A 1153433-nucleotide genomic window follows, 5' to 3' on the forward strand; every position below is an offset into this window, starting at 1 on the left:
TGTGTGAGCACTGTACTGCTTAAGCCGAAAAACATGAATTTTACTGATTTGAGCGAAAGTCAAATTATATTGTTATTGCAGAATTGACATATTCATATAACCGAAAAAATTGCACTTTCTTAGTTTTAGACTTAAAGTAGATTTTCTTGTAAATTGTATTTCAGTTGCGTGAGCACTGTACCGCTTAAGCCGAAAAACATGAATCTTACTGATTTGAGCGAAAGACAAATTATATTGTTATTGCAGGATTAACAAATTAAAATTACCGAAAAAGTTGCACTTTCTTAGGTTTAGACTCATAGTCGATTTTCTTGTAAATTGTATGTCAATTGCGGCAGCACTGTACTGCTTAAGCCGAAAAACATTAATATTACTGATTTGCGCGAAAGTAAAATTATAATGTTATTGTAGAATTTACATATTCATATAACCCAAAAAATTGTACTTTCTTAGTTTTAGACTTAAAGTCGATTTTCTTCTAAATTGTATGTCAATTGCGTGAGCACTGTACCGCTTAAGCCGAAAAACATGAATTTTACTGATTTGAGCGAAAGTCAAATTATATTGTTATTGCAGAATTGACATATTCATATAACCGAAAAAATTGCACTTTCTTAGTTTTAGACTTAAAGTCGATTTTCTTGTAAATTGTATTTCAGTTGCGTGAGCACTGTACCGCTTAAGCCGAAAAACATGAATTTTACTGATTTGAGCGAAAGTCAAATTATATTGCTTTTGCAGGATTAACAAATAAATATTACCGAAAAAGTTGCACTTTCTTAGGTTTAGACTCAAAGACGACTTTCTTGAAAATTGTATGTCAATTGCGGCAGCACTGTACTGCTTAAGCCGAAAAACATTAATATTACTGATTTGCGCGAAAGTCAAATTATAATGTTATTGCAGAATTTACATATTCATATAACCGAAAAAATTGTACTTTCTTAGTTTTAGACTTAAAGTCGATCTTCTTCTAAATTGTATGTCAATTGCGTGAGCACTGTACCGCTTAAACCGAAAAACATGAATTTTACTGATTTGAGCGAAAGTCAAATTATATTGTTATTGCAGAATTGACATATTCATATAACCGAAAAAATTGCACTTTCTTAGTTTTAGACTTAAAGTCGATTTTCTTGTAAATTTTATTTCAGTTGCGTGAGCACTGTACCGCTTAAGCCGAAAAACATGAATTTTACTGATTTGAGCGAAAGTCAAATTATATTGCTTTTGCAGAATTAACAAATTAATATTACCGAAAAAGTTGCACTTTCTTAGGTTTAGACTCAAAGTCGACTTTATTGTAAATTGTATGTCAATTGCGGCAGCACTGTACTGCTTAAGCCGAAAAACATCAATATTACTGATTTGAGCGAAAGTCAAATTATATTGTTATTGCAGAACTGACATATTCATATAACCGAAAAAATTGCACTTTCTTAGTTTTAGACTTAAAGTCGATTTTCTTGTAAATTGTATTTCAGTTGCGTGAGCACTGTACCGCGTAAGCCGAAAAACATGAATTTTACTGATTTGAGCGAAAGTCAAAGTATATTGCTTTAGCAGGATTAACAAATTAATATTACCGAAAATGTTGCACTTTCTTAGGTTTAGACTCAAAGTCGATTTTCTTGTAAATTGTATGTCAATTGCGGCAGCACTGTACTGCTTAAGCCGAAAAACATCAATATTACTGATTTGAGTGAAAGTCAAATTATATTGTTATTGCAGAACTGACATATTCATATAACCGAAAAAATTGCACTTTCTTAGTTTTAGACTTAAAGTCGATTTTCTTGTAAATTGTATTTCAGTTGCGTGAGCACTGTAACGCGTAAGCCGAAAAACATGAATTTTACTGATTTGAGCGAAAGTCAAAGTATATTGCTTTTGCAGGATTAACAAATTAATATTACCGAAAAAGTTGCACTTTCTTAGGTTTAGACTCAAAGTCGATTTTCTTGTAAATTGTATGTCAATTGCGGCAGCACTGTACTGCTTAAGCCGAAAAACATTAATATTACAAATTTGCGCGAAAGTCAAATTATAATGTTATTGCAGAATTTACATATTCATATAACCGAAAAAATTGTACTTTCTTAGTTTTAAACTTAAAGTCGATTTTCTTCTAAATTGTATGTCAATTGCGTGAGCACTGTACCGCTTAAACCGAAAAACATCAATATTACTGATTTGAGCCAAAGTCAAATTATATTGTTATTGCAGAATTGACATATTCATATAACCGAAAAAATTGCACTTTCTTAGTTTTAGACTTAAAGTCGATCTTCTTCTAAATTGTATGTCAATTGCGTGAGCACTGTACCGCTTAAACCGAAAAACATGAATTTTACTGATTTGAGCGAAAGTCAAATTATATTGTTATTGCAGAATTGACATATTCATATAACCGAAAAAATTGCACTTTCTTAGTTTTAGACTTAAAGTCGATTTTCTTGTAAATTTTATTTCAGTTGCGTGAGCACTGTACCGCTTAAGCCGAAAAACATGAATTTTACTGATTTGAGCGAAAGTCAAATTATATTGCTTTTGCAGAATTAACAAATTAATATTACCGAAAATGTTGCACTTTCTTAGGTTTAGACTCAAAGTCGATTTTCTTGTAAATTGTATGTCAATTGCGGCAGCACTGTACTGCTTAAGCCGAAAAACATTAATATTACAAATTTGCGCGAAAGTCAAATTATAATGTTATTGCAGAATTTACATATTCATATAACCGAAAAAATTGTACTTTCTTAGTTTTAAACTTAAAGTCGATTTTCTTCTAAATTGTATGTCAATTGCGTGAGCACTGTACCGCTTAAACCGAAAAACATCAATATTACTGATTTGAGCCAAAGTCAAATTATATTGTTATTGCAGAATTGACATATTCATATAACCGAAAAAATTGCACTTTCTTAGTTTTAGACTTAAAGTCGATTTTCTTGTAAATTGTATTTCAGTTGCGTGAGCACTGTACCGCTTAAGCCGAAAAACATGAATTTTACTGATTTGAGCGAAAGTCAAATTATATTGCTTTTGCAGGATTAACAAATTAATATTACCGAAAAAGTTGCACTTTCTTAGGTTTAGACTCAAAGACGACTTTCTTGTAAATTGTATGTCAATTGCGGCAGCACTGTACTGCTTAAGCCGAAAAACATCAATATTACTGATTTGAGTGAAAGTCAAATTATATTGTTATTGCAGAACTGACATATTCATATAACCGAAAAAATTGCACTTTCTTAGTTTTAGACTTAAAGTCGATTTTCTTGTAAATTGTATTTCAGTTGCGTGAGCACTGTAACGCGTAAGCCGAAAAACATGAATTTTACTGATTTGAGCGAAAGTCAAAGTATATTGCTTTTGCAGGATTAACAAATTAATATTACCGAAAAAGTTGCACTTTCTTAGGCTTAGACTCAAAGTCGATTTTCTTGTAAATTGTATGTCAGTTGCGTGACCACTGTACTGCTTAAGCCGAAAAACATGAATTTTACTGATTTGAGCGAAAGTCAAATTATATTTTTATTGCAGGATTAACAAATTAATATTACCGAAAAAATTGCACTTTCTTAGGTTTAGACTCAAAGTCGATTTTCTTGTAAATTGTATTTCAGTTGCGTGAGCACTGTCCCGCTTAAGCCGAAAAACATGAATTTTACTGATTTGAGCGAAAGTCAAATTATATTGCCTTTGCAGGATTAACAAATTAATATTACCGAAAAAGTTGCACTTTCTTAGGTTTAGACTCAAAGTCGACTTTCTTGTAAATTGTATGTCAGTTGCGTGACCACTGTACGGCTTAGGCCGAAAAACATGAATTTTACTAATTTGAGCGAAAGTCAAATTATATTGTTATTGCAGGATTAACAAATTAATATTAGCGAAAAAGTTGCACTTTCTTAGGTTTAGACTCAAAGTCGATTTTCCTGTAAATTGTATGTCAGTTGTGTGAGCACTGTACTGCTTAGGCCGAAAAACCTGAATTTTACTGATTTGAGCGAAAGTCAAATTATATTGCTTTTGCAGAATTTACATATTCATATAACCGAAAAAATTGTACTTTATTAGTTTTAGACTTAAAGTCGATTTTCTTCTAAATTGTATGTCTATTGCGGCAGCACTGTACTGCTTAAGCCGAAAAACGTTAATATTACTGATTTGAGCGAAAGTCAAATTATATTGCTTTTGCAGGATTAACAAATTAATATTACCGCAAAAGTTGCACTTTCTTAGGTTTAGACTCATAATCGATTTTCTTGTAAATTGTATGTCAGTTGCGTGAGCACTGTACTGCTTAAGGCGAAAAACCTGAATTTTACTGATTTGAGCGAAAGTCAAATTATAATGTTATTGCAGAATTTACATATTCATATAACCGAAAAAATTGTACTTTATTAGTTTTAGACTTAAAGTCGATTTTCTTCTAAATTGTATGTCTATTGCGTGAGCACTGTACCGTTTAAACCGAAAAACATGAATTTTACTGATTTGAGCGAAAGTCAAATTATATTGCTTTTGCAGGATTAACAAATTAATATTACCGAAAAAGTTGCACTTTCTTAGGTTTAGACTCAAAGTCGACTTTCTTGTAAATTGTATGTCAATTGCGGCAGCACTGTACTGCTTAAGCCGAAAAACATTAATATTACAAATTTGCGCGAAAGTAAAATTATAATGTTATTGCAGAATTTACATATTCATATAACCGAAAAAATTGTACTTTCTTAGGTTTAGACTCAAAGTCGATTTTCTTGTAAATTGTATGTCAGTTGTGTGAGCACTGTACTGCTTAAGCCGAAAAACATGAATTTTACTGATTTGAGCGAAAGTCAAATTATATTGTTATTGCAGAATTGACATATTCATATAACCGAAAAAATTGCACTTTCTTAGTTTTAGACTTAAAGTAGATTTTCTTGTAAATTGTATTTCAGTTGCGTGAGCACTGTACCGCTTAAGCCGAAAAACATGAATCTTACTGATTTGAGCGAAAGTCAAATTATATTGTTATTGCAGGATTAACAAATTAAAATTACCGAAAAAGTTGCACTTTCTTAGGTTTAGACTCATAGTCGATTTTCTTGTAAATTGTATGTCAATTGCGGCAGCACTGTACTGCTTAAGCCGAAAAACATTAATATTACTGATTTGCGCGAAAGTAAAATTATAATGTTATTGTAGAATTTACATATTCATATAACCCAAAAAATTGTACTTTCTTAGTTTTAGACTTAAAGTCGATTTTCTTCTAAATTGTATGTCAATTGCGTGAGCACTGTACCGCTTAAGCCGAAAAACATGAATTTTACTGATTTGAGCGAAAGTCAAATTATATTGTTATTGCAGAATTGACATATTCATATAACCGAAAAAATTGCACTTTCTTAGTTTTAGACTTAAAGTCGATTTTCTTGTAAATTGTATTTCAGTTGCGTGAGCACTGTACCGCTTAAGCCGAAAAACATGAATTTTACTGATTTGAGCGAAAGTCAAATTATATTGCTTTTGCAGGATTAACAAATAAATATTACCGAAAAAGTTGCACTTTCTTAGGTTTAGACTCAAAGACGACTTTCTTGAAAATTGTATGTCCATTGCGGCAGCACTGTACTGCTTAAGCCGAAAAACATTAATATTACTGATTTGCGCGAAAGTCAAATTATAATGTTATTGCAGAATTTACATATTCATATAACCGAAAAAATTGTACTTTCTTAGTTTTAGACTTAAAGTCGATCTTCTTCTAAATTGTATGTCAATTGCGTGAGCACTGTACCGCTTAAACCGAAAAACATGAATTTTACTGATTTGAGCGAAAGTCAAATTATATTGTTATTGCAGAATTGACATATTCATATAACCGAAAAAATTGCACTTTCTTAGTTTTAGACTTAAAGTCGATTTTCTTGTAAATTTTATTTCAGTTGCGTGAGCACTGTACCGCTTAAGCCGAAAAACATGAATTTTACTGATTTGAGCGAAAGTCAAATTATATTGCTTTTGCAGAATTAACAAATTAATATTACCGAAAAAGTTGCACTTTCTTAGGTTTAGACTCAAAGTCGACTTTATTGTAAATTGTATGTCAATTGCGGCAGCACTGTACTGCTTAAGCCGAAAAACATCAATATTACTGATTTGAGCGAAAGTCAAATTATATTGTTATTGCAGAACTGACATATTCATATAACCGAAAAAATTGCACTTTCTTAGTTTTAGACTTAAAGTCGATTTTCTTGTAAATTGTATTTCAGTTGCGTGAGCACTGTACCGCGTAAGCCGAAAAACATGAATTTTACTGATTTGAGCGAAAGTCAAAGTATATTGCTTTAGCAGGATTAACAAATTAATATTACCGAAAATGTTGCACTTTCTTAGGTTTAGACTCAAAGTCGATTTTCTTGTAAATTGTATGTCAATTGCGGCAGCACTGTACTGCTTAAGCCGAAAAACATTAATATTACTGATTTGCGCGAAAGTCAAATTATAATGTTATTGCAGAATTTACATATTCATATAACCGAAAAAATTGTACTTTCTTAGTTTTAAACTTAAAGTCGATTTTCTTCTAAATTGTATGTCAATTGCGTGAGCACTGTACCGCTTAAACCGAAAAACATCAATATTACTGATTTGAGCCAAAGTCAAATTATATTGTTATTGCAGAATTGACATATTCATATAACCGAAAAAATTGCACTTTCTTAGTTTTAGACTTAAAGTCGATTTTCTTGTAAATTGTATTTCAGTTGCGTGAGCACTGTACCGCTTAAGCCGAAAAACATGAATTTTACTGATTTGAGCGAAAGTCAAATTATATTGCTTTTGCAGGATTAACAAATTAATATTACCGAAAAAGTTGCACTTTCTTAGGTTTAGACTCAAAGACGACTTTCTTGTAAATTGTATGTCAATTGCGGCAGCACTGTACTGCTTAAGCCGAAAAACATCAATATTACTGATTTGAGTGAAAGTCAAATTATATTGTTATTGCAGAACTGACATATTCATATAACCGAAAAAATTGCACTTTCTTAGTTTTAGACTTAAAGTCGATTTTCTTGTAAATTGTATTTCAGTTGCGTGAGCACTGTAACGCGTAAGCCGAAAAACATGAATTTTACTGATTTGAGCGAAAGTCAAAGTATATTGCTTTTGCAGGATTAACAAATTAATATTACCGAAAAAGTTGCACTTTCTTAGGCTTAGACTCAAAGTCGATTTTCTTGTAAATTGTATGTCAGTTGCGTGACCACTGTACTGCTTAAGCCGAAAAACATGAATTTTACTGATTTGAGCGAAAGTCAAATTATATTTTTATTGCAGGATTAACAAATTAATATTACCGAAAAAATTGCACTTTCTTAGGTTTAGACTCAAAGTCGATTTTCTTGTAAATTGTATTTCAGTTGCGTGAGCACTGTCCCGCTTAAGCCGAAAAACATGAATTTTACTGATTTGAGCGAAAGTCAAATTATATTGCCTTTGCAGGATTAACAAATTAATATTACCGAAAAAGTTGCACTTTCTTAGGTTTAGACTCAAAGTCGACTTTCTTGTAAATTGTATGTCAGTTGCGTGACCACTGTACGGCTTAGGCCGAAAAACATGAATTTTACTAATTTGAGCGAAAGTCAAATTATATTGTTATTGCAGGATTAACAAATTAATATTACCGAAAAAGTTGCACTTTCTTAGGTTTAGACTCAAAGTCGATTTTCCTGTAAATTGTATGTCAGTTGTGTGAGCACTGTACTGCTTAGGCCGAAAAACATGAATTTTACTGATTTGAGCGAAAGTCATATTATATTGTTATTGCAGAATTGACATATTCATATAACCGAAAAAATTGCACTTTCTTAGTTTTAGACTTAAAGTTGATTTTCTTGTAAATTGTATTTCAGTTGCGTGAGCACTGTACCGCTTAAGCAGAAAAACATGAATTTTACTGATTTGAGCGAAAGTCAAATTATATTGTTATTGCAGGATTAACAAATTAATATTACCGAAAAAGTTGCACTTTCTTAGGTTTAGACTCAAAGTCGGTTTTCTTGTAAATTGAATGTCAGTTGTGTGAGCACTGTACTGCTTAGGCCGAAAAACATGAATTTTACTAATTTGAGCGAAAGTCAAATTATATTGTTATTGCAGGATTAACAAATTAATATTACCGAAAAAAATGCACTTTCTTAGGTTTAGACTCAAAGTCGATTTTCTTGTAAATTGAATGTCAGTTGTGTGAGCACTGTACTGCTTAGGCCGAAAAACATGAATTTTATTAATTTGAGCGAAAGTCAAATTATATTGTTATTGCAGGATTAACAAATTAATATTACCGAAAAAGTTGCACTTTCTTAGGTTTAGACTCAAAGTCGATTTTCTTGTAAATTGAATGTCAGTTGTGTGAGCACTGTACTGCTTAGGCCGAAAAACATGAATTTTACTAATTTGAGCGAAAGTCAAATTATATTGGTATTGCAGGATTAACAAATTAATATTACCGAAAAAGTTGCACTTTCTTAGGTTTAGACTCAAAGTCGATTTTCTTGTAAATTGAATGTCAGTTGTGTGAGCACTGTACTGCTTAGGCCGAAAAACATGAATTTTATTAATTTGAGCGAAAGTCAAATTATATTGTTATTGCAGGATTAACAAATTAATATTACCGAAAAAGTTGCACTTTCTTGGGTTTAGATTCAAAGTCGACTTTCTTGTAAATTGTATGTCAATTGCGGCAGCACTGTACTGCTTAAGCCGAAAAACATTAATATTACTGATTTGCGCGAAAGTCAAATTATAATGTTATTGCAGAATTTACATATTCATATAACCGAAAAAATTGTACCTTCTTAGTTTTAGATTTAAGTCGATTTTCTTCTAAATTGTATGTCAATTGCGTGAGCACTGTACCGCTTAAACCGAAAAACATGAACTTTACTGATTTGAGCGAAAGTCAAATTATATTGTTATTGCAGGATTAACAAATTAATATTACCGAAAAAGTTGCACTTTCTTAGGTTTAGACTCAAAGTCGGTTTTCTTGTAAATTGAATGTCAGTTGTGTGAGCACTGTACTGCTTAGGCCGAAAAACATGAATTTTACTAATTTGAGCGAAAGTCAAATTATATTGTTATTGCAGGATTAACAAATTAATATTACCGAAAAAGTTGCACTTTCTTAGGTTTAGACTCAAAGTCGATTTTCTTGTAAATTGAATGTCAGTTGTGTGAGCACTGTACTGCTTAGGCCGAAAAACATGAATTTTATTAATTTGAGCGAAAGTCAAATTATATTGTTATTGCAGGATTAACAAATTAATATTACCGAAAAAGTTGCACTTTCTTAGGTTTAGACTCAAAGTTGATTTTCTTGTAAATTGTATTTCAGTTGCGTGAGCACTGTACCGCTTAAGCAGAAAAACATGAATTTTACTGATTTGAGCGAAAGTCAAATTATATTGTTATTGCAGGATTAACAAATTAATATTACCGAAAAAGTTGCACTTTCTTAGGTTTAGACTCAAAGTCGGTTTTCTTGTAAATTGAATGTCAGTTGTGTGAGCACTGTACTGCTTAGGCCGAAAAACATGAATTTTACTAATTTGAGCGAAAGTCAAATTATATTGTTATTGCAGGATTAACAAATTAATATTACCGAAAAAGTTGCACTTTCTTAGGTTTAGACTCAAAGTCGATTTTCTTGTAAATTGAATGTCAGTTGTGTGAGCACTGTACTGCTTAGGCCGAAAAACATGAATTTTATTAATTTGAGCGAAAGTCAAATTATATTGTTATTGCAGGATTAACAAATTAATATTACCGAAAAAGTTGCACTTTCTTAGGTTTAGACTCAAAGTCGATTTTCTTGTAAATTGAATGTCAGTTGTGTGAGCACTGTACTGCTTAGGCCGAAAAACATGAATTTTACTAATTTGAGCGAAAGTCAAATTATATTGTTATTGCAGGATTAACAAATTAATATTACCGAAAAAGTTGCACTTTCTTAGTTTTAGACTTAAAGTCGATTTTCTCCTAATTGTATGTCAATTGCGTGAGCACTGTACCGCTTAAACCGGAAAACATGAATTTTACTGATTTGAGCAAAAGTCAAATTATATTGTTATTGCAGGATTAACAAATTAATATTACCGAAAAAGTTGCACTTTCTTAGGTTTAGACTCAAAGTCGGTTTTCTTGTAAATTGAATGTCAGTTGTGTGAGCACTGTACTGCTTAGGCCGAAAAACATGAATTTTACTAATTTGAGCGAAAGTCAAATTATATTGTTATTGCAGGATTAACAAATTAATATTACCGAAAAAGTTGCACTTTCTTAGGTTTAGACTCAAAGTCGATTTTCCTGTAAATTGTATGTCAGTTGTGTGAGCACTGTACTGCTTAGGCCGAAAAACATGAATTTTACTGATTTGAGCGAAAGTCAAATTATATTGTTATTGCAGAATTGACATATTCATATAACCGAAAAAATTGCACTTTCTTAGTTTTAGACTTAAAGTCGATTTTCTTGTAAATTGTATTTCAGTTGCGTGAGCACTGTACTGCTTAAGCCGAAAAACATCAATATTACTGATTTGCGCGAAAGTAAAATTATAATGTTATTGCAGAATTTACATATTCATATAACCAAAAAAAATTGTACTTTCTTAGTTTTAGACTTAAAGTCGATTTTCTTCTAAATTGTATGTCAATTGCGTGAGCACTGTACTGCTTAGGCCGAAAAACATGAATTTTACTAATTTGAGCGAAAGTCAAATTATATTGTTATTGCAGGATTAACAAATTAATATTACCGAAAAAGTTGCACTTTCTTAGGTTTAGACTCAAAGTCGATTTTCTTGTAAATTGAATGTCAGTTGTGTGAGCACTGTACTGCTTAGGCCGAAAAACATGAATTTTACTAATTTGAGCGAAAGTCAAATTATATTGGTATTGCAGGATTAACAAATTAATATTACCGAAAAAGTTGCACTTTCTTAGGTTTAGACTCAAAGTCGATTTTCTTGTAAATTGAATGTCAGTTGTGTGAGCACTGTACTGCTTAGGCCGAAAAACATGAATTTTACTAATTTGAGCGAAAGTCAAATTATATTGTTATTGCAGGATTAACAAATTAATATTACCGAAAAAGTTGCACTTTCTTAGTTTTAGACTTAAAGTCGATTTTCTCCTAATTGTATGTCAATTGCGTGAGCACTGTACCGCTTAAACCGGAAAACATGAATTTTACTGATTTGAGCAAAAGTCAAATTATATTGTTATTGCAGGATTAACAAATTAATATTACCGAAAAAGTTGCACTTTCTTAGGTTTAGACTCAAAGTCGATTTTCTTGTAAATTGAATGTCAGTTGTGTGAGCACTGTACTGCTTAGGCCGAAAAACATGAATTTTACTAATTTGAGCGAAAGTCAAATTATATTGGTATTGCAGGATTAACAAATTAATATTACCGAAAAAGTTGCACTTTCTTAGGTTTAGACTCAAAGTCGATTTTCTTGTAAATTGAATGTCAGTTGTGTGAGCACTGTACTGCTTAGGCCGAAAAACATGAATTTTATTAATTTGAGCGAAAGTCAAATTATATTGTTATTGCAGGATTAACAAATTAATATTACCGAAAAAGTTGCACTTTCTTGGGTTTAGATTCAAAGTCGACTTTCTTGTAAATTGTATGTCAATTGCGGCAGCACTGTACTGCTTAAGCCGAAAAACATTAATATTACTGATTTGCGCGAAAGTCAAATTATAATGTTATTGCAGAATTTACATATTCATATAACCGAAAAAATTGTACCTTCTTAGTTTTAGATTTAAGTCGATTTTCTTCTAAATTGTATGTCAATTGCGTGAGCACTGTACCGCTTAAACCGAAAAACATGAACTTTACTGATTTGAGCGAAAATCAAATTATATTGTTATTGCAGAATTGACATATTCATATAACCGACAAAATTGCACTTTCTTAGTTTTAGACTTAAAGTCGATTTTCTTGTAAATTGTATTTCAGTTGCGTGAGCACTGTAACGCGTAAGCCGAAAAACATGAATTTTACTGATTTGAGCGAAAGTCAAAGTATATTGCTTTTGCAGGATTAACAAATTAATATTACCGAAAATGTTGCACTTTCTTAGGTTTAGACTCAAAGTCGACTTTCTTGTAAATTGTATGTCAGTTGCAGCAGCACTGTACTGCTTAAGCCGAAAAACATCAATATTACTGATTTGAGCGAAAGTCAAATTATATTGTTATTGCAGAACTGACATATTCATATAACCGAAAAAGTTGCACTTTCTTAGGTTTAGACTCAAAGTCGACTTTCTTGTAAATTGTATGTCAATTGCGGCAGCACTGTACTGCTTAAGCCGAAAAACATTAATATTACTGATTTGCGCGAAAGTCAAATTATAATGTTATTGCAGAATTTACATATTCATATAACCGAAAAAATTGTACTTTCTTAGTTTTAGACTTAAAGTCGATTTTCTCCTAATTGTATGTCAATTGCGTGAGCACTGTACCGCTTAAACCGGAAAACATGAATTTTACTGATTTGAGCGAAAGTCAAATTATATTGTTATTGCATAATTTACATATTCATATAACCGAAAAAATTGTACTTTCTTAGTTTTAAACTTAAAGTCGATTTTCTTCTAAATGGTATGTCAATTGCGTGAGCACTGTACCGCTTAAGCCGAAAAACATGAATTTTACTGATTTGAGCGAAAGTCAAATTATATTGCTTTTGCAGGATTAACAAATTAATATTACCGAAAAAGTTGCACTTTCTTAGGTTTAGACTCAAAGTCGACTTTCTTGTAAATTGTATGTCAGTTGCAGCAGCACTGTACTGCTTAAGCCGAAAAACATCAATATTACTGATTTGAGTGAAAGTCAAATTATATTGTTATTGCAGAACTGACATATTCATATAACCGAAAAAATTGCACTTTCTTAGTTTTAGACTTAAAGTCGATTTTCTTGTAAATTGTATTTCAGTTGCGTGAGCACTGTAACGCGTAAGCCGAAAAACATGAATTTTACTGATTTGAGCGAAAGTCAAAGTATATTGCTTTTGCAGGATTAACAAATTAATATTACCGAAAATGTTGCACTTTCTTAGGTTTAGACTCAAAGTCGACTTTCTTGTAAATTGTATGTCAGTTGCAGCAGCACTGTACTGCTTAAGCCGAAAAACATCAATATTACTGATTTGAGCGAAAGTCAAATTATATTGTTATTGCAGAACTGACATATTCATATAACCGAAAAAATTGCACTTTCTTAGGTTTAGACTCAAAGTCGACTTTCTTGTAAATTGTATGTCAGTTGCAGCAGCACTGTACTGCTTAAGCCGAAAAACATGAATTTTACTGATTTGAGCGAAAGTCAAAGTATATTGCTTTTGCAGGATTAACAAATTAATATTACCGAAAATGTTGCTCTTTCTTAGGTTTAGACTCAAAGTCGATTTTCTTGTAAATTGTATGTCAATTGCGGCAGCACTGTACTGCTTAAGCCGAAAAACATTAATATTACTGATTTGCGCGAAAGTAAAATTATAATGTTATTGCAGAATTTACATATTCATATAACCGAAAAAATTGTACTTTCTTAGTTTTAAACTTAAAGTCGATTTTCTTCTAAATGGTATGTCAATTGCGTGAGCACTGTACCGCTTAAACCGAAAAACATGAATTTTACTGATTTGACCGAAAGTCAAATTATATTGTTATTGCAGAATTGACATATTCATATAACCGAAAAAAAAGCACTTCTTAGTTTTAGACTTAAAGTCGATTTTCTTGTAAATTGTATTTCAATTGCGTGAGCACTGTACCGCTTAAGCCGAAAAACATGAATTTTACTGATTTGAGCGAAAGTCAAATTATATTGCTTTTGCAGGATTAACAAATTAATATTACCGAAAAAGTTGCACTTTCCTAGGTTTAGACTCAAAGTCGACTTTCTTGTAAATTGTATGTCAATTGCGGCAGCACTGTACTGCTTAAGCCGAAAAACATCAATATTACTGATTTGAGCGAAAGTCAAATTATAATGTTATTGCAGAATTTACATATTCATATAACCGAAAAAATTGTACCTTCTTAGTTTTAGATTTAAGTCGATTTTCTTCTAAATTGTATGTCAATTACGTGAGCACTGTACCGCTTAAACCGAAAAACATGAACTTTACTGATTTGAGCGAAAGTCAAATTATATTGTTATTGCAGAATTGACATATTCATGTAACCGAAAAAAAAGCACTTCTTAGTTTTAGACTTAAAGTCGATTTTCTTGTAAATTGTATTTCAATTGCGTGAGCACTGTACCGCTTAAGCCGAAAAACATGAATTTTACTGATTTGAGCGAAAGTCAAATTATATTGCTTTTGCAGGATTAACAAATTAATATTACCGAAAAAGTTGCACTTTCCTAGGTTTAGACTCAAAGTCGACTTTCTTGTAAATTGTATGTCAATTGCGGCAGCACTGTACTGCTTAAGCCGAAAAACATTAATATTACTGATTTGCGCGAAAGTAAAATTATAATGTTATTGCAGAATTTACATATTCATATAACCGAAAAAATTGTACTTTCTTAGTTTTAAACTTAAAGTCGATTTTCTTCTAAATGGTATGTCAATTGCGTGAGCACTGTACCGCTTAAACCGAAAAACATGAGTTTTACTGATTTGAGCGAAAGTCAAATTATATTGTTATTGCAGAATTGACATATTCATATAACCGAAAAAAAAGCACTTCTTAGTTTTAGACTTAAAGTCGATTTTCTTGTAAATTGTATTTCAATTGCGTGAGCACTGTACCGCTTAAGCCGAAAAACATGAATTTTACTGATTTGAGCGAAAGTCAAATTATATTGCTTTTGCAGGATTAACAAATTAATATTACCGAAAAAGTTGCACTTTCCTAGGTTTAGACTCAAAGTCGACTTTCTTGTAAATTGTATGTCAATTGCGGCAGCACTGTACTGCTTAAGCCGAAAAACATCAATATTACTGATTTGAGCGAAAGTCAAATAATAATGTTATTGCAGAATTTACATATTCATATAACCGAAAAAATTGTACCTTCTTAGTTTTAGATTTAAGTCGATTTTCTTCTAAATTGTATGTCAATTGCGTGAGCACTGTACCGCTTAAACCGAAAAACATGAACTTTACTGATTTGAGCGAAAGTCAAATTATATTGTTATTGCAGAATTGACATATTCATATAACCGACAAAATTGCACTTTCTTAGTTTTAGACTTAAAGTCGATTTTCTTGTAAATTGTATTTCAGTTGCGTGAGCACTGTACCGCTTAAGCCGAAAAACCTGAATTTTACTGATTTGAGCGAAAGTCAAATTATATTGCTTTTGCAGGATTAACAAATTAATATTACCGAAAAAGTTGCACTTTCTTAGGTTTAGACTCAAAGTCGACTTTCTTGTAAATTGTATGTCAATTGCGGCAGCACTGTACTGCTTAAGCGGAAAAACATTAATATTACAGATTTGCGCGAAAGTAAAATTATAATGTTATTGCAGAATTAACATATTCATATAACCGAAAAAATTGTACTTTCTTAGGTTTAGAATCAAAGTCGATTTTCTTGTAAATTGTATGTCAGTTGTGTGAGCACTGTACTGCTTAAGCCGAAAAACATGAATTTTACTGATTTGAGCGAAAGTCAAATTATATTGCTTTTGCAGGATTAACAAATTAATATTACCGAAAAAGTTGCACTTTCTTAGGTTTAGACTCATAGTCGATTTTCTTGTAAATTGTATGTCAATTGCGGCAGCACTGTACTGCTTAAGCCGAAAAACATTAATATTACTGATTTGCGCGAAAGTAAAATTATAATGTTATTGTAGAATTTACATATTCATATAACCCAAAAAATTGTACTTTCTTAGTTTTAGACTTAAAGTCGATTTTCTTCTAAATTGTATGTCAATTGCGTGAGCACTGTACCGCTTAAGCCGAAAAACATGAATTTTACTGATTTGAGCGAAAGTCAAATTATATTGTTATTGCAGAATTGACATATTCATATAACCGAAAAAATTGGACTTTCTTAGTTTTAGACTTAAAGTCGATTTTCTTGTAAATTGTATTTCAGTTGCGTGAGCACTGTACCGCTTAAGCCGAAAAACATGAATTTTACTGATTTGAGCGAAAGTCAAATTATATTGTTATTGCAGGATTAACAAATTAATATTACCGAAAAAGTTGCACTTTCTTAGGTTTAGACTCAAAGTCGACTTTCTTGTAAATTGAATGTCAGTTGTGTGAGCACTGTACGGCTTAGGCCGAAAAACATGAATTTTACTAATTTGAGCGAAAGTCAAATTATATTGTTATTGCAGGATTAACAAATTAATATTACCGAAAAAGTTGCACTTTCTTAGGTTTAGACTCAAAGTCGATTTTCCTGTAAATTGTATGTCAGTTGTGTGAGCACTGTACTGCTTAGGCCGAAAAACATGAATTTTACTGATTTGAGCGAAAGTCATATTATATTGTTATTGCAGAATTGACATATTCATATAACCGAAAAAATTGCACTTTCTTAGTTTTAGACTTAAAGTTGATTTTCTTGTAAATTGTATTTCAGTTGCGTGAGCACTGTACCGCTTAAGCAGAAAAACATGAATTTTACTGATTTGAGCGAAAGTCAAATTATATTGTTATTGCAGGATTAACAAATTAATATTACCGAAAAAGTTGCACTTTCTTAGGTTTAGACCCAAAGTCGGTTTTCTTGTAAATTGAATGTCAGTTGTGTGAGCACTGTACTGCTTAGGCCGAAAAACATGAATTTTACTAATTTGAGCGAAAGTCAAATTATATTGTTATTGCAGGATTAACAAATTAATATTACCGAAAAAGTTGCACTTTCTTAGGTTTAGACTCAAAGTCGATTTTCCTGTAAATTGTATGTCAGTTGTGTGAGCACTGTACTGCTTAGGCCGAAAAACATGAATTTTACTGATTTGAGCGAAAGTCAAATTATATTGTTATTGCAGAATTGACATATTCATATAACCGAAAAAATTGCACTTTCTTAGTTTTAGACTTAAAGTCGATTTTCTTGTAAATTGTATTTCAGTTGCGTGAGCACTGTACTGCTTAAGCCGAAAAACATCAATATTACTGATTTGCGCGAAAGTAAAATTATAATGTTATTGCAGAATTTACATATTCATATAACCAAAAAAAATTGTACTTTCTTAGTTTTAGACTTAAAGTCGATTTTCTTCTAAATTGTATGTCAATTGCGTGAGCACTGTACCGCTTAAACCGAAAAACATGAATTTTACTGATTTGAGCGAAAGTCAAATTATATTGTTATTGCAGGATTAACAAATTAATATTACCGAAAAAGTTGCACTTTCTTAGGTTTAGACTCAAAGTCGATTTTCTTGTAAATTGAATGTCAGTTGTGTGAGCACTGTACTGCTTAGGCCGAAAAACATGAATTTTACTAATTTGAGCGAAAGTCAAATTATATTGGTATTGCAGGATTAACAAATTAATATTACCGAAAAAGTTGCACTTTCTTAGGTTTAGACTCAAAGTCGATTTTCTTGTAAATTGAATGTCAGTTGTGTGAGCACTGTACTGCTTAGGCCGAAAAACATGAATTTTATTAATTTGAGCGAAAGTCAAATTATATTGTTATTGCAGGATTAACAAATTAATATTACCGAAAAAGTTGCACTTTCTTGGGTTTAGATTCAAAGTCGACTTTCTTGTAAATTGTATGTCAATTGCGGCAGCACTGTACTGCTTAAGCCGAAAAACATTAATATTACTGATTTGCGCGAAAGTCAAATTATAATGTTATTGCAGAATTTACATATTCATATAACCGAAAAAATTGTACCTTCTTAGTTTTAGATTTAAGTCGATTTTCTTCTAAATTGTATGTCAATTGCGTGAGCACTGTACCGCTTAAACCGAAAAACATGAACTTTACTGATTTGAGCGAAAATCAAATTATATTGTTATTGCAGAATTGACATATTCATATAACCGACAAAATTGCACTTTCTTAGTTTTAGACTTAAAGTCGATTTTCTTGTAAATTGTATTTCAGTTGCGTGAGCACTGTACCGCTTAAGCCGAAAAACCTGAATTTTACTGATTTGAGCGAAAGTCAAATTATATTGCTTTTGCAGGATTAACAAATTAATATTACTGAAAAAGTTGCACTTTCTTAGGTTTAGACTCATAGTCGATTTTCTTGTAAATTGTATGTCAATTGCGGCAGCACTGTATTGCTTAAGCCGAAAAACATTAATATTACTGATTTGCGCGAAAGTAAAATTATAATGTTATTGTAGAATTTACATATTCATATAACCCAAAAAAATGTACTTTCTTAGTTTTAGACTTAAAGTCGATTTTCTTCTAAATTGTATGTCAGTTGTGTGAGCACTGTACCGCTTAAGCCGAAAAACATGAATTTTACTGATTTGAGCGAAAGTAAAATTATAATGTTATTGCAGAATTAACATATTCATATAACCTAAAAAATTGTCCTTTCTTAGGTTTAGAATCAAAGTCGATTTTCTTGTAAATTGTATGTAAGTTGTGTGAGCACTGTACTGCTTAAGCCGAAAAACATGAATTTTACTGATTTGAGCGAAAGTCAAATTATATTGCTTTTGCAGGATTAACAAATTAATATTACCGAAAAAGTTGCACTTTACTAGGTTTAGACTCATAGTCGATTTTCTTGTAAATTGTATGTCAATTGCGGCAGCACTGTACTGCTTAAGCCGAAAAACATTAATATTACTGATTTGCGCGAAAGTAAAATTATAATGTTATTGTAGAATTTACATATTCATATAACCGAAAAAATTGTACTTTCTTAGTTTTAGACTTAAAGTCGATTTTCTCCTAATTGTATGTCAATTGCGTGAGCACTGTACCGCTTAAACCGGAAAACATGAATTTTACTGATTTGAGCGAAAGTCAAATTATATTGTTATTGCAGAATTGACATATTCATATAACCGAAAAAATTGCACTTTCTTAGTTTTAGACTTAAAGTCGATTTTCTTGTAAATTGTATTTCAGTTGCGTGAGCACTGTACCGCTTAAGCCGAAAAACATGAATTTTACTGATTTGAGCGAAAGTCAAATTATATTGCTTTTGCAGGATTAACAAATTAATATTACCGAAAAAGTTGCACTTTCTTAGGTTTAGACTCAAAGTCGACTTTCTTGTAAATTGTATGTCAGTTGCAGCAGCACTGTACTGCTTAAGCCGAAAAACATCAATATTACTGATTTGAGCGAAAGTCAAATTGTATTGTTATTGCAGAACTGACATATTCATATAACCGAAAAAATTGCACTTTCTTAGTTTTAGACTTAAAGTCGATTTTCTTGTAAATTGTATTTCAGTTGCGTGAGCACTGTAACGCGTAAGCCGAAAAACATGAATTTTACTGATTTGAGCGAAAGTCAAAGTATATTGCTTTTGCAGGATTAACAAATTAATATTACCGAAAATGTTGCACTTTCTTAGGTTTAGACTCAAAGTCGATTTTCTTGTAAATTGTATGTCAATTGCGGCAGCACTGTACTGCTTAAGCCGAAAAACATTAATATTACTGATTTGCGCGAAAGTAAAATTATAATGTTATTGCATAATTTACATATTCATATAACCGAAAAAATTGTACTTTCTTAGTTTTAAACTTAAAGTCGATTTTCTTCTAAATGGTATGTCAATTGCGTGAGCACTGTACCGCTTAAACCGAAAAACATGAATTTTACTGATTTGAGCGAAAGTCAAATTATATTGTTATTGCAGAATTGACATATTCATATAACCGAAAAAAAAGCACTTCTTAGTTTTAGACTTAAAGTCGATTTTCTTGTAAATTGTATTTCAATTGCGTGAGCACTGTACCGCTTAAGCCGAAAAACATGAATTTTACTGATTTGAGCGAAAGTCAAATTATATTGCTTTTGCAGGATTAACAAATTAATATTACCGAAAAAGTTGCACTTTCCTAGGTTTAGACTCAAAGTCGACTTTCTTGTAAATTGTATGTCAATTGCGGCAGCACTGTACTGCTTAAGCCGAAAAACATCAATATTACTGATTTGAGCGAAAGTCAAATTATATTGTTATTGCAGAATTGACATATTCATATAACCGAAAAAATTGTACTTTCTTAGTTTTAGACTTATAGTCGATTTTCTTCTAAATTGTATGTCAATTGCGTGAGCACTGTACCGCTTAAACCGAAAAACATGAATTTTACTGATTTGAGCGAAAGTCAAATTATATTGTTATTGCAGAATTGACATATTCATAGAACCGAAAAAATTGCACTTTCTTAGTTTTAGACTTAAAGTCGATTTTCTTGTAAATTGTATTTCAGTTGCGTGAGCACTGTACCGCTTAAGCTGAAAAACATGAATTTTACTGATTTGAGCGAAAGTCAAATTATATTGCTTTTGCAGGATTAACAAATTAATATTACCGAAAAAGTTGCCCTTTCTTAGGTTTAGACTCAAAGTCGACTTTCTTGTAAATTGTATGTCAATTGCGGCAGCACTGTACTGCTTAAGCCGAAAAACATTAATATTACTGATTTGCGCGAAAGTAAAATTATAATGTTAGTGCAGAATTTACATATTCATATAACCAAAAAAAATTGTACTTTCTTAGTTTTAGACTTAAAGTCGATTTTCTTCTAAATTGTATGTCAATTGCGTGAGCACTGTACCGCTTAATCCGAAAAACATGAATTTTACTGATTTGAGCGAAAGTCAAATTATATTGTTATTGCAGGATTAACAAATTAATATTACCGAAAAAGTTGCACTTTCTTAGGTTTAGACTCAAAGTCGATTTTCTTGTAAATTGAATGTCAGTTGTGTGAGCACTGTACTGCTTAGGCCGAAAAACATGAATTTTACTAATTTGAGCGAAAGTCAAATTATATTGTTATTGCAGGATTAACAAATTAATATTACCGAAAAAGTTGCACTTTCTTAGGTTTAGACTCAAAGTCGATTTTCTTGTAAATTGTATGTCAATTGCGGCAGCACTGTACTGCTTAAGCCGAAAAACATCAATATTACTGATTTGCGCGAAAGTAAAATTATAATGTTATTGCAGAATTTACATATTTATATAACCGAAAAAATTGTACCTTCTTAGTTTTAGACTTAAAGTCGATTTTCTTCTAAATTGTATGTCAATTGCGTGAGCACTGTACCGCTTAAACCGAAAAACATGAACTTTACTGATTTGAGCGAAAGTCAAATTATATTGTTATTGCAGAATTGACATATTCATATAACCGAAAAAATTGCACTTTCTTAGTTTTAGACTTAAAGTCGATTTTCTTGTAAATTGTATTTCAGTTGCGTGAGCACTGTACCGCTTAAGCCGAAAAACATGAATTTTACTGATTTGAGCGAAAGTCAAATTATATTGCTTTTGCAGGATTAACAAATTAATATTACCGAAAAAGTTGCACTTTCTTAGGTTTAGACTCAAAGTCGACTTTCTTGTAAATTGTATGTCAATTGCGGCAGCACTGTACTGCTTAAGCCGAAAAACATTAATATTACAAATTTGAGCGAAAGTAAAATTATAATGTTATTGCAGAATTTACATATTCATATAACCGAAAAAATTGTACTTTCTTAGGTTTAGACTCAAAGTCGATTTTCTTGTAAATTGTATGTCAGTTGTGTGAGCACTGTACTGCTTAAGCCGAAAAACATGAATTTTACTGATTTGAGCGAAAGTCAAATTATATTGTTATTGCAGAATTGACATATTCATATAACCGAAAAAATTGCACTTTCTTAGTTTTAGACTTAAAGTAGATTTTCTTGTAAATTGTATTTCAGTTGCGTGAGCACTGTACCGCTTAAGCCGAAAAACATGAATCTTACTGATTTGAGCGAAAGTCAAATTATATTGTTATTGCAGGATTAACAAATTAAAATTACCGAAAAAGTTGCACTTTCTTAGGTTTAGACTCATAGTCGATTTTCTTGTAAATTGTATGTCAATTGCGGCAGCACTGTACTGCTTAAGCCGAAAAACATTAATATTACTGATTTGCGCGAAAGTAAAATTATAATGTTATTGTAGAATTTACATATTCATATAACCCAAAAAATTGTACTTTCTTAGTTTTAGACTTAAAGTCGATTTTCTTCTAAATTGTATGTCAATTGCGTGAGCACTGTACCGCTTAAGCCGAAAAACATGAATTTTACTGATTTGAGCGAAAGTCAAATTATATTGTTATTGCAGAATTGACATATTCATATAACCGAAAAAATTGCACTTTCTTAGTTTTAGACTTAAAGTCGATTTTCTTGTAAATTGTATTTCAGTTGCGTGAGCACTGTACCGCTTAAGCCGAAAAACATGAATTTTACTGATTTGAGCGAAAGTCAAATTATATTGCTTTTGCAGGATTAACAAATAAATATTACCGAAAAAGTTGCACTTTCCTAGGTTTAGACTCAAAGTCGACTTTCTTGTAAATTGTATGTCAATTGCGGCAGCACTGTACTGCTTAAGCCGAAAAACATCAATATTACTGATTTGAGCGAAAGTCAAATTATATTGTTATTGCAGAATTGACATATTCATATAACCGAAAAAATTGTACTTTCTTAGTTTTAGACTTATAGTCGATTTTCTTCTAAATTGTATGTCAATTGCGTGAGCACTGTACCGCTTAAACCGAAAAACATGAATTTTACTGATTTGAGCGAAAGTCAAATTATATTGTTATTGCAGAATTGACATATTCATAGAACCGAAAAAATTGCACTTTCTTAGTTTTAGACTTAAAGTCGATTTTCTTGTAAATTGTATTTCAGTTGCGTGAGCACTGTACCGCTTAAGCTGAAAAACATGAATTTTACTGATTTGAGCGAAAGTCAAATTATATTGCTTTTGCAGGATTAACAAATTAATATTACCGAAAAAGTTGCCCTTTCTTAGGTTTAGACTCAAAGTCGACTTTCTTGTAAATTGTATGTCAATTGCGGCAGCACTGTACTGCTTAAGCCGAAAAACATTAATATTACTGATTTGCGCGAAAGTAAAATTATAATGTTAGTGCAGAATTTACATATTCATATAACCAAAAAAAATTGTACTTTCTTAGTTTTAGACTTAAAGTCGATTTTCTTCTAAATTGTATGTCAATTGCGTGAGCACTGTACCGCTTAATCCGAAAAACATGAATTTTACTGATTTGAGCGAAAGTCAAATTATATTGTTATTGCAGGATTAACAAATTAATATTACCGAAAAAGTTGCACTTTCTTAGGTTTAGACTCAAAGTCGATTTTCTTGTAAATTGAATGTCAGTTGTGTGAGCACTGTACTGCTTAGGCCGAAAAACATGAATTTTACTAATTTGAGCGAAAGTCAAATTATATTGTTATTGCAGGATTAACAAATTAATATTACCGAAAAAGTTGCACTTTCTTAGGTTTAGACTCAAAGTCGATTTTCTTGTAAATTGTATGTCAATTGCGGCAGCACTGTACTGCTTAAGCCGAAAAACATCAATATTACTGATTTGCGCGAAAGTAAAATTATAATGTTATTGCAGAATTTACATATTTATATAACCGAAAAAATTGTACCTTCTTAGTTTTAGACTTAAAGTCGATTTTCTTCTAAATTGTATGTCAATTGCGTGAGCACTGTACCGCTTAAACCGAAAAACATGAACTTTACTGATTTGAGCGAAAGTCAAATTATATTGTTATTGCAGAATTGACATATTCATATAACCGAAAAAATTGCACTTTCTTAGTTTTAGACTTAAAGTCGATTTTCTTGTAAATTGTATTTCAGTTGCGTGAGCACTGTACCGCTTAAGCCGAAAAACATGAATTTTACTGATTTGAGCGAAAGTCAAATTATATTGCTTTTGCAGGATTAACAAATTAATATTACCGAAAAAGTTGCACTTTCTTAGGTTTAGACTCAAAGTCGACTTTCTTGTAAATTGTATGTCAATTGCGGCAGCACTGTACTGCTTAAGCCGAAAAACATTAATATTACAAATTTGAGCGAAAGTAAAATTATAATGTTATTGCAGAATTTACATATTCATATAACCGAAAAAATTGTACTTTCTTAGGTTTAGACTCAAAGTCGATTTTCTTGTAAATTGTATGTCAGTTGTGTGAGCACTGTACTGCTTAAGCCGAAAAACATGAATTTTACTGATTTGAGCGAAAGTCAAATTATATTGTTATTGCAGAATTGACATATTCATATAACCGAAAAAATTGCACTTTCTTAGTTTTAGACTTAAAGTAGATTTTCTTGTAAATTGTATTTCAGTTGCGTGAGCACTGTACCGCTTAAGCCGAAAAACATGAATCTTACTGATTTGAGCGAAAGTCAAATTATATTGTTATTGCAGGATTAACAAATTAAAATTACCGAAAAAGTTGCACTTTCTTAGGTTTAGACTCATAGTCGATTTTCTTGTAAATTGTATGTCAATTGCGGCAGCACTGTACTGCTTAAGCCGAAAAACATTAATATTACTGATTTGCGCGAAAGTAAAATTATAATGTTATTGTAGAATTTACATATTCATATAACCCAAAAAATTGTACTTTCTTAGTTTTAGACTTAAAGTCGATTTTCTTCTAAATTGTATGTCAATTGCGTGAGCACTGTACCGCTTAAGCCGAAAAACATGAATTTTACTGATTTGAGCGAAAGTCAAATTATATTGTTATTGCAGAATTGACATATTCATATAACCGAAAAAATTGCACTTTCTTAGTTTTAGACTTAAAGTCGATTTTCTTGTAAATTGTATTTCAGTTGCGTGAGCACTGTACCGCTTAAGCCGAAAAACATGAATTTTACTGATTTGAGCGAAAGTCAAATTATATTGCTTTTGCAGGATTAACAAATAAATATTACCGAAAAAGTTGCACTTTCTTAGGTTTAGACTCAAAGACGACTTTCTTGAAAATTGTATGTCCATTGCGGCAGCACTGTACTGCTTAAGCCGAAAAACATTAATATTACTGATTTGCGCGAAAGTCAAATTATAATGTTATTGCAGAATTTACATATTCATATAACCGAAAAAATTGTACTTTCTTAGTTTTAGACTTAAAGTCGATCTTCTTCTAAATTGTATGTCAATTGCGTGAGCACTGTACCGCTTAAACCGAAAAACATGAATTTTACTGATTTGAGCGAAAGTCAAATTATATTGTTATTGCAGAATTGACATATTCATATAACCGAAAAAATTGCACTTTCTTAGTTTTAGACTTAAAGTCGATTTTCTTGTAAATTTTATTTCAGTTGCGTGAGCACTGTACCGCTTAAGCCGAAAAACATTAATTTTACTGATTTGAGCGAAAGTCAAATTATATTGCTTTTGCAGAATTAACAAATTAATATTACCGAAAAAGTTGCACTTTCTTAGGTTTGGACTCAAAGTCGACTTTATTGTAAATTGTATGTCAATTGCGGCAGCACTGTACTGCTTAAGCCGAAAAACATCAATATTACTGATTTGAGCGAAAGTCAAATTATATTGTTATTGCAGAACTGACATATTCATATAACCGAAAAAATTGCACTTTCTTAGTTTTAGACTTAAAGTCGATTTTCTTGTAAATTGTATTTCAGTTGCGTGAGCACTGTACCGCGTAAGCCGAAAAACATGAATTTTACTGATTTGAGCGAAAGTCAAAGTATATTGCTTTTGCAGGATTAACAAATTAATATTACCGAAAATGTTGCACTTTCTTAGGTTTAGACTCAAAGTCGATTTTCTTGTAAATTGTATGTCAATTGCGGCAGCACTGTACTGCTTAAGCCGAAAAACATTAATATTACTGATTTGCGCGAAAGTCAAATTATAATGTTATTGCAGAATTTACATATTCATATAACCGAAAAAATTGTACTTTCTTAGTTTTAAACTTAAAGTCGATTTTCTTCTAAATTGTATGTCAATTGCGTGAGCACTGTACCGCTTAAACCGAAAAACATCAATATTACTGATTTGAGCCAAAGTCAAATTATATTGTTATTGCAGAATTGACATATTCATATAACCGAAAAAATTGCACTTTCTTAGTTTTAGACTTAAAGTCGATTTTCTTGTAAATTGTATTTCAGTTGCGTGAGCACTGTACCGCGTAAGCCGAAAAACATGAATTTTACTGATTTGAGCGAAAGTCAAAGTATATTGCTTTTGCAGGATTAACAAATTAATATTACCGAAAATGTTGCACTTTCTTAGGTTTAGACTCAAAGTCGATTTTCTTGTAAATTGTATGTCAATTGCGGCAGCACTGTACTGCTTAAGCCGAAAAACATTAATATTACTGATTTGCGCGAAAGTCAAATTATAATGTTATTGCAGAATTTACATATTCATATAACCGAAAAAATTGCACTTTCTTAGTTTTAGACTTAAAGTCGATTTTCTTGTAAATTGTATTTCAATTGCGTGAGCACTGTACCGCTTAAGCCGAAAAACATCAATATTACTGATTTGAGCGAAAGTCAAATTATATTGTTATTGCAGAACTGACATATTCATATAACCGAAAAAATTGCACTTTCTTAGTTTTAGACTTAAAGTCGATTTTCTTGTAAATTGTATTTCAGTTGCGTGAGCACTGTACCGCGTAAGCCGAAAAACATGAATTTTACTGATTTGAGCGAAAGTCAAATTATATTGCTTTTGCAGGATTAACAAATTAATATTACCGAAAAAGTTGCACTTTCTTAGGTTTAGACTCAAAGTCGACTTTATTGTAAATTGTATGTCAATTGCGGCAGCACTGTACTGCTTAAGCCGAAAAACATCAATATTACTGATTTGAGCGAAAGTCAAATTATATTGTTATTGCAGAACTGACATATTCATATAACCGAAAAAATTGCACTTTCTTAGTTTTAGACTTAAAGTCGATTTTCTTGTAAATTGTATTTCAGTTGCGTGAGCACTGTACCGCGTAAGCCGAAAAACATGAATTTTACTGATTTGAGCGAAAGTCAAAGTATATTGCTTTTGCAGGATTAACAAATTAATATTACCGAAAATGTTGCACTTTCTTAGGTTTAGACTCAAAGTCGATTTTCTTGTAAATTGTATGTCAATTGCGGCAGCACTGTACTGCTTAAGCCGAAAAACATTAATATTACTGATTTGCGCGAAAGTCAAATTATAATGTTATTGCAGAATTTACATATTCATATAACCGAAAAAATTGCACTTTCTTAGTTTTAGACTTAAAGTCGATTTTCTTGTAAATTGTATTTCAATTGCGTGAGCACTGTACCGCTTAAGCCGAAAAACATGAATTTTACTGATTTGAGCGAAAGTCAAATTATATTGCTTTTGCAGGATTAACAAATTAATATTACCGAAAAAGTTGCACTTTCTTAGGTTTAGACTCAAAGACGACTTTCTTGTAAATTGTATGTCAATTGCGTGAGCACTGTACCGCTTAAACCGAAAAACATGAATTTTACTGATTTGAGCGAAAGTAAAATTATATAGCTATTGCAGAATTGACATATTCATATAACCGAAAAAATTGCACTTTCTTAGCTTAAGACTTAAAGTCGGTTTTCTTGTAAATTGTATTTCAGTTGCGTGAGCACTGTAAACTATAATGTTATGACAGGATTAACAAATTAGTATCAAAAAAAGAAAAGAAAAAATTGAACTTTCTTAGATTTTTATTTAAAGCCGATTTTCTTGTAAATTGTATGCTAATTACTTGAGCGCTGTACCGCTTAGGCCGAAAAACATGAATTTTACTGATTTGAGCGAAAGTCAAATTATATTGTTATTGCAGAATTGACATATTCATATAACCGAAAAAATTGCACTTTCTTAGTTTTAGACTTAAAGTCGATTTTCTTGTAAATTGTATTTCAGTTGCGTGAGCACTGTACCGCTTAAGCCGAAAAACATGAATTTTACTGATTTGAGCGAAAGTCAAATTATATTGCTTTTGCAGGATTAACAAATTAATATTACCGAAAAAGTTGCACTTTCTTAGGTTTAGACTCAAAGACGACTTTCTTGTAAATTGTATGTCAATTGCGGCAGCACTGTACTGCTTAAGCCGAAAAACATCAATATTACTGATTTGAGCGAAAGTCAAATTATATTGTTATTGCAGAACTGACATATTCATATAACCGAAAAAATTGCACTTTCTTAGTTTTAGACTTAAAGTCGATTTTCTTCTAAATTGTATGTCAATTGCGTGAGCACTGTACCGCTTAAACCGAAAAACATGAATTTTACTGATTTGAGCGAAAGTCAAATTATATTGTTATTGCAGAATTGACATATTCATATAACCGAAAAAATTGCACTTTCTTAGTTTTAGACTTAAAGTCGATTTTCTTGTAAATTGTATTTCAGTTGCGTGAGCACTGTACCGCTTAAGCCGAAAAACATGAATTTTACTGATTTGAGCGAAAGTCAAATTATATTGCTTTTGCAGGATTAACAAATTAATATTACCGAAAAAATTGCACTTTCTTAGTTTTAGACTTAAAGTCGATTTTCTTGTAAATTGTATTTCAGTTGCGTGAGCACTGTACCGCTTAAGCCGAAAAACATGAATTTTACTGATTTGAGCGAAAGTCAAATTATATAGCTATTGCAGAATTGACATATTCATATTACCGAAAAAATTGCACTTTCTTAGCTTAAGACTTAAAGTCGGTTTTCTTGTAAATTGTATTTCAGTTGCGTGAGCACTGTAAACTATAATGTTATGACAGGATTAACAAATTAGTATCAAAAAAAGAAAAGAAAAAATTGAACTTTCTTAGATTTTTATTTAAAGCCGATTTTCTTGTAAATTGTATGTTAATTACTTGAGCGCTGTACCGTTTAGGCCGAAAAGCATCAATTTTACTGATTTGCGCGAAAGTAAAATTATAATGTTATTGCAGAATTTACATATACATATAACCGAAAAAATTGTACTTTCTTAGTTTTAGACTTAAAGTCGATTTTCTTCTAAATTGTATGTCAATTGCGGCAGCACTGTACTGCTTAAGCCGAAAAACATCAATATTACTGATTTGAGCGAAAGTCAAATTATATTGTTATTGCAGAACTGACATATTCATATAACCGAAAAAATTGCACTTTCTTAGTTTTAGACTTAAAGTCGATTTTCTTGTAAATTGTATTTCAGTTGCGTGAGCACTGTACCGCGTAAGCCGAAAAACATGAATTTTACTGATTTGAGCGAAAGTCAAAGTATATTGCTTTTGCAGGATTAACAAATTAATATTACCGAAAATGTTGCACTTTCTTAGGTTTAGACTCAAAGTCGATTTTCTTGTAAATTGTATGTCAATTGCGGCAGCACTGTACTGCTTAAGCCGAAAAACATTAATATTACTGATTTGCGCGAAAGTCAAATTATAATGTTATTGCAGAATTTACATATTCATATAACCGAAAAAATTGTACTTTCTTAGTTTTAAACTTAAAGTCGACTTTCTTGAAAATTGTATGTCCATTGCGGCAGCACTGTACTGCTTAAGCCGAAAAACATCAATATTACTGATTTGAGCGAAAGTCAAATTATATTGTTATTGCAGAACTGACATATTCATATAACCGAAAAAATTGCACTTTCTTAGTTTTAGACTTAAAGTCGATTTTCTTGTAAATTGTATTTCAGTTGCGTGAGCACTGTACCGCGTAAGCCGAAAAACATGAATTTTACTGATTTGAGCGAAAGTCAAAGTATATTGCTTTTGCAGGATTAACAAATTAATATTACCGAAAATGTTGCACTTTCTTAGGTTTAGACTCAAAGTCGATTTTCTTGTAAATTGTATGTCAATTGCGGCAGCACTGTACTGCTTAAGCCGAAAAACATTAATATTACTGATTTGCGCGAAAGTCAAATTATAATGTTATTGCAGAATTTACATATTCATATAACCGAAAAAATTGCACTTTCTTAGTTTTAGACTTAAAGTCGATTTTCTTGTAAATTGTATTACAATTGCGTGAGCACTGTACCGCTTAAGCCGAAAAACATGAATTTTACTGATTTGAGCGAAAGTCAAATTATATTGCTTTTGCAGGATTAACAAATTAATATTACCGAAAAAGTTGCACTTTCTTAGGTTTAAACTCAAAGACGACTTTCTTGAAAATTGTATGTCCATTGCGGCAGCACTGTACTGCTTAAGCCGAAAAACATTAATATTACTGATTTGCGCGAAAGTAAAATTATATAGCTATTGCAGAATTGACATATTCATATAACCGAAAAAATTGCACTTTCTTAGCTTAAGACTTAAAGTCGGTTTTCTTGTAAATTGTATTTCAGTTGCGTGAGCACTGTAAACTATAATGTTATGACAGGATTAACAAATTAGTATCAAAAAAAGAAAAGAAAAAATTGAACTTTCTTAGATTTTTATTTAAAGCCGATTTTCTTGTAAATTGTATGTTAATTACTTGAGCGCTGTACCGCTTAGGCCGAAAAACATGAATTTTACTGATTTGAGCGAAAGTCAAATTATATTGTTATTGCAGAATTGACATATTCATATAACCGAAAAAATTGCACTTTCTTAGTTTTAGACTTAAAGTCGATTTTCTTGTAAATTGTATTTCAGTTGCGTGAGCACTGTACCGCTTAAGCCGAAAAACATGAATTTTACTGATTTGAGCGAAAGTCAAATTATATTGCTTTTGCAGGATTAACAAATTAATATTACCGAAAAAGTTGCACTTTCTTAGGTTTAGACTCAAAGACGACTTTCTTGTAAATTGTATGTCAATTGCGGCAGCACTGTACTGCTTAAGCCGAAAAACATTAATATTACTGATTTGCGCGAAAGTCAAATTATAATGTTATTGCAGAATTTACATATTCATATAACCGAAAAAATTGTACTTTCTTAGTTTTAGACTTAAAGTCGATTTTCTTCTAAATTGTATGTCAATTGCGTGAGCACTATACCGCTTAAACCGAAAAACATGAATTTTACTGATTTGAGCGAAAGTCAAATTATATTGTTATTGCAGAATTGACATATTCATATAACCGAAAAAAAAGCACTTCTTAGTTTTAGACTTAAAGTCGATTTTCTTGTAAATTGTATTTCAATTGCGTGAGCACTGTACCGCTTAAGCCGAAAAACATGAATTTTACTGATTTGTGCGAAAGTCAAATTATATTGCTTTTGCAGGATTAACAAATTAATATTACCGAAAAAGTTGCACTTTCCTAGGTTTAGACTCAAAGTCGACTTTCTTGTAAATTGTATGTCAATTGCGGCAGCACTGTACTGCTTAAGCCGAAAAACATCAATATTACTGATTTGAGCGAAAGTCAAATTATATTGTTATTGCAGAATTGACATATTCATATAACCGAAAAAATTGTACTTTCTTAGTTTTAGACTTATAGTCGATTTTCTTCTAAATTGTATGTCAATTGCGTGAGCACTGTACCGCTTAAACCGAAAAACATGAATTTTACTGATTTGAGCGAAAGTCAAATTATATTGTTATTTCAGAATTGACATATTCATAGAACCGAAAAAATTGCACTTTCTTAGTTTTAGACTTAAAGTCGATTTTCTTGTAAATTGTATTTCAGTTGCGTGAGCACTGTACCGCTTAAGCTGAAAAACATGAATTTTACTGATTTGAGCGAAAGTCAAATTATATTGCTTTTGCAGGATTAACAAATTAATATTACCGAAAAAGTTGCCCTTTCTTAGGTTTAGACTCAAAGTCGACTTTCTTGTAAATTGTATGTCAATTGCGGCAGCACTGTACTGCTTAAGCCGAAAAACATTAATATTACTGATTTGCGCGAAAGTAAAATTATAATGTTATTGCAGAATTTACATATTCATATAACCAAAAAAAATTGTACTTTCTTAGTTTTAGACTTAAAGTCGATTTTCTTCTAAATTGTATGTCAATTGCGTGAGCACTGTACCGCTTAAACCGAAAAACATGAATTTTACTGATTTGAGCGAAAGTCAAATTATATTGTTATTGCAGGATTAACAAATTAATATTACCGAAAAAGTTGCACTTTCTTAGGTTTAGACTCAAAGTCGATTTTCTTGTAAATTGAATGTCAGTTGTGTGAGCACTGTACTGCTTAGGCCGAAAAACATGAATTTTACTAATTTGAGCGAAAGTCAAATTATATTGTTATTGCAGGATTAACAAATTAATATTACCGAAAAAGTTGCACTTTCTTAGGTTTAGACTCAAAGTCGATTTTCTTGTAAATTGTATGTCAATTGCGGCAGCACTGTACTGCTTAAGCCGAAAAACATCAATATTACTGATTAGCGCGAAAGTAAAATTATAATGTTATTGCAGAATTTACATATTTATATAACCGAAAAAATTGTACCTTCTTAGTTTTAGACTTAAAGTCGATTTTCTTCTAAATTGTATGTCAATTGCGTGAGCACTGTACCGCTTAAACCGAAAAACATGAACTTTACTGATTTGAGCGAAAGTCAAATTATATTGTTATTGCAGAATTGACATATTCATATAACCGAAAAAATTGCACTTTCTTAGTTTTAGACTTAAAGTCGATTTTCTTGTAAATTGTATTTCAGTTGCGTGAGCACTGTACCGCTTAAGCCGAAAAACATGAATTTTACTGATTTGAGCGAAAGTCAAATTATATTGCTTTTGCAGGATTAACAAATTAATATTACCGAAAAAGTTGCACTTTCTTAGGTTTAGACTCAAAGTCGACTTTCTTGTAAATTGTATGTCAATTGCGGCAGCACTGTACTGCTTAAGCCGAAAAACATTAATATTACAAATTTGCGCGAAAGTAAAATTATAATGTTATTGCAGAATTTACATATTCATATAACCGAAAAAATTGTACTTTCTTAGGTTTAGACTCAAAGTCGATTTTCTTGTAAATTGTATGTCAGTTGTGTGAGCACTGTACTGCTTAAGCCGAAAAACATGAATTTTACTGATTTGAGCGAAAGTCAAATTATATTGTTATTGCAGAATTGACATATTCATATAACCGAAAAAATTGCACTTTCTTAGTTTTAGACTTAAAGTCGATTTTCTTGTAAATTGTATTTCAGTTGCGTGAGCACTGTACCGCTTAAGCCGAAAAACATGAATTTTACTGATTTGAGCGAAAGTCAAATTATATTGCTTTTGCAGGATTAACAAATTAATATTACCGAAAAAGTTGCACTTTCTTAGGTTTAGACTCAAAGTCGACTTTCTTGTAAATTGTATGTCAATTGCGGCAGCACTGTACTGCTTAAGCCGAAAAACATTAATATTACAAATTTGCGCGAAAGTAAAATTATATTGTTATTGCAGAATTGACATATTCATATAACCGAAAAAATTGCACTTTCTTAGTTTTAGACTTAAAGTAGATTTTCTTGTAAATTGTATTTCAGTTGCGTGAGCACTGTACCGCTTAAGCCGAAAAACATGAATCTTACTGATTTGAGCGAAAGTCAAATTATATTGTTATTGCAGGATTAACAAATTAAAATTACCGAAAAAGTTGCACTTTCTTAGGTTTAGACTCATAGTCGATTTTCTTGTAAATTGTATGTCAATTGCGGCAGCACTGTACTGCTTAAGCCGAAAAACATTAATATTACTGATTTGCGCGAAAGTAAAATTATAATGTTATTGTAGAATTTACATATTCATATAACCCAAAAAATTGTACTTTCTTAGTTTTAGACTTAAAGTCGATTTTCTTCTAAATTGTATGTCAATTGCGTGAGCACTGTACCGCTTAAGCCGAAAAACATGAATTTTACTGATTTGAGCGAAAGTCAAATTATATTGCTTTTGCAGGATTAACAAATTAATATTACCGAAAAAGTTGCACTTTCTTAGGTTTAGACTTAAAGTCGATTTTCTTGTAAATTGTATTTCAGTTGCGTGAGCACTGTACCGCTTAAGCCGAAAAACATGAATTTTACTGATTTGAGCGAAAGTCAAATTATATTGCTTTTGCAGGATTAACAAATAAATATTACCGAAAAAGTTGCACTTTCTTAGGTTTAGACTCAAAGACGACTTTCTTGAAAATTGTATGTCCATTGCGGCAGCACTGTACTGCTTAAGCCGAAAAACATCAATATTACTGATTTGAGCGAAAGTCAAATAATAATGTTATTGCAGAATTTACATATTCATATAACCGAAAAAATTGTACCTTCTTAGTTTTAGATTTAAGTCGATTTTCTTCTAAATTGTATGTCAATTGCGTGAGCACTGTACCGCTTAAACCGAAAAACATGAATTTTACTGATTTGAGCGAAAGTCAAATTATATTGTTATTGCAGAATTGACATATTCATATAACCGAAAAAATTGCACTTTCTTAGTTTTAGACTTAAAGTCGATTTTCTTGTAAATTGTATTTCAGTTGCGTGAGCACTGTACCGCTTAAGCCGAAAAACATGAATTTTACTGATTTGAGCGAAAGTCAAATTATATTGCTTTTGCAGGATTAACAAATTAATATTACCGAAAAAGTTGCACTTTCTTAGGTTTAGACTCAAAGTCGACTTTCTTGTAAATTGTATGTCAATTGCGGCAGCACTGTACTGCTTAAGCCGAAAAACATTAATATTACAAATTTGCGCGAAAGTAAAATTATATTGTTATTGCAGAATTGACATATTCATATAACCGAAAAAATTGCACTTTCTTAGTTTTAGACTTAAAGTAGATTTTCTTGTAAATTGTATTTCAGTTGCGTGAGCACTGTACCGCTTAAGCCGAAAAACATGAATCTTACTGATTTGAGCGAAAGTCAAATTATATTGTTATTGCAGGATTAACAAATTAAAATTACCGAAAAAGTTGCACTTTCTTAGGTTTAGACTCATAGTCGATTTTCTTGTAAATTGTATGTCAATTGCGGCAGCACTGTACTGCTTAAGCCGAAAAACATTAATATTACTGATTTGCGCGAAAGTAAAATTATAATGTTATTGTAGAATTTACATATTCATATAACCCAAAAAATTGTACTTTCTTAGTTTTAGACTTAAAGTCGATTTTCTTCTAAATTGTATGTCAATTGCGTGAGCACTGTACCGCTTAAGCCGAAAAACATGAATTTTACTGATTTGAGCGAAAGTCAAATTATATTGTTATTGCAGAATTGACATATTCATATAACCGAAAAAATTGCACTTTCTTAGTTTTAGACTTAAAGTCGATTTTCTTGTAAATTGTATTTCAGTTGCGTGAGCACTGTACCGCTTAAGCCGAAAAACATGAATTTTACTGATTTGAGCGAAAGTCAAATTATATTGCTTTTGCAGGATTAACAAATAAATATTACCGAAAAAGTTGCACTTTCTTAGGTTTAGACTCAAAGACGACTTTCTTGAAAATTGTATGTCCATTGCGGCAGCACTGTACTGCTTAAGCCGAAAAACATTAATATTACTGATTTGCGCGAAAGTCAAATTATAATGTTATTGCAGAATTTACATATTCATATAACCGAAAAAATTGTACTTTCTTAGTTTTAGACTTAAAGTCGATCTTCTTCTAAATTGTATGTCAATTGCGTGAGCACTGTACCGCTTAAACCGAAAAACATGAATTTTACTGATTTGAGCGAAAGTCAAATTATATTGTTATTGCAGAATTGACATATTCATATAACCGAAAAAATTGCACTTTCTTAGTTTTAGACTTAAAGTCGATTTTCTTGTAAATTTTATTTCAGTTGCGTGAGCACTGTACCGCTTAAGCCGAAAAACATGAATTTTACTGATTTGAGCGAAAGTCAAATTATATTGCTTTTGCAGAATTAACAAATTAATATTACCGAAAAAGTTGCACTTTCTTAGGTTTAGACTCAAAGTCGACTTTATTGTAAATTGTATGTCAATTGCGGCAGCACTGTACTGCTTAAGCCGAAAAACATCAATATTACTGATTTGAGCGAAAGTCAAATTATATTGTTATTGCAGAACTGACATATTCATATAACCGAAAAAATTGCACTTTCTTAGTTTTAGACTTAAAGTCGATTTTCTTGTAAATTGTATTTCAGTTGCGTGAGCACTGTACCGCGTAAGCCGAAAAACATGAATTTTACTGATTTGAGCGAAAGTCAAAGTATATTGCTTTTGCAGGATTAACAAATTAATATTACCGAAAATGTTGCACTTTCTTAGGTTTAGACTCAAAGTCGATTTTCTTGTAAATTGTATGTCAATTGCGGCAGCACTGTACTGCTTAAGCCGAAAAACATTAATATTACTGATTTGCGCGAAAGTCAAATTATAATGTTATTGCAGAATTTACATATTCATATAACCGAAAAAATTGTACTTTCTTAGTTTTAAACTTAAAGTCGATTTTCTTCTAAATTGTATGTCAATTGCGTGAGCACTGTACCGCTTAAACCGAAAAACATCAATATTACTGATTTGAGCCAAAGTCAAATTATATTGTTATTGCAGAATTGACATATTCATATAACCGAAAAAATTTCACTTTCTTAGTTTTAGACTTAAAGTCGATTTTCTTGTAAATTGTATTTCAGTTGCGTGAGCACTGTACCGCGTAAGCCGAAAAACATGAATTTTACTGATTTGAGCGAAAGTCAAAGTATATTGCTTTTGCAGGATTAACAAATTAATATTACCGAAAATGTTGCACTTTCTTAGGTTTAGACTCAAAGTCGATTTTCTTGTAAATTGTATGTCAATTGCGGCAGCACTGTACTGCTTAAGCCGAAAAACATTAATATTACTGATTTGCGCGAAAGTCAAATTATAATGTTATTGCAGAATTTACATATTCATATAACCGAAAAAATTGCACTTTCTTAGTTTTAGACTTAAAGTCGATTTTCTTGTAAATTGTATTTCAATTGCGTGAGCACTGTACCGCTTAAGCCGAAAAACATCAATATTACTGATTTGAGCGAAAGTCAAATTATATTGTTATTGCAGAACTGACATATTCATATAACCGAAAAAATTGCACTTTCTTAGTTTTAGACTTAAAGTCGATTTTCTTGTAAATTGTATTTCAGTTGCGTGAGCACTAAACCGCGTAAGCCGAAAAACATGAATTTTACTGATTTGAGCGAAAGTCAAATTATATTGCTTTTGCAGGATTAACAAATTAATATTACCGAAAAAGTTGCACTTTCTTAGGTTTAGACTCAAAGTCGACTTTATTGTAAATTGTATGTCAATTGCGGCAGCACTGTACTGCTTAAGCCGAAAAACATCAATATTACTGATTTGAGCGAAAGTCAAATTATATTGTTATTGCAGAACTGACATATTCATATAACCGAAAAAATTGCACTTTCTTAGTTTTAGACTTAAAGTCGATTTTCTTGTAAATTGTATTTCAGTTGCGTGAGCACTGTACCGCGTAAGCCGAAAAACATGAATTTTACTGATTTGAGCGAAAGTCAAAGTATATTGCTTTTGCAGGATTAACAAATTAATATTACCGAAAAAGTTGCACTTTCTTAGGTTTAGACTCAAAGTCGATTTTCTTGTAAATTGTATGTCAATTGCGGCAGCACTGTACTGCTTAAGCCGAAAAACATTAATATTACTGATTTGCGCGAAAGTCAAATTATAATGTTATTGCAGAATTTACATATTCATATAACCGAAAAAATTGCACTTTCTTAGTTTTAGACTTAAAGTCGATTTTCTTGTAAATTGTATTTCAATTGCGTGAGCACTGTACCGCTTAAACCGAAAAACATGAATTTTACTGATTTGAGCGAAAGTCAAATTATATTGTTATTGCAGAATTGACATATTCATATAACCGAAAAAATTGCACTTTCTTAGTTTTAGACTTAAAGTCGATTTTCTTGTAAATTTTATTTCAGTTGCGTGAGCACTGTACCGCGTAAGCCGAAAAACATGAATTTTACTGATTTGAGCGAAAGTCAAATTATATTGCTTTTCATATAACCGAAAAAATTGCACTTTCTTAGTTTTAGACTTAAAGTCGATTTTCTTGTAAATTGTATTTCAGTTGCGTGAGCACTGTACCGCTTAAGCCGAAAAACATGAATTTTACTGATTTGAGCGAAAGTCAAATTATATTGCTTTTGCAGGATTAACAAATTAATATTACCGAAAAAGTTGCACTTTCTTAGGTTTAGACTCAAAGACGACTTTCTTGTAAATTGTATGTCAATTGCGGCAGCACTGTACTGCTTAAGCCGAAAAACATTAATATTACTGATTTGCGCGAAAGTCAAATTATAATGTTATTGCAGAATTTACATATTCATATAACCGAAAAAATTGTACTTTCTTAGTTTTAGACTTAAAGTCGATTTTCTTCTAAATTGTATGTCAATTGCGTGAGCACTGTACCGCTTAAACCGAAAAACATGAATTTTACTGATTTGAGCGAAAGTAAAATTATATAGCAATTGCAGAATTGACATATTCATATAACCGAAAAAATTGCACTTTCTTAGCTTAAGACTTAAAGTCGGTTTTCTTGTAAATTGTATTTCAGTTGCGTGAGCACTGTAAACTATAATGTTATGACAGGATTAACAAATTAGTATCAAAAAAAGAAAAGAAAAAATTGAACTTTCTTAGATTTTTATTTAAAGCCGATTTTCTTGTAAATTGTATGCTAATTACTTGAGCGCTGTACCGCTTAGGCCGAAAAACATGAATTTTACTGATTTGAGCGAAAGTCAAATTATATTGTTATTGCATAATTGACATATTCATATAACCGAAAAAATTGCACTTTCTTAGTCTTAGACTTAAAGTCGATTTTCTTGTAAATTGTATTTCAGTTGCGTGAGCACTGTACCGCTTAAGCCGAAAAACATGAATTTTACTGATTTGAGCGAAAGTCAAATTATATTGCTTTTGCAGGATTAACAAATTAATATTACCGAAAAAGTTGCACTTTCTTAGGTTTAGACTCAAAGACGACTTTCTTGTAAATTGTATGTCAATTGCGGCAGCACTGTACTGCTTAAGCCGAAAAACATCAATATTACTGATTTGAGCGAAAGTCAAATTATATTGTTATTGCAGAACTGACATATTCATATAACCGAAAAAATTGCACTTTCTTAGTTTTAGACTTAAAGTCGATTTTCTTGTAAATTGTATTTCAGTTGCGTGAGCACTGTACCGCTTAAGCCGAAAAACATGAATTTTACTGATTTGAGCGAAAGTCAAATTATATTGCTTTTGCAGGATTAACAAATTAATATTACCGAAAAAATTGCACTTTCTTAGTTTTAGACTTAAAGTCGATTTTCTTGTAAATTGTATTTCAGTTGCGTGAGCACTGTACCGCTTAAGCCGAAAAACATGAATTTTACTGATTTGAGCGAAAGTCAAATTATATAGCTATTGCAGAATTGACATATTCATATAACCGAAAAAATTGCACTTGCTTAGCTTAAGACTTAAAGTCGGTTTTCTTGTAAATTGTATTTCAGTTGCGTGAGCACTGTAAACTATAATGTTATGACAGGATTAACAAATTAGTATCAAAAAAAGAAAAGAAAAAATTGAACTTTCTTAGATTTTTATTTAAAGCCGATTTTCTTGTAAATTGTATGTTAATTACTTGAGCGCTGTACCGTTTAGGCCGAAAAGCATCAATTTTACTGATTTGCGCGAAAGTAAAATTATAATGTTATTGCAGAATTTACATATACATATAACCGAAAAAATTGTACTTTCTTAGTTTTAGACTTAAAGTCGATTTTCTTCTAAATTGTATGTCAATTGCGGCAGCACTGTACTGCTTAAGCCGAAAAACATCAATATTACTGATTTGAGCGAAAGTCAAATTATATTGTTATTGCAGAACTGACATATTCATATAACCGAAAAAATTGCACTTTCTTAGTTTTAGACTTAAAGTCGATTTTCTTGTAAATTGTATTTCAGTTGCATGAGCACTGTACCGCGTAAGCCGAAAAACATGAATTTTACTGATTTGAGCGAAAGTCAAAGTATATTGCTTTTGCAGGATTAACAAATTAATATTACCGAAAATGTTGCACTTTCTTAGGTTTAGACTCAAAGTCGATTTTCTTGTAAATTGTATGTCAATTGCGGCAGCACTGTACTGCTTAAGCCGAAAAACATTAATATTACTGATTTGCGCGAAAGTCAAATTATAATGTTATTGCAGAATTTACATATTCATATAACCGAAAAAATTGTACTTTCTTAGTTTTAAACTTAAAGTCGACTTTCTTGAAAATTGTATGTCCATTGCGGCAGCACTGTACTGCTTAAGCCGAAAAACATCAATATTACTGATTTGAGCGAAAGTCAAATTATATTGTTATTGCAGAACTGACATATTCATATAACCGAAAAAATTGCACTTTCTTAGTTTTAGACTTAAAGTCGATTTTCTTGTAAATTGTATTTCAGTTGCGTGAGCACTGTACCGCGTAAGCCGAAAAACATGAATTTTACTGATTTGAGCGAAAGTCAAAGTATATTGCTTTTGCAGGATTAACAAATTAATATTACCGAAAATGTTGCACTTTCTTAGGTTTAGACTCAAAGTCGATTTTCTTGTAAATTGTATGTCAATTGCGGCAGCACTGTACTGCTTAAGCCGAAAAACATTAATATTACTGATTTGCGCGAAAGTCAAATTATAATGTTATTGCAGAATTTACATATTCATATAACCGAAAAAATTGCACTTTCTTAGTTTTAGACTTAAAGTCGATTTTCTTGTAAATTGTATTTCAATTGCGTGAGCACTGTACCGCTTAAGCCGAAAAACATGAATTTTACTGATTTGAGCGAAAGTCAAATTATATTGCTTTTGCAGGATTAACAAATTAATATTACCGAAAAAGTTGCACTTTCTTAGGTTTAAACTCAAAGACGACTTTCTTGAAAATTGTATGTCCATTGCGGCAGCACTGTACTGCTTAAGCCGAAAAACATTAATATTACTGATTTGCGCGAAAGTAAAATTATATAGCTATTGCAGAATTGACATATTCATATAACCGAAAAAATTGCACTTTCTTAGCTTAAGACTTAAAGTCGGTTTTCTTGTAAATTGTATTTCAGTTGCGTGAGCACTGTAAACTATAATGTTATGACAGGATTAACAAATTAGTATCAAAAAAAGAAAAGAAAAATTGAACTTTCTTAGATTTTTATTTAAAGCCGATTTTCTTGTAAATTGTATGTTAATTACTTGAGCGCTGTACCGCTTAGGCCGAAAAACATGAATTTTACTGATTTGAGCGAAAGTCAAATTATATTGTTATTGCAGAATTGACATATTCATATAACCGAAAAAATTGCACTTTCTTAGTTTTAGACTTAAAGTCGATTTTCTTGTAAATTGTATTTCAGTTGCGTGAGCACTGTACCGCTTAAGCCGAAAAACATGAATTTTACTGATTTGAGCGAAAGTCAAATTATATTGCTTTTGCAGGATTAACAAATTAATATTACCGAAAAAGTTGCACTTTCTTAGGTTTAGACTCAAAGACGACTTTCTTGTAAATTGTATGTCAATTGCGGCAGCACTGTACTGCTTAAGCCGAAAAACATTAATATTACTGATTTGCGCGAAAGTCAAATTATAATGTTATTGCAGAATTTACATATTCATATAACCGAAAAAATTGTACTTTCTTAGTTTTAGACTTAAAGTCGATTTTCTTCTAAATTGTATGTCAATTACGTGAGCACTATACCGCTTAAACCGAAAAACATGAATTTTACTGATTTGAGCGAAAGTCAAATTATATTGTTATTGCAGAATTGACATATTCATATAACCGAAAAAATTGCACTTTCTTAGTTTTAGACTTAAAGTCGATTTTCTTGTAAATTGTATTTCAGTTGCGTGAGCACTGTATCGCTTAAGCCGAAAAACATGAATTTTACTGATTTGAGCGAAAGTCAAATTATATTGCTTTTGCAGGATTAACAAATTAATATTACCGAAAAAGTTGCACTTTCTTAGGTTTAGACTCAAAGACGACTTTCTTGTAAATTGTATGTCAATTGCGGCAGCACTGTACTGCTTAAGCCGAAAAACATCAATATTACTGATTTGAGCGAAAGTCAAATTATATTGTTATTGCAGAACTGACATATTCATATAACCGAAAAAATTGCACTTTCTTAGTTTTAGACTTAAAGTCGATTTTCTTGTAAATTGTATTTCAGTTGCGTGAGCACTGTACCGCTTAAGCCGAAAAACATGAATTTTACTGATTTGAGCGAAAGTCAAATTATATTGCTTTTGCAGGATTAACAAATTAATATTACCGAAAAAATTGCACTTTCTTAGTTTTAGACTTAAAGTCGATTTTCTTGTAAATTGTATTTCAGTTGCGTGAGCACTGTACCGCTTAAGCCGAAAAACATGAATTTTACTGATTTGAGCGAAAGTCAAATTATATAGCTATTGCAGAATTGACATATTCATATAACCGAAAAAATTGCACTTTCTTAGCTTAAGACTTAAAGTCAGTTTTCTTGTAAATTGTATTTCAGTTGCGTGAGCACTGTAAACTATAATGTTATGACAGGATTAACAAATTAGTATCAAAAAAAGAAAAGAAAAAATTGAACTTTCTTAGATTTTTATTTAAAGCCGATTTTCTTGTAAATTGTATGTTAATTACTTGAGCGCTGTACCGTTTAGGCCGAAAAGCATCAATTTTACTGATTTGCGCGAAAGTAAAATTATAATGTTATTGCAGAATTTACATATACATATAACCGAAATAATTGTACTTTCTTAGTTTTAGACTTAAAGTCGATTTTCTTCTAAATTGTATGTCAATTGCGTGAGCACTGTACCGCTTAAACCGAAAAACATGAATTTTACTGATTTGAGCGAAAGTCAAATTATATTGTTATTGCAGAATTGACATATTCATATAACCGAAAAAATTGCACTTTCTTAGTTTTAGACTTAAAGTCGATTTTCTTGTAAATTGTATTTCAGTTGCGTGAGCACTGTACCGCTTAAGCCGAAAAACATGAATTTTACTGATTTGAGCGAAAGTCAAATTATATTGCTTTTGCAGGATTAACAAATTAATATTACCGAAAAAGTTGCACTTTCTTAGGTTTAGACTCAAAGACGACTTTCTTGTAAATTGTATGTCAATTGCGGCAGCACTGTACTGCTTAAGCCGAAAAACATTAATATTACTGATTTATGCAAAAGTAAAATTATAATGTTATTGCAGAATTTACATAGTCATATAACCGAAAAAATTGTACTTTCTTAGTTTTAGACTTAAAGTCGATTTGCTTCTAAATTGTATGTTAATTGCGTGAGCACTGTACCGCTTAAGCCGAAAAACATGAATTTTACTGATTTGAGCGAAAGTCCAATTATATTGCCTTTGCAGGATTAACAAATTAATATTACCGAAAAAGTTGCACTTTCTTAGGTTTAGACTCAAAGTCGACTTTCTTGTAAATTGTATGTCAATTGCGGCAGCACTGTACTGCTTAAGCCGAAAAACATCAATATTACTGATTTGAGCGAAAGTCAAATTATATTGTTATTGCAGAACTGACATATTCATATAACCGAAAAAATTGCAGTTACTTAGTTTTAGACTTAAAGTCGATTTTCTTGTAAATTGTATTTCAGTTGCGTGAGCACTGTACCGCGTAAGCCGAAAAACATGAATTTTACTGATTTGAGCGAAAGTCAAAGTATATTGCTTTCGCAGGATTAACAAATTAATATTACCGAAAATGTTGCACTTTCTTAGGTTTAAACTCAAAGTCGATTTTCTTGTAAATTGTATGTCAATTGCGGCAGCACTGTACTGCTTAAGCCGAAAAACATTAATATTACTGATTTGCGCGAAAGTAAAATTATAATGTTATTGCAGAATTTACATATTCATATAACCGAAAAAATTTTACTTTCTTAGTTTTAAACTTAAAGTCGATTTTCTTCTAAATTGTATGTCAATTGCGTGAGCACTGTACCGCTTAAACCGAAAAACATGAATTTTACTGATTTGAGCGAAAGTCAAATTATATTGTTATTGCAGAATTGACATATTCATATAACCGAAAAAATTGCACTTTCTTAGTTTTAGACTTAAAGTCGATTTTCTTGTAAATTGTATTTCAGTTGCGTGAGCACTGTACCGCGTAAGCCGAAAAACATGAATTTTACTGATTTGAGCGAAAGTCAAATTATATTGCTTTTGCAGGATTAACAAATTAATATTACCGAAAAAGTTGCACTCTCTTAGGTTTAGACTCAAAGTCGACTTTCTTGTAAATTGTATGTCAATTGCGGCAGCACTGTACTGCTTAAGCCGAAAAACATCAATATTACTGATTTGCGCGAAAGTAAAATTATAATGTTATTGCAGAATTTACATATTCATATAACCGAAAAAATTGTACCTTCTTAGTTTTAGACTTAAAGTCGATTTTCTTCTAAATTGTATGTCAATTGCGTGAGCACTGTACCGCTTAAACCGAAAAACATGAATTTTACTGATTTGAGCGAAAGTCAAATTATATTGCTTTTGCAGGATTAACAAATTAATATTACCGAAAAAGTTGCACTTTCTTAGGTTTAGACTCAAAGTCGATTTTCTTGTAAATTGTATGTCAATTGCGGCAGCACTGTACTGCTTAAGCCGAAAAACATTAATATTACTGATTTGCGCGAAAGTAAAATTATAATGTTATTGCAGAATTTACATAGTCATTAAACCGAAAAAATTGCACTTTCTTAGTTTAAGACTTAAAGTCGATTTTCTTGTAAATTGTATTTCAGTTGCGTGAGCACTGTACCGCTTAAGCCGAAAAACATGAATTTTACTGATTTGAGCGAAAGTCAAATTATATTGCTTTTGCAGGATTAACAAATTAATATTACCGAAAATGTTGCACTTTCTTAGGTTTAAACTCAAAGTCGATTTTCTTGTAAATTGTATGTCAATTGCGGCAGCACTGTACCGCATAAGCCGAAGATCATCAATTTTACTGATTTGCGCGAAAGTAAAATTATAATGTTATTGCAGAATTTACATATTCATATAACCGAAAAAATTTTACTTTCTTAGTTTTAAACTTAAAGTCGATTTTCTTGTAAATTGTATGTCAATTGCGGCAGCACTGTACTGCTTAAGCCGAAAAACATAAATATTACTGATTTGAGCGAAAGTCAAATTATATTGTTATTGCAGAATTGACATATTCATTAAACCGAAAAAATTGCACTTTCTTAGTTTAAGACTTAAAGTCGATTTTCTTGTAAATTGTATTTCAGTTGCGTGAGCACTGTACCGCTTAAGCCGAAAAACATGAATTTTACTGATTTGAGCGAAAGTCAAATTATATTGCTTTTGCAGGATTAACAAATTAATATTACCGAAAAAGTTGCACTTTCTTAGGTTTAGACTCAAAGTCGATTTTCTTGTAAATTGTATGTCAATTGCGGCAGCACTGTACTGCTTAAGCCGAAAAACATCAATATTACTGATTTGCGCGAAAGTAAAATTATAATGTTATTGCAGAATTTACATATTCATATAACCGAAAAAATTGTACCTTCTTAGTTTTAGACTTAAAGTCGATTTTCTTCTAAATTGTATGTCAATTGCGTGAGCACTGTACCGCTTAAACCGAAAAACATGAATTTTACTGATTTGAGCGAAAGTCAAATTATATTGCTTTTGCAGGATTAACAAATTAATATTACCGAAAAAGTTGCACTTTCTTAGGTTTAGACTCAAAGTCGATTTTCTTGTAAATTGTATGTCAATTGCGGCAGCACTGTACTGCTTAAGCCGAAAAACATTAATATTACTGATTTGCGCGAAAGTAAAATTATAATGTTATTGCAGAATTTACATAGTCATATAACCGAAAAAATTGTACTTTCTTAGTTTTAGACCTAAAGTCGATTTGCTTCTAAATTGTATGTTAATTGCGTGAGCACTGTACCGCTTAAACCGAAAAACATGAATTTTACTGATTTGAGCGAAAGTCAAATTATATTGCTTTTGCAGGATTAACAAATTAATATTACCGAAAAAGTTGCACTTTCTTAGGCTTAGACTCAAAGTCGATTTTCTTGTAAATTGTATGTCAGTTGCGTGACCACTGTACTGCTTAAGCCGAAAAACATGAATTTTACTGATTTGAGCGAAAGTAAAATTATATTTTTATTGCAGGATTAACAAATTAATATTACCGAAAAAATTGCACTTTCTTAGGTTTAGACTCAAAGTCGATTTTCTTGTAAATTGTATTTCAGTTGCGTGAGCACTGTACTGCTTAAGCCGAAAAACATGAATTTTACTGATTTGAGCGAAAGTCAAATTATATTGCTTTTGCAGGATTAACAAATTAATATTACCGAAAAAATTGCACTTTCTTAGGTTTAGACTCAAAGTCGATTTTCTTGTAAATTGTATTTCAGTTGCGTGAGCACTGTACTGCTTAAGCCGAAAAACATGAATTTTACTGATTTGAGCGAAAGTCAAATTATATTGCTTTTGCAGGATTAACAAATTAATATTACCGAAAAAATTGCACTTTCTTAGGTTTAGACTCAAAGTCGATTTTCTTGTAAATTGTATTTCAGTTGCGTGAGCACTGTACTGCTTAAGCCGAAAAACATGAATTTTACTGATTTGAGCGAAAGTCAAATTATATTGCTTTTGCAGGATTAACAAATTAATATTACCGAAAAAGTTGCACTTTCTTAGGTTTAGACTCAAAGTCGACTTTCTTGTAAATTGTATGTCAATTGCGGCAGCACTGTACTGCTTAAGCCGAAAAACATGAATTTTACTGATTTGAGCGAAAGTCAAATTATATTGCTTTTGCAGGATTAACAAATTAATATTACCGAAAAAATTGCACTTTCTTAGGTTTAGACTCAAAGTCGATTTTCTTGTAAATTGTATTTCAGTTGCGTGAGCACTGTACTGCTTAAGCCGAAAAACATGAATTTTACTGATTTGAGCGAAAGTCAAATTATATTGCTTTTGCAGGATTAACAAATTAATATTACCGAAAAAGTTGCACTTTCTTAGGTTTAGACTCAAAGTCGATTTTCTTGTAAATTGTATTTCAGTTGCGTGAGCACTGTACTGCTTAAGCCGAAAAACATGAATTTTACTGATTTGAGCGAAAGTCAAATTATATTGCTTTTGCAGGATTAACAAATTAATATTACCGAAAAAATTGCACTTTCTTAGGTTTAGACTCAAAGTCGATTTTCTTGTAAATTGTATTTCAGTTGCGTGAGCACTGTACTGCTTAAGCCGAAAAACATGAATTTTACTGATTTGAGCGAAAGTCAAATTATATTGCTTTTGCAGGATTAACAAATTAATATTACCGAAAAAGTTGCACTTTCTTAGGTTTAGACTCAAAGTCGATTTTCTTGTAAATTGTATTTCAGTTGCGTGAGCACTGTACTGCTTAAGCCGAAAAACATGAATTTTACTGATTTGAGCGAAAGTCAAATTATATTGCTTTTGCAGGATTAACAAATTAATATTACCGAAAAAGTTGCACTTTCTTAGGCTTAGACTCAAAGTCGATTTTCTTGTAAATTGTATGTCAGTTGCGTGACCACTGTACTGCTTAAGCCGAAAAACATGAATTTTACTGATTTGAGCGAAAGTAAAATTATATTTTTATTGCAGGATTAACAAATTAATATTACCGAAAAAATTGCACTTTCTTAGGTTTAGACTCAAAGTCGATTTTCTTGTAAATTGTATTTCAGTTGCGTGACCACTGTACTGCTTAAACCGAAAAACATGAATTTTACTGATTTGAGCGAAAGTCAAATTATATTGCTTTTGCAGGATTAACAAATTAATATTACCGAAAAAGTTGCACTTTCTTAGGCTTAGACTCAAAGTCGATTTTCTTGTAAATTGTATGTCAGTTGCGTGACCACTGTACTGCTTAAGCCGAAAAACATGAATTTTACTGATTTGAGCGAAAGTCAAATTATATTGCCTTTGCAGGATTAACAAATTAATATTACCGAAAAAGTTGCACTTTCTTAGGTTTAGACTCAAAGTCGACTTTCTTGTAAATTGTATGTCAATTGCGGCAGCACTGTACTGCTTAAGCCGAAAAACATTAATATTACTGATTTGCGCGAAAGTAAAATTATAATGTTATTGCAGAATTTACATAGTCATATAACCGAAAAAATTGTACTTTCTTAGTTTTAGACTTAAAGTCGATTTGCTTCTAAATTGTATGTTAATTGCGTGAGCACTGTACCGCTTAAACCGAAAAACATGAATTTTACTGATTTGAGCGAAAGTCAAATTATATTGCTTTTGCAGGATTAACAAATTAATATTACCGAAAAAGTTGCACTTTCTTAGGCTTAGACTCAAAGTCGATTTTCTTGTAAATTGTATGTCAGTTGCGTGACCACTGTACTGCTTAAGCCGAAAAACATGAATTTTACTGATTTGAGCGAAAGTCAAATTATATTTTTATTGCAGGATTAACAAATTAATATTACCGAAAAAATTGCACTTTCTTAGGTTTAGACTCAAAGTCGATTTTCTTGTAAATTGTATTTCAGTTGCGTGAGCACTGTCCCGCTTAAGCCGAAAAACATGAATTTTACTGATTTGAGCGAAAGTCAAATTATATTGCTTTTGCAGGATTAACAAATTAATATTACCGAAAAAGTTGCACTTTCTTAGGTTTAGACTCAAAGTCGATTTTCTTGTAAATTGTATGTCAATTGCGGCAGCACTGTACTGCTTAAGCCGAAAAACATTAATATTACTGATTTGCGCGAAAGTAAAATTATAATGTTATTGCAGAATTTACATAGTCATATAACCGAAAAAATTGTACTTTCTTAGTTTTAGACCTAAAGTCGATTTGCTTCTAAATTGTATGTTAATTGCGTGAGCACTGTACCGCTTAAACCGAAAAACATGAATTTTACTGATTTGAGCGAAAGTCAAATTATATTGCTTTTGCAGGATTAACAAATTAATATTACCGAAAAAGTTGCACTTTCTTAGGCTTAGACTCAAAGTCGATTTTCTTGTAAATTGTATGTCAGTTGCGTGACCACTGTACTGCTTAAGCCGAAAAACATGAATTTTACTGATTTGAGCGAAAGTAAAATTATATTTTTATTGCAGGATTAACAAATTAATATTACCGAAAAAATTGCACTTTCTTAGGTTTAGACTCAAAGTCGATTTTCTTGTAAATTGTATTTCAGTTGCGTGAGCACTGTCCCGCTTAAGCCGAAAAACATGAATTTTACTGATTTGAGCGAAAGTCAAATTATATTGCCTTTGCAGGATTAACAAATTAATATTACCGAAAAAGTTGCACTTTCTTAGGTTTAGACTCAAAGTCGACTTTCTTGTAAATTGTATGTCAATTGCGGCAGCACTGTACTGCTTAAGCCGAAAAACATTAATATTACTGATTTGCGCGAAAGTAAAATTATAATGTTATTGCAGAATTTACATAGTCATATAACCGAAAAAATTGTACTTTCTTAGTTTTAGACTTAAAGTCGATTTGCTTCTAAATTGTATGTTAATTGCGTGAGCACTGTACCGCTTAAACCGAAAAACATGAATTTTACTGATTTGAGCGAAAGTCAAATTATATTGCTTTTGCAGGATTAACAAATTAATATTACCGAAAAAGTTGCACTTTCTTAGGCTTAGACTCAAAGTCGATTTTCTTGTAAATTGTATGTCAGTTGCGTGACCACTGTACTGCTTAAGCCGAAAAACATGAATTTTACTGATTTGAGCGAAAGTCAAATTATATTTTTATTGCAGGATTAACAAATTAATATTACCGAAAAAATTGCACTTTCTTAGGTTTAGACTCAAAGTCGATTTTCTTGTAAATTGTATTTCAGTTGCGTGAGCACTGTCCCGCTTAAGCCGAAAAACATGAATTTTACTGATTTGAGCGAAAGTCAAATTATATTGCCTTTGCAGGATTAACAAATTAATATTACCGAAAAAGTTGCACTTTCTTAGGTTTAGACTCAAAGTCGACTTTCTTGTAAATTGTATGTCAATTGCGGCAGCACTGTACTGCTTAAGCCGAAAAACATTAATATTACTGATTTGCGCGAAAGTAAAATTATAATGTTATTGCAGAATTTACATAGTCATATAACCGAAAAAATTGTACTTTCTTAGTTTTAGACTTAAAGTCGATTTGCTTCTAAATTGTATGTTAATTGCGTGAGCACTGTACCGCTTAAACCGAAAAACATGAATTTTACTGATTTGAGCGAAAGTCAAATTATATTGTTCTTGCAGGATTAACAAATTAATATTACCGAAAAAGTTGCACTTTCTTAAGTTTAGACTCAAAGTCGATTTTCCTGTAAATTGTATGTTAATGACTTGAGCACTGTACCGCATAAGCCGAAGATCATCAATTTTACTGATTTGCGCGAAAGTAAAATTATATAGCTATTGCAGAATTGACATATTCATATAACCGAAAAAACTGCACTTTCTTAGCTTAAGACTTAAAGTCGATTTTCTTGTAAATTGTATTTCAGTTGCGTGAGCACTGTAAACTATAATGTTATGACAGGATTAACAAATTAGTATCAAAAAAAGAAAAGAAAAAATTGAACTTTCTTAGATTTTTATTTAAAGCCGATTTTCTTGTAAATTGTATGTTAATTACTTGAGCGCTGTACCGTTTAGGCCGAAAAGCATCAATTTTACTGATTTGCGCGAAAGTAAAATTATAATGTTATTGCAGAATTTACATATACATATAACCGAAAAAATTGCACTTTCTTAGTTTTAGACTTAAAGTCGATTTTCTTCTAAATTGTATGTCAATTGCGTGAGCACTGTACCGCTTAAACCGAAAAACATGAATTTTACTGATTTGAGCGAAAGTCAAATTATATTGTTATTGCAGAATTGACATATTCATATAACCGAAAAAATTGCACTTTCTTAGTTTTAGACTTAAAGTCGATTTTCTTGTAAATTGTATTTCAGTTGCGTGAGCACTGTACCGCTTAAGCCGAAAAACATTTATTTTACTGATTTGAGCAAAGGTCAAATTATATTGCTTTTGCAGGATTAACAAATTAATGTTACCGAAAAAGTTGCACTTTCTTAGGCTTAGACTCAAAGTCGATTTTCTTGTAAATTGTATGTCAGTTGCGTGACCACTGTACTGCTTAAGCCGAAAAACATGAATTTTACTGATTTGAGCGAAAGTCAAATTATATTTTTATTGCAGGATTAACAAATTAATATTACCGAAAAAATTGCACTTTCTTAGGTTTAGACTCAAAGTCGATTTTCTTGTAAATTGTATGTCAATTGCGGCAGCACTGTACCGCTTAAGCCGAAAAACATGAATTTTACTGATTTGAGCGAAAGTCAAATTATATTGCTTTTGCAGGATTAACAAATTAATATTACCGAAAAAGTTGCACTTTCTTAGGTTTAGACTCAAAGTCGATTTTCTTGTAAATTGTATGTCAATTGCGGCAGCACTGTACCGCTTAAACCGAAAAACATGAATTTTACTGATTTGAGCGAAAGTAAAATTATATAGCTATTGCAGAATTGACATATTCATATAACCGAAAAAATTGCACTTTCTTAGCTTAAGACTTAAAGTCGGTTTTCTTGTAAATTGTATTTCAGTTGCGTGAGCACTGTACCGCTTAAGCCGAAAAACATGAATTTTACTAATTTTAGCGAAAGTCAAATTATATTGCTTTTGCAGGATTAACAAATTAATATTACCGAAAAAGTTGCACTTTCTTAGGTTTAGACTCAAAGACGACTTTCTTGTAAATTGTATGTCAATTGCGGCAGCACTGTACTGCTTAAGCCGAAAAACATCAATATTACTGATTTGAGCGAAAGTCAAATTATATTGTTATTGCAGAACTGACATATTCATATAACCGAAAAAATTGCACTTTCTTAGTTTTAGACTCAAAGTCGATTTTCTTGTAAATTGTATGTCAATTGCGGCAGCACTGTACCGCTTAAACCGAAAAACATGAATTTTACTGATTTGAGCGAAAGTAAAATTATATAGCTATTGCAGAATTGACATATTCATATAACCGAAAAAATTGCACTTTCTTAGTTTTAGACTTAAAGTCGATTTTCTTGTAAATTGTATTTCAGTTGCGTGAGCACTGTACCGCTTAAGCCGAAAAACATTTATTTTACTGATTTGAGCAAAGGTCAAATTATATTGCTTTTGCAGGATTAACAAATTAATGTTACCGAAAAAGTTGCACTTTCTTAGTTTTAGACTTAAAGTCGATTTTCTTGTAAATTGTATTTCAGTTGCGTGAGCACTGTAAACTATAATGTTATGACAGGATTAACAAATTAGTATCAAAAAAAGAAAAGAAAAAATTGAACTTTCTTAGATTTTTATTTAAAGCCGATTTTCTTGTAAATTGTATGTTAATTACTTGAGCGCTGTACCGCTTAGGCCGAAAAACATGAATTTTACTGATTTGAGCGAAAGTCAAATTATATTGTTATTGCAGAATTGACATATTCATATAACCGAAAAAATTGCACTTTCTTAGTTTTAGACTTAAAGTCGATTTTCTTGTAAATTGTATTTCAGTTGCGTGAGCACTGTACCGCTTAAGCCGAAAAACTTGAATTTTACTAATTTTAGCGAAAGTCAAATTATATTGCTTTTGCAGGATTAACAAATTAATATTACCGAAAAAGTTGCACTTTCTTAGGTTTAGACTCAAAGACGACTTTCTTGTAAATTGTATGTCAATTGCGGCAGCACTGTACTGCTTAAGCCGAAAAACATCAATATTACTGATTTGAGCGAAAGTCAAATTATATTGTTATTGCAGAACTGACATATTCATATAACCGAAAAAATTGCACTTACTTAGTTTTAGACTTAAAGTCGATTTTCTTGTAAATTGTATTTCAGTTGCGTGAGCACTGTACCGCGTAAGCCGAAAAACATGAATTTTACTGATTTGAGCGAAAGTCAAAGTATATTGCTTTCGCAGGATTAACAAATTAATATTACCGAAAATGTTGCACTTTCTTAGGTTTAGACTCAAAGTCGATTTTCTTGTAAATTGTATGTCAATTGCGGCAGCACTGTACTGCTTAAGCCGAAAAACATTAATATTACTGATTTGCGCGAAAGTAAAATTGTAATGTTATTGCAGAATTTACATATTCATATAACCGAAAAAATTTTACTTTCTTAGTTTTAAACTTAAAGTCGATTTTCTTCTAAATTGTATGTCAATTGCGTGAGCACTGTACCGCTTAAACCGAAAAACATGAATTTTGCTGATTTGAGCGAAAGTCAAATTATATTGTTATTGCAGAATTGACATATTCATATAACCGAAAAAATTGCACTTTCTTAGTTTTAGACTTAAAGTCGATTTTCTTGTAAATTGTATTTCAGTTGCGTGAGCACTGTAGCGCGTAAGCCGAAAAACATGAATTTTACTGATTTGAGCGAAAGTCAAATTATATTGCTTTTGCAGGATTAACAAATTAATATTACCGAAAAAGTTGCACTTTCTTAGGTTTAGACTCAAAGTCGATTTTCTTGTAAATTGTATGTCAATTGCGGCAGCACTGTACTGCTTAAGCCGAAAAACATAAATATTACTGATTTGCGCGAAAGTAAAATTATAATGTTATTGCAGAATTTACATATTCATTAAACCGAAAAAATTGCACTTTCTTAGTTTAAGACTTAAAGTCGATTTTCTTGTAAATTGTATTTCAGTTGCGTGAGCACTGTACCGCTTAAGCCGAAAAACATGAATTTTACTGATTTGAGCGAAAGTCAAATTATATTGCTTTTGCAGGATTAACAAATTAATATTACCGAAAAAGTTGCACTTTCTTAGGTTTAGACTCAAAGTCGATTTTCTTGTAAATTGTATGTCAATTGCGGCAGCACTGTACTGCTTAAGCCGAAAAACATCAATATTACTGATTTGCGCGAAAGTAAAATTATAATGTTATTGCAGAATTTACATATTCATATAACCGAAAAAATTGTACCTTCTTAGTTTTAGACTTAAAGTCGATTTTCTTCTAAATTGTATGTCAATTGCGTGAGCACTGTACCGCTTAAACCGAAAAACATGAATTTTACTGATTTGAGCGAAAGTCAAATTATATTGCTTTTGCAGGATTAACAAATTAATATTACCGAAAAAGTTGCACTTTCTTAGGTTTAGACTCAAAGTCGATTTTCTTGTAAATTGTATGTCAATTGCGGCAGCACTGTACTGCTTAAGCCGAAAAACATTAATATTACTGATTTGCGCGAAAGTAAAATTATAATGTTATTGCAGAATTTACATAGTCATATAACCGAAAAAATTGTACTTTCTTAGTTTTAGACCTAAAGTCGATTTGCTTCTAAATTGTATGTTAATTGCGTGAGCACTGTACCGCTTAAACCGAAAAACATGAATTTTACTGATTTGAGCGAAAGTCAAATTATATTGCTTTTGCAGGATTAACAAATTAATATTACCGAAAAAGTTGCACTTTCTTAGGCTTAGACTCAAAGTCGACTTTCTTGTAAATTGTATGTCAATTGCGGCAGCACTGTACTGCTTAAGCCGAAAAACATTAATATTACTGATTTGCGCGAAAGTAAAATTATAATGTTATTGCAGAATTTACATAGTCATATAACCGAAAAAATTGCACTTTCTTAGGCTTAGACTCAAAGTCGATTTGCTTCTAAATTGTATGTTAATTGCGTGAGCACTGTACCGCTTAAACCGAAAAACATGAATTTTACTGATTTGAGCGAAAGTCAAATTATATTGCCTTTGCAGGATTAACAAATTAATATTACCGAAAAAGTTGCACTTTCTTAGGTTTAGACTCAAAGTCGACTTTCTTGTAAATTGTATGTCAATTGCGGCAGCACTGTACTGCTTAAGCCGAAAAACATTAATATTACTGATTTGCGCGAAAGTAAAATTATAATGTTATTGCAGAATTTACATAGTCATATAACCGAAAAAATTGTACTTTCTTAGTTTTAGACTTAAAGTCGATTTGCTTCTAAATTGTATGTTAATTGCGTGAGCACTGTACCGCTTAAACCGAAAAACATGAATTTTACTGATTTGAGCGAAAGTCAAATTATATTGTTCTTGCAGGATTAACAAATTAATATTACCGAAAAAGTTGCACTTTCTTAAGTTTAGACTCAAAGTCGATTTTCCTGTAAATTGTATGTTAATGACTTGAGCACTGTACCGCATAAGCCGAAGATCATCAATTTTACTGATTTGCGCGAAAGTAAAATTATATAGCTATTGCAGAATTGACATATTCATATAACCGAAAAAATTGCACTTTCTTAGCTTAAGACTTAAAGTCGATTTTCTTGTAAATTGTATTTCAGTTGCGTGAGCACTGTAAACTATAATGTTATGACAGGATTAACAAATTAGTATCAAAAAAAGAAAAGAAAAAATTGAACTTTCTTAGATTTTTATTTAAAGCCGATTTTCTTGTAAATTGTATGTTAATTACTTGAGCGCTGTACCGTTTAGGCCGAAAAGCATCAATTTTACTGATTTGCGCGAAAGTAAAATTATAATGTTATTGCAGAATTTACATATACATATAACCGAAAAAATTGCACTTTCTTAGTTTTAGACTTAAAGTCGATTTTCTTCTAAATTGTATGTCAATTGCGTGAGCACTGTACCGCTTAAACCGAAAAACATGAATTTTACTGATTTGAGCGAAAGTCAAATTATATTGTTATTGCAGAATTGACATATTCATATAACCGAAAAAATTGCACTTTCTTAGTTTTAGACTTAAAGTCGATTTTCTTGTAAATTGTATTTCAGTTGCGTGAGCACTGTACCGCTTAAGCCGAAAAACATTTATTTTACTGATTTGAGCAAAGGTCAAATTATATTGCTTTTGCAGGATTAACAAATTAATGTTACCGAAAAAGTTGCACTTTCTTAGGCTTAGACTCAAAGTCGATTTTCTTGTAAATTGTATGTCAGTTGCGTGACCACTGTACTGCTTAAGCCGAAAAACATGAATTTTACTGATTTGAGCGAAAGTCAAATTATATTTTTATTGCAGGATTAACAAATTAATATTACCGAAAAAATTGCACTTTCTTAGGTTTAGACTCAAAGTCGATTTTCTTGTAAATTGTATGTCAATTGCGGCAGCACTGTACCGCTTAAGCCGAAAAACATGAATTTTACTGATTTGAGCGAAAGTCAAATTATATTGCTTTTGCAGGATTAACAAATTAATATTACCGAAAAAGTTGCACTTTCTTAGGTTTAGACTCAAAGTCGATTTTCTTGTAAATTGTATGTCAATTGCGGCAGCACTGTACCGCTTAAACCGAAAAACATGAATTTTACTGATTTGAGCGAAAGTAAAATTATATAGCTATTGCAGAATTGACATATTCATATAACCGAAAAAATTGCACTTTCTTAGCTTAAGACTTAAAGTCGGTTTTCTTGTAAATTGTATTTCAGTTGCGTGAGCACTGTAAACTATAATGTTATGACAGGATTAACAAATTAGTATCAAAAAAAGAAAAGAAAAAATTGAACTTTCTTAGATTTTTATTTAAAGCCGATTTTCTTGTAAATTGTATGTTAATTACTTGAGCGCTGTACCGCTTAGGCCGAAAAACATGAATTTTACTGATTTGAGCGAAAGTCAAATTATATTGTTATTGCAGAATTGACATATTCATATAACCGAAAAAATTGCACTTTCTTAGTTTTAGACTTAAAGTCGATTTTCTTGTAAATTGTATTTCAGTTGCGTGAGCACTGTACTGCTTAAGCCGAAAAACATTAATATTACTGATTTGAGCGAAAGTCAAAGTATATTGCTTTCGCAGGATTAACAAATTAATATTACCGAAAATGTTGCACTTTCTTAGGTTTAGACTCAAAGTCGATTTTCTTGTAAATTGTATGTCAATTGCGGCAGCACTGTACTGCTTAAGCCGAAAAACATTAATATTACTGATTTGCGCGAAAGTAAAATTATAATGTTATTGCAGAATTTACATATTCATATAACCGAAAAAATTTTACTTTCTTAGTTTTAAACTTAAAGTCGATTTTCTTCTAAATTGTATGTCAATTGCGTGAGCACTGTACCGCTTAGGCCGAAAAACATGAATTTTACTGATTTGAGCGAAAGTCAAATTATATTGTTATTGCAGAATTGACATATTCATATAACCGAAAAAATTGCACTTTTTTAGTTTTAGACTTAAAGTCGATTTTCTTGTAAATTGTATTTCAGTTGCGTGAGCACTGTACCGCGTAAGCCGAAAAACATGAATTTTACTGATTTGAGCGAAAGTCAAAGTATATTGCTTTCGCAGGATTAACAAATTAATATTACCGAAAATGTTGCACTTTCTTAGGTTTAGACTCAAAGTCGATTTTCTTGTAAATTGTATGTCAATTGCGGCAGCACTGTACTGCTTAAGCCGAAAAACATTAATATTACTGATTTGCGCGAAAGTAAAATTATAATGTTATTGCAGAATTTACATATTCATATAACCGAAAAAATTTTACTTTCTTAGTTTTAAACTTAAAGTCGATTTTCTTCTAAATTGTATGTCAATTGCGTGAGCACTGTACCGCTTAGGCCGAAAAACATGAATTTTACTGATTTGAGCGAAAGTCAAATTATATTGTTATTGCAGAATTGACATATTCATATAACCGAAAAAATTGCACTTTTTTAGTTTTAAACTTAAAGTCGATTTTCTTCTAAATTGTATGTCAATTGCGTGAGCACTGTACCGCTTAGGCCGAAAAACATTAATATTACTGATTTGAGCGAAAGTCAAAGTATATTGCTTTCGCAGGATTAACAAATTAATATTACCGAAAATGTTGCACTTTCTTAGGTTTAGACTCAAAGTCGATTTTCTTGTAAATTGTATGTCAATTGCGGCAGCACTGTACCGCTTAGGCCGAAAAACATGAATTTTACTGATTTGAGCGAAAGTCAAATTATATTGTTATTGCAGAATTGACATATTCATATAACCGAAAAAATTGCACTTACTTAGTTTTAGACTTAAAGTCGATTTTCTTGTAAATTGTATTTCAGTTGCGTGAGCACTGTACCGCGTAAGCCGAAAAACATGAATTTTACTGATTTGAGCGAAAGTCAAAGTATATTGCTTTCGCAGGATTAACAAATTAATATTACCGAAAATGTTGCACTTTCTTAGGTTTAGACTCAAAGTCGATTTTCTTGTAAATTGTATGTCAATTGCGGCAGCACTGTACTGCTTAAGCCGAAAAACATTAATATTACTGATTTGCGCGAAAGTAAAATTATAATGTTATTGCAGAATTTACATATTCATATAACCGAAAAAATTTTACTTTCTTAGTTTTAAACTTAAAGTCGATTTTCTTCTAAATTGTATGTCAATTGCGTGAGCACTGTACCGCTTAAACCGAAAAACATGAATTTTACTGATTTGAGCGAAAGTCAAATTATATTGTTATTGCAGAATTGACATATTCATATAACCGAAAAAATTGCACTTTTTTAGTTTTAGACTTAAAGTCGATTTTCTTGTAAATTGTATTTCAGTTGCGTGAGCACTGTACCGCGTAAGCCGAAAAACATGAATTTTACTGATTTGAGCGAAAGTCAAATTATATTGCTTTTGCAGGATTAACAAATTAATATTACCGAAAAAGTTGCACTTTCTTAGGTTTAGACTCAAAGTCGATTTTCTTGTAAATTGTATGTCAATTGCGGCAGCACTGTACTGCTTAAGCCGAAAAACATCAATATTACTGATTTGCGCGAAAGTAAAATTATAATGTTATTGCAGAATTTACATATTCATATAACCGAAAAAATTGTACCTTCTTAGTTTTAGACTTAAAGTCGATTTTCTTCTAAATTGTATGTCAATTGCGTGAGCACTGTACCGCTTAAACCGAAAAACATGAATTTTACTGATTTGAGCGAAAGTCAAATTATATTGTTATTGAAGAATTGACATATTCATATAACCGAAAAAATTGCACTTTCTTAGTTTTAGACTTAAAGTCGATTTTCTTGTAAATTGTATTTCAGTTGCGTGAGCACTGTCCCGCTTAAGCCGAAAAACATGAATTTTACTGATTTGAGCGAAAGTCAAATTATATTGCCTTTGCAGGATTAACAAATTAATATTACCGAAAAAGTTGCACTTTCTTAGGTTTAGACTCAAAGTCGACTTTCTTGTAAATTGTATGTCAATTGCGGCAGCACTGTACTGCTTAAGCCGAAAAACATTTATATTACTGATTTGCGCGAAAGTAAAATTATAATGTTATTGCAGAATTTACATAGTCATATAACCGAAAAAATTGTACTTTCTTAGTTTTAGACTTAAAGTCGATTTGCTTCTAAATTGTATGTTAATTGCGTGAGCACTGTACCGCTTAAACCGAAAAACATGAATTTTACTGATTTGAGCGAAAGTCAAATTATATTGTTCTTGCAGGATTAACAAATTAATATTACCGAAAAAGTTGCACTTTCTTAAGTTTAGACTCAAAGTCGATTTTCCTGTAAATTGTATGTTAATGACTTGAGCACTGTACCGCATAAGCCGAAGATCATCAATTTTACTGATTTGCGCGAAAGTAAAATTATATAGCTATTGCAGAATTGACATATTCATATAACCGAAAAAATTGCACTTTCTTAGCTTAAGACTTAAAGTCGATTTTCTTGTAAATTGTATTTCAGTTGCGTGAGCTATATAATATATATATAATATATACTATAATGTTATGACAGGATTAACAAATTAGTATCAAAAAAAGAAAAGAAAAAATTGAACTTTCTTAGATTTTTATTTAAAGCCGATTTTCTTGTAAATTGTATGTTAATTACTTGAGCGCTGTACCGTTTAGGCCGAAAAGCATCAATTTTACTGATTTGCGCGAAAGTAAAATTATAATGTTATTGCAGAGTTTACATATACATATAACCGAAAAATTTTACTTTCTTAGTTTTAGACTTAAAGTCGATTTGCTGCTAAATTGTATGTTAATTGCGTGAGCACTGTACCGCTTAAACCGAAAAACATGAATTTTACTGATTTGAGCGAAAGTCAAATTATATTGTTATTGCAGAATTGACATATTCATATAACCGAAAAAATTGCACTTTCTTAGTTTTAGACTTAAAGTCGATTTTCTTCTAAATTGTATGTCAATTGCGTGAGCACTGTACCGCTTAAACCGAAAAACATGAATTTTACTGATTTGAGCGAAAGTCAAATTATATTGTTATTGCAGAATTGACATATTCATATAACCGAAAAAATTGCACTTTCTTAGTTTTAGACTTAAAGTCGATTTTCTTGTAAATTGTATTTCAGTTGCGTGAGCACTGTACCGCTTAAGCCGAAAAACATTTGTTTTACTGATTTGAGCAAAGGTCAAATTATATTGCTTTTGCAGGATTAACAAATTAATATTACCGAAAAAGTTGCACTTTCTTAGGCTTAGACTCAAAGTCGATTTTCTTGTAAATTGTATGTCAGTTGCGTGACCACTGTACTGCTTAAGCCGAAAAACATGAATTTTACTGATTTGAGCGAAAGTCAAATTATATTTTTATTGCAGGATTAACAAATTAATATTACCGAAAAAATTGCACTTTCTTAGGTTTAGACTCAAAGTCGATTTTCTTGTAAATTGTATGTCGATTGCGGCAGCACTGTACTGCTTCAGCCGAACAACATCAATATTACTGATTTGCGCGAAAGTAAAATTATAATGTTATTGCAGAATTTACATATTCATATAACCGAAAAAATTGTACTTTATTAGTTTTAGACTTAGAGTCGATTTTCTTCTAAATTGTATGTCAATTGCGTGAGCACTGTACCGCTTAAACCGAAAAACATGAATTTTACTGATTTGAGCGAAAGTCAAATTATATTGTTATTGCAGAATTGACATATTCATATAACCGAAAAAATTGCACTTTCTTAGTTTTAGACTTAAAGTCGATTTTCTTGTAAATTGTATTTCAGTTGCGTGAGCACTGTACCGCTTAAGCCGAAAAACATTAATATTACTGATTTGCGCGAAAGTAAAATTATAATGTTATTGCAGAATTTACATATTCATATAACCGAAAAAATTGTACTTTCTTAGTTTTAGACTTAAACTCGATTTGCTTCTAAATTGTATGTTAATTGCGTGAGCACTGTACCGCTTAAGCCGAAAAACATCAATATTACTGATTTGCGCGAAAGTCAAATTATATTGTTATTGCAGAACTGACATATTCATATAACCGAAAAAATTGCACTTTCTTAGTTTTAGACTTAAAGTCGATTTTCTTGTAAATTGTATTTCAGTTGCGTGAGCACTGTACCGCTTAAACCGAAAAACATGAATTTTACTGATTTGAGCAAAGGTCAAATTATATTGCTTTTGCAGGATTAACAAATTAATATTACCGAAAAAGTTGCACTTTCTTAGGTTTAGACTTAAAGTCGATTTTCTTGTAAATTGTATGTCAATTGCGGCAGCACTGTACTGCTTAAGCCGAAAAACATTAATATTACTGATTTGCGCGAAAGTAAAATTATAATGTTATTGCAGAATTTACATATTCATATAACCGAAAAAATTGTACTTTCTTAGTTTTAGACTTAAACTCGATTTGCTTCTAAATTGTATGTTAATTGCGTGAGCACTGTACCGCTTAAACCGAAAAACATGAATTTTACTGATATGAGCAAAAGTCAAATTATATTGTTATTGCAGGATTAACAAATTAATATTACCGCAAAAGTTGCACTTTCTTAGGTTAAGACTCAAAGTCGATTTTCTTGTAAATTGTATGTCAGTTGCGTGAGCACTGTACTGCTTAAGCCGAAAAACATGAATTTTACTGATTTGAGCGAAAGTCAAATTATATTTTTATTGCAGGATTAACAAATTAATATTACCGAAAAAGTTGCACTTTCTTAGGTTTAGACTCAAAGTCGACTTTCTTGTAAATTGTATGTCAATTGCGGCAGCACTGTACTGCTTAAGCCGAAAAACATCAATATTACTGATTTGAGCGAAAGTCAAATTATATTGTTATTGCAGAACTGACATATTCATATAACCGAAAAAATTGCACTTTCTTAGTTTTAGACATAAAGTCGATTTTCTTGTAAATTGTATTTCAGTTGCGTGAGCACTGTACCGCGTAAGCCGAAAAACATGAATTTTACTGATTTGAGCGAAAGTCAAAGTATATTGCTTTTGCAGGATTAACAAATTAATATTACCGAAAATGTTGCACTTTCTTAGGTTTAGACTCAAAGTCGATTTTCTTGTAAATTGTATGTCAATTGCGGCAGCACTGTACTGCTTAAGCCGAAAAACATTAATATTACTGATTTGCGCGAAGGGTAAAATTATAATGTTATTGCAGAATTTACATATTCATATAACCGAAAAAATTGTACTTTCTTAGTTTTAAACTTAAAGTCGATTTTCTTCTAAATTGTATGTCAATTGCGTGAGCACTGTACCGCTTGAACCGAAAAACATGAATTTTACTGATTTGAGCGAAAGTCAAATTATATTGTTATTGCAGAATTGACATATTCACATAACCGAAAAAATTGCACTTCTTAGTTTTAGACTTAAAGTCGATTTTCTTGTAAATTGTATTTCAATTGCGTGAGCACTGTACCGCTTAAGCCGAAAAACATGAATTTTACTGATTTTAGCGAAAGTCAAATTATATTGCTTTTGCAGGATTAACAAATTAATATTACCGAAAAAGTTGCACTTTCTTAGGTTTAGACTCAAAGTCGACTTTCTTGTAAATTGTATGTCAATTGCGGCAGCACTGTACTGCTTAAGCCGAAAAACATTAATATTACTGATTTGCGCGAAAGTAAAATTATAATGTTATTGCAGAATTTACATATTCATATAACCGAAAAAATTGTACTTTCTTAGTTTTAGACTTAAACTCGATTTGCTTCTAAATTGTATGTTAATTGCGTGAGCACTGTACCGCTTAAACCGAAAAACATGAATTTTACTGATATGAGCAAAAGTCAAATTATATTGTTATTGCAGGATTAACAAATTAATATTACCGCAAAAGTTGCACTTTCTTAGGTTAAGACTCAAAGTCGATTTTCTTGTAAATTGTATGTCAGTTGCGTGAGCACTGTACTGCTTAAGCCGAAAAACATGAATTTTACTGATTTGAGCGAAAGTCAAATTATATTTTTATTGCAGGATTAACAAATTAATATTACCGAAAAAGTTGCACTTTCTTAGGTTTAGACTCAAAGTCGACTTTCTTGTAAATTGTATGTCAATTGCGGCAGCACTGTACTGCTTAAGCCGAAAAACATCAATATTACTGATTTGAGCGAAAGTCAAATTATATTGTTATTGCAGAACTGACATATTCATATAACCGAAAAAATTGCACTTTCTTAGTTTTAGACATAAAGTCGATTTTCTTGTAAATTGTATTTCAGTTGCGTGAGCACTGTACCGCGTAAGCCGAAAAACATGAATTTTACTGATTTGAGCGAAAGTCAAAGTATATTGCTTTTGCAGGATTAACAAATTAATATTACCGAAAATGTTGCACTTTCTTAGGCTTAGACTCAAAGTCGATTTTCTTGTAAATTGTATGTCAATTGCGGCAGCACTGTACTGCTTAAGCCGAAAAACATTAATATTACTGATTTGCGCGAAAGTAAAATTATAATGTTATTGCAGAATTTACATATTCATATAACCGAAAAAATTGTACTTTCTTAGTTTTAAACTTAAAGTCGATTTTCTTCTAAATTGTAAGTCAATTGCGTGAGCACTGTACCGCTTGAACCGAAAAACATGAATTTTACTGATTTGAGCGAAAGTCAAATTATATTGTTATTGCAGAATTGACATATTCACATAACCGAAAAAATTGCACTTCTTAGTTTTAGACTTAAAGTCGATTTTCTTGTAAATTGTATTTCAATTGCGTGAGCACTGTACCGCTTAAGCCGAAAAACATGAATTTTACTGATTTGAGCGAAAGTCAAATTATATTGCTTTTGCAGGATTAACAAATTAATATTACCGAAAAAGTTGCACTTTCTTAGGTTTAGACTCAAAGTCGACTTTCTTGTAAATTGTATGTCAATTGCGGCAGCACTGTACTGCTTAAGCCGAAAAACATTAATATTACTGATTTGCGCGAAAGTAAAATTATAATGTTATTGCAGAATTTACATAGTCATATAACCGAAAAAATTGTACTTTCTTAGTTTTAGACTTAAAGTCGATTTGCTTCTAAATTGTATGTTAATTGCGTGAGCACTGTACCGCTTAAACCGAAAAACATGAATTTTACTGATTTGAGCGAAAGTCAAATTATATTGTTCTTGCAGGATTAACAAATTAATATTACCGAAAAAGTTGCACTTTCTTAGGTTTAGACTCAAAGTCGATTTTCTTGTAAATTGAATGTCAGTTGTGTGAGCACTGTACTGCTTAGGCCGAAAAACATGAATTTTACTAATTTGAGCGAAAGTCAAATTATATTGTTATTGCAGAATTGACAAATTAATATTACCGAAAAAATTGCACTTTCGTAGGTTTAGACTTAAAGTCGAGTTTCTTGTAAATTGTATTTCAGTTGCGTGAGCACTGTACCGCTTAAGCCGAAAAACATTTATTTTACTGATTTGAGCAAAGGTCAAATTATATTGCTTTTGCAGGATTAACAAATTAATATTTCCGAAAAAGTTGCACTTTCTTAGGTTTAGACTTAAAGTCGATTTTCTTGTAAATTGTATGTCAATTGCGGCAGCACTGTACTGCTTAAGCCGAAAAACATTAATATTACTGATTTGCGCGAAAGTAAAATTATAATGTTATTGCAGAATTTACATATTCATATAACCGAAAAAATTGTACTTTATTAGTTTTAGACTCAAAGTCGATTTTCCTGTAAATTGTATGTTAATCACTTGAGCACTGTACCGCATAAGCCGAAGATCATCAATTTTACTGATTTGCGCGAAAGTAAAATTATATAGCTATTGCAGAATTGACATATTCATATAACCGAAAAAATTGCACTTTCTTAGCTTAAGACTTAAAGTCGATTTTCTTGTAAATTGTATTTCAGTTGCGTGAGCACTGTAAACTATAATGTTATGACAGGAATAACAAATTAGTATCAAAAAAAGAAAAGAAAAAATTGAACTTTCTTAGATTTTTATTTAAAGCCGATTTTCTTGTAAATTGTATGTTAATTACATGAGCGCTGTACCGCTTAGGCCGAAAAACATCAATTTTACTGATTTGCGCGAAAGTAAAATTTTAATGTTATTGCAGAATTTACATATACATATAACCGAAAAAATTGCACTTCTTAGTTTTAGACTTAAAGTCGATTTTCTTGTAAATTGTATTTCAATTGCGTGAGCACTGTACCGCTTAAGCCGAAAAACATGAATTTTACTGATTTTAGCGAAAGTCAAATTATATTGCTTTTGCAGGATTAACAAATTAATATTACCGAAAAAGTTGCACTTTCTTAGGTTTAGACTCAAAGTCGACTTTCTTGTAAATTGTATGTCAATTGCGGCAGCACTGTACTGCTTAAGCCGAAAAACATTAATATTACTGATTTGCGCGAAAGTAAAATTATAATGTTATTGCAGAATTTACATATTCATATAACCGAAAAAATTGTACTTTCTTAGTTTTAGACTTAAACTCGATTTGCTTCTAAATTGTATGTTAATTGCGTGAGCACTGTACCGCTTAAACCGAAAAACATGAATTTTACTGATATGAGCAAAAGTCAAATTATATTGTTATTGCAGGATTAACAAATTAATATTACCGCAAAAGTTGCACTTTCTTAGGTTAAGACTCAAAGTCGATTTTCTTGTAAATTGTATGTCAGTTGCGTGAGCACTGTACTGCTTAAGCCGAAAAACATGAATTTTACTGATTTGAGCGAAAGTCAAATTATATTTTTATTGCAGGATTAACAAATTAATATTACCGAAAAAGTTGCACTTTCTTAGGTTTAGACTCAAAGTCGACTTTCTTGTAAATTGTATGTCAATTGCGGCAGCACTGTACTGCTTAAGCCGAAAAACATCAATATTACTGATTTGAGCGAAAGTCAAATTATATTGTTATTGCAGAACTGACATATTCATATAACCGAAAAAATTGCACTTTCTTAGTTTTAGACATAAAGTCGATTTTCTTGTAAATTGTATTTCAGTTGCGTGAGCACTGTACCGCGTAAGCCGAAAAACATGAATTTTACTGATTTGAGCGAAAGTCAAAGTATATTGCTTTTGCAGGATTAACAAATTAATATTACCGAAAATGTTGCACTTTCTTAGGCTTAGACTCAAAGTCGATTTTCTTGTAAATTGTATGTCAATTGCGGCAGCACTGTACTGCTTAAGCCGAAAAACATTAATATTACTGATTTGCGCGAAAGTAAAATTATAATGTTATTGCAGAATTTACATATTCATATAACCGAAAAAATTGTACTTTCTTAGTTTTAAACTTAAAGTCGATTTTCTTCTAAATTGTAAGTCAATTGCGTGAGCACTGTACCGCTTGAACCGAAAAACATGAATTTTACTGATTTGAGCGAAAGTCAAATTATATTGTTATTGCAGAATTGACATATTCACATAACCGAAAAAATTGCACTTCTTAGTTTTAGACTTAAAGTCGATTTTCTTGTAAATTGTATTTCAATTGCGTGAGCACTGTACCGCTTAAGCCGAAAAACATGAATTTTACTGATTTGAGCGAAAGTCAAATTATATTGCTTTTGCAGGATTAACAAATTAATATTACCGAAAAAGTTGCACTTTCTTAGGTTTAGACTCAAAGTCGACTTTCTTGTAAATTGTATGTCAATTGCGGCAGCACTGTACTGCTTAAGCCGAAAAACATTAATATTACTGATTTGCGCGAAAGTAAAATTATAATGTTATTGCAGAATTTACATAGTCATATAACCGAAAAAATTGTACTTTCTTAGTTTTAGACTTAAAGTCGATTTGCTTCTAAATTGTATGTTAATTGCGTGAGCACTGTACCGCTTAAACCGAAAAACATGAATTTTACTGATTTGAGCGAAAGTCAAATTATATTGTTCTTGCAGGATTAACAAATTAATATTACCGAAAAAGTTGCACTTTCTTAGGTTTAGACTCAAAGTCGATTTTCTTGTAAATTGAATGTCAGTTGTGTGAGCACTGTACTGCTTAGGCCGAAAAACATGAATTTTACTAATTTGAGCGAAAGTCAAATTATATTGTTATTGCAGAATTGACAAATTAATATTACCGAAAAAATTGCACTTTCGTAGGTTTAGACTTAAAGTCGAGTTTCTTGTAAATTGTATTTCAGTTGCGTGAGCACTGTACCGCTTAAGCCGAAAAACATTTATTTTACTGATTTGAGCAAAGGTCAAATTATATTGCTTTTGCAGGATTAACAAATTAATATTTCCGAAAAAGTTGCACTTTCTTAGGTTTAGACTTAAAGTCGATTTTCTTGTAAATTGTATGTCAATTGCGGCAGCACTGTACTGCTTAAGCCGAAAAACATTAATATTACTGATTTGCGCGAAAGTAAAATTATAATGTTATTGCAGAATTTACATATTCATATAACCGAAAAAATTGTACTTTATTAGTTTTAGACTCAAAGTCGATTTTCCTGTAAATTGTATGTTAATCACTTGAGCACTGTACCGCATAAGCCGAAGATCATCAATTTTACTGATTTGCGCGAAAGTAAAATTATATAGCTATTGCAGAATTGACATATTCATATAACCGAAAAAATTGCACTTTCTTAGCTTAAGACTTAAAGTCGATTTTCTTGTAAATTGTATTTCAGTTGCGTGAGCACTGTAAACTATAATGTTATGACAGGAATAACAAATTAGTATCAAAAAAAGAAAAGAAAAAATTGAACTTTCTTAGATTTTTATTTAAAGCCGATTTTCTTGTAAATTGTATGTTAATTACATGAGCGCTGTACCGCTTAGGCCGAAAAACATCAATTTTACTGATTTGCGCGAAAGTAAAATTTTAATGTTATTGCAGAATTTACATATACATATAACCGAAAAAATTTACTTTCTTAGTTTTAGACTTAAAGTCGATTTGCTGCTAAATTGTATGTTAATTGCGTGAGCACTGTACCGCTTAAGCCGAAAAACATGAATTTTACTGATTTGAGCGAAAGTCAAATTATATTGCTTTTGCTGGATTAACAAATTAATATTACCGAAAAAGTTGCACTTTCTTAGGTTTAGACTCAAAGTCGACTTTCTTGTAAATTGTATGTCAATTGCGGCAGCACTGTACTGCTTAAGCCGAAAAACATGAATTTTACTGATTTGAGCGAAAGTCAAATTATATTGCTTTTGCAGGATTAACAAATTAATATTACCGAAAAAGTTGCACTTTCTTAGGTTTAGACTCAAAGTCGACTTTCTTGTAAATTGTATGTCAATTGCGGCAGCACTGTACTGCTTCAGCCGAAAAACATCAATATTACTGATTTGCGCGAAAGTAAAATTATAATGTTATTGCAGAATTTACATATTCATATAACCGAAAAAATTGTACTTTATTAGTTTTAGACTTAGAGTCGATTTTCTTCTAAATTGTATGTCAATTGCGTGAGCACTGTACCGCTTAAACCGAAAAACATGAATTTTACTGATTTGAGCGAAAGTCAAATTATATTGTTATTGCAGAATTGACATATTCATATAACCGAAAAAATTGCACTTTCTTAGTTTTAGACTCAAAGTCGATTTTCCTGTAAATTGTATGTTAATCACTTGAGCACTGTACCGCATAAGCCGAAGATCATCAATTTTACTGATTTGCGCGAAAGTAAAATTATATAGCTATTGCAGAATTGACATATTCATATAACCGAAAAAATTGCACTTTCTTAGCTTAAGACTTAAAGTCGATTTTCTTGTAAATTGTATTTCAGTTGCGTGAGCACTGTAAACTATAATGTTATGACAGGATTAACAAATTAGTATCAAAAAAAGAAAAGAAAAAATTGAACTTTCTTAGATTTTTATTTAAAGCCGATTTTCTTGTAAATTGTATGTTAATTACTTGAGCGCTGTACTGCTTAAACCGAAAAACATGAATTTTACTGATTTGCGCGAAAGTAAAATTATAATGTTATTGCAGAATTTACATATTCATATAACCGAAAATTTTGTACTTTCTTAGTTTTTGACTTAAAGTCGATTTTCTTCTAAATTGTATGTCAATTGCGGCAGCACTGCACTGCTTAAGCCGAAAAACATGAATTTTACTGATTTGAGCGAAAGTAAAATTATAATGTTATTGCAGAATTTACATATTCATATAACCGAAAATTTGCACTTTCTTAGTTTAAGACTTAAAGTCGATTTTCTTGTAAATTGTATTTCAGTTGCGTGAGCACTGTACCGCTTAAGCCGAAAAACATGAATTTTACTGATTTGAGCGAAAGTCAAATTATATTGTTATTGCAGAATTGACATATTCATATAACCGAAAAAATTGCACTTTCTTAGTTTTAGACTTAAAGTCGATTTTCTTGTAAATTGTATTTCAATTGCGTGAGCACTGTACTGCTTAAACCGAAAAACATGAATTTTACTGATTTGCGCGAAAGTAAAATTATAATGTTATTGCAGAATTTACATATACATATAACCGAAAAATTTTACTTTCTTAGTTTTAGACTTAAAGTCGATTTGCTGCTAAATTGTATGTTAATTGCGTGAGCACTGTACCGCTTAAACCGAAAAACATGAATTTTACTGATTTGAGCGAAAGTCAAATTATATTGTTATTGCAGGATTAACAAATTAATATTACCGAAAAAGTTGCACTTTCTTAGGCTTAGACTCCAAGTCGATTTTCTTGTAAATTGTATGTCAGTTGCGTGACCACTGTACTGCTTAAGCCGAAAAACATGAATTTGACTGATTTGAGCGAAAGTCAAATTATATTGTTATTGCAGAATTGACATATTCATATAACCGAAAAAATTGCACTTTCTTAGTTTTAGACTTAAAGTCGATTTTCTTGTAAATTGTATTTCAGTTGCGTGAGCACTGTACCGCTTAAGCCGAAAAACATTTATTTGACTGATTTGAGCGAAGGTCAAATTATATTGCTTTTGCAGGATTAACAAATTAATATTACCGAAAAAGTTGCACTTTCTTAGGTTTAGACTTAAAGTCGATTTTCTTAAAAATTGTATGTCAATTGCGGCAGCACTGTACTGCTTAAGCCGAAAAACATTAATATTACTGATTTGCGCGAAAGTAAAATTATAATGTTATTGCAGAATTTACATATTCATATAACCAAAAAAAATTGTACTTTCTTAGTTTTAGACTTAAACTCGATTTGCTTCTAAATTGTATGTTAATTGCGTGAGCACTGTACCGCTTAAACCGAAAAACATGTATTTTACTGTCATGAGCAAAAGTCAAATTATATTGTTATTGCAGGATTAACAAATTAATATTACCGCAAAAGTTGCACTTTCTTAGGTTTAGACTCAAAGTCGATTTTCATGTAAATTGTATGTCAGTTGAGTGAGCACTGTACTGCTTAAGCCGAAAAACATGAATTTTACTGATTTGAGCGAAAGTCAAATTATATTTTTATTGCAGGATTAACAAATTAATATTACCGAAAAAATTGCACTTTCTTAGGTTTAGACTTAAAGTCGATTTTCTTGAAAATTGTATGTCAATTGCGGCAGCACTGTACTGCTTAAGCCGAAAAACATTAATATTACTGATTTGCGCGAAAGTAAAATTATAATGTTATTGCAGAATTTACATATTCATATAACCGAAAAAATTGTACTTTATTAGTTTTAGACTTAGAGTCGATTTTCTTCTAAATTGTATGTCAGTTGCGTGACCACTGTACTGCTTAAGCCGAAAAACATGAATTTTACTGATTTGAGCGAAAGTCAAATTATATTTTTATTGCAGGATTAACAAATTAATATTACCGAAAAAATTGCACTTTCTTAGGTTTAGACTCAAAGTAGATTTTCTTGTAAATTGTATGTCAATTGCGGCAGCACTGTACTGCTTCAGCCGAAAACCATCAATATTACTGATTTGCCCGAAAGTAAAACTATAATGTTATTGCAGAATTTACATATTCATATAACCGAAAAAATTGTACTTTATTAGTTTTAGACTTAAAATCGATTTTCTTCTAAATTGTATGTCAATTGCGTGAGCACTGTACCGCTTAAACCGAAAAACATGAATTTTACTGATTTGAGCGAAAGTCAAATTATATTGTTATTGCAGAATTGACATATTCATATAACCGAAAAAATTGCACTTTCTTAGTTTTAGACTTAAAGTCGATTTTCTTGTAAATTGTATTTCAGTTGCGTGAGCACTGTACCTCTTAAGCCGAAAAACATTCATATAAATTGTACTTTCTTAGTTTTAGACCTAAAGTCGATTTGCTTCTAAATTGTATGTTAATTGCGTGAGCACTGTACCGCTTAAACCGAAAAACATGAATTTTACTGATTTGAGCGAAAGTCAAATTATATTGTTATTGCAGGATTAACAAATTAATATTACCGAAAAAGTTGCACTTTCTTAGGTTTAGACTCAAAGTCGATTTTCTTGTAAATTGTATGTCAGTTGCGTGAGCACTGTACTGCTTAAGCCGAAAAACATGAATTTTACTGATTTGAACGAAAGGCAAATTATATTGTTATTGCAGAATTTACATATTCATATAACCGAAAAAATTGTACCTTCTTAGTTTTAGACTTAAAGTCGATTTTCTTCTAAATTGTATGCCAATTGCGTGAGCACTGTACCGCTTAAACTGAAAAACATGAACTTTACTGATTTGAGCGAAAGTCAAATTATATTGTTATTGCAGAATTGACATATTCATATAACCGAAAAAATTGCACTTACTTAGTTTTAGACTTAAAGTCGATTTTCTTGTAAATTGTATTTAAGTTGCGTGAGCACTGTTCCGCTTAAGCCGAAAAACGTGAATTTTACTGATTTGAGCGAAAGTCAAATTATATTGCTTTTGCAGGATTAACAAATTATTATTACCGAAAAAGTTGCACTTTCTTAGGTTAAGACTCAAAGTCGGCTTTAAAATTGTATGCCAATTGCGTGAGCACTGTACCGCTTAAACTGAAAAACATGAACTTTACTGATTTGAGCGAAAGTCAAATTATATTGTTATTGCAGAATTGACATATTCATATAACCGAAAAAATTGCACTTTCTTAGTTTTAGACTTAAAGTCGATTTTCTTGTAAATTGTATTTCAATTGCGGCAGCACTATACTGCTTAAGCCGAAAAACATTAATATTACTGATTTGCGCGAAAGTAAAATTATAATGTTATTGCAGAATTTACATATTCATATAACCGAAAAAATTGTACTTTCTTAGTTTTAGACTTAAAGTAGATTTGCTTCTAAATTGTATGTTAATTGCGTGAGCACTGTACTGCTTAAGCCGAAAAACATGAATTTTACTGATTTGAGCGAAATTCAAATTATATTTTTATTGCAGGATTAACAAATTAATATTACCGAAAAAGTTGCCCTTTCTTAGGTTTAGACTCAAAGTCGATTTTCTTGTAATAAGTATGTCAGTTGCGTGAGCACTGTACTGCTTAAGCCGAAAAACATGAATTTTACTGATTTGCGCGAAAGTAAAATTATATAGCTATTGCAGAATTGACATATTCATATAACCAAAAAAATTTCAGTTTCTTAGCTTTAGACTTAAAGTCGATTTTCTCGTAAATTGTATTTCAGTTGCGTGAGCACTGTAAACTATAATGTTATGGCAGGATTAACAAATTAATATCAAAAAAAGAAAAGAAAAAATTGAACTTTCTTAGATTTTTATTTAAAGCCGATTTTCTTGTAAATTGTATGTTAATTACTTGAGCGCTGTACCGCTTAGGCCGAAAAACATCAATTTTACTGATTTGCGCGAAAGTAAAATTATAATGTTATTGCAGAATTTACATATACATATAACCGAAAAATTGTACTTTCTTAGTTTTAGACTTAAAGTCGATTTGCTGCTAAATTGTATGTTAATTGCGTGAGCACTGTACCGCTTAAACCGAAAAACATGAATTTTACTGATTTGAGCGAAAGTCAAATTATATTGTTATTGCAAGATTAACAAATTAATATTACCGAAAAAGTTGCACTTTCTTAGGTTTAGACTCAAAGTCGATTTTCTTGTAAATTGTATGTCAGTTGTGTGACCACTGTACTGCTTAAGCCGAAAAACATGAATTTTACTGATTTGAGCGAAAGTCAAATTATATTTTTATTGCAGGATTAACATATTAATATTACCGAAAAAATTGCACTTTCTTAGGTTTAGACTCAAAGTCGATTTTCTTGTAAATTGTATGTCAATTGCGGCAGCACTGTACTGCTTCAGCCGAAAACCATCAATATTATTGATTTGCGCGAAAGTAAAATTATAATGTTATTGCAGAATTTACATATTCATATAACCGAAAAAATTGTACTTTCTTAGTTTTAGACTTAAAGTCGATTTGCTGCTAAATTGTATGTTAATTGCGTGAGCACTGTACCGCTTAAACCGAAAAACATGAATTTTACTGATTTGAGCGAAAGTCAAATTATATTGTTATTGCAAGATTAACAAATTAATATTACCGAAAAAGTTGCACTTTCTTAGGTTTAGACTCAAAGTCGATTTTCTTGTAAATTGTATGTCAGTTGTGTGACCACTGTACCGCTTAAACCGAAAAACATGAATTTTACTGATTTGAGCGAAAGTCAAATTATATTGTTATTGCAAGATTAACAAATTAATATTACCGAAAAAGTTGCACTTTCTTAGGTTTAGACTCAAAGTCGATTTTCTTGTAAATTGTATGTCAGTTGTGTGACCACTGTACTGCTTAAGCCGAAAAACATGAATTTGACTGATTTGAGCGAAAGTCAAATTATATTGTTATTGCAGAATTGACATATTCATATAACCGAAAAAATTGCACTTTCTTAGTTTTAGACTTAAAGTCGATTTTCTTGTAAATTGTATTTCAGTTGCGTGAGCACTGTACCGCTTAAGCCGAAAAACATTTATTTGACTGATTTGAGCGAAGGTCAAATTATATTGCTTTTGCAGGATTAACAAATTAATATTACCGAAAAAGTTGCACTTTCTTAGGTTTAGACTTAAAGTCGATTTTCTTAAAAATTGTATGTCAATTGCGGCAGCACTGTACTGCTTAAGCCGAAAAACATTAATATTACTGATTTGCGCGAAAGTAAAATTATAATGTTATTGCAGAATTTACATATTCATATAACCAAAAAAAATTGTACTTTCTTAGTTTTAGACTTAAACTCGATTTGCTTCTAAATTGTATGTTAATTGCGTGAGCACTGTACCGCTTAAACCGAAAAACATGTATTTTACTGTCATGAGCAAAAGTCAAATTATATTGTTATTGCAGGATTAACAAATTAATATTACCGCAAAAGTTGCACTTTCTTAGGTTTAGACTCAAAGTCGATTTTCATGTAAATTGTATGTCAGTTGAGTGAGCACTGTACTGCTTAAGCCGAAAAACATGAATTTTACTGATTTGAGCGAAAGTCAAATTATATTGTTATTGCAGAATTGACATATTCATATAACCGAAAAAATTGCACTTTCTTAGTTTTAGACTTAAAGTCGATTTTCTTGTAAATTGTATTTCAATTGCGTGAGCACTGTACTGCTTAAACCGAAAAACATGAATTTTACTGATTTGCGCGAAAGTAAAATTATAATGTTATTGCAGAATTTACATATACATATAACCGAAAAATTTTACTTTCTTAGTTTTAGACTTAAAGTCGATTTGCTGCTAAATTGTATGTTAATTGCGTGAGCACTGTACCGCTTAAACCGAAAAACATGAATTTTACTGATTTGAGCGAAAGTCAAATTATATTGTTATTGCAGGATTAACAAATTAATATTACCGAAAAAGTTGCACTTTCTTAGGTTAAGACTCAAAGTCGGCTTTAAAATTGTATGCCAATTGCGTGAGCACTGTACCGCTTAAACTGAAAAACATGAACTTTACTGATTTGAGCGAAAGTCAAATTATATTTTTATTGCAGGATTAACAAATTAATATTACCGAAAAAATTGCACTTTCTTAGTTTTAGACTTAAAGTCGATTTTCTTGTAAATTGTATTTCAATTGCGTGAGCACTGTACTGCTTAAACCGAAAAACATTAATATTACTGATTTGCGCGAAAGTAAAATTATAATGTTATTGCAGAATTTACATATTCATATAACCGAAAAAATTGTACTTTATTAGTTTTAGACTTAGAGTCGATTTTCTTCTAAATTGTATGTCAGTTGCGTGACCACTGTACTGCTTAAGCCGAAAAACATGAATTTTACTGATTTGAGCGAAAGTCAAATTATATTTTTATTGCAGGATTAACAAATTAATATTACCGAAAAAATTGCACTTTCTTAGGTTTAGACTCAAAGTAGATTTTCTTGTAAATTGTATGTCAATTGCGGCAGCACTGTACTGCTTCAGCCGAAAACCATCAATATTACTGATTTGCCCGAAAGTAAAACTATAATGTTATTGCAGAATTTACATATTCATATAACCGAAAAAATTGTACTTTATTAGTTTTAGACTTAAAATCGATTTTCTTCTAAATTGTATGTCAATTGCGTGAGCACTGTACCGCTTAAACCGAAAAACATGAATTTTACTGATTTGAGCGAAAGTCAAATTATATTGTTATTGCAGAATTGACATATTCATATAACCGAAAAAATTGCACTTTCTTAGTTTTAGACTTAAAGTCGATTTTCTTGTAAATTGTATTTCAGTTGCGTGAGCACTGTACCTCTTAAGCCGAAAAACATTCATATAAATTGTACTTTCTTAGTTTTAGACCTAAAGTCGATTTGCTTCTAAATTGTATGTTAATTGCGTGAGCACTGTACCGCTTAAACCGAAAAACATGAATTTTACTGATTTGAGCGAAAGTCAAATTATATTGTTATTGCAGGATTAACAAATTAATATTACCGAAAAAGTTGCACTTTCTTAGGTTTAGACTCAAAGTCGATTTTCTTGTAAATTGTATGTCAGTTGCGTGAGCACTGTACTGCTTAAGCCGAAAAACATGAATTTTACTGATTTGAACGAAAGGCAAATTATATTGTTATTGCAGAATTTACATATTCATATAACCGAAAAAATTGTACCTTCTTAGTTTTAGACTTAAAGTCGATTTTCTTCTAAATTGTATGCCAATTGCGTGAGCACTGTACCGCTTAAACTGAAAAACATGAACTTTACTGATTTGAGCGAAAGTCAAATTATATTGTTATTGCAGAATTGACATATTCATATAACCGAAAAAATTGCACTTACTTAGTTTTAGACTTAAAGTCGATTTTCTTGTAAATTGTATTTAAGTTGCGTGAGCACTGTTCCGCTTAAGCCGAAAAACGTGAATTTTACTGATTTGAGCGAAAGTCAAATTATATTGCTTTTGCAGGATTAACAAATTATTATTACCGAAAAAGTTGCACTTTCTTAGGTTAAGACTCAAAGTCGGCTTTAAAATTGTATGCCAATTGCGTGAGCACTGTACCGCTTAAACTGAAAAACATGAACTTTACTGATTTGAGCGAAAGTCAAATTATATTGTTATTGCAGAATTGACATATTCATATAACCGAAAAAATTGCACTTTCTTAGTTTTAGACTTAAAGTCGATTTTCTTGTAAATTGTATTTCAATTGCGGCAGCACTATACTGCTTAAGCCGAAAAACATTAATATTACTGATTTGCGCGAAAGTAAAATTATAATGTTATTGCAGAATTTACATATTCATATAACCGAAAAAATTGTACTTTCTTAGTTTTAGACTTAAAGTAGATTTGCTTCTAAATTGTATGTTAATTGCGTGAGCACTGTACTGCTTAAGCCGAAAAACATGAATTTTACTGATTTGAGCGAAATTCAAATTATATTTTTATTGCAGGATTAACAAATTAATATTACCGAAAAAGTTGCCCTTTCTTAGGTTTAGACTCAAAGTCGATTTTCTTGTAATAAGTATGTCAGTTGCGTGAGCACTGTACTGCTTAAGCCGAAAAACATGAATTTTACTGATTTGCGCGAAAGTAAAATTATATAGCTATTGCAGAATTGACATATTCATATAACCAAAAAAATTTCAGTTTCTTAGCTTTAGACTTAAAGTCGATTTTCTCGTAAATTGTATTTCAGTTGCGTGAGCACTGTAAACTATAATGTTATGGCAGGATTAACAAATTAATATCAAAAAAAGAAAAGAAAAAATTGAACTTTCTTAGATTTTTATTTAAAGCCGATTTTCTTGTAAATTGTATGTTAATTACTTGAGCGCTGTACCGCTTAGGCCGAAAAACATCAATTTTACTGATTTGCGCGAAAGTAAAATTATAATGTTATTGCAGAATTTACATATACATATAACCGAAAAATTGTACTTTCTTAGTTTTAGACTTAAAGTCGATTTGCTGCTAAATTGTATGTTAATTGCGTGAGCACTGTACCGCTTAAACCGAAAAACATGAATTTTACTGATTTGAGCGAAAGTCAAATTATATTGTTATTGCAAGATTAACAAATTAATATTACCGAAAAAGTTGCACTTTCTTAGGTTTAGACTCAAAGTCGATTTTCTTGTAAATTGTATGTCAGTTGTGTGACCACTGTACTGCTTAAGCCGAAAAACATGAATTTTACTGATTTGAGCGAAAGTCAAATTATATTTTTATTGCAGGATTAACATATTAATATTACCGAAAAAATTGCACTTTCTTAGGTTTAGACTCAAAGTCGATTTTCTTGTAAATTGTATGTCAATTGCGGCAGCACTGTACTGCTTCAGCCGAAAACCATCAATATTATTGATTTGCGCGAAAGTAAAATTATAATGTTATTGCAGAATTTACATATTCATATAACCGAAAAAATTGTACTTTCTTAGTTTTAGACTTAAAGTCGATTTGCTGCTAAATTGTATGTTAATTGCGTGAGCACTGTACCGCTTAAACCGAAAAACATGAATTTTACTGATTTGAGCGAAAGTCAAATTATATTGTTATTGCAAGATTAACAAATTAATATTACCGAAAAAGTTGCACTTTCTTAGGTTTAGACTCAAAGTCGATTTTCTTGTAAATTGTATGTCAGTTGTGTGACCACTGTACCGCTTAAACCGAAAAACATGAATTTTACTGATTTGAGCGAAAGTCAAATTATATTGTTATTGCAAGATTAACAAATTAATATTACCGAAAAAGTTGCACTTTCTTAGGTTTAGACTCAAAGTCGATTTTCTTGTAAATTGTATGTCAGTTGTGTGACCACTGTACTGCTTAAGCCGAAAAACATGAATTTGACTGATTTGAGCGAAAGTCAAATTATATTGTTATTGCAGAATTGACATATTCATATAACCGAAAAAATTGCACTTTCTTAGTTTTAGACTTAAAGTCGATTTTCTTGTAAATTGTATTTCAGTTGCGTGAGCACTGTACCGCTTAAGCCGAAAAACATTTATTTGACTGATTTGAGCGAAGGTCAAATTATATTGCTTTTGCAGGATTAACAAATTAATATTACCGAAAAAGTTGCACTTTCTTAGGTTTAGACTTAAAGTCGATTTTCTTAAAAATTGTATGTCAATTGCGGCAGCACTGTACTGCTTAAGCCGAAAAACATTAATATTACTGATTTGCGCGAAAGTAAAATTATAATGTTATTGCAGAATTTACATATTCATATAACCAAAAAAAATTGTACTTTCTTAGTTTTAGACTTAAACTCGATTTGCTTCTAAATTGTATGTTAATTGCGTGAGCACTGTACCGCTTAAACCGAAAAACATGTATTTTACTGTCATGAGCAAAAGTCAAATTATATTGTTATTGCAGGATTAACAAATTAATATTACCGCAAAAGTTGCACTTTCTTAGGTTTAGACTCAAAGTCGATTTTCATGTAAATTGTATGTCAGTTGAGTGAGCACTGTACTGCTTAAGCCGAAAAACATGAATTTTACTGATTTGAGCGAAAGTCAAATTATATTTTTATTGCAGGATTAACAAATTAATATTACCGAAAAAATTGCACTTTCTTAGGTTTAGACTTAAAGTCGATTTTCTTGAAAATTGTATGTCAATTGCGGCAGCACTGTACTGCTTAAGCCGAAAAACATTAATATTACTGATTTGCGCGAAAGTAAAATTATAATGTTATTGCAGAATTTACATATTCATATAACCGAAAAAATTGTACTTTATTAGTTTTAGACTTAGAGTCGATTTTCTTCTAAATTGTATGTCAGTTGCGTGACCACTGTACTGCTTAAGCCGAAAAACATGAATTTTACTGATTTGAGCGAAAGTCAAATTATATTTTTATTGCAGGATTAACAAATTAATATTACCGAAAAAATTGCACTTTCTTAGGTTTAGACTCAAAGTAGATTTTCTTGTAAATTGTATGTCAATTGCGGCAGCACTGTACTGCTTCAGCCGAAAACCATCAATATTACTGATTTGCCCGAAAGTAAAACTATAATGTTATTGCAGAATTTACATATTCATATAACCGAAAAAATTGTACTTTATTAGTTTTAGACTTAAAATCGATTTTCTTCTAAATTGTATGTCAATTGCGTGAGCACTGTACCGCTTAAACCGAAAAACATGAATTTTACTGATTTGAGCGAAAGTCAAATTATATTGTTATTGCAGAATTGACATATTCATATAACCGAAAAAATTGCACTTTCTTAGTTTTAGACTTAAAGTCGATTTTCTTGTAAATTGTATTTCAGTTGCGTGAGCACTGTACCTCTTAAGCCGAAAAACATTCATATAAATTGTACTTTCTTAGTTTTAGACCTAAAGTCGATTTGCTTCTAAATTGTATGTTAATTGCGTGAGCACTGTACCGCTTAAACCGAAAAACATGAATTTTACTGATTTGAGCGAAAGTCAAATTATATTGTTATTGCAGGATTAACAAATTAATATTACCGAAAAAGTTGCACTTTCTTAGGTTTAGACTCAAAGTCGATTTTCTTGTAAATTGTATGTCAGTTGCGTGAGCACTGTACTGCTTAAGCCGAAAAACATGAATTTTACTGATTTGAACGAAAGGCAAATTATATTGTTATTGCAGAATTTACATATTCATATAACCGAAAAAATTGTACCTTCTTAGTTTTAGACTTAAAGTCGATTTTCTTCTAAATTGTATGCCAATTGCGTGAGCACTGTACCGCTTAAACTGAAAAACATGAACTTTACTGATTTGAGCGAAAGTCAAATTATATTGTTATTGCAGAATTGACATATTCATATAACCGAAAAAATTGCACTTACTTAGTTTTAGACTTAAAGTCGATTTTCTTGTAAATTGTATTTAAGTTGCGTGAGCACTGTTCCGCTTAAGCCGAAAAACGTGAATTTTACTGATTTGAGCGAAAGTCAAATTATATTGCTTTTGCAGGATTAACAAATTATTATTACCGAAAAAGTTGCACTTTCTTAGGTTAAGACTCAAAGTCGGCTTTAAAATTGTATGCCAATTGCGTGAGCACTGTACCGCTTAAACTGAAAAACATGAACTTTACTGATTTGAGCGAAAGTCAAATTATATTGTTATTGCAGAATTGACATATTCATATAACCGAAAAAATTGCACTTTCTTAGTTTTAGACTTAAAGTCGATTTTCTTGTAAATTGTATTTCAATTGCGGCAGCACTATACTGCTTAAGCCGAAAAACATTAATATTACTGATTTGCGCGAAAGTAAAATTATAATGTTATTGCAGAATTTACATATTCATATAACCGAAAAAATTGTACTTTCTTAGTTTTAGACTTAAAGTAGATTTGCTTCTAAATTGTATGTTAATTGCGTGAGCACTGTACTGCTTAAGCCGAAAAACATGAATTTTACTGATTTGAGCGAAATTCAAATTATATTTTTATTGCAGGATTAACAAATTAATATTACCGAAAAAGTTGCCCTTTCTTAGGTTTAGACTCAAAGTCGATTTTCTTGTAATAAGTATGTCAGTTGCGTGAGCACTGTACTGCTTAAGCCGAAAAACATGAATTTTACTGATTTGCGCGAAAGTAAAATTATATAGCTATTGCAGAATTGACATATTCATATAACCAAAAAAATTTCAGTTTCTTAGCTTTAGACTTAAAGTCGATTTTCTCGTAAATTGTATTTCAGTTGCGTGAGCACTGTAAACTATAATGTTATGGCAGGATTAACAAATTAATATCAAAAAAAGAAAAGAAAAAATTGAACTTTCTTAGATTTTTATTTAAAGCCGATTTTCTTGTAAATTGTATGTTAATTACTTGAGCGCTGTACCGCTTAGGCCGAAAAACATCAATTTTACTGATTTGCGCGAAAGTAAAATTATAATGTTATTGCAGAATTTACATATACATATAACCGAAAAATTGTACTTTCTTAGTTTTAGACTTAAAGTCGATTTGCTGCTAAATTGTATGTTAATTGCGTGAGCACTGTACCGCTTAAACCGAAAAACATGAATTTTACTGATTTGAGCGAAAGTCAAATTATATTGTTATTGCAAGATTAACAAATTAATATTACCGAAAAAGTTGCACTTTCTTAGGTTTAGACTCAAAGTCGATTTTCTTGTAAATTGTATGTCAGTTGTGTGACCACTGTACTGCTTAAGCCGAAAAACATGAATTTTACTGATTTGAGCGAAAGTCAAATTATATTTTTATTGCAGGATTAACATATTAATATTACCGAAAAAATTGCACTTTCTTAGGTTTAGACTCAAAGTCGATTTTCTTGTAAATTGTATGTCAATTGCGGCAGCACTGTACTGCTTCAGCCGAAAACCATCAATATTATTGATTTGCGCGAAAGTAAAATTATAATGTTATTGCAGAATTTACATATTCATATAACCGAAAAAATTGTACTTTATTAGTTTTAGACTTAAAATCGATTTTCTTCTAAATTGTATGTCAATTGCGTGAGCACTGTACCGCTTAAACCGAAAAACATGAATTTTACTGATTTGAGCGAAAGTCAAATTATATTGTTATTGCAGAATTGACATATACATATAACCGAAAAAATTGCACTTTCTTAGTTTTAGACTTAAAGTCGATTTTCTTGTAAATTGTATTTCAGTTGCGTGAGCACTGTACCGCTTAAGCCGAAAAACATTTATTTGACTGATTTGAGCGAAGGTCAAATTATATTGCTTTTGCAGGATTAACAAATTAATATTACCGAAAAAGTTGCACTTTCTTAGGTTTAGACTTAAAGTCGATTTTCTTGTAAATTGTATGTCAATTGCGGCAGCACTGTACTGCTTAAGCCGAAAAACGTTAATATTACTGATTTGAGCGAAAGTCAAATTATATTGCTTTTGCAGGATTAACAAATTAATATTACCGCAAAAGTTGCACTTTCTTAGGTTTAGACTCAAAGTCGACTTTCTTGTAAATTGTATGTCAATTGCGGCAGCACTGTACTGCTTAAGCCGAAAAACATTAATATTACAAATTTGCGCGAAAGTAAAATTATAATGTTATTGCAGAATTTACATATTCATATAACCGAAAAAATTGTACTTTCTTAGGTTTAGACTCAAAGTCGATTTTCTTGTAAATTGTATGTCAGTTGTGTGAGCACTGTACTGCTTAAGCCGAAAAACATGAATTTTACTGATTTGAGCGAAAGTCAAATTATATTGTTATTGCAGAATTGACATATTCATATAACCGAAAAAATTGCACTTTCTTAGTTTTAGACTTAAAGTAGATTTTCTTGTAAATTGTATTTCAGTTGCGTGAGCACTGTACCGCTTAAGCCGAAAAACATGAATCTTACTGATTTGAGCGAAAGTCAAATTATATTGTTATTGCAGGATTAACAAATTAAAATTACCGAAAAAGTTGCACTTTCTTAGGTTTAGACTCATAGTCGATTTTCTTGTAAATTGTATGTCAATTGCGGCAGCACTGTACTGCTTAAGCCGAAAAACATTAATATTACTGATTTGCGCGAAAGTAAAATTATAATGTTATTGTAGAATTTACATATTCATATAACCCAAAAAATTGTACTTTCTTAGTTTTAGACTTAAAGTCGATTTTCTTCTAAATTGTATGTCAATTGCGTGAGCACTGTACCGCTTAAGCCGAAAAACATGAATTTTACTGATTTGAGCGAAAGTCAAATTATATTGTTATTGCAGAATTGACATATTCATATAACCGAAAAAATTGCACTTTCTTAGTTTTAGACTTAAAGTCGATTTTCTTGTAAATTGTATTTCAGTTGCGTGAGCACTGTACCGCTTAAGCCGAAAAACATGAATTTTACTGATTTGAGCGAAAGTCAAATTATATTGCTTTTGCAGGATTAACAAATAAATATTACCGAAAAAGTTGCACTTTCTTAGGTTTAGACTCAAAGACGACTTTCTTGAAAATTGTATGTCCATTGCGGCAGCACTGTACTGCTTAAGCCGAAAAACATTAATATTACTGATTTGCGCGAAAGTCAAATTATAATGTTATTGCAGAATTTACATATTCATATAACCGAAAAAATTGTACTTTCTTAGTTTTAGACTTAAAGTCGATCTTCTTCTAAATTGTATGTCAATTGCGTGAGCACTGTACCGCTTAAACCGAAAAACATGAATTTTACTGATTTGAGCGAAAGTCAAATTATATTGTTATTGCAGAATTGACATATTCATATAACCGAAAAAATTGCACTTTCTTAGTTTTAGACTTAAAGTCGATTTTCTTGTAAATTTTATTTCAGTTGCGTGAGCACTGTACCGCTTAAGCCGAAAAACATGAATTTTACTGATTTGAGCGAAAGTCAAATTATATTGCTTTTGCAGAATTAACAAATTAATATTACCGAAAAAGTTGCACTTTCTTAGGTTTAGACTCAAAGTCGACTTTATTGTAAATTGTATGTCAATTGCGGCAGCACTGTACTGCTTAAGCCGAAAAACATCAATATTACTGATTTGAGCGAAAGTCAAATTATATTGTTATTGCAGAACTGACATATTCATATAACCGAAAAAATTGCACTTTCTTAGTTTTAGACTTAAAGTCGATTTTCTTGTAAATTGTATTTCAGTTGCGTGAGCACTGTACCGCGTAAGCCGAAAAACATGAATTTTACTGATTTGAGCGAAAGTCAAAGTATATTGCTTTTGCAGGATTAACAAATTAATATTACCGAAAATGTTGCACTTTCTTAGGTTTAGACTCAAAGTCGATTTTCTTGTAAATTGTATGTCAATTGCGGCAGCACTGTACTGCTTAAGCCGAAAAACATTAATATTACTGATTTGCGCGAAAGTCAAATTATAATGTTATTGCAGAATTTACATATTCATATAACCGAAAAAATTGTACTTTCTTAGTTTTAAACTTAAAGTCGATTTTCTTCTAAATTGTATGTCAATTGCGTGAGCACTGTACCGCTTAAACCGAAAAACATCAATATTACTGATTTGAGCCAAAGTCAAATTATATTGTTATTGCAGAATTGACATATTCATATAACCGAAAAAATTGCACTTTCTTAGTTTTAGACTTAAAGTCGATTTTCTTGTAAATTGTATTTCAGTTGCGTGAGCACTGTACCGCGTAAGCCGAAAAACATGAATTTTACTGATTTGAGCGAAAGTCAAAGTATATTGCTTTTGCAGGATTAACAAATTAATATTACCGAAAATGTTGCACTTTCTTAGGTTTAGACTCAAAGTCGATTTTCTTGTAAATTGTATGTCAATTGCGGCAGCACTGTACTGCTTAAGCCGAAAAACATTAATATTACTGATTTGCGCGAAAGTCAAATTATAATGTTATTGCAGAATTTACATATTCATATAACCGAAAAAATTGCACTTTCTTAGTTTTAGACTTAAAGTCGATTTTCTTGTAAATTGTATGTCAATTGCGGCAGCACTGTACTGCTTAAGCCGAAAAACATCAATATTACTGATTTGAGCGAAAGTCAAATTATATTGTTATTGCAGAACTGACATATTCATATAACCGAAAAAATTGCACTTTCTTAGTTTTAGACTTAAAGTCGATTTTCTTGTAAATTGTATTTCAGTTGCGTGAGCACTGTACCGCGTAAGCCGAAAAACATGAATTTTACTGATTTGAGCGAAAGTCAAATTATATTGCTTTTGCAGGATTAACAAATTAATATTACCGAAAAAGTTGCCTTTCTTAGGTTTAGACTCAAAGTCGACTTTATTGTAAATTGTATGTCAATTGCGGCAGCACTGTACTGCTTAAGCCGAAAAACATCAATATTACTGATTTGAGCGAAAGTCAAATTATATTGTTATTGCAGAACTGACATATTCATATAACCGAAAAAATTGCACTTTCTTAGTTTTAGACTTAAAGTCGATTTTCTTGTAAATTGTATTTCAGTTGCGTGAGCACTGTACCGCGTAAGCCGAAAAACATGAATTTTACTGATTTGAGCGAAAGTCAAAGTATATTGCTTTTGCAGGATTAACAAATTAATATTACCGAAAATGTTGCACTTTCTTAGGTTTAGACTCAAAGTCGATTTTCTTGTAAATTGTATGTCAATTGCGGCAGCACTGTACTGCTTAAGCCGAAAAACATTAATATTACTGATTTGCGCGAAAGTCAAATTATAATGTTATTGCAGAATTTACATATTCATATAACCGAAAAAATTGCACTTTCTTAGTTTTAGACTTAAAGTTGATTTTCTTGTAAATTGTATTTCAATTGCGTGAGCACTGTACCGCTTAAACCGAAAAACATGAATTTTACTGATTTGAGCGAAAGTCAAATTATATCGTTATTGCAGAATTGACATATTCATATAACCGAAAAAATTGCACTTTCTTAGTTCTAGACTTAAAGTCGATTTTCTTGTAAATTTTATTTCAGTTGCGTGAGCACTGTACCGCTTGAGCCGAAAAACATGAATTTTACTGATTTGAGCGAAAGTCAAATTATATTGCTTTTCATATAACCGAAAAAATTGCACTTTCTTAGTTTTAGACTTAAAGTCGATTTTCTTGTAAATTGTATTTCAGTTGCGTGAGCACTGTACCGCTTAAGCCGAAAAACATGAATTTTACTGATTTGAGCGAAAGTCAAATTATATTGCTTTTGCAGGATTAACAAATTAATATTACCGAAAAAGTTGCACTTTCTTAGGTTTAGACTCAAAGACGACTTTCTTGTAAATTGTATGTCAATTGCGGCAGCACTGTACTGCTTAAGCCGAAAAACATTAATATTACTGATTTGCGCGAAAGTCAAATTATAATGTTATTGCAGAATTTACATATTCATATAACCGAAAAAATTGTACTTTCTTAGTTTTGGACTTAAAGTCGATTTTCTTCTAAATTGTATGTCAATTGCGTGAGCACTGTACCGCTTAAACCGAAAAACATGAATTTTACTGTTTTGAGCGAAAGTAAAATTATATAGCTATTGCAGAATTGACATATTCATATAACCGAAAAAATTGCACTTTCTTAGCTTAAGACTTAAAGTCGGTTTTCTTGTAAATTGTATTTCAGTTGCGTGAGCACTGTAAACTATAATGTTATGACAGGATTAACAAATTAGTATCAAAAAAAGAAAAGAAAAAATTGAACTTTCTTAGATTTTTATTTAAAGCCGATTTTCTTGTAAATTGTATGCTAATTACTTGAGCGCTGTACCGCTTAGGCCGAAAAACATGAATTTTACTGATTTGAGCGAAAGTCAAATTATATTGTTATTGCAGAATTGACATATTCATATAACCGAAAAAATTGCACTTTCTTAGTTTTAGACTTAAAGTCGATTTTCTTGTAAATTGTATTTCAGTTGCGTGAGCACTGTACCGCTTAAGCCGAAAAACATGAATTTTACTGATTTGAGCGAAAGTCAAATTATATTGCTTTTGCAGGATTAACAAATTAATATTACCGAAAAAGTTGCACTTTCTTAGGTTTAGACTCAAAGACGACTTTCTTGTAAATTGTATGTCAATTGCGGCAGCACTGTACTGCTTAAGCCGAAAAACATCAATATTACTGATTTGAGCGAAAGTCAAATTATATTGTTATTGCAGAACTGACATATTCATATAACCGAAAAAATTGCACTTTCTTAGTTTTAGACTTAAAGTCGATTTTCTTGTAAATTGTATTTCAGTTGCGTGAGCACTGTACCGCTTAAGCCGAAAAACATGAATTTTACTGATTTGAGCGAAAGTCAAATTATATTGCTTTTGCAGGATTAACAAATTAATATTACCGAAAAAATTGCACTTTCTTAGTTTTAGACTTAAAGTCGATTTTCTTGTAAATTGTATTTCAGTTGCGTGAGCACTGTACCGCTTAAGCCGAAAAACATGAATTTTACTGATTTGAGCGAAAGTCAAATTATATAGCTATTGCAGAATTGACATATTCATATAACCGAAAAAATTGCACTTTCTTAGCTTAAGACTTAAAGTCGGTTTTCTTGTAAATTGTATTTCAGTTGCGTGAGCACTGTAAACTATAATGTTATGACAGGATTAACAAATTAGTATCAAAAAAAGAAAAGAAAAAATTGAACTTTCTTAGATTTTTATTTAAAGCCGATTTTCTTGTAAATTGTATGTTAATTACTTGAGCGCTGTACCGTTTAGGCCGAAAAGCATCAATTTTACTGATTTGCGCGAAAGTAAAATTATAATGTTATTGCAGAATTTACATATACATATAACCGAAAAAATTGTACTTTCTTAGTTTTAGACTTAAAGTCGATTTTCTTCTAAATTGTATGTCAATTGCGGCAGCACTGTACTGCTTAAGCCGAAAAACATCAATATTACTGATTTGAGCGAAAGTCAAATTATATTGTTATTGCAGAACTGACATATTCATATAACCGAAAAAATTGCACTTTCTTAGTTTTAGACTTAAAGTCGATTTTCTTGTAAATTGTATTTCAGTTGCGTGAGCACTGTACCGCGTAAGCCGAAAAACATGAATTTTACTGATTTGAGCGAAAGTCAAAGTATATTGCTTTTGCAGGATTAACAAATTAATATTACCGAAAATGTTGCACTTTCTTAGGTTTAGACTCAAAGTCGATTTTCTTGTAAATTGTATGTCAATTGCGGCAGCACTGTACTGCTTAAGCCGAAAAACATTAATATTACTGATTTGCGCGAAAGTCAAATTATAATGTTATTGCAGAATTTACATATTCATATAACCGAAAAAATTGTACTTTCTTAGTTTTAAACTTAAAGTCGACTTTCTTGAAAATTGTATGTCCATTGCGGCAGCACTGTACTGCTTAAGCCGAAAAACATCAATATTACTGATTTGAGCGAAAGTCAAATTATATTGTTATTGCAGAACTGACATATTCATATAACCGAAAAAATTGCACTTTCTTAGTTTTAGACTTAAAGTCGATTTTCTTGTAAATTGTATTTCAGTTGCGTGAGCACTGTACCGCGTAAGCCGAAAAACATGAATTTTACTGATTTGAGCGAAAGTCAAAGTATATTGCTTTTGCAGGATTAACAAATTAATATTACCGAAAATGTTGCACTTTCTTAGGTTTAGACTCAAAGTCGATTTTCTTGTAAATTGTATGTCAATTGCGGCAGCACTGTACTGCTTAAGCCGAAAAACATTAATATTACTGATTTGCGCGAAAGTCAAATTATAATGTTATTGCAGAATTTACATATTCATATAACCGAAAAAATTGTACTTTCTTAGTTTTAAACTTAAAGTCGACTTTCTTGAAAATTGTATGTCCATTGCGGCAGCACTGTACTGCTTAAGCCGAAAAACATCAATATTACTGATTTGAGCGAAAGTCAAATTATATTGTTATTGCAGAACTGACATATTCATATAACCGAAAAAATTGCACTTTCTTAGTTTTAGACTTAAAGTCGATTTTCTTGTAAATTGTATGTCAATTGCGGCAGCACTGTACTGCTTAAGCCGAAAAACATTAATATTACTGATTTGCGCGAAAGTCAAATTATAATGTTATTGCAGAATTTACATATTCATATAACCGAAAAAATTGTACTTTCTTAGTTTTAAACTTAAAGTCGACTTTCTTGAAAATTGTATGTCCATTGCGGCAGCACTGTACTGCTTAAGCCGAAAAACATTAATATTACTGATTTGCGCGAAAGTCAAATTATAATGTTATTGCAGAATTTACATATTCATATAACCGAAAAAATTGCACTTTCTTAGTTTTAGACTTAAAGTCGATTTTCTTGTAAATTGTATTTCAATTGCGTGAGCACTGTACCGCTTAAGCCGAAAAACATGAATTTTACTGATTTGAGCGAAAGTCAAATTATATTGCTTTTGCAGGATTAACAAATTAATATTACCGAAAAAGTTGCACTTTCTTAGGTTTAGACTCAAAGACGACTTTCTTGAAAATTGTATGTCCATTGCGGCAGCACTGTACTGCTTAAGCCGAAAAACATTAATATTACTGATTTGCGCGAAAGTAAAATTATATAGCTATTGCAGAATTGACATATTCATATAACCGAAAAAATTGCACTTTCTTAGCTTAAGACTTAAAGTCGGTTTTCTTGTAAATTGTATTTCAGTTGCGTGAGCACTGTAAACTATAATTTTATGACAGGATTAACAAATTAGTATCAAAAAGAAAAGAAAAAATTGAACTTTCTTAGATTTTTATTTAAAGCCGATTTTCTTGTAAATTGTATGTTAATTACTTGAGCGCTGTACCGCTTAGGCCGAAAAACATGAATTTTACTGATTTGAGCGAAAGTCAAATTATATTGTTATTGCAGAATTGACATATTCATATAACCGAAAAAATTGCACTTTCTTAGTTTTAGACTTAAAGTCGATTTTCTTGTAAATTGTATTTCAGTTGCGTGAGCACTGTACCGCTTAAGCCGAAAAACATGAATTTTACTGATTTGAGCGAAAGTCAAATTATATTGCTTTTGCAGGATTAACAAATTAATATTACCGAAAAAGTTGCACTTTCTTAGGTTTAGACTCAAAGACGACTTTCTTGTAAATTGTATGTCAATTGCGGCAGCACTGTACTGCTTAAGCCGAAAAACATTAATATTACTGATTTGCGCGAAAGTCAAATTATAATGTTATTGCAGAATTTACATATTCATATAACCGAAAAAATTGTACTTTCTTAGTTTTAGACTTAAAGTCGATTTTCTTCTAAATTGTATGTCAATTGCGTGAGCACTATACCGCTTAAACCGAAAAACATGAATTTTACTGATTTGAGCGAAAGTCAAATTATATTGTTATTGCAGAATTGACATATTCATATAACCGAAAAAATTGCACTTTCTTAGTTTTAGACTTAAAGTCGATTTTCTTGTAAATTGTATTTCAGTTGCGTGAGCACTGTACCGCTTAAGCCGAAAAACATGAATTTTACTGATTTGAGCGAAAGTCAAATTATATTGCTTTTGCAGGATTAACAAATTAATATTACCGAAAAAGTTGCACTTTCTTAGGTTTAGACTCAAAGACGACTTTCTTGTAAATTGTATGTCAATTGCGGCAGCACTGTACTGCTTAAGCCGAAAAACATCAATATTACTGATTTGAGCGAAAGTCAAATTATATTGTTATTGCAGAACTGACATATTCATATAACCGAAAAAATTGCACTTTCTTAGTTTTAGACTTAAAGTCGATTTTCTTGTAAATTGTATTTCAGTTGCGTGAGCACTGTACCGCTTAAGCCGAAAAACATGAATTTTACTGATTTGAGCGAAAGTCAAATTATATTGCTTTTGCAGGATTAACAAATTAATATTACCGAAAAAATTGCACTTTCTTAGTTTTAGACTTAAAGTCGATTTTCTTGTAAATTGTATTTCAGTTGCGTGAGCACTGTACCGCTTAAGCCGAAAAACATGAATTTTACTGATTTGAGCGAAAGTCAAATTATATAGCTATTGCAGAATTGACATATTCATATAACCGAAAAAATTGCACTTTCTTAGCTTAAGACTTAAAGTCAGTTTTCTTGTAAATTGTATTTCAGTTGCGTGAGCACTGTAAACTATAATGTTATGACAGGATTAACAAATTAGTATCAAAAAAAGAAAAGAAAAAATTGAACTTTCTTAGATTTTTATTTAAAGCCGATTTTCTTGTAAATTGTATGTTAATTACTTGAGCGCTGTACCGTTTAGGCCGAAAAGCATCAATTTTACTGATTTGCGCGAAAGTAAAATTATAATGTTATTGCAGAATTTACATATACATATAACCGAAAAAATTGTACTTTCTTAGTTTTAGACTTAAAGTCGATTTTCTTCTAAATTGTATGTCAATTGCGTGAGCACTGTACCGCTTAAACCGAAAAACATGAATTTTACTGATTTGAGCGAAAGTCAAATTATATTGTTATTGCAGAATTGACATATTCATATAACCGAAAAAATTGCACTTTCTTAGTTTTAGACTTAAAGTCGATTTTCTTGTAAATTGTATTTCAGTTGCGTGAGCACTGTACCGCTTAAGCCGAAAAACATGAATTTTACTGATTTGAGCGAAAGTCAAATTATATTGCTTTTGCAGGATTAACAAATTAATATTACCGAAAAAGTTGCACTTTCTTAGGTTTAGACTCAAAGACGACTTTCTTGTAAATTGTATGTTAATTGCGGCAGCACTGTACTGCTTAAGCCGAAAAACATTAATATTACTGATTTGCGCGAAAGTAAAATTATAATGTTATTGCAGAATTTACATAGTCATATAACCGAAAAAATTGTACTTTCTTAGTTTTAGACTTAAAGTCGATTTGCTTCTAAATTGTATGTTAATTGCGTGAGCACTGTACCGCTTAAGCCGAAAAACATGAATTTTACTGATTTGAGCGAAAGTCCAATTATATTGCCTTTGCAGGATTAACAAATTAATATTACCGAAAAAGTTGCACTTTCTTAGGTTTAGACTCAAAGTCGACTTTCTTGTAAATTGTATGTCAATTGCGGCAGCACTGTACTGCTTAAGCCGAAAAACATCAATATTACTGATTTGAGCGAAAGTCAAATTATATTGTTATTGCAGAACTGACATATTCATATAACCGAAAAAATTGCACTTACTTAGTTTTAGACTTAAAGTCGATTTTCTTGTAAATTGTATTTCAGTTGCGTGAGCACTGTACCGCGTAAGCCGAAAAACATGAATTTTACTGATTTGAGCGAAAGTCAAAGTATATTGCTTTCGCAGGATTAACAAATTAATATTACCGAAAATGTTGCACTTTCTTAGGTTTAAACTCAAAGTCGATTTTCTTGTAAATTGTATGTCAATTGCGGCAGCACTGTACTGCTTAAGCCGAAAAACATTAATATTACTGATTTGCGCGAAAGTAAAATTATAATGTTATTGCAGAATTTACATATTCATATAACCGAAAAAATTTTACTTTCTTAGTTTTAAACTTAAAGTCGATTTTCTTCTAAATTGTATGTCAATTGCGTGAGCACTGTACCGCTTAAACCGAAAAACATGAATTTTACTGATTTGAGCGAAAGTCAAATTATATTGTTATTGCAGAATTGACATATTCATATAACCGAAAAAATTGCACTTTCTTAGTTTTAGACTAAAAGTCGATTTTCTTGTAAATTGTATTTCAGTTGCGTGAGCACTGTACCGCGTAAGCCGAAAAACATGAATTTTACTGATTTGAGCGAAAGTCAAATTATATTGCTTTTGCAGGATTAACAAATTAATATTACCGAAAAAGTTGCACTCTCTTAGGTTTAGACTCAAAGTCGACTTTCTTGTAAATTGTATGTCAATTGCGGCAGCACTGTACTGCTTAAGCCGAAAAACATAAATATTACTGATTTGAGCGAAAGTCAAATTATATTGTTATTGCAGAATTGACATATTCATATAACCGAAAAAATTGCACTTTCTTAGTTTTAAACTTAAAGTCGATTTTCTTCTAAATTGTATGTCAATTGCGTGAGCACTGTACCGCTTAAACCGAAAAACATGAATTTTACTGATTTGAGCGAAAGTCAAATTATATTGTTATTGCAGAATTGACATATTCATATAACCGAAAAAATTGCACTTTCTTAGTTTTAGACTAAAAGTCGATTTTCTTGTAAATTGTATTTCAGTTGCGTGAGCACTGTACCGCGTAAGCCGAAAAACATGAATTTTACTGATTTGAGCGAAAGTCAAATTATATTGCTTTTGCAGGATTAACAAATTAATATTACCGAAAAAGTTGCACTCTCTTAGGTTTAGACTCAAAGTCGACTTTCTTGTAAATTGTATGTCAATTGCGGCAGCACTGTACTGCTTAAGCCGAAAAACATAAATATTACTGATTTGAGCGAAAGTCAAATTATATTGTTATTGCAGAATTGACATATTCATATAACCGAAAAAATTGCACTTTCATAGTTTAAGACTTAAAGTCGATTTTCTTGTAAATTGTATTTCAGTTGCGTGAGCACTGTACCGCTTAAGCCGAAAAACATGAATTTTACTGATTTGAGCGAAAGTCAAATTATATTGCTTTTGCAGGATTAACAAATTAATATTACCGAAAAAGTTGCACTTTCTTAGGTTTAGACTCAAAGTCGATTTTCTTGTAAATTGTATGTCAATTGCGGCAGCACTGTACTGCTTAAGCCGAAAAACATCAATATTACTGATTTGCGCGAAAGTAAAATTATAATGTTATTGCAGAATTTACATATTCATATAACCGAAAAAATTGTACCTTCTTAGTTTTAGACTTAAAGTCGATTTTCTTCTAAATTGTATGTCAATTGCGTGAGCACTGTACCGCTTAAACCGAAAAACATGAATTTTACTGATTTGAGCGAAAGTCAAATTATATTGTTATTGCAGAATTGACATATTCATATAACCGAAAAAATTGCACTTTCTTAGTTTTAGACTTAAAGTCGATTTTCTTGTAAATTGTATTTCAGTTGCGTGAGCACTGTCCCGCTTAAGCCGAAAAACATGAATTTTACTGATTTGAGCGAAAGTCAAATTATATTGCCTTTGCAGGATTAACAAATTAATATTACCGAAAAAGTTGCACTTTCTTAGGTTTAGACTCAAAGTCGACTTTCTTGTAAATTGTATGTCAATTGCGGCAGCACTGTACTGCTTAAGCCGAAAAACATTAATATTACTGATTTGCGCGAAAGTAAATTTATAATGTTATTGCAGAATTTACGAAGTCATATAACCGAAAAAATTGTACTTTCTTAGTTTTAGACCTAAAGTCGATTTGCTTCTAAATTGTATGTTAATTGCGTGAGCACTGTACCGCTTAAACCGAAAAACATGAATTTTACTGATTTGAGCGAAAGTCAAATTATATTGCTTTTGCAGGATTAACAAATTAATATTACCGAAAAAGTTGCACTTTCTTAGGCTTAGACTCAAAGTCGATTTTCTTGTAAATTGTATGTCAGTTGCGTGACCACTGTACTGCTTAAGCCGAAAAACATGAATTTTACTGATTTGAGCGAAAGTCAAATTATATTTTTATTGCAGGATTAACAAATTAATATTACCGAAAAAATTGCACTTTCTTAGGTTTAGACTCAAAGTCGATTTTCTTGTAAATTGTATTTCAGTTGCGTGAGCACTGTCCCGCTTAAGCCGAAAAACATGAATTTTACTGATTTGAGCGAAAGTCAAATTATATTGCCTTTGCAGGATTAACAAATTAATATTACCGAAAAAGTTGCACTTTCTTAGGTTTAGACTCAAAGTCGACTTTCTTGTAAATTGTATGTCAATTGCGGCAGCACTGTACTGCTTAAGCCGAAAAACATTAATATTACTGATTTGCGCGAAAGTAAAATTATAATGTTATTGCAGAATTTACATAGTCATATAACCGAAAAAATTGTACTTTCTTAGTTTTAGACTTAAAGTCGATTTGCTTCTAAATTGTATGTTAATTGCGTGAGCACTGTACCGCTTAAACCGAAAAACATGAATTTTACTGATTTGAGCGAAAGTCAAATTATATTGTTCTTGCAGGATTAACAAATTAATATTACCGAAAAAGTTGCACTTTCTTAAGTTTAGACTCAAAGTCGATTTTCCTGTAAATTGTATGTTAATGACTTGAGCACTGTACCGCATAAGCCGAAGATCATCAATTTTACTGATTTGCGCGAAAGTAAAATTATATAGCTATTGCAGAATTGACATATTCATATAACCGAAAAAATTGCACTTTCTTAGCTTAAGACTTAAAGTCGATTTTCTTGTAAATTGTATTTCAGTTGCATGAGCACTGTAAACTATAATGTTATGACAGGATTAACAAATTAGTATCAAAAAAAGAAAAGAAAAAATTGAACTTTCTTAGATTTTTATTTAAAGCCGATTTTCTTGTAAATTGTATGTTAATTACTTGAGCGCTGTACCGTATAGGCCGAAAAGCATCAATTTTACTGATTTGCGCGAAAGTAAAATTATAATGTTATTGCAGAATTTACATATACATATAACCGAAAAAATTGCACTTTCTTAGTTTTAGACTTAAAGTCGATTTTCTTCTAAATTGTATGTCAATTGCGTGAGCACTGTACCGCTTAAACCGAAAAACATGAATTTTACTGATTTGAGCGAAAGTCAAATTATATTGTTATTGCAGAGTTGACATATTCATATAACCGAAAAAATTGCACTTTCTTAGTTTTAGACTTAAAGTCGATTTTCTTGTAAATTGTATTTCAGTTGCGTGAGCACTGTACCGCTTAAGCCGAAAAACATTTATTTTACTGATTTGAGCAAAGGTCAAATTATATTGCTTTTGCAGGATTAACAAATTAATATTACCGAAAAAGTTGCACTTTCTTAGGCTTAGACTCAAAGTCGATTTTCTTGTAAATTGTATGTCAGTTGCGTGACCACTGTACTGCTTAAGCCGAAAAACATGAATTTTACTGATTTGAGCGAAAGTCAAATTATATTTTTATTGCAGGATTAACAAATTAATATTACCGAAAAAATTGCACTTTCTTAGGTTTAGACTCAAAGTCGATTTTCTTGTAAATTGTATGTCAATTGCGGCAGCACTGTACCGCTTAAGCCGAAAAACATGAATTTTACTGATTTGAGCGAAAGTCAAATTATATTGCTTTTGCAGGATTAACAAATTAATATTACCGAAAAAGTTGCACTTTCTTAGGTTTAGACTCAAAGTCGATTTTCTTGTAAATTGTATGTCAATTGCGGCAGCACTGTACCGCTTAAACCGAAAAACATGAATTTTACTGATTTGAGCGAAAGTAAAATTATATAGCTATTGCAGAATTGACATATTCATATAACCGAAAAAATTGCACTTTCTTAGGTTTAGACTCAAAGTCGATTTTCTTGTAAATTGTATTTCAGTTGCGTGAGCACTGTCCCGCTTAAGCCGAAAAACATGAATTTTACTGATTTGAGCGAAAGTCAAATTATATTGCCTTTGCAGGATTAACAAATTAATATTACCGAAAAAGTTGCACTTTCTTAGTTTTAGACTTAAAGTCGATTTTCTTCTAAATTGTATGTCAATTGCGGCAGCACTGTACTGCTTAAGCCGAAAAACATCAATATTACTGATTTGAGCGAAAGTCAAATTATATTGTTATTGCAGAACTGACATATTCATATAACCGAAAAAATTGCACTTTCTTAGTTTTAGACTTAAAGTCGATTTTCTTGTAAATTGTATTTCAGTTGCGTGAGCACTGTACCGCGTAAGCCGAAAAACATGAATTTTACTGATTTGAGCGAAAGTCAAAGTATATTGCTTTTGCAGGATTAACAAATTAATATTACCGAAAATGTTGCACTTTCTTAGGTTTAGACTCAAAGTCGATTTTCTTGTAAATTGTATGTCAATTGCGGCAGCACTGTACTGCTTAAGCCGAAAAACATTAATATTACTGATTTGCGCGAAAGTCAAATTATAATGTTATTGCAGAATTTACATATTCATATAACCGAAAAAATTGTACTTTCTTAGTTTTAAACTTAAAGTCGACTTTCTTGAAAATTGTATGTCCATTGCGGCAGCACTGTACTGCTTAAGCCGAAAAACATCAATATTACTGATTTGAGCGAAAGTCAAATTATATTGTTATTGCAGAACTGACATATTCATATAACCGAAAAAATTGCACTTTCTTAGTTTTAGACTTAAAGTCGATTTTCTTGTAAATTGTATTTCAGTTGCGTGAGCACTGTACCGCGTAAGCCGAAAAACATGAATTTTACTGATTTGAGCGAAAGTCAAAGTATATTGCTTTTGCAGGATTAACAAATTAATATTACCGAAAATGTTGCACTTTCTTAGGTTTAGACTCAAAGTCGATTTTCTTGTAAATTGTATGTCAATTGCGGCAGCACTGTACTGCTTAAGCCGAAAAACATTAATATTACTGATTTGCGCGAAAGTCAAATTATAATGTTATTGCAGAATTTACATATTCATATAACCGAAAAAATTGTACTTTCTTAGTTTTAAACTTAAAGTCGACTTTCTTGAAAATTGTATGTCCATTGCGGCAGCACTGTACTGCTTAAGCCGAAAAACATCAATATTACTGATTTGAGCGAAAGTCAAATTATATTGTTATTGCAGAACTGACATATTCATATAACCGAAAAAATTGCACTTTCTTAGTTTTAGACTTAAAGTCGATTTTCTTGTAAATTGTATGTCAATTGCGGCAGCACTGTACTGCTTAAGCCGAAAAACATTAATATTACTGATTTGCGCGAAAGTCAAATTATAATGTTATTGCAGAATTTACATATTCATATAACCGAAAAAATTGTACTTTCTTAGTTTTAAACTTAAAGTCGACTTTCTTGAAAATTGTATGTCCATTGCGGCAGCACTGTACTGCTTAAGCCGAAAAACATTAATATTACTGATTTGCGCGAAAGTCAAATTATAATGTTATTGCAGAATTTACATATTCATATAACCGAAAAAATTGCACTTTCTTAGTTTTAGACTTAAAGTCGATTTTCTTGTAAATTGTATTTCAATTGCGTGAGCACTGTACCGCTTAAGCCGAAAAACATGAATTTTACTGATTTGAGCGAAAGTCAAATTATATTGCTTTTGCAGGATTAACAAATTAATATTACCGAAAAAGTTGCACTTTCTTAGGTTTAGACTCAAAGACGACTTTCTTGAAAATTGTATGTCCATTGCGGCAGCACTGTACTGCTTAAGCCGAAAAACATTAATATTACTGATTTGCGCGAAAGTAAAATTATATAGCTATTGCAGAATTGACATATTCATATAACCGAAAAAATTGCACTTTCTTAGCTTAAGACTTAAAGTCGGTTTTCTTGTAAATTGTATTTCAGTTGCGTGAGCACTGTAAACTATAATTTTATGACAGGATTAACAAATTAGTATCAAAAAAGAAAAGAAAAAATTGAACTTTCTTAGATTTTTATTTAAAGCCGATTTTCTTGTAAATGTTAATTACTTGAGCGCTGTACCGCTTAGGCCGAAAAACATGAATTTTACTGATTTGAGCGAAAGTCAAATTATATTGTTATTGCAGAATTGACATATTCATATAACCGAAAAAATTGCACTTTCTTAGTTTTAGACTTAAAGTCGATTTTCTTGTAAATTGTATTTCAGTTGCGTGAGCACTGTACCGCTTAAGCCGAAAAACATGAATTTTACTGATTTGAGCGAAAGTCAAATTATATTGCTTTTGCAGGATTAACAAATTAATATTACCGAAAAAGTTGCACTTTCTTAGGTTTAGACTCAAAGACGACTTTCTTGTAAATTGTATGTCAATTGCGGCAGCACTGTACTGCTTAAGCCGAAAAACATTAATATTACTGATTTGCGCGAAAGTCAAATTATAATGTTATTGCAGAATTTACATATTCATATAACCGAAAAAATTGTACTTTCTTAGTTTTAGACTTAAAGTCGATTTTCTTCTAAATTGTATGTCAATTGCGTGAGCACTATACCGCTTAAACCGAAAAACATGAATTTTACTGATTTGAGCGAAAGTCAAATTATATTGTTATTGCAGAATTGACATATTCATATAACCGAAAAAATTGCACTTTCTTAGTTTTAGACTTAAAGTCGATTTTCTTGTAAATTGTATTTCAGTTGCGTGAGCACTGTACCGCTTAAGCCGAAAAACATGAATTTTACTGATTTGAGCGAAAGTCAAATTATATTGCTTTTGCAGGATTAACAAATTAATATTACCGAAAAAGTTGCACTTTCTTAGGTTTAGACTCAAAGACGACTTTCTTGTAAATTGTATGTCAATTGCGGCAGCACTGTACTGCTTAAGCCGAAAAACATCAATATTACTGATTTGAGCGAAAGTCAAATTATATTGTTATTGCAGAACTGACATATTCATATAACCGAAAAAATTGCACTTTCTTAGTTTTAGACTTAAAGTCGATTTTCTTGTAAATTGTATTTCAGTTGCGTGAGCACTGTACCGCTTAAGCCGAAAAACATGAATTTTACTGATTTGAGCGAAAGTCAAATTATATTGCTTTTGCAGGATTAACAAATTAATATTACCGAAAAAATTGCACTTTCTTAGGTTTAGACTCAAAGACGACTTTCTTGTAAATTGTATGTTAATTGCGGCAGCACTGTACTGCTTAAGCCGAAAAACATTAATATTACTGATTTGCGCGAAAGTAAAATTATAATGTTATTGCAGAATTTACATAGTCATATAACCGAAAAAATTGTACTTTCTTAGTTTTAGACTTAAAGTCGATTTGCTTCTAAATTGTATGTTAATTGCGTGAGCACTGTACCGCTTAAGCCGAAAAACATGAATTTTACTGATTTGAGCGAAAGTCCAATTATATTGCCTTTGCAGGATTAACAAATTAATATTACCGAAAAAGTTGCACTTTCTTAGGTTTAGACTCAAAGTCGACTTTCTTGTAAATTGTATGTCAATTGCGGCAGCACTGTACTGCTTAAGCCGAAAAACATCAATATTACTGATTTGAGCGAAAGTCAAATTATATTGTTATTGCAGAACTGACATATTCATATAACCGAAAAAATTGCACTTACTTAGTTTTAGACTTAAAGTCGATTTTCTTGTAAATTGTATTTCAGTTGCGTGAGCACTGTACCGCGTAAGCCGAAAAACATGAATTTTACTGATTTGAGCGAAAGTCAAAGTATATTGCTTTCGCAGGATTAACAAATTAATATTACCGAAAATGTTGCACTTTCTTAGGTTTAAACTCAAAGTCGATTTTCTTGTAAATTGTATGTCAATTGCGGCAGCACTGTACTGCTTAAGCCGAAAAACATTAATATTACTGATTTGCGCGAAAGTAAAATTATAATGTTATTGCAGAATTTACATATTCATATAACCGAAAAAATTTTACTTTCTTAGTTTTAAACTTAAAGTCGATTTTCTTCTAAATTGTATGTCAATTGCGTGAGCACTGTACCGCTTAAACCGAAAAACATGAATTTTACTGATTTGAGCGAAAGTCAAATTATATTGTTATTGCAGAATTGACATATTCATATAACCGAAAAAATTGCACTTTCTTAGTTTTAGACTTAAAGTCGATTTTCTTGTAAATTGTATTTCAGTTGCGTGAGCACTGTACCGCGTAAGCCGAAAAACATGAATTTTACTGATTTGAGCGAAAGTCAAATTATATTGCTTTTGCAGGATTAACAAATTAATATTACCGAAAAAGTTGCACTCTCTTAGGTTTAGACTCAAAGTCGACTTTCTTGTAAATTGTATGTCAATTGCGGCAGCACTGTACTGCTTAAGCCGAAAAACATAAATATTACTGATTTGAGCGAAAGTCAAATTATATTGTTATTGCAGAATTGACATATTCATATAACCGAAAAAATTGCACTTTCTTAGTTTAAGACTTAAAGTCGATTTTCTTGTAAATTGTATTTCAGTTGCGTGAGCACTGTACCGCTTAAGCCGAAAAACATGAATTTTACTGATTTGAGCGAAAGTCAAATTATATTGCTTTTGCAGGATTAACAAATTAATATTACCGAAAAAGTTGCACTTTCTTAGGTTTAGACTCAAAGTCGATTTTCTTGTAAATTGTATGTCAATTGCGGCAGCACTGTACTGCTTAAGCCGAAAAACATCAATATTACTGATTTGCGCGAAAGTAAAATTATAATGTTATTGCAGAATTTACATATTCATATAACCGAAAAAATTGTACCTTCTTAGTTTTAGACTTAAAGTCGATTTTCTTCTAAATTGTATGTCAATTGCGTGAGCACTGTACCGCTTAAACCGAAAAACATGAATTTTACTGATTTGAGCGAAAGTCAAATTATATTGTTATTGCAGAATTGACATATTCATATAACCGAAAAAATTGCACTTTCTTAGTTTTAGACTTAAAGTCGATTTTCTTGTAAATTGTATTTCAGTTGCGTGAGCACTGTCCCGCTTAAGCCGAAAAACATGAATTTTACTGATTTGAGCGAAAGTCAAATTATATTGCCTTTGCAGGATTAACAAATTAATATTACCGAAAAAGTTGCACTTTCTTAGGTTTAGACTCAAAGTCGACTTTCTTGTAAATTGTATGTCAATTGCGGCAGCACTGTACTGCTTAAGCCGAAAAACATTAATATTACTGATTTGCGCGAAAGTAAAATTATAATGTTATTGCAGAATTTACGAAGTCATATAACCGAAAAAATTGTACTTTCTTAGTTTTAGACCTAAAGTCGATTTGCTTCTAAATTGTATGTTAATTGCGTGAGCACTGTACCGCTTAAACCGAAAAACATGAATTTTACTGATTTGAGCGAAAGTCAAATTATATTGCTTTTGCAGGATTAACAAATTAATATTACCGAAAAAGTTGCACTTTCTTAGGCTTAGACTCAAAGTCGATTTTCTTGTAAATTGTATGTCAGTTGCGTGACCACTGTACTGCTTAAGCCGAAAAACATGAATTTTACTGATTTGAGCGAAAGTCAAATTATATTTTTATTGCAGGATTAACAAATTAATATTACCGAAAAAATTGCACTTTCTTAGGTTTAGACTCAAAGTCGATTTTCTTGTAAATTGTATTTCAGTTGCGTGAGCACTGTCCCGCTTAAGCCGAAAAACATGAATTTTACTGATTTGAGCGAAAGTCAAATTATATTGCCTTTGCAGGATTAACAAATTAATATTACCGAAAAAGTTGCACTTTCTTAGGTTTAGACTCAAAGTCGACTTTCTTGTAAATTGTATGTCAATTGCGGCAGCACTGTACTGCTTAAGCCGAAAAACATTAATATTACTGATTTGCGCGAAAGTAAAATTATAATGTTATTGCAGAATTTACATAGTCATATAACCGAAAAAATTGTACTTTCTTAGTTTTAGACTTAAAGTCGATTTGCTTCTAAATTGTATGTTAATTGCGTGAGCACTGTACCGCTTAAACCGAAAAACATGAATTTTACTGATTTGAGCGAAAGTCAAATTATATTGTTCTTGCAGGATTAACAAATTAATATTACCGAAAAAGTTGCACTTTCTTAAGTTTAGACTCAAAGTCGATTTTCCTGTAAATTGTATGTTAATGACTTGAGCACTGTACCGCATAAGCCGAAGATCATCAATTTTACTGATTTGCGCGAAAGTAAAATTATATAGCTATTGCAGAATTGACATATTCATATAACCGAAAAAATTGCACTTTCTTAGCTTAAGACTTAAAGTCGATTTTCTTGTAAATTGTATTTCAGTTGCATGAGCACTGTAAACTATAATGTTATGACAGGATTAACAAATTAGTATCAAAAAAAGAAAAGAAAAAATTGAACTTTCTTAGATTTTTATTTAAAGCCGATTTTCTTGTAAATTGTATGTTAATTACTTGAGCGCTGTACCGTTTAGGCCGAAAAGCATCAATTTTACTGATTTGCGCGAAAGTAAAATTATAATGTTATTGCAGAATTTACATATACATATAACCGAAAAAATTGCACTTTCTTAGTTTTAGACTTAAAGTCGATTTTCTTCTAAATTGTATGTCAATTGCGTGAGCACTGTACCGCTTAAACCGAAAAACATGAATTTTACTGATTTGAGCGAAAGTCAAATTATATTGTTATTGCAGAGTTGACATATTCATATAACCGAAAAAATTGCACTTTCTTAGTTTTAGACTTAAAGTCGATTTTCTTGTAAATTGTATTTCAGTTGCGTGAGCACTGTACCGCTTAAGCCGAAAAACATTTATTTTACTGATTTGAGCAAAGGTCAAATTATATTGCTTTTGCAGGATTAACAAATTAATATTACCGAAAAAGTTGCACTTTCTTAGGCTTAGACTCAAAGTCGATTTTCTTGTAAATTGTATGTCAGTTGCGTGACCACTGTACTGCTTAAGCCGAAAAACATGAATTTTACTGATTTGAGCGAAAGTCAAATTATATTTTTATTGCAGGATTAACAAATTAATATTACCGAAAAAATTGCACTTTCTTAGGTTTAGACTCAAAGTCGATTTTCTTGTAAATTGTATGTCAATTGCGGCAGCACTGTACCGCTTAAGCCGAAAAACATGAATTTTACTGATTTGAGCGAAAGTCAAATTATATTGCTTTTGCAGGATTAACAAATTAATATTACCGAAAAAGTTGCACTTTCTTAGGTTTAGACTCAAAGTCGATTTTCTTGTAAATTGTATGTCAATTGCGGCAGCACTGTACCGCTTAAACCGAAAAACATGAATTTTACTGATTTGAGCGAAAGTAAAATTATATAGCTATTGCAGAATTGACATATTCATATAACCGAAAAAATTGCACTTTCTTAGCTTAAGACTTAAAGTCGGTTTTCTTGTAAATTGTATTTCAGTTGCGTGAGCACTGTAAACTATAATGTTATGACAGGATTAACAAATTAGTATCAAAAAAAGGAAAGAAAAAATTGAACTTTCTTAGATTTTTATTTAAAGCCGATTTTCTTGTAAATTGTATGTTAATTACTTGAGCGCTGTACCGCTTAGGCCGAAAAACATGAATTTTACTGATTTGAGCGAAAGTCAAATTATATTGTTATTGCAGAATTGACATATTCATATAACCGAAAAAATTGCACTTTCTTAGTTTTAGACTTAAAGTCGATTTTCTTGTAAATTGTATTTCAGTTGCGTGAGCACTGTACCGCTTAAGCCGAAAAACATGAATTTTACTAATTTTAGCGAAAGTCAAATTATATTGCTTTTGCAGGATTAACAAATTAATATTACCGAAAAAGTTGCACTTTCTTAGGTTTAGACTCAAAGACGACTTTCTTGTAAATTGTATGTCAATTGCGGCAGCACTGTACTGCTTAAGCCGAAAAACATCAATATTACTGATTTGAGCGAAAGTCAAATTATATTGTTATTGCAGAACTGACATATTCATATAACCGAAAAAATTGCACTTACTTAGTTTTAGACTTAAAGTCGATTTTCTTGTAAATTGTATTTCAGTTGCGTGAGCACTGTACCGCGTAAGCCGAAAAACATGAATTTTACTGATTTGAGCGAAAGTCAAAGTATATTGCTTTCGCAGGATTAACAAATTAATATTACCGAAAATGTTGCACTTTCTTAGGTTTAGACTCAAAGTCGATTTTCTTGTAAATTGTATGTCAATTGCGGCAGCACTGTACTGCTTAAGCCGAAAAACATTAATATTACTGATTTGCGCGAAAGTAAAATTATAATGTTATTGCAGAATTTACATATTCATATAACCGAAAAAATTTTACTTTCTTAGTTTTAAACTTAAAGTCGATTTTCTTCTAAATTGTATGTCAATTGCGTGAGCACTGTACCGCTTAAACCGAAAAACATGAATTTTACTGATTTGAGCGAAAGTCAAATTATATTGTTATTGCAGAATTGACATATTCATATAACCGAAAAAATTGCACTTTCTTAGTTTTAGACTTAAAGTCGATTTTCTTGTAAATTGTATTTCAGTTGCGTGAGCACTGTACCGCGTAAGCCGAAAAACATGAATTTTACTGATTTGAGCGAAAGTCAAATTATATTGCTTTTGCAGGATTAACAAATTAATATTACCGAAAAAGTTGCACTTTCTTAGGTTTAGACTCAAAGTCGATTTTCTTGTAAATTGTATGTCAATTGCGGCAGCACTGTACTGCTTAAGCCGAAAAACATCAATATTACTGATTTGCGCGAAAGTAAAATTATAATGTTATTGCAGAATTTACATATTCATATAACCGAAAAAATTGTACCTTCTTAGTTTTAGACTTAAAGTCGATTTTCTTCTAAATTGTATGTCAATTGCGTGAGCACTGTACCGCTTAAACCGAAAAACATGAATTTTACTGATTTGAGCGAAAGTCAAATTATATTGTTATTGAAGAATTGACATATTCATATAACCGAAAAAATTGCACTTTCTTAGTTTTAGACTTAAAGTCGATTTTCTTGTAAATTGTATTTCAGTTGCGTGAGCACTGTCCCGCTTAAGCCGAAAAACATGAATTTTACTGATTTGAGCGAAAGTCAAATTATATTGCCTTTGCATGATTAACAAATTAATATTACCGAAAAAGTTGCACTTTCTTAGGTTTAGACTCAAAGTCGACTTTCTTGTAAATTGTATGTCAATTGCGGCAGCACTGTACTGCTTAAGCCGAAAAACATTAATATTACTGATTTGCGCGAAAGTAAAATTATAATGTTATTGCAGAATTTACATAGTCATATAACCGAAAAAATTGTACTTTCTTAGTTTTAGACTTAAAGTCGATTTGCTTCTAAATTGTATGTTAATTGCGTGAGCACTGTACCGCTTAAACCGAAAAACATGAATTTTACTGATTTGAGCGAAAGTCAAATTATATTGTTCTTGCAGGATTAACAAATTAATATTACCGAAAAAGTTGCACTTTCTTAAGTTTAGACTCAAAGTCGATTTTCCTGTAAATTGTATGTTAATGACTTGAGCACTGTACCGCATAAGCCGAAGATCATCAATTTTACTGATTTGCGCGAAAGTAAAATTATATAGCTATTGCAGAATTGACATATTCATATAACCGAAAAAATTGCACTTTCTTAGCTTAAGACTTAAAGTCGATTTTCTTGTAAATTGTATTTCAGTTGCGTGAGCACTGTACCGCTTAAGCCGAAAAACATATAATTTACTGATTTGAGCAAAGGTCAAATTATATTGCTTTTGCAGGATTAACAAATTAATATTACCGAAAAAGTTGCACTTTCTTAGGCTTAGACTCAAAGTCGATTTTCTTGTAAATTGTATGTCAGTTGCGTGACCACTGTACTGCTTAAGCCGAAAAACATGAATTTTACTGATTTGAGCGAAAGTCAAATTATATTTTTATTGCAGGATTAACAAATTAATATTACCGAAAAAATTGCACTTTCTTAGGTTTAGACTCAAAGTCGATTTTCTTGTAAATTGTATGTCGATTGCGGCAGCACTGTACTGCTTCAGCCGAAAAACATCAATATTACTGATTTGCGCGAAAGTCAAATTATATTGTTATTGCAGAACTGACATATTCATATAACCGAAAAAATTGCACTTTCTTAGTTTTAGACTTAAAGTCGATTTTCTTCTAAATTGTATGTCAATTGCGTGAGCACTGTACCGCTTAAACCGAAAAACATGAATTTTACTGATTTGAGCGAAAGTCAAATTATATTGTTATTGCAGAATTGACATATTCATATAACCGAAAAAATTGCACTTTCTTAGTTTTAGACTTAAAGTCGATTTTCTTCTAAATTGTATGTCAATTGCGTGAGCACTGTACCGCTTAAACCGAAAAACATGAATTTTACTGATTTGAGCGAAAGTCAAATTATATTGTTATTGCAGAATTGACATATTCATATAACCGAAAAAATTGCACTTTCTTAGTTTTAGACATAAAGTCGATTTTCTTGTAAATTGTATTTCAGTTGCGTGAGCACTGTACCGCGTAAGCCGAAAAACATGAATTTTACTGATTTGAGCGAAAGTCAAAGTATATTGCTTTTGCAGGATTAACAAATTAATATTACCGAAAAAGTTGCACTTTCTTAGGCTTAGACTCAAAGTCGATTTTCTTGTAAATTGTATGTCAGTTGCGTGACCACTGTACTGCTTAAGCCGAAAAACATGAATTTTACTGATTTGAGCGAAAGTCAAATTATATTTTTATTGCAGGATTAACAAATTAATATTACCGAAAAAATTGCACTTTCTTAGGTTTAGACTCAAAGTCGATTTTCTTGTAAATTGTATGTCGATTGCGGCAGCACTGTACTGCTTCAGCCGAAAAACATCAATATTACTGATTTGCGCGAAAGTAAAATTATAATGTTATTGCAGAATTTACATATTCATATAACCGAAAAAATTGTACTTTATTAGTTTTAGACTTAGAGTCGATTTTCTTCTAAATTGTATGTCAATTGCGTGAGCACTGTACCGCTTAAAATGAAAAACATGAATTTTACTGATTTGAGCGAAAGTCAAATTATATTGTTATTGCAGAATTGACATATTCATATAACCGAAAAAATTGCACTTTCTTAGTTTTAGACTTAAAGTCGATTTTCTTGTAAATTGTATTTCAGTTGCGTGAGCACTGTACCGCTTAAGCCGAAAAACATTTATTTTACTGATTTGAGCAAAGGCCAATTATATTGCTTTTGCAGGATTAACAAATTAATATTACCGAAAAAGTTGCACTTTCTTAGGTTTAGACTTAAAGTCGATTTTCTTGTAAATTGTATGTCAATTGCGGCAGCACTGTACTGCTTAAGCCGAAAAACATTAATATTACTGATTTGCGCGAAAGTAAAATTATAATGTTATTGCAGAATTTACATATTCATATAACCGAAAAAATTGTACTTTCTTAGTTTTAGACTTAAACTCGATTTGCTTCTAAATTGTATGTTAATTGCGTGAGCACTGTACCGCTTAAACCGAAAAACATGAATTTTACTGATATGAGCAAAAGTCAAATTATATTGTTATTGCAGGATTAACAAATTAATATTACCGCAAAAGTTGCACTTTCTTAGGTTAAGACTCAAAGTCGATTTTCTTGTAAATTGTATGTCAGTTGCGTGAGCACTGTACTGCTTAAGCCGAAAAACATGAATTTTACTGATTTAAGCGAAAGTCAAATTATATTTTTATTGCAGGATTAACAAATTAATATTACCGAAAAAGTTGCACTTTCTTAGGTTTAGACTCAAAGTCGACTTTCTTGTAAATTGTATGTCAATTGCGGCAGCACTGTACTGCTTAAGCCGAAAAACATCAATATTACTGATTTGAGCGAAAGTCAAATTATATTGTTATTGCAGAACTGACATATTCATATAACCGAAAAAATTGCACTTTCTTAGTTTTAGACATAAAGTCGATTTTCTTGTAAATTGTATTTCAGTTGCGTGAGCACTGTACCGCGTAAGCCGAAAAACATGAATTTTACTGATTTGAGCGAAAGTCAAAGTATATTGCTTTTGCAGGATTAACAAATTAATATTACCGAAAATGTTGCACTTTCTTAGGTTTAGACTCAAAGTCGATTTTCTTGTAAATTGTATGTCAATTGCGGCAGCACTGTACTGCTTAAGCCGAAAAACATTAATATTACTGATTTGCGCGAAAGTAAAATTATAATGTTATTGCAGAATTTACATATTCATATAACCGAAAAAATTGTACTTTCTTAGTTTTAAACTTAAAGTCGATTTTCTTCTAAATTGTATGTCAATTGCGTGAGCACTGTACCGCTTGAACCGAAAAACATGAATTTTACTGATTTGAGCGAAAGTCAAATAATATTGTTATTGCAGAATTGACATATTCACATAACCGAAAAAATTGCACTTCTTAGTTTTAGACTTAAAGTCGATTTTCTTGTAAATTGTATTTCAATTGCGTGAGCACTGTACCGCTTAAGCCGAAAAACATGAATTTTACTGATTTGAGCGAAAGTCAAATTATATTGCTTTTGCAGGATTAACAAATTAATATTACCGAAAAAGTTGCACTTTCTTAGGTTTAGACTCAAAGTCGACTTTCTTGTAAATTGTATGTCAATTGCGGCAGCACTGTACTGCTTAAGCCGAAAAACATTAATATTACTGATTTGCGCGAAAGTAAAATTATAATGTTATTGCAGAATTTACATAGTCATATAACCGAAAAAATTGTACTTTCTTAGTTTTAGACTTAAAGTCGATTTGCTTCTAAATTGTATGTTAATTGCGTGAGCACTGTACCGCTTAAACCGAAAAACATGAATTTTACTGATTTGAGCGAAAGTCAAATTATATTGTTCTTGCAGGATTAACAAATTAATATTACCGAAAAAGTTGCACTTTCTTAGGTTTAGACTCAAAGTCGATTTTCTTGTAAATTGAATGTCAGTTGTGTGAGCACTGTACTGCTTAGGCCGAAAAACATGAATTTTACTAATTTGAGCGAAAGTCAAATTATATTGTTATTGCAGAATTGACAAATTAATATTACCGAAAAAATTGCACTTTCTTAGGTTTAGACTTAAAGTCGATTTTCTTGTAAATTGTATTTCAGTTGCGTGAGCACTGTACCGCTTAAGCCGAAAAACATTTATTTTACTGATTTGAGCAAAGGTCAAATTATATTGCTTTTGCAGGATTAACAAATTAATATTACCGAAAAAGTTGCACTTTCTTAGGTTTAGACTTAAAGTCGATTTTCTTGTAAATTGTATGTCAATTGCGGCAGCACTGTACTGCTTAAGCCGAAAAACATTAATATTACTGATTTGCGCGAAAGTAAAATTATAATGTTATTGCAGAATTTACATATTCATATAACCGAAAAAATTGTACTTTATTAGTTTTAGACTTAGAGTCGATTTTCTTCTAAATTGTATGTCAATTGCGTGAGCACTGTACCGCTTAAACCGAAAAACATGAATTTTACTGATTTGAGCGAAAGTCAAATTATATTGCTTTTGCAGGATTAACAAATTAATATTACCGAAAAAGTTGCACTTTCTTAGGCTTAGACTCAAAGTCGATTTTCTTGTAAATTGTATGTCAGTTGCGTGACCACTGTACTGCTTAAGCCGAAAAACATGAATTTTACTGATTTGAGCGAAAGTCAAATTATATTTTTATTGCAGGATTAACAAATTAATATTACCGAAAAAATTGCACTTTCTTAGGTTTAGACTCAAAGTCGATTTTCTTGTAAATTGTATTTCAGTTGCGTGAGCACTGTCCCGCTTAAGCCGAAAAACATGAATTTTACTGATTTGAGCGAAAGTCAAATTATATTGCCTTTGCAGGATTAACAAATTAATATTACCGAAAAAGTTGCACTTTCTTAGGTTTAGACTCAAAGTCGACTTTCTTGTAAATTGTATGTCAATTGCGGCAGCACTGTACTGCTTAAGCCGAAAAACATTAATATTACTGATTTGCGCGAAAGTAAAATTATAATGTTATTGCAGAATTTACATAGTCATATAACCGAAAAAATTGTACTTTCTTAGTTTTAGACTTAAAGTCGATTTGCTTCTAAATTGTATGTTAATTGCGTGAGCACTGTACCGCTTAAACCGAAAAACATGAATTTTACTGATTTGAGCGAAAGTCTAATTATATTGTTCTTGCAGGATTAACAAATTAATATTACCGAAAAAGTTGCACTTTCTTAAGTTTAGACTCAAAGTCGATTTTCCTGTAAATTGTATGTTAATGACTTGAGCACTGTACCGCATAAGCCGAAGATCATCAATTTTACTGATTTGCGCGAAAGTAAAATTATATAGCTATTGCAGAATTGACATATTCATATAACCGAAAAAATTGCACTTTCTTAGCTTAAGACTTAAAGTCGATTTTCTTGTAAATTGTATTTCAGTTGCATGAGCACTGTAAACTATAATGTTATGACAGGATTAACAAATTAGTATCAAAAAAAGAAAAGAAAAAATTGAACTTTCTTAGATTTTTATTTAAAGCCGATTTTCTTGTAAATTGTATGTTAATTACTTGAGCGCTGTACCGTTTAGGCCGAAAAGCATCAATTTTACTGATTTGCGCGAAAGTAAAATTATAATGTTATTGCAGAATTTACATATACATATAACCAAAAAAATTGCACTTTCTTAGTTTTAGACTTAAAGTCGATTTTCTTCTAAATTGTATGTCAATTGCGTGAGCACTGTACCGCTTAAACCGAAAAACATGAATTTTACTGATTTGAGCGAAAGTCAAATTATATTGTTATTGCAGAATTGACATATTCATATAACCGAAAAAATTGCACTTTCTTAGTTTTAGACTTAAAGTCGATTTTCTTGTAAATTGTATTTCAGTTGCGTGAGCACTGTACCGCTTAAGCCGAAAAACATTTATTTTACTGATTTGAGCAAAGGTCAAATTATATTGCTTTTGCAGGATTAACAAATTAATATTACCGAAAAAGTTGCACTTTCTTAGGCTTAGACTCAAAGTCGATTTTCTTGTAAATTGTATGTCAGTTGCGTGACCACTGTACTGCTTAAGCCGAAAAACATGAATTTTACTGATTTGAGCGAAAGTCAAATTATATTTTTATTGCAGGATTAACAAATTAATATTACCGAAAAAATTGCACTTTCTTAGGTTTAGACTCAAAGTCGATTTTCTTGTAAATTGTATGTCAATTGCGGCAGCACTGTACCGCTTAAGCCGAAAAACATGAATTTTACTGATTTGAGCGAAAGTCAAATTATATTGCTTTTGCAGGATTAACAAATTAATATTACCGAAAAAGTTGCACTTTCTTAGGTTTAGACTCAAAGTCGATTTTCTTGTAAATTGTATGTCAATTGCGGCAGCACTGTACCGCTTAAACCGAAAAACATGAATTTTACTGATTTGAGCGAAAGTAAAATTATATAGCTATTGCAGAATTGACATATCCATATAACCGAAAAAATTGCACTTTCTTAGCTTAAGACTTAAAGTCGGTTTTCTTGTAAATTGTATTTCAGTTGCGTGAGCACTGTAAACTATAATGTTATGACAGGATTAACAAATTAGTATCAAAAAAAGGAAAGAAAAAATTGAACTTTCTTAGATTTTTATTTAAAGCCGATTTTCTTGTAAATTGTATGTTAATTACTTGAGCGCTGTACCGCTTAGGCCGAAAAACATGAATTTTACTGATTTGAGCGAAAGTCAAATTATATTGTTATTGCAGAATTGACATATTCATATAACCGAAAAAATTGCACTTTCTTAGTTTTAGACTTAAAGTCGATTTTCTTGTAAATTGTATTTCAGTTGCGTGAGCACTGTACCGCTTAAGCCGAAAAACATGAATTTTACTAATTTTAGCCAAAGTCAAATTATATTGCTTTTGCAGGATTAACAAATTAATATTACCGAAAAAGTTGCACTTTCTTAGGTTTAGACTCAAAGACGACTTTCTTGTAAATTGTATGTCAATTGCGGCAGCACTGTACTGCTTAAGCCGAAAAACATCAATATTACTGATTTGAGCGAAAGTCAAATTATATTGTTATTGCAGAACTGACATATTCATATAACCGAAAAAATTGCACTTACTTAGTTTTAGACTTAAAGTCGATTTTCTTGTAAATTGTATTTCAGTTGCGTGAACACTGTACCGCGTAAGCCGAAAAACATGAATTTTACTGATTTGAGCGAAAGTCAAAGTATATTGCTTTCGCAGGATTAACAAATTAATATTACCGAAAATGTTGCACTTTCTTAGGTTTAGACTCAAAGTCGATTTTCTTGTAAATTGTATGTCAATTGCGGCAGCACTGTACTGCTTAAGCCGAAAAACAAGAATTTTACTGATTTGAGCGAAAGTCAAATTATATTGTTATTGCAGAATTGACATATTCATATAACCGAAAAAATTGCACTTTCTTAGTTTTAGACTTAAAGTCGATTTTCTTGTAAATTGTATTTCAGTTGCGTGAGCACTGTACCGCTTAAGCCGAAAAACATTTATTTTACTGATTTGAGCAAAGGTCAAATTATATTGCTTTTGCAGGATTAACAAATTAATATTACCGAAAAAGTTGCACTTTCTTAGGCTTAGACTCAAAGTCGATTTTCTTGTAAATTGTATGTCAGTTGCGTGACCACTGTACTGCTTAAGCCGAAAAACATGAATTTTACTGATTTGAGCGAAAGTCAAATTATATTTTTATTGCAGGATTAACAAATTAATATTACCGAAAAAATTGCACTTTCTTAGGTTTAGACTCAAAGTCGATTTTCTTGTAAATTGTATGTCGATTGCGGCAGCACTGTACTGCTTCAGCCGAAAAACATCAATATTACTGATTTGCGCGAAAGTAAAATTATAATGTTATTGCAGAATTTACATATTCATATAACCGAAAAAATTGTACTTTATTAGTTTTAGACTTAGAGTCGATTTTCTTCTAAATTGTATGTCAATTGCGTGAGCACTGTACCGCTTAAACCGAAAAACATGAATTTTACTGATTTGAGCGAAAGTCAAATTATATTGTTATTGCAGAATTGACATATTCATATAACCGAAAAAATTGCACTTTCTTAGTTTTAGACTTAAAGTCGATTTTCTTGTAAATTGTATTTCAGTTGCGTGAGCACTGTACCGCTTAAGCCGAAAAACATTAATATTACTGATTTGCGCGAAAGTAAAATTATAATGTTATTGCAGAATTTACATATTCATATAACCGAAAAAATTGTACTTTCTTAGTTTTAGACTTAAACTCGATTTGCTTCTAAATTGTATGTTAATTGCGTGAGCACTGTACCGCTTAAGCCGAAAAACATCAATATTACTGATTTGCGCGAAAGTCAAATTATATTGTTATTGCAGAATTGACATATTCATATAACCGAAAAAATTGCACTTTCTTAGTTTTAGACTTAAAGTCGATTTTCTTGTAAATTGTATTTCAGTTGCGTGAGCACTGTACCGCTTAAACCGAAAAACATGAATTTTACTGATTTGAGCAAAGGTCAAATTATATTGCTTTTGCAGGATTAACAAATTAATATTACCGAAAAAGTTGCACTTTCTTAGGTTTAGACTTAAAGTCGATTTTCTTGTAAATTGTATGTCAATTGCGGCAGCACTGTACTGCTTAAGCCGAAAAACATTAATATTACTGATTTGCGCGAAAGTAAAATTATAATGTTATTGCAGAATTTACATATTCATATAACCGAAAAAATTGTACTTTCTTAGTTTTAGACTTAAACTCGATTTGCTTCTAAATTGTATGTTAATTGCGTGAGCACTGTACCGCTTAAACCGAAAAACATGAATTTTACTGATATGAGCAAAAGTCAAATTATATTGTTATTGCAGGATTAACAAATTAATATTACCGCAAAAGTTGCACTTTCTTAGGTTAAGACTCAAAGTCGATTTTCTTGTAAATTGTATGTCAGTTGCGTGAGCACTGTACTGCTTAAGCCGAAAAACATGAATTTTACTGATTTGAGCGAAAGTCAAATTATATTTTTATTGCAGGATTAACAAATTAATATTACCGAAAAAGTTGCACTTTCTTAGGTTTAGACTCAAAGTCGACTTTCTTGTAAATTGTATGTCAATTGCGGCAGCACTGTACTGCTTAAGCCGAAAAACATCAATATTACTGATTTGAGCGAAAGTCAAATTTTATTGTTATTGCAGAACTGACATATTCATATAACCGAAAAAATTGCACTTTCTTAGTTTTAGACATAAAGTCGATTTTCTTGTAAATTGTATTTCAGTTGCGTGAGCACTGTACCGCGTAAGCCGAGAAACATGAATTTTACTGATTTGAGCGAAAGTCAAAGTATATTGCTTTTGCAGGATTAACAAATTAATATTACCGAAAATGTTGCACTTGCTTAGGTTTAGACTCAAAGTCGATTTTCTTGTAAATTGTATGTCAATTGCGGCAGCACTGTACTGCTTAAGCCGAAAAACATTAATATTACTGATTTGCGCGAAAGTAAAATTATAATGTTATTGCAGAATTTACATATTCATATAACCGAAAAAATTGTACTTTCTTAGTTTTAAACTTAAAGTCGATTTTCTTCTAAATTGTATGTCAATTGCGTGAGCACTGTACCGCTTGAACCGAAAAACATGAATTTTACTGATTTGAGCGAAAGTCAAATTATATTGTTATTGCAGAATTGACATATTCACATAACCGAAAAAATTGCACTTCTTAGTTTTAGACTTAAAGTCGATTTTCTTGTAAATTGTATTTCAATTGCGTGAGCACTGTACCGATTAAGCCGAAAAACATGAATTTTACTGATTTTAGCGAAAGTCAAATTATATTGCTTTTGCAGGATTAACAAATTAATATTACCGAAAAAGTTGCACTTTCTTAGGTTTAGACTCAAAGTCGACTTTCTTGTAAATTGTATGTCAATTGCGGCAGCACTGTACTGCTTAAGCCGAAAAACATTAATATTACTGATTTGCGCGAAAGTAAAATTATAATGTTATTGCAGAATTTACATATTCATATAACCGAAAAAATTGTACTTTCTTAGTTTTAGACTTAAACTCGATTTGCTTCTAAATTGTATGTTAATTGCGTGAGCACTGTACCGCTTAAACCGAAAAACATGAATTTTACTGATATGAGCAAAAGTCAAATTATATTGTTATTGCAGGATTAACAAATTAATATTACCGCAAAAGTTGCACTTTCTTAGGTTAAGACTCAAAGTCGATTTTCTTGTAAATTGTATGTCAGTTGCGTGAGCACTGTACTGCTTAAGCCGAAAAACATGAATTTTACTGATTTGAGCGAAAGTCAAATTATATTTTTATTGCAGGATTAACAAATTAATATTACCGAAAAAGTTGCACTTTCTTAGGTTTAGACTCAAAGTCGACTTTCTTGTAAATTGTATGTCAATTGCGGCAGCACTGTACTGCTTAAGCCGAAAAACATCAATATTACTGATTTGAGCGAAAGTCAAATTATATTGTTATTGCAGAACTGACATATTCATATAACCGAAAAAATTGCACTTTCTTAGTTTTAGACATAAAGTCGATTTTCTTGTAAATTGTATTTCAGTTGCGTGAGCACTGTACCGCGTAAGCCGAAAAACATGAATTTTACTGATTTGAGCGAAAGTCAAAGTATATTGCTTTTGCAGGATTAACAAATTAATATTACCGAAAATGTTGCACTTTCTTAGGTTTAGACTCAAAGTCGATTTTCTTGTAAATTGTATGTCAATTGCGGCAGCACTGTACTGCTTAAGCCGAAAAACATTAATATTACTGATTTGCGCGAAAGTAAAATTATAATGTTATTGCAGAATTTACATATTCATATAACCGAAAAAATTGTACTTTCTTAGTTTTAAACTTAAAGTCGATTTTCTTCTAAATTGTATGTCAATTGCGTGAGCACTGTACCGCTTGAACCGAAAAACATGAATTTTACTGATTTGAGCGAAAGTCAAATTATATTGTTATTGCAGAATTGACATATTCACATAACCGAAAAAATTGCACTTCTTAGTTTTAGACTTAAAGTCGATTTTCTTGTAAATTGTATTTCAATTGCGTGAGCACTGTACCGCTTAAGCCGAAAAACATGAATTTTACTGATTTGAGCGAAAGTCAAATTATATTGCTTTTGCAGGATTAACAAATTAATATTACCGAAAAAGTTGCACTTTCTTAGGTTTAGACTCAAAGTCGACTTTCTTGTAAATTGTATGTCAATTGCGGCAGCACTGTACTGCTTAAGCCGAAAAACATTAATATTACTGATTTGCGCGAAAGTAAAATTATAATGTTATTGCAGAATTTACATAGTCATATAACCGAAAAAATTGTACTTTCTTAGTTTTAGACTTAAAGTCGATTTGCTTCTAAATTGTATGTTAATTGCGTGAGCACTGTACCGCTTAAACCGAAAAACATGAATTTTACTGATTTGAGCGAAAGTCAAATTATATTGTTCTTGCAGGATTAACAAATTAATATTACCGAAAAAGTTGCACTTTCTTAGGTTTAGACTCAAAGTCGATTTTCTTGTAAATTGAATGTCAGTTGTGTGAGCACTGTACTGCTTAGGCCGAAAAACATGAATTTTACTAATTTGAGCGAAAGTCAAATTATATTGTTATTGCAGAATTGACAAATTAATATTACCGAAAAAATTGCACTTTCTTAGGTTTAGGCTTAAAGTCGATTTTCTTGTAAATTGTATTTCAGTTGCGTGAGCACTGTACCGCTTAAGCCGAAAAACATTTATTTTACTGATTTGAGCAAAGGTCAAATTATATTGCTTTTGCAGGATTAACAAATTAATATTTCCGAAAAAGTTGCACTTTCTTAGGTTTAGACTTAAAGTCGATTTTCTTGTAAATTGTATGTCAATTGCGGCAGCACTGTACTGCTTAAGCCGAAAAACATTAATATTACTGATTTGCGCGAAAGTAAAATTATAATGTTATTGCAGAATTTACATATTCATATAACCGAAAAAATTGTACTTTATTAGTTTTAGACTTAGAGTCGATTTTCTTCTAAATTGTATGTCAATTGCGTGAGCACTGTACCGCTTAAACCGAAAAACATGAATTTTACTGATTTGAGCGAAAGTCAAATTATATTGTTATTGCAGAATTGACATATTCATATAACCGAAAAAATTGCACTTTCTTAGTTTTAGACTTAAAGTCGATTTTCTTGTAAATTGTATTTCAGTTGCGTGAGCACTGTACCGCTTAAACCGAAAAACATGAATTTTACTGATTTGAGCGAAAGTCAAATTATATTGTTATTGCAGAATTGACATATTCATATAACCGAAAAAATTGCACTTTCTTAGTTTTAGACTCAAAGTCGATTTTCCTGTAAATTGTATGTTAATCACTTGAGCACTGTACCGCATAAGCCGAAGATCATCAATTTTACTGATTTGCGCGAAAGTAAAATTATATAGCTATTGCAGAATTGACATATTCATATAACCGAAAAAATTGCACTTTCTTAGCTTAAGACTTAAAGTCGATTTTCTTGTAAATTGTATTTCAGTTGCGTGAGCACTGTAAACTATAATGTTATGACAGGATTAACAAATTAGTATCAAAAAAAGAAAAGAAAAAATTGAACTTTCTTAGATTTTTATTTAAAGCCGATTTTCTTGTAAATTGTATGTTAATTACTTGAGCGCTGTACCGCTTAGGCCGAAAAACATCAATTTTACTGATTTGCGCGAAAGTAAAATTTTAATGTTATTGCAGAATTTACATATACATATAACCGAAAAAATTTACTTTCTTAGTTTTAGACTTAAAGTCGATTTGCTGCTAAATTGTATGTTAATTGCGTGAGCACTGTACCGCTTAAGCCGAAAAACATGAATTTTACTGATTTGAGCGAAAGTCAAATTATATTGCTTTTGCTGGATTAACAAATTAATATTACCGAAAAAGTTGCACTTTCTTAGGTTTAGACTCAAAGTCGACTTTCTTGTAAATTGTATGTCAATTGCGGCAGCACTGTACTGCTTAAGCCGAAAAACATGAATTTTACTGATTTGAGCGAAAGTCAAATTATATTGCTTTTGCAGGATTAACAAATTAATATTACCGAAAAAGTTGCACTTTCTTAGGTTTAGACTCAAAGTCGACTTTCTTGTAAATTGTATGTCAATTGCGGCAGCACTGTACTGCTTCAGCCGAAAAACATCAATATTACTGATTTGCGCGAAAGTAAAATTATAATGTTATTGCAGAATTTACATATTCATATAACCGAAAAAATTGTACTTTATTAGTTTTAGACTTAGAGTCGATTTTCTTCTAAATTGTATGTCAATTGCGTGAGCACTGTACCGCTTCAGCCGAAAAACATCAATATTACTGATTTGAGCGAAAGTCAAATTATATTGTTATTGCAGAATTGACATATTCATATAACCGAAAAAATTGCACTTTCTTAGTTTTAGACTCAAAGTCGATTTTCCTGTAAATTGTATGTTAATCACTTGAGCACTGTACCGCATAAGCCGAAGATCATCAATTTTACTGATTTGCGCGAAAGTAAAATTATATAGCTATTGCAGAATTGACATATTCATATAACCGAAAAAATTGCACTTTCTTAGCTTAAGACTTAAAGTCGATTTTCTTGTAAATTGTATTTCAGTTGCGTGAGCACTGTAAACTATAATGTTATGACAGGATTAACAAATTAGTATCAAAAAAAGAAAAGAAAAAATTGAACTTTCTTAGATTTTTATTTAAAGCCGATTTTCTTGTAAATTGTATGTTAATTACTTGAGCGCTGTACTGCTTAAACCGAAAAACATGAATTTTACTGATTTGCGCGAAAGTAAAATTATAATGTTATTGCAGAATTTACATATTCATATAACCGAAAATTTTGTACTTTCTTAGTTTTTGACTTAAAGTCGATTTTCTTGTAAATTGTATTTCAGTTGCGTGAGCACTGTACCGCTTAAGCCGAAAAACATGAATTTTACTGATTTGAGCGAAAGTCAAATTATATTGCTTTTGCAGGATTAACAAATTAATATTACCGAAAAAGTTGCACTTTCTTAGGTTTAGACTCAAAGACGACTTTCTTGTAAATTGTATGTCAATTGCGGCAGCACTGTACTGCTTAAGCCGAAAAACATCAATATTACTGATTTGAGCGAAAGTCAAATTATATTGTTATTGCAGAACTGACATATTCATATAACCGAAAAAATTGCACTTTCTTAGTTTTAGACTTAAAGTCGATTTTCTTGTAAATTTTATTTCAGTTGCGTGAGCACTGTACCGCTTAAGCCGAAAAACATGAATTTTACTGATTTGAGCGAAAGTCAAATTATATTGCTTTTGCAGAATTAACAAATTAATATTACCGAAAAAGTTGCACTTTCTTAGGTTTAGACTCAAAGTCGACTTTATTGTAAATTGTATGTCAATTGCGGCAGCACTGTACTGCTTAAGCCGAAAAACATCAATATTACTGATTTGAGCGAAAGTCAAATTATATTGTTATTGCAGAACTGACATATTCATATAACCGAAAAAATTGCACTTTCTTAGTTTTAGACTTAAAGTCGATTTTCTTGTAAATTGTATTTCAGTTGCGTGAGCACTGTACCGCGTAAGCCGAAAAACATGAATTTTACTGATTTGAGCGAAAGTCAAAGTATATTGCTTTTGCAGGATTAACAAATTAATATTACCGAAAATGTTGCACTTTCTTAGGTTTAGACTCAAAGTCGATTTTCTTGTAAATTGTATGTCAATTGCGGCAGCACTGTACTGCTTAAGCCGAAAAACATTAATATTACTGATTTGCGCGAAAGTCAAATTATAATGTTATTGCAGAATTTACATATTCATATAACCGAAAAAATTGCACTTTCTTAGTTTTAGACTTAAAGTCGATTTTCTTGTAAATTGTATTTCAGTTGCGTGAGCACTGTACCGCGTAAGCCGAAAAACATGAATTTTACTGATTTGAGCGAAAGTCAAAGTATATTGCTTTTGCAGGATTAACAAATTAATATTACCGAAAATGTTGCACTTTCTTAGGTTTAGACTCAAAGTCGATTTTCTTGTAAATTGTATGTCAATTGCGGCAGCACTGTACTGCTTAAGCCGAAAAACATTAATATTACTGATTTGCGCGAAAGTCAAATTATAATGTTATTGCAGAATTTACATATTCATATAACCGAAAAAATTGTACTTTCTTAGTTTTAAACTTAAAGTCGACTTTCTTGAAAATTGTATGTCCATTGCGGCAGCACTGTACTGCTTAAGCCGAAAAACATCAATATTACTGATTTGAGCGAAAGTCAAATTATATTGTTATTGCAGAACTGACATATTCATATAACCGAAAAAATTGCACTTTCTTAGTTTTAGACTTAAAGTCGATTTTCTTGTAAATTGTATTTCAGTTGCGTGAGCACTGTACCGCGTAAGCCGAAAAACATGAATTTTACTGATTTGAGCGAAAGTCAAAGTATATTGCTTTTGCAGGATTAACAAATTAATATTACCGAAAATGTTGCACTTTCTTAGGTTTAGACTCAAAGTCGATTTTCTTGTAAATTGTATGTCAATTGCGGCAGCACTGTACTGCTTAAGCCGAAAAACATTAATATTACTGATTTGCGCGAAAGTCAAATTATAATGTTATTGCAGAATTTACATATTCATATAACCGAAAAAATTGCACTTTCTTAGTTTTAGACTTAAAGTCGATTTTCTTGTAAATTGTATTTCAATTGCGTGAGCACTGTACCGCTTAAGCCGAAAAACATGAATTTTACTGATTTGAGCGAAAGTCAAATTATATTGCTTTTGCAGGATTAACAAATTAATATTACCGAAAAAGTTGCACTTTCTTAGGTTTAAACTCAAAGACGACTTTCTTGAAAATTGTATGTCCATTGCGGCAGCACTGTACTGCTTAAGCCGAAAAACATTAATATTACTGATTTGCGCGAAAGTAAAATTATATAGCTATTGCAGAATTGACATATTCATATAACCGAAAAAATTGCACTTTCTTAGCTTAAGACTTAAAGTCGGTTTTCTTGTAAATTGTATTTCAGTTGCGTGACCACTGTACTGCTTAAGCCGAAAAACATGAATTTTACTGATTTGAGCGAAAGTCAAATTATATTTTTATTGCAGGATTAACAAATTAATATTACCGAAAAAATTGCACTTTCTTAGGTTTAGACTCAAAGTCGATTTTCTTGTAAATTGTATGTCAATTGCGGCAGCACTGTACCGCTTAAGCCGAAAAACATGAATTTTACTGATTTGAGCGAAAGTCAAATTATATTGCTTTTGCAGGATTAACAAATTAATATTACCGAAAAAGTTGCACTTTCTTAGGTTTAGACTCAAAGTCGATTTTCTTGTAAATTGTATGTCAATTGCGGCAGCACTGTACCGCTTAAACCGAAAAACATGAATTTTACTGATTTGAGCGAAAGTCAAATTATATTGTTATTGCAGAATTGACATATTCATATAACCGAAAAAATTGCACTTTCTTAGTTTTAGACTTAAAGTCGATTTTCTTGTAAATTGTATTTCAGTTGCGTGAGCACTGTACCGCTTAAGCCGAAAAACATTTATTTTACTGATTTGAGCAAAGGTCAAATTATATTGCTTTTGCAGGATTAACAAATTAATATTACCGAAAAAGTTGCACTTTCTTAGGCTTAGACTCAAAGTCGATTTTCTTGTAAATTGTATGTCAGTTGCGTGACCACTGTACTGCTTAAGCCGAAAAACATTTATTTTACTGATTTGAGCAAAGGTCAAATTATATTGCTTTTGCAGGATTAACAAATTAATATTACCGAAAAAGTTGCACTTTCTTAGGCTTAGACTCAAAGTCGATTTTCTTGTAAATTGTATGTCAGTTGCGTGACCACTGTACCGCTTAAGCCGAAAAACATTTATTTTACTGATTTGAGCAAAGGTCAAATTATATTGCTTTTGCAGGATTAACAAATTAATATTACCGAAAAAATTGCACTTTCTTAGTTTTAGACTTAAAGTCGATTTTCTTGTAAATTGTATTTCAGTTGCGTGAGCACTGTACCGCTTAAGCCGAAAAACATTTATTTTACTGATTTGAGCAAAGGTCAAATTATATTGCTTTTGCAGGATTAACAAATTAATATTACCGAAAAAGTTGCACTTTCTTAGGTTTAAACTCAAAGACGACTTTCTTGAAAATTGTATGTCCATTGCGGCAGCACTGTACTGCTTAAGCCGAAAAACATTAATATTACTGATTTGCGCGAAAGTAAAATTATATAGCTATTGCAGAATTGACATATTCATATAACCGAAAAAATTGCACTTTCTTAGCTTAAGACTTAAAGTCGGTTTTCTTGTAAATTGTATTTCAGTTGCGTGACCACTGTACTGCTTAAGCCGAAAAACATGAATTTTACTGATTTGAGCGAAAGTCAAATTATATTTTTATTGCAGGATTAACAAATTAATATTACCGAAAAAATTGCACTTTCTTAGGTTTAGACTCAAAGTCGATTTTCTTGTAAATTGTATGTCAATTGCGGCAGCACTGTACCGCTTAAGCCGAAAAACATGAATTTTACTGATTTGAGCGAAAGTCAAATTATATTGCTTTTGCAGGATTAACAAATTAATATTACCGAAAAAGTTGCACTTTCTTAGGTTTAGACTCAAAGTCGATTTTCTTGTAAATTGTATGTCAATTGCGGCAGCACTGTACCGCTTAAACCGAAAAACATGAATTTTACTGATTTGAGCGAAAGTCAAATTATATTGTTATTGCAGAATTGACATATTCATATAACCGAAAAAATTGCACTTTCTTAGTTTTAGACTTAAAGTCGATTTTCTTGTAAATTGTATTTCAGTTGCGTGAGCACTGTACCGCTTAAGCCGAAAAACATTTATTTTACTGATTTGAGCAAAGGTCAAATTATATTGCTTTTGCAGGATTAACAAATTAATATTACCGAAAAAGTTGCACTTTCTTAGGCTTAGACTCAAAGTCGATTTTCTTGTAAATTGTATGTCAGTTGCGTGACCACTGTACTGCTTAAGCCGAAAAACATGAATTTTACTGATTTGAGCGAAAGTCAAATTATATTTTTATTGCAGGATTAACAAATTAATATTACCGAAAAAATTGCACTTTCTTAGGTTTAGACTCAAAGACGACTTTCTTGTAAATTGTATGTCAATTGCGGCAGCACTGTACTGCTTAAGCCGAAAAACATGAATTTTACTGATTTGAGCGAAAGTCAAATTATATTGCTTTTGCAGGATTAACAAATTAATATTACCGAAAAAGTTGCACTTTCTTAGGTTTAGACTCAAAGACGACTTTCTTGTAAATTGTATGTCAATTGCGGCAGCACTGTACTGCTTAAGCCGAAAAACATCAATATTACTGATTTGAGCGAAAGTCAAATTATATTTTTATTGCAGGATTAACAAATTAATATTACCGAAAAAATTGCACTTTCTTAGGTTTAGACTCAAAGACGACTTTCTTGTAAATTGTATGTCAGTTGCGTGACCACTGTACTGCTTAAGCCGAAAAACATGAATTTTACTGATTTGAGCGAAAGTCAAATTATATTGCTTTCGCAGGATTAACAAATTAATATTACCGAAAAAGTTGCACTTTCTTAGGTTTAGACTCAAAGACGACTTTCTTGTAAATTGTATGTCAATTGCGGCAGCACTGTACTGCTTAAGCCGAAAAACATCAATATTACTGATTTGAGCGAAAGTCAAATTATATTGTTATTGCAGAACTGACATATTCATATAACCGAAAAAATTGCACTTACTTAGTTTTAGACTTAAAGTCGATTTTCTTGTAAATTGTATTTCAGTTGCGTGAGCACTGTACCGCGTAAGCCGAAAAACATGAATTTTACTGATTTGAGCGAAAGTCAAAGTATATTGCTTTCGCAGGATTAACAAATTAATATTACCGAAAATGTTGCACTTTCTTAGGTTTAGACTCAAAGTCGATTTTCTTGTAAATTGTATGTCAATTGCGGCAGCACTGTACTGCTTAAGCCGAAAAACATTAATATTACTGATTTGCGCGAAAGTAAAATTATAATGTTATTGCAGAATTTACATATTCATATAACCGAAAAAATTTTACTTTCTTAGTTTTAAACTTAAAGTCGATTTTCTTCTAAATTGTATGTCAATTGCGTGAGCACTGTACCGCTTAAACCGAAAAACATGAATTTTACTGATTTGAGCGAAAGTCAAATTATATTGTTATTGCAGAATTGACATATTCATATAACCGAAAAAATTGCACTTTCTTAGTTTTAGACTTAAAGTCGATTTTCTTGTAAATTGTATTTCAGTTGCGTGAGCACTGTACCGCGTAAGCCGAAAAACATGAATTTTACTGATTTGAGCGAAAGTCAAATTATATTGCTTTTGCAGGATTAACAAATTAATATTACCGAAAAAGTTGCACTTTCTTAGGTTTAGACTCAAAGTCGATTTTCTTGTAAATTGTATGTCAATTGCGGCAGCACTGTACTGCTTAAGCCGAAAAACATCAATATTACTGATTTGCGCGAAAGTAAAATTATAATGTTATTGCAGAATTTACATATTCATATAACCGAAAAAATTGTACCTTCTTAGTTTTAGACTTAAAGTCGATTTTCTTCTAAATTGTATGTCAATTGCGTGAGCACTGTACCGCGTAAGCCGAAAAACATGAATTTTACTGATTTGAGCGAAAGTCAAAGTATATTGCTTTCGCAGGATTAACAAATTAATATTACCGAAAATGTTGCACTTTCTTAGTTTTAGACTTAAAGTCGATTTTCTTCTAAATTGTATGTCAATTGCGTGAGCACTGTACCGCTTAAACCGAAAAACATGAATTTTACTGATTTGAGCGAAAGTCAAATTATATTGTTATTGCAGAATTGACATATTCATATAACCGAAAAAATTGCACTTTCTTAGTTTTAGACTTAAAGTCGATTTTCTTGTAAATTGTATTTCAGTTGCGTGAGCACTGTACCGCTTAAGCCGAAAAACATTTATTTTACTGATTTGAGCAAAGGTCAAATTATATTGCTTTTGCAGGATTAACAAATTAATATTACCGAAAAAGTTGCACTTTCTTAGGCTTAGACTCAAAGTCGATTTTCTTGTAAATTGTATGTCAGTTGCGTGACCACTGTACTGCTTAAGCCGAAAAACATGAATTTTACTGATTTGAGCGAAAGTCAAATTATATTTTTATTGCAGGATTAACAAATTAATATTACCGAAAAAATTGCACTTTCTTAGGTTTAGACTCAAAGTCGATTTTCTTGTAAATTGTATGTCAATTGCGGCAGCACTGTACCGCTTAAGCCGAAAAACATGAATTTTACTGATTTGAGCGAAAGTCAAATTATATTGCTTTTGCAGGATTAACAAATTAATATTACCGAAAAAGTTGCACTTTCTTAGGTTTAGACTCAAAGTCGATTTTCTTGTAAATTGTATGTCAATTGCGGCAGCACTGTACCGCTTAAACCGAAAAACATGAATTTTACTGATTTGAGCGAAAGTAAAATTATATAGCTATTGCAGAATTGACATATCCATATAACCGAAAAAATTGCACTTTCTTAGCTTAAGACTTAAAGTCGGTTTTCTTGTAAATTGTATTTCAGTTGCGTGAGCACTGTAAACTATAATGTTATGACAGGATTAACAAATTAGTATCAAAAAAAGGAAAGAAAAAATTGAACTTTCTTAGATTTTTATTTAAAGCCGATTTTCTTGTAAATTGTATGTTAATTACTTGAGCGCTGTACCGCTTAGGCCGAAAAACATGAATTTTACTGATTTGAGCGAAAGTCAAATTATATTGTTATTGCAGAATTGACATATTCATATAACCGAAAAAATTGCACTTTCTTAGTTTTAGACTTAAAGTCGATTTTCTTGTAAATTGTATTTCAGTTGCGTGAGCACTGTACCGCTTAAGCCGAAAAACATGAATTTTACTAATTTTAGCGAAAGTCAAATTATATTGCTTTTGCAGGATTAACAAATTAATATTACCGAAAAAGTTGCACTTTCTTAGGTTTAGACTCAAAGACGACTTTCTTGTAAATTGTATGTCAATTGCGGCAGCACTGTACTGCTTAAGCCGAAAAACATCAATATTACTGATTTGAGCGAAAGTCAAATTATATTGTTATTGCAGAACTGACATATTCATATAACCGAAAAAATTGCACTTACTTAGTTTTAGACTTAAAGTCGATTTTCTTGTAAATTGTATTTCAGTTGCGTGAGCACTGTACCGCTTAAGCCGAAAAACATGAATTTTACTGATTTGAGCGAAAGTCAAAGTATATTGCTTTCGCAGGATTAACAAATTAATATTACCGAAAATGTTGCACTTTCTTAGGTTTAGACTCAAAGTCGATTTTCTTGTAAATTGTATGTCAATTGCGGCAGCACTGTACTGCTTAAGCCGAAAAACATTAATATTACTGATTTGCGCGAAAGTAAAATTATAATGTTATTGCAGAATTTACATATTCATATAACCGAAAAAATTTTACTTTCTTAGTTTTAAACTTAAAGTCGATTTTCTTCTAAATTGTATGTCAATTGCGTGAGCACTGTACCGCTTAAACCGAAAAACATGAATTTTACTGATTTGAGCGAAAGTCAAATTATATTGTTATTGCAGAATTGACATATTCATATAACCGAAAAAATTGCACTTTCTTAGTTTTAGACTTAAAGTCGATTTTCTTGTAAATTGTATTTCAGTTGCGTGAGCACTGTACCGCGTAAGCCGAAAAACATGAATTTTACTGATTTGAGCGAAAGTCAAATTATATTGCTTTTGCAGGATTAACAAATTAATATTACCGAAAAAGTTGCACTTTCTTAGGTTTAGACTCAAAGTCGATTTTCTTGTAAATTGTATGTCAATTGCGGCAGCACTGTACTGCTTAAGCCGAAAAACATCAATATTACTGATTTGCGCGAAAGTAAAATTATAATGTTATTGCAGAATTTACATATTCATATAACCGAAAAAATTGTACCTTCTTAGTTTTAGACTTAAAGTCGATTTTCTTCTAAATTGTATGTCAATTGCGTGAGCACTGTACCGCGTAAGCCGAAAAACATGAATTTTACTGATTTGAGCGAAAGTCAAAGTATATTGCTTTCGCAGGATTAACAAATTAATATTACCGAAAATGTTGCACTTTCTTAGTTTTAGACTTAAAGTCGATTTTCTTCTAAATTGTATGTCAATTGCGTGAGCACTGTACCGCTTAAACCGAAAAACATGAATTTTACTGATTTGAGCGAAAGTCAAATTATATTGTTATTGCAGAATTGACATATTCATATAACCGAAAAAATTGCACTTTCTTAGTTTTAGACTTAAAGTCGATTTTCTTGTAAATTGTATTTCAGTTGCGTGAGCACTGTACCGCTTAAGCCGAAAAACATTTATTTTACTGATTTGAGCAAAGGTCAAATTATATTGCTTTTGCAGGATTAACAAATTAATATTACCGAAAAAGTTGCACTTTCTTAGGCTTAGACTCAAAGTCGATTTTCTTGTAAATTGTATGTCAGTTGCGTGACCACTGTACTGCTTAAGCCGAAAAACATGAATTTTACTGATTTGAGCGAAAGTCAAATTATATTTTTATTGCAGGATTAACAAATTAATATTACCGAAAAAATTGCACTTTCTTAGGTTTAGACTCAAAGTCGATTTTCTTGTAAATTGTATGTCAATTGCGGCAGCACTGTACCGCTTAAGCCGAAAAACATGAATTTTACTGATTTGAGCGAAAGTCAAATTATATTGCTTTTGCAGGATTAACAAATTAATATTACCGAAAAAGTTGCACTTTCTTAGGTTTAGACTTAAAGTCGATTTTCTTGTAAATTGTATGTCAATTGCGGCAGCACTGTACCGCTTAAACCGAAAAACATGAATTTTACTGATTTGAGCGAAAGTAAAATTATATAGCTATTGCAGAATTGACATATCCATATAACCGAAAAAATTGCACTTTCTTAGCTTAAGACTTAAAGTCGGTTTTCTTGTAAATTGTATTTCAGTTGCGTGAGCACTGTAAACTATAATGTTATGACAGGATTAACAAATTAGTATCAAAAAAAGGAAAGAAAAAATTGAACTTTCTTAGATTTTTATTTAAAGCCGATTTTCTTGTAAATTGTATGTTAATTACTTGAGCGCTGTACCGCTTAGGCCGAAAAACATGAATTTTACTGATTTGAGCGAAAGTCAAATTATATTGTTATTGCAGAATTGACATATTCATATAACCGAAAAAATTGCACTTTCTTAGTTTTAGACTTAAAGTCGATTTTCTTGTAAATTGTATTTCAGTTGCGTGAGCACTGTACCGCTTAAGCCGAAAAACATGAATTTTACTAATTTTAGCGAAAGTCAAATTATATTGCTTTTGCAGGATTAACAAATTAATATTACCGAAAAAGTTGCACTTTCTTAGGTTTAGACTCAAAGACGACTTTCTTGTAAATTGTATGTCAATTGCGGCAGCACTGTACTGCTTAAGCCGAAAAACATCAATATTACTGATTTGAGCGAAAGTCAAATTATATTGTTATTGCAGTACTGACATATTCATATAACCGAAAAAATTGCACTTACTTAGTTTTAGACTTAAAGTCGATTTTCTTGTAAATTGTATTTCAGTTGCGTGAGCACTGTACCGCGTAAGCCGAAAAACATGAATTTTACTGATTTGAGCGAAAGTCAAAGTATATTGCTTTCGCAGGATTAACAAATTAATATTACCGAAAATGTTGCACTTTCTTAGGTTTAGACTCAAAGTCGATTTTCTTGTAAATTGTATGTCAATTGCGGCAGCACTGTACTGCTTAAGCCGAAAAACATTAATATTACTGATTTGCGCGAAAGTAAAATTATAATGTTATTGCAGAATTTACATATTCATATAACCGAAAAAATTTTACTTTCTTAGTTTTAAACTTAAAGTCGATTTTCTTCTAAATTGTATGTCAATTGCGTGAGCACTGTACCGCTTAAACCGAAAAACATGAATTTTACTGATTTGAGCGAAAGTCAAATTATATTGTTATTGCAGAATTGACATATTCATATAACCGAAAAAATTGCACTTTCTTAGTTTTAGACTTAAAGTCGATTTTCTTGTAAATTGTATTTCAGTTGCGTGAGCACTGTACCGCGTAAGCCGAAAAACATGAATTTTACTGATTTGAGCGAAAGTCAAATTATATTGCTTTTGCAGGATTAACAAATTAATATTACCGAAAAAGTTGCACTTTCTTAGGTTTAGACTCAAAGTCGATTTTCTTGTAAATTGTATGTCAATTGCGGCAGCACTGTACTGCTTAAGCCGAAAAACATCAATATTACTGATTTGCGCGAAAGTAAAATTATAATGTTATTGCAGAATTTACATATTCATATAACCGAAAAAATTGTACCTTCTTAGTTTTAGACTTAAAGTCGATTTTCTTCTAAATTGTATGTCAATTGCGTGAGCACTGTACCGCTTAAACCGAAAAACATGAATTTTACTGATTTGAGCGAAAGTCAAATTATATTGTTATTGAAGAATTGACATATTCATATAACCGAAAAAATTGCACTTTCTTAGTTTTAGACTTAAAGTCGATTTTCTTGTAAATTGTATTTCAGTTGCGTGAGCACTGTCCCGCTTAAGCCGAAAAACATGAATTTTACTGATTTGAGCGAAAGTCAAATTATATTGCCTTTGCATGATTAACAAATTAATATTACCGAAAAAGTTGCACTTTCTTAGGTTTAGACTCAAAGTCGACTTTCTTGTAAATTGTATGTCAATTGCGGCAGCACTGTACTGCTTAAGCCGAAAAACATTAATATTACTGATTTGCGCGAAAGTAAAATTATAATGTTATTGCAGAATTTACATAGTCATATAACCGAAAAAATTGTACTTTCTTAGTTTTAGACTTAAAGTCGATTTGCTTCTAAATTGTATGTTAATTGCGTGAGCACTGTACCGCTTAAACCGAAAAACATGAATTTTACTGATTTGAGCGAAAGTCAAATTATATTGTTCTTGCAGGATTAACAAATTAATATTACCGAAAAAGTTGCACTTTCTTAAGTTTAGACTCAAAGTCGATTTTCCTGTAAATTGTATGTTAATGACTTGAGCACTGTACCGCATAAGCCGAAGATCATCAATTTTACTGATTTGCGCGAAAGTAAAATTATATAGCTATTGCAGAATTGACATATTCATATAACCGAAAAAATTGCACTTTCTTAGCTTAAGACTTAAAGTCGATTTTCTTGTAAATTGTATTTCAGTTGCGTGAGCACTGTACCGCTTAAGCCGAAAAACATTTAATTTACTGATTTGAGCAAAGGTCAAATTATATTGCTTTTGCAGGATTAACAAATTAATATTACCGAAAAAGTTGCACTTTCTTAGGCTTAGACTCAAAGTCGATTTTCTTGTAAATTGTATGTCAGTTGCGTGACCACTGTACTGCTTAAGCCGAAAAACATGAATTTTACTGATTTGAGCGAAAGTCAAATTATATTTTTATTGCAGGATTAACAAATTAATATTACCGAAAAAATTGCACTTTCTTAGGTTTAGACTCAAAGTCGATTTTCTTGTAAATTGTATGTCGATTGCGGCAGCACTGTACTGCTTCAGCCGAAAAACATCAATATTACTGATTTGCGCGAAAGTCAAATTATATTGTTATTGCAGAACTGACATATTCATATAACCGAAAAAATTGCACTTTCTTAGTTTTAGACTTAAAGTCGATTTTCTTCTAAATTGTATGTCAATTGCGTGAGCACTGTACCGCTTAAACCGAAAAACATGAATTTTACTGATTTGAGCGAAAGTCAAATTATATTGTTATTGCAGAATTGACATATTCATATAACCGAAAAAATTGCACTTTCTTAGTTTTAGACTTAAAGTCGATTTTCTTCTAAATTGTATGTCAATTGCGTGAGCACTGTACCGCTTAAACCGAAAAACATGAATTTTACTGATTTGAGCGAAAGTCAAATTATATTGTTATTGCAGAATTGACATATTCATATAACCGAAAAAATTGCACTTTCTTAGTTTTAGACATAAAGTCGATTTTCTTGTAAATTGTATTTCAGTTGCGTGAGCACTGTACCGCGTAAGCCGAAAAACATGAATTTTACTGATTTGAGCGAAAGTCAAAGTATATTGCTTTTGCAGGATTAACAAATTAATATTACCGAAAAAGTTGCACTTTCTTAGGCTTAGACTCAAAGTCGATTTTCTTGTAAATTGTATGTCAGTTGCGTGACCACTGTACTGCTTAAGCCGAAAAACATGAATTTTACTGATTTGAGCGAAAGTCAAATTATATTTTTATTGCAGGATTAACAAATTAATATTACCGAAAAAATTGCACTTTCTTAGGTTTAGACTCAAAGTCGATTTTCTTGTAAATTGTATGTCGATTGCGGCAGCACTGTACTGCTTCAGCCGAAAAACATCAATATTACTGATTTGCGCGAAAGTAAAATTATAATGTTATTGCAGAATTTACATATTCATATAACCGAAAAAATTGTACTTTATTAGTTTTAGACTTAGAGTCGATTTTCTTCTAAATTGTATGTCAATTGCGTGAGCACTGTACCGCTTAAAATGAAAAACATGAATTTTACTGATTTGAGCGAAAGTCAAATTATATTGTTATTGCAGAATTGACATATTCATATAACCGAAAAAATTGCACTTTCTTAGTTTTAGACTTAAAGTCGATTTTCTTGTAAATTGTATTTCAGTTGCGTGAGCACTGTACCGCTTAAGCCGAAAAACATTTATTTTACTGATTTGAGCAAAGGCCAATTATATTGCTTTTGCAGGATTAACAAATTAATATTACCGAAAAAGTTGCACTTTCTTAGGTTTAGACTTAAAGTCGATTTTCTTGTAAATTGTATGTCAATTGCGGCAGCACTGTACTGCTTAAGCCGAAAAACATTAATATTACTGATTTGCGCGAAAGTAAAATTATAATGTTATTGCAGAATTTACATATTCATATAACCGAAAAAATTGTACTTTCTTAGTTTTAGACTTAAACTCGATTTGCTTCTAAATTGTATGTTAATTGCGTGAGCACTGTACCGCTTAAACCGAAAAACATGAATTTTACTGATATGAGCAAAAGTCAAATTATATTGTTATTGCAGGATTAACAAATTAATATTACCGCAAAAGTTGCACTTTCTTAGGTTAAGACTCAAAGTCGATTTTCTTGTAAATTGTATGTCAGTTGCGTGAGCACTGTACTGCTTAAGCCGAAAAACATGAATTTTACTGATTTAAGCGAAAGTCAAATTATATTTTTATTGCAGGATTAACAAATTAATATTACCGAAAAAGTTGCACTTTCTTAGGTTTAGACTCAAAGTCGACTTTCTTGTAAATTGTATGTCAATTGCGGCAGCACTGTACTGCTTAAGCCGAAAAACATCAATATTACTGATTTGAGCGAAAGTCAAATTATATTGTTATTGCAGAACTGACATATTAATATAACCGAAAAAATTGCACTTTCTTAGTTTTAGACATAAAGTCGATTTTCTTGTAAATTGTATTTCAGTTGCGTGAGCACTGTACCGCGTAAGCCGAAAAACATGAATTTTACTGATTTGAGCGAAAGTCAAAGTATATTGCTTTTGCAGGATTAACAAATTAATATTACCGAAAATGTTGCACTTTCTTAGGTTTAGACTCAAAGTCGATTTTCTTGTAAATTGTATGTCAATTGCGGCAGCACTGTACTGCTTAAGCCGAAAAACATTAATATTACTGATTTGCGCGAAAGTAAAATTATAATGTTATTGCAGAATTTACATATTCATATAACCGAAAAAATTGTACTTTCTTAGTTTTAAACTTAAAGTCGATTTTCTTCTAAATTGTATGTCAATTGCGTGAGCACTGTACCGCTTGAACCGAAAAACATGAATTTTACTGATTTGAGCGAAAGTCAAATTATATTGTTATTGCAGAATTGACATATTCACATAACCGAAAAAATTGCACTTCTTAGTTTTAGACTTAAAGTCGATTTTCTTGTAAATTGTATTTCAATTGCGTGAGCACTGTACCGCTTAAGCCGAAAAACATGAATTTTACTGATTTGAGCGAAAGTCAAATTATATTGCTTTTGCAGGATTAACAAATTAATATTACCGAAAAAGTTGCACTTTCTTAGGTTTAGACTCAAAGTCGACTTTCTTGTAAATTGTATGTCAATTGCGGCAGCACTGTACTGCTTAAGCCGAAAAACATTAATATTACTGATTTGCGCGAAAGTAAAATTATAATGTTATTGCAGAATTTACATAGTCATATAACCGAAAAAATTGTACTTTCTTAGTTTTAGACTTAAAGTCGATTTGCTTCTAAATTGTATGTTAATTGCGTGAGCACTGTACCGCTTAAACCGAAAAACATGAATTTTACTGATTTGAGCGAAAGTCAAATTATATTGTTCTTGCAGGATTAACAAATTAATATTACCGAAAAAGTTGCACTTTCTTAGGTTTAGACTCAAAGTCGATTTTCTTGTAAATTGAATGTCAGTTGTGTGAGCACTGTACTGCTTAGGCCGAAAAACATGAATTTTACTAATTTGAGCGAAAGTCAAATTATATTGTTATTGCAGAATTGACAAATTAATATTACCGAAAAAATTGCACTTTCTTAGGTTTAGACTTAAAGTCGATTTTCTTGTAAATTGTATTTCAGTTGCGTGAGCACTGTACCGCTTAAGCCGAAAAACATTTATTTTACTGATTTGAGCAAAGGTCAAATTATATTGCTTTTGCAGGATTAACAAATTAATATTACCGAAAAAGTTGCACTTTCTTAGGTTTAGACTTAAAGTCGATTTTCTTGTAAATTGTATGTCAATTGCGGCAGCACTGTACTGCTTAAGCCGAAAAACATTAATATTACTGATTTGCGCGAAAGTAAAATTATAATGTTATTGCAGAATTTACATATTCATATAACCGAAAAAATTGTACTTTATTAGTTTTAGACTTAGAGTCGATTTTCTTCTAAATTGTATGTCAATTGCGTGAGCACTGTACCGCTTAAACCGAAAAACATGAATTTTACTGATTTGAGCGAAAGTCAAATTATATTGTTATTGCAGAATTGACATATTCATATAACCGAAAAAATTGCACTTTCTTAGTTTTAGACTTAAAGTCGATTTTCTTGTAAATTGTATTTCAGTTGCGTGAGCACTGTACCGCTTAAACCGAAAAACATGAATTTTACTGATTTGAGCGAAAGTCAAATTATATTGTTATTGCAGAATTGACATATTCATATAACCGAAAAAATTGCACTTTCTTAGTTTTAGACTCAAAGTCGATTTTCCTGTAAATTGTATGTTAATCACTTGAGCACTGTACCGCATAAGCCGAAGATCATCAATTTTACTGATTTGCGCGAAAGTAAAATTATATAGCTATTGCAGAATTGACATATTCATATAACCGAAAAAATTGCACTTTCTTAGCTTAAGACTTAAAGTCGATTTTCTTGTAAATTGTATTTCAGTTGCGTGAGCACTGTACCGCGTAAGCCGAAAAACATGAATTTTACTGATTTGAGCGAAAGTCAAAGTATATTGCTTTCGCAGGATTAACAAATTAATATTACCGAAAATGTTGCACTTTCTTAGGTTTAGACTCAAAGTCGATTTTCTTGTAAATTGTATGTCAATTGCGGCAGCACTGTACTGCTTAAGCCGAAAAACATTAATATTACTGATTTGCGCGAAAGTAAAATTATAATGTTATTGCAGAATTTACATATTCATATAACCGAAAAAATTGTACTTTCTTAGTTTTAAACTTAAAGTCGATTTTCTTCTAAATTGTATGTCAATTGCGTGAGCACTGTACCGCTTGAACCGAAAAACATGAATTTTACTGATTTGAGCGAAAGTCAAATTATATTGTTATTGCAGAATTGACATATTCACATAACCGAAAAAATTGCACTTCTTAGTTTTAGACTTAAAGTCGATTTTCTTGTAAATTGTATTTCAATTGCGTGAGCACTGTACCGCTTAAGCCGAAAAACATGAATTTTACTGATTTGAGCGAAAGTCAAATTATATTGCTTTTGCAGGATTAACAAATTAATATTACCGAAAAAGTTGCACTTTCTTAGGCTTAGACTCAAAGTCGATTTTCTTGTAAATTGTATGTCAGTTGCGTGACCACTGTACTGCTTAAGCCGAAAAACATGAATTTTACTGATTTGAGCGAAAGTCAAATTATATTTTTATTGCAGGATTAACAAATTAATATTACCGAAAAAATTGCACTTTCTTAGGTTTAGACTCAAAGTCGATTTTCTTGTAAATTGTATTTCAGTTGCGTGAGCACTGTCCCGCTTAAGCCGAAAAACATGAATTTTACTGATTCGAGCGAAAGTCAAATTATATTGCCTTTGCAGGATTAACAAATTAATATTACCGAAAAAGTTGCACTTTCTTAGGTTTAGACTCAAAGTCGACTTTCTTGTAAATTGTATGTCAATTGCGGCAGCACTGTACTGCTTAAGCCGAAAAACATTAATATTACTGATTTGCGCGAAAGTAAAATTATAATGTTATTGCAGAATTTACATAGTCATATAACCGAAAAAATTGTACTTTCTTAGTTTTAGACTTAAAGTCGATTTGCTTCTAAATTGTATGTTAATTGCGTGAGCACTGTACCGCTTAAACCGAAAAACATGAATTTTACTGATTTGAGCGAAAGTCAAATTATATTGTTCTTGCAGGATTAACAAATTAATATTACCGAAAAAGTTGCACTTTCTTAAGTTTAGACTCAAAGTCGATTTTCCTGTAAATTGTATGTTAATGACTTGAGCACTGTACCGCATAAGCCGAAGATCATCAATTTTACTGATTTGCGCGAAATTAAAATTATATAGCTATTGCAGAATTGACATATTCATATAACCGAAAAAATTGCACTTTCTTAGCTTAAGACTTAAAGTCGATTTTCTTGTAAATTGTATTTCAGTTGCATGAGCACTGTAAACTATAATGTTATGACAGGATTAACAAATTAGTATCAAAAAAAGAAAAGAAAAAATTGAACTTTCTTAGATTTTTATTTAAAGCCGATTTTCTTGTAAATTGTATGTTAATTACTTGAGCGCTGTACCGTTTAGGCCGAAAAGCATCAATTTTACTGATTTGCGCGAAAGTAAAATTATAATGTTATTGCAGAATTTACATATACATATAACCGAAAAAATTGCACTTTCTTAGTTTTAGACTTAAAGTCGATTTTCTTCTAAATTGTATGTCAATTGCGTGAGCACTGTACCGCTTAAACCGAAAAACATGAATTTTACTGATTTGAGCGAAAGTCAAATTATATTGTTATTGCAGAATTGACATATTCATATAACCGAAAAAATTGCACTTTCTTAGTTTTAGACTTAAAGTCGATTTTCTTGTAAATTGTATTTCAGTTGCGTGAGCACTGTACCGCTTAAGCCGAAAAACATTTATTTTACTGATTTGAGCAAAGGTCAAATTATATTGCTTTTGCAGGATTAACAAATTAATATTACCGAAAAAGTTGCACTTTCTTAGGCTTAGACTCAAAGTCGATTTTCTTGTAAATTGTATGTCAGTTGCGTGACCACTGTACTGCTTAAGCCGAAAAACATGAATTTTACTGATTTGAGCGAAAGTCAAATTATATTTTTATTGCAGGATTAACAAATTAATATTACCGAAAAAATTGCACTTTCTTAGGTTTAGACTCAAAGTCGATTTTCTTGTAAATTGTATGTCAATTGCGGCAGCACTGTACCGCTTAAGCCGAAAAACATGAATTTTACTGATTTGAGCGAAAGTCAAATTATATTGCTTTTGCAGGATTAACAAATTAATATTACCGAAAAAGTTGCACTTTCTTAGGTTTAGACTCAAAGTCGATTTTCTTGTAAATTGTATGTCAATTGCGGCAGCACTGTACCGCTTAAACCGAAAAACATGAATTTTACTGATTTGAGCGAAAGTAAAATTATATAGCTATTGCAGAATTGACATATTCATATAACCGAAAAAATTGCACTTTCTTAGCTTAAGACTTAAAGTCGGTTTTCTTGTAAATTGTATTTCAGTTGCGTGAGCACTGTAAACTATAATGTTATGACAGGATTAACAAATTAGTATCAAAAAAAGGAAAGAAAAAATTGAACTTTCTTAGATTTTTATTTAAAGCCGATTTTCTTGTAAATTGTATGTTAATTACTTGAGCGCTGTACCGCTTAGGCCGAAAAACATGAATTTTACTGATTTGAGCGAAAGTCAAATTATATTGTTATTGCAGAATTGACATATTCATATAACCGAAAAAATTGCACTTTCTTAGTTTTAGACTTAAAGTCGATTTTCTTGTAAATTGTATTTCAGTTGCGTGAGCACTGTACCGCTTAAGCCGAAAAACATGAATTTTACTAATTTTTGCGAAAGTCAAATTATATTGCTTTTGCAGGATTAACAAATTAATATTACCGAAAAAGTTGCACTTTCTTAGGTTTAGACTCAAAGACGACTTTCTTGTAAATTGTATGTCAATTGCGGCAGCACTGTACTGCTTAAGCCGAAAAACATCAATATTACTGATTTGAGCGAAAGTCAAATTATATTGTTATTGCAGAACTGACATATTCATATAACCGAAAAAATTGCACTTACTTAGTTTTAGACTTAAAGTCGATTTTCTTGTAAATTGTATTTCAGTTGCGTGAGCACTGTACCGCGTAAGCCGAAAAACATGAATTTTACTGATTTGAGCGAAAGTCAAAGTATATTGCTTTCGCAGGATTAACAAATTAATATTACCGAAAATGTTGCACTTTCTTAGGTTTAGACTCAAAGTCGATTTTCTTGTAAATTGTATGTCAATTGCGGCAGCACTGTACTGCTTGAGCCGAAAAACATTAATATTACTGATTTGCGCGAAAGTAAAATTATAATGTTATTGCAGAATTTACATATTCATATAACCGAAAAAATTTTACTTTCTTAGTTTTAAACTTAAAGTCGATTTTCTTCTAAATTGTATGTCAATTGCGTGAGCACTGTACCGCTTAAACCGAAAAACATGAATTTTACTGATTTGAGCGAAAGTCAAATTATATTGTTATTGCAGAATTGACATATTCATATAACCGAAAAAATTGCACTTTCTTAGTTTTAGACTTAAAGTCGATTTTCTTGTAAATTGTATTTCAGTTGCGTGAGCACTGTACCGCGTAAGCCGAAAAACATGAATTTTACTGATTTGAGCGAAAGTCAAATTATATTGCTTTTGCAGGATTAACAAATTAATATTACCGAAAAAGTTGCACTTTCTTAGGTTTAGACTCAAAGTCGATTTTCTTGTAAATTGTATGTCAATTGCGGCAGCACTGTACTGCTTAAGCCGAAAAACATCAATATTACTGATTTGCGCGAAAGTAAAATTATAATGTTATTGCAGAATTTACATATTCATATAACCGAAAAAATTGTACCTTCTTAGTTTTAGACTTAAAGTCGATTTTCTTCTAAATTGTATGTCAATTGCGTGAGCACTGTACCGCTTAAACCGAAAAACATGAATTTTACTGATTTGAGCGAAAGTCAAATTATATTGTTATTGAAGAATTGACATATTCATATAACCGAAAAAATTGCACTTTCTTAGTTTTAGACTTAAAGTCGATTTTCTTGTAAATTGTATTTCAGTTGCGTGAGCACTGTCCCGCTTAAGCCGAAAAACATGAATTTTACTGATTTGAGCGAAAGTCAAATTATATTGCCTTTGCAGGATTAACAAATTAATATTACCGAAAAAGTTGCACTTTCTTAGGTTTAGACTCAAAGTCGACTTTCTTGTAAATTGTATGTCAATTGCGGCAGCACTGTACTGCTTAAGCCGAAAAACATTAATATTACTGATTTGCGCGAAAGTAAAATTATAATGTTATTGCAGAATTTACATAGTCATATAACCGAAAAAATTGTACTTTCTTAGTTTTAGACTTAAAGTCGATTTTCTTCTAAATTGTATGTTAATTGCGTGAGCACTGTACCGCTTAAACCGAAAAACATGAATTTTACTGATTTGAGCGAAAGTCAAATTATATTGTTCTTGCAGGATTAACAAATTAATATTACCGAAAAAGTTGCACTTTCTTAAGTTTAGACTCAAAGTCGATTTTCCTGTAAATTGTATGTTAATGACTTGAGCACTGTACCGCATAAGCCGAAGATCATCAATTTTACTGATTTGCGCGAAAGTAAAATTATATAGCTATTGCAGAATTGACATATTCATATAACCGAAAAAATTGCACTTTCTTAGCTTAAGACTTAAAGTCGATTTTCTTGTAAATTGTATTTCAGTTGCGTGAGCACTGTACCGCTTAAGCCGAAAAACATTTAATTTACTGATTTGAGCAAAGGTCAAATTATATTGCTTTTGCAGGATTAACAAATTAATATTACCGAAAAAGTTGCACTTTCTTAGGCTTAGACTCAAAGTCGATTTTCTTGTAAATTGTATGTCAGTTGCGTGACCACTGTACTGCTTAAGCCGAAAAACATGAATTTTACTGATTTGAGCGAAAGTCAAATTATATTTTTATTGCAGGATTAACAAATTAATATTACCGAAAAAATTGCACTTTCTTAGGTTTAGACTCAAAGTCGATTTTCTTGTAAATTGTATGTCGATTGCGGCAGCACTGTACTGCTTCAGCCGAAAAACATCAATATTACTGATTTGCGCGAAAGTCAAATTATATTGTTATTGCAGAACTGACATATTCATATAACCGAAAAAATTGCACTTTCTTAGTTTTAGACTTAAAGTCGATTTTCTTCTAAATTGTATGTCAATTGCGTGAGCACTGTACCGCTTAAACCGAAAAACATGAATTTTACTGATTTGAGCGAAAGTCAAATTATATTGTTATTGCAGAATTGACATATTCATATAACCGAAAAAATTGCACTTTCTTAGTTTTAGACTTAAAGTCGATTTTCTTCTAAATTGTATGTCAATTGCGTGAGCACTGTACCGCTTAAACCGAAAAACATGAATTTTACTGATTTGAGCGAAAGTCAAATTATATTGTTATTGCAGAATTGACATATTCATATAACCGAAAAAATTGCACTTTCTTAGTTTTAGACATAAAGTCGATTTTCTTGTAAATTGTATTTCAGTTGCGTGAGCACTGTACCGCGTAAGCCGAAAAACATGAATTTTACTGATTTGAGCGAAAGTCAAAGTATATTGCTTTTGCAGGATTAACAAATTAATATTACCGAAAAAGTTGCACTTTCTTAGGCTTAGACTCAAAGTCGATTTTCTTGTAAATTGTATGTCAGTTGCGTGACCACTGTACTGCTTAAGCCGAAAAACATGAATTTTACTGATTTGAGCGAAAGTCAAATTATATTTTTATTGCAGGATTAACAAATTAATATTACCGAAAAAATTGCACTTTCTTAGGTTTAGACTCAAAGTCGATTTTCTTGTAAATTGTATGTCGATTGCGGCAGCACTGTACTGCTTCAGCCGAAAAACATCAATATTACTGATTTGCGCGAAAGTAAAATTATAATGTTATTGCAGAATTTACATATTCATATAACCGAAAAAATTGTACTTTATTAGTTTTAGACTTAGAGTCGATTTTCTTCTAAATTGTATGTCAATTGCGTGAGCACTGTACCGCTTAAACCGAAAAACATGAATTTTACTGATTTGAGCGAAAGTCAAATTATATTGTTATTGCAGAATTGACATATTCATATAACCGAGAAAATTGTACTTTCTTAGTTTTAGACTTAAAGTCGATTTTCTTGTAAATTGTATTTCAGTTGCGTGAGCACTGTACCGCTTAAGCCGAAAAACATTTATTTTACTGATTTGAGCAAAGGCCAATTATATTGCTTTTGCAGGATTAACAAATTAATATTACCGAAAAAGTTGCACTTTCTTAGGTTTAGACTTAAAGTCGATTTTCTTGTAAATTGTATGTCAATTGCGGCAGCACTGTACTGCTTAAGCCGAAAAACATTAATATTACTGATTTGCGCGAAAGTAAAATTATAATGTTATTGCAGAATTTACATATTCATATAACCGAAAAAATTGTACTTTCTTAGTTTTAGACTTAAACTCGATTTGCTTCTAAATTGTATGTTAATTGCGTGAGCACTGTACCGCTTAAACCGAAAAACATGAATTTTACTGATATGAGCAAAAGTCAAATTATATTGTTATTGCAGGATTAACAAATTAATATTACCGCAAAAGTTGCACTTTCTTAGGTTAAGACTCAAAGTCGATTTTCTTGTAAATTGTATGTCAGTTGCGTGAGCACTGTACTGCTTAAGCCGAAAAACATGAATTTTACTGATTTAAGCGAAAGTCAAATTATATTTTTATTGCAGGATTAACAAATTAATATTACCGAAAAAGTTGCACTTTCTTAGGTTTAGACTCAAAGTCGACTTTCTTGTAAATTGTATGTCAATTGCGGCAGCACTGTACTGCTTAAGCCGAAAAACATCAATATTACTGATTTGAGCGAAAGTCAAATTATATTGTTATTGCAGAACTGACATATTCATATAACCGAAAAAATTGCACTTTCTTAGTTTTAGACATAAAGTCGATTTTCTTGTAAATTGTATTTCAGTTGCGTGAGCACTGTACCGCGTAAGCCGAAAAACATGAATTTTACTGATTTCAGCGAAAGTCAAAGTATATTGCTTTTGCAGGATTAACAAATTAATATTACCGAAAATGTTGCACTTTCTTAGGTTTAGACTCAAAGTCGATTTTCTTGTAAATTGTATGTCAATTGCGGCAGCACTGTACTGCTTAAGCCGAAAAACATTAATATTACTGATTTGCGCGAAAGTAAAATTATAATGTTATTGCAGAATTTACATATTCATATAACCGAAAAAATTGTACTTTCTTAGTTTTAAACTTAAAGTCGATTTTCTTCTAAATTGTATGTCAATGGCGTGAGCACTGTACCGCTTGAACCGAAAAACATGAATTTTACTGATTTGAGCGAAAGTCAAATTATATTGTTATTGCAGAATTGACATATTCACATAACCGAAAAAATTGCACTTCTTAGTTTTAGACTTAAAGTCGATTTTCTTGTAAATTGTATTTCAATTGCGTGAGCACTGTACCGCTTAAGCCGAAAAACATGAATTTTACTGATTTGAGCGAAAGTCAAATTATATTGCTTTTGCAGGATTAACAAATTAATATTACCGAAAAAGTTGCACTTTCTTAGGTTTCGACTCAAAGTCGACTTTCTTGTAAATTGTATGTCAATTGCGTGAGCACTGTACCGCTTAAGCCGAAAAACATTTATTTTACTGATTTGAGCAAAGGTCAAATTATATTGCTTTTGCAGGATTAACAAATTAATATTACCGAAAAAGTTGCACTTTCTTAGGTTTAGACTTAAAGTCGATTTTCTTGTAAATTGTATGTCAATTGCGGCAGCACTGTACTGCTTAAGCCGAAAAACATTAATATTACTGATTTGCGCGAAAGTAAAATTATAATGTTATTGCAGAATTTACATAGTCATATAACCGAAAAAATTGTACTTTCTTAGTTTTAGACTTAAAGTCGATTTGCTTCTAAATTGTATGTTAATTGCGTGAGCACTGTACCGCTTAAACCGAAAAACATGAATTTTACTGATTTGAGCGAAAGTCAAATTATATTGTTCTTGCAGGATTAACAAATTAATATTACCGAAAAAGTTGCACTTTCTTAGGTTTAGACTCAAAGTCGATTTTCTTGTAAATTGAATGTCAGTTGTGTGAGCACTGTACTGCTTAGGCCGAAAAACATGAATTTTACTAATTTGAGCGAAAGTCAAATTATATTGTTATTGCAGAATTGACAAATTAATATTACCGAAAAAATTGCACTTTCTTAGGTTTAGACTTAAAGTCGATTTTCTTGTAAATTGTATTTCAGTTGCGTGAGCACTGTACCGCTTAAGCCGAAAAACATTTATTTTACTGATTTGAGCAAAGGTCAAATTATATTGCTTTTGCAGGATTAACAAATTAATATTACCGAAAAAGTTGCACTTTCTTAGGTTTAGACTTAAAGTCGATTTTCTTGTAAATTGTATGTCAATTGCGGCAGCACTGTACTGCTTAAGCCGAAAAACATTAATATTACTGATTTGCGCGAAAGTAAAATTATAATGTTATTGCAGAATTTACATATTCATATAACCGAAAAAATTGTACTTTATTAGTTTTAGACTTAGAGTCGATTTTCTTCTAAATTGTATGTCAATTGCGTGAGCACTGTACCGCTTAAACCGAAAAACATGAATTTTACTGATTTGAGCGAAAGTCAAATTATATTGTTATTGCAGAATTGACATATTCATATAACCGAAAAAATTGCACTTTCTTAGTTTTAGACTTAAAGTCGATTTTCTTGTAAATTGTATTTCAGTTGCGTGAGCACTGTACCGCTTAAACCGAAAAACATGAATTTTACTGATTTGAGCGAAAGTCAAATTATATTGTTATTGCAGAATTGACATATTCATATAACCGAAAAAATTGCACTTTCTTAGTTTTAGACTCAAAGTCGATTTTCCTGTAAATTGTATGTTAATCACTTGAGCACTGTACCGCATAAGCCGAAGATCATCAATTTTACTGATTTGCGCGAAAGTAAAATTATATAGCTATTGCAGAATTGACATATTCATATAACCGAAAAAATTGCACTTTCTTAGCTTAAGACTTAAAGTCGATTTTCTTGTAAATTGTATTTCAGTTGCGTGAGCACTGTAAACTATAATGTTATGACAGGATTAACAAATTAGTATCAAAAAAAGAAAAGAAAAAATTGAACTTTCTTAGATTTTTATTTAAAGCCGATTTTCTTGTAAATTGTATGTTAATTACTTGAGCGCTGTACCGCTTAGGCCGAAAAACATCAATTTTACTGATTTGCGCGAAAGTAAAATTTTAATGTTATTGCAGAATTTACATATACATATAACCGAAAAAATTTACTTTCTTAGTTTTAGACTTAAAGTCGATTTGCTGCTAAATTGTATGTTAATTGCGTGAGCACTGTACCGCTTAAGCCGAAAAACATGAATTTTACTGATTTGAGCGAAAGTCAAATTATATTGCTTTTGCTGGATTAACAAATTAATATTACCGAAAAAGTTGCACTTTCTTAGGTTTAGACTCAAAGTCGACTTTCTTGTAAATTGTATGTCAATTGCGGCAGCACTGTACTGCTTAAGCCGAAAAACATGAATTTTACTGATTTGAGCGAAAGTCAAATTATATTGCTTTTGCAGGATTTACAAATTAATATTACCGAAAAAGTTGCACTTTCTTAGGTTTAGACTCAAAGTCGACTTTCTTGTAAATTGTATGTCAATTGCGGCAGCACTGTACTGCTTCAGCCGAAAAACATCAATATTACTGATTTGCGCGAAAGTAAAATTATAATGTTATTGCAGAATTTACATATTCATATAACCGAAAAAATTGTACTTTATTAGTTTTAGACTTAGAGTCGATTTTCTTCTAAATTGTATGTCAATTGCGTGAGCACTGTACCGCTTAAACCGAAAAACATGAATTTTACTGATTTGAGCGAAAGTCAAATTATATTGTTATTGCAGAATTGACATATTCATATAACCGAAAAAATTGCACTTTCTTAGTTTTAGACTCAAAGTCGATTTTCCTGTAAATTGTATGTTAATCACTTGAGCACTGTACCGCATAAGCCGAAGATCATCAATTTTACTGATTTGCGCGAAAGTAAAATTATATAGCTATTGCAGAATTGACATATTCATATAACCGAAAAAATTGCACTTTCTTAGCTTAAGACTTAAAGTCGATTTTCTTGTAAATTGTATTTCAGTTGCGTGAGCACTGTAAACTATAATGTTATGACAGGATTAACAAATTAGTATCAAAAAAAGAAAAGAAAAAATTGAACTTTCTTAGATTTTTATTTAAAGCCGATTTTCTTGTAAATTGTATGTTAATTACTTGAGCGCTGTACTGCTTAAACCGAAAAACATGAATTTTACTGATTTGCGCGAAAGTAAAATTATAATGTTATTGCAGAATTTACATATTCATATAACCGAAAATTTTGTACTTTCTTAGTTTTTGACTTAAAGTCGATTTTCTTGTAAATTGTATGTCAATTGCGGCAGCACTGCACTGCTTAAGCCGAAAAACATGAATTTTACTGATTTGAGCGAAAGTAAAATTATAATGTTATTGCAGAATTTACATATTCATATAACCGAAAATTTGCACTTTCTTAGTTTTAGACTTAAAGTCGATTTTCTTGTAAATTGTATTTCAGTTGCGTGAGCACTGTACCGCTTAAGCCGAAAAACATGAATTTTACTGATTTGAGCGAAAGTCAAATTATATTGTTATTGCAGAATTGACATATTCATATAACCGAAAAAATTGCACTTTCTTAGTTTTAGACTTAAAGTCGATTTTCTTGTAAATTGTATTTCAATTGCGTGAGCACTGTACTGCTTAAACCGAAAAACATGAATTTTACTGATTTGCGCGAATGTAAAATTATAATGTTATTGCAGAATTTACATATACATATAACCGAAAAATTTTACTTTCTTAGTTTTAGACTTAAAGTCGATTTGCTGCTAAATTGTATGTTAATTGCGTGAGCACTGTACCGCTTAAACCGAAAAACATGAATTTTACTGATTTGAGCGAAAGTCAAATTATATTGTTATTGCAGAATTGACATATTCATATAACCGAAAAAATTGCACTTTCTTAGTTTTAGACTTAAAGTCGATTTTCTTGTAAATTCTATTTCAGTTGCGTGAGCACTGTACCGCTTAAGCCGAAAAACATTTATTTGACTGATTTGAGCGAAGGTCAAATTATATTGCTTTTGCAGGATTAACAAATTAATATTACCGAAAAAGTTGCACTTTCTTAGGTTTAGACTTAAAGTCGATTTTCTTAAAAATTGTATGTCAATTGCGGCAGCACTGTACTGCTTAAGCCGAAAAACATTAATATTACTGATTTGCGCGAAAGTAAAATTATAATGTTATTGCAGAATTTACATATTCATATAACCGAAAAAATTGTACTTTCTTAGTTTTAGACTTAAACTCGATTTGCTTCTAAATTGTATGTTAATTGCGTGAGCACTGTACCGCTTAAACCGAAAAACATGTATTTTACTGATATGAGCAAAAGTCAAATTATATTGTTATTGCAGGATTAACAAATTAATATTACCGCAAAAGTTGCACTTTCTTAGGTTTAGACTCAAAGTCGATTTTCATGTAAATTGTATGTCAGTTGAGTGAGCACTGTACTGCTTTAGCCGAAAAACATGAATTTTACTGATTTGAGCGAAAGTCAAATTATATTTTTATTGCAGGATTAACAAATTAATATTACCGAAAAAATTGCACTTTCTTAGGTTTAGACTTAAAGTCGATTTTCTTGAAAATTGTATGTCAATTGCGGCAGCACTGTACTGCTTAAGCCGAAAAACATTAATATTACTGATTTGCGCGAAAGTAAAATTATAATGTTATTGCAGAATTTACATATTCATATAACCGAAAAAATTGTACTTTATTAGTTTTAGACTTAGAGTCGATTTTCTTCTAAATTGTATGTCAATTGCGTGAGCACTGTACCGCTTAAACCGAAAAACATGAATTTTACTGATTTGAGCGAAAGTCAAATTATATTGTTATTGCAGAATTGACATATTCATATAACCGAAAAAATTGCACTTTCTTAGTTTTAGACTTAAAGTCGATTTTCTTGTAAATTGTATTTCAGTTGCGTGAGCACTGTACCGCTTAAACCGAAAAACATGAATTTTACTGATTTGAGCGAAAGTCAAATTATATTGTTATTGCAGGATTAACAAATTAATATTACCGAAAAAGTTGCACTTTCTTAGGTTTAGACTCAAAGTCGATTTTCTTGTTAATTGTATGTCAGTTGCGTGACCACTGTACTGCTTAAGCCGAAAAACATGAATTTTACTGATTTGAGCGAAAGTCAAATTATATTTTTATTGCAGGATTAACAAATTAATATTACCGAAAAAATTGCACTTTCTTAGGTTTAGACTCAAAGTAGATTTTCTTGTAAATTGTATGTCAATTGCGGCAGCACTGTACTGCTTCAGCCGAAAACCATCAATATTACTGATTTGCCCGAAAGTAAAATTATAATGTTATTGCAGAATTTACATATTCATATAACCGAAAAAATTGTACTTTATTAGTTTTAGACTTAAAATCGATTTTCTTCTAAATTGTATGTCAATTGCGTGAGCACTGTACCGCTTAAACCGAAAAACATGAATTTTACTGATTTGAGCGAAAGTCAAATTATATTGTTATTGCAGAATTGACATATTCATATAACCGAAAAAATTGCACTTTCTTAGTTTTAGACTTAAAGTCGATTTTCTTGTAAATTGTATTTCAGTTGCGTGAGCACTGTACCTCTTAAGCCGAAAAACATTCATATAAATTGTACTTTCTTAGTTTTAGACTTAAAGTCGATTTGCTTCTAAATTGTATGTTAATTGCGTGAGCACTGTACCGCTTAAACCGAAAAACATGAATTTTACTGATTTGAGCGAAAGTCAAATTATATTGTTATTGCAGAATTGACATATTCATATAACCGAAAAAGTTGCACTTTCTTAGGTTTAGACTCAAAGTCGATTTTCTTGTAAATTGTATGTCAGTTGCGTGAGCACTGTACTGCTTAAGCCGAAAAACATGAATTTTACTGATTTGAACGAAAGGCAAATTATATTGTTATTGCAGAATTTACATATTCATATAACCGAAAAAATTGTACCTTCTTAGTTTTAGACTTAAAGTCGATTTTCTTCTAAATTGTATGCCAATTGCGTGAGCACTGTACCGCTTAAACTGAAAAACATGAACTTTACTGATTTGAGCGAAAGTCAAATTATATTGTTATTGCAGAATTGACATATTCATATAACCGAAAAAATTGCACTTTCTTAGTTTTAGACTTAAAGTCGATTTTCTTGTAAATTGTATTTCAGTTGCGTGAGCACTGTTCCGCTTAAGCCGAAAAACGTGAATTTTACTGATTTGAGCGAAAGTCAAATTATATTGCTTTTGCAGGATTAACAAATTATTATTACCGAAAAAGTTGCACTTTCTTAGGTTAAGACTCAAAGTCGGCTTTAAAATTGTATGCCAATTGCGTGAGCACTGTACCGCTTAAACTGAAAAACATGAACTTTACTGATTTGAGCGAAAGTCAAATTATATTGTTATTGCAGAATTGACATATTCATATAACCGAAAAAATTGCACTTTCTTAGTTTTAGACTTAAAGTCGATTTTCTTGTAAATTGTATTTCAATTGCGGCAGCACTATACTGCTTAAGCCGAAAAACATTAATATTACTGATTTGCGCAAAAGTAAAATTATAATGTTATTGCAGAATTTACATATTCATATAACCGAAAAAATTGTACTTTCTTAGTTTTAGACTTAAAGTAGATTTGCTTCTAAATTGTATGTTAATTGCGTGAGCACTGTACTTCTTAAGCCGAAAAACATGAATTTGACTGATTTGAGCGAAAGTCAAATTATATTGTTATTGCAGAATTGACATATTCATATAACCGAAAAAATTGCACTTTCTTAGTTTTAGACTTAAAGTCGATTTTCTTGTAAATTGTATTTCAGTTGCGTGAGCACTGTACCGCGTAAGCCGAAAAACATGAATTTTACTGATTTGAGCGAAAGTCAAATTATATTGCTTTTGCAGGATTAACAAATTAATATTACCGAAAAAGCTGCACTTTCTTAGGTTTAGACTCAAAGTCGATTTTCTTGTAAATTGTATGTCAATTGCGGCAGCACTGTACTGCTTAAGCCGAAAAACATCAATATTACTGATTTGCGCGAAAGTAAAATTATAATGTTATTGCAGAATTTACATATTCATATAACCGAAAAAATTGTACCTTCTTAGTTTTAGACTTAAAGTCGATTTTCTTCTAAATTGTATGTCAATTGCGTGAGCACTGTACCGCTTAAACCGAAAAACATGAATTTTACTGATTTGAGCGAAAGTCAAATTATATTGTTATTGAAGAATTGACATATTCATATAACCGAAAAAATTGCACTTTCTTAGTTTTAGACTTAAAGTCGATTTTCTTGTAAATTGTATTTCAGTTGCGTGAGCACTGTCCCGCTTAAGCCGAAAAACATGAATTTTACTGATTTGAGCGAAAGTCAAATTATATTGCCTTTGCAGGATTAACAAATTAATATTACCGAAAAAGTTGCACTTTCTTAGGTTTAGACTCAAAGTCGACTTTCTTGTAAATTGTATGTCAATTGCGGCAGCACTGTACTGCTTAAGCCGAAAAACATTAATATTACTGATTTGCGCGAAAGTAAAATTATAATGTTATTGCAGAATTTACATAGTCATATAACCGAAAAAATTGTACTTTCTTAGTTTTAGACTTAAAGTCGATTTGCTTCTAAATTGTATGTTAATTGCGTGAGCACTGTACCGCTTAAACCGAAAAACATGAATTTTACTGATTTGAGCGAAAGTCAAATTATATTGTTCTTGCAGGATTAACAAATTAATATTACCGAAAAAGTTGCACTTTCTTAAGTTTAGACTCAAAGTCGATTTTCCTGTAAATTGTATGTTAATGACTTGAGCACTGTACCGCATAAGCCGAAGATCATCAATTTTACTGATTTGCGCGAAAGTAAAATTATATAGCTATTGCAGAATTGACATATTCATATAACCGAAAAAATTGCACTTTCTTAGCTTAAGACTTAAAGTCGATTTTCTTGTAAATTGTATTTCAGTTGCGTGAGCACTGTACCGCTAAAGCCGAAAAACATTTAATTTACTGATTTGAGCAAAGGTCAAATTATATTGCTTTTGCAGGATTAACAAATTAATATTACCGAAAAAGTTGCACTTTCTTAGGCTTAGACTCAAAGTCGATTTTCTTGTAAATTGTATGTCAGTTGCGTGACCACTGTACTGCTTAAGCCGAAAAACATGAATTTTACTGATTTGAGCGAAAGTCAAATTATATTTTTATTGCAGGATTAACAAATTAATATTACCGAAAAAATTGCACTTTCTTAGGTTTAGACTCAAAGTCGATTTTCTTGTAAATTGTATGTCGATTGCGGCAGCACTGTACTGCTTCAGCCGAAAAACATCAATATTACTGATTTGCGCGAAAGTCAAATTATATTGTTATTGCAGAACTGACATATTCATATAACCGAAAAAATTGCACTTTCTTAGTTTTAGACTTAAAGTTGATTTTCTTCTAAATTGTATGTCAATTGCGTGAGCACTGTACCGCTTAAACCGAAAAACATGAATTTTACTGATTTGAGCGAAAGTCAAATTATATTGTTATTGCAGAATTGACATATTCATATAACCGAAAAAATTGCACTTTCTTAGTTTTAGACTTAAAGTCGATTTTCTTCTAAATTGTATGTCAATTGCGTGAGCACTGTACCGCTTAAACCGAAAAACATGAATTTTACTGATTTGAGCGAAAGTCAAATTATATTGTTATTGCAGAATTGACATATTCATATAACCGAAAAAATTGCACTTTCTTAGTTTTAGACATAAAGTCGATTTTCTTGTAAATTGTATTTCAGTTGCGTGAGCACTGTACCGCGTAAGCCGAAAAACATGAATTTTACTGATTTGAGCGAAAGTCAAAGTATATTGCTTTTTCAGGATTAACAAATTAATATTACCGAAAAAGTTGCACTTTCTTAGGCTTAGACTCAAAGTCGATTTTCTTGTAAATTGTATGTCAGTTGCGTGACCACTGTACTGCTTAAGCCGAAAAACATGAATTTTACTGATTTGAGCGAAAGTCAAATTATATTTTTATTGCAGGATTAACAAATTAATATTACCGAAAAAATTGCACTTTCTTAGGTTTAGACTCAAAGTCGATTTTCTTGTAAATTGTATGTCGATTGCGGCAGCACTGTACTGCTTCAGCCGAAAAACATCAATATTACTGATTTGCGCGAAAGTAAAATTATAATGTTATTGCAGAATTTACATATTCATATAACCGAAAAAATTGTACTTTATTAGTTTTAGACTTAGAGTCGATTTTCTTCTAAATTGTATGTCAATTGCGTGAGCACTGTACCGCTTAAACCGAAAAACATGAATTTTACTGATTTGAGCGAAAGTCAAATTATATTGTTATTGCAGAATTGACATATTCATATAACCGAAAAAATTGCACTTTCTTAGTTTTAGACTTAAAGTCGATTTTCTTGTAAATTGTATTTCAGTTGCGTGAGCACTGTACCGCTTAAGCCGAAAAACATTTATTTTACTGATTTGAGCAAAGGCCAATTATATTGCTTTTGCAGGATTAACAAATTAATATTACCGAAAAAGTTGCACTTTCTTAGGTTTAGACTTAAAGTCGATTTTCTTGTAAATTGTATGTCAATTGCGGCAGCACTGTACTGCTTAAGCCGAAAAACATTAATATTACTGATTTGCGCGAAAGTAAAATTATAATGTTATTGCAGAATTTACATATTCATATAACCGAAAAAATTGTACTTTCTTAGTTTTAGACTTAGAGTCGATTTTCTTCTAAATTGTATGTCAATTGCGTGAGCACTGTACCGCTTAAACCGAAAAACATGAATTTTACTGATTTGAGCGAAAGTCAAATTATATTGTTATTGCAGAATTGACATATTCATATAACCGAAAAAATTGCACTTTCTTAGTTTTAGACTCAAAGTCGATTTTCCTGTAAATTGTATGTTAATCACTTGAGCACTGTACCGCATAAGCCGAAGATCATCAATTTTACTGATTTGCGCGAAAGTAAAATTATATAGCTATTGCAGAATTGACATATTCATATAACCGAAAAAATTGCACTTTCTTAGCTTAAGACTTAAAGTCGATTTTCTTGTAAATTGTATTTCAGTTGCGTGAGCACTGTAAACTATAATGTTATGACAGGATTAACAAATTAGTATCAAAAAAAGAAAAGAAAAAATTGAACTTTCTTAGATTTTTATTTAAAGCCGATTTTCTTGTAAATTGTATGTTAATTACTTGAGCGCTGTACTGCTTAAACCGAAAAACATGAATTTTACTGATTTGCGCGAAAGTAAAATTATAATGTTATTGCAGAATTTACATATTCATATAACCGAAAATTGTGTACTTTCTTAGTTTTTGACTTAAAGTCGATTTTCTTGTAAATTGTATGTCAATTGCGGCAGCACTGTACTGCTTCAGCCGAAAAACATGAATTTTACTGATTTGAGCGAAAGTCAAATTATATTGTTATTGAAGAATTGACATATTCATATAACCGAAAAAATTGCACTTTCTTAGTTTTAGACTTAAAGTCGATTTTCTTGTAAATTGTATGTCAATTGCGGCAGCACTGTACTGCTTCAGCCGAAAAACATCAATATTACTGATTTGCGCGAAAGTAAAATTATAATGTTATTGCAGAATTTACATATTCATATAACCGAAAAAATTGTACTTTATTAGTTTTAGACTTAGAGTCGATTTTCTTCTAAATTGTATGTCAATTGCGTGAGCACTGTACCGCTTAAACCGAAAAACATGAATTTTACTGATTTGAGCGAAAGTCAAATTATATTGTTATTGCAGAATTGACATATTCATATAACCGAAAAAATTGCACTTTCTTAGTTTTAGACTCAAAGTCGATTTTCCTGTAAATTGTATGTTAATCACTTGAGCACTGTACCGCATAAGCCGAAGATCATCAATTTTACTGATTTGCGCGAAAGTAAAATTATATAGCTATTGCAGAATTGACATATTCATATAACCGAAAAAATTGCACTTTCTTAGCTTAAGACTTAAAGTCGATTTTCTTGTAAATTGTATTTCAGTTGCGTGAGCACTGTAAACTATAATGTTATGACAGGATTAACAAATTAGTATCAAAAAAAGAAAAGAAAAAATTGAACTTTCTTAGATTTTTATTTAAAGCCGATTTTCTTGTAAATTGTATGTTAATTGCGTGAGCACTGTACCGCTTAAACCGAAAAACATGAATTTTACTGATTTGAGCGAAAGTCAAATTATATTGTTATTGCAGAATTGACATATTCATATAACCGAAAAAGTTGCACTTTCTTAGGTTTAGACTCAAAGTCGATTTTCTTGTAAATTGTATGTCAGTTGCGTGAGCACTGTACTGCTTAAGCCGAAAAACATGAATTTTACTGATTTGAACGAAAGGCAAATTATATTGTTATTGCAGAATTTACATATTCATATAACCGAAAAAATTGTACCTTCTTAGTTTTAGACTTAAAGTCGATTTTCTTCTAAATTGTATGCCAATTGCGTGAACACTGTACCGCTTAAACTGAAAAACATGAACTTTACTGATTTGAGCGAAAGTCAAATTATATTGTTATTGCAGAATTGACATATTCATATAACCGAAAAAATTGCACTTTCTTAGTTTTAGACTTAAAGTCGATTTTCTTGTAAATTGTATTTCAGTTGCGTGAGCACTGTTCCGCTTAAGCCGAAAAACGTGAATTTTACTGATTTGAGCGAAAGTCAAATTATATTGCTTTTGCAGGATTAACAAATTATTATTACCGAAAAAGTTGCACTTTCTTAGGTTAAGACTCAAAGTCGGCTTTAAAATTGTATGCCAATTGCGTGAGCACTGTACCGCTTAAACTGAAAAACATGAACTTTACTGATTTGAGCGAAAGTCAAATTATATTGTTATTGCAGAATTGACATATTCATATAACCGAAAAAATTGCACTTTCTTAGTTTTAGACTTAAAGTCGATTTTCTTGTAAATTGTATTTCAATTGCGGCAGCACTATACTGCTTAAGCCGAAAAACATTAATATTACTGATTTGCGCAAAAGTAAAATTATAATGTTATTGCAGAATTTACATATTCATATAACCGAAAAAATTGTACTTTCTTAGTTTTAGACTTAAAGTAGATTTGCTTCTAAATTGTATGTTAATTGCGTGAGCACTGTACTGCTTAAGCCGAAAAACATGAATTTGACTGATTTGAGCGAAAGTCAAATTATATTGTTATTGCAGAATTGACATATTCATATAACCGAAAAAATTGCACTTTCTTAGTTTTAGACTTAAAGTCGATTTTCTTGTAAATTGTATTTCAGTTGCGTGAGCACTGTACCGCGTAAGCCGAAAAACATGAATTTTACTGATTTGAGCGAAAGTCAAATTATATTGCTTTTGCAGGATTAACAAATTAATATTACCGAAAAAGCTGCACTTTCTTAGGTTTAGACTCAAAGTCGATTTTCTTGTAAATTGTATGTCAATTGCGGCAGCACTGTACTGCTTAAGCCGAAAAACATCAATATTACTGATTTGCGCGAAAGTAAAATTATAATGTTATTGCAGAATTTACATATTCATATAACCGAAAAAATTGTACCTTCTTAGTTTTAGACTTAAAGTCGATTTTCTTCTAAATTGTATGTCAATTGCGTGAGCACTGTACCGCTTAAACCGAAAAACATGAATTTTACTGATTTGAGCGAAAGTCAAATTATATTGTTATTGAAGAATTGACATATTCATATAACCGAAAAAATTGCACTTTCTTAGTTTTAGACTTAAAGTCGATTTTCTTGTAAATTGTATGTCAGTTGCGTGAGCACTGTACTGCTTAAACCGAAAAACATGAATTTTACTGATTTGAGCGAAAGTCAAATTATATTGTTATTGCAGAATTTACATATTCATATAACCGAAAATTTTGTACTTTCTTAGGTTTAGACTCAAAGTCGATTTTCTTGTAAATTGTATGTCAGTTGCGTGAGCACTGTACTGCTTAAACCGAAAAACATGAATTTTACTGATTTGAGCGAAAGTCAAATTATATTGTTATTGCAGAATTTACATATTCATATAACCGAAAAAGTTGCACTTTCTTAGGTTTAGACTCAAAGTCGATTTTCTTGTAAATTGTATGTCAGTTGCGTGAGCACTGTACTGCTTAAACCGAAAAACATGAATTTTACTGATTTGAGCGAAAGTCAAATTATATTGTTATTGCAGAATTGACATATTCATATAACCGAAAAAGTTGCACTTTCTTAGGTTTAGACTCAAAGTCGATTTTCTTGTAAATTGTATGTCAGTTGCGTGAGCACTGTACTGCTTAAACCGAAAAACATGAATTTTACTGATTTGAGCGAAAGTCAAATTATATAGCTATTGCAGAATTGACATATTCATATAACCGAAAAAATTGCACTTTCTTAGCTTAAGACTTAAAGTCGATTTTCTTGTAAATTGTATTTCAGTTGCGTGAGCACTGTAAACTATAATGTTATGACAGGATTAACAAATTAGTATCAAAAAAAGAAAAGAAAAAATTGAACTTTCTTAGATTTTTATTTAAAGCCGATTTTCTTGTAAATTGTATGTTAATTGCGTGAGCACTGTACCGCTTAAACCGAAAAACATGAATTTTACTGATTTGAGCGAAAGTCAAATTATATTGTTATTGCAGAATTGACATATTCATATAACCGAAAAAGTTGCACTTTCTTAGGTTTAGACTCAAAGTCGATTTTCTTGTAAATTGTATGTCAGTTGCGTGAGCACTGTACTGCTTAAACCGAAAAACATGAATTTTACTGATTTGAGCGAAAGTCAAATTATATTGTTATTGAAGAATTGACATATTCATATAACCGAAAAAATTGCACTTTCTTAGGTTTAGACTTAAAGTCGATTTTCTTGAAAATTGTATGTCAATTGCGGCAGCACTGTACTGCTTAAGCCGAAAAACATTAATATTACTGATTTGCGCGAAAGTAAAATTATAATGTTATTGCAGAATTTACATATTCATATAACCGAAAAAATTGTACTTTATTAGTTTTAGACTTAGAGTCGATTTGCTGCTAAATTGTATGTTAATTGCGTGAGCACTGTACCGCTTAAACCGAAGATCATCAATTTTACTGATTTGCGCGAAAGTAAAATTATATAGCTATTGCAGAATTGACATATTCATATAACCGAAAAAATTGCACTTTCTTAGCTTAAGACTTAAAGTCGATTTTCTTGTAAATTGTATGTCAATTGCGGCAGCACTGTACCGCTTAAACTGAAAAACATGAATTTTACTGATTTGAGCGAAAGTCAAATTATATTGTTATTGCAGAATTGACATATTCATATAACCGAAAAAGTTGCACTTTCTTAGGTTTAGACTCAAAGTCGATTTTCTTGTAAATTGTATGTCAGTTGCGTGAGCACTGTACTGCTTAAACCGAAAAACATGAATTTTACTGATTTGAGCGAAAGTCAAATTATATTGTTATTGCAGAATTTACATATTCATATAACCGAAAATTTTGTACTTTCTTAGTTTTTGACTTAAAGTCGATTTTCTTCTAAATTGTATGTCAATTGCGTGAGCACTGTACCGCATAAGCCGAAGATCATCAATTTTACTGATTTGCGCGAAAGTAAAATTATATAGCTATTGCAGAATTGACATATTCATATAACCGAAAAAATTGCACTTTCTTAGCTTAAGACTTAAAGTCGATTTTCTTGTAAATTGTATTTCAGTTGCGTGAGCACTGTAAACTATAATGTTATGACAGGATTAACAAATTAGTATCAAAAAAAGAAAAGAAAAAATTGAACTTTCTTAGATTTTTATTTAAAGCCGATTTTCTTGTAAATTGTATGTTAATTACTTGAGCGCTGTACTGCTTAAACCGAAAAACATGAATTTTACTGATTTGCGCGAAAGTAAAATTATAATGTTATTGCAGAATTTACATATTCATATAACCGAAAATTTTGTACTTTCTTAGTTTTTGACTTAAAGTCGATTTTCTTGTAAATTGTATGTCAATTGCGGCAGCACTGTACTGCTTCAGCCGAAAAACATCAATATTACTGATTTGCGCGAAAGTAAAATTATAATGTTATTGCAGAATTTACATATTCATATAACCGAAAATTTTGTACTTTCTTAGTTTTTGACTTAAAGTCGATTTTCTTGTAAATTGTATGTCAATTGCGGCAGCACTGTACCGCTTAAACTGAAAAACATGAATTTTACTGATTTGAGCGAAAGTCAAATTATATTGTTATTGAAGAATTGACATATTCATATAACCGAAAAAATTGCACTTTCTTAGTTTTAGACTTAAAGTCGATTTTCTTGTAAATTGTATGTCAATTGCGGCAGCACTGTACTGCTTCAGCCGAAAAACATCAATATTACTGATTTGCGCGAAAGTAAAATTATAATGTTATTGCAGAATTTACATATTCATATAACCGAAAAAATTGTACTTTATTAGTTTTAGACTTAGAGTCGATTTTCTTCTAAATTGTATGTCAATTGCGTGAGCACTGTACCGCTTAAACCGAAAAACATGAATTTTACTGATTTGAGCGAAAGTCAAATTATATTGTTATTGCAGAATTGACATATTCATATAATCGAAAAAATTGCACTTTCTTAGTTTTAGACTCAAAGTCGATTTTCCTGTAAATTGTATGTTAATCACTTGAGCACTGTACCGCATAAGCCGAAGATCATCAATTTTACTGATTTGCGCGAAAGTAAAATTATATAGCTATTGCAGAATTGACATATTCATATAACCGAAAAAATTGCACTTTCTTAGCTTAAGACTTAAAGTCGATTTTCTTGTAAATTGTATTTCAGTTGCGTGAGCACTGTAAACTATAATGTTATGACAGGATTAACAAATTAGTATCAAAAAAAGAAAAGAAAAAATTGAACTTTCTTAGATTTTTATTTAAAGCCGATTTTCTTGTAAATTGTATGTTAATTACTTGAGCGCTGTACTGCTTAAACCGAAAAACATGAATTTTACTGATTTGCGCGAAAGTAAAATTATAATGTTATTGCAGAATTTACATATTCATATAACCGAAAATTTTGTACTTTCTTAGTTTTTGACTTAAAGTCGATTTTCTTGTAAATTGTATGTCAATTGCGGCAGCACTGCACTGCTTAAGCCGAAAAACATGAATTTTACTGATTTGAGCGAAAGTAAAATTATAATGTTATTGCAGAATTTACATATTCATATAACCGAAAATTTGCACTTTCTTAGTTTTAGACTTAAAGTCGATTTTCTTGTAAATTGTATTTCAGTTGCGTGAGCACTGTACCGCTTAAGCCGAAAAACATGAATTTTACTGATTTGAGCGAAAGTCAAATTATATTGTTATTGCAGAATTGACATATTCATATAACCGAAAAAATTGCACTTTCTTAGTTTTAGACTTAAAGTCGATTTTCTTGTAAATTGTATTTCAATTGCGTGAGCACTGTACTGCTTAAACCGAAAAACATGAATTTTACTGATTTGCGCGAAAGTAAAATTATAATGTTATTGCAGAATTTACATATACATATAACCGAAAAATTTTACTTTCTTAGTTTTAGACTTAAAGTCGATTTGCTGCTAAATTGTATGTTAATTGCGTGAGCACTGTACCGCTTAAACCGAAAAACATGAATTTTACTGATTTGAGCGAAAGTCAAATTATATTGTTATTGCAGAATTGACATATTCATATAACCGAAAAAATTGCACTTTCTTAGTTTTAGACTTAAAGTCGATTTTCTTGTAAATTGTATTTCAGTTGCGTGAGCACTGTACCGCTTAAGCCGAAAAACATTTATTTGACTGATTTGAGCGAAGGTCAAATTATATTGCTTTTGCAGGATTAACAAATTAATATTACCGAAAAAGTTGCACTTTCTTAGGTTTAGACTTAAAGTCGATTTTCTTAAAAATTGTATGTCAATTGCGGCAGCACTGTACTGCTTAAGCCGAAAAACATTAATATTACTGATTTGCGCGAAAGTAAAATTATAATGTTATTGCAGAATTTACATATTCATATAACCGAAAAAATTGTACTTTCTTAGTTTTAGACTTAAACTCGATTTGCTTCTAAATTGTATGTTAATTGCGTGAGCACTGTACCGCTTAAACCGAAAAACATGTATTTTACTGATATGAGCAAAAGTCAAATTATATTGTTATTGCAGGATTAACAAATTAATATTACCGCAAAAGTTGCACTTTCTTAGGTTTAGACTCAAAGTCGATTTTCATGTAAATTGTATGTCAGTTGAGTGAGCACTGTACTGCTTAAGCCGAAAAACATGAATTTTACTGATTTGAGCGAAAGTCAAATTATATTTTTATTGCAGGATTAACAAATTAATATTACCGAAAAAATTGCACTTTCTTAGGTTTAGACTTAAAGTCGATTTTCTTGAAAATTGTATGTCAATTGCGGCAGCACTGTACTGCTTAAGCCGAAAAACATTAATATTACTGATTTGCGCGAAAGTAAAATTATAATGTTATTGCAGAATTTACATATTCATATAACCGAAAAAATTGTACTTTATTAGTTTTAGACTTAGAGTCGATTTTCTTCTAAATTGTATGTCAATTGCGTGAGCACTGTACCGCTTAAACCGAAAAACATGAATTTTACTGATTTGAGCGAAAGTCAAATTATATTGTTATTGCAGAATTGACATATTCATATAACCGAAAAAATTGCTCTTTCTTAGTTTTAGACTTAAAGTCGATTTTCTTGTAAATTGTATTTCAGTTGCGTGAGCACTGTACCGCTTAAACCGAAAAACATGAATTTTACTGATTTGAGCGAAAGTCAAATTATATTGTTATTGCAGGATTAACAAATTAATATTACCGAAAAAGTTGCACTTTCTTAGGTTTAGACTCAAAGTCGATTTTCTTGTTAATTGTATGTCAGTTGCGTGACCACTGTACTGCTTAAGCCGAAAAACATGAATTTTACTGATTTGAGCGAAAGTCAAATTATATTTTTATTGCAGGATTAACAAATTAATATTACCGAAAAAATTGCACTTTCTTAGGTTTAGACTCAAAGTAGATTTTCTTGTAAATTGTATGTCAATTGCGGCAGCACTGTACTGCTTCAGCCGAAAACCATCAATATTACTGATTTGCCCGAAAGTAAAATTATAATGTTATTGCAGAATTTACATATTCATATAACCGAAAAAATTGCACTTTATTAGTTTTAGACTTAAAATCGATTTTCTTCTAAATTGTATGTCAATTGCGTGAGCACTGTACCGCTTAAACCGAAAAACATGAATTTTACTGATTTGAGCGAAAGTCAAATTATATTGTTATTGCAGAATTGACATATTCATATAACCGAAAAAATTGCACTTTCTTAGTTTTAGACTTAAAGTCGATTTTCTTGTAAATTGTATTTCAGTTGCGTGAGCACTGTACCTCTTAAGCCGAAAAACATTCATATAAATTGTACTTTCTTAGTTTTAGACTTAAAGTCGATTTGCTTCTAAATTGTATGTTAATTGCGTGAGCACTGTACCGCTTAAACCGAAAAACATGAATTTTACTGATTTGAGCGAAAGTCAAATTATATTGTTATTGCAGAATTGACATATTCATATAACCGAAAAAGTTGCACTTTCTTAGGTTTAGACTCAAAGTCGATTTTCTTGTAAATTGTATGTCAGTTGCGTGAGCACTGTACTGCTTAAGCCGAAAAACATGAATTTTACTGATTTGAACGAAAGGCAAATTATATTGTTATTGCAGAATTTACATATTCATATAACCGAAAAAATTGTACCTTCTTAGTTTTAGACTTAAAGTCGATTTTCTTCTAAATTGTATGCCAATTGCGTGAGCACTGTACCGCTTAAACTGAAAAACATGAACTTTACTGATTTGAGCGAAAGTCAAATTATATTGTTATTGCAGAATTGACATATTCATATAACCGAAAAAATTGCACTTTCTTAGTTTTAGACTTAAAGTCGATTTTCTTGTAAATTGTATTTCAGTTGCGTGAGCACTGTTCCGCTTAAGCCGAAAAACGTGAATTTTACTGATTTGAGCGAAAGTCAAATTATATTGCTTTTGCAGGATTAACAAATTATTATTACCGAAAAAGTTGCACTTTCTTAGGTTAAGACTCAAAGTCGGCTTTAAAATTGTATGCCAATTGCGTGAGCACTGTACCGCTTAAACTGAAAAACATGAACTTTACTGATTTGAGCGAAAGTCAAATTATATTGTTATTGCAGAATTGACATATTCATATAACCGAAAAAATTGCACTTTCTTAGTTTTAGACTTAAAGTCGATTTTCTTGTAAATTGTATTTCAATTGCGGCAGCACTATACTGCTTAAGCCGAAAAACATTAATATTATTGATTTGCGCAAAAGTAAAATTATAATGTTATTGCAGAATTTACATATTCATATAACCGAAAAAATTGTACTTTCTTAGTTTTAGACTTAAAGTAGATTTGCTTCTAAATTGTATGTTAATTGCGTGAGCACTGTACTGCTTAAGCCGAAAAACATGAATTTGACTGATTTGAGCGAAAGTCAAATTATATTGTTATTGCAGAATTGACATATTCATATAACCGAAAAAATTGCACTTTCTTAGTTTTAGACTTAAAGTCGATTTTCTTGTAAATTGTATTTCAGTTGCGTGAGCACTGTACCGCGTAAGCCGAAAAACATGAATTTTACTGATTTGAGCGAAAGTCAAATTATATTGCTTTTGCAGGATTAACAAATTAATATTACCGAAAAAGCTGCACTTTCTTAGGTTTAGACTCAAAGTCGATTTTCTTGTAAATTGTATGTCAATTGCGGCAGCACTGTACTGCTTAAGCCGAAAAACATCAATATTACTGATTTGCGCGAAAGTAAAATTATAATGTTATTGCAGAATTTACATATTCATATAACCGAAAAAATTGTACCTTCTTAGTTTTAGACTTAAAGTCGATTTTCTTCTAAATTGTATGTCAATTGCGTGAGCACTGTACCGCTTAAACCGAAAAACATGAATTTTACTGATTTGAGCGAAAGTCAAATTATATTGTTATTGAAGAATTGACATATTCATATAACCGAAAAAATTGCACTTTCTTAGTTTTAGACTTAAAGTCGATTTTCTTGTAAATTGTATTTCAGTTGCGTGAGCACTGTCCCGCTTAAGCCGAAAAACATGAATTTTACTGATTTGAGCGAAAGTCAAATTATATTGCCTTTGCAGGATTAACAAATTAATATTACCGAAAAAGTTGCACTTTCTTAGGTTTAGACTCAAAGTCGACTTTCTTGTAAATTGTATGTCAATTGCGGCAGCACTGTACTGCTTAAGCCGAAAAACATTAATATTACTGATTTGCGCGAAAGTAAAATTATAATGTTATTGCAGAATTTACATAGTCATATAACCGAAAAAATTGTACTTTCTTAGTTTTAGACTTAAAGTCGATTTGCTTCTAAATTGTATGTTAATTGCGTGAGCACTGTACCGCTTAAACCGAAAAACATGAATTTTACTGATTTGAGCGAAAGTCAAATTATATTGTTCTTGCAGGATTAACAAATTAATATTACCGAAAAAGTTGCACTTTCTTAAGTTTAGACTCAAAGTCGATTTTCCTGTAAATTGTATGTTAATGACTTGAGCACTGTACCGCATAAGCCGAAGATCATCAATTTTACTGATTTGCGCGAAAGTAAAATTATATAGCTATTGCAGAATTGACATATTCATATAACCGAAAAAATTGCACTTTCTTAGCTTAAGACTTAAAGTCGATTTTCTTGTAAATTGTATTTCAGTTGCGTGAGCACTGTACCGCTTAAGCCGAAAAACATTTAATTTACTGATTTGAGCAAAGGTCAAATTATATTGCTTTTGCAGGATTAACAAATTAATATTACCGAAAAAGTTGCACTTTCTTAGGCTTAGACTCAAAGTCGATTTTCTTGTAAATTGTATGTCAGTTGCGTGACCACTGTACTGCTTAAGCCGAAAAACATGAATTTTACTGATTTGAGCGAAAGTCAAATTATATTTTTATTGCAGGATTAACAAATTAATATTACCGAAAAAATTGCACTTTCTTAGGTTTAGACTCAAAGTCGATTTTCTTGTAAATTGTATGTCGATTGCGGCAGCACTGTACTGCTTCAGCCGAAAAACATCAATATTACTGATTTGCGCGAAAGTCAAATTATATTGTTATTGCAGAACTGACATATTCATATAACCGAAAAAATTGCACTTTCTTAGTTTTAGACTTAAAGTCGATTTTCTTCTAAATTGTATGTCAATTGCGTGAGCACTGTACCGCTTAAACCGAAAAACATGAATTTTACTGATTTGAGCGAAAGTCAAATTATATTGTTATTGCAGAATTGACATATTCATATAACCGAAAAAATTGCACTTTCTTAGTTTTAGACTTAAAGTCGATTTTCTTCTAAATTGTATGTCAATTGCGTGAGCACTGTACCGCTTAAACCGAAAAACATGAATTTTACTGATTTGAGCGAAAGTCAAATTATATTGTTATTGCAGAATTGACATATTCATATAACCGAAAAAATTGCACTTTCTTAGTTTTAGACATAAAGTCGATTTTCTTGTAAATTGTATTTCAGTTGCGTGAGCACTGTACCGCGTAAGCCGAAAAACATGAATTTTACTGATTTGAGCGAAAGTCAAAGTATATTGCTTTTGCAGGATTAACAAATTAATATTACCGAAAAAGTTGCACTTTCTTAGGCTTAGACTCAAAGTCGATTTTCTTGTAAATTGTATGTCAGTTGCGTGACCACTGTACTGCTTAAGCCGAAAAACATGAATTTTACTGATTTGAGCGAAAGTCAAATTATATTTTTATTGCAGGATTAACAAATTAATATTACCGAAAAAATTGCACTTTCTTAGGTTTAGACTCAAAGTCGATTTTCTTGTAAATTGTATGTCGATTGCGGCAGCACTGTACTGCTTCAGCCGAAAAACATCAATATTACTGATTTGCGCGAAAGTAAAATTATAATGTTATTGCAGAATTTACATATTCATATAACCGAAAAAATTGTACTTTATTAGTTTTAGACTTAGAGTCGATTTTCTTCTAAATTGTATGTCAATTGCGTGAGCACTGTACCGCTTAAACCGAAAAACATGAATTTTACTGATTTGAGCGAAAGTCAAATTATATTGTTATTGCAGAATTGACATATTCATATAACCGAAAAAATTGCACTTTCTTAGTTTTAGACTTAAAGTCGATTTTCTTGTAAATTGTATTTCAGTTGCGTGAGCACTGTACCGCTTAAGCCGAAAAACATTTATTTTACTGATTTGAGCAAAGGCCAATTATATTGCTTTTGCAGGATTAACAAATTAATATTACCGAAAAAGTTGCACTTTCTTAGGTTTAGACTTAAAGTCGATTTTCTTGTAAATTGTATGTCAATTGCGGCAGCACTGTACTGCTTAAGCCGAAAAACATTAATATTACTGATTTGCGCGAAAGTAAAATTATAATGTTATTGCAGAATTTACATATTCATATAACCGAAAAAATTGTACTTTCTTAGTTTTAGACTTAAACTCGATTTGCTTCTAAATTGTATGTTAATTGCGTGAGCACTGTACCGCTTAAACCGAAAAACATGAATTTTACTGATATGAGCAAAAGTCAAATTATATTTTTATTGCAGGATTAACAAATTAATATTACCGAAAAAGTTGCACTTTCTTAGGTTTAGACTCAAAGTCGACTTTCTTGTAAATTGTATGTCAATTGCGGCAGCACTGTACTGCTTAAGCCGAAAAACATCAATATTACTGATTTGAGCGAAAGTCAAATTATATTGTTATTGCAGAACTGACATATTCATATAACCGAAAAAATTGCACTTTCTTAGTTTTAGACATAAAGTCGATTTTCTTGTAAATTGTATTTCAGTTGCGTGAGCACTGTACGGCGTAAGCCGAAAAACATGAATTTTACTGATTTGAGCGAAAGTCAAAGTATATTGCTTTTGCAGGATTAACAAATTAATATTACCGAAAATGTTGCACTTTCTTAGGTTTAGACTCAAAGTCGATTTTCTTGTAAATTGTATGTCAATTGCTTCAGCACTGTACTGCTTAAGCCGAAAAACATTAATATTACTGATTTGCGCGAAAGTAAAATTATAATGTTATTGCAGAATTTACATAGTCATATAACCGAAAAAATTGTACTTTCTTAGTTTTAGACTTAAAGTCGATTTGCTTCTAAATTGTATGTTAATTGCGTGAGCACTGTACCGCTTAAACCGAAAAACATGAATTTTACTGATTTGAGCGAAAGTCAAATTATATTGCTTTTGCAGGATTAACAAATTAATATTACCGAAAAAGTTGCACTTTCTTAGGTTTAGACTCAAAGTCGACTTTCTTGTAAATTGTATGTCAATTGCGGCAGCACTGTACTGCTTAAGCCGAAAAACATTAATATTACTGATTTGCGCGAAAGTAAAATTATAATGTTATTGCAGAATTTACATAGTCATATAACCGAAAAAATTGTACTTTCTTAGTTTTAGACTTAAAGTCGATTTGCTTCTAAATTGTATGTTAATTGCGTGAGCACTGTACCGCTTAAACCGAAAAACATGAATTTTACTGATTTGAGCGAAAGTCAAATTATATTGTTCTTGCAGGATTAACAAATTAATATTACCGAAAAAGTTGCACTTTCTTAGGTTTAGACTCAAAGTCGATTTTCTTGTAAATTGAATGTCAGTTGTGTGAGCACTGTACTGCTTAGGCCGAAAAACATGAATTTTACTAATTTGAGCGAAAGTCAAATTATATTGTTATTGCAGAATTGACAAATTAATATTACCGAAAAAATTGCACTTTCTTAGGTTTAGACTTAAAGTCGATTTACTTGTAAATTGTATTTCAGTTGCGTGAGCACTGTACCGCTTAAGCCGAAAAACATTTATTTTACTGATTTGAGCAAAGGTCAAATTATATTGCTTTTGCAGGATTAACAAATTAATATTACCGAAAAAGTTGCACTTTCTTAGGTTTAGACTTAAAGTCGATTTTCTTGTAAATTGTATGTCAATTGCGGCAGCACTGTACTGCTTAAGCCGAAAAACATTAATATTACTGATTTGCGCGAAAGTAAAATTATAATGTTATTGCAGAATTTACATATTCATATAACCGAAAAAATTGTACTTTATTAGTTTTAGACTTAGAGTCGATTTTCTTCTAAATTGTATGTCAATTGCGTGAGCACTGTACCGCGTAAGCCGAAAAACATGAATTTTACTGATTTGAGCGAAAGTCAAAGTATATTGCTTTTGCAGGATTAACAAATTAATATTACCGAAAAAGTTGCACTTTCTTAGGCTTAGACTCAAAGTCGATTTTCTTGTAAATTGTATGTCAGTTGCGTGACCACTGTACTGCTTAAGCCGAAAAACATGAATTTTACTGATTTGAGCGAAAGTCAAATTATATTTTTATTGCAGGATTAACAAATTAATATTACCGAAAAAATTGCACTTTCTTAGGTTTAGACTCAAAGTCGATTTTCTTGTAAATTGTATGTCGATTGCGGCAGCACTGTACTGCTTCAGCCGAAAAACATCAATATTACTGATTTGCGCGAAAGTAAAATTATAATGTTATTGCAGAATTTACATATTCATATAACCGAAAAAATTGTACTTTATTAGTTTTAGACTTAGAGTCGATTTTCTTCTAAATTGTATGTCAATTGCGTGAGCACTGTACCGCTTAAACCGAAAAACATGAATTTTACTGATTTGAGCGAAAGTCAAATTATATTGTTATTGCAGAATTGACATATTCATATAACCGAAAAAATTGCACTTTCTTAGTTTTAGACTTAAAGTCGATTTTCTTGTAAATTGTATTTCAGTTGCGTGAGCACTGTACCGCTTAAGCCGAAAAACATTTATTTTACTGATTTGAGCAAAGGCCAATTATATTGCTTTTGCAGGATTAACAAATTAATATTACCGAAAAAGTTGCACTTTCTTAGGTTTAGACTTAAAGTCGATTTTCTTGTAAATTGTATGTCAATTGCGGCAGCACTGTACTGCTTAAGCCGAAAAACATTAATATTACTGATTTGCGCGAAAGTAAAATTATGATGTTATTGCAGAATTTACATATTCATATAACCGAAAAAATTGTACTTTCTTAGTTTTAGACTTAAACTCGATTTGCTTCTAAATTGTATGTTAATTGCGTGAGCACTGTACCGCTTAAACCGAAAAACATGAATTTTACTGATATGAGCAAAAGTCAAATTATATTGTTATTGCAGGATTAACAAATTAATATTACCGCAAAAGTTGCACTTTCTTAGGTTAAGACTCAAAGTCGATTTTCTTGTAAATTGTATGTCAGTTGCGTGAGCACTGTACTGCTTAAGCCGAAAAACATGAATTTTACTGATTTAAGCGAAAGTCAAATTATATTTTTATTGCAGGATTAACAAATTAATATTACCGAAAAAGTTGCACTTTCTTAGGTTTAGACTCAAAGTCGACTTTCTTGTAAATTGTATGTTAATCACTTGAGCACTGTACCGCATAAGCCGAAAAACATCAATATTACTGATTTGAGCGAAAGTCAAATTATATTGTTATTGCAGAACTGACATATTCATATAACCGAAAAAATTGCACTTTCTTAGTTTTAGACATAAAGTCGATTTTCTTGTAAATTGTATTTCAGTTGCGTGAGCACTGTACGGCGTAAGCCGAAAAACATGAATTTTACTGATTTGAGCGAAAGTCAAAGTATATTGCTTTTGCAGGATTAACAAATTAATATTACCGAAAATGTTGCACTTTCTTAGGTTTAGACTCAAAGTCGATTTTCTTGTAAATTGTATGTCAATTGCTTCAGCACTGTACTGCTTAAGCCGAAAAACATTAATATTACTGATTTGCGCGAAAGTAAAATTATAATGTTATTGCAGAATTTACATAGTCATATAACCGAAAAAATTGTACTTTCTTAGTTTTAGACTTAAAGTCGATTTGCTTCTAAATTGTATGTTAATTGCGTGAGCACTGTACCGCTTAAACCGAAAAACATGAATTTTACTGATTTGAGCGAAAGTCAAATTATATTGCTTTTGCAGGATTAACAAATTAATATTACCGAAAAAGTTGCACTTTCTTAGGTTTAGACTCAAAGTCGACTTTCTTGTAAATTGTATGTCAATTGCGGCAGCACTGTACTGCTTAAGCCGAAAAACATTAATATTACTGATTTGCGCGAAAGTAAAATTATAATGTTATTGCAGAATTTACATAGTCATATAACCGAAAAAATTGTACTTTCTTAGTTTTAGACTTAAAGTCGATTTTCTTGTAAATTGAATGTCAGTTGTGTGAGCACTGTACTGCTTAGGCCGAAAAACATGAATTTTACTAATTTGAGCGAAAGTCAAATTATATTGTTATTGCAGAATTGACAAATTAATATTACCGAAAAAATTGCACTTTCTTAGGTTTAGACTTAAAGTCGATTTTCTTGTAAATTGTATTTCAGTTGCGTGAGCACTGTACCGCTTAAGCCGAAAAACATTTATTTTACTGATTTGAGCAAAGGTCAAATTATATTGCTTTTGCAGGATTAACAAATTAATATTACCGAAAAAGTTGCACTTTCTTAGGTTTAGACTTAAAGTCGATTTTCTTGTAAATTGTATGTCAATTGCGGCAGCACTGTACTGCTTAAGCCGAAAAACATTAATATTACTGATTTGCGCGAAAGTAAAATTATAATGTTATTGCAGAATTTACATATTCATATAACCGAAAAAATTGTACTTTATTAGTTTTAGACTTAGAGTCGATTTTCTTCTAAATTGTATGTCAATTGCGTGAGCACTGTACCGCTTAAACCGAAAAACATGAATTTTACTGATTTGAGCGAAAGTCAAATTATATTGTTATTGCAGAATTGACATATTCATATAACCGAAAAAATTGCACTTTCTTAGTTTTAGACTTAAAGTCGATTTTCTTGTAAATTGTATTTCAGTTGCGTGAGCACTGTACCGCTTAAACCGAAAAACATGAATTTTACTGATTTGAGCGAAAGTCAAATTATATTGTTATTGCAGAATTGACATATTCATATAACCGAAAAAATTGCACTTTCTTAGTTTTAGACTCAAAGTCGATTTTCCTGTAAATTGTATGTTAATCACTTGAGCACTGTACCGCATAAGCCGAAGATCATCAATTTTACTGATTTGCGCGAAAGTAAAATTATATAGCTATTGCAGAATTGACATATTCATATAACCGAAAAAATTGCACTTTCTTAGCTTAAGACTTAAAGTCGATTTTCTTGTAAATTGTATTTCAGTTGCGTGAGCACTGTAAACTATAATGTTATGACAGGATTAACAAATTAGTATCAAAAAAAGAAAAGAAAAAATTGAACTTTCTTAGATTTTTATTTAAAGCCGATTTTCTTGTAAATTGTATGTTAATTACTTGAGCGCTGTACCGCTTAGGCCGAAAAACATCAATTTTACTGATTTGCGCGAAAGTAAAATTTTAATGTTATTGCAGAATTTACATATACATATAACCGAAAAAATTTACTTTCTTAGTTTTAGACTTAAAGTCGATTTGCTGCTAAATTGTATGTTAATTGCGTGAGCACTGTACCGCTTAAGCCGAAAAACATGAATTTTACTGATTTGAGCGAAAGTCAAATTATATTGCTTTTGCTGGATTAACAAATTAATATTACCGAAAAAGTTGCACTTTCTTAGGTTTAGACTCAAAGTCGACTTTCTTGTAAATTGTATGTCAATTGCGGCAGCACTGTACTGCTTAAGCCGAAAAACATGAATTTTACTGATTTGAGCGAAAGTCAAATTATATTGCTTTTGCAGGATTAACAAATTAATATTACCGAAAAAGTTGCACTTTCTTAGGTTTAGACTCAAAGTCGACTTTCTTGTAAATTGTATGTCAATTGCGGCAGCACTGTACTGCTTCAGCCGAAAAACATCAATATTACTGATTTGCGCGAAAGTAAAATTATAATGTTATTGCAGAATTTACATATTCATATAACCGAAAAAATTGTACTTTATTAGTTTTAGACTTAGAGTCGATTTTCTTCTAAATTGTATGTCAATTGCGTGAGCACTGTACCGCTTAAACCGAAAAACATGAATTTTACTGATTTGAGCGAAAGTCAAATTATATTGTTATTGCAGAATTGACATATTCATATAACCGAAAAAATTGCACTTTCTTAGTTTTAGACTCAAAGTCGATTTTCCTGTAAATTGTATGTTAATCACTTGAGCACTGTACCGCATAAGCCGAAGATCATCAATTTTACTGATTTGCGCGAAAGTAAAATTATATAGCTATTGCAGAATTGACATATTCATATAACCGAAAAAATTGCACTTTCTTAGCTTAAGACTTAAAGTCGATTTTCTTGTAAATTGTATTTCAGTTGCGTGAGCACTGTAAACTATAATGTTATGACAGGATTAACAAATTAGTATCAAAAAAAGAAAAGAAAAAATTGAACTTTCTTAGATTTTTATTTAAAGCCGATTTTCTTGTAAATTGTATGTTAATTACTTGAGCGCTGTACTGCTTAAACCGAAAAACATGAATTTTACTGATTTGCGCGAAAGTAAAATTATAATGTTATTGCAGAATTTACATATTCATATAACCGAAAATTTTGTACTTTCTTAGTTTTTGACTTAAAGTCGATTTTCTTGTAAATTGTATGTCAATTGCGGCAGCACTGCACTGCTTAAGCCGAAAAACATGAATTTTACTGATTTGAGCGAAAGTAAAATTATAATGTTATTGCAGAATTTACATATTCATATAACCGAAAATTTGCACTTTCTTAGTTTTAGACTTAAAGTCGATTTTCTTGTAAATTGTATTTCAGTTGCGTGAGCACTGTACCGCTTAAGCCGAAAAACATGAATTTTACTGATTTGAGCGAAAGTCAAATTATATTGTTATTGCAGAATTGACATATTCATATAACCGAAAAAATTGCACTTTCTTAGTTTTAGACTTAAAGTCGATTTTCTTGTAAATTGTATTTCAATTGCGTGAGCACTGTACTGCTTAAACCGAAAAACATGAATTTTACTGATTTGCGCGAAAGTAAAATTATAATGTTATTGCAGAATTTACATATACATATAACCGAAAAATTTTACTTTCTTAGTTTTAGACTTAAAGTCAATTTGCTGCTAAATTGTATGTTAATTGCGTGAGCACTGTACCGCTTAAACCGAAAAACATGAATTTTACTGATTTGAGCGAAAGTCAAATTATATTGTTATTGCAGGATTAACAAATTAATATTACCGAAAAAGTTGCACTTTCTTAGGCTTAGACTCAAAGTCGATTTTCTTGTAAATTGTATGTCAGTTGCGTGACCACTGTACTGCTTAAGCCGAAAAACATGAATTTGACTGATTTGAGCGAAAGTCAAATTATATTGTTATTGCAGAATTGACATATTCATATAACCGAAAAAATTGCACTTTCTTAGTTTTAGACTTAAAGTCGATTTTCTTGTAAATTGTATTTCAGTTGCGTGAGCACTTTACCGCTTAAGCCGAAAAACATTTATTTGACTGATTTGAGCGAAGGTCAAATTATATTGCTTTTGCAGGATTAACAAATTAATATTACCGAAAAAGTTGCACTTTCTTAGGTTTAGACTTAAAGTCGATTTTCTTAAAAATTGTATGTCAATTGCGGCAGCACTGTACTGCTTAAGCCGAAAAACATTAATATTACTGATTTGCGCGAAAGTAAAATTATAATGTTATTGCAGAATTTACATATTCATATAACCGAAAAAATTGTACTTTCTTAGTTTTAGACTTAAACTCGATTTGCTTCTAAATTGTATGTTAATTGCGTGAGCACTGTACCGCTTAAACCGAAAAACATGTATTTTACTGATATGAGCAAAAGTCAAATTATATTGTTATTGCAGGATTAACAAATTAATATTACCGCAAAAGTTGCACTTTCTTAGGTTTAGACTCAAAGTCGATTTTCATGTAAATTGTATGTCAGTTGAGTGAGCACTGTACTGCTTAAGCCGAAAAACATGAATTTTACTGATTTGAGCGAAAGTCAAATTATATTTTTATTGCAGGATTAACAAATTAATATTACCGAAAAAATTGCACTTTCTTAGGTTTAGACTTAAAGTCGATTTTCTTGAAAATTGTATGTCAATTGCGGCAGCACTGTACTGCTTAAGCCGAAAAACATTAATATTACTGATTTGCGCGAAAGTAAAATTATAATGTTATTGCAGAATTTACATATTCATATAACCGAAAAAATTGTACTTTATTAGTTTTAGACTTAGAGTCGATTTTCTTCTAAATTGTATGTCAATTGCGTGAGCACTGTACCGCTTAAACCGAAAAACATGAATTTTACTGATTTGAGCGAAAGTCAAATTATATTGTTATTGCAGAATTGACATATTCATATAACCGAAAAAATTGCACTTTCTTAGTTTTAGACTTAAAGTCGATTTTCTTGTAAATTGTATTTCAGTTGCGTGAGCACTGTACCGCTTAAACCGAAAAACATGAATTTTACTGATTTGAGCGAAAGTCAAATTATATTGTTATTGCAGGATTAACAAATTAATATTACCGAAAAAGTTGCACTTTCTTAGGTTTAGACTCAAAGTCGATTTTCTTGTTAATTGTATGTCAGTTGCGTGACCACTGTACTGCTTAAGCCGAAAAACATGAATTTTACTGATTTGAGCGAAAGTCAAATTATATTTTTATTGCAGGATTAACAAATTAATATTACCGAAAAAATTGCACTTTCTTAGGTTTAGACTCAAAGTAGATTTTCTTGTAAATTGTATGTCAATTGCGGCAGCACTGTACTGCTTCAGCCGAAAACCATCAATATTACTGATTTGCCCGAAAGTAAAATTATAATGTTATTGCAGAATTTACATATTCATATAACCGAAAAAATTGTACTTTATTAGTTTTAGACTTAAAATCGATTTTCTTCTAAATTGTATGTCAATTGCGTGAGCACTGTACCGCTTAAACCGAAAAACATGAATTTTACTGATTTGAGCGAAAGTCAAATTATATTGTTATTGCAGAATTGACATATTCATATAACCGAAAAAATTGCACTTTCTTAGTTTTAGACTTAAAGTCGATTTTCTTGTAAATTGTATTTCAGTTGCGTGAGCACTGTACCTCTTAAGCCGAAAAACATTCATATAAATTGTACTTTCTTAGTTTTAGACTTAAAGTCGATTTGCTTCTAAATTGTATGTTAATTGCGTGAGCACTGTACCGCTTAAACCGAAAAACATGAATTTTACTGATTTGAGCGAAAGTCAAATTATATTGTTATTGCAGGATTAACAAATTAATATTACCGAAAAAGTTGCACTTTCTTAGGTTTAGACTCAAAGTCGATTTTCTTGTAAATTGTATGTCAGTTGCGTGAGCACTGTACTGCTTAAGCCGAAAAACATGAATTTTACTGATTTGAACGAAAGGCAAATTATATTGTTATTGCAGAATTTACATATTCATATAACCGAAAAAATTGTACCTTCTTAGTTTTAGACTTAAAGTCGATTTTCTTCTAAATTGTATGCCAATTGCGTGAGCACTGTACCGCTTAAACTGAAAAACATGAACTTTACTGATTTGAGCGAAAGTCAAATTATATTGTTATTGCAGAATTGACATATTCATATAACCGAAAAAATTGCACTTTCTTAGTTTTAGACTTAAAGTCGATTTTCTTGTAAATTGTATTTCAGTTGCGTGAGCACTGTTCCGCTTAAGCCGAAAAACGTGAATTTTACTGATTTGAGCGAAAGTCAAATTATATTGCTTTTGCAGGATTAACAAATTATTATTACCGAAAAAGTTGCACTTTCTTAGGTTAAGACTCAAAGTCGGCTTTAAAATTGTATGCCAACTGCGTGAGCACTGTACCGCTTAAACTGAAAAACATGAACTTTACTGATTTGAGCGAAAGTCAAATTATATTGTTATTGCAGAATTGACATATTCATATAACCGAAAAAATTGCACTTTCTTAGTTTTAGACTTAAAGTCGATTTTCTTGTAAATTGTATTTCAATTGCGGCAGCACTATACTGCTTAAGCCGAAAAACATTAATATTACTGATTTGCGCAAAAGTAAAATTATAATGTTATTGCAGAATTTACATATTCATATAACCGAAAAAATTGTACTTTCTTAGTTTTAGACTTAAAGTAGATTTGCTTCTAAATTGTATGTTAATTGCGTGAGCACTGTACTGCTTAAGCCGAAAAACATGAATTTTACTGATTTGAGCGAAATTCAAATTATATTTTTATTGCAGGATTAACAAATTAATATTACCGAAAAAGTTGCACTTTCTTAGGTTTAGACTCAAAGTCGATTTTCTTGTAATAAGTATGTCAGTTGCGTGAGCACTGTACTGCTTAAGCCGAAAAACATGAATTTTACTGATTTGCGCGAAAGTAAAATTATATAGCTATTGCAGAATTGACATATTCATATAACCAAAAAAATTGCAGTTTCTTAGCTTTAGACTTAAAGTCGATTTTCTCGTAAATTGTATTTCAGTTGCGTGAGCACTGTAAACTATAATGTTATGGCAGGATTAACAAATTAATATCAAAAAAAGAAAAGAAAAAATTGAACTTTCTTAGATTTTTATTTAAAGCCGATTTTCTTGTAAATTGTATGTTAATTACTTGAGCGCTGTACCGCTTAGGCCGAAAAACATCAATTTTACTGATTTGCGCGAAAGTAAAATTATAATGTTATTGCAGAATTTACATATACATATAACCGAAAAATTGTACTTTCTTAGTTTTAGACTTAAAGTCGATTTGCTGCTAAATTGTATGTTAATTGCGTGAGCACTGTACCGCTTAAACCGAAAAACATGAATTTTACTGATTTGAGCGAAAGTCAAATTATATTGTTATTGCAGGATTAACAAATTAATATTACCGAAAAAGTTGCACTTTCTTAGGTTTAGACTCAAAGTCGATTTTCTTGTAAATTGTATGTCAGTTGTGTGACCACTGTACTGCTTAAGCCGAAAAACATGAATTTTACTGATTTGAGCGAAAGTCAAATTATATTTTTATTGCAGGATTAACAAATTAATATTACCGAAAAAATTGCACTTTCTTAGGTTTAGACTCAAAGTCGATTTTCTTGTAAATTGTATGTCAATTGCGGCAGCACTGTACTGCTTCAGCCGAAAACCATCAATATTACTGATTTGCGCGAAAGTAAAATTATAATGTTATTGCAGAATTTACATATTCATATAACCGAAAAAATTGTACTTTATTAGTTTTAGACTTAAAATCGATTTTCTTCTAAATTGTATGTCAATTGCGTGAGCACTGTACCGCTTAAACCGAAAAACATGAATTTTACTGATTTGAGCGAAAGTCAAATTATATTGTTATTGCAGAATTGACATATTCATATAACCGAAAAAATTGCACTTTCTTAGTTTTAGACTTAAAGTCGATTTTCTTGTAAATTGTATTTCAGTTGCGTGAGCACTGTACCGCTTAAGCCGAAAAACATTTATTTGACTGATTTGAGCGAAGGTCAAATTATATTGCTTTTGCAGGATTAACAAATTAATATTACCGAAAAAGTTGCACTTTCTTAGGTTTAGACTTAAAGTCGATTTTCTTGTAAATTGTATGTCAATTGCGGCAGCACTGTACTGCTTAAGCCGAAAAACGTTAATATTACTGATTTGAGCGAAAGTCAAATTATATTGCTTTTGCAGGATTAACAAATTAATATTACCGCAAAAGTTGCACTTTCTTAGGTTTAGACTCAAAATCGATTTTCTTGTAAATTGTATGTCAATTGCGGCAGCACTGTACTGCTTCAGCCGAAAACCATCAATATTACTGATTTGCGCGAAAGTAAAATTATAATGTTATTGCAGAATTTACATATTCATATAACCGAAAAAATTGTACTTTATTAGTTTTAGACTTAAAATCGATTTTCTTCTAAATTGTATGTCAATTGCGTGAGCACTGTACCGCTTAAACCGAAAAACATGAATTTTACTGATTTGAGCGAAAGTCAAATTATATTGTTATTGCAGAATTGACATATTCATATAACCGAAAAAATTGCACTTTCTTAGTTTTAGACTTAAAGTCGATTTTCTTGTAAATTGTATTTCAGTTGCGTGAGCACTGTACCGCTTAAGCCGAAAAACATTTATTTGACTGATTTGAGCGAAGGTCAAATTATATTGCTTTTGCAGGATTAACAAATTAATATTACCGAAAAAGTTGCACTTTCTTAGGTTTAGACTTAAAGTCGATTTTCTTGTAAATTGTATGTCAATTGCGGCAGCACTGTACTGCTTAAGCCGAAAAACGTTAATTTTACTGATTTGAGCGAAAGTCAAATTATATTGCTTTTGCAGGATTAACAAATTAATATTACCGCAAAAGTTGCACTTTCTTAGGTTTAGACTTAAAGTCGATTTTCTTGTGAATTGTTAATATTTCAGTTGCATGAGCACTGTACCGCTTAAGCCGAAAAACATTAATTTTACTAATTTGAGCGAAAGTCAAATTATATTGCTTTTGCAGGATTAACAAATTAATATTACCGCAAAAGTTGCACTTTCTTAGGTTTAGACTCATAATCGATTTTCTTGTAAATTGTATGTCAGTTGCGTGAGCACTGTACTGCTTAAGGCGAAAAACCTGAATTTTACTGATTTGAGCGAAAGTCAAATTATAATGTTATTGCAGAATTTACATATTCATATAACCGAAAAAATTGTACTTTATTAGTTTTAGACTTAAAGTCGATTTTCTTCTAAATTGTATGTCTATTGCGTGAGCACTGTACCGTTTAAACCGAAAAACATGAATTTTACTGATATGATCGAAATTCAAATTATATTGCTTTTGCAGGATTAACAAATTAATATTACCGAAAAAGTTGAACTTTCTTAGGTTTAGACTTAAAGTCGATTTTCTTGTAAATTGTATGTCAATTGCGGCAGCACTGTACTGCTTAAGCTGAAAAACATTAATATTACTGATTTGCGCGAAAGTAAAATTATAATGTTATTGCAGAATTTACATATTCATATAACCGAAAAAATTGTACTTTCTTAGTTTTAGACTTAAAGTCGATTTGCTTCTAAATTGTATGTTAATTGCGTAAGCACTGTACCGCTTAAACCGAAAAACATGAATTTTACTGATTTGAGCGAAAGTCAAATTATATTGTTATTGCAGGATTAACAAATTAATATTACCGAAAAAGTTGCACTTTCTTAGGTTTAGACTCAAAGTCGATTTTCTTGTAAATTGTATGTCAGTTGCGTGAGCACTGTACTGCTTAAGCCGAAAAACATGAATTTTACTGATTTGAACGAAAGGCAAATTATATTGTTATTGCAGAATTTACATATTCATATAACCGAAAAAATTGTACCTTCTTAGTTTTAGACTTAAAGTCGATTTTATTCTAAATTGTATGTCAATTGCGTGAGCACTGTACCGCTTAAACTGAAAAACATGAACTTTACTGATTTGAGCGAAAGTCAAATTATATTGTTATTGCAGAATTGACATATTCATATAACCGAAAAAATTGCACTTTCTTAGTTTTAGACTTAAAGTCGATTTTCTTGTAAATTGTATTTCAGTTGCGTGAGCACTGTTCCGCTTAAGCCGAAAAACATGAATTTTACTAATTTGAGCGAAAGTCAAATTATATTGCTTTTGCAGGATTAACAAATTATTATTACCGAAAAAGTTGCACTTTCTTAGGTTAAGATTCAAAGTCGGCTTTAAAATTGTATGTCAATTGCGGCAGCACTGTACTGCTTAAGCCGAAAAACATTATGATTACTGATTTGCGCGAAAGTAAAATTATAATGTTATTGCAGAATTTACATATTCATATAACCGAAAAAATTGTACTTTCTTAGTTTTAGACTTAAAGTAGATTTGCTTCTAAATTGTATGTTAATTGCGTGAGCACTGTACTGCTTAAGCCGAAAAACATGAATTTTACTGATTTGAGCGAAAGTCAAATTATATTTTTATTGCAGGATTAACAAATTAATATTACCGAAAAAGTTGCACTTTCTTAGATTTAGACTCAAAGTCGATTTTCTTGTAAATAGTATGTCAGTTGCGTGAGCACTGTACTGCTTAAGCCGAAAAACATGAATTTTACTGATTTGCGCGAAAGTAAAATTATATAGCTATTGCAGAATTGACATATTCATATAACCAAAAAAATTGCACTTTCTTAGCTTTAGACTTAAAGTCGAATTTCTTGTAAATTGTATTTCAGTTGCGTGAGCACTGTAAACTATAATGTTATGGCAGGATCAACAAATTAATATCAAAAAAAGAAAAGAAAAAATTGAACTTTCTTAGATTTTTATTTAAAGCCGATTTTCTTGTAAATTGTATGTTAATTACTTGAGCGCTGTACCGCTTAGGCCGAAAAACATCAATTTTACTGATTTGCGCGAAAGTAAAATTATAATGTTATTGCAGAATTTACATATACATATAACCGAAAAAATTGTACTTTCTTAGTTTTAGACTTAAAGTCGATTTGCTGCTAAATTGTATGTTAATTGCGTGAGCACTGTACCGCTTAAACCGAAAAACATGAATTTTACTGATTTGAGCGAAAGTCAAATTATATTGTTATTGCAGGATTAACAAATTAATATTACCGAAAAAGTTGCACTTTCTTAGGTTTAGACTCAAAGTCGATTTTCTTGTAAATTGTATGTCAGTTGCGTGACCACTGTACTGCTTAAGCCGAAAAACATGAATTTTACTGATTTGAGCGAAAGTCAAATTATATTTTTATTGCAGGATTAACAAATTAATATTACCGAAAAAATTGCACTTTCTTAGGTTTAGACTCAAAGTCGATTTTCTTGTAAATTGTATGTCAATTGCGGCAGCACTGTACTGCTTCAGCCGAAAACCATCAATATTACTGATTTGCGCGAAAGTAAAATTATAATGTTATTGCAGAATTTACATATTCATATAACCGAAAAAATTGTACTTTATTAGCTTTAGACTTAAAATCGATTTTCTTCTAAATTGTATGTCAATTGCGTGAGCACTGTACCGCTTAAACCGAAAAACATGAATTTTACTGATTTGAGCGAAAGTCAAATTATATTGCTATTGCAGAATTGACATTTTCATATAACCGAAAAAATTGCACTTTCTTAGTGTTAGACTTAAAGTCGATTTTCTTGTAAATTGTATTTCAGTTGCGTGAGCACTGTACCGCTTAAGCCGAAAAACATTTATTTGACTGATTTGAGCGAAGGTCAAATTATATTGCTTTTGCAAGATTAACAAATTAATATTACCGAAAAAGTTGCACTTTCTTAGGTTTAGACTTAAAGTCGATTTTCTTGTAAATTGTATGTCAATTGCGGCAGCACTGTACTGCTTAAGCCGAAAAACGTTAATATTACTGATTTGAGCGAAAGTCAAATTATATTGCTTTTGCAGGATTAACAAATTAATATTACCGCAAAAGTTGCACTTTCTTAGGTTTAGACTCAAAATCGATTTTCTTGTAAATTGTATGTCAGTTGCGTGAGCACTGTACTGCTTAAGGCGAAAAACCTGAATTTTACTGATTTGAGCGAAAGTCAAATTATATTGCTTTTGCAGGATTAACAAATTAATATTACCGCAAAAGTTGCACTTTCTTAGGTTTAGACTTAAAGTCGATTTTCTTGTAAATTGTTAATATTTCAGTTGCATGAGCACTGTACCGCTTAAGCCGAAAAACATTAATTTTACTGATTTGAGCGAAAGTCAAATTATATTGCTTTTTCAGGATTAACAAATTAATATTACCGCAAAAGTTGCACTTTCTTAGGTTTAGACTCAAAGTCGATTTTCTTGTAAATTGTATGTCAGTTGCGTGACCACTGTACTGCTTAAGCCGAAAAACATGAATTTTACTGATTTGAGCGAAAGTCAAATTATATTTTTATTGCAGGATTAACAAATTAATATTACCGAAAAAATTGCACTTTCTTAGGTTTAGACTCAAAGTCGATTTTCTTGTAAATTGTATGTCAATTGCGGCAGCACTGTACTGCTTCAGCCGAAAACCATCAATATTACTGATTTGCGCGAAAGTAAAATTATAATGTTATTGCAGAATTTACATATTCATATAACCGAAAAAATTGTACTTTATTAGCTTTAGACTTAAAATCGATTTTCTTCTAAATTGTATGTCAATTGCGTGAGCACTGTACCGCTTAAACCGAAAAACATGAATTTTACTGATTTGAGCGAAAGTCAAATTATATTGCTATTGCAGAATTGACATTTTCATATAACCGAAAAAATTGCACTTTCTTAGTTTTAGACTTAAAGTCGATTTTCTTGTAAATTGTATTTCAGTTGCGTGAGCACTGTACCGCTTAAGCCGAAAAACATTTATTTGACTGATTTGAGCGAAGGTCAAATTATATTGCTTTTGCAAGATTAACAAATTAATATTACCGAAAAAGTTGCACTTTCTTAGGTTTAGACTTAAAGTCGATTTTCTTGTAAATTGTATGTCAATTGCGGCAGCACTGTACTGCTTAAGCCGAAAAACGTTAATATTACTGATTTGAGCGAAAGTCAAATTATATTGCTTTTGCAGGATTAACAAATTAATATTACCGCAAAAGTTGCACTTTCTTAGGTTTAGACTCAAAATCGATTTTCTTGTAAATTGTATGTCAGTTGCGTGAGCACTGTACTGCTTAAGGCGAAAAACCTGAATTTTACTGATTTGAGCGAAAGTCAAATTATATTTTTATTGCAGGATTAACAAATTAATATTACCGAAAAAATTGCACTTTCTTAGGTTTAGACTCAAAGTCGATTTTCTTGTAAATTGTATGTCAGTTGCGTGACCACTGTACCGCGTAAGCCGAAAAACATGAATTTTACTGATTTGAGCGAAAGTCAAAGTATATTGCTTTCGCAGGATTAACAAATTAATATTACCGAAAATGTTGCACTTTCTTAGGTTTAAACTCAAAGTCGATTTTCTTGTAAATTGTATGTCAATTGCGGCAGCACTGTACTGCTTAAGCCGAAAAACATTAATATTACTGATTTGCGCGAAAGTAAAATTATAATGTTATTGCAGAATTTACATATTCATATAACCGAAAAAATTTTACTTTCTTAGTTTTAAACTTAAAGTCGATTTTCTTCTAAATTGTATGTCAATTGCGTGAGCACTGTACCGCTTAAACCGAAAAACATGAATTTTACTGATTTGAGCGAAAGTCAAATTATATTGTTATTGCAGAATTGACATATTCATATAACCGAAAAAATTGCACTTTCTTAGTTTTAGACTTAAAGTCGATTTTCTTGTAAATTGTATTTCAGTTGCGTGAGCACTGTACCGCGTAAGCCGAAAAACATGAATTTTACTGATTTGAGCGAAAGTCAAATTATATTGCTTTTGCAGGATTAACAAATTAATATTACCGAAAAAGTTGCACTCTCTTAGGTTTAGACTCAAAGTCGACTTTCTTGTAAATTGTATGTCAATTGCGGCAGCACTGTACTGCTTAAGCCGAAAAACATAAATATTACTGATTTGAGCGAAAGTCAAATTATATTGTTATTGCAGAATTGACATATTCATTAAACCGAAAAAATTGCACTTTCTTAGTTTAAGACTTAAAGTCGATTTTCTTGTAAATTGTATTTCAGTTGCGTGAGCACTGTAAACTATAATGTTATGACAGGATTAACAAATTAGTATCAAAAAAAGAAAAGAAAAAATTGAACTTTCTTAGATTTTTATTTAAAGCCGATTTTCTTGTAAATTGTATGTTAATTACTTGAGCGCTGTACCGTTTAGGCCGAAAAGCATCAATTTTACTGATTTGCGCGAAAGTAAAATTATAATGTTATTGCAGAATTTACATATACATATAACCGAAAAAATAGTACTTTCTTAGTTTTAGACTTAAAGTCGATTTTCTTCTAAATTGTATGTCAATTGCGGCAGCACTGTACTGCTTAAGCCGAAAAACATCAATATTACTGATTTGAGCGAAAGTCAAATTATATTGTTATTGCAGAACTGACATATTCATATAACCGAAAAAATTGCACTTTCTTAGTTTTAGACTTAAAGTCGATTTTCTTGTAAATTGTATTTCAGTTGCGTGAGCACTGTACCGCGTAAGCCGAAAAACATGAATTTTACTGATTTGAGCGAAAGTCAAAGTATATTGCTTTTGCAGGATTAACAAATTAATATTACCGAAAATGTTGCACTTTCTTAGGTTTAGACTCAAAGTCGATTTTCTTGTAAATTGTATGTCAATTGCGGCAGCACTGTACTGCTTAAGCCGAAAAACATTAATATTACTGATTTGCGCGAAAGTCAAATTATAATGTTATTGCAGAATTTACATATTCATATAACCGAAAAAATTGTACTTTCTTAGTTTTAAACTTAAAGTCGACTTTCTTGAAAATTGTATGTCCATTGCGGCAGCACTGTACTGCTTAAGCCGAAAAACATCAATATTACTGATTTGAGCGAAAGTCAAATTATATTGTTATTGCAGAACTGACATATTCATATAACCGAAAAAATTGCACTTTCTTAGTTTTAGACTTAAAGTCGATTTTCTTGTAAATTGTATTTCAGTTGCGTGAGCACTGTTCCGCTTAAGCCGAAAAACATGAATTTTACTAATTTGAGCGAAAGTCAAATTATATTGCTTTTGCAGGATTAACAAATTATTATTACCGAAAAAGTTGCACTTTCTTAGGTTAAGATTCAAAGTCGGCTTTAAAATTGTATGTCAATTGCGGAAGCACTGTACTGCTTAAGCCGAAAAACATTATGATTACTGATTTGCGCGAAAGTAAAATTATAATGTTATTGCAGAATTTACATATTCATATAACCGAAAAAATTGTACTTTCTTAGTTTTAGACTTAAAGTAGATTTGCTTCTAAATTGTATGTTAATTGCGTGAGCACTGTACTGCTTAAGCCGAAAAACATGAATTTTACTGATTTGAGCGAAAGTCAAATTATATTTTTATTGCAGGATTAACAAATTAATATTACCGAAAAAGTTGCACTTTCTTAGATTTAGACTCAAAGTCGATTTTCTTGTAAATAGTATGTCAGTTGCGTGAGCACTGTACTGCTTAAGCCGAAAAACATGAATTTTACTGATTTGCGCGAAAGTAAAATTATATAGCTATTGCAGAATTGACATATTCATATAACCAAAAAAATTGCACTTTCTTAGCTTTAGACTTAAAGTCGAATTTCTTGTAAATTGTATTTCAGTTGCGTGAGCACTGTAAACTATAATGTTATGGCAGGATCAACAAATTAATATCAAAAAAAGAAAAGAAAAAATTGAACTTTCTTAGATTTTTATTTAAAGCCGATTTTCTTGTAAATTGTATGTTAATTACTTGAGCGCTGTACCGCTTAGGCCGAAAAACATCAATTTTACTGATTTGCGCGAAAGTAAAATTATAATGTTATTGCAGAATTTACATATACATATAACCGAAAAAATTGTACTTTCTTAGTTTTAGACTTAAAGTCGATTTGCTGCTAAATTGTATGTTAATTGCGTGAGCACTGTACCGCTTAAACCGAAAAACATGAATTTTACTGATTTGAGCGAAAGTCAAATTATATTGTTATTGCAGGATTAACAAATTAATATTACCGAAAAAGTTGCACTTTCTTAGGTTTAGACTCAAAGTCGATTTTCTTGTAAATTGTATGTCAGTTGCGTGACCACTGTACTGCTTAAGCCGAAAAACATGAATTTTACTGATTTGAGCGAAAGTCAAATTATATTTTTATTGCAGGATTAACAAATTAATATTACCGAAAAAATTGCACTTTCTTAGGTTTAGACTCAAAGTCGATTTTCTTGTAAATTGTATGTCAATTGCGGCAGCACTGTACTGCTTCAGCCGAAAACCATCAATATTACTGATTTGCGCGAAAGTAAAATTATAATGTTATTGCAGAATTTACATATTCATATAACCGAAAAAATTGTACTTTATTAGCTTTAGACTTAAAATCGATTTTCTTCTAAATTGTTAGTCAATTGCGTGAGCACTGTACCGCTTAAACCGAAAAACATGAATTTTACTGATTTGAGCGAAAGTCAAATTATATTGCTATTGCAGAATTGACATTTTCATATAACCGAAAAAATTGCACTTTCTTAGTTTTAGACTTAAAGTCGATTTTCTTGTAAATTGTATTTCAGTTGCGTGAGCACTGTACCGCTTAAGCCGAAAAACATTTATTTGACTGATTTGAGCGAAGGTCAAATTATATTGCTTTTGCAAGATTAACAAATTAATATTACCGAAAAAGTTGCACTTTCTTAGGTTTAGACTTAAAGTCGATTTTCTTGTAAATTGTATGTCAATTGCGGCAGCACTGTACTGCTTAAGCCGAAAAACATGAATATTACTGATTTGAGCGAAAGTCAAATTATATTGCTTTTGCAGGATTAACAAATTAATATTACCGCAAAAGTTGCACTTTCTTAGGTTTAGACTTAAAGTCGATTTTCTTGTAAATTGTTAATATTTCAGTTGCATGAGCACTGTACCGCTTAAGCCGAAAAACATTAATTTTACTGATTTGAGCGAAAGTCAAATTATATTGCTTTTGCAGGATTAACAAATTAATATTACCGAAAAAGTTGCACTTTCTTAGGTTTAGACTTAAAGTCGATTTTCTTGTAAATTGTATGTCAATTGCGGCAGCACTGTACTGCTTAAGCCGAAAAACGTTAATATTACTGATTTGAGCGAAAGTCAAATTATATTGCTTTTGCAGGATTAACAAATTAATATTACCGAAAAAGTTGCACTTTCTTAGGTTTAGACTTAAAGTCGATTTTCTTGTAAATTGTATGTCAATTGCGGCAGCACTGTACTGCTTAAGCCGAAAAACGTTAATATTACTGATTTGAGCGAAAGTCAAATTATATTGCTTTTGCAGGATTAACAAATTAATATTACCGCAAAAGTTGCACTTTCTTAGGTTTAGACTTAAAGTCGATTTTCTTGTAAATTGTTAATATTTCAGTTGCATGAGCACTGTACCGCTTAAGCCGAAAAACATTAATTTTACTGATTTGAGCGAAAGTCAAATTATATTGCTTTTTCAGGATTAACAAATTAATATTACCGCAAAAGTTGCACTTTCTTAGGTTTAGACTCATAATCGATTTTCTTGTAAATTGTATGTCAGTTGCGTGAGCACTGTACTGCTTAAGGCGAAAAACCTGAATTTTACTGATTTGAGCGAAAGTCAAATTATATTTTTATTGCAGGATTAACAAATTAATATTACCGAAAAAATTGCACTTTTTTAGGTTCAGACTCAAAGTCGATTTTCTTGTAAATTGTATATCAATTGCGGCAGCACTGTACTGCTTCAGCCGAAAAACATCAATATTACTGATTTGCGCGAAAGTAAAATTATAATGTTATTGCAGAATTTACATATTCATATAACCGAAAAAATTGTACTTTCTTAGTTTTAGACTTAAAGTCGATTTTCTTGTAAATTGTATTTCAGTTGCGTGAGCACTGTACCGCTTAAGCCGAAAAACATTTATTTGACTGATTTGAGCGAAGGTCAAATTATATTGCTTTTGCAGGATTAACAAATTAATATTACCGAAAAAGTTGCACTTTCTTAGGTTTAGACTTAAAGTCGATTTTCTTGCAAATTGTATGTCAATTGCGGCAGCACTGTACTGCTTAAGCTGAAAAACATTAATATTACTGATTTGCGCGAAAGTAAATTTATAATGTTATTGCAGAATTTACATATTCATATAACCGAAAAAATTGTACTTTCTTAGTTTTAGACTTAAAGTCGATTTGCTTCTAAATTGTATGTTAATTGCGTGAGCACTGTACCGCCTAAACCGAAAAACATGAATTTTACTGATTTGAGCGAAAGTCAAATTATATTGTTATTGCAGGATTAACAAATTAATATTACCGAAAAAGTTGCACTTTCTTAGGTTTAGACTCAAAGTCGATTTTCTTGTAAATTGTATGTCAGTTGCGTGACCACTGTACTGCTTAAGCCGAAAAACATGAATTTTACTGATTTGAGCGAATGTCAAATTATATTTTTATTGCAGGATTAACAAATTAATATTACCGAAAAAATTGCACTTTCTTAGGTTTAGACTCAAAGTCGATTTTCTTGTAAATTGTATGTCAATTGCGGCAGCACTGTACTGCTTCAGCCGAAAACCATCAATATTACTGATTTGCGCGAAAGTAAAATTATAATGTTATTGCAGAATTTAGATATTCATATAACCGAAAAAATTGTACTTTATTAGTTTTAGACTTAAAATCGATTTTCTTCTAAATTGTATGTCAATTGCGTGAGCACTGTACCGCTTAAACCGAAAAACATGAATTTTACTGATTTGAGCGAAAGTCAAATTATATTTTTATTGCAGAATTGACATATTCATATAACCGAAAAAATTGCACTTTCTTAGTTTTAGACTTAAAGTCGATTTTCTTGTAAATTGTATTTCAGTTGCGTGAGCACTGTACCGCTTAAGCCGAAAAACATTTATTTGACTGATTTGAGCGAAGGTCAAATTATATTGCTTTTGCAGGATTAACAAATTAATATTACCGAAAAAGTTGCACTTTCTTAGGTTTAGACTTAAAGTCGATTTTCTTGTAAATAGTATGTCAATTGCGGCAGCACTGTACTGCTTAAGCCGAAAAACGTTAATATTACTATTATATTGCTTTTGCAGGATTAACAAATTAATATTACCGCAAAAGTTGCACTTTCTTAGGTTTAGACTCAAAATCGATTTTCTTGTAAATTGTATGTCAGTTGCGTGAGCACTGTACTGCTTAAGGCGAAAAACCTGAATTTTACTGATTTGAGCGAAAGTCAAATTATATTGCTTTTGCAGGATTAACAAATTAATATTACCGCAAAAGTTGCACTTTCTTAGGTTTAGACTTAAAGTCGATTTTCTTGTAAATTGTTAATATTTCAGTTGCATGAGCACTGTACCGCTTAAGCCGAAAAACATTAATTTTACTGATTTGAGCGAAAGTCAAATTATATTGCTTTTGCAGGATTAACAAATTAATATTACCGCAAAAGTTGCACTTTCTTAGGTTTAGACTCATAATCGATTTTCATGTAAATTGTATGTCAGTTGCGTGAGCACTGTACTGCTTAAGGCGAAAAACCTGAATTTTACTGATTTGAGGGAAAGTCAAACTATATTTTTATTGCAGGATTAACAAATTAATATTACCGAAAAAATTGCACTTTTTTAGGTTCAGACTCAAAGTCGATTTTCTTGTAAATTGTATATCAATTGCGGCAGCACTGTACTGCTTCAGCCGAAAAACATCAATATTACTGATTTGCGCGAAAGTAAAATTATAATGTTATTGCAGAATTTACATATTCATATAACCGAAAAAATTGTACTTTATTAGTTTCAGACTTAAAGTCGATTTTCTTCAAAATTGTATGTCTATTGCGTGAGCACTGTACCGTTTAAACCGAAAAACATGAATTTTACTGATATGATCGAAAGTCAAATTATATTGCTTTTGCAGGATTAACAAATTAATATTACCGAAAAAGTTGCACTTTCTTAGGTTTAGACTTAAAGTCGATTTTCTTGCAAATTGTATGTCAATTGCGGCAGCACTGTACTGCTTAAGCTGAAAAACATTAATATTACTGATTTGCGCGAAAGTAAAATTATAATGTTATTGCAGAATTTACATATTCATATAACCGAAAAAATTGTACTTTCTTAGTTTTAGACTTAAAGTCGATTTGCTTCTAAATTGTATGTTAATTGCGTGAGCACTGTACCGCTTAAACCGAAAAACATGAATTTTACTGATTTGAGCGAAAGTCAAATTATATTGTTATTGCAGGATTAACAAATTAATATTACCGAAAAAGTTGCACTTTCTTAGGTTTAGACTCAAAGTCGATTTTCTTGTAAATTGTATGTCAGTTGCGTGAGCACTGTACTGCGTAAGCCGAAAAACATGAATTTTACTGATTTTAACGAAAGGCAAATTATATTGTTATTGCAGGATTAACAAATTAATATTACCGCAAAAGTTGCACTTTCTTAGGTTTAGACTCAAAGTCAATTTGCTTCTAAATTGTATGTTAATTGCGTGAGCACTGTACCGCTTAAACCGAAAAACATGAATTTTACTGATTTGAGCGAAAGTCAAATTATATTGTTATTGCAGGATTAACAAATTAATATTACCGAAAAAGTTGCACTTTCTTAGGTTTAGACTTAAAGTCGATTTTCTTGTAAATTGTATTTCAGTTGCGTGAGCACTGTACCGCTTAAGCCGATAAACATTTATTTTACTGATTTGAGCGAAGGTCAAATTATATTGCTTTTGCAGGATTAACAAATTGATATTACCGAAAAAATTGCACTTTTTTAGGTTTAGACTCAAAGTCGATTTTCTTGTAAATTGTATGTCAATTGCGGCAGCACTGTACTGCTTCAGCCGAAAAACATCAATATTACTGATTTGCGCGAAAGTAAAATTATAATGTTATTGCAGGATTAACAAATTAATATTACCGAAAAAGTTGCACTTTCTTAGGGGTAGACTCAAAGTCGAGATTCTTGTAAATTGTATGTCATTTGCGGCAGCACTGTACTGCTTAAGCCGAAAAACATCAATATTACTGATTTGCGCGAAAGTAAAATTATAATGTTAATGCAGGATTAACACATTAATATAACCGAGAAAATTGTACTTTCTTAGTTTTAGACTTAAAGTCGATTTTCTTGTAAATTGTATTTCAGTTGCGTGAGCACTGTACCGCTTAAGCCGAAAAACATTTATTTGACTGATTTGAGCGAAGGTCAAATTATATTGCTTTTGCAGGATTAACAAATTAATATTACCGAAAAAGTTGCACTTTCTTAGGTTTAGACTCAAAGTCGATTTTCTTGTAAATTGTATGTCAGTTGCGTGACCACTGTACTGCTTAAGCCGAAAAACATGAATTTTACTGATTTGAGCGAAAGTCAAATTATATTTTTATTGCAGGATTAACAAATTAATATTACCGAAAAAATTGCACTTTCTTAGGTTTAGACTCAAAGTCGATTTTCTTGTAAATTGTATGTCAATTGCGGCAGCACTGTACTGCTTCAGCCGAAAACCATCAATATTACTGATTTGCGCGAAAGTAAAATTATAATGTTATTGCAGAATTTAGATATTCATATAACCGAAAAAATTGTACTTTATTAGTTTTAGACTTAAAATCGATTTTCTTCTAAATTGTATGTCAATTGCGTGAGCACTGTTCCGCATAAGCCGAAAAGCATCAATTTTACTGATTTGCGCGTAAGTAAAATTATATTGCTATTGCAGAATTGACAACTTGATAAACATCAATTTTGCTGATTTGCGCGAAAGTAAAACTATAATGTTAATGCAGGATTAACAAATTAATATAACCGAAAAAATTACACTTTCTTAGGTTTAGACTCAAAGTCGATTTTCTTGTAAATTGTATGTTAATCACTTGAGCACTGTACCGCATAAGCCTAAAAACATCAATTTTACTGATTTGCGCGAAAGTAAAACTATAATGTTATTGCAGGATTATCAACTTAATATTACCGAAAAAGTTGCACTTTCTTAGGTTTAGACTCAAAGTCGATTTTCTTGTAAATTGTATGTTAATCACTTGAGCACTGTACCGCATAAGCCGAAAAACATCAATTTTACTGATTTGAACGTAAGTAAAATTATATTGCTATTGCAGAATTGACAAATTAATATAACCGAAAAAATTGCACTTTCTTAGGTTTAGACTCAAAGTCGATTTTCTTCTAAATTGTATGTTAATTGTGTGAGCACTGTACCGCATAAGCCGAAAAACATCAATTTTACTGATTTGCGCGAAAGTAAAATTATAATGTTAATGCAGGATTAACAAATTAATACAACCGAAAAAAGTACACTTTCTTAGGTTTAGACTCAAAGTCGATTTTCTTGTAAATTGTATGTTAATCACTTGAGCACTGTACCGCATAAGCCGAAAAGCATCAATTTTACTGATTTGCGCGTAAGTAAAATTATATTGCTATTGCAGAATTGACAACTTGATAAACATCAATTTTGCTGATTTGCGCGAAAGTAAAACTATAATGTTATTGCAGAATTGACAAATTAATATAACCGAAAAAATTGCACTTTCTTAGGTTTAGAATCAAAGTCGATTTTCTTGTAAATTGTAAGTTAATCACTTGAGCACTGTACCGCATAAGCCGAAAAGCATCAATTTTACTGATTTGCGCGTAAGTAAAATTATATTGCTATTGCAGAATTGACAACTTGATATTACCGAAAAAGTTGCACTTTCTTAGGTTTAGACTCAAAGTCGATTTGCTTGTAAATTGTATGTTAATCACTTGAGCACTGTACCGCATAAGCCGAAAAACATCAACTTTACTGATTTGCGCGAAAGTAAAACTATAATGTTATTGCAGGATTAACAACTTAATATTACCGAAAAAGTTGCACTTTCTTAGGTTTAGACTCAAAGTCGATTTTCTTTTAAATTGTATGTTAATCACTTGAGAACTGTACCGCATAAGCCGAAAAGCATCAATTTTACTGATTTGCGCGTAAGTAAAATTATATTGCTATTGCAGAATTGACAAATTAATATAACCGAAAAAATTGCACTTTCTTAGGTTTAGACTCAAAGTCGATTTTCTTGCAAATTGTATGTTAATCACTTGAGCACTGTACCGCATAAGCCGAAAAGCATCAATTTTACTGATTTGCGCGAAAGTAAAACTATAATGTTATTGCAAGATTAACAACTTTATATTACCGAAAAAGTTGCACTTTCTTAGGTTTAGACTTAAAGTCGATTTGCTTCTAAATTGTATGTTAAATGCGTGAGCACTGTACCGCTTAAACCGAAAAACATGAATTTTACTGATTTGAGCGAAAGTCAAATTATATTGTTATTGCAGGATTAACAAATTAATATTACCGAAAAAGTTGCACTTTCTAAGGTTTAGACTAAAAGTCGATTTTCTTGTAAATTGTATGTCAGTTGCGTGAGCACTGTACTGCTTAAGCCGAAAAACATGAATTTTACTGATTTGAGCGAAAGTCAAATTATATTGTTATTGCAGGATTATCAAATTAATATTACCGAAAAAGTTGCACTTTCTTAGGTTTAGACTCAAAGTCGATTTTCTTGTAAATTGTATGTCAATTGCGGAGGCACTGTACTGCTTAAGCCGAAAAACATCAATATTACTGATTTCCGCGAAAGTAAAATTATAATGTTATTGCAGAATTTACATATTCATATAACCGAAAAAACTGTACTTTCTTAGTTTTAGACTCAAAGTCGATTTTCTTGTAAATTGTATGTTAATCACTTGAGCACTGTACCGCATAAGCCGAAAAACATCAATTTTACTGATTTGAACGTAAGTAAAATTATATTGCTATTGCAGAATTGACAAATTAATATAACCGAAAAAATTGCACTTTCTTAGGTTTAGACTCAAAGTCGATTTTCTTCTAAATTGTATGTTAATTGAGTGAGCACTGTACCGCATAAGCCGAAAAACATCAATTTTACTGATTTGCGCGAAAGTAAAATTATAATGTTAATGCAGGATTAACAAATTAATACAACCGAAAAAATTACACTTTCTTAGGTTTAGACTCAAAGTCGATTTTCTTGTAAATTGTATGTTAATCACTTGAGCACTGTACCGCATAAGCCGAAAAGCATCAATTTTACTGATTTGCGCGTAAGTAAAATTATATTGCTATTGCAGAATTGACAACTTGATAAACATCAATTTTGCTGATTTGCGCGAAAGTAAAACTATAATGTTATTGCAGAATTGAAAAATTAATATAACCGAAAAAATTGCACTTTCTTAGGTTTAGAATCAAAGTCGATTTTCTTGTAAATTGTAAGTTAATCACTTGAGCACTGTACCGCATAAGCCGAAAAGCATCAATTTTACTGATTTGCGCGTAAGTAAAATTATATTGCTATTGCAGAATCGACAACTTGATATTACCGAAAAAGTTGCACTTTCTTAGGTTTAGACTCAAAGTCGATTTGCTTGTAAATTGTATGTTAATCACTTGAGCACTGTACCGCATAAGCCGAAAAACATCAACTTTACTGATTTGCGCGAAAGTAAAACTATAATGTTATTGCAGGATTAACAACTTAATATTACCGAAAAAGATGCACTTTCTTAGGTTTAGACTCAAAGTCGATTTTCTTTTAAATTGTATGTTAATCACTTGAGAACTGTACCGCATAAGCCGAAAAGCATCAATTTTACTGATTTGCGCGTAAGTAAAATTATATTGCTATTGCAGAATTGACAAATTAATATAACCGAAAAAATTGCACTTTCTTAGGTTTAGACTCAAAGTCGATTTTCTTGCAAATTGTATGTTAATCACTTGAGCACTGTACCGCATAAGCCGAAAAGCATCAATTTTACTGATTTGCGCGAAAGTAAAACTATAATGTTATTGCAAGATTAACAACTTTATATTACCGAAAAAGTTGCACTTTCTTAGGTTTAGACTCAAAGTCGATTTTCTTTTAAATTGTATGTTAATCACTAGAGAACTGTACCGCATAAGCCGAAAAGCATCAATTTTACTGATTTGCGCGTAAGTAAAATTATATTGCTATTGCAGAATTGACAAATTAATATAACCGAAAAAATTGCACTTTCTTAGGTTTAGACTCAAAGTCGATTTGCTTGTAAATTGTATGTTAATCACTTGAGCACTGTACCGCATAAGCCGAAAAACATCAACTTTACTGATTTGCGCGAAAGTAAAACTATAATGTTATTGCAGGATTAACAACTTAATATTACCGAAAAAGATGCACTTTCTTAGGTTTAGACTCAAAGTAGATTTTCTTGTAAATTGTATGTTAATCACTTGAGCACTGTACCGCATAAGCCGAAAAACATCAATTTTACTGATTTGCGCGTAAGTAAAATTATATTGCTATCGCAGAATTGACAAATTAATATAACCGAAAAAATTGCACTTTCTTAGGTTTAGACTTAAAGTCGATTTTCTTCTAAATTGTATGTTAATTGCGTGAGCACTGTACCGCATATGCCGAAAAACATCAATTTTACTGATTTGCGCGAAAGTAAAATTATATAGCTACTGCAGAATTGACATATTCATATAACCGAAAAAATTGCACTTTCTTACAATAGCTTTAGACTTAAAGTCGATTTTCCTGTAAATTGTATGTTAATCACTTGAGCACTGTACAGCATAAGCCGAAAAACATCAATTTTACTGATTTGCGCGAAAGTAAAATTATATAGCTACCGCAGAATTGACATATTCATATAACCGAAAAAATTGCACTTTCTTACAATAGCTTTAGACTTAAAGTCGATTTTCTTGTAAATTGTATGTTAATCACTTGAGCACTGTACAGCATAAGCCGAAAAACATCAATTTTACTGATTTGCGCGAAAGGAAAACTATAATGTTATTGCAGGATTAACAACTTAATATTACCGAAAAAGTTGCACTTTCTTAGGTTTAGACTCAAAGTCGATTTTCTTGTAAATTCTATGGTTATCACTTGAGCACTGTACCGCATAAGCCGAAAAACAACAATTTTACTAAGCTGCGCGAAAGTAAAATTATATAGCTATTGCAGAATTGACATATTCATATAACCGAAAAAATTGCACTTTCTTAGCTTTAGACTTAAAGTCGATATTCTTGTAAATTGTATTTCAGTTGCGTGAGCACTGTAAACTATAATGTTATGGCAGGATTAACCAAATAATATAAAAAAAAGAAAAGAAAAAATTGAACTTTCTTAGATTTTTACTTAAAGCCGATTTTCTTGTAAATTGTATATTAATTATTTGAGCACTGTACCGCATAAGCCGAAAAACATCAATTTTACTGATTTGCGCGAAAGTAAAATTATATAGCTACTGCAGAATTGACATATTCATATAACCGAAAAAATTGCACTTTCTTACAATAGCTTTAGACTTAAAGCCGATTTTCTTGTAAATTGTATTTCAGTTGCGTGAGCACTGTACCGCTTAAGCCGAAAAACATAAATTTTACTGATTTGAGCGAAAGTCAAATGATATTGTTATTGCAGAATTAACAACTTAATATTACCGAAAAAGTTGCACTTTCTTAGGTTTAGACTCAAAGTCGATTTTCTTGTAAATTGTATGTTAATCACTTGAGCACTGTACCGCATAAGCCGAAAAACATCAATTTTACTGATTTGCGCGTAAGTAAAATTATATTGCTATTGCAGAAAAGACAAATTAATATAACCGAAAAAATTGCACTTTCTTAGGTTTAGACTCAAAGTCGATTTTCTTGTAAATTGTATGTTAATCACTTGAGCACTGTACCGCATAAGCCGAAAAACATCAATTTTACTGATTTGCTCGAAAGTAAAATTATATTGCTATTGCAGAATTTACATATTCATATAACTGAAAAAATTTTACTTTCTTAGTTTTAGACTTAAACTCGATTTTCTTCTAAATTGTATGTCAATTGCGTGAGCACTGTACTGCTAAAACCGAAAAACATGAATTTTGCTGTTTTGAGTGAAAGTCAAATTATATTGTTATTGCAGAATTGACATATTCATATAACCGAAAAAATTGCACTTTCTTAGTTTTAGACTTAAAGTCGATTTTCTTGTAAATTGTATATCAGTTGCGTGAGCACTGTACTGCGTAAGCCGAAAAACATGAATTTTACTGATTTGCGCGAAAGTAAAATTAAATTGCTATTGCAGAATTGACAAATTAATATAACCGAAAAAATTGCACTTTCTTAGGTTTAGACTTAAAGTCGATTTTCTTGTAAATTGTATGTTAATCACTTGAGCACTGTACCGCATAAGCCGAAAAACATCAATTTTACTGATTTGCTCGAAAGTAAAATTATATTGCTATTGCAGAATTGACAAATTAATATAACCGAAAAAATTGCACTTTCTTTGGTTTAGACTTAAAGTCGATTTTCTTCTAAATTGTATGTTAATTGCGTAAGCACTGTACCGCATAAGCCGAAAAACATCAATTTTACTGATTTGCGCAAAAGAAAAATTATAATGTTATTGCAGGATTAACAAATTAATATAACCGAAAAAATTGCACTTTCTTAGGTTTAGACTCAAAGTCGATTTTCTTGTAAATTGTATGCTTATCACTTGAGCACTGTACCGCATAAGCCGAAAAACATGAATTTTACTGATATGAGCGAAAGTCAAATTATATTGTTATTGCAGGATTAACAAATTAATATTACCGGAAAAGTTGCACTTTCTTAGGTTTAGACTCAAAGTCGATTTTCTTGTAAATTGTATGTTAATCACTTGAGCACTGTACCGCATAAGCCGAAAAACATCAATTTTACTGATTTGCGCGAAAGTAAAACTATAATGTTATTGCAGGATTATCAACTTAATATTACCGAAAAAGTTGCACTTTCTTAGGTTTAGACTCAAAGTCGATTTTCTTGTAAATTGTATGTTAATCACTTGAGCACTGTACCGCATAAGCCGAAAAACATCAATTTTACTGATTTGCGCGAAAGTAAAACTATAATGTTATTGCAGGATTATCAACTTAATATTACCGAAAATGTTGCACTTTCTTAGGTTTAGACTCAAAGTCGATTTTCTTGTAAATTGTATGTTAATCACTTGAGCACTGTACCGCATAAGCCGAAAAACAACAATTTTACTGATTTGCGCGAAAGTAAAATTATATAGCTACTGCAGAATTGACATATTCATATAACCGAAAAAATTGCACTTTCTTACAATAGCTTTAGACTTAAAGTCGATTTTCTTGTAAATTGTATTTCAGTTGCGTGAGCACTGTACCGCTTAAGCCGAAAAACATGAATTTTACTGATTTGAGCGAAAGTCAAATTATATTGTTATTGCAGAATTAACAACTTAATATTACCGAAAAAGTTGCACTTTCTTAAGTTTAGACTCAAAGTCGATTTTCTTGTAAATTGTATGTTAATCACTTGAGCACTGTACCGCATAAGCCGAAAAACATCAGTTTTTGCTGATTTGCGCGAAAGTAAAATTATAATGTTAATGCAGGATTAACAAATTAAAATAACCGAAAAAATTGCACTTTCTTAGGTTTAGACTCAAAGTCGATTTTCTTGTAAATTGTATGTCAATTGCGGAAGCACTGTACTGCTTGAGCCGAAAAACATCAATATTACTGATTTCCGCGAAAGTAAAATTATAATGTTATTGCAGAATTTACATATTCATATAACTGAAAAAATTGTACTTTCTTAGTCTTAGACTTAAACTCGATTTTCTTCTAAATTGTATGTCAATTGCGTGAGCACTGTACTGCTAAAACCGAAAAACATGAATTTTGCGCGAAAGTAAAACTATAGTGTTATTGCAGGATTATCAACTTAAAATTACCGAAAAAGTTGCACTTTCTTAGGCTTAGACTCAAAGAAAATTTTCTTGTAAATTGTATGTTAATCACTTGAGCACTGTACCGCATAAGCCGAAAAACATCAATTTTACTGATTTGCGCGTAAGTAAAATTATATTGCTATTGCAGAAAAGACAAATTAATATAACCGAAAAAATTGCACTTTCTTAGGTTTAGACTCAAAGTCGATTTTCTTGTAAATTGTATGTTAATCACTTGAGCACTGTACCGCATAAGCCGAAAAACATCAATTTTACTGATTTGCGTGTAAGTAAAATTATATTGCTATTGCAGAATTGACAAATTAATATAACCGAAAAAATTGCACTTTCTTAGGTTTAGACTTAAAGTCGATTTTCTTGTAAATTGTATGTTAATCACTTGAGCACTGTACCGCATAAGCCGAAAAACATCAATTTTACTGATTTGCGCGTAAGTAAAATTATATTGCTATTGCAGAATTGACAAATTAATATAACCGAAAAAATTGCACTTTCTTAGGTTTAGACTTAAACTCGATTTTCTTCTAAATTGTATGTCAATTGCGTGAGCACTGTACTGCTAAAACCGAAAAACATGAATTTTGCGCGAAAGTAAAACTATAGTGTTATTGCAGGATTATCAACTTAAAATTACCGAAAAAGTTGCACTTTCTTAGGCTTAGACTCAAAGAAAATTTTCTTGTAAATTGTATGTTAATCACTTGAGCACTGTACCGCATAAGCCGAAAAACATCAATTTTACTGATTTGCTCGAAAGTAAAATTATATTGCTATTGCAGAATTTACATATTCATATAACTGAAAAAATTTTACTTTCTTAGTTTTAGACTTAAACTCGATTTTCTTCTAAATTGTATGTCAATTGCGTGAGCACTGTACTGCTAAAACCGAAAAACATGAATTTTGCTGTTTTGAGTGAAAGTCAAATTATATTGTTATTGCAGAATTGACATATTCATATAACCGAAAAAATTGCACTTTCTTAGTTTTAGACTTAAAGTCGATTTTCTTGTAAATTGTATATCAGTTGCGTGAGCACTGTACTGCGTAAGCCGAAAAACATGAATTTTACTGATTTGCGCGAAAGTAAAATTAAATTGCTATTGCAGAATTGACAAATTAATATAACCGAAAAAATTGCACTTTCTTAGGTTTAGACTTAAAGTCGATTTTCTTGTAAATTGTATGTTAATCACTTGAGCACTGTACCGCATAAGCCGAAAAACATCAATTTTACTGATTTGCTCGAAAGTAAAATTATATTGCTATTGCAGAATTGACAAATTAATATAACCGAAAAAATTGCACTTTCTTAGGTTTAGACTTAAAGTCGATTTTCTTCTAAATTGTATGTTAATTGCGTAAGCACTGTACCGCATAAGCCGAAAAACATCAATTTTACTGATTTGCGCAAAAGAAAAATTATAATGTTATTGCAGGATTAACAAATTAATATAACCGAAAAAATTGCACTTTCTTAGGTTTAGACTCAAAGTCGATTTTCTTGTAAATTGTATGCTTATCACTTGAGCACTGTACCGCATAAGCCGAAAAACATGAATTTTACTGATATGAGCGAAAGTCAAATTATATTGTTATTGCAGGATTAACAAATTAATATTACCGAAAAAGTTGCACTTTCTTAGGTTTAGACTCAAAGTCGATTTTCTTGTAAATTGTATGTTAATCACTTGAGCACTGTACCGCATAAGCCGAAAAACATCAATTTTACTGATTTGCGCGAAAGTAAAACTATAATGTTATTGCAGGATTATCAACTTAATATTACCGAAAAAGTTGCACTTTCTTAGGTTTAGACTCAAAGTCGATTTTCTTGTAAATTGTATGTTAATCACTTGAGCACTGTACAGCATAAGCCGAAAAACATTAATTTTACTGATTTGCGCGAAAGTAAAACTATAATGTTATTGCAGGATTATCAACTTAATATTACCGAAAAAGTTGCACTTTCTTAGGTTTAGACTCAAAGTCGATTTTCTTGTAAATTGTATGTTAATCACTTGAGCACTGTACCGCATAAGCCGAAAAACAACAATTTTACTGATTTGCGCGAAAGTAAAATTATATAGCTACTGCAGAATTGACATATTCATATAACCGAAAAAATTGCACTTTCTTACAATAGCTTTAGACTTAAAGTCGATTTTCTTGTAAATTGTATTTCAGTTGCGTGAGCACTGTACCGCTTAAGCCGAAAAACATGAATTTTACTGATTTGAGCGAAAGTCAAATTATATTGTTATTGCAGAATTAACAACTTAATATTACCGAAAAAGTTGCACTTTCTTAAGTTTAGACTCAAAGTCGATTTTCTTGTAAATTGTATGTTAATCACTTGAGCACTGTACCGCATAAGCCGAAAAACATCAGTTTTTGCTGATTTGCGCGAAAGTAAAATTATAATGTTAATGCAGGATTAACAAATTAATATAACCGAAAAAATTGCACTTTCTTAGGTTTAGACTCAAAGTCGATTTTCTTGTAAATTGTATGTCAACTGCGGAAGCACTGTACTGCTTGAGCCGAAAAACATCAATATTACTGATTTCCGCGAAAGTAAAATTATAATGTTATTGCAGAATTTACATATTCATATAACTGAAAAAATTGTACTTTCTTAGTCTTAGACTTAAACTCGATTTTCTTCTAAATTGTATGTCAATTGCGTGAGCACTGTACTGCTAAAACCGAAAAACATGAATTTTGCGCGAAAGTAAAACTATAGTGTTATTGCAGGATTATCAACTTAATATTACCGAAAAAGTTGCACTTTCTTAGGTTTAGACTCAGAGTCGATTTTCTTGTAAATTGCATGTTAATCACTTGAGCACTGTACCGCATAAGCCAAAAAACATCAATTTTACTGATTTGCGCGTAAGTAAAATTATATTGCTATTGCAGAATTGACAAATTAATATAACCGAAAAAATTGCACGTTCTTAGGTTTAGATTAAGAGTCGATTTTCTTGTAAATTGTATGTTAATTGCGTGAGCACTGTACTGCTAAAACCGAAAAACATGAATTTTGCGCGAAAGTAAAACTATAGTGTTATTGCAGGATTATCAACTTAAAATTACCGAAAAAGTTGCACTTTCTTAGGCTTAGACTCAAAGAAAATTTTCTTGTAAATTGTATGTTAATCACTTGAGCACTGTACCGCATAAGCCGAAAAACATCAATTTTACTGATTTGCGCGTAAGTAAAATTATATTGCTATCGCAGAATTGACAAATTAATATAACCGAAAAAATTGCACTTTCTTAGGTTTAGACTTAAAGTCGATTTTCTTCTAAATTGTATGTTAATTGCGTGAGCACTGTACCGCATATGCCGAAAAACATCAATTTTACTGATTTGCGCTAAAGTAAAATTATATAGCTACTGCAGAATTGACATATTCATATAACCGAAAAAATTGCACTTTCTTACAATAGCTTTAGACTTAAAGTCGATTTTCCTGTAAATTGTATGTTAATCACTTGAGCACTGTACAGCATAGCAATATAATACAGCCGAAAAACATCAATTTTACTGATTTGCGCGAAAGTAAAATTATATAGCTACCGCAGAATTGACATATTCATATAACCGAAAAAATTGCACTTTCTTACAATAGCTTTAGACTTAAAGTCGATTTTCTTGTAAATTGTATGTTAATCACTTGAGCACTGTACAGCATAAGCCGAAAAACATCAATTTTACTGATTTGCGCGAAAGTAAAACTATAATGTTATTGCAGGATTAACAACTTAATATTACCGAAAAAATTGCACTTTCTTAGGTTTAGACTCAAAGAAAATTTTCTTGTAAATTGTATGTTAATCACTTGAGCACTGTACCGCATAAGCCGAAAAACATCAATTTTACTGATTTGCGCGTAAGTAAAATTATATTGCTATTGCAGAATTGACAAATTAATATAACCGAAAAAATTGCACTTTCTTAGGTTTAGACTTAAACTCGATTTTCTTCTAAATTGTATGTCAATTGCGTGAGCACTGTACTGCTAAAACCGAAAAACATGAATTTTGCGCGAAAGTAAAACTATAGTGTTATTGCAGGATTATCAACTTAAAATTACCGAAAAAGTTGCACTTTCTTAGGCTTAGACTCAAAGAAAATTTTCTTGTAAATTGTATGTTAATCACTTGAGCACTGTACCGCATAAGCCGAAAAACATCAATTTTACTGATTTGCGCGTAAGTAAAATTATATTGCTATTGCAGAAAAGACAAATTAATATAACCGAAAAAATTGCACTTTCTTAGGTTTAGACTCAAAGTCGATTTTCTTGTAAATTGTATGTTAATCACTTGAGCACTGTACCGCATAAGCCGAAAAACATCAATTTTACTGATTTGCGCGTAAGTAAAATTATATTGCTATTGCAGAATTGACAAATTAATATAACCGAAAAAATTGCACTTTCTTAGGTTTAGACTTAAAGTCGATTTTCTTGTAAATTGCATGTTAATCACTTGAGCACTGTACCGCATAAGCCAAAAAACATCAATTTTACTGATTTGCGCGTAAGTAAAATTATATTGCTATTGCAGAATTGACAAATTAATATAACCGAAAAAATTGCACGTTCTTAGGTTTAGATTAAGAGTCGATTTTCTTCTAAATTGTATGTCAATTGCGTGAGCACTGTACTGCTAAAACCGAAAAACATGAATTTTGCGCGAAAGTAAAACTATAGTGTTATTGCAGGATTATCAACTTAAAATTACCGAAAAAGTTGCACTTTCTTAGGCTTAGACTCAAAGAAAATTTTCTTGTAAATTGTATGTTAATCACTTGAGCACTGTACCGCATAAGCCGAAAAACATCAATTTTACTGATTTGCGCGTAAGTAAAATTATATTGCTATCGCAGAATTGACAAATTAATATAACCGAAAAAATTGCACTTTCTTAGGTTTAGACTTAAAGTCGATTTTCTTCTAAATTGTATGTTAATTGCGTGAGCACTGTACCGCATATGCCGAAAAACATCAATTTTACTGATTTGCGCGAAAGTAAAATTATATAGCTACTGCAGAATTGACATATTCATATAACCGAAAAAATTGCACTTTCTTACAATAGCTTTAGACTTAAAGTCGATTTTCCTGTAAATTGTATGTTAATCACTTGAGCACTGTACAGCATAGCAATATAATACAGCCGAAAAACATCAATTTTACTGATTTGCGCGAAAGTAAAATTATATAGCTACCGCAGAATTGACATATTCATATAACCGAAAAAATTGCACTTTCTTACAATAGCTTTAGACTTAAAGTCGATTTTCTTGTAAATTGTATGTTAATCACTTGAGCACTGTACAGCATAAGCCGAAAAACATCAATTTTACTGATTTGCGCGAAAGTAAAACTATAATGTTATTGCAGGATTAACAACTTAATATTACCGAAAAAATTGCACTTTCTTAGGTTTAGACTCAAAGTCGATTTTCTTGTAAATTGTATGTTAATCACTTGAGCACTGTACCGCATAAGCCGAAAAACATCAATTTTACTGATTTGCGCGTAAGTAAAATTATATTGCTATTGCAGAATTGACAAATTAATATAACCGAAAAAATTGCACTTTCTTAGGTTTAGACTCAAAGTCGATTTTCTTGTAAATTGTATGTTAATCACTTGAGCACTGTACCGCATAAGCCGAAAAACAACAATTTTACTGATTTGCGCGAAAGTAAAATTATATAGCTACTGCAGAATTGACATATTCATATAACCGAAAAAATTGCACTTTCTTACAATAGCTTTAGACTTAAAGTCGATTTTCTTGTAAATTGTGTTTCAGTTGCGTGAGCACTGTACCGCTTAAGCCGAAAAACATGAATTTTACTGATTTGAGCGAAAGTCAAATTATATTGTTTTTGCAGAATTAACAACTTATTATTACCGAAAAAGTTGCACTTTCTTAGGTTTAGACTCAGAGTCGATTTTCTTGTAAATTGTATGTTAATCACTTGAGCACTGTACCGCATAAGCCAAAAAACATCAATTTTACTGATTTGCGCGTAAGTAAAATTATATTGCTATTGCAGAATTGACAAATTAATATAACCGAAAAAATTGCACGTTCTTAGGTTTAGATTAAGAGTCGATTTTCTTGTAAATTGTATGTTAATCACTTGAGCACTGTACCGCATAAGCCGAAAACCATCAATTTTACTGATTTGCGCGAAAGTAAAACTATAATGTTATTGCAGGATTATCAACTTAATATTACCGAAAAAGTTGCACTTTCTTAGGTTTAGACTCAAAGTAGATTTTCTTGTAAATTGTATGTTAATCACTTGAGCACTGTACCGCATAAGCAGAAAAACATCAATTTTACTGATTTGCGCGTAAGTAAAATTATATTGCTATTGCAGAATTGACAAATTAATATAACCGAAAAAATTGCACGTTCTTAGGTTTAGATTAAGAGTCGATTTTCTTGTAAATTGTATGTTAATCACTTGAGCACTGTACCGCATAAGCCGAAAACCATCAATTTTACTGATTTGCGCGAAAGTAAAACTATAATGTTATTGCAGGATTATCAACTTAATATTACCGAAAAAGTTGCACTTTCTTAGGTTAAGACTCAAAGTAGATTTTCTTGTAAATTGTATGTTAATCACTTGAGCACTGTACCGCATAAGCAGAAAAACATCAATTTTACTGATTTGCGCGTAAGTAAAATTATATAGCTACTGCAGAATTGACAAATTAATATAACCGAAAAAATTGCACTTTCTTAGGTTTAGACTTAAAGTCGATTTTCTTCTAAATTGTATGTTAATTGCGTGAGCACTGTACCGCATATGCCGAAAAACATCAATTTTACTGATTTGCGCGAAAGTAAAATTATAATGTTAATGCAGGATTAACAAATTAATATAACCGAAAAAATTGCACTTTCTTAGGTTTAGACTCAAAGTCGATTTTCTTGTAAATTGTATTTCAGTTGCGTGAGCACTGTAAACTATAATGTTATGGCAGGATTAACAAAATAGAATAAAAAAAAGAAAAGAAAAAATTGAACTTTCTTAGATTTTTACTTAAAGCCGATTTTCTTGTAAATTGTATATTAATTACTTGAGCACTGTACCGCATAAGCCGAAAAACATCAATTTTACTGATTTGCGCGTAAGTAAAATTATATTGCTATTGCAGAATAGACAAATTAATATAACCGAAAAAATTGCACTTTCTTAGGTTTAGACTCAAAGTCGATTTTCTTGTAAATTGTATGTTAATCACTTGAGCACTGTACCGCATAAGCAGAAAAACATCAATTTTACTGATTTGCGCGTAAGTAAAATTATATTGCTATTGCAGAATTGACAAATTAATATAACCGAAAAAATTGCACTTTCTTAGGTTTAGACTCAAAGTCGATTTTCTTGTAAATTGTATGTCAGTTGCGTGAGCACTGTACTGCTTAAGCCGAAAAACATGAATTTTACTGATTTGCGCGAAAGTAAAATTATATAACTATTGCAGAATTGACAAATTAGTATAACCGAAAAAATTGCACTTTCTTAGGTTTAGACTCAAAGTCGATTTTCTTGTAAATTGTATGTTAATCACTTGAGCACTGTACCGCATAGGCCAAAAAACATCAATTTTACTGATTTGCGCGTAAGTAAAATTATATTGCTATTGCAGAATTGACAAATTAATATAACCGAAAAAATTGCACTTTCTTAGGTTTAGATTAAAGGTCGATTTTCTTGTAAATTGTATGTTAATCACTTGAGCACTGTACCGCATAAGCCGAAAACCATCAATTTTACTGATTTGCGCGTAAGTAAAATTATATTGCTATTGCAGAATTGACAAATTAATATAACCGAAAAAATTGCACTTTCTTAGGTTTAGACTCAAAGTCGATTTTCTTGTAAATTGTATGTTAATCACTTGAGCACTGTACCGCATAAGCCGAAAAACATCAATTTTACTGATTTGCGCGTAAGTTAAATTATATTGCTATTGCAGAATTGACAAATTAATATAACCGAAAAAATTGCACTTTCTTAGGTTTAGACTCAAAGTCGATTTTCTTGTAAATTGTATGTTAATCACTTGAGCACTGTACCGCATAAGCCGAAAAACAACAATTTTACTGATTTGCGCGAAAGAAAAATTATATAGCTACTGCAGAATTGACATATTCATATAACCGAAAAAATTGCACTTTCTTACAATAGCTTTAGACTTAAAGTCGATTTTCTTGTAAATTGTGTTTCAGTTGCGTGAGCACTGTACCGCTTAAGCCGAAAAACATGAATTTTACTGATTTGAGCGAAAGTCAAATTATATTGTTTTTGCAGAATTAACAACTTATTATTACCGAAAAAGTTGCACTTTCTTAGGTTTAGACTCAGAGTCGATTTTCTTGTAAATTGTATGTTAATCACTTGAGCACAGTACCGCATAAGCCAAAAAACATCAATTTTACTGATTTGCGCGTAAGTAAAATTATATTGCTATTGCAGAATTGACAAATTAATATAACCGAAAAAATTGCACTTTCTTAGGTTTAGATTAAAGGTCGATTTTCTTGTAAATTGTATGTTAATCACTTGAGCACTGTACCGCATAAGCCGAAAACCATCAATTTTACTGATTTGCGCGTAAGTAAAATTATATTGCTATTGCAGAATTGACAAATTAATATAACCGAAAAAATTGCACTTTCTTAGGTTTAGACTCAAAGTCGATTTTCTTGTAAATTGTATGTTAATCACTTGAGCACTGTACCGCATAAGCCGAAAAACATCAATTTTACTGATTTGCGCGTAAGTAAAATTATATTGCTATTGCAGAATTGACAAATTAATATAACCGAAAAAATTGCACGTTCTTAGGTTTAGATTAAGAGTCGATTTTCTTGTAAATTGTATGTTAATCACTTGAGCACTGTACCGCATAAGCCGAAAACCATCAATTTTACTGATTTGCGCGAAAGTAAAACTATAATGTTATTGCAGGATTATCAACTTAATATTACCGAAAAAGTTGCACTTTCTTAGGTTTAGACTCAAAGTAGATTTTCTTGTAAATTGTATGTTAATCACTTGAGCACTGTACCGCATAAGCAGAAAAACATCAATTTTACTGATTTGCGCGTAAGTAAAATTATATTGCTATTGCAGAATTGACAAATTAATATAACCGAAAAAATTGCACGTTCTTAGGTTTAGATTAAGAGTCGATTTTCTTGTAAATTGTATGTTAATCACTTGAGCACTGTACCGCATAAGCCGAAAACCATCAATTTTACTGATTTGCGCGAAAGTAAAACTATAATGTTATTGCAGGATTATCAACTTAATATTACCGAAAAAGTTGCACTTTCTTAGGTTAAGACTCAAAGTAGATTTTCTTGTAAATTGTATGTTAATCACTTGAGCACTGTACCGCATAAGCAGAAAAACATCAATTTTACTGATTTGCGCGTAAGTAAAATTATATAGCTACTGCAGAATTGACAAATTAATATAACCGAAAAAATTGCACTTTCTTAGGTTTAGACTTAAAGTCGATTTTCTTCTAAATTGTATGTTAATTGCGTGAGCACTGTACCGCATATGCCGAAAAACATCAATTTTACTGATTTGCGCGAAAGTAAAATTATAATGTTAATGCAGGATTAACAAATTAATATAACCGAAAAAATTGCACTTTCTTAGGTTTAGACTCAAAGTCGATTTTCTTGTAAATTGTATTTCAGTTGCGTGAGCACTGTAAACTATAATGTTATGGCAGGATTAACAAAATAGAATAAAAAAAAGAAAAGAAAAAATTGAACTTTCTTAGATTTTTACTTAAAGCCGATTTTCTTGTAAATTGTATATTAATTACTTGAGCACTGTACCGCATAAGCAGAAAAACATCAATTTTACTGATTTGCGCGTAAGTAAAATTATATTGCTATTGCAGAATAGACAAATTAATATAACCGAAAAAATTGCACTTTCTTAGGTTTAGACTCAAAGTCGATTTTCTTGTAAATTGTATGTTAATCACTTGAGCACTGTACCGCATAAGCAGAAAAACATCAATTTTACTGATTTGCGCGTAAGTAAAATTATATTGCTATTGCAGAATTGACAAATTAATATAACCGAAAAAATTGCACTTTCTTAGGTTTAGACTCAAAGTCGATTTTCTTGTAAATTGTATGTCAGTTGCGTGAGCACTGTACTGCTTAAGCCGAAAAACATGAATTTTACTGATTTGCGCGAAAGTAAAATTATATAACTATTGCAGAATTGACAAATTAGTATAACCGAAAAAATTGCACTTTCTTAGGTTTAGACTCAAAGTCGATTTTCTTGTAAATTGTATGTTAATCACTTGAGCACTGTACCGCATAGGCCAAAAAACATCAATTTTACTGATTTGCGCGTAAGTAAAATTATATTGCTATTGCAGAATTGACAAATTAATATAACCGAAAAAATTGCACTTTCTTAGGTTTAGATTAAAGGTCGATTTTCTTGTAAATTGTATGTTAATCACTTGAGCACTGTACCGCATAAGCCGAAAACCATCAATTTTACTGATTTGCGCGTAAGTAAAATTATATTGCTATTGCAGAATTGACAAATTAATATAACCGAAAAAATTGCACTTTCTTAGGTTTAGACTCAAAGTCGATTTTCTTGTAAATTGTATGTTAATCACTTGAGCACTGTACCGCATAAGCCGAAAAACATCAATTTTACTGATTTGCGCGTAAGTTAAATTATATTGCTATTGCAGAATTGACAAATTAATATAACCAAAAAAATTGCACTTTCTTAGGTTTAGACTCAAAGTCGATTTTCTTGTAAATTGTATGTTAATCACTTGAGCACTGTACCGCATAAGCCGAAAAACAACAATTTTACTGATTTGCGCGAAAGAAAAATTATATAGCTACTGCAGAATTGACATATTCATATAACCGAAAAAATTGCACTTTCTTACAATAGCTTTAGACTTAAAGTCGATTTTCTTGTAAATTGTGTTTCAGTTGCGTGAGCACTGTACCGCTTAAGCCGAAAAACATGAATTTTACTGATTTGAGCGAAAGTCAAATTATATTGTTTTTGCAGAATTAACAACTTATTATTACCGAAAAAGTTGCACTTTCTTAGGTTTAGACTCAGAGTCGATTTTCTTGTAAATTGTATGTTAATCACTTGAGCACAGTACCGCATAAGCCAAAAAACATCAATTTTACTGATTTGCGCGTAAGTAAAATTATATTGCTATTGCAGAATTGACAAATTAATATAACCGAAAAAATTGCACTTTCTTAGGTTTAGATTAAAGGTCGATTTTCTTGTAAATTGTATGTTAATCACTTGAGCACTGTACCGCATAAGCCGAAAACCATCAATTTTACTGATTTGCGCGTAAGTAAAATTATATTGCTATTGCAGAATTGACAAATTAATATAACCGAAAAAATTGCACTTTCTTAGGTTTAGACTCAAAGTCGATTTTCTTGTAAATTGTATGTTAATCACTTGAGCACTGTACCGCATAAGCCGAAAAACATCAATTTTACTGATTTGCGCGTAAGTAAAATTATATTGCTATTGCAGAATTGACAAATTAATATAACCGAAAAAATTGCACTTTCTTAGGTTTAGACTTCAAGTCGATTTTCTTGTAAATTGTATGTTAATCACTTGAGCACTGTACCGCATAAGCCGAAAAACATCAATTTTACTGATTTGCGCGTAAGTAAAATTATATTGCTATTGCAGAATTGACAAATTAATATAACCGAAAAAATTGCACTTTCTTAGGTTTAGACTCAAAGTCGATTTTCTTGTAAATTGTATGTCAGTTGCGTGAGCACTGTACTGCTTAAGCCGAAAAACATCAATTTTACTGATTTGCGCGAAAGAAAAATTATATAGCTACTGCAGAATTGACATATTCATATAACCGAAAAAATTGCACTTTCTTACAATAGCTTTAGACTTAAAGTCGATTTTCTTGTAAATTGTGTTTCAGTTGCGTGAGCACTGTACCGCTTAAGCCGAAAAACATGAATTTTACTGATTTGAGCGAAAGTCAAATTATATTGTTTTTGCAGAATTAACAACTTATTATTACCGAAAAAGTTGCACTTTCTTAGGTTTAGACTCAGAGTCGATTTTCTTGTAAATTGTATGTTAATCACTTGAGCACAGTACCGCATAAGCCAAAAAACATCAATTTTACTGATTTGCGCGTAAGTAAAATTATATTGCTATTGCAGAATTGACAAATTAATATAACCGAAAAAATTGCACTTTCTTAGGTTTAGATTAAAGGTCGATTTTCTTGTAAATTGTATGTTAATCACTTGAGCACTGTACCGCATAAGCCGAAAACCATCAATTTTACTGATTTGCGCGAAAGTAAAACTATAATGTTATTGCAGGATTATCAACTTAATATTACCTAAAAAGTTGCACTTTCTTAGGTTTAGACTCAAAGTAGATTTTCTTGTAAATTGTATGTTAATCACTTGAGCACTGTACCGCATAAGCCAAAAAACATCAATTTTACTGATTTGCGCGTAAGTAAAATTATATTGCTATTGCAGAATTGACAAATTAATATAACCGAAAAAATTGCACTTTCTTAGGTTTAGACTCAAAGTCGATTTTCTTGTAAATTGTATGTCAGTTGCGTGAGCACTGTACTGCTTAAGCCGAAAAACATCAATTTTACTGATTTGCGCGAAAGTAAAACTATAATGTTATTGCAGGATTATCAACTTAATATTACCGAAAAAGTTGCACTTTCTTAGGTTTAGACTCAGAGTCGATTTTCTTGTAAATTGCATGTTAATCACTTGAGCACTGTACCGCATAAGCCAAAAAACATCAATTTTACTGATTTGCGCGTAAGTAAAATTATATTGCTATTGCAGAATTGACAAATTAATATAACCGAAAAAATTGCACGTTCTTAGGTTTAGATTAAGAGTCGATTTTCTTGTAAATTGTATGTTAATCACTTGAGCACTGTACCGCATAAGCCGAAAACCATCAATTTTACTGATTTGCGCGAAAGTAAAACTATAATGTTATTGCAGGATTATCAACTTAATATTACCGAAAAAGTTGCACTTTCTTAGGTTTAGACTCAAAGTAGATTTTCTTGTAAATTGTATGTTAATCACTTGAGCACTGTACCGCATAAGCCGAAAAACATCAATTTTACTGATTTGCGCGTAAGTAAAATTATATTGCTATCGCAGAATTGACAAATTAATATAACCGAAAAAATTGCACTTTCTTAGGTTTAGATTAAGGGTCGATTTTCTTGTAAATTGTATGTTAATCACTTGAGCACTGTACCGCATAAGCCGAAAACCATCAATTTTACTGATTTGCGCGAAAGTAAAACTATAATGTTATTGCAGGATTATCAACTTAATATTACCGAAAAAGTTGCACTTTCTTAGGTTTAGACTCAAAGTAGATTTTCTTGTAAATTGTATGTTAATCACTTGAGCATTGTACCGCATAAGCCGAAAAACATCAATTTTACTGATTTGCGCGTAAGTAAAATTATATTGCTATCGCAGAATTGACAAATTAATATAACCGAAAAAATTGAACTTTCTTAGGTTTAGACTTAAAGTCGATTTTCTTCTAAATTGTATGTTAATTGCGTGAGCACTGTACCGCATATGCCGAAAAACATCAATTTTACTGATTTGCGCGAAAGTAAAATTATAATGTTAATGCAGGATTAACAAATTAATATAACCGAAAAAATTGCACTTTCTTAGGTTTAGACTCAAAGTCGATTTTCTTGTAAATTGTATTTCAGTTGCGTGAGCACTGTAAACTATAATGTTATGGCAGGATTAACAAAATAGAATAAAAAAAAGAAAAGAAAAAATTGAACTTTCTTAGATTTTTACTTAAAGCCGATTTTCTTGTAAATTGTATATTAATTACTTGAGCACTGTACCGCATAAGCCGAAAAACATCAATTTTACTGATTTGCGCGTAAGTAAAATTATATTGCTATTGCAGAATAGACAATTTAATATAACCGAAAAAATTGCACTTTCTTAGGTTTAGACTCAAAGTCGATTTTCTTGTAAATTGTATGTTAATCACTTGAGCACTGTACCGCATAAGCAAAAAAACATCAATTTTACTGATTTGCGCGTAAGTAAAATTATATTGCTATTGCAGAATTGACAAATTAATATAACCGAAAAAATTGCACTTTCTTAGGTTTAGACTCAAAGTCGATTTTCTTGTAAATTGTATGTCAGTTGCGTGAGCACTGTACTGCTTAAGCCGAAAAACATGAATTTTACTGATTTGCGCGAAAGTAAAATTATATAACTATTGCAGAATTGACAAATTAATATAACCGAAAAAATTGCACTTTCTTAGGTTTAGACTCAAAGTCGATTTTCTTGTAAATTGTATGTTAATCACTTGAGCACTGTACCGCATAAGCCAAAAAACATCAATTTTACTGATTTGCGCGTAAGTAAAATTATATTGCTATTGCAGAATTGACAAATTAATATAACCGAAAAAATTGCACTTTCTTAGGTTTAGATTAAAGGTCGATTTTCTTGTAAATTGTATGTTAATCACTTGAGCACTGTACCGCATAAGCCGAAAACCATCAATTTTACTGATTTGCGCGTAAGTAAAATTATATTGCTATTGCAGAATTGACAAATTAATATAACCGAAAAAATTGCACTTTCTTAGGTTTAGACTCAAAGTCGATTTACTTGTAAATTGTATGTTAATCACTTGAGCACTGTACCGCATAAGCCGAAAAACATCAATTTTACTGATTTGCGCGTAAGTAAAATTATATTGCTATTGCAGAATTGACAAATTAATATAACCGAAAAAATTGCACTTTCTTAGGTTTAGACTCAAAGTCGATTTTCTTGTAAATTGTATGTTAATCACTTGAGCACTGTACCGCATAAGCCGAAAAACATCAATTTTACTGATTTGCGCGAAAGTAAAATTATAATGTTAATGCAGGATTAACAAATTAATATAACCGAAAAAATTGCACTTTCTTAGGTTTAGACTCAAAGTCGATTTTCTTGTAAATTGTATTTCAGTTGCGTGAGCACTGTAAACTATAATGTTATGGCAGGATTAACAAAATAGAATAAAAAAAAGAAAAGAAAAAATTGAACTTTCTTAGATTTTTACTTAAAGCCGATTTTCTTGTAAATTGTATTTTAATTACTTGAGCACTGTAGCGCATAAGCCGAAAAACATCAATTTTACTGATTTGCGCGAAAGTAAAATTATATAGCTACTGCAGAATTGACATATTCATATAACCGAAAAAATTGCACTTTCTTACAATAGCTTTAGACTTAAAGTCGATTTTCTTGTAAATTGTATGTTAATCACTTGAGCACTGTACCGCATAAGCCGAAAAACATCAATTTTACTGATTTGCGCGAAAGTAAAACTATAATGTTATTGCAGGATTAACAACTTAATATTACCGAAAAAGTTGCACTTTCTTAGGTTTAGACTCAAAGTCGATTTTCTTGTAAATTCTATGGTTATCACTTGAGCACTGTACCGCATAAGCCGAAAAACAACAATTTTACTAAGCTGCGCGAAAGTAAAATTATATAGCTATTGCAGAATTGACATATTCATATAACCGAAAAAATTGCACTTTCTTAGCTTTAGACTTAAAGTCGATATTCTTGTAAATTGTATTTCAGTTGCGTGAGCACTGTAAACTATAATGTTATGGCAGGATTAACAAAATAATATAAAAAAAAAGAAAAGAAAAAATTGAACTTTCTTAGATTTTTACTTAAAGCCGATTTTCTTGTAAATTGTATATTAATTACTTGAGCACTGTACCGCTTAAGCCGAAAAACATAAATTTTACTGATTTGAGCGAAAGTAAAACTATAATGTTATTGCAGGATTATCAACTTTATATTACCGAAAAAGTTGCACTTTCTTAGGTTCAGACTCAAAGTCGATTTTCTTGTAAATTGTATGTTAATTACTTGAGCACTGTACCGCATAAGCCGAAAACCATCAATTTTACTGATTTGCGCGTAAGTAAAATTATATTGCTATTGCAGAATTGACAAATTAATATAACCGAAAAAATTGCACTTTCTTAGGTTTAGACTCAAAGTCGATTTTCTTGTAAATTGTATGTTAATCACTTGAGCACTGTACCGCATTAGCCGAAAAACATCAATTTTACTGATTTGCGCGAAAGTAAAACTATAATGTTATTGAAGGATTATCAACTTTATATTACCGCAAAAGTTGCACTTTCTTAGGTTCAGACTCAAAGTCGATTTTCTTGTAAATTGTATGTTAATCACTTGAGCACTGTACCGCATAAGCCGAAAAACATCAATTTTACTGATTTGCGCGTAAGTAAAATTATATTGCTATTGCAGAATTGACAAATTAATATAACCGAAAAAATTGCACTTTCTTAGGTTTAGACTTAAAGTCGATTTTCTTCTAAATTGAATGTTAATTGCGTGAGCACTGTACCGCATAAGCCGAAAAACATCAATTTTACTGATTTGCGCGAAAGTAAAATTATAATGTTAATGCAGGATTAACAAATTAATATAACCGAAAAAATTGCACTTTCTTAGGTTTAGACTCAAAGTCGATTTTCTTGTAAATTGTATGTTAATCAGTTGAGCACTGTACCGCATAAGCCGAAAAACATCAATTTTACTGATTTGCGCGAAATTAAAACTATAATGTTATTGCAGGATTAACAACTTAATATTACCGAAAAATTGCACTTTCTTAGGTTTAGACTCAAAGTCGATTTTCTTGCAAATTGTATGTTAATCACTTGAGCACTGTACCGCATAAGCCGAAAATCATCAATTTTACTGATTTGAGCGAAAGTAAAACTATAATGTTATTGCAGGATTATCAACTTTATATTACCGAAAAAGTTGCACTTTCTTAGGTTCAGACTCAAAGTCGATTTTCTTGTAAATTGTATGTTAATTACTTGAGCACTGTACCGCATAAGCCGAAAACCATCAATTTTACTGATTTGCGCGTAAGTAAAATTATATTGCTATTGCAGAATTGACAAATTAATATAACCGAAAAAATTGCACTTTCTTAGGTTTAGACTCAAAGTCGATTTTCTTGTAAATTGTATGTTAATCACTTGAGCACTGTACCGCATTAGCCGAAAAACATCAATTTTACTGATTTGCGCGAAAGTAAAACTATAATGTTATTGCAGGATTATCAACTTTATATTACCGCAAAAGTTGCACTTTCTTAGGTTCAGACTCAAAGTCGATTTTCTTGTAAATTGTATGTTAATCACTTGAGCACTGTACCGCATAAGCCGAAAAACATCAATTTTACTGATTTGCGCGTAAGTAAAATTATATTGCTATTGCAGAATTGACAAATTAATATAACCGAAAAAATTGCACTTTCTTAGGTTTAGACTTAAAGTCGATTTTCTTCTAAATTGTATGTTAATTGCGTGAGCACTGTACCGCATAAGCCGAAAAACATCAATTTTACTGATTTGCGCGAAAGTAAAATTATAATGTTAATGCAGGATTAACAAATTAATATAACCGAAAAAATTGCACTTTCTTAGGTTTAGACTCAAAGTCGATTTTCTTGTAAATTGTATGTTAATCAGTTGAGCACTGTACTGCATAAGCCGAAAAACATCAATTTTACTGATTTGCGCGAAATTAAAACTATAATGTTATTGCAGGATTAACAACTTAATATTACCGAAAAAGTTGCACTTTCTTAGGTTTAGACTCAAAGTCGATTTTCTTGTAAATTGTATGTTAATCACTTGAGCACTGTACCGCATAAGCCGAAAAACAACAATTTTACTAAGTTGCGCGAAAGTAAAATTATATAGCTATTGCAGAATTGACATATATATATAACCGAAAAAGTTGCACTTTCTTAGCTTTAGACTTAAAGTCGATTATCTTGTAAATTGTATTTCAGTCGCGTGAGCACTGTAAACTATAATGTTATGGCAGGATTAACAAATTAATATAAAAAAAAAGAAAAGAAAAAATTGAACTTTTTTAGATTTTTACTTAAAGCCGATTTTCTTGTAAATTATATGTTAATTACTTGAGCATCGTACCGCATAAGCCGAAAAACATCAATTTTACTGATTTGCGCGAAAGTAAAACTATAATGTTATTGCAGGATTAACAACTTTATATTACCGAAAAAGTTGCACTTTCTTAGGTTTAGACTTAAAGTCGATTTGCTTCTAAATTGTATGTTAATTGCGTGAGCACGGTACCGCTTAAACCGAAAAACATGAATTTTACTGATTTGACCGAAAGTCAAATTATATTGTTATTGCAGGATTAACAAATTAATATTACCGAAAAAGTTGCACTTTCTTAGGTTTAGACTGAAAGTCGATTTTCTTGTAAATTGTATTTCAGTTGCGTGAGCACTGTACTGCGTAAGCCGAAAAACATGAATTTTACTGATTTGAGCGAAAGTCAAATTATATTGTTATTGCAGGATTAACAAATTAATATTAGCGAAAAAGTTGCACTTTCTTAGGTTTAGACTCAAAGTCGATTTTCTTGTAAATTGTATGTCAATTGCGGAAGCACTGTACTGCTTAAGCCGAAAAACATCAATATTACTGATTTCCGCGAAAGTAAAATTATAATGTTATTGCAGAATTTACATATTCATATAACCGAAAAAACTGTACTTTCTTAGTTTTAGACTTAAACTCGATTTTCTTCTAAATTGTATGTCAATTGCGTGAGCACTGTACCGCATAAGCCGAAAAACATCAATTTTACTGATTTGCTCGAAAGTAAAATTATATTGCTATTGCAGAATTGACAAATTAATATAACCGAAAAAATTGCACTTTCTTAGGTTTAGACTCAAAGTCGATTTTCTTGTAAATTGTATGTTAATCACTTGAGCACTGTACCGCATAAGCCGAAAAACATCAATTTTACTGATTTGCGCGAAAGTAAAATTATAATGTTAATGCAGGATTAACAAATTATTATAACCGAAAAAATTGCACTTTCTTAGATTAAGACTCAAAGTCGATTTTCTTGTAAATTGTATGTTAACCATTTGAGCACTGTACCGCATAAGCCGAAAAACATCAATTTTACTGATTTGCGCGTAAGTAAAATTATATTGCTATTGCAGAATTGACAAATTAATATAACCGAAAAAATTGCACTTTCTTAGGTTTAGACTCAAAGTCGATTTGCTTCTAAATTGTATGTTAATTGCGTGAGCACGGTACCGCTTAAACCGAAAAACATGAATTTTACTGATTTGAGCGAAAGTCAAATTATATTGTTATTGCAGGATTAACAAATTAATATTACCGAAAAAGTTGCACTTTCTTAGGTTTAGACTCAAAGTCGATTTTCTTGTAAATTGTATGTCAGTTGCGTGAGCACTGTACTGCGTAAGCCGAAAAACATGAATTTTACTGATTTGCTCGAAAGTAAAATTATATTGCTATTGCAGAATTGACAAATTAATATAACCGAAAAAATTGCACTTTCTTAGGTTTAGACTCAAAGTCGATTTTCTTGTAAATTGTATGTTAATCACTTGAGCCCTGTACCGCATAAGCCGAAAAACATCAATTTTACTGATTTGCGCGAAAGTAAAATTATAATGTTAATGCAGGATTGACAAATTAATATAACCGAAAAAATTGCACTTTCTTAGGTTTAGACTCAAAGTCGATTTTCTTGTAAATTGTATGTTAATCACTTGAGCACTGTACCGCAAAGCCGAAAAACAACAATTTTACTGATTTGCGCGAAAGTAAAATTATATAGCTACTGCAGAATTGACATATTCATATAACCGAAAAAATTGCACTTTCTTACAATAGCTTTAGACTTAAAGTCGATTTTCTTTTAAATTGTATTTCAGTTGCGTGAGCACTGTACCGCTTAAGCCGAAAAACATGAATTTTACTGATTTGAGCGAAAGTAAAACTATAATGTTATTGCAGGATTAACAACTTAATATTACCGAAAAAGTTGCACTTTCTTAGGTTTAGACTCAAAGTCGATTTTCTTGTAAATTGTATGTTAATCACTTGAGAACTGTACCGCATAAGCCGAAAAGCATCAATTTTACTGATTTGCGCGTAAGTAAAATTATATTGCTATTGCAGAATTGACAACTTAATATTACCGAAAAAGTTGCACTTCCTTAGGTTTAGACTCAAAGTCGATTTTCTTGTAAATTGTATGTTAATCACTTGAGCACTGTACCGCATAAGCCGAAAAACATCAATTTTACTGATTTGCGCGTAAGTAAAATTATATTGCTATAGCAGAATTGACAAATTAATATAACCGAAAAAATTGCACTTTCTTAGGTTTAGACTCAAAGTCGATTTTCTTGTAAATTGTATGTTAACCATTTGAGCACTGTACCGCATAAGCCGAAAAACATCAATTTTACTGATTTGCGCGTAAGTAAAATTATATTGCTATTGCAGAATTGACAAATTAATATAACCGAAAAAATTGCACTTTCTTAGGTTTAGACTCAAAGTCGATTTTCTTGTAAATTGTACGTTAATCACTTGAGCACTGTACCGCAAAGCCGAAAAACAACAATTTTACTGATTTGCGCGAAAGTAAAATTATATAGCTACTGCAGAATTGACATATTCATATAACCGAAAAAATTGCACTTTCTTACAATAGCTTTAGACTTAAAGTCGATTTTCTTTTAAATTGTATTTCAGTTGCGTGAGCACTGTACCGCTTAAGCCGAAAAACATGAATTTTACTGATTTAAGCGAAAGTAAAACTAGAATGTTATTGCAGGATTAACAACTTAATATTACCGAAAAAGTTGCACTTTCTTAGGTTTAGACTCAAAGTCGATTTTCTTGTAAATTGTATGTTAATCACTTGAGAACTGTACCGCATAAGCCGAAAAGCATCAATTTTACTGATTTGCGCGTAAGTAAAATTATATTGCTATTGCAGAATTGACAACTTAATATTACCGAAAAAGTTGCACTTTCTTAGGTTTAGACTCAAAGTCGATTTTCTTGTAAATTGTATGTTAATCACTTGAGCACTGTACCGCATAAGCCGAAAAACATCAATTTTACTGATTTGCGCGTAAGTAAAATTATATTGCTATTGCAGAATTGACAAATTATTATAACCGAAAAAATTGCACTTTCTTAGGTTTAGACTCAAAGTCGATTTTCTTGTAAATTGTACGTTAATCACTTGAGCACTGTACCGCATAAGCCGAAAAACATCAATTTTACTGATTTGCGCGAAAGTAAAACTATAATGTTATTGCAGGATTAACAACTTAATATTACCGAAAAAGTTGCACTTTCTAAGGTTTAGACTCAAAGTCGATTTTCTTGTAAATTGTATGTAAATCACTTGAGCACTGTACCGCATAAACCGAAAAACAACAATTTTACTGATTTGCGCGAAAGTAAAATTATATAGCTATTGCAGAATTGACATATTCATATAACCGAAAAAATTGCACTTTCTTAGCTTTAGACTTTAAGTCGATTATCTTGTAAATTGTATTTCAGTCGCGTGAGCACTGTAAACTATAATGTTATGGCAGGATTAACAAATTTATATAAAAAAAAGAAAAGAAAAAATTGAACTTTCTTAGATTTTTACTTAATGCCGATTTTCTTGTAAATTGTATGTTAATTACTTGAGCACTGTACCGCATAAGCCGAAAAACATCAATTTTACTGATTTGCGCGAAAGTAAAACTATAATTTTATTGCAGGATTGACAACTTTATATTACCGAAAAAGTTGCACTTTCTTAGGTTTAGACTTAAAGTCGATTTTCTTGTAAATTGTATGTTAATCACTTGAGCACTGTACCGCATAAGCCGAAAAACATGAATTTTACTGATTTGCGCGAAAGTAAAATTATATTGCTATTGCAGAATTGACAAATTAATATAACCGAAAAAATTGCACTTTCTTAGGTTTAGACTTAAAGTCGATTTTCTTGTAAATTGTATGTTAATCACTTGAGCACTGTACTGCTTAAGCCGAAAAACATCAATATTACTGATTTCCGCGAAAGTAAAATTATAATGTTATTGCAGAATTTACATATTCATATAACCGAAAAAACTGTACTTTCTTAGTTTTAGACTTAAACTCGATTTTCTTCTAAATTGTATGTCAATTGCATGAGCACTGTACTGCTAAAACCGAAAAACATGAATTTTACTGATTTGCGCGAAAGTAAAATTATATTGCTATTGCAGAATTGACAAATTAATATAACCGAAAAAATTGCACTTTCTTAGGTTTAGACTTAAAGTCGATTTTCTTGTAAATTGTATGTTAATCACTTGAGCACTGTACCGCATAAGCCGAAAAACATCAATTTTACTGATTTGCGCGAAAGTAAAATTATAATGTTAATGCAGGATTAACAAATTATTATAACCGAAAAAATTGCACTTTCTTAGATTAAGACTCAAAGTCGATTTTCTTGTAAATTGTATGTTAATCACTTGAGCACTGTACCGCATAAGCCGAAAAACATCAATTTTACTGATTTGCGCGTAAGTAAAATTATATTGCTATTGCAGAATTGACAAATTAATATAACCGAAAAAATTGCACTTTCTAAGGTTTAGACTCAAAGTCGATTTTCTTGTAAATTGTATGTTAATCACTTGAGCACTGTACCGCATAAGCCGAAAAACAACAATTTTACTGATTTGCGCGAAAGTGAAATTATATAGCTACTGCAGAATTGACATATTCATATAACCGAAAAATAGCACTTTCTTACAATAGTTTTAGACTTAAAGTCGATTTTCTTTTAAATTGTTCAGTTGCGTGAGCACTGTACCGCTTAAGCCGAAAAACATGAATTTTACTGATTTGAGCGAAAGTCAAATTTTAATGTTAATGCAGGATTAACAAATTAATATAACCGAAAAAATTACACTTTCTTAGGTTTAGACTCAAAGTCGATTTTCTTGTAAATTGTATGTTAATCACTTGAGCGCTGTACCGCATAAGCCGAAAAACATCAATTTTACTGATTTGCGCGAAAGTAAAACTATAATGTTATTGCAGGATTATCAACTTAATATTACCGAAAAAGTTGCACTTTCTTAGGTTTAGACTCAAAGTCGATTTTCTTGTAAATTGTATGTTAATCACTTGAGCACTGTACCGCATAAGCCGAAAAACATCAATTTTACTGATTTGCGCGAAAGTAAAACTATAATGTTATTGCAGGATTAACAACTTAATATTACCGAAAAAGTTGCACTTTCTTAGGTTTAGACTCAAAGTCGATTTTCTTGTAAATTGTATGTTAATCACTTGAGCACTGTACCGCATAAGCCGAAAAACATCAATTTTACTGATTTGCGCGAAAGTAAAATTATAATGTTAATGCAGGATTAACAAATTAATATAACCGAAAAAATTACACTTTCTTAGGTTTAGACTCAAAGTCGATTTTCTTGTAAATTGTATGTTAATCACTTGAGCACTGTACCGCATAAGCCGAAAAACATCAATTTTACTGATTTGCGCGAAAGTAAAACTATAATGTTATTGCAGGATTAACAACTTAATATTACCGAAAAAGTTGCACTTTCTTAGGTTTAGACTCAAAGTCGATTTTCTTGTAAATTGTATGTTAATCACTTGAGCACTGTACCGCATAAGCCGAAAAACATCAATTTTACTGATTTGCGCGTAAGTAAAATTATATTGCTATTGCAGAATTGACAAATTAATATAACCGAAAAAATTGCACTTTCTTAGGTTTAGACTCAAAGTCGATTTTCTTGTAAATTGTATGTTAATCACTTGAGCACTGTACCGCATAAGCCGAAAAACATCAATTTTACTGATTTGCGCGTAAGTAAAATTATATTGCTATTGCAGAATTGACAAATTAATATAACCGAAAAAATTGCACTTTCTTAGGTTTAGACTCAAAGTCGATTTTCTTGTAAATTGTATGTTAATCACTTGAGCACTGTACCGCATAAGCCGAAAAACAACAATTTTACCGATTTGCGCGAAAGTGAAATTATATAGCTACTGCAGAATTGACATATTCATATAACCGAAAAATAGCACTTTCTTACAATAGCTTTAGACTTAAAGTCGATTTTCTTTTAAATTGTTCAGTTGCGTGAGCACTGTACCGCTTAAGCCGAAAAACATGAATTTTACTGATTTGAGCGAAAGTCAAATTTTAATGTTAATGCAGGATTAACAAATTAATATAACCGAAAAAATTACACTTTCTTAGGTTTAGACTCAAAGTCGATTTTCTTGTAAATTGTATGTTAATCACTTGAGCACTGTACCGCATAAGCCGAAAAACATCAATTTTACTGATTTGCGCGAAAGTAAAATTATAATGTTAATGCAGGATTAACAAATTAATATAACCGAAAAAGTTGCACTTTCTTAGGTTTAGACTCAAAGTCGATTTTCTTGTAAATTGTATGTTAATCACTTGAGCACTGTACCGCATAAGCCGAAAAACATCAATTTTACTGATTTGCGCGAAAGTAAAATTATAATGTTAATGCAGGATTAACAAATTAATATAACCGAAAAAGTTGCACTTTCTTAGGTTTAGACTCAAAGTCGATTTTCTTGTAAATTGTATGTTAATCACTTGAGCACTGTACCGCTTAAGCCGAAAAACATGAATTTTACTGATTTGAGCGAAAGTCAAATTTTAATGTTAATGCAGGATTAACAAATTAATATAACCGAAAAAATTACACTTTCTTAGGTTTAGACTCAAAGTCGATTTTCTTGTAAATTGTATGTTAATCACTTGAGCGCTGTACCGCATAAGCCGAAAAACATCAATTTTACTGATTTGCGCGAAAGTAAAACTATAATGTTATTGCAGGATTATCAACTTAATATTACCGAAAAAGTTGCACTTTCTTAGGTTTAGACTCAAAGTCGATTTTCTTGTAAATTGTATGTTAATCACTTGAGCACTGTACCGCATAAGCCGAAAAACATCAATTTTACTGATTTGCGCGTAAGTAAAATTATATTGCTATTGCAGAATTGACAAATTAATATAACCGAAAAAATTGCACTTTCTTAGGTTTAGACTCAAAGTCGATTTTCTTGTAAATTGTATGTTAATCACTTGAGCACTGTACCGCATAAGCCGAAAAACATCAATTTTACTGATTTGCGCGAAAGTAAAATTATAATGTTAATGCAGGATTAACAAATTAATATAACCGAAAAAATTACACTTTCTTAGGTTTAGACTCAAAGTCGATTTTCTTGTAAATTGTATGTTAATCACTTGAGCACTGTACCGCATAAGCCGAAAAACATCAATTTTACTGATTTGCGCGAAAGTAAAACTATAATGTTATTGCAGGATTAACAACTTAATATTACCGAAAAAGTTGCACTTTCTTAGGTTTAGACTCAAAGTCGATTTTCTTGTAAATTGTATGTTAATCACTTGAGAACTGTACCGCATAAGCCGAAAAGCATCAATTTTACTGATTTCCGCGTAAGTAAAACTATATTGCTATTGCAGAATTGACAAATTAATATAACCGAAAAAATTGCACTTTCTTAGGTTTAGACTCAAAGTCGATTTTCTTGTAAATTGTATGTTAATCACTTGAGCACTGTACCGCATAAGCCGAAAAACAACAATTTTACCGATTTGCGCGAAAGTGAAATTATATAGCTACTGCAGAATTGACATATTCATATAACCGAAAAATAGCACTTTCTTACAATAGCTTTAGACTTAAAGTCGATTTTCTTTTAAATTGTTCAGTTGCGTGAGCACTGTACCGCTTAAGCCGAAAAACATGAATTTTACTGATTTGAGCGAAAGTCAAATTTTAATGTTAATGCAGGATTAACAAATTAATATAACCGAAAAAATTACACTTTCTTAGGTTTAGACTCAAAGTCGATTTTCTTGTAAATTGTATGTTAATCACTTGAGCACTGTACCGCATAAGCCGAAAAACATCAATTTTACTGATTTGCGCGAAAGTAAAATTATAATGTTAATGCAGGATTAACAAATTAATATAACCGAAAAAGTTGCACTTTCTTAGGTTTAGACTCAAAGTCGATTTTCTTGTAAATTGTATGTTAATCACTTGAGCACTGTACCGCATAAGCCGAAAAACATCAATTTTACTGATTTGCGCGAAAGTAAAATTATAATGTTAATGCAGGATTAACAAATTAATATAACCGAAAAAGTTGCACTTTCTTAGGTTTAGACTCAAAGTCGATTTTCTTGTAAATTGTATGTTAATCACTTGAGCACTGTACCGCTTAAGCCGAAAAACATGAATTTTACTGATTTGAGCGAAAGTCAAATTTTAATGTTAATGCAGGATTAACAAATTAATATAACCGAAAAAATTACACTTTCTTAGGTTTAGACTCAAAGTCGATTTTCTTGTAAATTGTATGTTAATCACTTGAGCACTGTACCGCATAAGCCGAAAAACATCAATTTTACTGATTTGCGCGAAAGTAAGATTATAATGTTAATGCAGGATTAACAAATTAATATAACCGAAAAAGTTGCACTTTCTTAGGTTTAGACTCAAAGTCGATTTTCTTGTAAATTGTATGTTAATCACTTGAGCACTGTACCGCATAAGCCGAAAAGCATCAATTTTACTGATTTGCGCGTAAGTAAAACTATATTGCTATTGCAGAATTGACAAATTAATATAACCGAAAAAATTGCACTTTCTTAGGTTTAGACTCAAAGTCGATTTTCTTGTAAATTGTATGTTAATCACTTGAGCACTGTACCGCATAAGCCGAAAAACAACAATTTTACCGATTTGCGCGAAAGTGAAATTATATAGCTACTGCAGAATTGACATATTCATATAACCGAAAAATAGCACTTTCTTACAATAGCTTTAGACTTAAAGTCGATTTTCTTTTAAATTGTTCAGTTGCGTGAGCACTGTACCGCTTAAGCCGAAAAACATGAATTTTACTGATTTGAGCGAAAGTCAAATTTTAATGTTAATGCAGGATTAACAAATTAATATAACCGAAAAAATTACACTTTCTTAGGTTTAGACTCAAAGTCGATTTTCTTGTAAATTGTATGTTAATCACTTGAGCACTGTACCGCATAAGCCGAAAAACATCAATTTTACTGATTTGCGCGAAAGTAAAACTATAATGTTATTGCAGGATTATCAACTTAATATTACCGAAAAAGTTGCACTTTCTTAGGTTTAGACTCAAAGTCGATTTTCTTGTAAATTGTATGTTAATCACTTGAGCACTGTACCGCATAAGCCGAAAAACATCAATTTTACTGATTTGCGCGTAAGTAAAATTATATTGCTATTGCAGAATTGACAAATTAATATAACCGAAAAAATTGCACTTTCTTAGGTTTAGACTCAAAGTCGATTTTCTTGTAAATTGTATGTTAATCACTTGAGCACTGTACCGCATAAGCCGAAAAACATCAATTTTACTGATTTGCGCGAAAGTAAAACTATAATGTTATTGCAGGATTAACAACTTAATATTACCGAAAAAGTTGCACTTTCTTAGGTTTAGACTCAAAGTCGATTTTCTTGTAAATTGTATGTTAATCACTTGAGCACTGTACCGCATAAGCCGAAAAACATCAATTTTACTGATTTGCGCGTAAGTAAAATTATATTGCTATTGCAGAATTGACAAATTAATATAACCGAAAAAATTGCACTTTCTTAGGTTTAGACTCAAAGTCGATTTTCTTGTAAATTGTATGTTAATCACTTGAGCACTGTACCGCATAAGCCGAAAAACATCAATTTTACTGATTTGCGCGAAAGTAAAATTATAATGTTAATGCAGGATTAACAAATTAATATAACCGAAAAAATTACACTTTCTTAGGTTTAGACTCAAAGTCGATTTTCTTGTAAATTGTATGTTAATCACTTGAGCACTGTACCGCATAAGCCGAAAAACATCAATTTTACTGATTTGCGCGAAAGTAAAACTATAATGTTATTGCAGGATTAACAACTTAATATTACCGAAAAAGTTGCACTTTCTTAGGTTTAGACTCAAAGTCGATTTTCTTGTAAATTGTATGTTAATCACTTGAGAACTGTACCGCATAAGCCGAAAAGCATCAATTTTACTGATTTGCGCGTAAGTAAAACTATATTGCTATTGCAGAATTGACAAATTAATATAACCGAAAAAATTGCACTTTCTTAGGTTTAGACTCAAAGTCGATTTTCTTGTAAATTGTATGTTAATCACTTGAGCACTGTACCGCATAAGCCGAAAAACAACAATTTTACCGATTTGCGCGAAAGTGAAATTATATAGCTACTGCAGAATTGACATATTCATATAACCGAAAAATAGCACTTTCTTACAATAGCTTTAGACTTAAAGTCGATTTTCTTTTAAATTGTTCAGTTGCGTGAGCACTGTACCGCTTAAGCCGAAAAACATGAATTTTACTGATTTGAGCGAAAGTCAAATTTTAATGTTAATGCAGGATTAACAAATTAATATAACCGAAAAAATTACACTTTCTTAGGTTTAGACTCAAAGTCGATTTTCTTGTAAATTGTATGTTAATCACTTGAGCACTGTACCGCATAAGCCGAAAAACATCAATTTTACTGATTTGCGCGAAAGTAAAATTATAATGTTAATGCAGGATTAACAAATTAATATAACCGAAAAAGTTGCACTTTCTTAGGTTTAGACTCAAAGTCGATTTTCTTGTAAATTGTATGTTAATCACTTGAGCACTGTACCGCATAAGCCGAGAAACATCAATTTTACTAATTTGCGCGTAAGTAAAATTATATTGCTATTGCAGAATTGACAAATTAATATAACCGAAAAAATTGCACTTTCTTAGGTTTAGACTCAAAGTCGATTTTCTTGTAAATTGTATGTTAATCACTTGAGCACTGTACCGCATAAGCCGAAAAACATCAATTTTACTGATTTGCGCGAAAGTAAAATTATAATGTTAATGCAGGATTAACAAATTAATATAACCGAAAAAGTTGCACTTCTTAGGTTTAGACTCAAAGTCGATTTTCTTGTAAATTGTATGTTAATCACTTGAGCACTGTACCGCATAAGCCGAGAAACATCAATTTTACTGATTTGCGCGTAAGTAAAATTATATTGCTATTGCAGAATTGACAAATTAATATAACCGAAAAAATTGCACTTTCTTAGGTTTAGACTCAAAGTCGATTTTCTTGTAAATTGTATGTTAATCACTTGAGCACTGTACCGCATAAGCCGAAAAACATCAATTTTACTGATTTGCGCGAAAGTAAAATTATAATGTTAATGCAGGATTAACAAATTAATATAACCGAAAAAATTACTCTTTCTTAGGTTTAGACTCAAAGTCGATTTTCTTGTAAATTGTATGTTAATCACTTGAGCACTGTACCGCATAAGCCTAAAAACATCAATTTTACTGATTTGCGCGAAAGTAAAACTATAATGTTATTGCAGGATTATCAACTTAATATTACCGAAAAAGTTGCACTTTCTTAGGTTTAGACTCAAAGTCGATTTTCTTGTAAATTGTATGTTAATCACTTGAGCACTGTACCGCATAAGCCGAAAAGCATCAATTTTACTGATTTGCGCGTAAGTAAAATTATATTGCTATTGCAGAATTGACAACTTGATATTACCGAAAAAGTTGCACTTTCTTAGGTTTAGACACAAAGTCGATTTTCTTCTAAATTGTATGTTAATTGCGTGAGCACTGTATCGCATAAGCCGAAAAACATCAATTTTACTGATTTCCGCGAAAGTAAAATTATAATGTTAATGCAGGATTAACAAATTAATACAACCGAAAAAATTACACTTTCTTAGGTTTAGACTCAAAGTCGATTTTCTTGTAAATTGTATGTTAATCACTTGAGCACTGTACCGCATAAGCCGAAAAGCATCAATTTTACTGATTTGCGCGAAAGTAAAACTATAATGTTATTGCAGGATTAACAACTTAATATTACCGAAAAAGTTGCACTTTCTTAGGTTTAGACTCAAAGTCGATTTTCTTGTAAATTGTATGTTAATCACTTGAGAACTGTACCGCATAAGCCGAAAAGCATCAATTTTACTGATTTGCGCGTAAGTAAAATTATATTGCTATTGCAGAATTGACAAATTAATATAACCGAAAAAATTGCACTTTCTTAGGTTTAGACTCAAAGTCGATTTTCTTGTAAATTGTATGTTAATCACTTGAGCACTGTACCGCATAAGCCGAAAAACAACAATTTTACTGATTTGCGCGAAAGTGAAATTATATAGCTACTGCAGAATTGACATATTCATATAACCGAAAAATAGCACTTTCTTACAATAGCTTTAGACTTAAAGTCGATTTTCTTTTAAATTGTTCAGTTGCGTGAGCACTGTACCGCTTAAGCCGAAAAACATGAATTTTACTGATTTGAGCGAAAGTCAAATTTTAATGTTAATGCAGGATTAACAAATTAATATAACCGAAAAAATTACACTTTCTTAGGTTTAGACTCAAAGTCGATTTTCTTGTAAATTGTATGTTAATCACTTGAGCACTGTACCGCATAAGCCGAAAAACATCAATTTTACTGATTTGCGCGAAAGTAAAACTATAATGTTATTGCAGGATTATCAACTTAATATTACCGAAAAAGTTGCACTTTCTTAGGTTTAGACTCAAAGTCGATTTTCTTGTAAATTGTATGTTAATCACTTGAGCACTGTACCGCATAAGCCGAAAAACATCAATTTTACTGATTTGCGCGTAAGTAAAATTATATTGCTATTGCAGAATTGACAAATTAATATAACCGAAAAAATTGCACTTTCTTAGGTTTAGACTCAAAGTCGATTTTCTTGTAAATTGTATGTTAATCACTTGAGCACTGTACCGCATAAGCCGAAAAACATCAATTTTACTGATTTGCGCGAAAGTAAAACTATAATGTTATTGCAGGATTAACAACTTAATATTACCGAAAAAGTTGCACTTTCTTAGGTTTAGACTCAAAGTCGATTTTCTTGTAAATTGTATGTTAATCACTTGAGCACTGTACCGCATAAGCCGAAAAACATCAATTTTACTGATTTGCGCGTAAGTAAAATTATATTGCTATTGCAGAATTGACAAATTAATATAACCGAAAAAATTGCACTTTCTTAGGTTTAGACTCAAAGTCGATTTTCTTGTAAATTGTATGTTAATCACTTGAGCACTGTACCGCATAAGCCGAAAAACATCAATTTTACTGATTTGCGCGAAAGTAAAATTATAATGTTAATGCAGGATTAACAAATTAATATAACCGAAAAAATTACTCTTTCTTAGGTTTAGACTCAAAGTCGATTTTCTTGTAAATTGTATGTTAATCACTTGAGCACTGTACCGCATAAGCCTAAAAACATCAATTTTACTGATTTGCGCGAAAGTAAAACTATAATGTTATTGCAGGATTATCAACTTAATATTACCGAAAAAGTTGCACTTTCTTAGGTTTAGACTCAAAGTCGATTTTCTTGTAAATTGTATGTTAATCACTTGAGCACTGTACCGCATAAGCCGAAAAGCATCAATTTTACTGATTTGCGCGTAAGTAAAATTATATTGCTATTGCAGAATTGACAACTTGATATTACCGAAAAAGTTGCACTTTCTTAGGTTTAGACTCAAAGTCGATTTTCTTCTAAATTGTATGTTAATTGCGTGAGCACTGTACCGCATAAGCCGAAAAACATCAATTTTACTGATTTCCGCGAAAGTAAAATTATAATGTTAATGCAGGATTAACAAATTAATACAACCGAAAAAATTACACTTTCTTAGGTTTAGACTCAAAGTCGATTTTCTTGTAAATTGTATGTTAATCACTTGAGCACTGTACCGCATAAGCCGAAAAGCATCAATTTTACTGATTTGCGCGTAAGTAAAATTATATTGCTATTGCAGAATTGACAACTTGATAAACATCAATTTTGCTGATTTGCGCGAAAGTAAAACTATAATGTTATTGCAGAATTGACAAATTAATATAACCGAAAAAATTGCACTTTCTTAGGTTTAGGCTCAAAGTCGATTTTCTTGTAAATTGTAAGTTAATCACTTGAGCACTGTACCGCATAAGCCGAAAAACATCAATTTTACTGATTTGAACGTAAGTAAAATTATATTGCTATTGCAGAATTGACAAATTAATATAACCGAAAAAATTGCACTTTCTTAGGTTTAGACTCAAAGTCGATTTTCTTCTAAATTGTATGTTAATTGCGTGAGCACTGTACCGCATAATCCGAAAAACATCAATTTTACTGATTTGCGCGAAAGTAAAATTATAATGTTAATGCAGGATTAACAAATTAATACAACCGAAAAAATTACACTTTCTTAGGTTTAGACTCAAAGTCGATTTTCTTGTAAATTGTATGTTAATCACTTGAGCACTGTTCCGCATAAGCCGAAAAGCATCAATTTTACTGATTTGCGCGTAAGTAAAATTATATTGCTATTGCAGAATTGACAACTTGATAAACATCAATTTTGCTGATTTGCGCGAAAGTAAAACTATAATGTTAATGCAGGATTAACAAATTAATATAACCGAAAAAATTACACTTTCTTAGGTTTAGACTCAAAGTCGATTTTCTTGTAAATTGTATGTTAATCACTTGAGCACTGTACCGCATAAGCCTAAAAACATCAATTTTACTGATTTGCGCGAAAGTAAAACTATAATGTTATTGCAGGATTATCAACTTAATATTACCGAAAAAGTTGCACTTTCTTAGGTTTAGACTCAAAGTCGATTTTCTTGTAAATTGTATGTTAATCACTTGAGCACTGTACCGCATAAGCCGAAAAACATCAATTTTACTGATTTGAACGTAAGTAAAATTATATTGCTATTGCAGAATTGACAAATTAATATAACCGAAAAAATTGCACTTTCTTAGGTTTAGACTCAAAGTCGATTTTCTTCTAAATTGTATGTTAATTGCGTGAGCACTGTACCGCATAAGCCGAAAAACATCAATTTTACTGATTTGCGCGAAAGTAAAATTATAATGTTAATGCAGGATTAACAAATTAATACAACCGAAAAAATTACACTTTCTTAGGTTTAGACTCAAAGTCGATTTTCTTGTAAATTGTATGTTAATCACTTGAGCACTGTACCGCATAAGCCGAAAAGCATCAATTTTACTGATTTGCGCGTAAGTAAAATTATATTGCTATTGCAGAATTGACAACTTGATAAACATCAATTTTGCTGATTTGCGCGAAAGTAAAACTATAATGTTATTGCAGAATTGACAAATTAATATAACCGAAAAAATTGCACTTTCTTAGGTTTAGAATCAAAGTCGATTTTCTTGTAAATTGTAAGTTAATCACTTGAGCACTGTACCGCATAAGCCGAAAAGCATCAATTTTACTGATTTGCGCGTAAGTAAAATTATATTGCTATTGCAGAATTGACAACTTGATATTACCGAAAAAGTTGCACTTTCTTAGGTTTAGACTCAAAGTCGATTTGCTTGTAAATTGTATGTTAATCACTTGAGCACTGTACCGCATAAGCCGAAAAACATCAACTTTACTGATTTGCGCGAAAGTAAAACTATAATGTTATTGCAGGATTAACAACTTAATATTACCGAAAAAGTTGCACTTTCTTAGGTTTAGACTCAAAGTCGATTTTCTTTTAAATTGTATGTTAATCACTTGAGAACTGTACCGCATAAGCCGAAAAGCATCAATTTTACTGATTTGCGCGTAAGTAAAATTATATTGCTATTGCAGAATTGACAAATTAATATAACCGAAAAAATTGCACTTTCTTAGGTTTAGACTCAAAGTCGATTTTCTTGCAAATTGTATGTTAATCACTTGAGCACTGTACCGCATAAGCCGAAAAGCATCAATTTTACTGATTTGCGCGAAAGTAAAACTATAATGTTATTGCAAGATTAACAACTTTATATTACCGAAAAAGTTGCACTTTCTTAGGTTTAGACTTAAAGTCGATTTGCTTCTAAATTGTATGTTAAATGCGTGAGCACTGTACCGCTTAAACCGAAAAACATGAATTTTACTGATTTGAGCGAAAGTCAAATTATATTGTTATTGCAGGATTAACAAATTAATATTACCGAAAAAGTTGCACTTTCTAAGGTTTAGACTAAAAGTCGATTTTCTTGTAAATTGTATGTCAGTTGCGTGAGCACTGTACTGCTTAAGCCGAAAAACATGAATTTTACTGATTTGAGCGAAAGTCAAATTATATTGTTATTGCAGGATTATCAAATTAATATTACCGAAAAAGTTGCACTTTCTTAGGTTTAGACTCAAAGTCGATTTTCTTGTAAATTGTATGTCAATTGCGGAGGCACTGTACTGCTTAAGCCGAAAAACATCAATATTACTGATTTCCGCGAAAGTAAAATTATAATGTTATTGCAGAATTTACATATTCATATAACCGAAAAAACTGTACTTTCTTAGTTTTAGACTCAAAGTCGATTTTCTTGTAAATTGTATGTTAATCACTTGAGCACTGTACCGCATAAGCCGAAAAACATCAATTTTACTGATTTGAACGTAAGTAAAATTATATTGCTATTGCAGAATTGACAAATTAATATAACCGAAAAAATTGCACTTTCTTAGGTTTAGACTCAAAGTCGATTTTCTTCTAAATTGTATGTTAATTGAGTGAGCACTGTACCGCATAAGCCGAAAAACATCAATTTTACTGATTTGCGCGAAAGTAAAATTATAATGTTAATGCAGGATTAACAAATTAATACAACCGAAAAAATTACACTTTCTTAGGTTTAGACTCAAAGTCGATTTTCTTGTAAATTGTATGTTAATCACTTGAGCACTGTACCGCATAAGCCGAAAAGCATCAATTTTACTGATTTGCGCGTAAGTAAAATTATATTGCTATTGCAGAATTGACAACTTGATAAACATCAATTTTGCTGATTTGCGCGAAAGTAAAACTATAATGTTATTGCAGAATTGAAAAATTAATATAACCGAAAAAATTGCACTTTCTTAGGTTTAGAATCAAAGTCGATTTTCTTGTAAATTGTAAGTTAATCACTTGAGCACTGTACCGCATAAGCCGAAAAGCATCAATTTTACTGATTTGCGCGTAAGTAAAATTATATTGCTATTGCAGAATTGACAACTTGATATTACCGAAAAAGTTGCACTTTCTTAGGTTTAGACTCAAAGTCGATTTGCTTGTAAATTGTATGTTAATCACTTGAGCACTGTACCGCATAAGCCGAAAAACATCAACTTTACTGATTTGCGCGAAAGTAAAACTATAATGTTATTGCAGGATTAACAACTTAATATTACCGAAAAAGATGCACTTTCTTAGGTTTAGACTCAAAGTCGATTTTCTTTTAAATTGTATGTTAGTCACTTGAGAACTGTACCGCATAAGCCGAAAAGCATCAATTTTACTGATTTGCGCGTAAGTAAAATTATATTGCTATTGCAGAATTGACAAATTAATATAACCGAAAAAATTGCACTTTCTTAGGTTTAGACTCAAAGTCGATTTTCTTGCAAATTGTATGTTAATCACTTGAGCACTGTACCGCATAAGCCGAAAAGCATCAATTTTACTGATTTGCGCGAAAGTAAAACTATAATGTTATTGCAAGATTAACAACTTTATATTACCGAAAAAGTTGCACTTTCTTAGGTTTAGACTTAAAGTCGATTTGCTTCTAAATTGTATGTTAATTGCGTGAGCACTGTACCGCTTAAACCGAAAAACATGAATTTTACTGATTTGAGCGAAAGTCAAATTATATTGTTATTGCAGGATTAACAAATTAATATTACCGAAAAAGTTGCACTTTCTAAGGTTTAGACTAAAAGTCGATTTTCTTGTAAATTGTATGTCAGTTGCGTGAGCACTGTACTGCTTAAGCCGAAAAACATGAATTTTACTGATTTGAGCGAAAGTCAAATTATATTGTTATTGCAGGATTATCAAATTAATATTACCGAAAAAGTTGCACTTTCTTAGGTTTAGACTCAAAGTCGATTTTCTTGTAAATTGTATGTCAATTGCGGAGGCACTGTACTGCTTAAGCCGAAAAACATCAATATTACTGATTTCCGCGAAAGTAAAATTATAATGTTATTGCAGAATTTACATATTCATATAACCGAAAAAACTGTACTTTCTTAGTTTTAGACTTAAACTCGATTTTCTTCTAAATTGTATGTCAATTGCGTGAGCACTGTACTGCTAAAACCGAAAAACATGAATTTTACTGATTTGCGCGAAAGTAAAATTATATTGCTATTGCAGAATTGACAAATTAATATAACCGAAAAAATTGCACTTTCTTAGGTTTAGACTTAAAGTCGATTTTCTTGTAAATTGTATGTTAATCACTTGAGCACTGTACCGCATAAGCCGAAAAACATCAATTTTACTGATTTGCGCGAAAGTAAAATTATAATGTTAATGCAGGATTAACAAATTATTATAACCGAAAAAATTGCACTTTCTTAGATTAAGACTCAAAGTCGATTTTCTTGTAAATTGTATGTTAATCATTTGAGCACTGTACCGCATAAGCCGAAAAACATCAATTTTACTGATTTGCGCGTAAGTAAAATTATATTGCTATTGGAGAATTGACAAATTAATATAACCGAAAAAATTGCACTTTCTTAGGTTTAGACTCAAAGTCGATTTTCTTGTAAATTGTACGTTAATCACTTGAGCACTCTACCGCATAAGCCGAAAAACATCAATTTTACTGATTTGCGCGAAAGTAAAACTATAATGTTATTGCAGGATTAACAACTTAATATTACCGAAAAAGTTGCACTTTCTTCGGTTTAGACTCAAAGTCGATTTTCTTGTAAATTGTATGTTAATCACTTGAGAACTGTACCGCATAAGCCGAAAAGCATCAATTTTACTGAGTTGCGCGTAAGTAAAATTATATTGCTATTGCAGAATTGACAATTTGATATTACCGAAAAAGTTGCACTTTCTTAGGTTTAGACTCAAAGTCGATTTTCTTGTAAATTGTATGTTAATCACTTGAGCACTGTACCGCATAAGCCGAAAAACATCAATTTTACTGATTTGCGCGAAAGTAAAACTATAATGTTATTGCAAGATTAACAACTTAATATTACCGAAAAAGTTGCACTTTCTTAGGTTTAGACTCAAAGTCGATTTTCTTGTAAATTGTATGTTAATCACATGAGAACTGTACCGCATAAGCCGAAAAGCATCAATTTTACTGATTTGCGCGTAAGTAAAATTATATTGCTATTGCAGGATTATCAACTTGATATTACCGAAAAAGTTCCACTTTCTTAGGTTTAGACTCAAAGTCGATTTTCTTTTAAATTGTATTTCAGTTGCGTGAGCACTCTACCGCTTAAGCCGAAAAACAACAATTTTACTGATTTGCGCGAAAGTAAAATTATATAGCTACTGCAGAATTGACATATTCATATAACCGAAAAAATTGCACTTTCTTACAATAGATTTAGACTTAAAGTCGATTTTCTTTAAAATTGTATTTTAGTTGCGTGAGCACTGTACCGCTTAAGCCGAAAAACATGAATTTTACTGATTTGAGCGAAAGTCAAATTATATTGTTATTGCAGAATTAACAACTTAATATTACCGAAAAAGTTGCACTTTCTTAGGTTTAGACTCAAAGTCGATTTTCTTGTAAATTGTATGTTAATCACTTGAGCACTGTACCGCATAAGCCGAAAAACATGAATTTTACTGATTTGCGCGAAAGTAAAATTATATTGCTATTGCAGAATTGACAAATTAATATAACCGAAAAAATTGCACTTTCTTAGGTTTAGACTCAAAGTCGATTTTCTTGTAAATTGTATGTTATTTGCGTGCGCACTGTACCGCATAAGCCGAAAAACATGAATTTTACTGATTTGAGCGAAAGTCAAATTATATTGTTATTGCAGGATTAACAAATTAATATTACCGAAAAAGTTGCACTTTATTAGGTTTAGACTCAAAGTCGATTTTCTTGTAAATTGTATGTCAGTTGCGTGAGCACGGTACTGCTTAAGCCGAAAAACATGAATTTTACTGATTTGAGCGAAAGTCAAATTATATTGTTATTGCAGGATTAACAACTTAATATTACCGAAAAAGTTGCACTTTCTTAGGTTTAGACTCAAAGTCGATTTTCTTGAAAATTGTATGTTAATCACTTGAGCACTGTACCGCATAAGCCGAAAAACATGAATTTTACTGATTTGAGCGAAAGTCAAATTATATTGTTATTGCAGAATTAGCAACTTAATATTACCGAAAAAGTTGCACTTTCTTAGGTTTAGACTCAAAGTCGATTTTCTTGTAAATTGTATGTTAATCACTTGCACTGTACCGCATAAGCCGAAAAACATGAATTTTACTGATTTGAGCGAAAGTCAAATTATATTGTTATTGCAGAATTAACAACTTAATATTACCGAAAAAATTGCACTTTCTTAGGTTTAGACTCAAAGTCGATTTTCTTGTAAATTGTATGTTAATCACTTGAGCACTGTACCGCATAAGCCGAAAAACATCAATTTTACTGATTTGCGCGAAAGTAAAACTATAATGTTATTGCAGGATTATCAACTTAATATTACCGAAAAAGTTGCACTTTCTTAGGTTTAGACGCAAAGTCGATTTTCTTGTAAATTGTATATTAATCACTTGAGCACTGTACCGCATAAGCCGAAAAACATCAATTTTACTGATTTGCGCGTAAGTAAAATTATATTGCTATTGCAGGATTAACAAATTAATATTACCGAAAAAGTTGCACTTTCTTAGCTTTAGACTCAAAGTCGATTTTCTTGTAAAATGTATGTCAATTGCGTGAGCACGGTACTGCTTAAGCCGAAAAACATGAATTTTACTGATTTGAGCGAAAGTCAAATTATATTGTTATTGCAGAATTAACAACTTAATATTACCGAAAAAGTTGAACTTTCTTAGGTTTAGACTCAAAGTCGATTTTCTTGTAAATTGTATGTTAATCACTTGAGCACTGTACCGCATAAGCCGAAAAACATCAATTTTACTGATTTGCGCGTAAGTAAAATTATATTGCTATTGCAGAATTGACAAATTAATATAACCGAAAAAATTGCACTTTCTTAGGTTTAGACTTAAAGTCGATTTGCTTCTAAATTGTATGTTAATTGCGTGAGCACTGTACCGCTTAAACCGAAAAACATAAATTTTACTGATTTGAGCGAAAGTCAAATTATATTGTTATTGCAGGATTAACAAATTAATATTACCGAAAAAGTTGCACTTTCTTAGGTTTAGACTCAAAGTCGATTTTCTTCTAAATTGTATGTTAATCACTTGAGCACTGTACCGCATAAGCCGAAAAACATCAATTTTACTGATTTGCGCGAAAGTAAAATTATAATGTTAATGCAGGATTAACAAATTAATATAACCGAAAAAATTGCACTTTCTTAGGTTTAGACTCAAAGTCGATTTTCTTGTAAATTGTACGTTAATCACTTGAGCACTGTACCGCATAAGCCGAAAAACATCAATTTTACTGATTTGCGCGTAAGTAAAATTATATTGCTATTGCAGAATTGACAAATTAATATAACCGAAAAAATTGCACTTTCTTAGGTTTAGACTCAAAGTCGATTTTCTTGTAAATTGTACGTTAATCACTTGAGCACTGTACCGCATAAGCCGAAAAACATCAATTTTACTGATTTGCGCGTAAGTAAAATTATATTGCTATTGCAGGATTAACAACTTAATATTACCGAAAAAGTTGCACTTTCTTAGGTTTAGACTCAAAGTCGATTTTCTTGTAAATTGTATGTTAATCACTTGAGAACTGTACCGCATAAGCCGAAAAGCATCAATTTTACTGATTTGCGCGAAAGTAAAATTATAATGTTAATGCAGGATTAACAAATTAATATAACCGAAAAAATTGCACTTTCTTAGGTTTAGACTCAAAGTCGATTTTCTTGTAAATTGTATGTTAATCACTTGAGCACTGTACCGCATAAGCCGAAAAACATCAATTTTACTGATTTGCGCGAAAGTAAAACTATAATGTTATTGCAAGATTAACAACTTAATATTACCGAAAAAGTTGCACTTTCTTAGGTTTAGACTCAAAGTCGATTTTCTTGTAAATTGTATGTTAATCACTTGAGAACTGTACCGCATAAGCCGAAAAACATCAATTTTACTGATTTGCGCGAAAGTAAAACTATAATGTTATTGCAAGATTAACAACTTAATATTACCGAAAAAATTGCACTTTCTTAGGTTTAGACTCAAAGTCGATTTTCTTGTAAATTGTATGTTAATCACTTGAGCACTGTACCGCATAAGCCGAAAAGCATCAATTTTACTGATTTGCGCGAAAGTAAAATTATAATGTTAATGCAGGATTAACAAATTAATATAACCGAAAAAATTGCACTTTCTTAGGTTTAGACTCAAAGTCGATTTTCTTGTAAATTGTATGTTAATCACTTGAGCACTGTACCGCATAAGCCGAAAAACATCAATTTTACTGATTTGCGCGAAAGTAAAACTATAATGTTATTGCAAGATTAACAACTTAATATTACCGAAAAAGTTGCACTTTCTTAGGTTTAGACTCAAAGTCGATTTTCTTGTAAATTGTATGTTAATCACTTGAGAACTGTACCGCATAAGCCGAAAAGCATCAATTTTACTGATTTGCGCGAAAGTAATATTATAATGTTAATGCAGGATTAACAAATTAATATAACCGAAAAAATTGCACTTTCTTAGGTTTAGACTCAAAGTCGATTTTCTTCTAAATTGTATGTTAATCACTTGAGCACTGTACCGCATAAGCCGAAAAACATCAATTTTACTGATTTGCGCGAAAGTAAAATTATAATGTTAATGCAGGATTAACAAATTAATATAACCGAAAAAATTGCACTTTCTTAGGTTTAGACTCAAAGTCGATTTTCTTGTAAATTGTACGTTAATCACTTGAGCACTGTACCGCATAAGCCGAAAAACATCAATTTTACTGATTTGCGCGAAAGTAAAATTATAATGTTAATGCAGGATTAACAAATTAATATAACCGAAAAAATTGCACTTTCTTAGGTTTAGACTCAAAGTCGATTTTCTTGTAAATTGTACGTTAATCACTTGAGCACTGTACCGCATAAGCTGAAAAACATCAATTTTACTGATTTGCGCGTAAGTAAAATTATATTGCTATTGCAGGATTAACAACTTAATATTACCGAAAAAGTTGCACTTTCTTAGGTTTAGACTCAAAGTCGATTTTCTTGTAAATTGTATGTTAATCACTTGAGAACTGTACCGCATAAGCCGAAAAGCATCAATTTTACTGAGTTGCGCGTAAGTAAAATTATATTGCTATTGCAGAATTGACAACTTGATATTACCGAAAAAGTTGCACTTTCTTAGGTTTAGACTCAAAGTCGATTTTCTTGTAAATTGTATGTTAATCACTTGAGCACTGTACCGCATAAGCCGAAAAACATCAATTTTACTGATTTGCGCGAAAGTAAAACTATAATGTTATTGCAAGATTAACAACTTAATATTACCGAAAAAGTTGCACTTTCTTAGGTTTAGACTCAAAGTCGATTTTCTTGTAAATTGTATGTTAATCACATGAGAACTGTACCGCATAAGCCGAAAAGCATCAATTTTACTGATTTGCGCGTAAGTAAAATTATATTGCTATTGCAGGATTATCAACTTGATATTACCGAAAAAGTTCCACTTTCTTAGGTTTAGACTCAAAGTCGATTTTCTTTTAAATTGTATTTCAGTTGCGTGAGCACTCTACCGCTTAAGCCGAAAAACAACAATTTTACTGATTTGCGCGAAAGTAAAATTATATAGCTACTGCAGAATTGACATATTCATATAACCGAAAAAATTGCACTTTCTTACAATAGCTTTAGACTTAAAGTCGATTTTCTTTAAAATTGTATTTCAGTTGCGTGAGCACTGTACCGCTTAAGCCGAAAAACATGAATTTTACTGATTTGAGCGAAAGTCAAATTATATTGTTATTGCAGAATTAACAACTTAATATTACCGAAAAAGTTGCACTTTCTTAGGTTTAGACTCAAAGTCGATTTTCTTGTAAATTGTATGTTAATCACTTGAGCACTGTACCGCATAAGCCGAAAAACATCAATTTTACTGATTTGCGCGAAAGTAAAATTATATTGCTATTGCAGAATTGACAAATTAATATAACCGAAAAAATTGCACTTTCTTAGGTTTAGACTTAAAGTCGATTTGCTTCTAAATTGTATGTTAATTGCGTGAGCACTGTACCGCTTAAACCGAAAAACATAAATTTTACTGATTTGAGCGAAAGTCAAATTATATTGTTATTGCAGGATTAACAAATTAATATTACCGAAAAAGTTGCACTTTCTTAGGTTTAGACTCAAAGTCGATTTTCTTCTAAATTGTATGTTAATCACTTGAGCACTGTACCGCATAAGCCGAAAAACATCAATTTTACTGATTTGCGCGAAAGTAAAATTATAATGTTAATGCAGGATTAACAAATTAATATAACCGAAAAAATTGCACTTTCTTAGGTTTAGACTCAAAGTCGATTTTCTTGTAAATTGTACGTTAATCACTTGAGCACTGTACCGCATAAGCCGAAAAACATCAATTTTACTGATTTGCGCGTAAGTAAAATTATATTGCTATTGCAGAATTGACAAATTAATATAACCGAAAAAATTGCACTTTCTTAGGTTTAGACTCAAAGTCGATTTTCTTGTAAATTGTACGTTAATCACTTGAGCACTGTACCGCATAAGCCGAAAAACATCAATTTTACTGATTTGCGCGAAAGTAAAACTATAATGTTATTGCAGGATTAACAACTTAATATTACCGAAAAAGTTGCACTTTCTTAGGTTTAGACTCAAAGTCGATTTTCTTGTAAATTGTATGTTAATCACTTGAGAACTGTACCGCATAAGCCGAAAAGCATCAATTTTACTGAGTTGCGCGTAAGTAAAATTATATTGCTATTGCAGAATTGACAACTTGATATTACCGAAAAAGTTGCACTTTCTTAGGTTTAGACTCAAAGTCGATTTTCTTGTAAATTGTATGTTAATCACTTGAGCACTGTACCGCATAAGCCGAAAAACATCAGTTTTACTGATTTGCGCGAAAGTAAAATTATAATGTTAATGCAGGATTGACAAATTAATATAACCGAAAAAATTGCACTTTCTTAGGTTTAGACTCAAAGTCGATTTTCTTGTAAATTGTACGTTAATCACTTGAGCACTGTACCGCATAAGCCGAAAAACATCAATTTTACTGATTTGCGCGTAAGTAAAATTCTATTGCTATTGCAGAATTGACAAATTAATATAACCGAAAAAATTGCACTTTCTTAGGTTTAGACTCAAAGTCGATTTTCTTGTAAATTGTATGTTAATTGCGTGAGCACTGTACCGCTTAAACCGAAAAACATAAATTTTACTGATTTGAGCGAAAGTCAAATTATATTGTTATTGCAGGATTAACAAATTAATATTACCGAAAAAGTTGCACTTTCTTAGGTTTAGACTCAAAGTCGATTTTCTTCTAAATTGTATGTTAATCACTTGAGCACTGTACCGCATAAGCCGAAAAACATCAATTTTACTGATTTGCGCGAAAGTAAAATTATAATGTTAATGCAGGATTAACAAATTAATATAACCGAAAAAATTGCACTTTTTTAGGTTTAGACAAAGTCGATTTTCTTGTAAATTGTATGTTAATCACTTGAGCACTGTACAGCATAAGCCGAAAAACATCAATTTTACTGATTTGCGCGAAAGGAAAACTATAATGTTATTGCAGGATTAACAACTTAATATTACCGAAAAAGTTGCACTTTCTTAGGTTTAGACTCAAAGTCGATTTTCTTGTAAATTCTATGTTAATCACTTGAGAACTGTACCGCATAAGCCGAAAAGCATCAATTTTACTGAGTTGCGCGTAAGTAAAATTATATTGCTATTGCAGAAATGACAACTTGATATTACCGAAAAAGTTGCACTTTCTTAGGTTTAGACTCAAAGTCGATTTTCTTGTAAATTGTATGTTAATCACTTGAGCACTGTACCGCATAAGCCGAAAAACATGAATTTTACTGATTTGAGCGAAAGTCAAATTATATTGTTATTGAAGGATTAACAAATTAATATTACCGAAAAAGTTGCACTTTATTAGGTTTAGACTCAAATTATCATCAATTTTACTGATTTGCGCGAAAGTAAAATTATAATGTTATTGCAGAATTTACGAATTCATATAACCGAGAAAATTGTACTTTCTTAGTTTTAGACTTAAAGCCGATTTTCTTGTAAATTTTATGTCAGTTGCGTGAGCACTGTACCGCATAAGCCGAAAAACATGAATTTTACTGATTTGCGCGAAAGTAAAACTATAATGTTATTGCAGAATTTACATATTCATATAACCGAGAAAATTGTACCTTCTTAGTTTTAGACTTAAAGTCGATTTGCTTGTAAATTGTATTTCAGTTGCGTGAACACTGTACCGCTTAAACCGAAAAACATGAATTTTACTGATTTGAGCGAAAGGCAAATTATATTGTTATTGCAGGATTAACAAATTAATATTACCGAAAAAGTTGCACTTTCTTAGGTTTACACGCAAAGTCGATTTTCTTTTAAATTGTATGTCAATTGCGGCACCACTGTACTGCTTAAGCCGAAAAACATCAATATTACTGATTTGCGCGAAAGTAAAATTATAATGTTATTGCAGAATTTACATATTCATATAACCAAGAAAATTGTACTTTCTTAGTTTTAGACTTAAAGTCGATTTGCTTGTAAATTGTATTTCAATTGCGTGAGCACTGTACTGCTTACACCGAAAAACATGAATTTTACTGATTTGAGCGAAAGTCAAATTATATTGTTATTGCAGAATTGACAAATTAATAAAACCGAAAAAATTGCATTTACTTAGGTTTAGACTTAAAGCCGATTTTCTTGTAAATTGTATGTCAGTTGCGTGAGCACTGTACCGCATAAGCCGAAAAAAATCAATTTTACTGATTTGCGCGAAAGTAAAATTATATTGCTATTGCAGAATTGACAAATAATATAACCGAAAAAATTGCACTTACTTAGGTTTAGACTTAAAGTCGATTTTCTTGTAAATTGTACGTTAATCACTTGAGCACTGTACCGCATAAGCCGAAAAACATGAATTTTACTGATTTGCGCGAAAGTAAAATTATATTGTTATTGCATAACCGAGAAAATTGTACTTTCTTAGTTTTAGACTTAAAGTCGATTTGCTTGTAAATTGTATTTCAATTGCGTGAGCACTGTACTGCTTACACCGAAAAACATGAATTTTACTGATTTGATCGAAAGTCAAATTATATTGTTATTGCAGAATTGACAAATTAATAAAACCGAAAAAATTGCATTTACTTAGGTTTAGACTTAAAGCCGATTTTCTTGTAAATTGTATGTCAGTTGCGTGAGCACTGTACCGCATAAGCCGAAAAAAATCAATTTTACTGATTTGCGCGAAAGTAAAATTATATTGCTATTGCAGAATTGACAAATAATATAACCGAAAAAATTGCATTTACTTAGGTTTAGACTTAAAGCCGATTTTCTTGTAAATTTTATGTCAGTTGCGTGAGCACTGTACCGCATAAGCCGAAAAACATGAATTTTACTGATTTGCGCGAAAGTAAAATTATATTGCTATTGCAGAATTGACAAATAATATTACCGAAAAAGTTGCACTTTCTTAGATTTAGACTTAAAGTCGATTTGCTTGTAAATTGTATTTCAATTGCGTGAGCACTGTACTGCTTAAACCGAAAAACATGAATTTTACTGATTTGAGCGAAAGTCAAATGATATTGTTATTGCAGAATTGACATATTCATATAACCGAGAAAATTGTACTTTCTTAGTTTTAGACTTAAAGTCGATTTTCTTGTAAATTGTATGTCAGTTGCATGAGCACTGTACCGCTTAAGCAGAAAAACATGAATTTTACTGATTTGAGCGAAAGTCAAATTATATTGTTATTGCAGAATTGACATATTCATATAACCGAGAAAATTGTACTTTCTTAGTTTTAGACTTAAAGTCGATTTTCTTGTAAATTGTATGTCAGTTGCGTGAGCACTGTACCGCTTAAGCAGAAAAACATGAATTTTACTGATTTGAGCGAAAGTCAAATTATATTGTTATTGCAGAATTGACATATTCATATAACCGAAAAAATTGCACTTTCTTAGTTTTAGACTTAAAGTCGATTTTCTTGTAAATTGTATTTCAGTTGCGTGAGCACTGTACCGCTTAAGCCGAAAAACATGAATTTTACTGATTTGAGCGAAAGTCAAATTATATTGTTATTGCATAACCGAGAAAATTGTACTTTCTTAGTTTTAGACTTAAAGTCGATTTGCTTGTAAATTGTATTTCAATTGCGTGAGCACTGTACTGCTTACACCGAAAAACATGAATTTTACTGATTTGAGCGAAAGTCAAATTATATTGTTATTGCAGAATTGACAAATTAATAAAACCGAAAAAATTGCATTTACTTAGGTTTAGACTTAAAGCCGATTTTCTTGTAAATTGTATGTCAGTTGCGTGAGCACTGTACCGCATAAGCCGAAAAAAATCAATTTTACTGATTTGCGCGAAAGTAAAATTATATTGCTATTGCAGAATTGACAAATAATATAACCGAAAAAATTGCACTTACTTAGGTTTAGACTTAAAGTCGATTTTCTTGTAAATTGTATGTTAATCACTTGAGCACTGTACCGCACTGTACCGCATAAGCCGAAAAACATAATTTGACTGATTTGCGCGAAAGTAAATTTATATTGCTATTGCAGGATTGACAAATTAATATAACCGAAAAAATTGCACTTTCTTAGGTTTAGACTTAAAGCCGATTTTCTTGTAAATTGTATGTCAGTTGCGTGAGCACTGTACCGCATAAGCCGAAAAACATCAAGTTTACTGATTTGCGCGAAAGTAAAATTATATTGCTATTGCAGAATTGACAAATTAATATAACCGAAAAAATTGCACTTTATTAGCTTTACACTTAAAGTCGATTTTCTTGTAAATTGTATTTCAGTTGCGCGAGCACTGTACCGCTTAAGCCGAAAAACATGAATTTTACTGATTTGAGCGAAAGTCAAATTATATTGTTATTGCATGATTAACAAATTAATATTACCGAAAAAGTTGCATTTTCTTAGGTTTAAACTCAAAGTCGATTTTCTTGTAAATTGTATGTTAATCACTTGAGCACTGTACCGCATAAGCCGAAAAACATCAATTTTACTGATTTGCGCGAAAATCAAATTATATTGTTATTGCAGAATTTACATATTCATATAACCGAGAAAATTGCACTTTCTTAGATTTAGACTTAAAGCCGATTTTCTTGTAAATTGTATGTCAGTTGCGTGAGCACTGTACTGCTTAAACCGAAAAACATGAATTTTACTGATATGAGCGAAAGTCAAATTATATTGTTATTGCAGGATTAACAAATTAATATTACCGAAAAAGTTGCACTTTCTTAGATTTAGACTTAAAGTCGATTTGCTTGTAAATTGTATTTCAATTGCGTGAGCACTGTACTGCTTAAACCGAAAAACATGAATTTTACTGATTTGAGCGAAAGTCAAATTATATTGTTATTGCAGAATTGACATATTCATATAACCGAAAAAATTGCACTTTCTTAGTTTTAGACTTAAAGTCGATTTTCTTGTAAATTGTATTTCAGTTGCGTGAGCACTGTACCGCTTAAGCCGAAAAACATGAATTTTACTGATTTGAGCGAAAGTCAAATTATATTGTTATTGCAGAATTGACATATTCATATAACCGAGAAAATTGTACTTTCTTAGTTTTAGACTTAAAGTCGATTTTCTTGTACATTGTATTTCAGTTGCGCGAGCACTGTACCGCTTAAGCCGAAAAACATGAATTTTACTGATTTGAGCGAAAGTCAAATTATATTGTTATTGCATGATTAACAAATTAATATTACCGAAAAAGTTGCATTTTCTTAGGTTTAAACTCAAAGTCGATTTTCTTGTAAATTGTATGTTAATCACTTGAGCACTGTACCGCATAAGCCGAAAAACATCAATTTTACTGATTTGCGCGAAAGTCAAATTATATTGTTATTGCAGAATTTACATATTCACATAACCGAGAAAATTGCACTTTCTTAGATTTAGACTTTAAGCCGATTTTCTTGTAAATTGTATGTCAGTTGCGTGAGCACTGTACTGCTTAAACCGAAAAACATGAATTTTAGTGATTTGAGCGAAAGTCAAATTATATTGTTATTGCAGGATTAACAAATTAATATTACCGAAAAAGTTGCACTTTCTTAGATTTAGACTTAAAGTCGATTTGCTTGTAAATTGTATTTCAATTGCGTGAGCACTGTACTGCTTAAACCGAAAAACATGAATTTTACTGATTTGAGCGAAAGTCAAATTATATTGTTATTGCAGAATTGACATATTCATATAACCGAAAAAATTGCACTTTCTTAGTTTTAGACTTAAAGTCGATTTTCTTGTAAATTGTATTTCAGTTGCGTGAGCACTGTACCGCTTAAGCCGAAAAACATGAATTTTACTGATTTGAGCGAAAGTCAAATTATATTGTTATTGCAGAATTGACATATTCATATAACCGAGAAAATTGTACTTTCTTAGTTTTAGACTTAAAGTCGATTTTCTTGTAAATTGTATGTCAGTTGCGTGAGCCCTGTACCGCTTAAGCAGAAAAACATGAATTTTACTGATTTGAGCGAAAGTCAAATTATATTGTTATTGCAGAATTGACATATTCATATAACCGAGAAAATTGTACTTTCTTAGTTTTAGACTTAAAGTCGATTTTCTTGTAAATTGTATGTCAGTTGCGTGAGCACTGTACCGCTTAAGCAGAAAAACATGAATTTTACTGATTTGAGCGAAAGTCAAATTATATTGTTATTGCAGAATTGACATATTCATATAACCGAAAAAATTGCACTTTCTTAGTTTTAGACTTAAAGTCGATTTTCTTGTAAATTGTATTTCAGTTGCGTGAGCACTGTACCGCTTAAGCCGAAAAACATGAGTTTTACTGATTTGAGCGAAAGTCAAATTATATTGTTATTGCATAACCGAGAAAATTGTACTTTCTTAGTTTTAGACTTAAAGTCGATTTGCTTGTAAATTGTATTTCAATTGCGTGAGCACTGTACTGCTTAAACCGAAAAACATGAATTTTACTGATTTGAGCGAAAGTCAAATTATATTGTTATTGCAGAATTGACAAATTAATAAAACCGAAAAAATTGCATTTACTTAGGTTTAGACTTAAAGCCGATTTTCTTGTAAATTGTATGTCAGTTGCGTGAGCACTGTACCGCATAAGCCGAAAAAAATCAATTTTACTGATTTGCGCGAAAGTAAAATTATATTGCTATTGCAGAATTGACAAATTAATATAACCGAAAAAATTGCACTTACTTAGGTTTAGACTTAAAGTCGATTTTCTTGTAAATTGTATGTTAATCACTTGAGCACTGTACCGCACTGTACCGCATAAGCCGAAAAACATAATTTGACTGATTTGCGCGAAAGTAAAATTATATTGCTATTGCAGGATTGACAAATTAATATAACCGAAAAAATTGCACTTTCTTAGGTTTAGACTTAAAGCCGATTTTCTTGTAAATTGTATGTCAGTTGCGTGAGCACTGTACCGCATAAGCCGAAAAACATCAAGTTTACTGATTTGCGCGAAAGTAAAATTATATTGCTATTGCAGAATTGACAAATTAATATAACCGAAAAAATTGCACTTTCTTAGCTTTACACTTAAAGTCGATTTTCTTGTAAATTGTATTTCAGTTGCGCGAGCACTGTACCGCTTAAGCCGAAAAACATGAATTTTACTGATTTGAGCGAAAGTCAAATTATATTGTTATTGCATGATTAACAAATTAATATTACCGAAAAAGTTGCATTTTCTTAGGTTTAAACTCAAAGTCGATTTTCTTGTAAATTGTATGTTAATCACTTGAGCACTGTACCGCATAAGCCGAAAAACATCAATTTTACTGATTTGCGCGAAAGTAAAATTATATTGCTATTGCAGAATTGACAAATTAATATAACCGAAAAAATTGCACTTTCTTAGCTTTACACTTAAAGTCGATTTTCTTGTAAATTGTATTTCAGTTGCGCGAGCACTGTACCGCTTAAGCCGAAAAACATGAATTTTACTGATTTGAGCGAAAGTCAAATTATATTCTTATTGCATGATTAACAAATTAATATCACCGAAAAAGTTGCATTTTATTAGGCTTAGACTCAAAGTCGATTTTCTTGTAAATTGTATTTTAATCACTTGAGCACTGTACCGCATAAGCCGAAAAACATAATTTTACTGATTTGCGCGAAAGTAAAATTATATTGCTATTGCAGAATTGACAAACTAATATAACCGAAATAATTGCACTTTCTTAGTTTTAGACTTAAAGTCGATTTTCTTGTAAATTGTATTTCAGTTGCGTGAGCACTGTACCGCATAAGCCGAAAAACATCAATTTTACTGATTTGCGCGAAAGTAAAATTATATTGCTATTGCAGAATTGACATATTCATATAACCGAGAAAATTGTACTTTCTTAGTTTTAGACTTAAAGTCGATTTTCTTGTAAATTGTATTGCAGTTGCGTGAGCACTGTACTGCTTAAGCAGAAAAACATGAATTTTACTGATTTGAGCGAAAGTCAAATTATATTGTTATTGCAGAATTGACATATTCATATAACCGAAAAAATTGCACTTTCTTAGTTTTAGACTTAAAGTCGATTTTCTTGTAAATTGTATTTCAGTTGCGTGAGCACTGTACCGCTTAAGCAGAAAAACATGAATTTTACTGATTTGAGCGAAAGTCAAATTATATTGTTATTGCAGAATTGACATATTCATATAACCGAAAAAATTGCACTTTCTTAGTTTTAGACTTAAAGTCGATTTTCTTGTAAATTGTATTGCAGTTGCGTGAGCACTGTACCGCTTAAGCCGAAAAACATGAATTTTACTGATTTGAGCGAAAGTCAAATTATATTGTTATTGCATAACCGAGAAAATTGTACTTTCTTAGTTTTAGACTTAAAGTCGATTTGCTTGTAAATTGTATTTCAATTGCGTGAGCACTGTACTGCTTAAACCGAAAAACATGAATTTTACTGATTTGAGCGAAAGTCAAATTATATTGTTATTGCAGAATTGATAAATTAATAAAACCGAAAAAATTGCACTTACTTAGGTTTAGACTTAAAGCCAATTTTCTTGTAAATTGTATGTCAGTTGCGTGAGCACTGTACCGCATAAGCCGAAAAAAATCAATTTTACTGATTTGCGCGAAAGTAAAATTTTATTGCTATTGCAGAATTGACATATTCATATAACCGAGAAAATTGTACTTTCTTAGTTTTAGACTTAAAGTCGATTTTCTTGTAAATTGTATTGCAGTTGCGTGAGCACTGTACCGCATAAGCCGAAAAACATCAATTTTACTGATTTGCGCGAAAGTAAAATTATATTGCTATTGCAGAATTGACATATTCATATAACCGAGAAAATTGTACTTTCTTAGTTTTAGACTTAAAGTCGATTTTCTTGTAAATTGTATTGCAGTTGCGTGAGCACTGTACTGCTTAAGCAGAAAAACATGAATTTTACTGATTTGAGCGAAAGTCAAATTATATTGTTATTGCAGAATTGACATATTCATATAACCGAAAAAATTGCACTTTCTTAGTTTTAGACTTAAAGTCGATTTTCTTGTAAATTGTATTTCAGTTGCGTGAGCACTGTACCGCTTAAGCAGAAAAACATGAATTTTACTGATTTGAGCGAAAGTCAAATTATATTGTTATTGCAGAATTGACATATTCATATAACCGAAAAAATTGCACTTTCTTAGTTTTAGACTTAAAGTCGATTTTCTTGTAAATTGTATTTCAGTTGCGTGAGCACTGTACCGCTTAAGCAGAAAAACATGAATTTTACTGATTTGAGCGAAAGTCAAATTATATTGTTATTGCAGAATTGACATATTCATATAACCGAAAAAATTGCACTTTCTTAGTTTTAGACTTAAAGTCGATTTTCTTGTAAATTGTATTGCAGTTGCGTGAGCACTGTACCGCTTAAGCCGAAAAACATGAATTTTACTGATTTGAGCGAAAGTCAAATTATATTGTTATTGCATAACCGAGAAAATTGTACTTTCTTAGTTTTAGACTTAAAGTCGATTTGCTTGTAAATTGTATTTCAATTGCGTGAGCACTGTACTGCTTAAACCGAAAAACATGAATTTTACTGATTTGAGCGAAAGTCAAATTATATTGTTATTGCAGAATTGACAAATTAATAAAACTGAAAAAATTGCATTTACTTAGGTTTAGACTTAAAGCCGATTTTCTTGTAAATTGTATGTCAGTTGCGTGAGCACTGTACCGCATAAGCCGAAAAAGATCAATTTTACTGATTTGCGCGAAAGTAAAATTATGTTGCTATTGCAGAATTGACAAATTAATATAACCGAAAAAATTGCACTTTCTTAGCTTTACACTTAAAGTCGATTTTCTTGTAAATTGTATTTCAGTTGCGCGAGCACTGTACCGCTTAAGCCGAAAAACATGAATTTTACTGATTTGAGCGAAAGTCAAATTATATTGTTATTGCATGATTAACAAATTAATATTACCGAAAAAGTTGCATTTTCTTAGGTTTAAACTCAAAGTCGATTTTCTTGTAAATTGTATGTTAATCACTTGAGCACTGTACCGCATAAGCCGAAAAACATCAATTTTACTGATTTGCGCGAAAATCAAATTATATTGTTATTGCAGAATTTACATATTCATATAACCGAGAAAATTGCACTTTCTTAGATTTAGACTTAAAGCCGATTTTCTTGTAAATTGTATGTCAGTTGCGTGAGCACTGTACTGCTTAAACCGAAAAACATGAATTTTACTGATTTGAGCGAAAGTCAAATTATATTGTTATTGCAGGATTAACAAATTAATATTACCGAAAAAGTTGCACTTTCTTAGATTTAGACTTAAAGTCGATTTGCTTGTAAATTGTATTTCAATTGCGTGAGCACTGTACTGCTTAAACCGAAAAACATGAATTTTACTGATTTGAGCGAAAGTCAAATTATATTGTTATTGCAGAATTGACATATTCATATAACCGAAAAAATTGCACTTTCTTAGTTTTAGACTTAAAGTCGATTTTCTTGTAAATTGTATTTCAGTTGCGTGAGCACTGTACCGCTTAAGCCGAAAAACATGAATTTTACTGATTTGAGCGAAAGTCAAATTATATTGTTATTGCAGAATTGACATATTCATATAACCGAGAAAATTGTACTTTCTTAGTTTTAGACTTAAAGTCGATTTTCTTGTACATTGTATTTCAGTTGCGCGAGCACTGTACCGCTTAAGCCGAAAAACATGAATTTTACTGATTTGAGCGAAAGTCAAATTATATTGTTATTGCATGATTAACAAATTAATATTACCGAAAAAGTTGCATTTTCTTAGGTTTAAACTCAAAGTCGATTTTCTTGTAAATTGTATGTTAATCACTTGAGCACTGTACCGCATAAGCCGAAAAACATCAATTTTACTGATTTGCGCGAAAGTCAAATTATATTGTTATTGCAGAATTTACATATTCACATAACCGAGAAAATTGCACTTTCTTAGATTTAGACTTTAAGCCGATTTTCTTGTAAATTGTATGTCAGTTGCGTGAGCACTGTACTGCTTAAACCGAAAAACATGAATTTTAGTGATTTGAGCGAAAGTCAAATTATATTGTTATTGCAGGATTAACAAATTAATATTACCGAAAAAGTTGCACTTTCTTAGATTTAGACTTAAAGTCGATTTGCTTGTAAATTGTATTTCAATTGCGTGAGCACTGTACTGCTTAAACCGAAAAACATGAATTTTACTGATTTGAGCGAAAGTCAAATTATATTGTTATTGCAGAATTGACATATTCATATAACCGAAAAAATTGCACTTTCTTAGTTTTAGACTTAAAGTCGATTTTCTTGTAAATTGTATTTCAGTTGCGTGAGCACTGTACCGCTTAAGCCGAAAAACATGAATTTTACTGATTTGAGCGAAAGTCAAATTATATTGTTATTGCAGAATTGACATATTCATATAACCGAGAAAATTGTACTTTCTTAGTTTTAGACTTAAAGTCGATTTTCTTGTAAATTGTATGTCAGTTGCGTGAGCCCTGTACCGCTTAAGCAGAAAAACATGAATTTTACTGATTTGAGCGAAAGTCAAATTATATTGTTATTGCATAACCGAGAAAATTGTACTTTCTTAGTTTTAGACTTAAAGTCGATTTGCTTGTAAATTGTATTTCAATTGCGTGAGCACTGTACTGCTTAAACCGAAAAACATGAATTTTACTGATTTGAGCGAAAGTCAAATTATATTGTTATTGCAGAATTGACAAATTAATAAAACCGAAAAAATTGCACTTACTTAGGTTTAGACTTAAAGCCGATTTTCTTGTAAATTGTATGTCAGTTGCGTGAGCACTGTACCGCATAAGCCGAAAAAAATCAATTTTACTGATTTGCGCGAAAGTAAAATTTTATTGCTATTGCAGAATTGACATATTCATATAACCGAGAAAATTGTACTTTCTTAGTTTTAGACTTAAAGTCGATTTTCTTGTAAATTGTATTGCAGTTGCGTGAGCACTGTACCGCATAAGCCGAAAAACATCAATTTTACTGATTTGCGCGAAAGTAAAATTATATTGCTATTGCAGAATTGACATATTCATATAACCGAGAAAATTGTACTTTCTTAGTTTTAGACTTAAAGTCGATTTTCTTGTAAATTGTATTGCAGTTGCGTGAGCACTGTACTGCTTAAGCAGAAAAACATGAATTTTACTGATTTGAGCGAAAGTCAAATTATATTGTTATTGCAGAATTGACATATTCATATAACCGAAAAAATTGCACTTTCTTAGTTTTAGACTTAAAGTCGATTTTCTTGTAAATTGTATTTCAGTTGCGTGAGCACTGTACCGCTTAAGCAGAAAAACATGAATTTTACTGATTTGAGCGAAAGTCAAATTATATTGTTATTGCAGAATTGACATATTCATATAACCGAAAAAATTGCACTTTCTTAGTTTTAGACTTAAAGTCGATTTTCTTGTAAATTGTATTTCAGTTGCGTGAGCACTGTACCGCTTAAGCAGAAAAACATGAATTTTACTGATTTGAGCGAAAGTCAAATTATATTGTTATTGCAGAATTGACATATTCATATAACCGAAAAAATTGCACTTTCTTAGTTTTAGACTTAAAGTCGATTTTCGTGTAAATTGTATTGCAGTTGCGTGAGCACTGTACCGCTTAAGCCGAAAAACATGAATTTTACTGATTTGAGCGAAAGTCAAATTATATTGTTATTGCATAACCGAGAAAATTGTACTTTCTTAGTTTTAGACTTAAAGTCGATTTGCTTGTAAATTGTATTTCAATTGCGTGAGCACTGTACTGCTTAAACCGAAAAACATGAATTTTACTGATTTGAGCGAAAGTCAAATTATATTGTTATTGCAGAATTGACAAATTAATAAAACTGAAAAAATTGCATTTACTTAGGTTTAGACTTAAAGCCGATTTTCTTGTAAATTGTATGTCAGTTGCGTGAGCACTGTACCGCATAAGCCGAAAAACATCAAGTTTACTGATTTGCGCGAAAGTAAAATTATATTGCTATTGCAGAATTGACAAATTAATATAACCGAAAAAATTGCACTTTCTTAGCTTTACACTTAAAGTCGATTTTCTTGTAAATTGTATTTCAGTTGCGCGAGCACTGTACCGCTTAAGCCGAAAAACATGAATTTTACTGATTTGAGCGAAAGTCAAATTATGTTGTTATTGCATGATTAACAAATTAATATTACCGAAAAAGTTGCATTTTCTTAGGTTTAAACTCAAAGTCGATTTTCTTGTAAATTGTATGTTAATCACTTGAGCACTGTACCGCATAAGCCGAAAAACATCAATTTTACTGATTTGCGCGAAAATCAAATTATATTGTTATTGCAGAATTTACATATTCATATAACCGAGAAAATTGCACTTTCTTAGATTTAGACTTAAAGCCGATTTTCTTGTAAATTGTATGTCAGTTGCGTGAGCACTGTACTGCTTAAACCGAAAAACATGAATTTTACTGATTTGAGCGAAAGTCAAATTATATTGTTATTGCAGGATTAACAAATTAATATTACCGAAAAAGTTGCACTTTCTTAGATTTAGACTTAAAGTCGATTTGCTTGTAAATTGTATTTCAATTGCGTGAGCACTGTACTGCTTAAACCGAAAAACATGAATTTTACTGATTTGAGCGAAAGTCAAATTATATTGTTATTGCAGAATTGACATATTCATATAACCGAAAAAATTGCACTTTCTTAGTTTTAGACTTAAAGTCGATTTTCTTGTAAATTGTATTTCAGTTGCGTGAGCACTGTACCGCTTAAGCCGAAAAACATGAATTTTACTGATTTGAGCGAAAGTCAAATTATATTGTTATTGCAGAATTGACATATTCATATAACCGAGAAAATTGTACTTTCTTAGTTTTAGACTTAAAGTCGATTTTCTTGTACATTGTATTTCAGTTGCGCGAGCACTGTACCGCTTAAGCCGAAAAACATGAATTTTACTGATTTGAGCGAAAGTCAAATTATATTGTTATTGCATGATTAACAAATTAATATTACCGAAAAAGTTGCATTTTCTTAGGTTTAAACTCAAAGTCGATTTTCTTGTAAATTGTATGTTAATCACTTGAGCACTGTACCGCATAAGCCGAAAAACATCAATTTTACTGATTTGCGCGAAAGTCAAATTATATTGTTATTGCAGAATTTACATATTCACATAACCGAGAAAATTGCACTTTCTTAGATTTAGACTTTAAGCCGATTTTCTTGTAAATTGTATGTCAGTTGCGTGAGCACTGTACTGCTTAAACCGAAAAACATGAATTTTAGTGATTTGAGCGAAAGTCAAATTATATTGTTATTGCAGGATTAACAAATTAATATTACCGAAAAAGTTGCACTTTCTTAGATTTAGACTTAAAGTCGATTTGCTTGTAAATTGTATTTCAATTGCGTGAGCACTGTACTGCTTAAACCGAAAAACATGAATTTTACTGATTTGAGCGAAAGTCAAATTATATTGTTATTGCAGAATTGACATATTCATATAACCGAAAAAATTGCACTTTCTTAGTTTTAGACTTAAAGTCGATTTTCTTGTAAATTGTATTTCAGTTGCGTGAGCACTGTACCGCTTAAGCCGAAAAACATGAATTTTACTGATTTGAGCGAAAGTCAAATTATATTGTTATTGCAGAATTGACATATTCATATAACCGAGAAAATTGTACTTTCTTAGTTTTAGACTTAAAGTCGATTTTCTTGTAAATTGTATGTCAGTTGCGTGAGCCCTGTACCGCTTAAGCAGAAAAACATGAATTTTACTGATTTGAGCGAAAGTCAAATTATATTGTTATTGCAGAATTGACATATTCATATAACCGAGAAAATTGTACTTTCTTAGTTTTAGACTTAAAGTCGATTTTCTTGTAAATTGTATGTCAGTTGCGTGAGCACTGTACCGCTTAAGCAGAAAAACATGAATTTTACTGATTTGAGCGAAAGTCAAATTATATTGTTATTGCAGAATTGACATATTCATATAACCGAAAAAATTGCACTTTCTTAGTTTTAGACTTAAAGTCGATTTTCTTGTAAATTGTATTTCAGTTGCGTGAGCACTGTACCGCTTAAGCCGAAAAACATGAGTTTTACTGATTTGAGCGAAAGTCAAATTATATTGTTATTGCATAACCGAGAAAATTGTACTTTCTTAGTTTTAGACTTAAAGTCGATTTGCTTGTAAATTGTATTTCAATTGCGTGAGCACTGTACTGCTTAAACCGAAAAACATGAATTTTACTGATTTGAGCGAAAGTCAAATTATATTGTTATTGCAGAATTGACAAATTAATAAAACCGAAAAAATTGCATTTACTTAGGTTTAGACTTAAAGCCGATTTTCTTGTAAATTGTATGTCAGTTGCGTGAGCACTGTACCGCATAAGCCGAAAAAAATCAATTTTACTGATTTGCGCGAAAGTAAAATTATATTGCTATTGCAGAATTGACAAATTAATATAACCGAAAAAATTGCACTTACTTAGGTTTAGACTTAAAGTCGATTTTCTTGTAAATTGTATGTTAATCACTTGAGCACTGTACCGCACTGTACCGCATAAGCCGAAAAACATAATTTGACTGATTTGCGCGAAAGTAAAATTATATTGCTATTGCAGGATTGACAAATTAATATAACCGAAAAAATTGCACTTTCTTAGGTTTAGACTTAAAGCCGATTTTCTTGTAAATTGTATGTCAGTTGCGTGAGCACTGTACCGCATAAGCCGAAAAACATCAAGTTTACTGATTTGCGCGAAAGTAAAATTATATTGCTATTGCAGAATTGACAAATTAATATAACCGAAAAAATTGCACTTTCTTAGCTTTACACTTAAAGTCGATTTTCTTGTAAATTGTATTTCAGTTGCGCGAGCACTGTACCGCTTAAGCCGAAAAACATGAATTTTACTGATTTGAGCGAAAGTCAAATTATATTGTTATTGCATGATTAACAAATTAATATTACCGAAAAAGTTGCATTTTCTTAGGTTTAAACTCAAAGTCGATTTTCTTGTAAATTGTATGTTAATCACTTGAGCACTGTACCGCATAAGCCGAAAAACATCAATTTTACTGATTTGCGCGAAAGTAAAATTATATTGCTATTGCAGAATTGACAAATTAATATAACCGAAAAAATTGCACTTTCTTAGCTTTACACTTAAAGTCGATTTTCTTGTAAATTGTATTTCAGTTGCGCGAGCACTGTACCGCTTAAGCCGAAAAACATGAATTTTACTGATTTGAGCGAAAGTCAAATTATATTCTTATTGCATGATTAACAAATTAATATCACCGAAAAAGTTGCATTTTATTAGGCTTAGACTCAAAGTCGATTTTCTTGTAAATTGTATTTTAATCACTTGAGCACTGTACCGCATAAGCCGAAAAACATAATTTTACTGATTTGCGCGAAAGTAAAATTATATTGCTATTGCAGAATTGACAAACTAATATAACCGAAATAATTGCACTTTCTTAGTTTTAGACTTAAAGTCGATTTTCTTGTAAATTGTATTTCAGTTGCGTGAGCACTGTACCGCATAAGCCGAAAAACATCAATTTTACTGATTTGCGCGAAAGTAAAATTATATTGCTATTGCAGAATTGACATATTCATATAACCGAGAAAATTGTACTTTCTTAGTTTTAGACTTAAAGTCGATTTTCTTGTAAATTGTATTGCAGTTGCGTGAGCACTGTACTGCTTAAGCAGAAAAACATGAATTTTACTGATTTGAGCGAAAGTCAAATTATATTGTTATTGCAGAATTGACATATTCATATAACCGAAAAAATTGCACTTTCTTAGTTTTAGACTTAAAGTCGATTTTCTTGTAAATTGTATTTCAGTTGCGTGAGCACTGTACCGCTTAAGCAGAAAAACATGAATTTTACTGATTTGAGCGAAAGTCAAATTATATTGTTATTGCAGAATTGACATATTCATATAACCGAAAAAATTGCACTTTCTTAGTTTTAGACTTAAAGTCGATTTTCTTGTAAATTGTATTGCAGTTGCGTGAGCACTGTACCGCTTAAGCCGAAAAACATGAATTTTACTGATTTGAGCGAAAGTCAAATTATATTGTTATTGCATAACCGAGAAAATTGTACTTTCTTAGTTTTAGACTTAAAGTCGATTTGCTTGTAAATTGTATTTCAATTGCGTGAGCACTGTACTGCTTAAACCGAAAAACATGAATTTTACTGATTTGAGCGAAAGTCAAATTATATTGTTATTGCAGAATTGACAAATTAATAAAACCGAAAAAATTGCACTTACTTAGGTTTAGACTTAAAGCCGATTTTCTTGTAAATTGTATGTCAGTTGCGTGAGCACTGTACCGCATAAGCCGAAAAAAATCAATTTTACTGATTTGCGCGAAAGTAAAATTTTATTGCTATTGCAGAATTGACATATTCATATAACCGAGAAAATTGTACTTTCTTAGTTTTAGACTTAAAGTCGATTTTCTTGTAAATTGTATTGCAGTTGCGTGAGCACTGTACCGCATAAGCCGAAAAACATCAATTTTACTGATTTGCGCGAAAGTAAAATTATATTGCTATTGCAGAATTGACATATTCATATAACCGAGAAAATTGTACTTTCTTAGTTTTAGACTTAAAGTCGATTTTCTTGTAAATTGTATTGCAGTTGCGTGAGCACTGTACTGCTTAAGCAGAAAAACATGAATTTTACTGATTTGAGCGAAAGTCAAATTATATTGTTATTGCAGAATTGACATATTCATATAACCGAAAAAATTGCACTTTCTTAGTTTTAGACTTAAAGTCGATTTTCTTGTAAATTGTATTTCAGTTGCGTGAGCACTGTACCGCTTAAGCAGAAAAACATGAATTTTACTGATTTGAGCGAAAGTCAAATTATATTGTTATTGCAGAATTGACATATTCATATAACCGAAAAAATTGCACTTTCTTAGTTTTAGACTTAAAGTCGATTTTCTTGTAAATTGTATTTCAGTTGCGTGAGCACTGTACCGCTTAAGCAGAAAAACATGAATTTTACTGATTTGAGCGAAAGTCAAATTATATTGTTATTGCAGAATTGACATATTCATATAACCGAAAAAATTGCACTTTCTTAGTTTTAGACTTAAAGTCGATTTTCTTGTAAATTGTATTGCAGTTGCGTGAGCACTGTACCGCTTAAGCCGAAAAACATGAATTTTACTGATTTGAGCGAAAGTCAAATTATATTGTTATTGCATAACCGAGAAAATTGTACTTTCTTAGTTTTAGACTTAAAGTCGATTTGCTTGTAAATTGTATTTCAATTGCGTGAGCACTGTACTGCTTAAACCGAAAAACATGAATTTTACTGATTTGAGCGAAAGTCAAATTATATTGTTATTGCAGAATTGACAAATTAATAAAACTGAAAAAATTGCATTTACTTAGGTTTAGACTTAAAGCCGATTTTCTTGTAAATTGTATGTCAGTTGCGTGAGCACTGTACCGCATAAGCCGAAAAAGATCAATTTTACTGATTTGCGCGAAAGTAAAATTATGTTGCTATTGCAGAATTGACAAATTAATATAACCGAAAAAATTGCACTTACTTAGGTTTAGACTTAAAGTCGATTTTCTTGTAAATTGTATGTTAATCACTTGAGCACTGTACCGCATAAGCCGAAAAACATAATTTGACTGATTTACGCGAAAGTAAAATTATATTGCTATTGCAGGATTGACAAATTAATATAACCGAAAAAATTGCACTTTCTTAGGTTTAGACTTAAAGCCGATTTTCTTGTAAATTGTATGTCAGTTGCGTGAGCACTGTACCGCATAAGCCGAAAAACATCAAGTTTACTGATTTGCGCGAAAGTAAAATTATATTGCTATTGCAGAATTGACAAATTAATATAACCGAAAAAATTGCACTTTCTTAGCTTTACACTTAAAGTCGATTTTCTTGTAAATTGTATTTCAGTTGCGCGAGCACTGTACCGCTTAAGCCGAAAAACATGAATTTTACTGATTTGAGCGAAAGTCAAATTATATTGTTATTGCATGATTAACAAATTAATATTACCGAAAAAGTTGCATTTTCTTAGGTTTAAACTCAAAGTCGATTTTCTTGTAAATTGTATGTTAATCACTTGAGCACTGTACCACATAAGCCGAAAAACATCAATTTTACTGATTTGCGCGAAAGTAAAATTATATTGCTATTGCAGAATTGACAAATTAATATAACCGAAAAAATTGCACTTTCTTAGCTTTACACTTAAAGTCGATTTTCTTGTAAATTGTATTTCAGTTGCGCGAGCACTGTACCGCTTAAGCCGAAAAACATGAATTTTACTGATTTGAGCGAAAGTCAAATTATATTGTTATTGCATGATTAACAAATTAATATCACCGAAAAAGTTGCATTTTATTAGGCTTAGACTCAAAGTCGATTTTCTTGTAAATTGTATTTTAATCACTTGAGCACTGTACCGCATAAGCCGAAAAACATAATTTTACTGATTTGCGCGAAAGTAAAATTATATTGCTATTGCAGAATTGACAAACTAATATAACCGAAATAATTGCACTTTCTTAGGTTTAGACTAAAATTCGATTTTCTTGTAAATTGTATTTCAATTGCGTGAGCACTGTACTGCTTAAGCAGAAAAACATGAATTTTACTGATTTGAGCGAAAGTCAAATTATATTGTTATTGCAGAATTGACATATTCATATAACCGAAAAAATTGCACTTTCTTAGTTTTAGACTTAAAGTCGATTTTCTTGTAAACTGTATTTCAGTTGCGTGAGCACTGTAAATTATATTGTTATTGCATAACCGAGAAAATTGTACTTTCTTAGTTTTAGACTTAAAGTCGATTTGCTTGTAAATTGTATTTCAATTGCGTGAGCACTGTACTGCTTAAACCGAAAAACATGAATTTTACTGATTTGAGCGAAAGTCAAATTATATTGTTATTGCAGAATTGACAAATTAATAAAACCGAAAAAATTGCACTTACTTAGGTTTAGACTTAAAGCCGATTTTCTTGTAAATTGTATGTCAGTTGCGTGAGCACTGTACCGCATAAGCCGAAAAAAATCAATTTTACTGATTTACGCGAAAGTAAAATTTTATTGCTATTGCAGAATTGACAAATTAATATAACCGAAAAAATTGCACTTACTTAGGTTTAGACTTAAAGTCGATTTTCTTGTAAATTGTATGTTAATCACTTGAGCACTGTATCGCATAAGCCGAAAAACATAATTTTACTGATTTGCGCGAAAGTAAAATTATATTGCTATTGCAGAATTGACAAATTAATATAACCGAAAAAATTGCACTTTCTTAGCTTTACACTTAAAGTCGATTTTCTTGTAAATTGTATTTCAGTTGCGCGAGCACTGTAAATTATATTGTTATTGCATAACCGAGAAAATTGTACTTTCTTAGTTTTAGACTTAAAGTCGATTTGCTTGTAAATTGTATTTCAATTGCGTGAGCACTGTACTGCTTAAACCGAAAAACATGAATTTTACTGATTTGAGCGAAAGTCAAATTATATTGTTATTGCAGAATTGACAAATTAATAAAACCGAGAAAATTGTACTTTCTTAGTTTTAGACTTAAAGTCGATTTGCTTGTAAATTGTATTTCAATTGCGTGAGCACTGTACTGCTTAAACCGAAAAACATGAATTTTACTGATTTGAGCGAAAGTCAAATTATATTGTTATTGCAGAATTGACAAATTAATAAAACCGAAAAAATTGCACTTACTTAGGTTTAGACTTAAAGCCGATTTTCTTGTAAATTGTATGTCAGTTGCGTGAGCACTGTACCGCTTAAGCCGAAAAACATCAATTTTACTGATTTGCGCGAAAGTCAAATTATATTGTTATTGCATGATAAACAAATTAATATTACCGAAAAAATTGCATTTTCTTAGGTTTAGACTCAAAGTCGATTTTCTTGTAAATTGTATGTTAATCACTTGAGCACTGTACCGCATAAGCCGAAAAACAGAAATTTTACTGATTTGAGCGAAAGTCAAATTATATTGTTATTGCATGATTAACAAATTAATATTACCGAAAAAGTTGCATTTGCTTAGGCTTAGACTCAAAGTCGATTTTCTTGTAAATTGTATGTCAATTGCGGCAGCACTGTGCTGCTTAAGTCGAAAAACATCAATTTTACTGATTTGCGCGAAAGTAAAACTATATTGCTATTGCAGAATTGACAAATTAATATAACCGAAAAAATTGCACTTTCTTAGCTTTAGACTTAAAGCCGATTTTCTTGTAAATTGTATGTCAGTTGCGTGAGCACTGTACCGCATAAGCCGAAAAACATCAATTTTACTGATTTGCGCGAAAGTAAAATTATATTGCTATTGCAGAATTGACCAATTAATATAACCGAAAAAATTGCACTTTCTTAGATTTAGACTTAAAGCCGATTTTCTTGTAAATTGTATTTCAGTTGCGCGAGCACTGTACCGCTTAAGCCGAAAAACATGAATTTTACTGATTTGAGCGAAAGTCAAATTATATTGTTATTGCATGATTAACAAATTAATATTACCGAAAAAGTTGCATTTTCTTAGGCTTAGACTCAAAGTCGATTTTCTTGTAAATTGTATGTTAATCACTTGAGCACTGTACCGCATAAGCCGAAAAACATCAATTTTACTGATTTGCGCGAAAGTAAAATTATATTGCTATTGCAGAATTGACAAATTAATATAACCGAAATAATTGCACTTTCTTAGGTTTAGACTCAAATTCGATTTTCTTGTAAATTGTATATTAATCACTTGAGCACTGTACCGCATAAGCCGAAAAACATCAATTTTACTGATTTGCGCGAAAGTAAAATTATAATGTTATTGCAGAATTGACAAATTAATATAACCGAAAAAATTGCACTTTCTTAGTTTTAGACTTAAAGCCGATTTTCTTGTAAATTGTATGTCAATTGCGTGAGCACTGTACCGCATAAGCCGGAAAACATCAATTTTACTGATTTGAGCGAAAGTCAAATTATATTGTTATTGCAGGATTAACAAATTAAAATTACCGAAAAAGTTGCACTTTATTAGGTTTAGACTCAAATTATCATCAATTTTACTGATTTGCGCGAAAGTAAAATTATAATGTTATTGCAGAATTTACATATTCATATAACCGAGAAAATTGTACTTTCTTAGTTTTAGACTTAAAGCCGATTTTCTTGTAAATTTTATGTCAGTTGCGTGAGCACTGTACTGCATAAGCCGAAAAACATGAATTTTACTGATTTGCGCGAAAGTAAAATTATAATGTTATTGCAGAATTTACATATTCATATAACCGAGAAAATTGTACCTTCTTAGTTTTAGACTTAAAGCCGATCTTCTTGTAAATTGTATGTCAGTTGCGTGAGCACTGTGCCGCATAAGCCGAAAAACATGAATTTTACTGATTTGAGCGAAAGTCAAATTATATTGTTATTGCAGGATTAACAAATTAATATTACCGAAAAAGTTGCACTTTATTAGGTTTAGACTCAAATTATCATCAATTTTACTGATTTGCGCGAAAGTAAAATTATAATGTTATTGCAGAATTTACATATTCATATAACCGAGAAAATTGCACTTTCTTAGTTTTAGACTTAAAGCCGATTTGCTTGTAAATTGTATTTCAGTTGCGCGAGCACTGTACCGCTTAAGCCGAAAAACATGAATTTTACTGATTTGCGCGAAAGTAAAATCATAATGTTATTGCAGAATTTACATATTCATATAACCGAGAAAATTGTACCTTCTTAGTTTTAGACTTAAAGTCGATTTGCTTGTAAATTGTATGTCAGTTGCGTGAGCACTGTACCGCATAAGCCGAAAAACATGAATTTTACTAATTTGCGCGAAAGTAAAATTATAATGTTATTGCAGAATTTACATATTCATATAACCGAGAAAATTGTACCTTCTTAGTTTTAGACTTAAAGTCGATTTGCTTGTAAATTGTATTTCAGTTGCGCGAGCACTGTACCGCTTAAGCCGAAAAACAGAAATTTTACTGATTTGAGCGAAAGTCAAATTATATTGTTATTGCATGATTAATAAATTAATATTACCGAAAAAGTTGCATTTTCTTAGGCTTAGACTCAAAGTCGATTTTCTTGTAAATTGTATGTCAATTGCGTGAGCACTGTACTGCTTAAACCAAAAAACATGAATTTTACTGGTTTGAGCGAAAGTCAAATTATATTGTTATTGCAGAATTGACATATTCATATAACCGAAAAAATTGCACTTTCTTAGTTTTAGACTTAAAGTCGATTTTCTTGTAAATTGTATTTCAGTTGCGAGAGCACTGTACCGCTTAAGCCGAAAAACGTGAATTTTACTGATTTGAGCGAAAGTCAAATTATATTGTTATTGCAGGATTAACAAATTAATATTACCGAAAAAGTTGCACTTTCTTAGGTTTAGACTCAAAGTCGATTTTCTTGTAAATTGTATGTTAATTACTTCAGCACTGTACCGCATAAGCCGAAAAACATCAATTTTACTGATTTGCGCGAATGTAAAATTATATTGCTATTGCAGAATTGACAAATTAATATAACCGAAAAAATTGCACTTTCTTAGCTTTAGACTTAAAGCCGATTTTCTTGTAAATTGTATGTCAGTTGCGTGAGCACTGTACCGCATAAGCCGAAAAACATCAATTTTACTGATTTGCGCGAAAGTAAAATTATATTGCTATTGCAGAATTGACCAATTAATATAACCGAAAAAATTGCACTTTCTTAGTTTTAGACTTAAAGTCGATTTGCTTGTAAATTGTATTTCAGTTGCGCGAGCACTGTACCGCTTAAGCCGAAAAACAGAAATTTTACTGATTTGAGCGAAAGTCAAATTATATTGTTATTGCATGATTAATAAATTAATATTACCGAAAAAGTTGCATTTTCTTAGGCTTAGACTCAAAGTCGATTTTCTTGTAAATTGTATGTTAACCACTTGAGCACTGTACCGCATAAGCCGAAAAACATCAATTGTACTGATTTGCGCGAATGTAAAATTATATTGCTATTGCAGAATTGACAAATTAATATAACCGAAAAAATTGCACTTTCTTAGCTTTAGACTTAAAGCCGATTTTCTTGTAAATTGTATGTCAGTTGCGTGAGCACTGTACCGCATAAGCCGAAAAACATCAATTTTACTGATTTGCGCGAAAGTAAAATTATATTGCTATTGCAGAATTGACCAATTAATATAACCGAAAAAATTGCACTTTCTTAGATTTAGACTTAAAGCCGATTTTCTTGTAAATTGTATTTCAGTTGCGCGAGCACTGTACCGCTTAAGCCGAAAAACATGAATTTTACTGATTTGAGCGAAAGTCAAATTATATTGTTATTGCATGATTAACAAATTAATATTACCGAAAAAGTTGCATTTTCTTAGGCTTAGACTCAAAGTCGATTTTCTTGTAAATTGTATGTTAATCACTTGAGCACTGTACCGCATAAGCCGAAAAACATAATTTTACTGATTTGCGCGAAAGTAAAATTATATTGCTATTGCAGAATTGACAAATTAATATAACCGAAATAATTGCACTTTCTTAGGTTTAGACTCAAATTCGATTTTCTTGTAAATTGTATATTAATCACTTGAGCACTGTACCGCATAAGCCGAAAAACATCAATTTTACTGATTTGCGCGAAAGTAAAATTATAATGTTATTGCAGGATTAACAAATTAATATAACCGAAAAAATTGCACCTTCTTAGTTTTAGACTTAAAGCCGATTTTCTTGTAAATTGTATGTCAGTTGCATGAGCACTGTACCGCATAAGCCGAAAAACATCAATTTTACGGATTTGCGCGAAAGTTAAATTATATTGTTATTGCAGAATTGACAAATTAATATAACCGAAAAAATTGCACTTTCTTAGTTTTAGACTTAAAGCCGATTTTCTTGTAAATTGTAAAATTATATTGCTATTGCAGAATTGACAAATTAATATAACCGAAAAAATTGCACTTTCTTAGATTTAGACTTAAAGCCGATTTTCTTGTAAAATTGTATTTCAGTTGCGTGAGCACTGTACTGCTTGAGCCGAAAAACATGAATTTTACTGATTTGCGCGAAAGTAAAATTATAATGTTATTGCAGAATTTACATATTCATATATCCGAGAAAATTGTACTTTCTTAGTTTTAGACTTAAAGCCGATTTTCTTGTAAATTGTATGTCAGCTGCGTGAGCACTGTACCGCATAAGCCGAAAAACATGAATTTTACTGATTTGCGCGAAAGTAAAATTATAATGTTATTGAAGGATTAACAAATTAATATTACCGAAAAAGTTGCACTTTATTAGGTTTAGACTCAAATTATCATCAATTTTACTGATTTGCGCGAAAGTAAAATTATAATGTTATTGCAGAATATACATATTCATATAACCGAGAAAATTGTACTTTCTTAGTTTTAGACTTAAAGCCGATTTTCTTGTAAATTTTATGTCAGTTGCGTGAGCACTGTACCGCATAAGCCGAAAAACATGAATTTTACTGATTTGCGCGAAAGTAAAATTATAATGTTATTGCAGAATTTACATATTCATATAACCGAGAAAATTGTACTTTCTTAGTTTTAGACTTAAAGCCGATTTTCTTGTAAATTGTATGTCAGTTGCGTGAGCACTGTACTGCTTAAACCGAAAAACATGAATTTTACTGATTTGAGCGAAAGTCAAATTATATTGTTATTGCAGGATTAACAAATTAATATTACCGAAAAAGTTGCACTTTCTTAGATTTAGACTTAAAGTCGATTTGCTTGTAAATTGTATTTCAATTGCGTGAGCACTGTACTGCTTAAACCGAAAAACATGAATTTTACTGATTTGAGCGAAAGTCAAATTATATTGTTATTGCAGAATTGACATATTCATATAACCGAGAAAATTGCACTTTCTTAGATTTAGACTTAAAGCCAATTTTCTTGTAAATTGTATGTCAGTTGCGTGAGCACTGTACTGCTTAAACCAAAAAACATGAATTTTACTGATTTGAGCGGAAGTCAAATTATATTGTTATTGCAGGATTAACAAATTAATATTACCGAAAAAGTTGCACTTTCTTAGATTTAGACTTAAAGTCGATTTGCTTGTAAATTGTATTTCAATTGCGTGAGCACTGTACTGCTTAAACCGAAAAACATGAATTTTACTGATTTGAGCGAAAGTCAAATTATATTGTTATTGCAGAATTGACATATTCATATAACCGAAAAAATTGCACTTTCTTAGTTTTAGACTTAAAGTCGATTTTCTTGTAAATTGTATTTCAGTTGCGTGAGCACTGTACCGCTTAAGCCGAAAAACATGAATTTTACTGATTTGAGCGAAAGTCAAATTATATTGTTATTGCAGAATTGACATATTCATATAACCGAAAAAATTGCACTTTCTTAGTTTTAGACTTAAAGTCGATTTTCTTGTAAATTGTATGTCAGTTGCGTGAGCCCTGGACCGCTTAAGCAGAAAAACATGAATTTTACTGATTTGAGCGAAAGTCAAATTATATGGTTATTGCATGATTAACAAATTAATATTACCGAAAAAGTTGCATTTTCTTAGGCTTAGACTCAAAGTCGATTTTCTTGTAAATTGTATGTTAATCACTTGAGCACTGTACCGCATAAGCCGAAAAACATAATTTTACTGATTTGCGCGAAAGTAAAATTATATTGCTATTGCAGAATTGACAAATTAATATAACCGAAATAATTGCACTTTCTTAGGTTTAGACTCAAATTCGATTTTCTTGTAAATTGTATATTAATCACTTGAGCACTGTACCGCATAAGCCGAAAAACATCAATTTTACTGATTTGCGCGAAAGTAAAATTATAATGTTATTGCAGGATTAACAAATTAATATAACCGAAAAAATTGCACCTTCTTAGTTTTAGACTTAAAGCCGATTTTCTTGTAAATTGTATGTCAGTTGCATGAGCACTGTACCGCATAAGCCGAAAAACATCAATTTTACGGATTTGCGCGAAAGTTAAATTATATTGTTATTGCAGAATTGACAAATTAATATAACCGAAAAAATTGCACTTTCTTAGTTTTAGACTTAAAGCCGATTTTCTTGTAAATTGTAAAATTATATTGCTATTGCAGAATTGACAAATTAATATAACCGAAAAAATTGCACTTTCTTAGATTTAGACTTAAAGCCGATTTTCTTGTAAAATTGTATTTCAGTTGCGTGAGCACTGTACTGCTTGAGCCGAAAAACATGAATTTTACTGATTTGCGCGAAAGTAAAATTATAATGTTATTGCAGAATTTACATATTCATATATCCGAGAAAATTGTACTTTCTTAGTTTTAGACTTAAAGCCGATTTTCTTGTAAATTGTATGTCAGCTGCGTGAGCACTGTACCGCATAAGCCGAAAAACATGAATTTTACTGATTTGCGCGAAAGTAAAATTATAATGTTATTGAAGGATTAACAAATTAATATTACCGAAAAAGTTGCACTTTATTAGGTTTAGACTCAAATTATCATCAATTTTACTGATTTGCGCGAAAGTAAAATTATAATGTTATTGCAGAATATACATATTCATATAACCGAGAAAATTGTACTTTCTTAGTTTTAGACTTAAAGCCGATTTTCTTGTAAATTTTATGTCAGTTGCGTGAGCACTGTACCGCATAAGCCGAAAAACATGAATTTTACTGATTTGCGCGAAAGTAAAATTATAATGTTATTGCAGAATTTACATATTCATATAACCGAGAAAATTGTACTTTCTTAGTTTTAGACTTAAAGCCGATTTTCTTGTAAATTGTATGTCAGTTGCGTGAGCACTGTACTGCTTAAACCGAAAAACATGAATTTTACTGATTTGAGCGAAAGTCAAATTATATTGTTATTGCAGGATTAACAAATTAATATTACCGAAAAAGTTGCACTTTCTTAGATTTAGACTTAAAGTCGATTTGCTTGTAAATTGTATTTCAATTGCGTGAGCACTGTACTGCTTAAACCGAAAAACATGAATTTTACTGATTTGAGCGAAAGTCAAATTATATTGTTATTGCAGAATTGACATATTCATATAACCGAGAAAATTGCACTTTCTTAGATTTAGACTTAAAGCCAATTTTCTTGTAAATTGTATGTCAGTTGCGTGAGCACTGTACTGCTTAAACCAAAAAACATGAATTTTACTGATTTGAGCGGAAGTCAAATTATATTGTTATTGCAGGATTAACAAATTAATATTACCGAAAAAGTTGCACTTTCTTAGATTTAGACTTAAAGTCGATTTGCTTGTAAATTGTATTTCAATTGCGTGAGCACTGTACTGCTTAAACCGAAAAACATGAATTTTACTGATTTGAGCGAAAGTCAAATTATATTGTTATTGCAGAATTGACATATTCATATAACCGAAAAAATTGCACTTTCTTAGTTTTAGACTTAAAGTCGATTTTCTTGTAAATTGTATTTCAGTTGCGTGAGCACTGTACCGCTTAAGCCGAAAAACATGAATTTTACTGATTTGAGCGAAAGTCAAATTATATTGTTATTGCAGAATTGACATATTCATATAACCGAAAAAATTGCACTTTCTTAGTTTTAGACTTAAAGTCGATTTTCTTGTAAATTGTATGTCAGTTGCGTGAGCCCTGGACCGCTTAAGCAGAAAAACATGAATTTTACTGATTTGAGCGAAAGTCAAATTATATGGTTATTGCATGATTAACAAATTAATATTACCGAAAAAGTTGCATTTTCTTAGGCTTAGACTCAAATTATCATCAATTTTACTGATTTGCGCGAAAGTAAAATTATAATGTTATTGCAGAATTTACATATTCATATAACCGAGAAAATTGCACTTTCTTAGTTTTAGACTTAAAGCCGATTTGCTTGTAAATTGTATTTCAGTTGCGCGAGCACTGTACCGCTTAAGCCGAAAAACATGAATTTTACTGATTTGAGCGAAAGTCAAATTATATTGTTATTGCATGATTAACAAATTAATATTACCGCAAAAGTTGCATTTTCTTAGGCTTAGACTCAAATTATCATCAATTTTACTGATTTGCGCGAAAGTAAAATTATATTGCTATTGCAGAATTGACAAATTAATATAACCGAAATAATTGCACTTTCTTAGGTTTGAACTCAAATTCGATTTTCTTGTAAATTGTATATTAATCACTTGAGCACTGTACCGCATAAGCCGAAAAACATCAATTTTACTGATTTGCGCGAAAGTAAAATTATATTGCTATTGCAGAATTGACAAATTAATATAACCGAAAAAATTGCACTTACTTAGGTTTAGACTTAAAGTCGATTTTCTTGTAAATTGTATATTAATCACTTGAGCACTGTACCGCATAAGCCGAAAAACATCAATTTTACTGATTTGCGCGAAAGTAAAATTATATTGCTATTGCAGAATTGACAAATTAATATAACCGAAAAAATTGCACTTACTTGGGTTTAGACTTAAAGTTGATTTTCTTGTAAATTGTATATTAATCACTTGAGCACTGTACCGCATAAGCCGAAAAACATCAATTTTACTGATTTGCGCGAAAGTAAAATTATATTGCTATTGCAGAATTGACAAATTAATATAACCGAAAAAATTGCACTTTCTTAGATTTAGACTTAAAGCCGATTTTCTTGTAAATTGTATTTCAGTTGCGCGAGCACTGTACCGCTTAAGCCGAAAAACATGAATTTTACTGATTTGAGCGAAAGTCAAATTATATTGTTATTGCATGATTAACAAATTAATATTACCGAAAAAGTTGCATTTTCTTAGGCTTAGACTCAAAGTCGATTTTCTTGTAAATTGTATGTTAATCACTTGAGCACTGTACCGCATAAGCCGAAAAACATAATTTTACTGATTTGCGCGAAAGTAAAATTATATTGCTATTGCAGAATTGACAAATTAATATAACCGAAATAATTGCACTTTCTTAGGTTTAGACTCAAATTCGATTTTCTTGTGAATTGTATATTAATCACTTGAGCACTGTACCGCATAAGCCGAAAAACATCAATTTTACTGATTTGCGCGAAAGTAAAATTATAATGTTATTGCAGAATTGACAAATTAATATAACCGAAAAAATTGCACTTTCTTAGTTTTAGACTTAAAGCCGATTTTCTTGTAAATTGTATGTCAATTGCGTGAGCACTGTACCGCATAAGCCGAAAGACATCAATTTTACTGATTTGAGCGAAAGTCAAATTATATTGTTATTGCAGGATTAACAAATTAATATTACCGAAAAAGTTGCACTTTATTAGGTTTAGACTCAAATTATCATCAATTTTACTGATTTGCGCGAAAGTAAAATTATAATGTTATTTATTCATATAACCGAGAAAATTGTACTTTCTTAGTTTTAGACTTAAAGCCGATTTTCTTGTAAATTTTATGTCAGTTGCGTGAGCACTGTACCGCATAAGCCGAAAAACATGAATTTTACTGATTTGCGCGAAAGTAAAATTATAATGTTATTGCAGAATTTACATATTCATATAACCGAGAAAATTGTACCTTCTTAGTTTTAGACTTAAAGCCGATCTTCTTGTAAATTGTATGTCAGTTGCGTGAGCACTGTGCCGCATAAGCCGAAAAACATGAATTTTACTGATTTGAGCGAAAGTCAAATTATATTGTTATTGCAGGATTAATAAATTAATATTACCGAAAAAGTTGCATTTTCTTAGGTTTAGACTCAAATTATCATCAATTTTACTGATTTGCGCGAAAGTAAAATTATAATGTTATTGCAGAATTTACATATTCATATAACCGAGAAAATTGCACTTTCTTAGTTTTAGACTTAAAGCCGATTTGCTTGTAAATTGTATTTCAGTTGCGCGAGCACTGTACCGCTTAAGCCGAAAAACATGAATTTTACTGATTTGCGCGAAAGTAAAATTATAATGTTATTGCAGAATTTACATATTCATATAACCGAGAAAATTGTACCTTCTTAGTTTTAGACTTAAAGTCGATTTGCTTGTAAATTGTATGTCAGTTGCGTGAGCACTGTACCGCATAAGCCGAAAAACATGAATTTTACTAATTTGCGCGAAAGTAAAATTATAATGTTATTGCAGAATTTACATATTCATATAACCGAGAAAATTGTACCTTCTTAGTTTTAGACTTAAAGTCGATTTGCTTGTAAATTGTATTTCAGTTGCGCGAGCACTGTACCGCTTAAGCCGAAAAACAGAAATTTTACTGATTTGAGCGAAAGTCAAATTATATTGTTATTGCATGATTAATAAATTAATATTACCGAAAAAGTTGCATTTTCTTAGGCTTAGACTCAAAGTCGATTTTCTTGTAAATTGTATGTTAATCACTTGAGCACTGTCCCGCATAAGCCGAAAAACATAATTTTACTGATTTGCGCGAAAGTAAAATTATATTGCTATTGCAGAATTGACAAATTAATATAACCGAAATAATTGCACTTTCTTAGGTTTAGACTCAAATTCGATTTTCTTGTAAATTGTATGTTAACCACTTGAGCACTGTACCGCATAAGCCGAAAAACATCAATTTTACTGATTTGCGCGAATGTAAAATTATATTGCTATTGCAGAATTGACAAATTAATATAACCGAAAAAATTTCACTTTCTTAGCTTTAGACTTAAAGCCGATTTTCTTGTAAATTGTATGTCAGTTGCGTGAGCACTGTACCGCATAAGCCGAAAAACATCAATTTTACTGATTTGCGCGAAAGTAAAATTATATTGCTATTGCAGAATTGACAAATTAATATAACCGAAAAAATTGCACTTTCTTAGATTTAGACTTAAAGCCGATTTTCTTGTAATATGTATTTCAGTTGCGCGAGCACTGTACCGCTTAAGCCGAAAAACATGAATTTTACTGATTTGAGCGAAAGTCAAATTATATTGTTATTGCATGATTAACAAATTAATATTACCGAAAAAGTTGCATTTTCTTAGGCTTAGACTCAAAGTCGATTTTCTTGTAAATTGTATGTTAATCACTTGAGCACTGTACCGCATAAGCCAAAAAACATAATTTTACTGATTTGCGCGAAAGTAAAATTATATTGCTATTGCAGAATTGACAAATTAATATAACCGAAATAATTGCACTTTCTTAGGTTTAGACTCAAATTCGATTTTCTTGTAAATTGTATATTAATCACTTGAGCACTGTACCGCATAAGCCGAAAAACATCAATTTTACTGATTTGCGCGAAAGTAAAATTATATTGCTATTGCAGAATTGACAAATTAATATAACCGAAAAAATTGCACTTTCTTAGATTTAGACTTAAAGCCGATTTTCTTGTAAAATTGTATTTCAGTTGCGTGAGCACTGTACTGCTTGAGCCGAAAAACATGAATTTTACTGATTTGCGCGAAAGTAAAATTATAATGTTATTGCAGAATTTACATATTCATATATCCGAGAAAATTGTACTTTCTTAGTTTTAGACTTAAAGCCGATTTTCTTGTAAATTGTATGTCAGTTGCGTGAGCACTGTACCGCATAAGCCGAAAAACATGAATTTTACTGATTTGCGCGAAAGTAAAAATATAATGTTATTGCAGAATTTACATATTCATATAACCGAAAAAATTGCACTTTCTTAGAGTTAGACTTAAAGCCGATTTTCTTGTAAATTTTATGTCAGTTGCGTGAGCACTGTACCGCATAAGCCGAAAAACATGAATTTTACTGATTTGCGCGAAAGTAAAATTATAATGTTATTGCAGAATTTACATATTATAAAGCCGATTTTCTTGTAAATTGTATGTCAGTTGCGTGAGCACTGTACTGCTTAAACCGAAAAACATGAATTTTACTGATTTGAGCGAAAGTCAAATTATATTGTTATTGCAGGATTAACAAATTAATATTACCGAAAAAGTTGCACTTTCTTAGATTTAGACTTAAAGTCGATTTGCTTGTAAATTGTATTTCAATTGCGTGAGCACTGTACTGCTTAAACCGAAAAACATGAATTTTACTGATTTGAGCGAAAGTCAAATTATATTGTTATTGAAGGATTAACAAATTAATATTACCGAAAAAGTTGCACTTTATTAGGTTTAGACTCAAATTATCATCAATTTTACTGATTTGCGCGAAAGTAAAATTATAATGTTATTGCAGATTATACATATTCATATAACCGAAAAAATTGCACTTTCTTAGAGTTAGACTTAAAGCCGATTTTCTTGTAAATTTTATGTCAGTTGCGTGAGCACTGTACCGCATAAGCCGAAAAACATGAATTTTACTGATTTGCGCGAAAGTAAAATTATAATGTTATTGCAGAATTTACATATTATAAAGCCGATTTTCTTGTAAATTGTATGTCAGTTGCGTGAGCACTGTACTGCTTAAACCGAAAAACATGAATTTTACTGATTTGAGCGAAAGTCAAATTATATTGTTATTGCAGGATTAACAAATTAATATTACCGAAAAAGTTGCACTTTCTTAGATTTAGACTTAAAGTCGATTTGCTTGTAAATTGTATTTCAATTGCGTGAGCACTGTACTGCTTAAACCGAAAAACATGAATTTTACTGATTTGAGCGAAAGTCAAATTATATTGTTATTGAAGGATTAACAAATTAATATTACCGAAAAAGTTGCACTTTATTAGGTTTAGACTCAAATTATCATCAATTTTACTGATTTGCGCGAAAGTAAAATTATAATGTTATTGCAGATTATACATATTCATATAACCGAGAAAATTGTACTTTCTTAGTTTTAGACTTAAAGCCGATTTTCTTGTAAATTTTATGTCAGTTGCGTGAGCACTGTACCGCATAAGCCGAAAAACATGAATTTTACTGATTTGCGCGAAAGTAAAATTATAATGTTATTGCAGAATTTACATATTATAAAGCCGATTTTCTTGTAAATTGTATGTCAGTTGCGTGAGCACTGTACTGCTTAAACCGAAAAACATGAATTTTACTGATTTGAGCGAAAGTCAAATTATATTGTTATTGCAGGATTAACAAATTAATATTACCGAAAAAGTTGCACTTTCTTAGATTTAGACTTAAAGTCGATTTGCTTGTAAATTTTATTTCAATTGCGTGAGCACTGTACTGCTTAAACCGAAAAACATGAATTTTACTGATTTGAGCGAAAGTCAAATTATATTGTTATTGCAGAATTTACATATTCATATAACCGAGAAAATTGCACTTTCTTAGATTTAGACTTAAAGCCAATTTTCTTGTAAATTGTATGTCAGTTGCGTGAGCACTGTACTGCTTAAACCGAAAAACATGAATTTTACTGATTTGAGCGAAAGTCAAATTATATTGTTATTGCAGGATTAACAAATTAATATTACCGAAAAAGTTGCACTTTCTTAGATTTAGACTTAAAGTCGATTTTCTTGTAAATTGTATGTTAATCACTTGAGCACTGTACCGCATAAGCCGAAAAACATCAATTTTACTGATTTGCGCGAAAGTAAAACTATAATGTTATTGCAGGATTATCAACTTAATATTACCGAAAAAGTTGCACTTTCTTAGGTTTAGACTCAAAGTCGATTTTCTTGTAAATTGTATGTTAATCACTTGAGCACTGTACCGCATAAGCCGAAAAACATCAATTTTACTGATTTGAGCGAAAGTCAAATTATATTGTTATTGCAGAATTTACATATTCATATAACCGAGAAAATTGCACTTTCTTAGATTTAGACTTAAAGCCAATTTTCTTGTAAATTGTATGTCAGTTGCGTGAGCACTGTACTGCTTAAACCGAAAAACATGAATTTTACTGATTTGAGCGAAAGTCAAATTATATTGTTATTGCAGGATTAACAAATTAATATTACCGAAAAAGTTGCACTTTCTTAGGTTTAGACTCAAATTCGATTTTCTTGTAAATTGTATATTAATCACTTGAGCACTGTACCGCATAAGCCGAAAAACCTCAATTTTACTGATTTGCGCGAAAGTAAAATTATAATGTTATTGCAGGATTAACAAATTAATATAACCGAAAAAATTGCAACTTCTTAGTTTTAGACTTAAAGCCGATTTTCTTGTAAATTGTATGTCAGTTGCATGAGCACTGTACCGCATAAGCCGAAAAACATCAATTTTACGGATTTGCGCGAAAGTTAAATTATATTGTTATTGCAGAATTGACAAATTAATATAACCGAAAAAAGTGCACTTTCTTAGTTTTAGACTTAAAGCCGATTTTCTTGTAAATTGTATGTCAGTTGCTTGAGCACTGTACCGCATAAGCCGAAAAACATCAATTTTACTGATTTGCGCGAAAGTAAAATTATATTGCTATTGCAGAATTGACAAATTAATATAACCGAAAAAATTGCACTTTCTTAGATTTAGACTTAAAGCCGATTTTCTTGTAAAATTGTATTTCAGTTGCGTGAGCACTGTACTGCTTGAGCCGAAAAACATGAATTTTACTGATTTGCGCGAAAGTAAAATTATAATGTTATTGCAGAATTTACATATTCATATATCCGAGAAAATTGTACTTTCTTAGTTTTAGACTTAAAGCCGATTTTCTTGTAAATTGTATGTCAGTTGCGTGAGCACTGTACCGCATAAGCCGAAAAACATGAATTTTACTGATTTGCGCGAAAGTAAAAATATAATGTTATTGCAGAATTTACATATTCATATAACCGAAAAAATTGCACTTTCTTAGAGTTAGACTTAAAGCCGATTTTCTTCTAAATTGTATGTCAGTTGCGTGAGCACTGTACTGCTTAAGCCGAAAAATATGAATTTTTCTGACTTGAGCGAAAGTCAAATTATATTGTTATTGCAGGATTAACAAATTAATATTACCGAAAAAATTGCACTTTCTTAGTTTTAGACTTAAAGCCGATCTTCTTGTGAATTGTATGTCAGTTGCGTGAGCACTGTGCCGCATAAGCCGAAAAACATGAATTTTACTGATTTGAGCGAAAGTCAAATTATATTGTTATTGAAGGATTAACAAATTAATATTACCGAAAAAGTTGCACTTTATTAGGTTTAGACTCAAATTATCATCAATTTTACTGATTTGCGCGAAAGTAAAATTATAATGTTATTGCAGAATATACATATTCATATAACCGAGAAAATTGTACTTTCTTAGTTTTAGACTTAAAGCCGATTTTCTTGTAAATTTTATGTCAGTTGCGTGAGCACTGTACCGCATAAGCCGAAAAACATGAATTTTACTGATTTGCGCGAAAGTAAAATTATAATGTTATTGCAGAATTTACATATTATAAAGCCGATTTTCTTGTAAATTGTATGTCAGTTGCGTGAGCACTGTACTGCTTAAACCGAAAAACATGAATTTTACTGATTTGAGCGAAAGTCAAATTATATTGTTATTGCAGGATTAACAAATTAATATTACCGAAAAAGTTGCACTTTCTTAGATTTAGACTTAAAGTCGATTTGCTTTTAAATTGTATTTCAATTGCGTGAGCACTGTACTGCTTAAACCGAAAAACATGAATTTTACTGATTTGAGCGAAAGTCAAATTATATTGTTATTGCAGAATTTACATATTCATATAACCGAGAAAATTGCACTTTCTTAGATTTAGACTTAAAGCCAATTTTCTTGTAAATTGTATGTCAGTTGCGTGAGCACTGTACTGCTTAAACCGAAAAACATGAATTTTACTGATTTGAGCGAAAGTCAAATTATATTGTTATTGCAGGATTAACAAATTAATATTACCGAATAAGTTGCACTTTCTTAGATTTAGACTTAAAGTCGATTTGCTTGTAAATTGTATTTCAATTGCGTGAGCACTGTACTGCTTAAACCGAAAAACATGAATTTTACTGATTTGAGCGAAAGTCAAATTATATTGTTATTGCAGAATTGACATATTCATATAACCGAAAAAATTGCACTTTCTTAGTTTTAGACTTAAAGTCTATTTTCTTGTAAATTGTATTTCAGTTGCGTGAGCACTGTACCGCTTAAGCCGAAAAACATCAATTTTACTGATTTGAGCGAAAGTCAAATTATATTGTTATTGCAGGATTAACAAATTAATATTACCGAAAAAGTTGCACTTTATTAGGTTTAGACTCAAATTATCATCAATTTTACTGATTTGCGCGAAAGTAAAATTATAATGTTATTTATTCATATAACCGAGAAAATTGTACTTTCTTAGTTTTAGACTTAAAGCCGATTTTCTTGTAAATTTTATGTCAGTTGCGTGAGCACTGTACCGCATAAGCCGAAAAACATGAATTTTACTGATTTGCGCGAAAGTAAAATTATAATGTTATTGCAGAATTTACATATTCATATAACCGAGAAAATTGTACCTTCTTAGTTTTAGACTTAAAGCCGATCTTCTTGTAAATTGTATGTCAGTTGCGTGAGCACTGTGCCGCATAAGCCGAAAAACATGAATTTTACTGATTTGAGCGAAAGTCAAATTATATTGTTATTGCAGGATTAATAAATTAATATTACCGAAAAAGTTGCATTTTCTTAGGTTTAGACTCAAATTATCATCAATTTTACTGATTTGCGCGAAAGTAAAATTATAATGTTATTGCAGAATTTACATATTCATATAACCGAGAAAATTGCACTTTCTTAGTTTTAGACTTAAAACCGATTTGCTTGTAAATTGTATTTCAGTTGCGCGAGCACTGTACCGCTTAAGCCGAAAAACATGAATTTTACTGATTTGCGCGAAAGTAAAATTATAATGTTATTGCAGAATTTACATATTCATATAACCGAGAAAATTGCACTTTCTTAGGTTTAGACTCAAAGTCGATTTTCTTGTAAATTGTATGTCAACTGCGGAAGCACTGTACTGCTTGAGCCGAAAAACATCAATATTACTGATTTCCGCGAAAGTAAAATTATAATGTTATTGCAGAATTTACATATTCATATAACCGAGAAAATTGTACCTTCTTAGTTTTAGACTTAAAGTCGATTTGCTTGTAAATTGTATTTCAGTTGCGCGAGCACTGTACCGCTTAAGCCGAAAAACAGAAATTTTACTGATTTGAGCGAAAGTCAAATTATATTGTTATTGCATGATTAATAAATTAATATTACCGAAAAAGTTGCATTTTCTTAGGCTTAGACTCAAAGTCGATTTTCTTGTAAATTGTATGTTAATCACTTGAGCACTGTCCCGCATAAGCCGAAAAACATAATTTTACTGATTTGCGCGAAAGTAAAATTATATTGCTATTGCAGAATTGACAAATTAATATAACCGAAATAATTGCACTTTCTTAGGTTTAGACTCAAATTCGATTTTCTTGTAAATTGTATGTTAACCACTTGAGCACTGTACCGCATAAGCCGAAAAACATCAATTTTACTGATTTGCGCGAATGTAAAATTATATTGCTATTGCAGAATTGACAAATTAATATAACCGAAAAAATTTCACTTTCTTAGCTTTAGACTTAAAGCCGATTTTCTTGTAAATTGTATGTCAGTTGCGTGAGCACTGTACCGCATAAGCCGAAAAACATCAATTTTACTGATTTGCGCGAAAGTAAAATTATATTGCTATTGCAGAATTGACAAATTAATATAACCGAAAAAATTGCACTTTCTTAGATTTAGACTTAAAGCCGATTTTCTTGTAATATGTATTTCAGTTGCGCGAGCACTGTACCGCTTAAGCCGAAAAACATGAATTTTACTGATTTGAGCGAAAGTCAAATTATATTGTTATTGCATGATTAACAAATTAATATTACCGAAAAAGTTGCATTTTCTTAGGCTTAGACTCAAAGTCGATTTTCTTGTAAATTGTATGTTAATCACTTGAGCACTGTACCGCATAAGCCGAAAAACATAATTTTACTGATTTGCGCGAAAGTAAAATTATATTGCTATTGCAGAATTGACAAATTAATATAACCGAAATAATTGCACTTTCTTAGGTTTAGACTCAAATTCGATTTTCTTGTAAATTGTATATTAATCACTTGAGCACTGTACCGCATAAGCCGAAAAACATCAATTTTACTGATTTGCGCGAAAGTAAAATTATATTGCTATTGCAGAATTGACAAATTAATATAACCGAAAAAATTGCACTTTCTTAGATTTAGACTTAAAGCCGATTTTCTTGTAAAATTGTATTTCAGTTGCGTGAGCACTGTACTGCTTGAGCCGAAAAACATGAATTTTACTGATTTGCGCGAAAGTAAAATTATAATGTTATTGCAGAATTTACATATTCATATATCCGAGAAAATTGTACTTTCTTAGTTTTAGACTTAAAGCCGATTTTCTTGTAAATTGTATGTCAGTTGCGTGAGCACTGTACCGCATAAGCCGAAAAACATGAATTTTACTGATTTGCGCGAAAGTAAAAATATAATGTTATTGCAGAATTTACATATTCATATAACCGAAAAAATTGCACTTTCTTAGAGTTAGACTTAAAGCCGATTTTCTTGTAAATTTTATGTCAGTTGCGTGAGCACTGTACCGCATAAGCCGAAAAACATGAATTTTACTGATTTGCGCGAAAGTAAAATTATAATGTTATTGCAGAATTTACATATTATAAAGCCGATTTTCTTGTAAATTGTATGTCAGTTGCGTGAGCACTGTACTGCTTAAACCGAAAAACATGAATTTTACTGATTTGAGCGAAAGTCAAATTATATTGTTATTGCAGGATTAACAAATTAATATTACCGAAAAAGTTGCACTTTCTTAGATTTAGACTTAAAGTCGATTTGCTTGTAAATTGTATTTCAATTGCGTGAGCACTGTACTGCTTAAACCGAAAAACATGAATTTTACTGATTTGAGCGAAAGTCAAATTATATTGTTATTGAAGGATTAACAAATTAATATTACCGAAAAAGTTGCACTTTATTAGGTTTAGACTCAAATTATCATCAATTTTACTGATTTGCGCGAAAGTAAAATTATAATGTTATTGCAGAATATACATATTCATATAACCGAGAAAATTGTACTTTCTTAGTTTTAGACTTAAAGCCGATTTTCTTGTAAATTTTATGTCAGTTGCGTGAGCACTGTACCGTATAAGCCGAAAAACATGAATTTTACTGATTTGCGCGAAAGTAAAATTATAATGTTATTGCAGAATTTACATATTATAAAGCCGATTTTCTTGTAAATTGTATGTCAGTTGCGTGAGCACTGTACTGCTTAAACCGAAAAACATGAATTTTACTGATTTGAGCGAAAGTCAAATTATATTGTTATTGCAGGATTAACAAATTAATATTACCGAAAAAGTTGCACTTTCTTAGATTTAGACTTAAAGTCGATTTGCTTGTAAATTGTATTTCAACTGCGTGAGCACTGTACTGCTTAAACCGAAAAACATGAATTTTACTGATTTGAGCGAAAGTCAAATTATATTGTTATTGCAGAATTTACATATTCATATAACCGAGAAAATTGCACTTTCTTAGATTTAGACTTAAAGCCAATTTTCTTGTAAATTGTATGTCAGTTGCGTGAGCACTGTACTGCTTAAACCGAAAAACATGAATTTTACTGATTTGAGCGAAAGTCAAATTATATTGTTATTGCAGGATTAACAAATTAATATTACCGAAAAAGTTGCACTTTCTTAGATTTAGACTTAAAGTCGATTTTCTTGTAAATTGTATGTTAATCACTTGAGCACTGTACCGCATAAGCCGAAAAACATCAATTTTACTGATTTGCGCGAAAGTAAAACTATAATGTTATTGCAGGATTATCAACTTAATATTACCGAAAAAGTTGCACTTTCTTAGGTTTAGACTCAAAGTCGATTTTCTTGTAAATTGTATGTTAATCACTTGAGCACTGTACCGCATAAGCCGAAAAACATCAATTTTACTGATTTGAGCGAAAGTCAAATTATATTGTTATTGCAGAATTTACATATTCATATAACCGAGAAAATTGCACTTTCTTAGATTTAGACTTAAAGCCATTTTTCTTGTAAATTGTATGTCAGTTGCGTGAGCACTGTACTGCTTAAACCGAAAAACATGAATTTTACTGATTTGAGCGAAAGTCAAATTATATTGTTATTGCAGGATTAACAAATTAATATTACCGAAAAAGTTGCACTTTCTTAGGTTTAGACTCAAATTCGATTTTCTTGTAAATTGTATATTAATAACTTGAGCACTGTACCGCATAAGCCGAAAAACATCAATTTTACTGATTTGCGCGAAAGTAAAATTATAATGTTATTGCAGGATTAACAAATTAATATAACCGAAAAAATTGCAACTTCTTAGTTTTAGACTTAAAGCCGATTTTCTTGTAAATTGTATGTCAGTTGCATGAGCACTGTACCGCATAAGCCGAAAAACATCAATTTTACGGATTTGCGCGAAAGTTAAATTATATTGTTATTGCAGAATTGACAAATTAATATAACCGAAAAAAGTGCACTTTCTTAGTTTTAGACTTAAAGCCGATTTTCTTGTAAATTGTATGTCAGTTGCTTGAGCACTGTACCGCATAAGCCGAAAAACATCAATTTTACTGATTTGCGCGAAAGTAAAATTATATTGCTATTGCAGAATTGACAAATTAATATAACCGAAAAAATTGCACTTTCTTAGATTTAGACTTAAAGCCGATTTTCTTGTAAAATTGTATTTCAGTTGCGTGAGCACTGTACTGCTTGAGCCGAAAAACATGAATTTTACTGATTTGCGCGAAAGTAAAATTATAATGTTATTGCAGAATTTACATATTCATATATCCGAGAAAATTGTACTTTCTTAGTTTTAGACTTAAAGCCGATTTTCTTGTAAATTGTATGTCAGTTGCGTGAGCACTGTACCGCATAAGCCGAAAAACATGAATTTTACTGATTTGCGCGAAAGTAAAAATATAATGTTATTAAAGAATTTACATATTCATATAACCGAAAAAATTGCACTTTCTTAGAGTTAGACTTAAAGCCGATTTTCTTCTAAATTGTATGTCAGTTGCGTGAGCACTGTACTGCTTAAGCCGAAAAATATGAATTTTTCTGACTTGAGCGAAAGTCAAATTATATTGTTATTGCAGGATTAACAAATTAATATTACCGAAAAAATTGCACTTTCTTAGTTTTAGACTTAAAGCCGATCTTCTTGTGAATTGTATGTCAGTTGCGTGAGCACTGTGCCGCATAAGCCGAAAAACATGAATTTTGCTGAATTGAGCGAAAGTCAAATTATATTGTTATTGAAGGATTAACAAATTAATATTACCGAAAAAGTTGCACTTTATTAGGTTTAGACTCAAATTATCATCAATTTTACTGACTTGCGCGAAAGTAAAATTATAATGTTATTGCAGAATATACATATTCATATAACCGAGAAAATTGTACTTTCTTAGTTTTAGACTTAAAGCCGATTTTCTTGTAAATTTTATGTCAGTTGCGTGAGCACTGTACCGCATAAGCCGAAAAACATGAATTTTACTGATTTGCGCGAAAGTAAAATTATAATGTTATTGCAGAATTTACATATTATAAAGCCGATTTTCTTGTAAATTGTATGTCAGTTGCGTGAGCACTGTACTGCTTAAACCGAAAAACATGAATTTTACTGATTTGAGCGAAAGTCAAATTATATTGTTATTGCAGGATTAACAAATTAATATTACCGAAAAAGTTGCACTTTCTTAGATTTAGACTTAAAGTCGATTTGCTTGTAAATTGTATTTCAATTGCGTGAGCACTGTACTGCTTAAACCGAAAAACATGAATTTTACTGATTTGAGCGAAAGTCAAATTATATTGTTATTGCAGAATTTACATATTCATATAACCGAGAAAATTGCACTTTCTTAGATTTAGACTTAAAGCTAATTTTCTTGTAAATTGTATGTCAGTTGCGTGAGCACTGTACTGCTTAAACCGAAAAACATGAATTTTACTGATTTGAGCGAAAGTCAAATTATATTGTTATTGCAGGATTAACAAATTAATATTACCGAAAAAGTTGCACTTTCTTAGATTTAGACTTAAAGTCGATTTGCTTGTAAATTGTATTTCAATTGCGTGAGCACTGTACTGCTTAAACCGAAAAACATGAATTTTATTGATTTGAGCGAAAGTCAAATTATATTGTTATTGCAGAATTGACATATTCATATAACCGAAAAAATTGCACTTTCTTAGTTTTAGACTTAAAGTCTATTTTCTTGTAAATTGTATTTCAGTTGCGTGAGCACTGTACCGCTTAAGCCGAAAAACATGAATTTTACTGATTTGAGCGAAAGTCAAATTATATTGTTATTGCAGAATTGACATATTCATATAACCGAGAAAATTGTACTTCCTTAGTTTTAGACTCAAAGTCGATTTTCTGGTAAATTGTATGTCAGTTGCGTGAGCCCTGTACCGCTTAAGCAGAAAAACATGAATTTTACTGATTTGAGCGAAAGTCAAATTATATTGTTATTGCAGAATTGACATATTCATATAACCGAGAAAATTGTACTTTCTTAGTTTTAGACTTAAAGTCGATTTTCTTGTAAATTGTATGTCAGTTGCGTGAGCACTGTACCGCTTAAGCAGAAAAACATGAATTTTACTGATTTGAGCGAAAGTCAAATTATATTGTTATTGCAGAATTGACATATTCATATAACCGAAAAAATTGCACTTTCTTAGTTTTAGACTTAAAGTCAATTTTCTTGTAAATTGTATTTCAGTTGCGTGAGCACTGTACCGCTTAAGCCGAAAAACATGAATTTTACTGATTTGAGCGAAAGTCAAATTATATTGATATTGCATAACCGAGAAAATTGTACTTTCTTAGTTTTAGACTTAAAGTCGATTTGCTTGTAAATTGTATGTCAGTTGCATGAGCACTGTACTGCTTAAACCGAAAAACATGAATTTTACTGATTTGAGCGAAAGTCAAATTATATTGTTATTGCAGAATTGACAAATTAATAAAACCGAAAAAATTGCATTTACTTAGGTTTAGACTTAAAGCCGATTTTCTTGTAAATTGTATGTCAGTTGCGTGAGAACTGTACCGCATAAGCCGAAAAAAATCAATTTTACTGATTTGCGCGAAAGTAAAATTATATTGCTATTGCAGAATTGACAAATTAATATAACCGAAAAAATTGCACTTACTTAGGTTTAGACTTAAAGTCGATTTTCTTTTAAATTGTATGTTAATCACTTGAGCACTCTACTGCATAAGCCGAAAAACATCAATTTTACTGATTTGCGCGAAAGTAAAATTATATTGCTATTGCAGAATTGACAAATTAATATAACCGAAAAAATTGCATTTACTTAGGTTTAGACTTAAAGCCGATTTTCTTGTAAATTGTATGTCAGTTGCGTGAGCACTGTACCGCATAAGCCGAAAAAAATCAATTTTACTGATTTGCGCGAAAGTAAAATTATATTGCTATTGCAGAATTGACAAATTAATATAACCGAAAAAATTGCACTTACTTGGGTTTAGACTTAAAGTTGATTTTCTTGTAAATTGTATATTAATCACTTGAGCACTGTACCGCATAAGCCGAAAAACATCAATTTTACTGATTTGCGCGAAAGTAAAATTATATTGCTATTGCAGAATTGACAAATTAATATAACCGAAAAAATTGCACTTTCTTAGATTTAGACTTAAAGCCGATTTTCTTGTAAATTGTATTTCAGTTGCGCGAGCACTGTACCGCTTAAGCCGAAAAACATGAATTTTACTGATTTGAGCGAAAGTCAAATTATATTGTTATTGCATGATTAACAAATTAATATTACCGAAAAAGTTGCATTTTCTTAGGCTTAGACTCAAAGTCGATTTTCTTGTAAATTGTATGTTAATCACTTGAGCACTGTACCGCATAAGCCGAAAAACATAATTTTACTGATTTGCGCGAAAGTAAAATTATATTGCTATTGCAGAATTGACAAATTAATATAACCGAAATAATTGCACTTTCTTAGGTTTAGACTCAAATTCGATTTTCTTGTAAATTGTATATTAATCACTTGAGCACTGTACCGCATAAGCCGAAAAACATCAATTTTACTGATTTGCGCGAAAGTAAAATTATAATGTTATTGCAGAATTGACAAATTAATATAACCGAAAAAATTGCACTTTCTTAGTTTTAGACTTAAAGCCGATTTTCTTGTAAATTGTATGTCAATTGCGTGAGCACTGTACCGCATAAGCCGAAAGACATCAATTTTACTGATTTGAGCGAAAGTCAAATTATATTGTTATTGCAGGATTAACAAATTAATATTACCGAAAAAGTTGCACTTTATTAGGTTTAGACTCAAATTATCATCAATTTTACTGATTTGCGCGAAAGTAAAATTATAATGTTATTGCAGAATTTACATATTCATATAACCGAGAAAATTGTACTTTCTTAGTTTTAGACTTAAAGCCGATTTTCTTGTAAATTTTATGTCAGTTGCGTGAGCACTGTACCGCATAAGCCGAAAAACATGAATTTTACTGATTTGCGCGAAAGTAAAATTATAATGTTATTGAAGAATTTACATATTCATATAACCGAGAAAATTGTACCTTCTTAGTTTTAGACTTAAAGCCGATCTTCTTGTAAATTGTATGTCAGTTGCGTGAGCACTGTGCCGCATAAGCCGAAAAACATGAATTTTACTGATTTGAGCGAAAGTCAAATTATATTGTTATTGCAGGATTAACAAATTAATATTACCGAAAAAGTTGCACTTTATTAGGTTTAGACTCAAATTATCATCAATTTTACTGATTTGCGCGAAAGTAAAATTATAATGTTATTGCAGAATTTACATATTCATATAACCGAGAAAATTGCACTTTCTTAGTTTTAGACTTAAAGCCGATTTGCTTGTAAATTGTATTTCAGTTGCGCGAGCACTGTACCGCTTAAGCCGAAAAACATGAATTTTACTGATTTGCGCGAAAGTAAAATTATAATGTTATTGCAGAATTTACATATTCATATAACCGAGAAAATTGTACCTTCTTAGTTTTAGACTTAAAGTCGATTTGCTTGTAAATTGTATGTCAGTTGCGTGAGCACTGTACCGCATAAGCCGAAAAACATCAATTTTACTGATTTGCGCGAAAGTAAAATTATAATGTTATTGCAGGATTAACAAATTAATATAACCGAAAAAATTGCAACTTCTTAGTTTTAGACTTAAAGCCGATTTTCTTGTAAATTGTATGTCAGTTGCATGAGCACTGTACCGCATAAGCCGAAAAACATCAATTTTACGGATTTGCGCGAAAGTTAAATTATATTGTTATTGCAGAATTAACAAATTAATATAACCGAAAAAAGTGCACTTTCTTAGTTTTAGACTTAAAGCCGATTTTCTTGTAAATTGTATGTCAGTTGCGTGAGCACTGTACCGCATAAGCCGAAAAACATCAATTTTACTGATTTGCGCGAAAGTAAAATTATATTGCTATTGCAGAATTGACAAATTAATATAACCGAAAAAATTGCACTTTCTTAGTTTTAGACTTAAAGCCGATCTTCTTGTGAATTGTATGTCAGTTGCGTGAGCACTGTGCCGCATAAGCCGAAAAACATGAATTTTACTGATTTGAGCGAAAGTCAAATTATATTGTTATTGAAGGATTAACAAATTAATATAACCGAAAAAATTGCAACTTCTTAGTTTTAGACTTAAAGCCGATTTTCTTGTAAATTGTATGTCAGTTGCATGAGCACTGTACCGCATAAGCCGAAAAACATCAATTTTACGGATTTGCGCGAAAGTTAAATTATATTGTTATTGCAGAATTAACAAATTAATATAACCGAAAAAAGTGCACTTTCTTAGTTTTAGACTTAAAGCCGATTTTCTTGTAAATTGTATGTCAGTTGCGTGAGCACTGTACCGCATAAGCCGAAAAACATCAATTTTACTGATTTGCGCGAAAGTAAAATTATAATGTTATTGCAGAATTGACAAATTAATATAACCGAAAAAATTGCACTTTCTTAGATTTAGACTTAAAGCCGATTTTCTTGTAAAATTGTATTTCAGTTGCGTGAGCACTGTACTGCTTGAGCCGAAAAACATGAATTTTACTGATTTGCGCGAAAGTAAAATTATAATGTTATTGCAGAATTTACATATTCATATATCCGAGAAAATTGTACTTTCTTAGTTTTAGACTTAAAGCCGATTTTCTTGTAAATTGTATGTCAGTTGCGTGAGCACTGTACCGCATAAGCCGAAAAACATGAATTTTACTGATTTGCGCGAAAGTAAAAATATAATGTTATTGCAGAATTTACATATTCATATAACCGAAAAAATTGCACTTTCTTAGAGTTAGACTTAAAGCCGATTTTCTTCTAAATTGTATGTCAGTTGCGTGAGCACTGTACTGCTTAAGCCGAAAAATATGAATTTTTCTGATTTGAGCGAAAGTCAAATTATATTGTTATTGAAGGATTAACAAATTAATATTACCGAAAAAGTTGCACTTTATTAGGTTTAGACTCAAATTATCATCAATTTTACTGATTTGCGCGAAAGTAAAATTATAATGTTATTGCAGAATATACATATTCATATAACCGAGAAAATTGTACTTTCTTAGTTTTAGACTTAAAGCCGATTTTCTTGTAAATTTTATGTCAGTTGCGTGAGCACTGTACCGCATAAGCCGAAAAACATGAATTTTACTGATTTGCGCGAAAGTAAAAATATAATGTTATTGCAGAATTGACAAATTAATATAACCGAAAAAATTGCACTTTCTTAGTTTTAGACTTAAAGCCGATCTTCTTGTGAATTGTATGTCAGTTGCGTGAGCACTGTGCCGCATAAGCCGAAAAACATGAATTTTACTGATTTGAGCGAAAGTCAAATTATATTGTTATTGAAGGATTAACAAATTAATATTACCGAAAAAGTTGCACTTTATTAGGTTTAGACTCAAATTATCATCAATTTTACTGATTTGCGCGAAAGTAAAATTATAATGTTATTGCAGAATATACATATTCATATAACCGAGAAAATTGTACTTTCTTAGTTTTAGACTTAAAGCCGATTTTCTTGTAAATTTTATGTCAGTTGCGTGAGCACTGTACCGCATAAGCCGAAAACCATGAATTTTACTGATTTGCGCGAAAGTAAAATTATAATGTTATTGCAGAATTTACATATTATAAAGCCGATTTTCTTGTAAATTGTATGTCAGTTGCGTGAGCACTGTACTGCTTAAACCGAAAAACATGAATTTTACTGATTTGAGCGATAGTCAAATTATATTGTTATTGCAGGATTAACAAATTAATATTACCGAAAAAGTTGCACTTTCTTAGATTTAGACTTAAAGTCGATTTGCTTGTAAATTGTATTTCAATTGCGTGAGCACTGTACTGCTTAAACCGAAAAACATGAATTTTACTGATTTGAGCGGAAGTCAAATTATATTGTTATTGCAGAATTTACATATTCATATAACCGAGAAAATTGAACTTTCTTAGATTTAGACTTAAAGCCAATTTTCTTGTAAATTGTATGTCAGTTGCGTGAGCACTGTACTGCTTAAACCGAAAAACATGAATTTTACTGATTTGAGCGAAAGTCAAATTATATTGTTATTGCAGGATTAACAAATTAATATTACCGAAAAAGTTGCACTTTCTTAGATTTAGACTTAAAGTCGATTTGCTTGTAAATTGTATTTCAATTGCGTGAGCACTGTACTGCTTTAACCGAAAAACATGAATTTTACTGATTTGAGCGAAAGTCAAATTATATTGTTATTGCAGAATTGACATATTCATATAACCGAAAAAATTGCACTTTCTTAGTTTTAGACTTAAAGTCTATTTTCTTGTAAATTGTATTTCAGTTGCGTGAGCACTGTACCGCTTAAGCCGAAAAACATGAATTTTACTGATTTGAGCGAAAGTCAAATTATATTGTTATTGCAGAATTGACATATTCATATAACCGAGAAAATTGTACTTCCTTAGTTTTAGACTCAAAGTCGATTTTCTTGTAAATTGTATGTCAGTTGCGTGAGCCCTGTACCGCTTAAGCAGAAAAACATGAATTTTACTGATTTGAGCGAAAGTCAAATTATATTGTTATTGCAGAATTGACATATTCATATAACCGAGAAAATTGTACTTTCTTAGTTTTAGACTTAAAGTCGATTTTCTTGTAAATTGTATGTCAGTTGCGTGAGCACTGTACCGCTTAAGCAGAAAAACATGAATTTTACTGATTTGAGCGAAAGTCAAATTATATTGTTATTGCAGAATTGACATATTCATATAACCGAAAAAATTGCACTTTCTTAGTTTTAGACTTAAAGTCAATTTTCTTGTAAATTGTATTTCAGTTGCGTGAGCACTGTACCGCTTAAGCCGAAAAACATGAATTTTACTGATTTGAGCGAAAGTCAAATTATATTGATATTGCATAACCGAGAAAATTGTACTTTCTTAGTTTTAGACTTAAAGTCGATTTGCTTGTAAATTGTATGTCAGTTGCATGAGCACTGTACTGCTTAAACCGAAAAACATGAATTTTACTGATTTGAGCGAAAGTCAAATTATATTGTTATTGCAGAATTGACAAATTAATAAAACCGAAAAAATTGCATTTACTTAGGTTTAGACTTAAAGCCGATTTTCTTGTAAATTGTATGTCAGTTGCGTGAGCACTGTACCGCATAAGCCGAAAAAAATCAATTTTACTGATTTGCGCGAAAGTAAAATTATATTGCTATTGCCGAATTGACAAATTAATATAACCGAAAAAATTGCACTTACTTAGGTTTAGACTTAAAGTCGATTTTCTTGTAAATTGTATGTTAATCACTTGAGCACTCTACTGCATAAGCCGAAAAACATAATTTTACTGATTTGCGCGAAAGTAAAATTATATTGCTATTGCAGGATTGACAAATTAATATAACCGAAAAAATTGCACTTTCTTAGGTTTAGACTTAAAGCCGATTTTCTTGTAAATTGTATGTCAGTTGCGTGAGCACTGTACCGCATAAGCCGAAAAACATCAAGTTTACTGATTTGAGCGAAAGTAAAATTATATTGCTATTGCAGAATTGACAAATTAATATAACCGAGAAAATTGTACTTTCTTAGTTTTAGACTTAAAATCGATTTGCTTGTAAATTGTATTTCAATTGCGTGAGCACTGTACTGCTTAAACCGAAAAACATGAATTTTACTGATTTGAGCGAAAGTCAAATTATATTGTTATTGCAGAATTGACAAATTAATAAAACCGAAAAAATTGCATTTACTTAGGTTTAGACTTAAAGCCGATTTTCTTGTAAATTGTATGTCAGTTGCGTGAGCACTGTACCGCATAAGCCGAAAAAAATCAATTTTACTGATTTGCGCGAAAGTAAAATTATATTGCTATTGCAGAATTGATAAATTAATATAACCGAAAAAATTGCACTTACTTAGGTTTAGACTTAAAGTCGATTTTCTTGTAAATTGTATGTTACTCACTTGAGCACTCTACTGCATAAGCCGAAAAACATAATTTTACTGATTTGCGCGAAAGTAAAATTATATTGCTATTGCAGGATTGACAAATTAATATAACCGAAAAAATTGCACTTTCTTAGGTTTAGACTTAAAGCCGATTTTCTTGTAAATTGTATGTCAGTTGCGTGAGCACTGTACCGCATTAGCCGAAAAACATCAAGTTTACTGATTTGCGCGAAAGTAAAATTATATTGCTATTGCAGAATTGACAAATTAATATAACCGAAAAAATTGCACTTTCTTAGCTTTACACTTAAAGTCGATTTTCTTGTAAATTGTATTTCAGTTGCGCGAGCACTGTACCGCTTAATCCGAAAAACATGAATTTTACTGATTTGAGCGAAAGTCAAATTATATTGTTATTGCATGATTAACAAATTAATATTACCGAAAAAGTTGCATTTTCTTAGGTTTAGACTCAAAGTCGATTTTCTTGTAAATTGTATGTTAATCACTTGAGCACTGTACCGCATAAGCCGAAAAACATCAATTTTACTGATTTGCGTGAAAGTAAAATTATATTGCTATTGCAGAATTGACAAATTAATATAACCGAAAAAATTGCACTTTCTTAGCTTTACACTTAAAGTCGATTTTCTTGTAAATTGTATTTCAGTTGCGCGAGCACTGTACCGCTTAAGCCGAAAAACATGAATTTTACTGATTTGAGCGAAAGTCAAATTATATTGTTATTGCATGATTAACAAATTAATATCACCGAAAAAGTTGCATTTTATTAGGCTTAGACTCAAAGTCGATTTTCTTGTAAATTGTATTTTAATCACTTGAGCACTGTACCGCATAAGCCGAAAAACATCAAGTTTACTGATTTGCGCGAAAGTAAAATTATATTGTTATTGCAGAATTGACATATTCATATAACCGAAAAAATTGCACTTTCTTAGTTTTAGACTTAAAGTAGATTTTCTTGTAAATTGTATTTCAGTTGCGCGAGCACTGTACCGCTTAAGCCGAAAAACATGAATTTTACTGATTTGAGCGAAAGTCAAATTATATTGTTATTGCATGATTAACAAATTAATATTACCGAAAAAGTTGCATTTTCTTAGGTTTAGACTCAAAGTCGATTTTCTTGTAAATTGTATGTTAATCACTTGAGCACTGTACCGCATAAGCCGAAAAACATCAATTTTACTGATTTGCGTGAAAGTAAAATTATATTGCTATTGCAGAATTGACAAATTAATATAACCGAAAAAATTGCACTTTCTTAGCTTTACACTTAAAGTCGATTTTCTTGTAAATTGTATTTCAGTTGCGCGAGCACTGTACCGCTTAAGCCGAAAAACATGAATTTTACTGATTTGAGCGAAAGTCAAATTATATTGTTATTGCATGATTAACAAATTAATATCACCGAAAAAGTTGCATTTTATTAGGCTTAGACTCAAAGTCGATTTTCTTGTAAATTGTATTTTAATCACTTGAGCACTGTACCGCATAAGCCGAAAAACATAATTTTACCGATTTGCGCGAAAGTAAAATTATATTGCTATTGCAGAATTGACAAACTAATATAACCGAAATAATTGCACTTTCTTAGGTTTAGACTCAAATTCGATTTTGTTGTAAATTGTATTTCAATTGCGTGAGCACTGTACTGCTTAAGCAGAAAAACATGAATTTTACTGATTTGAGCGAAAGTCAAAATATATTGTTAATGCAGAATTGACATATTCATATAACCGAAAAAATTGCACTTTCTTAGTTTTAGACTTAAAGTCGATTTTCTTGTAAATTGTATTTCAGTTGCGTGAGCACTGTACCGCATAAGCCGAAAAACATCAATTTTACTGATTTGCGCGAAAGTAAAATTATATTGCTATTGCAGAATTGACATATTCATATAACCGAGAAAATTGTACTTTCTTAGTTTTAGACTTAAAGTCGATTTTCTTGTAAATTGTATGTCAGTTGCGTGAGCACTGTACCGCTTAAGCAGAAAAACATGAATTTTACTGATTTGAGCGAAAGTCAAATTATATTGTTATTGCAGAATTGACATATTCATATAACCGAAAAAATTGCACTTTCTTAGTTTTAGACTTAAAGTCGATTTTCTTGTAAATTGTATTGCAGTTGCGTGAGCACTGTACCGCTTAAGCGGAAAAACATGAATTTTACTGATTTGAGCGAAAGTCAAATTATATTGTTATTGCATAACGGAGAAAATTGTACTTTCTTAGTTTTAGACTTAAAGTCGATTTGCTTGTAAATTGTATTTCAATTGCGTGAGCACTGTACTGGTTAAACCGAAAAACATGAATTTTACTGATTTGAGCGAAAGTCAAATTATATTGTTATTGCAGAATTGACAAATTAATAAAACCGAAAAAATTGCACTTACTTAGGTTTAGACTTAAAGCCGATTTTCTTGTAAATTGTATGTCAGTTGCGTGAGCACTGTACCGCATAAGCCGAAAAAAATCAATTTTACTGATTTGCGCGAAAGTAAAATTATATTGCTATTGCAGAATTGACAAATTAATATAACCGAAAAAATTGCACTTACTTAGGTTTAGACTTAAAGTCGATTTTCTTGTAAATTGTATGTTAATCACTTGAGCACTGTATCGCATAAGCCGAAAAACATAATTTTACTGATTTGCGCGAAAGTAAAATTATATTGCTATTGCAGAATTGACAAATTAATATAACCGAAAAAATTGCACTTTCTTAGGTTTAGACTTAAAGCCGATTTTCTTGTAAATTGTATGTCAGTTGCGTGAGCACTGTACCGCTTAAGCCGAAAAACATGAATTTTACTGATTTGCGCGAAAGAAAAATTATATTGCTATTGCAGAATTGACAAATTAATATAACCGAAAAAATTGCACTTTCTTAGGTTTAGACTCAAAGTCGATTTTCTTGTAAATTGTATGCTAATCACTTGAGCACTGTACCGCATAAGCCGAAAAACATGAATTTTACTGATATGAGCGAAAGTCAAATTATATTATTATTGCAGGATTAACAACTTAATATTACCGAAAAAGTTGCACTTTCTTAGGTTTAGACTTAAAGTCGATTTACTTGTAAATTGTATGTTAATCACTTGAGCACTGTACCGCATAAGCCGAAAAACATCAATTTTACTGATTTGCGCGTAAGTAAAATTATATTGCTATTGCTGAATTGACAAATTAATATAACCGAAAAAATTGCACTTTCTTAGGTTTAGACTTAAAGTCGATTTTCTTCTAAATTGTATGTTATTTGCGTGAGCACTGTACCGCATAAGCCGAAAAACTTCAATTTTACTGATTTGCGCGAAAGAAAAATTATATTGCTATTGCAGAATTGACAAATTAATATAACCGAAAAAATTGCACTTTCTTAGGTTTAGACTCAAAGTCGATTTTCTTGTAAATTGTATGCTAATCACTTGAGCACTGTACCGCATAAGCCGAAAAACATGAATTTTACTGATATGAGCGAAAGTCAAATTATATTATTATTGCAGGATTAACAACTTAATATTACCGAAAAAGTTGCACTTTCTTAGGTTTAGACTTAAAGTCGATTTACTTGTAAATTGTATGTTAATCACTTGAGCACTGTACCGCATAAGCCGAAAAACATCAATTTTACAGATTTGCGCGTAAGTAAAATTATATTGCTATTGCTGAATTGACAAATTAATATAACCGAAAAAATTGCACTTTCTTAGGTTTAGACTTAAAGTCGATTTTCTTCTAAATTGTATGTTATTTGCGTGAGCACTGTACCGCATAAGCCGAAAAACTTCAATTTTACTGATTTGCGCGAAAGTCAAATTATATTGTTATTGCATAACGGAGAAAATTGTACTTTCTTAGTTTTAGACTTAAAGTCGATTTGCTTGTAAATTGTATTTCAATTGCGTGAGCACTGTACTGCTTAAACCGAAAAACATGAATTTTACTGATTTGAGCGAAAGTCAAATTATATTGTTATTGCAGAATTGACATATTCATATAACCGAAAAAATTGCACTTTCTTAGTTTTAGACTTAAAGTCGATTTTCTTGTAAATTGTATTTCAGTTGCGTGAGCACTGTACCGCTTAAGCCGAAAAACATGAATTTTACTGATTTGAGCGAAAGTCAAATTATATTGTTATTGCAGAATTGACATATTCATATAACCGAAAAAATTGCACTTTCTTAGTTTTAGACTTAAAGTCGATTTTCTTGTAAATTGTATGTCAGTTGCGTGAGCCCTGTACCGCTTAAGCAGAAAAACATGAATTTTACTGATTTGAGCGAAAGTCAAATTATATTGTTATTGCAGAATTGACATATTCATATAACCGAGAAAATTGTACTTTCTTAGTTTTAGACTTAAAGTCGATTTTCTTGTAAATTGTATGTCAGTTGCGTGAGCACTGTACCGCTTAAGCAGAAAAACATGAATTTTACTGATTTGAGCGAAAGTCAAATTATATTGTTATTGCAGAATTGACATATTCATATAACCGAAAAAATTGCACTTTCTTAGTTTTAGACTTAAAGTCGATTTTCTTGTAAATTGTATTTCAGTTGCGTGAGCACTGTACCGCTTAAGCCGAAAAACATGAATTTTACTGATTTGAGCGAAAGTCAAATTATATTGTTATTGCAGAATTGACATATTCATATAACCGAGAAAATTGTACTTTCTTAGTTTTAGACTTAAAGTCGATTTTCTTGTAAATTGTATGTCAGTTGCGTGAGCCCTGTACCGCTTAAGCAGAAAAACATGAATTTTACTGATTTGAGCGAAAGTCAAATTATATTGTTATTGCAGAATTGACATATTCATATAACCGAGAAAATTGTACTTTCTTAGTTTTAGACTTAAAGTCGATTTTCTTGTAAATTGTATTTCAATTGCGTGAGCACTGTACTGCTTAAACCGAAAAACATGAATTTTACTGATTTGAGCGAAAGTCAAATTATATTGTTATTGCAGAATTGACATATTCATATAACCGAAAAAATTGCACTTTCTTAGTTTTAGACTTAAAGTCGATTTTCTTGTAAATTGTATTTCAGTTGCGTGAGCACTGTACCGCTTAAGCCGAAAAACATGAATTTTACTGATTTGAGCGAAAGTCAAATTATATTGTTATTGCAGAATTGACATATTCATATAACCGAGAAAATTGTACTTTCTTAGTTTTAGACTTAAAGTCGATTTTCTTGTAAATTGTATGTCAGTTGCGTGAGCCCTGTACCGCTTAAGCAGAAAAACATGAATTTTACTGATTTGAGCGAAAGTCAAATTATATTGTTATTGCAGAATTGACATATTCATATAACCGAGAAAATTGTACTTTCTTAGTTTTAGACTTAAAGTCGATTTTCTTGTAAATTGTATGTCAGTTGCGTGAGCACTGTACCGCTTAAGCAGAAAAACATGAATTTTACTGATTTGAGCGAAAGTCAAATTATATTGTTATTGCAGAATTGACATATTCATATAACCGAAAAAATTGCACTTTCTTAGTTTTAGACTTAAAGTCGATTTTCTTGTAAATTGTATTTCAGTTGCGTGAGCACTGTACCGCTTAAGCCGAAAAACATGAGTTTTACTGATTTGAGCGAAAGTCAAATTATATTGTTATTGCATAACCGAGAAAATTGTACTTTCTTAGTTTTAGACTTAAAGTCGATTTGCTTGTAAATTGTATTTCAATTGCGTGAGCACTGTACTGCTTAAACCGAAAAACATGAATTTTACTGATTTGAGCGAAAGTCAAATTATATTGTTATTGCAGAATTGACAAATTAATAAAACCGAAAAAATTGCATTTACTTAGGTTTAGACTTAAAGCCGATTTTCTTGTAAATTGTATGTCAGTTGCGTGAGCACTGTACCGCATAAGCCGAAAAAAATCAATTTTACTGATTTGCGCGAAAGTAAAATTATATTGCTATTGCAGAATTGACAAATTAATATAACCGAAAAAATTGCACTTACTTAGGTTTAGACTTAAAGTCGATTTTCTTGTAAATTGTATGTTAATCACTTGAGCACTGTACCGCACTGTACCGCATAAGCCGAAAAACATAATTTGACTGATTTGCGCGAAAGTAAAATTATATTGCTATTGCAGGATTGACAAATTAATATAACCGAAAAAATTGCACTTTCTTAGGTTTAGACTTAAAGCCGATTTTCTTGTAAATTGTATGTCAGTTGCGTGAGCACTGTACCGCATAAGCCGAAAAACATCAAGTTTACTGATTTGCGCGAAAGTAAAATTATATTGCTATTGCAGAATTGACAAATTAATATAACCGAAAAAATTGCACTTTCTTAGCTTTACACTTAAAGTCGATTTTCTTGTAAATTGTATTTCAGTTGCGCGAGCACTGTACCGCTTAAGCCGAAAAACATGAATTTTACTGATTTGAGCGAAAGTCAAATTATATTGTTATTGCATGATTAACAAATTAATATTACCGAAAAAGTTGCATTTTCTTAGGTTTAAACTCAAAGTCGATTTTCTTGTAAATTGTATGTTAATCACTTGAGCACTGTACCGCATAAGCCGAAAAACATCAATTTTACTGATTTGCGCGAAAGTAAAATTATATTGCTATTGCAGAATTGACAAATTAATATAACCGAAAAAATTGCACTTTCTTAGCTTTACACTTAAAGTCGATTTTCTTGTAAATTGTATTTCAGTTGCGCGAGCACTGTACCGCTTAAGCCGAAAAACATGAATTTTACTGATTTGAGCGAAAGTCAAATTATATTCTTATTGCATGATTAACAAATTAATATCACCGAAAAAGTTGCATTTTATTAGGCTTAGACTCAAAGTCGATTTTCTTGTAAATTGTATTTTAATCACTTGAGCACTGTACCGCATAAGCCGAAAAACATAATTTTACTGATTTGCGCGAAAGTAAAATTATATTGCTATTGCAGAATTGACAAACTAATATAACCGAAATAATTGCACTTTCTTAGTTTTAGACTTAAAGTCGATTTTCTTGTAAATTGTATTTCAGTTGCGTGAGCACTGTACCGCATAAGCCGAAAAACATCAATTTTACTGATTTGCGCGAAAGTAAAATTATATTGCTATTGCAGAATTGACATATTCATATAACCGAGAAAATTGTACTTTCTTAGTTTTAGACTTAAAGTCGATTTTCTTGTAAATTGTATTGCAGTTGCGTGAGCACTGTACTGCTTAAGCAGAAAAACATGAATTTTACTGATTTGAGCGAAAGTCAAATTATATTGTTATTGCAGAATTGACATATTCATATAACCGAAAAAATTGCACTTTCTTAGTTTTAGACTTAAAGTCGATTTTCTTGTAAATTGTATTTCAGTTGCGTGAGCACTGTACCGCTTAAGCAGAAAAACATGAATTTTACTGATTTGAGCGAAAGTCAAATTATATTGTTATTGCAGAATTGACATATTCATATAACCGAAAAAATTGCACTTTCTTAGTTTTAGACTTAAAGTCGATTTTCTTGTAAATTGTATTGCAGTTGCGTGAGCACTGTACCGCTTAAGCCGAAAAACATGAATTTTACTGATTTGAGCGAAAGTCAAATTATATTGTTATTGCATAACCGAGAAAATTGTACTTTCTTAGTTTTAGACTTAAAGTCGATTTGCTTGTAAATTGTATTTCAATTGCGTGAGCACTGTACTGCTTAAACCGAAAAACATGAATTTTACTGATTTGAGCGAAAGTCAAATTATATTGTTATTGCAGAATTGACAAATTAATAAAACCGAAAAAATTGCACTTACTTAGGTTTAGACTTAAAGCCGATTTTCTTGTAAATTGTATGTCAGTTGCGTGAGCACTGTACCGCATAAGCCGAAAAAAATCAATTTTACTGATTTGCGCGAAAGTAAAATTTTATTGCTATTGCAGAATTGACATATTCATATAACCGAGAAAATTGTACTTTCTTAGTTTTAGACTTAAAGTCGATTTTCTTGTAAATTGTATTGCAGTTGCGTGAGCACTGTACCGCATAAGCCGAAAAACATCAATTTTACTGATTTGCGCGAAAGTAAAATTATATTGCTATTGCAGAATTGACATATTCATATAACCGAGAAAATTGTACTTTCTTAGTTTTAGACTTAAAGTCGATTTTCTTGTAAATTGTATTGCAGTTGCGTGAGCACTGTACTGCTTAAGCAGAAAAACATGAATTTTACTGATTTGAGCGAAAGTCAAATTATATTGTTATTGCAGAATTGACATATTCATATAACCGAAAAAATTGCACTTTCTTAGTTTTAGACTTAAAGTCGATTTTCTTGTAAATTGTATTTCAGTTGCGTGAGCACTGTACCGCTTAAGCAGAAAAACATGAATTTTACTGATTTGAGCGAAAGTCAAATTATATTGTTATTGCAGAATTGACATATTCATATAACCGAAAAAATTGCACTTTCTTAGTTTTAGACTTAAAGTCGATTTTCTTGTAAATTGTATTTCAGTTGCGTGAGCACTGTACCGCTTAAGCAGAAAAACATGAATTTTACTGATTTGAGCGAAAGTCAAATTATATTGTTATTGCAGAATTGACATATTCATATAACCGAAAAAATTGCACTTTCTTAGTTTTAGACTTAAAGTCGATTTTCTTGTAAATTGTATTGCAGTTGCGTGAGCACTGTACCGCTTAAGCCGAAAAACATGAATTTTACTGATTTGAGCGAAAGTCAAATTATATTGTTATTGCATAACCGAGAAAATTGTACTTTCTTAGTTTTAGACTTAAAGTCGATTTGCTTGTAAATTGTATTTCAATTGCGTGAGCACTGTACTGCTTAAACCGAAAAACATGAATTTTACTGATTTGAGCGAAAGTCAAATTATATTGTTATTGCAGAATTGACAAATTAATAAAACTGAAAAAATTGCATTTACTTAGGTTTAGACTTAAAGCCGATTTTCTTGTAAATTGTATGTCAGTTGCGTGAGCACTGTACCGCATAAGCCGAAAAAGATCAATTTTACTGATTTGCGCGAAAGTAAAATTATGTTGCTATTGCAGAATTGACAAATTAATATAACCGAAAAAATTGCACTTACTTAGGTTTAGACTTAAAGTCGATTTTCTTGTAAATTGTATGTTAATCACTTGAGCACTGTACCGCATAAGCCGAAAAACATAATTTGACTGATTTACGCGAAAGTAAAATTATATTGCTATTGCAGGATTGACAAATTAATATAACCGAAAAAATTGCACTTTCTTAGGTTTAGACTTAAAGCCGATTTTCTTGTAAATTGTATGTCAGTTGCGTGAGCACTGTACCGCATAAGCCGAAAAACATCAAGTTTACTGATTTGCGCGAAAGTAAAATTATATTGCTATTGCAGAATTGACAAATTAATATAACCGAAAAAATTGCACTTTCTTAGCTTTACACTTAAAGTCGATTTTCTTGTAAATTGTATTTCAGTTGCGCGAGCACTGTACCGCTTAAGCCGAAAAACATGAATTTTACTGATTTGAGCGAAAGTCAAATTATATTGTTATTGCATGATTAACAAATTAATATTACCGAAAAAGTTGCATTTTCTTAGGTTTAAACTCAAAGTCGATTTTCTTGTAAATTGTATGTTAATCACTTTAGCACTGTACCACATAAGCCGAAAAACATCAATTTTACTGATTTGCGCGAAAGTAAAATTATATTGCTATTGCAGAATTGACAAATTAATATAACCGAAAAAATTGCACTTTCTTAGCTTTACACTTAAAGTCGATTTTCTTGTAAATTGTATTTCAGTTGCGCGAGCACTGTACCGCTTAAGCCGAAAAACATGAATTTTACTGATTTGAGCGAAAGTCAAATTATATTGTTATTGCATGATTAACAAATTAATATCACCGAAAAAGTTGCATTTTATTAGGCTTAGACTCAAAGTCGATTTTCTTGTAAATTGTATTTTAATCACTTGAGCACTGTACCGCATAAGCCGAAAAACATAATTTTACTGATTTGCGCGAAAGTAAAATTATATTGCTATTGCAGAATTGACAAACTAATATAACCGAAATAATTGCACTTTCTTAGGTTTAGACTCAAATTCGATTTTCTTGTAAATTGTATTTCAATTGCGTGAGCACTGTACTGCTTAAGCAGAAAAACATGAATTTTACTGATTTGCGCGAAAGTCAAATTATATTGTTATTGCATGATAAACAAATTAATATTACCGAAAAAATTGCATTTTCTTAGGTTTAGACTCAAAGTCGATTTTCTTGTAAATTGTATTTTAATCACTTGAGCACTGTACCGCATAAGCCGAAAAACATAATTTTACTGATTTGCGCGAAAGTAAAATTATATTGCTATTGCAGAATTGACAAACTAATATAACCGAAATAATTGCACTTTCTTAGTTTTAGACTTAAAGTCGATTTTCTTGTAAACTGTATTTCAGTTGCGTGAGCACTGTAAATTATATTGTTATTGCATAACCGAGAAAATTGTACTTTCTTAGTTTTAGACTTAAAGTCGATTTGCTTGTAAATTGTATTTCAATTGCGTGAGCACTGTACTGCTTAAACCGAAAAACATGAATTTTACTGATTTGAGCGAAAGTCAAATTATATTGTTATTGCAGAATTGACAAATTAATAAAACCGAAAAAATTGCACTTACTTAGGTTTAGACTTAAAGCCGATTTTCTTGTAAATTGTATGTCAGTTGCGTGAGCACTGTACCGCATAAGCCGAAAAAAATCAATTTTACTGATTTACGCGAAAGTAAAATTTTATTGCTATTGCAGAATTGACAAATTAATATAACCGAAAAAATTGCACTTACTTAGGTTTAGACTTAAAGTCGATTTTCTTGTAAATTGTATGTTAATCACTTGAGCACTGTATCGCATAAGCCGAAAAACATAATTTTACTGATTTGCGCGAAAGTAAAATTATATTGCTATTGCAGAATTGACAAATTAATATAACCGAAAAAATTGCACTTTCTTAGCTTTACACTTAAAGTCGATTTTCTTGTAAATTGTATTTCAGTTGCGCGAGCACTGTACCGCTTAAGCCGAAAAACATCAATTTTACTGATTTGCGCGAAAGTCAAATTATATTGTTATTGCATGATAAACAAATTAATATTACCGAAAAAATTGCATTTTCTTAGGTTTAGACTCAAAGTCGATTTTCTTGTAAATTGTATGTTAATCACTTGAGCACTGTACCGCATAAGCCGAAAAACAGAAATTTTACTGATTTGAGCGAAAGTCAAATTATATTGTTATTGCATGATTAACAAATTAATATTACCGAAAAAGTTGCATTTGCTTAGGCTTAGACTCAAAGTCGATTTTCTTGTAAATTGTATGTCAATTGCGGCAGCACTGTGCTGCTTAAGTCGAAAAACATCAATTTTACTGATTTGCGCGAAAGTAAAACTATATTGCTATTGCAGAATTGACAAATTAATATAACCGAAAAAATTGCACTTTCTTAGCTTTAGACTTAAAGCCGATTTTCTTGTAAATTGTATGTCAGTTGCGTGAGCACTGTACCGCATAAGCCGAAAAACATCAATTTTACTGATTTGCGCGAAAGTAAAATTATATTGCTATTGCAGAATTGACCAATTAATATAACCGAAAAAATTGCACTTTCTTAGATTTAGACTTAAAGCCGATTTTCTTGTAAATTGTATTTCAGTTGCGCGAGCACTGTACCGCTTAAGCCGAAAAACATGAATTTTACTGATTTGAGCGAAAGTCAAATTATATTGTTATTGCATGATTAACAAATTAATATTACCGAAAAAGTTGCATTTTCTTAGGCTTAGACTCAAAGTCGATTTTCTTGTAAATTGTATGTTAATCACTTGAGCACTGTACCGCATAAGCCGAAAAACATCAATTTTACTGATTTGCGCGAAAGTAAAATTATATTGCTATTGCAGAATTGACAAATTAATATAACCGAAATAATTGCACTTTCTTAGGTTTAGACTCAAATTCGATTTTCTTGTAAATTGTATATTAATCACTTGAGCACTGTACCGCATAAGCCGAAAAACATCAATTTTACTGATTTGCGCGAAAGTAAAATTATAATGTTATTGCAGAATTGACAAATTAATATAACCGAAAAAATTGCACTTTCTTAGTTTTAGACTTAAAGCCGATTTTCTTGTAAATTGTATGTCAATTGCGTGAGCACTGTACCGCATAAGCCGGAAAACATCAATTTTACTGATTTGAGCGAAAGTCAAATTATATTGTTATTGCAGGATTAACAAATTAAAATTACCGAAAAAGTTGCACTTTATTAGGTTTAGACTCAAATTATCATCAATTTTACTGATTTGCGCGAAAGTAAAATTATAATGTTATTGCAGAATTTACATATTCATATAACCGAGAAAATTGTACTTTCTTAGTTTTAGACTTAAAGCCGATTTTCTTGTAAATTTTATGTCAGTTGCGTGAGCACTGTACCGCATAAGCCGAAAAACATGAATTTTACTGATTTGCGCGAAAGTAAAATTATAATGTTATTGCAGAATTTACATATTCATATAACCGAGAAAATTGTACCTTCTTAGTTTTAGACTTAAAGCCGATCTTCTTGTAAATTGTATGTCAGTTGCGTGAGCACTGTGCCGCATAAGCCGAAAAACATGAATTTTACTGATTTGAGCGAAAGTCAAATTATATTGTTATTGCAGGATTAACAAATTAATATTACCGAAAAAGTTGCACTTTATTAGGTTTAGACTCAAATTATCATCAATTTTACTGATTTGCGCGAAAGTAAAATTATAATGTTATTGCAGAATTTACATATTCATATAACCGAGAAAATTGCACTTTCTTAGTTTTAGACTTAAAGCCGATTTGCTTGTAAATTGTATTTCAGTTGCGCGAGCACTGTACCGCTTAAGCCGAAAAACATGAATTTTACTGATTTGCGCGAAAGTAAAATCATAATGTTATTGCAGAATTTACATATTCATATAACCGAGAAAATTGTACCTTCTTAGTTTTAGACTTAAAGTCGATTTGCTTGTAAATTGTATGTCAGTTGCGTGAGCACTGTACCGCATAAGCCGAAAAACATGAATTTTACTAATTTGCGCGAAAGTAAAATTATAATGTTATTGCAGAATTTACATATTCATATAACCGAGAAAATTGTACCTTCTTAGTTTTAGACTTAAAGTCGATTTGCTTGTAAATTGTATTTCAGTTGCGCGAGCACTGTACCGCTTAAGCCGAAAAACAGAAATTTTACTGATTTGAGCGAAAGTCAAATTATATTGTTATTGCATGATTAATAAATTAATATTACCGAAAAAGTTGCATTTTCTTAGGCTTAGACTCAAAGTCGATTTTCTTGTAAATTGTATGTTAATCACTTGAGCACTGTACCGCATAAGCCGAAAAACATAATTTTACTGATTTGCGCGAAAGTAAAATTATATTGCTATTGCAGAATTGACAAATTAATATAACCGAAATAATTGCACTTTCTTAGGTTTAGACTCAAATTCGATTTTCTTGTAAATTGTATGTTAACCACTTGAGCACTGTACCGCATAAGCCGAAAAACATCAATTGTACTGATTTGCGCGAATGTAAAATTATATTGCTATTGCAGAATTGACAAATTAATATAACCGAAAAAATTGCACTTTCTTAGCTTTAGACTTAAAGCCGATTTTCTTGTAAATTGTATGTCAGTTGCGTGAGCACTGTACCGCATAAGCCGAAAAACATCAATTTTACTGATTTGCGCGAAAGTAAAATTATATTGCTATTGCAGAATTGACCAATTAATATAACCGAAAAAATTGCACTTTCTTAGATTTAGACTTAAAGCCGATTTTCTTGTAAATTGTATTTCAGTTGCGCGAGCACTGTACCGCTTAAGCCGAAAAACATGAATTTTACTGATTTGAGCGAAAGTCAAATTATATTGTTATTGCATGATTAACAAATTAATATTACCGAAAAAGTTGCATTTTCTTAGGCTTAGACTCAAAGTCGATTTTCTTGTAAATTGTATGTTAATCACTTGAGCACTGTACCGCATAAGCCGAAAAACATAATTTTACTGATTTGCGCGAAAGTAAAATTATATTGCTATTGCAGAATTGACAAATTAATATAACCGAAATAATTGCACTTTCTTAGGTTTAGACTCAAATTCGATTTTCTTGTAAATTGTATATTAATCACTTGAGCACTGTACCGCATAAGCCGAAAAACATCAATTTTACTGATTTGCGCGAAAGTAAAATTATAATGTTATTGCAGGATTAACAAATTAATATAACCGAAAAAATTGCACCTTCTTAGTTTTAGACTTAAAGCCGATTTTCTTGTAAATTGTATGTCAGTTGCATGAGCACTGTACCGCATAAGCCGAAAAACATCAATTTTACGGATTTGCGCGAAAGTTAAATTATATTGTTATTGCAGAATTGACAAATTAATATAACCGAAAAAATTGCACTTTCTTAGTTTTAGACTTAAAGCCGATTTTCTTGTAAATTGTAAAATTATATTGCTATTGCAGAATTGACAAATTAATATAACCGAAAAAATTGCACTTTCTTAGATTTAGACTTAAAGCCGATTTTCTTGTAAAATTGTATTTCAGTTGCGTGAGCACTGTACTGCTTGAGCCGAAAAACATGAATTTTACTGATTTGCGCGAAAGTAAAATTATAATGTTATTGCAGAATTTACATATTCATATATCCGAGAAAATTGTACTTTCTTAGTTTTAGACTTAAAGCCGATTTTCTTGTAAATTGTATGTCAGCTGCGTGAGCACTGTACCGCATAAGCCGAAAAACATGAATTTTACTGATTTGCGCGAAAGTAAAATTATAATGTTATTGAAGGATTAACAAATTAATATTACCGAAAAAGTTGCACTTTATTAGGTTTAGACTCAAATTATCATCAATTTTACTGATTTGCGCGAAAGTAAAATTATAATGTTATTGCAGAATATACATATTCATATAACCGAGAAAATTGTACTTTCTTAGTTTTAGACTTAAAGCCGATTTTCTTGTAAATTTTATGTCAGTTGCGTGAGCACTGTACTGCTTAAACCGAAAAACATGAATTTTACTGATTTGAGCGAAAGTCAAATTATATTGTTATTGCAGAATTGACATATTCATATAACCGAGAAAATTGCACTTTCTTAGATTTAGACTTAAAGCCAATTTTCTTGTAAATTGTATGTCAGTTGCGTGAGCACTGTACTGCTTAAACCAAAAAACATGAATTTTACTGATTTGAGCGGAAGTCAAATTATATTGTTATTGCAGGATTAACAAATTAATATTACCGAAAAAGTTGCACTTTCTTAGATTTAGACTTAAAGTCGATTTGCTTGTAAATTGTATTTCAATTGCGTGAGCACTGTACTGCTTAAACCGAAAAACATGAATTTTACTGATTTGAGCGAAAGTCAAATTATATTGTTATTGCAGAATTGACATATTCATATAACCGAAAAAATTGCACTTTCTTAGTTTTAGACTTAAAGTCGATTTTCTTGTAAATTGTATTTCAGTTGCGTGAGCACTGTACCGCTTAAGCCGAAAAACATGAATTTTACTGATTTGAGCGAAAGTCAAATTATATTGTTATTGCAGAATTGACATATTCATATAACCGAAAAAATTGCACTTTCTTAGTTTTAGACTTAAAGTCGATTTTCTTGTAAATTGTATGTCAGTTGCGTGAGCCCTGGACCGCTTAAGCAGAAAAACATGAATTTTACTGATTTGAGCGAAAGTCAAATTATATGGTTATTGCATGATTAACAAATTAATATTACCGAAAAAGTTGCATTTTCTTAGGCTTAGACTCAAAGTCGATTTTCTTGTAAATTGTATGTTAATCACTTGAGCACTGTACCGCATAAGCCGAAAAACATAATTTTACTGATTTGCGCGAAAGTAAAATTATATTGCTATTGCAGAATTGACAAATTAATATAACCGAAATAATTGCACTTTCTTAGGTTTAGACTCAAATTCGATTTTCTTGTAAATTGTATATTAATCACTTGAGCACTGTACCGCATAAGCCGAAAAACATCAATTTTACTGATTTGCGCGAAAGTAAAATTATAATGTTATTGCAGGATTAACAAATTAATATAACCGAAAAAATTGCACCTTCTTAGTTTTAGACTTAAAGCCGATTTTCTTGTAAATTGTATGTCAGTTGCATGAGCACTGTACCGCATAAGCCGAAAAACATCAATTTTACGGATTTGCGCGAAAGTTAAATTATATTGTTATTGCAGAATTGACAAATTAATATAACCGAAAAAATTGCACTTTCTTAGTTTTAGACTTAAAGCCGATTTTCTTGTAAATTGTAAAATTATATTGCTATTGCAGAATTGACAAATTAATATAACCGAAAAAATTGCACTTTCTTAGATTTAGACTTAAAGCCGATTTTCTTGTAAAATTGTATTTCAGTTGCGTGAGCACTGTACTGCTTGAGCCGAAAAACATGAATTTTACTGATTTGCGCGAAAGTAAAATTATAATGTTATTGCAGAATTTACATATTCATATATCCGAGAAAATTGTACTTTCTTAGTTTTAGACTTAAAGCCGATTTTCTTGTAAATTGTATGTCAGCTGCGTGAGCACTGTACCGCATAAGCCGAAAAACATGAATTTTACTGATTTGCGCGAAAGTAAAATTATAATGTTATTGAAGGATTAACAAATTAATATTACCGAAAAAGTTGCACTTTATTAGGTTTAGACTCAAATTATCATCAATTTTACTGATTTGCGCGAAAGTAAAATTATAATGTTATTGCAGAATATACATATTCATATAACCGAGAAAATTGTACTTTCTTAGTTTTAGACTTAAAGCCGATTTTCTTGTAAATTTTATGTCAGTTGCGTGAGCACTGTACCGCATAAGCCGAAAAACATGAATTTTACTGATTTGCGCGAAAGTAAAATTATAATGTTATTGCAGAATTTACATATTCATATAACCGAGAAAATTGTACTTTCTTAGTTTTAGACTTAAAGCCGATTTTCTTGTAAATTGTATGTCAGTTGCGTGAGCACTGTACTGCTTAAACCGAAAAACATGAATTTTACTGATTTGAGCGAAAGTCAAATTATATTGTTATTGCAGGATTAACAAATTAATATTACCGAAAAAGTTGCACTTTCTTAGATTTAGACTTAAAGTCGATTTGCTTGTAAATTGTATTTCAATTGCGTGAGCACTGTACTGCTTAAACCGAAAAACATGAATTTTACTGATTTGAGCGAAAGTCAAATTATATTGTTATTGCAGAATTGACATATTCATATAACCGAGAAAATTGCACTTTCTTAGATTTAGACTTAAAGCCAATTTTCTTGTAAATTGTATGTCAGTTGCGTGAGCACTGTACTGCTTAAACCAAAAAACATGAATTTTACTGATTTGAGCGGAAGTCAAATTATATTGTTATTGCAGGATTAACAAATTAATATAACCGAAAAAGTTGCACTTTCTTAGATTTAGACTTAAAGTCGATTTGCTTGTAAATTGTATTTCAATTGCGTGAGCACTGTACTGCTTAAACCGAAAAACATGAATTTTACTGATTTGAGCGAAAGTCAAATTATATTGTTATTGCAGAATTGACATATTCATATAACCGAAAAAATTGCACTTTCTTAGTTTTAGACTTAAAGTCGATTTTCTTGTAAATTGTATTTCAGTTGCGTGAGCACTGTACCGCTTAAGCCGAAAAACATGAATTTTACTGATTTGAGCGAAAGTCAAATTATATTGTTATTGCAGAATTGACATATTCATATAACCGAAAAAATTGCACTTTCTTAGTTTTAGACTTAAAGTCGATTTTCTTGTAAATTGTATGTCAGTTGCGTGAGCCCTGGACCGCTTAAGCAGAAAAACATGAATTTTACTGATTTGAGCGAAAGTCAAATTATATGGTTATTGCATGATTAACAAATTAATATTACCGAAAAAGTTGCATTTTCTTAGGCTTAGACTCAAATTATCATCAATTTTACTGATTTGCGCGAAAGTAAAATTATAATGTTATTGCAGAATTTACATATTCATATAACCGAGAAAATTGCACTTTCTTAGTTTTAGACTTAAAGCCGATTTGCTTGTAAATTGTATTTCAGTTGCGCGAGCACTGTACCGCTTAAGCCGAAAAACATGAATTTTACTGATTTGAGCGAAAGTCAAATTATATTGTTATTGCATGATTAACAAATTAATATTACCGCAAAAGTTGCATTTTCTTAGGCTTAGACTCAAATTATCATCAATTTTACTGATTTGCGCGAAAGTAAAATTATATTGCTATTGCAGAATTGACAAATTAATATAACCGAAATAATTGCACTTTCTTAGGTTTAGACTCAAATTCGATTTTCTTGTAAATTGTATATTAATCACTTGAGCACTGTACCGCATAAGCCGAAAAACATCAATTTTACTGATTTGCGCGAAAGTAAAATTATATTGCTATTGCAGAATTGACAAATTAATATAACCGAAAAAATTGCACTTACTTAGGTTTAGACTTAAAGTCGATTTTCTTGTAAATTGTATATTAATCACTTGAGCACTGTACCGCATAAGCCGAAAAACATCAATTTTACTGATTTGCGCGAAAGTAAAATTATATTGCTATTGCAGAATTGACAAATTAATATAACCGAAAAAATTGCACTTACTTGGGTTTAGACTTAAAGTTGATTTTCTTGTAAATTGTATATTAATCACTTGAGCACTGTACCGCATAAGCCGAAAAACATCAATTTTACTGATTTGCGCGAAAGTAAAATTATATTGCTATTGCAGAATTGACAAATTAATATAACCGAAAAAATTGCACTTTCTTAGATTTAGACTTAAAGCCGATTTTCTTGTAAATTGTATTTCAGTTGCGCGAGCACTGTACCGCTTAAGCCGAAAAACATGAATTTTACTGATTTGAGCGAAAGTCAAATTATATTGTTATTGCATGATTAACAAATTAATATTACCGAAAAAGTTGCATTTTCTTAGGCTTAGACTCAAAGTCGATTTTCTTGTAAATTGTATGTTAATCACTTGAGCACTGTACCGCATAAGCCGAAAAACATAATTTTACTGATTTGCGCGAAAGTAAAATTATATTGCTATTGCAGAATTGACAAATTAATATAACCGAAATAATTGCACTTTCTTAGGTTTAGACTCAAATTCGATTTTCTTGTGAATTGTATATTAATCACTTGAGCACTGTACCGCATAAGCCGAAAAACATCAATTTTACTGATTTGCGCGAAAGTAAAATTATAATGTTATTGCAGAATTGACAAATTAATATAACCGAAAAAATTGCACTTTCTTAGTTTTAGACTTAAAGCCGATTTTCTTGTAAATTGTATGTCAATTGCGTGAGCACTGTACCGCATAAGCCGAAAGACATCAATTTTACTGATTTGAGCGAAAGTCAAATTATATTGTTATTGCAGGATTAACAAATTAATATTACCGAAAAAGTTGCACTTTATTAGGTTTAGACTCAAATTATCATCAATTTTACTGATTTGCGCGAAAGTAAAATTATAATGTTATTTATTCATATAACCGAGAAAATTGTACTTTCTTAGTTTTAGACTTAAAGCCGATTTTCTTGTAAATTTTATGTCAGTTGCGTGAGCACTGTACCGCATAAGCCGAAAAACATGAATTTTACTGATTTGCGCGAAAGTAAAATTATAATGTTATTGCAGAATTTACATATTCATATAACCGAGAAAATTGTACCTTCTTAGTTTTAGACTTAAAGCCGATCTTCTTGTAAATTGTATGTCAGTTGCGTGAGCACTGTGCCGCATAAGCCGAAAAACATGAATTTTACTGATTTGAGCGAAAGTCAAATTATATTGTTATTGCAGGATTAATAAATTAATATTACCGAAAAAGTTGCATTTTCTTAGGTTTAGACTCAAATTATCATCAATTTTACTGATTTGCGCGAAAGTAAAATTATAATGTTATTGCAGAATTTACATATTCATATAACCGAGAAAATTGCACTTTCTTAGTTTTAGACTTAAAGCCGATTTGCTTGTAAATTGTATTTCAGTTGCGCGAGCACTGTACCGCTTAAGCCGAAAAACATGAATTTTACTGATTTGCGCGAAAGTAAAATTATAATGTTATTGCAGAATTTACATATTCATATAACCGAGAAAATTGTACCTTCTTAGTTTTAGACTTAAAGTCGATTTGCTTGTAAATTGTATGTCAGTTGCGTGAGCACTGTACCGCATAAGCCGAAAAACATGAATTTTACTAATTTGCGCGAAAGTAAAATTATAATGTTATTGCAGAATTTACATATTCATATAACCGAGAAAATTGTACCTTCTTAGTTTTAGACTTAAAGTCGATTTGCTTGTAAATTGTATTTCAGTTGCGCGAGCACTGTACCGCTTAAGCCGAAAAACAGAAATTTTACTGATTTGAGCGAAAGTCAAATTATATTGTTATTGCATGATTAATAAATTAATATTACCGAAAAAGTTGCATTTTCTTAGGCTTAGACTCAAAGTCGATTTTCTTGTAAATTGTATGTTAATCACTTGAGCACTGTCCCGCATAAGCCGAAAAACATAATTTTACTGATTTGCGCGAAAGTAAAATTATATTGCTATTGCAGAATTGACAAATTAATATAACCGAAATAATTGCACTTTCTTAGGTTTAGACTCAAATTCGATTTTCTTGTAAATTGTATGTTAACCACTTGAGCACTGTACCGCATAAGCCGAAAAACATCAATTTTACTGATTTGCGCGAATGTAAAATTATATTGCTATTGCAGAATTGACAAATTAATATAACCGAAAAAATTTCACTTTCTTAGCTTTAGACTTAAAGCCGATTTTCTTGTAAATTGTATGTCAGTTGCGTGAGCACTGTACCGCATAAGCCGAAAAACATCAATTTTACTGATTTGCGCGAAAGTAAAATTATATTGCTATTGCAGAATTGACAAATTAATATAACCGAAAAAATTGCACTTTCTTAGATTTAGACTTAAAGCCGATTTTCTTGTAATATGTATTTCAGTTGCGCGAGCACTGTACCGCTTAAGCCGAAAAACATGAATTTTACTGATTTGAGCGAAAGTCAAATTATATTGTTATTGCATGATTAACAAATTAATATTACCGAAAAAGTTGCATTTTCTTAGGCTTAGACTCAAAGTCGATTTTCTTGTAAATTGTATGTTAATCACTTGAGCACTGTACCGCATAAGCCAAAAAACATAATTTTACTGATTTGCGCGAAAGTAAAATTATATTGCTATTGCAGAATTGACAAATTAATATAACCGAAATAATTGCACTTTCTTAGGTTTAGACTCAAATTCGATTTTCTTGTAAATTGTATATTAATCACTTGAGCACTGTACCGCATAAGCCGAAAAACATCAATTTTACTGATTTGCGCGAAAGTAAAATTATATTGCTATTGCAGAATTGACAAATTAATATAACCGAAAAAATTGCACTTTCTTAGATTTAGACTTAAAGCCGATTTTCTTGTAAAATTGTATTTCAGTTGCGTGAGCACTGTACTGCTTGAGCCGAAAAACATGAATTTTACTGATTTGCGCGAAAGTAAAATTATAATGTTATTGCAGAATTTACATATTCATATATCCGAGAAAATTGTACTTTCTTAGTTTTAGACTTAAAGCCGATTTTCTTGTAAATTGTATGTCAGTTGCGTGAGCACTGTACCGCATAAGCCGAAAAACATGAATTTTACTGATTTGCGCGAAAGTAAAAATATAATGTTATTGCAGAATTTACATATTCATATAACCGAAAAAATTGCACTTTCTTAGAGTTAGACTTAAAGCCGATTTTCTTGTAAATTTTATGTCAGTTGCGTGAGCACTGTACCGCATAAGCCGAAAAACATGAATTTTACTGATTTGCGCGAAAGTAAAATTATAATGTTATTGCAGAATTTACATATTATAAAGCCGATTTTCTTGTAAATTGTATGTCAGTTGCGTGAGCACTGTACTGCTTAAACCGAAAAACATGAATTTTACTGATTTGAGCGAAAGTCAAATTATATTGTTATTGCAGGATTAACAAATTAATATTACCGAAAAAGTTGCACTTTCTTAGATTTAGACTTAAAGTCGATTTGCTTGTAAATTGTATTTCAATTGCGTGAGCACTGTACTGCTTAAACCGAAAAACATGAATTTTACTGATTTGAGCGAAAGTCAAATTATATTGTTATTGAAGGATTAACAAATTAATATTACCGAAAAAGTTGCACTTTATTAGGTTTAGACTCAAATTATCATCAATTTTACTGATTTGCGCGAAAGTAAAATTATAATGTTATTGCAGATTATACATATTCATATAACCGAGAAAATTGTACTTTCTTAGTTTTAGACTTAAAGCCGATTTTCTTGTAAATTTTATGTCAGTTGCGTGAGCACTGTACCGCATAAGCCGAAAAACATGAATTTTACTGATTTGCGCGAAAGTAAAATTATAATGTTATTGCAGAATTTACATATTATAAAGCCGATTTTCTTGTAAATTGTATGTCAGTTGCGTGAGCACTGTACTGCTTAAACCGAAAAACATGAATTTTACTGATTTGAGCGAAAGTCAAATTATATTGTTATTGCAGGATTAACAAATTAATATTACCGAAAAAGTTGCACTTTCTTAGATTTAGACTTAAAGTCGATTTGCTTGTAAATTGTATTTCAATTGCGTGAGCACTGTACTGCTTAAACCGAAAAACATGAATTTTACTGATTTGAGCGAAAGTCAAATTATATTGTTATTGCAGAATTTACATATTCATATAACCGAGAAAATTGCACTTTCTTAGATTTAGACTTAAAGCCAATTTTCTTGTAAATTGTATGTCAGTTGCGTGAGCACTGTACTGCTTAAACCGAAAAACATGAATTTTACTGATTTGAGCGAAAGTCAAATTATATTGTTATTGCAGGATTAACAAATTAATATTACCGAAAAAGTTGCACTTTCTTAGATTTAGACTTAAAGTCGATTTTCTTGTAAATTGTATGTTAATCACTTGAGCACTGTACCGCATAAGCCGAAAAACATCAATTTTACTGATTTGCGCGAAAGTAAAACTATAATGTTATTGCAGGATTATCAACTTAATATTACCGAAAAAGTTGCACTTTCTTAGGTTTAGACTCAAAGTCGATTTTCTTGTAAATTGTATGTTAATCACTTGAGCACTGTACCGCATAAGCCGAAAAACATCAATTTTACTGATTTGAGCGAAAGTCAAATTATATTGTTATTGCAGAATTTACATATTCATATAACCGAGAAAATTGCACTTTCTTAGATTTAGACTTAAAGCCAATTTTCTTGTAAATTGTATGTCAGTTGCGTGAGCACTGTACTGCTTAAACCGAAAAACATGAATTTTACTGATTTGAGCGAAAGTCAAATTATATTGTTATTGCAGGATTAACAAATTAATATTACCGAAAAAGTTGCACTTTCTTAGGTTTAGACTCAAATTCGATTTTCTTGTAAATTGTATATTAATCACTTGAGCACTGTACCGCATAAGCCGAAAAACCTCAATTTTACTGATTTGCGCGAAAGTAAAATTATAATGTTATTGCAGGATTATCAAATTAATATAACCGAAAAAATTGCAACTTCTTAGTTTTAGACTTAAAGCCGATTTTCTTGTAAATTGTATGTCAGTTGCATGAGCACTGTACCGCATAAGCCGAAAAACATCAATTTTACGGATTTGCGCGAAAGTTAAATTATATTGTTATTGCAGAATTGACAAATTAATATAACCGAAAAAAGTGCACTTTCTTAGTTTTAGACTTAAAGCCGATTTTCTTGTAAATTGTATGTCAGTTGCTTGAGCACTGTACCGCATAAGCCGAAAAACATCAATTTTACTGATTTGCGCGAAAGTAAAATTATATTGCTATTGCAGAATTGACAAATTAATATAACCGAAAAAATTGCACTTTCTTAGATTTAGACTTAAAGCCGATTTTCTTGTAAAATTGTATTTCAGTTGCGTGAGCACTGTACTGCTTGAGCCGAAAAACATGAATTTTACTGATTTGCGCGAAAGTAAAATTATAATGTTATTGCAGAATTTACATATTCATATATCCGAGAAAATTGTACTTTCTTAGTTTTAGACTTAAAGCCGATTTTCTTGTAAATTGTATGTCAGTTGCGTGAGCACTGTACCGCATAAGCCGAAAAACATGAATTTTACTGATTTGCGCGAAAGTAAAAATATAATGTTATTGCAGAATTTACATATTCATATAACCGAAAAAATTGCACTTTCTTAGAGTTAGACTTAAAGCCGATTTTCTTCTAAATTGTATGTCAGTTGCGTGAGCACTGTACTGCTTAAGCCGAAAAATATGAATTTTTCTGACTTGAGCGAAAGTCAAATTATATTGTTATTGCAGGATTAACAAATTAATATTACCGAAAAAATTGCACTTTCTTAGTTTTAGACTTAAAGCCGATCTTCTTGTGAATTGTATGTCAGTTGCGTGAGCACTGTGCCGCATAAGCCGAAAAACATGAATTTTACTGATTTGAGCGAAAGTCAAATTATATTGTTATTGAAGGATTAACAAATTAATATTACCGAAAAAGTTGCACTTTATTAGGTTTAGACTCAAATTATCATCAATTTTACTGATTTGCGCGAAAGTAAAATTATAATGTTATTGCAGAATATACATATTCATATAACCGAGAAAATTGTACTTTCTTAGTTTTAGACTTAAAGCCGATTTTCTTGTAAATTTTATGTCAGTTGCGTGAGCACTGTACCGCATAAGCCGAAAAACATGAATTTTACTGATTTGCGCGAAAGTAAAATTATAATGTTATTGCAGAATTTACATATTATAAAGCCGATTTTCTTGTAAATTGTATGTCAGTTGCGTGAGCACTGTACTGCTTAAACCGAAAAACATGAATTTTACTGATTTGAGCGAAAGTCAAATTATATTGTTATTGCAGGATTAACAAATTAATATTACCGAAAAAGTTGCACTTTCTTAGATTTAGACTTAAAGTCGATTTGCTTGTAAATTGTATTTCAATTGCGTGAGCACTGTACTGCTTAAACCGAAAAACATGAATTTTACTGATTTGAGCGAAAGTCAAATTATATTGTTATTGCAGAATTTACATATTCATATAACCGAGAAAATTGCACTTTCTTAGATTTAGACTCAAAGCCAATTTTCTTGTAAATTGTATGTCAGTTGCGTGAGCACTGTACTGCTTAAACCGAAAAACATGAATTTTACTGATTTGAGCGAAAGTCAAATTATATTGTTATTGCAGGATTAACAAATTAATATTACCGAATAAGTTGCACTTTCTTAGATTTAGACTTAAAGTCGATTTGCTTGTAAATTGTATTTCAATTGCGTGAGCACTGTACTGCTTAAACCGAAAAACATGAATTTTACTGATTTGAGCGAAAGTCAAATTATATTGTTATTGCAGAATTGACATATTCATATAACCGAAAAAATTGCACTTTCTTAGTTTTAGACTTAAAGTCTATTTTCTTGTAAATTGTATTTCAGTTGCGTGAGCACTGTACCGCTTAAGCCGAAAAACATCAATTTTACTGATTTGAGCGAAAGTCAAATTATATTGTTATTGCAGGATTAACAAATTAATATTACCGAAAAAGTTGCACTTTATTAGGTTTAGACTCAAATTATCATCAATTTTACTGATTTGCGCGAAAGTAAAATTATAATGTTATTTATTCATATAACCGAGAAAATTGTACTTTCTTAGTTTTAGACTTAAAGCCGATTTTCTTGTAAATTTTATGTCAGTTGCGTGAGCACTGTACCGCATAAGCCGAAAAACATGAATTTTACTGATTTGCGCGAAAGTAAAATTATAATGTTATTGCAGAATTTACATATTCATATAACCGAGAAAATTGTACCTTCTTAGTTTTAGACTTAAAGCCGATCTTCTTGTAAATTGTATGTCAGTTGCGTGAGCACTGTGCCGCATAAGCCGAAAAACATGAATTTTACTGATTTGAGCGAAAGTCAAATTATATTGTTATTGCAGGATTAATAAATTAATATTACCGAAAAAGTTGCATTTTCTTAGGTTTAGACTCAAATTATCATCAATTTTACTGATTTGCGCGAAAGTAAAATTATAATGTTATTGCAGAATTTACATATTCATATAACCGAGAAAATTGCACTTTCTTAGTTTTAGACTTAAAGCCGATTTGCTTGTAAATTGTATTTCAGTTGCGCGAGCACTGTACCGCTTAAGCCGAAAAACATGAATTTTACTGATTTGCGCGAAAGTAAAATTATAATGTTATTGCAGAATTTACATATTCATATAACCGAGAAAATTGCACTTTCTTAGGTTTAGACTCAAAGTCGATTTTCTTGTAAATTGTATGTCAACTGCGGAAGCACTGTACTGCTTGAGCCGAAAAACATCAATATTACTGATTTCCGCGAAAGTAAAATTCTAATGTTATTGCAGAATTTACATATTCATATAACCGAGAAAATTGTACCTTCTTAGTTTTAGACTTAAAGTCGATTTGCTTGTAAATTGTATTTCAGTTGCGCGAGCACTGTACCGCTTAAGCCGAAAAACAGAAATTTTACTGATTTGAGCGAAAGTCAAATTATATTGTTATTGCATGATTAATAAATTAATATTACCGAAAAAGTTGCATTTTCTTAGGCTTAGACTCAAAGTCGATTTTCTTGTAAATTGTATGTTAATCACTTGAGCACTGTCCCGCATAAGCCGAAAAACATAATTTTACTGATTTGCGCGAAAGTAAAATTATATTGCTATTGCAGAATTGACAAATTAATATAACCGAAATAATTGCACTTTCTTAGGTTTAGACTCAAATTCGATTTTCTTGTAAATTGTATGTTAACCACTTGAGCACTGTACCGCATAAGCCGAAAAACATCAATTTTACTGATTTGCGCGAATGTAAAATTATATTGCTATTGCAGAATTGACAAATTAATATAACCGAAAAAATTTCACTTTCTTAGCTTTAGACTTAAAGCCGATTTTCTTGTAAATTGTATGTCAGTTGCGTGAGCACTGTACCGCATAAGCCGAAAAACATCAATTTTACTGATTTGCGCGAAAGTAAAATTATATTGCTATTGCAGAATTGACAAATTAATATAACCGAAAAAATTGCACTTTCTTAGATTTAGACTTAAAGCCGATTTTCTTGTAATATGTATTTCAGTTGCGCGAGCACTGTACCGCTTAAGCCGAAAAACATGAATTTTACTGATTTGAGCGAAAGTCAAATTATATTGTTATTGCATGATTAACAAATTAATATTACCGAAAAAGTTGCATTTTCTTAGGCTTAGACTCAAAGTCGATTTTCTTGTAAATTGTATGTTAATCACTTGAGCACTGTACCGCATAAGCCGAAAAACATAATTTTACTGATTTGCGCGAAAGTAAAATTATATTGCTATTGCAGAATTGACAAATTAATATAACCGAAATAATTGCACTTTCTTAGGTTTAGACTCAAATTCGATTTTCTTGTAAATTGTATATTAATCACTTGAGCACTGTACCGCATAAGCCGAAAAACATCAATTTTACTGATTTGCGCGAAAGTAAAATTATATTGCTATTGCAGAATTGACAAATTAATATAACCGAAAAAATTGCACTTTCTTAGATTTAGACTTAAAGCCGATTTTCTTGTAAAATTGTATTTCAGTTGCGTGAGCACTGTACTGCTTGAGCCGAAAAACATGAATTTTACTGATTTGCGCGAAAGTAAAATTATAATGTTATTGCAGAATTTACATATTCATATATCCGAGAAAATTGTACTTTCTTAGTTTTAGACTTAAAGCCGATTTTCTTGTAAATTGTATGTCAGTTGCGTGAGCACTGTACCGCATAAGCCGAAAAACATGAATTTTACTGATTTGCGCGAAAGTAAAAATATAATGTTATTGCAGAATTTACATATTCATATAACCGAAAAAATTGCACTTTCTTAGAGTTAGACTTAAAGCCGATTTTCTTGTAAATTTTATGTCAGTTGCGTGAGCACTGTACCGCATAAGCCGAAAAACATGAATTTTACTGATTTGCGCGAAAGTAAAATTATAATGTTATTGCAGAATTTACATATTATAAAGCCGATTTTCTTGTAAATTGTATGTCAGTTGCGTGAGCACTGTACTGCTTAAACCGAAAAACATGAATTTTACTGATTTGAGCGAAAGTCAAATTATATTGTTATTGCAGGATTAACAAATTAATATTACCGAAAAAGTTGCACTTTCTTAGATTTAGACTTAAAGTCGATTTGCTTGTAAATTGTATTTCAATTGCGTGAGCACTGTACTGCTTAAACCGAAAAACATGAATTTTACTGATTTGAGCGAAAGTCAAATTATATTGTTATTGAAGGATTAACAAATTAATATTACCGAAAAAGTTGCACTTTATTAGGTTTAGACTCAAATTATCATCAATTTTACTGATTTGCGCGAAAGTAAAATTATAATGTTATTGCAGAATATACATATTCATATAACCGAGAAAATTGTACTTTCTTAGTTTTAGACTTAAAGCCGATTTTCTTGTAAATTTTATGTCAGTTGCGTGAGCACTGTACCGCATAAGCCGAAAAACATGAATTTTACTGATTTGCGCGAAAGTAAAATTATAATGTTATTGCAGAATTTACATATTATAAAGCCGATTTTCTTGTAAATTGTATGTCAGTTGCGTGAGCACTGTACTGCTTAAACCGAAAAACATGAATTTTACTGATTTGAGCGAAAGTCAAATTATATTGTTATTGCAGGATTAACAAATTAATATTACCGAAAAAGTTGCACTTTCTTAGATTTAGACTTAAAGTCGATTTGCTTGTAAATTGTATTTCAATTGCGTGAGCACTGTACTGCTTAAACCGAAAAACATGAATTTTACTGATTTGAGCGAAAGTCAAATTATATTGTTATTGCAGAATTTACATATTCATATAACCGAGAAAATTGCACTTTCTTAGATTTAGACTTAAAGCCAATTTTCTTGTAAATTGTATGTCAGTTGCGTGAGCACTGTACTGCTTACACCGAAAAACATGAATTTTACTGATTTGAGCGAAAGTCAAATTATATTGTTATTGCAGGATTAACAAATTAATATTACCGAAAAAGTTGCACTTTCTTAGATTTAGACTTAAAGTCGATTTTCTTATAAATTGTATGTTAATCACTTGAGCACTGTACCGCATAAGCCGAAAAACATCAATTTTACTGATTTGCGCGAAAGTAAAACTATAATGTTATTGCAGGATTATCAACTTAATATTACCGAAAAAGTTGCACTTTCTTAGGTTTAGACTCAAAGTCGATTTTCTTGTAAATTGTATGTTAATCACTTGAGCACTGTACCGCATAAGCCGAAAAACATCAATTTTACTGATTTGAGCGAAAGTCAAATTATATTGTTATTGCAGAATTTACATATTCATATAACCGAGAAAATTGCACTTTCTTAGATTTAGACTTAAAGCCATTTTTCTTGTAAATTGTATGTCAGTTGCGTGAGCACTGTACTGCTTAAACCGAAAAACATGAATTTTACTGATTTGAGCGAAAGTCAAATTATATTGTTATTGCAGGATTAACAAATTAATATTACCGAAAAAGTTGCACTTTCTTAGGTTTAGACTCAAATTCGATTTTCTTGTAAATTGTATATTAATAACTTGAGCACTGTACCGCATAAGCCGAAAAACATCAATTTTACTGATTTGCGCGAAAGTAAAATTATAATGTTATTGCAGGATTAACAAATTAATATAACCGAAAAAATTGCAACTTCTTAGTTTTAGACTTAAAGCCGATTTTCTTGTAAATTGTATGTCAGTTGCATGAGCACTGTACCGCATAAGCCGAAAAACATCAATTTTACGGATTTGCGCGAAAGTTAAATTATATTGTTATTGCAGAATTGACAAATTAATATAACCGAAAAAAGTGCACTTTCTTAGTTTTAGACTTAAAGCCGATTTTCTTGTAAATTGTATGTCAGTTGCTTGAGCACTGTACCGCATAAGCCGAAAAACATCAATTTTACTGATTTGCGCGAAAGTAAAATTATATTGCTATTGCAGAATTGACAAATTAATATAACCGAAAAAATTGCACTTTCTTAGATTTAGACTTAAAGCCGATTTTCTTGTAAAATTGTATTTCAGTTGCGTGAGCACTGTACTGCTTGAGCCGAAAAACATGAATTTTACTGATTTGCGCGAAAGTAAAATTATAATGTTATTGCAGAATTTACATATTCATATATCCGAGAAAATTGTACTTTCTTAGTTTTAGACTTAAAGCCGATTTTCTTGTAAATTGTATGTCAGTTGCGTGAGCACTGTACCGCATAAGCCGAAAAACATGAATTTTACTGATTTGCGCGAAAGTAAAAATATAATGTTATTAAAGAATTTACATATTCATATAACCGAAAAAATTGCACTTTCTTAGAGTTAGACTTAAAGCCGATTTTCTTCTAAATTGTATGTCAGTTGCGTGAGCACTGTACTGCTTAAGCCGAAAAATATGAATTTTTCTGACTTGAGCGAAAGTCAAATTATATTGTTATTGCAGGATTAACAAATTAATATTACCGAAAAAATTGCACTTTCTTAGTTTTAGACTTAAAGCCGATCTTCTTGTGAATTGTATGTCAGTTGCGTGAGCACTGTGCCGCATAAGCCGAAAAACATGAATTTTACTGATTTGAGCGAAAGTCAAATTATATTGTTATTGAAGGATTAACAAATTAATATTACCGAAAAAGTTGCACTTTATTAGGTTTAGACTCAAATTATCATCAATTTTACTGACTTGCGCGAAAGTAAAATTATAATGTTATTGCAGAATATACATATTCATATAACCGAGAAAATTGTACTTTCTTAGTTTTAGACTTAAAGCCGATTTTCTTGTAAATTTTATGTCAGTTGCGTGAGCACTGTACCGCATAAGCCGAAAAACATGAATTTTACTGATTTGCGCGAAAGTAAAATTATAATGTTATTGCAGAATTTACATATTATAAAGCCGATTTTCTTGTAAATTGTATGTCAGTTGCGTGAGCACTGTACTGCTTAAACCGAAAAACATGAATTTTACTGATTTGAGCGAAAGTCAAATTATATTGTTATTGCAGGATTAACAAATTAATATTACCGAAAAAGTTGCACTTTCTTAGATTTAGACTTAAAGTCGATTTGCTTGTAAATTGTATTTCAATTGCGTGAGCACTGTACTGCTTAAACCGAAAAACATGAATTTTACTGATTTGAGCGAAAGTCAAATTATATTGTTATTGCAGAATTTACATATTCATATAACCGAGAAAATTGCACTTTCTTAGATTTAGACTTAAAGCTAATTTTCTTGTAAATTGTATGTCAGTTGCGTGAGCACTGTACTGCTTAAACCGAAAAACATGAATTTTACTGATTTGAGCGAAAGTCAAATTATATTGTTATTGCAGGATTAACAAATTAATATTACCGAAAAAGTTGCACTTTCTTAGATTTAGACTTAAAGTCGATTTGCTTGTAAATTGTATTTCAATTGCGTGAGCACTGTACTGCTTAAACCGAAAAACATGAATTTTATTGATTTGAGCGAAAGTCAAATTATATTGTTATTGCAGAATTGACATATTCATATAACCGAAAAAATTGCACTTTCTTAGTTTTAGACTTAAAGTCTATTTTCTTGTAAATTGTATTTCAGTTGCGTGAGCACTGTACCGCTTAAGCCGAAAAACATGAATTTTACTGATTTGAGCGAAAGTCAAATTATATTGTTATTGCAGAATTGACATATTCATATAACCGAGAAAATTGTACTTCCTTAGTTTTAGACTCAAAGTCGATTTTCTGGTAAATTGTATGTCAGTTGCGTGAGCCCTGTACCGCTTAAGCAGAAAAACATGAATTTTACTGATTTGAGCGAAAGTCAAATTATATTGTTATTGCAGAATTGACATATTCATATAACCGAGAAAATTGTACTTTCCTAGTTTTAGACTTAAAGTCGATTTTCTTGTAAATTGTATGTCAGTTGCGTGAGCACTGTACCGCTTAAGCAGAAAAACATGAATTTTACTGATTTGAGCGAAAGTCAAATTATATTGTTATTGCAGAATTGACATATTCATATAACCGAAAAAATTGCACTTTCTTAGTTTTAGACTTAAAGTCAATTTTCTTGTAAATTGTATTTCAGTTGCGTGAGCACTGTACCGCTTAAGCCGAAAAACATGAATTTTACTGATTTGAGCGAAAGTCAAATTATATTGATATTGCATAACCGAGAAAATTGTACTTTCTTAGTTTTAGACTTAAAGTCGATTTGCTTGTAAATTGTATGTCAGTTGCATGAGCACTGTACTGCTTAAACCGAAAAACATGAATTTTACTGATTTGAGCGAAAGTCAAATTATATTGTTATTGCAGAATTGACAAATTAATAAAACCGAAAAAATTGCATTTACTTAGGTTTAGACTTAAAGCCGATTTTCTTGTAAATTGTATGTCAGTTTCGTGAGCACTGTACCGCATAAGCCGAAAAAAATCAATTTTACTGATTTGCGCGAAAGTAAAATTATATTGCTATTGCAGAATTGACAAATTAATATAACCGAAAAAATTGCACTTACTTAGGTTTAGACTTAAAGTCGATTTTCTTTTAAATTGTATGTTAATCACTTGAGCACTCTACTGCATAAGCCGAAAAACATCAATTTTACTGATTTGCGCGAAAGTAAAATTATATTGCTATTGCAGAATTGACAAATTAATATAACCGAAAAAATTGCATTTACTTAGGTTTAGACTTAAAGCCGATTTTCTTGTAAATTGTATGTCAGTTGCGTGAGCACTGTACCGCATAAGCCGAAAAAAATCAATTTTACTGATTTGCGCGAAAGTAAAATTATATTGCTATTGCAGAATTGACAAATTAATATAACCGAAAAAATTGCACTTACTTGGGTTTAGACTTAAAGTTGATTTTCTTGTAAATTGTATATTAATCACTTGAGCACTCTACTGCATAAGCCGAAAAACATCAATTTTACTGATTTGCGCGAAAGTAAAATTATATTGCTATTGCAGAATTGACAAATTAATATAACCGAAAAAATTGCATTTACTTAGGTTTAGACTTAAAGCCGATTTTCTTGTAAATTGTATGTCAGTTGCGTGAGCACTGTACCGCATAAGCCGAAAAAAATCAATTTTACTGATTTGCGCGAAAGTAAAATTATATTGCTATTGCAGAATTGACAAATTAATATAACCGAAAAAATTGCACTTTCTTAGTTTTAGACTTAAAGTCAATTTTCTTGTAAATTGTATTTCAGTTGCGTGAGCACTGTACCGCTTAAGCCGAAAAACATGAATTTTACTGATTTGAGCGAAAGTCAAATTATATTGATATTGCATAACCGAGAAAATTGTACTTTCTTAGTTTTAGACTTAAAGTCGATTTGCTTGTAAATTGTATGTCAGTTGCATGAGCACTGTACTGCTTAAACCGAAAAACATGAATTTTACTGATTTGAGCGAAAGTCAAATTATATTGTTATTGCAGAATTGACAAATTAATAAAACCGAAAAAATTGCATTTACTTAGGTTTAGACTTAAAGTCGATTTTCTTCTAAATTGTATGTCAATTGCGTGAACACTGTACCGCTTAAACCGAAAAACATGAATTTTATTGATTTGAGCGAAAGTCAAATTATATTGTTATTGCAGAATTGACATATTCATATAACCGAAAAAATTGCACTTTCTTAGTTTTAGACTTAAAGTCGATTTTCTTGTAAATTGTATGTCAGTTGCGTGAGCACTGTACCGCTTAAGCAGAAAAACATGAATTTTACTGATTTGAGCGAAAGTCAAATTATATTGTTATTGCAGAATTGACATATTCATATAACCGAAAAAATTGCACTTTCTTAGTTTTAGACTTAAAGTCAATTTTCTTGTAAATTGTATTTCAGTTGCGTGAGCACTGTACCGCTTAAGCCGAAAAACATGAATTTTACTGATTTGAGCGAAAGTCAAATTATATTGATATTGCATAACCGAGAAAATTGTACTTTCTTAGTTTTAGACTTAAAGTTGATTTTCTTGTAAATTGTATGTTAATCACTTGAGCACTGTACCGCATAAGCCGAAAAACATAATTTTACTGATTTGAGCGAAAGTCAAATTATATTGTTATTGCATGATTAACAAATTAATATTACCGAAAAAGTTGCATTTTCTTAGGCTTAGACTCAAAGTCGATTTTCTTGTAAATTGTATGTTAATCACTTGAGCACTGTACCGCATAAGCCGAAAAACATAATTTTACTGATTTGCGCGAAAGTAAAATTATATTGCTATTGCAGAATTGACAAATTAATATAACCGAAATAATTGCACTTTCTTAGGTTTAGACTCAAATTCGATTTTCTTGTAAATTGTATATTAATCACTTGAGCACTGTACCGCATAAGCCGAAAAACATCAATTTTACTGATTTGCGCGAAAGTAAAATTATAATGTTATTGCAGAATTGACAAATTAATATAACCGAAAAAATTGCACTTTCTTAGTTTTAGACTTAAAGCCGATTTTCTTGTAAATTGTATGTCAATTGCGTGAGCACTGTACCGCATAAGCCGAAAGACATCAATTTTACTGATTTGAGCGAAAGTCAAATTATATTGTTATTGCAGGATTAACAAATTAATATTACCGAAAAAGTTGCACTTTATTAGGTTTAGACTCAAATTATCATCAATTTTACTGATTTGCGCGAAAGTAAAATTATAATGTTATTGCAGAATTTACATATTCATATAACCGAGAAAATTGTACTTTCTTAGTTTTAGACTTAAAGCCGATTTTCTTGTAAATTTTATGTCAGTTGCGTGAGCACTGTACCGCATAAGCCGAAAAACATGAATTTTACTGATTTGCGCGAAAGTAAAATTATAATGTTATTGCAGAATTTACATATTCATATAACCGAGAAAATTGTACCTTCTTAGTTTTAGACTTAAAGCCGATCTTCTTGTAAATTGTATGTCAGTTGCGTGAGCACTGTGCCGCATAAGCCGAAAAACATGAATTTTACTGATTTGAGCGAAAGTCAAATTATATTGTTATTGCAGGATTAACAAATTAATATTACCGAAAAAGTTGCACTTTATTAGGTTTAGACTCAAATTATCATCAATTTTACTGATTTGCGCGAAAGTAAAATTATAATGTTATTGCAGAATTTACATATTCATATAACCGAGAAAATTGCACTTTCTTAGTTTTAGACTTAAAGCCGATTTGCTTGTAAATTGTATTTCAGTTGCGCGAGCACTGTACCGCTTAAGCCGAAAAACATGAATTTTACTGATTTGCGCGAAAGTAAAATTATAATGTTATTGCAGAATTTACATATTCATATAACCGAGAAAATTGTACCTTCTTAGTTTTAGACTTAAAGTCGATTTGCTTGTAAATTGTATGTCAGTTGCGTGAGCACTGTACCGCATAAGCCGAAAAACATCAATTTTACTGATTTGCGCGAAAGTAAAATTATAATGTTATTGCAGGATTAACAAATTAATATAACCGAAAAAATTGCAACTTCTTAGTTTTAGACTTAAAGCCGATTTTCTTGTAAATTGTATGTCAGTTGCATGAGCACTGTACCGCATAAGCCGAAAAACATCAATTTTACGGATTTGCGCGAAAGTTAAATTATATTGTTATTGCAGAATTAACAAATTAATATAACCGAAAAAAGTGCACTTTCTTAGTTTTAGACTTAAAGCCGATTTTCTTGTAAATTGTATGTCAGTTGCGTGAGCACTGTACCGCATAAGCCGAAAAACATCAATTTTACTGATTTGCGCGAAAGTAAAATTATATTGCTATTGCAGAATTGACAAATTAATATAACCGAAAAAATTGCACTTTCTTAGTTTTAGACTTAAAGCCGATCTTCTTGTGAATTGTATGTCAGTTGCGTGAGCACTGTGCCGCATAAGCCGAAAAACATGAATTTTACTGATTTGAGCGAAAGTCAAATTATATTGTTATTGAAGGATTAACAAATTAATATAACCGAAAAAATTGCAACTTCTTAGTTTTAGACTTAAAGCCGATTTTCTTGTAAATTGTATGTCAGTTGCATGAGCACTGTACCGCATAAGCCGAAAAACATCAATTTTACGGATTTGCGCGAAAGTTAAATTATATTGTTATTGCAGAATTAACAAATTAATATAACCGAAAAAAGTGCACTTTCTTAGTTTTAGACTTAAAGCCGATTTTCTTGTAAATTGTATGTCAGTTGCGTGAGCACTGTGCCGCATAAGCCGAAAAACATGAATTTTACTGATTTGAGCGAAAGTCAAATTATATTGTTATTGAAGGATTAACAAATTAATATAACCGAAAAAATTGCAACTTCTTAGTTTTAGACTTAAAGCCGATTTGCTTGTAAATTGTATGTCAGTTGCGTGAGCACTGTACCGCATAAGCCGAAAAACATCAATTTTACTGATTTGCGCGAAAGTAAAATTATAATGTTATTGCAGGATTAACAAATTAATATAACCGAAAAAATTGCAACTTCTTAGTTTTAGACTTAAAGCCGATTTTCTTGTAAATTGTATGTCAGTTGCATGAGCACTGTACCGCATAAGCCGAAAAACATCAATTTTACGGATTTGCGCGAAAGTTAAATTATATTGTTATTGCAGAATTAACAAATTAATATAACCGAAAAAAGTGCACTTTCTTAGTTTTAGACTTAAAGCCGATTTTCTTGTAAATTGTATGTCAGTTGCGTGAGCACTGTACCGCATAAGCCGAAAAACATCAATTTTACTGATTTGCGCGAAAGTAAAATTATATTGCTATTGCAGAATTGACAAATTAATATAACCGAAAAAATTGCACTTTCTTAGTTTTAGACTTAAAGCCGATCTTCTTGTGAATTGTATGTCAGTTGCGTGAGCACTGTGCCGCATAAGCCGAAAAACATGAATTTTACTGATTTGAGCGAAAGTCAAATTATATTGTTATTGAAGGATTAACAAATTAATATAACCGAAAAAATTGCAACTTCTTAGTTTTAGACTTAAAGCCGATTTTCTTGTAAATTGTATGTCAGTTGCGTGAGCACTGTACCGCATAAGCCGAAAAACATCAATTTTACTGATTTGCGCGAAAGTAAAATTATAATGTTATTGCAGAATTGACAAATTAATATAACCGAAAAAATTGCACTTTCTTAGATTTAGACTTAAAGCCGATTTTCTTGTAAAATTGTATTTCAGTTGCGTGAGCACTGTACTGCTTGAGCCGAAAAACATGAATTTTACTGATTTGCGCGAAAGTAAAATTATAATGTTATTGCAGAATTTACATATTCATATATCCGAGAAAATTGTACTTTCTTAGTTTTAGACTTAAAGCCGATTTTCTTGTAAATTGTATGTCAGTTGCGTGAGCACTGTACCGCATAAGCCGAAAAACATGAATTTTACTGATTTGCGCGAAAGTAAAAATATAATGTTATTGCAGAATTTACATATTCATATAACCGAAAAAATTGCACTTTCTTAGAGTTAGACTTAAAGCCGATTTTCTTCTAAATTGTATGTCAGTTGCGTGAGCACTGTACTACTTAAGCCGAAAAATATGAATTTTTCTGATTTGAGCGAAAGTCAAATTATATTGTTATTGAAGGATTAACAAATTAATATTACCGAAAAAGTTGCACTTTATTAGGTTTAGACTCAAATTATCACCAATTTTACTGATTTGCGCGAAAGTAAAATTATAATGTTATTGCAGAATATACATATTCATATAACCGAGAAAATTGTACTTTCTTAGTTTTAGACTTAAAGCCGATTTTCTTGTAAATTTTATGTCAGTTGCGTGAGCACTGTACCGCATAAGCCGAAAAACATGAATTTTACTGATTTGCGCGAAAGTAAAAATATAATGTTATTGCAGAATTGACAAATTAATATAACCGAAAAAATTGCACTTTCTTAGTTTTAGACTTAAAGCCGATCTTCTTGTGAATTGTATGTCAGTTGCGTGAGCACTGTGCCGCATAAGCCGAAAAACATGAATTTTACTGATTTGAGCGAAAGTCAAATTATATTGTTATTGAAGGATTAACAAATTAATATTACCGAAAAAGTTGCACTTTATTAGGTTTAGACTCAAATTATCATCAATTTTACTGATTTGCGCGAAAGTAAAATTATAATGTTATTGCAGAATATACATATTCATATAACCGAGAAAATTGTACTTTCTTAGTTTTAGACTTAAAGCCGATTTTCTTGTAAATTTTATGTCAGTTGCGTGAGCACTGTACCGCATAAGCCGAAAACCATGAATTTTACTGATTTGCGCGAAAGTAAAATTATAATGTTATTGCAGAATTTACATATTATAAAGCCGATTTTCTTGTAAATTGTATGTCAGTTGCGTGAGCACTGTACTGCTTAAACCGAAAAACATGAATTTTACTGATTTGAGCGATAGTCAAATTATATTGTTATTGCAGGATTAACAAATTAATATTACCGAAAAAGTTGCACTTTCTTAGATTTAGACTTAAAGTCGATTTGCTTGTAAATTGTATTTCAATTGCGTGAGCACTGTACTGCTTAAACCGAAAAACATGAATTTTACTGATTTGAGCGGAAGTCAAATTATATTGTTGTTGCAGAATTTACATATTCATATAACCGAGAAAATTGAACTTTCTTAGATTTAGACTTAAAGCCAATTTTCTTGTAAATTGTATGTCAGTTGCGTGAGCACTGTACTGCTTAAACCGAAAAACATGAATTTTACTGATTTGAGCGAAAGTCAAATTATATTGTTATTGCAGGATTAACAAATTAATATTACCGAAAAAGTTGCACTTTCTTAGATTTAGACTTAAAGTCGATTTGCTTGTAAATTGTATTTCAATTGCGTGAGCACTGTACTGCTTAAACCGAAAAACATGAATTTTACTGATTTGAGCGAAAGTCAAATTATATTGTTATTGCAGAATTGACATATTCATATAACCGAAAAAATTGCACTTTCTTAGTTTTAGACTTAAAGTCTATTTTCTTGTAAATTGTATTTCAGTTGCGTGAGCACTGTACCGCTTAAGCCGAAAAACATGAATTTTACTGATTTGAGCGAAAGTCAAATTATATTGTTATTGCAGAATTGACATATTCATATAACCGAGAAAATTGTACTTCCTTAGTTTTAGACTCAAAGTCGATTTTCTTGTAAATTGTATGTCAGTTGCGTGAGCCCTGTACCGCTTAAGCAGAAAAACATGAATTTTACTGATTTGAGCGAAAGTCAAATTATATTGTTATTGCAGAATTGACATATTCATATAACCGAGAAAATTGTACTTTCTTAGTTTTAGACTTAAAGTCGATTTTCTTGTAAATTGTATGTCAGTTGCGTGAGCACTGTACCGCTTAAGCAGAAAAACATGAATTTTACTGATTTGAGCGAAAGTCAAATTATATTGTTATTGCAGAATTGACATATTCATATAACCGAAAAAATTGCACTTTCTTAGTTTTAGACTTAAAGTCAATTTTCTTGTAAATTGTATTTCAGTTGCGTGAGCACTGTACCGCTTAAGCCGAAAAACATGAATTTTACTGATTTGAGCGAAAGTCAAATTATATTGATATTGCATAACCGAGAAAATTGTACTTTCTTAGTTTTAGACTTAAAGTCGATTTGCTTGTAAATTGTATGTCAGTTGCATGAGCACTGTACTGCTTAAACCGAAAAACATGAATTTTACTGATTTGAGCGAAAGTCAAATTATATTGTTATTGCAGAATTGACAAATTAATAAAACCGAAAAAATTGCATTTACTTAGGTTTAGACTTAAAGCCGATTTTCTTGTAAATTGTATGTCAGTTGCGTGAGCACTGTACCGCATAAGCCGAAAAAAATCAATTTTACTGATTTGCGCGAAAGTAAAATTATATTGCTATTGCCGAATTGACAAATTAATATAACCGAAAAAATTGCACTTACTTAGGTTTAGACTTAAAGTCGATTTTCTTGTAAATTGTATGTTAATCACTTGAGCACTCTACTGCATAAGCCGAAAAACATAATTTTACTGATTTGCGCGAAAGTAAAATTATATTGCTATTGCAGGATTGACAAATTAATATAACCGAAAAAATTGCACTTTCTTAGGTTTAGACTTAAAGCCGATTTTCTTGTAAATTGTATGTCAGTTGCGTGAGCACTGTACCGCATAAGCCGAAAAACATCAAGTTTACTGATTTGAGCGAAAGTAAAATTATATTGCTATTGCAGAATTGACAAATTAATATAACCGAGAAAATTGTACTTTCTTAGTTTTAGACTTAAAATCGATTTGCTTGTAAATTGTATTTCAATTGCGTGAGCACTGTACTGCTTAAACCGAAAAACATGAATTTTACTGATTTGAGCGAAAGTCAAATTATATTGTTATTGCAGAATTGACAAATTAATAAAACCGAAAAAATTGCATTTACTTAGGTTTAGACTTAAAGCCGATTTTCTTGTAAATTGTATGTCAGTTGCGTGAGCACTGTACCGCATAAGCCGAAAAAAATCAATTTTACTGATTTGCGCGAAAGTAAAATTATATTGCTATTGCAGAATTGATAAATTAATATAACCGAAAAAATTGCACTTACTTAGGTTTAGACTTAAAGTCGATTTTCTTGTAAATTGTATGTTACTCACTTGAGCACTCTACTGCATAAGCCGAAAAACATAATTTTACTGATTTGCGCGAAAGTAAAATTATATTGCTATTGCAGGATTGACAAATTAATATAACCGAAAAAATTGCACTTTCTTAGGTTTAGACTTAAAGCCGATTTTCTTGTAAATTGTATGTCAGTTGCGTGAGCACTGTACCGCATTAGCCGAAAAACATCAAGTTTACTGATTTGCGCGAAAGTAAAATTATATTGCTATTGCAGAATTGACAAATTAATATAACCGAAAAAATTGCACTTTCTTAGCTTTACACTTAAAGTCGATTTTCTTGTAAATTGTATTTCAGTTGCGCGAGCACTGTACCGCTTAATCCGAAAAACATGAATTTTACTGATTTGAGCGAAAGTCAAATTATATTGTTATTGCATGATTAACAAATTAATATTACCGAAAAAGTTGCATTTTCTTAGGTTTAGACTCAAAGTCGATTTTCTTGTAAATTGTATGTTAATCACTTGAGCACTGTACCGCATAAGCCGAAAAACATCAATTTTACTGATTTGCGTGAAAGTAAAATTATATTGCTATTGCAGAATTGACAAATTAATATAACCGAAAAAATTGCACTTTCTTAGCTTTACACTTAAAGTCGATTTTCTTGTAAATTGTATTTCAGTTGCGCGAGCACTGTACCGCTTAAGCCGAAAAACATGAATTTTACTGATTTGAGCGAAAGTCAAATTATATTGTTATTGCATGATTAACAAATTAATATCACCGAAAAAGTTGCATTTTATTAGGCTTAGACTCAAAGTCGATTTTCTTGTAAATTGTATTTTAATCACTTGAGCACTGTACCGCATAAGCCGAAAAACATCAAGTTTACTGATTTGCGCGAAAGTAAAATTATATTGTTATTGCAGAATTGACATATTCATATAACCGAAAAAATTGCACTTTCTTAGTTTTAGACTTAAAGTAGATTTTCTTGTAAATTGTATTTCAGTTGCGCGAGCACTGTACCGCTTAAGCCGAAAAACATGAATTTTACTGATTTGAGCGAAAGTCAAATTATATTGTTATTGCATGATTAACAAATTAATATTACCGAAAAAGTTGCATTTTCTTAGGTTTAGACTCAAAGTCGATTTTCTTGTAAATTGTATGTTAATCACTTGAGCACTGTACCGCATAAGCCGAAAAACATCAATTTTACTGATTTGCGTGAAAGTAAAATTATATTGCTATTGCAGAATTGACAAATTAATATAACCGAAAAAATTGCACTTTCTTAGCTTTACACTTAAAGTCGATTTTCTTGTAAATTGTATTTCAGTTGCGCGAGCACTGTACCGCTTAAGCCGAAAAACATGAATTTTACTGATTTGAGCGAAAGTCAAATTATATTGTTATTGCATGATTAACAAATTAATATCACCGAAAAAGTTGCATTTTATTAGGCTTAGACTCAAAGTCGATTTTCTTGTAAATTGTATTTTAATCACTTGAGCACTGTACCGCATAAGCCGAAAAACATAATTTTACCGATTTGCGCGAAAGTAAAATTATATTGCTATTGCAGAATTGACAAACTAATATAACCGAAATAATTGCACTTTCTTAGGTTTAGACTCAAATTCGATTTTGTTGTAAATTGTATTTCAATTGCGTGAGCACTGTACTGCTTAAGCAGAAAAACATGAATTTTACTGATTTGAGCGAAAGTCAAAATATATTGTTAATGCAGAATTGACATATTCATATAACCGAAAAAATTGCACTTTCTTAGTTTTAGACTTAAAGTCGATTTTCTTGTAAATTGTATTTCAGTTGCGTGAGCACTGTACCGCATAAGCCGAAAAACATCAATTTTACTGATTTGCGCGAAAGTAAAATTATATTGCTATTGCAGAATTGACATATTCATATAACCGAGAAAATTGTACTTTCTTAGTTTTAGACTTAAAGTCGATTTTCTTGTAAATTGTATGTCAGTTGCGTGAGCACTGTACCGCTTAAGCAGAAAAACATGAATTTTACTGATTTGAGCGAAAGTCAAATTATATTGTTATTGCAGAATTGACATATTCATATAACCGAAAAAATTGCACTTTCTTAGTTTTAGACTTAAAGTCGATTTTCTTGTAAATTGTATTGCAGTTGCGTGAGCACTGTACCGCTTAAGCGGAAAAACATGAATTTTACTGATTTGAGCGAAAGTCAAATTATATTGTTATTGCATAACGGAGAAAATTGTACTTTCTTAGTTTTAGACTTAAAGTCGATTTGCTTGTAAATTGTATTTCAATTGCGTGAGCACTGTACTGGTTAAACCGAAAAACATGAATTTTACTGATTTGAGCGAAAGTCAAATTATATTGTTATTGCAGAATTGACAAATTAATAAAACCGAAAAAATTGCACTTACTTAGGTTTAGACTTAAAGCCGATTTTCTTGTAAATTGTATGTCAGTTGCGTGAGCACTGTACCGCATAAGCCGAAAAAAATCAATTTTACTGATTTGCGCGAAAGTAAAATTATATTGCTATTGCAGAATTGACAAATTAATATAACCGAAAAAATTGCACTTACTTAGGTTTAGACTTAAAGTCGATTTTCTTGTAAATTGTATGTTAATCACTTGAGCACTGTATCGCATAAGCCGAAAAACATAATTTTACTGATTTGCGCGAAAGTAAAATTATATTGCTATTGCAGAATTGACAAATTAATATAACCGAAAAAATTGCACTTTCTTAGGTTTAGACTTAAAGCCGATTTTCTTGTAAATTGTATGTCAGTTGCGTGAGCACTGTACCGCTTAAGCCGAAAAACATGAATTTTACTGATTTGCGCGAAAGAAAAATTATATTGCTATTGCAGAATTGACAAATTAATATAACCGAAAAAATTGCACTTTCTTAGGTTTAGACTCAAAGTCGATTTTCTTGTAAATTGTATGCTAATCACTTGAGCACTGTACCGCATAAGCCGAAAAACATGAATTTTACTGATATGAGCGAAAGTCAAATTATATTATTATTGCAGGATTAACAACTTAATATTACCGAAAAAGTTGCACTTTCTTAGGTTTAGACTTAAAGTCGATTTACTTGTAAATTGTATGTTAATCACTTGAGCACTGTACCGCATAAGCCGAAAAACATCAATTTTACTGATTTGCGCGTAAGTAAAATTATATTGCTATTGCTGAATTGACAAATTAATATAACCGAAAAAATTGCACTTTCTTAGGTTTAGACTTAAAGTCGATTTTCTTCTAAATTGTATGTTATTTGCGTGAGCACTGTACCGCATAAGCCGAAAAACTTCAATTTTACTGATTTGCGCGAAAGAAAAATTATATTGCTATTGCAGAATTGACAAATTAATATAACCGAAAAAATTGCACTTTCTTAGGTTTAGACTCAAAGTCGATTTTCTTGTAAATTGTATGCTAATCACTTGAGCACTGTACCGCATAAGCCGAAAAACATGAATTTTACTGATATGAGCGAAAGTCAAATTATATTATTATTGCAGGATTAACAACTTAATATTACCGAAAAAGTTGCACTTTCTTAGGTTTAGACTTAAAGTCGATTTACTTGTAAATTGTATGTTAATCACTTGAGCACTGTACCGCATAAGCCGAAAAACATCAATTTTACTGATTTGCGCGTAAGTAAAATTATATTGCTATTGCTGAATTGACAAATTAATATAACCGAAAAAATTGCACTTTCTTAGGTTTAGACTTAAAGTCGATTTTCTTCTAAATTGTATGTTATTTGCGTGAGCACTGTACCGCATAAGCCGAAAAACTTCAATTTTACTGATTTGCGCGAAAGAAAAATTATATTGCTATTGCAGGATTAACAAATTAATATTACCGAAAAAGTTGCACTTTCTTAGGTTTAGACTCAAAGTCGATTTTCTTGTAAATTGTATGTCAATTGCGGAAGCACTGTACTGCTTAAACCGAAAAACATCAATATTACTGATTTCCGCGAAAGTAAAATTATAATGTTATTGCAGAATTTACATATTCATATAACTGAAAAAATTGTACTTTCTTAGTTTTAGACTTAAACTCGATTTTCTTCTAAATTGTATGTCAATTGCGTGAGCACTGTACTGCTAAAACCGAAAAACATGAATTTTGCTGATTTGAGTGAAAGTAAAATTATAATGTTATTGCAGAATTTACATATTCATATAACTGAAAAAATTGTACTTTCTTAGTTTTAGACGTAAAGTCGATTTTCTTGTAAATTGTATATCAGTTGCGTGAGCACTGTACTGCTTAAGCCGAAAAATATGAATTTTACTGATTTGCGCGAAAGTAAAATTATATTGCTATTGCAGAATTGACAAATTAATATAACCGAAAAAATTGCATTTTCTTAGGTTTAGACTTAAAGTCGATTTTCTTGTAAATTGTATATCAGTTGCGTGAGCACTGTACTGCTTAAGCCGAAAAACATGAATTTTACTTATTTGCGCGAAAGTAAAATTATATTGCTATTGCAGAATTGACAAATTAATATAACCGAAAAAATTGCACTTTCTTAGGTTTAGACTTAAAGTCGATTTTCTTGTAAATTGTATGTTAATCACTTGAACACTGTACCGCATAAGCCGAAAAACATCAATTTTACTGATTTGCGCGAAAGTAAAATTATAATGTTAATGCAGGATTAACAAATTAATATAACCGAAAAAATTGCACTTTCTTAGGTTTAGACTCAAAGTCGATTTACTTGTAAATTGTATGTTAATCACTTGAGCACTGTACCGCATAAGCCGAAAAACATCAATTTTACTGATTTGCGCGTAAGTAAAATTATATTGCTATTGCAGAATTGACAAATTAATATAACCGAAAAAATTGCACTTTCTTAGGTTTAGACTTAAAGTCGATTTTCTTGTAAATTGTATATCAGTTGCGTGAGCACTGTACTGCTTAAGCCGAAAAACATGAATTTTACTGATTTGCGCGAAAGTAAAATTATATTGCTATTGCAGAATTGACAAATTAATATAACCGAAAAAATTGCACTTTCTTAGGTTTAGACTTAAAGTCGATTTTCTTGTAAATTGTATGTTAATCACGTGAACACTGTACCGCATAAGCCGAAAAACATCAATTTTACTGATTTGCGCGAAAGTAAAATTATAATGTTAATGCAGGATTAACAAATTAATATAACCGAATAAATTGCACTTTCTTAGGTTTAGACTCAAAGTCGATTTACTTGTAAATTGTATGTTAATCACTTGAACACTGTACCGCATAAGCCGAAAAGCATCAATTTTACTGATTTGCGCGAAAGTAAAATTATAATGTTAATGCAGGATTAACAAACTAATATAACCGAAAAAATTGCACTTTCTTAGGTTTAGACTCAAAGTCGATTTACTTGTAAATTGTATGTTAATCACTTGATCACTGTACCGCATAAGCCGAAAAACATCAATTTTACTGATTTGCGCGTAAGTAAAATTATATTGCTATTGCAGAATTGACAAATTAATATAACCGAAAAAATTGCACTTTCTTAGGTTTAGACTTAAAGTCGATTTTCTTCTAAATTGTATGTCAGTTGCGTGAGCACTGTACCGCATAAGCCGAAAAAAATCAATTTTACTGATTTGCGCGAAAGTAAAATTATATTGCTATTGCCGAATTGACAAATTAATATAACCGAAAAAATTGCACTTACTTAGGTTTAGACTTAAAGTCGATTTTCTTGTAAATTGTATGTTAATCACTTGAGCACTCTACTGCATAAGCCGAAAAACATAATTTTACTGATTTGCGCGAAAGTAAAATTATATTGCTATTGCAGGATTGACAAATTAATATAACCGAAAAAATTGCACTTTCTTAGGTTTAGACTCAAAGTCGATTTTCTTGTAAATTGTATGCTAATCACTTGAGCACTGTACCGCATAAGCCGAAAAACATGAATTTTACTGATATGAGCGAAAGTCAAATTATATTATTATTGCAGGATTAACAACTTAATATTACCGAAAAAGTTGCACTTTCTTAGGTTTAGACTTAAAGTCGATTTACTTGTAAATTGTATGTTAATCACTTGAGCACTGTACCGCATAAGCCGAAAAACATCAATTTTACTGATTTGCGCGTAAGTAAAATTATATTGCTATTGCTGAATTGACAAATTAATATAACCGAAAAAATTGCACTTTCTTAGGTTTAGACTTAAAGTCGATTTTCTTCTAAATTGTATGTTATTTGCGTGAGCACTGTACCGCATAAGCCGAAAAACTTCAATTTTACTGATTTGCGCGAAAGAAAAATTATATTGCTATTGCAGGATTAACAAATTAATATTACCGAAAAAGTTGCACTTTCTTAGGTTTAGACTCAAAGTCGATTTTCTTGTAAATTGTATGTCAATTGCGGAAGCACTGTACTGCTTAAACCGAAAAACATCAATATTACTGATTTCCGCGAAAGTAAAATTATAATGTTATTGCAGAATTTACATATTCATATAACTGAAAAAATTGTACTTTCTTAGTTTTAGACTTAAACTCGATTTTCTTCTAAATTGTATGTCAATTGCGTGAGCACTGTACTGCTAAAACCGAAAAACATGAATTTTGCTGATTTGAGTGAAAGTAAAATTATAATGTTATTGCAGAATTTACATATTCATATAACTGAAAAAATTGTACTTTCTTAGTTTTAGACGTAAAGTCGATTTTCTTGTAAATTGTATATCAGTTGCGTGAGCACTGTACTGCTTAAGCCGAAAAATATGAATTTTACTGATTTGCGCGAAAGTAAAATTATATTGCTATTGCAGAATTGACAAATTAATATAACCGAAAAAATTGCATTTTCTTAGGTTTAGACTTAAAGTCGATTTTCTTGTAAATTGTATATCAGTTGCGTGAGCACTGTACTGCTTAAGCCGAAAAACATGAATTTTACTTATTTGCGCGAAAGTAAAATTATATTGCTATTGCAGAATTGACAAATTAATATAACCGAAAAAATTGCACTTTCTTAGGTTTAGACTTAAAGTCGATTTTCTTGTAAATTGTATGTTAATCACTTGAACACTGTACCGCATAAGCCGAAAAACATCAATTTTACTGATTTGCGCGAAAGTAAAATTATAATGTTAATGCAGGATTAACAAATTAATATAACCGAAAAAATTGCACTTTCTTAGGTTTAGACTCAAAGTCGATTTACTTGTAAATTGTATGTTAATCACTTGAGCACTGTACCGCATAAGCCGAAAAACATCAATTTTACTGATTTGCGCGTAAGTAAAATTATATTGCTATTGCAGAATTGACAAATTAATATAACCGAAAAAATTGCACTTTCTTAGGTTTAGACTTAAAGTCGATTTTCTTGTAAATTGTATATCAGTTGCGTGAGCACTGTACTGCTTAAGCCGAAAAACATGAATTTTACTGATTTGCGCGAAAGTAAAATTATATTGCTATTGCAGAATTGACAAATTAATATAACCGAAAAAATTGCACTTTCTTAGGTTTAGACTTAAAGTCGATTTTCTTGTAAATTGTATGTTAATCACGTGAACACTGTACCGCATAAGCCGAAAAACATCAATTTTACTGATTTGCGCGAAAGTAAAATTATAATGTTAATGCAGGATTAACAAATTAATATAACCGAATAAATTGCACTTTCTTAGGTTTAGACTCAAAGTCGATTTACTTGTAAATTGTATGTTAATCACTTGAACACTGTACCGCATAAGCCGAAAAGCATCAATTTTACTGATTTGCGCGAAAGTAAAATTATAATGTTAATGCAGGATTAACAAACTAATATAACCGAAAAAATTGCACTTTCTTAGGTTTAGACTCAAAGTCGATTTACTTGTAAATTGTATGTTAATCACTTGATCACTGTACCGCATAAGCCGAAAAACATCAATTTTACTGATTTGCGCGTAAGTAAAATTATATTGCTATTGCAGAATTGACAAATTAATATAACCGAAAAAATTGCACTTTCTTAGGTTTAGACTTAAAGTCGATTTTCTTCTAAATTGTATGTCAGTTGCGTGAGCACTGTACCGCATAAGCCGAAAAAAATCAATTTTACTGATTTGCGCGAAAGTAAAATTATATTGCTATTGCCGAATTGACAAATTAATATAACCGAAAAAATTGCACTTACTTAGGTTTAGACTTAAAGTCGATTTTCTTGTAAATTGTATGTTAATCACTTGAGCACTCTACTGCATAAGCCGAAAAACATAATTTTACTGATTTGCGCGAAAGTAAAATTATATTGCTATTGCAGGATTGACAAATTAATATAACCGAAAAAATTGCACTTTCTTAGGTTTAGACTTAAAGCCGATTTTCTTGTAAATTGTATGTCAGTTGCGTGAGCACTGTACCGCATAAGCCGAAAAACATCAAGTTTACTGATTTGAGCGAAAGTAAAATTATATTGCTATTGCAGAATTGACAAATTAATATAACCGAGAAAATTGTACTTTCTTAGTTTTAGACTTAAAATCGATTTGCTTGTAAATTGTATTTCAATTGCGTGAGCACTGTACTGCTTAAACCGAAAAACATGAATTTTACTGATTTGAGCGAAAGTCAAATTATATTGTTATTGCAGAATTGACAAATTAATAAAACCGAAAAAATTTCATTTACTTAGGTTTAGACTTAAAGCCGATTTTCTTGTAAATTGTATGTCAGTTGCGTGAGCACTGTACCGCATAAGCCGAAAAAAATCAATTTTACTGATTTGCGCGAAAGTAAAATTATATTGCTATTGCAGAATTGATAAATTAATATAACCGAAAAAATTGCACTTACTTAGGTTTAGACTTAAAGTCGATTTTCTTGTAAATTGTATGTTACTCACTTGAGCACTCTACTGCATAAGCCGAAAAACATAATTTTACTGATTTGCGCGAAAGTAAAATTATATTGCTATTGCAGGATTGACAAATTAATATAACCGAAAAAATTGCACTTTCTTAGGTTTAGACTTAAAGCCGATTTTCTTGTAAATTGTATGTCAGTTGCGTGAGCACTGTACCGCATTAGCCGAAAAACATCAAGTTTACTGATTTGCGCGAAAGTAAAATTATATTGCTATTGCAGAATTGACAAATTAATATAACCGAAAAAATTGCACTTTCTTAGCTTTACACTTAAAGTCGATCTTCTTGTAAATTGTATTTCAGTTGCGCGAGCACTGTACCGCTTAATCCGAAAAACATGAATTTTACTGATTTGAGCGAAAGTCAAATTATATTGTTATTGCATGATTAACAAATTAATATTACCGAAAAAGTTGCATTTTCTTAGGTTTAGACTCAAAGTCGATTTTCTTGTAAATTGTATGTTAATCACTTGAGCACTGTACCGCATAAGCCGAAAAACATCAATTTTACTGATTTGCGTGAAAGTAAAATTATATTGCTATTGCAGAATTGACAAATTAATATAACCGAAAAAATTGCACTTTCTTAGCTTTACACTTAAAGCCGATTTTCTTGTAAATTGTATGTCAGTTGCGTGAGCACTGTACCGCATTAGCCGAAAAACATCAAGTTTACTGATTTGCGCGAAAGTAAAATTATAATGTTAATGCAGGATTAACAAACTAATATAACCGAAAAAATTGCACTTTCTTAGGTTTAGACTCAAAGTCGATTTACTTGTAAATTGTATGTTAATCACTTGATCACTGTACCGCATAAGCCGAAAAACATCAATTTTACTGATTTGCGCGTAAGTAAAATTATATTGCTATTGCAGAATTGACAAATTAATATAACCGAAAAAATTGCACTTTCTTAGGTTTAGACTTAAAGTCGATTTTCTTCTAAATTGTATGTCAGTTGCGTGAGCACTGTACCGCATAAGCCGAAAAAAATCAATTTTACTGATTTGCGCGAAAGTAAAATTATATTGCTATTGCCGAATTGACAAATTAATATAACCGAAAAAATTGCACTTACTTAGGTTTAGACTTAAAGTCGATTTTCTTGTAAATTGTATGTTAATCACTTGAGCACTCTACTGCATAAGCCGAAAAACATAATTTTACTGATTTGCGCGAAAGTAAAATTATATTGCTATTGCAGGATTGACAAATTAATATAACCGAAAAAATTGCACTTTCTTAGGTTTAGACTTAAAGCCGATTTTCTTGTAAATTGTATGTCAGTTGCGTGAGCACTGTACCGCATAAGCCGAAAAACATCAAGTTTACTGATTTGAGCGAAAGTAAAATTATATTGCTATTGCAGAATTGACAAATTAATATAACCGAGAAAATTGTACTTTCTTAGTTTTAGACTTAAAATCGATTTGCTTGTAAATTGTATTTCAATTGCGTGAGCACTGTACTGCTTAAACCGAAAAACATGAATTTTACTGATTTGAGCGAAAGTCAAATTATATTGTTATTGCAGAATTGACAAATTAATAAAACCGAAAAAATTTCATTTACTTAGGTTTAGACTTAAAGCCGATTTTCTTGTAAATTGTATGTCAGTTGCGTGAGCACTGTACCGCATAAGCCGAAAAAAATCAATTTTACTGATTTGCGCGAAAGTAAAATTATATTGCTATTGCAGAATTGATAAATTAATATAACCGAAAAAATTGCACTTACTTAGGTTTAGACTTAAAGTCGATTTTCTTGTAAATTGTATGTTACTCACTTGAGCACTCTACTGCATAAGCCGAAAAACATAATTTTACTGATTTGCGCGAAAGTAAAATTATATTGCTATTGCAGGATTGACAAATTAATATAACCGAAAAAATTGCACTTTCTTAGGTTTAGACTTAAAGCCGATTTTCTTGTAAATTGTATGTCAGTTGCGTGAGCACTGTACCGCATAAGCCGAAAAACATCAAGTTTACTGATTTGAGCGAAAGTAAAATTATATTGCTATTGCAGAATTGACAAATTAATATAACCGAGAAAATTGTACTTTCTTAGTTTTAGACTTAAAATCGATTTGCTTGTAAATTGTATTTCAATTGCGTGAGCACTGTACTGCTAAAACCGAAAAACATGAATTTTGCTGATTTGAGTGAAAGTAAAATTATAATGTTATTGCAGAATTTACATATTCATATAACTGAAAAAATTGTACTTTCTTAGTTTTAGACGTAAAGTCGATTTTCTTGTAAATTGTATATCAGTTGCGTGAGCACTGTACTGCTTAAGCCGAAAAATATGAATTTTACTGATTTGCGCGAAAGTAAAATTATATTGCTATTGCAGAATTGACAAATTAATATAACCGAAAAAATTGCATTTTCTTAGGTTTAGACTTAAAGTCGATTTTCTTGTAAATTGTATATCAGTTGCGTGAGCACTGTACTGCTTAAGCCGAAAAACATGAATTTTACTTATTTGCGCGAAAGTAAAATTATATTGCTATTGCAGAATTGACAAATTAATATAACCGAAAAAATTGCACTTTCTTAGGTTTAGACTTAAAGTCGATTTTCTTGTAAATTGTATGTTAATCACTTGAACACTGTACCGCATAAGCCGAAAAACATCAATTTTACTGATTTGCGCGAAAGTAAAATTATAATGTTAATGCAGGATTAACAAATTAATATAACCGAAAAAATTGCACTTTCTTAGGTTTAGACTCAAAGTCGATTTACTTGTAAATTGTATGTTAATCACTTGAGCACTGTACCGCATAAGCCGAAAAACATCAATTTTACTGATTTGCGCGTAAGTAAAATTATATTGCTATTGCAGAATTGACAAATTAATATAACCGAAAAAATTGCACTTTCTTAGGTTTAGACTTAAAGTCGATTTTCTTGTAAATTGTATATCAGTTGCGTGAGCACTGTACTGCTTAAGCCGAAAAACATGAATTTTACTGATTTGCGCGAAAGTAAAATTATATTGCTATTGCAGAATTGACAAATTAATATAACCGAAAAAATTGCACTTTCTTAGGTTTAGACTTAAAGTCGATTTTCTTGTAAATTGTATGTTAATCACGTGAACACTGTACCGCATAAGCCGAAAAACATCAATTTTACTGATTTGCGCGAAAGTAAAATTATAATGTTAATGCAGGATTAACAAATTAATATAACCGAATAAATTGCACTTTCTTAGGTTTAGACTCAAAGTCGATTTACTTGTAAATTGTATGTTAATCACTTGAACACTGTACCGCATAAGCCGAAAAGCATCAATTTTACTGATTTGCGCGAAAGTAAAATTATAATGTTAATGCAGGATTAACAAACTAATATAACCGAAAAAATTGCACTTTCTTAGGTTTAGACTCAAAGTCGATTTACTTGTAAATTGTATGTTAATCACTTGATCACTGTACCGCATAAGCCGAAAAACATCAATTTTACTGATTTGCGCGTAAGTAAAATTATATTGCTATTGCAGAATTGACAAATTAATATAACCGAAAAAATTGCACTTTCTTAGGTTTAGACTTAAAGTCGATTTTCTTCTAAATTGTATGTCAGTTGCGTGAGCACTGTACCGCATAAGCCGAAAAAAATCAATTTTACTGATTTGCGCGAAAGTAAAATTATATTGCTATTGCCGAATTGACAAATTAATATAACCGAAAAAATTGCACTTACTTAGGTTTAGACTTAAAGTCGATTTTCTTGTAAATTGTATGTTAATCACTTGAGCACTCTACTGCATAAGCCGAAAAACATAATTTTACTGATTTGCGCGAAAGTAAAATTATATTGCTATTGCAGGATTGACAAATTAATATAACCGAAAAAATTGCACTTTCTTAGGTTTAGACTTAAAGCCGATTTTCTTGTAAATTGTATGTCAGTTGCGTGAGCACTGTACCGCATAAGCCGAAAAACATCAAGTTTACTGATTTGAGCGAAAGTAAAATTATATTGCTATTGCAGAATTGACAAATTAATATAACCGAGAAAATTGTACTTTCTTAGTTTTAGACTTAAAATCGATTTGCTTGTAAATTGTATGTTACTCACTTGAGCACTCTACTGCATAAGCCGAAAAACATAATTTTACTGATTTGCGCGAAAGTAAAATTATATTGCTATTGCAGGATTGACAAATTAATATAACCGAAAAAATTGCACTTTCTTAGGTTTAGACTTAAAGCCGATTTTCTTGTAAATTGTATGTCAGTTGCGTGAGCACTGTACCGCATAAGCCGAAAAAAATCAATTTTACTGATTTGCGCGAAAGTAAAATTATATTGCTATTGCAGAATTGATAAATTAATATAACCGAAAAAATTGCACTTACTTAGGTTTAGACTTAAAGTCGATTTTCTTGTAAATTGTATGTTACTCACTTGAGCACTCTACTGCATAAGCCGAAAAACATAATTTTACTGATTTGCGCGAAAGTAAAATTATATTGCTATTGCAGGATTGACAAATTAATATAACCGAAAAAATTGCACTTTCTTAGGTTTAGACTTAAAGCCGATTTTCTTGTAAATTGTATGTCAGTTGCGTGAGCACTGTACCGCATTAGCCGAAAAACATCAAGTTTACTGATTTGCGCGAAAGTAAAATTATATTGCTATTGCAGAATTGACAAATTAATATAACCGAAAAAATTGCACTTTCTTAGCTTTACACTTAAAGTCGATCTTCTTGTAAATTGTATTTCAGTTGCGCGAGCACTGTACCGCTTAATCCGAAAAACATGAATTTTACTGATTTGAGCGAAAGTCAAATTATATTGTTATTGCATGATTAACAAATTAATATTACCGAAAAAGTTGCATTTTCTTAGGTTTAGACTCAAAGTCGATTTTCTTGTAAATTGTATGTTAATCACTTGAGCACTGTACCGCATAAGCCGAAAAACATCAATTTTACTGATTTGCGTGAAAGTAAAATTATATTGCTATTGCAGAATTGACAAATTAATATAACCGAAAAAATTGCACTTTCTTAGCTTTACACTTAAAGCCGATTTTCTTGTAAATTGTATGTCAGTTGCGTGAGCACTGTACCGCATTAGCCGAAAAACATCAAGTTTACTGATTTGCGCGAAAGTAAAATTATAATGTTAATGCAGGATTAACAAACTAATATAACCGAAAAAATTGCACTTTCTTAGGTTTAGACTCAAAGTCGATTTACTTGTAAATTGTATGTTAATCACTTGATCACTGTACCGCATAAGCCGAAAAACATCAATTTTACTGATTTGCGCGTAAGTAAAATTATATTGCTATTGCAGAATTGACAAATTAATATAACCGAAAAAATTGCACTTTCTTAGGTTTAGACTTAAAGTCGATTTTCTTCTAAATTGTATGTCAGTTGCGTGAGCACTGTACCGCATAAGCCGAAAAAAATCAATTTTACTGATTTGCGCGAAAGTAAAATTATATTGCTATTGCCGAATTGACAAATTAATATAACCGAAAAAATTGCACTTACTTAGGTTTAGACTTAAAGTCGATTTTCTTGTAAATTGTATGTTAATCACTTGAGCACTCTACTGCATAAGCCGAAAAACATAATTTTACTGATTTGCGCGAAAGTAAAATTATATTGCTATTGCAGGATTGACAAATTAATATAACCGAAAAAATTGCACTTTCTTAGGTTTAGACTTAAAGCCGATTTTCTTGTAAATTGTATGTCAGTTGCGTGAGCACTGTACCGCATAAGCCGAAAAACATCAAGTTTACTGATTTGAGCGAAAGTAAAATTATATTGCTATTGCAGAATTGACAAATTAATATAACCGAGAAAATTGTACTTTCTTAGTTTTAGACTTAAAATCGATTTGCTTGTAAATTGTATTTCAATTGCGTGAGCACTGTACTGCTTAAACCGAAAAACATGAATTTTACTGATTTGAGCGAAAGTCAAATTATATTGTTATTGCAGAATTGACAAATTAATAAAACCGAAAAAATTTCATTTACTTAGGTTTAGACTTAAAGCCGATTGCAGTTGCGTGAGCACTGTACCGCTTAAGCGGAAAAACATGAATTTTACTGATTTGAGCGAAAGTCAAATTATATTGTTATTGCATAACGGAGAAAATTGTACTTTCTTAGTTTTAGACTTAAAGTCGATTTGCTTGTAAATTGTATTTCAATTGCGTGAGCACTGTACTGGTTAAACCGAAAAACATGAATTTTACTGATTTGAGCGAAAGTCAAATTATATTGTTATTGCAGAATTGACAAATTAATAAAACCGAAAAAATTGCACTTACTTAGGTTTAGACTTAAAGCCGATTTTCTTGTAAATTGTATGTCAGTTGCGTGAGCACTGTACCGCATAAGCCGAAAAAAATCAATTTTACTGATTTGCGCGAAAGTAAAATTATATTGCTATTGCAGAATTGACAAATTAATATAACCGAAAAAATTGCACTTACTTAGGTTTAGACTTAAAGTCGATTTTCTTGTAAATTGTATGTTAATCACTTGAGCACTGTATCGCATAAGCCGAAAAACATAATTTTACTGATTTGCGCGAAAGTAAAATTATATTGCTATTGCAGAATTGACAAATTAATATAACCGAAAAAATTGCACTTTCTTAGGTTTAGACTTAAAGCCGATTTTCTTGTAAATTGTATGTCAGTTGCGTGAGCACTGTACCGCTTAAGCCGAAAAACATGAATTTTACTGATTTGAGCGAAAGTCAAATTATATTGTTATTGCATGATTAACAAATTAATATTACCGAAAAAGTTGCATTTTCTTAGGTTTAGACTCAAAGTCGATTTTCTTGTAAATTGTATGTTAATCACTTGAGCACTGTACCGCATAAGCCGAAAAACATCAATTTTACTGATTTGCGCGAAAGTAAAATTATATTGCTATTGCAGAATTGACAAATTAATATAACCGAAAAAATTGCACTTTCTTAGGTTTAGACTTAAAGTCGATTTTCTTGTAAATTGTATTTCAGTTGCGCGAGCACTGTACCGCTTAAGCCGAAAAACATGAATTTTACTGATTTGAGCGAAAGTCAAATTATATTGTTATTGCATGATTAACAAATTAATATCACCGAAAAAGTTGCATTTTCTTAGGCTTAGACTCAAAGTCGATTTTCTTGTAAATTGTATTTTAATCACTTGAGCACTGTACCGCATAAGCCGAAAATCATAATTTTACTGATTTGCGCGAAAGTAAAATTATATTGCTATTGCAGAATTGACAAATTAATATAACCGAAATAATTGCACTTTCTTAGGTTTAGACTCAAATTCGATTTTTTTGTAAATTGTATATTAATCACTTGAGCACTGTACCGCATAAGCCGAAAAACATCAATTTTACTGATTTGCGCGAAAGTAAAATTATATTGCTATTGCAGAATTGACAAATTAATATAACCGAAAAAATTGCACTTTCTTAGTTTTAGACTTAAAGCCGATTTTCTTGTAAATTGTATGTCAGTTGCGTGAGCACTGTATCGCCTAAGCCGAAAAACATCAATTTTACTGATTTACGCGAAAGTAAAATTATATTGCTATTGCAGAATTGACAAATTAATATAACCGAAAAAATTGCACTTTCTTAGATTTAGACTTAAAGCCGATTTTCTTGTAAATTGTATTTCAGTTGCATGAGCACTGTACCGCTTGAGCCGAAAAACATGAACTTTACTGATTTGCGCGAAAGTAAAATTATATTGCTTTTGCAGAATTGACAAATTAATATAACCGAAATAATTGCACTTTCTTAGGTTTAGACTCAAATTCGATTTTCTTGTAAATTGTATATTAATCACTTGAGCACTGTACCGCATAAGCCGAAAAACATCAATTTTACTGATTTGCGCGAAAGTAAAATTATATTGCTATTGCAGAATTGACAAATTAATATAACCGAAAAAATTGCACTTTCTTAGTTTTAGACTTAAAGCCGATTTTCTTGTAAATTGTATTTCATTTGCGTGAGCACTGTACCGCTTGAGCCGAAAAACATGAATTTTACTGATTTGCGCGAAAGTAAAATTATATTGTTATCGCAGGATTAACAAATTAATATAACCGAAATAATTGCACTTTCTTAGGTTTAGACTCAAATTCGATTTTCTTGTAAATTGTATATTAATCACTTGAGCACTGTACCGCATAAGCCGAAAAACATCAATTTTACTGATTTGCGCGAAAGTAAAATTATATTGCTATTGCAGAATTGACAAATTAATATAACCGAAAAAATTGCACTTTCTTAGTTTTAGACTTAAAGCCGATTTTCTTGTAAATTGTATTTCATTTGCGTGAGCACTGTACCGCTTGAGCCGAAAAACATGAATTTTACTGATTTGCGCGAAAGTAAAATTATATTGTTATCGCAGGATTAACAAATTAATATAACCGAAATAATTGCACTTTCTTAGGTTTAGACTCAAATTCGATTTTCTTGTAAATTGTATATTAATCACTTGAGCACTGTATCGCATAAGCCGAAAAACATCAATTTTACTGATTTGCGCGAAAGTAAAATTATATTGCTATTGCAGAATTGACAAATTAATATAACCGAAAAAATTGCACTTTCTTAGTTTTAGACTTAAAGCCGATTTTCTTGTAAATTGTATGTCAGTTGCGTGAGCACTGTACCGCATAAGCCGAAAAACATCAATTTTACTGATTTGCGCGAAAGTAAAATTATATTGCTATTGCAGAATTGACAAATTAATATAACCGAAAAAATTGCACTTTCTTAGATTTAGACTTAAAGCCGATTTTCTTCTAAATTGTATGTCAGTTGCGTGAGCACTGTACTGCTTAAGCCGAAAAATATGAATTTTTCTGATTTGATCGAAAGTCAAATTATATTGTTATTGCAGGATTAACAAATTAATATTACCGAAAAAGTTGCACTTTATTAGGTTTAGACTCAAATTATCATCAATTTTACTGATTTGCGCGAAAGTAAAATTATAATGTTATTGCAGAATTTACATATTCATATAACCGAGAAAATTGTACCTTCTTAGTTTTAGACTTAAAGCCGATTTTCTTGTAAATTGTATGTCAGTTGCGTGAGCACTGTACCGCATAAGCCGAAAAACATGAATTTTACTGATTTGCGCGAAAGTAAAATTATAATGTTATTGCAGAATTTACATATTCATATAACCGAGAAAATTGTACTTTCTTAGTTTTAGACTTAAAGTCGATTTTCTTGTAAATTGAATGTTAATTACTTGAGCGCTGTAAAGCTTAGGCCGAAAAACATCAATTTTACTGATTTGCGCGAAAGTAAAATTATAATGTTATTGCAGAATTTACATATTCATATAACCGAGAAAATTGTACTTTCTTAGTTTTAGACTTAAAGTCGATTTTCTTGTAAATTGAATGTTAATTACTTGAGCGCTGTAAAGCTTAGGCTGAAAAACATCAATTTTACTGATTTGCGCGAAAGTAAAATTATAATGTTATTGCAGAATTTACATATTCATATAACCGAGAAAATTGTTATTTCTTAGTTTTAGACTTAAAGCCGATTTTCTTGTAAATTGTATGTCAGTTGCGTGAGCACTGTGCCGCATAAGCCGAAAAACATGAATTTTACTGATTTGAGCGAAAGTCAAATTATATTGTTATTGCAGGATTAACAAATTAATATTACCGAAAAAGTTGCACTTTATTAGGTTTAGACTCAAATTATCATCAATTTTACTGATTTGCGCGAAAGTAAAATTATAATGTTATTGCAGAATTTACATATTCACATAACCGAAAAAACTGCACTTTCTTAGATTTAGACTTAAAACCGATTTTCTTCTAAATTGTATGTCAGTTGCGTGAGCACTGTACTGCTTAAGCCGAAAAATATGAATTTTTCTGATTTGATCGAAAGTCAAATTATATTGTTATTGCAGGATTAACAAATTAATATTACCGAAAAAGTTGCACTTTATTAGGTTTAGACTCAAATTATCATCAATTTTACTGATTTGCGCGAAAATAAAATTATAATGTTATTGCAGAATTTACATATTCATATAACCGAGAAAATTGTACTTTCTTAGTTTTAGACTTAAAGCCGATTTTCTTGTAAATTGTATGTCAGTTGCGTGAGCACTGTACCGCATAAGCCGAAAAACGTGAATTTTACTGATTTGAGCGAAAGTAAAATTATAATGTTATTGCAGAATTTACATATTCATATAACCGAAAAAATTGCACTTTCTTAGATTTAGACTTAAAGCCGATTTTCTTCTAAATTGTATGTCAGTTGCGTGAGCACTGTACTGCTTAAGCCGAAAAATATGAATTTTTCTGATTTGAGCGAAAGTCAAATTATATTGTTATTGCAGGATTAACAAATTAATATTACCGAAAAAATTGCACTTTCTTAGTTTTAGACTTAAAGCCGATTTTCTTGTAAATTGTATGTCAGTTGCGTGAGCACTGTGCCGCATAAGCCGAAAAACATGAATTTTACTGATTTGAGCGAAAGTCAAATTATATTGTTATTGCAGGATTAACAAATTAATATTACCGAAAAAGTTGCACTTTATTAGGTTTAGACTCAAATTGTCTTGTAAACTGTATGTCAATTGCGGCAGCACTGTACTGCTTAAGCCGAAAAACATCAATATTACTGATTTGCGCGAAAGTAAAATTATAATGTTATTGCAGAATTAACATATTCATATAACCGAGAAAATTGTACTTTCTTAGTTTTAGACTTAAAGCCGATTTTCTTGTAAATTATATGTCAGTTGCGTGAGCACTGTACCGCATAAGCCAAAAAACATGAATTTTACTGATTTGCGCGAAAGTAAAATTATAATGTTATTGCAGAATGTACATATTCATATAACCGAGAAAATTGTACCTTCTTAGTTTTAGACTTAAAGCCGATTTTCTTGTAAATTGTATGTCAGTTGCGTGAGCACTGTACCGCATAAGCCGAAAAACATGAATTTTACTGATTTGCGCGAAAGTAAAATTATTATGTTATTGCAGAATTTACATATTCATATAACCGAGAAAATTGTACTTTCTTAGTTTTAGACTTAAAGTCGATTTTCTTGTAAATTGAATGTTAATTACTTGAGCGCTGTAAAGCTTAGGCCGAAAAACATCAATTTTACTGATTTGCGCGAAAGTAAAATTATAATGTTATTGCAGAATTTACATATTCATATAACCGAGAAAATTGTACTTTCTTAGTTTTAGACTTAAAGTCGATTTTCTTGTAAATTGAATGTTAATTACTTGAGCGCTGTAAAGCTTAGGCTGAAAAACATCAATTTTACTGATTTGCGCGAAAGTAAAATTATAATGTTATTGCAGAATTTACATATTCATATAACCGAGAAAATTGTACTTTCTTAGTTTTAGACTTAAAGCCGATTTTCTTGTAAATTGTATGTCAGTTGCGTGAGCACTGTGCCGCATAAGCCGAAAAACATGAATTTTACTGATTTGAGCGAAAGTCAAATTATATTGTTATTGCAGGATTAACAAATTAATATTACCGAAAAAGTTGCACTTTATTAGGTTTAGACTCAAATTATCATCAATTTTACTGATTTGCGCGAAAGTAAAATTATAATGTTATTGCAGAATTTACATATTCATATAACCGAGAAAATTGTACTTTCTTAGTTTTAGACTTAAAGTCGATTTTCTTGTAAATTGTATGTCAATTGCCGCACCACTGTACTGCTTAAGCCGAAAAACATCAATATTACTGATTTGAGCGAAAGTAAAATTATAATGTTATTGCAGAATTTACATATTCATATAACCGAGAAAATTGTACTTTCTTAGTTTTAGACTTAAAGTCGATTTGCTTGTAAATTGTATTTCAATTGCGTGAGCACTGTACCGCATAAGCCGAAAAACATGAATTTTACTGATTTGCGCGAAAGTAAAATTATAATGTTATTGCAGAATTTACATATTCATATAACCGAGAAAATTGTACTTTCTTAGTTTTAGACTTAAAGTCGATTTTCTTGTAAATTTAATGTTAATTACTTGAGCGCTGTAAAGCTTAGGCTGAAAAACATCAATTTTACTGATTTGCGCGAAAGTAAAATTATAATGTTATTGCAGAATTTACATATTCATATAACCGAGAAATATGTACTTTCTTAGTTTTAGACTTAAAGCCGATTTTCTTGTAAATTGAATGTTAATTACTTGAGCGCTGTAAAGCTTAGGCTGAAAAACATCAATTTTACTGATTTGCGCGAAAGTAAAATTATAATGTTATTGCAGAATTTACATATTCATATAACCGAGAAAATTGTACTTTCTTAGTTTTAGACTTAAAGTCGATTTTCTTGTAAATTGAATGTTAATTACTTGAGCGCTGTAAAGCTTAGGCTGAAAAACATCAATTTTACTGATTTGCGCGAAAGTAAAATTATAATGTTATTGCAGAATTTACATATTCATATAACCGAGAAAATTGTACTTTCTTAGTTTTAGACTTAAAGCCGATTTTCTTGTAAATTGTATGTCAGTTGCGTGAGCACTGTGCCGCATAAGCCGAAAAACATGAATTTTACTGATTTGAGCGAAAGTCAAATTATATTGTTATTGCAGGATTAACAAATTAATATTACCGAAAAAATTGCACTTTCTTAGTTTTAGACTTAAAGCCGATTTTCTTGTAAATTGTATGTCAGTTGCGTGAGCACTGTGCCGCATAAGCCGAAAAACATGAATTTTACTGATTTGAGCGAAAGTCAAATTATATTGTTATTGCAGGATTAACAAATTAATATTACCGAAAAAGTTGCACTTTATTAGGTTTAGACTCAAATTGTCTTGTAAACTGTATGTCAATTGCGGCAGCACTGTACTGCTTAAGCCGAAAAACATCAATATTACTGATTTGCGCGAAAGTAAAATTATAATGTTATTGCAGAATTAACATATTCATATAACCGAGAAAATTGTACTTTCTTAGTTTTAGACTTAAAGCCGATTTTCTTGTAAATTATATGTCAGTTGCGTGAGCACTGTACCGCATAAGCCAAAAAACATGAATTTTACTGATTTGCGCGAAAGTAAAATTATAATGTTATTGCAGAATGTACATATTCATATAACCGAGAAAATTGTACCTTCTTAGTTTTAGACTTAAAGCCGATTTTCTTGTAAATTGTATGTCAGTTGCGTGAGCACTGTACCGCATAAGCCGAAAAACATGAATTTTACTGATTTGCGCGAAAGTAAAATTATTATGTTATTGCAGAATTTACATATTCATATAACCGAGAAAATTGTACTTTCTTAGTTTTAGACTTAAAGTCGATTTTCTTGTAAATTGAATGTTAATTACTTGAGCGCTGTAAAGCTTAGGCCGAAAAACATCAATTTTACTGATTTGCGCGAAAGTAAAATTATAATGTTATTGCAGAATTTACATATTCATATAACCGAGAAAATTGTACTTTCTTAGTTTTAGACTTAAAGTCGATTTTCTTGTAAATTGAATGTTAATTACTTGAGCGCTGTAAAGCTTAGGCTGAAAAACATCAATTTTACTGATTTGCGCGAAAGTAAAATTATAATGTTATTGCAGAATTTACATATTCATATAACCGAGAAAATTGTACTTTCTTAGTTTTAGACTTAAAGCCGATTTTCTTGTAAATTGTATGTCAGTTGCGTGAGCACTGTGCCGCATAAGCCGAAAAACATGAATTTTACTGATTTGAGCGAAAGTCAAATTATATTGTTATTGCAGGATTAACAAATTAATATTACCGAAAAAGTTGCACTTTATTAGGTTTAGACTCAAATTATCATCAATTTTACTGATTTGCGCGAAAGTAAAATTATAATGTTATTGCAGAATTTACATATTCATATAACCGAGAAAATTGTACTTTCTTAGTTTTAGACTTAAAGTCGATTTTCTTGTAAATTGTATGTCAATTGCCGCACCACTGTACTGCTTAAGCCGAAAAACATCAATATTACTGATTTGAGCGAAAGTAAAATTATAATGTTATTGCAGAATTTACATATTCATATAACCGAGAAAATTGTACTTTCTTAGTTTTAGACTTAAAGTCGATTTGCTTGTAAATTGTATTTCAATTGCGTGAGCACTGTACCGCATAAGCCGAAAAACATGAATTTTACTGATTTGCGCGAAAGTAAAATTATAATGTTATTGCAGAATTTACATATTCATATAACCGAGAAAATTGTACTTTCTTAGTTTTAGACTTAAAGTCGATTTTCTTGTAAATTTAATGTTAATTACTTGAGCGCTGTAAAGCTTAGGCTGAAAAACATCAATTTTACTGATTTGCGCGAAAGTAAAATTATAATGTTATTGCAGAATTTACATATTCATATAACCGAGAAAATTGTACTTTCTTAGTTTTAGACTTAAAGTCGATTTTCTTGTAAATTGTATGTCAATTGCCGCACCACTGTACTGCTTAAGCCGAAAAACATCAATATTACTGATTTGCGCGAAAGTAAAATTATAATGTTATTGCAGAGTTTACATATTCATATTACCGAGAAAATTGTACTTTCTTAGTTTTAGACTTAAAGTCGATTTGCTTGTAAATTGTATTTCAATTGCGTGAGCACTGTACCGCATAAGCCGAAAAACATGAATTTTACTGGTTTGCGCGAAAGTAAAATTATAATGTTATTGCAGAATTTACATATTCATATAACCGAGAAAATTGTACTTTCTTAGTTTTAGACTTAAAGTCGATTTTCTTGTAAATTGAATGTTAATTACTTGAGCGCTGTAAAGCTTAGGCTGAAAAACATCAATTTTACTGATTTGCGCGAAAGTAAAATTATAATGTTATTGCAGAATTTACATATTCATATAACCGAGAAAATTGTACTTTCTTAGTTTTAGACTTAAAGCCGATTTTCTTGTAAATTGTATGTCAATTGCGTGAGCACTGTACCGCATAAGCCGAAAAACATGAATTTTACTGATTTGAGGGAAAGTCAAATTATATTGTTATTGCAGGATTAACAAATTAATATTACCGAAAAAGTTGCACTTTCTTAGGTTTACACGCAAAGTCGATTTTCTTGTAAATTGTATGTCAATTGCCGCACCACTGTACTGCTTAAGCCGAAAAACATCAATATTACTGATTTTCGCGAAAGTAAAATTATAATGTTATTGCAGAATTTACATATTCATCTAACCGAGAAAATTGCACTTTCTTAGTTTTAGACTTAAAGCCGATTTTCTTGTAAATTGTATGTCAGTTGCGTGAGCACTGTACTGCTTAAGCCGAAAAACATCAATATTACTGATTTGCGCGAAAGTAAAATTATAATGTTATTGTAGAATTTACATATTCATATAACCGAGAAAATTGTACTTTCTTAGTTTTAGACTTAAAGTCGATTTTCTTGTAAATTGTATTTCAATTGCGTGAGCACTGTACTGCTTAAACCGAAAAACATGAATTTTACTGATTTGAGCGAAAGCCAATTTATTTTGTTATTGCAGAATTGACATATTCATATAACCGAAAAAACTGCACTTTCTTAGATTTAGACTTAAAGCCGATTTTCTTGTAAATTGTATGTCATTTGCGTGAGCACTGTACTGCTTAAGCCGTAAAACATCAATATTACTGATTTGAGCGAAAGTAAAATTATAATGTTATTGCAGGATTAACAAATTAATATTACCGAAAAAGTTGCACTTTATTAGGTTTAGACTCAAATTATCATCAATTTTACTGATTTGCGCGAAAGTAAAATTATAATGTTATTGCAGAATTTACATATTCATATAACCGAGAAAATTGTACTTTCTTAGTTTTAGACTTAAAATCGATTTTCTTGTAAATTGTATGTCAATTGCCGCACCACTGTACTGCTTAAGCCGAAAAACATCAATATTACTGATTTGCGCGAAAGTAAAATTATAATGTTATTGCAGAATTTACATATTCATATTACCGAGGAAATTGTACTTTCTTAGTTTTAGACTTAAAGTCGATTTGCTTGTAAATTGTATTTCAATTGCGTGAGCACTGTACCGCATAAGCCGAAAAACATGAATTTTACTGATTTGCGCGAAAGTAAAATTATAATGTTATTGCAGAATTTACATATTCATATAACCGAGAAAATTGTACTTTCTTAGTTTTAGACTTAAAGTCGATTTTCTTGTAAATTGAATGTTAATTACTTGAGCGCTGTAAAGCTTAGGCTGAAAAACATCAATTTTACTGATTTGCGCGAAAGTAAAATTATAATGTTATTGCAGAATTTACATATTCATATAACCGAGAAAATTGTACTTTCTTAGTTTTAGACTTAAAGCCGATTTTCTTGTAAATTGTATGTCAATTGCGTGAGCACTGTACCGCATAAGCCGAAAAACATGAATTTTACTGATTTGAGCGAAAGTCAAATTATATTGTTATTGCAGGATTAACAAATTAATATTACCGAAAAAGTTGCACTTTCTTAGGTTTACACGCAAAGTCGATTTTCTTGTAAATTGTATGTCAATTGCCGCACCACTGTACTGCTTAAGCCGAAAAACATCAATATTACTGATTTGCGCGAAAGTAAAATTATAATGTTATTGCAGAATTTACATATTCATATAACCGCGAAAATTGCACTTTCTTAGATTTAGACTTAAAGCCGATTTTCTTGTAAATTGTATGTCAGTTGCGTGAGCACTGTACTGCTTAAGCCGAAAAACATCAATATTACTGATTTGAGCGAAAGTAAAATTATAATGTTATTGCAGAATTTACATATTCATATAACCGAGAAAATTGTACTTTCTTAGTTTTAGACTTAAAGTCGATTTTCTTGTAAATTGTATTTCAATTGCGTGAGCACTGTACTGCTTAAACCGAAAAACATGAATTTTACTGATTTGAGCGAAAGTCAAATTATATTGTTATTGCAGAATTGACATATTCATATAACCGAAAAAACTGCATTTTCTTAGATTTAGACTTAAAGCCGATTTTCTTCTAAATTGTATGTCAGTTGCGTGAGCACTGTACTGCTTAAGCCGAAAAACATGAATTTTTCTGATTTGATCGAAAGTCAAATTATATTGTTATTGCAGGATTAACAAATTAATATTACCGAAAAAGTTGCACTTTATTAGGTTTAGACTCAAATTATCATCAATTTTACTGATTTGCGCGAAAGTAAAATTATAATGTTATTGCAGAATTTACATATTCATATAACCGAGAAAATTGTACTTTCTTAGTTTTAGACTTAAAGCCGATTTTCTTGTAAACTGTATGTCAGTTGCGTGAGCACTGTACCGCATAAGCCGAAAAACGTGAATTTTACTGATTTGCGCGAAAGTAAAATTATAATGTTATTGCACAATTTACATATTCATATAACCGAAAAAATTGCACTTTCTTAGATTTAGACTTAAAGCCGATTTTCTTCTAAGTTGTATGTCAGTTGCGTGAGCACTGTACTGCTTAAGCCGAAAAACATGAATTTTACTGATTTGAGCGAAAGTCAAATTATATTGTTATTGCAGGATTAACAAATTAATATTACCGAAAAAGTTGCACTTTATTAGGTTTAGACTCAAATTATCATCAATTTTACTGATTTGCGCGAAAGTAAAATTATAATGTTATTGCAGAATTTACATATTCATATAACCGAGAAAATTGTACTTTCTTAGTTTTAGACTTAAAATCGATTTTCTTGTAAATTGTATGTCAATTGCCGCACCACTGTACTGCTTAAGCCGAAAAACATCAATATTACTGATTTGCGCGAAAGTAAAATTATAATGTTATTGCAGAATTTACATATTCATATTACCGAGGAAATTGTACTTTCTTAGTTTTAGACTTAAAGTCGATTTGCTTGTAAATTGTATTTCAATTGCGTGAGCACTGTACCGCATAAGCCGAAAAACATGAATTTTACTGATTTGCGCGAAAGTAAAATTATAATGTTATTGCAGAATTTACATATTCATATAACCGAGAAAATTGTACTTTCTTAGTTTTAGACTTAAAGTCGATTTTCTTGTAAATTGAATGTTAATTACTTGAGCGCTGTAAAGCTTAGGCTGAAAAACATCAATTTTACTGATTTGCGCGAAAGTATAATTATAATGTTATTGCAGAATTTACATATTCATATAACCGAGAAAATTGTACTTTCTTAGTTTTAGACTTAAAGCCGATTTTCTTGTAAATTGTATGTCAATTGCGTGAGCACTGTACCGCATAAGCCGAAAAACATGAATTTTACTGATTTGAGCGAAAGTCAAATTATATTGTTATTGCAGGATTAACAAATTAATATTACCGAAAAAGTTGCACTTTCTTAGGTTTACACGCAAAGTCGATTTTCTTGTAAATTGTATGTCAATTGCCGCACCACTGTACTGCTTAAGCCGAAAAACATCAATATTACTGATTTGCGCGAAAGTAAAATTATAATGTTATTGCAGAATTTACATATTCATATAACCGCGAAAATTGCACTTTCTTAGATTTAGACTTAAAGCCGATTTTCTTGTAAATTGTATGTCAGTTGCGTGAGCACTGTACTGCTTAAGCCGAAAAACATCAATATTACTGATTTGAGCGAAAGTAAAATTATAATGTTATTGCAGAATTTACATATTCATATAACCGAGAAAATTGTACTTTCTTAGTTTTAGACTTAAAGTCGATTTTCTTGTAAATTGTATTTCAATTGCGTGAGCACTGTACTGCTTAAACCGAAAAACATGAATTTTACTGATTTGAGCGAAAGTCAAATTATATTGTTATTGCAGAATTGACATATTCATATAACCGAAAAAACTGCATTTTCTTAGATTTAGACTTAAAGCCGATTTTCTTCTAAATTGTATGTCAGTTGCGTGAGCACTGTACTGCTTAAGCCGAAAAACATGAATTTTTCTGATTTGATCGAAAGTCAAATTATATTGTTATTGCAGGATTAACAAATTAATATTACCGAAAAAGTTGCACTTTATTAGGTTTAGACTCAAATTATCATCAATTTTACTGATTTGCGCGAAAGTAAAATTATAATGTTATTGCAGAATTTACATATTCATATAACCGAGAAAATTGTACTTTCTTAGTTTTAGACTTAAAGCCGATTTTCTTGTAAACTGTATGTCAGTTGCGTGAGCACTGTACCGCATAAGCCGAAAAACGTGAATTTTACTGATTTGCGCGAAAGTAAAATTATAATGTTATTGCACAATTTACATATTCATATAACCGAAAAAATTGCACTTTCTTAGATTTAGACTTAAAGCCGATTTTCTTCTAAGTTGTATGTCAGTTGCGTGAGCACTGTACTGCTTAAGCCGAAAAACATGAATTTTACTGATTTGAGCGAAAGTCAAATTATATTGTTATTGCAGGATTAACAAATTAATATTACCGAAAAAGTTGCACTTTATTAGGTTTAGACTCAAATTATCATCAATTTTACTGATTTGCGCGAAAGTAAAATTATAATGTTATTGCAGAATTTACATATTCATATAACCGAGAAAATTGTACTTTCTTAGTTTTAGACTTAAAGTCGATTTTCTTGTAAATTGTATGTCAATTGCCGCACCACTGTACTGCTTAAGCCGAAAAACATCAATATTACTGATTTGCGCGAAAGTAAAATTATAATGTTATTGCAGAATTTACATATTCATATAAACGAAAAAACTGCACTTTCTTATATTTAGACTTAAAGCCGATTTTCTTGTAAATTGTATGTCATTTGCGTGAGCACTGTACTGCTTAAGCCGAAAAACATCAATATTACTGATTTGAGCGAAAGTAAAATTATAATGTTATTGCAGAATTTACATATTCATATAACCGAGAAAATTGTACTTTCTTAGTTTTAGACTTAAAGTCGATTTGCTTGTAAATTGTATTTCAATTGCGTGAGCACTGTACTGCTTAAACCGAAAAACATGAATTTTACTGATTTGAGCGAAAGTCAAATTATATTGTTATTGCAGAATTGACATATTCATATAACCGAAAAAACTGCACTTTCTTAGATTTAGACTTAAAGCCGATTTTCTTCTAAATTGTATGTCAGTTGCGTGAGCACTGTACTGCTTAAGCCGAAAAATATGAATTTTTCTGATTTGATCGAAAGTCAAATTATATTGTTATTGCAGGATTAACAAATTAATATTACCGAAAAAGTTGCACTTTATTAGGTTTAGACTCAAATTATCATCAATTTTACTGATTTGCGCGAAAGTAAAATTATAATGTTATTGCAGAATTTACATATTCATATAACCGAGAAAATTGTACTTTCTTAGTTTTAGACTTAAAGCCGATTTTCTTGTAAATTGTATGTCAGTTGCGTGAGCACTGTACCGCATAAGCCGAAAAACGTGAATTTTACTGATTTGCGCGAAAGTAAAATTATAATGTTATTGCAGAATTTACATATTCATATAACCGAAAAAATTGCACTTTCTTAGATTTAGACTTAAAGCCGATTTTCTTCTAAGTTGTATGTCAGTTGCGTGAGCACTGTACTGCTTAAGCCGAAAAATATGAATTTTTCTGATTTGAGCGAAAGTCAAATTATATTGTTATTGCAGGATTAACAAATTAATATTACCGAAAAAATTGCACTTTCTTAGTTTTAGACTTAAAGCCGATTTTCTTGTGAATTGAATATCAGTTGCGTGAGCACTGTGCCGCATAAACCGAAAAACATGAATTTTACTGATTTGAGCGAAAGTCAAATTATATTGTTATTGCAGGATTAACAAATTAATATTACCGAAAAAGTTGCACTTTATTAGGTTTAGACTCAAATTATCATCAATTTTACTGATTTGCGCGAAAGTAAAATTATAATGTTATTGCAGAATTTACATATTCATATAACCGAGAAAATTGTACTTTCTTAGTTTTAGACTTAAAGTCGATTTTCTTGTAAATTGTATGTCAATTGCCGCACCACTGTACTGCTTAAGCCGAAAAACATCAATATTACTGATTTGCGCGAAAGTAAAATTATAATGTTATTGCAGAATTTACATATTCATATTACCGAGAAAATTGTACTTTCTTAGTTTTAGATTTAAAGTCGATTTGCTTGTAAATTGTATTTCAATTGCGTGAGCACTGTACCGCATAAGCCGAAAAACATGAATTTTACTGATTTGCGCGAAAGTAAAATTATAATGTTATTGCAGAATTTACATATTCATATAACCGAGAAAATTGTACTTTCTTAGTTTTAGATTTAAAGTCGATTTTCTTGTAAATTGAATGTTAATTACTTGAGCGCTGTAAAGCTTTGGCTGAAAAACATCAATTTTACTGATTTGCGCGAAAGTAAAATTATAATGTTATTGCAGAATTTACATATTCATATAACCGAGAAAATTGTACTTTCTTAGTTTTAGACTTAAAGCCGATTTTCTTGTAAATTGTATGTCAATTGCGTGAGCACTGTACCGCATAAGCCGAAAAACATGAATTTTACTGATTTGAGCGAAAGTCAAATTATATTGTTATTGCAGGATTAACAAATTAATATTACCGAAAAAGTTGCACTTTCTTAGGTTTACACGCAAAGTCGATTTTCTTGTAAATTGTATGTCAATTGCCGCACCACTGTACTGCTTAAGCCGAAAACCATCAATATTACTGATTTGCGCGAAAGTAAAATTATAATGTTATTGCAGAATTTACATATTCATATAACCGAGAAAATTGCACTTTCTTAGATTTAGACTTAAAGTCGATTTTCTTGTAAATTGTATTTCAATTGCGTGAGCACTGTACTGCTTAAACCGAAAAACATGAATTTTACTGATTTGAGCGAAAGTCAAATTATATTGTTATTGCAGAATTGACATATTCATATAACCGAAAAAACTGCACTTTCTTAGATTTAGACTTAAAGCCGATTTTCTTGTAAATTGTATGTCAGTTGCGTGAGCACTGTACTGCTTAAGCCGAAAAACATCAATATTACTGATTTGCGCGAAAGTCAAATTATATTGTTATTGCAGAATTGACATATTCATATAACCGAAAAAACTGCACTTTCTTAGATTTAGACTTAAAGCCGATTTTCTTCTAAATTGTATGTCAGTTGCGTGAGCACTGTACTGCTTAAGCCGAAAAATATGAATTTTTCTGATTTGATCGAAAGTCAAATTATATTGTTATTGCAGGATTAACAAATTAATGTTATCGAAAAAGTTGCACTTTATTAGGTTTAGACTCAAATTATCATCAATTTTACTGATTTGCGCGAAAGTAAAATTATAATGTTATTGCAGAATTTACATATTCATATAACCGAGAAAATTGTACTTTCTTAGTTTTAAATTAAAGCCGATTTTCTTGTAAATTGTATGTCAGTTGCGTGAGCACTGTACCGCATAAGCCGAAAAACGTGAATTTTACTGATTTGCGCGAAAGTAAAATTATAATGTTATTGCAGAATTTACATATTCATATAACCGAAAAAATTGCACTTTCTTAGATTTAGACTTAAAGCCGATTTTCTTCTAAGTTGTATGTCAGTTGCGTGAGCACTGTACTGCTTAAGCCGAAAAATATGAATTTTTCTGATTTGAGCGAAAGTCAAATTATATTGTTATTGCAGGATTAACAAATTAATATTACCGAAAAAGTTGCACTTTATTAGGTTTAGACTCAAATTATCATCAATTTTACTGATTTGCGCGAAAGTAAAATTATAATGTTATTGCAGAATTTACATATTCATATAACCGAGAAAATTGTACTTTCTTAGTTTTAGACTTAAAGTCGATTTTCTTGTAAATTGTATGTCAATTGCCGCACCACTGTACTGCTTAAGCCGAAAAACATCAATATTACTGATTTGCGCGAAAGTAAAATTATAATGTTATTGCAGAGTTTACATATTCATATTACCGAGAAAATTGTACTTTCTTAGTTTTAGACTTAAAGTCGATTTGCTTGTAAATTGTATTTCAATTGCGTGAGCACTGTACCGCATAAGCCGAAAAACATGAATTTTACTGGTTTGCGCGAAAGTAAAATTATAATGTTATTGCAGAATTTACATATTCATATAACCGAGAAAATTGTACTTTCTTAGTTTTAGACTTAAAGTCGATTTTCTTGTAAATTGAATGTTAATTACTTGAGCGCTGTAAAGCTTAGGCTGAAAAACATCAATTTTACTGATTTGCGCGAAAGTAAAATTATAATGTTATTGCAGAATTTACAAATTCATATAACCGAGAAAATTGTACTTTCTTAGTTTTAGACTTAAAGCCGATTTTCTTGTAAATTGTATGTCAATTGCGTGAGCACTGTACCGCATAAGCCGAAAAACATGAATTTTACTGATTTGAGGGAAAGTCAAATTATATTGTTATTGCAGGATTAACAAATTAATATTACCGAAAAAGTTGCACTTTCTTAGGTTTACACGCAAAGTCGATTTTCTTGTAAATTGTATGTCAATTGCCGCACCACTGTACTGCTTAAGCCGAAAAACATCAATATTACTGATTTTCGCGAAAGTAAAATTATAATGTTATTGCAGAATTTACATATTCATCTAACCGAGAAAATTGCACTTTCTTAGTTTTAGACTTAAAGCCGATTTTCTTGTAAATTGTATGTCAGTTGCGTGAGCACTGTACTGCTTAAGCCGAAAAACATCAATATTACTGATTTGCGCGAAAGTAAAATTATAATGTTATTGTAGAATTTACATATTCATATAACCGAGAAAATTGTACTTTCTTAGTTTTAGACTTAAAGTCGATTTTCTTGTAAATTGTATTTCAATTGCGTGAGCACTGTACTGCTTAAACCGAAAAACATGAATTTTACTGATTTGAGCGAAAGCCAATTTATTTTGTTATTGCAGAATTGACATATTCATATAACCGAAAAAACTGCACTTTCTTAGATTTAGACTTAAAGCCGATTTTCTTGTAAATTGTATGTCATTTGCGTGAGCACTGTACTGCTTAAGCCGAAAAACATCAATATTACTGATTTGAGCGAAAGTAAAATTATAATGTTATTGCAGGATTAACAAATTAATATTACCGAAAAAGTTGCACTTTATTAGGTTTAGACTCAAATTATCATCAATTTTACTGATTTGCGCGAAAGTAAAATTATAATGTTATTGCAGAATTTACATATTCATATAACCGAGAAAATTGTACTTTCTTAGTTTTAGACTTAAAATCGATTTTCTTGTAAATTGTATGTCAATTGCCGCACCACTGTACTGCTTAAGCCGAAAAACATCAATATTACTGATTTGCGCGAAAGTAAAATTATAATGTTATTGCAGAATTTACATATTCATATTACCGAGGAAATTGTACTTTCTTAGTTTTAGACTTAAAGTCGATTTGCTTGTAAATTGTATTTCAATTGCGTGAGCACTGTACCGCATAAGCCGAAAAACATGAATTTTACTGATTTGCGCGAAAGTAAAATTATAATGTTATTGCAGAATTTACATATTCATATAACCGAGAAAATTGTACTTTCTTAGTTTTAGACTTAAAGTCGATTTTCTTGTAAATTGAATGTTAATTACTTGAGCGCTGTAAAGCTTAGGCTGAAAAACATCAATTTTACTGATTTGCGCGAAAGTAAAATTATAATGTTATTGCAGAATTTACATATTCATATAACCGAGAAAATTGTACTTTCTTAGTTTTAGACTTAAAGCCGATTTTCTTGTAAATTGTATGTCAATTGCGTGAGCACTGTACCGCATAAGCCGAAAAACATGAATTTTACTGATTTGAGCGAAAGTCAAATTATATTGTTATTGCAGGATTAACAAATTAATATTACCGAAAAAGTTGCACTTTCTTAGGTTTACACGCAAAGTCGATTTTCTTGTAAATTGTATGTCAATTGCCGCACCACTGTACTGCTTAAGCCGAAAAACATCAATATTACTGATTTGCGCGAAAGTAAAATTATAATGTTATTGCAGAATTTACATATTCATATAACCGAGAAAATTGCACTTTCTTAGATTTAGACTTAAAGCCGATTTTCTTGTAAATTGTATGTCAGTTGCGTGAGCACTGTACTGCTTAAGCCGAAAAACATCAATATTACTGATTTGAGCGAAAGTAAAATTATAATGTTATTGCAGAATTTACATATTCATATAACCGAGAAAATTGTACTTTCTTAGTTTTAGACTTAAAGTCGATTTTCTTGTAAATTGTATTTCAATTGCGTGAGCACTGTACTGCTTAAACCGAAAAACATGAATTTTACTGATTTGAGCGAAAGTCAAATTATATTGTTATTGCAGAATTGACATATTCATATAACCGAAAAAACTGCATTTTCTTAGATTTAGACTTAAAGCCGATTTTCTTCTAAATTGTATGTCAGTTGCGTGAGCACTGTACTGCTTAAGCCGAAAAACATGAATTTTTCTGATTTGATCGAAAGTCAAATTATATTGTTATTGCAGGATTAACAAATTAATATTACCGAAAAAGTTGCACTTTATTAGGTTTAGACTCAAATTATCATCAATTTTACTGATTTGCGCGAAAGTAAAATTATAATGTTATTGCAGAATTTACATATTCATATAACCGAGAAAATTGTACTTTCTTAGTTTTAGACTTAAAGCCGATTTTCTTGTAAACTGTATGTCAGTTGCGTGAGCACTGTACCGCATAAGCCGAAAAACGTGAATTTTACTGATTTGCGCGAAAGTAAAATTATGATGTTATTGCACAATTTACATATTCATATAACCGAAAAAATTGCACTTTCTTAGATTTAGACTTAAAGCCGATTTTCTTCTAAGTTGTATGTCAGTTGCGTGAGCACTGTACTGCTTAAGCCGAAAAACATGAATTTTACTGATTTGAGCGAAAGTCAAATTATATTGTTATTGCAGGATTAACAAATTAATATTACCGAAAAAGTTGCACTTTATTAGGTTTAGACTCAAATTATCATCAATTTTACTGATTTGCGCGAAAGTAAAATTATAATGTTATTGCAGAATTTACATATTCATATAACCGAGAAAATTGTACTTTCTTAGTTTTAGACTTAAAGTCGATTTTCTTGTAAATTGTATGTCAATTGCCGCACCACTGTACTGCTTAAGCCGAAAAACATCAATATTACTGATTTGCGCGAAAGTAAAATTATAATGTTATTGCAGAATTTACATATTCACATTACCGAGAAAATTGTACTTTCTTAGTTTTAGACTTAAAGTCGATTTGCTTGTAAATTGTATTTCAATTGCGTGAGCACTGTACCGCATAAGCCGAAAAACATGAATTTTACTGGTTTGCGCGAAAGTAAAATTATAATGTTATTGCAGAATTTACATATTCATATAACCGAGAAAATTGTACTTTCTTAGTTTTAGACTCAAAGTCGATTTTCTTGTAAATTGAATGTTAATTACTTGAGCGCTGTAAAGCTTAGGCTGAAAAACATCAATTTTACTGATTTGCGCGAAAGTAAAATTATAATGTTATTGCAGAATTTACATATTCATATAACCGAGAAAATTGTACTTTCTTAGTTTTAGTATTAAAGCCGATTTTCTTGTAAATTGTATGTCAATTGCGGGAGCACTGTACCGCATAAGCCGAAAAACATGAATTTTACTGATTTGAGCGAAAGTCAAATTATATTGTTATTGCAGGATTAACAAATTAATATTACCGAAAAAGTTGCACTTTCTTAGGTTTACACGCAAAGTCGATTTTCTTGTAAATTGTATGTCAATTGCCGCACCACTGTACTGCTTAAGCCGAAAAACATCAATATTACTGATTTGCGCGAAAGTAAAATTATAATGTTATTGCAGAATTTACATATTCATATAACCGAGAAAATTGCACTTTCTTAGATTTAGACTTAAAGCCGATTTTCTTGTAAATTGTATGTCAGTTGCGTGAGCACTGTACTGCTTAAGCCGAAAAACATCAATATTACTGATTTGCGCGAAAGTAAAATTATAATGTTATTGCAGAATTTACATATTCATATAACCGAGAAAATTGTACTTTCTTAGTTTTAGACTTAAAGTCGATTTTCTTGTAAATTGTATTTCAATTGCGTGAGCACTGTACTGCTTAAACCGAAAAACATGAATTTTACTGATTTGAGCGAAAGTCAAATTATATTGTTATTGCAGAATTGACATATTCATATAACCGAAAAAACTGCACTTTCTTAGATTTAGACTTAAAGCCGATTTTCTTGTAAATTGTATGTCATTTGCGTGAGCACTGTACTGCTTAAGCCGAAAAACATCAATATTACTGATTTGAGCGAAAGTAAAATTATAATGTTATTGCAGAATTTACATATTCATATAACCGAGAAAATTGTACTTTCTTAGATTTAGACTTAAAGTCGATTTTCTTGTAAATTGAATGTTAATTACTTGAGCGCTGTAAAGCTTAGGCTGAAAAACATCAATTTTACTGATTTGCGCGAAAGTAAAATTATAATGTTATTGCAGAATTTACATATTCATATAACCGAGAAAATTGTACTTTCTTAGTTTTAGACTTAAAGCCGATTTTCTTGTAAATTGTATGTCAATTGCGTGAGCACTGTACCGCATAAGCCGAAAAACATGAATTTTACTGATTTGAGCGAAAGTCAAATTATATTGTTATTGCAGGATTAACAAATTAATATTACCGAAAAAGTTGCTCTTTTTAGGTTTACGCGCAAAGTCGATTTTCTTGTAAATTGTATGTCAATTGCCGCACCACTGTACTGCTTAAGCCGAAAAACATCAATATTACTGATTTGCGCGAAAGTAAAATTATAATGTTATTGCAGAATTTACATATTCATATAACCGAGAAAATTGTACTTTCTTAGTTTTAGACTTAAAGTCGATTTTCTTGTAAATTGTATTTCAATTGCGTGAGCACTGTACTGCTTAAACCGAAAAACATGAATTTTACTGATTTGAGCGAAAGTCAAATTATATTGTTATTGCAGAATTGACATATTCATATAACCGAAAAAACTGCACTTTCTTAGATTTAGACTGAAAGCCGATTTTCTTCTAAATTGTATGTCAGTTGCGTGAGCACTGTACTGCTTAAGCCGAAAAATATGAATTTTTCTGATTTGATCGAAAGTCAAATTATATTGTTATTGCAGGATTAACAAATTAATATGACCGAAAAAGTTGCACTTTATTAGGTTTAGACTCAAATTATCATCAATTTTACTGATTTGCGCGAAAGTAAAATTATAATGTTATTGCAGAATTTACATATTCATATAACCGAGAAAATTGTACTTTCTTAGTTTTAGACTTAAAGCCGATTTTCTTGTAAATTGTATGTCAATTGCGTGAGCACTGTACCGCATAAGCCGAAAAACATGAATTTTACTGATTTGAGCGAAAGTCAAATTATATTGTTATAGCATTATTAACAAATTAATATTACCGAAAAAGTTGCTCTTTTTAGGTTTACGCGCAAAGTCGATTTTCTTGTAAATTGTATGTCAATTGCCGCACCACTGTACTGCTTAAGCCGAAAAACATCAATATTACTGATTTGCGCGAAAGTAAAATTATAATGTTATTGCAGAATTTACATATTCATATAACCGAGAAAATTGCACTTTCTTAGATTTAGACTTAAAGCCGATTTTCTTGTAAATTGTATGTCAGTTGCGTGAGCACTGTACTGCTTAAGCCGAAAAACATCAATATTACTGATTTGCGCGAAAGTAAAATTATAATGTTATTGCAGAATTTACATATTCATATAACCGAGAAAATTGTACTTTCTTAGTTTTAGACTTAAAGTCGATTTTCTTGTAAATTGTATTTCAATTGCGTGAGCACTGTACTGCTTAAACCGAAAAACATGAATTTTACTGATTTGAGCGAAAGTCAAATTATATTGTTATTGCAGAATTGACATATTCATATAACCGAAAAAACTGCACTTTCTTAGATTTAGACTTAAAGCCGATTTTCTTCTAAATTGTATGTCAGTTGCGTGAGCACTGTACTGCTTAAGCCGAAAAATATGAATTTTTCTGATTTGATCGAAAGTCAAATTATATTGTTATTGCAGAATTGACATATTCATATAACCGAAAAAACTGCACTTTCTTAGATTTAGACTGAAAGCCGATTTTCTTCTAAATTGTATGTCAGTTGCGTGAGCACTGTACTGCTTAAGCCGAAAAATATGAATTTTTCTGATTTGATCGAAAGTCAAATTATATTGTTATTGCAGGATTAACAAATTAATATGACCGAAAAAGTTGCACTTTATTAGGTTTAGACTCAAATTATCATCAATTTTACTGATTTGCGCGAAAGTAAAATTATAATGTTATTGCAGAATTTACATATTCATATAACCGAGAAAATTGTACTTTCTTAGTTTTAGACTTAAAGTCGATTTTCTTGTAAATTGTATGTCAATTGCGTGAGCACTGTACCGCATAAGCCGAAAAACATGAATTTTACTGATTTGAGCGAAAGTCAAATTATATTGTTATTGCAGGATTAACAAATTAATATTACCGAAAAAGTTGCTCTTTTTAGGTTTACGCGCAAAGTCGATTTTCTTGTAAATTGTATGTCAATTGCCGCACCACTGTACTGCTTAAGCCGAAAAACATCAATATTACTGATTTGCGCGAAAGTAAAATTATAATGTTATTGCAGAATTTACATATTCATATAACCGAGAAAATTGTACTTTCTTAGTTTTAGACTTAAAGCCGATTTTCTTGTAAATTGTATGTCAATTGCGTGAGCACTGTACCGCATAAGCCGAAAAACATGAATTTTACTGATTTGAGCGAAAGTCAAATTATATTGTTATTGCAGGATTAACAAATTAATATTACCGAAAAAGTTGCTCTTTTTAGGTTTACGCGCAAAGTCGATTTTCTTGTAAATTGTATGTCAATTGCCGCACCACTGTACTGCTTAAGCCGAAAAACATCAATATTACTGATTTGCGCGAAAGTAAAATTATAATGTTATTGCAGAATTTACATATTCATATAACCGAGAAAATTGTACTTTCTTAGTTTTAGACTTAAAGTCGATTTTCTTGTAAATTGTATTTCAATTGCGTGAGCACTGTACTGCTTAAACCGAAAAACATGAATTTTACTGATTTGAGCGAAAGTCAAATTATATTGTTATTGCAGAATTGACATATTCATATAACCGAAAAAACTGCACTTTCTTAGATTTAGACTGAAAGCCGATTTTCTTCTAAATTGTATGTCAGTTGCGTGAGCACTGTACTGCTTAAGCCGAAAAATATGAATTTTTCTGATTTGATCGAAAGTCAAATTATATTGTTATTGCAGGATTAACAAATTAATATGACCGAAAAAGTTGCACTTTATTAGGTTTAGACTCAAATTATCATCAATTTTACTGATTTGCGCGAAAGTAAAATTATAATGTTATTGCAGAATTTACATATTCATATAACCGAGAAAATTGTACTTTCTTAGTTTTAGACTTAAAGCCGATTTTCTTGTAAATTGTATGTCAATTGCGTGAGCACTGTACCGCATAAGCCGAAAAACATGAATTTTACTGATTTGAGCGAAAGTCAAATTATATTGTTATAGCATTATTAACAAATTAATATTACCGAAAAAGTTGCTCTTTTTAGGTTTACGCGCAAAGTCGATTTTCTTGTAAATTGTATGTCAATTGCCGCACCACTGTACTGCTTAAGCCGAAAAACATCAATATTACTGATTTGCGCGAAAGTAAAATTATAATGTTATTGCAGAATTTACATATTCATATAACCGAGAAAATTGCACTTTCTTAGATTTAGACTTAAAGCCGATTTTCTTGTAAATTGTATGTCAGTTGCGTGAGCACTGTACTGCTTAAGCCGAAAAACATCAATATTACTGATTTGCGCGAAAGTAAAATTATAATGTTATTGCAGAATTTACATATTCATATAACCGAGAAAATTGTACTTTCTTAGTTTTAGACTTAAAGTCGATTTTCTTGTAAATTGTATTTCAATTGCGTGAGCACTGTACTGCTTAAACCGAAAAACATGAATTTTACTGATTTGAGCGAAAGTCAAATTATATTGTTATTGCAGAATTGACATATTCATATAACCGAAAAAACTGCACTTTCTTAGATTTAGACTTAAAGCCGATTTTCTTCTAAATTGTATGTCAGTTGCGTGAGCACTGTACTGCTTAAGCCGAAAAATATGAATTTTTCTGATTTGATCGAAAGTCAAATTATATTGTTATTGCAGGATTAACAAATTAATATGACCGAAAAAGTTGCACTTTATTAGGTTTAGACTCAAATTATCATCAATTTTACTGATTTGCGCGAAAGTAAAATTATAATGTTATTGCAGAATTTACATATTCATATAACCGAGAAAATTGTACTTTCTTAGTTTTAGACTTAAAGCCGATTTTCTTGTAAATTGTATGTCAGTTGCGTGAGCACTGTACCGCATAAGCCGAAAAACGTGAATTTTACTGATTTGCGCGAAAGTAAAATTATAATGTTATTGCAGAATTTACATATTCATATAACCGAAAAAATTGCACTTTCTTAGATTTAGACTTAAAGCCGATTTTCTTCTAAGTTGTATGTCAGTTGCGTGAGCACTGTACTGCTTAAGCCGAAAAACATGAATTTTACTGATTTGAGCGAAAGTCAAATTATATTGTTATTGCAGGATTAACAAATTAATATTACCGAAAAAGTTGCACTTTATTAGGTTTAGACTCAAATTATCATCAATTTTACTGATTTGCGCGAAAGTAAAATTATAATGTTATTGCAGAATTTACATATTCATATAACCGAGAAAATTGTACTTTCTTAGTTTTAGACTTAAAGTCGATTTTCTTGTAAATTATATGTCAATTGCCGCACCACTGTACTGCTTAAGCCGAAAAACATCAATATTACTGATTTGCGCGAAAGTAAAATTATAATGTTATTGCAGAATTTACATATTCATATTACCGAGAAAATTGTACTTTCTTAGTTTTAGACTTAAAGTCGATTTGCTTGTAAATTGTATTTCAATTGCGTGAGCACTGTACCGCATAAGCCGAAAAACATGAATTTTACTGGTTTGCGCGAAAGTAAAATTATAATGTTATTGCAGAATTGACATATTCATATAACCGAGAAAATTGTACTTTCTTAGTTTTAGACTTAAAGTCGATTTTCTTGTAAATTGAATGTTAATTACTTGAGCGCTGTAAAGCTTAGGCTGAAAAACATCAATTTTACTGATTTGCGCGAAAGTAAAATTATAATGTTATTGCAGAATTTACATATTCATATAACCGAAAAAATTGCACTTTCTTAGATTTAGACTTAAAGCCGATTTTCTTCTAAGTTGTATGTCAGTTGCGTGAGCACTGTACTGCTTAAGCCGAAAAACATGAATTTTACTGATTTGAGCGAAAGTCAAATTATATTGTTATTGCAGGATTAACAAATTAATATTACCGAAAAAGTTGCACTTTATTAGGTTTAGACTCAAATTATCATCAATTTTACTGATTTGCGCGAAAGTAAAATTATAATGTTATTGCAGAATTTACATATTCATATAACCGAGAAAATTGTACTTTCTTAGTTTTAGACTTAAAGTCGATTTTCTTGTAAATTGTATGTCAATTGCCGCACCACTGTACTGCTTAAGCCGAAAAACATCAATATTACTGATTTGCGCGAAAGTAAAATTATAATGTTATTGCAGAATTTACATATTCATATTACCGAGAAAATTGTACTTTCTTAGTTTTAGACTTAAAGCCGATTTTCTTGTAAATTGTATGTCAATTGCGTGAGCACTGTACCGCATAAGCCGAAAAACATGAATTTTACTGATTTGAGGGAAAGTCAAATTATATTGTTATTGCAGGATTAACAAATTAATATTACCGAAAAAGTTGCACTTTCTTAGGCTTACACGCAAAGTCGATTTTCTTGTAAATTGTATGTCAATTGCCGCACCACTGTACTGCTTAAGCCGAAAAACATCAATATTACTGATTTGCGCGAAAGTAAAATTATAATGTTATTGCAGAATTTACATATTCATATAACCGAGAAAATTGCACTTTCTTAGATTTAGACTTAAAGCCGATTTTCTTGTAAATTGTATGTCAGTTGCGTGAGCACTGTACTGCTTAAGCCGAAAAACATCAATATTACTGATGTGCGCGAAAGTAAAATTATAATGTTATTGCAGAATTTACATATTCATATAACCGAGAAAATTGTACTTTCTTAGTTTTAGACTTAAAGTCGATTTTCTTGTAAATTGTATTTCAATTGCGTGAGCACTGTACTGCTTAAACCGAAAAACATGAATTTTACTGATTTGAGCGAAAGTCAAATTATATTGTTATTGCAGAATTGACATATTCATATAACCGAAAAAACTGCACTTTCTTAGATTTAGACTTAAAGCCGATTTTCTTGTAAATTGTATGTCATTTGCGTGAGCACTGTACTGCTTAAGCCGAAAAACATCAATATTACTGATTTGAGCGAAAGTAAAATTATAATGTTATTGCAGAATTTACATATTCATATAACCGAGAAAATTGTACTTTCTTAGTTTTAGACTTAAAGTCGATTTGCTTGTAAATTGTATTTCAATTGCGTGAGCACTGTACTGCTTAAACCGAAAAACATGAATTTTACTGATTTGAGCGAAAGTCAAATTATATTGTTATTGCAGAATTGACATATTCATATAACCGAAAAAACTGCACTTTCTTAGATTTAGACTTAAAGCCGATTTTCTTCTAAATTGTATGTCAGTTGCGTGAGCACTGTACTGCTTAAGCCGAAAAATATGAATTTTTCTGATTTGATTGAAAGTCAAATTATATTGTTATTGCAGGATTAACAAATTAATATTACCGAAAAAGTTGCACTTTATTAGGTTTAGACTCAAATTATCATAAATTTTACTGATTTGCGCGAAAGTAAAATTATAATGTTATTGCAGAATTTAAATATTCATATAACCGAGAAAATTGTACTTTCTTAGTTTTAGACTTAAAGCCGATTTTCTTGTAAATTGTATGTCAGTTGCGTGAGCACTGTACCGCATAAGCCGAAAAACGTGAATTTTACTGATTTGAGGGAAAGTCAAATTATATTGTTATTGCAGGATTAACAAATTAATATTACCGAAAAAGTTGCACTTTCTTAGGCTTACACGCAAAGTCGATTTTCTTGTAAATTGTATGTCAATTGCCGCACCACTGTACTGCTTAAGCCGAAAAACATCAATATTACTGATTTGCGCGAAAGTAAAATTATAATGTTATTGCAGAATTTACATATTCATATAACCGAGAAAATTGCACTTTCTTAGATTTAGACTTAAAGCCGATTTTCTTGTAAATTGTATGTCAGTTGCGTGAGCACTGTACTGCTTAAGCCGAAAAACATCAATATTACTGATGTGCGCGAAAGTAAAATTATAATGTTATTGCAGAATTTACATATTCATATAACCGAGAAAATTGTACTTTCTTAGTTTTAGACTTAAAGTCGATTTTCTTGTAAATTGTATTTCAATTGCGTGAGCACTGTACTGCTTAAACCGAAAAACATGAATTTTACTGATTTGAGCGAAAGTCAAATTATATTGTTATTGCAGAATTGACATATTCATATAACCGAAAAAACTGCACTTTCTTAGATTTAGACTTAAAGCCGATTTTCTTGTAAATTGTATGTCATTTGCGTGAGCACTGTACTGCTTAAGCCGAAAAACATCAATATTACTGATTTGCGCGAAAGTAAAATTATAATGTTATTGCAGAATTTACATATTCATATAACCGAGAAAATTGCACTTTCTTAGATTTAGACTTAAAGCCGATTTTCTTGTAAATTGTATGTCAGTTGCGTGAGCACTGTACTGCTTAAGCCGAAAAACATCAATATTACTGATTTGCGCGAAAGTAAAATTATAATGTTATTGCAGAATTTACATATTCATATAACCGAGAAAATTGTACTTTCTTAGTTTTAGACTTAAAGTCGATTTTCTTGTAAATTGTATTTCAATTGCGTGAGCACTGTACTGCTTAAACCGAAAAACATGAATTTTACTGATTTGAGCGAAAGTCAAATTATATTGTTATTGCAGAATTGACATATTCATATAACCGAAAAAACTGCACTTTCTTAGATTTAGACTTAAAGCCGATTTTCTTGTAAATTGTATGTCATTTGCGTGAGCACTGTACTGCTTAAGCCGAAAAACATCAATATTACTGATTTGAGCGAAAGTAAAATTATAATGTTATTGCAGAATTTACATATTCATATAACCGAGAAAATTGTACTTTCTTAGTTTTAGACTTAAAGTCGATTTGCTTGTAAATTGTATTTCAATTGCGTGAGCACTGTACTGCTTAAACCGAAAAACATGAATTTTACTGATTTGAGCGAAAGTCAAATTATATTGTTATTGCAGAATTGACATATTCATATAACCGAAAAAACTGCACTTTCTTAGATTTAGACTTAAAGCCGATTTTCTTCTAAATTGTATGTCAGTTGCGTGAGCACTGTACTGCTTAAGCCGAAAAATATGAATTTTTCTGATTTGATCGAAAGTCAAATTATATTGTTATTGCAGGATTAACAAATTAATATTACCGAAAAAGTTGCACTTTATTAGGTTTAGACTCAAATTATCATAAATTTTACTGATTTGCGCGAAAGTAAAATTATAATGTTATTGCAGAATTTAAATATTCATATAACCGAGAAAATTGTACTTTCTTAGTTTTAGACTTAAAGCCGATTTTCTTGTAAATTGTATGTCAGTTGCGTGAGCACTGTACCGCATAAGCCGAAAAACGTGAATTTTACTGATTTGCGCGAAAGTAAAATTATAATGTTATTGCAGAATTTACATATTTATATAACCGAAAAAATTGCACTTTCTTAGATTTAGACTTAAAGCCGATTTTCTTCTAAGTTGTATGTCAGTTGCGTGAGCACTGTACTGCTTAAGCCGAAAAACATCAATATTACTGATTTGCACGAAAGTAAAATTATAATGTTATTGCAGAATTTACATATTCATATAACCGAGAAAATTGCACTTTCTTAGATTTAGACTTAAAGCCGATTTTCTTGTAAATTGTATGTCAATTGCGTGAGCACTGTACCGCATAAGCCGAAAAACATGAATTTTACTGATTTGAGCGAAAGTCAAATTATATTGTTATTGCAGGATTAACAAATTAATATTACCGAAAAAATTGCACTTTCTTAGTTTTAGACTTAAAGCCGATTTTCTTGTAAATTGTATGTCAGTTGCGTGAGCACTGTGCCGCATAAGCCGAAAAACATGAATTTTACTGATTTGAGCGAAAGTCAAATTATATTGTTATTGCAGGATTAACAAATTAATATTACCGAAAAAGTTGTACTTTATTAGGTTTAGACTCAAATTATCATCAATTTTACTGATTTGCGCGAAAGTAAAATTATAATGTTATTGCAGAATTTACATATTCATATAACCGAGAAAATTGTGATTTCATAGTTTTAGACTTAAAGCCGATTTTCTTGTAAATTGTATGTCAATTGCGTTAGAACTGTACCGCATAAGCCAAAAAACATGAATTTTACTGATTTGAGCGAAAGTCAAATTATATTGTTATTGCAGGATTAACAAATTAATATTACCGAGAAAATTGCACTTTCTTAGGTTTACACGCAAAGTCGATTTTCTTGTAAATTGTATGTCAATTGCCGCACCACTGTACTGCTTAAGCCGAAAAACATCAATATTACTGATTTGCGCGAAAGTAAAATTATAATGTTATTGCAGAATTTACATATTCATATAACCGAGAAAATTGCACTTTCTTAGATTTAGACTTAAAGCCGATTTTCTTGTAAATTGTATGTCAGTTGCGTGAGCACTGTACTGCTTAAGCCGAAAAACATCAATATTACTGATTTGCGCGAAAGTAAAATTATAATGTTATTGCAGAATTTACATATTCATATAACCGAGAAAATTGTACTTTCTTAGTTTTAGACTTAAAGTCGATTTTCTTGTAAATTGTATTTCAATTGCGTGAGCACTGTACTGCTTAAACCGAAAAACATGAATTTTACTGATTTGAGCGAAAGTCAAATTATATTGTTATTGCAGAATTGACATATTCATATAACCGAAAAAACTGCACTTTCTTAGATTTAGACTTAAAGCCGATTTTCTTGTAAATTGTATGTCATTTGCGTGAGCACTGTACTGCTTAAGCCGAAAAGCATCAATATTACTGATTTGAGCGAAAGTAAAATTATAATGTTATTGCAGAATTTACATATTCATATAACCGAGAAAATTGCACTTTCTTAGATTGAGACTTAAAGCCGATTTTCTTGTAAATTGTATGTCATTTGCGTGAGCACTGTACTGCTTAAGCCGAAAAACATCAATATTACTGATTTGAGCGAAAATAAAATTATAATGTTATTGCAGAATTTACATATTCATATAACCGAGAAAATTGTACTTTCTTAGTTTTAGACTTAAAGTCGATTTTCTTGTAAATTGTATTTCAATTGCGTGAGCACTGTACTGCTTAAACCGAAAAACATGAATTTTACTGATTTGAGCGAAAGTCAAATTATATTGTTATTGCAGAATTGACATATTCATATAACCGAAAAAACTGCACTTTCTTAGATTTAGACTTAAAGCCGATTTTCTTGTAAATTGTATGTCATTTGCGTGAGCACTGTACTGCTTAAGCCGAAAAACATCAATATTACTGATTTGAGCGAAAGCAAAATTATAATGTTATTGCAGAATTTACATATTCATATAACCGAGAAAATTGCACTTTCTTAGATTGAGACTTAAAGCCGATTTTCTTGTAAATTGTATGTCATTTGCGTGAGCACTGTACTGCTTAAGCCGAAAAACATCAATATTACTGATTTGAGCGAAAGTAAAATTATATTGTTATTGCAGAATTGACATATTCATATAACCGAAAAAACTGCACTTTCTTAGATTTAGACTTAAAGCCGATTTTCTTCTAAATTGTATGTCAGTTGCGTGAGCACTGTACTGCTTAAGCCGAAAAATATGAATTTTTCTGATTTGATCGAAAGTCAAATTATATTGTTATTGCAGGATTAACAAATTAATATTACCGAAAAAGTTGCACTTTATTAGGTTTAGACTCAAATTATCATCAATTTTACTGATTTGCGCGAAAGTAAAATTATAATGTTATTGCAGAATTTACATATTCATATAACCGAAAAAATTGCACTTTCTTAGATTTAGACTTAAAGCCGATTTTCTTCTAAGTTGTATGTCAGTTGCGTGAGCACTGTACTGCTTAAGCCGAAAAATATGAATTTTTCTGATTTGAGCGAAAGTCAAATTATATTGTTATTGCAGGATTAACAAATTAATATTACCGAAAAAATTGCACTTTCTTAGTTTTAGACTTAAAGCCGATTTTCTTGTAAATTGTATGTCAGTTGCGTGAGCACTGTGCCGCATAAGCCGAAAAACATGAATTTTACTGATTTGAGCGAAAGTCAAATTATATTGTTATTGCAGGATTAACAAATTAATATTACCGAAAAAGTTGCACTTTATTAGGTGAAGACTCAAATTATCATCAATTTTACTGATTTGCGCGAAAGTAAAATTATAATGTTATTGCAGAATTTACATATTCATATAACCGAGAAAATTGTACTTTCTTAGTTTTAGACTTAAAGCCGATTTTCTTGTAAATTGTATGTCAGTTGCGTGAGCACTGTACCGCATAAGCCGAAAAACATGAATTTTACTGATTTGCGCGAAAGTAAAATTATAATGTTATTGCAGAATTTACATATTCATATAACCGAGAAAATTTTAACTTCTTAGTTTTAGACTTAAAGTCGATTTGCTTGTAAATTGTATTTCAGTTGCGTGAGCACTGTACCGCTTAAGCCGAAAAACATGAATTTTACTGATTTGAGCGAAAGTCAAATTATATTGTTATTGCAGGATTAACAAATTAATATTACCGAAAAAGTTGCACTTTCTTAAGTTTACACGCAAAGTCGATTTTCTTGTAAATTGTATGTCAATTGCGGCACCACTGTACTGCTTAAGCCGAAAAACATCAATATTACTGATTTGCGCGAAAGTAAAATTATAATGTTATTGCAGAATTGACATATTCATATAACCGAAAAAACTGCACTTTCTTAGTTTTAGACTTAAAGTCGATTTGCTTGTAAATTGTATTTCAGTTGCGTGAGCACTGTACCGCATAAGCCGAAAAACATGAATTTTACTGATTTGAGCGAAAGTCAAATTATATTGTTATTGCAGGATTAACAAATTAATATTACCGAAAAAGTTGCACTTTATTAGGTGAAGACTCAAATTATCATCAATTTTACTGATTTGCGCGAAAGTAAAATTATAATGTTATTGCAGAATTTACATATTCATATAACCGAGAAAATTGTACTTTCTTAGTTTTAGACTGAACGTCGATTTTCTTGTAAATTGAATGTTAATTACTTGAGCGCTGTAAAGCTTAGGCCGAAAAACATCAATTTTACTGATTTGCGCGAAAGTAAAATTATAATGTTATTGCAGAATTTACATATTCATATAACCGAGAAAATTGCACTTTCTTAGATTTAGACTTAAAGCCGATTTTCTTGTAAATTGTATGTCAGTTGCGTGAGCACTGTACTGCTTAAGCCGAAAAACATCAATATTACTGATTTGAGCGAAAGCAAAAATTATAATGTTATTGCAGAATTTACATATTCATATAACCGAGAAAATTGTACTTTCTTAGTTTTAGACTTAAAGTCGATTTGCTTGTAAATTGTATTTCAATTGCGTGAGCACTGTACTGCTTAAACCGAAAAACATGAATTTTACTGATTTGAGCGAAAGTCAAATTATATTGTTATTGCAGAATTGACATATTCATATAACCGAAAAAACTGCACTTTCTTAGATTAAGACTTAAAGCCGATTTTCTTCTAAATTGTATGTCAGTTGCGTGAGCACTGTACTGCTTAAGCCGAAAAATATGAATTTTTCTGATTTGATCGAAAGTCAAATTATATTGTTATTGCAGGATTAACAAATTAATATTACCGAAAAAGTTGCACTTTATTAGGTTTAGACTCAAATTATCATCAATTTTACTGATTTGCGCGAAAGTAAAATTATAATGTTATTGCAGAATTTACATATTCATATAACCGAGAAAATTGTACTTTCTTAGTTTTAGACTTAAAGCCGATTTTCTTGTAAATTGTATGTCAGTTGCGTGAGCACTGTACCGCATAAGCCGAAAAACGTGAATTTTACTGATTTGCGCGAAAGTAAAATTATAATGTTATTGCAGAATTTACATATTCATATAACCGAAAAAATTGCACTTTCTTAGATTTAGACTTAAAGCCGATTTTCTTCTAAGTTGTATGTCAGTTGCGTGAGCACTGTACTGCTTAAGCCGAAAAACATCAATATTACTGATTTGCACGAAAGTAAAATTATAATGTTATTGCAGAATTTACATATTCATATAACCGAGAAAATTGCACTTTCTTAGATTTAGACTTAAAGCCGATTTTCTTGTAAATTGTATGTCAATTGCGTGAGCACTGTACCGCATAAGCCGAAAAACATGAATTTTACTGAGTTGAGCGAAAGTCAAATTATATTGTTATTGCAGGATTAACAAATTAATATTACCGAAAAAGTTGTACTTTATTAGGTTTAGACTCAAATTATCATCAATTTTACTGATTTGCGCGAAAGTAAAATTATAATGTTATTGCAGAATTTACATATTCATATAACCGAGAAAATTGTGCTTTCTTAGTTTTAGACTTAAAGCCGATTTTCTTGTAAATTGTATGTCAATTGCGTGAGCACTGTACCGCATAAGCCGAAAAACATGAATTTTACTGATTTGAGCGAAAGTCAAATTATATTGTTATTGCAGGATTAACAAATTAATATTACCGAGAAAATTGCACTTTCTTAGGTTTACACGCAAAGTCGATTTTCTTGTAAATTGTATGTCAATTGCCGCACCACTGTACTGCTTAAGCCGAAAAACATCAATATTACTGATTTGCGCGAAAGTAAAATTATAATGTTATTGCAGAATTTACATATTCGTATAACCGAGAAAATTGCACTTTCTTAGATTTAGACTTAAAGCCGATTTTCTTGTAAATTGTATGTCAGTTGCGTGAGCACTGTACTGCTTAAGCCGAAAAACATCAATATTACTGATTTGCGCGAAAGTAAAATTATAATGTAAATTGCAGAATTTACATATTCATATAACCGAGAAAATTGTACTTTCTTAGTTTTAGACTTAAAGTCGATTTTCTTGTAAATTGTATTTCAATGGCGTGAGCACTGTACTGCTTAAACCGGAAAACATGAATTTTACTGATTTGAGCGAAAGTCAAATTATATTGTTATTGCAGAATTGACATATTCATATAACCGAAAAAACTGCACTTTCTTAGATTTAGACTTAAAGCCGATTTTCTTGTAAATTGTATGTCATTTGCGTGAGCACTGTACTGCTTAAGCCGAAAAACATCAATATTACTGATTTGAGCGAAAGTAAAATTATAATGTTATTGCAGAATTTACATATTCATATAACCGAGAAAATTGCACTTTCTTAGATTGAGACTTAAAGCCGATTTTCTCGTAAATTGTATGTCATTTGCGTGCGCACTGTACTGCTTAAGCCGAAAAACATCAATATTACTGATTTGAGCGAAAGTAAAATTATAATGTTATTGCAGAATTTACATATTCATATAACCGAGAAAATTGTACTTTCTTAGTTTTAGACTTAAAGTCGATTTGCTTGTAAATTGTATTTCAATTGCGTGAGCACTGTACTGCTTAAACCGAAAAACATGAATTTTACTGATTTGAGCGAAAGTCAAATTATATTGTTATTGCAGAATTGACATATTCATATAACCGAAAAAACTGCACTTTCTTAGATTTAGACTTAAAGCCGATTTTCTTCTAAATTGTATGTCAGTTGCGTGAGCACTGTACTGCTTAAGCCGAAAAATATGAATTTTTCTGATTTGATCGAAAGTCAAATTATATTGTTATTGCAGGATTAACAAATTAATATTACCGAAAAAGTTGCACTTTATTAGGTTTAGACTCAAATTATCATCAATTTTCCTGATTTGCGCGAAAGTAAAATTATAATGTTATTGCAGAATTTACATATTCATATAACCGAAAAAATTGCACTTTCTTAGATTTAGACTTAAAGCCGATTTTCTTCTAAGTTGTATGTCAGTTGCGTGAGCACTGTACTGCTTAAGCCGAAAAATATGAATTTTTCTGATTTGAGCGAAAGTCAAATTATATTGTTATTGCAGGATTAACAAATTAATATTACCGAAAAAATTGCACTTTCTTAGTTTTAGACTTAAAGCCGATTTTCTTGTAAATTGTATGTCAGTTGCGTGAGCACTGTGCCGCATAAGCCGAAAAACATGAATTTTACTGATTTGAGCGAAAGTCAAATTATATTGTTATTGCAGGATTAACAAATTAATATTACCGAAAAAGTTGCACTTTATTAGGTTTAGACTCAAATTATCATCAATTTTACTGATTTGCGCGAAAGTTAAATTATAATGTTATTGCAGAATTTACATATTCATATAACCGAGAAAATTGTACTTTCTTAGTTTTAGACTTAAAGCCGATTTTCTTGTAAATTGTATGTCAGTTGCGTGAGCACTGTACCGCATAAGCCGAAAAACATGAATTTTACTGATTTGCGCGAAAGTAAAATTATAATGTTATTGCAGAATTTACATATTCATATAACCGAGAAAATTTTAACTTCTTAGTTTTAGACTTAAAGTCGATTTGCTTGTAAATTGTATTTCAGTTGCGTGAGCACTGTACCGCTTAAGCCGAAAAACATGAATTTTACTGATTTGAGCGAAAGTCAAATTATATTGTTATTGCAGGATTAACAAATTAATATTACCGAAAAAGTTGCACTTTCTTAAGTTTACACGCAAAGTCGATTTTCTTGTAAATTGTATGTCAATTGCGGCACCACTGTACTGCTTAAGCCGAAAAACATCAATATTACTGATTTGCGCGAAAGTAAAATTATAATGTTATTGCAGAATTTACATATTCATATTACCGAGAAAATTGTACTTTCTTAGTTTTAGACTTAAAGTCGATTTGCTTCTAAATTGTATGTCAATTGCGTGAACACTGTACCGCTTAAACCGAAAAACATGAATTTTACTGATTTGCGCGAAAGTAAAATTATAATGTTATTGCAGAATTTACATATTCATATAACCGAGAAAATTGTACTTTCTTAGTTTTAGACTTAACGTCGATTTTCTTGTAAATTGAATGTTAATTACTTGAGCGCTGTAAAGCTTAGGCCGAAAAACATCAATTTTACTGATTTGCGCGAAAGTAAAATTATAATGTTATTGCAGAATTTACATATTCATATAACCGAGAAAATTGTACTTTCTTAGTTTTAGACTTAACGTCGATTTTCTTGTAAATTGAATGTTAATTACTTGAGCGCTGTAAAGCTTAGGCCGAAAAACATCAATTTTACTGATTTGCGCGAAAGTAAAATTATAATGTTATTGCAGAATTTACATATTCATATAACCGAGAAAATTGCACTTTCTTAGATTTAGACTTAAAGCCGATTTTCTTGTAAAATGTATGTCAGTTGCGTGAGCACTGTACTGCTTGAGCCGAAAAACATCAATATTACTGATTTGAGCGAAAGTAAAATTATAATGTTATTGCAGAATTTACATATTCATATAACCGAGAAAATTGTACTTTCTTAGTTTTAGACTTAAAGTCGATTTGCTTGTAAATTGTATTTCAATTGCGTGAGCACTGTACTGCTTAAACCGAAAAACATGAATTTTACTGATTTGAGCGAAAGTCAAATTATATTGTTATTGCAGAATTGACATATTCATATAACCGTACCATAAATTGCACTTTCTTAGTTTTAGACTTAAAGCCGATTTTCTTGTTAATTGTATGTCAGTTGCGTGAGCACTGTACCGCTTAAGCAGAAAAACGTGAATTTTACTGATTTGAGCGAAAGTCAAATTATATTGTTATTGCAGAATTGACATATTCATATAACCGAGAAAATTGTACTTTCTTAGTTTTAGACTTAAAGTCGATTTTCTTGTAAATTGTATTTCAATTGCGTGAGAACTGTACTGCTTAAACCGAAAAACATGAATTTTACTGATTTGAGCGAAAGTCAAATTATATTGTTATTGCAGAATTGACATATTCATATAGCCTTGAGCGCTGTACCGCTAAGGCCGAAAAACATCAATTTTACTGATTTGCGCTAAAAGCAAACTTTCATTTTATTTCAGGATTAACAATTGTATGTTAATTACTTGATCGCTGTACCGCTTAAGCCGAAATGTTATTTTAGGATTAACAAATTAATATAACGGAAAAAATTGCATTTTCTTAGGTTTAGACTCAAAGTCGATTTTCTTGTAAATTGTATGTCAATTGCGGCAGCACTGTACTGGTTAAGCCGCAAAACATCGATTTTACTGATTTGATCTAAAGTCAAACTTTCATATAATTTCAGGATTAACAAATTAATATAACCGAAATAATTGCACTTTCTTAGATTTAGACTTAAAGCCGATTTTCTTGTAAATTGTATGTCAGTTGCGGGAGCACTGTACTGCTTAAGCCGAAAAACATCAATATTACTGATTTGCGCGAAAGTAAAATTATAATGTAATTGCAGAATTTACATATTCATATAACCGAACAAATTGTACTTTCTTAGTTTTAGACTTAAAGTCGATTTTCTTCTAAATTGTATGTCAATTGCGTGAACACTGTACCGCTTAAACCGAAAAACATGAATTTTACTGATTTGAGCGAAAGTCAAATTATATTGTTATTGCAGATTTAACATATTCATATAACCGAAAAATTGCACTTTCTTAGTCTTAGACTTAAAGTCGATTTTCTTGTAAATTGTATTTCAGTTGCAAGAGCACTGTACTGCTTAAGCCGAAAAACATCAATATTACTGATTTGAGCGAAAGTAAAATTATAATGTTATTGCAGAATTTACATATTCATATAACCGAGAAAATTGTACTTTCTTAGTTTTAGACTTAAAGTCGATTTTCTTGTAAATTGTATGTCAGTTGCGTGAGCACTGTACCGCTTAAGCAGAAAAACATGAATTTTACTGATTTGAGCGAAAGTCAAATTATATTGTTATTGCAGAATTGACATATTTATATAACCGAGAAAATTGTACTTTCTTAGTTTTATACTTAAAGTCGATTTTCTTGTAAATTGTATTTCAATTGCGTGAGCACTGTACTGCTTAAACCGAAAAACATGAATTTTACTGATTTGAGCGAAAGTCAAATTATATTGTTATTGCAGAATTGACATATTCATATAACTGAAAAAATTGCACTTTCTTAGTTTTAGACTTAAAGTCGATTTTCTTGTAAATTGTATTTCAGTTGCGTGAGCACTGTACCGCTTAAGCCGAAAAACATGAATTTTACTGATTTGAGCAAAAGTCAAATTATATTCTTATTGCAGGATTAACAAATTAATATTACCGAAAAAGTTGCACTTTCTTAGGTTTAGACTCAAAGTCGATTTTCTTGTAAATTGTATGTTAATCACTTGAGCACTGTACCGCTTAAGCAGAAAAACATGAATTTTACTGATTTGAGCGAAAGTCAAATTATATTGTTATTGCAGAATTGACATATTTATATAACCGAGAAAATTGTACTTTCTTAGTTTTAGACTTAAAGCCGATTTTCTTGTAAATTGTATGTCAGTTGCGTGAGCACTGTACCGCATAAGCCGAAAAACGTGAATTTTACTGATTTGCGCGAAAGTAAAATTATAATGTTATTGCAGAATTTACATATTCATATAACCGAGAAAATTTTAACTTCTTAGTTTTAGACTTAAAGTCGATTTGCTTGTTAATTGTATTTCAGTTGCGTGAGCACTGTACCGCTTAAGCCGAAAAACATGAATTTTACTGATTTGAGCGAAAGTCAAATTATATTGTTATTGCAGGATTAACAAATTAATATTACCGAAAAAGTTGCACTTTCTTAAGTTTACACGCAAAGTCGATTTTCTTGTAAATTGTATGTCAATTGCGGCACCACTGTACTGCTTAAGCCGAAAAACATCAATATTACTGATTTGCGCGAAAGTAAAATTATAATGTTATTGCAGAATTTACATATTCATATTACCGAGAAAATTGTACTTTCTTAGTTTTAGACTTAAAGTCGATTTGCTTGTAAATTGTATTTCAATTGCGTGAGCACTGTACTGCATAAGCCGAAAAACATGAATTTTACTGATTTGCGCGAAAGTAAAATTATAATGTTATTGCAGAATTTACATATTCATATAACCGAGAAAATTGTACTTTCTTAGTTTTAGACTTAACGTCGATTTTCTTGTAAATTGAATGTTAATTACTTGAGCGCTGTACTGCATAAGCCGAAAAACATGAATTTTACTGATTTGCGCGAAAGTAAAATTATAATGTTATTGCAGAATTTACATATTCATATTACCGAGAAAATTGTACTTTCTTAGTTTTAGACTTAAAGTCGATTTGCTTGTAAATTGTATTTCAATTGCGTGAGCACTGTACTGCATAAGCCGAAAAACATGAATTTTACTGATTTGCGCGAAAGTAAAATTATAATGTTATTGCAGAATTTACATATTCATATTACCGAGAAAATTGTACTTTCTTAGTTTTAGACTTAAAGTCGATTTGCTTGTAAATTGTATTTCAATTGCGTGAGCACTGTACTGCATAAGCCGAAAAACATGAATTTTACTGATTTGCGCGAAAGTAAAATTATAATGTTATTGCAGAATTTACATATTCATATAACCGAGAAAATTGCACTTTCTTAGATTTAGACTTAAAGCCGATTTTCTTGTAAATTGTATGTCAGTTGCGTGAGCACTGTACTGCTTAAGCCGAAAAACATCAATATTACTGATTTGAGCGAAAGTAAAATTATAATGTTATTGCAGAATTTACATATTCATATAACCGAGAAAATTGTACTTTCTTAGTTTTAGACTTAAAGTCGATTTGCTTGTAAATTGTATTTCAATTGCGTGAGCACTGTACTGCTTAAACCGAAAAACATGAATTTTACTGATTTGAGCGAAAGTCAAATTATATTGTTATTGCAGAATTGACATATTCATATAACCGAAAAATTGCACTTTCTTAGTCTTAGACTTAAAGTCGATTTTCTTGGAAATTGTATTTCAGTTGCGAGAGCACTGTACCGCTTAAGCCGAAAAACATGAATTTAACTGATTTGAGCGAAAGTCAAATTATATTGTTATTGCAGGATTAACAAATTAATATTACCGAAAAAGTTGCACTTTCATAGGTTTAGACTCAAAGTCGATTTTCTTGTAAATTGTATGTCAATTGCGGCAGCACTGTACTGGTTAAGCCGCAAAACATCGATTTTACTGATTTGATCTAAAGTCAAACTTTCATATAATTTCAGGATTAACAAATTAATATAACCGAAATAATTGCACTTTCTTAGTCTTAGACTTAAAGTCGATTTTCTTGTCAATTGTATTTCAGTTGCGAGAGCACTGTACTGCTTAAGCCGAAAAACATCAATATTACTGATTTGCGCGAAAGTAAAATTATAATGTAATTGCAGAATTTACATATTCATATAACCGAACAAATTGTACTTTCTTAGTTTTAGACTTAAAGTCGATTTTCTTCTAAATTGTATGTCAATTGCGTGAACACTGTACCGCTTAAACCGAAAAACATGAATTTTACTGATTTGAGCGAAAGTCAAATTATATTGTTATTGCAGAATTTACATATTCATATAACCGAGAAAATTGTACTTTCTTAGTTTTAGACTTAAAGTCGATTTTCTTGTAAATTGTATGTCAGTTGCGTGAGCACTGTACCGCTTAAGCAGAAAAACATGAATTTTACTGATTTGAGCGAAAGTCAAATTATATTGTTATTGCAGAATTGACATATTTATATAACCGAGAAAATTGTACTTTCTTAGTTTTAGACTTAAAGTCGATTTTCTTGTAAATTGTAGTTCAATTGCGTGAGCACTGTACTGCTTAAACCGAAAAACATGAATTTTACTGATTTGAGCGAAAGTCAAATTATATTGTTATTGCAGAATTGACATATTCATATAACTGAAAAAATTGCACTTTCTTAGTTTTAGACTTAAAGTCGATTTTCTTGTAAATTGTATTTCAGTTGCGTGAGCACTGTACCGCTTAAGCCGAAAAACATGAATTTTACTGATTTGAGCAAAAGTCAAATTATATTGTTATTGCAGAATTGACATATTTATATAACCGAGAAAATTGTACTTTCTTAGTTTTAGACTTAAAGTCGATTTTCTTGTAAATTGTATTTCAATTGCGTGAGCACTGTACTGCTTAAACCGAAAAACATGAATTTTACTGATTTAAGCGAAAGTCAAATTATATTGTTATTGCAGAATTTACATATTCATATAACCGAGAAAATTGTACTTTCTTAGTTTTAGACTTAAAGTCGATTTTCTTGTAAATTGTATGTCAGTTGCGTGAGCAGTGTACCGCTTAAGCAGAAAAACATGAATTTTACTGATTTGAGCGAAAGTCAAATTATATTGTTATTGCAGAATTGACATATTTATATAACCGAGAAAATTGTACTTTCTTAGTTTTAGACTTAAAGTCGATTTTCTTGTAAATTGTATTTCAATTGCGTGAGCACTGTACTGCTTAAACCGAAAAACATGAATTTTACTGATTTGAGCGAAAGTCAAATTATATTGTTATTGCAGAATTGACATATTCATATAACTGAAAAAATTGCACTTTCTTAGTTTTAGACTTAAAGTCGATTTTCTTGTAAATTGTATTTCAGTTGCGTGAGCACTGTACCGCTTAAGCCGAAAAACATGAATTTTACTGATTTGAGCAAAAGTCGAATTATATTCTTATTGCAGGATTAACAAATTAATATTACCGAAAAAGTTGCACTTTCTTAGGTTTAGACTCAAAGTCGATTTTCTTGTAAATTGTATGTTAATCACTTGAGCACTGTACCGCTTAAGCAGAAAAACATGAATTTTACTGATTTGAGCGAAAGTCAAATTATATTGTTATTGCAGAATTGACATATTTATATAACCGAGAAAATTGTACTTTCTTAGTTTTAGACTTAAAGCCGATTTTCTTGTAAATTGTATGTCAGTTGCGTGAGCACTGTACCGCATAAGCCGAAAAACGTGAATTTTACTGATTTGCGCGAAAGTAAAATTATAATGTTATTGCAGAATTTACATATTCATATAACCGAGAAAATTTTAACTTCTTAGTTTTAGACTTAAAGTCGATTTGCTTGTAAATTGTATTTCAGTTGCGTGAGCACTGTACCGCTTAAGCCGAAAAACATGAATTTTACTGATTTGAGCGAAAGTCAAATTATATTGTTATTGCAGGATTAACAAATTAATATTACCGAAAAAGTTGCACTTTCTTAAGTTTACACGCAAAGTCGATTTTCTTGTAAATTGTATGTCAATTGCGGCACCACTGTACTGCTTAAGCCGAAAAACATCAATATTACTGATTTGCGCGAAAGTAAAATTATAATGTTATTGCAGAATTTACATATTCATATTACCGAGAAAATTGTACTTTCCTAGTTTTAGACTTAAAGTCGATTTGCTTGTAAATTGTATTTCAATTGCGTGAGCACTGTACTGCATAAGCCGAAAAACATGAATTTTACTGATTTGCGCGAAAGTAAAATTATAATGTTATTGCAGAATTTACATATTCATATAACCGAGAAAATTGTACTTTCTTAGTTTTAGACTTAACGTCGATTTTCTTGTAAATTGAATGTTAATTACTTGAGCGCTGTAAAGCTTAGGCCGAAAATTATCAATTTTACTGATTTGCGCGAAAGTAAAATTATAATGTTATTGCAGAATTTACATATTCATATAACCGAGAAAATTGCACTTTCTTAGATTTAGACTTAAAGCCGATTTTCTTGTAAATTGTATGTCAGTTGCGTGAGCACTGTACTGCTTAAGCCGAAAAACATCAATATTACTTATTTGAGCGAAAGTAAAATTATAATGTTATTGCAGAATTTACATATTCATATAACCGAGAAAATTGTACTTTCTTAGTTTTAGACTTAAAGTCGATTTGCTTGTAAATTGTATTTCAATTGCGTGAGCACTGTACTGCTTAAACCGAAAAACATGAATTTTACTGATTTGAGCGAAAGTCAAATTATATTGTTATTGCAGAATTGACATATTCATATAACCGTACCATAAATTGCACTTTCTGAGTTTTAGACTTAAAGCCGATTTTCTTGTAAATTGTATGTCAGTTGCGTGAGCACTGTACAGCTTAAGCAGAAAAACATGAATTTTACTGATTTGAGCGAAAGTCAAATTATATTGTTATTGCAGAATTGACATCTTCATATAACCGAGAAAATTGTACTTTCTTAGTTTTAGACTTAAAGACGATTTTCTTGTAAATTGTATTTCAATTGCGTGAGAACTGTACTGCTTAAACCGAAAAACATGAATTTTACTGATTTGAGCGAAAGTCAAATTATATTGTTATTGCAGAATTGACATATTCATATAACCTTGAGCGCTGTACCGCTTAGGCCGAAAAACATCAATTTTACTAATTTGCGCTAAAAGCAAACTTTCATTTTATTTCAGGATTAACAATTGTATGTTAATTACTTGATCGCTGTACCGCTTAAGCCGAAATGTTATTTCAGGATTAACAAATTAATATAACGGAAAAAATTGCATTTTCTTAGGTTAAAAATTAAAGTCCATTTTCTTGTAAATTGTATGTCAACTGCGGTAGCACTGTACTGGTTAAGCCGCAAAACATCGATTTTACTGATTTGATCTAAAGTCAAACTTTCATATAATTTCACGATTAACAAATTAATATAACCGAAAAATTGCACTTTCTTAGATTTAGACTTAAAGCCGATTTTCTTGTAAATTGTATGTCAGTTGCGGGAGCACTGTACTGCTTAAGTCGAAAAGCATCAATATTACTGATTTGCGCGAAAGTAAAATTATAATGTAATTGCAGAATTTACATATTCATATAACCGAACAAATTGTACTTTCTTAGTTTTAGACTTAAAGTCGATTTTCTTCTAAATTGTATGTCAATTGCGTGAACACTGTACCGCTTAAACCGAAAAACATGAATTTTACTGATTTGAGCGAAAGTCAAATTATATTGTTATTGCAGATTTGACATATTCATATAACCGAAAAATTGCACTTTCTTAGTCTTAGACTTAAAGTCGATTTTCTTGGAAATTGTATTTCAGTTGCGAGAGCACTGTACCGCTTAAGCCGAAAAACATGAATTTAACTGATTTGAGCGAAAGTCAAATTATATTGTTATTGCAGGATTAACAAATTAATATTACCGAAAAAGTTGCACTTTCATAGGTTTAGACTCAAAGTCGATTTTCTTGTAAATTGTATGTCAATTGCGGCAGCACTGTACTGGTTAAGCCGCAAAACATCGATTTTACTGATTTGATCTAAAGTCAAACTTTCATATAATTTCAGGATTAACAAATTAATATAACCGAAATAATTGCACTTTCTTAGATTTAGACTTAAAGCCGATTTTCTTGTAAATTGTATGTCAGTTGCGGGAGCACTGTACTGCTTAAGCCGAAAAACATCAATATTACTGATTTGCGCGAAAGTAAAATTATAATGTAATTGCAGAATTTACATATTCATATAACCGAACAAATTGTACTTTCTTAGTTTTAGACTTAAAGTCGATTTTCTTCTAAATTGTATGTCAATTGCGTGAACACTGTACCGCTTAAACCGAAAAACATGAATTTTACTGATTTGAGCGAAAGTCAAATTATATTGTTATTGCAGATTTAACATATTCATATAACCGAAAAATTGCACTTTCTTAGTCTTAGACTTAAAGTCGATTTTCTTGTAAATTGTATTTCAGTTGCGAGAGCACTGTACTGCTTAAGCCGAAAAGCATCAATATTACTGATTTGAGCGAAAGTAAAATTATAATGTTATTGCAGAATTTACATATTCATATAACCGAGAAAATTTTACTTTCTTAGTTTTAGACTTAAAGTCGATTTTCTTGTAAATTGTATGTCAGTTGCGTGAGCACTGTACCGCTTAAGCAGAAAAACATGAATTTTACTGATTTGAGCGAAAGTCAAATTATATTGTTATTGCAGAACTGACATATTTATATAACCGAGAAAATTGTACTTTCTTAGTTTTAGACTTAAAGTCGATTTTCTTGTAAATTGTATTTCAATTGCGTGAGCACTGTACTGCTTAAACCGAAAAACATGAATTTTACTGATTTCAGCGAAAGTCAAATTATATTGTTATTGCAGATTTAACATATTCATATAACCGAAAAATTGCACTTTCTAAGTCTTAGACTTAAAGTCGATTTTCTTGTAAATTGTATTTCAGTTGCGTGAACACTGTACCGCTTAAACCGAAAAACATGAATTTTACTGATTTGAGCGAAAGTCAAATTATATTGTTATTGCAGATTTAACATATTCATATAACCGAAAAATTGCACTTTCTTAGTTTTAGACTTAAAGTCGATTTTCTTCTAAATTATATGTCAATTGCGTGAACACTGTACCGCTTAAACCGAAAAACATGAATTTTACTGATTTGAGCGAAAGTCAAATTATATTGTTATTGCAGATTTAACATATTCATATAACCGAAAAATTGCACTTTCTAAGTCTTAGACTTAAAGTCGATTTTCTTGTAAATTGTATTTCAGTTGCGAGAGCACTGTACCGCTTAAGCCGAAAAACATGAATTTAACTGATTTGAGCGAAAGTCAAATTATATTGTTATTGCAGGATTAACAAATTAATATTACCCAAAAAGTTGCACTTTCATAGGTTTAGACTCAAAGTCGATTTTCTTGTAAATTGTATGTCAATTGCGGCAGCACTGTACTGCTTAAGCCGAAAAACATCAATATTACTGATTTGAGCGAAAGCCAAAATATATTGTTATTGCAGGATTAACAAATTAATATTACCCAAAAAGTTGCACTTTCATAGGTTTAGACTCAAAGTCGATTTTCTTGTAAATTGTATGTCAATTGCGGCAGCACTGTACTGGTTAAGCCGCAAAACATCGATTTTACTGATTTGATCTAAAGTCAAACTTTCATATAATTTCAGGATTAACAAATTAATATAACCGAAATAATTGCACTTTCTTAGATTTAGACTTAAAGCCGATTTTCTTGTAAATTGTATGTCAGTTGCGGGAGCACTGTACTGCTTAAGCCGAAAAACATCAATATTACTGATTTGCGCGAAAGTAAAATTATAATGTAATTGCAGAATTTACATATTCATATAACCGAACAAATTGTACTTTCTTAGTTTTAGACTTAAAGTCGATTTTCTTCTAAATTGTATGTCAATTGCGTGAACACTGTACCGCTTAAACCGAAAAACATGAATTTTACTGGTTTGAGCGAAAGTCAAATTATATTGTTATTGCAGATTTAACATATTCATATAACCGAAAAATTGCACTTTCTTAGTCTTAGACTTAAAGTCGATTTTCTTGTAAATTGTATTTCAGTTGCGAGAGCACTGTACTGCTTAAGCCGAAAAGCATCAATATTACTGATTTGAGCGAAAGTAAAATTATAATGTTATTGCAGAATTTACATATTCATATAACCGAGAAAATTTTACTTTCTTAGTTTTAGACTTAAAGTCGATTTTCTTGTAAATTGTATGTCAGTTGCGTGAGCACTGTACCGCTTAAGCAGAAAAACATGAATTTTACTGATTTGAGCGAAAGTCAAATTATATTGTTATTGCAGAACTGACATATTTATATAACCGAGAAAATTGTACTTTCTTAGTTTTAGACTTAAAGTCGATTTTCTTGTAAATTGTATTTCAATTGCGTGAGCACTGTACTGCTTAAACCGAAAAACATGAATTTTACTGATTTCAGCGAAAGTCAAATTATATTGTTATTGCAGATTTAACATATTCATATAACCGAAAAATTGCACTTTCTAAGTCTTAGACTTAAAGTCGATTTTCTTGTAAATTGTATTTCAGTTGCGTGAACACTGTACCGCTTAAACCGAAAAACATGAATTTTACTGATTTGAGCGAAAGTCAAATTATATTGTTATTGCAGATTTAACATATTCATATAACCGAAAAATTGCACTTTCTTAGTTTTAGACTTAAAGTCGATTTTCTTCTAAATTATATGTCAATTGCGTGAACACTGTACCGCTTAAACCGAAAAACATGAATTTTACTGATTTGAGCGAAAGTCAAATTATATTGTTATTGCAGATTTAACATATTCATATAACCGAAAAATTGCACTTTCTAAGTCTTAGACTTAAAGTCGATTTTCTTGTAAATTGTATTTCAGTTGCGAGAGCACTGTACCGCTTAAGCCGAAAAACATGAATTTAACTGATTTGAGCGAAAGTCAAATTATATTGTTATTGCAGGATTAACAAATTAATATTACCCAAAAAGTTGCACTTTCATAGGTTTAGACTCAAAGTCGATTTTCTTGTAAATTGTATGTCAATTGCGGCAGCACTGTACTGCTTAAGCCGAAAAATATCAATATTACTGATTTGAGCGAAAGCCAAAATATATTGTTATTGCAGAATTTACATATTCATATAACCGAAAAAGTTGCACTTTCATAGGTTTAGACTCAAAGCCGATTTTCTTGTAAAGTGTATGTCAATTGCGGTAGCACTGTACTGCTTAAGCCGAAAAACATCAATATTACTGATTTGAGCGAAAGTCAAATTATATTGTTATTGCAGAATTGACATATTCATATAACCGAAAAATTGCACTTTCTTAGTCTTAGACTTAAAGTCGATTTTCTTGTAAATTGTATTTCAGTTGCGTGAGCACTGTACCGCTTAAGCCGAAAAACATGAATTTTACTGATTTGAGCGAAAGTCAAATTATATTGTTATTGCAGGATTAACAAATTAATATTACCGAAAAAGTTGCACTTTCTTAAGTTTAGACTCAAAGTCGATTTTCTTGTAAATTGTATGTCAATTGCGTGAGCACTGTACTGCTTAAGCCGAAAAATATCAATATTACTAATTTGAGCGAAAGTCAAATTATATTGTTATTGCAGAATTGATATATTCATATAAACGAAAAAATTGTACTTTCTTAGTTTTAGACTTAAAGTCGATTTTCTTGTAAATTGTATGTCAATTGCGTGAGCACTGCACCGCTTAAACCGAAAAACATGAATTTTACTGATTTGAGCGAAAGTCAAATTATATTGTTATTGCAGATTTAACATATTCATATAACCGAAAAATTGCACTTTCTTAGTCTTAGACTTTAAGTCGATTTTCTTGTAAATTGTATTTCAGTTGCGAGAGCATTGTACCGCTTAAGCCGAAAAACATGAATTTAACTGATTTGAGCAAAAGTCAAATTATATTCTTATTGCAGGATTAACAAATTAATATTACCGAAAAAGTTGCACTTTCTTAGGTTTAGACTCAAAGTCGATTTTCTTGTAAATTGTATGTCAATTGCGTGAGCACTGTACTGCTTAAACCGAAAAACATGAATTTTACTGATTTGCGCGAAAGTAAAATTATTATGTTATTGCAGAATTTACATATTCATATAATATAACCGAGAAAATTGTACTTTCTTAGTTTTAGACTTAAAGTCGATTTTCTTGTAAATTTTATGTCAATTGCGTGAGCACTGTACTGCTTAAACCGAAAAACATGAATTTTACTGATTTGAGCGAAAGTCAAATTATATTCTTATTGCAGGATTAACAAATTAATATTACCGAAAAAGTTGCACTTTCTTAGGTTTAGACTTAAAGTCGATTTTCTTCTAAATTATATGTCAATTGCGTGAACACTGTACCGCTTAAACCGAAAAACATGAATTTTACTGATTTGAGCGAAAGTCAAATTATATTGTTATTGCAGATTTAACATATTCATATAACCGAAAAATTGCACTTTCTTAGTCTTAGACTTAAAGTCGATTTTCTTGTAAATTGTATTTCAGTTGCGAGAGCACTGTACTGCTTAAGCCGAAAAGCATCAATATTACTGATTTGAGCGAAAGTAAAATTATAATGTTATTGCAGAATTTACATATTCATATAACCGAGAAAATTTTACTTTCTTAGTTTTAGACTTAAAGTCGATTTTCTTGTAAATTGTATGTCAGTTGCGTGAGCACTGTACCGCTTAAGCAGAAAAACATGAATTTTACTGATTTGAGCGAAAGTCAAATTATATTGTTATTGCAGAACTGACATATTTATATAACCGAGAAAATTGTACTTTCTTAGTTTTAGACTTAAAGTCGATTTTCTTGTAAATTGTATTTCAGTTGCGTGAGCACTGTACCGCTTAAGCCGAAAAACATGAATTTTACTGATTTGAGCAAAAGTCAAATTATATTCTTATTGCAGGATTAACAAATTAATATTACCGAAAAAGTTGCACTTTCTTAGGTTTAGACTTAAAGTCGATTTTCTTCTAAATTATATGTCAATTGCGTGAACACTGTACCGCTTAAACCGAAAAACATGAATTTTACTGATTTCAGCGAAAGTCAAATTATATTGTTATTGCAGATTTAACATATTCATATAACCGAAAAATTGCACTTTCTAAGTCTTAGACTTAAAGTCGATTTTCTTGTAAATTGTATTTCAGTTGCGTGAACACTGTACCGCTTAAACCGAAAAACATGAATTTTACTGATTTGAGCGAAAGTCAAATTATATTGTTATTGCAGATTTAACATATTCATATAACCGAAAAATTGCACTTTCTAAGTCTTAGACTTAAAGTCGATTTTCTTGTAAATTGTATTTCAGTTGCGTGAACACTGTACCGCTTAAACCGGAAAACATGAATTTTACTGATTTGAGCGAAAGTCAAATTATATTGTTATTGCAGATTTAACATATTCATATAACCGAAAAATTGCACTTTCTTAGTCTTAGACTTAAAGTCGATTTTCTTGTAAATTGTATTTCAGTTGCGAGAGCACTGTACTGCTTAAGCCGAAAAGCATCAATATTACTGATTTGAGCGAAAGTAAAATTATAATGTTATTGCAGAATTTACATATTCATATAACCGAGAAAATTTTACTTTCTTAGTTTTAGACTTAAAGTCGATTTTCTTGTAAATTGTATTTCAGTTGCGTGAGCACTGTACCGCTTAAGCCGAAAAACATGAATTTAACTGATTTGAGCAAAAGTCAAATTATATTCTTATTGCAGGATTAACAAATTAATATTACCGAAAAAGTTGCACTTTCTTAGGTTTAGACTCAAAGTCGATTTTCTTGTAAATTGTATGTCAATTGCGTGAGCACTGTACTGCTTAAACCGAAAAACATGAATTTTACTGATTTGCGCGAAAGTAAAATTATTATGTTATTGCAGAATTTACATATTCATATAATATAACCGAGAAAATTGTACTTTCTTAGTTTTAGACTTAAAGTCGATTTTCTTCTAAATTGTATTTCAGTTGCGTGAGCACTGTACCGCTTAAGCCGAAAAACATGAATTTTACTGATTTGAGCAAAAGTCAAATTATATTCTTATTGCAGGATTAACAAATTAATATTACCGAAAAAGTTGCACTTTCTTAGGTTTAGACTTAAAGTCGATTTTCTTCTAAATTATATGTCAATTGCGTGAACACTGTACCGCTTAAACCGAAAAACATGAATTTTACTGATTTGAGCGAAAGTCAAATTATATTGTTATTGCAGATTTAACATATTCATATAACCGAAAAATTGCACTTTCTTAGTCTTAGACTTAAAGTCGATTTTCTTGTAAATTGTATTTCAGTTGCGAGAGCACTGTACTGCTTAAGCCGAAAAGCATCAATATTACTGATTTGAGCGAAAGTAAAATTATAATGTTATTGCAGAATTTACATATTCATATAACCGAGAAAATTTTACTTTCTTAGTTTTAGACTTAAAGTCGATTTTCTTGTAAATCGTATGTCAGTTGCGTGAGCACTGTACCGCTTAAGCAGAAAAACATGAATTTTACTGATTTGAGCGAAAGTCAAATTATATTGTTATTGCAGAACTGACATATTTATATAACCGAGAAAATTGTACTTTCTTAGTTTTAGACTTAAAGTCGATTTTCTTGTAAATTGTATTTCAATTGCGTGAGCACTGTACTGCTTAAACCTAAAAACATGAATTTTACTGATTTGAGCGAAAGTCAAATTATATTGTTATTGCAGAATTGACATATTCATATAACTGAAAAAATTGCACTTTCTTAGTTTTAGACTTAAAGTCGATTTTCTTGTAAATTGTATTTCAGTTGCGTGAGCACTGTACCGCTTAAGCCGAAAAACATGAATTTTACTGATTTGAGCAAAAGTCAAATTATATTCTTATTGCAGGATTAACAAATTAATATTACCGAAAAAGTTGCACTTTCTTAGGTTTAGACTTAAAGTCGATTTTCTTCTAAATTATATGTCAATTGCGTGAACACTGTACCGCTTAAACCGAAAAACATGAATTTTACTGATTTCAGCGAAAGTCAAATTATATTGTTATTGCAGATTTAACATATTCATATAACCGAAAAATTGCACTTTCTAAGTCTTAGACTTAAAGTCGATTTTCTTGTAAATTGTATTTCAGTTGCGTGAACACTGTACCGCTTAAACCGAAAAACATGAATTTTACTGATTTGAGCGAAAGTCAAATTATATTGTTATTGCAGATTTAACATATTCATATAACCGAAAAATTGCACTTTCTTAGTTTTAGACTTAAAGTCGATTTTCTTCTAAATTATATGTCAATTGCGTGAACACTGTACCGCTTAAACCGAAAAACATGAATTTTACTGATTTGAGCGAAAGTCAAATTATATTGTTATTGCAGATTTAACATATTCATATAACCGAAAAATTGCACTTTCTAAGTCTTAAACTTAAAGTCGATTTTCTTGTAAATTGTATTTCAGTTGCGAGAGCACTGTACCGCTTAAGCCGAAAAACATGAATTTAACTGATTTGAGCGAAAGTCAAATTATATTGTTATTGCAGGATTAACAAATTAATATTACCGAAAAAGTTGCACTTTCATAGGTTTAGACTCAAAGTCGATTTTCTTGTAAATTGTATGTCAATTGCGGCAGCACGGTACTGCTTAAGCCGAAAAACATCAATATTACTGATTTGAGCGAAAGCCAAAATATATTGTTATTGCAGAATTTACATATTCATATAACCGAAAAAGTTGCACTTTCATAGGTTTAGACTCAAAGCCGATTTTCTTGTAAAGTGTATGTCAATTGCGGCAGCACTGTACTGCTTAAGCCGAAAAACATCAATACTACTGATTTGAGCGAAAGTCAAATTATATTGTTATTGCAGAATTGACATATTCATATAACCGAAAAATTGTACTTTCTTAGTCTTAGACTTAAAGTCGATTTTCTTGTAAATTGTATTTCAGTTGCGTGAGCACTGTACCGCTTAAGCCGAAAAACATGAATTTTACTGATTTGCGCGAAAGTAAAATTATTATGTTATTGCAGAATTTACATATTCATATAATATAACCGAGAAAATTGTACTTTCTTAGGTTTAGACTTAAAGTCGATTTGCTTCTAAATTGTATGTTAATTGCGTGAGCACTGTACCGCATAAGCCGAAAAACATTAATTTTACTGATTTGCGCGAAAGTAAAACTATAATGTTATTGCAGGATTAACAAATTAATATAACCGAAAAAATTGCACTTTCTTAGGTTTAGACTTAAAGTCGATTTTCTTCTAAATTGTATGTTAATTGCGTGAGCACTGTACCGCATAAGCCGAAAAACATCAATTTTACTGATTTGCGCGAAAGTCAAATTATATTGTTTTTGCAGAATTGATATATTCATATAAACGAAAAAATTGTACTTTCTTAGTTTTAGACTTAAAGTCGATTTTCTTGTAAATTGTATGTCAATTGCGTGAGCACTGCACCGCTTAAACCGAAAAACATGAATTTTACTGATTTGAGCGAAAGTCAAATTATATTGTTATTGCAGATTTAACATATTCATATAACCGAAAAATTGCACTTTCTTAGTCTTAGACTTAAAGTCGATTTTCTTGTAAATTGTATTTCAGTTGCGAGAGCATTGTACCGCTTAAGCCGAAAAACATGAATTTAACTGATTTGAGCAAAAGTCAAATTATATTGTTATTGCAGGATTAACAAATTAATATTACCGAAAAAGTTGCACTTTCTTAAGTTTAGACTCAAAGTCGATTTTCTTGTAAATTGTATGTCAATTGCGTGAGCACTGTACTGCTTAAGCCGAAAAATATCAATATTACTAATTTGAGCGAAAGTCAAATTATATTGTTATTGCAGAATTGATATATTCATATAAACGAAAAAATTGTGTTTTCTTAGTTTTAGACTTAAAGTCGATTTTCTTGTAAATTGTATGTCAATTGCGTGAGCACTGCACCGCTTAAACCGAAAAACATGAATTTTACTGATTTGAGCGAAAGTCAAATTATATTGTTATTGCAGATTTAACATATTCATATAACCGAAAAATTGCACTTTCTTAGTCTTAGACTTAAAGTCGATTTTCTTGTAAATTGTATTTCAGTTGCGAGAGCATTGTACCGCTTAAGCCGAAAAACATGAATTTAACTGATTTGAGCAAAAGTCAAATTATATTCTTATTGCAGGATTAACAAATTAATATTACCGAAAAAGTTGCACTTTCTTAGGTTTAGACTCAAAGTCGATTTTCTTGTAAATTGTATGTCAATTGCGTGAGCACTGTACTGCTTAAACCGAAAAACATGAATTTTACTGATTTGCGCGAAAGTAAAATTATTATGTTATTGCAGAATTTACATATTCATATAACATAACCGAGAAAATTGTACTTTCTTAGTTTTAGACTTAAAGTCGATTTTCTTGTAAATTTTATGTCAATTGCGTGAGCACTGTACTGCTTAAACCGAAAAACATGAATTTTACTGATTTGAGCGAAACTCAAATTATATTGTTATTGCAGGATTAACAAATTAATATTACCGAAAAAATTACACTTTCTTAGGTTTAGACTTAAAGTCGATTTTCTTGTAAATTGAATGTTAATTCCTTGAGCGCTGTACCGCTTAGGCCGAAAAACATCAATTTTACTGATTTGCGCTAAAAGCAAACTTTCATTTTATTTCAGGATTAAAAATTGTATGTTAATTACTTGATCGCTGTACCGCTTAAGCCGAAATGTTATTTCAGGATTAACAAATTAATATAACGGAAAAAATTGCATTTTCTTAGGTTTAAAATTAAAGTCCATTTTCTTGTAAATTGTATGTCAACTGCGGTAGAACTGTACTGGTTAAGCCGCAAAACATCGATTTTACTGATTTGATCTAAAGTCAAACTTTCATATAGTTTCAGGATTAACAAATTAATATAACCGAAAAAATTGCACTTTCTTAGATTTAGACTTAAAGCCGATTTTCTTGTAAATTGTATGTCAGTTGCGGGAGCACTGTACTGCTTAAGCCGAAAAACATCAATATTACTGATTTGCGCGAAAGTAAAATTATATTGTTATTGCAGATTTAACATATTCATATAACCGAACAAATTGTACTTTCTTAGTTTTAGACTTAAAGTCGATTTTCTTCTAAATTATATGTCAATTGCGTGAACACTGTACCGCTTAAACCGAAAAACATGAATTTTACTGATTTGAGCGAAAGTCAAATTATATTGTTATTGCAGATTTAACATATTCGTATAACCGAACAAATTGTACTTTCTTAGGTTTAGACTTAAAGTCGATTTTCTTGTAAATTGTATTTCAGTTGCGAGAGCACTGTACCGCTTAAGCCGAAAAACATGAATTTAACTGATTTGAGCGAAAGTCAAATTATATTGTTATTGCAGGATTAACAAATTAATATTACCGAAAAAGTTGCACTTTCATAGGTTTAGACTCAAAGTCGATTTTCTTGTAAATTGTATTTCAATTGCGTGAGCACTGTACTGCTTAAACCGAAAAACATGAATTTTACTGATTTGCGCGAAAGTAAAATTATAATGTTATTGCAGAATTTACATATTCATATAACCGAGAAAATTGTACTTTCTTAGTTTCAGACTTAAAGTCGATTTGCTTGTAAATTGTATGTCAATTGCGTGAGCACTGTACTGCTTAAGCCGAAAAATATCAATATTACTAATTTGAGCGAAAGTCAAATTATATTGTTATTGCAGAATTGATATATTCATATAAACGAAAAAATTGTGTTTTCTTAGTTTTAGACTTAAAGTCGATTTTCTTGTAAATTGTATGTCAATTGCGTGAGCACTGCACCGCTTAAACCGAAAAACATGAATTTTACTGATTTGAGCGAAAGTCAAATTATATTGTTATTGCAGATTTAACATATTCATATAACCGAAAAATTGCACTTTCTTAGTCTTAGACTTAAAGTCGATTTTCTTGTAAATTGTATTTCAGTTGCGAGAGCATTGTACCGCTTAAGCCGAAAAACATGAATTTAACTGATTTGAGCAAAAGTCAAATTATATTCTTATTGCAGGATTAACAAATTAATATTACCGAAAAAGTTGCACTTTCTTAGGTTTAGACTCAAAGTCGATTTTCTTGTAAATTGTATGTCAATTGCGTGAGCACTGTACTGCTTAAACCGAAAAACATGAATTTTACTGATTTGCGCGAAAGTAAAATTATTATGTTATTGCAGAATTTACATATTCATATAACATAACCGAGAAAATTGTACTTTCTTAGTTTTAGACTTAAAGTCGATTTTCTTGTAAATTTTATGTCAATTGCGTGAGCACTGTACTGCTTAAACCGAAAAACATGAATTTTACTGATTTGAGCGAAACTCAAATTATATTGTTATTGCAGGATTAACAAATTAATATTACCGAAAAAATTACACTTTCTTAGGTTTAGACTTAAAGTCGATTTTCTTGTAAATTGAATGTTAATTCCTTGAGCGCTGTACCGCTTAGGCCGAAAAACATCAATTTTACTGATTTGCGCTAAAAGCAAACTTTCATTTTATTTCAGGATTAAAAATTGTATGTTAATTACTTGATCGCTGTACCGCTTAAGCCGAAATGTTATTTCAGGATTAACAAATTAATATAACGGAAAAAATTGCATTTTCTTAGGTTTAAAATTAAAGTCCATTTTCTTGTAAATTGTATGTCAACTGCGGTAGAACTGTACTGGTTAAGCCGCAAAACATCGATTTTACTGATTTGATCTAAAGTCAAACTTTCATATAGTTTCAGGATTAACAAATTAATATAACCGAAAAAATTGCACTTTCTTAGATTTAGACTTAAAGCCGATTTTCTTGTAAATTGTATGTCAGTTGCGGGAGCACTGTACTGCTTAAGCCGAAAAACATCAATATTACTGATTTGCGCGAAAGTAAAATTATATTGTTATTGCAGATTTAACATATTCATATAACCGAACAAATTGTACTTTCTTAGTTTTAGACTTAAAGTCGATTTTCTTCTAAATTATATGTCAATTGCGTGAACACTGTACCGCTTAAACCGAAAAACATGAATTTTACTGATTTGAGCGAAAGTCAAATTATATTGTTATTGCAGATTTAACATATTCGTATAACCGAACAAATTGTACTTTCTTAGGTTTAGACTTAAAGTCGATTTTCTTGTAAATTGTATTTCAGTTGCGAGAGCACTGTACCGCTTAAGCCGAAAAACATGAATTTAACTGATTTGAGCGAAAGTCAAATTATATTGTTATTGCAGGATTAACAAATTAATATTACCGAAAAAGTTGCACTTTCATAGGTTTAGACTCAAAGTCGATTTTCTTGTAAATTGTATTTCAATTGCGTGAGCACTGTACTGCTTAAACCGAAAAACATGAATTTTACTGATTTGCGCGAAAGTAAAATTATAATGTTATTGCAGAATTTACATATTCATATAACCGAGAAAATTGTACTTTCTTAGTTTCAGACTTAAAGTCGATTTGCTTGTAAATTGTATTTCAATTGCGTGAGCACTGTACTGCTTAAACCGAAAAACGTGAATTTTACTGATTTGCGCGAAAGTAAAATTATAATGTTATTGCAGAATTTACATATTCATATAACCGAAAAAATTGCACTTTCTTAGATTTAGACTTAAAGCCGATTTTCTTGTAAATTGTATGTCAGTTGCGTGAGCACTGTACCGCATAAGCCGAAAAACGTGAATTTTACTGATTTGCGCGAAAGTAAAATTATAATGTTATTGCAGAATTTACATATTCATATAACCGAGAAAATTGTACTTTCTTAGTTTTAGACTTAAAGCCGATTTTCTTGTAAATTGTATGTCAGTTGCGTGAGCACTGTACCGCATAAGCCGAAAAACGTGAATTTTACTGATTTGCGCGAAAGTAAAATTATAATGTTATTGCAGAATTTACATATTCATATAACCGAAAAAATTGCACTTTCTTAGATTAAGACTTAAAGCCGATTTTCTTCGAAGTTGTATGTCAGTTGCGTGAGCACTGTACTGCTTAAGCCGAAAAATATGAATTTTTCTGATTTGAGCGAAAGTCAAATTATATTGTTATTGCAGGATTAACAAATTAATATTACCGAAAAAATTGCACTTTCTTAGTTTTAGACTTAAAGCCGATTTTCTTGTAAATTGTATGTCAGTTGCGTGAGCACTGTGCCGCATAAGCCGAAAAACATGAATTTTACTGATTTGAGCGAAAGTCAAATTATATTGTTATTGCAGGATTAACAAATTAATATTACCGACAAAGTTGCACTTTATTAGGTTTAGACTCAAAGTCGATTTTCTTGTAAATTGTATGTCAATTGCGTGAGCACTGTACTGCTTAAACCGAAAAACATGAATTTAACTGATTTGAGCAAAAGTCAAATTATATTGTTATTGCAGGATTAACAAATTAATATTACCGAAAAAGTTGCACTTTCTTAAGTTTAGACTCAAAGTCGATTTTCTTGTAAATTGTATGTCAATTGCGTGAGCACTGTACTGCTTAAGCCGAAAAATATCAATATTACTAATTTGAGCGAAAGTCAAATTATATTGTTATTGCAGAATTGATATATTCATATAAACGAAAAAATTGTACTTTCTTAGTTTTAGACTTAAAGTCGATTTTCTTGTAAATTGTATGTCAATTGCGTGAGCACTGCACCGCTTAAACCGAAAAACATGAATTTTACTGATTTGAGCGAAAGTCAAATTATATTGTTATTGCAGATTTAACATATTCATATAACCGAAAAATTGCACTTTCTTAGTCTTAGACTTAAAGTCGATTTTCTTGTAAATTGTATTTCAGTTGCGAGAGCATTGTACCGCTTAAGCCGAAAAACATGAATTTAACTGATTTGAGCAAAAGTCAAATTATATTCTTATTGCAGGATTAACAAATTAATATTACCGAAAAAGTTGCACTTTCTTAGGTTTAGACTCAAAGTCGATTTTCTTGTAAATTGTATGCCAATTGCGTGAGCACTGTACTGCTTAAACCGAAAAACATGAATTTTACTGATTTGCGCGAAAGTAAAATTATTATGTTATTGCAGAATTTACATATTCATATAATATAACCGAGAAAATTGTACTTTCTTAGTTTTAGACTTAAAGTCGATTTTCTTGTAAATTTTATGTCAATTGCGTGAGCACTGTACTGCTTAAACCGAAAAACATGAATTTTACTGATTTGAGCGAAACTCAAATTATATTGTTATTGCAGGATTAACAAATTAATATTACCGAAAAAATTACACTTTCTTAGGTTTAGACTTAAAGTCGATTTTCATGTAAATTGAATGTTAATTCCTTGAGCGCTGTACCGCTTAGGCCGAAAAACATCAATTTTACTGATTTGCGCTAAAAGCAAACTTTCATTTTATTTCAGGATTAAAAATTGTATGTTAATTACTTGATCGCTGTACCGCTTAAGCCGAAATGTTATTTCAGGATTAACAAATTAATATAACGGAAAAAATTGCATTTTCTTAGGTTTAAAATTAAAGTCCATTTTCTTGTAAATTGTATGTCAACTGCGGTAGAACTGTACTGGTTAAGCCGCAAAACATCGATTTTACTGATTTGATCTAAAGTCAAACTTTCATATAGTTTCAGGATTAACAAATTAATATAACCGAAAAAATTGCACTTTCTTAGATTTAGACTTAAAGCCGATTTTCTTGTAAATTGTATGTCAGTTGCGGGAGCACTGTACTGCTTAAGCCGAAAAACATCAATATTACTGATTTGCGCGAAAGTAAAATTATATTGTTATTGCAGATTTAACATATTCATATAACCGAACAAATTGTACTTTCTTAGTTTTAGACTTAAAGTCGATTTTCTTCTAAATTATATGTCAATTGCGTGAACACTGTACCGCTTAAACCGAAAAACATGAATTTTACTGATTTGAGCGAAAGTCAAATTATATTGTTATTGCAGATTTAACATATTCGTATAACCGAACAAATTGTACTTTCTTAGGTTTAGACTTAAAGTCGATTTTCTTGTAAATTGTATTTCAGTTGCGAGAGCACTGTACCGCTTAAGCCGAAAAACATGAATTTAACTGATTTGAGCGAAAGTCAAATTATATTGTTATTGCAGGATTAACAAATTAATATTACCGAAAAAGTTGCACTTTCATAGGTTTAGACTCAAAGTCGATTTTCTTGTAAATTGTATTTCAATTGCGTGAGCACTGTACTGCTTAAACCGAAAAACATGAATTTTACTGATTTGCGCGAAAGTAAAATTATAATGTTATTGCAGAATTTACATATTCATATAACCGAGAAAATTGTACTTTCTTAGTTTTAGACTTAAAGTCGATTTGCTTGTAAATTGTATTTCAATTGCGTGAGCACTGTACTGCTTAAACCGAAAAACGTGAATTTTACTGATTTGCGCGAAGGTAAAATTATAATGTTATTGCAGAATTTACATATTCATATAACCGAAAAAATTGCACTTTCTTAGATTTAGACTTAAAGCCGATTTTCTTGTAAATTGTATGTCAGTTGCGTGAGCACTGTACCGCATAAGCCGAAAAACGTGAATTTTACTGATTTGCGCGAAAGTAAAATTATAATGTTATTGCAGAATTTACATATTCATATAACCGAGAAAATTGTACTTTCTTAGTTTTAGACTTAAAGCCGATTTTCTTGTAAATTGTATGTCAGTTGCGTGAGCACTGTACCGCATAAGCCGAAAAACGTGAATTTTACTGATTTGCGCGAAAGTAAAATTATAGTGTTATTGCAGAATTTACATATTCATATAACCGAAAAAATTGCACTTTCTTAGATTAAGACTTAAAGCCGATTTTCTTCGAAGTTGTATGTCAGTTGCGTGAGCACTGTACTGCTTAAGCCGAAAAATATGAATTTTTCTGATTTGAGCGAAAGTCAAATTATATTGTTATTGCAGGATTAACAAATTAATATTACCGAAAAAATTGCACTTTCTTAGTTTTAGACTTAAATCCGATTTTCATGTAAATTGTATGTCAGTTGCGTGAGCACTGTGCCGCATAAGCCGAAAAACATGAATTTTACTGATTTGAGCGAAAGTCAAATTATATTGTTATTGCAGGATTAACAAATTAATATTACCGACAAAGTTGCACTTTATTAGGTTTAGACTCAAATTATCATCAATTTTACTGATTTGCGCGATAGTAAAATTATAATGTTATTGCAGAATTTACATATTCATATAACCGAGAAAATTGTACTTTCTTAGTTTTAGACTTAAAGCCGATTTTCTTGTAAATTGTATGTCAGTTGCGTGAGCACTGTACCGCATAAGCCGAAAAACATGAATTTTACTGATTTGCGCGAAAGTAAAATTATAATGTTATTGCAGAATTTACATATTCATATTACCGAGAAAATTGTACTTTCTTAGTTTTAGACTTAAAGTCGATTTGCTTGTAAATTGTATTTCAATTGCGTGAGCACTGTACTGCATAAGCCGAAAAACATGAATTTTACTGATTTGCGCGAAAGAAAAATTATAATGTTATTGCAGAATTTACATATTCATATAACCGAGAAAATTGTACTTTCTTAGTTTTAGACTTAACGTCGATTTTCTTGTAAATTGAATGTTAATTACTTGAGCGCTGTAAAGCTTAGGCCGAAAAACATCAATTTTACTGATTTGCGCGAAAGTAAAATTATAATGTTATTGCAGAATTTACATATTCATATAACCGAGAAAATTGCACTTTCTTAGATTTAGACTTAAAGCCGATTTTCTTGTAAATTGTATGTCAGTTGCGTGAGCACTGTACCGCTTAAGCAGAAAAACATGAATTTTACTGATTTGAGCGAAAGTCAAATTATATTGTTATTGCAGAATTGACATATTCATATAACCGAGAAAATTGTACTTTCTTAGTTTTAGACTTAAAGTCGATTTGCTTGTAAATTGTATTTCAATTGCGTGAGCACTGTACTGCTTAAACCGAAAAACATGAATTTTACTGATTTGAGCGAAAGTCAAATTATATTGTTATTGCAGGATTAACAAATTAATATTACCGAAAAAGTTGCACTTTATTAGGTTTAGACTCAAATTATCATCAATTTTCCTGATTTGCGCGAAAGTAAAATTATAATGTTATTGCAGAATTTACATATTCATATAACCGAGAAAATTGTACTTTCTTAGTTTTAGACTTAAAGTCGATTTGCTTGTAAATTGTATTTCAATTGCGTGAGCACTGTACTGCTTAAACCGAAAAACATGAATTTTACTGATTTGAGCGAAAGTCAAATTATATTGTTATTGCAGAATTGACATATTCATATAACCGTACCATAAATTGCACTTTCTTAGTTTTAGACTTAAAGCCGATTTTCTTGTAAATTGTATGTCAGTTGCGTGAGCACTGTACCGCTTAAGCAGAAAAACATGAATTTTACTGATTTGAGCGAAAGTCAAATTATATTGTTATTGCAGAATTGACATATTCATATAACCGAGAAAATTGTACTTTCTTAGTTTTAGACTTAAAGTCGATTTTCTTGTAAATTGTATTTCAATTGCGTGAGAACTGTACTGCTTAAACCGAAAAACATGAATTTTACTGATTTGAGCGAAAGTCAAATTATATTGTTATTGCAGAATTGACATATTCATATAACCTTGAGCGCTGTACCGCTAAGGCCGAAAAACATCAATTTTACTGATTTGCGCTAAAAGCAAACTTTCATTTTATTTCAGGATTAACAATTGTATGTTACTTACTTGATCGCTGTACCGCTTAAGCCGAAATGTTATTTTAGGATTAACAAATTAATATAACGGAAAAAATTGCATTTTCTTAGGTTTAAAATTAAAGTCCATTTTCTTGTAAATTGTATGTCAACTGCGGTAGCACTGTACTGGTTAAGCCGCAAAACATCAATTTTACTGATTTGATCTAAAGTCAAACTTTCATATAATTTCACGATTAACAAATTAATATAACCGAAAAAATTGCACTTTCTTAGATTTAGACTTAAAGCCGATTTTCTTGTAAATTGTATGTCAGTTGCGGGAGCACTGTACTGCTTAAGTCGAAAAGCATCAATATTACTGATTTGCGCGAAAGTAAAATTATAATGTAATTGCAGAATTTACATATTCATATAACCGAACAAATTGTACTTTCTTAGTTTTAGACTTAAAGTCGATTTTCTTCTAAATTGTATGTCAATTGCGTGAACACTGTACCGCTTAAACCGAAAAACATGAATTTTACTGATTTGAGCGAAAGTCAAATTTTATTGTTATTGCAGATTTGACATATTCATATAACCGAAAAATTGCACTTTCTTAGTCTTAGACTTAAAGTCGATTTTCTTGGAAATTGTATTTCAGTTGCGAGAGCACTGTACCGCTTAAGCCGAAAAACATGAATTTAACTGATTTGAGCGAAAGTCAAATTATATTGTTATTGCAGGATTAACAAATTAATATTACCGAAAAAGTTGCACTTTCATAGGTTTAGACTCAAAGTCGATTTTCTTGTAAATTGTATGTCAATTGCGGCAGCACTGTACTGGTTAAGCCGCAAAACATCGATTTTACTGATTTGATATAAAGTCAAACTTTCATATAATTTCAGGATTAACAAATTAATATAACCGAAATAATTGCACTTTCTTAGATTTAGGCTTAAAGCCGATTTTCTTGTAAATTGTATGTCAGTTGCGGGAGCACTGTACTGCTTAAGCCGAAAAACATCAATATTACTGATTTGCGCGAAAGTAAAATTATAATGTAATTGCAGAATTTACATATTCATATAACCGAACAAATTGTACTTTCTTAGTTTTAGACTTAAAGTCGATTTTCTTCTAAATTGTATGTCAATTGCGTGAACACTGTACCGCTTAAACCGAAAAACATAAATTTTACTGATTTGAGCGAAAGTCAAATTATATTGTTATTGCAGATTTAACATATTCATATAACCGAAAAATTGCACTTTCTTAGTCTTAGACTTAAAGTCGATTTTCTTGTAAATTGTATTTCAGTTGCAAGAGCACTGTACTGCTTAAGCCGAAAAACATCAATATTACTGATTTGAGCGAAAGTAAAATTATAATGTTATTGCAGAATTTACATATTCATATAACCGAGAAAATTGTACTTTCTTAGTTTTAGACTTAAAGTCGATTTTCTTGTAAATTGTATGTCAGTTGCGTGAGCACTGTACCGCTTAAGCAGAAAAACATGAATTTTACTGATTTGAGCGAAAGTCAAATTATATTGTTATTGCAGAATTGACATATTTATATAACCGAGAAAATTGTACTTTCTTAGTTTTAGACTTAAAGTCGATTTTCTTGTAAATTGTATTTCAATTGCGTGAGCACTGTACTGCTTAAACCGAAAAACATGAATTTTACTGATTTGAGCGAAAGTCAAATTATATTGTTATTGCAGAATTGACATATTCATATAACTGAAAAAATTGCACTTTCTTAGTTTTAGACTTAAAGTCGATTTTCTTGTAAATTGTATTTCAGTTGCGTGAGCACTGTACCGCTTAAGCCGAAAAACATGAATTTTACTGATTTGAGCAAAAGTCAAATTATATTCTTATTGCAGGATTAACAAATTAATATTACCGAAAAAGTTGCACTTTCTTAGGTTTAGACTCAAAGTCGATTTTCTTGTAAATTGTATGTTAATCACTTGAGCACTGTACCGCTTAAGCAGAAAAACATGAATTTTACTGATTTGAGCGAAAGTCAAATTATATTGTTATTGCAGAATTGACATATTTATATAACCGAGAAAATTGTACTTTCTTAGTTTTAGACTTAAAGCCGATTTTCTTGTAAATTGTATGTCAGTTGCGTGAGCACTGTACCGCATAAGCCGAAAAACGTGAATTTTACTGATTTGCGCGAAAGTAAAATTATAATGTTATTGCAGAATTTACATATTCATATAACCGAGAAAATTTTAACTTCTTAGTTTTAGACTTAAAGTCGATTTGCTTGTAAATTGTATTTCAGTTGCGTGAGCACTGTACCGCTTAAGCCGAAAAACATGAATTTTACTGATTTGAGCGAAAGTCAAATTATATTGTTATTGCAGGATTAACAAATTAATATTACCGAAAAAGTTGCACTTTCTTAAGTTTACACGCAAAGTCGATTTTCTTGTAAATTGTATGTCAATTGCGGCACCACTGTAGTGCTTAAGCCGAAAAACATCAATATTACTGATTTGCGCGAAAGTAAAATTATAATGTTATTGCAGAATTTACATATTCATATTACCGAGAAAATTGTACTTTCTTAGTTTTAGACTTAAAGTCGATTTGCTTGTAAATTGTATTTCAATTGCGTGAGCACTGTACTGCATAAGCCGAAAAACATGAATTTTACTGATTTGCGCGAAAGTAAAATTATAATGTTATTGCAGAATTTACATATTCATATAACCGAGAAAATTGTACTTTCTTAGTTTTAGACTTAACGTCGATTTTCTTGTAAATTGAATGTTAATTACTTGAGCGCTGTAAAGCTTAGGCCGAAAAACATCAATTTTACTGATTTGCGCGAAAGTAAAATTATAATGTTATTGCAGAATTTACATATTCATATAACCGAGAAAATTGCACTTTCTTAGATTTAGTCTTAAAGCCGATTTTCTTGTAAATTGTATGTCAGTTGCGTGAGCACTGTACTGCTTAAGCCGAAAAACATCAATATTACTGATTTGAGCGAAAGTAAAATTATAATGTAATTGCAGAATTTACATATTCATATAACCGAACAAATTGTACTTTCTTAGTTTTAGACTTAAAGTCGATTTTCTTCTAAATTGTATGTCAATTGCGTGAACACTGTACCGCTTAAACCGAAAAACATGAATTTTACTGATTTGAGCGAAAGTCAAATTATATTGTTATTGCAGATTTAACATATTCATATAACCGAAAAATTGCACTTTCTTAGTCTTAGACTTAAAGTCGATTTTCTTGTCAATTGTATTTCAGTTGCGAGAGCACTGTACTGCTTAAGCCGAAAAACATCAATATTACTGATTTGAGCGAAAGTAAAATTATAATGTTATTGCAGAATTTACATATTCATATAACCGAGAAAATTGTACTTTCTTAGTTTTAGACTTAAAGTCGATTTTCTTGTAAATTGTATGTCAGTTGCGTGAGCACTGTACCGCTTAAACCGAAAAACATGAATTTTACTGATTTGAGCGAAAGTCAAATTATATTGTTATTGCAGATTTGACATATTCATATAACCGAAAAATTGCACTTTCTTAGTCTTAGACTTAAAGTCGATTTTCTTGGAAATTGTATTTCAGTTGCGAGAGCACTGTACCGCTTAAGCCGAAAAACATGAATTTAACTGATTTGAGCGAAAGTCAAATTATATTGTTATTGCAGGATTAACAAATTAATATTACCGAAAAAGTTGCACTTTCATAGGTTTAGACTCAAAGTCGATTTTCTTGTAAATTGTATGTCAATTGCGGCAGCACTGTACTGGTTAAGCCGCAAAACATCGATTTTACTGATTTGATCTAAAGTCAAACTTTCATATAATTTCAGGATTAACAAATTAATATAACCGAAATAATTGCACTTTCTTAGATTTAGACTTAAAGCCGATTTTCTTGTAAATTGTATGTCAGTTGCGGGAGCACTGTACTGCTTAAGCCGAAAAACATCAATATTACTGATTTGCGCGAAAGTAAAATTATAATGTAATTGCAGAATTTACATATTCATATAACCGAACAAATTGTACTTTCTTAGTTTTAGACTTAAAGTCGATTTTCTTCTAAATTGTATGTCAATTGCGTGAACACTGTACCGCTTAAACCGAAAAACATGAATTTTACTGATTTGAGCGAAAGTCAAATTATATTGTTATTGCAGATTTAACATATTCATATAACCGAAAAATTGCACTTTCTTAGTCTTAGACTTAAAGTCGATTTTCTTGTCAATTGTATTTCAGTTGCGAGAGCACTGTACTGCTTAAGCCGAAAAACATCAATATTACTGATTTGAGCGAAAGTAAAATTATAATGTTATTGCAGAATTTACATATTCATATAACCGAGAAAATTGTACTTTCTTAGTTTTAGACTTAAAGTCGATTTTCTTGTAAATTGTATGTCAGTTGCGTGAGCACTGTACCGCTTAAGCAGAAAAACATGAATTTTACTGATTTGAGCGAAAGTCAAATTATATTGTTATTGCAGAATTGACATATTTATATAACCGAGAAAATTGTGCTTTCTTAGTTTTAGACTTAAAGTCGATTTTCTTGTAAATTGTATTTCAATTGCGTGAGCACTGTACTGCTTAAACCGAAAAACATGAATTTTACTGATTTGAGCGAAAGTCAAATTATATTGTTATTGCAGAATTGACATATTCATATAACTGAAAAAATTGCACTTTCTTAGTTTTAGACTTAAAGTCGATTTTCTTGTAAATTGTATTTCAGTTGCGTGAGCACTGTACCGCTTAAGCCGAAAAACATGAATTTTACTGATTTGAGCAAAAGTCAAATTATATTCTTATTGCAGGATTAACAAATTAATATTACCGAAAAAGTTGCACTTTCTTAGGTTTAGACTCAAAGTCGATTTTCTTGTAAATTGTATGTCAATTGCGTGAGCACTGTACTGCTTAAACCGAAAAACATCAATATTACTGATTTGAGCGAAAGTAAAATTATAATGTTATTGCAGAATTTACATATTCATATAACCGAGAAAATTGTACTTTCTTAGTTTTAGACTTAAAGTCGATTTTCTTGTAAATTGTATGTCAGTTGCGTGAGCACTGTACCGCTTAAGCAGAAAAACATGAATTTTACTGATTTCAGCGAAAGTCAAATTATATTGTTATTGCAGAATTGACATATTTATATAACCGAGAAAATTGTACTTTCTTAGTTTTAGACTTAAAGTCGATTTTCTTGTAAATTGTATTTCAATTGCGTGAGCACTGTAATGCTTAAACCGAAAAACATGAATTTTACTGATTTGAGCGAAAGTCAAATTATATTGTTATTGCAGAATTGACATATTCATATAACTGAAAAAATTGCACTTTCTTAGTTTTAGACTTAAAGTCGATTTTCTTGTAAATTGTATTTCAGTTGCGTGAGCACTGTACCGCTTAAGCCGAAAAACATGAATTTTACTGATTTGAGCAAAAGTCAAATTATATTCTTATTGCAGGATTAACAAATTAATATTACCGAAAAAGTTGCACTTTCTTAGGTTTAGACTCAAAGTCGATTTTCTTGTAAATTGTATGTTAATCACTTGAGCACTGTACCGCTTAAGCAGAAAAACATGAATTTTACTGATTTGAGCGAAAGTCAAATTATATTGTTATTGCAGAATTGACATATTTATATAACCGAGAAAATTGTACTTTCTTAGTTTTAGACTTAAAGCCGATTTTCTTGTAAATTGTATGTCAGTTGCGTGAGCACTGTACCGCATAAGCCGAAAAACGTGAATTTTACTGATTTGCGCGAAAGTAAAATTATAATGTTATTGCAGAATTTACATATTCATATAACCGAGAAAATTTTAACTTCTTAGTTTTAGACTTAAAGTCGATTTGCTTGTAAATTGTATTTCAGTTGCGTGAGCACTGTACCGCTTAAGCCGAAAAACATGAATTTTACTGATTTGAGCGAAAGTCAAATTATATTGTTATTGCAGGATTAACAAATTAATATTACCGAAAAAGTTGCACTTTCTTAAGTTTACACGCAAAGTCGATTTTCTTGTAAATTGTATGTCAATTGCGGCACCACTGTACTGCTTAAGCCGAAAAACATCAATATTACTGATTTGCGCGGAAGTAAAATTATAATGTTATTGCAGAATTTACATATTTATATTACCGAGAAAATTGTACTTTCTTAGTTTTAGACTTAAAGTCGACTTGCTTGTAAATTGTATTTCAATTGCGTGAGCACTGTACTGCATAAGCCGAAAAACATGAATTTTACTGATTTGCGCGAAAGTAAAATTATAATGTTATTGCAGAATTTACATATTCATATAACCGAGAAAATTTTACTTTCTTAGTTTTAGACTTAACGTCGATTTTCTTGTAAATTGAATGTTAATTACTTGAGCGCTGTAAAGCTTAGGCCGAAAAACATCAATTTTACTGATTTGCGCGAAAGTAAAATTATAATATTATTGCAGAATTTACATATTCATATAACCGAGAAATTGCACTTTCTTAGATTTAGACTTAAAGCCGATTTTCTTGTAAATTGTATGTCAGTTGCGTGAGCACTGTACTGCTTAAGCCGAAAAACATCAATATTACTTATTTGAGCGAAAGTAAAATTATAATGTTATTGCAGAATTTACATATTCATATAACCGAGAAAATTGTACTTTCTTAGTTTTAGACTTAAAGTCGATTTGCTTGTAAATTGTATTTCAATTGCGTGAGCACTGTACTGCTTAAACCGAAAAACATGAATTTTACTGATTTGAGCGAAAGTCAAATTATATTGTTATTGCAGAATTGACATATTCATATAACCGAGAAAATTGTACTTTCTTAGTTTTAGACTTAAAGACGATTTTCTTGTAAATTGTATTTCAATTGCGTGAGAACTGTACTGCTTAAACCGAAAAACATGAATTTTACTGATTTGAGCGAAAGTCAAATTATATTGTTATTGCAGAATTGACGTGTTCATATAACCTTGAGCGCTGTACCGCTTAGGCCGAAAAACATCAATTTTACTGATTTGCGCTAAAAGCAAACTTTCATTTTATTTCAGGATTAACAATTGTATGTTAATTACTTGATCGCTGTACCGCTTAAGCCGAAATGTTATTTCAGGATTAACAAATTAATATAACGGAAAAAATTGCATTTTCTTAGGTTTAAAATTAAAGTCCATTTTCTTGTAAATTGTATGTCAACTGCGGTAGCACTGTACTGGTTAAGCCGCAAAACATCGATTTTACTGATTTGATCTAAAGTCAAACTTTCATATAATTTCACGATTAACAAATTAATATAACCGAAAAAATTGCACTTTCTTAGATTTAGACTTAAAGCCGATTTTCTTGTAAATTGTATGTCAGTTGCGGGAGCACTGTACTGCTTAAGTCGAAAAGCATCAATATTACTGATTTGCGCGAAAGTAAAATTATAATGTAATTGCAGAATTTACATATTCATATAACCGAACAAATTGTACTTTCTTAGTTTTAGACTTAAAGTCGATTTTCTTCTAAATTGTATGTCAATTGCGTGAACACTGTACCGCTTAAACCGAAAAACATGAATTTTACTGATTTGAGCGAAAGTCAAATTATATTGTTATTGCAGATTTGACATATTCATATAACCGAAAAATTGCACTTTCTTAGTCTTAGACTTAAAGTCGATTTTCTTGGAAATTGTATTTCAGTTGCGAGAGCACTGTACCGCTTAAGCCGAAAAACATGAATTTAACTGATTTGAGCGAAAGTCAAATTATATTGTTATTGCAGGATTAACAAATTAATATTACCGAAAAAGTTGCACTTTCATAGGTTTAGACTCAAAGTCGATTTTCTTGTAAATTGTATGTCAATTGCGGCAGCACTGTACTGGTTAAGCCGCAAAACATCGATTTTACTGATTTGATCTAAAGTCAAACTTTCATATAATTTCAGGATTAACAAATTAATATAACCGAAATAATTGCACTTTCTTAGATTTAGACTTAAAGCCGATTTTCTTGTAAATTGTATGTCAGTTGCGGGAGCACTGTACTGCTTAAGCCGAAAAACATCAATATTACTGATTTGCGCGAAAGTAAAATTATAATGTAATTGCAGAATTTACATATTCATATAACCGAACAAATTGTACTTTCTTAGTTTTAGACTTAAAGTCGATTTTCTTCTAAATTGTATGTCAATTGCGTGAACACTGTACCGCTTAAACCGAAAAACATGAATTTTACTGATTTGAGCGAAAGTCAAATTATATTGTTATTGCAGATTTAACATATTCATATAACCGAAAAATTGCACTTTCTTAGTCTTAGACTTAAAGTCGATTTTCTTGTAAATTGTATTTCAGTTGCGAGAGCACTGTACTGCTTAAGCCGAAAAGCATCAATATTACTGATTTGAGCGAAAGTAAAATTATAATGTTATTGCAGAATTTACATATTCATATAACCGAGAAAATTGTACTTTCTTAGTTTCAGACTTAAAGTCGATTTTCTTGTAAATTGTATGTCAGTTGCGTGAGCACTGTACCGCTTAAGCAGAAAAACATGAATTTTACTGATTTGAGCGAAAGTCAAATTATATTGTTATTGCAGAACTGACATATTTATATAACCGAGAAAATTGTACTTTCTTAGTTTTAGACTTAAAGTCGATTTTCTTGTAAATTGTATTTCAATTGCGTGAGCACTGTACTGCTTAAACCGAAAAACATGAATTTTACTGATTTGAGCGAAAGTCAAATTATATTGTTATTGCAGAATTGACATATTCATATAACTGAAAAAATTGCACTTTCTTAGTTTTAGACTTAAAGTCGATTTTCTTGTAAATTGTATTTCAGTTGCGTGAGCACTGTACCGCTTAAGCCGAAAAACATGAATTTTACTGATTTGAGCAAAAGTCAAATTATATTCTTATTGCAGGATTAACAAATTAATATTACCGAAAAAGTTGCACTTTCTTAGGTTTAGACTTAAAGTCGATTTTCTTCTAAATTATATGTCAGTTGCGTGAACACTGTACCGCTTAAACCGAAAAACATGAATTTTACTGATTTCAGCGAAAGTCAAATTATATTGTTATTGCAGATTTAACATATTCATATAACCGAAAAATTGCACTTTCTAAGTCTTAGACTTAAAGTCGATTTTCTTGTAAATTGTATTTCAGTTGCGTGAACACTGTACCGCTTAAACCGAAAAACATGAATTTTACTGATTTGAGCGAAAGTCAAATTATATTGTTATTGCAGATTTAACATATTCATATAACCGAAAAATTGCACTTTCTTAGTGTTAGACTTAAAGTCGATTTTCTTCTAAATTATATGTCAATTGCGTGAACACTGTACCGCTTAAACCGAAAAACATGAATTTTACTGATTTGAGCGAAAGTCAAATTATATTGTTATTGCAGATTTAACATATTCATATAACCGAAAAATTGCACTTTCTAAGTCTTAGACTTAAAGTCGATTTTCTTATAAATTGTATTTCAGTTGCGAGAGCACTGTACCGCTTAAGCCGAAAAACATGAATTTAACTGATTTGAGCGAAAGTCAAATTATATTGTTATTGCAGGATTAACAAATTAATATTACCGAAAAAGTTGCACTTTCATAGGTTTAGACTCAAAGTCGATTTTCTTGTAAATTGTATGTCAATTGCGGCAGCACTGTACTGCTTAAGCCGAAAAACATCAATATTACTGATTTGAGCGAAAGCCAAAATATATTGTTATTGCAGAATTTACATATTCATATAACCGAAAAAGTTGCACTTTCACAGGTTTAGACTCAAAGCCGATTTTCTTGTAAAGTGTATGTCAATTGCGGCAGCACTGTACTGCTTAAGCCGAAAAACATCAATATTACTGATTTGAGCGAAAGTCAAATTATATTGTTATTGCAGGATTAACAAATTAATATTACCGAAAAAGTTGCACTTTCATAGGTTTAGACTTAAAGTCGATTTTCTTGTAAATTGTATTTCAGTTGCGTGAGCACTGTACCGCTTAAGCCGAAAAACATGAATTTTACTGATTTGAGCGAAAGTCAAATTATATTGTTATTGCAGGATTAACAAATTAATATTACCGAAAAAGTTGCACTTTCTTAAGTTTAGACTCAAAGTCGATTTTCTTGTAAATTGTATGTCAATTGCGTGAGCACTGTACTGCTTAAGCCGAAAAATATCAATATTACTAATTTGAGCGAAAGTCAAATTATATTGTTATTGCAGAATTGATATATTCATATAAACGAAAAAATTGTACTTTCTTAGTTTTAGACTTAAAGTCTATTTTCTTGTAAATTGTATGTCAATTGCGTGAGCACTGCACCGCTTAAACCGAAAAACATGAATTTTACTGATTTGAGCGAAAGTCAAATTATATTGTTATTGCAGATTTAACATATTCATATAACCGAAAAATTGCACTTTCTTAGTCTTAGACTTAAAGTCGATTTTCTTGTAAATTGTATTTCAGTTGCGAGAGCATTGTACCGCTTAAGCCGAAAAACATGAATTTAACTGATTTGAGCAAAAGTCAAATTATATTCTTATTGCAGGATTAACAAATTAATATTACCGAAAAAGTTGCACTTTCTTAGGTTTAGACTCAAAGTCGATTTTCTTGTAAATTGTATGTCAATTGCGTGAGCACTGTACTGCTTAAACCGAAAAACATGAATTTTACTGATTTGCGCGAAAGTAAAATTATTATGTTATTGCAGAATTTACATATTCATATAATATAACCGAGAAAATTGTACTTTCTTAGTTTTAGACTTAAAGTCGATTTTCTTGTAAATTTTATGTCAATTGCGTGAGCACTGTACTGCTTAAACCGAAAAACATGAATTTTACTGATTTGAGCGAAACTCAAATTATATTGTTATTGCAGGATTAACAAATTAATATTACCGAAAAAATTACACTTTCTTAGGTTTAGACTTAAAGTCGATTTGCTTGTAAATTGAATGTTAATTCCTTGAGCGCTGTACCGCTTAGGCCGAAAAACATCAATTTTACTGATTTGCGCTAAAAGCAAACTTTCATTTTATTTCAGGATTAAAAATTGTATGTTAATTACTTGATCGCTGTACCGCTTAAGCCGAAATATTATTTCAGGATTAACAAATTAATATAACGGAAAAAATTGCATTTTCTTAGGTTTAAAATTAAAGTCCATTTTCTTGTAAATTGTATGTCAACTGCGGTAGAACTGTACTGGTTAAGCCGCAAAACATCGATTTTACTGATTTGATCTAAAGTCAAACTTTCATATAGTTTCAGGATTAACAAATTAATATAACCGAAAAAATTGCACTTTCTTAGATTTAGACTTAAAGCCGATTTTCTTGTAAATTGTATGTCAGTTGCGGGAGCACTGTACTGCTTAAGCCGAAAAACATCAATATTACTGATTTGCGCGAAAGTAAAATTATATTGTTATTGCAGATTTAACATATTCATATAACCGAACAAATTGTACTTTCTTAGTTTTAGACTTAAAGTCGATTTTCTTCTAAATTATATGTCAATTGCGTGAACACTGTACCGCTTAAACCGAAAAACATGAATTTTACTGATTTGAGCGAAAGTCAAATTATATTGTTATTGCAGATTTAACATATTCGTATAACCGAACAAATTGTACTTTCTTAGGTTTAGACTTAAAGTCGATTTTCTTGTAAATTGTATTTCAGTTGCGAGAGCACTGTACCGCTTAAGCCGAAAAACATGAATTTAACTGATTTGAGCGAAAGTCAAATTATATTGTTATTGCAGGATTAACAAATTAATATTACCGAAAAAGTTGCACTTTCATAGGTTTAGACTCAAAGTCGATTTTCTTGTAAAGTGTATGTCAATTGCGGCAGCACTGTACTGCTTAAGCCGAAAAACATCAATATTACTGATTTGAGCGAAAGTCAAATTATATTGTTATTGCAGAATTGACATATTCATATAACCGAAAAATTGCACATTCTTAGTCTTAGACTTAAAGTCGATTTTCTTGTAAATTGTATTTCAGTTGCGTGAGCACTGTACCGCTTAAGCCGAAAAACATGAATTTTACTGATTTGAGCGAAAGTCAAATTATATTGTTATTGCAGGATTAACAAATTAATATTACCGAAAAAGTTGCACTTTCTTAGGCTTAGACTCAAAGTCGATTTTCTTGTAAATTGTATGTCAATTGCGTGAGCACTGTACTGCTTAAACCGAAAAACATGAATTTTACTGATTTGCGGGAAAGTAAAATTATAATGTTATTGCAGAATTTACATATTCATATAATATAACCGAGAAAATTGTACTTTCTTAGTTTTAGACTTAAAGTCGATTTTCTTGTAAATTGTATGTCAATTGCGTGAGCACTGTACTGCTTAAACCGAAAAACATGAATTTTACTGATTTGAGCGAAAGTCAAATAATATTGTTATTGCAGGATTATCAAATTTATATTACCGAAAAAATTACACTTTCTTAGGTTTAGACTTAAAGTCGATTTTCTTGTAAATTGAATGTTAATTACTTGAGCGCTGTACCGCTTAGGCCGAAAAACATCAATTTTACTGATTTGCGCTAAAAGCAAACTTTCATTTTATTTCAGGATTAACAATTGTATGTTAATTACTTGATCGCTGTACCTCTTAAGCCGAAATGTTATTTCAGGATTAACAAATTAATATAACGGAAAAAATAGCATTTTTTTAGGTTTAAAATTAAAGTCCATTTTCTTGTAAATTGTATGTCAACTGCGGTAGCACTGTACTGGTTGAGCCGCAAAACATCGATTTTACTGATTTGATCTAAAGTCAAACTTTCATATAATTTCAGGATTAACAAATTAATATAACCGAAAAAATTGCACTTTCTTAGATTTAGACTTAAAGCCGATTTTCTTGTAAATTATATGTCAGTTGCGTGAGCACTAAACTGCTTAAGCCGAAAAACATCAATATTACTGATTTGCGCGAAAGTAAAATTATAATGTAATTGCAGAATTTACATATTCATATAACCGAACAAATTGTACTTTCTTAGTTTTAGACTTAAAGTCGATTTTCTTGTAAATTGTATGTCAATTGCATGAGCACTGCACCGCTTAAACCGAAAAACATGAATTTTACTGATTTGAGCGAAAGTCAAATTATATTGTTATTGCAGATTTAACATATTCATATAACCGAAAAATTGCACTTTCTTAGTCTTAGACTTAAAGTCGATTTTCTTGTAAATTGTATTTCAGTTACGAGAGCATTGTACCGCTTAAGCCGAAAAACATGAATTTAACTGATTTGAGCGAAAGTCAAATTATATTGTTATTGCAGGATTAACAAATTAATATTACCGAAAAATTTGCACTTTCATAGGTTTAGACTCAAAGTCGATTTTCTTGTAAATTGTATGTAAATTGCGGCAGCACTGTACTGCTTAAGCCGAAAAATATCAATATTACTAATTTGAGCGAAAGTCAAATTATATTGTTATTGCAGAATTGATATATTCATATAAACGAAAAAATTGTACTTTCTTAGTTTTAGACTTAAAGTCGATTTTCTTGTAAATTGTATGTCAATTGCGTGAGCACTGTACTGCTTAAGCCGAAAAACATGAATTTTACTGATTTGAGCGAAAGTCAAATTATAATGTTATTGCAGGATTAACAAATTAATATAACCGAAAAAATTGCACTTTCTTAGTTTTAGACTTGAGGGCGACTTTCTTGTAAATTGTATGTCAGTTGCGTGAGCACTGTACCGCTTAAGCCGAAAAACATGAATTTTACTGATTTGAGCGAAAGTCAAATTATATTGTTATTGCAGAATTGACATATTCATATAACCGAAAAAATTGTACTTTCTTAGTTTTAGACTTAAAGTAGATTTTCTTGTAAATTGTATGTCAGTTAAGTGAGCACTGTACCGCTTAAGCCGAAAAACATGAATTTTACTGATTTGCGCGAAAGTAAAATTATAATGTTATTGCAAGATTAACAAATTAATATAACCGAAAAAATTGCACTTTCTTAGTTTTAGACTTGAAGGCGATTTTCTTGTAAATTGTATGTCAGTTACGTGAGCACTGTACCGCTTAAGCCGAAAAACATGAATTTTACTGATTTGGGCGAAAGTAAAATTATAATGTTATTGCAGAATTTACATATTCATATAACCGAACAAATTGTACTTTCTTAGTCTTAGACTTAAAGTCGATTTTCTTCTAAATTGTATGTCAATTCCGTGAGCACTGTACCGCTTAAACCGAAAAACATGAATTTTACTGATTTGAGCGAAAGTCAAATTATATTGTTATTGCAGAATTAACATATTCATATAACCGAAAAAATTGCACTTTCTTAGTTTTATACTTGAAGGCGATTTTCTTGTAAATTGTATGTCAGTTACGTGAGCACTGTACCGCTTAAGCCGAAAAACATGAATTTTACTGATTTGAGCGAAAGTCAAATTATATTGTTATTGCAGGATTAACAAATTAATATTACCGAAAAAGTTGCACTTTCATAGGTTTAGACTCAAAGTCGATTTTCTTGTAAATTGTTTGTCAATTGCGGCAGCACTGTAGTGCTTAAGCCGAAAAACATCAATATTACTGATTTGAGCGAAAGTCAAATTATATTGTTATTGCAGGATTAACAAATTAATATTACCGAAAAAGTTGCACTTTCTTAGGTTTAGACTCAAAGTCGATTTTCTTGTAAATTGTATGTCAATTGCGTGAGCACTGTACTGCTTAAACCGAAAAACATGAATTTTACTGATTTGAGCGAAAGTCAAATTATATTGTTATTGCAGGATTAACAAATTAATATTACCGAAAAAGTTGCACTTTCTTAGGTTTAGACTCAAAGTCGATTTTCTTGTAAATTGTATATCAATTGCGTGAGCACTGTACTGCTTAAACCAAAAAACATCAATATTACTGATTTGAGCGAAAGTCAAATTATATTGTTATTGCAGGATTAACAAATTAATATTACCGAAAAAGTTGCACTTTCTTAGGTTTAGACTCAAAGTCGATTTTCTTGTAAATTGTATGTCAATTGCGTGAGCACTGTACTGCTTAAACCGAAAAACATGACTTTTACTGATTTGAGCGAAAGTCAAATTATAATGTTATTGCAAGATTAACAAATTAATATAACCGAAAAAATTGCACTTTCTTAGTTTTAGACTTGAAGACGATTTTCTTGTAAATTGTATTTCAGTTGCGTGAGCACTGTACTGCTTAAGCCGAAAAACATCAATATTACTGATTTGCGCGAAAGTAAAATTATAATGTTATTGCAGAATTTACATATTCATATAACCGAAAAAATTGTACTTTCTTAGTTTTAGACTTAAAGTCGATTTTCTTGTAAATTGTATGTCAATTGCGTGAGCACTGTACTGCTTAAACCGAAAAACATCAGTATTACTGATTTGGGCGAAAGTAAAATTATAATGTTATTGCAGAATTTACATATTCATATAACCGAACAAATTGTACTTTCTTAGTTTTAGACTCAAAGTCGATTTTCTTGTAAATTGTATGTCAATTGCGTGAGCACTGTACTGCTTAAACCGAAAAACATGAATTTTACTGATTTGAGCGAAAGTCAAATTATATTGTTATTGCAGAATTAACATATTCATATAACCGAAAAATTGCACTTTCTTAGATTTAGACTTAAAGCTGATTTTCTTGTAAATTGTATTTCAGTTGCGTGAGCACTGTACTGCTTAAGCCGAAAAACATCAATATTACTGATTTGCGCGAAAGTAAAATTATAATGTTATTGCAGAATTGACATATTCATATAACCGAAAAAATTGCACTTTCTTAGTTTTAGACTTAAAGTCGATTTTCTTGTAAATTGTATGTCAATTGCGTGAGCACTGTACTGCTTAAACCGAAAAACATCAGTATTACTGATTTGGGCGAAAGTAAAATTATAATGTTATTGCAGAATTTACATATTCATATAACCGAAAAAATTGTACTTTCTTAGTTTTAGACTCAAAGTCGATTTTCTTGTAAATTGTATGTCAATTGCGTGAGCACTGTACTGCTTAAACCGAAAAACATGAATTTTACTGATTTGAGCGAAAGTCAAATTATATTGTTATTGCAGAATTAACATATTCATATAACCGAAAAATTGCACTTTCTTAGATTTAGACTTAAAGCTGATTTTCTTGTAAATTGTATGTCAACTGCGTGAGCACTGTACTGCTTAAGCCGAAAAACATCAATATTACTGATTTGCGCGAAAGTAAAATTATAATGTTATTGCAGAATTTACATATTCATATAACCGAAAAAATTGTACTTTCTAGTTTTAGACTTAAAGTCGATTTTCTTGTAAATTGTATTTCAGTTGCGTGAGCACTGTACTGCTTAAGCCGAAAAACATCAATATTACTGATTTGCGCGAAAGTAAAATTATAATGTTATTGCAGAATTTACATATTCATATAACCGAAAAAATTGTACTTTCTTAGTTTTAGGCTTAAAGTCGATTTTCTTGTAAATTGTATTTCAGTTGCGTGAGCACTGTACTGCTTAAGCCGAAAAACATCAATATTACTGATTTGCGCGAAAGTAAAATTATAATGTTATTGCAGAATTTACATATTCATATAACCGAAAAAATTGTACTTTCTTAGTTTTAGACTCAAAGTCGATTTTCTTGTAAATTGTATGTCAATTGAGTGAGCACTGTACTGCTTAAACCGAAAAACATGAATTTTACTGATTTGAGCGAAAGTCAAATTATATTGTTATTGCAGAATTAACATATTCATATAACCGAAAAATTGCACTTTCTTAGATTTAGACTTAAAGCTGATTTTCTTGTAAATTGTATTTCAGTTGCGTGAGCACTGTACTGCTTAAGCCGAAAAACATCAATATTACTGATTTGCGCGAAAGTAAAATTATAATGTTATTGCAGAATTGACATATTCATATAACCGAAAAAATTGCACTTTCTTAGTTTTAGACTCAAAGTCGATTTTCTTGTAAATTGTATGTCAATTGCGTGAGCACTGTACTGCTTAAACCGAAAAACATGAATTTTACTGATTTGAGCGAAAGTCAAATTATATTGTTATTGCAGAATTAACATATTCATATAACCGAACAAATTGTACTTTCTTAGTTTTAGACTCAAAGTCGATTTTCTTGTAAATTGTATGTCAATTGCGTGAGCACTGTACTGCTTAAACCGAAAAACATGAATTTTACTGATTTGAGCGAAAGTCAAATTATATTGTTATTGCAGAATTAACATATTCATATAACCGAAAAATTGCACTTTCTTAGATTTAGACTTAAAGTCGATTTTCTTGTAAATTGTATGTCAATTGCGTGAGCACTGTACTGCTTAAGCCGAAAAACATCAATATTACTGATTTGCGCGAAAGTAAAATTATAATGTTATTGCAGAATTTACATATTCATATAACCGAAAAAATTGTACTTTCTTAGTTTTGGACTTAAAGTCGATTTTCTTGTAAATTGTATTTCAGTTGCGTGAGCACTGTACTGCTTAAGCCGAAAAACATCAATATTACTGATTTGCGCGAAAGTAAAATTATAATGTTATTGCAGAATTTACATATTCATATAACCGAAAAAATTGTACTTTCTTAGTTTTAGACTCAAAGTCGATTTTCTTGTAAATTGTATGTCAATTGCGTGAGCACTGTACTGCTTAAACCGAAAAACATGAATTTTACTGATTTGAGCGAAAGTCAAATTATATTGTTATTGCAGAATTAACATATTCATATAACCGAAAAATTGCACTTTCTTAGATTTAGACTTAAAGCTGATTTTCTTGTAAATTGTATTTCAGTTGCGTGAGCACTGTACTGCTTAAGCCGAAAAACATCAATATTACTGATTTGCGCGAAAGTAAAATTATAATGTTATTGCAGAATTGACATATTCATATAACCGAAAAAATTGCACTTTCTTAGTTTTAGACTTAAAGTCGATTTTCTTGTAAATTGTATGTCAATTGCGTGAGCACTGTACTGCTTAAACCGAAAAACATCAGTATTACTGATTTGGGCGAAAGTAAAATTATAATGTTATTGCAGAATTTACATATTCATATAACCGAACAAATTGTACTTTCTTAGGTTTAGACTCAAAGTCGATTTTCTTGTAAATTGTATGTCAATTGCGTGAGCACTGTACTGCTTAAACCGAAAAACATGAATTTTACTGATTTGAGCGAAAGTCAAATTATATTGTTATTGCAGAATTAACATATTCATATAACCGAAAAATTGCACTTTCTTAGATTTAGACTTAAAGCTGATTTTCTTGTAAATTGTATGCCAGTTGCGTGAGCACTGTACTGCTTCAGCCGAAAAACATCAGTATTACTGATTTGGGCGAAAGTAAAATTATAATGTTATTGCAGAATTTACATATTCATATAACCGAACAAATTGTACTTTCTTAGGTTTAGACTCAAAGTCGATTTTCTTGTAAATTGTATGTCAATTGCGTGAGCACTGTACTGCTTAAACCGAAAAACATGAATTTTACTGATTTGAGCGAAAGTCAAATTATATTGTTATTGCAGAATTAACATATTCATATAACCGAAAAATTGCACTTTCTTAGTCTTAGACTTAAAGTCGATTTTCTTGTAAATTGTATTTCAGTTGCGAGAGCACTGTACCGCTTAAGCCGAAAAACATGAGTTTAACTGATTTGAGCGAAAGTCAAATTATATTGTTATTGCAGGATTAACAAATTAATATTACCGAAAAAATTACACTTTCTTAGGTTTAGACTTAAAGTCGATTTTCTTGTAAATTGAATGTTAATTACTTGAGCGCTGTACCGCTTAGGCCGAAAAACATCAATTTTACTGATTTGCGCTAAAAGCAAACTTTCATTTTATTTCAGGATTAACAATTGTATGTTAATTACTTGAGCGCTGTAAAGCTTAGGCCGAAAAACATCAATTTTACTGATTTGCGCGAAAGTAAAATTATAATGTTATTGCAGAATTTACATATTCATATAACCGAGAAAATTGCACTTTCTTAGATTTAGATTTAAAGCCGATTTTCTTGTAAATTGTATGTCAGTTGCGTGAGCACTGTACTGATTAAGCCGAAAAACATCAATATTACTGATTTGCGCGAAAGTAAAATTATAATGTTATTGCAGAATTGACAAATTAATATAACCGAAAAAATTGCACTTTCTTAGATTGAGACTTAAAGCCGATTTTCTTGTAAATTGTATGTCATTTGCGTGAGCACTGTACTGCTTAACCCGAAAAACATCAATATTACTGATTTGAGCGAAAGTAAAATTATAATGTTATTGCAGAATTTACATATTCAAATTATATTGTTGTCAGTTGCGTGAGCACTGTACCGCTTAAGCAGAAAAACATGAATTTTACTGATTTGAGCGAAAGTCAAATTATATTGTTATTGCAGAATTGACATACTCATATAACCGAGAAAATTGTACTTTCTTAGTTTTAGACTTAAAGTCGATTTTCTTGTAAATTGTATGTCAGTTACGTGAGCACTGTACCGCTTAAGCCGAAAAACATGAATTTTACTGATTTGAGCGAAAGTCAAATTATATTGTTATTGCAGAATTGACATATTCATATAACCGAGAAAATTGTACTTTCTTAGTTTTAGACTTAAAGTCGATTTGCTTGTAAATTGTATTTCAACTGCGTGAGCACTGTACTGCTTAAACCGAAAAACATGAATTTTACTGATTTGAGCGAAAGTCAAATTATATTGTTATTGCAGAATTGACATATTCATATAACCGAAAAAATTGCACTTTCTTAGTTTTAGACTTAAAGTCGATTTGCTTGTAAATTGTATTTCAATTGCGTGAGCACTGTACTGCTTAAACCGAAAAACATGAATTTTGCTGATTTGAGCGAAAGTCAAATTATATTGTTATTGCAGAATTGACATATTCATATAACCGAAAAAATTGCACTTTCTTAGTTTTAGACTTAAAGTCGATTTTCTTGTAAATTGTATGTCAGTTGCGTGAGCACTGTACCGCTTAAGCAGAAAAACATGAATTTTACTGATTTGAGCGAAAGTCAAATTATATTGTTATTGCAGAATTGACATATTCATATAACCGAAAAAATTGCACTTTCTTAGTTTTAGACCTAAAGTCGATTTTCTTGTAAAGTGTATTTCAGTTGCGTGAGCACTGTACCGCTTAAGCCCAAAAACATGAATTTTACTGATTTGAGCGAAAGTAAATTATATTGTTATTGTAGGATTAACAAATTAATATTACCGAAAAAATTGCACTTTCTTAGGTTTAGACTTAAAGTCGATTTTCTTGTAAATTGAATGTTAATTACTTGAGCGCTGTACCGCTTGGGCCGAAAAACATCAATTTTACTGATTTGCGCTAAAAGCAAACTTTCATTTAATTTCAGCATTAACAATTGTATGTTAATTACGTGACCGGTGTACCGCTTAAGCCGAAATGTTATTTCAGGATTAACAAATTAATATAACGGGAAAAATTGCATTTTCTTAGGTTTAAAATTAAAGTCCATTTTCTTGTAAATTGTATGTCAACTGCGGTAGCACTGTACTGGTTAAGCCGCAAAACATCGATTTTACTGATTTGATCTATAGTCAAACTTTCATATAATTTCAGGATTAACAAATTAATATAACCGAAAAAATTGCACTTTCTTAGTTTTAGACTTAAAGTCGATTTTCTTGTAAATTGTATTTCAGTTGCGTGAGCACTGTACCGCTTAAGCCGAAAAACATGAATTTTACTGATTTGAGCCAAAGTCAAATTATAATGTTAATGCAGGATTAACAAATTAATATTACCCAAAAAATTGCACTTTCTGAGGTTTGGACTTAAGGTCGATTTTCTTGTAAATTGAATGTTAATTACATGAGCGCTGTACCGCTTAGGCCGAAAAACATCAATTTTACTGATTTGCGCTAAAAGCAAACTTTCATTTAATTTCAGGATTTACAATTGTATGTTAATTACTTGATCGCTGTAGCGCTTAAGCCGAAATGTTATTTCAGGATTAACAAATTAATATAACGAAAAAAATTGCATTTTCTTAGGTTTAAAATTAAAGTCCATTTTCTTGTAAATTGTATGTCAACTGCGGTAGCACTGTACTGGTTAAGCCGCAAAACATCGATTTTACTGATTTGATCTAAAGTTAAACTTTCATATAATTTCAGGATTAACAAATTAATATAACCGAAAAAATTGCACTTTCTTATTTTTAGACTTAAATTCGATTTTCTTGTAAATTGTATTTCAGTTGCGTGAGCACTGTACTGCTTAAGCCGAAAAACATCAATATTACTGATTTGCGCGAAAGTAAAATTATAATGTTATTGCAGAATTTACATATTCATATAACCGAAAAAATTGTACTTTCTTATATTTAGACTTAAATTCGATTTTCTTGTAAATTATATTTCAATTGCGTGACCACTGTACTGCTTAAACCGAAAAACATGAATTTTACTGATTTGAGCGAAAGTCAAATTATATTGTTATTGCAGAATTGACATATATTAATATAACCGAAAAAATTGCGCTTTCTTAGTTTTAGACTTAAAGTCGATTTTCTTGTAAATTGTATGTCAATTGCGGCAGCACTGCACTGCTTAAGCCGAAAAACATGAATTTTACTGATTTGAGCGAAAGTAAAATTATAATGTTATTGCAGAATTTACATATCCATATAACCGAAAAAATTGTACTTTCTTAGTTTTAGACTTAAAGTCGATTTTCTTGTAAATTGTATGTCAATTGCGTGAGCACTGTACTGCTTAAACCGAAAAACATGAATTTTACTGATTTGAGCGAAAGTCAAATTATAATGTTATTGCAGAATTGACATATTCATATAACCGAAAAAATTGTACTTTCTTAGTTTTAGACTTAAAGTCAATTTTCTTGTAAATTGTATGTCAATTGCGTGAGCACTGTACTGCTTAAACCGAAAAACATGAATTTTACTGATTTGAGCGAAAGTCAAATTATATTGTTATTGCAGAATTGACATATTCATATAACCGAAAAAATTGCACTTTCTTAGTTTTAGACTTAAAGTCGATTTGCTTGTAAATTGTATTTCAATTGCGTGAGCACTGTACTGCTTAAACCGAAAAACATGAATTTTACTGATTTGAGCGAAAGTCAAATTATATTGTTATTGCAGAATTGACATATTCATATAACCGAAAAAATTGCACTTTCTTAGTTTTAGACTTAAAGTCGATTTTCTTGTAAATTGTATGTCAGTTGCGTGAGCACTGTACCGCTTAAGCAGAAAAACATGAATTTTACTGATTTGAGCGAAAGTCAAATTATATTGTTATTGCAGAATTGACATATTCATATAACCGAAAAAATTGCACTTTCTTAGTTTTAGACCTAAAGTCGATTTTCTTGTAAAGTGTATTTCAGTTGCGTGAGCACTGTACCGCTTAAGCCCAAAAACATGAATTTTACTGATTTGAGCGAAAGTAAATTATATTGTTATTGTAGGATTAACAAATTAATATTACCGAAAAAATTGCACTTTCTTAGGTTTAGACTTAAAGTCGATTTTCTTGTAAGTTGAATGTTAATTACTTGAGCGCTGTACCGCTTGGGCCGAAAAACATCAATTTTACTGATTTGCGCTAAAGGCAAACTTTCATTTAATTTCAGCATTAACAATTGTATGTTAATTACGTGATCGGTGTACCGCTAAAGCCGAAATGTTATTTCAGGATTAACAAATTAATATAACGGAAAAAATTGCATTTTCTTAGGTTTAAAATTAAAGTCCATTTTCTTGTAAATTGTATGTCAACTGCGGTAGCACTGTACTGGTTAAGCCGCAAAACATCGATTTTACTGATTTGATCTATAGTCAAACTTTCATATAATTTCAGGATTAACAAATTAATATAACCGAAAAAATTGCACTTTCTTAGTTTTAGACTTAAAGTCGATTTTCTTGTAAATTGTATTTCAGTTGCGTGAGCACTGTACCGCTTAAGCCGAAAAACATGAATTTTACTGATTTGAGCGAAAGTCAAATTATATTGTTATTGCAGAATTGACATATTCATATAACCGAAAATTTGCACTTTCTTAGTTTTAGACTTAAAGTCGATTTTCTTGTAAATTGTGTGTCAATTGCGGCAGCACTGCACTGCTTAAGCCCAAAAACATGAATTTTACTGATTTGAGCGAAAGTCAAATTATATTGTTATTGCAGAATTGACATATTCATTTAACCGAAAATTTGCACTTTCTTAGTTTTAGACTTAAAGTCGATTTTCTTGTAAATTGTATGTCAATTGCGGCAGCACTGCACTGCTTAAGCCCAAAAACATGAATTTTACTGATTTGAGCGAAAGTCAAATTATATTGTTATTGCAGAATTGACATATTCATATAACCGAAAAAATTGTACTTTCTTAGTTTTAGACTTAAAGTCGATTTTCTTGTAAATTGTATGTCAATTGCGGCAGCACTGTACTGCTTAAGCCGAAAAACATGAATTTTACCGATTTGAGCGAAAGTCAAATTATAATGTTATTGCAGGATTAAAAATTAATATAACCGAAAAAATTGCACTTTCTTAGTTTTAGACTTGAAGGCGATTTTCTTGTAAATTGTATGTCAGTTGCGTGAGCACTGTACCGCTTAAGCCGAAAAACATGAATTTTACTGATTTGAGCGAAAGTCAAATTATATTGTTATTGCAGGATTAACAAATTAATATTACCGAAAAAGTTGCACTTTCTTAGGTTTAGACTCAAAGTCGATTTTCTTGAAAATTGTATGTCAATTGCGTGAGCACTGTACTGCTTAAACCAAAAAACATGAATTTTACTGATTTGCGCGAAAGTCAAATTATATTGTTATTGCAGAATTGACATATTCATATAACCGAAAATTTGCACTTTCTTAGTTTTAGACTTAAAGTCGATTTTCTTGTAATTTGTATGTCAATTGCGGCAGCACTGCACTGCTTAAGCCCAAAAACATGAATTTTACTGATTTGAGCGAAAGTCAAATTATATTGTTATTGCAGAATTGACATATTCATATAACCGAAAAAATTGTACTTTCTTAGTTTTAGACTTAAAGTCGATTTTCTTGTAAATTGTATGTCAATTGCGGCAGCACTGTACTGCTTAAGCCGAAAAACATCAATATTACTGATTTGAGCGAAAGTCAAATTATATTGTTATTGCAGAATTGACATATTCATATAACCGAAAAATTGCACTTTCTTAGTTTTAGACTTAAAGTCGATTTTCTTGTAAATTGTATGTCAGTTGCGTGAGCACTGTACCGCTTAAGCAGAAAAACATGAATTTTACTGATTTGAGCGAAAGTCAAATTATATTGTTATTGCAGAATTGACATATTCATATAACCGAAAAAATTGCACTTTCTTAGTTTTAGACTTAAAGTCGATTTTCTTGTAAATTGTATTTCAGTTGCGTGAGCACTGTACCGCTTAAGCCGAAAAACATGAATTTTACTGATTTGAGCGATAGTCAAATTATATTGTTATTGCATAACCGAGAAAATTGTACTTTCTTAGTTTTAGACTTAAAGTCGATTTGCTTGTAAATTGTATTTCAATTGCGTGAGCACTGTACTGCTTAAACCGAAAAACATGAATTTTACTGATTTGAGCGAAAGTCAAATTATATTGTTATTGCAGAATTGACAAATTAATAAAACCGAAAAAATTGCATTTACTTAGGTTTAGACTTAAAGCCGATTTTCTTGTAAATTGTATGTCAGTTGCGTGAGCACTGTACCGCATAAGCCGAAAAAAATCAATTTTACTGATTTGAGCGAAAGTCAAATTATATTGTTATTGCAGATTTGACATATTCAGATAACCGAAAAAATTGCACTTTCTTAGTTTTAGACTTAAAGTAGATTTTCTTGTAAATTGTATTTCAGTTGCGTGAGCACTGTACCGCTTAAGCCGAAAAACATGAATTTTACTGATTTGAGCGAAAGTCAAATTATATTGTTATTGCAGAATTGACATATTCATATAACCGAAAAATTGCACTTTCTTAGTTTTAGACTTAAAGTCGATTTTCTTGTAAATTGTATGTCAATTGCGGCAGCACTGCACTGCTTAAGCCCAAAAACATGAATTTTACTGATTTGAGCGAAAGTCAAATTATATTGTTATTGCAGAATTGACATATTCATATAACCGAGAAAATTGTACTTTCTTAGTTTTAGACTTAAAGTCGATTTGCTTGTAAATTGTATTTCAATTGCGGCAGCACTGCACTGCTTAAGCCGAAAAACATGAATTTTACTGATTTGAGCGAAAGTAAAATTATAATGTTATTGCAGAATTTACATATCCATATAACCGAAAAAATTGTACTTTCTTAGTTTTAGACTTAAAGTCGATTTTCTTGTAAATTGTATGTCAATTGCGTGAGCACTGTACTGCTTAAACCGAAAAACATGAATTTTACTGATTTGAGCGAAAGTCAAATTATAATGTTATTGCAGGATTAAAAATTAATATAACCGAAAAAATTGCACTTTCTTTGTTTTAGACTTGAAGGCGATTTTCTTGTAAATTGTATGTCAGTTGCGTGAGCACTGTACCGCTTAAGCCGAAAAACATGAATTTTACTGATTTGAGCGAAAGTCAAATTATATTGTTATTGCAGGATTAACAAATTAATATTACCGAAAAAGTTGCACTTTCTTAGGTTTAGACTCAAAGCCGATTTTCTTGTAAATTGTATGTCAATTTCGTGAGCACTGTACTGCTTAAACCAAAAAACATGAATTTTACTGATTTGCGCGAAAGTAAAATTATAATGTTATTGCAGAATTTACATATTCATATAACCGAGAAAATTGTACTTTCTTAGTTTTTGACTTAAAGTCGATTTTCTTGTAAATTGTATGTCAATTGCGGCAGCACTGCACTGCTTAAGCCGAAAAACATGAATTTTACTGATTTGAGCGAAAGTAAAATTATAATGTTATTGCAGAATTTACATATTCATATAACCGAAAAAATTGCACTTTCTTAGTTTTAGAATTAAAGTCGATTTTTTTGTAAATTGTATTTCAGTTGCGTGAGCACTGTACCGCTTAAGCCGAAAAACATGAATTTTACTGATTTGAGCGAAAGTCAAATTATATTGTTATTGCAGGATTAACAAATTAATATTACCGAAAAAGTTGCACTTTCTTAGGTTTAGACTCAAAGTCGATTTTCTTGTAAATTGTATGTCAATTGCGTGAGCACTGTACTGCTTAAACCAAAAAACATGAATTTTACTGATTTGCGCGAAAGTAAAATTATAATGTTATTGCAGAATTTACATATTCATATAACCCAAAAAAATTGCACTTTCTTAGTTTTAGACTTAAAGTCGATTTTCTTGTAAATTGTATTTCAGTTGCGTGAGCACTGTACCGCTTAAGCCGAAAAACATGAACTTTACTGATTTGAGCGAAAGTCAAATTATATTGTTATTGCAGAATTGACATATTCATATAACCTAAAAAATTGCACTTTCTTAGTTTTAGACTTAAAGTCGGTTTTCTTGTAAATTGTATTTCAATTGCGTGAGCACTGTACCGCTTAAGCCGAAAAACATGAATTTTACTGATTTGAACGAAAGTCAAATTATATTGTTATTGCAGGATTAACAAATTAATATTACCGAAAAAGTTGCACTTTCTTAGGTTTAGACTTAAAGTCGATTTTCTTGTAAATTGTAAGTCAATTGCGTGAGCACCGGACTGCTTAAACCAAAAAACATGAATTTTACTGATTTGCGCGAAAGTCAAATTATATTTTTATTGCAAAATTGACATATTCATATAACCGAAAATTTGCACTTTCTTAGTTTTAGACTTAAAGTCGATTTTCTTGTAAATTGTATGTCAATTGCGTGAGCACTGTACTGCTTAAACCGAAAAACATGAATTTTACCGATTTGAGCGAAAGTCAAATTATAATGTTATTGCAGGATTAAAAATTAATATAACCGAAAAAATTGCACTTTCTTAGTTTTAGACTTGAAGGCGATTTTCTTGTAAATTGTATGTCAGTTGCGTGAGCACTGTACCGCTTAAGCCGAAAAACATGAATTTTACTGATTTGAGCGAAAGTCAAATTATATTGTTATTGCAGGATTAACAAATTAATATTACCGAAAAAGTTGCACTTTCTTAGGTTTAGACTCAAAGTCGATTTTCTTGAAAATTGTATGTCAATTGCGTGAGCACTGTACTGCTTAAACCAAAAAACATGAATTTTACTGATTTGCGCGAAAGTCAAATTATATTGTTATTGCAGAATTGACATATTCATATAACCGAAAATTTGCACTTTCTTAGTTTTAGATTTAAAGTCGATTTTCTTGTAAATTGTATGTCAATTGCGGCAGCACTGTACTGCTTAAGCCGAAAAACATGAATTTTACTGATTTGAGCGAAAGTCAAATTATATTGTTATTGCAGGATTAAAAATTAATATAACCGAAAAAATTGCACTTTCTTAGTTTTAGACTTGAAGGCGATTTTCTTGTAAATTGTATGTCAGTTGCGTGAGCACTGTACCGCTTAAGCCGAAAAACATGAATTTTACTGATTTGAGCGAAAGTCAAATTATATTGTTATTGCAGGATTAACAAATTAATATTACCGAAAAAGTTGCACTTTCTTAGTTTTAGACTTAAAGTCGATTTTCTTGTAAATTGTATGTCAATTGCGGCAGCACTGCACTGCTTAAGCCCAAAAACATGAATTTTACTGATTTGAGCGAAAGTCAAATTATATTGTTATTGCAGAATTGACATATTCATATAACCGAAAATTTGCACTTTCTTAGTTTTAGATTTAAAGTCGATTTTCTTGTAAATTGTATGTCAATTGCGGCAGCACTGCACTGCTTAAGCCGAAAAACATGAATTTTACTGATTTGAGCGAAAGTCAAATTATATTGTTATTGCAGGATTAAAAATTAATATAACCGAAAAAATTGCACTTTCTTAGTTTTAGACTTGAAGGCGATTTTCTTGTAAATTGTATGTCAGTTGCGTGAGCACTGTACCGCTTAAGCCGAAAAACATGAATTTTACTGATTTGAGCGAAAGTCAAATTATATTGTTATTGCAGGATTAACAAATTAATATTACCGAAAAGTTGCACTTTCTTAGGTTTAGACTCAAAGTCGATTTTCTTGAAAATTGTATGTCAATTGCGTGAGAACTGTACTGCTTAAACCAAAAAACATGAATTTTACTGATTTGCGCGAAAGTCAAATTATATTGTTATTGCAGAATTGACATATTCATATAACCGAAAATTTGCACTTTCTTAGTTTTAGACTTAAAGTCGATTTTCTTGTAAATTGTATGTCAATTGCGGCAGCACTGCACTGCTTAAGCCCAAAAACATGAATTTTACTGATTTGAGCGAAAGTCAAATTATATTGTTATTGCAGAATTGACATATTCATATAACCGAAAAAATTGTACTTTCTTAGTTTTAGACTTAAAGTCGATTTTCTTGTAAATTGTATGTCAATTGCGGCAGCACTGTACTGCTTAAGCCGAAAAACATCAATATTACTGATTTGAGCGAAAGTCAAATTATATTGTTATTGCAGAATTGACATATTCATATAACCGAAAAATTGCACTTTCTTAGTTTTAGACTTAAAGTCGATTTTCTTGTAAATTGTATGTCAGTTGCGTGAGCACTGTACCGCTTAAGCAGAAAAACATGAATTTTACTGATTTGAGCGAAAGTCAAATTATATTGTTATTGCATAACCGAGAAAATTGTACTTTCTTAGTTTTAGACTTAAAGTCGATTTGCTTGTAAATTGTATTTCAATTGCGTGAGCACTGTACTGCTTAAACCGAAAAACATGAATTTTACTGATTTGAGCGAAAGTCAAATTATATTGTTATTGCAGAATTGACAAATTAATAAAACCGAAAAAATTGCATCTACTTAGGTTTAGACTTAAAGCCGATTTTCTTGTAAATTGTATGTCAGTTGCGTGAGCACTGTACCGCATAAGCCGAAAAAAATCAATTTTACTGATTTGAGCGAAAGTCAAATTATATTGTTATTGCAGATTTGACATATTCAGATAACCGAAAAAATTGCACTTTCTTAGTTTTAGACTTAAAGTAGATTTTCTTGTAAATTGTGTTTCAGTTGCGTGAGCACTGTACCGCTTAAGCCGAAAAACATGAATTTTACTGATTTGAGCGAAAGTCAAATTATATTGTTATTGCAGAATTGACATATTCATATAACCGAAAAAATTGCACTTTCTTAGTTTTAGACTTAAAGTCGATTTTCTTGTAAATTGTATTTCAGTTGCGTGAGCACTGTACCGCTTAAGCCGAAAAACATGAATTTTACTGATTTGAGCGAAAGTCAAATTATATTGTTATTGCAGGATTAACAAATTAATATTACCGAAAAAATTGCACTTTCTTAGTTTTAGACTTAAAGTCGATTTTCTTGTAAATTGTATGTCAATTGCGGCAGCACTGCACTGCTTAAGCCCAAAAACATGAATTTTACTGATTTGAGCGAAAGTCAAATTATATTGTTATTGCAGAATTGACATATTCATATAACCGAGAAAATTGTACTTTCTTAGTTTTAGACTTAAAGTCGATTTGCTTGTAAATTGTATTTCAATTGCGGCAGCACTGCACTGCTTAAGCCGAAAAACATGAATTTTACTGATTTGAGCGAAAGTAAAATTATAATGTTATTGCAGAATTTACATATCCATATAACCGAAAAAATTGTACTTTCTTAGTTTTAGACTTAAAGTCGATTTTCTTGTAAATTGTATGTCAATTGCGTGAGCACTGTACTGCTTAAACCGAAAAACATGAATTTTACTGATTTGAGCGAAAGTCAAATTATAATGTTATTGCAGGATTAAAAATTAATATAACCGAAAAAATTGCACTTTCTTTGTTTTAGACTTGAAGGCGATTTTCTTGTAAATTGTATGTCAGTTGCGTGAGCACTGTACCGCTTAAGCCGAAAAACATGAATTTTACTGATTTGAGCGAAAGTCAAATTATATTGTTATTGCAGGATTAACAAATTAATATTACCGAAAAAGTTGCACTTTCTTAGGTTTAGACTCAAAGCCGATTTTCTTGTAAATTGTATGTCAATTTCGTGAGCACTGAACTGCTTAAACCAAAAAACATGAATTTTACTGATTTGCGCGAAAGTAAAATTATAATGTTATTGCAGAATTTACATATTCATATAACCGAGAAAATTGTACTTTCTTAGTTTTTGACTTAAAGTCGATTTTCTTGTAAATTGTATGTCAATTGCGGCAGCACTGCACTGCTTAAGCCGAAAAACATGAATTTTACTGATTTGAGCGAAAGTAAAATTATAATGTTATTGCAGAATTTACATATTCATATAACCGAAAAAATTGCACTTTCTTAGTTTTAGACTTAAAGTCGATTTTTTTGTAAATTGTATTTCAGTTGCGTGAGCACTGTACCGCTTAAGCCGAAAAACATGAATTTTACTGATTTGAGCGAAAGTCAAATTATATTGTTATTGCAGGATTAACAAATTAATATTACCGAAAAAATTGCACTTTCTTAGTTTTAGACTTAAAGTCGATTTTCTTGTAAATTGTATGTCAATTGCGGCAGCACTGCACTGCTTAAGCCCAAAAACATGAATTTTACTGATTTGAGCGAAAGTCAAATTATATTGTTATTGCAGAATTGACATATTCATATAACCGAGAAAATTGTACTTTCTTAGTTTTAGACTTAAAGTCGATTTGCTTGTAAATTGTATTTCAATTGCGGCAGCACTGCACTGCTTAAGCCGAAAAACATGAATTTTACTGATTTGAGCGAAAGTAAAATTATAATGTTATTGCAGAATTTACATATCCATATAACCGAAAAAATTGTACTTTCTTAGTTTTAGACTTAAAGTCGATTTTCTTGTAAATTGTATGTCAATTGCGTGAGCACTGTACTGCTTAAACCGAAAAACATGAATTTTACTGATTTGAGCGAAAGTCAAATTATATTGTTATTGCAGGATTAACAAATTAATATTACCGAAAAAGTTGCACTTTCTTAGGTTTAGACTCAAAGCCGATTTTCTTGTAAATTGTATGTCAATTTCGTGAGCACTGAACTGCTTAAACCAAAAAACATGAATTTTACTGATTTGCGCGAAAGTAAAATTATAATGTTATTGCAGAATTTACATATTCATATAACCGAGAAAATTGTACTTTCTTAGTTTTTGACTTAAAGTCGATTTTCTTGTAAATTGTATGTCAATTGCGGCAGCACTGCACTGCTTAAGCCGAAAAACATGAATTTTACTGATTTGAGCGAAAGTAAAATTATAATGTTATTGCAGAATTTACATATTCATATAACCGAAAAAATTGCACTTTCTTAGTTTTAGACTTGAAGGCGATTTTCTTGTAAATTGTATGTCAGTTGCGTGAGCACTGTACCGCTTAAGCCGAAAAACATGAATTTTACTGATTTGAGCGAAAGTCAAATTATATTGTTATTGCAGGATTAACAAATTAATATTACCGAAAAAGTTGCACTTTCTTAGTTTTAGACTTAAAGTCGATTTTCTTGTAAATTGTATGTCAATTGCGGCAGCACTGCACTGCTTAAGCCCAAAAACATGAATTTTACTGATTTGAGCGAAAGTCAAATTATATTGTTATTGCAGAATTGACATATTCATATAACCGAAAATTTGCACTTTCTTAGTTTTAGATTTAAAGTCGATTTTCTTGTAAATTGTATGTCAATTGCGGCAGCACTGCACTGCTTAAGCCGAAAAACATGAATTTTACTGATTTGAGCGAAAGTCAAATTATATTGTTATTGCAGGATTAAAAATTAATATAACCGAAAAAATTGCACTTTCTTAGTTTTAGACTTGAAGGCGATTTTCTTGTAAATTGTATGTCAGTTGCGTGAGCACTGTACCGCTTAAGCCGAAAAACATGAATTTTACTGATTTGAGCGAAAGTCAAATTATATTGTTATTGCAGGATTAACAAATTAATATTACCGAAAAAGTTGCACTTTCTTAGGTTTAGACTCAAAGTCGATTTTCTTGAAAATTGTATGTCAATTGCGTGAGCACTGTACTGCTTAAACCAAAAAACATGAATTTTACTGATTTGCGCGAAAGTCAAATTATATTGTTATTGCAGAATTGAGATATTCATATAACCGAAAATTTGCACTTTCTTAGTTTTAGATTTAAAGTCGATTTTCTTGTAAATTGTATGTCAATTGCGGCAGCACTGCACTGCTTAAGCCGAAAAACATGAATTTTACTGATTTGAGCGAAAGTCAAATTATATTGTTATTGCAGGATTAAAAATTAATATAACCGAAAAAATTGCACTTTCTTAGTTTTAGACTTGAAGGCGATTTTCTTGTAAATTGTATGTCAGTTGCGTGAGCACTGTACCGCTTAAGCCGAAAAACATGAATTTTACTGATTTGAGCGAAAGTCAAATTATATTGTTATTGCAGGATTAACAAATTAATATTACCGAAAAGTTGCACTTTCTTAGGTTTAGACTCAAAGTCGATTTTCTTGAAAATTGTATGTCAATTGCGTGAGCACTGTACTGCTTAAACCAAAAAACATGAATTTTACTGATTTGCGCCAAAGTCAAATTATATTGTTATTGCAGAATTGACATATTCATATAACCGAAAATTTGCACTTTCTTAGTTTTAGACTTAAAGTCGATTTTCTTGTAAATTGTATGTCAATTGCGGCAGCACTGCACTGCTTAAGCCCAAAAACATGAATTTTACTGATTTGAGCGAAAGTCAAATTATATTGTTATTGCAGAATTGACATATTCATATAACCGAAAAAATTGTACTTTCTTAGTTTTAGACTTAAAGTCGATTTTCTTGTAAATTGTATGTCAATTGCGGCAGCACTGTACTGCTTAAGCCGAAAAACATCAATATTACTGATTTGAGCGAAAGTCAAATTATATTGTTATTGCAGAATTGACATATTCATATAACCGAAAAATTGCACTTTCTTAGTTTTAGACTTAAAGTCGATTTTCTTGTAAATTGTATGTCAGTTGCGTGAGCACTGTACCGCTTAAGCAGAAAAACATGAATTTTACTGATTTGAGCGAAAGTCAAATTATATTGTTATTGCATAACCGAGAAAATTGTACTTTCTTAGTTTTAGACTTAAAGTCGATTTGCTTGTAAATTGTATTTCAATTGCGTGAGCACTGTACTGCTTAAACCGAAAAACATGAATTTTACTGATTTGAGCGAAAGTCAAATTATATTGTTATTGCAGAATTGACAAATTAATAAAACCGAAAAAATTGCATCTACTTAGGTTTAGACTTAAAGCCGATTTTCTTGTAAATTGTATGTCAGTTGCGTGAGCACTGTACCGCATAAGCCGAAAAAAATCAATTTTACTGATTTGAGCGAAAGTCAAATTATATTGTTATTGCAGATTTGACATATTCAGATAACCGAAAAAATTGCACTTTCTTAGTTTTAGACTTAAAGTAGATTTTCTTGTAAATTGTGTTTCAGTTGCGTGAGCACTGTACCGCTTAAGCCGAAAAACATGAATTTTACTGATTTGAGCGAAAGTCAAATTATATTGTTATTGCAGAATTGACATATTCATATAACCGAAAAAATTGCACTTTCTTAGTTTTAGACTTAAAGTCGATTTTCTTGTAAATTGTATTTCAGTTGCGTGAGCACTGTACCGCTTAAGCCGAAAAACATGAATTTTACTGATTTGAGCGAAAGTCAAATTATATTGTTATTGCAGGATTAACAAATTAATATTACCGAAAAAATTGCACTTTCTTAGTTTTAGACTTAAAGTCGATTTTCTTGTAAATTGTATGTCAATTGCGGCAGCACTGCACTGCTTAAGCCCAAAAACATGAATTTTACTGATTTGAGCGAAAGTCAAATTATATTGTTATTGCAGAATTGACATATTCATATAACCGAGAAAATTGTACTTTCTTAGTTTTAGACTTAAAGTCGATTTGCTTGTAAATTGTATTTCAATTGCGGCAGCACTGCACTGCTTAAGCCGAAAAACATGAATTTTACTGATTTGAGCGAAAGTAAAATTATAATGTTATTGCAGAATTTACATATCCATATAACCGAAAAAATTGTACTTTCTTAGTTTTAGACTTAAAGTCGATTTTCTTGTAAATTGTATGTCAATTGCGTGAGCACTGTACTGCTTAAACCGAAAAACATGAATTTTACTGATTTGAGCGAAAGTCAAATTATAATGTTATTGCAGGATTAAAAATTAATATAACCGAAAAAATTGCACTTTCTTTGTTTTAGACTTGAAGGCGATTTTCTTGTAAATTGTATGTCAGTTGCGTGAGCACTGTACCGCTTAAGCCGAAAAACATGAATTTTACTGATTTGAGCGAAAGTCAAATTATATTGTTATTGCAGGATTAACAAATTAATATTACCGAAAAAGTTGCACTTTCTTAGGTTTAGACTCAAAGCCGATTTTCTTGTAAATTGTATGTCAATTTCGTGAGCACTGAACTGCTTAAACCAAAAAACATGAATTTTACTGATTTGCGCGAAAGTAAAATTATAATGTTATTGCAGAATTTACATATTCATATAACCGAGAAAATTGTACTTTCTTAGTTTTTGACTTAAAGTCGATTTTCTTGTAAATTGTATGTCAATTGCGGCAGCACTGCACTGCTTAAGCCGAAAAACATGAATTTTACTGATTTGAGCGAAAGTAAAATTATAATGTTATTGCAGAATTTACATATTCATATAACCGAAAAAATTGCACTTTCTTAGTTTTAGACTTAAAGTCGATTTTTTTGTAAATTGTATTTCAGTTGCGTGAGCACTGTACCGCTTAAGCCGAAAAACATGAATTTTACTGATTTGAGCGAAAGTCAAATTATATTGTTATTGCAGGATTAACAAATTAATATTACCGAAAAAATTGCACTTTCTTAGTTTTAGACTTAAAGTCGATTTTCTTGTAAATTGTATGTCAATTGCGGCAGCACTGCACTGCTTAAGCCCAAAAACATGAATTTTACTGATTTGAGCGAAAGTCAAATTATATTGTTATTGCAGAATTGACATATTCATATAACCGAGAAAATTGTACTTTCTTAGTTTTAGACTTAAAGTCGATTTGCTTGTAAATTGTATTTCAATTGCGGCAGCACTGCACTGCTTAAGCCGAAAAACATGAATTTTACTGATTTGAGCGAAAGTAAAATTATAATGTTATTGCAGAATTTACATATCCATATAACCGAAAAAATTGTACTTTCTTAGTTTTAGACTTAAAGTCGATTTTCTTGTAAATTGTATGTCAATTGCGTGAGCACTGTACTGCTTAAACCGAAAAACATGAATTTTACTGATTTGAGCGAAAGTCAAATTATATTGTTATTGCAGGATTAACAAATTAATATTACCGAAAAAGTTGCACTTTCTTAGGTTTAGACTCAAAGCCGATTTTCTTGTAAATTGTATGTCAATTTCGTGAGCACTGAACTGCTTAAACCAAAAAACATGAATTTTACTGATTTGCGCGAAAGTAAAATTATAATGTTATTGCAGAATTTACATATTCATATAACCGAGAAAATTGTACTTTCTTAGTTTTTGACTTAAAGTCGATTTTCTTGTAAATTGTATGTCAATTGCGGCAGCACTGCACTGCTTAAGCCGAAAAACATGAATTTTACTGATTTGAGCGAAAGTAAAATTATAATGTTATTGCAGAATTTACATATTCATATAACCGAAAAAATTGCACTTTCTTAGTTTTAGACTTAAAGTCGATTTTTTTGTAAATTGTATTTCAGTTGCGTGAACACTGTACCGCTTAAGCCGAAAAACATGAATTTTACTGATTTGAGCGAAAGTCAAATTATATTGTTATTGCAGGATTAACAAATTAATATTACCGAAAAAGTTGCACTTTCTTAGGTTTAGACTCAAAGTCGATTTTCTTGTAAATTGTATGTCAATTGCGTGAGCACTGTACTGCTTAAACCAAAAAACATGAATTTTACTGATTTGCGCGAAAGTAAAATTATAATGTTATTGCAGAGTTTACATATTCATATAACCCAAAAAAATTGCACTTTCTTAGTTTTAGACTTAAAGTCGATTTTCTTGTAAATTGTATTTCAGTTGCGTGAGCACTGTACCGCTTAAGCCGAAAAACATGAATTTTACTGATTTGAGCGAAAGTCAAATTATATTGTTATTGCAGAATTGACATATTCATATAACCTAAAAAATTGCACTTTCTTAGTTTTAGACTTAAAGTCGGTTTTCTTGTAAATTGTATTTCAATTGCGTGAGCACTGTACCGCTTAAGCCGAAAAACATGAATTTTACTGATTTGAGCGAAAGTCAAATTATATTGTTATTGCAGGATTAACAAATTAATATTACCGAAAAAGTTGCACTTTCTTAGGTTTAGACTTAAAGTCGATTTTCTTGTAAATTGTAAGTCAATTGCGTGAGCACCGTACTGCTTAAACCAAAAAACATGAATTTTACTGATTTGCGCGAAAGTCAAATTATATTGTTATTGCAGAATTGACATATTCATATAACCGAAAATTTGCACTTTCTTAGTTTTAGACTTAAAGTCGATTTTCTTGTAAATTGTATGTCAATTGCGTGAGCACTGTACTGCTTAAACCGAAAAACATGAATTTTACCGATTTGAGCGAAAGTCAAATTATAATGTTATTGCAGGATTAAAAATTAATATAACCGAAAAAATTGCACTTTCTTAGTTTTAGACTTGAAGGCGATTTTCTTGTAAATTGTATGTCAGTTGCGTGAGCACTGTACCGCTTAAGCCGAAAAACATGAATTTTACTGATTTGAGCGAAAGTCAAATTATATTGTTATTGCAGGATTAACAAATTAATATTACCGAAAAAGTTGCACTTTCTTAGGTTTAGACTCAAAGTCGATTTTCTTGAAAATTGTATGTCAATTGCGTGAGCACTGTACTGCTTAAACCAAAAAACATGAATTTTACTGATTTGCGCGAAAGTCAAATTATATTGTTATTGCAGAATTGACATATTCATATAACCGAAAATTTGCACTTTCTTAGTTTTAGATTTAAAGTCGATTTTCTTGTAAATTGTATGTCAATTGCGGCAGCACTGCACTGCTTAAGCCGAAAAACATGAATTTTACTGATTTGAGCGAAAGTCAAATTATATTGTTATTGCAGAATTGACATATTCATATAACCGAAAATTTGCACTTTCTTAGTTTTAGACTTAAAGTCGATTTTCTTGTAATTTGTATGTCAATTGCGGCAGCACTGCACTGCTTAAGCCCAAAAACATGAATTTTACTGATTTGAGCGAAAGTCAAATTATATTGTTATTGCAGAATTGACATATTCATATAACCGAAAAAATTGTACTTTCTTAGTTTTAGACTTAAAGTCGATTTTCTTGTAAATTGTATGTCAGTTGCACTTTCTTAGGTTTAGACTCAAAGTCGATTTTCTTGAAAATTGTATGTCAATTGCGTGAGCACTGTACTGCTTAAACCAAAAAACATGAATTTTACTGATTTGCGCGAAAGTCAAATTATATTGTTATTGCAGAATTGACATATTCATATAACCGAAAATTTGCACTTTCTTAGTTTTAGACTTAAAGTCGATTTTCTTGTAATTTGTATGTCAATTGCGGCAGCACTGCACTGCTTAAGCCCAAAAACATGAATTTTACTGATTTGAGCGAAAGTCAAATTATATTGTTATTGCAGAATTGACATATTCATATAACCGAAAAAATTGTACTTTCTTAGTTTTAGACTTAAAGTCGATTTTCTTGTAAATTGTATGTCAATTGCGGCAGCACTGTACTGCTTAAGCCGAAAAACATCAATATTACTGATTTGAGCGAAAGTCAAATTATATTGTTATTGCAGAATTGACATATTCATATAACCGAAAAATTGCACTTTCTTAGTTTTAGACTTAAAGTCGATTTTCTTGTAAATTGTATGTCAGTTGCGTGAGCACTGTACCGCTTAAGCAGAAAAACATGAATTTTACTGATTTGAGCGAAAGTCAAATTATATTGTTATTGCAGAATTGACATATTCATATAACCGAAAAAATTGCACTTTCTTAGTTTTAGACTTAAAGTCGATTTTCTTGTAAATTGTATTTCAGTTGCGTGAGCACTGTACCGCTTAAGCCGAAAAACATGAATTTTACTGATTTGAGCGATAGTCAAATTATATTGTTATTGCATAACCGAGAAAATTGTACTTTCTTAGTTTTAGACTTAAAGTCGATTTGCTTGTAAATTGTATTTCAATTGCGTGAGCACTGTACTGCTTAAACCGAAAAACATGAATTTTACTGATTTGAGCGAAAGTCAAATTATATTGTTATTGCAGAATTGACAAATTAATAAAACCGAAAAAATTGCATTTACTTAGGTTTAGACTTAAAGCCGATTTTCTTGTAAATTGTATGTCAGTTGCGTGAGCACTGTACCGCATAAGCCGAAAAAAATCAATTTTACTGATTTGAGCGAAAGTCAAATTATATTGTTATTGCAGATTTGACATATTCAGATAACCGAAAAAATTGCACTTTCTTAGTTTTAGACTTAAAGTAGATTTTCTTGTAAATTGTATTTCAGTTGCGTGAGCACTGTACCGCTTAAGCCGAAAAACATGAATTTTACTGATTTGAGCGAAAGTCAAATTATATTGTTATTGCAGAATTGACATATTCATATAACCGAAAAATTGCACTTTCTTAGTTTTAGACTTAAAGTCGATTTTCTTGTAAATTGTATGTCAATTGCGGCAGCACTGCACTGCTTAAGCCCAAAAACATGAATTTTACTGATTTGAGCGAAAGTAAAATTATATTGTTATTGCAGAATTGACATATTCATATAACCGAGAAAATTGTACTTTCTTAGTTTTAGACTTAAAGTCGATTTTCTTGTAAATTGTATGTCAATTGCGGCAGCACTGCACTGCTTAAGCCGAAAAACATGAATTTTACTGATTTGAGCGAAAGTAAAATTATATTGTTATTGCAGAATTGACATATTCATATAACCGAGAAAATTGTACTTTCTTAGTTTTAGACTTAAAGTCGATTTTCTTGTAAATTGTATGTCAATTGCGTGAGCACTGTACTGCTTAAACCGAAAAACATGAATTTTACTGATTTGAGCGAAAGTCAAATTATAATGTTATTGCAGGATTAAAAATTAATATAACCGAAAAAATTGCACTTTCTTTGTTTTAGACTTGAAGGCGATTTTCTTGTAAATTGTATGTCAGTTGCGTGAGCACTGTACCGCTTAAGCCGAAAAACATGAATTTTACTGATTTGAGCGAAAGTCAAATTATATTGTTATTGCAGGATTAACAAATTAATATTACCGAAAAAGTTGCACTTTCTTAGGTTTAGACTCAAAGCCGATTTTCTTGTAAATTGTATGTCAATTTCGTGAGCACTGTACTGCTTAAACCAAAAAACATGAATTTTACTGATTTGCGCGAAAGTAAAATTATAATGTTATTGCGGAATTTACATATTCATATAACCGAGAAAATTGTACTTTCTTAGTTTTTGACTTAAAGTCGATTTTCTTGTAAATTGTATGTCAATTGCGGCAGCACTGCACTGCTTAAGCCGAAAAACATGAATTTTACTGATTTGAGCGAAAGTAAAATTATAATGTTATTGCAGAATTTACATATTCATATAACCGAAAAAATTGCACTTTCTTAGTTTTAGACTTAAAGTCGATTTTTTTGTAAATTGTATTTCAGTTGCGTGAGCACTGTACCGCTTAAGCCGAAAAACATGAATTTTACTGATTTGAGCGAAAGTCAAATTATATTGTTATTGCAGGATTAACAAATTAATATTACCGAAAAAGTTGCACTTTCTTAGGTTTAGACTCAAAGTCGATTTTCTTGTAAATTGTATGTCAATTGCGTGAGCACTGTACTGCTTAAACCAAAAAACATGAATTTTACTGATTTGCGCGAAAGTAAAATTATAATGTTATTGCAGAATTTACATATTCATATAACCCAAAAAAATTGCACTTTCTTAGTTTTAGACTTAAAGTCGATTTTCTTGTAAATTGTATTTCAGTTGCGTGAGCACTGTACCGCTTAAGCCGAAAAACATGATCTTTACTGATTTGAGCGAAAGTCAAATGATATTGTTATTGCAGAATTGACATATTCATATAACCTAAAAAATTGCACTTTCTTAGTTTTAGACTTAAAGTCGGTTTTCTTGTAAATTGTATTTCAATTGCGTGAGCACTGTACCGCTTAAGCCGAAAAACATGAATTTTACTGATTTGAACGAAAGTCAAATTATATTGTTATTGCAGGATTAACAAATTAATATTACCGAAAAAGTTGCACTTTCTTAGGTTTAGACTTAAAGTCGATTTTCTTGTAAATTGTAAGTCAATTGCGTGAGCACCGGACTGCTTAAACCAAAAAACATGAATTTTACTGATTTGCGCGAAAGTCAAATTATATTTTTATTGCAAAATTGACATATTCATATAACCGAAAATTTGCACTTTCTTAGTTTTAGACTTAAAGTCGATTTTCTTGTAAATTGTATGTCAATTGCGTGAGCACTGTACTGCTTAAACCGAAAAACATGAATTTTACCGATTTGAGCGAAAGTCAAATTATAATGTTATTGCAGGATTAAAAATTAATATAACCGAAAAAATTGCACTTTCTTAGTTTTAGACTTGAAGGCGATTTTCTTGTAAATTGTATGTCAGTTGCGTGAGCACTGTACCGCTTAAGCCGAAAAACATGAATTTTACTGATTTGAGCGAAAGTCAAATTATATTGTTATTGCAGGATTAACAAATTAATATTACCGAAAAAGTTGCACTTTCTTAGGTTTAGACTCAAAGTCGATTTTCTTGAAAATTGTATGTCAATTGCGTGAGCACTGTACTGCTTAAACCAAAAAACATGAATTTTACTGATTTGCGCGAAAGTCAAATTATATTGTTATTGCAGAATTGACATATTCATATAACCGAAAATTTGCACTTTCTTAGTTTTAGATTTAAAGTCGATTTTCTTGTAAATTGTATGTCAATTGCGGCAGCACTGTACTGCTTAAGCCGAAAAACATGAATTTTACTGATTTGAGCGAAAGTCAAATTATATTGTTATTGCAGGATTAAAAATTAATATAACCGAAAAAATTGCACTTTCTTAGTTTTAGACTTGAAGGCGATTTTCTTGTAAATTGTATGTCAGTTGCGTGAGCACTGTACCGCTTAAGCCGAAAAACATGAATTTTACTGATTTGAGCGAAAGTCAAATTATATTGTTATTGCAGGATTAACAAATTAATATTACCGAAAAAGTTGCACTTTCTTAGTTTTAGACTTAAAGTCGATTTTCTTGTAAATTGTATGTCAATTGCGGCAGCACTGCACTGCTTAAGCCCAAAAACATGAATTTTACTGATTTGAGCGAAAGTCAAATTATATTGTTATTGCAGAATTGACATATTCATATAACCGAAAATTTGCACTTTCTTAGTTTTAGATTTAAAGTCGATTTTCTTGTAAATTGTATGTCAATTGCGGCAGCACTGCACTGCTTAAGCCGAAAAACATGAATTTTACTGATTTGAGCGAAAGTCAAATTATATTGTTATTGCAGGATTAAAAATTAATATAACCGAAAAAATTGCACTTTCTTAGTTTTAGACTTGAAGGCGATTTTCTTGTAAATTGTATGTCAGTTGCGTGAGCACTGTACCGCTTAAGCCGAAAAACATGAATTTTACTGATTTGAGCGAAAGTCAAATTATATTGTTATTGCAGGATTAACAAATTAATATTACCGAAAAAGTTGCACTTTCTTAGGTTTAGACTCAAAGTCGATTTTCTTGAAAATTGTATGTCAATTGCGTGAGCACTGTACTGCTTAAACCAAAAAACATGAATTTTACTGATTTGCGCGAAAGTCAAATTATATTGTTATTGCAGAATTGAGATATTCATATAACCGAAAATTTGCACTTTCTTAGTTTTAGATTTAAAGTCGATTTTCTTGTAAATTGTATGTCAATTGCGGCAGCACTGCACTGCTTAAGCCGAAAAACATGAATTTTACTGATTTGAGCGAAAGTCAAATTATATTGTTATTGCAGGATTAAAAATTAATATAACCGAAAAAATTGCACTTTCTTAGTTTTAGACTTGAAGGCGATTTTCTTGTAAATTGTATGTCAGTTGCGTGAGCACTGTACCGCTTAAGCCGAAAAACATGAATTTTACTGATTTGAGCGAAAGTCAAATTATATTGTTATTGCAGGATTAACAAATTAATATTACCGAAAAGTTGCACTTTCTTAGGTTTAGACTCAAAGTCGATTTTCTTGAAAATTGTATGTCAATTGCGTGAGCACTGTACTGCTTAAACCAAAAAACATGAATTTTACTGATTTGCGCGAAAGTCAAATTATATTGTTATTGCAGAATTGACATATTCATATAACCGAAAATTTGCACTTTCTTAGTTTTAGACTTAAAGTCGATTTTCTTGTAAATTGTATGTCAATTGCGGCAGCACTGCACTGCTTAAGCCCAAAAACATGAATTTTACTGATTTGAGCGAAAGTCAAATTATATTGTTATTGCAGAATTGACATATTCATATAACCGAAAAAATTGTACTTTCTTAGTTTTAGACTTAAAGTCGATTTTCTTGTAAATTGTATGTCAATTGCGGCAGCACTGTACTGCTTAAGCCGAAAAACATCAATATTACTGATTTGAGCGAAAGTCAAATTATATTGTTATTGCAGAATTGACATATTCATATAACCGAAAAATTGCACTTTCTTAGTTTTAGACTTAAAGTCGATTTTCTTGTAAATTGTATGTCAGTTGCGTGAGCACTGTACCGCTTAAGCAGAAAAACATGAATTTTACTGATTTGAGCGAAAGTCAAATTATATTGTTATTGCATAACCGAGAAAATTGTACTTTCTTAGTTTTAGACTTAAAGTCGATTTGCTTGTAAATTGTATTTCAATTGCGTGAGCACTGTACTGCTTAAACCGAAAAACATGAATTTTACTGATTTGAGCGAAAGTCAAATTATATTGTTATTGCAGAATTGACAAATTAATAAAACCGAAAAAATTGCATCTACTTAGGTTTAGACTTAAAGCCGATTTTCTTGTAAATTGTATGTCAGTTGCGTGAGCACTGTACCGCATAAGCCGAAAAAAATCAATTTTACTGATTTGAGCGAAAGTCAAATTATATTGTTATTGCAGATTTGACATATTCAGATAACCGAAAAAATTGCACTTTCTTAGTTTTAGACTTAAAGTAGATTTTCTTGTAAATTGTATTTCAGTTGCGTGAGCACTGTACCGCTTAAGCCGAAAAACATGAATTTTACTGATTTGAGCGAAAGTCAAATTATATTGTTATTGCAGAATTGACATATTCATATAACCGAAAAAATTGCACTTTCTTAGTTTTAGACTTAAAGTCGATTTTCTTGTAAATTGTATTTCAGTTGCGTGAGCACTGTACCGCTTAAGCCGAAAAACATGAATTTTACTGATTTGAGCGAAAGTCAAATTATATTGTTATTGCAGGATTAACAAATTAATATTACCGAAAAAATTGCACTTTCTTAGTTTTAGACTTAAAGTCGATTTTCTTGTAAATTGTATGTCAATTGCGGCAGCACTGCACTGCTTAAGCCCAAAAACATGAATTTTACTGATTTGAGCGAAAGTCAAATTATATTGTTATTGCAGAATTGACATATTCATATAACCGAGAAAATTGTACTTTCTTAGTTTTAGACTTAAAGTCGATTTGCTTGTAAATTGTATTTCAATTGCGGCAGCACTGCACTGCTTAAGCCGAAAAACATGAATTTTACTGATTTGAGCGAAAGTAAAATTATAATGTTATTGCAGAATTTACATATCCATATAACCGAAAAAATTGTACTTTCTTAGTTTTAGACTTAAAGTCGATTTTCTTGTAAATTGTATGTCAATTGCGTGAGCACTGTACTGCTTAAACCGAAAAACATGAATTTTACTGATTTGAGCGAAAGTCAAATTATAATGTTATTGCAGGATTAAAAATTAATATAACCGAAAAAATTGCACTTTCTTTGTTTTAGACTTGAAGGCGATTTTCTTGTAAATTGTATGTCAGTTGCGTGAGCACTGTACCGCTTAAGCCGAAAAACATGAATTTTACTGATTTGAGCGAAAGTCAAATTATATTGTTATTGCAGGATTAACAAATTAATATTACCGAAAAAGTTGCACTTTCTTAGGTTTAGACTCAAAGCCGATTTTCTTGTAAATTGTATGTCAATTTCGTGAGCACTGAACTGCTTAAACCAAAAAACATGAATTTTACTGATTTGCGCGAAAGTAAAATTATAATGTTATTGCAGAATTTACATATTCATATAACCGAGAAAATTGTACTTTCTTAGTTTTTGACTTAAAGTCGATTTTCTTGTAAATTGTATGTCAATTGCGGCAGCACTGCACTGCTTAAGCCGAAAAACATGAATTTTACTGATTTGAGCGAAAGTAAAATTATAATGTTATTGCAGAATTTACATATTCATATAACCGAAAAAATTGCACTTTCTTAGTTTTGGACTTAAAGTCGATTTTTTTGTAAATTGTATTTCAGTTGCGTGAGCACTGTACCGCTTAAGCCGAAAAACATGAATTTTACTGATTTGAGCGAAAGTCAAATTATATTGTTATTGCAGGATTAACAAATTAATATTACCGAAAAAATTGCACTTTCTTAGTTTTAGACTTAAAGTCGATTTTCTTGTAAATTGTATGTCAATTGCGGCAGCACTGCACTGCTTAAGCCCAAAAACATGAATTTTACTGATTTGAGCGAAAGTCAAATTATATTGTTATTGCAGAATTGACATATTCATATAACCGAGAAAATTGTACTTTCTTAGTTTTAGACTTAAAGTCGATTTGCTTGTAAATTGTATTTCAATTGCGGCAGCACTGCACTGCTTAAGCCGAAAAACATGAATTTTACTGATTTGAGCGAAAGTAAAATTATAATGTTATTGCAGAATTTACATATCCATATAACCGAAAAAATTGTACTTTCTTAGTTTTAGACTTAAAGTCGATTTTCTTGTAAATTGTATGTCAATTGCGTGAGCACTGTACTGCTTAAACCGAAAAACATGAATTTTACTGATTTGAGCGAAAGTCAAATTATAATGTTATTGCAGGATTAAAAATTAATATAACCGAAAAAATTGCACTTTCTTTGTTTTAGACTTGAAGGCGATTTTCTTGTAAATTGTATGTCAGTTGCGTGAGCACTGTACCGCTTAAGCCGAAAAACATGAATTTTACTGATTTGAGCGAAAGTCAAATTATATTGTTATTGCAGGATTAACAAATTAATATTACCGAAAAAGTTGCACTTTCTTAGGTTTAGACTCAAAGCCGATTTTCTTGTAAATTGTATGTCAATTTCGTGAGCACTGAACTGCTTAAACCAAAAAACATGAATTTTACTGATTTGCGCGAAAGTAAAATTATAATGTTATTGCAGAATTTACATATTCATATAACCGAGAAAATTGTACTTTCTTAGTTTTTGACTTAAAGTCGATTTTCTTGTAAATTGTATGTCAATTGCGGCAGCACTGCACTGCTTAAGCCGAAAAACATGAATTTTACTGATTTGAGCGAAAGTAAAATTATAATGTTATTGCAGAATTTACATATTCATATAACCGAAAAAATTGCACTTTCTTAGTTTTAGACTTAAAGTCGATTTTTTTGTAAATTGTATTTCAGTTGCGTGAACACTGTACCGCTTAAGCCGAAAAACATGAATTTTACTGATTTGAGCGAAAGTCAAATTATATTGTTATTGCAGGATTAACAAATTAATATTACCGAAAAAGTTGCACTTTCTTAGGTTTAGACTCAAAGTCGATTTTCTTGTAAATTGTATGTCAATTGCGTGAGCACTGTACTGCTTAAACCAAAAAACATGAATTTTACTGATTTGCGCGAAAGTAAAATTATAATGTTATTGCAGAGTTTACATATTCATATAACCCAAAAAAATTGCACTTTCTTAGTTTTAGACTTAAAGTCGATTTTCTTGTAAATTGTATTTCAGTTGCGTGAGCACTGTACCGCTTAAGCCGAAAAACATGAATTTTACTGATTTGAGCGAAAGTCAAATTATATTGTTATTGCAGGATTAACAAATTAATATTACCGAAAAAGTTGCACTTTCTTAGGTTTAGACTTAAAGTCGATTTTCTTGTAAATTGTAAGTCAATTGCGTGAGCACCGTACTGCTTAAACCAAAAAACATGAATTTTACTGATTTGCGCGAAAGTCAAATTATATTGTTATTGCAGAATTGACATATTCATATAACCGAAAATTTGCACTTTCTTAGTTTTAGACTTAAAGTCGATTTTCTTGTAAATTGTATGTCAATTGCGTGAGCACTGTACTGCTTAAACCGAAAAACATGAATTTTACCGATTTGAGCGAAAGTCAAATTATAATGTTATTGCAGGATTAAAAATTAATATAACCGAAAAAATTGCACTTTCTTAGTTTTAGACTTGAAGGCGATTTTCTTGTAAATTGTATGTCAGTTGCGTGAGCACTGTACCGCTTAAGCCGAAAAACATGAATTTTACTGATTTGAGCGAAAGTCAAATTATATTGTTATTGCAGGATTAACAAATTAATATTACCGAAAAAGTTGCACTTTCTTAGGTTTAGACTCAAAGTCGATTTTCTTGAAAATTATATGTCAATTGCGTGAGCACTGTACTGCTTAAACCAAAAAACATGAATTTTACTGATTTGCGCGAAAGTCAAATTATATTGTTATTGCAGAATTGACATATTCATATAACCGAAAATTTGCACTTTCTTAGTTTTAGATTTAAAGTCGATTTTCTTGTAAATTGTATGTCAATTGCGGCAGCACTGCACTGCTTAAGCCGAAAAACATGAATTTTACTGATTTGAGCGAAAGTCAAATTATATTGTTATTGCAGAATTGACATATTCATATAACCGAAAAAATTGTACTTTCTTAGTTTTAGACTTAAAGTCGATTTTCTTGTAAATTGTATGTCAATTGCGTGAGCACTGTACTGCTTAAACCGAAAAACATGAATTTTACTGATTTGAGCGAAAGTCAAATTATAATGTTTATGCAGGATTAAAAATTAATATAACCGAAATAATTGCACTTTCTTAGTTTTAGACTTGAAGGCGATTTTCTTGTAAATTGTATGTCAGTTGCGTGAGCACTGTACCGCTTAAGCCGAAAAACATGAATTTTACTGATTTGAGCGAAAGTCAAATTATATTGTTATTGCAGGATTAACAAATTAATATTACCGAAAAAGTTGCACTTTCTTAGGTTTAGACTCAAAGTCGATTTTCTTGTAAATTGTATGTCAATTGTGTGAGCACTGTACTGCTTAAACCAAAAAACATGAATTTTACTGATTTGCGCGAAAGTAAAATTATAATGTTATTGCAGAATTTACATATTCATATAACCGAGAAAATTGTACTTTCTTAGTTTTTGACTTAAAGTCGATTTTCGTGTAAATTGTATGTCAATTGCGGCAGCACTGCACTGCTTAAGCCGAAAAACATGAATTTTACTGATTTGAGCGAAAGTAAAATTATAATGTTATTGCAGAATTTACATATTCATATAACCGAAAATTTGCACTTTCTTAGTTTTAGACTTAAAGTCGATTTTCTTGTTAATTGTATTTCAGTTGCGTGAGCACTGTACCGCTTAAGCCGAAAAACATGAATTTTACTGATTTGAGCGAAAGTCAAATTATATTGTTATTGCAGAATTGACATATTCATATAACCGAAAAAATTGCACTTTCTTAGTTTTAGACTTAAAGTCGATTTTCTTGTAAATTGTATTTCAATTGCGTGAGCACTGTACTGCTTAAACCGAAAAACATGAATTTTACTGATTTGAGCGAAATTCAAATTATATTGTTATTGCAGAATTGACATATTCATATAACCGAAAAAATTGCACTTTCTTAGTTTTAGACTTAAAGTCGATTTTCTTGTAAATTGTATGTCAATTGCGTGAGCACTGTACTGCTTAAACCGAAAAACATGAATTTTACTGGTTTGAGCGAAAGTCAAATTATATTGTTATTGCAGAATTGACATATTCATATAACCGAAAATTTGCATTTTCTTAGTTTTAGACTTAAAGTCGATTTTCTTGTAAATTGTATGTCAATTGCGTGAGCACTGTACTGCTTAAACCGAAAAACATGAATTTTACTGATTTGAGCGAAAGTCAAATTATAATGTTATTGCAGGATTAAAAATTAATATAACCGAAAAAATTGCACTTTCTTAGTTTTAGACTTGAAGGCGATTTTCTTGTAAATTGTATGTCAGTTGCGTGAGCACTGTACCGCTTAAGCCGAAAAACATGAATTTTACTGATTTGAGCGAAAGTCAAATTATATTGTTATTGCAGGATTAACAAATTAATATTACCGAAAAAGTTGCACTTTCTTAGGTTTAGACTCAAAGTCGATTTTCTTGTAAATTGTATGTCAATTGCGTGAGCACTGTACTGCTTAAACCAAAAAACATGAATTTTACTGATTTGCGCAAAAGTAAAATTATAATGTTATTGCAGAATTTACATATTCATATAACCGAGAAAATTGTACTTTCTTAGTTTTAGACTTAAAGTCGATTTTCTTGTTAATTGTATTTTAGTTGCATGAGCACTGTTCCGCTTAAGCGGAAAAACATGAATTTTACTGATTTGAGCGAAAGTCAAATTATATTGTTATTGCAGAATTAACATATTCATATAACCGAAAAAATTGCACTTTCTTAGTTTTAGACTTAAAGTCGATTTTCTTGTAAATTGTATGTCAATTGCGGCAGCACTGCAATGCTTAATCCGAAAAACATGAATTTTACTGATTTGAGCGAAAGTAAAATTATAATGTTATTGCAGAATTGACATATCCATATAACCGAGAAAATTGTACTTTCTTAGTTTTAGACTTAAAGTCAATTTTCTTGTAAATTGTATGTCAATTGCGTGAGCACTGTACTGCTTAAACCGAAAAACATGAATTTTACTGGTTTGAGCGAAAGTCAAATTATATTGTTATTGCAGAATTGACATATTCATATAACCGAAAATTTGCACTTTCTTAGTTTTAGACTTAAAGTCGATTTTCATGTAAATTGTATTTCGGTTGCGTGAGCACTGTACCGCTTAAGCCGAAAAATATGAATTTTACTGATTTGAGCGAAAGTCAAATTATATTGTTATTGCAGGATTAAAAAATTAATATTACCGAAAAAGTTGCACTTTAGTTAAGACTCAAAGTCGATTTTCTTGTAAATTGTATGTCAATTGCGGCAGCACTGTACTGCTTAAGCCGAAAAGCGTCAATATTACAAATTTGCGCGAAAGTAAAATTATAATGTTATTGCAGTATTTACATATTCATATAACCGAAAAAATTGTACTTTTTTAGTTTTAGACTTAAAGTCGATTTTCTTCTAAATTGTATGTCAATTGCGTGAGCACTGTACCGCTTAAACCGAAAAACATGAATTTTACTGATTTGAGCGAAAGTCAAATTATATTGTTATTGCAGAATTAACATATTCATATAACCGAGAAAATTGTACTTTCTTAGGTTTAGACTTAAAGTCGATTTTCTTCTAAATTGTATGTCAATTGCGTGAGCACTGTACCGCTTAAACCGAAAAACATGAATTTTACTGGTTTGAGCGAAAGTCAAATTATATTGTTATTGCAGAATTGACATATTCATATAACCGAAAATTTGCATTTTCTTAGTTTTAGACTTAAAGTCGATTTTCTTGTAAATTGTATGTCAATTGCGGCAGCACTGCACTGCTTAAGCCGAAAAACATGAATTTTACTGATTTGAGCGAAAGTAAAATTATAATGTTATTGCAGAATTTACATATCCATATAACCGAAAAAATTGTACTTCCTTAGTTTTAGACTTAAAGTCGATTTTCTTGTAAATTGTATGTCAATTGCGTGAGCACTGTACTGCTTAAACCGAAAAACATGAATTTTACTGATTTGAGCGAAAGTCAAATTATAATGTTATTGCAGGATTAAAAATTAATATAACCGAAAAAATTGCACTTTCTTAGTTTTAGACTTGAAGGCGATTTTCTTGTAAATTGTATTTCAGTTGCGTGAGCACTGTACCGCTTAAGCCGAAAAACATGAATTTTACTGATTTGAGCGAAAGTAAAATTATAATGTTATTGCAGAATTTACATATTCATATAACCGAAAAAATTGCACTTTCTTAGTTTTAGACTTAAAGTCGATTTTTTTGTAAATTGTATTTCAGTTGCGTGAGCACTGTACCGCTTAAGCCGAAAAACATGAATTTTACTGATTTGAGCGAAAGTCAAATTATATTGTTATTGCAGGATTAACAAATTAATATTACCGAAAAAATTGCACTTTCTTAGTTTTAGACTTAAAGTCGATTTTCTTGTAAATTGTATGTCAATTGCGGCAGCACTGCACTGCTTAAGCCCAAAAACATGAATTTTACTGATTTGAGCGAAAGTCAAATTATATTGTTATTGCAGAATTGACATATTCATATAACCGAGAAAATTGTACTTTCTTAGTTTTAGACTTAAAGTCGATTTGCTTGTAAATTGTATTTCAATTGCGGCAGCACTGCACTGCTTAAGCCGAAAAACATGAATTTTACTGATTTGAGCGAAAGTAAAATTATAATGTTATTGCAGAATTTACATATCCATATAACCGAAAAAATTGTACTTTCTTAGTTTTAGACTTAAAGTCGATTTTCTTGTAAATTGTATGTCAATTGCGTGAGCACTGTACTGCTTAAACCGAAAAACATGAATTTTACTGATTTGAGCGAAAGTCAAATTATAATGTTATTGCAGGATTAAAAATTAATATAACCGAAAAAATTGCACTTTCTTTGTTTTAGACTTGAAGGCGATTTTCTTGTAAATTGTATGTCAGTTGCGTGAGCACTGTACCGCTTAAGCCGAAAAACATGAATTTTACTGATTTGAGCGAAAGTCAAATTATATTGTTATTGCAGGATTAACAAATTAATATTACCGAAAAAGTTGCACTTTCTTAGGTTTAGACTCAAAGCCGATTTTCTTGTAAATTGTATGTCAATTTCGTGAGCACTGAACTGCTTAAACCAAAAAACATGAATTTTACTGATTTGCGCGAAAGTAAAATTATAATGTTATTGCAGAATTTACATATTCATATAACCGAGAAAATTGTACTTTCTTAGTTTTTGACTTAAAGTCCATTTTCTTGTAAATTGTATGTCAATTGCGGCAGCACTGCACTGCTTAAGCCGAAAAACATGAATTTTACTGATTTGAGCGAAAGTAAAATTATAATGTTATTGCAGAATTTACATATTCATATAACCGAAAAAATTGCACTTTCTTAGTTTTAGACTTAAAGTCGATTTTTTTGTAAATTGTATTTCAGTTGCGTGAACACTGTACCGCTTAAGCCGAAAAACATGAATTTTACTGATTTGAGCGAAAGTCAAATTATATTGTTATTGCAGGATTAACAAATTAATATTACCGAAAAAGTTGCACTTTCTTAGGTTTAGACTCAAAGTCGATTTTCTTGTAAATTGTATGTCAATTGCGTGAGCACTGTACTGCTTAAACCAAAAAACATGAATTTTACTGATTTGCGCGAAAGTAAAATTATAATGTTATTGCAGAGTTTACATATTCATATAACCCAAAAAAATTGCACTTTCTTAGTTTTAGACTTAAAGTCGATTTTCTTGTAAATTGTATTTCAGTTGCGTGAGCACTGTACCGCTTAAGCCGAAAAACATGAATTTTACTGATTTGAGCGAAAGTCAAATTATATTGTTATTGCAGAATTGACATATTCATATAACCTAAAAAATTGCACTTTCTTAGTTTTAGACTTAAAGTCGGTTTTCTTGTAAATTGTATTTCAATTGCGTGAGCACTGTACCGCTTAAGCCGAAAAACATGAATTTTACTGATTTGAGCGAAAGTCAAATTATATTGTTATTGCAGGATTAACAAATTAATATTACCGAAAAAGTTGCACTTTCTTAGGTTTAGACTTAAAGTCGATTTTCTTGTAAATTGTAAGTCAATTGCGTGAGCACCGTACTGCTTAAACCAAAAAACATGAATTTTACTGATTTGCGCGAAAGTCAAATTATATTGTTATTGCAGAATTGACATATTCATATAACCGAAAATTTGCACTTTCTTAGTTTTAGACTTAAAGTCGATTTTCTTGTAAATTGTATGTCAATTGCGTGAGCACTGTACTGCTTAAACCGAAAAACATGAATTTTACCGATTTGAGCGAAAGTCAAATTATAATGTTATTGCAGGATTAAAAATTAATATAACCGAAAAAATTGCACTTTCTTAGTTTTAGACTTGAAGGCGATTTTCTTGTAAATTGTATGTCAGTTGCGTGAGCACTGTACCGCTTAAGCCGAAAAACATGAATTTTACTGATTTGAGCGAAAGTCAAATTATATTGTTATTGCAGGATTAACAAATTAATATTACCGAAAAAGTTGCACTTTCTTAGGTTTAGACTCAAAGTCGATTTTCTTGAAAATTGTATGTCAATTGCGTGAGCACTGTACTGCTTAAACCAAAAAACATGAATTTTAGAGATTTGCGCGAAAGTCAAATTATATTGTTATTGCAGAATTTACATATTCATATAACCGAAAATTTGCACTTTCTTAGTTTTAGATTTAAAGTCGATTTTCTTGTAAATTGTATGTCAATTGCGGCAGCACTGCACTGCTTAAGCCGAAAAACATGAATTTTACTGATTTGAGCGAAAGTCAAATTATATTGTTATTGCAGAATTGACATATTCATATAACCGAAAAAATTGTACTTTCTTAGTTTTAGACTTAAAGTCGATTTTCTTGTAAATTGTATGTCAATTGCGTGAGCACTGTACTGCTTAAACCGAAAAACATGAATTTTACTGATTTGAGCGAAAGTCAAATTATAATGTTTATGCAGGATTAAAAATTAATATAACCGAAATAATTGCACTTTCTTAGTTTTAGACTTGAAGGCGATTTTCTTGTAAATTGTATGTCAGTTGCGTGAGCACTGTACCGCTTAAGCCGAAAAACATGAATTTTACTGATTTGAGCGAAAGTCAAATTATATTGTTATTGCAGGATTAACAAATTAATATTACCGAAAAAGTTGCACTTTCTTAGGTTTAGACTCAAAGTCGATTTTCTTGTAAATTGTATGTCAATTGTGTGAGCACTGTACTGCTTAAACCAAAAAACATGAATTTTACTGATTTGCGCGAAAGTAAAATTATAATGTTATTGCAGAATTTACATATTCATATAACCGAGAAAATTGTACTTTCTTAGTTTTTGACTTAAAGTCGATTTTCGTGTAAATTGTATGTCAATTGCGGCAGCACTGCACTGCTTAAGCCGAAAAACATGAATTTTACTGATTTGAGCGAAAGTAAAATTATAATGTTATTGCAGAATTTACATATTCATATAACCGAAAATTTGCACTTTCTTAGTTTTAGACTTAAAGTCGATTTTCTTGTTAATTGTATTTCAGTTGCGTGAGCACTGTACCGCTTAAGCCGAAAAACATGAATTTTACTGATTTGAGCGAAAGTCAAATTATATTGTTATTGCAGAATTGACATATTCATATAACCGAAAAAATTGCACTTTCTTAGTTTTAGACTTAAAGTCGATTTTCTTGTAAATTGTATTTCAATTGCGTGAGCACTGTACTGCTTAAACCGAAAAACATGAATTTTACTGATTTGAGCGAAATTCAAATTATAATGTTATTGCAGAATTTACATATCCATATAACCGAAAAAATTGTACTTCCTTAGTTTTAGACTTAAAGTCGATTTTCTTGTAAATTGTATGTCAATTGCGTGAGCACTGTACTGCTTAAACCGAAAAACATGAATTTTACTGATTTGAGCGAAAGTCAAATTATAATGTTTATGCAGGATTAAAAATTAATATAACCGAAAAAATTGCACTTTCTTAGTTTTAGACTTGAAGGCGATTTTCTTGTAAATTGTATGTCAGTTGCGTGAGCACTGTACCGCTTAAGCCGAAAAACATGAATTTTACTGATTTGAGCGAAAGTCAAATTATATTGTTATTGCAGGATTAACAAATTAATATTACCGAAAAAGTTGCACTTTCTTAGGTTTAGACTCAAAGTCGATTTTCTTGTAAATTGTATGTCAATTGTGTGAGCACTGTACTGCTTAAACCAAAAAACATGAATTTTACTGATTTGCGCGAAAGTAAAATTATAATGTTATTGCAGAATTTACATATTCATATAACCGAGAAAATTGTACTTTCTTAGTTTTTGACTTAAAGTCGATTTTCGTGTAAATTGTATGTCAATTGCGGCAGCACTGCACTGCTTAAGCCGAAAAACATGAATTTTACTGATTTGAGCGAAAGTAAAATTATAATGTTATTGCAGAATTTACATATTCATATAACCGAAAATTTGCACTTTCTTAGTTTTAGACTTAAAGTCGATTTTCTTGTTAATTGTATTTCAGTTGCGTGAGCACTGTACCGCTTAAGCCGAAAAACATGAATTTTACTGATTTGAGCGAAAGTCAAATTATATTGTTATTGCAGAATTGACATATTCATATAACCGAAAAAATTGCACTTTCTTAGTTTTAGACTTAAAGTCGATTTTCTTGTAAATTGTATTTCAATTGCGTGAGCACTGTACTGCTTAAACCGAAAAACATGAATTTTACTGATTTGAGCGAAATTCAAATTATAATGTTATTGCAGAATTTACATATCCATATAACCGAAAAAATTGTACTTCCTTAGTTTTAGACTTAAAGTCGATTTTCTTGTAAATTGTATGTCAATTGCGTGAGCACTGTACTGCTTAAACCGAAAAACATGAATTTTACTGATTTGAGCGAAAGTCAAATTATAATGTTATTGCAGGATTAAAAATTAATATAACCGAAAAAATTGCACTTTCTTAGTTTTAGACTTGAAGGCGATTTTCTTGTAAATTGTATGTCAGTTGCGTGAGCACTGTACCGCTTAAGCCGAAAAACATGAATTTTACTGATTTGAGCGAAAGTCAAATTATATTGTTATTGCAGGATTAACAAATTAATATTACCGAAAAAGTTGCACTTTCTTAGGTTTAGACTCAAAGTCGATTTTCTTGTAAATTGTATGTCAATTGCGTGAGCACTGTACTGCTTAAACCAAAAAACATGAATTTTACTGATTTGCGCAAAAGTAAAATTATAATGTTATTGCAGTATTTACATATTCATATAACCGAAAAAATTGTACTTTTTTAGTTTTAGACTTAAAGTCGATTTTCTTCTAAATTGTATGTCAATTGCGTGAGCACTGTACCGCTTAAACCGAAAAACATGAATTTTACTGATTTGAGCGAAAGTCAAATTATATTGTTATTGCAGAATTAACATATTCATATAACCGAGAAAATTGTACTTTCTTAGGTTTATACTCAAAGTCGATTTTCTTGTAAATTGAACAATGAATTTTACTGATTTGAGCGAAAGTCAAATTATATTGTTATTGCAGGATTAACAAATTAATATTACCGAAAAAGTTGCACTTTCTTAGGTTTAGACTCAAAGTCGATTTTCTTGAAAATTGTATGTCAATTGCGTGAGCACTGTACTGCTTAAACCAAAAAACATGAATTTTACTGATTTGCGCGAAAGTCAAATTATATTGTTATTGCAGAATTGACATATTCATATAACCGAAAATTTGCACTTTCTTAGTTTTAGACTTAAAGTCGATTTTCTTGTAAATTGTATGTCAATTGCGGCAGCACTGCACTGCTTAAGCCGAAAAACATGAATTTTACTGATTTGAGCGAAAGTCAAATTATATTGTTATTGCAGAATTGACATATTCATATAACCGAAAAAATTGTACTTTCTTAGTTGTAGACTTAAAGTCGATTTTCTTGTAAATTGTATGTCAATTGCGTGACCACTGTACTGCTTAAACCGAAAAACATGAATTTTACTGATTTGAGCGAAAGTCAAATTATATTGTTATTGCAGAATTAACATATTCATATAACCGAAAATACTGCACTTTCTTAGTTTTAGACTTAAAGTCGATTTTCTTGTAAATTGTATGTCAATTGCGGCAGCACTGCACTGCTTAAGCCGAAAAACATGAATTTTACTGATTTGAGCGAAAGTCAAATTATATTGTTATTGCAGGATTAACAAATTAATATTACCGAAAAAGTTGCACTTTCTTAGGTTTAGACTCAAAGTCGATTTTCTTGTAAATTGTATGTCAATTGTGTGAGCACTGTACTGCTTAAACCAAAAAACATGAATTTTACTGATTTGCGCGAAAGTAAAATTATAATGTTATTGCAGAATTTACATATTCATATAACCGAGAAAATTGTACTTTCTTAGTTTTTGACTTAAAGTCGATTTTCTTGTAAATTGTATGTCAATTGCGGCAGCACTGCACTGCTTAAGCCGAAAAACATGAATTTTACTGATTTGAGCGAAAGTAAAATTATAATGTTATTGCAGAATTTACATATTCATATAACCGATAATTTGCACTTTCTTAGTTTTAGACTTAAAGTCGATTTTCTTGTAAATTGTATTTCAGTTGCGTGAGCACTGTACCGCTTAAGCCGAAAAACATTAATTTTACTGATTTGAGCGAAAGTGAAATTATATTGTTATTGCAGAATTGACATATTCATATAACCGAAAAAATTGCACTTTCTTAGTTTTAGACTTAAAGTCGATTTTCTTGTAAATTGTATTTCAATTGCGTGAGCACTGTACTGCTTAAACCGAAAAACATGAATTTTACTGATTTGAGCGAAATTCAAATTATATTGTTATTGCAGAATTGACATATTCATATAACCGAAAAAATTGCACTTTCTTAGTTTTAGACTTAAAGTCGATTTTCTTGTAAATTGTATGTCAATTGCGTGAGCACTGTACTGCTTAAACCGAAAAACATGAATTTTACTGGTTTGAGCGAAAGTCAAATTATATTGTTATTGCAGAATTGACATATTCATATAACCGAAAATTTGCATTTTCTTAGTTTTAGACTTAAAGTCGATTTTCTTGTAAATTGTATGTCAATTGCGGCAGCACTGCACTGCTTAAGCCGAAAAACATGAATTTTACTGATTTGAGCGAAAGTAAAATTATAATGTTATTGCAGAATTTACATATCCATATAACCGAAAAAATTGTACTTCCTTAGTTTTAGACTTAAAGTCGATTTTCTTGTAAATTGTATGTCAATTGCGTGAGCACTGTACTGCTTAAACCGAAAAACATGAATTTTACTGATTTGAGCGAAAGTCAAATTATAATGTTATTGCAGGATTAAAAATTAATATAACCGAAAAAATTGCACTTTCTTAGTTTTAGACTTGAAGGCGATTTTCTTGTAAATTGTATGTCAGTTGCGTGAGCACTGTACCGCTTAAGCCGAAAAACATGAATTTTACTGATTTGAGCGAAAGTCAAATTATATTGTTATTGCAGGATTAACAAATTAATATTACCGAAAAAGTTGCACTTTCTTAGGTTTAGACTCAAAGTCGATTTTCTTGTAAATTGTATGTCAATTGCGTGAGCACTGTACTGCTTAAACCAAGAAACATGAATTTTACTGATTTGCGCAAAAGTAAAATTATAATGTTATTGCAGAATTTACATATTCATATAACCGAGAAAATTGTACTTTCTTAGTTTTAGACTTAAAGTCGATTTTCTTGTTAATTGTATTTTAGTTGCATGAGCACTGTTCCGCTTAAGCGGAAAAACATGAATTTTACTGATTTGAGCGAAAGTCAAATTATATTGTTATTGCAGAATTAACATATTCATATAACCGAAAAAATTGCACTTTCTTAGTTTTAGACTTAAAGTCGATTTTCTTGTAAATTGTATGTCAATTGCGGCAGCACTGCAATGCTTAAGCCGAAAAACATGAATTTTACTGATTTGAGCGAAAGTAAAATTGTAATGTTATTGCAGAATTGACATATCCATATAACCGAGAAAATTGTACTTTCTTAGTTTTAGACTTAAAGTCAATTTTCTTGTAAATTGTATGTCAATTGCGTGAGCACTGTACTGCTTAAACCGAAAAACATGAATTTTACTGGTTTGAGCGAAAGTCAAATTATATTGTTATTGCAGAATTGACATATTCATATAACCGAAAAAATTGTACTTCCTTAGTTTTAGACTTAAAGTCGATTTTCTTGTAAATTGTATTTCGGTTGCGTGAGCACTGTACCGCTTAAGCCGAAAAACATGAATTTTACTGATTTGAGCGAAAGTCAAATTATATTGTTATTGCAGGATTAAAAATTAATATAACCGAAAAAATTGCACTTTCTTAGTTTTAGACTTAAAGTCGCTTTTCTTGTTAATTGTATTTCGGTTGCGTGAGCACTGTACCGCTTAAGCCGAAAAATATGAATTTTACTGATTTGAGCGAAAGTCAAATTATATTGTTATTGCAGGATTAAAAAATTAATATTACCGAAAAAGTTGCACTTTAGTTAAGACTCAAAGTCGATTTTCTTGTAAATTGTATGTCAATTGCGGCAGCACTGTACTGCTTAAGCCGAAAAGCGTCAATATTACAAATTTGCGCGAAAGTAAAATTATAATGTTATTGCAGTATTTACATATTCATATAACCGAAAAAATTGTACTTTCTTAGTTTTAGACTTAAAGTCGATTTTCTTCTAAATTGTATGTCAATTGCGTGAGCACTGTACCGCTTAAACCGAAAAACATGAATTTTACTGATTTGAGCGAAAGTCAAATTATATTGTTATTGCAGAATTAACATATTCATATAACCGAGAAAATTGTACTTTCTTAGGTTTATACTCAAAGTCGATTTTCTTGTAAATTGTATGTTAATGACTTGAGCACTGTACCGCATAAGCCGAAAAATATCAATTTTACTGATTTGCGCGAAAGCAAAATTAAATTGTTATTGCAGGATTAACAAATTAATATTACCGAAAAAGTTGCACTTTCTTAGGTTTAGACTCAAAGTCGATTTTCTTGTAAATTGTATGTCAATTGCGGCAGCACTGTACTGCTTAAGCCGAAAAACATCAATATTACTGATTTGCGCGAAAGTAAAATTATAATGTTATTGCAGAATTAACATATTCATATAACCGAAAAATTGCACTTTCTTAGGTTTAAAATATAAGTCCATTTTCTTGTAAATTGTATGTCAACTGCGGTAGCACTGTACTGGTTAAGAATAAACCGAAAAAATTGCACTTTCTTAGATTTAGACTTGAAGGCAATTTTCTCGTAAATTGTATGTCAGTTGGGTGAGCACTGTACCGCTTAAGCGGAAAAACATGAATTTTACTGATTTGAGCGAAAGTCAAATTATATTGTTATTGCAGAATTAACATATTCATATAACCGAAAAAATTGCACTTTCTTAGATTTAGACTCAAAGTCGATTTTCTTGTAAATTGTATGTCAATTGCGTGAGCACTGTACTGCTTAAACCAAAAAACATGAATTTTACTGATTTGCGCGAAAGTAAAATTATAATGTTATTGCAGAATTTACATATTCATATAACCGAGAAAATTGTACTTTCTCAGTTTTAGACTTAAAGTCGATTTTCTTGTTAATTGTATTTTAGTTGCATGAGCACTGTTCCGCTTAAGCGGAAAAACATGAATTTTACTGATTTGAGCGAAAGTCAAATTATATTGTTATTGCAGAATTGACATATTCATATAACCGAAAAAATTGCACTTTCTTAGTTTTAGACTTAAAGTCGATTTTCTTGTAAATTGTATTTTAATTGCGTGAGCACTGTACTGCTTAAACCGAAAAACATGAATTTTACTGATTTGAGCGAAATTCAAATTATATTGTTATTGCAGAATTGACATATTCATATAACCGAAAAAATTGCACTTTCTTAGTTTTAGACTTAAAGTCGATTTTCTTGTAAATTGTATGTCAATTGCGTGAGCACTGTACTGCTTAAACCGAAAAACATGAATTTTACTGGTTTGAGCGAAAGTCAAATTATATTGTTATTGCAGAATTGACATATTCATATAACCGAAAATTTGCATTTTCTTAGTTTTAGACTTAAAGTCGATTTTCTTGTAAATTGTATGTCAATTGCGGCAGCACTGCACTGCTTAAGCCGAAAAACATGAATTTTACTGATTTGAGCGAAAGTAAAATTATTATGTTATTGCAGAATTTACATATCCATATAACCGAAAAAATTGTACTTCCTTAGTTTTAGACTTAAAGTCGATTTTCTTGTAAATTGTATGTCAATTGCGTGAGCACTGTACTGCTTAAACCGAAAAACATGAATTTTACTGATTTGAGCGAAAGTCAAATTATAATGTTATTGCAGGATTAAAAATTAATATAACCGAAAAAATTGCACTTTCTTAGTTTTAGACTTGAAGGCGATTTTCTTGTAAATTGTATGTCAGTTGCGTGAGCACTGTACCGCTTAAGCCGAAAAACATGAATTTTACTGATTTGAGCGAAAGTCAAATTATATTGTTATTGCAGGATTAACAAATTAATATTACCGAAAAAGTTGCACTTTCTTAGGTTTAGACTCAAAGTCGATTTTCTTGTAAATTGTATGTCAATTGCGTGAGCACTGTACTGCTTAAACCAAAAAACGTGAATTTTACTGATTTGCGCGAATGTAAAATTATAATGTTATTGCAGAATTTACATATTCATATAACCGAGAAAATTGTACTTTCTTAGTTTTAGACTTAAAGTCGATTTTCTTGTTAATTGTATTTTAGTTGCATGAGCACTGTTCCGCTTAAGCGGAAAAACATGAATTTTACTGATTTGAGCGAAAGTCAAATTATATTGTTATTGCAGAATTAACATATTCATATAACCGAAAATACTGCACTTTCTTAGTTTTAGACTTAAAGTCGATTTTCTTGTAAATTGTATGTCAATTGCGGCAGCACTGCACTGCTTAAGCCGAAAAACATGAATTTTACTGATTTGAGCGAAAGTAAAATTATAATGTTATTGCAGAATTGACATATCCATATAACCGAGAAAATTGTACTTTCTTAGTTTTAGACTTAAATTCAATTTTCTTGTAAATTGTATGTCAATTGCGTGAGCACTGTACTGCTTAAACCGAAAAACATGAATTTTACTGGTTTGAGCGAAAGTCAAATTATATTGTTATTGCAGAATTGACATATTCATATAACCGAAAATTTGCACTTTCTTAGTTTTAGACTAAAAGTCGATTTTCTTGTAAATTGTATTTCGGTTGCGTGAGCACTGTACCGCTTAAGCCGAAAAACATGCATTTTACTGATTTGAGCGAAAGTCAAATTATATTGTTATTGCAGAATTGACATATTCATATAACCGAAAAAATTGCACTTTCTTAGTTTTAGACTTAAAGTCGATTTTCTTGTAAATTGTATTTTAATTGCGTGAGCACTGTACTGCTTAAACCGAAAAACATGAATTTTACTGATTTGAGCGAAATTCAAATTATATTGTTATTGCAGAATTGACATATTCATATAACCGAAAAAATTGCACTTTCTTAGGTTTAGACTCAAAGTCGATTTTCTTGTAAATTGTATGTCAATTGCGTGAGCACTGTACTGCTTAAACCAAAAAACGTGAATTTTACTGATTTGCGCGAATGTAAAATTATAATGTTATTGCAGAATTTACATATTCATATAACCGAGAAAATTGTACTTTCTTAGTTTTAGACTTAAAGTCGATTTTCTTGTTAATTGTATTTTAGTTGCATGAGCACTGTTCCGCTTAAGCGGAAAAACATGAATTTTACTGATTTGAGCGAAAGTCAAATTATATTGTTATTGCAGAATTAACATATTCATATAACCGAAAATACTGCACTTTCTTAGTTTTAGACTTAAAGTCGATTTTCTTGTAAATTGTATGTCAATTGCGGCAGCACTGCACTGCTTAAGCCGAAAAACATGAATTTTACTGATTTGAGCGAAAGTAAAATTATAATGTTATTGCAGAATTGACATATCCATATAACCGAGAAAATTGTACTTTCTTAGTTTTAGACTTAAATTCAATTTTCTTGTAAATTGTATGTCAATTGCGTGAGCACTGTACTGCTTAAACCGAAAAACATGAATTTTACTGATTTGAGCGAAAGTAAAATTATATTGTTATTGCAGAATTGACATATTCATATAACCGAAAATTTGCACTTTCTTAGTTTTAGACTAAAAGTCGATTTTCTTGTAAATTGTATTTCGGTTGCGTGAGCACTGTACCGCTTAAGCCGAAAAATATGAATTTTACTGATTTGAGCGAAAGTCAAATTATATTGTTATTGCAGGATTAAAAAATTAATATTACCGAAAAAGTTGCACTTTAGTTAAGACTCAAAGTCGATTTTCTTGTAAATTGTATGTCAATTGCGGCAGCACTGTACTGCTTAAGCCGAAAAGCGTCAATATTACAAATTTGCGCGAAAGTAAAATTATAATGTTATTGCAGTATTTACATATTCATATAACCGAAAAAATTGTACTTTCTTAGTTTTAGACTTAAAGTCGATTTTCTTCTAAATTGTATGTCAATTGCGTGAGCACTGTACCGCTTAAACCGAAAAACATGAATTTTACTGATTTGAGCGAAAGTCAAATTATATTGTTATTGCAGAATTAACATATTCATATAACCGAGAAAATTGTACTTTCTTAGGTTTATACTCAAAGTCGATTTTCTTGTAAATTGTATGTTAATGACTTGAGCACTGTACCGCATAAGCCGAAAAATATCAATTTTACTGATTTGCGCGAAAGCAAAATTAAATTGTTATTGCAGGATTAACAAATTAATATTACCGAAAAAGTTGCACTTTCTTAGGTTTAGACTCAAAGTCGATTTTCTTGTAAATTGTATGTCAATTGCGGCAGCACTGTACTGCTTAAGCCGAAAAACATCAATATTACTGATTTGCGCGAAAGTAAAATTATAATGTTATTGCAGAATTAACATATTCATATAACCGAAAAATTGCACTTTCTTAGGTTTAAAATATAAGTCCATTTTCTTGTAAATTGTATGTCAACTGCGGTAGCACTGTACTGGTTAAGAATAAACCGAAAAAATTGCACTTTCTTAGATTTAGACTTGAAGGCAATTTTCTCGTAAATTGTATGTCAGTTGGGTGAGCACTGTACCGCTTAAGCGGAAAAACATGAATTTTACTGATTTGAGCGAAAGTCAAATTATATTGTTATTGCAGAATTAACATATTCATATAACCGAAAAAATTGCACTTTCTTAGATTTAGACTCAAAGTCGATTTTCTTGTAAATTGTATGTCAATTGCGTGAGCACTGTACTGCTTAAACCAAAAAACATGAATTTTACTGATTTGCGCGAAAGTAAAATTATAATGTTATTGCAGAATTTACATATTCATATAACCGAGAAAATTGTACTTTCTCAGTTTTAGACTTAAAGTCGATTTTCTTGTTAATTGTATTTTAGTTGCATGAGCACTGTTCCGCTTAAGCGGAAAAACATGAATTTTACTGATTTGAGCGAAAGTCAAATTATATTGTTATTGCAGAATTGACATATTCATATAACCGAAAAAATTGCACTTTCTTAGTTTTAGACTTAAAGTCGATTTTCTTGTAAATTGTATTTTAATTGCGTGAGCACTGTACTGCTTAAACCGAAAAACATGAATTTTACTGATTTGAGCGAAATTCAAATTATATTGTTATTGCAGAATTGACATATTCATATAACCGAAAAAATTGCACTTTCTTAGTTTTAGACTTAAAGTCGATTTTCTTGTAAATTGTATGTCAATTGCGTGAGCACTGTACTGCTTAAACCGAAAAACATGAATTTTACTGGTTTGAGCGAAAGTCAAATTATATTGTTATTGCAGAATTGACATATTCATATAACCGAAAATTTGCATTTTCTTAGTTTTAGACTTAAAGTCGATTTTCTTGTAAATTGTATGTCAATTGCGGCAGCACTGCACTGCTTAAGCCGAAAAACATGAATTTTACTGATTTGAGCGAAAGTAAAATTATTATGTTATTGCAGAATTTACATATCCATATAACCGAAAAAATTGTACTTCCTTAGTTTTAGACTTAAAGTCGATTTTCTTGTAAATTGTATGTCAATTGCGTGAGCACTGTACTGCTTAAACCGAAAAACATGAATTTTACTGATTTGAGGTAAAGTCAAATTATAATGTTATTGCAGGATTAAAAATTAATATAACCGAAAAAATTGCACTTTCTTAGTTTTAGACTTGAAGGCGATTTTCTTGTAAATTGTATGTCAGTTGCGTGAGCACTGTACCGCTTAAGCCGAAAAACATGAATTTTACTGATTTGAGCGAAAGTCAAATTATATTGTTATTGCAGGATTAACAAATTAATATTACCGAAAAAGTTGCACTTTCTTAGGTTTAGACTCAAAGTCGATTTTCTTGTAAATTGTATGTCAATTGCGTGAGCACTGTACTGCTTAAACCAAAAAACGTGAATTTTACTGATTTGCGCGAATGTAAAATTATAATGTTATTGCAGAATTTACATATTCATATAACCGAGAAAATTGTACTTTCTTAGTTTTAGACTTAAAGTCGATTTTCTTGTTAATTGTATTTTAGTTGCATGAGCACTGTTCCGCTTAAGCGGAAAAACATGAATTTTACTGATTTGAGCGAAAGTCAAATTATATTGTTATTGCAGAATTAACATATTCATATAACCGAAAATACTGCACTTTCTTAGTTTTAGACTTAAAGTCGATTTTCTTGTAAATTGTATGTCAATTGCGGCAGCACTGCACTGCTTAAGCCGAAAAACATGAATTTTACTGATTTGAGCGAAAGTAAAATTATAATGTTATTGCAGAATTGACATATCCATATAACCGAGAAAATTGTACTTTCTTAGTTTTAGACTTAAATTCAATTTTCTTGTAAATTGTATGTCAATTGCGTGAGCACTGTACTGCTTAAACCGAAAAACATGAATTTTACTGGTTTGAGCGAAAGTCAAATTATATTGTTATTGCAGAATTGACATATTCATATAACCGAAAATTTGCACTTTCTTAGTTTTAGACTAAAAGTCGATTTTCTTGTAAATTGTATTTCGGTTGCGTGAGCACTGTACCGCTTAAGCCGAAAAACATGCATTTTACTGATTTGAGCGAAAGTCAAATTATATTGTTATTGCAGGATTAAAAAATTAATATTACCGAAAAAGTTGCACTTTAGTTAAGACTCAAAGTCGATTTTCTTGTAAATCGTATGTCAATTGCGGCAGCACTGTACTGCTTAAGCCGAAAAGCGTCAATATTACAAATTTGCGCGAAAGTAAAATTATAATGTTATTGCAGTATTTACATATTCATATAACCGAAAAAATTGTACTTTCTTAGTTTTAGACTTAAAGTCGATTTTCTTGTAAATTGTATGTCAATTGCGGCAGCACTGCACTGCTTAAGCCGAAAAACATGAATTTTACTGATTTGAGCGAAAGTAAAATTATAATGTTATTGCAGAATTTACATATTCATATAACCGAGAAAATTGTACTTTCTTAGTTTTAGACTTATAGTCGATTTTCTTGTTAATTGTATTTTAGTTGCATGAGCACTGTTCCGCTTAAGCGGAAAAACATGAATTTTACTGATTTGAGCGAAAGTCAAATTATATTGTTATTGCAGAATTAACATATTCATATAACCGAAAAAATTGCACTTTCTTAGTTTTAGACTTAAAGTCGATTTTCTTGTTAATTGTATTTTAGTTGCATGAGCACTGTTCCGCTTAAGCGGAAAAACATGAATTTTACTGATTTGAGCGAAAGTCAAATTATATTGTTATTGCAGAATTAACATATTCATATAACCGAAAAAATTGCACTTTCTTAGTTTTAGACTTAAAGTCGATTTTCTTGTAAATTGTATGTCAATTGCGGCAGCACTGCACTGCTTAAGCCGAAAAACATGAATTTTACTGATTTGAGCGAAAGTAAAATTATAATGTTATTGCAGAATTGACATATCCATATAACCGAGAAAATTGTACTTTCTTAGTTTTAGACTTAAAGTCAATTTTCTTGTAAATTGTATGTCAATTGCGTGAGCACTGTACTGCTTAAACCGAAAAACATGAATTTTACTGGTTTGAGCGAAAGTCAAATTATATTGTTATTGCAGAATTGACATATTCATATAACCGAAAATTTGCACTTTCTTAGTTTTAGACTTATAGTCGATTTTCTTGTTAATTTTATTTTAGTTGCATGAGCACTGTACCGCTTAAGCCGAAAAACATGCATTTTACTGATTTGAGCGAAAGTCAAATTATATTGTTATTGCAGGATTAAAAAATTAATATTACCGAAAAAGTTGCACTTTAGTTAAGACTCAAAGTCGATTTTCTTGTAAATCGTATGTCAATTGCGGCAGCACTGCACTGCTTAAGCCGAAAAGCGTCAATATTACAAATTTGCGCGAAAGTAAAATTATAATGTTATTGCAGTATTTACATATTCATATAACCGAAAATTTGCACTTTCTTAGTTTTAGACTTAAAGTCGATTTTCTTGTAAATTGTATTTCGGTTGCGTGAGCACTGTACCGCTTAAGCCGAAAAACATGAATTTTACTGATTTGAGCGAAAGTCAAATTATATTGTTATTGCAGAATTAACATATTCATATAACCGAAAAAATTGCACTTTCTTAGTTTTAGACTTAAAGTCGATTTTCTTGTAAATTGTATGTCAATTGCGGCAGCACTGCACTGCTTAAGCCGAAAAACATGAATTTTACTGATTTGAGCGAAAGTAAAATTATAATGTTATTGCAGAATTTACATATTCATATAACCGAGAAAATTGTACTTTCTTAGTTTTAGACTTATAGTCGATTTTCTTGTTAATTGTATTTTAGTTGCATGAGCACTGTTCCGCTTAAGCGGAAAAACATGAATTTTACTGATTTGAGCGAAAGTCAAATTATATTGTTATTGCAGAATTAACATATTCATATAACCGAAAAAATTGCACTTTCTTAGTTTTAGACTTAAAGTCGATTTTCTTGTAAATTGTATGTCAATTGCGGCAGCACTGCACCGCTTAAGCCGAAAAACATGAATTTTACTGATTTGAGCGAAAGTCAAATTATATTGTTATTGCAGGATTAAAAAATTAATATTACCGAAAAAGTTGCACTTTAGTTTAGACTCAAAGTCGATTTTCTTGTAAATTGTATGTCAATTGCGGCAGCACTGTACTGCTTAAGCCGAAAAGCGTCAATATTACAAATTTGCGCGAAAGTAAAATTATAATGTTATTGCAGTATTTACATATTCATATAACCGAAAAAATTGTACTTTCTTAGTTTTAGACTTAAAGTCGATTTTCTTCTAAATTGTATGTCAATTGCGTGAGCACTGTACCGCTTAAACCGAAAAAGATGAATTTTACTGATTTGAGCGAAAATTATATTGTTATTGCAGAATTGACATATTCATATAACCGAGAAAATTGTACTTTCTTAGGTTTAGACTCAAAGTCGATTTTCTTGTAAATTGTATGTTAATGACTTGAGCACTGTACCGCATAAGCCGAAAAACATCAATTTTACTGATTTGCGCGAAAGCAAAATTAAATTGTTATTGCAGGATTAACAAATTAATAATACCGAAAAAGTTGCACTTTCTTAGGTTTAAAATATAAGTCCATTTTCTTGTAAATTGTATGTCAACTGCGGTAGCACTGTACTGGTTAAGAATAAACCGAAAAAATTGCACTTTCTTAGATTTAGACTTGAAGGCGATTTTCTTGTAAATTGTATGTCAGTTGCGTGAGCACTGTACCGCTTAAGCGGAAAAACATGAATTTTACTGATTTGAGCGAAAGTCAAATTATATTGTTATTGCAGAATTAACATATTCATATAACCGAAAAAATTGCACTTTCTTAGATTTAGACTCAAAGTCGATTTTCTTGTAAATTGTATGTCAATTGCGTGAGCACTGTACTGCTTAAACCAAAAAACATGAATTTTACTGATTTGCGCGAAAGTAAAATTATAATGTTATTGCAGAATTTACATATTCATATAACCGAAAAAATTGTACTTTCTTATTTTTAGACTTAAATTCGATTTTCTTGTAAATTGTATTTCAATTGCGTGAGCACTGTACTGCTTAAACCGAAAAACATGAATTTTACTGATTTGAGCGAAAGTAAAATTATAATGTTATTGCAGAATTTACATATTCATATAACCGAAAAAATTGTACTTTCTTATTTTTAGACTTAAATTCGATTTTCTTGTAAATTGTATTTCAATTGCGTGAGCACTGTACTGCTTAAACCAAAAAACATGAATTTTACTGATTTGCGCGAAAGTAAAATTATATTGTTATTGCAGAATTGACATATTCATATAACCGAAAAAATTGCACTTTCTTAGTTTTAGACTTAAAGTCGATTTTCTTGTAAATTGTATGTCAATTGCGTGAGCACTGTACTACTTAAACCGAAAAACATGAATTTTACTGGTTTGAGCGAAAGTCAAATTATATTGTTATTGCAGAATTGACATATTCTTATAACCGAAAAAATTGCACTTTCTTAGTTTTAGACTTAAAGTCGATTTTCTTGTAAATTGTATTTCAGTTGCGTGAGCACTGTACCGCTTAAGCCCAAAAATATGAATTTTACTGATTTGAGCGAAAGTCAAATTATATTGTTATTGCAGAATTGACATATTCATATAACCGAAAAAATTGCACTTTCTTAGTTTTAGACTTAAAGTCGATTTTCTTGTAAAGTGTATTTCAGTTGCGTGAGCACTGTACCGCTTAAGCCCAAAAACATGAATTTTACTGATTTGAGCGAAAGTAAATTATATTGTTATTGTAGGATTAACAAATTAATATTACCGAAAAAATTGCACTTTCTTAGGTTTAGACTTAAAGTCGATTTTCTTGTAAATTGAATGTTAATTACATGAGCGCTGTACCGCTTAGGCCGAAAAACATCAATTTTACTGATTTGCGCTAAACGCAAACTTTCATTTAATTTCAGGATTTACAATTGTATGTTAATTACTTGATCGCTGTTGCGCTTAAGCCGAAATGTTATTTCAGGATTAACAAATTAATATAACGAAAAAAATTGCATTTTCTTAGGTTTAAAATTAAAGTCCATTTTCTTGTAAATTGTATGTCAACTGCTGTAGCACTGTACTGGTTAAGAATAAACCGAAAAAATTGCACTTTCTTAGATTTAGACTTGAAGGCGATTTTCTTGTAAATTGTATGTCAGTTGCGTGAGCACTGTACCGCTTAAGCGGAAAAACATGAATTTTACTGATTTGAGCGAAAGTCAAATTATATTGTTATTGCAGAATTAACATATTCATATAACCGAAAAAATTGCACTTTCTTAGATTTAGACTCAAAGTCGATTTTCTTGTAAATTGTATGTCAATTGCGTGAGCACTGTACTGCTTAAACCAAAAAACATGAATTTTACTGATTTGCGCGAAAGTAAAATTATAATGTTATTGCAGAATTTACATATTCATATAACCGAAAAAATTGTACTTTCTTATTTTTAGACTTAAATTCGATTTTCTTGTAAATTGTATTTCAATTGCGTGAGCACTGTACTGCTTAAACCGAAAAACATGAATTTTACTGATTTGAGCGAAAGTAAAATTATAATGTTATTGCAGAATTTACATATTCATATAACCGAAAAAATTGTACTTTCTTATTTTTAGACTTAAATTCGATTTTCTTGTAAATTTTATTTCAATTGCGTGAGCACTGTACTGCTTAAACCAAAAAACATGAATTTTACTGATTTGCGCGAAAGTAAAATTATATTGTTATTGCAGAATTGACATATTCATATAACCGAAAAAATTGCACTTTCTTAGTTTTAGACTTAAAGTCGATTTTCTTGTAAATTGTATGTCAATTGCGTGAGCACTGTACTACTTAAACCGAAAAACATGAATTTTACTGGTTTGAGCGAAAGTCAAATTATATTGTTATTGCAGAATTGACATATTCTTATAACCGAAAAAATTGCACTTTCTTAGTTTTAGACTTAAAGTCGATTTTCTTGTAAATTGTATTTCAGTTGCGTGAGCACTGTACCGCTTAAGCCCAAAAATATGAATTTTACTGATTTGAGCGGAAGTCAAATTATATTGTTATTGCAGAATTGACATATTCATATAACCGAAAAAATTGCACTTTCTTAGTTTTAGACTTAAAGTCGATTTTCTTGTAAAGTGTATTTCAGTTGCGTGAGCACTGTACCGCTTAAGCCCAAAAACATGAATTTTACTGATTTGAGCGAAAGTAAATTATATTGTTATTGTAGGATTAACAAATTAATATTACCGAAAAAATTGCACTTTCTTAGGTTTAGACTTAAAGTCGATTTTCTTGTAAATTGAATGTTAATTACATGAGCGCTGTACCGCTTAGGCCGAAAAACATCAATTTTACTGATTTGCGCTAAACGCAAACTTTCATTTAATTTCAGGATTTACAATTGTATGTTAATTACTTGATCGCTGTTGCGCTTAAGCCGAAATGTTATTTCAGGATTAACAAATTAATATAACGAAAAAAATTGCATTTTCTTAGGTTTAAAATTAAAGTCCATTTTCTTGTAAATTGTATGTCAACTGCGGTAGCACTGTACTGGTTAAGCCGCAAAACATCGATTTTACTGATTTGATCTATAGTCAAACTTTCATATAATTTCAGGATTGACAAATTAATATAACCGAAAAAATTGCACTTTCTTAGTTTTAGACTTAAAGTCGATTTTCTTGTAAATTGTATTTCAGTTGCGTGAGCACTGTACCGCTTAAGCACAAAAACATGAATTTTACTGATTTGAGCGAAAGTAAATTATATTGTTATTGTAGGATTAACAAATTAATATTACCGAAAAAATTGCACTTTCTTAGGTTTAGACTTAAAGTCGATTTTCTTGTAAATTGAATGTTAATTACTTGAGCGCTGTACCGCTTGGGCCGAAAAACATCAATTTTACTGATTTGCGCTAAAAGCAAACTTTCATTTAATTTCAGCATTAACAATTGTATGTTAATTACGTGATCGCTGTACCGCTTAAGCCGAAATGTTATTTCAGGATTAACAAATTAATATAACGAAAAAAATTGCATTTTCTTAGGTTTAAAATTAAAGTCCATTTTCTTGTAAATTGTATGTCAACTGCGGTAGCACTGTACTGGTTAAGCCGCAAAACATCGATTTTACTGATTTGATCTATAGTCAAACTTTCATATAATTTCAGGATTAACAAATTAATATAACCGAAAAAATTGTACTTTCTTAGTTTTAGACTTAAAGTCGATTTTCTCTAAATTGTATGTCAATTGCGTGAGCACTGTACCGCTTAAACCGAAAAACATGAATTTTACTGATTTGAGCGAAAGTCAAATTATATTGTTATTGCAGAATTAACATATTCATATAACCGAGAAAATTGTACTTTCTTAGGTTTAGACTCAAAGTCGATTTTCTTGTAAATTGTATGTTAATGACTTGAGCACTGTACCGCATAAGCCGAAAAACATCAATTTTACTGATTTGCGCGAAAGCAAAATTAAATTGTTATTGCAGGATTAACAAATTAATATTACCGAAAAAGTTGCACTTTCTTAGGTTTAAAATATAAGTCCATTTTCTTGTAAATTGTATGTCAACTGCGGTAGCACTGTACTGGTTAAGAATAAACCGAAAAAATTGCACTTTCTTAGATTTAGACTTGAAGGCGATTTTCTTGTAAATTGTATGTCAGTTGCGTGAGCACTGTACCGCTTAAGCGGAAAAACATGAATTTTACTGATTTGAGCGAAAGTCAAATTATATTGTTATTGCAGAATTAACATATTCATATAACCGAAAAAATTGCACTTTCTTAGATTTAGACTCAAAGTCGATTTTCTTGTAAATTGTATGTCAATTGCGTGAGCACTGTACTACTTAAACCGAAAAACATGAATTTTACTGATTTGAGCGGAAGTCAAATTATATTGTTATTGCAGAATTGACATATTCATATAACCGAAAAAATTGCACTTTCTTAGTTTTAGACTTAAAGTCGATTTTCTTGTAAAGTGTATTTCAGTTGCGTGAGCACTGTACCGCTTAAGCCCAAAAACATGAATTTTACTGATTTGAGCGAAAGTAAATTATATTGTTATTGTAGGATTAACAAATTAATATTACCGAAAAAATTGCACTTTCTTAGGTTTAGACTTAAAGTCGATTTTCTTGTAAATTGAATGTTAATTACATGAGCGCTGTACCGCTTAGGCCGAAAAACATCAATTTTACTGATTTGCGCTAAAAGCAAACTTTCATTTAATTTCAGCATTAACAATTGTATGTTAATTACGTGATCGCTGTACCGCTTAAGCCGAAATGTTATTTCAGGATTAACAAATTAATATAACGAAAAAAATTGCATTTTCTTAGGTTTAAAATTAAAGTCCATTTTCTTGTAAATTGTATGTCAACTGCGGTAGCACTGTACTGGTTAAGCCGCAAAACATCGATTTTACTGATTTGATCTATAGTCAAACTTTCATATAATTTCAGGATTGACAAATTAATATAACCGAAAAAATTGCACTTTCTTAGTTTTAGACTTAAAGTCGATTTTCTTGTAAATTGTATTTCAGTTGCGTGAGCACTGTACCGCTTAAGCACAAAAACATGAATTTTACTGATTTGAGCGAAAGTCAAATTATATTGTTATTGCAGAATTAACATATTCATATAACCGAAAAAATTGCACTTTCTTAGATTTAGACTCAAAGTCGATTTTCTTGTAAATTTTATTTCAATTGCGTGAGCACTGTACTGCTTAAACCAAAAAACATGAATTTTACTGATTTGCGCGAAAGTAAAATTATATTGTTATTGCAGAATTGACATATTCATATAACCGAAAAAATTGCACTTTCTTAGTTTTAGACTTAAAGTCGATTTTCTTGTAAATTGTATGTCAATTGCGTGAGCACTGTACTACTTAAACCGAAAAACATGAATTTTACTGGTTTGAGCGAAAGTCAAATTATATTGTTATTGCAGAATTGACATATTCTTATAACCGAAAAAATTGCACTTTCTTAGTTTTAGACTTAAAGTCGATTTTCTTGTAAATTGTATTTCAGTTGCGTGAGCACTGTACCGCTTAAGCCCAAAAATATGAATTTTACTGATTTGAGCGGAAGTCAAATTATATTGTTATTGCAGAATTGACATATTCATATAACCGAAAAAATTGCACTTTCTTAGTTTTAGACTTAAAGTCGATTTTCTTGTAAAGTGTATTTCAGTTGCGTGAGCACTGTACCGCTTAAGCCCAAAAACATGAATTTTACTGATTTGAGCGAAAGTAAATTATATTGTTATTGTAGGATTAACAAATTAATATTACCGAAAAAATTGCACTTTCTTAGGTTTAGACTTAAAGTCGATTTTCTTGTAAATTGAATGTTAATTACATGAGCGCTGTACCGCTTAGGCCGAAAAACATCAATTTTACTGATTTGCGCTAAACGCAAACTTTCATTTAATTTCAGGATTTACAATTGTATGTTAATTACTTGATCGCTGTTGCGCTTAAGCCGAAATGTTATTTCAGGATTAACAAATTAATATAACGAAAAAAATTGCATTTTCTTAGGTTTAAAATTAAAGTCCATTTTCTTGTAAATTGTATGTCAACTGCGGTAGCACTGTACTGGTTAAGCCGCAAAACATCGATTTTACTGATTTGATCTATAGTCAAACTTTCATATAATTTCAGGATTGACAAATTAATATAACCGAAAAAATTGCACTTTCTTAGTTTTAGACTTAAATTCGATTTTCTTGTAAATTGTATTTCAGTTGCGTGAGCACTGTACCGCTTAAGCACAAAAACATGAATTTTACTGATTTGAGCGAAAGTAAATTATATTGTTATTGTAGGATTAACAAATTAATATTACCGAAAAAATTGCACTTTCTTAGGTTTAGACTTAAAGTCGATTTTCTTGTAAATTGAATGTTAATTACTTGAGCGCTGTACCGCTTGGGCCGAAAAACATCAATTTTACTGATTTGCGCTAAAAGCAAACTTTCATTTAATTTCAGCATTAACAATTGTATGTTAATTACGTGATCGCTGTACCGCTTAAGCCGAAATGTTATTTCAGGATTAACAAATTAATATAACGAAAAAAATTGCATTTTCTTAGGTTTAAAATTAAAGTCCATTTTCTTGTAAATTGTATGTCAACTGCGGTAGCACTGTACTGGTTAAGCCGCAAAACATCGATTTTACTGATTTGATCTATAGTCAAACTTTCATATAATTTCAGGATTAACAAATTAATATAACCGAAAAAATTGTACTTTCTTAGTTTTAGACTTAAAGTCGATTTTCTCTAAATTGTATGTCAATTGCGTGAGCACTGTACCGCTTAAACCGAAAAACATGAATTTTACTGATTTGAGCGAAAGTCAAATTATATTGTTATTGCAGAATTAACATATTCATATAACCGAGAAAATTGTACTTTCTTAGGTTTAGACTCAAAGTCGATTTTCTTGTAAATTGTATGTTAATGACTTGAGCACTGTACCGCATAAGCCGAAAAACATCAATTTTACTGATTTGCGCGAAAGCAAAATTAAATTGTTATTGCAGGATTAACAAATTAATATTACCGAAAAAGTTGCACTTTCTTAGGTTTAAAATATAAGTCCATTTTCTTGTAAATTGTATGTCAACTGCGGTAGCACTGTACTGGTTAAGAATAAACCGAAAAAATTGCACTTTCTTAGATTTAGACTTGAAGGCGATTTTCTTGTAAATTGTATGTCAGTTGCGTGAGCACTGTACCGCTTAAGCGGAAAAACATGAATTTTACTGATTTGAGCGAAAGTCAAATTATATTGTTATTGCAGAATTAACATATTCATATAACCGAAAAAATTGCACTTTCTTAGATTTAGACTCAAAGTCGATTTTCTTGTAAATTGTATGTCAATTGCGTGAGCACTGTACTGCTTAAACCAAAAAACATGAATTTTACTGATTTGCGCGAAAGTAAAATTATAATGTTATTGCAGAATTTACATATTCATATAACCGAAAAAATTGTACTTTCTTATTTTTAGACTTAAATTCGATTTTCTTGTAAATTGTATTTCAATTGCGTGAGCACTGTACTGCTTAAACCGAAAAACATGAATTTTACTGATTTGAGCGAAAGTAAAATTATAATGTTATTGCAGAATTTACATATTCATATAACCGAAAAAATTGTACTTTCTTATTTTTAGACTTAAATTCGATTTTCTTGTAAATTGTATTTCAATTGCGTGAGCACTGTACTGCTTAAACCAAAAAACATGAATTTTACTGATTTGCGCGAAAGTAAAATTATATTGTTATTGCAGAATTGACATATTCATATAACCGAAAAAATTGCACTTTCTTAGTTTTAGACTTAAAGTCGATTTTCTTGTAAATTGTATGTCAATTGCGTGAGCACTGTACTACTTAAACCGAAAAACATGAATTTTACTGGTTTGAGCGAAAGTCAAATTATATTGTTATTGCAGAATTGACATATTCTTATAACCGAAAAAATTGCACTTTCTTAGTTTTAGACTTAAAGTCGATTTTCTTGTAAATTGTATTTCAGTTGCGTGAGCACTGTACCGCTTAAGCCCAAAAATATGAATTTTACTGATTTGAGCGAAAGTCAAATTATATTGTTATTGCAGAATTGACATATTCATATAACCGAAAAAATTGCACTTTCTTAGTTTTAGACTTAAAGTCGATTTTCTTGTAAAGTGTATTTCAGTTGCGTGAGCACTGTACCGCTTAAGCCCAAAAACATGAATTTTTCTGATTTGAGCGAAAGTAAATTATATTGTTATTGTAGGATTAACAAATTAATATTACCGAAAAAATTGCACTTTCTTAGGTTTAGACTTAAAGTCGATTTTCTTGTAAATTGAATGTTAATTACATGAGCGCTGTACCGCTTAGGCCGAAAAACATCAATTTTACTGATTTGCGCTAAAAGCAAACTTTCATTTAATTTCAGGATTTACAATTGTATGTTAATTACTTGATCGCTGTTGCGCTTAAGCCGAAATGTTATTTCAGGATTAACAAATTAATATAACGAAAAAAATTGCATTTTCTTAGGTTTAAAATTAAAGTCCATTTTCTTGTAAATTGTATGTCAACTGCGGTAGCACTGTACTGGTTAAGCCGCAAAACATCGATTTTACTGATTTGATCTATAGTCAAACTTTCATATAATTTCAGGATTAACAAATTAATATAACCGAAAAAATTGCACTTTCTTAGTTTTAGACTTAAAGTCGATTTTCTTGTAAATTGTATTTCAGTTGCGTGAGCACTGTACCGCTTAAGCACAAAAACATGAATTTTACTGATTTGAGCGAAAGTAAATTATATTGTTATTGTAGGATTAACAAATTAATATTACCGAAAAAATTGCACTTTCTTAGGTTTAGACTTAAAGTCGATTTTCTTGTAAATTGAATGTTAATTACTTGAGCGCTGTACCGCTTGGGCCGAAAAACATCAATTTTACTGATTTGCGCTAAAAGCAAACTTTCATTTAATTTCAGCATTAACAATTGTATGTTAATTACGTGATCGCTGTACCGCTTAAGCCGAAATGTTATTTCAGGATTAACAAATTAATATAACGGAAAAAATTGCATTTTCTTAGGTTTAAAATTAAAGTCCATTTTCTTGTAAATTGTATGTCAACTGCGGTAGCACTGTACTGGTTAAGCCGCAAAACATCGATTTTACTGATTTGATCTATAGTCAAACTTTCATATAATTTCAGGATTAACAAATTAATATAGCCGAAAAAATTGCACTTTCTTAGTTTTAGACTTAAAGTCGATTTTCTTGTAAATTGTATTTCAGTTGCGTGAGCACTGTACCGCTTAAGCCGAAAAACATGAATTTTACTGATTTGAGCCAAAGTCAAATTATAATGTTAATGCAGGATTAACAAATTAATATTACCGAAAAAATTGCACTTTCTGAGGTTTGGACTTAAGGTCGATTTTCTTGTAAATTGTATGTCAATTGCGTGAGCACTGTACTACTTAAACCGAAAAACATGAATTTTACTGGTTTGAGCGAAAGTCAAATTATATTGTTATTGCAGAATTGACATATTCATATAACCGAAAATTTGCACTTTCTTAGTTTTAGACTTAAAGTCGATTTTCTTGTAAATTGTATGTCAATTGCGGCAGCACTGCACTGCTTAAGCCGAAAAACATGAATTTTACTGATTTGAGCGAAAGTAAAATTATAATGTTATTGCAAAATTTATTGCATTTCATATAACCGAAAAAATTGCACTTTCTTAGTTTTAGACTTAAAGTCGATTTTCTTGTAAATTGTATTTCAGTTGCGTGAGCACTGTACCGCTTAAGCCGAAAAACATGAATCTTACTGATTTGAGCGAAAGTCAAATTATATTGTTATTGCAGAATTAACATATTCATATAACCGAAAAAATTGCACTTTCTTAGTTTTAGACTTAAAGTCGATTTTCTTGTAAATTGTATGTCAATTGCGGCAGCACTGCACTGCTTAAGCCGAAAAACATGAATTTTACTGATTTGAGCGAAAGTAAAATTATAATGTTATTGCAGAATTGACATATCCATATAACCGAGAAAATTGTACTTTCTTAGTTTTAGACTTAAAGACAATTTTCTTGTAAATTGTATTTCAGTTGCGTGTGCACTGTACTACTTAAACCGAAAAACATGAATTTTACTGATTTGAGCGAAAGTCAAATTATATTGTTATTGCAGAATTGACATATTCATATAACCAAAAAAATTGCACTTTCTTAGTTTTAGACTTAAAGTCGATTTTCTTGTAAATTGTATGTCAATTGCGTGAGCACTGTACTACTTAAACCGAAAAACATGAATTTTACTGGTTTGAGCGAAAGTCAAATTATATTGTTATTGCAGAATTGACATATTCATATAACCGAAAATTTGCACTTTCTTAGTTTTAGACTTAAAGTCGATTTTCTTGTAAATTGTATGTCAATTGCGGCAGCACTGCACTGCTTAAGCCGAAAAACATGAATTTTACTGATTTGAGCGAAAGTAAAATTATAATGTTATTGCAAAATTTATTGCATTTCATATAACCGAAAAAATTGCACTTTCTTAGTTTTAGACTTAAAGTCGATTTTCTTGTAAATTGTATTTCAGTTGCGTGAGCACTGTACCGCTTAAGCCGAAAAACATGAATTTTACTGATTTGAGCGAAAGTCAAATTATATTGTTATTGCAGAATTAACATATTCATATAACCGAAAAAATTGCACTTTCTTAGTTTTAGACTTAAAGTCGATTTTCTTGTAAATTGTATGTCAATTGCGGCAGCACTGCACTGCTTAAGCCGAAAAACATGAATTTTACTGATTTGAGCGAAAGTAAAATTATAATGTTATTGCAGGATTGACATATCCATATAACCGAGAAAATTGTACTTTCTTAGTTTTAGACTTAAAGTCAATTTTCTTGTAAATTGTATGTCAATTGCGTGAGCACTGTACTGCTTAAACCGAAAAACATGAATTTTACTGGTTTGAGCGAAAGTCAAATTATATTGTTATTGCAGAATTGACATATTCATATAACCGAAAATTTGCACTTTCTTAGTTTTAGACTTAAAGTCGATTTTCTTGTAAATTGTATTTCGGTTGCGTGAGCACTGTACCGCTTAAGCCGAAAAACATGAATTTTACTGATTTGAGCGAAAGTCAAATTATATTGTTATTGCAGGATTAAAAAATTAATATTACCGAAAAAGTTGCACTTTAGTTTAGACTCAAAGTCGATTTTCTTGTAAATTGTATGTCAATTGCGGCAGCACTGTACTGCTTAAGCCGAAAAGCGTCAATATTACAAATTTGCGCGAAAGTAAAATTATAATGTTATTGCAGTATTTACATATTCATATAACCGAAAAAATTGTACTTTCTTAGTTTTACACTTAAAGTCGATTTTCTTCTAAATTGTATGTCAATTGCGTGAGCACTGTACCGCTTAAACCGAAAAACATGAATTTTACTGATTTGAGCGAAAGTCAAATTATATTGTTATTGCAGAATTAACATATTCATATAACCGAGAAAATTGTACTTTCTTAGGTTTAGACTCAAAGTCGATTTTCTTGTAAATTGTATGTTAATGACTTGAGCACTGTACCGCATAAGCCGAAAAACATCAATTTTACTGATTTGAGCGAAAGTAAAATTATAATGTTATTGCAGAATTTACATATTCATATAACCGAAAAAATTGCACTTTCTTAGATTTAGACTCAAAGTCGATTTTCTTGTAAATTGTATGTCAATTGCGTGAGCACTGTACTGCTTAAACCAAAAAACATGAATTTTACTGATTTGCGCGAAAGTAAAATTATAATGTTATTGCAGAATTTACATATTCATATAACCGAAAAAATTGTACTTTCTTATTTTTAGACTTAAATTCGATTTTCTTGTAAATTGTATTTCAATTGCGTGAGCACTGTACTGCTTAAGCCGAAAAACATCAATATTACTGATTTGCGCGAAAGTAAAATTATAATGTTATTGCAGAATTAACATATTCATATAACCGAAAAATTGCACTTTCTTAGGTTTAAAATATAAATCCATTTTCTTGTAAATTGTATGTCAACTGCGGTAGCACTGTACTGGTTAAGAATAAACCGAAAAAATTGCACTTTCTTAGATTTAGACTTGAAGGCGATTTTCTTGTAAATTGTATGACAGTTGCGTGAGCACTGTACCGCTTAAGCGGAAAAACATGAATTTTACTGATTTGAGCGAAAGTCAAATTATTTTGTTATTGCAGAATTAACATATTCATATAACCGAAAAAATTGCACTTTCTTAGATTTAGACTCAAAGTCGATTTTCTTGTAAATTGTATGTTAATCACTTGAGCACTGTACCGCATAAGCCGAAAAACATCAATTTTACTGATTTGAGCGAAAGTAAAATTATAATGTTATTGCAGAATTTACATATTCATATAACCGAAAAAATTGCACTTTCTTAGATTTAGACTCAAAGTCGATTTTCTTGTAAATTGTATGTCAATTGCGGCAGCACTGCACTGCTTAAGCCGAAAAACATGAATTTTACTGATTTGAGCGAAAGTAAAATTATAATGTTATTGCAAAATTTATTGCATTTCATATAACCGAAAAAATTGCACTTTCTTAGTTTTAGACTTAAAGTCGATTTTCTTGTAAATTGTATTTCAGTTGCGTGAGCACTGTACCGCTTAAGCCGAAAAACATGAATCTTACTGATTTGAGCGAAAGTCAAATTATATTGTTATTGCAGAATTAACATATTCATATAACCGAAAAAATTGCACTTTCTTAGTTTTAGACTTAAAGTCGATTTTCTTGTAAATTGTATGTCAATTGCGGCAGCGCTGCACTGCTTAAGCCGAAAAACATGAATTTTACTGATTTGAGCGAAAGTAAAATTATAATGTTATTGCAGAATTGACATATCCATATAACCGAGAAAATTGTACTTTCTTAGTTTTAGACTTAAAGACAATTTTCTTGTAAATTGTATTTCAGTTGCGTGAGCACTGTACTACTTAAACCGAAAAACATGAATTTTACTGATTTGAGCGAAAGTCAAATTATATTGTTATTGCAGAATTGACATATTCATATAACCAAAAAAATTGCACTTTCTTAGTTTTAGACTTAAAGTCGATTTTCTTGTAAATTGTATGTCAATTGCGTGAGCACTGTACTACTTAAACCGAAAAACATGAATTTTACTGGTTTGAGCGAAAGTCAAATTATATTGTTATTGCAGAATTGACATATTCATATAACCGAAAATTTGCACTTTCTTAGTTTTAGACTTAAAGTCGATTTTCTTGTAAATTGTATGTCAATTGCGGCAGCACTGCACTGCTTAAGCCGAAAAACATGAATTTTACTGATTTGAGCGAAAGTAAAATTATAATGTTATTGCAAAATTTATTGCATTTCATATAACCGAAAAAATTGCACATTCTTAGTTTTAGACTTAAAGTCGATTTTCTTGTAAATTGTATTTCAGTTGCGTGAGCACTGTACCGCTTAAGCCGAAAAACATGAATCTTACTGATTTGAGCGAAAGTCAAATTATATTGTTATTGCAGAATTAACATATTCATATAACCGAAAAAATTGCACTTTCTTAGTTTTAGACTTAAAGTCGATTTTCTTGTAAATTGTATGTCAATTGCGGCAGCACTGCACTGCTTAAGCCGAAAAACATGAATTTTACTGATTTGAGCGAAAGTAAAATTATAATGTTATTGCAGAATTGACATATCCATATAACCGAGAAAATTGTACTTTCTTAGTTTTAGACTTAAAGACAATTTTCTTGTAAATTGTATTTCAGTTGCGTGAGCACTGTACTACTTAAACCGAAAAACATGAATTTTACTGATTTGAGCGAAAGTCAAATTATATTGTTATTGCAGAATTGACATATTCATATAACCAAAAAAATTGCACTTTCTTAGTTTTAGACTTAAAGTCGATTTTCTTGTAAATTGTATGTCAATTGCGTGAGCACTGTACTACTTAAACCGAAAAACATGAATTTTACTGGTTTGAGCGAAAGTCAAATTATATTGTTATTGCAGAATTGACATATTCATATAACCGAAAATTTGCACTTTCTTAGTTTTAGACTTAAAGTCGATTTTCTTGTAAATTGTATGTCAATTGCGGCAGCACTGCACTGCTTAAGCCGAAAAACATGAATTTTACTGATTTGAGCGAAAGTAACATTATAATGTTATTGCAAAATTTATTGCATTTCATATAACCGAAAAAATTGCACTTTCTTAGTTTTAGACTTAAAGTCGATTTTCTTGTAAATTGTATTTCAGTTGCGTGAGCACTGTACCGCTTAAGCCGAAAAACATGAATTTTACTGATTTGAGCGAAAGTCAAATTATATTGTTATTGCAGAATTAACATATTCATATAACCGAAAAAATTGCACTTTCTTAGTTTTAGACTTAAAGTCGATTTTCTTGTAAATTGTATGTCAATTGCGGCAGCACTGCACTGCTTAAGCCGAAAAACATGAATTTTACTGATTTGAGCGAAAGTAAAATTATAATGTTATTGCAGGATTGACATATCCATATAACCGAGAAAATTGTACTTTCTTAGTTTTAGACTTAAAGTCAATTTTCTTGTAAATTGTATGTCAATTGCGTGAGCACTGTACTGCTTAAACCGAAAAACATGAATTTTACTGGTTTGAGCGAAAGTCAAATTATATTGTTATTGCAGAATTGACATATTCATATAACCGAAAATTTGCACTTTCTTAGTTTTAGACTTAAAGTCGATTTTCTTGTAAATTGTATTTCGGTTGCGTGAGCACTGTACCGCTTAAGCCGAAAAACATGAATTTTACTGATTTGAGCGAAAGTCAAATTATATTGTTATTGCAGGATTAAAAAATTAATATTACCGAAAAAGTTGCACTTTAGTTTAGACTCAAAGTCGATTTTCTTGTAAATTGTATGTCAATTGCGGCAGCACTGTACTGCTTAAGCCGAAAAGCGTCAATATTACAAATTTGCGCGAAAGTAAAATTATAATGTTATTGCAGTATTTACATATTCATATAACCGAAAAAATTGTACTTTCTTAGTTTTAGACTTAAAGTCGATTTTCTTCTAAATTGTATGTCAATTGCGTGAGCACTGTACCGCTTAAACCGAAAAACATGAATTTTACTGATTTGAGCGAAAGTCAAATTATATTGTTATTGCAGAATTAACATATTCATATAACCGAGAAAATTGTACTTTCTTAGGTTTAGACTCAAAGTCGATTTTCTTGTAAATTGTATGTTAATGACTTGAGCACTGTACCGCATAAGCCGAAAAACATCAATTTTACTGATTTGAGCGAAAGTAAAATTATAATGTTATTGCAGAATTTACATATTCATATAACCGAAAAAATTGCACTTTCTTAGATTTAGACTCAAAGTCGATTTTCTTGTAAATTGTATGTCAATTGCGTGAGCACTGTACTGCTTAAACCAAAAAACATGAATTTTACTGATTTGCGCGAAAGTAAAATTATAATGTTATTGCAGAATTTACATATTCATATAACCGAAAAAATTGTACTTTCTTATTTTTAGACTTAAATTCGATTTTCTTGTAAATTGTATTTCAATTGCGTGAGCACTGTACTGCTTAAACCGAAAAACATGAATTTTACTGCATTGAGCGAAAGTAAAATTATAATGTTATTGCAGAATTTACATATTCATATAACCGAAAAAATTGTACTTTCTTATTTTTAGACTTAAATTCGATTTTCTTGTAAATTGTATTTCAATTGCGTGAGCACTGTACTGCTTAAGCCGAAAAACATCAATATTACTGATTTGCGCGAAAGTAAAATTATAATGTTATTGCAGAATTAACATATTCATATAACCGAAAAATTGCACTTTCTTAGGTTTAAAATATAAATCCATTTTCTTGTAAATTGTATGTCAACTGCGGTAGCACTGTACTGGTTAAGAATAAACCGAAAAAATTGCACTTTCTTAGATTTAGACTTGAAGGCGATTTTCTTGTAAATTGTATGACAGTTGCGTGAGCACTGTACCGCTTAAGCGGAAAAACATGAATTTTACTGATTTGAGCGAAAGTCAAATTATTTTGTTATTGCAGAATTAACATATTCATATAACCGAAAAAATTGCACTTTCTTAGATTTAGACTCAAAGTCGATTTTCTTGTAAATTGTATGTTAATCACTTGAGCACTGTACCGCATAAGCCGAAAAACATCAATTTTACTGATTTGAGCGAAAGTAAAATTATAATGTTATTGCAGAATTTACATATTCATATAACCGAAAAAATTGCACTTTCTTAGATTTAGACTCAAAGTCGATTTTCTTGTAAATTGTATGTCAATTGCGTGAGCACTGTACTGCTTAAACCAAAAAACATGAATTTTACTGATTTGCGCGAAAGTAAAATTATAATGTTATTGCAGAATTTACATATTCATATAACCGAAAAAATTGTACTTTCTTATTTTTAGACTTAAATTCGATTTTCTTGTAAATTGTATTTCAATTGCGTGAGCACTGTACTGCTTAAGCCGAAAAACATCAATATTACTGATTTGCGCGAAAGTAAAATTATAACGTTATTGCAGAATTTACATATTCATATAACCGAAAAAATTTTACTTTCTTATTTTTAGACTTAAATTCGATTTTCTTGTAAATTGTATTTCAATTGCGTGAGCACTGTACTGCTTAAACCAAAAAACATGAATTTTACTGATTTGCGCGAAAGTAAAATTATAATGTTATTGCAGAATTTACATATTCATATAACCGAAAAAATTGTACTTTCTTATTTTTAGACTTAAATTCGATTTTCTTGTAAATTGTATGTCAATTGCGGCAGCACTGTACTGCTTAAACCGAAAAACATGAATTTTACTGATTTGAGCGAAAGTCAAATTATTTTGTTATTGCAGAATTAACATATTCATATAACCGAAAAAATTGCACTTTCTTAGATTTAGACTTAAAGCCGATTTTCTTGTAAATTGTATGTCAGTTGCGTGAGCACTGTACCGCTTAAGCCGAAAAACATGAATTTTACTGATTTGAGCGAAAGTCAAATTATAATGTTATTGCAGGATTAAAAATTAATATAACCGAAAAAATTGCACTTTCTTAGTTTTAGACTTGAAGGCGATTTTCTTATAAATTGTATGTCAGTTGCGTGAGCACTGTACCGCTTAAGCCGAAAAACATGAATTTTACTGATTTGAGCGAAAGTTAAATTATATTGTTATTGCAGAATTGACATATTCATATAACCGAAAATTTGCACTTTCTTAGTTTTAGACTTAAAGTCGATTTTCTTGTAAATTGTATGTCAATTGCGGCAGCACTGCACTGCTTAAGCCGAAAAACATGAATTTTACTGATTTGAGCGAAAGTAAAATTATAATGTTATTGCAAAATTTACATATCCATATAACCGAAAAAATTGTACTTTCTTAGTTTTAGACTTAAAGTCGACTTTCTTGTAAATTGTATGTCAATTGCGTGAGCACTGTACTGCTTAAACCGAAAAACATGAATTTTACTGATTTGAGCGAAAGTCAAATTATAATGTTATTGCAGGATTAAAAATTAATATAACCGAAAAAATTGCACTTTCTTAGTTTTAGACTTAAAGTCGATTTTCTTGTAAATTGTATTTCAGTTGCGTGAGCACTATACCGCTTAAGCCGAAAAACATGAATTTTACTGATTTGAGCCAAAGTCAAATTATAATGTTAATGCAGGATTAACAAATTAATATTACCGAAAAAATTGCACTTTCTGAGGTTTGGACTTAAGGTCGATTTTCTTGTAAATTGTATGTCAACTGCGGTAGCACTGTACTGGTTAAGCCGCAAAACATCGATTTTACTAATTTGATCTATAGTCAAACTTTCATATAATTTCAGGATTAACAAATTAGTATAACCGAAAAAATTGCACTTTCTTAGTTTTAGACTTAAAGTCGATTTTCTTGTAAATTGTATTTCAGTTGCGTGAGCACTATACCGCTTAAGCCGAAAAACATGAATTTTACTGATTTGAGCCAAAGTCAAATTATAATGTTAATGCAGGATTAACAAATTAATATTACCGAAAAAATTGCACTTTCTGAGGTTTGGACTTAAGGTCGATTTTCTTGTAAATTGTATGTCAACTGCGGTAGCACTGTACTGGTTAAGAATAAACCGAAAAAATTGCACTTTCTTAGATTTAGACTTGAAGGCGATTTTCTTGTAAATTGTATGACAGTTGCGTGAGCACTGTACCGCTTAAGCGGAAAAACATGAATTTTACTGATTTGAGCGAAAGTCAAATTATTTTGTTATTGCAGAATTAACATATTCATATAACCGAAAAAATTGCACTTTCTTAGATTTAGACTCAAAGTCGATTTTCTTGTAAATTGTATGTTAATCACTTGAGCACTGTACCGCATAAGCCGAAAAACATCAATTTTACTGATTTGAGCGAAAGTAAAATTATAATGTTATTGCAGAATTTACATATTCATATAACCGAAAAAATTGCACTTTCTTAGACTTAGACTCAAAGTCGATTTTCTTGTAAATTGTATGTCAATTGCGTGAGCACTGTACTGCTTAAACCAAAAAACATGAATTTTACTGATTTGCGCGAAAGTAAAATTATAATGTTATTGCAGAATTTACATATTCATATAACCGAAAAAATTGTACTTTCTTATTTTTAGACTTAAATTCGATTTTCTTGTAAATTGTATTTCAATTGCGTGAGCACTGTACTGCTTAAGCCGAAAAACATCAATATTACTGATTTGCGCGAAAGTAAAATTATAACGTTATTGCAGAATTTACATATTCATATAACCGAAAAAATTGTACTTTCTTATTTTTAGACTTAAATTCGATTTTCTTGTAAATTGTATTTCAATTGCGTGAGCACTGTACTGCTTAAACCAAAAAACATGAATTTTACTGATTTGCGCGAAAGTAAAATTATAATGTTATTGCAGAATTTACATATTCATATAACCGAAAAAATTGTACTTTCTTATTTTTAGACTTAAATTCGATTTTCTTGTAAATTGTATGTCAATTGCGGCAGCACTGTACTGCTTAAACCGAAAAACATGAATTTTACTGATTTGAGCGAAAGTCAAATTATTTTGTTATTGCAGAATTAACATATTCATATAACCGAAAAAATTGCACTTTCTTAGATTTAGACTTAAAGCCGATTTTCTTGTAAATTGTATGTCAGTTGCGTGAGCACTGTACCGCTTAAGCCGAAAAACATGAATTTTGCTGATTTGAGCGAAAGTCAAATTATAATGTTATTGCAGGATTAAAAATTAATATAACCGAAAAAATTGCACTTTCTTAGTTTTAGACTTGAAGGCGATTTTCTTATAAATTGTATGTCAATTGCGTGAGCACTGTACTGCTTAAACCAAAAAACATGAATTTTACTGATTTGCGCGAAAGTAAAATTATAATGTTATTGCAGAATTTACATATTCATATAACCGAAAAAATTGTACTTTCTTATTTTTAGACTTAAATTCGATTTTCTTGTAAATTGTATTTCAATTGCGTGAGCACTGTACTGCTTAAGCCGAAAAACATCAATATTACTGATTTGCGCGAAAGTAAAATTATAACGTTATTGCAGAATTTACATATTCATATAACCGAAAAAATTGTACTTTCTTATTTTTAGACTTAAATTCGATTTTCTTGTAAATTGTATTTCAATTGCGTGAGCACTGTACTGCTTAAACCAAAAAACATGAATTTTACTGATTTGCGCGAAAGTAAAATTATAATTTTATTGCAGAATTTACATATTCATATAACCGAAAAAATTGTACTTTCTTATTTTTAGACTTAAATTCGATTTTCTTGTAAATTGTATGTCAATTGCGGCAGCACTGTACTGCTTAAGCCGAAAAACATCAATATTACTGATTTGCGCGAAAGTAAAATTATAATGTTATTGCAGAATTAACATATTCATATAACCGAAAAATTGCACTTTCTTAGGTTTAAAATATAAGTCCATTTTCTTGTAAATTGTATGTCAACTGCGGTAGCACTGTACTGGTTAAGAATAAACCGAAAAAATTGCACTTTCTTAGATTTAGACTTGAAGGCGATTTTCTTGTAAATTGTATGTCAGTTGCGTGAGCACTGTACCGCTTAAGCGGAAAAACATGAATTTTACTGATTTGAGCGAAAGTCAAATTATTTTGTTATTGCAGAATTAACATATTCATATAACCGAAAAAATTGCACTTTCTTAGATTTAGACCTAAAGCCGATTTTCTTGTAAATTGTATGTTAGTTGCGTGAGCACTGTACCGCTTAAGCCGAAAAACATGAATTTTACTGATTTGAGCGAAAGTCAAATTATATTGTTATTGCAGGATTAACAAATTAATATTACCGAAAAAGTTGCACTTTCTTAGGTTTAGACTCAAAGTCGATTTTCTTGTAAATTGTATGTCAATTGCGTGAGCACTGTACTGCTTAAACCAAAAAACATGAATTTTACTGATTTGCGCGAAAGTAAAATTATAATGTTATTGCAGAATTTACATATTCATATAACCGAAAAAATTGTACTTTCTTATTTTTAGACTTAAATTCGATTTTCTTGTAAATTGTATTTCAATTGCGTGAGCACTGTACTGCTTAAACCGAAAAACATGAATTTTACTGATTTGAGCGAAAGTAAATTATATTGTTATTGTAGGATTAACAAATTAATATTACCGAAAAAATTGCACTTTCTTAGGTTTAGACTTAAAGTCGATTTTCTTGTAAATTGAATGTTAATTACTTGAGCGCTGTACCGCTTGGGCCGAAAAACATCAATTTTACTGATTTGCGCTAAAAGCAAACTTTCATTTAATTTCAGCATTAACAATTGTATGTTAATTACGTTATCGGTGTACCGCTTAAGCCGAAATGTTATTTCAGGATTAACAAATTAATATAACGGAAAAAATTGCATTTTCTTAGGTTTAAAATTAAAGTCCATTTTCTTGTAAATTGTATGTCAACTGCGGTAGCACTGTACTGGTTAAGCCGCAAAACATCGATTTTACTGATTTGATCTATAGTCAAACTTTCATATAATTTCAGGATTAACAAATTAATATAACCGAAAAAATTGCACTTTCTTAGTTTTAGACTTAAAGTCGATTTTCTTGTAAATTGTATTTCAGTTGCGTGAGCACTATACCGCTTAAGCCGAAAAACATGAATTTTACTGATTTGAGCCAAAGTCAAATTATAATGTTAATGCAGGATTAACAAATTAATATTACCGAAAAAATTGCACTTTCTGAGGTTTGGACTTAAGGTCGATTTTCTTGTAAATTGAATGTTAATTACATGAGCGCTGTACCGCTTAGGCCAAAAAACATCAATTTTACTGATTTGCGCTAAAAGCAAACTTTCATTTAATTTCAGGATTTACAATTGTATGTTAATTACTTGATCGCTGTAGCGCTTAAGCCGAAATGTTATTTCAGGATTAACAAATTAATATAACGAAAAAAATTGCATTTTCTTAGGTTTAAAATTAAAATCCATTTTCTTGTAAATTGTATGTCAACTGCGGTAGCACTGTACTGGTTGAGCCGCAAAACATCGATTTTACTGATTTGATCTAAAGTTAAACTTTCATATAATTTCAGGATTAACAAATTAATATAACCGAAAAAATTGCACTTTCTTATTTTTAGACTTAAATTCGATTTTCTTGTAAATTGTATTTCAGTTGCGTGAGCACTGTACCGCTTAAGCCGAAAAACATCAATATTACTGATTTGCGCGAAAGTAAAATTATAATGTTAATGCAGGATTAACAAATTAATATAACCGAAAAAATTGCACTTTCTTAGGTTTAGACTCAAAGTCGATTTTCTTGTAAATTGTATGTCAATTGCGTGAGCACTGTACAGCTTAAACCAAAAAACATGAATTTTACTGATTTGCGCGAAAGTAAAATTATAATGTTATTGCAGAATTTACATATTCATATAACCGAAAAAATTGCACTTTCTTATTTTTAGACTTAAATTTGATTTTCTTGTAAATTGTATTTCAATTGCGTGAGCACTGTACTGCTTAAACCGAAAAACATGAATTTTACTGATTTGAGCGAAAGTCAAATTATATTGTTATTGCAGAATTGACATATTCATATAACCGAAAAAATTGCACTTTCTTAGTTTTAGACCTAAAGTCGATTTTCTTGTAAAGTGTATTTCAGTTGCGTGAGCACTGTACCGCTTAAGCCCAAAAACATGAATTTTACTGATTTGAGCGAAAGTAAATTATATTGTTATTGTAGGATTAACAAATTAATATTACCGAAAAAATTGCACTTTCTTAGGTTTAGACTTAAAGTCGATTTTCTTGTAAATTGAATGTTAATTACTTGAGCGCTGTACCGCTTGGGCCGAAAAACATCAATTTTACTGATTTGAGCCAAAGTCAAATTATAATGTTAATGCAGGATTAAAAATTAATATAACCGAAAAAATTGCACTTTCTTAGTTTTAGACTTAAAGTCGATTTTCTTGTAAATTGTATGTCAATTGCGTGAGCACTGTACTGCTTAAACCGAAAAACATGAATTTTACTGGTTTGAGCAAAAGTCAAATTATATTGTTATTGCAGAATTGACATATTCATATAACCGAAAATTTGCACTTTCTTAGTTTTAGACTTAAAGTCGATTTTCTTGTAAATTGTATGTCAATTGCGGCAGCACTGCACTGCTTAAGCCGAAAAACATGAATTTTACTGATTTGAGCGAAAGTAAAATTATAATGTTATTGCAAAATTTACATATCCATATAACCGAAAAAATTGTACTTTCTTAGTTTTAGACTTAAAGTCGACTTTCTTGTAAATTGTATGTCAATTGCGTGAGCACTGTACTGCTTAAACCGAAAAACATGAATTTTACTGATTTGAGCGAAAGTCAAATTATAATGTTATTGCAGGATTAAAAATTAATATAACCGAAAAAATTGCACTTTCTTAGTTTTAGACTTGAAGGCGATTTTCTTATAAATTGTATGTCAGTTGCGTGAGCACTGTACCGCTTAAGCCGAAAAACATGAATTTTACTGATTTGAGCGAAAGTCAAATTATATTGTTATTGCAGGATTAACAAATTAATATTACCGAAAAAGTTGCACTTTCATAGGTTTAGACTCAAAGTCGATTTTCTTGTAAATTGTATGTCAATTGCGTGAGCACTGTACTGCTTAAACCAAAAAACATGAATTTTTTCTGATTTGCGCGAAAGTAAAATTATAATGTTATTGCAGAATTTACATATTCATATAACCGAGAAAATTGTACTTTCTTAGTTTTAGACTTAAAGTCGCTTTTCTTGTTAATTGTATTTTAGTTGCATGAGCACTGTTCCGCTTAAGCGGAAAAACATGAATTTTACTGATTTGAGCGAAAGTCAAATTATATTGTTATTGCAGAATTAACATATTCATATAACCGAAAAAGTTGCACTTTAGTTTAGACTCAAAGTCGATTTTCTTGTAAATTGTATGTCAATTGCGGCAGCACTGTACTGCTTAAGCCGAAAAGCGTCAATATTACAAATTTGCGCGAAAGTAAAATTATAATGTTATTGCAGTATTTACATATTCATATAACCGAAAAAATTGTACTTTCTTAGTTTTAGACTTAAAGTCGATTTTCTTCTAAATTGTATGTCAATTGCGTGAGCACTGTACCGCTCAAACCGAAAAACATGAATTTTACTGATTTGAGCGAAAGTCAAATTATATTGTTATTGCAGAATTAACATATTCATATAACCGAGAAAATTGTACTTTCTTAGGTTTAGACTCAAAGTCGATTTTCTTGTAAATTGTATGTTAATGACTTGAGCACTGTACCGCATAAGCCGAAAAACATCAATTTTACTGATTTGCGCGAAAGCAAAATTAAATTGTTATTGCAGGATTAACAAATTAATATTACCGAAAAAGTTGCACTTTCTTAGGTTTAAAATATAAGTCCATTTTCTTGTAAATTGTATGTCAACTGCGGTAGCACTGTACTGGTTAAGAATAAACCGAAAAAATTGCACTTTCTTAGATTTAGACTTGAAGGCGATTTTCTTGTAAATTGTATGTCAGTTGCGTGAGCACTGTACCGCTTAAGCGGAAAAACATGAATTTTACTGATTTGAGCGAAAGTCAAATTATATTGTTATTGCAGAATTAACATATTCATATAACCGAAAAAATTGCACTTTCTTAGATTTAGACTCAAAGTCGATTTTCTTGTAAATTGTATGTCAATTGCGTGAGCACTGTACTGCTTAAACCAAAAAACATGAATTTTACTGATTTGCGCGAAAGTAAAATTATAATGTTATTGCAGAATTTACATATTCATATAACCGAAAAAATTGTACTTTCTTATTTTTAGACTTAAATTCGATTTTCTTGTAAATTGTATTTCAATTGCGTGAGCACTGTACTGCTTAAACCAAAAAAACATGAATTTTACTGATTTGCGCGAAAGTAAAATTATAATGTTATTGCAGAATTTACATATTCATATAACCGAAAAAATTGTACTTTCTTATTTTTAGACTTAAATTCGATTTTCTTGTAAATTGTATTTCAATTGCGTGAGCACTGTACTGCTTAAACCAAAAAACATGAATTTTACTGATTTGCGCGAAAGTAAAATTATAATGTTATTGCAGAATTTACATATTCATATAACCGAAAAAATTGTACTTTCTTATTTTTAGACTTAAATTCGATTTTCTTGTAAATTGTATGTCAATTGCGGCAGCACTGTACTGCTTAAGCCGAAAAACATCAATATTACTGATTTGCGCGAAAGTAAAATTATAATGTTATTGCAGAATTAACATATTCATATAACCGAAAAATTGCACTTTCTTAGGTTTAAAATATAAGTCCATTTTCTTGTAAATTGTATGTCAATTGCGTGAGCACTGTACTGCTTAAACCAAAAAACATGAATTTTACTGATTTGCGCGAAAGTAAAATTATAATGTTATTGCAGAATTTACATATTCATATAACCGAAAAAATTGCACTTTCTTATTTTTAGACTTAAATTTGATTTTCTTGTAAATTGTATTTCAATTGCGTGAGCACTGTACTGCTTAAACCGAAAAACATGAATTTTACTGATTTGAGCGAAAGTCAAATTATATTGTTATTGCAGAATTGACATATTCATATAACCGAAAAAATTGCACTTTCTTAGTTTTAGACTTAAAGTCGATTTTCTTGTAAAGTGTATTTCAGTTGCGTGAGCACTGTACCGCTTAAGCCCAAAAACATGAATTTTACTGATTTGAGCGAAAGTAAATTATATTGTTATTGTAGGATTAACAAATTAATATTACCGAAAAAATTGCACTTTCTTAGGTTTAGACTTAAAGTCGATTTTCTTGTAAATTGAATGTTAATTACTTGAGCGCTGTACCGCTTGGGCCGAAAAACATCAATTTTACTGATTTGCGCTAAAAGCAAACTTTCATTTAATTTCAGCATTAACAATTGTATGTTAATTACGTGATCGGTGTACCGCTTAAGCCGAAATGTTATTTCAGGATTAACAAATTAATATAACGGAAAAAATTGCATTTTCTTAAGTTAAAATTAAAGTCCATTTTCTTGTAAATTGTATGTCAACTGCGGTAGCACTGTACTGGTTAAGCCGCAAAACATCGATTTTACTGATTTGATCTAAAGTTAAACTTTCATATAATTTCAGGATTAACAAATTAATATAACCGAAAAAATTGCACTTTCTTATTTTTAGACTTAAAGTCGATTTTCTTGTAAATTGTATTTCAGTTGCGTGAGCACTGTACCGCTTAAGCCGAAAAACATGAATTTTACTGATTTGAGCCAAAGTCAAATTATAATGTTAATGCAGGATTAACAAATTAATATTACCGAAAAAATTGCACTTTCTGAGGTTTGGACTTAAGGTCGATTTTCTTGTAAATTGAATGTTAATTACATGAGCGCTGTACCGCTTAGGCCGAAAAACATCAATTTTACTGATTTGCGCTAAAAGCAAACTTTCATTTAATTTCAGGATTTACAATTGTATGTTAATTACGTGATCGGTGTACCGCTTAAGCCGAAATGTTATTTCAGGATTAACAAATTAATATAACGAAAAAAATTGCATTTTCTTAGGTTTAAAATTAAAGTCCATTTTCTTGTAAATTGTATGTCAACTGCGGTAGCACTGTACTGGTTAAGCCGCAAAACATCGATTTTACTGATTTGATCTAAAGTTAAACTTTCATATAATTTCAGGATTAACAAATTAATATAACCGAAAAAATTGCACTTTCTTAGTTTTAGACTTAAAGTCGATTTTCTTGTAAATTGTATGTCAATTGCGTGAGCACTGTACTGCTTAAACCGAAAAACATGAATTTTACTGGTTTGAGCGAAAGTCAAATTATATTGTTATTGCAGGATTAACAAATTAATATTACCGAAAAAGTTGCACTTTCATAGGTTTAGACTCAAAGTCGATTTTCTTGTAAATTGTATGTCAATTGCGTGAGCACTGTACTGCTTAAACCAAAAAACATGAATTTTACTGATTTGCGCGAAAGTAAAATTATAATATTATTGCAGAATTTACATATTCATATAACCGAGAAAATTGTACTTTCTTAGTTTTAGACTTAAAGTCGCTTTTCTTGTTAATTGTATTTTAGTTGCATGAGCACTGTTCCGCTTAAGCGGAAAAACATGAATTTTACTGATTTGAGCGAAAGTCAAATTATATTGTTATTGCAGAATTAACATATTCATATAACCGAAAAAATTGCACTTTCTTAGTTTTAGACTTAAAGTCGATTTTCTTGTAAATTGTATGTCAATTGCGTGAGCACTGTACTGCTTAAACCGAAAAACATGAATTTTACTGGTTTGAGCGAAAGTCAAATTATATTGTTATTGCAGAATTGACATATTCATATAACCGAAAATTTGCACTTTCTTAGTTTTAGACTTAAAGTCGATTTTCTTGTAAATTGTATGTCAATTGCGGCAGCACTGCACTGCTTAAGCCGAAAAACATGAATTTTACTGATTTGAGCGAAAGTAAAATTATAATGTTATTGCAGAATTTACATATTCATATAACCGAAAAAATTGTACTTTCTTATTTTTAGACTTAAATTCGATTTTCTTGTAAATTGTATTTCAATTGCGTGAGCACTGTACTGCTTAAACCAAAAAAACATGAATTTTACTGATTTGCGCGAAAGTAAAATTATAATGTTATTGCAGAATTTACATATTCATATAACCGAAAAAATTGTACTTTCTTATTTTTAGACTTAAATTCGATTTTCTTGTAAATTGTATTTCAATTGCGTGAGCACTGTACTGCTTAAACCAAAAAACATGAATTTTACTGATTTGCGCGAAAGTAAAATTATAATATTATTGCAGAATTTACATATTCATATAACCAAAAAAATTGTACTTTCTTATTTTTAGACTTAAATTCGATTTTCTTGTAAATTGTATGTCAATTGCGGCAGCACTGTACTGCTTAAGCCGAAAAACATCAATATTACTGATTTGCGCGAAAGTAAAATTATAATGTTATTGCAGAATTAACATATTCATATAACCGAAAAATTGCACTTTCTTAGGTTTAAAATATAAGTCCATTTTCTTGTAAATTGTATGTCAACTGCGGTAGCACTGTACTGGTTAAGAATAAACCGAAAAAATTGCACTTTCTTAGATTTAGACTTGAAGGCGATTTTCTTGTAAATTGTATGTCAGTTGCGTGAGCACTGTACCGCTTAATCGGAAAAACATGAATTTTACTGATTTGAGCGAAAGTCAAATTATATTGTTATTGCAGAATTAACATATTCATATAACCGAAAAAATTGCACTTCCTTAGATTTAGACTTAAAGCCGATTTTCTTGTAAATTGTATGTCAGTTGCGTGAGCACTGTACCGCTTAAGCCGAAAAACATGAATTTTACTGATTTGAGCGAAAGTCAAATTATATTGTTATTGCAGGATTAACAAATCAATATTACCGAAAAAGTTGCACTTTCTTAGGTTTAGACTCAAAGTCGATTTTCTTGTAAATTGTATGTCAATTGCGTGAGCACTGTACTGCTTAAACCAAAAAACATGAATTTTACTGATTTGCGCGAAAGTAAAATTATAATGTTATTGCAGAATTTACATATTCATATAACCGAAAAAATTGCACTTTCTTATTTTTAGACTTAAATTTGATTTTCTTGTAAATTGTATTTCAATTGCGTGAGCACTGTACTGCTTAAACCGAAAAACATGAATTTTACTGATTTTAGCGAAAGTAAATTATATTGTTATTGTAGGATTAACAAATTAATATTACCGAAAAAATTGCACTTTCTTAGGTTTAGACTTAAAGTCGATTTTCTTGTAAATTGAATGTTAATTACTTGAGCGCTGTACCGCTTGGGCCGAAAAACATCAATTTTACTGATTTGCGCTAAAAGCAAACTTTCATTTAATTTCAGCATTAACAATTGTATGTTAATTACGTGATCGGTGTACCGCTTAAGCCGAAATGTTATTTCAGGATTAACAAATTAATATAACGGAAAAAATTGCATTTTCTTAAGTTTAAAATTAAAGTCCATTTTCTTGTAAATTGTATGTCAACTGCGGTAGCACTGTACTGGTTAAGCCGCAAAACATCGATTTTACTGATTTGATCTAAAGTTAAACTTTCATATAATTTCAGGATTAACAAATTAATATAACCGAAAAAATTGCACTTTCTTATTTTTAGACTTAAATTCGATTTTCTTGTAAATTGTATTTCAGTTGCGTGAGCACTGTACCGCTTAAGCCGAAAAACATGAATTTTACTGATTTGAGCCAAAGTCAAATTATAATGTTAATGCAGGATTAACAAATTAATATTACCGAAAAAATTGCACTTTCTGAGGTTTGGACTTAAGGTCGATTTTCTTGTAAATTGAATGTTAATTACATGAGCGCTGTACCGCTTAGGCCGAAAAACATCAATTTTACTGATTTGCGCTAAAAGCAAACTTTCATTTAATTTCAGGATTTACAATTGAATGTTAATTACATGAGCACTGTACCGCTTAAGCCGAAAAACATGAATTTTACTGATTTGAGCCAAAGTCAAATTATAATGTTAATGCAGGATTAACAAATTAATATTACCGAAAAAATTGCACTTTCATAGGTTTAGACTCAAAGTCGATTTTCTTGTAAATTGTATGTCAATTGCGTGAGCACTGTACTGCTTAAACCAAAAAACATGAATTTTACTGATTTGCGCGAAAGTAAAATTATATTGTTATTGCAGAATTGACATATTCATATAACCGAAAAAATTGCACTTTCTTAGTTTTAGACTTAAAGTCGATTTTCTTGTAAAGTGTATTTCAGTTGCGTGAGCACTGTACCGCTTAAGCCCAAAAACATGAATTTTACTGATTTGAGCGAAAGTAAATTATATTGTTATTGTAGGATTAACAAATTAATATTACCGAAAAAATTGCACTTTCTTAGGTTTAGACTTAAAGTCGATTTTCTTGTAAATTGAATGTTAATTACTTGAGCGCTGTACCGCTTGGGCCGAAAAACATCAATTTTACTGATTTGCGCTAAAAGCAAACTTTCATTTAATTTCAGCATTAACAATTGTATGTTAATTACGTGATCGGTGTACCGCTTAAGCCGAAATGTTATTTCAGGATTAACAAATTAATATAACGGAAAAAATTGCATTTTCTTAAGTTTAAAATTAAAGTCCATTTTCTTGTAAATTGTATGTCAACTGCGGTAGCACTGTACTGGTTAAGCCGCAAAACATCGATTTTACTGATTTGATCTAAAGTTAAACTTTCATATAATTTCAGGATTAACAAATTAATATAACCGAAAAAATTGCACTTTCTTATTTTTAGACTTAAAGTCGATTTTCTTGTAAATTGTATTTCAGTTGCGTGAGCACTGTACCGCTTAAGCCGAAAAACATGAATTTTACTGATTTGAGCCAAAGTCAAATTATAATGTTAATGCAGGATTAACAAATTAATATTACCGAAAAAATTGCACTTTCTGAGGTTTGGACTTAAGGTCGATTTTCTTGTAAATTGAATGTTAATTACATGAGCGCTGTACCGCTTAGGCCGAAAAACATCAATTTTACTGATTTGCGCTAAAAGCAAACTTTCATTTAATTTCAGGATTTACAATTGAATGTTAATTACATGAGCACTGTACCGCTTAAGCCGAAAAACATGAATTTTACTGATTTGAGCCAAAGTCAAATTATAATGTTAATGCAGGATTAACAAATTAATATTACCGAAAAAATTGCACTTTCATAGGTTTAGACTCAAAGTCGATTTTCTTGTAAATTGTATGTCAATTGCGTGAGCACTGTACTGCTTAAACCAAAAAACATGAATTTTACTGATTTGCGCGAAAGTAAAATTATAATATTATTGCAGAATTTACATATTCATATAACCGAGAAAATTGTACTTTCTTAGTTTTAGACTTAAAGTCGCTTTTCTTGTTAATTGTATTTTAGTTGCATGAGCACTGTTCCGCTTAAGCGGAAAAACATGAATTTTACTGATTTGAGCGAAAGTCAAATTATATTGTTATTGCAGAATTAACATATTCATATAACCGAAAAAATTGCACTTTCTTAGTTTTAGACTTAAAGTCGATTTTCTTGTAAATTGTAGTCAATTGCGTGAGCACTGTACTGCTTAAACCGAAAAACATGAATTTTACTGGTTTGAGCGAAAGTCAAATTATATTGTTATTGCAGAATTGACATATTCATATAACCGAAAATTTGCACTTTCTTAGTTTTAGACTTAAAGTCGATTTTCTTGTAAATTGTATGTCAATTGCGGCAGCACTGCACTGCTTAAGCCGAAAAACATGAATTTTACTGATATTTGCGTGAGCACTGTACTGCTTAAACCGAAAAACATGAATTTTACTGGTTTGAGCGAAAGTCAAATTATATTGTTATTGCAGGATTAAAAATTAATATAACCGAAAAAATTGCACTTTCTTAGTTTTAGACTTAAAGTCGATTTTCTTGTAAATTGTATGTCAATTGCGTGAGCACTGTACTGCTTAAACCGAAAAACATGAATTTTACTGATTTGAGCGAAAGTCAAATTATATTGTTATTGCAGGATTAAAAATTAATATAACCGAAAAAATTGCACTTTCTTAGTTTTAGACTTAAAGTCGATTTTCTTGTAAATTGTATGTCAATTGCGTGAGCACTGTACTGCTTAAACCGAAAAACATGAATTTTACTGATTTGAGCGAAAGTCAAATTATATTGTTATTGCAGATTTGACATATTCTTATAACCGAAAAAATTGCACTTTCTTAGTTTTAGACTTAAAGTCGATTTTCTTGTAAATTGTATTTCAGTTGCGTGAGCACTGTACCGCTTAAGCCGAAAAACATGAATTTTACTGATATTTGCGTGAGCACTGTACTGCTTAAACCGAAAAACATGAATTTTACTGATTTGAGCGAAAGTAAAATTATAATGTTATTGCAAAATTTACATATCCATATAACCGAAAAAATTGTACTTTCTTAGTTTTAGACTTAAAGTCGACTTTCTTGTAAATTGTATGTCAATTGCGTGAGCACTGTACTGCTTAAACCAAAAAACATGAATTTTACTGATTTGAGCGAAAGTAAAATTATAATGTTATTGCAGAATTTACATATCCATATAACCGAGAAAATTGTACTTTCTTAGTTTTAGACTTAAAGTCGATTTTCTTGTAAATTGTATGTCAATTGCGTGAGCACTGTACCGCTTAAACCGAAAAACATGAATTTTACTGATTTGAGCGAAAGTCAAATTATATTATTATTGCAGAATTAACATATTCATTAAACCGAAAAATTGCACTTTCTTAGTTTTAGACTTAAAGTCGATTTTCTTGTAAATTGTATTTCAGTTGCGAGTGCACTGTACCGCTTAAGCCGAAAAACATGAATTTTACTGAATTGAGCGAAAGTAAAATTATATTGTTATTGCAGGATTAACAAATTAATATTACCGAAAAAGTTGCACTTTCTTAGGTGTAGACTCAAAGTCGATTTTCTTGTAAATTGTATGTCAATTGCGGCAGCACTGTACTGCTAAAGCCGAAAAACATCAATATTACTGATTTGCGCGAAAGTAAAACTATAATGTTATTGCAGAATTTACATATTCATATAACCGGGAAAATTGTACTTTCTTAGTTTTAGACTTAAAGTCGATTTTCTTGTAAATTGTATGTCAATTGCGTGAGCACTGTACTGCTTAAACCAAAAAACTTGAATTTTACTGGTTTGAGCGAAAGTCAAATTATATTGTTATTGCAGATTTGACATATTCATATAACCGAAAAAACTGCACTTTCTTAGTTTTAGACTTAAAGTCGATTTTCTTGTAAATTGTATTTCAGTTGCGTGAGCACTGTACCGCTTAAGCCGAAAAGCATGAATTTTACTGATCTGAGCGAAAGTCAAATTATATTGTTATTGCAGAATTGACATATTCATATAACCGAAAAAATTGCACTTTCTTAGTTTCAGACTTAAAGTCGATTTTCTTGTAAATTGTATTTCAATTGCGTGAGCACTGTACTGCTTAAACCGAAAAACATGAATTTTACTGATTTGAGCGAAATTCAAATTATATTGTTATTGCAGAATTGATATATTCATATAACCGAAAAAATTGCACTTTCTTAGTTTTAGACTTAAAGTCGATTTTCTTGTAAATTGTATGTCAATTGCGTGAGCACTGTACTGCTTAAACCGAAAAACATGAATTTTACTGGTTTGAGCGAAAGTCAAATTATATTGTTATTGCAGAATTGACATATTCATATAACCGAAAATTTGCACTTTCTTAGTTTTAGACTTAAAGTCGATTTTCTTGTAAATTGTATGTCAATTGCGGCAGCACTGCACTGCTTAAGCCGAAAAACATGAATTTTACTGATTTGAGCGAAAGTAAAATTATAATGTTATTGCAGAATTTACATATCCATATAACCGAAAAAATTGTACTTTCTTAGTTTTAGACTTAAAGTCGATTTTCTTGTAAATTGTATGTCAATTGCGTGAGCACTGTACTGCTTAAACCGAAAAACATGAATTTTACTGATTTGAGCGAAAGTCAAATTATAATGTTATTGCAGGATTAAAAATTAATATAACCGAAAAAATTGCACTTTCTTAGTTTTAGACTTGAAGGCGATTTTCTTGTAAATTGTATGTCAGTTGCGTGAGCACTGTACCGCTTAAGCCGAAAAACATGAATTTTACTGATTTGAGCGAAAGTCAAATTATATTGTTATTGCAGGATTAACAAATTAATATTACCGAAAAAGTCGCACTTTCTTAGGTTTAGACTCAAAGTCGATTTTCTTGTAAATTGTATGTCAATTGCGTGAGCACTGTACTGCTTAAACCAAAAAACATGAATTTTACTGATTTGCGCGAAAGTAAAATTAAAATGTTATTGCAGAATTTACATATCCATATAACCGAAAAAATTGTACTTTCTTAGGTTTAGACTCAAAGTCGATTTTCTTGTAAATTGTATGTCAATTGCATGAGCACTGTACTGCTTAAACCAAAAAACATGAATTTTACTGATTTGCGCGAAAGTAAAATTATAATGTTATTGCAGAATTTACATATTCATATAACCGAGAAAATTGTACTTTCTTAGTTTTTGACTTAAAGTCGATTTTCTTGTAAATTGTATGTCAATTGCGTGAGCACTGTACTGCTTAAACCGAAAAACATGAATTTTACTGGTTTGAGCGAAAGTCAAATTATATTGTTATTGCAGAATTGACATATTCATATAACCGAAAATTTGCACTTTCTTAGTTTTAGACTTAAAGCCGATTTTCTTGTAAATTGTATGTCAATTGCGTGAGCACTGTACTGCTTAAACCAAAAAACATGAATTTTACTGATTTGCGCGAAAGTAAAATTATAATGTTATTGCAGAATTTACATATTCATATAACCGAGAAAATTGCACTTTCTTAGTTTTAGACTTAAAGTCGATTTTCTTGTAAATTGTATGTCAATTGCGTGAGCACTGTACTGCTTAAACCGAAAAACATGAATTTTACTGGTTTGAGCGAAATTCAAATTATATTGTTATTGCAGAATTGACATATTCATGTAACCGAAAAAATTGCACTTTCTTAGTTTTAGACTTAAAGTCGATTTTCTTGTAAATTGTATGTCAATTGCGTGAGCACTGTACTGCTTAAACCGAAAAACATGAATTTTACTGGTTTGAGCGAAATTCAAATTATATTGTTATTGCAGAATTGACATATTCATATAACCGAAAAAATTGCACTTTCTTAGTTTTAGACTTAAAGTCGATTTTCTTGTAAATTGTATTTCAATTGCGTGAGCACTGTACTGCTTAAACCGAAAAACATGAATTTTACTGATTTGAGCGAAATTCAAATTATATTGTTATTGCAGAATTTACATATCCACATAACCGAAAAAATTGTACTTTCTTAGTTTTAGACTTAAAATCGATTTTCTTGTAAATTGTATGTCAATTGCGTGAGCACTGTACTGCTTAAACCGAAAAACATGAATTTTACTGATTTGAGCGAAAGTCAAATTATAATGTTATTGCAGGATTAAAAATTAATATAACCGAAAAAATTGCACTTTCTTAGCTTTAGACTTGAAGGCGATTTTCTTGTAAATTGTATGTCAGTTGCGTGAGCACTGTACCGCTTAAGCCGAATAACATGAATTTTACTGATTTGAGCGAAAGTCAAATTATATTGTTATTGCAGGATTAACAAATTAATATTACCGAAAAAGTTGCACTTTCTTAGGTTTAGACTCAAAGTCGATTTTCTTGTAAATTGTATGTCAATTGCGTGAGCACTGTACTGCTTAAACCAAAAAACATGAATTTTACTGATTTGCGCGAAAGTAAAATTATAATGTTATTGCAGAATTTACATATTCATATAACCGAGAAAATTGTACTTTCTTAGTTTTAGACTTAAAGTCGATTTTCTTGTTAATTGTATTTTAGTTGCATGAGCACTGTTCCGCTTAAGCGGAAAAACATGAATTTTACTGATTTGAGCGAAAGTCAAATTATATTGTTATTGCAGAATTAACATATTCATATAACCGAAAAAATTGCACTTTCTAAGTTTTAGACTTAAAGTCGATTTTCTTGTAAATTGTATGTCAATTGCGGCAGCACTGCACTGCTTAAGCCGAAAAACATGAATTTTACTGATTTGAGCGAAAGTAAAATTATAATGTTATTGCAGAATTTACATATCCATATATCCGAGAAAATTGTACTTTCTTAGTTTTAGACTTAAAGTCGATTTTCTTGTAAATTGTATGTCAATTGCGTGAGCACTGTACCGCTTAAACCGAAAAACATGAATTTTACTGATTTGAGCGAAAGTCAAATTATATTATTATTGCAGAATTAACATATTCATTAAACCGAAAAATTGCACTTTCTTAGTTTTAGACTTAAAGTCGATTTTCTTGTAAATTGTATTTCAGTTGCGAGAGAACTGTACCGCTTAAGCCGAAAAACATGAATTTTACTGAATTGAGCGAAAGTAAAATTATATTGTTATTGCAGGATTAACAAATTAATATTACCGAAAAATTTGCACTTTCTTAGGTTTAGACTCAAAGTCGATTTTCTTGTAAATTGTATGTCAATTGCGGCAGCACTGTACTGCTAAAGCCGAAAAACATCAATATTACTGATTTGCGCGAAAGTAAAATTATAATGTTATTGCAGAATTTACATATTCATATAACCGGGAAAATTGTACTTTCTTAGTTTTAGACTTAAAGTCGATTTTCTTGTAAATTGTATGTCAATTGCGTGAGCACTGTACTGCTTAAACCGAAAAACATGAATTTTACTGATTTGAGCGAAAGTCAAATTATAATGTTATTGCAGAATTAACATATTCATATAACCGAAAAAATTGCACTTTCTTAGTTTTAGACTTAAAGTCGATTTTCTTGTAAATTGTATGTCAATTGCGGCAGCACTGCACTGCTTAAGCCGAAAAACATGAATTTTACTGATTTGAGCGAAAGTAAAATTATAATGTTATTGCAGAATTTACATATTCATATAACCGAGAAAATTGTACTTTCTTAGTTTTAGACTTAAAGTCGATTTTCTTGTTAATTGTATTTTAGTTGCATGAGCACTGTTCCGCTTAAGCGGAAAAACATGAATTTTACTGATTTGAGCGAAAGTCAAATTATATTGTTATTGCAGAATTAACATATTCATATAACCGAAAATTTGCACTTTCTTAGTTTTAGACTTAAAGTCGATTTTCTTGTAAATTGTATGTCAATTGCGGCAGCACTGCACTGCTTAAGCCGAAAAACATGAATTTTACTGATTTGAGCGAAAGTAAAATTATAATGTTATTGCAGAATTTACATATTCATATAACCGAGAAAATTGTACTTTCTTAGTTTTAGACTTAAAGTCGATTTTCTTGTTAATTGTATTTTAGTTGCATGAGCACTGTTCCGCTTAAGCGGAAAAACATGAATTTTACTGATTTGAGCGAAAGTCAAATTATATTGTTATTGCAGAATTAACATATTCATATAACCGAAAAAATTGCACTTTCTTAGTTTTAGACTTAAAGTCGATTTTCTTGTAAATTGTATGTCAATTGCGGCAGCACTGCACTGCTTAAGCCGAAAAACATGAATTTTACTGATTTGAGCGAAAGTAAAATTATAATGTTATTGCAGAATTTACATATTCATATAACCGAGAAAATTGTACTTTCTTAGTTTTAGACTTAAAGTCGATTTTCTTGTTAATTGTATTTTAGTTGCATGAGCACTGTTCCGCTTAAGCGGAAAAACATGAATTTTACTGATTTGAGCGAAAGTCAAATTATATTGTTATTGCAGGATTAAAAATTAATATAACCGAAAAAATTGCACTTTCTTAGTTTTAGACTTAAAGTCGATTTTCTTGTAAATTGTATGTCAATTGCGTGAGCACTGTACTGCTTAAACCGAAAAACATGAATTTTACTGATTTGAGCGAAAGTCAAATTATATTGTTATTGCAGGATTAAAAATTAATATAACCGAAAAAATTGCACTTTCTTAGTTTTAGACTTAAAGTCGATTTTCTTGTAAATTGTATGTCAATTGCGTGAGCACTGTACTGCTTAAACCGAAAAACATGAATTTTACTGATTTGAGCGAAAGTCAAATTATATTGTTATTGCAGATTTGACATATTCTTATAACCGAAAAAATTGCACTTTCTTAGTTTTAGACTTAAAGTCGATTTTCTTGTAAATTGTATTTCAGTTGCGTGAGCACTGTACCGCTTAAGCCGAAAAACATGAATTTTACTGATATTTGCGTGAGCACTGTACTGCTTAAACCGAAAAACATGAATTTTACTGATTTGAGCGAAAGTAAAATTATAATGTTATTGCAAAATTTACATATCCATATAACCGAAAAAATTGTACTTTCTTAGTTTTAGACTTAGAGTCGACTTTCTTGTAAATTGTATGTCAATTGCGTGAGCACTGTACTGCTTAAACCGAAAAACATGAATTTTACTGATATTTGCGTGAGCACTGTACTGCTTAAACCGAAAAACATGAATTTTACTGATTTGAGCGAAAGTCAAATTATATTGTTATTGCAGGATTAACAAATTAATATTACCGAAAAAGTTGCACTTTCATAGGTTTAGACTCAAAGTCGATTTTCTTGTAAATTGTATGTCAATTGCGTGAGCACTGTACTGCTTAAACCAAAAAACATGAATTTTACTGATTTGCGCGAAAGTAAAATTATAATGTTATTGCAGAATTTACATATTCATATAACCGAGAAAATTGTACTTTCTTAGTTTTAGACTTAAAGTCGCTTTTCTTGTTAATTGTATTTTAGTTGCATGAGCACTGTTCCGCTTAAGCGGAAAAACATGAATTTTACTGATTTGAGCGAAAGTCAAATTATATTGTTATTGCAGAATTAACATATTCATATAACCGAAAAAATTGCACTTTCTTAGTTTTAGACTTAAAGTCGATTTTCTTGTAAATTGTATGTCAATTGCGTGAGCACTGTACTGCTTAAACCGAAAAACATGAATTTTACTGATTTGAGCGAAAGTCAAATTATAATGTTATTGCAGGATTAAAAATTAATATAACCGAAAAAATTGCACTTTCTTAGTTTTAGACTTGAAGGCGATTTTCTTGTAAATTGTATGTCAGTTGCGTGAGCACTGTACCGCTTAAGCCGAAAAACATGAATTTTACTGATTTGAGCGAAAGTAAAATTATAATGTTATTGCAGAATTTACATATCCATATAACCGAAAAAATTGTACTTTCTTAGTTTTAGACTTAAAGTCGATTTTCTTGTAAATTGTATGTCAATTGCGTGAGCACTGTACTGCTTAAACCGAAAAACATGAATTTTACTGATTTGAGCGAAAGTCAAATTATAATGTTATTGCAGGATTAAAAATTAATATAACCGAAAAAATTGCACTTTCTTAGTTTTAGACTTGAAGGCGATTTTCTTGTAAATTGTATGTCAGTTGCGTGAGCACTGTACCGCTTAAGCCGAAAAACATGAATTTTACTGATTTGAGCGAAAGTCAAATTATATTGTTATTGCAGGATTAACAAATTAATATTACCGAAAAAGTTGCACTTTCTTAGGTTTAGACTCAAAGTCGATTTTCTTGTAAATTGTATGTCAATTGCATGAGCACTGTACTGCTTAAACCAAAAAACATGAATTTTACTGATTTGCGCGAAAGTAAAATTATAATGTTATTGCAGAATTTACATATTCATATAACCGAGAAAATTGTACTTTCTTAGTTTTTGACTTAAAGTCGATTTTCTTGTAAATTGTATGTCAATTGCGTGAGCGCTGTACCGCTTAGGCCGAAAAACATCAATTTTACTGATTTGCGCTAAAAGCAAACTTTCATTTAATTTCAGGATTTACAATTGTATGTTAATTACTTGATCGCTGTAGCGCTTAAGCCGAAATGTTATTTCAGGATTAACAAATTAATATAACGAAAAAAATTGCATTTTCTTAGGTTTAAAATTAAAGTCCATTTTCTTGTAAATTGTATGTCAACTGCGGTAGCACTGTACTGGTTAAGCCGCAAAACATCGATTTTACTGATTTGATCTAAAGTTAAACTTTCATATAATTTCAGGATTAACAAATTAATATAACCGAAAAAATTGCACTTTCTTATTTTTAGACTTAAATTCGATTTTCTTGTAAATTGTATTTCAGTTGCGTGAGCACTGTACCGCTTAAGCCGAAAAACATCAATATTACTGATTTGCGCGAAAGTAAAATTATAATGTTATTGCAGAATTTACATATTCATATAACCGAAAAAATTGTACTTTCTTATTTTTAGACTTAAATTCGATTTTCTTGTAAATTGTATTTCAATTGCGTGAGCACTGTACTGCTTAAACCGAAAAACATGAATTTTACTGATTTGAGCGAAAGTCAAATTATATTGTTATTGCAGATTTGACATATTCTTATAACCGAAAAAATTGCACTTTCTTAGTTTTAGACTTAAAGTCGATTTTCTTGTAAATTGTATTTCAGTGAGCACTGTACCGCTTAAGCCGAAAAATATGAATTTTACTGATATTTGCGTGAGCACTGTACTGCTTAAACCGAAAAACATGAATTTTACTGATTTGAGCGAAAGTCAAATTATATTGTTATTGCAGGATTAAAAATTAATATAACCGAAAAAATTGCACTTTCTTAGTTTTAGACTTAAAGTCGATTTTCTTGTAAATTGTATGTCAATTGCGTGAGCACTGTACTGCTTAAACCGAAAAACATGAATTTTACTGGTTTGAGCGAAAGTCAAATTATATTGTTATTGCAGAATTGACATATTCATATAACCGAAAATTTGCACTTTCTTAGTTTTAGACTTAAAGTCGATTTTCTTGTAAATTGTATGTCAATTGCGGCAGCACTGCACTGCTTAAGCCGAAAAACATGAATTTTACTGATTTGAGCGAAAGCAAAATTATAATGTTATTGCAAAATTTACATATCCATATAACCGAAAAAATTGTACTTTCTTAGTTTTAGACTTAAAGTCGACTTTCTTGTAAATTGTATGTCAATTGCGTGAGCACTGTACTGCTTAAACCGAAAAACATGAATTTTACTGATTTGAGCGAAAGTCAAATTATAATGTTATTGCAGGATTAAAAATTAATATAACCGAAAAAATTGCACTTTCTTAGTTTTAGACTTGAAGGCGATTTTCTTATAAATTGTATGTCAGTTGCGTGAGCACTGCACCGCTTAAGCCGAAAAACATGAATTTTACTGATTTGAGCGAAAGTCAAATTATATTGTTATTGCAGGATTAACAAATTAATATTACCGAAAAAGTTGCACTTTCATAGGTTTAGACTCAAAGTCGATTTTCTTGTAAATTGTATGTCAATTGCGTGAGCACTGTACTGCTTAAACCAAAAAACATGAATTTTACTGGTTTGAGCGAAAGTCAAATTATATTGTTATTGCAGAATTTACATATTCATATAACCGAGAAAATTGTACTTTCTTAGTTTTAGATTTAAAGTCGCTTTTCTTGTTAATTGTATTTTAGTTGCATGAGCACTGTTCCGCTTAAGCGGAAAAACATGAATTTTACTGATTTGAGCGAAAGTCAAATTATATTGTTATTGCAGAATTAACATATTCATATAACCGAAAAAATTGCACTTTCTTAGTTTTAGACTTAAAGTCGATTTTCTTGTAAATTGTATGTCAATTGCGTGAGCACTGTACTGCTTAAACCGAAAAACATGAATTTTACTGGTTTGAGCGAAAGTCAAATTATATTGTTATTGCAGAATTGACATATTCATATAACCGAAAATTTGCACTTTCTTAGTTTTAGACTGAAAGTCGATTTTCTTGTAAATTGTATGTCAATTGCGGCAGCACTGCACTGCTTAAGCCGAAAAACTTGAATTTTACTGATTTGAGCGAAAGTAAAATTATAATGTTATTGCAGAATTTACATATCCATATAACCGAAAAAATTGTACTTTCTTAGTTTTAGACTTAAAGTCGATTTTCTTGTAAATTGTATGTCAATTGCGTGAGCACTGTACTGCTTAAACCGAAAAACATGAATTTTACTGATTTGAGCGAAAGTCAAATTATAATGTTATTGCAGGATTAAAAATTAATATAACCGAAAAAATTGCACTTTCTTAGTTTTAGACTTGAAGGCGATTTTCTTGTAAATTGTATGTCAGTTGCGTGAGCACTGTACCGCTTAAGCCGAAAAACATGAATTTTACTGATTTGAGCGAAAGTCAAATTATATTGTTATTGCAGGATTAACAAATTAATATTACCGAAAAAGTTGCACTTTCTTAGGTTTAGACTCAAAGTCGATTTTCTTGTAAATTGTATGTCAATTGCATGAGCACTGTACTGCTTAAACCAAAAAACATGAATTTTACTGATTTGCGCGAAAGTAAAATTATAATGTTATTGCAGAATTTACATATTCATATAACCGAGAAAATTGTACTTTCTTAGCTTTTGACTTAAAGTCGATTTTCTTGTAAATTGTATGTCAATTGCGTGAGCGCTGTACCGCTTAGGCCGAAAAACATCAATTTTACTGATTTGCGCTAAAAGCAAACTTTCATTTAATTTCAGGATTTACAATTGTATGTTAATTACTTGATCGCTGTAGCGCTTAAGCCGAAATGTTATTTCAGGATTAACAAATTAATATAACGAAAAAAATTGCATTTTCTTAGGTTTAAAATTAAAGTCCATTTTCTTGTAAATTGTATGTCAACTGCGGTAGCACTGTACTGGTTAAGCCGCAAAACATCGATTTTACTGATTTGATCTAAAGTTAAACTTTCATATAATTTCAGGATTAACAAATTAATATAACCGAAAAAATTGCACTTTCTTATTTTTAGACTTAAATTCGATTTTCTTGTAAATTGTATTTCAGTTGCGTGAGCACTGTACCGCTTAAGCCGAAAAACATCAATATTACTGATTTGCGCGAAAGTAAAATTATAATGTTATTGCAGAATTTACATATTCATATAACCGAAAAAATTGTACTTTCTTATTTTTAGACTTAAATTCGATTTTCTTGTAAATTGTATTTCAGTTGCGTGAGCACTGTACCGCTTAAGCCGAAAAACATGAATTTTACTGATTTGAGCGAAAGTCAAATTATATTGTTATTGCAGATTTGACATATTCTTATAACCGAAAAAATTGCACTTTCTTAGTTTTAGACTTAAAGTCGATTTTCTTGTAAATTGTAATTCAGTGAGCACTGTACCGCTTAAGCCGAAAAATATGAATTTTACTGATATTTGCGTGAGCACTGTACTGCTTAAACCGAAAAACATGAATTTTACTGATTTGAGCGAAAGTCAAATTATATTGTTATTGCAGGATTAAAAATTAATATAACCGAAAAAATTGCACTTTCTTAGTTTTAGACTTAAAGTCGATTTTCTTGTAAATTGTATGTCAATTGCGTGAGCACTGTACTGCTTAAACCGAAAAACATGAATTTTACTGGTTTGAGCAAAAGTCAAATTATATTGTTATTGCAGAATTGACATATTCATATAACCGAAAATTTGCACTTTCTTAGTTTTAGACTTAAAGTCGATTTTCTTGTAAATTGTATGTCAATTGCGGCAGCACTGCACTGCTTAAGCCGAAAAACATGAATTTTACTGATTTGAGCGAAAGTAAAATTATAATGTTATTGCAAAATTTACATATCCATATAACCGAAAAAATTGTACTTTCTTAGTTTTAGACTTAAAGTCGACTTTCTTGTAAATTGTATGTCAATTGCGTGAGCACTGTACTGCTTAAACCGAAAAACATGAATTTTACTGATTTGAGCGAAAGTCAAATTATAATGTTATTGCAGGATTAAAAATTAATATAACCGAAAAAATTGCACTTTCTTAGTTTTAGACTTGAAGGCGATTTTCTTATAAATTGTATGTCAGTTGCGTGAGCACTGTACCGCTTAAGCCGAAAAACATGAATTTTACTGATTTGAGCGAAAGTCAAATTATATTGTTATTGCAGGATTAACAAATTAATATTACCGAAAAAGTTGCACTTTCATAGGTTTAGACTCAAAGTCGATTTTCTTGTAAATTGTATGTCAATTGCGTGAGCACTGTACTGCTTAAACCAAAAAACATGAATTTTACTGATTTGCGCGAAAGTAAAATTATAATGTTATTGCAGAATTTACATATTCATATAACCGAGAAAATTGTACTTTCTTAGTTTTAGACTTAAAGTCGCTTGTCTTGTTAATTGTATTTTAGTTGCATGAGCACTGTTCCGCTTAAGCGGAAAAACATGAATTTTACTGATTTGAGCGAAAGTCAAATTATATTGTTATTGCAGAATTAACATATTCATATAACCGAAAAAATTGCACTTTCTTAGTTTTAGACTTAAAGTCGATTTTCTTGTAAATTGTATGTCAATTGCGTGAGCACTGTACTGCTTAAACCGAAAAACATGAATTTTACTGGTTTGAGCGAAAGTCAAATTATATTGTTATTGCAGAATTGACATATTCATATAACCGAAAATTTGCACTTTCTTAGTTTTAGACTTAAAGTCGATTTTCTTGTAAATTGTATGTCAATTGCGGCAGCACTGCACTGCTTAAGCCGAAAAACATGAATTTTACTGATTTGAGCGAAAGTAAAATTATAATGTTATTGCAGAATTTACATATCCATATAACCGAAAAAATTGTACTTTCTTAGTTTTAGACTTAAAGTCGATTTTCTTGTAAATTGTATGTCAATTGCGTGAGCACTGTACTGCTTAAACCGAAAAACATGAATTTTACTGATTTGAGCGAAAGTCAAATTATAATGTTATTGCAGGATTAAAAATTAATATAACCGAAAAAATTGCACTTTCTTAGTTTTAGACTTGAAGGCGATTTTCTTGTAAATTGTATGTCAGTTGCGAGAGCACTGTACCGCTTAAGCCGAAAAACATGAATTTTACTGATTTGAGCGAAAGTCAAATTATATTGTTATTGCAGGATTAACAAATTAATATTACCGAAAAAGTTGCACTTTCTTAGGTTTAGACTCAAAGTCGATTTTCTTGTAAATTGTATGTCAATTGCATGAGCACTGTACTGCTTAAACCAAAAAACATGAATTTTACTGATTTGCGCGAAAGTAAAATTATAATGTTATTGCAGAATTGACATATTCATATAACCGAGAAAATTGTACTTTCTTAGTTTTTGACTTAAAGTCGATTTTCTTGTAAATTGTATGTCAATTGCGTGAGCACTGTACTGCTTAAACCGAAAAACATGAATTTTACTGATTTGAGCGAAATTCAAATTATATTGTTATTGCAGAATTGACATATTCATATAACCGAAAAAATTGCACTTTCTTAGTTTTAGACTTAAAGTCGATTTTCTTGTAAATTGTATGTCAATTGCGTGAGCACTGTACTGCTTAAACCGAAAAACATGAATTTTACTGGTTTGAGCGAAAGTCAAATAATATTGTTATTGCAGAATTGACATATTCATATAACCGAAAATTTGCACTTTCTTAGTTTTAGACTTAAAGTCGATTTTCTTGTAAATTGTATGTCAATTGCGGCAGCACTGCACTGCTTAAGCCGAAAAACATGAATTTTACTGATTTGAGCGAAAGTAAAATTATAATGTTATTGCAGAATTTACATATCCATATAACCGAAAAAATTGTACTTTCTTAGTTTTAGACTTAAAGTCGATTTTCTTGTAAATTGTATGTCAATTGCGTGAGCACTGTACTGCTTAAACCGAAAAACATGAATTTTACTGATTTGAGCGAAAGTCAAATTATAATGTTATTGCAGGATTAAAAATTAATATAACCGAAAAAATTGCACTTTCTTAGTTTTAGACTTGAAGGCGATTTTCTTGTAAATTGTATGTCAGTTGCGTGAGCACTGTACCGCTTAAGCCGAAAAACATGAATTTTACTGATTTGAGCGAAAGTCAAATTATATTGTTATTGCAGGATTAACAAATTAATATTACCGAAAAAGTTGCACTTTCTTAGGTTTAGACTCAAAGTCGATTTTCTTGTAAATTGTATGTCAATTGCATGAGCACTGTACTGCTTAAACCAAAAAACATGAATTTTACTGATTTGCGCGAAAGTAAAATTATAATGTTATTGCAGAATTTGCATATTCATATAACCGAGAAAATTGTACTTTCTTAGTTTTTGACTTAAAGTCGATTTTCTTGTAAATTGTATGTCAATTGCGTGAGCACTGTACTGCTTCAACCGAAAAACATGAATTTTACTGGTTTGAGCGAAAGTCAAATTATATTGTTATTGCAGAATTAAAAATTAATATAACCGAAAAAATTGCACTTTCTTAGTTTTAGACTTGAAGGCGATTTTCTTGTAAATTGTATGTCAGTTGCGTGAGCACTGTACCGCTTAAGCCGAAAAACATGAATTTTACTGATTTGAGCGAAAGTCAAATTATATTGTTATTGCAGGATTAACAAATTAATATTACCGAAAAAGTTGCACTTTCTTAGGTTTAGACTCAAAGTCGATTTTCTTGTAAATTGTAATTCAGTGAGCACTGTACCGCTTAAGCCGAAAAATATGAATTTTACTGATATTTGCGTGAGCACTGTACTGCTTAAACCGAAAAACATGAATTTTACTGATTTGAGCGAAAGTCAAATTATATTGTTATTGCAGGATTAAAAATTAATATAACCGAAAAAATTGCACTTTCTTAGTTTTAGACTTAAAGTCGATTTTCTTGTAAATTGTATGTCAATTGCGTGAGCACTGTACTGCTTAAACCGAAAAACATGAATTTTACTGATTTGAGCGAAAGTCAAATTATATTGTTATTGCAGGATTAAAAATTAATATAACCGAAAAAATTGCACTTTCTTAGTTTTAGACTTAAAGTCGATTTTCTTGTAAATTGTATGTCAATTGCGTGAGCACTGTACTGCTTAAACCGAAAAACATGAATTTTACTGGTTTGAGCGAAAGTCAAATTATATTGTTATTGCAGGATTAAAAATTAATATAACCGAAAAAATTGCACTTTCTTAGTTTTAGACTTGAAGGCGATTTTCTTGTAAATTGTATGTCAGTTGCGTGAGCACTGTACCGCTTAAGCCGAAAAACATGAATTTTACTGATTTGAGCGAAAGTCAAATTATATTGTTATTGCAGGATTAACAAATTAATATTACCGAAAAAGTTGCACTTTCTTAGGTTTAGACTCAAAGTCGATTTTCTTGTAAATTGTATGTCAATTGCATGAGCACTGTACTGCTTAAACCAAAAAACATGAATTTTACTGATTTGCGCGAAAGTAAAATTATAATGTTATTGCAGAATTTACATATTCATATAACCGAGAAAATTGTACTTTCTTAGCTTTTGACTTAAAGTCGATTTTCTTGTAAATTGTATGTCAATTGCGTGAGCGCTGTACCGCTTAGGCCGAAAAACATCAATTTTACTGATTTGCGCTAAAAGCAAACTTTCATTTAATTTCAGGATTTACAATTGTATGTTAATTACTTGATCGCTGTAGCGCTTAAGCCGAAATGTTATTTCAGGATTAACAAATTAATATAACGAAAAAAATTGCATTTTCTTAGGTTTAAAATTAAAGTCCATTTTCTTGTAAATTGTATGTCAACTGCGGTAGCACTGTACTGGTTAAGCCGCAAAACATCGATTTTACTGATTTGATCTAAAGTTAAACTTTCATATAATTTCAGGATTAACAAATTAATATAACCGAAAAAATTGCACTTTCTTATTTTTAGACTTAAATTCGATTTTCTTGTAAATTGTATTTCAGTTGCGTGAGCACTGTACCGCTTAAGCCGAAAAACATCAATATTACTGATTTGCGCGAAAGTAAAATTATAATGTTATTGCAGAATTTACATATTCATATAACCGAAAAAATTGTACTTTCTTATTTTTAGACTTAAATTCGATTTTCTTGTAAATTGTATTTCAGTTGCGTGAGCACTGTACCGCTTAAGCCGAAAAACATGAATTTTACTGATTTGAGCGAAAGTCAAATTATATTGTTATTGCAGATTTGACATATTCTTATAACCGAAAAAATTGCACTTTCTTAGTTTTAGACTTAAAGTCGATTTTCTTGTAAATTGTAATTCAGTGAGCACTGTACCGCTTAAGCCGAAAAATATGAATTTTACTGATATTTGCGTGAGCACTGTACTGCTTAAACCGAAAAACATGAATTTTACTGATTTGAGCGAAAGTCAAATTATATTGTTATTGCAGGATTAAAAATTAATATAACCGAAAAAATTGCACTTTCTTAGTTTTAGACTTAAAGTCGATTTTCTTGTAAATTGTATGTCAATTGCGTGAGCACTGTACTGCTTAAACCGAAAAACATGAATTTTACTGGTTTGAGCGAAAGTCAAATTATATTGTTATTGCAGAATTGACATATTCATATAACCGAAAATTTGCACTTTCTTAGTTTTAGACTTAAAGTCGATTTTCTTGTAAATTGTATGTCAATTGCGGCAGCACTGCACTGCTTAAGCCGAAAAACATGAATTTTACTGATTTGAGCGAAAGTAAAATTATAATGTTATTGCAAAATTTACATATCCATATAACCGAAAAAATTGTACTTTCTTAGTTTTAGACTTAAAGTCGACTTTCTTGTAAATTGTATGTCAATTGCGTGAGCACTGTACTGCTTAAACCGAAAAACATGAATTTTACTGATTTGAGCGAAAGTCAAATTATAATGTTATTGCAGGATTAAAAATTAATATAACCGAAAAAATTGCACTTTCTTAGTTTTAGACTTGAAGGCGATTTTCTTGTAAATTGTATGTCAGTTGCGAGAGCACTGTACCGCTTAAGCCGAAAAACATGAATTTTACTGATTTGAGCGAAAGTCAAATTATATTGTTATTGCAGGATTAACAAATTAATATTACCGAAAAAGTTGCACTTTCTTAGGTTTAGACTCAAAGTCGATTTTCTTGTAAATTGTATGTCAATTGCATGAGCACTGTACTGCTTAAACCAAAAAACATGAATTTTACTGATTTGCGCGAAAGTAAAATTATAATGTTATTGCAGAATTGACATATTCATATAACCGAGAAAATTGTACTTTCTTAGTTTTTGACTTAAAGTCGATTTTCTTGTAAATTGTATGTCAATTGCGTGAGCACTGTACTGCTTAAACCGAAAAACATGAATTTTACTGATTTGAGCGAAATTCAAATTATATTGTTATTGCAGAATTGACATATTCATATAACCGAAAAAATTGCACTTTCTTAGTTTTAGACTTAAAGTCGATTTTCTTGTAAATTGTATGTCAATTGCGTGAGCACTGTACTGCTTAAACCGAAAAACATGAATTTTACTGGTTTGAGCGAAAGTCAAATAATATTGTTATTGCAGAATTGACATATTCATATAACCGAAAATTTGCACTTTCTTAGTTTTAGACTTAAAGTCGATTTTCTTGTAAATTGTATGTCAATTGCGGCAGCACTGCACTGCTTAAGCCGAAAAACATGAATTTTACTGATTTGAGCGAAAGTAAAATTATAATGTTATTGCAGAATTTACATATCCATATAACCGAAAAAATTGTACTTTCTTAGTTTTAGACTTAAAGTCGATTTTCTTGTAAATTGTATGTCAATTGCGTGAGCACTGTACTGCTTAAACCGAAAAACATGAATTTTACTGATTTGAGCGAAAGTCAAATTATAATGTTATTGCAGGATTAAAAATTAATATAACCGAAAAAATTGCACTTTCTTAGTTTTAGACTTGAAGGCGATTTTCTTGTAAATTGTATGTCAGTTGCGTGAGCACTGTACCGCTTAAGCCGAAAAACATGAATTTTACTGATTTGAGCGAAAGTCAAATTATATTGTTATTGCAGGATTAACAAATTAATATTACCGAAAAAGTTGCACTTTCTTAGGTTTAGACTCAAAGTCGATTTTCTTGTAAATTGTATGTCAATTGCATGAGCACTGTACTGCTTAAACCAAAAAACATGAATTTTACTGATTTGCGCGAAAGTAAAATTATAATGTTATTGCAGAATTTGCATATTCATATAACCGAGAAAATTGTACTTTCTTAGTTTTTGACTTAAAGTCGATTTTCTTGTAAATTGTATGTCAATTGCGTGAGCACTGTACTGCTTCAACCGAAAAACATGAATTTTACTGGTTTGAGCGAAAGTCAAATTATATTGTTATTGCAGAATTAAAAATTAATATAACCGAAAAAATTGCACTTTCTTAGTTTTAGACTTGAAGGCGATTTTCTTGTAAATTGTATGTCAGTTGCGTGAGCACTGTACCGCTTAAGCCGAAAAACATGAATTTTACTGATTTGAGCGAAAGTCAAATTATATTGTTATTGCAGGATTAACAAATTAATATTACCGAAAAAGTTGCACTTTCTTAGGTTTAGACTCAAAGTCGATTTTCTTGTAAATTGTAATTCAGTGAGCACTGTACCGCTTAAGCCGAAAAATATGAATTTTACTGATATTTGCGTGAGCACTGTACTGCTTAAACCGAAAAACATGAATTTTACTGATTTGAGCGAAAGTCAAATTATATTGTTATTGCAGGATTAAAAATTAATATAACCGAAAAAATTGCACTTTCTTAGTTTTAGACTTAAAGTCGATTTTCTTGTAAATTGTATGTCAATTGCGTGAGCACTGTACTGCTTAAACCGAAAAACATGAATTTTACTGATTTGAGCGAAAGTCAAATTATATTGTTATTGCAGGATTAAAAATTAATATAACCGAAAAAATTGCACTTTCTTAGTTTTAGACTTAAAGTCGATTTTCTTGTAAATTGTATGTCAATTGCGTGAGCACTGTACTGCTTAAACCGAAAAACATGAATTTTACTGGTTTGAGCGAAAGTCAAATTATATTGTTATTGCAGGATTAAAAATTAATATAACCGAAAAAATTGCACTTTCTTAGTTTTAGACTTGAAGGCGATTTTCTTGTAAATTGTATGTCAGTTGCGTGAGCACTGTACCGCTTAAGCCGAAAAACATGAATTTTACTGATTTGAGCGAAAGTCAAATTATATTGTTATTGCAGGATTAACAAATTAATATTACCGAAAAAGTTGCACTTTCTTAGGTTTAGACTCAAAGTCGATTTTCTTGTAAATTGTATGTCAATTGCATGAGCACTGTACTGCTTAAACCAAAAAACATGAATTTTACTGATTTGCGCGAAAGTAAAATTATAATGTTATTGCAGAATTTACATATTCATATAACCGAGAAAATTGTACTTTCTTAGCTTTTGACTTAAAGTCGATTTTCTTGTAAATTGTATGTCAATTGCGTGAGCGCTGTACCGCTTAGGCCGAAAAACATCAATTTTACTGATTTGCGCTAAAAGCAAACTTTCATTTAATTTCAGGATTTACAATTGTATGTTAATTACTTGATCGCTGTAGCGCTTAAGCCGAAATGTTATTTCAGGATTAACAAATTAATATAACGAAAAAAATTGCATTTTCTTAGGTTTAAAATTAAAGTCCATTTTCTTGTAAATTGTATGTCAACTGCGGTAGCACTGTACTGGTTAAGCCGCAAAACATCGATTTTACTGATTTGATCTAAAGTTAAACTTTCATATAATTTCAGGATTAACAAATTAATATAACCGAAAAAATTGCACTTTCTTATTTTTAGACTTAAATTCGATTTTCTTGTAAATTGTATTTCAGTTGCGTGAGCACTGTACCGCTTAAGCCGAAAAACATCAATATTACTGATTTGCGCGAAAGTAAAATTATAATGTTATTGCAGAATTTACATATTCATATAACCGAAAAAATTGTACTTTCTTATTTTTAGACTTAAATTCGATTTTCTTGTAAATTGTATTTCAGTTGCGTGAGCACTGTACCGCTTAAGCCGAAAAACATGAATTTTACTGATTTGAGCGAAAGTCAAATTATATTGTTATTGCAGATTTGACATATTCTTATAACCGAAAAAATTGCACTTTCTTAGTTTTAGACTTAAAGTCGATTTTCTTGTAAATTGTAATTCAGTGAGCACTGTACCGCTTAAGCCGAAAAATATGAATTTTACTGATATTTGCGTGAGCACTGTACTGCTTAAACCGAAAAACATGAATTTTACTGATTTGAGCGAAAGTCAAATTATATTGTTATTGCAGGATTAAAAATTAATATAACCGAAAAAATTGCACTTTCTTAGTTTTAGACTTAAAGTCGATTTTCTTGTAAATTGTATGTCAATTGCGTGAGCACTGTACTGCTTAAACCGAAAAACATGAATTTTACTGGTTTGAGCGAAAGTCAAATTATATTGTTATTGCAGAATTGACATATTCATATAACCGAAAATTTGCACTTTCTTAGTTTTAGACTTAAAGTCGATTTTCTTGTAAATTGTATGTCAATTGCGGCAGCACTGCACTGCTTAAGCCGAAAAACATGAATTTTACTGATTTGAGCGAAAGTAAAATTATAATGTTATTGCAAAATTTACATATCCATATAACCGAAAAAATTGTACTTTCTTAGTTTTAGACTTAAAGTCGACTTTCTTGTAAATTGTATGTCAATTGCGTGAGCACTGTACTGCTTAAACCGAAAAACATGAATTTTACTGATTTGAGCGAAAGTCAAATTATAATGTTATTGCAGGATTAAAAATTAATATAACCGAAAAAATTGCACTTTCTTAGTTTTAGACTTGAAGGCGATTTTCTTATAAATTGTATGTCAGTTGCGTGAGCACTGTACCGCTTAAGCCGAAAAACATGAATTTTACTGATTTGAGCGAAAGTCAAATTATATTGTTATTGCAGGATTAACAAATTAATATTACCGAAAAAGTTGCACTTTCATAGGTTTAGACTCAAAGTCGATTTTCTTGTAAATTGTATGTCAATTGCGTGAGCACTGTACTGCTTAAACCAAAAAACATGAATTTTACTGATTTGCGCGAAAGTAAAATTATAATGTTATTGCAGAATTTACATATTCATATAACCGAGAAAATTGTACTTTCTTAGTTTTAGACTTAAAGTCGCTTGTCTTGTTAATTGTATTTTAGTTGCATGAGCACTGTTCCGCTTAAGCGGAAAAACATGAATTTTACTGATTTGAGCGAAAGTCAAATTATATTGTTATTGCAGAATTAACATATTCATATAACCGAAAAAATTGCACTTTCTTAGTTTTAGACTTAAAGTCGATTTTCTTGTAAATTGTATGTCAATTGCGTGAGCACTGTACTGCTTAAACCGAAAAACATGAATTTTACTGGTTTGAGCGAAAGTCAAATTATATTGTTATTGCAGAATTGACATATTCATATAACCGAAAATTTGCACTTTCTTAGTTTTAGACTTAAAGTCGATTTTCTTGTAAATTGTATGTCAATTGCGGCAGCACTGCACTGCTTAAGCCGAAAAACATGAATTTTACTGATTTGAGCGAAAGTAAAATTATAATGTTATTGCAGAATTTACATATCCATATAACCGAAAAAATTGTACTTTCTTAGTTTTAGACTTAAAGTCGATTTTCTTGTAAATTGTATGTCAATTGCGTGAGCACTGTACTGCTTAAACCGAAAAACATGAATTTTACTGATTTGAGCGAAAGTCAAATTATAATGTTATTGCAGGATTAAAAATTAATATAACCGAAAAAATTGCACTTTCTTAGTTTTAGACTTGAAGGCGATTTTCTTGTAAATTGTATGTCAGTTGCGAGAGCACTGTACCGCTTAAGCCGAAAAACATGAATTTTACTGATTTGAGCGAAAGTCAAATTATATTGTTATTGCAGGATTAACAAATTAATATTACCGAAAAAGTTGCACTTTCTTAGGTTTAGACTCAAAGTCGATTTTCTTGTAAATTGTATGTCAATTGCATGAGCACTGTACTGCTTAAACCAAAAAACATGAATTTTACTGATTTGCGCGAAAGTAAAATTATAATGTTATTGCAGAATTGACATATTCATATAACCGAGAAAATTGTACTTTCTTAGTTTTTGACTTAAAGTCGATTTTCTTGTAAATTGTATGTCAATTGCGTGAGCACTGTACTGCTTAAACCGAAAAACATGAATTTTACTGATTTGAGCGAAATTCAAATTATATTGTTATTGCAGAATTGACATATTCATATAACCGAAAAAATTGCACTTTCTTAGTTTTAGACTTAAAGTCGATTTTCTTGTAAATTGTATGTCAATTGCGTGAGCACTGTACTGCTTAAACCGAAAAACATGAATTTTACTGGTTTGAGCGAAAGTCAAATAATATTGTTATTGCAGAATTGACATATTCATATAACCGAAAATTTGCACTTTCTTAGTTTTAGACTTAAAGTCGATTTTCTTGTAAATTGTATGTCAATTGCGGCAGCACTGCACTGCTTAAGCCGAAAAACATGAATTTTACTGATTTGAGCGAAAGTAAAATTATAATGTTATTGCAGAATTTACATATCCATATAACCGAAAAAATTGTACTTTCTTAGTTTTAGACTTAAAGTCGATTTTCTTGTAAATTGTATGTCAATTGCGTGAGCACTGTACTGCTTAAACCGAAAAACATGAATTTTACTGATTTGAGCGAAAGTCAAATTATAATGTTATTGCAGGATTAAAAATTAATATAACCGAAAAAATTGCACTTTCTTAGTTTTAGACTTGAAGGCGATTTTCTTGTAAATTGTATGTCAGTTGCGTGAGCACTGTACCGCTTAAGCCGAAAAACATGAATTTTACTGATTTGAGCGAAAGTCAAATTATATTGTTTTGCAGGATTAACAAATTAATATTACCGAAAAAGTTGCACTTTCTTAGGTTTAGACTCAAAGTCGATTTTCTTGTAAATTGTATGTCAATTGCATGAGCACTGTACTGCTTAAACCAAAAAACATGAATTTTACTGATTTGCGCGAAAGTAAAATTATAATGTTATTGCAGAATTTGCATATTCATATAACCGAGAAAATTGTACTTTCTTAGTTTTTGACTTAAAGTCGATTTTCTTGTAAATTGTATGTCAATTGCGTGAGCACTGTACTGCTTCAACCGAAAAACATGAATTTTACTGGTTTGAGCGAAAGTCAAATTATATTGTTATTGCAGAATTGACATATTCATATAACCGAAAATTTGCACTTTCTTAGTTTTAGACTTAAAGTCGATTTTCTTGTAAATTGTATGTCAATTGCGGCAGCACTGCACTGCTTAAGCCGAAAAACATGAATTTTACTGATTTGAGCGAAAGTAAAATTATAATGTTATTGCAGAATTTACATATTCATATAATCGAAAAAATTGCACTTTCTTAGTTTTAGACTTAAAGTCGATTTTCTTGTAAATTGTATTTCAGTTGCGTGAGCACTGTACCGCTTAAGCCGAAAAACATGAATTTTACTGATTTGAGCGAAAGTCAAATTATATTGTTATTGCAGAATTGACATATTCATATAACCGAAAAAATTGCACTTTCTTAGTTTTAGACTTAAAGTCGATTTTCTTGTAAATTGTATTTCAATTGCGTGAGCACTGTACTGCTTAAACCGAAAAACATGAATTTTACTGATTTGCGCGAAAGTAAAATTATAATGTTATTGCAGAATTTACATATTCATATAACCGAAAAAATTGTACTTTCTTATTTTTAGACTTAAATTCGATTTTCTTGTAAATTGTATTTCAGTTGCGTGAGCACTGTACCGCTTAAGCCGAAAAACATGAATTTTACTGATTTGAGCGAAAGTCAAATTATATTGTTATTGCAGATTTGACATATTCTTATAACCGAAAAAATTGCACTTTCTTAGTTTTAGACTTAAAGTCGATTTTCTTGTAAATTGTATGTCAATTGCGTGAGCACTGTACTGCTTAAACCGAAAAACATGAATTTTACTGATTTGAGCGAAAGTCAAATTATAATGGTATTGCAGGATTAAAAATTAATATAACCGAAAAAATTGCACTTTCTTAGTTTTAGACTTGAAGGCGATTTTCTTGTAAATTGTATGTCAGTTGCGTGAGCACTGTACCGCTTAAGCCGAAAAACATGAATTTTACTGATTTGAGCGAAAGTCAAATTATATTGTTATTGCAAAATTTACATATCCATATAACCGAAAAAATTGTACTTTCTTAGTTTTAGACTTAAAGTCGACTTTCTTGTAAATTGTATGTCAATTGCGTGAGCACTGTACTGCTTAAACCGAAAAACATGAATTTTACTGATTTGAGCGAAAGTCAAATTATATTGTTATTGCAGGATTAACAAATTAATATTACCGAAAAAGTTGCACTTTCTTAGGTTTAGACTCAAAGTCGTTTTTCTTGTAAATTGTATGTCAATTGCATGAGCACTGTACTGCTTAAACCAAAAAACATGAATTTTACTGATTTGCGCGAAAGTAAAATTATAATGTTATTGCAGAATTTACATATTCATATAACCGAGAAAATTGTACTTTCTTAGTTTTTGACTTAAAGTCGATTTTCTTGTAAATTGTATGTCAATTGCGTGAGCGCTGTACCGCTTAGGCCGAAAAACATCAATTTTACTGATTTGCGCTAAAAGCAAACTTTCATTTAATTTCAGGATTTACAATTGTATGTTAATTACTTGATCGTTGTAGCGCTTAAGCCGAAATGTTATTTCAGGATTAACAAATTAATATAACGAAAAAAATTGCATTTTCTTAGGTTTAAAATTAAAGTCCATTTTCTTGTAAATTGTATGTCAACTGCGGTAGCACTGTACTGGTTAAGCCGCAAAACATCGATTTTACTGATTTGATCTAAAGTTAAACTTTCATATAATTTCAGGATTAACAAATTAATATAACCGAAAAAATTGCACTTTCTTATTTTTAGACTTAAATTCGATTTTCTTGTAAATTGTATTTCAGTTGCGTGAGCACTGTACCGCTTAAGCCGAAAAACATCAATATTACTGATTTGCGCGAAAGTAAAATTATAATGTTATTGCAGAATTTACATATTCATATAACCGAAAAAATTGTACTTTCTTATTTTTAGACTTAAATTCGATTTTCTTGTAAATTGTATTTCAATTGCGTGAGCACTGTACTGCTTAAACCGAAAAACATGAATTTTACTGATTTGAGCGAAAGTCAAATTATATTGTTATTGCAGATTTGACATATTCTTATAACCGAAAAAATTGCACTTTCTTAGTTTTAGACTTAAAGTCGATTTTCTTGTAAATTGTATTTCAGTGAGCACTGTACCGCTTAAGCCGAAAAATATGAATTTTACTGATATTTGCGTGAGCACTGTACTGCTTAAACCGAAAAACATGAATTTTACTGATTTGAGCGAAAGTCAAATTATATTGTTATTGCAGGATTAAAAATTAATATAACCGAAAAAATTGCACTTTCTTAGTTTTAGACTTAAAGTCGATTTTCTTGTAAATTGTATGTCAATTGCGTGAGCACTGTACTGCTTAAACCGAAAAACATGAATTTTACTGGTTTGAGCGAAAGTCAAATTATATTGTTATTGCAGAATTGACATATTCATATAACCGAAAATTTGCACTTTCTTAGTTTTAGACTTAAAGTCGATTTTCTTGTAAATTGTATGTCAATTGCGGCAGCACTGCACTGCTTAAACCGAAAAACATGAATTTTACTGATTTGAGCGAAAGTCAAATTATAATGTTATTGCAGGATTAAAAATTAATATAACCGAAAAAATTGCACTTTCTTAGTTTTAGACTTGAAGGCGATTTTCTTATAAATTGTATGTCAGTTGCGTGAGCACTGCACCGCTTAAGCCGAAAAACATGAATTTTACTGATTTGAGCGAAAGTCAAATTATATTGTTATTGCAGGATTAACAAATTAATATTACCGAAAAAGTTGCACTTTCATAGGTTTAGACTCAAAGTCGATTTTCTTGTAAATTGTATGTCAATTGCGTGAGCACTGTACTGCTTAAACCAAAAAACATGAATTTTACTGGTTTGAGCGAAAGTCAAATTATATTGTTATTGCAGAATTTACATATTCATATAACCGAGAAAATTGTACTTTCTTAGTTTTAGATTTAAAGTCGCTTTTCTTGTTAATTGTATTTTAGTTGCATGAGCACTGTTCCGCTTAAGCGGAAAAACATGAATTTTACTGATTTGAGCGAAAGTCAAATTATATTGTTATTGCAGAATTAACATATTCATATAACCGAAAAAATTGCACTTTCTTAGTTTTAGACTTAAAGTCGATTTTCTTGTAAATTGTATGTCAATTGCGTGAGCACTGTACTGCTTAAACCGAAAAACATGAATTTTACTGGTTTGAGCGAAAGTCAAATTATATTGTTATTGCAGAATTGACATATTCATATAACCGAAAATTTGCACTTTCTTAGTTTTAGACTGAAAGTCGATTTTCTTGTAAATTGTATGTCAATTGCGGCAGCACTGCACTGCTTAAGCCGAAAAACATGAATTTTACTGATTTGAGCGAAAGTAAAATTATAATGTTATTGCAGAATTTACATATCCATATAACCGAAAAAATTGTACTTTCTTAGTTTTAGACTTAAAAACGATTTTCTTGTAAATTGTATGTCAATTGCGTGAGCACTGTACTGCTTAAACCGAAAAACATGAATTTTACTGATTTGAGCCAAAGTCAAATTATAATGTTATTGCAGGATTAAAAATTAATATAACCGAAAAAATTGCACTTTCTTAGTTTTAGACTTGAAGGCGATTTTCTTGTAAATTGTATGTCAGTTGCGTGAGCACTGCACCGCTTAAGCCGAAAAACATGAATTTTACTGATTTGAGCGAAAGTCAAATTATATTGTTATTGCAGGATTAACAAATTAATATTACCGAAAAAGTTGCACTTTCATAGGTTTAGACTCAAAGTCGATTTTCTTGTAAATTGTATGTCAATTGCGTGAGCACTGTACTGCTTAAACCAAAAAACATGAATTTTACTGGTTTGAGCGAAAGTCAAATTATATTGTTATTGCAGAATTTACATATTCATATAACCGAGAAAATTGTACTTTCTTAGTTTTAGATTTAAAGTCGCTTTTCTTGTTAATTGTATTTTAGTTGCATGAGCACTGTTCCGCTTAAGCGGAAAAACATGAATTTTACTGATTTGAGCGAAAGTCAAATTATATTGTTATTGCAGAATTAACATATTCATATAACCGAAAAAATTGCACTTTCTTAGTTTTAGACTTAAAGTCGATTTTCTTGTAAATTGTATGTCAATTGCGTGAGCACTGTACTGCTTAAACCGAAAAACATGAATTTTACTGGTTTGAGCGAAAGTCAAATTATATTGTTATTGCAGAATTGACATATTCATATAACCGAAAATTTGCACTTTCTTAGTTTTAGACTGAAAGTCGATTTTCTTGTAAATTGTATGTCAATTGCGGCAGCACTGCACTGCTTAAGCCGAAAAACATGAATTTTACTGATTTGAGCGAAAGTAAAATTATAATGTTATTGCAGAATTTACATATCCATATAACCGAAAAAATTGTACTTTCTTAGTTTTAGACTTAAAGTCGATTTTCTTGTAAATTGTATGTCAATTGCGTGAGCACTGTACTGCTTAAACCGAAAAACATGAATTTTACTGATTTGAGCGAAAGTCAAATTATAATGTTATTGCAGGATTAAAAATTAATATAACCGAAAAAATTGCACTTTCTTAGTTTTAGACTTGAAGGCGATTTTCTTGTAAATTGTATGTCAGTTGCGTGAGCACTGTACCGCTTAAGCCGAAAAACATGAATTTTACTGATTTGAGCGAAAGTCAAATTATATTGTTATTGCAGGATTAACAAATTAATATTACCGAAAAAGTTGCACTTTCTTAGGTTTAGACTCAAAGTCGATTTTCTTGTAAATTGTATGTCAATTGCATGAGCACTGTACTGCTTAAACCAAAAAACATGAATTTTACTGATTTGCGCGAAAGTAAAATTATAATGTTATTGCAGAATTTACATATTCATATAACCGAGAAAATTGTACTTTCTTAGCTTTTGACTTAAAGTCGATTTTCTTGTAAATTGTATGTCAATTGCGTGAGCGCTGTACCGCTTAGGCCGAAAAACATCAATTTTACTGATTTGCGCTAAAAGCAAACTTTCATTTAATTTCAGGATTTACAATTGTATGTTAATTACTTGATCGCTGTAGCGCTTAAGCCGAAATGTTATTTCAGGATTAACAAATTAATATAACGAAAAAAATTGCATTTTCTTAGGTTTAAAATTAAAGTCCATTTTCTTGTAAATTGTATGTCAACTGCGGTAGCACTGTACTGGTTAAGCCGCAAAACATCGATTTTACTGATTTGATCTAAAGTTAAACTTTCATATAATTTCAGGATTAACAAATTAATATAACCGAAAAAATTGCACTTTCTTATTTTTAGACTTAAATTCGATTTTCTTGTAAATTGTATTTCAGTTGCGTGAGCACTGTACCGCTTAAGCCGAAAAACATCAATATTACTGATTTGCGCGAAAGTAAAATTATAATGTTATTGCAGAATTTACATATTCATATAACCGAAAAAATTGTACTTTCTTATTTTTAGACTTAAATTCGATTTTCTTGTAAATTGTATTTCAGTTGCGTGAGCACTGTACCGCTTAAGCCGAAAAACATGAATTTTACTGATTTGAGCGAAAGTCAAATTATATTGTTATTGCAGATTTGACATATTCTTATAACCGAAAAAATTGCACTTTCTTAGTTTTAGACTTAAAGTCGATTTTCTTGTAAATTGTAATTCAGTGAGCACTGTACCGCTTAAGCCGAAAAATATGAATTTTACTGATATTTGCGTGAGCACTGTACTGCTTAAACCGAAAAACATGAATTTTACTGATTTGAGCGAAAGTCAAATTATATTGTTATTGCAGGATTAAAAATTAATATAACCGAAAAAATTGCACTTTCTTAGTTTTAGACTTAAAGTCGATTTTCTTGTAAATTGTATGTCAATTGCGTGAGCACTGTACTGCTTAAACCGAAAAACATGAATTTTACTGGTTTGAGCGAAAGTCAAATTATATTGTTATTGCAGAATTGACATATTCATATAACCGAAAATTTGCACTTTCTTAGTTTTAGACTTAAAGTCGATTTTCTTGTAAATTGTATGTCAATTGCGGCAGCACTGCACTGCTTAAGCCGAAAAACATGAATTTTACTGATTTGAGCGAAAGTAAAATTATAATGTTATTGCAAAATTTACATATCCATATAACCGAAAAAATTGTACTTTCTTAGTTTTAGACTTAAAGTCGACTTTCTTGTAAATTGTATGTCAATTGCGTGAGCACTGTACTGCTTAAACCGAAAAACATGAATTTTACTGATTTGAGCGAAAGTCAAATTATAATGTTATTGCAGGATTAAAAATTAATATAACCGAAAAAATTGCACTTTCTTAGTTTTAGACTTGAAGGCGATTTTCTTATAAATTGTATGTCAGTTGCGTGAGCACTGTACCGCTTAAGCCGAAAAACATGAATTTTACTGATTTGAGCGAAAGTCAAATTATATTGTTATTGCAGGATTAACAAATTAATATTACCGAAAAAGTTGCACTTTCATAGGTTTAGACTCAAAGTCGATTTTCATGTAAATTGTATGTCAATTGCGTGAGCACTGTACTGCTTAAACCAAAAAACATGAATTTTACTGATTTGCGCGAAAGTAAAATTATAATGTTATTGCAGAATTTACATATTCATATAACCGAGAAAATTGTACTTTCTTAGTTTTAGACTTAAAGTCGCTTGTCTTGTTAATTGTATTTTAGTTGCATGAGCACTGTTCCGCTTAAGCGGAAAAACATGAATTTTACTGATTTGAGCGAAAGTCAAATTATATTGTTATTGCAGAATTAACATATTCATATAACCGAAAAAATTGCACTTTCTTAGTTTTAGACTTAAAGTCGATTTTCTTGTAAATTGTATGTCAATTGCGTGAGCACTGTACTGCTTAAACCGAAAAACATGAATTTTACTGGTTTGAGCGAAAGTCAAATTATATTGTTATTGCAGAATTGACATATTCATATAACCGAAAATTTGCACTTTCTTAGTTTTAGACTGAAAGTCGATTTTCTTGTAAATTGTATGTCAATTGCGGCAGCACTGCACTGCTTAAGCCGAAAAACATGAATTTTACTGATTTGAGCGAAAGTAAAATTATAATGTTATTGCAGAATTTACATATCCATATAACCGAAAAAATTGTACTTTCTTAGTTTTAGACTTAAAGTCGATTTTCTTGTAAATTGTATGTCAATTGCGTGAGCACTGTACTGCTTAAACCGAAAAACATGAATTTTACTGATTTGAGCGAAAGTCAAATTATAATGTTATTGCAGGATTAAAAATTAATATAACCGAAAAAATTGCACTTTCTTAGTTTTAGACTTGAAGGCGATTTTCTTGTAAATTGTATGTCAGTTGCGTGAGCACTGCACCGCTTAAGCCGAAAAACATGAATTTTACTGATTTGAGCGAAAGTCAAATTATATTGTTATTGCAGGATTAACAAATTAATATTACCGAAAAAGTTGCACTTTCATAGGTTTAGACTCAAAGTCGATTTTCTTGTAAATTGTATGTCAATTGCGTGAGCACTGTACTGCTTAAACCAAAAAACATGAATTTTACTGGTTTGAGCGAAAGTCAAATTATATTGTTATTGCAGAATTTACATATTCATATAACCGAGAAAATTGTACTTTCTTAGTTTTAGATTTAAAGTCGCTTTTCTTGTTAATTGTATTTTAGTTGCATGAGCACTGTTCCGCTTAAGCGGAAAAACATGAATTTTACTGATTTGAGCGAAAGTCAAATTATATTGTTATTGCAGAATTAACATATTCATATAACCGAAAAAATTGCACTTTCTTAGTTTTAGACTTAAAGTCGATTTTCTTGTAAATTGTATGTCAATTGCGTGAGCACTGTACTGCTTAAACCGAAAAACATGAATTTTACTGGTTTGAGCGAAAGTCAAATTATATTGTTATTGCAGAATTGACATATTCATATAACCGAAAATTTGCACTTTCTTAGTTTTAGACTGAAAGTCGATTTTCTTGTAAATTGTATGTCAATTGCGGCAGCACTGCACTGCTTAAGCCGAAAAACATGAATTTTACTGATTTGAGCGAAAGTAAAATTATAATGTTATTGCAGAATTTACATATCCATATAACCGAAAAAATTGTACTTTCTTAGTTTTAGACTTAAAGTCGATTTTCTTGTAAATTGTATGTCAATTGCGTGAGCACTGTACTGCTTAAACCGAAAAACATGAATTTTACTGATTTGAGCGAAAGTCAAATTATAATGTTATTGCAGGATTAAAAATTAATATAACCGAAAAAATTGCACTTTCTTAGTTTTAGACTTGAAGGCGATTTTCTTGTAAATTGTATGTCAGTTGCGTGAGCACTGTACCGCTTAAGCCGAAAAACATGAATTTTACTGATTTGAGCGAAAGTCAAATTATATTGTTATTGCAGGATTAACAAATTAATATTACCGAAAAAGTTGCACTTTCTTAGGTTTAGACTCAAAGTCGATTTTCTTGTAAATTGTATGTCAATTGCATGAGCACTGTACTGCTTAAACCAAAAAACATGAATTTTACTGATTTGCGCGAAAGTAAAATTATAATGTTATTGCAGAATTTACATATTCATATAACCGAGAAAATTGTACTTTCTTAGCTTTTGACTTAAAGTCGATTTTCTTGTAAATTGTATGTCAATTGCGTGAGCGCTGTACCGCTTAGGCCGAAAAACATCAATTTTACTGATTTGCGCTAAAAGCAAACTTTCATTTAATTTCAGGATTTACAATTGTATGTTAATTACTTGATCGCTGTAGCGCTTAAGCCGAAATGTTATTTCAGGATTAACAAATTAATATAACGAAAAAAATTGCATTTTCTTAGGTTTAAAATTAAAGTCCATTTTCTTGTAAATTGTATGTCAACTGCGGTAGCACTGTACTGGTTAAGCCGCAAAACATCGATTTTACTGATTTGATCTAAAGTTAAACTTTCATATAATTTCAGGATTAACAAATTAATATAACCGAAAAAATTGCACTTTCTTATTTTTAGACTTAAATTCGATTTTCTTGTAAATTGTATTTCAGTTGCGTGAGCACTGTACCGCTTAAGCCGAAAAACATCAATATTACTGATTTGCGCGAAAGTAAAATTATAATGTTATTGCAGAATTTACATATTCATATAACCGAAAAAATTGTACTTTCTTATTTTTAGACTTAAATTCGATTTTCTTGTAAATTGTATTTCAGTTGCGTGAGCACTGTACCGCTTAAGCCGAAAAACATGAATTTTACTGATTTGAGCGAAAGTCAAATTATATTGTTATTGCAGATTTGACATATTCTTATAACCGAAAAAATTGCACTTTCTTAGTTTTAGACTTAAAGTCGATTTTCTTGTAAATTGTAATTCAGTGAGCACTGTACCGCTTAAGCCGAAAAATATGAATTTTACTGATATTTGCGTGAGCACTGTACTGCTTAAACCGAAAAACATGAATTTTACTGATTTGAGCGAAAGTCAAATTATATTGTTATTGCAGGATTAAAAATTAATATAACCGAAAAAATTGCACTTTCTTAGTTTTAGACTTAAAGTCGATTTTCTTGTAAATTGTATGTCAATTGCGTGAGCACTGTACTGCTTAAACCGAAAAACGTGAATTTTACTGGTTTGAGCGAAAGTCAAATTATATTGTTATTGCAGAATTGACATATTCATATAACCGAAAATTTGCACTTTCTTAGTTTTAGACTTAAAGTCGATTTTCTTGTAAATTGTATGTCAATTGCGGCAGCACTGCACTGCTTAAGCCGAAAAACATGAATTTTACTGATTTGAGCGAAAGTAAAATTATAATGTTATTGCAAAATTTACATATCCATATAACCGAAAAAATTGTACTTTCTTAGTTTTAGACTTAAAGTCGACTTTCTTGTAAATTGTATGTCAATTGCGTGAGCACTGTACTGCTTAAACCGAAAAACATGAATTTTACTGATTTGAGCGAAAGTCAAATTATAATGTTATTGCAGGATTAAAAATTAATATAACCGAAAAAATTGCACTTTCTTAGTTTTAGACTTGAAGGCGATTTTCTTATAAATTGTATGTCAGTTGCGTGAGCACTGTACCGCTTAAGCCGAAAAACATGAATTTTACTGATTTGAGCGAAAGTCAAATTATATTGTTATTGCAGGATTAACAAATTAATATTACCGAAAAAGTTGCACTTTCATAGGTTTAGACTCAAAGTCGATTTTCATGTAAATTGTATGTCAATTGCGTGAGCACTGTACTGCTTAAACCAAAAAACATGAATTTTACTGATTTGCGCGAAAGTAAAATTATAATGTTATTGCAGAATTTACATATTCATATAACCGAGAAAATTGTACTTTCTTAGTTTTAGACTTAAAGTCGCTTGTCTTGTTAATTGTATTTTAGTTGCATGAGCACTGTTCCGCTTAAGCGGAAAAACATGAATTTTACTGATTTGAGCGAAAGTCAAATTATATTGTTATTGCAGAATTAACATATTCATATAACCGAAAAAATTGCACTTTCTTAGTTTTAGACTTAAAGTCGATTTTCTTGTAAATTGTATGTCAATTGCGTGAGCACTGTACTGCTTAAACCGAAAAACATGAATTTTACTGGTTTGAGCGAAAGTCAAATTATATTGTTATTGCAGAATTGACATATTCATATAACCGAAAATTTGCACTTTCTTAGTTTTAGACTTAAAGTCGATTTTCTTGTAAATTGTATGTCAATTGCGGCAGCACTGCACTGCTTAAGCCGAAAAACATGAATTTTACTGATTTGAGCGAAAGTAAAATTATAATGTTATTGCAGAATTTACATATCCATATAACCGAAAAAATTGTACTTTCTTAGTTTTAGACTTAAAGTCGATTTTCTTGTAAATTGTATGTCAATTGCGTGAGCACTGTACTGCTTAAACCGAAAAACATGAATTTTACTGATTTGAGCGAAAGTCAAATTATAATGTTATTGCAGGATTAAAAATTAATATAACCGAAAAAATTGCACTTTCTTAGTTTTAGACTTGAAGGCGATTTTCTTGTAAATTGTATGTCAGTTGCGAGAGCACTGTACCGCTTAAGCCGAAAAACATGAATTTTACTGATTTGAGCGAAAGTCAAATTATATTGTTATTGCAGGATTAACAAATTAATATTACCGAAAAAGTTGCACTTTCTTAGGTTTAGACTCAAAGTCGATTTTCTTGTAAATTGTATGTCAATTGCATGAGCACTGTACTGCTTAAACCAAAAAACATGAATTTTACTGATTTGCGCGAAAGTAAAATTATAATGTTATTGCAGAATTGACATATTCATATAACCGAGAAAATTGTACTTTCTTAGTTTTTGACTTAAAGTCGATTTTCTTGTAAATTGTATGTCAATTGCGTGAGCACTGTACTGCTTAAACCGAAAAACATGAATTTTACTGATTTGAGCGAAATTCAAATTATATTGTTATTGCAGAATTGACATATTCATATAACCGAAAAAATTGCACTTTCTTAGTTTTAGACTTAAAGTCGATTTTCTTGTAAATTGTATGTCAATTGCGTGAGCACTGTACTGCTTAAACCGAAAAACATGAATTTTACTGGTTTGAGCGAAAGTCAAATAATATTGTTATTGCAGAATTGACATATTCATATAACCGAAAATTTGCACTTTCTTAGTTTTAGACTTAAAGTCGATTTTCTTGTAAATTGTATGTCAATTGCGGCAGCACTGCACTGCTTAAGCCGAAAAACATGAATTTTACTGATTTGAGCGAAAGTAAAATTATAATGTTATTGCAGAATTTACATATCCATATAACCGAAAAAATTGTACTTTCTTAGTTTTAGACTTAAAGTCGATTTTCTTGTAAATTGTATGTCAATTGCGTGAGCACTGTACTGCTTAAACCTAAAAACATGAATTTTACTGATTTGAGCGAAAGTCAAATTATAATGTTATTGCAGGATTAAAAATTAATATAACCGAAAAAATTGCACTTTCTTAGTTTTAGACTTGAAGGCGATTTTCTTGTAAATTGTATGTCAGTTGCGTGAGCACTGTACCGCTTAAGCCGAAAAACATGAATTTTACTGATTTGAGCGAAAGTCAAATTATATTGTTATTGCAGGATTAACAAATTAATATTACCGAAAAAGTTGCACTTTCTTAGGTTTAGACTCAAAGTCGATTTTCTTGTAAATTGTATGTCAATTGCATGAGCACTGTACTGCTTAAACCAAAAAACATGAATTTTACTGATTTGCGCGAAAGTAAAATTATAATGTTATTGCAGAATTTGCATATTCATATAACCGAGAAAATTGTACTTTCTTAGTTTTTGACTTAAAGTCGATTTTCTTGTAAATTGTATGTCAATTGCGTGAGCACTGTACTGCTTAAACCGAAAAACATGAATTTTACTGGTTTGAGCGAAAGTCAAATTATATTGTTATTGCAGAATTGACATATTCATATAACCGAAAATTTGCACTTTCTTAGTTTTAGACTTAAAGTCGATTTTCTTGTAAATTGTATGTCAATTGCGGCAGCACTGCACTGCTTAAGCCGAAAAACATGAATTTTACTGATTTGAGCGAAAGTAAAATTATAATGTTATTGCAGAATTTACATATTCATATAATCGAAAAAATTGCACTTTCTTAGTTTTAGACTTAAAGTCGATTTTCTTGTAAATTGTATTTCAGTTGCGTGAGCACTGTACCGCTTAAGCCGAAAAACATGAATTTTACTGATTTGAGCGAAAGTCAAATTATATTGTTATTGCAGAATTGACATATTCATATAACCGAAAAAATTGCACTTTCTTAGTTTTAGACTTAAAGTCGATTTTCTTGTAAATTGTATTTCAATTGCGTGAGCACTGTACTGCTTAAACCGAAAAACATGAATTTTACTGATTTGAGCGGAATTCAAATTATATTGTTATTGCAGAATTGACATATTCATGTAACCGAAAAAATTGCACTTTCTTAGTTTTAGACTTAAAGTCGATTTTCTTGTAAATTGTATGTCAATTGCGTGAGCACTGTACTGCTTAAACCGAAAAACATGAATTTTACTGGTTTGAGCGAAAGTCAAATTATATTGTTATTGCAGAATTGACATATTCATATAACCGAAAATTTGCACTTTCTTAGTTTTAGACTTAAAGTCGATTTTCTTGTAAATTGTATATCAATTGCGGCAGCACTGCACTGCTTAAGCCGAAAAACATGAATTTTACTGATTTGAGCGAAAGTAAAATTATAATGTTATTGCAGAATTTACATATCCATATAACCGAAAAAATTGTACTTTCTTAGTTTTAGACTTAAAGTCGATTTTCTTGTAAATTGTATGTCAATTGCATGAGCACTGTACTGCTTAAACCGAAAAACATGAATTTTACTGATTTGAGCGAAAGTCAAATTATAATGTTATTGCAGGATTAAAAATTAATATAACCGAAAAAATTGCACTTTCTTAGTTTTAGACTTGAAGGCGATTTTCTTGTAAATTGTATGTCAGTTGCGTGAGCACTGTACCGCTTAAGCCGAAAAACATGAATTTTACTGATTTGAGCGAAAGTCAAATTATATTGTTATTGCAGGATTAACAAATTAATATTACCGAAAAAGTTGCACTTTCTTAGGTTTAGACTCAAAGTCGATTTTCTTGTAAATTGTATGTCAATTGCGTGAGCACTGTACTGCTTAAACCAAAAAACATGAATTTTACTGATTTGCGCGAAAGTAAAATTATAATGTTATTGCAGAATTTACATATCCATATAACCGAGAAAATTGTACTTTCTTAGTTTTAGACTTAAAGTCGATTTTCTTGTTAATTGTATTTTAGTTGCATGAGCACTGTTCCGCTTAAGCGGAAAAACATGAATTTTACTGATTTGAGCGAAAGTCAAATTATATTGTTATTGCAGAATTAACATATTCATATAACCGAAAAAATTTGCACTTTCTTAGTTTTAGACTTAAAGTCGATTTTCTTGTAAATTGTATGTCAATTGCGGCAGCACTGCACTGCTTAAGCCGAAAAACATGAATTTTACTGATTTGAGCGAAAGTAAAATTATAATGTTATTGCAGAATTTACATATCCATATAACCGAGAAAATTGTACTTTCTTAGTTTTAGACTTAAAGTCGATTTTCTTGTTAATTGTATTTTAGTTGCATGAGCACTGTTCCGCTTAAGCGGAAAAACATGAATTTTACTGATTTGAGCGAAAGTCAAATTATATTGTTATTGCAGAATTAACATATTCATATAACCGAAAAAATTTGCACTTTCTTAGTTTTAGACTTAAAGTCGATTTTCTTGTAAATTGTATTTCAATTTCGTGAGCACTGTACTGCTTAAGCCGAAAAACATGAATTTTACTGATTTGAGCGAAAGTCAAATTATATTGTTATTGCAGATTTGACATATTCATATAACCGAAAAAATTGCACTTTCTTAGTTTTAGACTTAAAGTCGATTTTCTTGTAAATTGTATTTCGGTTGCGTGAGCACTATACCGCTTAAGCCGAAAAACATGAATTTTACTGATTTGAGCGAAAGTCAAATTATATTGTTATTGCAGAGTTGACATATTCATATAACCAAAAAAATTGCACTTTCTTAGTTTTAGACTTAATGTCGATTTTCTTGTAAATTGTATTTCAATTGCGTGAGCACTGTACTGCTTAAACCGAAAAACATGAATTTTACTGATTTGAGCGAAATTCAAATTATATTGTTATTGCAGAATTGCCATATTCATATAACCGAAAAAATTGCACTTTCTTAGTTTTAGACTTAAAGTCGATTTTCTTGTAAATTGTATGTCAATTGCGTGAGCACTGTACTGCTTAAACCGAAAAACATGAATTTTACTGGTTTGAGCGAAAGTCAAATAATATTGTTATTGCAGAATTGACATATTCATATAACCGAAAATTTGCACTTTCTTAGTTTTAGACTTAAAGTCGATTTTCTTGTAAATTGTATGTCAATTGCGGCAGCACTGCACTGCTTAAGCCGAAAAACATGAATTTTACTGATTTGAGCGAAAGTAAAATTATAATGTTATTGCAGAATTTACATATCCATATAACCGAAAAAATTGTACTTTCTTAGTTTTAGACTTAAAGTCGATTTTCTTGTAAATTGTATGTCAATTGCGTGAGCACTGTACTGCTTAAACCGAAAAACATGAATTTTACTGATTTGAGCGAAAGTCAAATTATAATGTTATTGCAGGATTAAAAATTATTATAACCGAAAAAATTGCACTTTCTTAGTTTTAGACTTGAAGGCGATTTTCTTGTAAATTGTATGTCAGTTGCGTGAGCACTGTACCGCTTAAGCCGAAAAACATGAATTTTACTGATTTGAGCGAAAGTCAAATTATATTGTTATTGCAGGATTAACAAATTAATATTACCGAAAAAGTTGCACTTTCTTAGGTTTAGACTCAAAGTCGATTTTCTTGTAAATTGTATGTCAATTGCATGAGCACTGTACTGCTTAAACCAAAAAACATGAATTTTACTGATTTGCGCGAAAGTAAAATTATAATGTTATTGCAGAATTTGCATATTCATATAACCGAGAAAATTGTACTTTCTTAGTTTTTGACTTAAAGTCGATTTTCTTGTAAATTGTATGTCAATTGCGTGAGCACTGTACTGCTTAAACCGAAAAACATGAATTTTACTGGTTTGAGCGAAAGTCAAATTATATTGTTATTGCAGAATTGACATATTCATATAACCGAAAATTTGCACTTTCTTAGTTTTAGACTTAAAGTCGATTTTCTTGTAAATTGTATGTCAATTGAGGCAGCACTGCACTGCTTAAGCCGAAAAACATGAATTTTACTGATTTGAGCGAAAGTAAAATTATAATGTTATTGCAGAATTTACATATTCATATAATCGAAAAAATTGCACTTTCTTAGTTTTAGACTTAAAGTCGATTTTCTTGTAAATTGTATTTCAGTTGCGTGAGCACTGTACCGCTTAAGCCGAAAAACATGAATTTTACTGATTTGAGCGAAAGTCAAATTATATTGTTATTGCAGAATTGACATATTCATATAACCGAAAAAATTGCACTTTCTTAGTTTTAGACTTAAAGTCGATTTTCTTGTAAATTGTATTTCAATTGCGTGAGCACTGTACTGCTTAAACCGAAAAACATGAATTTTACTGGTTTGAGCGAAAGTCAAATTATATTGTTATTGCAGAATTGACATATTCATATAACCGAAAATTTGCACTTTCTTAGTTTTAGACTTAAAGTCGATTTTCTTGTAAATTGTATATCAATTGCGGCAGCACTGCACTGCTTAAGCCGAAAAACATGAATTTTACTGATTTGAGCGAAAGTAAAATTATAATGTTATTGCAGAATTTACATATCCATATAACCGAAAAAATTGTACTTTCTTAGTTTTAGACTTAAAGTCGATTTTCTTGTAAATTGTATGTCAATTGCATGAGCACTGTACTGCTTAAACCGAAAAACATGAATTTTACTGATTTGAGCGAAAGTCAAATTATAATGTTATTGCAGGATTAAAAATTAATATAACCGAAAAAATTGCACTTTCTTAGTTTTAGACTTGAAGGCGATTTTCTTGTAAATTGTATGTCAGTTGCGTGAGCACTGTACCGCTTAAGCCAAAAAACATGAATTTTACTGATTTGAGCGAAAGTCAAATTATATTGTTATTGCAGGATTAACAAATTAATATTACCGAAAAAGTTGCACTTTCTTAGGTTTAGACTCAAAGTCGATTTTCTTGTAAATTGTATGTCAATTGCGTGAGCACTGTACTGCTTAAACCAAAAAACATGAATTTTACTGATTTGCGCGAAAGTAAAATTATAATGTTATTGCAGAATTTACATATCCATATAACCGAGAAAATTGTACTTTCTTAGTTTTAGACTTAAAGTCGATTTTCTTGTTAATTGTATTTTAGTTGCATGAGCACTGTTCCGCTTAAGCGGAAAAACATGAATTTTACTGATTTGAGCGAAAGTCAAATTATATTGTTATTGCAGAATTAACATATTCATATAACCGAAAAAATTTGCACTTTCTTAGTTTTAGACTTAAAGTCGATTTTCTTGTAAATTGTATGTCAATTGCGGCAGCACTGCACTGCTTAAGCCGAAAAACATGAATTTTACTGATTTGAGCGAAAGTAAAATTATAATGTTATTGCAGAATTTACATATCCATATAACCGAGAAAATTGTACTTTCTTAGTTTTAGACTTAAAGTCGATTTTCTTGTAAATTGTATGTCAATTGCGTGAGCACTGTACCGCTTAAACCGAAAAACATGAATTTTACTGATTTGAGCGAAAGTCAAATTATATTATTATTGCAGAATTAACATATTCATTAAACCGAAAAATTGCACTTTCTTAGTTTTAGACTTAAAGTCGATTTTCTTGTAAATTGTATTTCAGTTGCGAGTGCACTGTACCGCTTAAGCCGAAAAACATGAATTTTACTGAATTGAGCGAAAGTAAAATTATATTGTTATTGCAGGATTAACAAATTAATATTACCGAAAAAGTTGCACTTTCTTAGGTTTAGACTCAAAGTCGATTTTCTTGTAAATTGTATGTCAATTGCGGCAGCACTGTACTGCTAAAGCCGAAAAACATCAATATTACTGATTTGCGCGAAAGTAAAACTATAATGTTATTGCAGAATTTACATATTCATATAACCGGGAAAATTGTACTTTCTTAGTTTTAGACTTAAAGTCGATTTTCTTGTAAATTGTATGTCAATTGCGTGAGCACTGTACTGCTTAAACCAAAAAACTTGAATTTTACTGGTTTGAGCGAAAGTCAAATTATATTGTTATTGCAGATTTGACATATTCATATAACCGAAAAAACTGCACTTTCTTAGTTTTAGACTTAAAGTCGATTTTCTTGTAAATTGTATTTCAGTTGCGTGAGCACTGTACCGCTTAAGCCGAAAAACATGAATTTTACTGATCTGAGCGAAAGTCAAATTATATTGTTATTGCAGAATTGACATATTCATATAACCGAAAAAATTGCACTTTCTTAGTTTCAGACTTAAAGTCGATTTTCTTGTAAATTGTATTTCAATTGCGTGAGCACTGTACTGCTTAAACCGAAAAACATGAATTTTACTGATTTGAGCGAAATTCAAATTATATTGTTATTGCAGAATTGATATATTCATATAACCGAAAAAACTGCACTTTCTTAGTTTTAGACTTAAAGTCGATTTTCTTGTAAATTGTATGTCAATTGCGTGAGCACTGTACTGCTTAAACCGAAAAACATGAATTTTACTGGTTTGAGCGAAAGTCAAATTATATTGTTATTGCAGAATTGACATATTCATATAACCGAAAATTTGCACTTTCTTAGTTTTAGACTTAAAGTCGATTTTTTTGTAAATTGTATGTCAATTGCGGCAGCACTGCACTGCTTAAGCCGAAAAACATGAATTTTACTGATTTGAGCGAAAGTAAAATTATAATGTTATTGCAGAATTTACATATCCATATAACCGAAAAAATTGTACTTTCTTAGTTTTAGACTTAAAGTCGATTTTCTTGTAAATTGTATGTCAATTGCGTGAGCACTGTACCGCTTAAACCGAAAAACATGAATTTTACTGATTTGAGCGAAAGTCAAATTATATTATTATTGCAGAATTAACATATTCATTAAACCGAAAAATTGCACTTTCTTAGTTTTAGACTTAAAGTCGATTTTCTTGTAAATTGTATTTCAGTTGCGAGTGCACTGTACCGCTTAAGCCGAAAAACATGAATTTTACTGAATTAAGCGAAAGTAAAATTATATTGTTATTGCAGGATTAACAAATTAATATTACCGAAAAAGTTGCACTTTCTTAGGTTTAGACTCAAAGTCGATTTTCTTGTAAATTGTATGTCAATTGCGGCAGCACTGTACTGCTAAAGCCGAAAAACATCAATATTACTGATTTGCGCGAAAGTAAAACTATAATGTTATTGCAGAATTTACATATTCATATAACCGGGAAAATTGTACTTTCTTAGTTTTAGACTTAAAGTCGATTTTCTTGTAAATTGTATGTCAATTGCGTGAGCACTGTACTGCTTAAACCAAAAAACTTGAATTTTACTGGTTTGAGCGAAAGTCAAATTATATTGTTATTGCAGATTTGACATATTCATATAACCGAAAAAACTGCACTTTCTTAGTTTTAGACTTAAAGTCGATTTTCTTGTAAATTGTATTTCAGTTGCGTGAGCACTGTACCGCTTAAGCCGAAAAACATGAATTTTACTGATCTGAGCGAAAGTCAAATTATATTGTTATTGCAGAATTGACATATTCATATAACCGAAAAAATTGCACTTTCTTAGTTTCAGACTTAAAGTCGATTTTCTTGTAAATTGTATTTCAATTGCGTGAGCACTGTACTGCTTAAACCGAAAAACATGAATTTTACTGATTTGAGCGAAATTCAAATTATATTGTTATTGCAGAATTGATATATTCATATAACCGAAAAAATTGCACTTTCTTAGTTTTAGACTTAAAGTCGATTTTCTTGTAAATTGTATGTCAATTGCGTGAGCACTGTACTGCTTAAACCGAAAAACATGAATTTTACTGGTTTGAGCGAAAGTCAAATTATATTGTTATTGCAGAATTGACATATTCATATAACCGAAAATTTGCACTTTCTTAGTTTTAGACTTAAAGTCGATTTTCTTGTAAATTGTATGTCAATTGCGGCAGCACTGCACTGCTTAAGCCGAAAAACATGAATTTTACTGATTTGAGCGAAAGTAAAATTATAATGTTATTACAGAATTTACATATCCATATAACCGAAAAAATTGTACTTTCTTAGTTTTAGACTTAAAGTCGATTTTCTTGTAAATTGTATGTCAATTGCGTGAGCACTGTACTGCTTAAACCGAAAAACATGAATTTTACTGATTTGAGCGAAAGTCAAATTATAATGTTATTGCAGGATTAAAAATTAATATAACCGAAAAAATTGCACTTTCTTAGTTTTAGACTTGAAGGCGATTTTCTTGTAAATTGTATGTCAGTTGCGTGAGCACTGTACCGCTTAAGCCGAAAAACATGAATTTTACTGATTTGAGCGAAAGTCAAATTATATTGTTATTGCAGGATTAACAAATTAATATTACCGAAAAAGTTGCACTTTCTTAGGTTTAGACTCAAAGTCGATTTTCTTGTAAATTGTATGTCAATTGCGTGAGCACTGTACTGCTTAAACCAAAAAACATGAATTTTACTGATTTGCGCGAAAGTAAAATTATAATGTTATTGCAGAATTTACATATCCATATAACCGAAAAAATTGTACTTTCTTAGGTTTAGACTCAAAGTCGATTTTCTTGTAAATTGTATGTCAATTGCATGAGCACTGTACTGCTTAAACCAAAAAACATGAATTTTACTGATTTGCGCGAAAGTAAAATTATAATGTTATTGCAGAATTTACATATTCATATAACCGAGAAAATTGTACTTTCTTAGTTTTTGACTTAAAGTCGATTTTCTTGTAAATTGTATGTCAATTGCGTGAGCACTGTACTGCTTAAACCGAAAAACATGAATTTTACTGGTTTGAGCGAAAGTCAAATTATATTGTTATTGCAGAATTGACATATTCATATAACCGAAAATTTGCACTTTCTTAGTTTTAGACTTAAAGTCGATTTTCTTGTAAATTGTATGTCAATTGCGGCAGCACTGCACTGCTTAAGCCGAAAAACATGAATTTTACTGATTTGAGCGAAAGTAAAATTATAATGTTATTGCAGAATTTACATATTCATATAACCGAAAAAATTGCACTTTCTTAGTTTTAGACTTAAAGTCGATTTTCTTGTAAATTGTATTTCAGTTGCGTGAGCACTGTACCGCTTAAGCCGAAAAACATGAATTTTACTGATTTGAGCGAAAGTCAAATTATATTGTTATTGCAGAATTGACATATTCATATAACCGAAAAAATTGCACTTTCTTAGTTTTAGACTTAAAGTCGATTTTCTTGTAAATTGTATTTCAATTGCGTGAGCACTGTACTGCTTAAACCGAAAAACATGAATTTTACTGATTTGAGCGAAATTCAAATTATATTGTTATTGCAGAATTGACATATTCATGTAACCGAAAAAATTGCACTTTCTTAGTTTTAGACTTAAAGTCGATTTTCTTGTAAATTGTATGTCAATTGCGTGAGCACTGTACTGCTTAAACCGAAAAACATGAATTTTACTGGTTTGAGCGAAAGTCAAATTATATTGTTATTGCAGAATTGACATATTCATATAACCGAAAATTTGCACTTTCTTAGTTTTAGACTTAAAGTCGATTTTCTTGTAAATTGTATGTCAATTGCGGCAGCACTGCACTGCTTAAGCCGAAAAACATGAATTTTACTGATTTGAGCGAAAGTAAAATTATAATGTTATTGCAGAATTTACATATCCACATAACCGAAAAAATTGTACTTTCTTAGTTTTAGACTTAAAATCGATTTTCTTGTAAATTGTATGTCAATTGCGTGAGCACTGTACTGCTTAAACCGAAAAACATGAATTTTACTGATTTGAGCGAAAGTCAAATTATAATGTTATTGCAGGATTAAAAATTAATATAACCGAAAAAATTGCACTTTCTTAGCTTTAGACTTGAAGGCGATTTTCTTGTAAATTGTATGTCAGTTGCGTGAGCACTGTACCGCTTAAGCCGAATAACATGAATTTTACTGATTTGAGCGAAAGTCAAATTATATTGTTATTGCAGGATTAACAAATTAATATTACCGAAAAAGTTGCACTTTCTTAGGTTTAGACTCAAAGTCGATTTTCTTGTAAATTGTATGTCAATTGCGTGAGCACTGTACTGCTTAAACCAAAAAACATGAATTTTACTGATTTGCGCGAAAGTAAAATTATAATGTTATTGCAGAATTTACATATTCATATAACCGAGATAATTGTAATTTCTTAGTTTTAGACTTAAAGTCGATTTTCTTGTTAATTGTATTTTAGTTGCATGAGCACTGTTCCGCTTAAGCGGAAAAACATGAATTTTACTGATTTGAGCGAAAGTCAAATTATATTGTTATTGCAGAATTAACATATTCATATAACCGAAAAAATTGCACTTTCTTAGTTTTAGACTTAAAGTCGATTTTCTTGTAAATTGTATGTCAATTGCGGCAGCACTGCACTGCTTAAGCCGAAAAACATGAATTTTACTGATTTGAGCGAAAGTAAAATTATAATGTTATTGCAGAATTTACATATCCATATATCCGAGAAAATTGTACTTTCTTAGTTTTAGACTTAAAGTCGATTTTCTTGTAAATTGTATGTCAATTGCGTGAGCACTGTACCGCTTAAACCGAAAAACATGAATTTTACTGATTTGAGCGAAAGTCAAATTATATTATTATTGCAGAATTAACATATTCATTAAACCGAAAAATTGCACTTTCTTAGTTTTAGACTTAAAGTCGATTTTCTTGTAAATTGTATTTCAGTTGCGAGAGCACTGTACCGCTTAAGCCGAAAAACATGAATTTTACTAAATTGAGCGAAAGTAAAATTATATTGTTATTGCAGGATTAACAAATTAATATTACCGAAAAATTTGCACTTTCTTAGGTTTAGACTCAAATTCGATTTTCTTGTAAATTGTATGTCAATTGCGTGAGCACTGTACCGCTTAAACCGAAAAACATGAATTTTACTGATTTGAGCGAAAGTCAAATTATATTATTATTGCAGAATTAACATATTCATTAAACCGAAAAATTGCACTTTCTTAGTTTTAGACTTAAAGTCGATTTTCTTGTAAATTGTATTTCAGTTGCGAGAGCACTGTACCGCTTAAGCCGAAAAACATGAATTTTACTAAATTGAGCGAAAGTAAAATTATATTGTTATTGCAGGATTAACAAATTAATATTACCGAAAAATTTGCACTTTCTTAGGTTTAGACTCAAATTCGATTTTCTTGTAAATTGTATGTCAATTGCGGCAGCACTGTACTGCTAAAGCCGAAAAACATCAATATTACTGATTTGCGCGAAAGTAAAATTATAATGTTATTGCAGAATTTACATATTCATATAACCGGGAAAATTGTACTTTCTTAGTTTTAGACTTAAAGTCGATTTTCTTGTAAAATGTATGTCAATTGCGTGAGCACTGTACTGCTTAAACCGAAAAACATGAATTTTACTGATTTGAGCGAAAGTCAAATTATAATGTTATTGCAGAATTAACATATTCATATAACCGAAAAAATTGCACTTTCTTAGTTTTAGACTTAAAGTCGATTTTCTTGTAAATTGTATGTCAATTGCGGCAGCACTGCACTGCTTAAGCGGAAAAACATGAATTTTACTGATTTGAGCGAAAGTAAAATTATAATGTTATTGCAGAATTTACATATTCATATAACCGAGAAAATTGTACTTTCTTAGTTTTAGACTTAAAGTCGATTTTCTTGTTAATTGTATTTTAGTTGCATGAGCACTGTTCCGCTTAAGCGGAAAAACATGAATTTTACTGATTTGAGCGAAAGTCAAATTATATTGTTATTGCAGAATTAACATATTCATATAACCGAAAATTTGCACTTTCTTAGTTTTAGACTTAAAGTCGATTTTCTTGTAAATTGTATGTCAATTGCGGCAGCACTGCACTGCTTAAGCCGAAAAACATGAATTTTACTGATTTGAGCGAAAGTAAAATTATAATGTTATTGCAGAATTTACATATTCATATAACCGAGAAAATTGTACTTTCTTAGTTTTAGACTTAAAGTCGATTTTCTTGTTAATTGTATTTTAGTTGCATGAGCACTGTTCCGCTTAAGCGGAAAAACATGAATTTTACTGATTTGAGCGAAAGTCAAATTATATTGTTATTGCAGAATTAACATATTCATGTAACCGAAAAAATTGCACTTTCTTAGTTTTAGACTTAAAGTCGATTTTCTTGTAAATTGTATGTCAATTGCGGCAGCACTGCACTGCTTAAGCCGAAAAACATGAATTTTACTGATTTGAGCGAAAGTAAAATTATAATGTTATTGCAGAATTTACATATTCATATAACCGAGAAAATTGTACTTTCTTAGTTTTAGACTTAAAGTCGATTTTCTTGTTAATTGTATTTTAGTTGCATGAGCACTGTTCCGTTTAAGCGGAAAAACATGAATTTTACTGATTTGAGCGAAAGTCAAATTATATTGTTATTGCAGAATTAACATATTCATATAACCGAAAAAATTGCACTTTCTTAGTTTTAGACTTAAAGTCGATTTTCTTGTAAATTGTATGTCAATTGCGGCAGCACTGCACTGCTTAAGCCGAAAAACATGAATTTTACTGATTTGAGCGAAAGTAAAATTATAATGTTATTGCAGAATTTACATATTCATATAACCGAAAAAATTGCACTTTCTTAGTTTTAGACTTAAAGTCGATTTTCTTGTAAATTGTATTTCAGTTGCGTGAGCACTGTACCGCTTAAGCCGAAAAACATGAATTTTACTGATTTGAGCGAAAGTCAAATTATATTGTTATTGCAGAATTGACATATTCATATAACCGAAAAAATTGCACTTTCTTAGTTTTAGACTTAAAGTCGATTTTCTTGTAAATTGTATTTCAATTGCGTGAGCACTGTACTGCTTAAACCGAAAAACATGAATTTTACTGATTTGAGCGAAATTCAAATTATATTGTTATTGCAGAATTGACATATTCATGTAACCGAAAAAATTGCACTTTCTTAGTTTTAGACTTAAAGTCGATTTTCTTGTAAATTGTATGTCAATTGCGTGAGCACTGTACTGCTTAAACCGAAAAACATGAATTTTACTGGTTTGAGCGAAAGTCAAATTATATTGTTATTGCAGAATTGACATATTCATATAACCGAAAATTTGCACTTTCTTAGTTTTAGACTTAAAGTCGATTTTCTTGTAAATTGTATGTCAATTGCGGCAGCACTGCACTGCTTAAGCCGAAAAACATGAATTTTACTGATTTGAGCGAAAGTAAAATTATAATGTTATTGCAGAATTTACATATCCACATAACCGAAAAAATTGTACTTTCTTAGTTTTAGACTTAAAATCGATTTTCTTGTAAATTGTATGTCAATTGCGTGAGCACTGTACTGCTTAAACCGAAAAACATGAATTTTACTGATTTGAGCGAAAGTCAAATTATAATGTTATTGCAGGATTAAAAATTAATATAACCGAAAAAATTGCACTTTCTTAGCTTTAGACTTGAAGGCGATTTTCTTGTAAATTGTATGTCAGTTGCGTGAGCACTGTACCGCTTAAGCCGAATAACATGAATTTTACTGATTTGAGCGAAAGTCAAATTATATTGTTATTGCAGGATTAACAAATTAATATTACCGAAAAAGTTGCACTTTCTTAGGTTTAGACTCAAAGTCGATTTTCTTGTAAATTGTATGTCAATTGCGTGAGCACTGTACTGCTTAAACCAAAAAACATGAATTTTACTGATTTGCGCGAAAGTAAAATTATAATGTTATTGCAGAATTTACATATTCATATAACCGAGATAATTGTAATTTCTTAGTTTTAGACTTAAAGTCGATTTTCTTGTTAATTGTATTTTAGTTGCATGAGCACTGTTCCGCTTAAGCGGAAAAACATGAATTTTACTGATTTCAGCGAAAGTCAAATTATATTGTTATTGCAGAATTAACATATTCATATAACCGAAAAAATTGCACTTTCTTAGTTTTAGACTTAAAGTCGATTTTCTTGTAAATTGTATGTCAATTGCGGCAGCACTGCACTGCTTAAGCCGAAAAACATGAATTTTACTGATTTGAGCGAAAGTAAAATTATAATGTTATTGCAGAATTTACATATCCATATATCCGAGAAAATTGTACTTTCTTAGTTTTAGACTTAAAGTCGATTTTCTTGTAAATTGTATGTCAATTGCGTGAGCACTGTACCGCTTAAACCGAAAAACATGAATTTTACTGATTTGAGCGAAAGTCAAATTATATTATTATTGCAGAATTAACATATTCATTAAACCGAAAAATTGCACTTTCTTAGTTTTAGACTTAAAGTCGATTTTCTTGTAAATTGTATTTCAGTTGCGAGAGCACTGTACCGCTTAAGCCGAAAAACATGAATTTTACTAAATTGAGCGAAAGTAAAATTATATTGTTATTGCAGGATTAACAAATTAATATTACCGAAAAATTTGCACTTTCTTAGGTTTAGACTCAAATTCGATTTTCTTGTAAATTGTATGTCAATTGCGGCAGCACTGTACTGCTAAAGCCGAAAAACATCAATATTACTGATTTGCGCGAAAGTAAAATTATAATGTTATTGCAGAATTTACATATTCATATAACCGGGAAAATTGTACTTTCTTAGTTTTAGACTTAAAGTCGATTTTCTTGTAAAATGTATGTCAATTGCGTGAGCACTGTACTGCTTAAACCGAAAAACATGAATTTTACTGATTTGAGCGAAAGTCAAATTATAATGTTATTGCAGAATTAACATATTCATATAACCGAAAAAATTGCACTTTCTTAGTTTTAGACTTAAAGTCGATTTTCTTGTAAATTGTATGTCAATTGCGGCAGCACTGCACTGCTTAAGCCGAAAAACATGAATTTTACTGATTTGAGCGAAAGTAAAATTATAATGTTATTGCAGAATTTACATATTCATATAACCGAGAAAATTGTACTTTCTTAGTTTTAGACTTAAAGTCGATTTTCTTGTTAATTGTATTTTAGTTGCATGAGCACTGTTCCGCTTAAGCGGAAAAACATGAATTTTACTGATTTGAGCGAAAGTCAAATTATATTGTTATTGCAGAATTAACATATTCATATAACCGAAAATTTGCACTTTCTTAGTTTTAGACTTAAAGTCGATTTTCTTGTAAATTGTATGTCAATTGCGGCAGCACTGCACTGCTTAAGCCGAAAAACATGAATTTTACTGATTTGAGCGAAAGTAAAATTATAATGTTATTGCAGAATTTACATATTCATATAACCGAGAAAATTGTACTTTCTTAGTTTTAGACTTAAAGTCGATTTTCTTGTTAATTGTATTTTAGTTGCATGAGCACTGTTCCGCTTAAGCGGAAAAACATGAATTTTACTGATTTGAGCGAAAGTCAAATTATATTGTTATTGCAGAATTAACATATTCATATAACCGAAAAAATTGCACTTTCTTAGTTTTAGACTTAAAGTCGATTTTCTTGTAAATTGTATGTCAATTGCGGCAGCACTGCACTGCTTAAGCCGAAAAACATGAATTTTACTGATTTGAGCGAAAGTAAAATTATAATGTTATTGCAGAATTTACATATTCATATAACCGAGAAAATTGTACTTTCTTAGTTTTAGACTTAAAGTCGATTTTCTTGTTAATTGTATTTTAGTTGCATGAGCACTGTTCCGTTTAAGCGGAAAAACATGAATTTTACTGATTTGAGCGAAAGTCAAATTATATTGTTATTGCAGAATTAACATATTCATATAACCGAAAATTTGCACTTTCTTAGTTTTAGACTTAAAGTCGATTTTCTTGTAAATTGTATGTCAATTGCGGCAGCACTGCACTGCTTAAGCCGAAAAACATGAATTTTACTGATTTGAGCGAAAGTAAAATTATAATGTTATTGCAGAATTTACATATCCATATAACCGAAAAAATTGTACTTTCTTAGTTTTAGACTTAAAGTCGATTTTCTTGTAAATTGTATGTCAATTGCGTGAGCACTGTACTGCTTAAACCGAAAAACATGAATTTTACTGATTTGAGCGAAAGTCAAATTATAATGTTATTGCAGGATTAAAAATTAATATAACCGAAAAAATTGCACTTTCTTAGTTTTAGACTTGAAGGCGATTTTCTTGTAAATTGTATGTCAGTTGCGTGAGCACTGTACCGCTTAAGCCGAAAAACATGAATTTTACTGATTTGAGCGAAAGTCAAATTATATTGTTATTGCAGGATTAACAAATTAATATTACCGAAAAAGTTGCACTTTCTTAGGTTTAGACTCAAAGTCGATTTTCTTGTAAATTGTATGTCAATTGCATGAGCACTGTACTGCTTAAACCAAAAAACATGAATTTTACTGATTTGCGCGAAAGTAAAATTATAATGTTATTGCAGAATTTACATATTCATATAACCGAGAAAATTGTACTTTCTTAGTTTTTGACTTAAAGTCGATTTTCTTGTAAATTGTATGTCAATTGCGTGAGCACTGTACTGCTTAAACCGAAAAACATGAATTTTACTGGTTTGAGCGAAAGTCAAATTATATTGTTATTGCAGAATTGACATATTCATATAACCGAAAATTTGCACTTTCTTAGTTTTAGACTTAAAGTCGATTTTCTTGTAAATTGTATGTCAATTGCGGCAGCACTGCACTGCTTAAGCCGAAAAACATGAATTTTACTGATTTGAGCGAAAGTAAAATTATAATGTTATTGCAGAATTTACATATTCATATAACCGAAAAAATTGCACTTTCTTAGTTTTAGACTTAAAGTCGATTTTCTTGTAAATTGTATGTCAATTGCGGCAGCACTGCACTGCTTAAGCCGAAAAACATGAATTTTACTGATTTGAGCGAAAGTCAAATTATATTGTTATTGCAGAATTGACATATTCATATAACCGAAAATTTGCACTTTCTTAGTTTTAGACTTAAAGTCGATTTTCTTGTAAATTGTATGTCAATTGCGGCAGCACTGCACTGCTTAAGCCGAAAAACATGAATTTTACTGATTTGAGCGAAAGTCAAATTATATTGTTATTGCAGAATTGACATATTCATATAACCGAAAATTTGCACTTTCTTAGTTTTAGACTTAAAGTCGATTTTCTTGTAAATTGTATGTCAATTGCGTGAGCACTGTACTGCTTAAACCGAAAAACATGAATTTTACTGGTTTGAGCGAAAGTCAAATTATATTGTTATTGCAGAATTGACATATTCATATAACCGAAAATTTGCACTTTCTTAGTTTTAGACTTAAAGTCGATTTTCTCGTAAATTGTATGTCAATTGCGTCAGCACTGCACTGCTTAAGCCGAAAAACATGAATTTTACTGATTTGAGCGAAAGTAAAATTATAATGTTATTGCAGAATTTACATATCCACATAACCGAAAAAATTGTACTTTCTTAGTTTTAGACTTAAAATCGATTTTCTTGTAAATTGTATGTCAATTGCGTGAGCACTGTACTGCTTAAACCGAAAAACATGAATTTTACTGATTTGAGCGAAAGTCAAATTATAATGTTATTGCAGGATTAAAAATTAATATAACCGAAAAAATTGCACTTTCTTAGTTTTAGACTTGAAGGCGATTTTCTTGTAAATTGTATGTCAGTTGCGTGAGCACTGTACCGCTTAAGCCGAATAACATGAATTTTACTGATTTGAGCGAAAGTCAAATTATATTGTTATTGCAGGATTAACAAATTAATATTACCGAAAAAGTTGCACTTTCTTAGGTTTAGACTCAAAGTCGATTTTCTTGTAAATTGTATGTCAATTGCGTGAGCACTGTACTGCTTAAACCAAAAAACATGAATTTTACTGATTTGCGCGAAAGTAAAATTATAATGTTATTGCAGAATTTACATATTCATATAACCGAGAAAATTGTACTTTCTTAGTTTTAGACTTAAAGTCGATTTTCTTGTTAATTGTATTTTAGTTGCATGAGCATTGTTCCGCTTAAGCGGAAAAACATGAATTTTACTGATTTGAGCGAAAGTCAAATTATATTGTTATTGCAGAATTAACATATTCATATAACCGAAAAAATTGCACTTTCTTAGTTTTAGACTTAAAGTCGATTTTCTTGTAAATTGTATGTCAATTGCGGCAGCACTGCACTGCTTAAGCCGAAAAACATGAATTTTACTGATTTGCGCGAAAGTAAAATTATAATGTTATTGCAGAATTAACATATTCATATAACCGAAAAAATTGCACTTTCTTAGTTTTAGACTTAAAGTCGATTTTCTTGTAAATTGTATGTCAATTGCGGCAGCACTGCACTGCTTAAGCCGAAAAACATGAATTTTACTGATTTGAGCGAAAGTAAAATTATAATGTTATTGCAGAATTTACATATCCATATATCCGAGAAAATTGTACTTTCTTAGTTTTAGACTTAAAGACGATTTTCTTGTAAATTGTATGTCAATTGCGTGAGCACTGTACCGCTTAAACCGAAAAACATGAATTTTACTGATTTGAGCGAAAGTCAAATTATATTATTATTGCAGAATTAACATATTCATTAAACCGAAAAATTGCACTTTCTTAGTTTTAGACTTAAAGTCGATTTTCTTGTAAATTGTATTTCAGTTGCGGCAGCACTGTACTGCTAAAGCCGAAAAACATCAATATTACTGATTTGCGCGAAAGTAAAATTATAATGTTATTGCAGAATTTACATATTCATATAACCGGGCAAATTGTACTTTCTTAGTTTTAGACTTAAAGTCGATTTTCTTGTAAATTGTATGTCAATTGCGTGAGCACTGTACTGCTTAAACCAAAAAACATGAATTTTACTGGTTTGAGCGAAAGTCAAATTATATTGTTATTGCAGAATTGACATATTCATATAACCGAAAAAATTGCACTTTCTTAGTTTTAGACTTAAAGTCGATTTTCTTGTAAATTGTATTTCAGTTGCGAGAGCACTGTACCGCTTAAGCCGAAAAACATGAATTTTACTGAATTGAGCGAAAGTAAAATTATATTGTTATTGCAGGTTTAACAAATTAATATTACCGAAAAATTTGCACTTTCTTAGGTTTAGACTCAAAGTCGATTTTCTTGTAAATTGTATGTCAATTGCGGCAGCACTGTACTGCTAAAGCCGAAAAACATCAATATTACTGATTTGCGCGAAAGTAAAATTATAATGTTATTGCAGAATTTACATATTTATATAACCGGGAAAATTGTACTTTCTTAGTTTTAGACTTAAAGTCGATTTTCTTGTAAATTGTATGTCAATTGCGTGAGCACTGTACTGCTTAAACCAAAAAACATGAATTTTACTGGTTTGAGCGAAAGTCAAATTATATTGTTATTGCAGAATTGACATATTCATATAACCGAAAAAATTGCACTTTCTTAGTTTTAGACTTAAAGTCGATTTTCTTGTAAATTGTATTTCAGTTGCGAGAGCACTGTACCGCTTAAGCCGAAAAACATGAATTTTACTGAATTGAGCGAAAGTCAAATTATATTGTTATTGCAGGATTAACAAATTAATATTAGCGAAAAAGTTGCACTTTCTTAGGTTTAGACTCAAAGTCGATTTTCTTGTAAATTGTATGTCAATTGCGGCAGCACTGTACTGCTAAAGCCGAAAAACATCAATATTACTGATTTGCGCGAAAGTAAAATTATAATGTTATTGCAGAATTTACATATTTATATAACCGGGAAAATTGTACTTTCTTAGTTTTAGACTTAAAGTCGATTTTCTTGTAAATTGTATGTCAATTGCGTGAGCACTGTACTGCTTAAACCAAAAAACATGAATTTTACTGGTTTGAGCGAAAGTCAAATTATATTGTTATTGCAGAATTAACATATTCATATAACCGAAAAAATTGCACTTTCTTAGTTTTAGACTTAAAGTCGATTTTCTTGTAAATTGTATGTCAATTGCGGCAGCACTGCACTGCTTAAGCCGAAAAACATGAATTTTACTGATTTGCGCGAAAGTAAAATTATAATGTTATTGCAGAATTAACATATTCATATAACCGAAAAAATTGCACTTTCTTAGTTTTAGACTTAAAGTCGATTTTCTTGTAAATTGTATGTCAATTGCGGCAGCACTGCACTGCTTAAGCCGAAAAACATGAATTTTACTGATTTGAGCGAAAGTAAAATTATAATGTTATTGCAGAATTTACATATCCATATATCCGAGAAAATTGTACTTTCTTAGTTTTAGACTTAAAGACGATTTTCTTGTAAATTGTATGTCAATTGCGTGAGCACTGTACCGCTTAAACCGAAAAACATGAATTTTACTGATTTGAGCGAAAGTCAAATTATATTATTATTGCAGAATTAACATATTCATTAAACCGAAAAATTGCACTTTCTTAGTTTTAGACTTAAAGTCGATTTTCTTGTAAATTGTATTTCAGTTGCGGCAGCACTGCACTGCTTAAGCCGAAAAACATGAATTTTACTGATTTGAGCGAAAGTAAAATTATAATGTTATTGCAGAATTTACATATTCATATAACCGAAAAAATTGCACTTTCTTAGTTTTAGACTTAAAGTCGATTTTCTTGTAAATTGTATGTCAATTGCGGCAGCACTGCACTGCTTAAGCCGAAAAACATGAATTTTACTGATTTGAGCGAAAGTCAAATTATATTGTTATTGCAGAATTGACATATTCATATAACCGAAAATTTGCACTTTCTTAGTTTTAGACTTAAAGTCGATTTTCTTGTAAATTGTATGTCAATTGCGGCAGCACTGCACTGCTTAAGCCGAAAAACATGAATTTTACTGATTTGAGCGAAAGTCAAATTATATTGTTATTGCAGAATTGACATATTCATATAACCGAAAATTTGCACTTTCTTAGTTTTAGACTTAAAGTCGATTTTCTTGTAAATTGTATGTCAATTGCGTGAGCACTGTACTGCTTAAACCGAAAAACATGAATTTTACTGGTTTGAGCGAAAGTCAAATTATATTGTTATTGCAGAATTGACATATTCATATAACCGAAAATTTGCACTTTCTTAGTTTTAGACTTAAAGTCGATTTTCTCGTAAATTGTATGTCAATTGCGGCAGCACTGCACTGCTTAAGCCGAAAAACATGAATTTTACTGATTTGAGCGAAAGTAAAATTATAATGTTATTGCAGAATTTACATATCCACATAACCGAAAAAATTGTACTTTCTTAGTTTTAGACTTAAAATCGATTTTCTTGTAAATTGTATGTCAATTGCGTGAGCACTGTACTGCTTAAACCGAAAAACATGAATTTTACTGATTTGAGCGAAAGTCAAATTATAATGTTATTGCAGGATTAAAAATTAATATAACCGAAAAAATTGCACTTTCTTAGTTTTAGAATTGAAGGCGATTTTCTTGTAAATTGTATGTCAGTTGCGTGAGCACTGTACCGCTTAAGCCGAATAACATGAATTTTACTGATTTGAGCGAAAGTCAAATTATATTGTTATTGCAGGATTAACAAATTAATATTACCGAAAAAGTTGCACTTTCTTAGGTTTAGACTCAAAGTCGATTTTCTTGTAAATTGTATGTCAATTGCGTGAGCACTGTACTGCTTAAACCAAAAAACATGAATTTTACTGATTTGCGCGAAAGTAAAATTATAATGTTATTGCAGAATTTACATATTCATATAACCGAGAAAATTGTACTTTCTTAGTTTTAGACTTAAAGTCGATTTTCTTGTTAATTGTATTTTAGTTGCATGAGCATTGTTCCGCTTAAGCGGAAAAACATGAATTTTACTGATTTGAGCGAAAGTCAAATTATATTGTTATTGCAGAATTAACATATTCATATAACCGAAAAAATTGCACTTTCTTAGTTTTAGACTTAAAGTCGATTTTCTTGTAAATTGTATGTCAATTGCGGCAGCACTGCACTGCTTAAGCCGAAAAACATGAATTTTACTGATTTGCGCGAAAGTAAAATTATAATGTTATTGCAGAATTAACATATTCATATAACCGAAAAAATTGCACTTTCTTAGTTTTAGACTTAAAGTCGATTTTCTTGTAAATTGTATGTCAATTGCGGCAGCACTGCACTGCTTAAGCCGAAAAACATGAATTTTACTGATTTGAGCGAAAGTAAAATTATAATGTTATTGCAGAATTTACATATCCATATATCCGAGAAAATTGTACTTTCTTAGTTTTAGACTTAAAGACGATTTTCTTGTAAATTGTATGTCAATTGCGTGAGCACTGTACCGCTTAAACCGAAAAACATGAATTTTACTGATTTGAGCGAAAGTCAAATTATATTATTATTGCAGAATTAACATATTCATTAAACCGAAAAATTGCACTTTCTTAGTTTTAGACTTAAAGTCGATTTTCTTGTAAATTGTATTTCAGTTGCGGCAGCACTGTACTGCTAAAGCCGAAAAACATCAATATTACTGATTTGCGCGAAAGTAAAATTATAATGTTATTGCAGAATTTACATATTCATATAACCGGGCAAATTGTACTTTCTTAGTTTTAGACTTAAAGTCGATTTTCTTGTAAATTGTATGTCAATTGCGTGAGCACTGTACTGCTTAAACCAAAAAACATGAATTTTACTGGTTTGAGCGAAAGTCAAATTATATTGTTATTGCAGAATTGACATATTCATATAACCGAAAAAATTGCACTTTCTTAGTTTTAGACTTAAAGTCGATTTTCTTGTAAATTGTATTTCAGTTGCGAGAGCACTGTACCGCTTAAGCCGAAAAACATGAATTTTACTGAATTGAGCGAAAGTAAAATTATATTGTTATTGCAGGTTTAACAAATTAATATTACCGAAAAATTTGCACTTTCTTAGGTTTAGACTCAAAGTCGATTTTCTTGTAAATTGTATGTCAATTGCGGCAGCACTGTACTGCTAAAGCCGAAAAACATCAATATTACTGATTTGCGCGAAAGTAAAATTATAATGTTATTGCAGAATTTACATATTTATATAACCGGGAAAATTGTACTTTCTTAGTTTTAGACTTAAAGTCGATTTTCTTGTAAATTGTATGTCAATTGCGTGAGCACTGTACTGCTTAAACCAAAAAACATGAATTTTACTGGTTTGAGCGAAAGTCAAATTATATTGTTATTGCAGAATTGACATATTCATATAACCGAAAAAATTGCACTTTCTTAGTTTTAGACTTAAAGTCGATTTTCTTGTAAATTGTATTTCAGTTGCGAGAGCACTGTACCGCTTAAGCCGAAAAACATGAATTTTACTGAATTGAGCGAAAGTCAAATTATATTGTTATTGCAGGATTAACAAATTAATATTAGCGAAAAAGTTGCACTTTCTTAGGTTTAGACTCAAAGTCGATTTTCTTGTAAATTGTATGTCAATTGCGGCAGCACTGTGCTGCTTAAGCCGAAAAACATCAATATTACTGATTTGCGCGAAAGTAAAATTATAATGTTATTGCAGGATTAACAACTTAATATTACCGAAAAAGTTGCTCTTTCTTAGGTTTAGACTCAAAGTCGATTTTCTTGTAAATTGTATGTTAATTACTTCAGCACTGTACCGCATAAGCCGAAAAACATCAATTTTACTGATTTGCGCGAAAGTAAAACTATAATGTTATTGCAGGATTAACAACTTAATATTACCGAAAAAGTTGCTCTTTCTTAGGTTTAGACTCAAAGTCGATTTTCTTGTAAATTGTATGTCAATTGCGTGAGCACTGTACTGCTTAAACCAAAAAACATGAATTTTACTGGTTTGAGCGAAAGTCAAATTATATTGTTATTGCAGAATTGACATATTCATATAACCGAAAAAATTGCACTTTCTTAGTTTTAGACTTAAAGTCGATTTTCTTGTAAATTGTATTTCAGTTGCGAGAGCACTGTACCGCTTAAGCCGAAAAACATGAATTTTACTGAATTGAGCGAAAGTAAAATTATATTGTTATTGCAGGTTTAACAAATTAATATTACCGAAAAATTTGCACTTTCTTAGGTTTAGACTCAAAGTCGATTTTCTTGTAAATTGTATGTCAATTGCGGCAGCACTGTACTGCTAAAGCCGAAAAACATCAATATTACTGATTTGCGCGAAAGTAAAATTATAATGTTATTGCAGAATTTACATATTTATATAACCGGGAAAATTGTACTTTCTTAGTTTTAGACTTAAAGTCGATTTTCTTGTAAATTGTATGTCAATTGCGTGAGCACTGTACTGCTTAAACCAAAAAACATGAATTTTACTGGTTTGAGCGAAAGTCAAATTATATTGTTATTGCAGAATTGACATATTCATATAACCGAAAAAATTGCACTTTCTTAGTTTTAGACTCAAAGTCGATTTTCTTGTAAATTGTATGTCAATTGCGTGAGCACTGTACTGCTTAAACCAAAAAACATGAATTTTACTGGTTTGAGCGAAAGTCAAATTATATTGTTATTGCAGAATTGACATATTCATATAACCGAAAAAATTGCACTTTCTTAGTTTTAGACTTAAAGTCGATTTTCTTGTAAATTGTATTTCAGTTGCGAGAGCACTGTACCGCTTAAGCCGAAAAACGTGAATTTTACTGATTTGAGCGAAAGTCAAATTATATTGTTATTGCAGGATTAACAAATTAATATTACCGAAAAAGTTGCACTTTCTTAGGTTTAGACTCAAAGTCGATTTTCTTGTAAATTGTATGTTAATTACTTCAGCACTGTACCGCATAAGCCGAAAAACATCAATTTTACTGATTTGCGCGAAAGTAAAACTATAATGTTATTGCAGGATTAACAACTTAATATTACCGAAAAAGTTGCTCTTTCTTAGGTTTAGACTCAAAGTCGATTTTCTTGTAAATTGTATGTCAATTGCGTGAGCACTGTACTGCTTAAACCAAAAAACATGAATTTTACTGGTTTGAGCGAAAGTCAAATTATATTGTTATTGCAGAATTGACATATTCATATAACCGAAAAAATTGCACTTTCTTAGTTTTAGACTTAAAGTCGATTTTCTTGTAAATTGTATTTCAGTTGCGAGAGCACTGTACCGCTTAAGCCGAAAAACATGAATTTTACTGAATTGAGCGAAAGTCAAATTATATTGTTATTGCAGGATTAACAAATTAATATTACCGAAAAAGTTGCACTTTCTTAGGTTTAGACTCAAAGTCGATTTTCTTGTAAATTGTATGTCAATTGCGGCAGCACTGTACTGCTAAAGCCGAAAAACATCAATATTACTGATTTGCGCGAAAGTAAAATTATAATGTTATTGCTGAATTTACATATTCATATAACCGGGAAAATTGTACTTTCTTAGTTTTAGACTTAAAGTCGATTTTCTTGTAAATTGTATGTCAATTGCGTGAGCACTGTACCGCTTAAACCGAAAAAAATGAATTTTAATGATTTGATCGAAAGTCAAATTATATTATTATTGCAGAATTAACATATTCATTAAACCGAAAAATTGCACTTTCTTAGTTTTAGACTTAAAGTCGATTTTCTTGTAAATTGTATTTCAGTTGCGAGAGCACTGTACCGCTTAAACCGAAAAACGTGAATTTTACTGATTTGCGCGAAAGTAAAATTATAATGTTATTGCAGAATTAACATATTCATATAACCGGGAAAATTGAACTTTCTTAGTTTTAGACTTAAAGTCGATTTTCTTGTAAATTGTATGTCAATTGCGTGAGCACTGTACCGCTTTAACCGAAAAACATGCATTTTACTGATTTGCGCGAAAGTAAAATTATAATGTTATTGCAGAATTAACATATTCATATAACCGAAAAATTGCACTTTCTTAGGTTTAAAATATAAGTCCATTTTCTTGTAAATTATATGTCAACTGCGGTAGCACTGTACTGGTTAAGAATAAACCGAAAAAATTGCACTTTCTTAGATTTAGACTTGAAGGCGATTTTCTTGTAAATTGTATGTCAGTTGCGTGAGCGCTGTACCGCTTAAGCGGAAAAACATGAATTTTACTGATTTGAGCGAAAGTCAAATTATATTATTATTGCAGAATTAACATATTCATATAACCGAAAAAATTGCACTTTCTTAGATTTAGACTTAAAGCCGATTTTCTTGTAAATTGTATGTCAGTTGCGTGAGCACTGTACCACTTAAGCCGAAAAACATGAATTTTACTGATATGAGCGAAAGTCAAATTATATTGTTATTGCAGGATTAACAAATTAATATTACCGAAAAAGTTGCACTGTCTTAGGTTTAGACTCAAAGTCGATTTTCTTGTAAATTGTATGTCAATTGCGTGAGCACTGTACTCCTTAAACCAAAAAACATGAATTTTACTGATTTGCGCGAAAGTAAAATTATAATGTTATTGCAGAATTGACATATTCATATAACCGAGAAAATTTTACTTTCTTAGTTTTTGACTTAAAGTCGATTTTCTTGTAAATTGTATGTCAATTGCGGCAGCACTGTACTGCTTAAGCCGAAAAACATCAATATTACTGATTTGCGCGAAAGTAAAATTATGTTATTGCAGAATTTACATATTCATATAACCGAACAAATTGTATTTTCTTAGTTTTAGACTTAAAGTCGATTTTCTTCTAAATTGTATGTCAATTGCGTGAGCACTGTACCGCTTAAACCGAAAAACATGAATTTTACTGATTTGACCCAAAGTAAAATTATAATGTTATTGCAGAATTAACATATTCATATAACCGAAAAATTGCACTTTCTTAGGTTTAAAATATAAGTCCATTTTCTTGTAAATTGTATGTCAACTGCGGTAGCACTGTACTGGTTAAGAATAAACCGAAAAAATTGCACTTTCTTAGATTTAGACTTAAAGCCGATTTTCTTGTAAATTGTATGTCAGTTGCGTGAGCACTGTACTGCTTAAGCCGAAAAACATCAGTATAACTGATTTGCGCGAAAGTAAAATTATAATGTTATTGCAGAATTGACATATTCATATAACCGAGAAAATTGTACTTTCTTAGGTTTAGACTCAAAGTCGATTTTCTTGTAAATTGTATGTCAATTGCGGCAGCACTGTACTGCTTAAGCCGAAAAACATCAATATTACTGATTTGCGCGAAAGTAAAATTATGTTATTGCAGAATTTACATATTCATATAACCGAACAAATTGTATTTCCTTAGTTTTAGACTTAAAGTCGATTTTCTTCTAAATTGTATGTCAATTGCGTGAGCACTGTACCGCTTAAACCGAACAACATGAATTTTACTGATTTGACCCAAAGTCAAATTATATTGTTATTGCAGAATTAACATATTCATATAACCGAAAAAATTGCACTTTCTTAGATTTAGACTTAAAGCCGATTTTCTTGTGAATTGTATGGCAGTTGCGTGAGCACTGTACCGCTTAAGCCGAAAAACATGAATTTTACTGATTTGAGCGAAAGTCAAATTATATTGTTATTGCAGGATTAACAAATTTATATTACCGAAAAAGTTGCACTTTCTTAGGTTTAGACTCAAAGTCGATTTTCTTGTAAATTGTATGTCAATTGCGGTAGCACTGTACTGGTTAAGAATAAACCGAAAAAATTGCACTTTCTTAGATTTAGACTTGAAGGCGATTTTCTTGTAAATTGTATGTCAGTTGCGTGAGCACTGTACCGCTTAAGCGGAAAAACATGAATTTTACTGATTTGAGCGAAAGTCAAATTATATTGTTATTGCAGAACTAACATATTCATATAACCGAGAAAATTGTACTTTCTTAGGTTTAGACTCAAAGTCGATTTTCTTGTAAATTGTATGTCAATTGCGGCAGCACTGTACTGCTTAAGCCGGTAAACATCAATATTACTGATTTGCGCGAAAGTAAAATTATGTTATTGCAGAATTTACATATTCATATAACCGAACAAATTGTATTTTCTTAATTTTAGACTTAAATTATATTGTTATTGCAGAATTAACATATTCATATAAGCGAAAAATTGCACTTTCTTAGGTTTAAAATATAAGTCCATTTTCTTGTAAATTGTATGTCAACTGCGGTAGCCCTGTACTGGTTAAGAATAAACCGAAAAAATTGCACTTTCTTAGATTTAGACTTAAAGCCGATTTTCTTGTAAATTGTATGTCAGTTGCGTGAGCACTGTACTGCTTAAGCCGAAAAACATCAGTATAACTGATTTGCGCGAAAGTAAAATTATAATGTTATTGCAGAATTGACATATTCATATAACCGAGAAAATTGTACTTTCTTAGGTTTAGACTCAAAGTCGATTTTCTTGTAAATTGTATGTCAATTGCGGCAGCACTGTACTGCTTAAGCCGAAAAACATCAATATTACTGATTTGCGCGAAAGTAAAATTATGTTATTGCAGAATTTACATATTCATATAACCGAACAAATTGTATTTTCTTAGTTTTAGACTTAAAGTCGATTTTCTTCTAAATTGTATGTCAATTGCGTGAGCACTGTACCGCTTAAACCGAAAAACATGAATTTTACTGATTTGAGCGAAAGTCAAATTATATTGTTATTGTAGAATTAACAAATTAATATTAGCGAAAAAGTTGCACTTTCTTAGGTTTAGACTCAAAGTCGATTTTCTTGTAAATTGTATGTCAATTGCGTGAACACTGTACTGCTTAAACCAAAAAACATGAATTTTACTGGTTTGAGCGAAAGTCAAATTATATTGTTATTGCAGAATTGACATATTCATATAACCGAAAAAATTGCACTTTCTTAGTTTTAGACTTAAAGTCGATTTTCTTGTAAATTGTATTTCAGTTGCGGCAGCACTGTACTGCTTAAGCCGAAAAACATCAATATTACTGATTTGCGCGAAAGTAAAATTATGTTATTGCAGAATTTACATATTCATATAACCGAAAAAATTGCACTTTCTTAGTTTTAGACTTAAAGTCGATTTTCTTGTAAATTGTATTTCAGTTGCGAGAGCACTGTACCGCTTAAGCCGAAAAACATGAATTTTACTGAATTTAGCGAAAGTCAAATTATATTGTTATTGCAGGATTAACAAATTAATATTAGCGAAAAAGTTGCACTTTCTTAGGTTTAGACTCAAAGTCGATTTTCTTGTAAATTGTATGTCAATTGCGGCAGCACTGTACTGCTTAAACCGAAAAACATGAATTTTACTGATTTGAGCGAAATTCAAATTATATTGTTATTGCAGAATTGACATATTCATATAACCGAAAAAATTGCACTTTCTTAGTTTTAGACTTAAAGTCGATTTTCTTGTAAATTGTATTTCAGTTGCGAGAGCACTGTACCGCTTAAGCCGAAAAACATCAATATTACTGATTTGAGCGAAAGTCAAATTATATTGTTATTGCAGAATTGACATATTCATATAACCGAAAAAATTGTATTTTCTTAGTTTTAGACTCAAAGTCGATTTTCTTGTAAATTGTATTTCAGTTGCGAGAGCACTGTACCGCTTAAGCCGAAAAACATCAATATTACTGATTTGAGCGAAATTCAAATTATATTGTTATTGCAGAATTTACATATTCATATAACCGAACAAATTGTATTTTCTTAGTTTTAGACTCAAAGTCGATTTTCTTGTAAATTGTATGTCAATTGCGGCAGCACTGTGCTGCTTAAGCCGACAAACATCAATATTACTGATTTGCGCGAAAGTAAAATTATAATGTTATTGCAGGATTAACAACTTAATATTACCGAAAAAGTTGCTCTTTCTTAGGTTTAGACTCAAAGTCGATTTTCTTGTAAATTGTATGTCAATTGCGTGAGCACTGTACTGCTTAAACCAAAAAACATGAATTTTACTGGTTTGAGCGAAAGTCAAATTATATTGTTATTGCAGAATTGACATATTCATATAACCGAAAAAATTGCACTTTCTTAGTTTTAGACTTAAAGTCGATTTTCTTGTAAATTGTATTTCAGTTGCGAGAGCACTGTACCGCTTAAGCCGAAAAACGTGAATTTTACTGATTTGAGCGAAAGTCAAATTATATTGTTATTGCAGGATTAACAAATTAATATTACCGAAAAAGTTGCACTTTCTTAGGTTTAGACTCAAAGTCGATTTTCTTGTAAATTGTATGTTAATTACTTCAGCACTGTACCGCATAAGCCGAAAAACATCAATTTTACTGATTTGCGCGAAAGTAAAATTATGTTATTGCAGAATTTACATATTCATATAACCGAACAAATTGTATTTTCTTAGTTTTAGACTTAAAGTCGATTTTCTTCTAAATTGTATGTCAATTGCGTGAGCACTGTACCGCTTAAACCGAAAAACATGAATTTTACTGATTTGAGCGAAAGTCAAATTATATTGTTATTGTAGAATTAACAAATTAATATTAGCGAAAAAGTTGCACTTTCTTAGGTTTAGACTCAAAGTCGATTTTCTTGTAAATTGTATGTCAATTGCGGTAGCACTGTACTGGTTAAGAATAAACCGAAAAAATTGCACTTTCTTAGATTTAGACTTGAAGGCGATTTTCTTGTAAATTGTATGTCAGTTGCGTGAGCACTGTACCGCTTAAGCGGAAAAACATGAATTTTACTGATTTGAGCGAAAGTAAAATTATAATGTTATTGCAGAATTGACATATTCATATAACCGAGAAAATTGTACTTTCTTAGGTTTAGACTCAAAGTCGATTTTCTTGTAAATTGTATGTCAATTGCGGCAGCACTGTACTGCTTAAGCCGAAAAACATCAATATTACTGATTTGCGCGAAAGTAAAATTATGTTATTGCAGAATTTACATATTCATATAACCGAACAAATTGTATTTTCTTAGTTTTAGACTTAAAGTCGATTTTCTTCTAAATTGTATGTCAATTGCGTGAGCACTGTACCGCTTAAACCGAAAAACATGAATTTTACTGATTTGAGCGAAAGTCAAATTATATTGTTATTGTAGAATTAACAAATTAATATTAGCGAAAAAGTTGCACTTTCTTAGGTTTAGACTCAAAGTCGATTTTCTTGTAAATTGTATGTCAATTGCGTGAACACTGTACTGCTTAAACCAAAAAACATGAATTTTACTGGTTTGAGCGAAAGTCAAATTATATTGTTATTGCAGAATTGACATATTCATATAACCGAAAAAATTGTACTTTCTTAGGTTTAGACTCAAAGTCGATTTTCTTGTAAATTGTATTTCAGTTGCGAGAGCACTGTACCGCTTAAGCCGAAAAACATGAATTTTACTGAATTTAGCGAAAGTCAAATTATATTGTTATTGCAGGATTAACAAATTAATATTAGCGAAAAAGTTGCACTTTCTTATGTTTAGACTCAAAGTCGATTTTCTTGTAAATTGTATGTCAATTGCGGCAGCACTGTGCTGCTTAAGCCGAAAAACATCAATATTACTGATTTGCGCGAAAGTAAAATTATAATGTTATTGCAGGATTAACAACTTAATATTACCGAAAAAGTTGCTCTTTCTTAGGTTTAGACTCAAAGTCGATTTTCTTGTAAATTGTATGTCAATTGCGTGAGCACTGTACTGCTTAAACCAAAAAACATGAATTTTACTGGTTTGAGCGAAAGTCAAATTATATTGTTATTGCAGAATTGACATATTCATATAACCGAAAAAATTGCACTTTCTTAGTTTTAGACTTAAAGTCGATTTTCTTGTAAATTGTATTTCAGTTGCGAGAGCACTGTACCGCTTAAGCCGAAAAACGTGAATTTTACTGATTTGAGCGAAAGTCAAATTATATTGTTATTGCAGGATTAACAAATTAATATTACCGAAAAAGTTGCACTTTCTTAGGTTTAGACTCAAAGTCGATTTTCTTGTAAATTGTATGTTAATTACTTCAGCACTGTACCGCATAAGCCGAAAAACATCAATTTTACTGATTTGCGCGAAAGTAAAACTATAATGTTATTGCAGGATTAACAACTTAATATTACCGAAAAAGTTGCTCTTTCTTAGGTTTAGACTCAAAGTCGATTTTCTTGTAAATTGTATGTCAATTGCGTGAGCACTGTACTGCTTAAACCAAAAAACATGAATTTTACTGGTTTGAGCGAAAGTCAAATTATATTGTTATTGCAGAATTGACATATTCATATAACCGAAAAAATTGCACTTTCTTAGTTTTAGACTTAAAGTCGATTTTCTTGTAAATTGTATTTCAGTTGCGAGAGCACTGTACCGCTTAAGCCGAAAAACATGAATTTTACTGAATTGAGCGAAAGTCAAATTATATTGTTATTGCAGGATTAACAAATTAATATTACCGAAAAAGTTGCACTTTCTTAGGTTTAGACTCAAAGTCGATTTTCTTGTAAATTGTATGTCAATTGCGGCAGCACTGTACTGCTAAAGCCGAAAAACATCAATATTACTGATTTGCGCGAAAGTAAAATTATAATGTTATTGCTGAATTTACATATTCATATAACCGGGAAAATTGTACTTTCTTAGTTTTAGACTTAAAGTCGATTTTCTTGTAAATTGTATGTCAATTGCGTGAGCTCTGTACCGCTTAAACCGAAAAACATGAATTTTAATCATTTGATCGAAAGTCAAATTATATTATTATTGCAGAATTAACATATTCATTAAACCGAAAAATTGCACTTTCTTAGTTTTAGACTTAAAGTCGATTTTCTTGTAAATTGTATTTCAGTTGCGAGAGCACTGTACCGCTTAAGCCGAAAAACGTGAATTTTACTGATTTGCGCGAAAGTAAAATTATAATGTTATTGCAGAATTAACATATTCATATAACCGGGAAAATTGAACTTTCTTAGTTTTAGACTTAAAGTCGATTTTCTTGTAAATTGTATGTCAATTGCGTGAGCACTGTACCGCTTAAACCGAAAAACATGAATTTTACTGATTTGCGCGAAAGTAAAATTATAATGTTATTGCAGAATTAACATATTCATATAACCGAAAAATTGCACTTTCTTAGGTTTAAAATATAAGTCCATTTTCTTGTAAATTGTATCTCAACTGCGGTAGCACTGTACTGGTTAAGAATAAACCGAAAAAATTGCACTTTCTTAGATTTAGACTTGAAGGCGATTTTCTTGTAAATTGTATGTCAGTTGCGTGAGCACTGTACCGCTTAAGCGGAAAAACATGAATTTTACTGATTTGAGCGAAAGTCAAATTATATTATTATTGCAGAATTAACATATTCATATAACCGAAAAAATTGCACTTTCTTAGATTTAGACTTAAAGCCGATTTTCTTGTAAATTGTATGTCAGTTGCGTGAGCACTGTACCGCTTAAGCCGAAAAACATGAATTTTACTGATATGAGCGAAAGTCAAATTATATTGTTATTGCAGGATTAACAAATTAATATTACCGAAAAAGTTGCACTGTCTTAGGTTTAGACTCAAAGTCGATTTTCTTGTAAATTGTATGTCAATTGCGTGAGCACTGTACCGCTTAAACCGAAAAACATGAATTTTAATGATTTGATCGAAAGTCAAATTATATTATTATTGCAGAATTAACATATTCATTAAACCGAAAAATTGCACTTTCTTAGTTTTAGACTTAAAGTCGATTTTCTTGTAAATTGTATTTCAGTTGCGAGAGCACTGTACCGCTTAAGCCGAAAAACGTGAATTTTACTGATTTGCGCGAAAGTAAAATTATAATGTTATTGCAGAATTAACATATTCATATAACCGGGAAAATTGAACTTTCTTAGTTTTAGACTTAAAGTCGATTTTCTTGTAAATTGTATGTCAATTGCGTGAGCACTGTACCGCTTAAACCGAAAAACATGAATTTTACTGATTTGCGCGAAAGTAAAATTATAATGTTATTGCAGAATTAACATATTCATATAACCGAAAAATTGCACTTTCTTAGGTTTAAAATATAAGTCCATTTTCTTGTAAATTGTATGTCAACTGCGGTAGCACTGTACTGGTTAAGAATAAACCGAAAAAATTGCACTTTCTTAGATTTAGACTTGAAGGCGATTTTCTTGTAAATTGTATGTCAGTTGCGTGAGCACTGTACCGCTTAAGCGGAAAAACATGAATTTTACTGATTTGAGCGAAAGTCAAATTATATTATTATTGCAGAATTAACATATTCATATAACCGAAAAAATTGCACTTTCTTAGATTTAGACTTAAAGCCGATTTTCTTGTAAATTGTATGTCAGTTGCGTGAGCACTGTACCGCTTAAGCCGAAAAACATGAATTTTACTGATATGAGCGAAAGTCAAATTATATTGTTATTGCAGGATTAACAAATTAATATTACCGAAAAAGTTGCACTGTCTTAGGTTTAGACTCAAAGTCGATTTTCTTGTAAATTGTATGTCAATTGCGTGAGCACTGTACTGCTTAAACCAAAAAACATGAATTTTACTGATTTGCGCGAAAGTAAAATTATAATGTTATTGCAGAATTGACATATTCATATAACCGAGAAAATTGTACTTTCTTAGTTTTTGACTTAAAGTCGATTTTCTTGTAAATTGTATGTCAATTGCGGCAGCACTGTACTGCTTAAGCCGAAAAACATCAATATTACTGATTTGCGCGAAAGTAAAATTATGTTATTGCAGAATTTACATATTCATATAACCGAACAAATTGTATTTTCTTAGTTTTAGACTTAAAGTCGATTTTCTTCTAAATTGTATGTCAATTGCGTGAGCACTGTACCGCTTAAACCGAAAAACATGAATTTTACTGATTTGACCCAAAGTAAAATTATAATGTTATTGCAGAATTAACATATTCATATAACCGAAAAATTGCACTTTCTTAGGTTTAAAATATAAGTCCATTTTCTTGTAAATTGTATGTCAACTGCGGTAGCACTGTACTGGTTAAGAATAAACCGAAAAAATTGCACTTTCTTAGATTTAGACTTAAAGCCGATTTTCTTGTAAATTGTATGTCAGTTGCGTGAGCACTGTACTGCTTAAGCCGAAAAACATCAGTATAACTGATTTGCGCGAAAGTAAAATTATAATGTTATTGCAGAATTGACATATTCATATAACCGAGAAAATTGTACTTTCTTAGGTTTAGACTCAAAGTCGATTTTCTTGTAAATTGTATGTCAATTGCGGCAGCACTGTACTGCTTAAGCCGAAAAACATCAATATTACTGATTTGCGCGAAAGTAAAATTATGTTATTGCAGAATTTACATATTCATATAACCGAACAAATTGTATTTTCTTAGTTTTAGACTTAAAGTCGATTTTCTTCTAAATTGTATGTCAATTGCGTGAGCACTGTACCGCTTAAACCGAAAAACATGAATTTTACTGATTTGACCCAAAGTAAAATTATAATGTTATTGCAGAATTAACATATTCATATAACCGAAAAATTGCACTTTCTTAGGTTTAAAATATAAGTCCATTTTCTTGTAAATTGTATGTCAACTGCGGTAGCACTGTACTGGTTAAGAATAAACCGAAAAAATTGCACTTTCTTAGATTTAGACTTAAAGCCGATTTTCTTGTAAATTGTATGTCAGTTGCGTGAGCACTGTACTGCTTAAGCCGAAAAACATCAGTATAACTGATTTGCGCGAAAGTAAAATTATAATGTTATTGCAGAATTGACATATTCATATAACCGAGAAAATTGTACTTTCTTAGGTTTAGACTCAAAGTCGATTTTCTTGTAAATTGTATGTCAATTGCGGCAGCACTGTACTGCTTAAGCCGAAAAACATCAATATTACTGATTTGCGCGAAAGTAAAATTATGTTATTGCAGAATTTACATATTCATATAACCGAAAAAATTGCACTTTCTTAGATTTAGACTTAAAGCCGATTTTCTTGTAAATTGTATGGCAGTTGCGTGAGCACTGTACCGCTTAAGCCGAAAAACATGAATTTTACAGATTTGAGCGAAAGTCAAATTATATTGTTATTGCAGGATTAACAAATTAATATTACCGAAAAAGTTGCACTTTCTTAGGTTTAGACTCAAAGTCGATTTTCTTGTAAATTGTATGTCAATTGCGGTAGCACTGTACTGGTTAAGAATAAACCGAAAAAATTGCACTTTCTTAGATTTAGACTTGAAGGCGATTTTCTTGTAAATTGTATGTCAGTTGCGTGAGCACTGTACCGCTTAAGCGGAAAAACATGAATTTTACTGATTTGAGCGAAAGTCAAATTATATTGTTATTGCAGAACTAACATATTCATATAACCGAGAAAATTGTACTTTCTTAGGTTTAGACTCAAAGTCGATTTTCTTGTAAATTGTATGTCAATTGCGGCAGCACTGTACTGCTTAAGCCGGTAAACATCAATATTACTGATTTGCGCGAAAGTAAAATTATGTTATTGCAGAATTTACATATTCATATAACCGAACAAATTGTATTTTCTTAATTTTAGACTTAAATTATATTGTTATTGCAGAATTAACATATTCATATAAGCGAAAAATTGCACTTTCTTAGGTTTAAAATATAAGTCCATTTTCTTGTAAATTGTATGTCAACTGCGGTAGCACTGTACTGGTTAAGAATAAACCGAAAAAATTGCACTTTCTTAGATTTAGACTTAAAGCCGATTTTCTTGTAAATTGTATGTCAGTTGCGTGAGCACTGTACTACTTAAGCCGAAAAACATCAGTATAACTGATTTGCGCGAAAGTAAAATTATAATGTTATTGCAGAATTGACATATTCATATAACCGAGAAAATTGTACTTTCTTAGGTTTAGACTCAAAGTCGATTTTCTTGTAAATTGTATGTCAATTGCGGCAGCACTGTACTGCTTAAGCCGAAAAACATCAATATTACTGATTTGCGCGAAAGTCAAATTATATTGTTATTGCAGAATTAACATATTCATATAACCGAAAAAGTTGCACTTTCTTAGGTTTAGACTCAAAGTCGATTTTCTTGTAAATTGTATGTCAGTTGCGTGAGCACTGTACCGCTTAAGCCGAAAAACATGAAATTTACTGATTTGAGCGAAAGTCAAATTATATTGTTATTGCAGGATTAACAAATTAATATTACCGAAAAAGTTGCACTTTCTTAGGTTTAGACTCAAAGTCGATTTTCTTGTAAATTGTATGTCAATTGCGGTAGCACTGTACTGGTTAAGAATAAACCGAAAAAATTGCACTTTCTTAGATTTAGACTTGAAGGCGATTTTCTTGTAAATTGTATGTCAGTTGCGTGAGCACTGTACCGCTTAAACCGAAAAACATGAATTTTACTGATTTGAGCGAAAGTCAAATTATATTGTTTTTGCAGAATTAACATATTCATATAACCGAGAAAATTGTACTTTCTTAGGTTTAGACTCAAAGTCGATTTTCTTGTAAATTGTATGTCAATTGCGGCAGCACTGTACTGCTTAAGCCGGTAAACATCAATATTACTGATTTGCGCGAAAGTAAAATTATGTTATTGCAGAATTTACATATTCATATAACCGAACAAATTGTATTTTCTTAATTTTAGACTTAAATTATATTGTTATTGCAGAATTAACATATTCATATAAGCGAAAAATTGCACTTTCTTAGGTTTAAAATATAAGTCCATTTTCTTGTAAATTGTATGTCAACTGCGGTAGCACTGTACTGGTTAAGAATAAACCGAAAAAATTGCACTTTCTTAGATTTAGACTTAAAGCCGATTTTCTTGTAAATTGTATGTCAGTTGCGTGAGCACTGTACTGCTTAAGCCGAAAAACATCAGTATAACTGATTTGCGCGAAAGTAAAATTATAATGTTATTGCAGAATTGACATATTCATATAACCGAGAAAATTGTACTTTCTTAGGTTTAGACTCAAAGTCGATTTTCTTGTAAATTGTATGTCAATTGCGGCAGCACTGTACTGCTTAAGCCGAAAAACATCAATATTACTGATTTGCGCGAAAGTAAAATTATGTTATTGCAGAATTTACATATTCATATAACCGAACAAATTGTATTTTCTTAGTTTTAGACTTAAAGTCGATTTTCTTCTAAATTGTATGTCAATTGCGTGAGCACTGTACCGCTTAAACCGAAAAACATGAATTTTACTGATTTGACCCAAAGTAAAATTATAATGTTATTGCAGAATTAACATATTCATATAACCGAAAAATTGCACTTTCTTAGGTTTAAAATATAAGTCCATTTTCTTGTAAATTGTATGTCAACTGCGGTAGCACTGTACTGGTTAAGAATAAACCGAAAAAATTGCACTTTCTTAGATTTAGACTTAAAGCCGATTTTCTTGTAAATTGTATGTCAGTTGCGTGAGCACTGTACTGCTTAAGCCGAAAAACATCAGTATAACTGATTTGCGCGAAAGTAAAATTATAATGTTATTGCAGAATTGACATATTCATATAACCGAGAAAATTGTACTTTCTTAGGTTTAGACTCAAAGTCGATTTTCTTGTAAATTGTATGTCAATTGCGGCAGCACTGTACTGCTTAAGCCGAAAAACATCAATATTACTGATTTGCGCGAAAGTAAAATTATGTTATTGCAGAATTTACATATTCATATAACCGAAAAAATTGCACTTTCTTAGATTTAGACTTAAAGCCGATTTTCTTGTAAATTGTATGGCAGTTGCGTGAGCACTGTACCGCTTAAGCCGAAAAACATGAATTTTACAGATTTGAGCGAAAGTCAAATTATATTGTTATTGCAGGATTAACAAATTAATATTACCGAAAAAGTTGCACTTTCTTAGGTTTAGACTCAAAGTCGATTTTCTTGTAAATTGTATGTCAATTGCGGTAGCACTGTACTGGTTAAGAATAAACCGAAAAAATTGCACTTTCTTAGATTTAGACTTGAAGGCGATTTTCTTGTAAATTGTATGTCAGTTGCGTGAGCACTGTACCGCTTAAGCGGAAAAACATGAATTTTACTGATTTGAGCGAAAGTCAAATTATATTGTTATTGCAGAACTAACATATTCATATAACCGAGAAAATTGTACTTTCTTAGGTTTAGACTCAAAGTCGATTTTCTTGTAAATTGTATGTCAATTGCGGCAGCACTGTACTGCTTAAGCCGGTAAACATCAATATTACTGATTTGCGCGAAAGTAAAATTATGTTATTGCAGAATTTACATATTCATATAACCGAACAAATTGTATTTTCTTAATTTTAGACTTAAATTATATTGTTATTGCAGAATTAACATATTCATATAAGCGAAAAATTGCACTTTCTTAGGTTTAAAATATAAGTCCATTTTCTTGTAAATTGTATGTCAACTGCGGTAGCACTGTACTGGTTAAGAATAAACCGAAAAAATTGCACTTTCTTAGATTTAGACTTAAAGCCGATTTTCTTGTAAATTGTATGTCAGTTGCGTGAGCACTGTACTACTTAAGCCGAAAAACATCAGTATAACTGATTTGCGCGAAAGTAAAATTATAATGTTATTGCAGAATTGACATATTCATATAACCGAGAAAATTGTACTTTCTTAGGTTTAGACTCAAAGTCGATTTTCTTGTAAATTGTATGTCAATTGCGGCAGCACTGTACTGCTTAAGCCGAAAAACATCAATATTACTGATTTGCGCGAAAGTCAAATTATATTGTTATTGCAGAATTAACATATTCATATAACCGAAAAAGTTGCACTTTCTTAGGTTTAGACTCAAAGTCGATTTTCTTGTAAATTGTATGTCAGTTGCGTGAGCACTGTACCGCTTAAGCCGAAAAACATGAAATTTACTGATTTGAGCGAAAGTCAAATTATATTGTTATTGCAGGATTAACAAATTAATATTACCGAAAAAGTTGCACTTTCTTAGGTTTAGACTCAAAGTCGATTTTCTTGTAAATTGTATGTCAATTGCGGTAGCACTGTACTGGTTAAGAATAAACCGAAAAAATTGCACTTTCTTAGATTTAGACTTGAAGGCGATTTTCTTGTAAATTGTATGTCAGTTGCGTGAGCACTGTACCGCTTAAGCGGAAAAACATGAATTTTACTGATTTGAGCGAAAGTCAAATTATATTGTTTTTGCAGAATTAACATATTCATATAACCGAGAAAATTGTACTTTCTTAGGTTTAGACTCAAAGTCGATTTTCTTGTAAATTGTATGTCAATTGCGGCAGCACTGTACTGCTTAAGCCGGTAAACATCAATATTACTGATTTGCGCGAAAGTAAAATTATGTTATTGCAGAATTTACATATTCATATAACCGAACAAATTGTATTTTCTTAATTTTAGACTTAAATTATATTGTTATTGCAGAATTAACATATTCATATAAGCGAAAAATTGCACTTTCTTAGGTTTAAAATATAAGTCCATTTTCTTGTAAATTGTATGTCAACTGCGGTAGCACTGTACTGGTTAAGAATAAACCGAAAAAATTGCACTTTCTTAGATTTAGACTTAAAGCCGATTTTCTTGTAAATTGTATGTCAGTTGCGTGAGCACTGTACTGCTTAAGCCGAAAAACATCAGTATAACTGATTTGCGCGAAAGTAAAATTATAATGTTATTGCAGAATTGACATATTCATATAACCGAGAAAATTGTACTTTCTTAGGTTTAGACTCAAAGTCGATTTTCTTGTAAATTGTATGTCAATTGCGGCAGCACTGTACTGCTTAAGCCGAAAAACATCAATATTACTGATTTGCGCGAAAGTAAAATTATGTTATTGCAGAATTTACATATTCATATAACCGAACAAATTGTATTTTCTTAGTTTTAGACTTAAAGTCGATTTTCTTCTAAATTGTATGTCAATTGCGTGAGCACTGTACCGCTTAAACCGAAAAACATGAATTTTACTGATTTGAGCGAAAGTCAAATTATATTGTTATTGCAGAATTAACATATTCATATAACCGAAAAAATTGCACTTTCTTAGTTTTAGACTTAAAGCCGATTTTCTTGTAAATTGTATGTCAGTTGCGTGAGCACTGTACCGCTTAAGCCGAAAAACATGAATTTTACTGATTTGAGCGAAAGTCAAATTATATTGTTATTGCAGGATTAACAAATTAATATTACCGAAAAAGTTGCACTTTCTTAGGTTTACACTCAAAGTCGATTTTCTTGTAAATTGTATGTCAATTGCGTGAGCACTGTACTGCTTAAACCAAAAAACATGAATTTTACTGATTTGCGCGAAAGTAAAATTATAATGTTATTGCAGAATTAACATATTCATATAACCGAGAAAATTGTACTTTCTTAGGTTTAGACTCAAAGTCGATTTTCTTCTAAATTGTATGTCAATTGCGTGAGCACTGTACCGCTTAAACCGAAAAACATGAATTTTACTGATTTGAGCGAAAGTCAAATTATATTGTTATTGCAGAATTAACATATTCATATAACCGAGAAAATTGTACTTTCTTAGGTTTAGACTCAAAGTCGATTTTCTTGTAAATTGTATGTTAATGACTTGAGCACTGTACCGCATAAGCCGAAAAACATCAATTTTACTGATTTGCGCGAAAGCAAAATTAAATTGTTATTGCAGGATTAACAAATTAATATTACCGAAAAAGTTGCACTTTCTTAGGTTTAGACTCAAAGTCGATTTTCTTGTAAATTGTATGTCAATTGCGGCAGCACTGTACTGCTTAAGCCGAAAAACATCAATATTGCTGATTTGCGCGAAAGTAAAATTATAATGTTATTGCATAATTAACATATTCATATAACCGAAAAATTGCACTTTCTTAGGTTTAAAATATAAGTCCATTTTCTTGTAAATTGTATGTCAACTGCGGTAGCACTGTACTGGTTAAGAATAAACCGAAAAAATTGCACTTTCTTAGATTTAGACTTGAAGGCGATTTTCTTGTAAATTGTATGTCAGTTGCGTGAGCACTGTACCGCTTAAGCGGAAAAACATGAATTTTACTGATTTGAGCGAAAGTCAAATTATATTGTTATTGCAGAATTAACATATTCATATAACCGAAAAAATTGCATTTTCTTAGATTTAGACTTAAAGCCGATTTTCTTGTAAATTGTATGTCAGTTGCATGAGCACTGTACCGCTTAAGCCGAAAAACAACAATTTTACTGATTTGAGCGAAAGTCAAATTATACTGTTCTTGCAGGATTAACAAATTAATATTACCGAAAAAGTTGCACTTTCTTAGGTTTAGACTCAAAGTCGATTTTCTTGTAAATTGTATGTCAATTGCGTGAGCACTGTACTGCTTAAACCAAAAAACATGAACTTTACTGATTTGCGCGAAAGTAAAATTATAATGTTATTGCAGAATTAACATATTCATATAACCGAGAAAATTGTACTTTCTTAGGTTTAGACTCAAAGTCGATTTTCTTCTAAATTGTATGTCAATTGCGGCAGCACTGTACTGCTTAAGCCGAAAAACATCAATATTACTGATTTGCGCGAAAGTAAAATTATAATGTTATTGCAGAATTAACATATTCATATAACCGAAAAATTGCACTTTCTTAGGTTTAAAATATAAGTCCATTTTCTTGTAAATTGTATGTCAACTGCGGTAGCACTGTACTGGTTAAGAATAAACCGAAAAAATTGCACTTTCTTAGATTTAGACTTAAAGCCGATTTTCTTGTAAACTGTATGTCAATTGCGGCAGCACTGTACTGCTTAAGCCGAAAAACATCAATATTACTGATTTGCGCGAAAGTAAAATTATAATGTTATTGCAGAATTAACATATTCATATAACCGAGAAAATTGTACTTTCTTAGGTTTAGACTCAAAGTCGATTTTCTTCTAAATTGTATGTCAATTGCGTGAGCACTGTACCGCTTAAACCGAAAAACATGAATTTTACTGATTTGAGCGAAAGTCAAATTATATTGTTATTGCAGAATTAACATATTCATATAACCGAGAAAATTGTACTTTCTTAGGTTTAGACTCAAAGTCGATTTTCTTGTAAATTGTATGTCAATTGCGTGAGCACTGTACTGCTTAAACCAAAAAACATGAATTTTACTGATTTGCGCGAAAGTAAAATTATAATATTATTGCAGAATTTACATATTCATATAACCGAGAAAATTGTACTTTCTTAGTTTTTGACTTAAAGTCGATTTTCTTGTTAATTGTATTTTAGTTGCATGAGCACTGTTCCGCTTAAGCGGAAAAACATGAATTTTACTGATTTGAGCGAAAGTCAAATTATATTGTTATTGCAGAATTGACATATTCATATAACCGAAGAAATTGTACATTCTTAGTTTTAGACTTAAAGTAGATTTTCTTCTAAATTGTATGTCAATTGCGTGAGCACTGTACCGCTTAAACCGAAAAACATGAATTTTATTGATTTGAGCGAAAGTAAAATTATAATGTTATTGCAGAATTAACATATTCATATAACCGAGAAAATTGTACTTTCTTAGGTTTAGACTCAAAGTCGATTTTCTTCTAAATTGTATGTCAATTGCGGCAGCACTGTACTGCTTAAGCCGAAAAACATCAATATTACTGATTTGCGCGAAAGTAAAATTATAATGTTATTGCAGAATTAACATATTCATATAACCGAAAAATTGCACTTTCTTAGGTTTAAAATATAAGTCCATTTTCTTGTAAATTGTATGTCAACTGCGGTAGCACTGTACTGGTTAAGAATAAACCGAAAAAATTGCACTTTCTTAGATTTAGACTTAAAGCCGATTTTCTTGTAAACTGTATGTCAATTGCGGCAGCACTGTACTGCTTAAGCCGAAAAACATCAATATTACTGATTTGCGCGAAAGTAAAATTATAATGTTATTGCAGAATTAACATATTCATATAACCGAGAAAATTGTACTTTCTTAGGTTTAGACTCAAAGTCGATTTTCTTCTAAATTGTATGTCAATTGCGTGAGCACTGTACCGCTTAAACCGAAAAACATGAATTTTACTGATTTGAGCGAAAGTCAAATTATATTGTTATTGCAGAATTAACATATTCATATAACCGAGAAAATTGTACTTTCTTAGGTTAAGACTCAAAGTCGATTTTCTTGTAAATTGTATGTCAATTGCGTGAGCACTGTACTGCTTAAACCAAAAAACATGAATTTTACTGATTTGCGCGAAAGTAAAATTATAATGTTATTGCAGAATTAACATATTCATATAACCGAGAAAATTGTACTTTCTTAGGTTTAGACTCAAAGTCGATTTTCTTCTAAATTGTATGTCAATTGCGTGAGCACTGTACCGCTTAAACCGAAAAACATGAATTTTACTGATTTGAGCGAAAGTCAAATTATATTGTTATTGCAGAATTAACATATTCATATAACCGAGAAAATTGTACTTTCTTAGGTTTAGACTCAAAGTCGATTTTCTTGTAAATTGTATGTTAATGACTTGAGCACTGTACCGCATAAGCCGAAAAACATCAATTTTACTGATTTGCGCGAAACCAAAATTAAATTGTTATTGCAGGATTAACAAATTAATATTACCGAAAAAGTTGCACTTTCTTAGGTTTAGACTCAAAGTCGATTTTCTTGTAAATTGTATGTCAATTGCGGCAGCACTGTACTGCTTAAGCCGAAAAACATCAATATTGCTGATTTGCGCGAAAGTAAAATTATAATGTTATTGCAGAATTAACATATTCATATAACCGAAAAATTGCACTTTCTTAGGTTTAAAATATAAGTCCATTTTCTTGTAAATTGTATGTCAACTGCGGTAGCACTGTACTGGTTAAGAATAAACCGAAAAAATTGCACTTTCTTAGATTTAGACTTGAAGGCGATTTTCTTGTAAATTGTATGTCAGTTGCGTGAGCACTGTACCGCTTAAGCGGAAAAACATGAATTTTACTGATTTGAGCGAAAGTCAAATTATATTGTTATTGCAGAATTAACATATTCAAATAACCGAAAAAATTGCATTTTCTTAGATTTAGACTTAAAGCCGATTTTCTTGTAAATTGTATGTCAGTTGCGTGAGCACTGTACCGCTTAAGCCGAAAAACATGAATTTTACTGATTTGAGCGAAAGTCAAATTATACTGTTATTGCAGGATTAACAAATTAATATTACCGAAAAAGTTGCACTTTCTTAGGTTTAGACTCAAAGTCGATTTTCTTGTAAATTGTATGTCAATTGCGGCAGCACTGTACTGCTTAAGCCGAAAAACATCAATATTACTGATTTGCGCGAAAGTAAAATTATAATGTTATTGCAGAATTAACATATTCATATAACCGAGAAAATTGTACTTTCTTAGTTTTTGACTTAAAGTCGATTTTCTTGTTAATTGTATTTTAGTTGCATGAGCACTGTTCCGCTTAAGCGGAAAAACATGAATTTTACTGATTTGAGCGAAAGTCAAATTATATTGTTATTGCAGAATTGACATATTCATATAACCGAAGAAATTGTACATTCTTAGTTTTAGACTTAAAGTAGATTTTCTTCTAAATTGTATGTCAATTGCGTGAGAACTGTACCGCTTAAACCGAAAAACATGAATTTTATTGATTTGAGCGAAAGTCAAATTATATTGTTATTGCAGAATTAACATATTCATATAACCGAAAAATTGCACTTTCTTAGGTTTAAAATATAAGTCCATTTTCTTGTAAATTGTATGTCAACTGCGGTAGCACTGTACTGGTTAAGAATAAACCGAAAAAATTGCACTTTCTTAGATTTAGACTTAAAGTCGATTTTCTTCTAAATTGTATGTCAATTGCGTGAGCACTGTACCGCTTAAACCGAAAAACATGAATTTTACTGATTTGAGCGAAAGTCAAATAATATTGTTATTGCACAATTAACATATTCATATAACCGAAAAATTGCACTTTCTTAGGTTTAAAATATAAGTCCATTTTCTTGTAAATTGTATGTCAACTGCGGTAGCACTGTACTGGTTAAGAATAAACCGAAAAAATTGCACTTTCTTAGATTTAGACTTAAAGTCGATTTTCTTCTAAATTGTATGTCAATTGCGTGAGCACTGTACCGCTTAAACCGAAAAACATGAATTTTACTGATTTGAGCGAAAGTCAAATTATATTGTTATTGCACAATTAACATATTCATATAACCGAAAAATTGCACTTTCTTAGGTTTAAAATATAAGTCCATTTTCTTGTAAATTGTATGTCAACTGCGGTAGCACTGTACTGGTTAAGAATAAACCGAAAAAATTGCACTTTCTTAAATTTAGACTTAAAGCCGATTTTCTTGTAAATTGTATGTCAGTTGCGTGAGCACTGTACTGCTTAAGCCGAAAAACATCAGTATAACTGATTTGAGCGAAAGTCAAATTATATTGTTATTGCAGGATTAACAAATTAATATTACCGAAAAAGTTGCACTTTCTTAGGTTTAGACTCAAAGTCGATTTTCTTGTAAATTGTATGTCAATTGCGGCAGCACTGTACTGCTTAAGCCGAAAAACATCAATATTACTGATTTGCGCGAAAGTAAAATTATAATGTTATTGCAGAATTAACATATTCATATAACCGAAAAATTGCACTTTCTTAGGTTTAAAATATAAGTCCATTTTCTTGTAAATTGTATGTCAACTGCGGTAGCACTGTACTGGTTAAGAATAAACCGAAAAAATTGCACTTTCTTAGATTTAGACTTAAAGCCGATTTTCTTGTAAACTGTATGTCAATTGCGGCAGCACTGTACTGCTTAAGCCGAAAAACATCAATATTACTGATTTGCGCGAAAGTAAAATTATAATGTTATTGCAGAATTAACATATTCATATAACCGAGAAAATTGTACTTTCTTAGGTTTAGACTCAAAGTCGATTTTCTTCTAAATTGTATGTCAATTGCGTGAGCACTGTACCGCTTAAACCGAAAAACATGAATTTTCTGATTTGAGCGAAAGTCAAATTATATTGTTATTGCAGAATTAACATATTCATATAACCGAGAAAATTGTACTTTCTTAGGTTTAGACTCAAAGTCGATTTTCTTGTAAATTGTATGTCAATTGCGTGAGCACTGTACTGCTTAAACCAAAAAACATGAATTTTACTGATTTGCGCGAAAGTAAAATTATAATGTTATTGCAGAATTTACATATTCATATAACCGAGAAAATTGTACTTTCTTAGTTTTTGACTTAAAGTCGATTTTCTTGTTAATTGTATTTTAGTTGCATGAGCACTGTTCCGCTTAAGCGGAAAAACATGAATTTTACTGATTTGAGCGAAAGTCAAATTATATTGTTATTGCAGAATTGACATATTCATATAACCGAAGAAATTGTACATTCTTAGTTTTAGACTTAAAGTAGATTTTCTTCTAAATTGTATGTCAATTGCGTGAGCACTGTACCGCTTAAACCGAAAAACATGAATTTTATTGATTTGAGCGAAAGTCAAATTATATTGTTATTGCAGAATTAACATATTCATATAACCGAAAAATTGCACTTTCTTAGGTTTAAAATATAAGTCCATTTTCTTGTAAATTGTATGTCAACTGCGGTAGCACTGTACTGGTTAAGAATAAACCGAAAAAATTGCACTTTCTTAGATTTAGACTTAAAGCCGATTTTCTTGTAAATTGTATGTCAGTTGCGTGAGCACTGTACTGCTTAAGCCGAAAAACATCAGTATACCTGATTTGCGCGAAAGTAAAATTATAATGTTATTGCAGAATTGACATATTCATATAACCGAGAAAATTGTACTTTCTTAGGTTTAGACTCAAAGTCGATTTTCTTGTAAATTGTATGTCAATTGCGGCAGCACTGTACTGCTTAAGCCGAAAAACATCAATATTACTGATTTGCGCGAAAGTAAAATTATGTTATTGCAGAATTTACATATTCATATAACCGAACAAATTGTATTTTCTTAGTTTTAGACTTAAAGTCGATTTTCTTCTAAATTGTATGTCAATTGCGTGAGCACTGTACCGCTTAAACCGAAAAACATGAATTTTACTGATTTGAGCGAAAGTCAAATTATATTGTTATTGCAGAATTAACATATTCATATAACCGAAAAAATTTCACTTTCTTAGATTTAGACTTAAAGCCGATTTTCTTGTAAATTGTATGGCAGTTGCGTGAGCACTGTACCGCTTAAGCCGAAAAACATGAATTTTACTGATTTGAGCGAAAGTCAAATTATATTGTTATTGCAGGATTAACAAATTAATATTACCGAAAAAGTTGCACTTTCTTAGGTTTAGACTCAAAGTCGATTTTCTTGTAAATTGTATGTCAATTGCGGTAGCACTGTACTGGTTAAGAATAAACCGAAAAAATTGCACTTTCTTAGATTTAGACTTGAAGGCGATTTTCTTGTAAATTGTATGTCAGTTGCGTGAGCACTGTACCGCTTAAGCGGAAAAACATGAATTTTACTGATTTGAGCGAAAGTCAAATTATATTGTTATTGCAGAATTAACATATTCATATAACCGAGAAAATTGTACTTTCTTAGGTTTAGACTCAAAGTCGATTTTCTTGTAAATTGTATGTCAATTGCGGCAGCACTGTACTGCTTAAGCCGAAAAACATCAATATTACTGATTTGCGCGAAAGTAAAATTATGTTATTGCAGAATTTACATATTCATATAACCGAACAAATTGTATTTTCTTAGTTTTAGAATTAAATTATATTGTTATTGCAGAATTAACATATTCATATAAGCGAAAAATTGCACTTTCTTAGGTTTAAAATATAAGTCCATTTTCTTGTAAATTGTATGTCAACTGCGGTAGCACTGTACTGGTTAAGAATAAACCGAAAAAATTGCACTTTCTTAGATTTAGACTTAAAGCCGATTTTCTTGTAAATTGTATGTCAGTTGCGTGAGCACTGTACTGCTTAAGCCGAAAAACATCAGTATAACTGATTTGCGCGAAAGTAAAATTATAATGTTATTGCAGAATTGACATATTCATATAACCGAGAAAATTGTACTTTCTTAGGTTTAGACTCAAAGTCGATTTTCTTGTAAATTGTATGTCAATTGCGGCAGCACTGTACTGCTTAAGCCGAAAAACGTCAATATTACTGATTTGCGCGAAAGTAAAATTATGTTATTGCAGAATTTACATATTCATATAACCGAACAAATTGTATTTTCTTAGTTTTAGACTTAAAGTCGATTTTCTTCTAAATTGTATGTCAATTGCGTGAGCACTGTACCGCTTAAACCGAAAAACATTAATTTTACTGATTTGAGCGAAAGTCAAATTATATTGTTATTGCAGAATTAACGTATTCATATAACCGAAAAAATTGCACTTTCTTAGATTTAGACTTAAAGCCGATTTTCTTGTAAATTGTATGTCAGTTGCGTGAGCACTGTACCGCTTAAGCCGAAAAACTTGAATTTTACTGATTTGAGCGAAAGTCAAATTATATTGTTATTGCAGGATTAACAAATTAATATTACCGAAAAAGTTGCACTTTCTTAGGTTTAGACTCAAAGCCGATTTTCTTGTAAATTGTATGTCAGTTGCGTGAGCACTGTACCGCTTAAGCGGAAAAACATGAATTTTACTGATTTGAGCGAAAGTCAAATTATATTGTTATTGCAGAATTAACATATTCATATAACCGAGAAAATTGTACTTTCTTAGGTTTAGACTCAAAGTCGATTTTCTTGTAAATTGTATGTCAATTGCGGCAGCACTGTACTGCTTAAGCCGAAAAACATCAATATTACTGATTTGCGCGAAAGTAAAATTATGTTATTGCAGAATTTACATATTCATATAACCGAACAAATTGTATTTTCTTAGTTTTAGACTTAAATTATATTGTTATTGCAGAATTAACATATTCATATAAGCGAAAAATTGCACTTTCTTAGGTTTAAAATATAAGTCCATTTTCTTGTAAATTGTATGTCAACTGCGGTAGCACTGTACTGGTTAAGAATAAACCGAAAAAATTGCACTTTCTTAGATTTAGACTTAAAGCCGATTTTCTTGTAAATTGTATGTCAGTTGCGTGAGCACTGTACTGCTTAAGCCGAAAAACATCAGTATAACTGATTTGCGCGAAAGTAAAATTATAATGTTATTGCAGAATTGACATATTCATATAACCGAGAAAATTGTACTTTCTTAGGTTTAGACTCAAAGTCGATTTTCTTGTAAATTGTATGTCAATTGCGGCAGCACTGTACTGCTTAAGCCGAAAAACGTCAATATTACTGATTTGCGCGAAAGTAAAATTATGTTATTGCAGAATTTACATATTCATATAACCGAACAAATTGTATTTTCTTAGTTTTAGACTTAAAGTCGATTTTCTTCTAAATTGTATGTCAATTGCGTGAGCACTGTACCGCTTAAACCGAAAAACATTAATTTTACTGATTTGAGCGAAAGTCAAATTATATTGTTATTGCAGAATTAACGTATTCATATAACCGAAAAAATTGCACTTTCTTAGATTTAGACTTAAAGCCGATTTTCTTGTAAATTGTATGTCAGTTGCGTGAGCACTGTACCGCTTAAGCCGAAAAACTTGAATTTTACTGATTTGAGCGAAAGTCAAATTATATTGTTATTGCAGGATTAACAAATTAATATTACCGAAAAAGTTGCACTTTCTTAGGTTTAGACTCAAAGTCGATTTTCTTGTAAATTGTATGTCAATTGCGTGAGCACTGTACTGCTTAAACCAAAAAACATGAGCGGTATTTAGAAGAAAATCGAGTTTAAGTCTAAAACTAAGAAAGTACAATTTTTTTGGTTATATGAATATGTAAATTCTGCAATAACATTATAATTTTACTTTCGCGCAAATCAGTAAAATTGATGTTTTTCGGCCTAAGCGGTACAGCGCTCAAGTAATTAACATACAATTTACAAGAAAATCGGCTTTAAGTAAAAATCTAAGAACGTTCAATTTTTTCTTTTCTTTTTTTTATATTAATTTGTTAATCCTGCAATAACATTATAGTTTTACTTTCGCGCAAATCAGTAAAATTGATGTTTTTCGGCTTATGCGGTACAGTGCTCAAGGGATTAACATACAATTTACAAGGAAATCGACTTTGAGTCTAAACCTAAGAAAGTGCAACCTTTTCGGTAATATTAAGTTGTTAATCCTGCAATAACATTATAGTTTTACTTTCGCGCAAATCAGTAAAATTGATGTTTTTCGGCTTATGCGGTACAGTGCTGAAGTAATTAACATACAATTTACAAGAAAATCGGCTTTAAGTAAAAATCTAAGAAAGTTCAATTTTTTCTTTGCTTTTTTTTATATTGATTTGTTAATCTTGCCATAACATTATAGTTTACAGTGCCCACGCAACTGAAATACAATTTACAAGAAAATCGACTTTAAGTCTAAAGCTAAAAAAGTGAAATTTTTTCGGTTATATGAATATGGTAAACCTGCAATAACATTATAGTTTTACTTTCGCGCAAATCAGTAAAATTGATGTTTTACGGCTTATGCGGTACAGTGCTCAAGTGATTAACATACAATTTACAAGAAAATCGACTTTGAGTCTAAACCTAAGAAAGTGCAACTTTTTCGGTAATTTTAAGTTGTTAGTCCTGCAATAACATTATAGTTTTACTTTCGCGCAAATCAGTAAAATTGATGTTTTTCGGCTTATCCGGTACAGTGCTCAAGTGATTAACATACAATTTACAAGAAAATCGACTTTGAGTCTAAACCTAAGAAAGTGCAACTTTTTCGGTAATATTAAGTTGTTAATCCTGCAATAACATTATAGTTTTACTTTCACGCAAATCAGTAAAATTGATGTTTTTCGGCTTATGCGGTACAGTGCTGAAGTAATTAACATACAATTTACAAGAAAATCGGCTTTAAGTAAAAATCTAAGAAAGTTCATTTTTTTCCTTTCTTATTTTTATATTAATTTGTTAATCTTGCCATAACATTATAGTTTACAGTGCCCACGCAACTGAAATACAATTTACAAGAAAATCGACTTTAAGTCTAAAGCTAAGAAAGTGCAATTTTTTCGGTTATATGAATATGTCAATTCTGCAATAGCTATATAATTTTACTTTCGCGCAAATTAGTAAAATTGTTGTTTTTCGGCTTATGCGGTACAGTGCTCAAGTGATTAACATACAATGTACACGAAAATCGACTTTGAGTCTAAACCTAATAAAGTGCAATTTTTTCGGTTATATTAATTTGTCAATTCTGCAATAGCAATATAATTTTACTTTCGCGCAAATTCATAAAGTTCATGTTTTTCGGCTTAAGCAGTACAGTGCTCTCGCAACTGACATACAATTTACAAGAAAATCGACTTTAAGTCTAAAACTAAGAAAGTGCAATTTTTTCGGTTATATAAATATGTCAATTCTGCAATAACAATATAATTTGACTTTCGCTCAAATCAGCAAAATTCATGTTTTTCGGTTTTAGCAGTACAGTGCTCACGCAATTGATATACAATTTACAAGAAAATCGAGTTTAAGTCTAAAACTAAGAAAGTACAATTTTTTCGGTTATATGAATATGTAAATTCTGCAATAACATTATAATTTTACTTTCGCGCAAATCAGTTAAATTGATGTTTTTCGGCTTAAGCAGTACAGTGCTCACGCAACTGACATACAATTTACAAGAAAATCGACTTTAAGTCTAAACCTAAGAAAGTGCAACTTTTTCGGTAATATTAATTTGTTAATCCTGCAATAACAATATAATTTGACTTTTGCTCAAATCAGTAAAATTCATGTTTTTCGGTTTAAGCGGTACAGTGCTCACGCAATTAACATACAATTTAGAAGCAAATCGACTTTAAGTCTAAACCTAAGAAAGTGCAACTTTTTCGGTAATATTAATTTGTTAATCCTGCAATAACAATATAATTTGACTTTTGCTCAAATCAGTAAAATTCATGTTTTTCGGTTTAAGCGGTACAGCGCTCACGCAATTAACATACAATTTAGAAGCAAATCGACTTTAAGTCTAAACCTAAGAAAGTGCAACTTTTTCGGTAATTTTAAGTTGTTAGTCCTGCAATAACATTATAGTTTTACTTTCGCGCAAATCAGTAAAATTGATGTTTTTCGGCTTATCCGGTACAGTGCTCAAGTGATTAACATACAATTTACAAGAAAATCGACTTTGAGTCTAAACCTAAGAAAGTGCAACTTTTTCGGTAATATTAAGTTGTTAATCCTGCAATAACATTATAGTTTTACTTTCACGCAAATCAGTAAAATTGATGTTTTTCGGCTTATGCGGTACAGTGCTGAAGTAATTAACATGCAATTTACAAGAAAATCGGCTTTAAGTAAAAATCTAAGAAAGTTCATTTTTTTCTTTTCTTATTTTTATATTAATTTGTTAATCTTGCCATAACATTATAGTTTACAGTGCCCACGCAACTGAAATACAATTTACAAGAAAATCGACTTTAAGTCTAAACCTACGAAAGTGAAATTTTTTCGGTTATATGAATATGTCAATTCTGTAATAGCTATATAATTTTACTTTCGCGCAAATTAGTAAAATTGTTGTTTTTCGTCTTATGCGGTACAGTGCTCACGCAATTAACATACAATTTAGAAGCAAATCGACTTTGAGTCTAAACCTAAGAAAGTGCAACTTTTTCGGTAATATTAAGTTGTCAATCCTGCAATAACATTATAGTTTTACTTTCACGCAAATCAGTAAAATTGATGTTTTTCGGCTTATGCGGTACAGTGCTGAAGTAATTAACATGCAATTTACAAGAAAATCGGCTTTAAGTAAAAATCTAAGAAAGTTCAATTTTTTCTTTTCTTTTTTTTATATTAATTTGTTAATCCTGCCATAACATTATAGTTTACAGTGCTCACGCAACTGAAATACAATTTACAAGAAAATCGACTTTAAGTCTAAAGCTAAGAAAGTGCAATTTTTTCGGTTATATGAATATGTCAATTCTGCAATAGCAATATAATTTTACTTTCGCGCAAATTAGTAAAATTGTTGTTTTTCGGCTTATGCGGTACAGTGCTCAAGTGATTAACATACAATGTACAAGAAAATCGACTTTGAGTCTAAACCTAATAAAGTGCAATTTTTTCGGTTATATTAATTTGTCAATTCTAAAATAGCAATATAATTTTACTTTCGCGCAAATTAGTAAAATTGTTGTTTTTCGGCTTATGCGGTACAGTGCTGAAGTGATTAACATACAATTTACAAGAAAATCGACTTTGAGTCTAAACCTAAGAAAGTGCAACTTTTTCGGTAATATTAAGCTGTTAATCCTGCAATAACATTATAGTTTTACTTTCGCGCAAATTAGTAAAATTGTTGTTTTTCAGTTTATGCGGTACAGTGCTGAAGTGATTAACATACAATTTACAAGAAAATCGACTTTGAGTCTAAACCTAAGAAAGTGCAACTTTTTCGGTAATATTAATTTGTCAATTCTGCAATAGCAATATAATTTTACTTTCGCGCAAATTCATAAAGTTCATGTTTTTCGGCTTAAGCAGTACAGTGCTCTCGCAACTGACATACAATTTACAAGAAAATCGACTTTAAGTCTAAAACTAAGAAAGTGCAATTTTTTCGGTTATATGAATATGTCAATTCTGCAATATCAATATAATTTGACTTTCGCTCAAATCAGCAAAATTCATGTTTTTCGGTTTAAGCGGTACAGTGCTCACGCAATTAACATACAATTTAGAAGCAAATCGACTTTAAGTCTAAACCTAAGAAAGTGCAATTTTTTCGGTTATATGAATATGTAAATTCTGCAATAACATTATAATTTTACTTTCGCGCAAATCAATAAAATTGATGTTTTTCGGCTTATGCGGTACAGTGCTCAAGTAATTAACATACAATTTACAAGAAAATCGGCTTTAAGTAAAAATCTAAGAAAGTTCAATATTTTTTTTTCTTTTTTTTATATTAATTTGTTAATCCTGCCATAACATTATAGTTTACAGTGCTCACGCAACTGAAATACAATTTACAAGAAAATCGACTTTAAGTCTAAAGCTAAGAAAGTGCAATTTTTTCGGTTATATGAATATGTCAATTCTGCAATAGCTATATAATTTTACTTTCGCGCTAATTAGTAAAATTGTTGTTTTTCGGCTTATGCGGTACAGTGCTCAAGTGATTAACATACAATGTACAAGAAAATCGACTTTGAGTCTAAACCTAATAAAGTGCAATTTTTTCGGTTATATTAATTTGTCAATTCTGCAATAGCAATATAATTTTACTTTCGCGCAAATTCATAAAGTTCATGTTTTTCGGCTTAAGCAGTACAGTGCTCTCGCAACTGACATACAATTTACAAGAAAATCGACTTTAAGTCTAAAAATAAGAAAGTGAAATTTTTTCGGTTATATGAATATGTCAATTCTGCAATAACAATATAATTTGACTTTCGCTCAAATCAGCAAAATTCATGTTTTTCGGTTTTAGCAATACAGTGCTCACGCAATTGATATACAATTTACAAGAAAATCGAGTTTAAGTCTAAAACTAAGAAAGTACAATTTTTTCGGTTATATGAATATGTAAATTCTGCAATAACATTATAATTTTACTTTCGCGCAAATCAGTAAAATTGATGTTTTTCGGCTTAAGCAGTACAGTGCTCACGCAACTGACATACAATTTACAAGAAAATCGACTTTAAGTCTAAACCTAAGAAAGTGCAACTTTTTCGGTAATATTAATTTGTTAATCCTGCAATAACAATATAATTTGACTTTTGCTCAAATCAGTAAAATTCATGTTTTTCGGTTTAAGCGGTACAGTGCTCACGCAATTAACATACAATTTAGAAGCAAATCGACTTTAAGTCTAAACCTAAGAAAGTGCAACTTTTTCGGTAATTTTAAGTTGTTAGTCCTGCAATAACATTATAGTTTTACTTTCGCGCAAATTAGTAAAATTGTTGTTTTTCGGCTTATGCGGTACAGTGCTGAAGTGATTAACATACAATTTACAAGAAAATCGACTTTGAGTCTAAACCTAAGAAAGTTCAACTTTTTCGGTAATATTAAGTTGTTAATCCTGCAATAACATTATAGTTTTACTTTCGCGCAAATCAATAAAATTGATGTTTTTCGGCTTAAGCGGTACAGTGCTCAAGTGATTAACATACAATTTACAAGAAAATCGACTTTGAGTCTAAACCTAAGAAAGTGCAATTTTTTCGGTTATATTAATTTGTTAATCCTGCATTAACATTATAATTTTACTTTCACGCAAATCAGTAAAATTGATGTTTTTCGGCTTATGCGGTACAGTGCTCACGCAATTAACATACAATTTAGAAGAAAATCGACTTTAAGTCTAAACCTAAGAAAGTGCAATTTTTTCGGTTATATTAATTTGTCAATTTTGCAATAGCAATATAATTTTACTTTCACGCAAATCAGTAAAATTGATGTTTTTCGGCTTATGCGGTACAGTGCTCACGCAATTAACATACAATTTAGAAGCAAATCGACCTTAAGTCTAAACCTAAGAAAGTGCAACTTTTTCGGTAATATTAATTTGTTAATCCTGCAATAACAATATAATTTGACTTTTGCTCAAATCAGTAAAATTCATGTTTTTCGGTTTAAGCGGTACAGTGCTCACGCAATTAACATACAATTTAGAAGCAAATCGACTTTAAGTCTAAACCTAAGAAAGTGCAATTTTTTCGGTTATATGAATATGTAAATTCTGCAATAACATTATAATTTTACTTTCGCGCAAATCAATAAAATTGATGTTTTTCGGCTTATGCGGTACAGTGCTCAAGTAATTAACATACATTTTATAAGAAAATCAGCTTTAAGTAAAAATCTAAGAAAGTTCAATATTTTCTTTTCTTTTTTTTATATTAATTTGTTAATCCTGCCATAACATTATAGTTTACAGTGCTCACGCAACTGAAATACAATTTACAAGAAAATCGACTTTAAGTCTAAAGCTAAGAAAGTGCAATTTTTTCGGTTATATGAATATGTCAATCCTGCAATAACATTATAGTTTTACTTTCGCGCAAATTAGTAAAATTGTTGTTTTTCGGCTTATGCGGTACAGTGCTGAAGTGATTAACATACAATTTACAAGTAAATCGACTTTCAGTCTAAACCTAAGAAAGTGCAACTTTTCGGTAAAATTAAGCTGTTAATCCTGCAATAACATTATAGTTTTACTTTCGCGCAAATTAGTAAAATTGTTGTTTTTCGGCTTATGCGGTACAGTGCTGGAGTGATTAACATACAATTTACAAGAAAATCGACTTTGAGTCTAAACCTAAGAAAGTGCAACTTTTTCGGTAATATTAAGTTGTTAATCCTGCAATAGCTATATAATTTTACTTTCGCGCAAATTAGTAAAATTGTTGTTTTTCGGCTTATGCGGTACAGTGCTGAAGTGATTAACATACAATTTACAAGAAAATCGACTTTGAGTCTAAACCTAAGAAAGTGCAACTTTTTCGGTAATATTAAGTTGTTAATCCTGCAATAGCTATATAGTTTTACTTTCGCGCAAATTAGTAAAATTGTTGTTTTTCGGCTTATGCGGTACAGTGCTGAAGTGATTAACATACAATTTACAAGAAAATCGACTTTGAGTCTAAACCTAAGAAAGTGCAACTTTTCGGTAAAATTAAGCTGTTAATCCTGCAATAACATTATAGTTTTACTTTCGCGCAAATTAGTAAAATTGTTGTTTTTCGGCTTATGCGGTACAGTGCTCAAGTGATTAACATACAATTTACAAGAAAATCAGCTTTAAGTAAAAATCTAAGATAGTTCAATTTTTTCTTTTCTTTTTTTTATATTAATTTGTTAATCCTGCATTATAGTTTACAGTGCTCACGCAACTGAAATACAATTTACAAGAAAATCGACTTTAAGTCTAAAGCTAAGAAAGTGCAATTTTTTCGGTTATATTAATTTGTCAATTTTGCAATAGCAATATAATTTTACTTACGCGCAAATCAATAAAATTGCTGTTCTTCGGCTTATGCGGTACAGTGCTCAAGTGATTAACATACAATTTACAAGAAAATCAGCTTTAAGTAAAAATCTAAGATAGTTCAATTTTTTCTTTTCTTTTTTTTATATTAATTTGTTAATCCTGCATTATAGTTTACAGTGCTCACGCAACTGAAATACAATTTACAAGAAAATCGACTTTAAGTCTAAACCTAAGAAAGTGCAATTTTTTCGGTTATATGAATATGTAAATTCTGCAATAGCTATATAATTTTACTTTCGCTCAAATCAGTAATATTAATATTTTCCGGCTTAAGCAGTACAGTGCTGCCGCAATTGACATACAATTTACAAGAAAATCGAGTTTGAGTCTAAACCTAAGAAAGTCCAACTTTTTCGGTAATATTAATTTGTTAATCCTGCAATAGCTATATAATTTTACTTTCGCGCAAATTAGTAAAATTGTTGTTTTTCGGCTTATGCGGTACAGTGCTGAAGTGATTAACATACAATTTACAAGAAAATCGACTTTGAGTCTAAACCTAAGAAAGTGCAACTTTTCGGTAAAATTAAGCTGTTAATCCTGCAATAACATTATAGTTTTACTTTCGCGCAAATTAGTAAAATTGTTGTTTTTCGGCTTATGCGGTACAGTGCTGAAGTGATTAACATACAATTTACAAGAAAATCGACTTTGAGTCTAAACATAAGAAAGTGCAACTTTTTCGGTAATATTAAGTTGTTAATCCTGCAATAGCTATATAGTTTTACTTTCGCGCAAATTAGTAAAATTGTTGTTTTTCGGCTTATGCGGTACAGTGCTGAAGTGATTAACATACAATTTACAAGAAAATCAGCTTTAAGTAAAAATCTAAGATAGTTCAATTTTTTCTTTTCTTTTTTTTATATTAATTTGTTAATCCTGCATTATAGTTTACAGTGCTCACGCAACTGAAATACAATTTACAAGAAAATCGACTTTAAGTCTAAACCTAAGAAAGTGCAATTTTTTCGGTTATATGAATATGTAAATTCTGCAATAGCTATATAATTTTACTTTCGCTCAAATCAGTAATATTAATATTTTTCGGCTTAAGCAGTACAGTGCTGCCGCAATTGACATACAATTTACAAGAAAATCGAGTTTGAGTCTAAACCTAAGAAAGTCCAACTTTTTCGGTAATATTAATTTGTTAATCCTGCAATAGCTATATAATTTTACTTTCGCGCAAATTAGTAAAATTGTTGTTTTTCGGCTTATGCGGTACAGTGCTGAAGTGATTAACATACAATTTACAAGAAAATCGACTTTGAGTCTAAACCTAAGAAAGTGCAACTTTTCGGTAAAATTAAGCTGTTAATCCTGCAATAACATTATAGTTTTACTTTCGCGCAAATTAGTAAAATTGTTGTTTTTCGGCTTATGCGGTACAGTGCTGAAGTGATTAACATACAATTTACAAGAAAATCGACTTTGAGTCTAAACATAAGAAAGTGCAACTTTTTCGGTAATATTAAGTTGTTAATCCTGCAATAGCTATATAATTTTACTTTCGCGCAAATTAGTAAAATTGTTGTTTTTCGGCTTATGCGGTACAGTGCTGAAGTGATTAACATACAATTTACAAGAAAATCGACTTTGAGTCTAAACCTAAGAAAGTGCAACTTTTTCGGTAATATTAAGTTGTTAATCCTGCAATAGCTATATAATTTTACTTTCGCGCAAATTAGTAAAATTGTTGTTTTTCGGCTTATGCGGTACAGTGCTGAAGTGATTAACATACAATTTACAAGAAAATCGACTTTGAGTCTAAACCTAAGAAAGTGCAACTTTTCGGTAAAATTAAGCTGTTAATCCTGCAATAACATTATAGTTTTACTTTCGCGCAAATTAGTAAAATTGTTGTTTTTCGGCTTATGCGGTACAGTGCTCAAGTGATTAACATACAATTTACAAGAAAATCAGCTTTAAGTAAAAATCTAAGATAGTTCAATTTTTTCTTTTCTTTTTTTTATATTAATTTGTTAATCCTGCATTATAGTTTACAGTGCTCACGCAACTGAACTACAATTTACAAGAAAATCGACTTTAAGTCTAAAGCTAAGAAAGTGCAATTTTTTCGGTTATATGAATATGTCAATCCTGCAATAACATTATAGTTTTACTTTCGCGCAAATTAGTAAAATTGTTGTTTTTCGGCTTATGCGGTACAGTGCTGAAGTGATTAACATACAATTTACAAGAAAATCGACTTTGAGTCTAAACCTAAGGAAGTGCAACTTTTCGGTAAAATTAAGCTGTTAATCCTGCAATAACATTATAGGTTTACTTTCGCGCAAATTAGTAAAATTGTTGTTTTTCGGCTTATGCGGTACAGTGCTGAAGTGATTAACATACAATTTACAAGAAAATCGACTTTGAGTCTAAACCTAAGAAAGTGCAACTTTTTCGGTAATATTAAGTTGTTAATCCTGCAATAGCTATATAATTTTACTTTCGCGCAAATTAGTAAAATTGTTGTTTTTCGGCTTATGCGGTACAGTGCTCAAGTGATTAACATACAATTTACAAGAAAATCAGCTTTAAGTAAAAATCTAAGATAGTTCAATTTTTTCTTTTCTTTTTTTATATTAATTTGTTAATCCTGCATTATAGTTTACAGTGCTCTCGCAACTGAAATACAATTTACAAGAAAATCGACTTTAAGTCTAAAGCTAAGAAAGTGCAATTTTTTCGGTTATATGAATATATCAATCTTGCAATAACATTATAGTTTTACTTTCGCGCAAATTAGTAAAATTGTTGTTTTTCGGCTTATGCGGTACAGTGCTGAAGTGATTAACATACAATTTACAAGAAAATCGACTTTGAGTCTAAACCTAAGAAAGTGCAACTTTTCGGTAAAATTAAGCTGTTAATCCTGCAATAACATTATAGTTTTACTTTCGCGCAAATTAGTAAAATTGTTGTTTTTCGGCTTATGCGGTACAGTGCTGAAGTGATTAACATACAATTTACAAGAAAATCGACTTTGAGTCTAAACCTAAGAAAGTGCAACTTTTTCGGTAATATTAAGTTGTTAATCCTGCAATAGCTATATAATTTTACTTTCGCGCAAATTAGTAAAATTGTTGTTTTTCGGCTTATGCGGTACAGTGCTGAAGTGATTAACATACAATTTACAAGAAAATCGACTTTGAGTCTAAACCTAAGAAAGTGCAACTTTTCGATAAAATTAAGCTGTTAATCCTGCAATAACATTATAGTTTTACTTTCGCGCAAATTAGTAAAATTGTTGTTTTTCGGCTTATGCGGTACAGTGGTGAAGTGATTAACATACAATTTACAAGAAAATCGACTTTGAGTCTAAACCTAAGAAAGTGCAACTTTTTCGGTAATATTAAGTTGTTAATCCTGCAATAGCTATATAATTTTACTTTCGCGCAAATTAGTAAAATTGTTGTTTTTCGGCTTATGCGGTACAGTGCTGAAGTGATTAACATACAATTTACAAGAAAATCGACTTTGAGTCTAAACCTAAGAAAGTTCAATTTTTTCTTTTCTTTTTTTTATATTAATTTGTTAATCCTGCATTATAGTTTACAGTGCTCACGCAACTGAAATACAATTTACAAGAAAATCGACTTTAAGTCTAAAGCTAAGAAAGTGCAATTTTTTCGGTAATATGAATATATCAATCTTGCAATAACATTATAGTTTTACTTTCGCGCAAATTAGTAAAATTGTTGTTTTTCGGCTTATGCGGTACAGTGCTGAAGTGATTGACATACAATTTACAAGAAAATCGACTTTGAGTCTAAACCTAAGAAAGTGCAACTTTTCGGTAAAATTAAGCTGTTAATCCTGCAATAACATTATAGTTTTACTTTCGCGCAAATTAGTAAAATTGTTGTTTTTCGGCTTATGCGGTACAGTGCTGAAGTGATTAACATACAATTTACAAGAAAATCGACTTTGAGTCTAAACCTAAGAAAGTGCAACTTTTTCGGTAATATTAAGTTGTTAATCCTGCAATAGCTATATAATTTTACTTTCGCGCAAATTAGTAAAATTGTTGTTTTTCGGCTTATGCGGTACAGTGCTGAAGTGATTAACATACAATTTACAAGAAAATCGACTTTGAGTCTAAACCTAAGAAAGTTCAATTTTTTCTTTTCTTTTTTTTATATTAATTTGTTAATCCTGCATTATAGTTTACAGTGCTCACGCAACTGAAATACAATTTACAAGAAAATCGACTTTAAGTCTAAAGCTAAGAAAGTGCAATTTTTTCGGTTATATGAATATATCAATCTTGCAATAACATTATAGTTTTACTTTCGCGCAAATTAGTAAAATTGTTGTTTTTCGGCTTATGCGGTACAGTGCTGAAGTGATTAACATACAATTTACAAGAAAATCGACTTTGAGTCTAAACCTAAGAAAGTGCAACTTTTCGGTAAAATTAAGCTGTTAATCCTGCAATAACATTATAGTTTTACTTTCGCGCAAATTAGTAAAATTGTTGTTTTTCGGCTTATGCGGTACAGTGCTGAAGTGATTAACATACAATTTACAAGAAAATCGACTTTGAGTCTAAACCTAAGAAAGTGCAACTTTTTCGGTAATATTAAGTTGTTAATCCTGCAATAGCTATATAATTTTACTTTCGCGCAAATTAGTAAAATTGTTGTTTTTCGGCTTATGCGGTACAGTGCTGAAGTGATTAACATACAATTTACAAGAAAATCGACTTTGAGTCTAAACCTAAGAAAGTGCAACTTTTTCGGTAATATTAAGTTGTTAATCCTGCAATAGCTATATAATTTTACTTTCGCGCAAATTAGTAAAATTGTTGTTTTTCGGCTTATGCGGTACAGTGCTGAAGTGATTAACATACAATTTACAAGAAAATCGACTTTGAGTCTAAACCTAAGAAAGTGCAACTTTTTCGGTAATATTAAGTTGTTAATCCTGCAATAGCTATATAATTTTACTTTCGCGCAAATTAGTAAAATTGTTGTTTTTCGGCTTATGCGGTACAGTGCTGAAGTGATTAACATACAATTTACAAGAAAATCGACTTTAAGTCTAAACCTAAGAAAGTGCAACTTTTCGGTAATATTAAGTTGTTAATCCTGCAATAGCTATATAATTTTACTTTCGCGCAAATTAGTAAAATTGTTGTTTTTCGGCTTATGCGGTACAGTGCTCAAGTGATTAACATACAATTTACAAGAAAATCAGCTTTAAGTAAAAATCTAAGATAGTTCAATTTTTTCTTTTCTTTTTTTTATATTAATTTGTTAATCCTGCATTATAGTTTACAGTGCTCTCGCAACTGAAATACAATTTACAAGAAAATCGACTTTAAGTCTAAAGCTAAGAAAGTGCAATTTTTTCGGTTATATGAATATATCAATCTTGCAATAACATTATAGTTTTACTTTCGCGCAAATTAGTAAAATTGTTGTTTTTCGGCTTATGCGGTACAGTGCTGAAGTGATTAACATACAATTTACAAGAAAATCGACTTTGAGTCTAAACCTAAGAAAGTGCAACTTTTCGGTAAAATTAAGCTGTTAATCCTGCAATAACATTATAGTTTTACTTTCGCGCAAATTAGTAAAATTGTTGTTTTTCGGCTTATGCGGTACAGTGCTGAAGTGATTAACATACAATTTACAAGAAAATCGACTTTGAGTCTAAACCTAAGAAAGTGCAACTTTTTCGGTAATATTAAGTTGTTAATCCTGCAATAGCTATATAATTTTACTTTCGCGCAAATTAGTAAAATTGTTGTTTTTCGGCTTATGCGGTACAGTGCTGAAGTGATTAACATACAATTTACAAGAAAATCGACTTTGAGTCTAAACCTAAGAAAGTGCAACTTTTTCGGTAATATTAAGTTGTTAATCCTGCAATAGCTATATAATTTTACTTTCGCGCAAATTAGTAAAATTGTTGTTTTTCGGCTTATGCGGTACAGTGCTGAAGTGATTAACATACAATTTACAAGAAAATCGACTTTGAGTCTAAACCTAAGAAAGTGCAACTTTTCGGTAAAATTAAGCTGTTAATCCTGCAATAACATTATAGTTTTACTTTCGCGCAAATTAGTAAAATTGTTGTTTTTCGGCTTATGCGGTACAGTGCTCAAGTGATTAACATACAATTTACAAGAAAATCAGCTTTAAGTAAAAATCTAAGATAGTTCAATTTTTTCTTTTCTTTTTTTTATATTAATTTGTTAATCCTGCATTATAGTTTACAGTGCTCTCGCAACTGAAATACAATTTACAAGAAAATCGACTTTAAGTCTAAAGCTAAGAAAGTGCAATTTTTTCGGTTATATTAATTTGTCAATTTTGCAATAGCAATATAATTTTACTTACGCGCAAATCAATAAAATTGATGTTCTTCGGCTTATGCGGTACAGTGCTCAAGTGATTAACATACAATTTACAAGAAAATCAGCTTTAAGTAAAAATCTAAGATAGTTCAATTTTTTCTTTTCTTTTTTTTATATTAATTTGTTAATCCTGCAATATAGTTTACAGTGCTCACGCAACTGAAATACAATTTACAAGAAAATCGACTTTAAGTCTAAACCTAAGAATGTGCAATTTTTTCGGTTATATGAATATGTTAATTCTGCAATAGCTATATAATTTTACTTTTGCTCAAATCAGTAATATTAATATTTTTCGGCTTAAACAGTACAGTGCTGCCGCAATTCACATACAATTTACAAGAAAATCGAGTTTGAGTCTAAACCTAAGAAAGTCCAACTTTTTCGGTAATATTAATTTGTTAATCCTGCAATAGCTATATAATTTTACTTTCGCGCAAATTAGTAAAATTGTTGTTTTTCGGCTTATGCGGTACAGTGCTGAAGTGATTAACATACAATTTACAAGAAAATCGACTTTGAGTCTAAACCTAAGAAAGTGCAACTTTTCGGTAAAATTAAGCTGTTAATCCTGCAATAACATTATAGTTTTACTTTCGCGCAAATTAGTAAAATTGTTGTTTTTCAGTTTATGCGGTACAGTGCTGAAGTGATTAACATACAATTTACAAGAAAATCGACTTTGAGTCTAAACCTAAGAAAGTGCAACTTTTTCGGTAATATTAAGTTGTTAATCCTGCAATAGCTATATAATTTTACTTTCGCGCAAATTAGTAAAATTGTTGTTTTTCGGCTTATGCGGTACAGTGCTGAAGTGATTAACATACAATTTACAAGAAAATCGACTTTGAGTCTAAACCTAAGAAAGTTCAACTTTTTCGGTAATATTAAGTTGTTAATCCTGCAATAACATTATAGTTTTACTTTCGCGCAAATCAATAAAATTGATGATGTGAAGAAAATCGACTTTAAGTCTAAACCTAAGAAAGTGCAATTTTTTCGGTTATATTAATTTGTCAATTTTGCAATAGCAATATAATTTTACTTTCACGCAAATCAGTAAAATTGATGTTTTTCGGCTTATGCGGTACAGTGCTCACGCAATTAACATACAATTTAGAAGCAAATCGACTTTAAGTCTAAACCTAAGAAAGTGCAACTTTTTCGGTAATATTAATTTGTTAATCCTGCAATAACAATATAATTTGACTTTTGCTCAAATCAGTAAAATTCATGTTTTTCGGTTTAAGCGGTACAGTGCTCACGCAATTAACATACAATTTAGAAGCAAATCGACTTTAAGTCTAAACCTAAGAAAGTGCAATTTTTTCGGTTATATGAATATGTAAATTCTGCAATAACATTATAATTTTACTTTCGCGCAAATCAATAAAATTGATGTTTTTCGGCTTATGCGGTACAGTGCTCAAGTAATTAACATACAATGTACAAGAAAATCGGCTTTAAGTAAAAATCTAAGAAAGTTCAATATTTTCTTTTCTTTTTTTTATATTAATTTGTTAATCCTGCCATAACATTATAGTTTACAGTGCTCACGCAACTGAAATACAATTTACAAGAAAATCGACTTTAAGTCTAAAGCTAAGAAAGTGCAATTTTTTCGGTTATATGAATATGTCAATCCTGCAATAACATTATAGTTTTACTTTCGCGCAAATTAGTAAAATTGTTGTTTTTCGGCTTATGCGGTACAGTGCTGAAGTGATTAACATACAATTTACAAGAAAATCGACTTTGAGTCTAAACCTAAGAAAGTGCAACTTTTCGGTAAAATTAAGCTGTTAATCCTGCAATAACATTATAGTTTTACTTTCGCGCAAATTAGTAAAATTGTTGTTTTTCGGCTTAAGCGGTACAGTGCTGAAGTGATTAACATACAATTTACAAGAAAATCGACTTTGAGTCTAAACCTAAGAAAGTGCAACTTTTTCGGTAATATTAAGTTGTTAATCCTGCAATAGCTATATAATTTTACTTTCGCGCAAATTAGTAAAATTGTTGTTTTTCGGCTTATGCGGTACAGTGCTGAAGTGATTAACATACAATTTACAAGAAAATCGACTTTGAGTCTAAACCTAAGAAAGTGCAACTTTTTCGGTAATATTAAGTTGTTAATCCTGCAATAGCTATATAATTTTACTTTCGCGCAAATTAGTAAAATTGTTGTTTTTCGGCTTATGCGGTACAGTGCTGAAGTGATTAACATACAATTTACAAGAAAATCGACTTTGAGTCTAAACCTAAGAAAGTGCAACTTTTCGGTAAAATTAAGCTGTTAATCCTGCAATAACATTATAGTTTTACTTTCGCGCAAATTAGTAAAATTGTTGTTTTTCGGCTTATGCGGTACAGTGCTGAAGTGATTAACATACAATTTACAAGAAAATCGACTTTGAGTCTAAACCTAAGAAAGTGCAACTTTTCGGTAAAATTAAGCTGTTAATCCTGCAATAACATTATAGTTTTACTTTCGCGCAAATTAGTAAAATTGTTGTTTTTCGGCTTATGCGGTACAGTGCTGAAGTGATTAACATACAATTTACAAGAAAATCGACTTTGAGTCTAAACCTAAGAAAGTGCAACTTTTCGGTAAAATTAAGCTGTTAATCCTGCAATAACATTATAGTTTTACTTTCGCGCAAATTAGTAAAATTGTTGTTTTTCGGCTTATGCGGTACAGTGCTGAAGTGATTAACATACAATTTACAAGAAAATCGACTTTGAGTCTAAACCTAAGAAAGTGCAACTTTTTCGGTAATATTAAGTTGTTAATCCTGCAATAGCTATATAATTTTACTTTCGCGCAAATTAGTAAAATTGTTGTTTTTCGGCTTATGCGGTACAGTGCTGAAGTGATTAACATACAATTTACAAGAAAATCGACTTTGAGTCTAAACCTAAGAAAGTGCAACTTTTCGATAAAATTAAGCTGTTAATCCTGCAATAACATTATAGTTTTACTTTCGCGCAAATTAGTAAAATTGTTGTTTTTCGGCTTATGCGGTACAGTGCTGAAGTGATTAACATACAATTTACAAGAAAATCGACTTTGAGTCTAAACCTAAGAAAGTGCAACTTTTTCGGTAATATTAAGTTGTTAATCCTGCAATAGCTATATAATTTTACTTTCGCGCAAATTAGTAAAATTGTTGTTTTTCGGCTTATGCGGTACAGTGCTGAAGTGATTAACATACAATTTACAAGAAAATCGACTTTGAGTCTAAACCTAAGAAAGTTCAATTTTTTCTTTTCTTTTTTTTATATTAATTTGTTAATCCTGCATTATAGTTTACAGTGCTCACGCAACTGAAATACAATTTACAAGAAAATCGACTTTAAGTCTAAAGCTAAGAAAGTGCAATTTTTTCGGTTATATGAATATATCAATCTTGCAATAACATTATAGTTTTACTTTCGCGCAAATTAGTAAAATTGTTGTTTTTCGGCTTATGCGGTACAGTGCTGAAGTGATTAACATACAATTTACAAGAAAATCGACTTTGAGTCTAAACCTAAGAAAGTGCAACTTTTCGGTAAAATTAAGCTGTTAATCCTGCAATAACATTATAGTTTTACTTTCGCGCAAATTAGTAAAATTGTTGTTTTTCGGCTTATGCGGTACAGTGCTGAAGTGATTAACATACAATTTACAAGAAAATCGACTTTGAGTCTAAACCTAAGAAAGTGCAACTTTTTCGGTAATATTAAGTTGTTAATCCTGCAATAGCTATATAATTTTACTTTCGCGCAAATTAGTAAAATTGTTGTTTTTCGGCTTATGCGGTACAGTGCTGAAGTGATTAACATACAATTTACAAGAAAATCGACTTTGAGTCTAAACCTAAGAAAGTGCAACTTTTCGGTAAAATTAAGCTGTTAATCCTGCAATAACATTATAGTTTTACTTTCGCGCGAATTAGTAAAATTGTTGTTTTTCGGCTTATGCGGTACAGTGCTCAAGTGATTAACATACAATTTACAAGAAAATCAGCTTTAAGTAAAAATCTAAGATAGTTCAATTTTTTCTTTTCTTTTTTTTATATTAATTTGTTAATCCTGCATTATAGTTTACAGTGCTCTCGCAACTGAAATACAATTTACAAGAAAATCGACTTTAAGTCTAAAGCTAAGAAAGTGCAATTTTTTCGGTTATATTAATTTGTCAATTTTGCAATAGCAATATAATTTTACTTACGCGCAAATCAATAAAATTGATGTTCTTCGGCTTATGCGGTACAGTGCTCAAGTGATTAACATACAATTTACAAGAAAATCAGCTTTAAGTAAAAATCTAAGATAGTTCAATTTTTTCTTTTCTTTTTTTTATATTAATTTGTTAATCCTGCAATATAGTTTACAGTGCTCACGCAACTGAAATACAATTTACAAGAAAATCGACTTTAAGTCTAAACCTAAGAATGTGCAATTTTTTCGGTTATATGAATATGTTAATTCTGCAATAGCTATATAATTTTACTTTTGCTCAAATCATTAATATTAATATTTTTCGGCTTAAACAGTACAGTGCTGCCGCAATTCACATACAATTTACAAGAAAATCGAGTTTGAGTCTAAACCTAAGAAAGTCCAACTTTTTCGGTAATATTAATTTGTTAATCCTGCAATAGCTATATAATTTTACTTTCGCGCAAATTAGTAAAATTGTTGTTTTTCGGCTTATGCGGTACAGTGCTGAAGTGATTAACATACAATTTACAAGAAAATCGACTTTGAGTCTAAACCTAAGAAAGTGCAACTTTTCGGTAAAATTAAGCTGTTAATCCTGCAATAACATTATAGTTTTACTTTCGCGCAAATTAGTAAAATTGTTGTTTTTCAGTTTATGCGGTACAGTGCTGAAGTGATTAACATACAATTTACAAGAAAATCGACTTTGAGTCTAAACCTAAGAAAGTGCAACTTTTTCGGTAATATTAAGTTGTTAATCCTGCAATAGCTATATAATTTTACTTTCGCGCAAATTAGTAAAATTGATGTTTTTCGGCTTATGCGGTACAGTGCTCACGCAATTAACATACAATTTAGAAGCAAATCGACTTTAAGTCTAAACCTAAGAAAGTGCAACTTTTTCGGTAATATTAATTTGTTAATCCTGCAATAACAATATAATTTGACTTTTGCTCAAATCAGTAAAATTCATGTTTTTCGGTTTAAGCGGTACAGTGCTCACGCAATTAACATACAATTTAGAAGCAAATCGACTTTAAGTCTAAACCTAAGAAAGTGCAATTTTTTCGGTTATATGAATATGTAAATTCTGCAATAACATTATAATTTTACTTTCGCGCAAATCAATAAAATTGATGTTTTTCGGCTTATGCGGTACAGTGCTCAAGTAATTAACATACAATGTACAAGAAAATCGGCTTTAAGTAAAAATCTAAGAAAGTTCAATATTTTCTTTTCTTTTTTTTATATTAATTTGTTAATCCTGCCATAACATTATAGTTTACAGTGCTCACGCAACTGAAATACAATTTACAAGAAAATCGACTTTAAGTCTAAAGCTAAGAAAGTGCAATTTTTTCGGTTATATGAATATGTCAATCCTGCAATAACATTATAGTTTTACTTTCGCGCAAATTAGTAAAATTGTTGTTTTTCGGCTTATGCGGTACAGTGCTGAAGTGATTAACATACAATTTACAAGAAAATCGACTTTGAGTCTAAACCTAAGAAAGTGCAACTTTTCGGTAAAATTAAGCTGTTAATCCTGCAATAACATTATAGTTTTACTTTCGCGCAAATTAGTAAAATTGTTGTTTTTCGGCTTAAGCGGTACAGTGCTGAAGTGATTAACATACAATTTACAAGAAAATCGACTTTGAGTCTAAACCTAAGAAAGTGCAACTTTTTCGGTAATATTAAGTTGTTAATCCTGCAATAGCTATATAATTTTACTTTCGCGCAAATTAGTAAAATTGTTGTTTTTCGGCTTATGCGGTACAGTGCTGAAGTGATTAACATACAATTTACAAGAAAATCGACTTTGAGTCTAAACCTAAGAAAGTGCAACTTTTTCGGTAATATTAAGTTGTTAATCCTGCAATAGCTATATAATTTTACTTTCGCGCAAATTAGTAAAATTGTTGTTTTTCGGCTTATGCGGTACAGTGCTGAAGTGATTAACATACAATTTACAAGAAAATCGACTTTGAGTCTAAACCTAAGAAAGTGCAACTTTTCGGTAAAATTAAGCTGTTAATCCTGCAATAACATTATAGTTTTACTTTCGCGCAAATTAGTAAAATTGTTGTTTTTCGGCTTATGCGGTACAGTGCTGAAGTGATTAACATACAATTTACAAGAAAATCGACTTTGAGTCTAAACCTAAGAAAGTGCAACTTTTCGGTAAAATTAAGCTGTTAATCCTGCAATAACATTATAGTTTTACTTTCGCGCAAATTAGTAAAATTGTTGTTTTTCGGCTTATGCGGTACAGTGCTGAAGTGATTAACATACAATTTACAAGAAAATCGACTTTGAGTCTAAACCTAAGAAAGTGCAACTTTTTCGGTAATATTAAGTTGTTAATCCCGCAATAGCTATATAATTTTACTTTCGCGCAAATTAGTAAAATTGTTGTTTTTCGGCTTATGCGGTACAGTGCTGAAGTGATTAACATACAATTTACAAGAAAATCGACTTTGAGTCTAAACCTAAGAAAGTGCAACTTTTTCGGTAATATTAAGTTGTTAATCCTGCAATAGCTATATAATTTTACTTTCGCGCAAATTAGTAAAATTGTTGTTTTTCGGCTCATGCGGTACAGTGCTGAAGTGATTAACATACAATTTACAAGAAAATCGACTTTGAGTCTAAACCTAAGAAAGTGCAACTTTTCGGTAAAATTAAGCTGTTAATCCTGCAATAACATTATAGTTTTACTTTCGCGCAAATTAGTAAAATTGTTGTTTTTCGGCTTATGCGGTACAGTGCTCAAGTGATTAACATACAATTTACAAGAAAATCAGCTTTAAGTAAAAATCTAAGATAGTTCAATTTTTTCTTTTCTTTTTTTTATATTAATTTGTTAATCCTGCATTATAGTTTACAGTGCTCACGCAACTGAAATACAATTTACAAGAAAATCGACTTTAAGTCTAAAGCTAAGAAAGTGCAATTTTTTCGGTTATATTAATTTGTCAATTTTGCAATAGCAATATAATTTTACTTACGCGCAAATCAATAAAATTGATGTTCTTCGGCTTATGCGGTACAGTGCTCAAGTGATTAACATACAATTTACAAGAAAATCAGCTTTAAGTAAAAATCTAAGATAGTTCAATTTTTTCTTTTCTTTTTTTTATATTAATTTGTTAATCCTGCAATATAGTTTACAGTGCTCACGCAACTGAAATACAATTTACAAGAAAATCGACTTTAAGTCTAAACCTAAGAAAGTGCAATTTTTTCGGTTATATGAATATGTAAATTCTGCAATAGCTATATAATTTTACTTTCGCTCAAATCAGTAATATTAATATTTTTCGGCTTAAGCAGTACAGTGCTGCCGCAATTCACATACAATTTACAAGAAAATCGAGTTTGAGTCTAAACCTAAGAAAGTCCAACTTTTTCGGTAATATTAATTTGTTAATCCTGCAATAGCTATATAATTTTACTTTCGCGCAAATTAGTAAAATTGTTGTTTTTCGGCTTATGCGGTACAGTGCTGAAGTGATTAACATACAATTTACAAGAAAATCGACTTTGAGTCTAAACCTAAGAAAGTGCAACTTTTCGGTAAAATTAAGCTGTTAATCCTGCAATAACATTATAGTTTTACTTTCGCGCAAATTAGTAAAATTGTTGTTTTTCAGTTTATGCGGTACAGTGCTGAAGTGATTAACATACAATTTACAAGAAAATCGACTTTGAGTCTAAACCTAAGAAAGTGCAACTTTTTCGGTAATATTAAGTTGTTAATCCTGCAATAGCTATATAATTTTACTTTCGCGCAAATTAGTAAAATTGTTGTTTTTCGGCTTATGCGGTACAGTGCTGAAGTGATTAACATACAATTTACAAGAAAATCGACTTTGAGTCTAAACCTAAGAAAGTTCAACTTTTTCGGTAATATTAAGTTGTTAATCCTGCAATAACATTATAGTTTTACTTTCGCGCAAATCAATAAAATTGATGATGTGAAGAAAATCGACTTTAAGTCTAAACCTAAGAAAGTGCAATTTTTTCGGTTATATTAATTTGTCAATTTTGCAATAGCAATATAATTTTACTTTCACGCAAATCAGTAAAATTGATGTTTTTCGGCTTATGCGGTACAGTGCTCACGCAATTAACATACAATTTAGAAGCAAATCGACTTTAAGTCTAAACCTAAGAAAGTGCAAATTTTTCGGTAATATTAATTTGTTAATCCTGCAATAACAATATAATTTGACTTTTGCTCAAATCAGTAAAATTCATGTTTTTCGGTTTAAGCGGTACAGTGCTCACGCAATTAACATACAATTTAGAAGCAAATCGACTTTAAGTCTAAACCTAAGAAAGTGCAATTTTTTCGGTTATATGAATATGTAAATTCTGCAATAACATTATAATTTTACTTTCGCTCAAATCAATAAAATTGATGTTTTTCGGCTTATGCGGTACAGTGCTCAAGTAATTAACATACAATGTACAAGAAAATCGGCTTTAAGTAAAAATCTAAGAAAGTTCAATATTTTCTTTTCTTTTTTTTATATTAATTTGTTAATCCTGCCATAACATTATAGTTTACAGTGCTCACGCAACTGAAATACAATTTACAAGAAAATCGACTTTAAGTCTAAAGCTAAGAAAGTGCAATTTTTTCGGTTATATGAATATGTCAATCCTGCAATAACATTATAGTTTTACTTTCGCGCAAATTAGTAAAATTGTTGTTTTTCGGCTTATGCGGTACAGTGCTGAAGTGATTAACATACAATTTACAAGAAAATCGACTTTGAGTCTAAACCTAAGAAAGTGCAACTTTTCGGTAAAATTAAGCTGTTAATCCTGCAATAACATTATAGTTTTACTTTCGCGCAAATTAGTAAAATTGTTGTTTTTCGGCTTATGCGGTACAGTGCTGAAGTGATTAACATACAATTTACAAGAAAATCGACTTTGAGTCTAAACCTAAGAAAGTGCAACTTTTTCGGTAATATTAAGTTGTTAATCCTGCAATAGCTATATAATTTTACTTTCGCGCAAATTAGTAAAATTGTTGTTTTTCGGCTTATGCGGTACAGTGCTGAAGTGATTAACATACAATTTACAAGAAAATCGACTTTGAGTCTAAACCTAAGAAAGTGCAACTTTTTCGGTAATATTAAGTTGTTAATCCTGCAATAGCTATATAATTTTACTTTCGCGCAAATTAGTAAAATTGTTGTTTTTCGGCTTATGCGGTACAGTGCTGAAGTGATTAACATACAATTTACAAGAAAATCGACTTTGAGTCTAAACCTAAGAAAGTGCAACTTTTCGGTAAAATTAAGCTGTTAATCCTGCAATAACATTATAGTTTTACTTTCGCGCAAATTAGTAAAATTGTTGTTTTTCGGCTTATGCGGTACAGTGCTCAAGTGATTAACATACAATTTACAAGAAAATCAGCTTTAAGTAAAAATCTAAGATAGTTCAATTTTTTCTTTTCTTTTTTTTATATTAATTTGTTAATCCTGCATTATAGTTTACAGTGCTCACGCAACTGAAATACAATTTACAAGAAAATCGACTTTAAGTCTAAAGCTAAGAAAGTGCAATTTTTTCGGTTATATTAATTTGTCAATTTTGCAATAGCAATATAATTTTACTTACGCGAAAATCAATAAAATTGATGTTCTTCGGCTTATGCGGTACAGTGCTCAAGTGATTAACATACAATTTACAAGAAAATCAGCTTTAAGTAAAAATCTAAGATAGTTCAATTTTTTCTTTTCTTTTTTTTTATATTAATTTGTTAATCCTGCATTATAGTTTACAGTGCTCACGCAACTGAAATACAATTTACAAGAAAATCGACTTTAAGTCTAAACCTAAGAAAGTGCAATTTTTTCGGTTATATGAATATGTAAATTCTGCAATAGCTATATAATTTTACTTTCGCGCAAATTAGTAAAATTGTTGTTTTTCGGCTTATGCGGTACAGTGCTGAAGTGATTAACATACAATTTACAAGAAAATCGACTTTGAGTCTAAACCTAAGAAAGTGCAATTTTTTCGGTTATATTAATTTGTCAATTTTGTAATAGCAATATAATTTTACTTACGCGCAAATCAATAAAATTGATGTTCTTCGGCTTATGCGGTACAGTGCTCAAGTGATTAACATACAATTTACAAGAAAATCGACTTTGAGTCTAAACCTAAGAAAGTGCAACTTTTTCGGTAATATTAAGTTGTTAATCCTGCAATAACATTATAGTTTTACTTTCGCGCAAATCAGTAAAATTGATGTTTTTCGGCTTATGCGGTACAGCGCTCAAGTAATTAACATTCAATTTACAAGAAAATCAGCTTTAAGTAAAAATCTAAGAAAGTTCAATTTTTTCTTTTCTTTTTTTTATATTAATTTGTTAATCCTGCATTACAGTTTACAGTGCTCACGCAACTGAAATACAATTTACAAGAAAATCGACTTTAAGTCTAAAGCTAAGAAAGTGCAATTTTTTCGGTTATATGAATATGTCAATTCTGCAATAGCTATATAATTTTACTTTCGCGCAATTTAGTAAAATTGTTGTTTTTCGGCTTATGCGGTACAGTGCTCAAGTGATTAACATACAATTTACAAGAAAATCGACTTTGAGTCTAAACCTAATAAAGTGCAATTTTTTCGGTTATATTAATTTGTCAATTCTGCAATAGCAATATAATTTTACTTTCGCGCAAATCAGTAAAATTGATGTTTTTCGGCTTAAGCGGTACAGTGCTCAAGTGAATAACATACAATTTACAAGAAAATCTACTTTAAGTCTAAAACTAAGAAAGTGCAATTTTTTCGGTTATATGAATATGTCAATTCTGCAATAACAACATAATTTGACTTTCGCTCAAATCAGCAAAATTCATGTTTTTCGGTTTTAGCAGTACAGTGCTCACGCAATTGACATACAATTTACAAGAAAATCGAGTTTAAGTCTAAAACTAAGAAAGTACAATTTTTTCGGTTATATGAATATGTAAATTCTACAATAACATTATAATTTTACTTTCGCGCAAATCAGTAAAATTGATGTTTTTCGGCTTAAGCAGTACAGTGCTCACGCAACTGACATACAATTTACAAGCAAATCGACTTTAAGTCTAAACCTAAGAAAGTGCAACTTTTTCGGTAATATTAATTTGTTAATCCTGCAATAACAATATAGTTTGACTTTTGCTCAAATCAGTAAAATTCATGTTTTTCAGTTTAAGCGGTACAGTGCTCACGCAATTAACATACAATTTAGAAGCAAATCGACTTTAAGTCTAAACCTAAGAAAGTGCAACTTTTTCGGTAATATTAAGTTGTTAATCCTGCAAACACATTATAGTTTTACTGTCGCGCAAATCAGTAAAATTCATGTTTTTCGGCTTATGCGGTACAGTGCTCAAGTAATTAACATACAATTAACAAGAAAATCGGCTTTAAGTAAAAATCTAAGAAAGTTCAATATTTTATTTTCTTTTTTTTATATTAATTTGTTAATCCTGCCATAACATTATAGTTTACAGTGCTCACGCAACTGAAATACAATTTACAAGAAAATCGACTTTAAGTCTAAAGCTAAGAAAGTGCAATTTTTTCGGTTATATGAATATGTCAATTCTGCAATAGCTATATAATTTTACTTTCGCGCAAATTAGTAAAATTGTTGTTTTTCGGCTTATGCGGTACAGTGCTGAAGTGATTAACATACAATTTACAAGAAAATCGACTTTGAGTCTAAACCTAAGAAAGTGCAACTTTTTCGGTAATATTTAGTTGTTAATCCTGCAATAACATTATAGTTTTACTTTCGCGCAAATCAGTAAAATTGTTGTTTTTCGGCTTATGCGGTACAGTGCTGAAGTGGTTAACATACAATTTACAAGAAAATCGACTTTGAGTCTAAACCTAAGAAAGTGCAACTTTTTCGGTAATATTAAGTTGTTAATCCTACAATAACATTATAGTTTTACTTTCGCGCAAATCAGTAAAATTGATGTTTTTCGGCTTAAGCGGTACAGTGCTCACGCAACTGAAATACAATTTACAAGAAAATCGACTTTAAATCTAAAGCTATTGTAAGAAATTGCAATTTTTTCGGTTATATTAATTTGTCAATTCTGCAATAGCAATATAATTTTACTTACGCGCAAATCAGTAAAATTGATGTTTTTCGGCTTATGCGGTACAGTGCTGAAGTGATTAACATACAATTTACAAGAAAATCGACTTTGAGTCTAAACCTAAGAAAGTGCAACTTTTCGGTAAAATTAAGCTGTTAATCCTACAATAACATTATAGTTTTACTTTCGCGCAAATCAGTAAAATTGATGTTTTTCGGCTTAAGCGGTACAGTGCTGAAGTGATTAACATACAATTTACAAGAAAATCGACTTTGAGTCTAAACCTAAGAAAGTGCAATTTTTTCGGTTATATGAATATGTCAATTCTGCAATAACAACATAATTTGACTTTCGCTCAAATCAGCAAAATTCATGTTTTTCGGTTTTAGCAGTACAGTGCTCACGCAATTGACATACAATTTACAAGAAAATCGAGTTTAAGTCTAAAACTAAGAAAGTACAATTTTTTCGGTTATATGAATATGTAAATTCTACAATAACATTATAATTTTACTTTCGCGCAAATCAGTAAAATTGATGTTTTTCGGCTTAAGCAGTACAGTGCTCAAGTGAATAACATACAATTTACAAGAAAATCTACTTTAAGTCTAAAACTAAGAAAGTGCAATTTTTTCGGTTATATGAATATGTCAATTCTGCAATAACAACATAATTTGACTTTCGCTCAAATCAGCAAAATTCATGTTTTTCGGTTTTAGCAGTACAGTGCTCACGCAATTGACATACAATTTACAAGAAAATCGAGTTTAAGTCTAAAACTAAGAAAGTACAATTTTTTCGGTTATATGAATATGTAAATTCTACAATAACATTATAATTTTACTTTCGCGCAAATCAGTAAAATTGATGTTTTTCGGCTTAAGCAGTACAGTGCTCACGCAACTGACATACAATTTACAAGCAAATCGACTTTAAGTCTAAACCTAAGAAAGTGCAACTTTTTCGGTAATATTAATTTGTTAATCCTGCAATAACAATATAGTTTGACTTTTGCTCAAATCAGTAAAATTCATGTTTTTCAGTTTAAGCGGTACAGTGCTCACGCAATTAACATACAATTTAGAAGCAAATCGACTTTAAGTCTAAACCTAAGAAAGTGCAACTTTTTCGGTAATATTAAGTTGTTAATCCTGCAAACACATTATAGTTTTACTGTCGCGCAAATCAGTAAAATTCATGTTTTTCGGCTTATGCGGTACAGTGCTCAAGTAATTAACATACAATTAACAAGAAAATCGGCTTTAAGTAAAAATCTAAGAAAGTTCAATATTTTATTTTCTTTTTTTTATATTAATTTGTTAATCCTGCCATAACATTATAGTTTACAGTGCTCACGCAACTGAAATACAATTTACAAGAAAATCGACTTTAAGTCTAAAGCTAAGAAAGTGCAATTTTTTCGGTTATATGAATATGTCAATTCTGCAATAGCTATATAATTTTACTTTCGCGCAAATTAGTAAAATTGTTGTTTTTCGGCATATGCGGTACAGTGCGGAAGTGATTAACATACAATTTACAAGAAAATCGACTTTGAGTCTAAACCTAAGAAAGTGCAACTTTTTCGGTAATATTTAGTTGTTAATCCTGCAATAACATTATAGTTTTACTTTCGCGCAAATCAGTAAAATTGTTGTTTTTCGGCTTATGCGGTACAGTGCTGAAGTGGTTAACATACAATTTACAAGAAAATCGACTTTGAGTCTAAACCTAAGAAAGTGCAACTTTTTCGGTAATATTAAGTTGTTAATCCTACAATAACATTATAGTTTTACTTTCGCGCAAATCAGTAAAATTGATGTTTTTCGGCTTAAGCGGTACAGTGCTCACGCAACTGAAATACAATTTACAAGAAAATCGACTTTAAATCTAAAGCTATTGTAAGAAATTGCAATTTTTTCGGTTATATTAATTTGTCAATTCTGCAATAGCAATATAATTTTACTTACGCGCAAATCAGTAAAATTGATGTTTTTCGGCTTATGCGGTACAGTGCTGAAGTGATTAACATACAATTTACAAGAAAATCGACTTTGAGTCTAAACCTAAGAAAGTGCAACTTTTCGGTAAAATTAAGCTGTTAATCCTGCAATAACATTATAGTTTTACTTTCGCGCAAATTAGTAAAATTGTTGTTTTTCGGCTTATGCGGTACAGTGCTCAAGTGATTAACATACAATGTACAAGAAAATCGACTTTGAGTCTAAACCTAATAAAGTGCAATTTTTTCGGTAATATTAAGTTGATAATCCTGCAATAACATTATAGTTTTACTTTCGCGCAAATCAGTAAAATTGATGTTTTTCGGCTTAAGCGGTACAGTGCTCACGCAACTGAAATACAATTTACAAGAAAATCGACTTTAAATCTAAAGCTATTGTAAGAAATTGCAATTTTTTCGGTTATATTAATTTGTCAATTCTGCAATAGCAATATAATTTTACTTACGCGCAAATCAGTAAAATTGATGTTTTTCGGCTTATGCGGTACAGTGCTGAAGTGATTAACATACAATTTACAAGAAAATCGACTTTGAGTCTAAACCTAAGAAAGTGCAACTTTTCGGTAAAATAAAGCTGTTAATCCTGCAATAACATTATAGTTTTACTTTCGCGCAAATCAGTAAAATTGATGTTTTTCGGCTTAAGCGGTACAGTGCTCACGCAACTGAAATACAATTTACAAGAAAATCGACTTTAAATCTAAAGCTATTGTAAGAAATTGCAATTTTTTCGGTTATATTAATTTGTCAATTCTGCAATAGCAATATAATTTTACTTACGCGCAAATCAGTAAAATTCATGTTTTTCGGCTTAAGCAGTACAGTGCTCTCGCAACTGACATACAATTTACAAGAAAATCGACTTTAAGTCTAAAACTAAGAAAGTGCAATTTTTTCGGTAATATTAAGTTGATAATCCTGCAATAACATTATAGTTTTACTTTCGCGCAAATCAGTAAAATTGATGTTTTTCGGCTTAAGCGGTACAGTGCTCACGCAACTGAAATACAATTTACAAGAAAATCGACTTTAAGTCTAAAGCTAAGAAAGTGCAATTTTTTCGGTTATATGAATATGTCAATTCTGCAATAGCTATATAATTTTACTTTCGCTCAAATTAGTAAAATTGTTGTTTTTCGGCTTATGCGGTACAGTGCTCAAGTGATTAACATACAATGTACAAGAAAATCAACTTTGAGTCTAAACCTAATAAAGTGCAATTATTTCGGTTATATTAATTTGTCAATTTTGCAATAGCAATATAATTTTACTTTCGCGCAAATTCATAAAATTCATGTTTTTCGGCTTAAGCAGTACAGTGCTCTCGCAACTGACATACAATTTACAAGAAAATCGACTTTAAGTCTAAAACTAAGAAAGTGCAATTTTTTCGGTTATATGAATATGTCAATTCTGCAATAACAATATAATTTGACTTTCGCTCAAATCAGCAAAATTCATGTTTTTCGGCTTTAGCAGTACAGTGCTCACGCAATTGACATACAATTTACAAGAAAATCGAGTTTAAGTCTAAAACTAAGAAAGTACAATTTTTTCGGTTATATGAATATGTAAATTCTGCAATAACATTATAATTTTACTTTCGCGCAAATCAGTAAAATTGATGTTTTTCGGCTTAAGCAGTACAGTGCTCACGCAACTGACATACAATTTACAAGAAAATCGACTTTAAGTCTAAACCTAAGAAAGTGCAACTTTTTCGGTAATATTAATTTGTTAATCCTGCAATAACAATATAATTTGACTTTTGCTCAAATCAGTAAAATTCATGTCTTTCGGTTTAAGCGGTACAGTGCCCACGCAATTAACATACAATTTAGAAGCAAATCGACTTTAAGTCTAAACCTAAGAAAGTGCAACTTTTTCGGTAATATTAAGTTGTTAATCCTGCAATAACATTATAGTTTTTTTTTCGCGCAAATCAATAAAATTGTTGTTTTTCGGCTTATGCGGTACAGTGCTGAAGTGATTAACATACAATTTACAAGAAAATCGACTTTGAGTCTAAACCTAAGAAAGTGCAACTTTTTCGGTAATATTAAGTTGTTAATCCTGCAATAACATTATAGCTTTACTTTCGCGCAAATCAGTAAAATTGATGTTTTTCGGCTTAAGCGGTACAGTGCTCACGCAACTGAAATACAATTTACAAGAAAATCGACTTTAAATCTAAAACTATTGTAAGAAATTGCAATTTTTTCGGTTATATTAATTTGTCAATACTGCAATAGCAATATAATTTTACTTACGCGCAAATCAGTAAAATTCATGTTTTTCGGCTTAAGCAATACAGTGCTCTCGCAACTGACATACAATTTACAAGAAAATCGACTTTAAGTCTAAAACTAAGAAAGTGCAATTTTTTCGGTAATATTAAGTTGATAATCCTGCAATAACATTATGGTTTTACTTTCGCGCAAATCAGTAAAATTGATGTTTTTCGGCTTAAGCGGTACAGTGCTGAAGTGATTAACATACAATTTACAAGAAAATCGACTTTGAGTCTAAACCTAAGAAAGTGCAACTTTTTCGGTAATATTAAGTTGTTAATCCTGCAATAACATTATAGTTTTACTTTCGCGCAAATCAGTAAAATTGTTGTTTTTCGGCTTATGCGGTACAGTGCTGAAGTGGTTAACATACAATTTACAAGAAAATCGACTTTAAATCTAAAGCTATTGTAAGAAATTGCAATTTTTTCGGTTATATTAATTTGTCAATACTGCAATAGCAATATAATTTTACTTACGCGCAAATCAGTAAAATTCATGTTTTTCGGCTTAAGCAATACAGTGCTCTCGCAACTTACATACAATTTACAAGAAAATCGACTTTAAGTCTAAAACTAAGAAAGTGCAATTTTTTCGGTAATATTAAGTTGATAATCCTGCAATAACATTATGGTTTTACTTTCGCGCAAATCAGTAAAATTGATGTTTTTCGGCTTAAGCGGTACAGTGCTGAAGTGATTAACATACAATTTACAAGAAAATCGACTTTGAGTCTAAACCTAAGAAAGTGCAACTTTTTCGGTAATATTAAGTTGTTAATCCTGCAATAACATTATAGTTTTACTTTCGCGCAAATCAGTAAAATTGTTGTTTTTCGGCTTATGCGGTACAGTGCTGAAGTGGTTAACATACAATTTACAAGAAAATCGACTTTAAATCTAAAGCTATTGTAAGAAATTGCAATTTTTTCGGTTATATTAATTTGTCAATACTGCAATAGCAATATAATTTTACTTACGCGCAAATCAGTAAAATTCATGTTTTTCGGCTTAAGCAATAAAGTGCTCTCGCAACTGACATACAATTTACAAGAAAATCGACTTTAAGTCTAAAACTAAGAAAGTGCAATTTTTTCGGTAATATTAAGTTGATAATCCTGCAATAACATTATGGTTTTACTTTCGCGCAAATCAGTAAAATTGATGTTTTTCGGCTTAAGCGGTACAGTGCTGAAGTGATTAACATACAATTTACAAGAAAATCGACTTTGAGTCTAAACCTAAGAAAGTGCAACTTTTTCGGTAATATTAAGTTGTTAATCCTGCAATAACATTATAGTTTTACTTTCGCGCAAATCAGTAAAATTGTTGTTTTTCGGCTTATGCGGTACAGTGCTGAAGTGATTAACATACAATTTACAAGAAAATCGACTTTGAGTCTAAACCTAAGAAAGTGCAACTTTTTCGGTAATATTAAGTTGTTAATCCTACAATAACATTATAGCTTTACTTTCGCGCAAATCAGTAAAATTGATGTTTTTCGGCTTAAGCGGTACAGTGCTCACGCAACTGAAATACAATTTACAAGAAAATCGACTTTAAATCTAAAGCTAAGAAAGTGCAATTTTTTCGGTTATATGAATATGTCAATTCTGCAATAGCTATATAATTTTACTTTCGCGCAAATTAGTAAAATTGTTGTTTTTCGGCTTATGCGGTACAGTGCTGAAGTGATTAACATACAATTTACAAGAAAATCGACTTTGAGTCTAAACCTAAGAAAGTGCAAGTTTTTCGGTAATATTAATTTGTTAATCCTGCAATAACAATATAGTTTGACTTTTGCTCAAATCAGTAAAATTCATGTTTTTCAGTTTAAGCGGTACAGTGCTCACGCAATTAACATACAATTTAGAAGCAAATCGACTTTAAGTCTAAACCTAAGAAAGTGCAACTTTTTCGGTAATATTAAGTTGTTAATCCTGCAAACACATTATAGTTTTACTGTCGCGCAAATCAGTAAAATTCATGTTTTTCGGCTTATGCGGTACAGTGCTCAAGTAATTAACATACAATTAACAAGAAAATCGGCTTTAAGTAAAAATCTAAGAAAGTTCAATATTTTATTTTCTTTTTTTTATATTAATTTGTTAATCCTGCCATAACATTATAGTTTACAGTGCTCACGCAACTGAAATACAATTTACAAGAAAATCGACTTTAAGTCTAAAGCTAAGAAAGTGCAATTTTTTCGGTTATATGAATATGTCAATTCTGCAATAGCTATATAATTTTACTTTCGCGCAAATTAGTAAAATTGTTGTTTTTCGGCTTATGCGGTACAGTGCTGAAGTGATTAACATACAATTTACAAGAAAATCGACTTTGAGTCTAAACCTAAGAAAGTGCAACTTTTTCGGTAATATTAAGTTGTTAATCCTGCAATAACATTATAGTTTTACTTTCGCGCAAATCAGTAAAATTGTTGTTTTTCGGCTTATGCGGTACAGTGCTGAAGTGGTTAACATACAATTTACAAGAAAATCGACTTTGAGTCTAAACCTAAGAAAGTGCAACATTTTCGGTAATATTAAGTTGTTAATCCTACAATAACATTATAGTTTTACTTTCGCGCAAATCAGTAAAATTGATGTTTTTCGGCTTAAGCGGTACAGTGCTCACGCAACTGAAATACAATTTACAAGAAAATCGACTTTAAATCTAAAGCTATTGTAAGAAATTGCAATTTTTTCGGTTATATTAATTTGTCAATTCTGCAATAGCAATATAATTTTACTTACGCGCAAATCAGTAAAATTCATGTTTTTCGGCTTAAGCAATACAGTGCTCTCGCAACTGACATACAATTTACAAGAAAATCGACCTTAAGTCTAAAACTAAGAAAGTGCAATTTTTTCGGTAATATTAAGTTGATAATCCTGCAATAACATTATGGTTTTACTTTCGCGCAAATCAGTAAAATTGATGTTTTTCGGCTTAAGCGGTACAGTGCTGAAGTGATTAACATACAATTTACAAGAAAATCAACTTTGAGTCTAAACCTAAGAAAGTGCAACTTTTCGGTAAAATTAAGCTGTTAATCCTGCAATAACATTATAGTTTTACTTTCGCGCAAATTAGTAAAATTGTTGTTTTTCGGCTTATGCGGTACAGTGCTCAAGTGACTAACATACAATGTACAAGAAAATCGACTTTGAGTCTAAACCTAATAAAGTGAAATTTTTTCGGTAATATTAAGTTGATAATCCTGCAATAACATTATAGTTTTACTTTCGCGCAAATCAGTAAAATTGATGTTTTTCGGCTTAAGCGGTACAGTGCTCACGCAACTGAAATACAATTTACAAGAAAATCGACTTTAAATCTAAAGCTATTGTAAGAAATTGCAATTTTTCGGTTATATTAATTTGTCAATTCTGCAATAGCAATATAATTTTACTTACGCGCAAATCAGTAAAATTCATGTTTTTCGGCTTAAGCAATACAGTGCTCTCGCAACTGACATACAATTTACAAGAAAATCGACTTTAAGTCTAAAGCTAAGAAAGTGCAATTTTTTCGGTTATATGAATATGTCAATTCTGCAATAGCTATATCATTTTACTTTCGCGCAAATTAGTAAAATTGTTGTTTTTCGGCTTATGCGGTACAGTGCTGAAGTGATTAACATACAATTTACAAGAAAATCGACTTTGAGTCTAAACCTAAGAAAGTGCAACTTTTTCGGTAATATTAAGTTGTTAATCCTGCAATAACATTATAGCTTTACTTTCGCGCAAATCAGTAAAATTGATGTTTTTCGGCTTAAGCGGTACAGTGCTCACGCAACTGAAATACAATTTACAAGAAAATCGACTTTAAGTCTAAAGCTAAGAAAGTGCAATTTTTTCGGTTATATGAATATGTCAATTCTGCAATAGCTATATCATTTTACTTTCGCGCAAATTAGTAAAATTGTTGTTTTTCGGCTTATGCGGTACAGTGCTGAAGTGGTTAACATACAATTTACAAGAAAATCGACTTTGAGTCTAAACCTAAGAAAGTGTAAGTTTTTCGGTAATATTAAGTTGTTAATCCTGCAATAACATTATAGTTTTACTTTCGCGCAAATCAGTAAAATTGTTGTTTTTCGGCTTATGCGGTACAGTGCTGAAGTGGTTAACATACAATTTACAAGAAAATCGACTTTGAGTCTAAACCTAATAAAGTGCAATTTTTTCGGTAATATTAAGTTGATAATCCTGCAATAACATTATAGTTTTACTTTCGCGCAAATCAGTAAAATTGATGTTTTTCGGCTTAAGCGATACAGTGCTCACGCAACTGAAATACAATTTACAAGAAAATCGACTTTAAATCTAAAGCTATTGTAAGAAATTGCAATTTTTTCGGTTATATTAATTTGTCAATTCTGCAATAGCAATATAATTTTACTTACGCGCAAATCAGTAAAATTCATGTTTTTCGGCTTAAGCAATACAGTGCTCTCGCAACTGACATACAATTTACAAGAAAATCGACTTTAAGTCTAAAGCTAAGAAAGTGCAATTTTTACGGTTATATGAATATGTCAATTCTGCAATAGCTATATCATTTTACTTTCGCGCAAATTAGTAAAATTGTTGTTTTTCGGCTTATGCGGTACAGTGCTGAAGTGATTAACATACAATTTACAAGAAAATCGACTTTGAGTCTAAACCTAAGAAAGTGCAACTTTTCGGTAAAATTAAGCTGTTAATCCTGCAATAACATTATAGTTTTACTTTCGCGCAAATCAGTAAAATTGATGTTTTTCGGCTTAAGCGGTACAGTGCTCATGCAACTGAAATACAATTTACAAGAAAATCGACTTTAAATCTAAAGCTATTGTAAGAAATTGCAATTTTTTCGGTTATATTAATTTGTCAATTCTGCAATAGCAATATAATTTTACTTACGCGCAAATCAGTAAAATTCATGTTTTTCGGCTTAAGCAATACAGTGCTCTCGCAACTGACATACAATTTACAAGAAAATCGACTTTAAGTCTAAAGCTAAGAAAGTGCAATTTTTTCGGTAATATTAAGTTGTTAATCCTGCAATAACATTATAGCTTTACTTTCGCGCAAATCAGTAAAATTGATGTTTTTCGGCTTAAGCGGTACAGTGCTCACGCAACTGAAATACAATTTACAAGAAAATCGACTTTAAATCTAAAGCTATTGTAAGAAATTGCAATTTTTTCGGTTATATTAATTTGTCAATTCTGCAAAATCTAATTTTACTTACGCGCAAATCAGTAAAATTGATGTTTTTCGGCTTATGCGGTACAGTGCTGAAGTGATTAACATACAATTTACAAGAAAATCGACTTTGAGTCTAAACCTAAGAAAGTGCAACTTTTCGGTAAAATTAAGCTGTTAATCCTGCAATAACATTATAGTTTTACTTTCGCGCAAATTAGTAAAATTTTTGTTTTTCGGCTTATGCGGTACAGTGCTCAAGTGATTAACATACAATGTACAAGAAAATCGACTTTGAGTCTAAACCTAATAAAGTGCAATTTTTTCGGTAATATTAAGTTGATAATCCTGCAATAACATTATAGTTTTACTTTCGCGCAAATCAGTAAAATTGATGTTTTTCGGCTTAAGCGGTACAGTGCTCACGCAACTGAAATACAATTTACAAGAAAATCGACTTTAAATCTAAAGCTATTGTAAGAAATTGCAATTTTTTCGGTTATATTAATTTGTCAATTCTGCAATAGCAATATAATTTTACTTACGCGCAAATCAGTAAAATTGATGTTTTTCGGCTTATGCGGTACAGTGCTGAAGTGATTAACATACAATTTACAAGAAAATCGACTTTGAGTCTAAACCTAAGAAAGTGCAACTTTTCGGTAAAATTAAGCTGTTAATCCTGCAATAACATTATAGTTTTACTTTCGCGCAAATCAGTAAAATTGATGTTTTTCGGCTTAAGCGGTACAGTGCTCACGCAACTGAAATACAATTTACAAGAAAATCGACTTTAAATCTAAAGCTATTGTAAGAAATTGCAATTTTTTCGGTTATATTAATTTGTCAATTCTGCAATAGCAATATAATTTTACTTACGCGCAAATCAGTAAAATTCATGTTTTTCGGCTTAAGCAGTACAGTGCTCTCTCAACTGACATACAATTTACAAGAAAATCGACTTTAAGTCTAAAACTAAGAAAGTGCAATTTTTTCGGTAATATTAAGTTGATAATCCTGCAATAACATTATAGTTTTACTTTCGCGCAAATCAGTAAAATTGATGTTTTTCGGCTTAAGCGGTACAGTGCTCACGCAACTGAAATACAATTTACAAGAAAATCGACTTTAAGTCTAAAGCTAAGAAAGTGCAATTTTTTCGGTTATATGAATATGTCAATTCTGCAATAGCTATATAATTTTACTTTCGCGCAAATTAGTAAAATTGTTGTTTTTCGGCTTATGCGGTACAGTGCTCAAGTGATTAACATACAATGTACAAGAAAATCGACTTTGAGTCTAAACCTAATAAAGTGCAATTTTTTCGGTTATATTAATTTGTCAATTCTGCAATAGCAATATAATTTTACTTTCGCGCAAATTCATAAAATTCATGTTTTTCGGCTTAAGCAGTACAGTGCTCTCGCAACTGACATACAATTTACAAGAAAATCGACTTTAAGTCTAAAACTAAGAAAGTGCAATTTTTTCGGTTATATGAATATGTCAATTCTGCAATAACAATATAATTTGACTTTCGCTCAAATCAGCAAAATTCATGTTTTTCGGCTTTAGCAGTACAGTGCTCACGCAATTGACATACAATTTACAAGAAAATCGAGTTTAAGTCTAAAACTAAGAAAGTACAATTTTTTCGGTTATATGAATATGTAAATTCTGCAATAACATTATAATTTTACTTTCGCGCAAATCAGTAAAATTGATGTTTTTCGGCTTAAGGAGTACAGTGCTCACGCAACTGACATACAATTTACAAGAAAATCGACTTTAAGTCTAAACCTAAGAAAGTGCAACTTTTTCGGTAATATTAATTTGTTAATCCTGCAATAACAATATAATTTGACTTTTGCTCAAATCAGTAAAATTCATGTCTTTCGGTTTAAGCGGTACAGTGCCCACGCAATTAACATACAATTTAGAAGCAAATCGACTTCAAGTCTAAACCTAAGAAAGTGCAACTTTTTCGGTAATATTAAGTTGTTAATCCTGCAATAACATTATAGTTTTTTTTTCGCGCAAATCAATAAAATTGATGTTTTTCGGCTTATGCGGTACAGTGCTCAAGTAATTAACATACAATTTACAAGAAAATCGGCTTTAAGTAAAAATCTAAGAAAGTTCAATATTTTCTTTTCTTTTTTTTATATTAATTTGTTAATCCTGCCATAACATTATAGTTTACAGTGCTCACGCAACTGAAATACAATTTACAAGAAAATCGACTTTAAGTCTAAAGCTAAGAAAGTGCAATTTTTTCGGTTATATGAATATGTCAATTCTGCAATAGCTATATAATTTTACTTTCGCGCAAATTAGTAAAATTGTTGTTTTTCGGCTTATGCGGTACAGTGCTGAAGTGATTAACATACAATTTACAAGAAAATCGACTTTGAGTCTAAACCTAAGAAAGTGCAACTTTTCGGTAAAATTAAGCTGTTAATCCTGCAATAACATTATAGTTTTACTTTCGCGCAAATTAGTAAAATTGTTGTTTTTCGGCTTATGCGGTACAGTGCTGAAGTGATTAACATACAATTTACAAGAAAATCGACTTTGAGTCTAAACCTAAGAAAGTGCAACTTTTTCGGTAATATTAAGTTGTTAATCCTGCAATAACATTATAGTTTTACTGTCGCGCAAATTAGTAAAATTGTTGTTTTTCGGCTTATGCGGTACAGTGCTGAAGTGATTAACATACAATTTACAAGGAAATCGACTTTGAGTCTAAACCTAAGAAAGTGCAACTTTTTCGGTTATATTAAGTTGATAATTCTGCAATAACATTATAGTTTTACTTTCGCGCAAATCAGTAAAATTGATGTTTTTCGGCTTAAGCGGTACAGTGCTCACGCAACTGAAATAAAATTTACAAGAAAATCGACTTTAAATCTAAAGCTATTGTAAGAAATTGCAATTTTTTCGGTTATATTAATTTGTCAATTCTGCAATAGCAATATAATTTTACTTTCGCGCAAATTAGTAAAATTGTTGTTTTTCGGCTTATGCGGTACAGTGCTCAAGTGATTAACATACAATTTACAAGAAAATCGACTTTGAGTCTAAACCTAATAAAGTGCAATTTTTTCGGTTATATTAATTTGTCAATTCTGCAATAGCAATATAATTTTACTTTCGCGCAAATCAGTAAAATTCATGTTTTTCGGCTTAAGCAGTACAGTGCTCACGCAACTGATATACAATTTACAAGAAAATCGACTTTAAGTCTAAAACTAAGAAAGTGCAATTTTTTCGGTTATATGAATATGTCAATTCTGCAATAACAACATAATTTGACTTTCGCTCAAATCAGCAAAATTCATGTTTTTCGGTTTTAGCAGTACAGTGCTCACGCAATTGACATACAATTTACAAGAAAATCGAGTTTAAGTCTAAAACTAAGAAAGTACAATATTTTCGGTTATATGAATATGTAAATTCTGCAATAACATTATAATTTTACTTTCGCGCAAATCAGTAAAATGGATGTTTTTCGGCTTAAGCAGTACAGTGCTCACGCAACTGACATACAATTTACAAGCAAATCGACTTTAAGTCTAAACCTAAGAAAGTGCAACTTTTTCGGTAATATTAATTTGTTAATCCTGCAATAACAATATAATTTGACTTTTGCTCAAATCAGTAAAATTCATGTTTTTCGGTTTAAGCGGTACAGTGCTCACGCAATTAACATACAATTTAGAAGCAAATCAACTTTGAGTCTAAACCTAAGAAAGTGCAACTTTTTCGGTAATATTAAGTTGTTAATCCTGCAAACACATTATAGTTTTACTTTCGCGCAAATCAGTAAAATTAATGTTTTTCGGCTTATGCGGTACAGTGCTCAAGTAATTAACATACAATTAACAAGAAAATCGGCTTTAAGTAAAAATCTAAGAAAGTTCAATATTTTCTTTTCTTTTTTTTATATTAATTTGTTAATCCTGCCATAACATTATAGTTTACAGTGCTCACGCAACTGAAATACAATTTACAAGAAAATCGACTTTAAGTCTAAAGCTAAGAAAGTGCAATTTTTTCGGTTATATGAATATGTCAATTCTGCAATAGCTATATAATTTTACTTTCGCGCAAATTAGTAAAATTGTTGTTTTTCGGCTTATGCGGTACAGTGCTGAAGTGATTAACATACAATTTACAAGAAAATCGACTTTGAGTCTAAACCTAAGAAAGTGCAACTTTTTCGGTAATATTAAGTTGTTAATCCTGCAATAACATTATAGTTTTACTTTCGCGCAAATCACTAAAATTGTTGTTTTTCGGCTTATGCGATACAGTGCTGAAGTGATTAACATACAATTTACAAGAAAATCGACTTTGAGTCTAAACCTAAGAAAGTGCAACTTTTTCGGTAATATTAAGTTGTTAATCCTGCAATAGCTATATAATTTTACTTTCGCGCAAATTAGTAAAATTGTTGTTTTTCGGCTTATGCGGTACAGTGCTGAAGTGATTAACATACAATTTACAAGAAAATCGACTTTGAGTCTAAACCTAAGAAAGTGCAACTTTTTCGGTAATATTAAGTTGTTAATCCTGCAATAGCTATATAAATTTACTTTCGCGCAAATTAGTAAAATTGTTGTTTTTCGGCTTATGCGGTACAGTGCTGAAGTGATTAACATACAATTTACAAGAAAATCGACTTTGAGTCTAAACCTAAGAAAGTGCAACTTTTTCGGTAATATTAAGTTGTTAATCCTGCAATAGCTATATAATTTTACTTTCGCGCAAATTAGTAAAATTGATGTTTTTCGGCTTATGCGGTACAGTGCTCAAGTGATTAACATACAATTTACAAGAAAATCGACTTTGAGTGTAAACCTAAGAAAGTGCAATTTTTTCGGTTATATTAATTTGTTAATCCTGCATTAACATTATACTTTTACTTCCGCGCAAATTAGTAAAATTGTTGTTTTTCGGCTTATGCGGTACAGTGCTGAAGTGATTAACATACAATTTACAAGAAAATCGACTTTGAGTCTAAACCTAAGAAAGTGCAACTTTTTCGGTAATATTAAGTTGTTAATCCTGCAATAGCTATATAATTTTACTTTCGCGCAAATTAGTAAAATTGTTGTTTTTCGGCTTATGCGGTACAGTGCTGAAGTGATTAACATACAATTTACAAGAAAATCGACTTTGAGTCTAAACCTAAGAAAGTGCAACTTTTTCGGTAATATTAAGTTGTTAATCCTGCAATAACATTATAGTTTTACTTTCGCGCAAATCAGTAAAATTGATGTTTTTCGGCTTATGCGGTACAGTGCTCAAGTGATTAACATACAATTTACAAGAAAATCGACTTTGAGTGTAAACCTAAGAAAGTGCAATTTTTTCGGTTATATTAATTTGTTAATCCTGCATTAACATTATACTTTTACTTTCACGCAAATCAGTAAAATTGATGTTTTTCGGCTTAAGCGGTACAGTGCTCACGCAACTGAAATACAATTTACAAGAAAATCGACTTTAAATCTAAAGCTATTGTAAGAAATTGCAATTTTTTCGGTTATATTAATTTGCCAATTCTGCAATAGCTATATAATTTTACTTTCGCGCAAATCAGTAAAATTTTTGTTTTTTGGCTTATGCGGTACAGTGCTGAAGTGATTAACATACAATTTACAAGAAAATCGTCTTTGAGTCTAAACCTAAGAAAGTGCAACTTTTTCGGTAATATTAAGTTGTTAATCCTGCAATAGCTATATAATTTTACTTTCGCGCAAATTAGTAAAATTGTTGTTTTTCGGCTTATGCGGTACAGTGCTGAAGTGATTAACATACAATTTACAAGAAAATCGACTTTGAGTCTAAACCTAAGAAAGTGCAACTTTTTCGGTAATATTAAGTTGTTAATCCTGCAATAACATTATAGTTTTACTTTCGCGCAAATCAGTAAAATTGATGTTTTTCGGCTTATACGGTACAGTGCTCAAGTGATTAACATACAATTTACAAGAAAATCGACTTTGAGTTTTAATTTTACTTTCGCGCAAATCAGTAAAATTGATGTTTTTCGGCTTAAGCAGTACAGTGCTCACGCAACTGACATACAATTTACAAGCAAATCGACTTTAAGTCTAAACCTAAGAAAGTGCAACTTTTTCGGTAATATTAATTTGTTAATCCTGCAATAACAATATAATTTGACTTTTGCTCAAATCAGTAAAATTCATGTTTTTCGGTTTAAGCGGTACAGTGCTCACGCAATTAACATACAATTTAGAAAAAAATCGACTTTAAGTCTAAACCTAAGAAAGTGCAGCTTTTTCGGTAATATTAAGTTGTTAATCCTGCAAACACATTATAGTTTTACTTTCGCGCAAATCAGTAAAATTGATGTGTTTCGGCTTATGCGGTACACTGCTCAAGTAATTAACATACAATTTACAAGAAAATCGGCTTTAAGTAAAAATCTAAGAAAGTTTTTTTTATATTAATTTGTTAATCCTGCCATAACATTATAGTTTACAGTGCTCACGCAACTGAAATACAATTTACAAGAAAATCGACTTTAAGTCTAAAGCTAAGAAAGTGCAATTTTTTCGGTTATATGAATATGTCAATTCTGCAATAGCTATATAATTTTACTTTCGCGCAAATTAGTAAAATTGTTGTTTTTCGGCTTATGCGGTACAGTGCTGAAGTCATTAACATACAATTTACAAGAAAATCGACTTTGAGTCTAAACCTAAGAAAGTGCAACTTTTTTGGTAATATTAAGTTGTTAATCCTGCATTAACATTATAGTTTTACTTTCGCGCAAATTAGTAAAATTGTTGTTTTTCGGCTTATGCGGTACAGTGCTGAAGTGATTAACATACAATTTACAAGAAAATCGACTTTGACTCTAAACCTAAGAAAGTGCAACTTTTTCGGTAATATTAAGTTGTTAATCCTGCAATAGCTATATAATTTTACTTTCGCGCAAATTAGTAAAATTGTTGTTTTTCGGCTTATGCGGTACAGTGCTGAAGTGATCAACATACAATTTACAAGAAAATCGACTATATGAATATGTAAATTCTGCAATAACATTATAATTTTACTTTCGCGCAAATCAGTAAAATTGATGTTTTTCGGCTTAAGCAGTACAGTGCTCACGCAACTGGCATACAATTTACCAGCAAATCGACTTTAAGTCTAAACCTAAGAAAGTGCAATTTTTTCGGTAATATTAAGTTGTTAATCCTGCAATAACATTATAGTTTTACTTTCGCGCAAATCAGTAAAATTGATGTTTTTCGGCTTATGCGGTACAGTGCTCAAGTGATTAACATACAATTTAGAAGAAAATCGACTTTGAGTCTAAACCTAAGAAAGTGCAATTTTTTCGGTTATATTAATTTGTTAATCCTGCATTAACATTATAATTTTACTTTCACGCAAATCAGTAAAATTGATGTTTTTCGGCTTATGCGGTACAGTGCTCACGCAATTAGCATACAATTTAGAAGAAAATCGACTTTAAGTCTAAACCTAAGAAAGTGCAATTTTTTCGGTTATATTAATTTGTCAATTCTGCAATAGCAATATAATTTTACTTACGCGCAAATCAATAAATTTGATGTTCTTCGGCTTATGCGGTACAGTGCTCAAGTGATTAACATACAATTTACAAGAAAATCGACTTTGAGTCTAAACCTAAGAAAGTGCAACTTTTTCGGTAATATTAATTTGTTAATCCTGCAATAACAATATAATTTGACTTTTGCTCAAATCAGTAAAATTCATGTTTTTCGGTTTAAGCGGTACAGTGCTCACGCAATTAACATACAATTTAGAAGCAAATCGACTTTAAGTCTAAACCTAAGAAAGTGCAGCTTTTTCGGTAATATTAAGTTGTTAATCCTGCAAATACATTATAGTTTTACTTTCGCGCAAATCAGTAAAATTGATGTGTTTCGGCTTATGCGGTACAGTGCTCAAGTAATTAACATACAATTTACAAGAAAATCGGCTTTAAGTAAAAATCTAAGAAAGTTCAATATTTTCTTTTCTTTTTTTTATATTAATTTGTTAATCCTGCCATAACATTATAGTTTACAGTGCTCACGCAACTGAAATACAATTTACAAGAAAATCGACTTTAAGTCTAAAGCTAAGAAAGTGCAATTTTTTCGGTTATATGAATATGTCAATTCTGCAATAGCTATATAATTTTACTTTCGCGCAAATTAGTAAAATTGTTGTTTTTCGGCTTATGCGGTACAGTGCTGAAGTCATTAACATACAATTTACAAGAAAATCGACTTTGAGTCTAAACCTAAGAAAGTGCAACTTTTTTGGTAATATTAAGTTGTTAATCCTGCATTAACATTATAGTTTTACTTTCGCGCAAATTAGTAAAATTGTTGTTTTTCGGCTTATGCGGTACAGTGCTGAAGTGATTAACATACAATTTACAAGAAAATCGACTTTGACTCTAAACCTAAGAAAGTGCAACTTTTTCGGTAATATTAAGTTGTTAATCCTGCAATAGCTATATAATTTTACTTTCGCGCAAATTAGTAAAATTGTTGTTTTTCGGCTTATGCGGTACAGTGCTGAAGTGATCAACATACAATTTACAAGAAAATCGACTTTAAGTCTAAACCTAAGAAAGTGCAATTTTTCGGTAATATTAAGTTGTTAATCCTGCAATAACATTATAGTTTTACTTTCGCGCAAATCAGTAAAATTGATGTTTTTCGGCTTATGCGGTTCAGTGCTCAAGTGATTAACATACAATTTAGAAGAAAATCGACTTTGAGTCTAAACCTAAGAAAGTGCAACTTTTTCGGTTATATTAATTTGTTAATCCTGCATTAACATTATAATTTTACTTTCACGCAAATCAGTAAAATTGATGTTTTTCGGCTTATGCGGTACAGTGCTCACGCAATTAGCATACAATTTAGAAGAAAATCGACTTTAAGTCTAAACCTAAGAAAGTGCAATTTTTTCGGTTATATTAATTTGTCAATTCTGCAATAGCAATATAATTTTACTTACGCGCAAATCAATAAAATTGATGTTCTTCGGCTTATGCGGTACAGTGCTCAAGTGATTAACATACAATTTACAAGAAAATCGACTTTGAGTCTAAACCTAAGAAAGTGTAACTTTTTCGGTAATATTAAGTTGTTAAGCCTGCATTAACATTATGGTTTTACTTTCGCGCAAATTAGTAAAATTGTTGTTTTTCGGCTTATGCGGTACAGTGCTGAAGTGATTAACATACAATTTACAAGAAAATCGACTTTGACTCTAAACCTAAGAAAGTGCAACTTTTTTGGTAATATTAAGTTGTTAAGCCTGCATTAACATTATGGTTTTACTTTCGCGCAAATTAGTAAAATTGTTGTTTTTCGGCTTATGCGGTACAGTGCTGAAGTGATTAACATACAATTTACAAGAAAATCGACTTTGACTCTAAACCTAAGAAAGTGCAACTTTTTTGGTAATATTAAGTTGTTAATCCTGCATTAACATTATAGTTTTACTTTCGCGCAAATCAGTAAAATTGATGTTTTTCGGCTTAAGCAGTACAGTGCTCACGCAACTGACATACAATTTACCAGCAAATCGACTTTAAGTCTAAACCTAAGAAAGTGCAATTTTTTCGGTAATATTAAGTTGTTAATCCTGCAATAACATTATAGTTTTACTTTCGCGCAAATCAGTAAAATTGATGTTTTTCGGCTTATGCGGTACAGTGCTCAAGTGATTAACATACAATTTAGAAGAAAATCGACTTTGAGTCTAAACCTAAGAAAGTGCAACTTTTTCGGTTATATTAATTTGTTAATCCTGCATTAACATTATAATTTTACTTTCACGCAAATCAGTAAAATTGATGTTTTTCGACTTATGCGGTACAGTGCTCACGCAATTAGCATACAATTTAGAAGAAAATCGACTTTAAGTCTAAACCTAAGAAAGTGCAATTTTTTCGGTTATATTAATTTGTCAATTCTGCAATAGCAATATAATTTTACTTACGCGCAAATCAATAAAATTGATGTTCTTCGGCTTATGCGGTACAGTGCTCAAGTGAATAACATACAATTTACAAGAAAATCGACTTTGAGTCTAAACCTAAGAAAGTGCAACTTTTTCGGTAATATTAAGTTGATAATCCTGCAATAACATTATAGTTTTATTTTCGCGCAAATCAGTAAAATTGATGTTTTTCGGCTTAAGCGGTACAGTGCTCACGCAACTGAAATACAATTTACAAGAAAATCGACTTTAAGTCTAAAGCTATTGTAAGAAATTGCAATTTTTTCGGTTATATTAATTTGTCAATTCTGCAATAGCAATATAATTTTACTTACGCGCAAATCAGTAAAATTGATGTTTTTCGGCTTATGCGGTACAGTGCTCAAGTGATTAACATGCAATTTACAAGAAAATCGACTTTGAGTCTAAACCTAAGAAAGTGCAACTTTTTCGGTAATATTAAGTTGTTAATCCTGCAATAACATTATAGTTTTACTTTCGCGCAAATCAGTAAAATTGATGTTTTTCGGCTTATGTGGTACAGCGCTCAAGTAATTAACATTCAATTTACAAGAAAATCAGCTTTAAGTAAAAATCTAAGAAAGTTCAATTTTTTCTTTTCTTTTTTTTATATTAATTTGTTAATCCTGCCATAACATTATAGTTTACAGTGCTCACGCAACTGAAATACAATTTACAAGAAAATCGACTTTAATTCTAAAGCTAAGAAAGTGCAATTTTTTCGGTTATATGAATATGTCAATTCTGGAATAGCTATATAATTTTACTTTCGCGCAAATTAGTAAAATTGTTGTTTTTCGGCTTATGCGGTACAGTGCTCAAGTGATTAACATACAATTTACAGGAAAATCGACTTTGAGTCTAAACCTAATAAAGTGCAATTTTTTCGGTTATAATAATTTGTTAATCCTGCATTAACATTATACTTTTACTTTCGCGCAAATTAGTAAAATTGTTGTTTTTCGGCTTATGCGGTACAGTGCTGAAGTGATTAACATACAATTTACAAGAAAATCGACTTTGAGTCTAAACCTAAGAAAGGGCAACTTTTTTGGTAATATTAAGTTGTTAATCCTGCAATAACATTATAGTTTTACTTTCGCGCAAATTAGTAAAATTGTTGTTTTTCGGCTTATGCGGTACAGTGCTGAAGTGATAACCATACAATTTACAAGAAAATCGACTTTGAGTCTAAACCTAAGAAAGTGCAACTTTTTCGGTAATATTAAGTTGTTAATCCTGCAATAACATTATAGTTTTACTTTCGCGCAAATTAGTAAAATTGTTGTTTTTCGGCTTATGCGGTACAGTGCTGAAGTGATTAACATACAATTTACAAGAAAATCGACTTTAAGTCTAAACCTAAGAAAGTGCAACTTTTTCGGTAATATTAAGTTGTTAATCCTGCAATAACATTATAGTTTTACTTTCGCGCAAATCAATAAAATTCATGTTTTTCGGCTTAAGCAGTACAGTGCTCACGCAACTGACATACAATTTACCAGAAAATCGACTTTAAGTCTAAAACTAAGAAAGTGCAATTTTTTCGGTTATATGAATATGTCAATTATGCAATAACAATATAATTTGAATTTCGCTCAAATCAGCAAAATTCATGTTTTTCGGTTTTAGCAGTACAGTGCTCACGCAATTGACATACAATTTACAAGAAAATCGAATTTAAGTCTAAAACTAATAAAGTGCAATTTTTTCGGTTATATTAATTTGTCAATTCTGCAATAGCAATATAATTTTACTTTCGCGCAAATCAGTAAAATTGATGTTTTTCGGCTTAAGCAGTACAGTGCTCACGCAATTAACATACAATTTAGAAGCAAATCGACTTTAAGTCTAAACCTAAGAAAGTGCAACTTTTTCGGTAATATTAAGTTGTTAATCCTGCAATAACATTATAGTTTTACTTTCGCGCAAATTAGTAAAATTGTTGTTTTTCGGCTTATGCGGTACAGTGCTGAAGTGATTAACATACAATTTACAAGAAAATCGACTTTGAGTCTAAACCTAAGAAAGGGCAACTTTTTTGGTAATATTAAGTTGTTAATCCTGCAATAACATTATAGTTTTACTTTCGCGCAAATTAGTAAAATTGTTGTTTTTCGGCTTATGCGGTACAGTGCTGAAGTGATAACCATACAATTTACAAGAAAATCGACTTTGAGTCTAAACCTAAGAAAGTGCAACTTTTTCGGTAATATTAAGTTGTTAATCCTGCAATAACATTATAGTTTTACTTTCGCGCAAATTAGTAAAATTGTTGTTTTTCGGCTTATGCGGTACAGTGCTGAAGTGATTAACATACAATTTACAAGAAAATCGACTTTAAGTCTAAACCTAAGAAAGTGCAACTTTTTCGGTAATATTAAGTTGTTAATCCTGCAATAACATTATAGTTTTACTTTCGCGCAAATTAGTAAAATTGCTGTTTTTCGGCTTATGCGGTACAGTGCTGAAGTAATTAACATAAAATTTACAAGAAAATCGACTTTGAGTCTAAACCTAAGAAAGTGCAACTTTTTTGGTAATATTAAGTAGTTAATCCTGCAATAACATTATAGTTTTACTTTCGCGCAAATTAGTAAAATTGTTGTTTTTCGGCTTATGCGGTACAGTGCTGAAGTGATAACCATACAATTTACAAGAAAATCGACTTTGAGTCTAAACCTTAGAAAGTGCAACTTTTTCGGTAATATTAAGTTGTTAATCCTGCAATAGCTATATAATTTTACTTTCGCGTAAATTAGTAAAATTTTTGTTTTTCGGCTTATGCGGTACAGTGCTGAAGTAATTAACATACAATTTACAAGAAAATCGACTTTGAGTCTAAACCTAAGAAAGTGCAACTTTTTCGGTAATATTAAGTTGTTAATCCTGCATTAACATTATAATTTTACTTTCACGCAAATCAGTAAAATTGATGTTTTTCGGCTTATGCGGTACAGTGCTCACGCAATTAACATACAATTTAGAAGAAAATCGACTTTAAGTCTAAACCTAAGGAAGTGCAATTTTTTCGGTTATATTAATATGTCAATTCTGCAATAGCAATATAATTTTGCTTACGCGCAAATCAATAAAATTGATGTTTTTCGGCTTATGCGGTACAGTGCTCACGCAATTAACATACAATTTAGAAGAAAATCGACTTTAAGTCTAAACCTAAGAAAGTGCAATTTTTTCGGTTATATTAATATGTCAATTCTGCATTAACATTATAATTTTACTTTCACGCAAATCAGTAAAATTGATGTTTTTCGGCTTATGCGGTACAGTGCTCAAGTGATTAACATAAAATTTACAAGAAAATCGACTTTGAGTCTAAACCTAAGAAAGTGCAATTTTTTCGGTTATATTAATGTTTTAATCCTGCAATAAAAATATAATTTGACTTTCGCTCAAATCAGTAAAGTTCATGTTTTTCGGCTTAAGCGGTACAGTGCGCACGAAACTGAAATACAATTTACAAGAAAATCGACTTTAAGTCTAAAGCTAATAAAGTGAAATTTTTTCGGTTATATGAGTATGTCAATTCTGCAATAGCTATATAATTTTATTTTCGCGCAAATCAGTAAAATTGTTGTTTTTCGGCTTATACGGTACAGTGCTCAAGTGATTAACATACAATTTACAAGAAAATCGACTTTGAGTCTAAACCTAAGAAAGTGCAACTTTTTCGGTAATATTAATTTGTTAATCCTGCAATAACAATATAATTTGGCTTTCGCTCACATCAGTAAAATTCATGTTTTTCGGCTTAAGCGGTACAGTGCTCACGCAACTGAAATACAATTTACAAGAAAATCGACTTTAAATCTAAAGCTATTGTAAGAAATTGCAATTTTTTCGGTTATATGAATAAATCAATTCTGCAGTAGCTATATAATTTTACTTTCGCGCAAATCAGTAAAATTGTTGTTTTTCGTCTTATGCGGTACAGTGCTCAAGTGATTAACATACAATTTACAAGAAAATCGACTTTAAGTCTAAACCTAAGAAAGTGCAACTTTTTCGGTAATATTAATTTGTTAATCCTGCAATAACAATATAATTTGACTTTCGCTCAAATCAGTAAAATTCAGGTTTTTCGGCTTAAGCGGTACAGTGCTCACGCAACTGAAATACAATTTACAAGAAAATCGACTTTAAGTCTAAAACTAAGAAAGTGCAATTTTTTCGGTTATATGAATATGTCAATTCTGCAATAAAAATATAATTTGACTTTCGCTCAAATCAGTAAAATTCATGTTTTTCAGTTTAAGCAGTACAGTGCTCACGCAATTGACATACAATTTACAAGAAAATCGACTTTAAGTCTAAAACTAAGAAAGTACAATTTTCTCGGTTATATGAATATGTAAATTCTGCAATAACATTATAATTTTACTTTCGCGCAAATCAGTAATATTGATGTTTTTCGGCTTAAGCAGCACAGTGCTGCCGCAATTGACATACAATTTACAAGAAAATCGACTTTGAGTCTAAACCTAAGAAAGTGCAACTTTTTCGGTAATATTAAGTTGTTAATCCTGCAATAACATTATAGCTTTACTTTCACGCAAATCAGTAAAATTACTGTTTTTCTACTTATTCGGTACAGTGCTCAAGTGATTAACATACAATTTACAAGAAAATCGACTTTGAGTCTTAACCTAAGAAAGTGCAATTTTTTCGGTCATATTAATTTGTTAATCCTCCATTAACATTGTAATTTTACTTTCGCGCAAATCAGTAAAATTCATGTTTTTCGGCTTATACGGTACAGTGCTCAAGTGATTAACATACAATTTACAAGAAAATCGACTTTGAGTCTAAACCTAAGAAAGTGCAACTTTTTCGGTAATATTAATTTGTTAATCCTGCAATAACAATATAATTTGGCTTTCGCGCAAATCAGTAAAATTGTTGTTTTTCGGCTTATGCGGTACAGTGCTCACGCAATTAACATACAATTTAGAAGAAAATCGACTTTAAGTCTAAACCTAAGAAAGTGCAATTTTTTCGGTTATATTAATATGTCAATTCTGCATTAACATTATAATTTTACTTTCACGCAAATCAGTAAAATTGATGTTTTTCGGCTTATGCGGTACAGTGCTCAAGTGATTAACATAAAATTTACAAGAAAATCGACTTTGAGTCTAAACCTAAGAAAGTGCAATTTTTTCGGTTATATTAATGTTTTAATCCTGCAATAAAAATATAATTTGACTTTCGCTCAAATCAGTAAAGTTCATGTTTTTCGGCTTAAGCGGTACAGTGCGCACGAAACTGAAATACAATTTACAAGAAAATCGACTTTAAGTCTAAAGCTAATAAAGTGCAATTTTTTCGGTTATATGAGTATGTCAATTCTGCATTAGCTATATAATTTTATTTTCGCGCAAATCAGTAAAATTGTTGTTTTTCGGCTTATGCGGTACAGTGCTCAAGTGATTAACATACAATTTACAAGAAAATCGACTTTGAGTCTAAACCTAATAAAGTGCAATTTTTTCGGTTATAATAAATTGTCAATTCTGCAATAGCAATATAATTTTACTTTCGCGCAAATCAATAAAATTCATGTTTTTCGGCTTAAGCAGTACAGTGCTCACGCAACTGACATACAATTTACCAGAAAATCGACTTTAAGTCTAAAACTAAGAAAGTGCAATTTTTTCGGTTATATGAATATGTCAATTATGCAATAACAATATAATTTGAATTTCGCTCAAATCAGCAAAATTCATGTTTTTCGGTTTTAGCAGTACAGTGCTCACGCAATTGACATACAATTTACAAGAAAATCGAATTTAAGTCTAAAACTAATAAAGTGCAATTTTTTCGGTTATATTAATTTGTCAATTCTGCAATAGCAATATAATTTTACTTTCGCGCAAATCAGTAAAATTGATGTTTTTCGGCTTAAGCAGTACAGTGCTCACGCAATTAACATACAATTTAGAAGCAAATCGACTTTAAGTCTAAACCTAAGAAAATGCAACTTTTTCGGTAATATTAAGTTGTTAATCCTGCAATAACATTATAGTTTTACTTTCGCGCAAATTAGTAAAATTGTTGTTTTTCGGCTTATGCGGTACAGTGCTGAAGTGATTAACATACAATTTACAAGAAAATCGACTTTGAGTCTAAACCTAAGAAAGTGCAACTTTTTTGGTAATATTAAGTTGTTAATCCTGCAATAACATTATAGTTTTACTTTCGCGCAAATTAGTAAAATTGTTGTTTTTCGGCTTATGCGGTACAGTGCTGAAGTGATAACCATACAATTTACAAGAAAATCGACTTTGAGTCTAAACCTAAGAAAGTGCAACTTTTTCGGTAATATTAAGTTGTTAATCCTGCAATAACATTATAGTTTTACTTTCGCGCAAATTAGTAAAATTGTTGTTTTTCGGCTTATGCGGTACAGTGCTGAAGTGATTAACATACAATTTACAAGAAAATCGACTTTAAGTCTAAACCTAAGAAAGTGCAACTTTTTCGGTAATATTAAGTTGTTAATCCTGCAATAACATTATAGTTTTACTTTCGCGCAAATTAGTAAAATTGCTGTTTTTCGGCTTATGCGGTACAGTGCTGAAGTGATTAACATAAAATTTACAAGAAAATCGACTTTGAGTCTAAACCTAAGAAAGTGCAACTTTTTTGGTAATATTAAGTAGTTAATCCTGCAATAACATTATAGTTTTACTTTCGCGCAAATTAGTAAAATTGTTGTTTTTCGGCTTATGCGGTACAGTGCTGAAGTGATAACCATACAATTTACAAGAAAATCGACTTTGAGTCTAAACCTTAGAAAGTGCAACTTTTTCGGTAATATTAAGTTGTTAATCCTGCAATAGCTATATAATTTTACTTTCGCGTAAATTAGTAAAATTTTTGTTTTTCGGCTTATGCGGTACAGTGCTGAAGTAATTAACATACAATTTACAAGAAAATCGACTTTGAGTCTAAACCTAAGAAAGTGCAACTTTTTCGGTAATATTAAGTTGTTAATCCTGCATTAACATTATAATTTTACTTTCACGCAAATCAGTAAAATTGATGTTTTTCGGCTTATGCGGTACAGTGCTCACGCAATTAACATACAATTTAGAAGAAAATCGACTTTAAGTCTAAACCTAAGGAAGTGCAATTTTTTCGGTTATATTAATATGTCAATTCTGCAATAGCAATATAATTTTGCTTACGCGCAAATCAATAAAATTGATGTTTTTCGGCTTATGCGGTACAGTGCTCACGCAATTAACATACAATTTAGAAGAAAATCGACTTTAAGTCTAAACCTAAGAAAGTGCAATTTTTTCGGTTATATTAATATGTCAATTCTGCATTAACATTATAATTTTACTTTCACGCAAATCAGTAAAATTGATGTTTTTCGGCTTATGCGGTACAGTGCTCAAGTGATTAACATAAAATTTACAAGAAAATCGACTTTGAGTCTAAACCTAAGAAAGTGCAATTTTTTCGGTTATATTAATGTTTTAATCCTGCAATAAAAATATAATTTGACTTTCGCTCAAATCAGTAAAGTTCATGTTTTTCGGCTTAAGCGGTACAGTGCGCACGAAACTGAAATACAATTTACAAGAAAATCGACTTTAAGTCTAAAGCTAATAAAGTGAAATTTTTTCGGTTATATGAGTATGTCAATTCTGCAATAGCTATATAATTTTATTTTCGCGCAAATCAGTAAAATTGTTGTTTTTCGGCTTATACGGTACAGTGCTCAAGTGATTAACATACAATTTACAAGAAAATCGACTTTGAGTCTAAACCTAAGAAAGTGCAACTTTTTCGGTAATATTAATTTGTTAATCCTGCAATAACAATATAATTTGGCTTTCGCTCACATCAGTAAAATTCATGTTTTTCGGCTTAAGCGGTACAGTGCTCACGCAACTGAAATACAATTTACAAGAAAATCGACTTTAAATCTAAAGCTATTGTAAGAAATTGCAATTTTTTCGGTTATATGAATAAATCAATTCTGCAGTAGCTATATAATTTTACTTTCGCGCAAATCAGTAAAATTGTTGTTTTTCGTCTTATGCGGTACAGTGCTCAAGTGATTAACATACAATTTACAAGAAAATCGACTTTAAGTCTAAACCTAAGAAAGTGCAACTTTTTCGGTAATATTAATTTGTTAATCCTGCAATAACAATATAATTTGACTTTCGCTCAAATCAGTAAAATTCAGGTTTTTCGGCTTAAGCGGTACAGTGCTCACGCAACTGAAATACAATTTACAAGAAAATCGACTTTAAGTCTGAAACTAAGAAAGTGCAATTTTTTCGGTTATATTAAGTTGTTAATCCTGCAATAGCTATATAATTTTACTTTCGCGTAAATTAGTAAAATTTTTGTTTTTCGGCTTATGCGGTACAGTGCTGAAGTAATTAACATACAATTTACAAGAAAATCGACTTTGAGTCTAAACCTAAGAAAGTGCAACTTTTTCGGTAATATTAAGTTGTTAATCCTGCATTAACATTATAATTTTACTTTCACGCAAATCAGTAAAATTGATGTTTTTCGGCTTATGCGGTACAGTGCTCACGCAATTAACATACAATTTAGAAGAAAATCGACTTTAAGTCTAAACCTAAGGAAGTGCAATTTTTTCGGTTATATTAATATGTCAATTCTGCAATAGCAATATAATTTTGCTTACGCGCAAATCAATAAAATTGATGTTTTTCGGCTTATGCGGTACAGTGCTCACGCAATTAACATACAATTTAGAAGAAAATCGACTTTAAGTCTAAACCTAAGAAAGTGCAATTTTTTCGGTTATATTAATATGTCAATTCTGCATTAACATTATAATTTTACTTTCACGCAAATCAGTAAAATTGATGTTTTTCGGCTTATGCGGTACAGTGCTCAAGTGATTAACATAAAATTTACAAGAAAATCGACTTTGAGTCTAAACCTAAGAAAGTGCAATTTTTTCGGTTATATTAATGTTTTAATCCTGCAATAAAAATATAATTTGACTTTCGCTCAAATCAGTAAAGTTCATGTTTTTCGGCTTAAGCGGTACAGTGCGCACGAAACTGAAATACAATTTACAAGAAAATCGACTTTAAGTCTAAAGCTAATAAAGTGAAATTTTTTCGGTTATATGAGTATGTCAATTCTGCAATAGCTATATAATTTTATTTTCGCGCAAATCAGTAAAATTGTTGTTTTTCGGCTTATACGGTACAGTGCTCAAGTGATTAACATACAATTTACAAGAAAATCGACTTTGAGTCTAAACCTAAGAAAGTGCAACTTTTTCGGTAATATTAATTTGTTAATCCTGCAATAACAATATAATTTGGCTTTCGCTCACATCAGTAAAATTCATGTTTTTCGGCTTAAGCGGTACAGTGCTCACGCAACTGAAATACAATTTACAAGAAAATCGACTTTAAATCTAAAGCTATTGTAAGAAATTGCAATTTTTTCGGTTATATGAATAAATCAATTCTGCAGTAGCTATATAATTTTACTTTCGCGCAAATCAGTAAAATTGTTGTTTTTCGTCTTATGCGGTACAGTGCTCAAGTGATTAACATACAATTTACAAGAAAATCGACTTTAAGTCTAAACCTAAGAAAGTGCAACTTTTTCGGTAATATTAATTTGTTAATCCTGCAATAACAATATAATTTGACTTTCGCTCAAATCAGTAAAATTCAGGTTTTTCGGCTTAAGCGGTACAGTGCTCACGCAACTGAAATACAATTTACAAGAAAATCGACTTTAAGTCTGAAACTAAGAAAGTGCAATTTTTTCGGTTATATAAATATGTCAATTCTGCAATAAAAATATAATTTGACTTTCGCTCAAATCAGTAAAATTCATGTTTTTCAGTTTAAGCAGTACAGTGCTCACGCAATTGACATACAATTTACAAGAAAATCGACTTTAAGTCTAAAACTAAGAAAGTACAATTTTCTCGGTTATATGAATATGTAAATTCTGCAATAACATTATAATTTTACTTTCGCGCAAATCAGTAATATTGATGTTTTTCGGCTTAAGCAGCACAGTGCTGCCGCAATTGACATACAATTTACAAGAAAATCGACTTTGAGTCTAAACCTAAGAAAGTGCAACTTTTTCGGTAATATTAAGTTGTTAATCCTGCAATAACATTATAGCTTTACTTTCACGCAAATCAGTAAAATTACTGTTTTTCTACTTATTCGGTACAGTGCTCAAGTGATTAACATACAATTTACAAGAAAATCGACTTTGAGTCTTAACCTAAGAAAGTGCAATTTTTTCGGTCATATTAATTTGTTAATCCTCCATTAACATTGTAATTTTACTTTCGCGCAAATCAGCAAAAATTCATGTTTTTCGGCTTATACGGTACAGCGCTCAAGTGATTAACATACAATTTACAAGAAAATCGACTTTGAGTCTAAACCTAAGAAAGTGCAACTTTTTCGGTAATATTAATTTGTTAATCCTGCAATAACAATATAATTTGGCTTTCGCGCAAATCAGTAAAATTGTTGTTTTTCGGCTTATGCGGTACAGTGCTCACGCAATTAACATACAATTTAGAAGAAAATCGACTTTAAGTCTAAACCTAAGAAAGTGCAATTTTTTCGGTTATATTAATATGTCAATTCTGCATTAACATTATAATTTTACTTTCACGCAAATCAGTAAAATTGATGTTTTTCGGCTTATGCGGTACAGTGCTCAAGTGATTAACATAAAATTTACAAGAAAATCGACTTTGAGTCTAAACCTAAGAAAGTGCAATTTTTTCGGTTATATTAATGTTTTAATCCTGCAATAAAAATATAATTTGACTTTCGCTCAAATCAGTAAAGTTCATGTTTTTCGGCTTAAGCGGTACAGTGCGCACGAAACTGAAATACAATTTACAAGAAAATCGACTTTAAGTCCAAAACTAAGAAAGTGCAATTTTTTCGGTTATATGAATATGTCAATTCTGCAATAACAATATAATTTTACTTTCGCGCAAATCAGTAAAATTCATGTTTTTCGGCTTAAGCAGTACAGTGCTCACGCAACTGACATACAATTTACAAGAAAACCGACTTTAAGTCCCAAACTAAGAAAGTGCAATTTTTTCGGTTATATGAATATGTCAATTCTGTATTAACAATATAATTTTACTTTCGCTCAAATCAGCAAAATTCATGTTTTTCGGTTTTAGCAGTACAGTGCTCACGCAATTGACATACAATTTAGAAGAAAATCGAGTTTAAGTCTAAAACTAAGAAAGTACATTTTTTTCGGTTATATGAATATGTAAATTCTGCAATAACATTATAATTTTACTTTCGCGCAAATCAGTAAAATTGATGTTTTTCGGCTCTTGCGGTACAGTGCTCACGCAATTAACATACAATTTAGAAGAAAATCGACTTTAAGTCTAAAACTAAGAAAGTACAAATTTCTCGGTTATATGAATATGTAAATTCTGCAATAGCAATATAATTTTACCTTCGCGCAAATCAGTAAAATTCATGTTTTTCGGCTTAAGCAGTACAGTGCTCACGCAACTGACATACAATTTACAAGAAAATCGACTTTAAGTCTAAACCTAAGATAGTGCAACTTTTTCGGTAATATTAAGTTGTTAATCCTGCAATAACATTATAGTTTTACTTTTGCGCAAATTAGTAAAATTCATGTTTTTCGGCTTAAGCAGTACAGTGCTCACGCAACTGACATACAATTTACAAGAAAACCGACTTTAAGTCCAAAACTAAGAATGTGCAATTTTTTCGGTTATATGAATATGTCAATTCTGCAATAACAATATAATTTGACTTTCGCTCAAATCAGCAAAATTCATGCTTTTCGGTTTTAGCAGTACAGTGCTCACGCAATTGACATACAATTTAGAAGAAAATCGAGTTTAAGTCTAAAACTAAGAAAGTACAATTTTTTCGGTTATATGAATATGTAAGTTCTGCAATAACATTATAATTTTACTTTCGCGGTAATCAGTAATATTGATGTTTTTCGGCTTAAGCAGTACAGTGCTGCCGCAATTGACATACAATTTACAAGAAAATCGACTTTGAGTCTAAACCTAAGAAAGTGCAACTTTTTCGGTAATATTAATTTGTTAATCCTGCAATAACAATATAATTTGACTTTCGCTCAAATCAGTAAAATTCATGTTTTTCGGTTTAAGCGGTACAGTGCTCACGCAATTAACATACAATTTAGAAGCAAATCGACTTTAAGTCTAAACCTAAGATAGTGCAACTTTTTCGGTAATATTAAGTTGTTAATCCTGCAATAACATTATAGTTTTACTTTCGCGCAAATCAGTAAAATTGATGTTTTTCTACTTATTCGGTACAGTGCTCAAGTAATTAACATACAATTTACAAGAAAATCGACTTTGAGTCTAAAACTAAGAAAGTACAATTTTTTCGGTTATATGAATATGTAAATTCTGCAATAACATTATAATTTTACTTTCGCGCAAATCAGTAAAATTTTTGTTTTTCGGCTTATATGGTACAGTGCTCAAGTGATTAACATACAATTTACAAGAAAATCGACTTTGAGTCTAAACCTAAGAAAGTGCAACTTTTTCGGTAATATTAAGTTGTTAATCCTGCAATAACATTATAGTTTTACTTTCGCGCAAATCAATAAAATTGATATTTTTCTACTTATTCGGTACAGTGCTCAAGTAATTAACATACAATTTAGAAGAAAATCGACTTTAAGTCTAAAACTAAGAAAGTACAATTTTTTCGGTTATATGAATATGTAAATTCTGCAATAACATTATAATTTTACTTTCGCGCAAATCAGTAACATTTTTGTTTTTCGGCTTATGCGGTACAGTGCTCAAGTGATTAACATACAATTTACAAGAAAATCGACTTTGAGTCTAAACCTAAGAAAGTGCAACTTTTTCGGTAATATTAATTTGTTAATCCTGCAATAACATTATAGTTCTACTTTCGCGCAAACAGTAAAATTGATGTTTTTCGGCTTATGCGGTACAGTGCTCACGCAATTAACATACAATTTAGAAGCAAATCGACTTTAAGTCTAAACCTAAGAAAGTGCAACTTTTTCGGTAATATTAAGTTGTTAATCCTGCAATAACATTATAGTTTTACTTTCACGCAAATCAGTAAAATTGATGTTTTTCGGCTTATGCGGTACAGTGCTCAAGTAATTAACATACAATTTATAAGAAAATCGGCTTTAAGTAAAAATCTAAGAAAGTTAAATTTTTTCTTTTCTTATTTTTATATTAAATTGTTAATCCTGCCATAACATTATAGTTTACAGTGCTCACGCAACTGAAATACAATTTACAAGAAAATCGACTTTAAGTATAAAGCAAAGAAAGTGCAATTTTTTCGGTTATATGAATATGTCAATTCTGCAATAGCTATATAATTTTACTTTCGCGCAAATTAGTAAAATTGTTGTTTTTCGGCTTATGCGGTACAGTGCTCAAGTGATTAACATACAATTTACAAGAAAATCGACTTTGAGTCTAAACCTAAGAAAGTGAAACTTTTTCGGTAATATAAAGTTGTTAATCCTGCAATAACATTATAGTTTTACTTTCGCGCAAATCAGTAAAATTGATGTTTTTCGGCTTATGCGGTACAGTGCTCAAGTGATTAACATACAATTTACAAGAAAATCGACTTTGAGTCTAAACCTAAGAAAGTGCAATTTTTTCGGTTAAATTAATTTGTTAATCCTGCATTAACATTATAATTTTACTTTCGCGCAAATCAGTAAAATTGATGTTTTTCGGCTTATGCGGTACAGTGCTCACGCAATTAACATACAATTTAGAAGCAAATCGACTTTAAGTCTAAACCTAAGAAAGTGCAACTTTTTCGGTAATATTAAGTTGTTAATCCTGCAATAACATTATAGTTTTACATTCGCGCAAATCAGTAAAATTGATGTTTTTCGGCTTATGCGGTACAGTGCTCAAGTAATTACCATTCAATTTATAAGAAAATCGGCTTTAAGTAAAAATCTAAGAAAGTTCAATTTTTTCTTTTCTTTTTTTTATATTAATTTGTTAATCCTGCCATAACATTATAGTTTACAGTGCTCGCGCAACTGAAATACAATTTACAAGAAAATCGACTTTAAGTCTAAAGCTAAGAAAGTGCAATTTTTTCGGTTATATGAATATGTCAATTCTGCAATAGCTATATAATTTTACTTTCGCGCAAATTAGTAAAATTGTTGTTTTTCGGCTTATGCGGTACAGTGCTCAAGTGATTAACATACAATTTACAAGAAAATCGACTTTGAGTCTAAACCTAAGAAAGTGCAATATTTTCGGTTAAATTAATTTGTTAATCCTGCATTAACATGATAATTTTACTTTCGCGCAAATCAGTAAAATTGATGTTTTTCGGCTTATGCGGTACAGTGCTCACGCAATTAACATACAATTTAGAAGAAAATCGACTTTAAGTCTAAACCTAAGAAAGTGCAATTTTTTTGGTTATATGAATATGTCAATTCTGCAATAGCTATATAATTTAACTTTCGCGCAAATTAGTAAAATTGTTGTTTTTCGGCTTAAGCGGTACAGTGCTCAAGTGATTAACATACAATTTACAAGAAAATCGACTTTGAGTCTAAACCTAAGAAAGTGCAACTTTTTCGGTAATATTAAGTTGTTAATCCTGCAATAACATTATAGTTCTACTTTCGCGCAAACAGTAAAATTGATGTTTTTCGGCTTATGCGGTACAGTGCTTACGCAATTAACATACAATTTAGAAGCAAATCGACTTTAAGTCTAAACCTAAGAAAGTGCAATTTTTTCGGTAATATTAAGTTGTTAATCCTGCAATAACATTATAGTTTTACTTTCACGCAAATCAGTAAAATTGATGTTTTTCGGCTTATGCGGTACAGTGCTCAAGTAATTAACATACAATTTATAAGAAAATCGGCTTTAAGTAAAAATCTAAGAAAGTTCAATTTTTTCTTTTCTTATTTTTATATTAAATTGTTAATCCTGCCATAACATTATAGTTTACAGTGCTCACGCAACTGAAATACAATTTACAAGAAAATCGACTTTAAGTATAAAGCAAAGAAAGTGCAATTTTTTCGGTTATATGAATATGTCAATTCTGCAATAGCTATATAATTTTACTTTCGCGCAAATTAGTAAAATTGTTGTTTTTCGGCTTATGCGGTACAGTGCTCACGCAATTAACATACAATTTAGAAGCAAATCGACTTTAAGTCTAAACCTAAGAAAGTGCAACTTTTTCGGTAATATTAAGTTGTTAATCCTGCAATAACATTATAGTTTTACTTTCGCGCAAATCAGTAAAATTGATGTTTTTCGGCTTATGCGGTACAGTGCTCAAGTAATTACCATTCAATTTATAAGAAAATCGGCTTTAAGTAAAAATCTAAGAAAGTTCAATTTTTTCTTTTCTTTTTTTTATATTAATTTGTTAATCCTGCCATAACATTATAGTTTACAGTGCTCGCGCAACTGAAATACAATTTACAAGAAAATCGACTTTAAGTCTAAAGCTAAGAAAGTGCAATTTTTTCGGTTATATGAATATGTCAATTCTGCAATAGCTATATAATTTTACTTTCGCGCAAATTAGTAAAATTGTTGTTTTTCGGCTTATGCGGTACAGTTCTCAAGTGATTAACATACAATTTACAAGAAAATCGACTTTGAGTCTAAACCTAAGAAAGTGCAACTTTTTCGGTAATATTAAGTTGTTAATCCTGCAATAACATTATAGTTTTACTTTCGCGCAAATCAGTAAAATTGATGTTTTTCGGCTTATGCGGTACAGTGCTCAAGTAATTAACATACAATTTACAAGAAAATCGACTTTGAGTCTAAACCTAAGAAAGTGCAACTTTTTCGGTAATATTAAGTTGTTAATCCTGCAATAACATTATAGTTTTACTTTCGCGCAAATCAGTAAAATTGATGTTTTTCGGCTTATGCGGTACAGTGCTCACGCAATTAACATGCAATTTACAAGAAAATCGACTTTGAGTCTAAACCTAAGAAAGTGCAATTTTTTCGGTTATATTAATTTGTTAATCCTGCATTAACATTATAATTTTACTTTCGCGCAAATCAGTAAAATTGATGTTTTTCGGCTTATGCGGTACAGTGCTCACGCAATTAACATACAATTTAGAAGAAAATCGACTTTAAGTCTAAACCTAAGAAAGTGCAATTTTTTCGGTTATATGAATATGTAAATTCTGCAATAACAAAATAATTTGACTTTCGCGCAAATCAGTAAAATTGATGTTTTTCGGCTTATGCGGTACAGTGCTCAAGTAATTAACATACAATTTACCAGAAAATCGGCTTTAAGTAAAAATCTAAGAAAGTTCAATTTTTTCTTTTCTTTTTTTTTATATTAATTTGTTAATCCTGCCATAACATTATAGTTTACAGTGCTCGCGCAACTGAAATACAATTTACAAGAAAATCGACTTTAAGTCTAAAGCTAAGAAAGTGCAATTTTTTCGGTTATATGAATATGTCAATTCTGCAATAGCTATATAATTTTACTTTCGCGCAAATTAGTAAAATTGTTGTTTTTCGGCTTATGCGGTACAGTGCTCAAGTGATTAACATACAATTTACAAGAAAATCGACTTTGAGTCTAAACCTAAGAAAGTGCAACTTTTTCGGTAATATTTAGTTGTTAATCCTGCAATAACATTATAGTTTTGCTTTCGCGCAAATCAGTAAAATTGATGTTTTTCGGCTTATGCGGTACAGTGCTCACGCAATTAACATACAATTTAGAAGCAAATCGACTTAAAGTCTAAACCTAAGAAAGTGCAACTTTTTCGGTAATATTAAGTTGTTAATCCTGCAATAACATTATAGTTTTACTTCCGCGCAAATCAGTAAAATTGATGTTTTTCGGCTTATGCGGTACAGTGCTCAAGTAATTAACATACAATTTATAAGAAAATCGGCTTTAAGTAAATATCTAAGAAAGTTCAATTTTTTCTTTTCTTTCTTTATATTAATTTGTTAATCCTGCCATAACATTATAGTTTACAGTGCTCACGCAACTGAAATACAATTTACAAGAAAATCGACTTTAAGTATAAAGCAAAGAAAGTGCAATTTTTTCGGTTATATGAATATGTCACTTCTGCAATAGCTATATAATTTTACTTTCGCGCAAATTAGTAAAATTTTTGTTTTTCGGCTTATGCGGTACAGTGCTCAAGTGATTAACATACAATTTACAAGAAAATCGACTTTGAGTCTAAACCTAAGAAAGTGCAACTTTTTCGGTAATATTAAGTTGTTAATCCTGCAATAACATTATAGTTTTACTTTCGCGCAAATCAGTAAAATTGATGTTTTTCGGCTTATGCGGTACAGTGCTCAAGTGATTAACATACAATTTACAAGAAAATCGACTTTGAGTCTAAACCTAAGAAAGTGCAACTTTTTCGGTAATATTTAGTTGTTAATCCTGCAATAACATTATAGTTTTACTTTCGCGCAAATCAGTAAAATTGATGTTTTTCGGCTTATGCGGTACAGTGCTCACGCAATTAACATACAATTTAGAAGCAAATCGACTTAAAGTCTAAACCTAAGAAAGTGCAACTTTTTCGGTAATATTAAGTTGTTAATCCTGCAATAACATTATAGTTTTACTTTCGCGCAAATCAGTAAAATTGATGTTTTTCGGCTTATGCGGTACAGTGCTCAAGTAATTAACATACAATTTATAAGAAAATCGGCTTTAAGTAAATATCTAAGAAAGTTCAATTTTTTCTTTTCTTTCTTTATATTAATTTGTTAATCCTGCCATAACATTATAGTTTACAGTGCTCACGCAACTGAAATACAATTTACAAGAAAATCGACTTTAAGTATAAAGCAAAGAAAGTGCAATTTTTTCGGTTATATGAATATGTCACTTCTGCAATAGCTATATAATTTTACTTTCGCGCAAATTAGTAAAATTGTTGTTTTTCGGCTTATGCGGTACAGTGCTCAAGTGATTAACATACAATTTACAAGAAAATCGACTTTGAGTCTAAACCTAAGAAAGTGCAATTTTTTCGGTTATATGAATATGTAAATTCTGCAATAACAAAATAATTTGACTTTCGCGCAAATCAGTAAAATTGATGTTTTTCGGCTTATGCGGTACAGTGCTCAAGTAATTAACATACAATTTACAAGAAAATCGGCTTTAAGTAAAAATCTAAGAAAGTTCAATTTTTTCTTTTTTTTTTTTATATTAATTTGTTAATCCTGCCATAACATTATAGTTTACAGTGCTCGCGCAACTGAAATACAATTTACAAGAAAATCGACTTTAAGTCTAAAGCTAAGAAAGTGCAATTTTTTCGGTTATATGAATATGTCAATTCTGCAATAGCTATATAATTTTACTTTCGCGCAAATTAGTAAAATTGTTGTTTTTCGGCTTATGCGGTACAGTGCTCAAGTGATTAACATACAATTTACAAGAAAATCGACTTTGAGTCTAAACCTAAGAAAGTGCAACTTTTTCGGTAATATTTAGTTGTTAATCCTGCAATAACATTATAGTTTTACTTTCGCGCAAATCAGTAAAATTGATGTTTTTCGGCTTATGCGGTACAGTGCTCACGCAATTAACATACAATTTAGAAGCAAATCGACTTAAAGTCTAAACCTAAGAAAGTGCAACTTTTTCGGTAATATTAAGTTGTTAATCCTGCAATAACATTATAGTTTTACTTTCGCGCAAATCAGTAAAATTGATGTTTTTCGGCTTATGCGGTACAGTGCTCAAGTAATTAACATACAATTTATAAGAAAATCGGCTTTAAGTAAATATCTAAGAAAGTTCAATTTTTTCTTTTCTTTCTTTATATTAATTTGTTAATCCTGCCATAACATTATAGTTTACAGTGCTCACGCAACTGAAATACAATTTACAAGAAAATCGACTTTAAGTCTAAACCTAAGAAAGTGCAATTTTTTCGGTTATATGAATATGTCACTTCTGCAATAGCTATATAATTTTACTTTCGCGCAAATTAGTAAAATTGTTGTTTTTCGGCTTATGCGGTACAGTGCTCAAGTGATTAACATACAATTTACAAGAAAATCGACTTTGAGTCTAAACCTAAGAAAGTGCAACTTTTTCGGTAATATTTAGTTGTTAATCCTGCAATAACATTATAGTTTTACTTTCGCGCAAATCAGTAAAATTGATGTTTTTCGGCTTATGCGGTACAGTGCTCACGCAATTAACATACAATTTAGAAGCAAATCGACTTTAAGTCTAACCCTAAGAAAGTGCAACTTTTTCGGTAATATTAAGTTGTTAATCCTGCAATAACATTATAGTTTTACTTTCGCGCAAATCAGTAAAATTGATGTTTTTCGGCTTATGCGGTACAGTGCTCAAGTGATTAACATACAATTTACAAGAAAATCGACTTTGAGTCTAAACCTAAGAAAGTGCAATTTTTTCGGTTAAATTAATTTGTTAATCCTGCATTAACATTATAATTTTACTTTCGCGCAAACCAGTAAAATTGATGTTTTTCGGCTTATGCGGTACAGTGCTCACGCAATTAACATACAATTTAGAAGAAAATCGTTTTTAAGTCTAAACCTAAGAAAGTGCAATTTTTTCGGTTATATGAATATGTAAATTCTGCAATAACAATATAATTTGACTTTCGCGCAAATCAGTAAAATTGATGTTTTTCGGCTTATGCGGTACAGTGCTCAAGTAATTAACATACAATTTACAAGAAAATTGGCTTTAAGTAAAAATCTAAGAAAGTTCAATTTTTTCTTTTCTTTTTTTTATATTAATTTGTTAATCCTGCAATAACATTATAGTTTACAGTGCTCACGCAACTGAAATACAATTTACAAGAAAATCGACTTTAAGTATAAAGCAAAGAAAGTGCAATTTTTTCGGTTATATGAATATGTCAATTCTGCAATAGCTATATAATTTTACTTTCGCGCAAATTAGTAAAATTGTTGTTTTTCGGCTTATGCGGTACAGTGCTTAAGTGATTAACATACAATTTACAAGAAAATCGACTTTGAGTCTAAACCTAAGAAAGTGCAACTTTTTCGGTAATATTAAGTTGTTAATCCTGCAAAAACATTATAGTTTTTCTTTCGCGCAAATCAGTAAAATTGATGTTTTTCGGCTTATGCGGTACAGTGCTCAAGTGATTAACATACAATTTACAAGAAAATCGACTTTGAGTCTAAACCTAAGAAAGTGCAATTTTTTCGGTTATATTAATTTGTTAATCCTGCATTAACATTATAATTTTACTTTCGCGCAAATCAGTAAAATTGATGTTTTTCGGCTTATGCGGTACAGTGCTCAAGTGATTAACATACAATTTACAAGAAAATCGACTTTGAGTCTAAACCTAAGAAAGTGCAATTTTTTCGGTTAAATTAATTTGTTAATCCTGCATTAACATTATAATTTTACTTTCGCGCAAATCAGTAAAATTGATGTTTTTCGGCTTATGCGGTACAGTGCTCACGCAATTAACATACAATTTAGAAGCAAGTCGACTTTAAGTCTAAACCTAAGAAAGTGCAACTTTTTCGGTAATATTAAGTTGTTAATCCTGCAATAACATTATAGTTTTACTTTCGCGCAAATCAGTAAAATTGATGTTTTTCGGCTTATGCGGTACAGTGCTCAAGTGATTAACATACAATTTACAAGAAAATCGACCTTGAGTCTAAACCTAAGAAAGTGCAACTTTTTCGGTAATATTAAGTTGTTAATCCTGCAATAACATTATAGTTTTACTTTCGCGCAAATCAGTTAAATTTATGTTTTTCGGCTTATGCGGTACAGTGCTAAAGTAATTAACATACAATTTACAAGAAAATCGGCTTTAAGTAAAAATCTAAGAAAGTTCAATTTTTTCTTTTCTTTTTTTTATATTAATTTGTTAATCTTGCCATAACATTATAGTTTACAGTGCCCACGCAACTGAAATACAATTTACAAGAAAATCGACTTTAAGTCTAAAGCTAAGAAAGTGCAATTTTTTCGGTTATATGAATATGTTAATCCTGCAATAACATTATAGTTTTACTTTCGCGCAATTCAGTAAAATTGATGTTTTTCGGCTTATCCGGTACAGTGCTCAAGTGATTAACATACAATTTACAAGAAAATCGACTTTGAGTCTAAACCTAAGAAAGTGCAACTTTTTCGGTAATATTAAGTTGTTAATCCTGCAATAACATTATAAATTTACTTTCGCGCAAATCAGTAAAATTGATGTTTTTCGGCTTATGCGGTACAGTGCTCAAGTGATTAACATAAAATTTACAAGAAAATCGACTTTGAGTCTAAACCTAAGAAAGTGCAACTTTTTCGGTAATATTAAGTTGTTAATTCTGCAATAACAATATAATTTGACTTTCGCTCAAATCAGTAAAATTCATGTTTTTCGGTTTAAGCGGTACAGTGCTCACGCAATTAACATACACTTTAGAAGCAAATCGACTTTAAGTCTAAACCTAAGAAAGTGCAACTTTTTCGGTAATATTAATTTGTTAATCCTGCAATAACATTATAGTTTTACTTTCGCGCAAATCAGTAAAATTGATGTTTTTCGGCTTATGCGGTACAGTGCTCAAGTGATTAACATACAATTTACAAGAAAATCGACTTTGAGTCTAAACCTAAGAAAGTGCAACTTTTTCGGTAATATTAAGTTGTTAATCCTGCAATAACATTATAATTTTACTTTCGCGCAAATCAGTGAAATTGATGTTTTTCGGCTTATGCGGTACAGTGCTGAAGTAATTAACATACAATTTACAAGAAAATCGGCTTTAAGTAAAAATCTAAGAAAGTTCAATTTTTTCTTTTCTTTTTTTTATATTAATTTGTTAATCTTGCCATAACATTATAGTTTACAGTGCCCACGCAACTGAAATACAATTTACAAGAAAATCGACTTTAAGTCTAAAGCTAAGAAAGTGCAATTTTTTCGGTTACATGAATATGTTAATCCTGCAATAACATTATAGTTTTACTTTCGCGCAAATCAGTAAAATTGATGTTTTTCGGCCTAAGCGGTACAGCGCTCAAGTTATTAACAAAAATTTATAAGAAAATCGGCTTTAAGTAAAAACCTAAGAAAGTTAAATTTTTTCTTTTCTTTTTTTTATATTAATTTGTTAATCCTGCCATAACATTATAGTTTTACTTTCGCGCAAATCAGTAAAATTGATGTTTTTCGGCTTATGCGGTACAGTTCTCAAGTGATTAACATACAATTTACAAGAAAATCGACTTTGAGACTAAACCTAAGAAAGTGCAACTTTTTCGGTTATATTAATTTGTCAATTCTGCAATAGCAATATAATTTTACTTACGCGCAAATCAGTGAAATTCATGTTTTTCGGCTTAAGCAGTACAGTGCTCACGCAACTGACATACAATTTACAAGAAAATCGACTTTAAGTCCAAAACTAAGAAAGTGCAATTTTTTCGGTTATATGAATATGTCAATTCTGCAATAACAATATAATTTGACTTTCGCTCAAATCAGCAAAATTCATGTTTTTCGGTTTTAGCAGTACAGTGCTCACGCAATTAACATACAATTTAGAAGCAAATCGACTTTAAGTCTAAACCTAAGAAAGTGCAACTTTTTCGGTAATATTAAGTTGTTAATCCTGCAATAACATTATAGTTTTACTTTCACGCAAATCAGTAAAATTGATGTTTTTCGGCTTATGCGGTACAGCGCTCAAGTAATTAACATACAATTTACAAGAAAATCAGCTTTAAGTAAAAATCTAAGAAAGTTCAATTTTTTCTTTTCTTTTTTTTATATTAATTTGTTAATCCTGCCATAACATTATAGTTTTACGTTCGCGCAAATCAGTAAAATTGATGTTTTTCGGCTTATGCGGTACAGTGCTCAAGTGATTAAGATACAATTTACAAGAAAATCGACTTTAAGTCTAAACCTAAGAAAGTGCAATTTTTTCGGTTATATTAATTTGTAAATTCTGCAATAGCAATATAATTTTACTTTCGCGCAAATCAGTAAAATTTATGTTTTTCGGCTTATGCGGTACAGTGCTCAAGTGATTAAGATACAATTTACAAGAAAATCAGCTTTAAGTAAAAATCTAAGAAAGTTCAATTTTTTCTTTTCTTTTTTTTATATTAATTTGTTAATCCTGCCATAACATTATAGTTTTACGTTCGCGCAAATCAGTAAAATTGATGTTTTTCGGCTTATGCGGTACAGTGCTCAAGTGATTAAGATACAATTTACAAGAAAATCGACTTTAAGTCTAAACCTAAGAAAGTGCAATTTTTTCGGTTATATTAATTTGTCAATTCTGCAATAGAAATATAATTTTACTTTCGCGTAAATCAGTAATATTGATGTTTTTCGGCTTAAGCACTACAGTGCTGCCGCAATTGACATACAATTTACAAGAAAATCGACTTTGAGTCTAAACCTAAGAAAGTGCAACTTTTTCGGTAATATTAATTTGTTAATCCTGCAATAACAATATAATTTGACTTTCGCTCAAATCAGTAAAATTCATGTTTTTCGGTTTAAGCGGTACAGTGCTCACGCAATTAACATACAATTTAGAAGCAAATCGACTTTAAGTCTAAACCTAAGAAAGTGCAACTTTTTCGGTAATATTAATTTGTTAATCCTGCCATAACATTATAGTTTTACTTTCGCGCAAATCAGTAAAATTGATGTTTTTCGGCTTATGCGGTACAGTGCTCAAGTGATTGACATACAATTTACAAGAAAATCGACTTTGAGTCTAAACCTAAGAAAGTGCAACTTTTTCGGTAATATTAAGTTGTTAATTCTGCAATAACATTATAATTTTACTTTCGCGCAAATCAGTAAAATTGATGTTTTTCGGCTTATGCGGTACAGTGCTGAAGGAATTAACATAAAATTTACAAGAAAATCGACTTTGAGTCTAAACCTAAGAAAGTGCAATTTTTTCGGTTATATTAATTTGTCAATTCTGCAATAGCAATATAATTTTACTTACGCGCAAATCAGTAAAATTGATGTTTTTCGGCCTAAGCGGTACAGCGCTCAAGTAATTAACAAAAATTTACAAGAAAATCGGCTTTAAGTAAAAATCTAAGAAAGTTAAATTTTTTCTTTTCTTTTTTTTATATTAATTTGTTAATCCTGCCATAACATTATAGTTTTACTTTCGCGCAAATCAGTAAAATTGATGTTTTTCGGCTTATGCGGTACAGTGCTCAAGTGATTAACATACAATTTACAAGAAAATCGACTCTGAGTCTAAACCTAAGAAAGTGCAACTTTTTCGGTAATATTAATTTGTTAATCCTGCAATAACATTATAGTTTTACTTTCGCGCAAATCAGTAAAATTGATGTTTTTCGGCTTATGCGGTACAGTGCTGAAGGAATTAACATACAATTTAGAAGCAAATCGACTTTAAGTCTAAACCTAAGAAAGTGCAACTTTTTCGGTTACATGAATATGTTAATCCTGCAATAACATTATAGTTTTACTTTCGCGCAAATCAGTAAAATTGATGTTTTTCGGCCTAAGCGGTACAGCGCTCAAGTAATTAACAAAAATTTACAAGAAAATCGGTTTTAAGTAAAAATCTAAGAAAGTTAAATTTTTTCTTTTCTTTTTTTTATATTAATTTGTTAATCCTGCCATAACATTATAGTTTTACTTTCGCGCAAATCAGTGAAATTGATGTTTTTCGGCTTATGCGGTACAGTGCTGAAGTAATTAACATACAATTTACAAGAAAATCGGCTTTAAGTAAAAATCTAAGAAAGTTCAATTTTTTCTTTTCTTTTTTTTATATTAATTTGTTAATCTTGCCATAACATTATAGTTTACAGTGCCCACGCAACTGAAATACAATTTACAAGAAAATCGACTTTAAGTCTAAAGCTAAGAAAGTGCAATTTTTTCGGTTACATGAATATGTTAATCCTGCAATAACATTATAGTTTTACTTTCGCGCAAATCAGTAAAATTGATGTTTTTCGGCCTAAGCGGTACAGCGCTCAAGTTATTAACAAAAATTTATAAGAAAATCGGCTTTAAGTAAAAACCTAAGAAAGTTAAATTTTTTCTTTTCTTTTTTTTATATTAATTTGTTAATCCTGCCATAACATTATAGTTTTACTTTCGCGCAAATCAGTAAAATTGATGTTTTTCGGCTTATGCGGTACAGTTCTCAAGTGATTAACATACAATTTACAAGAAAATCGACTTTGAGACTAAACCTAAGAAAGTGCAACTTTTTCGGTTATATTAATTTGTCAATTCTGCAATAGCAATATAATTTTACTTACGCGCAAATCAGTGAAATTCATGTTTTTCGGCTTAAGCAGTACAGTGCTCACGCAACTGACATACAATTTACAAGAAAATCGACTTTAAGTCCAAAACTAAGAAAGTGCAATTTTTTCGGTTATATGAATATGTCAATTCTGCAATAACAATATAATTTGACTTTCGCTCAAATCAGCAAAATTCATGTTTTTCGGTTTTAGCAGTACAGTGCTCACGCAATTAACATACAATTTAGAAGCAAATCGACTTTAAGTCTAAACCTAAGAAAGTGCAACTTTTTCGGTAATATTAAGTTGTTAATCCTGCAATAACATTATAGTTTTACTTTCACGCAAATCAGTAAAATTGATGTTTTTCGGCTTATGCGGTACAGCGCTCAAGTAATTAACATACAATTTACAAGAAAATCAGCTTTAAGTAAAAATCTAAGAAAGTTCAATTTTTTCTTTTCTTTTTTTTATATTAATTTGTTAATCCTGCCATAACATTATAGTTTTACGTTCGCGCAAATCAGTAAAATTGATGTTTTTCGGCTTATGCGGTACAGTGCTCAAGTGATTAAGATACAATTTACAAGAAAATCGACTTTAAGTCTAAACCTAAGAAAGTGCAATTTTTTCGGTTATATTAATTTGTCAATTCTGCAATAGCAATATAATTTTACTTTCGCGCAAATCAGTAAAATTTATGTTTTTCGGCTTATGCGGTACAGTGCTCAAGTGATTAAGATACAATTTACAAGAAAATCAGCTTTAAGTAAAAATCTAAGAAAGTTCAATTTTTTCTTTTCTTTTTTTTATATTAATTTGTTAATCCTGCCATAACATTATAGTTTTACGTTCGCGCAAATCAGTAAAATTGATGTTTTTCGGCTTATGCGGTACAGTGCTCAAGTGATTAAGATACAATTTACAAGAAAATCGACTTTAAGTCTAAACCTAAGAAAGTGCAATTTTTTCGGTTATATTAATTTGTCAATTCTGCAATAGAAATATAATTTTACTTTCGCGTAAATCAGTAATATTGATGTTTTTCGGCTTAAGCACTACAGTGCTGCCGCAATTGACATACAATTTACAAGAAAATCGACTTTGAGTCTAAACCTAAGAAAGTGCAACTTTTTCGGTAATATTAATTTGTTAATCCTGCAATAACAATATAATTTGACTTTCGCTCAAATCAGTAAAATTCATGTTTTTCGGTTTAAGCGGTACAGTGCTCACGCAATTAACATACAATTTAGAAGCAAATCGACTTTAAGTCTAAACCTAAGAAAGTGCAACTTTTTCGGTAATATTAATTTGTTAATCCTGCCATAACATTATAGTTTTACTTTCGCGCAAATCAGTAAAATTGATGTTTTTCGGCTTATGCGGTACAGTGCTCAAGTGATTGACATACAATTTACAAGAAAATCGACTTTGAGTCTAAACCTAAGAAAGTGCAACTTTTTCGGTAATATTAAGTTGTTAATTCTGCAATAACATTATAATTTTACTTTCGCGCAAATCAGTAAAATTGATGTTTTTCGGCTTATGCGGTACAGTGCTGAAGGAATTAACATAAAATTTACAAGAAAATCGACTTTGAGTCTAAACCTAAGAAAGTGCAATTTTTTCGGTTATATTAATTTGTCAATTCTGCAATAGCAATATAATTTTACTTACGCGCAAATCAGTAAAATTGATGTTTTTCGGCCTAAGCGGTACAGCGCTCAAGTAATTAACAAAAATTTACAAGAAAATCGGCTTTAAGTAAAAATCTAAGAAAGTTAAATTTTTTCTTTTCTTTTTTTTATATTAATTTGTTAATCCTGCCATAACATTATAGTTTTACTTTCGCGCAAATCAGTAAAATTGATGTTTTTCGGCTTATGCGGTACAGTGCTCAAGTGATTAACATACAATTTACAAGAAAATCGACTCTGAGTCTAAACCTAAGAAAGTGCAACTTTTTCGGTAATATTAATTTGTTAATCCTGCAATAACATTATAGTTTTACTTTCGCGCAAATCAGTAAAATTGATGTTTTTCGGCTTATGCGGTACAGTGCTGAAGGAATTAACATACAATTTAGAAGCAAATCGACTTTAAGTCTAAACCTAAGAAAGTGCAACTTTTTCGGTTACATGAATATGTTAATCCTGCAATAACATTATAGTTTTACTTTCGCGCAAATCAGTAAAATTGATGTTTTTCGGCCTAAGCGGTACAGCGCTCAAGTAATTAACAAAAATTTACAAGAAAATCGGTTTTAAGTAAAAATCTAAGAAAGTTAAATTTTTTCTTTTCTTTTTTTTATATTAATTTGTTAATCCTGCCATAACATTATAGTTTTACTTTCGCGCAAATCAGTAAAATTGATGTTTTTCGGCTTATGCGGTACAGTGCTCAAGTGATTAACATACAATTTACAAGAAAATCGACTTTGAGACTAAACCTAAGAAAGTGCAACTTTTTCGGTTATATTAATTTGTCAATTCTGAAATAACATTATAATTTTACTTTCGCGCAAATCAGTAAAATTGATGTTTTTCGGCTTATGCGGTACAGTGCTGAAGGAATTAACATACAATTTAGAAGCAAATCGACTTTAAGTCTAAACCTAAGAAAGTGCAACTTTTTCGGTAATATTAATTTGTTAATCCTGCCATAACATTATAGTTTTACTTTCGCGCAAATCAGTAAAATTGATGTTTTTCGGCTTATGCGGTACAGTGCTCAAGTGATTGACATACAATTTACAAGAAAATCGACTTTGAGTCTAAACCTAAGAAAGTGCAACTTTTTCGGTAATATTAAGTTGTTAATTCTGCAATAACATTATAATTTTACTTTCGCGCAAATCAGTAAAATTGATGTTTTTCGGCTTATGCGGTACAGTGCTGAAGGAATTAACATACAATTTAGAAGCAAATCGACTTTAAGTCTAAACCTAAGAAAGTGCAACTTTTTCGGTTACATGAATATGTTAATCCTGCAATAACATTATAGTTTTACTTTCGCGCAAATCAGTAAAATTGATGTTTTTCGGCCTAAGCGGTACAGCGCTCAAGTAATTAACAAAAATTTACAAGAAAATCGGTTTTAAGTAAAAATCTAAGAAAGTTAAATTTTTTCTTTTCTTTTTTTTATATTAATTTGTTAATCCTGCCATAACATTATAGTTTTACTTTCGCGCAAATCAGTAAAATTGATGTTTTTCGGCTTATGCGGTACAGTGCTCAAGTGATTAACATACAATTTACAAGAAAATCGACTTTGAGACTAAACCTAAGAAAGTGCAACTTTTTCGGTTATATTAATTTGTCAATTCTGAAATAGCAATATAATTTTACTTACGCGCAAATCAGTAAAATTCATGTTTTTCGGCTTAAGCAGTACAGTGCTCACGCAACTGACATACAATTTACAAGAAAATCGACTTTAAGTCCAAAACTAAGAAAGTGCAATTTTTTCGGTTATATGAATATGTCAATTCTGCAATAACAATATAATTTGACTTTCGCTCAAATCAGCAAAATTCATGTTTTTCGGTTTTAGCAGTACAGTGCTCACGCAATTAACATACAATTTAGAAGCAAATCGACTTTAAGTCTAAACCTAAGAAAGTTCAACTTTTTCGGTAATATTAAGTTGTTAATCCTGCAATAACATTATAGTTTTACTTTCGCGCAAATCAGTAAAATTGATGTTTTTCGGCTTATGCGGTACAGCGCTCAAGTAATTAACATACAATTTACAAGAAAATCAGCTTTAAGTAAAAATCTAAGAAAGTTCAATTTTTTCTTTTCTTTTTTTTATATTAATTTGTTAATCCTGCCATAACATTATAGTTTTACTTTCGCGCAAATCAGTAAAATTGATGTTTTTCGGCTTATGCGGTACAGTGCTCAAGTGATAAAGATACAATTTACAAGAAAATCGACTTTAAGTCTAAACCTAAGAAAGTGCAATTTTTTCGGTTATATTAATTTGTCAATTCTGCAATAGCAATATAATTTTACTTTCGCGCAAATCAGTAAAATTTATGTTTTTCGGCTTATGCGGTACAGTGCTCAAGTGATTAAGATACAATTTACAAGAAAATCGACTTTAAGTCTAAACCTAAGAAAGTGCAATTTTTTCGGTTATATTAATTTGTCAATTCTGCAATAGAAATATAATTTTACTTTCGCGTAAATCAGTAATATTGATGTTTTTCGGCTTAAGCACTACAGTGCTGCCGCAATTGACATGCAATTTACAAGAAAATCGACTTTAAGTCTTAACCTAAGAAAGTGCAACTTTTTCGGTAATATTAAGTTGTTAATCCTGCAATAACATTATAGTTTTACTTTCGCGAAAATCAGTAAAATTGATGTTTTTCGGCTTATGCGGTACAGTGCTCAAGTGATTAACATACAATTTACAAGAAAATCGACTTTGAGTCTAAACCTAAGAAAGTGCAACTTTTTCGGTAATATTAAGTTGTTAATCCTGCAATAACATTATAGTTTTACTTTCGCGCAAATCAGTAAAATTGATGTTTTTCGGCTTATGCGGTACAGTGCTGAAGTAATTAACATACAATTTACAAGAAAATCGGCTTTAAGTAAAAATCTAAGAAAGTTCAATTTTTTCTTTTCTTTTTTTTATATTAATTTGTTAATCTTGCCATAACATTATAGTTTACAGTGCCCACGCAACTGAAATAAAATTTACAAGAAAATCGACTTTAAGTCTAAAGCTAAGAAAGTGCAATTTTTTCGGTTATATGAATATGTTAATCCTGCAATAACATTATAGTTTTACTTTCGCGCAAATTAGTAAAATTGATGTTTTTCGGCTTATGCGGTACAGTGCTCAAGTGATTAACATACAATTTACAAGAAAATCGACTTTGAGTCTAAACCTAAGAAAGTGCAACTTTTTCGGTAATATTAAGTTGTTAATCCTGCAATAACATTATAGTTTTACTTTCGCGCAAATCAGTAAAATTGATGTTTTTCGGCTTATGCGGTACAGTGCTCAAGTGATTAACATACAATTTACAAGAAAATCGACTCTGAGTCTAAACCTGAGAAAGTGCAACTTTTTCGGTAATATTAATTTGTTAATCCTGCAAAAACATTATAGTTTTACTTTCGCGCAAATCAGTAAAATTGATGTTTTTCAGCTTATGCGGTACAGTGCTCAAGTGATTGACATACAATTTACAAGAAAATCGACTTTGAGTCTAAACCTAAGAAAGTGCAACTTTTTCGGTAATATTAAGTTGTTAATTCTGCAATAACATTATAATTTTACTTTCGCGCAAATCAGTAAAATTCATGTTTTTCGGTTTAAGCGGTACAGTGCTCACGCAATTAACATACAATTTAGAAGCAAATCGACTTTAAGTCTAAACCTAAGAAAGTGCAACTTTTTCGGTTACATGAATATGTTAATCCTGCAATAACATTATAGTTTTACTTTCGCGCAAATCAGTAAAATTGATGTTTTTCGGCCTAAGCGGTACAGCGCTCAAGTAATTAACAAAAATTTACAAGAAAATCGGCATTAAGTAAAAATCTAAGAAAGTTAAATTTTTTCTTTTCTTTTTTTTATATTAATTTGTTAATCCTGCCATAACATTATAGTTTTACTTTCGCGCAAATCAGTAAAATTGATGTTTTTCGGCTTATGCGGTACAGTGCTCAAGTGATTAACATACAATTTACAAGAAAATCGACTTTGAGACTAAACCTAAGAAAGTGCAACTTTTTCGGTTATATTAATTTGTCAATTCTGAAATAGCAATATAATTTTACTTACGCGCAAATCAGTAAAATTCATGTTTTTCGGCTTAAGCAGTACAGTGCTCACGCAACTGACATACAATTTACAAGAAAATCGACTTTAAGTCCAAAACTAAGAAAGTGCAATTTTTTCGGTTATATGAATATGTCAATTCTGCAATAACAATATAATTTGACTTTCGCTCAAATCAGCAAAATTCATGTTTTTCGGTTTTAGCAGTACAGTGCTCACGCAATTAACATACAATTTAGAAGCAAATCGACTTTAAGTCTAAACCTAAGAAAGTGCAACTTTTTCGGTAATATTAAGTTGTTAATCCTGCAATAACATTATAGTTTTACTTTCGCGCAAATCAGTAAAATTGATGTTTTTCGGCTTATGCGGTACAGCGCTCAAGTAATTAACATACAATTTACAAGAAAATCAGCTTTAAGTAAAAATCTAAGAAAGTTCAATTTTTGCTTTTCTTTTTTTTATATTAATTTGTTAATCCTGCCATAACATTATAGTTTTACTTTCGCGCAAATCAGTAAAATTGATGTTTTTCGGCTTATGCGGTACAGTGCTCAAGTGATTAAGATACAATTTACAAGAAAATCGACTTTAAGTCTAAACCTAAGAAAGTGCAATTTTTTCGGTTATATTAATTTGTCAATTCTGCAATAGCAATATAATTTTACTTTCGCGCAAATCAGTAAAATTTATGTTTTTCGGCTTATGCGGTACAGTGCTCAAGTGATTAAGATACAATTTACAAGAAAATCGACTTTAAGTCTAAACCTAAGAAAGTGCAATTTTTTCGGTTATATTAATTTGTCAATTCTGCAATAGAAATATAATTTTACTTTCGCGTAAATCAGTAATATTGATGTTTTTCGGCTTAAGCACTACAGTGCTGCCGCAATTGACATTCAATTTACAAGAAAATCGACTTTAAGTCTTAACCTAAGAAAGTGCAACTTTTTCGGTAATATTAAGTTGTTAATCCTGCAATAACATTATAGTTTTACTTTCGCGCAAATCAGTAAAATTGATGTTTTTCGGCTTATGCGGTACAGTGCTCAAGTGATTAACATACAATTTACAAGAAAATCGACTTTGAGTCTAAACCTAAGAAAGTGCAACTTTTTCGGTAATATTAAGTTGTTAATCCTGCAATAACATTATAGTTTTACTTTCGCGCAAATCAGTAAAATTGATGTTTTTCGGCTTATGCGGTACAGTGCTGAAGTAATTAACATACAATTTACAAGAAAATCGGCTTTAAGTAAAAATCTAAGAAAGTTCAATTTTTTCTTTTCTTTTTTTATATTAATTTGTTAATCTTGCCATAACATTATAGTTTACAGTGCCCACGCAACTGAAATAAAATTTACAAGAAAATCGACTTTAAGTCTAAAGCTAAGAAAGTGCAATTTTTTCGCTTATATTAATTTGTCAATTCTGCAATAGCAATATAACTTAACTTTCGCGCAAATCAGTAAGTTAAGTCCAAAACTAAGAAAGTGCAATTTTTTCGCTTATATTAATTTGTCAATTCTGCAATAGCAATATAACTTTACTTTCGCGCAAATCAGTAAAATTGATGTTTTTCGGCTTATGCGGTACAGCGCTCAAGTAATTAACATACAATTTACAAGAAAATCGGCTTTAAGTAAAAATCTAAGAAAGTTCAATTTTTTCTTTTCTTTTTTTTATATTAATTTGTTAATCCTGCCACAACATTATAGTTTACAGTGCTCACGCAACTGAAATACAATTTACAAGAAAATCGACTTTAAGTCTAAAACTAAGAAAGTGCAATTTTTTCGGTTATATGAATATGTAAATTCTGCAATAATATTATAATTTTACTTTCGCGCAAATCAGTAAAATTGATGTTTTTCGGCTTATGCGGTACAGTGCTCAAGTGATTAACATACAATTTACAAGAAAATCGACTTTGAGACTAAACCTAAGAAAGTGCAATTTTTTCGCTTATATTAATTTGTCAATTCTGCAATAGCAATATAACTTAACTTTCGCGCAAATCAGTAAAATTCATGTTTTTCGGCTTAAGCAGTACAGTGCTCACGCAACTGACATACAATTTACAAGAAAATCGACTTTAAGTCTAAAACTAGGAAAGTGCAATTTTTTCGGTTATATGAATATGTCAATTCTGCAATAACATTATAATTTTACTTTCGCGCAAATCAGTAAAATTGATGATTTTCGGCTTATGCGGTACAGTGCTAAAGTGATTAACATACAATTTACAAGAAAATCGACTTTGAGTCTAAACCTAAGAAAGTGCAACTTTTTCGGTAATATTAATTTTTTAATCCTGCATAAGCAATATAATTTGACTTTCGTTCAAATCAGTAAAATTCATGTTTTTCGGTTTAAGCGGTACAGTGCTCACGCAATTAACATACAATTTAGAAGCAAATCGACTTTAAGTCTAAAACTAAGAAAGTACAATTTTTTCGGTTATATGAATATGTAAATTCTGCAATAACATTATAATTTTACTTTCGCGCATATCAGTAATATTGATGTTTTTCGGCCTAAGCGGTACAGCGCTCAAGTAATTAACATACAATTTACAAGAAAATCGGCTTTAAGTAAAAATCTAAGAAAGTTCAATTTTTTCGTTTCTTTTTTAACTTCCCGCTAAGAAAATGGAAAATTTTCTAAAAATCGGGAAGATATTGGTTTCACCCCATTTTGCAAAAATCGAGTTCTCAACAGATCTCGACGTTCTGAGGGTCGAGGAAGCTTCCCCGAACATTTCTACGATGATGTCCGTATGTCTGTATGTATGTGTGGATGTATGTATGTGTGTGTGGATGTATGTGACCCTCTTATAACTATTAAACTGCTCAACCGATTTGAATAAACTAAACGGCATTCCAAAAGGTTTCATTGCACTTGAATTTCGTGTAAGTTTGGACCCAATCGGACCAGTCGATTTCGAGAAATCTCAAAAATAAAAATTTTGAAAAATCGTTTTTTCCAAACGAAAAATTTTTTCCAAACGACTTGACCGATCGACACCAAAAACTAATCAGTTCTAAACCTTGAAGAAACACATCGTTTGCCGCAAACCGGATCGAAATCGGTTGATTTACTTGCTAGATATCGAAAACGAAAAATTTCGAAGAGCTCAAAAGCAGTGAAAAAAGCGAAATTTGAACGTTGGCGTATGAAATTAGAGGGAAGTTGCAGGGATGGCCCTTGAGGCCAACCGTTTTCCACATTTTTTTATATTAATTTGTTAATCCTGCCATAACATTATAGTTAACAGTGCTCACGCAACTGAAATACAAATGACAAGAAAATCGACTTTAAGTCTAAAGCTAAGAAAGTGCAATTTTTTCGGTTATATGGATATGTCAATTCTGCAATAGCTATATAATTTTACTTTCGCGCAAATCAGTAAAATTGATGATTTTCGGCTTATGCGGTACAGTGCTAAAGTGATTAACATACAATTTACAAGAAAATCGACTTTGAGTCTAAACCTATGAAAGTGCAACTTTTTCGGTAATATTAATTTTTTAAGCCTGCAAAAGCAATATAATTTGACTTTCGCTCAAATCAGTAAAATTCATGTTTTTCGGCTTAAGCAGTACATCGCTCACGCAACTGACATACAATTTACAAGAAAATCGACTTTGAGGCTAAACCTAAGAAAGTGCAACTTTTTCGGTAATATTAATTTGTTAATCCTGCAATAACAATATAATTTGACTTTCGCTCAAATCAGTAAAATTCATGTTTTTCGGCTTAAGCGGTACAGTGCTCACGCAACTGAAATACAATTTAAAAGCAAATCGACTTTAAGTCTAAAACTAAGAAAGTGCAATTTTTTCGGTTATATGAATATGTCAATTCTGCAATAACAATATAATTTGAATTTCGCTCAAATCAGTAAAATTCATATTTTTCGGTTTAAGCGGTACAGTGCTCACGCAATTGACATACAATTTAGAAGAAAATCGACTTTAAGTCTAAAACTAAGAAAGTACAATTTTTTCGGTTATATAATTATGTAAATTCTGCAATAACAATATAATTTTACTTTCGCGCAAATCAGTAATATTAATGTTTTTCGGCTTAAGCAGTACAGTGCTGCCGCAATTGACATACAATTTACAAGAAAATCGACTTTGAGTCTAAACCTAAGAAAGTGCAACTTTTTCGGTAATATGAATATGTAAATTCTGCAATAATATTATAATTTTACTTTCGCTCAAATCAGTAAAATTCATGTTTTTCGGCTTAAGCAGTACATCGCTCACGCAACTGACATACAATTTACAAGAAAATCGACTTTGAGTCTAAACCTAAGAAAGTGCAACTTTTTCGGTAATATTAATTTGTTAATCCTGCAAAAGCAATATAATTTGACTTTCGCACAATTGCAATTTTTTCGGTCATATGAATATGTCAATTCTGCAATAGCTATATAATTTTACTTTCGCGCAAATCAGTAAAATTGATGATTTTCGGCTTATGCGGTACAGTGCTAAAGTATTTAACATACAATTTACAAGAAAATCGACTTTGAGTCTAAACCTAAGAAAGTGCAACTTTTTCGGTAATATGAATATGTAAATTCTGCAATAATATTATAATTTTACTTTCGCTCAAATCAGTAAAATTCATGTTTTTCGGCTTAAGCAGTACATCGCTCACGCAACTGACATACAATTTACAAGAAAATCGACTTTGAGTCTAAACCTAAGAAAGTGCAATTTTTCGGTAATATTAATTTGTTAATCCTGCAATAACAATATAATTTGACTTTCGCTCAAATCAGTAAAATTCATGTTTTTCGGCTTAAGCGGTACAGTGCTCACGCAACTGAAATACAATTTAGAAGAAAATCGACTTTAAGTTTAAAACTAAGAAAGTGCAATTTTTTCGGTTATATGAATATGTAAATTCTGCAATAGCTATATAATTTTACTTTCGCGCAAATCAGTAAAATTGATGATTTTCGGCTTATGCGGTACAGTGCTAAAGTATTTAACATACAATTTACAAGAAAATCGACTTTGAGTCTAAACCTAAGAAAGTGCAACTTTTTCGGTTATATGAATATGTCAATTCTGCAATAACAATATAATTTGACTTTCGCTCAAATCAGTAAAATTCATGTTTTTCGGTTTAAGCGGTACAGTGCTCACGCAATTGACATACAATTTAGAAGAAAATCGACTTTAAGTCTAAAACTAAGAAAGTACAATTTTTTCGGTTATATGAATATGTAAATTCTGCAATAGCTATATAATTTTACTTTCGCGCAAATCAGTAAAATTGATGATTTTCGGCTTATGCGGTACAGTGCTAAAGTGATTAACATACAATTTACAAGAAAATCGACTTTGAGTCTAAACCTAAGAAAGTGCAACTTTTTCGGTTATATAAATATGTCAATTCTGCAAAAGCAATATAATTTGACTTTCGCTCAAATCAGTTAAATTCATGTTTTTCGGTTTAAGCGGTACAGTGCTCACGCAATTGACATACAATTTAAAAGCAAATCGACTTTAAGTCTAAAACTAAGAAAGTACAATTTTTTCGGTTATATGAATATGTAAATTCTGCAATAACATTATAATTTTACTTTCGCTCAAATCAGTAAAATTCATGTTTTTCGGCTTAAGCAGTACATCGCTCACGCAACTGCCATACAAGAAAATCGACTTTGAGTCTAAACCTAAGAAAGTGCAACTTTTTCGGTAATATTAATTTGTTAATCCTGCAATAACAATATAATTTGACTTTCGCTCAAATCAGTAAAATTCATGTTTTTCGGTTTAAGCGGTACAGTGCTCACGCAACTGAAATACAATTTAGAAGAAAATCGACTTTAAGTCTAAAACTAAGAAAGTGCAATTTTTTCGGTTATATGAATATGTAAATTCTGCAATAGCTATATAATTTTACTTTCGCGCAAATCAGTAATATTAATGTTTTTCGGCTTAAGCAGTACAGAGCTGCCGCAATTGACATACAATTTACAAGAAAATCGACTTTGAGTCTAAACCTAAGAAAGTGCAACTTTTTCGGTAATATTAATTTGTTAATCCTGCAAAAGCAATATAATTTGACTTTCGCTCAAATCAGTAAAATTCATGTTTTTCGGTTTAAGCGGTACAGTGCTCACGCAATTGACATACAATTTAAAAGCAAATCGACTTTAAGTCTAAAACTAAGAAAGTACAATTTTTTCGGTTATATGAATATGTAAATCCTGCAATAACAATATAATTTGACTTTCGCTCAAATCAGTAAAATTCATGTTTTTCGGTTTAAGCGGTACAGTGCTCACGCAATTGACATACAATTTAGAAGAAAATCGACTTTAAGTCTAAAACTAAGAAAGTACAATTTTTTTGGTTATATGAATATGTAAATTCTGCAATAGCTATATAATTTTACTTTCGCGCAAATCAGTAAAATTGATGATTTTCGGCTTATGCGGTACAGTGCTAAAGTGATTAACATACAATTTACAAGAAAATCGACTTTGAGTCTAAACCTAAGAAAGTGCAACTTTTTCGGTTATATGAATATGTCAATTCTGCAAAGCAATATAATTTGACTTTCGCTCAAATCAGTTAAATTCATGTTTTTCGGTTTAAGCGGTACAGTGCTCACGCAATTGACATACAATTTAAAAGCAAATCGACTTTAAGTCTAAACCTAAGAAAGTACAATTTTTTCGGTTATATGAATATGTAAATTCTGCAATAACATTATAATTTTACTTTCGCTCAAATCAGTAAAATTCATGTTTTTCGGCTTAAGCAGTACAGTGCTCACGCAATTGACATACAATTTAGAAGAAAATCGACTTTAAGTCTAAAACTAAGAAAGTACAATTTTTTTGGTTATATGAATATGTAAATTCTGCAATAGCTATATAATTTTACTTTCGCGCAAATCAGTAAAATTGATGATTTTCGGCTTATGCGGTACAGTGCTAAAGTGATTAACATACAATTTACAAGAAAATCGACTTTGAGTCTAAACCTAAGAAAGTGCAACTTTTTCGGTTATATGAATATGTCAATTCTGCAAAGCAATATAATTTGACTTTCGCTCAAATCAGTTAAATTCATGTTTTTCGGTTTAAGCGGTACAGTGCTCACGCAATTGACATACAATTTAAAAGCAAATCGACTTTAAGTCTAAACCTAAGAAAGTACAATTTTTTCGGTTATATGAATATGTAAATTCTGCAATAACATTATAATTTTACTTTCGCTCAAATCAGTAAAATTCATGTTTTTCGGCTTAAGCAGTACATCGCTCACGCAACTGCCATACAAGAAAATCGACTTTGAGTCTAAACCTAAGAAAGTGCAACTTTTTCGGTAATATTAATTTGTTAATCCTGCAATAACAATATAATTTGACTTTCGCTCAAATCAGTAAAATTCATGTTTTTCGGCTTAAGCGGTACAGTGCTCACGCAACTGAAATACAATTTAGAAGAAAATCGACTTTAAGTCTAAAACTAAGAAAGTGCAATTTTTTCGGTTATATGAATATGTAAATTCTGCAATAGCTATATAATTTTACTTTCGCGCAAATCAGTAATATTAATGTTTTTCGGCTTAAGCAGTACAGAGCTGCCGCAATTGACATACAATTTACAAGAAAATCGACTTTGAGTCTAAACCTAAGAAAGTGCAATTTTTCGGTAATATTAATTTGTTAATCCTGCAATAACATTATAGTTTTACTTTCGCGCAAATCAGTAAAATTGATGTTTTTCGGCTTATGCGGTACAGTGCTGAAGTAATTAACATACAATTTACAAGAAAATCGGCTTTAAGTAAAAATCTAAGAAAGTTCAATTTTTTCTTTTCTTTTTTTTATATTAATTTGTTAATCCTGCCACAACATTATAGTTTACAGTGCTCACGCAACTGAAATACAATTTACAAGAAAATCGACTTTAAGTCTAAAACTAAGAAAGTGCAATTTTTTCGGTTATATGAATATGTAAATTCTGCAATAATATTATAATTTTACTTTCGCGCAAATCAGTAAAATTGATGTTTTTCGGCTTATGCGGTACAGTGCTCAAGTGATTAACATACAATTTACAAGAAAATCGACTTTAAGTCTAAAACTAAGAAAGTACAATTTTTTCGGTTATATAATTATGTAAATTCTGCAATAACAATATAATTTTACTTTCGCGCAAATCAGTAATATTAATGTTTTTCGGCTTAAGCAGTACAGTGCTGCCGCAATTGACATACAATTTACAAGAAAATCGACTTTGAGTCTAAACCTAAGAAAGTGCAACTTTTTCGGTAATATTAAGTTGTTAATCCTGCAATAACATTATAGTTTTACTTTCACGCAAATCAGTAAAATTGATGTTTTTCGGCTTATGCGGTACAGTGCTGAAGTAATTAACATGCAATTTACAAGAAAATCGGCTTTAAGTAAAAATCTAAGAAAGTTCATTTTTTTCTTTTCTTATTTTTATATTAATTTGTTAATCTTGCCATAACATTATAGTTTACAGTGCCCACGCAACTGAAATACAATTTACAAGAAAATCGACTTTAAGTCTAAACCTACGAAAGTGAAATTTTTTCGGTTATATGAATATGTCAATTCTGTAATAGCTATATAATTTTACTTTCGCGCAAATTAGTAAAATTGTTGTTTTTCGTCTTATGCGGTACAGTGCTCACGCAATTAACATACAATTTAGAAGCAAATCGACTTTGAGTCTAAACCTAAGAAAGTGCAACTTTTTCGGTAATATTAAGTTGTCAATCCTGCAATAACATTATAGTTTTACTTTCACGCAAATCAGTAAAATTGATGTTTTTCGGCTTATGCGGTACAGTGCTGAAGTAATTAACATGCAATTTACAAGAAAATCGGCTTTAAGTAAAAATCTAAGAAAGTTCAATTTTTTCTTTTCTTTTTTTTATATTAATTTGTTAATCCTGCCATAACATTATAGTTTACAGTGCTCACGCAACTGAAATACAATTTACAAGAAAATCGACTTTAAGTCTAAAGCTAAGAAAGTGCAATTTTTTCGGTTATATGAATATGTCAATTCTGCAATAGCAATATAATTTTACTTTCGCGCAAATTAGTAAAATTGTTGTTTTTCGGCTTATGCGGTACAGTGCTCAAGTGATTAACATACAATGTACAAGAAAATCGACTTTGAGTCTAAACCTAATAAAGTGCAATTTTTTCGGTTATATTAATTTGTCAATTCTAAAATAGCAATATAATTTTACTTTCGCGCAAATTAGTAAAATTGTTGTTTTTCGGCTTATGCGGTACAGTGCTGAAGTGATTAACATACAATTTACAAGAAAATCGACTTTGAGTCTAAACCTAAGAAAGTGCAACTTTTTCGGTAATATTAAGCTGTTAATCCTGCAATAACATTATAGTTTTACTTTCGCGCAAATTAGTAAAATTGTTGTTTTTCAGTTTATGCGGTACAGTGCTGAAGTGATTAACATACAATTTACAAGAAAATCGACTTTGAGTCTAAACCTAAGAAAGTGCAACTTTTTCGGTAATATTAATTTGTCAATTCTGCAATAGCAATATAATTTTACTTTCGCGCAAATTCATAAAGTTCATGTTTTTCGGCTTAAGCAGTACAGTGCTCTCGCAACTGACATACAATTTACAAGAAAATCGACTTTAAGTCTAAAACTAAGAAAGTGCAATTTTTTCGGTTATATGAATATGTCAATTCTGCAATATCAATATAATTTGACTTTCGCTCAAATCAGCAAAATTCATGTTTTTCGGTTTAAGCGGTACAGTGCTCACGCAATTAACATACAATTTAGAAGCAAATCGACTTTAAGTCTAAACCTAAGAAAGTGCAATTTTTTCGGTTATATGAATATGTAAATTCTGCAATAACATTATAATTTTACTTTCGCGCAAATCAATAAAATTGATGTTTTTCGGCTTATGCGGTACAGTGCTCAAGTAATTAACATACAATTTACAAGAAAATCGGCTTTAAGTAAAAATCTAAGAAAGTTCAATATTTTTTTTTCTTTTTTTTATATTAATTTGTTAATCCTGCCATAACATTATAGTTTACAGTGCTCACGCAACTGAAATACAATTTACAAGAAAATCGACTTTAAGTCTAAAGCTAAGAAAGTGCAATTTTTTCGGTTATATGAATATGTCAATTCTGCAATAGCTATATAATTTTACTTTCGCGCTAATTAGTAAAATTGTTGTTTTTCGGCTTATGCGGTACAGTGCTCAAGTGATTAACATACAATGTACAAGAAAATCGACTTTGAGTCTAAACCTAATAAAGTGCAATTTTTTCGGTTATATTAATTTGTCAATTCTGCAATAGCAATATAATTTTACTTTCGCGCAAATTCATAAAGTTCATGTTTTTCGGCTTAAGCAGTACAGTGCTCTCGCAACTGACATACAATTTACAAGAAAATCGACTTTAAGTCTAAAACTAAGAAAGTGCAATTTTTTCGGTTATATGAATATGTCAATTCTGCAATAACAATATAATTTGACTTTCGCTCAAATCAGCAAAATTCATGTTTTTCGGTTTTAGCAATACAGTGCTCACGCAATTGATATACAATTTACAAGAAAATCGAGTTTAAGTCTAAAACTAAGAAAGTACAATTTTTTCGGTTATATGAATATGTAAATTCTGCAATAACATTATAATTTTACTTTCGCGCAAATCAGTAAAATTGATGTTTTTCGGCTTAAGCAGTACAGTGCTCACGCAACTGACATACAATTTACAAGAAAATCGACTTTAAGTCTAAACCTAAGAAAGTGCAACTTTTTCGGTAATATTAATTTGTTAATCCTGCAATAACAATATAATTTGACTTTTGCTCAAATCAGTAAAATTCATGTTTTTCGGTTTAAGCGGTACAGTGCTCACGCAATTAACATACAATTTAGAAGCAAATCGACTTTAAGTCTAAACCTAAGAAAGTGCAACTTTTTCGGTAATTTTAAGTTGTTAGTCCTGCAATAACATTATAGTTTTACTTTCGCGCAAATTAGTAAAATTGTTGTTTTTCGGCTTATGCGGTACAGTGCTGAAGTGATTAACATACAATTTACAAGAAAATCGACTTTGAGTCTAAACCTAAGAAAGTTCAACTTTTTCGGTAATATTAAGTTGTTAATCCTGCAATAACATTATAGTTTTACTTTCGCGCAAATCAATAAAATTGATGTTTTTCGGCTTAAGCGGTACAGTGCTCAAGTGATTAACATACAATTTACAAGAAAATCGACTTTGAGTCTAAACCTAAGAAAGTGCAATTTTTTCGGTTATATTAATTTGTTAATCCTGCATTAACATTATAATTTTACTTTCACGCAAATCAGTAAAATTGATGTTTTTCGGCTTATGCGGTACAGTGCTCACGCAATTAACATACAATTTAGAAGAAAATCGACTTTAAGTCTAAACCTAAGAAAGTGCAATTTTTTCGGTTATATTAATTTGTCAATTTTGCAATAGCAATATAATTTTACTTTCACGCAAATCAGTAAAATTGATGTTTTTCGGCTTATGCGGTACAGCGCTCAAGTAATTAACATACAATTTACAAGAAAATCAGCTTTAAGTAAAAATCTAAGAAAGTTCAATTTTTGCTTTTCTTTTTTTTATATTAATTTGTTAATCCTGCCATAACATTATAGTTTTACTTTCGCGCAAATCAGTAAAATTGATGTTTTTCGGCTTATGCGGTACAGTGCTCAAGTGATTAAGATACAATTTACAAGAAAATCGACTTTAAGTCTAAACCTAAGAAAGTGCAATTTTTTCGGTTATATTAATTTGTCAATTCTGCAATAGCAATATAATTTTACTTTCGCGCAAATCAGTAAAATTTATGTTTTTCGGCTTATGCGGTACAGTGCTCAAGTGATTAAGATACAATTTACAAGAAAATCGACTTTAAGTCTAAACCTAAGAAAGTGCAATTTTTTCGGTTATATTAATTTGTCAATTCTGCAATAGAAATATAATTTTACTTTCGCGTAAATCAGTAATATTGATGTTTTTCGGCTTAAGCACTACAGTGCTGCCGCAATTGACATTCAATTTACAAGAAAATCGACTTTAAGTCTTAACCTAAGAAAGTGCAACTTTTTCGGTAATATTAAGTTGTTAATCCTGCAATAACATTATAGTTTTACTTTCGCGCAAATCAGTAAAATTGATGTTTTTCGGCTTATGCGGTACAGTGCTCAAGTGATTAACATACAATTTACAAGAAAATCGACTTTGAGTCTAAACCTAAGAAAGTGCAACTTTTTCGGTAATATTAAGTTGTTAATCCTGCAATAACATTATAGTTTTACTTTCGCGCAAATCAGTAAAATTGATGTTTTTCGGCTTATGCGGTACAGTGCTGAAGTAATTAACATACAATTTACAAGAAAATCGGCTTTAAGTAAAAATCTAAGAAAGTTCAATTTTTTCTTTTCTTTTTTTATATTAATTTGTTAATCTTGCCATAACATTATAGTTTACAGTGCCCACGCAACTGAAATAAAATTTACAAGAAAATCGACTTTAAGTCTAAAGCTAAGAAAGTGCAATTTTTTCGCTTATATTAATTTGTCAATTCTGCAATAGCAATATAACTTAACTTTCGCGCAAATCAGTAAGTTAAGTCCAAAACTAAGAAAGTGCAATTTTTTCGCTTATATTAATTTGTCAATTCTGCAATAGCAATATAACTTTACTTTCGCGCAAATCAGTAAAATTGATGTTTTTCGGCTTATGCGGTACAGCGCTCAAGTAATTAACATACAATTTACAAGAAAATCGGCTTTAAGTAAAAATCTAAGAAAGTTCAATTTTTTCTTTTCTTTTTTTTATATTAATTTGTTAATCCTGCCACAACATTATAGTTTACAGTGCTCACGCAACTGAAATACAATTTACAAGAAAATCGACTTTAAGTCTAAAACTAAGAAAGTGCAATTTTTTCGGTTATATGAATATGTAAATTCTGCAATAATATTATAATTTTACTTTCGCGCAAATCAGTAAAATTGATGTTTTTCGGCTTATGCGGTACAGTGCTCAAGTGATTAACATACAATTTACAAGAAAATCGACTTTGAGACTAAACCTAAGAAAGTGCAATTTTTTCGCTTATATTAATTTGTCAATTCTGCAATAGCAATATAACTTAACTTTCGCGCAAATCAGTAAAATTCATGTTTTTCGGCTTAAGCAGTACAGTGCTCACGCAACTGACATACAATTTACAAGAAAATCGACTTTAAGTCTAAAACTAGGAAAGTGCAATTTTTTCGGTTATATGAATATGTCAATTCTGCAATAACATTATAATTTTACTTTCGCGCAAATCAGTAAAATTGATGATTTTCGGCTTATGCGGTACAGTGCTAAAGTGATTAACATACAATTTACAAGAAAATCGACTTTGAGTCTAAACCTAAGAAAGTGCAACTTTTTCGGTAATATTAATTTTTTAATCCTGCATAAGCAATATAATTTGACTTTCGTTCAAATCAGTAAAATTCATGTTTTTCGGTTTAAGCGGTACAGTGCTCACGCAATTAACATACAATTTAGAAGCAAATCGACTTTAAGTCTAAAACTAAGAAAGTACAATTTTTTCGGTTATATGAATATGTAAATTCTGCAATAACATTATAATTTTACTTTCGCGCATATCAGTAATATTGATGTTTTTCGGCCTAAGCGGTACAGCGCTCAAGTAATTAACATACAATTTACAAGAAAATCGGCTTTAAGTAAAAATCTAAGAAAGTTCAATTTTTTCTTTTCTTTTTTAACTTCCCGCTAAGAAAATGGAAAATTTTCTAAAAATCGGGAAGATATTGGTTTCACCCCATTTTGCAAAAATCGAGTTCTCAACAGATCTCGACGTTCTGAGGGTCGAGGAAGCTTCCCCGAACATTTCTACGATGATGTCCGTATGTCTGTATGTATGTGTGGATGTATGTATGTGTGTGTGGATGTATGTGACCCTCTTATAACTATTAAACTGCTCAACCGATTTGAATAAACTAAACGGCATTCCAAAAGGTTTCATTGCACTTGAATTTCGTGTAAGTTTGGACCCAATCGGACCAGTCGATTTCGAGAAATCTCAAAAATAAAAATTTTGAAAAATCGTTTTTTCCAAACGAAAAATTTTTTCCAAACGACTTGACCGATCGACACCAAAAACTAATCAGTTCTAAACCTTGAAGAAACACATCGTTTGCCGCAAACCGGATCGAAATCGGTTGATTTACTTGCTAGATATCGAAAACGAAAAATTTCGAAGAGCTCAAAAGCAGTGAAAAAAGCGAAATTTGAACGTTGGCGTATGAAATTAGAGGGAAGTTGCAGGGATGGCCCTTGAGGCCAACCGTTTTCCACATTTTTTTATATTAATTTGTTAATCCTGCCATAACATTATAGTTAACAGTGCTCACGCAACTGAAATACAAATGACAAGAAAATCGACTTTAAGTCTAAAGCTAAGAAAGTGCAATTTTTTCGGTTATATGGATATGTCAATTCTGCAATAGCTATATAATTTTACTTTCGCGCAAATCAGTAAAATTGATGATTTTCGGCTTATGCGGTACAGTGCTAAAGTGATTAACATACAATTTACAAGAAAATCGACTTTGAGTCTAAACCTATGAAAGTGCAACGTTTTCGGTAATATTAATTTTTTAAGCCTGCAAAAGCAATATAATTTGACTTTCGCTCAAATCAGTAAAATTCATGTTTTTCGGCTTAAGCAGTACATCGCTCACGCAACTGACATACAATTTACAAGAAAATCGACTTTGAGGCTAAACCTAAGAAAGTGCAACTTTTTCGGTAATATTAATTTGTTAATCCTGCAATAACAATATAATTTGACTTTCGCTCAAATCAGTAAAATTCATGTTTTTCGGCTTAAGCGGTACAGTGCTCACGCAACTGAAATACAATTTAAAAGCAAATCGACTTTAAGTCTAAAACTAAGAAAGTGCAATTTTTTCGGTTATATGAATATGTCAATTCTGCAATAACAATATAATTTGAATTTCGCTCAAATCAGTAAAATTCATATTTTTCGGTTTAAGCGGTACAGTGCTCACGCAATTGACATACAATTTAGAAGAAAATCGACTTTAAGTCTAAAACTAAGAAAGTACAATTTTTTCGGTTATATAATTATGTAAATTCTGCAATAACAATATAATTTTACTTTCGCGCAAATCAGTAATATTAATGTTTTTCGGCTTAAGCAGTACAGTGCTGCCGCAATTGACATACAATTTACAAGAAAATCGACTTTGAGTCTAAACCTAAGAAAGTGCAACTTTTTCGGTAATATGAATATGTAAATTCTGCAATAATATTATAATTTTACTTTCGCTCAAATCAGTAAAATTCATGTTTTTCGGCTTAAGCAGTACATCGCTCACGCAACTGACATACAATTTACAAGAAAATCGACTTTGAGTCTAAACCTAAGAAAGTGCAACTTTTTCGGTAATATTAATTTGTTAATCCTGCAAAAGCAATATAATTTGACTTTCGCACAATTGCAATTTTTTCGGTCATATGAATATGTCAATTCTGCAATAACAATATAATTTGACTTTCGCTCAAATCAGTAAAATTCATGTTTTTCGGTTTAAGCGGTACAGTGCTCACGCAATTGACATACAATTTAGAAGAAAATCGACTTTAAGTCTAAAACTAAGAAAGTACAATTTTTTCGGTTATATGAGTATGTAAATTCTGCAATAGCTATATAATTTTACTTTCGCTCAAATCAGTAAAATTCATGTTTTTCGGTTTAAGCGGTACAGTGCTCACGCAATTGACATACAATTTAAAAGCAAATCGACTTTAAGTCTAAAACTAAGAAAGTACAATTTTTTCGGTTATATGAATATGTAAATTCTGCAATAACATTATAAATTTACTTTCGCTCAAATCAGTAAAATTCATGTTTTTCGGCTTAAGCAGTACATCGCTCACGCAACTGCCATACAAGAAAATCGACTTTGAGTCTAAACCTAAGAAAGTGCAATTTTTCGGTAATATTAATTTGTTAATCCTGCAATAACAATATAATTTGACTTTCGCTCAAATCAGTAAAATTCATGTTTTTCGGCTTAAGCGGTACAGTGCTCACGCAACTGAAATACAATTTAGAAGAAAATCGACTTTAAGTTTAAAACTAAGAAAGTGCAATTTTTTCGGTTATATGAATATGTAAATTCTGCAATAGCTATATAATTTTACTTTCGCGCAAATCAGTAAAATTGATGATTTTCGGCTTATGCGGTACAGTGCTAAAGTATTTAACATACAATTTACAAGAAAATCGACTTTGAGTCTAAACCTAAGAAAGTGCAACTTTTTCGGTTATATGAATATGTCAATTCTGCAATAACAATATAATTTGACTTTCGCTCAAATCAGTAAAATTCATGTTTTTCGGTTTAAGCGGTACAGTGCTCACGCAATTGACATACAATTTAGAAGAAAATCGACTTTAAGTCTAAAACTAAGAAAGTACAATTTTTTCGGTTATATGAATATGTAAATTCTGCAATAGCTATATAATTTTACTTTCGCGCAAATCAGTAAAATTGATGATTTTCGGCTTATGCGGTACAGTGCTAAAGTGATTAACATACAATTTACAAGAAAATCGACTTTGAGTCTAAACCTAAGAAAGTGCAACTTTTTCGGTTATATAAATATGTCAATTCTGCAAAAGCAATATAATTTGACTTTCGCTCAAATCAGTTAAATTCATGTTTTTCGGTTTAAGCGGTACAGTGCTCACGCAATTGACATACAATTTAAAAGCAAATCGACTTTAAGTCTAAAACTAAGAAAGTACAATTTTTTCGGTTATATGAATATGTAAATTCTGCAATAACATTATAATTTTACTTTCGCTCAAATCAGTAAAATTCATGTTTTTCGGCTTAAGCAGTACATCGCTCACGCAACTGCCATACAAGAAAATCGACTTTGAGTCTAAACCTAAGAAAGTGCAACTTTTTCGGTAATATTAATTTGTTAATCCTGCAATAACAATATAATTTGACTTTCGCTCAAATCAGTAAAATTCATGTTTTTCGGTTTAAGCGGTACAGTGCTCACGCAACTGAAATACAATTTAGAAGAAAATCGACTTTAAGTCTAAAACTAAGAAAGTGCAATTTTTTCGGTTATATGAATATGTAAATTCTGCAATAGCTATATAATTTTACTTTCGCGCAAATCAGTAATATTAATGTTTTTCGGCTTAAGCAGTACAGAGCTGCCGCAATTGACATACAATTTACAAGAAAATCGACTTTGAGTCTAAACCTAAGAAAGTGCAACTTTTTCGGTAATATTAATTTGTTAATCCTGCAAAAGCAATATAATTTGACTTTCGCTCAAATCAGTAAAATTCATGTTTTTCGGTTTAAGCGGTACAGTGCTCACGCAATTGACATACAATTTAAAAGCAAATCGACTTTAAGTCTAAAACTAAGAAAGTACAATTTTTTCGGTTATATGAATATGTAAATCCTGCAATAACAATATAATTTGACTTTCGCTCAAATCAGTAAAATTCATGTTTTTCGGTTTAAGCGGTACAGTGCTCACGCAATTGACATACAATTTAGAAGAAAATCGACTTTAAGTCTAAAACTAAGAAAGTACAATTTTTTCGGTTATATGAATATGTAAATTCTGCAATAGCTATATAATTTTACTTTCGCGCAAATCAGTAAAATTGATGATCTTCGGCTTATGCGGTACAGTGCTAAAGTGATTAACATACAATTTACAAGAAAATCGACTTTGAGTCTAAACCTAAGAAAGTGCAACTTTTTCGGTTATATGAATATGTCAATTCTGCAAAGCAATATAATTTGACTTTCGCTCAAATCAGTTAAATTCATGTTTTTCGGTTTAAGCGGTACAGTGCTCACGCAATTGACATACAATTTAAAAGCAAATCGACTTTAAGTCTAAACCTAAGAAAGTACAATTTTTTCGGTTATATGAATATGTAAATTCTGCAATAACATTATAATTTTACTTTCGCTCAAATCAGTAAAATTCATGTTTTTCGGCTTAAGCAGTACATCGCTCACGCAACTGCCATACAAGAAAATCGACTTTGAGTCTAAACCTAAGAAAGTGCAACTTTTTCGGTAATATTAATTTGTTAATCCTGCAATAACAATATAATTTGACTTTCGCTCAAATCAGTAAAATTCATGTTTTTCGGCTTAAGCGGTACAGTGCTCACGCAACTGAAATACAATTTAGAAGAAAATCGACTTTAAGTCTAAAACTAAGAAAGTGCAATTTTTTCGGTTATATGAATATGTAAATTCTGCAATAGCTATATAATTTTACTTTCGCGCAAATCAGTAATATTAATGTTTTTCGGCTTAAGCAGTACAGAGCTGCCGCAATTGACATACAATTTAGAAGAAAATCGACTTTGAGTCTAAACCTAAGAAAGTGCAACTTTTTCGGTAATATTAATTTGTTAATCCTGCAATAACAATATAATTTGACTTCCGCTCAAATCAGTAAAATTCATGTTTTTCGGCTTAAGCGCTACAGTGCTCACGCAACTGAAATATAATTTAGAAGAAAATCGACTTTAAGTCTAAAACTAAGAAAGCGCAATTTTTTTGGTTATATGAATATGTCAATTCTGCAATAACAATATAATTTGACTTTCGCTCAAATCAGTAAAATTCATGTTTTTCGGTTTAAGCGGTACAGTGCTCACGCAATTGACATACAATTTAGAAGAAAATTGACTTTAAGTCTAAAACTAAGAAAGTACAATTTTTTCGGTTATATGAATATGTAAATTCTGCAATAGCTATATAATTTTACTTTCGCGCAAATCAGTAAAATTGATGATTTTCGGCTTATGCGGTACAGTGCTAAAGTGATTAACATACAATTTACAAGAAAATCGACTTTGAGTCTAAACCTAAGAAAGTGCAACTTTTTCGGTTATATGAATATGTCAATTCTGCAAAAGCAATATAATTTGACTTTCTCTCAAATCAGTAAAATTCATGTTTTTCGGTTTAAGCGGTACAGTGCTCACGCAATTGACATACAATTAAAAAGCAAATCGACTTTAAGTCTAAAACTAAGAAAGTACAATTTTTTCGGTTATATGAATATGTAAATTCTGCAATAACATTATAATTTTACTTTCGCTCAAATCAGTAAAATTCATGTTTTTCGGCTTAAGCAGTACATCGCTCACGCAACTGCCATACAAGAAAATCGACTTTGAGTCTAAACCTAAGAAAGTGCAACTTTTTCGGTAATATTCATTTGTTAATCCTGCAATAACAATATAATTTGACTTTCGCTCAAATCAGTAAAATTCATGTTTTTCGGCTTAAGCGGTACAGTGCTCACGCAACTGAAATACAATTTAGAAGAAAATCGACTTTAAGTCTAAAACTAAGAAAGTGCAATTTTTTCGGTTATATGAATATGTCAATCCTGCAATAACAATATAATTTGAATTTCGCTCAAATCAGTAAAATTCATGTTTTTCGGTTTAAGCGGTACAGTGCTCACGCAATTGACATACAATTTAGAAGCAAATCGACTTTAATTCTAAAATTAAGAAAGTACAATTTTTTCGGTTATGTGAATATGTAAGTTCTGCAATAACATTATAATTTTACTTTCGCGCAAATCATTAATATTAATGTTTTTCGGCTTAAGCAGTACAGAGCTGCCGCAATTGACATACAATTTACAAGAAAATCGACTTTAAGTCTAAAACTAAGAAAGTACAATTTTTTCGGTTATATGAATATGTAAATTCTGCAATAACATTATAATTTTACTTTCGCTCAAATCAGTAAAATTCATGTTTTTCGGCTTAAGCAGTACATCGCTCACGCAACTGCCATACAAGAAAATCGACTTTGAGTCTAAACCTAAGAAAGTGCAACTTTTTCGGTAATATTAATTTGTTAATCCTGCAATAACAATATAATTTTACTTTCGCGCAAATCGTAAAATTCATGTTTTTCGGCTTAAGCAGTACATCGCTCACGCAATTGACATACAATTAAAAAGCAAATCGACTTTAAGTCTAAAACTAAGAAAGTGCAATTTTTTCGGTTATATGAATATGTCAATCCTGCAATAACAATATAATTTGAATTTCGCTCAAATCAGTAAAATTCATGTTTTTCGGTTTAAGCGGTACAGTGCTCACGCAATTGACATACAATTTAGAAGCAAATCGACTTTAATTCTAAAATTAAGAAAGTACAATTTTTTCGGTTATGTGAATATGTAAGTTCTGCAATAACATTATAATTTTACTTTCGCGCAAATCATTAATATTAATGTTTTTCGGCTTAAGCAGTACAGAGCTGCCGCAATTGACATACAATTTACAAGAAAATCGACTTTAAGTCTAAAACTAAGAAAGTACAATTTTTTCGGTTATATGAATATGTAAATTCTGCAATAACATTATAATTTTACTTTCGCTCAAATCAGTAAAATTCATGTTTTTCGGCTTAAGCAGTACATCGCTCACGCAACTGCCATACAAGAAAATCGACTTTGAGTCTAAACCTAAGAAAGTGCAACTTTTTCGGTAATATTAATTTGTTAATCCTGCAATAACAATATAATTTGACTTTCGCTCAAATCAGTAAAATTCATGTTTTTCGGCTTAAGCGGTACAGTGCTCACGCAACTGAAATACAATTTAGAAGAAAATCGACTTTAAGTCTAAAACTAAGAAAGTGCAATTTTTTCGGTTATATGAATATGTCAATCCTGCAATAACAATATAATTTGAATTTCGCTCAAATCAGTAAAATTCATGTTTTTCGGTTTAAGCGGTACAGTGCTCACGCAATTGACATACAATTTAGAAGCAAATCGACTTTAATTCTAAAATTAAGAAAGTACAATTTTTTCGGTTATGTGAATATGTAAGTTCTGCAATAACATTATAATTTTACTTTCGCGCAAATCATTAATATTAATGTTTTTCGGCTTAAGCAGTACAGAGCTGCCGCAATTGACATACAATTTACAAGAAAATCGACTTTAAGTCTAAAACTAAGAAAGTACAATTTTTTCGGTTATATGAATATGTAAATTCTGCAATAACATTATAATTTTACTTTCGCTCAAATCAGTAAAATTCATGTTTTTCGGCTTAAGCAGTACATCGCTCACGCAACTGCCATACAAGAAAATCGACTTTGAGTCTAAACCTAAGAAAGTGCAACTTTTTCGGTAATATTAATTTGTTAATCCTGCAATAACAATATAATTTTACTTTCGCGCAAATCGTAAAATTCATGTTTTTCGGCTTAAGCAGTACATCGCTCACGCAATTGACACACAATTAAAAAGCAAATCGACTTTAAGTCTAAAACTAAGAAAGTACAATTTTTTCGGTTATATGAATATGTAAATTCTGCAATAACATTATAATTTTACTTTCGCTCAAATCAGTAAAATTCATGTTTTTCGGCTTAAGCAGTACATCGCTCACGCAACTGCCATACAAGAAAATCGACTTTGAGTCTAAACCTAAGAAAGTGCAACTTTTTCGGTAATATTAATTTGTTAATCCTGCAATAACAATATAATTTTACTTTCGCGCAAATCGTAAAATTCATGTTTTTCGGCTTAAGCAGTACATCGCTCACGCAACAGACATACAATTTACAAGAAAATCGACTTTGAGTCTAAACCTAAGAAAGTGCAACTTTTCGGTAATATTAATTTGTTAATCCTGCAAAAGGAATATAATTTGACTTTAGCTCAAATCAGTAAAATTCATGTTTTTCGGCTTAAGCGGTACAGTGCTCACGCAACTGAAATACAATTTACAAGCAAATCGACTTTAAGTCTAAAACTAAGAAAGTGCAATTTTTTCGGTTATATGAATATGTCAATTCTGCAATAACATTATAATTTTACTTTCGCGCAAATCAGTAATATTCATGTTTTTCGGTTTAAGCGGCACAGTGCTCACGCAATTGACATACAATTTAGAAGCAAATCGACTTTAAGTCTAAAACTAAGAAAGTACAATTTTTTCGGTTATATGAATATGTAAATTCTGCAATAACATTACAATTTTACTTTCGCGCAAATCGTAAAATTCATGTTTTTCGGCTTAAGCAGTACATCGCTCACGCAACAGACATACAATTTACAAGAAAATCGACTTTGAGTCTAAACCTAAGAAAGTGCAACTTTTCGGTAATATTAATTTGTTAATCCTGCAATAACAATATAATTTGACTTCCGCTCAAATCAGTTAAATTCATGTTTTTCGGCTTAAGCGGTACAGTGCTCACGCAACTGAAATACAATTTAGAAGAAAATCGACTTTAAGTCTAAAACTAAGAAAGTACAATTTTTTCGGTTATATGAATATGTCAATTCTACAATAACAATATAATTTGACTTTCGCTCAAATCAGTAAAATTCATGTGTTTCGGTTTAAGCGGTACAGTGCTCACGCAATTGACATACAATTTAGAAGAAAATCGACTTTAAGTCTAAAACTAAAAAAGTACAATTTTTTCGGTTATATGAATATGTAAATTCTGCAATAACATTATAATTTTACTTTCGCTCAAATCAGTAAAATTCATGTTTTTCGGCTTAAGCAGTACATCGCTCACGCAACTGCCATACAAGAAAATCGCCTTTGAGTCTAAACCAAAGAAAGTGCAACTTTTTCGGTAATATTAATTTGTTAATCCTGCAATAACAATATAATTTGACTTTCGCTCAAATCAGTAAAATTCATGTTTTTCGGCTTAAGCGGTACAGTGCTCACGCAACTGAAATACAATTTAGAAGAAAATCGACTTTAAGTCTAAAACTAAGAAAGTGCAATTTTTTCGGTTATATGAATATGTCAATTCTGCAAAAGCAATATAATTTGACTTTCGCTCAAATCAGTAAAATTCATGTTTTTCGGTTTAAGCGGTACAGTGCTCACGCAATTGACATACAATTTAAAAGCAAATCGACTTTAAGTCTAAAACTAAGAAAGTACAATTTTTTCGGTTATATGAATATGTAAATTCTGCAATAACATTATAATTTTACTTTCGCTCAAATCAGTAAAATTCATGTTTTTCGGCTTAAGCAGTACATCGCGCACACAACTGACATACAAGAAAATCGACTTTGAGTCTAAACCTAAGAAAGTGCAATTTTTTCGGTTATATGAATATGTCAATTCTGCAAAATCAATATAATTTGACTTTCGCTCAAATCAGTAAAATTCATGTTTTTCGGTTTAAGCGGTACAGTGCTCACGCAATTGACATACAATTTAAAAGCAAATCGACTTTAAGTCTAAAACTAAGAAAGTACAATTTTTTCGGTTATATGAATATGTAAATTCTGCAATAACATTATAATTTTACTTTCGCTCAAATCAGTAAAATTCATGTTTTTCGGCTTAAGCAGTACATCGCGCACGCAACTGACATACAAGAAAATCGACTTTGAGTCTAAACCTAAGAAAGTGCAACTTTTTCGGTAATATTAATTTGTTAATCCTGCAAAAGCAATATAATTTGACTTTCGCTCAAATCAGTAAAATTCATGTTTTTCGGTTTAAGCGGTACAGTGCTCACGCAATTGACATACAATTTAGAAGAAAATCGACTTTAAGTCTAAAACTAAGAAAGTAAAATTTTTTCGGTTATATGAATATGTAAATTCTGCAATAGCTATATAATTTTACTTTCGCGCAAATCAGTAAAATTGATGATTTTCGGCTTATGCGGTACAGTGCTAAAGTGATTAACATACAATTTACAAGAAAATCGACTTTGAGTCTAAACCTAAGAAAGTGCAACTTTTTCGGTAATATTAATTTGTTAATACTGCAAAAGCAATATAATTTGACTTTCGCTCAAATCAGTAAAATTCATGTTTTTCGGTTTAAGCGGTACAGTGCTCACGCAATTGACATACAATTTAAAAGCAAATCGACTTTAAGTCTAAAACTAAGAAAGTACAATTTTTTCGGTTATATGAATATGTAAATTCTGCAATAACATTATAATTTTACTTTCGCTCAAATCAGTAAAATTCATGTTTTTCGGCTTAAGCAGTACATCGCTCACGCAACTGACATACAATAAAATCGACTTTGAGTCTAAACCTAAGAAAGTGCAACTTTTTCGGTAATATTAATTTGTTAATCCTGCAATAACAATATAATTTGACTTTCGCTCAAATCAGTAAAATTCATGTTTTTCGGCTTAAGCGGTACAGTGCTCACGCAACTGAAATACAATTTAGAAGAAAATCGACTTTAAGTCTAAAACTAAGAAAGTGCAATTTTTTCGGTTATATGAATATGTCAATTCTGCAAAAGCAATATAATTTGACTTTCGCTCAAATCAGTAAAATTCATGCTTTTCGGTTTAAGCGTTACAGTGCTCACGCAATTGACATACAATTTAAAAGCAAATCGACTATAAGTCTAAAACTAAGAAAGTACAATTTTTTCGGTTATATTAATATGTAAATTCTGCAATAACATTATAATTTTACTTTCGCTCAAATCAGTAAAATTCATGTTTTTCGGCTTAAGCAGTACATCGCTCACGCAACTGACATACAAGAAAATCGACTTTGAGTCAAAACCTAAGAAAGTGCAACGTTTTCGGTAATATTAATTTGTTAATCCTGCAATAACAATATAATTTGACTTTCGCTCAAATCAGTAAAACTCATGTTTTTCGGTTTAAGCGGTACAGTGCTCACGCAATTGACATACAATTTAGAAGCAAATCGACTTTAAGTCTAAAACTAAGAAAGTACAATTTTTTCGGTTACATGAATATGTAAATTCTGCAATAGCTATATAATTTTACTTTCGCGCAAATCAGTAAAATTGATGATTTTCGGCTTATGCGATACAGTGCTAAAGTGATTAACATACAATTTACAAGAAAATCGACTTCGAGTCTAAACCTAAGAAAGTGCAACTTTTTCGGTAATATTAATTTGTTAATCCTGCAAAAGCAATATAATTTGACTTTCGCTCAAATCAGTAAAACTCATGTTTTTCGGTTTAAGCGGTACAGTGCTCACGCAATTGACATACAATTTAGAAGCAAATCGACTTTAAGTCTAAAACTAAGAAAGTACAATTTTTTCGGTTACATGAATATGTAAATTCTGCAATAACATTATAATTTTACTTTCGCTCAAATCAGTAAAATTCATGTTTTTCGGCTTAAGCAGTACATCGCTCACGCAACTAACATACAAGAAAATCGACTTTGAGTCTAAACCTAAGAAAGTGCAACTTTTTCGGTAATATTAATTTGTTAATCATGCAATAACAATATAATTTGACTTTCGCTCAAATCAGTAAAATTCATGTTTTTCGGCTTAAGCGGTACAGTGTCACGCAACTGAAATACAATTTAGAAGAAAATCGACTTTAAGTCTAAAACTAAGAAAGTGCAATTTTTTCGGTTATATGAATATGTCAATTCTGCAATAACAATATAATTTGACTTTCGCTCAAATCAGTAAAATTCATGTTTTTCGGTTTAAGCGGTACAGTGCTCACGCAATTGACATACAATTTAGAAGCAAATCGACTTTAAGTCTAAAACTAAGAAAGTACAATTTTTTCGGTTACATGAATATGTAAATTCTGCAATAACATTATAATTTTACTTTCGCTCAAATCAGTAAAATTCATGTTTTTCGGCTTAAGCAGTACATCGCTCACGCAACTAACATACAAGAAAATCGACTTTGAGTCTAAACCTAAGAAAGTGCAACTTTTTCGGTAATATTAATTTGTTAATCCTGCAATAACAATATAATTTGACTTTCGCTCAAATCAGTAAAATTCATGTTTTTCGGCTTAAGCGGTACAGTGTCACGCAACTGAAATACAATTTAGAAGAAAATCGACTTTAAGTCTAAAACTAAGAAAGTGCAATTTTTTCGGTTATATGAATATGTCAATTCTGCAATAACAATATAATTTGACTTTCGCTCAAATCAGTAAAATTCATGTTTTTCGGTTTAAGCGGTACAGTGCTCACGCAATTGACATACAATTTAGAAGCAAATCGACTTTAAGTCTAAAACTAAGAAAGTACAATTTTTTCGGTTATATGAATATGTAAATTCTGCAATAACATTATAATTTTACTTTCGCGCAAATCAGTAATATTAATGTTTTTCGGCTTAAGCAGTACAGAGCTGCCGCAATTGACATACAATTTACAAGAAAATCGACTTTGAGTCTAAACCTAAGAAAGTGCAACTTTTTCGGTAATATTAATTTGTTAATCCTGCAAAAGGAATATAATTTGACTTTAGCTCAAATCAGTAAAATTCATGTTTTTCGGCTTAAGCGGTATAGTGCTCACGCAACTGAAATACAATTTAGAAGAAAATCGACTTTAAGTCTAAAACTAAGAAAGTGCAATTTTTTCGGTTATATGAATATGTCAATTCTGCAATAACAATATAATTTGACTTTCGCTCAAATCAGTAAAATTCATGTTTTTCGGTTTAAGCGGTACAGTGCTCACGCAATTGACATACAATTTAGAAGCAAATCGACTTTAAGTCTAAAACTAAGAAAGTACAATTTTTTCGGTTACATGAATATGTAAATTCTGCAATAACATTATAATTTGACTTTCGCTCAAATCAGTAAAATTCATGTTTTTCGGCTTAAGCAGTACATCGCTCACGCAACTAACATACAAGAAAATCGACTTTGAGTCTAAACCTAAGAAAGTGCAACTTTTTCGGTAATATTAATTTGTTAATCCTGCAATAACAATATAATTTGACTTTCGCTCAAATCAGTAAAATTCATGTTTTTCGGCTTAAGCGGTACAGTGTCACGCAACTGAAATACAATTTAGAAGAAAATCGACTTTAAGTCTAAAACTAAGAAAGTGCAATTTTTTCGGTTATATGAATATGTCAATTCTGCAATAACAATATAATTTGACTTTCGCTCAAATCAGTAAAATTCATGTTTTTCGGCTTAAGCGGTACAGTGTCACGCAACTGAAATACAATTTAGAAGAAAATCGACTTTAAGTCTAAAACTAAGAAAGTGCAATTTTTTCGGTTATATGAATATGTAAATTCTGCAATAACATTATAATTTTACTTTCGCGCAAATCAGTAATATTAATGTTTTTCGGCTTAAGCAGTACAGAGCTGCCGCAATTGACATACAATTTACAAGAAAATCGACTTTGAGTCTAAAACTAAGAAAGTACAATTTTTTCGGTTACATGAATATGTAAATTCTGCAATAACATTATAATTTTACTTTCGCTCAAATCAGTAAAATTCATGTTTTTCGGCTTAAGCAGTACATCGCTCACGCAACTAACATACAAGAAAATCGACTTTGAGTCTAAACCTAAGAAAGTGCAACTTTTTCGGTAATATTAATTTGTTAATCATGCAATAACAATATAATTTGGCTTTCGCTCAAATCAGTAAAATTCATGTTTTTCGGCTTAAGCGGTACAGTCTCACGCAACTGAAATACAATTTAGAAGAAAATCGACTTTAAGTCTAAAACTAAGAAAGTGCAATTTTTTCGGTTATATGAATATGTCAATCCTGCAAAAGCAATATAATTTGACTTTCGCTCAAATCAGTAAAACTCATGTTTTTCGGTTTAAGCATTACAGTGCTCACGCAATTGACATACAATTTAGAAGCAAATCGACTTTAAGTCTAAAACTAAGAAAGTACAATTTTTTCGGTTACATGAATATGTAAATTCTGCAATAACATTATAATTTTACTTTCGCTCAAATCAGTAAAATTCATGTTTTTCGGCTTAAGCAGTACATCGCTCACGCAACTAACATACAAGAAAATCGACTTTGAGTCTAAACCTAAGAAAGTGCAACTTTTTCGGTAATATTAATTTGTTAATCATGCAATAACAATATAATTTGACTTTCGCTCAAATCAGTAAAATTCATGTTTTTCGGCTTAAGCGGTACAGTGTCACGCAACTGAAATACAATTTAGAAGAAAATCGACTTTAAGTCTAAAACTAAGAAAGTGCAATTTTTTCGGTTATATGAATATGTCAATTCTGCAATAACAATATAATTTGACTTTCGCTCAAATCAGTAAAATTCATGTTTTTCGGTTTAAGCGGTACAGTGCTCACGCAATTGACATACAATTTAGAAGCAAATCGACTTTAAGTCTAAAACTAAGAAAGTACAATTTTTTCGGTTACATGAATATGTAAATTCTGCAATAACATTATAATTTTACTTTCGCTCAAATCAGTAAAATTCATGTTTTTCGGCTTAAGCAGTACATCGCTCACGCAACTAACATACAAGAAAATCGACTTTGAGTCTAAACCTAAGAAAGTGCAACTTTTTCGGTAATATTAATTTGTTAATCCTGCAATAACAATATAATTTGACTTTCGCTCAAATCAGTAAAATTCATGTTTTTCGGCTTAAGCGCTACAGTGTCACGCAACTGAAATACAATTTAGAAGAAAATCGACTTTAAGTCTAAAACTAAGAAAGTGCAATTTTTTCGGTTATATGAATATGTCAATTCTGCAATAACAATATAATTTGACTTTCGCTCAAATCAGTAAAATTCATGTTTTTCGGTTTAAGCGGTACAGTGCTCACGCAATTGACATACAATTTAGAAGCAAATCGACTTTAAGTCTAAAACTAAGAAAGTACAATTTTTTCGGTTATATGAATATGTAAATTCTGCAATAACATTATAATTTTACTTTCGCGCAAATCAGTAATATTAATGTTTTTCGGCTTAAGCAGTACAGAGCTGCCGCAATTGACATACAATTTACAAGAAAATCGACTTTGAGTCTAAACCTAAGAAAGTGCAACTTTTTCGGTAATATTAATTTGTTAATCCTGCAAAAGGAATATAATTTGACTTTAGCTCAAATCAGTAAAATTCATGTTTTTCGGCTTAAGCGGTATAGTGCTCACGCAACTGAAATACAATTTAGAAGAAAATCGACTTTAAGTCTAAAACTAAGAAAGTGCAATTTTTTCGGTTATATGAATATGTCAATTCTGCAATAACAATATAATTTTACTTTCGCGCAAATCAGTAAAATTGATGATTTTCGGCTTATGTGGTACAGTGCTAAAGTGATTAACATACAATTTACAAGAAAATCGACTTTGAGTCTAAACCTAAGAAAGTGCAACTTTTTCGGTAATATTAATTTGTTAATCCTGCAAAAGCAATATAATTTGACTTTCGCTCAAATCAGTAAAATTCATGTTTTTCGGTTTAAGCGGTACAGTGCTCACGCAATTGACATACAATTTAGAAGCAAATCGACTTTAAGTCTAAAACTAAGAAAGTACAATTTTTTCGGTTATATGAATATGTAAATTCTGCAATAACATTATAATTTTACTTTCGCTCAAATCAGTAAAATTCATGTTTTTCGGCTTAAGCAATACATCGCTCACGCAACTGTCATACAAGAAAATCGACTTTGAGTCTAAACCTAAGAAAGTGCAACTTTTTCGGTAATATTAATTTGTTAATCCTGCAATAACAATATAATTTGACTTTCGCTCAAATCAGTAAAATTCATGTTTTTCGGCTTAAGCGGTACAGTGCTCACGCAACTGAAATACAATTTAGAAGAAAATCGACTTTAAGTCTAAAACTAAGAAAGTGCAATTTTTTCGGTTATATGAATATGTCAATTCTGCAATAACAATATAATTTGACTTTCGCTCAAATCAGTAAAATTCATGTTTTTCGGTTTAAGCGGTACAGTGCTCACGCAATTGACATACAATTTAGAAGAAAATCGACTTTAAGTCTAAAACTAAGAAAGTACAATTTTTTCGGTTATATGAATATGTAAATTCTGCAATAGCTATATAATTTTACTTTCGCGCAAATCAGTAAAATTGATGATTTTCGGCTTATGCGGTACAGTGCTAAAGTGATAACCATACAATTTACAAGAAAATCGACTTTAAGTCTAAAACTAAGAAAGTGCAATGTTTTCGGTTATATGAATATGTCAATTCTGCAATAACAATATAATTTGACTTTCGCTCAAAACAGTAAAATTCATGTTTTTCGGCTTAAGCGGAACAGTGCTCACGCAACTGATATACAATTTACAAGAAAATCGACTTTAAGTCTAAAACTAAGAAAGTGCAATGTTTTCGGTTATATGAATATGTCAATTCTGCAATAAGAATATAATTTGACTTTCGCTCAAATCAGTAAAATTCATGTTTTTCGGCTTAAGCGGTACAGTGCTCACGCAACTGATATACAATTTACAAGAAAATCGACTTTAAGTCTAAAACTAAGAAAGTGCAATGTTTTCGGTTATATGAATATGTCAATTCTGCAATAAGAATATAATTTGACTTTCGCTCAAATCAGTAAAATTCATGTTTTTCGGCTTAAGCGGTACAGTGCTCACGCAACTGAAATACAATTTACAAGAAAATCGACATTAAGTCTAAACCTAAGAAAGTGCAACTTTTTCGGTAATATTAATTTGTTAATCCTGCAAAATCAAAATATAATTTGACTTTCGCTCAAATCAGTAAAATTCATGTTTTTCGGCTTAAGCGGTACAGTGCTCACGCAACTGAAATACAATTTACAAGAAAATCGACCTTAAGTCTAAAACTAAGAAAGTGCAATTTTTTCGGTTATATGAATATGTCAATTCTGCAATAACAATATAACTTGACTTTCGCTCAAATCAGTAAAATTCATGTTTTTCGGTTTAAGCGGTACAGTGCTCACGCAACTGAAATACAATTTACAAGAAAATCGACCATAAGTCTAAAACTAAGAAAGTGCAATTTTTTCGGTTATATGAATATGTCAATTCTGCAATAACAATATAATTTGACTTTCGCTCAAATCAGTAAAATTCATGTTTTTCGGCTTAAGCGGTACAGTGCTCACGCAACTGAAATACAATTTACAAGAAAATCGACTTTAAGTCTAAACCTAGGAAAGTGCAACTTTTTCGGTAATATTAATTTGTTAATCCTGCAAAAGCAATATAATTTGACTTTCGCTCAAATCAGTAAAATTCATGTTTTTTGGCTTAAGCGGTACAGTGCTCACGCAACTGAAATACAATTTACAAGAAAATCGACCTTAAGTCTAAAACTAAGAAAGTGCAATTTTTTCGGTTATATGAATACGTCAATTCTGCAATAACAATATAATTTGACTTTCGCTCAAATCAGTAAAATTCATGTTTTTCGGCTTAAGCGGTACAGTGCTCACGCAACTGAAATACAATTTACAAGAAAATCGACCTTAAGTCTAAAACTAAGAAAGTGCAATGTTTTCGGTTATATGAATATGTCAATTCTGCAATAACAATATAATTTGACTTTCGCTCAAATCAGTAAAATTAATGTTTTTTGGCTTAAGCGGTACAGTGCTCACGCAACTGAAATGCAATTTACAAGAAAATCGACTTTGAGTCTAAACCTAAGAAAGTGCAACTTTTTCGGTAATATTAATTTGGTAATCCTGCAAAAGCAATATAATTTGACTTTCGCTCAAATCAGTAAAATTCATGTTTTTCGGCTTAAGCGGTACAGTGCTCACGCAACTGAAATACAATTTACAAGAAAATCGACCTTAAGTCTAAAACTAAGAAAGTGCAAGTTTTTCGGTTATATGAATATGTCAATTCTGCAATAACAATATAATTTGACTTTCGCTCAAATCAGTAAAATTCATGTTTTTCGGCTTAAGCGGTACAGTGCTCACGCAACTGATATACAATTTACAAGAAAATCGACTTTAAGTCTAAAACTAAGAAAGTGCAATGTTTTCGGTTATATGAATATGTCAATTCTGCAATAAGAATATAATTTGACTTTCGCTCAAATCAGTAAAATTCATGTTTTTCGGCTTAAGCGGTACAGTGCTCACGCAACTGAAATACAATTTACAAGAAAATCGACTTTAAGTCTAAACCTAAGAAAGTGCAACTTTTTCGGTAATATTAATTTGTTAATCCTGCAAAAGCAATATAATTTGACTTTCGCTCAAATCAGTAAAATTCATGTTTTTCGGCTTAAGCGGTACAGTGCTCACGCAACTGAAATACAATTTACAAGAAAATCGACCTTAATTCTAAAACTAAGAAAGTGCAATTTTTTCGGTTATATGAATATGTCAATTCTGCAATAACAATATAATTTGACTTTCGCTCAAATCAGTAAAATTCATGTTTTTCGGTTTAAGCGGTACAGTGCTCACGCAATTGACATACAATTTAGAAGAAAATCGACATTAAGTCTAAAACTAAGAAAGTACAATTTTTTCGGTTATATGAATATGCAAATTCTGCAATAACAATATAATTTGACTTTCGCTCAAATCAGTAAAATTCATGTTTTTTGGCTTAAGCGGTACAGTGCTCACGCAACTGAAATACAATTTACAAGAAAATCGACATTAAGTCTAAACCTAAGAAAGTGCAACTTTTTCGGTAATATTAATTTGTTAATCCTGCAAAATCAAAATATAATTTGACTTTCGCTCAAATCAGTAAAATTCATGTTTTTCGGCTTAAGCGGTACAGTGCTCACGCAACTGAAATACAATTTACAAGAAAATCGACCTTAAGTCTAAAACTAAGAAAGTGCAATTTTTTCGGTTATATGAATATGTCAATTCTGCAATAACAATATAACTTGACTTTCGCTCAAATCAGTAAAATTCATGTTTTTCGGTTTAAGCGGTACAGTGCTCACGCAACTGAAATACAATTTACAAGAAAATCGACCATAAGTCTAAAACTAAGAAAGTGCAATTTTTTCGGTTATATGAATATGTCAATTCTGCAATAACAATATAATTTGACTTTCGCTCAAATCAGTAAAATTCATGTTTTTCGGCTTAAGCGGTACAGTGCTCACGCAACTGAAATACAATTTACAAGAAAATCGACTTTAAGTCTAAACCTAGGAAAGTGCAACTTTTTCGGTAATATTAATTTGTTAATCCTGCAAAAGCAATATAATTTGACTTTCGCTCAAATCAGTAAAATTCATGTTTTTTGGCTTAAGCGGTACAGTGCTCACGCAACTGAAATACAATTTACAAGAAAATCGACCTTAAGTCTAAAACTAAGAAAGTGCAATTTTTTCGGTTATATGAATACGTCAATTCTGCAATAACAATATAATTTGACTTTCGCTCAAATCAGTAAAATTCATGTTTTTCGGCTTAAGCGGTACAGTGCTCACGCAACTGAAATACAATTTACAAGAAAATCGACCTTAAGTCTAAAACTAAGAAAGTGCAATGTTTTCGGTTATATGAATATGTCAATTCTGCAATAACAATATAATTTGACTTTCGCTCAAATCAGTAAAATTAATGTTTTTTGGCTTAAGCGGTACAGTGCTCACGCAACTGAAATGCAATTTACAAGAAAATCGACTTTGAGTCTAAACCTAAGAAAGTGCAACTTTTTCGGTAATATTAATTTGGTAATCCTGCAAAAGCAATATAATTTGACTTTCGCTCAAATCAGTAAAATTCATGTTTTTCGGCTTAAGCGGTACAGTGCTCACGCAACTGAAATACAATTTACAAGAAAATCGACCTTAAGTCTAAAACTAAGAAAGTGCAAGTTTTTCGGTTATATGAATATGTCAATTCTGCAATAACAATATAATTTGACTTTCGCTCAAATCAGTAAAATTCATGTTTTTCGGCTTAAGCGGTACAGTGCTCACGCAACTGATATACAATTTACAAGAAAATCGACTTTAAGTCTAAAACTAAGAAAGTGCAATGTTTTCGGTTATATGAATATGTCAATTCTGCAATAAGAATATAATTTGACTTTCGCTCAAATCAGTAAAATTCATGTTTTTCGGCTTAAGCGGTACAGTGCTCACGCAACTGAAATACAATTTACAAGAAAATCGACTTTAAGTCTAAACCTAAGAAAGTGCAACTTTTTCGGTAATATTAATTTGTTAATCCTGCAAAAGCAATATAATTTGACTTTCGCTCAAATCAGTAAAATTCATGTTTTTCGGCTTAAGCGGTACAGTGCTCACGCAACTGAAATACAATTTACAAGAAAATCGACCTTAATTCTAAAACTAAGAAAGTGCAATTTTTTCGGTTATATGAATATGTCAATTCTGCAATAACAATATAATTTGACTTTCGCTCAAATCAGTAAAATTCATGTTTTTCGGTTTAAGCGGTACAGTGCTCACGCAATTGACATACAATTTAGAAGAAAATCGACATTAAGTCTAAAACTAAGAAAGTACAATTTTTTCGGTTATATGAATATGCAAATTCTGCAATAACAATATAATTTGACTTTCGCTCAAATCAGTAAAATTCATGTTTTTTGGCTTAAGCGGTACAGTGCTCACGCAACTGAAATACAATTTACAAGAAAATCGACATTAAGTCTAAACCTAAGAAAGTGCAACTTTTTCGGTAATATTAATTTGTTAATCCTGCAAAATCAAAATATAATTTGACTTTCGCTCAAATCAGTAAAATTCATGTTTTTCGGCTTAAGCGGTACAGTGCTCACGCAACTGAAATACAATTTACAAAAAAATCGACCTTAAGTCTAAAACTAAGAAAGTGCAATTTTTTCGGTTATATGAATATGTCAATTCTGCAATAACAATATAATTTGACTTTCGCTCAAATCAGTAAAATTCATGTTTTTCGGTTTAAGCGGTACAGTGCTCACGCAATTGACATACAATTTAGAAGAAAATCGACTTTAAGTCTAAAACTAAGAAAGTACAATTTTTTCGGTTATATGAATATGCAAATTCTGCAATAACATTATAATTTTACTTTCGCGCAAATCAGTAATATTAATGTTTTTCGGCTTAAGCAGTACAGAGCTGCCGCAATTGGCATACAATTTACAAGAAAATCGACTTTGAGTCTAAACCTAAGAAAGTGCAACTTTTTCGGTTATATTAAGTTGTTAATCCTGCAAAAGCAATATAATTTGACTTTCGCTCAAATCAGTAAAATTCATGTTTTTCGGTTTAAGCGGTACAGTGCTCACGCAACTGAAATACAATTTACAAGAAAATCGACCTTAAGTCTAAAACTAAGAAAGTGCAATTTTTTCGGTTATATGAATATGTCAATTCTGCAATAACAATATAATTTGACTTTCGCGCAAATCAGTAATATTAATGTTTTTCGGCTTAAGCAGTACAGAGCTGCCGCAATTGGCATACAATTTACAAGAAAATCGACTTTGAGTCTAAACCTAAGAAAGTGCAACTTTTTCGGTAATATTAATTTGTTAATCCTGCAAAAGCAATATAATTTGACTTTAGCTCAAATCAGTAAAATTCATGTTTTTCGGTTTAAGCGGTACAGTGCTCACGCAACTGAAATACAATTTACAAGAAAATCGACTTTAAGTCTAAAACTAAGAAAGTGCAATGTTTTCGGTTATATGAATATGTCAATTCTGCAATAACAATATAATTTGACTTTCGCGCAAATCAGTAATATTAATGTTTTTCGGCTTAAGCGGTACAGTGCTCACGCAACTGACATACAATTTACAAGAAAATCGACTTTAAGTCTAAAACTAAGAAAGTGCAATTTTTTCGGTTATATGAATATGCAAATTCTGCAATAACATTATAATTTTACTTTCGCGCAAATCAGTAATATTAATGTTTTTCGGCTTAAGCAGTTCAGTGCTACCGAAATTGACATACAATTTACAAGAAAATCGACTTTGAGTCTAAACCTAAGAAATGGCAACTTTTTCGGTAATATAAATATGTAAATTCTGCAATAACATTATAATTTGACTTTCGCTCAAATCAGTAAAATTCATGTTATTCGGCTTAAGCGGTACAGTGCTGCCGCAATTGACATACAATTTACAAGAAAATCGACTTTGAGTCTAAAACTAAGAAAGTGCAATGTTTTCGGTTATATGAATATGTCAATTCTGCAATAACAATATAATTTGACTTTCGCGCAAATCAGTAATATTAATGTTTTTCGGCTTAAGCGGTACAGTGCTCACGCAACTGACATACAATTTACAAGAAAATCGACTTTAAGTCTAAAACTAAGAAAGTGCAATGTTTTCGGTTATATGAATATGTCAATTCTGCAATAACAATATAATTTGACTTTCGCTCAAAACAGTAAAATTCATGTTGTTCGGCTTAAGCGGTACAGTGCTCACGCAACTGACATACAATTTACAAGAAAATCGACTTTGAGTCTAAAACTAAGAAAGTGCAATGTTTTCGGTTATATGAATATGTCAATTCTGCAATAACAATATAATTTGACTTTCGCGCAAATCAGTAATATTAATGTTTTTCGGCTTAAGCAGTTCAGTGCTACCGAAATTGACATACAATTTACAAGAAAATCGACTTTGAGTCTAAACCTAAGAAATGGCAACTTTTTCGGTAATATAAATATGTAAATTCTGCAATAACATTATAATTTGACTTTCGCTCAAATCAGTAAAATTCATGTTATTCGGCTTAAGCGGTACAGTGCTGCCGCAATTGACATACAATTTACAAGAAAATCGACTTTGAGTCTAAAACTAAGAAAGTGCAATTTTTTCGGTTATATGAATATGTCAATTCTGCAATAACAATATAATTTGACTTTCGCTCAAATCAGTAAAATTCATGTTTTTCGGCTTAAGCGGTACAGTGCTCACGCAACTGATATACAATTTACAAGAAAATCGACTTTAAGTCTAAAACTAAGAAAGTACAATTTTTTCGGTTATATGAATATGCAAATTCTGCAATAACATTATAATTTTACTTTCGCGCAAATCAGTAATATTAATGTTTTTCGGCTTAAGCAGTTCAGTGCTACCGAAATTGACATACAATTTACAAGAAAATCGACTTTGAGTCTAAACCTAAGAAATGGCAACTTTTTCGGTAATATAAATATGTAAATTCTGCAATAACATTATAATTTGACTTTCGCTCAAATCAGTAAAATTCATGTTATTCGGCTTAAGCGGTACAGTGCTGCCGCAATTGACATACAATTTACAAGAAAATCGACTTTGAGTCTAAAACTAAGAAAGTGCAATTTTTTCGGTTATATGAATATGTCAATTCTGCAATAACAATATAATTTGACTTTCGCTCAAATCAGTAAAATTCATGTTTTTCGGCTTAAGCGGTACAGTGCTCACGCAACTGATATACAATTTACAAGAAAATCGACTTTAAGTCTAAAACTAAGAAAGTGCAATGTTTTCGGTTATATGAATATGTCAATTCTGCAATAACAATATAATTTGACTTTCGCGCAAATCAGTAATATTAATGTTTTTCGGCTTAAGCGGTACAGTGCTCACGCAACTGACATACAATTTACAAGAAAATCGACTTTAAGTCTAAAACTAAGAAAGTGCAATGTTTTCGGTTATATGAATATGTCAATTCTGCAATAACAATATAATTTGACTTTCGCTCAAAACAGTAAAATTCATGTTGTTCGGCTTAAGCGGTACAGTGCTCACGCAACTGACATACAATTTACAAGAAAATCGACTTTGAGTCTAAAACTAAGAAAGTGCAATGTTTTCGGTTATATGAATATGTCAATTCTGCAATAACAATATAATTTGACTTTCGCGCAAATCAGTAATATTAATGTTTTTCGGCTTAAGCAGTACAGAGCTGCCGCAATTGGCATACAATTTACAAGAAAATCGACTTTGAGTCTAAACCTAAGAAAGTGCAACTTTTTCGGTAATATTAATTTGTTAATCCTGCAAAAGCAATATAATTTGACTTTAGCTCAAATCAGTAAAATTCATGTTTTTCGGCTTAAGCGGTACAGTGCTCACGCAACTGATATACAATTTACAAGAAAATCGACTTTAAGTCTAAAACTAAGAAAGTGCAATGTTTTCGGTTATATGAATATGTCAATTCTGCAATAACAATATAATTTGACTTTCGCGCAAATCAGTAATATTAATGTTTTTCGGCTTAAGCGGTACAGTGCTCACGCAATTGACATACAATTTAGAAGAAAATCGACTTTAAGTCTAAAACTAAGAAAGTACAATTTTTTCGGTTATATGAATATGCAAATTCTGCAATAACATTATAATTTTACTTTCGCGCAAATCAGTAATATTAATGTTTTTCGGCTTAAGCAGTACAGAGCTGCCGCAATTGGCATACAATTTACAAGAAAATCGACTTTGAGTCTAAACCTAAGAAAGTGCAACTTTTTCGGTAATATTAATTTGTTAATCCTGCAAAAGCAATATAATTTGACTTTAGCTCAAATCAGTTAAATTCATGTTTTTCGGTTTAAGCGGTACAGTGCTCACGCAACTGAAATACAATTTACAAGCAAATCGACTTTAAGTCTAAAACTAAGAAAGTGCAATTTTTTCGGTTATATGAATATGTCAATTCTGCAATAACATTATAATTTTACTTTCGCGCAAATCAGTAAAATTCATGTTGTTCGGCTTAAGCGGTACATTGCTCACGCAACTGACATACAATTTACAAGAAAATCGACTTTGAGTCTAAACCTAAGAAAGTGCAATTTTTTCGGTTATATGAATATGTCAATTCTGCAATAACATTATAATTTTACTTTCGCGCAAATCAGTAATATTAATGTTTTTCGGCTTAAGCAGTTCAGTGCTACCGAAATTGACATACAATTTACAAGAAAATCGACTCTGAGTCTAAACCTAAGAAATGGCAACTTTTTCGGTAATATAAATATGCAAATTCTGCAATAACATTATAATTTTAATTTCGCGCAAATCAGTAATATTAATGTTTTTCGGCTTAAACAGTACAGAGCTCACGCAACTGAAATGCATTTTACAAGAAAATCGACTTTGAGCCTAAACCTAAGAAAGTGCAACTTTTTCGGCTATATTAATTTGTTAATCCTGCAAAAGCAATATAATTTGACTTTCGGTCAAATCAGTAAAATTCATGTTGTTCGGCTTAAGCGGTACAGTGCTCACGCAACTGACATACAATTTACAAGAAAATCGACTTTGAGTCTAAACCTAAGAAATGGCAACTTTTTCGGTAATATAAATATGCAAATTCTGCAATAACATTATAATTTTACTTTCGCGCAAATCAGTAATATTAATGTTGTTCGGCTTAAGCGGTACAGTGCTCACGCAACTGACATACAATTTACAAGAAAATCGACCTTAAGTCTAAAACTAAGAAAGTGCAATTTTTTCGGTTATATGAATATGTCAATTCTGCAATAACAATATAATTTGACTTTCGCTCAAATCAGTAAAATTCATGTTTTTCGGCTTAAGCGGTACAGTGCTCACGCAACTGATATACAATTTACAAGAAAATCGACTTTAAGTCTAAAACTAAGAAAGTGCAATGTTTTCGGTTATATGAATATGTCAATTCTGCAATAACAATATAATTTGACTTTCGCGCAAATCAGTAATATTAATGTTTTTCGGCTTAAGCAGTACAGAGCTGCCGCAATTGGCATACAATTTACAAGAAAATCGACTTTGAGTCTAAACCTAAGAAAGTGCAACTTTTTCGGTAATATTAATTTGTTAATCCTGCAAAAGCAATATAATTTGACTTTAGCTCAAATCAGTAAAATTCATGTTTTTCGGTTTAAGCGGTACAGTGCTCACGCAACTGAAATACAATTTACAAGCAAATCGACTTTAAGTCTAAAACTAAGAAAGTGCAATTTTTTCGGTTATATGAATATGTCAATTCTGCAATAACATTATTATTTTACTTTCGCGCAAATCAGTAAAATTCATGTTGTTCGGCTTAAGCGGTACAGTGCTCACGCAAATGACATACAATTTACAAGAAAATCGACTTTGAGTCTAAACCTAAGAAAGTGCAATTTTTTCGGTTATATGAATATGTCAATTCTGCAATAACATTATAATTTTACTTTCGCGCAAATCAGTAATATTAATGTTTTTCGGCTTAAGCAGTTCAGTGCTACCGAAATTGACATACAATTTACAAGAAAATCGACTTTGAGTCTAAACCTAAGAAATGGCAACTTTTTCGGTAATATAAATATGTAAATTCTGCAATAACATTATAATTTTACTTTCGCGCAAATCAGTAATATTAATGTTTTTCGGCTTAAGCAGTAGAGTGCTGCCGCAATTGACCTACAATTTACAAGAAAATCGACTTTGAGTCTAAACCTAAGAAAGTGCAACTTTTTCGGTAATATTAATTTGTTAATCCTGCAAAAGCAATATAATTTGACTTTCGCTCAAATCAGTAAAATTCATGTTATTCGGCATAAGCGGTACAGTGCTCACGTAACTGACATACAATTTACAAGAAAATCGACTTTGAGTCTAAACCTAAGAAAGTGCAACTTTTTCGGTAATATTAATTTGTTAATCCTGCAAAAGCAATATAATTTGACTTTCGCTCAAATCAGTAAAATTCATGTTATTCGGCTTAAGCGGTACAGTGCTCACGCAACTGACATACAATTTACAAGAAAATCGACTTTGAGTCTAAACCTAAGAAAGTGCAATTTTTTCGGTTATATGAATATGTCAATTCTGCAATAACATTATAATTTTACTTTCGCGCAAATCATTAAAATCATGTTTTTCGGCTTAAGCAGCACAGTGCTCACATAACTGACATACAATTTAGAAGAAAATCGACTTTAAGTCTAAAACTAAGAAAGTACAACTTTTTCGGTTATATGAATATGCAAATTCTGCAATAACATTATAATTTTACTTTCGCGCAAATCAGTAATATTAATGTTTTTCGGCTTAAGCAGTACAGAGCTGCCGCAATTGGCATACAATTTACAAAAAAATCGACTTTGAGTCTAAACCTAAGAAAGTGCAACTTTTTCGGTAATATTAATTTGTTAATCCTGCAAAAGCAATATAATTTGACTTTAGCTCAAATCAGTAAAATTCATGTTTTTCGGTTTAAGCGGTACAGTGCTCACGCAACTGAAATACAATTTACAAGCAAATCGACTTTAACTCTAAAACTAAGAAAGTGCAATTTTTTCGGTTATATGAATATGTCAATTCTGCAATAACATTATAATTTTACTTTCGCGCAAATCAGTAAAATTCATGTTATTCGGCTTAAGCTCACGCAACTGACATACAATTTACAAGAAAATCGACTTTGAGTCTAAACCTAATAAAGTGCAATTTTTTCGGTTATATGAATATGTCAATTCTGCAATAACATTATAATTTTAATTTCGCGCAAATCAGTAATATTAATGTTTTTCGGCTTAAGCAGTACAGAGCTGCCGCAATTGGCATACAATTTACAAAAAAATCGACTTTGAGTCTAAACCTAAGAAAGTGCAACTTTTTCGGTAATATTAATTTGTTAATCCTGCAAAAGCAATATAATTTGACTTTAGCTCAAATCAGTAAAATTCATGTTTTTCGGTTTAAGCGGTACAGTGCTCACGCAACTGAAATACAATTTACAAGCAAATCGACTTTAAGTCTAAAACTAAGAAAGTGCAATTTTTTCGGTTATATGAATATGTCAATTCTGCAATAACATTATAATTTTACTTTCGCGCAAATCAGTAAAATTCATGTTATTCGGCTTAAGCGGTACAGTGCTCACGCAACTGACATACAATTTACAAGAAAATCGACTTTGAGTCTAAACCTAATAAAGTGCAATTTTTTCGGTTATATGAATATGTCAATTCTGCAATAACATTATAATTTTACTTTCGCGCAAATCAGTAATATTAATGTTTTTCGGCTTAAGCAGTAGAGTGATGCCGCAATTGACATACAATTTACAAGAAAATCGACTTTGAGTCTAAACCTAAGAAAGTGCAACTTTTTCGGTAATATTAATTTGTTAATCCTGCAAAAGCAATATACTTTGACTTTCGCTCAAATCAGTAAAATTCATGTTATTCGGCTTAAGCGGTACAGTGCCCACGCAACTGACATACAATTTACAAGAAAATCGACTTTGAGTCTAAACCTAAGAAAGTGCAACTTTTTCGGTAATATTAATTTGTTAATCCTGCAAAAGCAATATAATTTGACTTTCGCTCAAATCAGTAAAATTCATGTTATTCGGCTTAAGCGGTACAGTGCTCACGCAATTGACATACAATTTACAAGAAAATCGACTTTGAGTCTAAACCTAAGAAAGTGCAACTTTTTCGGTAATATTAATTTGTTAATCCTGCAAAAGCAATATAATTTTACTTTCGCGCAAATCAGTAATATTAATGTTTTTCGGCTTAAGCAGTACAGTGCTGCCGCAATTGACATACAATTTACAAGAAAATCGACTTTGAGTCTAAACCTAAGAAAGTGCAACTTTTTCGGTAATATTAATTTGTTAATCCTGCAAAAGCAATATAATTTGACTTTCGCTCAAATCAGTAAAATTCATGTTATTCGGCTTAAGCGGTACAGTGCTCACGCAATTGACATACAATTTACAAGAAAATCGACTTTGAGTCTAAACCTAAGAAAGTGCAATTTTTTCGGTTATATGAATATGTCAATTCTGCAATAACATTATAATTTTACTTTCGCTCAAATCAGTAAAATTCATGTTATTCGGCTTAAGCGGTACAGTGCTCACGCAATTGACATACAATTTACAAGAAAATCGACTTTGAGTCTAAACCTAAGAAAGTGCAACTTTTTCGGTAATATTAATTTGTTAATCCTGCAAAAGCAATATAATTTTACTTTCGCGCAAATCAGTAATATTAATGTTTTTCGGCTTAAGCAGTACAGTGCTGCCGCAATTGACATACAATTTACAAGAAAATCGACTTTGAGTCTAAACCTAAGAAAGTGCAACTTTTTCGGTAATATTAATTTGTTAATCCTGCAAAAGCAATATAATTTGACTTTCGCTCAAATCAGTAATATTAATGTTTTTCGGCTTAAGCAGTACAGTGCTGCCGCAATTGACATACAATTTACAAGAAAATCGACTTTGAGTCTAAACCTAAGAAAGTGCAACTTTTTCGGTAATATTAATCTGTTAATCCTGCAAAAGCAATATAATTTTACTTTCGCGCAAATCAGTAATATTAATGTTTTTCGGCTTAAGCAGTACAGTGCTGCCGCAACTGACATACAATTTTCAAGAAAATCGACTTTGACCCTAAACCTAAGAAAGTGCAATTTTTTCGGTTATATGAATATGTCAATTCTGCAATAACATTATAATTTTACTTTCGCGCAAATCAGTAATATTAATGTTTTTCGGCTTAAGCAGTTCAGTGCTACCGAAATTGACATACAATTTACAAGAAAATCGACTTTGAGTCTAAACCTAAGAAATGGCAACTTTTTCGGTAATATAAATATGTAAATTCTGCAATAACATTATAATTTTACTTTCGCGCAAATCAGTAATATTAATGTTTTTCGGCTTAAGCAGTAGAGTGCTGCCGCAATTGACATACAATTTACAAGAAAATCGACTTTGAGTCTAAACCTAAGAAAGTGCAACTTTTTCGGTAATATTAATTTGTTAATCCTGCAAAAGCAATATAATTTGACTTTCGCTCAAATCAGTAAAATTCATGTTATTCGGCTTAAGCGGTACAGTGCTCACGCAACTGACATACAATTTACAAGAAAATCGACTTTGAGTCTAAACCTAAGAAAGTGCAATTTTTTCGGTTATATGAATATGTCAATTCTGCAATAACATTATAATTTTACTTTCGCGCAAATCAGTAATATTAATGTTTTTCGGCTTAAGCAGTTCAGTGGTACCGAAATTGACATACAATTTACAAGAAAATCGACTTTGAGTCTAAACCTAAGAAAGTGCAACTTTTTCGGTAATATGAATATGTAAATTCTGCAATAACATTATAATTTTACTTTCGCGCAAATCAGTAATATTAATGTTTTTCGGCTTAAGCAGTAGAGTGCTGCCGCAATTGACATACAATTTACAAGAAAATCGACTTTGAGTCTAAACCTAAGAAAGTGCAACTTTTTCGGTAATATTAATTTGTTAATCCTGCAATAACATTATAGCTTTACTTTCGCTCAAATCAGTAAAATTCATGTTATTCGGCTTAAGCGGGACAGTGCTCACGCAACTGACATACAATTTACAAGAAAATCGACTTTGAGTCTAAACCTAAGAAAGTGCAATTTTTTCGGTTATATGAATATGTCAATTCTGCAATAACAATATAATTTGAATTTCGCTCAAATCAGTAAAATTCATGTTTTCGGTTTAAGCGGTACAGTGCTCACGCAATTGACATACAATTTAGAAGCAAATCGACTTTAAGAATAAAACTAAGAAAGTACAATTTTTTCTTTTATATGAATATGTCAATTCTGCAATAACATTATAATTTTACTTTCGCGCAAATCAGTAATATTAATGTTTTTCGGCTTAAGCAGTTCAGTGCTACCGAAATTGACATACAATTTACAAGAAAATCGACTTTAAGTCTAAACCTAAGAAAGTGCAACTTTTTCGGTAATATTAATTTGTTAATCCTGCAAAAGCAATATAATTTGACTTTCGCTCAAATCAGTAAAATTCATGTTTTTCGGCTTAAGCGGTACAGTGCTCACGCAACTGACATACAATTTACAAGAAAATCGACTTTGAGTCTAAACCTAAGAAAGTGCAATTTTTTCGGTTATATGAATATGTCAATTCTGCAATAACATTATAATTTTACTTTCGCGCAAATCAGTAAAATTCATGTTATTCGGCTTAAGCGGTACAGTGCTCACGCAACTGACATACAATTTACAAGAAAATCGACTTTGAGTCTAAACCTAATAAAGTGCAATTTTTTCGGTTATATGAATATGTCAATTCTGCAATAACATTATAATTTTACTTTCGCGCAAATCAGTAATATTAATGTTTTTCGGCTTAAGCAGTAGAGTGCTGCCGCAATTGACATACAATTTACAAGAAAATCGACTTTGAGTCTAAACCTAAGAAAGTGCAACTTTTTCGGTAATATTAATTTGTTAATCCTGCAAAAGCAATATAATTTGACTTTCGCTCAAATCAGTAAAATTCATGTTATTCGGCTTAAGCGGTACAGTGCTCACGCAACTGACATACAATTTACAAGAAAATCGACTTTGAGTCTAAACCTAAGAAAGTGCAACTTTTTCGGTAATATTAATTTGTTAATCCTGCAAAAGCAATATAATTTGACTTTCGCTCAAATCAGTAAAATTCATGTTATTCGGCTTAAGCGGTACAGTGCTCACGCAATTGACATACAATTTACAAGAAAATCGACTTTGAGTCTAAACCTAAGAAAGTGCAACTTTTTCGGTAATATTAATTTGTTAATCCTGCAAAAGCAATATAATTTTACTTTCGCGCAAATCAGTAATATTAATGTTTTTCGGCTTAAGCAGTACAGTGCTGCCGCAATTGACATACAATTTACAAGAAAATCGACTTTGAGTCTAAACCTAAGAAAGTGCAACTTTTTCGGTAATATTAATTTGTTAATCCTGCAAAAGCAATATAATTTGACTTTCGCTCAAATCAGTAAAATTCATGTTATTCGGCTTAAGCGGTACAGTGCTCACGCAATTGACATACAATTTACAAGAAAATCGAATTTGAGTCTAAACCTAAGAAAGTGCAACTTTTTCGGTAATATTAATTTGTTAATCCTGCAAAAGCAATATAATTTTACTTTCGCGCAAATCAGTAATATTAATGTTTTTCGGCTTAAGCAGTACAGTGCTGCCACAATTGACATACAATTTACAAGAAAATCGACTTTGAGTCTAAACCTAAGAAAGTGCAACTTTTTCGGTAAGATTAATTTGTTAATCCTGCAAAAGCAATATAATTTGACTTTCGCTCAAATCAGTAAAATTCATGTTATTCGGCTTAAGCGGTACAGTGCTCACGCAATTGACATACAATTTACAAGAAAATCGACTTTGAGTCTAAACCTAAGAAAGTGCAATTTTTTCGGTTATATGAATATGTAAATTCTGCAATAACATTATAATTTTACTTTCGCGCAAATCAGTAATATTAATGTTTTTCGGCTTAAGCAGTAGAGTGCTGCCGCAATTGACATACAATTTACAAGAAAATCGACTTTGAGTCTAAGCCTAAGAAAGTGCAACTTTTTCGGTAATATTAATTTGTTAATCCTGCAATAACATTATAGCTTTACTTTCGCTCAAATCAGTAAAATTCATGTTATTCGGCTTAAGCGGGACAGTGCTCACGCAACTGACATACAATTTACAAGAAAATCGACTTTGAGTCTAAACCTAAGAAAGTGCAATTTTTTCGGTTATATGAATATGTCAATTCTGCAATAACAATATAATTTGAATTTCGCTCAAATCAGTAAAATTCATGTTTTCGGTTTAAGCGGTACAGTGCTCACGCAATTGACATACAATTTAGAAGCAAATCGACTTTAAGAATAAAACTAAGAAAGTACAATTTTTTCTTTTATATGAATATGTCAATTCTGCAATAACATTATAATTTTACTTTCGCGCAAATCAGTAATATTAATGTTTTTCGGCTTAAGCAGTTCAGTGCTACCGAAATTGACATACAATTTACAAGAAAATCGACTTTAAGTCTAAACCTAAGAAAGTGCAACTTTTTCGGTAATATTAATTTGTTAATCCTGCAAAAGCAATATAATTTGACTTTCGCTCAAATCAGTAAAATTCATGTTTTTCGGCTTAAGCGGTACAGTGCTCACGCAACTGACATACAATTTACAAGAAAATCGACTTTGAGTCTAAACCTAAGAAAGTGCAATTTTTTCGGTTATATGAATATGTCAATTCTGCAATAATATTATAATTTTACTTTCGCGCAAATCAGTAAAATTCATGTTATTCGGCTTAAGCGGTACAGTGCTCACGCAACTGACATACAATTTACAAGAAAATCGACTTTGAGTCTAAACCTAATAAAGTGCAATTTTTTCGGTTATATGAACATGTCAATTCTGCAATAACATTATAATTTTACTTTCGCGCAAATCAGTAATATTAATGTTTTTCGGCTTAAGCAGTAGAGTGCTGCCGCAATTGACATACAATTTACAAGAAAATCGACTTTGAGTCTAAACCTAAGAAAGTGCAACTTTTTCGGTAATATTAATTTGTTAATCCTGCAAAAGCAATATAATTTAACTTTCGCGCAAATCAGTAATATTAATGTTTTTCGGCTTAAGCAGTACAGTGCTGCCGCAATTGACATACAATTTACAAGAAAATCGACTTTGAGTCTAAACCTAAGAAAGTGCAACTTTTTCGGTAATATTAATTTGTTAATCCTGCAAAAGCAATATAATTTGACTTTCGCTCAAATCAGTAATATTAATGTTTTTCGGCTTAAGCAGTACAGTGCTGCCGCAATTGACATACAATTTACAAGAAAATCGACTTTGAGTCTAAACCTAAGAAAGTGCAACTTTTTCGGTAATATTAATCTGTTAATCCTGCAAAAGCAATATAATTTTACTTTCGCGCAAATCAGTAATATTAATGTTTTTCGGCTTAAGCAGTACAGTGCTGCCGCAACTGACATACAATTTTCAAGAAAATCGACTTTGAGTCTAAACCTAAGAAAGTGCAATTTTTTCGGTTATATGAATATGTCAATTCTGCAATAACATTATAATTTTACTTTCGCGCAAATCAGTAATATTAATGTTTTTCGGCTTAAGCAGTTCAGTGCTACCGAAATTGACATACAATTTACAAGAAAATCGACTTTGAGTCTAAACCTAAGAAATGGCAACTTTTTCGGTAATATAAATATGTAAATTCTGCAATAACATTATAATTTTACTTTCGCGCAAATCAGTAATATTAATGTTTTTCGGCTTAAGCAGTAGAGTACTGCCGCAATTGACATACAATTTACAAGAAAATCGACTTTGAGTCTAAACCTAAGAAAGTGCAATTTTTTCGGTTATATGAATATGTCAATTCTGCAATAACATTATAATTTTACTTTCGCTCAAATCAGTAAAATTCATGTTATTCGGCTTAAGCGGTACAGTGCTCACGCAATTGACATACAATTTACAAGAAAATCGACTTTGAGTCTAAACCTAAGAAAGTGCAACTTTTTCGGTAATATTAATTTGTTAATCCTGCAAAAGCAATATAATTTTACTTTCGCGCAAATCAGTAATATTAATGTTTTTCGGCTTAAGCAGTACAGTGCTGCCGCAATTGACATACAATTTACAAGAAAATCGACTTTGAGTCTAAACCTAAGAAAGTGCAACTTTTTCGGTAATATTAATTTGTTAATCCTGCAAAAGCAATATAATTTGACTTTCGCTCAAATCAGTAATATTAATGTTTTCCGGCTTAAGCAGTACAGTGCTGCCGCAATTGACATACAATTTACAAGAAAATCGACTTTGAGTCTAAACCTAAGAAAGTGCAACTTTTTCGGTAATATTAATCTGTTAATCCTGCAAAAGCAATATAATTTTACTTTCGCGCAAATCAGTAATATTAATGTTTTTCGGCTTAAGCAGTACAGTGCTGCCGCAACTGACATACAATTTTCAAGAAAATCGACTTTGACCCTAAACCTAAGAAAGTGCAATTTTTTCGGTTATATGAATATGTCAATTCTGCAATAACATTATAATTTTACTTTCGCGCAAATCAGTAATATTAATGTTTTTCGGCTTAAGCAGTTCAGTGCTACCGAAATTGACATACAATTTACAAGAAAATCGACTTTGAGTCTAAACCTAAGAAATGGCAACTTTTTCGGTAATATAAATATGTAAATTCTGCAATAACATTATAATTTTACTTTCGCGCAAATCAGTAATATTAATGTTTTTCGGCTTAAGCAGTAGAGTGCTGCCGCAATTGACATACAATTTACAAGAAAATCGACTTTGAGTCTAAACCTAAGAAAGTGCAACTTTTTCGGTAATATTAATTTGTTAATCCTGCAAAAGCAATATAATTTGACTTTCGCTCAAGTCAGTAAAATTCATGTTATTCGGCTTAAGCGGTACAGTGCTCACGCAACTGACATACAATTTACAAGAAAATCGACTTTGAGTCTAAACCTAAGAAAGTGCAATTTTTTCGGTTATATGAATATGTCAATTCTGCAATAACATTATAATTTTACTTTCGCGCAAATCAGTAATATTAATGTTTTTCGGCTTAAGCAGTTCAGTGGTACCGAAATTGACATACAATTTACAAGAAAATCGACTTTGAGTCTAAACCTAAGAAAGTGCAACTTTTTCGGTAATATGAATATGTCAATTCTGCAATAACATTATAATTTTACTTTCGCGCAAATCAGTAATATTAATGTTTTTCGGCTTAAGCAGTAGAGTGCTGCCGCAATTGACATACAATTTACAAGAAAATCGACTTTGAGTCTAAACCTAAGAAAGTGCAACTTTTTCGGTAATATTAATTTGTTAATCCTGCAATAACATTATAGCTTTACTTTCGCTCAAATCAGTAAAATTCATGTTATTCGGCTTAAGCGGGACAGTGCTCACGCAACTGACATACAATTTACAAGAAAATCGACTTTGAGTCTAAACCTAAGAAAGTGCAATTTTTTCGGTTATATGAATATGTCAATTCTGCAATAACAATATAATTTGAATTTCGCTCAAATCAGTAAAATTCATGTTTTCGGTTTAAGCGGTTCAGTGCTCACGCAATTGACATACAATTTAGAAGCAAATCGACTTTAAGAATAAAACTAAGAAAGTACAATTTTTTCTTTTATATGAATATGTCAATTCTGCAATAACATTATAATTTTACTTTCGCGCAAATCAGTAATATTAATGTTTTTCGGCTTAAGCAGTTCAGTGCTACCGAAATTGACATACAATTTACAAGAAAATCGACTTTAAGTCTAAACCTAAGAAAGTGCAACTTTTTCGGTAATATTAATTTGTTAATCCTGCAAAAGCAATATAATTTGACTTTCGCTCAAATCAGTAAAATTCATGTTTTTCGGCTTAAGCGGTACAGTGCTCACGCAACTGACATACAATTTACAAGAAAATCGACTTTGAGTCTAAACCTAAGAAAGTGCAATTTTTTCGGTTATATGAATATGTCAATTCTGCAATAACATTATAATTTTACTTTCGCGCAAATCAGTAAAATTCATGTTATTCGGCTTAAGCGGTACAGTGCTCACGCAACTGACATACAATTTACAAGAAAATCGACTTTGAGTCTAAACCTAATAAAGTGCAATTTTTTCGGTTATATGAATATGTCAATTCTGCAATAACATTATAATTTTACTTTCGCGCAAATCAGTAATATTAATGTTTTTCGGCTTAAGCAGTAGAGTGCTGCCGCAATTGACATACAATTTACAAGAAAATCGACTTTGAGTCTAAACCTAAGAAAGTGCAACTTTTTCGGTAATATTAATTTGTTAATCCTGCAAAAGCAATATAATTTGACTTTCGCTCAAATCAGTAAAATTCATGTTATTCGGCTTAAGCGGTACAGTGCTCACGCAACTGACATACAATTTACAAGAAAATCGACTTTGAGTCTAAACCTAAGAAAGTGCAACTTTTTCGGTAATATTAATTTGTTAATCCTGCAAAAGCAATATAATTTGACTTTCGCTCAAAGCAGTAAAATTCATGTTATTCGGCTTAAGCGGTACAGTGCTCACGCAATTGACATACAATTTACAAGAAAATCGACTTTGAGTCTAAACCTAAGAAAGTGCAACTTTTTCGGTAATATTAATTTGTTAATCCTGCAAAAGCAATATAATTTTACTTTCGCGCAAATCAGTAATATTAATGTTTTTCGGCTTAAGCAGTACAGTGCTGCCGCAATTGACATACAATTTACAAGAAAATCGACTTTGAGTCTAAACCTAAGAAAGTGCAACTTTTTCGGTAATATTAATTTGTTAATCCTGCAAAAGCAATATAATTTGACTTTCGCTCAAATCAGTAAAATTCATGTTATTCGGCTTAAGCGGTACAGTGCTCACGCAATTGACATACAATTTACAAGAAAATCGAATTTGAGTCTAAACCTAAGAAAGTGCAATTTTTTCGGTTATATGAATATGTAAATTCTGCAATAACATTATAATTTTACTTTCGCGCAAATCAGTAATATTAATGTTTTTCGGCTTAAGCAGTAGAGTGCTGCCGCAATTGACATACAATTTACAAGAAAATCGACTTTGAGTCTAAGCCTAAGAAAGTGCAACTTTTTCGGTAATATTAATTTGTTAATCCTGCAATAACATTATAGCTTTACTTTCGCTCAAATCAGTAAAATTCATGTTATTCGGCTTAAGCGGGACAGTGCTCACGCAACTGACATACAATTTACAAGAAAATCGACTTTGAGTCTAAACCTAAGAAAGTGCAATTTTTTCGGTTATATGAATATGTCAATTCTGCAATAACAATATAATTTGAATTTCGCTCAAATCAGTAAAATTCATGTTTTCGGTTTAAGCGGTACAGTGCTCACGCAATTGACATACAATTTAGAAGCAAATCGACTTTAAGAATAAAACTAAGAAAGTACAATTTTTTCTTTTATATGAATATGTCAATTCTGCAATAACATTATAATTTTACTTTCGCGCAAATCAGTAATATTAATGTTTTTCGGCTTAAGCAGTTCAGTGCTACCGAAATTGACATACAATTTACAAGAAAATCGACTTTAAGTCTAAACCTAAGAAAGTGCAACTTTTTCGGTAATATTAATTTGTTAATCCTGCAAAAGCAATATAATTTGACTTTCGCTCAAATCAGTAAAATTCATGTTTTTCGGCTTAAGCGGTACAGTGCTCACGCAACTGACATACAATTTACAAGAAAATCGACTTTGAGTCTAAACCTAAGAAAGTGCAATTTTTTCGGTTATATGAATATGTCAATTCTGCAATAACATTATAATTTTACTTTCGCGCAAATCAGTAAAATTCATGTTATTCGGCTTAAGCGGTACAGTGCTCACGCAACTGACATACAATTTACAAGAAAATCGACTTTGAGTCTAAACCTAATAAAGTGCAATTTTTTCGGTTATATGAACATGTCAATTCTGCAATAACATTATAATTTTACTTTCGCGCAAATCAGTAATATTAATGTTTTTCGGCTTAAGCAGTAGAGTGCTGCCGCAATTGACATACAATTTACAAGAAAATCGACTTTGAGTCTAAACCTAAGAAAGTGCAACTTTTTCGGTAATATTAATTTGTTAATCCTGCAAAAGCAATATAATTTGACTTTCGCTCAAATCAGTAAAATTCATGTTATTCGGCTTAAGCGGTACAGTGCTCACGCAACTGACATACAATTTACAAGAAAATCGACTTTGAGTCTAAACCTAAGAAAGTGCAACTTTTTCGGTAATATTAATTTGTTAATCCTGCAAAAGCAATATAATTTGACTTTCGCTCAAATCAGTAAAATTCATGTTATTCGGCTTAAGCGGTACAGTGCTCACGCAATTGACATACAATTTACAAGAAAATCGACTTTGAGTCTAAACCTAAGAAAGTGCAACTTTTTCGGTAATATTAATTTGTTAATCCTGCAAAAGCAATATAATTTTACTTTCGCGCAAATCAGTAATATTAATGTTTTTCGGCTTAAGCAGTACAGTGCTGCCGCAATTGACATACAATTTACAAGAAAATCGACTTTGAGTCTAAACCTAAGAAAGTGCAACTTTTTCGGTAATATTAATTTGTTAATCCTGCAAAAGCAATATAATTTGACTTTCGCTCAAATCAGTAAAATTCATGTTATTCGGCTTAAGCGGTACAGTGCTCACGCAATTGACATACAATTTACAAGAAAATCGACTTTGAGTCTAAACCTAAGAAAGTGCAATTTTTTCGGTTATATGAATATGTCAATTCTGCAATAACATTATAATTTTACTTTCGCTCAAATCAGTAAAATTCATGTTATTCGGCTTAAGCGGTACAGTGCTCACGCAATTGACATACAATTTACAAGAAAATCGACTTTGAGTCTAAACCTAAGAAAGTGCAACTTTTTCGGTAATATTAATTTGTTAATCCTGCAAAAGCAATATAATTTTACTTTCGCGCAAATCAGTAATATTAATGTTTTTCGGCTTAAGCAGTACAGTGCTGCCGCAATTGACATACAATTTACAAGAAAATCGACTTTGAGTCTAAACTTAAGAAAGTGCAAGTTTTTCGGTAATATTAATTTGTTAATCCTGCAAAAGCAATATAATTTGACTTTCGCTCAAATCAGTAATATTAATGTTTTTCGGCTTAAGCAGTACAGTGCTGCCGCAATTGACATACAATTTACAAGAAAATCGACTTTGAGTCTAAACCTAAGAAAGTGCAACTTTTTCGGTAATATTAATCTGTTAATCCTGCAAAAGCAATATAATTTTACTTTCGCGCAAATCAGTAATATTAATGTTTTTCGGCTTAAGCAGTACAGTGCTGCCGCAACTGACATACACTTTTCAAGAAAATCGACTTTGAGTCTAAACCTAAGAAAGTGCAATTTTTTCGGTTATATGAATATGTCAATTCTGCAATAACATTATAATTTTACTTTCGCGCAAATCAGTAATATTAATGTTTTTCGGCTTAAGCAGTTCAGTGCTACCGAAATTGACATACAATTTACAAGAAAATCGACTTTGAGTCTAAACCTAAGAAATGGCAACTTTTTCGGTAATATAAATATGTAAATTCTGCAATAACATTATAATTTTACTTTCGCGCAAATCAGTAATATTAATGTTTTTCGGCTTAAGCAGTAGAGTGCTGCCGCAATTGACATACAATTTACAAGAAAATCGACTTTGAGTCTAAACCTAAGAAAGTGCAACTTTTTCGGTAATATTAATTTGTTAATCCTGCAAAAGCAATATAATTTGACTTTCGCTCAAATCAGTAAAATTCATGTTATTCGGCTTAAGCGGTACAGTGCTCACGCAATTGACATACAATTTACAAGAAAATCGACTTTGAGTCTAAACCTAAGAAAGTGCAACTTTTTCGGTAATATTAATTTGTTAATCCTGCAAAAGCAATATAATTTTACTTTCGCGCAAATCAGTAATATTAATGTTTTTCGGCTTAAGCAGTACAGTGCTGCCACAATTGACATACAATTTACAAGAAAATCGACTTTGAGTCTAAACCTAAGAAAGTGCAACTTTTTCGGTAATATTAATTTGTTAATCCTGCAAAAGCAATATAATTTGACTTTCGCTCAAATCAGTAAAATTCATGTTATTCGGCTTAAGCGGTACAGTGCTCACGCAATTGACATACAATTTACAAGAAAATCGACTTTGAGTCTAAACCTAAGAAAGTGCAATTTTTTCGGTTATATGAATATGTCAATTCTGCAATAACATTATAATTTTACTTTCGCTCAAATCAGTAAAATTCATGTTATTCGGCTTAAGCGGTACAGTGCTCACGCAATTGACATACAATTTACAAGAAAATCGACTTTGAGTCTAAACCTAAGAAAGTGCAACTTTTTCGGTAATATTAATTTGTTAATCCTGCAAAAGCAATATAATTTTACTTTCGCGCAAATCAGTAATATTAATGTTTTTCGGCTTAAGCAGTACAGTGCTGCCGCAATTGACATACAATTTACAAGAAAATCGACTTTGAGTCTAAACCTAAGAAAGTGCAACTTTTTCGGTAATATTAATTTGTTAATCCTGCAAAAGCAATATAATTTGACTTTCGCTCAAATCAGTAATATTAATGTTTTTCGGCTTAAGCAGTACAGTGCTGCCGCAATTGACATACAATTTACAAGAAAATCGACTTTGAGTCTAAACCTAAGAAAGTGCAACTTTTTCGGTAATATTAATCTGTTAATCCTGCAAAAGCAATATAATTTTACTTTCGCGCAAATCAGTAATATTAATGTTTTTCGGCTTAAGCAGTACAGTGCTGCCGCAACTGACATACAATTTTCAAGAAAATCGACTTTGAGTCTAAACCTAAGAAAGTGCAATTTTTTCGGTTATATGAATATGTCAATTCTGCAATAACATTATAATTTTACTTTCGCGCAAATCAGTAATATTAATGTTTTTCGGCTTAAGCAGTTCAGTGGTACCGAAATTGACATACAATTTACAAGAAAATCGACTTTGAGTCTAAACCTAAGAAAGTGCAACTTTTTCGGTAATATGAATATGTAAATTCTGCAATAACATTATAATTTTACTTTCGCGCAAATCAGTAATATTAATGTTTTTCGGCTTAAGCAGTTCAGTGGTACCGAAATTGACATACAATTTACAAGAAAATCGACTTTGAGTCTAAACCTAAGAAAGTGCAACTTTTTCGGTAATATTAATTTGTTAATCCTGCAAAAGCAATATAATTTTACTTTCGCGCAAATCAGTAATATTAATGTTTTTCGGCTTAAGCAGTTCAGTGGTACCGAAATTGACATACAATTTACAAGAAAATCGACTTTGAGTCTAAACCTAAGAAAGTGCAACTTTTTCGGTAATATGAATATGTAAATTCTGCAATAACATTATAATTTTACTTTCGCTCAAATCAGTAAAATTCATGTTATTCGGCTTAAGCGGTACAGTGCTCACGCAATTGACATACAATTTACAAGAAAATCGACTTTGAGTCTAAACCTAAGAAAGTGCAACTTTTTCGGTAATATTAATTTGTTAATCCTGCAAAAGCAATATAATTTTACTTTCGCGCAAATCAGTAATATTAATGTTTTTCGGCTTAAGCAGTACAGTGCTGCCGCAATTGACATACAATTTACAAGAAAATCGACTTTGAGTCTAAACCTAAGAAAGTGCAACTTTTTCGGTAATATTAATTTGTTAATCCTGCAAAAGCAATATAATTTGACTTTCGCTCAAATCAGTAATATTAATGTTTTTCGGCTTAAGCAGTACAGTGCTGCCGCAATTGACATACAATTTACAAGAAAATCGACTTTGAGTCTAAACCTAAGAAAGTGCAACTTTTTCGGTAATATTAATTTGTTAATCCTGCAAAAGCAATATAATTTGACTTTCGCTCAAATCAGTAAAATTCATGTTATTCGGCTTAAGCGGTACAGTGCTCACGCAACTGACATACAATTTACAAGAAAATCGACTTTGAGTCTAAACCTAAGAAAGTGCAATTTTTTCGGTTATATGAATATGTCAATTCTGCAATAACATTATAATTTTACTTTCGCGCAAATCAGTAATATTAATGTTTTTCGGCTTAAGCAGTTCAGTGGTACCGAAATTGACATACAATTTACAAGAAAATCGACTTTGAGTCTAAACCTAAGAAAGTGCAACTTTTTCGGTAATATGAATATGTAAATTCTGCAATAACATTATAATTTTACTTTCGCGCAAATCAGTAATATTAATGTTTTTCGGCTTAAGCATTAGAGTGCTGCCGCAATTGACATACAATTTACAAGAAAATCGACTTTGAGTCTAAACCTAAGAAAGTGCAACTTTTTCGGTAATATTAATTTGTTAATCCTGCAATAACATTATAGCTTTACTTTCGCTCAAATCAGTAAAATTCATGTTATTCGGCTTAAGCGGGACAGTGCTCACGCAACTGACATACAATTTACAAGAAAATCGACTTTGAGTCTAAACCTAAGAAAGTGCAATTTTTTCGGTTATATGAATATGTCAATTCTGCAATAACAATATAATTTGAATTTCGCTCAAATCAGTAAAATTCATGTTTTTCGGTTTAAGCGGTACAGTGCTCACGCAATTGACATACAATTTAGAAGCAAATCGACTTTAAGAATAAAACTAAGAAAGTACAATTTTTTCTTTTATATGAATATGTCAATTCTGCAATAACATTATAATTTTACTTTCGCGCAAATCAGTAATATTAATGTTTTTCGGCTTAAGCAGTAGAGTGCTGCCGCAATTGACATACAATTTACAAGAAAATCGACTTTGAGTCTAAACCTAAGAAAGTGCAACTTTTTCGGTAATATTAATTTGTTAATCCTGCAATAACATTATAGCTTTACTTTCGCTCAAATCAGTAAAATTCATGTTATTCGGCTTAAGCGGGACAGTGCTCACGCAACTGACATACAATTTACAAGAAAATCGACTTTGAGTCTAAACCTAAGAAAGTGCAATTTTTTCGGTTATATGAATATGTCAATTCTGCAATAACAATATAATTTGAATTTCGCTCAAATCAGTAAAATTCATGTTTTTCGGTTTAAGCGGTACAGTGCTCACGCAATTGACATACAATTTAGAAGCAAATCGACTTTAAGAATAAAACTAAGAAAGTACAATTTTTTCTTTTATATGAATATGTCAATTCTGCAATAACATTATAATTTTACTTTCGCGCAAATCAGTAATATTAATGTTTTTCGGCTTAAGCAGTAGAGTGCTGCCGCAATTGACATACAATTTACAAGAAAATCGACTTTGAGTCTAAACCTAAGAAAGTGCAACTTTTTCGGTAATATTAATTTGTTAATCCTGCAATAACATTATAGCTTTACTTTCGCTCAAATCAGTAAAATTCATGTTATTCGGCTTAAGCGGGACAGTGCTCACGCAACTGACATACAATTTACAAGAAAATCGACTTTGAGTCTAAACCTAAGAAAGTGCAATTTTTTCGGTTATATGAATATGTCAATTCTGCAATAACAATATAATTTGAATTTCGCTCAAATCAGTAAAATTCATGTTTTTCGGTTTAAGCGGTACAGTGCTCACGCAATTGACATACAATTTAGAAGCAAATCGACTTTAAGAATAAACCTAAGAAAGTGCAACTTTTTCGGTAATATGAATATGTAAATTCTGCAATAACATTATAATTTTACTTTCGCGCAAATCAGTAATATTAATGTTTTTCGGCTTAAGCAGTAGAGTGCTGCCGCAATTGACATACAATTTACAAGAAAATCGACTTTGAGTCTAAACCTAAGAAAGTGCAACTTTTTCGGTAATATTAATTTGTTAATCCTGCAATAACATTATAGCTTTACTTTCGCTCAAATCAGTAAAATTCATGTTATTCGGCTTAAGCGGGACAGTGCTCACGCAACTGACATACAATTTACAAGAAAATCGACTTTGAGTCTAAACCTAAGAAAGTGCAATTTTTTCGGTTATATGAATATGTCAATTCTGCAATAACAATATAATTTGAATTTCGCTCAAATCAGTAAAATTCATGTTATTCGGCTTAAGCGGTACAGTGCTCACGCAATTGACATACAATTTACAAGAAAATCGACTTTGAGTCTAAACCTAAGAAAGTGCAATTTTTTCGGTTATATGAATATGTCAATTCTGCAATAACATTATAATTTTACTTTCGCTCAAATCAGTAAAATTCATGTTATTCGGCTTAAGCGGTACAGTGCTCACGCAATTGACATACAATTTACAAGAAAATCGACTTTGAGTCTAAACCTAAGAAAGTGCAACTTTTTCGGTAATATTAATTTGTTAATCCTGCAAAAGCAATATAATTTTACTTTCGCGCAAATCAGTAATATTAATGTTTTTCGGCTTAAGCAGTACAGTGCTGCCGCAATTGACATACAATTTACAAGAAAATCGACTTTGAGTCTAAACCTAAGAAAGTGCAACTTTTTCGGTAATATTAATTTGTTAATCCTGCAAAAGCAATATAATTTGACCTTCGCTCAAATCAGTAATATTAATGTTTTTCGGCTTAAGCAGTACAGTGCTGCCGCAATTCACATACAATTTACAAGAAAATCGACTTTGAGTCTAAACCTAGGAAAGTGCAACTTTTTCGGTAATATTAATCTGTTAATCCTGCAAAAGCAATATAATTTTACTTTCGCGCAAATCAGTAATATTAATGTTTTTCGGCTTAAGCAGTACAGTGCTGCCGCAACTGACATACAATTTTCAAGAAAATCGACTTTGAGTCTAAACCTAAGAAAGTGCAATTTTTTCGGTTATATGAATATGTCAATTCTGCAATAACATTATAATTTTACTTTCGCGCAAATCAGTAATATTAATGTTTTTCGGCTTAAGCAGTTCAGTGCTACCGAAATTGACATACAATTTACAAGAAAATCGACTTTGAGTCTAAACCTAAGAAATGGCAACTTTTTCGGTAATATAAATATGTAAATTCTGCAATAACATTATAATTTTACTTTCGCGCAAATCAGTAATATTAATGTTTTTCGGCTTAAGCAGTAGAGTGCTGCCGCAATTGACATACAATTTACAAGAAAATCGACTTTGAGTCTAAACCTAAGAAAGTGCAACTTTTTCGGTAATATTAATTTGTTAATCCTGCAAAAGCAATATAATTTGACTTTCGCTCAAATCAGTAAAATTCATGTTATTCGGCTTAAGCGGTACAGTGCTCACGCAACTGACATACAATTTACAAGAAAATCGACTTTGAGTCTAAACCTAAGAAAGTGCAATTTTTTCGGTTATATGAATATGTCAATTCTGCAATAACATTATAATTTTACTTTCGCGCAAATCAGTAATATTAATGTTTTTCGGCTTAAGCAGTTCAGTGGTACCGAAATTGACATACAATTTACAAGAAAATCGACTTTGAGTCTAAACCTAAGAAAGTGCAACTTTTTCGGTAATATGAATATGTAAATTCTGCAATAACATTATAATTTTACTTTCGCGCAAATCAGTAATATTAATGTTTTTCGGCTTAATTAGTAGAGTGCTGCCGCAATTGACATACAATTTACAAGAAAATCGACTTTGAGTCTAAACCTAAGAAAGTGCAACTTTTTCGGTAATATTAATTTGTTAATCCTGCAATAACATTATAGCTTTACTTTCGCTCAAATCAGTAAAATTCATGTTATTCGGCTTAAGCGGGACAGTGCTCACGCAACTGACATACAATTTACAAGAAAATCGACTTTGAGTCTAAACCTAAGAAAGTGCAATTTTTTCGGTTATATGAATATGTCAATTCTGCAATAACAATATAATTTGAATTTCGCTCAAATCAGTAAAATTCATGTTTTTCGGTTTAAGCGGTACAGTGCTCACGCAATTGACATACAATTTAGAAGCAAATCGACTTTAAGAATAAAACTAAGAAAGTACAATTTTTTCTTTTATATGAATATGTCAATTCTGCAATAACATTATAATTTTACTTTCGCGCAAATCAGTAATATTAATGTTTTTCGGCTTAAGCAGTTCAGTGCTACCGAAATTGACATACAATTTACAAGAAAATCGACTTTGAGTCTAAACCTAAGAAAGTGCAACTTTTTCGGTAATATTAATTTGTTAATCCTTCAATAACATTATAATTTTACTTTCGCGCAAATCAGTAAAATTCATGTTATTCGGCTTAAGCGGTACAGTGCTCACGCAATTGACATACAATTTACAAGAAAATCGACTTTGAGTCTAAACCTAAGAAAGTGCAACTTTTTCGGTAATATTAATTTGTTAATCCTGCAAAAGCAATATAATTTTACTTTCGCGCAAATCAGTAATATTAATGTTTTTCGGCTTAAGCAGTACAGTGCTGCCGCAATTGACATACAATTTACAAGAAAATCGACTTTGAGTCTAAACCTAAGAAAGTGCAACTTTTTCGGTAATATTAATTTGTTAATCCTGCAAAAGCAATATAATTTGACTTTCGCTCAAATCAGTAATATTAATGTTTTTCGGCTTAAGCAGTACAGTGCTGCCGCAATTCACATACAATTTACAAGAAAATCGACTTTGAGTCTAAACCTAAGAAAGTGCAACTTTTTCGGTAATATTAATCTGTTAATCCTGCAAAAGCAATATAATTTTACTTTCGCGCAAATCAGTAATATTAATGTTTTTCGGCTTAAGCAGTACAGTGCTGCCGCAATTCACATACAATTTACAAGAAAATCGACTTTGAGTCTAAACCTAAGAAAGTGCAACTTTTTCGGTAATATTAATCTGTTAATCCTGCAAAAGCAATATAATTTTACTTTCGCGCAAATCAGTAATATTAATGTTTTTCGGCTTAAGCAGTACAGTGCTGCCGCAACTGACATACAATTTTCAAGAAAATCGACTTTGAGTCTAAACCTAAGAAAGTGCAATTTTTTCGGTTATATGAATATGTCAATTCTGCAATAACATTATAATTTTACTTTCGCGCAAATCAGTAATATTAATGTTTTTCGGCTTAAGCAGTTCAGTGCTACCGAAATTGACATACAATTTACAAGAAAATCGACTTTGAGTCTAAACCTAAGAAATGGCAACTTTTTCGGTAATATAAATATGTAAATTCTGCAATAACATTATAATTTTACTTTCGCGCAAATCAGTAATATTAATGTTTTTCGGCTTAAGCAGTAGAGTGCTGCCGCAATTGACATACAATTTACAAGAAAATCGACTTTGAGTCTAAACCTAAGAAAGTGCAACTTTTTCGGTAATATTAATTTGTTAATCCTGCAAAAGCAATATAATTTGACTTTCGCTCAAATCAGTAAAATTCATGTTATTCGGCTTAAGCGGTACAGTGCTCACGCAACTGACATACAATTTACAAGAAAATCGACTTTGAGTCTAAACCTAAGAAAGTGCAATTTTTTCGGTTATATGAATATGTCAATTCTGCAATAACATTATAATTTTACTTTCGCGCAAATCAGTAATATTAATGTTTTTCGGCTTAAGCAGTTCAGTGGTACCGAAATTGACATACAATTTACAAGAAAATCGACTTTGAGTCTAAACCTAAGAAAGTGCAACTTTTTCGGTAATATGAATATGTAAATTCTGCAATAACATTATAATTTTACTTTCGCGCAAATCAGTAATATTAATGTTTTTCGGCTTAAGCAGTAGAGTGCTGCCGCAATTGACATACAATTTACAAGAAAATCGACTTTGAGTCTAAACCTAAGAAAGTGCAACTTTTTCGGTAATATTAATTTGTTAATCCTGCAATAACATTATAGCTTTACTTTCGCTCAAATCAGTAAAATTCATGTTATTCGGCTTAAGCGGGACAGTGCTCACGCAACTGACATACAATTTACAAGAAAATCGACTTTGAGTCTAAACCTAAGAAAGTGCAATTTTTTCGGTTATATGAATATGTCAATTCTGCAATAACAATATAATTTGAATTTCGCTCAAATCAGTAAAATTCATGTTTTTCGGTTTAAGCGGTACAGTGCTCACGCAATTGACATACAATTTAGAAGCAAATCGACTTTAAGAATAAAACTAAGAAAGTACAATTTTTTCTTTTATATGAATATGTCAATTCTGCAATAACATTATAATTTTACTTTCGCGCAAATCAGTAATATTAATGTTTTTCGGCTTAAGCAGTTCAGTGCTACCGAAATTGACATACAATTTACAAGTAAATCGACTTTGAGTCTAAACCTAAGAAAGTGCAACTTTTTCGGTAATATTAATTTGTTAATCCTTCAATAACATTATAATTTTACTTTCGCGCAAATCAGTAAAATTCATGTTATTCGGCTTAAGCGGTACAGTGCTCACGCAATTGACATACAATTTACAAGAAAATCGACTTTGAGTCTAAACCTAAGAAAGTGCAACTTTTTCGGTAATATTAATTTGTTAATCCTGCAAAAGCAATATAATTTTACTTTCGCGCAAATCAGTAATATTAATGTTTTTCGGCTTAAGCAGTACAGTGCTGCCGCAATTGACATACAATTTACAAGAAAATCGACTTTGAGTCTAAACCTAAGAAAGTGCAACTTTTTCGGTAATATTAATTTGTTAATCCTGCAAAAGCAATATAATTTGACTTTCGCTCAAATCAGTAATATTAATGTTTTTCGGCTTAAGCAGTACAGTGCTGCCGCAATTGACATACAATTTACAAGAAAATCGACTTTGAGTCTAAACCTAAGAAAGTGCAACTTTTTCGGTAATATTAATCTGTTAATCCTGCAAAAGCAATATAATTTTACTTTCGCGCAAATCAGTAATATTAATGTTTTTCGGCTTAAGCAGTACAGTGCTGCCGCAACTGACATACAATTTTCAAGAAAATCGACTTTGAGTCTAAACCTAAGAAAGTGCAATTTTTTCGGTTATATGAATATGTCAATTCTGCAATAACATTATAATTTTACTTTCGCGCAAATCAGTAATATTAATGTTTTTCGGCTTAAGCAGTTCAGTGCTACCGAAATTGACATACAATTTACAAGAAAATCGACTTTGAGTCTAAACCTAAGAAATGGCAACTTTTTCGGTAATATAAATATGTCAATTCTGCAATAACATTATAATTTTACTTTCGCGCAAATCAGTAATATTAATGTTTTTCGGCTTAAGCAGTAGAGTGCTGCCGCAATTGACATACAATTTACAAGAAAATCGACTTTGAGTCTAAACCTAAGAAAGTGCAACTTTTTCGGTAATATTAATTTGTTAATCCTGCAAAAGCAATATAATTTGACTTTCGCTCAAATCAGTAAAATTCATGTTATTCGGCTTATGCGGTACAGTGCTCACGCAACTGACATACAATTTACAAGAAAATCGACCTTGAGTCTAAACCTAAGAAAGTGCAATTTTTTCGGTTATATGAATATGTCAATTCTGCAATAACATTATAATTTTACTTTCGCGCAAATCAGTAATATTAATGTTTTTCGGCTTAAGCAGTTCAGTGGTACCGAAATTGACATACAATTTACAAGAAAATCGACTTTGAGTCTAAACCTAAGAAAGTGCAACTTTTTCGGTAATATGAATATGTAAATTCTGCAATAACATTATAATTTTACTTTCGCGCAAATCAGTAATATTAATGTTTTTCGGCTTAAGCAGTAGAGTGCTGCCGCAATTGACATACAATTTACAAGAAAATCGACTTTGAGTCTAAACCTAAGAAAGTGCAACTTTTTCGGTAATATTAATTTGTTAATCCTGCAATAACATTATAGCTTTACTTTCGCTCAAATCAGTAAAATTCATGTTATTCGGCTTAAGCGGGACAGTGCTCACGCAACTGACATACAATTTACAAGAAAATCGACTTTGAGTCTAAACCTAAGAAAGTGCAATTTTTTCGGTTATATGAATATGTCAATTCTGCAATAACAATATAATTTGAATTTCGCTCAAATCAGTAAAATTCATGTTTTTCGGTTTAAGCGGTACAGTGCTCACGCAATTGACATACAATTTAGAAGCAAATCGACTTTAAGAATAAAACTAAGAAAGTACAATTTTTTCTTTTATATGAATATGTCAATTCTGCAATAACATTATAATTTTACTTTCGCGCAAATCAGTAATATTAATGTTTTTCGGCTTAAGCAGTTCAGTGCTACCGAAATTGACATACAATTTACAAGAAAATCGACTTTAAGTCTAAACCTAAGAAAGTGCAACTTTTTCGGTAATATTAATTTGTTAATCCTGCAAAAGCAATATAATTTGACTTTCGCTCAAATCAGTAAAATTCATGTTTTTCGGCTTAAGCGGTACAGTGCTCACGCAACTGACATACAATTTACAAGAAAATCGACTTTGAGTCTAAACCTAAGAAAGTGCAATTTTTTCGGTTATATGAATATGTCAATTCTGCAATAACATTATAATTTTACTTTCGCGCAAATCAGTAAAATTCATGTTATTCGGCTTAAGCGGTACAGTGCTCACGCAATTGACATACAATTTACAAGAAAATCGACTTTGAGTCTAAACCTAAGAAAGTGCAATTTTTTCGGTTATATGAATATGTCAATTCTGCAATAACATTATAATTTTACTTTCGCGCAAATCAGTAATATTAATGTTTTTCGGCTTAAGCAGTTCAGTGCTACCGAAATTGACATACAATTTACAAGAAAATCGACTTTGAGTCTAAACCTAAGAAATGGCAACTTTTTCGGTAATATAAATATGTCAATTCTGCAATAACATTATAATTTTACTTTCGCGCAAATCAGTAATATTAATGTTTTTCGGCTTAAGCAGTAGAGTGCTGCCGCAATTGACATACAATTTACAAGAAAATCGACTTTGAGTCTAAACCTAAGAAAGTGCAACTTTTTCGGTAATATTAATTTGTTAATCCTGCAAAAGCAATATAATTTGACTTTCGCTCAAATCAGTAAAATTCATGTTATTCGGCTTAAGCGGTACAGTGCTCACGCAATTGACATACAATTTACAAGAAAATCGACTTTGAGTCTAAACCTAAGAAAGTGCAATTTTTTCGGTTATATGAATATGTCAATTCTGCAATAACATTATAATTTTACTTTCGCGCAAATCAGTAATATTAATGTTTTTCGGCTTAAGCAGTTCAGTGCTACCGAAATTGACATACAATTTACAAGAAAATCGACTTTGAGTCTAAACCTAAGAAAGTGCAATTTTTTCGGTTATATGAATATGTCAATTCTGCAATAACAATATAATTTGAATTTCGCTCAAATCAGTAAAATTTATGTTTTTCGGTTTAAGCGGTACAGTGCTCACGCAATTGACATACAATTTAGAAGCAAATCGACTTTAAGTCTAAAACTAAGAAAGTACAATTTTTTCTTTTATATGAATATGTCAATTCTGCAATAACATTATAATTTTACTTTCGCGCAAATCAGTAATATTAATGTTTTTCGGCTTAAGCAGTTCAGTGCTACCGAAATTGACATACAATTTACAAGAAAATCGACTTTAAGTCTAAACCTAAGAAAGTGCAACTTTTTCGGTAATATTAATTTGTTAATCCTGCAAAAGCAATATAATTTGACTTTCGCTCAAATCAGTAAAATTCATGTTTTTCGGCTTAAGCGGTACAGTGCTCACGCAACTGAAATACAATTTACAAGAAAATCGACTTTAAGTCTAAAACTAAGAAAGTGCAATTTTTTCGGTTATATGAATATGTCAATTCTGCAATAACAATATAATTTTACTTTCGCGCAAATCAGTAAAATTGATGATTTTCGGCTTATGTGGTACAGTGCTAAAGTGATTAACATACAATTTACAAGAAAATCGACTTTGAGTCTAAACCTAAGAAAGTGCAACTTTTTCGGTAATATTAATTTGTTAATCCTGCAAAAGCAATATAATTTGACTTTCGCTCAAATCAGTAAAATTCATGTTTTTCGGTTTAAGCGGTACAGTGCTCACGCAATTGACATACAATTTAGAAGCAAATCGACTTTAAGTCTAAAACTAAGAAAGTACAATTTTTTCGGTTATATGAATATGTAAATTCTGCAATAACATTATAATTTTACTTTCGCTCAAATCAGTAAAATTCATGTTTTTCGGCTTAAGCAATACATCGCTCACGCAACTGACATACAAGAAAATCGACTTTGAGTCTAAACCTAAGAAAGTGCAACTTTTTCGGTAATATTAATTTGTTAATCCTGCAATAACAATATAATTTGACTTTCGCTCAAATCAGTAAAATTCATGTTTTTCGGCTTAAGCGGTACAGTGCTCACGCAACTGAAATACAATTTAGAAGAAAATCGACTTTAAGTCTAAAACTAAGAAAGTGCAATTTTTTCGGTTATATGAATATGTCAATTCTGCAATAACAATATAATTTGACTTTTGCTCAAATCAGTAAAATTCATGTTTTTCGGTTTAAGCGGTACAGTGCTCACGCAATTGACATACAATTTAGAAGAAAATCGACTTTAAGTCTAAAACTAAGAAAGTACAATTTTTTCGGTTATATGAATATGTAAATTCTGCAATAGCTATATAATTTTACTTTCGCGCAAATCAGTAAAATTGATGATTTTCGGCTTATGCGGTACAGTGCTAAAGTGATTAACTTACAATTTACAACAAAATCGACTTTGAGTCTAAACCTAAGAAAGTGCAACTTTTTCGGTAATATTAATTTGTTAATCCTGCAAAAGCAATATAATTTGACTTTCGCTCAAACCAGTAAAATTCATGTTTTTCGGTTTAAGCGGTACAGTGCTCACGCAATTAACATACAATTTAGAAGCAAATCGACTTTAAGTCTAAAACTAAGAAAGTACAATTTTTTCGGTTATATGAATATGTAAATTCTGCAATAACATTATAATTTTACTTTCGCTCAAATCAGTAAAATTCATGTTTTTCGGCTTAAGCGGAACAGTGCTCACACAACTGAAATACAATTTACAAGAAAATCGACTTTAAGTCTAAACCTAAGAAAGTGCAACTTTTTCGGTAATATTAATTTGTTAATCCTGCAATAACAATATAATTTGACTTTCGCTCAAATCAGTAAAATTCATGTTTTTCGGCTTAAGCGGTACAGTGCTCACGCAACTGAAATACAATTTAGAAGAAAATCGACTTTAAGTCTAAAACTAAGAAAGTACAATTTTTTCGGTTATATGAATATGTAAATTCTGCAATAACATTATAATTTTACTTTCGCTCAAATCAGTAAAATTCATGTTTTTCGGCTTAAGCGGAACAGTGCTCACACAACTGAAATACAATTTACAAGAAAATCGACTTTGAGTCTAAACCTAAGAAAGTGCAACTTTTTCGGTAATATTAATTTGTTAATCCTGCAATAACAATATAATTTGACTTTCGCTCAAATCAGTAAAATTCATGTTTTTCGGCTTAAGCGGTACAGTGCTCACGCAACTGAAATACAATTTAGAAGCAAATCGACTTTAAGTCTAAAACTAAGAAAGTACAATTTTTTCGGTTATATGAATATGTAAATTCTGCAATAACATTATAATTTTACTTTCGCTCAAATCAGTAAAATTCATGTTTTTCGGCTTAAGCGGTACAGTGCTCACGCAACTGACATACAATTTACAAGAAAATCGACTTTAAGTCTAAAACTAAGAAAGTGCAATGTTTTCGGTTATATGAATATGTCAATTCTGCAATAACAATATAATTTGACTTTCGCTCAAAACAGTAAAATTCATGTTTTTCGGCTTAAGCGGAACAGTGCTCACGCAACTGATATACAATTTACAAGAAAATCGACTTTAAGTCTAAAACTAAGAAAGTGCAATGTTTTCGGTTATATGAATATGTCAATTCTGCAATAACAATATAATTTGACTTTCGCTCAAATCAGTAAAATTCATGTTTTTTGGCTTAAGCGGTACAGTGCTCACGTAACTGAAATACAATTTACAAGAAAATCGACATTAAGTCTAAACCTAAGAAAGTGCAACTTTTTCGGTAATATTAATTTGTTAATCCTGCAAAATCAAAATATAATTTGACTTTCGCTCAAATTAGTAAAATTCATGTTTTTCGGCTTAAGCGGTACAGTGCTCACGCAACTGAAATACAATTTACAAGAAAATCGACCTTAAGTCTAAAACTAAGAAAGTGCAATTTTTTCGGTTATATGAATATGTCAATTCTGCAATAACAATATAATTTGACTTTCGCTCAAATCAGTAAAATTCATGTTTTTCGGTTTAAGCGGTACAGTGCTCACGCAATTGACATACAATTTAGAAGAAAATCGACTTTAAGTCTAAAACTAAGAAAGTACAATTTTTTCGGTTATATGAATATGCAAATTCTGCAATAACATTATAATTTTACTTTCGCGCAAATCAGTAATATTAATGTTTTTCGGCTTAAGCAGTACAGAGCTCACGCAACTGAAATGCAATTTACAAGAAAATCGACTTTGAGTCTAAACCTAAGAAAGTGCAACTTTTTCGGTAATATTAATTTGTTAATCCTGCAAAAGCAATATAATTTGACTTTCGCTCAAATCAGTAAAATTCATGTTTTTCGGCTTAAGCGGTACAGTGCTCACGCAACTGAAATACAATTTACAAGAAAATCGACCTTAAGTCTAAAACTAAGAAAGTGCAATTTTTTCGGTTATATGAATATGTCAATTCTGCAATAACAATATAATTTGACTTTCGCTCAAATCAGTAAAATTCATGTTTTTCGGCTTAAGCGGTACAGTGCTCACGCAACTGATATACAATTTACAAGAAAATCGACTTTAAGTCTAAAACTAAGAAAGTGCAATGTTTTCGGTTATATGAATATGTCAATTCTGCAATAACAATATAATTTGACTTTCGCTCAAATCACTAAAATTCATGTTTTTCGGCTTAAGCGGTACAGTGCTCACGCAACTGAAATACAATTTAAGAGAAAATCGACTTTAAGTCTAAACCTAAGAAAGTGCAACTTTTTCGGTAATATTAATTTGTTAATCCTGCAAAAGCAATATAATTTGACTTTCGCTCAAATCAGTAAAATTCATGTTTTTCGGCTTAAGCGGTACAGTGCTCACGCAACTGAAATACAATTTACAAGAAAATCGACCTTAAGTCTAAAACTAAGAAAGTGCAATTTTTTCGGTTATATGAATATGTCAATTCTGCAATAACAATATAATTTGACTTTCGCTCAAATCAGTAAAATTCATGTTTTTCGGTTTAAGCGGTACAGTGCTCACGCAATTGACATACAATTTAGAAGAAAATCGACATTAAGTCTAAAACTAAGAAAGTACAATTTTTTCGGTTATATGAATATGCAAATTCTGCAATAACAATATTATTTGACTTTCGCTCAAATCAGTAAAATTCATGTTTTTTGGCTTAAGCGGTACAGTGCTCACGCAACTGAAATACAATTTACAAGAAAATCGACATTAAGTCTAAACCTAAGAAAGTGCAACTTTTTCGGTAATATTAATTTGTTAATCCTGCAAAATCAAAATATAATTTGACTTTCGCTCAAATCAGTAAAATTCATGTTTTTCGGCTTAAGCGGTACAGTGCTCACGCAACTGAAATACAATTTACAAGAAAATCGACCTTAAGTCTAAAACTAAGAAAGTACAATTTTTTCGGTTATATGAATATGCAAATTCTGCAATAACATTATAATTTTACTTTCGCGCAAATCAGTAATATTAATGTTTTTCGGCTTAAGCAGTACAGAGCTCACGCAACTGAAATGCAATTTACAAGAAAATCGACTTTGAGTCTAATCCAAAAAAGTGCAACTTTTTCGGTAATATTAATTTGTTAATCCTGCAAAAGCAATATAATTTGACTTTCGCTCAAATCAGTAAAATTCATGTTTTTCGGCTTAAGCGGTACAGTGCTCACGCAACTGAAATACAATTTACAAGAAAATCGACCTTAAGTCTAAAACTAAGAAAGTGCAATTTTTTCGGTTATATGAATATGTCAATTCTGCAATAACAATATAATTTGACTTTCGCTCAAATCAGTAAAATTCATGTTTTTTGGCTTAAGCGGTACAGTGCTCACGCAACTGAAATACAATTTACAAGAAAATCGACATTAAGTCTAAACCTAAGAAAGTGCAACTTTTTCGGTAATATTAATTTGTTAATCCTGCAAAATCAAAATATAATTTGACTTTCGCTCAAATCAGTAAAATTCATGTTTTTCGGCTTAAGCGGTACAGTGCTCACGCAACTGAAATACAATTTACAAGAAAATCGACCTTAAGTCTAAAACTAAGAAAGTGCAATTTTTTCGGTTATATGAATATGTCAATTCTGCAATAACAATATAATTTGACTTTCGCTCAAATCAGTAAAATTCATGTTTTTCGGTTTAAGCGGTACAGTGCTCACGCAATTGACATACAATTTAGAAGAAAATCGACTTTAAGTCTAAAACTAAGAAAGTACAATTTTTTCGGTTATATGAATATGCAAATTCTGCAATAACATTATAATTTTACTTTCGCGCAAATCAGTAATATTAATGTTTTTCGGCTTAAGCGGTACAGTGCTCACGCAACTGAAATACAATTTACAAGAAAATCGACCTTAAGTCTAAAACTAAGAAAGTGCAAGTTTTTCGGTTATATGAATATGTCAATTCTGCAATAACAATATAATTTGACTTTCGCTCAAATCAGTAAAATTCATGTTTTTCGGCTTAAGCGGTACAGTGCTCACGCAACTGATATACAATTTACAAGAAAATCGACATTAAGTCTAAACCTAAGAAAGTGCAACTTTTTCGGTAATATTAATTTGTTAATCCTGCAAAAGCAATATAATTTGACTTTCGCTCAAATCAGTAAAATTCATGTTTTTCGGCTTAAGCGGTACAGTGCTCACGCAACTGAAATACAATTTACAAGAAAATCGACCTTAAGTCTAAAACTAAGAAAGTGCAATGTTTTCGGTTATATGAATATGTCAATTCTGCAATAACAATATAATTTGACTTTCGCTCAAATCAGTAAAATTCATGTTTTTTGGCTTAAGCGGTACAGTGCTCACGCAACTGAAATGCAATTTACAAGAAAATCGACTTTGAGTCTAAACCTAAGAAAGTGCAACTTTTTCGGTAATATTAATTTGTTAATCCTGCAAAAGCAATATAATTTGACTTTCGCTCAAATCAGTAAAATTCATGTTTTTCGGCTTAAGCGGTACAGTGCTCACGCAACTGAAATACAATTTACAAGAAAATCGACATTAAGTCTAAACCTAAGAAAGTGCAACTTTTTCGGTAATATTAATTTGTTAATCCTGCAAAATCAATATAATTTGACTTTCGCTCAAATCAGTAAAATTCATGTTTTTCGGTTTAAGCGGTACAGTGCTCACGCAAATAACATACAATTTAGAAGCAAATCGACTTTAAGTCTAAAACTAAGAAAGTACAATTTTTTCGGTTATATGAATATGTAAATTCTGCAATAACATTATAATTTTACTTTCGCTCAAATCAGTAAAATTCATGTTTTTCGGCTTAAGCGGTACAGTGCTCACGCAACTGACATACAATTTACAAGAAAATCGACTTTAAGTCTAAAACTAAGAAAGTGCAATGTTTTCGGTTATATGAATATGTCAATTCTGCAATAACAATATAATTTGACTTTCGCTCAAAACAGTAAAATTCATGTTTTTCGGCTTAAGCGGAACAGTGCTCACGCAACTGATATACAATTTACAAGAAAATCGACTTTAAGTCTAAAACTAAGAAAGTGCAATATTTTCGGTTATATGAATATGTCAATTCTGCAATAACAATATAATTTGACTTTCGCTCAAATCAGTAAAATTCATGTTTTTTGGCTTAAGCGGTACAGTGCTCACGCAACTGAAATACAATTTACAAGAAAATCGACATTAAGTCTAAACCTAAGAAAGTGCAACTTTTTCGGTAATATTAATTTGTTAATCCTGCAAAATCAAAATATAATTTGACTTTCGCTCAAATTAGTAAAATTCATGTTTTTCGGCTTAAGCGGTACAGTGCTCACGCAACTGAAATACAATTTAGAAGAAAATCGACCTTAAGTCTAAAACTAAGAAAGTGCAATTTTTTCGGTTATATGAATATGTCAATTCTGCAATAACAATATAATTTGACTTTCGCTCAAATCAGTAAAATTCATGTTTTTCGGTTTAAGCGGTACAGTGCTCACGCAATTGACATACAATTTAGAAGAAAATCGACTTTAAGTCTAAAACTAAGAAAGTACAATTTTTTCGGTTATATGAATATGCAAATTCTGCAATAACATTATAATTTTACTTTCGCGCAAATCAGTAATATTAATGTTTTTCGGCTTAAGCAGTACAGAGCTCACGCAACTGAAATGCAATTTTCAAGAAAATCGACTTTGAGTCTAAACCTAAGAAAGTGCAACTTTTTCGGTAATATTAATTTGTTAATCCTGCAAAAGCAATATAATTTGACGTTCGCTCAAATCAGTAAAATTCATGTTTTTCGGCTTAAGCGGTACAGTGCTCACGCAACTGAAATACAATTTACAAGAAAATCGACCTTAAGTCTAAAACTAAGAAAGTGCAATTTTTTCGGTTATATGCATATGTCAATTCTGCAATAACAATATAATTTGACTTTCGCTCAAATCAGTAAAATTCATGTTTTTCGGCTTAAGCGGTACAGTGCTCACGCAACTGATATACAATTTACAAGAAAATCGACTTTAAGTCTAAAACTAAGAAAGTGCAATGTTTTCGGTTATATGAATATGTCAATTCTGCAATAACATTATAATTTTACTTTCGCGCAAATCAGTAATATTAATGTTTTTCGGCTTAAGCAGTACAGAGCTCACGCAACTGAAATGCAATTTACAAGAAAATCGACTTTGAGTCTAATCCTAAGAAAGTGCAACTTTTTCGGTTATATGAATATGTCAATCCTGCAATAACAATATAATTTGACTTTCGCTCAAATCAGTAAAATTCATGTTTTTCGGTTTAAGCGGTACAGTGCTCACGCAATTAACATACAATTTAGAAGAAAATCGACATTAAGTCTAAAACTAAGAAAGTACAATTTTTTCGGTTATATGAATATGCAAATTCTGCAATAACAATATAATTTGACTTTCGCTCAAATCAGTAAAATTCATGTTTTTTGGCTTAAGCGGTACAGTGCTCACGCAACTGAAATACAATTTACAAGAAAATCGACATTAAGTCTAAACCTAAGAAAGTGCAACTTTTTCGGTAATATTAATTTGTTAATCCTGCAAAATCAAAATATAATTTGACTTTCGCTCAAATCAGTAAAATTCATGTTTTTCGGCTTAAGCGGTACAGTGCTCACGCAACTGAAATACAATTTACAAGAAAATCGACCTTAAGTCTAAAACTAAGAAAGTACAATTTTTTCGGTTATATGAATATGCAAATTCTGCAATAACATTATAATTTTACTTTCGCGCAAATCAGTAATATTAATGTTTTTCGGCTTAAGCAGTACAGAGCTCACGCAACTGAAATGCAATTTACAAGAAAATCGACTTTGAGTCTAATCCTAAGAAAGTGCAACTTTTTCGGTAATATTAATTTGTTAATCCTGCAAAAGCAATATAATTTGACTTTCGCTCAAATCAGTAAAATTCATGTTTTTCGGCTTAAGCGGTACAGTGCTCACGCAACTGAAATACAATTTACAAGAAAATCGACCTTAAGTCTAAAACTAAGAAAGTGCAATTTTTTCGGTTATATGAATATGTCAATTCTGCAATAACAATATAATTTGACTTTCGCTCAAATCAGTAAAATTCATGTTTTTTGGCTTAAGCGGTACAGTGCTCACGCAACTGAAATACAATTTACAAGAAAATCGACATTAAGTCTAAACCTAAGAAAGTGCAACTTTTTCGGTAATATTAATTTGTTAATCCTGCAAAATCAAAATATAATTTGACTTTCGCTCAAATCAGTAAAATTCATGTTTTTCGGCTTAAGCGGTACAGTGCTCACGCAACTGAAATACAATTTACAAGAAAATCGACCTTAAGTCTAAAACTAAGAAAGTACAACTTTTTCTTTTATATGAATATGTCAATTCTGCAATAACATTATAATTTTACTTTCGCGCAAATCAGTAATATTAATGTTTTTCGGCTTAAGCAGTAGAGTGCTGCCGCAATTGACATACAATTTACAAGAAAATCGACTTTGAGTCTAAACCTAAGAAAGTGCAACTTTTTCGGTAATATTAATTTGTTAATCCTGCAATAACATTATAGCTTTACTTTCGCTCAAATCAGTAAAATTCATGTTATTCGGCTTAAGCGGGACAGTGCTCACGCAACTGACATACAATTTACAAGAAAATCGACTTTGAGTCTAAACCTAAGAAAGTGCAATTTTTTCGGTTATATGAATATGTCAATTCTGCAATAACAATATAATTTGAATTTCGCTCAAATCAGTAAAATTCATGTTTTTCGGTTTAAGCGGTACAGTGCTCACGCAATTGACATACAATTTAGAAGCAAATCGACTTTAAGAATAAAACTAAGAAAGTACAATTTTTTCTTTTATATGAATATGTCAATTCTGCAATAACATTATAATTTTACTTTCGCGCAAATCAGTAATATTAATGTTTTTCGGCTTAAGCAGTAGAGTGCTGCCGCAATTGACATACAATTTACAAGAAAATCGACTTTGAGTCTAAACCTAAGAAAGTGCAACTTTTTCGGTAATATTAATTTGTTAATCCTGCAATAACATTATAGCTTTACTTTCGCTCAAATCAGTAAAATTCATGTTATTCGGCTTAAGCGGGACAGTGCTCACGCAACTGACATACAATTTACAAGAAAATCGACTTTGAGTCTAAACCTAAGAAAGTGCAATTTTTTCGGTTATATGAATATGTCAATTCTGCAATAACAATATAATTTGAATTTCGCTCAAATCAGTAAAATTCATGTTTTTCGGTTTAAGCGGTACAGTGCTCACGCAATTGACATACAATTTAGAAGCAAATCGACTTTAAGAATAAAACTAAGAAAGTACAATTTTTTCTTTTATATGAATATGTCAATTCTGCAATAACATTATAATTTTACTTTCGCGCAAATCAGTAATATTAATGTTTTTCGGCTTAAGCAGTAGAGTGCTGCCGCAATTGACATACAATTTACAAGAAAATCGACTTTGAGTCTAAACCTAAGAAAGTGCAACTTTTTCGGTAATATTAATTTGTTAATCCTGCAATAACATTATAGCTTTACTTTCGCTCAAATCAGTAAAATTCATGTTATTCGGCTTAAGCGGGACAGTGCTCACGCAACTGACATACAATTTACAAGAAAATCGACTTTGAGTCTAAACCTAAGAAAGTGCAATTTTTTCGGTTATATGAATATGTCAATTCTGCAATAACAATATAATTTGAATTTCGCTCAAATCAGTAAAATTCATGTTTTTCGGTTTAAGCGGTACAGTGCTCACGCAATTGACATACAATTTAGAAGCAAATCGACTTTAAGAATAAACCTAAGAAAGTGCAACTTTTTCGGTAATATGAATATGTAAATTCTGCAATAACATTATAATTTTACTTTCGCGCAAATCAGTAATATTAATGTTTTTCGGCTTAAGCAGTAGAGTGCTGCCGCAATTGACATACAATTTACAAGAAAATCGACTTTGAGTCTAAACCTAAGAAAGTGCAACTTTTTCGGTAATATTAATTTGTTAATCCTGCAATAACATTATAGCTTTACTTTCGCTCAAATCAGTAAAATTCATGTTATTCGGCTTAAGCGGGACAGTGCTCACGCAACTGACATACAATTTACAAGAAAATCGACTTTGAGTCTAAACCTAAGAAAGTGCAATTTTTTCGGTTATATGAATATGTCAATTCTGCAATAACAATATAATTTGAATTTCGCTCAAATCAGTAAAATTCATGTTATTCGGCTTAAGCGGTACAGTGCTCACGCAATTGACATACAATTTACAAGAAAATCGACTTTGAGTCTAAACCTAAGAAAGTGCAATTTTTTCGGTTATATGAATATGTCAATTCTGCAATAACATTATAATTTTACTTTCGCTCAAATCAGTAAAATTCATGTTATTCGGCTTAAGCGGTACAGTGCTCACGCAATTGACATACAATTTACAAGAAAATCGACTTTGAGTCTAAACCTAAGAAAGTGCAACTTTTTCGGTAATATTAATTTGTTAATCCTGCAAAAGCAATATAATTTTACTTTCGCGCAAATCAGTAATATTAATGTTTTTCGGCTTAAGCAGTACAGTGCTGCCGCAATTGACATACAATTTACAAGAAAATCGACTTTGAGTCTAAACCTAAGAAAGTGCAACTTTTTCGGTAATATTAATTTGTTAATCCTGCAAAAGCAATATAATTTGACTTTCGCTCAAATCAGTAATATTAATGTTTTTCGGCTTAAGCAGTACAGTGCTGCCGCAATTCACATACAATTTACAAGAAAATCGACTTTGAGTCTAAACCTAAGAAAGTGCAACTTTTTCGGTAATATTAATCTGTTAATCCTGCAAAAGCAATATAATTTTACTTTCGCGCAAATCAGTAATATTAATGTTTTTCGGCTTAAGCAGTACAGTGCTGCCGCAACTGACATACAATTTTCAAGAAAATCGACTTTGAGTCTAAACCTAAGAAAGTGCAATTTTTTCGGTTATATGAATATGTCAATTCTGCAATAACATTATAATTTTACTTTCGCGCAAATCAGTAATATTAATGTTTTTCGGCTTAAGCAGTTCAGTGCTACCGAAATTGACATACAATTTACAAGAAAATCGACTTTGAGTCTAAACCTAAGAAATGGCAACTTTTTCGGTAATATAAATATGTAAATTCTGCAATAACATTATAATTTTACTTTCGCGCAAATCAGTAATATTAATGTTTTTCGGCTTAAGCAGTAGAGTGCTGCCGCAATTGACATACAATTTACAAGAAAATCGACTTTGAGTCTAAACCTAAGAAAGTGCAACTTTTTCGGTAATATTAATTTGTTAATCCTGCAAAAGCAATATAATTTGACTTTCGCTCAAATCAGTAAAATTCATGTTATTCGGCTTAAGCGGTACAGTGCTCACGCAACTGACATACAATTTACAAGAAAATCGACTTTGAGTCTAAACCTAAGAAAGTGCAATTTTTTCGGTTATATGAATATGTCAATTCTGCAATAACATTATAATTTTACTTTCGCGCAAATCAGTAATATTAATGTTTTTCGGCTTAAGCAGTTCAGTGGTACCGAAATTGACATACAATTTACAAGAAAATCGACTTTGAGTCTAAACCTAAGAAAGTGCAACTTTTTCGGTAATATGAATATGTAAATTCTGCAATAACATTATAATTTTACTTTCGCGCAAATCAGTAATATTAATGTTTTTCGGCTTAATTAGTAGAGTGCTGCCGCAATTGACATACAATTTACAAGAAAATCGACTTTGAGTCTAAACCTAAGAAAGTGCAACTTTTTCGGTAATATTAATTTGTTAATCCTGCAATAACATTATAGCTTTACTTTCGCTCAAATCAGTAAAATTCATGTTATTCGGCTTAAGCGGGACAGTGCTCACGCAACTGACATACAATTTACAAGAAAATCGACTTTGAGTCTAAACCTAAGAAAGTGCAATTTTTTCGGTTATATGAATATGTCAATTCTGCAATAACAATATAATTTGAATTTCGCTCAAATCAGTAAAATTCATGTTTTTCGGTTTAAGCGGTACAGTGCTCACGCAATTGACATACAATTTAGAAGCAAATCGACTTTAAGAATAAAACTAAGAAAGTACAATTTTTTCTTTTATATGAATATGTCAATTCTGCAATAACATTATAATTTTACTTTCGCGCAAATCAGTAATATTAATGTTTTTCGGCTTAAGCAGTTCAGTGCTACCGAAATTGACATACAATTTACAAGAAAATCGACTTTGAGTCTAAACCTAAGAAAGTGCAACTTTTTCGGTAATATTAATTTGTTAATCCTTCAATAACATTATAATTTTACTTTCGCGCAAATCAGTAAAATTCATGTTATTCGGCTTAAGCGGTACAGTGCTCACGCAATTGACATACAATTTACAAGAAAATCGACTTTGAGTCTAAACCTAAGAAAGTGCAACTTTTTCGGTAATATTAATTTGTTAATCCTGCAAAAGCAATATAATTTTACTTTCGCGCAAATCAGTAATATTAATGTTTTTCGGCTTAAGCAGTACAGTGCTGCCGCAATTGACATACAATTTACAAGAAAATCGACTTTGAGTCTAAACCTAAGAAAGTGCAACTTTTTCGGTAATATTAATTTGTTAATCCTGCAAAAGCAATATAATTTGACTTTCGCTCAAATCAGTAATATTAATGTTTTTCGGCTTAAGCAGTACAGTGCTGCCGCAATTCACATACAATTTACAAGAAAATCGACTTTGAGTCTAAACCTAAGAAAGTGCAACTTTTTCGGTAATATTAATCTGTTAATCCTGCAAAAGCAATATAATTTTACTTTCGCGCAAATCAGTAATATTAATGTTTTTCGGCTTAAGCAGTACAGTGCTGCCGCAATTCACATACAATTTACAAGAAAATCGACTTTGAGTCTAAACCTAAGAAAGTGCAACTTTTTCGGTAATATTAATCTGTTAATCCTGCAAAAGCAATATAATTTTACTTTCGCGCAAATCAGTAATATTAATGTTTTTCGGCTTAAGCAGTACAGTGCTGCCGCAACTGACATACAATTTTCAAGAAAATCGACTTTGAGTCTAAACCTAAGAAAGTGCAATTTTTTCGGTTATATGAATATGTCAATTCTGCAATAACATTATAATTTTACTTTCGCGCAAATCAGTAATATTAATGTTTTTCGGCTTAAGCAGTTCAGTGCTACCGAAATTGACATACAATTTACAAGAAAATCGACTTTGAGTCTAAACCTAAGAAATGGCAACTTTTTCGGTAATATAAATATGTAAATTCTGCAATAACATTATAATTTTACTTTCGCGCAAATCAGTAATATTAATGTTTTTCGGCTTAAGCAGTAGAGTGCTGCCGCAATTGACATACAATTTACAAGAAAATCGACTTTGAGTCTAAACCTAAGAAAGTGCAACTTTTTCGGTAATATTAATTTGTTAATCCTGCAAAAGCAATATAATTTGACTTTCGCTCAAATCAGTAAAATTCATGTTATTCGGCTTAAGCGGTACAGTGCTCACGCAACTGACATACAATTTACAAGAAAATCGACTTTGAGTCTAAACCTAAGAAAGTGCAATTTTTTCGGTTATATGAATATGTCAATTCTGCAATAACATTATAATTTTACTTTCGCGCAAATCAGTAATATTAATGTTTTTCGGCTTAAGCAGTTCAGTGGTACCGAAATTGACATACAATTTACAAGAAAATCGACTTTGAGTCTAAACCTAAGAAAGTGCAACTTTTTCGGTAATATGAATATGTAAATTCTGCAATAACATTATAATTTTACTTTCGCGCAAATCAGTAATATTAATGTTTTTCGGCTTAAGCAGTAGAGTGCTGCCGCAATTGACATACAATTTACAAGAAAATCGACTTTGAGTCTAAACCTAAGAAAGTGCAACTTTTTCGGTAATATTAATTTGTTAATCCTGCAATAACATTATAGCTTTACTTTCGCTCAAATCAGTAAAATTCATGTTATTCGGCTTAAGCGGGACAGTGCTCACGCAACTGACATACAATTTACAAGAAAATCGACTTTGAGTCTAAACCTAAGAAAGTGCAATTTTTTCGGTTATATGAATATGTCAATTCTGCAATAACAATATAATTTGAATTTCGCTCAAATCAGTAAAATTCATGTTTTTCGGTTTAAGCGGTACAGTGCTCACGCAATTGACATACAATTTAGAAGCAAATCGACTTTAAGAATAAAACTAAGAAAGTACAATTTTTTCTTTTATATGAATATGTCAATTCTGCAATAACATTATAATTTTACTTTCGCGCAAATCAGTAATATTAATGTTTTTCGGCTTAAGCAGTTCAGTGCTACCGAAATTGACATACAATTTACAAGAAAATCGACTTTGAGTCTAAACCTAAGAAAGTGCAACTTTTTCGGTAATATTAATTTGTTAATCCTTCAATAACATTATAATTTTACTTTCGCGCAAATCAGTAAAATTCATGTTATTCGGCTTAAGCGGTACAGTGCTCACGCAATTGACATACAATTTACAAGAAAATCGACTTTGAGTCTAAACCTAAGAAAGTGCAACTTTTTCGGTAATATTAATTTGTTAATCCTGCAAAAGCAATATAATTTTACTTTCGCGCAAATCAGTAATATTAATGTTTTTCGGCTTAAGCAGTACAGTGCTGCCGCAATTGACATACAATTTACAAGAAAATCGACTTTGAGTCTAAACCTAAGAAAGTGCAACTTTTTCGGTAATATTAATTTGTTAATCCTGCAAAAGCAATATAATTTGACTTTCGCTCAAATCAGTAATATTAATGTTTTTCGGCTTAAGCAGTACAGTGCTGCCGCAATTGACATACAATTTACAAGAAAATCGACTTTGAGTCTAAACCTAAGAAAGTGCAACTTTTTCGGTAATATTAATCTGTTAATCCTGCAAAAGCAATATAATTTTACTTTCGCGCAAATCAGTAATATTAATGTTTTTCGGCTTAAGCAGTACAGTGCTGCCGCAACTGACATACAATTTTCAAGAAAATCGACTTTGAGTCTAAACCTAAGAAAGTGCAATTTTTTCGGTTATATGAATATGTCAATTCTGCAATAACATTATAATTTTACTTTCGCGCAAATCAGTAATATTAATGTTTTTCGGCTTAAGCAGTTCAGTGCTACCGAAATTGACATACAATTTACAAGAAAATCGACTTTGAGTCTAAACCTAAGAAATGGCAACTTTTTCGGTAATATAAATATGTCAATTCTGCAATAACATTATAATTTTACTTTCGCGCAAATCAGTAATATTAATGTTTTTCGGCTTAAGCAGTAGAGTGCTGCCGCAATTGACATACAATTTACAAGAAAATCGACTTTGAGTCTAAACCTAAGAAAGTGCAACTTTTTCGGTAATATTAATTTGTTAATCCTGCAAAAGCAATATAATTTGACTTTCGCTCAAATCAGTAAAATTCATGTTATTCGGCTTATGCGGTACAGTGCTCACGCAACTGACATACAATTTACAAGAAAATCGACCTTGAGTCTAAACCTAAGAAAGTGCAATTTTTTCGGTTATATGAATATGTCAATTCTGCAATAACATTATAATTTTACTTTCGCGCAAATCAGTAATATTAATGTTTTTCGGCTTAAGCAGTTCAGTGGTACCGAAATTGACATACAATTTACAAGAAAATCGACTTTGAGTCTAAACCTAAGAAAGTGCAACTTTTTCGGTAATATGAATATGTAAATTCTGCAATAACATTATAATTTTACTTTCGCGCAAATCAGTAATATTAATGTTTTTCGGCTTAAGCAGTAGAGTGCTGCCGCAATTGACATACAATTTACAAGAAAATCGACTTTGAGTCTAAACCTAAGAAAGTGCAACTTTTTCGGTAATATTAATTTGTTAATCCTGCAATAACATTATAGCTTTACTTTCGCTCAAATCAGTAAAATTCATGTTATTCGGCTTAAGCGGGACAGTGCTCACGCAACTGACATACAATTTACAAGAAAATCGACTTTGAGTCTAAACCTAAGAAAGTGCAATTTTTTCGGTTATATGAATATGTCAATTCTGCAATAACAATATAATTTGAATTTCGCTCAAATCAGTAAAATTCATGTTTTTCGGTTTAAGCGGTACAGTGCTCACGCAATTGACATACAATTTAGAAGCAAATCGACTTTAAGAATAAAACTAAGAAAGTACAATTTTTTCTTTTATATGAATATGTCAATTCTGCAATAACATTATAATTTTACTTTCGCGCAAATCAGTAATATTAATGTTTTTCGGCTTAAGCAGTTCAGTGCTACCGAAATTGACATACAATTTACAAGAAAATCGACTTTAAGTCTAAACCTAAGAAAGTGCAACTTTTTCGGTAATATTAATTTGTTAATCCTGCAAAAGCAATATAATTTGACTTTCGCTCAAATCAGTAAAATTCATGTTTTTCGGCTTAAGCGGTACAGTGCTCACGCAACTGACATACAATTTACAAGAAAATCGACTTTGAGTCTAAACCTAAGAAAGTGCAATTTTTTCGGTTATATGAATATGTCAATTCTGCAATAACATTATAATTTTACTTTCGCGCAAATCAGTAAAATTCATGTTATTCGGCTTAAGCGGTACAGTGCTCACGCAATTGACATACAATTTACAAGAAAATCGACTTTGAGTCTAAACCTAAGAAAGTGCAATTTTTTCGGTTATATGAATATGTCAATTCTGCAATAACATTATAATTTTACTTTCGCGCAAATCAGTAATATTAATGTTTTTCGGCTTAAGCAGTTCAGTGCTACCGAAATTGACATACAATTTACAAGAAAATCGACTTTGAGTCTAAACCTAAGAAATGGCAACTTTTTCGGTAATATAAATATGTCAATTCTGCAATAACATTATAATTTTACTTTCGCGCAAATCAGTAATATTAATGTTTTTCGGCTTAAGCAGTAGAGTGCTGCCGCAATTGACATACAATTTACAAGAAAATCGACTTTGAGTCTAAACCTAAGAAAGTGCAACTTTTTCGGTAATATTAATTTGTTAATCCTGCAAAAGCAATATAATTTGACTTTCGCTCAAATCAGTAAAATTCATGTTATTCGGCTTAAGCGGTACAGTGCTCACGCAATTGACATACAATTTACAAGAAAATCGACTTTGAGTCTAAACCTAAGAAAGTGCAATTTTTTCGGTTATATGAATATGTCAATTCTGCAATAACATTATAATTTTACTTTCGCGCAAATCAGTAATATTAATGTTTTTCGGCTTAAGCAGTTCAGTGCTACCGAAATTGACATACAATTTACAAGAAAATCGACTTTGAGTCTAAACCTAAGAAAGTGCAATTTTTTCGGTTATATGAATATGTCAATTCTGCAATAACAATATAATTTGAATTTCGCTCAAATCAGTAAAATTTATGTTTTTCGGTTTAAGCGGTACAGTGCTCACGCAATTGACATACAATTTAGAAGCAAATCGACTTTAAGTCTAAAACTAAGAAAGTACAATTTTTTCTTTTATATGAATATGTCAATTCTGCAATAACATTATAATTTTACTTTCGCGCAAATCAGTAATATTAATGTTTTTCGGCTTAAGCAGTTCAGTGCTACCGAAATTGACATACAATTTACAAGAAAATCGACTTTAAGTCTAAACCTAAGAAAGTGCAACTTTTTCGGTAATATTAATTTGTTAATCCTGCAAAAGCAATATAATTTGACTTTCGCTCAAATCAGTAAAATTCATGTTATTCGGCTTAAGCGGTACAGTGCTCACGCAATTGACATACAATTTACAAGAAAATCGACTTTGAGTCTAAACCTAAGAAAGTGCAATTTTTTCGGTTATATGAATATGTCAATTCTGCAATAACATTATAATTTTACTTTCGCGCAAATCAGTAATATTAATGTTTTTCGGCTTAAGCAGTTCAGTGCTACCGAAATTGACATACAATTTACAAGAAAATCGACTTTGAGTCTAAACCTAAGAAAGTGCAATTTTTTCGGTTATATGAATATGTCAATTCTGCAATAACAATATAATTTGAATTTCGCTCAAATCAGTAAAATTTATGTTTTTCGGTTTAAGCGGTACAGTGCTCACGCAATTGACATACAATTTAGAAGCAAATCGACTTTAAGTCTAAAACTAAGAAAGTACAATTTTTTCTTTTATATGAATATGTCAATTCTGCAATAACATTATAATTTTACTTTCGCGCAAATCAGTAATATTAATGTTTTTCGGCTTAAGCAGTTCAGTGCTACCGAAATTGACATACAATTTACAAGAAAATCGACTTTGAGTCTAAACCTAAGAAATGGCAACTTTTTCGGTAATATAAATATGTCAATTCTGCAATAACATTATAATTTTACTTTCGCGCAAATCAGTAATATTAATGTTTTTCGGCTTAAGCAGTAGAGTGCTGCCGCAATTGACATACAATTTACAAGAAAATCGACTTTGAGTCTAAACCTAAGAAAGTGCAATTTTTTCGGTTATATGAATATGTCAATTCTGCAATAACATTATAATTTTACTTTCGCGCAAATCAGTAATATTAATGTTTTTCGGCTTAAGCAGTTCAGTGCTACCGAAATTGACATACAATTTACAAGAAAATCGACTTTGAGTCTAAACCTAAGAAAGTGCAATTTTTTCGGTTATATGAATATGTCAATTCTGCAATAACAATATAATTTGAATTTCGCTCAAATCAGTAAAATTCATGTTTTTCGGCTTAAGCGGTACAGTGCTCACGCAACTGAAATACAATTTACAAGAAAATCGACTTTAAGTCTAAAACTAAGAAAGTGCAATTTTTTCGGTTATATGAATATGTCAATTCTGCAATAACAATATAATTTTACTTTCGCGCAAATCAGTAAAATTGATGATTTTCGGCTTATGTGGTACAGTGCTAAAGTGATTAACATACAATTTACAAGAAAATCGACTTTGAGTCTAAACCTAAGAAAGTGCAACTTTTTCGGTAATATTAATTTGTTAATCCTGCAAAAGCAATATAATTTGACTTTCGCTCAAATCAGTAAAATTCATGTTTTTCGGTTTAAGCGGTACAGTGCTCACGCAATTGACATACAATTTAGAAGCAAATCGACTTTAAGTCTAAAACTAAGAAAGTACAATTTTTTCGGTTATATGAATATGTAAATTCTGCAATAACATTATAATTTTACTTTCGCTCAAATCAGTAAAATTCATGTTTTTCGGCTTAAGCAATACATCGCTCACGCAACTGACATACAAGAAAATCGACTTTGAGTCTAAACCTAAGAAAGTGCAACTTTTTCGGTAATATTAATTTGTTAATCCTGCAATAACAATATAATTTGACTTTCGCTCAAATCAGTAAAATTCATGTTTTTCGGCTTAAGCGGTACAGTGCTCACGCAACTGAAATACAATTTAGAAGAAAATCGACTTTAAGTCTAAAACTAAGAAAGTGCAATTTTTTCGGTTATATGAATATGTCAATTCTGCAATAACAATATAATTTGACTTTTGCTCAAATCAGTAAAATTCATGTTTTTCGGTTTAAGCGGTACAGTGCTCACGCAATTGACATACAATTTAGAAGAAAATCGACTTTAAGTCTAAAACTAAGAAAGTACAATTTTTTCGGTTATATGAATATGTAAATTCTGCAATAGCTATATAATTTTACTTTCGCGCAAATCAGTAAAATTGATGATTTTCGGCTTATGCGGTACAGTGCTAAAGTGATTAACTTACAATTTACAACAAAATCGACTTTGAGTCTAAACCTAAGAAAGTGCAACTTTTTCGGTAATATTAATTTGTTAATCCTGCAAAAGCAATATAATTTGACTTTCGCTCAAACCAGTAAAATTCATGTTTTTCGGTTTAAGCGGTACAGTGCTCACGCAATTAACATACAATTTAGAAGCAAATCGACTTTAAGTCTAAAACTAAGAAAGTACAATTTTTTCGGTTATATGAATATGTAAATTCTGCAATAACATTATAATTTTACTTTCGCTCAAATCAGTAAAATTCATGTTTTTCGGCTTAAGCGGAACAGTGCTCACACAACTGAAATACAATTTACAAGAAAATCGACTTTAAGTCTAAACCTAAGAAAGTGCAACTTTTTCGGTAATATTAATTTGTTAATCCTGCAATAACAATATAATTTGACTTTCGCTCAAATCAGTAAAATTCATGTTTTTCGGCTTAAGCGGTACAGTGCTCACGCAACTGAAATACAATTTAGAAGAAAATCGACTTTAAGTCTAAAACTAAGAAAGTACAATTTTTTCGGTTATATGAATATGTAAATTCTGCAATAACATTATAATTTTACTTTCGCTCAAATCAGTAAAATTCATGTTTTTCGGCTTAAGCGGAACAGTGCTCACACAACTGAAATACAATTTACAAGAAAATCGACTTTGAGTCTAAACCTAAGAAAGTGCAACTTTTTCGGTAATATTAATTTGTTAATCCTGCAATAACAATATAATTTGACTTTCGCTCAAATCAGTAAAATTCATGTTTTTCGGCTTAAGCGGTACAGTGCTCACGCAACTGAAATACAATTTAGAAGCAAATCGACTTTAAGTCTAAAACTAAGAAAGTACAATTTTTTCGGTTATATGAATATGTAAATTCTGCAATAACATTATAATTTTACTTTCGCTCAAATCAGTAAAATTCATGTTTTTCGGCTTAAGCGGTACAGTGCTCACGCAACTGACATACAATTTACAAGAAAATCGACTTTAAGTCTAAAACTAAGAAAGTGCAATGTTTTCGGTTATATGAATATGTCAATTCTGCAATAACAATATAATTTGACTTTCGCTCAAAACAGTAAAATTCATGTTTTTCGGCTTAAGCGGAACAGTGCTCACGCAACTGATATACAATTTACAAGAAAATCGACTTTAAGTCTAAAACTAAGAAAGTGCAATGTTTTCGGTTATATGAATATGTCAATTCTGCAATAACAATATAATTTGACTTTCGCTCAAATCAGTAAAATTCATGTTTTTTGGCTTAAGCGGTACAGTGCTCACGTAACTGAAATACAATTTACAAGAAAATCGACATTAAGTCTAAACCTAAGAAAGTGCAACTTTTTCGGTAATATTAATTTGTTAATCCTGCAAAATCAAAATATAATTTGACTTTCGCTCAAATTAGTAAAATTCATGTTTTTCGGCTTAAGCGGTACAGTGCTCACGCAACTGAAATACAATTTACAAGAAAATCGACCTTAAGTCTAAAACTAAGAAAGTGCAATTTTTTCGGTTATATGAATATGTCAATTCTGCAATAACAATATAATTTGACTTTCGCTCAAATCAGTAAAATTCATGTTTTTCGGTTTAAGCGGTACAGTGCTCACGCAATTGACATACAATTTAGAAGAAAATCGACTTTAAGTCTAAAACTAAGAAAGTACAATTTTTTCGGTTATATGAATATGCAAATTCTGCAATAACATTATAATTTTACTTTCGCGCAAATCAGTAATATTAATGTTTTTCGGCTTAAGCAGTACAGAGCTCACGCAACTGAAATGCAATTTACAAGAAAATCGACTTTGAGTCTAAACCTAAGAAAGTGCAACTTTTTCGGTAATATTAATTTGTTAATCCTGCAAAAGCAATATAATTTGACTTTCGCTCAAATCAGTAAAATTCATGTTTTTCGGCTTAAGCGGTACAGTGCTCACGCAACTGAAATACAATTTACAAGAAAATCGACCTTAAGTCTAAAACTAAGAAAGTGCAATTTTTTCGGTTATATGAATATGTCAATTCTGCAATAACAATATAATTTGACTTTCGCTCAAATCAGTAAAATTCATGTTTTTCGGCTTAAGCGGTACAGTGCTCACGCAACTGATATACAATTTACAAGAAAATCGACTTTAAGTCTAAAACTAAGAAAGTGCAATGTTTTCGGTTATATGAATATGTCAATTCTGCAATAACAATATAATTTGACTTTCGCTCAAATCACTAAAATTCATGTTTTTCGGCTTAAGCGGTACAGTGCTCACGCAACTGAAATACAATTTAAGAGAAAATCGACTTTAAGTCTAAACCTAAGAAAGTGCAACTTTTTCGGTAATATTAATTTGTTAATCCTGCAAAAGCAATATAATTTGACTTTCGCTCAAATCAGTAAAATTCATGTTTTTCGGCTTAAGCGGTACAGTGCTCACGCAACTGAAATACAATTTACAAGAAAATCGACCTTAAGTCTAAAACTAAGAAAGTGCAATTTTTTCGGTTATATGAATATGTCAATTCTGCAATAACAATATAATTTGACTTTCGCTCAAATCAGTAAAATTCATGTTTTTCGGTTTAAGCGGTACAGTGCTCACGCAATTGACATACAATTTAGAAGAAAATCGACATTAAGTCTAAAACTAAGAAAGTACAATTTTTTCGGTTATATGAATATGCAAATTCTGCAATAACAATATTATTTGACTTTCGCTCAAATCAGTAAAATTCATGTTTTTTGGCTTAAGCGGTACAGTGCTCACGCAACTGAAATACAATTTACAAGAAAATCGACATTAAGTCTAAACCTAAGAAAGTGCAACTTTTTCGGTAATATTAATTTGTTAATCCTGCAAAATCAAAATATAATTTGACTTTCGCTCAAATCAGTAAAATTCATGTTTTTCGGCTTAAGCGGTACAGTGCTCACGCAACTGAAATACAATTTACAAGAAAATCGACCTTAAGTCTAAAACTAAGAAAGTACAATTTTTTCGGTTATATGAATATGCAAATTCTGCAATAACATTATAATTTTACTTTCGCGCAAATCAGTAATATTAATGTTTTTCGGCTTAAGCAGTACAGAGCTCACGCAACTGAAATGCAATTTACAAGAAAATCGACTTTGAGTCTAATCCAAAAAAGTGCAACTTTTTCGGTAATATTAATTTGTTAATCCTGCAAAAGCAATATAATTTGACTTTCGCTCAAATCAGTAAAATTCATGTTTTTCGGCTTAAGCGGTACAGTGCTCACGCAACTGAAATACAATTTACAAGAAAATCGACCTTAAGTCTAAAACTAAGAAAGTGCAATTTTTTCGGTTATATGAATATGTCAATTCTGCAATAACAATATAATTTGACTTTCGCTCAAATCAGTAAAATTCATGTTTTTTGGCTTAAGCGGTACAGTGCTCACGCAACTGAAATACAATTTACAAGAAAATCGACATTAAGTCTAAACCTAAGAAAGTGCAACTTTTTCGGTAATATTAATTTGTTAATCCTGCAAAATCAAAATATAATTTGACTTTCGCTCAAATCAGTAAAATTCATGTTTTTCGGCTTAAGCGGTACAGTGCTCACGCAACTGAAATACAATTTACAAGAAAATCGACCTTAAGTCTAAAACTAAGAAAGTGCAATTTTTTCGGTTATATGAATATGTCAATTCTGCAATAACAATATAATTTGACTTTCGCTCAAATCAGTAAAATTCATGTTTTTCGGTTTAAGCGGTACAGTGCTCACGCAACTGATATACAATTTACAAGAAAATCGACCTTAAGTCTAAAACTAAGAAAGTGCAATGTTTTCGGTTATATGAATATGTCAATTCTGCAATAACAATATAATTTGACTTTCGCTCAAATCAGTAAAATTCATGTTTTTTGGCTTAAGCGGTACAGTGCTCACGCAACTGAAATGCAATTTACAAGAAAATCGACTTTGAGTCTAAACCTAAGAAAGTGCAACTTTTTCGGTAATATTAATTTGTTAATCCTGCAAAAGCAATATAATTTGACTTTCGCTCAAATCAGTAAAATTCATGTTTTTCGGCTTAAGCGGTACAGTGCTCACGCAACTGAAATACAATTTACAAGAAAATCGACATTAAGTCTAAACCTAAGAAAGTGCAACTTTTTCGGTAATATTAATTTGTTAATCCTGCAAAATCAATATAATTTGACTTTCGCTCAAATCAGTAAAATTCATGTTTTTTGGCTTAAGCGGTACAGTGCTCACGCAACTGAAATGCAATTTACAAGAAAATCGACTTTGAGTCTAAACCTAAGAAAGTGCAACTTTTTCGGTAATATTAATTTGTTAATCCTGCAAAAGCAATATAATTTGACTTTCGCTCAAATCAGTAAAATTCATGTTTTTCGGCTTAAGCGGTACAGTGCTCACGCAACTGAAATACAATTTACAAGAAAATCGACCTTAAGTCTAAAACTAAGAAAGTGCAATTTTTTCGGTTATATGAATATGTCAATTCTGCAATAACAATATAATTTGACTTTCGCTCAAATCAGTAAAATTCATGTTTTTTGGCTTAAGCGGTACAGTGCTCACGCAACTGAAATACAATTTACAAGAAAATCGACCTTAAGTCTAAAACTAAGAAAGTGCAAGTTTTTCGGTTATATGAATATGTCAATTCTGCAATAACAATATAATTTGACTTTCGCTCAAATCAGTAAAATTCATGTTTTTCGGCTTAAGCGGTACAGTGCTCACGCAACTGATATACAATTTACAAGAAAATCGACATTAAGTCTAAACCTAAGAAAGTGCAACTTTTTCGGTAATATTAATTTGTTAATCCTGCAAAAGCAATATAATTTGACTTTCGCTCAAATCAGTAAAATTCATGTTTTTCGGCTTAAGCGGTACAGTGCTCACGCAACTGAAATACAATTTACAAGAAAATCGACCTTAAGTCTAAAACTAAGAAAGTGCAATGTTTTCGGTTATATGAATATGTCAATTCTGCAATAACAATATAATTTGACTTTCGCTCAAATCAGTAAAATTCATGTTTTTTGGCTTAAGCGGTACAGTGCTCACGCAACTGAAATGCAATTTACAAGAAAATCGACTTTGAGTCTAAACCTAAGAAAGTGCAACTTTTTCGGTAATATTAATTTGTTAATCCTGCAAAAGCAATATAATTTGACTTTCGCTCAAATCAGTAAAATTCATGTTTTTCGGCTTAAGCGGTACAGTGCTCACGCAACTGAAATACAATTTACAAGAAAATCGACATTAAGTCTAAACCTAAGAAAGTGCAACTTTTTCGGTAATATTAATTTGTTAATCCTGCAAAATCAATATAATTTGACTTTCGCTCAAATCAGTAAAATTCATGTTTTTCGGTTTAAGCGGTACAGTGCTCACGCAAATAACATACAATTTAGAAGCAAATCGACTTTAAGTCTAAAACTAAGAAAGTACAATTTTTTCGGTTATATGAATATGTAAATTCTGCAATAACATTATAATTTTACTTTCGCTCAAATCAGTAAAATTCATGTTTTTCGGCTTAAGCGGTACAGTGCTCACGCAACTGACATACAATTTACAAGAAAATCGACTTTAAGTCTAAAACTAAGAAAGTGCAATGTTTTCGGTTATATGAATATGTCAATTCTGCAATAACAATATAATTTGACTTTCGCTCAAAACAGTAAAATTCATGTTTTTCGGCTTAAGCGGAACAGTGCTCACGCAACTGATATACAATTTACAAGAAAATCGACTTTAAGTCTAAAACTAAGAAAGTGCAATATTTTCGGTTATATGAATATGTCAATTCTGCAATAACAATATAATTTGACTTTCGCTCAAATCAGTAAAATTCATGTTTTTTGGCTTAAGCGGTACAGTGCTCACGCAACTGAAATACAATTTACAAGAAAATCGACATTAAGTCTAAACCTAAGAAAGTGCAACTTTTTCGGTAATATTAATTTGTTAATCCTGCAAAATCAAAATATAATTTGACTTTCGCTCAAATTAGTAAAATTCATGTTTTTCGGCTTAAGCGGTACAGTGCTCACGCAACTGAAATACAATTTAGAAGAAAATCGACCTTAAGTCTAAAACTAAGAAAGTGCAATTTTTTCGGTTATATGAATATGTCAATTCTGCAATAACAATATAATTTGACTTTCGCTCAAATCAGTAAAATTCATGTTTTTCGGTTTAAGCGGTACAGTGCTCACGCAATTGACATACAATTTAGAAGAAAATCGACTTTAAGTCTAAAACTAAGAAAGTACAATTTTTTCGGTTATATGAATATGCAAATTCTGCAATAACATTATAATTTTACTTTCGCGCAAATCAGTAATATTAATGTTTTTCGGCTTAAGCAGTACAGAGCTCACGCAACTGAAATGCAATTTTCAAGAAAATCGACTTTGAGTCTAAACCTAAGAAAGTGCAACTTTTTCGGTAATATTAATTTGTTAATCCTGCAAAAGCAATATAATTTGACGTTCGCTCAAATCAGTAAAATTCATGTTTTTCGGCTTAAGCGGTACAGTGCTCACGCAACTGAAATACAATTTACAAGAAAATCGACCTTAAGTCTAAAACTAAGAAAGTGCAATTTTTTCGGTTATATGCATATGTCAATTCTGCAATAACAATATAATTTGACTTTCGCTCAAATCAGTAAAATTCATGTTTTTCGGCTTAAGCGGTACAGTGCTCACGCAACTGATATACAATTTACAAGAAAATCGACTTTAAGTCTAAAACTAAGAAAGTGCAATGTTTTCGGTTATATGAATATGTCAATTCTGCAATAACATTATAATTTTACTTTCGCGCAAATCAGTAATATTAATGTTTTTCGGCTTAAGCAGTACAGAGCTCACGCAACTGAAATGCAATTTACAAGAAAATCGACTTTGAGTCTAATCCTAAGAAAGTGCAACTTTTTCGGTTATATGAATATGTCAATCCTGCAATAACAATATAATTTGACTTTCGCTCAAATCAGTAAAATTCATGTTTTTCGGTTTAAGCGGTACAGTGCTCACGCAATTAACATACAATTTAGAAGAAAATCGACATTAAGTCTAAAACTAAGAAAGTACAATTTTTTCGGTTATATGAATATGCAAATTCTGCAATAACAATATAATTTGACTTTCGCTCAAATCAGTAAAATTCATGTTTTTTGGCTTAAGCGGTACAGTGCTCACGCAACTGAAATACAATTTACAAGAAAATCGACATTAAGTCTAAACCTAAGAAAGTGCAACTTTTTCGGTAATATTAATTTGTTAATCCTGCAAAATCAAAATATAATTTGACTTTCGCTCAAATCAGTAAAATTCATGTTTTTCGGCTTAAGCGGTACAGTGCTCACGCAACTGAAATACAATTTACAAGAAAATCGACCTTAAGTCTAAAACTAAGAAAGTACAATTTTTTCGGTTATATGAATATGCAAATTCTGCAATAACATTATAATTTTACTTTCGCGCAAATCAGTAATATTAATGTTTTTCGGCTTAAGCAGTACAGAGCTCACGCAACTGAAATGCAATTTACAAGAAAATCGACTTTGAGTCTAATCCTAAGAAAGTGCAACTTTTTCGGTAATATTAATTTGTTAATCCTGCAAAAGCAATATAATTTGACTTTCGCTCAAATCAGTAAAATTCATGTTTTTCGGCTTAAGCGGTACAGTGCTCACGCAACTGAAATACAATTTACAAGAAAATCGACCTTAAGTCTAAAACTAAGAAAGTGCAATTTTTTCGGTTATATGAATATGTCAATTCTGCAATAACAATATAATTTGACTTTCGCTCAAATCAGTAAAATTCATGTTTTTTGGCTTAAGCGGTACAGTGCTCACGCAACTGAAATACAATTTACAAGAAAATCGACATTAAGTCTAAACCTAAGAAAGTGCAACTTTTTCGGTAATATTAATTTGTTAATCCTGCAAAATCAAAATATAATTTGACTTTCGCTCAAATCAGTAAAATTCATGTTTTTCGGCTTAAGCGGTACAGTGCTCACGCAACTGAAATACAATTTACAAGAAAATCGACCTTAAGTCTAAAACTAAGAAAGTACAACTTTTTCGGTTATATGAATATGTCAATTCTGCAATAACAATATAATTTGACTTTCGCTCAAATCAGTAAAATTCATGTTTTTCGGTTTAAGCGGTACAGTGCTCACGCAATTGACATACAATTTAGAAGAAAATCGACTTTAAGTCTAAAACTAAGAAAGTACAATTTTTTCGGTTATATGAATATGCAAATTCTGCAATAACATTATAATTTTACTTTCGCGCAAATCAGTAATATTAATGTTTTTCGGCTTAAGCGGTACAGTGCTCACGCAACTGAAATACAATTTACAAGAAAATCGACCTTAAGTCTAAAACTAAGAAAGTGCAAGTTTTTCGGTTATATGAATATGTCAATTCTGCAATAACAATATAATTTGACTTTCGCTCAAATCAGTAAAATTCATGTTTTTCGGCTTAAGCGGTACAGTGCTCACGCAACTGATATACAATTTACAAGAAAATCGACATTAAGTCTAAACCTAAGAAAGTGCAACTTTTTCGGTAATATTAATTTGTTAATCCTGCAAAAGCAATATAATTTGACTTTCGCTCAAATCAGTAAAATTCATGTTTTTCGGCTTAAGCGGTACAGTGCTCACGCAACTGAAATACAATTTACAAGAAAATCGACCTTAAGTCTAAAACTAAGAAAGTGCAATGTTTTCGGTTATATGAATATGTCAATTCTGCAATAACAATATAATTTGACTTTCGCTCAAATCAGTAAAATTCATGTTTTTTGGCTTAAGCGGTACAGTGCTCACGAAACTGAAATGCAATTTACAAGAAAATCGACTTTGAGTCTAAACCTAAGAAAGTGCAACTTTTTTGGTAATATTAATTTGTTAATCCTGCAAAAGCAATATAATTTGACTTTCGCTCAAATCAGTAAAATTCATGTTTTTCGGCTTAAGCGGTACAGTGCTCACGCAACTGATATACAATTTACAAGAAAATCGACATTAAGTCTAAACCTAAGAAAGTGCAACTTTTTCGGTAATATTAATTTGTTAATCCTGCAAAAGCAATATAATTTGACTTTCGCTCAAATCAGTAAAATTCATGTTTTTCGGCTTAAGCGGTACAGTGCTCACGCAACTGAAATACAATTTACAAGAAAATCGACCTTAAGTCTAAAACTAAGAAAGTGCAATGTTTTCGGTTATATGAATATGTCAATTCTGCAATAACAATATAATTTGACTTTCGCTCAAATCAGTAAAATTCATGTTTTTCGGCTTAAGCGGTACAGTGCTCACGCAACTGATATACAATTTACAAGAAAATCGACATAAAGTCTAAACCTAAGAAAGTGCAACTTTTTCGGTAATATTAATTTGTTAATCCTGCAAAAGCAATATAATTTGACTTTCGCTCAAATCAGTAAAATTCATGTTTTTCGGCTTAAGCGGTACAGTGCTCACGCAACTGAAATACAATTTACAAGAAAATCGACCTTAAGTCTAAAACTAAGAAAGTGCAATTTTTTCGGTTATATGAATATGTCAATTCTGCAATAACAATATAATTTGACTTTCGCTCAAATCAGTAAAATTCATGTTTTTCGGCTTAAGCGGTACAGTGCTCACGCAACTAATATACAATTTACAAGAAAATCGACTTTAAGTCTAAAACTAAGAAAGTGCAATGTTTTCGGTTATATGAATATGTCAATTCTGCAATAACAATATAATTTGACTTTCGCTCAAATCACTAAAATTCATGTTTTTCGGCTTAAGCGGTACAGTGCTCACGCAACTGAAATACAATTTACAAGAAAATCGACTTTAAGTCTAAACCAAAAAAGTGCAACTTTTTCGGTAATATTAATTTGTTAATCCTGCAAAAGCAATATAATTTGACTTTCGCTCAAATCAGTAAAATTCATGTTTTTCGGCTTAAACGGTACAGTGCTCACGCAACTGAAATACAATTTACAAGAAAATCGACCTTAAGTCTAAAACTAAGAAAGTGCAATTTTTTCGGTTATATGAATATGTCAATTCTGCAATAACAATATAATTTGACTTTCGCTCAAATCAGTAAAATTCATGTTTTTCGGTTTAAGCGGTACAGTGCTCACGCAATTGACATACAATTTAGAAGAAAATCGACATTAAGTCTAAAACTAAGAAAGTACAATTTTTTCGGTTATATGAATATGCAAATTCTGCAATAACAATATAATTTGACTTTCGCTCAAATCAGTAAAATTCATGTTTTTTGGCTTAAGCGGTACAGTGCTCACGCAACTGAAATACAATTTACAAGAAAATCGACATTAAGTCTAAACCTAAGAAAGTGCAACTTTTTCGGTAATATTAATTTGTTAATCCTGCAAAATCAAAATATAATTTGACTTTCGCTCAAATCAGTAAAATTCATGTTTTTCGGCTTAAGCGGTACAGTGCTCACGCAACTGAAATACAATTTACAAGAAAATCGACCTTAAGTCTAAAACTAAGAAAGTACAATTTTTTCGGTTATATGAATATGCAAATTCTGCAATAACATTATAATTTTACTTTCGCGCAAATCAGTAATATTAATGTTTTTCGGCTTAAGCAGTACAGAGCTCACGCAACTGAAATGCAATTTACAAGAAAATCGACTTTGAGTCTAATCCTAAGAAAGTGCAACTTTTTCGGTAATATTAATTTGTTAATCCTGCAAAAGCAATATAATTTGACTTTCGCTCAAATCAGTAAAATTCATGTTTTTCGGCTTAAGCGGTACAGTGCTCACGCAACTGAAATACAATTTACAAGAAAATCGACCTTAAGTCTAAAACTAAGAAAGTGCAATTTTTTCGGTTATATGAATATGTCAATTCTGCAATAACAATATAATTTGACTTTCGCTCAAATCAGTAAAATTCATGTTTTTTGGCTTAAGCGGTACAGTGCTCACGCAACTGAAATACAATTTACAAGAAAATCGACATTAAGTCTAAACCTAAGAAAGTGCAACTTTTTCGGTAATATTAATTTGTTAATTCTGCAAAATCAAAATATTATTTGACTTTCGCTCAAATCAGTAAAATTCATGTTTTTCGGCTTAAGCGGTACAGTGCTCACGCAACTGAAATACAATTTACAAGAAAATCGACCTTAAGTCTAAAACTAAGAAAGTGCAATTTTTTCGGTTATATGAATATGTCAATTCTGCAATAACAATATAATTTGACTTTCGCTCAAATCAGTAAAATTCATGTTTTTCGGTTTAAGCGGTACAGTGCTCACGCAATTGACATACAATTTAGAAGAAAATCGACTTTAAGTCTAAAACTAAGAAAGTACAATTTTTTCGGTTATATGAATATGCAAATTCTGCAATAACATTATAATTTTACTTTCGCGCAAATCAGTAATATTAATGTTTTTCGGCTTAAGCGGTACAGTGCTCACGCAACTGAAATACAATTTACAAGAAAATCGACCTTAAGTCTAAAACTAAGAAAGTGCAAGTTTTTCGGTTATATGAATATGTCAATTCTGCAATAACAATATAATTTGACTTTCGCTCAAATCAGTAAAATTCATGTTTTTCGGCTTAAGCGGTACAGTGCTCACGCAACTGATATACAATTTACAAGAAAATCGACATTAAGTCTAAACCTAAGAAAGTGCAACTTTTTCGGTAATATTAATTTGTTAATCCTGCAAAAGCAATATAATTTGACTTTCGCTCAAATCAGTAAAATTCATGTTTTTCGGCTTAAGCGGTACAGTGCTCACGCAACTGAAATACAATTTACAAGAAAATCGACCTTAAGTCTAAAACTAAGAAAGTGCAATGTTTTCGGTTATATGAATATGTCAATTCTGCAATAACAATATAATTTGACTTTCGCTCAAATCAGTAAAATTCATGTTTTTTGGCTTAAGCGGTACAGTGCTCACGCAACTGAAATGCAATTTACAAGAAAATCGACTTTGAGTCTAAACCTAAGAAAGTGCAACTTTTTCGGTAATATTAATTTGTTAATCCTGCAAAAGCAATATAATTTGACTTTCGCTCAAATCAGTAAAATTCATGTTTTTCGGCTTAAGCGGTACAGTGCTCACGCAACTGAAATACAATTTACAAGAAAATCGACCTTAAGTCTAAAACTAAGAAAGTGCAAGTTTTTCGGTTATATGAATATGTCAATTCTGCAATAACAATATAATTTGACTTTCGCTCAAATCAGTAAAATTCATGTTTTTCGGCTTAAGCGGTACAGTGCTCACGCAACTGATATACAATTTACAAGAAAATCGACTTTAAGTCTAAAACTAAGAAAGTGCAATGTTTTCGGTTATATGAATATGTCAATTCTGCAATAACAATATAATTTGACTTTCGCTCAAATCAGTAAAATTCATGTTTTTCGGCTTAAGCGGTACAGTGCTCACGCAACTGAAATACAATTTACAAGAAAATCGACTTTAAGTCTAAACCTAAGAAAGTGCAACTTTTTCGGTAATATTAATTTGTTAATCCTGCAAAAGCAATATAATTTTACTTTCGCTCAAATCAGTAAAATTCATGTTTTTCGGCTTAAGCGGTACAGTGCTCACGCAACTGAAATACAATTTACAAGAAAATCGACCTTAAGTCTAAAACTAAGAAAGTGCAATTTTTTCGGTTATATGAATATGTCAATTCTGCAATAACAATATAATTTGACTTTCGCTCAAATCAGTAAAATTCATGTTTTTCGGTTTAAGCGGTACAGTGCTCACGCAATTGACATACAATTTAGAAGAAAATCGACATTAAGTCTAAAACTAAGAAAGTACAATTTTTTCGGTTATATGAATATGCAAATTCTGCAATAACAATATAATTTGACTTTCGCTCAAATCAGTAAAATTCATGTTTTTTGGCTTAAGCGGTACAGTGCTCACGCAACTGAAATACAATTTACAAGAAAATCGACATTAAGTCTAAACCTAAGAAAGTGCAACTTTTTCGGTAATATTAATTTGTTAATCCTGCAAAATCAAAATATAATTTGACTTTCGCTCAAATCAGTAAAATTCATGTTTTTCGGCTTAAGCGGTACAGTGCTCACGCAACTGAAATACAATTTACAAGAAAATCGACCTTAAGTCTAAAACTAAGAAAGTGCAATTTTTTCGGTTATATGAATATGTCAATTCTGCAATAACAATATAATTTGACTTTCGCTCAAATCAGTAAAATTCATGTTTTTCGGTTTAAGCGGTACAGTGCTCACGCAATTGACATACAATTTAGAAGAAAATCGACTTTAAGTCTAAAACTAAGAAAGTAAAATTTTTTCGGTTATATGAATATGCAAATTCTGCAATAACATTATAATTTTACTTTCGCGCAAATCAGTAATATTAATGTTTTTCGGCTTAAGCAGTACAGAGCTCACGCAACTGAAATGAAATTTACAAGAAAATCGACTTTGAGTCTAAACCTAAGAAATTGCAACTTTTTCGGTTATATTAATTTGTTAATCCTGCAAAAGCAATATAATTTGACTTTCGCTCAAATCAGTAAAATTCATGTTTTTCGGTTTAAGCGGTACAGTGCTCACGCAACTGAAATACAATTTACAAGAAAATCGACCTTAAGTCGAAAACTAAGAAAGTGCAATTTTTTCGGTTATATGAATATGTCAATTCTGCAATAACAATATAATTTGACTTTCGCTCAAATCAGTAAAATTCATGTTTTTCGGCTTAAGCGGTACAGTGCTCACGCAACTGAAATACAATTTACAAGAAAATCGACTTTAAGTCTAAACCTAAGAAAGTGCAACTTTTTCGGTAATATTAATTTGTTAATCCTGCAAAAGCAATATAATTTGACTTTCGCTCAAATCAGTAAAATTCATGTTTTTCGGCTTAAGCGGTACAGTGCTCACGCAACTGAAATACAATTTACAAGAAAATCGACCTTAAGTCTAAAACTAAGAAAGTGCAATTTTTTCGGTTATATGAATATGTCAATTCTGCAATAACAATATAATTTGACTTTCGCTCAAATCAGTAAAATTCATGTTTTTCGGCTTAAGCGGTACAGTGCTCACGCAACTGATATACAATTTACAAGAAAATCGACTTTAAGTCTAAAACTAAGAAAGTGCAATGTTTTCGGTTATATGAATATGTCAATTCTGCAATAACAATATAATTTGACTTTCGCTCAAATCACTAAAATTCATGTTTTTCGGCTTAAGCGGTACAGTGCTCACGCAACTGAAATACAATTTACAAGAAAATCGACTTTAAGTCTAAACCTAAGAAAGTGCAACTTTTTCGGTAATATTAATTTGTTAATTCTGCAAAATCAAAATATAATTTGACTTTCGCTCAAATCAGTAAAATTCATGTTTTTCGGCTTAAGCGGTACAGTGCTCACGCAACTGAAATACAATTTACAAGAAAATCGACCTTAAGTCTAAAACTAAGAAAGTGCAATTTTTTCGGTTATATGAATATGTCAATTCTGCAATAACAATATAATTTGACTTTCGCTCAAATCAGTAAAATTCATGTTTTTCGGTTTAAGCGGTACAGTGCTCACGCAATTGACATACAATTTAGAAGAAAATCGACTTTAAGTCTAAAACTAAGAAAGTACAATTTTTTCGGTTATATGAATATGCAAATTCTGCAATAACATTATAATTTTACTTTCGCGCAAATCAGTAATATTAATGTTTTTCGGCTTAAGCGGTACAGTGCTCACGCAACTGAAATACAATTTACAAGAAAATCGACCTTAAGTCTAAAACTAAGAAAGTGCAAGTTTTTCGGTTATATGAATATGTCAATTCTGCAATAACAATATAATTTGACTTTCGCTCAAATCAGTAAAATTCATGTTTTTCGGCTTAAGCGGTACAGTGCTCACGCAACTGATATACAATTTACAAGAAAATCGACATTAAGTCTAAACCTAAGAAAGTGCAACTTTTTCGGTAATATTAATTTGTTAATCCTGCAAAAGCAATATAATTTGACTTTCGCTCAAATCAGTAAAATTCATGTTTTTCGGCTTAAGCGGTACAGTGCTCACGCAACTGAAATACAATTTACAAGAAAATCGATCTTAAGTCTAAAACTAAGAAAGTGCAATGTTTTCGGTTATATGAATATGTCAATTCTGCAATAACAATATAATTTGACTTTCGCTCAAATCAGTAAAATTCATGTTTTTTGGCTTAAGCGGTACAGTGCTCACGCAACTGAAATGCAATTTACAAGAAAATCGACTTTGAGTCTAAACCTAAGAAAGTGCAACTTTTTCGGTAATATTAATTTGTTAATCCTGCAAAAGCAATATAATTTGACTTTCGCTCAAATCAGTAAAATTCATGTTTTTCGGCTTAAGCGGTACAGTGCTCACGCAACTGAAATACAATTTACAAGAAAATCGACCTTAAGTCTAAAACTAAGAAAGTGCAAGTTTTTCGGTTATATGAATATGTCAATTCTGCAATAACAATATAATTTGACTTTCGCTCAAATCAGTAAAATTCATGTTTTTCGGCTTAAGCGGTACGGTGCTCACGCAACTGATATACAATTTACAAGAAAATCGACTTTAAGTCTAAAACTAAGAAAGTGCAATGTTTTCGGTTATATGAATATGTCAATTCTGCAATAACAATATAATTTGACTTTCGCTCAAATCAGTAAAATTCATGTTTTTCGGCTTAAGCGGTACAGTGCTCACGCAACTGAAATACAATTTACAAGAAAATCGACTTTAAGTCTAAACCTAAGAAAGTGCAACTTTTTCGGTAATATTAATTTGTTAATCCTGCAAAAGCAATATAATTTTACTTTCGCTCAAATCAGTAAAATTCATGTTTTTCGGCTTAAGCGGTACAGTGCTCACGCAACTGAAATACAATTTACAAGAAAATCGACCTTAAGTCTAAAACTAAGAAAGTGCAATTTTTTCGGTTATATGAATATGTCAATTCTGCAATAACAATATAATTTGACTTTCGCTCAAATCAGTAAAATTCATGTTTTTCGGTTTAAGCGGTACAGTGCTCACGCAATTGACATACAATTTAGAAGAAAATCGACATTAAGTCTAAAACTAAGAAAGTACAATTTTTTCGGTTATATGAATATGCAAATTCTGCAATAACAATATAATTTGACTTTCGCTCAAATCAGTAAAATTCATGTTTTTTGGCTTAAGCGGTACAGTGCTCACGCAACTGAAATACAATTTACAAGAAAATCGACATTAAGTCTAAACCTAAGAAAGTGCAACTTTTTCGGTAATATTAATTTGTTAATCCTGCAAAATCAAAATATAATTTGACTTTCGCTCAAATCAGTAAAATTCATGTTTTTCGGCTTAAGCGGTACAGTGCTCACGCAACTGAAATACAATTTACAAGAAAATCGACCTTAAGTCTAAAACTAAGAAAGTGCAATTTTTTCGGTTATATGAATATGTCAATTCTGCAATAACAATATAATTTGACTTTCGCTCAAATCAGTAAAATTCATGTTTTTCGGTTTAAGCGGTACAGTGCTCACGCAATTGACATACAATTTAGAAGAAAATCGACTTTAAGTCTAAAACTAAGAAAGTACAATTTTTTCGGTTATATGAATATGCAAATTCTGCAATAACATTATAATTTTACTTTCGCGCAAATCAGTAATATTAATGTTTTTCGGCTTAAGCAGTACAGAGCTCACGCAACTGAAATGCAATTTACAAGAAAATCGACTTTGAGTCTAAACCTAAGAAATTGCAACTTTTTCGGTTATATTAATTTGTTAATCCTGCAAAAGCAATATAATTTGACTTTCGCTCAAATCAGTAAAATTCATGTTTTTCGGTTTAAGCGGTACAGTGCTCACGCAACTGAAATACAATTTACAAGAAAATCGACCTTAAGTCTAAAACTAAGAAAGTGCAATTTTTTCGGTTATATGAATATGTCAATTCTGCAATAACAATATAATTTGACTTTCGCTCAAATCAGTAAAATTCATGTTTTTCGGCTTAAGCGGTACAGTGCTCACGCAACTGAAATACAATTTACAAGAAAATCGACTTTAAGTCTAAACCTAAGAAAGTGCAACTTTTTCGGTAATATTAATTTGTTAATCCTGCAAAAGCAATATAATTTGACTTTCGCTCAAATCAGTAAAATTCATGTTTTTCGGCTTAAGCGGTACAGTGCTCACGCAACTGAAATACAATTTACAAGAAAATCGACCTTAAGTCTAAAACTAAGAAAGTACAATTTTTTCGGTTATATGAATATGCAAATTCTGCAATAACATTATAATTTTACTTTCGCGCAAATCAGTAATATTAATGTTTTTCGGCTTAAGCAGTACAGAGCTCACGCAACTGAAATGCAATTTACAAGAAAATCGACTTTGAGTCTAATCCTAAGAAAGTGCAACTTTTTCGGTAATATTAATTTGTTAATCCTGCAAAAGCAATATAATTTGACTTTCGCTCAAATCAGTAAAATTCATGTTTTTCGGCTTAAGCGGTACAGTGCTCACGCAACTGAAATACAATTTACAAGAAAATCGACCTTAAGTCTAAAACTAAGAAAGTGCAATTTTTTCGGTTATATGAATATGTCAATTCTGCAATAACAATATAATTTGACTTTCGCTCAAATCAGTAAAATTCATGTTTTTTGGCTTAAGCGGTACAGTGCTCACGCAACTGAAATACAATTTACAAGAAAATCGACATTAAGTCTAAACCTAAGAAAGTGCAACTTTTTCGGTTATATGAATATGTCAATTCTGCAATAACAATATAATTTGACTTTCGCTCAAATCAGTAAAATTCATGTTTTTCGGCTTAAGCGGTACAGTGCTCACGCAACTGAAATACAATTTACAAGAAAATCGACCTTAAGTCTAAAACTAAGAAAGTGCAATTTTTTCGGTTATATGAATATGTCAATTCTGCAATAACAATATAATTTGACTTTCGCTCAAATCAGTAAAATTCATGTTTTTTGGCTTAAGCGGTACAGTGCTCACGCAACTGAAATACAATTTACAAGAAAATCGACCTTAAGTCTAAAACTAAGAAAGTGCAATTTTTTCGGTTATATGAATATGTCAATTCTGCAATAACAATATAATTTGACTTTCGCTCAAATCAGTAAAATTCATGTTTTTCGGCTTAAGCGGTACAGTGCTCACGCAACTGAAATACAATTTACAAGAAAATCGACCTTAAGTCTAAAACTAAGAAAGTGCAATTTTTTCGGTTATATGAATATGTCAATTCTGCAATAACAATATAATTTGACTTTCGCTCAAATCAGTAAAATTCATGTTTTTCGGCTTAAGCGGTACAGTGCTCACGCAACTGATATACAATTTACAAGAAAATCGACTTTAAGTCTAAAACTAAGAAAGTGCAATGTTTTCGGTTATATGAATATGTCAATTCTGCAATAACAATATAATTTGACTTTCGCTCAAATCACTAAAATTCATGTTTTTCGGCTTAAGCGGTACAGTGCTCACGCAACTGAAATACAATTTACAAGAAAATCGACTTTAAGTCTAAACCTAAGAAAGTGCAACTTTTTCGGTAATATTAATTTGTTAATCCTGCAAAAGCAATATAATTTGACTTTCGCTCAAATCAGTAAAATTCATGTTTTTCGGCTTAAGCGGTACAGTGCTCACGCAACTGAAATACAATTTACAAGAAAATCGACCTTAAGTCTAAAACTAAGAAAGTACAATTTTTTCGGTTATATGAATATGCAAATTCTGCAATAACATTATAATTTTACTTTCGCGCAAATCAGTAATATTAATGTTTTTCGGCTTAAGCAGTACAGAGCTCACGCAACTGAAATGCAATTTACAAGAAAATCGACTTTGAGTCTAATCCTAAGAAAGTGCAACTTTTTCGGTAATATTAATTTGTTAATCCTGCAAAAGCAATATAATTTGACTTTCGCTCAAATCAGTAAAATTCATGTTTTTCGGCTTAAGCGGTACAGTGCTCACGCAACTGAAATACAATTTACAAGAAAATCGACCTTAAGTCTAAAACTAAGAAAGTGCAATTTTTTCGGTTATATGAATATGTCAATTCTGCAATAACAATATAATTTGACTTTCGCTCAAATCAGTAAAATTCATGTTTTTTGGCTTAAGCGGTACAGTGCTCACGCAACTGAAATACAATTTACAAGAAAATCGACATTAAGTCTAAACCTAAGAAAGTGCAACTTTTTCGGTAATATTAATTTGTTAATCCTGCAAAATCAAAATATAATTTGACTTTCGCTCAAATCAGTAAAATTCATGTTTTTCGGCTTAAGCGGTACAGTGCTCACGCAACTGAAATACAATTTACAAGAAAATCGACATTAAGTCTAAACCTAAGAAAGTGCAATTTTTTCGGTTATATGAATATGTCAATTCTGCAATAACAATATAATTTGACTTTCGCTCAAATCAGTAAAATTCATGTTTTTTGGCTTAAGCGGTACAGTGCTCACGCAACTGAAATACAATTTACAAGAAAATCGACATTAAGTCTAAACCTAAGAAAGTGCAACTTTTTCGGTAATATTAATTTGTTAATCCTGCAAAATCAAAATATAATTTGACTTTCGCTCAAATCAGTAAAATTCATGTTTTTTGGCTTAAGCGGTACAGTGCTCACGCAACTGAAATACAATTTACAAGAAAATCGACATTAAGTCTAAACCTAAGAAAGTGCAATTTTTTCGGTTATATGAATATGTCAATTCTGCAATAACAATATAATTTGACTTTCGCTCAAATCAGTAAAATTCATGTTTTTCGGTTTAAGCGGTACAGTGCTCACGCAATTGACATACAATTTAGAAGAAAATCGACTTTAAGTCTAAAACTAAGAAAGTACAATTTTTTCGGTTATATGAATATGCAAATTCTGCAATAACATTATAATTTTACTTTCGCGCAAATCAGTAATATTAATGTTTTTCGGCTTAAGCGGTACAGTGCTCACGCAACTGAAATACAATTTACAAGAAAATCGACCTTAAGTCTAAAACTAAGAAAGTGCAAGTTTTTCGGTTATATGAATATGTCAATTCTGCAATAACAATATAATTTGACTTTCGCTCAAATCAGTAAAATTCATGTTTTTCGGCTTAAGCGGTACAGTGCTCACGCAACTGATATACAATTTACAAGAAAATCGACATTAAGTCTAAACCTAAGAAAGTGCAACTTTTTCGGTAATATTAATTTGTTAATCCTGCAAAAGCAATATAATTTGACTTTCGCTCAAATCAGTAAAATTCATGTTTTTCGGCTTAAGCGGTACAGTGCTCACGCAACTGAAATACAATTTACAAGAAAATCGACCTTAAGTCTAAAACTAAGAAAGTGCAATGTTTTCGGTTATATGAATATGTCAATTCTGCAATAACAATATAATTTGACTTTCGCTCAAATTAGTAAAATTCATGTTTTTTGGCTTAAGCGGTACAGTGCTCACGCAACTGAAATGCAATTTACAAGAAAATCGACTTTGAGTCTAAACCTAAGAAAGTGCAACTTTTTCGGTAATATTAATTTGTTAATCCTGCAAAAGCAATATAATTTGACTTTCGCTCAAATCAGTAAAATTCATGTTTTTCGGCTTAAGCGGTACAGTGCTCACGCAACTGAAATACAATTTACAAGAAAATCGACCTTAAGTCTAAAACTAAGAAAGTACAATTTTTTCGGTTATATGAATATGCAAATTCTGCAATAACATTATAATTTTACTTTCGCGCAAATCAGTAATATTAATGTTTTTCGGCTTAAGCAGTACAGAGCTCACGCAACTGAAATGCAATTTACAAGAAAATCGACTTTGAGTCTAATCCTAAGAAAGTGCAACTTTTTCGGTAATATTAATTTGTTAATCCTGCAAAAGCAATATAATTTGACTTTCGCTCAAATCAGTAAAATTCATGTTTTTCGGCTTAAGCGGTACAGTGCTCACGCAACTGAAATACAATTTACAAGAAAATCGACCTTAAGTCTAAAACTAAGAAAGTGCAATTTTTTCGGTTATATGAATATGTCAATTCTGCAATAACAATATAATTTGACTTTCGCTCAAATCAGTAAAATTCATGTTTTTTGGCTTAAGCGGTACAGTGCTCACGCAACTGAAATACAATTTACAAGAAAATCGACATTAAGTCTAAACCTAAGAAAGTGCAACTTTTTCGGTAATATTAATTTGTTAATCCTGCAAAATCAAAATATAATTTGACTTTCGCTCAAATCAGTAAAATTCATGTTTTTCGGCTTAAGCGGTACAGTGCTCACGCAACTGAAATACAATTTACAAGAAAATCGACATTAAGTCTAAACCTAAGAAAGTGCAATTTTTTCGGTTATATGAATATGTCAATTCTGCAATAACAATATAATTTGACTTTCGCTCAAATCAGTAAAATTCATGTTTTTTGGCTTAAGCGGTACAGTGCTCACGCAACTGAAATACAATTTACAAGAAAATCGACATTAAGTCTAAACCTAAGAAAGTGCAACTTTTTCGGTAATATTAATTTGTTAATCCTGCAAAATCAAAATATAATTTGACTTTCGCTCAAATCAGTAAAATTCATGTTTTTTGGCTTAAGCGGTACAGTGCTCACGCAACTGAAATACAATTTACAAGAAAATCGACATTAAGTCTAAACCTAAGAAAGTGCAATTTTTTCGGTTATATGAATATGTCAATTCTGCAATAACAATATAATTTGACTTTCGCTCAAATCAGTAAAATTCATGTTTTTCGGTTTAAGCGGTACAGTGCTCACGCAATTGACATACAATTTAGAAGAAAATCGACTTTAAGTCTAAAACTAAGAAAGTACAATTTTTTCGGTTATATGAATATGCAAATTCTGCAATAACATTATAATTTTACTTTCGCGCAAATCAGTAATATTAATGTTTTTCGGCTTAAGCGGTACAGTGCTCACGCAACTGAAATACAATTTACAAGAAAATCGACCTTAAGTCTAAAACTAAGAAAGTGCAAATTTTTCGGTTATATGAATATGTCAATTCTGCAATAACAATATAATTTGACTTTCGCTCAAATCAGTAAAATTCATGTTTTTCGGCTTAAGCGGTACAGTGCTCACGCAACTGATATACAATTTACAAGAAAATCGACATTAAGTCTAAACCTAAGAAAGTGCAACTTTTTCGGTAATATTAATTTGTTAATCCTGCAAAAGCAATATAATTTGACTTTCGCTCAAATCAGTAAAATTCATGTTTTTCGGCTTAAGCGGTACAGTGCTCACGCAACTGAAATACAATTTACAAGAAAATCGACCTTAAGTCTAAAACTAAGAAAGTGCAATGTTTTCGGTTATATGAATATGTCAATTCTGCAATAACAATATAATTTGACTTTCGCTCAAATTAGTAAAATTCATGTTTTTTGGCTTAAGCGGTACAGTGCTCACGCAACTGAAATGCAATTTACAAGAAAATCGACTTTGAGTCTAAACCTAAGAAAGTGCAACTTTTTCGGTAATATTAATTTGTTAATCCTGCAAAAGCAATATAATTTGACTTTCGCTCAAATCAGTAAAATTCATGTTTTTCGGCTTAAGCGGTACAGTGCTCACGCAACTGATATACAATTTACAAGAAAATCGACATTAAGTCTAAACCTAAGAAAGTGCAACTTTTTCGGTAATATTAATTTGTTAATCCTGCAAGAGCAATATAATTTGACTTTCGCTCAAATCAGTAAAATTCATGTTTTTCGGCTTAAGCGGTACAGTGCTCACGCAACTGAAATACAATTTACAAGAAAATCGACCTTAAGTCTAAAACTAAGAAAGTGCAATGTTTTCGGTTATATGAATATGTCAATTCTGCAATAACAATATAATTTGACTTTCGCTCAAATCAGTAAAATTCATGTTTTTCGGCTTAAGCGGTACAGTGCTCACGCAACTGATATACAATTTACAAGAAAATCGACATAAAGTCTAAACCTAAGAAAGTGCAACTTTTTCGGTAATATTAATTTGTTAATCCTGCAAAAGCAATATAATTTGACTTTCGCTCAAATCAGTAAAATTCATGTTTTTCGGCTTAAGCGGTACAGTGCTCACGCAACTGAAATACAATTTACAAGAAAATCGACCTTAAGTCTAAAACTAAGAAAGTGCAATTTTTTCGGTTATATGAATATGTCAATTCTGCAATAACAATATAATTTGACTTTCGCTCAAATCAGTAAAATTCATGTTTTTCGGTTTAAGCGGTACAGTGCTCACGCAATTGACATACAATTTAGAAGAAAATCGACTTTAAGTCTAAAACTAAGAAAGTACAATTTTTTCGGTTATATGAATATGCAAATTCTGCAATAACATTATAATTTTACTTTCGCGCAAATCAGTAATATTAATGTTTTTCGGCTTAAGCGGTACAGTGCTCACGCAACTGAAATACAATTTACAAGAAAATCGACCTTAAGTCTAAAACTAAGAAAGTGCAAGTTTTTCGGTTATATGAATATGTCAATTCTGCAATAACAATATAATTTGACTTTCGCTCAAATCAGTAAAATTCATGTTTTTCGGCTTAAGCGGTACAGTGCTCACGCAACTGATATACAATTTACAAGAAAATCGACATTAAGTCTAAACCTAAGAAAGTGCAACTTTTTCGGTAATATTAATTTGTTAATCCTGCAAAAGCAATATAATTTGACTTTCGCTCAAATCAGTAAAATTCATGTTTTTCGGCTTAAGCGGTACAGTGCTCACGCAACTGAAATACAATTTACAAGAAAATCGACCTTAAGTCTAAAACTAAGAAAGTGCAATGTTTTCGGTTATATGAATATGTCAATTCTGCAATAACAATATAATTTGACTTTCGCTCAAATCAGTAAAATTCATGTTTTTTGGCTTAAGCGGTACAGTGCTCACGCAACTGAAATGCAATTTACAAGAAAATCGACTTTGAGTCTAAACCTAAGAAAGTGCAACTTTTTCGGTAATATTAATTTGTTAATCCTGCAAAAGCAATATAATTTGACTTTCGCTCAAATCAGTAAAATTCATGTTTTTCGGCTTAAGCGGTACAGTGCTCACGCAACTGAAATACAATTTACAAGAAAATCGACCTTAAGTCTAAAACTAAGAAAGTGCAAGTTTTTCGGTTATATGAATATGTCAATTCTGCAATAACAATATAATTTGACTTTCGCTCAAATCAGTAAAATTCATGTTTTTCGGCTTAAGCGGTACAGTGCTCACGCAACTGATATACAATTTACAAGAAAATCGACTTTAAGTCTAAAACTAAGAAAGTGCAATGTTTTCGGTTATATGAATATGTCAATTCTGCAATAACAAAAAATTTGACTTTCGCTCAAATCAGTAAAATTCATGTTTTTCGGCTTAAGCGGTACAGTGCTCACGCAACTGAAATACAATTTACAAGAAAATCGACTTTAAGTCTAAACCTAAGAAAGTGCAACTTTTTCGGTAATATTAATTTGTTAATCCTGCAAAAGCAATATAATTTGACTTTCGCTCAAATCAGTAAAATTCATGTTTTTCGGCTTAAGCGGTACAGTGCTCACGCAACTGAAATACAATTTACAAGAAAATCGACCTTAAGTCTAAAACTAAGAAAGTGCAATTTTTTCGGTTATATGAATATGTCAATTCTGCAATAACAATATAATTTGACTTTCGCTCAAATCAGTAAAATTCATGTTTTTCGGTTTAAGCGGTACAGTGCTCACGCAATTGACATACAATTTAGAAGAAAATCGACATTAAGTCTAAAACTAAGAAAGTACAATTTTTTCGGTTATATGAATATGCAAATTCTGCAATAACAATATAATTTGACTTTCGCTCAAATCAGTAAAATTCATGTTTTTTGGCTTAAGCGGTACAGTGCTCACGCAACTGAAATACAATTTACAAGAAAATCGACATTAAGTCTAAACCTAAGAAAGTGCAACTTTTTCGGTAATATTAATTTGTTAATCCTGCAAAAGCAATATAATTTGACTTTCGCTCAAATCAGTAAAATTCATGTTATTCGGCTTAAGCGGTACAGTGCTCACGCAACTGACATACAATTTACAAGAAAATCGACTTTGAGTCTAACCCTAAGAAAGTGCAACTTTTTCGGTAATATTAATTTGTTAATCCTGCAAAAGCAATATAATTTGACTTTCGCTCAAATCAGTAAAATTCATGTTATTCGGCTTAAGCGGTACAGTGCTCACGCAACTGACATACAATTTACAAGAAAATCGACTTTGAGTCTAAACCTAAGAAAGTGCAACTTTTTCGGTAATATTAATTTGTTAATCCTGCAAAAGCAATATAATTTGACTTTCGCTCAAATCAGTAAAATTCATGTTATTCGGCTTAAGCGGTACAGTGCTCACGCAACTGACATACAATTTACAAGAAAATCGACTTTGAGTCTAAACCTAAGAAAGTGCAACTTTTTCGGTAATATTAATTTGTTAATCCTGCAAAAGCAATATAATTTGACTTTCGCTCAAATCAGTAAAATTCATGTTATTCGGCTTAAGCGGTACAGTGCTCACGCAACTGATATACAATTTACAAGAAAATCGACTTTAAGTCTAAAACTAAGAAAGTGCAATGTTTTCGGTTATATGAATATGTCAATTCTGCAATAACAATATAATTTGACTTTCGCTCAAATCAGTAAAATTCATGTTTTTCGGTTTAAGCGGTACAGTGCTCACGCAATTGACATACAATTTAGAAGAAAATCGACATTAAGTCTAAAACTAAGAAAGTACAATTTTTTCGGTTATATGAATATGTCAATTCTGCAATAACAATATAATTTGACTTTCGCTCAAATCAGTAATATTAATGTTTTTCGGCTTAAGCAGTAGAGTGCTGCCGCAATTGACATACAATTTACAAGAAAATCGACTTTGAGTCTAAACCTAAGAAAGTGCAACTTTTTCGGTAATATTAATTTGTTAATCCGGCAAAAGCAATATAATTTGACTTTCGCTCAAATCAGTAAAATTCATGTTATTCGGCTTAAGCGGTACAGTGCTCACGCAACTGACATACAATTTACAAGAAAATCGACTTTGAGTCTAAACCTAAGAAAGTGCAACTTTTTCGGTAATATTAATTTGTTAATCCTGCAAAAGCAATATAATTTGACTTTCGCTCAAATCAGTAAAATTCATGTTATTCGGCTTAAGCGGTACAGTGCTCACGCAACTGATATACAATTTACAAGAAAATCGACTTTAAGTCTAAAACTAAGAAAGTGCAATGTTTTCGGTTATATGAATATGTCAATTCTGCAATAACAATATAATTTGACTTTCGCTCAAATCAGTAAAATTCATGTTTTTTGGCTTAAGCGGTACAGTGCTCACGCAACTGAAATGCAATTTACAAGAAAATCGACTTTGAGTCTAAACCTAAGAAAGTGCAACTTTTTCGGTAATATTAATTTGTTAATCCTGCAAAAGCAATATAATTTGACTTTCGCTCAAATCAGTAAAATTCATGTTTTTCGGCTTAAGCGGTACAGTGCTCACGCAACTGAAATACAATTTACAAGAAAATCGACCTTAAGTCTAAAACTAAGAAAGTGCAATGTTTTCGGTTATATGAATATGTCAATTCTGCAATAACAATATAATTTGACTTTCGCTCAAATCAGTAAAATTCATGTTTTTTGGCTTAAGCGGTACAGTGCTCACGCAACTGAAATGCAATTTACAAGAAAATCGACTTTGAGTCTAAACCTAAGAAAGTGCAACTTTTTCGGTAATATTAATTTGTTAATCCTGCAAAAGCAATATAATTTGACTTTCGCTCAAATCAGTAAAATTCATGTTTTTCGGCTTAAGCGGTACAGTGCTCACGCAACTGAAATACAATTTACAAGAAAATCGACCTTAAGTCTAAAACTAAGAAAGTGCAAGTTTTTCGGTTATATGAATATGTCAATTCTGCAATAACAATATAATTTGACTTTCGCTCAAATCAGTAAAATTCATGTTTTTCGGCTTAAGCGGTACAGTGCTCACGCAACTGATATACAATTTACAAGAAAATCGACTTTAAGTCTAAAACTAAGAAAGTGCAATGTTTTCGGTTATATGAATATGTCAATTCTGCAATAACAAAAAATTTGACTTTCGCTCAAATCAGTAAAATTCATGTTTTTCGGCTTAAGCGGTACAGTGCTCACGCAACTGAAATACAATTTACAAGAAAATCGACTTTAAGTCTAAACCTAAGAAAGTGCAACTTTTTCGGTAATATTAATTTGTTAATCCTGCAAAAGCAATATAATTTGACTTTCGCTCAAATCAGTAAAATTCATGTTTTTCGGCTTAAGCGGTACAGTGCTCACGCAATTGAAATACAATTTACAAGAAAATCGACCTTAAGTCTAAAACTAAGAAAGTGCAATTTTTTCGGTTATATGAATATGTCAATTCTGCAATAACAATATAATTTGACTTTCGCTCAAATCAGTAAAATTCATGTTTTTCGGTTTAAGCGGTACAGTGCTCACGCAATTGACATACAATTTAGAAGAAAATCGACATTAAGTCTAAAACTAAGAAAGTACAATTTTTTCGGTTATATGAATATGCAAATTCTGCAATAACAATATAATTTGACTTTCGCTCAAATCAGTAAAATTCATGTTTTTTGGCTTAAGCGGTACAGTGCTCACGCAACTGAAATACAATTTACAAGAAAATCGACATTAAGTCTAAACCTAAGAAAGTGCAACTTTTTCGGTAATATTAATTTGTTAATCCTGCAAAAGCAATATAATTTGACTTTCGCTCAAATCAGTAAAATTCATGTTATTCGGCTTAAGCGGTACAGTGCTCACGCAACTGACATACAATTTACAAGAAAATCGACTTTGAGTCTAACCCTAAGAAAGTGCAACTTTTTCGGTAATATTAATTTGTTAATCCTGCAAAAGCAATATAATTTGACTTTCGCTCAAATCAGTAAAATTCATGTTATTCGGCTTAAGCGGTACAGTGCTCACGCAACTGACATACAATTTACAAGAAAATCGACTTTGAGTCTAAACCTAAGAAAGTGCAACTTTTTCGGTAATATTAATTTGTTAATCCTGCAAAAGCAATATAATTTGACTTTCGCTCAAATCAGTAAAATTCATGTTATTCGGCTTAAGCGGTACAGTGCTCACGCAACTGACATACAATTTACAAGAAAATCGACTTTGAGTCTAAACCTAAGAAAGTGCAACTTTTTCGGTAATATTAATTTGTTAATCCTGCAAAAGCAATATAATTTGACTTTCGCTCAAATCAGTAAAATTCATGTTATTCGGCTTAAGCGGTACAGTGCTCACGCAACTGATATACAATTTACAAGAAAATCGACTTTAAGTCTAAAACTAAGAAAGTGCAATGTTTTCGGTTATATGAATATGTCAATTCTGCAATAACAATATAATTTGACTTTCGCTCAAATCAGTAAAATTCATGTTTTTCGGTTTAAGCGGTACAGTGCTCACGCAATTGACATACAATTTAGAAGAAAATCGACATTAAGTCTAAAACTAAGAAAGTACAATTTTTTCGGTTATATGAATATGTCAATTCTGCAATAACAATATAATTTGACTTTCGCTCAAATCAGTAATATTAATGTTTTTCGGCTTAAGCAGTAGAGTGCTGCCGCAATTGACATACAATTTACAAGAAAATCGACTTTGAGTCTAAACCTAAGAAAGTGCAACTTTTTCGGTAATATTAATTTGTTAATCCGGCAAAAGCAATATAATTTGACTTTCGCTCAAATCAGTAAAATTCATGTTATTCGGCTTAAGCGGTACAGTGCTCACGCAACTGACATACAATTTACAAGAAAATCGACTTTGAGTCTAAACCTAAGAAAGTGCAACTTTTTCGGTAATATTAATTTGTTAATCCTGCAAAAGCAATATAATTTGACTTTCGCTCAAATCAGTAAAATTCATGTTATTCGGCTTAAGCGGTACAGTGCTCACGCAACTGATATACAATTTACAAGAAAATCGACTTTAAGTCTAAAACTAAGAAAGTGCAATGTTTTCGGTTATATGAATATGTCAATTCTGCAATAACAATATAATTTGACTTTCGCTCAAATCAGTAAAATTCATGTTTTTCGGTTTAAGCGGTACAGTGCTCACGCAATTGACATACAATTTAGAAGAAAATCGACTTTAAGTCTAAAACTAAGAAAGTGCAATGTTTTCGGTTATATGAATATGTCAATTCTGCAATAACAATATAATTTGACTTTCGCTCAAATCAGTAAAATTCATGTTTTTCGGTTTAAGCGGTACAGTGCTCACGCAATTGACATACAATTTAGAAGAAAATCGACATTAAGTCTAAAACTAAGAAAGTACAATTTTTTCGGTTATATGAATATGCAAATTCTGCAATAACATTATAATTTTACTTTCGCGCAAATCAGTAATATTAATGTTGTTCGGCTTAAGCGGTACAGTGCTCACGCAACTGACATACAATTTACAAGAAAATCGACCTTAAGTCTAAAACTAAGAAAGTGCAATTTTTTCGGTTATATGAATATGTCAATTCTGCAATAACAATATAATTTGACTTTCGCTCAAATCAGTAAAATTCATGTTTTGGGCTTAAGCGGTACAGTGCTCACGCAACTGATATACAATTTACAAGAAAATCGACTTTAAGTCTAAAACTAAGAAAGTGCAATGTTTTCGGTTATATGAATATGTCAATTCTGCAATTACAATATAATTTGACTTTCGCGCAAATCAGTAATATTAATGTTTTTCGGCTTAAGCAGTACAGAGCTGCCGCAATTGGCATACAATTTACAAGAAAATCGACTTTGAGTCTAAACCTAAGAACGTGCAACTTTTTCGGTAATATTAATTTGTTAATCCTGCAAAAGCAATATAATTTGACTTTAGCTCAAATCAGTAAAATTCATGTTTTTCGGTTTAAGCGGTACAGTGCTCACGCAAATTAAATACAATTTACAAGCAAATCGACTTTAAGTCTAAAACTAAGAAAGTGCAATTTTTTCGGTTATATGAATATGTCAATTCTGCAATAACATTATAATTTTACTTTCGCGCAAATCAGTAAAATTCATGTTGTTCGGCTTAAGCGGTACAGTGCTCACGCAACTGACATACAATTTACAAGAAAATCGACTTTGAGTCTAAACCTAAGAAAGTGCAACTTTTTCGGTAATATTAATTTGTTAATCCTGCAAAAGCAATATAATTTGACTTTCGCTCAAATCAGTAAAATTCATGTTTTTCGGCTTAAGCGGTACAGTGCTCACGCAACTGAAATACAATTTACAAGAAAATCGACCTTAAGTCTAAAACTAAGAAAGTGCAATGTTTTCGGTTATATGAATATGTCAATTCTGCAATAACAATATAATTTGACTTTCGCTCAAATCAGTAAAATTCATGTTTTTTGGCTTAAGCGGTACAGTGCTCACGCAACTGAAATGCAATTTACAAGAAAATCGACTTTGAGTCTAAACCTAAGAAAGTGCAACTTTTTCGGTAATATTAATTTGTTAATCCTGCAAAAGCAATATAATTTGACTTTCGCTCAAATCAGTAAAATTCATGTTTTTCGGCTTAAGCGGTACAGTGCTCACGCAACTGAAATACAATTTACAAGAAAATCGACCTTAAGTCTAAAACTAAGAAAGTGCAAGTTTTTCGGTTATATGAATATGTCAATTCTGCAATAACAATATAATTTGACTTTCGCTCAAATCAGTAAAATTCATGTTTTTCGGCTTAAGCGGTACAGTGCTCACGCAACTGATATACAATTTACAAGAAAATCGACTTTAAGTCTAAAACTAAGAAAGTGCAATGTTTTCGGTTATATGAATATGTCAATTCTGCAATAACAAAAAATTTGACTTTCGCTCAAATCAGTAAAATTCATGTTTTTCGGCTTAAGCGGTACAGTGCTCACGCAACTGAAATACAATTTACAAGAAAATCGACTTTAAGTCTAAACCTAAGAAAGTGCAACTTTTTCGGTAATATTAATTTGTTAATCCTGCAAAAGCAATATAATTTGACTTTCGCTCAAATCAGTAAAATTCATGTTTTTCGGCTTAAGCGGTACAGTGCTCACGCAACTGAAATACAATTTACAAGAAAATCGACATTAAGTCTAAAACTAAGAAAGTACAATTTTTTCGGTTATATGAATATGCAAATTCTGCAATAACAATATAATTTGACTTTCGCTCAAATCAGTAAAATTCATGTTTTTCGGCTTAAGCGGTACAGTGCTCACGCAACTGAAATACAATTTACAAGAAAATCGACCTTAAGTCTAAAACTAAGAAAGTGCAATTTTTTCGGTTATATGAATATGTCAATTCTGCAATAACAATATAATTTGACTTTCGCTCAAATCAGTAAAATTCATGTTTTTCGGTTTAAGCGGTACAGTGCTCACGCAATTGACATACAATTTAGAAGAAAATCGACATTAAGTCTAAAACTAAGAAAGTACAATTTTTTCGGTTATATGAATATGTCAATTCTGCAATAACAATATAATTTGACTTTCGCTCAAATCAGTAATATTAATGTTTTTCGGCTTAAGCAGTAGAGTGCTGCCGCAATTGACATACAATTTACAAGAAAATCGACTTTGAGTCTAAACCTAAGAAAGTGCAACTTTTTCGGTAATATTAATTTGTTAATCCGGCAAAAGCAATATAATTTGACTTTCGCTCAAATCAGTAAAATTCATGTTATTCGGCTTAAGCGGTACAGTGCTCACGCAACTGACATACAATTTACAAGAAAATCGACTTTGAGTCTAAACCTAAGAAAGTGCAACTTTTTCGGTAATATTAATTTGTTAATCCTGCAAAAGCAATATAATTTGACTTTCGCTCAAATCAGTAAAATTCATGTTTTTCGGCTTAAGCGGTACAGTGCTCACGCAACTGATATACAATTTACAAGAAAATCGACATTAAGTCTAAACCTAAGAAAGTGCAACTTTTTCGGTAATATTAATTTGTTAATCCTGCAAAAGCAATATAATTTGACTTTCGCTCAAATCAGTAAAATTCATGTTTTTCGGCTTAAGCGGTACAGTGCTCACGCAACTGAAATACAATTTACAAGAAAATCGACCTTAAGTCTAAAACTAAGAAAGTGCAATGTTTTCGGTTATATGAATATGTCAATTCTGCAATAACAATATAATTTGACTTTCGCTCAAATCAGTAAAATTCATGTTTTTTGGCTTAAGCGGTACAGTGCTCACGCAACTGAAATGCAATTTACAAGAAAATCGACTTTGAGTCTAAACCTAAGAAAGTGCAACTTTTTCGGTAATATTAATTTGTTAATCCTGCAAAAGCAATATAATTTGACTTTCGCTCAAATCAGTAAAATTCATGTTTTTCGGCTTAAGCGGTACAGTGCTCACGCAACTGAAATACAATTTACAAGAAAATCGACCTTAAGTCTAAAACTAAGAAAGTGCAAGTTTTTCGGTTATATGAATATGTCAATTCTGCAATAACAATATAATTTGACTTTCGCTCAAATCAGTAAAATTCATGTTTTTCGGCTTAAGCGGTACAGTGCTCACGCAACTGATATACAATTTACAAGAAAATCGACTTTAAGTCTAAAACTAAGAAAGTGCAATGTTTTCGGTTATATGAATATGTCAATTCTGCAATAACAAAAAATTTGACTTTCGCTCAAATCAGTAAAATTCATGTTTTTCGGCTTAAGCGGTACAGTGCTCACGCAACTGAAATACAATTTACAAGAAAATCGACTTTAAGTCTAAACCTAAGAAAGTGCAACTTTTTCGGTAATATTAATTTGTTAATCCTGCAAAAGCAATATAATTTGACTTTCGCTCAAATCAGTAAAATTCATGTTTTTCGGCTTAAGCGGTACAGTGCTCACGCAACTGAAATACAATTTACAAGAAAATCGACCTTAAGTCTAAAACTAAGAAAGTGCAATTTTTTCGGTTATATGAATATGTCAATTCTGCAATAACAATATAATTTGACTTTCGCTCAAATCAGTAAAATTCATGTTTTTCGGTTTAAGCGGTACAGTGCTCACGCAATTGACATACAATTTAGAAGAAAATCGACATTAAGTCTAAAACTAAGAAAGTACAATTTTTTCGGTTATATGAATATGCAAATTCTGCAATAACAATATAATTTGACTTTCGCTCAAATCAGTAAAATTCATGTTTTTTGGCTTAAGCGGTACAGTGCTCACGCAACTGAAATACAATTTACAAGAAAATCGACATTAAGTCTAAACCTAAGAAAGTGCAACTTTTTCGGTAATATTAATTTGTTAATCCTGCAAAAGCAATATAATTTGACTTTCGCTCAAATCAGTAAAATTCATGTTATTCGGCTTAAGCGGTACAGTGCTCACGCAACTGACATACAATTTACAAGAAAATCGACTTTGAGTCTAACCCTAAGAAAGTGCAACTTTTTCGGTAATATTAATTTGTTAATCCTGCAAAAGCAATATAATTTGACTTTCGCTCAAATCAGTAAAATTCATGTTATTCGGCTTAAGCGGTACAGTGCTCACGCAACTGACATACAATTTACAAGAAAATCGACTTTGAGTCTAAACCTAAGAAAGTGCAACTTTTTCGGTAATATTAATTTGTTAATCCTGCAAAAGCAATATAATTTGACTTTCGCTCAAATCAGTAAAATTCATGTTATTCGGCTTAAGCGGTACAGTGCTCACGCAACTGACATACAATTTACAAGAAAATCGACTTTGAGTCTAAACCTAAGAAAGTGCAACTTTTTCGGTAATATTAATTTGTTAATCCTGCAAAAGCAATATAATTTGACTTTCGCTCAAATCAGTAAAATTCATGTTATTCGGCTTAAGCGGTACAGTGCTCACGCAACTGATATACAATTTACAAGAAAATCGACTTTAAGTCTAAAACTAAGAAAGTGCAATGTTTTCGGTTATATGAATATGTCAATTCTGCAATAACAATATAATTTGACTTTCGCTCAAATCAGTAAAATTCATGTTTTTCGGTTTAAGCGGTACAGTGCTCACGCAATTGACATACAATTTAGAAGAAAATCGACATTAAGTCTAAAACTAAGAAAGTACAATTTTTTCGGTTATATGAATATGTCAATTCTGCAATAACAATATAATTTGACTTTCGCTCAAATCAGTAATATTAATGTTTTTCGGCTTAAGCAGTAGAGTGCTGCCGCAATTGACATACAATTTACAAGAAAATCGACTTTGAGTCTAAACCTAAGAAAGTGCAACTTTTTCGGTAATATTAATTTGTTAATCCGGCAAAAGCAATATAATTTGACTTTCGCTCAAATCAGTAAAATTCATGTTATTCGGCTTAAGCGGTACAGTGCTCACGCAACTGACATACAATTTACAAGAAAATCGACTTTGAGTCTAAACCTAAGAAAGTGCAACTTTTTCGGTAATATTAATTTGTTAATCCTGCAAAAGCAATATAATTTGACTTTCGCTCAAATCAGTAAAATTCATGTTATTCGGCTTAAGCGGTACAGTGCTCACGCAACTGATATACAATTTACAAGAAAATCGACTTTAAGTCTAAAACTAAGAAAGTGCAATGTTTTCGGTTATATGAATATGTCAATTCTGCAATAACAATATAATTTGACTTTCGCTCAAATCAGTAAAATTCATGTTTTTTGGCTTACGCGGTACAGTGCTCACGCAACTGAAATGCAATTTACAAGAAAATCGACTTTGAGTCTAAACCTAAGAAAGTGCAACTTTTTCGGTAATATTAATTTGTTAATCCTGCAAAAGCAATATAATTTGACTTTCGCTCAAATCAGTAAAATTCATGTTTTTCGGCTTAAGCGGTACAGTGCTCACGCAACTGAAATACAATTTACAAGAAAATCGACCTTAAGTCTAAAACTAAGAAAGTGCAATGTTTTCGGTTATATGAATATGTCAATTCTGCAATAACAATATAATTTGACTTTCGCTCAAATCAGTAAAATTCATGTTTTTTGGCTTAAGCGGTACAGTGCTCACGCAACTGAAATGCAATTTACAAGAAAATCGACTTTGAGTCTAAACCTAAGAAAGTGCAACTTTTTCGGTAATATTAATTTGTTAATCCTGCAAAAGCAATATAATTTGACTTTCGCTCAAATCAGTAAAATTCATGTTTTTCGGCTTAAGCGGTACAGTGCTCACGCAACTGAAATACAATTTACAAGAAAATCGACCTTAAGTCTAAAACTAAGAAAGTGCAAGTTTTTCGGTTATATGAATATGTCAATTCTGCAATAACAATATAATTTGACTTTCGCTCAAATCAGTAAAATTCATGTTTTTCGGCTTAAGCGGTACAGTGCTCACGCAACTGATATACAATTTACAAGAAAATCGACTTTAAGTCTAAAACTAAGAAAGTGCAATGTTTTCGGTTATATGAATATGTCAATTCTGCAATAACAAAAAATTTGACTTTCGCTCAAATCAGTAAAATTCATGTTTTTCGGCTTAAGCGGTACAGTGCTCACGCAACTGAAATACAATTTACAAGAAAATCGACTTTAAGTCTAAACCTAAGAAAGTGCAACTTTTTCGGTAATATTAATTTGTTAATCCTGCAAAAGCAATATAATTTGACTTTCGCTCAAATCAGTAAAATTCATGTTTTTCGGCTTAAGCGGTACAGTGCTCACGCAACTGAAATACAATTTACAAGAAAATCGACCTTAAGTCTAAAACTAAGAAAGTGCAATTTTTTCGGTTATATGAATATGTCAATTCTGCAATAACAATATAATTTGACTTTCGCTCAAATCAGTAAAATTCATGTTTTTCGGTTTAAGCGGTACAGTGCTCACGCAATTGACATACAATTTAGAAGAAAATCGACATTAAGTCTAAAACTAAGAAAGTACAATTTTTTCGGTTATATGAATATGCAAATTCTGCAATAACAATATAATTTGACTTTCGCTCAAATCAGTAAAATTCATGTTTTTTGGCTTAAGCGGTACAGTGCTCACGCAACTGAAATACAATTTACAAGAAAATCGACATTAAGTCTAAACCTAAGAAAGTGCAACTTTTTCGGTAATATTAATTTGTTAATCCTGCAAAAGCAATATAATTTGACTTTCGCTCAAATCAGTAAAATTCATGTTATTCGGCTTAAGCGGTACAGTGCTCACGCAACTGACATACAATTTACAAGAAAATCGACTTTGAGTCTAACCCTAAGAAAGTGCAACTTTTTCGGTAATATTAATTTGTTAATCCTGCAAAAGCAATATAATTTGACTTTCGCTCAAATCAGTAAAATTCATGTTATTCGGCTTAAGCGGTACAGTGCTCACGCAACTGACATACAATTTACAAGAAAATCGACTTTGAGTCTAAACCTAAGAAAGTGCAACTTTTTCGGTAATATTAATTTGTTAATCCTGCAAAAGCAATATAATTTGACTTTCGCTCAAATCAGTAAAATTCATGTTATTCGGCTTAAGCGGTACAGTGCTCACGCAACTGACATACAATTTACAAGAAAATCGACTTTGAGTCTAAACCTAAGAAAGTGCAACTTTTTCGGTAATATTAATTTGTTAATCCTGCAAAAGCAATATAAATTGACTTTCGCTCAAATCAGTAAAATTCATGTTATTCGGCTTAAGCGGTACAGTGCTCACGCAACTGATATACAATTTACAAGAAAATCGACTTTAAGTCTAAAACTAAGAAAGTGCAATGTTTTCGGTTATATGAATATGTCAATTCTGCAATAACAATATAATTTGACTTTCGCTCAAATCAGTAAAATTCATGTTTTTCGGTTTAAGCGGTACAGTGCTCACGCAATTGACATACAATTTAGAAGAAAATCGACATTAAGTCTAAAACTAAGAAAGTACAATTTTTTCGGTTATATGAATATGTCAATTCTGCAATAACAATATAATTTGACTTTCGCTCAAATCAGTAATATTAATGTTTTTCGGCTTAAGCAGTAGAGTGCTGCCGCAATTGACATACAATTTACAAGAAAATCGACTTTGAGTCTAAACCTAAGAAAGTGCAACTTTTTCGGTAATATTAATTTGTTAATCCGGCAAAAGCAATATAATTTGACTTTCGCTCAAATCAGTAAAATTCATGTTATTCGGCTTAAGCGGTACAGTGCTCACGCAACTGACATACAATTTACAAGAAAATCGACTTTGAGTCTAAACCTAAGAAAGTGCAACTTTTTCGGTAATATTAATTTGTTAATCCTGCAAAAGCAATATAATTTGACTTTCGCTCAAATCAGTAAAATTCATGTTATTCGGCTTAAGCGGTACAGTGCTCACGCAACTGATATACAATTTACAAGAAAATCGACTTTAAGTCTAAAACTAAGAAAGTGCAATGTTTTCGGTTATATGAATATGTCAATTCTGCAATAACAATATAATTTGACTTTCGCTCAAATCAGTAAAATTCATGTTTTTCGGTTTAAGCGGTACAGTGCTCACGCAATTGACATACAATTTAGAAGAAAATCGACTTTAAGTCTAAAACTAAGAAAGTACAATTTTTTCGGTTATATGAATATGCAAATTCTGCAATAACATTATAATTTTACTTTCGCGCAAATCAGTAATATTAATGTTTTTCGGCTTAAGCAGTTCAGTGCTACCGAAATTGACATAGAATTTACAAGAAAATCGACTTTGAGTCTAAACCTAAGAAATGGCAACTTTTTCGGTAATATAAATATGCAAATTCTGCAATAACATTATAATTTTACTTTCGCGCAAATCAGTAATATTAATGTTGTTCGGCTTAAGCGGTACAGTGCTCACGCAACTGACATACAATTTACAAGAAAATCGACCTTAAGTCTAAAACTAAGAAAGTGCAATTTTTTCGGTTATATGAATATGTCAATTCTGCAATAACAATATAATTTGACTTTCGCTCAAATCAGTAAAATTCATGTTTTGGGCTTAAGCGGTACAGTGCTCACGCAACTGATATACAATTTACAAGAAAATCGACTTTAAGTCTAAAACTAAGAAAGTGCAATGTTTTCGGTTATATGAATATGTCAATTCTGCAATTACAATATAATTTGACTTTCGCGCAAATCAGTAATATTAATGTTTTTCGGCTTAAGCAGTACAGAGCTGCCGCAATTGGCATACAATTTACAAGAAAATCGACTTTGAGTCTAAACCTAAGAACGTGCAACTTTTTCGGTAATATTAATTTGTTAATCCTGCAAAAGCAATATAATTTGACTTTAGCTCAAATCAGTAAAATTCATGTTTTTCGGTTTAAGCGGTACAGTGCTCACGCAAATTAAATACAATTTACAAGCAAATCGACTTTAAGTCTAAAACTAAGAAAGTGCAATTTTTTCGGTTATATGAATATGTCAATTCTGCAATAACATTATAATTTTACTTTCGCGCAAATCAGTAAAATTCATGTTGTTCGGCTTAAGCGGTACAGTGCTCACGCAACTGACATACAATTTACAAGAAAATCGACTTTGAGTCTAAACCTAAGAAAGTGCAATTTTTTCGGTTATATGAATATGTCAATTCTGCAATAACATTATAATTTTACTTTCGCGCAAATCAGTAATATTAATGTTTTTCGGCTTAAGCAGTTCAGTGCTACCGAAATTGACATACAATTTACAAGAAAATCGACTTTGAGTCTAAACCTAAGAAATGGCAACTTTTTCGGTAATATAAATATGTAAATTCTGCAATAACATTATAATTTTACTTTCGCGCAAATCAGTAATATTAATGTTTTTCGGCTTAAGCAGTAGAGTGCTGCCGCAATTGACATACAATTTACAAGAAAATCGACTTTGAGTCTAAACCTAAGAAAGTGCAACTTTTCGTTAATATTAATTTGTTAATCCTGCAAAAGCAATATAATTTGACTTTCGCTCAAATCAGTAAAATTCATGTTATTCGGCATAAGCGGTACAGTGCTCACGCAACTGACATACAATTTACAAGAAAATCGACTTTGAGTCTAAACCTAAGAAAGTGCAACTTTTTCGGTAATATTAATTTGTTAATCCTGCAAAAGCAATATAATTTGACTTTCGCTCAAATGAGTAAAATTCATGTTTTTCGGCTTAAGCGGTACAGTGCTCACGCAACTGACATACAATTTACAAGAAAATCGACTTTGAGTCTAAACCTAAGAAAGTGCAATTTTTTCGGTTATATGAATATGTCAATTCTGCAATAACATTATAATTTTACTTTCGCGCAAATCAGTAAAATTCATGTTTTTCGGCTTAAGCAGCACAGTGCTCACATAACTGACATACAATTTAGAAGAAAATCGACTTTAAGTCTAAAACTAAGAAAGTACAATTTTTTCGGTTATATGAATATGCAAATTCTGCAATAACATTATAATTTTACTTTCGCGCAAATCAGTAATATTAATGTTTTTCGGCTTAAGCAGTACAGAGCTGCCGCAATTGGCATACAATTTACAAAAAAATCGACTTTGAGTCTAAACCTATGAAAGTGCAACTTTTTCGGTAATATTAATTTGTTAATCCTGCAAAAGCAATATAATTTGACTTTAGCTCAAATCAGTAAAATTCATGTTTTTCGGTTTAAGCGGTACAGTGCTCACGCAACTGAAATACAATTTACAAGCAAATCGACTTTAACTCTAAAACTAAGAAAGTGCAATTTTTTCGGTTATATGAATATGTCAATTCTGCAATAACATTATAATTTTACTTTCGCGCAAATCAGTAAAATTCATGTTATTCGGCTTAAGCGGTACAGTGCTCACGCAACTGACATACAATTTACAAGAAAATCGACTTTGAGTCTAAACCTAATAAAGTGCAATTTTTTCGGTTATATGAATATGTCAATTCTGCAATAACATTATAATTTTACTTTCGCGCAAATCAGTAATATTAATGTTTTTCGGCTTAAGCAGTAGAGTGCTGCCGCAATTGACATACAATTTACAAGAAAATCGACTTTGAGTCTAAACCTAAGAAAGTGCAACTTTTTCGGTAATATTAATTTGTTAATCCTGCAAAAGCAATATAATTTTACTTTCGCTCAAATCAGTAAAATTCATGTTATTCGGCTTAAGCGGTACAGTGCTCACGCAACTGACATACAATTTACAAGAAAATCGACTTTGAGTCTAAACCTAAGAAAGTGCAACTTTTTCGGTAATATTAATTTGTTAATCCTGCAAAAGCAATATAATTTGACTTTCGCTCAAATCAGTAAAATTCATGTTATTCGGCTTAAGCGGTACAGTGCTCACGCAATTGACATACAATTTACAAGAAAATCGACTTTGAGTCTAAACCTAAGAAAGTGCAACTTTTTCGGTAATATTAATTTGTTAATCCTGCAAAAGCAATATAATTTTACTTTCGCGCAAATCAGTAATATTAATGTTTTTCGGCTTAAGCAGTACAGTGCTGCCGCAATTGACATACAATTTACAAGAAAATCGACTTTGAGTCTAAACCTAAGAAAGTGCAACTTTTTCGGTAATATTAATTTGTTAATCCTGCAAAAGCAATATAATTTGACTTTCGCTCAAATCAGTAAAATTCATGTTATTCGGCTTAAGCGGTACAGTGCTCACGCAACTGACATACAATTTACAAGAAAATCGACTTTGAGTCTAAACCTAAGAAAGTGCAATTTTTTCGGTTATATGAATATGTCAATTCTGCAATAACATTATAATTTTACTTTCGCTCAAATCAGTAAAATTCATGTTATTCGGCTTAAGCGGTACAGTGCTCACGCAATTGACATACAATTTACAAGAAAATCGACTTTGAGTCTAAACCTAAGAAAGTGCAACTTTTTCGGTAATATTAATTTGTTAATCCTGCAAAAGCAATATAATTTTACTTTCGCGCAAATCAGTAATATTAATGTTTTTCGGCTTAAGCAGTACAGTGCTGCCGCAATTGACATACAATTTACAAGAAAATCGACTTTGAGTCTAAACCTAAGAAAGTGCAACTTTTTCGGTAATATTAATTTGTTAATCCTGCAAAAGCAATATAATTTTACTTTCGCGCAAATCAGTAATATTAATGTTTTTCGGCTTAAGCAGTACAGTGCTGCCGCAACTGACATACAATTTTCAAGAAAATCGACTTTGAGTCTAAACCTAAGAAAGTGCAATTTTTTCGGTTATATGAATATGTCAATTCTGCAATAACATTATAATTTTACTTTCGCGCAAATCAGTAATATTAATGTTTTTCGGCTTAAGCAGTTCAGTGCTACCGAAATTGACATACAATTTACAAGAAAATCGACTTTGAGTCTAAACCTAAGAAATGGCAACTTTTTCGGTAATATAAATATGTAAATTCTGCAATAACATTATAATTTTTCTTTCGCGCAAATCAGTAATATTAATGTTTTTCGGCTTAAGCAGTAGAGTGCTGCCGCAATTGACATACAATTTACAAGAAAATCGACTTTGAGTCTAAACCTAAGAAAGTGCAACTTTTTCGGTAATATTAATTTGTTAATCCTGCAAAAGCAATATAATTTGACTTTCGCTCAAATCAGTAAAATTCATGTTATTCGGCTTAAGCGGTACAGTGCTCACGCAACTGACATACAATTTACAAGAAAATCGACTTTGAGTCTAAACCTAAGAAAGTGCAATTTTTTCGGTTATATGAATATGTCAATTCTGCAATAACATTATAATTTTACTTTCGCGCAAATCAGTAATATTAATGTTTTTCGGCTTAAGCAGTTCAGTGGTACCGAAATTGACATACAATTTACAAGAAAATCGACTTTGAGTCTAAACCTAAGAAAGTGCAACTTTTTCGGTAATATGAATATGTAAATTCTGCAATAACATTATAATTTTACTTTCGCGCAAATCAGTAATATTAATGTTTTTCGGCTTAAGCAGTAGAGTGCTGCCGCAATTGACATACAATTTACAAGAAAATCGACTTTGTCAATAAATTATGCATTAACATTATAATTTTACTTTCGCTTAAATCAGTAAAATTCATGTTTTTCGGCTTAAGCAGTACAGTGCTCACGCAACTGACATACAATTTACAAGAAAATCGACTTTAAGTCTAAAGCTATTGTAAGAAAGTGCAATTTTTTCGGTTATATGAATATGTCAATTCTGCAGTAGCTCTATGCTTTTACTTTCGCGCAAATCAGCAAAAATTGATGTTTTTCGACTTATGCGGTACAGTGCTCACGCAATTAACATACAATTTAGAAGAAAATCGACTTTAAGTCTAAACCTAAGAAAGTGCAATTTTTTCGGTTATATTAATTTGTTAATCCTGCATTAACATTATAATTTTACTTTCGCGCAAATCAGTAAAATTGATGTTTTTCGGCTTATGCGGTACAGTGCTCAAGTAATTAACATACAATTTACAAGAAAATCGGCTTTAAGTAAAAATCTAAGAAAGTTCAATTTTTTCTTTTCTTTTTTTTATATTAATTTGTTAATCCTGCCATAACATTATAGTTTACAGTGCTCACGCAACTGAAATACAATTTGCAAGAATATCGACTTTAAGTCTAAAGCTAAGAAAGTGCAATTTTTTCGGTTATATGAATATGTCAATTCTGCAATAGCTATATAATTTTACTTTCGCGCAACTTAGTAAAATTGTTGTTTTTCGGCTTATGCGGTACAGTGCTCAAGTGATTAACATACAATTTACAAGAAAATCGACTTTGAGTCTAAACCTAAGAAAGTGCAACTTTTTCGGTAATATTAATTTGTTAATCCTGCAAAAGAAATATAATTTTACTTTCGCTCAAATCAGTAAAATTCATGTTATTCGGCTTAAGCGGTACAGTGCTCACGCAACTGACATACAATTTACAAGAAAATCGACTTTGAGTCTAAACCTAAGAAAGTGCAATTTTTTCGGTTATATGAATATGTCAATTCTGCAATAACAATATAATTTGAATTTCGCTCAAATCAGTAAAATTCATGTTTTTCGGTTTAAGCGGTACAGTGCTCACGCAATTGACATACAATTTAGAAGCAAATCGACTTTAAGAATAAAACTAAGAAAGTACAATTTTTTCTTTTATATGAATATGTCAATTCTGCTATAACATTATAATTTTACTTTCGCGCAAATCAGTAATATTATTGTTTTTCGGCTTAAGCAGTTCAGTGCTACCGAAATTGACATACAATTTACAAGAAAATCGACTTTAAGTTTAAACCTAAGAAAGTGCAACTTTTTCGGTAATATTAATTTGTTAATCCTGCAAAAGCAATATAATTTGACTTTCGCTCAAATCAGTAAAATTCATGTTTTTCGGCTTAAGCGGTACAGTGCTCACGCAACTGACATACAATTTACAAGAAAATCGACTTTGAGTCTAAACCTAAGAAAGTGCAATTTTTTCGGTTATATGAATATGTCAATTCTGCAATAACATTATAATTTTACTTTCGCGCAAATCAGTAAAATTCATGTTATTCGGCTTAAGCGGTACAGTGCTCACGCAACTGACATACAATTTACAAGAAAATCGACTTTGAGTCTAAACCTAAGAAAGTGCAATTTTTTCGGTTATATGAATATGTCAATTCTGCAATAACATTATAATTTTACTTTCGCGCAAATCAGTAATATTAATGTTTTTCGGCTTAAGCAGTTCAGTGCTACCGAAATTGACATACAATTTACAAGAAAATCGACTTTGAGTCTAAACCTAAGAAATGGCAACTTTTTCGGTAATATAAATATGTAAATTCTGCAATAACATTATAATTTTACTTTCGCGCAAATCAGTAATATTAATGTTTTTCGGCTTAAGCAGTAGAGTGCTGCCGCAATTGACATACAATTTACAAGAAAATCGACTTTGAGTCTAAACCTAAGAAAGTGCAACTTTTTCGGTAATATTAATTTGTTAATCCTGCAAAAGCAATATAATTTGACTTTCGCTCAAATCAGTAAAATTCATGTTATTCGGCTTAAGCGGTACAGTGCTCACGCAACTGACATACAATTTACAAGAAAATTGACTTTGAGTCTAAACCTAAGAAAGTGCAATTTTTTCGGTTATATGAATATGTCAATTCTGCAATAACATTATAATTTTACTTTCGCGCAAATCAGTAATATTAATGTTTTTCGGCTTAAGCAGTTCAGTGGTACCGAAATTGACATACAATTTACAAGAAAATCGACTTTGAGTCTAAACCTAAGAAAGTGCAACTTTTTCGGTAATATGAATATGTAAATTCTGCAATAACATTATAATTTTACTTTCGCGCAAATCAGTAATATTAATGTTTTTCGGCTTAAGCAGTAGAGTGCTGCCGCAATTGACATACAATTTACAAGAAAAACGACTTTGAGTCTAAACCTAAGAAAGTGCAACTTTTTCGGTAATATTAATTTGTTAATCCTGCAAAAGCAATATAATTTTACTTTCGCTCAAATCAGTAAAATTCATGTTATTCGGCTTAAGCGGTACAGTGCTCACGCAACTGACATACAATTTACAAGAAAATCGACTTTAAGAATAAAACTAAGAAAGTACAATTTTTTCTTTTATATGAATATGTCAATTCTGCAATAACAATATAATTTGAATTTCGCTCAAATCAGTAAAATTCATGTTTTTCGGTTTAAGCGGTACAGTGCTCACGCAATTGACATACAATTTAGAAGCAAATCGACTTTAAGAATAAAACTAAGAAAGTACAATTTTTTCTTTTATATGAATATGTCAATTCTGCAATAACATTATAATTTTACTTTCGCGCAAATCAGTAATATTATTGTTTTTCGGCTTAAGCAGTTCAGTGCTACCGAAATTGACATACAATTTACAAGAAAATCGACTTTAAGTCTAAACCTAAGAAAGTGCAACTTTTTCGGTAATATTAATATGTTAATCCTGCAAAAGCAATATAATTTGACTTTCGCTCAAATCAGTAAAATTCATGTTTTTCGGATTAAGCGGTACAGTGCTCACGCAACTGACATACAATTTACAAGAAAATCGACTTTGAGTCTAAACCTAAGAAAGTGCAATTTTTTCGGTTATATGAATATGTCAATTCTGCAATAACATAATTTTACTTTCGCGCAAATCAGTAAAATTCATGTTATTCGGCTTAAGCTGTACAGTGCTCACGCAACTGACATACAATTTACAAGAAAATCGACTTTGAGTCTAAACCTAAGAAAGTGCAATTTTTTCGGTTATATGAATATGTCAATTCTGCAATAACATTATAATTTTACTTTCGCGCAAATCAGTAATATTAATGTTTTTCGGCTTAAGCAGTTCAGTGCTACCGAAATTGACATACAATTTACAAGAAAATCGACTTTGAGTCTAAACCTAAGAAATGGCAACTTTTTCGGTAATATAAATATGTAAATTCTGCAATAACATTATAATTTCACTTTCGCGCAAATCAGTAATATTAATGTTTTTCGGCTTAAGCAGTAGAGTGCTGCCGCAATTGACATACAATTTACAAGAAAATCGACTTTGAGTCTAAACCTAAGAAAGTGCAACTTTTTCGGTAATATTAATTTGTTAATCCAGCAAAAGCAATATAATTTGACTTTCGCTCAAATCAGTAAAATTCATGTTATTCGGCTTAAGCGGTACAGTGCTCACGCAACTGACATACAATTTACAAGAAAATCGACTTTGAGTCTAAACCTAAGAAAGTGCAATTTTTTCGGTTATATGAATATGTCAATTCTGCAATAACATTATAATTTTACTTTCGCGCAAATCAGTAATATTAATGTTTTTCGGCTTAAGCAGTTCAGTGCTACCGAAATTGACATACAATTTACAAGAAAATCGACTTTGAGTCTAAACCTAAGAAAGTGCAACTTTTTCGGTAATATGAATATGTAAATTCTGCAATAACATTATAATTTTACTTTCGCGCAAATCAGTAATATTAATGTTTTTCGGCTTGAGCAGTAGAGTGCTGCCGCAATTGACATACAATTTACAAGAAAATCGACTTTGAGTCTAAACCTAAGAAAGTGCAACTTTTTCGGTAATATTAATTTGTTAATCCTGCAAAAGCAATATAATTTGACTTTCGCTCAAATCAGTAAAATTCATGTTATTCGGCTTAAGCGGTACAGTGCTCACGCAACTGACATACAATTTACAAGAAAATCGACTTTGAGTCTAAACCTAAGAAAGTGCAATTTTTTCGGTTATATGAATATGTCTATTCTGCAATAACAATATAATTTGAATTTCGCTCAAATCAGTAAAATTCATGTTTTTCGGTTTAAGCGGTACAGTGCTCAGGCAATTGACATACAATTTAGAAGCAAATCGACTTTAAGTCTAAAACTAAGAAAGTACAATTTTTTCTTTTATATGAGTATGTCAATCCTGCAATAACATTATAATTTTACTTTCGCGCAAATCAGTAATATTAATGTTTTTCGGCTTAAGCAGTTCAGTGCTACCGAAATTGACATACAATTTACAAGAAAATCGACTTTAAGTCTAAACCTAAGAAAGTGCAACTTTTTCGGTAATATTAATTTGTTAATCCTGCAAAAGCAATATAATTTGACTTTCGCTCAAATCAGTAAAATTCATGTTTTTCGGCTTAAGCGGTACAGTGCTCATGCAACTGAAATACAATTTACAAGAAAATCGACTTTAAGTCTAAAACTAAGAAAGTGCAATTTTTTCGGTTATATGAATATGTCAATTCTGCAATAACAATATAATTTTACTTTCGCGCAAATCAGTAAAATTGATGATTTTCGGCTTATGTGGTACAGTGCTAAAGTGATTAACATACAATTTACAAGAAAATCGACTTTGAGTCTAAACCTAAGAAAGTGCAACTTTTTCGGTAATATTAATTTGTTAATCCTGCAAAAGCAATATAATTTGACTTTCGCTCAAATCAGTAAAATTCATGTTTTTCGGTTTAAGCGGTACAGTGCTCACGCAATTGACATACAATTTAGAAGCAAATCGACTTTAAGTCTAAAACTAAGAAAGTACAATTTTTTCGGTTATATGAATATGTAAATTCTGCAATAACATTATAATTTTACTTTCGCTCAAATCAGTAAAATTCATGTTTTTCGGCTTAAGCAATACATCGCTCACGCAACTGACATACAAGAAAATCGACTTTGAGTCTAAACCTAAGAAAGTGCAACTTTTTCGGTAATATTAATTTGTTAATCCTGCAATAACAATATAATTTGACTTTCGCTCAAATCAGTAAAATTCATGTTTTTCGGCTTAAGCGGTACAGTGCTCACGCAACTGAAATACAATTTAGAAGAAAATCGACTTTAAGTCTAAAACTAAGAAAGTGCAATTTTTTCGGTTATATGAATATGTCAATTCTGCAATAGCTATATAATTTTACTTTCGCGCAAATCAGTAAAATTGATGATTTTCGGCTTATGCGGTACAGTGCTAAAGTGATTAACATACAATTTACAACAAAATCGACTTTGAGTCTAAACCTAAGAAAGTGCAACTTTTTCGGTAATATTAATTTGTTAATCCTGCAAAAGCAATATAATTTGACTTTCGCTCAAATCAGTAAAATTCATGTTTTTCGGCTTAAGCGGTACAGTGCTCACGCAACTGAAATACAATTACAAGAAAATCGACCTTAAGTCTAAAACTAAGAAAGTGCAATTTTTTCGGTTATATGAATATGTCAATTCTGCAATAACAATATAATTTGACTTTCGCTCAAATCAGTAAAATTCATGTTTTTCGGTTTAAGCGGTACAGTGCTCACGCAATTAACATACAATTTAGAAGCAAATCGACTTTAAGTCTAAAACTAAGAAAGTACAATTTTTTCGGTTATATGAATATGTAAATTCTGCAATAACATTATAATTTTACTTTCGCTCAAATCAGTAAAATTCATGTTTTTCGGCTTAAGCGGAACAGTGCTCACACAACTGAAATACAATTTACAAGAAAATCGACTTTAAGTCTAAACCTAAGAAAGTGCAACTTTTTCGGTAATATTAATTTGTTAATCCTGCAAAAGCAATATAATTTGACTTTCGCTCAAATCAGTAAAATTCATGTTTTTCGGTTTAAGCGGTACAGTGCTCACGCAATTAACATACAATTTAGAAGCAAATCGACTTTAAGTCTAAAACTAAGAAAGTACAATTTTTTCGGTTATATGAATATGTAAATTCTGCAATAACATTATAATTTTACTTTCGCTCAAATCAGTAAAATTCATGTTTTTCGGCTTAAGCGGTACAGTGCTCACGCAACTGACATACAATTTACAAGAAAATCGACTTTAAGTCTAAAACTAAGAAAGTGCAATGTTTTCGGTTATATGAATATGTCAATTCTGCAATAACAATATAATTTGACTTTCGCTCAAAACAGTAAAATTCATGTTTTTCGGCTTAAGCGGAACAGTGCTCACGCAACTGATATACAATTTACAAGAAAATCGACTTTAAGTCTAAAACTAAGAAAGTGAAATGTTTTCGGTTATATGAATTTGTCAATTCTGCAATAACAATATAATTTGACTTTCGCTCAAATCAGTAAAATTCATGTTTTTTGGCTTAAGCGGTACAGTGCTCACGCAACTGAAATACAATTTACAAGAAAATCGACATTAAGTCTAAACCTAAGAAAGTGCAACTTTTTCGGTAATATTAATTTGTTAATCCTGCAAAATCAAAATATAATTTGACTTTCGCTCAAATCAGTAAAATTCATGTTTTTCGGCTTAAGCGGTACAGTGCTCACGCAACTGAAATACAATTTACAAGAAAATCGACCTTAAGTCTAAAACTAAGAAAGTGCAATTTTTTCGGTTATATGAATATGTCAATTCTGCAATAACAATATAATTTGACTTTCGCTCAAATCAGTAAAATTCATGTTTTTCGGCTTAAGCGGTACAGTGCTCACGCAACTGATATACAATTTACAAGAAAATCGACTTTAAGTCTAAAACTAAGAAAGTGCAATGTTTTCGGTTATATGAATATGTCAATTCTGCAATAACAATATAATTTGACTTTCGCTCAAATCACTAAAATTCATGTTTTTCGGCTTAAGCGGTACAGTGCTCACGCAACTGAAATACAATTTACAAGAAAATCGACTTTAAGTCTAAACCTAAGAAAGTGCAACTTTTTCGGTAATATTAATTTGTTAATCCTGCAAAAGCAATATAATTTGACTTTCGCTCAAATCAGTAAAATTCATGTTTTTCGGCTTAAGCGGTACAGTGCTCACGCAACTGAAATACAATTTACAAGAAAATCGACCTTAAGTCTAAAACTAAGAAAGTGCAATTTTTTCGGTTATATGAATATGTCAATTCTGCAATAACAATATAATTTGACTTTCGCTCAAATCAGTAAAATTCATGTTTTTCGGTTTAAGCGGTACAGTGCTCACGCAATTGACATACAATTTAGAAGAAAATCGACATTAAGTCTAAAACTAAGAAAGTACAATTTTTTCGGTTATATGAATATGCAAATTCTGCAATAACAATATAATTTGACTTTCGCTCAAATCAGTAAAATTCATGTTTTTTGGCTTAAGCGGTACAGTGCTCACGCAACTGAAATACAATTTACAAGAAAATCGACATTAAGTCTAAACCTAAGAAAGTGCAACTTTTTCGGTAATATTAATTTGTTAATCCTGCAAAATCAAAATATAATTTGACTTTCGCTCAAATCAGTAAAATTCATGTTTTTCGGCTTAAGCGGTACAGTGCTCACGCAACTGAAATACAATTTACAAGAAAATCGACCTTAAGTCTAAAACTAAGAAAGTGCAATTTTTTCGGTTATATGAATATGTCAATTCTGCAATAACAATATAATTTGACTTTCGCTCAAATCAGTAAAATTCATGTTTTTCGGTTTAAGCGGTACAGTGCTCACGCAATTGACATACAATTTAGAAGAAAATCGACTTTAAGTCTAAAACTAAGAAAGTACAATTTTTTCGGTTATATGAATATGCAAATTCTGCAATAACATTATAATTTTACTTTCGCGCAAATCAGTAATATTAATGTTTTTCGGCTTAAGCAGTACAGAGCTCACGCAACTGAAATGCAATTTACAAGAAAATCGACTTTGAGTCTAAACCTAAGAAAGTGCAACTTTTTCGGTAATATTAATTTGTTAATCCTGCAAAAGCAATATAATTTGACTTTCGCTCAAATCAGTAAAATTCATGTTTTTCGGCTTAAGCGGTACAGTGCTCACGCAACTGAAATACAATTTACAAGAAAATCGACCTTAAGTCTAAAACTAAGAAAGTGCAATTTTTTCGGTTATATGAATATGTCAATTCTGCAATAACAATATAATTTGACTTTCGCTCAAATCAGTAAAATTCATGTTTTTCGGCTTAAGCGGTACAGTGCTCACGCAACTGATATACAATTTACAAGAAAATCGACTTTAAGTCTAAAACTAAGAAAGTGCAATGTTTTCGGTTATATGAATATGTCAATTCTGCAATAACAATATAATTTGACTTTCGCGCAAATCAGTAATATTAATGTTTTTCGGCTTAAGCAGTACAGAGCTGCCGCAATTGGCATACAATTTACAAGAAAATCGACTTTGAGTCTAAACCTAAGAAAGTGCAACTTTTTCGGTAATATTAATTTGTTAATCCTGCAAAAGCAATATAATTTGACTTTAGCTCAAATCAGTAAAATTCATGTTTTTCGGTTTAAGCGGTACAGTGCTCACGCAACTGAAATACAATTTACACGCAAATCGACTTTAAGTCTAAAACTAAGAAATGGCAACTTTTTCGGTAATATAAATAAGTAAATTCTGCAATAACATTATAATTTTACTTTCGCGCAAATCAGTAATATTAATGCTTTTCGGCTCAAGCAGTAGAGTGCTGCCGCAATTGACATACAATTTACAAGAAAATCGACTTTGAGTCTAAACCTAAGAAAGTGCAACTTTTTCGGTAATATTAATTTGTTAATCCTGCAAAAGCAATATAATTTGACTTTCGCTCAAATCAGTAAAATTCATGTTATTCGGCTTAAGCGGTACAGTGCTCACGCAACTGACATACAATTTACAAGAAAATCGACTTTGAGTCTAAACCTAAGAAAGTGCAACTTTTTCGGTAATATTAATTTGTTAATCCTGCAAAAGCAATATAATTTGACTTTCGCTCAAATCAGTAAAATTCATGTTATTCGGCTTAAGCGGTACAGTGCTCACGCAACTGACATACAATTTACAAGAAAATCGACTTTGAGTCTAAACCTAAGAAAGTGCAATTTTTTCGGTTATATGAATATGTCAATTCTGCAATAACATTATAATTTTACTTTCGCGCAAATCAGTAAAATTCATGTTTTTCGGCTTAAGCAGCACAGTGCTCACATAACTGACATACAATTTAGAAGAAAATCGACTTTAAGTCTAAAACTAAGAAAGTACAATTTTTTCGGTTATATGAATATGCAAATTCTGCAATAACATTATAATTTTACTTTCGCGCAAATCAGTAATATTAATGTTTTTCGGCTTAAGCAGTACAGAGCTGCCGCAATTGGCATACAATTTACAAGAAAATCGACTTTGAGTCTAAACCTAAGAAAGTGCAACTTTTTCGGTAATATTAATTTGTTAATCCTGCAAAAGCAATATAATTTGACTTTAGCTCAAATCAGTAAAATTCATGTTTTTCGGTTTAAGCGGTACAGTGCTCACGCAACTGAAATACAATTTACAAGCAAATCGACTTTAAGTCTAAAACTAAGAAAGTGCAATTTTTTCGGTTATATGAATATGTCAATTCTGCAATAACATTATAATTTTACTTTCGCGCAAATCAGTAAAATTCATGTTATTCGGCTTAAGCGGTACAGTGCTCACGCAACTGACATACAATTTACAAGAAAATCGACTTTGAGTCTAAACCTAAGAAAGTGCAATTTTTTCGGTTATATGAATATGTCAATTCTGCAATAACATTATAATTTTACTTTCGCGCAAATCAGTAATATTAATGTTTTTCGGCTTAAGCAGTAGAGTGCTGCCGCAATTGACATACAATTTACAAGAAAATCGACTTTGAGTCTAAACCTAAGAAAGTGCAACTTTTTCGGTAATATTAATTTGTTAATCCTGCAAAAGCAATATAATTTGACTTTCGCTCAAATCAGTAAAATTCCTGTTATTCGGCTTAAGCGGTACAGTGCTCACGCAACTGACATACAATATACAAGAAAATCGACTTTGAGTCTAAACCTAAGAAAGTGCAACTTTTTCGGTAATATTAATTTGTTAATCCTGCAAAAGCAATATAATTTTACTTTCGCGCAAATCAGTAATATTAATGTTTTTCGGCTTAAGCAGTACAGTGCTGCCGCAATTGACATACAATTTACAAGAAAATCGACTTTGAGTCTAAACCTAAGAAAGTGCAACTTTTTCGGTAATATTAATTTGTTAATCCTGCAAAAGCAATATAATTTGACTTTCGCTCAAATCAGTAAAATTCATGTTATTCGGCTTAAGCGGTACAGTGCTCACGCAACTGACATACAATTTACAAGAAAATCGACTTTGAGTCTAAACCTAAGAAAGTGCAATTTTTTCGGTTATATGAATATGTCAATTCTGCAATAACATTATAATTTTACTTTCGCGCAAATCAGTAAAATTCATGTTATTCGGCTTAAGCGTTACAGTGCTCACGCAACTGACATACAATTTACAAGAAAATCGACTTTGAGTCTAAACCTAAGAAAGTGCAATTTTTTCGGTTATATGAATATGTCAATTCTGCAATAACATTATAATTTTACTTTCGCGCAAATCAGTAATATTAATGTTTTTCGGCTTAAGCAGTTCAGTGCTACCGAAATTGACATACAATTTACAAGAAAATCGACTTTGAGTCTAAACCTAAGAAATGGCAACTTTTTCGGTAATATAAATATGTAAATTCTGCAATAACATTATAATTTTACTTTCGCGCAAATCAGTAATATTAATGTTTTTCGGCTTAAGCAGTAGAGTGCTGCCGCAATTGACATACAATTTACAAGAAAATCGACTTTGAGTCTAAACCTAAGAAAGTGCAACTTTTTCGGTAATATTAATTTGTTAATCCTGCAAAAGCAATATAATTTGACTTTCGCTCAAATCAGTAAAATTCATGTTATTCGGCTTAAGCGGTACAGTGCTCACGCAACTGACATACAATTTACAAGAAAATCGACTTTGAGTCTAAACCTAAGAAAGTGCAATTTTTTCGGTTATATGAATATGTCAATTCTACAATAACATTATAATTTTACTTTCGCGCAAATCAGTAATATTAATGTTTTTCGGCTTAAGCAGTTCAGTGCTACCGAAATTGACATACAATTTACAAGAAAATCGACTTTGAGTCTAAACCTAAGAAAGTGCAACTTTTTCGGTAATATGAATACGTAAATTCTGCAATAACATTATAATTTTACTTTCGCGCAAATCAGTAATATTAATGTTTTTCGGCTTAAGCAGTAGAGTGCTGCCGCAATTGACATACAATTTACAAGAAAATCGACTTTGAGTCTAAACCTAAGAAAGTGCAACTTTTTCGGTAATATTAATTTGTTAATCCTGCAAAAGCAATATAATTTGACTTTCGCTCAAATCAGTAAAATTCATGTTATTCGGCTTAAGCAGTTCAGTGCTACCGAAATTGACATACAATTTACAAGAAAATCGACTTTGAGTCTAAACCTAAGAAAGTGCAACTTTTTCGGTAATATTAATTTGTTAATCCTGCAAAAGCAATATAATTTGACTTTAGCTCAAATCAGTAAAATTCATGTTTTTCGGCTTAAGCGCTACAGTGCTCACGCAACTGAAATACAATTTACAAGAAAATCGACTTTGAGTCTTTGAGTCAGTAATATTAATGTTTTTCGGCTTAAGCAGTTCAGTGCTGCCGCAATTGACATACAATTTACAAGAAAATCGACTTTGAGTCTAAACCTAAGAAAGTGCAACTTTTTCGGTAATATGAATATGTAAATTCTGCAATAACATTATAATTTTACTTTCGCGCAAATCAGTAATATTAATGTTTTTCGGCTTAAGCAGTAGAGTGCTGCCGCAACTGAAATACAATTTACAAGCAAATCGACTTTAGGTCTAAAACTAAGAAAGTGCAATTTTTTCGGTAATATTAATTTGTTAATCCTGCAAAAGCAATATAATTTTACTTTCGCGCAAATCAGTAATATTAATGTTTTTCGGCTTAAGCAGTACAGTGCTGCCGCAATTGACATACAATTTACAAGAAAATCGACTTTGAGTTTAAACCTAAGAAAGTGCAACTTTTTCGGTAATATTAATTTGTTAATCCTGCAAAAGCAATATAATTTGACTTTCGCTCAAATCAGTAAAATTCATGTTATTCGGCTTAAGCGGTACAGTGCTCACGCAACTGACATACAATTTACAAGAAAATCGACTTTGAGTCTAAACCTAAGAAAGTGCAATTTTTTCGGTTATATGAATATGTCAATTCTACAATAACATTATAATTTTACTTTCGCGCAAATCAGTAATATTAATGTTTTTCGGCTTAAGCAGTAGAGTGCTGCCGCAACTGAAATACAATTTACAAGCAAATCGACTTTAGGTCTAAAACTAAGAAAGTGCAATTTTTTCGGTAATATTAATTTGTTAATCCTGCAAAAGCAATATAATTTGACTTTCGCTCAAATCAGTAATATTAATGTTTTTCGGCTTAAGCAGTAGAGTGCTGCCGCAATTGACATACAATTTACAAGAAAATCGACTTTGAGTCTAAACCTAAGAAAGTGCAACTTTTTCGGTATATTAATTTGTTAATCCTGCAAAAGCAATATAATTTGACTTTCGCTCAAATCAGTAAAATTCATGTTTTTCGGCTTAAGCAGTAGAGTGCTCACGCAACTGACATACAATTTACAAGAAAATCGACTTTGAGTCTAAACCTAAGAAAGTGCAATTTTTTTCGGTTATATGAATATGTCAATTCTGCAATAACAATATAATTTGAATTTCGCTCAAATCAGTAAAATTCATGTTTTTCGGTTTAAGCGGTACAGTGCTCACGCAATTGACATACAATTTACAAGAAAATCGACCTTAAGTCTAAAACTATGAAAGTGCAATTTTTTCGGCTATATGAATATGTCAATTCTGCAATAACAATATAATTTGACTTTCGCTCAAATCACTAAAATTCATGTTTTTCGGTTTAAGCAGTACAGTGCTCACGCAATTGACATACAATTTACAAGAAAATCGACTTTAAGTCTTAAACTAAGAAAGTACAATTTTCTCGGTTATATGAATATGTAAATTCTGCAATAACATTATAATTTTACTTTCGCGCAAATCAGTAATATTGATGTTTTTCGGCTTAAGCAGTACTGTGCTGCCGCAATTGGCATACAATTTACAAGAAAATCGACTTTGAGTCTAAACCTAAGAAAGTGCAACTTTATCGGTAATATTAATTTGTTAATCCTGCAAAAGCAATATAATTTGACTTTAGCTCAAATCAGTAAAATTCATGTTTTTCGGTTTAAGCGGTACAGTGCTCACGCAACTGAAATACAATTTACAAGCAAATCGACTTTTGGTCTAAAACTAAGAAAGTGCAATTTTTTCGGTAATATTAATTTGTTAATCCTGCAAAAGCAATATAATTTTACTTTCGCGCAAATCAGTAATATTAATGTTTTTCGGCTTAAGCAGAACAGTGCTGCCGCAATTGACATACAATTTACAAGAAAATCGACTTTGAGTTTAAACCTAAGAAAGTGCAACTTTTTCGGTAATATTAATTTGTTAATCCTGCAAAAGCAATATAATTTGACTTTCGCTCAAATCAGTAAAATTCATGTTTTTCGGCTTAAGCGGTACAGTGCTCACGCAACTGACATACAATTTACAAGAAAATCGACTTTGAGTCTAAACCTAAGAAAGTGCAATTTTTTCGGTTATATGAATATGTCAATTCTGCAATAACATTATAATTTTACTTTCGCGCAAATCAGTAAAATTCATGTTATTCGGCTTAAGCGGTACAGTGCTCACGCAACTGACATACAATTTACAAGAAAATCGACTTTGAGTCTAAACCTAAGAAAGTGCAATTTTTTCGGTTATATGAATATGTCAATTCTGCAATAACATTATAATTTTACTTTCGCGCAAATCAGTAATATTAATGTTTTTCGGCTTAAGCAGTTCAGTGCTACCGAAATTGACATACAATTTACAAGAAAATCGACTTTGAGTCTAAACCTAAGAAAGAGCAACTTTTTCGGTAATATGAATATGTAAATTCTGCAATAACATTATAATTTTACTTTCGCGCAAATCAGTAATATTTATGTTTTTCGACTTAAGCAGTAGAGTGCTGCCGCAATTGACATACAATTTACAAGAAAATCGACTTTGAGTCTAAACCTAAGAAAGTGCAACTTTTTCGGTAATATTAATTTGTTGATCCTGCAAAAGCAATATAATTTGACTTTCGCTCAAATCAGTAAAATTCAAGTTATTCGGCTTAAGCGGTACAGTGCTCACGCAACTGACATACAATTTACAAGAAAATCGACTTTGAGTCTAAACCTAAGAAAGTGCAATTTTTTCGGTTATATGAATATGTCAATTCTGCAATAACAATATAATTTGAATTTCGCTCAAATCAGTAAAGTTCATGTTTTTCGGTTTAAGCGGTATAGTGCTCACGCAATTGACATACAATTTAGAAGCAAATCGACTTTAAGTCTAAAACTAAGAAAGTACAATTTTTTCTTTTATATGAATATGTAAATTCTGCAATACCATTATAATTTTACTTTCGCTCAAATCAGTAAAATTCATGTTTTCGGCTTAAGCAGTACATCGCTCACGCAACTGACATACAATATACAAGAAAATCGACTTTGAGTCTAAACCTAAGAAAGTGCAACTTTTCCGGTAATATTAATTTGTTAATCCTGCAAAAGCAATATAATTTGACTTTCGCTCAAATCAGTAAAATTCATGTTTTTGGTTTAAGCGGTACAGTGCTTACGCAATTAACATACAATTTAGAAGCAAATCGACTTTAACACTAAAACTAAGAAAGTACAATTTTTCGGTTATATGAATATGTAAATTCTGCAATAACATTATAATTTTACTTTCGCGCAAATCAGTAATATTAATGTTTTTCGGCTTAAGCAGTTCAGTGCTACCGAAATTGACATACAATTTACAAGAAAATCGACTTTGAGTCTAAACCTAAGAAAGTGCAACTTTTTCGGTAATATGAATATGTAAATTCTGCAATAACATTATAATTTTACTTTCGCGCAAATCAGTAAAATTCATGTTTTTCGGCTTAAGCGGTACAGTGCTGCCGCAATTGACATACAACTTAGAAGCAAATCGACTTTAACACTAAAACTAAGAAAGTACAATTTTTTCGGTTATATGAATATGTAAATTCTGCAATAACATTATAATTTTACTTTCGCGCAAATCAGTAATATTAATGTTTTTCGGCTTAAGCAGTACAGTGCTACCGAAATTGACATACAATTTACAAGAAAATCGACTTTGAGTCTAAACCTAAGAAAGTGCAACTTTTTCGGTAATATTAATTTGTTAATCCTGCAAAAGCAATATAATTTGACTTTCGCTCAAATCAGTAAAATTCATGTTATTCGGCTTAAGCGGTAGAGTGCTCACGCAACTGACATACAATTTACAAGAAAATCGACTTTGAGTCTTAACCTAAAAAAGTGCAATTTTTTCGGTTATATGAAAATGTCAATTCTGCAATAACAATATAATTTGAATTTCGCTCAAATCAGTAAAATTCATGTTTTTCGGTTTAAGCGGTACAGTGCTGCCGCAATTGACATACAATTTACAAGAAAATCGACTTTGAGTCTAAACCTAAGAAAGTGCAACTTTTTCGGGAATATTAATTTGTTAATCCTGCAAAAGCAATATAATTTGACTTTCGCTCAAATCAGTAAAATTCCTGTTATTCGGCTTAAGCGGTAGAGTGCTCACGCAACTGACATACAATTTACAAGAAAATCGACTTTGAGTCTAAACCTAAAAAAGTGCAATATTTCGGTTATATGAAAATGTCAATTCTGCAATAACAATATAATTTGAATTTCGCGCAAATCAGTAAAATTCATGTTTTTCGGCTTAAGCAGTACAGTGCTGCCGCAATTGACATACAATTTACAAGAAAATCGACTTTGAGTCTAAACCTAAGAAAGTGCAACTTTTTCGGTAATATTAATTTGTTAATCCTGCAAAAGCAATATAATTTGACTTTCGCTCAAATCAGTAAAATTCATGTTATTCGGCTTAAGCGGTAGAGTGCTCACGCAACTGACATACAATTTACAAGAAAATCGACTTTGAGTCTAAACCTAAAAAAGTGCAATTTTTTCGGTTATATGAAAATGTCAATTCTGCAATAACAATATAATTTGAATTTCGCTCAAATCAGTAAAATTCATGTTTTTCGGTTTAAGCGGTACAGTGCTGCCGCAATTGACATACAATTTACAAGAAAATCGACTTTGAGTCTAAACCTAAGAAAGTGCAACTTTTTCGGTAATATTAATTTGTTAATATTAATTTGTTAATCCTGCAAAAGCAATATAATTTGACTTTCGCTCAAATCAGTAAAATTCATGTTATTCGGCTTAAGCGGTACAGTGCTCACGCAACTGACATACAATTTACAAGAAAATCGACTTTGAGTCTAAACCTAAGAAAGTGCAACTTTTTCGGTAATATTAATTTGTTAATCCTGCAAAAGCAATATAATTTGACTTTCGCTCAAATCAGTAAAATTCATGTTATTCGGCTTAAGCGGTACAGTGCTCACGCAACTGACATACAATTTACAAGAAAATCGACTTTGAGTCTAAACCTAAGAAAGTGCAATTTTTTCGGTTATATGAATATGTCAATTCTGCAATAACATTATAATTTTACTTTCGCGCAAATCAGTAAAATTCATGTTATTCGGCTTAAGCGGTACAGTGCTCACGCAATTGACATACAATTTACAAGAAAATCGACTTTGAGTCTAAACCTAAGAAAGTGCAACTTTTTCGGTAATATTAATTTGTTAATCCTGCAATAATAATATAATTTGACTTTCGCTCAAATCAGTAAAATACATGTTATTCGGCTTAAGCGGTAGAGTGCTCACGCAACTGACATACAATTTACAAGAAAATCGACTTTGAGTCTAAACCTAAGAAAGTGCAACTTTTCCGGTAATATTAATTTGTTAATCCTGCAAAAGCAATATAATTTGACTTTCGCTCAAATCAGTAAAATTCATGTTTTTGGTTTAAGCGGTACAGTGCTCACGCAATTGACATACAATTTAGAAGCAAATCGAGTTTAAGTCTAAAACTAAGAAAGTACAATTTTTTCGGTTATATGAATATGTAAATTCTGCAATAACATTATAATTTTACTTTCGCGGAAATCAGTAATATTAATGTTTTTCGGTTTAAGCAGTACAGTGCTGCCGCAATTGACATACAATTTACAAGAAAATCGACTTTGAGTCTAAACCTAAGAAAGTGCAACTTTTCCGGTAATATTAATTTGTTAATCCTGCAAAAGCAATATAATTTGACTTTCGCTCAAATCAGTAAAATTCATGTTTTTGGTTTAAGCGGTACAGTGCTCACGCAATTGACATACAATTTAGAAGCAAATCGACTTTGAGTCTAAACCTAAGAAAGTGCAATTTTTTCGGTTATGTGAATATGTAAATTCTGCAATGACATTATAATTTTACTTTCGCGCAAATCAGTAATATTAATGTTTTTCGGCTTAAGCAGTACAGTGCTACCGAAATTGACATACAATTTACAAGAAAATCGACTTTGTGTCTAAACCTATAAAAGTGCAACTTTTTCGGTAATATTAATTTGTTAATCCTGCAAAAGCAATATAATTTGACTTTCGCTCAAATCAGTAAAATTCATGTTATTCGGCTTAAGCGGTAGAGTGCTCACGCAACTGACATACAATTTACAAGAAAATCGACTTTGAGTCTAAAACTAAGAAAGTGCAATTTTTTCGGTTATATGAAAATGTCAATTCTGCAATAACAATATAATTTGAATTTCGCTCAAATCAGTAAAATTCATGTTTTTCGGTTTAAGCGGTACAGTGCTCACGCAATTGACATACAATTTACAAGAAAATCGACTTTAAGTCTAAAACTAAGAAAGTACAACTTTTTCGGTAATATGAATATGTAAATTCTGCAATAACATTATAATTTTACTTTCGCGCAAATCAGTAAAATTCATGTTTTTCGGCTTATGCGGTACAGTGCTCACGCAACTGACATACAATTTACAAGAAAATCGGCTTTAAGTCTAAAACTAAGAAAGTACAATTTTCTCGGATATATGAAAATGTCAATTCTGCAATAACAATATAATTTGAATTTCGCGCAAATCAGTAAAATTCATGTTTTTCGGCTTAAGCAGTACAGTGCTGCCGCAATTGACATACAATTTACAAGAAAATCGACTTTGAGTCTAAACCTAAGAAAGTGCAACTTTTTCGGTAATATTAATTTGTTAATCCTGCAAAAGCAATATAATTTGACTTTCGCTCAAATCAGTAAAATTCATGTTATTCGGCTTAAGCGGTAGAGTGCTCACGCAACTGACATACAATTTACAAGAAAATCGACTTTGAGTCTAAACCTAAAAAAGTGCAACTTTTTCGGTAATATTAATTTGTTAATCCTGCAAAAGCAATATAATTTGACTTTCGCTCAAATCAGTAAAATTCATGTTATTCGGCTTAAGCGGTACAGTGCTCACGCAACTGACATACAATTTACAAGAAAATCGACTTTGAGTCTAAACCTAAGAAAGTGCAATTTTTTCGGTTATATGAATATGTCAATTCTGCAATAACATTATAATTTTACTTTCGCGCAAATCAGTAAAATTCATGTTATTCGGCTTAAGCGGTACAGTGCTCACGCAATTGACATACAATTTACAAGAAAATCGACTTTGAGTCTAAACCTAAGAAAGTGCAACTTTTTCGGTAATATTAATTTGTTAATCCTGCAATAACAATATAATTTGACTTTCGCTCAAATCAGTAAAATTCATGTTATTCGGCTTAAGCGGTAGAGTGCTCACGCAACTGACATACAATTTACAAGAAAATCGACTTTGAGTCTAAACCTAAGAAAGTGCAACTTTTCCGGTAATATTAATTTGTTAATCCTGCAATAACAATATAATTTGACTTTCGCTCAAATCAGTAAAATTCATGTTTTTGGTTTAAGCGGTACAGTGCTCACGCAATTGACATACAATTTAGAAGCAAATCGAGTTTAAGTCTAAAACTAAGAAAGTACAATTTTTTCGGTTATATGAATATGTAAATTCTGCAATAACATTATAATTTTACTTTCGCGGAAATCAGTAATATTAATGTTTTTCGGTTTAAGCAGTAAAGTGCTGCCGCAATTGACATACAATTTACAAGAAAATCGACTTTGAGTCTAAACCTAAGAAAGTGCAACTTTTCCGGTAATATTAATTTGTTAATCCTGCAAAAGCAATATAATTTGACTTTCGCTCAAATCAGTAAAATTCATGTTTTTGGTTTAAGCGGTACAGTGCTCACGCAATTGACATACAATTTAGAAGCAAATCGACTTTGAGTCTAAACCTAAGAAAGTGCAATTTTTTCGGTTATGTGAATATGTAAATTCTGCAATAACATTATAATTTTACTTTCGCGCAAATCAGTAATATTAATGTTTTTCGGCTTAAGCAGTACAGTGCTACCGAAATTGACATACAATTTACAAGAAAATCGACTTTGAGTCTAAACCTAAGAAAGTGCAACTTTTTCGGTAATATTAATTTGTTAATCCTGCAAAAGCAATATAATTTGACTTTCGCTCAAATCAGTAAAATTCATGATATTCGGCTTAAGCGGTAGAGTGCTCACGCAACTGACATACAATTTACAAGAAAATCGACTTTGAGTCTAAACCTAAAAAAGTGCAATTTTTTCGGTTATATGAAAATGTCAATTCTGCAATAACAATATAATTTGAATTTCGCTCAAATCAGTAAAATTCATGTTTTTCGGTTTAAGCGGTACAGTGCTCACGCAATTGACATACAATTTAGAAGCAAATCGACTTTAAGTCTAAAACTAAGAAAGTACAATTTTTTCTTTTATATGAATATGTAAATTCTGCAATAACATTATAATTTTACTTTCGCGCAAATCAGTAATATTAATGTTTTTCGGCTTAAGCAGTACAGTGCTGCCGCAATTGACATACAATTTACAAGAAAATCGACTTTGTGTCTAAACCTAAGAAAGTGCAACTTTTTCGGTAATATTAATTTGTTAATCCTGCAAAAGCAATATAATTTGACTTTCGCTCAAATCAGTAAAATTCATGTTATTCGGCTTAAGCGGTAGAGTGCTCACGCAACTGACATACAATTTACAAGAAAATCGACTTGAAGTCTAAAACTAAGAAAGTACAACTTTTTCGGTTATATGAATATGTCAATTCTGCAATAACATTATAATTTTACTTTCGCGCAAATCAGTAATATTAATGTTTTTCGGTTTAAGCAGTTCAGTGCTACCGAAATTGACATACAATTTACAAGAAAATCGACTTTGAGTCTAAACCTAAGAAAGTGCAACTTTTTCGGTAATATGAAAATGTAAATTCTGCAATAACATTATAATTTTACTTTCGCGCAAATCAGTAATATTAATGTTTTTCGGCTTAAGCAGTTCAGTGCTACCGAAATTGACATACAATTTACAAGAAAATCGACTTTGAGTCTAAACCTAAGAAAGTGCAACTTTTTCGGTAATATTATTTTGTTAATCCTGCAAAAGCAATATAATTTGACTTTCGCTCAAATCAGTAAAATTCATGTTATTCGGCCTAAGCGGTACAGTGCTCACGCAACTGACATACAATTTACAAGAAAATCGACTTTGAGTCTAAACCTAAGAAAGTGCAACTTTTTCGGTAATATTAATTTGTTAATCCTGCAAAAGCAATATAATTTGACTTTCGCTCAAATCAGTAAAATTCATGTTATTCGGCTTAAGCGGTACAGTGCTCACGCAACTGACATACAATTTACAAGAAAATCGACTTTGAGTCTAAACCTAAGAAAGTACAATTTTTTCGGTTATATGAATATGTCAATTCTGCAATAACATTATAATTTTACTTTCGCGCAAATCAGTAAAATTCATGTTATTCGGCTTAAGCGGTACAGTGCTCACGCAACTGACATACAATTTACAAGAAAATCGACTTTGAGTCTAAACCTAAGAAAGTGCAATTTTTTCGGTTATGTGAATATGTCAATTCTGCAATAACATTATAATTTTACTTTCGCGCAAATCAGTAATATTAATGTTTTTCGGCTTAAGCAGTTCAGTGCTACCGAAATTGACATACAATTTACAAGAAAATCGACTTTGAGTCTAAACCTAAGAAAGTGCAACTTTTTCGGTAATATGAATATGTAAATTCTGCAATATTATTATAATTTTACTTTCGCGCAAATCAGTAATATTAATGTTTTTCGGCTTAAGCAGTAGAGTGCTGCCGCAATTGACATACAATTTACAAGAAAATCGACTTTGAGTCTAAACCTAAGAAAGTGCAACTTTTTCGGTAATATTAATTTGTTAATCCTGCAAAAGCAATATAATTTGACTTTCGCTCAAATCAGTAAAATTCATGTTATTCGGCTTAAGCGGTACAGTGCTCACGCAACTGACATACAATTTACAAGAAAATCGACTTTGAGTCTAAACCTAAGAAAGTGCAATTTTTTCGGTTATATGAATATGTCAATTCTGCAATAACAATATAATTTGAATTTCGCTCAAATCAGTAAAATTCATGTTTTTCGGTTTAAGCGGTACAGTGCTCACGCAATTGACATACAATTTAAAAGCAAATCGACTTTAAGTCTAAAACTAAGAAAGTACAATTTTTTCTTTTATATGAATATGTAAATTCTGCAATAACATTATAATTTGACTTTCGCTCAAATCAGTAAAATTCATGTTTTTCGGCTTAAGCGGTACAGTGCTCACGCAACTGACATACAATTTACATGAAAATCGACTTTGAGTCTAAACCTAAGAAAGTGCAATTTTTTCGGTTATATGAATATGTCAATTCTGCAATAACAATATAATTTGAATTTCGCTCAAATCAGTAAAATTCATGTTTTTCGGTTTAAGCGGTACAGTGCTCACGCAATTGACAAACAACTTAGAAGCAAATCGACTTTAAGTCTAAAACTAAGAAAGTACAATTTTTTCTTTTATATGAATATGTAAATTCTGCAATAACATTATAATTTTACTTTCGCTCAAATCAGTAAAATTCATGTTTTTCGGCTTAAGCAGTACATCGCTCACGCAACTGACATACAATTTACAAGAAAATCGACTTTGAGTCTAAACCTAAGAAAGTGCAAATTTCGGTAATATTAATTTGTTAATCCTGCAATAACAATATAATTTGACTTTCGCTCAAATCAGTAAAATTCATGTTTTTGGTTTAAGCGGTACAGTGCTCACGCAATTAACATACAATTTAGAAGCAAATCGACTTTAACACTAAAACTAAGAAAGTACAATTTTTTCGGTTATATGAATATGTAAATTCTGCAATAACATTATAATCTTACTTTCGCGCAAATCAGTAATATTAATGTTTTTCGGCTTAAGCAGTACAGTGCTGCCGCAATTGACATACAATTTACAAGAAAATCGACTTTGAGTCTAAACCTAAGAAAGTGCAACTTTTTCGGTAATATTTATTTGTTAATCCTGCAAAAGCAATATAATTTGACTTTCGCTCAAATCAGTAAAATTCATGTTTTTCGGCTTAAGCAGTACATCGCTCATGCAACTGACATACAATTTACAAGAAAATCGGCTTTAAGTCTAAAACTAAGAAAGTGCAAGGTTTTCGGTTATATGAATATGTCAATTCTGCAATAACAATATAATTTGACTTTCGCTCAAATCAGTAAAATTCATGTTTTTCGGCTTAAGCGGTACAGTGCTCACGCAACTGAAATACAATTTACAAGAAAATCGACTTTAAGTCTAAAACTAAGAAAGTGCAATTTTTTCGGTTATATCAATATGCCAATTCTGCAATAACAATATAATTTGACTTTCGCTCAAATCAGTAATAATGATGTTTTTCGGCTTAAGCAGTACAGTGCTCACGCAACTGACATACAATTTACAAGAAAATCGAGTTTAAGTCTAAAACTAAGAAAGTGCAATGTTTTCGGTTATATGAATATGTAAATTCTGCAATAACAATATAATTTGACTTTCGCTGAAATCAGTAAAATTTATGTTTTTCGGTTTAAGCAGTACAGTGCTCACGCAATTGAAAAACAATTTACAAGCAAATCGACTTTAAGTCTAAAACTAAGAAAGTGCAATTTTTTCGGTTATATGAATATGTAAATTCTGCAATAACATTATAATTTTACTTTCGCGCAAATCAGTAATATTAATGTTTTTCGGCTTAAGCAGTACAGAGCTGCCGCAATTGACATACAATTTACAAGAAAATCGACTTTGAGTCTAAAACTAAGAAAGTACAATTTTTTCGGTTACATGAATATGTAAATTCTGCAATAACAATATAATTTGACTTTCGCTCAAATCAGTAAAATTCATGTTTTTCGGCTTAAGCGGTACAGTTCTCAAGTGATTAACATACAATTTACAAGAAAATCGACTTTAAGTCTAAAACTAAGAAAGTGCAATGTTTTCGGTTATATGAATATGTCAATTCTGCAAAAGCAATATAATTTGACTTTAGCTCAAATCAGTAAAATTCATGTTTTTCGGTTTAAGCGGTACAGTGCTCACGCAACTGACATACAATTTACAAGAAAATCGGTTTTAAGTCTAAAACTAAGAAAGTGCAATGTTTTCGGTTATATGAATATGTCAATTCTGCAATAACAATATAATTTGTCTTTCGCTCAAATCAGTAAAATTCATGTTTTTCGGCTTAAGCGGTACAGTGCTCACGCAACTGAAATACAATTTACAAGAAAATCGACTTTAAGTCTAAACCTAAGAAAGTGCAACTTTTTCGGTAATATTAATTTGTTAATCCTGCAAAAGCAATATAATTTGACTTTCGCTCAAATCAGTAAAATTCATGTTTTTCGGCTTAAGCGGTACATAGCTCACGCAACTGACATACAATTTACAAGAAAATCGACTTTAAGTCTAAAACTAAGAAAGTGCAATGTTTTCGGTTATATGAATATGTCAATTCTGCAATAACAATATAATTTGACTTTCGCTCAAATCAGTAAAATTCATGTTTTTCGGCTTAAGCGGTACAGTGCTCACGCAATTGACATACAACTTAGAAGCAAATCGACTTTAAGTCTAAAACTAAGAAAGTACAATTTTTTCTTTTATATGAATATGTAAATTCTGCAATAACATTTTAATTTTACTTTCGCTCAAATCAGTAAAATTCATGTTTTTCGGCTTAAGCAGTACATCGCTCACGCAACTGACATACAATTTACAAGAAAATCGACTTTGAGTCTAAACCTAAGAAAGTGCAACTTTTTCGGTAATATTAATTTGTTAATCCTGCAATAACAATATAATTTGACTTTCGCTCAAATCAGTAAAATTCATGTTTTTGGTTTAAGCGGGACAGTGCTCACGCAATTAACATACAATTTAGAAGCAAATCGACTTTAACACTAAAACTAAGAAAGTACAATTTTTTCGGTTATATGAATATGTACATTCTGCAATAACATTATAATTTTACTTTCGCGCAAATCAGTAATATTAATGTTTTTCGGCTTAAGCAGTACAGTGCTGCCGCAATTGACATACAATTTACAAGAAAATCGACTTTGAGTCTAAACCTAAGAAAGTGCAACTTTTTCGGTAATATTTATTTGTTAATCCTGCAAAAGCAATATAATTTGACTTTCGCTCAAATCAGTAAAATTCATGTTTTTCGGCTTAAGCAGTACATCGCTCATGCAACTGACATACAATTTACAAGAAAATCGGCTTTAAGTCTAAAACTAAGAAAGTGCAAGGTTTTCGGTTATATGAATATGTCAATTCTGCAATAACAATATAATTTGACTTTCGCTCAAATCAGTAAAATTCATGTTTTTCGGCTTAAGCGGTACAGTGCTCACGCAACTGAAATACAATTTACAAGAAAATCGACTTTAAGTCTAAAACTAAGAAAGTGCAAGTTTTTCGGTTATATCAATATGCCAATTCTGCAATAACAATATAATTTGACTTTCGCTCAAATCAGTAAAATTCATGTTTTTCGGTTTAAGCAGTACAGTGCTCACGCAATTGACATACAATTTACAAGCAAATCGACTTTAAGTCTAAAACTAAGAAAGTACAATTTTCTCGGTTATATGAATATGTAAATTCTGCAATAACATTATAATTTTACTTTCGCTCAAATCAGTAATATTGATGTTTTTCGGCTTAAGCAGTACAGTGCTCACGCAACTGACATACAATTTACAAGAAAATCGAGTTTAAGTCTAAAACTAAGAAAGTGCAATGTTTTCGGTTATATGAATATGTCAATTCTGCAAATGCAATATAATTTGACTTTCGCTCAAATCAGTAAAATTCATGTTTTTCGGTTTAAGTGGTACAGTGCTCACGCAACTGACATACAATTTACAAGAAAATCGGCTTTAAGTCTAAAACTAAGAAAGTGCAATGTTTTCGGTTATATGAATATGTAAATTCTGCAATAACAATATAATTTGACTTTCGCTCAAATCAGTAAAATTTATGTTTTTCGGTTTAAGCAGTACAGTGCTCACGCAATTGAAATACAATTTACAAGCAAATCGACTTTAAGTCTAAAACTAAGAAAGTGCAATGTTTTCGGTTATATGAATATGTCAATTCTGCAATAACAATATAATTTGACTTTCGCTCAAATCAGTAAAATTCATGTTTTTCGGCTTAAGCGGTACAGTTCTCAAGTGATTAACATACAATTTACAAGAAAATCGACTTTAAGTCTAAAACTAAGAAAGTGATATGTTTTCGGTTATATGAATATGTCAATTCTGCAAAAGCAATATAATTTGACTTTAGCTCAAATCAGTAAAATTCATGTTTTTCGGTTTAAGCGGTACAGTGCTCACGCAACTGACATGCAATTTACAAGAAAATCGGTTTTAAGTCTAAAACTAAGAAAGTGCAATGTTTTCGGTTATATGAATATGTCAATTCTGCAATAACAATATAATTTGTCTTTCGCTCAAATCAGTAAAATTCATGTTTTTCGGCTTAAGCGGTACAGTGCTCACGCAACTGAAATACAATTTACAAGAAAATCGACTTTAAGTCTAAACCTAAGAAAGTGCAACTTTTTCGGTAATATTAATTTGTTAATCCTGCAAAAGCAATATAATTTGACTTTCGCTCAAATCAGTAAAATTCATGTTTTTCGGCTTAAGCGGTACAGTGCTCACGCAACTGACATACAATTTACAAGAAAATCGACTTTAAGTCTAAAACTAAGAAAGTGCAATGTTTTCGGTTATATGAATATGTTAATTCTGCAATAACAATATAATTTGACTTTCGCTCAAATCAGTAAAATTCATGTTTTTCGGCTTAAGCGGTACAGTGCTAACGCAATTGACATACAACTTAGAAGCAAATCGACTTTAAGTCTAAAACTAAGAAAGTACAATTTTTTCTTTTATATGAATATGTAAATTCTGCAATAACATTTTAATTTTACTTTCGCTCAAATCAGTAAAATTCATGTTTTTCGGCTTAAGCAGTACATCGCTCACGCAACTGACATACAATTTACAAGAAAATCGACTTTGAGTCTAAACCTAAGAAAGTGCAACTTTTTCGGTAATATTAATTTGTTAATCCTGCAATAACAATATAATTTGACTTTCGCTCAAATCAGTAAAATTCATGTTTTTGGTTTAAGCGGTACAGTGCTCACGCACTTAACATACAATTTAGAAGCAAATCGACTTTAACACTAAAACTAAGAAAGTACAATTTTTTCGGTTATACGAATATGTAAATTCTGCAATAACATTATAATTTTACTTTCGCGCAAATCAGTAATATTAATGTTTTTCGGCTTAAGCAGTACAGTGCTGCCGCAATTGACATACAATTTACAAGAAAATCGACTTTGAGTCTAAACCTAAGAAAGTGCAACTTTTTCGGTAATATTAATTTGTTAATCCTGCAATAACAATATAATTTGACTTTCGCTCAAATCAGTAAAATTCATGTTTTTGGTTTAAGCGGTACAGTGCTCACGCAATTAACATACAATTTAGAAGCAAATCGACTTTAACACTAAAACTAAGAAAGTACAATTTTTTCGGTTATATGAATATGTAAATTCTGCAATAACATTATAATTTTACTTTCGCGCAAATCAGTAATATTAATGTTTTTCGGCTTAAGCAGTACAGTGCTGCCGCAATTGACATACAATTTACAAGAAAATCGACTTTGAGTCTAAACCTAAGAAAGTGCAACTTTTTCAGTAATATTTATTTGTTAATCCTGCAAAAGCAATATAATTTGACTTTCGCTCAAATCAGTAAAATTCATGTTTTTCGGCTTAAGCAGTACATCGCTCACGCAACTGACATACAATTTACAAGAAAATCGGCTTTAAGTCTAAAACTAAGAAAGTACAAGGTTTTCGGTTATATGAATATGTCAATTCTGCAATAACAATATAATTTGACTTTCGCTCAAATCAGTAAAATTCATGTTTTTCGGCTTAAGCGGTACAGTGCTCACGCAACTGAAATACAATTTACAAGAAAATCGACTTTAAGTCTAAAACTAAGAAAGTTCAATTTTTTCGGTTATATCAATATGCCAATTCTGCAATAACAATATAATTTGAATTTCGCTCAAATCAGTAAAATTCATGTTTTTCGGTTTAAGCGGTACAGTGCTCACGCAATTGACAAACAACTTAGAAGCAAATCGACTTTAAGTCTAAAGCTAAGAAAGTACAATTTTTTCTTTTATATGAATATGTAAATTCTGCAATAACATTATAATTTTACTTTCGCTCAAATCAGTAAAATTCATGTTTTTCGGCTTAAGCAGTACATCGCTCACGCAACTGACATACAATTTACAAGAAAATCGACTTTGAGTCTAAACCTAAGAAAGTGCAACTTTTTCGGTAATATTAATTTGTTAATCCTGCAATAACAATATAATTTGACTTTCGCTCAAATCAGTAAAATTCATGTTTTTGGTTTAAGCGGTACAGTGCTCACGCAATTAACATACAATTTAGAAGCAAATCGACTTTAACACTAAAACTAAGAAAGTACAATTTTTTCGGTTATATGAATATGTAAATTCTGCAATAACATTATAATTTTACTTTCGCGCAAATCAGTAATATTAATGTTTTTCGGCTTAAGCAGTACAGTGCTGCCGCAATTGACAAACAATTTACAAGAAAATCGACTTTGAGTCTAAACCTAAGAAAGTGCAACTTTTTCGGTAATATTTATTTGTTAATCCTGCAAAAGCAATATAATTTGACTTTCGCTCAAATCAGTAAAATTCATGTTTTTCGGCTTAAGCAGTACATCGCTCATGCAACTGACATACAATTTACAAGAAAATCGGCTTTAAGTCTAAAACTAAGAAAGTGCAAGGTTTTCGGTTATATAAATATGTCAATTCTTCAATAACAATATAATTTGACTTTCGCTCAAATCAGTAAAATTCATGTTTTTCGGCTTAAGCGGTACAGTGCTCACGCAACTGAAATACAATTTACAAGAAAATCGACTTTAAGTCTAAAACTAAGAAAGTGCAATTTTTTCGGTTATATCAATATGCCAATTCTGCAATAACAATATAATTTGACTTTCGCTCAAATCAGTAAAATTCATGTTTTTCGGTTTAAGCAGTACAGTGCTCACGCAATTGAAATACAATTTACAAGCAAATCGACTTTAAGTCTAAAACTAAGAAAGTACAATTTTCTCGGTTATATGAATATGTAAATTCTGCAATAACATTATAATTTTACTTTCGCTCAAATCAGTAATATTGATGTTTTTCGGCTTAAGCAGTACAGTGCTCAAGCAACTGACATACAATTTACAAGAAAATCGACTTTAAGTCTAAAACTAAGAAAGTGCAATGTTTTCGGTTATATGAATATGTCAATTCTGCAAATGCAATATAATTTGACTTTCGCTCAAATCAGTAAAATTCATGTTTTTCGGTTTAAGTGGTACAGTGCTCACGCAACTGACATACAATTTACAAGAAAATCGGCTTTAAGTCTAAAACTAAGAAAGTGCAATGTTTTCGGTTATATGAATATGTCAATTCTGCAAAAGCAATATAATTTGACTTTAGCTCAAATCAGTAAAATTCATGTTTTTCGGCTTAAGCGGTACAGTTCTCAAGTGATTAACATACAATTTACAAGAAAATCGGTTTTAAGTCTAAAACTAAGAAAGTGCAATGTTTTCGGTTATATGAATATGTCAATTCTGCAATAACAATATAATTTGTCTTTCGCTCAAATCAGTAAAATTCATGTTTTTCGGCTTAAGCGATACAGTGCTCACGCAACTGAAATACAATTTACAAGAAAATCGACTTTAAGTCTAAACCTAAGAAAGTGCAACTTTTTCGGTAATATTAATTTGTTAATCCTGCAAAAGCAATATAATTTGACTTTCGCTCAAATCAGTAAAATTCATGTTTTTCGGCTTAAGCGGTACAGTGCTCACGCAACTGACATACAATTTACATGAAAATCGACTTTAGGTCTAAAACTAAGAAAGTGCAATGTTTTCGGTTATATGAATATGTCAATTCTGCAATAACAATATAATTTGACTTTCGCTCAAATCAGTAAAATTCATGTTTTTCGGCTTAAGCGGTACAGTGCTCACGCAATTGACATACAACTTAGAAGCAAATCGACTTTAAGTCTAAAACTAAGAAAGTGCAATTTTTTCGGTTATATCAATATGCCAATTCTGCAATAACAATATAATTTGACTTTCGCTCAAATCAGTAAAATTCATGTTTTTCGGCTTAAGCGATACAGTGCTCACGCAACTGAAATACAATTTACAAGAAAATCGACTTTAAGTCTAAACCTAAGAAAGTGCAACTTTTTCGGTAATATTAATTTGTTAATCCTGCAAAAGCAATATAATTTGACTTTCGCTCAAATCAGTAAAATTCGAGTTTTTCGGCTTAAGCGATACAGTGCTCACGCAACTGAAATACAATTTACAAGAAAATCGACTTTAAGTCTAAACCTAAGTAAGTGCAACTTTTTCGGTAATATTAATTTGTTAATCCTGCAAAAGCAATATAATTTGACTTTCGCTCAAATCAGTAAAATTCATGTTTTTCGGCTTAAGCGGTACAGTGCTCACGCAACTGACATACAATTTACAAGAAAATCGACTTTAAGTCTAAAACTAAGAAAGTGCAATGTTTTCGGTTATATGAATATGTCAATTCTGCAATAACAATATAATTTGACTTTCGCTCAAATCAGTAAAATTCATGTTTTTCGGCTTAAGCGGTACAGTGCTCACGCAATTGACATACAACTTAGAAGCAAATCGACTTTAAGTCTAAAACTAAGAAAGTGCAATTTTTTCGGTTATATCAATATGCCAATTCTGCAATAACAATATAATTTGACTTTCGCTCAAATCAGTAAAATTCATGTTTTTCGGTTTAAGCAGTACAGTGCTCACGCAATTGAAATACAATTTACAAGCAAATCGACTTTAAGTCTAAGAAAGTACAATTTTCTCGGTTATATGAATATGTAAATTCTGCAATAACATTATAATTTTACTTTCGCTCAAATCAGTAATATTGGTGTTTCGGCTTAAGCAGTACAGTGCTCACGCAACTGACATACAATTTACAAGAAAATCGACTTTAAGTCTAAAACTAAGAAAGTGCAATGTTTTCGGTTATATGAATATGTCAATTCTGCAAATGCAATATAATTTGACTTTCGCTCAAATCAGTAAAATTCATGTTTTTCGGTTTAAGTGGTACAGTGCTCACGCAACTGACATACAATTTACAAGAAAATCGGCTTTAAGTCTAAAACTAAGAAAGTGCAATGTTTTCGGTTATATGAATATGTAAATTCTGCAATAACAATATAATTTGACTTTCGCTCAAATCAGTAAAATTTATGTTTTTCGGTTTAAGCAGTACAGTGCTCACGCAATTGAAATACAATTTACAAGCAAATCGACTTTAAGTCTAAAACTAAGAAGGTGCAATGTTTTCGGTTATATGAATATGTCAATTCTGCAATAACAATATAATTTGACTTTCGCTCAAATCAGTAAAATTCATGTTTTTCGGCTTAAGCGGTACAGTGCTGACGCAACTGAAATACAATTTACAAGAAAATCGACTTTAAGTCTAAAACTAAGAAAGTGCAATGTTTTCGGTTATATGAATATGTCAATTCTGCAAAAGCAATATAATTTGACTTTAGCTCAAATCAGTAAAATTCATGTTTTTCGGTTTAAGCGGTACAGTGCTCACGCAACTGAAATACAATTTACAAGAAAATCGACTTTAAGTCTAAACCTAAGTAAGTGCAACTTTTTCGGTAATATTAATTTGTTAATCCTGCAAAAGCAATATAATTTGACTTTCGCTCAAATCAGTAAAATTCATGTTTTTCGGCTTAAGCGGTACAGTGCTCACGCAACTGACATACAATTTACAAGAAAATCGACTTTAAGTCTAAAACTAAGAAAGTGCAATGTTTTCGGTTATATGAATATGTCAATTCTGCAATAACAATATAATTTGACTTTCGCTCAAATCAGTAAAATTCATGTTTTTCGGCTTAAGCGGTACAGTGCTCACGCAATTGACATACAACTTAGAAGCAAATCGACTTTAAGTCTAAAACTAAGAAAGTACAATTTTTGCTTTTATATGAATATGTAAATTCTGCAATAACATTATAATTTTACTTTCGCTCAAATCAGTAAAATTCATGTTTTTCGGCTTAAGCAGTACATCGCTCACGCAACTGACATACAATTTACAAGAAAATCGACTTTGAGTCTAAACCTAAGAAAGTGCAACTTTTTCGGTAATATTAATTTGTTAATCCTGCAATAACAATATAATTTGACTTTCGCTCAAATCAGTAAAATTCATGTTTTTGGTTTAAGCGGTACAGTGCGCATACAATTTAGAAGCAAATCGACTTTAACACTAAAACTAAGAAAGTACAATTTTTTCGGTTATATGAATATGTAAATTCTGCAATAACATTATAATTTTACTTTCGCGCAAATCAGTAATATTAATGTTTTTCGGCTTAAGCAGTACAGTGCTGCCGCAATTGACATACAATTTACAAGAAAATCGACTTTGAGTCTAAACCTAAGAAAGTGCAACTTTTTCGGTAATATTTATTTGTTAATCCTGCAAAAGCAATATAATTTGACTTTCGCTCAAATCAGTAAAATTCATGTTTTTCGGCTTAAGCAGTACATCGCTCACGCAACTGACATACAATTTACAAGAAAATCGGCTTTAAGTCTAAAACTAAGAAAGTGCAAGGTTTTCGGTTATATGAATATGTCAATTCTGCAATAACAATATAATTTGACTTTCGCTCAAATCAGTAAAATTCATGTTTTTCGGCTTAAGCGGTACAGTGCTCACGCAACTGAAATACAATTTACAAGAAAATCGACTTTAAGTCTAAAACTAAGAAAGTGCAATTTTTTCGGTTATATCAATATGCCAATTCTGCAATAACAATATAATTTGACTTTCGCTCAAATCAGTAAAATTCATGTTTTTCGGTTTAAGCAGTACAGTGCTCACGCAATTGAAATACAATTTACAAGCAAATCGACTTTAAGTCTAAGAAAGTACAATTTTCTCGGTTATATGAATATGTAAATTCTGCAATAACATTATAATTTTACTTTCGCTCAAATCAGTAATATTGGTGTTTCGGCTTAAGCAGTACAGTGCTCACGCAACTGACATACAATTTACAAGAAAATCGACTTTAAGTCTAAAACTAAGAAAGTGCAATGTTTTCGGTTATATGAATATGTCAATTCTGCAAATGCAATATAATTTGACTTTCGCTCAAATCAGTAAAATTCATGTTTTTCGGTTTAAGTGGTACAGTGCTCACGCAACTGACATACAATTTACAAGAAAATCGGCTTTAAGTCTAAAACTAAGAAAGTGCAATGTTTTCGGTTATATGAATATGTAAATTCTGCAATAACAATATAATTTGACTTTCGCTCAAATCAGTAAAATTTATGTTTTTCGGTTTAAGCAGTACAGTGCTCACGCAATTGAAATACAATTTACAAGCAAATCGACTTTAAGTCTAAAACTAAGAAGGTGCAATGTTTTCGGTTATATGAATATGTCAATTCTGCAATAACAATATAATTTGACTTTCGCTCAAATCAGTAAAATTCATGTTTTTCGGCTTAAGCGGTACAGTGCTGACGCAACTGAAATACAATTTACAAGAAAATCGACTTTAAGTCTAAAACTAAGAAAGTGCAATGTTTTCGGTTATATGAATATGTCAATTCTGCAAAAGCAATATAATTTGACTTTAGCTCAAATCAGTAAAATTCATGTTTTTCGGTTTAAGCGGTACAGTGCTCACGCAACTGACATACAATTTACAAGAAAATCGGTTTTAAGTCTAAAACTAAGAAAGTGCAATGTTTTCGGTTATATGAATATGTCAATTCTGCAATAACAATATTATTTGTCTTTCGCTCAAATCAGTAAAATTCATGTTTTTCGGCTTAAGCGGTACAGTGCTCACGCAACTGAAATACAATTTACAAGAAAATCGACTTTAATTCTAAAACTAAGAAAGTGCAATGTTTTCGGTTATATGAATATGTCAATTCTGCAAAAGCAAAATAATTTGACTTTAGCTCAAATCAGTAAAATTCATGTTTTCGGTTTAAGCGGTACAGTGCTCACGCAACTGACATACAATTTACAAGAAAATCGGTTTTAAGTCTAAAACTAAGAAAGTGCAATGTTTTCGGTTATATGAATATGTCAATTCTGCAATAACAATATAATTTGTCTTTCGCTCAAATCAGTAAAATTCATGTTTTTCGGCTTAAGCGGTACAGTGCTCACGCAACTGAAATACTATTTACAAGAAAATCGACTTTAAGTCTAAACCTAAGAAAGTGCAACTTTTTCGGTAATATTAATTTGTTAATCCCGCAAAAGCAATATAATTTGACTTTCGCTCAAATCAGTAAAATTCATGTTTTTCGGCTTAAGCGGTACAGTGCTCACGCAACTGACATAAAATTTACAAGAAAATCGACTTTAAGTCTAAAACTAAGAAAGTGCAATGTTTTCGGTTATATGAATATGTCAATTCTGCAATAACAATATAATTTGACTTTCGCTCAAATCAGTAAAATTCATGTTTTTCGGCTTAAGCGGTACAGTGCTCACGCAACTGAAATACAATTTACAAGAAAATCGACTTTAAGTCTAAAACTAAGAAAGTGCAAGTTTTTCGGTTATATCAATATGTCAATTCTGCAATAACAATATAATTTGACTTTCGCTCAAATTAGTAAAATTCATGTTTTTCGGTTTAAGCAGTACAGTGCTCACGCAATTGAAATACAATTTACAAGCAAATTGACTTTAAGTCTAAAACTAAGAAATTACAATTTTCTCGGTTATATGAATATGTAAATTCTGCAATAACATTATAATTTTACTTTCGCTCAATTCAGTAATATTGATGTTTTTCGGCTTAAGCAGTACAGTGCTCACGCAACTGACATAGAATTTACAAGAAAATCGACTTTGAGTCTAAACCTAAGAAAGTGCAATTTTTTCGGTTATATGAATATGTCAATTCTGCAATAACAATATAATTTGAATTTCGCTTAAATCAGTAAAATTCATGTTTTTCGGTTTAAGCGGTACAGTGCTCACGCAATTAACATACAATTTACAAGAAAATCGACTTTAAGTCTAAAACTAAGAAAGTGCAATGTTTTCGGTTATATGAATATGTCAATTCTGCAATAACAATATAATTTGACTTTCGCTCAAATCAGTAAAATTCATGTTTTTCGGCTTAAGCGGTACAGAGCTTACGCAACTGACATAAAATTTACAAGAAAATCGACTTTAAGTCTAAAACTAAGAAAGTGCAATGTTTTCGGTTATATGAATATGTCAATTCTGCAATAACAATATAATTTGACTTTCGCTCAAATCAGTAAAATTCATGTTTTTCGGCTTAAGCGGTACAGTGCTCACGCAACTGAAATACAATTTACAAGAAAATCGACTTTAAGTCTAAAACTAAGAAAGTGCAATGTTTTCGGTTATATGAATATGTCAATTCTGCAATAACAATATAATTTGACTTTCGCTCAAATCAGTAAAATTCATGTTTTTCGGCTTAAGCGGTACAGTGCTCACGCAACTGAAATACAATTTACAAGAAAATCGACTTTAAGTCTAAAACTAAGAAAGTGCAAGTTTTTCGGTTATATCAATATGTCAATTCTGCAATAACAATATAATTTGACTTTCGCTCAAATTAGTAAAATTCATGTTTTTCGGTTTAAGCAGTACAGTGCTCACGCAATTGAAATACAATTTACAAGCAAATTGACTTTAAGTCTAAAACTAAGAAAGTACAATTTTCTCGGTTATATGAATATGTAAATTCTGCAATAACATTATAATTTTACTTTCGCTCAATTCAGTAATATTGATGTTTTTCGGCTTAAGCAGTACAGTGCTCACGCAACTGACATAGAATTTACAAGAAAATCGACTTTGAGTCTAAACCTAAGAAAGTGCAATTTTTTCGGTTATATGAATATGTCAATTCTGCAATAACAATATAATTTGAATTTCGCTTAAATCAGTAAAATTCATGTTTTTCGGTTTAAGCGGTACAGTGCTCACGCAATTAACATACAATTTACAAGAAAATCGACTTTAAGTCTAAAACTAAGAAAGTGCAATGTTTTCGGTTATATGAATATGTCAATTCGGCAATAACAATATAATTTGACTTTCGCTCAAATCAGTAAAATTCATGTTTTTCGGCTTAAGCGGTACAGTGCTCACGCAACTGACATAGAATTTACAAGAAAATCGACTTTGAGTTTAAACCTAAGAAAGTGCAATTTTTTCGGTTATATGAATATGTCAATCCTGCAAAAGCAATATAATTTGACTTTCACTCAAATCAGTAAAATTCATGTTTTTCGGCTTAAGCGGTACAGTGCTCACGCAACTGACATACAATTTACAAGAAAATCGACTTTAAGTCTAAAACTAAGGAAGTGCAATGTTTTCGGTTATATGAATATGTCAATTCTGCAATAACAATATAATTTGACTTTCGCTCAAATCAGTAAAATTCATGTTTTTCGGCTTAAGCGGTACAGTGCTCACGCAATTAACATACAATTTAGAAGAAAATCGACTTTAAGTCTAAAACTAAGAAAGTGCAATGTTTTCGGTTATATGAATATGTCAATTCGGCAATAACAATATAATTTGACTTTCGCTCAAATCAGTAAAATTCATGTTTTTCGGCTTAAGCGGTACAGTGCTCACGCAACTGACATAGAATTTACAAGAAAATCGACTTTGAGTTTAAACCTAAGAAAGTGCAATTTTTTCGGTTATATGAATATGTCAATCCTGCAAAAGCAATATAATTTGACTTTCACTCAAATCAGTAAAATTCATGTTTTTCGGCTTAAGCGGTACAGTGCTCACGCAACTGACATACAATTTACAAGAAAATCGACTTTAAGTCTAAAACTAAGGAAGTGCAATGTTTTCGGTTATATGAATATGTCAATTCTGCAAAAGCAATATAATTTGACTTTTTTTTATATTAATTTGTTAATCCTGCCATAACATTATAGTTTACAGTGCTCATATATGAGTATGTCAATTCTGCAATAGCTATATAATTTTACTTTGGCGCAAATCAGAAAAATTCATGTTTTTCGGTTTAAGCGGTACAGTGCTCACGCAACTGAAATACAATTTACAATAAAATCGACTTTAAGTCTAAACCTAAGAAAGTACAACTTTTTCGGTTATATCAATATGTCAATTCTGCAATAACAATATAATTTGACTTTCGCTCAAATCAGTAAAATTCATGTTTTTCGGTTTAAGCAGTACAGTGCTCACGCAACTGACATACAATTTACAAGAAAATCGACTTTGAGTCTAAACCTAAGAAAGTGCAATTTTTTCGGTTATATGAATATGTCAATTCTGCAATAACAATATAATTTGAATTTCGCTTAAATCAGTAAAATTCATGTTTTTCGGTTTAAGCGGTACAGTGCTCACGCAATTGACATACAATTTAGAAGCAAATCGAGTTTAAGTCTAAAACTAAGAAAGTACAATTTTTTCTTTTATATGAATATGTAAATTCTGCAATAACATTATAATTTTACTTTCGCTCAAATCAGTAAAATTCATGTTTTTCGGCTTAAGCAGTACATCGCTCACGCAACTGACATACAATTTACAAGAAAATCGACTTTGAGTCTAAACCTAAGAAAGTGCAACTTTTTCGGTAATATTAATTTGTTAATCCTGCAATAACAATATAATTTGACTTTCGCTCAAATCAGTAAAATTCATGTTTTTCGGTTTAAGCGGTACAGTGCTCACGCAATTAACATACAATTTAGAAGAAAATCGACTTTAACTCTAAATCTAAGAAAGTACAATTTTTTCGGTTATATGAATATGTAAATTCTGCAATAACAATATAATTTGACTTTCGCTCAAATCAGTAAAATTCATGTTTTTCGGTTTAAGCAGTACAGTGCTCACGCAACTGACATACAATTTACAAGAAAATCGACTTTAAGTCTAAAACTAAGAAAGTGCAATGTTTTCGGTTATATGAATATGTCAATTCTGCAAAAGCAATATAATTTGACTTTTTTTTATATTAATTTGTTAATCCTGCCATAACATTATATATAGTGCTCATATATGAATATGTCAATTCTGCAATAGCTATATAATTTTACTTTGGCGCAAATCAGTAAAACTTATGTTTTTCGGTTTAAGCGGTACAGTGCTCACGCAATTAACATAAAATTTACAAGAAAATCGACTTTAAGTCTAAAACTAAGAAAGTGCAATTTTTTCGGTTATATCAATATGTCAATTCTGCAATAACAATATAATTTGACTTTCGCTCAAATCAGTAAAATTCATGTTTTTCGGTTTAAGCAGTACAGTGCTCACGCAACTGACATACAATTTACAAGAAAATCGACTTTGAGTCTAAACCTAAGAAAGTGCAATTTTTTCGGTTATATGAATATGTCAATTCTGCAATAACAATATAATTTGAATTTCGCTTAAATCAGTAAAATTCATGTTTTTCGGTTTAAGCGGTACAGTGCTCACGCAATTGACATACAATTTAGAAGCAAATCGAGTTTAAGTCTAAAACTAAGAAAGTACAATTTTTTCGGTTATATGAATATGTAAATTCTGCAATAACATTATAATTTTACTTTCGCGGAAATCAGTAATATTAATGTTTTTCGGCTTAAGCAGTACAGTGCTGCCGCAATTGACATACAATTTACAAGAAAATCGACTTTGAGTCTAAACCTAAGAAAGTGCAACTTTTTCGGTGATATTTATTTGATAATCCTGCAAAAGCAATATAATTTGACTTTCGCTCAAATCAGTAAAATTCATGTTTTTCGGCTTAAGCGGTACAGTGCTCACGCAACTGACATACACTTTACAAGAAAATGGGCTTTAAGTCTAAAACTAAGAAAGTGCAATGTTTTCGGTTATATGTATATGTCAATTCTGCAATAACAATATAATTTGACTTTCGCTCAAATCAGTAAAATTCATGTTTTTCGGCTTAAGCGGTACAGTGCTCATGCAACTGAAATACAATTTACAAGAAAATCGACTTTAAGTCTAAAACTAAGAAAGTGCAATTTTTTCGGTTATATCAATATGTCAATTCTGCAATAACAATATAATTTGACTCAAATTCAAAAAAATTCATGTTCGGTCAACTCAGTAAAATTCATGTTTTTCGGTTTAAGCAGTACAGTGCTCACGCAATTGAAATACAATTTACAAGCAAATCGACTTTAAGTCTAAAACTAAGAAAGTACAATTTTCTCGGTTATATGAATATGTAAATTCTGCAATAACATTATAATTTTACTTTCGCTCAAATCAGTAATATTGATGTTTTTCGGCTTAAGCAGTACAGTGCTCACGCAACTGACATACAATTTACAAGAAAATCGACTTTAAGTCTAAAACTAAGAAAGTGCAATGTTTTCGGTTATATGAATATGTCAATTCTGCAATAAGAATATAATTTGACTTTCGCTCAAATCAGTAAAATTCATGTATTTCGGCTTAAGCGGTACAGTGCTCACGCAACTGAAATACAATTTACACGAAAATCGACTTTAAGTCTAAAACTAAGAAAGTGCAATTTTTTCGGTTGTATGAATATGTCAATTCTGCAATAACAATATAATTTGACTTTCGCTCAAATCAGTAAAATTCATGTTTTTCGGTTTAAGCAGTACAGTGCTCACGCAACTGACATACAATTTACAAGAAAATCGACTTTAAGTCTAAAACTAAGAAAGTGCAATGTTTTCGGTTATATGAATATGTCAATTCTGCAATAACAATATAATTTGACTTTCGCTCAAATCAGTAAAATTCATGTTTTTCGGTTTAAGCGGTACAGTGCTCACGCAATTAACATACAATTTAGAAGAAAATCGACTTTAACTCTAAATCTAAGAAAGTACAATTTTTTCGGTTATATGAATATGTAAATTCTGCAATAACAATATAATTTGACTTTCGCTCAAATCAGTAAAATTCATGTTTTTCGGTTTAAGCGGTACAGTGCTCACGCAATTAACATACAATTTAGAAGAAAATCGACTTTAACTCTAAATCTAAGAAAGTGCAATGTTTTCGGTTGTATGAATATGTCAATTCTGCAAAAGCAATATAATTTGACTTTTTTTTATATTAATTTGTTAATCCTGCCATAACATTATAATTTACAGTGCTCATATATGAATATGTCAATTCTGCAATAGCTATATAATTTTACTTTGGCGCAAATCAGTAAAATTTATGTTTTTCGGTTTAAGCGGTACAGTGCTCTCGCAACTGAAATACAACTTACAAGAAAATCGACTTTAAGTCTAAAATTAAGCAAGTGCAATTTTTTCGGTTATATGAATATGTTAATTCTGCAATAACAATATAATTTGACTTTCGCTCAAATCAGTCAAATTCATGTTTTTCGGTTTAAGCGGTACAGTGCTCACGCAATTGACATACAATTGAGAAGAAAATCGACTTTAAGTCTAAAACTAAGAAAGTACAATTTTTTCGGTTATATGAATATGTAAATTCTGCAATAACATTATAATTTTACTTTCGCGCAAATCAGTAAAATTGATGTTTTTCGGCTTAAGCAGTACAGTGCTAGCGAAATTAACATACAATTTACAAGAAAATCGACTTTAAGTCTAAACCTAAGAAAGTGCAATTTTTTCGGTTATATTATTTGTCAATTTTGTAATAGCAATAAAATTTTACTTACGCGCAAATCAGTAAAATTGATGTTTTTCGGCTTATGCGGTACAGTGCTCACGCAATTAACATACAATTTAGAAGAAAATCGACTTTAAGTCTAAAACTAAGAAAGTACAATTTTTTCGGTTATATGAATATGTAAATTCTGCAATAACATTATAATTTTACTTTCGCGCAAATCAGTAATATTTATGTTTTCGGCTTATGCGGTACAGTGCTCAAGTGATAAGACAAGACATACAATTTACAAGAAAATCGACTTTAAGTCTAAACCTAAGAAAGTGCAATTTTTTCGGTTTTATGAATTTGTTAATCCTGCAATAACATTATAATTTTACTTTCGCGCAAATCAGTAATATTGATGTTTTTCGGCTTAAGCAGCACAGTGCTGCCGCAATTGACATACAATTTACAAGAAAATCGACTTTGAGTCTAAACCTAAGAAAGTGCAACTTTTTCGCTAATATTATTTTGTTAATCCTGCAATAACAATATAATTTGACTTTCGCACAAATCAGTAAAATTCATGTTTTTCGGCTTAAGCGGTACAGTGCTCTCGCAACTGAAATACAACTTACAAGAAAATCGACTTTAAGTCTAAAATTAAGCAAGTGCAATTTTTTCGGTTATATGAATATGTTAATTCTGCAATAACAATATAATTTGACTTTCGCTCAAATCAGTCAAATTCATGTTTTTCGGTTTAAGCGGTACAGTGCTCACGCAATTGACATACAATTGAGAAGAAAATCGACTTTAAGTCTAAAACTAAGAAAGTACAATTTTTTCGGTTATATGAATATGTAAATTCTGCAATAACATTATAATTTTACTTTCGCGCAAATCAGTTAAATTGATGTTTTTCGGCCTAAGCGGTACAGCGCTCAAGTAATTAACATACAATTTACAAGAAAATGGGCTTTAAGTAAAAATCTAAGAAAGTTCAATTTTTTCTTTTCTTTTTTTTATATTAATTTGTTAATCCTGCAATAACATTATAGTTTTACTTTCGCGCAAATCAGTAAAATTGATGTTTTTCGGCTTATGCGGTACAGTGCTCAAGTGATTAACATACAATTTACAAGAAAATCGACTTTAAGTCTAAACCTAAGAAAGTGCAATTTTTTCGGTTATATTAATTTGTCAATTCTGCAATAGCAAAATAATTTTACTTACGCGCAAATCAGTAAAATTGATGTTTTTCGGCTTATGCGGTACAGTGCTCAAGTGATTAACATACAATTTACAAGAAAATCGACTTTGAGTCTAAACCTAAGAAAGTGCAACTTTTTCGGTAATATTAAGTTGTCCATTCTGCAATAGCAATATAATTTTACTTACGCGCAAATCAGTAAAATTGATGCTTTTCAGCTTATGCGGTACAGTTCTCAAGTGATTAACATACAATTTACAAGAAAATCGACTTTGAGTCTAAACCTAAGAAAGTGAAACTTTTTCGGTAATATTAAGTTGTTAATTCTGCAATAACAATATAATTTGACTTTCGCTCAAATCAGTAAAATTCATGTTTTTCGGCTTAAGCGGTACAGTGCTCACGCAACTGAAATACAATTTACAAGAATTCGGCTTTAGGTATAAAGCTATTGTAAGAAAGTGATATTCTTCGGTTATATGAATATGTCAATTCTGCAATAGCTATATAATTTTACTTTCGCGCAAATCAGTAAAATTGTTGTTTTTCGGCTTATGCGGTACAGTGCTCAAGTGATTAACATACAATTTACAAGAAAATCGACTTTGAGTCTAAACCTAAGAAAGTGCAACTTTTTCGGTAATATTAAGTTGTTAATCCTGCAATAACATCATAGTTTTACTTTCGCGCAAATCAGTAAAATTGATGTTTTTCGGCTTATGCGGTACAGTGCTCAAGTGATTAACATACAATTTACAAGAAAATCGACTTTGAGTCTAAACCCAAGAAAGTGCAATTTTTTCGGTTATATTAATTTGTTAATCCTGCATTAACATTATAATTTTACTTTCGCGCAAATCAGTAAAATTGATGTTTTTCGGCTTATGCGGTACAGTGCTCACGCAATTAACATACAATTTAGAAGAAAATCGACTTTAAGTCTAAAACTAAGAAAGTACAATTTTTTCGGTTATATGAATATGTAAATTCTGCAATAACATTATAGTTTTACTTTCGCGCAAATCAGTAATATTGATGTTTTTCGGCTTAAGCAGCACAGTGCTGCCGCAATTGACATACAATTTACAAGAAAATCGACTTTGAGTCTAAACCTAAGAAAGTGCAACTTTTTCGCTAATATTATTTTGTTAATCCTGCAAAAACAATATAATTTGACTTTCGCTCAAATCAGTAAAATTCATGTTTTTCGGCTTAAGCGGTACAGTGCTCTCGCAACTGAAATACAACTTACAAGAAAATCGACTTTAAGTCTAAAATTAAGCAAGTGCAATTTTTTCGGTTATATGAATATGTTAATTCTGCAATAACAATATAATTTGACTTTCGCTCAAATCAGTCAAATTCATGTTTTTCGGTTTAAGCGGTACAGTGCTCACGCAATTGACATACAATTGAGAAGAAAATCGACTTTAAGTCTAAAACTAAGAAAGTACAATTTTTTCGGTTATATGAATATGTAAATTCTGCAATAACATAATAATTTTACTTTCGCGCAAATCAGTAAAATTGATGTTTTTCGGCCTAAGCGGTACAGCGCTCAAGTAATTAACATACAATTTACAAGAAAATGGGCTTTAAGTAAAAATCTAAGAAAGTTCAATTTTTTCTTTTCTTTTTTTATATTAATTTGTTAATCCTGCAATAACATTATTGTTTTACTTTCGCGCAAATCAGTAAAATTGATGTTTTTCGGCTTATGCGGTACAGTGCTCAAGTGATTAACATACAATTTACAAGAAAATCGACTTTAAGTCTAAACCTAAGAAAGTGCAATTTTTTCGGTTATATTAATTTGTCAATTCTGCAATAGCAATATAATTTTACTTTTGCGCAAATCAGTAAAATTCATGTTTTTCGGCTTAAGCAGTAAAGTGCTCACGCAACTGACATACAATTTACAAGAAAATCGACTTTAAGTAAAAATCTAAGAAAGTTCAACTTTTTCTTTTCTGTTTTTTATATTAAGTTGTTAATCCTGCAATAAAATTATAGTTTTACTTTCGCGCAAATCAGTAAAATTGATGTTTTTCGGCTTATGCGGTACAGTGCTCAAGTGATTAACATACAATTTACAAGAAAATCGACTTTGAGTCTAAACCCAAGAAAGTGCAATTTTTTCGGTTATATTAATTTGTTAATCCTGCATTAACATTATAATTTTACTTTCGCGCAAATCAGTAAAATTGATGTTTTTCGGCTTATGCGGTACAGTGCTCACGCAATTAACATACAATTTAGAAAAAAATCGACTTTAAGTCTAAAACTAAGAAAGTACAATTTTTTCGGTTATATGAATATGTAAATTCTGCAATAACATTATAATTTTACTTTCGCGCAAATCAGTAATATTGATGTTTTTCGGCTTAAGCAGCACAGTGCTGCCGCAATTGACATACAATTTACAAGAAAATCGACTTTGAGTCTAAACCTAAGAAAGTGCAACTTTTTCGTTAATATTATTTTGTTAATCCTGCAATAACAATATAATTTGACTTTAGCACAAATCAGTAAAATTCATGTTTTTCGGCTTAAGCGGTACAGTGCTCTCGCAACTGAAATACAACTTACAAGAAAATCGACTTTAAGTCTAAAATTAAGCAAGTGCAATTTTTTCGGTTATATGAATATGTTAATTCTGCAATAACATTATAATTTTACTTTCGCGCAAATCAGTAATATTGATGTTTTTCGGCTTAAGCAGCACAGTGCTGCCGCAATTGACATACAATTAACAAGAAAATCGACTTTGAGTCTAAACCCAAGAAAGTGCAATTTTTTCGGTTATATTAATTTGTTAATCCTGCATTAACATTATAATTTTACTTTCGCGCAAATCAGTAAAATTGATGTTTTTCGGCTTATGCGGTACAGTGCTCACGCAATTAACATACAATTTAGAAAAAAATCGACTTTAAGTCTAAAACTAAGAAAGTACAATTTTTTCGGTTATATGAATATGTAAATTCTGCAATAACATAATAATTTTACTTTCGCGCAAATCAGTAAAATTGATGTTTTTCGGCCTAAGCGGTACAGCGCTCAAGTAATTAACATACAATTTACAAGAAAATGGGCTTTAAGTAAAAATCTAAGAAAGTTCAATTTTTTCTTTTCTTTTTTTATATTAATTTGTTAATCCTGCAATAAAATTATAGTTTTACTTTCGCGCAAATCAGTAAAATTGATGTTTTTCGGCTTATGCGGTACAGTGCTCAAGTGATTAACATACAATTTACAAGAAAATCGACTTTAAGTCTAAACGTAAGAAAGTGCAATTTTTTCGGTTATATTAATTTGTCAATTCTGCAATAGCAAAATAATTTTACTTTTGCGCAAATCAGTAAAATTCATGTTTTTCGGCTTAAGCAGTACAGTGCTCACGCAACTGACATACAATTTACAAGAAAATCTACTTTAAGTAAAAATCTAAGAAAGTTCAATTTTTTCTTTTCTTTTTTTTATATTAATTTGTTAATCCTGCCATAACATTATAGTTTTACTTTCGCGCAAATCAGTAAAATTGATGTTTTTCGGCTTATGCGGTACAGTGCTCAAGTGATTAACATACAATTTAGAAGAAAATCGACTTTAAGTCTAAAACTAAGAAAGTACAATTTTTTCGGTTATATGAATATGTAAATTCTGCAATAACATTATAATTTTACTTTCGCGCAAATCAGTAGTATTAATGTTTTTCGGCTTAAGCAGTATAGTGCTAGCGAAATTAACATACAATTTACAAGAAAATCGACTTTAAGTCTAAACCTAAGAAAGTGCAATTTTTTCGGTTATATTAATTTGTCAATTTTGTAATAGCAATATAATTTTACTTACGCGCAAATCAGTAAAATTGATGTTTTTCGGCTTATGCGGTACAGTGCTCACGCAATTAACATACAATTTAGAAGAAAATCGACTTTAAGTCTAAAACTAAGAAAGTACAATTTTTTCGGTTATATGAATATGTAAATTCTGCAATAACATTATAATTTTACTTTCGCGCAAATCAGTAATATTGATGTTTTTCGGCTTAAGCAGCACAGTGCTGCCGCAATTGACATACAATTTACAAGAAAATCGACTTTGAGTCTAAACCTAAGAAAGTGCAACTTTTTCGGTAATATTAAGTTGTTAATCCTGCAATAAAATTATAGTTTTACTTTCGCGCAAATCAGTAAAATTGATGTTTTTCGGCTTATGCGGTACAGTGCGCAAGTGATTAACATACAATTTACAAGAAAATCGACTTTGAGTCTAAACCCAAGAAAGTGCAATTTTTTCGGTTATATTAATTTGTTAATCCTGCATTAACATTATAATTTTACTTTCGCGCAAATCAGTAAAATTGATGTTTTTCGGCTTATGCGGTACAGTGCTCACGCAATTAACATACAATTTAGAAGAAAATCGACTTTAAGTCTAAAACTAAGAAAGTACAATTTTTTCGGTTATATGAATATGTAAATTCTGCAATAACATTATAATTTTACTTTCGCGCAAATCAGTAATATTGATGTTTTTCGGCTTAAGCAGAACAGTGCTGCCGCAATTGACATACAATTTACAAGAAAATCGACTTTGAGTCTAAACCTAAGAAAGTGCAACTTTTTCGCTAATATTATTTTGTTAATCCTGCAATAACAATATAATTTGACTTTCGCACAAATCCGTAAAATTCATGTTTTTCGGCTTAAGCGGTACAGTGCTCTCGCAACTGAAATACAACTTACAAGAAAATCGACTTTAAGTCTAAAATTAAGCAAGTGCAATTTTTTCGGTTATATGAATATGTTAATCAATAACAATATAATTTGACTTTCGCTCAAATCAGTCAAATTCATGTTTTTCGGTTTAAGCGGTACAGCGCTCACGCAATTGACATACAATTTAGAAGAAAATCGACTTTAAGTCTAAAACTAAGAAAGTACAATTTTTTCGGTTATATGAATATGTAAATTCTGCAATAACATTATAATTTTACTTTCGCGCAAATCAGTTAAATTGATGTTTTTCGGCCTAAGCGGTACAGCGCTCAAGTAATTAACATACAATTTACAAGAAAATGGGCTTTAAGTAAAAATCTAAGAAAGTTCAATTTTTTCTTTTCTTTTTTTTATATTAATTTGTTAATCCTGCAATAACATTATAGTTTTACTTTCGCGCAAATCAGTAAAATTGATGTTTTTCGGCTTATGCGGTACAGTGCTCAAGTGATTAACGTACAATTTACAAGAAAATCGACTTTAAGTCTAAACCTAAGAAAGTGCAATTTTTTCGGTTATATTAATTTGTCAATTCTGCAATAGTAATATAATTTTACTTTTGCGCAAATCAGTAAAATTCATGTTTTTCGGCTTAAGCAGTACAGTGCTCACGCAACTGACATACAATTTACAAGAAAATCGACTTTAAGTAAAAATCTAAGAAAGTTCAATTTTTTCTTTTCTTTTTTTTATATTAATTTGTTAATCCTGCCATAACATTATAGTTTTACTTTCGCGCAAATCAGTAAAATTGATGTTTTTCGGCTTATGCGGTACAGTACTCAAGTGATTAACATACAATTTACAAGAAAATCGACTTTGAGTCTAAACCTAAGAAAGTGCAATTTTTTCGGTTATATTAATTTGTTAATCCTGCATTAACATTATAATTTTACTTTCGCGCAAATCAGTAAAATTGATGTTTTTCGGCTTATGCGGTACAGTGCTCACGCAATTAACTTACAATTTAGAAGAAAATCGACTTTAAGTCTAAAACTAAGAAAGTACAATTTTTTCGGTTATATGAATATGTAAATTCTGCAATAACATTATAATTTTACTTTCGCGCAAATCAGTAATATTGATGTTTTTCGGCTTAAGCAGCACAGTGCTGCCGCAATTGACATACAATTTACAAGAAAATCGACTTTGAGTCTAAACCTAAGAAAGTGCAACTTTTTCGTTAATATTATTTTGTTAATCCTGCAATAACAATATAATTTGACTTTAGCACAAATCAGTAAAATTCATGTTTTTCGGCTTAAGCGGTACAGTGCTCTCGCAACTGAAATACAACTTACAAGAAAATCGACTTTAAGTCTAAAATTAAGCAAGTGCAATTTTTTCGGTTATATGAATATGTTAATTCTGCAATAACAATATAATTTGACTTTCGCTCAAATCAGTCAAATTCATGTTTTTCGGTTTAAGCGGTACAGTGCTCACGCAATTGACATACAATTTAGAAGAAAATCGACTTGAAGTCTAAAACTAAGAAAGTACAATTTTTTCGGTTATAAGAATATGTAAATTCTGCAATAACATTATAATTTTACTTTCGCGCAAATCAGTTAAATTGATGTTTTTCGGCCAAAGCGGTACAGCGCTCAAGTAATTAACATACAATTTACAAGAAAATGGGCTTTAAGTAAAAATCTAAGAAAGTTCAATTTTTTCTTTTCTTTTTTTTATATTAATTTGTTAATCCTGCAATAACATTATAGTTTTACTTTCGCGCAAATCAGTAAAATTGATGTTTTTCGGCTTATGCGGTACAGTGCTCAAGTGATTAACATACAATTTACAAGAAAATCGACTTTAAGTCTAAACGTAAGAAAGTGCAATTTTTTCGGTTATATTAATTTGTCAATTCTGCAATAGCAAAATAATTTTACTTTTGCGCAAATCAGTAAAATTCATGTTTTTCGGCTTAAGCAGTACAGTGCTCACGCAACTGACATACAATTTACAAGAAAATCTACTTTAAGTAAAAATCTAAGAAAGTTCAATTTTTTCTTTTCTTTTTTTTATATTAATTTGTTAATCCTGCCATAACATTATAGTTTTACTTTCGCGCAAATCAGTAAAATTGATGTTTTTCGGCTTATGCGGTACAGTGCTCAAGTGATTAACATACAATTTAGAAGAAAATCGACTTTAAGTCTAAAACTAAGAAAGTACAATTTTTTCGGTTATATGAATATGTAAATTCTGCAATAACATTATAATTTTACTTTCGCGCAAATCAGTAGTATTAATGTTTTTCGGCTTAAGCAGTATAGTGCTAGCGAAATTAACATACAATTTACAAGAAAATCGACTTTAAGTCTAAACCTAAGAAAGTGCAATTTTTTCGGTTATATTAATTTGTCAATTTTGTAATAGCAATATAATTTTACTTACGCGCAAATCAGTAAAATTGATGTTTTTCGGCTTATGCGGTACAGTGCTCACGCAATTAACATACAATTTAGAAGAAAATCGACTTTAAGTCTAAAACTAAGAAAGTACAATTTTTTCGGTTATATGAATATGTAAATTCTGCAATAACATTATAATTTTACTTTCGCGCAAATCAGTAATATTGATGTTTTTCGGCTTAAGCAGCACAGTGCTGCCGCAATTGACATACAATTTACAAGAAAATCGACTTTGAGTCTAAACCTAAGAAAGTGCAACTTTTTCGGTAATATTAAGTTGTTAATCCTGCAATAAAATTATAGTTTTACTTTCGCGCAAATCAGTAAAATTGATGTTTTTCGGCTTATGCGGTACAGTGCGCAAGTGATTAACATACAATTTACAAGAAAATCGACTTTGAGTCTAAACCCAAGAAAGTGCAATTTTTTCGGTTATATTAATTTGTTAATCCTGCATTAACATTATAATTTTACTTTCGCGCAAATCAGTAAAATTGATGTTTTTCGGCTTATGCGGTACAGTGCTCACGCAATTAACATACAATTTAGAAGAAAATCGACTTTAAGTCTAAAACTAAGAAAGTACAATTTTTTCGGTTATATGAATATGTAAATTCTGCAATAACATTATAATTTTACTTTCGCGCAAATCAGTAATATTGATGTTTTTCGGCTTAAGCAGAACAGTGCTGCCGCAATTGACATACAATTTACAAGAAAATCGACTTTGAGTCTAAACCTAAGAAAGTGCAACTTTTTCGCTAATATTATTTTGTTAATCCTGCAATAACAATATAATTTGACTTTCGCACAAATCCGTAAAATTCATGTTTTTCGGCTTAAGCGGTACAGTGCTCTCGCAACTGAAATACAACTTACAAGAAAATCGACTTTAAGTCTAAAATTAAGCAAGTGCAATTTTTTCGGTTATATGAATATGTTAATCAATAACAATATAATTTGACTTTCGCTCAAATCAGTCAAATTCATGTTTTTCGGTTTAAGCGGTACAGCGCTCACGCAATTGACATACAATTTAGAAGAAAATCGACTTTAAGTCTAAAACTAAGAAAGTACAATTTTTTCGGTTATATGAATATGTAAATTCTGCAATAACATTATAATTTTACTTTCGCGCAAATCAGTTAAATTGATGTTTTTCGGCCTAAGCGGTACAGCGCTCAAGTAATTAACATACAATTTACAAGAAAATGGGCTTTAAGTAAAAATCTAAGAAAGTTCAATTTTTTCTTTTCTTTTTTTTATATTAATTTGTTAATCCTGCAATAACATTATAGTTTTACTTTCGCGCAAATCAGTAAAATTGATGTTTTTCGGCTTATGCGGTACAGTGCTCAAGTGATTAACGTACAATTTACAAGAAAATCGACTTTAAGTCTAAACCTAAGAAAGTGCAATTTTTTCGGTTATATTAATTTGTCAATTCTGCAATAGTAATATAATTTTACTTTTGCGCAAATCAGTAAAATTCATGTTTTTCGGCTTAAGCAGTACAGTGCTCACGCAACTGACAGACAATTTACAAGAAAATCGACTTTAAGTAAAAATCTAAGAAAGTTCAATTTTTTCTTTTCTTTTTTTTATATTAATTTGTTAATCCTGCCATAACATTATAGTTTTACTTTCGCGCAAATCAGTAAAATTGATGTTTTTCGGCTTATGCGGTACAGTACTCAAGTGATTAACATACAATTTACAAGAAAATCGACTTTGAGTCTAAACCTAAGAAAGTGCAATTTTTTCGGTTATATTAATTTGTTAATCCTGCATTAACATTATAATTTTACTTTCGCGCAAATCAGTAAAATTGATGTTTTTCGGCTTATGCGGTACAGTACTCAAGTGATTAACATACAATTTAGAAGAAAATCGACTTTAAGTCTAAAACTAAGAAAGTACAATTTTTTCGGTTATATGAATATGTAAATTCTGCAATAACATTATAATTTTACTTTCGCTCAAATCAGTAAAATTGATGTTTTTCGGCCTAAGGGGTACAGCGCTCAAGTAATTAACATACAATTTACAAGAAAATTGGCTTTAAGTAAAAATCTAAGAAAGTTCAATTTTTTTGGTTATATGAATATGTTAATTCTGCAATAACAATATAATTTGGCTTTCGCGCAAATCAGTAAAATTCATGTTTTTCGGCTTAAGCGGTACAGTGCTCATGCAACTGAAATAAAATTTACAAGATAATCGACTTTAAGTCTAAAACTAAGAAAGTGCAATTTTTTAGGTTATATGAATATGTAAATTCTGCAATAACATTATAATTTACTTTCGCGCAAATCAGTAGTATTAATGTTTTTCGGCTTAAGCAGTACAGTGCTAGCGAAATTAACATAAACCTAAGAAAGTACAATTTTTTCGGTTATATTAATTTGTCAATTCTGCAATAGTAATATAATTTTACTTTTGCGCAAATCAGTAAAATTCATGTTTTTCGGCTTAAGCAGTACAGTGCTCACGCAACTGACATACAATTTACAAGAAAATCGACTTTAAGTAAAAATCTAAGAAAGTTCAATTTTTTCTTTTCTTTTTTTTATATTAATTTGTTAATCCTGCCATAACATTATAGTTTTACTTTCGCGCAAATCAGTAAAATTGATGTTTTTCGGCTTATGCGGTACAGTACTCAAGTGATTAACATACAATTTGCAAGAAAATCGACTTTAAGTCTAAACCTAAGAAAGTGCAATTTTTTCGGTTATATTAATTTGTCAATTCTGCAATAGCAATATAATTTTACTTACGCGCAAATCAGTAAAATTGATGTTTTTCGGCTTATGCGGTACAGTGCTCAAGTGATTAACATACAATTTACAAGAAAATCGACTTTGAGTCTAAACCTAAGAAAGTGCAACTTTTTCGGTTATATTAATTTGTCAATTCTGCAATAGCAATATAATTTTACTTACGCGCAAATCAGTAAAATTGATGTTTTTCGGCTTGTGCGGTACAGTGCTCAAGTGATTAACATACAATTTACAAGAAAATCGACTTTGAGTCTAAACCTAAGAAAGTGCAACTTTTTCGGTAATATTAAGTTGTCAATTCTGCAATAGCGATATAATTTTACTTACGCGCAAATCAGTAAAATTGATGCTTTTCGGCTTATGCGGTACAGTTCTCAAGTGATTAACATACAATTTACAAGAAAATCGACTTTGAGTCTAAACCTAAGAAAGTGCAACTTTTTCGGTAATATTAAGTTGTCAATTCTGCAATAGCGATATAATTTTACTTACGCGCAAATCAGTAAAATTGATGCTTTTCGGCTTATGCGGTACAGTTCTCAAGTGATTAACATACAATTTACAAGAAAATCGACTTTGAGTCTAAACCTAAGAAAGTGCAACTTTTTCGGTAATATTAAGTTCTTAATTCTGCAATAACAATATAATTTGACTTTCGCTCAAATCAGTAAAATTCATGTTTTTCGGCTTAAGCGGTACAGTGCTCAAGTGATTAACATACAATTTACAAGAAAATCGACTTTGAGTCTAAACCTAAGAAAGTGCAACTTTTTCGGTAATATTAAGTTTTTAATCCTGCAATAACATTATAGTTTTACTTTCGCGCAAATCAGTAAAATTCATGTTTTTCGGCTTATGCGGTACAGTGCTCAAGTGATTAACATACAATTTACAAGAAAATCGACTTTGAGTCTAAACCTAAGAAAGTGCAACTTTTTCGGTAATATTAAGTTGTTAATCCTGCAATAACATTATAGTTTTACTTTCGCGCAAATCAGTAAAATTGATGTTTTTCGGCTTATGCGGTACAGTGCTCAAGTGATTAACATACAATTTACAAGAAAATCGACTTTGAGTCTAAACCCAAGAAAGTGCAATTTTTTCGGCTATATTCATTTGTTAATCCTGCTTTAACATTATAATTTTACTTTCGCGCAAATCAGTAAGATTGATGTTTTTCGGCTTATGCGGTACAGTGCTCACGCAATTAACATACAATTTAGAAGAAAATCGACTTTAAGTCTAAAACTAAGAAAGTACAATTTTTTCGGTTATATGAATATGTAAATTCTGCAATAACAAAATAATTTTACTTTCGCGCAAATCAGTAATATTGATGTTTTTCGGCTTAAGCAGCACAGTGCTGCCGCAATTGACATACAATTTACAAGAAAATCGACTTTGAGTCTAAACCTAAGAAAGTGCAACTTTTTCGCTAATATTATTTTGTTAATCCTGCAATAACAATATAATTTGACTTTCGCACAAATCAGTAAAATTGTTGTTTGTCAACATACAATTTACAAGAAAATCGACTTTGAGTCTAAACCCAAGAAAGTGCAATTTTTTCGGTTATATTAATTTGTTAATCCTGCATTAACATTATAATTTTACTTTCGCGCAAATCAGTAAAATTGATGTTTTTCGGCTTATGCGGTACAGTGCTCACGCAATTAACATACAATTTAGAAGAAAATCGACTTTAAGTCTAAAACTAAGAAAGTACAATTTTTTCGGTTATATGAATATGTAAATTCTGCAATAACATTATAATTTTACTTTCGCGCAAATCAGTAATATTGATGTTTTTCGGCTTAAGCAGCACAGTGCTGCCGCAATTGACATACAATTTACAAGAAAATCGACTTTGAGTCTAAACCTAAGAAAGTGCAACTTTTTCGCTAATATTATTTTGTTAATCCTGCAATAACAATATAATTTGACTTTCGCACAAATCAGTAAAATTCATGTTTTTCGGCTTAAGCGGTACAGTGCTCTCGCAACTGAAATACAACTTACAAGAAAATCGACTTTAAGTCTAAAATTAAGCAAGTGCAATTTTTTCGGTTATATTAATATGTTAATTCTGCAATAACAATATAATTTGACTTTCGCTCAAATCAGTCAAATTCATGTTTTTCGGTTTAAGCGGTACAGTGCTCACGCAATTGACATACAATTTAGAAGAAAATCGACTTTAAGTCTAAAACTAAGAAAGTACAATTTTTTCGGTTATATGAATATGTAAATTCTGCAATAACATTATAATTTTACCTTCGCGCAAATCAGTAAAATTGATGTTTTTCGGCCTAAGCGGTACAGCGCTCAAGTAATTAACATACAATTTACAAGAAAATGGACTTTAAGTAAAAATCTAAGAAAGTTCAATTTTTTCTTTTCTTTTTTTTATATTAATTTGTTAATCCTGCAATAACAATATAATTTGACTTTCGCTCAAATCAGTAAAATTCATGTTTTTCGGCTTAAGCAGTACAGTGCTCACGCAACTGCCATACAATTTAAGAAAGTTCAATTTTTTCTTTTCTTTTTTTTATATTAATTTGTTAATCCTGCCATAACATTATAGTTTTACTTTCGCGCAAATCAGTAAAATTGATGTTTTTCGGCTTATGCGGTACAGTGCTCACGCAATTAACATACAATTTAGAAGAAAATCGAGTTTAAGTCTAAAACTAAGAAAGTACAATTTTTTCGGTTATATGAATATGTAAATTCTGCAATAACATTATAATTTTACTTTCGCGCAAATCAGTAGTATTAATGTTTTTCGGCTTAAGCGGTACAGTGCTCACGCAACTGACATACAATTTACAAGAAAATCGACTTTAAGTAAAAATCTAAGAAAGTTCAATTTTTTCTTTTCTTTTTTTTATATTAATTTGTTAATCCTGCCATAACATTATAGTTTTACTTTCGCGCAAATCAGTAAAATTGATGTTTTTCGGCTTATGCGGTACAGTGCTCAAGTGATTAACATACAATTTACAAGAAAATCGACTTTGAGTCTAAACCTAAGAAAGTGCAATTTTTTCGGTTATATTAATTTGTTAATCCTGCATTAACATTATAATTTTACTTTCGCGCAAATCAGTAAAATTGATGTTTTTCGGCTTATGCGGTACAGTGCTCACGCAATTAACATACACTTTAGAAGAAAATCGACTTTAAGTCTAAAACTAAGAAAGTACAATTTTTTCGGTTATATGAATATGTAAATTCTGCAATAAAATTATAATTTTACTTTCGCTCAAATCAGTAAAATTGATGTTTTTCGGCCTAAGGGGTACAGCGCTCAAGTAATTAACATACAATTTACAAGAAAATTGGCTTTAAGTAAAAATCTAAGAAAGTTCAATTTTTTTGGTTATATGAATATGTTAATTCTGCAATAACAATATAATTTGGCTTTCGCTCAAATCAGTAAAATTCATGTTTTTCGGCTTAAGCAGTACAGTGCTCATGCAACTGAAATAAAATTTACAAGATAATCGACTTTAAGTCTAAAACTAAGAAAGTGCAATTTTTTAGGTTATATGAATATGTAAATTCTGCAATAACATTATAATTTTACTTTCGCGCAAATCAGTAGTATTAATGTTTTTCGGCTTAAGCAGTACAGTGCTAGCGAAATTAACATACAATTTGCAAGAAAATCGACTTTAAGTCTAAACCTAGAAAAGTGCAATTTTTTCGGTTATATTAATCTGTCAATTCTGCAATAGCAATATAATTTTACTTACGCGCAAATCAGTAAAATTGATGTTTTTCGGCTTATGCGGTACAGTGCTCAAGTGATTAACATACAATTTACAAGAAAATCGACTTTGAGTCTAAACCTAAGAAAGTGCAACTTTTTCGGTAATATTAAGTTGTCAATTCTGCAATAGCGATATAATTTTACTTACGCGCAAATCAGTAAAATTGATGCTTTTCGGCTTATGCGGTACAGTTCTCAAGTGATTAACATACAATTTACAAGAAAATCGACTTTGAGTCTAAACCTAAGAAAGTGCAACTTTTTCGGTAATATTAAGTTCTTAATTCTGCAATAACAATATAATTTGACTTTCGCTCAAATCAGTAAAATTCATGTTTTTCGGCTTAAGCGGTACAGTGCTCAAGTGATTAACATACAATTTACAAGAAAATCGACTTTGAGTCTAAACCTAAGAAAGTGCAACTTTTTCGGTAATATTAAGTTGTCAAATCTGCAATAGCAATATAATTTTACTTACGCGCAAATCAGTAAAATTGATGCTTTTCGGCTTATGCGGTACAGTGCTCAAGTGATTAACATACAATTTACAAGAAAATCGACTTTGAGTCTAAACCTAAGAAAGTTGCAACTTTTTCGGTAATATTAAGTTGTCAATTCTGCAATAACAATATAATTTGACTTTCGCTCAAATCAGTAAAATTCATGTTTTTCGGCTTAAGCGGTACAGTGCTCACGCAACTGAAATACAACTTAAAAGAAAATCGACTTTGAGTCTAAACCTAAGAAAGTTGCAATTTTTTCGGCTATATTAATTTGTTAATCCTGCTTTAACATTATAATTTTACTTTCGCGCAAATCAGTAAGATTGATGTTTTTCGGCTTATGCGGTACAGTGCTCACGCAATTAACATACAATTTAGAAGAAAATCGACTTTAAGTCTAAAACTAAAAAAGTACAATTTTTTCGGTTATATGAATATGTAAATTCTGCAATAACATAATAATTTTACTTTCGCGCAAATCAGTAATATTGATGTTTTTCGGCTTAAGCAGCACAGTGCTGCCGCAATTGACATACAATTTACAAGAAAATCGACTTTGAGTCTAAACCTAAGAAAGTGAAACTTTTTCGCTAATATTATTTTGTTAATCCTGCAATAACAATATAATTTGACTTTCGCACAAATCAGTAAAATTGTTGTTTGTCGGCTTAAGCGGTACAGTGCTCAAGTGATTAACATACAATTTACAAGAAAATCGACTTTGAGTCTAAACCCAAGAAAGTGCAATTTTTTCGGTTATATTAATTTGTTAATCCTGCATTAACATTATAATTTTACTTTCGCGCAAATCAGTAAAATTGATGTTTTTCGGCTTATGCGGTACAGTGCTCACGCAATTAACATACAATTTAGAAGAAAATCGACTTTAAGTCTAAAACTAAGAAAGTACAATTTTTTCGGTTATATGAATATGTAAATTCTGCAATAACATTATAATTTTACTTTCGCGCAAATCAGTAATATTGATGTTTTTCGGCTTAAGCAGCACAGTGCTGCCGCAATTGACATACAATTTACAAGAAAATCGACTTTGAGTCTAAACCTAAGAAAGTGCAACTTTTTCGCTAATATTATTTTGTTAATCCTGCAATAACAATATAATTTGACTTTCGCACAAATCAGTAAAATTCATGTTTTTCGGCTTAAGCGGTACAGTGCTCTCGCAACTGAAATACAACTTAACAGAAAATCGACTTTAAGTCTAAAATTAAGCAAGTGCAATTTTTTTGGTTATATTAATATGTTAATCCTGCAATAACAATATAATTTGACTTTCGCACAAATCAGTAAAATTCATGTTTTTCGGCTTAAGCGGTACAGTGCTCTCGCAACTGAAATACAACTTAAAAGAAAATCGACTTTAAGTCTAAAATTAAGCAAGTGCAATTTTTTCGGTTATATTAATATGTTAATTCTGCAATAGCAATATAATTTTCCTTTCGCGCAAATCAGTAAAATTCATGTTTTTCGGCTTATGCGGTACAGTACTCAAGTGATTAACATACAATTTACAAGAAAATCGACTTTGAGTCTAAACCTAAGAAAGTGCAATTTTTTCGGTTATATTAATTTGTTAATCCTGCATTAACATTATAATTTTACTTTCGCGCAAATCAGTAAAATTGATGTTTTTCGGCTTATGCGGTACAGTACTCAAGTGATTAACATACAATTTAGAAGAAAATCGACTTTAAGTCTAAAACTAAGAAAGTACAATTTTTTCGGTTATATGAATATGTAAATTCTGCAATAACATTATAATTTTACTTTCGCTCAAATCAGTAAAATTGATGTTTTTCGGCCTAAGGGGTACAGCGCTCAAGTAATTAACATACAATTTACAAGAAAATTGGCTTTAAGTAAAAATCTAAGAAAGTTCAATTTTTTTGGTTATATGAATATGTTAATTCTGCAATAACAATATAATTTGGCTTTCGCGCAAATCAGTAAAATTCATGTTTTTCGGCTTAAGCGGTACAGTGCTCATGCAACTGAAATAAAATTTACAAGATAATCGACTTTAAGTCTAAAACTAAGAAAGTGCAATTTTTTAGGTTATATGAATATGTAAATTCTGCAATAACATTATAATTTACTTTCGCGCAAATCAGTAGTATTAATGTTTTTCGGCTTAAGCAGTACAGTGCTAGCGAAATTAACATAAACCTAAGAAAGTACAATTTTTTCGGTTATATTAATTTGTCAATTCTGCAATAGTAATATAATTTTACTTTTGCGCAAATCAGTAAAATTCATGTTTTTCGGCTTAAGCAGTACAGTGCTCACGCAACTGACATACAATTTACAAGAAAATCGACTTTAAGTAAAAATCTAAGAAAGTTCAATTTTTTCTTTTCTTTTTTTTATATTAATTTGTTAATCCTGCCATAACATTATAGTTTTACTTTCGCGCAAATCAGTAAAATTGATGTTTTTCGGCTTATGCGGTACAGTACTCAAGTGATTAACATACAATTTGCAAGAAAATCGACTTTAAGTCTAAACCTAAGAAAGTGCAATTTTTTCGGTTATATTAATTTGTCAATTCTGCAATAGCAATATAATTTTACTTACGCGCAAATCAGTAAAATTGATGTTTTTCGGCTTATGCGGTACAGTGCTCAAGTGATTAACATACAATTTACAAGAAAATCGACTTTGAGTCTAAACCTAAGAAAGTGCAACTTTTTCGGTTATATTAATTTGTCAATTCTGCAATAGCAATATAATTTTACTTACGCGCAAATCAGTAAAATTGATGTTTTTCGGCTTGTGCGGTACAGTGCTCAAGTGATTAACATACAATTTACAAGAAAATCGACTTTGAGTCTAAACCTAAGAAAGTGCAACTTTTTCGGTAATATTAAGTTGTCAATTCTGCAATAGCGATATAATTTTACTTACGCGCAAATCAGTAAAATTGATGCTTTTCGGCTTATGCGGTACAGTTCTCAAGTGATTAACATACAATTTACAAGAAAATCGACTTTGAGTCTAAACCTAAGAAAGTGCAACTTTTTCGGTAATATTAAGTTGTCAATTCTGCAATAGCGATATAATTTTACTTACGCGCAAATCAGTAAAATTGATGCTTTTCGGCTTATGCGGTACAGTTCTCAAGTGATTAACATACAATTTACAAGAAAATCGACTTTGAGTCTAAACCTAAGAAAGTGCAACTTTTTCGGTAATATTAAGTTCTTAATTCTGCAATAACAATATAATTTGACTTTCGCTCAAATCAGTAAAATTCATGTTTTTCGGCTTAAGCGGTACAGTGCTCAAGTGATTAACATACAATTTACAAGAAAATCGACTTTGAGTCTAAACCTAAGAAAGTGCAACTTTTTCGGTAATATTAAGTTGTTAATCCTGCAATAACATTATAGTTTTACTTTCGCGCAAATCAGTAAAATTCATGTTTTTCGGCTTATGCGGTACAGTGCTCAAGTGATTAACATACAATTTACAAGAAAATCGACTTTGAGTCTAAACCTAAGAAAGTGCAACTTTTTCGGTAATATTAAGTTGTTAATCCTGCAATAACATTATAGTTTTACTTTCGCGCAAATCAGTAAAATTGATGTTTTTCGGCTTATGCGGTACAGTGCTCAAGTGATTAACGTACAATTTACAAGAAAATCGACTTTGAGTCTAAACCCAAGAAAGTGCAATTTTTTCGGCTATATTCATTTGTTAATCCTGCTTTAACATTATAATTTTACTTTCGCGCAAATCAGTAAGATTGATGTTTTTCGGCTTATGCGGTACAGTGCTCACGCAATTAACATACAATTTAGAAGAAAATCGACTTTAAGTCTAAAACTAAGAAAGTACAATTTTTTCGGTTATATGAATATGTAAATTCTGCAATAACAAAATAATTTTACTTTCGCGCAAATCAGTAATATTGATGTTTTTCGGCTTAAGCAGCACAGTGCTGCCGCAATTGACATACAATTTACAAGAAAATCGACTTTGAGTCTAAACCTAAGAAAGTGCAACTTTTTCGCTAATATTATTTTGTTAATCCTGCAATAACAATATAATTTGACTTTCGCACAAATCAGTAAAATTGTTGTTTGTCAACATACAATTTACAAGAAAATCGACTTTGAGTCTAAACCCAAGAAAGTGCAATTTTTTCGGTTATATTAATTTGTTAATCCTGCATTAACATTATAATTTTACTTTCGCGCAAATCAGTAAAATTGATGTTTTTCGGCTTATGCGGTACAGTGCTCACGCAATTAACATACAATTTAGAAGAAAATCGACTTTAAGTCTAAAACTAAGAAAGTACAATTTTTTCGGTTATATGAATATGTAAATTCTGCAATAACATTATAATTTTACTTTCGCGCAAATCAGTAATATTGATGTTTTTCGGCTTAAGCAGCACAGTGCTGCCGCAATTGACATACAATTTACAAGAAAATCGACTTTGAGTCTAAACCTAAGAAAGTGCAACTTTTTCGCTAATATTATTTTGTTAATCCTGCAATAACAATATAATTTGACTTTCGCACAAATCAGTAAAATTCATGTTTTTCGGCTTAAGCGGTACAGTGCTCTCGCAACTGAAATACAACTTACAAGAAAATCGACTTTAAGTCTAAAATTAAGCAAGTGCAATTTTTTCGGTTATATTAATATGTTAATTCTGCAATAACAATATAATTTGACTTTCGCTCAAATCAGTCAAATTCATGTTTTTCGGTTTAAGCGGTACAGTGCTCACGCAATTGACATACAATTTAGAAGAAAATCGACTTTAAGTCTAAAACTAAGAAAGTACAATTTTTTCGGTTATATGAATATGTAAATTCTGCAATAACATTATAATTTTACCTTCGCGCAAATCAGTAAAATTGATGTTTTTCGGCCTAAGCGGTACAGCGCTCAAGTAATTAACATACAATTTACAAGAAAATGGACTTTAAGTAAAAATCTAAGAAAGTTCAATTTTTTCTTTTCTTTTTTTTATATTAATTTGTTAATCCTGCAATAACAATATAATTTGACTTTCGCTCAAATCAGTAAAATTCATGTTTTTCGGCTTAAGCAGTACAGTGCTCACGCAACTGCCATACAATTTAAGAAAGTTCAATTTTTTCTTTTCTTTTTTTTATATTAATTTGTTAATCCTGCCATAACATTATAGTTTTACTTTCGCGCAAATCAGTAAAATTGATGTTTTTCGGCTTATGCGGTACAGTGCTCACGCAATTAACATACAATTTAGAAGAAAATCGAGTTTAAGTCTAAAACTAAGAAAGTACAATTTTTTCGGTTATATGAATATGTAAATTCTGCAATAACATTATAATTTTACTTTCGCGCAAATCAGTAGTATTAATGTTTTTCGGCTTAAGCGGTACAGTGCTCACGCAACTGACATACAATTTACAAGAAAATCGACTTTAAGTAAAAATCTAAGAAAGTTCAATTTTTTCTTTTCTTTTTTTTATATTAATTTGTTAATCCTGCCATAACATTATAGTTTTACTTTCGCGCAAATCAGTAAAATTGATGTTTTTCGGCTTATGCGGTACAGTGCTCAAGTGATTAACATACAATTTACAAGAAAATCGACTTTGAGTCTAAACCTAAGAAAGTGCAATTTTTTCGGTTATATTAATTTGTTAATCCTGCATTAACATTATAATTTTACTTTCGCGCAAATCAGTAAAATTGATGTTTTTCGGCTTATGCGGTACAGTGCTCACGCAATTAACATACACTTTAGAAGAAAATCGACTTTAAGTCTAAAACTAAGAAAGTACAATTTTTTCGGTTATATGAATATGTAAATTCTGCAATAAAATTATAATTTTACTTTCGCTCAAATCAGTAAAATTGATGTTTTTCGGCCTAAGGGGTACAGCGCTCAAGTAATTAACATACAATTTACAAGAAAATTGGCTTTAAGTAAAAATCTAAGAAAGTTCAATTTTTTTGGTTATATGAATATGTTAATTCTGCAATAACAATATAATTTGGCTTTCGCTCAAATCAGTAAAATTCATGTTTTTCGGCTTAAGCAGTACAGTGCTCATGCAACTGAAATAAAATTTACAAGATAATCGACTTTAAGTCTAAAACTAAGAAAGTGCAATTTTTTAGGTTATATGAATATGTAAATTCTGCAATAACATTATAATTTTACTTTCGCGCAAATCAGTAGTATTAATGTTTTTCGGCTTAAGCAGTACAGTGCTAGCGAAATTAACATACAATTTGCAAGAAAATCGACTTTAAGTCTAAACCTAGAAAAGTGCAATTTTTTCGGTTATATTAATCTGTCAATTCTGCAATAGCAATATAATTTTACTTACGCGCAAATCAGTAAAATTGATGTTTTTCGGCTTATGCGGTACAGTGCTCAAGTGATTAACATACAATTTACAAGAAAATCGACTTTGAGTCTAAACCTAAGAAAGTGCAACTTTTTCGGTAATATTAAGTTGTCAATTCTGCAATAGCGATATAATTTTACTTACGCGCAAATCAGTAAAATTGATGCTTTTCGGCTTATGCGGTACAGTTCTCAAGTGATTAACATACAATTTACAAGAAAATCGACTTTGAGTCTAAACCTAAGAAAGTGCAACTTTTTCGGTAATATTAAGTTCTTAATTCTGCAATAACAATATAATTTGACTTTCGCTCAAATCAGTAAAATTCATGTTTTTCGGCTTAAGCGGTACAGTGCTCAAGTGATTAACATACAATTTACAAGAAAATCGACTTTGAGTCTAAACCTAAGAAAGTGCAACTTTTTCGGTAATATTAAGTTGTCAAATCTGCAATAGCAATATAATTTTACTTACGCGCAAATCAGTAAAATTGATGCTTTTCGGCTTATGCGGTACAGTGCTCAAGTGATTAACATACAATTTACAAGAAAATCGACTTTGAGTCTAAACCTAAGAAAGTTGCAACTTTTTCGGTAATATTAAGTTGTCAATTCTGCAATAACAATATAATTTGACTTTCGCTCAAATCAGTAAAATTCATGTTTTTCGGCTTAAGCGGTACAGTGCTCACGCAACTGAAATACAACTTAAAAGAAAATCGACTTTGAGTCTAAACCTAAGAAAGTTGCAATTTTTTCGGCTATATTAATTTGTTAATCCTGCTTTAACATTATAATTTTACTTTCGCGCAAATCAGTAAGATTGATGTTTTTCGGCTTATGCGGTACAGTGCTCACGCAATTAACATACAATTTAGAAGAAAATCGACTTTAAGTCTAAAACTAAAAAAGTACAATTTTTTCGGTTATATGAATATGTAAATTCTGCAATAACATAATAATTTTACTTTCGCGCAAATCAGTAATATTGATGTTTTTCGGCTTAAGCAGCACAGTGCTGCCGCAATTGACATACAATTTACAAGAAAATCGACTTTGAGTCTAAACCTAAGAAAGTGAAACTTTTTCGCTAATATTATTTTGTTAATCCTGCAATAACAATATAATTTGACTTTCGCACAAATCAGTAAAATTGTTGTTTGTCGGCTTAAGCGGTACAGTGCTCAAGTGATTAACATACAATTTACAAGAAAATCGACTTTGAGTCTAAACCCAAGAAAGTGCAATTTTTTCGGTTATATTAATTTGTTAATCCTGCATTAACATTATAATTTTACTTTCGCGCAAATCAGTAAAATTGATGTTTTTCGGCTTATGCGGTACAGTGCTCACGCAATTAACATACAATTTAGAAGAAAATCGACTTTAAGTCTAAAACTAAGAAAGTACAATTTTTTCGGTTATATGAATATGTAAATTCTGCAATAACATTATAATTTTACTTTCGCGCAAATCAGTAATATTGATGTTTTTCGGCTTAAGCAGCACAGTGCTGCCGCAATTGACATACAATTTACAAGAAAATCGACTTTGAGTCTAAACCTAAGAAAGTGCAACTTTTTCGCTAATATTATTTTGTTAATCCTGCAATAACAATATAATTTGACTTTCGCACAAATCAGTAAAATTCATGTTTTTCGGCTTAAGCGGTACAGTGCTCTCGCAACTGAAATACAACTTAAAAGAAAATCGACTTTAAGTCTAAAATTAAGCAAGTGCAATTTTTTTGGTTATATTAATATGTTAATCCTGCAATAACAATATAATTTGACTTTCGCACAAATCAGTAAAATTCATGTTTTTCGGCTTAAGCGGTACAGTGCTCTCGCAACTGAAATACAACTTAAAAGAAAATCGACTTTAAGTCTAAAATTAAGCAAGTGCAATTTTTTCGGTTATATTAATATGTTAATTCTGCAATAGCAATATAATTTTCCTTTCGCGCAAATCAGTAAAATTCATGTTTTTCGGCTTAAGCAGTACAGTGCTCACGCAACTGACATACAATTTACAAGAAAATCGACTTTAAGTAAAAATCTAAGAAAGTTCAATTTTTTCTTTTCTTTTTTTTATATTAATTTGTTAATCCTGCCATAACATTATAGTTTTACTTTCGCGCAAATCAGTAAAATTGATGTTTTTCGGCTTATGCGGTACAGTGCTCAAGTGATTAACATACAATTTACAAGAAAATCGACTTTGAGTCTAAACCTAAGAAAGTGCAATTTTTTCGGTTATATTAATTTGTTAATCCTTCATTAACATTATAATTTTACTTTCGCGCAAATCAGTAAAATTGATGTTTTTCGGCTTATGCGGTACAGTGCTCACGCAATTAACATACAATTTAGAAGAAAATCGACTTTAAGTCTAAAACTAAGAAAGTACAATTTTTTCGGTTATATGAATATGTAAATTCTGCAATAACATTATAATTTTACTTTCGCTAAAATCAGTAAAATTGATGTTTTTCGGCCTAAGGGGTACAGCGCTCAAGTAATTAACATACAATTTACAAGAAAATTGGCTTTAAGTAAAAATCTAAGAAAGTTCAATTTTTTTGGTTATATGAATATGTTAATTCTGCAATAACAATATAATTTGACTTTCGCTCAAATCAGTAAAATTCATGTTTTTCGGCTTAAGCGGTACAGTGCTCAGGCAACTGAAATAAAATTTACAAGATAATCGACTTTAAGTCTAAAACTAAGAAAGTGCAATTTTTTAGGTTATATGAATATGTAAATTCTGCAATAACATTATAATTTTACTTTCGCGCAAATCAGTAGTATTAGTGTTTTTCGGCTTAAGCAGTACAGCGCTCAAGTAATTAACATACAATTTACAAGAAAATTGGCTTTAAGTAAAAATCTAAGAAAGTTCAATTTTTTTGGTTATATGAATATGTTAATTCTGCAATAACAATATAATTTGACTTTCGCTCAAATCAGTAAAATTCATGTTTTTCGGCTTAAGCGGTACAGTGCTCATGCAACTGAAATAAAATTTACAAGATAATCGACTTTAAGTCTAAAACTAAGAAAGTGCAATTTTTTAGGTTATATGAATATGTAAATTCTGCAATAACATTATAATTTTACTTTCGCGCAAATCAGTAGTATTAATGTTTTTCGGCTTAAGCAGTACAGTGCTAGCGAAATTAACATACAATTTACAAGAAAATCGACTTTAAGTCTAAACCTAAGAAAGTGCAATTTTTTCGGTTATATTAATTTGTCAATTCTGCAATAGCAATATAATTTTACTTACGCGCAAATCAGTAAAATTGATGTTTTTCGGCTTATGCGGTACAGTGCTCAAGTGATTAACATACAATTTACAAGAAAATCGACTTTGAGTCTAAACCTAAGAAAGTGCAACTTTTTCGGTAATATTAAGTTGTCAATTCTGCAATAGCAATATAATTTTACTTACGCGCAAATCAGTAAAATTGATGCTTTTCGGCTTATGCGGTACAGTTCTCAAGTGATTAACATACAATTTACAAGAAAATCGACTTTGAGTCTAAACCTAAGAAAGTGCAACTTTTTCGGTAATATTAAGTTGTTAATTCTGCAATAACAATATAATTTGACTTTCGCTCAAATCAGTAAAATTCATGTTTTTCGGCTTAAGCGGTACAGTGCTCAAGTGATTAACATACAATTTACAAGGAAATCGACTTTGAGTCTAAACCTAAGAAAGTGCAATTTTTTCGGTTATATGAATATGTCAATTCTGCTATAGCTATATAATTTTACTTTCGCGCAAATCAGTAAAATTGTTGTTTTTCGGCTTATGCGGTACAGTGCTCAAGTGATTAACATACAATTTACAAGAAAATCGACTTTGAGTCTAAACCTAAGAAAGTGCAACTTTTTCGGTAATATTAAGTTGTTAATCCTGCAATAACATTATAGTTTTACTTTCGCGCAAATCAGTAAAATTGATGTTTTTCGGCTTATGCGGTACAGTTCTCAAGTGATTAACATACAATTTACAAGAAAATCGACTTTGAGTCTAAACCCAAGAAATTGCAATTTTTTCGGCTATATTAATTTGTTAAGCCTGCTTTAATATTATAATTTTACTTTCGCGCAAATCAGTAAGATTGATGTTTTTCGGCTTAAGCGGTACAGTGCTCAAGTGATTAACATACAATTTACAAGGAAATCGACTTTGAGTCTAAACCTAAGAAAGTGCAACTTTTTCGGTAATATTAAGTTGTCAATTCTGCAATAGCAATATAATTTTACTTACGCGCAAATCAGTAAAATTGATGCTTTTCGGCTTATGCGGTACAGTGCTCAAGTGATTAACATACAATTTACAAGAAAATCGACTTTGAGTCTAAACCTAAGAAAGTGCAACTTTTTCGGTAATATTAAGTTGTCAATTCTGCAATAACAATATAATTTGACTTTCGCTCAAATCAGTAAAATTCATGTTTTTCGGCTTAAGCGGTACAGTGCTCACGCAACTGAAATACAATTTACAAGAAAATCGGCTTTAGGTCTAAAGCTATTGTAAGAAAGTGCAATTTTTTCGGTTATATGAATATGTCAATTCTGCTATAGCTATATAATTTTACTTTCGCGCAAATCAGTAAAATTGTTGTTTTTCGGCTTATGCGGTACAGTGCTCAAGTGATTAACATACAATTTACAAGAAAATCGACTTTGAGTCTAAACCTAAGAAAGTGCAACTTTTTCGGTAATATTAAGTTGTTAATCCTGCAATAACATTATAGTTTTACTTTCGCGCAAATCAGTAAAATTGATGTTTTTCGGCTTATGCGGTACAGTGCTCAAGTGATTAACATACAATTTACAAGAAAATCGACTTTGAGTCTAAACCTAAGAAAGTGCAACTTTTTTGGTAATATTAAGTTGTTAATCCTGCAATAACATTATAGTTTTACTTTCGCTCAAATCAGTAAAATTCATGTTTTTCGGCTTAAGCGGTACAGTGCTCAAGTGATTAACATACAATTTACAAGGAAATCGACTTTGAGTCTAAACCTAAGAAAGTGCAACTTTTTCGGTAATATTAAGTTGTCAATTCTGCAATAGCAATATAATTTTACTTACGCGCAAATCAGTAAAATTGATGCTTTTCGGCTTATGCGGTACAGTGCTCAAGTGATTAACATACAATTTACAAGAAAATCGACTTTGAGTCTAAACCTAAGAAAGTGCAACTTTTTCGGTAATATTAAGTTGTTAATTCTGCAATAACAATATAATTTGACTTTCGCTCAAATCAGTAAAATTCATGTTTTTCGGCTTAAGCGGTACAGTGCTCAAGTGATTAACATACAATTTACAAGGAAATCGACTTTGAGTCTAAAGCTATTGTAAGAAAGTGCAATTTTTTCGGTTATATGAATATGTCAATTCTGCTATAGCTATATAATTTTACTTTCGCGCAAATCAGTAAATTGTTGTTTTTCGGCTTATGCGGTACAGTGCTCAAGTGATTAACATACAATTTTCAAGAAAATCGACTTTGAGTCTAAACCTAAGAAAGTGCAACTTTTTCGGTAATATTAAGTTGTTAATTCTGCAATAACAATATAATTTGACTTTCGCTCAAATCAGTAAAATTCATGTTTTTCGGCTTAAGCGGTACAGTGCTCAAGTGATTAACATACAATTTACAAGGAAATCGACTTTGAGTCTAAACCTAAGAAAGTGCAACTTTTTCGGTAATATTAAGTTGTCAATTCTGCAATAGCAATATAATTTTACTTACGCGCAAATCAGTAAAATTGATGCTTTTCGGCTTATGCGGTACTGTGCTCAAGTGATTAACATACAATTTACAAGAAAATCGACTTTGAGTCTAAACCTAAGAAAGTGCAACTTTTTCGGTAATATTAAGTTGTCAATTCTGCAATAACAATATAATTTGACTTTCGCTCAAATCAGTAAAATTCATGTTTTTCGGCTTAAGCGGTACAGTGCTCACGCAACTGAAATACAATTTACAAGAAAATCGGCTTTAGGTCTAAAGCTATTGTAAGAAAGTGCAATTTTTTCGGTTATATGAATATGTCAATTCTGCTATAGCTATATAATTTTACTTTCGCGCAAATCAGTAAAATTGTTGTTTTTCGGCTTATGCGGTACAGTGCTCAAGTGATTAACATACAATTTACAAGAAAATCGACTTTGAGTCTAAACCTAAGAAAGTGCAACTTTTTCGGTAATATTAAGTTGTTAATTCTGCAATAACAATATAATTTGACTTTCGCTCAAATCAGTAAAATTCATGTTTTTCGGCTTAAGCGGTACAGTGCTCAAGTGATTAACATACAATTTACAAGGAAATCGACTTTGAGTCTAAACCTAAGAAAGTGCAACTTTATCGGTAATATTAAGTTGTCAATTCTGCAATAGCAATATAATTTTACTTACGCGCAAATCAGTAAAATTGATGCTTTTCGGCTTATGCGGTACAGTGCTCAAGTGATTAACATACAATTTACAAGAAAATCGACTTTGAGTCTAAACCTAAGAAAGTGCAACTTTTTCGGTAATATTAAGTTGTCAATTCTGCAATAACAATATAATTTGACTTTCGCTCAAATCAGTAAAATTCATGTTTTTCGGCTTAAGCGGTACAGTGCTCACGCAACTGAAATACAATTTACAAGAAAATCGGCTTTAGGTCTAAAGCTATTGTAAGAAAGTGCAATTTTTTCGGTTATATGAATATGTCAATTCTGCTATAGCTATATAATTTTACTTTCGCGCAAATCAGTAAAATTGTTGTTTTTCGGCTTATGCGGTACAGTGCTCAAGTGATTAACATACAATTTACAAGAAAATCGACTTTGAGTCTAAACCTAAGAAAGTGCAACTTTTTCGGTAATATTAAGTTGTTAATTCTGCAATAACAATATAATTTGACTTTCGCTCAAATCAGTAAAATTCATGTTTTTCGGCTTATGCGGTACAGTGCTCAAGTGATTAACATACAATTTACAAGAAAATCGACTTTGAGTCTAAACCTAAGAAAGTGCAACTTTTTCGGTAATATTAAGTTGTCAATTCTGCAATAACAATATAATTTGACTTTCGCTCAAATCAGTAAAATTCATGTTTGTCGGCTTAAGCGGTACAGTGCTCACGCAACTGAAATACAATTTACAAGAAAATTGGCTTTAGGTCTAAAGCTATTGTAAGAAAGTGCAATTTTTTCGGTTATATGAATATGTCAATTCTGCTATAGCTATATAATTTTACTTTCGCGCAAATCAGTAAAATTGTTGTTTTTCGGCTTATGCGGTACAGTGCTCAAGTGATTAACATACAATTTACAAGAAAATCGACTTTGAGTCTAAACCTAAGAAAGTGCAACTTTTTCGGTAATATTAAGTTGTTAATCCTGCAATAACATTATAGTTTTACTTTCGCTCAAATCAGTAAAATTCATGTTTTTCGGCTTAAGCGGTACAGTGCTCAAGTGATTAACATACAATTTACAAGGAAATCGACTTTGAGTCTAAACCTAAGAAAGTGCAACTTTTTCGGTAATATTAAGTTGTCAATTCTGCAATAGCAATATAATTTTACTTACGCGCAAATCAGTAAAATTGATGCTTTTCGGCTTATGCGGTACAGTGCTCAAGTGATTAACATACAATTTACAAGAAAATCGACTTTGAGTCTAAACCTAAGAAAGTGCAACTTTTTCGGTAATATTAAGTTGTTAATTCTGCAATAACAATATAATTTGACTTTCGCTCAAATCAGTAAAATTCATGTTTTTCGGCTTAAGCGGTACAGTGCTCAAGTGATTAACATACAATTTACAAGGAAATCGACTTTGAGTCTAAAGCTATTGTAAGAAAGTGCAATTTTTTCGGTTATATGAATATGTCAATTCTGCTATAGCTATATAATTTTACTTTCGCGCAAATCAGTAAATTGTTGTTTTTCGGCTTATGCGGTACAGTGCTCAAGTGATTAACATACAATTTACAAGAAAATCGACTTTGAGTCTAAACCTAAGAAAGTGCAACTTTTTCGGTAATATTAAGTTGTTAATTCTGCAATAACAATATAATTTGACTTTCGCTCAAATCAGTAAAATTCATGTTTTTCGGCTTAAGCGGTACAGTGCTCAAGTGATTAACATACAATTTACAAGGAAATCGACTTTGAGTCTAAACCTAAGAAAGTGCAACTTTTTCGGTAATATTAAGTTGTCAATTCTGCAATAGCAATATAATTTTACTTACGCGCAAATCAGTAAAATTGATGCTTTTCGGCTTATGCGGTACAGTGCTCAAGTGATTAACATACAATTTACAAGAAAATCGACTTTGAGTCTAAACCTAAGAAAGTGCAACTTTTTCGGTAATATTAAGTTGTCAATTCTGCAATAACAATATAATTTGACTTTCGCTCAAATCAGTAAAATTCATGTTTTTCGGCTTAAGCGGTACAGTGCTCACGCAACTGAAATACAATTTACAAGAAAATCGGCTTTAGGTCTAAAGCTATTGTAAGAAAGTGCAATTTTTTCGGTTATATGAATATGTCAATTCTGCTATAGCTATATAATTTTACTTTCGCGCAAATCAGTAAAATTGTTGTTTTTCGGCTTATGCGGTACAGTGCTCAAGTGATTAACATACAATTTACAAGAAAATCGACTTTGAGTCTAAACCTAAGAAAGTGCAACTTTTTCGGTAATATTAAGTTGTTAATCCTGCAATAACATTATAGTTTTACTTTCGCGCAAATCAGTAAAATTGATGTTTTTCGGCTTATGCGGTACAGTGCTCAAGTGATTAACATACAATTTACAAGAAAATCGACTTTGAGTCTAAACCCAAGAAATTGCAATTTTTTCGGCTATATTAATTTGTTAATCCTGCTTTAATATTATAATTTTACTTTCGCGCAAATCAGTAAGATTGATGTTTTTCGGCTTATGCGGTACAGTGCTCACGCAATTAACATACAATTTAGAAGAAAATCGACTTTAAGTCTAAAACTAAGAAAGTACAATTTTTTCGGTTATATGAATATGTAAATTCTGCAATAACATTATAATTTTACTTTCTCGCAAATCAGTAATATTGATGTTTTTCGGCTTAAGCAGCACAGTGCTGCCGCAATTGACATACAATTTACAAGAAAATCGACTTTGAGTCTAAACCTAAGAAAGTGCAACTTTTTCGCTAATATTATTTTGTTAATCCTGCAATAACAATATAATTTGACTTTCGCACAAATCAGTAAAATTCATGTTTTTCGGCTTAAGCGGTACAGTGCTCTCGCAACTGAAATACAACTTACAAGAAAATCGACTTTAAGTAAAAATCTTAGAAAGTTCAATTTTTTCTTTTCTTTTTTTTATAATAATTTGTAAATCCTGCAATAACATTATAGTTTTACTATCGCGCAAATCAGTAATATTGATGTTTTTCGGCTTATGCGGTACAGTGCTCAAGTGATTAACATACAATTTACAAGAAAATCGACTTTGAGTCTAAACCTAAGAAAGTGCAATTTTTTCGGTTATATTAATTTGTCAATTCTGCAATAGCAATATAATTTTACTTTTGCGCAAATCAGTAAAATTCATGTTTTTCGGCTTAAGCAATACAGTGCTCACGCAACTGACATACAATTTACAAGAAAATCGACTTTAAGTAAAAATCTAAGAAAGTTCAATTTTTTCTTTTCTTTTTTTTATATTAATTTGTTAATCCTGTCATAACATTATAGTTTTACTTTTGCGCAAATCAGTAAAATTGATGTTTTTCGGCTTATGCGGTACAGTGCTCAAGTGATTAACATACAATTTACAAGAAAATCGACTTTGAGTCTAAACCTAAGAAAGTGCAATTTTTTCGGTTATATTAATTTGTTAATCCTGCATTAACATTATAATTTTACTTTCGCGCAAATCAGTAAAATTGATGTTTTTCGGCTTATGCGGTACAGTGCTCACGCAATTAACATACAATTTAGAAGAAAATCGACTTTAAGTCTAAAACTAAGAAAGTACAATTATTTCGGTTATATGAATATGTAAATGCTGCAATAACATTATAATTTTACTTTCGCGCAAATCAGTAATATTGATGTTTTTCGGCTTAAGCGGCACAGTGCTGCCGCAATTGACATACAATTTACAAGAAAATCGACTTTGAGGCTAAACCTAAGAAAGTGCAACTTTTTCGCTTATATTATTTTGTTAATCCTGCAATAACAATATAATTTGACTTTCGCACAAATCAGTAAAATTCATGTTTTTCGGCTTAAGCGGTACAGTGCTCTCGCAACTGAAATACAACTTACAAGAAAATCGACTTTAAGTAAAAATCTTAGAAAGTTAAATTTTTTCTTTTCTTTTTTTTATATTAATTTGTAAATCCTGCAATAACATTATAGTTTTACTATCGCGCAAATCAGTAATATTGATGTTTTTCGGCTTAAGCGGTACAGTGCTCTCGCAACTGAAATACAACTTACAAGAAAATCGACTTTAAGTCTAAAATTAAGCAAGTGCAATTTTTTCGGTTATATGAATATGTTAATTCTGCAATAACAATATAATTTGACTTTCGCTCAAATCAGTAAAATTCATGTTTTTCGGTTTAAGCGGTACACTGCTCACGCAATTAACATACAATTTACAAGAAAATCGACTTTGAGTCTAAACCTAAGAAAGTGCAATTTTTTCGGTTATATTAATTTGTTAATCCTGCATTAATATTATAATTTTACTTTCGCGCAAATCAGTAAAATTGATGTTTTTCGGCTTATGCGGTACAGTGCTCACGCAATTAACATACAATTTAGAAGAAAATCGACTTTAAGTCTAAAACTAAGAAAGTACAATTATTTCGGTTATATGAATATGTAAATTCTGCAATAACATTATAATTTTACTTTCGCGCAAATCAGTAATATTGATGTTTTTCGGCTTAAGCGGCACAGTGCTGCCGCAATTGACATACAATTTACAAGAAAATCGACTTTGAGTCTATACCTAAGAAAGTGCAGCTTTTTCGCTAATATTATTTTGTTAATCCTGCAATAACAATATAATTTGACTTTCGCACAAATCAGTAAAATTCATGTTTTTCGGCTTAAGCGGTACAGTGCTCTCGCAACTGAAATACAACGTACAAGAAAATCGACTTTAAGTCTAAAATTAAGCAAGTGCAATTTTTTCGGTTATATGAATATGTTAATTCTGCAATAACAATATAATTTGACTTTCGCTCAAATTAGTCAAATTCATGTTTTTCGGTTTAAGCAGTACAGTGCTCACGCAACTGACATACAATTTACAAGAAAATCGACTTTAAGTAAAAATCTAAGAAAGTTCAATTTTTTCTTTTCTTTTTTTTATATTAATTTGTTAATCCTGCCATAACATTATAGTTTTACTTTCATGCAAATCAGTAAAATTGATGTTTTTCGGCTTATGCGGTACAGTGCTCAATTGATTAACATACAATTTACAAGAAAATCGACTTTGAGTCTAAACCTAAGAAAGTGCAATTTTTTCGGTTATATTAATTTGTTAATCCTGCATTAACATTATAATTTTACTTTCGCGCAAATCGGTAAAATTGATGTTTTTCGGTTTATGCGGTACAGTGCTCACGCAATTAACATACAATTTAGAAGAAAATCGACTTTAAGTCTAAAACTAAGAAAGTACAATTTTTTCGGTTATATGAATATGTAAATTCTGCAATAACATTATAATTTTACTTTCGCTCAAATCAGTAAAATTGATGTTTTTCGGCCTAAGGGGTACAGCGCTCAAGTAATTAACATACAATTTACAAGAAAATTGGCTTTAAGTAAAAATCTAAGAAAGTTAAATTTTTTTGGTTATATGAATATGTTAATTCTGCAATAACAATATAATTTGACTTTCGCTCAAATCAGTAAAATTCATGTTTTTCGGCTTAAGCGGTACAGTGCTCATGCAACTGAAATAAAATTTACAAGATAATCGACTTTAAGTCTAAAACTAAGAAAGTGCAATTTTTTAGGTTATATGAATATGTTAATTCTGCAATAACATTATAATTTTACTTTCGCGCAAATCAGTAGTATTAATGTTTTTCGGCTTAAGCAGTACAGCGCTCAAGTAATTAACATACAATTTACAAGAAAATTGGCTTTAAGTAAAAATCTAAGAAAGTTCAATTTTATTGGTTATATGAATATGTTAATTCTGCAATAACAATATAATTTGACTTTCGCTCAAATCAGTAAAATTCATGTTTTTCGGCTTAAGCGGTACAGTGCTCATGCAACTGAAATAAAATTTACAAGATAATCGACTTTAAGTCTAAAACTAAGAAAGTGCAATTTTTTAGGTTATATGAATATGTAAATTCTGCAATAACATTATAATTTTACTTTCGCGCAAATCAGTAGTATTAATGTTTTTCGGCTAAAGCAGTACAGTGCTAGCGAAATTAACATACAATTTACAAGAAAATCGACTTTAAGTCTAAACCTAAGAAAGTGCAATTTTTTCGGTTATATTAATTTGTCAATTCTGCAATAGCAATATAATTTTACTTACGCGCAAATCAGTAAAATTGATGTTTTTCGGCTTATGCGGTACAGTGCTCAAGTGATTAACATACAATTTACAAGAAAATCGACTTTGAGTCTAAACCTAAGAAAGTGCAATTTTTTCGGTAATATTAAGTTGTCAATTCTGCAATAGCAATATAATTTTACTTACGCGCAAATCAGTAAAATTGATCTTTTTCGGCTTATGCGGTACAGTGCTCAAGTGATTAACATACAATTTACAAGAAAATCGACTTTGAGTCTAAACCTAAGAAAGTGCAATTTTTTCGGTAATATTAAGTTGTCAATTCTGCAATAGCAATATAATTTTACTTACGCGCAAATCAGTAAAATTGATGCTTTTCGGCTTATGCGGTACAGTTCTCAAGTGATTAACATACAATTTAGAAGAAAATCGACTTTAAGTCTAAAACTAAGAAAGTACAATTATTTCGGTTATATGAATATGTAAATTCTGCAATAACATTATAATTTTACTTTCGCGCAAATCAGTAATATTGATGTTTTTCGGCTTAAGCGGCACAGTGCTGCCGCAATTGACATACAATTTACAAGAAAATCGACTTTGAGTCTATACCTAAGAAAGTGCAGCTTTTTCGCTAATATTATTTTGTTAATCCTGCAATAACAATATAATTTGACTTTCGCACAAATCAGTAAAATTCATGTTTTTCGGCTTAAGCGGTACAGTGCTCTCGCAACTGAAATACAACGTACAAGAAAATCGACTTTAAGTCTAAAATTAAGCAAGTGCAATTTTTTCTTTTCTTTTTTTTATATTAATTTGTTAATCCTGCCATAACATTATAGTTTTACTTTCATGCAAATCAGTAAAATTGATGTTTTTCGGCTTATGCGGTACAGTGCTCAAGTGATTAACATACAATTTACAAGAAAATCGACTTTGAGTCTAAACCTAAGAAAGTGCAATTTTTTCGGTTATATTAATTTGTTAATCCTGCATTAACATTATAATTTTACTTTCGCGCAAATCAGTAAAATTGATGTTTTTCGGTTTATGCGGTACAGTGCTCACGCAATTAACATACAATTTAGAAGAAAATCGACTTTAAGTCTAAAACTAAGAAAGTACAATTTTTTCGGTTATATGAATATGTAAATTCTGCAATAACATTATAATTTTACTTTCGCTCAAATCAGTAAAATTGATGTTTTTCGGCCTAAGGGGTACAGCGCTCAAGTAATTAACATACAATTTACAAGAAAATTGGCTTTAAGTAAAAATCTAAGAAAGTTAAATTTTTTTGGTTATATGAATATGTTAATTCTGCAATAACAATATAATTTGACTTTCGCTCAAATCAGTAAAATTCATGTTTTTCGGCTTAAGCGGTACAGTGCTCACGCAACTGAAATAAAATTTACAAGATAATCGACTTTAAGTCTAAAACTAAGAAAGTGCAATTTTTTAGGTTATATGAATATGTAAATTCTGCAATAACATTATAATTTTACTTTCGCGCAAATCAGTAGTATTAATGTTTTTCGGCTTAAGCAGTACAGCGCTCAAGTAATTAACATACAATTTACAAGAAAATTGGCTTTAAGTAAAAATCTAAGAAAGTTCAATTTTTTTGGTTATATGAATATGTTAATTCTGCAATAACAATATAATTTGACTTTCGCTCAAATCAGTAAAATTCATGTTTTTCGGCTTAAGCGGTACAGTGCTCATGCAACTGAAATAAAATTTACAAGATAATCGACTTTAAGTCTAAAACTAAGAAAGTGCAATTTTTTAGGTTATATGAATATGTAAATTCTGCAATAACATTATAATTTTACTTTCGCGCAAATCAGTAGTATTAATGTTTTTCGGCTAAAGCAGTACAGTGCTAGCGAAATTAACATACAATTTACAAGAAAATCGACTTTAAGTCTAAACCTAAGAAAGTGCAATTTTTTCGGTTATATTAATTTGTCAATTCTGCAATAGCAATATAATTTTACTTACGCGCAAATCAGTAAAATTGATGTTTTTCGGCTTATGCGGTACAGTGCTCAAGTGATTAACATACAATTTACAAGAAAATCGACTTTGAGTTTAAACCTAAGAAAGTGCAATTTTTTCGGTAATATTAAGTTGTCAATTCTGCAATAGCAATATAATTTTACTTACGCGCAAATCAGTAAAATTGATGCTTTTCGGCTTATGCGGTACAGTTCTCAATTGATTAACATACAATTTACAAGAAAATCGACTTTGAGTCTAAACCTAAGAAAGTGCAACTTTTTCGGTAATATTAAGTTGTTAATTCTGCAATAACAATATAATTTGACTTTCGCTGAAATCAGTAAAATTCATGTTTTTCGGCTTAAGCGGTACAGTGCTCAAGTGATTAACATACAATTTACAAGAAAATCGACTTTGAGTCTAAACCTAAGAAAGTGCAACTTTTTCGGTAATATTAAGTTGTCAATTCTGCAATAGCAATATAATTTTACTTACGCGCAAATCAGTAAAATTGATGCTTTTCGGCTTATGCGGTACAGTGCTCAAGTGATTAACATACAATTTACAAGAAAATCGACTTTGAGTCTAAACCTAAGAAAGTGCAACTTTTTCGGTAATATTAAGTTGTCAATTCTGCAATAACAATATAATTTGACTTTCGCTCAAATCAGTTAAATTCATGTTTTTCGGCTTAAGCGGTACAGTGCTCACGCAACTGAAATACAATTTACAAGAAAATCGGCTTTAGGTCTAAAGCTATTGTAAGAAAGTGCAATTTTTTCGGTTATATGAATATGTCAATTCTGCTATAGCTATATAATTTTACTTTCGCGCAAATCAGTAAAATTGTTGTTTTTCGGCTTATGCGGTACAGTGCTCAAGTGATTAACATACAATTTACAAGAAAATCGACTTTGAGTCTAAACCTAAGAAAGTGCAACTTTTTCGGTAATATTAAGTTGTTAATCCTGCAATAACATTATAGTTTTACTTTCGCGCAAATCAGTAAAATTGATGTTTTTCGGCTTATGCGGTACAGTGCTCAAGTGATTAACATACAATTTACAAGAAAATCGACTTTGAGTCTAAACCCAAGAAATTGCAATTTTTTCGGCTATATTAATTTGTTAATCCTGCTTTAATATTATAATTTTACTTTCGCGCAAATCAGTAAGATTGATGTTTTTCGGCTTATGCGGTACAGTGCTCACGCAATTAACATACAATTTAGAAGAAAATCGACTTTAAGTCTAAAACTAAGAAAGTACAATTTTTTCGGTTATATGAATATGTAAAGTCTGCAATAACATTATAATTTTACTTTCTCGCAAATCAGTAATATTGATGTTTTTCGGCTTAAGCAGCACAGCGCTGCCGCAATTGACATACAATTTACAAGAAAATCGACTTTGAGTCTAAACCTAAGAAAGTGCAACTTTTTCGCTAATATTATTTTGTTAATCCTGCAATAACAATATAATTTGACTTTCGCACAAATCAGTAAAATTCATGTTTTTCGGCTTAAGCGGTACAGTGCTCTCGCAACTGAAATACAACTTACAAGAAAATCGACTTTAAGTAAAAATCTTAGAAAGTTCAATTTTTTCTTTTCTTTTTTTTATATTAATTTGTAAATCCTGCAATAACATTATAGTTTTACTATCGCGCAAATCAGTAATATTGATGTTTTTCGGCTTATGCGGTACAGTGCTCAAGTGATTAACATACAATTTACAAGAAAATCGACTTTGAGTCTAAACCTAAGAAAGTGCAATTTTTTCGGTTATATTAATTTGTCAATTCTGCAATAGCAATATAATTTTACTTTCGCGCAAATCAGTAAAATTCATGTTTTTCGGCTTAAGCAGTACAGTGCTCTCGCAACTGACATACAATTTACAAGAAAATCGACTTTAAGTAAAAATCTAAGAAAGTTAAATTTTTTCTTTTCTTTTTTTTATATTAATTTGATAATCCTGTCATAACATTATAGTTTTACTTTTGCGCAAATCAGTAAAATTGATGTTTTTCGGCTTATGCGGTACAGTGCTCAAGTGATTAACATACAATTTACAAGAAAATCGACTTTGAGTCTAAACCTAAGAAAGTGCAATTTTTTCGGTTATATTAATTTGTTAATCCTGCATTAACATTATAATTTTACTTTCGCGCAAATCAGTAAAATTGATGTTTTTCGGCTTATGCGGTACAGTGCTCACGCAATTAACATACAATTTAGAAGAAAATCGACTTTAAGTCTAAAACTAAGAAAGTACAATTATTTCGGTTATATGAATATGTAAATTCTGCAATAACATTATAATTTTACGTTCGCGCAAATCAGTAATATTGATGTTTTTCGGCTTAAGCGGCACAGTGCTGCCGCAATTGACATACAATTTACAAGAAAATCGACTTTGAGGCTAAACCTAAGAAAGTGCAACTTTTTCGCTTATATTATTTTGTTAATCCTGCAATAACAATATAATTTGACTTTCGCACAAATCAGTAAAATTCATGTTTTTCGGCTTAAGCGGTACAGTGCTCTCGCAACTGAAATACAACTTACAAGAAAATCGACTTTAAGTAAAAATCTTAGAAAGTTCAATTTTTTCTTTTCTTTTTTTTATATTAATTTGTAAATCCTGCAATAACAATATAGTTTTACTATCGCGCAAATCAGTAATATTGATGTTTTTCGGCTTAAGCGGTACAGTGCTCTCGCAACTGAAATACAACTTACAAGAAAATCGACTTTAAGTCTAAAATTAAGCAAGTGCAATTTTTTCGGTTATATGAATATGTTAATTCTGCAATAACAATATAATTTGACTTTCGCTCAAATCAGTAAAATTCATGTTTTTCGGTTTAAGCGGTACACTGCTCACGCAATTAACATACAATTTACAAGAAAATCGACTTTGAGTCTAAACCTAAGAAAGTGCAATTTTTTCGGTTATATTAATTTGTTAATCCTGCATTAATATTATAATTTTACTTTCGCGCAAATCAGTAATATTGATGTTTTTCGGCTTAAGCGGCACAGTGCTGCCGCAATTGACATACAATTTACAAGAAAATCGACTTTGAGTCTAAACCTAAGAAAGTGCAGCTTTTTCGCTAATATTATTTTGTTAATCCTGCAATAACAATATAATTTGACTTTCGCACAAATCAGTAAAATTCATGTTTTTCGGCTTAAGCGGTACAGTGCTCTCGCAACTGAAATACAACTTACAAGAAAATCGACTTTAAGTCTAAAATTAAGCAAGTGCAATTTTTTCGGTTATATGAATATGTTAATTCTGCAATAACAATATAATTTGACTTTCGCTCAAATTAGTCAAATTCATGTTTTTCGGTTTAAGCGGTACAGTGCTCTCGCCACTGAAATACAACTTACAAGAAAATCGACTTTAAGTCTAAAACTAAGAAAGTACAATTTTTTCGGTTATATGAATATGTAAATTCTGCAATAACATTATAATTTTACTTTCGCGCAAATCAGTAAAATTGATGTTTTTACGGCCTAAGCGGTACAGCGCTCAAGTAATTAACATACAATTTACAAGAAAATCGACTTTAAGTCTAAACCTAAGAAAGTGCAATTTTTTCGGTTATATTATTTTGTTAATCCTGCAATAACAATATAATTTGACTTTCGCACAAATCAGTAAAATTCATGTTTTTCGGCTTATGCGGTACAGTTCAAGTGATTAACATACAATTTACAAGAAAATCGACTTTAAGTCTAAACCTAAGAAAGTGCAATTTTTTCGGTTATATTAATTTGTCAATTCTGCAATAGCAATATAATTTTACTTTTGCGCAAATCAGTAAAACTCATGTTTTTCGGCTTAAGCAGTACAGTGCTCACGCATCTGACATACAATTTACAAGAAAATCGACTTTAAGTAAAAATATAAGAAAGTTAAATTTTTTCTTTTCTTTTTTTTATATTAATTTGTTAATCCTGCCATAACATTATAGTTTTACTTTCGCGCAAATCAGTAAAATTGATGTTTTACGGCCTAAGCGGTACAGTGCTCAAGTGATTAACAAACAATTTACAAGAAAATCGACTTTAAGTCTAAACCTAAGAAAGTGCAACTTTTTCGCTAATATTATTTTGTTAATCCTGCAATAACAATATATTTTGACTTTCGCACAAATCAGTAAAATTCATGTTTTTCGGCTTAAGCGGTACAGTGCTCTCGCAACTGAAATACAACTTACAAGAAAATCGACTTTAAGTCTAAAACTAAGAAAGTACAATTTTTTCGGTTATATGAATATGTAAATTCTGCAATAACATTATAATTTTACTTTCGCGCAAATCAGTAAAATTGATGTTTTTACGGCCTAAGCGGTACAGCGCTCAAGTAATTAACATACAATTTACAAGAAAATCGACTTTAAGTCTAAACCTAAGAAAGTGCAATTTTTTCGGTTATATTATTTTGTTAATCCTGCAATAACAATATAATTTGACTTTCGCACAAATCAGTAAAATTCATGTTTTTCGGCTTATGCGGTACAGTTCAAGTGATTAACATACAATTTACAAGAAAATCGACTTTAAGTCTAAACCTAAGAAAGTGCAATTTTTTCGGTTATATTAATTTGTCAATTCTGCAATAGCAATATAATTTTACTTTTGCGCAAATCAGTAAAACTCATGTTTTTCGGCTTAAGCAGTACAGTGCTCACGCATCTGACATACAATTTACAAGAAAATCGACTTTAAGTAAAAATATAAGAAAGTTAAATTTTTTCTTTTCTTTTTTTTATATTAATTTGTTAATCCTGCCATAACATTATAGTTTTACTTTCGCGCAAATCAGTAAAATTGATGTTTTTCGGCTTATGCGGTACAGTGCTCAAGTGGTTAACATACAATTTACAAGAAAATCGACTTTGAGTCTAAACCTAAGAAAGTGCAATTTTTTCGGTTATATTAATTTGTTAATCCTGCATTAACATTATAATTTTACTTTCGCGCAAATCAGTAAAATTGATGGTTTTCGGCTTATGCGGTACAGTGCTCACGCAATTAACATACAATTTACAAGAAAATCGACTTTAAGTCTAAACCTAAGAAAGTGCAATTTTTTCGGTTATATTAATTTGTTAATCCTGCATTAACATTATAATTTTACTTTCGCGCAAATCAGTAGTATTAATGTTTTTCGGCTTAAGCAGTACAGTGCTAGCGAAATTATTATACAATTTACAAGAAAATCGACTTTAAGTCTAAACCTAAGAAAGTGCAATTTTTTCGGTTATATTAATTTGTCAATTCTACAATAGCAATATAATTTTACTTACGCGCAAATCAGTAAAATTGATGTTTTTCGGCTTATGCGGTACAGTGCTCAAGTGGTTAACATACAATTTACAAGAAAATCGACTTTGAGTCTAAACCTAAGAAAGTGCAATTTTTTCGGTTATATTAATTTGTTAATCCTGCATTAACATTATAATTTTACTTTCGCGCAAATCAGTAAAATTGATGGTTTTCGGCTTATGCGGTACAGTGCTCACGCAATTAACATACAATTTAGAAGAAAATCGACTTTAAGTCTAAAACTAAGAAAGTACAATTTTTTTGGTTATATGAATATGTAAATTCTGCAATAACATTATAATTTTACTTTCGCTGAAATCAGTAAAATTGATGTTTTTCGGCCTAAGGGGTACAGCGCTCAAGTAATTAACATACAATTTACAAGAAAATCGACTTTAAGTCTAAACCTAAGAAAGTGCAATTTTTTCGGTTATATTAATTTGTCAATTCTGCAATAGCAATATAATTTTACTTACGCGCAAATCAGTAAAATTAATGTTTTTCGGCTTATGCGGTACAGTGCTCTCGCCACTGAAATACAACTTACAAGAAAATCGACTTTAAGTCTAAAACTAAGAAAGTACAATTTTTTCGGTTATATGAATATGTAAATTCTGCAATAACATTATAATTTTACTTTCGCGCAAATCAGTAAAATTGATGTTTTTCGGCCTAAGCGGTACAGTGCTCAAGTGATTAACAAACAATTTACAAGAAAATCGTCTTTAAGTCTAAACCTAAGAAAGTGCAACTTTTTCGCTAATATTATTTTGTTAATCCTGCAATAACAATATATTTTGACTTTCGCACAAATCAGTAAAATTCATGTTTTTCGGCTTAAGCGGTACAGTGCTCTCGCAACTGAAATACAACTTACAAGAAAATCGACTTTAAGTCTAAAATTAAGCAAGTGCAATTTTTTCAGTTATATGAATATGTTAATTCTGCAATAACAATATAATTTGACTTTCGCTCAAATTAGTCAAATTCATGTTTTTCGGTTTAAGCGGTACAGTGCTCTCGCCACTGAAATACAACTTACAAGAAAATCGACTTTAAGTCTAAAACTAAGAAAGTACAATTTTTTCGGTTATATGAATATGTAAATTCTGCAATAACATTATAATTTTACTTTCGCGCAAATCAGTAAAATTGATGTTTTTCGGCCTAAGCGGTACAGTGCTCAAGTGATTAACAAACAATTTACAAGAAAATCGACTTTAAGTCTAAACAACTCGCAACTTTTTCGCTAATATTATTTTGTTAATCCTGCAATAACAATATATTTTGACTTTCGCACAAATCAGTAAAATTCATGTTTTTCGGCTTAAGCGGTACAGTGCTCTCGCAACTGAAATACAACTTACAAGAAAATCGACTTTAAGTCTAAAACTAAGAAAGTACAATTTTTTCGGTTATATGAATATGTAAATTCTGCAATAACATTATAATTTTACTTTCGCGCAAATCAGTAAAATTGATGTTTTTACGGCCTAAGCGGTACAGCGCTCAAGTAATTAACATACAATTTACAAGAAAATCGACTTTAAGTCTAAACCTAAGAAAGTGCAATTTTTTCGGTTATATTATTTTGTTAATCCTGCAATAACAATATAATTTGACTTTCGCACAAATCAGTAAAATTCATGTTTTTCGGCTTATGCGGTACAGTTCAAGTGATTAACATACAATTTACAAGAAAATCGACTTTAAGTCTAAACCTAAGAAAGTGCAATTTTTTCGGTTATATTAATTTGTCAATTCTGCAATAGCAATATAATTTTACTTTTGCGCAAATCAGTAAAACTCATGTTTTTCGGCTTAAGCAGTACAGTGCTCACGCATCTGACATACAATTTACAAGAAAATCGACTTTAAGTAAAAATCTAAGAAAGTTAAATTTTTTCTTTTCTTTTTTTTATATTAATTTGTTAATCCTGCCATAACATTATAGTTTTACTTTCGCGCAAATCAGTAAAATTGATGTTTTTCGGCTTATGCGGTACAGTGCTCAAGTGATTAACATACAATTTACAAGAAAATCGACTTTGAATCTAAACCTAAGAAAGTGCAATTTTTTCCGTTATATTAATTTGTTAATCCTGCATTAACATTATAATTTTACTTTCGCGCAAATCAGTAAAATTGATGGTTTTCGGCTTATGCGGTACAGTGCTCACGCAATTAACATACAATTTAGAAGAAAATCGACTTTAAGTCTAAAACTAAGAAAGTACAATTTTTTCGGTTATATGAATATGTAAATTCTGCAATAACATTATAATTTTACTTTCGCTCAAATCAGTAAAATTGATGTTTTTCGGCCTAAGGGGTACAGCGCTCAAGTAATTAACATACACATTTACAAGAAAATTGGCTTTAAGTAAAAATCTAAGAAAGTTCAATTTTTTTGGTTATATGAATATGTTAATTCTGCAATAACAATATAATGTGACTTTCGCTCAAATCAGTTAAATTCATGTTTTTCGGCTTAAGCGGTACAGTGCTTATGCAACTGAAATAAAATTTACAAGATAATCGACTTTAAGTCTAAAACTAAGAAAGTGCAATTTTTTAGGTTATATGAATATGTAAATTCTGCAATAACATTATAATTTTACTTTCGCGCAAATCAGTAGTATTAATGTTTTTCGGCTTAAGCAGTACAGTGCTAGCGAAATTATTATACAATTTACAAGAAAATCGACTTTAAGTCTAAACCTAAGAAAGTGCAATTTTTTCGGTTATATTAATTTGTCAATTCTACAATAGCAATATAATTTTACTTACGCGCAAATCAGTAAAATTGATGTTTTTCGGCTTATGCGGTACAGTGCTCAAGTGGTTAACATACAATTTACAAGAAAATCGACTTTGAGTCTAAACCTAAGAAAGTGCAATTTTTTCGGTTATATTAATTTGTTAATCCTGCATTAACATTATAATTTTACTTTCGCGCAAATCAGTAAAATTGATGGTTTTCGGCTTATGCGGCACAGTGCTCACGCAATTAACATACAATTTAGAAGAAAATCGACTTTAAGTCTAAAACTAAGAAAGTACAATTTTTTCGGTTATATGAATATGTAAATTCTGCAATAACATTATAATTTTACTTTCGCTGAAATCAGTAAAATTGATGTTTTTCGGCCTAAGGGGTACAGCGCTCAAGTAATTAACATACAATTTCCAAGAAAATCGACTTTAAGTCTAAACCTAAGAAAGTGCAATTTTTTCGGTTATATTAATTTGTCAATTCTGCAATAGCAATATAATTTTACTTAGGCGCAAATCAGTAAAATTGATGTTTTTCGGCTTATGCGGTACAGTGCTCAAGTGGTTAACATACAATTTACAAGAAAATCGACTTTGAGTCTAAACCTAAGAAAGTGCAATTTTTTCGGTTATATTAATTTGTTAATCCTGCATTAACATTATAATTTTACTTTCGCGCAAATCAGTAAAATTGATGGTTTTCGGCTTATGCGGTACAGTGCTCACGCAATTAACATACAATTTAGAAGAAAATCGACTTTAAGTCTAAAACTAAGAAAGTACAATTTTTTCGGTTATATGAATATGTAAATTCTGCAATAACATTATAATTTTACTTTCGCTGAAATCAGTAAAATTGATGTTTTTACGGCCTAAGCGGTACAGCGCTCAAGTAATTAACATACAATTTACAAGAAAATCGACTTTAAGTCTAAACCTAAGAAAGTGCAATTTTTTCGGTTATATTAATTTGTCAATTCTGCAATAGCAATATAATTTTACTTAGGCGCAAATCAGTAAAATTGATGTTTTTCGGCTTATGCGGTACAGTGCTCAAGTGGTTAACATACAATTTACAAGAAAATCGACTTTGAGTCTAAACCTAAGAAAGTGCAATTTTTTCGGTTATATTAATTTGTTAATCCTGCATTAACATTATAATTTTACTTTCGCGCAAATCAGTAAAATTGATGGTTTTCGGCTTATGCGGTACAGTGCTCACGCAATTAACATACAATTTAGAAGAAAATCGACTTTAAGTCTAAAACTAAGAAAGTACAATTTTTTCGGTTATATGAATATGTAAATTCTGCAATAACATTATAATTTTACTTTCGCGCAAATCAGTAAAATTGATGTTTTTCGGCCTAAGCGGTACAGTGCTCAAGTGATTAACAAACAATTTACAAGAAAATCGACTTTAAGTCTAAACAACTCGCAACTTTTTCGCTAATATTATTTTGTTAATCCTGCAATAACAATATATTTTGACTTTCGCACAAATCAGTAAAATTCATGTTTTTCGGCTTAAGCGGTACAGAGCTCTCGCAACTGAAATACAACTTACAAGAAAATCGACTTTAAGTCTAAAACTAAGAAAGTACAATTTTTTCGGTTATATGAATATGTAAATTCTGCAATAACATTATAATTTTACTTTCGCGCAAATCAGTAAAATTGATGTTTTTACGGCCTAAGCGGTACAGCGCTCAAGTAATTAACATACAATTTACAAGAAAATCGACTTTAAGTCTAAACCTAAGAAAGTGCAATTTTTTCGGTTATATTATTTTGTTAATCCTGCAATAACAATATAATTTGACTTTAGCACAAATCAGTAAAATTCATGTTTTTCGGCTTATGCGGTACAGTTCAAGTGATTAACATACAATTTACAAGAAAATCGACTTTAAGTCTAAACCTAAGAAAGTGCAATTTTTTCGGTTATATTAATTTGTCAATTCTGCAATAGCAATATAATTTTACTTTTGCGCAAATCAGTAAAACTCATGTTTTTCGGCTTAAGCAGTACAGTGCTCACGCATCTGACATACAATTTACAAGAAAATCGACTTTAAGTAAAAATCTAAGAAAGTTAAATTTTTTCTTTTCTTTTTTTTATATTAATTTGTTAATCCTGCCATAACATTATAGTTTTACTTTCGCGCAAATCAGTAAAATTGATGTTTATCGGCTTATGCGGTACAGTGCTCAAGTGATTAACATACAATTTACAAGAAAATCGACTTTGAGTCTAAACCTAAGAAAGTGCAATTTTTTCCGTTATATTAATTTGTTAATCCTGCATTAACATTATAATTTTACTTTCGCGCAAATCAGTAAAATTGATGGTTTTCGGCTTATGCGGTACAGTGCTCACGCAATTAACATACAATTTAGAAGAAAATCGACTTTAAGTCTAAAACTAAGAAAGTACAATTTTTTCGGTTATATGAATATGTAAATTCTGCAATAACATTATAATTTTACTTTCGCTCAAATCAGTAAAATTGATGTTTTTCGGCCTAAGGGGTACAGCGCTTATGCAACTGAAATAAAATTTACAAGATAATCGACTTTAAGTCTAAAACTAAGAAAGTGCAATTTTTTAGGTTATATGAATATGTAAATTCTGCAATAACATTATAATTTTACTTTCGCGCAAATCAGTAGTATTAATGTTTTTCGGCTTAAGCAGTACAGTGCTAGCGAAATTATTATACAATTTACAAGAAAATCGACTTTAAGTCTAAACCTAAGAAAGTGCAATTTTTTCGGTTATATTAATTTGTCAATTCTACAATAGCAATATAATTTTACTTACGCGCAAATCAGTAAAATTGATGTTTTTCGGCTTATGCGGTACAGTGCTCAAGTGGTTAACATACAATTTACAAGAAAATCGACTTTGAGTCTAAACCTAAGAAAGTGCAATTTTTTCGGTTATATTAATTTGTTAATCCTGCAATAACAATATAATTTGACTTTAGCACAAATCAGTAAAATTCATGTTTTTCGGCTTATGCGGTACAGTTCAAGTGATTAACATACAATTTACAAGAAAATCGACTTTAAGTCTAAACCTAAGAAAGTGCAATTTTTTCGGTTATATTAATTTGTCAATTCTGCAATAGCAATATAATTTTACTTTTGCGCAAATCAGTAAAACTCATGTTTTTCGGCTTATGCGGTACAGTGCTCAAGTGGTTAACATACAATTTACAAGAAAATCGACTTTGAGTCTAAACCTAAGAAAGTGCAATTTTTTCGGTTATATTAATTTGTTAATCCTGCAATAACAATATAATTTGACTTTAGCACAAATCAGTAAAATTCATGTTTTTCGGCTTATGCGGTACAGTGCTCAAGTGGTTAACATACAATTTACAAGAAAATCGACTTTGAGTCTAAACCTAAGAAAGTGCAATTTTTTCGGTTATATGAATATGTAAATTCTGCAATAACATTATAATTTTACTTTCGCTCAAATCAGTAAAATTGATGTTTTTCGGCCTAAGGGGTACAGCGCTTATGCAACTGAAATAAAATTTACAAGATAATCGACTTTAAGTCTAAAACTAAGAAAGTGCAATTTTTTAGGTTATATGAATATGTAAATTCTGCAATAACATTATAATTTTACTTTCGCGCAAATCAGTAGTATTAATGTTTTTCGGCTTAAGCAGTACAGTGCTAGCGAAATTATTATACAATTTACAAGAAAATCGACTTTAAGTCTAAACCTAAGAAAGTGCAATTTTTTCGGTTATATTAATTTGTCAATTCTACAATAGCAATATAATTTTACTTTTGCGCAAATCAGTAAAACTCATGTTTTTCGGCTTAAGCAGTACAGTGCTCACGCATCTGACATACAATTTACAAGAAAATCGACTTTAAGTAAAAATCTAAGAAAGTTAAATTTTTTCTTTTCTTTTTTTTATATTAATTTGTTAATCCTGCCATAACATTATAGTTTTACTTTCGCGCAAATCAGTAAAATTGATGTTTATCGGCTTATGCGGTACAGTGCTCAAGTGATTAACATACAATTTACAAGAAAATCGACTTTGAGTCTAAACCTAAGAAAGTGCAATTTTTTCCGTTATATTAATTTGTTAATCCTGCATTAACATTATAATTTTACTTTCGCGCAAATCAGTAAAATTGATGGTTTTCGGCTTATGCGGTACAGTGCTCACGCAATTAACATACAATTTACAAGAAAATTGGCTTTAAGTAAAAATCTAAGAAAGTTCAATTTTTTTGGTTATATGAATATGTTAATTCTGCAATAACAATATAATGTGACTTTCGCTCAAATCAGTTAAATTCATGTTTTTCGGCTTAAGCGGTACAGTGCTTATGCAACTGAAATAAAATTTACAAGATAATCGACTTTAAGTCTAAAACTAAGAAAGTGCAATTTTTTAGGTTATATGAATATGTAAATTCTGCAATAACATTATAATTTTACTTTCGCGCAAATCAGTAGTATTAATGTTTTTCGGCTTAAGCAGTACAGTGCTAGCGAAATTATTATACAATTTACAAGAAAATCGACTTTAAGTCTAAACCTAAGAAAGTGCAATTTTTTCGGTTATATTAATTTGTCAATTCTACAATAGCAATATAATTTTACTTACGCGCAAATCAGTAAAATTGATGTTTTTCGGCTTATGCGGTACAGTGCTCAAGTGGTTAACATACAATTTACAAGAAAATCGACTTTGAGTCTAAACCTAAGAAAGTGCAATTTTTTCGGTTATATTAATTTGTTAATCCTGCAATAACAATATAATTTGACTTTAGCACAAATCAGTAAAATTCATGTTTTTCGGCTTATGCGGTACAGTTCAAGTGATTAACATACAATTTACAAGAAAATCGACTTTAAGTCTAAACCTAAGAAAGTGCAATTTTTTCGGTTATATTAATTTGTCAATTCTGCAATAGCAATATAATTTTACTTTTGCGCAAATCAGTAAAACTCATGTTTTTCGGCTTAAGCAGTACAGTGCTCACGCATCTGACATACAATTTACAAGAAAATCGACTTTAAGTAAAAATCTAAGAAAGTTAAATTTTTTCTTTTCTTTTTTTTATATTAATTTGTTAATCCTGCCATAACATTATAGTTTTACTTTCGCGCAAATCAGTGAAATTGATGTTTATCGGCTTATGCGGTACAGTGCTCAAGTGATTAACATACAATTTACAAGAAAATCGACTTTGAGTCTAAACCTAAGAAAGTGCAATTTTTTCCGTTATATTAATTTGTTAATCCTGCATTAACATTATAATTTTACTTTCGCGCAAATCAGTAAAATTGATGGTTTTCGGCTTATGCGGTACAGTGCTCACGCAATTAACATACAATTTAGAAGAAAATCGACTTTAAGTCTAAAACTAAGAAAGTACAATTTTTTCGGTTATATGAATATGTAAATTCTGCAATAACATTATAATTTTACTTTCGCTCAAATCAGTAAAATTGATGTTTTTCGGCCTAAGGGGTACAGCGCTCAAGTAATTAACATACAATTTACAAGAAAATTGGCTTTAAGTAAAAATCTAAGAAAGTTCAATTTTTTTGGTTATATGAATATGTTAATTCTGCAATAACAATATAATGTGACTTTCGCTCAAATCAGTTAAATTCATGTTTTTCGGCTTAAGCGGTACAGTGCTTATGCAACTGAAATAAAATTTACAAGATAATCGACTTTAAGTCTAAAACTAAGAAAGTGCAATTTTTTAGGTTATATGAATATGTAAATTCTGCAATAACATTATAATTTTACTTTCGCGCAAATCAGTAGTATTAATGTTTTTCGGCTTAAGCAGTACAGTGCTAGCGAAATTATTATACAATTTACAAGAAAATCGACTTTAAGTCTAAACCTAAGAAAGTGCAATTTTTTCGGTTATATTAATTTGTCAATTCTACAATAGCAATATAATTTTACTTACGCGCAAATCAGTAAAATTGATGTTTTTCGGCTTATGCGGTACAGTGCTCAAGTGGTTAACATACAATTTACAAGAAAATCGACTTTGAGTCTAAACCTAAGAAAGTGCAATTTTTTCGGTTATATTAATTTGTTAATCCTGCATTAACATTATAATTTTACTTTCGCGCAAATCAGTAAAATTGATGGTTTTCGGCTTATGCGGCACAGTGCTCACGCAATTAACATACAATTTAGAAGAAAATCGACTTTAAGTCTAAAACTAAGAAAGTACAATTTTTTCGGTTATATGAATATGTAAATTCTGCAATAACATTATAATTTTACTTTCGCTGAAATCAGTAAAATTGATGTTTTTCGGCCTAAGGGGTACAGCGCTCAAGTAATTAACATACAATTTCCAAGAAAATCGACTTTAAGTCTAAACCTAAGAAAGTGCAATTTTTTCGGTTATATTAATTTGTCAATTCTGCAATAGCAATATAATTTTACTTAGGCGCAAATCAGTAAAATTGATGTTTTTCGGCTTATGCGGTACAGTGCTCAAGTGGTTAACATACAATTTACAAGAAAATCGACTTTGAGTCTAAACCTAAGAAAGTGCAATTTTTTCGGTTATATTAATTTGTTAATCCTGCATTAACATTATAATTTTACTTTCGCGCAAATCAGTAAAATTGATGGTTTTCGGCTTATGCGGTACAGTGCTCACGCAATTAACATACAATTTAGAAGAAAATCGACTTTAAGTCTAAAACTAAGAAAGTACAATTTTTTCGGTTATATGAATATGTAAATTCTGCAATAACATTATAATTTTACTTTCGCTGAAATCAGTAAAATTGATGTTTTTCGGCCTAAGGGGTACAGCGCTCAAGTAATTAACATACAATTTACAAGAAAATCGACTTTAAGTCTAAACCTAAGAAAGTGCAATTTTTTCGGTTATATTAATTTGTCAATTCTGCAATAGCAATATAATTTTACTTACGCGCAAATCAGTAAAATTGATGTTTTTCGGCTTATGCGGTACAGTTCTCAAGTGATTAACATACAATTTACAAGAAAATCGACTTTGAGTCTAAACCTAAGAAAGTGCAACTTTTTCGGTAATATTAAGTTGTCAATTCTGCAATAACAATATAATTTGACTTTCGCTCAAATCAGTAAAATTCATGTTTTTCGGCTTAAGCGGTACAGTGCTCACGCAACTGAAATACAATTTACAAGAAAATCGGCTTTAGGTCTAAAGCTATTGTAAGAAAGTGCAATTTTTTCGGTTATATGAATATGTCAATTCTGCTATAACAATATAATTTTACTTTCGCTGAAATCAGTAAAATTGATGTTTTTCGGCCTAAGGGGTACAGCGCTCAAGTAATTAACATACAATTTACAAGAAAATCGACTTTAAGTCTAAACCTAAGAAAGTGCAATTTTTTCGGTTATATTAATTTGTCAATTCTACAATAGCAATATAATTTTACTTACGCGCAAATCAGTAAAATTGATGTTTTTCGGCTTATGCGGTACAGTGCTCAAGTGATTAACATACAATTTACAAGAAAATCGACTTTGAGTCTAAACCTAAGAAAGTGCAATTTTTTCGGTTATATTAATTTGTTAATCCTGCATTAACATTATAATTTTACTTTCGCGCAAATCAGTAAAAATGATGGTTTTCGGCTTATGCGGTACAGTGCTCACGCAATTAACATACAATTTACAAGAAAATCGACTTTAAGTCTAAAACTAAGAAAGTGCAATTTTTTCGGTTATATTAATTTGTCAATTCTGCAATAGCAATATAATTTTACTTACGCGCAAATCAGTAAAATTGATGTTTTTCGGCTTATGCGGTACAGTGCTCAAGTGATTAACATACAATTTACAAGAAAATCGACTTTGAGTCTAACCCTAAGAAAGTGCAACTTTTTCGGTAATATTAAGTTGTCAATTCTGCAATAACAATATAATTTGACTTTCGCTCAAATCAGTAAAATTCATGTTTTTCGGCTTAAGCGGTACAGTGCTCATGCAACTGAAATAAAATTTACAAGATAATCGACTTTAAGTCTAAAACTAAGAAAGTGCAATATTTTAGGTTATATGAATATTTAAATTCTGCAATAACATTATAATTTTACTTTCGCGCAAATCAGTAGTATTAATGTTTTTCGGCTTAAGCAGTACAGTGCTAGCGAAATTAACATACAATTTACAAGAAAATCGACTTTAAGTCTAAACCTAAGAAAGTGCAATTTTTTCGGTTATATTAATTTGTCAATTCTGCAATAGCAATATAATTTTACTTACGCGCAAATCAGTAAAATTGATGTTTTTCGGCTTATGCGGTACAGTGCTCAAGTGATTAACATACAATTTACAAGAAAATCGACTTTGAGTCTAAACCTAAGAAAGTGCAACTTTTTCGGTAATATTAAGTTGTCAATTCTGCAATAGCAATATAATTTTACTTACGCGCAAATCAGTAAAATTGATGCTTTTCGGCTTATGCGGTACAGTTCTCAAGTGATTAACATACAATTTACAAGAAAATCGACTTTGAGTCTAAACCTAAGAAAGTGCAACTTTTTCGGTAATATTAAGTTGTTAATTCTGCAATAACAATATAATTTGACTTTCGCTCAAATCAGTAAAATTCATGTTTTTCGGCTTAAGCGGTACAGTGCTCAAGTGATTAACATACAATTTACAAGAAAATCGACTTTGAGTCTAAACCTAAGAAAGTGCAACTTTTTCGGTAATATTAAGTTGTCAATTCTGCAATAGCAATATAATTTTACTTACGCGCAAATCAGTAAAATTGATGCTTTTCGGCTTATGCGGTACAGTGCTCAAGTGATTAACATACAATTTACAAGAAAATCGACTTTGAGTCTAAACCTAAGAAAGTGCAACTTTTTCGGTAATATTAAGTTGTCAATTCTGCAATAACAATATAATTTGACTTTCGCTCAAATCAGTAAAATTCATGTTTTTCGGCTTAAGCGGTACAGTGCTCACGCAACTGAAATACAATTTACAAGAAAATCGGCTTTAGGTCTAAAGCTATTGTAAGAAAGTGCAATTTTTTCGGTTATATGAATATGTCAATTCTGCTATAGCTATATAATTTTACTTTCGCGCAAATCAGTAAAATTGTTGGTTTTCGGCTTATGCGGTACAGTGCTCAAGTGATTAACATACAATTTACAAGAAAATCGACTTTGAGTCTAAACCCAAGAAATTGCAATTTTTTCGGCTATATTAATTTGTTAATCCTGCTTTAATATTATAATTTTACTTTCGCGCAAATCAGTAAGATTGATGTTTTTCGGCTTATGCGGTACAGTGCTCACGCAATTAACATACAATTTAGAAGAAAATCGACTTTAAGTCTAAAACTAAGAAAGTGCAACTTTTTCGGTAATATTAAGTTGTCAATTCTGCAATAACAATATAATTTGACTTTCGCTCAAATCAGTAAAATTCATGTTTTTCGGCTTAAGCGGTACAGTGCTCACGCAACTGAAATACAATTTACAAGAAAATCGGCTTTAGGTCTAAAGCTATTGTAAGAAAGTGCAATTTTTTCGGTTATATGAATATGTCAATTCTGCTATAGCTATATAATTTTACTTTCGCGCAAATCAGTAAAATTGATGCTTTTCGGCTTATGCGGTACAGTGCTCAAGTGATTAACATACAATTTACAAGAAAATCGACTTTGAGTCTAAACCTAAGAAAGTGCAACTTTTTCGGTAATATTAAGTTGTTAATCCTGCAATAACATTATAGTTTTACTTTCGCGCAAATCAGTAAAATTGATGTTTTTCGGCTTATGCGGTACAGTGCTCAAGTGATTAACATACAATTTACAAGAAAATCGACTTTGAGTCTAAACCCAAGAAATTGCAATTTTTTCGGCTATATTAATTTGTTAATCCTGCTTTAATATTATAATTTTACTTTCGCGCAAATCAGTAAGATTGATGTTTTTCGGCTTATGCGGTACAGTGCTGCCGCAATTGACATACAATTTACAAGAAAATCGACTTTGAGTCTAAACCTAAGAAAGTGCAACTTTTTCGCTAATATTATTTTGTTAATCCTGCAATAACAATATAATTTGACTTTCGCACAAATCAGTAAAATTCATGTTTTTCGGCTTAAGCGGTACAGTGCTCTCGCAACTGAAATACAACTTACAAGAAAATCGACTTTAAGTAAAAATCTTCGAAAGTTCAATTTTTTCTTTTCTTTTTTTTATAATAATTTGTAAATCCTGCAATAACATTATAGTTTTACTATCGCGCAAATCAGTAATATTGATGTTTTTCGGCTTATGCGGTACAGTGCTCAAGTGATTAACATACAATTTACAAGAAAATCGACTTTGAGTCTAAACCTAAGAAAGTGCAATTTTTTCGGTTATATTAATTTGTCAATTCTGCAATAGCAATATAATTTTACTTTTGCGCAAATCAGTAAAATTCATGTTTTTCGGCTTAAGCAATACAGTGCTCACGCAACTGACATACAATTTACAAGAAAATCGACTTTAAGTAAAAATCTAAGAAAGTTCAATTTTTTCTTTTATTTTTTTTATATTAATTTGTTAATCCTGTCATAACATTATAGTTTTACTTTTGCGCAAATCAGTAAAATTGATGTTTTTCGGCTTATGCGGTACAGTGCTCAAGTGATTAACATACAATTTACAAGAAAATCGACTTTGAGACTAAACCTAAGAAAGTGCAATTTTTTCGGTTATATTAATTTGTTAATCCTGCATTAACATTATAATTTTACTTTCGCGCAAATCAGTAAAATTGATGTTTTTCGGCTTATGCGGTACAGTGCTCACGCAATTAACATACAATTTAGAAGAAAATCGACTTTAAGTCTAAAACTAAGAAAGTACAATTATTTCGGTTATATGAATATGTAAATTCTGCAATAACATTATAATTTTACTTTCGCGCAAATCAGTAATATTGATGTTTTTCGGCTTAAGCGGCACAGTGCTGCCGCAATTGACATACAATTTACAAGAAAATCGACTTTGAGGCTAAACCTAAGAAAGTGCAACTTTTTCGCTTATATTATTTTGTTAATCCTGCAATAACAATATAATTTGACTTTCGCACAAATCAGTAAAATTCATGTTTTTCGGCTTAAGCGGTACAGTGCTCTCGCAACTGAAATACAACTTACAAGAAAATCGACTTTAAGTAAAAATCTTAGAAAGTTCAATTTTTTCTTTTCTTTTTTTTATATTAATTTGTAAATCCTGCAATAACATTATAGTTTTACTATCGCGCAAATCAGTAATATTGATGTTTTTCGGCTTAAGCGGTACAGTACTCTCGCAACTGAAATACAACTTACAAGAAAATCGACTTTAAGTCTAAAATTAAGCAAGAGCAATTTTTTCGGTTATATAAATATGTTAATTCTGCAATAACAATATAATTTGACTTTCGCTCAAATTATTCAAATTCATGTTTTTCGGTTTAAGCAGTACAGTGCTCACGCAACTGACATACAATTTACAAGAAAATCGACTTTAAGTAAAAATCTAAGAAAGTTCAATTTTTTCTTTTCTTTTTTTTATATTAATTTGTTAATCCTTCCATAAAATTATAGTTTTACTTTCGCGTAAATCAGTAAAATTGATGTTTTTCGGCTTATGCGGTACAGTGCTCAAGTGATTAACATACAATTTACAAGAAAATCGACTTTGAGTCTAAACCTAAGAAAGTGCAATTTTTTCGGTTATATTAATTTGTTAATCCTGCATTAACATTATAATTTTACTTTCGCGCAAATCAGTAAAATTGATGTTTTTCGGCTTATGCGGTACAGTGCTCACGCAATTAACATACAATTTAGAAGAAAATCGACTTTAAGTCTAAAACTAAGAAAGTACAATTTTTTCGGTTATATGAATATGTAAATTCTGCAATAACATTATAATTTTACTTTCGCTCAAATCAGTAAAATTGATGTTTTTCGGCCTAAGGGGTACAGCGCTCAAGTAATTAACATACAATTTACAAGAAAATTGGCTTTAAGTAAAAATCTAAGAAAGTTCAATTTTTTTGGTTATATGAATATGTTAATTCTGCAATAACAATATAATTTGACTTTCGCTCAAATCAGTAAAATTCATGTTTTTCGGCTTAAGCGGTACAGTGCTCATGCAACTGAAATAAAATTTACAAGATAATCGACTTTAAGTCTAAAACTAAGAAAGTGCAATTTTTTAGGTTATATGAATATGTAAATTCTGCAATAACATTATAATTTTACTTTCGCGCAAATCAGTAGTATTAATGTTTTTCGGCTTAAGCAGTACAGCGCTCAAGTAATTAACATACAATTTACAAGAAAATTGGCTTTAAGTAAAAATCTAAGAAAGTTCAATTTTTTTGGTTATATGAATATGTTAATTCTGCAATAGCAATATAATTTTACTTACGCGCAAATCAGTAAAATTGATGTTTTTCGGATTATGCGGTACAGTGCTCAAGTGATTAACATACAATTTACAAGAAAATCGACTTTGAGTCTAAACCTAAGAAAGTGCAACTTTTTCGGTAATATTAAGTTGTAAATCCTGCAATAACATTATAGTTTTACTATCGCGCAAATCAGTAATATTGATGTTTTTCGGCTTACGCGGTACAGTGCTCAAGTGATTAACATACAATTTACAAGAAAATCGACTTTGAGTCTAAACCTAAGAAAGTGCAATTTTTTCGGTTATATTAATTTGTCAATTCTGCAATAGCAATATAATTTTACTTTCGCGCAAATCAGTAAAATTCATGTTTTTCGGCTTAAGCAGTACAGTGCTCACGCAACTGACATACAATTTACAAGAAAATCGACTTTAAGTAAAAATCTAAGAAAGTTCAATTTTTTCTTTTCTTTTTTTTATATTAATTTGTTAATCCTGTCATAACATTATAGTTTTACTTTTGCGCAAATCAGTAAAATTGATGTTTTTTGGCTTATGCGGTACAGTGCTCAAGTGATTAACATACAATTTACAAGAAAATCGACTTTGAGTCTAAACCTAAGAAAGTGCAATTTTTTCGGTTATATTAATTTGTTAATCCTGCATTAACATTATAATTTTACTTTCGCGCAAATCAGTAAAATTGATGTTTTTCGGCTTAAGCGGTACAGTGCTGCCGCAATTGACATACAATTTACAAGAAAATCGACTTTAAGGCTAAACCTAAGAAAGTGCAACTTTTTCGCTTATATAATTTTGTTAATCCTGCAATAACAATATAATTTGACTTTCGCACAAATCAGTAAAATTCATGTTTTTCGGCTTAAGCGGTACAGTGCTCTCGCAACTGAAATACAACTTACAAGAAAATCGACTTTAAGTAAAAATCTTAGAAAGTTCAATTTTTTCTTTTCTTTTTTTTATATTAATTTGTAAATCCTGCAATAACATTATAGTTTTACTATCGCGCAAATCAGTAATATTGATGTTTTTCGGCTTAAGCGGTACAGTGCTCTCGCAACTGAAATACAACTTACAAGAAAATCGACTTTAAGTCTAAAATTAAGCAAGTGCAATTTTTTCGGTTATATGAATATGTTAATTCTGCAATAACAATATAATTTGACTTTCGCTCAAATCAGTAAAATTCATGTTTTTCGGTTTAAGCGGTACACTGCTCACGCAATTAACATACAATTTACAAGAAAATCGACTTTGAGTCTAAACCTAAGAAAGTGCAATTTTTTCGGTTATATTAATTTGTTAATCCTGCATTAATATTATAATTTTACTTTCGCGCAAATCAGTAATATTGATGTTTTTCGGCTTAAGCGGCACAGTGCTGCCGCAATTGACATACAATTTACAAGAAAATCGACTTTGAGTCTAAACCTAAGAAAGTGCAACTTTTTCGGTAATATTAAGTTGTTAATCCTGCAATAACATTATAGTTTTACTTTCGCGCAAATCAGTAAAATTGATGTTTTTCGGCTTATGCGGTACAGTGCTCAAGTGATTAACATACAATTTACAAGAAAATCGACTTTGAGTCTAAACCCAAGAAATTGCAATTTTTTCGGCTATATTAATTTGTTAATCCTGCTTTAATATTATAATTTTACTTTCGCGCAAATCAGTAAGATTGATGTTTTTCGGCTTATGCGGTACAGTGCTCACGCAATTAACATACAATTTAGAAGAAAATCGACTTTAAGTCTTAAACTAAGAAAGTACAATTTTTTCGGTTATATGAATATGTAAATTCTGCAATAACATTATAATTTTACTTTCTCGCAAATCAGTAATATTGATGTTTTTCGGCTTAAGCAGCACAGTGCTGCCGCAATTGACATACAATTTACAAGAAAATCGACTTTGAGTCTAAACCTAAGAAAGTGCAACTTTTTCGCTAATATTATTTTGTTAATCCTGCAATAACAATATAATTTGACTTTCGCACAAATCAGTAAAATTCATGTTTTTCGGCTTAAGCGGTACAGTGCTCTCGCAACTGAAATACAACTTACAAGAAAATCGACTTTGAGTCTACACCTAAGAAAGTGCAATTTTTTAGGTTATATTAATTTGTCAATTCTGCAATAGCAATATAATTTTACTTTCGCGCAAATCAGTAAAATCCATGTTTTTCGGCTTAAACAGTACAGTGCTCACGCAACTGACATAAAATTTACAAGAAAATCGACTTTAAGTAAAAATCTAAGAAAGTTCAATTTTTCTTTTCTTTTTTTTATATTAATTTGTTAATCCTGTCATAACATTATAGTTTTACTTTTGCGCAAATCAGTAAAATTGATGTTTTTCGGCTTATGCGGTACAGTGCTCAAGTGATTAACATACAATTTACAAGAAAATCGACTTTGAGTCTAAACCTAAGAAAGTGCAATTTTTTCGGTTATATTAATTTGTTAATCCTGCATTAACATTATAATTTTACTTTCGCGCAAATCAGTAAAATTGATGTTTTTCGGCTTATGCGGTACAGTGCTCACGCAATTAACATACAATTTAGAAGAAAATCGACTTTAAGTCTAAAACTAAGAAAGTACAATTATTTCGGTTATATGAATATGTAAATTCTGCAATAACATTATAATTTTACTTTCGCGCAAATCAGTAATATTGATGTTTTTCGGCTTAAGCGGCACAGTGCTGCCGCAATTGACATACAATTTACAAGAAAATCGACTTTGAGGCTAAACCTTAGAAAGTGCAACTTTTTCGCTTATATTATTTTGTTAATCCTGCAATAACAATATAATTTGACTTTCGCACAAATCAGTAAAATTCATGTTTTTCGGCTTAAGCGGTACAGTGCTCTCGCAACTGAAATACAACTTACAAGAAAATCGACTTTAAGTAAAAATCTTAGAAAGTTCAATTTTTTCTTTTTTTTATATTAATTTGTAAATCCTGCAATAACATTATAGTTATACTATCGCGCAAATCAGTAATATTGATGTTTTTCGGCTTAAGCGGTACAGTGCTCTCGCAACTGAAATACAACTTACAAGAAAATCGACTTTAAGTCTAAAATTAAGCAAGTGCAATTTTTTCGGTTATATGAATATGTTAATTCTGCAATAACAATATAATTTGACTTTCGCTCAAATCAGTAAAATTCATGTTTTTCGGTTTAAGCGGTACACTGCTCACGCAATTAACATACAATTTACAAGAAAATCGACTTTGAGTCTAAACCTAAGAAAGTGCAATTTTTTCGGTTATATTAATTTGTTAATCCTGCATTAATATTATAATTTTACTTTCGCGCAAATCAGTAATATTGATGTTTTTCGGCTTAAGCGGCACAGTGCTGCCGCAATTGACATACAATTTACAAGAAAATCGACTTTGAGGCTAAACCTAAGAAAGTACAATTATTTCGGTTATATGAATATGTAAATTCTGCAATAACATTATAATTTTACTTTCGCGCAAATCAGTAATATTGATGTTTTTCGGCTTAAGCGGCCGCAATTGACATACAATTTACAAGAAAATCGACTTTGAGGCTAAACCTAAGAAAGTGCAACTTTTTCGCTTATATTATTTTGTTAATCCTGCAATAACAATATAATTTGACTTTCGCACAAATCAGTAAAATTCATGTTTTTCGGTTTAAGCGGTACAGTGCTCTCGCCACTGAAATACAACTTACAAGAAAATCGACTTTAAGTCTAAAACTAAGAAAGTACAATTTTTTCGGTTATATGAATATGTAAATTCTGCAATAACATTATAATTTTACTTTCGCGCAAATCAGTAAAATTGATGTTTTTCGGCCTAAGCGGTACAGTGCTCAAGTAATTAACATACAATTTACAAGAAAATCGACTTTAAGTCTAAACCTAAGAAAGTGCAATTTTTTCGGTTATATTATTTTGTTAATCCTGCAATAACAATATAATTTGACTTTCGCACAAATCAGTAAAATTCATGTTTTTCGGCTTATGCGGTACAGTTCAAGTGATTAACATACAATTTACAAGAAAATCGACTTTAAGTCTAAACCTAAGAAAGTGCAATTTTTTCGGTTATATTATTTTGTTAATCCTGCAATAACAATATAATTTGACTTTCGCACAAATCAGTAAAATTCATGTTTTTCGGCTTATGCGGTACAGTTCAAGTGATTAACATACAATTTACAAGAAAATCGACTTTAAGTCTAAACCTAAGAAAGTGCAATTTTTTCGGTTATATTATTTTGTCAATTCTGCAATAGCAATATAATTTTACTTTTGCGCAAATCAGTAAAATTCATGTTTTTCGGTTTAAGCGGTACACTGCTCACGCAATTAACATACAATTTACAAGAAAATCGACTTTGAGTCTAAACCTAAGAAAGTGCAATTTTTTCGGTTATATTAATTTGTTAATCCTGCATTAATATTATAATTTTACTTTCGCGCAAATCAGTAATATTGATGTTTTTCGGCTTAAGCGGCACAGTGCTGCCGCAATTGACATACAATTTACAAGAAAATCGACTTTGAGTCTAAACCTAAGAAAGTGCAGCTTTTTCGCTAATATTATTTTGTTAATCCTGCAATAACAATATAATTTGACTTTCGCACAAATCAGTAAAATTCATGTTTTTCGGCTTAAGCGGTACAGTGCTCTCGCAACTGAAATACAACTTACAAGAAAATCGACTTTAAGTCTAAAATTAAGCAAGTGCAATTTTTTCGGTTATATGAATATGTTAATTCTGCAATAACATTATAATTTTACTTTCGCGCAAATCAGTAAAATTGATGTTTTTCGGCCTAAGCGGTACAGTGCTCAAGTGATTAACAAACAATTTACAAGAAAATCGTCTTTAAGTCTAAACCTAAGAAAGTGCAACTTTTTCGCTAATATTATTTTGTTAATCCTGCAATAACAATATATTTTGACTTTCGCACAAATCAGTAAAATTCATGTTTTTCGGCTTATGCGGTACAGTTCAAGTAATTAACATACAATTTACAAGAAAATCGACTTTAAGTCTAAACCTAAGAAAGTGCAATTTTTTCGGTTATATTAATTTGTTAATCCTGCATTAACATTATAATTTTACTTTCGCGCAAATCAGTAAAATTGATGTTTTTCGGCTTATGCGGTACAGTGCTCACGCAATTAACATACAATTTAGAAGAAAATCGACTTTAAGTCTAAAACTAAGAAAGTACAATTATTTCGGTTATATGAATATGTAAATTCTGCAATAACATTATAATTTTACGTTCGCGCAAATCAGTAATATTGATGTTTTTCGGCTTAAGCGGCACAGTGCTGCCGCAATTGACATACAATTTACAAGAAAATCGACTTTGAGGCTAAACCTAAGAAAGTGCAACTTTTTCGCTTATATTATTTTGTTAATCCTGCAATAACAATATAATTTGACTTTCGCACAAATCAGTAAAATTCATGTTTTTCGGCTTAAGCGGTACAGTGCTCTCGCAACTGAAATACAACTTACAAGAAAATCGACTTTAAGTAAAAATCTTAGAAAGTTCAATTTTTTCTTTTCTTTTTTTTATATTAATTTGTAAATCCTGCAATAACAATATAGTTTTACTATCGCGCAAATCAGTAATATTGATGTTTTTCGGCTTAAGCGGTACAGTGCTCTCGCAACTGAAATACAACTTACAAGAAAATCGACTTTAAGTCTAAAATTAAGCAAGTGCAATTTTTTCGGTTATATGAATATGTTAATTCTGCAATAACAATATAATTTGACTTTCGCTCAAATCAGTAAAATTCATGTTTTTCGGTTTAAGCGGTACACTGCTCACGCAATTAACATACAATTTACAAGAAAATCGACTTTGAGTCTAAACCTAAGAAAGTGCAATTTTTTCGGTTATATTAATTTGTTAATCCTGCATTAATATTATAATTTTACTTTCGCGCAAATCAGTAATATTGATGTTTTTCGGCTTAAGCGGCACAGTGCTGCCGCAATTGACATACAATTTACAAGAAAATCGACTTTGAGTCTAAACCTAAGAAAGTGCAGCTTTTTCGCTAATATTATTTTGTTAATCCTGCAATAACAATATAATTTGACTTTCGCACAAATCAGTAAAATTCATGTTTTTCGGCTTAAGCGGTACAGTGCTCTCGCAACTGAAATACAACTTACAAGAAAATCGACTTTAAGTCTAAAATTAAGCAAGTGCAATTTTTTCGGTTATATGAATATGTTAATTCTGCAATAACAATATAATTTGACTTTCGCTCAAATTAGTCAAATTCATGTTTTTCGGTTTAAGCGGTACAGTGCTCTCGCCACTGAAATACAACTTACAAGAAAATCGACTTTAAGTCTAAAACTAAGAAAGTAAAATTTTTTCGGTTATATGAATATGTAAATTCTGCAATAACATTATAATTTTACTTTCGCGCAAATCAGTAAAATTGATGTTTTTCGGCCTAAGCGGTACAGTGCTCAAGTGATTAACAAACAATTTACAAGAAAATCGACTTTAAGTCTAAACCTAAGAAAGTGCAACTTTTTCGCTAATATTATTTTGTTAATCCTGCAATAACAATATATTTTGACTTTCGCACAAATCAGTAAAATTCATGTTTTTCGGCTTAAGCGGCACAGTGCTCTCGCAACTGAAATACAACTTACAAGAAAATCGACTTTAAGTCTAAAACTAAGAAAGTACAATTTTTTCGGTTATATGAATATGTAAATTCTGCAATAACATTATAATTTTACTTTCGCGCAAATCAGTAAAATTGATGTTTTTACGGCCTAAGCGGTACAGCGCTCAAGTAATTAACATACAATTTACAAGAAAATCGACTTTAAGTCTAAACCTAAGAAAGTGCAATTTTTTCGGTTATATTATTTTGTTAATCCTGCAATAACAATATAATTTGACTTTCGCACAAATCAGTAAAATTCATGTTTTTCGGCTTATGCGGTACAGTTCAAGTGATTAACATACAATTTACAAGAAAATCGACTTTAAGTCTAAACCTAAGAAAGTGCAATTTTTTCGGTTATATTAATTTGTCAATTCTGCAATAGCAATATAATTTTACTTTTGCGCAAATCAGTAAAATTGATGTTTTTACGGCCTAAGCGGTACAGCGCTCAAGTAATTATCATACAATTTACAAGAAAATCGACTTTAAGTAAAAATATAAGAAAGTTAAATTTTTTCTTTTCTTTTTTTTATATTAATTTGTTAATCCTGCCATAACATTATAGTTTTACTTTCGCGCAAATCAGTAAAATTGATGTTTTTCGGCTTATGCGGTACAGTGCTCAAGTGGTTAACATACAATTTACAAGAAAATCGACTTTGAGTCTAAACCTAAGAAAGTGCAATTTTTTCGGTTATATTAATATGTAAATTCTGCAATAACATTATAATTTTACTTTCGCGCAAATCAGTAAAATTGATGTTTTTACGGCCTAAGCGGTACAGCGCTCAAGTAATTAACATACAATTTACAAGAAAATCGACTTTAAGTCTAAACCTAAGAAAGTGCAACTTTTTCGCTAATATTATTTTGTTAATCCTGCAATAACAATATATTTTGACTTTCGCACAAATCAGTAAAATTCATGTTTTTCGGCTTAAGCGGTACAGTGCTCTCGCAACTGAAATACAACTTACAAGAAAATCGACTTTAAGTCTAAAACTAAGAAAGTACAATTTTTTCGGTTATATGAATATGTAAATTCTGCAATAACATTATAATTTTACTTTCGCGCAAATCAGTAAAATTGATGTTTTTACGGCCTAAGCGGTACAGCGCTCAAGTAATTAACATACAATTTACAAGAAAATCGACTTTAAGTAAAAATATAAGAAAGTTAAATTTTTTCTTTTCTTTTTTTTATATTAATTTGTTAATCCTGCCATAACATTATAGTTTTACTTTCGCGCAAATCAGTAAAATTGATGTTTTTCGGCTTATGCGGTACAGTGCTCAAGTGGTTAACATACAATTTACAAGAAAATCGACTTTGAGTCTAAACCTAAGAGAGTGCAATTTTTTCGGTTATATTAATTTGTTAATCCTGCATTAACATTATAATTTTACTTTCGCGCAAATCAGTAGTATTAATGTTTTTCGGCTTAAGCAGTACAGTGCTAGCGAAATTATTATACAATTTACAAGAAAATCGACTTTAAGTCTAAACCTAAGAAAGTGCAATTTTTTCGGTTATATTAATTTGTCAATTCTACAATAGCAATATAATTTTACTTACGCGCAAATCAGTAAAATTGATGTTTTTCGGCTTATGCGGTACAGTGCTCAAGTGGTTAACATACAATTTACAAGAAAATCGACTTTGAGTCTAAACCTAAGAAAGTGCAATTTTTTCGGTAATATTAATTTGTTAATCCTGCATTAACATTATAATTTTACTTTCGCGCAAATCAGTAAAATTGATGGTTTTCGGCTTATGCGGTACAGTGCTCACGCAATTAACATACAATTTAGAAGAAAATCGACTTTAAGTCTAAAACTAAGAAAGTACAATTTTTTTGGTTATATGAATATGTAAATTCTGCAATAACATTATAATTTTACTTTCGCTGAAATCAGTAAAATTGATGTTTTTCGGCCTAAGGGGTACAGCGCTCAAGTAATTAACATACAATTTACAAGAAAATCGACTTTAAGTCTAAACCTAAGAAAGTGCAATTTTTTCGGTTATATTAATTTGTCAATTCTGCAATAGCAATATAATTTTACTTACGCGCAAATCAGTAAAATTAATGTTTTTCGGCTTATGCGGTACAGTGCTCTCGCCACTGAAATACAACTTACAAGAAAATCGACTTTAAGTCTAAAACTAAGAAAGTACAATTTTTTCGGTTATATGAATATGTAAATTCTGCAATAACATTATAATTTTACTTTCGCGCAAATCAGTAAAATTGATGTTTTTCGGCCTAAGCGGTACAGTGCTCAAGTGATTAACAAACAATTTACAAGAAAATCGTCTTTAAGTCTAAACCTAAGAAAGTGCAACTTTTTCGCTAATATTATTTTGTTAATCCTGCAATAACAATATATTTTGACTTTCGCACAAATCAGTAAAATTCATGTTTTTCGGCTTAAGCGGTACAGTGCTCTCGCAACTGAAATACAACTTACAAGAAAATCGACTTTAAGTCTAAAATTAAGCAAGTGCAATTTTTTCAGTTATATGAATATGTTAATTCTGCAATAACAATATAATTTGACTTTCGCTCAAATTAGTCAAATTCATGTTTTTCGGTTTAAGCGGTACAGTGCTCTCGCCACTGAAATACAACTTACAAGAAAATCGACTTTAAGTCTAAAACTAAGAAAGTACAATTTTTTCGGTTATATGAATATGTAAATTCTGCAATAACATTATAATTTTACTTTCGCGCAAATCAGTAAAATTGATGTTTTTCGGCCTAAGCGGTACAGTGCTCAAGTGATTAACAAACAATTTACAAGAAAATCGACTTTAAGTCTAAACAACTCGCAACTTTTTCGCTAATATTATTTTGTTAATCCTGCAATAACAATATATTTTGACTTTCGCACAAATCAGTAAAATTCATGTTTTCCGGCTTAAGCGGTACAGTGCTCTCGCAACTGAAATACAACTTACAAGAAAATCGACTTTAAGTCTAAAACTAAGAAAGTACAATTTTTTCGGTTATATGAATATGTAAATTCTGCAATAACATTATAATTTTACTTTCGCGCAAATCAGTAAAATTGATGTTTTTACGGCCTAAGCGGTACAGCGCTCAAGTAATTAACATACAATTTACAAGAAAATCGACTTTAAGTCTAAACCTAAGAAAGTGCAATTTTTTCGGTTATATTATTTTGTTAATCCTGCAATAACAATATAATTTGACTTTCGCACAAATCAGTAAAATTCATGTTTTTCGGCTTATGCGGTACAGTTCAAGTGATTAACATACAATTTACAAGAAAATCGACTTTAAGTCTAAACCTAAGAAAGTGCAATTTTTTCGGTTATATTAATTTGTCAATTCTGCAATAGCAATATAATTTTACTTTTGCGCAAATCAGTAAAACTCATGTTTTTCGGCTTAAGCAGTACAGTGCTCACGCATCTGACATACAATTTACAAGAAAATCGACTTTAAGTAAAAATCTAAGAAAGTTAAATTTTTTCTTTTCTTTTTTTTATATTAATTTGTTAATCCTGCCATAACATTATAGTTTTACTTTCGCGCAAATCAGTAAAATTGATGTTTTTCGGCTTATGCGGTACAGTGCTCAAGTGATTAACATACAATTTACAAGAAAATCGACTTTGAGTCTAAACCTAAGAAAGTGCAATTTTTTCCGTTATATTAATTTGTTAATCCTGCATTAACATTATAATTTTACTTTCGCGCAAATCAGTAAAATTGATGGTTTTCGGCTTATGCGGTACAGTGCTCACGCAATTAACATACAATTTAGAAGAAAATCGACTTTAAGTCTAAAACTAAGAAAGTACAATTTTTTCGGTTATATGAATATGTAAATTCTGCAATAACATTATAATTTTACTTTCGCTCAAATCAGTAAAATTGATGTTTTTCGGCCTAAGGGGTACAGCGCTCAAGTAATTAACATACAATTTACAAGAAAATTGGCTTTAAGTAAAAATCTAAGAAAGTTCAATTTTTTTGGTTATATGAATATGTTAATTCTGCAATAACAATATAATGTGACTTTCGCTCAAATCAGTTAAATTCATGTTTTTCGGCTTAAGCGGTACAGTGCTTATGCAACTGAAATAAAATTTACAAGATAATCGACTTTAAGTCTAAAACTAAGAAAGTGCAATTTTTTAGGTTATATGAATATGTAAATTCTGCAATAACATTATAATTTTACTTTCGCGCAAATCAGTAGTATTAATGTTTTTCGGCTTAAGCAGTACAGTGCTAGCGAAATTATTATACAATTTACAAGAAAATCGACTTTAAGTCTAAACCTAAGAGAGTGCAATTTTTTCGGTTATATTAATTTGTCAATTCTACAATAGCAATATAATTTTACTTACGCGCAAATCAGTAAAATTGATGTTTTTCGGCTTATGTGGTACAGTGCTCAAGTGGTTAACATACAATTTACAAGAAAATCGACTTTGAGTCTAAACCTAAGAAAGTGCAATTTTTTCGGTTATATTAATTTGTTAATCCTGCATTAACATTATAATTTTACTTTCGCGCAAATCAGTAAAATTGATGGTTTTCGGCTTATGCGGCACAGTGCTCACGCAATTAACATACAATTTAGAAGAAAATCGACTTTAAGTCTAAAACTAAGAAAGTACAATTTTTTCGGTTATATGAATATGTAAATTCTGCAATAACATTATAATTTTACTTTCGCTGAAATCAGTAAAATTGATGTTTTTCGGCCTAAGGGGTACAGCGCTCAAGTAATTAACATACAATTTCCAAGAAAATCGACTTTAAGTCTAAACCTAAGAAAGTGCAATTTTTTCGGTTATATTAATTTGTCAATTCTGCAATAGCAATATAATTTTACTTAGGCGCAAATCAGTAAAATTGATGTTTTTCGGCTTATGCGGTACAGTGCTCAAGTGGTTAACATACAATTTACAAGAAAATCGACTTTAAGTCTAAACCTAAGAAAGTGCAATTTTTTCGGTTATATTAATTTGTCAATTCTGCAATAGCAATATAATTTTACTTAGGCGCAAATCAGTAAAATTGATGTTTTTCGGCTTATGCGGTACAGTGCTCAAGTGGTTAACATACAATTTACAAGAAAATCGACTTTGAGTCTAAACCTAAGAAAGTGCAATTTTTTCGGTTATATTAATTTGTTAATCCTGCATTAACATTATAATTTTACTTTCGCGCAAATCAGTAAAATTGATGGTTTTCGGCTTATGCGGTACAGTGCTCACGCAATTAACATACAATTTAGAAGAAAATCGACTTTAAGTCTAAAACTAAGAAAGTACAATTTTTTCGGTTATATGAATATGTAAATTCTGCAATAACATTATAATTTTACTTTCGCTGAAATCAGTAAAATTGATGTTTTTACGGCCTAAGCGGTACAGCGCTCAAGTAATTAACATACAATTTACAAGAAAATCGACTTTAAGTCTAAACCTAAGAAAGTGCAATTTTTTCGGTTATATTAATTTGTCAATTCTGCAATAGCAATATAATTTTACTTAGGCGCAAATCAGTAAAATTGATGTTTTTCGGCTTATGCGGTACAGTGCTCAAGTGGTTAACATACAATTTACAAGAAAATCGACTTTGAGTCTAAACCTAAGAAAGTGCAATTTTTTCGGTTATATTAATTTGTTAATCCTGCATTAACATTATAATTTTACTTTCGCGCAAATCAGTAAAATTGATGGTTTTCGGCTTATGCGGTACAGTGCTCACGCAATTAACATACAATTTAGAAGAAAATCGACTTTAAGTCTAAAACTAAGAAAGTACAATTTTTTCGGTTATATGAATATGTAAATTCTGCAATAACATTATAATTTTACTTTCGCGCAAATCAGTAAAATTGATGTTTTTCGGCCTAAGCGGTACAGTGCTCAAGTGATTAACAAACAATTTACAAGAAAATCGACTTTAAGTCTAAACAACTCGCAACTTTTTCGCTAATATTATTTTGTTAATCCTGCAATAACAATATATTTTGACTTTCGCACAAATCAGTAAAATTCATGTTTTTCGGCTTAAGCGGTACAGTGCTCTCGCAACTGAAATACAACTTACAAGAAAATCGACTTTAAGTCTAAAACTAAGAAAGTACAATTTTTTCGGTTATATGAATATGTAAATTCTGCAATAACATTATAATTTTACTTTCGCGCAAATCAGTAAAATTGATGTTTTTACGGCCTAAGCGGTACAGCGCTCAAGTAATTAACATACAATTTACAAGAAAATCGACTTTAAGTCTAAACCTAAGAAAGTGCAATTTTTTCGGTTATATTATTTTGTTAATCCTGCAATAACAATATAATTTGACTTTCGCACAAATCAGTAAAATTCATGTTTTTCGGCTTATGCGGTACAGTTCAAGTGATTAACATACAATTTACAAGAAAATCGACTTTAAGTCTAAACCTAAGAAAGTGCAATTTTTTCGGTTATATTAATTTGTCAATTCTGCAATAGCAATATAATTTTACTTTTGCGCAAATCAGTAAAATTGATGGTTTTCGGCTTATGCGGTACAGTGCTCACGCAATTAACATACAATTTAGAAGAAAATCGACTTTAAGTCTAAAACTAAGAAAGTACAATTTTTTCGGTTATATGAATATGTAAATTCTGCAATAAAATTATAATTTTACTTTCGCTCAAATCAGTAAAATTGATGTTTTTCGGCCTAAGGGGTACAGCGCTCAAGTAATTAACATACAATTTACAAGAAAATTGGCTTTAAGTAAAAATCTAAGAAAGTTCAATTTTTTTGGTTATATGAATATGTTAATTCTGCAATAACAATATAATGTGACTTTCGCTCAAATCAGTTAAATTCATGTTTTTCGGCTTAAGCGGTACAGTGCTTATGCAACTGAAATAAAATTTACAAGATAATCGACTTTAAGTCTAAAACTAAGAAAGTGCAATTTTTTAGGTTATATGAATATGTAAATTCTGCAATAACATTATAATTTTACTTTCGCGCAAATCAGTAGTATTAATGTTTTTCGGCTTAAGCAGTACAGTGCTAGCGAAATTATTATACAATTTACAAGAAAATCGACTTTAAGTCTAAACCTAAGAAAGTGCAATTTTTTCGGTTATATTAATTTGTCAATTCTACAATAGCAATATAATTTTACTTACGCGCAAATCAGTAAAATTGATGTTTTTCGGCTTATGCGGTACAGTGCTCAAGTGGTTAACATACAATTTACAAGAAAATCGACTTTGAGTCTAAACCTAAGAAAGTGCAATTTTTTCGGTTATATTAATTTGTTAATCCTGCATTAACATTATAATTTTACTTTCGCGCAAATCAGTAAAATTGATGGTTTTCGGCTTATGCGGCACAGTGCTCACGCAATTAACATACAATTTAGAAGAAAATCGACTTTAAGTCTAAAACTAAGAAAGTACAATTTTTTCGGTTATATGAATATGTAAATTCTGCAATAACATTATAATTTTACTTTCGCTGAAATCAGTAAAATTGATGTTTTTCGGCCTAAGGGGTACAGCGCTCAAGTAATTAACATACAATTTCCAAGAAAATCGACTTTAAGTCTAAACCTAAGAAAGTGCAATTTTTTCGGTTATATTAATTTGTCAATTCTGCAATAGCAATATAATTTTACTTAGGCGCAAATCAGTAAAATTGATGTTTTTCGGCTTATGCGGTACAATCCTCAAGTGGTTAACATACAATTTACAAGAAAATCGACTTTGAGTCTAAACCTAAGAAAGTGCAATTTTTTCGGTTATATTAATTTGTTAATCCTGCATTAACATTATAATTTTACTTTCGCGCAAATCAGTAAAATTGATGGTTTTCGGCTTATGCGGTACAGTGCTCACGCAATTAACATACAATTTAGAAGAAAATCGACTTTAAGTCTAAAACTAAGAAAGTACAATTTTTTCGGTTATATGAATATGTAAATTCTGCAATAACATTATAATTTTACTTTCGCTGAAATCAGTAAAATTGATGTTTTTCGGCCTAAGGGGTACAGCGCTCAAGTAATTAACATACAATTTACAAGAAAATCGACTTTAAGTCTAAACCTAAGAAAGTGCAATTTTTTCGGTTATATTAATTTGTCAATTCTGCAATAGCAATATAATTTTACTTACGCGCAAATCAGTAAAATTGATGTTTTTCGGCTTATGCGGTACAGTGCTCAAGTGATTAACATACAATTTACAAGAAAATCGACTTTGAGTCTAAACCTAAGAAAGTGCAACTTTTTCGGTAATATTAAGTTGTCAATTCTGCAATAACAATATAATTTGACTTTCGCTCAAATCAGTAAAATTCATGTTTTTCGGCTTAAGCGGTACAGTGCTCACGCAACTGAAATACAATTTACAAGAAAATCGGCTTTAGGTCTAAAGCTATTGTAAGAAAGTGCAATTTTTTCGGTTATATGAATATGTCAATTCTGCTATAACAATATAATTTTACTTTCGCTGAAATCAGTAAAATTGATGTTTTTCGGCCTAAGGGGTACAGCGCTCAAGTAATTAACATACAATTTACAAGAAAATCGACTTTAAGTCTAAACCTAAGAAAGTGCAATTTTTTCGGTTATATTAATTTGTCAATTCTACAATAGCAATATAATTTTACTTACGCGCAAATCAGTAAAATTGATGTTTTTCGGCTTATGCGGTACAGTGCTCAACTGATTAACATACAATTTACAAGAAAATCGACTTTGAGTCTAAACCTAAGAAAGTGCAATTTTTTCGGTTATATTAATTTGTTAATCCTGCATTAACATTATAATTTTACTTTCGCGCAAATCAGTAAAAATGATGGTTTTCGGCTTATGCGGTACAGTGCTCACGCAATTAACATACAATTTACAAGAAAATCGACTTTAAGTCTAAAACTAAGAAAGTGCAATTTTTTCGGTTATATTAATTTGTCAATTCTGCAATAGCAATATAATTTTACTTACGCGCAAATCAGTAAAATTGATGTTTTTCGGCTTATGCGGTACAGTGCTCAAGTGATTAACATACAATTTACAAGAAAATCGACTTTGAGTCTAAACCTAAGAAAGTGCAATTTTTTCGGTTATATTAATTTGTCAATTCTACAATAGCAATATAATTTTACTTACGCGCAAATCAGTAAAATTGATGTTTTTCGGCTTATGCGGTACAGTGCTCAACTGATTAACATACAATTTACAAGAAAATCGACTTTGAGTCTAAACCTAAGAAAGTGCAATTTTTTCGGTTATATTAATTTGTTAATCCTGCATTAACATTATAATTTTACTTTCGCGCAAATCAGTAAAAATGATGGTTTTCGGCTTATGCGGTACAGTGCTCACGCAATTAACATACAATTTACAAGAAAATCGACTTTAAGTCTAAAACTAAGAAAGTGCAATTTTTTCGGTTATATTAATTTGTCAATTCTGCAATAGCAATATAATTTTACTTACGCGCAAATCAGTAAAATTGATGTTTTTCGGCTTATGCGGTACAGTGCTCAAGTGATTAACATACAATTTACAAGAAAATCGACTTTGAGTCTAACCCTAAGAAAGTGCAACTTTTTCGGTAATATTAAGTTGTCAATTCTGCAATAACAATATAATTTGACTTTCGCTCAAATCAGTAAAATTCATGTTTTTCGGCTTAAGCGGTACAGTGCTCATGCAACTGAAATAAAATTTACAAGATAATCGACTTTAAGTCTAAAACTAAGAAAGTGCAATATTTTAGGTTATATGAATATGTAAATTCTGCAATAACATTATAATTTTACTTTCGCGCAAATCAGTAGTATTAATGTTTTTCGGCTTAAGCAGTACAGTGCTAGCGAAATTAACATACAATTTACAAGAAAATCGACTTTAAGTCTAAACCTAAGAAAGTGCAATTTTTTCGGTTATATTAATTTGTCAATTCTGCAATAGCAATATAATTTTACTTACGCGCAAATCAGTAAAATTGATGTTTTTCGGCTTATGCGGTACAGTGCTCAACTGATTAACATACAATTTACAAGAAAATCGACTTTGAGTCTAAACCTAAGAAAGTGCAATTTTTTCGGTTATATTAATTTGTTAATCCTGCATTAACATTATAATTTTACTTTCGCGCAAATCAGTAAAAATGATGGTTTTCGGCTTATGCGGTACAGTGCTCACGCAATTAACATACAATTTACAAGAAAATCGACTTTAAGTCTAAAACTAAGAAAGTGCAATTTTTTCGGTTATATTAATTTGTCAATTCTGCAATAGCAATATAATTTTACTTACGCGCAAATCAGTAAAATTGATGTTTTTCGGCTTATGCGGTACAGTGCTCAAGTGATTAACATACAATTTACAAGAAAATCGACTTTAAGTCTAAACCTAAGAAAGTGCAACTTTTTCGGTAATATTAAGTTGTCAATTCTGCAATAGCAATATAATTTTACTTACGCGCAAATCAGTAAAATTGATGCTTTTCGGCTTATGCGGTACAGTTCTCAAGTGATTAACATACAATTTACAAGAAAATCGACTTTGAGTCTAAACCTAAGAAAGTGCAACTTTTTCGGTAATATTAAGTTGTTAATTCTGCAATAACAATATAATTTGACTTTCGCTCAAATCAGTAAAATTCATGTTTTTCGGCTTAAGCGGTACAGTGCTCAAGTGATTAACATACAATTTACAAGAAAATCGACTTTGAGTCTAAACCTAAGAAAGTGCAACTTTTTCGGTAATATTAAGTTGTCAATTCTGCAATAGCAATATAATTTTACTTACGCGCAAATCAGTAAAATTGATGCTTTTCGGCTTATGCGGTACAGTGCTCAAGTGATTAACATACAATTTACAAGAAAATCGACTTTGAGTCTAAACCTAAGAAAGTGCAACTTTTTCGGTAATATTAAGTTGTCAATTCTGCAATAACAATATAATTTGACTTTCGCTCAAATCAGTAAAATTCATGTTTTTCGGCTTAAGCGGTACAGTGCTCACGCAACTGAAATACAATTTACAAGAAAATCGGCTTTAGGTCTAAAGCTATTGTAAGAAAGTGCAATTTTTTCGGTTATATGAATATGTCAATTCTGCTATAGCTATATAATTTTACTTTCGCGCAAATCAGTAAAATTGTTGTTTTTCGGCTTATGCGGTACAGTGCTCAAGTGATTAACATACAATTTACAAGAAAATCGACTTTGAGTCTAAACCTAAGAAAGTGCAACTTTTTCGGTAATATTAAGTTGTTAATCCTGCAATAACATTATAGTTTTACTTTCGCGCAAATCAGTAAAATTGATGTTTTTCGGCTTATGCGGTACAGTGCTCAAGTGATTAACATACAATTTACAAGAAAATCGACTTTGAGTCTAAACCCAAGAAATTGCAATTTTTTCGGCTATATTAATTTGTTAATCCTGCTTTAATATTATAATTTTACTTTCGCGCAAATCAGTAAGATTGATGTTTTTCGGCTTATGCGGTGCAGTGCTCACGCAATTAACATACAATTTAGAAGAAAATCGACTTTAAGTCTAAAACTAAGAAAGTACAATTTTTTCGGTTATATGAATATGTAAATTCTGCAATAACATTATAATTTTACTTTCTCGCAAATCAGTAATATTGATGTTTTTCGGCTTAAGCAGCACAGTGCTGCCGCAATTGACATACAATTTACAAGAAAATCGACTTTGAGTCTAAACCTAAGAAAGTGCAACTTTTTCGCTAATATTATTTTGTTAATCCTGCAATAACAATATAATTTGACTTTCGCACAAATCAGTAAAATTCATGTTTTTCGGCTTATGCGGTACAGTGCTCACGCAATTAACATACAATTTAGAAGAAAATCGACTTTAAGTCTAAAACTAAGAAAGTACAATTATTTCGGTTATATGAATATGTAAATTCTGCAATAACATTATAATTTTACTTTCGCGCAAATCAGTAATATTGATGTTTTTCGGCTTAAGCGGCACAGTGCTGCCGCAATTGACATACAATTTACAAGAAAATCGACTTTGAGTCTAAACCTAAGAAAGTGCAACTTTTTCGCTAATATTATTTTGTTAATCCTGCTTTAATATTATAATTTTACTTTCGCGCAAATCAGTAAGATTGATGTTTTTCGGCTTATGCGGTGCAGTGCTCACGCAATTAACATACAATTTAGAAGAAAATCGACTTTAAGTCTAAAACTAAGAAAGTACAATTTTTTCGGTTATATGAATATGTAAATCCTGCAATAACATTATAGTTTTACTATCGCGCAAATCAGTAATATTGATGTTTTTCGGCTTATGCGGTACAGTGCTCAAGTGATTAACATACAATTTACAAGAAAATCGACTTTGAGTCTAAACCTAAGAAAGTGCAATTTTTTCGGTTATATTAATTTGTCAATTCTGCAATAGCAATATAATTTTACTTTTGCGCAAATCAGTAAAATTCATGTTTTTCGGCTTAAGCAATACAGTGCTCACGCAACTGACATACAATTTACAAGAAAATCGACTTTAAGTAAAAATCTAAGAAAGTTCAATTTTTTCTTTTATTTTTTTTATATTAATTTGTTAATCCTGTCATAACATTATAGTTTTACTTTTGCGCAAATCAGTAAAATTGATGTTTTTCGGCTTATGCGGTACAGTGCTCAAGTGATTAACATACAATTTACAAGAAAATCGACTTTGAGTCTAAACCTAAGAAAGTGCAATTTTTTCGGTTATATTAATTTGTTAATCCTGCATTAACATTATAATTTTACTTTCGCGCAAATCAGTAAAATTGATGTTTTTCGGCTTATGCGGTACAGTGCTCACGCAATTAACATACAATTTAGAAGAAAATCGACTTTAAGTCTAAAACTAAGAAAGTACAATTTTTTCGGTTATATGAATATGTAAATTCTGCAATAACATTATAATTTTACTTTCGCTCAAATCAGTAAAATTGATGTTTTTCGGCCTAAGGGGTACAGCGCTCAAGTAATTAACATACAATTTACAAGAAAATTGGCTTTAAGTAAAAATCTAAGAAAGTTCAATTTTTTTGGTTATATGAATATGTTAATTCTGCAATAACAATATAATTTGACTTTCGCTCAAATCAGTAAAATTCATGTTTTTCGGCTTAAGCGGTACAGTGCTCATGCAACTGAAATAAAATTTACAAGATAATCGACTTTAAGTCTAAAACTAAGAAAGTGCAATTTTTTAGGTTATATGAATATGTAAATTCTGCAATAACATTATAATTTTACTTTCGCGCAAATCAGTAGTATTAATGTTTTTCGGCTTAAGCAGTACAGCGCTCAAGTAATTAACATACAATTTACAAGAAAATTGGCTTTAAGTAAAAATCTAAGAAAGTTCAATTTTTTTGGTTATATGAATATGTTAATTCTGCAATAGCAATATAATTTTACTTACGCGCAAATCAGTAAAATTGATGTTTTTCGGATTATGCGGTACAGTGCTCAAGTGATTAACATACAATTTACAAGAAAATCGACTTTGAGTCTAAACCTAAGAAAGTGCAACTTTTTCGGTAATATTAAGTTGTAAATCCTGCAATAACATTATAGTTTTACTATCGCGCAAATCAGTAATATTGATGTTTTTCGGCTTACGCGGTACAGTGCTCAAGTGATTAACATACAATTTACAAGAAAATCGACTTTGAGTCTAAACCTAAGAAAGTGCAATTTTTTCGGTTATATTAATTTGTCAATTCTGCAATAGCAATATAATTTTACTTTCGCGCAAATCAGTAAAATTCATGTTTTTCGGCTTAAGCAGTACAGTGCTCACGCAACTGACATACAATTTACAAGAAAATCGACTTTAAGTAAAAATCTAAGAAAGTTCAATTTTTTCTTTTCTTTTTTTTATATTAATTTGTTAATCCTGTCATAACATTATAGTTTTACTTTTGCGCAAATCAGTAAAATTGATGTTTTTTGGCTTATGCGGTACAGTGCTCAAGTGATTAACATACAATTTACAAGAAAATCGACTTTGAGTCTAAACCTAAGAAAGTGCAATTTTTTCGGTTATATTAATTTGTTAATCCTGCATTAACATTATAATTTTACTTTCGCGCAAATCAGTAAAATTGATGTTTTTCGGCTTAAGCGGTACAGTGCTGCCGCAATTGACATACAATTTACAAGAAAATCGACTTTAAGGCTAAACCTAAGAAAGTGCAACTTTTTCGCTTATATTATTTTGTTAATCCTGCAATAACAATATAATTTGACTTTCGCACAAATCAGTAAAATTCATGTTTTTCGGCTTAAGCGGTACAGTGCTCTCGCAACTGAAATACAACTTACAAGAAAATCGACTTTAAGTAAAAATCTTAGAAAGTTCAATTTTTTCTTTTCTTTTTTTTATATTAATTTGTAAATCCTGCAATAACATTATAGTTTTACTATCGCGCAAATCAGTAATATTGATGTTTTTCGGCTTAAGCGGTACAGTGCTCTCGCAACTGAAATACAACTTACAAGAAAATCGACTTTAAGTCTAAAATTAAGCAAGTGCAATTTTTTCGGTTATATGAATATGTTAATTCTGCAATAACAATATAATTTGACTTTCGCTCAAATCAGTAAAATTCATGTTTTTCGGTTTAAGCGGTACACTGCTCACGCAATTAACATACAATTTACAAGAAAATCGACTTTGAGTCTAAACCTAAGAAAGTGCAATTTTTTCGGTTATATTAATTTGTTAATCCTGCATTAATATTATAATTTTACTTTCGCGCAAATCAGTAATATTGATGTTTTTCGGCTTAAGCGGCACAGTGCTGCCGCAATTGACATACAATTTACAAGAAAATCGACTTTGAGTCTAAACCTAAGAAAGTGCAACTTTTTCGGTAATATTAAGTTGTTAATCCTGCAATAACATTATAGTTTTACTTTCGCGCAAATCAGTAAAATTGATGTTTTTCGGCTTATGCGGTACAGTGCTCAAGTGATTAACATACAATTTACAAGAAAATCGACTTTGAGTCTAAACCCAAGAAATTGCAATTTTTTCGGCTATATTAATTTGTTAATCCTGCTTTAATATTATAATTTTACTTTCGCGCAAATCAGTAAGATTGATGTTTTTCGGCTTATGCGGTACAGTGCTCACGCAATTAACATACAATTTAGAAGAAAATCGACTTTAAGTCTTAAACTAAGAAAGTACAATTTTTTCGGTTATATGAATATGTAAATTCTGCAATAACATTATAATTTTACTTTCTCGCAAATCAGTAATATTGATGTTTTTCGGCTTAAGCAGCACAGTGCTGCCGCAATTGACATACAATTTACAAGAAAATCGACTTTGAGTCTAAACCTAAGAAAGTGCAACTTTTTCGCTAATATTATTTTGTTAATCCTGCAATAACAATATAATTTGACTTTCGCACAAATCAGTAAAATTCATGTTTTTCGGCTTAAGCGGTACAGTGCTCTCGCAACTGAAATACAACTTACAAGAAAATCGACTTTGAGTCTACACCTAAGAAAGTGCAATTTTTTAGGTTATATTAATTTGTCAATTCTGCAATAGCAATATAATTTTACTTTCGCGCAAATCAGTAAAATCCATGTTTTTCGGCTTAAACAGTACAGTGCTCACGCAACTGACATAAAATTTACAAGAAAATCGACTTTAAGTAAAAATCTAAGAAAGTTCAATTTTTCTTTTCTTTTTTTTATATTAATTTGTTAATCCTGTCATAACATTATAGTTTTACTTTTGCGCAAATCAGTACAATTGATGTTTTTCGGCTTATGCGGTACAGTGCTCAAGTGATTAACATACAATTTACAAGAAAATCGACTTTGAGTCTAAACCTAAGAAAGTGCAATTTTTTCGGTTATATTAATTTGTTAATCCTGCATTAACATTATAATTTTACTTTCGCGCAAATCAGTAAAATTGATGTTTTTCGGCTTATGCGGTACAGTGCTCACGCAATTAACATACAATTTAGAAGAAAATCGACTTTAAGTCTAAAACTAAGAAAGTACAATTATTTCGGTTATATGAATATGTAAATTCTGCAATAACATTATAATTTTACTTTCGCGCAAATCAGTAATATTGATGTTTTTCGGCTTAAGCGGCACAGTGCTGCCGCAATTGACATACAATTTACAAGAAAATCGACTTTGAGGCTAAACCTAAGAAAGTGCAACTTTTTCGCTTATATTATTTTGTTAATCCTGCAATAACAATATAATTTGACTTTCGCACAAATCAGTAAAATTCATGTTTTTCGGCTTAAGCGGTACAGTGCTCTCGCAACTGAAATACCACTTACAAGAAAATCGACTTTAAGTAAAAATCTTAGAAAGTTCAATTTTTTCTTTTTTTTATATTAATTTGTAAATCCTGCAATAACATTATAGTTTTACTATCGCGCAAATCAGTAATATTGATGTTTTTCGGCTTAAGCGGTACAGTGCTCTCGCAACTGAAATACAACTTACAAGAAAATCGACTTTAAGTCTAAAATTAAGCAAGTGCAATTTTTTCGGTTATATGAATATGTTAATTCTGCAATAACAATATAATTTGACTTTCGCTCAAATCAGTAAAATTCATGTTTTTCGGTTTACGCGGTACACTGCTCACGCAATTAACATACAATTTACAAGAAAATCGACTTTGAGTCTAAACCTAAGAAAGTGCAATTTTTTCGGTTATATTAATTTGTTAATCCTGCATTAATATTATAATTTTACTTTCGCGCAAATCAGTAATATTGATGTTTTTCGGCTTAAGCGGCACAGTGCTGCCGCAATTGACATACAATTTACAAGAAAATCGACTTTGAGGCTAAACCTAAGAAAGTACAATTATTTCGGTTATATGAATATGTAAATTCTGCAATAACATTATAATTTTACTTTCGCGCAAATCAGTAATATTGATGTTTTTCGGCTTAAGCGGCCGCAATTGACATACAATTTACAAGAAAATCGACTTTGAGGCTAAACCTAAGAAAGTGCAACTTTTTCGCTTATATTATTTTGTTAATCCTGCAATAACAATATAATTTGACTTTCGCACAAATCAGTAAAATTCATGTTTTTCGGTTTAAGCGGTACAGTGCTCTCGCCACTGAAATACAACTTACAAGAAAATCGACTTTAAGTCTAAAACTAAGAAAGTACAATTTTTTCGGTTATATGAATATGTAAATTCTGCAATAACATTATAATTTTACTTTCGCGCAAATCAGTAAAATTGATGTTTTTCGGCCTAAGCGGTACAGTGCTCAAGTGATTAACAAACAGTTTACAAGAAAATCGACTTTAAGTCTAAACCTAAGAAAGTGCAACTTTTTCGCTAATATTGTTTTGTTAATCCTGCAATAACAATATATTTTGACTTTCGCACAAATCAGTAAAATTCATGTTTTTCGGCTTAAGCGGTACAGTGCTCTCGCAACTGAAATACAACTTACAAGAAAATCGACTTTAAGCCTAAAACTAAGAAAGTACAATTTTTTCGGTTATATGAATATGTAAATTCTGCAATAACATTATAATTTTACTTTCGCGCAAATCAGTAAAATTGATGTTTTTACGGCCTAAGCGGTACAGCGCTCAAGTAATTAACATACAATTTACAAGAAAATCGACTTTAAGTCTAAACCTAAGAAAGTGCAATTTTTTCGGTTATATTATTTTGTTAATCCTGCAATAACAATATAATTTGACTTTCGCACAAATCAGTAAAATTCATGTTTTTCGGCTTATGCGGTACAGTTCAAGTGATTAACATACAATTTACAAGAAAATCGACTTTAAGTCTAAACCTAAGAAAGTGCAATTTTTTCGGTTATATTAATTTGTCAATTCTGCAATAGCAATATAATTTTACTTTTGCGCAAATCAGTAAAACTCATGTTTTTCGGCTTAAGCAGTACAGTGCTCACGCATCTGACATACAATTTACAAGAAAATCGACTTTAAGTAAAAATCTAAGAAAGATAAATTTTTTCTTTTCTTTTTTTTATATTAATTTGTTAATCCTGCCATAACATTATAGTTTTACTTTCGCGCAAATCAGTAAAATTGATGTTTTTCGGCTTATGCGGTACAGTGCTCAAGTGATTAACATACAATTTACAAGAAAATCGACTTTGAGTCTAAACCTAAGAAAGTGCAATTTTTTCCGTTATATTAATTTGTTAATCCTGCATTAACATTATAATTTTACTTTCGCGCAAATCAGTAAAATTGATGGTTTTCGGCTTATGCGGTACAGTGCTCACGCAATTAACATACAATTTAGAAGAAAATCGACTTTAAGTCTAAAACTAAGAAAGTACAATTTTTTCGGTTATATGAATATGTAAATTCTGCAATAACATTATAATTTTACTTTCGCTCAAATCAGTAAAATTGATGTTTTTCGACCTAAGGGGTACAGCGCCCAAGTAATTAACATACAATTTACAAGAAAATTGGCTTTAAGTAAAAATCTAAGAAAGTTCAATTTTTTTGGTTATATGAATATGTTAATTCTGCAATAACAATATAATGTGACTTTCGCTCAAATCAGTAAAATTCATGTTTTTCGGCTTAAGCGGTACAGTGCTTATGCAACTGAAATAAAATTTACAGGATAATCGACTTTAAGTCTAAAACTAAGAAAGTGCAATTTTTTAGGTTATATGAATATGTAAATTCTGCAATAACATTATAATTTTACTTTCGCGCAAATCAGTAGTATTAATGTTTTTCGGCTTAAGCAGTACAGTGCTAGCGAAATTATTATACAATTTACAAGAAAATCGACTTTAAGTCTAAACCTAAGAAAGTGCAATTTTTTCGGTTATATTAATTTGTCAATTCTACAATAGCAATATAATTTTACTTACGCGCAAATCAGTAAAATTGATGTTTTTCGGCTTATGCGGTACAGTGCTCAAGTGATTAACATACAATTTACAAGAAAATCGACTTTGAGTCTAAACCTAAGAAAGTGCAATTTTTTCGGTTATATTAATTTGTTAATCCTGCATTAACATTATAATTTTACTTTCGCGCAAATCAATTAAATTGATGGTTTTCGGCTTATGCGGTACAGTGCTCACGCAATTAACATACAATTTAGAAGAAAATCGACTTTAAGTCTAAAACTAAGAAAGTACAATTTTTTCGGTTATATGAATATGTAAATTCTGCAATAACATTATAATTTTACTTTCGCTGAAATCAGTAAAATTGATGTTTTTCGGCCTAAGGGGTACAGCGCTCAAGTAATTAACATACAATTTACAAGAAAATTGGCTTTAAGTAAAAAACTAAGAAAGTTCAATTTTTTTGGTTATATGAATATGTTAATTCTGCAATAACAATATAATGTGACTTTCGCTCAAATCAGTAAAATTCATGTTTTTCGGCTTAAGCGGTACAGTGCTTATGCAACTGAAATAAAATTTACAAGATAATCGACTTTAAGTCTAAAACTAAGAAAGTGCAATTTTTTAGGTTATATGAATATGTAAATTCTGCAATAACATTATAATTTTACTTTCGCGCAAATCAGTAGTATTAATGTTTTTCGGCTTAAGCAGTACAGTGCTAGCGAAATTATTATACAATTTACAAGAAAATCGCCTTTGAGTCTAAACCTAAGAAAGTGCACCTTTTTCGGTAATATTAAGTTGTCAATTCTGCAATAGCAATATAATTTTACTTACGCGCAAATCAGTAAAATTGATGCTTTTCGGCTTATGCGGTACAGTTCTCAAGTGATTAACATACAATTTACAAGAAAACCGACTTTGAGTCTAAACCTAAGAAAGTGCAACTTTTTCGGTAATATTAAGGTGTTAATTCTGCAATAACAATATAATTTGACTTTCGCTCAATTCAGTAAAATTCATGTTTTTCGGCTTAAGCGGTACAGTGCTCACGCAACTGAAATACAATTTACAAGAAAATCGGCTTTAGGTCTAAAGCTATTGTAAGAAAGTGCAATTTTTTCGGTTATATGAATATGTCAATTCTGCAATAGCAATATAATTTTACTTTCGCGCAAATCAGTAAAATTGATGTTTTTCGACTTATGCGGTACAGTGCTCAAGTGATTAACATACAATTTACAAGAAAATCGACTTTGAGTCTAAACCCAAGAAAGTGCAATTTTTTCGGCTATATTAATTTGTTAATCCTGCTTTAACATTATAATTTTACTTTCGCGCAAATCAGTAAGATTGATGTTTTTCGGCTTATGCGGTACAGTGCTCACGCAATTAACATACAATTTAGAAGAAAATCGACTTTTAGTCTAAAACTAAGAAAGTACAATTTTTTCGATTATATGAATATGGAAATTCTGCAATAACATTATAATTTTACTTTCGCGCAAATCAGTAATATTGATGTTTTTCGGCTTAAGCGGCACAGTGCTGCCGCAATTGACATACAATTTACAAGAAAATCGACTTTGAGTCTAAACCTAAGAAAGTGCAACTTTTTCGCTTATATTATTTTGTTAATCCTGCAATAATAATATAATTTGACTTTCGCACAAATCAGTAAAATTCATGTTTTTCGGCTTAAGCGGTACAGTGCTCTCGCAACTGAAATACAACTTACAAGAAAATCGACTTTAAGTCTAAAATTAAGCAAGTGCAATTTTTTCGGTTATATGAATATGTTAATTCTGCAATAACAATATAATTTGACTTTCGCTCAAATTAGTCAAATTCATGTTTTTCGGTTTAAGCGGTACAGTGCTCACGCAATTGCATACAATTTAGAAGAAAATCGACTTTAAGTCTAAAACTAAGAAAGTACAATTTTTTCGGTTATATGAATATGTTAATTCTGCAATAACAATATAATTTGACTTTCGCTCAAATCAGTAAAATTGATGTTTTTCGGCCTAAGCGGTACAGCGCTCAAGTAATTAACATACAATTTACAAGAAAATCGGCTTTAAGTAAAAATCTAAGAAAGTTCAATTTTTTCTTTTCTTTTTTTATATTAACTTGTTAATCCTGCCATAACATTATAGTTTTACTTTCGCGCAAATCAGTAAAATTGATGTTTTTCGGCTTATGTGGTACAGTGCTCAAGTGATTAACATACAATTTACAAGAAAATCGACTTTAAGTCTAAATCTAAGAAAGTCCAACTTTTTCGGTAAAATTAATTTGTTAATCCTGCAATAACAATATAATTTGACTTTCGCTTAAATCAGTAAAATTGATGTTTTTCGGCTTAAGCAGTACAGTCCTCACGCAACTGACATACAATTTACAAGAAAATCGACTTTAAGTCTAAACCTAAGAAAGTGCAACTTTTTCGGTAATATTAATTTGTTAATCCTGCAATAACAATATAATTTGACTTTCGCTCAAATCAGTAAAATTCATGTTTTTCGGTTTAAGCGGTACAGTGCTCACGCAATTAACATACAATTTAGAAGCAAATCGACTTTAAGTCTAAACCTAAGAAAGTCCAACTTTTTCGGTAATATTATTTTTGATGTTTTTCGGCTTATGCGGTACAGTGCTCAAGTAATTAACATACAATTTACAAGAAAATCGACTTTGAGTCTAAACCTAAGAAAGTGCAATTTTTTCGGTTATATGAATATGTCAATTCTGCAATAGCTATATAATTTTACTTTCGCGCAACTTAGTAAAATTGTTGTTTTTCGGCTTATGCGGTTCAGTGCTCAAGTGATTAACATACAATTTACAAGAAAATCGACTTTGAGTCTAAACCTAAGAAAGTGCAATTTTTTCGGTTATATTAATATGTTAATCCTGCATTAACATTATAATTTTACTTTCGCGCAAATCAGTAAAATTGATGTTTTTCGGCTTATGCGGTACAGTGCTCACGCAATTAACATACAATTTAGAAGAAAATCGACTTTAAGTCTAAAACTAAGAAAGTACAATTATTTCGGTTATATGAATATGTAAATTCTGCAATAACATTATAATTTTACTTTCGCGCAAATCAGTAATATTGATGTTTTTCGGCTTAAGCGGCACAGTGCTGCCGCAATTGACATACAATTTACAAGAAAATCGACTTTGAGGCTAAACCTAAGAAAGTGCAACTTTTTCGCTTATATTATTTTGTTAATCCTGCAATAACAATATAATTTGACTTTCGCACAAATTAGTAAAATTCATGTTTTTCGGCTTAAGCGGTACAGTGCTCTCGCAACTGAAATACAACTTACAAGAAAAGCGACTTTAAGTAAAAATCTTAGAAAGTTCAATTTTTTCTTTTCTTTTTTTTATATTAATTTGTAAATCCTGCAATAACATTATAGTTTTACTATCGCGCAAATCAGTAATATTGATGTTTTTCGGCTTAAGCGGTACAGTGCTCTCGCAACTGAAATACAACTTACAAGAAAATCGACTTTAAGTCTAAAATTAAGCAAGTGCAATTTTTTCGGTTATATGAATATGTTAATTCTGCAATAACAATATAATTTGACTTTCGCTCAAATCAGTAAAATTCATGTTTTTCGGTTTAAGCGGTACACTGCTCACGCAATTAATATACAATTTACAAGAAAATCGACTTTGAGTCTAAACCTAAGAAAGTGCAATTTTTTCGGTTATATTAATTTGTTAATCCTGCATTAATATTATAATTTTACTTTCGCGCAAATCAGTAATATTGATGTTTTTCGGCTTAAGCGGCACAGTGCTGCCGCAATTGACATACAATTTACAAGAAAATCGACTTTGAGTCTAAACCTAAGAAAGTGCAGCTTTTTCGCTAATATTATTTTGTTAATCCTGCAATAACAATATAATTTGACTTTCGCACAAATCAGTAAAATTCATGTTTTTCGGCTTAAGCGGTACAGTGCTCTCGCAACTGAAATACAACTTACAAGAAAATCGACTTTAAGTCTAAAATTAAGCAAGTGCAATTTTTTCGGTTATATGAATATGTTAATTCTGCAATAACAATATAATTTGACTTTCGCGCAAATTAGTCAAATTCATGTTTTTCGGTTTAAGCGGTACAGTGCTCTCGCCACTGAAATACAACTTACAAGAAAATCGACTTTAAGTCTAAAACTAAGAAAGTACAATTTTTTCGGTTATATGAATATGTAAATTCTGCAATAACATTATAATTTTACTTTCGCGCAAATCAGTAAAATTGATGTTTTTCGGCCTAAGCGGTACAGTGCTCAAGTGATTAACAAACAATTTACAAGAAAATCGACTTTAAGTCTAAACCTAAGAAAGTGCAACTTTTTCGCTAATATTATTTTGTTAATCCTGCAATAACAATATATTTTGACTTTCGCACAAATCAGTAAAATTCATGTTTTTCGGCTTAAGCGGTACAGTGCTCTCGCAACTGAAATACAACTTACAAGAAAATCGACTTTAAGTCTAAAACTAAGAAAGTACAATTTTTTCGGTTATATGAATATGTAAATTCTGCAATAACATTATAATTTTACTTTCGCGCAAATCAGTAAAATTGATGTTTTTACGGCCTAAGCGGTACAGCGCTCAAGTAATTAACATACAATTTACAAGAAAATCGACTTTAAGTCTAAACCTAAGAAAGTGCAATTTTTTCGGTTATATTATTTTGTTAATCCTGCAATAACAATATAATTTGACTTTCGCACAAATCAGTAAAATTCATGTTTTTCGGCTTATGCGGTACAGTTCAAGTGATTAACATACAATTTACAAGAAAATCGACTTTAAGTCTAAACCTAAGAAAGTGCAATTTTTTCGGTTATATTAATTTGTCAATTCTGCAATAGCAATATAATTTTACTTTTGCGCAAATCAGTAAAACTCATGTTTTTCGGCTTAAGCAGTACAGTGCTCACGCATCTGACATACAATTTACAAGAAAATCGACTTTAAGTAAAAATCTAAGAAAGTTAAATTTTTTCTTTTCTTTTTTTTATATTAATTTGTTAATCCTGCCATAACATTATAGTTTTACTTTCGCGCAAATCAGTAAAATTGATGTTTTTCGGCTTATGCGGTACAGTGCTCAAGTGATTAACATACAATTTACAAGAAAATCGACTTTGAGTCTAAACCTAAGAAAGTGCAATTTTTTCCGTTATATTAATTTGTTAATCCTGCATTAACATTATAATTTTACTTTCGCGCAAATCAGTAAAATTGATGGTTTTCGGCTTATGCGGTACAGTGCTCACGCAATTAACATACAATTTAGAAGAAAATCGACTTTAAGTCTAAAACCAAGAAAGTACAATTTTTTCGGTTATATGAGTATGTAAATTCTGCAATAACATTATAATTTTACTTTCGCTCAAATTAGTAAAATTGATGTTTTTCGGCCTAAGGGGTACAGCGCTCAAGTAAATAACATACAATTTACAAGAAAATTGGCTTTAAGTAAAAATCTAAGAAAGTTCAATTTTTTTGGTTATATGAATATGTTAATTCTGCAATAACAATATAATGTGACTTTCGCTCAAATCAGTAAAATTCATGTTTTTCGGCTTAAGCGGTACAGTGCTTATGCAACTGAAAAAAAATTTACAAGATAATCGACTTTAAGTCTAAAACTAAGAAAGTGCAATTTTTTAGGTTATATGAATATGTAAATTCTGCAATAACATTATAATTTTACTTTCGCGCAAATCAGTAGTATTAATGTTTAAACCTAAGAAAGTGCACCTTTTTCGGTAATATTAAGTTGTCAATTCTGCAATAGCAATATAATTTTACTTACGCGCAAATCAGTAAAATTGATGCTTTTCGGCTTATGCGGTACAGTTCTCAAGTGATTAACATACAATTTACAAGAAAACCGACTTTGAGTCTAAACCTAAGAAAGTGCAACTTTTTCGGTAATATTAAGGTGTTAATTCTGCAATAACAATATAATTTGACTTTCGCTCAATTCAGTAAAATTCATGTTTTTCGGCTTAAGCGGTACAGTGCTCACGCAACTGAAATACAATTTACAAGAAAATCGGCTTTAGGTCTAAAGCTATTGTAAGAAAGTGCAATTTTTTCGGTTATATGAATATGTCAATTCTGCTATAGCTATATAATTTTACTTTCGCGCAAATCAGTAAAATTGTTGTTTTTCGGCTTATGCGGTACAGTGCTCAAGTGATTAACATACAATTTACAAGAAAATCGACTTTGAGTCTAAACCTAAGAAAGTGCAACTTTTTCGGTAATATTAAGTTGTTAATCCTGCAATAACATTATAGTTTTACTTTCGCGCAAATCAGTAAAATTGATGTTTTTTGGCTTATGCGGTACAGTGCTCAAGTGATTAACATACAATTTACAAGAAAATCGACTTTGAGTCTAAACCCAAGAAAGTGCAATTTTTTCGGCTATATTAATTTGTTAATCCTGCTTTAACATTATAATTTTACTTTCGCGCAAATCAGTAAGATTGATGTTTTTCGGCTTATGCGGTACAGTGCTCACGCAATTAACATACAATTTAGAAGAAAATCGACTTTAAGTCTAAAACTAAGAAAGTACAATTTTTTCGGTTATATGAATATGTAAATTCTGCAATAACATTATAATTTTACTTTCGCGCCAATAGGTAAAATTGATGTTTTTCGGCCTAAGCGGTACAGCGCTCAAGTAAAAATCTAAGAAAGTTCAATTTTTTCTTTTCTTTTTTTTATATTAATTTGTTAGTCCTGCCATAACATTATAGTTTTACTTTCGCGCAAATCAGTAAAATTGATGTTTTTCGGCTTATGCGGTACAGTGCTCAAGTGATTAACATACAATTTACAAGAAAATCGACTTTGAGTCTAAACCTAAGAAAGTGCAATTTTTTCGGTTATATGAATATGTCAATTCTGCAATAGCTATATAATTTTACTTTCGCGCAACTTAGTAAAATTGTTGTTTTTCGGCTTATGCGGTACGGTGCTCAAGTGATTAACATACAATTTACAAGAAAATCGACTTTAAGTCTAAATCTAAGAAAGTACAATTTTTTCGGTTATATGAATATGTAAATTCTGCAATAACATTATAGTTTTACTTTCGCGCAAATCAGTAAAATTGATGTTTTTCGGCTTATGCGGTACGGTGCCCAAGTGATTAACATACAATTTACAAGAAAATCGACTTTGAGTCTAAACCTAAGAAAGTGCAACTTTTTCGGTAATATTATTTTGTTAATCCTGCAATAACAATATAATTTGACTTTCGCACAAATCAGTAAAATTCATGTTTTTCGGCTTAAGCGGTACAGTGCTCTCGCAACTGAAATACAACTTACAAGAAAATCGACTTTAAGTCTAAAATTAAGCAAGTGCAATTTTTTCGGTTATATGAATATGTTAATTCTGCAATAACAATATAATTTGACTTTCGCTCAAATTAGTCAAATTCATGTTTTTCGGTTTAAGCGGTACAGTGCTCTCGCCACTGAAATACAACTTACAAGAAAATCGACTTTAAGTCTAAAACTAAGAAAGTACAATTTTTTCGGTTATATGAATATGTAAATTCTGCAATAACATTATAATTTTACTTTCGCGCAAATCAGTAAAATTGATGTTTTTCGGCCTAAGCGGTACAGTGCTCAAGTGATTAACAAACAATTTACAAGAAAATCGACTTTAAGTCTAAACCTAAGAAAGTGCAACTTTTTCGCTAATATTATTTTGTTAATCCTGCAATAACAATATATTTTGACTTTCGCACAAATCAGTAAAATTCATGTTTTTCGGCTTAACCGGTACAGTGCTCTCGCAACTGAAATACAACTTACAAGAAAATCGACTTTAAGTCTAAAACTAAGAAAGTGCAATTTTTTCGGTTATATGAATATGTCAATTCTGCTATAGCTATATAATTTTACTTTCGCGCAAATCAGTAAAATTGTTGTTTTTCGGCTTATGCGGTACAGTGCTCAAGTGATTAACATACAATTTACAAGAAAATCGACTTTGAGTCTAAACCTAAGAAAGTGCAACTTTTTCGGTAATATTAAGTTGTTAATCCTGCAATAACATTATAGTTTTACTTTCGCGCAAATCAGTAAAATTGATGTTTTTTGGCTTATGCGGTACAGTGCTCAAGTGATTAACATACAATTTACAAGAAAATCGACTTTGAGTCTAAACCCAAGAAAGTGCAATTTTTTCGGCTATATTAATTTGTTAATCCTGCTTTAACATTATAATTTTACTTTCGCGCAAATCAGTAAGATTGATGTTTTTCGGCTTATGCGGTACAGTGCTCACGCAATTAACATACAATTTAGAAGAAAATCGACTTTAAGTCTAAAACTAAGAAAGTACAATTTTTTCGGTTATATGAATATGTAAATTCTGCAATAACATTATAATTTTACTTTCGCGCCAATAGGTAAAATTGATGTTTTTCGGCCTAAGCGGTACAGCGCTCAAGTATATAACATACAATTTACAAGAAATTCGGCTTTAAGTAAAAATCTAAGAAAGTTCAATTTTTTCTTTTCTTTTTTTTTATATTAATTTGTTAGTCCTGCCATAACATTATAGTTTTACTTTCGCGCAAATCAGTAAAATTGATGTTTTTCGGCTTATGCGGTACGGTGCTCAAGTGATTAACATACAATTTACAAGAAAATCGACTTTGAGTCTAAACCTAAGAAAGTGCAACTTTTTCGGTAATATTATTTTGTTAATCCTGCAATAACAATATAATTTGACTTTCGCACAAATCAGTAAAATTCATGTTTTTCGGCTTAAGCGGTACAGTGCTCTCGCAACTGAAATACAACTTACAAGAAAATCGACTTTAAGTCTAAAATTAAGCAAGTGCAATTTTTTCGGTTATATGAATATGTTAATTCTGCAATAACAATATAATTTGACTTTCGCTCAAATTAGTCAAATTCATGTTTTTCGGTTTAAGCGGTACAGTGCTCAAGTGATTAACATACAATTTACAAGAAAATCGACTTTGAGTCTAAACCTAAGAAAGTGCAATTTTTTCGGTTATATTAATTTGTTAATCCTGCATTAACATTATAATTTTACTTTCTCGCAAATCAGTAAAATTCATGTTTTTCGGCTTAAGCGGTACAGTGCTCACGCAATTGACATACAATTTAGAAGAAAATCGACTTTAAGTCTAAAACTAAGAAAGTACAATTTTTTCGGTTATATGAATATGTTAATTCTGCAATAACAATATAATTTGACTTTCGCTCAAATCAGTAAAATTGATGTTTTTCGGCCTAAGCGGTACAGCGCTCAAGTAATTAACATACAATTTACAAGAAAATCGGCTTTAAGTAAAAATCTAAGAAAGTTCAATTTTTTCTTTTCTTTTTTTATATTAATTTGTTAATCCTGCCATAACATTATAGTTTTACTTTCGCGCAAATCAGTAAAATTGATGCTTTTCGGCTTATGCGGTACAGTGCTCAAGTGATTAACATACAATTTACAAGAAAATCGACTTTGAGTCTAAACCTAAGAAAGTGCAATTTTTTCGGTTATATGAATATGTCAATTCTGCAATAGCTATATAATTTTACTTTCGCGCAACTTAGTAAAATTGTTGTTTTTCGGCTTATGCGGTACGGTGCTCAAGTGATTAACATACAATTTACAAGAAAATCGACTTTAAGTCTAAATCTAAGAAAGTACAATTTTTTCGGTTATATGAATATGTCAATTCTGCAATAGCTATATAATTTTACTTTCGCGCAACTTAGTAAAATTGTTGTTTTTCGGCTTATGCGGTACGGTGCTCAAGTGATTAACATACAATTTACAAGAAAATCGACTTTAAGTCTAAATCTAAGAAAGTCCAACTTTTTCGGTAAAATTAATTTGTTAATCCTGCAATAACAATATAATTTGACTTTCGCTTAAGTCAGTAAAATTGATGTTTTTCGGCTTAAGCAGTACAGTGCTCACGCAACTGACATACAATTTACAAGAAAATCGACTTTGAGTCTAAACCTAAGAAAGTGCAACTTTTTCGGTAATATTAATTTGTTAATCCTGCAATAACAATATAATTTGACTTTCGCTCAAATCAGTAAAATTCATGTTTTTCGGTTTAAGCGGTACAGTGCTCACGCAATTAACATACAATTTAGAAGCAAATCGACTTTAAGTCTAAACCTAAGAAAGTGCAACTTTTTCGGTAATATTATTTTTGATGTTTTTCGGCTTATGCGGTACAGTGCTCAAGTAATTAACATACAATTTACAAGAAAATCGACTTTGAGTCTAAACCTAAGAAAGTGCAATTTTTTCGGTTATATGAATATGTCAATTCTGCAATAGCTATATAATTTTACTTTCGCGCAACTTAGTAAAATTGTTGTTTTTCGGCTTATGCGGTACAGTGCTCAAGTGATTAACATACAATTTACAAGAAAATCGACTTTGAGTCTAAACCTAAAAAAGTGCAACTTTTTCGCTAATATTATTTTGTTAATCCTGCAATAACAATATAATTTGACTTTCGCACAAATCAGTAAAATTCATGTTTTTCGGCTTAAGCGGTACAGTGCTCACGCAACTGACATACAATTTACAAGAAAATCGACTTTAAGTAAAAATCTAAGAAAGTTCAATTTTTTCTTTTCTTTTTTTTATATTAATTTGTTAATCCTGCCATAACATTATAGTTTTACTTTCGCGCAAATCAGTAAAATTGATGTTTTTCGGCTTATGCGGTACAGTGCTCAAGTGATTAACATACAATTTACAAGAAAATCGACTTTGAGTCTAAACCTAAGAAAGTGCAATTTTTTCGGTTATATTAATTTGTCAATTCTGCAATAGCAATATAATTTTACTTTCGCGCAAATCAGTAAAATTCATGTTTTTCGGCTTAAGCAGTACAGTGCTCACGCAACTGACATACAATTTACAAGAAAATCGACTTTAAGTAAAAATCTAAGAAAGTTCAATTTTTTCTTTTCTTTTTTTTATAATAATTTGTTAATCCTGCCATAACATTATAGTTGTACTTTCGCGCAAATCAGTAAAATTGATGTTTTTCGGCTTATGCGGTACAGTGCTCAAGTGATTAACATACAATTTACAAGAAAATCGACTTTGAGTCTAAACCTAAGAAAGTGCAATTTTTTCGGTTATATTAATTTGTTAATCCTGCATTAACATTATAATTTTACTTTCTCGCAAATCAGTAAAATTCATGTTTTTCGGCTTAAGCGGTACAGTGCTCACGCAATTGACATACAATATAGAAGCAAATCGACTTTAAGTCTAAAACTAAGAAAGTACAATTTTTTCGGTTATATGAATATGTAAATTCTGCAATAACATTATAATTTTACTTTCGCGCCAATCAGTAAAATTGATGTTTTTCGGCCTAAGCGGTACAGCGCTCAAGTAATTAACATACAATTTACAAGAAAATCGACTTTAAGTCTAAACCTAAGAAAGTTCAATTTTTTCTTTTCTTTTTTTTATATTAATTTGTTAATCCTGCCATAACATTATAGTTTTACTTTCGCGCAAATCAGTAAAGTTTATGTTTTTCGGCTTATGCGGTACAGTGCTCAAGTGATAAGACAAGACATACAATTTACAAGAAAATCGACTTTAAGTCTAAACCTAAGAAAGTGCAATTTTTTCGGTTTTATTAATTTGTCAATTCTGCAATAGCAATATATATTTACTTTCGCGCAAATCAGTAAAATTCATGTTTTTCGGCTTAAGCAGTACAGTGCTCACGCAATTGACAAACAATTTAGAAGAAAATCGACTTTAAGTCTAAAACTAAGAAAGTGCAACTTTTTCGGTAATATTAAGTTGTTAATCCTGCAATAACATTATAGTTTTACTTTCGCGCAAATCAGTAAAATTGCTGTTTTTCGGCTTATGCGGTACAGTGCTCAAGTGATTAACATACAATTTACAAGAAAATCGACTTTGAGTCTAAACCTAAAAAAGTGCAACTTTTTCGCTAATATTATTTTGTTAATCCTGCAATAACAATATAATTTGACTTTCGCACAAATCAGTAAAATTCATGTTTTTCGGCTTAAGCGGTACAGTGCTCACGCAACTGACATACAATTTACAAGAAAATCGACTTTAAGTAAAAATCTAAGAAAGTTCAATTTTTTCTTTTCTTTTTTTTATATTAATTTGTTAATCCTGCCATAACATTATAGTTTTACTTTCGCGCAAATCAGTAAAATTGATGTTTTTCGGCTTATGCGGTACAGTGCTCAAGTGATTAACATACAATTTACAAGAAAATCGACTTTGAGTCTAAACCTAAGAAAGTGCAATTTTTTCGGTTATATTAATTTGTCAATTCTGCAATAGCAATATAATTTTACTTTCGCGCAAATCAGTAAAATTCATGTTTTTCGGCTTAAGCAGTACAGTGCTCACGCAACTGACATACAATTTACAAGAAAATCGACTTTAAGTAAAAATCTAAGAAAGTTCAATTTTTTCTTTTCTTTTTTTTATAATAATTTGTTAATCCTGCCATAACATTATAGTTGTACTTTCGCGCAAATCAGTAAAATTGATGTTTTTCGGCTTATGCGGTACAGTGCTCAAGTGATTAACATACAATTTACAAGAAAATCGACTTTGAGTCTAAACCTAAGAAAGTGCAATTTTTTCGGTTATATTAATTTGTTAATCCTGCATTAACATTATAATTTTACTTTCTCGCAAATCAGTAAAATTCATGTTTTTCGGCTTAAGCGGTACAGTGCTCACGCAATTGACATACAATATAGAAGCAAATCGACTTTAAGTCTAAAACTAAGAAAGTACAATTTTTTCGGTTATATGAATATGTAAATTCTGCAATAACATTATAATTTTACTTTCGCGCCAATCAGTAAAATTGATGTTTTTCGGCCTAAGCGGTACAGCGCTCAAGTAATTAACATACAATTTACAAGAAAATCGACTTTAAGTCTAAACCTAAGAAAGTTCAATTTTTTCTTTTCTTTTTTTTATATTAATTTGTTAATCCTGCCATAACATTATAGTTTTACTTTCGCGCAAATCAGTAAAGTTTATGTTTTTCGGCTTATGCGGTACAGTGCTCAAGTGATAAGACAAGACATACAATTTACAAGAAAATCGACTTTAAGTCTAAACCTAAGAAAGTGCAATTTTTTCGGTTTTATTAATTTGTCAATTCTGCAATAGCAATATATATTTACTTTCGCGCAAATCAGTAAAATTCATGTTTTTCGGCTTAAGCAGTACAGTGCTCACGCAATTGACAAACAATTTAGAAGAAAATCGACTTTAAGTCTAAAACTAAGAAAGTGCAACTTTTTCGGTAATATTAAGTTGTTAATCCTGCAATAACATTATAGTTTTACTTTCGCGCAAATCAGTAAAATTGCTGTTTTTCGGCTTATGCGGTACAGTGCTCAAGTAATAAACATACAATTTACAAGAAAATCGGCTTTAAGTAAAAATCTAAGAAAGTTCAATTTTTTCTTTTCTTTTTTTTATATTAATTTGTTAATCCTGCCATAACATTATAGTTTACAGTGCTCACGCAACTGAAATACAATTTACAAGAAATTTGACTTTAAGTCTAAAGCTAAGAAAGTGCAATTTTTTCGGTTATATGAATAGGTAAATTCTGCAATAGCTATATAATTTTACTTTCGCGCAACTTAGTAATATTGTTGTTTTTCGGCTTATGCGGTACAGTGCTCAAGTGATTAACATACAATTTACAAGAAAATCGACTTTGAGTCTAAACCTAAGAAATTGCAACTTTTTCGGTAATATTAAGTTGTTAATCCTGCAATAACATTATAGTTTTACTTTCGCGCAAATCAGTAAAATTGATGTTTTTCGGCTTATGCGGTACAGTGCTCAAGTGATTAACATACAATTTACAAGAAAATCGAATTTGAGTCTAAACCTAAGAAAGTGCAATTTTTTCGGTTATATTAATTTGTTAATCCTGCATTAACATTATAGTTTTTTTTTCGCGCAAATCAGTAAAATTGATGTTTTTCGGCTTATGCGGTACAGTGCTCACGCAATTAACATACAATTTAGAAGAAAATCGACTTTAATTCTAAACCTAAGAAAGTGCAATTTTTTCGGTTATATTATTTTGTCAATTCTGCAATAGCAGTATAATTTTACTTACGTTCAAATCAGTAAAATTGATGTTTTTCGGCTTATGCGGTACAGTGCTCAAGTGATTAACATACAATTTACAAGAAAATCGACTTTGAGTCTAAACCTAAGAAAGTGCAACTTTTTCGGTAATATTAAGTTGATAATCCTCCAATAACATTATAGTTTTACTTTCGCTCAAATCAGAAAAATTAATGTTTTTCGGCTTATGCGGTACAGTGCTCAAGTGATTAACATACAATTTACAAGAAAATCGACTTTGAGTCTAAACCTAAGAAAGTGCAATTTTTTCGGTTATATGAATAGGTAAATTCTGCAATAGCTATATAATTTTACTTTCGCGCAACTTAGTAAAATTGTTGTTTTTCGGCGTATGCGGTACAGTGCTCAAGTGATTAACATACAATTTACAAGAAAATCGACTTTGAGTCTAAACCTAAGAAATTGCAACTTTTTCGGTAATATTAAGTTGTTAATCCTGCAATAACATTATAGTTTTACTTTCGCGCAAATCAGTAAAATTAATGTTTTTCGGCTTATGCGGTACAGTGCTCAAGTGATTAACATACAATTTACAAGAAAATCGAATTTGAGTCTAAACCTAAGAAAGTGCAATTTTTTCGGTTATATTAAGTTCGTAATCCTGCAATAACATTATAGTTTTACTTTCGCGCAAATCAGTAAAATTGATGTTTTTCGGCTTATGCGGTACGGTGCTCAAGTGATTAACATACAATTTACAAGAAAATCGACTTTAAGTAAAAATCTAAGAAAGTTCAATTTTTTCTTTTCTTTTTTTATATTAATTTGTTAATCCTGCCATAACATTATAGTTTTACTTTCGCGAAAATCAGTAAAATTGATGTTTTTCGGCTTATGCGGTACGGTGCTCAAGTGATTAACATACAATTTACAAGAAAATCGACTTTTAGTCTAAATCTAAGAAAGTCCAACTTTTTCGGTAAAATTAAGTTGATAATCCTGCAATAACATTATAGTTTTACTTACGCGCAAATCAGTAAAATTGATGTTTTTCGGCTTATGCGGTACAGTGCTCAAGTGATTAACATACAATTTACAAGAAAATCGACTTTGAGTCTAAACCTAAGAAAGTGCAATTTTTTCGGTTATATGAATAGGTAAATTCTGCAATAGCTATATAATTTTACTTTCGCGCAACTTAGTAAAATTGTTGTTTTTCGGCTTATGCGGTACAGTGCTCAAGTGATTAACGTACAATTTACAAGAAAATCGACTTTGAGTCTAAACCTAAGAAAGTGCAACTTTTTCGGTAATATAAAGTTGATAATCCTGCAATAACATTATAGTTTTACTTACGCGCAAATCAGTAAAATTGATGTTTTTCGGCTTATGCGGTACAGTGCTCAAGTGATTAACATACAATTTACAAGAAAATCGACTTTGAGTCTAAACCTAAGAAAGTGCAATTTTTTCGGTTATATGAATAGGTAAATTCTGCAATAGCTATATAATTTTACTTTCGCGCAACTTAGTAAAATTGTTGTTTTTCGGCTTATGCGGTACAGTGCTCAAGTGATTAACATACAATTTACAAGAAAATCGACTTTGAGTCTAAACCTAAGAAAGTGCAACTTTTTCGGTAATATTAAGTTGATAATCCTGCAATAACATTATAGTTTTACTTACGCGCAAATCAGTAAAATTGATGTTTTTCGGCTTATGCGGTACAGTGCTCAAGTGATTAACATACAATTTACAAGAAAATCGACTTTGAGTCTAAACCTAAGAAAGTGCAATTTTTTCGGTTATATTAATTTGTTAATCCTGCCGTAACATTATAGTTTTACTTTCGCGCAAATCAGTAAAATTGATGTTTTTCGGCTTATGCGGTACAGTGCTCAAGTGATTAACATACAATTTACAAGAAAATCGACTTTGAGTCTAAACCTAAGAAAGTGCAATTTTTTCGGTTATATTAATTTGTCAATTCTGCAATAGCAATATAATTTTACTTACGCGCAAATCAGTAAAATTCATGTTTTTCGGCTTATGCGGTACAGTGCTCAAGTGTTTAACATACAATTTACAAGAAAATCGATTTTGAGTCTAAACCTAAGAAAGTGCAACTTTTTCGGTAATATTAAGTTGTTAATCCTGCAATAAAATTATAGTTTTACTTTCGCGCAAATCAGTAAAATTTATGTTTTTCGGCTTATGCGGTACAGTGCTCAAGTGATTCACATACAATTTACAATAAAATCGACTTTGAAACTAAACCTAAGAAAGTGCAATTTTTTCGGTTATATGAACTTGTCAATTCTGCAATAGCTATATAATTTTACTTTCGCGCAACTTAGTAAAATTGTTGTTTTTCGGCTTATGCGGTACAGTGCTCAAGTGTTAAACATACAATTTACAAGAAAATCGATTTTGAGTCTAAACCTAAGAAAGTGCAACTTTTTCGGTAATATTAAGTTGTTAATCCTGCAATAAAATTATAGTTTTACTTTCGCGCAAATCAGTAAACTTTATGTTTTTCGGCTTATGCGGTACAGTGCTCAAGTGATTAACATACAATTTACAAGAAAATCGACTTTGAGTCTAAACCTAAGAAAGTGCAATTTTTTCGGTTATATGAACATGTCAATTCTGCAATAGCTATATAATTTTACTTTCGCGCAACTTAGTAAAATTGTTGTTTTTCGGCTTATGCGGTACAGTGCTCAAGTGTTTAACATACAATTTACAAGAAAATCGATTTTGAGTCTAAACCTAAGAAAGTGCAACTTTTTCGGTAATATTAAGTTGTTAATCCTGCAATAAAATTATAGTTTTACTTTCGCGCAAATCAGTAAAATTGATGTTTTTCGGCTTATGCGGTACAGTGCTCAAGTGATTAACATACAATTTACAAGAAAATCGACTTTAAGTCTAAACCTAAGAAAGTGCAATTTTTTCGGTTATATGAACATGTCAATTCTGCAATAGCAATATAATTTTACCTACGCGCAAATCAGTAAAATTCATGTTTTTCGGCTTATGCGGTACAGTGCTCAAGTGATTAATATACAATTTACAAGAAAATCGACTTTGAGTCTAAACCTAAGAAAGTGCAACTTTTTCGTAAATATTAAGTTGATAATCCTGCAATAACATTATAGATTTACTTTCGCGCAAATCAGTAAAATTGATGTTTTTCGGCTTATGCGGTACAGTGCTCAAGTGATTAACATACAATTTAAAAGAAAATCGACTTTGAGTCTAAACCTAAGAAAGTGCAATTTTTTCGGTTATATTAATTTGTCAATTCTGCAATAGCAATATAATTTTACTTACGCGCAAATCAGTAAAATTGATGTTTTTCGGCTTATGCGGTACAGTGCTCAAGTGTTTAACATACAATTTACTAGAAAATCGATTTTGAGTCTAAACCTAAGAAAGTGCAACTTTTTCGGTAATATTAAGTTGTTAATCCTGCAATAAAATTATAGTTTTACTTTCGCGCAAATCAGTAAAATTTATGTTTTTCGGCTTATGCGGTACAGTGCTCAAGTGATTAACATACAATTTACAAGAAAATCGACTTTGAGTCTAAACCTAAGAAAGTGCAATTTTTTCGGTTATATGAACATGTCAATTCTGCAATAGCTATATAATTTTACTTTCGCGCAACTTAGTAAAATTGTTGTTTTTCGGCTTATGCGGTACAGTGCTCAAGTGTTTAACATACAATTTACAAGAAAATCGATTTTGAGTCTAAACCTAAGAAAGTGCAACTTTTTCGGTAATATTAAGTTGTTAATCCTGCAATAAAATTATAGTTTTACTTTCGCGCAAATCAGTAAAATTGATGTTTTTCGGCTTATGCGGTACAGTGCTCAAGTGATTAACATACAATTTACAAGAAAATCGACTTTGAGTCTAAACCTAAGAAAGTGCAATTTTTTCGGTTATATTAGTTTGTTAATCCTGCATTAACATTATAATTTTACTTTCGCGCAAATCAGTAAAATTGATGTTTTTCGGCTTATGCGGTACAGTGCTCACGCAATTAACATACAATTTAGAAGAAAATCGACTTTAAGTCTAAACCTAAGAAAGTGCAATTTTTTCGGTTATATTAATTTGTCAATTCTGCAATAGCAATATAATTTTACTTACGCGCAAATCAGTAAAATTCATGTTTTTCGGCTTATGCGGTACAGTGCTCAAGTGATTAGTATACAATTTACAAGAAAATCGACTTTGAGTCTAAACCTAAGAAAGTGCAACTTTTTCGGTAATACTAAGTTGATAATCCTGCAATAACATTATAGTTTTACTTTCGCGCAAATCAGTAAAATTCATGTTTTTCGGCTTATGCGGTACAGTGCTCAAGTGATTAACATACAATTTACAAGAAAATCGACTTTGATTCTAAACCTAAGAAAGTGCAATTTTTTCGGTTATATTAATTTGTCAATTCTGCAATAGCAATATAATTTTTCTTACGCGCAAATCAGTAAAATTGATGTTTTTCGGCTTATGCGGTACAGTGCTCAAGTGATTAACCCTTAAATGCATAAAGTAGTAAAACTGTAACATACCATTCAAACGACCATAAAATTATTAGTATGAGTTCAATGCATGCTGTTGCAGGATTATTACTATCATATATATTTAATCGAGTGGCAACACACTTTTTTTCTTCACGACTGTCAAGTTTAAATTGACATTGACAAATCAAAGCCGATCGTAATTTTGGAGCGGATGAAAATTGTGTATTTGCTTTGCAGTGTAATTATTTGGTTTTCGAAGGTACGTTCAAACAAAATTAGTTATTTTACGTAATAATTCATCTTCTTTTCAGTACAATTTATAAGTTATAAAAAAAACTTTTGGTGTGTTCGGAAATTTTGTTTATTTTGTTGTTGTAAATCTGCAACAACATGCATTTACTAGAAAATGTCCCTGTTTAGTTACTAACTATTACTTTTATTGGTTTTCAGATGCCATACTTCAATCAAAAGCAAATAGAAGAGTATTTAACTCTAATAAATGATGGAGAGATTTCGGAAGATGATCTTGAGGACTCGGATACAGAAGGTAATGAGAATTTTTATGAAAATGGAGACGATTTGCTTCACGATCTTGAGAGTCAATTAGAAGAGGAAAATGATGACCCCGATAATGATCTATTCATGGCAGGAGACCCGCCATTGATAAATGAAGCTACAGCAAATGATCAAGTGCCACAGGTTCCATTCCCCTCAACAAGTCAAACTAGTCGCCGAGCAACTATGAGAGGACTCGTATGGAAGGTAAAAAAAATTGTTTTGAATTCTGACCAGACAGCTTTTCATGGAGACACTACATACCCACCTGAACTGAAGGATGAGGCTACTACTGGTACTCCCTATAGTATTTTTTCACATTTTATTACATCAGAAATAGTTCAAAGGATTGTGGAAGAGTCTAATTTGTATTCCGTTCAAAAAAATGTGACTAAACCATTAAATTTATCTGAAACTGAGCTAAGAAAGTTTATGGCGATACTGATATACATGTCTGTTATAAAATATCCCAATGTACGGCTATACTGGTCAAATACTGTAGGTTTTCAACCAATCAAGGACATAATGACTGTCAACCGATTTGAGACTTCGTAGATTTCTACATTTCAACAATAACGAGAAACATTTACCCCAGGAACACCCACAACATGATAGGCTCCATAAGATAAGGCCTATAATTAGCCATCTAAATGAGAAATTTGCTTTAGTTCCTATGGAACAAAAACTCTCAATTGATGAACAGATGTGTGCCACAAAAGTGGCACACTTCATGAAGCAGTATTTACCTAATAAGCCCCATAAGTGGGGGTTTAAATTATATGTGATGTGCAGCGTGAAAGGTTATGCTCATAAATTTGAAATATATACTGGCCAAGAGAATGAACGGCTTCCAGATGAACCAGATTTTGGGCCAGTGGGAAATGTTGTAGTCCGGCTTGCTAGAGGTGTCCCAAGGCATATAAATCATATAATTTATTTTGATAATTTTTACACCTCTGTACCTTTAGTTACCTATCTTGCCAAACAAGGAATCCATAGCCTAGGTACTGTGCAATCTAACAGGCTAGTGAACTGCAAACTGCCGGACAAAAAAACAATGATGAAGAAATCTGTTCCTCGTGGAACTTATGAAGAGCAGATGACTGAATTTGACGGTATTGATTTGACAGCAGTTACTTGGAAGGACAATAAAGTTGTAACTTTTCTATCTTCATATGTTGGAGCTGAACCTGTGGGCGAAGTAGAAAGATTTGACAAGGCGAATAAGACTGGAATTAAAATTTCATGCCCACATATAATAAAGGAATGTAATGCCCATATGGGCGGAGTGGACCTAATGGATAGCTTTATTGGGAGGTACCGAATTGCAATGAGAAGCCGAAAGTGGTATCTTCGTATCTTTTACCACTTATTGGACATGACGGTAATAAATTCTTGGCTTGTGTATAAAAATTTAAAAACAACTGAAGCCAATTCATCAGTTCTAAACCTATGTAACTATAGACTGGAACTAGCTGAGGTATTAGCCAAAGTAAATAACTCATTTGAACTCTGCAACAAAAGAGGAAGGCCACCAGCAACAGTGTTGAAATGGAAATACAAGCAAAAAAAAGGAGAGGACCAGCTCAACATATTCCTCCTAAGGACATAAGGACTGATAATGTTGGTCACTGGCCTGGTAATTGTGTTCGCAGCAGATGCAAAATGCCGGGATGCAAGGGATACACGCAAAACAGGTGTGAAAAGTGTGGAGTAGCTCTTTGTCTTACCACAACCAAAAACTGTTTTAAAAATTTTCATATGTAGTTATTGTCTAGGGAGTGCATAGTGTTGTAGTTCTGCAACAAATGGTTTTTAATAAAAATAGCTATGAAAATAAAAAAAAACAATTTTTTTATTATTTTTCCCTAAATCAGCATATTCATGGCTCCAAAATATATTTTTTCTCGGTCTAAAAATAAAATCATGCATTTAAGGGTTAACATACAATTTACAAGATAATCGACTTTGAGTCTAAACCTAAGAAAGTGCAACTTTTTCGGTAATATTAAGTTGTTAATTCTGCAATAACAATATAATTTGACTTTCGCTCAAATCAGTAAAATTCATGTTTTTCGGCTTATGCGGTACAGTGCTCAAGTAATTAACATACAATTTACAAGAAAATCGGCTTTAAGTAAAAATCTAAGAAAGTTAAATTTTTTCTTCTCTTTTTATTATTGTAATTTGTTAATCCTGCCATAACATTATAATTTACAATGCTCACGCTACTGAAATACAATTTACATGAAAATCGACTTTAAGTCTAAAGCTAAGAAAGTGCAATTTTTTCGGTTATATGAATATGTCAATTCTGCAATAGCTATATAATTTTACTTTCGCGCAACTTAGTAAAATTGTTGTTTTTCGGCTTATGCGGTACAGTGCTCAAGTGTTTAACATACAATTTACAAGAAAATCGATTTTGAGTCTAAACCTAAGAAAGTGCAACTTTTTCGGTAATATTAAGTTGTTAATCCTGCAATAACATTATAGTTTTACTTTCGCGCAAATCAGTAAAATTGATGTTTTTCGGCTTATGCGGTACAGTGCTCACGCAACTGACATACAATTTACAAGAAAATAGACTTTGAGGCTAAAGCTAAGAAAGTGCAACTTTTTCGGTAATATTAATTTGTTAATCCTGCAATAACAATATAATTTGACTTTCGCTCAAATAAGTAAAATTTATGTTTTTCGGCTTAAGCGGTACAGTGCTCACGCAATTAACATACAATTTAGAAGCAAATCGACTTTAAGTCTAAACCTAAGAAAGTGCAACTTTTTCGGTAATATTAAGTTGTTAATCCTGCAATAACATTATAGTTTTACTTTCGCGCAAATCAGTAAACTTGATGTTTTTCGGCTTATGCGGTACAGTGCTCAAGTAATTAACATACAATTTACAATAAAATCGGCTTTAAGTAAAAATCTAAGAAAGTTCAATTTTTTCTTTTCTTTTTTTTATATTAATTTGTTAATCCTGCCATAACATTATAGTTTACAGTGCTCACGCAACTGAAATACAATTTACACGAAAATCGACTTTAAGTCTAAAGCTAAGAAAGTGCAATTTTTTCGGTAATATTAATTTGTTAATCCTGCAATAACAATATAATTTGACTTTCGCTCAAATAAGTAAAATTTATGTTTTTCGGTTTAAGCGGTACAGTGCTCACGCAATTAACATACAATTTAGAAGCAAATCGACTTTAAGTCTAAACCTAAGAAAGTGCAACTTTTTCGGTAATATTAAGTTGTTAATCCTGCAATAACATTATAGTTTTACTTTCGCGCAAATCAGTAAACTTGATGTTTTTCGGCTTATGCGGTACAGTGCTCAAGTAATTAACATACAATTTACAATAAAATCGGCTTTAAGTAAAAATCTAAGAAAGTTCAATTTTTTCTTTTCTTTTTTTTATATTAATTTGTTAATCCTGCCATAACATTATAGTTTACAGTGCTTACGCAACTGAAATACAATTTACACGAAAATCGACTTTAAGTCTAAAGCTAAGAGAGTGCAATTTTTTCGGTTATATGAATATGTCAATTCTGCAATAGCTATATAATTTTACTTTCGCGCAACTTAGTAAAATTGTTGTTTTTCGGCTTATGCGGTACAGTGCTCAAGTGATTAACATACAACTTACAAGAAAATCGACTTTGAGTCAAAACCTAAGAAAGTGCAATTTTTTCGGTTATATTAATTTGTTAATCCTGCATTAACATTATAATTTTACTTTCGCGCAAATCAGTAAAATTGATGTTTTTCGGCTTATGCGGTACAGTGCTCACGCAATTAACATACAATTTAGAAGAAAATCGACTTTAAGTCTAAACCTAAGAAAGTGCAATTTTTTCGGTTATATTAATTTGTCAATTCTGCAATAGCAATATAATTTTACTTACGCGCAAATCAGTAAAATTGATGTTTTTCGGCTTATGCGGTACAGTGCTCAAGTGATTAATATACAATTTACAAGAAAATCGACTTTGCGTCTAAACCTAAGAAAGTGCAACTTTTTCGGTAATATTAAGTTGATAATCCTGCAATAACATTATAGTTTTACTTTCGCGCAAATCGGTAAAATTGATGTTTTTCGGCTTATGCGGTACAGTGCTCAAGTGATTAACATACAATTTACAAGAAAATCGACTTTGAGTCTAAACCTAAGAAAGTGCAATTTTTTCGGTAATATTAAGTTGTTAATTCTGCAATAACAATATAATTTGACTTTCGCTCAAATCAGTAAAATTCATGTTTTTCGGCTTATGCGGTACAGTGCTCAAGTGATTAACATACAATTTACAAGAAAATCGACTTTGAGTCTAAACCTAAGAAAGTGCAACTTTTTCGGTAATATTAAGTTGTTAATTCTGCAATAACAATATAATTTGACTTTCGCTCAAATCAGTAAAATTCATGTTTTTCGGCTTATGCGGTACAGTGCTCAAGTGATTAACATACAATTTACAAGAAAATCGACTTTGAGTCTAAACCTAAGAAAGTGCAACTTTTTCGGTAATATTAAGTTGTTAATCCTGCAATAACAATATAATTTGACTTTCGCTCAAATCAGTAAAATTTATGTTTTTCGGCTTATGCGGTACAGTGCTCAAGTGATTAACATACAATTTACAAGAAAATCGACTTTGAGTCTAAACCTAAGAAAGTGCAACTTTTTCGGTAATATTAAGTTGTTAATCCTGCAATAACATTATAGTTTTACTTTCGCGCAAATCAGTAAAATTGATGTTTTTCGGCTTATGCGGTACAGTGCTCAAGTGATTAACATACAATTTACAAGAAAATCGACTTTGAGTCTAAACCTAAGAAAGTGCAATTTTTTCGGTAATAATAAGTTGTTAATTCTGCAATAACAATATAATTTGACTTTCGCTCAAATCAGTAAAATTCATGTTTTTCGGCTTATGCGGTACAGTGCTCAAGTGATTAACATACAATTTACAAGAAAATCGACTTTGAGTCTAAACCTAAGAAAGTGCAACTTTTTCGGTAATATTAAGTTGTTAATTCTGCAATAACAATATAATTTGACTTTCGCTCAAATCAGTAAAATTCATGTTTTTCGGCTTATGCGGTACAGTGCTCAAGTGATTAACATACAATTTACAAGAAAATCGACTTTGAGTCTAAACCTAAGAAAGTGCAATTTTTTCGGTTATATTAATTTGTCAATTCTGCAATAGCAATATAATTTTACTTACGCGCAAATCAGTAAAATTGATGTTTTTCGGCTTATGCGGTACAGTGCTCAAGTGATTAATATACAATTTACAAGAAAATCGACTTTGCGTCTAAACCTAAGAAAGTGCAACTTTTTCGGTAATATTAAGTTGATAATCCTGCAATAACATTATAGTTTTACTTTCGCGCAAATCAGTAAAATTGATGTTTTTCGGCTTATGCGGTACAGTGCTCAAGTGATTAACATACAATTTACAAGAAAATCGACTTTGAGTCTAAACCTAAGAAAGTGCAATTTTTTCGGTAATATTAAGTTGTTAATTCTGCAATAACAATATAATTTGACTTTCGCTCAAATCAGTAAAATTCATGTTTTTCGGCTTATGCGGTACAGTGCTCAAGTGATTAACATACAATTTACAAGAAAATCGACTTTGAGTCTAAACCTAAGAAAGTGCAACTTTTTCGGTAATATTAAGTTGTTAATTCTGCAATAACAATATAATTTGACTTTCGCTCAAATCAGTAAAATTCATGTTTTTCGGCTTATGCGGTACAGTGCTCAAGTGATTAACATACAATTTACAAGAAAATCGACTTTGAGTCTAAACCTAAGAAAGTGCAACTTTTTCGGTAATATTAAGTTGTTAATCCTGCAATAACAATATAATTTGACTTTCGCTCAAATCAGTAAAATTTATGTTTTTCGGCTTATGCGGTACAGTGCTCAAGTGATTAACATACAATTTACAAGAAAATCGACTTTGAGTCTAAACCTAAGAAAGTGCAACTTTTTCGGTAATATTAAGTTGATAATCCTGCAATAACATTATAGTTTTACTTACGCGCAAATCAGTAAAATTGATGTTTTTCGGCTTATGCGGTACAGTGCTCAAGTGATTAACATACAATTTACAAGAAAATCGACTTTGAGTCTAAACCTAAGAAAGTGCAATTTTTTCGGTAATAATAAGTTGTTAATTCTGCAATAACAATATAATTTGACTTTCGCTCAAATCAGTAAAATTCATGTTTTTCGGCATATGCGGTACAGTGCTCAAGTGATTAACATACAATTTACAAGAAAATCGACTTTGAGTCTAAACCTAAGAAAGTGCAACTTTTTCGGTAATATTAAGTTGTTAATTCTGCAATAACAATATAATTTGACTTTCGCTCAAATCAGTAAAATTCATGTTTTTCGGCTTATGCGGTACAGTGCTCAAGTGATTAACATACAATTTACAAGAAAATCGACTTTGAGTCTAAACCTAAGAAAGTGCAATTTTTTCGGTAATATTAAGTTGTTAATCCTGCAATAACATTATAGTTTTACTTTCGCGCAAATCAGTAAAATTGATGTTTTTCGGCTTATGCGGTACAGTGCTCAAGTGATTAACATACAATTTACAAGAAAATCGACTTTGAGTCTAAACCTAAGAAAGTGCAATTTTTTCGGTAATAATAAGTTGTTAATTCTGCAATAACAATATAATTTGACTTTCGCTCAAATCAGTAAAATTCATGTTTTTCGGCTTATGCGGTACAGTGCTCAAGTGATTAACATACAATTTACAAGAAAATCGACTTTGAGTCTAAACCTAAGAAAGTGCAACTTTTTCGGTAATATTAAGTTGATAATCCTGCAATAACATTATAGTTTTACTTACGCGCAAATCAGTAAAATTGATGTTTTTCGGCTTATGCGGTACAGTGCTCAAGTGATTAACATACAATTTACAAGAAAATCGACTTTGAGTCTAAACCTAAGAAAGTGCAATTTTTTCGGTAATAATAAGTTGTTAATTCTGCAATAACAATATAATTTGACTTTCGCTCAAATCAGTAAAATTCATGTTTTTCGGCATATGCGGTACAGTGCTCAAGTGATTAACATACAATTTACAAGAAAATCGACTTTGAGTCTAAACCTAAGAAAGTGCAACTTTTTCGGTAATATTAAGTTGTTAATTCTGCAATAACAATATAATTTGACTTTCGCTCAAATCAGTAAAATTCATGTTTTTCGGCTTATGCGGTACAGTGCTCAAGTGATTAACATACAATTTACAAGAAAATCGACTTTGAGTCTAAACCTAAGAAAGTGCAATTTTTTCGGTTATATTAATTTGTCAATTCTGCAATAGCAATATAATTTTACTTACGCGCAAATCAGTAAAATTGATGTTTTTCGGCTTATGCGGTACAGTGCTCAAGTGATTAATATACAATTTACAAGAAAATCGACTTTGCGTCTAAACCTAAGAAAGTGCAACTTTTTCGGTAATATTAAGTTGATAATCCTGCAATAACATTATAGTTTTACTTTCGCGCAAATCAGTAAAATTGATGTTTTTCGGCTTATGCGGTACAGTGCTCAAGTGATTAACATACAATTTACAAGAAAATCGACTTTGAGTCTAAACCTAAGAAAGTGCAATTTTTTCGGTAATATTAAGTTGTTAATTCTGCAATAACAATATAATTTGACTTTCGCTCAAATCAGTAAAATTCATGTTTTTCGGCTTATGCGGTACAGTGCTCAAGTGATTAACATACAATTTACAAGAAAATCGACTTTGAGTCTAAACCTAAGAAAGTGCAACTTTTTCGGTAATATTAAGTTGTTAATTCTGCAATAACAATATAATTTGACTTTCGCTCAAATCAGTAAAATTCATGTTTTTCGGCTTATGCGGTACAGTGCTCAAGTGATTAACATACAATTTACAAGAAAATCGACTTTGAGTCTAAACCTAAGAAAGTGCAACTTTTTCGGTAATATTAAGTTGTTAATTCTGCAATAGCAATATAATTTTACTTACGCGCAAATCAGTAAAATTGATGTTTTTCGGCTTATGCGGTACAGTGCTCAAGTGATTAATATACAATTTACAAGAAAATCGACTTTGCGTCTAAACCTAAGAAAGTGCAACTTTTTCGGTAATATTAAGTTGATAATCCTGCAATAACATTATAGTTTTACTTTCGCGCAAATCAGTAAAATTGATGTTTTTCGGCTTATGCGGTACAGTGCTCAAGTGATTAACATACAATTTACAAGAAAATCGACTTTGAGTCTAAACCTAAGAAAGTGCAATTTTTTCGGTAATATTAAGTTGTTAATTCTGCAATAACAATATAATTTGACTTTCGCTCAAATCAGTAAAATTCACGTTTTTCGGCTTATGCGGTACAGTGCTCAAGTGATTAACATACAATTTACAAGAAAATCGACTTTGAGTCTAAACCTAAGAAAGTGCAACTTTTTCGGTAATATTAAGTTGTTAATTCTGCAATAACAATATAATTTGACTTTCGCTCAAATCAGTAAAATTCATGTTTTTCGGCTTATGCGGTACAGTGCTCAAGTGATTAACATACAATTTACAAGAAAATCGACTTTGAGTCTAAACCTAAGAAAGTGCAACTTTTTCGGTAATATTAAGTTGTTAATCCTGCAATAACAATATAATTTGACTTTCGCTCAAATCAGTAAAATTCATGTTTTTCGGCTTATGCGGTACAGTGCTCAAGTGATTAACATACAATTTACAAGAAAATCGACTTTGAGTCTAAACCTAAGAAAGTGCAACTTTTTCGGTAATATTAAGTTGTTAATTCTGCAATAACAATATAACTTGACTTTCGCTCAAATCAGTAAAATTCATGTTTTTCGGCTTAAGCAGTACCGTGCTCACGCAACTGACATACAATTTACAAGAAAATCGACTTTGAGTCTAAAGCTAAGAAAGTGCAACTTTTTCGGTAATATTAATTTGTTAATCCTGCAATAACAATATAATTTGACTTTCGCTCAAATCAGTAAAATTTATGTTTTTCGGTTTAAGCGGTACAGTGCTCACGCAATTAACATACAATTTAGAAGCAAATCGACTTTAAGTCTAAACCAAAGAAAGTGCAACTTTTTCGGTAATATTAAGTTGTTAATCCTGCAATAACATTATAGTTTTACATTCGCGCAAATCAGTAAAATTGATGTTTTTCGGCTTATGCGGTACAGTGCTCAAGTAATTAACATACAATTTACAAGAAAATCGGCTTTAAGTAAAAATCTAAGAAAGTTCAATTTTTTCTTTCCTTTGTTTTATATTAATTTGTTAATCCTGCCATAACATTATAGTTTACAGTGCTCACGCAACTGAAATACAATTTACACGAAAATCGACTTTAAGTCTAAAGCTAAGAAAGTGCAACTTTTTCGGTAATATTAAGTTGTTAATTCTGCAATAACAATATAATTTGACTTTCGCTCAAATCAGTAAAATTCATGTTTTTCGGCTTATGCGGTACAGTGCTCAAGTGATTAACATACAATTTACAAGAAAATCGACTTTGAGTCTAAACCTAAGAAAGTGCAACTTTTTCGGTAATATTAAGTTGTTAATCCTGCAATAACAATATAATTTGACTTTCGCTCAAATCAGTAAAATTCATGTTTTTCGGCTTATGCGGTACAGTGCTCAAGTGATTAACATACAATTTACAAGAAAATCGACTTTGAGTCTAAACCTAAGAAAGTGCAACTTTTTCGGTAATATTAAGTTGTTAATCCTGCAATAACAATATAATTTGACTTTCGCTCAAATCAGTAAAATTGATGTTTTTCGGCTTATGCGGTACAGTGCTCAAGTGATTAACATACAATTTACAAGAAAATCGACTTTGAGTCTAAACCTAAGAAAGTGCAACTTTTTCGGTAATATTAAGTTGTTAATTCTGCAATAACAATATAACTTGACTTTCGCTCAAATCAGTAAAATTCATGTTTTTCGGCTTAAGCAGTACCGTGCTCACGCAACTGACATACAATTTACAAGAAAATCGACTTTGAGTCTAAAGCTAAGAAAGTGCAACTTTTTCGGTAATATTAATTTGTTAATCCTGCAATTACAATATAATTTGACTTTCGCTCAAATCAGTAAAATTTATGTTTTTCGGTTTAAGCGGTACAGTGCTCACGCAATTAACATACAATTTAGAAGCAAATCGACTTTAAGTCTAAACCAAAGAAAGTGCAACTTTTTCGGTAATATTAAGTTGTTAATCCTGCAATAACATTATAGTTTTACATTCGCGCAAATCAGTAAAATTGATGTTTTTCGGCTTATGCGGTACAGTGCTCAAGTAATTAACATACAATTTACAAGAAAATCGGCTTTAAGTAAAAATCTAAGAAAGTTCAATTTTTTCTTTCCTTTGTTTTATATTAATTTGTTAATCCTGCCATAACATTATAGTTTACAGTGCTCACGCAACTGAAATACAATTTACACGAAAATCGACTTTAAGTCTAAAGCTAAGAAAGTGCAATTTTTTCGGTTATATGAATATGTCAATTTTGCAATAGCTATATAATTTTACTTTCGCGCAAATTAGTAAAATTGTTGTTTTTCGGCTTATGCGGTACAGTGCTCAAGTGTTTAACATACAATTTACAAGAAAATCGATTTTGAGTCTAAACCTAAGAAAGTGCAACTTTTTCGGTAATATTAAGTTGTTAATCCTACAATAACATTATAGTTTTACTTTCGCGCATATCAGTAAAATTGATGTTTTTCGGCTTATGCGGTACAGTGCTCAAGTGATTAACATACAATTTACCAGAAAATCGACTTTGAGTCTAAACCTAAGAAAGTGCAATTTTTTCGGTTATATTAATTTGTCAATTCTGCAATAGCAATATAATTTTACTTACGCGCAAATCAGTAAAATTGATGTTTTTCGGCTTATCCGGTACAGTGCTCAAGTGATTAACATACAATTTAAAAGAAAATCGACTTTGAGTCTAAACCTAAGAAAGTGCAACTTTTTCGGTAATATTAAGTTGATAATCCTGCAATAACATTATAGTTTTACTTTCGCGCAAATCAGTAAAATTGATGTTTTTCGGCTTATGCGGTACAGTGCTCAAGTGATTAACATACAATTTACAAGAAAATCGACTTTGAGTCTAAACCTAAGAAAGTGCAACTTTTTCGGTAATATTAAGTTGATAATCCTGCAATAACATTATAGTTTTACTTTCGCGCAAATCAGTAAAATTGATGTTTTTCGGCTTATGCGGTACAGTGCTCAAGTAATTAACATACAATTTACAAGAAAATCGACTTTGAGTCTAAACCTAAGAAAGTGCAATTTTTTCGGTTATATTAATTTGTCAATTCTGCAATAGCAATATAATTTTACTTACGCGCAAATCAGTAAAATTGATGTTTTTCGGCTTATGCGGTACAGTGCTCAAGTGATTAACATACAATTTACAAGAAAATCGACTTTGAGTCTAAACCTAAGAAAGTGCAATTTTTTCGGTTATATTAATTTGTCAATTCTGCAATAGCAATATAATTTTACTTACGCGCAAATTAGTAAAATTGATGTTTTTCGGCTTATCCGGTACAGTGCTCAAGTGATTAACATACAATTTACAAGAAAATCGACTTTGAGTCTAAACCTAAGAAAGTGCAATTTTTTCGGTTATATTAATTTGTCAATTCTGCAATAGCAATATAATTTTACTTACGCGCAAATTAGTAAAATTGATGTTTTTCGGCTTATCCGGTACAGTGCTCAAGTGATTAACATACAATTTACAAGAAAATCGACTTTGAGTCTAAACCTAAGAAAGTGCAATTTTTTCGGTTATATTAATTTGTCAATTCTGCAATAGCAATATAATTTTACTTACGCGCAAATCAGTAAAATTGATGTTTTTCGGCTTATGCGGTACAGTGCTCAAGTGATTAACATACAATTTACAAGAAAATCGACTTTGAGTCTAAACCTAAGAAAGTGCAATTTTTTCGGTTATATTAATTTGTCAATTCTGCAATAGCAATATAATTTTACTTACGCGCAAATCAGTAAAATTTATGTTTTTCGGTTTAAGCGGTACAGTGCTCACGCAATTAACATACAATTTAGAAGCAAATCGACTTTAAGTCTAAACCTAAGAAAGTGCAATTTTTTCGGTTATATTAATTTGTCAATTCTGCAATAGCAATATAATTTTACTTACGCGCAAATCAGTAAAATTGATGTTTTTCGGCTTATGCGGTACAGTGCTCAAGTGATTAACATACAATTTACAAGAAAATCGACTTTGAGTCTAAACCTAAGAAAGTGCAATTTTTTCGGTAATAATAAGTTGTTAATTCTGCAATAACAATATAATTTGACTTTCGCTCAAATCAGTAAAATTCATGTTTTTCGGCTTATGCGGTACAGTGCTCAAGTGATTAACATACAATTTACAAGAAAATCGACTTTGAGTCTAAACCTAAGAAAGTGCAATTTTTTCGGTTATATTAATTTGTCAATTCTGCAATAGCAATATAATTTTACTTACGCGCAAATCAGTAAAATTGATGTTTTTCGGCTTATGCGGTACAGTGCTCAAGTGATTAATATACAATTTACAAGAAAATCGACTTTGCGTCTAAACCTAAGAAAGTGCAACTTTTTCGGTAATATTAAGTTGATAATCCTGCAATAACATTATAGTTTTACTTTCGCGCAAATCAGTAAAATTGATGTTTTTCGGCTTATGCGGTACAGTGCTCAAGTGATTAACATACAATTTACAAGAAAATCGACTTTGAGTCTAAACCTAAGAAAGTGCAACTTTTTCGGTAATATTAAGTTGTTAATTCTGCAATAACAATATAATTTGACTTACGCTCAAATCAGTAAAATTCATGTTTTTCGGCTTAAGCGGTACAGTGCTCACGCAACTGAAATACAATTTTAAAGAAAATCGAGTTTAAGTCTAAAACTATTGTAAGAAAGTGCAATTTTTTCGGTTATATGAATATGTCAATTCTGCAGTAGCTATATAATTTTACTTTCGCGCAAATCAGTAAAATTGTTGTTTTTCGGCTTAAGCGGTAGAGTGCTCACGCAACTGAAATACAATTTAAAAGAAAATCGACTTTAAGTCTAAAGCTATTGTAAGAAAGTGCAATTTTTTCGGTTATATTAATTTGTCAATTCTGCAATAGCAATATAATTTTACTTTCGCGCAAATCAGTAAAATTGATGTTTTTCGGCTTATGCGGTACAGTGCTCAAGTGACTAACGTACAACTTACAAGAAAATCGACTTTGAGTCTAAACCTAAGAAAGTGCAATTTTTTCGGTAATATTAAGTTGTTAATTCTGCAATAACAATATAATTTGACTTTCGCTCAAATCAGTAAAATTCATGTTTTTCGGCTTATGCGGTACAGTGCTCAAGTGATTAACATACAATTTACAAGAAAATCGACTTTGAGTCTAAACCTAAGAAAGTGCAACTTTTTCGGTAATATTAAGTTGTTAATTCTGCAATAACAATATAATTTGACTTTAGCTCAAATCAGTAAAATTCATGTTTTTCGGCTTATGCGGTACAGTGCTCAAGTGATTAACATACAATTTACAAGAAAATCGACTTTGAGTCTAAACCTAAGAAAGTGCAACTTTTTCGGTAATATTAAGTTGTTAATTCTGCAATAGCAATATAATTTTACTTACGCGCAAATCAGTAAAATTGATGTTTTTCGGCTTATGCGGTACAGTGCTCAAGTGATTAATATACAATTTACAAGAAAATCGACTTTGCGTCTAAACCTAAGAAAGTGCAACTTTTTCGGTAATATTAAGTTGATAATCCTGCAATAACATTATAGTTTTACTTTCGCGCAAATCAGTAAAATTGATGTTTTTCGGCTTATGCGGTACAGTGCTCAAGTGATTAACATACAATTTACAAGAAAATCGACTTTGAGTCTAAACCTAAGAAAGTGCAACTTTTTTGGTAATATTAAGTTGTTAATTCTGCAATAACAATATAATTTGACTTTCGCTCAAATCAGTAAAATTCATGTTTTTCGGCTTAAGCGGTACAGTGCTCACGCAACTGAAATACAATTTTAAAGAAAATCGACTTTAAGTCTAAAGCTATTGTAAGAAAGTGCAATTTTTTCGGTTATATGAATATGTCAATTCTGCAGTAGCTATATAATTTTACTTTCGCGCAAATCAGTAAAATTGTTGTTTTTCGGCTTAAGCGGTAGAGTGCTCACGCAACTGAAATACAATTTAAAAGAAAATCGACTTTGAGTCTAAACCTAAGAAAGTGGAACTTTTTCGGTAATATCAAGTTGATAATCCTGCAATAGCAATATAATTTTACTTACGCGCAAATCTGTAAAATTGATGCTTTTCGGCTTATGCGGTACAGTTCTCATGTGATTAACATACAATTTACAAGAAAATCGACTTTGAGTCTAAACCTAAGAAAGTGCAACTTTTTCGGTTATATTATTTTTTCAATTCTGCAATAGCAATATAATTTGACTTTCGCTCAAATCAGTAAAATTCATGTTTTTCGGCTTATGCGGTACAGTGCTCAAGTGATTAACATACAATTTACAAGAAAATCGACTTTGAGTCTAAACCTAAGAAAGTGCAACTTTTTCGGTAATATTAAGTTGTTAATTCTGCAATAACAATATAATTTGACTTTAGCTCAAATCAGTAAAATTCATGTTTTTCGGCTTATGCGGTACAGTGCTCAAGTGATTAACATACAATTTACAAGAAAATCGACTTTGAGTCTAAACCTAAGAAAGTGCAACTTTTTCGGTAATATTAAGTTGTTAATTCTGCAATAACAATATAATTTGACTTTCGCTCAAATCAGTAAAATTCATGTTTTTCGGCTTAAGCGGTACAGTGCTCACGCAACTGAAATACAATTTTAAAGAAAATCGACTTTAAGTCTAAAGCTATTGTAAGAAAGTGCAATTTTTTCGGTTATATGAATATGTCAATTCTGCAGTAGCTATATAATTTTACTTTCGCGCAAATCAGTAAAATTGTTGTTTTTCGGCTTAAGCGGTAGAGTGCTCACGCAACTGAAATACAATTTAAAAGAAAATCGACTTTGAGTCTAAACCTAAGAAAGTGGAACTTTTTCGGTAATATCAAGTTGATAATCCTGCAATAGCAATATAATTTTACTTACGCGCAAATCAGTAAAATTGATGCTTTTCGGCTTATGCGGTACAGTTCTCATGTGATTAACATACAATTTACAAGAAAATCGACTTTGAGTCTAAACCTAAGAAAGTGCAACTTTTTCGGTTATATTATTTTTTCAATTCTGCAATAGCAATATAATTTTACTTTCGCGCAAATCAGTAAAATTCATGTTTTTCGGCTTATGCGGTACAGTGCTCAAGTGATTAACATACAATTTTCAAGAAAATCGACTTTGAGTCTAAACCTAAGAAAGTGCAACTTTTTCGGTAATATTAAGTTGTTAATCCTGCAATAACAATATAATTTGACTTTCGCTCAAATCAGTAAAATTCATGTTTTTCGGCTTAAGCAGTACCGTGCTCACGCAACTGACATACAATTTACAAGAAAATCGACTTTGAGTCTAAACCTAATAAAGTGCAACTTTTTCGGTAATATTAATTTGTTAATCCTGCAATAACAATATAATTTGACTTTCGTTCAAATCAGTAAAATTCATGTTTTTCGGCTTATGCGGTACAGTGCTCACGCAAATAACATACAATTTACAAGAAAATCGACTTTGAGTCTAAACCTAAGAAAGTGCAATTTTTTCGGTTATATTATTTTTTCAATTCTGCAATAGCAATATAATTTTACTTTCGCGCAAATCAATAAAATTCATGTTTTTCGGCTTATGCGGTACAGTGCTCAAGTGATTAACATACAATTTACAAGAAAATCGACTTTGAGTCTAAACCTAAGAAAGTGCAACTTTTTCGGTAATATTAAGTTGTTAATTCTGCAATAACAATATAATTTGACTTTCGCTCAAATCAGTAAAATTCATGTTTTTCGGCTTAAGCGGTACAGTGCTCACGCAACTGAAATACAATTTTAAAGAAAATCGACTTTAAGTCTAAAGCTATTGTAAGAAAGTGCAATTTTTTCGGTTATATGAATATGTCAATTCTGCAGTAGCTATATAATTTTACTTTCGCGCAAATCAGTAAAATTGTTGTTTTTCGGCTTAAGCGGTAGAGTGCTCACGCAACTGAAATACAATTTAAAAGAAAATCGACTTTGAGTCTAAACCTAAGAAAGTGGAACTTTTTCGGTAATATCAAGTTGATAATCCTGCAATAGCAATATAATTTTACTTACGCGCAAATCAGTAAAATTGATGCTTTTCGGCTTATGCGGTACAGTTCTCATGTGATTAACATACAATTTACAAGAAAATCGACTTTGAGTCTAAACCTAAGAAAGTGCAACTTTTTCGGTTATATTATTTTTTCAATTCTGCAATAGCAATATAATTTTACTTTCGCGCAAATCAGTAAAATTCATGTTTTTCGGCTTATGCGGTACAGTGCTCAAGTGATTAACATACAATTTACAAGAAAATCGACTTTGAGTCTAAACCTAAGAAAGTGCAACTTTTTCGGTAATATTAAGTTGTTAATTCTGCAATAACAATATAATTTGACTTACGCTCAAATCAGTAAAATTCATGTTTTTCGGCTTAAGCGGTACAGTGCTCACGCAACTGAAATACAATTTTAAAGAAAATCGAGTTTAAGTCTAAAACTATTGTAAGAAAGTGCAATTTTTTCGGTTATATGAATATGTCAATTCTGCAGTAGCTATATAATTTTACTTTCGCGCAAATCAGTAAAATTGTTGTTTTTCGGCTTAAGCGGTAGAGTGCTCACGCAACTGAAATACAATTTAAAAGAAAATCGACTTTAAGTCTAAAGCTATTGTAAGAAAGTGCAATTTTTTCGGTTATATTAATTTGTCAATTCTGCAATAGCAATATAATTTTACTTTCGCGCAAATCAGTAAAATTGATGTTTTTCGGCTTATGCGGTACAGTGCTCAAGTGACTAACGTACAACTTACAAGAAAATCGACTTTGAGTCTAAACCTAAGAAAGTGCAATTTTTTCGGTTATATTAATTTGTCAATTCTGCAATAGCAATATAATTTTACTTACGCGCAAATCAGTAAAATTGATGCTTTTCGGCTTATGCGGTACAGTTCTCAAGTGATTAACATACAATTTACAAGAAAATCGACTTTGAGTCTAAACCTAAGAAAGTGCAACTTTTTCGGTAATATTAAGTTGTTAATCTTGCAATAACATTATAGTTTTACTTTCGCGCAAATCAGTAAAATTGATGTTTTTCGGCTTATGCGGTACAGTGCTCAAGTGATTAACGTACAATTTACAAGAAAATCGACTTTGAGTCTAAACCTAAGAAAGTGCAACTTTTTCGGTAATATCAAGTTGTTAATCCTGCAATAACATTATAATTTTACTTTCGCGCAAATCAGTAAAATTGATGTTTTTCGGCTTATGCGGTACAGTGCTCAAGTGATTAACATACAATTTAGAAGAAAATCGACTTTGAGTCTAAACCTAAGAAAGTGCAACTTTTTCGGTAATATTAATTTGTTAATCCTGCAATAACAATATAATTTGACTTTCGCTCAAATCAGTAAAATTTATGTTTTTCGGTTTAAGCGGTACAGTGCTCACGCAATTAACATACAATTTACAAGAAAATCGACTTTGAGTCTAAACCTAAGAAAGTGCAATTTTTTCGGTTATATTAATTTGTCAATTCTGCAATAGCAATATAATTTTACTTACGCGCAAATCAGTAAAATTGATGTTTTTCGGCTTATGCGGTAAAGTGCTCAAGTGATTAACGTACAATTTACAAGAAAATCGACTTTGAGTCTAAACCTAAGAAAGTGCAATTTTTTCGGTTATATTAATTTGTCAATCCTGCATTAACATTATAATTTTACTTTCGCGCAAATCAGTAAAACTGATGTTTTTCGGCTTATGCGGTACAGTGCTCAAGTGATTAACATACAATTTACAAGAAAATCGACTTTGAGTCTAAACCTAAGAAAGTGCAACTTTTTCGGTAATATCAAGTTGTCAATTCTGCAATAGCAATATAATTTTACTTACGCGCAACTCAGTAAAATTGATGCTTTTCGGCTTATGCGGTACAGTTCTCAAGTGATTAACATACAATTTACAAGAAAATCGACTTTGAGTCTAAACCTAAGAAAGTGCAACTTTTTCGGTAATATTAAGTTGTTAATCCTGCAATAACATTATAGTTTTACTTTCGCGCAAATCAGTAAAATTGATGTTTTTCGGCTTATGCGGTACAGTGCTCAAGTGATTAACGTACAATTTACAAGAAAATCGACTTTGAGTCTAAACCTAAGAAAGTGCAATTTTTTCGGTTATATTAATTTGTCAATTCTGCAATAGCAATATAATTTTACTTACGCGCAAATCAGTAAAATTGATGTTTTTCGGCTTATGCGGTACAGTGCTCAAGTGATTAACGTACAATTTACAAGAAAATCGACTTTGAGTCTAAACCTAAGAAAGTGCAATTTTTTCGGTTATATTAATTTGTTAATCCTGCATTAACATTATAATTTTACTTTCGCGCAAATCAGTAAAATTGATGTTTTTCGGCTTATGCGGTACAGTGCTCAAGTGATTAACATACAATTTAGAAGAAAATCGACTTTGAGTCTAAACCTAAGAAAGTGCAACTTTTTCGGTAATATTAATTTGTTAATCCTGCAATAACAATATAATTTGACTTTCGCTCAAATCAGTAAAATTTATGTTTTTCGGTTTAAGCGGTACAGTGCTCACGCAATTAACATACAATTTAGAAGCAAATCGACTTTAAGTCTAAACCTAAGAAAGTGCAATTTTTTCGGTTATATTAATTTGTCAATTCTGCAATAGCAATATAATTTTACTTACGCGCAAATCAGTAAAATTGATGTTTTTCGGCTTATGCAGTACAGTGCTCAAGTGATTAATATACAATTTACAAGAAAATCGACTTTAAGTCTAAACCTAAGAAAGTGCAACTTTTTCGGTAATATTAAGTTGTTAATTCTGCAATAACAATATAATTTGACTTTCGCTCAAATCAGTAAAATTCATGTTTTTCGGCTTAAGCAGTACCGTGCTCACGCAATTGACATACATTTTACAAGAAAATCGACTTTGAGTCTAAAGCTAAGAAAGTGTAACTTTTTCGGTAATATTAATTTGTTAATCCTGCAATAACAATATAATTTGACTTTCGCGCAAATCAGTAAAATTGATGTTTTTCGGCTTATGCGGTACAGTGCTCAAGTGATTAACATACAATTTAGAAGCAAATCGACTTTAAGTCTAAACCTAAGAAAGTGCAACTTTTTCGGTAATATTAAGTTGTTAATTCTGCAATAACAATATAATTTGACTTTCGCTCAAATCAGTAAAATTCATGTTTTTCGGCTTAAGCAGTACCGTGCTCACGCAATTGACATACATTTTACAAGAAAATCGACTTTGAGTCTAAAGCTAAGAAAGTGTAACTTTTTCGGTAATATTAATTTGTTAATCCTGCAATAGAAATATAATTTTACTTACGCGCAAATCAGTAAAATTGATGTTTTTCGGCTTATGCAGTACAGTGCTCAAGTGATTAATATACAATTTACAAGAAAATCGACTTTGCGTCTAAACCTAAGAAAGTGCAACTTTTTCGGTAATATTAAGTTGATAATCCTGCAATAACATTATAGTTTTACTTTCGCGAAAATCAGTAAAATTGATGTTTTTCGGCTTATGCGGTACAGTGCTCAAGTGATTAACATACAATTTACAAGAAAATCGACTTTGAGTCTAAACCTAAGAAAGTGCAATTTTTTCGGTAATATTAAGTTGTTAATTCTGCAATAACAATATAATTTGACTTTCGCTCAAATCAGTAAAATTCATGTTTTTCGGCTTATGCGGTACAGTGCTCAAGTGATTAACATACAATTTACAAGAAAATCGACTTTGAGTCTAAACCTAAGAAAGTGCAACTTTTTCGGTAATATTAAGTTGCTAATTCTGCAATAACAATATAATTTGACTTTCGCTCAAATCAGTAAAATTCATGTTTTTCGGCTTATGCGGTACAGTGCTCAAGTGATTAACATACAATTTTCAAGAAAATCGACTTTGAGTCTAAACCTAAGAAAGTGCAACTTTTTCGGTAATATTAAGTTGTTAATCCTGCAATAACAATATAATTTGACTTTCGCTCAAATCAGTAAAATTCATGTTTTTCGGCTTAAGCAGTACCGTGCTCACGCAACTGACATACAATTTACAAGAAAATCGACTTTGAGTCTAAACCTAATAAAGTGCAACTTTTTCGGTAATATTAATTTGTTAATCCTGCAATAACAATATAATTTGACTTTCGCTCAAATCAGTAAAATTCATGTTTTTCGGCTTATGCGGTACAGTGCTCACGCAAATAACATACAATTTACAAGAAAATCGACTTTGAGTCTAAACCTAAGAAAGTGCAATTTTTTCGGTTATATTATTTTTTCAATTCTGCAATAGCAATATAATTTTACTTTCGCGCAAATCAGTAAAATTCATGTTTTTCGGCTTATGCGGTACAGTGCTCAAGTGATTAACATACAATTTACAAGAAAATCGACTTTGAGTCTAAACCTAAGAAAGTGCAACTTTTTCGGTAATATTAAGTTGTTAATTCTGCAATAACAATATAATTTGACTTTCGCTCAAATCAGTAAAATTCATGTTTTTCGGCTTAAGCGGTACAGTGCTCACGCAACTGAAATACAATTTTAAAGAAAATCGACTTTAAGTCTAAAGCTATTGTAAGAAAGTGCAATTTTTTCGGTTATATGAATATGTCAATTCTGCAGTAGCTATATAATTTTACTTTCGCGCAAATCAGTAAAATTGTTGTTTTTCGGCTTAAGCGGTAGAGTGCTCACGCAACTGAAATACAATTTAAAAGAAAATCGACTTTGAGTCTAAACCTAAGAAAGTGGAACTTTTTCGGTAATATCAAGTTGTCATTTCTGCAATAGCAATATAATTTTACTTACGCGCAACTCAGTAAAATTGATGCTTTTCGGCTTATGCGGTACAGTTCTCAAGTGATTAACATACAATTTACAAGAAAATCGACTTTGAGTCTAAACCTAAGAAAGTGCAACTTTTTCGGTAATATTAAGTTGTTAATCCTGCAATAACATTATAGTTTTACTTTCGCGCAAATCAGTAAAATTGATGTTTTTCGGCTTATGCGGTACAGTGCTCAAGTGATTAACGTACAATTTACAAGAAAATCGACTTTAAGTCTAAATCTAAGAAAGTGCAACTTTTTCGGTAATATTAATTTGTTAATCCTGCAATAACAATATAATTTGACTTTCGCTCAAATCAGTAAAATTCATGTTTTTCGGTTTAAGCAGTACAGTGCTCACGCAACTGACATACAATTTACAAGAAAATCGGCTTTAAGTCTAAATCTAAGAAAGTGCAATTTTCTCGGTTATATGAATATGTAAATTCTGCAATAACATTATAATTTTACTTTCGCGCAAATCAGTAAAATTGATGTTTTTCGGCCTAAGCTTTACAGCGCTCAAGTAATTAACATACAATTTACAAGAAAATCGACTTTAAGTCTAAAACTAAGAAAGTACAATTTTCTCGGTTATATGAATATGTAAATTCTGCAATAACATTATAGTTTTACTTTCGCGCAAATCAGTAAAATTCATGTTTTTCGGCTTATGCGGTACAGTGCTCACGCAATTGAAATACAATTTACAAGCAAATCGACTTTAAGTCTAAAACTAAGAAAGTACAATTTTCTTGGTTATATGAATATGTAAATTCTGCAATAACATTATAATTTTACTTTCGCGCAAATCAGTAATATTGATGTTTTTCGGCTTAAGCAGTACAGTGGTGCCGCAATTGACATACAATTTAAAAGAAAATCGACTTTGCGTGTAAACCTAAGAAAGTGCAACCTTTTCGGTAATATTAATTTGTTAATCCTGCAATAACAATATAATTTGCCTTTCGCTCAAATCAGTAAAATTCATGTTTTTCGGTTTAAGCGGTACAGTGTTCACGCAACTGAAATACAATTTACAAGCAAATCGACTTTAAGTCTAAAACTAAGAAGGTACAATTTTCTCGGTTATATGAATATGTAAATTCTGCAATAACATTATAGTTTTACTTTCGCGCAAATCAGTAAAATTCATGTTTTTCGGCTTATGCGGTACAGTGCTCACGCAACTGACATAAAATTTACAAGAAAATCGGCTTTAAGTCTAAAACTAAGAAAGTACAATTTTCTCGGTTATATGAATTCGTAAATTCTGCAATAACATTATAATTTTACTTTCGCGCAAATCAGTAAAATTGATGATAATTTGAGTCTAAACCTAATAAAGTGCAACTTTTTCGGTAACATTAATTTGTTAATCCTTCAATAACAATATAATTTGACTTTCGCTCAAATCAGTAAAATTCATGTTTTTCGGCTTATGCGGTACAGTGCTCACGCAACTGACATACAATTTACAAGAAAATCGGCTTTAAGTCTAAAACTAAGAAAGTACAATTTTCTCGGATATATGAATATGTAAATTCTGCAATAACATCATAATTTTACTTTCGCGCAAATCAGTAAAATTCATGTTTTTCGGCTCATGCAGTACAGTGCTCACGCAACTGAAATACAATTTTACAAGAAAATCGGCTTTAAGTCTAAATCTAAGAAAGTGCAATTTTTTCGGTTATATTAATTTGTCAATACTGCAATAGCAATATAATTTTACTTTCGCGCAAATCAGTAAAATTGATGTTTTTCGGCTTATGCGGTACAGTGCTCACGCAACTGACATACAATTTACAAGAAAATCGGCTTTAAGTCTAAAACTAAGAAAGTGCAATTTTTTCGGTTATATTAATTTGTCAATTCTGCAATAACAATATAATTTAACTTTCGCGCAAATCCGTAAAATTGATGTTTTTCGGCTTATGCGGTACAGTGCTCATGCAACTGACATACAATTTACAAGAAAATCGGCTTTAAGTCTAAAACTAAGAAAGTGCAATTTTTTCGGTTATATTAATTTGTCAATTCTGCAATAACAATATAATTTAACTTTCGCGCAAATCAGTAAAATTGATGTTTTTCGGCTTATGCGGTACAGTGCTCATGCAACTGACATACAATTTTACAAGAAAATCGGCTTTAAGTCTAAATCTAAGAAAGTGCAATTTTTTCGGTTATATTAATTTGTCAATACTGCAATAGCAATATAATTTTACTTTCGCGCAAATCAGTAAAATTGATGTTTTTCGGCTTATGCGGTACAGTGCTCACGCAACTGACATACAATTTACAAGAAAATCGGCTTTAAGTCTAAAACTAAGAAAGTGCAATTTTTTCGGTTATATTAATTTGTTAATCCTGCAATAACATTATAATTTTACTTTCGCGCAAATCAGTAAAATTCATGTTTTTCGGCTCAAGCGGTACAGTGCTCACGCAACTGAAATACAATTTTACAAGAAAATCGGCTTTAAGTCTAAATCTAAGAAAGTGCAATTTTTTCGGTTATATTAATTTGTCAATTCTGCAATAACAATATAATTTAACTTTCGCGCAAATCCGTAAAATTGATGTTTTTCGGCTTATGCGGTACAGTGCTCATGCAACTGACATACAATTTACAAGAAAATCGGCTTTAAGTCTAAAACTAAGAAGGTGCAATTTTTTTGGTTATATTAATTTGTTAATCCTGCAATAACATTATAATTTTACTTTCGCGCAAATCAGTAAAATTGATGTTTTTCGGCTTATGCGATACAGTGCTCACGCAACTGACATACAATTTACAAGAAAATCGGCTTTAAGTCTAAATCTAAGAAAGTGCAATTTTTTCGGTTATATTAATTTGTCAATTCTGCATTAGCAATATAATTTTACGTTCGCGCAAATCAGTAAAATTGATGTTTTTCGGCTTATGCGGTACAGTGCTCAAGTGGTTAACATACATTTTACAAGAAAATCGAATTTGAGTCTAAACCTAAGAAAGTGCAATTATTTCGGATATATTAATTTGTCAATTCTGCAATAGCAATATAATTTTACTTTCGCGCAAATCAGTAAAATTATGTTTTTCGGCTTATGCGGTACAGTGCTCAAGTGATTAACATACAATTTACAAGAAAATCGACTTTGAGTCTAAGCCTAAGAAAATGCAACTTTTTCGGTAATATTAATTTGTTAATCATGCAATAACAATATAATTTGACTTTCGCTCAAATCAGTAAAATTCATGTTTTTCGGCTTAAGCGGTACAGTGCTCGCGCAACTGAAATACAATTTACAAGAAAATCGGCTTTAAGTCTAAATCTAAGAAAGTGCAATTTTTTCGGTTATATTAATTTGTCAATTCTGCAATATCAATATAATTTTACTTTCGCGCAAATCAGTAAAATTGATGTTTTTCGGCTTATGCGGTACAGTGCTCACGCAACTGACATACAATTTACAAGAAAATCGGCTTTAAGTCTAAAGCTAAGAAAGTGCAATTTTTTCGGTTATATTAATTTGTCAATTTTGCATTAGCAATATAATTTTACATTCGCGCAATCAGTAAAATTGATGTTTTTCGGCTTATGCGGTACAGTGCTCAAGTGGTTAACATACATTTTACAAGAAAATCGAATTTGAGTCTAAACCTAAGAAAGTGCAATTATTTCGGTTATATTAATTTGTAAATTCTGCAATAGCAATATAATTTTACTTTCGCGCAAATCAGTAAAATTATGTTTTTCGGCTTGTGCGGTACAGTGCTCAAGTGATTAACATACAATTTACAAGAAAATCGACTTTGAGTCTAAGCCTAAGAAAATGCAACTTTTTCGGTAATATTAATTTATTAATCATGCAATAACAATATAATTTGACTTTCGCTCAAATCAGTAAAATTTCTGTTTTTCGGCTTAAGCGGTACAGTGCTCGCGCAACTGAAATACAATTTACAAGCAAATCGACTTTAAGTCTAAAACTAAGAAGGTACAATTTTCTCGGTTATATGAATATGTAAATTCTGCAATAACATTATAATTTTACTTTCGCGCAAATCAGTAAAATTCATGTTTTTCGGCTTATGCGGTACAGTGCTCACGCAACTGACATACAATTTACAAGAAAATCGGCTTTAAGTCTAAAACTAAGAAAGTGCAATTTTCTCGGTTATATGAAAATGTAAATTCTGCAATAACATTATAATTTTACTTTCGCGCAAATCAGTAAAATTGATGATAATTTGAGTCTAAACCTAATAAAGTGCAACTTTTTCGGTAATATTAATTTGTTAATCCTGCAATAACAATATAATTTGACTTTCGCTCAAATCAGTAAAATTCATGTTTTTCGGCTTATGCGGCACAGTGCTCACGCAACTGACATACAATTTACAAGAAGATCGGCTTTAAGTCTAAAACTAAGGAGGTACAATTTTCTCGGTTATATGAATATGTAAATTCTGCAATAACATTATAATTTTACTTTCGCGCAAATCAGTAAAATTCATGTTTTTCGGCTTAAGCGGTACAGTGCTCGCGCAACTGAAATACAATTTACAAGAAAATCGGCTTTAGGTCTAAATCTAAGAAAGTGCAATTTTTTCGGTTATATTAATTTGTCAATTCTGCAATAGCAATATAATTTTACTTTCGCGCAAATCAGTAAAATTGATGTTTTTCGGCTTATGCGGTACAGTGCTCAAGTGGTTAACATACAATTTACAAGAAAATCGAATTTGAGTCTAAACTTAAGAAAGTGCAATTATTTCGGTTATATTAATTTGTCAATTCTGCAATAGCAATATAATTTTACTTTCGCGCAAATCAGTGAAATTATGTTTTTCGGCTTATGCGGTACAGTGCTCAAGTGATTAACATACAATTTACAAGAAAATCGACTTTGAGTCTAAGCCTAAGCAAATGCAACTTTTTCGGTAATATTAATTTGTTAATCATGCAATAAAAATATAATTTGACTTTCGCTCAAATCAGTAAATTTTCTGTTTTTCGGCTTAAGCGGTACAGTGCTCGCGCAACTGAAATACAATTTACAAGCAAATCGACTTTAAGTCTAAAACTAAGAAGGTACAATTTTCTCGGTTATATGAATATGTAAATTCTGCAATAACATTATAATTTTACTTTCGCGCAAATCAGTAAAATTCATGTTTTTCGGCTTATGCGGTACAGTGCTCACGCAACTGACATACAATTTACAAGAAAATCGGCTTTAAGTCTAAAACTAAGAAAGTGCAATTTTCTCAGTTATATGAATATGTAAATTCTGCAATAACATTATAATTTTACTTTCGCGCAAATCAGTAAAATTGATGATAATTTGAGTCTAAACCTAATAAAGTGCAACTTTTTCGGTAATATTAATTTGTTAATCCTGCAATAACAATATAATTTGACTTTCGCTCAAATCAGTAAAATTAACAAGAAGATGGGCTTTAAGTCTAAAACTAAGAAGGTACAATTTTCTCGGTTATATGAATATGTAAATTCTGCAATAACATTATAATTTTACTTTCGCGCAAATCAGTAAAATTCATGTTTTTCGGCTTATGCGGTACAGTGCTCACGCAACTGACATAAAATTTACAAGAAAATCGGCTTTAAGTCTAAAACTAAGAAAGTACAATTTTCTCGGTTATATGAATATGTAAATTCTGCAATAACATTATAATTTTACTTTCGCGCAAATCAGTAAAATTGATGATAATTTGAGTCTAAACCTAATAAAGTGCAACTTTTTCGGTAATATTAATTTGTAAATTCTGCAATAACATTATAATTTTACTTTCGCGCAAATCAGTAAAATTCATGTTTTTCGGCTTATGCGGTACAGTGCTCACGCAACTGACATAAAATTTACAAGAAAATCGGCTTTAAGTCTAAATCTAAGAAAGTGCAATTTTTTCGGTTATATGAATATGTAAATTCTGCAATAACATTATAATTTTACTTTCGCGCAAATCAGTAAAATTCATGTTTTTCGGCTTATGCGGTACAGTGCTCACCCAACTGACATACAATTTACAAGAAAATCGGCTTTAAGTCTAAAACTAAGAAAGTACAATTTTCTCGGATATATGAATATGTAAATTCTGCAATAACATTATAATTTTACTTTCGCGCAAATCAGTAAAAGTGATGATAATTTGAGTCTAAACCTAATAAAGTGCAACTTTTTCGGTAATATTAATTTGTTAATCCTGCAATAACAATATAATTTGACTTTCGCTTAAATCAGAAAAATTCATATTTTTCGGCTCAAGCAGTACAGTGCTCACGCAACTGACATACAATTTAGAAGAAAATCGGCTTTAGTTCTAAAACTAAGAAAGTACAATTTTTTCGGTTATATGAATATGTCAATTCTGCAATAGCTATATAATTTTACTTTCGCGCAAATCAGTAAAATTGATGATTTTCGGCTTATGCGGTACAGTGCTCAAGTGGTTAACATACAATTTACAAGAAAATCGAATTTGAGTCTAAACCTAAGAAAGTGCAATTATTTCGGTTATATTAATTTGTAAATTCTGCAATAGCAATATAATTTTACTTTCGCGCAAATCAGTAAAATTGATGTTTTTCGGCTTATGCGGTACAGTGCTCAAGTGGTTAACATACAATTTACAAGAAAATCGAATTTGAGTCTAAACCTAAGAAAGTGCAATTATTTCGGTTATATTAATTTGTCAATTCTGCAATAGCAATATAATTTTACTTTCGCGCAAATCAGTAAAATTGATGTTTTTCGGCTTATGCGGTACAGTGCTCAAGTGATTAATATACAATTTACAAGAAAATCGAATTTGAGTCTAAACCTAAGAAAGTGCAATTATTTCGGATATATTAATTTGTCAATTCTGCAATAGCAATATAATTTTACTTTCGCGCAAATCAGTAAAATTATGTTTTTCGGCTTATGCGGTACAGTGCTCAAGTGATTAACATACAATTTACAAGAAAATCGACTTTGAGTCTAAGCCTAAGAAAATGCAACTTTTTCGGTAATATTAATTTGTTAATCATGCAATAACAATATAATTTGACTTTCGCTCAAATCAGTAAAATTCATGTTTTTCGGCTTAAGCGGTACAGTGCTCGCGCAACTGAAATACAATTTACAAGAAAATCGGCTTTAAGTCTAAATCTAAGAAAGTGCAATTTTTTCGGTTATATTAATTTGTCAATTCTGCAATAGCAATATAATTTTACTTTCGCGCAAATCAGTAAAATTGATGTTTTTCGGCTTATGCGGTACAGTGCTCACGCAACTGACATACAATTTACAAGAAAATCGGCTTTAAGTCTAAAGCTAAGAAAGTGCAATTTTTTCGGTTATATTAATTTGTCAATTTTGCAATAGCAATATAATTTTACATTCGCGCAAATCAGTAAAATTGATGTTTTTCGGCTTATGCGGTACAGTGCTCAAGTGGTTAACATACATTTTACAAGAAAATCGAATTTGAGTCTAAACCTAAGAAAGTGCAATTATTTCGGTTATATTAATTTGTAAATTCTGCAATAGCAATATAATTTTACTTTCGCGCAAATCAGTAAAATTATGTTTTTCGGCTAATGCGGTACAGTGCTCAAGTGATTAACATACAATTTACAAGAAAATCGACTTTGAGTCTAAGCCTAAGAAAATGCAACTTTTTCGGTAATATTAATTTATTAATCATGCAATAACAATATAATTTGACTTTCGCTCAAATCAGTAAAATTTCTGTTTTTCGGCTTAAGCGGTACAGTGCTCGCGCAACTGAAATACAATTTACAAGCAAATCGACTTTAAGTCTAAAACTAAGAAGGTACAATTTTCTCGGTTATATGAATATGTAAATTCTGCAATAACATTATAATTTTACTTTCGCGCAAATCAGTAAAATTCATGTTTTTCGGCTTATGCGGTACAGTGCTCACGCAACTGACGTACAATTTACAAGAAAATCGGCTTTAAGTCTAAAACTAAGAAAGTGCAATTTTCTCGGTTATATGAATATGTAAATTCTGCAATAACATTATAATTTTACTTTCGCGCAAATCAGTAAAATTCATGTTTTTCGGCTTAAACGGTACAGTGCTCGCGCAACTGAAATACAATTTACAAGAAAATCGGCTTTAGGTCTAAATCTAAGAAAGTGCAATTTTTTCGGTTATTATAATTTGTCAATTCTGCAATAGCAATATAATTTTACTTTCGCGCAAATCAGTAAAATTGATGTTTTTCGGCTTATGCGGTACAGTGCTCACGCAACTGACATACAATTTACAAGAAAATCGGCTTTAAGTCTAAAGCTAAGAAAGTGCAATTTTTTCGGTTATATTAATTTGTCAATCCTGCAATAGCAATATAATTTTACTTTCGCGCAAATCAGTAAAATTGATGTTTTTCGGCTTATGCGGCACAGTGCTCACGCAACTGACATACAATTTACAAGAAGATCGGCTTTAAGTCTAAAACTAAGAAGGTACAATTTTCTCGGTTATATGAATATGTAAATTCTGCAATAACATTATAATTTTACTTTCGCGCAAATCAGTAAAATTCATGTTTTTCGGCTTAAACGGTACAGTGCTCGCGCAACTGAAATACAATTTACAAGAAAATCGGCTTTAGGTCTAAATCTAAGAAAGTGCAATTTTTTCGGTTATTATAATTTGTCAATTCTGCAATAGCAATATAATTTTACTTTCGCGCAAATCAGTAAAATTGATGTTTTTCGGCTTATGCGGTACAGTGCTCACGCAACTGACATACAATTTACAAGAAAATCGGCTTTAAGTCTAAAGCTAAGAAAGTGCAATTTTTTCGGTTATATTAATTTGTCAATCCTGCAATAGCAATATAATTTTACTTTCGCGCAAATCAGTAAAATTGATGTTTTTCGGCTTATGCGGCACAGTGCTCACGCAACTGACATACAATTTACAAGAAGATCGGCTTTAAGTCTAAAACTAAGAAGGTACAATTTTCTCGGTTATATGAATATGTAAATTCTGCAATAACATTATAATTTTACTTTCGCGCAAATCAGTAAAATTCATGTTTTTCGGCTTATGCGGCACAGTGCTCACGCAACTGACATACAATTTACAAGAAGATCGGCTTTAAGTCTAAAACTAAGAAGGTACAATTTTCTCGGTTATATGAATATGTAAATTCTGCAATAACATTATAATTTTACTTTCGCGCAAATCAGTAAAATTCATGTTTTTCGGCTTATGCGGTACAGTGCTCGCGCAACTGAAATACATTTTACAAGAAAATCGAATTTGAGTCTAAACCTAAGAAAGTGCAATTATTTCGGTTATATTAATTTGTAAATTCTGCAATAGCAATATAATTTTACTTTCGCGCAAATCAGTAAAATTATGTTTTTCGGCTAATGCGGTACAGTGCTCAAGTGATTAACATACAATTTACAAGAAAATCGACTTTGAGTCTAAGCCTAAGAAAATGCAACTTTTTCGGTAATATTAATTTATTAATCATGCAATAACAATATAATTTGACTTTCGCTCAAATCAGTAAAATTTCTGTTTTTCGGCTTAAGCGGTACAGTGCTCGCGCAACTGAAATACAATTTACAAGCAAATCGACTTTAAGTCTAAAACTAAGAAGGTACAATTTTCTCGGTTATATGAATATGTAAATTCTGCAATAACATTATAATTTTACTTTCGCGCAAATCAGTAAAATTCATGTTTTTCGGCTTATGCGGTACAGTGCTCACGCAACTGACATACAATTTACAAGAAAATCGGCTTTAAGTCTAAAACTAAGAAAGTGCAATTTTCTCGGTTATATGAATATGTAAATTCTGCAATAACATTATAATTTTACTTTCGCGCAAATCAGTAAAATTGATGATAATTTGAGTCTAAACCTAATAAAGTGCAACTTTTTCGGTAATATTAATTTGTTAATCCTGCAATAACAATATAATTTGACTTTCGCTCAAATCAGTAAAATTCATGTCTTTCGGCTTATGCGGCACAGTGCTCACGCAACTGACATACAATTTACAAGAAGATCGGCTTTAAGTCTAAAACTAAGAAGGTACAATTTTCTCGGTTATATGAATATGTAAATTCTGCAATAACATTATAATTTTACTTTCGCGCAAATCAGTAAAATTCATGTTTTTCGGCTTATGCGGTACAGTGCTCGCGCAACTGAAATACAATTTACAAGCAAATCGACTTTAAGTCTAAAACTAAGAAGGTACAATTTTCTCGGTTATATGAATATGTAAATTCTGCAATAACATTATAATTTTACTTTCGCGCAAATCAGTAAAATTCATGTTTTTCGGCTTATGCGGTACAGTGCTCACGCAACTGACATACAATTTACAAGAAAATCGGCTTTAAGTCTAAAACTAAGAAAGTGCAATTTTCTCGGTTATATGAATATGTAAATTCTGCAATAACATTATAATTTTACTTTCGCGCAAATCAGTAAAATTGATGATAATTTGAGTCTAAACCTAATAAAGTGCAACTTTTTCGGTAATATTAATTTGTTAATCCTGCAATAACAATATAATTTGACTTTCGCTCAAATCAGTAAAATTCATGTCTTTCGGCTTATGCGGCACAGTGCTCACGCAACTGACATACAATTTACAAGAAGATCGGCTTTAAGTCTAAAACTAAGAAGGTACAATTTTCTCGGTTATATGAATATGTAAATTCTGCAATAACATTATAATTTTACTTTCGCGCAAATCAGTAAAATTCATGTTTTTCGGCTTAAACGGTACAGTGCTCGCGCAACTGAAATACAATTTACAAGAAAATCGGCTTTAGGTCTAAATCTAAGAAAGTGCAATTTTTTCGGTTATTATAATTTGTCAATTCTGCAATAGCAATATAATTTTACTTTCGCGCAAATCAGTAAAATTGATGTTTTTCGGCTTATGCGGTACAGTGCTCACGCAACTGACATACAATTTACAAGAAAATCGGCTTTAAGTCTAAAGCTAAGAAAGTGCAATTTTTTCGGTTATATTAATTTGTCAATCCTGCAATAGCAATATAATTTTACTTTCGCGCAAATCAGTAAAATTGATGTTTTTCGGCTTATGCGGTACAGTGCTCAAGTGGTTAACATACAATTTACAAGAAAATCGAATTTGAGTCTAAACCTAAGAAAGTGCAATTATTTCGGTTATATTAATTTGTCAATTCTGCAATAGCAATATAATTTTACTTTCGCGCAAATCAGTAAAATTATGTTTTTCGGCTTATGCGGTACAGTGCTCAAGTGATTAACATACAATTTACAAGAAAATCGACTTTGAGTCTAAGCCTAAGCAAATGCAACTTTTTCGGTAATATTAATTTGTTAATCATGCAATAACAATATAATTTGACTTTCGCTCAAATCAGTAAAATTTCTGTTTTTCGGCTTAAGCGGTACAGTGCTCGCGCAACTGAAATACAATTTACAAGCAAATCGACTTTAAGTCTAAAACTAAGAAGGTACAATTTTCTCGGTTATATGAATATGTAAATTCTGCAATAACATTATAATTTTACTTTCGCGCAAATCAGTAAAATTCATGTTTTTCGGCTTATGCGGTACAGTGCTCACGCAACTGACATACAATTTACAAGAAAATCGGCTTTAAGTCTAAAACTAAGAAAGTGCAATTTTCTCGGTTATATGAATATATAAATTCTGCAATAACATTATAACTTTACTTTCGCGCAAATCAGTAAAATTGATGATAATTTGAGTCTAAACCTAATAAAGTGCAACTTTTTCGGTAATATTAATTTGTTAATCCTGCAAAACAATATAATTTGACTTTCGCTCAAATCAGTAAAATTCATGTTTTTCGGCTTATGCGGCACAGTGCTCACGCAACTGACATACAATTAACAAGAAGATCGGCTTTAAGTCTAAAACTAAGAAGGTACAATTTTCTCGGTTATATGAATATGTAAATTCTGCAATAACATTATAATTTTACTTTCGCGCAAATCAGTAAAATTCATGTTTTTCGGCTTATGCGGTACAGTGCTCACGCAACTGACATAAAATTTACAAGAAAATCGGCTTTAAGTCTAAAACTAAGAAAGTACAATTTTCTCGGTTATATGAATATGTAAATTCTGCAATAACATTATAATTTTACTTTCGCGCAAATCAGTAAAATTGATGATAATTTGAGTCTAAACCTAATAAAGTGCAACTTTTTCGGTAATATTAATTTGTAAATTCTGCAATAACATTATAATTTTACTTTCGCGCAAATCAGTAAAATTCATGTTTTTCGGCTGACGCGGTACAGTGCTCACGCAACTGACATAAAATTTACAAGAAAATCGGCTTTAAGTCTAAATCTAAGAAAGTGCAATTTTTTCGGTTATATGAATATGTAAATTCTGCAATAACATTATAATTTTACTTTCGCGCAAATCAGTAAAATTCATGTTTTTCGGCTTATGCGGTACAGTGCTCACGCAACTGACATACAATTTACAAGAAAATCGGCTTTAAGTCTAAAACTAAGAAAGTACAATTTTCTCGGATATATGAATATGTAAATTCTGCAATAACATTATAATTTTACTTTCGCGCAAATCAGTAAAATTGATGATAATTTGAGTCTAAACCTAATAAAGTGCAACTTTTTCGGTAATATTAATTTGTTAATCCTGCAATAACAATATAATTTGACTTTCGCTCAAATCAGAAAAATTCATATTTTTCGGCTCAAGCAGTACAGTGCTCACGCAACTGACATACAATTTAGAAGAAAATCGGCTTTAAGTCTAAATCTAATAAAGTGCAATTTTTTCGGTTATATGAATATGTAAATTCTGCAATAACATTATAATTTTACTTTCGCCCAAATCAGTAAAATTCATGTTTTTCGGCTCAAGCGGAACAGTGCTCACGCAACTGACATACAATTTAGAAGAAAATCGGCTTTAAGTCTAAATCTAAGAAAGTGCAATTTTTTCGGTTATATGAATATGTAAATTCTGCAATAACATTATAATTTTACTTTCGCGCAAATCAGTAAAATTGATGATAATTTGAGTCTAAACCTAAGAAAGTGCAACTTTTTCTGTAATAATAATTTGTTAATCCTGCAATAACAATATAATTTTACTTTCGCGCAAATCAGTAAAATTCATGTTTTTCGGCACAAGGGGTACAGTGCTCACGCAACTGAAATACAATTTTACAAGAAAATCGGCTTTAAGTCTAAATCTAAGAAAGTGCAATTTTTTCGGTTATATTAATTTGTCAACTCTGCAATAGCAATATAATTTTACTTTCGCGCAAATCAGTAAAATTGATGTTTTTCGGCTTATGCGGTACAGTGCTCACGCAACTGACATACAATTTACAAGAAAATCGGCTTTAAGTCTAAATCTAAGAAAATGCAATTTTTTCGGTTATATTAATTTGTCAATTCTGCAATAGCAATATAATTTTACTTTCGCGCAAATCAGTAAAATTGATGTTTTTCGGCTTATGCGGTACAGTGCTCACGCAACTGACATACAATTTACAAGAAAATCGGCTTTAAGTCTAAAGCTAAGAAAGTGCAATTTTTTCGGTTATATTAATTTGTCAATTCGGCAATAGCAATATAATTTTACTTTCGCGCAAATCAGTAAAATTGATGTTTTTCGGCTTATGCGGTACAGTGCTCAAGTGGTTAACATACAATTTACAAGAAAATCGAATTTGAGTCTAAACCTAAGAAAGTGCAATTATTTCGGTTATATTAATTTGTCAATTCTGCAATAGCAATATAATTTTACTTTCGCGCAAATCAGTAGAATTATGTTTTTCGGCTTATGCGGTACAGTGCTCAAGTGATTAACATACAATTTACAAGAAAATCGACTTTGAGTCTAAGCCTAAGAAAATGCAACTTTTTCGGTAATATTAATTTGTTAATCATGCAATAACAATATAATTTGACTTTCGCTCAAATCAGTAAAATTTCTGTTTTTCGGCTTAAGCGGTACAGTGCTCGCGCAACTGAAATACAATTTACAAGCAAATCGACTTTAAGTCTAAAACTAAGAAAGTGCAATTTTCTCGGTTGTATGAATATGTAAATTCTGCAATAACATTATAATTTTACTTTCGCGCAAATCAGTAAAATTGATGATAATTTGAGTCTAAACCTAATAAAGTGCAACTTTTTCGGTAATATTAATTGTTTAATCCTGCAATAACAATATAATTTGACTTTCGCTCAAATCAGTAAAATTCATGTTTTTCGGCTCAAGCGGTACAGTGCTCGCGCAACTGAAATACAATTTACAAGAAAATCGGCTTTAAGTCTAAATCTAAGAAAGTGCAATTTTTTCGGTTATATTAATTTGTCAATTCTGCAATAGCAATATAATTTTACTTTCGCGCAAATCAGTAAAATTGATGTTTTTCGGCTTATGCGGTACAGTGCTCAAGTGATTAACATACAATTTACAAGCAAATCGACTTTAAGTCTAAAACTAAGAAGGTACAATTTTCTCGGTTATATGAATATGTAAATTCTGCAATAACATTTTAATTTTACTTTCGCGCAAATCAGTAAAATTCATGTTTTTCGGCTTATGCGGTACAGTGCTCACGCAACTGACATACAATTCACAAGAAAATCGGCTTTAAGTCTTAAACTAAGAAATTGCAATTTTTTCGGTTATATTAATTTGTCAATTCTGCAATAGCAAGATAATTTTACTTCCGCGCAAATCCGTAAAATCGAAGTTTTTCGGCTTATGCGGTACAGGGCTCATGCAACTGACATACAATTTTTAAGAAAATCGGCTTTAAGTCTAAAACTAAGAAGGTGCAATTTTTCGGTTATATTAATTTGTTAATCCTGCAATAACATTATAATTTTACTTTCGCCAAATCAGTAAAATTGATGTTTTTCGGCTTAAGCGGTACAGTGCTCGCGCAACTGAAATGCAATTCACAAGAAAATCGGCTTTAAGTCTAAAACTAAGAAAGTGCAATTTTCTCGGTTGTATGAATATGTAAATTCTGCAATAACATTATAATTTTACTTTCGCGCAAATCAGTAAAATTGATGATAATTTGAGTCTAAATCTAATAAAGTGCCAGTTTTTCGGTAATATTAATTGTTTAATCCTGCAATAACAATATAATTTGACTTTCGCTCAAATCAGTAAAATTCATGTTTTTCGGCTCAAGCGGTACAGTGCTCGCGCAACTGAAATACAATTTACAAGAAAATCGGCTTTAAGTCTAAATCTAAGAAAGTGCAATTTTTTCGGTTATATTAATTTGTCAATTCTGCAATAGCAATATAATTTTACTTTCGCGCAAATCAGTAAAATTGATGATAATTTGAGTCTAAACCTAATAAAGTGCAACTTTTTCGGTAATATTAATTGTTTAATCATGCAATAACAATATAATTTGGCTTTCGCTCAAATCAGTAAAATTTCTGTTTTTCGGCTTAAGCGGTACAGTGCTCGCGCAACTGAAATACAATTCACAAGAAAATCGGCTTTAAGTCTAAAACTAAGAAAGTGCAATTTTCTCGGTTGTATGAATATGTAAATTCTGCAATAACATTATAATTTTACTTTCGCGCAAATCAGTAAAATTGATGATAATTTGAGTCTAAACCTAATAAAGTGCAACTTTTTCGGTAATATTAATTGTTTAATCCTGCAATAACAATATAATTTGACTTTCGCTCAAATCAGTAAAATTCATGTTTTTCGGCTCAAGCGGTACAGTGCTCGCGCAACTGAAATACAATTCACAAGAAAATCGGCTTTAAGTCTAAAACTAAGAAATTGCAATTTTTTCGGTTATATTAATTTGTCAATTCTGCAATAGCAATATAATTTTACTTTCGCGCAAATCAGTAAAATTGATGTTTTTCGGCTTATGCGGTACAGTGCTCACGCAACTGACATACATTTTACAAGAAAATCGGCTTTAAGTCTTAAACTAAGAAATTGCAATTTTTTCGGTTATATTAATTTGTCAATTCTGCAATAGCAATATAATTTTACTTCCGCGCAAATCCGTAAAATTGAAGTTTTTCGGCTTATGCGGTACAGGGCTCATGCAACTGACATACAATTTTTAAGAAAATCGGCTTTAAGTCTAAAACTAAGAAGGTGCAATTTTTCGGTTATATTAATTTGTTAATCCTGCAATAACATTATAATTTTACTTTCGCCAAATCAGTAAAATTGATGTTTTTCGGCTTAAGCGGTACAGTGCTCGCGCAACTGAAATACAATTCACAAGAAAATCGGCTTTAAGTCTAAAACTAAGAAAGTGCAATTTTCTCGGTTGTATGAATATGTAAATTCTGCAATAACATTATAATTTTACTTTCGCGCAAATCAGTAAAATTGATGATAATTTGAGTCTAAATCTAATAAAGTGCCAGTTTTTCGGTAATATTAATTGTTTAATCCTGCAATAACAATATAATTTGACTTTCGCTCAAATCAGTAAAATTCATGTTTTTCGGCTCAAGCGGTACAGTGCTCGCGCAACTGAAATACAATTTACAAGAAAATCGGCTTTAAGTCTAAATCTAAGAAAGTGCAATTTTTTCGGTTATATTAATTTGTCAATTCTGCAATAGCAATATAATTTTACTTTCGCGCAAATCAGTAAAATTGATGTTTTTCGGCTTATGCGGTACAGTGCTCAAGTGGTTAACATACAATTTACAAGAAAATCGAATTTGAGTCTAAACCTAAGAAAGTGCAATTATTTCGGTTATATTAATTTGTCAATTCTGCAATAGCAATATAATTTTACTTTCGCGCAAATCAGTAGAATTATGTTTTTCGGCTTATGCGGTACAGTGCTCAAGTGATTAACATACAATTTACAAGAAAATCGACTTTGAGTCTAAGCCTAAGAAAATGCAACTTTTTCGGTAATATTAATTTGTTAATCATGCAATAACAATATAATTTGGCTTTCGCTCAAATCAGTAAAATTTCTGTTTTTCGGTTTAAGCGGTACAGTGCTCGCGCAACTGAAATACAATTCACAAGAAAATCGGCTTTAAGTCTAAAACTAAGAAAGTGCAATTTTCTCGGTTGTATGAATATGTAAATTCTGCAATAACATTATAATTTTACTTTCGCGCAAATCAGTAAAATTGATGATAATTTGAGTCTAAACCTAATAAAGTGCAACTTTTTCGGTAATATTAATTGTTTAATCCTGCAATAACAATATAATTTGACTTTCGCTCAAATCAGTAAAATTCATGTTTTTCGGCTCAAGCGGTACAGTGCTCGCGCAACTGAAATACAATTTACAAGAAAATCGGCTTTAAGTCTAAATCTAAGAAAGTGCAATTTTTTCGGTTATATTAATTTGTCAATTCTGCAATAGCAATATAATTTTACTTTCGCGCAAATCAGTAAAATTGATGTTTTTCGGCTTATGCGGTACAGTGCTCACGCAACTGACATACAATTCACAAGAAAATCGGCTTTAAGTCTAAAACTAAGAAAGTGCAATTTTCTCGGTTGTATGAATATGTAAATTCTGCAATAACATTATAATTTTACTTTCGCGCAAATCAGTAAAATTGATGATAATTTGAGTCTAAACCTAATAAAGTGCAACTTTTTCGGTAATATTAATTTTTTAATCCTGCAATAACAATATAAATTGACTTTCGCTCAAATCAGTAAAATTCATGTTTTTCGGCTCAAGCGGTACAGTGCTCGCGCAACTGAAATACAATTTACAAGAAAATCGGCTTTAAGTCTAAATCTAAGAAAGTGCAATTTTTTCGGTTATATTAATTTGTCAATTCTGCAATAGCAATATAATTTTACTTTCGCGCAAATCAGTAAAATTGATGTTTTTCGGCTTATGTGGTACAGTGCTCACGCAACTGACATACATTTTACAAGAAAATCGGCTTTAAGTCTAAAACTAAGAAATTGCAATTTTTTCGGTTATATTAATTTGTCAATTCTGCAATAGCAATATAATTTTACTTCCGCGCAAATCCGTAAAATTGATGTTTTTCGGCTTATGCGGTACAGGGCTCATGCAACTGACATACAATTTATAAGAAAATCGGCTTTAAGTCTAAAACTAAGAAGGTGCAATTTTTCGGTTATATTAATTTGTTAATCCTGCAATAACATTATAATTTTACTTTCGCCAAATCAGTAAAATTGATGTTTTTCGGCTTATGCGGTACAGTGCTCAAGTGAATAATATACAATTTACAAGAAAATCGAATTTGAGTCTAAACCTAAGAAAGTGCAATTATTTCGTTTATAATAATTTGTCAATTCTGCAATAGCAATATAATTTTACTTTCGCGCAAATCAGTAAAATTATGTTTTTCGGCTTATGCGGTACAGTGCTCAAGTGATTAACATACAATTTACAAAAAAATCGACTTTGAGTCTAAGCCTAAGAAAATGCAACTTTTTCGGTAATATTAATTTGTTAATCATGCAATAACAATATAATTTGGCTTTCGCTCAAATTAGTAAAATTCATGTTTTTCGGCTTAAGCGGTACAGTGCTCGCGCAACTGAAATACAATTTACAATAAAATCGGCTTTAATTCTAAATCTAAGAAAATGCAATTTTTTCGGTTATATTAATTTGTCAATTCTGCAATAGCAATATAATTTTACTTTCGCGCAAATCAGTAAAATTGATGTTTTTCGGCTTATGCGGTACAGTGCTCACGCAACTGACATACAATTTACAAGAAAATCGGCTTTAAGTCTAAAGCTAAGAAAGTGCAATTTTTTCGGTTATATTAATTTGTCAATTCTGCAATAGCAATATAATTTTACTTTCGCGCAAATCAGTAAAATTGATGTTTTTCGGCTTATGCGGTACAGTGCTCGCGCAACTGAAATACAATTTACAAGAAAATCGGCTTTAAGTCTAAATCTAAGAAAGTGCAATTTTTTCGGTTATATTAATTTGTCAATTCTGCAATAGCAATATAATTTTACTTCCGCGCAAATCCGTAAAATTGATGTTTTTCGGCTTATGCGGTACAGGGTTATGTTTTCGGTTATATTAATTTGTTAATCCTGCAATAACATTATAATTTTACTTTCGCCAAATCAGTAAAATTGATGTTTTTCGGCTTATGCGGTACAGTGCTCAAGTGAATAATATACAATTTACAAGAAAATCGAATTTGAGTCTAAACCTAAGAAAGTGCAATTATTTCGTTTATAATAATTTGTCAATTCTGCAATAGCAATATAATTTTACTTTCGCGCAAATCAGTAAAATTGATGTTTTTCGGCTTATGCGGTACAGTGCTCACGCAACTGACATACATTTTACAAGAAAATCGGCTTTAAGTCTTAAACTAAGAAATTGCAATTTTTTCGGTTATATTAATTTGTCAATTCTGCAATAGCAATATAATTTTACTTCCGCGCAAATCCGTAAAATTGAAGTTTTTCGGCTTATGCGGTACAGGGCTCATGCAACTGACATACAATTTTTAAGAAAATCGGCTTTAAGTCTAAAACTAAGAAGGTGCAATTTTTCGGTTATATTAATTTGTTAATCCTGCAATAACATTATAATTTTACTTTCGCCAAATCAGTAAAATTGATGTTTTTCGTCTTAAGCGGTACAGTGCTCGCGCAACTGAAATACAATTCACAAGAAAATCGGCTTTAAGTCTAAAACTAAGAAAGTGCAATTTTCTCGGTTGTATGAATATGTAAATTCTGCAATAACATTATAATTTTACTTTCGCGCAAATCAGTAAAATTGATGATAATTTGAGTCTAAACCTAATAAAGTGCCAGTTTTTCGGTAATATTAATTGTTTAATCCTGCAATAACAATATAATTTGACTTTCGCTCAAATCAGTAAAATTCATGTTTTTCGGCTCAAGCGGTACAGTGCTGGCGCAACTGAAATACAATTTACAAGAAAATCGGCTTTAAGTCTAAATCTAAGAAAGTGCAATTTTTTCGGTTATATTAATTTGTCAATTCTGCAATAGCAATATAATTTTACTTTCGCGCAAATCAGTAAAATTTCTGTTTTTCGGCTTATGCGGTACAGTGCTCAAGTGATTAACATACAATTTACAAGCAAATCGACTTTAAGTCTAAAACTAAGAAGGTACAATTTTCTCGGTTATATGAATATGTAAATTCTGCAATAACATTTTAATTTTACTTTCGCGCAAATCAGTAAAATTCATGTTTTTCGGCTTATGCGGTACAGTGCTCACGCAACTGACATACAATTCACAAGAAAATCGGCTTTAAGTCTAAAACTAAGAAAGTGCAATTTTCTCGGTTGTATGAATATGTAAATTCTGCAATAACATTATAATTTTACTTTCGCGCAAATCAGTAAAATTGATGATAATTTGAGTCTAAACCTAATAAAGTGCAACTTTTTCGGTAATATTAATTTTTTAATCCTGCAATAACAATATAAATTGACTTTCGCTCAAATCAGTAAAATTCATGTTTTTCGGCTCAAGCGGTACAGTGCTCGCGCAACTGAAATACAATTTACAAGAAAATCGGCTTTAAGTCTAAATCTAAGAAAGTGCAATTTTTTCGGTTATATTAATTTGTCAATTCTGCAATAGCAATATAATTTTACTTTCGCGCAAATCAGTAAAATTGATGTTTTTCGGCTTATGCGGTACAGTGCTCACGCAACTGACATACATTTTACAAGAAAATCGGCTTTAAGTCTAAAACTAAGAAATTGCAATTTTTTCGGTTATATTAATTTGTCAATTCTGCAATAGCAATATAATTTTACTTCCGCGCAAATCCGTAAAATTGATGTTTTTCGGCTTATGCGGTACAGGGCTCATGCAACTGACATACAATTTATAAGAAAATCGGCTTTAAGTCTAAAACTAAGAAGGTGCAATTTTTCGGTTATATTAATTTGTTAATCCTGCAATAACATTATAATTTTACTTTCGCCAAATCAGTAAAATTGATGTTTTTCGGCTTATGCGGTACAGTGCTCAAGTGAATAATATACAATTTACAAGAAAATCGAATTTGAGTCTAAACCTAAGAAAGTGCAATTATTTCGTTTATAATAATTTGTCAATTCTGCAATAGCAATATAATTTTACTTTCGCGCAAATCAGTAAAATTCATGTTTTTCGGCTTATGCGGTACAGTGCTCAAGTGATTAACATACAATTTACAAGAAAATCGACTTTGAGTCTAAGCCTAAGAAAATGCAACTTTTTCGGTAATATTAATTTGTTAATCATGCAATAACAATATAATTTGGCTTTCGCTCAAATTAGTAAAATTCATGTTTTTCGGCTTAAGCGGTACAGTGCTCGCGCAACTGAAATACAATTTACAAGAAAATCGGCTTTAATTCTAAATCTAAGAAAATGCAATTTTTTCGGTTATATTAATTTGTCAATTCTGCAATAGCAATATAATTTTACTTTCGCGCAAATCAGTAAAATTGATGTTTTTCGGCTTATGCGGTACAGTGCTCACGCAACTGACATACAATTTACAAGAAAATCGGCTTTAAGTCTAAAGCTAAGAAAGTGCAATTTTTTCGGTTATATTAATTTGTCAATTCTGCAATAGCAATATAATTTTACTTTCGCGCAAATCAGTAAAATTGATGTTTTTCGGCTTATGCGGTACAGTGCTCAAGTGGTTAACATACAATTTACAAGAAAATCGAATTTGAGTCTAAACCTAAGAAAGTGCAATTATTTCGGTTATATTAATTTGTCAATTCTGCAATAGCAATATAATTTTACTTTCGCGCAAATCAGTAGAATTATGTTTTTCGGCTTATGCGGTACAGTGCTCAAGTGATTAACATACAATTCACAAGAAAATCGACTTTGAGTCTAAGCCTAAGAAAATGCAACTTTTTCGGTTATATTAATTTGTTAATCATGCAATAACAATATAATTTGACTTTCGCTCAAATCAGTAAAATTCATGTTTTTCGGCTTATGCGGTACAGTGCTCACGCAACTGACATACATTTTACAAGAAAATCGGCTTTAAGTCTAAAACTAAGAAATTGCAATTTTTTCGGTTATATTAATTTGTCAATTCTGCAATAGCAATATAATTTTACTTTCGCGCAAATCCGTAAAATTGATGTTTTTCGGCTTATGCGGTACAGTGCTCACGCAACTGACATACAATTTATAAGAAAATCGGCTTTAAGTCTAAAACTAAGAAGGTGCAATTTTTCGGATATATTAATTTGTTAATCCTGCAATAACATTATAATTTTACTTTCGCCAAATCAGTAAAATTGATGTTTTTCGGCTTATGCGGTACAGTGCTCAAGTGAATAATATACAATTTACAAGAAAATCGAATTTGAGTCTAAACCTAAGAAAGTGCAATTATTTCGGTTATATTAATTTGTCAATTCTGCAATAGCAATATAATTTTACTTTCGCGCAAATCAGTAAAATTATGTTTTTCGGCTTATGCGGTACAGTGCTCAAGTGATTAACATACAATTCACAAGAAAATCGACTTTGAGTCTAAGCCTAAGAAAATGCAACTTTTTCGGTTATATTAATTTGTTAATCATGCAATAACAATATAATTTGACTTTCGCTCAAATCAGTAAAATTCATGTTTTTCGGCTTATGCGGTACAGTGCTCACGCAACTGACATACATTTTACAAGAAAATCGGCTTTAAGTCTAAAACTAAGAAATTGCAATTTTTTCGGTTATATTAATTTGTCAATTCTGCAATAGCAATATAATTTTACTTTCGCGCAAATCCGTAAAATTGATGTTTTTCGGCTTATGCGGTACAGTGCTCACGCAACTGACATACAATTTATAAGAAAATCGGCTTTAAGTCTAAAACTAAGAAGGTGCAATTTTTCGGATATATTAATTTGTTAATCCTGCAATAACATTATAATTTTACTTTCGCCAAATCAGTAAAATTGATGTTTTTCGGCTTATGCGGTACAGTGCTCAAGTGAATAATATACAATTTACAAGAAAATCGAATTTGAGTCTAAACCTAAGAAAGTGCAATTATTTCGGTTATATTAATTTGTCAATTCTGCAATAGCAATATAATTTTACTTTCGCGCAAATCAGTAAAATTATGTTTTTCGGCTTATGCGGTACAGTGCTCAAGTGATTAACATACAATTCACAAGAAAATCGACTTTGAGTCTAAGCCTAAGAAAATGCAACTTTTTCGGTTATATTAATTTGTTAATCATGCAATAACAATATAATTTGACTTTCGCTCAAATCAGTAAAATTCATGTTTTTCGGCTTAAGCGGTACAGTGCTCGCGCAACTGAAATACAATTTACAAGAAAATCGACTTTAAGTCTAAACCTAAGTAAGTGCAATTTTTTCGGTTATATTAATTTGTCAATTCTGCAATAGCAATATAATTTTACTTTCGCGCAAATCAGTAAAATTGATGTTTTTCGGCTTATGCGGGACAGTGCTCAAGTGATTAACATACAATTTACAAGAAAATCGACTTTGAGTCTAAACCTAAGAAAATGCAACTTTTTCGGTTATATTAATTTGTCAATTCTGCAATAGCAATATAATTTTACTTTCGCGCAAATCAGTAAAATTGATGTTTTTCGGCTTATGCGGTACAGTGCTCACGCCTCTGACATACAATTTACAAGAAAATCGGCTTTAAGTCTTAAACTAAGAAAGTGTAATTTTTTCGGTTATATTAATTTGTTAATCCTGCAATAACATTATAATTTTACTTTCGCGCAAATCAGTAAAATTGATGTTTTTCGGCTTATGCGGTACAGTGCTCAAGTCATTAATATACAATTTACAAGAAAATCGACTTTGAGTCTAAGCCTAAGAAAGTGCAATTATTTCGGTTATATTAATTTGTCAATTCTGCAATAGCAATATAATTTTACTTTCGCGCAAATCAGTAAAATTATGTTTTTTGGCTTATGCGGTACAGTGCTCAAGTGATTAACATACAATTTACAAGAAAATCGACTTTAAGTCTAAACCTAAGTAAGTGCAATTTTTTCGGTTATATTAATTTGTCAATTCTGCAATAGCAATATAATTTTACTTTCGCGCAAATCAGTAAAATTGATGTTTTTCGGCTTATGCGGTACAGTGCTTACGCAACTGACATACAGTTTACAAGAAAATCGGCTTTAAGTCTAAACCTAAGTAAGTGCAATTTTTCGGTTATATTAATTTGTCAATTCTGCAACAGCAATATAATTTTACTTACGCGCAAATCAGTAAAATTGATGTTTTTCGGCTTATGCGGTACAGTGCTCACGCCTCTGACATACAATTTACAAGAAAATCGGCTTAAGTCGTAAACTAAGAAAGTGTAATGTTTTCGGTTATATTAACTTGTTAATCCTGCAATAACAATATAATTTGACTTTCGCTCAAATCATTAAATTTCATGTTTTTCGGCTTAAGCGGTACAGTGCTCACGCAACTGACATACAATTTACAAGAAAATCGGCTTTAAGTCTAAACCTAAGAAAGTGCAATTTTTTCGGTTATATTAATTTGTCAATTCTGCAATAGCAATATAATTTTACTTTCGCGCAAATCAGTAAAATTGATGTTTTTCGGCTTATGCGGTACAGTGCTCAAGTGATTAACATACAATTTAAAAGAAAATCGACTTTGAGTCTAAGCCTAAGAAAATGCAACTTTTTCGGTAATATTAATTTGTTAATCATGCAATAACAATATAATTTGACTTTCGCTCAAATCAGTAAAATTCATGTTTTTCGCCCTAAGCGGTACAGTGCTCGCGCAACTGAAATACAATTTACAAGAAAATCGACTTTAAATCTAAAGCTAAGAAAGTGCAATTTTTTCGGTTATATTAATTTGTCAATTCTGCAATAGCAATATAATTTTACGTTCGCGCAATTCAGTAAAATTGATGTTTTTCGGCTTATGCGGTACAGTGCTCAAGTGATTAACATACAATTTACAAGAAAATCGACTTTGAGTCTAAACCTAAGAAAATGCAACTTTTTCGGTTATATTAATTTGTTAATCATGCAATAACAATATAATTTGACTTTCGCTCAAATCATTAAATTTCATGTTTTTCGGCTTAAGCGGTACAGTGCTCACGCAACTGACATACAATTTACAAGAAAATCGGCTTTAAGTCTAAACCTAAGTAAGTGCAATTTTTTCGGTTATATTAATTTGTCAATTCTGCAATAGCAATATAATTTTACTTTCGCGCAAATCAGTAAAATTGATGTTTTTCGGCTTATGCGGTACAGTGCTCACGCCTCTGACATACAATTTACAAGAAAATCGGCTTTAAGTCTTAAACTAAGAAAGTGTAATTTTTTTGGTTATATTAATTTGTTAATCCTGCAATAACAATATAATTTTACTTTCGCGCAAATCAGTAAAATTGATGTTTTTCGGCTTATGCGGTACAGTGCTCAAGTGATTAATATACAATTTACAAGAAAATCGACTTTGAGTCTAAGCCTAAGAAAGTGCAATTATTTCGGTTATATTAATTTGTCAATTCTGCAATAGCAATATAATTTTACTTTCGCGCAAATCAGTAAAATTATGTTTTTCGGCTTATGCGGTACAGGGCTCAAGTGATTAACATACAATTTACAAGAAAATCGACTTTAAGTCTAAACCTAAGTAAGTGCAATTTTTTCGGTTATATTAATTTGTCAATTCTGCAATAGCAATATAATTTTACTTTCGCGCAAATCAGTAAGATTGATGTTTCTCGGCTTATGCGGTACAGTGCTCTCGCAACTGACATACGATTTACAAGAAAATCGGCTTTAAGTCTAAACCTAAGTAAGTGCAATTTTTTCGGTTATATTAATTTGTCAATTCTGCAATAGCAATATAATTTTACTTTCGCGCAAATCAGTAAAATTGATGTTTTTCGGCTTATGCGGTACAGTGCTCACGCCTCTGACATACAATTTACAAGAAAATCGGCTTTAAGTCTTAAACTAAGAAAGTGTAATTTTTTTGGTTATATTAATTTGTTAATCCTGCAATAACAATATAATTTTACTTTCGCGCAAATCAGTAAAATTGATGTTTTTCGGCTTATGCGGTACAGTGCTCAAGTGATTAATATACAATTTACAAGAAAATCGACTTTGAGTCTAAGCCTAAGAAAGTGCAATTATTTCGGTTATATTAATTTGTCAATTCTGCAATAGCAATATAATTTTACTTTCGCGCAAATCAGTAAAATTATGTTTTTCGGCTTATGCGGTACAGGGCTCAAGTGATTAACATACAATTTACAAGAAAATCGACTTTAAGTCTAAACCTAAGTAAGTGCAATTTTTTCGGTTATATTAATTTGTCAATTCTGCAATAGCAATATAATTTTACTTTCGCGCAAATCAGTAAGATTGATGTTTCTCGGCTTATGCGGTACAGTGCTCTCGCAACTGACATACGATTTACAAGAAAATCGGCTTTAAGTCTAAACCTAAGTAAGTGCAATTTTTTCGGTTATATTAATTTGTCAATTCTGCAATAGCAATATAATTTTACTTTCGCTCAAATCAGTAAAATTTATGTTTTTCGGCTTATGCGGTACAGTGCTCAAGTGATTAACATACAATTTACAAGAAAATCGACTTTAAGTCTAAACCTAAGTAAGTGCAATTTTTTCGGTTATATTAATTTGTCAATTCTGCAATAGCAATATAATTTTACTTTCGCGCAAATCAGTAAGATTGATGTTTTTCGGCTTATGCGGTACAGTGCTCACGCAACTGAAATACAATTTACAAGAAAATCGGCTTTAAGTCTAAATCTAAGAAAGTGCAATTTTTTCGGTTATATTAATTTGTCAATTCTGCAATAGCAATATAATTTTACTTTCGCGCAAATCAGTAAAATTGAGGTTTTTCGGCTTATGCGGTACAGTGCTCACGCAACTGACATACATTTTACAAGAAAATCGGCTTTAAGTCTAAAACTAAGAAAGTGCAATTTTTTCGGTTATATTAATTTGTCAATTCTGCAATAGCAATATAATTTTACTTTCGCGCAAATCCGTAAAATTGATGTTTTTCGGCTTATGCGGTACAGGGCTCATGCAACTGACATACAATTTATAAGAAAATCGGCTTTAACTCTAAAACTAAGAAGGTGCAATTTTTCGGTTATATTAATTTGTTAATCCTGCAATAACATTATAATTTTACTTTCGCCAAATCAGTAAAATTGATGTTTTTCGGCTTATGCGGTACAGTGCTCAAGTGAATAATATACAATTTACAAGAAAATCGAATTTGAGTCTAAACCTAAGAAAGTGCAATTATTTCGGTTATATTAATTTGTCAATTCTGCAATAGCAATATAATTTTACTTTCGCGCAAATCAATAAAATTATGTTTTTCGGCTTATGCGGTACAGTGCTCAAGTGATTAACATACAATTTACAAGAAAATCGACTTTGAGTCTAAGCCTAAGAAAATGCAACTTTTTCGGTTATATTAATTTGTTAATCATGCAATAACAGTATAATTTGACTTTCGCTCAAATCAGTAAAATTCATGTTTTTTGGCTTAAGCGGTACAGTGCTCGCGCAACTGAAATACAATTTACAAGAAAATCGACTTTAAGTCTAAAGCTAAGAAAGTGCAATTTTTTCGGTTATATTAATTTGTCAATTCTGCAATAGCAATATAATTTTACTTTCGCGCAAATCAGTAAAATTGATGTTTTTCGGCTTATGCGGTACAGTGCTCAAGTGATTAACATACAATTTACAAGAAAATCGACTTTGAGTCTAAACCTAAGAAAATGCAACTTTTTCGGTAATATTAATTTGTTAATCATGCAATAACAATATAATTTGACTTTCGCTCAAATCAGTAAAATTCATGTTTTTCAGCTTAAGCGGTACAGTGCTCGCGCAACTGAAATTCAATTTACAAGAAAATCGACTTTAAGTCTAAAGCTAAGAAAGTGCAATTTTTTCGGTTATATTAATTTGTCAATTCTGCAATAGCAATATAATTTTACTTTCGCGCAAATCAGTAAAATTGATGATATTCGGCTTAAGCGGTACAGTGTTCACGCAACTGACATACAATTTACAAGAAAATCGGCTTTAAGTCTAAAGCTAAGAAAGTGCAATTTTTTCGGTTATATTAATTTGTCAATTCTGCAATAGCAATATAATTTTACTTTCGCGCAAATCAGTAAAATTGATGTTTTTCGGCTTATGCGGTACAGTGCTCAAGTGATTAACATACAATTTACAAGAAAATCGGCTTTAAGTCTAAAGCTAAGAAAGTGCAATTTTTTCGGTTATATTAATTTGTCAATTCTGCAATAGCAATATAATTTTACTTTCGCGCAAATCAGTAAAATTGATGTTTTTCGGCTTATGCGGTACAGTGCTCAAGTGATTAACATACAATTTACAAGAAAATCGACTTTGAGTCTAAACCTAAGAAAATGCAACTTTTTCGGTAATATTAATTTGTTTATCATGCAATAACAATATAATTTTACTTTCGCGCAAATCAGTAAAATTGATGATATTCGGCTTAAGCGGTACAGTGCTCACGCAACTGACATACAATTTACAAGAAAATCGGCTTTAAGTCTAAAGCTAAGAAAGTGCAATTTTTTCGGTTATATTAATTTGTCAATTCTGCAATAGCAATATAATTTTACTTTCGCGCAAATCAGTAAAATTGATGTTTTTCGGCTTATGCGGTACAGTGCTCACGCCTCTGACATACAATTTACAAGAAACTCGGCTTTAAGTCTTAAACTAAGAAAGTGTAATTTTTTCGGTTATATTAATTTGTTAATCCTGCAATAACATTATAATTTTACTTTCGCGCAAATCAGTAAAATTGATGTTTTTCGGCTTATGCGGTACAGTGCTCAAGTCATTAATATACAATTTACAAGAAAATCGACTTTGAGTCTAAGCCTAAGAAAGTGCAATTATTTCGGTTATATTAATTTGTCAATTCTGCAATAGCAATATAATTTTACTTTCGCGCAAATCAGTAAAATTATGTTTTTTGGCTTATGCGGTACAGTGCTCAAGTGATTAACATACAATTTACAAGAAAATCGACTTTAAGTCTCAACCTAAGTAAGTGCAATTTTTTCGGTTATATTAATTTGTCAATTCTGCAATAGCAATATAATTTTACTTTCGCGCAACCCAGTAAAATTGATGTTTTTCGGCTTAGGCGGTACAGTGCTTACGCAACTGACATACAGTTTACAAGAAAATCGGCTTTAAGTCTAAACCTAAGTAAGTGCAATTTTTCGGTTATATTAATTTGTCAATTCTGCAACAGCAATATAATTTTACTTACGCGCAAATCAGTAAACTTGATGTTTTTCGGCTTGTGCGGTACAGTGCTCACGCCTCTGACATACAATTTACAAGAAAATCGGCTTAAGTCTTAAACTAAGAAAGTGTAATCTTTTCGGTTATATTAACTTGTTAATCCTGCAATAACAATATAATTTGACTTTCGCTCAAATCATTAAATTTCATGTTTTTTGGCTTAAGCGGTACATTGCTCACGCAACTGACATACAATTTACAAGAAAATCGGCTTTAAGTCTAAACCTAAGAAAGTGCAATTTTTTCGGTTATATTAATTTGTCAATTCTGCAATAGCAATATAATTTTACTTTCGCGCAAATCAGTAAAATTGATGTTTTTCGGCTTATGCGGTACAGTGCTCAAGTGATTAACATACAATTTAAAAGAAAATCGACTTTGAGTCTAAGCCTAAGAAAATGCAACTTTTTCGGTAATATTAATTTGTTAATCATGCAATAACAATATAATTTGACTTTCGCTCAAATCAGTAAAATTCATGTTTTTCGGCTTATGCGGTACAGTGCTCAAGTCATTAATATACAATTTACAAGAAAATCGACTTTGAGTCTAAGCCTAAGAAAGTGCAATTATTTCGGTTATATTAATTTGTCAATTCTGCAATAGCAATATAATTTTACTTTCGCGCAAATCAGTAAAATTATGTTTTTTGGCTTATGCGGTACAGTGCTCAAGTGATTAACATACAATTTACAAGAAAATCGACTTTAAGTCTCAACCTAAGTAAGTGCAATTTTTTCGGTTATATTAATTTGTCAATTCTGCAATAGCAATATAATTTTACTTTCGCGCAAATCAGTAAAATTGATGTTTTTCGGCTTATGCGGTACAGTGCTCACGCCTCTGACATACAATTTACAAGAAACTCGGCTTTAAGTCTTAAACTAAGAAAGTGTAATTTTTTCGGTTATATTAATTTGTTAATTCTGCAATAGCAATATAATTTTACTTTCGCGCAAATCAGTAAAATTGATGTTTTTCGGCTTATGCGGTACAGTGCTCACGCCTCTGACATACAATTTACAAGAAACTCGGCTTTAAGTCTTAAACTAAGAAAGTGTAATTTTTTCGGTTATGTTAATTTGTTAATTCTGCAATAGCAATATAATTTTACTTTCGCGCAAATCAGTAAAATTGATGTTTTTCGGCTTATGCGGTACATTGCTCACGCAACTGACATACAATTTACAAGAAAATCGGCTTTAAGTCTAAACCTAAGAAAGTGCAATTTTTTCGGTTATATTAATTTGTCAATTCTGCAATAGCAATATAATTTTACTTTCGCGCAAATCAGTAAAATTGATGTTTTTCGGCTTATGCGGTACAGTGCTCAAGTCATTAATATACAATTTACAAGAAAATCGACTTTGAGTCTAAAGCTAAGAAAGTGCAATTATTTCGGTTATATTAATTTGTCAATTCTGCAATAGCAATATAATTTTACTTTCGCGCAAATCAGTAAAATTATGTTTTTTGGCTTATGCGGTACAGTGCTCAAGTGATTAACATACAATTTAAAAGAAAATCGACTTTGAGTCTAAGCCTAAGAAAATGCAACTTTTTCGGTAATATTAATTTGTTAATCATGCAATAACAATATAATTTGACTTTCGCGCAAATCAGTAAAATTGATGTTTTTCGGCTTATGCGGTACAGTGCTCAAGTGATTAACATACAATTTACAAGAAAATCGACTTTGAGTCTAAACCTAAGAAAATGCAACTTTTTCGGTAATATTAATTTGTTAATCATGCAATAACAATATAATTTGACTTTCGCTCAAATCAGTAAAATTCATGTTTTTCGGCTTAAGCGGTACAGTGCTCGCGCAACTGAAATTCAATTTACAAGAAAATCGACTTTAAGTCTAAAGCTAAGAAAGTGCAATTTTTTCGGTTATATTAATTTGTCAATTCTGCAATAGCAATATAATTTTACTTTCGCGCAAATCAGTAAAATTGATGATATTCGGCTTAAGCGGTACAGTGCTCATGCAACTGACATACAATTTACAAGAAAATCGGCTTTAAGTCTAAAGCTAAGAAAGTGCAATTTTTTCGGTTATATTAATTTGTCAATTCTGCAATAGCAATATAATTTTACTTTCGCGCAAATCAGTAAAATTGATGTTTTTCGGCTTATGCGGTACAGTGCTCACGCCTCTGACATACAATTTACAAGAAACTCGGCTTTAAGTCTTAAACTAAGAAAGTGTAATTTTTTCGGTTATATTAATTTGTTAATCCTGCAATAACATTATAATTTTACTTTCGCGCAAATCAGTAAAATTGATGTTTTTCGGCTTATGCGGTACAGTGCTCAAGTCATTAATATACAATTTACAAGAAAATCGACTTTGAGTCTAAGCCTAAGAAAGTGCAATTATTTCGGTTATATTAATTTGTCAATTCTGCAATAGCAATATAATTTTACTTTCGCGCAAATCAGTAAAATTATGTTTTTTGGCTTATGCGGTACAGTGCTCAAGTGATTAACATACAATTTACAAGAAAATCGACTTTAAGTCTCAACCTAAGTAAGTGCAATTTTTTCGGTTATATTAATTTGTCAATTCTGCAATAGCAATATAATTTTACTTTCGCGCAACCCAGTAAAATTGATGTTTTTCGGCTTAGGCGGTACAGTGCTTACGCAACTGACATACAGTTTACAAGAAAATCGGCTTTAAGTCTAAACCTAAGTAAGTGCAATTTTTCGGTTATATTAATTTGTCAATTCTGCAACAGCAATATAATTTTACTTACGCGCAAATCAGTAAACTTGATGTTTTTCGGCTTGTGCGGTACAGTGCTCACGCCTCTGACATACAATTTACAAGAAAATCGGCTTAAGTCTTAAACTAAGAAAGTGTAATCTTTTCGGTTATATTAACTTGTTAATCCTGCAATAACAATATAATTTGACTTTCGCTCAAATCATTAAATTTCATGTTTTTTGGCTTAAGCGGTACATTGCTCACGCAACTGACATACAATTTACAAGAAAATCGGCTTTAAGTCTAAACCTAAGAAAGTGCAATTTTTTCGGTTATATTAATTTGTCAATTCTGCAATAGCAATATAATTTTACTTTCGCGCAAATCAGTAAAATTGATGTTTTTCGGCTTATGCGGTACAGTGCTCAAGTGATTAACATACAATTTAAAAGAAAATCGACTTTGAGTCTAAGCCTAAGAAAATGCAACTTTTTCGGTAATATTAATTTGTTAATCATGCAATAACAATATAATTTGACTTTCGCTCAAATCAGTAAAATTCATGTTTTTCGGCTTATGCGGTACAGTGCTCAAGTCATTAATATACAATTTACAAGAAAATCGACTTTGAGTCTAAGCCTAAGAAAGTGCAATTATTTCGGTTATATTAATTTGTCAATTCTGCAATAGCAATATAATTTTACTTTCGCGCAAATCAGTAAAATTATGTTTTTTGGCTTATGCGGTACAGTGCTCAAGTGATTAACATACAATTTACAAGAAAATCGACTTTAAGTCTCAACCTAAGTAAGTGCAATTTTTTCGGTTATATTAATTTTTCAATTCTGCAATAGCAATATAATTTTACTTTCGCGCAAATCAGTAAAATTGATGTTTTTCGGCTTATGCGGTACAGTGCTCACGCCTCTGACATACAATTTACAAGAAACTCGGCTTTAAGTCTTAAACTAAGAAAGTGTAATTTTTTCGGTTATATTAATTTGTTAATTCTGCAATAGCAATATAATTTTACTTTCGCGCAAATCAGTAAAATTGATGTTTTTCGGCTTATGCGGTACAGTGCTCACGCCTCTGACATACAATTTACAAGAAACTCGGCTTTAAGTCTTAAACTAAGAAAGTGTAATTTTTTCGGTTATATTAATTTGTTAATTCTGCAATAGCAATATAATTTTACTTTCGCGCAAATCAGTAAAATTGATGTTTTTCGGCTTATGCGGTACATTGCTCACGCAACTGACATACAATTTACAAGAAAATCGGCTTTAAGTCTAAACCTAAGAAAGTGCAATTTTTTCGGTTATATTAATTTGTCAATTCTGCAATAGCAATATAATTTTACTTTCGCGCAAATCAGTAAAATTGATGTTTTTCGGCTTATGCGGTACAGTGCTCAAGTCATTAATATACAATTTACAAGAAAATCGACTTTGAGTCTAAGCCTAAGAAAGTGCAATTATTTCGGTTATATTAATTTGTCAATTCTGCAATAGCAATATAATTTTACTTTCGCGCAAATCAGTAAAATTATGTTTTTTGGCTTATGCGGTACAGTGCTCAAGTGATTAACATACAATTTAAAAGAAAATCGACTTTGAGTCTAAGCCTAAGAAAATGCAACTTTTTCGGTAATATTAATTTGTTAATCATGCAATAACAATATAATTTGACTTTCGCGCAAATCAGTAAAATTGATGTTTTTCGGCTTATGCGGTACAGTGCTCAAGTGATTAACATACAATTTACAAGAAAATCGACTTTGAGTCTAAACCTAAGAAAATGCAACTTTTTCGGTAATATTAATTTGTTAATCATGCAATAACAATATAATTTGACTTTCGCTCAAATCAGTAAAATTCATGTTTTTCGGCTTAAGCGGTACAGTGCTCGCGCAACTGAAATTCAATTTACAAGAAAATCGACTTTAAGTCTAAAGCTAAGAAAGTGCAATTTTTTCGGTTATATTAATTTGTCAATTCTGCAATAGCAATATAATTTTACTTTCGCGCAAATCAGTAAAATTGATGATATTCGGCTTAAGCGGTACAGTGCTCATGCAACTGACATACAATTTACAAGAAAATCGGCTTTAAGTCTAAAGCTAAGAAAGTGCAATTTTTTCGGTTATATTAATTTGTCAATTCTGCAATAGCAATATAATTTTACTTTCGCGCAAATCAGTAAAATTGATGTTTTTCGGCTTATGCGGTACAGTGCTCACGCCTCTGACATACAATTTACAAGAAACTCGGCTTTAAGTCTTAAACTAAGAAAGTGTAATTTTTTCGGTTATATTAATTTGTTAATCCTGCAATAACATTATAATTTTACTTTCGCGCAAATCAGTAAAATTGATGTTTTTCGGCTTATGCGGTACAGTGCTCAAGTCATTAATATACAATTTACAAGAAAATCGACTTTGAGTCTAAGCCTAAGAAAGTGCAATTATTTCGGTTATATTAATTTGTCAATTCTGCAATAGCAATATAATTTTACTTTCGCGCAAATCAGTAAAATTATGTTTTTTGGCTTATGCGGTACAGTGCTCAAGTGATTAACATACAATTTACAAGAAAATCGACTTTAAGTCTCAACCTAAGTAAGTGCAATTTTTTCGGTTATATTAATTTGTCAATTCTGCAATAGCAATATAATTTTACTTTCGCGCAACCCAGTAAAATTGATGTTTTTCGGCTTAGGCGGTACAGTGCTTACGCAACTGACATACAGTTTACAAGAAAATCGGCTTTAAGTCTAAACCTAAGTAAGTGCAATTTTTCGGTTATATTAATTTGTCAATTCTGCAACAGCAATATAATTTTACTTACGCGCAAATCAGTAAACTTGATGTTTTTCGGCTTATGCGGTACAGTGCTCACGCCTCTGACATACAATTTACAAGAAAATCGGCTTAAGTCTTAAACTAAGAAAGTGTAATCTTTTCGGTTATATTAACTTGTTAATCCTGCAATAACAATATAATTTGACTTTCGCTCAAATCATTAAATTTCATGTTTTTTGGCTTAAGCGGTACATTGCTCACGCAACTGACATACAATTTACAAGAAAATCGGCTTTAAGTCTAAACCTAAGAAAGTGCAATTTTTTCGGTTATATTAATTTGTCAATTCTGCAATAGCAATATAATTTTACTTTCGCGCAAATCAGTAAAATTGATGTTTTTCGGCTTATGCGGTACAGTGCTCAAGTGATTAACATACAATTTAAAAGAAAATCGACTTTGAGTCTAAGCCTAAGAAAATGCAACTTTTTCGGTAATATTAATTTGTTAATCATGCAATAACAATATAATTTGACTTTCGCTCAAATCAGTAAAATTCATGTTTTTCGGCAAATCAGTAAAATTGATGTTTTTCGGCTTATGCGGTACAGTGCTCACGCCTCTGACATACAATTTACAAGAAACTCGGCTTTAAGTCTTAAACTAAGAAAGTGTAATTTTTTCGGTTATATTAATTTGTTAATCCTGCAATAACATTATAATTTTACTTTCGCGCAAATCAGTAAAATTGATGTTTTTCGGCTTATGCGGTACAGTGCTCAAGTCATTAATATACAATTTACAAGAAAATCGACTTTGAGTCTAAGCCTAAGAAAGTGCAATTATTTCGGTTATATTAATTTGTCAATTCTGCAATAGCAATATAATTTTACTTTCGCGCAAATCAGTAAAATTATGTTTTTTGGCTTATGCGGTACAGTGCTCAAGTGATTAACATACAATTTACAAGAAAATCGACTTTAAGTCTCAACCTAAGTAAGTGCAATTTTTTCGGTTATATTAATTTGTCAATTCTGCAATAGCAATATAATTTTACTTTCGCGCAACCCAGTAAAATTGATGTTTTTCGGCTTAGGCGGTACAGTGCTTACGCAACTGACATACAGTTTACAAGAAAATCGGCTTTAAGTCTAAACCTAAGTAAGTGCAATTTTTCGGTTATATTAATTTGTCAATTCTGCAACAGCAATATAATTTTACTTACGCGCAAATCAGTAAACTTGATGTTTTTCGGCTTATGCGGTACAGTGCTCACGCCTCTGACATACAATTTACAAGAAAATCGGCTTAAGTCTTAAACTAAGAAAGTGTAATCTTTTCGGTTATATTAACTTGTTAATCCTGCAATAACAATATAATTTGACTTTCGCTCAAATCATTAAATTTCATGTTTTTTGGCTTAAGCGGTACAGTGCTCACGCAACTGACATACAATTTACAAGAAAATCGGCTTTAAGTCTAAACCTAAGAAAGTGCAATTTTTTCGGTTATATTAATTTGTCAATTCTGCAATAGCAATATAATTTTACTTTCGCGCAAATCAGTAAAATTGATGTTTTTCGGCTTATGCGGTACAGTGCTCAAGTGATTAACATACAATTTAAAAGAAAATCGACTTTGAGTCTAAGCCTAAGAAAATGCAACTTTTTCGGTAATATTAATTTGTTAATCATGCAATAACAATATAATTTGACTTTCGCTCAAATCAGTAAAATTCATGTTTTTCGGCTTAAGCGGTACAGTGCTCGCGCAACTGAAATACAATTTACAAGAAAATCGACTTTAAATCTAAAGCTAAGAAAGTGCAATTTTTTCGGTTATATTAATTTGTCAATTCTGCAATAGCAATATAATTTTACTTTCGCGCAATTCAGTAAAATTGATGTTTTTCGGCTTATGCGGTACAGTGCTCAAGTGATTAACATACAATTTACAAGAAAATCGACTTTGAGTTCAAACCTAAGAAAATGCAACTTTTTCGGTTATATTAATTTGTTAATCATGCAATAACAATATAATTTGACTTTCGCACAAATCATTAAATTTCATGTTTTTCGGCTTAAGCGGTACAGTGCTCACGCAACTGACATACAATTTACAAGAAAATCGGCTTTAAGTCTAAACCTAAGTAAGTGCAATTTTTTCGGTTATATTAATTTGTCAATTCTGCAATAGCAATATAATTTTACTTTCGCGCAAATCAGTAAAATTGATGTTTTTCGGCTTATGCGGTACAGTGCTCACGCCTCTGACATACAATTTACAAGAAAATCGACTTTAAGTCTTAAACTAAGAAAGTGTAATTTTTTTGGTTATATTAATTTGTTAATCCTGCAATAACAATATAATTTTACTTTCGCGCAAATCAGTAAAATTGATGTTTTTCGGCTTATGCGGTACAGTGCTCAAGTGATTAATATACAATTTACAAGAAAATCGACTTTGAGTCTAAGCCTAAGAAAGTGCAATTATTTCGGTTATATTAATTTGTCAATTCTGCAATAGCAATATAATTTTACTTTCGCGCAAATCAGTAAAATTATGTTTTTCGGCTTACGCGGTACAGTGCTCAAGTGATTAACATACAATTTACAAGAAAATCGACTTTAAGTCTAAACCTAAGTAAGTGCAATTTTTTCGGTTATATTAATTTGTCAATTCTGAAATAGCAATATAATTTTACTTTCGCGCAAATCAGTAAGATTGATGTTTTTCGGCTTATGCGGTACAGTGCTCACGCAACTGACATACGATTTACAAGTAAATCGGATTTAAGTCTAAACCTAAGTAAGTGCAATTTTTTCGGTTATATTAATTTGTCAATTCTGCAATAGCAATATAATTTTACTTTCGCTCAAATCAGTAAAATTGATGTTTTTCGGCTTATGCGGTACAGTGCTCACGCCTCTGACATACAATTTACAAGAAAATCGGCTTTAAGTCTAAACCTAAGTAAGTGCAATTTTTTCGGTTATATTAATTTGTTAATCCTGCAATAACATTATAATTTTACTTTCGCGCAAATCAGTAAAATTATGTTTTTCGGCTTATGCGGTACAGTGCTCAAGTGATTAACATACAATTTACAAGAAAATCGACTTTAAGTCTAAACCTAAGTAAGTGCAATTTTTTCGGTTATATTAATTTGTCAATTCTGCAATAGCAATATAATTTGACTTTCGCTCAAATCAGTAAAATTGATGTTTTTCGGCTTAAGCGGTACAGTGCTCGCGCAACTGACATACAATTTACAAGAAAATCGGCTTTAAGTCTAAACCTAAGTAAGTGCAATTTTTTCGGTTATATTAATTTGTTAATCCTGCAATAACATTATAATTTTACTTTCGCGCAAATCAGTAAAATTATGTTTTTCGGCTTAAGCGGTACAGTGCTCGCGCAACTGAAATACAATTTACAAGAAAATCGACTTTAAGTCTAAAGCTAAGAAAGTGCAATTTTTTCGGTTATATTAATTTGTCAATTCAGCAATAGCAATATAATTTTACTTTCGCGCAAATCTGTAAAATTGATGTTTTTCGGCTTATGCGGTACAGTGCTCACGCAACTGACATACAATTTACAAGAAAATCGGCTTTAAGTCTAAACCTAAGTAAGTGCAATTTTTTCGGTTATATTAATTTGTTAATCCTGCAATAACATTATAATTTTACTTTCGCGCAAATCAGTAAAATTATGTTTTTCGGCTTAAGCGGTACAGTGCTCGCGCAACTGAAATACAATTTACAAGAAAATCGGCTTTGAGTCTTAAACTAAGAAAGTGTAATTTTTTCGGTTATATTAATTTGTTAATCCTGCAATAACATTATAATTTTACTTTCGCGCAAATCAGTAAAATTATGTTTTTCGGCTTAAGCGGTACAGTGCTCGCGCAACTGAAATACAATTTACAAGAAAATCGACTTTAAGTCTAAAGCTAAGAAAGTGCAATTTTTTCGGTTATATTAATTTGTCAATTCAGCAATAGCAATATAATTTTACTTTCGCGCAAATCTGTAAAATTGATGTTTTTCGGCTTATGCGGTACAGTGCTCACGCAACTGACATACAATTTACAAGAAAATCGGCTTTAAGTCTAAACCTAAGTAAGTGCAATTTTTTCGGTTATATTAATTTGTTAATCCTGCAATAACATTATAATTTTACTTTCGCGCAAATCAGTAAAATTGATGTTTTTCGGCTTAAGCGGTACAGTGCTCGCGCAACTGAAATACAATTTGCAAGAAAATCGACTTTAAGTCTAAAACTAAGAAAGTGCAATTTTTTCGGTTATATTAATTTGTCAATTCTGCAATAGCAATATAATTTTACTTTCGCGCAAATCAGTAAAATTGATGTTTTTCGGCTTATGCGGTACAGTGCTCAAGTGATTAATATACAATTTACAAGAAAATCGACTTTGAGTCTAAGCCTAAGAAAGTGCAATTATTTCGGTTATATTAATTTGTCAATCCTGCAATAGCAATATAATTTTACTTTCGCGCAAATCAGTAAAATTATGTTTTTCGGCTTATGCGGTACAGTGCTCAAGTGATTAACATACAATTTACAAGAAAATCGACTTTGAGTTCAAACCTAAGAAAATGCAACTTTTTCGGTTATATTAATTTGTTAATCATGCAATAACAATATAATTTGACTTTCGCTCAAATCATTAAATTTCATGTTTTTCGGCTTAAGCGGTACAGTGCTCGCGCAACTGAAATACAATTTACAAGAAAATCGACTTTAAATCTAAAGCTAAGAAAGTGCAATTTTTTCGGTTATATTAATTTGTCAATTCTGCAATAGCAATATAATTTTACTTTCGCGCAATTCAGTAAAATTGATGTTTTTCGGCTTATGCGGTACAGTGCTCGCGCAACTGAAATTCAATTTACAAGAAAATCGACTTTAAGTCTAAAGCTAAGAAAGTGCAATTTTTTCGGTTATATTAATTTGTCAATTCTGCAATAGCAATATAATTTTACTTTCGCGCAAATCAGTAAAATTGATATTTTTCGGCTTATGCGGTACAGTGCTCACGCCTCTGACATACAATTTACAAGAAACTCGGCTTCAAGTCTTAAACTAAGAAAGTGTAATTTTTTCGGTTATATTAATTTGTTAATCCTGCAATAACATTATAATTTTACTTTCGCGCAAATCAGTAAAATTGATGTTTTTCGGCTTATGCGGTACAGTGCTCACGCCTCTGACATACAATTTACAAGAAAATCGGCTTAAGTCTTAAACTAAGAAAGTGTAATGTTTTCGGTTATATTAACTTGTTAATCCTGCAATAACAATATAATTTGGACTTTCGCTCAAATCATTAAATTTCATGTTTTTCGGCTTATGCGGTACAGTGCTTACGCAACTGACATACAGTTTACAAGAAAATCGGCTTTAAGTCTAAACCTAAGTAAGTGCAATTTTTCGGTTATATTAATTTGTCAATTCTGCAACAGCAATATAATTTTACTTACGCGCAAATCAGTAAAATTGATGTTTTTCGGCTTATGCGGTACAGTGCTCACGCCTCTGACATACAATTTACAAGAAAATCGGCTTAAGTCTTAAACTAAGAAAGTGTAATGTTTTCGGTTATATTAACTTGTTAATCCTGCAATAACAATATAATTTGACTTTCGCTCAAATCATTAAATTTCATGTTTTTCGGCTTAAGCGGTACAGTGCTCACGCAACTGACATACAATTTACAAGAAAATCGGCTTTAAGTCTAAACCTAAGAAAGTGCAATTTTTTCGGTTATATTAATTTGTCAATTCTGCAATAGCAATATAATTTTACTTTCGCGCAAATCAGTAAAATTGATGTTTTTCGGCTTATGCGGTACAGTGCTCAAGTGATTAACATACAATTTAAAAGAAAATCGACTTTGAGTCTAAGCCTAAGAAAATGCAACTTTTTCGGTAATATTAATTTGTTAATCATGCAATAACAATATAATTTGACTTTCGCTCAAATCAGTAAAATTCATGTTTTTCGGCTTAAGCGGTACAGTGCTCGCGCAACTGAAATACAATTTACAAGAAAATCGACTTTAAATCTAAAGCTAAGAAAGTGCAATTTTTTCGGTTATATTAATTTGTCAATTCTGCAATAGCAATATAATTTTACTTTCGCGCAAATCAGTAAAATTGATGTTTTTCGGCTTATGCGGTACAGTGCTCACGCCTCTGACATACAATTTACAAGAAAATCGGCTTTAAGTCTTAAACTAAGAAAGTGTAATTTTTTTGGTTATATTAATTTGTTAATCCTGCAATAGCAATATAATTTTACTTTCGCGCAAATCAGTAAAATTGATGTTTTTCGGCTTATGCGGTACAGTGCTCACGCCTCTGACATACAATTTACAAGAAAATCGGCTTTAAGTCTTAAACTAAGAAAGTGTAATTTTTTCGGTTATATTAATTTGTCAATTCTGCAATAGCAATATAATTTTACTTTCGCGCAAATCAGTAAAATTGATGTTTTTCGGCTTATGCGGTACAGTGCTTACGCAACTGACATACAGTTTACAAGAAAATCGACTTTAAGTCTAAACCTAAGTAAGTGCAATTTTTCGGTTATATTAATTTGTCAATTCTGCAACAGCAATATAATTTTACTTACGCGCAAATCAGTAAAATTGATGTTTTTCGGCTTATGCGGTACAGTGCTCACGCCTCTGACATACAATTTACAAGAAAATCGGCTTAAGTCTTAAACTAAAAAAGTGTAATGTTTTCGGTTATATTAACTTGTTAATCCTGCAATAACAATATAATTTGACTTTCGCTCAAATCATTAAATTTCATGTTTTTCGGCTTAAGCGGTACAGTGCTCACGCAACTGACATACAATTTACAAGAAAATCGGCTTTAAGTCTAAACCTAAGAAAGTGCAATTTTTTCGGTTATATTAATTTGTCAATTCTGCAATAACAATATAATTTGACTTTCGCTCAAATCAGTAAAATTCATGTTTTTCGGCTTATGCGGTACAGTGCTTACGCAACTGACATACAGTTTACAAGAAAATCGGCTTTAAGTCTAAACCTAAGTAAGTGCAATTTTTCGGTTATATTAATTTGTCAATTCTGCAACAGCAATATAATTTTACTTACGCGCAAATCAGTAAAATTGATGTTTTTCGGCTTATGCGGTACAGTGCTCGCGCAACTGAAATACAATTTACAAGAAAATCGACTTTAAGTCTAAAGCTAAGAAAGTGCAATTTTTTCGGTTATATTAATTTGTCAATTCAGCAATAGCAATATAATTTTACTTTCGCGCAAATCTGTAAAATTGATGTTTTTCGGCTTATGCGGTACAGTGCTCACGCAACTGACATACAATTTACAAGAAAATCGGCTTTAAGTCTAAACCTAAGAAAGTGCAATTTTTTCGGTTATATTAATTTGTCAATTCTGCAATAACAATATAATTTGACTTTCGCTCAAATCAGTAAAATTCATGTTTTTCGGCTTATGCGGTACAGTGCTTACGCAACTGACATACAGTTTACAAGTAAATCGGATTTAAGTCTAAACCTAAGAAAGTGTAATTTTTTTGGTTATATTAATTTGTTAATCCTGCAATAGCAATATAATTTTACTTTCGCGCAAATCTGTAAAATTGATGTTTTTCGGCTTATGCGGTACAGTGCTCACGCAACTGACATACAATTTACAAGAAAATCGACTTTAAGTCTAAAACTAAGAAAGTGCAATTTTTTCGGTTATATTAATTTGTTAATCCTGCAATAACATTATAATTTTACTTTCGCGCAAATCAGTAAAATTGATGTTTTTCGGCTTAAGCGGTACAGTGCTCGCGCAACTGAAATACAATTTGCAAGAAAATCGACTTTAAGTCTAAAACTAAGAAAGTGCAATTTTTTCGGTTATATTAATTTGTCAATTCTGCAATAGCAATATAATTTTACTTTCGCGCAAATCAGTAAAATTGATGTTTTTCGGCTTATGCGGTACAGTGCTCAAGTGATTAATATACAATTTACAAGAAAATCGACTTTGAGTCTAAGCCTAAGAAAGTGCAATTATTTCGGTTATATTAATTTGTCAATCCTGCAATAGCAATATAATTTTACTTTCGCGCAAATCAGTAAAATTATGTTTTTCGGCTTATGCGGTACAGTGCTCAAGTGATTAACATACAATTTACAAGAAAATCGACTTTGAGTTCAAACCTAAGAAAATGCAACTTTTTCGGTTATATTAATTTGTTAATCATGCAATAACAATATAATTTGACTTTCGCTCAAATCATTAAATTTCATGTTTTTCGGCTTAAGCGGTACAGTGCTCGCGCAACTGAAATACAATTTACAAGAAAATCGACTTTAAATCTAAAGCTAAGAAAGTGCAATTTTTTCGGTTATATTAATTTGTCAATTCTGCAATAGCAATATAATTTTACTTTCGCGCAATTCAGTAAAATTGATGTTTTTCGGCTTATGCGGTACAGTGCTCGCGCAACTGAAATTCAATTTACAAGAAAATCGACTTTAAGTCTAAAGCTAAGAAAGTGCAATTTTTTCGGTTATATTAATTTGTCAATTCTGCAATAGCAATATAATTTTACTTTCGCGCAAATCAGTAAAATTGATGTTATTCGGCTTAAGCGGTACAGTGCTCACGCAACTGACATACAATTTACAAGAAAATCGGCTTTAAGTCTAAAGCTAAGAAAGTGCAATTTTTTCGGTTATATTAATTTGTCAATTCTGCAATAGCAATATAATTTTACTTTCGCGCAAATCAGTAAAATTGATATTTTTCGGCTTATGCGGTACAGTGCTCACGCCTCTGACATACAATTTACAAGAAACTCGGCTTTAAGTCTTAAACTAAGAAAGTGTAATTTTTTCGGTTATATTAATTTGTTAATCCTGCAATAACATTATAATTTGACTTTCGCGCAAATCAGTAAAATTGATGTTTTTCGGCTTATGCGGTACAGTGCTCACGCAACTGAAATACAATTTACAAGAAAATCGACTTTAAGTCTAAAGCTAAGAAAGTGCAAATTTTTCGGTAATATTAATTTGTTAATCCTGCAATAACATTATAATTTTACTTTCGCTCAAATCATTAAATTTCATGTTTTTCGGCTTATGCGGTACAGTGCTTACGCAACTGACATACAGTTTACAAGAAAATCGGCTTTAAGTCTAAACCTAAGTAAGTGCAATTTTTCGGTTATATTAATTTGTCAATTCTGCAACAGCAATATAATTTGACTTTCGCGCAAATCAGTAAAATTGATGTTTTTCGGCTTATGCGGTACAGTGCTCACGCCTCTGACATACAATTTACAAGAAAATAGGCTTAAGTCTTAAACTAAGAAAGTGTAATGTTTTCGGTTATATTAACTTGTTAATCCTGCAATAACAATATAATTTGACTTTCGCTCAAATCATTAAATTTCATGTTTTTCGGCTTAAGCGGTACAGTGCTCACGCAACTGACATACAATTTACAAGAAAATCGGCTTTAAGTCTAAACCTAAGAAAGTGCAATTTTTTCGGTTATATTAATTTGTCAATTCTGCAATAGCAATATAATTTTACTTTCGCGCAAATCAGTAAAATTGATGTTTTTCGGCTTATGCGGTACAGTGCTCAAGTGATTAACATACAATTTAAAAGAAAATCGACTTTGAGTCTAAGCCTAAGAAAATGCAACTTTTTCGGTAATATTAATTTGTTAATCATGCAATAACAATATAATTTGACTTTCGCTCAAATCAGTAAAATTCATGTTTTTCGGCTAAGCGGTACAGTGCTCGCGCAACTGAAATACAATTTACAAGAAAATCGACTTTAAATCTAAAGCTAAGAAAGTGCAATTTTTTCGGTTATATTAATTTGTCAATTCTGCAATAGCAATATAATTTTACTTTCGCGCAAATCAGTAAAATTGATGTTTTTCGGCTTATGCGGTACAGTGCTCACGCCTCTGACATACAATTTACAAGAAAATCGGCTTTAAGTCTTAAACTAAGAAAGTGTAATTTTTTTGGTTATATTAATTTGTTAATCCTGCAATAGCAATATAATTTTACTTTCGCGCAAATCAGTAAAATTGATGTTTTTCGGCTTATGCGGTACAGTGCTCACGCCTCTGACATACAATTTACAAGAAAATCGGCTTTAAGTCTTAAACTAAGAAAGTGTAATTTTTTCGGTTATATTAATTTGTCAATTCTGCAATAGCAATATAATTTTACTTTCGCGCAAATCAGTAAAATTGATGTTTTTCGGCTTATGCGGTACAGTGCTTACGCAACTGACATACAGTTTACAAGAAAATCGACTTTAAGTCTAAACCTAAGTAAGTGCAATTTTTCGGTTATATTAATTTGTCAATTCTGCAACAGCAATATAATTTTACTTACGCGCAAATCAGTAAAATTGATGTTTTTCGGCTTATGCGGTACAGTGCTCACGCCTCTGACATACAATTTACAAGAAAATCGGCTTAAGTCTTAAACTAAAAAAGTGTAATGTTTTCGGTTATATTAACTTGTTAATCCTGCAATAACAATATAATTTGACTTTCGCTCAAATCATTAAATTTCATGTTTTTCGGCTTAAGCGGTACAGTGCTCACGCAACTGACATACAATTTACAAGAAAATCGGCTTTAAGTCTAAACCTAAGAAAGTGCAATTTTTTCGGTTATATTAATTTGTCAATTCTGCAATAACAATATAATTTGACTTTCGCTTAAATCAGTAAAATTCATGTTTTTCGGCTTATGCGGTACAGTGCTTACGCAACTGACATACAGTTTACAAGAAAATCGGCTTTAAGTCTAAACCTAAGTAAGTGCAATTTTTCGGTTATATTAATTTGTCAATTCTGCAACAGCAATATAATTTTACTTACGCGCAAATCAGTAAAATTGATGTTTTTCGGCTTATGCGGTACAGTGCTCGCGCAACTGAAATACAATTTACAAGAAAATCGACTTTAAGTCTAAAGCTAAGAAAGTGCAATTTTTTCGGTTATATTAATTTGTCAATTCAGCAATAGCAATATAATTTTACTTTCGCGCAAATCTGTAAAATTGATATTTTTCGGCTTATGCGGTACAGTGCTCACGCAACTGACATACAATTTACAAGAAAATCGGCTTTAAGTCTAAACCTAAGAAAGTGCAATTTTTTCGGTTATATTAATTTGTCAATTCTGCAATAACAATATAATTTGACTTTCGCTCAAATCAGTAAAATTCATGTTTTTCGGCTTATGCGGTACAGTGCTTACGCAACTGACATACAGTTTACAAGTAAATCGGATTTAAGTCTAAACCTAAGTAAGTGCAATTTTTTCGGTTATATTAATTTGTCAATTCTGCAATAGCAATATAATTTTACTTTCGCTCAAATCAGTAAAATTGATGTTTTTCGGCTTATGCGGTACAGTGCTCACGCCTCTGACATACAATTTACAAGAAAATCGGCTTTAAGTCTAAACCTAAGTAAGTGCAATTTTTTCGGTTATATTAATTTGTTAATCCTGCAATAACATTATAATTTTACTTTCGCGCAAATCAGTAAAATTATGTTTTTCGGCTTATGCGGTACAGTGCTCAAGTGATTAACATACAATTTACAAGAAAATCGACTTTAAGTCTAAACCTAAGTAAGTGCAATTTTTTCGGTTATATTAATTTGTCAATTCTGCAATAGCAATATAATTTGACTTTCGCTCAAATCAGTAAAATTGATGTTTTTCGGCTTAAGCGGTACAGTGCTCGCGCAACTGACATACAATTTACAAGAAAATCGGCTTTAAGTCTAAACCTAAGTAAGTGCAATTTTTTCGGTTATATTAATTTGTTAATCCTGCAATAACATTATAATTTTACTTTCGCGCAAATCAGTAAAATTATGTTTTTCGGCTTAAGCGGTACAGTGCTCGCGCAACTGAAATACAATTTACAAGAAAATCGACTTTAAGTCTAAAGCTAAGAAAGTGCAATTTTTTCGGTTATATTAATTTGTCAATTCAGCAATAGCAATATAATTTTACTTTCGCGCAAATCAGTAAAAATGATGGTTTTCGGCTTATGCGGTACAGTGCTCACGCAATTAACATACAATTTACAAGAAAATCGGCTTTAAGTCTAAACCTAAGTAAGTGCAATTTTTTCGGTTATATTAATTTGTCAATTCAGCAATAGCAATATAATTTTACTTTCGCGCAAATCTGTAAAATTGATGTTTTTCGGCTTATGCGGTACAGTGCTCACGCAACTGACATACAATTTACAAGAAAATCGGCTTTAAGTCTAAACCTAAGTAAGTGCAATTTTTTCGGTTATATTAATTTGTTAATCCTGCAATAACATTATAATTTTACTTTCGCGCAAATCAGTAAAATTGATGTTTTTCGGCTTAAGCGGTACAGTGCTCGCGCAACTGAAATACAATTTGCAAGAAAATCGACTTTAAGTCTAAAACTAAGAAAGTGCAATTTTTTCGGTTATATTAATTTGTCAATTCTGCAATAGCAATATAATTTGACTTTCGCTCAAATCAGTAAAATTGATGTTTTTCGGCTTAAGCGGTACAGTGCTCGCGCAACTGACATACAATTTACAAGAAAATCGGCTTTAAGTCTAAACCTAAGTAAGTGCAATTTTTTCGGTTATATTAATTTGTTAATCCTGCAATAACATTATAATTTTACTTTCGCGCAAATCAGTAAAATTATGTTTTTCGGCTTAAGCGGTACAGTGCTCGCGCAACTGAAATACAATTTACAAGAAAATCGGCTTTGAGTCTTAAACTAAGAAAGTGTAATTTTTTCGGTTATATTAATTTGTTAATCCTGCAATAACATTATAATTTTACTTTCGCGCAAATCAGTAAAATTATGTTTTTCGGCTTAAGCGGTACAGTGCTCGCGCAACTGAAATACAATTTACAAGAAAATCGACTTTAAGTCTAAAGCTAAGAAAGTGCAATTTTTTCGGTTATATTAATTTGTCAATTCAGCAATAGCAATATAATTTTACTTTCGCGCAAATCTGTAAAATTGATGTTTTTCGGCTTATGCGGTACAGTGCTCACGCAACTGACATACAATTTACAAGAAAATCGGCTTTAAGTCTAAACCTAAGTAAGTGCAATTTTTTCGGTTATATTAATTTGTTAATCCTGCAATAACATTATAATTTTACTTTCGCGCAAATCAGTAAAATTGATGTTTTTCGGCTTAAGCGGTACAGTGCTCGCGCAACTGAAATACAATTTGCAAGAAAATCGACTTTAAGTCTAAAACTAAGAAAGTGCAATTTTTTCGGTTATATTAATTTGTCAATTCTGCAATAGCAATATAATTTTACTTTCGCGCAAATCAGTAAAATTGATGTTTTTCGGCTTATGCGGTACAGTGCTCAAGTGATTAATATACAATTTACAAGAAAATCGACTTTGAGTCTAAGCCTAAGAAAGTGCAATTATTTCGGTTATATTAATTTGTCAATCCTGCAATAGCAATATAATTTTACTTTCGCGCAAATCAGTAAAATTATGTTTTTCGGCTTATGCGGTACAGTGCTCAAGTGATTAACATACAATTTACAAGAAAATCGACTTTGAGTTCAAACCTAAGAAAATGCAACTTTTTCGGTTATATTAATTTGTTAATCATGCAATAACAATATAATTTGACTTTCGCTCAAATCATTAAATTTCATGTTTTTCGGCTTAAGCGGTACAGTGCTCGCGCAACTGAAATACAATTTACAAGAAAATCGACTTTAAATCTAAAGCTAAGAAAGTGCAATTTTTTCGGTTATATTAATTTGTCAATTCTGCAATAGCAATATAATTTTACTTTCGCGCAATTCAGTAAAATTGATGTTTTTCGGCTTATGCGGTACAGTGCTCGCGCAACTGAAATTCAATTTACAAGAAAATCGACTTTAAGTCTAAAGCTAAGAAAGTGCAATTTTTTCGGTTATATTAATTTGTCAATTCTGCAATAGCAATATAATTTTACTTTCGCGCAAATCAGTAAAATTGATGTTATTCGGCTTAAGCGGTACAGTGCTCACGCAACTGACATACAATTTACAAGAAAATCGGCTTTAAGTCTAAAGCTAAGAAAGTGCAATTTTTTCGGTTATATTAATTTGTCAATTCTGCAATAGCAATATAATTTTACTTTCGCGCAAATCAGTAAAATTGATATTTTTCGGCTTATGCGGTACAGTGCTCACGCCTCTGACATACAATTTACAAGAAACTCGGCTTTAAGTCTTAAACTAAGAAAGTGTAATTTTTTCGGTTATATTAATTTGTTAATCCTGCAATAACATTATAATTTTACTTTCGCGCAAATCAGTAAAATTGATGTTTTTCGGCTTATGCGGTACAGTGCTCACGCCTCTGACATACAATTTACAAGAAAATCGGCTTAAGTCTTAAACTAAGAAAGTGTAATGTTTTCGGTTATATTAACTTGTTAATCCTGCAATAACAATATAATTTGGACTTTCGCTCAAATCATTAAATTTCATGTTTTTCGGCTTATGCGGTACAGTGCTTACGCAACTGACATACAGTTTACAAGAAAATCGGCTTTAAGTCTAAACCTAAGTAAGTGCAATTTTTCGGTTATATTAATTTGTCAATTCTGCAACAGCAATATAATTTTACTTACGCGCAAATCAGTAAAATTGATGTTTTTCGGCTTATGCGGTACAGTGCTCACGCCTCTGACATACAATTTACAAGAAAATCGGCTTAAGTCTTAAACTAAGAAAGTGTAATGTTTTCGGTTATATTAACTTGTTAATCCTGCAATAACAATATAATTTGACTTTCGCTCAAATCATTAAATTTCATGTTTTTCGGCTTAAGCGGTACAGTGCTCACGCAACTGACATACAATTTACAAGAAAATCGGCTTTAAGTCTAAACCTAAGAAAGTGCAATTTTTTCGGTTATATTAATTTGTCAATTCTGCAATAGCAATATAATTTTACTTTAGCGCAAATCAGTAAAATTGATGTTTTTCGGCTTATGCGGTACAGTGCTCAAGTGATTAACATACAATTTAAAAGAAAATCGACTTTGAGTCTAAGCCTAAGAAAATGCAACTTTTTCGGTAATATTAATTTGTTAATCATGCAATAACAATATAATTTGACTTTCGCTCAAATCAGTAAAATTCATGTTTTTCGGCTTAAGCGGTACAGTGCTCGCGCAACTGAAATACAATTTACAAGAAAATCGACTTTAAATCTAAAGCTAAGAAAGTGCAATTTTTTCGGTTATATTAATTTGTCAATTCTGCAATAGCAATATAATTTTACTTTCGCGCAAATCAGTAAAATTGATGTTTTTCGGCTTATGCGGTACAGTGCTCACGCCTCTGACATACAATTTACAAGAAAATCGGCTTTAAGTCTTAAACTAAGAAAGTGTAATTTTTTTGGTTATATTAATTTGTTAATCCTGCAATAGCAATATAATTTTACTTTCGCGCAAATCAGTAAAATTGATGTTTTTCGGCTTATGCGGTACAGTGCTCACGCCTCTGACATACAATTTACAAGAAAATCGGCTTTAAGTCTTAAACTAAGAAAGTGTAATTTTTTCGGTTATATTAATTTGTCAATTCTGCAATAGCAATATAATTTTACTTTCGCGCAAATCAGTAAAATTGATGTTTTTCGGCTTATGCGGTACAGTGCTTACGCAACTGACATACAGTTTACAAGAAAATCGACTTTAAGTCTAAACCTAAGTAAGTGCAATTTTTCGGTTATATTAATTTGTCAATTCTGCAACAGCAATATAATTTTACTTACGCGCAAATCAGTAAAATTGATGTTTTTCGGCTTATGCGGTACAGTGCTCACGCCTCTGACATACAATTTACAAGAAAATCGGCTTAAGTCTTAAACTAAAAAAGTGTAATGTTTTCGGTTATATTAACTTGTTAATCCTGCAATAACAATATAATTTGACTTTCGCTCAAATCATTAAATTTCATGTTTTTCGGCTTAAGCGGTACAGTGCTCACGCAACTGACATACAATTTACAAGAAAATCGGCTTTAAGTCTAAACCTAAGAAAGTGCAATTTTTTCGGTTATATTAATTTGTCAATTCTGCAATAACAATATAATTTGACTTTCGCTCAAATCAGTAAAATTCATGTTTTTCGGCTTATGCGGTACAGTGCTTACGCAACTGACATACAGTTTACAAGAAAATCGGCTTTAAGTCTAAACCTAAGTAAGTGCAATTTTTCGGTTATATTAATTTGTCAATTCTGCAACAGCAATATAATTTTACTTACGCGCAAATCAGTAAAATTGATGTTTTTCGGCTTATGCGGTACAGTGCTCACGCCTCTGACATACAATTTACAAGAAAATCGGCTTAAGTCTTAAACTAAGAAAGTGTAATGTTTTCGGTTATATTAACTTGTTAATCCTGCAATAACAATATAATTTGGACTTTCGCTCAAATCATTAAATTTCATGTTTTTCGGCTTATGCGGTACAGTGCTTACGCAACTGACATACAGTTTACAAGAAAATCGGCTTTAAGTCTAAACCTAAGTAAGTGCAATTTTTCGGTTATATTAATTTGTCAATTCTGCAACAGCAATATAATTTTACTTACGCGCAAATCAGTAAAATTTATGTTTTTCGGCTTATGCGGTACAGTGCTCACGCCTCTGACATACAATTTACAAGAAAATCGGCTTAAGTCTTAAACTAAGAAAGTGTAATGTTTTCGGTTATATTAACTTGTTAATCCTGCAATAACAATATAATTTGACTTTCGCTCAAATCATTAAATTTCATGTTTTTCGGCTTAAGCGGTACAGTGCTCACGCAACTGACATACAATTTACAAGAAAATCGGCTTTAAGTCTAAACCTAAGAAAGTGCAATTTTTTCGGTTATATTAATTTGTCAATTCTGCAATAGCAATATAATTTTACTTTCGCGCAATTCAGTAAAATTGATGTTTTTCGGCTTATGCGGTACAGTGCTCAAGTGATTAACATACAATTTACAAGAAAATCGACTTTGAGTTCAAACCTAAGAAAATGCAACTTTTTCGGTTATATTAATTTGTTAATCATGCAATAACAATATAATTTGACTTTCGCTCAAATCATTAAATTTCATGTTTTTCGGCTTAAGCGGTACAGTGCTCACTCAACTGACATACAATTTACAAGAAAATCGGCTTTAAGTCTAAACCTAAGAAAGTGCAATTTTTTCGGTTATATTAATTTGTCAATTCTGCAATAGCAATATAATTTTACTTTCGCGCAAATCAGTAAAATTGATGTTTTTCGGCTTATGCGGTACAGTGCTCACGCCTCTGACATACAATTTACAAGAAAATCGGCTTTAAGTCTTAAACTAAGAAAGTGTAATTTTTTTGGTTATATTAATTTGTTAATCCTGCAATAACAATATAATTTTACTTTCGCGCAAATCAGTAAAATTCATGTTTTTCGGCTTATGCGGTACAGTGCTCAAGTGATTAATATACAATTTACAAGAAAATCGACTTTGAGTCTAAGCCTAAGAAAGTGCAATTATTTCGGTTATATTAATTTGTCAATTCTGCAATAGCAATATAATTTTACTTTCGCGCAAATCAGTAAAATTATGTTTTTCGGCTTACGCGGTACAGTGCTCAAGTGATTAACATACAATTAACAAGAAAATCGACTTTAAGTCTAAACCTAAGTAAGTGCAATTTTTTCGGTTATATTAATTTGTCAATTCTGCAATAGCAATATAATTTTACTTTCGCGCAAATCAGTAAGATTGATGTTTTTCGGCTTATGCGGTACAGTGCTCACGCAACTGACATACGATTTACAAGAAAATCGGCTTTAAGTCTAAACCTAAGTAAGTGCAATTTTTTCGGTTATATTAATTTGTTAATCCTGCAATAACATAATAATTTTACTTTCGCGCAAATCAGTAAAATTATGTTTTTCGGCTTATGCGGTACAGTGCTCAAGTGATTAACATACAATTTACAAGAAAATCGACTTTAAGTCTAAACCTAAGTAAGTGCAATTTTTTCGGTTATATTAATTTGTCAATTCTGCAATAGCAATATAATTTTACTTTCGCTCAAATCAGTAAAATTGATGTTTTTCGGCTTATGCGGTACAGTGCTCACGCCTCTGACATACAATTTACAAGAAAATCGGCTTTAAGTCTAAACCTAAGTAAGTGCAATTTTTTCGGTTATATTAATTTGTTAATCCTGCAATAACATTATAATTTTACTTTCGCGCAAATCAGTAAAATTATGTTTTTCGGCTTATGCGGTACAGTGCTCAAGTGATTAACATACAATTTACAAGAAAATCGACTTTAAGTCTAAACCTAAGTAAGTGCAATTTTTTCGGTTATATTAATTTGTCAATTCTGCAATAGCAATATAATTTGACTTTCGCTCAAATCAGTAAAATTGATGTTTTTCGGCTTAAGCGGTACAGTGCTCGCGCAACTGACATACAATTTACAAGAAAATCGGCTTTAAGTCTAAACCTAAGTAAGTGCAATTTTTTCGGTTATATTAATTTGTTAATCCTGCAATAACATTATAATTTTACATTCGCGCAAATCAGTAAAATTATGTTTTTCGGCTTAAGCGGTACAGTGCTCGCGCAACTGAAATACAATTTACAAGAAAATCGACTTTAAGTCTAAAGCTAAGAAAGTGCAATTTTTTCGGTTATATTAATTTGTCAATTCAGCAATAGCAATATAATTTTACTTTCGCGCAAATCTGTAAAATTGATGTTTTTCGGCTTATGCGGTACAGTGCTCAAGTGATTAATATACAATTTACAAGAAAATCGACTTTGAGTCTAAGCCTAAGAAAGTGCAATTATTTCGGTTATATTAATTTGTCAATTCTGCAATAGCAATATAATTTTACTTTCGCGCAAATCAGTAAAATTATGTTTTTCGGCTTATGCGGTACAGTGCTCAAGTGATTAACATACAATTTACAAGAAAATCGACTTTAAGTCTAAACCTAAGTAAGTGCAATTTTTTCGGTTATATTAATTTGTCAATTCTGCAATAGCAATATAATTTTACTTTCGCGCAAATCAGTAAGATTGATGTTTTTCGGCTTATGCGGTACAGTGCTCACGCAACTGACATACGATTTACAAGAAAATCGGCTTTAAGTCTAAACCTAAGTAAGTGCAATTTTTTCGGTTATATTAATTTGTCAATTCTGCAATAGCAATATAATTTTACTTTCGCTCAAATCAGTAAAATTGATGTTTTTCGGCTTATGCGGTACAGTGCTCACGCCTCTGACATACAATTTACAAGAAAATCGGCTTTAAGTCTAAACCTAAGTAAGTGCAATTTTTTCGGTTATATTAATTTGTTAATCCTGCAATAACATTATAATTTTACTTTCGCGCAAATCAGTAATATTAATGTTTTTCGGCTTAAGCGGTACAGTGCTCACGCAATTGACATACAATTTAGAAGAAAATCGGCTTTAAGTCTAAACCTAAGTAAGTGCAATTTTTTCGGTTATATTAATTTGTCAATTCTGCAATAGCAATATAATTTTACTTTCGCTCAAATCAGTAAAATTGATGTTTTTCGGCTTATGCGGTACAGTGCTCACGCCTCTGACATACAATTTACAAGAAAATCGGCTTTAAGTCTAAACCTAAGTAAGTGCAATTTTTTCGGTTATATTAATTTGTTAATCCTGCAATAACATTATAATTTTACTTTCGCGCAAATCAGTAAAATTATGTTTTTCGGCTTATGCGGTACAGTGCTCAAGTGATTAACATACAATTTACAAGAAAATCGACTTTAAGTCTAAACCTAAGTAAGTGCAATTTTTTCGGTTATATTAATTTGTCAATTCTGCAATAGCAATATAATTTGACTTTCGCTCAAATCAGTAAAATTGATGTTTTTCGGCTTAAGCGGTACAGTGCTCGCGCAACTGACATACAATTTACAAGAAAATCGACTTTAAGTCTAAACCTAAGTAAGTGCAATTTTTTCGGTTATATTAATTTGTTAATCCTGCAATAACATTATAATTTTACTTTCGCGCAAATCAGTAAAATTATGTTTTTCGGCTTAAGCGGTACAGTGCTCGCGCAACTGAAAAACAATTTACAAGAAAATCGACTTTAAGTCTAAAGCTAAGAAAGTGCAATTTTTTCGGTTATATTAATTTGTCAATTCAGCAATAGCATTATAATTTTACTTTCGCGCAAATCAGTAAAATTATGTTTTTCGGCTTAAGCGGTACAGTGCTCGCGCAACTGAAAAACAATTTACAAGAAAATCGACTTTAAGTCTAAAGCTAAGAAAGTGCAATTTTTTCGGTTATATTAATTTGTCAATTCAGCAATAGCAATATAATTTTACTTTCGCGCAAATCTGTAAAATTGATGTTTTTCGGCTTATGCGGTACAGTGCTCACGCAACTGACATACAATTTACAAGAAAAACGGCTTTAAGTCTAAACCTAAGTAAGTGCAATTTTTTCGGTTATATTAATTTGTCAATTCTGCAATAGCAATATAATTTTACTTTCGCGCAAATCAGTAAAATTGATGTTTTTCGGCTTATGCGGTACAGTGCTCACGCAACTGACATACAATTTACAAGAAAATCGGCTTTAAGTCTAAACCTAAGTAAGTGCAATTTTTTCGGTTATATTAATTTGTTAATCCTGCAATAACATTATAATTTTACTTTCGGGCAAATCAGTAAAATTATGTTTTTCGGCTTAAGCGGTACAGTGCTCGCGCAACTGAAATACAATTTACAAGAAAATCGGCTTTAAGTCTAAACCTAAGAAAGTGTAATTTTTTCGGTTATATTAATTTGTTAATCCTGCAATAACATTATAATTTTACTTTCGCGCAAATCAGTAAAATTGATGTTTTTCGGCTTAAGCGGTACAGTGCTCGCGCAACTGAAATACAATTTACAAGAAAATCGACTTTAAGTCTAAAACTAAGAAAGTGCAATTTTTTCGGTTATATTAATTTGTTAATCCTGCAATAACATTATAATTTTACTTTCGCGCAAATCAGTAAAATTGATGTTTTTCGGCTTATGCGGTACAGTGCTCACGCAACTGACATACAATTTACAAGAAAATCGGCTTTAAGTCTAAACCTAAGTAAGTGCAAATTTTTCGGTTATATTAATTTGTTAATCCTGCAATAACATTATAATTTTACTTTCGCGCAAATCAGTAAAATTATGTTTTTCGGCTTAAGCGGTACAGTGCTCGCGCAACTGAAATACAATTTACAAGAAAATCGGCTTTAAGTCTTAAACTAAGAAAGTGTAATTTTTTCGGTTATATTAATTTGTCAATTCTGCAATAGCAATATAATTTTACTTTCGCGCAAATCAGTAAAATTGATGTTTTTCGGCTTATGCGGTACAGTGCTCACGCAACTGACATACAATTTACAAGAAAATCGGCTTTAAGTCTAAAACAAAGAAAGTGCAATTTTTTCGGTTATATTAATTTGTTAATCCTGCAATAACATTATAATTTTACTTTCGCGCAAATCAGTAAAATTGATGTTTTTCGGCTTATGCGGTACAGTGCTCAAGTGATTAACATACAATTTACAAGAAAATCGACTTTGAGTCTAAACCTAAGAAAGTGCAACTTTTTCGGTAATATTAATTTGTTAATCATGCAATAACAATATAATTTGACTTTCGCGCAAATCAGTAAAATTGATGTTTTTCGGCTTATGCGGTACAGTGCTCACGCAACTGAAATACAATTTACAAGAAAATCGACTTTAAGTCTAAAGCTAAGAAAGTGCAATTTTTTCGGTAATATTAATTTGTTAATCCTGCAATAACATTATAATTTTACTTTCGCGCAATTCAGTAAAATTTATGTTTTTCGGCTTATGCGGTACAGTGCTCACGCAACTGACACACAATTTACAAGAAAATCGGCTTTAAGTCTAAAGCTAAGAAAGCGCAATATTTTCGGTTATATTAATTTGTCAATTCTGCAATAGCAATATAATTTTACTTTCGCGCAAATCAGTAAAATTGATGTTTTTCGGCTTAAGCAGTACAGTGCTCGCGCAACTGAAATACAATTTACAAGAAAATCGGTTTTAAGTCTTAAACTAAGAAAGTGTAATTTTTTCGGTTATATTAATTTGTCAATTCTGCAATAGCAATATAATTTTACTTTCGCGCAAATCAGTAAAATTGATGTTTTTCGACTTATGCGGTACAGTGCTCATGCAACTGACATACAATTTACAAGAAAATCGGCTTTAAGTCTAAAACAAAGAAAGTGCAATTTTTTCGGTTATATTAATTTGTTAATCCTGCAATAACATTATAATTTTACTTTCGCGCAAATCAGTAAAATTGATGTTTTTCGGCTTATGCGGTACAGTGCTCAAGTGATTAACATACAATTTACAAGAAAATCGACTTTGAGTCTAAACCTAAGAAAGTGCAACTTTTTCGGTAATATTAATTTGTTAATCATGCAATAACAATATAATTTGACTTTCGCGCAAATCAGTAAAATTGATGTTTTTCGGCTTATGCGGTACAGTGCTCACGCAACTGAAATACAATTTACAAGAAAATCGACTTTAAGTCTAAAGCTAAGAAAGTGCAATTTTTTCGGTAATATTAATTTGTTAATCCTGCAATAACATTATAATTTTACTTTCGCGCAATTCATTAAAATTGATGTTTTTCGGCTTATGCGGTACAGTGCTCACGCAACTGACATACAATTTACAAGAAAATCGGCTTTAAGTCTAAAGCTAAGAAAGCGCAATATTTTCGGTTATATTAATTTGTCAATTCTGCAATAGCAATATAATTTTACTTTCGCGCAAATCAGTAAAATTGATGTTTTTCGGCTTATGCGGTACAGTGCTCACGCAACTGACATACAATTCGGATTTAAGTCTAAAACTAAGAAAGTGCATTTTTTTCGGTTATATTAATTTGTTAATTCTGAAATAATATTTCGGCTTAAGCATTACAGCGCTCAAGTAATTAACATTCAATTTACAAGAAAATCGAATTTAAGTCTTAAACTAAGAAAGTGCAATTTTTTCGGTTATATTAATTTGTTAATCCTGCAATAACATTATAATTTTACTTTCGCGCAAATCAGTAAAATTATGTTTTTCGGCTTATGCGGTACAGTGCTCAAGTGATTAACATACAATTTACAAGAAAATCGACTTTGAGTCTAAACCTAAGAAGGTGCAACTTTTGCGGTAATATTAATTTGTTAATCATGCAATAACAATATAATTTTACTTTCGCTCAAATCAGTACAATTCATGTTTTTCGGCTTAAGCGGAACAGCGATCAAGTAATTAACATACAATTGTTAATCCCGAAATAAAATGAAAGTTTGCTTTTAGCGCAAATCAGTAAAATTTATGTTTTTCGGCTTATGCGGTACAGTGCTCACGCAACTGACATACAATTTACAAGAAAATCGGCTTTAAGTCTAAAACTAAGAAAGTGCAATTTTTTCGGTTATATTAATTTGTTAATCCTGCAATAACATTATAATTTTATTTTAAAAGTGTAATTTTTTCGGTTATATTAATTTGTCAATTCTGCAATAGCAATATAATTTTACTTTCGCGCAAATCAGTAAAATTGATGTTTTTCGACTTATGCGGTACAGTGCTCATGCAACTGACATACAATTTACAAGAAAATCGGCTTTAAGTCTAAAACAAAGAAAGTGCAATTTTTTCGGTTATATTAATTTGTTAATCCTGCAATAACATTATAATTTTACTTTCGCGCAAATCAGTAAAATTGATGTTTTTCGGCTTATGCGGTACAGTGCTCACGCAACTGACATACAATTCGGATTTAAGTCTAAAACTAAGAAAGTGCAATTTTTTCCGTTATATTAATTTGTTAATTCTGAAATAACATTTCGGCTTATGCGGTACAGTGCTCACGCAACTGACATACAATTTACAAGAAAATCGGCTTTAAGTCTAAAACTAAGAAAGTGCAATTTTTTCGGTTATATTAATTTGTTAATCCTGCAATAACATTATAATTTTACTTTTGCGCAAATCAGTAAAATTGATGTTTTTCGGCTTATGCGGTACAGTGCTCACGCAACTGACATACAATTCGGATTTAAGTCTAAAACTAAGAAAGTGCATTTTTTTCGGTTATATTAATTTGTTAATTCTGAAATAATATTTCGGCTTAAGCATTACAGCGCTCAAGTAATTAACATTCAATTTACAAGAAAATCGAATTTAAGTCTTAAACTAAGAAAGTGCAATTTTTTCGGTTATATTAATTTGTTAATCCTGCAATAACATTATAATTTTACTTTCGCGCAAATCAGTAAAATTATGTTTTTCGGCTTATGCGGTACAGTGCTCAAGTGATTAACATACAATTTACAAGAAAATCGACTTTGAGTCTAAACCTAAGAAAGTGCAACTTTTTCGGTAATATTAATTTGTTAATCATGCAATAACAATATAATTTGACTTTCGCGCAAATCAGTAAAATTGATGTTTTTCGGCTTATGCGGTACAGTGCTCACGCAACTGAAATACAATTTACAAGAAAATCGACTTTAAGTCTAAAGCTAAGAAAGTGCAATTTTTTCGGTAATATTAATTTGTTAATCCTGCAATAACATTATAATTTTACTTTCGCGCAATTCAGTAAAATTGATGTTTTTCGGCTTATGCGGTACAGTGCTCACGCAACTGACATACAATTTACAAGAAAATCGGCTTTAAGTCTAAAGCTAAGAAAGCGCAATATTTTCGGTTATATTAATTTGTCAATTCTGCAATAGCAATATAATTTTACTTTCGCGCAAATCAGTAAAATTGATGTTTTTCGGCTTAAGCAGTACAGTGCTCACGCAACTGACATACAATTTACAAGAAAATCGACTTTAAGTCTAAATCTAGGATCTAGTGCAATTTTTTCGGTTATATGAATATGTCAATTCTGCAATAACAATATAATTTGACTTTCGCTCAAATCAGTAAAATTGATGTTTTCCGGCTTAAGCAGTACAGTGCTCACGCCACTGACATACAATTTACAAGAAAATGGACTTGAATTTTAAACCTAAGAAAGTGCAATTTTTTCCGTTATATTAATTTGTTAATCCTGAAAAAACATTTCGGCTTAAGCGGTACAGCGATCACGTAATTAACATACAATTGTTAATCCTGAAATAAAATGAAAGTTTGACTCTAGCGCAAATCAGTAAAATTGATGTTTTTCGGCTTAAGCGGTACAGTGCTCAAGTGATTAGCATACAATTTACAAGAAAATCGACTTTGAGTCTAAACCTAAGAAGGTGCAACTTTTTCGGTAATATTAATTTGTTAATCATGCAATAACAATATAATTTTACTTTCGCTCAAATCAGTACAATTCATGTTTTTCGGTTTAAGCGGTACAGTGCTCACGCAATTAACATACAATTTAGAAGCAAATCGACTTTAAGTCTAAACCTAAGAAAGTGCAATTTTTCGGTTATATTAATTTGTCAATTCTGCAATAGCAATATAATTTTACTTTCGCGCAAATCAGTAAAATTGATGTTTTTCGGCTTATGCGGTACAGTGCTCACGCAACTGACATACAATTTACAAGAAAATCGGCTTTAAGTCTAAAACTAAGAAAGTGCAATTTTTTCGGTTATATTAATTTGTTAATCCTGCAATAACATTATAATTTTACTTTCGCGCAAATCAGTAAAATTGATGTTTTTCGGCTTATGCGGTACAGTGCTCACGCAACTGACATAAAATTTACAAGAAAATCGGCTTTAAGTCTAAACTTAAGAAAGTGCAATTTTTTCGGTTATATTAATTTGTCAATTCTGCAATAGCTATATAATTTTACATTCGCGCAAAACAGTAAAATTGATGTTTTTCGGCTTATGCGGTACAGTGCTCACGCAACTGACATACAATTTACAAGAAAATCGGCTTTAAGTCTAAAGCTAAGAAAGCGCAATTTTTTCGGTTATATTAATTTGTCAATTCTGCAATAGCAATATAATTTTACTTTCGCGCAAATCAGTAAAATTGATGTTTTTCGGCTTATGCGGTACAGTGCTCACGCAACTGACATACAATTTACAAGAAAATCGGCTTTAAGTCTTAAACTAAGAAAGTGTAATTTTTTCGGTTATATTAATTTGTCAATTCTGCAATAGCAATATAATTTTACTTTCGCGCAAATCAGTAAAATTGATGTTTTTCGACTTATGCGGTACAGTGCTCATGCAACTGACATACAATTTACAAGAAAATCGGCTTTAAGTCTAAAACAAAGAAAGTGCAATTTTTTCGGTTATATTAATTTGTTAATCCTGCAATAACATTATAATTTTACTTTCGCGCAAATCAGTAAAATTGATGTTTTTCGGCTTATGCGGTACAGTGCTAAAGTGATTAACATACAATTTACAAGAAAATCGACTTTGAGTCTAAACCTAAGAAAGTGCAACTTTTTCGGTAATATTAATTTGTTAATCATGCAATAACAATATAATTTGACTTTCGCGCAAATCAGTAAAATTGATGTTTTTCGGCTTATGCGGTACAGTGCTCACGCAACTGAAATACAATTTACAAGAAAATCGACTTTAAGTCTAAAGCTAAGAAAGTGCAATTTTTTCGGTAATATTAATTTGTTAATCCTGCAATAACATTATAATTTTACTTTCGCGCAATTCAGTAAAATTGATGTTTTTCGGCTTATGCGGTACAGTGCTCATGCAACTGACATACAATTTACAAGAAAATCGGCTTTAAGTCTAAAGCTAAGAAAGCGCAATATTTTCGGTTATATTAATTTGTCAATTCTGCAATAGCAATATAATTTTACTTTCGCGCAAATCAGTAAAATTGATGTTTTTCGGCTTAAGCAGTACAGTGCTCACGCAACTGACATACAATTTACAAGAAAATCGACTTTAAGTCTAAATCTAGGATCTAGTGCAATTTTTTCGGTTATATGAATATGTCAGTTCTGCAATAACAATATAATTTGACTTTCGCTCAAATCAGTAAAATTGATGTTTTCCGGCTTAAGCAGTACAGTGCTCACGCAACTGACATACAATTTACAAGAAAATGGACTTGAATTTTAAACCTAAGAAAGTGCAATTTTTTCCGTTATATTAATTTGTTAATCCTGAAAAAACATTTCGGCTTAAGCGGTACAGCGATCACGTAATTAACATACAATTGTTAATCCTGAAATAAAATGAAAGTTTGACTCTAGCGCAAATCAGTAAAATTGATGTTTTTCGGCTTAAGCGGTACAGTGCTCATGGAATTAACATACAAGTTACAAGAAAATCGACTTTAAGTCTAAATCTAGGATCTAGTGCAATTTTTTCGGTTATAAGAATATGTCAATTCTGCAACAACAATATAATTTGACTTTCGCTAAAATCAGTAAAATTCATGTTTTTGGCTTATGCGGTACAGTGCTCACGCAACTGACATACAATTTACAAGAAAATCGGCTTTAAGTCTAAAGCTAAGAAAGCGCAATATTTTCGGTTATATTAATTTGTCAATTCTGCAATAGCAATATAATTTTACTTTCGCGCAAATCAGTAAAATTGATGTTTTCCGGCTTAAGCAGTACAGTGCTCACGCAACTGACATACAATTTACAAGAAAATCGACTTTAAGTCTAAATCTAGGATCTAGTGCAATTTTTTCGGTTATAAGAATATGTCAATTCTGCAACAACAATATAATTTGACTTTCGCTAAAATCAGTAAAATTCATGTTTTTGGCTTATGCGGTACAGTGCTCACGCAACTGACATACAATTTACAAGAAAATCGGCTTTAAGTCTAAAGCTAAGAAAGCGCAATATTTTCGGTTATATTAATTTGTCAATTCTGCAATAGCAATATAATTTTACTTTCGCGCAAATCAGTAAAATTGATGTTTTCCGGCTTAAGCAGTACAGTGCTCACGCAACTGACATACAATTTACAAGAAAATCGGCTTTAAGTCTAAAACAAAGAAAGTGCAATTTTTTCGGTTATATTAATTTGTTAATCCTGCAATAACATTATAATTTTACTTTCGCGCAAATCAGTAAAATTGATGTTTTTCGGCTTATGCGGTACAGTGCTAAAGTGATTAACATACAATTTACAAGAAAATCGACTTTGAGTCTAAACCTAAGAAAGTGCAACTTTTTCGGTAATATTAATTTGTTAATCATGCAATAACAATATAATTTGACTTTCGCGCAAATCAGTAAAATTGATGTTTTTCGGCTTATGCGGTACAGTGCTCACGCAACTGAAATACAATTTACAAGAAAATCGACTTTAAGTCTAAAGCTAAGAAAGTGCAATTTTTTCGGTAATATTAATTTGTTAATCCTGCAATAACATTATAATTTTACTTTCGCGCAATTCAGTAAAATTGATGTTTTTCGGCTTATGCGGTACAGTGCTCATGGAATTAACATACAAGTTACAAGAAAATCGACTTTAAATCTAAATCTAAGAAAGTGCAATTTTTTCGGTTATAAGAATATGTCAATTCTGCAACAACAATATAATTTGACTTTCGCTAAAATCAGTAAAATTCATGTTTTTGGCTTATGCGGTACAGTGCTCACGCAATTGACATACAATTTACAAGAAAATCGACTTTAAGTCTAAAACTAAGAATGCGCAATTTTTTCGGTTATATGAATATGTCAATTCTGCAATAAAAATATAATTTGACTTTCGCTCAAATCAGTAAAATTGATGTTTTCCGGCTTAAGCAGTACAGTGCTCACGCAACTGACATACAATTTACAAGAAAATGGACTTGAATTTTAAACCTAAGAAAGTGCAATTTTTTCCGTTATATTAATTTGTTAATCCTGAAAAAACATTTCGGCTTAAGCGGTACAGCGATCACGTAATTAACATACAATTGTTAATCCTGAAATAAAATGAAAGTTTGACTCTAGCGCAAATCAGTAAAATTGATGTTTTTCGGCTTAAGCGGTACAGTGCTCATGGAATTAACATACAAGTTACAAGAAAATCGGCTTTAAGTCTAAAGCTAAGAAAGCGCAATATTTTCGGTTATATTAATTTGTCAATTCTGCAATAGCAATATAATTTTACTTTCGCGCAAATCAGTAAAATTGATGTTTTTCGGCTTAAGCAGTACAGTGCTCACGCAACTGACATACAATTTACAAGAAAATCGACTTTAAGTCTAAATCTAGGATCTAGTGCAATTTTTTCGGTTATATGAATATGTCAGTTCTGCAATAACAATATAATTTGACTTTCGCTCAAATCAGTAAAATTGATGTTTTCCGGCTTAAGCAGTACAGTGCTCACGCAACTGACATACAATTTACAAGAAAATCGACTTTAAGTCTAAATCTAGGATCTAGTGCAATTTTTTCGGTTATAAGAATATGTCAATTCTGCAACAACAATATAATTTTACTTTCGCTAAAATCAGTAAAATTCATGTTTTTGGCTTATGCGGTACAGTGCTCACGCAACTGACATACAATTTACAAGAAAATCGGCTTTAAGTCTAAAGCTAAGAAAGCGCAATATTTTCGGTTATATTAATTTGTCAATTCTGCAATAGCAATATAATTTTACTTTCGCGCAAATCAGTAAAATTGATGTTTTCCGGCTTAAGCAGTACAGTGCTCACGCAACTGACATACAATTTACAAGAAAATCGACTTTAAGTCTAAATCTAGGATCTAGTGCAATTTTTTCGGTTATAAGAATATGTCAATTCTGCAACAACAATATAATTTGACTTTCGCTAAAATCAGTAAAATTCATGTTTTTGGCTTATGCGGTACAGTGCTCACGCAACTGACATACAATTTACAAGAAAATCGGCTTTAAGTCTAAAGCTAAGAAAGCGCAATATTTTCGGTTATATTAATTTGTCAATTCTGCAATAGCAATATAATTTTACTTTCGCGCAAATCAGTAAAATTGATGTTTTTCGGCTTAAGCAGTACAGTGCTCACGCAACTGACATACAATTTAAAAGAAAATCGACTTTAAGTCTAAATCTAGGATCTAGTGCAATTTTTTCGGTTATATGAATATGTCAATTCTGCAATAACAATATAATTTTACTTTCGCTCAAATCAGTAAAATTGATGTTTTCCGGCTTAAGCAGTACAGTGCTCACGCAACTGACATACAATTTTCAAGAAAATGGACTTGAATTTTAAACCTAAGAAAGTGCAATTTTTTCCGTTATATTAATTTGTTAATCCTGAAAAAACATTTCGGCTTAAGCGGTACAGCGATCACGTAATTAACATACAATTGTTAATCCTGAAATAAAATGAAAGTTTGACTCTAGCGCAAATCAGTAAAATTGATGTTTTTCGGCTTAAGCGGTACAGTGCTCATGGAATTAACATACAAGTTACAAGAAAATCGACTTTAAATCTAAATCTAAGAAAGTGCAATTTTTTCGGTTATAAGAATATGTCAATTCTGCAACAACAATATAATTTGACTTTCGCTAAAATCAGTAAAATTCATGTTTTTGGCTTATGCGGTACAGTGCTCACGCAATTGACATACAATTTACAAGAAAATCGACTTTAAGTCTAAAACTAAGAAAGCGCAATTTTTTCGGTTATATGAATATGTCAATTCTGCAATAACATTATAATTTTACTTTCGCGCAAATCAGTAAAATTGATGTTTTTCGGCTTAAGCAGTACAGTGCTCACGCAACTGACATACAATTTACAAGAAAATCGACTTTAAGTCTAAATCTAGGATCTAGTGCAATTTTTTCGGTTATATGAATATGTCAATTCTGCAATAAAAATATAATTTGACTTTCGCTCAAATCAGTAAAATTGATGTTTTCCGGCTTAAGCAGTACAGTGCTCACGCAACTGACATACAATTTACAAGAAAATGGACTTGAATTTTAAACCTAAGAAAGTGCAATTTTTTCCGTTATATTAATTTGTTAATCCTGAAAAAACATTTCGGCTTAAGCGGTACAGCGATCACGTAATTAACATACAATTGTTAATCCTGAAATAAAATGAAAGTTTGACTCTAGCGCAAATCAGTAAAATTGATGTTTTTCGGCTTAAGCGGTACAGTGCTCATGGAATTAACATACAAGTTACAAGAAAATCGACTTTAAATCTAAACCTAAGAAAGCGCAATTTTTTCGGTTATAAGAATATGTCAATTCTGCAACAACAATATAATTTGACTTTCGCTAAAATCAGTAAAATTCATGTTTTTGGCTTATGCGGTACAGTGCTCACGCAACTGACATACAATTTACAAGAAAATCGGCTTTAAGTCTAAAGCTAAGAAAGCGCAATATTTTCGGTTATATTAATTTGTCAATTCTGCAATAGCAATATAATTTTACTTTCGCGCAAATCAGTAAAATTGATGTTTTTCGGCTTAAGCAGTACAGTGCTCACGCAACTGACATACAATTTACAAGAAAATCGACTTTAAGTCTAAATCTAGGATCTAGTGCAATTGTTTCGGTTATATGAATATGTCAATTCTGCAATAACAATATAATTTGACTTTCGCTCAAATCAGTAAAATTGATGTTTTCCGGCTTAAGCAGTACAGTGCTCACGCAACTGACATACAATTTACAAGAAAATCGGAATTAAGTCTAAAACTAAGAAAGTGCATTTTTTTCGGTTATATTAATTTGTTAATCCTGCAATAACATTATAATTTTACTTTCGCGCAAATCAGTAAAATTATGTTTTTCGGCTTATGCGGTACAGTGCTCAAGTGATTAACATACAATTTACAAGAAAATCGACTTTGAGTCTAAACCTAAGAAGGTGCAACTTTTTCGGTAATATTAATTTGTTAATCATGCAATAACAATATAATTTTACTTTCGCTCAAATCAGTACAATTCATGTTTTTCGGTTTAAGCGGTACAGTGCTCACGCAATTAACATACAATTTAGAAGCAAATCGACTTTAAGTCTAAACCTAAGAAAGTGCAATTTTTCGGTTATATTAATTTGTCAATTCTGCAATAGCAATATAATTTTACTTTCGCGCAAATCAGTAAAATTGATGTTTTTCGGCTTATGCGGTACAGTGCTCACGCAACTGACATACAATTTACAAGAAAATCGGCTTTAAGTCTAAAACTAAGAAAGTGCAATTTTTTCGGTTATATTAATTTGTTAATCCTGCAATAACATTATAATTTTACTTTCGCGCAAATCAGTAAAATTGATGTTTTTCGGCTTATGCGGTACAGTGCTCACGCAACTGACATAAAATTTACAAGAAAATCGGCTTTAAGTCTAAACTTAAGAAAGTGCAATTTTTTCAGTTATATTAATTTGTCAATTCTGCAATAGCTATATAATTTTACATTCGCGCAAAACAGTAAAATTGATGTTTTTCGGCTTATGCGGTACAGTGCTCACGCAACTGACATACAATTTACAAGAAAATCGGCTTTAAGTCTAAAGCTAAGAAAGCGCAATTTTTTCTGTTATATTAATTTGTCAATTCTGCAATAGCAATATAATTTTACTTTCGCGCAAATCAGTAAAATTGATGTTTTTCGGCTTATGCGGTACAGTGCTCACGCAACTGACATACAATTTACAAGAAAATCGGCGTTAAGTCTTAAACTAAGAAAGTGTAATTTTTTCGGTTATATTAATTTGTCAATTCTGCAATAGCAATATAATTTTACTTTCGCGCAAATCAGTAAAATTGATGTTTTTCGACTTATGCGGTACAGTGCTCATGCAACTGACATACAATTTACAAGAAAATCGGCTTTAAGTCTAAAACAAAGAAAGTGCAATTTTTTCGGTTATATTAATTTGTTAATCCTGCAATAACATTATAATTTTACTTTCGCGCAAATCAGTAAAATTGATGTTTTTCGGCTTATGCGGTACAGTGCTCAAGTGATTAACATACAATTTACAAGAAAATCGACTTTGAGTCTAAACCTAAGAAAGTGCAACTTTTTCGGTAATATTAATTTGTTAATCATGCAATAACAATATAATTTGACTTTCGCGCAAATCAGTAAAATTGATGTTTTTCGGCTTATGCGGTACAGTGCTCACGCAACTGAAATACAATTTACAAGAAAATCGACTTTAAGTCTAAAGCTAAGAAAGTGCAATTTTTTCGGTAATATTAATTTGTTAATCCTGCAATAACATTATAATTTTACTTTCGCGCAATTCAGTAAAATTGATGTTTTTCGGCTTATGCGGTACAGTGCTCACGCAACTGACATACAATTTACAAGAAAATCGGCTTTAAGTCTAAAGCTAAGAAAGCGCAATATTTTCGGTTATATTAATTTGTCAATTCTGCAATAGCAATATAATTTTACTTTCGCGCAAATCAGTAAAATTGATGTTTTTCGGCTTAAGCAGTACAGTGCTCACGCAACTGACATACAATTTACAAGAAAATCGACTTTAAGTCTAAATCTAGGATCTAGTGCAATTTTTTCGGTTATATGAATATGTCAATTCTGCAATAACAATATAATTTGACTTTCGCTCAAATCAGTAAAATTGATGTTTTCCGGCTTAAGCAGTACAGTGCTCACGCAACTGACATACAATTTACAAGAAAATGGACTTGAATTTTAAACCTAAGAAAGTGCAATTTTTTCCGTTATATTAATTTGTTAATCCTGAAAAAACATTTCGGCTTAAGCGGTACAGCGACCACGTAATTAACATACAATTGTTAATCCTGAAATAAAATGAAAGTTTGACTCTAGCGCAAATCAGTAAAATTGATGTTTTTCGGCTTAAGCGGTACAGTGCTCATGGAATTAACATACAAGTTACAAGAAAATCGACTTTAAATCTAAATCTAAGAAAGTGCAATTTTTTCGGTTATAAGAATATGTCAATTCTGCAACAACAATATAATTTGACTTTCGCTAAAATCAGTAAAATTCATGTTTTTGGCTTATGCGGTACAGTGCTCACGCAATTGACATACAATTTACAAGAAAATCGACTTTAAGTCTAAAACTAAGAAAGCGCAATTTTTTCGGTTATATTAATTTGTTAATCCTGCAATAACATTATAATTTTACTTTTGCGCAAATCAGTAAAATTGATGTTTTTCGGCTTATGCGGTACAGTGCTCACGCAACTGACATACAATTTACAAGAAAATCGGAATTAAGTCTAAACCTAAGAAAGTGCAATTTTTTCCGTTATATTAATTTGTTAATCCTGAAAAAACATTTCGGCTTAAGCGGTACAGCGATCACGTAATTAACATACAATTGTTAATCCTGAAATAAAATGAAAGTTTGACTCTAGCGCAAATCAGTAAAATTGATGTTTTTCGGCTTAAGCGGTACAGTGCTCATGGAATTAACATACAAGTTACAAGAAAATCGACTTTGAATCTAAATCTAAGAAAGTGCAATTTTTTCGGTTATAAGAATATGTCAATTCTGCAACAACAATATAATTTGACTTTCGCTAAAATCAGTAAAATTCATGTTTTTGGCTTATGCGGTACAGTGCTCACGCAACTGACATACAATTTACAAGAAAATCGGCTTTAAGTCTAAAGCTAAGAAAGCGCAATATTTTCGGTTATATTAATTTGTCAATTCTGCAATAGCAATATAATTTTACTTTCGCGCAAATCAGTAAAATTGATGTTTTTCGGCTTAAGCAGTACAGTGCTTACGCAACTGACATACAATTTACAAGAAAATCGACTTTAAGTCTAAATCTAGGATCTAGTGCAATTTTTTCGGTTATATGAATATGTCAATTCTGCAATAACAATATAATTTGACTTTCGCTCAAATCAGTAAAATTGATGTTTTCCGGCTTAAGCAGTACAGTGCTCATGCAACTGACATACAATTTACAAGAAAATGGACTTGAATTTTAAACCTAAGAAAGTGCAATTTTTTCCGTTATATTAATTTGTTAATCCTGAAAAAACATTTCGGCTTAAGCGGTACAGCGATCACGTAATTAACATAAAATTGTTAATCCTGAAATAAAATGAAAGTTTGACTCTAGCGCAAATCAGTAAAATTGATGTTTTTCGGCTTAAGCGGTACAGTGCTTATGGAATTAACATACAAGTTACAAGAAAATCGACTTTAAATCTAAATCTAAGAAAGTGCAATTTTTTCGGTTATAAGAATATGTCAATTCTGCAACAACAATATAATTTGACTTTCGCTAAAATCAGTAAAATTCATGTTTTTGGCTTATGCGGTACAGTGCTCACGCAATTGACATACAATTTACAAGAAAATCGGATTTAAGTCTAAAACTAAGAAAATGCAATTTTTTCCGTTATATTAATTTGTTAATTCTGAAATAACATTTCGGCTTAAGCGGTACAGCGCTCAAGTAATTAACATTCAATTTACAAGAAAATCGAATTTAAGTCTTAAACTAAGAAAGTGCAATTTTTTCGGTTATATTAATTTGTTATTCCTGCAATAACATTATAATTTTACTTTTGCGCAAATCAGTAAAATTGATGTTTTTCGGCTTATGCGGTACAGTGCCCACGCAACTGACATACAATTTACAAGAAAATCGGATTTAAGTCTAAAACTAAGAAAGTGCATTTTTTTCGGTTATATTAATTTGTCAATTCTGCAATAGCTATATAATTTTACATTCGCGCAAAACAGTAAAATTGATGTTTTTCGGCTTATGCGGTACAGTGCTCACGCAACTGACATACAATTTACAAGAAAATCGGCTTTAAGTCTAAAGCTAAGAAAGCGCAATTTTTTCGGTTATATTAATTTGTCAATTCTGCAATAGCAATATAATTTTACTTTCGCGCAAATCAGTAAAATTGATGTTTTTCGGCTTATGCGGTGCAGTGCTCACGCAACTGACATACAATTTACAAGAAAATCGGCTTTAAGTCTTAAACTAAGAAAGTGTAATTTTTTCGGTTATATTAATTTGTCAATTCTGCAATAGCAATATAATTTTACTTTCGCGCAAATCAGTAAAATTGACGTTTTTCGACTTATGCAGTACAGTGCTCATGCAACTGACATACAATTTACAAGAAAATCGGCTTTAAGTCTAAAACAAAGAAAGTGCAATTTTTTCGGTTATATTAATTTGTTAATCCTGCAATAACATTATAATTTTACTTTCGCGCAAATCAGTAAAATTGATGTTTTTCGGCTTATGCGGTACAGTGCTCAAGTGATTAACATACAATTTACAAGAAAATCGACTTTGAGTCTAAACCTAAGAAAGTGCAACTTTTTCGGTAATATTAATTTGTTAATCATGCAATAACAATATAATTTGACTTTCGCGCAAATCAGTAAAATTGATGTTTTTCGGCTTATGCGGTACAGTGCTCACGCAACTGAAATACAATTTACAAGAAAATCGACTTTAAGTCTAAAGCTAAGAAAGTGCAATTTTTTCGGTAATATTAATTTGTTAATCCTGCAATAACATTATAATTTTACTTTCGCGCAATTCAGTAAAATTGATGTTTTTCGGCTTATGCGGTACAGTGCTCACGCAACTGACATACAATTTACAAGAAAATCGGCTTTAAGTCTAAAGCTAAGAAAGCGCAATATTTTCGGTTATATTAATTTGTCAATTCTGCAATAGCAATATAATTTTACTTTCGCGCAAATCAGTAAAATTGATGTTTTTCGGCTTAAGCAGTACAGTGCTCACGCAACTGACATACAATTTACAAGAAAATCGACTTTAAGTCTAAATCTAGGATCTAGTGCAATTTTTTCGGTTATATGAATATGTCAATTCTGCAATAACAATATAATTTGACTTTCGCTAAAATCAGTAAAATTCATGTTTTTGGCTTATGCGGTACAGTGCTCACGCAATTGACATACAATTTACAAGAAAATCGACTTTAAGTCTAAAACTAAGAAAGCGCAATTTTTTCGGTTATATGAATATGTCAATTCTGCAATAACATTATAATTTTACTTTCGCGCAAATCAGTAAAATTGATGTTTTTCGGCTTATGCGGTACAGTGCTCACGCAACTGACATACAATTTACAAGAAAATCGGCTTTAAGTCTAAACCTAAGAAAGTGCAACTTTTTCGGTAATATTAATTTGTTAATCATGCAATAACAATATAATTTGACTTTCGCGCAAATCAGTAAAATTGATGTTTTTCGGCTTATGCGGTACAGTGCTCACGCAACTGAAATACAATTTACAAGAAAATCGACTTTAAGTCTAAAGCTAAGAAAGTGCAATTTTTTCGGTAATATTAATTTGTTAATCCTGCAATAACATTATAATTTTACTTTCGCGCAAATCAGTAAAATTGATGTTTTTCGGCTTATGCGGTACAGTGCTCACGCAACTGACATACAATTTACAAGAAAATCGGCTTTAAGTCTAAAGCTAAGAAAGCGCAATTTTTTCGGTTATATTAATTTGTCAATTCTGCAATAGCAATATAATTTTACTTTCGCGCAAATCAGTAAAATTGATGTTTTTCGGCTTATGCGGTACAGTGCTCACGCAACTGACATACAATTTACAAGAAAATCGGCTTTAAGTCTTAAACTAAGAAAGCGCAATTTTTTCGGTTATATGAATATGTCAATTCTGCAATAACAATATAATTTGACTTTCGCTAAAATCAGTAAAATTCATGTCTTTGGCTTATGCGGTACAGTGCTCACGCAATTGACATACAATTTACAAGAAAATCGACTTTAAGTCTAAAACTAAGAAAGCGCAATTTTTTCGGTTATATGAATATGTCAATTCTGCAATAACATTATAATTTTACTTTCGCGCAAATCAGTAAAATTGATGTTTTTCGGCTTATGCGGTACAGTGCTCACGCAACTGACATACAATTTACAAGAAAATCGGCTTTAAGTCTAAACCTAAGAAAGTGCAACTTTTTCGGTAATATTAATTTGTTAATCATGCAATAACAATATAATTTGACTTTCGCGCAAATCAGTAAAATTGATGTTTTTCGGCTTATGCGGTACAGTGCTCACGCAACTGAAATACAATTTACAAGAAAATCGACTTTAAGTCTAAAGCTAAGAAAGTGCAATTTTTTCGGTAATATTAATTTGTTAATCCTGCAATAACATTATAATTTTACTTTCGCGCAATTCAGTAAAATTGATGTTTTTCGGCTTATGCGGTACAGTGCTCACGCAACTGACATACAATTTACAAGAAAATCGGCTTTAAGTCTAAAGCTAAGAAAGCGCAATATTTTCGGTTATATTAATTTGTCAATTCTGCAATAGCAATATAATTTTACTTTCGCGCAAATCAGTAAAATTGATGTTTTTCGGCTTAAGCAGTACAGTGCTCACGCAACTGACATACAATTTACAAGAAAATCGACTTTAAGTCTAAATCTAGGATCTAGTGCAATTTTTTCGGTTATATGAATATGTCAATTCTGCAATAACAATATAATTTTACTTTCGCTCAAATCAGTAAAATTGATGTTTTCCGGCTTAAGCAGTACAGTGCTCACGCAACTGACATACAATTTTCAAGAAAATGGACTTGAATTTTAAACCTAAGAAAGTGCAATTTTTTCCGTTATATTAATTTGTTAATCCTGAAAAAACATTTCGGCTTAAGCGGTACAGCGATCACGTAATTAACATACAATTGTTAATCCTGAAATAAAATGAAAGTTTGACTCTAGCGCAAATCAGTAAAATTGATGTTTTTCGGCTTAAGCGGTACAGTGCTCATGGAATTAACATACAAGTTACAAGAAAATCGACTTTAAATCTAAATCTAAGAAAGTGCAATTTTTTCGGTTATAAGAATATGTCAATTCTGCAACAACAATATAATTTGACTTTCGCTAAAATCAGTAAAATTCATGTTTTTGGCTTATGCGGTACAGTGCTCACGCAATTGACATACAATTTACAAGAAAATCGACTTTAAGTCTAAAACTAAGAAAGCGCAATTTTTTCGGTTATATGAATATGTCAATTCTGCAATAACATTATAATTTTACTTTCGCGCAAATCAGTAAAATTGATGTTTTTCGGCTTAAGCAGTACAGTGCTCACGCAACTGACATACAATTTACAAGAAAATCGACTTTAAGTCTAAATCTAGGATCTAGTGCAATTTTTTCGGTTATATGAATATGTCAATTCTGCAATAAAAATATAATTTGACTTTCGCTCAAATCAGTAAAATTGATGTTTTCCGGCTTAAGCAGTACAGTGCTCACGCAACTGACATACAATTTACAAGAAAATGGACTTGAATTTTAAACCTAAGAAAGTGCAATTTTTTCCGTTATATTAATTTGTTAATCCTGAAAAAACATTTCGGCTTAAGCGGTACAGCGATCACGTAATTAACATACAATTGTTAATCCTGAAATAAAATGAAAGTTTGACTCTAGCGCAAATCAGTAAAATTGATGTTTTTCGGCTTAAGCGGTACAGTGCTCATGGAATTAACATACAAGTTACAAGAAAATCGACTTTAAATCTAAACCTAAGAAAGCGCAATTTTTTCGGTTATAAGAATATGTCAATTCTGCAACAACAATATAATTTGACTTTCGCTAAAATAAGTAAAATTCATGTTTTTGGCTTATGCGGTACTATTATTTTCGGTTATATTAATTTGTCAATTCTGCAATAGCAATATAATTTTACTTTCGCGCAAATCAGTAAAATTGATGTTTTTCGGCTTAAGCAGTACAGTGCTCACGCAACTGACATACAATTTACAAGAAAATCGACTTTAAGTCTAAATCAATATAATTTGACTTTCGCTCAAATCAGTAAAATTGATGTTTTCCGGCTTAAGCAGTACAGTGCTCACGCAACTGACATACAATTTACAAGAAAATGGACTTGAATTTTAAACCTAAGAAAGTGCAATTTTTTCCGTTATATTAATTTGTTAATCCTGAAAAAACATTTCGGCTTAAGCGGTACAGCGATCACGTAATTAACATACAATTGTTAATCCTGAAATAAAATGAAAGTTTGACTCTAGCGCAAATCAGTAAAATTGATGTTTTTCGGCTTAAGCGGTACAGTGCTCATGGAATTAACATACAAGTTACAAGAAAATCGACTTTAAATCTAAATCTAAGAAAGTGCAATTTTTTCGGTTATAAGAATATGTCAATTCTGCAACAACAATATAATTTGACTTTCGCTTAAATCAGTAAAATTCATGTTTTTGGCTTATGCGGTACAGTGCTCACGCAATTGACATACAATTTACAAGAAAATCGGATTTAAGTCTAAAACTAAGAAAATGCAATTTTTTACGTTATATTAATTTGTTAATTCTGAAATAACATTTCGGCTTAAGCGGTACAGCGCTCAAGTAATTAACATTCAATTTACAAGAAAATCGAATTTAAGTCTTAAACTAAGAAAGTGCAATTTTTTCGGTTATATTAATTTGTTAATCCTGCAATAACATTATAATTTTACTTTTGCGCAAATCAGTAAAATTGATGTTTTTCGGCTTATGCGGTACAGTGCTCACGCAACTGACATACAATTTACAAGAAAATCGGAATTAAGTCTAAAACTAAGAAAGTGCATTTTTTTCGGTTATATTAATTTGTTAATCCTGCAATAACATTATAATTTTACTTTCGCGCAAATCAGTAAAATTATGTTTTTCGGCTTATGCGGTACAGTGCTCAAGTGATTAACATACAATTTACAAGAAAATCGACTTTGAGTCTAAACCTAAGAAGGTGCAACTTTTTCGGTAATATTAATTTGTTAATCATGCAATAACAATATAATTTTACTTTCGCTCAAATCAGTACAATTCATGTTTTTCGGTTTAAGCGGTACAGTGCTCACGCAATTAACATACAATTTAGAAGCAAATCGACTTTAAGTCTAAACCTAAGAAAGTGCAATTTTTCGGTTATATTAATTTGTCAATTCTGCAATAGCAATATAATTTTACTTTCGCGCAAATCAGTAAAATTGTTGTTTTTCGGCTTATGCGGTACAGTGCTCACGCAACTGACATACAATTTACAAGAAAATCGGCTTTAAGTCTAAAACTAAGAAAGTTCAATTTTTTCGGTTATATTAATTTGTTAATCCTGCAATAACATTATAATTTTACTTTCGCGCAAATCAGTAAAATTGATGTTTTTCGGCTTATGCGGTACAGTGCTCACGCAACTGACATAAAATTTACAAGAAAATCGGCTTTAAGTCTAAACTTAAGAAAGTGCAATTTTTTCGGTTATATTAATTTGTCAATTCTGCAATAGCTATATAATTTTACATTCGCGCAAAACAGTAAAATTGATGTTTTTCGGCTTATGCGGTACAGTGCTCACGCAACTGACATACAATTTACAAGAAAATCGGCTTTAAGTCTAAAGCTAAGAAAGCGCAATTTTTTCGGTTATATTAATTTGTCAATTCTGCAATAGCAATATAATTTTACTTTCGCGCAAATCAGTAAAATTGATGTTTTTCGACTTATGCGGTACAGTGCTCATGCAACTGACATACAATTTACAAGAAAATCGGCTTTAAGTCTAAAACAAAGAAAGTGCAATTTTTTCGGTTATATTAATTTGTTAATCCTGCAATAACATTATAATTTTACTTTCGCGCAAATCAGTAAAATTGATGTTTTTCGGCTTATGCGGTACAGTGCTCAAGTGATTAACATACAATTTACAAGAAAATCGACTTTGAGTCTAAACCTAAGAAAGTGCAACTTTTTCGGTAATATTAATTTGTTAATCATGCAATAACAATATAATTTGACTTTCGCGCAAATCAGTAAAATTGATGTTTTTCGGCTTATGCGGTACAGTGCTCACGCAACTGAAATACAATTTACAAGAAAATCGACTTTAAGTCTAAAGCTAAGAAAGTGCAATTTTTTCGGTAATATTAATTTGTTAATCCTGCAATAACATTATAATTTTACTTTCGCGCAATTCAGTAAAATTGATGTTTTTCGGCTTATGCGGTACAGTGCTCACGCAACTGACATACAATTTACAAGAAAATCGGCTTTAAGTCTAAAGCTAAGAAAGCGCAATATTTTCGGTTATATTAATTTGTCAATTCTGCAATAGCAATATAATTTTACTTTCGCGCAAATCAGTAAAATTGATGTTTTTCGGCTTAAGCAGTACAGTGCTCACGCAACTGACATACAATTTACAAGAAAATCGACTTTAAGTCTAAATCCAGGATCTAGTGCAATTTTTTCGGTTATATGAATATGTCAATTCTGCAATAACAATATAATTTGACTTTCGCTCAAATCAGTAAAATTGATGTTTTCCGGCTTAAGCAGTACAGTGCTCACGCAACTGACATACAATTTACAAGAAAATGGACTTGAATTTTAAACCTAAGAAAGTGCAATTTTTTCCGTTATATTAATTTGTTAATCCTGAAAAAACATTTCGGCTTAAGCGGTACAGCGACCACGTAATTAACATACAATTGTTAATCCTGAAATAAAATGAAAGTTTGACTCTAGCGCAAATCAGTAAAATTGATGTTTTTCGGCTTAAGCGGTACAGTGCTCATGGAATTAACATACAAGTTACAAGAAAATCGACTTTAAATCTAAATCTAAGAAAGTGCAATTTTTTCGGTTATAAGAATATGTCAATTCTGCAACAACAATATAATTTGACTTTCGCTAAAATCAGTAAAATTCATGTTTTTGGCTTATGCGGTACAGTGCTCACGCAATTGACATACAATTTACAAGAAAATCGACTTTAAGTCTAAAACTAAGAAAGCGCAATTTTTTCGGTTATATGAATATGTCAATTCTGCAATAACATTATAATTTTACTTTCGCGCAAATCAGTAAAATTGATGTTTTTCGGCTTAAGCAGTACAGTGCTCACGCAACTGACATACAATTTACAAGAAAATCGACTTTAAGTCTAAATCTAGGATCTAGTGCAATTTTTTCGGTTATATGAATATGTCAATTCTGCAATAACAATATAATTTGACTTTCGCTCAAATCAGTAAAATTGATGTTTTCCGGCTTAAGCAGTACAGTGCTCACGCAACTGACATACAATTTACAAGAAAATGGACTTGAAGTTTAAACCTAAGAAAGTGCAATTTTTTCCGTTATATTAATTTGTTAATCCTGAAAAAACATTTCGGCTTAAGCGGTACAGCGATCACGTAATTAACATACAATTGTTAATCCTGAAATAAAATGAAAGTTTGACTCTAGCGCAAATCAGTAAAATTGATGTTTTTCGGCTTAAGCGGTACAGTGCTCATGGAATTAACATACAAGTTACAAGAAAATCGACTTTGAATCTAAATCTAAGAAAGTGCAATTTTTTCGGTTATAAGAATATGTCAATTCTGCAACAACAATATAATTTGACTTTCGCTAAAATCAGTAAAATTCATGTTTTTGGCTTATGCGGTACAGTGCTCACGCAACTGACATACAATTTACAAGAAAATCGGCTTTAAGTCTAAAGCTAAGAAAGCGCAATATTTTCGGTTATATTAATTTGTCAATTCTGCAATAGCAATATAATTTTACTTTCGCGCAAATCAGTAAAATTGATGTTTTTCGGCTTAAGCAGTACAGTGCTCACGCAACTGACATACAATTTACAAGAAAATCGACTTTAAGTCTAAATCTAGGATCTAGTGCAATTTTTTCGGTTATATGAATATGTCAATTCTGCAATAACAATATAATTTGACTTTCGCTCAAATCAGTAAAATTGATGTTTTCCGGCTTAAGCAGTACAGTGCTCACGCAACTGACATACAATTTACAAGAAAATGGACTTGAATTTTAAACCTAAGAAAGTGCAATTTTTTCCGTTATATTAATTTGTTAATCCTGAAAAAACATTTCGGCTTAAGCGGTACAGCGATCACGTAATTAACATAAAATTGTTAATCCTGAAATAAAATGAAAGTTTGACTCTAGCGCAAATCAGTAAAATTGATGTTTTTCGGCTTAAGCGGTACAGTGCTCATGGAATTAACATACAAGTTACAAGAAAATCGACTTTAAATCTAAATCTAAGAAAGTGCAATTTTTTCGGTTATAAGAATATGTCAATTCTGCAACAACAATATAATTTGACTTTCGCTAAAATCAGTAAAATTCATGTTTTTGGCTTATGCGGTACAGTGCTCACGCAATTGACATACAATTTACAAGAAAATCGGATTTAAGTCTAAAACTAAGAAAATGCAATTTTTTCCGTTATATTAATTTGTTAATTCTGAAATAACATTTCGGCTTAAGCGGTACAGCGCTCAAGTAATTAACATTCAATTTACAAGAAAATCGAATTTAAGTCTTAAACTAAGAAAGTGCAATTTTTTCGGTTATATTAATTTGTTATTCCTGCAATAACATTATAATTTTACTTTTGCGCAAATCAATAAAGTACAGTGCTCAAGCAACTGACATACAATTTACAAGAAAATCGACTTTAAGTCTAAATCTAGGATCTAGTGCAATTTTTTCGGTTATATGAATATGTCAATTCTGCAATAACAATATAATTTGACTTTCGCGCAAATCAGTAAAATTGATGTTTTTCGGCTTATGCGGTACAGTGCTCACGCAACTGACATACAATTTACAAGAAAATCGGCTTTAAGTCTAAACCTAAGAAAGTGCAACTTTTTCGGTAATATTAATTTGTCAATTCTGCAATAGCAATATAATTTTACTTTCGCGCAAATCAGTAAAATTGATGTTTTTGGACTTATGCGGTACAGTACTCATGCAACTGACATACAATTTACAAGAAAATCGGCTTTAAGTCTAAAGCTAAGAAAGCGCAATATTTTCGGTTATATTAATTTGTCAATTCTGCAATAGCAATATAATTTTACTTTCGCGCAAATCAGTAAAATTGATGTTTTTCGGCTTAAGCAGTACAGTGCTCAAGCAACTGACATACAATTTACAAGAAAATCGACTTTAAGTCTAAATCTAGGATCTAGTGCAATTTTTTCGGTTATATGAATATGTCAATTCTGCAATAACAATATAATTTGACTTTCGCGCAAATCAGTAAAATTGATGTTTTTCGGCTTATGCGGTACAGTGCTCACGCAACTGACATACAATTTACAAGAAAATCGGCTTTAAGTCTAAACCTAAGAAAGTGCAACTTTTTCGGTAATATTAATTTGTCAATTCTGCAATAGCAATATAATTTTACTTTCGCGCAAATCAGTAAAATTCATGTTTTTGGCTTATGCGGTACAGTGCTCACGCAATTGACATACAATTTACAAGAAAATCGACTTTAAGTCTAAAACTAAGAAAGCGCAATTTTTTCGGTTATATGAATATGTCAATTCTGCAATAACATTATAATTTTACTTTCGCGCAAATCAGTAAAATTGATGTTTTTCGGCTTATGCGGTACAGTGCTCACGCAACTGACATACAATTTACAAGAAAATCGGCTTTAAGTCTAAACCTAAGAAAGTGCAACTTTTTCGGTAATATTAATTTGTCAATTCTGCAATAGCAATATAATTTTACTTTCGCGCAAATCAGTAAAATTGATGTTTTTGGACTTATGCGGTACAGTACTCATGCAACTGACATACAATTTACAAGAAAATCGGCTTTAAGTCTAAAACAAAGAAAGTGCAATTTTTTCGGTTATATTAATTTGTTAATCCTGCAATAACATTATAATTTGACTTTCGCGCAAATCAGTAAAATTGATGTTTTTCGGCTTATGCGGTACAGTGCTCAAGTGATTAACATACAATTTACAAGAAAATCGACTTTGAGTCTAAACCTAAGAAAGTGCAACTTTTTCGGTAATATTAATTTGTTAATCATGCAATAACAATATAATTTGACTTTCGCGCAAATCAGTAAAATTGATGTTTTTCGGCTTATGCGGTACAGTGCTCACGCAACTGAAATACAATTTACAAGAAAATCGACTTTATGTCTAAAGCTAAGAAAGTGCAATTTTTTCGGTAATATTAATTTGTTAATCCTGCAATAACATTATAATTTTACTTTCGCGCAATTCAGTAAAATTGATGTTTTTCGGCTTATGCGGTACAGTGCTCACGCAACTGACATACAATTTACAAGAAAATCGACTTTAAGTCTAAATCTAGGATCTAGTGCAATTTTTTCGGTTATATGAATATGTCAATTCTGCAATAGCTATATATTTTACTTTCGCGCAACTTAGTAAAATTGTTGTTTTTCGGCTTATGCGGTACAGTGCTCAAGTGATTAACATACAATTTACAAGAAAATCGACTTTGAGTCTAAACCTAAGAAAGTGCAACTTTTTCGGTAATATTAATTTGTTAATCATGCAATAACAATATAATTTGACTTTCGCGCAAATCAGTAAAATTGATGTTTTTCGGCTTATGCGGTACAGTGCTCAAGTGATTAACATACAATTTACAAGAAAATCGACTTTGAGTCTAAACCTAAGAAAGTGCAACTTTTTCGGTAATATTAATTTGTTAATCATGCAATAACAATATAATTTGACTTTCGCGCAAATCAGTAAAATTGATGTTTTTCGGCTTATGCGGTACAGTGCTCACGCAACTGAAATACAATTTACAAGAAAATCGACTTTAAGTCTAAATCTAGGATCTAGTGCAATTTTTTCGGTTATATGAATATGTCAATTCTGCAATAGCTATATATTTTACTTTCGCGCAACTTAGTAAAATTGTTGTTTTTCGGCTTATGCGGTACAGTGCTCAAGTGATTAACATACAATTTACAAGAAAATCGACTTTGAGTCTAAACCTAAGAAAGTGCAACTTTTTCGGTAATATTAATTTGTTAATCATGCAATAACAATATAATTTGACTTTCGCGCAAATCAGTAAAATTGATGTTTTTCGGCTTATGCGGTACAGTGCTCAAGTGATTAACATACAATTTACAAGAAAATCGACTTTCAGTCTAAACCTAAGAAAGTGCAACTTTTTCGGTAATATTAATTTGTTAATCCTGCAATAACATTATAATTTGACTTTCGCGCAAATCAGTAAAATTGATGTTTTTCGGCTTATGCGGTACAGTGCTCAAGTGATTAACATACAAATTACAAGAAAATCGACTTTGAGTCTAAACCTAAGAAAGTGCAACTTTTTCGGTAATATTAATTTGTTAATCATGCAATAACAATATAATTTGACTTTCGCGCAAATCAGTAAAATTGATGTTTTTCGGCTTATGCGGTACAGTGCTCACGCAACTGAAATACAATTTACAAGAAAATCGACTTTAAGTCTAAAGCTAAGAAAGCGCAATATTTTCGGTTATATTAATTTGTCAATTCTGCAATAGCAATATAATTTTACTTTCGCGCAAATCAGTAAAATTGATGTTTTTCGGCTTAAGCAGTACAGTGCTCACGCAACTGACATACAATTTACAAGAAAATCGACTTTAAGTCTAAATCTAGGATCTAGTGCAATTTTTTCGGTTATATGAATATGTCAATCCTGCAATAACAATATAATTTGACTTTCGCTCAAATCAGTAAAATTGATGTTTTCCGGCTTAAGCAGTACAGTGCTCACGCAACTGACATACAATTTACAAGAAAATGGACTTGAATTTTAAACCTAAGAAAGTGCAATTTTTTCGGTTATATTAATTTGTTAATCCTGAAAAAACATTTCGGCTTAAGCGGTACAGCGATCACGTAATTAACATACAATTGTTAATCCTGAAATAAAATGAAAGTTTGACTCTAGCGCAAATCAGTAAAATTGATGTTTTTCGGCTTAAGCGGTACAGTGCTCATGGAATTAACATACAAGTTACAAGAAAATCGACTTTAAATCTAAATCTAAGAAAGTGCAATTTTTTCGGTTCTAAGAATATGTCAATTCTGCAACAACAATATAATTTGACTTTCGCTAAAATCAGTGAAATTCATGTTTTTGGCTTATGCGGTACAGTGCTCACGCAATTGACATACAATTTACAAGAAAATCGACTTTAAGTCTAAACCTAAGAAAGCGCAATTTTTTCGGTTATATGAATATGTCAATTCTGCAATAACAATATAATTCTACTTTCGCGCAAATCAGTAAAATTGATGTTTTTCGGCTTATGCGGTACAGTGCTCACGCAACTGACATACAATTTACAAGAAAATCGGCTTTAAGTCTAAAGCTAAGAAAGCGCAATTTTTTCGGTTATAGTAATTTGTCAATTCTGCAATAGCAATATAATTCTACTTTCGCGCAAATCAGTAAAATTGATGTTTTTCGGCTTATGCGGTACAGTGCTCACGCAACTGACATACAATTTACAAGAAAATCGGCTTTAAGTCTAAATCTAAGAAAGCGCAATTTTTTCGGTTATAAGAATATGTCAATTCTGCAACAACAATATAATTTGACTTTCGCTAAAATCAGTAAAATTCATGTTTTTGGCTTATGCGGTACAATGCTCACGCAACTGACATACAGTTTACAAGAAAATCGGCTTTAAGTCTTAAACTAAGAAAGTGTAATTTTTTCGGTTATATTAATTTGTCAATTCTGCAATATCAATATAATTTTACTTTCGCGTAAATCAGTAAAATTGATGTTTTTCGACTTATGCGGTACAGTGCTCACGCAACTGACATACAATTTACAAGAAAATCGGCTTTAAGTCTAAATCTAAGAAAGTGCAATTTTTTCGGTTATATAAGTTTGTTAATCCTGAAATTATATGAAAGTTTGACTTTAAATCAAATCAGTAAAATTGATGTTTTTCGGCTTATGCGGTACAGTGCTCACGCAACTGACATACAATTTACAAGAAAATCGGCTTTAAGTCTAAAGCTAAGAAAGCGCAATTTTTTCGGTTATATGAATATGCAAATTCTGCAATAACATTATAATTTTACTTTCGCTCAAATCAGTAAAATTCATTTTTTTCGGCTTAAGCGGTACAGTGCTCACGCAACTGACATACAAGTTACAAGAAAATCGACTTTAAGTCTAAAGCTAAGAAAGCGCAATTTTTTCGGTTATATGAATATGCAAATTCTGCAATAACATTATAATTTTACTTTCGCTCAAATCAGTAAAATTCATGTTTTTCGGCTTAAGCGGTACAGTGCTCACGCAACTGACATACAAGTTACAAGAAAATCGACTTTAAATCTAAATCTAAGAAAGCGCAATTTTTTCGGTTATAAGAATATGTCAATTCTGCAACAACAATATAATTTGACTTTCGCTAAAATCAGTAAAATTCATGTTTTTGGCTTATGCGGTACAATGCTCACGCAACTGACATACAATTTACAAGAAAATCGGCTTTAAGTCTTAAACTAAGAAAGTGTAATTTTTTCGGTTATATTAATTTGTCAATTCTGCAATATCAATATAATTTTACTTTCGCGTAAATCAGTAAAATTGATGTTTTTCGACTTATGCGGTACAGTGCTCACGCAACTGACATACAATTTACAAGAAAATCGGCTTTAAGTCTAAATCTAAGAAAGTGCAACTTTTTCGGTAATATTAATTTGTTAATCATGCAATAACAATATAATTTGACTTTCGCGCAAATCAGTAAAATTGATGTTTTTCGGCTTATGCGGTACAGTGCTCACGCAACTGAAATACAATTTACAAGAAAATCGACTTTAAGTCTAAAGCTAAGAAAGTGCAAATTTTTCGGTAATATTAATTTGTTAATCCTGCAATAACATTATAATTTTACTTTCGCGCAAATCAGTAAAATTGATGTTTTTCGGCTTATGCGGTACAGTGCTCACGCAACTGACATACAATTTACAAGAAAATCGGCTTTAAGTCTAAAGCTAAGAAAGCGCAATTTTTTCGGTTATAGTAATTTGTCAATTCTGCAATAGCAATATAATTCTACTTTCGCGCAAATCAGTAAAATTGATGTTTTTCGGCTTATGCGGTACAGTGCTCACGCAACTGACATACAATTTACAAGAAAATCGGCTTTAAGTCTAAATCTAAGAAAGCGCAATTTTTTCGGTTATAAGAATATGTCAATTCTGCAACAACAATATAATTTGACTTTCGCTAAAATCAGTAAAATTCATGTTTTTGGCTTATGCGGTACAATGCTCACGCAACTGACATACAATTTACAAGAAAATCGGCTTTAAGTCTTAAACTAAGAAAGTGTAATTTTTTCGGTTATATTAATTTGTCAATTCTGCAATATCAATATAATTTTACTTTCGCGTAAATCAGTAAAATTGATGTTTTTCGACTTATGCGGTACAGTGCTCACGCAACTGACATACAATTTACAAGAAAATCGGCTTTAAGTCTAAATCTAAGAAAGTGCAATTTTTTCGGTTATATAAGTTTGTTAATCCTGAAATTATATGAAAGTTTGACTTTAAATCAAATCAGTAAAATTGATGTTTTTCGGCTTATGCGGTACAGTGCTCACGCAACTGACATACAATTTACAAGAAAATCGGCTTTAAGTCTAAAGCTAAGAAAGCGCAATTTTTTCGGTTATATGAATATGCAAATTCTGCAATAACATTATAATTTTACTTTCGCTCAAATCAGTAAAATTCATTTTTTTCGGCTTAAGCGGTACAGTGCTCACGCAACTGACATACAAGTTACAAGAAAATCGACTTTAAGTCTAAAGCTAAGAAAGCGCAATTTTTTCGGTTATATGAATATGCAAATTCTGCAATAACATTATAATTTTACTTTCGCTCAAATCAGTAAAATTCATGTTTTTCGGCTTAAGCGGTACAGTGCTCACGCAACTGACATACAAGTTACAAGAAAATCGACTTTAAATCTAAATCTAAGAAAGCGCAATTTTTTCGGTTATAAGAATATGTCAATTCTGCAACAACAATATAATTTGACTTTCGCGCAAATCAGTAAAATTGATGTTTTTCGACTTATGCGGTACAGTGCTCACGCAACTGACATACAATTTACAAGAAAATCGGCTTTAAGTCTAAAGCTAAGAAAGCGCAATTTTTTCGGTTATATGAATATGCAAATTCTGCAATAACATTATAATTTTACTTTCGCTCAAATCAGTAAAATTCATGTTTTTCGGCTTAAGCGGTACAGTGCTCACGCAACTGACATACAAGTTACAAGAAAATCGACTTTAAATCTAAATCTAAGAAAGCGCAATTTTTTCGGTTATAAGAATATGTCAATTCTGCAACAACAATATAATTTGACTTTCGCGCAAATCAGTAAAATTGATGTTTTTCGACTTATGCGGTACAGTGCTCACGCAACTGACATACAATTTACAAGAAAATCGGCTTTAAGTCTTAAACTAAGAAAGTGTAATTTTTTCGGTTATATTAATTTGTCAATTCTGCAATAGCAATATAATTTTACTTTCGCGCAAATCAGTAAAATTGATGTTTTTCGACTTATGCGGTACAGTGCTCACGCAACTGACATACAATTTACAAGAAAATCGGCTTTAAGTCTAAATCTAAGAAAGTGCAATTTTTTCGGTTATATAAGTTTGTTAATCCTGAAATTATATGAAAGTTTGACTTTAAATCAAATCAGTAAAATTGATGTTTTTCGGCTTATGCGGTACAGTGCTGACGCAACTGAAATAGAATTTACAAGAAAATCGACTTTAAGTCTAAAGCTAAGAAAGTGCAATTTTTTCGGTAATATTAATTTGTTAATCCTGCAATAACATTATAATTTTACTTTCGCGCAAATCAGTAAAATTGATGTTTTTCGGCTTATGCGGTACAGTGCTCACGCAACTGACATACAATTTACAAGAAAATGGACTTGAATTTTAAACCTAAGAAAGTGCAATTTTTTCGGTTATATTAATTTGTTAATCCTGAAAAAACATTTCGGCTTAAGCGGTACAGCGATCACGTAATTAACATACAATTGTTAATCCTGAAATAAAATGAAAGTTTGACTCTAGCGCAAATCAGTAAAATTGATGTTTTTCGGCTTAAGCGGTACAGTGCTCATGGAATTAACATACAAGTTACAAGAAAATCGACTTTAAGTCTAAATCTAAGAAAGTGCAATTTTTTCGGTTATAAGAATATGTCAATTCTGCAACAACAATATAATTTGACTTTCGCTAAAATCAGTAAAATTCATGTTTTTGGCTTATGCGGTACAGTGCTCACGCAATTGACATACAATTTACAAGAAAATCGACTTTAAGTCTAAACCTAAGAAAGTGCAACTTTTTCGGTTATATTAATTTGTTAATCCTGCAATAACATTATAATTTTACTTTCGCGCAAATCAGTAAAATTGATGTTTTTCGGCTTAAGCAGTACAGTGCTCACGCAACTGAAATACAATTTACAAGAAAATCGACTTTAAGTCTAAAGCTAAGAAAGTGCAATTTTTTCGGTAATATTAATTTGTTAATCCTGCAATAACATTATAATTTTACTTTCGCGCAAATCAGTAAAATTGATGTTTTTCGGCTTATGCGGTACAGTGCTCACGCAACTGACATACAATTTACAAGAAAATCGGCTTTAAGTCTAAATCTAAGAAAGTGCAATTTTTTCGGTTATATAAGTTTGTTAATCCTGAAATTATATGAAAGTTTGACTTTAAATCAAATCAGTAAAATTGATGTTTTTCGGCTTATGCGGTACAGTGCTCACGCAACTGAAATAGAATTTACAAGAAAATGGACTTTAAGTCTAAAGCTAAGAAAGTGCAATTTTTTCGGTAATATTAATTTGTTAATCCTGCAATAACATTATAATTTTACTTTCGCGCAAATCAGTAAAATTGATGTTTTTCGGCTTATGCGGTACAGTGCTCACGCAACTGACATACAATTTACAAGAAAATGGACTTGAATTTTAAACCTAAGAAAGTGCAATTTTTTCGGTTATATTAATTTGTTAATCCTGAAAAAACATTTCGGCTTAAGCGGTACAGCGATCACGTAATTAACATACAATTGTTAATCCTGAAATAAAATGAAAGTTTGACTCTAGCGCAAATCAGTAAAATTGATGTTTTTCGGCTTAAGCGGTACAGTGCTCATGGAATTAACATACAAGTTACAAGAAAATCGACTTTAAGTCTAAATCTAAGAAAGTGCAATTTTTTCGGTTATAAGAATATGTCAATTCTGCAACAACAATATAATTTGACTTTCGCTAAAATCAGTAAAATTCATGTTTTTGGCTTATGCGGTACAGTGCTCACGCAATTGACATACAATTTACAAGAAAATCGACTTTAAGTCTAAACCTAAGAAAGTGCAACTTTTTCGGTAATATTAATTTGTTAATCCTGCAATAACATTATAATTTTACTTTCGCGCAAATCAGTAAAATTGATGTTTTTCGGCTTAAGCAGTACAGTGCTCACGCAACTGAAATACAATTTACAAGAAAATCGACTTTAAGTCTAAACTAAGAAAGTGCAATTTTTTCGGTAATATTAATTTGTTAATCCTGCAATAACATTATAATTTTACTTTCGCGCAAATCAGTAAAATTGATGTTTTTCGGCTTATGCGGTACAGTGCTCACGCAACTGACATACAATTTACAAGAAAATCGGCTTTAAGTCTAAAACTAAGAAAGTGCAATTTTTTCGGTTATATTAATTTGTTAATCCTGCAATAACATTATAATTTTACTTTCGCGCAAATCAGTAAAATTGATGTTTTTCGGCTTAAGCAGTACAGTGCTCACGCAACTGAAATACAATTTACAAGAAAATCGGCTTTAAGTCTAAAGCTAAGAAAGTGCAATTTTTTCGGTAATATTAATTTGTTAATCCTGCAATAACATTATAATTTTACTTTCGCGCAAATCAGTAAAATTGATGTTTTTCGGCTTATGCGGTACAGTGCTCACGCAACTGACATACAATTTACAAGAAAATCGGCTTTAAGTCTAAAACTAAGAAAGTGCAATTTTTTCGGTTATATTAATTTGTTAATCCTGCAATAACATTATAATTTTACTTTCGCGCAAATCAGTAAAATTGATGTTTTTCGGCTTATGCGGTACAGTGCTCACGCAACTGACATAAAATTTACAAGAAAATCGGCTTTAAGTCTAAACTTAAGAAAGTGCAATTTTTTCGGTTATATTAATTTGTTAATCCTGCAATAACATTATAATTTTACTTTCGCGCAAATCAGTAAAATTGATGTTTTTCGGCTTATGCGGTACAGTGCTCACGCAACTGACATACAATTTACAAGAAAATCGACTTTAAGTCTAAACCTAAGAAAGTGCAACTTTTTCGGTAATATTAATTTGTTAATCCTGCAATAACATTATAATTTTACTTTCGCGCAAATCAGTAAAATTGATGTTTTTCGGCTTAAGCAGTACAGTGCTCACGCAACTGAAATACAATTTACAAGAAAATCGACTTTAAGTCTAAAGCTAAGAAAGTGCAATTTTTTCGGTAATATTAATTTGTTAATCCTGCAACAACAATATAATTTGACTTTCGCTAAAATCAGTAAAATTCATGTTTTCGGCTTATGCGGTACAGTGCTCAAGTGATTAACATACAATTTACAAGAAAATCGACTTTGAGTCTAAACCTAAGAAAGTGCAACTTTTTCGGTAATACTAATTTGTTAATCCTGCAATAACAATATAATTTGACTTTCGCTCAAACCAGTAAAATTGATGTTTTACGGCTTAAGCAGTACAATGCTCACGCAACTGATATACAATTTACAAGAAAATCGACTTTAAGTCTAAAACTAAGAAAGTGCAACTTTTGCGGTAATATTAATTTGTTAAGCCTGAAATTATATGAAAGTTTGACTTTAGATCAAATCAGTAAAATCGATGTTTTGCGGCTTAAGCAGTACAATGCTCACGCAACTGATATACAATTTACAAGAAAATCGGCTTTAAGTCTAATCTAAGAAAGTGCAATTTTTTCGGTTATATTAATTTGTTAATCCTGAAATTATATGAAAGTTTGACTTTAGATCAAATCAGTAAAATAGATGTTTTGCGGCTTAAGCAGTACAGTGCTACCGCAATTGATATACAATTTACAAGAAAATCGACTTTAAGTCTAAAACTAAGAAAGTGCAACTTTTGCGGTAATACTAATTTGTTAATCCTGCAATAACAATATAATTTGACTTTCGCTCAAATTAGTAAAATTCATGTTTTTCGGCTTAAGCTGTACAGTGCTCACGCAATTGACATACAGTTTACAAGAAAATCGACTTTAAGTCTAAAACTAAGAAAGTGCAACTTTTGCGGTAATATTAATTTGTTAATCCTGAAATTATATGAAAGTTTGACTTTAGATCAAATCAGTAAAATAGATGTTTTTCGGCTTAAGCAGTACAGTGCTACCGCAATTGACATACAATTTACAAGAAAATCGACTTTAAGTCTAAAACTAAGAAAGTGCAACTTTTGCGGTAATATTAATTTGTTAATCCTGCAATAACAATATAATTTGACTTTCGCTCAAATCAGTAAAATTCATGTTTTTCGGCTTAAGCAGTACAGTGCTCACGCAATTGACATACAATTTACAAGAAAATCGGCTTTAAGTCTAATCTAAGAAAGTGCAATTTTTTCGGTTATATTAATCTGTCAATTCTGCAATAGCAATATAATTTTACTTTTGCGTAAATCAGTAAAATTGATGTTTTTCGGCTTATGCGGTACAGTGCTCATGCAACTGACATACAATTTACAAGAAAATCGGCTTTAAGTCTAAAACTAAGAAGGTGCAATTTTTTCGGTTATATTAATTTGTTAATCCTGCAATAACAATATAATTTGACTTTCGCTCAAATCAGTAAAATTCATGTTTTTCGGCTTAAGCAGTACAGTGCTCACGCAATTGACATACAATTTACAAGAAAATCGGCTTTAAGTCTAAATCTAAGAAAGTGCAATTTTTTCGGTTATATTAATCTGTCAATTCTGCAATAGCAATATAATTTTACTTTCGCGTAAATCAGTAAAATTGATGTTTTTCGGCTTATGCGGTACAGTGCTCATGCAACTGACATACAATTTACAAGAAAATCGGCTTTAAGTCTAAAACTAAGAAGGTGCAATTTTTTCGGTTATATTAATTTGTTAATCCTGCAATAACATTATAATTTTACTTTCGCGCAAATCAGTAAAATTGATGTTTTTCGGCTTATGCGGTACAGTGCTCAAGTGATTAATATACAATTTACAAGAAAATCGAATTTGAGTCTAAACCTAAGTAAGTGCAATTTTTTCGGTTATATTAATTTGTCAATTCTGCAATAGCAATATAATTTTACTTTCGCTCAAACCAGTAAAATTGATGTTTTTCGGCTTAAGCAGTACAGTCCTCAAGCAACTGATATACAATTTACAAGAAAATCGACTTTAAGTCTAATCTAAGAAAGTGAAATTTTTTCGGTTATATTAATTTGTTAATCGTGAAATTATATGAAAGTTTGACTTTAGATCAAATCAGTAAAATCGATGTTTTGCGGCTTAAGCAGTACAGTGCTCACGCAACTGACATACAATTTACAAGAAAATCGGCTTTGAGACTAAACCCAGTACAGTGCTACCGCAGTTGACATACAATTTACAAGAAAATGGACTTAAATTTTAAACCTAAGAAATTGCAATTTTTTCGGTTATATTAATTTGTTTATCCTGAAATAACATTTCGGCTTAAGCGGTACAGCGATCAAGTAAGTAACATACAATTGTTAATCCTGAAATAAAATGAAAGTTTGCTTTTAGCGCAAATCAGTAAAATTGATGTTTTTCGGCCTAAGCGGTACAGCGCTCAAGTAATTAACATACAATTGTTATTCCTGAAATAAAATGAAAGTTTGTTTTTAGCCCAAATCAGTAAAATTGATGTTTTTCGGCTTAAGCGGTACAGTGCTCACGCAACTGACATACAATTTACAAGAAAATCGGCTTTGAGACTAAACCTTAGAAAGTGCAACTTTTTCGGTTATATGAATATCTCAATTCTGCAATAACAATATAATTTGACTTTCGCTCAAATCAGTAAAATTGATGTTTTTCGGCTTAAGCAGTACAGTCCTCAAGCAACTGATATACATTTTACAAGAAAATCGGCTTTAAGTCTACATCTAAGAAAGTGCAATTTTTTCGGATATATTAATTTGTCAACTCTGCAATAGCAATATAATTGGACTTTCGCTCAAATCAATAAAATTCATGTTTTTAGGCTTAAGCAGTACAGTGCTACCGCAATTGACATAGAATTTACAAGAAAATCGACTTTAAGTCTACAACTAAGAAAGTGCAACTTTTGCGGTAATATTAATTTGTTAATCCTGCAATAACAACATAATTTGACTTTCGCTCAAATCAGAAAAATTCATATTTTTCGGCTTAAGCAGTACAGTGCTCACGCAACTGACATACAATTTAGAAGAAAATCGGCTTTAAGTCTAAATCTAAGAAAGTGCAGTTTTTTCGGTTATGTGAATATGTAAATTCTGCAATAACATTATAATTTTACTTTCGCGCAAATCAGTAAAATTGATGATAATTTGAGTCTAAACCTAAGAAAGTGCAACTTTTTCGGTAATATTAATATGTTAATCCTGCAATAACAATATAATTTTACTTTCGCGCAAATCAGTAAAATTGATGTTTTTCGGCTTATGCGGTACAGTGCTCAAGTGATTAATATACAATTTACAAGAAAATCGAATTTGAGTCTAAACCTAAGTAAGTGCAATTTTTTCGGTTATATTAATTTATCAATTCTGCAATAGCAATATAATTTTACTTTCGCTCAAACCAGTAAAATTGATGTTTTTCGGCTTAAGCAGTACAGTCCTCAAGCAACTGATATACAATTTACAAGAAAATCGGCTTTAAGTCTAAAACTCAGAAGGTGCAATTTTTTCGGTTATATTAATTTGTTAATCCTGCAATAACAATATAATTTTACTTTCGCGCAAATCAGTAAAATTGATGTTTTTCGGCTCAAGCGGTACAGTGCTCACGCAACTGAAATACAATTTACAAGAAAATCGGCTTTAAGTCTAAATCTAAGAAAGTGCAATTTTTTCGGTTATATTAATTTGTCAATTCTGCAATAGCAATATAATTTTACTTTCGCTCAAATCAGAAAAATTCATATTTTTCGGCTTAAGCAGTACAGTGCTCACGCAACTGACATACAATTTAGAAGAAAATCGGCTTTAAGTCTAAATCTAAGAAAGTGCAGTTTTTTCGGTTATGTGAATATGTAAATTCTGCAATAACATTATAATTTTACTTTCGCGCAAATCTGTAAAATTGATGATAATTTGAGTCTAAACCTAAGAAAGTGCAACTTTTTCGGTAATATTAATTTGTTAATCCTGCAATAACAATATAATTTTACTTTCGCGCAAATCTGTAAAATTGATGTTTTTCGGCTTATGCGGTACAGTGCTCATGCAACTGACATACAATTTACAAGAAAATCGGCTTTAAGTCTAAAACTAAGAAGGTGCAATTTTTTCGGTTATATTAATTTGTTAATCCTGCAATAACATTATAATTTTACTTTCGCGCAAATCAGTAAAATTTATGTTTTTAGGCTTATGCGGTACAGTGCTCAAGTGATTAATATACAATTTACAAGAAAATCGAATTTGAGTCTAAACCTAAGTAAGTGCAATTTTTTCGGTTATATTAATTTGTCAATTCTGCAATAGCAATATAATTTTACTTTCGCGCAAATCAGTAAAATTCATGTCTTTCGGCTTATGCGGTACAGTGCTCAAGTGATTAATATACAATTTACAAGAAAATCGACTTTAAGTCTTAACCTAAGTAAGTGCAATTTTTTCGGTTATATTAATTTGTCACTTCTGCAATAGCAATATAATTTTACTTTCGCGCAAATCAGTAAAATTGATTTTTTTCGGCTTATGCGGTACAGTGCTCACGCAACTGACATACAATTTACAAGAAAATCGGCTTTAAGTCTAAACCTAAGTAAGTGCAATTTTTTCGGTTTTATTAATTTGTCAATTCTGCAATAACAATATAATTTGACTTTCGTTCAAATCAGTAAAATTCATGTTTTTCGGCTTAAGCAGTACACTGCTCACGCAACTAACATAATATTTACAAGAAAATCGGCTTTAAGTCTAATCTAAGAGAGTGCAATTTTTTCGGTTTTATTAATTTGTCAACTCTGCAATAGCAATATAATTGGACTTTCGCTCAAATCAATAAAATTCATGTTTTTCGGCTTAAGCGGTACAGTCCTACCGCAATTGACATACAATTTACAAGAAAATCGACTTTAAGTCTAAACCTAAGAAAGTGCAACTTTTTCGGTAATATTAATTTGTTAATCCTGCAATAACAATATAATTTGACTTTCGCTCAAATTAGTAAAATTCATGTTTTTCGGCTTAAGCGGTACAGTGCTCACGCAACTGACATACAATTTACAAGAAAATCGGCTTTAAGTCTAAACCTAAGAAAGTGCAATTTTTTCGGTTATATTAATTTGTTAATCCTGAAATTATATGAAAGTTTGACTTTTGATCAAATCAGTAAAATCGATGTTTTTCGCCTTAAGCAGTACAGTGCTACCGCAATTGACATACAATTTACAAGAAAATCGACTTTAAGTCTAATCCTAAGAAAGTGCAACTTTTTCGGTAATATTAATTTGTTTATCCTGCAATAACAATATAATTTGACTTTCGCTCAAATTAGTAAAATTCATGTTTTTCGGCTTAAGCGGTACAGTGCTCACGCAACTGACATACAATTTACAAGAAAATCGGCTTTAAGTCTAAACCTAAGAAAGTGCAATTTTTTCGGTTATATTAATTTGTTAATCCTGAAATTATATGAAAGTTTGACTTTAGATCAAATCAGTAAAATCGATGTTTTGCGGCTTAAGCAGTACAGTGCTACCGCAATTGACATACAATTTACATGAAAATCGACTTTAAGTCTAAAACTAAGAAAGTGAAATTTTTTCGGTAATATTAATTTGTTAATCCTGCAATAACAATATAATTTGACTTTCGCTCAAATTAGTAAAATTCATGTTTTTCGGCTTAAGCGGTACAGTGCTCACGCAGTTGACATACAATTTACAAGAAAATCGGCTTTAAGTCTAAACCTAAGAAAGTGCAATTTTTTCGGTTATATGAATATGTCAATTCTGCAATAACAATATAATTTGACTTTCGCTCAAACCAGTAAAATTAATGTGTTTCGGCCTAAGCGGTACAGCGCTCAAGTATTTAACATACATTTTACAAGAAAATCGGCTTTAAGTCTACATCTAAGAAAGTGAAATTTTTTCGGTTATATTAATTTGTCAACTCTGCACTAGCAATATAATTGGACTTTCGCTCAAATCAATAAAATTCATGTTTTTCGGCTTAAGCGGTACAGTCCTACCGCAATTGCCATATAATTTACAAGAAAATCGACTTTAAGTCTAAACCTAAGAAAGTGCAACTTTTTCGGTAATATTAATTTGTTAATCCTGCAATAACAATATAATTTGACTTTCGCTCAAATTAGTAAAATTCATGTTTTTCGGCTTAAGCGGTACAGTGCTCACGCAACTGACATACAATTTACAAGAAAATCGACTTTGAGTCTAAAACTAAGAAAGTGCAACTTTTGCGGTAATATTAATTTGTTAATCCTGAAATTATATGAAAGTTTGACTTTAGATCAAATCAGTAAAATCGATGTTTTGCGGCTTAAGCAGTACAGTGCTACCGCAATTGACATACAATTTACAAGAAAATCGACTTTAAGTCTAAAACTAAGAAAGTGCAACTTTTGCGGTAATATTAATTTGTTAATCCTGAAATTATATGAAAGTTTGAATTTAGATCAAATCAGTAAAATCGATGTTTTGCGGCTTAAGCAGTACAGTGCTACCGCAATTGACATACAATTTACAAGAAAATCGACTTTAAGTCTACAACTAAGAAAGTGCAATTTTTTCGGGAATATTAATTTGTTAATCCTGCAATAACAACATAATTTGACTTTCGTTCAATTCAGTAAAATTCATGTTTTTCGGCTTAAGCAGTACACTGCTCACGCAACTGATATACAATTTACAAGAAAATCGGCTTTAAGTCTAATCTAAGAAAGTGCAATTTTTTCGGTTATATTAATTTGTTAATCCTGAAATTATATGAAAGTTTGACTTTAGATCAAATCAGAAAAATCGATGTTTTGCGGCTTAAGCAGTACAGTGCTACCGCAATTGATATACAATTTACAAGAAAATCGACTTTAAGTCTAAAACTAAGAAAGTGCAACTTTTGCGGTAATACTAATTTGTTAAACCTGCAATAACAACTAAATTTGACTTTCGCTCAAATCAGTAAAATTCATGTTTTTCGGCTTAAGCAGTACAATGCTCACGCAACTGATATACAATTTACAAGAAAATCGGCTTTAAGTCTAATCTAAGAAAGTGCAATTTTTTCGATTATATTAATTTGTTAATCCTGAAATTATATGAAAGTTTGACTTTAGATCAAATCAGAAAAATCGATGTTTTGCGGCTTAAGCAGTACAGTGCTACCGCAATTGATATACAATTTACAAGAAAATCGACTTTAAGTCTAAAACTAAGAAAGTGAAACTTTTGCGGTAATATTAATTTGTTAATCCTGCAATAACAATATAATTTGACTTTCGCTCAAATCAATAAAATTCATGTTTTTCGGCTTAAGCAGTACAGTGCTCACGCAATTGACATACAATTTACAAGAAAATCGGCTTAAAGTCTAATCTAAGAAAGTGCAATTTTTGCGGTTATATTAATTTGTTAATCCTGAAGTTATATGAAAGTTTGACTTTAGATCAAATCAGTAAAATCGATGTTTTGCGGCTTAAGCAGTACAGTGCTACCGCAGTTGACATACAATTTACAAGAAAATGGACTTAAATTTTAAACCTAAGAAATTGCAATTTTTTCGGTTATTTTAATTTGTTAATCCTGAAATAACATTTCGGCTTGGTCGGTACAGCGATCAAGTAAGTAACATACAATTGTTAATCCTGAAATAAAATGAAAGTTTGCTTTTAGCGCAAATCAGTAAAATTGATGTTTTTCGGCCTAAGCGGTACAGCGCTCAAGTAATTAACATACAATTTACAAGAAAATCGGCTTTAAGTCTAAATCTAAGAAAGTGCAATTTTTTCGGTTATATGAATATGTCAATTCTGCAATAACAATATAATTTGACTTTCGCTCAAACCAGTAAAATTAATGTTTTTCGGCTTAAGCAGTACAGTCCTCAAGCAACTGATATACATTTTACAAGAAAATCGGCTTTAAGTCTACATCTAAGAAAGTGCAATTTTTTCGGTTATATTTATTTTTCAACTCTGCAATAGCAATATAATTGGACTTTCGCTCAAATCAATAAAATTCATGTTTTTCGGCTTAAGCGGTGCAGTCCTACCGCAATTGACATACAATTTACAAGAAAATCGACTTTAAGTCTAAACCTAAGAAAGTGCAACTTTTTCGGTAATATTAATTTGTTAATCCTGCAATAACAATATAATTTGACTTTCGCTCAAATTAGTTAAATTCATGTTTTTCGGCTTAAGCTTTACAGTGCTCACGCAACTGACATACAATTTACAAGAAAATCGGCTTTAAGTCTAAACTTAAGAAAGTGCAATTTTTTCGGTTATATTAATTTGTTAATCCTGAAATTATATGAAAGTTTGACTTTTGATCAAATCTTTAAAATCGATGTTTTTCGGCTTAAGCGGTACAGTGCTCACGCAACTGACATACAATTTACAAGAAAATCGGCTTTAAGTCTAAACCTAAGAAAGTGCAATTTTTTCGGTTATATTAATTTGTTAATCCTGAAATTATATGAAAGTTTGACTTTAGATCAAATCAGTAAAATCGATGTTTTGCGGCTTAAGCAGTACAGTGCTACCGCAATTGACATACAATTTACAAGAAAATAGACTTTAAGTCTAAACCTATGAAAGTGCAACTTTTTCGGTAATATTAATTTGTTAATCCTGCAATAACAATATAATTTGACTTTCGCTCAAATTAGTAAAATACATGTTTTTCGGCTTAAGTGGTACAGTGCTCACGCAACTGACATACAATTTACAAGAAAATCGACTTTAAGTCTAAAACTAAGAAAGTGCAACTTTTGCGGTAATATTAATTTGTTAATCCTGAAATTATATGAAAGTTTGAATTTAGATCAAATCAGTAAAATCGATGTTTTGCGGCTTAAGCAGTACAGTGCTACCGCAATTGACATACAATTTACAAGAAAATCGACTTTAAGTCTACAACTAAGAAAGTGCAATTTTTTCGGGAATATTAATTTGTTAATCCTGCAATAACAACATAATTTGACTTTCGTTCAATTCAGTAAAATTCATGTTTTTCGGCTTAAGCAGTACACTGCTCACGCAACTGATATACAATTTACAAGAAAATCGGCTTTAAGTCTAATCTAAGAAAGTGCAATTTTTTCGGTTATATTAATTTGTTAATCCTGAAATTATATGAAAGTTTGACTTTAGATCAAATCAGAAAAATCGATGTTTTGCGGCTTAAGCAGTACAGTGCTACCGCAATTAATATACAATTTACAAGAAAATCGACTTTAAGTCTAAAACTAAGAAAGTGCAACTTTTGCGGTAATATTAATTTGTTAATCCTGCAATAACAATATAATTTGACTTTCGCTCAAATCAGTAAAATTCATGTTTTTCGGCTTAAGCAGTACAGTGCTCACGCAATTGACATACAATTTACAAGAAAATCGGCTTTAAGTCTAATCTAAGAAAGTGCAATTTTTTCGGTTATATTAATTTGTTAATCCTGAAGTTATATGAAAGTTTGACTTTAGATCAAATCAGTAAAATCGATGTTTTGCGGCTTAAGCAGTACAGTGCTACCGCAATTGATATACAATTTACAAGAAAATCGACTTTAAGTCTAAAACTAAGAAAGTGCAACTTTTTCGGTAATATTAATTTGTTAATCCTGCAATAACAATATAATTTGACTTTCGCGCAAATCAGTAAAATTGATGTTTTTCGGCTTATGCGGTACAGTGCTCAAGTGATTAATATACAATTTACAAGAAAATCGAATTTGAGTCTAAACCTAAGTAAGTGCAATTTTTTCGGTTATATTAATTTGTCAATTCTGCAATAGCAATATAATTTTACTTTCGCGCAAATCAGTAAAATTGATGTGTTTCGGCCTAAGCGGTACAGCGCTCAAGTATTTAACATACAATTTACAAGAAAATCGGCTTTAAGTCTAAATCTAAAAAAGTGCAATTTTTTCGGTTATATTAATTTGTTAATCCTGAAATTATATGAAAGTTTGACTTTAGATCAAGTCAGTAAAATCGATGTTTTGCGGCTTAAGCAGTACAGTGCTACGGCAATTGATATACAATTTACAAGAAAATCGACTTTAAGTCTAAAACTAAGAAAGTGCAACTTTTGCGGTAATACTAATTTGTTAAACCTGCAATAACAACTAAATTTGACTTTCGCTCAAATCAGTAAAATTCATGTTTTTCGGCTTAAGCAGTACAATGCTCACGCAACTGATATACAATTTACAAGAAAATCGGCTTTAAGTCTAATCTAAGAAAGTGCAATTTTTTCGGTTATATTAATTTGTTAATCCTGAAATTATATGAAAGTTTGACTTTAGATCAAATCAGAAAAATCGATGTTTTGCGGCTTAAGCAGTACAGTGCTACCGCAATTGATATACAATTTACAAGAAAATCGACTTTAAGTCTAAAACTAAGAAAGTGAAACTTTTGCGGTAATATTAATTTGTTAATCCTGCAATAACAATATAATTTGACTTTCGCTCAAATCAATAAAATTCATGTTTTTCGGCTTAAGCAGTACAGTGCTCACGCAATTGACATACAATTTACAAGAAAATCGGCTTAAAGTCTAATCTAAGAAAGTGCAATTTTTTCGGTTATATTAATTTGTTAATCCTGAAGTTATATGAAAGTTTGACTTTAGATCAAATCAGTAAAATCGATGTTTTGCGGCTTAAGCAGTACAGTGCTACCGCAGTTGACATACAATTTACAAGAAAATGGACTTAAATTTTAAACCTAAGAAATTGCAATTTTTTCGGTTATTTTAATTTGTTAATCCTGAAATAACATTTCGGCTTGGTCGGTACAGCGATCAAGTAAGTAACATACAATTGTTAATCCTGAAATAAAATGAAAGTTTGCTTTTAGCGCAAATCAGTAAAATTGATGTTTTTCGGCCTAAGCGGTACAGCGCTCAAGTAATTAACATACAATTTACAAGAAAATCGGCTTTAAGTCTAAATCTAAGAAAGTGCAATTTTTTCGGTTATATGAATATGTCAATTCTGCAATAACAATATAATTTGACTTTCGCTCAAACCAGTAAAATTAATGTTTTTCGGCTTAAGCAGTACAGTCCTCAAGCAACTGATATACATTTTACAAGAAAATCGGCTTTAAGTCTACATCTAAGAAAGTGCAATTTTTTCGGTTATATTAATTTGTCAACTCTGCAATAGCAATATAATTGGACTTTCGCTCAAATCAATAAAATTCATGTTTTTCGGCTTAAGCGGTGCAGTCCTACCGCAATTGACATACAATTTACAAGAAAATCGACTTTAAGTCTAAACCTAAGAAAGTGCAACTTTTTCGGTAATATTAATTTGTTAATCCTGCAATAACAATATAATTTGACTTTCGCTCAAATTAGTTAAATTCATGTTTTTCGGCTTAAGCTTTACAGTGCTCACGCAACTGACATACAATTTACAAGAAAATCGGCTTTAAGTCTAAACTTAAGAAAGTGCAATTTTTTCGGTTATATTAATTTGTTAATCCTGAAATTATATGAAAGTTTGACTTTTGATCAAATCTTTAAAATCGATGTTTTTCGGCTTAAGCGGTACAGTGCTCACGCAACTGACATACAATTTACAAGAAAATCGGCTTTAAGTCTAAACCTAAGAAAGTGCAATTTTTTCGGTTATATTAATTTGTTAATCCTGAAATTATATGAAAGTTTGACTTTAGATCAAATCAGTAAAATCGATGTTTTGCGGCTTAAGCAGTACAGTGCTACCGCAATTGACATACAATTTACAAGAAAATAGACTTTAAGTCTAAACCTATGAAAGTGCAACTTTTTCGGTAATATTAATTTGTTAATCCTGCAATAACAATATAATTTGACTTTCGCTCAAATTAGTAAAATACATGTTTTTCGGCTTAAGTGGTACAGTGCTCACGCAACTGACATACAATTTACAAGAAAATCGACTTTAAGTCTAAAACTAAGAAAGTGCAACTTTTGCGGTAATATTTATTTGTTAATCCTGCAATAGCAACATAATTTGACTTTCGTTCAAATCAGTAAAATTCATGTTTTTCGGCTTGAGCGGTACAATGCTCACGCAATTGACATACAATTTACAAGAAAATCGGCTTTAAGTCTAATCTAAGAAAGTGCAATTTTTTCGGTTATATTAATTTGTTAATCCTGAAATTATATGAAAGTTTGACTTTAGATCAAATCAGAAAAATCGATGTTTTGCGGCTTAAGCAGTACAGTGCTACCGCAATTGATATACAATTTACAAGAAAATCGACTTTAAGTCTAAAACTAAGAAAGTGAAACTTTTGCGGTAATATTAATTTGTTAATCCTGCAATAACAATATAATTTGACTTTCGCTCAAATCAATAAAATTCATGTTTTTCGGCTTAAGCAGTACAGTGCTCACGCAATTGACATACAATTTACAAGAAAATCGGCTTAAAGTCTAATCTAAGAAAGTGCAATTTTTTCGGTTATATTAATTTGTTAATCCTGAAGTTATATGAAAGTTTGACTTTAGATCAAATCAGTAAAATCGATGTTTTGCGGCTTAAGCAGTACAGTGCTACCGCAGTTGACATACAATTTACAAGAAAATGGACTTAAATTTTAAACCTAAGAAATTGCAATTTTTTCGGTTATTTTAATTTGTTAATCCTGAAATAACATTTCGGCTTGGTCGGTACAGCGATCAAGTAAGTAACATACAATTGTTAATCCTGAAATAAAATGAAAGTTTGCTTTTAGCGCAAATCAGTAAAATTGATGTTTTTCGGCCTAAGCGGTACAGCGCTCAAGTAATTAACATACAATTTACAAGAAAATCGGCTTTAAGTCTAAATCTAAGAAAGTGCAATTTTTTCGGTTATATGAATATGTCAATTCTGCAATAACAATATAATTTGACTTTCGCTCAAACCAGTAAAATTAATGTTTTTCGGCTTAAGCAGTACAGTCCTCAAGCAACTGATATACATTTTACAAGAAAATCGGCTTTAAGTCTACATCTAAGAAAGTGCAATTTTTTCGGTTATATTAATTTGTCAACTCTGCAATAGCAATATAATTGGACTTTCGCTCAAATCAATAAAATTCATGTTTTTCGGCTTAAGCGGTGCAGTCCTACCGCAATTGACATACAATTTACAAGAAAATCGACTTTAAGTCTAAACCTAAGAAAGTGCAACTTTTTCGGTAATATTAATTTGTTAATCCTGCAATAACAATATAATTTGACTTTCGCTCAAATTAGTAAAATACATGTTTTTCGGCTTAAGTGGTACAGTGCTCACGCAACTGACATACAATTTACAAGAAAATCGACTTTAAGTCTAAAACTAAGAAAGTGCAACTTTTGCGGTAATATTAATTTGTTAATCCTGAAATTATATGAAAGTTTGACTTTAGATCAAATCAATAAAATCGATGTTTTGCGGCTTAAGCAGTACAGTGCTACCGCAATTGACATAGAATTTACAAGAAAATCGACTTTAAGTCTACAACTAAGAAAGTGCAACTTTTGCGGTGATATTAATTTGTTAATCCTGCAATAACAACATAATTTGACTTTCGTTCAAATCAGTAAAATTCATGTTTTTCGGCTTGAGCGGTACAATGCTCACGCAATTGACATACAATTTACAAGAAAATCGGCTTTAAGTCTAATCTAAGAAAGTGCAATTTTTTCGGTTATATTAATTTGTTAATCCTGCAATAACAATATAATTTGACTTTCGCTCAAATTAGTTAAATTCATGTTTTTCGGCTTAAGCTTTACAGTGCTCACGCAACTGACATACAATTTACAAGAAAATCGGCTTTAAGTCTAAACTTAAGAAAGTGCAATTTTTTCGGTTATATTAATTTGTTAATCCTGCAATAACAATATAATTTGACTTTCGCTCAAATTAGTTAAATTCATGTTTTTCGGCTTAAGCTTTACAGTGCTCACGCAACTGACATACAATTTACAAGAAAATCGGCTTTAAGTCTAAAACTAAGAAAGTGCAACTTTTGCGGTAATATTAATTTGTTAATCCTGAAATTATATGAAAGTTTGACTTTAGATCAAATCAGAAAAATCGATGTTTTGCGGCTTAAGCAGTACAGTGCTACCGCAATTGATATACAATTTACAAGAAAATCGACTTTAAGTCTAAAACTAAGAAAGTGAAACTTTTGCGGTAATATTAATTTGTTAATCCTGCAATAACAATATAATTGGACTTTCGCTCAAATCAATAAAATTCATGTTTTTCGGCTTAAGCGGTGCAGTCCTACCGCAATTGACATACAATTTACAAGAAAATCGGCTTTAAGTCTAAACCTAAGAAAGTGCAATTTTTTCGGTTATATTAATTTGTTAATCCTGAAATTATATGAAAGTTTGACTTTAGATCAAATCAGTAAAATCGATGTTTTGCGGCTTAAGCAGTACAGTGCTACCGCAATTGACATACAATTTACAAGAAAATAGACTTTAAGTCTAAACCTATGAAAGTGCAACTTTTTCGGTAATATTAATTTGTTAATCCTGCAATAACAATATAATTTGACTTTCGCTCAAATTAGTAAAATACATGTTTTTCGGCTTAAGTGGTACAGTGCTCACGCAACTGACATACAATTTACAAGAAAATCGACTTTAAGTCTAAAACTAAGAAAGTGCAACTTTTGCGGTAATATTAATTTGTTAATCCTGAAATTATATGAAAGTTTGACTTTAGATCAAATCAGAAAAATCGATGTTTTGCGGCTTAAGCAGTACAGTGCTACCGCAATTGATATACAATTTACAAGAAAATCGACTTTAAGTCTAAAACTAAGAAAGTGAAACTTTTGCGGTAATATTAATTTGTTAATCCTGCAATAACAATATAATTGGACTTTCGCTCAAATCAATAAAATTCATGTTTTTCGGCTTAAGCGGTGCAGTCCTACCGCAATTGACATACAATTTACAAGAAAATCGACTTTAAGTCTAAACCTAAGAAAGTGCAACTTTTTCGGTAATATTAATTTGTTAATCCTGCAATAACAATATAATTTGACTTTCGCTCAAATTAGTTAAATTCATGTTTTTCGGCTTAAGCTTTACAGTGCTCACGCAACTGACATACAATTTACAAGAAAATCGGCTTTAAGTCTAAACTTAAGAAAGTGCAATTTTTTCGGTTATATTAATTTGTTAATCCTGAAATTATATGAAAGTTTGACTTTTGATCAAATCTTTAAAATCGATGTTTTTCGGCTTAAGCGGTACAGTGCTCACGCAACTGATATACATTTTACAAGAAAATCGGCTTTAAGTCTACATCTAAGAAAGTGCAATTTTTTCGGTTATATTAATTTGTCAACTCTGCAATAGCAATATAATTGGACTTTCGCTCAAATCAATAAAATTCATGTTTTTCGGCTTAAACGGTGCAGTCCTACCGCAATTGACATACAATTTACAAGAAAATCGACTTTAAGTCTAAACCTAAGAAAGTGCAACTTTTTCGGTAATATTAATTTGTTAATCCTGCAATAACAATATAATTTGACTTTCGCTCAAATTAGTTAAATTCATGTTTTTCGGCTTAAGCTTTACAGTGCTCACGCAACTGACATACAATTTACAAGAAAATCGGCTTTAAGTCTAAACTTAAGAAAGTGCAATTTTTTCGGTTATATTAATTTGTTAATCCTGAAATTATATGAAAGTTTGACTTTTGATCAAATCTTTAAAATCGATGTTTTTCGGCTTAAGCGGTACAGTGCTCACGCAACTGACATACAATTTACAAGAAAATCGGCTTTAAGTCTAAACCTAAGAAAGTGCAATTTTTTCGGTTATATTAATTTGTTAATCCTGAAATTATATGAAAGTTTGACTTTAGATCAAATCAGTAAAATCGATGTTTTGCGGCTTAAGCAGTACAGTGCTACCGCAATTGACATACAATTTACAAGAAAATAGACTTTAAGTCTAAACCTATGAAAGTGCAACTTTTTCGGTAATATTAATTTGTTAATCCTGCAATAACAATATAATTTGACTTTCGCTCAAATTAGTAAAATACATGTTTTTCGGCTTAAGTGGTACAGTGCTCACGCAACTGACATACAATTTACAAGAAAATCGACTTTAAGTCTAAAACTAAGAAAGTGCAACTTTTGCGGTAATATTAATTTGTTAATCCTGAAATTATATGAAAGTTTGACTTTAGATCAAATCAGTAAAATCGATGTTTTGCGGCTTAAGCAGTACAGTGCTACCGCAATTGACATAGAATTTACAAGAAAATCGACTTTAAGTCTACAACTAAGAAAGTGCAACTTTTGCGGTAATATTTATTTGTTAATCCTGCAATAGCAACATAATTTGACTTTCGTTCAAATCAGTAAAATTCATGTTTTTCGGCTTGAGCGGTACAATGCTCACGCAATTGACATACAATTTACAAGAAAATCGGCTTTAAGTCTAATCTAAGAAAGTGCAATTTTTTCGGTTATATTAATTTGTTAATCCTGAAATTATATGAAAGTTTGACTTTAGATCAAATCAGAAAAATCGATGTTTTGCGGCTTAAGCAGTACAGTGCTACCGCAATTGATATACAATTTACAAGAAAATCGACTTTAAGTCTAAAACTAAGAAAGTGAAACTTTTGCGGTAATATTAATTTGTTAATCCTGCAATAACAATATAATTTGACTTTCGCTCAAATCAATAAAATTCATGTTTTTCGGCTTAAGCAGTACAGTGCTCACGCAATTGACATACAATTTACAAGAAAATCGGCTTAAAGTCTAATCTAAGAAAGTGCACTCTTTTCGGTTATATTAATTTGTTAATCCTGAAGTTATATGAAAGTTTGACTTTAGATCAAATCAGTAAAATCGATGTTTTGCGGCTTAAGCAGTACAGTGCTACCGCAGTTGACATACAATTTACAAGAAAATGGACTTAAATTTTAAACCTAAGAAATTGCAATTTTTTCGGTTATTTTAATTTGTTAATCCTGAAATAACATTTCGGCTTGGTCGGTACAGCGATCAAGTAAGTAACATACAATTGTTAATCCTGAAATAAAATGAAAGTTTGCTTTTAGCGCAAATCAGTAAAATTGATGTTTTTCGGCCTAAGCGGTACAGCGCTCAAGTAATTAACATACAATTTACAAGAAAATCGGCTTTAAGTCTAAATCTAAGAAAGTGCAATTTTTTCGGTTATATGAATATGTCAATTCTGCAATAACAATATAATTTGACTTTCGCTCAAACCAGTAAAATTCATGTTTTTCGGCTTAAGCGGTGCAGTCCTACCGCAATTGACATACAATTTACAAGAAAATCGACTTTAAGTCTAAACCTAAGAAAGTGCAACTTTTTCGGTAATATTAATTTGTTAATCCTGCAATAACAATATAATTTGACTTTCGCTCAAATTAGTTAAATTCATGTTTTTCGGCTTAAGCTTTACAGTGCTCACGCAACTGACATACAATTTACAAGAAAATCGGCTTTAAGTCTAAACTTAAGAAAGTGCAATTTTTTCGGTTATATTAATTTGTTAATCCTGAAATTATATGAAAGTTTGACTTTTGATCAAATCTTTAAAATCGATGTTTTTCGGCTTAAGCGGTACAGTGCTCACGCAACTGACATACAATTTACAAGAAAATCGGCTTTAAGTCTAAACCTAAGAAAGTGCAATTTTTTCGGTTATATTAATTTGTTAATCCTGAAATTATATGAAAGTTTGACTTTAGATCAAATCAGTAAAATCGATGTTTTGCGGCTTAAGCAGTACAGTGCTACCGCAATTGACATACAATTTACAAGAAAATAGACTTTAAGTCTAAACCTATGAAAGTGCAACTTTTTCGGTAATATTAATTTGTTAATCCTGCAATAACAATATAATTTGACTTTCGCTCAAATTAGTAAAATACATGTTTTTCGGCTTAAGTGGTACAGTGCTCACGCAACTGACATACAATTTACAAGAAAATCGACTTTAAGTCTAAAACTAAGAAAGTGCAACTTTTGCGGTAATATTAATTTGTTAATCCTGAAATTATATGAAAGTTTGACTTTAGATCAAATCAATAAAATCGATGTTTTGCGGCTTAAGCAGTACAGTGCTACCGCAATTGACATAGAATTTACAAGAAAATCGACTTTAAGTCTACAACTAAGAAAGTGCAACTTTTGCGGTGATATTAATTTGTTAATCCTGCAATAACAACATAATTTGACTTTCGTTCAAATCAGTAAAATTCATGTTTTTCGGCTTGAGCGGTACAATGCTCACGCAATTGACATACAATTTACAAGAAAATCGGCTTTAAGTCTAATCTAAGAAAGTGCAATTTTTTCGGTTATATTAATTTGTTAATCCTGAAATTATATGAAAGTTTGACTTTAGATCAAATCAGTAAAATCGATGTTTTGCGGCTAAAGCAAAACAGTGCTACCGCAATTGACATACAATTTACAAAAAAATCGACTTTAAGTCTAAAACTAAGAAAGTGCAACTTTTGCGGTAATATTTATTTGTTAATCCTGCAATAGCAATATAATTTGACTTTCGCTCAAATTAGTAAAATTCATGCTTTTCGGCTTAAGCTTTACAGTGCTCACGCAACTGACATACAATTTACAAGAAAATCGGCTTTAAGTCTAAACCTAAGAAAGTGCAATTTTTTCGGTTATATTAATTTGTTAATCCTGAAATTATATGAAAGTTTGACTTTTGATCAAATCAGTAAAATCGATGTTTTTCGGCTTAAGCAGTACAGTGCTACCGCAATTGACATACAATTTACAAGAAAATCGGCTTTGAGACTAAACCTAAGAAAGTGCAACTTTTTCGGTTATATGAATATGTCAATTCTGCAATAACAATATAATTTGACTTTCGCTCAAACCAGTAAAATTGATGTTTTTCGGCTTAAGCAGTACAGTCCTCAAGCAACTGATATACATTTTACAAGAAAATCGGCTTTAAGTCTACATCTAAGAAAGTGCAATTTTTTCGGTTATATTAATTTGTCAACTCTGCAATAGCAATATAATTGGACTTTCGCTCAAATCAATAAAATTCATGTTTTTCGGCTTAAGCGGTACAGTCCTACCGCAATTGACATACAATTTACAAGAAAATCGACTTTAAGTCTAAACCTAAGAAAGTGCAACTTTTTCGGTAATATTAATTTGTTAATCCTGCAATAACAATATAATTTGACTTTCGCTCAAATTAGTAAAATTCATGTTTTTCGGCTAAAGCTTTACAGTGCTCACGCAACTGACATACAATTTACAAGAAAATCGGCTTTAAGTCTAAACCTAAGAAAGTGCAATTTTTTCGGTTATATTAATTTGTTAATCCTAAAATTATATGAAAGTTTGACTTTTGATCAAATCAGTAAAATCGATGTTTTTCGGCTTAAGCAGTACAGTGCTACCGCAATTGACATAGAATTTACAAGAAAATCGGCTTTAAGTCTAATCTAAGAAAGTGCAATTTTTTCGGTTATATTAATTTGTTAATCCTGAAATTATATGAAAGTTTGACTTTAGATCAAATCAGTAAAATCGATGTTTTGCGGCTAAAGCTTTACAGTGCTCACGCAACTGACATACAATTTACAAGAAAATCGACTTTAAGTCTACAACTAAGAAAGTGCAACTTTTGCGGTAATATTAATTTGTTAATCCTGCAATAACAACATAATTTGACTTTCGTTCAAATCAGTAAAATTCATGTTTTTCGGCTTGAGCGGTACAATGCTCACGCAATTGACATACAATTTACAAGAAAATCGGCTTTAAGTCTAATCTAAGAAAGTGCAATTTTTTCGGTTATATTAATTTGTTAATCCTGAAATTATATGAAAGTTTGACTTTAGATCAAATCAGTAAAATCGATGTTTTGCGGCTAAAGCAAAACAGTGCTACCGCAATTGACATACAATTTACAAGAAATTCGACTTTAAGTCTAAAACTAAGAAAGTGCAACTTTTGCGGTAATATTTATTTGTTAATCCTGCAATAGCAATATAATTGGACTTTCGCTCAAATCAATAAAATTCATGTTTTTCGACTTAAGCGGTACAGTCCTACCGCAATTGACATACAATTTACAAGAAAATCGACTTTAAGTCTAAACCTAAGAAAATGCAACTTTTTCGGTAATATTAATTTGTTAATCCTGCAATAGCAATATAATTTGACTTTCGCTCAAATTAGTAAAATTCATGTTTTTCGGCTTAAGCTTTACAGTGCTCACGCAACTGACATACAATTTACAAGAAAATCGGCTTTAAGTCTAAACATAAGAAAGTGCAATTTTTTCGGTTATATTAATTTGTTAATTCTGAAATTATATGAAAGTTTGACTTTAGATCAAATCAGTAAAATCGATGATTTGCGGCTTAAGCAGTACAGTGCTACCGCAATTGACATAGAATTTACAACTCTGCAATAGCAATATAATTGGACTTTCGCTCAAATCAATAAAATTCATGTTTTTCGGCTTAAGCGGTACAGTCCTACCGCAATTGACATACAATTTACAAGAAAATCGACTTTAAGTCTACAACTAAGAAAGTGCAACTTTTGCGGTAATATTAATTTGTTAATCCTGAAATTATATGAAAGTTTGACTTTAGATCAAATCAGTAAAATTCATGTTTTGCGGCTTAAGCAGTACAGTGCTACCGCAATTGACATAGAATTTACAAGAAAATCGACTTTAAGTCTACAACTAAGAAAGTGCAACTTTTGCGGTAATATTAATTTGTTAATCCTGCAATAACAACATAATTTGACTTTCGTTCAAATCAGTAAAACTCATGTTTTTCGGCTTAAGCAGTACACTGCTCACGCAACTGACATAAAATTTACAAGAAAATCGGCTTTAAGTCTAATCTAAGAAAGTGCAATTTTTTCGGTTATATTAATTTGTTAATGCTGAAATTATATGAAAGTTTGACTTTAGATCAAATCAGTAAAATTGATTTGTTTCGGCTTAAGCAGTACAGCGCTCACGCAACTGATATAAAATTTACAAGAAAATCGGCTTTAAGTCTTAATCTAAGAAAGTGCACTCTTTTCGGTTATATTAATTTGTTAATCCTGAAATTATATGAAAGTTTGACTTTAGATCAAATCAGTAAAATCGATGTTTTGCGGCTTAAGCAGTACAGTGCTACCGCAATTGACATAGAATTTACAAGAAAATCGACTTTAAGTCTACAACTAAGAAAGTGCAACTTTTGCGGTAATATTAATTTGTTAATCCTGCAATAACAACATAATTTGACTTTCGCTCAAATCAGTAAAATTCATGTTTTTCGGCTAAAGCAGTACAGTGCTCACGCAACTGACATACAATTTACAAGAAAATCGGCTTTAAGTCTAAATCTAAAAAAGTGCAATTTTTTCGGTTATGTCAATTCTACAATAACAATATAATTTGACATTCGCTCAAACCAGTAAAATTGATGTTTTTCGGCTTAAGCAGTACAGCGCTCACGCAACTGATATACAATTTACAAGAAAATCGGCTTTAAGTCTTAATCTAAGAAAGTGCACTCTTTTCGGTTATATTAATTTGTTAATCCTGAAATTATATGAAAGTTTGACTTTAGATCAAATCAGTAAAATCGATGTTTTGCGGCTTAAGCAGTACAGTGCTACCGCAATTGACATAGAATTTACAAGAAAATCGACTTTAAGTCTACAACTAAGAAAGTGCAACTTTTGAGGTAATATTAATTTGTTAATCCTGCAATAACAACATAATTTGACTTTCGCTCAAATCAGTAAAATTCATGTTTTTCGGCTAAAGCAGTACAGTGCTCACGCAATTGACATACAATTTACAAGAAAATCGACTTTAAGTCTGAAACTAAGAAAGTGTAATTTTTTCGGTTATATGAATATGTCATTTCTGCAGTAACAATATAATTTAACTTTCGCTCAAACCAGTAAAATTGATGTTTTTCGGCCTAAGCGGTACAGCGCTCAAGTAATTAACATACAATTTACAAGAAAATCGGCTTTAAGTCTAAATCTAAAAAAGTGCAATTTTTTCGGTTATGTCAATTCTGCAATAACAATATAATTTGACTTTCGCTCAAACCAGTAAAATTGATGTTTTACGGCTTAAGCAGTACAGCGCTCACGCAACTGATATACAATTTACAAGAAAATCGGCTTTAAGTCTAATCTAAGAAAGTGCAATTTTTTCGGTTATATTAATTTGTTAATGCTGAAATTATATGAAAGTTTGACTTTAGATCAAATCAGTAAAATTGATGTGTTTCGGCCTAAGCGGTACAGCGCACAAGTATTTAACATACAATTTACAAGAAAATCGGCTTTAAGTCTAGATCTAAAAAAGTGCAATTTTTTCGGTTATGTCAATTCTACAATAACAATATAATTTGACTTTCGCTCAAACCAGTAAAATTGATGTTTTTCGGCTTAAGCAGTACAGCGCTCACGCAACTGATATACAATTTACAAGAAAATCGGCTTTAAGTCTTAATCTAAGAAAGTGCACTCTTTTCGGTTATATTAATTTGTTAATCCTGAAATTATATGAAAGTTTGACTTTAGATCAAATCAGTAAAATCGATGTTTTGCGGCTTAAGCAGTACAGTGCTACAGCAATTGACATAGAATTTACAAGAAAATCGACTTTAAGTCTACAACTAAGAAAGTGCAACTTTTGCGGTAATATTAATTTGTTAATCCTGCAATAACAATATAATTTGACTTTCGCTCAAATCAGTAAAATTCATGTTTTTCGGCTTAAGCAGTACAATGCTCACGCAACTGATATACAATTTACAAGAAAATCGGCTTTAAGTCTTATCTAAGAAAGTGCAATTTTTTCGGTTATATTAGTTTTTTAATCCTGAAATTATATGAAAGTTTGACTTTAGATCAAATCAGTAAAATCGATGTTTTGCGTCTTAAGCAGTACAGTGCTACCGCAATTGATATACAATTTACAAAAAAATCGACTTTAAGTCTAAAACTAAGAAAGTGCAACTTTTGCGGTAATATTAATTTGTTAATCCTGCAATAACAATATAATTTGACTTTCGCTCAAATCAGTAAAATTCATGTTTTTCGGCTTAAGCAGTACAGTGCTCACGCAATTGACATACAATTTACAAGAAAATCGGCTTTAAGTCTAATCTAAGAAAGTGCAATTTTTTCGGTTATATTAATTTGTTAATCCTGAAATTATATGAAAGTTTGACTTTAGATCAAAACAGTAAAATCGATGTTTTGCGGCTTAAGCAGTACAGTGCTACCGCAGTTGACATACAATTTACAAGAAAATGGACCTAAATTTTAAACCTAAGAAAGTGCAATTTTTTCGGTTATTTTAATTTGTTAATCCTGAAATAACATTTCGGCTTAAGCGGTACAGCGATCAAGTAAGTAACATACAATTGTTAATCCTGAAATAAAATGAAAGTTTTCTTTTAGCGCAAATCAGTAAAATTGATGTTTTTCGGCCTAAGCGGTACAGCGCTCAAGTAATTAACATACAATTGTTAATCCTGAAATAAAATGAAAGTTTGTTTTTAGCGCAAATCAGTAAAATTGATGTTTTTCGGCTTAAGCGGTACAGTGCTCACGCAACTGACATACAATTTACAAGAAAATCGGCTTTAAGTCTAAATCTAAGAAAGTGCAATTTTTTCGGTTATATGAATATGTCAATTCTGCAATAACAATATAATTTGACTTTCGCTCAAACCAGTAAAATTGATGTTTTTCGGAGTAAGCAGTACAGTCCTCAAGCAACTGATATACATTTTACAAGAAAATCGGCTTTAAGTCTACATCTAAGAAAGTGCAATTTTTTCGGTTATATTAATTTGTCAACTCTGCAATAGCAATATAATTGGACTTTCGCTCAAATCAATAAAAGTCGTGTTTTTCGGCTTAAGCGGTACAGTCCTACCGCAATTGACATACAATTTACAAGAAAATCGACTTTAAGTCTAAACCTAAGAAAGTGCAACTTTTTCGGTAATATTAATTTGATAATCCTGCAATAATAATATAATTTGACTTTCGCTCAAATTAGTAAAATTCATGTTTTTCGGCTTAAGCTTTACAGTGCTCACGCAACTGACATACAATTTACAAGAAAATCGGCTTTAAGTCTAAACCTAAGAAAGTGCAATTTTTTCGGTTATATTAATTTGTTAATCCTGAAATTATATGAAAGTTTGACTTTTGATCAAATCAGTAAAATTCATGTTTTTCGGCTTAAGCAGTACAGTGCTACCGCAATTGACATAGAATTTACAAGAAAATCGGCTTTAAGTCTAAACCTAAGAAAGTGCAATTTTTTCGGTTATATTAATTTGTTAATCCTGAAATTATATGAAAGTTTGACTTTTGATCAAATCAGTAAAATCGATGTTTTTCGGCTTAAGCGGTACAGTGCTCACGCAATTGATATACAATTTACAAAAAAATCGACTTTAAGTCTAAAACTAAGAAAGTGCAACTTTTGCGGTAATATTAATTTTTTAATCCTGCAATAACAATATAATTTGACTTTCGCTCAAATCAGTAAAATTCATGTTTTTCGGCTTAAGCTTTACAGTGCTCACGCAACTGACATACAATTTACAAGAAAATCGGCTTTAAGTCTGCAACTAAGAAAGTGCAATTTTTTCGGTTATATGAATATGTCATTTCTGCAATAACAATATAATTTGACTTTCGCTCAAACCAGTAAAATTGATGTTTTTCGGCCTAAGCGGTACAGCGCTCAAGTAATTAACATACAATTTACAAGAAAATCGGCTTTAAGTCTAAATCTAAAAAAGTGCAATTTTTTCGGTTATGTCAATTCTACAATAACAATATAATTTGACTTTCGCTCAAACCAGTAAAATTGATGTTTTTCGGCTTAAGCAGTACAGCGCTCACGCAACTGATATACAATTTACAAGAAAATCGGCTTTAAGTCTTAATCTAAGAAAGTGCACTCTTTTCGGTTATATTAATTTGTTAATCCTGAAATTATATGAAAGTTTGACTTTAGATCAAATCAGTAAAATCGATGTTTTGCGGCTTAAGCAGTACAGTGCTACCGCAATTGACATAGAATTTACAAGAAAATCGACTTTAAGTCTACAACTAAGAAAGTGCAACTTTTGCGGTAATATTAATTTGTTAATCCTGCAATAACAATATAATTTGACTTTCGCTCAAATCAGTAAAATTCATGTTTTTCGGCTTAAGCAGTACAATGCTCACGCAACTGATATACAATTTACAAGAAAATCGGCTTTAAGTCTTATCTAAGAAAGTGCAATTTTTTCGGTTATATTAGTTTTTTAATCCTGAAATTATATGAAAGTTTGACTTTAGATCAAATCAGTAAAATCGATGTTTTGCGGCTTAAGCAGTACAGTGCTACCGCAATTGATATACAATTTACAAAAAAATCGACTTTAAGTCTAAAACTAAGAAAGTGCAACTTTTGCGGTAATATTAATTTGTTAATCCTGCAATAACAATATAATTTGACTTTCGCTCAAATCAGTAAAATTCATGTTTTTCGGCTTAAGCAGTACAGTGCTCACGCAATTGACATACAATTTACAAGAAAATCGGCTTTAAGTCTAATCTAAGAAAGTGCAATTTTTTCGGTTATATTAATTTGTTAATCCTGAAATTATATGAAAGTTTGACTTTAGATCAAAACAGTAAAATCGATGTTTTGCGGCTTAAGCAGTACAGTGCTACCGCAGTTGACATACAATTTACAAGAAAATGGACCTAAATTTTAAACCTAAGAAATTGCAATTTTTTCGGTTATTTTAATTTGTTAATCCTGAAATAACATTTCGGCTTAAGCGGTACAGCGATCAAGTAAGTAACATACAATTGTTAATCCTGAAATAAAATGAAAGTTTTCTTTTAGCGCAAATCAGTAAAATTGATGTTTTTCGGCCTAAGCGGTACAGCGCTCAAGTAATTAACATACAATTGTTAATCCTGAAATAAAATGAAAGTTTGTTTTTAGCGCAAATCAGTAAAATTGATGTTTTTCGGCTTAAGCGGTAAAGTGCTCACGCAACTGACATACAATTTACAAGAAAATCGGCTTTAAGTCTAAATCTAAGAAAGTGCAATTTTTTCGGTTATATGAATATGTCAATTCTGCAATAACAATATAATTTGACTTTCGCTCAAACCAGTAAAATTGATGTTTTTCGGAGTAAGCAGTACAGTCCTCAAGCAACTGATATACATTTTACAAGAAAATCGGCTTTAAGTCTACATCTAAGAAAGTGCAATTTTTTCGGTTATATTAATTTGTCAACTCTGCAATAGCAATATAATTGGACTTTCGCTCAAATCAATAAAAGTCGTGTTTTTCGGCTTAAGCGGTACAGTCCTACCGCAATTGACATACAATTTACAAGAAAATCGACTTTAAGTCTAAACCTAAGTAAGTGCAACTTTTTCGGTAATATTAATTTGATAATCCTGCAATAATAATATAATTTGACTTTCGCTCAAATTAGTAAAATTCATGTTTTTCGGCTTAAGCAGTACAGTGCTCACGCAATTGACATACAATTTACAAGAAAATCGGCTTTAAGTCTAATCTAAGAAAGTGCAATTTTTTCGGTTATATTAATTTGTTAATCCTGAAATTATATGAAAGTTTGACTTTAGATCAAAACAGTAAAATCGATGTTTTGCGGCTTAAGCAGTACAGTGCTACCGCAGTTGACATACAATTTACAAGAAAATGGACCTAAATTTTAAACCTAAGAAAGTGCAATTTTTTCGGTTATATTAATTTGTTAATCCTGAAATTATATGAAAGTTTGACTTTAGATCAAAACAGTAAAATCGATGTTTTGCGGCTTAAGCAGTACAGTGCTCACGCAATTGACATACAATTTACAAGAAAATCGGCTTTAAGTCTAATCTAAGAAAGTGCACTCTTTTCGGTTATATTAATTTGTTAATCCTGAAATTATATGAAAGTTTGACTTTAGATCAAATCAGTAAAATCGATGTTTTGCGGCTTAAGCAGTACAGTGCTACAGCAATTGACATAGAATTTACAAGAAAATCGACTTTAAGTCTACAACTAAGAAAGTGCAACTTTTGCGGTAATATTAATTTGTTAATCCTGCAATAACAATATAATTTGACTTTCGCTCAAATCAGTAAAATTCATGTTTTTCGGCTTAAGCAGTACAATGCTCACGCAACTGATATACAATTTACAAGAAAATCGGCTTTAAGTCTTATCTAAGAAAGTGCAATTTTTTCGGTTATATTAGTTTTTTAATCCTGAAATTATATGAAAGTTTGACTTTAGATCAAATCAGTAAAATCGATGTTTTGCGTGTTAAGCAGTACAGTGCTACCGCAATTGATATACAATTTACAAAAAAATCGACTTTAAGTCTAAAACTAAGAAAGTGCAACTTTTGCGGTAATATTAATTTGTTAATCCTGCAATAACAATATAATTTGACTTTCGCTCAAATCAGTAAAATTCATGTTTTTCGGCTTAAGCAGTACAGTGCTCACGCAATTGACATACAATTTACAAGAAAATCGGCTTTAAGTCTAATCTAAGAAAGTGCAATTTTTTCGGTTATATTAATTTGTTAATCCTGAAATTATATGAAAGTTTGACTTTAGATCAAAACAGTAAAATCGATGTTTTGCGGCTTAAGCAGTACAGTGCTACCGCAGTTGACATACAATTTACAAGAAAATGGACCTAAATTTTAAACCTAAGAAAGTGCAATTTTTTCGGTTATTTTAATTTGTTAATCCTGAAATAACATTTCGGCTTAAGCGGTACAGCGATCAAGTAAGTAACATACAATTGTTAATCCTGAAATAAAATGAAAGTTTTCTTTTAGCGCAAATCAGTAAAATTGATGTTTTTCGGCCTAAGCGGTACAGCGCTCAAGTAATTAACATACAATTGTTAATCCTGAAATAAAATGAAAGTTTGTTTTTAGCGCAAATCAGTAAAATTGATGTTTTTCGGCTTAAGCGGTACAGTGCTCACGCAACTGACATACAATTTACAAGAAAATCGGCTTTAAGTCTAAATCTAAGAAAGTGCAATTTTTTCGGTTATATGAATATGTCAATTCTGCAATAACAATATAATTTGACTTTCGCTCAAACCAGTAAAATTGATGTTTTTCGGAGTAAGCAGTACAGTCCTCAAGCAACTGATATACATTTTACAAGAAAATCGGCTTTAAGTCTACATCTAAGAAAGTGCAATTTTTTCGGTTATATTAATTTGTCAACTCTGCAATAGCAATATAATTGGACTTTCGCTCAAATCAATAAAAGTCGTGTTTTTCGGCTTAAGCGGTACAGTCCTACCGCAATTGACATACAATTTACAAGAAAATCGACTTTAAGTCTAAACCTAAGAAAGTGCAACTTTTTCGGTAATATTAATTTGATAATCCTGCAATAATAATATAATTTGACTTTCGCTCAAATTAGTAAAATTCATGTTTTTCGGCTTAAGCTTTACAGTGCTCACGCAACTGACATACAATTTACAAGAAAATCGGCTTTAAGTCTAAACCTAAGAAAGTGCAATTTTTTCGGTTATATTAATTTGTTAATCCTGAAATTATATGAAAGTTTGACTTTTGATCAAATCAGTAAAATTCATGTTTTTCGGCTTAAGCAGTACAGTGCTACCGCAATTGACATAGAATTTACAAGAAAATCGGCTTTAAGTCTAAACCTAAGAAAGTGCAATTTTTTCGGTTATATTAATTTGTTAATCCTGAAATTATATGAAAGTTTGACTTTTGATCAAATCAGTAAAATCGATGTTTTTCGGCTTAAGCGGTACAGTGCTCACGCAATTGATATACAATTTACAAAAAAATCGACTTTAAGTCTAAAACTAAGAAAGTGCAACTTTTGCGGTAATATTAATTTTTTAATCCTGCAATAACAATATAATTTGACTTTCGCTCAAATCAGTAAAATTCATGTTTTTCGGCTTAAGCTTTACAGTGCTCACGCAACTGACATACAATTTACAAGAAAATCGGCTTTAAGTCTGCAACTAAGAAAGTGCAATTTTTTCGGTTATATTAATTTGTTAATCCTGAAATTATATGAAAGTTTGACTTTTGATCAAATCAGTAAAATCGATGTTTTTCGGCTTAAGCGGTACAGTGCTCACGCAATTGATATACAATTTACAAAAAAATCGACTTTAAGTCTAAACCTAAGAAAGTGCAACTTTTTCGGTAATATTAATTTGTTAATCCTGCAATAACAGTATAATTTGACTTTCGCTCAAATTAGTAAAATTCATGTTTTTCGGCTTAAGCAGTACAGTGCTACCGCAATTGACATAGAATTTACAAGAAAATCGGCTTTAAGTCTAAACCTAAGAAAGTGCAATTTTTTCGGTTATATTAATTTGTTAATCCTGAAATTATATGAAAGTTTGACTTTTGATCAAATCAGTAAAATCGATGTTTTTCGGCTTAAGCGGTACAGTGCTCACGCAATTGATATACAATTTACAAAAAAATCGACTTTAAGTCTGCAACTAAGAAAGTGCAACGTTTGCGGTAATATTAATTTGTTAATCCTGCAATAACAACATAATTTGACTTTCGCTCAAATCAGTAAAATTCATGTTTTTCGGCTTAAGCTTTACAGTGCTCACGCAACTGACATACAATTTACAAGAAAATCGGCTTTAAGTCTAAACCTAAGAAAGTGCAATTTTTTCGGTTATATTAATTTGTTAATCCTGAAATTATATGAAAGTTTGACTTTTGATCAAATCAGTAAAATCGATGTTTTTCGGCTTAAGCGGTACAGTGCTCACGCAATTGATATACAATTTACAAAAAAATCGACTTTAAGTCTAAAACTAAGAAAGTGCAACTTTTGCGGTAATATTAATTTGTTAATCCTGCAATAACAATATAATTTGACTTTCGCTCAAATCAGTAAAATTCATGTTTTCGGGCTTAAGCAGTACAGTGCTCACGCAATTGACATACAATTTACAAGAAAATCGGCTTTAAGTCTAATCTAAGAAAGTGCAATTTTTTCGGTTATATTAATTTGTTAATCCTGAAATTATATGAAAGTTTGACTTTAGATCAAATCAGTAAAATCGATGTTTTGCGGCTTAAGCAGTACAGTGCTACCGCAATTGACATAGAATTTACAAGAAAATCGACTTTAAGTCTACAACTAAGAAAGTGCAACTTTTGCGGTAATATTAATTTGTTAATCCTGCAATAACAACATAATTTGACTTTCGCTCAAATCAGTAAAATTCATGTTTTTCGGCTAAAGCAGTACAGTGCTCACGCAATTGACATACAATTTACAAGAAAATCGACTTTAAGTCTGAAACTAAGAAAGTGTAATTTTTTCGGTTATATGAATATGTCATTTCTGCAATAACAATATAATTTGACTTTCGCTCAAACCAGTAAAATTGATGTTTTTCGGCCTAAGCGGTACAGCGCTCAAGTAATTAACATACAATTTACAAGAAAATCGGCTTTAAGTCTAAATCTAAAAAAGTGCAATTTTTTCGGTTATGTCAATTCTGCAATAACAATATAATTTGACTTTCGCTCAAACCAGTAAAATTGATGTTTTACGGCTTAAGCAGTACAGCGCTCACGCAACTGATATACAATTTACAAGAAAATCGGCTTTAAGTCTAATCTAAGAAAGTGCAATTTTTTCGGTTATATTAATTTGTTAATGCTGAAATTATATGAAAGTTTGACTTTAGATCAAATCAGTAAAATTGATGTGTTTCGGCCTAAGCGGTACAGTGCTCACGCAATTGATATACAATTTACAAAAAAATCGACTTTAAGTCTAAAACTAAGAAAGTGCAACTTTTGCGGTAATATTAATTTGTTAATCCTGCAATAACAATATAATTTGACTTTCGCTCAAATCAGTAAAATTCATGTTTTTCGGCTAAAGCAGTACAGTGCTCACGCAATTGACATACAATTTACAAGAAAATCGACTTTAAGTCTGAAACTAAGAAAGTGTAATTTTTTCGGTTATATGAATATGTCATTTCTGCAATAACAATATAATTTGACTTTCGCTCAAACCAGTAAAATTGATGTTTTTCGGCCTAAGCGGTACAGCGCTCAAGTAATTAACATACAATTTACAAGAAAATCGGCTTTAAGTCTAAATCTAAAAAAGTGCAATTTTTTCGGTTATGTCAATTCTACAATAACAATATAATTTGACTTTCGCTCAAACCAGTAAAATTGATGTTTTTCGGCTTAAGCAGTACAGCGCTCACGCAACTGATATACAATTTACAAGAAAATCGGCTTTAAGTCTTAATCTAAGAAAGTGCACTCTTTTCGGTTATATTAATTTGTTAATCCTGAAATTATATGAAAGTTTGACTTTAGATCAAATCAGTAAAATCGATGTTTTGCGGCTTAAGCAGTACAGTGCTACCGCAATTGACATAGAATTTACAAGAAAATCGACTTTAAGTCTACAACTAAGAAAGTGCAACTTTTGCGGTAATATTAATTTGTTAATCCTGCAATAACAATATAATTTGACTTTCGCTCAAATCAGTAAAATTCATGTTTTTCGGCTTAAGCAGTACAATGCTCACGCAACTGATATACAATTTACAAGAAAATCGGCTTTAAGTCTTATCTAAGAAAGTGCAATTTTTTCGGTTATATTAGTTTTTTAATCCTGAAATTATATGAAAGTTTGACTTTAGATCAAATCAGTAAAATCGATGTTTTGCGGCTTAAGCAGTACAGTGCTACCGCAATTGATATACAATTTACAAAAAAATCGACTTTAAGTCTAAAACTAAGAAAGTGCAACTTTTGCGGTAATATTAATTTGTTAATCCTGCAATAACAATATAATTTGACTTTCGCTCAAATCAGTAAAATTCATGTTTTTCGGCTTAAGCAGTACAGTGCTCACGCAATTGACATACAATTTACAAGAAAATCGGCTTTAAGTCTAATCTAAGAAAGTGCAATTTTTTCGGTTATATTAATTTGTTAATCCTGAAATTATATGAAAGTTTGACTTTAGATCAAAACAGTAAAATCGATGTTTTGCGGCTTAAGCAGTACAGTGCTACCGCAGTTGACATACAATTTACAAGAAAAAGGACCTAAATTTTAAACCTAAGAAATTGCAATTTTTTCGGTTATTTTAATTTGTTAATCCTGAAATAACATTTCGGCTTAAGCGGTACAGCGATCAAGTAAGTAACATACAATTGTTAATCCTGAAATAAAATGAAAGTTTTCTTTTAGCGCAAATCAGTAAAATTGATGTTTTTCGGCCTAAGCGGTACAGCGCTCAAGTAATTAACATACAATTGTTAATCCTGAAATAAAATGAAAGTTTGTTTTTAGCGCAAATCAGTAAAATTGATGTTTTTCGGCTTAAGCGGTAAAGTGCTCACGCAACTGACATACAATTTACAAGAAAATCGGCTTTAAGTCTAAATCTAAGAAAGTGCAATTTTTTCGGTTATATGAATATGTCAATTCTGCAATAACAATATAATTTGACTTTCGCTCAAACCAGTAAAATTGATGTTTTTCGGAGTAAGCAGTACAGTCCTCAAGCAACTGATATACATTTTACAAGAAAATCGGCTTTAAGTCTACATCTAAGAAAGTGCAATTTTTTCGGTTATATTAATTTGTCAACTCTGCAATAGCAATATAATTGGACTTTCGCACAAATCAATAAAAGTCGTGTTTTTCGGCTTAAGCGGTACAGTCCTACCGCAATTGACATACAATTTACAAGAAAATCGACTTTAAGTCTAAACCTAAGTAAGTGCAACTTTTTCGGTAATATTAATTTGATAATCCTGCAATAATAATATAATTTGACTTTCGCTCAAATTAGTAAAATTCATGTTTTTCGGCTTAAGCTTTACAGTGCTCACGCAACTGACATACAATTTACAAGAAAATCGGCTTTAAGTCTAAACCTAAGAAAGTGCAATTTTTTCGGTTATATTAATTTGTTAATCCTGAAATTATATGAAAGTTTGACTTTTGATCAAATCAGTAAAATCGATGTTTTTCGGCTTAAGCAGTACAGTGCTACCGCAATTGACATACAATTTACAATAAAATCGACTTTAAGTCTAAACCTAAGAAAGTGCAACTTTTTCGGTAATATTAATTTGTTAATCCTGCAATAACAGTATAATTTGACTTTCGCTCAAATTAGTAAAATTCATGTTTTTCGGCTTAAGCAGTACAGTGCTACCGCAATTGACATAGAATTTACAAGAAAATCGACTTTAAGTCTACAACTAAGAAAGTGCAACGTTTGCGGTAATATTAATTTGTTAATCCTGCAATAACAACATAATTTGACTTTCGCTCAAATCAGTAAAATGCATGTTTTTCGGCTTAAGCTTTACAGTGCTCACGCAACTGACATACAATTTACAAGAAAATCGGTTTAAGTCTAAACCTAAGAAAGTGCAATTTTTTCGGTTATATTAATTTGTTAATCCTGAAATTATATGAAAGTTTGACTTTTGATCAAATCAGTAAAATCGATGTTTTTCGGCTTAAGCGGTACAGTGCTCACGCAATTGACATAGAATTTACAAGAAAATCGACTTTAAGTCTACAACTAAGAAAGTGCAACTTTTGCGGTAATATTAATTTGTTAATCCTGCAATAACAACATAATTTGACTTTCGCTCAAATCAGTAAAATTCATGTTTTTCGGCTAAAGCAGTACAGTGCTCACGCAATTGACATACAATTTACAAGAAAATCGACTTTAAGTCTGAAACTAAGAAAGTGTAATTTTTTCGGTTATATGAATATGTCATTTCTGCAATAACAATATAATTTGACTTTCGCTCAAACCAGTAAAATTGATGTTTTTCGGCCTAAGCGGTACAGCGCTCAAGTAATTAACATACAATTTACAAGAAAATCGGCTTTAAGTCTAAATCTAAAAAAGTGCAATTTTTTCGGTTATGTCAATTCTGCAATAACAATATAATTTGACTTTCGCTCAAACCAGTAAAATTGATGTTTTACGGCTTAAGCAGTACAGCGCTGACGCAACTGATATACAATTTACAAGAAAATCGGCTTTAAGTCTAATCTAAGAAAGTGCAATTTTTTCGGTTATATTAATTTGTTAATGCTGAAATTATATGAAAGTTTGACTTTAGATCAAATCAGTAAAATTTATGTGTGTCGGCCTAAGCGGTACAGCGCACAAGTATTTAACATACAATTTACAAGAAAATCGGCTTTAAGTCTAAATCTAAAAAAGTGCAACTTTTTCGGTAATATTAATTTGTTAATCCTGCAATAACAATATAATTTGACTTTCGCTCAAATCAGTAAAATCGATGTTTTGCGGCTTAAGCAGTACAGTGCTACCGCAATTGATATACAATTTACAAAAAAATCGACTTTAAGTCTAAAACTAAGAAAGTGCAACTTTTGCGGTAATATTAATTTGTTAATCCTGCAATAACAATATAATTTGACTTTCGCTCAAATCAGTAAAATTCATGTTTTTCGGCTTAAGCAGTACAGTGCTCACGCAATTGACATACAATTTACAAGAAAATCGGCTTTAAGTCTAATCTAAGAAAGTGCAATTTTTTCGGTTATATTAATTTGTTAATCCTGAAATTATATGAAAGTTTGACTTTAGATCAAAACAGTAAAATCGATGTTTTGCGGCTTAAGCAGTACAGTGCTACCGCAGTTGACATACAATTTACAAGAAAATGGACCTAAATTTTAAACCTAAGAAATTGCAATTTTTTCGGTTATTTTAATTTGCTAATCCTGAAATAACATTTCGGCTTAAGCGGTACAGCGATCAAGTAAGTAACATACAATTGTTAATCCTGAAATAAAATGAAAGTTTTCTTTTAGCGCAAATCAGTAAAATTGATGTTTTTCGGCTTAAGCGGTAAAGTGCTCACGCAACTGACATACAATTTACAAGAAAATCGGCTTTAAGTCTAAATCTAAGAAAGTGCAATTTTTTCGGTTATATGAATATGTCAATTCTGCAATAACAATATAATTTGACTTTCGCTCAAACCAGTAAAATTGATGTTTTTCGGAGTAAGCAGTACAGTCCTCAAGCAACTGATATACATTTTACAAGAAAATCGGCTTTAAGTCTAAACCTAAGAAAGTGCAATTTTTTCGGTTATATTAATTTGTTAATCCTGAAATTATATGAAAGTTTGACTTTAGATCAAATCAGTAAAATCGATGTTTTGCGGCTTAAGCAGTACAGTGCTACCGCAATTGACATACAATTTACAAGAAAATCGACTTTAAGTCTGAAACTAAGAAAGTGTAATTTTTTCGGTTATATGAATATGTCATTTCTGCAATAACAATATAATTTGACTTTCGCTCAAACCAGTAAAATTGATGTTTTTCGGCCTAAGCGGTACAGCGCTCAAGTAATTAACATACAATTTACAAGAAAATCGGCTTTAAGTCTAAATCTAAAAAAGTGCAATTTTTTCGGTTATGTCAATTCTGCAATAACAATATAATTTGACTTTCGCTCAAACCAGTAAAATTGATGTTTTACGGCTTAAGCAGTACAGCGCTGACGCAACTGATATACAATTTACAAGAAAATCGGCTTTAAGTCTAATCTAAGAAAGTGCAATTTTTTCGGTTATATTAATTTGTTAATGCTGAAATTATATGAAAGTTTGACTTTAGATCAAATCAGTAAAATTGATGTGTTTCGGCCTAAGCGGTACAGCGCACAAGTATTTAACATACAATTTACAAGAAAATCGGCTTTAAGTCTAAATCTAAAAAAGTGCAACTTTTTCGGTAATATTAATTTGTTAATCCTGCAATAACAATATAATTTGACTTTCGCTCAAATCAGTAAAATCGATGTTTTGCGGCTTAAGCAGTACAGTGCTACCGCAATTGATATACAATTTACAAAAAAATCGACTTTTAATCTAAAACTAAGAAAGTGCAACTTTTGCGGTAATATTAATTTGTTAATCCTGCAATAACAATATAATTTGACTTTCGCTCAAATCAGTAAAATTCATGTTTTTCGGCTTAAGCAGTACAGTGCTCACGCAATTGACATACAATTTACAAGAAAATCGGCTTTAAGTCTAATCTAAGAAAGTGCAATTTTTTCGGTTATATTAATTTGTTAATCCTGAAATAAAATGAAAGTTTGTTTTTAGCGCAAATCAGTAAAATTGATGTTTTTCGGCTAAAGCAGTACAGTGCTCACGCAATTGACATACAATTTACAAGAAAATCGACTTTAAGTCTGAAACTAAGAAAGTGTAATTTTTTCGGTTATATGAATATGTCATTTCTGCAATAACAATATAATTTGACTTTCGCTCAAACCAGTAAAATTGATGTTTTTCGGCCTAAGCGGTACAGCGCTCAAGTAATTAACATACAATTTACAAGAAAATCGGCTTTAAGTCTAAATCTAAAAAAGTGCAATTTTTTCGGTTATGTCAATTCTGCAATAACAACATAATTTGACTTTCGCTCAAATTAGTAAAATTCATGTTTTTCGGCTTAAGCTTTACAGTGCTCACGCAACTGACATACAATTTACAAGAAAATCGGCTTTAAGTCTAAACCTAAGAAAGTGCAATTTTTTCGGTTATATTAATTTGTTAATCCTGAAATTATATGAAAGTTTGACTTTTGATCAAATCAGTAAAATCGATGTTTTTCGGCTTAAGCAGTACAGTGCTACCGCAATTGACATACAATTTACAATAAAATCGACTTTAAGTCTAAACCTAAGAAAGTGCAACTTTTTCGGTAATATTAATTTGTTAATCCTGCAATAACAGTATAATTTGACTTTCGCTCAAATTAGTAAAATTCATGTTTTTCGGCTTAAGCAGTACAGTGCTACCGCAATTGACATAGAATTTACAAGAAAATCGACTTTAAGTCTACAACTAAGAAAGTGCAACGTTTGCGGTAATATTAATTTGTTAATCCTGCAATAACAACATAATTTGACTTTCGCTCAAATCAGTAAAATGCATGTTTTTCGGCTTAAGCTTTACAGTGCTCACGCAACTGACATACAATTTACAAGAAAATCGGCTTAAAGTCTAATCTAAGAAAGTGCAATTTTTTCGGTTATATTAATTTGTTAATCCTGAAGTTATATGAAAGTTTGACTTTAGATCAAATCAGTAAAATCGATGTTTTGCGGCTTAAGCAGTACAGTGCTACCGCAATTGACATACAATTTACAATAAAATCGACTTTAAGTCTAAACCTAAGAAAGTGCAACTTTTTCGGTAATATTAATTTGTTAATCCTGCAATAACAATATAATTTGACTTTCGCTCAAATCAGTAAAATCGATGTTTTGCGGCTTAAGCAGTACAGTGCTACCGCAATTGATATACAATTTACAAAAAAATCGACTTTTAATCTAAAACTAAGAAAGTGCAACTTTTGCGGTAATATTAATTTGTTAATCCTGCAATAACAATATAATTTGACTTTCGCTCAAATCAGTAAAATTCATGTTTTTCGGCTTAAGCAGTACAGTGCTCACGCAATTGACATACAATTTACAAGAAAATCGGCTTTAAGTCTAATCTAAGAAAGTGCAATTTTTTCGGTTATATTAATTTGTTAATCCTGAAATAAAATGAAAGTTTGTTTTTAGCGCAAATCAGTAAAATTGATGTTTTTCGGCTAAAGCAGTACAGTGCTCACGCAATTGACATACAATTTACAAGAAAATCGACTTTAAGTCTGAAACTAAGAAAGTGTAATTTTTTCGGTTATATGAATATGTCATTTCTGCAATAACAATATAATTTGACTTTCGCTCAAACCAGTAAAATTGATGTTTTTCGGCCTAAGCGGTACAGCGCTCAAGTAATTAACATACAATTTACAAGAAAATCGGCTTTAAGTCTAAATCTAAAAAAGTGCAATTTTTTCGGTTATGTCAATTCTGCAATAACAACATAATTTGACTTTCGCTCAAATTAGTAAAATTCATGTTTTTCGGCTTAAGCTTTACAGTGCTCACGCAACTGACATACAATTTACAAGAAAATCGGCTTTAAGTCTAAACCTAAGAAAGTGCAATTTTTTCGGTTATATTAATTTGTTAATCCTGAAATTATATGAAAGTTTGACTTTTGATCAAATCAGTAAAATCGATGTTTTTCGGCTTAAGCAGTACAGTGCTACCGCAATTGACATACAATTTACAATAAAATCGACTTTAAGTCTAAACCTAAGAAAGTGCAACTTTTTCGGTAATATTAATTTGTTAATCCTGCAATAACAGTATAATTTGACTTTCGCTCAAATTAGTAAAATTCATGTTTTTCGGCTTAAGCAGTACAGTGCTACCGCAATTGACATAGAATTTACAAGAAAATCGACTTTAAGTCTACAACTAAGAAAGTGCAACGTTTGCGGTAATATTAATTTGTTAATCCTGCAATAACAACATAATTTGACTTTCGCTCAAATCAGTAAAATGCATGTTTTTCGGCTTAAGCTTTACAGTGCTCACGCAACTGACATACAATTTACAAGAAAATCGGCTTAAAGTCTAATCTAAGAAAGTGCAATTTTTTCGGTTATATTAATTTGTTAATCCTGAAGTTATATGAAAGTTTGACTTTAGATCAAATCAGTAAAATCGATGTTTTGCGGCTTAAGCAGTACAGTGCTACCGCAGTTGACATACAATTTACAAGAAAATGGACTTAAATTTTAAACCTAAGAAATTGCAATTTTTTCGGTTATTTTAATTTGTTAATCCTGAAATAACATTTCGGCTTGGTCGGTACAGCGATCAAGTAAGTAACATACAATTGTTAATCCTGAAATAAAATGAAAGTTTGCTTTTAGCGCAAATCAGTAAAATTGATGTTTTTCGGCCTAAGCGGTACAGCGCTCAAGTAATTAACATACAATTTACAAGAAAATCGGCTTTAAGTCTAAATCTAAGAAAGTGCAATTTTTTCGGTTATATGAATATGTCAATTCTGCAATAACAATATAATTTGACTTTCGCTCAAACCAGTAAAATTAATGTTTTTCGGCTTAAGCAGTACAGTCCTCAAGCAACTGATATACATTTTACAAGAAAATCGGCTTTAAGTCTAAACCTAAGAAAGTGCAATTTTTTCGGTTATATTAATTTGTTAATCCTGAAATTATATGAAAGTTTGACTTTAGATCAAATCAGTAAAATCGATGTTTTGCGGCTTAAGCAGTACAGTGCTACCGCAATTGACATACAATTTACAAGAAAATCGACTTTAAGTCTGAAACTAAGAAAGTGTAATTTTTTCGGTTATATGAATATGTCATTTCTGCAATAACAATATAATTTGACTTTCGCTCAAACCAGTAAAATTGATGTTTTTCGGCCTAAGCGGTACAGCGCTCAAGTAATTAACATACAATTTACAAGAAAATCGGCTTTAAGTCTAAATCTAAAAAAGTGCAATTTTTTCGGTTATGTCAATTCTGCAATAACAATATAATTTGACTTTCGCTCAAACCAGTAAAATTGATGTTTTACGGCTTAAGCAGTACAGCGCTGACGCAACTGATATACAATTTACAAGAAAATCGGCTTTAAGTCTAATCTAAGAAAGTGCAATTTTTTCGGTTATATTAATTTGTTAATGCTGAAATTATATGAAAGTTTGACTTTAGATCAAATCAGTAAAATTGATGTGTTTCGGCCTAAGCGGTACAGCGCACAAGTATTTAACATACAATTTACAAGAAAATCGGCTTTAAGTCTAAATCTAAAAAAGTGCAACTTTTTCGGTAATATTAATTTGTTAATCCTGCAATAACAATATAATTTGACTTTCGCTCAAATCAGTAAAATCGATGTTTTGCGGCTTAAGCAGTACAGTGCTACCGCAATTGATATACAATTTACAAAAAAATCGACTTTAAGTCTAAAACTAAGAAAGTGCAACTTTTGCGGTAATATTAATTTGTTAATCCTGCAATAACAATATAATTTGACTTTCGCTCAAATCAGTAAAATTCATGTTTTTCGGCTTAAGCAGTACAGTGCTCACGCAATTGACATACAATTTACAAGAAAATCGGCTTTAAGTCTAATCTAAGAAAGTGCAATTTTTTCGGTTATATTAATTTGTTAATCCTGAAATTATATGAAAGTTTGACTTTTGATCAAATCTTTAAAATCGATGTTTTTCGGCTTAAGCGGTACAGTGCTCACGCAACTGACATACAATTAACAAGAAAATCGGCTTTAAGTCTAAACCTAAGAAAGTGCAATTTTTTCGGTTATATTAATTTGTTAATCCTGAAATTATATGAAAGTTTGACTTTAGATCAAATCAGTAAAATCGATGTTTTGCGGCTTAAGCAGTACAGTGCTACCGCAATTGACATACAATTTACAAGAAAATAGACTTTAAGTCTAAACCTATGAAAGTGCAACTTTTTCGGTAATATTAATTTGTTAATCCTGCAATAACAATATAATTTGACTTTCGCTCAAATTAGTAAAATACATGTTTTTCGGCTTAAGTGGTACAGTGCTCACGCAACTGACATACAATTTACAAGAAAATCGACTTTAAGTCTAAAACTAAGAAAGTGCAACTTTTGCGGTAATATTAATTTGTTAATCCTGAAATTATATGAAAGTTTGACTTTAGATCAAATCAGTAAAATCGATGTTTTGCGGCTTAAGCAGTACAGTGCTACCGCAATTGACATAGAATTTACAAGAAAATCGACTTTAAGTCTACAACTAAGAAAGTGCAACTTTTGCGGTAATATTTATTTGTTAATCCTGCAATAGCAACATAATTTGACTTTCGTTCAAATCAGTAAAATTCATGTTTTTCGGCTTGAGCGGTACAATGCTCACGCAATTGACATACAATTTACAAGAAAATCGGCTTTAAGTCTAATCTAAGAAAGTGCAATTTTTTCGGTTATATTAATTTGTTAATCCTGAAATTATATGAAAGTTTGACTTTAGATCAAATCAGAAAAATCGATGTTTTGCGGCTTAAGCAGTACAGTGCTACCGCAATTGATATACAATTTACAAGAAAATCGACTTTAAGTCTAAAACTAAGAAAGTGAAACTTTTGCGGTAATATTAATTTGTTAATCCTGCAATAACAATATAATTTGACTTTCGCTCAAATCAATAAAATTCATGTTTTTCGGCTTAAGCAGTACAGTGCTCACGCAATTGACATACAATTTACAAGAAAATCGGCTTAAAGTCTAATCTAAGAAAGTGCAATTTTTTCGGTTATATTAATTTGTTAATCCTGAAGTTATATGAAAGTTTGACTTTAGATCAAATCAGTAAAATCGATGTTTTGCGGCTTAAGCAGTACAGTGCTACCGCAGTTGACATACAATTTACAAGAAAATGGACTTAAATTTTAAACCTAAGAAATTGCAATTTTTTCGGTTATTTTAATTTGTTAATCCTGAAATAACATTTCGGCTTGGTCGGTACAGCGATCAAGTAAGTAACATACAATTGTTAATCCTGAAATAAAATGAAAGTTTGCTTTTAGCGCAAATCAGTAAAATTGATGTTTTTCGGCCTAAGCGGTACAGCGCTCAAGTAATTAACATACAATTTACAAGAAAATCGGCTTTAAGTCTAAATCTAAGAAAGTGCAATTTTTTCGGTTATATGAATATGTCAATTCTGCAATAACAATATAATTTGACTTTCGCTCAAACCAGTAAAATTAATGTTTTTCGGCTTAAGCAGTACAGTCCTCAAGCAACTGATATACATTTTACAAGAAAATCGGCTTTAAGTCTACATCTAAGAAAGTGCAATTTTTTCGGTTATATTAATTTGTCAACTCTGCAATAGCAATATAATTGGACTTTCGCTCAAATCAATAAAATTCATGTTTTTCGGCTTAAGCGGTGCAGTCCTACCGCAATTGACATACAATTTACAAGAAAATCGACTTTAAGTCTAAACCTAAGAAAGTGCAACTTTTTCGGTAATATTAATTTGTTAATCCTGCAATAACAATATAATTTGACTTTCGCTCAAATTAGTTAAATTCATGTTTTTCGGCTTAAGCTTTACAGTGCTCACGCAACTGACATACAATTTACAAGAAAATCGGCTTTAAGTCTAAACTTAAGAAAGTGCAATTTTTTCGGTTATATTAATTTGTTAATCCTGAAATTATATGAAAGTTTGACTTTTGATCAAATCTTTAAAATCGATGTTTTTCGGCTTAAGCGGTACAGTGCTCACGCAACTGACATACAATTTACAAGAAAATCGGCTTTAAGTCTAAACCTAAGAAAGTGCAATTTTTTCGGTTATATTAATTTGTTAATCCTGAAATTATATGAAAGTTTGACTTTAGATCAAATCAGTAAAATCGATGTTTTGCGGCTTAAGCAGTACAGTGCTACCGCAATTGACATACAATTTACAAGAAAATAGACTTTAAGTCTAAACCTATGAAAGTGCAACTTTTTCGGTAATATTAATTTGTTAATCCTGCAATAACAATATAATTTGACTTTCGCTCAAATTAGTAAAATACATGTTTTTCGGCTTAAGTGGTACAGTGCTCACGCAACTGACATACAATTTACAAGAAAATCGACTTTAAGTCTAAAACTAAGAAAGTGCAACTTTTGCGGTAATATTAATTTGTTAATCCTGAAATTATATGAAAGTTTGACTTTAGATCAAATCAGTAAAATCGATGTTTTGCGGCTTAAGCAGTACAGTGCTACCGCAATTGACATAGAATTTACAAGAAAATCGACTTTAAGTCTACAACTAAGAAAGTGCAACTTTTGCGGTGATATTAATTTGTTAATCCTGCAATAACAACATAATTTGACTTTCGTTCAAATCAGTAAAATTCATGTTTTTCGGCTTGAGCGGTAAAATGCTCACGCAATTGACATACAATTTACAAGAAAATCGGCTTTAAGTCTAATCTAAGAAAGTGCAATTTTTTCGGTTATATTAATTTGTTAATCCTGAAATTATATGAAAGTTTGACTTTAGATCAAATCAGTAAAATCGATGTTTTGCGGCTAAAGCAAAACAGTGCTACCGCAATTGACATACAATTTACAAGAAATTCGACTTTAAGTCTAAAACTAAGAAAGTGCAACTTTTGCGGTAATATTTATTTGTTAATCCTGCAATAGCAATATAATTTGACTTTCGCTCAAATTAGTAAAATTCATGTTTTTCGGCTTAAGCTTTACAGTGCTCACGCAACTGACATACAATTTACAAGAAAATCGGCTTTAAGTCTAAACCTAAGAAAGTGCAATTTTTTCGGTTATATTAATTTGTTAATCCTGAAATTATATGAAAGTTTGACTTTTGATCAAATCAGTAAAATCGATGTTTTTCGGCTTAAGCAGTACAGTGCTACCGCAATTGACATACAATTTACAAGAAAATCGGCTTTGAGACTAAACCTAAGAAAGTGCAACTTTTTCGGTTATATGAATATGTCAATTCTGCAATAACAATATAATTTGACTTTCGCTCAAACCAGTAAAATTGATGTTTTTCGGCTTAAGCAGTACAGTCCTCAAGCAACTGATATACATTTTACAAGAAAATCGGCTTTAAGTCTACATCTAAGAAAGTGCAATTTTTTCGGTTATATTAATTTGTCAACTCTGCAATAGCAATATAATTGGACTTTCGCTCAAATCAATAAAATTCATGTTTTTCGGCTTAAGCGGTACAGTCCTACCGCAATTGACATACAATTTACAAGAAAATCGACTTTAAGTCTAAACCTAAGAAAGTGCAACTTTTTCGGTAATATTAATTTGTTAATCCTGCAATAACAATATAATTTGACTTTCGCTCAAATTAGTAAAATTCATGTTTTTCGGCTAAAGCTTTACAGTGCTCACGCAACTGACATACAATTTACAAGAAAATCGGCTTTAAGTCTAAACCTAAGAAAGTGCAATTTTTTCGGTTATATTAATTTGTTAATCCTAAAATTATATGAAAGTTTGACTTTTGATCAAATCAGTAAAATCGATGTTTTTCGGCTTAAGCAGTACAGTGCTACCGCAATTGACATAGAATTTACAAGAAAATCGACTTTAAGTCTACAACTAAGAAAGTGCAACTTTTGCGGTAATATTAATTTGTTAATCCTGCAATAACAACATAATTTGACTTTCGTTCAAATCAGTAAAATTCATGTTTTTCGGCTTGAGCGGTACAATGCTCACGCAATTGACATACAATTTACAAGAAAATCGGCTTTAAGTCTAATCTAAGAAAGTGCAATTTTTTCGGTTATATTAATTTGTTAATCCTGAAATTATATGAAAGTTTGACTTTAGATCAAATCAGTAAAATCGATGTTTTGCGGCTAAAGCAAAACAGTGCTACCGCAATTGACATACAATTTACAAGAAATTCGACTTTAAGTCTAAAACTAAGAAAGTGCAACTTTTGCGGTAATATTTATTTGTTAATCCTGCAATAGCAATATAATTGGACTTTCGCTCAAATCAATAAAATTCATGTTTTTCGACTTAAGCGGTACAGTCCTACCGCAATTGACATACAATTTACAAGAAAATCGACTTTAAGTCTAAACCTAAGAAAATGCAACTTTTTCGGTAATATTAATTTGTTAATCCTGCAATAGCAATATAATTTGACTTTCGCTCAAATTAGTAAAATTCATGTTTTTCGGCTTAAGCTTTACAGTGCTCACGCAACTGACATACAATTTACAAGAAAATCGGCTTTAAGTCTAAACATAAGAAAGTGCAATTTTTTCGGTTATATTAATTTGTTAATTCTGAAATTATATGAAAGTTTGACTTTAGATCAAATCAGTAAAATCGATGTTTTGCGGCTTAAGCAGTACAGTGCTACCGCAATTGACATAGAATTTACAACTCTGCAATAGCAATATAATTGGACTTTCGCTCAAATCAATAAAATTCATGTTTTTCGGCTTAAGCGGTACAGTCCTACCGCAATTGACATACAATTTACAAGAAAATCGACTTTAAGTCTACAACTAAGAAAGTGCAACTTTTGCGGTAATATTAATTTGTTAATCCTGAAATTATATGAAAGTTTGACTTTAGATCAAATCAGTAAAATTCATGTTTTGCGGCTTAAGCAGTACAGTGCTACCGCAATTGACATAGAATTTACAAGAAAATCGACTCTAAGTCTACAACTAAGAAAGTGCAACTTTTGCGGTAATATTAATTTGTTAATCCTGCAATAACAACATAATTTGACTTTCGTTCAAATCAGTAAAACTCATGTTTTTCGGCTTAAGCAGTACACTGCTCACGCAACTGACATAAAATTTACAAGAAAATCGGCTTTAAGTCTAATCTAAGAAAGTGCAATTTTTTCGGTTATATTAATTTGTTAATGCTGAAATTATATGAAAGTTTGACTTTAGATCAAATCAGTAAAATTGATTTGTTTCGGCTTAAGCAGTACAGCGCTCACGCAACTGATATAAAATTTACAAGAAAATCGGCTTTAAGTCTTAATCTAAGAAAGTGCACTCTTTTCGGTTATATTAATTTGTTAATCCTGAAATTATATGAAAGTTTGACTTTAGATCAAATCAGTAAAATCGATGTTTTGCGGCTTAAGCAGTACAGTGCTACCGCAATTGACATAGAATTTACAAGAAAATCGACTTTAAGTCTACAACTAAGAAAGTGCAACTTTTGCGGTAATATTAATTTGTTAATCCTGCAATAACAACATAATTTGACTTTCGCTCAAATCAGTAAAATTCATGTTTTTCGGCTAAAGCAGTACAGTGCTCACGCAACTGACATACAATTTACAAGAAAATCGGCTTTAAGTCTAAATCTAAAAAAGTGCAATTTTTTCGGTTATGTCAATTCTACAATAACAATATAATTTGACATTCGCTCAAACCAGTAAAATTGATGTTTTTCGGCTTAAGCAGTACAGCGCTCACGCAACTGATATACAATTTACAAGAAAATCGGCTTTAAGTCTTAATCTAAGAAAGTGCACTCTTTTCGGTTATATTAATTTGTTAATCCTGAAATTATATGAAAGTTTGACTTTAGATCAAATCAGTAAAATCGATGTTTTGCGGCTTAAGCAGTACAGTGCTACCGCAATTGACATAGAATTTACAAGAAAATCGACTTTAAGTCTACAACTAAGAAAGTGCAACTTTTGAGGTAATATTAATTTGTTAATCCTGCAATAACAACATAATTTGACTTTCGCTCAAATCAGTAAAATTCATGTTTTTCGGCTAAAGCAGTACAGTGCTCACGCAATTGACATACAATTTACAAGAAAATCGACTTTAAGTCTGAAACTAAGAAAGTGTAATTTTTTCGGTTATATGAATATGTCATTTCTGCAATAACAATATAATTTAACTTTCGCTCAAACCAGTAAAATTGATGTTTTTCGGCCTAAGCGGTACAGCGCTCAAGTAATTAACATACAATTTACAAGAAAATCGGCTTTAAGTCTAAATCTAAAAAAGTGCAATTTTTTCGGTTATGTCAATTCTGCAATAACAATATAATTTGACTTTCGCTCAAACCAGTAAAATTGATGTTTTACGGCTTAAGCAGTACAGCGCTCACGCAACTGATATACAATTTACAAGAAAATCGGCTTTAAGTCTAATCTAAGAAAGTGCAATTTTTTCGGTTATATTAATTTGTTAATGCTGAAATTATATGAAAGTTTGACTTTAGATCAAATCAGTAAAATTGATGTGTTTCGGCCTAAGCGGTACAGCGCACAAGTATTTAACATACAATTTACAAGAAAATCGGCTTTAAGTCTAGATCTAAAAAAGTGCAATTTTTTCGGTTATGTCAATTCTACAATAACAATATAATTTGACTTTCGCTCAAACCAGTAAAATTGATGTTTTTCGGCTTAAGCAGTACAGCGCTCACGCAACTGATATACAATTTACAAGAAAATCGGCTTTAAGTCTTAATCTAAGAAAGTGCACTCTTTTCGGTTATATTAATTTGTTAATCCTGAAATTATATGAAAGTTTGACTTTAGATCAAATCAGTAAAATCGATGTTTTGCGGCTTAAGCAGTACAGTGCTACAGCAATTGACATAGAATTTACAAGAAAATCGACTTTAAGTCTACAACTAAGAAAGTGCAACTTTTGCGGTAATATTAATTTGTTAATCCTGCAATCACAATATAATTTGACTTTCGCTCAAATCAGTAAAATTCATGTTTTTCGGCTTAAGCAGTACAATGCTCACGCAACTGATATACAATTTACAAGAAAATCGGCTTTAAGTCTTATCTAAGAAAGTGCAATTTTTTCGGTTATATTAGTTTTTTAATCCTGAAATTATATGAAAGTTTGACTTTAGATCAAATCAGTAAAATCGATGTTTTGCGTCTTAAGCAGTACAGTGCTACCGCAATTGATATACAATTTACAAAAAAATCGACTTTAAGTCTAAAACTAAGAAAGTGCAACTTTTGCGGTAATATTAATTTGTTAATCCTGCAATAACAATATAATTTGACTTTCGCTCAAATCAGTAAAATTCATGTTTTTCGGCTTAAGCAGTACAGTGCTCACGCAATTGACATACAATTTACAAGAAAATCGGCTTTAAGTCTAATCTAAGAAAGTGCAATTTTTTCGGTTATATTAATTTGTTAATCCTGAAATTATATGAAAGTTTGACTTTAGATCAAAACAGTAAAATCGATGTTTTGCGGCTTAAGCAGTACAGTGCTACCGCAGTTGACATACAATTCACAAGAAAATGGACCTAAATTTTAAACCTAAGAAAGTGCAATTTTTTCGGTTATTTTAATTTGTTAATCCTGAAATAACATTTCGGCTTAAGCGGTACAGCGATCAAGTAAGTAACATACAATTGTTAATCCTGAAATAAAATGAAAGTTTTCTTTTAGCGCAAATCAGTAAAATTGATGTTTTTCGGCCTAAGCGGTACAGCGCTCAAGTAATTAACATACAATTGTTAATCCTGAAATAAAATGAAAGTTTGTTTTTAGCGCAAATCAGTAAAATTGATGTTTTTCGGCTTAAGCGGTACAGTGCTCACGCAACTGACATACAATTTACAAGAAAATCGGCTTTAAGTCTAAATCTAAGAAAGTGCAATTTTTTCGGTTATATGAATATGTCAATTCTGCAATAACAATATAATTTGACTTTCGCTCAAACCAGTAAAATTGATGTTTTTCGGAGTAAGCAGTACAGTCCTCAAGCAACTGATATACATTTTACAAGAAAATCGGCTTTAAGTCTACATCTAAGAAAGTGCAATTTTTTCGGTTATATTAATTTGTCAACTCTGCAATAGCAATATAATTGGACTTTCGCTCAAATCAATAAAAGTCGTGTTTTTCGGCTTAAGCGGTACAGTCCTACCGCAATTGACATACAATTTACAAGAAAATCGACTTTAAGTCTAAACCTAAGAAAGTGCAACTTTTTCGGTAATATTAATTTGATAATCCTGCAATAATAATATAATTTGACTTTCGCTCAAATTAGTAAAATTCATGTTTTTCGGCTTAAGCTTTACAGTGCTCACGCAACTGACATACAATTTACAAGAAAATCGGCTTTAAGTCTAAACCTAAGAAAGTGCAATTTTTTCGGTTATATTAATTTGTTAATCCTGAAATTATATGAAAGTTTGACTTTTGATCAAATCAGTAAAATTCATGTTTTTCGGCTTAAGCAGTACAGTGCTACCGCAATTGACATAGAATTTACAAGAAAATCGGCTTTAAGTCTAAACCTAAGAAAGTGCAATTTTTTCGGTTATATTAATTTGTTAATCCTGAAATTATATGAAAGTTTGACTTTTGATCAAATCAGTAAAATCGATGTTTTTCGGCTTAAGCGGTACAGTGCTCACGCAATTGATATACAATTTACAAAAAAATCGACTTTAAGTCTAAAACTAAGAAAGTGCAACTTTTGCGGAAATATTAATTTTTTAATCCTGCAATAACAATATAATTTGACTTTCGCTCAAATCAGTAAAATTCATGTTTTTCGGCTTAAGCTTTACAGTGCTCACGCAACTGACATACAATTTACAAGAAAATCGGCTTTAAGTCTGCAACTAAGAAAGTGCAATTTTTTCGGTTATATTAATTTGTTAATCCTGAAATTATATGAAAGTTTGACTTTTGATCAAATCAGTAAAATCGATGTTTTTCGGCTTAAGCGGTACAGTGCTCACGCAATTGATATACAATTTACAAAAAAATCGACTTTAAGTCTAAACCTAAGAAAGTGCAACTTTTTCGGTAATATTAATTTGTTAATCCTGCAATAACAGTATAATTTGACTTTCGCTCAAATTAGTAAAATTCATGTTTTTCGGCTTAAGCAGTACAGTGCTACCGCAATTGACATACAATTTACAAGAAAATCGACTTTAAGTCTAAACCTAAGAAAGTGCAACTTTTTCGGTAATATTAATTTGATAATCCTGCAATAATAATATAATTTGACTTTCGCTCAAATCAGTAAAATTCATGTTTTGCGGCTTAAGCAGTACAGTGCTACCGCAATTGACATAGAATTTACAAGAAAATCGACTTTAAGTCTACAACTAAGAAAGTGAAACTTTTGCGGTAATATTAATTTGTTAATCCTGCAATAACAGTATAATTTGACTTTCGCTCAAATTAGTAAAATTCATGTTTTTCGGCTTAAGCAGTACAGTGCTACCGCAATTGACATACAATTTACAAGAAAATCGACTTTAAGTCTAAACCTAAGAAAGTGCAACTTTTTCGGTAATATTAATTTGATAATCCTGCAATAATAATATAATTTGACTTTCGCTCAAATCAGTAAAATCGATGTTTTGCGGCTTAAGCAGTACAGTGCTACCGCAATTGACATAGAATTTACAAGAAAATCGACTTTAAGTCTACAACTAAGAAAGTGAAACTTTTGCGGTAATATTAATTTGTTAATCCTGCAATAACAACATAATTTGACTTTCGCTCAAATCAGTAAAATTCATGTTTTTCGGCTAAAGCAGTACAGTGCTCACGCAATTGACATACAATTTACAAGAAAATCGACTTTAAGTCTGAAACTAAGAAAGTGTAATTTTTTCGGTTATATTAATTTGTTAATCCTGAAATTATATGAAAGTTTGACTTTTGATCAAATCAGTAAAATCGATGTTTTTCGGCTTAAGCGGTACAGTGCTCACGCAATTGACATAGAATTTACAAGAAAATCGACTTTAAGTCTACAACTAAGAAAGTGCAACTTTTGCGGTAATATTAATTTGTTAATCCTGCAATAACAACATAATTTGACTTTCGCTCAAATCAGTAAAATTCATGTTTTTCGGCTAAAGCAGTACAGTGCTCACGCAATTGACATACAATTTACAAGAAAATCGACTTTAAGTCTGAAACTAAGAAAGTGTAATTTTTTCGGTTATATGAATATGTCATTTCTGCAATAACAATATAATTTGACTTTCGCTCAAACCAGTAAAATTGATGTTTTTCGGCCTAAGCGGTACAGCGCTCAAGTAATTAACATACAATTTACAAGAAAATCGGCTTTAAGTCTAAATCTAAAAAAGTGCAATTTTTTCGGTTATGTCAATTCTGCAATAACAATATAATTTGACTTTCGCTCAAACCAGTAAAATTGATGTTTTACGGCTTAAGCAGTACAGCGCTGACGCAACTGATATACAATTTACAAGAAAATCGGCTTTAAGTCTAATCTAAGAAAGTGCAATTTTTTCGGTTATATTAATTTGTTAATGCTGAAATTATATGAAAGTTTGACTTTAGATCAAATCAGTAAAATTGATGTGTTTCGGCCTAAGCGGTACAGCGCACAAGTATTTAACATACAATTTACAAGAAAATCGGCTTTAAGTCTAAATCTAAAAAAGTGCAATTTTTTCGGTTATGTCAATTCTACAATAACAATATAATTTGACTTTCGCTCAAACCAGTAAAATTGATGTTTTTCGGCTTAAGCAGTACAGCGCTCACGCAACTGATATACAATTTACAAGAAAATCGGCTTTAAGTCTTAATCTAAGAAAGTGCGCTCTTTTCGGTTATATTAATTTGTTAATCCTGAAATTATATGAAAGTTTGACTTTAGATCAAATCAGTAAAATCGATGTTTTGCGGCTTAAGCAGTACAGTGCTACCGCAATTGACATAGAATTTACAAGAAAATCGACTTTAAGTCTACAACTAAGAAAGTGCAACTTTTGCGGTAATATTAATTTGTTAATCCTGCAATAACAATATAATTTGACTTTCGCTCAAATCAGTAAAATTCATGTTTTTCGGCTTAAGCAGTACAATGCTCACGCAACTGATATACAATTTACAAGAAAATCGGCTTTAAGTCTAATCTAAGAAAGTGCAATTTTTTCGGTTATATTAATTTTTTAATCCTGAAATTATATGAAAGTTTGACTTTAGATCAAATCAGTAAAATCGATGTTTTGCGGCTTAAGCAGTACAGTGCTACCGCAATTGATATACAATTTACAAAAAAATCTACTTTAAGTCTAAAACTAAGAAAGTGCAACTTTTGCGGTAATATTAATTTGTTAATCCTGCAATAACAATATAATTTGACTTTCGCTCATATCAGTAAAATTCATGTTTTTCGGCTTAAGCAGTACAGTGCTTACGCAATTGACATACAATTTACAAGAAAATCGGCTTTAAGTCTAATCTAAGAAAGTGCAATTTTTTCGGTTATATTAATTTGTTAATCCTGAAATTATATGAAAGTTTGACTTTAGATCAAAACAGTAAAATCGATGTTTTGCGGCTTAAGCAGCACAGTGCTACCGCAGTTGACATACAATTTACAAGAAAATGGACCTAAATTTTAAACCTAAGAAATTGCAATTTTTTCGGTTATTTTAATTTGTTAATCCTGAAATAACATTTCGGCTTAAGCGGTACAGCGATCAAGTAAGTAACATACAATTGTTAATCCTGAAATAAAATGAAAGTTTTCTTTTAGCGCAAATCAGTAAAATTGATGTTTTTCGGCCTAAGCGGTACAGCGCTCAAGTAATTAACATACAATTGTTAATCCTGAAATAAAATGAAAGTTTGTTTTTAGCGCAAATCAGTAAAATTGATGTTTTTCGGCCTAAGCGGTACAGCGCTCAAGTAATTAACATACAATTTACAAGAAAATCGGCTTTAAGTCTACATCTAAGAAAGTGCAATTTTTTCGGTTATATGAATATGTCAATTCTGCAATAACAATATAATTTGACTTTCGCTCAAACCAGTAAAATTGATGTTTTTCGGAGTAAGCAGTACAGTCCTCAAGTAATTAACATACAATTTACAAGAAAATCGGCTTTAAGTCTACATCTAAGAAAGTGCAATTTTTTCGGTTATATGAATATGTCAATTCTGCAATAACAATATAATTTGACTTTCGCTCAAATTAGTAAAATTCATGTTTTTCGGCTTAAGCTTTACAGTGCTCACGCAACTGACATACAATTTACAAGAAAATCGGCTTTAAGTCTAAACCTAAGAAAGTGCAATTTTTTCGGTTATATTAATTTGTTAATCCTGAAATTATATGAAAGTTTGACTTTTGATCAAATCAGTAAAATCGATGTTTTTCGGCTTAAGCAGTACAGTGCTACCGCAATTGACATACAATTTACAATAAAATCGACTTTAAGTCTAAACCTAAGAAAGTGCAACTTTTTCGGTAATATTAATTTGTTAATCCTGCAATAACAGTATAATTTGACTTTCGCTCAAATTAGTAAAATTCATGTTTTTCGGCTTAAGCAGTACAGTGCTACCGCAATTGACATAGAATTTACAAGAAAATCGACTTTAAGTCTACAACTAAGAAAGTGCAACGTTTGCGGTAATATTAATTTGTTAATCCTGCAATAACAACATAATTTGACTTTCGCTCAAATCAGTAAAATTCATGTTTTTCGGCTTAAGCTTTACAGTGCTCACGCAACTGACATACAATTTACAAGAAAATCGGCTTTAAGTCTAAACCTAAGAAAGTGCAATTTTTTCGGTTATATTAATTTGTTAATCCTGAAATTATATGAAAGTTTGACTTTTGATCAAATCAGTAAAATCGATGTTTTTCGGCTTAAGCGGTACAGTGCTCACGCAATTGATATACAATTTACAAAAAAATCGACTTTAAGTCTAAAACTAAGAAAGTGCAACTTTTGCGGTAATATTAATTTGTTAATCCTGCAATAACAATATAATTTGACTTTCGCTCAAATCAGTAAAATTCATGTTTTTCGGCTTAAGCAGTACAGTGCTCACGCAATTGACATACAATTTACAAGAAAATCGGCTTTAAGTCTAATCTAAGAAAGTGCAATTTTTTCGGTTATATTAATTTGTTAATCCTGAAATTATATGAAAGTTTGACTTTAGATCAAATCAGTAAAATCGATGTTTTGCGGCTTAAGCAGTACAGTGCTACCGCAATTGACATAGAATTTACAAGAAAATCGACTTTAAGTCTACAACTAAGAAAGTGCAACTTTTGCGGTAATATTAATTTGTTAATCCTGCAATAACAACATAATTTGACTTTCGCTCAAATCAGTAAAATTCATGTTTTTCGGCTAAAGCAGTACAGTGCTCACGCAATTGACATACAATTTACAAGAAAATCGACTTTAAGTCTGAAACTAAGAAAGTGTAATTTTTTCGGTTATATGAAAATGTCATTTCTGCAATAACAATATAATTTGACTTTCGCTCAAACCAGTAAAATTGATGTTTTTCGGCCTAAGCGGTACAGCGCTCAAGTAATTAACATACAATTTACAAGAAAATCGGCTTTAAGTCTAAATCTAAAAAAGTGCAATTTTTTCGGTTATGTCAATTCTGCAATAACAATATAATTTGACTTTCGCTCAAACCAGTAAAATTGATGTTTTACGGCTTAAGCAGTACAGCGCTCACGCAACTGATATACAATTTACAAGAAAATCGGCTTTAAGTCTAATCTAAGAAAGTGCAATTTTTTCGGTTATATTAATTTGTTAATGCTGAAATTATATGAAAGTTTGACTTTAGATCAAATCAGTAAAATTGATGTGTTTCGGCCTAAGCGGTACAGCGCACAAGTATTTAACATACAATTTACAAGAAAATCGGCTTTAAGTCTAAATCTAAAAAAGTGCAATTTTTTCGGTTATGTCAATTCTACAATAACAATATAATTTGACTTTCGCTCAAACCAGTAAAATTGATGTTTTTCGGCTTAAGCAGTACAGCGCTCACGCAACTGATATACAATTTACAAGAAAATCGGCTTTAAGTCTTAATCTAAGAAAGTGCACTCTTTTCAGTTATATTAATTTGTTAATCCTGAAATTATATGAAAGTTTGACTTTAGATCAAATCAGTAAAATCGATGTTTTGCGGCTTAAGCAGTACAGTGCTACCGCAATTGACATAGAATTTACAAGAAAATCGACTTTAAGTCTACAACTAAGAAAGTGCAACTTTTGCGGTAATATTAATTGTTAATCCTGCAATAACAATATAATTTGACTTTCGCTTAAATCAGTAAAATTCATGTTTTTCGGCTTAAGCAGTACAATGCTCACGCAACTGATATACAATTTACAAGAAAATCGGCTTTAAGTCTAATCTAAGAAAGTGCAATTTTTTTGGTTATATTAATTTTTTAATCCTGAAATTATATGAAAGTTTGACTTTAGATCAAATCAGTAAAATCGATGTTTTGCGGCTTAAGCAGTACAGTGCTACCGCAATTGATATACAATTTACAAAAAAATCTACTTTAAGTCTAAAACTAAGAAAGTGCAACTTTTGCGGTAATATTAATTTGTTAATCCTGCAATAACAATATAATTTGACTTTCGCTCAAATCAGTAAAATTCATGTTTTTCGGCTTAAGCAGTACAGTGCTTACGCAATTGACATACAATTTACAAGAAAATCGGCTTTAAGTCTAATCTAAGAAAGTGCAATTTTTTCGGTTATATTAATTTGTTAATCCTGAAATTATATGAAAGTTTGACTTTAGATCAAAACAGTAAAATCGATGTTTTGCGGCTTAAGCAGCACAGTGCTACCGCAGTTGACATACAATTTACAAGAAAATGGACCTAAATTTTAAACCTAAGAAATTGCAATTTTTTCGGTTATTTTAATCTGTTAATGCTGAAATAACATTTCGGCTTAAGCGGTACAGCGATCAAGTAAGTAACATACAATTGTTAATCCTGAAATAAAATGAAAGTTTTCTTTTAGCGCAAATCAGTAAAATTGATGTTTTTCGGCCTAAGCGGTACAGCGCTCAAGTAATTAACATACAATTGTTAATCCTGAAATAAAATGAAAGTTTGTTTTTAGCGAAAATCAGTAAAATTGATGTTTTTCGGCTTAAGCGGTACAGTGCTCACGCAACTGACCTACAATTTACAAGAAAATCGGCTTTAAGTCTAAATCTAAGAAAGTGCAATTTTTTCGGTTATATGAATATGTCAATTCTGCAATAACAATATAATTTGACTTTCGCTCAAACCAGTAAAATTGATGTTTTTCGGAGTAAGCAGTACAGTCCTCAAGCAACTGATATACATTTTACAAGAAAATCGGCTTTAAGTCTACATCTAAGAAAGTGCAATTTTTTCGGTTATATTAATTTGTCAACTCTGCAATAGCAATATAATTGGACTTTCGCTCAAATCAATAAAAGTCGTGTTTTTCGGCTTAAGCGGTACAGTCCTACCGCAATTGACATACAATTTACAAGAAAATCGACTTTAAGTCTAAACCTAGAAAGTGCAACTTTTTCGGTAATATTAATTTGTTAATCCTGCAATAATAATATAATTTGACTTTCGCTCAAATTAGTAAAATTCATGTTTTTCGGCTTAAGCTTTACAGTGCTCACGCAACTGACATACAATTTACAAGAAAATCGGCTTTAAGTCTAAACCTAAGAAAGTGCAATTTTTTCGTTAATTTGTTAATCCTGAAATTATATGAAAGTTTGACTTTTGATCAAATCAGTAAAATCGATGTTTTTCGGCTTAAGCTTTACAGTGCTCACGCAACTGACATACATTTTACAAGAAAATCGGCTTTAAGTCTAAACCTAAGAAAGTGCAATTTTTTCATTAATTTGTTAATCCTGAAATTATATGAAAGTTTGACTTTCGCTCAAACCAGTAAAATTGATGTTTTTCGGAGTAAGCAGTATAGTCCTCAAGCAACTGATATACATTTTACAAGAAAATCGGCTTTAAGTCTACATCTAAGAAAGTGCAATTTTTTCGGTTATATTAATTTGTCAACTCTGCAATAGCAATATAATTGGACTTTCGCTCAAATCAATAAAAGTCGTGTTTTTCGGCTTAAGCGGTACAGTCCTACCGCAATTGACATACAATTTACAAGAAAATCGACTTTAAGTCTAAACCTAAGAAAGTGCAACTTTTTCGGTAATATTAATTTGTTAATCCTGCAATAATAATATAATTTGACTTTCGCTCAAATCAGTAAAATTCATGTTTTTCGGCTTAAGCTTTACAGTGCTCACGCAATTGACATACAATTTACAAGAAAATCGACTTTAAGTCTGAAACTAAGAAAGTGTAATTTTTTCGGTTATATGAAAATGTCATTTCTGCAATAACAATATAATTTGACTTTCGCTCAAACCAGTAAAATTGATGTTTTACGGCTTAAGCAGTACAGCGCTCACGCAACTGATATACAATTTACAAGAAAATCGGCTTTAAGTCTAATCTAAGAAAGTGCAATTTTTTCGGTTATATTAATTTGTTAATGCTGAAATTATATGAAAGTTTGACTTTAGATCAAATCAGTAAAATTGATGTGTTTCGGCCTAAGCGGTACAGCGCACAAGTATTTAACATACAATTTACAAGAAAATCGGCTTTAAGTCTAAATCTAAAAAAGTGCAATTTTTTCGGTTATGTCAATTCTACAATAACAATATAATTTGACTTTCGCTCAAACCAGTAAAATTGATGTTTTTCGGCTTAAGCAGTACAGCGCTCACGCAACTGATATACAATTTACAAGAAAATCGGCTTTAAGTCTTAATCTAAGAAAGTGCACTCTTTTCAGTTATATTAATTTGTTAATCCTGAAATTATATGAAAGTTTGACTTTAGATCAAATCAGTAAAATCGATGTTTTGCGGCTTAAGCAGTACAGTGCTACCGCAATTGACATAGAATTTACAAGAAAATCGACTTTAAGTCTACAACTAAGAAAGTGCAACTTTTGCGGTAATATTAATTTGTTAATCCTGCAATAACAATATAATTTGACTTTCGCTCAAATCAGTAAAATTCATGTTTTTCGGCTTAAGCAGTACAATGCTCACGCAACTGATATACAATTTACAAGAAAATCGGCTTTAAGTCTAATCTAAGAAAGTGCAATTTTTTTGGTTATATTAATTTTTTAATCCTGAAATTATATGAAAGTTTGACTTTAGATCAAATCAGTAAAATCGATGTTTTGCGGCTTAAGCAGTACAGTGCTACCGCAATTGATATACAATTTACAAAAAAATCTACTTTAAGTCTAAAACTAAGAAAGTGCAACTTTTGCGGTAATATTAATTTGTTAATCCTGCAATAACAATATAATTTGACTTTCGCTCAAATCAGTAAAATTCATGTTTTTCGGCCTAAGCAGTACAGTGCTTACGCAATTGACATACAATTTACAAGAAAATCGGCTTTAAGTCTAATCTAAGAAAGTGCAATTTTTTCGGTTATATTAATTTGTTAATCCTGAAATTATATGAAAGTTTGACTTTAGATCAAAACAGTAAAATCGATGTTTTGCGGCTTAAGCAGCACAGTGCTACCGCAGTTGACATACAATTTACAAGAAAATGGACCTAAATTTTAAACCTAAGAAATTGCAATTTTTTCGGTTATTTTAATTTGTTAATGCTGAAATAACATTTCGGCTTAAGCGGTACAGCGATCAAGTAAGTAACATACAATTGTTAATCCTGAAATAAAATGAAAGTTTTCTTTTAGCGCAAATCAGTAAAATTGATGTTTTTCGGCCTAAGCGGTACAGCGCTCAAGTAATTAACATACAATTGTTAATCCTGAAATAAAATGAAAGTTTGTTTTTATCGAAAATCAGTAAAATTGATGTTTTTCGGCTTAAGCGGTACAGTGCTCACGCAACTGACCTACAATTTACAAGAAAATCGGCTTTAAGTCTAAATCTAAGAAAGTGCAATTTTTTCGGTTATATGAATATGTCAATTCTGCAATAACAATATAATTTGACTTTCGCTCAAACCAGTAAAATTGATGTTTTTCGGAGTAAGCAGTACAGTCCTCAAGCAACTGATATACATTTTACAAGAAAATCGGCTTTAAGTCTACATCTAAGAAAGTGCAATTTTTTCGGTTATATTAATTTGTCAACTCTGCAATAGCAATATAATTGGACTTTCGCTCAAATCAATAAAAGTCGTGTTTTTCGGCTTAAGCGGTACAGTCCTACCGCAATTGACATACAATTTACAAGAAAATCGACTTTAAGTCTAAACCTAGAAAGTGCAACTTTTTCGGTAATATTAATTTGTTAATCCTGCAATAATAATATAATTTGACTTTCGCTCAAATTAGTAAAATTCATGTTTTTCGGCTTAAGCTTTACAGTGCTCACGCAACTGACATACAATTTACAAGAAAATCGGCTTTAAGTCTAAACCTAAGAAAGTGCAATTTTTTCGTTAATTTGTTAATCCTGAAATTATATGAAAGTTTGACTTTTGATCAAATCAGTAAAATCGATGTTTTTTGGCTTAAGCTTTACAGTGCTCACGCAACTGACATACATTTTACAAGAAAATCGGCTTTAAGTCTAAACCTAAGAAAGTGCAATTTTTTCATTAATTTGTTAATCCTGAAATTATATGAAAGTTTGACTTTCGCACAAACCAGTAAAATTGATGTTTTTCGGAGTAAGCAGTATAGTCCTCAAGCAACTGATATACATTTTACAAGAAAATCGGCTTTAAGTCTACATCTAAGAAAGTGCAATTTTTTCGGTTATATTAATTTGTCAACTCTGCAATAGCAATATAATTGGACTTTCGCTCAAATCAATAAAAGTCGTGTTTTTCGGCTTAAGCGGTACAGTCCTACCGCAATTGACATACAATTTACAAGAAAATCGACTTTAAGTCTAAACCTAAGAAAGTGCAACTTTTTCGGTAATATTAATTTGTTAATCCTGCAATAATAATATAATTTGACTTTCGCTCAAATCAGTAAAATTCATGTTTTTCGGCTTAAGCTTTACAGTGCTCACGCAACTGACATACAATTTACAAGAAAATCGGCTTTAAGTCTAAACCTAAGAAAGTGCAATTTTTTCGGTTATATTAATTTGTTAATCCTGAAATTATATGAAAGTTTGACTTTTGATCAAATCAGTAAAATCGATGTTTTTCGGCTTAAGCGGTACAGTGCTCACGCAATTGATATACAATTTACAAAAAAATCGACTTTAAGTCTAAAACTAAGAAAGTGCAACTTTTGCGGTAATATTAATTTGTTAATCCTGCAATAACAATATAATTTGACTTTCGCTCAAATCAGTAAAATTCATGTTTTTCGGCTTAAGCAGTACAGTGCTCACGCAATTGACATACAATTTACAAGAAAATCGGCTTTAAGTCTAATCTAAGAAAGTGCAATTTTTTCGGTTATATTAATTTGTTAATCCTGAAATTATATGAAAATTTGACTTTAGATCAAAACAGTAAAATCGATGTTTTGCGGCTTAAGCAGTACAGTGCTACCGCAATTGACATACAATTTACAATAAAATCGACTTTAAGTCTAAACCTAAGAAAGTGCAACTTTTTCTGTAATATTAATTTGTTAATCCTGCAATAACAGTATAATTTGACTTTCGCTCAAATTAGTAAAATTCATGTTTTTCGGCTTAAGCAGTACAGTGCTACCGCAATTGACATACAATTTACAAGAAAATGGACCTAAATTTTAAACCTAAGAAATTGCAATTTTTTCGGTTATTTTAATTTGTTAATCCAGAAATAACATTTCGGCTTAAGCGGTACAGCGATCAAGTAAGTAACATACAATTGTTAATCCTGAAATAAAATGAAAGTTTTCTTTTAGCGCAAATCAGTAAAATTGATGTTTTTCGGCCTAAGCGGTACAGTGCTCAAGTAATTAACATACAATTGTTAATCCTGAAATAAAATGAAAGTTTGTTTTTAGCGCAAATCAGTAAAATTGATGTTTTTCGGCTTAAGCGGTACAGTGCTCACGCAACTGACATACAATTTACAAGAAAATCGGCTTTAAGTCTAAATCTAAGAAAGTGCAATTTTTTCGGTTATATGAATATGTCAATTCTGCAATAACAATATAATTTGACTTTCGCTCAAACCAGTAAAATTGATGTTTTTCGGAGTAAGCAGTACAGTCCTCAAGCAACTGATTTACATTTTACAAGAAAATCGGCTTTAAGTCTACATCTAAGAAAGTGCAATTTTTTCGGTTATATTAATTTGTCAACTCTGCAATAGCAATATAATTGGACTTTCGCTCAAATCAATAAAAGTCGTGTTTTTCCGCTTAAGCGGTACAGTCCTACCGCAATTGACATACAATTTACAAGAAAATCGACTTTAAGTCTAAACCTAAGAAAGTGCAACTTTTTCGGTAATATTAATTTGTTAATCCTGCAATAATAATATAATTTGACTTTCGCTCAAATTAGTAAAATTCATGTTTTTCGGCTTAAGCTTTACAGTGCTCACGCAACTGACATACAATTTACAAGAAAATCGGCTTTAAGTCTAAACCTAAGAAAGTGCAATTTTTTCGGTTATATTAATTTGTTAATCCTGAAATTATATGAAAGTTTGACTTTTGATCAAATCAGTAAAATCGATGTTTTTCGGCTTAAGCAGTACAGTGCTACCGCAATTGACATACAATTTACAATAAAATCGACTTTAAGTCTAAACCTAAGAAAGTGCAACTTTTTCGGTAATATTAATTTGTTAATCCTGCAATAACAGTATAATTTGACTTTCGCTCAAATTAGTAAAATTCATGTTTTTCGGCTTAAGCAGTACAGTGCTACCGCAATTGACAAAGAATTTACAAGAAAATCGACTTTAAGTCTACAACTAAGAAAGTGCAACGTTTGCGGTAATATTAATTTGTTAATCCTGCAATAACAACATAATTTGACTTTCATTCAAATCAGTAAAATTCATGTTTTTCGGCTTGAGCGGTACAATGCTCACGCAATTGACATACAATTTACAAGAAAATCGACTTTAAGTCTAATCTAAGAAAGTGCAATTTTTTCGGTTATATTAATTTGTTAATCCTGAAATTCTATGAAAGTTTGACTTAAGATCAAATCAGTGAAATCGATATTAATTTGTTAATCCTGCAATAACAATATAATTTGACTTTCCCTCAAATTAGTAAAATTCATGTTTTTCGGCTTAAGCGGTACAGTGCTCACGCAACTGACATACAATTTACAAGAAAATCGGCTTTAAGTCTAAACCTAAGAAAGTGCAATTTTTTCGGTTATATTAATTTGTTAATCCTGAAATTACATGAAAGTTTGACTTTAGATCAAATAAGTAAAATCGATGTTTTGCGGCTCAAGCAGTACAGTGCTACCGCAATTGACATACAATTTACAAGAAAATCGACTTTAAGTCTAAAACTAAGAAAGTGCAACTTTTGCGGTAATATTAATTTGTTAATCCTGAAATTATATGAAAGTTTGACTTTAGATCAAATCAGTAAAATCGATGTTTTGCGGCTTAAGCAGTACAGTGCTACCGCAGTTGACATACAATTTACAAGAAAATGGACTTAAATTTTAAACCTAAGAAATTGCAATTTTTTCGGTTATTTTAATTTGTTAATCCTGAAATAACATTTCGGCTTAAGCGGTACAGCGATCAAGTAAGTAACATACAATTGTTAATCCTGAAATAAAATGAAAGTTTGCTTTTAGCGCAAATCAGTAAAATTGATGTTTTTCGGCCTAAGCGGTACAGCGCTCAAGTAATTAACATACAATTGTTAATCCTGAAATAAAATGAAAGTTTGTTTTTAGCGCAAATCAGTAAAATAGATGTTTTGCGGCTTAAGCAGTACAGTGCTACCGCAATAGACATACAATTTACAAGAAAATCGACTTTAAGTCTAAACCTATGAAAGTGCAACTTTTTCGGTAATATTAATTTGTTAATCCTGCAATAACAATATAATTTGACTTTCGCTCAAATTAGTAAAATTCATGTTTTTCGGCTTAAGCGGTACAGTGCTCACGCAACTGACATACAATTTACAAGAAAATCGACTTTAAGTCTAAACCTAAGAAAGTGCAACTTTTGCGGTAATATTAATTTGTTAATCCTGCAATACTAATATAATTTGACTTTCGCTCAAATTAGTAAAATTCATGCTTTTCGGCTTAAGCTTTACAGTGCTCACGCAACTGACATACAATTTACAAGAAAATCGACTTTAAGTCTAAACCTAAGAAAGTGCAATTTTTTCGGTTATATTAATTTGTTAATCCTGAAATTATATGAAAGTTTGACTTTAGTTCAAATTAGTAAAATCGATGTTTTTCGGCTTAAGCAGTACAGTGCTACCGCAATTGACATACAATTTACAAGAAAATCGACTTTAAGTCTAAACCTAAGAAAGTGCAACTTTTTCGGTAATAGTAATTTGTTAATCCTGCAATAACAATATAATTTGACATTCGCTCAAATTAGTAAAATTCATGTTTTTCGGCTTAAGCGGTACAGTGCTCACGCAACTGACATACAATTTACAAGAAAATCGGCTTTAAGTCTAAACCTAAGAAAGTGCAATTTTTTCTGTTATATTAATTTGTTAATCCTGAAATTATATGAAAGTTTGACTTTAGATCAAATCAGTAAAATCAATGTTTTGCGGCTTAAGCAGTACAGTGCTACCGCAATTGACATACAATTTACAAGAAAATCGACTTTAAGTCTAAACCTATGAAAGTGCAACTTTTTCGGTAATATTAATTTGTTAATCCTGCAATAAAAATATAATTTGACTTTCGCTCAAATGAGTAAAATTCATGTTTTTCGGCTTAAGCGGTACAGTGCTCACGCAACTGACATACAATTTACAAGAAAATCGACTTTAAGTCTAAAACTAAGAAAGTGCAACTTTTTCGGTAATATTAATTTGTTAATCCTGCAATAACAATATAATTTGACTTTCGCTCAAATTAGTAAAATTCATGTTTTTCGGCTTAAGCAGTACAGTGCTCACGCAACTGACATACAATTTACAAGAAAATCGGCTTTAAGTCTAAACCTAAGAAAGTGCAATTTTTTCGGTTATATTCATTTGTTAATCCTGAAATTATATGAAAGTTTGACTTTAGTTCAAATTAGTAAAATCGATGTTTTTCGGCTTAAGCAGTACAGTGCTACCGCAATTGACATACAATTTACAAGAAAATCGACTTTAAGTCTAAACCTAAGAAAGTGCAACTTTTTCGGTAATAGTAATTTGTTAATCCTGCAATAACAATATAATTTGACTTTCGCTCAAATTAGTAAAATTCATGTTTTTCGGCTTAAGCGGTACAGTGCTCACGCAACTGACATACAATTTACAAGAAAATCGGCTTTAAGTCTAAACCTAAGAAAACGCAATTTTTTCGGTTATATTAATTTGTTAATCCTGAAATTATATGAAAGTTTGACTTTAGTTCAAATTAGTAAAATCGATGTTTTTCGGCTTAAGCAGTACAGTGCTACCGCAATTGACATACAATTTACAAGAAAATCGACTTTAAGTCTAAACCTAAGAAAGTGCAACTTTTTCGGTAATATTAATTTGTTAATCCTGCAATAACAATATAATTTGACTTTCGCTCAAATTAGTAAAATTCATGTTTTTCGGCTTAAGCAGTACAGTGCTACCGCAATTGACAAAGAATTTACAAGAAAATCGACTTTAAGTCTACAACTAAGAAAGTGCAACGTTTGCGGTAATATTAATTTGTTAATCCTGCAATAACAACATAATTTGACTTTCGTTCAAATCAGTAAAATTCATGTTTTTCGGCTTGAGCGGTACAATGCTCACGCAATTGACATACAATTTACAAGAAAATCGACTTTAAGTCTAATCTAAGAAAGTGCAATTTTTTCGGTTATATTAATTTGTTAATCCTGAAATTCTATGAAAGTTTGACTTAAGATCAAATCAGTGAAATCGATATTAATTTGTTAATCCTGCAATAACAATATAATTTGACTTTCCCTCAAATTAGTAAAATTCATGTTTTTCGGCTTAAGCGGTACAGTGCTCACGCAACTGACATACAATTTACAAGAAAATCGGCTTTAAGTCTAAACCTAAGAAAGTGCAATTTTTTCGGTTATATTAATTTGTTAATCCTGAAATTACATGAAAGTTTGACTTTAGATCAAATAAGTAAAATCGATGTTTTGCGGCTCAAGCAGTACAGTGCTACCGCAATTGACATACAATTTACAAGAAAATCGACTTTAAGTCTAAAACTAAGAAAGTGCAACTTTTGCGGTAATATTAATTTGTTAATCCTGAAATTATATGAAAGTTTGACTTTAGATCAAATCAGTAAAATCGATGTTTTGCGGCTTAAGCAGTACAGTGCTACCGCAGTTGACATACAATTTACAAGAAAATGGACTTAAATTTTAAACCTAAGAAATTGCAATTTTTTCGGTTATTTTAATTTGTTAATCCTGAAATAACATTTCGGCTTAAGCGGTACAGCGATCAAGTAAGTAACATACAATTGTTAATCCTGAAATAAAATGAAAGTTTGCTTTTAGCGCAAATCAGTAAAATTGATGTTTTTCGGCCTAAGCGGTACAGCGCTCAAGTAATTAACATACAATTGTTAATCCTGAAATAAAATGAAAGTTTGTTTTTAGCGCAAATCAGTAAAATAGATGTTTTGCGGCTTAAGCAGTACAGTGCTACCGCAATAGACATACAATTTACAATAAAATCGACTTTAAGTCTAAACCTATGAAAGTGCAACTTTTTCGGTAATATTAATTTGTTAATCCTGCAATAACAATATAATTTGACTTTCGCTCAAATTAGTAAAATTCATGTTTTTCGGCTTAAGCGGTACAGTGCTCACGCAACTGACATACAATTTACAAGAAAATCGACTTTAAGTCTAAACCTAAGAAAGTGCAACTTTTGCGGTAATATTAATTTGTTAATCCTGCAATACTAATATAATTTGACTTTCGCTCAAATTAGTAAAATTCATGTTTTTCGGCTTAAGCTTTACAGTGCTCACGCAACTGACATACAATTTACAAGAAAATCGACTTTAAGTCTAAACCTAAGAAAGTGCAATTTTTTCGGTTATATTAATTTGTTAATCCTGAAATTATATGAAAGTTTGACTTTAGTTCAAATTAGTAAAATCGATGTTTTTCGGCTTAAGCAGTACAGTGCTACCGCAATTGACATACAATTTACAAGAAAATCGACTTTAAGTCTAAACCTAAGAAAGTGCAACTTTTTCGGTAATAGTAATTTGTTAATCCTGCAATAACAATATAATTTGACTTTCGCTCAAATTAGTAAAATTCATGTTTTTCGGCTTAAGCGGTACAGTGCTCACGCAACTGACATACAATTTACAAGAAAATCGGCTTTAAGTCTAAACCTAAGAAAGTGCAATTTTTTCGGTTATATTAATTTGTTAATCCTGAAATTATATGAAAGTTTGACTTTAGATAAATCAGTAAAATCAATGTTTTGCGGCTTAAGCAGTACAGTGCTACCGCAATTGACATACAATTTACAAGAAAATCGACTTTAAGTCTAAACCTATGAAAGTGCAACTTTTTCGGTAATATTAATTTGTTAATCCTGCAATAACAATATAATTTGACTTTCGCTCAAATGAGTAAAATTCATGTTTTTCGGCTTAAGCGGTACAGTGCTCACGCAACTGACATACAATTTACAAGAAAATCGACTTTAAGTCTAAAACTAAGAAAGTGCAACTTTTTCGGTTATATTAATTTGTTAATCCTGAAATTATATGAAAGTTTGACTTTAGTTCAAATTAGTAAAATCGATGTTTTTCGGCTTAAGCAGTACAGTGCTACCGCAATTGACATACAATTTACAAGAAAATCGACTTTAAGTCTAAACCTAAGAAAGTGCAACTTTTTCGGTAATATTAATTTGTTAATCCTGCAATAACAATATAATTTGACTTTCGCTCAAATTAGTAAAATTCATGTTTTTCGGCTTAAGCGGTACAGTGCTCACGCAACTGACATACAATTTACAAGAAAATCGGCTTTAAGTCAAAACCTAAGAAAGTGCAATTTTTTCGGTTATATTAATTTGTTAATCCTGAAATTATATGAAAGTTTAACTTTAGATCAAATCAGTAAAATCAATGTTTTGCGGCTTAAGCAGTACAGTGCTACCGCAATTGACATACAATTTACAAGAAAATCGACTTTAAGTCTAAACCTATGAAAGTGCAACTTTTTCGGTAATATTAATTTGTTAATCCTGCAATAACAATATAATTTGACTTTCGCTCAAATTAGTAAAATTCATGTTTTTCGGCTTAAGCGGTACAGTGCTCACGCAACTGACATACAATTTACAAGAAAATCGACTTTAAGTCTAAAACTAAGAAAGTGCAACTTTTGCGGTAATATTAATTTGTTAATCCTGAAATTATATGAAAGTTTGACTTTAGATCAAATCAGTAAAATCGATGTTTTGCGGCTTAAGCAGTACAGTGCTACCGCAATTGACATAGAATTTACAAGAAAATCGACTTTAAGTCTACAACTAAGAAAGTGCAATTTTTTCGGTTATATTAATTTGTTAATCCTGAAATTATATGAAAGTTTGACTTTAGATCAAATCAGTAAAATCAATGTTTTGCGGCTTAAGCAGTACAGTGCTACCGCAATTGACATACAATTTACAAGAAAATCGACTTTAAGTCTAAACCTATGAAAGTGCAACTTTTTCGGTAATATTAATTTGTTAATCCTGCAATAACAATATAATTTGACTTTCGCTCAAATTGGTAAAATTCATGTTTTTCGGCTTAAGCGGTACACTGCTCACGCAACTGACATACAATTTACAAGAAAATCAACTTTAAGTCTAAAACTAAGAAAGTGCAACTTTTGCGGTAATATTAATTTGTTAATCCTGAAATTATATGAAAGTTTGACTTTAGATCAAATCAGTAAAATCGATGTTTTGCGGCTTAAGCAGTACAGTGCTACCGCAATTGACATAGAATTTACAAGAAAATCGACTTTAAGTCTACAACTAAGAAAGTGCAACTTTTGCGGTAATATTAATTTGTTAATCCTGAAATTATATGAAAGTTTGACTTTATATCAAATCAGTAAAATCGATGTTTTGCGGCTTAAGCAAAACAGTGCTACCGCAACTGACATACAATTTACAAGAAAATCGGCTTTAAGTCTAATCTAAGAAAGTGCAACTTTTGCGGTAATATTAATTTGTTAATCCTGAAATTATATAAAAGTTTGACTTTAGATCAAATCAGTAAAATCGATGTTTTGCGGCTAAAGCAAAACAGTGCTACCGCAATTGACATACAATTTACAAGAAATTCGACTTTAAGTCTACAACTAAGAAAGTGCAATTTTTTCGGTTATATTAATTTGTTAATCCTGAAATTATATGAAAGTTTGTCTTTAGATCAAATCAGTAAAATCGATGTTTTGCGGCTAAAGCAAAACAGTGCTACCGCAACTGACATACAATTTACAAGAAAATCAACTTTAAGTCTAAAACTAAGAAAGTGCAATTTTTTCGGTTATATTAATTTGTTAATCCTGAAATTATATGAAAGTTTGACTTTAGATCAAATCAGTAAAATCGATGTTTTGCGGCTAAAGCAAAACAGTGCTACCGCAATTGACATACAATTTACAAGAAATTCGACTTTAAGTCTACAACTAAGAAAGTGCAACTTTTGCGGTAATATTAATTTGTTAATCCTGCAATAACAATATAATTTGACTTTCGCTCAAATTAGTAAAATTCATGTTTTTCGGCTTAAGCGGTACAGTGCTCACGCAACTGACATAGAATTTACAAGAAAATCGACTTTAGGTCTACAACTAAGAAAGTGCAACTTTTTCGGTAATATTAATTTGTTAATCCTGAAATTATATGAAAGTTTGACTTTAGATCAAATCAGTAAAATCGATGTTTTGCGGCTAAAGCAAAACAGTGCTACCGCAACTGACATACAATTTACAAGAAAATCAACTTTAAGTCTAAAACTAAGAAAGTGCAACTTTTGCGGTAATATTAATTTGTTAATCCTGAAATTATATGGAAGTTTGACTTTAGATCAAATCAGTAAAATCGATGTTTTGCGGCTTAAGCAAAACAGTGCTACCGCAACTGACATACAATTTACAAGAAAATCAACTTTAAGTCTAAAACTAAGAAAGTGCAACTTTTTCGGTTATATTAATTTGTTAATCCTGAAATTATATGAAAGTTTGACTTTAGATCAAATCAGTAAAATCGATGTTTTGCGGCTAAAGCAAAACAGTGCTACCGCAACTGACATACAATTTACAAGAAATTCGACTTTAAGTCTACAACTAAGAAAGTGCAACTTTTGCGGTACTATTAATTTGTTAATCCTGCAATAACAATATAATTTGACTTTCGCTTAAATTAGTAAAATTCATGTTTTTCGGCTTAAGCGGTACAGTGCTCACGCAACTGACATAGAATTTACAAGAAAATCGACTTTAGGTCTACAACTAAGAAAGTGCAACTTTTGCGGTAATATTAATTTGTTAATCCTGAAATTATATGAAAGTTTGACTTTAGATCAAATCAGTAAAATCGATGTTTTGCGGCTAAAGCAAAACAGTGCTACCGCAACTGACATACAATTTACAAGAAAATCAACTTTAAGTCTAAAACTAAGAAAGTGCAACTTTTGCGGTAATATTAATTTGTTAATCCTGAAATTATATGAAAGTTTGACTTTAGATCAAATCAGTAAAATCGATGTTTTGCGGCTAAATCAAAACAGTGCTACCGCAATTGACATACAATTTACAAGAAATTCGACTTTAAGTCTACAACTAAGAAAGTGCAACTTTTGCGGTAATATTAATTTGTTAATCCTGCAATAACAATATAATTTGACTTTCGCTCAAATTAGTAAAATTCATGTTTTTCGGCTTAAGCGGTACAGTGCTCACGCAACTGACATAGAATTTACAAGAAAATCGACTTTAGGTCTACAACTAAGAAAGTGCAACTTTTGCGGTAATATTAATTTGTTAATCCTGAAATTATATGAAAGTTTGACTTTAGATCAAATCAGTAAAATCGATGTTTTGCGGCTAAAGCAAAACAGTGCTACCGCAACTGACATACAATTTACAAGAAAATCAACTTTAAGTCTAAAACTAAGAAAGTGCAACTTCTGCGGTAATATTAATTTGTTAATCCTGAAATTATATGAAAGTTTGACTTTAGATCAAATCAGTAAAATCGATGTTTTGCGGCTAAAGCAAAACAGTGCTACCGCAATTGACATACAATTTACAAGAAATTCGACTTTAAGTCTACAACTAAGAAAGTGCAACTTTTGCGGTAATATTAATTTGTTAATCCTGCAATAACAATATAATTTGACTTTCGCTCAAATTAGTAAAATTCATGTTTTTCGGCTTAAGCGGTACAGTGCTCACGCAACTGACATAGAATTTACAAGAAAATCGACTTTAGTTCTACAACTAAGAAAGTGCAACTTTTGCGGTAATATTAATTTGTTAATCCTGAAATTATATGAAAGTTTGACTTTAGATCAAATCAGTAAAATCGATGTTTTGCGGCTTAAGAAAAACAGTGCTACCGCAACTGACATACAATTTACAAGAAAATCAACTTTAAGTCTAAAACTAAGAAAGTGCAACTTTTTCGGTTATATTAATTTGTTAATCCTGAAATTATATGAAAGTTTGACTTTAGATCAAATCAGTAAAATCGATGTTTTGCGGCTAAAGCAAAACAGTGCTACCGCAACTGACATACAATTTACAAGAAAATCGACTTTAAGTCTAAAACTAAGAAAGTGCAACTTTTGCGGTAATATTAATTTGTTAATCCTGAAATTATATGAAAGTTTGACTTTAGATCAAATCAGTAAAATCGATGTTTTGCGGCTTAAGCAGTACAGTGCTACCGCAATTGACATAGAATTTACAAGAAAATCGACTTTAAGTCTACAACTAAGAAAGTGCAACTTTTGCGGTGATATTAATTTGTTAATCCTGCAATAACAACATAATTTGACTTTCGTTCAAATCAGTAAAATTCATGTTTTTCGGCTTGAGCGGTACAATGCTCACGCAATTGACATACAATTTACAAGAAAATCGGCTTTAAGTCTAATCTAAGAAAGTGCAACTTTTGCGGTAATATTAATTTGTTAATCCTGAAATTATATAAAAGTTTGACTTTAGATCAAATCAGTAAAATCGCTGTTTTGCGGCTTAAGCAGTACAGTGCTACCGCAATTGACATAGAATTTACAAGAAAATCGACTTTAAGTCCACAACTAAGAAAGTGCAACTTTTGCGGTAATATTAATCTGTTAATCCTGCAATAACAACATAATTTGACTTTCGTTCAAATCAGTAAAATTCATGTTTTTCGGCTTGAGCGGTACAATGCTCACGCAATTGACATACAATTTACAAGAAAATCGGCTTAAAGTCTAATCTAAGAAAGTGCAATTTTTTCGGTTATATTAATTTGTTAATCCTGAAATTATATGAAAGTTTGACTTTAGATCAAATCAGTAAAATCGATGTTTTTCAACTTTTTCGGTTATATTAATTTGTTAATCCTGAAATTATATGAAAGTTTGACTTTAGATCAAATCAGTAAAATCGATGTTTTGCGGCTAAAGCAAAACAGTGCTACCGCAACTGACATACAATTTACAAGAAAATCATCTTTAAGTCTAAAACTAAGAAAGTGCAATTTTTTCGGTTATATTAATTTGTTAATCCTGAAATTATATGAAAGTTTGACTTTAGATCAAATCAGTAAAATCGATGTTTTGCGGCTAAAGCAAAACAGTGCTACCGCAATTGACATACAATTTACAAGAAATTCGACTTTAAGTCTACAACTAAGAAAGTGCAACTTTTGCGGTAATATTAATTTGTTAATCCTGCAATAACAATATAATTTGACTTTCGCTCAAATTAGTAAAATTCATGTTTTTCGGCTTAAGCGGTACAGTGCTCACGCAACTGACATAGAATTTACAAGAAAATCGACTTTAGGTCTACAACTAAGAAAGTGCAACTTTTGCGGTAATATTAATTTGTTAATCCTGAAATTATATGAAAGTTTGACTTTAGATCAAATCAGTAAAATCGATGTTTTGCGGCTTAAGCAAAACAGTGCTACCGCAACTGACATACAATTTACAAGAAAATCAACTTTAAGTCTAAAACTAAGAAAGTGCAACTTTTTCGGTTATATTAATTTGTTAATCCTGAAATTATATGAAAGTTTGACTTTAGATCAAATCAGTAAAATCGATGTTTTGCAGCTAAAGCAAAACAGTGCTACCGCAACTGACATACAATTTACAAGAAAATCGACTTTAAGTCTAAAACTAAGAAAGTGCAACTTTTGCGGTAATATTAATTTGTTAATCCTGAAATTATATGAAAGTTTGACTTTAGACCAAATCAGTAAAATCGATGTTTTGCGGCTTAAGCAGTACAGTGCTACCGCAATTGACATAGAATTTACAAGAAAATCGACTTTAAGTCTACAACTAAGAAAGTGCAACTTTTGCGGTGATATTAATTTGTTAATCCTGCAATAACAACATAATTTGACTTTCGTTCAAATCAGTAAAATTCATGTTTTTCGGCTTGAGCGGTACAATGCTCACGCAATTGACATACAATTTACAAGAAAATCGGCTTTAAGTCTAATCTAAGAAAGTGCAACTTTTGCGGTAATATTAATTTGTTAATCCTGAAATTATATAAAAGTTTGACTTTAGATCAAATCAGTAAAATCGCTGTTTTGCGGCTTAAGCAGTAGAGTGCTACCGCAATTGACATAGAATTTACAAGAAAATCGACTTTAAGTCCACAACTAAGAAAGTGCAACTTTTGCGGTAATATTAATTTGTTAATCCTGCAATAACAACATAATTTGACTTTCGTTCAAATCAGTAAAATTCATGTTTTTCGGCTTGAGCGGTACAATGCTCACGCAATTGACATACAATTTACAAGAAAATCGGCTTTAAGTCTAATCTAAGAAAGTGCAATTTTTTCGGTTATATTAATTTGTTAATCCTGAAATTATATGAAAGTTTGACTTTAGATCAAATCAGTAAAATCGATGTTTTGCGGCTAAAGCAAAACAGTGCTACCGCAATTGACATACAATTTACAAGAAATTCGACTTTAAGTCTACAACCAAGAAAGTGCAACTTTTGCGGTAATATTAATTTGTTAATCCTGCAATAACAACATAATTTGACTTTCGTTCAAATCAGTAAAATTCGTGTTTTTCGGCTTGAGCGGTACAATGCTCACGCAATTGACATACAATTTACAAAAAAATCGGCTTTAAGTCTAATCTAAGAAAGTGCAATTTTTTCGGTTATATTAATTTGTTAATCCTGAAATTATATGAAAGTTTGACTTTAGATCAAATCAGTAAAATCGATGTTTTGCGGCTAAAGCAAAACAGTGCTACCGCAATTGACATACAATTTACAAGAAATTCGACTTTAAGTCTAAAACTAAGAAAGTGCAACTTTTGCGGTAATATTTATTTGTTAATCCTGCAATAGCAATATAATTGGACTTTCGCTCAAATCAGTAAAATCGATGTTTTGCGGCTTAAGCAGTACAGTGCTACCGCAATTGACATAGAATTTACAAGAAAATCGACTTTAAGTCTACAACTAAGAAAGTGCAACTTTTGCGGTAATATTAATTTGTTAATCCTGAAATTATATGAAAGTTTGACTTTAGATCAAATCAGTAAAATCGATGTTTTGCGGCTTAAGCAGTACAGTGCTACCACAATTGACATAGAATTTACAAGAAAATCGACTTTAAGTCTACAACTAAGAAAGTGCAACTTTTGCGGTAATATTAATTTGTTAATCCTGCAATAACAACATAATTTGACTTTCGTTCAAATCAGTAAAACTCATGTTTTTCGGCTTAAGCAGTACACTGCTCACGCAACTGACATAAAATTTACAAGAAAATCGGCTTTAAGTCTAATCTAAGAAAGTGCAATTTTTTCGGTTATATTAATTTGTTAATGCTGAAATTATATGAAAGTTTGACTTTAGATCAAATCAGTAAAATCGCTGTTTTGCGGCTTAAGCAGTACAGTGCTACCGCAATTGACATACAATTTACAAGAAAATCGGCTTTAAGTCTAATCTAAGAAAGTGCAATTTTTTCGGTTATATTAATTTGTTAATCCTGAAATTAAATGAAAGTTTGACTTTAGATCAAATCAGTAAAATCGATGTTTTGCGGCTTAAGCAGTACAGTGCTACCACAATTGACATAGAATTTACAAGAAAATCGACTTTAAGTCTACAACTAAGAAAGTGCAACTTTTGCGGTAATATTAATTTGTTAATCCTGAAATTATATGAAAGTTTGACTTTAGATCAAATCAGTAAAATCGATGTTTTGCGGCTTAAGCAGTACAGTGCTACCACAATTGACATAGAATTTACAAGAAAATCGACTTTAAGTCTACAACTAAGAAAGTGCAACTTTTGCGGTAATATTAATTTGTTAATCCTGCAATAACAACATAATTTGACTTTCGTTCAAATCAGTAAAATTCATGTTTTTCGGCTTGAGCGGTACAATGCTCACGCAATTGACATACAATTTACAAGAAAATCGGCTTTAAGTCTAATCTAAGAAAGTGCAATTTTTTCGGTTATATTAATTTGTTAATCCTGAAATTATATGAAAGTTTGACTTTAGATCAAATCAGTAAAATCGATGTTTTTCAACTTTTTCGGTTATATTAATTTGTTAATCCTGAAATTATATGAAAGTTTGACTTTAGATCAAATCAGTAAAATCGATGTTTTGCGGCTAAAGCAAAACAGTGCTACCGCAACTGACATACAATTTACAAGAAAATCAACTTTAAGTCTAAAACTAAGAAAGTGCAATTTTTTCGGTTATATTAATTTGTTAATCCTGAAATTATATGAAAGTTTGACTTTAGATCAAATCAGTAAAATCGATGTTTTGCGGCTAAAGCAAAACAGTGCTACCGCAATTGACATACAATTTACAAGAAATTCGACTTTAAGTCTACAACTAAGAAAGTGCAACTTTTGCGGTAATATTAATTTGTTAATCCTGCAATAACAATATAATTTGACTTTCGCTCAAATTAGTAAAATTCATGTTTTTCGGCTTAAGCGGTACAGTGCTCACGCAACTGACATAGAATTTACAAGAAAATCGACTTTAGGTCTACAACTAAGAAAGTGCAACTTTTGCGGTAATATTAATTTGTTAATCCTGCAATAACAACATAATTTGACTTTCGTTCAAATCAGTAAAATTCATGTTTTTCGGCTTGAGCGGTACAATGCTCACGCAATTGACATACAATTTACAAGAAAATCGGCTTTAAGTCTAATCTAAGAAAGTGCAATTTTTTCGGTTATATTAATTTGTTAATCCTGAAATTATATGAAAGTTTGACTTTAGATCAAATCAGTAAAATCGATGTTTTTCAACTTTTTCGGTTATATTAATTTGTTAATCCTGAAATTATATGAAAGTTTGACTTTAGATCAAATCAGTAAAATCGATGTTTTGCGGCTAAAGCAAAACAGTGCTACCGCAACTGACATACAATTTACAAGAAAATCAACTTTAAGTCTAAAACTAAGAAAGTGCAATTTTTTCGGTTATATTAATTTGTTAATCCTGAAATTATATGAAAGTTTGACTTTAGATCAAATCAGTAAAATCGATGTTTTGCGGCTAAAGCAAAACAGTGCTACCGCAATTGACATACAATTTACAAGAAATTCGACTTTAAGTCTACAACTAAGAAAGTGCAACTTTTGCGGTAATATTAATTTGTTAATCCTGCAATAACAATATAATTTGACTTTCGCTCAAATTAGTAAAATTCATGTTTTTCGGCTTAAGCGGTACAGTGCTCACGCAACTGACATAGAATTTACAAGAAAATCGACTTTAGGTCTACAACTAAGAAAGTGCAACTTTTGCGGTAATATTAATTTGTTAATCCTGAAATTATATGAAAGTTTGACTTTAGATCAAATCAGTAAAATCGATGTTTTGCGGCTTAAGCAAAACAGTGCTACCGCAACTGACATACAATTTACAAGAAAATCAACTTTAAGTCTAAAACTAAGAAAGTGCAACTTTTTCGGTTATATTAATTTGTTAATCCTGAAATTATATGAAAGTTTGACTTTAGATCAAATCAGTAAAATCGATGTTTTGCGGCTAAAGCAAAACAGTGCTACCGCAACTGACATACAATTTACAAGAAAATCGACTTTAAGTCTAAAACTAAGAAAGTGCAACTTTTGCGGTAATATTAATTTGTTAATCCTGAAATTATATGAAAGTTTGACTTTAGATCAAATCAGTAAAATCGATGTTTTGCGGCTTAAGCAGTACAGTGCTACCGCAATTGACATAGAATTTACAAGAAAATCGACTTTAAGTCTACAACTAAGAAAGTGCAACTTTTGCGGTGATATTAATTTGTTAATCCTGCAATAACAACATAATTTCACTTTCGTTCAAATCAGTAAAATTCATGTTTTTCGGCTTGAGCGGTACAATGCTCACGCAATTGACATACAATTTACAAGAAAATCGGCTTTAAGTCTAATCTAAGAAAGTGCAATTTTTTCGGTTATATTAATTTGTTAATCCTGAAATTATATGAAAGTTTGACTTTAGATCAAATCAGTAAAATCGATGTTTTGCGGCTAAAGCAAAACAGTGCTACCGCAATTGACATACAATTTACAAGAAATTCGACTTTAAGTCTACAACCAAGAAAGTGCAACTTTTGCGGTAATATTAATTTGTTAATCCTGCAATAACAACATAATTTGACTTTCGTTCAAATCAGTAAAATTCGTGTTTTTCGGCTTGAGCGGTACAATGCTCACGCAATTGACATACAATTTACAAGAAAATCGGCTTTAAGTCTAATCTAAGAAAGTGCAATTTTTTCGGTTATATTAATTTGTTAATCCTGAAATTATATGAAAGTTTGACTTTAGATCAAATCAGTAAAATCGATGTTTTGCGGCTAAAGCAAAACAGTGCTACCGCAATTGACATACAATTTACAAGAAATTCGACTTTAAGTCTAAAACTAAGAAAGTGCAACTTTTGCGGTAATATTTATTTGTTAATCCTGCAATAGCAATATAATTGGACTTTCGCTCAAATCAATAAAATTCATGTTTTTCGGCTTAAGCGGTACAGTCCTACCGCAATTGACATACAATTTACAAGAAAATCGACTTTAAGTCTAAACCTAAGAAAGTGCAACTTTTTCGGTAATATTAATTTGTTAATCCTGCAATAGCAATATAATTTGACTTTCGCTCAAATTAGTAAAATTCATGTTTTTCTGCTTAAGCTTTACAGTGCTCACGCAACTGACATACAATTTACAAGAAAATCGGCTTTAAGTCTAAACCTAAGAAAGTGCAATTTTTTCGGTTATATTAATCTGTAAATTCTGAAATTATATGAAAGTTTGACTTTAGATCAAATCAGTAAAATCGATGTTTTGCGGCTTAAGCAGTACAGTGCTACCGCAATTGACATAAAATTTACAAGAAAATCGACTTTAAGTCTACAACTAAGAAAGTGCAACTTTTGCGGTAATATTAATTTGTTAATCCTGAAATTATATGAAAGTTTGACTTTAGATCAAATCAGTAAAATCGATGTTTTGCGGCTTAAGCAAAACAGTGCTACCGCAACTGACATACAATTTACAAGAAAATCGACTTTAAGTCTAAAACTAAGAAAGTGCAACTTTTTCGGTTATATTAATTTGTTAATCCTGAAATTATATGAAAGTTTGACTTTAGATCAAATTAGTAAAATCGATGTTTTGCGGCTAAAGCAAAACAGTGCTACCGCAACTGACATACAATTTACAAGAAAATCGACTTTAAGTCTAAAACTAAGAAAGTGCAACTTTTGCGGTAATATTAATTTGTTAATCCTGAAATTATATGAAAGTTTGACTTTAGATCAAATCAGTAAAATCGATGTTTTGCGGCTTAAGCAGTACAGTGCTACCGCAATTGATATACAATTTACAAGAAAATCGACCTAAATTTTAAACCTAAGAAATTGCAATTTTTTCGGTTATATTAATTTGTTAATCCTGAAATTATATGAAAGTTTGACTTTTGATCAAATCAGTAAAATCGATCGATCAGTAAAATCGATGTTTGACTTTAGATCAAATCAGTGAAATCGATGTTTTGCGGCTTAAGCAGTACAGTGCTACCGCAATTGACATAGAATTTACAAGAAAATCGACTTTAAGTCTACAACTAAGAAAGTGCAACTTTTGCGGTAATATTAATTTGTTAATCCTGCAATAACAATATAATTTGACTTTCGCTCAAATCAGTAAAATTCATGTTTTTCAGCTTAAGCAGTACAGTGCACACGCAATTGACATACAATTTACAAGAAAATCGGCTTTAAGTCTAATCTAAGAAAGTGCAATTTTTTCGGTTATATTAATTTGTTAATCCTGAAATTATATGAAAGTTTGACTTTAGATAAAAACAGTAAAATCGATGTTTTGCGGCTTAAGCAGTACAGTGCTACCGCAGTTGACATACAATTTACAAGAAAATGGACCTAAATTTTAAACCTAAGAAATTGCAATTTTTTCGGTTATATTAATTTGTTAATCCTGAAATTATATGAAAGTTTGACTTTTGATCAAATCAGTAAAATCGATCGATCAGTAAAATCGATGTTTGACTTTAGATCAAATCAGTGAAATCGATGTTTTGCGGCTTAAGCAGTACAGTGCTACCGCAATTGACATAGAATTTACAAGAAAATCGACTTTAAGTCTACAACTAAGAAAGTGCAACTTTTGCGGTAATATTAATTTGTTAATCCTGAAATTATATGAAAGTTTGACTTTAGATCAAATCAGTAAAATCGATGTTTTGCGGCTTAAGCAAAACAGTGCTACCGCAACTGACATACAATTTACAAGAACGACTTCTACTTTAAGTCTAAAACTAACGTCGACTTTAAGTCTAAAACTAAGAAAGTGCAACTTTTTCGGTTATATTAATTTGTTAATCCTGAAATTATATGAAAGTTTGACTTTAGATCAAATCAGTAAAATCGATGTTTTGCGGCTAAAGCAAAACAGTGCTACCGCAACTGACATACAATTTACAAGAAAATCGACTTTAAATTCATGTTTTTCGGCTTGAGCGGTACAATGCTCACGCAATTGACATACAATTTACAAGAAAATCGGCTTTAAGTCTAATCTAAGAAAGTGCAATTTTTTCGGTTATATTAATTTGTTAATCCTGAAATTATATGAAAGTTTGACTTTAGATCAAATCAGTAAAATCGATGTTTTGCGGCTAAAGCAAAACAGTGCTACCGCAATTGACATACAATTTACAAGAAATTCGACTTTAAGTCTAAAACTAAGAAAGTGCAACTTTTTCGGTAATATTAATTTGTTAATCCTGCAATAACAATATAATTTGACTTTCGCTCACATTAGTAAAATTCATGTTTTTCGGCTTAAGCGGTACAATGCTCACGCAATTGACATACAATTTACAAGAAAATCGGCTTTAAGTCTAATCTAAGAAAGTGCAATTTTTTCGGTTATATTAATTTGTTAATCCTGAAATTATATGAAAGTTTGACTTTTGATCAAATCAGTAAAATCGATGTTTTTCGGCTTAAGCAGTACAGTGCTACCGCAATTGACATACAATTTACAAGAAAATCGGCTTTGAGACTAAACCTAAGAAAGTGCAACTTTTGCGGTAATATTAATTTGTTAATCCTGCAATAACAACATAATTTGACTTTCGTTCAAATCAGTAAAATTCATGTTTTTCGGCTTGAGCGGTACAATGCTCACGCAATTGACATACAATTTACAAGAAAATCGGCTTTAAGTCTAATCTAAGAAAGTGCAATTTTTTCGGTTATATTAATTTGTTAATCCTGAAATTATATGAAAGTTTGACTTTTGATCAAATCAGTAAAATCGATGTTTTTCGGCTTAAGCAGTACAGTGCTACCGCAATTGACATACAATTTACAAGAAAATCGGCTTTGAGACTAAACCTAAGAAAGTGCAACTTTTTCGGTTATATGAATATGTCAATTCTGCAATAACAATATAATTTGACTTTCGCTCAAACCAGTAAAATTGATGTTTTTCGGCTTAAGCAATACAGTCCTCAAGCAACTGATATACATTTTACAAGAAAATCGGCTTTAAGTCTACATCTAAGAAAGTGCAATTTTTTCGGTTATATTAATTTGTCAACTCTGCAATAGCAATATAATTGGACTTTCGCTCAAATCAATAAAATTCATGTTTTTCGGCTTAAGCGGTACACCTAAGAAAGTGCAACTTTTTCGGTAATATTAATTTGTTAATCCTGCAATAACAATATAATTTGACTTTCGCTCAAATTAGTAAAATTCATGTTTTTCGGCTTAAGCTTTACAGTGCTCACGCAACTGACATACAATTTACAAGAAAATCGGCTTTAAGTCTAAACCTAAGAAAGTGCAATTTTTTCGGTTATATTAATTTGTTAATCCTGAAATTATATGAAAGTTTGACTTTTGATCAAATCAGTAAAATCGATGTTTTTCGGCTTAAGCATTATAGTGCTACCGCAATTGACATAGAATTTACAAGAAAATCGACTTTAAGTCTACAACTAAGAAAGTGCAACTTTTGCGGTAATATTAATTTGTTAATCCTGCAATAACAACATAATTTGACTTTCGTTTAAATCAGTAAAATTCATGTTTTTCGGCTTGAGCGGTACAATGCTCACGCAATTGACATACAATTTACAAGAAAATCGGCTTTAAGTCTAATCTAAGAAAGTGCAATTTTTTCGGTTATATTAATTTGTTAATCCTGAAATTATATGAAAGTTTGACTTTAGATCAAATCAGTAAAATCGATGTTTTGCGGGTAAAGCAAAACAGTGCTACTGCAATTGACATACAATTTACAAGAAATTCGACTTTAAGTCTAAAACTAAGAAAGTGCAACTTTTGCGGTAATATTTATTTGTTAATCCTGCAATAGCAATATAATTTGACTTTCGCTCAAATTAGTAAAATTCATGTTTTTCGGCTTAAGCTTTACAGTGCTCACGCAACTGACATACAATTTACAAGAAAATCGGCTTTAAGTCTAAACCTAAGAAAGTGCAATTTTTTCGGTTATATTAATTTGTTAATCCTGAAATTATATGAAAGTTTGACTTTAGATCAAATCAGTAAAATCGATGTTTTGCGGCTAAAGCAAAACAGTGCTACCGCAATTGACATACAATTTACAAGAAATTCGACTTTAAGTCTAAAACTAAGAAAGTGCAACTTTTTCGGTAATATTAATTTGTTAATCCTGCAATAACAATATAATTTGACTTTCGCTCAAATTAGTAAAATTCATGTTTTTCGGCTTAAGCGGTACAATGCTCACGCAATTGACATACAATTTACAAGAAAATCGGCTTTAAGTCTAATCTAAGAAAGTGCAATTTTTTCGGTTATATTAATTTGTTAATCCTGATATTATATGAAAGTTTGACTTTAGATCAAATCAGTAAAATCGATGTTTTGCGGCTAAAGCAAAACAGTGCTACTGCAATTGACATACCATTTACAAGAAATTCGACTTTAAGTCTAAAACTAAGAAAGTGCAACTTTTGCGGTAATATTAATTTGTTAATCCTGCAATAACAACATAATTTGACTTTCGTTCAAATCAGTAAAATTCATGTTTTTCGGCTTGAGCGGTACAATGCTCACGCAATTGACATACAATTTACAAGAAAATCGGCTTTAAGTCTAATCTAAGAAAGTGCAATTTTTTCGGTTATATTAATTTGTTAATCCTGAAATTATATGAAAGTTTGACTTTTGATCAAATCAGTAAAATCGATGTTTTTCGGCTTAAGCAGTACAGTGCTACCGCAATTGACATACAATTTACAAGAAAATCGGCTTTGAGACTAAACCTAAGAAAGTGCAACTTTTTCGGTTATATGAATATGTCAATTCTGCAATAACAATATAATTTGACTTTCGCTCAAACCAGTAAAATTGATGTTTTGCGGCTTAAGCAGTACAGTCCTCAAGCAACTGATATACATTTTACAAGAAAATCGGCTTTAAGTCTACATATAAGAAAGTGCAATTTTTTCGGTTATATTAATTTGTCAACTCTGCAATAGCAATATAATTGGACTTTCGCTCAAATCAATAATATTCATGTTTTTCGACTTAAGCGGTACAGTCCTACCGCAATTGACATACAATTTACAAGAAAATCGACTTTAAGTCTAAACCTAAGAAAGTGCAACTTTTTCGGTAATATTAATTTGTTAATCCTGCAATAACAATATAATTTGACTTTCGCTCAAATTAGTAAAATTCATGTTTTTCGGCTTAAGCTTTACAGTGCTCACGCAACTGACATACAATTTACAAGAAAATCGGCTTTAAGTCTAAACCTAAGAAAGTGCAATTTTTTCGGTTATATTAATTTGTTAATCCTGAAATTATATGAAAGTTTGACTTTTGATCAAATCAGTAAAATCGATGTTTTTCGGCTTAAGCATTATAGTGCTACCGCAATTGACATAGAATTTACAAGAAAATCGACTTTAAGTCTACAACTAAGAAAGTGCAACTTTTGCGGTAATATTAATTTGTTAATCCTGCAATAACAACATAAATTGACTTTCGTTCAAATCAGTAAAATTCATGTTTTTCGGCTTGAGCGGTACAATGCTCACGCAATTGACATACAATTTACAAGAAAATCGGCTTTAAGTCTAATCTAAGAAAGTGCAATTTTTTCGGTTATATTAATTTGTTAATCCTGAAATTATATGAAAGTTTGACTTTAGATCAAATCAGTAAAATCGATGTTTTGCGGCTAAAGCAAAACAGTGCTACTGCAATTGACATACAATTTACAAGAAATTCGACTTTAAGTCTAAAACTAAGAAAGTGCAACTTTTGCGGTAATATTTATTTGTTAATCCTGCAATAGCAATATAATTTGACTTTCGCTCAAATTAGTAAAATTCATGTTTTTCGGCTTAAGCTTTACAGTGCTCACGCAACTGACATACAATTTACAAGAAAATCGGCTTTAAGTCTAAACCTAAGAAAGTGCAATTTTTTCGGTTATATTAATTTGTTAATCCTGAAATTATATGAAAGTTTGACTTTAGATCAAATCAGTAAAATCGATGTTTTGCGGCTTAAGCAGTACAGTGCTACCGCAATTGACATACAATTTACAAGAAAATCGGCTTTGAGACTAAACCTAAGAAAGTGCAACTTCTTCGGTTATATGAATATGTCAATTCTGCAATAACAATATAATTTGACTTTCGCTCAAACCAGTAAAATTGATGTTTTTCGGCTTAAGCAGTACAGTCCTCAAGCAACTGATATACATTTTACAAGAAAATCGGCTTTAAGTCTACATCTAAGAAAGTGCAATTTTTTCGGTTATATTAATTTGTCAACTCTGCAATAGCAATATAATTGGACTTTCGCTCAAATCAATAAAATTCATGTTTTTCGGCTTAAGCGGTACAGTCCTACCGCAATTGACATACAATTTACAAGAAAATCGACTTTAAGTCTAAACCTAAGAAAGTGCAACTTTTTCGGTAATATTAATTTGTTAATCCTGAAATAGCAATATAATTTGACTTTCGCTCAAATTAGTAAAATTCATGTTTTTCGGCTTAAGCTTTACAGTGCTCACGCAACTGACATACAATTTACAAGAAAATCGGCTTTAAGTCTAAACCTAAGAAAGTGCAATTTTTTCGGTTATATTAATTTGTTAATCCTGAAATTATATGAAAGTTTGACTTTAGATCAAATCAGTAAAATCGATGTTTTGCGGCTTAAGCAGTACAGTGCTACCGCAATTGACATAGAATTTACAAGAAAATCGACTTTAAGTCTACAACTAAGAAAGTGCAACTTTTGCGGTAATATTAATTTGTTAATCCTGAAATTATATGAAAGTTTGACTTTAGATCAAATCCGTAAAATCGATGTTTTGCGGCTTAAGCAGTACAGTGCTACCGCAATTGACATAGAATTTACAAGAAAATCGACTTTAAGTCTACAACTAAGAAAGTGCAACTTTTGCGGTAATATTAATTTGTTAATCCTGCAATAACAACATAATTTGACTTTCGTTCAAATCAGTAAAACTCATGTTTTTCGGCTTAAGCAGTACACTGCTCACGCAACTGACATAAAATTTACAAGAAAATCGGCTTTAAGTCTAATCTAAGAAAGAGCAATTTTTTCGGTTATATTAATTTGTTAATGCTGAAATTATATGAAAGTTTGACTTTAGATCAAATCAGTAAAATCGATGTTTTGCGGCTTAAGCAGTACAGTGCTACCGCAATTGACATAGAATTTACAAGAAAATCGACTTTAAGTCTACAACTAAGAAAGTGCAACTTTTGCGGTAATATTAATTTGTTAATCCTGCAATAACAACATAATTTGACTTTCGCTCAAATCAGTAAAATTCATGTTTTTCGGCTAAAGCAGTACAGTGCTCACGCAATTGACATACAATTTACAAGAAAATCGACTTTAAGTCTGAAACTAAGAAAGTGTAATTTTTTCGGTTATATGAATATGTCATTTCTGCAATAACAATATAATTTGACTTTCGCTCAAACCAGTAAAATTGATGTTTTTCGGCCTAAGCGGTACAGCGCTCAAGTAATTAACATACAATTTACAAGAAAATCGGCTTTAAGTCTAAATCTAAAAAAGTGCAATTTTTTCGGTTATGTCAATTCTGCAATAACAATATAATTTGACTTTCGCTCAAACCAGTAAAACTGATGTTTTACGGCTTAAGCAGTACAGCGCTCACGCAACTGATATACAATTTACAAGAAAATCGGCTTTAAGTCTAATCTAAGAAAGTGCAATTTTTTCGGTTATATTGATTTGTTAATGCTGAAATTATATGAAAGTTTGACTTTAGATCAAATCAGTAAAATTGATGTGTTTCGGCCTAAGCGGTACAGCGCACAAGTATTTAACATACAATTTACAAGAAAATCGGCTTTAAGTCTAAATCTAAAAATGTGCAATTTTTTCGGTTATGTCAATTCTACAATAACAATATAATTTGACTTTCGCTCAAACCAGTAAAATTGATGTTTTTCGGCTTAAGCAGTACAGCGCTCACGCAACTGATGTACAATTTTCAAGAAAATCGGCTTTAAGTCTTAATCTAAGAAAGTGCACTCTTTTCGGTTATATTAATTTGTTAATCCTGAAATTATATGAAAGTTTGACTTTAGATCAAATCAGTAAAATCGATGTTTTGCGGCTTAAGCAGTACAGTGCTACCGCAATTGACATAGAATTTACAAGAAAATCGACTTTAAGTCTACAACTAAGAAAGTGCAACTTTTGCGGTAATATTAATTTGTTAATCCTGCAATAACAACATAATTTGACTTTCGCTCAAATCAGAAAAATTCATGTTTTTCGGCTAAAGCAGTACAGTGCTCACGCAATTGACATACAATTTACAAGAAAATCGACTTTAAGTCTGAAACTAAGAAAGTGTTATTTTTTCGGTTATATGAATATGTCATTTCTGCAATAACAATATAATTTGACTTTCGCTCAAACCAGTAAAATTGATGTTTTTCGGCCTAAGCGGTACAGCGCTCAAGTAATTAACATACAATTTACAAGAAAATCGGCTTTAAGTCTAAATCTAAAAAAGTGCAATTTTTTCGGTTATGTCAATTCTGCAATAACAATATAATTTGACTTTCGCTCAAACCAGTAAAATTGATGTTTTACGGCCTAAGCGGTACAGCGCTCAAGTAATTAACATACAATTTACAAGAAAATCGGCTTTAAGTCTAAATCTAAAAAAGTGCAATTTTTTCGGTTATGTCAATTCTGCAATAACAATATAATTTGACTTTCGCTCAAACCAGTAAAATTGATGTTTTACGGCTTAAGCAGTACAGCGCTCACGCAACTGATATACAATTTACAAGAAAATCGGCTTAAAGTCTTAATCTAAGAAAGTGCACTTTTACCGGTTATATTAATTTGTTAAGCCTGAAATTATATGAAGGTTTGACTTTAGATCAAATCAGTAAAATGGCTGTTTTGCGGCTTAAGCAGTACAGTGCTACCGCAATTGATATACAATTTAAAAGAAAATCGCCTTTAAGTCTAAAACTAAGAAAGTGCAACTTTTGCGGTAATACTAATTTGTTAATCCTGCAATAACAACATAATTTGACTTTCGCTCAAATCAGTAAAATTCATGTTTTTCGGTTTAAGCAGTACAATGCTCACGCAACTGATATACAATTTACAAGAAAATCGGCTTTAAGTCTAATCTAAGAAAGTGCAATTTTTTCGGTTATATTAATTTTTTAATCCTGAAATTATATGAAAGTTTGACTTTAGATCAAATCAGTAAAATCGATGTTTTGCGGCTTAAGCAGTACAGTGCTACCGCAATTGATATACAATTTACAAGAAAATCGACTTTAAGTCTAAAACTAAGAAAGTGCAACTTTTGCGGTAATATTAATTTGTTAATCCTGCAATAACAATATAATTTCACTTTCGCTCAAATCAGTAAAATTCATGTTTTTCGGCTTAAGCAGTACAGTGCTCACGCAATTGACATACAATTTACAAGAAAATCGGCTTAAGTCTAATCTAAGAAAGTGCAATTTTTGCGGTTATATTAATTTGTTAATCCTGAAAATATATGAAAGTTTGACTTTAGATCAAAACAGTAAAATCGATGTTTTGCGGCTTAAGCAGTACAGTGCTACCGCAGTTGACATACAATTTACAAGAAAATGGACTTAAATTTTAAACCAAAGAAATTGCAATTTTTTCGGTTATTTCAATTTGTTAATCCTGAAATAACATTTCGGCTTAAGCGGTACAGCGATCAAGTAAGTAACATACAATTGTTAATCCTGAAATAAAATGAAAGTTTTCTTTTAGCGCAAATCAGTAAAATTGATGTTTTTCGGCCTAAGCGGTACAGCGCTCAAGTAATTAACATACAATTGTTAATCCTGAAATAAAATGAAAGTTTGTTTTTAGCGCAAATCAGTAAAATCGATGTTTTGCGGCTTAAGCAGTACAGTGCTACCGCAATTGACATAGAATTTACAAGAAAATCGACTTTAAGTCTACAACTAAGAAAGTGCAACTTTTTCGGTAATATTAATTTGTTAATCCTGAAATAGCAATATAATTTGACTTTCGCTCAAATTAGTAAAATTCATGTTTTTCGGCTTAAGCTTTACAGTGCTCACGCAATTGACATACAATTTACAAGAAAATCGACTTTAAGTCTGAAACTAAGAAAGTGTTATTTTTTCGGTTATATGAATATGTCATTTCTGCAATAACAATATAATTTGACTTTCGCTCAAACCAGTAAAATTGATGTTTTTCGGCCTAAGCGGTACAGCGCTCAAGTAATTAACATACAATTTACAAGAAAATCGGCTTTAAGTCTAAATCTAAAAAAGTGCAATTTTTTCGGTTATGTCAATTCTGCAATAACAATATAATTTGACTTTCGCTCAAACCAGTAAAATTGATGTTTTACGGCTTAAGCAGTACAGCGCTCACGCAACTGATATACAATTTACAAGAAAATCGGCTTAAAGTCTTAATCTAAGAAAGTGCACTTTTACCGGTTATATTAATTTGTTAAGCCTGAAATTATATGAAGGTTTGACTTTAGATCAAATCAGTAAAATGGCTGTTTTGCGGCTTAAGCAGTACAGTGCTACCGCAATTGATATACAATTTAAAAGAAAATCGCCTTTAAGTCTAAAACTAAGAAAGTGCAACTTTTGCGGTAATACTAATTTGTTAATCCTGCAATAACAACATAATTTGACTTTCGCTCAAATCAGTAAAATTCATGTTTTTCGGTTTAAGCAGTACAATGCTCACGCAACTGATATACAATTTACAAGAAAATCGGCTTTAAGTCTAATCTAAGAAAGTGCAATTTTTTCGGTTATATTAATTTTTTAATCCTGAAATTATATGAAAGTTTGACTTTAGATCAAATCAGTAAAATCGATGTTTTGCGGCTTAAGCAGTACAGTGCTACCGCAATTGATATACAATTTACAAGAAAATCGACTTTAAGTCTAAAACTAAGAAAGTGCAACTTTTGCGGTAATATTAATTTGTTAATCCTGCAATAACAATATAATTTGACTTTCGCTCAAATCAGTAAAATTCATGTTTTTCGGCTTAAGCAGTACAGTGCTCACGCAATTGACATACAATTTACAAGAAAATCGGCTTAAGTCTAATCTAAGAAAGTGCAATTTTTGCGGTTATATTAATTTGTTAATCCTGAAAATATATGAAAGTTTGACTTTAGATCAAAACAGTAAAATCGATGTTTTGCGGCTTAAGCAGTACAGTGCTACCGCAGTTGACATACAATTTACAAGAAAATGGACTTAAATTTTAAACCAAAGAAATTGCAATTTTTTCGGTTATTTCAATTTGTTAATCCTGAAATAACATTTCGGCTTAAGCGGTACAGCGATCAAGTAAGTAACATACAATTGTTAATCCTGAAATAAAATGAAAGTTTTCTTTTAGCGCAAATCAGTAAAATTGATGTTTTTCGGCCTAAGCGGTACAGCGCTCAAGTAATTAACATACAATTGTTAATCCTGAAATAAAATGAAAGTTTGTTTTTAGCGCAAATCAGTCAAATTGATGTTTTTCGGCTTAAGCGGTACAGTCCTCAAGCAACTGATATACATTTTACAAGAAAATCGGCTTTAAGTCTACTTCTAAGAAAGTGCAATTTTTTCGGTTATATGAATATGTCAATTCTGCAATAACAATATAATTTGACTTTCGCTCAAACCAGTAAAATTGATGTTTTTCGGAGTAAGCAGTACAGTCCTCAAGCAACTGATATACATTTTACAAGAAAATCGGCTTTAAGTCTACATCTAAGAAAGTGCAATTTTTTCGGTTATATTAATTTGTCAACTCTGCAATAGCAATATAATTGGACTTTCGCTCAAATCAATAAAAGTCATGTTTTTCGGCTTAAGCGGTACAGTCCTACCGCAATTGACATACAATTTACAAGAAAATCGACTTTAAGTCTAAACCTAAGAAAGTGCAACTTTTTCGGTAATATTAATTTGTTAATCCTGCAATAATAATATAATTTGACTTTCGCTCAAATTAGTAAAATTCATGTTTTTCGGCTTAAGCTTTACATTGCTCACGCATCTGACATACAATTTACAAGAAAATCGGCTTTAAGTCTAAACCTAAGAAAGTGCAATTTTTTCGGTTATATTAATTTGTTAATCCTGAAATTATATGAAAGTTTGACTTTTGATCAAATCAGTAAAATCGATGTTTTTCGGCTTAAGCAGTACAGTGCTACCGCAATTGACATACAATTTACAAGAAAATCGACTTTAAGTCTAAACCTAAGAAAGTGCAACTTTTTCGGTAATATTAATTTGTTAATCCTGCAATAACAATATAATTTGACTTTCGCTCAAATTAGTAAAATTCATGTTTTTCGGCTTAAGCAGTACAGTGCTACCGCAATTGACATAGAATTTACAAGAAAATCGACTTTAAGTGTACAACTAAGAAAGTGCAACGTTTGCGGTAATATTAATTTGTTAATCCTGCAATAACAACATAATTTGACTTTCGTTCAAATCAGTAAAATTCATGTTTTTCGGCTGGAGCGGTACAATGCTCACGCAATTGACATACAATTTGCAAGAAAATCGACTTTAAGTCTAATCTAAGAAAGTGCAATTTTTTCGGTTATATTAATTTGTTAATCCTGAAATTCTATAAAAGTTTGACTTTAGATCAAATCAGTAAAATCGATATTAATTTGTTAATCCTGCAATAACAATATAATTTGACTTTCCCTCAAATTAGTAAAATTCATGTTTTTCGGCTTAAGCGGTACAGTGCTCACGCAACTGACATACAATTTACAAGAAAGTCGGCTTTAAGTCTAAACCTAAGAAAGTGCAATTTTTTCGGTTATATTAATTTGTTAATCCTGAAATTACATGAAAGTTTGACTTTAGATGAAATAAGTAAAATCGATGTTTTGCGGCTCAAGCAGTACAGTGCTACCGCAATTGACATAAAATTTACAAGTAAATCGACTTTAAGTCTAAAACTAAGAAAGTGCAACTTTTGCGGTAATATTAATTTGTTAATCCTGAAATTATATGAAAGTTTGACTTTAGATCAAATCAGTAAAATCGATGTTTTGCGGCTTAAGCAGTACAGTGCTACCGCAGTTGACATACAATTTACAAGAAAATGGACTTAAATTTTAAACCTAAGAAATTGCAATTTTTTCGGTTATTTTAATTTGTTAATCCTGAAATAACATTTCGGCTTAAGCGGTACAGCGATCAAGTAAGTAACATACAATTGTTAATCCTGAAATAAAATGAAAGTTTGCTTTTAGCGCAAATCAGTAAAATTGATGTTTTTCGGCCTAAGCGGTACAGCGCTCAAGTAATTAACATACAATTGTTAATCCTGAAATAAAATGAAAGTTTGTTTTTAGCGCAAATCAGTAAAATCGATGTTTTGCGGCTTAAGCAGTACAGTGCTACCGCAATTGACATACAATTTACAAGAAAATCGACTTTAAGTCTAAAACTAAGAAAGTGCAACTTTTGCGGTAATATTAATTTGTTAAGCCTGAAATTATATGAAGGTTTGACTTTAGATCAAATCAGTAAAATGGCTGTTTTGCGGCTTAAGCAGTACAGTGCTACCGCAATTGATATACAATTTAAAAGAAAATCGCCTTTAAGTCTAAAACTAAGAAAGTGCAACTTTTGCGGTAATACTAATTTGTTAATCCTGCAATAACAACATAATTTGACTTTCGCTCAAATCAGTAAAATTCATGTTTTCGGCTTAAGCAGTACAATGCTCACGCAACTGATATACAATTTACAAGAAAATCGGCTTTAAGTCTAATCTAAGAAAGTGCAATTTTTTCGGTTATATTAATTTTTTAATCCTGAAATTATATGAAAGTTTGACTTTAGATCAAATCAGTAAAATCGATGTTTTGCGGCTTAAGCAGTACAGTGCTACCGCAATTGACATACAATTTACAAGAAAATCGACTTTAAGTCTAAAACTAAGAAAGTGCAACTTTTGCGGTAATATTAATTTGTTAAGCCTGAAATTATATGAAGGTTTGACTTTAGATCAAATCAGTAAAATGGCTGTTTTGCGGCTTAAGCAGTACAGTGCTACCGCAATTGATATACAATTTAAAAGAAAATCGCCTTTAAGTCTAAAACTAAGAAAGTGCAACTTTTGCGGTAATACTAATTTGTTAATCCTGCAATAACAATATAATTTGACTTTCGCTCAAATCAGTAAAATTCATGTTTTTCGGCTTAAGCAGTACAGTGCTCACGCAATTGACATACAATTTACAAGAAAATCGGCTTTAAGTCTAAACCTAAGAAAGTGCAATTTTTTCGGTTATATTAATTTGTTAATCCTGAAATTATATGAAAGTTTGACTTTTGATCAAATCAGTAAAATCGATGTTTTGCGGCTTAAGCAGTACAGTGCTACCGCAATTGATATACAATTTAAAAGAAAATCGCCTTTAAGTCTAAAACTAAGAAAGTGCAACTTTTGCGGTAATATTAATTTGTTAATCCTGCAATAACAATATAATTTGACTTTCGCTCAAATTAGTAAAATTCATGTTGTTATATTAATTTGTTAATCCTGAAATTATATAAAAGTTTGACTTTTGATCAAATCAGTAAAATCGATGTTTTTCGGCTTAAGCATTATAGTGCTACCGCAATTGACATAGAATTTACAAGAAAATCGACTTTAAGTCTACAACTAAGAAAGTGCAACTTTTGCGGTAATATTAATTTGTTAATCCTGCAATAACAACATAATTTGACTTTCGTTCAAATCAGTAAAATTCATGTTTTTCGGCTTGAGCGGTACAATGCTCACGCAATTGACATACAATTTACAAGAAAATCGGCTTTAAGTCTAATCTAAGAAAGTGCAATTTTTTCGGTTATATTAATTTGTTAATCCTGAAATTATATGAAAGTTTGACTTTAGATCAAATCAGTAAAATCGATGTTTTGCGGCTAAAGCAAAACAGTGCTACTGCAATTGACATACAATTTACAAGAAATTCGACTTTAAGTCTAAAACTAAGAAAGTGCAAATTTTGCGGTAATATTTATTTGTTAATCCTGCAATAGCAATATAATTTGACTTTCGCTCAAATTAGTAAAATTCATGTTTTTCGGCTTAAGCTTTACAGTGCTCACGCAACTGACATACAATTTACAAGAAAATCGGCTTTAAGTCTAAACCTAAGAAAGTGCAATTTTTTCGGTTATATTAATTTGTTAATCCTGAAATTATATGAAAGTTTGACTTTTGATCAAATCAGTAAAATCGATGTTTTTCGGCTTAAGCAGTACAGTGCTACCGCAATTGACATACAATTTACAAGAAAATCAGCTTTGAGACTAAACCTAAGAAAGTGCAACTTTTTCGGTTATATGAATATGTCAATTCTGCAATAACAATATAATTTGACTTTCGCTCAAACCAGTAAAATTGATGTTTTTCGGCTTAAGCAGTACAGTCCTCAAGCAACTGATATACATTTTACAAGAAAATCGGCTTTAAGTCTACATCTAAGAAAGTGCAATTTTTTCGGTTATATTAATTTGTCAACTCTGCAATAGCAATATAATTGGACATTCGCTCAAATCAATAAAATTCATGTTTTTCGGCTTAAGCGGTACAGTCCTACCGCAATTGACATACAATTTACAAGAAAATCGACTTTAAGTCTAAACCTAAGAAAGTGCAACTTTTTCGGTAATATTAATTTGTTAATCCTGAAATAGCAATATAATTTGACTTTCGCTCAAATTAGTAAAATTCATGTTTTTCGGCTTAAGCTTTACAGTGCTCACGCAACTGACATACAATTTACAAGAAAATCGGCTTTAAGTCTAAACCTAAGAAAGTGCAATTTTTTCGGTTATATTAATTTGTTAATCCTGAAATTATATGAAAGTTTGACTTTAGATCAAATCAGTAAAATCGATGTTTTGCGGCTTAAGCAGTACAGTGCTACCGCAATTGACATAGAATTTACAAGAAAATCGACTTTAAGTCTACAACTAAGAAAGTGCAACTTTTGAGGTAATATTAATTTGTTAATCCTGAAATTATATGAAAGTTTGACTTTAGATCAAATCAGTAAAATCGATGTTTTGCGGCTTAAGCAGTACAGTGCTACCGCAATTGACATAGAATTTACAAGAAAATCGACTTTAAGTCTACAACTAAGAAAGTGCAACTTTTGCGGTAATATTAATTTGTTAATCCTGCAATAACAACATAATTTGACTTTCGTTCAAATCAGTAAAACTCATGTTTTTCGGCTTAAGCAGTACACTGCTCACGCAACTGACATAAAATTTACAAGAAAATCGGCTTTAAGTCTAATCTAAGAAAGAGCAATTTTTTCGGTTATATTAATTTGTTAATGCTGAAATTATATGAAAGTTTGACTTTAGATCAAATCAGTAAAATTGATGTGTTTCGGCCTAAGTGGTACAGCGCTCAAGTATTTAACATACAATTTACAAGAAAATCGGCTTTAAGTCTAAATCTAAAAAAGTGCAATTTTTTCGGTTATGTCAATTCTACAATAACAATATAATTTGACATTCGCTCAAACCAGTAAAATTGATGTTTTTCAGCTTAAGCAGTACAGCGCTCACGCAACTGATATACAATTTACAAGAAAATCGGCTTTAAGTCTTAATCTAAGAAAGTGCACTCTTTTCGGTTATATTAATTTGTTAATCCTGAAATTATATGAAAGTTTGACTTTAGATCAAATCAGTAAAATCGATGTTTTGCGGCTTAAGCAGTACAGTGCAACCGCAATTGACATAGAATTTACAAGAAAATCGACTTTAATTCTACAACTAAGAAAGTGCAACTTTTGCGGTAATATTAATTTGTTAATCCTGCAATAACAACATAATTTGACTTTCGCTCAAATCAGTAAAATTCATGTTTTTCGGCTTAAGCAGTACAGTGCTACCGCAATTGACATAGAATTTACAAGAAAATCGACTTTAAGTGTACAACTAAGAAAGTGCAACGTTTGCGGTAATATTAATTTGTTAATCCTGCAATAACAACATAATTTGACTTTCGTTCAAATCAGTAAAATTCATGTTTTTCGGCTTGAGCGGTACAATGCTCACGCAATTGACATACAATTTGCAAGAAAATCGACTTTAAGTCTAATCTAAGAAAGTGCAATTTTTTCGGTTATATTAATTTGTTAATCCTGAAATTCTATAAAAGTTTGACTTTAGATCAAATCAGTAAAATCGATATTAATTTGTTAATCCTGCAATAACAATATAATTTGACTTTCCCTCAAAATAGTAAAATTCATGTTTTTCGGCTTAAGCGGTACAGTGCTCACGCAACTGACATACAATTTACAAGAAAGTCGGCTTTAAGTCTAAACCTAAGAAAGTGCAATTTTTTCGGTTATATTAATTTGTTAATCCTGAAATTACATGAAAGTTTGACTTTAGATCAAATAAGTAAAATCGATGTTTTGCGGCTCAAGCAGTACAGTGCTACCGCAATTGACATAAAATTTACAAGTAAATCGACTTTAAGTCTAAAACTAAGAAAGTGCAACTTTTGCGGTAATATTAATTTGTTAATCCTGAAATTATATGAAAGTTTGACTTTAGATCAAATCAGTAAAATCGATGTTTTGCGGCTTAAGCAGTACAGTGCTACCGCAGTTGACATACAATTTACAAGAAAATGGACTTAAATTTTAAACCTAAGAAATTGCAATTTTTTCGGTTATTTTAATTTGTTAATCCTGAAATAACATTTCGGCTTAAGCGGTACAGCGATCAAGTAAGTAACATACAATTGTTAATCCTGAAATAAAATGAAAGTTTGCTTTTAGCGCAAATCAGTAAAATTGATGTTTTTCGGCCTAAGCGGTACAGCGCTCAAGTAATTAACATACAATTGTTAATCCTGAAATAAAATGAAAGTTTGTTTTTAGCGCAAATCAGTAAAATCGATGTTTTGCGGCTTAAGCAGTACAGTGCTACCGCAATTGACATACAATTTACAAGAAAATCGACTTTAAGTCTAAAACTAAGAAAGTGCAACTTTTGCGGTAATATTAATTTGTTAAGCCTGAAATTATATGAAGGTTTGACTTTAGATCAAATCAGTAAAATGGCTGTTTTGCGGCTTAAGCAGTACAGTGCTACCGCAATTGATATACAATTTAAAAGAAAATCGCCTTTAAGTCTAAAACTAAGAAAGTGCAACTTTTGCGGTAATACTAATTTTTTAATCCTGCAATAACAACATAATTTGACTTTCGCTCAAATCAGTAAAATTCATGTTTTCGGCTTAAGCAGTACAATGCTCACGCAACTGATATACAATTTACAAGAAAATCGGCTTTAAGTCTAATCTAAGAAAGTGCAATTTTTTCGGTTATATTAATTTTTTAATCCTGAAATTATATGAAAGTTTGACTTTAGATCAAATCAGTAAAATCGATGTTTTGCGGCTTAAGCAGTACAGTGCTACCGCAATTGACATACAATTTACAAGAAAATCGACTTTAAGTCTAAAACTAAGAAAGTGCAACTTTTGCGGTAATATTAATTTGTTAAGCCTGAAATTATATGAAGGTTTGACTTTAGATCAAATCAGTAAAATGGCTGTTTTGCGGCTTAAGCAGTACAGTGCTACCGCAATTGATATACAATTTAAAAGAAAATCGCCTTTAAGTCTAAAACTAAGAAAGTGCAACTTTTGCGGTAATACTAATTTGTTAATCCTGCAATAACAATATAATTTGACTTTCGCTCAAATCAGTAAAATTCATGTTTTTCGGCTTAAGCAGTACAGTGCTCACGCAATTGACATACAATTTACAAGAAAATCGGCTTTAAGTCTAAACCTAAGAAAGTGCAATTTTTTCGGTTATATTAATTTGTTAATCCTGAAATTATATGAAAGTTTGACTTTTGATCAAATCAGTAAAATCGATGTTTTGCGGCTTAAGCAGTACAGTGCTACCGCAATTGATATACAATTTAAAAGAAAATCGCCTTTAAGTCTAAAACTAAGAAAGTGCAACTTTTGCGGTAATATTAATTTGTTAATCCTGCAATAACAATATAATTTGACTTTCGCTCAAATTAGTAAAATTCATGTTTTTCGGCTTAAGCTTTACAGTGCTCACGCAACTGACATACAATTTACAAGAAAATCGGCTTTAAGTCTAAACCTAAGAAAGTGCAATTTTTTCGGTTATATTAATTTGTTAATCCTGAAATTATATGAAAGTTTGACTTTTGATCAAATCAGTAAAATCGATGTTTTTCGGCTTAAGCATTATAGTGCTACCGCAATTGACATAGAATTTACAAGAAAATCGACTTTAAGTCTACAACTAAGAAAGTGCAACTTTTGCGGTAATATTAATTTGTTAATCCTGCAATAACAACATAATTTGACTTTCGTTCAAATCAGTAAAATTCATGTTTTTCGGCTTGAGCGGTACAATGCTCACGCAATTGACATACAATTTACAAGAAAATCGGCTTTAAGTCTAATCTAAGAAAGTGCAATTTTTTCGGTTATATTAATTTGTTAATCCTGAAATTATATGAAAGTTTGACTTTAGATCAAATCAGTAAAATCGATGTTTTGCGGCTAAAGCAAAACAGTGCTACTGCAATTGACATACAATTTACAAGAAATTCGACTTTAAGTCTAAAACTAAGAAAGTGCAAATTTTGCGGTAATATTTATTTGTTAATCCTGCAATAGCAATATAATTTGACTTTCGCTCAAATTAGTAAAAGTCATGTTTTTCGGCTTAAGCTTTACAGTGCTCACGCAACTGACATACAATTTACAAGAAAATCGGCTTTAAGTCTAAACCTAAGAAAGTGCAATTTTTTCGGTTATATTAATTTGTTAATCCTGAAATTATATGAAAGTTTGACTTTTGATCAAATCAGTAAAATCGATGTTTTTCGGCTTAAGCAGTACAGTGCTACCGCAATTGACATACAATTTACAAGAAAATCAGCTTTGAGACTAAACCTAAGAAAGTGCAACTTTTTCGGTTATATGAATATGTCAATTCTGCAATAACAATATAATTTGACTTTCGCTCAAACCAGTAAAATTGATGTTTTTCGGCTTAAGCAGTACAGTCCTCAAGCAACTGATATACATTTTACAAGAAAATCGGCTTTAAGTCTACATCTAAGAAAGTGCAATTTTTTCGGTTATATTAATTTGTCAACTCTGCAATAGCAATATAATTGGACATTCGCTCAAATCAATAAAATTCATGTTTTTCGGCTTAAGCGGTACAGTCCTACCGCAATTGACATACAATTTACAAGAAAATCGACTTTAAGTCTAAACCTAAGAAAGTGCAACTTTTTCGGTAATATTAATTTGTTAATCCTGAAATAGCAATATAATTTGACTTTCGCTCAAATTAGTAAAATTCATGTTTTTCGGCTTAAGCTTTACAGTGCTCACGCAACTGACATACAATTTACAAGAAAATCGGCTTTAAGTCTAAACCTAAGAAAGTGCAATTTTTTCGGTTATATTAATTTGTTAATCCTGAAATTATATGAAAGTTTGACTTTAGATCAAATCAGTAAAATCGATGTTTTGCGGCTTAAGCAGTACAGTGCTACCGCAATTGACATAGAATTTACAAGAAAATCGACTTTAAGTCTACAACTAAAAAAGTGCAACTTTTGAGGTAATATTAATT

This window comes from Bactrocera oleae, chromosome X (assembly GCF_042242935.1).
Source record: "Bactrocera oleae isolate idBacOlea1 chromosome X, idBacOlea1, whole genome shotgun sequence".
NCBI classification, from domain to species: Eukaryota; Metazoa; Arthropoda; class Insecta; order Diptera; family Tephritidae; genus Bactrocera; species Bactrocera oleae.